This window comes from Cyrtonyx montezumae, unplaced genomic scaffold (assembly GCF_038088225.1).
Source record: "Cyrtonyx montezumae isolate F1298 unplaced genomic scaffold, pur_monq_1.0 scaffold_3, whole genome shotgun sequence".
Classification (NCBI taxonomy): domain Eukaryota; kingdom Metazoa; phylum Chordata; class Aves; order Galliformes; family Odontophoridae; genus Cyrtonyx; species Cyrtonyx montezumae.
The window spans coordinates 100,967,242-102,120,674 of NW_027072034.1; the positions used below are offsets into that span (position 1 = coordinate 100,967,242).

Sequence of the window (1,153,433 nt, forward strand, 5' to 3'; positions counted from 1 at the left end):
ACTCGTGGGGGTATAAAAATAAACACTTCAGCCTGTTGGGCTGTCTTCCTTGTAAAAATAAATACGGCATGACTGCCAGCTCCAGGAGCTGGGGGCACACGCACTCCCTGGGGGCCTCTGCAGCAGTGTGTGTTTGGTTGGGAACACGGCTGGCTCCTCGCAGCCCCGTCATGAGGTGCCCATCCCTTGTGGCTGCACTGACCCCACGCCCCGTGCTGCGTCCTGGGGGCCTGGCAGCCCCAACCTCACCGCTCGAGTGGCATTTCCTGCTGATCCGCAGCAAGAAAAGAGCACGCAACCCAAACTGCAGGAGCGGGGACAGCAGCTCACCCCAAGAGGGTGAGAGAAAGCAGCTCTCAATTGCAGCCGAGCTCCACGGCTAGCTCCCATTCCCCCTTTTTGCCCCGGCGTGGAGCAGCGGGGACCCCTGGCGGCCTGCACCGGTGCTTGCGAGATCGTGCCCGGGGAGTAGAAGCTTTTACAGTAACGGTTCGGAGAAACTGGAAGGGGTTGCTCGGAGAGCTGGTGGGTGCTCCCCGTCCCTGGAGACACCCAGGGTCAGGCAGGACGGGGCTCTAAGCAACCTGATCGAGCTGTGGGAAGTTGGACTGCAGGGGAGTTGGACCGAACGGCCTTTAAGGGATCCCTTCCAACTCAGATTGTCCTGTGATTTTAAATTCTACAGTGAGAAATCAGAATGGCACTGGCAGGTTGTGGAAAGGATGGAAAAGAAGCAGCAGGCAATTCAGTTAAGGCAAAGGCACTTCAGGGAGGTGTAACCGTCCAGACAGACGCATAACCCCGTGCTGCCAAGCGCCTTAACAGCCCTGCAAAAAGGGCTCTGAGTGTGAATGCGAGTCAAAACGAATGCGCGCTGGCGTGCACGGCAACGGGAACAAACACAACCCCACTCTGTGTAACTGATGCTTAAAGTCATACGCGCTTTACCGGGAGATCACCACCCCGTCCAGAAAGCAAAACAGCACTGCTTCAGCCCCACGGCCACCGAGACAACCATCGTCTCCTCTCGGCTTTCAGCAGACCCCAGCCAGCGCCGGTCTCCGGCCCGCCCCGCAGCGCAGAGCGCACCGCTGTCCCTCGTCCCGCCCCGCCCGCCGTCCCCGCGCCCGCTGGGAGCTGTAGTCCGGGAACTCCTCGGCCCGGCGTGCCCCGCCGCGAGCGGAGCGGCTCGGCATGGCGCTGCGCGGCTGCGTGCGAGCCGGGCGCGGGGCTCTGCGCAGCGCGGGGCCGCCCGCCCCCCGGGGCTGCGCCGTGGGCCGGGTGAGCTGCGGGGGCCCGGTCCGGCGGCTCGTCCCGGGAAGGGCTCCGGGGGCCGCGGTGCGGGGTGGGTTACGGGGCGAGCAAATGGCGGCGCGGCGGTGACCGTGCCCCTCCGCTCGCCTTGCAGCCGCCGGCCTTCGGCTTCCTCTTCGACATCGACGGAGTGCTGGTGCGGGGCAGCCAGGTGGTGCCCGCGGCCCGAGAGGCCTTCCGGAGGCTGTCGGACGCGAGTGGACGGCCGCGGGTGCCCGTCGTCTTCCTGACCAACGCCGGCAACTGCCTGCGGGAGGCCAAGGCCCGAGAGCTATCCCAGGCGCTGGGGCTGCAGGTGAGCGGCGTGCTCGGGTGCCTGGGGCCTCCGGCTTGGGGCAGTCCCTATGGGGAGACCAAGTCCCGGCGGAGCGTGGAGAGCGGGAGATAATCGTGCTGCCTCCGCTCTGCCCGCAGGTGTATCCCGAGCAGGTGATCCTGTCCCACAGCCCGCTGCGGCTCTTCAGCCAGTTCCACCTGAAGAGCATGCTGGTGGCCGGGCAGGGGCCCGTGGAGGAGAACGCCCGCAAGTATCCTTTGCTGTGCTCAACTAATGGCACTCTGCTCATCCTTGTTAAATGCACGGTCAGCTGGTAAGAGGTGCAAGGGAACAACAGCCACTGCTGTCGTCCTATGGGGAAGCTCACACGTAGGTGCTTGCTGTTGACCTCAGTCACCTCCCAGCCTTACCTAGGTCAGTGTTTTGTTTCTAGTGCCGATTCCCTCTCTGAGCTGCGTTGCTCCTCCTGCTGGCAGCACAGCCCTGAATCTTTGGGCCTTTTTCACTTCTGAGACAAAATTCTGCTTTTTTGCAGTGTGTTCACAGCAAAATGTGTCACCCAGACACTCCCACTGGTAAGGTTTTCTCCAGCTATCTCAGAGCACTTGAAGCAGCTGAAATATTAGAACAAGATCATCACAGTACAGAGACAATCCCAAGTGCTCATTGACCTGCTGCAGGCATGGCAGGCCTGACACCGCCCTTATCTGCGAGGAGGTTAAGATCCACCTGCAGCATCTACTCACCATTTCAGCCCATCAGCTTCATCACTAAGCACCGCAGGCACCGTTTGCATTACCTCATTCCCTGTGCGTTTGAAGCTATGTCACCTCCAATGGTGGGAAGAAGAACCTTGTCCAAACTTGCTGCTGCTCACTTAGCTTCTCTGAAGGGGTGGATTTGGGTCACAGTTCTTTCTGTGAAGCCTTGAACAGCTTCTTGGAGTTAGCTTAATAGGTCCAATGGAGAACAAAGCAGGAAAAGGGAACAGTCAGAACAGCAGTCTCTGCCCTTCTGCATGTGTGTGTGCACATGGTCACACCTTGCGCTTAACCTTTGGCTGCACTTGGTATGAAACATCTGCCTGCGCATTTCCTCAAGGCAAACAGGATGAGCTAATGGCAAGGCATTTTGCAGGTGAATGTAACTCAGCATTCCCTTACGTGTTTTAACAGCATGCACCATTTACTTTTCACCAGCTACACTGACCAGAGCTTCCCTGGTTCTGCTCGTAGCCAAGAAGCCTGACCCAGACTGCCCCAGTAGTAGCACCCAGGCCTTAAAGGGCTCCTGAAGCACATCCATTCTGTCCTGGAACCACCTCTGCTCTTTGCCTGCTTCTAAAGGTTCATGATCACAAAGGAAATCAACTTGGCCTGCTTTTTTTGTTTGTTTTGTTTGCTTGTTCGTTTCCTTTTTGGTAAATTTCAGAGCCACCTTCAGGTTGAAGCATGATATACAGTTTGACTGAAAGCCAAAATGTGATGCGTTGCCAAGTTAATGTAACTGCTCTGCTACTAGGACCTATATTTCCTAATCCTTTAGATGCCTTTGCTAGTGACTTCAGAAAACAAAACCAAACGAGAAAGAGTCTTTGTGTCTTTCCTTGATGAGTTGAAATAGCCTGGGGTTTAAGCATGTGGTCACCATAGAGGCGCTGCGGAAGGCGTTTCCCCTGTTAGACATGGTGGATCAGAGCCGGAGGCCGAAGGAGTTGGTAATTTCCTGACACATGGGTAGAATGGACGGCCTGGTGTTGCCTACAGCATACAGCATGGGGGCAGAGGCTGGCTGCTAGTGGCCCTCTTTAGTGTGAGCCCAGGGTTGGCACTGAGCAGCCAGCATGTCTCTGTTCTTCCAGTGTTGGCTCCTTCTGGAAGGACAGCAGCTTTTCTCCCTGCTTTTCCATGTTGATGTTTCACTGCTTGACCTTGCAGTAACTGGTTGGCATCTCTGGACCCAAGAGCTGGAAACGCAAGATCTGTAAAATCCAAGCTGGGATGAGGAAGTGGGGGGAAATCTTTCTTGGGATTCAAGGTGGCCTTGTCCCAGCTCTTTATGGGATCGCGCTTCTAGTTTTGTTTTGGAGATGACATTAGATTCTGCATTGCTAACCTAGCTTTTTTTTTCTGGCAGCCTCCTCCAAGCACTGGCTTCCCCACTATAGAAGGTAAGCAACGGCCTTTGTTTATGTAAGAACAGCAAGCAGAAATAGCAGTAAGGCAAGCCAGCTGGGATGGGAGCTAATGACGTGCTGTCAACTCATCGGTATCCCCAGGCAGCTTATGCAGGAGGTACAGCCAGGAGGCAGCATAACATGAAGCACAAGCTGGTAAAAGCAAAATCAGCTTTTCTGTGCATGGTGCTCCAGCATCTGAAAGCAGTGGTGAATTTGGTACAGCATTACTCAGGCTGGAGCTATGCTACCAGCTGTATTCTGTAGGTAGCTGTAGTATTAGCCAGGGCATTCTAATCTGGAATAGGGTGTGCTTTTGGTCATGGGTGGCTTTTGGCATTGTGTCCTATACATGGATACCATAAGTTTCCAAGCATTTCTTGAAATCTTCCAGGGGTGGTTTTGTTTGGTGAGCCAGTGAGGTGGGAGACAAGCCTGCAACTTATTATTGACGTGCTCTTGAGCAATGGGAACCCGGGGGCAGAGCCAGAAGGTATACCATACCCCCATCTGCCTGTCCTTGCCTGCAACATGGATCTCCTATGGATGGCTGAAGCCAAGATGCCGAGGTAAAAAGCACTTGTATTAATTTTAGTATAATTCACACAGCACTCCTGCAGATGATTCTTTCTGACACAGTACATTTTTTAGTGTTAGACTCTTGACTGTGATATAATTAGCAGTAGAAGCATGAAAACTGCATGAGAAACTGAGATTATATCTTAAGAAGCCAAAGCCAGATCATGGCTTGTGTAGGAATATGTGGGTAAATACACAGTGTCCAAACCAGGCAGTACCAGGAACCCCTCATTGAGGAGTGTTTGTTGCACAAGTAGTGAGGCTGGGGATACTGATGGCCTCCTTTCTGGAGCAGGTTTGGCCACGGCACTTTCCTTCTCTGCTTGGAGAACATCTACAAGAAGGTGACAGGCCGGGAACTGAAGTATGAGGCCTTGATTGGCAAACCCAGCACGGTGACCTACCGCTATGCTGCGTACCTGATAAAAGAACAGGCTGAGAAACACGGCTGGAAGGCACCCATCCGACGCCTGTATGCAATTGGGTATGAGAATATCTGTATGGGTTTCTTTTTTGCTTTCTTAGAAATTTGCATAATGCTTTAAGTGTGGTTACTTTGTTCTTACTGGAGATTTCTAAACTGAAAACTGACATCCCCATGGCATCCATGCAGCCTCACATCGTACAGCAGAGGATGTTAGCTTTTTGCACCCTACATTTACAGTAATTTAAGGGCTGCTGACAGACTAGCAAAGCTGTTACAGTAGGATGTAGAGTTCACGTAGCGTGAGTGGCTTAAAGAAAGATAAAATACCCAGATGTAGTACCATTAGCCCAGTTGAGCCAAACACTTCAGGGTTGTAGGGAATACACGTCCATAATGGCTGAAACTGCTGTGGGTGCTTTGGACATCCCAGTTTCCTTTTCAAAAAAGGATACATGTGAAGCACGTGGCTATCACCACATGCTGGATACACCAGTAAATGGGGTAACTGGCCTAATCCAGAGGGATTTCCTTGATGATAGCAGACATCTTTGACCCGTTCCTCCCTTGGTGCTCCCCAAATCCCAGTCTACCAGAACTGGAAATTGATGTTTGGGTTGTTTTTTCATTTCTGTTTCATACTGTGACCTTATCCAGGGACAATCCTATGTCTGATGTCTATGGGGCAAACCTCTACAACAACTACCTCAAGTCAGCTCAACAGAACCAGGTCCAGGCCGGGGTGAAGAGGATCCCACAGGCAGCCAATCCCCAAACTGAGGACCACGTTGCAGTGGAGAGCTGTGAGTCAATTCTGGTCTGCACTGGGGTCTACCGCCACAATGCAGATGTTTCCAGGAAGCCAGAAGAATGCAACACAGAGACTGTGTTCCACGGCCACCGAGACTTCTGCTTTGACCCCAGCCTCGTGGAGGCATCTTACATAGTGCAGGATGTGAATGAAGCTGTACAACTTGCTTTTGAGAAGGAGAATTGGAGTTAGGGTTGCCTAAAGAACTGCTGTCACAGCAGAGGGGAAGAATGGGGAGAGACCTGGGTTGATATAATCTAGTCAGCACTAAGGAGATCTCTCCATTTCAGCACTAAAAGCCCCTTTTACTAATAATCTTCCACAATCCTGCCAGCAGGCTTTTAATTGTGAACTTTTTTTTTTTGTGAATTTCTGTGATCACAATTTGAACCATAGTAGAAACGGGACATAAGGGAAAGGCTTGTCCCAGTAATCTCAGTTTTCTTCAGCCACCAGAGCCCTTTCTTGTGCATGAGGATCAGGCAAGCAATCTTTGAGGATGAAGCTCTTCCCTGTGCAAGGAGCCACCATTGACCAGTGTACCATTCATACACTGTACTGTTTGTCCAGTATGCAACAAGAGCACACCAGAAACTGTGCTACAGTGGCCCTCTGCCAAGGGAAGGCTTTAAGTCTTAGCATTCTCCTTATAAAGTGCCTATGGACTTTAACAAATTCTGCTCACTTGGGAATTTGTCACTGCATTGCTGTCAGCCTGAAACAAAGTCCCCTCTTTGCAGCTCTCCAGCAGAGATGGAGGGCCAGGGCCCCTCAAAGGATGCAGCAGTAGCCAGAACAACTTGCTGCAGGGCCTCATGGGAAGTGATTATTCCCTCCCCCCTCTTTAGCATTCTGTGAACGCGTCTGCCTTTTAGCATCCTTCCTAGGGAGCCATCAGCCTGTTCTCAATAGCAGGAGAAACCACTGCAGAGTCTGCATTTCCAGAGGTGTCTTTGACCAGAGCTCAGTGTCACAGCAGGAAGGTGTGGTGCTCACTGTGACCCCAGCTGATGCAAGGGATATCACCCTGCTCCTGCTGACACAGCTTCCAAAGAAGGGGCACTGAGGGCAAAAGCCAGCCAACAGAAGTCACAGCCCTGCCTTTTTCTTACTTTGCATGCAGTGACTGACAGATGAGATTGTCAAGCCTGCATATATGTCCCTCAGTTTCTTTTATTCACTTTCCACATTTGGTTTGCAACTCAGGAATACCCCATATGGTCTGATCCCTGTTCCCTGCTCTTCCTGTAGCATACAAAGAGTCTCCTTAACATGAATTAGCATGTGAGACTTCCCTGTCCAGGAACATTTCCATATCCCTAATGACACGCACCTTCTGCCTATGTTTTCCTAGCTTGGGCTACCTGGAGCAAATCGTCTATCTCCTTAGACAACCCAAAGAAGTTAAGCAAGCACTGTTTGGGGAACTCCACGTGAATGATTGAATTAGCAAGCAGTGTTGTAATTCCAGAGGAGCACTGTGATTTTAGAAGTATAGGTTAGTTTGCATTTGCAATGGAAAGCATTTGGAACCAGCACAGCAGAGTTGGTGCTCCTAGTCATGCCCAGCCTGCACCACACAGAGATCAGAAATAGGTCTGCTCTGTCCCCACTTCAATCCTTCCTGCTTTGCCAGGCAGCTTCATACACATGGTACGAGCAAGATGTTCACTGTTGTCTTAATTAAAATCTCAGCATCCGTGTGCCCTGACAGTCTGTTTCAGCACCTTTGCATCCTCTTGATACTGATGTACCTTCCTAGGAAGGTCACACTGCAGAGCAGCTTCTCTTCTTCTTTTGTTGAGCTCTGTGTCTCAGTGGGTCTGGGTATGCAGTCAAAGACCAAGCAAAGAGGTCCTCCTTTGCTTTTTTTCTCCAGGCTTTGTTTTCTGAAAAGGAGCAAGAAAAATACTCCTCTGGGTGAATTTACCCTGTTGTGAAGTTAGTAACAGTAAGGAATCTCTTCCTCTTAGTAGAAGGTGGGATTCTTTTTCTTATCAGGACAAGAATCATTTGGTTGCTTCTGAGAGCAGCTGTAATGTGTGGAACACTCTTTGATTTGAATCCTTTGTCTTTCACTGGAAGGATAAAAACAAAAAGCAAAAGACCATTTCATCTACTTGCACAAAACAAGGACTCATCTGCAGTTCCCAGAAGGACAAATAGAGGGAAGGACTTTGCATCTAACATAAGTTTTCCAAGCTTTCAGAGCATCTCCAGAGTTACAAGCACACTATGGATTCAGGGTGCAAGGCCTGATACTAGAGGCCCAACTCCCATTCATTAACTAACTCCAGCATCCCTCAGCTGGAATTTCCACAGGTGACAGTGAGTGCAGGAAGAAGAATGCTCCCTTCCCTGGCAATCTTTGCACAAACCTTAAGAGAGCTGGTTGCTGGTAGTAACTCCTGGCCATATCCTCTAGTTGGTAGATAGATACTTATCCACAGAAATACTTGTGTCTGTCCATTTGCTATGGCCTGTGGTAGAGCTCTTTCTTATTTGTTAAGGCCAGTGCTGCTGAACTGGCATCCCCTGAGGAATGTAGCATTACTGAAACAGGTGTCCCAGGTGGAATCTGGTACAGTGGCTGTGCTTCTGATGCCAGCTGTGGAAGGAAAATCCACAGGAATTCTGAGAAATGACAGGCAGTTTTTAATTTCTTATCAGCACACATGGCACATCTCAGCCAGAAGCAAAGCAGGCATCAAGAGGAAGGAAATGAGGCCCTGTCCAGCAAAGGAACAGGTTTGCACTTGCACAGAGCGAGCAGGCATCTCCATCTTTAGAATAGCAGCAATGGAGAAGTGACTGATGGGAATCAGCTTTGGATTCCAAATTAGCTTTTAGCTCCAGATTTTTTTTGAACCATGTTAGTGTTAAAACAGTGCTCTGGGAGTCTTTAAAGAGCGTAGGAGGAACTTCAGCAATAAGGAATTCAAGAAATGCATCACTTGAGAGTTGAAATTGAACAGAGGGGAGAAGTCTAGAAAAATCTCATAGCAGGCTCCTCGCTTATCAGCATCTCCTCCATGGACATCTGTTATTGCTAGAATTCAGTGAAATCCTTTCTCCTTGGAATTGCAGTTCCCTGGAACGAGCTTTAGGCATGGCTGAAACATATCCTTTCCTGTATCTCATGTATTACATTTCAGGTGCCACATTTCTCTGGTTTGGAGTAAGCATACTTCTGCACAAATGACTGGACCAAGCAAGGACAGAGGAATTCACTTGTTCTTCTGATCTCTTAATAGTTATATGGTGCACTACCTTCTGCAACAGACATGATGAAGACCTGATCCTAACAGCTCCATCTGCCACACACACAAAGGTTTTAGGCAAAATCTAGAGGAAGTACACTGTGAATTTAGGCAACTGAGAATAGCAAGGGGGAACTGAAGGAGCGACTAACCTAGTTTTGGATCTGAAGCAGAGAACTTTTATGTCATGCAGTAACATGGTGGTCAGAGAGGACAATTCTTTTATTCCACAGTACAAATACAACCACTAGCCTGGCATTCAGGGAATCATATTACACTACTGTACCCTTTCTTCCTGTCATAATCCTGCTGTGTCTTTCTACCCTTCTGTCTCCCACACCATAAATGGGTAATGTTTTGAATTATGTCATGTACACTGTATTGGGGTGATTATGCATGGTACAGAGAAATCACAAGATGTGTTAGTTTTAGCATTCAAATCAAGTTTAACCCAGATTCAGAGCTGCTCCTTTGGACTAGCACATTTAAAAATAATAAAAGAGGTTTTCTTCAAAATGTGTTTTAGCATGCTGTATGTACATTTTGTAAGTGTTGTCCTGCCCTCTTTCATACCTTCACCCTAGAAGATTATCAGGACCAAATTCTGTCTTCTGTTCCGCTCATCAAATCAATCTCAGATTTTCTTGAGGGAGCTACCCTGCAAGATAACTCTCTGGCAATTATTTTAATTGGACCAAACTGTAATTCCCTGTAAGCTCTAAGTTCAGCACAGTCAGATGGGACTATGAATGGTAACTTTGACTATTCCCACTCTGTAAAGTGGGAGAGGGAGGAGAGGGGAAATCACTAAATGATGTCCTGACTGCCACTTTGCAGTCAATTTTGGGATGCCACATGTATAAAGGTGCTTTCAGAGCTGGCAATTAGTTGCGTCCTGACCTAACCAACCATTTGTAATTATTATTTCTACTGAGTGTGGAAACAACAAATTAGATATCACCTACTCAGTCTGCAATTGTGGATGAAGAAGCCTAAGGTTGTGTGAAAGCCATCTTGACCGTTAGAAGCTTTCTTGGCACTATGTTAAACCCTTTGCAATCATCTAAGAAACTCATCCTGTTTGGCGAGGACAGCGTAGCAGTCATGCTCTTTCACCTTCTGAAGACAGCAAGTGTGTGGTGATAGAATGAGGGGAAATGGCCACAAACTGAAGTATAGGAAGTTCTGCAAAAATGTGCGTGGGAACTTCTTCCCAGTGCAGTGACAGAGCAGTGGCACAGCTGCACAGAGAGGTGGTGGAGTCTCCTTCTGTTCAAGACCCGCCTGGACGCCTACCTGTGCAACCTGGGCTAGGGAGCTGCTTTGGCAGGGGGTTGGACTCAGTGATCTCTAGAGGTCCCTTCCAACCCTTACAGTTCTGTGATTCTGTGTTAGCTTTCCATCAGTATCAGTCTCTAAGTCTGCTGACTGCAGCACATGGAAAATGAAAGATCCTACTAGGTGAAAACTACCTGCTTTAATGGTTTAGAAACTGCCATCATGCAATAATAGTTCACTCGTATTGTTCTGATAAAATATTTCACCAAAAATTCTTTACAAGTTCACAGGAAGCACGTTAAATCACAAGATGCACAGTCCAAACAACTTCTTGACATTAAAAGGAACTAATAGTCCCTTTAGAAAAAACAGATTTGGATGGACAGAAGGATTCCTGTTCTCAGGAAAAAAAAGGAATTGAGCTGTGTCCCACACAGTAGAGAAATGACCTGTAAGACTTCAAATAAATAAAAATAATAGAAAGCATGGACCAACCCCCTTAGTTTATCCAGTACTGTGGTAATCAGAGCACTCACTAAAGGTAGGGCAGATCAAGGTTTAATTAGACAGAGACCTGAACCCAAATAACCTAAATGAATGCTCATCATCACTGTACTATTATTAAAACAAAGGGGCTGCCCAGAGCAAAGGCATCCTTGAAGGAGGCAGTTTGAGCTGGAAGCCCTTAACCAACATAAGGGAGCAAGGTTAGACATTGGCATCACAAAACACTGAAGGAACAACTTAATCAGGAGGAGCTGATGGCCCTAAGATCTCTCACTCGTTCCTCAAGGTCAGTTCCAACACACATTGTGTACTAAGAAAGATGAATTAAGCACAAAATACTAAGAGTATTTATCTCAAACTCTCTTCACTCCCCAAGCCAATAACTATAATAATGCTAAAAAAAAAAGCCTTCACATTTTCTACTGGTATCAAAAGCTTTTTGAACTGAAATGCAATTAAAAGTAATAAATGGCTACACCTTTATACCTTTTTGAAGAGTATCTGTATTCCCCACATCATAATACTGGATCAGCACTTCAGTTACAAAGACTCAGCAGCTGGGGCTGAAGAGTCCTTTGAATATTGGTGCTGGCCAGGTGAACTCGCTCTGCGCTTACCTCTAACTCCAATCCCAAACGTCTGAATGGATTAAATAAATGCAGTACAAAGCCTGTGCTAGAGAATCCCAGAACCTTCCTTTCCCACACAAAAGGCATTTTAAGCACAGTTACAGCAGATTATGCTCAAACTCACTGAAATCAGCTTTGCCTCTTTCCCTCCCACTGCTGCCAGTTTCTGACAGCTTACTGCAGGGCATGATTAGGGTTTTAGCTTCTGGTCTTCCTTGCAAGCATGTATTTGTCCCTGTCCCCCTCAACCTTTCTCCTCCTAAGCAATTGAGTCATTATTTTGTTTATTCTTGTGTTCTGCTCTCAAGAAATTCTCATCTTTCCCCCACCAGGGTTATTTCTGAGGGCACACTACTTCCATCAGCTAGAAACAGGAGCATTTTTCATATTCACAACTATTTCACAGAACTGTGTTGTCTGCTGCTTGCCTTTCAATGTGTATACACACATACACCTGTGTATTTACATAAACTTATAAAGAAACCATAAAGATAGCTTTGGAGCTGCTGCAAAGAAGAAGCTATTTATAGTTTGGGTTTTTAATGTTTTAACAGTAATAGTTAGGCATGCAAGGGTTGAACAATTATGTTAAAGAACTAGATCACACGGGAAGCATCAGCTTGTCATTTCTCATCCCAGAGCATGCTACAAAAAGCTCTTCAGTGCTTTCTCAAGTAGAAGACATTTTCCCCTTCGCTCCCATTTTAAGATACAGGCACCATTTCTTCTTCCTTCCACACAAGGAAAGCTATTTCCTTATCCTCACCCATTTGTTTGGGTTTCACTTGCCCTACTGAAACCCACATGCCCAGCACCACCTGCCACCCACCCTTCCTTGCTGCAGGAATCCCTTGCCACCTGCCTACCTTGAATGCAAGAGCCTCCTCAGTCCAACAGGGATCCCTTGGTCTCAGGAGGAGCACAAAGATCCCCTGTCCCTGCTCACACAGCTCCAAGCCTAACAGACCCACATTCCCTAAGAGGCTGAGGCAAAGCCCCTTTACTGATGCTAACCCAGGTGGGTCCACTTAGCACCCAGCTGCCTCCCATCCTGCTGCCCTGGGCCGAGCTCACCCATCAACCCTGTGCTGATAACATAAGGCAGCCCATTTCCCCACATGGGTAGCCTAGCTGTGTGGGCCTCCAAGGAGACCACTCATCTCTCCCAAAGCCCTCAGCAGACACCATTCTGTCAAGAAACACTGCCTGTCAGCCATGGTCTCAGGACACAAGGCTTTCATCTGCAGACAAATCTGCATACCTTGAAGGGCTGAGAGCAGAACCACGGGAGCGTATCTGGCACAGGAAGGAGAGGCAGGTCTGCTCTCTGCTGTCTTCTTGCATCTCAAAAGACTGCTCAGCTGTGAGTGGTGCCGTGCTGTTCTGTCACTCAGTAGCAAGCAGGTTTCCTATGCCACCTGTGGTGGGCCTGCTCCCAGCACTGCAGATGGAAGAGTGTGTCCTGTGTCACTACAGAGGTGGCAGTGCCACTAAGGCCCTGAATTGTGACAAGGATGGCCCATGGGGAAGGGCAGAACCAGAGCTAGAAGTGTGATACCCAGCCAAGAGCTATGGCCTGGCCTACATACAGCACAGGTGTTATGTCCATGCTGCACTGGGACGATTCTTCTTGTCCTCCAACACTTTGAACATTTGCATTTCATATGATCTGCAGTCACTGACCTTCTAAAAAGGGAGGGGTTTTATCTTTCAGTAGAAATGTGGAATCAGAGAGAAAGGCACTTAAACAGCATGTCAGTGCACACGTGCGTGTTCTCATCTCACCCTATGCACCATCACAAGGTGAGTTAGAGGAATGCAATACACACAAGTAGTGTGGATGCAAGGAAAGATCTTGGCAAGGGCATACAAGCATGGGAAACAGAGAGAGCAGCAGGAAACATGGGTCCTCATCCCATCGGCAGGACAGAAAACAGTTTGGGAGACCATGGGAAGGGCTGTGGGCCGTACCACCTCCACACTCTTCTCCCCAAGCCATTAGACTGAAGCCTGCAGAGCTTCCAGTTATCTTAGGGCCTGAAGTTCTGCCCCTTCTGTCGTTCCCCAGTACTGAGTCCCATGTACCGAGGAGCATACACTCACAGGAGTCAAACAATTTGGGATCATTCTCAGAAGGTGCCCTGGGGAGCAAGGGGCTGGAGACACAGAACACTTGGCTATTTGGGGACAAGGTGTGCCATGTGTGGTGGTGCTGAGGCAGCTCCAGCCAGCCATGCTAATTCTGAGTGCTTTCAGTTGGAACTTGAGGGCTATTCACATCCATTTGAATAGAATCACAGAATCATTAAGGTTGGAAAAGACCTCTAAGGTCATCTGGTCCAACTGCCAGCCCATCCCCACTGTGCCCACTGACCCTCTGGGCCACATCTGCACAGTGCAGACTTCAGTTCCTCCAGTGACAGTGACTCCATCACCTCTGCTGACAGCCTGTTCCAATGCAGAATAACTCTTTCCGAGAAGAAATTTTTCCTTATATCCAACCTGAAGCAACTGTCCCAGCAAGGCAGGCTGGGCAGAGCCCTTGCAACTCAGCATAGCTGAGATCAGGAATTCTGCCTGGTATAAGATGAGCCACAAGTCAGCGCTCGGCTTCAGGCTATGCCCGGGTTGCAGCCCTTCCCTCGGTCAGCCCGGGGGGGCCGGGGGAAACCAGCGCCACCGAAGCCCCACCGCTTCTGTGCGCCCGGTGCTGGGGCTGCGCCATAAGGGTGGGCGGGCGACGACCCCCCCGAGGCTCCGTTCCCGAGCTAGACCGCTGGGGGGTCCCTTCCCCCCGTCCCCTCCTGCCGCCCCCGCGCACAGCCGCTCTCGGCTCGCCCACCCCCAGCCCACCCACCGCCGCTGCGCTGCAGCTCGGCGCCGCCCCCGGGCCCCTCGCCGCGCCCCGCCGCCTCTCGGGCTCTTTCTCGGCGCCGCTGTCGGTGTCGGTGCGGCGGCACGGGGGGCGGGGGCGGGCCGGGGGCGGGTCGGGGGCCGCGGCGAGGCCGTCGGGCCCGGCGCGCCGGCTCGGAGGCCGGGGAGGACCATGCACCGCGCTGCCTCCAACCAGCGCTCGGTCTCCTCCTCCTCGGGTTCCTTCCAGCCGCCGCCGCCGCCGCCGCCGCCACCGCCGCACGCCGCCGACCGGCAGCCGCTCTTCCCGGGGAGCTCCAGCAGCGGCGGCAGCCGGCGGGGCTCGGGATCGAGCTCGGGCTCGGCGCGGGCCCGCCGCCCCCGCAGCCCCCGCAGTAGCCCCGAGGAGGAGGAGGAAGAGGAGGAGGAAGAGGAGGAGGAGGAAGAGGACAGCATCAGCATCAGCAAGCCGCTGGTGCCGCCGCCCGCCGCCCCGCCGCCCGCCGCCGCCTCGCCGCTCCCGAGCAGCAGCAGCAGCAGCAGCGGGTGCGGCGGCGGCGGGGGGCTGAGCCCGAGCCGCGGGATGACGGCGGCGGAGCTGTACGGGGCGGCGGCGGCGGGCGGCGGAGCGGCGGGCGGCGGGGCGGCGGCTGGGGCGCTGCTGCTGGGGCCCGGCGGGGCGGCGGGCGGCCGGCGCTGGGGCTTCCAGGCGCTGTCCCTGGTGCTGCTGCTGGGGCAGGGCGCGCTGCTGGACCTCTACCTGATCGCCGTCACCGACCTGTACTGGTGCAGCTGGATCGCCACCGACCTGGTGCTGGCGGCCGGCTGGGGCATCTTCTTCTGCCGCAACAGCCGGGCGCGCCGCCGCGAGCGGCCCCCGCCGCCCCCCGGGCCGCCGCCGCCGCACCCGCTGCTGCTGCACGGCCCCCCCGGCGGGCGCGGGGCCGGAGGACGCGGGGCTGGCGGCCCACCCCGCGGCGGCGACTTCGCCTACGCGCACCTGGCCTGGCTCATCTATTCCATCGCCTTCACGCCCAAAGCGGCGCTCATCCTGGGCACCTCCATCCTGGAGCTGATCGAGCTGCGCCTGCCGCTGGGCACCACCGGCTTCCGCATCACCCTGGCGCTCTCCGCCCCGCTGCTCTACTGCCTGCTGCGGGCCATCGGCGCCGAGGGCTCCGGGCAACTGCTCCTGCCCCCGCAGCCTCCGCCGCAGCACCGAGCCGCCGCCGCCTTCCTCGCCACCTGCCTCGACCTCCTCGACAGCTTCTCCCTGCTGGAGCTGGTGCTGCAGCCCAGCCGTCCCGCACCGCTGCCCGCCCCACTGCGCTACCTCCTCATCGCCGTCTACTTCCTTTGCTTGGCCTCGCCAGTGCTGTGGCTCTACGAGCTCAGCGCTGCCCGCCCGCCCGGAGCTGCCCGCCTTGCCCTCCACCTGCTGCTGCCCGCCGGGCTGCTGGACGCACCGCTGCTGGCGCTCCGCTGCCTCCTGCTCCTGCGCTACCAGCAGCCGCTCTCCCTCTTCATGCTGAAGAACCTCTTCTTCCTGGCTTGCCGTGGCCTTGAGGCCCTGGAGACCTGCTGCGTCCTGCACCCCACTGCCACCCTGCCGCCCTCCAAGTACGGCTCTGCTGCCGGGCCCCCTGCCACCGCCCCGCTGGGCCACGGGCTGTCCGACGTCGACGTGGGCCCCCATGGTTACGTCAATGCGCTGGCCGTCACCGCTCAGGGCTGAGCCCGCCGAGCCCCACCAGTCTTCTCTGCTCAGGTTCCCTCTGCCGTGGCCAAGCGTGGGAAGGGATGTGGCCGCCCTGCCAGACTCCTGCTGCCCTCCCTGTCCTATAGACAATCCTGTCAGCAGAAGCTTGACACAAACCCCACTACCTGCAGGAGCCCATGGCAGATATTTCACCCCTGGACAAACACACCTACTCCTCACCACGGGTCCTCTTCCACACTGCCTGGAAGTGTGGTCCTCTTCCACTCTTTCCCCTCCACTCCTCACTGAGACTCTGTGTTGCTTTGTGACCATCAAGATTTGGTTTTCTTTTCTTCCCCTGACCAACAGGGACCAGATACTCCCCACTCCTTCAGGAACTCCTGTTGACCAGCGATGAGATGAGAGAGGGGCCTGAGCAGCAGAGATGTGCCTTCCAGGTGCGTGCAGGGCAGGAACAAGCACGCTTGGGTTCCACCGGTCCCATAACGTCAACCCCGCGTCCCAGCAGCGCTGGGGAGGTTGGGGAGCAGCAGCTGGGGAGCGCCTGGAAGCATGCCAGCCATCTGCTCATTTCAAGCCTTGAAGCCCACTTTCTCCGAGCTGTAAATGTCTACCTCTGTGCTTCAACCTTTGGCATCTTAACGTTAACTTCGCATGCTAAAGAAACAAGTGAATCCAAAACGGACATGGTCCGGGGGTTTGCTCCCACCGAGACACTGACTTCTGGTGAGAACAGGGTTTAGGCAGCCTCCTGCTGGCTTCAGGCAGCAGCGCCCGCTTGATGGGGCGCTCATTTCTCTGTGAATATGCATGTTTGTGGGATCAGTGTTGGTTTACCTTTATGCAGCGTAGGGACTCCCTTCGTGTGGGGTGGGAGGGCTGGAATGGTTCTCCCACCCCGAACCTCTTTTCCCACATCCGTTCGAGAAAGCGGCAGGGCAGCTCCCACATGGCAGCAGGGGACCGGGTGCTGCCTGGGGCCTGTGCTGGCTCAGCACAGAGCAAGGTGCTCCAGCACCCTGCCCTCCAGCTGTGTGTGGCTAAGGGTGGTGGGGGAAGCGGTTAGCTGTACTTATCGTCTCATAGAGACACAATTATCCTTTGGTTTTAAGCTCCATGCATGTGTGGGGTGGGTTGAGGATTGCTCTTCAGCCTGGCTCCAGCCGCTCTCAAAACCGGCTGCGCCGAAGCGGGAACACAGAGGCCGTGCTTGGAAGAAGACCTCTGCCTCTCACAGGCATCAGTTTTGCTCCCTGGCCAAGGCTGCTGTCACTGGCTTCCTGTCCAGAGCCTTTTTTCCAGCTGTCCTGAAAGGAAGGGGCACAGGAGCCCACCACCTCCTCCGCAGAGCCAGCAGCAGGACGCAGGCACGGCCCAGTCCTTCATGCACCCACTTCCTCCAGGGCTGCGGCCTCCAGCCCTTCACACAGCAGGGCCCGCTCCAGCAGACGTGTTTACAGCAGTGCCAACTTCCAGCTGCCCCCCCCCACAGAAGTGCGTGCCCTCGGCACACGAACAACGGGACAAGTGCTGCCCTGCTCTGAGCTGGGAGGGGAGACCCGCTGCTCTCCCCCTGCCAAACACAGCCAGCACAGACTCGGCTTAACTTTTCCCACCAGTGCTTTATTTTTTAACCTGAGATCTCAGGTGGGCACTTGTGTGAATTTTGGCCAGTGGCCTTCTCTTCAGTTAATTCCTTTATGTCTGGACAATCTTGGTGCTGTGAGTGACCGTGATTGTAAAACTAAGTACTGTGAACTTTTCCTATGTGATGTGAGCTGTGTCTAGGGGATGCTAATGTCCTTGCCAAAGGGGTGCAGGCACAGGTCTGTTGGGGTTGTGCAGATTCTGGTTTCCTTGCACCTGCTTTCCCAGATAGTTAAAGCTCAAAGAATTGTGGTACTGTTTAGCGAGAAGGAAAAGATACTTGCACCTAGGAGTATGCTATGCTTCATCCAATTGTGAATAATATGTGCCAAAAATACAGTGAAGGAAGAAAAAGCTATTCGTCCCCAGCTCTGTTTTGCTGCTCCTCTGGTGTTGTTCACAACAGCAACAAAGCGAGTAGAACATCCCTAATACACCAGAAGAATCACAGCAGTATTACTACTACTGAGTCTCACTTATTCAGTACCCCCTCACAGCTGATCTTTCAATAGTGAGTGCCTTTTTCCATCTAAGACATTAGTGAGAAAATGGCATATCGGAAACATAAGCAGCCATGGCATATCCAAACCTTTGACTACATTGAAATTATAATTCAGATGTGTCCCCTTATGCAATAATTGCCTGAGACAGATAACACTACAAAATGATGATACCGTTGCATCACATTCCTCTGCAGACAAAGTGATTCTTCGTAGCCCTGTTATTTATGGGGTATTAGAAAACATGCTGTTCAGGATGTATAAAGCTTTTGTAGCAGCTGACTGTACAGAAGCCCCCATGCAACTAACAGGGCAGTGCTACCCTGCAATTACTACAGAGAAACAATTAAAGCTCTGCAGTGTCTCATTCATAAGCCTGCCTCACCTTTTAAACTCCCTTCACTTTGTTAATTGAGCTCTCATGTCCATTTAGACCCCTTCTGCTGCACAACAGATTCATCTGCAGAAGAAAGGGACAGTGGTGCTGTCCGAGAATAAACAATACCTCACCCAACACACCTTGCACACCTACTGCTATCGTGTGCCCAACATTAATCACTGGTCCAGGTCGGTAACGCTCTGCTATATCAAGTTGTGCCATATGAAAACATAAATCCCTTGGGGTCCTGTTACAGGGCTTGCAGCAAAGCTCAGCTATTTAGCATTTTGTTGCTCTTTCAGAATGGGAAAATGAAGTGAGATGTGAGGCCTGTGGCCAGTGGACACTTGGCATCCCCTTGGCATTAATCAGAAGCTGTATTTTTTAAAAAGCAAGATTGTTAAAATAAAATTAGAAACTTGTGACTGATTTTGTTCTCCTTTGAGTCTTGCTGAGCTCTTCAGTTTTGTGTTCAGGGACCAACAGATGCATTAGTGTTACTTGCTCTCCTCATGTTGAGTTGCTAAAATAGTGTCTGGATTTTTCCCCTCAAACAAACTTCTTGTAAGTGGAAGCGAATTCTAAAAGCTGCAACACCAAGGGGACTACTTGAGAAGGGAATAATGAAGACATAAAAAATCCAGATGACACTTCTGAGCTTCCTACTTAAATGATTCACAGAAGTGCATCTTGAAAAGAGCTCATGGGAAAAAAAAAAAACATCCCATATCATTTAAATGCTAATTACTGTAAGATAAAAGAAGTTTTAAGAACTGGGATCAGCAAGACGGCAATTATTCATGTAATCTGAGAAATGAGTTCTCATTGGAGAAACTCTGAGCTCACAGCTACCACTTGCTTAGCTCCCAATGGATTAGGTCCTGTGCAGACAGGACATGAAGGTAGCACCAACTTTCATAGAATAAGAAAGGTTGGAAGAGACCTCTAGGATCACCTGGTCCAACCATCAGCCCATCACCACCATGTCCACTACACCACGTCCCTCAGTGCCACACCCACGTGGTTCTTGACCACTTCCTGGGCTGCCTGTTTCAATGCCTCACCGCTTCCTCTGAGAAGAAATGTTTCCTGATATCCAACCTGAACCTCCCTTGATGCAACTTGAGGCCCTTACCTCTCACCCTATCACTGTTACCGGGGAGAAGTGGCTGACCACCTTGCCACAACCTCCTTTCAGGGAGCTGTAGAGTGATAATGTCTGAAGTTTGGTTGTGTGCAGCACTCGGGTGTTCCTGAGCATTTTGCTGCAGGGACAGCCAGCTTTCTTGATGGCTCTCTTCACTGTCCAGGCCCCACACAAAAATGACAAGCATTCAACTTGTGTAACACCCATTTGGAAGGTATGTGCTCTTCCCACACATGTGAAGGCCCCCACCTGTATCCATCAGTGCCCTGTGGGCATGTTTTGGTGCTTGCCAGCTGGTCCAGTCTCAATTTTGCCAGAAGAAATCCTTATCTACCTTATCCTAGGCAGAATTGAGGACACACGAGTATTTAAGTAAATATATCCAAAAGCATTCTTGTTTTTAATTTAAAGAACAAGTCATAAACAAAAGTATAAAATATACATAATAAAACATGAGCTGCAACTCAAAAAAGCAGATTATCTTCTGAGATATCAGACATTTAAAAAGCCTTAATAAAATGATCTCAACATTTCTTGACACGTTAGCTTAAAAGGAAAAGAATTTGACAAGTGTATCTGAACACAAAGCAGAAAGGCTTGGAGGTGCTTGTATCTCATGAACTGCAACCAGCTGGCTGGACTGCAGAAACTGTGACAATACCTACAGCAAATGCCAGCTCCAACTAGTCCGCTACCCAGTCAATGCTACATGGGCCAACAGAGGATCACTTGCATGAATAAGGCTTCCTAGTGTATCCAGCTCAGTCTTGGAACTTCATCTTACGATGAATGGCTGAGAGTTAAGACTGTTCGGCCTAGAGAAGGCTTGGGGCCACCTTATCTAGGTAGAACGACAGAATCATTAAGGTTGGAAAAGACCTCTAAGATCATCTATAGTCCAACTGTCCACTTACCACCAGTGCTCACTAAATCATGCTCCTTAGAACCACATCTCCTTGTTTCTTGAATGCTTCCAGGGACAGTGAACCCACCACCTCCCTGGGCAGCCTGTTCCAATCCCTTACCACACTTTCTGAAAATAAATTTTCCCTAATATCCAATCTGAACCTCCCCTGACACAACTTGAGACCATTCCCTCTCATCCTATCCTAGGTATTATGTTCATAAATAAAGGGAGAGTATGAAGGAGGACAGAGTCAGGCATTGGTGCTCAGTGACAGGTCATGAGGCAAAAGGCACAAATAGAAACAGGAGTTTCCTTCTGATCACCAGGAAGCACTTTTTTACAGCACAGCTGATAATGTACAGGGTTGCCCAGAGAGGTTGTGGAGTCTCCCTGCTTGGAGATAGTCAAAAGCAACCAGAGCATGGGCCTGGACAATCTGCTGTAGGTTGCCTTACTTGAGCAGAGCTGTCAGACCTCTGCAGGTTATCTGGTCCAGCCTAAACCATTATGTGATCACATAAAGACAGCCCTAACCTAGCTGAAGTTTGAGGCACACATCTTTAACACATTATTAAAAAATAAAAAACCCCCTCAAACTGGCAATGCAAAGTTTACCACATTATCTAATTCTATAACCTGTTTCTTGGCCTTGTTTTCTGTCCAGTGCAATAAAACCATTACAGTTGGAGGGAGTTTTGAAGGCACTAGTGGATGAACCACAGTAATTTTTCTGCAGTGAGGGCTCGACATACTACATGTCCCCCAGGAGCAGTACTACTGCCTGTTCTGTCACAGTGATGGCTAGTATTTGCTGCTTCTCTCCATACAGAGATTAGAAGCAGAGATAATACCCAACTGCTGGGCAACCCTGCCTCCTTGCAGCAGACAGGAAGATCCCACCAAAAAGTCACAAGTAATACAAGGAGGATGGCATTGGAAATGCAGTTTCAGTGCTGGATGTGGTACCACCTTCCATCTGCATATTTCAGATGGAGCAGGTCCCAGATAGAGCTTAAGATTCCTCTGGAGATGGGCTCACATTCATCAGCTCCGCTGGATACCCCGACTCAGAGCTCCGTTGAATGTCCTGGAAAAAGAGCTGTTGCTGGAGGCTCTTTAGACTGTTCAAGACCTCTGGAGAGAGTTCCTGACAAACCACTTGGTTTTCTTGATCCTCTTCCTCCTCTTCCACAGGGTCATCGGGAGGTAAAGGAGAACATCTAGAGATGTAGCCCTGGTCTGACTGCACTGACTGTCTTTGGTCCTTGCACTGATCTTCAAAGATCAACTGGTGCTGCTTGTCAGCCTCCTCCTGACAGAAACATGGATCCGAAGGAATGACACTCTGCTGATAAAGAGAGTACATAAGTCCATTCAGATGGTGCCTCAGTTCACCTGAGAGATTTGCAGGACTCTGGTCATCTACTGCTGAAACGTCACAGTCGTCATGGAGTATGACGTTATTCCTCATTGGAAAACTCGTCTCCAGAAGAGGAACTCCTTCCATGAAGTCCTCATTACTCAGCACATGATGGCCAAGTATATTTCGGTCTTCTGTGGAAGAGACTGGCTCTACTACCTGAACTGAAGCAGCCTCATCCTTAGGAACAATCAGAGTCTGAGAAGCTGGATCTCCACAGAGATTAAGCTGAGGCTGTAGTTTACACCCTCTGCTCTCACCTTCACGAACGTGGAGATTGACGACATAACAGCAGTTAGGGTCAGGTTCTCGCAGGTGGAGCTGGTGTTTCACAATTCCACCTGGTTCACTTAGCAAGGAATCCACCTGGCTCTCTCTGTTTAGGGACTGCAACTCTTCATCACTATCCAGGCTGATGCTTTCAGCCTCAAACCAGTTTGGGTGCTCTGTCTGCCAGTTCTTGAACTTCTGAACTGCCTCTTTCAACTTCCTCCCACTAGGGGTATCAGTGTAGTTTTCAGCTGTGATTTCCTGGATTCGATGGATGCGGCCAGGTTCAAACTTCTCCAAGTCCTGAATCCGAAAATAAATATCCTCAAACTTGTCCATCAGTTGGTACCTGGATGTGACGTTGAACAGATCAGGAATATCTTTCTCACTACTTATCCCTTCAAAATAGCAGACTATATACATTCCAAAACAGGCTGGCTTCTTGAAATCTGGCAGGATCAAATTCAAGGCTGGGGTGAACAGGTCTCCTGTTGGCTTCTGCTGATCTTGCTTGAGACAAACAGGTGTGCTCCCAAGCATGGCCTGCCATTTGGCCTGGGTGCCTCGTGAGCATAAGATTATGATCTTTGAAGATAGCTCTTCCATTTCCTTTTTCTGTCGAGTAAGCCAGGGTAATGGCCCAAACTCTGAGATCTGATGATCTTCTAGCAGATCTAAGGCTACAGCAGTGCCACAGACAGTCATCAGAAACTCAGCAAACTTCAACACCACATCCACGTAGAGCAGGTGATCGGCAGAGTACACAATCCAAACCTTCCGAGGCTTTAGGGGTGGTAGAGGAAGGTCGGTAGATGGCACTGCTGAAAGACAGAAATATTAATCCCAACCACGTTCCAGTAGCAATCAACACAGGATAACATTAACAAAATGTTATACTGAGTACCAGTTCTGGAGCTATTTTGGCAACATGCAGGGACAACACACTGTTGTAAAAATGTTATACTAAAGTCCTGACAGTGTAGCTGTGATTTATGTTGATCCTTGGGTAGTTCATGGAATGTCGCCACACTGAAGTAAAACACATAGGCTTCAAGAGACTTGCAAACGTAGCTATACTTTCCACTGGAGAGCTCAGTGCACCTGAGAACAATCTCCTGTTGCTTCTGTTCAGATGATCAAAGATGTTTTTGCCAGTGCAGCCTCAGCTAGGTCACTCACTTTACAAAACAAATATCTCCCATCTACCAAAAACAGTGTTCCAACTTGCATATTCTCTGTCTGATGCTACTGGTAATTACGAAGTGTCTTTTGACTAAACTGGAAAATCTCACTGCCATGTTTTGGTTTTGAGAAACACCTACAGAGGAGCGGAGTGCAGGACAGTCCCTGTCTGAACAGTTACTAACAGAATACATTACATGTACCTGGCAGCACAACTTACCAGTTTGCAAATCATAGTGGCTGCACTTCCCTTGTTGGTGTCCTGGAAGAGAGAGAAAGTCACTGTCAGTCCTGAAAGTAAGAAATAAAGTTAACCCCTTAAAATGGCAACCCCTTTCAATGGCCACATTCAAAAATCTTTAACTGCATGGGGTTGAAGACAACACTAAGATAAAGATGGGCATGAAAAAGTCTAATAAGGAATATACTAAATGAATAAAGACTTGTATCACCCCATTTTGCTATGTACTTAACTACATTTCTCCTCGGAGAGGAGAAAAGATGCATACAAAACCAATTTTCTCCATCTTCCTCTGATCTAAGAAGTACAGAACCCCAAACATGATCCTACTTCTCTTTAATGCTGGAGAGACAGCATTTTCTTAAGAGGCTTCTCTAAACAGGGAGCTAAAATGTCTCTATCCACATGTTACAGATCAATTTATATTAAGAAAATTTCCAAAATATTTCCCATCATTCCTTCTCCTGTGATAATCAGCCCACAGTTATAGCAGTAGTAGACTTGGAATTCGTTCTTAATCACTCAGTTCTCCAGTCTGTACAACGTAAGTCTTTGCATCATGTTTTTCAGTGAATGTGGAAGAAGATTACTTAAGCTCAAAAAAGCATGAAAATGAATTTTGCAGAGACTCTGGGGGAATCAGGAGAAAGACTATGGTCTGGACAAATTAGAAGTTTCTGTCCTGTAAAGCTCTTGCATAATGTAGGAGAAGAAAAAAAAATAAATGGAGAGGATATCTGCAGCAATCTGCAGGAATCAAAGGGCTGAACTATGAAGTTTCTTTTTCCCCTCGCGAGCTCTGAAGATCCTGAAGATCTACATGAAAATAGAGTATCAGACAGCATAATCCATCAAAGACTTTATTTGAGAGGGTGGATCCTACAAATCCCACAGTGTAGATCAGAAGAAAGTATTTACATAGACATTATTTTAGTGGCACTACATCAGAATGGGAAGAAACAAAGCAGTAAGAGGAATAATTACAGAAACAGGAAAAGTAGTTTGAGCACCGAGTCTTTTGTTTCTACTTGGTATGAGTCTTACCTGCTCGTTTTTTGGTCATACAAATGACACCTGCTATGACTGATCCCACCAGTAACACACAGATCCCAGTGATACACCAGTAAACCCATATCATCATATCATCTGTGGTACAAAAAGAGCACACAGACATTGTTTACACAAACACAGAGTTTCACTTGGGAACAGAGGTTTGTTAAGTAGCAGGGGCCAAGAGCTACAGGTAATCCAGTACTTCCCTGCTACAGCATACCACACCACAGTCACTCCTCACAACAACATCCTGCATTCATCATGCTGTCTTGCACCACAGATATGTTCCACAAATAACTGTATGCGCAACACATTGAAAACAAGGATCAATAATCTTTCTGTCTACACAGAAATGTTTATCAAGCTTTGACAGGTATGCAGCCCAGGTCCTGCCTGTTTCACATAACACATCTTCAAAAAAATCTCTTTTTTATTTTTCCCATTATGGGCAAGGCATTATTTTCCAAACTACAGGTGCTTTTTTCTTAAATCAGGTGTCACTGCAGCCAAAAAAGGATGTCAAATCATTATGCACATGATTTATCTTGACATTTGTAGAAATGAATAGAGCAAGCTGTTCTCTCTAAAAGCTTCTTAATATTATGCAATTACAAAAAAAAACAACCACTAAGCAAAGTGACAGAAAGTATTTTATATTAAGGCTCTTCTTGTCAAAACCGTTTCTCAAGGAATTTTATGCAAGTATCTCAAAAAAGTGCTCTCTAAGGTTTATGCTGCATACAAATACTTGCTTTCTTAAAGTCATTTAGTAACTGTAATATAATTCATTCTGAACTCAGTGGTACAATGAGACATTTCCCAGCCATTGGGTCAGGAAGGATCATTTGTTATTTGATATGACAGTAAAAAGAGAAGTAAGAGATGATTCAGGGCACTAGGAGACCTTACCTGATGGGCCGACACCTGCAAAAGACAAGAGTTACATTAGAAATTCAGCTCTCATCCATAACAAAAATTGAGAAGCTAATTTAGAGAAATGGAATTCTCACTTGGAACTGGTGAACATGGGATGAAAGTAGAGTGCCTCAGACAGTCTGTACCACAGACAGCAAAGAATGGTTGAATCTGCAGACAAAATAAATGCAGAAAACAAAAACTACTCTTAAAAGCAATTCTGTTCCAGCTTGGCTTTCCTCTCTGCCCTTATACTCCCTCTACATTTGCACAGGGACATAAAATTCCCACTTCCCTTCTGAAAAGAAGATGAACCAAGAATTCTTGCACTGTTCACTATAAATAAACAAGGCAGGGAGCTTCTGTGACTGTGCACCTGCCAGTCCCACTTCACACTTGGCAACTCTAAACTAAGGAGAAGCCACTGTCTATAAAGAAGACCTTATAAAGAAATTCTTTCTGCCATAATTATCATTTCCCTGATGCAGGTAAAGAACAAAACACTGTGTGAGAAATACAGAATTCTTAAACCGCACATTGCCTTGTTGAGGAAGAAATAACAGAGATAACACTGAGATCACACCTGTACTTTGTAGTTGCAGCAAGCTCTCACGTTCTTCTCCATTTTGACTGTGACATTTGCTTGTGGTTGCAGTTCACCCTGCAGAAGTCATTTGTGAGTTAATGGATGGAAGAAGAAAATGGAATGAAAGCAAGAAAAAATACAAGAAGCTGAGGTGAAAATACAGAGCATTATGAAGACACAGATATTTCTAATTATTGTTAAAAAGGTCTGGCCACCATCACGTGTGATTGACATAGTTAACACTAACACAGCACACTAAGGTTGCTCAAATAACAGGAAACAAATTTGTACACTGCGTAACTTCAAATATGTTAAGAAACTGTAAGCTTAAGCTAACGATGTTAATATCTTGAGTTATTTAATGTGTAAATGTTTAATTAACAAGGTTCCTCATGTGTTTAATTAAAAAAAAACTGTCAACACTGCTGCCTCTGGCATAAGAGCTGACAAGTTTGTCCTTTGTTACCTGCAGAATTCATCAATTTAATAATAATGTAAATATGTTCTTTACAATGCTCAGCAAAGATATACTCCAAAGTGAGTTTTATTAATCTCTGTTAGGAAATGTGCACACAGCTGTACTTGCTGTAATAACATGACATGCATCAGTATGTGGAATATAAGAACTTAAAGTATGGAAGAAACTGAACAACTAAGCAAGCTGAATGCCAGTTTACCTGCCCTCCCCCAGGGAAGGGTGGGGACTGGTAACAAATATTCAGTATCCCTCTTCCCTCAGATGCCTGAAAGGGGAGGGTTTTTTTTGTCAAAAGGCATTCTGCATCTGCTTTGTGCTCTTCAAGCACACAGGTTGCAAGACCTGCAGGAACTGACTGATGGTTTAATTGAAGCACCTGTTACAAACAAGTGCCTCGTTCTTAAAAAAACAAAACAAAACAAAGCAAAAACCACACAAAAAAACCTCACCGAAACAATAAACAACCAATCAAACCACCAACTCTCCCCATACCATCACTTTGAACAAACTACTTCAATGATTTATCAAAATGTTATACCCTAATTTTGGTTAATTTATTTAGTCCTATCTCCCAGGTACTAGCTTGACAAAGTTAACAAGGGCCAAAGAGTCATAAGTCAAAATTCCATTTCCATTGCAGGTGCTTATGCTCCACCTCATGCATTAAAAAAAAACAACAAACATACACCTCTTTTAGTCTTCTATCCACCAAATTCCTGACAGAAATTTCTCTTTTTTAAAGGCAAGATAACAATCTGAAAATAACTTTCAAATTGCTGTGCAACTGCATTTGTTAGATCTCCCACATTCTGGCTCCAACTCCTTTAACAACTGTTAAAAGAAATGTTTGTCTAAATTACCACAGAAGATATAATTGATATCATTTGGGAAGGTAATTACCTCTGTGACATCACGTGTGATCATTTTACACTTCCTCTCATTCAGGAAGCTGGTCACATGAATTTGATATCGGGTTGGTTCCATCCATGGGTTAAAGCTCACAAGCAGAGTTGTATCATCTAAACTTTTAGCTTGGATCTTGGGCTCCCACAGGCTGCCTGGAAGTAGTGCAGATATTCCCAAGTTTCTCAAATATCAAAAGCATCTCAACAGAACATCCATGACTCAGACGAATTCCTACCTGTCTTTATGCACGGGGTGGTTCTTTTCATCAGAGGGTCCTTGCAATCTGCAAGACAGACCATCAGTGACCAGTCAGAAACACTGTACTGCTGTTTAGGAGAAATAACCAATCTGTTAGCAGAAGCCAGAGACATAACATGATGAGCAGACCTTTGCTCCAAAGCAGGAGTGTATTTCTACAGCAGAGACATCAGTTTGCAATGTATAAACTAGTCCTTCTGCTGATGCTACGTTTTTTTCATTAGAGAGATACTATCAAGAAAAGACTAAAAACACATCGTATTTTATTCACAATTACAACTGCTTGTTTAAAAAGTTGAAAAAAATTATAGATCTTACTTTTCCAACTTTCAAGTTTAGGCCCCTGTCATTCGCAGGTAAGCTCTAATCAGCAAAGCTCCCTGCAGCTGCTGACCTGGATGCAACGCATTAGGTTTCTGAGGAACTGAGGAAGTTAAAAGCAGAAGGGCTCAGTGTGACCATGTACAATAAAGGATGGCTGAAGACTGAGTGCACCCTCACCTTTTTGATCTGTACTTCCAATTTCCAGAGTGGTAATTCTGAAAGACTTAAATAAAGGAAGTAGAGACAATCTGTGAAAAGCATGAGAGGCCAGTTGACAGCACTGCTCATGTAGATGAAATATCTTTGTATCTGCTCCAGTTCTGAACATTTCATTATCAAAATTCAGGAAATGCAGCTCACCTTCAAACAGCCCCTCACAGTGGCACCCATAGTCCATTTCAGATTTAGGTACAAATTACTGTTTAGTCACCACAATCCAATGCCTCAAAAGTCAGAGACCTGAGTCCAATGCTTTGTTCAGCCTTCTGGAGCATATAATATTCTAGAGAGCATAACATAGCATCTGGAGAGTTGGAATAGATGGCCTTCAGAGGTCCCTTCCAATTCTAAAGATTATATGATAAACTTTCAATGGCAACATTTCCTGTGCAGGAACTAAAGACAATCAGAATCAAAGTGTCTGGCCTTTAATGCTTTGTCCCTCCACCTGATTCCAAGAAGAGATTTCACAAACTGCTGGACATAGGATCCCAGAAACAAGGATGCTGACTTGTAGCACAGGTGAGAGGCTAGCATCACAGACTTTCAGCAGTTCCTTTCCAGTTCTGAACCACTATCCAAATCCACTTCTCTATTCTAAGAGCTTTGTAACTGTTTGTTACAGTGACAAGGGTCCAGTCTCCCTCATCCTGCATGTTTTTACCATGTGTGTCCACAGCGTTGGAAGCCTGCTTACATTTTTCCCCTTGCTGGGACTTCAGACAGTGCTGTTGGTCAGCCCATGTCACTGCATGATAGCATGTAACAACCTCTTTCTCTCCAGTTGCTGGATGCATATCAGCCTGGTGTTTTCTTCTCACAACATGGACACCTGGTCAATAAGTTCAACAATCTGGACAGGCTTGCAACCATGACACCCTTCTCTTTACTCAGGCCCTCCAGAGTCTGGAAGGCCCATGCAACTGAAGGTTTAAGCAGCTCTGTCTCTCCTCAGATGCTTCATCAGAATGCATGTGTCAGCCCAGTAAGGTTGTGGCCCCTTTGTCTGGGTTTCTGCCTCAGCCTGACTGTTGTGGCAGGTGGTCACCACGTTTGTTTCAATAGAGTGCTGCACTGTCATGTTCCCACATGAGAAGGAAGTAGTCTGCCTCCTGCCTGCTAGAACTGCTGTGCCACACCCTCCCTGTCTGCCCATCCTAGTCAACACACTCCTGGTCACTCATGCTTCACCCTATGGGATATGAATTTGAATGTGTGTGAATGTGACACTGCTGCTCCAGGCTCTGCTCCCATCACATCACCAGCTCTCATGAAGACTAATGACTCTGGGCTGCAGTCTCCTCAGTCTGACTTCTTGTTTTTTTCAGGTAGCCTGTCTCACATGGTGATATCTCATTTATCCCTACAACACAGCTGCACCCGTGCTGAAAAATATTATTACTTTATTACCAAACTTGCTCACAGTTCATGGGCCTAGTTTGGAAAAAAAAAAAAAACAAACAACAAAACAACAACCTAATACAACAGGTCCAGCAGCTAGAAAACAAAGTCCTAAGCTCAAATCCTAAGGAAAATAGAGCATCTCTTACCAGGCATTGTGAGAGAGACAGACTTGCAATTGTAGTCTCCATTTACACTCAGTTTGGGTAGGTGGTAGACAGTCACTTGGTAAGTCTGGCCAGGTTCCACCTCAAAGCGGTTAAAAGTGAAATTCCACTGAAAACAAAACACACTCAAAATGAGACTGCTGTGCTATCAAGAAACTGAAATTAACAGGTCCTGTCCCATCCTGTTGTCTTATATGAACTTTTTTTTTCTTAAGCTTGACTGAACAGAACAACAAAACAAACAATATGCATTAAAGCATTAAATGTATCCGTTCTCTGGTCTATCTCAAATTCTTACATTTGGAATGAAGGGAAAAAAAAATATCTCCTGGTAATCTCTGAGCTGCTACTGCAGTCTCATAGTAAACAACTGTGTGGAATTCTGTACTTGGCCATTTTATATATACATTAAGTTTGTGCTGTTTTCCACATATCAGGAAAGCTGTTCAATTTCTGGAAGAGGCAATGGCTTCAGTTGGTAAACGAACTTTGGCCCAGTTCAGGGAGATAAGGAACAAACTCCAAAATCCTGTTCTGTAAGGAGGGCTGTGGGTGCTCAGCAGTTTACTGATGAGTTTCCTAAACCAAACACAAGCTGGAAGGATCAGGCTGGTGCTCTCCTCTTCATCAAGAAAGTACAAGAGAGAACTTGAAGTGAAAAGAAAGGCTGAGTTACAAAGGAAGCTGTGTCACAATAGCCAAACAGAACTCAAAAACTTCCACAACTGTTCGCTTTAAGCAACATCCAGAACAGTGACACGTGGTAGGTGCTGAAATCAACAGTACTTAGAGAACAGTAGAAGTAAAAGAGAAATCAAGTAGAGCAGCTTCTGGACGGCCACATGCAAGCGTAAAACAAAATGGGTAAGACACCAGGCCTCAGACCCAATATATTGATTGTTACATCAACTTTCTGACTAATGAGTCTGTACATAAAGAGAGGAAAAAAAAAAGGTAGCCTTGCTGTAAGATAGGAAAAACAGAACTAAACCCATAGTAGCTCAGGGCCCTTAGCACTTACCCGGCCTCCATCTGGACGGACCTGAAGAGGCAAATTGTTCTGAAATTCAAACTGGGCGCAGATCTGTTGATTGCTGCTCACTTGCATCACAGCCAGCTCTGCTCCTCGGAGATACCGGATGCTAGCTGCAGGCACACAGACAGAAATGTGTTTTCCCTTTCCTGTCAGCTGCATGAGTGCAGGCTGCAACCCCGCAGAGATCACCACTGTGCCTCAAGTTGTTGTCCTTTAAGGTGCTGGGGATCTCAGCACAGAGATAACTGGCTATTAAAAACCAAGCATACAAGGTTGACTAACACCATTGCTAGCTTACAGGTTGTCCTGCACAGCAAGAGCTCCATCTGTGCTGATGAAGGAGCAGAGCAGGAGGCAAATATAGGTACCCTGGCAATTCTTGGGTTGTTTGGTGTTGTGCTTAGCTCTGCCTTTCAATTCTGCTTTATGTGGTTTTGGCACCAAAGCAAACATTGTTTTACTTGATATAAGCAATCCCAATGAGCAAGTTCATAAAAATGGCTACACCAAACAATTGCATTACCTGAGCCACATCTGCTTTTCAGCTATACTGAGGTAACAGTTCTATACTGCCCTCAAATGTAGGTCCTGCAGAAGCAGAATTAAGCAGATTTGTTTCCTATCTCGAATAGGTGCAAAATCATGGATGAGAACACATAAGCAGAACACCATACACAAACAAAGAAAACCAACAGATATTTGGACAATAAGAAAACCTAACTAGTACTCATTAAGATTCTAATAACACAATTATTATTATTATTTTTACCAAGGCACATGTGCATATCCCTAAAGAGGGGGCATTTGCACTGGGTTAACAGTGCATGAACTACCATTTGCATGCTCTCATATTAACTCCTATCTGTCTAGCTTATAGATGCAATTCTCCTGCATGAGACTGGCAGACACTACTATTGCACTGAAAAGGCAAATCTTGTAGGACAAGTCTTCCGTTCCCGCCCTCCCCCTTCCTTGCTATTGTGGTAAATGTATATGCCACTCTTGCATTAGGTTTTATCTGTTTTTCCCATTTTAACTGCTATTATCCCTAAATTATGCTATTATGCTAATGGGAGAGTTTTTAAATTTTTGAATCTCCAGCATATTCCAAACTCCGATTCATTCCTCAAGAAAAAGCAAAAGTACCCCTTAATCAAAAGCAAAGCAAAGCAGCCAAAAGCCGAGATATCAAGCTGTCCTTCCACAGCTCAATCACTGAAAGTCTTCAGATCATTAATTCTCCTCCCTGTCCTTACTAGATCACACCTCATTCCTTTGTTCTGCTTACCATCAGTGGCCACCTTCCACTCTATCCGAAGCACCGGGAGCAGCTCTCCATCTGTCTGACGGAAAACATCAGAGAAGACATCAAGGCTACTGGGAGCAGAAGGTGTCCACGTCTGATTCTGCAGCCAGCTCCTCTCTATGCAGGTACCTGCCCAGCAAATAAAAGCTGTTATCCAGAGGAGGACAAAATAAGGTCTGCTTAACTGCTGTTACTGCCTGGGTAAAGGTTACTCAGAGGGCAAATCTAAGTGACAGGTTGCTTTGCTGTTCAAAAAGGCAGCTTTCACTGTGTCAATAATTCATAAATTGCCCATGATATTCTCAATTCAGGCATTCTGGTAACTTACACTTCACTTCCTCTTTTCCTTGAAATCCATTAGTAGATTATCAGATAACCTAGTCAGGTCAAGTAAGTTTACTCAGTATTTCCTGCAGCAAGTCCCCATCTTGCAGCTGAAACAGAACTGTGCTACACTAGCACTTACTTTAAACCTTCCAACCATAATGCTAGGTAGTAAGCAGTTTTTTAAACAATGTAATTAACTTTTGAAACAACTGCCTTATTTCTAATTTGAATACACATCTGAATTCAGCTTCCAGTGACTGCTTTTGTGCTGCTTCTCTTCAATGAATGAGCCTTCTGGACAGAAAAATAATTTATGTCAGTCAACAGAGCGTTAGGGAAAACAGGGTCTGTAATCCCATCAGAAAATCATACCAGGTGTGACAGACATGATAAGTGCAATGTCGGACAAAAGTCTAAGTAGATCATCAGGGCACATTAAAAATAGCTTTGCTGACTATGAGCGAAGCACCAACACAGGAAGAACAGGGCTGCCAAGTCAACAAGGAGCTGCGAGTGGGAAACTGTTAGTGCTTCAATATTCTAAATAGATCTGTGATGGTGGCCAGTGTAGGCCCAACCGTACGCATTTTTCTGAAATAAAAATGAAAAATCCAGAAGAAAATTTTAACTATCAAATGATAGAGCATCTATTAACTGTCAGACCTGAAGGTAGGGGAAAAAGAAGAACCGAACTGTCATACCCGTGATCATTGAGTGCATTAAAATAAATAAATAAATAAATAAATATATGTATAAGAGGTGGAATGATTATACAGCTGTTGCAGAGCCCAGTATGACATTCTGCAGCTATTTCCTGCATCCACACAAGAACTAAACCTGCTCATGACAGTCTGATTTTAAGCGAAGGAAATAGCTGGAAAATCCTCAGATGCTCATTTTACCACCAAAAAAAAAAAAAAATCTATAGAAAACCTAGCGAAATTGAAGTACCTTACAGAGAAGCGTGCCAAGCACTAACAAATCTTTCCCCCAGAACAGAAAAATGTACTTGGAACCAAGAGGCAGAATTTAAACCAAATATTCAATCAAGGCAGAACTGTAATGGTGGAGCTGCAGCTTGGCTTCGCTGTGCTCCCAGACTGTACTGAAATGCCTAGCTGCCAATGGGAAATATGATTCAATCCCATCCCACCCAGCCCTTCTCTCACTAAAAATGTTTAAAATCTGTGACCTACAATAGCTTCAGTTTCCTTCTCCAATTCATATCTGGTAATATACACTCAGCTGCAACTCTTTATGCTCCCTTAGATTTAAATATAAACTAAACCAGTTGGGTCATGTGCTTTTTCCCACACTCCAACTCTACCCTGGGAAAGAGACAGCTTCCCATTTTGTTTTTAGCTGAAACTGATCAAACTGAAGACTCACATCTCTCTTACTCCAGCAGGAAGGGCTTTCCGTATAAAGCCAGTTAAAAAAACAAAGGAGTGATCTGATCAGAACATGGCAATGAAGAAAAACATGACTTACTATTTCCTACGAGGCAGTTTAAATCCTGTTGGGGGAAGAAAAAGGAAAAAGAATATTACTTATCAAATAGAAACTGAACTGAAAATAGTTTGCTTCTCTTTGGTAGTGGGAGGAAAGCAATTTAGTGCTTAGCAAGGCACACAAGCTGGCAGAATCGGCCATCACACAAGTCTTCATCAAGTTATTCTGCAGAAAAGCAAAGCTCAGGTTTGGGTTTAGCCACTGCCCAATGACATGACATGGATGTTCAAGTGGAAATGATGGGGGCTCTGCCTGGTTTTCCCCACACATATTTTGTTCATGCTGGGAGACTCCACAATCAGTAAGAAAAAAACGTGAACTTGCTCAGTAATGTGATCCTAATGATAAGAGAAGTTTCTGCTAACTTTGCAGACCAAGATGAAGGCAAGGTTTCCTCCTTCTCTCTTCCTGTGCCTCAATACATAAAGAGGGATATGGTCATTGCCCTGTGGTCAGAACAGGAGATGAGGCAGTGGTGTCTCTGACCTCCCTGCAGCTTGATACAGCCAACACAAGGTGTGCTTGGGTCTTGGCTTGTGGACAGTCAGGCATCACACCAAGCACACTGACCAACTGGTTATTCCAAATGCAAAGACAGCTCTGCTGGCTACGGAAAAGCACACAAGCCATTAGTGGTCATATTTCAGCAGCACAATTGCACTCTCTCAAACCTTGAGCAAAAGCTGGCAGATTTGGCATTAATGCCCTTGTGCTCGTTTACAAAAAAAACAAAACAAAACAAAGCAAAAAAACAACAAGCAATAAAACCAAACATCTCTTCCAGGTTTTCACCTAAGTGAAAACAACACCAAGGCTTTCATCCACTGCAATAAATAGTGGCAGTATGAAAACACCTGCCTCAGGTGCTTTAGGACTATTTAGATACACTAATGCAGATATATTGAGAAAGATTCAGCACAATACTTATGTAGTACTGTCAAACGTATTATTTATTGTTATTGTTTAGAAAACAACATTTCATTTCAATCATTTGAAAGGAAGAAATCTGCCTAATTGGCTACCCTGCACATTTAAACATACACAAATCTATGCAGGCAGACCTCCTGCCTTCTCCTGCCCTGTTTCAGCTCTGGAATAGCATTTCAGAGCTCACTATGGGAATCCCAGCCCCAGGCAGTGCATTGCAGGATGGGGCCTTGGGACAAGTGGCATCAAGAGCCACACAGCAGTGTCCTGCCTTGGGCAACACATGTTGCTTAATGTCAACACATAAAATGTTGAGGAGGAACTTGACTATAAAGGTCAAAACAGCCACAGCTGGGGGAAGCACCCAGATAATCTTAGTATCAGATACAAACTTAATCTGAACCGTACTCCTACAATTACACCACACTTAACTATGGCAGATAAATCCTCCACTGTTTATATCCTTTCGTACTAAAAAAAATGTGTGTATATTTAATAGAAATGTTATCACAACTTTGTATCTCCCAGATCAGTTATAGTTTTTGGTTTCTTTTTTCCCACCACTGAAGACTCCCATGCAACATATGCAATGGAAACATTTGGCAATGGAAACAACCTTGAGTGCAAGCAAGCAAATGCCAGTGAACTGTGACAAAATTATCTATGCTTTCAGAGAAAGATGTATATTAGGTAAATTATCCAATGTGTCCCTTGCATAAACAGGTGCACTGCTTTTGGCTGGGATGAAATTAACCCTCCACAGAGTGTTTGGGGTTTATGATGGCAGTAGTGCCAATTTGACAGCCATGGCAGACCAGAGCTGGTGAAGCACTGAGGAACCTCCCTGCTCCTTCTCGTGCTGTTCCTTACAGCTGTCTGCCTGACACAGTGAGTCTCCTTTCTGTGACTCTCTGGCTCTCCCCTGCCTGCTGAGAGGAGCAAGTGAGCAGCGGGCTGGGCTGAGCAGAGCACAGAAATAATGGGCTACAAGCCATGGGTTTGGTTCATAACCTAATGTCTTTTGTCGAAATCTGTCAATGGCTATTCAGTCATTCTGTCCTTCTGTTGTTTCAGTTATCAGTAATTATTGTAAACTGCCCCATGATATAGTCGTTATATAAATTATAATGCATTATTTGCTTGAAGAGCAGCACCATCTGCTTTTATCCGCATGTTGGTGCTTCTGTTTATCAGCAGATAAGACAATTAACCAAGCAACAGTTACAATTTGTTTTGTTTCATTATCAGTGTGAACATTGAACTGGCACAACAGATCAGTGGACTCTCTCTTCCTCCAGTTGTACTGCCCTGGGTGAAATGTTTGCAGTGATGAGGCTCCTCCCTTTCTGGCATTCACTGAAAAAGAACAGCTGAACAGGGAACGCTCTATCAGTTAATGACGATTCAGAACTGAAATCTGGTAATTAAGGTGTCTTTAAAATTTCAACACCGAGTATCCATTGGGACAAACAACAACAACATGTCATCGTGCCACAGACCTACTCAAACATTTTCACATAATGATTTGAGTTGGAAGGGACCCTTAAAGTCCATCTGCTCTAACTCCCCAGCAATGAACACACACAAGGGACACCCACAGCTCCATTAGGTTGCTCAGATCCCCATCCAGCCTGACCTTGAGTGTCTCCAGGGATGGGGCATCCACCACCTCTCTGAGCAACCCGTTCCAGAGCCTCACTGCACTTAATATAAAAAAAAAAAAAAACCCAAAACTCTTCATATCCAGTTTAAATCTCCCCTCTTTTAGCTTGAAACCATTCTTCCTTGTCCTGTTCAAGAGGCTATCAAGAGTGTTTTCCCACCCCATACAGTTTACTGGCTGCACCAACCATGTTGGTTTACTGTACTGTTAGCAGCTGAGTATTTAACAAGGATGCCACCAGAAGGGAAGGACACTCTGTCCAGAGGGCAGCACTCTCTGTCCAGAGGGCAGCCTGCACTAGCCCAAATGCTGGCCCACTCCCTTCCCAGTCCCCAGGCAGAACAGGGATGACCCAATAGCACTGAATTCCCTGAAGAAGAATCAGTTCGGACAGCACATCCTTACTGTTGGCCACTGGAACGCAACTGAAGGAGATGAAACCACAATGCTGACACAACTTTACACCAAACATAACTCTGAAGAATGACAGCTAAAAACCAGGAAGCAACTAAAGACAGAAATGAGTCAGTTTTGCAGTAAAACAAGTCAGTCACCTCTAGAATTGCACGAGCTGCCTCCATAGCACTGGAGGGGAGTACTGCTGATTTTCAGCCTTATCTGATGCACTTGCTCATTCAGACTGCATTAGCAAAGCTGCAGTCAGCAGAAACAATTAACCTACTTTCCCTCCATGAGCAAACACAAGTTTAGATCATACAACAGAAATACAATTACAGTGATGGTTGCTTCTGCTCGCCCACAGAAAACTAGAAGTGTTGACAGAGCTGAGACATGTCAGGCAGCACAGGACAGATGAGCAAGCAAATGGGAGGAGAAGGTAGAACAAATGCAGAGCTCTGCACAAAAGCTGGAGATAAAGCCTGCAGCCAGGTAGGGTGCCGTGCGTGTTGGTACAGATGAAGCTTTGACCAAGATGTTCTCTTCTCCTATTGATACTCAAGATCAACAAGCCAAACTTATCCTTGTGCCCCAAGGGCACAGGGATACATGCTGCCTGGAACCTCCTGGCAGAGCACTGGTGCAGTCACCTCCTCCCGTTTACTTGTCATATTTCACAGAAAGCCAAATAACTGTTTCTTTTACTTTTTCAAGCCTTTTTCTTCCTTTCAACATCAGAGAAGAACAGACCATATGCCACAGAGAAACACATGAATATGAAACATATGAGAAACTGATTAACAGCAGCACATCATAACAATTCAATTGAAATAATTGGAGGCCAAGATTTCCCAGCAGGATGCTGCGGTAACTAGAAAGAAACTGAAGCAAGCTGGGCAGGCAGCCAATTTCGTCTTAAAGAGCAACTGCTGAGTGGGAAGGGCTCCAGCTCCTCAGATCTGCCTCTCACCTCCAGGCCTCGCTACCTCTCTCCTGATGCCTGTGTGATGTGAATACATCTGCAGTCCCACTGTCCTGATTTGTTCATTCAAAGAAGCAGAGATCTACAGGATGTGAATACGTAAAACCAATAATTACTAAAAACCAGTTAGTTTAAGTCGGGTGGAAAACTATTTTCTACAAAATGTGCATGTTTTAATTTAGATGCTGTAGAGAAAAACGTTCTCTTCTACAAATTCTAAGCCAAATATAATCCAAATTCAAAAGCTGAAGTTTCTTCATTAAAATTACTTTGAGGGTATTCTTTTATCATGTTCTGGTAGCTTTGATCACTAATCCTTTTTGGACCAAGAAATCCAGAACTATCTCAGCAGCTCAAAGTGTGAATGGGGTCAGTGGTTACATCCTACACAGCAAACCCTTGCAGAAAGCAATGGGAGAAGGTCAGTAGCAAAGTGAATATGCTTGTAAAAGAGGAGCAAGAAAAGGCTTCCTCACATGCATCACCATCACTCATCTTTGTGCAAGATGTTGCATCCACTTTTCTCTGGAGACTTAGTGAATGTCACTGAGCCAACAACAGTGACTCCCATGACCCAAATACGCACACCTGCCTGAGCTCTTAGGGTTGGCAGGGTTATCACAAACCACATGTCCCACTGACAGCAGACACGGTGCCTCAGGACGGGCACTACAAAGAAACACATCGGGGGGAACAGCCAGACAGGATCTTGTGCGTGACTGGGGAGGAAAGCCAGCCCCGCCTCCCTGGAGATGACACATTCCAGTAGCAGTTACTGGAAGCTGTTTGCAGCTGTATTGCTCAGCCTACAGTTTGGTGAATGGAGCAGTGGTGAATAAGGAACATTAAATGCATTTGTTGGCACTTTAATACACTGGGCTTCCACTAATGAACATTTATTTTACTTCTGTAAGAATTACAGGTGTCTGTGAATACTGATGTGACACTTTCACTCCTCTGCTCCAGAACAACCTCTTCCACATCGCAGCCTGGCTGGAAACCCGCTGCTGCTCACCCTGCCCTTCCCCAAAAGCCTGGCAGTGGCAGGTGAGCAGGAGGATGTGGTCAGAGCACCCAGCCCAGCTACAGCACCACAGGAGGGGCTCTCAGCTTCCCCAGAGCAGTGCAACCAACAGAAAAGGGAAATGGCTACCAACCGCTGCATCCTCACTCAGTTGCAGTTCTGCACGCATGTGCCAACAGCTGCACTGTTCCCTTCAGTGGGGCTGCTCACAGGTTTGGTTTAAACCAGCTCCTGTCTGAACGCTGTGCTGAGGTGCCCCTCACTCCGCTCAGTGGTCTGTCTTCCCTTTAGAAGAAAGAAAGGACAGCCAGGGAAATGGTCAGTCCAAGCACCAAGGACTGCAGGAACGCCACACCACGTTGCTTTCAACCTCTACGTGACTAATGGTGTTTGGGATGCCCATGCAGTTTTGTAATGTCCTCTTTCCCCTTTTCCAAGAGCTTTCACTTTGTAATTACACAACATCCAGCCAAAAGTAAAGCTGTGGAAATGAATGCTTTTGTGGGATTTCTTTTAAGATAGGAGTGTAAAGCAACAGAGGAGAGGTCAGGTAAAATGGGAATGAGTGCATGACTGAACTTAAGGAGCGTGAGTAGATAAAAGACAGAAAACACGTACAGGAAAAGGTTACAGAAGAAGAGTGCCATAGTTTGGGAGGGGTCTTGGCTTCCTGTGAGGACAGGAGGATGGCACCAGGAGCACAGGACGTGTCTGTCAGCCCAGCACTCAGCACAACATCTGTCCGACACTGGCAGGACAGGAGAATCACAGGACTGTAGGGGTTGAAAGGGATCTCTAAGGATCGAGTCCAAACCCCCTGCCAAAGCAGCTCCCTAGCCCAGGTTGCACAGGTAGGCATCCAGGCAGGTCTTGAATGTCTCCAGAGGAGGAGACTCCATCACCTCTCTGGGCAGTCTGTGCCAGTGCTCTGACTTCTGCACTACGTGATAGACGCTGTGCTAAAGGCTTCACCCAGCGACGGCACACACGAGGCTCAGAAACAGCAGATGTGTCACAGAGCAGACGGGATTCGTCTCTTAAACAGCTCATTCTCTCCGCATCGCTGACCACACGCACCCCGACGTCGCATGCGGAGGGAAGTTCCTTTCTCACGAGATCAGGGAGCACACCGCGCTTCCAGGGACCAGAAGAAGGACTGCATTACAAAAAGCGAACCGCGTACGGACTCATTCGCAGCCCCACCACCGCGAAGCAAAGGCGTACAGCCACATCCGAGCAGCCGCTTCCCCAGCGCAGCTTCCCCGTGGCTCCCCGCAGGCCGGGAGCGGGAGGCCGCAGCGCCCGGCACAGGAGAGGCCCGGCCCGGGGTTGGCGGCGGCGGCGGCACTCCGCCTCTCGGGGCGGGCCCCGGCAGCTTCGCACTGCCCGGGCCCGAGCCGCCCCGGAACGACCCCCGATCCCTCCCCGGCGCTTACCGGCTGGGAGCAGGTGAAGGGCGGCGCGGCGCCCAGCAGCAAGCGCAGCGCGGCGGTCGCGGGCGGCACAGGAAGGACGAGGAGCAGCAGCAGCAGCAGCAGCAGCGGAGGAGACAGCTTCGCGCGCCCCGCGCCCGCCATAGCCCCACCGCCGCCGCGGCCTCGGGGCTTCCGGACTGCGACCTGAGCGCGGGACGGGGCGGGGCCGGCCCGCACCTGAGGAGGGGCTGCGCGGCGGGGCGGTGCGCGGGGCGAGGCCGGGGCTCCGCGCTGCCCGCCGGGGGTGCGGCCGCGGGGAGGGCGGGGCGGAGTGCTGCTCGCCGCGCTGCGGCCTGCGGGACGGGGAGCGGGGCGGCGTCCTCCGGCGTCGGGACAACGTCGTGAGCGGAACGCGTGCCGATGAAGCGTTGTGGCTGCGGGCGGCATTCCGACACGCGGCTCCGTACAGGCGGTTCTGCGTGCGCGCGGCTCGCAGGGAGCTGTGCGGAGCTTGCTTGCTCCCGGCGGTCTCAACCCAGTTTCACACCTTTCTTTGCGCTGCGGTACGCCCGCAAGCGGCTTGCTTTCACCACCAAAACCTCCACGTGATTCTCGCACAAAGCCCGGGAGCCGCGAGCCGGCAGCAGAGCCGTGCTCCGCCAACAGCCGAGGGCATAGCATCATAGAATCAATAAGGTCGGGAAGGGCCACCGAGATCATCTAGTCCAACCGTCAACCCCAAGGGCACAGCGCGTCCTTGGGCCCCGTGGTGGCAAAAGTCTGCCCAAAGGCCTGAGCCCGGAGGTGCGGGAGCTCTGGTGCTTGTCCTGTCCTGTCCTCCAGCTCCTCACGCTGGTGGTGGCATCCACGACTTGAGATCATCACCTCCTGGCTCCAGCTGCTGTGTGACACCACTACCTAGCAACAAACTGCGAGGTTCCAACATTTGTGTGCAAGTTAGGGCATATAAATATACACGTAACAAAAATAAATTCATGCTTTTTCTTGTGCTTGATCTTACACCAGTGTTCTTGGGCTAAGCACTCTGTGGCACTCAATACAGCACTCAGCTGGCATACAGCGTAATTGCTTGATAACTGTGTTGTTAGAACAAATGTGTTTGATTGAAAAGTAAATGTGTGATACGTTACTTATTATCGTCCCATTAGCTTCATGGCTTATGTAGAGACTAATTACACGGTGTGTAGGCTGCAGGCATTCCTTTTTTGATGCATACACTTAGTAAAAGAGAATCCTGTGGAGAAAACGGTAACTATTTGGTTATGAATGAGTCATACCTTGGACATCATTACAAGGTAGCATATCTGTGTTGATAATAGTACACAAGCAACAGGGTTTTCTAAGTTAACATTTAACAGGACAGTCTGTTACTATCCCATGCTGTTCTGCAGCCCTTTGTGCACACGAGCGACTCCACAGTCTCAGAGAGGACTGCCAGTGGAAAACAAGGGGCTGCAGGATGTCCTCCTAGATTGCAGCCACCAAGCAAAGGGAGCGGTGTCAAAGCAGTTCTTGTGACATTTATGATATTAAACAAATCTGGACATTGTTTAGAAATTTATTAGCAATTTTAAAATAACATCATTCCTTAGATAAAAATGCAATCTTACAGGAATATACATTTGTCCCACACAGAGATGACCCTATAGCTCGCTTGTGGGCCATTCACTCTAACTTTTCTCTGTTGACTTTAAAACGTGCGAGAGGGCAAGACGGACTCTGGCACTGATGACAGGCTTACATGATGGTTACAAACTGTACAGCATTATTTACAAAAGCATTTCTGTGGCTTCATGAAAACTAGATATAAAATTGTGGAAGGAGGTAAAGACTTGAGAGAGGAAAGGACTTGGGCGGAGGTGAGAGGGAGGGCTGGGGTGGGCAGGGAGAACAGGGAAGAGTGGGAGAGGAGGTGACTGACTGGTTTATACTTGAGAGAGGTCATTTTTACAGCTCTGGGCAATCCAAATGAAGGCAAAACACTTATATTTATCAACAGTTATAGCTGATGATCTGAGCAGGAAATGATGCTCCAGGGCCTGAACTGAAGAGGTGTTGAGGAACCCCATCTTCCCTGAAGTCACTGGGAAACACAGGTATGCAGTACTGTGCCAGGCCAGACCACACCATACAGATACAGGCCAGGTACAGCAACCCCATGCCTTTAGCAGTTTTGATCCTGCATTGCTCAGTCATTGGTGTGGATATGAAGTCAGACTGAGTGAGAGATCAGCTCCTAAATTACATTTACACTTCCCAAACTGGACCAGATTCCAACCACTTCTTGCCAGAATTTACCCAAAGCAACTTATCCCTTGATCTGCCAAGTGGCAATTGTTTGGAGGGAGACTCCGTCATTCGGAATTGATTTTTAAGGCAGTTTTAAAAGTATCTCCCTGTTTTTGTGTGTGTGCAGCAATGTTGTCAAAGAGATATTTACAATCTGACTCCTCCTCCTCTGAAATCTTCCCACATTCAATTTGTCAAGACTGAATAATCCTGAACCAATCACTCCAATGAGCGATCATGGAGTTGATGATGTTTAGGTAGTATTGGTTACCAGTCTACCTGCTTAGGATGGGAGTGGACTGGCTTAGGATGCTTAAAAATTAGAAAAAAAATATATATATTAAAGGCATTACAGCCTGTTTGAGGAAGAGCTTGCATTTTGCCTGACTGGACAAAATGCAAAACAAAACAGAAAAACACAGGTATTTCATCCTCTGAATGATGAGGCTAATGAATGGTGTCTGAGCCTGTGGATCTGTCTTGAATAGGAAAATGCTTTGGAAAGGGGCTGTTTGAACACTGTCAGAAAAAAATGCGCTGTGGGGTGGAGGGACCATGCCTGCTCTTGCTACTGCTCCAAGGGCCTGGAGTGCAGGCACCTTGCCTGGGCTAAGTGAGGGCCAGGCAAGGTGCCAGGGCTCCAGGCCATAGGAGTGAGGGTTGCCTGCATGGTGTGGTGTGGGAGAACAGCATGGGAGCATGGAGAAGGGCTCCCAGTCATGCCTTGCTAAGCCCTTTGTAATGCTAAAGAAGATTCCCTCCTTACTTCAGCCGCCGTTGGTGCTGCTCGGCTTGGTTAGCCCTTTGGAAAGGGACTTGGTTAAGTTGCCTAACTGTCCCCTGCCGCCTGAGGCCCACACAGCACACTTGGGGCTGGCAGCCTTGGGGAAGAGTTGTGTCCTCCTGGAACTTCTGGAGCAGGATGTGCAGAATACTGTAGGGTATCTCAGATGGCAGGGGATGCACACATTTTGGCAGCTCAATCAAGGTCTTTGTCCCTAAAGGCCTGTTTTAAGATCAACAGTTAAATCCTGTTCCCTGCATAGGGTGGGGAAGAATGGAAGATTGAACTAGAACACTAAATTTTATTTCAGAAAAGGTCTTTTCCACTCCAGTGTGATGCTGCTTCTCTGATAGCAACTGTAGCTCGGTCTGTTTTTAGTACGGGCTTTCTCTATGCTGTGTTTCTGCTCTCAGCCATCCCTTCTCAGGCACTGGAGCAGCAAGGCCACAACAGTTTCAGCTGTCCAGAAACAAAGCAACAGAGAGCAAAACTCCACAGACTGAGATCCCATAGGAAGTCTTTTGGATCCCTGGGCATGCTAACCCAGAATGGGACTTTAATATCTTTGCAACATTCAAAAGATGAGAAAAGAAATCCCATGCAGCTATTGAAATTTGCATTTCTTAATCTTTGGAGAAAATAAATGTTGGAAAAATATTATTAAATTCTTTCTGGGCCCAGTTCTGTTTTTCACATTCTTTACATTAACAAAGCCTCCCTGGCCACTAGTGCACTCTATGTCTGTGTTAGCGAGATGGAAATGGGGGCTTCTGCTGGCCAAGAATATATATTGTTTCATACACGCTACAAATTTATTATTGGAACTGATAAAATCTCTGCCAGAAGCCTCTGAATGGATTCTATTTACTTTGTTTCCCACTTGCTGTTCCTCTCCCCACCCTATCCTGGGACAGTCCCAACTGGCCCATACCAAAGGATACTCAGTGGGGCTGACTCTGTGGGGCTGCCCCACTTCAACTTGCTGGGCCCGTGGGTCGGGGTTTCTCACCTAGACGTATGAAGCAAGGCTTCCAGCTTCACCTACAACACAAGTCCGCAACCCCACGGGCTCGTGGTGCTGTCACCTTGTGCGATTGTGTCTGTGTGCAAACGCGCATACATTTCATACAGCAATCTGAAACTATCAGGCAGAAAAGACACAGGAGCCTGGCTGAGACCCATACAACTGTTATATTGGCGTCAGTCTAAAGAAAGCAATGATACATTGCTTTGGAAATTATCAAGAAATGTAAAAAATGCATTTGCCCTTTTTTTGTTGTTGTTTTCATCATCGTTGTCATAGTCACTGGGGGCAGGGTTCTGAGTCAGAAAACAAAGCAGAAACAGATGAGGTTCTGTACATGGCACCTCTCTGGCTGTCCTTCCATGCTGGGTGAAGTGGGCAAGGTAACAAACCAGGATGGACCCTGCAGCAGCATCCACGCCATCATCATCCACGTATGTCCAGCTGAAGAGGCAGGTGATGCAAAAAAGGTCTGTGGATAATGAAACTCCAGCTCTGGACCACGAGTTCTGCTTGCTTCCCTGTCACATCAGCCACACAGAATAAGGAAGAAAAAAGAAATGCACCCGGTGTGGCTGGCCCAGTACTGCCTGAAGTAATGAGCAGGAGTGGTAAAGGGATGAGGTTTGTTGTTTTGTAAGAAACGTCTTTAGTCTGCAGTGTACTCCTGCAAGTCAGAGATGCTCAGTGGCAAACAGTAGATCGTTTTCCCCTTTTTCTCCTTCCTTCCATGCCACTCCTCGGCCTTTGGTTCCTCCGTGGCCTCCATCCACAGCACAGTGACTGTACCCACAATCTACTCCCATGCACCAGGAGAGGAAGGACCCCCAGGTACTATGCCTGCCCCGCTTTCATTGCCCCAGACTCCACCTCACCTGAAGGAGGCAGTAGCTCTTTGCTCAGACCTGTCACAATGTGCACGTTGCGTGTACCTCAAATGGAAACAAACGAACAAATAAAAAAGCCACCCTCCCCAGAAAGAGAAAATTGCACAGCTGGCACCAGCAATGGCTCTACTGAACACCTGCCCCTCAGACAGCAGAAGGCATCTGCATGCTCTGCAAGCCACACACTTCCTACTCTGCAGGACCTAAGCCATTTTCCGTCAGACAGCTGAGATTTCCCTAGCTACTGTCAACTTTGACCCATGAGGGATCCACCACTTTCACTAGCACTGTGCAGGGCACAGTACTTTCCATACTTTTTCTTCCCTTCAGGAAAAATCCTAAAAGATGACATGTCCTGGCAGACATCCAGAGTGCCCCTTGCCTCTGCTGCTCTAGGCCAGTACTTTGTTAATCAGGAGAAAGGAGTACCTCTGTCTCTTACTGGAAGAGCCATGGGAGACTTTACAGAGGAGGAAAATGAGATAGGGAGCCCCTTTGCTGCTTTCATTTTCAGAAACAGCCAGCACAGCATTATTTCCTTTCAAGCAGCTTTGGAGCACTGCAGCACTACCAACTGCAAACTCACAAAGGGAGAAGTGCTCACATGCCGATCCGTACAGACAAGAGGGATGGAAAAAAATGAGACTTCAAGTGATTACTTTCTCTAGGAACTTGGATTGGGACTCTGATCCCAGATGGTTGCCCATCACGTTTCCCCAGTTTAAGAGGATTTGTTGGCAAGGTATCTTGAGCTGCTACTGGCCAGTTCAAAATAACAAGGAAAAAGTGCACTTTCAAAAACACCTTCCACTAATTTCTGCTTAATGGCCCCAACAAAGTCAAGAAGTAAACCCAAGGACATTACAAAAATATGTAATAAACGATGTTCTCAAACATCAAGCTCAAGACTGGAATGAAAGTTTAGCTCTGAGTCAGATCACACCTCTGAGCACTCATCAACAAGCTTGTGAAACATCTTGAAAAGGGAGAAAACCAGCAGCAGTCTAGACAGAAATCTAATAATATCTCCCTGCTTTCTCAGCCTCTGTCATGGCTTAGGGCCATGTAGCATCGTGAGGTAAATCAGGAGAGGTCCACACTCAGCAGCAGGGAAATAGATCTGGGACATGCTGTGCCATCAGATGTTTTGTAACTTAGAGCCTGACCCGTATGCTAAGGTCTGGGAACATGCATGGGAATGCACAGAAGTCACCAAACACCTGTGTCATGACCAGACCACAGCAATTTTCCTAAGCAATGATCCAGAGCTCTGTCCCTCACTTACCCGATGTTTTCAGTCCAGAGTTAGGCAAATTTATTTGGCTAATGATTCTGCCATTTGCATTTGCTTATTCGAGGATCCTGTTAACAACCATCAGGGTGAGCTATTCTAACTTCAATCTGCAAGCAGGTGCTTTTCTCCTCCCTGAATTGCTGATGCCAGCTGAAGACATGGGATGGATCTTTCACATGGGCTTGGGGATCTCACCACCCTCTTGTGGGAAGAGACCTTTGGAGAGGCTGAGCAAAAGGAAAGAGAATGAAGCCTGAACAAAACGTCCCAGCCTCGGGAAGAAAGGTACTCTACCAACAACGTCATTGTGCATGTTTAAAGGGCTTAGGAGGAAGGGTAATGAACACAAGATATGCAAAATCATTAATGTTCGGCCTGTCAGTGGATTGCAAAATAGTTACTTACACCAGGTACACTTTGTTCATCGTACAAATTAAAAAAGGAAAAAAAAAAAGAAAAGTACCCCTGTCCCCAACCACACGTAGAAAAGCACTTAAAAGTTCAAAGGTAAAGCTTGGCACATTCCAAATACGAAATGATTCACTTGACATGCAGCAAAATATACAAGAAGTGACTCTTTTTTTTCTTTTTCTTTTTAAACAAACTTAATTCGATTTGTTATATTTGCTTGGCACAATTGCAATTCCTTTTAAAAAAATATTTGAAAAATACTGAAACTGACCTGAATTCAAGTATAACGGTTTCTTCAACAGAAACATCATCAATGCAATAAAACATCACACAGAATATATTGAAGCGTAACGCCTTCTGCTTGGTTGTCCCCCCACCCCGTAAATTTTTTTTTCTATACAATTTTAATGCCAACACGACTTACGATTGTATTTTAAAATTAATATTATTGCATTGTTTTTGCATATCTTGTGGAACAGAAGATGCAAAGAGTTACTGATTCCCCTCCCAACAGCGGGTGCTGCTTCGGTGCCGCATCCCAGTGGCCCCATTGGTGCTTGGGACTCATGGGGCTGTGCCAAGCACATGGCCGCTGCCATTATATGATAACACAACAACAAAAAAAGGAGGTTCTGCTCGCTAGCAAATCAAATGACAGAGTCTTGGTGTACATAGTGGTTGGTAAAACTCGCCTACAGCATTATGCTTCTACCAAATCCCAATGGAGAAAAGAACCTGGCTTAAATAATACAACATGGTCAAACCAACATAACGTCTGCAAAGGTGAAAATAAACCCAAACAAAAAAAGGTAGGTGGTTACAGAACCTTGTAAACACTCCCTTCTCCCTCTGGAAAATTATAATAAAAATAAAATAGTCAAAATAAAAACCGCAACATGCTCTCAAGGAAACACCGAACTGCGGGACAAGGAGAGACCCATGCCTGGCCCGCTTCCTGCTCTCCCATTGGCTGGCGCAGCTGGCTGTCTGAGCTCTGACTGGTCGGCAAGGTGACTTGCCCGCGCTCGGGTTGGCTGGCGAGCAACCCTCGAGCTCTGATTGGCCAACAGCAGGAGCTGCCGCAGTCCTCGCGCTCCCCTTTTGGCGGCGCTGCGTCCTCCGGGCCTGGGTGGCGGGGCCAGGGTGGCCAGGGGTGGTGAGGCTCGGATGGAACATGTGCAAAATGATTTTTACAAGCAAAGTCGAAGGATGCCCGCTGGAGGCCGGGCGCGTTTGGCTGGGGCGCCCTTGGGAGGCAGTCGTCGTGCCTTGTGCAGGGACTGGAAAGAGAGGGAGCTGGCTCTCCTCCTGGGCGCCGCGCTCTTTCCAGGCGGACACGTGCCGGGGTCCTATCCGCTCCTGACAAGCTCTCTGCCACCACCCAACATTGCGACTCGTCCCAACAGAAATGAATGAAGAACGCTGTTCCGGTTACTCCAGGTCACGAGAACAGTGAGGCACTTCTGAAACAAACCCATTAGGAACATTGAAACAAATAAAAAACCAGCATCGCTTCCAGCCCTGGCAACTACAGGCTGCTGATATAAATCCTGCTGTCCTTCAGCTCCTCCTGACTTTTTCTACAATCCGGGTTCTGCACCTCTTCCTCTTCCTCGCCTGCACTGTCCTGCCCTGCGTCCCTGCAGTTAACAAAAGGCAACAGGTTGCCATTGGGGCTCTGCTTGCTGTTACCATTGAGAATGTTGTCTGCTGCGTTTTCCATCTCTTCTATTGTCATGTCGCAGGCGTCAGCGAGTTCCTGGGTCGTGACCTCAATGAACTTTGGATCTTGAGCAAACTGCATCAGTCCTTCCGAAATCAACACCTTCAGAAGGATGCAGGGAACCAGAGACAAAGGCAGACGTTAGCACCTTGCATCACCAGCACTAATGCACCCTTACCACATCCCCCCGTAGGCCATGTTGGCCCTGGTGGCCTCTCTCCTCCCACTCACGCTGCTGACCCCTGCTCAGAGGTGGGGTTTGGCTTTGCATTGCATCCTGCCCTCCCAGGTTCCTACACTAACCTCCACATGGCCCATGTCCCCACACCACTGTGGCCTTACCGCTTCCACCAGGCTGCTGGCACTGCCGTGGAACTGCCTGCTGCTCCCTGCCGTCTGGCTGGGGACGGTGAGAGACACCGGCCTGGCTCTCCTTGGGCTTCCACAGTCAGAGCTGTCGGGGAACCGGGAGCTGCAGTGCACGGAGGGGAAGCTGCTGTTGAGCTTCTCGCTGGACTCAGCCCCCTCGAGGCGCAGAGTTGGGATGGGCTGCTGTGGCCAGCCTCGGCTGCAGGGTGTAGCGGGTGGTGTGGCACACAGCCGGGAGAATGTGGTGGGGGAATGGCTTCGCTGGAGGAGGGGGCTCAGGCCGGCCACCGCCAATGCCTGCAGAGAGAGGGGAACACATGGAGTGAGGGCTCGCTCAAACTGTAGGGCTGGGATGGCACAGCACTGGAGAAGCTACACACAAAAGGCTCAGAGGGTCTTGCACTAGATCATCTTAGTGGTCTTTTCCAACCTTAGTGACTCTTATGAGGCTTGTGAAATAGCTGCCAGCACCTGGAATGTTTCTCCAAACTTATTCTGCAGATTTTCCTTTAAGTGGTGTAGCTTCTGCCAGTGCCAAGCACCAGACCAAGAGCCCACCATGCTGACAGAAGGGATGAGCCCTGTGACCCACAGCCCTGCCAGAAACATCATTTCTTCTCCACTGGCTGTGACAGAGCTTCATTTTCCAATGCTGCCACCACCCATACTGCAAGCTTTTATTGCCAATTATGCTTTTTCTAAGCACCCATTGTAGAACCTGAACGGATACCAGATGTGAATTTTAGGTGTGTCAGCAGATGGCAATAATATAAAAACACCACTGGATTTTAAGGCATCTGCTGTGGGTGGGAGGATCAATATCTGATGATTGTACTTTGAGCCTTCCAGCCCTTCCCACAGTTACAGTCATGGTCCCTGAGTCATCCAGTCTTCTTTGATAACAAATTTCTCAAGAAGCCCCTTGCTGCACAGAGCTGATCTGATGCCTTATTCATGGTGGCTGCTGCTTGTTCCACAAGCAATGCCATCAGAATCAGCAGCTCATCTCACACAGCTCACTGCTAATATGAACAAAGGAATAAACACACAGAAAAAATAAAACGTGGCTGTGTTGTAGAGAACCCTCTTGATCAGGCTGGAGTTTGTCTCCAACCCGTTCAGCTGTCTCAAAGCAATGGGTTTAGCCTAAGCTAATCAGGCAGAGACACACCAGAAAGCTTCTGCCTCTTGAATGCCTGCTCGAAAATGTTCTCTGGAGGATGAGACTTAGACAAGGTGTATTACACTTGCCTTTTGGAGATGCTGTTTCCCACTGTTGACCACAGTGGGACTGAACTGACTGGTTTAAATGGAACAGCTAACTTTAGGATATCTCAAGTTAAGTCAAGCTCAATCCATGTGCCACTGAAATTCCAGTGAACTGCTATCAGCGTGCTGTGCTGCTGATTTCAGCTGCAGACAAACAAAAGAACTGATTACTGGTCACCTGCAAAGTTCACCATGATTTTCTCAAGAATTGTGTGTCAGATTCCTATCAAGTATTATCAAGGAAGAAAGCCCTTAAAAATTAATCATGTAAGTCACAGCCTGCAGGCTGCGATGGCATCAGCACGTCCCTTACAGTGTGGGGACTTTAAGAAGAGCCCTAGATTTGTCAGGCAGGACAAAAGAACCAGATTTTCAGCTTAGTAGAAACACATACAAGGTGTTTAACCAAAATGTAAGGTACAAAGGAGGTTGAAAAAAGCTCTTAGGGATTACTTTTTCAACTGTATATATATTTACATATCATTATGCATCAGTTTTTCTTGAGAATTCTCTTTCAAGCCTTCAGAAACAACTAAATCCACTGTGCTTAGCAGAGGCAACATTTCCACTTCATGTTCTCATTTTAAGCACTTCAGGAGGCAGATGACTTTGTATAGTACTAACACTGCTGTGTGTTGCCAGCTGGAGGCCAGATGCCATGATGATCCTGCAGTCTGGCTGGGGGATGGTGGGGTGCATAGAGCTTTGTCCCTCTAGATTTGGAGCTGCATGGTGGGATGAGGAAGGGTGAAGAAGCTCCATCCTCTTTGTACAGATTGGTAGGAGGTGACTCTACTGGTCAGGCGGGGTGAGAAGGTAGGAGGCATGTGTCCCTTCTGCCTGCAGGACTGACACTGCTACGGGGAAGGCAGAGAACTGTTCTCTGTACCCTGTCCCAACAGACATGCTGCCACAGCTGTAGATTTCTGCAGACCACTTCTTTCTGGAACTTGATCCTTACAGTATAACTGGCTGCTGCTGCCAGGAATGGAAGTGAGAAAACACAGAGCATCCCAGGTGCGCTCACCTCTCACTCCTCCAGCTGCTGCGACTTCTCACTCCTTCCTCTTCCTGACAGGTGGCATTTTTCTGCTCCTATGCCCCTGTTCTGCATTGCCCTGGGGGAGTACGTGGAGCAGGATGCCCCACGTTGCAGGACTAGTGCTGCCATTGGCACCTGTTTCTTTTATGGTGACAGGGATGCCATCAAAATAAGACACATCTACTCTGGACTATGACAGCTGACTGGCCATCTAGATACATGCCTAGGCATACACTCGTAAGCTGCTGAATGCAGTTACAAAGGTCTTAAGAGGCTGATTAATTACATGTAATCAGTTTATCTTTTAAATGATTAATAAACTCTACTGGCTAGCTTTCATTAATATCAAATAGACTCATATGCACGCTACTGTCAAAGCCAGTTCAACTGCACAGCAGAATGCAATCTGGGTAGTTATTTTTATCTGATAGCTAGGTTTCTATTTTGCTCTTTAATGGACATAATGATAACTCTGATGACTCTAAAGAATCTGTCCCTTTAAAATTCTGGGGATAAAAGAAATGCTGAAAGGAGTGTGATGACAACTACATTTTCTAAAAATTGGACCTATGAGAATGGTGATAAACTACCTCAAATGGTGTTTAAAAGTTGGCTGGGATGCAAATGAAGGCATTGCACATGGTAGTTTCTCAGTTGCATTGCTGGGCCCTTTGTGGTTATGAAAAGCTTACCTGATGATGTACCATTTGTAAAGGCAGAACTGTCTTCTGTGAGACATCTACGCCCTGGTTTTTCTGTCTTTTCAGACACTCTAAGTGAAAAGATGCTCGTCGACCTGAAACAACCATCAAAAATTTCCATGTCCATCACTTATATTACACTATGGATAACCTGAGTTCAATTTCATTTACTGCAGTCCCACTGGAGAGACAGGAAAGACACCCACAGTTAAGCTCCATCTGCTTTCCTTCCACACTGTACCCTTTCCTGGTTACTTGTATTTGTGTTGCTGATTTTAATTTTCGAGGAAAACACAGTTGAGTGACATGGGCCAACTGACAGTATCTTCCAAGCAGACTGCAATACAAAGTTCTGGATGATTCTGTGATTGTTCCAGGCAGTTAAAGTGTTCTCACATCTTTCTGGTTCAGGCAAAAAACTTGGCAGGGCTGAACAGGGTAACCAAGGTCCTGGCACTATGCCTGGCTGTGCCCAATGTTCAGGAGGAGACGTGTGGCTGCTCAGGTGACACTGGCCTCCCACTTGCATGTGACCTGTCTCCCTTAACAGCCAGACATACCACAGTTTATGAGGCTGTGTCTGTAGCAAGATCAAGTGGAAGTGAATTAATTCAGTGGTTGAATTCACTGGTGAATGAAGCATTGGGTATGTATAGATGTGGTGCTCTCAGTAAATTGAAAAGAAGGGAAGAGAAAAAGTATATAATTTTTAAAGAAAATAAAAGATGTTGAGAGGAACTATTAAAATATCTGCATTGTTTCCTTGATACAAAAGTAAGCTTTACTTCTGTAATTATGAGAAATGTGCTCCCTATGCAGGAATTTCAGAGTACTGCAAAGTGTGCAAGTGCACAGGCTTTACTTCTGAAGAATCACAGAATCACAGAACTGTAGGGGTTGGAAGGGACCTCTAGAGATCACTGAGTCCAACCCCCTGCCAAAGCAGCTCCCTAGCCCAGGTTGCACAGGTAGGCGTCCAGGTGGGTCTTGAACATCTCCAGAGAAGGAGACTCCACCACCTCTCTGTGCAGCTGTGCCACTGCTCCGTCACTGCACTGTGAAGGAGTTCCCGTGCACATCTGTGTGGAACTTCCTATGCTTCAATTTGTGGCAAATAAAACCATTATTTAAGATAGATAAAGTTGCATGACACACTAAAATATTTTGTATGTTTTTGTAATGTAGGAAAGAAAATTCAAAGTCTGAAAACAGTAAGAATCGATATTACTAACGTGTTGAGAACAGGATCTCTTGGGGAATGGAGGGAATATCTGTTGTAGCACAGAGAACTGAAGCCACCATGCAGATGTTTTCTCTTTCTTGACAACAACAACAAGGTAATAATGTGAGAATTACATTGCTATATATTCACTAGAATGTAATTAATTTGGTGTTGTACGAAGGACTGTCCACAAATTTGGCCTTCCAGATAGATAGATGAATTCTCACTGACAAATATTTTAAGATTTGAAGTAAAGTAAACGCTCCTAAAATTCTCAATTGTACAAGCATCTGTAAAGATTTAAGTGAACTCTTAGTAAAGGATTTAAGTAGAGGCAAATATCACTTTAAACAATACACTACATAGTCTGATTTTATATATTAGAAAAATCTTATATGCAGGATTCTTTTTATGTTCTCTCTCTCTCTCTCTCTTTTTTTTTTTTTCCCACACCAGTGCTCAGGAAAAAGGCTGAAAAATATTCTACATAAAATATCTCATTTTATTGTAGATTTTTTTTTGAGCATATGAATGTTACTTTATTTTCATAAAATCTTGTGATTCATGGATTTCTCCTGAGCATAGTCTGTAGACTCAGCACTTGAACATCTCCAGGTACAATTAGAGCACTAAACAAATTTGTATTGTATTAACTTAAACTGAAATTCACTGTTTTCCTTGTAGCAGACAAAAGAGACAACCCCTCCTTTCTCCCTGCTGAATACACACAGAACAGAACACCATATACACAAGGCCAGTCCATCTGGTGACTCCCTAGTGATTGTTTGGAGAGCCTACAGAGCTCTAATGAACTTCTCTAATTTATACAAAGGTTTAATCAAACAGATCACATGCACTATCCAAACAGCCACAGGTTTATCTACTGACTGAGCATAAAGTCAATAGAGTCACCTGCCTGATCAAGAACACATGCATGCCATGGGATTCTTGGTCTCTATAGCTAAATGTATCAAACATCAACACCTCTCCTTGCGCGTGCTGGGATTTCTCCAGCAAGATGTAAGACCTCAGCCAAGGCAGAGGAGAACACATCTGGCATGTTGAGAAGAGATGTTACCTAGTGCTGAAGAGCACAGAAACCCTTTCTTCGGAGAGTGCCGGGTGTCCTCTCCTTTGTTGTTTTCTGGTGGAGTAAGTTGTCTGTTTTCATCATCTTGGTATGAGAGCCTGGAAAGGAGAGCAAAGGTATTCTAGAAAAGCAGCTCATATTAGACAGAACAATCCCTCTTCCAGCAGGAAAGCCAGGAAAATCATGCTATCAAATGGATGTGAGCTAGCTAACAGGTCCAGGTGAAGCAACAGAGACTGTGAGGCAGAGAATGCTCTAAATATGAGATGTGGGAGCATTAGACACTACAGGTGAATAGTGGGGAGGCCCTGCACATCCAGATGTCTCGTGCAGAGGGGAAGGAAAATCTTAGGCAAAAGATCCAAAAGGTCTCCTTTTCAATGTTATTTTGTTATTTCTCAGGGCCGAACAGCTTTTTGATATTTGAAATGTGTGACTGAAGTTTTCTGTCCTTATCCCATAAATTGAAAATGTTGTGGAAAAATGTCACGTCTTCCCACCTCTCCCCCTTAATTCAAGAACCACCCATTCACTTTGACTAAAGCTGCAGAGCTCACATTTCAGTAGAGAGCAGACTTGGTTCACTACAGTACTCAATGTCTTCATTCAAATTTTCATCATAAGTCTCATCCTGAGACACTTCCTCTTGGCAAACAATTGCCAGCTGGCTGTCTCTGGAACTGGAGCTAATGAGCAAAAAAGACAAGTCAAGATACAGAGACGGTAAAGAAAACCTGCTATAGAGACAAGAATGACAGGCTCCATCTGTCTCAGTTTATTACAGCGTTGAAGAGTTATCACAGAAAAATCAGTCACTGAACACAACTGCAGAGTTCACAAATACAAAAGCAACAACCACTGCCTGTGCCCTCTTTCAGAGGAAGTTTCTTATGTCAATACTGAATGATACTGGAAACATTTTATTGTCATTTGTGACTACATGTATTCTATACACGTGCATATCACTCTGACAACTTTTCCAAGGCTGTGAACTTGAAGCAAAATCTGAGATGGGCTCTTGGAAATACAGCTTTTTATCTTGTTGCAAAAGGTTTGGTTATGAATTTCAAAAAGAAGCCTCCATGACAGAGAGTACCCTTCTCAGCTCTGTGGTGTATTGCATCTGTCACTCAAATCCTTTGTTCTACATCATCTCTCCCTTCTGCCTCTTCTTCAAGTCCTCATTTCTTCCAGTGTTTTCCACCTTTTCTCCCTTTCTTCTCATCACGCTTCTGCCTGAATTCAGAAACTCCTTGGCATGACAAACCTTAACTCCCTGCTTGGCTCCACCTTGCCCCTCTGATTCAAGTCTTGGCCCTCATATTTCACTTCATTTGAGTTTGTTTTCTGAGGAGTAGAGTAAAATCTGAGGGTAGCATGAATCTTTGAAATACTGACATGGAGGTATTAGAGTCAGTTTTGACTAGCATTCACAGAAGAAAGCAGTGTGGTAAAGGTTTTCTCATCTTTCAGGGACTGCACAGGAAACATTATTTTCTCATTTGGTTCAAGCAAAAAGCACTAGGAGCGAAGAGTATATGCATGGTACAGAACAGTCTGAAGGACAGTGCTGGAGGGATCTTCCTTCTGAGATGGGAAGAAAGAAAAACTTCTAAGGTACAAAGGGGAGAACATACTACATGGCAGCTTCCCCTATTCAGCAGTGTGTATTTAGTCAAAACCAAAAAATTTTTTTTTGTGTGAACATGGCTGGGTGTACTGCACTGTGCTGAGGCCAGTGCCTGCATGTGTGATCCCAGCTAGAAACTAAAAAAAACCCCAACAATTTAGAAACCAGCCAGAAAAAGTCTGTGCATCATGGTGGGCAGAAGAGCTCTAAATTGGCAGTATTTTCTGGAGCTGTCACGGCAAACACTAGAACTCTTTTTCAACCTACTGACTCAAAAAAGAGGAACTTATATTCAGCATTATTTCGGATTTGAACTTTCAATGGGACGAACAATGGGCTTTAGACCCAGAGAGTGTTAGAGTATGAGAAAGAACACATACCGTCCCAGTGTTTCGTAGTAGTGCGTCCTAATTCAAGGAAGGTGCACAAGGAAGCAAAGAGAGAAAAGAACACCATGTTAGTAGTGTCACATCAGTACAAGTCAGCAAGTGGGGGCAGCTGATAACACATGGTGTATAATTCCTGTGGCCTCCACAATGTAGGCAGGAGGTAGAAAAGCCATTAGATTCTTCACTTGAGTAATGCTGCACCCACAGAATTTCCTCCATCTTATATTCTGTCCTGATCTGGAGCAGCATTTATCCACCTTTTTGCATTGCCCTCTGCTGAAAAAAACAATTTTCAGCTCAATCCTGTTTTCACTGAATGATTAAAAACATAAAAAAAAACACTGATAAAAAGGGACATTTCTTTTGCATTCATCATCCATGTGTAGACAGCCTGAAGGATGCCCAAAAAAGGGGATTTTATTTGCCTTACTCAGTATTTCATTTCCAAAAACCTTGCTTCCCTCCTCCCAGAATATCTTTGGTGACTGCTTAATGGATATGATGCACTAAATAAAAAATACTGACTTCCACAGATCTCCCTCACTGGATCCTTAAGAGATGAGTTGCAGTTCCTTTTTCTTTCAGTTAGCAGCTGATAAAACACCTCCCTTTGGTGAAAAAGGGATAAATAAGGCTCCCTTCGTTCATGATAAAGCCTGAAGAAAGTTTGTTCATGATAAAGCCTGAAGAAATCAAGTGTGCTGATCAGTGGGGCTGCTGCTGTTTTGCAGTGGTCTGTGGATGCATATCTGCTGCACTGTGAGTTTCAGCACAAGTGGAGAACCAGAAGGCTCAATCCAGGCTGCAGGCAGAGCAATAGTGACTTTAGCTAGGCAGCAGTACTTTGGTGTTGGCATGCATGTTTCTCTCCCTGGTCCATTGGCCCACTCTGTGCTTTGATGCTTACCTTTTGGAAGGTAGTTTCCAAGGAGCTTCTTGGACACGTATGGTGGGTGACAATGGAGTCCCATGGCCTTCCACCGTGCTGACAGTGCTGGGGTAGCTGGGTGGGCTTGGGAAGCGACACAGGGCAGTGTTGTTGGCATTGTTGATGTTTGCATTGGAGCCTGAAGATGAATAGCTGCTGGGAGTGAAAGTGGAGTCCACCAACTTCTCATGAGATGGAGACTCGGTATCTCCCTGGTTGTTGCCAGATTTATTGATGTGCAAAGGTCGCTGGGTGGTGAACGTCTGAGGGAACGCACTCCTGCCATCACTTTGGTAATAGCTGACATGGTTTCCGAACAAGCCACCAGCTCTCTGTTAGAGAAACAAATAATATTTTCCCTTTGTCAGTAAGAAGATGTGCAAGGGCCCTGTTATTTCCTCTTGAGCCTGTTGCTGAGGGGAAGAAAATGTGAGGACCAGCTTGGGCACTATGGACACCACTCTGTGCCAGAAGATAGAGTGCATGGACTTCTCTGTCAGAGGGACCTGTACAGACAGGCCATGAAAGTGTCATCTCTTAATGATATTTCATAGGATTGGACTTAAAGAAATGTACAGATACACGGGTGGGACAAAAGTATCCATATAACTCCCACCAGCCCTGGGAGTGCGTGGCTGGTTAGGATGGCAAGAATGAGGTTACTGCTCTCTGGTCTTTACAGTACAGTTACAAAACAGTAACTAGACACAAGGGGAAATCTGAGAAGAGCACTAGTAGCTATTAATCACCTGAAGAAAGAAATGAAGAAAGATTTAATAAGCCAGTCATCTATTGTTTGGATGATGAATTATGAGAGGGACAGACAGCATCTTTCTGTAAATGATTTAAAGGGGAGACATGCCGAAGGAGAAGAAATATTACCAGAGGGTAAAATTAGATGGAATGAGAATGAAATAAGAAAGAGAAGATTTGGGTAATTGCTCATGTCCAGGACTGCAGGATTTCTGTTGGGCTCTGGGATACATTTTGAAAGGACAATATTTGTACTACTGAAAGGAAGAGTAAGCAAAAAGCTGAAGTACTATATGGGCAGGAAGATGGCTGAACTTAGTGTTTTTTCAGACATTTTGGCCACTGTCATTCTGATTTCATTTAGATTTAATACAGTGCAAACATCTAGTAAGAATAAAATGGCATAAAAACCATGAAAAATTTTTAGGATCTGGCTCCACCAGTCTTTCTTGTTTTCTAGGTCCTACTAGAAAACAAAGGCGTCAGCAGAAATACAGACTGCGTACAAAAACACCCAGAACCCTTTAAGCTGAGCTACTGGTCTAGCCTCAGCTTGTAAATTTGTTTAGCACTTACCCGGAAGATATCATCTTCAGAGGCAGCAGAAACAGCTTCTTTCATAGCCTTATCTAGCTCTTCTTCAGCTGTCAGGTCTCCAGAGATTGCTCGTCGGATCTCTGGACCGATGTCGTGAAGTGTGCGCAAACCAGCCTGCAAAACAGCAAACTGTAGAGCTTCATATCTCCGAGTGGTTATATGAGGTACAAAAGCAATGCTATTTCTTCTAAGCATGGTGATGCTTTTCTGCTTTACATATAATTGCCCAACTTCTAGAATAATACCAACAAATTCAGTTCTTTTATCTCCAGCTTAGAGAATGAGAAACTCTTATCAATCCAACTCAGAAATGTTCTTTGCTAGTCTCTCAGTTTCATCACAACAGGTCAAGCCACAGACGGATGGGCCTGAGCGAGTAAGTCTGCAAGCTTTCAACTTTGGCTTCTCAGATCCACTACCAGAAGCCCTAGAGCAGCCACAGTTCCAGCTGAACCATGTACTTAGCACCTCTGAACATTTCTTCTTTTTAATCAGCAGCTTAAATAAAGATTTCAAAGCCAAACTTCTGACATCTGAATCTGGACAGTGCTCAAATCCCTCACTGACTGGAGCCCACTCCAGGGAGGTGATGTTTTGTCCATTGGATGACCCTGGAACCCAGATATGCTTTTGCTTTTTAACTGATTTTGCCTCCTGGCAACATGCTATCCCTGACCCTGTTCCAGTGACTCTTTTTCCAGTGGGGATAGCCCACTGCAGCCCCCAGAATGGCTGAGAGGGAAGGGGGGTCAAATGCCTCAACCGTATCACCCCTGTCCATTCTGTGCCCGTTTGTCACCTGCAAGGAGAGTGCGTTGCGCTGGGAAGGCTTGCCCACCAGGCCCTGCTCTTTGCGTTTCTTGAACTTCCGGAAATACTCTTGAATCAGGAAAGTGGCATAGAACTTCCCAACAGTCACTTCATCATCTGGAAAGGGACATTTAAAAAAAAACAAAAACAAAAAACCAACAAAAAAACCCAACCAATTAAAAAAAGCATATCATTTTAAACTGTGTGTTTGCTAAGGGGAGACTTGCAATCCAAAGCAGAAACACTAGGCACCACAGTACTTCTCTGCTACTCATGACATTAGGGCTGAATGAAGGAAGGGACTGCTCCACAGCCAGAACTTTATGTAAGCAACCAGGAGGTGAGGTGAACACGGTATTTGGACAGATGGGCTCTGCTGGTGAAGAATGCCTATCACTATGCATCTCTGGATGTAGTTTGGTTATGGAGAAGTGCCTCTAAGCTTTGTAGTCTTTAATACTGATTTATTACATGTGATCTTGCTGTAGCAGTAACCTCCCAGTCTGGGTCAGCACATGCTGTTTTCTCTTCTGACAGCCTGGGGTAATGCATATTCCATGTCTGTTCTCACTAACAGCATGTGACTGACCATCCGTCCCAGATCTGATCTGGCCCTTCTCTACACTGAAATTCTGTCTTGTTGCATCTGGTATGAGTGTGAGAGAAACAAAATGATCACCCGCCCCAGAAATGCAGTCATTACTCAGTCCTTACTATATTCTTAATCAACATGAGTTGCTAATAAGCCATTTGTGCATCCAGCTTTTGTTCAGGTAACTCTCCTCCTTTCTTCAGACCCACCAGAAATTTTATAAGATACAGTCCACTGACTTCAGAAGAGGCTGAGCAAGCTTTCAAGATATGGTTGCAGCTGTTAACAAGCTGCCAAGTGGTATTTCACCTGACAGTCCCTGGAAAAACCTGGAAGGTCAGTGAAGGGATGTAGTGGATGCCCATGCATCTGGGCTTCTAAGAAGCCTAGCAAAGGAGGAGCCTGGAGGCCTGCTTAATTACAGCCCAGCAGGGACGCGCCATAGAAACCTACAGTAATTAGTTTCACTAGTTCAGACTGCTGAGGATTGTCCCCATGTCCATATATCTTATAGGTATCATAGTAGAAAGCAGTTATGTGAGTAAAGGAGGAATTATAAACCATAGGAAAGGTAGTTTTGCTAAATATGAAGAAATTACAAGAAGGGGCTGCATCCTCAACATGAATTTAAAACCATCTCTCTTATACTGTCACATGAAGTCCACGTTGTTCCTGGCGCTACTTAGCTCTGTTTGCTTCCTTTGTCCCTAAGTAATGCCCAAGGGAGCATATGCCTACAACTGGAGTGGGGTAAGATCTAAGAATGAAAATTTCTAAGTCATATTTAAATGTCCTTCTTCCTCCTCTGATTTTTCAGCATAGATACATGTACTGAATATATATGTTAGTACAGGCAAAACCAGATCTCAATCTGATGAAACATAAACCAGGTAAACAGGTAATAACGGCTTGTAGAAGAAATCCTGACCCCTGTACTCTATCTCATGATTAGGAGGTGTGGCAGGACACATCAGGCAGGGAAGAGAGAGACATTCACAGACTGGGACAGCATCCTGCACTCACCGCCTGCAGGAGGCACCACCTGGTCCAGCAGCTTCATACTGGTGCGCTTCCAGATTTTCTTAATTATTGCTCTAAGCTCTTCATTGGCTTGCTCCAAGTTACCTGCAGGGTGAAAATCATCAGAGACAGGAATTGAGCCAGAGCCCGCAGAGGAGCAATTTCACATGTCTAGCATGGCAATCTCAGGAGGAAAGCACCAGCGCTTTTAAAGTAGTGGAAAGTTTTGGGCAAAGAGGTTCTCAGGTGACTGTTAAAGACCCCTTACAAAGAAGGGTTGTCTTCCTAAATATACACAGTCATCTCATGGTGAAGGTGACTGTGTTACTATCTCTGTGAGCCAGAAACAAGGGAACCATAACACTACTTTGTTCTGAAAAGCAAATATCTCATCCAGTACTTCCAAATTCTGAGATTCAGTGCAGGTTAAATATAATGAGAATAGAGGTCAGATAATGGGAATCTGCTCCTTGAAGAACACAAATAATTGTTGGTAACGATTCAGCTAGAAGTCTGAAGATCTGGGGCTCCTTGCAGCCCTATCCTGAAATTACCTCAAGGAACTGTAGAATTGTAGAATACCCTGAGTTGGAGGGGATCCACAAGGGTCACTGATTCGAGTTTCACACAGCACCAGCCCAAATCCAAACCTTATGGCTGACAGCAGTGTCCAAACACTCCTCAAATTCCAGCAGCTTGTGGCCGTGCCCACTGCCCTGTGCATCCTGCTCCATGCCCGCTGCCCTGTGGAGCAGCCCCTGTCCCTAACCCCCAGCTGCCCCTCCCCTGACACAGCTCCATGCCGTTCCCTCGGGCCCTGTCACACAGAGCAGAGCTCAGTGCTGCCTTTGCGCTCCCTGTGACAACACTCCCTTCCCTTGCCCAATGGCAGTGCCAGGCCTGGTGTACACAGGGTACAGTTGGCCCTTCTGACTGCCAGAGCACACTGCTGAGTTGAATTCAACTTACCATCAGCCAGAATCCCCCGCTGAAAGCATAAACTACAAGGGACTAAACTACTATATTCTTTCTAAGGGTGCTGTTTCTCCAAGTTTTCTTATTGCTCACTGAAGAGGAGCCAGCAGCTCTCTTAATATGATGTAGTGAAGACATGAACATTAAATAACTTTGGTGAAGATGAAACAGCTGGAAAGCATCAAAGACAGAAATATGACTCAGGAGATTGAATTCCAAACTCCTGCCCTAGCCACTTACAGAATCCTGCAAAGCAAAGAGCAAGCAGTTAGCTGGTTTCCTGGGAGTTCACTGGTGATGACTCTGAGAGACTAAGGCTAAGACAAACAAGAAAATCATGCCTTTTTTTTGGGCCTTTGTTTCATAAGGTACAAGTTGTTGTAAAGGAGTTGCAATCGGCTTTTTCCTCAGGAGAACCTCTTTGTCTACAGCCAAGTTTTGCTTAGCACAAGATTCAAAGCCTTACTATTTTTTTTTTAATCCTACAATCTTTTTTTTTTTTTTTTGTGCTCTCCTGTGCCAGAAATGTAATGTAGCAGCTCCTGAGATGAGGATTAACTGTGAATCACACATTCATGTGCTCTTTTAGAATATCTAATTAATCTATCAAGCCAGGTTTTGACTCAGGACCAGTATCTTTTATTATAAAAGGTGATAAAAGTGTAACAGAGAGGACAAGCTAAGCCCAAATTTTGCCTGCTTGCCTCAACTGGTCCAAGAAAATATATTAACAGTTTGTTTCTCATCTGTCCATGGGCCTACAACAGCACTATCACTGCAATATCATGTGGACTTGTGCTAATGGAAGCACTAGCTTTCTAGATAATATTGAGAGAGAGACACTTTTTAGAAGGCATTATTCCTTCAAACGTCTTTACACTGATTTTTTCTACCTTATGCTGCATATTAATAACTGGGATCACTTTACACAAAATGTTGTTGAATTCCAGTTTAGCACACTTCAGTTTGAAGATCACTCAGCTACCCTTGCACTCAGCAAGCACGTTACCTTCTGTCTTGATTCTCAGTGCAGTTCTGACCAGCGCAAAGAGAGTGGCATTGAACATGACAGTTCCATCGCTGTTCAGTGGCATATTCATGGAGACAAGACGCTGTGGAATAAGGAGAAAGAGAGCAATCTTACTTTGTCATGGACTGAACTGTTCTTCCTTACATGCTTATGATGCCCTCCAGAGCTGCCACCGCTCTCAGCTGAGCATCTATAGCATGTGGGTTTGGTTACATGATCATAGGAGTACTCGTCATACGCAGCTTTTGTCCCAGCTGTGTTGAGAGTTTGCCCTGGGATCTCTCTCCCATTGCTGGACACTCTCTTTTCTTCAATGTGTCTATCACTTTCTACCCTTGTTTCCCCAGTGGCCAATAGGCATTTGAGCAAACTTTATTTTTCATACCTCATGAGGAGTTCAAGTACAAGTTCATCTGCACTAAATATGTGCCCAGTACAAATGCATGTAAACAGAATTAGAAGCCTTCGCTGAAACTGGTGACAGGCTGGAATTGATTAGGATTAACTGGACCTGAAAGATGGTCTGCTTTACTGAACCATTTTCCTTCTTTTTTAGAACAGGGCTGTGCCCACCTTGTGGTATTACTGAAAGCCATGTAGGACAGAGTGGATGCTGAGTACCATTGCAGCTGCAGGATGAACTTCATAGAGACCAAGGACATATATCCAAGGCAAGATGTAGCCTTTACCAGATCTTCCATCCTTACTTCAGCCTTAGGAGGTGAGGTACCAGGGACTCAGTTTGAGCTCTTAATGCTTTAAGGGTTTGATTTTGTTTGAGCTCTGTCTAACACCAATTTCACACGATGACATTTCTGTGTATATGCCTTGGCCTTTGTACTGTGATCTGAGATTAATAAAAACAACTACAAGAGCCACATACAAACTATGGGTCTTGTGAGTACCTTCAAGGGAAGGAAGCATAAAGGTTATAAACATGTCAATATTTACTAGAGAGAATCTTTTCCATAGCTGCAGTCTCACAACCAAGGAAATGAGCAAGACAGAAAATCTGTCCTTGATATGTGTGTTTGATACCACAACTTCACGTGACTCCCAGCTTTCTCCAAGCTGCTGTGTCTTACCTTGCAAGCCACCCGGTGAGGACAAAGCTTCCCAAAGCCCAGTGGAGGCTGAATCCGCCGGAGCAATGTAACCACATCCAAGTGCTTGATCCTTCCCCTAAAGAAGAAAGCATAGTGAGGATCACATCCTTACCACAGGCGATCCATGCAGATGCTGCTAGAAGTACCACTGAGATCTCTCCAGGCTCCTGGGCATAACTGAAGTTATTATTTCAGGTTCTTGTATTCAGTGCATTCCTCAGGATTTGCCCAGCACTCACAAAACTCCTACCAGTATGGAGTGCACAGATGTCAGTGATACACAAGTCAATACTTGCAAGAATTGACTTCAGTGTTTCGAAAGCTGCAGTTCCCTAGTGCAGACAGTTTGGAGTTCTCCCCACACCACTGACGTGCTCTAAATCTATGACTGCTTACTTGCCTCCTGGCTGTAGGGCTATAGCAGTTACAGAGGTGCAAAGGGTCTCTTTTTTTTCTTGATGCTTTCCCTCCCAGATCACGAGCCACTGTCTTTTGATACTTGTTTATGCCTTGGGCTGTCACTGGGGCCGGTGCAAAACAAAGTCCTTAAGTGCCTCAATTGAGACAGCAGCAGTTGGATGTAAATGGCTTTTCAAAGGAAGAATTCTCTCAGGGAGGGAGGAGTGGAGGTTCAACCATGGGACATCGAAGGGGAATAGTTAAAAAGAGCACACCTATAGACAGCGATGAACAGAATATTATCTCATGAGGTTATATTTCTGTTATATGGCTTCAGCTGCTGCAGTCTTGCCTTCAAACAAGGACAAATAGTAGCATCTGTTTTGTAAGCTTACAGCATATTTATTAGAATGCTCCACTTGCTCCCTGACAACATTGAAATTCTCTTTGGACAATCACCCTGGATGGGGAAGAGGTGTTTCAATTTAAGTATCACTCTGATAATGTGACTTGCCTCACATATTGCAGAGCCTGAGCCCAGATTAATCTTGACACTATGTCTCCACATCCAGAACTGGAGAGATCTGTTTTTCATTCACACTAAGATCTTTCCTTGGATTCTGCACTATGGAAGGGACTTTGCAATTACAGTTGTCAACTACATTGTTATGCAACAGGGATCTAAATGCACTTTAAGCCTAAGCATGTGTCAAGCAGAGCATGTAATACCAAATGTCAGTTAAGCTCTCGTGTGAGTTGTTCTTGTGTAACTTTAAATCCCTGAAAGTCTGCTAATACAACCCTGCAGATCATGTAATGCACTCATGTGAAGCTACTGGTTTTGATGGGCTTACATGACATATGACAAAATGGAGATTTGAGCACAGTAGCTCTTCTGTGGGTAGAAAGCAAAATAGAAGGGCCATAGCTTGGATTCAGTATCCCATACACATGCACCAGTAAAACAACCCTCAAACCCTCTCTTAAATTTTCTGGTATCCCCTCACTAAGTAGTCTGTATCTCCCCTTTGACTGAAAGCAAAACAGTGTCCTGCCAGGTAATGGTGCAGCCCAGGTGCTGAGATCTGTGTGCGTATCATTGCATTGCTGGCTTCTGGATTTACCAGCAGTACCTTATGGAAGGTACTTTTTTTTTTTTAAGATTCTTGCATAAAAAAAAAGGGTTCTTGCAGAAGGAATGTGGCACTTACTGCACTGGGTCTGGAGAACAGAAAACCATGGGCCTGTTCTCCTGAGGAGCTCTGCTATCCAGGAGGGGTTACTTACTTGGCTTCAGGGTCATACTCTGCCCAGATCCTTTTAAACTCATCTAGGTGGTGAGGTCCTAAAATGGACCAGTCCCGTGTCAGGTAATCAAAGTTATCCATTATAACAGCTACAAAAAGATTGATGATCTGCAAACAAAGACAAAGATGACTTGGTGTATGACATAGGTAACAGCAGACTTTACCAGAGTCTAGGTTTGGACTTGTAAATCTAGGAGGTCATTTGAGGGGGTGGTTTCTCTCTGATCCTGCATGTCAGCCCCACATTTTAAATGGGAAGATCCCAAGACAGGACATTCTCAGCTGATCAGCATTCAGCAACTGTATGGATGAGGATGAGGCCCAAGTGTGCTGTAGATGTGCAGTGAGGGCTTTTTTAAATCTGTCTCTTTGCCCACCAGAATAGGGTAGTGGTAGAGAACCTGGAATTTATCCTCTATGGGTTGTGAGGCTGAGATAAAATTTAATGTTGGCCTCAGACCAACATTTTAAAAATCTTGCTGCTGTTCACTGCGAGAGTTTTATGCACTGATGCGCACTGCAGAACATGTGCTGTCACTCTGAGCAATGCCATATTGTCAACACGGAGCAGATGCAAGTGGGGTATGTGTATTCTCACAGTCATTGCTGCTGGCAGGGGAGAAAAAACCTGCTCGGCAGCCAGAAGGAAGGTAGGAGGGAAGGTGGGAAGTGTGGCTGAGGCGTTGCTAGCCTCAGCACAGCCCACTACATGCTAATTTGGTTTTCTTGTACAGGGGTAGAGGGGAGGAGGCTTCTCTGCTGTGCACAAAGAACTGGGGTGGGAGTAGAGCACCCCCCACACTGCCGGGAGAGGTGGGACCTGCAGGGACCAAGGAGGAATGCTCATGGTAGGAATGCTACTAGGAAAGCGCCTGCAAGGAAATTTCACATCTTTGAAGCCATCATTCTGCTATGCAGCACTGAGGGGAGGCAGGGGTCAGGCTGATGGGGGCAAGTTTCAGGTGCTGTGGCCAACTCACCAGGAAGGCACAGAGCATGTAGAAACTGATGAAGTAGAAGACAGCGAAGCTGCTGCCACAGGAGTGGTCGGCCTCAGTAGAGTTGGCTGGCTCTGATTCTGGATCGCATTTCTTGTCTGGGAGACATGCCAGCATGATTTCCTGCCAGGCCTCGCCGGTGGCACACCTGGGCACAGAAAAGGGTAAGGGAAGACAGCAGTGACCCTTGATATGGGAGGAAGCTGCACATTAGCAACCTTCTCCTGCTCTCCTAAAGTCAACTACAAGCAGGTGAGGCCAGTGCCTGGGAATTCACATTCTGCTGAGATGTGCATGACATGGCTATGTATTACAGGAAAAATTGTCTCGAAGACAGAGTTACATTTACACCAACTCCCCATCCTTCTCTTCTCTCCCCACCTTCAGCATCCCTCCCTGGACCTAACACACCTGACCTCAGCTTGAGAAGGATGATGTGCAAACTGAGCTAGGCATGGCCATACCACAGCATGCCTGGGGCTTCATCCCCCTTTCCCCGCTAAAACAAGCTGGAATCATATTGGCTTGGTTTGAAAGAAGGAGGAGTTTGTGATGAGTGTCATGGTGTGACAGCAGCTGTCTGCCATTCTTTTGAGCAGGAGGAGCTGGTTCCCTCCCTGGGGCACTTAGTGCTGACCAGAGGCAGGTGGCAGGGCACGAGGCTTAGCAGAACGGTCATTTCATCTGGCACAGCTCCTAGGTTCTCCCGCCAAGGGACAACATGTTTCTACTCACCTTGTGAGCATGATGTGTAGGAAGGAGATAAACTGTGCCCAAGAGCAGAGAAATCACAGTCCCGGACTGACACAATCCAGAGCTGTCAGACACCCACCTGAAAAGCAGCAGCACTGCCTGGGGGAAGGTCTGGAAGTTGTTGTTGCGGTTGATTTCTGTGGTATCGTTCAGTGCGATTTTACCGAATACCTGGCAGGAAGCAGAGGTCCTTTCAGGTTAGCCTTGCAAAATCCCCAAACCTCCTGTTACCTGCAGCTCTTGGCCTCCCCCTGACTCTGGAGAACTGACATTTAACAGAATGTGTCCTTCTCTCAAACATTTCCACTGGGCTTTCATATTTGCTGTTGCTTCTCTTGCTTGTACTTTATTATCAGAATATCACTCACATTAAACAGGATATACTTCCTTATTTTATATACTGTGAATAAATGATATGGGGCTTTGTGTTAACAGGTGCTCATATGGGGAGTTCCTTGAAGTTCCGAGTCTGTAAAGTCTGCCCAGCCAACCATCGCTGTACCAGTTCATCCACCCCGTTGCAGCACAAAGCCTGCAATGCTTGGTGCACCTTTTAGGAGCCCACTGCCAGATACCAAGTGCAGGAGAGTTCTGGGCTTCTTTGAGAAAATCTGACATCACTTTTGTACCTGTGGGCACTGGGACCAAGAGTTCCAAATCCTGCCTGGCAGCAAGGTCTGCATAGCACCATTGGCCAGGACTATTTATTGCCCATTGATAGCAGCGTGGCAGAGGCCTCAAGAACTGAGAGCTGTAATCTCATAGCCAAGATGAGCAGCAGGAACAGAGCAGCTCTGAGAGAACACGGAGCTCCTTTTCAAGCAAATGTCACTGGTAATTAACACCCTGAGAAGTGCAGGGACAATGACAGAAGGGCCGTGCCAGAGGGGAGGAGGCCCTGCTCATGGCAGCCTTTCTGCAGGGGATCCTGGTGGATGCACACGCCTGGGGACAACCCCAGCTGTCCCCATGCTGTGGGTGGCAGTGACAGCCCCAGCTGTGCTGAGGAGGAGCAGGAGAACAGCTTAACAGAGGCAGCTTGAGCTGAGGCAGCCCATATTTTTCGTTTCAGGCAAGCGTAGGCAAGGGAACTTCCCATGCAGGAAGCCTAATTTTTTCCGCTCTTCCCTGCAGCTTCCCTCACACATCATGTACCAGCACCAGCTTCCATGGCAGCTTTGCACTGGTCAGCTGTGAAGAGGTGCAGAGAGAGGTTCCTCTCCCACAGCCTGTGCCTCCCACACCATTAAGGCAGTGGCTGCCTCCATCTGCATCAATTTGTGTTTTTCCATTTGTCCACATCAGATAGCAAGGCTTGAATGCTGTTATGCTCCTAGTCAGGTGAGTAGCTGAAATAACATTGTAGGTCTTGTTCATGCAGGAAATTCTTACATTTTCTTCAGATCTGGTGCCTGTAGGCTTTAAGGAAGCTGCTCAATGGAGCGGGGAAGGATTCTCCTTACTTTGGACCCCTGAGTGCGAGAGAACTCTACCTTTTAGAGGGTTCAAGAGAGCAGCACATGAAATGTCTGAAACACCGTTATGACAAAAATTGATGGTAGCAGGTCTGCAGGCAGAAAGCAAGGAAGGCAAATGAGAGGAGTTTGCTTTTCTACTGGAAGACAGGAGGGCAGAAAGCCATCCAGTAATCTAGATCAACATGAAAGGGAAATGTATGATCTTCAGGCTGCTGAAATGATTAAAACAGAGGCATGAATGTTTGCCAAGGATTAAACAACCAACTTAGAACTAGCTGACAGAAGAGGAAATACAATTACAGAATAATCTATCTAGCCCTGGCAGTGCCATGATCATCATAAGCCCCACCTGGGTGCAGGGAATCCATTTCTAATGCTTTATGTAGCTATATAACACAGTGTAATACTCTCAAGTGGTTTTCTGTATAGCACAAGTAATCCTGTAAAGATCTTGTCCATCTGAGCTAGTTAGGCATTAAAAGCAAAACTGGCATGTTTCAAGTATGAGCCCAGTATATTAAATGACAGCTGTAATTACTGGGGGGCAATTAAGATAACCTGTGATAATTCAAGATATGATTAGTTTTATTTTTTATACTGGGGGAAGGTGGATGGAGCCTGTGAAAAAAATGTGATTATAGTAACAGGAAACAAATTAAAATAAGGTCACAAAGGTTAGATGAATTTTGTTACAAATTCTGTCTGCATTGTGAAACCAAGAAGCCTGCCGTGGTTAAAGGCCTCTGGAAGTAATTATTCCTTGCCTTTCTATGCTATGGTCTCTGGTCCCAGATGGCCAACTTGTCTGAGATCTTTGATTAACACAGAAGTGGAAAGTGAAGCTTAGTTTGAAAAGGAGCACAGCAAATGAGGCTGGGACTGTCACAGACCGTGCCTCTATCACATGCTGTCTTCAGTGGTCTGTATGCAACATCAATTCCTTGCACAGATGAATGCTCAGGCTGATTCCAAGTTCATTTTGCAAGCTGAATAGGATATTGTATTGATGCAGCTTCCTGAAGAACTGGCACAAGCACAGAGTCAATACGTTGGTTCTGATCCCATATTTGCCTTCACTGGTGTAAATCAAAAGTGTCTCTTTATGAGCCAGTGGAGTTATGCCAGCATGAAAGCGATGGGAGAGAAAAATGGGGTTTGCTCAGTGCGGCATGGCCACGAATCCACTGAATAACTTTTTTGAGCCAATGAGCAAGGCAGTAATTCACCTTTGCCAGAGTTGCTGGGTATTCCTATGGGAGTGTGGAGGGCTGACACATTCCTTTTACTGTTTGTATATCCTGTTTTGCCATTAAATTGGGTCACTTTTTGGTTTTGCTGGAGTGGGTTATACTTACTCCCTTCGGAAGTGCAGAGGCAGACAATGCTTTCCAATTAAGGCGAGCTGCCTTCTTGCTTTTCTTGGGGAAAACATTCATGCAAGCCTCTACAACTACATGTTGAACTAGTGACCTTACAGGTCAGTCCTCAAACCTCTAAGAGGAGGAGAAAGATGCAGTTGAGTTCTTTAGCATGACTTACCTGCATCCCAATCACGGCGTAGATGAAGAACAGCATCACTATTAGAAGAGCCACATAGGGGAGAGCCTAGAAATGAGAAAAAAAAGTTAGGTGTCTCTCCACCTGGTACACATGAGGTTCGTTGCGCTCCCGGCTTGGGAAAACCGGGCAGAGGCTGTAACTCGCCAGGTGGCCACTAGATGCCGGCACAGGCCCACACTTGCCACCCTTGTTCCCTCCCAGCCCAGCCGTTCTGACTCTCTTCCCTCTCAGGGATGCTGCAGCTCTGCCCCTTTTGAGCCAGTCCTGTCCTCGGCTGAGTGAGGGAAGCTACGACACAAACAGCCTCCACAGCTGTCTACAGGCAGGAGAAAACTACCGTAACCGGTATTGTTCTGTCACAAATGACAATGCCCTTTGACTGTTATTATTTATTTATTCATTTATCTTCAGGATCCAAGTCTGGTTAAATAAAAAAAAAAATGCAACAGCTGCCTGGATCCAACTCTCCTACAATGGTTGATCCCATCCTAAGTACCTAAAACAGCAGGAGCCTTGTTCTCTGCTCAGCGTTAGGTATCTGTGATGGTGTCTGCCATGCCCTATGTGTCAGTGATCTGCTGCTGAAGAGGAAAGGCAGAGCCCTGGTGCACAGAGCTGCCTGGTAAGGAAGAGGTCTGTGCAATCAGTGAAGTGTTGAGTGCTCTCAGTTTCCTCCACCGCTAGCAGGAATCAAGAGGGCAGCTCAGGGCCTCACAGTCTTGGGTCTTCGAGAAGGCACTTTCTACCCTGTTGCTTTTGAAATATGTTGTGCTCAGGCCAGAGATTTCCAGACCTTACTTCAAAGACAACAAACTGACATATTTATCCTGAAAATGTCAGCACAGCCTCTGCTCAGGATTTTGAACACCTCATTTTATGGAGTATAAAAAGCCTACAACATTCTTATTATTTTTTAACATGAGATTATACGTTTATACATTTCAAGTTTATGCCTGAATTCAGAAAGGCTCAATCCTACAGGAAGAACTGAGGAATTTTCACTGACCACCATGGGGATTTGATGAAGACCTGCAGAAATAATCTCAAAGAGATCTGAATATTAAAATGGCTTTAAGTTAAACCTTTGAACAATGTCTGTAACCATCACCTTGACGTTCAGAGATAGATACCTCTGTGCTTGATGGTGTTGGTCAAATCTGTGGTGTTACCCCAGATGCCATCGGAAATACCCTGGCTCAGGATGGGGCTCCCTACATTTTCAGATCATTCAGTTGGGATTTGATTCAAATAAGACTTCAGAAGAACTACCAGGAGAGTGTCTGGATAGGACCACATGGGCATAACCTTACCAGTTCTGTCTCTCGCATGGGGCTTGGAAGAATGTCTTCCCACCTGGCTCTTAACCTTCTTCCAGGCTTTTCTGCTCAACAACTTGATGCACCTTCCCACTCATCTCTCCCATCACTCCCCATGGGAATTTCCCTTCTCCTGTATTCCCTCCTCCTGGCTCTGTCCTCCTCCAGCTCTGTCTTTCCCTGGGTTTACCACTTTGTCCTTTGCTTCCCACGGCCTCGCCTTGCCCTCAGCACCCCTCTCGCTTCCTACTCCTCCCACCCACCAGCTTGCTTTCTGCTGCTATCTCTGTCGGCGGAAACCCCGCCGAGCATTTTCCCACCAGGCACTCCTCTGACCAGTGCCCCGGGCTACATGTACAGCATCATACACACAGTGTGCACGGTGGTCACGATGGGATCTGAACTCCTGCATGAGTTTTGAGGCTGCCCCGTGTGAACAACACTTCCTGGAAGCATGTGGGGACACGAGGAAGAGCTTGTGCCAGACAAAATCTGCAGGGATCCCAGATTGCGGTGGGAGTGGCTGAGCTGCGAGCTCTGCGCATTGCCTATTCTTAGCTATAAAGTAGTTGCAAGAGGAGGAGCTCCAAGCAGAGAATACTATGTTATAAACAGCTAAGGGCTTTAAAGGAGAAAGAAACTTGCTGGGTGTTTTTTTTATTTTTTATTTTAATCCCTGCTGTGGAAGATACCTCCCCTGATACTTTCTCCCATCACCCTTCAACCCTGCCTAAAAGTGACTCCAGTCACAGAAGTCTGAAGGTCACTGAAGGACCAGGCACTCCCTTTCCCATCCACGCCATCCTCTCCAGCCAAGAGCCCTGGCATGTGAAGCTGAGAGTGCAGGCAAGCTACTGCAAAGGAGGCTGGCGGAGCATGGAGGCAAGGGGAGGGGGACCAGAAACTGCAAAAGTCTGACTATCCCGTCCACCAGGAACACTGAATGGTGCCAAGGGAACCTCATTCCTGTGCATGCAGACAAAATGGTTCCCACTGGAGCACTAGACCTGACACTTCCTTCAGCACTGCCTCAGCTATCAACCAGGTTGTGCTGGCCCACCACATCCACTTCAAACACTCACAAAGGGCAGGAACACACCACGTTTCATCTCTGACAAATGTTTTTCTATACTGGATTAGCAGCTGCGTTGGAAGCTGTTTTTTCTAGCAATAAGCTCACTCTTGGTGTTTGTTTCACCACTCTTTATCCTGTCTGGTCTCCTCTGCCTCCACTGTCATCTGGTACTTCACCAGAAATGCACCTGTCTGCAGGGTGAAAGCAGCAGCAATCCAATAACTTGTCACTGTTACCAAGGCCAAAGGTTTAGGGACAAAAATGTGAAATTCTTTCTGAATAAAATTATGGGGGCCACACCCCTAATATTCACTGAAAATCCTCAAAACAAGGCTCGAGGGAAATTTAATTAAGATCCTTGCCTTCCCCTGTGAGCTTCACTTAAAGCAACAGTTATAAAATACAGATAAAATTGGAAAAAAAAAAAAGATTGAACGGTTACCAACAGACAGTAATTGAGTTAAAGAGAACCATCAAGGTGGTTCAGAAAGGTCTCAAGCAATTAATCATGCTTTAAAGATGAAACTCATACACAGGCAGCCATCCACTGTGAGCCCTATTTGCCTGAGGCTCCTTTGTGCCGTGTGCTGCCCATGTGTGCTACTCTGATGAGCATTCTTTGGCTCAGGCAGTGGGGCTAAAACCCACCCCAGGGGGGCAGCCAAAGGGAAAAATCAAAAGGGTTATGTTCTATAGAAACAAGTGAAGGAATACCTGAAAGGACTTGATGAAGGTCCAAAGCAGTGTCCGGATGCCCTCCCCTCGGCTCAGGAGCTTCACGAGACGCATCACGCGGAAGAGTCGGAAGAAGGTGATTGAGATGCGAGAGTTTTCCTCTGCGTTCTGGAAGCCATTGTCACAGAGGCAGGAGTTACAACAGCACGAGAGAAACAAGGGCCCTGGGCCACAGAGCACACTACACTGAGAGCTCACTGCACTGTTCCTTATCCTAGGAATGTCCCCTGGGCTTGTACTGCCCCAGCACACCATGGATGGGTCTTCTCTCCCATGGTGGTGAGGCTATCTGTGTGGCTTCCTAAGCCATCAGCCTCTCCTTTCAGCTTGCCTGGACTTTAGGGATCAGGGATTGATGATGCTCCCCTCTGTACATTCCCTCTAACAGTGCAAAAATGCAATTCTCTTGTGATATTTTACTGGAAAAGCCAAAGACTTTCTCTATGAACCTGTCTCCAATGGTTGATCACAGAGAGCACCTCAGCCAGCAGCTCTACGGAGTGCTGTGGGCACCAGCCACGTGCCACTTGCTCTGCTGGGAAACAGCAGGTCCCAGTTCTGCTCCAGGGTCCAGAACTGGGTGCTGGCACTACGTGTATCAATGGTGACCACGCTGCGGCCATGCTGCTGGGGCTGAGCTGCACTTGCTGCTCTGCATTTGGGCCTTGTGCATTTCTCACGACCCTGTTGTACTTCCCACAGTCTGTGCACTGCCTTTTTTCTTTCCTTTCCTTTTTTTTTTTAATGTTTTATTTTGGCTTCTCTGCTACTGTTCAAGTGTGCAGTATTTTTAAATAGCTTTTTTTTTTCTGGCCCATTTTAATTTTTTTTTTTTTTTCTCACAGCATCTGCTTTGTCCCTAAGCATTTTCCCCTGGGCCCATAACTGGCTCTGACATTCTTAAGACTTCACACATGTGAAGGCAGTCTCCTTTTTACTGCCCAGATGGCAGCAGGCTCACCTGTGGAGGCCCTGCTGCCCAGCTCAAGGCATGGCAGTGCAATGTTTCCCAGCTCATTAAGCCCCTAAAACTGCATGCAGGCTGCGGAGCTGCTGGTTTCCACTAGGAGCACTGTGGGAATGTAACCTCCTGTCACATGGGGAAATAATACTGTCACCCTGCCACCTGGTATGCAATGAAGGGCTCAGAGACCTCTTTTCTGTCCACACCTAGCCTGCAAAATTGGAGACTAAACACCAAAAGAGCAACATTTTGGAAGAAGAAACAGTGCAGATCACCCTCACTGTTAACTACTCACCACTGTGTAAACCAAGAGAGAACAGACCCTTGGGATTTCCTGTCACAGGGCAGCAAAAGCTGCATCTGTCTGTATTTCTGATAAGACCTGAGGTGCAGAAACCACTCGGATACTCCAGATGTGTAGATGAAGATGCTATGAGCATCTTCTGTTTCCCACCTGGAACGTGCAGGTTTGTGTTCAGCTCCATCCACTCAGCTGCCTCTCAGCCCTGTCTGCTGCTGTGTGCCTGCAGTGCCTTAGGACTGCAGTACAGCTGCAGTCTGTCTGTCTATCCATGTGAATCACCAGTGGGTATTTTGGGCAGCCTCCTCCAGTCTGCAGCAAAGGCTGATGCTAGCTGCCCACGCAGTAATGGGGTGAAAAAGATGAGGGGGGAAAAGGCTGTGCCATGGAAATGGCTGAGTGCTCCCTAAATCTCACCATTCCTGTGTTCTGACTTGAGCAACAGCCTGATGGCTTCAGTGAATTGGAGGGAATGGCTCCAAGGTAAAGGAGGGAATATCGCTGCCAAGAAATGCAAAATACTGGCACTGAACGCCTTCAGAACTACAATCCCAGAGGGCTAGCTATAGGGTTGCGTACATCCCCCAGTCCTACAGAAGCCCTATGGCCTCCTTTTGACTTTCTGTAAGGAGGTAAATTCCAGTACTACCTAAAGAGAGTTGAGGTTTAAATTACAAAGTAGTGTGGACATCACTACTGCTGTGGTTGTGACAAAAAAGAAAGGTTTTTCTCATTCTATCTGCTGCTGCTGCTCTTTCTGGGCTTATCCCTTTGGATGGCAGCATGATGGGCCATGGGTCTAGACAGATGTTAACACTGTATTGCTTCTTCTTGTTGAGAGGAGGCAGGGGATCAAAGCAGAAAACTGTCCCTGCCCTGCTCAGGTACCAAGGTAGAGAAGGCCTAAAAAGTGGACAATGAGGCTGCCTACCTGTGCAACCTATTGTAGGGTACCTGCTTTAGCAAAGGTGTTGGACTTGATGATCTCTTGAGGTCCCTTCTGACTTCTATGATTCCGTGACTCTGTGAAATTAGTCTCTGACTTAGATCTCCGTAATTCAGTGGCACCAAAGCACTCAGCCAAAATAAATCAGTAATGCCTTGGGAGATTATGGTCATTTTGAAATAAGGTGGCAGCATGTTAGTGTGTAGTGCCTGAGTAGCCTTGCTTACTCCTTCCTAACAGCCATTCAGGCTTTTGAAGGCACATCTTTGTCAGAGGAGGAAAGTTCTCCAGAGTGGCAACCAGAGAATAGAGTCACTACAGCTCTGCTGGTGCAATGTAGGAACTTCCTTGTACACCAAAGCAGTATAATTTGTGCGTACTATTGCATGGCTTATTCTTATTTATACATGAACTCATATATTACAGCAACAACACCTCACTGAAGAAGAGCTTCAGAGTCTCACTCCTTTCTAATCTGTAAGCTTGTACATGAAATCTCATTGCAAACTCATCACATTGGTAGTGATGTAGTTTGCTGCTAACAAGAAATCTGAAAAGGTCATGTTCTCTCTTAGTGATTCATTAGAAGGCAGAACGACAGTTAACTTGACCAAAGGAAAGCTCAGAGGATGCACAAGAAATACACATGTGCAGCATATTCACAGCTCATGTGAACACCAGACTCACACCAATACACAACATGGCAGCTTCATGCACAAATAACTAGGCTGGGCTTGGAGAGAGAACTTGTGATCAGGGGAAAGAGAATAAAGGAGTGTGTTAGAAAGAGTGTCACAGAAGCTGGGAGGGTGGTCTGTATTTTCGGTCTTACCATAGAGGAAGAGCATTGGGTATTTTCAGCTGGCTTTAAAGAAAGGCAGACAGAAATAAGCTGTAATAAGTCTTCAATCAAGAGCCCTAGTAAACTAGGTTTTGGCTAACACAGGAGCAACAAAATGGCAGAAGAGGGCAAAAAGGAATATGAAAGTAATGCACAAGAGGCTGGGCTTGTTCCTTAGGATGCCCAGGATCAAAGCTGGCCATGGCAGAAGTAGGTACAGCTCCCACTGAGTTCAGCATTGTGAGCTGTATCCACTAATACCACAAGTGAATTTGACCCAGTGTTTTCTGAGTGCTAGACATCCTGGAATCCAGGTGGGGGAGGTACTGATACTGTTAAAACGTTTCTTGCATCACCACAGCCAAGCTGGGGGCAGGGCTCCATTTAGTTCCTCAGCTCAGATCCAGCAATGCCTGCACAGGGAGCAGCCAGCTTCTCGTGCATCAGTCTAACTGTAAATCCACTCTACCCCACTGCTAAAGCAAAGTTCTCTATATATCCCCATTCCCCTACACACAGTTCTGGAGATTACACTGTTCTCACTAAGAAAATGGGCCGGGACAGTGCAATTGGCTCTTGGCAACCCTAAATGCCCACCACCAGTTGGGGGAAGTGGGTTGGTAAGCCTGGTTAGCTTGCTCTACCTTCACCCACCTCACAGCAAAGTTCCAGGACCCACTGGATATGTCTTTCAAGGCCAAGCTCAGCTGAGCTGAGCCCCATTCCTCCCTGGAAGAGTGTAGCTACTGCAAACACTCTTCCTGACACTCCTTGATTAACTCTTGGGGAGACTTCCACTACTGAAAGCAATTCTAAAAAACACTCAAGGCATCAAATACCCTTATGTGTAAGAAGCAGAATTAAAAACCAAATAAAGGCAATGTTATCAGGAGTTCTTTGGTGCAAGGGCAGTATAAATAACCCTTCAGACTAAAATCTCTGCCATATGCCCCATATGCAAAACCTGTCTGACATCGATTCCTTTAACTACACTACCAAACCTGAGACTGACTGACTTTCTCTGCCAATGGCAAAATTCACCTCTACTGCCAAGCAGCGTGCTCCTGCTCTCCAAGGACACTGTACTAACAAAACTGTCTCTGTATCACATAAATAAATGCTGTATTTTGGATGCTCAGACTGTTTGGTGATGTAGGCAAATGAGATGAATTAAAAAGCCAAGCTATACCTCATCATGCAATATTCTTTTGGGTTAAGTCACTGGTTTGGTAGGGACAGCTTTCATAGTTTTTCTCCTCCTCTTTCACGTTTGCTTATGTTTTCAGATCACATGCAGGCAAAAGTTGGCTTGAATGCCAAATAAGGGAGCAGTGCCCATGGGGATGTTTCTTACAGCCCAGGCAGAGATTCTGATTTTGTGTTGCTGGGCAAAACTTTTCTTTCCAGCAGTGCTCTGTTTCTCTGTACCATCCCCTTTCCTCCTTCTATTAGTTTTGCAAATCATCTTTTCTAACAACATGAGGAGCCTTATTTGTCTGGTTACTGCTTTCCTGGTAGAAGGTACAAAGCTCCTCCAAACTGGCTGAAGGAAGTCAAAAAGTTTTCAGCACCTTTCAGGATCTTCCATCCTTCCTGGCTGACAGTGGAGGTGTATCTCTCAGTGTCTGCCTGAAGAAGCCCGGAAAGTTACCGTGGAATAACGCACCTTAATTGTGAGTTTGGTATTCTTAGTAGTTCATCAGAAGGCAAGGAATGTTATGCAACAGTGAAAAGTCTGTATAGAAGGATATGAGTGCAACAAGCTAAGATGGCACTGTTGATATGGGATGCTCAACTTAGAGGAAGCTGGAAACATGTTGGAGAACTAGGAACCAGAGGCTGTGAGTATCTATGTCACTGGGACAGTGAAGCAGAGTTTGAGTTGCTTCTCTCTTATTCCTTTAAGTAACTGGCCTATGTTTTAAGATGGAGTCAAATACAAAGCATATTGCATTGCTACCTAAAATAAAGGCTTAAAAGCAGCACAGGAAAGTTTCCATTGATGCTGGCAGGTGATATCTGTACAAACTATAGCAAAGTGGGGTGAGGCTCTTGATATGCTTGTGCTCTACAGTGTTTCATGCTTAGGTATATAGGGGCGGAACCAATCCTCGAGAGGGGAAACAAATACTACTACTTTCCATGGATGCCAAAGAGTCACCATATGGACCTGAGAACCTGTTACAGTTAACTGTTTAAGTGTGGCCATTCCTAGTGATAATACACAAAGCTATCACTAGATTGCCTGAGAATCTGTAACCTTGCAAATTTAGAGGGCATGCCAATTTAAGGACAAAGACAAGCACCTGGCACCTGAGAATAAAGGATAGAGAAATGATCACAGGTACTTGGAATTAAAGTCAATGTTCGGCTGTCCACTTGAAGTGGAGAAGATTTCATTTCTAGATATCTCAGAACAATGTATAACAGCAAATCAGTTTTATTTAGCTGTTTATTATCTCAGCTGTTTATTATCTTTGAAGGAAGTTTGGGAGAAGCAAAACAGAAGGCAGCCTTGGCTGTACTCTCTTGCAGCCATCTCTTCCTCTGTTTAAGGTCTAACCTGCTCTATTCTACTCTGCTCTTGTCGTCTGGTGAACAAGCACGATGCACATAACTGAATCAGAAAGGGAATCAACAATAACAGTGAGAACAGCCATGAGATGATGTCCTGAGCAACTTCCATCACACAGAAAAGGGACCTCAAGTATAAGTCATAAGCAAGTCCAGGGACACAGTAGGAGTGATATAAAAGGGAGTCTGCAGGTTAAGAGGGACAAGAGATACATCTGAGGCAGGATGCTCCCATGTAAAGACACTCAACAGGGATGAATGCACTGAACTGACTGGGCAGTTCCTTTTTTTTTTTTCTTTTTTCTTTTTTTTTAATTTATTCTTGATGTTAACATATTTAAGAAGGTAGAAGATGTCAAGGAGCAGAAAAAGTCAAGAAACAGACAAGCAGGTATTAGAAGTCAAAATAAAGATTCAATAGGATAAAGACTGAGAGATCCATGAAACATGTCTAGGAAATTCCTCAGATTTTTGCTGCCTGTAAGTATCTTGTTTTACTATGTTTAGTGTGTGTCAGAGCACACATGGAAACACTGCTTGAGCTGCTGCTCACCTGTATACATCCTTTTGTGCCCTATGGGCACAAAACCAAAAGGCACAGCTTGTACCCATTGTGATTCAAGATTGCAAGTAAGTAGGTTCCCAGGAAGGAAGGCATGAGCATTCAACAGAGATACTTAAAATCTCAGAGAACTCAGGTCAGAATAAGGTAACTGTTCTGTCTTCCTGCCAGTCCTGCTCTCTGTTTAACCAATATTGCTCCACCTGGGAGTGGGCCACAGTCTCCTGAACATACATGCTGACTCATGTTTGAGTCATATTTGATCATGCCACCTAGTTAAGGAAATACTGCTTGTAAGAGAAATGTTATGTTTAGGGGCTTTCCAGATGCTGAATCCAACATGCTTTATAAACCAGGAGATGATAAAATTTGCATTCTGGGAGAACCAATTTTAGTGTTTAAGGGCAATATATAACAGTCAATACTGTACGACAGTATGCTGCCCATCTTGTAATTCTGGAAGTTTTTGATAGGCTTAGAATATTTTCTGACAGATAGAGACTTAGAAGAAAATAATAAGATGAGCTAATACATTCAAATGAAAGTTTCAGTAGAAAAATCCCAAGAAGAGGCATCAATCCCTCCCTGTCACTGAGGAATGCTAGAGGACCACTCTCAGAGGTTTGAGCTACCTGGTTATTTTGGGCTGTTCTGACAACTACAAGGGTTACTCAGAGAAATTAGCATCTAGAAACAGGGGAACTCCATTAGGTTCATGCATCATACAGTGAATTAGTAAATCCAAGGAGGCTCCATAACTGCTGGGTAGGTGAGTTTCAATACTTTTAGAAGACTGATTATCGCTGGGATGACAGTATGGGCAGGTGGCGTTTGCATTACTGGTATGGCTGATGGTAGTCATTTTTAGGATACAACGAAGCTCCAATTGGTGCTGGGAAGTCGATGCTGAGTTCTCCCCTGCCTTTGAGAAGTGAAACTTGTTACTTTCTAGCAAGCTGTGTTCTGCTCATAGAGAGGAAGGTAGTTTTGTAGTCCCCTGCAAGGCAGAATCCAGCTTTCGACCTGGCTTGATAGAAAGTCCAGTAAGCAGCTTAATGCACATAGTTGTTTTGATAGGTAGAGTTATGTCAGTTAACACAATGCTGTACTGGCCACCTTCTAACTTTTCCTGATAGCCTCAGGTTTGAAGAGATGAGAAGAAATGTAAGACTTTAGCACTGTGACTTGATTGGATCTTGATACTTCTCATGAGAACAAATTGCTCAGATACTTATATTGCCTTTTGTGACTAACCATCACTAATGGGATTTCTCCACAGAGGATAACATAGCTTGTGGATGAAACTCTTAAGAGACCACTCGCTGTAGTTGGCTGCTGGTGATGAACATCTGCTGGTTCCTTGACTGCTGTTGATCATCAGAGAATGAAGTTACCCACGAAGATGCCATGTCTGTTGGAAACTTGTCCGCTGGTTCTCCCATGATAAAGGGAGATAAATCACCACTTGCTTATTATTACAACAGTAAGGATGCCTCTGAGGATCTGCCCTGCAGAATTTACCTGAGTTGGCAGCAGTGCTGTGTAATTCACTTGCTGTTTTAGGATACTGGTCTTCTTGAGCTCAAGGCCTGTTTTGAAGTCCTCCAAGACTGTGGTCTACCTTAGCCATACTGCATCTGTAACATTCTTAGACACAAAATGAAGGTGGAAAGAGGCATTCTGGGAAAATTACCTCACCATGCACATATAATTAAGATTCAGAAGGGAATTAAATTAAAAGTAGTTTCATTAGGGAATCCAGGTGCGCAACAGTGCTTTGATTTTGTTCCTACAAAGGATGAGAAAGAACTCAAGGATTATTTCAGCATGTTGGCCACTTTTATCTTGACTGGCTGTAGAGGGCACAAGTAGGGAAGCTGCAAGCCAATAGTACTACTGCTCTGGGGATTTTTACTTCACTTGTGGGTCATGCACAAGCTGAGACATGGTCTACAATGACACGAGCTTCATGAAGACCAAGAATTTACTAGGCTACAGGAAAAGGAGAGATTTAGAATTTACCAGTGCCATGGAGATGTAATTAGAGACATGCCACTGGAGTTTCTCCTGTGTTTTTAGTGTCAAAAAGCTGCAAGAGCTGAGGAGGCTAAATAACATGTATCTTTGTGCAGAGAGAGGAAAAGTCAGGCTTCCAAATCAACCTGGCTGCTGGCAGGTGATAGCTTGCCATTACACTGGGGAGTTACCACAGCCACCTCCAGAGTCATCTGTCTGCCACTGCCGCACGTGGTTTTAATCACAAATACTCCAGAGATAATCCACCTGCCACCAAAGTCTGTGAAGTTATGATAAGACCAGGCAGAAACTTATATGCTACTTCTCTGACAGAGAACGCTACTGAATTGCAGATGGAATAACTCTTAAGTCCTACAACCTTACAGTGAAATCAAATCATTAGCAGGAAAAGATTTTTCAAAAAGCCAGGCAAGCTGTTCAGATGCTGTGCATTCTTTCATTAAGTGCACATTTCTTCGAGAATTAAACTAGCTAGTTATTTTCTTTGCAACAGAAGTATTTTCTGTTAGAAGAATGCTGATACTGAAAGTGAAACATTCTGCAGAAACTTGGCAACTTTAAAAAAAAAATTCAAGAAATGTTAGTGAGATTGAAATTTGATATTTTATCCTTGCACATTTTGATATGAGTTTTTGTTTCAGTTATTGTTTCAATTAGAGATGTTACATAAATATGAAAAAGACAGTCCTGGATGGAACTGTTTTTAGTTACAGAAGTGAACGTTCTTGTTTTCCCCAACTATTTCTGTTGGAATGTTCTTTTACTGAAAATGTTGTAATTTTTTAATTAAAAAAAAGAAAAAATCCCCCATTAGAATTACAAGGAGCTTCTGTGAATAAAAAGAATCAAACATCTACAGGGCTGTAATGTGGGTGAAGAAACAGAGATTTTTTTTTTATCATTTCCATACATTGAGGTGTGGTTTTAGCATCTGTTAGAAAAGAGCACCATCCTACAGGAAAACAGGGAATCAATGTATATGATGCTGCTTTTACTGGGGGAAATGGTGAACACTTTGCTGATTTCTTTGGGAAGAGTGACCTAACAGGCTAATCCTCCAGCAGCCCTGCAGAATATCTCTTGCCCTAGGGAGCTACATTTTAATTTGGTGCAATACGAGGGATCAAGAAAAAGGTTGCCATTACACTTCTGCCAGCACTAACTCACGTGGGTCAATTTACATTCAGAGCTAGCACATAAAAAAGCAAGATATATATATTTTTATATCACGTAGATTCCAAACAATCTCAGATCCCAGGGTAAATATTAGCATCCCTTTGTGAACAAAAGCCTATTCTGAAACCAGTTAATAGTGTCAAGGAAACTTCTACAGCAAATGCGTCTTCCAGCTATATTTTCCCCTTTATTTTCCATGTATTCTAAGATTTTGAAATTCTAGAACTTGCTTTACTAATTAGCTACAAATATGCAAATCATACCAATTTGAATAGGTTATTAATTAATTTCATATATATATATCCATGAAATTGTGAGACAGTTATCTTATGGTTTCAAGCACATAAGGTAAATATAAGGGAAGTCAATTGCTCTAATTTGGTTATGCAAATTACCTTAGATTGACAATTACTGGACAGTTAATGAAAGAATCCATTTCTATACAGCTGAAAGCTCTATTTTTTTATGACTTTCACAGGAAAAGCAGAACAATTGGTAAAGTATGTATATGCAAATTATGAGTAATTTTCAGGATGTTTTAATAATCCTCCTCATTAGCTCTGGGTAAATGATGAGTTTGAGTCTTATGGTAATCAGACTTTGGGTGTTCCTACGAAACAAGAAGATATTAAACACTCAGAGATGCAGCTCTCATCTTCAGGTACAAGCACTGGTCTGACTTGAAGAAGCAGGTGCAGGTGGCCTATGTTTTATTATTTGTATTTTGTGGTACAAGTAGACAAACAAAGCCCTAGAACAACCAGATAGGAAGGCTCTGAATATAAACTGAGAATGAAAATGAAAATGAAATTCATGAAAATAAATGTTGAAAGGCCCATTGTGTGCAGAAACTTATAGTTTTAAAGGTGGAGTAATTTAAGAGATTTTCTAGTCTGAATATCAGTTGAAGTTTTGATTGTTTTGAACACCTCTGCTGGATTCCATGTTTGAAAGAGTGGGCTTTTTCCATTCAAGTTCCCCTCTCACTTGCCCCATTCTTGGTTCATAGGACAAGAATTCCAACAGGAGGTAATGAAGCTATTCCAGCTCAGAGCAGACTAACGACCCAGGGAGCAGACCTGACCATTGAGCAAGACAGATAAAAAGTGAGAACACAGGGTTCCCAGTTCTCCAGCTTTCCTCTGCTCCATTACCAACCATGCCAATGATTTCCTCATTGCTGTTTCTAAATAGTCCAGCAGGTCTCACAGTCTTTCCTATGTCAAAATTTAACATGGCTTTTAAACACCAAATTCAGCAGTGTATTTAGCACTCTGATAGAAAGGGCAGGCTTATTGTCCTCCATCTCTTTAGGAAGATTTACATTCTCTCTTACATTGGTCATTCTTCTTTCTCTTTTTTTCCTCTTTTTTCTTCTAGCGTCTGAGAGGGAGAAAGGGAAATCTGTGAGGTGAGACTAGTATTCCAAAAAATGAAGCACAGCCTGGTTCTGCTTTTGACTAATTGCTATAGACTGTTCTTTTCATCTCCAGGTTCTCCCATTCCAAACACATAAATAGATTTATCATCTTGACTTCTTATGTGCAGTAGTATTTTGAAAACACAGCTGCTTTAGAGGGCTGCAAATAGAGAGTAAGCCTCTGACATGACTTGTTTGCTAAGATTCTTGTTTACTAAGACCATACCACTGATGGAAAAAAAGAGGATATTTTTAAAATAAAAGAGGGGAGATTTAGGTTAGCTGTTAGGAAGAAGTTCTTTACTCAGAGGGCACTGAGGCTCTGGCACAGCTGCCCAGAGAAGCTGTGGGTGCCCCATCCCTGGAGTGCTCAGGGCCAGGTTGGATGTGGCCCTGGGCAGCCTGAGCCCTGCCCATGGCAGGGTGTTGGGGCTGGATAAGCTTTGAAGTCCCTTCCAACCTAAGTCATTCTGTAATTCTGTAATTTTGATTTTGAAATGAAAAAGAAAGAGGCTGATCAAAACATTCATCTCAGTCTTGGTTACTTTAAAGTGATGCTGTTGCTCGCTGTACAAGGTGCAGGCTTTTTCATTCTCATGCCATCCTGCAGCCCCTCTTGGAAAGGGTAATAGCAGCAGAGCTCCTCTCTGTGGTGAGTTTCCTGAGGAGCTTTCCTTGTTTCCTATTTCTTGTAATACTCCATTGCACTGAGAGGCTGAATATCATCCCCTGGCTTTGTATTACCTGGAGGCTGCTGATGCGAAGAACTAAGCAAATTCCTAGAACTGAGTCCATCTTCTGTCATAGCTACTCTTGTCTTCAATGCACTCAGCATTTGAGCCAACTCCTCTACAGCTACTTGTTAATTATTTATTAATTATTTGATAGGATTACATGGTGCAGGAAGAGATAAGGAAGAAGAGATAATGAAGAACGGACTGAAACTTAGTGCTCTCTGCATGTTGGTGCCGCTGGGGTTCCTCTGGGAAGCCTCACCTGCATATGACAGAAAGGAGGAGACTTCTGGACTTCACCGGGCTCCGTCTGTGCAGAGGTTTGCTGAGTGTTCAACGTGAAGGGTTTACTGAGATGCAGTGAATCCAGTAAGTCAAATCTTTACAACTCTTGTGCAACTAACAGAGAATTACATCAGTGGTGTTAAGGTCACAAGCAGACCTTTGGTTTGTAGTAAAATCCACAGTCTTCAGTCTGGCAACTCTTCCAGGAACTAATGGAGCCAAAGGGAGACAAGATCGTGTTTTTCCAAGGAGGAAGGCAGGCAGCCTACCTGTTCAAAGACTCTGCATTGTTGCCAGGATCCTTCCTTTGGCAAGACCAAAAGCTTTTGGGCAGAGTGAAAGTGAATTAACTGAGTTACGTGTTGATGAAGGTGAAAGATAGTGCACAACTCATGACAGGAGAAAACTCAACCTGCTTTTGTTCAAATGTAACAGGACTTTGCACTGCATGTGACAGTGGGTACACATGGAAGAGCAGACCCTGTTACTTTTGAGTAATATATCTTTGCACAAGGGAGGCTCAGCAGCCCAAAAGAGAGAGTCTGCAATGGACCATTTTCATTTGAGATTTGTAGTAGTTAGGATTTCATTCAAAGGCCATGAATTCATTGCTTTTTCAATTAGAAAGTTATTTAATGTCGATGTAGAACATGAAGTTTCCTAGAAAAGAAGTGCTTTCTGACGCACACTTGATCTCTGTCTGTTAATATGGGAATCACTCTGGGATTGGAAATGCCAGTCAGCAGCATTATCAAAGCATGTTAGAGGTGGTCATATGGAGACTGAGGCTAGCTGATACAAAACTAATGAGCAGTATTTTTTTGTTCTGCACCTCTTTCCAAGAATAGATGATTTGATGCATTTGTATGTAAAAAAGAATAGTAGGGGTAGTTTGGATGAATAATTCTCACTGTGTGCTATTTATTGTGTTCGAGACTGGGCAAACAGATGAGACAAAATCCCTAGCTCCAAATATCAATTTGTTTTTGTGTCTTTCTATTAACAAGTGTTTCTTTACTGCTGAGGCATCTTTTCCTTCCTGTCTGTTCAGCTTAGGAAAATAAGTAACTTGATGTAGCTTTGGGCAAAGCTGATTTTCTCCTAGTCTGTGCTGCAGCCAGGCGTCTCCCATTTTAAAAGTGGATTTTGAGATAGAAGACCAGGATGGGACCAGCTGGGATGCCCCATTGTTCTGCAACATGGTCAACTGTACTAGCAATTAGAACCAGACTCACAGTCCTGGCTATCAATCAGCTGACCATAAGAAGCAATGTATTGCCTACAGTTAGATCATCTGGATGCAGCTGGGAACAGGTCCATTGAGCAGATGTCTTGGAAGATACATCAAACAAAAGTCATTTTCTTGGCATGTTGTGCCAGACAGTCCCCATGAAGAAGAGATCAGTGAGGGAAGGGAAGGTAACTGCCATTTTTAAAACAGTTGTCTAATGAGAAATTAAAAATAAGCAAAACATCCTTCTGTTTGCCTGGTTGGTACTTATGAAGGTGGAGAAAGTGGTGTGGGATCTGCATAGACACTATTTTGTCTACATTAGAAAGAAAGAGTAAAATCAGTTGTGTTTGCCTTTGATTATAAATCAGTCTGGAAGGTCACATTCTCTCACCTAGTAGCAAAAAACACATTGAGGGCTTTATATAATGGGATCCTCAAATATTGCTGTTGATCTGTACATTTGGGTGTGCAGAACGGTACATTTGACCATGCTGAACTGCTGCTGAGTGCCTGGCACTAAAACCCCATAAAGAGTCCAGCCCTTCCCCCGGGCTGATGGAATCTTGGCTGAAAAAAGACAGGAAAAATCACTGACAGAATAGGTAGAGGTTGCTGCCCTGCTGAAAATGAATCCCAGTGCTCCTGGCAATGGAAAGCATGATCTTTGCTACCCAAGATTTTAGCAAAATTTGAGGGAAGCAGCTAGGGGTAAGAAGATTAGGAGGAAGAGAAAGTTAAAGAGGAAAACATGTAAAACACTTGTGTTTTAACTTTTTTCCCTTCTCCAATCACCTTTCATTGCAACTGGCAGTGCAATCTGCAACCAGTTAGCAGATTTCTAACTATGCATAATGGTGAGAGATGGTGCATACAACGAGGTCCTGCAGAACTGATTTTAAAAGCTCTGGTAATTTGGAAGAACACCAGAAGCTTTTACAACATGCCCGTTTGAGTGAAATACAGGGAACTGTGCACCCTTTATTACTTAAATCTGCATATTCAGAATAGCGGGGCTGGAAAATTCCTTGGGCATTCTGGGCAAAATAGATCTTATAAAAAGGAGAATTAAATGCCAGAAAACATCTTTTCTGGCTTCAAGGAATTGCGTTAGATGACAGAGCTAGATGGATCTGAACTCAGCTGAGCACTTTTTTGAAAATCTTGGTTTTGGTGTTTGGGGAGCCATCACTAGGTAATGTTAATTTGCTAAGAGATGATTTAAGGAGTCAGGGCTTTTCTATGGATTCACAGAAAGATACTCCATTGGAGTTCAGGGAAGGTTACAATAAACTTTTTCTAGCCAATAGAAATGATTTATCTTGGCTGGAAAACCAATGGAAAATGTAACTAGCTTAGAGTAGTTCTAATGCTATTTACCATGCTTTCTCTTGAACATTTTAACTACCTTTGAAGAAAAACATATTGGCATTAAAAAGAAAATCTAAGTGTATTTATACTGCAACTGCTGATACAAGAATATAGTAGCATTTTTTCTTTAAAGTGATATACAGAAAAAGGAGAAGAAAAGTTTAATATTGGTCAGAAAATCTGGATGTGGCTTTTTAAAGAAACCTTTGTACTTAAACACATGTCCCACACACTTACGTTACCACTGAACCAGCTCAGGACAAGGTCTGTAGTATTCTGTGTTCTCACTATTAGCTGTTGTAACAATAATTTGTAGTCAAATATGAAATCATGTCTCCTTCCCTAAAAGACTTAAAATGCACAAAGGTGTTGGGTAGGTGAAAGCCTGCAGGAATTAAAAGCAAGACCCACTTCCTAGTGCAGTCCCTGAGACACAGTGCCCTATTGTTTTGAAGTAAGCTCTGAACATTTTCACCCAGGCAGGACTGTATGTTAGGCCTTACAGCTATAGGGCTATCTAACTTCCTTTTTACTGCTTTTATATTTAAGTTACAGGGATTTGTTTTCCTTGGTTCTTTATCTTCTGTTTCTCATATTTTAATTAACCAGCATGTGTGGTCACATCTACACAGTAAGACAAACTTGTTTTTATACTGCTCTTAAATCTCCCCTCCATTAAAATACAATTGGATAATTCCATGCACCTGCAATAACGTTTAAACCAAGTATAACCAGAAAGTGTTGTGGAAACTACAATACTGAGGTATTTCCTCAAATCTGGGAAGTATGGAGAGTCTGCATGAGAAAATGCAGTCTGACAATGGGAAAACAACATACTTAGTTCCCACACTGCATTGCTAAGATTGCTAATAGTAAATGAGGAAGGAATCACTGGCATTCACTACTCCCTCTTCTGCAAAAACACACATTTTTTCTATTTGCCCATACATGTATATCTATATATATTTACAGAAAATCTGTCCTGTTACCAAAAGCACTCCTTCGAATGGGCAAATCTTATTATTGACTCTGGAAATGCCCTTAGAATACCAACATTTTTTAAGCCAAAAGAGAAAAAAATAAAGAAGAGGCCCCATCTTCACGACAAAGAAATACACAAACAAAAACAAAACACCCCTGTTCAAACATGGTTGTGCTCAGATAGTCTTACCGTAGTTCCTTCTCACCAACATGTGCAAGAATTGCTGGTTAAACGTGGAAGGTGGTCAAATTTGAATTGATCTGAGCCTAATTTGTGGAAGAGATGAGGGCAGCTTTGCTGAAGATCACCAAAGGCAAAATAAAGCACCGTACACCACCCCTACAGCTCACAACCATGCTTCAACATGACTTCTTGCATAGAGAAGCTGGGGATGCAGTGGTGTGTTACCTGAATTATTCTAGCAATAATAACACTACCAGACATTAAAAAAGGCAAACTCGATACCCCCCACCCCCCCTACAATTTTATCAGTAGTTTTTCCAAAAAGAAACCAAGTCACATATATATACATAAACACGCACACAGGGATAACTCAGGACTACATACAACTTCTAGGATGGCAGCAGTAGGGGTATGACAACACGGATGTCAAAAGAAGCCGCTGTGCTTCTCCAGCCCTTTGCTACATCATTTGGAGGCCTCTGCTACCCAGATGGCATTTGAGAGAGGGAAGGAGAGGGGGAAAGGAGGTCTTTTCTGCCTTTTCCTGAAGGTTTGGGCAGATGAACTTGCAAGTTCGAGGAACTGCAAAGGTTTGTGTCTGGTGGCAGCTGACGGCCAAAATCTGAGCAGCAAAGGGCGTGGAAGCAAAGAGAACCAGACAGGCAGAGACAGAGAGACACACAGACAGACACAGCGACAGAAATGAGTGCCAGTCCCAACTGAGGTGCAGGCTAGATGTATGTCGTCCTTCCACCGATCCTTGCTCCCATTGTGGGGTGTGTGTGTGTACAGGGTTGTGCCAGCGGGGCCACCTGCTCCAGCCCTTGCAAAGACGGAATGCCCCCAGGCAGTTCTGCCTGGGTAAGGGCTGCAGGATTAGAGCCACTGGTTCTCTGCCTTCAGACACATTGATTGAGGGTGAAAATGAACTTGTGAGGTTTACTGTGGCTGGAGACAAGGGAGAGGAAAGTGAGGGAGAAAAGGAAGAAAGGAAGGGGCGGGTTAAAAGGGAAGAGTGGAGGAGGAAGTGAGAGGGAGACTTGAGTATAGGCTGTCAGATATTCCAAAGAATGGGAGCGGGAGCCCATGACAAATCAAATGAAGCCTCTTGACACCGAAAGCAGGATGACTGTAAGGAAAGGCTCCATGCGTCTGGTTTAAGCCTGAGCTGCTTTATTCCGAAATAAAAGAGACTAAAGGGGAAATCGATGCACAGATCTCCAAGTTCCCTTGGGATCTGAATACCTTGGTATCTCCCTTACTGCACCTGTCCTCAGAACTCAACGCTGCTGCAACCTTCAGATGACTTCCTATTAGTATGTGGAAACCTCTTCAGAAATGCCTCACGTAAAGCACTCAGCTCTCCTGAACCTTGTAGGTAAATAGCTAACTATACTCAGCAGTTATGGGTACAGCAGACCTATCCAGCATTTTCCAGGGGAAGGAATGCAGCAAGATAGGTTTGGGGTTTCTCTAACCTTCTTCATAGGGTGGCCATTTCCTGAAACCCCTAGGTACAGCACTAGGGCTGGTACTGGATGATCTTTAAGGTCCCTTCCAACCCAAGGCATTCTGTAATTCTACAATTCTATGTCTCCCAGATGCCACCATGGATAAGGTCACATGCAACACTGTACCTTCCTGTTTTCACCTCCTGTCACCTCTCCCATTTAAAAAAAACAACAACAAACCAAGCCAAAACCAAAAACATTTCCATCAATTTACAGACCTCAATGCTCCTTCTTATGAAATCTTTACTGCATCCATTATGTCGCACAAGCTACAAGTCAACAGTTGCCTATCCCTGGCAGTTCCCATCTTGTATCTGTGCACACCCCCTGACTCATCACATCTATTGGATCACACTGTGTATACCTCCCACACGTACCACAGGCACACTCAGAGACACAGATATTTTCACGGTCACTGAGCGCAAAGGTGGGATGTGTACAGTCCAGATACTTTGACTCAGTCATCCTCATGCACCCCCAGACATGGCTGACACACACAGAGGTACTTGCACGTGCAGACACATCAGAAGCACTGCAGAACCCATTGGAGACAGGCACACAGATAGGTGCAGTCCTTCCCTCCCCAGCATCCTTTCAAGACAGACACAAACTCACACAACATCCCCATGCCCACTGATAGCTACACTTGTGCTCCAGAGACACACATGCTCTCTCACCTGACTATGCCTCTGCTGCTGTGAGCACCTGCTGCAGCTGGATGGACCAGCCTGCCACAGGAGCCTGCTCAGCTCAGCCATCAGCATCACTTAGGTGGCAAGCATTCTGCCACAGCTAGGCTTTGGTCTGAGACTGGCAGGGGAAAGGATGAAGGAAAAAGGGCCCTACGGATCAGAAAGATGTTGTCTTCTCTCTCCAGCTGAGAGGAAGGACATTGCATTAGTAGCTTTTTCAGGGCCTGGCTGTTTTTCTCCCATCGCTTAAGGCAGTCCAGCACAGAGCACAAATCAAACTTGATTTCCCCCTCTGATATGGCACAACAAATTGTAATAAGAAACCTTCTGTGCCTGGAGGAGGTGACAGCAGGCTGTCAGTCCGCTGCACAGCACTGAACTCTGCGCTGTGTTTGCTGATGTGGAAAGGAAGGAAATACAAACCTCTGCCTGGAGCTACTTCTGGGATGATACATTCCAAATTTGTTAGCTTTTATTCAACTCCTGTAACATTTTCATTCCTTTTGTTGTTACAATAGATAGTAATCGTTTTTTATCACCATAATGTTTTCATCCAAAGTGTTTTGTAAACACTAGTGATAATGCCCTCTTAACTTAGGGGGTAATTACAATTTCAAATTTGCCGATATAGAGGCTGAGATAGAAGGACCTAGCCAGGGCTCACGGGTTATGGCTTGCAGGCCCTGCCTCCCAGGTACTACTGCCCCATATACTAAATTGACTTTCATTTTATTCCCCAAACATCATATTCTTAGAGTTGAAACATGGCAAATGTGCCATGGTTGGACTGCATGATCTTAATGGTCTTTCCAACCTTAATGATGTTGTGCTTCTATGAAAATCCTTTTTCTTTTTAATAGCAGATTTGAACCTCACCCTAAAATATTTTAGTTACTTAAGGAGTTGTTTAAGAGTTTTGATATCCACCAGATATGCTTTGAACATTATCAGTGGTGTGAGCTGCATCTCTGTATGTGTGTAGGATTGGCTGGGGGGGTTTCGGAGGTGTTCCCAAGTTGCAGTAAGCGAGGGGCCTAAGTGTGATGCAATTGGACTTACCACTTGACATATTTCAATATGATTGAGACATTTTAAGTGTGGGCATCCCAAAGGACTTAGGAATGCTGAAGTCAACCTGAGGGCCTGCCTGATGATAACATGCCTTCTCACTGTGTGTGAATACACAGCCATGCCAGCAAACATATGCTGAGTTTGACATGCAAGTCTACACTCACCCACAGGCATGCAGATGAACATGCCTGCATAAAGCTACAGCCTTTCAGCCAGAAACACGCACCCATGAGCAAACCAAACTTGCACATTAGGGCAGCCACAGTGGCTCAGAAAACAAATTCATGTACTCAGTTATATATAAACAACTCACATCTCTCCATCAACAATCACTCACAGCACAAATACACAAATACATATTACTTGCATACGCACTCTTTCCCACACACACGGATTCATGTCTGTGCACTCTCCTATGGATTTGTAACCCAAATACAGGTAACCAAACACATTCAGGAATGTATACTACAACCAGTGGAGTACAGACACAAAGACCCACACATGCACACTCACATATATCTTTACGAAGGTTTTGGTCTGGGGACTTCCTTTTCAAGAAACAAAAATAATTGTCAAAAGGAAGAAACAGAGCAAGGAGAACTGCACAACCTATGCAAGCGCATACCCATGCACACGTGACAGGGATCTCACCATATCGACAGCTATCGCAGCTCAGACCCTGCTGGGCATTCTGGAGAACCTCATAGGGATTGAGGCTCACACGCCTATGGGCTCATGTCAGACCAACCTGTGCCAGGTCTCTGCCTTCCCTGACTGACTGCAGTGAAAGCTGTCCCTCAGCTCCAAGAGCAGCAATTCCAAATACTCTACTATAACCGTCCATCAGCTTCTAACACCTTGGGCAAAACATCTTACCTGCACCTGACCAGTCTAATATCTCCAGTTAGTGGAGTTCGTTGTTATTGTTTTTCAGACTCTAGGTCTGGCTGGAACAAGACAAGACAGGGTACAGAAACACAAGGCAGGGTTTGCTCAAACCCACAAACAGCAAGAAAGCAACAAGCTCCTGAGGAGAAGGGGAGAAGTATATCTGATAAACTGCCTCACTCTGCTTGAGAAGATGACAACTGTCCATCCAAGATGGGCTATTTCCAAAGCCCATCTGCCATAGATGTAACATATCAAGTACTGCTAGCAGGAAGGGAATCTGACAGGACAAACCAACATACAATACATTCTCTTATTCAATAAGGGTTATAAGTGCAAAGGGATTTCAAAACATTTCAGAACAAACTCCATCCATAGCTGCTGCTCATTTATCAGTGCATCAAAAGATTGTGCAAGTTTTTAGTGACAAACGTCAGAAACTAGTAGCAAAGGATTTGCCTAGATAAAAAGAGAAGATTTAAACATGCCAGGTAACAAAAAGACGTGTGCAGAAATCTGTAAAAACTGTATAGAAGGAAAGGATTCTTTAGAGGAAACACAGGGACCATCATGAAATGCTGTTTGTAATCCCTATTAAAAGTGTCAGGGCCCCACCTGCTGCCTTCTCAACTAAGACAGGAGACGAGTGTTTGAACAAAGGCATATTCTCCTTCCTCATCGACTTCTGTAGCCAGCAACCAGGCATGAACTTGAATTTAGACAAGGAATAGAAGAGAGGGGAAGCCCTGTCTGTGGTTATTAAACACACCAGTATGAATAGCCGTGGAGACTGAAGATCTGGATGTAGCCCAATTAGCAGCAGTGTGACCTTCTTGACAACATGCCAAGCATGAATGCTATTTATCCTGCTTACATTCGGCATCTGAGATCTGGCTGTCTAGACAAACCTGACAAACCTAGACACTCTCCAGCTACTGGGTGGGCACCTCCACACAAACATTCATTCCCCCTGTCAGAAATACTTAGGGGAGGAACAGTTGGCCTGGGGAGAGGTGTCCTGACCAGTAATTGTAGGAGGAAGTCTGGGTGACTATGTCTTCCTCTCAGATCACTGAAATCTAATGGGATGTCTATTAAAGCATCCTACACCATGATGTAAAAAGTTTCTTCATTTGTAGGAAATAACTGAATTTTCTTAAAAGGATACATTAGAATTTCCTGCCATTACAGGGCTTCTGACCAGGATAGACCCCCCCCCATTTATTTGGCAAAACAAATTTCCTTTCTGCTTGGAAGGCTTTTCTAGAGACTCAAATATATCAGTCAGGAAAAATCTTGCTGATATTTAGCAGAATTAATCTCTTATTAATCTCTAAGACTGTTTCCTCACTTACTACTCACAGTTCTGCCTCTGTGGATGAGAACTGAGTATTTTCACAGTCTGAAGTATACTATTATGTTCCCTGTTTGGTTTTCTTGTGACTATATGATGCAAAAAAAACCTTCTATGTTATTCTTTAAAATTATCATCTTCAACCTACCAATCATCTTAATTTCCCTCTATAAATTTAGACCAGTCCTAATCTCTCTCTAGAAAAAGGGTAATCAAAATTGTTTCCAGAATTTGGGTGAAATTAGAATAGAAAGAGGGACATATAAAAGATACAACAACCAACTTCTCAAGGAAAATTGATCCATGTCAAATAAAATATTTCATCCACCCACTCTAAATCAAAACATCAGACTTTGGATAAATTTCTTTGTTTCGGAATTAAAAAAAAAAGTTAAGCAGAAATTAAAGTAAAATCGAAATATGACAACAGTTTTTTTTGAAAATTCAAAGTATTGTGATTATTTTTTTTTTCAAATTTCTGTTTACAGTTTCTCCTAAAGACAGCACTGAGTGAACACTGACGTCACTTCTCTACTTGCAATGGATTGCCTACATGGTATTTAGCAATTCCAACCTGAATATTTATTCAACAACCACATCACTCTGCAAATTCATGATGGGTTTACTCTTCATTAATAGCCTTACAACCATTTCCTTTTGTTCTTGCTACATTCCTGGCTTCGCTAAGCTGGATTTTGTCATAAAATTTTAGTCCGTGGTCAATGGTTCCTTTGTAGTCTTTATTTCAGGAATCTGCCTGTCCTTTGTTCATTTACACAGTAATTCTATAACCATCCACCTCCAAAGAAAGCTTGCCTGATGTGATTTATTCCCTTGAACACCAGCTGTTCATTTCAGTCTCCATGGCTTTCTCAATCCTTCACCTGTCTGCTGAGAAGGGCACGGTGGGGCCAATCAGTGTCAATTGTTCTGGTGGAGTTTGGGAGTGAGATGGAGCAAACCGAACTGGGCTGAAACGTGGTGCACTGTATTTCTTAGGGCTTTGTGTTCTGTTTTAATTTATCTACCTTTTCTTTATTAAGTTCTCCTTTCAAATTACAACCTAAGTATTAGGTGCCCGTTCCTCTAAACAGAGATAGTTTGGTCTTTATTTCCTTTGGAGGAAGCCTGGGTGAGGAGGCACCAAGAAGATTTGTGGCTTGGTTCCTGTAGTTCCACCTCGAAAGAACTGACCTTTAGATCTCTGTGGGGTGGAGGGTATTAAGCCACCATGGGAAGGAAAGCATAACACCGGGTAGGCCAAAGTGCTGGCCTGGGACTTTTCTAGCAGCTTCCCATGGCACTAATAGCTTTTTCACTTACACTCCACATTTCCCATCACTTTTCCTGCTATACAGTTTAATTCATGCCAGGCGGATTATGAAGGGAAGAAAATGATGCAACAGTCCTTTAAGTCGTTCCAGAAAATAAAAGAGAATAAAACAAAAACCAAACCAAACGAAAAAGAGAGCTTAAAAATAATCAACGTCAAAAAAAAAAAAACAAAAAAAAAAACCTCTGAAAACAAACTCAAAAGGAAGAGGGAGGGGGAGGAAAAATAAAAAACCCGGGAAAGACAAATGAATGTTAGAGCAGGCACGATCATGGACAGACGCCAGCTACTTACGTTCACCTCGGTGATTGCTATATCAACAATGCTACCCACAACAATCAAGGCGTCAAATGTATTCCATGCATCACAGAAATAGTGCTGCATGTGGCAGAGAAGCCAAGGAAAGAGAAAGAAAGAGAAAGGAGGAAAGAGTGAGAGAAAGAGAGAGAAAAAGAGAGAGAGAAGAGAGAGGGAGAAAGACAAAGGGAGAGGGAGAAAAGAGGGAAAAAAAGGAAAAGGTAAAACAAAACAAAACAAAACAAAACAAAACAAAACAAAGCATGAAAGAGGGAGAGAAGAGGAAAAAAATAAGAAAAGAAAGAGGTTACGTGGGCATATTAAATAGTCTCTTACCACTCTACAGTATCGATTGCTCAAACCTCTGTAACGTTTCACATGATGTAGGGTATCAACAAAAGCCTGGTTAGTCAGAAACTTACACTCAAGCATGTCTACCTTTTGGAGTGAAAAAAAAAGCACACACACCCCAAACTCTGTGCGCTTTCACCAGTCACAGCCTTGGGGCAAGCTATGACAAGTGAAAAAGAAGGAGGTGTTTCCCCCCTCCTTTTTTTTTCCCTGGGAGAAGGAGAAGGACGACGGCAAGTTCAATAAAAGCATGACTAGAGGGAAAAAAAAATCAGAAAAAAAAAAGAGAAAGAGAGAAAGAGAGGAGGAACAGCAGAGGAGGAGGAGGTGGTGGTATCCTGGGGAGGGTAGAGTAATACTCACATTAGTTTCACTGAGAATGACGTCTATAATGCTGCCAATTACGATGAGGAAGTCAAAAACATTCCAAGGATCACTAAAGTAACCCTACATAAGGAAGGGGCAGGCAGGATGGGGATTAAAAAGGAATGTTAGACAGACAAAAACAGTTCAAAATTACCATTAGAATTACTGCCCTGATACCTCAAGGGGTTTTCCTCTAAAATCTACTTGCTGCTTCTCAGGCCATAGCCCAGTGCTGCCATCCCTAATCTGTGTGAGCAGTCCTCCAGCCAACACGATGCCAGGCCAACTACCCCTCATCTCCAACTGGGACGGGGGTGAAGAGGAAGCCACACAGATCATGTGGAGCATGGCTGCTCTTGGGAGCAAGGGTCGAACACCAGGTCCTCCAGACATCTCTGTTTCCTAGCCATATAACTCCCTTCCCCATCCGGTTTAGATTTGATTGGGGAAGAAGACAGGAATGTTGTCATGTTCTCTCAAAAAAGGCTCCCTTTCTGCCAGGGTGAATGTAGATTCACCTGTCCCTATGGCTCTGTACTGGCATGGAAGGCAGCGATGTGCTGTGGCGTGGCAGGGCAGAGGGCACAGTCGAGCTGGAGATGTGCTATTTAAACAGGTCCTTATCTTTATCTTTACACAGCCACAATAAGTATTATGACAGCCATTAGCCTAACAGTTGCTGTTATTACCACTTTAGCTCCTGTCTTAAAACTATAGAGCAGGACTGCTAAATATTTATGTTACCTTGAAAGCACATCTGCACTACAAAATGAAAGTGTGAGTGCAGCCCCTGCATGCTGCTAGGAAGGGGTGAGGATGAAAGCAAAGTCAGTACTAGCATGTGCTCAGAGTCAGACCTCTTACTCACTCGTGCTGAAGACACAGCATCACTGTAACACTGACTGTATCGGATGAGCTGTGGCAGACTGGCTACCAAGTGCTAAGCTCGTGCCTTTGGTTTGCAGTGTAGGATTACTTTGAGAGCTACTTCAGACATCTCATTTTCTTAAGCAGGGCTCAGGAGATGCTAATCAGCACTGCTTGCCTTCCCCACCCTGCATGATTTTTGGTGGCCTGGGTCATAGGGATACAGGACCCTTTGAGAAAAATCCTGTTCAGCCCAGCAGATGAGCTTTCATACGTCAACTTCCTGCCCAGTTCAATGTCCTGAGCAAAAAACTCATATCTTGGTCCACTGAACACCTGAACACTCTTGTTCTTCAATCCTAAAAGGAGGTAAGCCTCCCAAATCCTCTGTGCTTCCTTTATGTGTTTGGTTTTGTGAGCGTGGGCTGTCTGACCTCCCTGTTTCCCAGCTGCAGCATGTCTCCAGCGAGACTGAACCCAAGTTGCACTGCCACCGCTATTCTTAGCCAGAGAGTCAGGTCATGGGTAGAGTGTCAGGCTGTGTTCCCAGGCGGCGTTGTAGTGAGCAAAAAGGAGAATAGAAAAAAAAAATAAAAATCCCAGTGTTCTCACTGCATAAGCCAGGCTTATGAGCCTTAAATTACTGTGGATCCAACTATCCCATGGAGCAGTCATTGGCAAAAAGCGTCTTTCTAAAGTCTGAAATGCTGCCTATCAGGATGCTTTGAGACTCACGGTTATAACCTGTGTTTTGTGTGAGGCGGGAGTAATGGGAACAACAAAAAAATAACAGTGGAGAAGCCACTCTCAACTGGTTCACACCAGAGAAGGAAGCTGATAAGAGAAGACTACGAAATCTTCTCAAAACCAGAAAAAAACACCTTTTTTTATTTCCTGCAATCTGAAACAGGCAACTCTCAGCAGATCTACACTGGGAGGAGTAATTGCACCATGGCTGCTCATGGCTACACAATAAGCTACAACAGGGAAGAAGGAAACAGGAGCAAAAGCAAATTCAGAGAATATTATTATTCAGCTTCCAGCCTAGAAAATACACAACAAATATTAGAATGAATTCAGCAGTGATGTCCAGCATCGTTAGCAACCAGATGGACCTGGAATAAAACTGTAATTAGACTTCACCAAGAGAAAGGGGAGGGAGAGAACAGCAGATTAAAATGTAGAGGCAAATGCATTTTGAATAAATAAGGGACAGACACAGATCATTCAGAGTTGCAGGAAGTGCCTTTGCAGCCTGATGCAACCTTGGCAGAGAAGACATTTGGAAGATCAAAGAGAGTGGAGGAGAAAACAGACCCAATCCTCCTGCCCCATTCGTGTGCACATTCCTGATGATGGCAATGGCACTGCTTACATCCAAATCAGTACATTGAAAGGTCTGGCCATCCTTCCATTTCCTTCACAAATTGAATAGATTGGGAACTGTTATGGATTTTAGCAAAAAACCAAGCAACTCCAAAAAACAGTTTGTTTTTTGGGAAGCTGCAAGGGTGTATATCCAAAATGCATTGTCCATGCTTTGCCCATGAAAATGATGTCCCTCAATTTTGAATTCATTGTGATTATTTTTACTATTTTTACCATAACTGGCATTACACTGTAAAGAGTATTTGGGGATAACCAAATTCATAATTTCCTTTTACTGAGCAACTCTGGACACAAAACCCAACAGATGCAGCTGCTGTTGGAACAGCATTTGCTGGTGGTACAAAACCCAGGAGATAAACAGCAGGGAATCCTGTCCTCAGATGACCACTGAAGCCAGTGAATTTAGCATCACTCCCAGTTGCAGGAATGCAAATTCACTGGAAGTAATGACATTGCATTGACACTGTTGGAACATCTCAGGAGAGATTCAGGCCTGGAAAGAAAAGGTTCCTTATTCATTGCTATCACAAGTAGCTGCTTTGGATATTTGTGATACTACAGCATATCTGAGTCACTCAGTTCATTCTTTGGAGTTGCTCGAGATTCACACCAGGAGCAATTCCTCTAGGATGCTTTGCTGAGTACCACCAGACAGCTCCTTGCCTGAAAGCCATGGGCTGATGTGCTCTGGGGTCACAGAACCAGTGCCACGACACATCACTGTGGAGCTGTGAGATGGACTCAGAGAGCTCTTCTCTTCTTCCTGGACCTCTTAATCTATGACAAAGAGGAACTATGGGTAGGAATGTGGTTTTACTCAACCCCACATCCAATATTCCAGAGTTAAATCAAAGAAACACGTGAATTTTAAAACCTTCCTTTCCTCCTCACCTGCTCCCTCTGTTTAAAACAGAAAGGTGAAAAACAGAAAAATATTATTCACAGTAAGAGAGCTCAAAGAAAACAGAGAACATAGGTGCTTAATTTCTGTGCAGGGTAATAGGATCCTTCCTCAGAAAGCCTTGTCTCCTTAGAGACATTCACCTACAAATGGCCATGTGGTTGCTCAGCCCTATGTCAGACCTCCTAATCTTGTCAGAATGCACTCTGAGAGTGAATTACTTTATCTCCAGTGACTGGCCTCTTGTGACCTCAGGGGACCTCTTGTAGACACAGTCCTCGCTGGAGTGTACCAGGGTGGCTAACAAAGGACAAGTTGAATGGACAACTTTCACTGTAGTAAAAAGACTGTATTTCCAAGCTGTTTTTCCCACCAGAAAGTTCTGTATGCTTTTCCCAAGGGGGTGGAGGTCTGACTGGAAACGAATTGATGGTATTGTTTGTTTTTGCTGGACAGGAATTTAGAGTGTAATACCACTTTTTACCCTTAAAGGGAGATGTTACACCCTGATTTAGCTGTATATACATGTTGTGTTATGGCAGCCAGAGGGGCATGCAGGGGAAGGGTAGTCACCCTCTCGTGGGAGTTCTCTGAAGATCTGTGAAGCTTTTGGGGAGAAAGGAGGACAGAAAGAGACAGGAGGATTGGATTGAATATTCAGGAAGCGTGAAATAAGCCCACCATTAGAGCACATTTTTTTCCCCATTTTTTCTTTCCCCCAAAGTAGCAAAGAATAGTGAATCATCACATGATCATTATGTTAACGAAAGGCTGAGCATAAATATGCAGTAGCTGGCTGGAATGGAATCTCATTTGTGTGAGGGAAGCAGACATCATATCATTTCAGAATGAATATGCCAATTGTTTTTAGGTTTCCTAGTCACCAAGATTAGCTATCAATGAAGCTGGAGTTTGTTTTGGTACTAATGGAGCCACTGAAATCTCTGGAGACCATTTCTTTGATTTTTTGTGAGTATAAGATCCTAAATGCAGTATTTAAGAAGCCTTGCTAACAGCAGGGAAAATTGCCCACTGGAATCTTTTCTGAAAATCTGAGCTCAGAGTAACCCAGGGCCCCAGATAAGAACATGAGGTGGCTGGGGAGCTATACATGCTGAAGCACAGAAATCCTCAGTGGAAGGGCACCGCTTGAGTTGTAGTACCAGCTGGGCTACAAGCATCCAGCTCTGTGACAGCTGCAGGGACACTTCTGTATTTATAGACATGCAGTTATTTATCTTCTTAGTCCCAGGTTTTCATTCCCATCTCTTATGAGGTGGTTGGAAAAAATAAAAGTAATAATAATAAAAAACAACAACAACAACAAATAACCTCTAAGGATGAAGGGCCAAAGGAAGGGCCCAAGGTATTCTCTGGGTGGGAGCTAAACATATGCCAAGTGCTCTCCAGCAGAAGCAGCTCCTACGGTGTCATAGGAGAACAAGGAAAGATGTGTGTGTATGCATGTATGAATCAATAGAGAGAAAATGCATAACTACAGGGCCTTTTGGGAAGGACTTTTAGGAAAGAAAACTTAGAACCTTGACACTGTTCATTTGAAATGAACCAACATACTTAAATGACAAAAAGAAACATTCATTTTAATCAATCTGAAAGATTATGTGTGAAGGTGAGAAAAGGGATTATTTCCTGATAATCTGTAATTTCTTATCAGAAATATTCTGCTGTCTGTGAAGAGCACCAAAGGAGACTTTGCTGGTAACTTTCAAAGTGAAATGAACACACAGAATTTGGCTGATGCTTAGTATGTAAATTCTTTCTAAAATTGCAGAAGGCTGTTTGGAGTTGTGAGAGTTATCAAACTCCATTAAAAGAGGATTTCCTGATCAGAATTTTTGCAAGAGACGGTTTCTTTGGAAAACAGAATAAAATCAAATGACATTTACACAGAACTGTGACTCTTGGCATACCTTCTCACAGCACACTGGGGAGGTTCACATGTATCCTGGGAAATTTTACAAAGCTACAGTAGTTGATGGCACCAAACGGGGATAATGAAGATTCTGTTATGCTGAGATACCATTTAGCCATAACAGCAGTCAGAGAATTTAGGAGATCCTAACAGAAAAGGAATAAAGCAGATGATGCAGTTGCTTGAAGCTCCTGACAGGCTGTGGGAAAACATTGCATACTATCTATCAGCTCTCATCCATTGATGGATTAATTCTGAGACACAGGCTCTCTGCAGTTTACCTACCAGTCACCGTAATGAGTCACTGCTGCAGGGAATTGCACAAGTCCCTTCTGTACTCCACCAAATCTTCCTGCAGGCAAAGAGCAAGGGGAGGAGCTTTTCAGCTCAGTCGGTTCCAAAGGCATGCTCTGATCTGAAGGGGCCTTCTACCCCTTTCTGCTCATTCCATAAGAAAACAAGTCCAACTTGTAAAAGAAGATGGATGCTGAATAACATTGATATTTTCTGCTACCCTCTCTCACTGTTTCATGGTTTCTCTCAAAATTCCTGCATGAAGATGTCAGTGGAAGCAGACAGGTGTCACTTGGGGTCTGAGGGTCCTAAAGACCTTCTTCGTGCACTGCACACCTGCAGTTAATCAACAGTATCGTGCAGAAAGGCTTAGACCAGTCTTTGCCATATCTGTTCTGTGAACAGGGAATTCCCATTTCTAAATACTGCAGCCCAGATGATTCCACCAGAATTACATTTTCAAGATGGTCCCATTTGCCTCTCCATATGCACCAGTATGGTGGCACAGTTATCTCACACCTCTGTGTGTTTCCTTTCCTCTAAAAAGGGCACTGAACCACATGGGAGGTTTGAAGTGCAGTGTTCTGGCCACAAGCCCTCCAAAGGCTGGGATAGAAACATCAGAAAGGCAATATAGAAGCATTTACAAGGGAAGCATCTCTTATTGTTGGAAAAGACTGTATTTCAAGATAACGGGCTGGGAAAGTCTAAGGAAATGCTAACAACAAAACTTGCTGAAACTGGATGATACCTGACCTTGATGTCATTCTTGGCCTGGACTGCTCTTAGTTGCCTTGGAAAGGAGGGTGAGAAATGAATCAGAACAATAATGCCAAAAACCTCCCTGGTATAAGTGCATGAAAATGGAGGCAGATAATGCTCTCTTATCAATGCTGCTGGTTGCAAAAGCAAACAAACAAACACCCAAATCCAATGAAACTACTTCCTACAGATATGTTGTGACACAGTGGTACCCTCTGAGGAGTTGGGTCCTTTCTTTTAGGAGCAATCATTTTTTTTTCACTCTAATCATTCAGTAATCATTGTCCTGAAGTCAGAAATCGGACTTGTTCACAGCAAAGAGAAATAAACTCAACACTAGTCTTACTGGAAAGACTGAAAAGTGGATGCGATGGCTAGCTATATCTGAACAGGTCATTTATCACAAAACAGATTTTGTGAGAATTTTGCTGTCAAATCCTGTTAGGAGAAAGCTGTAAATACTCAGACTTTGCAAGGTCTGGAAAAAGTAGTCTTACTGAGAATGAACAAATATCTTGTGAAGGCCATAATCCAAATCATCAGCATGAAACAGTGTTAAGAAAAGAACAAAAGGATTGGCTTTGCTATCTAAGACAGTCTTCTAAAGTACGACCGACATCCCAGCTTTGGGGAGAACGATTCAAAAGAACATAACTGACATCTTTCAGAGTGAAGAAAAACTTTCTGTGTGAGAAGATGGGGCAGTGGCAGGTAATGAGGGAATTCTGAATACAGAATTTGGAAGTTTCTCTTGCCTCTGTGTGCACTATGGGAAAAGGCTCTGACATAGTTGCTGCATGGATGTTGGATACTCACTGGAAGAAAGATGCAGTCTTCCAGTAAGAGGCTGGTAGGTTTTTCAATAGTTTCATTCTCTTTTTTAACTTGCCTCTGTTTCTGGAAGAGGTTTGATTTTATATGGATTAGAGCATTTAGTTAAACAGTGCTTGCTTTCAAAAGAGTATGCCTACTCTAATTTACTCTTAGGGAAGAAGGAGTATAGAAAACTAAATTCTCTAAATACTACAAAAGTCAGGTGGACAGAGGAGAGAAATCAACTCTTAGACTTCATTGCAGTGACCATCTGGCAGTGGAGGTGTCATTTCCTAACACAACGAACTGCTCTTACCAGGGGCTGTATCACAGTCTGTTAGCTGGTATCATTCTTACACAAAAAGAAGATTCACATCTGTGAGAACTTTTGACCCTTTAAAATATCTTCACATAAAATGATAGGGGGTTCAGACTTTTCTTGTGAGAGTGAGAGCAAGTCACTTTTCCCTTGAGCTGTTCCCATCACATGCTGCTGCTGATACTGTCTCTGCTGTTGTGAATGAGACCCCAAGTGCACCATCCCACTGGGCTTTTAACACCGTGTGAATAATTTTCTGTATTAAATAATTAAGCATAATAGCTAATACAGTACTTCCCACACTGTTGCTCTGTGCAGTCATATCATTATTTTTGATCATTTATAATGACATTAAAACCCTCAAGTGCCAGACTGAAAATAAATCTGTCACAGTGTTGCGGTAATACGAAAATTCTCTGGGTAGGTTTGCTGTGAAGGAAACAGTCCTCTCCCATTGAACATCTCATGAAGTTTCTTACAGTTTTTTTTTCTGAATTCTCCATTGATTATTCAGAAAGCTGCAGGATCCACGTTGCTTTGGCTGATCTGTGTTAGAAATTTCCCACATTCTATGCAGTAATATTTAGAGGAACTATTTCTCTACATGGAACTGGTGGCTTCTTCCTCCAAGAACATCCTGCAGTTAAACAATGAATGAAATGTAGGATGCACAAATCAATAGCATTTTTGTCCCTCACTGATTACTTCTACCATGACGTAAAAGGGCCATAAAGAAGGAAGTTTGTTCTGTCTGCATATTCCATCCTTGGTCTCTTCTTTAGGGACAGCAACAAAGAAACCAGCTGGGATTGACACTGCCAGTGCCCTCCTGCCACAGATTTTTCATGAGGAAACTGGAAAAAGACTAGTATGCTTCATGGAGGATGCCAACCAGTATTCGGAAAGAAGACACACTTTCTGACTCAGAGGTATGAAGATCTCAACAAGAGGTATCAGCTAGGTTTTATTGCAACCTTCCACTTCTCACCATCAATGTGGTTTCTTCTGTCACCTATACCATACGTTTCCACATTGTATGACTTATTCAGGTGGAGTCATGTGTATGTCATCTCAGAATATAAGCATATTCACAATGGGAAAACCTTATTCTGACACTACTTTCCTTTCTTTTGAAGTGCTGGGAATGGACAGACTTCCTCTGTCACACTTACTCAGCAACTGAGTGAAATCTAGAAGTATCAAAGAGGATTTGATGTACTTTCACATGAAGGAGAAGATAGTTTTTTTTTCTTGCTGATTCTTCACTTGTGGAAACTGTTATTAAAATGACCTAAACCCCAAGTGTTCTCCTACAGTGTTTTTTTTTTTTTTTTTAATCTTTCTGTACTTAACTGGAGGATTTGCTTTTTAAGGCTCTACAGCTACATCAGGTATACTGTTCAGCCCACTAGGTCAGCACAGTAAAACACCAGGATGCAGTTCCACTTTATTTGAATGCCACTTCTATGTCATACATCTGCAGCAGACTCCTGAATATCTTCACTTTTGGCCCTGGAATAGTGGGATGCCCTTCCAAATTCTGCAACTACATCTGAAAGGCAACCTTATGTGAGCGCAGTGGCACAGACTGCTGCAAAAGACTTGGTTACTTTCATAGCCTCTCTCTTCCCTTATTTCTCTTGAACTAATGAACAGATTGAAATTCTCTCAATTCAAGCAAGAGGAATCGAGAAGCAGGTCTACCTGATGACCCTCTGTTCTAGCTCACCATATGAATATAGAGTAGAGATGACCTTATCTTTTCGGCCCACAGTAATCATAGAATCATAAAATCATAGAATGGTTTGGGTTGGAAGGGACCTTTAAGATCACCTAGATACAATCCCCCTCTAGACCACTTCACTCAAAGCCCCATCAAGCCTGGCCTTGAAGGGAGGGGGCATCCACAACCTCACTGAACAACTCACTCCAGTGTCTTAACACCTTCATAGTAAAGAATTTCTTCCTAATAGCTAGTCTAAAATTACTATATTATATTACATTATATTATATTAATTATATCATTATATTATATTACATTTTATTATCATCTATTATTGTATTATACTTTATTATACTTTATATTTTATTTTACATTATGTTTTAAAATTATTATTGCAAATATTCATTGACTTCACATCAAAGTCACCTAAACATTTCCACCCTCAGCAAGTTAGCTGATGATATGAGGTTGGGAGGATTGGCTGACACGCCTGAAGGCTGTGCTGCCATTCAGCAAGACCTGGACAGGCTGGAGAGCTGGGCAGTCAGAAAGCAGATGAAATTTAACAAAAGCAAGTGTAGAGTCTTGCACCTAGGGAGGAATTATTGCATGCACCAGTACAGGCTGGGGGATGAGCTGCTGGAGAGGAGCTCTGTAGAGAAGGACCTGGGTGTCCTGGTGGATGACAGGTTGACCATGAGCCAGCAGTGTGCTCTCGTGGCCAAGAGGGCCAATGGCATTCTGGGATGCATTAAAAAGAGCGTGGCCAGCAGGTCAAGGGAAGTGATCCTCCCCCTCTACTCTGCCCTGGTGAGGCCTCATCTGGAGTACTGTGTCCAGTTCTGGGCTCCCCAGTATAAAAAAGACAGGGATCTCTTGGAAAGAGTCCAGCGCAGGGCCACAAAGATGGTGAAGGGCCTGGAGGATCTCCCCTATGAAGAAAGGCTAAGTGAACTGGGTCTGTTCAGCCTTGAGAAAAGAAGACTGAGAGGGGACCTGATCCAGGTTTATAAATATCTGAGGTGTGGGGGACAAAGTGGCGAGGCCAGACTCTTTTCAGCAGTGTGTGGAGACAGGACAAGGGGGAACGGACAGAAACTGCAGCACAGGAGGTTCTGCACAAATGTGCACAAGAACTTCTTTACGGTGAGGGTGACGGAGCAGTGGCACAGCTGCACAGGGGGGTTGTGGAGTCTCCTTCTCTGGAGATATTCAGGACCCGCCTGGACGCCTACCTGTGCGACCTGGTGTAGGGAACCTGCTTTGTCAGGGGGGTTGGACTCGATGATCTCTTGAGGTCCGTTCCAACCCCTATGATTCTGTGATTTTATGATTCTATGATTCTATGAAACATGCTGCTTTAAAACAGTAGTTTTAGTATTTGCTTTTGCATAAAGGACTTAGAAAAGATTCTCTTCCTCCCAGACATGCAGACATGAAAGGCTTCACATGACATATGTGCTATGCAAAATGCATGAAAATCCTAGCAGACAAGTAATCACAGTGAAGAGAAAGCAGAAGAGTAACAAGGGATTGAAAATTTCCCTTTTTCTAGTGCATTTCCAAAACCCTTGTGCCTGTATCAGCAATTTTATGAGAACCTCAGTCTGAAAGCATACACTCAGTTCAGTGTCAGGCCATGCACTTCAGAAATGTGAGGGTTTTCTAGTCATGTGCCTGCAGGGCTTGTTGAAACAGCTGACAGCAATTTCAGATGGGCTACCCGCGATACAAAAGATGCAGTAGAATATTCAGTATCTTCAGACTTCACCCAGATAGAAGATGGGGTGAAAAAGGAAAGCATTTCTGGGGAAACGTGCTGATGTTAGCTTTTTGCAACAGGGCTGAGATTATTCCAGAGAAGTGGGGGAATACATTGCACCCAATTTTTTACTGCAAGCTATTTTGATAAAACAGTGCACAGGAAGGCTCTTGTGGCCGAGATACTGATGTGTTTGAACATGGAGACCTGGGATGTCTGCCAGGGAACTTCAATAAAATGTTGAAGCACTAAAAGATATTCATTAGCTTAAAAGCCATGCATTTTAATTCCCTGCTTCATTTTTTAGAAACCTCTTCCTATGTCCACTTTTTCTTTCAGCCCTGTTTCTGTTCTTTTCCTTGCATCCATTTTGTCCAATCATTTCTCTCTCCCCTTTTTAATACTTTCCTCTCTCTGGATCTTGGGTTTGTGTTTCTCTTTCCTCCTTAAGAAATATTGGCTTTTCCCACTCTCCAAAATCTCTGTACCGCTTTTCCTTCCATCAAGGTTTGGTTTCCCTCTTGTTTTCCTCCTAGACGTGATTCTTTCTATTTATATTGTGCTCTCACATCCTTCAATTCACATACTCTTATCTGACTACTCCTAGTTCTCTCCACTCTACTTCTTACCCAGCACAATCGCCAAAGAGAGATCACTCTTTTTGTTGAACCAAATGTATATATTTTTTCCCAGCCACAGATCCTGAAACATATTCACTTTCTCTTCCCTTCTTTTGCCTTATAATACACTTGTTCCCACCAAATGCAGAGTGGTGGTTGGAGACTGCCCTTCCTATTGCACCTGGTAAATGCATCTGTTAGCAAATGCTCCATGTCTAGATGCTGCCTCCACCCACAGTAGAAAGGATAGCACTGCAGCTGAGGAGATGAAACTATTAGAAACCAATTATTTAGGTTAAGAAGCTGCCAAAGGCAGCAGAGAAAATCTATACAGAGCCTTATGTTTGTGTAGCCCAGGTTCTTGAGAAGGAGGCATCAACCTGCACCATGGGCTCTGCAGTGCACTAGCTCTGAGGCTGTGGACAGACAGAACCTGACAGAAATCGGGGTTTATTTATTCTACCTGCACATTTACAGAACCCACACTACAGATTTACACCACTATACTTCAGCCTAGACCATGGGATTTTTAACCAGATATGATTCCTCTGCCTGTTGTATGGACCTGCAGTGCTTTCAGCTGTAGGCAAAAGACCACTCTTGTAATCAGGTTGCCTGACTTTTTTGCATTGATGCAGAACATCTTTGTCTTCTCCATATAAACTGGAGAAATAAAATACTGTGATGAATGATGGCAGGGTAGCATTCTAAGCTATGGAAGTATTTCTGAAGGTACTAGAATGAAGAACTACAAAAAGCACTGGATTTCCAAAATTAACTGATCTTGTCTCAGTGGTGCAGGCGACAGATTGGATATAAATTTCAGTTGTTTGTGAAAATGCTGAAGCCTCTTTCCTGACCAAGAAACGACTGATTATTATCATGGCGAGAAAGAAGTAGTGTGAAGCAGTCTGTGTGACTTCAGGAGAGATTGCCCAGAGATCTGTTTATAGGCATAAATGTACCAGAAATGGAGTAGCAAAAAGGGACCAAAACCAGATGAGTCATTTTGCAGGTTTGAGAAGAGATATCACTGCATCAAAAGCAGGATAAATGCTGAGTGATAGTGCTTAATGAGGAAAAAGGACGGTAAATACATGGGGGAGAAAGAAACACTAAGGACGGGTAGGTCCATCAGTAAATACAGCCTAAGAAATAACTATGGATGATCCTGGGGACATCCACTACCCAGAGGGTCATAGCCTTTCTTGGGATCACATGGGATTATGTGCCTGGTACTGTGAAACTTGCTTGAAACAGTGCACAGAAGCCTGAACTCTGCTAAATGAAAATGACATTAAAGAATGGCAAGAATTCAGAGCAAAGTAGCAGTGATAAATGAAGGAGTGAACCAACTCTGAGGCAAGACAGACGACGTTGTGACATGCTGCTCTACAAGTAACATCCATAAACACCCAGGGGAGAAAGGTGCTGACAGTTTCTGGCAACCAGCTTGTGATCTGTAGTCCCTCTGATAGTCATAATCCCTCAGAGGAAACGTTCCCTTACCACACACAGACCTGGATTTGACAAAATATATGACCACGTGCTTTATGTTATGCATGGGAGTGGTTCCCCTGACGTATCTGCCATACTTCGAGATGACAGAGACAGTGGTAGAAAATTCTCTCTGATTGCAAGTTCTGATCTAGCTAATAAGAGGACACACAGAATTTTTCCTGAAATAAATACTAGATGTTGTTCATCAGGAAAAGAACTCATTCCAGGGGGTTGGAAAGATCTGAAATTCCTGGAGGAGAATCCATCCCCACATTAGCACTTACACTGGCAGATGGTGCAGCTTGATATGATTATGAATTTTAAGTCAACTTCTGTCCATTTGAATTATTAACTCTAGGCAGGTTTTGCAGAGCAGTGGGTCTTCATGGATTGCTCCTTGTGGGCACTTCGCTAAGAAGTGAGGACAGTGGTGACTGTGAGCATGTGAGAGAGCCTGGCTCCTCTCATGCCCTTCAATAGCTTTCTCTGGAAAATGCATGAAGTAGCAGCAGCTTTCTCTGTGCAGGAACTGGAAAACAACTCAACAGATGGTCTGGAGAATTTATAAAATTAGAAAAACAAAGCAGCAAAAGGCCTTGGCTCAACAGCATTACTTCTTGACTGTCTATCTCTTTGAAGCAGCTAGTCTTGAAGCAGTTTATGAGCCTCAGCCAAGACAAACACTCAGGTCCATTTGGGAATTTTGCTTTAGAGCAGCACATTAATGCTCTGTAAAGAGATGCAGGGCATGTAGTGGATGTTTTCATTATCAGCAGCACTAATCATCCCAAACCTTTCTTGCTCACTGTTAGCATACCCTCCTGCCAAGACTGCATCAAGCTCAGATGAGCTGTCTTATACAGTGCTTATATTTATCCTGCAGGAAAAAAACAAACAAAAAAACAATAAAAACCCCTGAGAGAATGGATTCTCTCCTCCAGACAGTGCGCCACTCAGAAACACATGGGCTCTCAGAGAGAGCCTGTCCCTTTCCTGTTCCTGACCAGGAGGCACTACCTGTACCCACAGAGAGCTTCTACAGCTAACAAAGTCCTCTTCTCTACAGCTTCCCTGGAGACCATGGCCAAAGCACTGTCCCTTGAGATGGCCAACAAAAAGGACAGGCATACCAGGGAGCTAGCTGACCAGAGCAACCAATCTCAAAAGTAACAGTATGTTTAGTTAAGGCAAATCTCTGCTCTAACACAAGGACTAGTTGCAGGGCTGTATTATCCCCATCAATTCTTTGCAGTCAGGCAGATCTGTGCTCCTACTTAGTGACTGTGCAACTGACTGTGTATTTGCATTTTTTCACTTTTACTACCAAAAGTGAAAATACAGTATAAGAAGTGAAGAATTAAAAACTGGATATGGTAAAAAAAAATCTGTCCAGAGACTGACAACTCTTCCATTATTACACAGGTAATACATGGGTAGCATTAGTGGGGCAAAAATCTTTACTTCAAATAATACTGTGCCACATCACTCTCTGCAGCAGTAATTCTGCATTGTAGGTAGCTGAAGGTGTGTCCTCACCTTAGAGGCAATCCCCTCCAAAACTGCTCTGCATGGCCTTATCTCCATAGTGACTACTGTAAGGAGCTGAGTAGTAGCAGCTCTGAGCATCCTAGAGACCTCTCCCAGTCCACTAGCAATTCTCTCCAGAGAAGCTGCAAATAAATAGCAGCGTGTTCTAGTTTACACAGATGGAGAAAGCTGTGATGCTGTTTTGCTGCCACAGACCATTCATTCCAAGGTGAGAGCTCTGTGGTAGATGCTTCAAAGTCACAAATCACCTATTGCACTGCTTGCTGTAGTTGAAGGTTAGCTGTAGCATCCACTTTTGCATTAAGCACTGCAAAATTGGAGAAACTAGAATGAAATAGTGAGTTTCACCACCTTCAGTTGTGAGTTCAGTTCCATTCTGCCACTTTCTCCTGGGGTTTGCCACTAAGGCGAGGACACAACACCTTCAGCTATCTAAGTTTCTTGCTTTCTTGCTGTCAATCTTACTGATGACAAGCTTACAGCTCTTCTATTTTAGGGTACGCTTCAGATAGAAAAGAATCATGTTGGAGAACAAAATCAAAATGAGACAAAGCATCTTAAACAAAGGTTGTTTTTTGTTTAGTTGCTCTGAAAATGGCATCCAACTCTGCATTTTTGCATTCTGAAATGTTGTTTCCTATATTGGAAACACTAATATCACTTTGGATCTCACTTCTTCGTCTGGAAAACTGTTGGCAGTGAGTAAGAGATGGTGGCTGTGCTGTTCATCCAGGTGACACAGTGAAATTCTTTTGGACATTTTCAGCTGCTGTTCCTGGGATTAACCTCCACCTGCAAATGTAGGTTGGTTGCTTTTATATCTTTCATTAAAGGAGAATACAAGATTGGGCCAAGCAGAGATTGGAGCTAACAGTTTTCTCCATGGTGAAGACTCCCACATTAGAACATATTCTTGGCAAGTTCAAATTCAATTCCAAATGTGCAGCCTAAAGATGAACAGACGCCCAGTGTTGGTCCACATCAGTCCAAATTACCTTCTAGGAGAGGTGATTTCCTTCTTTGAGGTGCAGGTTCAGTCAACAATGAGCAGAGAATGAAGGCTGCAGGCCAAATCTTTGTACTGGACTGACATTGACAAGTTACACAGAGCATTTTGATATTTCCAAATTTCAGACACTGAACTCAACATAATCCGGCGAGAGTACAATGCTAGAGGCAAGTCATTTTGCTGTACTAGTTGTTTTTATGAGTTGATTCCTGTTTTTATTCCCTATAAGTTCTGTGGTTCCATTTTTTTAAAATAGTGTTTATTCTCCTGAAAGTGTTTAATTAAACTATCAGCTTAAGACAGTTTGATTAGATTTGAACTACTTTTGGCATACAGTCTGAACTGGGATTTTAAACAGATTTATTACTTTCTATGGCAATTCTTTTAGGATGGGCAGGGCCTAGTCTGAGCTTGGTGCCTGATGCTTGCTCATGAAAACTTCATTAATATGCTACTATTTTGGTCACAAGGAAGCCTTTTTTTATATTCTCACTTTTACAATACTGTAGTAGCTGGGAATTTGGATTGGAAATTACAAAATCATGGAAAACTGGTCTGAGAGAAACCTTGTAAAACTAGTCCATCCTATTGTCCCATGGTAGATTGTACATTCCTAAACTGCTTCTAAGAAAAGGTTCTTTTAACTTAATCTTAAAACCTCAAGTGACGGAGATTCCACAGTCTCTTTGGGAAATCTTTTTCAGTGTTTTTGTATCTGGAGGACAGGTTTGCCCTCAGCTGACTTTGCTTTATTCTTTGTTGTGCAGCAAAACTTGAAAAGGAGATCCAACACAGGGAAGTAAGACACAGAAGTAGAAGGGACTTCCAACACCACCAAATCAGATCCTTACTCTTAGGAGCAACCATGTCAGATAAAACCTTTCCTCCATGCATACAGAGCTCAGTAGTTGAACTGGTTTAACTTCCCTAAATGCTCAAAACAAATTCTGCCAGAAAACCTCAGCTTTCTCAAAGTTAAGGACCCCCTGTAAAGAAGAACCGTGAAATCAAAGAGCATTACAAAGCCTGTGAGATACACTTCTGTGTTTATAATGTGCAGATAAGAATTTTACAAAGTGACAAAAAAATTGCTGACAAAATCTCAAAAGTGAAAGGTAGATCCCTCCTGAGAACTGAAATCCCTTCTGATTCAGATGATGATACTTCTAAATTTCCCAACATAGTGTTTGAGATCTCATGAAATATCAGTCCTTCACCAGGACAACATGAGATGATCCTAACCTTCAAGAGAAGTACATCTAAGAAAGAAGAATAATACTGAGTTCAGAAAAAAAAACAACCCAAAACATTGTGACTCTTCTAAAAAAATTCCTAGAAGAAGGATTCCTGGAAGAACGAGAAAGAAAAGGTGGAATTAATGCCAACACAGAAATAACAAGAGAAAGATGGACTGAATTCAGTAGAATGGGAGAGCAGTGTTTCTGAGCTGAGGATGAAAAAGATGTTAAGTTAGACCTAGCAGAAGAGTGCAACTTCAGTGAATCCCTACGTGGTTAACTTGAAGGACATCTTAGTTATAACTGATGCTTCAGACAGCATTTGCCAACCCCAGTGTGGAAAGCTAATGGTGGTGACTGTTGAAAAATAGAGTTTTGTAGCTGAGAATTTTCTCTTTCAAGTAGCATTACCATGCTCCTTGTATCGTTGCAGTTTCCATGAAAACAAAGAGGAGGCATTACTTTCAGAGCTATCTACATAAGTGATGTCAGAAACTTCATCCTTGTCCCACAGCAGCTGTGCCAACTTAGTTGGAAGAGTTTGTATCTTACTCCATGACAGAGCTAAGCTAGCCGAATGTCATGGCCCAATGGCTAGGACAACACCTCCAGACAGCACCTGCTGGGATGCTGAATACTGTCAGTGAAGTCTTAAATTCCCAACTAAATTAAGCCAAACTAGCACTGAACCACAGCCTTCCCAGAAGAAACATTTTTTTCCAAGGTTCATAACTCAAAATGAGTCATACTTGATTAACTTTACTTGGGCCAGGAGACTAATCATGGGATGCTATTTCTACTTCATTTTAGCAAAGTCACAGTAAGCATCAGAATGACGTTCAGCATGGAATACATTATAGCCTTAACATAGTATCACCACTATTCCATAATGAAATCAGAACTAGGAACTTTCTCTATTAGCAGATGTTGTTTTTTCCCTGTTTTATTATTATTTTTTTTATATTTGGCATGTCTACTCTCCAGTGAAAAAGTTATTAAATACATATGAGACTCCAATCCAGAGAGCAACTGTCCAGCTCAGTTCTTGGTGGGGTAATAGATCAGAGAGTTTCACCTCCTCCTTCTCCTCACAGCTGCCCCGCACACAGGCACACACACACAGAGGCCAAGAAACTCTACACCTAAAGCACCTACCTTGGGTTTGAAGGCAATTAACTTCAGGACCATCTCGACAGTGAAGAGGCCAGTGAAGAGCATGTTGAGGATGTTCATGGCTTCCTTGAACATGCAGCTCTGACCATAGTGCTGAAAAACATAATCCCAGCAGCAGTGAGGAATGAACATACCAGCTCATCACGTACATACACAGCTACTGCTAATTTCCCTCCACATCAAGGTTCTCTAACAGAAACCCCAGTATGCTCCTTTAAAAAAAATAATTATAATTTCCACCTCCCTTCAAACATTAGCACGTCCATACCTCTAGCCATATTTGCCATCTGACTCTCTTTCTCACCTCTTATTAAAAAAATCACATTTATCATTCCAATGGAGGGCTCATTATAAATCTGCATAACGGTAACAGGCACGTTGCAGTTGTGTTTATCTCACCTTTCTCTAAGACTTGGATCACTTTTTTTGTTTGATGGCTGTTGTGTTGTGAATAGGAGTTTGACTGTGCTGTTCATAATTATACCAAGCCATTCCACAAGTAATTGCACCTAACTCAGGACTCTACAGAGTATATGAGCAACTGAAATCATATCTTTCCAATATGCATTATCTTGCATTTGTCAATTTTGAACTGAATTTGTAATCATTGTGTTCCTTCACATAATGTTATTAAGATCGTATGAAGTTACTCTCTGTCATCTATTGATGAACTTCTATACTGTCTTCTGCAGATTTTGCCACCTCACTTTTCATATCCCTATTTCCCAATCTTTACACTTGGGACTGGTTGCCTTGCTCAAAGTTTGTCTTTCAGTGCATGTTATAATGTTGTTGCTTAATTTTGATAATTTTAACTACCTGGGCTGAATTTTCATATTCTGCATTAGCTCAGGGTGACTTTTTTGAAAGGATCTTCAGTTAAAACAATTCAGCTGCTGATGAAGGACAGGCCAAGGAACAAGTACATTGTTAAGGCATTTTCAAAATGTATTCTGACATTTCCTTTGTGAGAGTCTAGTATCTTCAGGACTTAAAAACCTGGAATTTTACTGGAATGTGGCTTTTGTGTCAGTTGTTCCTTATAAAGTTCGACCAAATTTGGCCGTAAGCTTTTGAAAAACTATGCTTTCCTCAGGATGGGTATAGGCTTCTTAGAAACTCCAGATATGCTGTCCTGTGTGTGGGCTCACAAACATTTCACAGCTTCTAGTTCTATCTGCCCTTTGTGTGCAATGACAGAGCAGCTGAGTATGCTCCAGAACTTGAGAATGAACATAACTCTTCTGTTGCTTCATGACATAGCAAGGCAGTAGATCCTACAGACGAAAGCAGAGTGGGACTGACTCAAAATGAAAAGGGAGGCAAGTGAGATCTTAAGCAAAGAGTTGAAGGAATGAGCCAGAAAAGGACAGACTTCAGGAAGTGTACAGAACAGACTGTGTCTATTAAGGCTCATTCCCTGACTGAAATGAACATGGAATTTTTTTTGTAAACTGACCACTCAGTAAAAGTTATGTCTTCTTCCTCCTCCTTGCTCTTACACCTACTCATATAAACTATAATTGCTAGTCTTGGAGATCTAGCTTTGGATGTTTCTTTGGAGAATTTCAGTGTAGAGGCTAGTAAGGCAATCAGCAGCACCACTAGTGAAGTGAATAAGCAATCATCTATCAAGAAATCCTTTATGTGAAATTGATCCTGATTTGCGGGGTTGTGATGGAGAAGAAAATACAGCCACTTCAGGTTCTTTCTAGATAATTTTCTATGATTCTTAACACAGAACGAAGGAGATAACAGGGATCTTCTATGCTATATTCCCACTTCCATAGAATCATAGAACCATTAAGGTTGGAAAAGACCAATAAGATCAGCTATTGCAACCATCAACCCATCCTTACTATGCCCAGTAACCATCTCTCAGAGCTACATTCACATAGTTCTTGAACACCTCCAGGGATGGTGACTCCATCGTCTCCCTTGCCAGCCTGTTTCAATGCTTCACCACTCTTTCTGAGAAGAAATGTAGGTAGACTAGATTCACAGCCTTTCCCTCATCCACTATGCAGGTCATCTGGTCATAGAAGGAGATCAGGCTGTTCCAGCAGGACCTGCCTGTTGTGAACCCATGCTGGCTGGGCCTGATCCCCAAGTTGTTCCACACATGCTGTGTGATTTCTGCTCTATAACCTTCCTTGATGAGGTCACGTTGACAGGTCTGTAGTTCCTAGACTGTTTTCTCTCTGCTGTATTATATTTCCGCCAAATATCTGATAAGTTGAAGTCCCCCATGAGAATAAGGGCTACTGTTTTCATTACTTTTGTCAGCTGCTTGTAGAATGCTTTATCCTGGTTGGGTGGTCTATAATAGACTCCGCTAGGATATCAGCCTTGTTGGTCTTTCCCCAGTCCTTACACATCTCAACCTTATAATTAGCAGCACTGAGCTCTACAACATCAAAACAGTCCCTGACATAGAGCCTTGATTGTTTTGTTTACCAATCTATTTGCTCCCTACTTTTAAATATAGAGAAGGCCAAAACTGAAAATTCAGATCTCAGATGAGTGACAGTTCAAGGTTTATTCTTGCACTTCATAGAATACAAGTCAGAATTGAGAAGTCACTTATATTGTACAGTTCCTTTTATCATGTTCCTCTCCCTCACTCCCTCAACTCAAGATGTGAAAGCAAAAGTAGGTCTCACCCTCTGTCATTTCTAAATTTTCCCCAACAAAGTCTAACAATTCATCACCTGTGAGGTTTTCTACTTGCTTACTTACTTGCATGGCCAGACAGATGGTGTTCAGCAGGATCAAAACGAACATCAGGTATTCAAAATAGGTGGAGTTGACCACATACCAAACTTTGTACTGGTACTGGTTTTTAGGGATGTATCTCCGCAGGGGCCGGGCCTTCAGGGCATACTCTACGCACTGGCGCTGTGAAAAAGGTATGGTATTTTTAAAAATCAAAAGCAAAATACAAGGTTGATTAGCTACTTCCAGATATAATAAAGCACAACGTTTCAATTTGTTTTCTTAAATGACTACTCAGAAGAAGAATTTCTTTTAGGTCATTAAGTAAATGTGTATGTTCTACCCATTCTAGAGCTCCATATGGATTTACTTTGGCCAGAGAATGCTCATCTAATGTCACTGAACCAAATGGTATAGCACACATTTTAAAGTAAATAATGTCACTTGTACAAATCTTACAGAAAGATTTTTTTTACCTGATTCCTGAAAGATGGCAGTGAAGCCAACTTAGTGTTTCATCTTGTTGGCAGTTTCTCATGTTACTCTCTGTATATATTTCTCTCTTAAATTCTTATTGCCAATGCATTTCTATCTTTAGAGGCAGTTAATTTGTCATGAATTACCTGGTTCTTGTCCAGCTCACAGTTCTTGTATTCTTGTTCTCCTTGTTCCTGAAATGTGACGATGACGAAACCAACGAAGATGTTCATCATGAAGAAAGCAATGATGATGATGTAGATAATAAAGAAGATGGAGATCTCAACCCTGTGATTATAGATGGGGCCCACATCCTCCATGTGGGAATCAATGGACCTATACAGCAACCTGGAAGCAAACAGGAGCCCAATGCAGAGAAAATCTGCAGCTGTCATGAGGCCTTATAGGTGATGTTATAAAACTCAGCTTTGTGCTTTTCTTCTACTTGTATCAAAATTACTTCACTCATAGATGCACTGACTTGCACTGATTTGAGCATAAACTCTTGGAAAAGAGAGGACAGCTTTTATTAACACATTTTAAACTATTCACGGTGGATTGTAACTGAGGTTGAACAATAAAAACTTAAAAAACAAAAAGAAGCATGCCCTTCAGTTAGCAGAAGAGTCTGTGTTGTTGGAACTGAGTTTTGTGAGAAAAGGGGGTCTCAACACATTAATATTTGTTAATGCTGCTGTTGGCATCAGCTGGTGACAGTTCAGAGACAAACCCAGGATATCCTAGCACACCTATGTCAGTCTGACTGATTGAAGACAAGAGAGTCCTTGGCCCCTGTGACATAGACAAAACAGCCTGGTGAGTTACCTTGTGTCTACCTGTACTGCACATTTATCACTGGTGGATTTCATAGTGGCCCACTGGCTCCATAGGAAACTTTTAACACTTAGCAATATTGATAAGTGCCTGATAAGCATTTTATATCCCTTTATATACATAATATTTGTAACAATTATTGCTACTATTGCTGCAATTGGCAATAATTCAAGTGCTAGAGACAGTGCTATAAGCCATTTAAAAGCACAAGAACTGTGGTTCATACAGGTCCTGAGGAATTTACAAAGCACATAATACTAAATGATTGCTCCTACTATTGCTACATTTAATGCTTAAAAAGTTCTAAATTCTTAGCTTGGGAAAGACAGTTCTCTACATTGGAATTTCCTTTTCTGAAATGAATGAAGACATTAGTAGTGCAGCACTGGCCCAAGAAGCACTCACTCTGGCCAGCCCTCGAAGGTTGAGACAGTGAAGAGGGCCATCATGGCAGTCAAGACATTGTCAAAGTCAAACTTGCTGTTCTCCCAGCTCCGGGGTTGGATCATTGGCTGATTGACCTCACCATCCTTGTATGTGATGTAGTACCCTCTGTGGATGGAAAGGACAGAGAGAACATGGCAGAACTGCACTTTTGGTACCAGGCCCTGAGAGCAGGTGGCCAGTGAAAGGGGCTAAGTGGGAAAAGTCAGACTCACCTGCATTCTGCTTCAGTCTGCTTGGAACTATCAGTGCAGCTGTAGAGTTTGCCCTTGAAGAAGAAGAAAGAATGAAGCTTCCTTTTCAGGTAATGGAAGGGTTAGGGATGATCATGTACCAGGTAGGCTTCATTTAGTACTTGCTTAACTGCTATGGGTATGTTTACATGCTTTTTTGCAGGCAGATGTGAATGAACTGGACCAAAACTTGTCTGTGTCTGGGTACTTCAGAGCACAGGCTTTCATTTGCTTGCACAGTGCTCTTCTGTGTGTATTCTAAGGTACATGAGCACTGAGTGCTGCTAAACACTGGTTGTCAGAAAAGTGGTAAAGGGTGAAGAAATAAAAGTAGACCTAAAGAACAAATGAATAATCTCCAGTGGTTACCTGGCATGCCCCCTCTTCTGCAAAACGTAAGGTAGACAGCTTGCAATTACCAATCCTTTAGAAAACTCCCTTCACCTCTCTGTCACTAAGTCATGCCACAAGCAATTTGGAGAATAGGGTTACTGATGATTTCTTACAATAACAGATGAGTTGCAACAGTTCTGAATATGAACAACCCAGTTTTGATAACTCCTGGTAGTAAGAGAGCAGGTAATACTGACAGTGCCACACATTCTATCTTTCACATGGGAAGATTCCATCTCCCCTTCCTCAGAGTTTTTCATGATATTTTTCTTCCCACCCCAGAAAACAGCTCAGTGTAATGGATGAACAAATGGGTCCAATGGTTTTACCTTAAACAACTGAACTCCAATGCAGGCAAACATGAACTGCAGCAAAGTGGTGACAATCACAATGTTTCCAATGGTTCGGATGGCAACAAAGACACATTGGACCACATGCTGCAAACGGAAGATAGGAACAAAAGTAACTTGCAGAATTGTTCTAAGCTGCTATGGTTAGAAGTGAAGCCCAAGACTACAACAACAAATATAAAAATTTCATTTAGCTATTACCCACTAAGTAATGTGTTAGAAAATGAGATAGAAAATCACTGTGTAACCTTTTTCACTGTATTCTTAGAAGCAGGGAGAAAGAGATAGTAAAACACCAGAGTTCAGCTCTCTTGAAATGTCCAGTAGCACAGCCTTACACAGTTGGGCACTCACCAGACCACAGGAAGAAATTTAACTAATAGAGCAAAGCTTGTGAGCACATTTGCAACCCTATAAAAAACTACATAATTTAACATTAGTGGTCATGCTTAAACACCATTTGAAATGTCACAAAAAGTCCTTGTAGTGTGAAATAACTTGAACTGATACTTTGCAGGATGCATTGGGATTCTACTAACCTTTAGCCCTTTGGCTCTGTTGATGGCCCTCAGTGGTCTAAGCACTCGCAGAACACGCAAGATCTTCACCACATTGATGGCACTGGATCTGGAAGAAAGTATTGGGAAGTTTGAGAGAGACGAAAATATAGCGAGTGTGCTGCAAGGACAGATAGATCTCACCTACTCTTTTTTGTCTGAAATCCTACATGGCCTTAGACAGGTTAGGACAGCTAGAATCAATTATCTGCTACTTGCTGTGGCACCTCAGGGGTAAGAAAATCATTCTTGTGTCACCTTCATAGGTCTTGCTTCCTGGTCTGGGCAGCCTCAGTATACATTCTCCTGGCTTTCACCAACTATGCTGTACTAATGAAAGGAATGGAATATGGACAGGGATTTTTTTTATAAGTGGAGCAAATTGTGAAATATTCTGTGGCTATCTAATGGAAACTGTGCCAAGATGTAGGCACCACAAGACATTTTCAGGTAAGGCTTAAAGAAGCATTCTGTTGAAATATTCATAGAATAATTGACAGTCCAGATGACTCAGCCATTAAAGTACACTGCCCAGGTAAGGTATGATCCTGCAGCATGTTTGGCCTCTGATTCTGCAAAGCAAATTAAATATGTATATAACTTTAAGGACGTGGAAACTGTCACTGAACAGGATGACCTATATGCTTAATTTTAAGTACTGAATGCAACTAGCAACTACAAGTGCAGAGCTCTTTATCTTCCCGGAATAAAACCCTGACTGAAAATCTTCTCCATGATGGAAGATGTCAGGCCCTTCTACTGATTTTGAGAACAGGTTTTTTTGCAAACACATGAATACTCTAGTTAAAGCTGCAAGAACAAAATAGAATGTCAGAATGTCCTCCGAGCTATTATTAAGACTTCTACTGAAAGCCCAATGAACCTGAACAATCTTTCTGCTTGACTTAGTGAGCTCTTAAACGTGTAATACATGAGCTGCTAACCTGTGATGAGAACAACAAGGACTTGACTTTTTATCAAGTATGCTATTACTTAGGAAACTTCCAATCCAATGCAAACAGTTTGACATACTCAAGTGAATCTGTTAATCATTAAGTAAATCAGCAGATCACAATAAAAAGTGTATTGGCAGAAGTGGACTCAGCTGATGCTGCCACCAGTACTCCACACATGCTTGCACAGCTCTTCAAGCACTTGATGATCTTCCATTGACCAAGACTCACAGCAATCTAGGAAGTACCAAAACACTATCATCCTATTCTACAAAGAAATAATGAGAGCTTTGGGTTGGGAAGGTAAGTCACTTAAATGTCCTAATCTGACAAAGTAACTCATATATCTTGGAACCAAGCTGAGTGTTATAACTCCCAACAGACCAAATTTCTTGTTCTCATTTGATCTTTCAGGAAGATCCGCTATCCAGATCACCGGTATAGCATTTCCCAGCTATTAGATCCCCTTCTGAAAATGAATTTTAATGCTTTTTGAATCATCTGAGAAAAGTATCCTGAGGCTCACGAGAACAATCTTAACCAGATTAAGCAATGAGATTGAGATAGTATCTCCCAACTCCACCCCACAGTCCCCAGAGAAACAAACAGTTGAAAATAGCTCACTCACTGGATTCCAAAAGAGATGAGAGAAACGCTGACCACCAGCAGGTCTAAGATGTTGAAATAGTTTCTGCAGAAGGAGCCCTTATGGAGGAAAGCCCCGTACGCGGTCATCTGCAGGAAGGTACACGAAGACACAAACACACTTTGCCATTAGCATCTGTTCAGAAACCAAACTCATCTGGTTGAGCTCAGAGTATATATTTGGTTAGGAGCGGTATTTCTAACAGAGCAGACTATCTACCCACAGGCCCCAAAGGAGAATTTGAGTCCCCCATGGAAAGAAGAGAGAGTGAAGATGACAGTAAGATAACTATGAAAGACTTCACTATGGGAAGCCAATACTAGGTTTAGTGAGGAAAATATGCACTTTGAGAGCATAGAGAACATAAAATTTAGAATCAGTAAAGCAGTAAAATGACTGCAAAAGCTACTCCTTGCAATTATGAGTTTCTCTTTCTCTTTTTCTTGGCAGAAGACACTTTTGAGTATTAAGCTAAGTATTATCTAAAGGCATTTTTAGCTGAACTGAATAAAAAACATGAAATAGAAAGGGCTCTTTTGTGATGCTTTTTAATGCACAGCTGCAGTGGGCAGGTAAGCTCTCTTCCTTCTGTAAAAAAAATAAATAATAGAATTCCTAAGGGATTTAATGCTTTAGAGGAGAAGCAAAGCATTAGGCAGAATTTCTGTTCTCTTCAGTTTACACCTGGTCAGTTCAATACCACATCCTCTTTCCTACCACTACCTTGTTTCTTTCATTTTTCATTTTACAAGAAGTTGCATTTTTTCCTTGGTTTTCTGAACAAAAAATTGGTTTCTCTCCTTTAGATAGAGAGGTCTATTTGTGGAGATAGTCATTACAAACATCACTCAGTTGAGGAAGGGAAAGATTTTAGTTATTTTACCTGGGCTCTTCTGGGTACAAAGGGGTATTGAATACCTGCTGGTGCCAAGAAGGATGTCTCAGCTCCAGAACTGGATTAAGTGACAGTATAAACAGCAATGGGTCTCAGTTACAGAGTCAGGTCTAAACACTTATGAGCTCAGGAAAGTAAAGGCTCTGACTTTAAATTTTAGAATGAGCTTAGTTTTAGAATGTGACTAGATGAGTCTTACATGGTGAAAGAGGGTGAGGTTTATTTTACCACCTGGTTTAGCTTTAGTGAGTGATGTGAAATAATTGCTTTGAAGAAATCCCATTCCCACAACTGCCAATCTCGTTACCTGGGTTAGGAACATGGGCTTCTAAATTTAGTCTTCTGATTCTCTTCTAAGTTAGATTTCTATAGTAACCTGAAACAGACACCATGAGACTGTTTCCCCAAGATTGGACTCTTCCAACTGAGAAGTATGAACTAGAAATTAAACCTGGGTTTTTCTGGCTCCTGTTGATAGCTCAGGATGGCACAGCCATTATTGGTTTCCAGACATGCCTACCTGTGACAACTACAGTCAGAGGAGAGTGGAAGTATATTAGATCATTTTTTTCACCGAACATCCACGACATCAGGGAACCAACTATCAATCAATCAGACAGAACTGAGAGGGGAGGAAGTATAAACTCTTGTCTTGGCTTAGAATTTATACTTATAGACATATTTGATTGGGGAACAGGTGGGGGGGTTCTTGCCATAACAAAGGTGGTAAAGGTGCCCTTTACTGGTTAGATTTTGTATGGCAATCTTGAAAGAAAGGAGACACCATTGAAATCAGGAGGGGGGGCTCTGCTGTGTTTATGCTGTATACAAACTGTGGTTCTCTCAAACCTGTTAAGAGATTTTTTTTATACTGAAGAGACACTCGAAGAGTGTGTGAACTATGTCTGCCTCCCACCTGGGGCACTGAACAAAGCTCATGATGCCATGTAAAGCCAAACAATAACTAACTTCAGAACACTGAAAAGTTGTTCACCTTGCTAATGTTCATCAGACTCCACCATGGCAGTGTGGGTCTTGCAGGTATTGTCATCAGCATGAGGGCAGATAAAGCTTGTTTCTTCACAGCCTTGATAATCATATGGACATTTACTCTTTTGCTTCTTACCATTTATTCCTAATTTTCTTTTGTGCAAAACATTTTGCTTAATACAAAGCAGCAGAGAAAAAGGCTCTGAGAAACCAAGGAAATTGTGCGGCAGAAACTACATGATAAGAACAGAAGAATTTCTTAAATGTTGGTAGTACTTGCTCCTCTCTCCCTCTTAGACCTGGAGAAAATCCAAAGTGTTGAGCTAAATCTTCTGAAGTTAATGGGAGGACATGGAGGAGGCTCAGAAGTCGGCACTATGCAGTACACTTCCCTAACGAAAACAGAGCAATATGCCAATGGATTAAGGTATGTTATGCTTTCCCTGAAGTCATTAGGAGTGTTACCATTTGCTTCAGTGGTTGCAGAATTGCCACTGTAATTTCAAACAGGTGGGAAAGTGCACTGATATAAAAAGCCATGCATTGAGCTATAATTTTTGATTTAACTGTTGTTGTTGAGATGTTCTCCATCACAGACAAGCTTATTTGATAGGCCTTTTGATGTGTGCATGCTCAGATTTATTGTGCAAACACAGATGCACATGCCACAACAGCATCATATGCATACCTCTGTGGAGAATATTATGGCTTTGGTGATTTAAAGTTGTATCAAAAGCATGTCTCTCTACAAAAATATGTATGGGCCACCCTACTTGCCAGCCTTCAGTATAGATACTGTTATTAGGGTCTTAAGCTGCAAGGTCTGAGCAACTCAAGGGTACTGCCTGCCAGCACTTAGCACCAGCCTGCTGAGGAAAAAAACAAGCTGCCAAGTGAACCTAGCATTTAAAAGCCAGAACTTTGCTCAATTACTGTTATTTGAATTATTAGCCTACAAATTTGGAACAATTAGTGTTAAGAACAAGGCAGCCTATTTTTATTTTCTTCTGAGCTAAAACATTCTGCCACACATTTCCTTCGGTAGAGAGCACGTTTCCTGGGAAATATGAAGTCAGTTTTAAGAGGCACTGTGTCAGTTTTCATTTGCAGCCACAGTCCTCTGTGTTTCAGTGATTTGTACTCTTGGTTACCTCTCCGCACCTGAAAAAATAAGCTTATGCACTGTGCTCACTGGTAGAATCACTACCTGGCTCCTATATATGCACCCTGTAACTTTACACAAGTCATTGGCTGCTCTCTGGCCCAACCTCATGAATTGTGCAGAAGTGAGACTTTCTCTTTGAGTTGTAGGATGAATAAGAGGAGTATGAGCTCAGGGTTCTTTATACAGCAGATAAATTCTGTTTTGGAAAAACTGGCCAGGGCAGTGAGAGCAATTTCTGGGGTGATGGCCTTTTTCTTGGTCCTCTCCTAGTTGTCATCCTGTCATTGCATTGCCCCTATAAAGCATTGTGTTGATATAGGCCTTATTTTACAAGTTCACATAAGATTTTTAAGCAACTAGCAAAAGCATAAAACCAAAGATAAGCAATCTTTTGTGCAGATAGTTAAAGAAGTTACAGAACAAAAAAACAACAAGAGCAACAGAGAGCAAGAGAAGGCAAAAAAGAAAGAAAGAAAAAAGTCAAGAAAGAAAAAAAATCAAGAAAGAAAGGAAGGAAGCGAGAGAAAGAGGAAGAAGCAGAAAACGAATTTATTGCTCAGATTGGTTACCTTAAGAATAATTTCTAATGTAAAGATACTAGTGAAGACATAGTCTGCATTGCCTAGGATCTGAAAAATAAGCACAATTGGGTTAGTTGTACTGAGCGTGACCCAGGAACAAACAGGCGTGTGTGTTAGCAACAGATAGTGGCAGAAAACTAGTAAGCTTGTGAACAGGTAATGGTAGAAGATGGGCACTTTACCTTCAGAGCAATTTCAATGGTGAAAATGACAGTAAAAACTATATCAAAATAAAAGAGAACCTGAAAAAACAAAGGGAATAGGAGTGGGGAGGGTAGATCAGTGACTGGCCACTGGAATGGGAAATCACAGTTCAAAAGCAAATACACAAGTCTCTTAACAAGGGAGAAAGGAGGACTGTAAGGGAAATGGTTTTGTAACGACGTCCTGTAGAATGCAGTGAAGGTCCTGACACATAGGACAAGCAGCATGTTACATGAAATATTTTCTAAGTTACAATCCCATGAGGGCTCTGGAGGGAAAACAAGCTTTTGGTATTGTCGTAGGATTTTCTTTCCTTATTGGTTATTTAATAATTTATTTATTGAATGTGATAAAGAACAGACAATGTAAGGGTTTTTGTTACATAGGTTTCCAAACTGAGAATATGAGGATTTCTGGCCTCTCGGTATAAAACCTGAGATTCATTCTTACAAACTGCCATTCAGGTTTGTTTTGTGTCTCTCAAAAAGGTGAAAAAACCCAACCCAGACTGCAAATTGATGCACAAGCTCTCTTTTTTCTCTACCCTAACTTGACCTGGATTAGGGTGAATAAGAAATGCTTTGCCAATTGAACAGAATCGCTGTGACCATAATTTAGCCATGCAACAAATGTGCCAAACTTGTATCTTCCATCTCCCCATTGATGTTCTATAAAACAGAATAGCTAAAACAGCCATCATTCCCATCAATTTAGGTCCAGTGGTGGGCATAGCAGTGGCATCTGTAGCAAACCAGAAGGGTCCCTCAAGTGTCACAGAAAGCAGCAGCAAGTCTGGAAGGGTTAGATGATTTGCAAAGTTAACAGCATCAAGGATGGAAATGTCTTTCACTGCCCATCGATTTACATCTCACAATGGTAAATGGGAACGTGTTTACTGACTAGGGAGACCAGAACTGAACTCTCTTCGCTTCCAATGAATCCCAATATCCCAAACCATTTTGATGTTATATATGCCGGAAAAGGTAGAAATTACAAGTTTTATGCCCCTGGATAACTGCTGTTTTAACTTAATCAAGTTCTAAACCTGAAGGCCACTATATGGAAGCAGTAGAAACCTGATAATTTTTCAAACTTAAGCCCCTACTGCTAAAACACTATTGCACATAGAGTAGTAAACTCTCCCCTTCCTTCCCACAGGTCTTAAATGTATCTAGGTGATCTTGCTCTAACCCAGGTAGATAAATTCTTACAGCTTGGTACGACCTGGGCAATGAAGCAGCTGCTGCAAACTAGAGGGTTATTTTAGATCATACTGTTAAAGCATGATCCTAATCCAGACTAATTTGCAGACTATGAAGGTCAAAAGGGAGCATGTATCACCTACTGTTGCTATCTAACCTAAAACCTCTCAGGTCACTGCAGGGTTTTTGACCCCAAGACTAATGCAGAAGTTGTTCAGACCTCTTCAGTTCTGGCTTAGGCTCCATAATTTTTTGCAATTCAGTGAATTAAAAAAGGGCCACTTCAAGGATGGATGGACATCAGTTGCATTCTATATTAATTTCCATACATTATAGCTGGAAATGTCCCCTTGTGTTGCTGCCTTACTGGTCCTCCCATTTGGTTATTATATCAATGTGATAATTTTATAATCAATGTGTCAGATTCATGGGAGCTCTAAGGCTAGTTTGCATGACTCCACGGACATAAAGTGGCCATAAACTTGATTAAAGTGGATGATTACACTGAGCCTGCAGCTGCTTTACATCACCAGAACACTGCAAAGCAGCTAGGGCATGATGGTGAACCTGGACCCAGAGCTGCAGCTAGTGATGATATTCCAAACAGATGAAAAAAATCTCACCTGTGCAATTAGTACTATTTACCAGCAGACACATCTGTTACCTAAATATATATTTAATCCAGAATATATTAAATAATAATAATAATAATAAAAACAAAAACAAAAAACAAAACAAAAACACACAAAAAACAGAGAGACTATTGTAAACTAATGTTTTAGGTCTTGCTTGGGATTTGAAGGATGTTTGACTAGGCTGGAGAGGCACTTGCACAGACTTGCTGCCTGAGCCCTGTGTGACCCAGGAGAGATGCAGCTACTAGCCCACCCCAGGAGAGATGCAGTAGCCAGGCCTCTTTGCTAGCCCTTGCTGGCGGAGGTTATCTGCATTCCTTTCTTTCAACAAGAACACTGGTCTGCAAGAGTCCTGGTGCACAGTGAATGTCTGCTTATGTGGTCCCAAAGAGAGAGCAGGGGCAGGTTGTTTGTTTTCAGCTTGCTTTCTTTCCCTCGCAGGCACAGAGCAGACACAGTCTTACTGTTCTACTGCCAAACTGTAAAGGCAGCCCACTTTTGCAACACAAACATCTTGTCTGTGTCCCCTGGCATGATACATTTTAAACACCCATACCTGCAAAAATTAAACACAGATTTTCATGCAACATCAGTGGGTTCAAATACACAAAACAACACTTTGCACTGAAACTTCAGCTCTTTTATTCACTACTCTTTTCTTACTTAAATCTCTGAAATAGATTCTGTAGCTGCTTCTGCCAGAATCCTATATATGCTAGCTGACATCATTCTGCAGGGCTGATATGTACTGATGTATGTTTAGAGCTACACGACGGTCATAGTCAGCCACATACAAGCGGATTGTTATTGTCACATGTTGGACTGTTATTTAGCACCCTCCTTCAGGAGGAAATGCAAAGCAACCCTGAGATAATTTCAGAAATAAACTCCCTTTAAAACCTTCTCTGCATGCACATATGCACTTAAATGTGCACTCAGGCCAGGACAGTTCTGGGAAGTAGAACACTGAGCATTAAATTAAGGTCTTATTATTAAAAAAAAAGAAAAAAATTGTTTATGTCTAGCAAGCTCTCCCAGCATAAAGGCACCAAAAATGCCACTGCAGACAGCAGAGATCAGAAGTCTCACATATGGCTGCTGACACTTCTCATTTCTGCAACGATCCCAGATTAATGGAAACTACCACTGGCAAAGCTAAGCACTGGGCATTTCAAAAGGCTAATAAGAATGGCCAGGAAGGAAGGAAAGTGAGAAATGTAACTCTGTGCTGAACGCCTTCCCCTTCTTCCCCTAGCTTGGCAAGGAGAGGCATATTTTCTGAGGATTATCTCAAATTTAGTGATGGCTTTGCAGCTTGCACTGAAACAGCCTGATTCGAACCTGAATTACACCAGTATCCCCCAGAGTGAGCATCAAACTCAAAAATTTACTTCTGATTTACACCAGTGTGAACAAAAACAATCAGGCCTTTAGATTTTTGGTAAAAAAAAAAAAGTGTTGGGAGAACAAATATTTCAAAGGGAACTTGGAAATGTCCCAAACCAGAATTCTCTGAACCTCTATTTAATTCAAGCCATTTTTAAAGTCTTTATTTCCAGGGAGCAATAATATTGCTTTAGCCACCTATCATTCCATTTTCTACAGACAATTTCAAAATTAATCTGAGGCCAAATTCTGCGCTGACTCATGTTCCCTGTATGTACACACACAGTGTACAAAAGGCACAAACCAGGGCAGAGAGCCACTCCTGAAGCCTCTGATACAGTCTTTTCTGTGTTTCTTGACTTCAGCTCATGATCTGCTTGTACTACACTTTTAATGCACAGCGAGGGAAGGAGTGTGATAAGCATACTTGATTCCTAAAGGAGAGGTGTCGGACGGGGTCCTCAGCTGCCAAGGAGATGCTGCTGAGCAAGATGAAAAATAGGATCAGGTTGGTGAAAATGTTATCGTTAACGATTCGATGGCAGTGGACACGAAACCTGAAAGAGAGAGGAGAGGCACAACTTTATCTCTCAGAGAACAGCAAGATCTGGGTAACATTCCCCTCTCCTCTTTAGCTTGCAAGACTGGCCCTGGGGGATTGCTCTGCAGAGCAGCTTCACTTTGCCCTGGCAGAGAACAGCATCCCAAGCAGTTTTACTTTGCCCTGCTGGGTGCTGAGCAGTCTCAGCTCCCCATGTCATGTAGTGATGCACACGGGGGTGACAGGCTGCCTGCAGGACTAAGGCTTGGTGCTCCATTTAAATATGGCCTACAGCCTGCCAACAAAAAATTAGATCCCTTTCATTCATAGAAATGTTCCCCGTTTATATAGCGGGAAAGCAGGAGAAATGGGTTTGGAGATGAACAGTATCCTTCTGAGATGGAGCTAGGGAAGGAGGCAAGAGGGATCTACCTGTTAACATGGCACAAACCTGACAAAATGACTATAGCCCAGGCTGCCATTTGCAAAAGGCTTCTGGGAGGTTACCATGCCACACAGGGCATCTATTATAACTCAGCCTAATAGGAAGTGCTAGTGAGAAAATGGCCTGTAAACAGTAGCAGACTCCCTTCAAAGAGCAGAAGGCTTACTTGACACTATTAGAGCATCTTCCACACAATGATATCAGAATACAAGGAGTTAAACCTCCTAACAGTCCTATGCATAATTCTAGAGGCACTTCATTAATCTATTTAGCTCTACTTTTGGCTGTTGAGTTGCCAAACCCCTATTATAGCAATTTTACAGATGATTGCAGAGGTTAATTTACTTTTTCAACAAGCAACAGTGGGTGAGTGGCAAAGCTGACATTAGAGTCCATGAGTCCCAATCATCATCAGTCCCTCTGTTGCACATACCAAGGAGAAGTGGCACAAGCCCTGCTGTGGAAAGACGAGCTCTGAATTCTTTTGAGCCTATACAGTCCTGCCTTACTCTGAGGCTGTGTTCAGTGGCAATGTCTCCAAGGGAGATGTTGGGATACATGGCATGGCACAGACCACTTGATCAGTGAGCTCTTTCCTGCAATCTTAGATATATTCTCATGACATAGTTCAGCCCTCCACTCATGGTAGTGGTCTCACACATTGGTACTGGTAAGAGAGTAATGTGAAGCCAGACTGTCTGGAGGAGCCTGAGGGAAAATGGTGAAGAATAATTCTCCTCGGGCTCTCCTCAGATCTATAGATTCTCGTCCTCCTTGTTTATTTTCTTGCATGCTCATTCTTAGTGAGTGGGAATATGCAGAAATGCAGGAGCTCCCTGGGGAGTAGATTTTGAGAAGCTATTAGGACGAGAAGCTCCTACCTCATGCTTGACTGATTGCAAGATGACTTGCTTACAATCTGGACCTGAATTTTTTTAGGGAGTTCCAATTACTGGCTTCCCTCTGAATCCCTTATTTCCAGAGTTTTCATCCTTTGTGCCTTCAATTAGACTTCCAGGTGCCCTGTACTCCAACTGAATATCATCAGAAGGCTTTCTATATTTGTGCTTACATGGAGATTTCATCCCAGAAATCCCTTCTTCTCCTTGTTACAGCTGAGCAGCATCTTAAATACCTGTTGTTAGGACTGAAGATGAAAAAAGCACTGGCATCAGGCATGGGCACAGCCTTTTCCTTGAGGTGCAGCTCAGACATTGGGCGAGGCCGAGGGCCGACAGGCATCTCAGGTTCTTCCTCATCTTCCTCTGCTGCAATAAATATTTTTATTATTTCACGCAGAATGTTTTATTTTGTGCAAAATACAACCGCTCATGGAGTGCTGGAACAGTTTTTTTTTTCTCTTGAAAAAAGAGTTACTAACTTAGAACCATAAAAATAGGATGATCAAAGCCTGAGGTTCATTGTCCATTTTCCTCCTCTGAGGTACCAAACACTGCCCTGGATCCATTCTGGCAGATATTGATCAAGACTGTAAAACTATCAATGCTGGTAAGTCCACAATATTCTCTCTTCAGATGCTTCGCTTTCCTTTCTGAAAAATAGCTTCCCTGATGACTAACTTTAGGCTTCCTTGCTGTAATCTAAGTACGCTATATATTTTCTTATTGTCCATGGGTACAGAAGAGTGAGAATTCCCTTTCTCTTGCAGAAGGCTTTTACATACTTGTTTCTGCTAGGCTTTCTTGTTCTTAGAGAAAAACAACAGCCTTTCCTGAGATGCTGTGTTCTCTAGATCTCCGATCATTCTAACTACTTTCCTATGGATTGTTGGCAGAATTAACTTCAGTTGAGGTCCTACTAGTGCAAAGGAGAGTTAGTTAACTCTTATATCTTATAATGCTGTTTTGCTGTTTAAATGTTTTTCATAGGCACTTACTTTCATCAAAGTCTTGTGTTAATTTTCCACCAGTTCTTGGTTTTCATGAACCATAGACTCTTTACAGTAGAATGGTTGCTCAGCCTGTCACTCCCCTTTGCATTTGTGCTGTTAATGATTCCCAAGCGTGCCACTTTGACCTCATTCTTATTGAACTGCACCTTATTGCCTTCAGACTATTCCTCCACTTTATAAAAAATAATAATAATAATAATTTAATCCTCTTTGCAAGCTCTCCATGGAGCCATTGTGGTACCCAGGCTTGTGTTTCGATGATGCATGTATGCCATAAAGCATACATGGAGCACAGGTACTTTAACATACACCTATCAGAAATCCTTAAAACTACCTTCTTTCTATGTTCAGTGGGGAGAAAAATAAAAGGACAGGTGAGGAATCTGAGCCTCTTGAACCTGATGCCTATGGAGCAGAACTCCAGGCCATGTACAGATCAGTGAGAACACACAAGAAAGAAATTGCAGAGATGGGAACTAAGTGGTATGTGAAAGAGAGCCTTCCACCTTTGTGGATTTCTTCTACCTGCTGAAGTCAGAAGCTATTTTGTAAATGACACAATGGGATTTTGCTATTTAAAGTTTACAATCCTCTCACCTGATTAGCAATACAGGAAGAAATATTTCAAGAAGGGAGCGTGACAACTGATTCATCTTCCAGTCAGTGCAAAGGAGGAAACTATAGTTAAAGGGTTTACCCTAACTCGATAAAGTGAGATAAAGTCTAGGAAGAGCCTCTTCCTCCAGGGCCAGGGATGACACTTTGTATGGTAATGGACACATCAAGAAGAAGAGATGAATCAGTTCAGATCCTAACCTAGATGTCAGAGATGGGAGAAAAGTGGCCTTTTCAATGCATGCCTTTATTGCATTAAAATAGGATTCTTTCTTTACACTTCTAGTAGCAAGAGTTTGGCTCAAATTTGCTTGACAGATTTTTGGATATGTTTGATCTGGTACGCAGTCTGCACTTTTTAAGCTGGTCTATTTTTTAACAGCTCAATTTTATGTTGTAACACACTTAATAATACCCATTCTACAGGTTTTATTCTTTCTGAAGTACTTTCGTGAATAGTACTTGAAAAAATTGTGCTAATATTCATATTATATAATATTACAATACTTTACACTTGCACCTTTTATCTACAGATGTCAAAGTGGATTGACAAGGAGTGGGGTAAGCAAATTCTTTCTTCTTTAATAGTCTGGAATACCAATGCCCATAATCATGTAGGATGTTTGAGAGCTCTCACTTAAGAGTATTATTCTGAGTCCCAGTTCTGTGCCATCACTATTTGATCATTTTTTTTCTTAAAGCAAGCTTTAGTCAAAGTGTTTAAAAAAATTATTTTCAAATGGGTATAGGAGAATGTCTGTGGCAAATGGACTCTTAGCAGAAGGATCAGCCCCATGAAGACTATAAGGAAGACTATTTATCTCCTTTTTCTCATGTCTGCCGTAAAGCAAGAAATATATTAATGACTTTGGCAACCACATAGCTTCAGACTGGAAAACGCATTGAGTTCCTCAGTTACAGAGAAAGAATAATGTTCTAAATATTTTGCATTTAAAATAGGGTCTAGGGCACATAAGAAAGGAAAAACTGGGCGTCAAGATACACAAAGGATAACATTATTACAGCCTCAGCTCAGGTCACCGTGTAAGCAACCTACCAGTAAAAAGAAACAGTATATTGCACAGTGTCAGAATTCATATAAGCAAAGGTCAACACAGTGTTCACAAGCTGGTTGCGAAGCATGTCAGCTGCAATCCTACACTTGTTCTTCAACTATTTTCTACACCTAAGGTATATCACTGTTTAAAAAGTGACTTTTCCATTCAAGCCTGCCATTAAATCATGAATAAACAAGACTCAGAGTTGCCAAGTTGAGATCTAGTCTGGAACTCTCCTGAAACTCAAGAAAACTCAAAACTGAGACTGCCATCTCGAGTTATGCTTCATTAGAACATCCTTTGGTTGTGAAGGACACACATAGGCTATAGTGCAGCATCACTGATATATTCAAAGGAGAGGATTATTTTTTTAATCTATACAAAGACCAGAGCTGTCATGTAAGGACACTGCTTTGCTTCAAGCTTCCATAAATCATCTCAAGCCTTCATCTGACCCTCATCTGAGGTTCTGAATTCTTTGTCTGTTTCTTTACCAGAACACAGGACTTGCTCCCTGTCTTCCTGTAATAAACATGTCATCATAATAATCCTTCTAGTGTACACAAATCTCTGGAAGGAATAATCTCTTCCTCCAACTGAGTGGCTAGGTGAACTGATGAGCTGCAAGTACACAGTGTATTCTGGGGATTAAGAGCAACGGTGTGCAGCAAAAAGATTCAGAAGAGTTTATTGAGAAAACTCTAGTTGAGGCAACAGAATCTAATAGGAAATTGAGTGGGGTAGATTTAAAGAATAAAGGGAAAACAAATGAAGTGACCATTTCAGTTGTTTCTGAACACCAAGTTAGTGTGAAGGACATTTTCCCAGGAGGGCTGCATTTAGCTGCACAACACCTTCTGTAGCACAGCAATCACCAGAAGGATTTTGGGCTGATCTGATGGTCAGAAGGGAACTGATGAAAGGACAGTGGTACTTGTGGGGATTGGGAAATTCTTGCTTGCTAACGCCAGTGAATTCCTTGGAGTTTTGTTTCCCAGACCTGCCTACATGAGACAGGTGTGGTATACCACATCTGCTCCAAGAGTGGTCAGGTTAACTGCGTGAGCTGTCAAAGATCATTTTCAGCAAAAATTCTATGATGTTCAGGGTGTTGAAAAAGACAGAAAAAAATACCAAACTGTTCATAATGAGTAGAAAAAGAATTCTGAGAACATGCATGAAGACCTGTTTAGAAATGACATGATACAGTGGCAAATAACCAACACACTGCCCCTTTACATTGATAACACTTGAGGAGACAGAAGACAAGTTAGCATGCATCTGCATGTAAGGTTTTGTGAGAAGTACACCAGTCCCAGCGTTGGCATCCCAAGGCAGGAGTTTAAAAGTGTTTTTACTTAACTTCCCGCCCTCTAATCCTACATATGTCTACAGATAGAAAATCCACGACACAAATTGTAGATTTGTTTTTTGTGAAATGTTATGCTAGCTTATTTCTAAACTTTCTACGGGAAGTAACTGAAATGTAATTATATTATCAGTGGGCTTAAATTTGCTATACAGATATGCGCATCTTTACTTTAAAAAGCACTCTTCTCAGAAGTGTGTGGTGATAGGATGAAGGGAAATGGCCACAAACTGAGGCATGGGAAGTTCTGCACAAATGTGAGTGGGAACTTCTTCCCAGTGCAGTGACGGAGCAGTGGCACAGCTGCACAGAGAGGTGGTGGAGTCTCCTTCTCTGGAGATGTTCAAGACCCACCTGGATGCCTACCTGTGCAACCTGGGCTAGGGAGCTGCTTTGGCTGGGGGATTGGACTTGATGATCTCAAGAGGTCCTTACCAAGCCCTACAATTCTGTGGTTTTGTGAAAAAATATAATGGCCTACAATTCAGGCCAGTTGAGAAACAGAAACGGAACTGTTTCAGGCTGTTTTAATTTGTACTTATGACTGAAGATTCCCTAAAATACATCAGTAACTGGGGATGGGTGTGCAACGAATGCCCTGTGAGTACAGAGGTGCTTGGAAGGTTAAATCCAAAGTGATCTGCCTTTAAAAATATAAAAAATGAACTGTATTTTATAGTGTTGGAACCACAGTCTACTCCTCATTAACAGGCTATGAATATGGATGAATATGAGTACAGCAAATTCACAGATTTTTTTGTTCTGAAAATCAAATGCAATGAACAGTTTTCCTTTCTGCCTGTCTGAAACTCTCATTCATCTATTTAAAGTGAACTATTGTGTCTTTTTTCACCCTATCACATTGACCTATTATCAGACATTTTTTAGGAATCACAGAATAGAAAAGAATGTGATTTATTACCTATGACAGCTTGTTGCATAATCATAGAAATGAAGAAGGGCAGAGCAAGAAAAGATCACACATGGCCAAATATCTGCCAAGCTAGGATCAACTAACTACTATATCTAAGTCTTTTCTGGTGGATATTGCTCTGACCTGTTCTTAGCCACATTCAGTGATGCTAGGTTCCTACAGCCTTCAATCTTATAGAACCTCACTACTAGAAAATTTTTCCCTCATGTGAACCTGTTACTTCCCGTACTCATAACAGAGATAATTTCCTTCCTACCTGTAACAACCTTTTATGCATTTGAAACCATTTCTCTCGTCTTCCCTAGCGCAAACAGCCACACTTCTTTCAATCTTAGTTCAATTTCTCCTTGCATTCCTTTTACTCTGCCCTTCTAGATTCTTTCCAGTTCAGCTCCACTTCTCTTAAGTAATTCATCCAAAATGAAGTAGTATCTCAACGGAGACCTTCTCAATTGCTAAGAGACTGAAACAGTTGTTTTGCTCTGGTTAGCTTTCACTGGCCTGTTAGAATAAATCTGTAAATGGATTAAAGGGTCATGTTTTCACTGTTTATAACTACTTGTTTGCCTTTTGACAGGTAGCAAAATGTTATTGGCTTCTGTTGAACTTGTGATTACAAGATTCAGATTCTTTTCTCAAGGAGTGTTACCTAACTACTGTCACTTAAGATCCTTTATTTGTGAGTTGTTTATTCCTGCCTACATAGAGCCTGGCCTTTTCAATTTTATTTAGACCATTTATCCAGTTTCTCAAGAGCTCTTTGAATTCTAATGCTGCCCTTCAGTATGCTTTCTGTCCCTCCTAACTTCATGTCATGTGCAAATGTAATAAGCATATTTCCTTTTCCATCACTCAGGTCATTAACATTGAACTGAACTGAACTCAGGACAGGCCCTTGGGTTGTAGAACCTCATTTGGGTTCTCTGGCTACTCTCCATGTACAGGGTCTGACCAATTTATCTCCCAGTCATCTTGACTCTTTTTTTTTTTCCTAGCTGGCTTATGAGAATGTTTTGAGACATTCAGAACCTTAGCAAAGTCAAAGCATGTATCTACTTCTTCTCTCCTGTCTTGTCAGGCCCTTTTAGAAGAAAATGAAACTGCCTTAATCTGATTTGTTCTTAGCAAATCCACGTTCCTGCCAGTTTTCTCCTTATCTTGCAATGTTGTATTTGTTTAGTCATTTGTTTAACACTTTTCCAAGATTGGAAGTTTAACTGACTAGTTTATTCCTCTGCTTCACCCATGCCCATCATTTTAAAGACCTAGCCTACAGGAATTCTCAAAGAAAAACTGCCCTGTGTTCTGAGATTGCTTCACCCTATTTATTTAAAGTATTTGATGATGAAGTTCATTAGGTCCAAATGATCAATTCTAGGATGAATTTACACCTTTAGAATCATATTAATAAAGTTGCACTGACTTCTTTTGATTTAAAAAAGTGCTAAAAGGCATTGAGCACTTTTACCTTCATGAGAATGTGTTGCAGATCTTCCCTGACATAGAGTACTGAAAAAAATGGACTGAAAATGTATATATAATCATGTAATGTGTGCTTTACAGAGAATCATATCAAGTACTATTAATTGCTACAGGAACTGCAAAGGAAACATGGACAAGTAAAATGTCACCAGCAAGGATTCCCTCTCTTTTGCTCTTGTGAGGCCACATCTGGAATACTGAATCCAAGCCTGGTGCCCCCAGAACAAGAAAGACTTAGAGGTGTTGATGCAGATACAGAGGAAGCCAAGAGGATGCTCAGAGGACTAGAGCACTTCTTTTATGAAGAAAGGTTGAGGGAGTTGGGCTTGTTCAGCCTGGATAAGAGAAGGTTCTGGGGAGACATTGTATAAGCTTTCCACTTTCTAAAAGGGGCCTAAAAGTAAAATGGGGAGGGAGAGGGGAAAGACAAGAGGCAATATATATATATTTTTTAACTAAAAGGGAGTAGGTTTAGATTAGATTTAACAAATAAATTCTTCACTCTGGAGATAGTGAGGAACTGGGACAGGTTGTCCAGAGAAGTTGCGGATGTCCCATCTCTGGAAGTCTTCAAGGCCAGGTTGGATTTGGCTTTGGGAAACATGATCTAGTGGAATGTGTCCTGCTCCATGGCAGGGGGTTTAGAACTGGATGGTCTTTATCAACCCAAACCATTCCATGATTCTATTAATCTACTTGCCCATCATGAAGACATTAAAAGATCAGCTTGCCTGCTATTGTAATTTGGTTCTATGTGCACTAGCAACAGGAATGAATAAGAGAAAACAGAGATACCTGGTGCTTCCGCTGTGGGGTATGGGCTCTTTTCTTCATTTTCATTTGGCTGATAATCATCCATATTGATCTACCAGAAAAAAAAAGAAAAAAAGATACAAACAAAGCAGAAGGTTTTCATTCCCCTAGAAACTCAAGCTGTCCACATCGTCTCTGCATAGACTATGGTGCTGGCAACAGACCTTTGTAGCAGGTGGGGATTCTCCATCAGCAGTGATTGATTTCAGCTCAATTTTCTCCTCCTTTGTCTCCTCCTCCACAGCTGTTTTCTCTATCTCCTGTTTCTTTTCAGGACTAGCAGTCCTAACAATTTGACAAGATAAAAAGAAAACAGTTACAAAGGTGAAAAGCTGTTTCATGTAGTACAGCACACGCCAAGAGAATGATTAGCTGACTGGCACCTCCATTCTAAGTCCAGCATATATTTCAGTGGCTTCACCTCATCCTCTTCTGCCCTAATTCCATATAGTATCCTTTTACTTCATAGCTTTCTCAATGGCATGTGTTTATATATGTATATGAGAGCATACATGAAGAATTAGTTGATTGTATGTTTGTGTGCACACATATTCTAGATATGTGACCAGAAATCTCTTTGTTCACTCAATAAAAATGCCATGAAATGTTTTCAAACCCTGTCTTGTGGACTTCTACTAGATTGCCTACAAAGTGTTGCCACTCACTGAACTTCCAGAGCCAAGGAGACTCTCCTGACTGCTGTGTGGAACACAGCAGAAAGATATGCACAAAGGATCCTCTCCAAGTAGCCTGGAAGAGAGTGAATTGAAGTAACTAGTAAGGAAAGACTTCCCTGTGGCTGGCAACAGGGAACGACAGAGAAGCTTCATGTCCCACGAGAGTCTGCAGACATACTGAAAGAAGTAGCCAGAATTCTTTGCCAGTGTGTGAAATAAAAAGAGGAGGAAGTCTATGAATCTTGTGTCATGGGAATCTGAACATTTTTTTTGCTTGGTAGTCCAGAGCAATCAGGAGGTAATAGGGATATTCAAACAGGACTGTTACACCAATATTATTTCATACTCATTAACTACTGATGGCCTGAAATCTCATTAGACACTCAGCCTTTCTTTCTTCTGCTCACACCATTGCAATTGTGAGATTTACAACTCCCAACATCTTCTTGTCCTTTAGTTTGAATTATTTTACTTAAAAAAAAATATATATACACACATAATTACATATACAATTTCATTAATCATATTTACGTAATCTATATACCCACAGAATATTTAAACATATTTATTAATTAACAAATTAAATTATATATGTGCACACATGAACACATATATAAGCACAATGTGTTAGTGTCTATATATGGATACATATACAAATGCATGCATACGAGGTGGATGCATATGGATTTACCTAGCTAGTTTTTTCCTTTCTTTTTCCTCTTCCTCCTCTTTCTGTGCAGATGTTAAACTCTCCGCATCAGCAAGGTTGTCCACAGCAATGGCCAAAAATACATTCAGCAGGATGTCTGTGTGCTACTTAAAGAAAATGGGTTCTGAAAACTGCAGAACAACATTATATCCAAGGTGTCTTAATTGAAATTTTTTAGCAACCTGTCATCAGATCTCTTGGATTTTCCAAACTTCCAATTCACACAAATGTTCAGGGTGCACATATTGAGCACGACAAACCTACACCTTCCAACTAAATGTCTAACACATTGCGCCGGATTTCCAAAATTTCACAACAGAATGACTGATAGAAAAGATCCAAGTCCAGACTCAAACAGTTAGATTTCAGTTTTTGGTTTCCATAGAGAGTACGGCTTTATGCAGCGAATTCACTGAAGGATAAGGAGAGCCCTGGATGCCTTGCATCTTTGAAGGTGCAGGTCATTTTTCTTGAAGAACTCTCATAGTCAAGATCCTTATACCATTATGCACCTGGGCTTTTCAATGTTGGCCTACACACTTGAGTTGGACAACCTTATTATAGCCTTCCCACAGACATATATAGGTTTTAAGGAAGTAAGGATAGCACTATCATTAGCATTTCTGAGGGAAACAAAAGAAATTCATTTAGTCTCAGTATTAAAGGATTGGGCTAGCAACTCTGCCATCTCCTAGCAGAGAGCCCACGCATGGAAGTTGCAATATAAACTAGTTGTGCATGTGTTGCTGAAGGGTAAAGAATGACAACTGCTTTCTTGTCTTGCCAGTCAGTGTTAAGATCCTGTGTTATAATTTTGAACACCAGATTCTTACAGTAATTTCTTTAGAGTAAATATTATTATGACACTGGTTCTCAGCAAACTCCAGTTCAAGGCTCATTTTGGAAATAGAGCCACCCCTCTCCTGAGGCTCCAAGGTCTAATATCTACAAAGTCAGCCAGCGTGTGGAGTTGGCTCACATTTTCCTCTGCAGTTCACAAGGAGATCCAAATTGTAGCTTTTTAAAGCTGTCAGGCAGACAGCCTCCCTTGACCTTCAGATAAGTGGAATTGCACCATCTCACTTTGAAGAGAGGGCATGCAGGTCAACCGGAATGTCACATAACAGGGCTTGAGAGACCTGAATTATGATGAAAGGTCAGAAGAGCTGGGCTGAAACTACAAGGTAGCTCTATAGAAGAATCAGTATAGAAAGAAATGTCACCTTTGATACATGAGGGCTATTTATTAGGGAAACAGAAACTAAACATGAACAAATTTGAAGCCAACTGAGATATGGTACAGAACCATGGCTCTGTGTTTGATGCAAATTCCTATGAAAGGACACTCACAGCCTGATCATGCAGTGTGCATTGTGCCTCTGGGTTATCTATCGTGCCTTCACTTCACCTTGAACCCAGAAAAAAACTCAATACCATCTCAGAATAGTAGATAACAGACTGCATGATTTTATGTTTGAAGATCAAAAACACTGCAGTAAGTGAAATGGAATAGGGTTTCTGTTCATTTATATGCGAGTTAATATACGATCTCACATAAATCAATTGTGTCAAACATATGTTTCTCCTATTACAGAGTTTGCATCTAGCATATTGTAGATTACATATATTTTTATTCCACATAAGGTTTGGATGAAAGCAAATGGAACATGTTACTGAAATGGCAGTTAAAGCAAAAATACACAATAAGTACAACAGGTAGACAGAGAGATTCACATATAAGGAAGGCATGAAAGAAAGAAAGATGTGAGAATTAGGGGAAATAAAAATGATAAAATCATAGAATCACAGAACAGCCTGGGTTGAAAAGGACCTCAAAGATCATCTAGTTTCAACTCCCCTGCCTTGGGCAGGGTTGTCAACCACTACAGCAGGCTGCCCAGAGCCACATCCAGCCTTGCCTTGAAGGCCTCCAGGGATGGGGCATACACAACCTCTCTGGGCAACATGTTCCAGTGCATTAGCACCCTTTAAACAAAAATCTTCCTCCTAAAAAAAAAATAAAAACTCGAAACATGTAAAGGTACTAAATGAAAGCTGGTATGCAGAACTGGCATGTAGCTGTCTCTTACTAATATATGCTTGAATGCTTAGCACTAGCTAAGATTAAATAAACTTGTTGAACTTTTGGTAGTGGAAAACCAAAATCTTGAGCTAGGGAAAAGGTAAAGATGTAAGGTACAAAATTAATTACATTCTGACACAACAAAGTGGTAAAGGGTGAGTTTAAATTCAGCCCCATTTGGAGAAAAGAGAAGCATCAAAGGATACAGTTTCCACAGATGAAGAGGATGATGAAGTAAATACAGACCAACATTCCTGGAAAAGAGGGGCCGCCATAAGCCATGATCCCATCATACATCACCGAATTCCAGTCCTCCCCAGTCAGGATCTAAATGACACATTCCCACCAATAAGGGATACAGTGTTAGACCACACAGAGAATTTGAAAACCCCATTAACAGAAAGTTATCGACTATCCTAGAGATCACTCCCCTCCCCCAGGATGGCTGGAAACTGTGTCCATTTAGCAAATTAAAAACAAAATGAGAGAACGTAAAAAAGGCACTAAAAGTGTTAAAAAAATTGAGACGTCCCCTTGAAAACAGACTGCTGAAGCCAAGTGGCTCCCCAAGACATTTTTGTTTAAGTCTCTCCACCTCACCTTGGCGCTTCCCTCCCACGTGTCTGTTGCTTCAGACAGGCTGCAGAACTAAAGCACTGAGGACAGTACTCAGAACAGCCCTCCCAGACACTTCCCTTCACCTTGCGTGTGAAATCACAATCCTGATGCTCTTGGCTGATCACTCTCAAAACTGCAGTCAGCTTGAAAGCTATTTAATTTCTTCACTGGTGCAGTGAGTACGTATTTGTTCCCTCATACTGTGGTAGGGGAGAGGACAGCTGCAGGGATGGGCTCTGGCTTGCAGGCAAGTTCATGGGATGTGGCAGTGGCCATTCTCATGTACTACCCTGATAAGCCCTGGTGCTTTAGGATATTTCCCCCACTTTGGAAAGGAACATTTGTGTGCTGGCAGCATGGTGCCTTGCTCCTGGAGCTATTAGAATGGTTCACAGCCTCAGAGACTGTCAGGCTGTAGAAGAAGGGTGCAGGACCTAGTCTCCCTCTCTCCCCATTTAAAGCACAATATTTCAGTTCCATCTGGACTTGCTCATGCTCTTACCTGAAACACAGTGAGAAGGGACTGGGGGAAGTTGTCAAACGTACTCCTCCTGGTCTGCATTTCATCAAAGTTAAACTTGCCCCCAAAGAGCTGCATCCCCAGCAGTGAGAAGATGATGATGAAGAGGAAGAGGAGCAGCAGGAGGGAGGCAATGGAGCGGACTGAATTCAGGAGCGAAGCCACTAGGTTACTCAGGGAGTTCCAATATCTGTGAGAGAAAACAGAAGCAGTTAAAATGTCTTCACACCAAGACAGGTGCTCATGGCCTGCACAGGATATTGGTTCTGACTGCCCCCTGTGTATAAGCAGGCATTTCCAAACACCCTGTTAGGCAGTGAATCATTGATGTACTTCCCTAAGATAATGAGACCTACTGCAGCTAATGAGTAATTTTACTACCACACGTGTACGTTCCCTCCACCTCCACTTGATGCGCACACCCAGAAGATTATTGCAGCACTCTCCATCTAAGTCTCTGAAAATCTTCTATCAATATACAGTGATTAGTTCTTGCCGCTTCAGTGAGTTACATTCTAACCAACCTCATTACAACACTCACAGATGTCGTGGCATGCCAGAATACCTCACTCCAGAGAATGGCCTGCAATAAGTAGCAGGAGCAGATGGGGAAACAGTTTGGATACAAATACAAACTTGTCCAAAAGACGGTGTGATTGTGCACTTGGGCTCGCTCACAGACAGAGGTTGCTAAGTCTTCTGGAACTGAGAAACAGGAAGATATTCAAGGTCCTCCACATACTGCAGCACTTGTTTTATATGGACCCTAAAAGGGAGACTCCAGATCTATACCCCTAACGGCCTCATTTTTCTTTGCTCACTATCACTGTTTTTCTTCTTTCTTTTTTTTTTTTTTTGGGGGGGGGTACTTAGCCCTTTATATTTGCACAGGTAGGCTGCAGAACATGCTGGAAGAGCTCAGAGCTGGGTACAAATACAGCTGGCCAAGACATTTCCAGGATCTCTAGAACAACAAAGTGCCAGCTGATCACAATGATCAAAATCAACAGCTTTTTCTTTTGCTGAGACTGACAGAAATTGATTGGATATGATTGTGGTGAAGTCTACTGAGATAAACTACTGAGAAAAGGACAAACAACTTATGACCAGGCAATTGCGACTCCTGCTTTTTGAGCAGCTACCATTAGATATAGAGGATGGCTAAGATTTGCCCTCAGTGTATTCCAGGCCAGATCTGCCTGATGTATGATGCAGAGATAGGATCTCCTTGCCCCTTTGGTCCCATTTAAGGATTCAATGTGATGCCAGTAGCATGCTCTACTCTAACACATCAATTTGCTTGCTTACCCAACCAGCAGGGTAGCCATGTGTTGGAAAAATGCTGCCTTTTTCTGAAGAATTGACCATACTGGCAATGAAGCAACTTCCACCTCACTCTAGTATCTGCTCAAACTCTTCTATCCTACTGCTTACTGTGTCATGAACACTTTTATTGTATGCACTTTTGAGTTTGACAGAGATTTCAGACTAGGTTTAATATTAGCTGAGATCTTCCAATCACCTCAATTTGAGTACAACCTTGGGTGGCTTGCACAGGTCAGCAAGCCAATAATGTTAGTGATCTCCAAGTCCTCCTTCTAGCACCATCTCTTGTGGCCTCCCACCATGATCTGAGATCACATCCTCCACTCCCTTCTCCCAAAGCTCTTAACAGTGAACCTTTCTCTCCTTAGAAAACTCTGAACTTCTAGATGTACTTTCCTTAGAGAAAGAAGCTCCACTTGAGAATGTGTCAGGCATGTCTAGTATTCTCACTTCTTGGAGGTCGTCTGGTAATTAAACATACAAACCTGTCTTCTCTGAGGGCAATGTGGTCATTAGAGAGAAGGGTTCTTAAAATCCTTCTTAAATGAATATTTTCAAATGCCAGTGTAAAGGCTTTTGTTGTTCCATGGCAGACAAATATTCAAGTGACCCAATTACTTTGCAAAGGTTAGCAATCTGACCTGCAGAGGGACTGCTATGTCCTCTGAAGTTCAGCAACTAGTTCATCTCCAAGTGCTGAGCTTCAAAGAGAACTGTGATGTTTTCCCTCCAGCCCAGCTTCAGCACTTCAGAGAAAACCAGAGTGCTTTAAAGTTTAACTGCAATTAAAGAGACAAGCAATATAAAACTACAGAGCAGAGGTAAGGGCATAGAAGTTGTGGGCTTGGTGCTACCAAATGTCTAGGTTGAATGTGCAATGTAACAGCTCACTGTGTTTGTGTTTATGCTTACAGTTCACAACATTCACACAGTGGGAGGAAGAGAGAGTGACACAGGAAAAAAGAAAAATAATTCCTGATGAGACTGGACTGAATTTAGCGTGCTCAAAACAAAAAGTGGTGGGGTCTAGAATATCACCAAGCCTTCCAATGTCAGTCAGGACACAGATGCCCTTAAGAAACATACAGGAAAGCTGTTACACTTCTGAACAGTCTCAATGACTTGCTTTAAGCTTAAGTGTCTTGCTATCTTTGAGCACAGCTGCACAGACTTTTATCAGCTCTGAAATTCTTACAAATGGCTCCATATCTGAGATTCAGTTTCCTATGTAACTAATCATCTTTAGAGCAATTAATAGAGATGACCTGGTGATAAGATTAGTACTGGTTTTTTTCTGTGCTTTGAGTGCTAGCTAGAAATACAGCACCATTAGAAAAGTAAACAAACCAGTAAGGAAGTGGGGGGAAAAGAGAAAAAGGAAAGGATAAGGAATGACTGACTCGACTTAGGATATGAAAGTAACAATGGGTCTTATCTCAGATTCCTGGAAGTCTGAACTGAGTTTACCACCTGCCACATTAGGCAACTGTAGAGCTAACTCAAAACACTGTCAAAACCTCTTGAGTTACTCACTAAAACAAAGGGCCTTATGTTGGGAACAGAAGAAGCCCAAAGACTCTGAGCACTCTGTCCTCTTTGATTAATATGTTACAAAGGAAAAAACACATCAGTTACAACAAATGTCATGGCACTGCTGGAAGAAATTAGAGTTTGGGCCAGGCAGCATATAATGGCAGGTAAAAAAGGAAGCACTGCTGCTTCCTCTGACCAATATGGAAATGAATGTTCTTCCTCCTATCTCCCAAAACACCAGTGAAAGAGGTTCTGCAAAATGCCAGTGAGAGGGACACGATTATGACCCTTGTTTCAAAAAAGAGAAATAAGATGCAGAGATTAATTAAACGGTTTGTTCAACACCTCACATAGAAATGAAATGCAGAACTGGATTAGAGCTTAATATTTTCTTTAATTCTCTTCTCTCTCCTCTTCATTGCTTTCCACTATGGCTTTATGATACCTGCAATCACAAATGCAGAGCTTAAAACAGTAGTGACAGCTGGAAGCCTCTTTGTGGGAAAGCTTCTCACACTGTTCATCCAATATAAATCCACTTTGAAAGCAGGTACAAAAAAAAGATGCCTTGCCTCTCCTCCCTACAGCTTACAGTGTGGCTGGATTTAGGTTTGAAATATCAAATTTCAGTAAAATGTTGCAAGCAAATTGATTTACCTTCAAAACATATAGGAATAAATATAAGGATTTATAAAGCAGTAAAGTAATATGTCTTAAAAGACAATCATTTGTGTTCTCTCAGTAAAGAAAAATTTTCTATACAGTGTTGTAAAAATTAGGGAGAATAAAACAGATCATACTGGCTGCCTGTCTATTCATAGAATAGATTCACAGAATGGCTTGGGTTGGAATAGACCTTAAAGATAGTCCAGTTCCAACCCCAGTGCAGCCACTGCTGCCACCCAATTCAAGCTGCCCAGAACCCCATCCAACCTGGCTTTGAATGCCTCCAGGGATGGAGCACCAACAGTTTTTCTGGGCAGCTGTGCCAGGATCTCACCACCCTCTGAGTAAAATATCTTCTCCTTTTTATCTAATCAAAAACTTCCCCCTTTTCATTTGAAACCCATTCCCCCTTGTCCTATCGCTATCAGACCACAGAAAATGTCAGTCTCCCTTGTGTTTATAACCTCCTCTCAAGTACTGGAAGGCCACAATGAGGTCTCCCTGGAACCTTCTCTTCTGTGAGCTAAACAAGCACAACTCCCTCAGCCTTTTTTCATAGAAGTGATGCTCTGGCTCTCTGATCATCTCTGTGGTCCTTCCCTGGCCTGGAAACCACACTCTAGATGGGGCCTTGCAAGGGGGCAATCACCTCCCTGCTGGCCACCCTTCTGATGCAGCCCAGAATACAGTTGGAATTCCAGGCTGCAAGTGCACACTGCTGGCTCACATCCAGGTTTTTGTCCATCCCCCAAGATCTTCTCTGCAGTGCCGATCTCAATGAGTTCTTCTCCCAGTTCATACACATATCTGGGATTGTCTTGACCCAAGTGGAAAAAACTTGCAATTGGCCTTTTTGAATCTCATCATGTTCTTGTGGTACCATTTTTCAAGCCTGTCCTGGTCCCATCGGATGGTGGCCCTTCCTTTTGTAGTGTCAACTGCACCACTCATCTTGGTGTCATCCTCAAACTTGCTGATGGTGCACGATTGCATTGTCTAGGTCACTGATGAAGATGTTGAAGAGTACCGGTCTCAAGGCTGACCTCTGGGGGACAACATTCCTGACCAGCATCCACTTGGACATAGAGCTGTTGACCACAACTTTCTGGCTCTGACCACGCAATTAATTCTTTATTGAGCTATTGGCTGCATTACCTCCTTAATTCTTCTGCAACAAATCTGAGGTTTTCTCCTGCTGCTTCCTGAAGTGACAGTATTTCCTGGCTCTTCTCTGTCACTCAGAGTACATCTTCCTTCATCAAATCTAGTTAAAGCCCTGGTGATCACCAAAGCCAGCTTGCTGCCCAGCATGTTCTTGCCCCTTGTGGTCAGTTGCATCCCATCTGATGTCAACATGCCTGGTCCCTCAAAAGTGTATCCAAGATCATAGTACTTGAAACTCATAGTGTGACACCATCCATGCAAGCATTCATTCAACTAGCCTGTTCTCTTCCTTCTGCCCTGTTCCCAAACTGCAGCCAGGACTGAGAAGAACAGTACCCATGCTCCTGATCTCTTCAACATCTTCCCAAGGGGTACAAAGTCATTTTTAATATTTTGTAATTTCCTAGTTGCAGCCTCCTGTGACCCAGCTTTAAAGAGCAGGAGTGAATAGTAGTCCTCCAGCTTATCACACCTGGTAGCCTCTTCCTTATATCCTGAATGCAGGCCCCCAGTGGGCAGCAAACCTCTAGATCGATTATCTGGGCAGCAAAGGGGTGCCTCAGTGCCCCTGAGCATGGAGTCCTAAATTACTAAGAGTAATGTACAAGACAAAATGGTTCTGAAGAGTATTTAGAATCTTGGAGGAAATGCTTGCTCTTGAAATTCTAAATGTGATTTCTAGAATGATGTGTTTTTCATCTGACAGTGTCTTTATTTATTTTTTTCTTTTATACTGGGGAGCTGAATTTGTGATTTTCCTAGAAGTGTATTATCTTAAAGCACACAGAATTTATCTGTGTTTGGTGTTTATCACAGAAAATCCATGCAAATATATAACAATTAGGCTAACTACTGATGTACCCTCTCCAGAGAGTTTTCCCTGCTTTGTGCCTTTTTACTGCTTCTGATTATCACTATTTCCATCTCCACTGTAAGACCACATCACTGCTCATGAAAACATGTGACATAAAACATTACATTATCATCATTACTATTCTTCCTATCTGTCCAAGATTGTATCTTTCTATATTATTATTCCACGCTGATGGTGTTTTCCAGTGTTATCATCCAGTATTGATAATATAAATATCACTAAATATCACTGTGTTTAGACTGGAGTGAATAATGGAAAAGACTGTATTTTACTGGAGAACATATGACGTAAAAGTTTTGCTTTAATGCCAGAATATTCTTTCCTCCAGTCTGACATGAGTGGGCCTGAAGTGCAGTTTTGGAGGCTTATGGTAAGGCCTTCCACATGAGGGTGAGCTTCATCCACAGTGGGGAAAAACAATAGAGAAAATTATAAATAACTAAAAAAGTACAAATCTAAAATTACTGCAATCTACTTGCCAATATTTTAGAAAAAGGAAAGAAGGGAAAACCTGATTAGTATATTATTCATTGTAAGTTACTCCTCAGCTCTGACTGGGCTTCACCCATAGACACCTGTATAAACCACAAGATGTATTCCAGGTAATATTTTTTTCTATGCAAAACTGGATTTCAGATATACTGCAGAAGGGAGGTAAGTATAACCAGACCTGTTGCTGGCTTGTTCCTACTTTACATCTCTGCTAGAATCTTTAGGAATATCTGAATGTTTCAATTGATGAAGCCTCCTAAAATATTAATGATATTCTCTCAACATTTTCCTTTCTACTATAGAATTCTGCTAGCTAGATATATTTTGTGTAGGAGTGGAGAAATGCCTAGAAAAAACAATGACCTATCCAGCATGCTATGTAGAAGCTTATGCTTTTATAGCTGTTGGTATGTTGCCCTGGGTATATCTGATTACCCAATGCCTGAAACAGCTACTGGTTTCCTCAGAAACCAGGACTGGGACTCAGTGATGATAGCTTTCAGACCCAAAGTTCCAGCAAAAACAGTCTCTGGACCAGAGATCTCCACTACTTCTGAAAGGGCAAAGACACCTCTCTTGCTGGAAATTCTTGCTAATTAGAACATTTTCTCACTCCTGTGATCATGTCTAAATAAAAATATCTTTTTTATTTTATTTTATTTTATTTTATTTTATTTTATTTTATTTTATTTTATTTTATTTTATTTTATTTTATTTTATTTTATTTTATTTTATTTTATTTTATTTTATTTTATTTTATTTTATTTTATTTTATTTTATTTTATTTTATTTTATTTTATTTTATTTCTGTTTTAGTAGTTGCAAGCTTGATTTGGCCACTCTCTCCAAGATTGTAAACTGACTCTGCCATTTGACTCTGAGAACAATCAACACTGCCAGAGACTTGAGGCTCAGAAGCTTTAAGGGTAAATTTTGTACAATATGGGAGTCCAAGTCTGTTGTTTTTTCTGCCTTACAGCTCTGCCATCTTGACTGTCTTCCAGTTCTGGTCGTGTTTTTCTCATGCTCTGTGTTTTTTATCTCAAATTTGTCAGAAATTTCCTTCAGAGGAATTTACAGCAATTCTAGGGACATTTTTATAGCTGAGCCTGCATAAAATTTACTCTTTCATCACCTCAGTCAAGCTTAATATGCTGATGCTGAACAATGCTCACATGGGAAAAGGCAGGCCCTGAGTGGTCACCCATTTTGAGTGACCACATAAGCAGATTTGTTCCAAGAGCTCCAGTCTGGGTAAGACAGGAGATGATGTCTCCTAAATCCTCCCTCAAGCTGAAGAACTCCTTCCAAACCAAGCTGATGTTTGGGAAGTGCACAACTACAAGGAGGAGTAACTGTTTAATAGGCACCACTATGGAGAGAAAAAAGAAAGAAAAGCAAAAATAGGAGAGACTAGAGTCTGGAAAAGTCTGGCTTCTTTGTAGAGCTGCTGCTTCATTGTAGACTTCTATGAAGGAAAAAGGCTGGCAGCACCTTTTGCTGTAGCTGCTTGTGTTGACACTTAGGCCACAGTTGAATCTCCTGGAGCTTGCATGGACTCCTCACTCAAATGTTTTGGCTCACCATAGACTTTCAAGTTCTGTCACTCACAAAGCTCCAGAAAACATCAGAAGGCTACCTGCTCTTTTGTTTTCACTTTGTCTTCTGCATGAAAATTCATATTATCCTCTCAGATTTTGGTTAATCATCATGGTATCAAGTGTCTTCAGTCCCCTATAACCAATTTCTCACCAATCCAACTTAAACCACCCAATCTGTTCAGCCCTCCCCATCCTGCCTTGGTCTTCAGAAGATGAGGACCATTTGCCTAGCACTCTCACTACCCAATTAATGGTAGAGAAAGTGAAAAAAGCAAAACATGAGTGACTTGAAATTACACGTTGTGCAGCCTTCATACATTCAGAAAGAAGTGCAAAAGTACCTTGTGATTTTAAATATTCTTAATAGCCGAACGCATCTCAACACAGAAATGCCCAGTGGTGACATGATCTTCGTCTCAACCAGAATTGTTTCCAGGATTCCTCCACACACAATGAAACAGTCAAAGCGGTTGAAGAGGGAAACAAAATAGGCCTGGAGGCCAAGGCTGTACATCTTCAACAGCATCTCTGCCGTGAAAAGAGCTAGCAGCACCTTATTGGCAGTGTCTCATGAAAAACAAACAGAAACAGATTAAGAAAACTTAATCAAAAGATCATCACAGAGTAACTAGTGACCCTTGCCTGCAAGAACTCCCTTCTGGGATCAGTCTGAAAGAGCAACCTTATCCAAGCTTGGGTCAAAGAACAGACTTAAGAGGTGTGGGCATTTCATCCACAGAAATGTTTTACAGGGAAGCTTACAGCAGTTTTTATGTATTGCAGATACAGCTGTGACGTATTACACAACCGCACAACCTTCACGGCAGGGGTATGCCTGCCTGTGCTCAATCTCCCATCATACTTGTCATCTGCAGATGGGAGTGGGAATAAAAGGGCTGCTGTGCTACCTGCTGTTGCTTAATTAAGCCTTTCAGCTGCTCTCACCTCCAGTGAGGATTCAACTGTTCTGCAGAATGGAGGACTTCAAAAATCACTCTTCATTACTTTCCTGGTAGTTAAAATTTATCATAAATGCAGTTTCAGGGAAGACCCTGGAAAACTTGTAGATTTCTGAAGCCATTCATAAATAAGAAATCCAATGGCTGCAGATGCATTGAATGTTTGAGATTCATTGGCATTCAGCTTCAGCTCCTGATTTCACTGTGGCTAAAAATGAGGGATTTATGTCATGCCTGAAACTTCTCTAATGCGGGTTGGTGTTTTGTTGCACTGTTTAAGATATTCCACAGAAAGAGCAAAATTTGCAGCTATGCATGCTTCTTTTACACTTTATAGCCTAACACACCAGCTCCTCCCTCAGCCCCCTTTCTTAACACTGACCCATAATGAACAGAACCACCACACTCTCCTCACCTTGAACCTCAGTGAGCCAGTCTGGCTGGTTGTAGTGTTCAGAGGCAATGGTAAGTGTGTTGAGAAATACAAGGAAGATCACCAACCAGTAGAAAACGTTGGACTTGACAGCAGCACGGCACTTTCGTCTGCAGAATCGATTCCATCGGCGCCAATAGCGACTTGAAAAATTAGAAAAGGAAAAGTGCTTTTCAGATAGAGATCCTTAGGCTACTGCAAATCTCTGTGAAGAGACAATCTAGTCTTGATTCATTGTTTGAAAATGGTAGGGAATAACTCTAAAGTTCAACATGAGAAACATACTCTTATTCTCATCGGAATCGACAGTTGTGATCATCCTTTCTTTAGCTCTAGGAATAAAGTTAGTCCTAAACAAATTTGCAACATTTAAAGGTGAATAAACCTCTTCAAGCAATATCTTAATCTGATTAAGACATCTATCACAGCTACCCTGAGACGTCTTTCAATTCAGTTCCTACAAAAATCATTCTTCTATTTAATGCTTGTGGCCTGAAATGCAACCCGGACCAGCCTTGAGATAGTCAGTAAAAAGATTCCTGTTGTGCACAGTAGCCCCTTGGGGAGGTGTGATATATAAAATACCTGTGGAAGGTATCCAGCATTCGGCAATGATCAGAATCTAGCATAACCCCAGAGCTAACTCTGAACATAAGGATTTAGAGGACATCAGTATCTCACCTTCATGCCTGGAACTAAGGATACCATTTGTTAATCAACAGATCTTTTAAAGTTTGCCTTCCAAGAAGACATTCTCTTGTGTCACTGATTTCTGAGGGTAATTACTAACCACAGAAGATATTTAAAGCTAATTACACACCTCCTACTCGTCAGAATTTAACTTGCATAGCAACCAGTTTCCAGGCAACACTTGCCACTGTATAATAAAGCTAATAGTTTTATATAGATATCATATACGTTATATACATAGGTGTGCATGTGTGCTCTACAGAAATGCACACAAACATTACAGGACAGAGGAGGAGAGAACGTCTCTTGGTTAGGCTTTCCTTATGTATTATTTCCAGTGATAAACTGTGGCCATACCTGAGGTCAGGGCTCAGCATCTAGATAAAAGAAAGCCAGGCAATGTGCACATAGCACACCGGCTGAGAATTTTGCAACAGCATTTTAACAGGCAATCAAATCCAGGCTGTTTTAGCTTTGCAATTAGTTTTGCATCTAGCCTAGAGATAGCTGAAGCATTTAATCAGGATCATGCATTTTGCAGTGGACTAAGGACAGGAAATGATCTTCCAGTTCTCACAGTGGTCACAATACCTAGATGTTTTACACTGTCCTTAAGCCATCAGCCATCTCACACACTTTTGCATGTGTTTTGCACTAATGGAGAAGGAATATCACCATGTGGTGATACAAGTGTTTTCTTGTGCTTATACCTGGCATAATTAAATCCACAGACTGTACAAATGTTATCACGTATGCAACACTCTTCAGAGAGATGCATACTGGCAATATGTACATACACAGATTCCTAAATTTACATTACTGTTCTTTATTTAAGCAATCTGAAAGAGTTACTCTCTTGTCTCAGTTACTGTGAAAGCTAATTTTCTTTTTTATTAAATTGACTTTTTTATTCAGAGTTAAGGAGGCTGCTGGACTCCCACAGAAGAGGCAGAAATGGACTGGGATGTCAACAATCAAGTTACACAGATTTGGTCAGCTGGAAAAGTACAAACCAACAGATGACCACCTGCAGATTGATGCAGATTGTTAATAGCTTTAAGCCAATGGAGAAGGAAGTATCACCAGAAAAGCTTCACGTCTTGTGGTAAAAGGGAACACTTCACAAATAACCTGAAGATTTAAACTTCATCAGTTGAAAGATTTACAGTCAAGAAGAGCAGAGTAATGAAACAAAGTGTAGCAAACAGAACCTTGAGCTGACAGGGTTGATGTTGATGGGCGTAATGTAATTATGTGGTAGAACTTATTTTCCTTCTGCTTTTATTTTTTATGGTTCAAGATGAAGAGGTAGCAATCAGATATGTACTTTTGAGTGAAATATTCTCAGTAGTCCCTGTGCCTTATTTCTGTATGAAATTTAGTAAAAGTATATTGATATTTGGTAGAGGACTGACTAAAATCAACCAGATGTGGCAGCGTGCCCTAGACTCAAGACTGTACCCATAGATGCAGGAATAAACCATTTCACAAGGAATAAAATCAGTGCAAGGGAAGAAAAGTCAGTTTTACTTACCTAAATTTAGATTTGGAGATCCGATGCCTGAAAGATAAGAATTGCCATTAAAGTCTCTGAAGCTTTTCCATACCCCTTAGGCTTTTATGAGAACAGCAACAGGAGGAAACAAACTTAAGCTCAATTAATTTTTTGCATGTATACTCTTTTCCTTTGGAATTCCCTGTAAGGCAGTGTAGGCCCTGGATGGGACCAGGATTCTCTGATATGATGGGAGTCATGAAGCAGAAGTCATGCTGTGGTGGAAGTCTACCACCTTCGAAAATCAGCAAATAGCCTTTCTCTTGGGTGAAAGCATGGCCTAATGCTAGGGTTTCTATACATCTGCTACTAAATTTATTTTTTGAGTTTGACTTTTTTTCTTTTAGTCGCTAGTTGTTTATATATATATACATATAAATATATATGACTTATACACACAGACATGTTGCTTTCACACATCACCTGGCACTTCAGGATATATAAGCACATTATGAAACCACGGGGAAAATAATGTTTTCTTTTTTCTTTTTCCCATCAATTGAGGGAAGAACAGTACATGGTGAATGTTTTCATACTTAGTAACACTCATATTTATTTTTCTTTGTTACCCGTGTAGAGCAATCTGAATTTAAATAGGCTGAACAATCCGAAATTTTGTCACTGTCATTGAAATTCTGGTTATTAAGCACTCCTGAAAGTTGAGCCATGCCCCCACTATATACTTGTTTAAATATCTAATTCCATGCACTCAGGATTGTTCTCTTCAATAATCTCATTAGCTTTATACAAGAAGTCACAGGCAAAGCCAGAGACAAACCCTTGTTCTTTAGCCACTAATCTTGCCCTGCTTGACACTTGTGCTGTAAGTCCCCTTGGCTGTCTTGAGGTATGTACACACTGGTACAGGCAGAGACAGAACAAAGATATGTGGATGCAATGACATTTGCGAGAGGTGATTTAGGAAGCTTCAAAATCCACTACCAGTAACAAAAGAAATGAAGATCTGGAGAGTGACTATGAATAAGACATTCCTGCTGAATGGAAGCATTTCTTAAGTTTCCCTCTATGATAGGAAAGTGATTCATTGTTGACAACAGTCAGCAAAGGCCTCCCTGTACTGGCTTAAAAATGCAGTTGTTGTTAGCAGACATAGGGGAAATCAATTCTTAAAGCACCCAATGCTACCTTCTGTAGTGGTTTTAAAACTCTTTGAGGACACTGGTCACTGACAAAGAATGATGGGTCAGTTTCCTTATGTGGAAGACATTTTAGTGATTTCACCAGCAGATGGTCCAAGCCAAAGTAAATCAAAATAAAAGCTTTTGCACTGAATGCATCTTTCTTGCTGTGTCACAGGCAGCTTGTCTAGGCCACATACTAGGCAGCAGTGTGGTTACAGACATACACAAGAATTCTTTTGATGAAGAAGAAATAATGCACTGGCTGAACAGAATGCTAAATTATGCTGAGGAGACAATGGAACTGTAATAAGGATGGCTAGTGAACCACCTACAGTGCATATCCTTAATGTTAATGCTATCTCAACATCTTACTGAGAATTCTGCTTAAAATGGCCTGCCTACTGTAATAGATCAGATTTACAGGCAACAGGAGTGAAGGAAAAAGAATATAAATAGTGCAATGAGAGACAAGGCTCAGCATGAAAAAGTAGAGAAGATGACTTTTATAGGAGAAAGCTTCAGGAGGGGTGGAAAGAGAGCAAGAAAGATATAATGGGATACTTGCCCAATGGAAAGAGAAGGACAGGGAGCATGAAGTCCTCTGATGACCTCTCTGATGATGGCTCCCCAGTAAGGCAGCAGTTCTGCATTTAAGGAATCTTTTATTTATTTAAGCAAAAGAGGAGATGTGGCAGGTGTAGTACTCATCACGCATGTGATAATTACATCTTTGGAGCATTATGAGCAACAGCCAAGTGCATTCAGTGCTCCGACAGGTTAGTTGTTCTCCCCGCCCCACTGTCTTACTGTTATGGCAGAAGGCTTTATCACAAGTGGGTGAGATATATATATAGAACAGGACAAGGGAGGAGGAAGAGATTTATATTTAGAGGCAGAATCCAAGAGTGAAATTGAGTTTTGGAAACACAAATTGTGCAATAACTGTTTTTGAAAAAAAATTATGCCCTAATCTGAAACATATTTTTTAAAGTGACACCTGTGATCAAGAAGCTTTTGCCTTTCAGAATGAGGGCTAGCTACACCAAACACAAAAATGTCAAAACATGCCAAACATGGCATTTTTGAAAAATGGCCTCTTTGTGACATTCCAAACTGGCACTTGCCAGGGGTTCAGCATGAACCAGATTCTCTGCTACAGGTTTAAACACAGACCTCTTGTACTCCTCATGTTATGGATGTTTTATGTCTTTGAAAGAAAGAGATCTTCCCCAGGCAGGTGCAACTCTGTTATGCCTTGAGAAATGTTTTTTTTTTTTTTTTTCTTTTTTTTTCTTTCAAATTATGATATTAGAGCCTATATGACTATTATTTCAGATCACTACTGTGTTTTTGTCCTAGGATCCTTGTAACTCAGATTACATCTTAGAAAGGCAAGCTGAGACATCAGATCTTTATCATTTGAGTACCTATGTCTAGTTTTCTAAAACTCTTCAAAACCTTACCTGGTTAAGTTAAAGTTACTGCATGAAGATAAAACAGTAAAACGTAAACATTTTATTAGCATAAGCTCAGGACAATGAACATAATTCAGATGTAGTGAGATGCCCCATATTCTGAGAGATAAAGCAGCACAACAAAAACTGGGAAAGCATTTTTCCCTTTCTATCTTCCTGCTGATGGAAGAGCATTTCACTGTTGTAGTAGGGATGCTGGAATCCCTGAAGAGAAGATGCCCACCCCAGGGTCCTTCTTCCACACATTCCTAGGACAAGAGTATACAGTGACATAACATTTTCAGGAATGCATGCTGCATTCCTAATAATCTCTCAGTAAAATAAAGTCTTAGGGCAAAGTTCTACTCTCAGCTACATCTCTGTGATTCATCCTGAAGCAATGGACCTCCAGCCTGCCACATGCAATTACAATACAATGAACACTGCAGTATTATACAGTGATACACAATGATAATTTCTCATTTCTGACTGTTCATTAAAAGCTTCAAGCAAAACAGAATGGAAGACTGGCCCCAGAGAACTTGAACTCTGAAGTAGACTGAGATCAAGCACTGAAGAGCATGCTGACCCAATGGGAGAGATGCTGGTTTTAAGCGAGGTGGCTATTTGCTAGAAGCAACAAAAGTCTAAAGAATATCCTTAAGAAAACTGGATCTATCTATCTTAATACTGAACTGGTTTGCTACTTATTAGGCCTTCCTGAGCTGGGAAACAGACTGGGAAAACAGGCCAGCACTTAAAATTTGAGTGAATAACACTGCTCTCCCTTTGGCAAGTCACAGGTAAGGCCTGTCATGAAATCTCAAGCAGGAAGATAATGCCTCCTGCACAAGGGCACACTGCTGTCCTGAGACACATACCTAGAACTGACTGTGAATAACAAGAATGCCATGCTTATAAATAAATTGGGGAGCTGTAGTGAATGCTGATATGTAAGGGTTGTTGCCATGTTTTCCTCCTGAAGTCAGCAGAGGATTCAGAGCTTTTGGCAAACTTTTCTTTCCACTGCTCCTGATGTGACTGAGAATTTGGTCCTCAAAAAGAATCCATCTTCTCATTAGATTAAAACCAATGGTAACTGTAGGGAGCCTGAAAGCAAAATGACTCTTTTCCCTTTACCACTGGCTACTATGCTTATTATTGAAAGAGCTGCATAAGAAGCTATTGTACAGCCAGAAAATCACTGATGGTCTGGATGCTAAGGATAGATTCCATTGTCTTCAATATTTTAAGGCCATAACATTTTTTTTAAAGCCAGTGTAGCTTGTTGATTTTGTTCTATCCTCTTCAATTGTTTTAACCCTCCTTGGTGGAAAAGCAATTGAACTGTCCCCCAAATGTATGGAAATCCCAGCCAAGGTGAAAATGCCAAGAGGCTTATTATTTCAGGAAAAGCAGATCATTTTAAGCTCTCTTACCCTCTGAGCTCAAGTGCTTCAGTTTTCTACCATGGCTCCATGGAACATTAGTTTACACAAAGATCTCATTTTAGCTAAGACATATGTATAAAAGCAAGTTCTATTGTGGCAATCCATGTCTGCATGGTTGTATTAGAAAATTAGCATTCTGGTTGTATTGGAAGATTATATATGCTGCCATCCTGTGCAGAACAGATTACTGTTGATTATGAGCAACAGCCTGTCGGCAGGAATCTGAGGCCTGCTGAGCAGTAACCACAGAGGCTCAGTGAAATTACTCACTTTTGGATATAAGGCTGTACTGTAAACAGAAACCCACTGCTCCTAGTTCTGGGTTTATCTCACTGATACCTGTTGTAGAGAAAATATATTTCTTTGTACCTGGAGGCAACAAGTTATTAAAGCTGTGACATGCCAGAATTAAGATAAATTCCACTCCCAGACATTGACCTTGAGGATAAAAGCTGTTGTGTTTCTTCTACTACAGGGCAGATGTCAGTGCAGATGATATACTGTGGAATTTGTGGGATATTTTCCAGTGTCCTGTGGAACCCCACAAAACTTTTTAATTCAGACATGATAAAGGTAGCACCCATTTTAGGAAGGGAAATACTCCCTGCCACATCTCACCCGATGGCAGCAGAATTACTAAGGATGAATATGAATGCGCTTGCATGTTTGTTTTAGTTTTAAGATATTGGATTTACACAATAAACAAAGAGATTAGATATCAAATTCCTCCTGAAACTCCTGCTGGTTTGAAGGCTGCCACTGCTTCAGACAGCAAAGCTGATAGTATGGATACTATAGAAAGAAAAGCTCCTTTGAAACAATCAGTAGGAGATAGTGTGTGTTTGAGAGGTAGTCTCCTGATCTCACGTAGCATATGTCTCTGTGGAGCTGAGAAAGGCTGTCAGTGAAGATCTCCTTTTCCAAAAGGCATGTTTGAGCCTAGCTTCTCGAGCAGATATTTCTGTCATTCACAGATGATGCCTTTCAAAGCTCTACAGCTTTTTATAAGAACAAAAAGAACAGCCAGTAATTTAGAGTTATCTTTAATAAAAACACTTTTCCCCTCAGTCTCCTAGGTACATTTTCTTTTAATCACACGGGTATTCTGATGGCAAGGTCAGTCTGTAACCATGGTGGTGGCGTTGCTGAGGTGATTAAATGCCCTAACAGCTTGATGCCACTAAATAAATAAACATATTACCTCTGCTTTGAAATCTCCCTGATATTTCAGTCATGCCTAGCTGCAGCTTGCCCGGTGCAGTCTCTGACCCCTGGGAAAAAATGTGCTTATAGCAAGACAATGGGGACTTCTGGACACTGGGTGATTTTAGTAGTTGGTCAAAATGAAGAGTCATCTGAAACTCAATAAGTGAAACTCAACAACTGGGCAAAAAACTTCTCTAGCCACTTCAATTCTAAAAAACAAACTTCACAGGGCAGATGAGTGCTCAAGAATCCAGGCTTAGCCTTCAACTGCAGTAAATCAGGATGTTATGATCACAGTCAATTAACACTGAAAGCTCACTGATACTACATGAGGAATGTATCTGAAAAGCTCAGCTTCCCACAAGAACTACTTCTATCCTTGAAAAGCACTGAGTTAATTATTAGAAGCTCTGACCAAATGCTCTAAGTCAGGTTCCATCAAAGTTACTTACTATTCAAATCAGTTCTGAGATCCTTGCTTACATTGCTTACACTGATATTCCTACTGGAATCAGAGTTCAAGGCAAATAGGAATTTACCCATAGGAGAGGAATTTGCAGCTCCACAAGTTTACAAAACCAGGAAGAGTGGACAAAATTTGTATTTCACTCCAGACTTTCAAACACAATGATACAGTCATTCATTTTCCTGGTTGAAGGCTCCCATTCATCTCTTAGAGAGATGAAAAGTAATCTCAGTGAGACCCTGAGGATTTTGAATGTCCTTGGGTAGAGGGGTTAAAAAAAGCCCCTTCTCAATAACAGATTTCAATTTCCCTACTATATGCCACCTATCTTCAAACGAAGTGGAATCTGGCAAGGAAACTGTTTATCTCTCTCTGTCTTATACATACTGCTTTGATGACGCTTAAGCACTATTTTAAGATTTACAACACAGGAAGAAGAAACGAAGATACATTTTCCTGTCATCTTCCTTTGCTTTGTTAAAATGCATTGGACATAGCCATTCCCTCTCCTAGTGCTGTGGGCATCATGAGCACCTTGCCAGACCACATGACTGTCACTCTCCTGTGGATATATTGGATCATTTTCAGTAAACTCCATTCTAAGTCATGATTATGTTTAGAATTGGGTTAAACTTCAGCTCTCCTGGCCACGTTCCAGTTTACAGAATTATGTTCTCCTTGCCAAAATTCCCCATACTGTTTCAGCACAAAACAAGTTATCCCTCATACACCTCTTTATACACTTGTGTCCTTTCTTCTTATATTTTTAAACACCTGTCACATTTTACCCTGAAGGTAGCTAAATTCTAACACTGTGAAAACAATTATTGCACATGCAGTTCATGAAGTGTTTTAGGATCCTTTGGGATTAAGGACATTAAATGAATGCAAGCTGTAATATTAAAAATATATGCAACTTTATATTAACAGTTGCCATTGTTGTTGGCACTGCATAGCACCAGGGGACCCATTGTGTTAGGAACCATAACTGCAGAATAAAGATGGTTCTCCAAATTGGATCCAGCTGGAAGAAGTACTCTCATATCCAGCTGCTGCTTCCTATAATGTGACAAGAGCACAGGCAGCTCAGTGAGGTGCTTAAGGGAGAGCTACAACTGCTTTACTGCTGTGAATAGACCTCAACAGGTTCCTTCTGAAAAGAGTTCATAATCTAAACCAGACCCAGCAGGTTGACAACAGCAAGTAGGTGAAGGAAAGCTATCATAATTTCTTCTTGGGTTGTTTAAGGCACTGGCTGACACTTCCAGGAGAGCAGACTGAATTTATAACATATTCCTCATATCACATCTTGTAATGCAGATAAGATCACTTCTTCAGTTTGTAAGAGAAGAAGGTCGGGGTGTGGGGGGGGAAAGATACAATCAAGGTTTATGAAATCTTGAAAGTGATAGATTAGCAGAACACAGAACTGTTGATCACCAAATCTCACAGTATAACGAGGAAAGGGCATTGACTGAAAGTAGTAGTATATCAGCTTAAAACAGATACACTAAACTACTTGTCTACACAGCAGGAAGCGAGCAGATGAAACTTGCTGCCACAGGAGATTGTGAGGACAGGCAGCATTAGCAGTATCAGATAGATCCATGGCTAACAGGTCCATAAATGGCCACTAAAGGCAAAAAGGAAAAGCATCTCCTCTAAGATCTCTAATACAATAAACATAAATTCAGGAGCAGTAAAGTGGAATGAAAGGGGGGAGAAGACCAGACTTGTATGCTTTCCCTCCTATAACTGTCAGGGTCTGAATACTAGACCACAGGCCTGATGAAACAGAATTCTTTCAACGTTGATCAGCAGTTGATCAAACAGAAGGGCTCAAACTAAATCCAAGGACAGGACAGAGCCTCAAAATATTCCAGCATAGTGCTTACTCCAGTTTTCATGGAAATTAAAGGGGTTAATATATTTCGCAGCAGCATAAGGTCCATCCTTGTTTAACATATGCAAAAGGGAAGAAAGGACTCCTCGAGTCTATTCATGTTCACTGTGAGGTTAAAAAAAACATACCTTACAGTACAAATGTCTTCCATAAGTGCTATCTCATGTGTTGTTGAGTCTGTCTACTTACTATAATGGTGCGATTTTGAGGAGGCTCTACTCCCTCCCAACTGCCGCATTTATTTGTCACTATGATGTTGTGCTCAGCACTTTAAGGGTGTAATTCAGGCTGCAGAATGGGAGCTATCATGTGTATTTCTATTACAAGGCACTGTAAAGTGCAGAGGAAACATTAGAGAAATTAAAATATACCGGTCAATTCCACTTTGGTCTGCATATACCAAATTTCATTAACTACCACTAAAGACAAATTTTAAAATAAGAACACTTATCCAGCAGTTCTTTTAGCTACTAGGCAAACCCAAATCTGCTTATTGTGGGGATTCTGAGATTTATTTATAACTGTAATCCCAGAGGCTCTTCACTAAGGTCCAGAGTGAGTTTACATTGTCATTAAGATAAGAACTGGGATTAATAGATCTTCTCAACCCTCTTTTCACCCATAGTGTGGTTTCCTTCCCCTTAAAGAGTCTGACATTTGTCTGGGCTTTAAACCACCAAGATCAAGTCAGCACCTACACACATATAACTGTGTATATGTACTCACGCTAGCCTAGCACCGCAGTTTTCTCCTTCAATATCTGTTCCAGGGACGTTGTCTGTGTTCACGGACTCGGTCTCACTGGTGGGCATGCTCACTGTAAGAGTCAAAGGGAAGAAAAAAAGAGGGTTGGCCATTAGAACCTGACGCATCTATTAATGAATCACATCAGTCTTATTGAAAAGACCCTCAGCTGCAGCTCCCGAGGATTAAGCACTTAGCTGAGCAAGTCTGCACAGAGAAGGCTGGGCTGGTAGACTTTTGGAACGTACACTGGTTACTCAAATACTAAAGAAAGGGGAAGAGTCACCTGCTTACTTTCTTTTTGAGTCAGTTCCTTGGAACAATTATAAATGAGAATCACTGAAAAAAATTAGAGAACCTGGCAAAACCTAGAAAGAAGCATTTGCTTAATTCAATGAAAACATAAGAAGATGCCTCTTTACCTGCACCAGCCCAACCATTTTACTACCCTCCCCAGTCTCATCTGGAGTGGAGTGCAAATGACAAGTACCAGACTGATAGGTATTCAGAGAATAGGTTTCAGTTGGCCTGATAGCAAGTTCCACATAGATAACGTTGATTGCTCATCTGCTGTATACTACTGTTAACAAGTTTTAACCTTACACTTAGAGTCTGAACTTACAGGGATGAAGAGAGGAATTCAAACTCTCAGACACTTTCAAATATTACCAACAAAGAAACTAATGAACTATGGCAGAGATTTTATTTTGACACTCATCAAATAAGAACTGGACAGCATCTCCTACGCTTTTACAGAAATGTCATGGAATAACTATCAAATGAAAGCAATCTTAGGTGTGAACCTATCTCATTGGGATTCAAGAATGTGTCAGATCTTCCATCCGTTATGAAACCTTAATATTTCATTTGCTTTTGTAGATGAAAAAGATTCTCTGTTTTCATTCCATGAACTTGTCTCAGCTCCTATATGAGCTGTAACTCCTTCATCATACTAGCATTCAACTTAGGGTGGAAGAAAGGATAGCATTCAATCTGTCCTCTTCCTTTTCCACCTCTTTTTAAATATACAGAAAAAGATATTTCCAACTGGATAATGGAAGAGTTACGTCTCTCAGATGGAGTGTATATCATGTGAGTCTTGACAGTATTCACTGTTAGCTGCAGGAGAGGCTTCTATTAGCTCATCAAAATAGGTTACTCATTAATAAGAAAATACCTAACAGTGGGTCCTTGATAAAAAAATAGACAGAGTAAATATGCTATGTATTCCAGTTGTGCAGATCTTTAATGAGCTACAAGCACAGACATCCTTTCAGAAGTTAGAAAGATATTGGAAGGTTCTTCCAAAGAGGCCATGGGTTCTTGCTTCAAAAGCATTATGGTAGAAATGCCCCTCAAAATATTTCCTGAACTCCATCCCCATAATGCAAGTGTCTCTAAAATATGTCTTTGAAAATCTGTAAGTTCTTGTACTGTGTTACTGAGGAACACAGATCATATAAAATAATGGTCTATCTTGCACTCTTGTCATAACCATGAAATACCGTACTCCAAAGGTACCCGTTTCCTTACAAAGACTAGATGTTTTACTAATATTGTCTGGTCAGAAAGATGAATAAAGAAATCAACTGGATTCATATTTTGATGTACACAGAAGAGTCAAATAAACTGTAAGAAAAAGAGACATTCATAATTAAAATTTTCAGTCCAGACAAAGCCCTTCAGGAAAAAAAACCAAAAAACAAAACATTGATATTTGGCAAGTCATCTTTGAGGATGAGGTAAAGCACTTTCAAGACATATTTGAGCTTATTTGCAAATGGGAAACAATCTTGAGGACATTAGCAATAGATTGATTTGCAGAACAGCTTATTATCTTGAGTGCATGAAGAGGACACTGCACAAGCAATAGCAAAAGCAAGGCACGCACATGCAGGAATATACAAAGATACATTATGTGTCAGTCCTTATAGAGATATATAGACAAACACACATACAAATATACGTAGTGTGGACACAAAGTGCAGTGGAACATTACCATGGGTTTCTGTGGAGTGACTAAACCAAGAAAACTTTTCTTTCTTCTTATCAGGCAACCCAGCTGGAGTGCTTCCTTTCACAGACAAGATGGTCAAGTACCAGGAACAAGACATCAATAGAGAACATGCAGCCAGTGACAGGCAAAAGAAAAAAACAAGGAACTCAGCTTGCACATGACATCCACTTCTGTCAGAAAACTTCATCTTGTGAATTAAAAGTACAAAATGAAAAAATAAGGTATATAAAAGTAAAAAATATTACATCAGACCATCAGAGGATAACGCCTCCTTGCTTTGTGCTCTTTTTAAAATTTATTTTCTGAGTGGTTGAACTTAAGTTTATGGGTCAAACCTTTTTCCAGTGGTTTCAATGGCAAAACTCCTGTTTGAGAGTCTGACCTACTGAAAACAATGAGTGTAAGGCAATCACAACATGTCCCGAAGTTATCCTCTGATCCTTAGGGCCAGGACCTGGACCAGCCCATTTTTGAATGAGATTTCTTGTTCTTTCTTTTTTTCCTAAATTTTTTCCAACATCAAGAAACTTTCCAAAAGTGATGGAGTTGCTAAAAAAATTGTTGGGATAATCACATTTCTCTGTCTTTCCAGTGATTCAGGCTAGTTGCTGGCAATATCTCCCAGGCACTTACTACATTGCACTGATGGAACACGTTAAGGACAATAAAAAATATTACAAAGTTATCATGTCTAAGAAGAATGACCAAAAGTGAAAGGCCAGGACAGACGTCTCAAATGTGGTATGTTCTCAGTAGGACAACAGCTTAATTTTATGAGGCACCTCACTTCACCTTCAGTATCAGGGATAGTCATGTGCACAGCTGCTATGAGGTTCATTCAGACCAGTCAACAAATCCTGAAAAAACATAAGTTGCCGCAGAAGACTTATGTATAAACTGGGTCTGAATATGAGATGAAATAGACCAAATACTGCACACGCAGCTTCCTTATCTGATTCCGTTCTCAGAGATGTAGACCCTGTGCCCACACCCTGGCTCCAGACTAGAAACAAGGCAGGCATTTTTTGCAGCCAGGGTAATTAATTATTGTTACCATGTACCAAGAATGCTGGTGGTGAATCCACCACAGGAATATTTTAATCATGAAGAGATGTTTATCTAAATGGTGGGCTCTAGTCCAGACCAGAGCTATGTTCAGGATCATGCTGTATGGACTATGCTATCTCAGTGACCACTTCCTCCTTGTAATGTTGGAAGCTGAGACAAAAGTGTTATTTCCTCTTACCTGGACACAAAGTGATTTAGCTGTGGAAATTTTGGTGCCTCACCTCCTGCTCTATATGTGATCAGTGATTTTCACACTCTCACAGGAGTTGTTCTCCGTCAGCTTCAAAAGATCAACTCCTTGTACCCAGATCAGAGGTCCACACAGGGCTGCATTCTGCCAGATGTAATGTGCACCTCGACAAGTAGACCCATAGATCTTCCATTTACCACAGGATTTGACTTGCAAGGCACTTCAGTATTCAAACTACACCTCATACATACAATTCAATTGCCCACCTAATAACTTGGGGTATAAAATTATACCTTAAGGTATTAGTTCAGTGACTAAATACCTGTATTGTAGATAGGTGACTCCTTGGCACATGAGAGCAGGTTGTCAAAGGAATGAGAAGACATTTCCATCAGACAGTTTGCCTCTGCATGACTACACCAGTGGAGTAGCAGTGGAGCTAACAGTGAGATGAGCACACTGAGCCGGCAGTTTGCTTCAACCAAACCAAACCAAACCAAACCAAACCAAACCAAACCAAACCAAACCAAACCAAACCAAACCAAACCAAACCAAACCAAACCAAACCATACCAAACCAAACCAAACCAAACCAAACCAAACCAAAACACTGCAACAAACTACTAACAACCACAAATGGCTAGGATACCTCTGGGCAGCCTGGTCTGGTGGTTGGCAACCCTGCCTACAGCATGAGGGTTGAAACTAGATGACTTTTTAGGTCCTTTTCAACCCAGGCCATTCAATGATGACACCATAGAAGATATTATGACTTTGCTTACACAGCAATCTTTTTTCTTGAATGTATCTTCAGTCATCACATCCATAATTCACTTAGGATGATGAAATCTCCCATTAATTACACATTCTTGAGGCAGTATAGGAACTTCTTTTCAAAGGAAGTGAAACAACTTTTTGAAGGCATACAGGTATTTCATGATTTCAGTAGAATGCAAACCATGATGACCAGTATGTCTTATACTCTATAGTCACTTTGAAATATTTGCACTTCTTACGTCTCTCCACAGCGTGGCTCATCTCTTAATACAGAATTTTCCTCCTGGACTACCTAAACTCTGATTTCACATTACCTATATAGTTTCCTGCAGCAACTAAAGCAGCAAATGCTGTCTAGCTGCTTCCTTAAAAATAAACTTGGGATATGCTTCATGTTAATTCTAGCTCTGAAACACAGTAGACAGAAATAAGGACAAAGTCTGCAGTCTGTGAATAGCTGTAGACAGATGTGCAAGACCCTCTGAGAGCCTCTGTTCCATGTCACCGGCATCAAGCTTTGATTCCAGTTCTACACTTGCACTAACATATGCCCCTCCAACCAAATGCCCTGTGGACATGTTATAAATTACTAAATGGCCGGCTGCCAAGAGATAGCCAACCGTTCAAGTAAAAAAGATAGCACTTTCAAATGCCCTTCTTTGTAGCACTGAAATATTTTGTCCCTTTATACACTTAGAGAATAATATATACTCCCAGTTCAGAAATATCACTACCACTGTTGCATTTTGCATTTATGGAATTCTTGTCATCTTGGCAGTGGAAGCAATTCTAATATTCAGATTTATGTTCATGGATCATAACATTGCCACACTTGCTTGTTCCTGAATCTGACTTTAATGAATCTCACTGTGAGAATTTAAAACACAGAGAAGATGATCCCTAGGCAAAGGATATCAGATTCCACAAACACAGACAAAGCCCACACTTGTCACAGATGTTGATAGGATACACTATTAAATGACTATGCAGATCTTGACATGAGTTTTAAAACTGAGTATGTCAGAAGTTATTCACATTGCCTGACTTTACATCTCTGATTCAGCTATTTGAGTTAAGATCCAGAGACAGAGAGGTTCCTGTCACAGGTTTTCTGAGCCTCTGCCACATGGACAGGCTGGACATTTACCTTAGACACCTACACTGGGTACTGCACTTGGAGCAGTGTGATAACTCAACAGTGTGTTCACTCGTAATCAAAGAGACCTGCAGTGAGTTTTCAGATTAAGAAAAGGAAAAATACACCTGTCTATGTATTCTGACATGCTCATTAAAACTCCAATTCTTCCAGTACTCCAATTTCTGCTGGTATTGAATAACATTGAAAAATAAGGGCTAACTCACCCCTTTTGCCCATGCTGGTATTTGAGATCAGATTAACCTGATGTCACTCTGCCACTTTGTTGTGCAACCTTGGCCATATGACCGAGCCTCTCTACATATCTGTTTCATTTCTCTAAAATAGGGATTATAATTCTGCGCTCACCTTGCAAATCTCTTTCAGATCAGCAGATGAACCACATTACAATAAGCCCTAAGTACTATAGTTATTACTGATGCTAATACCTCCCAAGTGGGAGTCCGCAGAACTATAAAGCAAATCTAAACAGCAAAGAAGCCCTGTGAATTCTTCAGCTGAAATTTAAGATTTCTTTCTTCCATCAAACACAACAAGAATAAATTACAATATCCAGGCTGCTCCCTTTACCAGAATGTGTATCAAATGGATGACTTCATCTGCTCTAAGAACCCTGCTTCCTGAGGTACCTCTCCTGCCCATCATTCCATGAGTGAGTTTATGGACAGCTGTCAGAATCTCAACAGGTTTTTTTTTCTTTTATTTCTTTTTTTTTTTTTCAGTGGAGAGCTCTCATTTGAATTAATATGTGAATATTGCTTAGCTGTCCTCTTCTCATCGCCTGTTTGGAAATGCTGTACTCATTCATCTTATTCGCTAATGTAAATAAGATAGAGCTTTTATTCTGCTACATGAGTTCAGTGTCTTAAGAACAACCAGTGAGCGTGTTCTTATATGCAAGCAGCATGCATAGAGAAAGCCTAGGTGAGTGAGTAGTTTTCCCTAGATCTATTGCTGATTTTTTTAATTCCAGGAAAATATAATAGTTGTGGCTGGGGAGGGCTTTCATCGTTTCTGTTTGAAAAGGAGCTCAGCTCTGCAATAGGAAGGCTTCTACAGAGGAAGAGGAAAGGGAACTTGGAACTAGGCTCTTGGTGGTTACATACCTCTCAAAGACAGACACAATGCATCAGTTAGTCTAACACAAAAAGAAAAAAGACCAGAAAAACTGAAAATGCTTACCAGGGTCTCTGAGGCCAACACTGATAAAGATGACACTACACACACAACGTAACATTAAATACATGTAACACAAACACTCTGAATAACCTAATTTAATTAAGTTACATACAAACCACTGCAATTGGCAGGAGAGAGCGTGAGCTGCGGTTTCACTCAAGGTTAAATAGAGCAATAGAGAGCTGTGAAGTGGCTGTCAGTTACATCTGCTCCAGGCAAAAAAATGAAAGACTTTCAGTAAAAAGATCATGACACCAGCGTGTACCAGCAGCAAAGATGGAGCAGCTGGGATGCAGCATAGAGCTTGCTGTTGCAGTAGAATGGGGCTGAGAAGACTGATGCAGCACAGCCCAGGTCACCAACAGGACCAAGGGTAGGAATGCTGCCACTACTGAGATGGAGCACTCGAAGTCTGACATTTCACTTACATATAAATTACATATTTTACTATATAAATTGCAACATCGACTTCTCATGTAAGATTTGCTTTCATGTGTCCTTCTCCCCTCCCAGAGTGCCATCTTAGTCATACTTTCCATGACATTGAGGGGACACAGCCATGGGCTTAGCAAACTTATATGATCCACAGGGAGGAACAGGAGAGAGAGGGGAGATCTGTATCAGCTGTGCAGGCATGTGATTAAGAGATCTATCACTAACACACAGAGATTATTGTGCACCTATGAATGCATTGCCTTGATACTAGTTAATCTTCCTGGAACTCATTTTAGCAAACACCTTGGCTACCTTAAACAGCTGCCACTTTTCTACTTTTCTACAAATGTTTCTTCATTTTGACCAGTGAGGGGAATGCACACTTCTGAGAAGCACAGCCCTGGCCATGAGAAGAGATGGTTTTGCAAGCCTCTGACATGCTCTGATGTGTATTTTAAAGGAAGAACAGAAAACCCTCTTTGTGCATCCCTGCAAGGAGGGCAGAGGTATTTTTTGCATAACCTGTGGTACCTCACTCAGAAGCGCAGGGCCTTCCAGAAAGGAGTTTAACTCTGTTTAAAAAAGACAAAAAAAAAATGGTTTCTCTGGGTAACTGCTGGTTCTGCTGTGCTAACACCTGAGTATGCATTAGGAGCCCATTCACTGTTGTGCAGTTTCTGCCTTCAAGGGCTATAAGAGCAACCTGCTGTAACCCTTGCAGCTGAAAGACAGATGGGCTGGGTCACAGGGTGACAGAGCTGCTACCAGAAGAGATCTTGAAAGATGTCTCTCCCCTCAACCTGGATCCTCCTATGATATTCTAAAACTTGTTTTTTCATCTGATAGATCTTTTGTATTGTTTGCCTTGCTAGGAACAACAGCCAGTGCACCAAAGTGCAAGGCACTGACTTGCCAGGATGTGGTTTATAGCCTCATTTTCTGGTGTCAATGTAATACTTTTTAGCAATATCTTTAGTTCCCATGGAATTCTGGAGTAACAGAGCAATTCAATAAAATAAAATAAAAAGGAAAAGGGAAAAGAAGAAAGAAAAAAGGCAGTGGAACAACTGAGGATCTATGACTTTTTCAACAATAATTCCTGTTCGTGAAGAAATCAGAACTGCACCTTCCGAACGGGTCTGCAAGAGCATTCTCATCATAATCTCCCTCATTCTTTAAGATTTTTAACAAAAGAAGGTGAGCTAAGCAGCAGTGCCATCAAATGTGCTTGAATCTACCTGATAAACAATACATGTTCACAAGAAGGAGGAATACATCGCTTGAAAATCAAAAAGATCCTAATATTGCAGGCTGGCAGGCATTTAACAAATGAGCGAATGAGAAGTGCAAACATTGTAGATAATGTGTTGGGAAGGGATCCAAAGGTTGATGATACAAAATGAATAAAGTAATTAGCAACAAAGAAAGTGCCCTGAAAAGAGAATAATCAGCAACCAAAAGGAAAAAAATAACCCTCTGACTTTCATCACTTTTGTCCCTCTAATAATCACGAGGCTACTTACATTTTGCTCACTTGCATTGTTATTAGTGGAAATTATCAGCTCATAAGGTTCAAGCCCAAATGTGGTTAATGCAGGTCATATATTTCCTTAAATTCCTGTGCATGAGAGAACTTCTGCATCTGCCCATCCACAGAAATATACACCTGGGTGGTGAATCAGTAACTTTGATGAGGATCTCTACTTCAGCAAAAGCATCTTTGTTCTTTCAGTTCACAGCCCTATGAATCTGTCTTCCCTGCAGAGTCTGGGAGAAGCAAAAAAATTACAGAAGCCGGTTCTAACTTGATCTGCTTAGGTCATCAGAAACACTCCAGGGAGTGCTGCTCACCACCTAGATTGCCAAGCTTTAAAGTGACTGAGATGCAGCACTAGCTGTTTTAAGACATCCCTGTCTGTCACAAGCCATTTCAAGGTTGGTGACACCTGAAGACCTGGCAAGCAGTCTACGGTTTGTGAGCTTGAGCATGGAAGAGGATGTATCAGGACAGTGGGGACTGTGCTTGTGTTTGGATGCTTCAGTGATTTGGGAGCTCACAGCGCAAATCTTTCCCAAGGGGAGCTTGTACAGGGATTGCAAGGGATTGTGCCTGGGCTGAGAGAACGAGACCAGAGGTCTCTCTGAGGACTGTCTTGTACTGAAAGAGGAAATTATTCTCTTGGAGGCTGGCTCTGGTTGGCAGAATATCATGCAAATGAAAAGTGAATGTGGGGGACAAATTCTATTATTTCAAAGGACAGTCAGGGAACCTGGGCAAAGGCTGGGTCACAGGTGAAGAAGCTGTTGGAAAGAACAACAGCAGTGGCTAAATATTTAATCTGAAATACGCCTTCAAGCTGCAAGAGTGGATATGTATGTCCAATATCTAAAGGGAGCCCATAAGAAAGAAGGAGGCAGATTACCACAACAGAATTTAGCAGGATCTACTTTGATAGGATGAGGGGAAATGGTTTCAGACTATAGGAAGGGAGATTTAGATTGGATATGAGGAAAAAGATTTTTACAGTCAGGCTGCTGAAGCACTGGAAGAGGTTGCCCAGAAAGGTGGTGGATGCTCTGTCCTTGCAGACAACCAAGGTTGGGCTGGACCAAGCTCTGAGCACCCTGATCTCCCTGTTCACTGCAGGGGAGTTGAACTGGGTGACTTTTAAGGGTTCCTTCCAAATCAAACGATTCTGTGATTCTATGTTAACTGCATGCTGGAAGATGCAATTTAGGAGTGAGTGACTTACTTAAAATATTTGAGCTTCAATATCATCAGGAAAAGAGTGCAAGGAGGCCCTCCCTGCACAGTCCCAATGCACAGGAAGTACCTGAGAGAGATTAATTCTCATTAAGTGCAGATATCTTATAACATCAGTCTTTATTTGGGATGCATGAGAAAGATTGTGGGTAATGTCTTCCTGATGGCGAATAATCAAGCAGTTCTGTTCACTGATCGATAGGTAAGGTAAGCACATACATTAGGCATAGTTCACTCTCAAGCCAGGGCTGTGTGAAAGTGCTGGACCCTTGCTGTATTCATAGATCTCACTGACAGATTCTATTCAGTTTCATGATCTTAAATGGAAATCAGCTCTTCTATCATGAAATGCACATAAATTTCCATTTATGCCGTACTCTATTACATTTCTTCTGTGCCTAGTAAATAAAATGCTTGCAATTTTGTGTGCTGCTCCTGCCTGTAGTGTTCTTTCAGACACTTTTGCTAACATAATGACTAGTCTGATACTAGACACTATTATCACAATATCGTGAGTCAGAAGCATGAGACATGCTAGCTGGGCAGGCTGTGTTACTGTGCAGCCAGAAGAAAAGCAAAGAATTCAAATCAGAGTTTTGTCCTTAAAGTCAGCTCGTCAAACCAGTAATTAAAGCTTTTACATCTCTTGAGTAGGGCACTGAGAACAGGTCAATTACTCCAATCCAAAGGAACAGGCATTTTATATTAGCCTAGGAAGAATAGATTCTTAGTTTGCAAATACTAGGAGCACTCAGGAGAGTGAGGGACTGATAACAACAGCTTGAGCTGAGCTTAGTGTGGGCAGGTGTTATGCAAGCTTCCCTCACACAGCTGTGTTAAAGCAAGTAATTAGTGACCTGACATAGCCCTGTTATTCTGCTCGTGGTTCTTTAAACAGCTAGATAATACACTCACATTTTGATCTGCAAATCTGTGAGGATCTATGCAGCTCTGCCAATGGAGCCTTGCTCTGATATTTAGCCTTTCTGCTACTTCAGCCTCTGGGTTTTAATGCTATGGGTAACCTCCCCATCTTGATCTCCACTGATTCCCACTTGCACCTACTCATGGGTCCCCTGCAGACCTCTACAGTTTGCTCTTTGTAGAATCACAGAATCATCAAAGTCGGAAAAGAGCACTAAGATCATTTAGTCTGACTGCCAGTGCCTCACTACCATGCCCACTAACCATGTCCCTCTGTGCCACGCTTAGAGGGTCACATTTGACTGGAATTCTTCCTCAAGCAGGCAAGAAGTGCTCTGTGATCTGTGTACATGGAAATGAAGGTGTAAGCAGCAGTACAAACATCCATAGCTCCTTCAGCTGAATCTGAATGAGGGCCTCAAGATGTGAAAGGCCAGTTTTCTCATCTGTTGACTTACCTCTACAACCCTGCTCATTGAGAGCTGCTGCAGTCAGACAGCAGGCAGACTCAGTGCCACAGCTATTTTCAGTTCCCCAGCTGGAAATATTTCCCTTCCCCTGCCACCTCTCTGGGCTTGATGATGTTTATGTGATAACCAAGATGAGAGGCCTGGTTTTCTTCTCAGGAGCAAACCTGACCAGAGATTTTTATCCTATCAGTAGACTGGACTGGACTGGATAGGAAGTTTCTCACTCAATAAGTAAATGTGAGTTGTCACAGAGCAAGCATGTGACTACTCCTCCATCACACTCGTGTCTGTATCAGGATCCTGCCACAAGGTTTTCAGGCTTCCACCAAAGCACTGAGTGCTATTCACAGCTGTCAATCCTCATCTGCACCAGCATTGGCTATCAGATCACTCACACACACCCTGCTCAGCTGTGTAATATCACCCAGACAGCCTGTCACCATGCTGTGCTACAGGGAGATCACTGCCTCACTGAGCTCCCATCAGCTACAGCTCATCGCGCTGCTCCACTGTCTGCCATCACAACAGCAGGGCCAGCTTTCTAACCCTAAAAATGCTATTATTCTTGCCTCCTTGTGTGACTGCTTGTGAATCCATTTAAGAAAGCAACAGGCTGCTGCAGCTAAGATATCTAAGGGAAGGAGAGAATACGAAGTTTCCCCAGGGGAATTTTGCTAATGCACCTCCTGCCTCCCTCAGCCTACCCTGGCTTATTGCTGTTTTCCAGTTTGACCCCAGCTCTTGGTCTGAGCCAAGGAACACAGGGTCTGGACCTCAGCAGTTATCATGTAAATCTTCAAGTTATAATGCAAAGTACAAAAGGAAGGAAAAAGACAGGTGAATATGTCCCAATGAATACACAGTTAAACCTCACAGAATGCTCACAGAAAAAAGCTCACAGAAGAACAACTTCTGTTACTGTTAGCCATATCATGTTTTCTTTGTACCAAAACCACTATTCAGATACTGAGCTTACAAGAACCACATTGAAGGTTCTAGTAGTATCAAATATTTCCCAGGAGACGTTGCTCAAACCACATTCAGTTGGCTCTTATGAGGCACTGGATGGCATTTTGGATGTCCCACCTCAGCTGTGATCTCCCAGCTAGCGCAACACTGAAGTATATAACTCCAACTGCTATATTTTATCTGCCAGTCTATAATGAAAGTCTTGGGTACCATGAAGTGTATATATATATATATATATATATATATGTACACACACCATATAGTGGTATTCCCATCTATACTAGCTTTGTTTTCCCATTAAAAGAAAAAAAAAAGAATTATAAAATTATAATACCACCTTTTGCCTGTTCAAACTCTAAACTCTTGGAGCCCAAACTGCCTTTGATGTCATCTGGTACTAATGTAACATGACTGATTCTCATCCCCAGCAGTTGTCACTAACTCCAAGCACTCACTCCCTGTCCTTCAGCCATCATTACTGAACACCATAGCCTCTCTCCTGACAGTTCATTATACCAAATAAAAAAGTAATCAGGGTTTCATATGCTATCAGTCCTGCTCCACCAATGCCTTTCTCTCAATGGAGAGACACTTAAGGCTACATCTTGATAACTTGTTTTTCAAATGTACATCACTGATCAATCTTACTGACTTCAGCTTGAAATGCTAAACACTCCACAGTTTTGAAAACATTCTGAAAATGCCCTCTTAGAGATTTAAGAGTATATTTTAGGCCTCTACTTAAAAATAACTGCCCTTGCTGTACACATACATATATTCAGATTGATTTTATAGTATTTCTTGTTATTTGTTCATGGCACTGAATGCCTTCTGCACCCTCCTAACCATGGGAAATAAAGCACATACAATCTATCAGAAGGTACGGTGATGGCACTTTCCTCACAGACAGTTGCTTCTAATGTCCCTTCAGGAGAAGTGAAATCACAGTGTAAGCAGATAAATCTTGACAGCTTCCAGAAGTACTTCCTAACGGGGCAGATGGAGATTAATTTATTTGCACAGAGGTGTCTTCCCCAGCTATATAAACAATTGATTCTCTCTAAAGCCTTACCATTCAAGATATTTCTCTGTAACATATTAGTACTTAAGCGGATTCTTACATCAACATAAGTCTTTCTTCCAGCAGGCAAAACAGAGGTGTTATCTCACCAGACAGTCTTTACTAGGGAAATAGCTTTTATAGCAGATAAACTTAATGCCCTATCAACGTTAATGTCATCCTCTATGTGCTGTAGCTGGTCACACATCACTGCTCTAGCAGTACTCAGCATAGCCTTGTGCTCCAGGTTACAAGAATCAGGGAAGGGAGAAACTAGAAAAACTGAAGTTGAACAACACTATCCAGGTCTTCAGCTGCAAGACAGGTGAGTGCATGCTGATCACCAAAATTTTTTCAGTCACAGAGAATCTAAGAGGAAGAGCTTTTTTCCCCAGACATGAACTACAGCTTATTTAATTTATATGGCATTTGATGCTGTAAGGGAATAGAAAGAAAAAATAGAGCCTACAGGCAGAAATTAGCAGTTTTGGACTTTGTTCTCACACTGCCCTCTGTTTTGTGCAACAGTGGCAGCAGCAGCACAGAAAACTCAGGAAATGCTCATTGTATCAGCAGTTCCAGGGTTAGTTAATAATCTCAGATGTCCACTAAACACAAAAATCCACACATGGAACTGACTGATGGGGCCAGACATATGCCTAAATTTGTTTCAGTTCCCCAGAACTGAAGAGTTACTCCAATCCAAACAATAGCAGTTCTCCTGATGCTATGTTGGAATAAATCAGAATTATAGACTGCAGTGTTGGCTACAGCATTGTCCTGAGTTTTCCCGAGTACCAGCAACTCTTTCTTTTGCTCTCTATTCAAACAAAGGCAACCATGTGTCTTCTCCACATCATGCTTTGACATAAAATGCAGGCTTGAGCTACATTGCATTTGGGTTAGATTGGATTTAGCTAACTGCAGCAGTAACCATCAGCAAAGAATGAAAAAGAAGGATTTCAAAACAGTTTTTTTCTCTAAACTAGATAATAAAATCACAGAATGGCTTAGGTTGGAAATCTTGGAGCCTATCCAGTCTCAACTGGAGGCCAGGGCTCCCACCCAGCAGCTCAGGTTGCCCAGGGCCCCATCCCTGGAGGTGTTCAATGCCACATTGGCCCCCACAGCTTCTCTGGGCAGCCTGTGCCAAGACCCCACCACCATCTGAGTAAAACATTTTCTCCTAATATCTAATCAGAATCTTCTCTCTTTTCATTTGAAACCCATTCCCCCTTGTCCTATCGCTATTAGGCCACAGAAGATGTCAGTCTCCCTTGTATTATAACCTCCTCTCAAGTACTGGATGGCCACAATGAGGTCTCAATGGAGCTTTCTCTTCTGTGAGCTAAACAAGCATAACTCCCTCAAGTTATCTTCATAGGAGAGGTGCTTCAGCCATTTGGCCATCTTCATGGCCCTCCTCTGGACTTATTTCAACAGCTCCAACCCTTCCTGTACTGTAAAACTCAGGAGTGGATGCCAGACTACAGATAGGGCCTCACAATGGCAGAGCAGAAGGGGACAATCACCTCCCTCTCCCTGATATGTACCCCTCTTCTGATGGAGCCAACGATACAGCTGGCCTTCCAGGCTCTAAGGATACACTACTGATTCACATTCAGCTTCTCATCCACCAGGAATCTTAAACCCTTCTCTGCAGGGCTGTTCTTAATGAGTTCTTCTCTCAGCCTGTACTCATATCTGGGATTGCCTTGACCCAAGTGCAACACCTTGCAATTGGCCTTGTTGAACCTCATTAGATTCTTATGTGACCACTTTTAGAGCATGTCCAGTTCCCTTCTCTCTGCTGTGTCAACTGCACCACTCAGCTTGGTGTCATCAACAAACTTCCTGAGGGTACACTAATTCCCACTTTCAGTCATTGATGTTGAAGATCACTGGTCTCAGGACAGAATGCTGGGCACATCACCCATGACCAGCCTCTATCTGGACATAGAGTCATTAACCACAACCCTCTGGCTGTGACCATCCAACCAATTCTTTATCTATTGACTAGTCCAGTCTTCGAATGCATATCTCTCCAGTTCAGAGATAAGGAAGTAGTGTAGGATCATGTCAAAGGTCCTGCACAAGTCCAAGTAAAGGACATCAGTTGTCTTTCTTTTATCCACCAGTGTCATCATTCCATCATAGAAGGCCACTGGATTGGTCAGTAATGATCTGCTGTGCTGGCTGTCTCATATGAAACAGGACAGAACATTTTTTCCCTATCCAAATATTAACATATATATATTTTAAACAATCAGTCTAGTAGATGTTTAATTTCTCTTTGTTGAGAAAACTAATTTTGTTCATCTTTATAAGTGTCTTACCCTTTCTCCTCTTGGAAAGGGTGAGGTGAGGAAGACAAACAATCCATGGTAAAGGCTCTACAGTTTCCTTGTTTGTTAACTGGGATTACAAAACAGAAAGTAACATGTGATGACAGTCAGTAGGGAAATCTACTCCCAGATTTGTTTTCCAATGGGAGAAAGGTCAAATCGTTGACATCACAGTTTTAGTGACATTAATGGAACAGAGGGCAAAAGTGAAAGCAGTAACTCTAAAGGACCCACAGGAGGTTATACAACAAAAAATATACTTTTAAATGGCAACTTTACTTTTTGTCGCCACAGCTATCTTCTCATTCTTTTGTGATATCTGTCATTTTTCCATTTCTGGATACAAAAGTTTATGTGGGTACAATCCCATTTTTCCACATATACAGTTATAGAATCAAAATGCTAGTAATGATGGTGATTCAAATTCATGACACATACAGTGGTACTTTAACCTGTGGAGTTACGCACTGGGCAAACAGCAGTAGATGGATTGTGCAGTCTTGTTAGTGGTATCAGATCTGAAATATCTCATGCTCTCCCTTTGGTGGATGACAGAGTAGTAAAGCCATGGGTGAGCATAGCAAAGCCTCTAGTTCATCAAGACCCAACATCAGACAACATTCTCTGGTGCTGATGCTTGCCTATTTTGTTACTAAACTCAGATAAAACAAATAGAGGCTCAGGCAAAATCCTCAGCAACTTCAGTAGGAGTCTTGCCTGTGGATCACAGGAGTGATTCATCCCAATATAAGAACTAATGTCCCCAAAGCTTTTTCTAGCCAATATGCTAATTATGGACTCCAGTTTGACATTGGAAGCACAGAACCATTTTGCAACATGACCTTCTCTTTCCACACAACAAAAACAAAGCATTTACCAAAGTGTTGTAATAAGTGAACACAAATTGTAGTACTTGTATAAAGAACAGTTTTTGAGCTACTTTGAATACATCAAGGTACAAAAATGACACTGGGACTGCTTTCTACAATGCATGGACTGGACAAGGTACATGTCTGAAAACAGCCAACACTCTTATCCGAGCAAATCATGGTTTTGCATCTTTGCAGCTGAATGCATGGAGGATGTTTTTTCATCCTAGGAGAATCAAATAGGTGCATCATGAACCAGAAAACAGTTATTTTGTCTCTGTCTCCAGGTGAAAGAGAATAAATCTATCACAGCTGCTAAACCTTGTGAAACTCCTACAAAGTGCCCATGTGAAATACCATCTTTGTTGGTACTGCATCTAAGTTGGCACTGCATCTAATCTTTCCCTAGTTAGCAGATGATTATTTTCAACATCACTGGACAATGATAAAAGAAGATGATACTGTGCTTTCTTCTTCTTTAGATGAGGCTTTAACAGATAATAAATCACTTTACAACACTGGCTTTTATTTCATAGTATTTATGTATGGAAAGCAAAATGCAACCAGGTTGTATGACACACTCTCAAATCACCTAGTTTTAGAGGAAATAGGCTGATAAAGGTTTTGTCTTCCAGACTCTGAATCTTAGAGCTTTTGCTTAGATTATCTTAAATCCCACTTGAACACCATGTTTTATTATTAATTGCTACTTGACAATAGGCAAAAATCATCTAAAATGTATATTAAATATATATTAAATAAATATATAAAATATAATCAATAATATAACAGAAATCATAAAACCATGACAATCAGTCTGAACATTCTTGGCAAGGAGTGGTTGCTCAAGTCCTTTCATATGTATATGAAATACATAGGGACAAATTCTGAAAATGGAATTAGAATAAATTAGGGTGATTGGATTTACCATCAATAGATACCTTCAAGCGTTTCAAATGTGCTCTGGTTAAACAATACACAAACATTGCACAGGGCTGCACAGGATTTAGTGACAACTTTCACTATTATCAAAGGAACTTATTTGGTAGTCACTGAAATTAGTGGAGTCTCCTTGTGGTATAGAAGTTGACTTTGTTAAAGAAAGTCAACAGGAACTGAACAGATGAAACTTAAAAAGCCTGAACTTTTAGAGAAACGTGGTCATGCTTTTATTCCTGCTATGTAATAGCAAATTATGTATTATTGGAGCTCTTGGGAATAAAGCCCTGTTTCAGTTGAATTTACTGAAGCTACTGCTTCCAGAGTTCTCAAGTTCTTTTTTTTCGTGTGTGCGTGTGCGTGTTTGAACCATCAGCTCAGCTATCCTGTTCTCCTTATTTCTGGACCAGAATTCAGAAGCACAAAGCACAATAGACAAAGATTTTCCAAAGGTTCTAATGGTCCATAAGATCCCTATTTCTTCTAAAAGTTCTACTTTGTACCTGAGAACTTATTCCCTGTTTCAAAAACGTTTTCTCTTAGGGAAGGCACTCACAAGACTGAGATTAAATACTACCTAGCCAAGAAAACAGTGCTGTTCACAAGAACAGTGATTGTATAGGTAAGCCAAAATCTGCAGCCCACCTAAAAATAAGGCAGGAGATGCTAGTAAGTATTTCCAAAGGTCACCAAGATATTGGAATAACTGTTCTGAAAGTAAAAACTGAGATTATTTATTTTTTAACATCTTAGATTTTTCAGAATTTTAGTACTTGCCTGTATTTCTCAACTTTATCGTTTACCATTGTGCATTTTATATTCCTACTTGAGCTGAGGCATAAATTTGTATGTGCAGTCAAGCCTTTCTCCCCTGCAACTTTCATTATTTAATGTACACTCTGAAGTATTGCTATGTTTTGATAGGCAACACACTGACTTACAGTGTTTTTACTGCTGTGTTACATAAAAATCTGATCATTTACAGTAATCAGTCCCATTGCAATAGAGATCTGGAATATGATTAGACTTCACATTTTTGTAGGGCGAGCTACTTGCAAATCAGCCCTTGAATTTACAGTACTACCTTGGATATGACTTAACTAGAAGAATGAGTATTCCTGAATCAAAGAGTAGTGTTGTTACCTGACTCCAGGCTAAACAGTAAGCTCTGTTACGCTTACAGAACCACACTCCAAGCCAAACAGTAAGTTCTGTTACTCCTATAGATATTAATGTGGTTGTGCTCACATTACAGACAGCAGCACAAAACAGGACTGAAATACAGTGAAACAGAGGGAGGGCAAAATCTGAGTAGTTGGAAGCATTGAATTATTTCCCTTTGCCCATTCACAGCTTTTTACTGACCCCAGTGCAGTCAGTGTAAATTTTGCCAGTTAACTTCAATAGAAGGAGAATCTGGGCTGGACTGAGGTTTCCTGCTCCTGGCTGCAATGACAGACGGATGGCGGACCACTCTCAGGAAGAAAAAAAAAAGGGCAAATTCCCAGTTAGGAGGGATGATTCTCTTCATTATCATGTAATTTTGAAATTCAGTATGTGCTTTGTGCCATGACATATGTTTCTCTACTCTGTCAAATTAAGGTTGTTTTCTTTTTTCCCTTGCAAGAGGTCCATCAGGGAAAGAACATAGAAGAAAACCATCAACACAAATAGCCCTTAGAAGCCTTCCACATTTCCCACCTCATACCTTCCAAAAATGAAAAAAACATGTTTTCAAATGACAAGTAAAAAGAATGGCTTTAAACATACACTTCCCAAAACACAGAGGATGAATTCAGACTGCTTTGTGATTGCCTCCCAGTGAATGGGAGACGAGATGTATAGAACTGCCTCAGAAGAATGCTAAGACCTGTGCTATGGAGAACATCAACTCAAGGCTGCACAGATTGTCTAACTCTGGCTGCTTTTCTCACATTCTCTTCTACTGGGGCCCTTGCTGTAGTGCTTGAATTTGACCATTTCATTAAGGGCTGTATATGCCCAGTGAGACTTTGGACAAGGTTTGATATCTTTGGGAAAGCACCAGAATATACAAAATGTGACTTATGGTGCCCAAAAGACTGACAAGATCGGTCAAAACAAAGGGGATGCAAGTGAGTTTCTCTTCTCCTCTCTGTCTTATTGTCTGTTTTACACGAGGCAGTTCCCAGGCAGACAGCCTGGAAATTCTCTTTTCAGGGTAAGAAGACAGGAAAACTGGCCTCTGCAGCCAAGGACAGAGAAGAGATTGGAAACATATGTTCCCAGTGTTTGAGATGATTCAGTTTAGGTAGAGTACCTGGGCAAGAGCACAGATGGTGTAAACTGCTGAATATCAGAGTTGCAGATTTACATTAGCTGAGATTCTACTTTAATAAGTATATTTTTATTTAAAAACAACAACAACAACAAAAAAAACACACCCCAAACCTGGTTGTTTTCCAAGGCGAAATTGAGGAATTAAAAACTAGCATGACTTCTTTAAAATATTATGCGAGTCACTGTCCGGAACCTAAATCTCCTAAGATTCAGCGTAATATAATTTAAAGCAAAGACAACTAATATTATATAATTTAAAGCAAAGTGAAGGATTGTTCAGTCAGGAGAAGAGAAGGCTTTGGGGATAACTCATTGTGGCGTTCCAGTATTTAATGGAGGGTTATAAAAAATTACAGTCTGATGGTGGTAAGAGAAGGGGGAATGGGTTTTAAATTAAAAGAGAGGAGATTTAGGTAAGTTATTAGGTGGAAATTCTTTACTGAGAGAGCACTGGGGCCCTGGCACAGGCTGCCCAGAGAAGCCGTGGATGTCCAATTCCTGGAGGCGTTCAAAGCCAGGTTGGATGGGGCCCTGGGCAGCCTGAGCTGCTGGGTGGCAGCTGTGCTCACAGCAGAAGGTTGGAGCTTCGTGGTTGGAGCCTCATTACAGTCCCTTCCAATCCAAGCCATTTGATGATTCTAGTTGAAAGAAAAGTATATTCAAAGAAAACATCATTTTTAGGAGTTCTGAACTGCTTTGTGCACTTCACTGAAACGTTATTTAAAAGGTTCAGGGCTGATACCTCCTTAAAAGTCAACATTGTTAACTAACACTCCAGTGAAGCTACATGTGAGGCATGTGAGCTCTTTCAGCAAGAACTAAACACAAGAAGACAAGGAAGACACTAGAGCCTCAGCACTGCAAAATGAAGTTCAGCACATTTAGTTAGCTGGGTTTCAAATGTGCCAAGGGAAATAAACCAAAGGGATTCCCAAGGGTATTTATAACCGTGTCTGAACTGCTGTGTCATTTGTCCCTTATAGTTCAAGCTTGTTCTGTAGGTCTTGTTTGGAAGAGAATTAATACCATGCACTAGTCTAACCGTACTGGTGACTGACTGCTGGCATGAAAGCCAAAACAATCAGCACAGTAGAAAACACATGCACACAGACACCAGCAACCAACACCCCATCACTTACTCACAATGCTTTTTCTATGGCAATATCTTGATCTGAAGCCATTACGGAAAGGGTCTCTATTTGCCTGTTTGATTTGTTGCACAGTTGTTCCTTCAAACTCTTTTCAAGCTCCATGGGCAGTACAGCTGGAATGTGACTCAGCATAAGGAGAAAAGACGGGCCTTTTCACAGCTGCCCTCTACCACCATGTTCCAGGTAGATACTGGTTTCCAGCACTCAGATGGATTGAGATGATTCTGCATAAGGTATGTTTGTATGCAATAGGGTATGTAAGATGTAGAACCACATAGGTAGGTACAGTAAGTATACCAGGAGTTTCTTCCTTCTGTGGGGTGGATGGCGCATGACAGTCAAGCATGTCAACAAATGAAGTGAATATGACCTTAGGAGAGGATGTCTATTTGGCTTTGAGAATGGAGTAGTGTTTGTCATGTGAATAAAGATTGAAATTCAGAAATATCAGGAAATACAATAGAGCTTAAACAATATGGTACCTGTAATTGTACAAAAATATATACAAAAAACCTACAAGAAGAGAAAAATGAAGGTGATTTATGAAATACAAATGATTGAAATACAAACTCCTCAACTCTGATGGTGGGGAGAAGCAACCAGGTATTCCTATTGGCTTGAGGACCGGGGCTGGAAATTGAAAAGCTGGTGTTGCTCCATATTCAGTGGTGATTGGCTTCTACATCAGAGGAAGGCATCACAAAGACCTATAACTTCCACAGTTGAAAAAGCCTGTCGGGAAGGAGGCCAAGGTTCAGCACTGAACAGTACAGAATAGTATAGACTGAGTCCAACTGCCTGTATTAGAAATAGTGTAGCCAGCAGGAGCAGGGAGGTGATCATCCCCCTGTACTCAGTTCTGGTGTGGCTGCACCTCAAGTACTGTGTTCAGTTTTGGGCCCCTCACTACAAGAAGGACATTGAGGCCCTGGAGCGTGTTCAGAGAAGGGCAACAAAACTGGTGAGGGGTCTGGAGCACAAGTCTTATGAGGAGCGGCTGAGGGAGCTGGGATTGTTTAGTCTGGAGAAGAGGAGGCTCAGAGGAGACCTTATTGCACTCTACCACTTCCTGAAGGGAGGTTGTGGTGAGGAGGGGGTGGGCCTCTTCTCCCTGATAAATAATGACAGGACGAGAGGGAATGGCTACAAGTTGCGCCCGGGAAGATTTAGATTAGACCTGAGGAAACATTTTTTCTCTGAAAGAGTGGCCAGGCACTGGAATGGCCTGCCTAGGGAGGTGGTTGAGGCACCATCGCTAGCGCTGTTCAAGATGCGTTTAGATGAGGTGCTAAGGGATTTGATTTAGTAGTTCAGTGGGTAGGGATGGTGATAGGAGGATGGTTGGACTAGATGATCTTGTAGGTCCTTTCCAACCTAATGAACCTATGAACCTATGAACCTATGAACCTATAAGGCTTGTTACCGAGGGCACTGTACAAATGCTCTTGAACGTGGCAGACGCAAGGCATCTATCACCTTTCAAGGAAGCCTGTTCCAGAATCTTACTACTCTCATAGTAAACCAATGTTTCTTAATGATCAGTCTGAGAATTAGAATAGCCTCTGCTATTCTCTTGTTCAGAGACTTTTCTTAGTATTACTTGTACCTCATATATGGCCAACATCAGTTCACAGCTTTTCTTCGCATTCTGAGCATTTCCTATCAACAAAGGTGCAAGTCTACCATATACCACTAGGCACTGCAGACACCTGTTCCCAACCTGGTCTGTCATGCAGTAAAAACTGAATAAGTCAAAGAGAAAGATATGCCATGTAGTAGGGACTGGTTAACACTGCTGTACGGAGATACAGTTAGAGAGCAGGACTGGAAGTACTGCTCAGCTTGTAATAACTGACATAGATTTATTATCCATTGTAGGCCACAGGCCTTGGCAACAGAAAGCAGGATCCTGAAGAAAGAATAAGAGAGTGTTTGGCATAATGTATACTGTATGTACCTTGTTTTTCTGGAACGAGACATTAATCAAACAATGTTACTTAGTTACAAATTAAACAGTATAGCCTAATTACATGAATACTATTGTGTAGCTATAGCTGAAAAAGGTATATAAGCTTAGCCGTGCGTACTGTTAAAAATAATTGTGATTATAATTGTTAGAGGATAAAAATAGATCATAAGAGAATGTATTGGATTGTAATAGACTGCAATAGTTTGTAACAGATTAAAGAATAAAAGAGCTTCATGCTTGCATCAAACTGGAGACCCCATCTCTTTTTATTACCACCACTGTCACTGCTGTCCTTACACTTGACACTTAGAGCTAATGGCATTGAAAATACTGCATAAAGTTTGGACAAGAAACGGGTAACAAGTCAGTTTGTTAATAGTGCATAATTCTATCATTAGCAGTCAACTGTGAGAAGCTCTTGAGAACTTGTCAGATGTAATATGACTGATTTTGTAAGCCCTTTTTTTACAAAACTCAGTTTATTAATTTGAAAAAGAACTGAAAGCAAGCTGGAGATACATAATCTTCCAGTTCTTAACATCACTACCCAGAAAAGGAGTTTGTTAGCTCAAATTTGGACTGACCTCACCACGTTGCAATGAATGCAATTAATCTACATCTATCCTATCCCAAAACACTTTAACCAAAGCAGAATTATTTTTATATTCATTAAAAAGGAAAAAGTTCAAACTAGAAAGTAGCCCTGGCAGTTTCTCATTACAGTACCTAGCACTGTGGCTACAATTTTCTTTGTCATGGCATGCCTACAGGAGGAACTTCCCATTGAAGTAATGGGAAAGCCTCCTGGTGACTTCAGTGACCCAGCATTGTGACAACTGGCTTCCCTACTCCAATGCAATGTAAATATATCAAGCAAAATATCCATTACAGTGGTGTTTTTTCCTTAATATTGAACTGTCTAGAAAGAAATTAAATGGGACATGATCTTCCATATGCTGTATTCCACAGAAGAACAAATTTTGGCCATGATTAATGAATTAATTACTGAGTGATTACTGAGGCTAAATGATGAAAGTAAGCTGTAACCCCTATTAAGGCACCAACATAAAAGTAACCTGACCTGTTGAAGCCTGAGCAAGTTTCCCTGAAGAATCCCTCAAATCCAGACACTTAGCTATCATGGGTATGACTTGATATATGGTTTTGATCAGATCACCCCATGAATTCTGGCAGTAAGAGATCTATAGGGAAGTGCTTCATGTCTTCTCTTCCAAAATCAAACTGGGATGATGCAGACTTAAGTAAGGAAAGCTTAGTGCCCATCTCCATTAGGTGCATAACTGTCTACAAGTTCAAACTCTGTAATCTCCCAAGTATGTGACCTATGAAGATAACTGCTAGATGTTCCTGAAGAGATTCAGATACTAGTAAAAGATAAGGTGGAGTAAGAAGACAGAGTGAAGGTAGTTAAATGTAAGGAATCTTTGCTTTCCTCAAAACCATCATTCTTCAGGATTTCCAATAAGAAGAGATAATTGGTGAATTCTCACTTAGTACGAACATATTCTCAGCTCCAAAACAGAAGAAAAAGAGGTAATTCCCTTGCAAGAAATGTCAGAAAGCTTAATTCCAGCCTGGCAGAAGCAAATGCAATTCCACTGATTTCAACGGAGCCACAGATGGCCCACTTAGTGTACAACAGGGTTGATTTGGCCCTTCTCCCATACTGTAGCATTGCTTTGCCTAAAAACCCTTGCTTTCAAAGTAATTAACCATGTGTCAACAGCTTGCAACACTGAACTGCAATTAAATAAATGAACAGGAGACAGATGTATATTTTAAAACTTATCCCAGTAGCAAACTCCTAACAGCAAGTATTTAACTTTTTCTGTTTAATATTAGGTTCTAATGTCAGTACTATAGATAAGAAACCAGGGATCTGCACAATATCAGTTATTATACACATATTCTCCCTCCCACATATTCCAACAGGTATTTCACTTGGATCACATGTAATCATGGTGAGAGCCTCAGGAAGAACTTGTTCTGCCCTATAGGCAATCTCAGCACTGGAGCAGGTGGGCACAGGCTCTCTTGTTATAAGCAGAGAAAGACAGACAGAAGAAAATTGCTTACTGTTTCGAGGCTTCTCCTCATCCATGCCTTCATCTTCATTTTCTGGGTCAATATCTTCTGCTTGAGTTATCCAGTCTAAATATCCCTTCAAATCCTCCTCTAGCTGTTGCTTTTCCCGTAATTTCTGGAAATCTCCTCGAGCCTTAGCCTTCTCTCTTTCCTTGGAAAATTCCCTAGCAAGAGGGAGGAACAGGATGTGGGTGAAGGGAGAGGAAGAGATTGAAAAACAAGGAGTTAGACTGATTGCCATTAGAAAGTATCCACACCCTATGCATTACACCCAGCCTTCTCTATTCTTTCATGACAGACGTGAAAGGAGTATCTTTGCTACATACATTTGTAAAACAATTGGATCGAGTGCATTTTTACCAGTGCATAGGAGAACATAGTTACCTTTTTTAATCCTTACATTCTCAACATTTGATAATTCAAATAAAACTCACATGTAATGTTTATGTACAGTATCTTATACCTTCTAACATTCTTTACCACTTGATATTCTCCAACACTTATCACATGAACACCTATGTGAATAGTCAGCTCAATACAATGATGAACTGTTTGACAATAATCTGACATCTGGAGAGTGAAACAGTGGCTCTAATTTTCAGCCAGATCTCAATCTGTCCATAAGATTACAGGTACAATCACAAACAAATGGCACTAGTTGTAAGTGTAAGTAATGATACTCACAGTTCTGTACACAGTTAATTATGAGGAATTTCACCCACAGTAGTGGACAACGTATTTGAAAATTTACATTTCAATGTTTTATTGCAGGCATTTGATATTCAGGCCTATTCTCTGAAATGAAACTTATTTCTAAAATCTCAAGTTGGGTAGACAAACATAAGCAGTATTAGACTCTGCTAGAAAGCAAAACAGTAGGCATCTGATTGCTTGATTGAAGACTACTATTGGGAGTAAGGGCTTAAAAGGGAGAGCAGAGGAACAAGAATTTAATGTTGCTCTTGCTTAGCTGTGATCCAGGATGTTTGCTTTGCCTTCTTTTTGTCTGTGGTGCCATTTATTTCTTCTTGTCTGTCAGAGACATCTATACTGTCCTATTCTTTTTTCTAAAAGTGCAATCTACCTCCAATGAAAGCCTCTCCTGTGGTTTTAAGCCAGGTTTTAATGCCTGTATTTTAAACAGTAAGCTTAATGATTGTAAAAAGCGCTGGACCAAGAGTACTTGAACAGTAAGCATTATATCTGCTGAAGCATATGACTATATAAGGCATATACAGCCCACTGTGTCTGGAAATGAGAGGAAAAGACATTAATTCAAATGGATTCTCCATTAGCCTTGCTGTTGATTGCCAGCAATAAGCAGAATTAAAAAAAAAAAAAAAGCCTAATGCCTGTCTTTAGGCTCATTCCCCCAAAACAAATAGGAAACTTACCACCAACTTAAGTGAAGTAATATTAGGATTGTGAAAATCCTACCCCAAAATTAATGAGTGCCCCATGGAGTGTCCTTAGTTTCCAGTAGTGCCAGTATAGTACTTCCCTCCTGTCTGGTTAAAACTCACTGAAAGATTTCTATTCATTTCACAGGCTTTGGATCGTGGTTTTTATGTTATGAGCTGCGCAGGACACCAGCACTGCATCAGAATGAGAGTAAGACATCTTCATTTAAAGCCAAAGAATGTGACAAAAGAAGCTGGTGTTATCCTCACTCCTGTCACATTTCTTGCCTCATGTCTCTTGGGTCATTGACAAAGACGGTGGAAACGAGGAAGAAAATCAGTGGCTTCTTAGGCCCGATGGTAGATTGCAGCCAACCCCAGGACCAGACAGCTTTGAGGCAGAAAAATCTACCTCAAATATAGCAAGAATGACTCCAACAACAATAATATAAAATGTAGAAAATATTTTTTTAAAAATCAAATAAATACAATTATATTTTGCTGCTTCAATAATACATTTCTTCTGAGTCTCGCATTGTACCTTATCCAAATTAATGAATTAACTCTTCCAAAAAATCACTGAATGAAGCTATGTTTAAGCCCATTTGAAAAATCATATTCCAGTATTCCAATAGTTGGGTCATAAACTGGTATTCTAGAATCTTTAACAAATAGATGCAGTTTTAAAAGGGAATGTGCTCTGAACTCCAACTGAGATCTATTTATGTTAAAATATATACAACTTGCAAGAGGCAGTTTTAGAAACCAAAGTGTGGAAAATATAATGAAATGACCCAGCTTGCAGTAAATGATTCTTCTGTGCACTGAATTAGGTCACTTATACTAGATAGATCTCAGCTGCATGCCTGCTTGGGTCTTGCCAGCCCCATGAACTGTCTGTCTCAAGTGGGACTTGGGCTCGGAGAAGAGATACCGAAGTGAGATTTTAGCAGCATGTTAGTATGCTGACTGTCTGCACAGAAGTTGATTTGTTACTAGCTTTTTAATGGCACAACTGAAAATATTGTGATCCCTCAGTCTGAAAGATTTACCTGTCTCATTCCTTTCTACAAGGTATGGTATTCCAATTCTCATATGATTCTCCAAAGAAGACGACTTATTTAAATTATCTCTATTTCTACACTCTGTTAGCATTATACTACTGAGAACAGGTGGCTTAGGAAATTGCTGAAGTAATTCCAACCACTTCCCGTGTGGAATGCCAGCCTGTACTTGGGCAAATGTAGTTCACAATCAAGAATTACTACCCTTTGGTCATACACTATTCTGAGTAAAATGAATTGGTGACCTCAGTCCAGCTCTTATTGCAGGCAGATGCGCATAGTACCTCTGCCACCATCGCAGTTGGCAATAGATGTTCATTGTTTGCAGTTTCAGAAGGGAAGCCAAGCTTCCAAAAAGCCATTAAGCTTTCTGATAGAGGTGCCACCTTGAGCCTGGAGGCGGCCTTCTCAATAAATAAATAAATAAACAAACAAACAAACAAATAAATAAATAAATTACAGTATCATGTCAGGATAAGGTCAGCAGAGGCTAGCAGAACTACCAAGTAATCTGTCTTTTTTCAGTGAATTGAGACAACTTCTGTCCAGGAGTTGGTGAATACTGGTGTTATGAGAATTTGGTTTGCTTCACTTTCTTTCACTTCTCTCAGAAAACTCTAAGACAGGTCGGTCAAAGGAAATACCAAAAAGCAGAGCATTCTGGAGAGATCTTCAGTCTGACGTTAGAGTGGGTCATGGTCATAAATATAAACATCGAACTCTGTAGACTGTATAGGTGCAGGAGAAATTTTTTTTTTGTCTATCCTGTTGATGAAATATGGATAATTTATATCTATATCTGATCTCAACATGAATTCTCACATTTAGAGGTGCTGTGGAAGAGCTGAATTCTAGCAGTTCAAACATCTTGCTTAGTGCAGAATAAGGCTTCAGACATGGTTTGAGCTGATGGCCTGCAGGGGGGTTGGACTCAATGATCTCTGGAGGTCCCTTACAACCCCTACAATTCTGTTATTCTGTGACAGGTATGATAAGAATTGGAAAAGGCTGGAAGAGAGGTCAGAAGACTAGGAAGAGTCCTGAAAGGTCAGGAATTACTCTTCCTGCTGCTCCTGGGAGGAGCTACAACCATAGACAGCCTCCTATCCACTCTGTTCTCTTCTTTAGAGGGAAGAGAATCAGAAAAAGTCAACTGGGCTTCCAAGATTCTCTCAGAGCAGAAGAAATGGCTATTCTATGGCCCTGTGTTTGCTTTATGAAGCTTCTTGTTTGGACTATGTCCTGGTATTTGGATTACTGATAAGCAAACTATAAAATGTGAATCTATATGCTTCTACGCGAAGGTCTGAAAGTGGAGCCCACACTGTCATTTTTTCCCATTGCTAATCAACTGAAACAAGTGACACAGAAATGAACGTCTCTGCTCCGAGAAGACTTCTAGCAGTAGTTTCACTACTCTCAGCAGTGACGTGGACCTCTTTTGTATGGGCTTGAAGAGGTCAACTGGGTGATCTGCTGACTGGATATTTCTTTTGTAATACAAGAGTTTTAATGTATGCTCAGTCAAGACAGGAAAAGGATGATAGTTCTGCACACAAATAATCTATCATACTATGTAACTTAACATGTGATAAGTAAATTCACCAGAAGAATTGTGAATGGATGAAACACTGAGAAAAAATAAATAACAGATGAGATCTGCACGCAGAACAGAACTCAGCATTTGATTTTGCAGGTGCAATCAAAGTGTCTTTGTGAGTACAATTAATTACACTTACATATTCAGAAGTGATTAAAAAAACTGAGCCGATCTGTCACTGATTAAGTCTACCTACACAACAATCTTGTTGACATTCCTGATATACATAAATGGGAATAAATCAGAGATGCTCAGAATGGATCTATAAAGATGCTCAGGAATATTTCTTTGTATCTACACAGAACAGATAGGTGGATCATCTACACAGAACAGACGAATAACAAGTTTATTAAAAAAAAAGCTGATCCTGCAAAGTGAAGACACTTTGCGACTCAGCAAAATTTAGAATTGCTTTAGAAAGTTAATTGTTTAAGAACTGCTTATTTAGCCCAAAGAAAATTTAGAACATTTCTGCCATCATTTCTTTCTTTCTTTTTTTTTTTCCTCCATGGATGCAAATACTTAAGTTTTTTTTTACTTTTCTCCAGTTGGGAAAAAAGAAGAAAATTGCAGAAACAGTGCAGCTGTCATAATACTGTGAACACAGCCATGAAGAGTGACTCACAGCATAAGCAAGGTGAACTTCATCTTTAATTTCAGTTCTCCCTGCAGACTGTTTTCATCTCTCACCACTAGCTGTGGTGGTCTAGCTGCATTATCTCAGGAGATGGAGTATCCAGGTCCCAAAACACTTTCTTAGGTTGAAAAATGAAAGAGAGAGGAAATGTAATTTTCCACTATTATGAACACAAATCCAAGTGTTGGTAAATTGAATCGGCACTGCTTCAACAATACGCAGTCCTCAGGCTGGGCTCACAGGCACTGTTTATCCAACCAGATAGTTTATAGTATTTAACCACCATCTTATGTGGTCCTTGAGTGCATCTCTGATACTATGGACTGCTTACCCACAGTTAGATGGTCATCCTCCTTTACTACTGATGCTTACCTGCTGATCAGAATATCCGTGTGGAGAAACCAGGAGCTTATGTTTTACAACTGTACCCAGAATATCACTCTCCAGAAATCCAAATGCAGACTATTGCCTGACACTTCATTACTGGGGATTTTCTCCCTCTCCATTCATGACTTGGAAACTCTCCGATTTGTAGCAGCTGTCTTAGCTGCACATAACCTTCAATGGAGTAATGAAGACAATAATAATCCCTCCAGTAGATTTGCTATTACCTGTCTCTTCCCAAGATGATCGAAGGAGAATCTTCTCTAGTCCTACTACTACCCTTCCTTTGCTACTGTCATAAACACTGAGAACGTAACTTGTATGAAGCATCGAGTCTTCCCTTCTGCTCAGAGAAGATTTTGGCCCTCTTATGATCAGAAGACAGGAGACTTAAGGGCTGCCTGCTCAGACAAGTACTGACTCTGACCAAATTCGTTTAGAGCTCATTGAAGGAGGCACAATGCTAGAAACAGTGAAGAAGAGGATGCATATAAGTCCTCATATCATTTTTTTCCCTTTGCATGGGATGGCTGCAGGCAACCAGTCATTCCCAAATATGGAATTCGAAGCCTAAATCTGGGAGATCCTAAAAAGAAAAAAATCTAGAGAGGAATGTTTGCTGGCTTCATTCCTCTAATTAACTACCTCCCCAGGAGCAATAACATTTTTAACTACTGGGGACAATATCAAATGGTTTTAATCAAATCTATCAAAATGATGCTTTGCAGTGAGAACTATAATGCAGAACTGAAATACAGCTAGATGTCTTAGGGACATTTAAATGCTAGAAGAAAGTCTCCTGCTTCTCTGTTTCTCCTTAGAAAAGGTCAGAGGGAAATGATCTTTTCTCCCTGAATAATGCTGGGCTTGTAAGCCACACAATGGAGAAGATGTGCTTATTAAAGAAGAAATGTATGCAAGGCACGCTCCAGGGAAAAGTCTCCCATTAGACTGTGCTTTAGAGATATTAAGCAATGTGAAAATTTCTCATGTGAGAAGACATAATTTGGCAGGAATCTCATCCCGCAAGTGTGAAGGGATTTGTCTCATGCTCTCATTCCTCCTTCAGTCCCAATGACTCTTCCAGAGGTTTTACTATAATCCCCTTACTCTGTGGTGAATGGCATGTTACACCCACAGGCAGTTTAACAGGGGAACATAGTGTCGTCCTCCTCCCAGAGAGTACAGGGAGAGGTTTCAGGTAGAGGAATATGTTACGGGCGGAGTTGCCTTGTATTGCTTTTTAGTTTATTTAAAAAGACTCTTTCCATGCCATTAGGAAGGCCATGTTTTGCCATTTGCACAGCAAAGAGCCCAGGTCTTCCAATAAGTTTCCAGAGATCAACCCAGCACTGCCCGTTGTTTTATTAACAACAGAGTAGGAATAAAAATACAAATTTAAAAAAATAAACAGTAATAAAACATTTTCCTGGTACTGCTTACCCGCTAAGTACACCGAGAACCAAGTTAAGTACAAAAAATGACCCTATGATGATTAGTGTAACAAAATAGATCCAGGGCCAGTCCCTTCCTATGGCATCATTGACCTGGAAGAGTGGAATGATAATTAGTGAGACAAGCTCAGTTTCTGAGCACTGCAAGGCTCCAGCCAAAGAGATCCCAAGTCACCAGCAGTAAGAGTTTCAATAATTAATTTTCTGGAAATTAATGGAAGGGCTTTAGTAGTGATTTTGGATGCCCTGACATTAAATTTCAGTCAAAGAAACACATCTCTTCTGTTACCTGTATTGTTATTTGCAAAATTTAAATATTTGGCCAATATTTTTGAAGGCTGATGTGAAAGTTTGCTTGGATTCAGATTTTTAATCCCTCTGAAAGAATCCTGGTGACAGGGAAGAACCCTTATTATGGAGTCTTGCCCTGTAGCATTGGAAAAAGGACACCAAAACTGTCAGCTTACCCGCTCAACACACCAAGTACCAGATTTAGAACGAAAAAGGATCCAAAGATGACCAGACTGACAAAATACACCCATGGTAACTCATAGCCCATAGCGTCCTGCATCTGGAAAGATGAAGGAAAGTTAGAAGACAGAGAGGGAAAGCAGAAATGAATAAGCAAAGGAGCAGATGGAAAGGTTTGTAAACAGAGCCTGTGGTTGATTTACACACAGTCATAGCAAGTGTTTCTGTATGCTCTTTCTTGTGTAACCTTTTCTTCAATTACTGTTTGTTTCTTCTAGTTGTTTCCTTACAGGCAATGATTAACGCAGGCTGATAGCTAGTATGACTGAATTTGTGGACTATCACTTTCTGGAATTTACCCAGAACACCACCACATGGGTCCATCTGATGACTTCTAAACTTCTGTTCTAACCTCTGTGCATATGTTTCCTGCCCATGACAATATTGCTAGTTTTTGCTAAGCATTGCCTCACTGTGTTGTCAGAACAGTTTTTTCCCATCTGTAGTACAGGTACGGATGCTCTGGAGAGAAGAATGTGGTAACTGTGGGCAAATACTTTCCCTGGCAATGATCTAGTAATCTTTATAGTTCAAGACAATAAGAGTAGTAGCTGTATGCTTTTGAGTAAAGTCCTTCCAATGCCCAATGTGTTCTAATGTGCTGAAATGTTTTCTAAAGCTTTCTCACTAACTTTCTTTCCTTGATTCTTGAATACCTCTTTTAAAATGTGACTACTACACAACTGAATACTCAAATAATTTGAGACTGTAAATTAAAGGGCGGTTGTGGTGAGGAGGGGGTAGGCTTCTTCTCCCTGATAAATAATGACAGGACGAGAGGGAATGGCCACAAGTTGCACCGGGGAAGATTTAGATTAGACCTGAGGAAACATTTTTTCTCTGAAAGAGTGGTCAGGCACTGGAATGGCCTGCCTAGGGAGGTGGTTGAGGCACCATCCCTAGCGCTGTTCAAGAAGCATTTAGATGAGGTGCTAAGGGATTTGATTTAGTAGTTGGGTAGGGATAGTGATAGGAGGATGGTTGGACTAGATGATCTTGTAGGTCCTTTCCAACCTAATGTATCTATGAATCTATGAATCTATGAAATGGTGTGAACATTGATCTAGTTTTAACACTACTACAAACATCTGCAAATGAAGCAGGAAGACTGTTATTTTAGTACCTGGGCATGTACTGTGAGAAGAGCAACTCCAGCAAATAAGATATTTATTCTAAAAGCATGTAGTGTATAAGCATTATTTTATCTTGAAGTCTCTTCTGTAGTTCAAAATTTTGGAAAGTTGCTGGATACCTTAATAATACCTCATTTTCATGATGGTATCGAAATACCAGAGCCCCTTCCTCTTTACTTTTCATAAACACATATCTCCTGAGTCAGACATAGCATCATTAAAGAAACAGATGGTGCTTAACATATTTAGGAGCTCTAAAATGATTTCTGAGCTTAAATTGCAGATTTTAAAGTTCCTAAGTGGCTTAAAGGAACGTAGGTTCCTCTGTTCTCCATGTGTTTGAGAGTTTTATTATGTATTTTCTCTCTTTCTAGGAAAATGCTCTTCTTTGCAACCTAAGCATTTGTTGTGATCACATAAGAAATATTCTTCCATAAATGGGCACTGAGACACACATTAGGAGAGGCAATCTGACTCAAGATTCATAACAATTCAATTCTAGCTGAAGCTGAATTCCTTCCTAGGAAAAGGATTTCTGACCTTCAGTAAGACAAGGCAGGAGAGTAACACTAATATAATCAGTTCTTTGTGGATGGAAGTTAATCATCTATTTTCCTTTTAAAGTACAGTCACTAAAGTCCTTGCCTGGCAACAGTCCACAGTCAATGGGCCGATCCAGAACTCCATCTCAGGGATCCTTCAGCTGCAGCTTAACTGAAGGAAACTCATTAAAACACAACCTCAAAATCTATCTCTATGAAAAAAGTTCATCATCTCCTTCTTCAGGGAAATAATTGATTTGTGGTCAGAATACCTCTCTGCAGAAGTCTAGGAGTCTTTCTAACACTGAGCATATTACCAATTTACCTTTGAATACTTTTGTACAATTGCTCAGTTAGTTTGGATATATCACTAACTATTCCTTATGCTTGCAAGCCACTTTTCATCCCATATGACCAAAAAGTAGAAACCTCTGCTGTGAAACACAGTAATATCTTAAAGAGACCAAATACCACAGTGCAACTTAGAAACAAATATTCACCCCAAATTGAAGCAATGCAATGCCTTATATGTTCAGAACACCATGGTACAAAATAAGAGCAAATATTCACCCAAAATCACAGCAGAGAAATCATGCAGGCAAAATTTAAGTACCTAATCTGGAGTTAGATCAAGAAATGAGACTTAACATCCTCTCCCTTCTACCAAGAATTCCACTATCTATATAGAACAATCCACACAAACAACAGTTATGAATGACTTTGAGAAACTGCCATAAGAATTTACACAGGCACAATGATGACTTGACTTCTCTTTAATTATGATGGATGGTGATAAAAAAGCCTCAGCTATGTGGTACTTATCTCTTGTCTGTATATTTCTTCAGCTGGAAAAGTCAGACGGAAAAATATAACTTCTCAGAGCTGTGGTTTGAGTGAATCCTAAATAACAGTTAGCAGAATTTCTGGTGGAGAACTGAGGGGCTTGTCCCTTTGTACTACTCCAGCATGAAGAAATTTCCGGATGGCAAGAAGCCTCCTTTGCAACCTGGTAAGGTATGTAGCTAAAGTGCAGCACACTCTGTCTATTCCCACTGCCTGCAGGATTGCATAATGTTTGTATCAGCTAGCACTGGTACAAGATAGTCTTGAAAAGCAAATCTGTGTCCTGGTATAGTAGAGCATTTTGGACTTCTCAGACTGAACATTTAAGAAGTCTGTTTTTCACCTCCTTTTTACTGACCAGCCATAATGGACAAGCTAAGAGGCAGAGACAGTGGTATCTTCTCAAGAGTAGAGAAACCACCAGTATTTGGCAGACAGCTGAGTATTTACTGTCTCTCTCCTGCTGGACCCCATATGTTGGATGCTCTCACATCTGATTTTTTTTATAGCAGGAGATGAGATTTCATAGAACATGAGACTGAGACACCGGTGGTAAGAATTGCTATTCTGATATGTTATTAGGTATTTGGTAAACTGTGTAAAGCAAAATAAATAGTGTCTGATATTGTATTGTTGTGACAATACATAATAATTTTACTATTTCCTCTAGAAAAACTTCTCCAAAATAAACGAAGAGATGTAAGCTGCTGAAATACACTTACTGAAAAATATTAATGTATCAACATTTAAGAAACATTAAATTCTTAGCTAAGATTGTATCATTCCAGATATCTGGAAATGCTTCCTCTGAAGTGGAACAATCCTAGATATCCATGATAGACATCCCCCAACTGAATAATGCTTCCATTCAGTTACCATTGAGAACCTCACATCTGTGTTTCATTGAAAATGCTTTCTGGAGATGTCATAATTCTGCAAATACATAGCTATTAATTGCATGTATATGCATACATTTCTCCCGTTGGCTGCAGCTGGAGGCTTTTACTGCAAACATAGCCTAGGTGGTACAGTTGATTTTTCCTAATTATGCTGCTGAAATGGAGAAGCTACACAGAGTCAGGATGAAATCAGCATGAGATATGCCATATACACACTACTGAGTACAGAAAATCAGGTTTGCAGAATATTTTTTTGGTAGTGTTCCTGTCTTCAGTGAAGAGAAAAGGGATTTCTTATAAGCTATCTATAGGACAGACAGTACAACCACTGATACACAGCTTAGCTCCCTGGTCACTTAGCGTGCCCTTTTTCTCTGCTTATTTCTCACTGGAGTGTTTATCATTAGCTAGATGAATAACAACAGAAAAAGTGGAACATCCACATTTACAGGTCTGAACAAAGACTACCAGCTAGTATGGGTCTGAATGCCAATATTCCAGCTACAGCAGTCAAGGTAATTGCAATCTGGTGTGAACTTCAGTATGTGTGGGACAATTTCTAAGTTAGCTAGAAGCACTGTATTGCTGTGGATCTACAGATGTTCATTTATAGAAATAAGTTTGCTAAGTTAAACTGCCTGACCTTTTACAGCTCACTTCTCCATCTTTATATCTCACTTCTGTTAACAGTGAGAAAGTTGGTAAAATTCTGAATGCTGATATGTCTTCCCTTAGAGACACCTCAGAGGTTAGGGTCTCAGATTCCTTCTCCTGATTTTCTACATGCCCTCTCTAGCATCATGGGGACATCATTCTGGCTCACTATGTTTCAGACTTCTGCTCTACAAAGCGTGATCCTGCCTTACCTTTCTGGGTAGCGTACAACAAAATGTCATCATCTCAGCATTCAGATGCAGAAGTTGACTGGCCTTGGCATTACAGAAGCTGAATTAAACTGAAACTCTGTCCCCTCTAGGAAGAAATTTGCACAAGAGACTCCTTATTTACCAAATGTCCCCTGGAGAACTCAGCTTAGTCCCTCAGGCAGGAATTATTTATCTTCGCTCTGATCTGGAACTGATTGGGATGAGAACCAGATTGCCGTAGTATACCTGCTAGCTGGGAGTGAAAGCAACAGGAGGTGGTTTTTCTCTAAGCGGCAGCTATGACTTCCCTCTAACACCAACATTGTTTTGGCTAGTTTTTCTGTTTTGTGGTGACAGTAAGGTCCATTATGGTCAATAATGACAGGTGCCAGATCTCAGCATAAATAAATGGAGCTACTGTCTGGTTATCCTCGACACCTGTAATAAGAGGACAGAAATTTACAATTCCTGGATATAAGGCTTTGTCCTATTTTCTAAACAAGAACTCGAAGTAGGGAGATCTTATCTGCCATATGTCTTGATCTCTGTTTTGGTGCTTTAGGCTAAAATATCTTTCTGGGCAATCATGGAATCATAGAATGGCTTGGATTGGAAGATGCCTTTAAGATCATCCAAGTTCCACCCCCCTGCTGTGGGCAGGGTTGCAACCAGATCAGGCTGCCCAGGGCCTCATGCAACCTGGCCTTGAATGCCTGCAGGGATGAGGTATCCACAAATTCTCAGGGCAGCTTTGCCACTGCCTCATCACCCACTGAGTGAAAAATTTCCACCTAACATCTAAACTATATCTCCCCTCTTTTAGTTTAAAACTTATTCCCCCTTCTCCTACCACTATCAGACCTTGTAAAAAGTCAGCCTCCCTTCTATTTATAAGCTCCTTTTCAGTACTGGAAGGCCACAATGAGGTTTCCTTGGAGCCTTCTCATCTCCAGGCTAAACAAACTCAACACTCTCAACCTGTCTTCTTAGGAGAGGTGCTCCAAACCTCTGGTAATCTTTGTGGCCCTCCTCTGGACCCACTCCAACAGCTCCATGTCTTTCATGTGCTGAGAGCCCCAGACCTGGATACAGAATTACAGATGGGGCCTTAGAAGGGCAGAGCAAGGGGGAACAATTACCTCCTTTCTCTTGCTGGTCACTCCTCTTTTGAAACACACCAGAATACTGTTGGCCTTTCATATGCTGGCTCGCATCAAGCTTCTCAACCACCAGAACTCCCAAGTCCTTCTCTGCAGGTCTGCTCTCAGTCAGCACTCCTGGTCTGTACACATATCTGAGACTGCTGTGACCCAAGTGCAACATTTTGCACTTGGTCTTTTTGAATCTCATTAGGTTCTTCCACTTTTCAAGTTTGTCCAGGTCTCTCTGGATAGCATCTCTCCTTCCGATTGCATCAGCTGCACCACTTAGCTTGGTGTCACCAGGAAACTTGCTGAGGGTACGCTCAATCCCTATCTAAATCATTGATAAGGATATTGAAGAGCACTGGCCCCAGGGCTGACTCTTGGGGGACATCACTTGTCACCAGCCTCCCCCTGGAGATAGAACCATTCACTACAGCCCTCAGGCTGTAACCATCTAGTGAATTCCTTATCCACTGAATAGTCTACCCTTCAAAACTTTCCAATTTAGTGATGAAAACATGATGTGGGACTATATCAAAGGTCTTGCGTATGTTCAGATAGATGACTTTAATCCCTCTTCCTTTGTCTACTGAAAATATCACTCCCTTATAGAAGGCCACCAGATTTGTCAGGCCTTTGGTGAAGCTCTGCTGGCTTTCTCAGATCACCTCCATGTCTTGCATGTACCTTAACACGGCTTCGAGAATTTGATCCATGATCTTCTAGGCACAAATTTGAGGTCCACTTCATCAGTGTGTAGTTTCCCGAGTCCTCCTTTCTTTCTTAAAAATGAGAGTGATGTTTCTCTTTTTCCAGTCACCAGGGACTTCACCCAACATCCATGACCTTTCAAATATGATGGAGAGTGGCTTGGTAATTACATCAGCCAGTTCTTTCAGAACCTGAATGCACGTCATTGGGCCCCATAGTCTTGTACACATTCAGTCTCATCAAGCAGTCTTGAACTTGGTCTTTGCATATATCACAAGGGATTTTGCTCCCCTGACCCCTCCAAAGAGGTTTAGGAATGCAAGAGACATGGGAAACCTGACTGCCAGAGAAGACTGTGGCAAAGACCTTATTGAGTACCTCAGCCTTCTCTGTGTCTGTTGAAATCAATTCTCTCTTTTCATTTATCAGTGGGGTACAGTCTCCTTGTCCTGTCTCTTCTGACAGATGTACCTGTAGAACCCCTTTTAACCCCTTGTTATTTTTCTCACTCCTTACCAAGTTCACTTCTGTCTATGCCTTTGCATTCCTGATCCCATCTCCACATGCCCAGTCAGCATCCCTGTTTCTTCCCAGGCCACACATCCCTACTTCCACTGTCTGTACATTTCCTTCTTATCTCCTCATTTTAATCAGCATATCCTTTCTCAGGGACGTCAGTTTCCTGCTGTCTCTGCTTGATTTCTTCTGCTGGGGATTGGATAGCTCTTGTGCTCTCAGAAAGGAGTCCATAAATAGCTGCTAGCTCTGTTCAGTTCCTATGTTCCTAAGGACAGTTCCCCAGGGAATCCCATTCAAAAATTCCTTATACAGAGGGAAGTTTGTACCCTGAAGTTCAGGGTCCTGGCTCTGCTCTTTGCAAGGCCTGTATTCCTCCAGATCAGAAACTCAACCACAGTGTAGTTGCTACAGCCCAGACCACTCCTATCTTAACCTCTTTAATCATTTCCTCTGCATTACTGAGCAGGTCCAATAATGCTCCACCTCTGGTTGGTTTTTCTAATACCTGGATGAGGAAGTTATCCTCAGGACTCCAGGAGTCTCCTGGACTGCTGCAGCCTGCCATGTTGCCTTCCCAAGTAGATATCTCAGTGACTGAAATCCTCCAGTGCATTAATTGCAACACATATCTTCTTTCCAGAGGTACTCGTAGTCAGTTCTTTCTCTCTGGACAAGGCAAATAATTTCACTATGAACAATTTAACTACACACAGATCAAGGGAATCAGATTCTGCTACTTTTCTCTGAAAAAGTTTTCCTCAAGTCAAAGCTGCTCAGCGTCAGGATGAAAAGAGGCTATTTCAACACATTTGAGAAGGTGTGGTGGACATTGTTTACTGTGAAAGTGCTCTTCCTTTCCAAGCATCCTTAATTACTAAGACCTTAGAGCTGCAACCTTCAGTTGAAGGATAGATAAACTAATAACACCAGGATTTTTCTGTAGTTTCCTAATCAGAATTACAACCAACAGTTGTGGTAGAGGCCAAGGAATTGGAAGTCTATTTATAAATACACTTTAATGCCTATGTCAGAACTAGGTGAAGACATATTATTGGAGCCGCAGGTGACATGAGTATTCTGGTTGTTTAGAGATTTTTTCTTTTTTTTTTTTTTTTAGAGAAAATAGTCTGGCACGTTTTGCAAGTATCTTATTCATTACAACAGCATCAGAGTTCAAAGATAATGTTAGCGGTATATTATCTATTAACATAATAGTTCAGCATCACCAGGCACATACTGGACATCTTTCATCCAGTTAATGGGAGGGGAAGACACAATCCATTAAATTCTGCTGACTTTGCAGTTCACACACCCACACCCTTACACTTTGTGCCAGGTGCCTTTGAAAAACAACTGACAAACTCAAGCTACAGGAAATGTTTAATCCATCACAGAAGGACAGCTGTCACTGGAAAGCAGCAAGCCGCTCATGGTAAATGGACAAGTGAAGAAAAATCTGGTCTGTCTTCTTCAGTGCACAACACCAGACAGCAGAAACTTAACTGAAAGGAAGTTAGCTAGGATACCAGGGCTAGCTTTCTATTTCTTGAATAAATTGCCAATTGATTTATAATCACTATAGAATTTTAGGATTGCCTTTTACAAATACAAATAATTCAAGTATTCTATAATGAAGTGTATAACCTTTTACAGAGTGACATTGATCAAGAAGATCAAATAACTCGATCAAATTAAAGCACAGCAATTTTGGAATTTGGGGGTAATTTTTTTTTTTTTTTCCTTTTTCACCTTTGCAGTCTACACTGAATTTGTGCAATTATCTGCCAAACGTAATGGTTATGGCAAGATCTCTAGCTGAAACCAAATCTTGCTTGTAACCATATAGGAAAAAAAATTGGGGAATATGTGGAGAAAGAGATAGCATAAATAAGAAGTGGCACAGGCAACAGTTAGTTGTCTGTGAAAGTAACTTCCTGCTTGAAACCTTCATTTTAAAGATTCAGATTATGAGTCTGCTGATGTGTTTCGAGTCTGAATGTTGTAAAGCTGCTGCATAGCTTGTAAATAAAAATGTGAATAAAGCACATTTTTGCTTGTGAATCCCTGCTTGGTCTCTACATACACCTCAAGTGATTCTATTCTTAGAACACATCCATCAGACTTTACCATTCACAGAAGGAACAAAAGGATCATATTTAACCATCATATGTTTTTAAAGATGGATCTAGATTCATGGCATTATTATCCTAAGGATGAAGTTTCCACCTTGCAGATCCTTCAGTATTTGTAATCTGATTAGCTGTCTATGCTTGGTTGTTTTTTTATCTAGTACTCATGTATGTGCATATTTTAAAGCATATGAGTAATTCCATTACAGCCAATAGTCAATATTATTGTTACCAGTAGAAATAAACTGAAATGCACAGGTGCTCTGCTTGAATGGGATAGGGCACAGGACTGGGAGAAATATATGATTTTCTGAAATCTCTTAGAAAAAAAGCTTTATAAAATTAGAAGTTTTGCATGCATAGTGACTAAGACATGACAAAATCATTGGCCAAAACAAAAAGATTAAAGTATTTCAGTCTAGACAATCTAGTGCATCATGAGAAGTGCCATCATTTATCTTAACAACCTGAAATACTTTCAGCCTTCCCTGGGTACTGAAGGTCCCAGAGCTGACACAAGGCAAAAGGAACTAGAAGGGGGGGGGGTGAAAAAATACTAAAACCCCAATCCTCAAATAAGCAAAAACACATTACAAATAGGAATAAAAAAAGAAACAAGATTTACTTCTATGGACTTGGGAAAAATAAAATAAAATTCATTTTAAAGGATATAAAATATAAGCAAAGAACTCCAGATGCTTTTGCTTTTATTCTGGATAGAAATTTTTTTTTAACAAATGACATCCTAGTAGCCTTAAAGGGAATCTAACCCACTGTTGTTCTTTAAAACTGTTCTGAAATATTCTATATTTTGTGGCTGGCACTGTCACATTAGATGCAGAGGAGCGACTGGCATGTTTGCTCGAGCCTCTGTCTGATGACACTCAAAGGAAGGAGAAGCACTTGATCATTTGCTCCCATTAATTTTTTTTGTTTGTTTGTTTTGACAATTACATTTGTTTTAAGTACTTATGGGAAAAGCAAATTTTAAGGTCAGTACCTCAATCACAGAATTTTGGAAATTTTATATGTGCATATAGTCATCTAGAACCTTTTATCACAGTATCCTCAAGACAAGGGCAAGACAGAGCTGGGGGAAAGCAATTGCACTGGGATAAACAAAACAGTGGAAAGAATGTTTTATCCAGGTTACTCTGATATAAGGTCACTGTAGGATAGGATGAAAGCAAAATAACGTAGGAAAGAGCCACCAAACCTGAACAGTGGCAAGAATTATATATAGTCCAAGATTCCCGTGTGCACCTTGGTACCTCAGTTGTTCTGTATGTTGTGTACCGATGGAATGAGAAAATTGAAATTTCACCCTGAACTAGAAATATTAGATATTTGTTCAGAACTCACTGCTGGAGCTGAATGGAGCCATTTACTGAGAAAGGACTGCCTTGATGAAGACATCAGAAACTTCAAGGGGAAGAGACTGATTTGCAATTGAGAACTCCTGAGAAAGAACCAAAGAAACTGAAGCAATGGAAGAAAAGTCTAGAAGAGAGGAGAGGGAAGCAGACAGAGTCTGCAGAGGTTGCTTCTTCAACCCTGTTAACAAAGACTATGCTCAGTCTGGTCTAGATATCCTCGCCCCAGGATGCAGTAATGCAGGGGATCTGATCCATAGTCTGCTCTGATCCATGAGAACTGTAATTCCTTGTTTATTTTAGAAAAAAATTGGATATCATTATTATTTTCACTGCTATGCTGCCTAATTTCCCTGATAAGTAATGGAAGTAACAGCTCTATGAAGAAGTGAAAGCAGTGCCAGTCTCAATCTCAGAGTCACAAAAGCACACAGTCCTGTAAAAAATATGACCTGGTTGGCTTGAAATTCATAGTGAGACTGTGTAACAGAATTTGTCAAACTTATTTCTTTATAAAATTAGTCATATACTCATTACTTACTAAATATTGGGCCCACCTTTGGATAGATACATTCCCTTTTGTAGCTAAAAAGTCTGTATAAAGTCTGAGACATATATGTATAAAACAATTTTTAATTATCTAGCCCCACATTAACAGTATAGTATGCTCACACTGAGTCCTTGCACCATGTGTTTTAGCCTCCAGTGTATAGCTACTGGACTCTATAGTATTATTTCATTCTTTGGAAAGTTTCTGTCTTCATATTTCTTTTGTTTATGATCTGAGTGTACATTGCTGTTTATTTATTTATTTATTTATTTATTTTTGCAGTTGGCTGTTGTTTAACAGACTGAGCTATTACAGGAAATATGAGGTCCCTGACTGAGCCTAGGAAGAGAATTAAAATTTGCATTCAAATACCAGCAGGTCAAAATGTCTGTGGTACACAATGATTGAGATGAACTTCTTCCATTGCAACCTATTTCTTCTGAAAATGCTCTCTGATCCCATAGTTATATGGCACATTACTTTGTGCTTGCAGAATAGGTATGGGAAATACTGGCTTCAGTGTGTTTACTCCTGTCTTAAATCTGTAATTTTAAATATCCTCCACAGAAGTTCACAGTCCAACTTCAACTGATGCTGAAGGTTGTTGGCATTTAACTTCACATTTTTCATTTCCAAACAGATAAATGAAGATAGGCTCCCCCTTGATTTGAAGTAAACAACACTGTTCCTTAGTTTTGTTTTCACAGATTTCAAGATTTAGTAGCACCAGTAATATTCCATATGGATGCGGATTACCATTTCAAATCATCTATTTGTGAGGCGGGTTTTGCTGATATAACACCAGTACAGGAAGTGTTGTTAAGGCAAGTACCATTGGGAAATTTCTGTAGGCAAATATAATAAAGGAGGGAAAACAGAAACGTTCAGGAAGCTACCATTTATATCTTGTCCTATCCCACCCTAGCTTTTATTTTATTTGTTGTTGTTGTTTTCTTTTGTGGAACTTCTGTTTTTTTCTGCACAAACCCGATAACATTATGCATCTCTGAAGAGTATCTGTCAATACAGGGATACCACACTCCTACTGAAAACCTTAGTTACACTGATGAAATTCCTTACATTGAAGGCAATTAAGTTCTGAGCTCCAACAAGTTTCCTGCTCTGCCACCTCACTCTCTTTTCTCCAGGTTTAATATGTAAGAGAGAAGAAAACAAAACATCAAAAAAAGAAACAAAACACAAACAAGTGAACAGAACAACAACAAAACCAAACAAAAATTAGAAAACCATGGAAACAAACAAACTAGTTAGGCTGCCAACATTTGTGGCCTGGCCAGTTAATCTCAGTTTTCCCATTTCAACTACATAAAACATTTCCCATAAAAACTAGAGCACAGCATAGAAAATATAGGCAGATTCAGGACATTCCTAGGCAACCTGGTCTAGTACCAGAACTGGAGGTTGGTGGCCTTACCTGTGACAGGGACGTTGGAACCTGATGTTCCTTAGGGTCACTTCCAGCACAAACTATTCTATGAGTCTATTTAGGAGATGACTAATAACTGTCATTGAAGTCCTGGCTTTCTGTACTTGTGTGTGTCATGGTTCTATGATTATCGTTATCAGCATTCCACATCATAACATCATGTAAGGCACTGGGAGTTAAAAAAATTAATGCTTCAGTTCCATTTCTGGGTACCTGGTTTCAGAAGAGAAGAACTACATACCCTAGAGGACTTTGAGTTCCTGTTTTCCACTCAGAAGGAAAGATAAAACTGGATGCAAGTCCCAAACCTCCCCCCTTTTTTGCTGCTCATCTTCAGTGTGAACTCCTTAGCCATCTTGCCTTCAACTTTAGAGTAAGGTCTTCGATTTTGCACTCTCTCTCTCATTTTATTTGCTTTATTAACCTCAATTCCAATTATATTGTATTATACGGTGTTATTTTGTATTCTGATATCTTAAATAGTAAATAAGTTTTCCTCCTCAGATTGTTGCTGCTGTTATGCTGGTTCCCCCACCCCATTAGTCATGGAACTGGACTGAACCGGTCCATAAACTGTTGATAGTCAGCAATTCAGATTCCTTTCTGCCAAAGTTTCTCCCAGCTGGAGCAGGGAGGTGATCATCCCCCTGTACTCAGCTCTGGTACAGCCGCACCTCGAGTATTGTGTTCAGTTTTGGGCCTCTCACTACAAGAAGGACATTGAGGCCCTGGAGCGTGTTCAGAGAAGGGCAACAAAACTGGTGAGGGGTCTGGAGCACAAGTCTTATGAGGAGCGGCTGAGGGAGCTGGGATTGTTTAGTCTGGAGAAGAGGAGGCTCAGAGGAGACCTTATTGCACTCTACCACTTCCTGAAGGGGGGTTGTGGTGAGGAGGGGGTGGGCCTCTTCTCCCTGATAAATAACGACAGGATGAGAGGGAATGGCCGGCCAGAAGTTGCGCCGGGGAAGATTTAGATTAGACCTGAGGAAACATTTTTTCTCTGGAAGAGTGGTCAGGCACTGGAATGGCCTGCCTAGGGAGGTGGTTGAGGCACCATCCCTAGCGCTGTTCAAGAAGTGTTTAGATGAGGTGCTAAGGGATTTGATTTAGTAGTTGGGTAGGGATGGTGATAGGAGGATGGTTGGACTAGATGATCTTGTAGGTCCTTTCCAACCTTATGAACCTATGAACCTATAAGTACTAGTTTTAGACAGACTTCATTGAAGGCTGATAACTGAACCTATGTTAGTAGAAGATCAAAACTCCTTCAGTGAACAGAGCTCATCTTTGAGGGCAACAATGGACAAAGATGGATGAAACACATTTAAAATATGTCCACCTATAGGCTGTTTCAAGTGTTTCTGGAACAAAATAGGAGACTGAACAAACTGACTCGTAGATTACTCCTCTTCTTCATTACTGTTCTAGCAGTGACAGCCTAAAAATAACACTTTAGAACCCAACTTCCAAAAACCTCTATACCGACTTCCAAAACCAGAACAAATTAAACACTAATGACAAATCAAAATCTCTCTATATAGGAATGTCTCAGCTTATATTTGCAAACATGCATTTTTTTTTTATTTTCCTTTGGCATGTTTTGACACAGAAGCAAAATATTGCTATGACTATTGTTAAGGGATTGTTAAGTTATGAAATTATTGTTATATGATAAAGCAACTCATATTCTAGACTGTATTGTATCTGTTGCTCTCCAAGGTGAATAATGCCCTCTAAATTATTCCCTCAGAAGTATGGTGGTGGTTTGTTTTTAAAGGGTGGCTCAGTTCACCCTTATTCTTTGTCTGCACTGAGACTGCCTGGGCCATCCAGTCCAGCAAGGAAAGAACAGATCATGCATTGATTCAAGCAGAACTCATTAAAGCTGCAAGGCCCAGACTGAGCAGGTCTCCAAGGCTTACCACAGATAGACTCTAGTACTCCATGTGTCTGTTCTTGACACATTTTGCTTGTTGGCATAGGGGGCTGTCAGGCCATTTTCCCTGTCTCGTCCCTATGTAACAACTAACATTAATATTACCATTGTCTTTGCTTTCTTATCACACCACTCTTTTGGGCTCCTGAGCGGTAGACCTACTTTGAGAAGACTTATGCCATTGAACTATCTGTAGCACCCTGCTGAAGTCAGATCTCTAATAACACACCATCACCCATTAAAGCTTCCCCTTCTCTTATGAGGCCAACTACACAAGTAAGTTTGCTTGTTGGGCGAGTTTGCGACTGGCAGAAATGGCATGTAGTGACCTCCAAAAATTATACTGAGTTGTGTGACTTAATTAGGATTTGAATTTAGGCCTTCAGAGGCAAAAGCACAGAGCTTTGTGTATGTTGTGTACAAGTGTTTTTTTTTTTTTTTTTTTTTTGTTCATTTGTTTTTTTCCTCTGAAAAATAAAGGCTGATCTTTGAAAAAGTCATCCAAAAGCCCAAAGGCTATTTAGCCACTGGGCTCATAGCTCTTTCATTAAAGCTACTGCAGTAGTTGCATCTCTTACTGCTGCTTAGTAATTTAAAAACCTTTTCATCTTTTAAAGGCTTTGGAAATTCACTCCAGAAGAATAAAATGCTGATTTCAGGGTTGGAAATATCCCCCAGGATGGTGGGTTTCCAAATCTAAAGATTTCATTTCACCCAGGAATTCTGGGCTTTCCCATCCTGTCCCTGTTTATTTTGTATTTACATTTGCATGGTTGATTATCCAGAAAGGATTTTCTGCCTTTTTTTATTGTATTGCAATTTTATAGCTGCTTCTATTAATTTCAGTGCAGACTGACAGCAAATTCTACAAGTATATTAGAAGAGTGCTGACTGCTGGATGCACAAGAGTACACAAGCACATACTGTTCATTGATTTACAAAGTCAATAAAGTCCTTAACAGTAAAGATAATGAAAAATGGTACTGTGAGCTGTACATAATCACAACCTTCTTTACTAACAGGAGGTGGGACTGTTGACTGTGTTTTTTTCTTTTTTTTTTTTCTCACACTTTATCTGAATATCCTGCTTCATTTTGTAGCCAGGATTCCAAACTGTGATATTCCTAGAAATTCATCTGTATTTGAGGTGATGAATCCAGCTTTTGGTTGTGAAATCACACCCAAATGTCTCAAACAAAATGCTTCGTATCTGGATCTCACAGTATCTGATAGGCATGCTACCCATTCACTAGAGGTTCACTAAAGAAACTAGTATATGGAAATCTGAATGACATGAAGCTGTGTATGAACAGACAAGGACAGCCCTTCTCTTTTTCTTGAGAGTCTTAGCAGAAATACTGTGTGAATAAGATGAGTACAATGTCCAGGTCTGACTCCTTCTAGATATGGCTTAAAAAGTGGGGATGTTCTGCAGTAGCGAGCTCTCTGATTGAGCCTCCGAATTTTCATTTTATAGTTCTTATCACTTTCTATCTTTAGGGAGATGTCCTAAACATTTTTAGGACTCCAATTTGAGTGTAGTTCATATGTTAGAAGACAATAGTTATAGAGGAAGCCATAAGAGCAGCTAAACCAGATATAACAGCACATAAGAAGGTCTGCAAGTTCTGAGCAGGCATAAATCACACATTTATCAATGAAGAAAGTCAGTATTAGTGGACAAATTCTCTGCATAAGCAGGAAAGATCTTATTTGCAGTAAGACTGGGGAAGGACTACTTTGTCTTAAGTCTTAAAGACAAGACACTGAAACGAAACCAAACCGAAATGCAATGATTACAAATTCTTAAGTAACCACTTATGTTCTGACCTTGGCCGTATCCCCCAGTCCTTTTCTCTCCTGGGGACCAAATAATGAATGAATCTATTATTTGTGAATCTGCCTGGTGGATCTAGGTTCAAACTTAACACCTCTGAAGACAATTTTTTTCATAAGACGCTGATCACAAGTTCTTGAAAAACTGGTAGTAAGGCCCAAGTAGTGCACCCACAAACAGAGGCACTGAAAATCCTAGGTCACTTAGAAGTGTCCAGTAGCTTAGTCCTTAATTTTATAGCTCTGGGATAAAAGATTAACAACAAGGAAGGTCTCTGTGGTCATAAGACATCAGCAATTAGGAAAGAGTCTAAGGCAGAACAAAAGACAAAAGAACAGAGAAAGGGCAACAGAATGACAGGGCTATTAAAGAGGTCCTTCCTATGCAGGAGCACTGGGCAGAGGGACTCAACTAACACCGCCCATAACCATCCCGTGAAGAAATTTATTTTTAATAGAGAGCTTGTCTTCATATGGAGGAATAGGACTGAGAAGCCCAAAGTTGAGGCTTGAAGGGCTCATGAAATCTTCACATAAGAAGTATGCCTTTGCAGAAAGCAAATGTTCAGCAGTAGGTTTCTGGGGCAAGTGGCAAACAGCAAGTCACTGCTGTTACGCTCAAGGCAGCAGTACAGGCAACCATGACAGTTGCATATGCAATTGCTCATGAAGAAAAGGACAACAGATTCAAGTCAGCCAATTCAAGTCAGATTCAATTCTTGCCAATTGACTGCGGACAGTACTTTCCCAGGGCATTAATTCTGTGGCCCTTCAGTGCTCTGAACTGTGGGCCCTCTCCCCTTACCAACCACTGCTACAGCAGATGGAGAAGAAAAAAAAGAACTGCAATCCCAGGGATGGGCTGCTCATACTTGCGTGCTTATTCTTTGTTAATTTTTCACATCCATGCCAAACCCTGCCAAAAAGATTATTAAAAATCCTCAACCCCACAACAATAAAAGCTCAGCACTTTCTTGGAGGGATGGGGGTAGATGGGGAACAAACACCACAGAAACATGTAGACACATATATTCTTAGAATCAGATCATTGTCTTGTGTGGAAAGCCTTACTAAATCAAGTCTGAGTGCTGGAAGAATAAAAGATTATAACCCAGCTGGCGAAAACTGGGGGCTGCAACTCTGCATTTAACGTCTTCCACTTTGTGTCAATATCACTGTATTCCTCACATCTTCCTCATTGGATGCAACAGGCTGTGGAAGGATGAGAAAAGCTCTCAAGATATTTCAATACTGTCAGCAAAGTAAATTATACGTGTTCTATTTGTTCCCTGTTATAATTCCATGACAGGGATTCTAAGGCTGACAATGAGCTCCAGTTTCAAGCTCCATTTAGTGACTCTTGGAAGCATTATCTCACAGATTTAGAGATGGAAGGCTCTTCCAGAACAGTCTGTCTAACCCACTGCATATCATGTCCATACTGTTCTTGGGGATATGATGCTTCTAAACGTTTTGACTGGTTCAGTCTTACTACCCTGTGGTGACTCTACTGTTCTGTCTTTGATTACTGAAGTGTTTTCTTGCCCATGGGCTGGGGAAGTCTACCAAGGATTGTTCAGCTAAATTTAAGGAGTCAGTCTACTATGTGCCAGCTCAGGCATTTCTTCCAGAGACAAGTTAGTGCCCTGGATCTGATCCAGAGCTGGCCTTAGGCCATTTATAATAATACAGTCTTTAGTTTACAGTCAGAGTCTTCAGGTAAACTGTCCCTGGAGGCACTGCATGCTATTTTCTGAGATTCAACAAAGCATTCTAATGCACTGTCCAAATGACATGGGGCAAAGCCAATATTCTAGAAACGATGGCAGGCTCAAGGTTGCTTGTTATTAATAATCAAGTAGAGAAAGCAGAATTACTCCATCCTAGAAATCAAGCTGCAATGGCCAAGCTGTGTGCAGAACAATGCAGGGCTAGGTTCTCCATTACCCAGTAGTATAAACAGTTCAATGCAATGATATGCCTTTGTGTTTTGCAGTTGATCTGTACTCTGTTTCATTTACATATACAATCATGAAATTGTAAGGGAGTGGAGAGACCAGGCACTCAGGACTGAGGTGGCAGAGGACAGTTTTGCATGCAGAAAGCAGATTTCACATGAAGAGGAAAGCCTTTCTCAAGACATGGCATAGTCCAAGCTGTATTTAACTCAGAAGTGAAACTTCTGAAGGACAGCAACAAACTGATCAAAAATAATTAAAAGGAAGTCCCATTAGTGGAGGCTGAAGGAACTTAATCTGCTCAGACTAAAAAAAGATTAAGGGGACCCAATGCCTACAAATACTTAAATAGATTGTTATAAACTGCACAGGAATTAATTTTTCTTCTTAGTTAATGAGACAATAAGGAATAAGGGACTGCAGCAGAGGCTGATTATATATAAATACCAATTATATATAAATACCAAATAACTCTGTGTGTAACATTTGGATTTGCATCTGCTGCCAAAAGTTCCCAAAACTGAGTGGTCTTCAAAAACGTATGCTGGTGTCTTCACAAGGAGCATGCTGCCAAAGATAGCTGATCACACATTAAGAAGGGTCTTGAGAGTAATTTCCTTTCCACAATGCATGGGAAAAATTAAGTGTACAAATGCCTGCAAGCTCAAATACTTCTAAGATCTGACATGGGACAAAACCTGCTGGCAGTTACAGTGGGACAAAGAAAACCTTGGAAGGTTGAGGCAGCGTATGAGATAAAATCCTATAAGCACTTAGCACTCCCTTCAACAAAGATCATTCTTTGAGTATAAAGTAAACAAGTTCGCTTTGTGAAGATTTTCATCCTATCCAACATACCCATTTTACATCAAAAAAACGTCTCCATGTAAGTAATTATCTACCTGACACTACAGCAGAGTCAAACTGTTTTTCACTAACATTTTTCTTTCACATTTCAAAAGAAGTCAATCTATTCACACTTCTTATCTAGTGAATGAGAGAGGAGATTGGAAAGCGTATTGATCTCATTGATGTCAAGTTCTTCTAGGGAATACAGGTTTATTGCTTTCCTGTCTCTGATTATCTCTTTGTGAGTATGTGGATCAGATTGGGAAATAGTACTCCATGAAAGAGGAGACAGGCTTCACCACAAATGTGAAAAGTTGAAGGAGACATAAGAGGAAGTATGAACAAGGAAGCAAGTAACTGAAGGTAAAAATTGGAAAGCTACTTCAGTGGAGTAAAAGTCCAGGGCTTGTGGAAAGTCATACAGCATTCTAGTTTTTAAACATGCAGGTTTAACCTTGAAAAGTGCAGTATAAGACAATCCCGAGTTTCATGACATTAACAGTTTTATTTTCCAGGGCAACATGCTGAAACATGCTAAGCTACCATCATTCAAAACAATGAAGTTGTTCCATTGACTAAACATTTCCAGCCAAGTAATTCAGCCCAAAGCCTTATCTGTTCTGCTGAGTTTTGGGTCATGACATTATTTTCAGATTTGAGGAGAGAGCAAAGAAAACACTTTACATCAACATGTATGTCCTTGGAAGACCAGAACAACAGACATGAAAGCCTTGAACAGACATCCATATGTAAGTCTTTGTGTACATGTAACTGCATGTGGAACATCTAGACAGTATAATAAGATTTAACAAAGTAGAAGAGAGAACCTAATCTTTTGAAAGTAATTGGAAATTTTGTCATTGAACTCAGGAGGATCAGACCCAAAACTTGGTATCTCCACTGAATTTCAGGGGAGCTAAAAAACTAGTTTGAGTCAGCTCAAACTTTGAATGCTTAGCACTATTAAAAATAATCCATTAGCTTACATCATTAAGTTTAAGACTTCTGAAGAGCATCACCTATTATATTCAGCCACAACACTGTCTGAATTGCAGACGATCCTTTCTTATATCAAATCCTCAGGATGCAGTTAGACAGTGGAGATGTTTAAGTCTAGATTTCTTATTTTAATTAACTGTGCAGAAATATCTCCCTATAAAGCAAGTTTAATTTCTATGACCTCACTGTAAATGCAAGAGATCTCTCAAAATGGTATCAACTTGAGAACAGCCTATCTTTGCTCTTTTCAGATGCAGCCTCCAGTGGGTTGTTAACCCCAAGTCCACTCAGCAGAAAAATGCAAAGGCCAGGAAGTAGAGTTATATATGACTCAGGCTTTACTAAGGAAATTATGGTTTGCACGAAGTTTAAGAATGTATATTTAAATCCTGTACTACAAGCTACATTTTTTCTTTTACTCTCAAATTGAAATGTTGCATCTTTTCTATTCTTTACTACTCAGAAGTATTATTTTTGTTGACCTGGCTAGCTTATGCTGGAATGCTCTTTGCATGGACTGTAAAACTTACTGTATAAAACATATCAGAAATAGTTTGAAACATCCACACATGAAATTGCAGTGTGAATATATAGATATGGTTTCTACACATGAATATTAAACCCACAGTGCTTCTCATAGGTGTGCCTTGTAGTAACTTCCCAGTTAATATTTGCCCCTATTTCTTCTTTGCTGAAAGAAATATTCATCACATCTCAGATAAATAGTCCATTGTACAGCAAACACTGGTCAGTGATGACTTCTATGTACTTTATCATTAAAAAACAGAGGCAAAAACTGACAGGGCACAACAATGCTCTTAGGATTGGTTAATCAGCTGAAGTGAGTGTGTCTATCATTTCAGGTGCTCAGATGTTTACTCAAACTTGCTGTTTCACAGCCTTTAAGCATAGATGATATGGTGTTTTTGTTCGTTTGTTTTATTATTATTTTTTAACAGATTTAATTCTTCTCAGTTACCAAAATTATGACTGAAGCACTAATTCTGTTTTTTAGTGTTGTCTAAGAATAACTATGAACTGAAGACAGTAAGTATTATTTTTGTTTCTAAAGCAAGAATTCTGTCAAAGTCATAGCCTAAAATCCTAACTATGCCAATGTCCCTAAAAATAATGACCATCAGTCTGTATTAATTTCAATTCTCACTTTGCCATACTGACTCTTAAGGAAAAAGAACTCAGGAATCTGGTGAAAAAGCCAGCTGAATGTCAAACAAAAGCTGACAGGTTGTTGCTGGGAAGCCAGAAAAAATTCAGTCCATCTGCAGCAGTCAGGATGGAAATCATTTATTAGTGAGTATATGCTATTGGCTTATGATATTAGATAACTGATAACTGAGTTCTGAATGATTCACACTCAGTCATGCAAATGACAAATAGACTCAAAACTGTGGGGATTGGTAGGGTCTTTTGTAAAACGTGCCTTCAAAGAAAATTAGGATAGCTTTCTTGTGGATAGCTTTCACAGTACTAAATGGTACACACTGCCAAAACTATTTTTGCGTTTATTTCTGATATCTTTTACTTTCTATTTCCCCCCAAACTTCCCAGAAATCCTTTCAATTACACAAAGACAGATGGTGCTAGGAGATTGGTGGAATGTGAGGTAAATGTACAAAAAAGATAGGCATATTATATATAAACATAGCTGAGCAGTAGAATAGTTTTGCCCAGTTCCTTCTGTTCTTCTCTATTATTGTATTAATTTATACCCTCTCTTCAAGAAAAGCCAATTTCTGTGTTCTGAGATTTAGACTCTCCTTGTGGTTTGATCTCTGCCCTTTATCTCAGGCATTAGAGGGAAGCTAGAGTCACAGTTCTAATCTAAATTTAAGAGGATAAAAGGACAACTGTTAGCTATTCCACATAAAGAATACCTACTGCAGATAAGCTAAATCTTCAAAGGAAAATCTTGTAAACCTTAACCCACTGGTGGGTAGAATACAGCTTTAGGCTCTTGTTTAAGAGAGAAGCTAATGTTGATTAACAGTGCAAGCCTGCTTCAGTCCAGATTACCCTTTTGCACATTTTGGGTTTTCTCAGGTTAAATTCCATCGTGCAGTGGAATTCCTACCATCTTGGAGAACCAAGTGCCATAACATTCCAGCTGTCAAAAAATAGCCTAGGTCAACCTTGTGCAGTCAGGACTAAACTGTGTGTAAATTATATGCCTGGGCCAGACTGTATTTGTGCAAAAGTTGATGGCAAGAGCTGAATCTAGGCTTGTTTATATCTGGTTTAGAAGTGCAGGCCAAATCTGATTTCAACTGCTATAGCCTAATTGTGTTTCCACTGAATCCTCCAATTACAATGTAGAAACTAAAGGCATTGAAAGTTTCAGAGTTAAGGTAAAAGACAAGATGAGTTTCATTTAAAATTCTGCATTTAGATTAAAGATTATGATTTTTTTTTTTGTTAAGCATGTAACCAAGATTTATACAAGTATCAAAGTTAGGAGAGAATGAAGAATTAGTATCAGGATAAAAGTTATAATCAGGAGTCGTGCTGACATGAAGAGGGGTATGTGAGATCTATAAGCTGATCAGCATAGTGCCTTTGTTGCATTAATGCCATGGATAAAACATATAGTTGTATGTTACAAATTTGAAGATGCATGGGATAGTTACCCCAGTAGAGAGGGTCTTTATATGACATTCTGGTCAACAAAGGTACATTGCAAATCTTCAAAGCATTAAGCCACATGCCAGCTAGTAAGCCTTGTGCCATCTTTCAACACTGTAATATCAGTTTAAAATCAATATTTACATTTGATTTAACTGCATCATCTAAACCCTCCCACTTCACCCACTAATATTCTGAGTTAATTAAAGCTCCATACTAGCAATCAAGCCTTAACTATTAAGAACAATCATAAAAAAAACAAAGCTCAAGCTTAATGCCCCAAGTTTCAAAACTGATGGAGAACATGAGCACGCCTCTCAGTTATCATTTTCGGATACGTACCCAGTAGAGTACATCTGTCCACCCCTCCATCGTGATGCACTGAAACACTGTCAGCATGGCAAAAGCAAAATTGTCAAAGTTCGTAATGCCGTGCTTGGGTCCCTCCCAGCCTGCCTTGCACTCGGTTCCGTTCTGGCATTGCCGCCCATGTGCTGACTGGGGGGCACAGGGAGATGGGTCATCTTCTGCAGGTGTATCTTAAGGACAGGAGGGAGAAAAGAGAGATGAAGAGAATGAATTGCTGTCTGACACAGTGACAAGCAAGTAAGCAAGTGAAGGATATCCGACTTTAAAAAGTATGTTTCACAACGAATTTGACAGATTTCTCTTAAAATACATGAGAAACTATTAATTTTAATCAAAGGGCTGTTTTGTTGTGCTTCTCTTTTCTGTAAAAAAAAAAATTAGAAAAAATGCTTAAGCTGTCAAATTTTACAGTCAAAACTAAAATGTACTTAAAAAAAAACTGTTGTTGTTATTATCATTATTATTATTAAACACTTATCCTCCTAGAAGGAAGAAATAATATCTTTCAATATGAGAGGAAATAATAGTTAAAGTCTATTACATATCTTTAGGCTGCAAGTTACCACCAGTGCTTTCATAAGGCAATCGCCTGGCATTGGGGTTAACCTTGGAAGGCATCTGCACCACTTACTAGCACCTTCTTCAAGGAGGTTGAACCCCTGTAGCAGACAGGCTTTAGTGCTCTGGACACAGGTTGGTATGGGCCTGGGCAGTACTAAATTACAGCAGCAAATCTCTGGAGCTCTACTCTTTCATAGTTTAGAAGCTATGTGGCATTTCATCAATAGCTCAGTGGCACTCATAAGCTCTTTATTCTGTATGGGTGTTTCCAAAGGTCTGAGAACCCTTACAACAGATTTGCCTAAATGCTTTGCTTTATGAAAAAATATTACAGAAAAAAAAAAAAAGAGATTCTTACAGGTACAAAAACTCATGCAACAGATTAATATACAGATTTCAGCCTCTTGTGTTACATCTGTAACAGATGCAGGTATCAGTGTGCAGGGGAGCGAGCAATTATGTTTCTTTCTTATTTTGTGCGGCCACATGAAAGTGTCCACTACTGCATTCAGCAGCAATTGACAGTTTTTCTTGTACTTCAGTAGACCAGCCAAAAACAGAACATTCATGATGAGCAAGTTAAATTCTCACCATTGGAGACAGTCTCTCTGCATCAAAGGTGATTGACATCCAAGGAACAGAGCAGAGCAACAACCACTGTGAAACCCAAAACAGGAGCACAACACAATGCTGTTCCCTCTCATCTCCTGTCCTAGCACAAATACACCACTGTGTATGGAGTCTTCCTCAGAAAATCTTTGTTACCATCATTCCTTGCCACCTCTACATCTAATCAAAGCAGATCTATGATCTTGCTGTTCTGTAACTTTTAAAAATCCTGTTCTCAAAGGGGCTTTCACTTGTCTTTGCTTCTGAGTACAGTACCTCCAGTTTCTGCAATTGCTACTTCAGCATCACTCTCCACACACTGGAATGACTAAATGACAGTGATGTCCCCAGAAAACAGCATCTGCATAATGCATCGCTGTCTTGGCTCATGTCTATAGTCTAGATAGCTGTTCAAATGGCCTCAGCCCAGTGATCCAGCCTGTGCAGATCCCTCTCTAGGGCCTTCCAACCCTCAGGCAGATCAACATTTTCTCTCAACTTGGTGTAATCTGCAAACTTACTGGATGTGCATTCAATCCTCTCATCCAAATCATCAATAAAGATTAATATTAAATTAAATTAAGGGCAGTTAATGTAGTATTCAACCAACAAAGGAGCCACTCTCGTGAAAAAGGATGCTTCTATTCATTCTGGAGATTTCATTTTACTGCAATAGGTAGATCAGCTGTACCAAAGCACTCTTTCTCCCACTCCCTGCACTTTAGAATCCTAATAACTAGCTGCTCAGTTCTTGGCTGTTATTGGGACTAGTGCACATGGACTGTTGTAAGGATGCATAAAACCTCCCTCCTGTCAGAATGTGAACACACTAGTAGAATTCTTTACATAAGAGACAAAAAACAATGGAACAGGGAGGACTCCATGCCACAGAGCTTTCTCCTTACCTATCAACCCCCCTTGCACATGGTAGCAGGTCTTATGCATCTTTCCCATGAATAACTCCAGCCCGATGATGGCATAGATAATGATGACAAACAGCACCAGCAGGGCAATATGCAACAAAGGGACCATGGCCTTGATAATTGAATTTAAAACCACCTGGAGACCTGCAGAGAGAGCAGAAGGAAGCACTTATCAGTGAGAGAACAAAATTTATAGAAAGCACCTATAAGAGACTATAAATTGAACAATAATGTCATTTTTAATTCATACCCTTTCACCTCAACTAATTACCTCGATGATATAAGCATCCACCCTCCAGAAGATTCCCAACATCTCACCAGCTTACCACTGCAGTATGAATTGCAGGCTAAAGTAAAACAGGTATTGCCTGTCACTGAAACGCCATCGCCCTAGAGATGAATAAATGAAGTGTTTTGGCTGTCCTTGAAAATCAGACCTAGGGTGTTCCCAATATGGCATTTAGGAGTTAAAACACAGGAAAATAAAAGAACAATCAGAAATGAAGCAGGACAAGCACAGTGAAATGTACAAGAGGATGAATGGTGGGGTACTACTGAGCCACACCACAGAGCATGGGGAGAGACAGCAAACAGAATTTGTGTCCCTGCTGCAGGTCTTTCAGAGATGAGCCTGACACAAGCTGCCCACTCGTGTTCCTATCTCCTTGTTCATACAGCCAGGGTAACAAAGTCAGCCTCAGAAGAGTTTAGTAAAGGTTCACAATTACAAGGTCCTAAAGTTACCATCACTGGTGGCAGTGTTAGCAACCACTGTCAGTGAGAAGCTATGAGTCTCAGAAATATCAAGATCTCCATAGTCTTCAATTAGACAAATCAGAACAATTACAAACTCATGATTTTGTAGTGACTGAGGGCCAGAAGCTAATAGTGTCTCCTGCAAATGCTGTCATCTCCTCAGAGAAGTTGATATTTGCTGTGATTTTTGAAAAATGTGATTCATGAGCTGGAAATGTCTGTGATACATCTGCCAAGAGAGTATGTGATAACAATAATTTGGAAAATTTATCACCTAAGAACATGGATTCTCATTTTTATTACATTATTATTATTTATTATTATTATTATTACTGCCAATTTTAGTACTTTCACTCACAGGCAATCCACTTGTTAATTCACAGCTAAGGCTAAGACCTTGTGTCCGCTCCTCAGCTATGAGATGGAACGTAATAGATGCAACCAAGGGTGGCATCAGTTGCCAGGCTAGTAAGATCATTCACTGCCCGCTCACAATCCAAAGTTGGCTACTTCCAGTCAGAACAGTCCTTCAGGTGTTTGTAGTCTTACCTGTCAATGGTTCATGCTAGCATCCAAAGGAGGCAATATTCTACATTAAATATGCTGGATTTCTTAAGGAGATTCTTACATGATAGACAATACTGTCAGGTTCAAAAATAATCCTGGACAAAAATGGGATGCTCTGGTTGCTCAGTTACCTTGAAGTACTTATTTGGATAGGCAATCTCAGCAGGAAAATAGCACTGTGATTACATGAAGCAATCAACCTGTTCTCCTAACTGCTTGCCTCATTCAGCCTATTAATACTAAGTATATACAGAAAATAAATTGCAGTCCACGTCAATGTCCCTCCTGTACTTTACAGCAGTAGAGAATCTGATGTTCACTAGAAAATTAAAACAGTGTCCTACTTTCCTCCAGACAATGGAAATCAATACAAAGTGAAAGACTATGTATGGTTATGAACCTAAAAAAAAAAAAATACAACGCCAAAAAACAAATTAAATATTTGTAGATTCAAATAAATGCACATAAAAACACAGAAAGGCCCTAATTATTTTTGTTATTAACATTCAATTATTTTTATTAATTGACTTAATATTTATCATTGTATATAATCAGTGCTCTTGAGAGGGTAGTGAAGAAAAACATCAAGATCAACAAAAGCTCTCTTCTTTTAAATATAGCTTCATTATCACTCATGCCATGAATGTGTTTCAGTGTACTACAGACGTCCAGAAAAAATAACATCTGCACAATCCAGTGCTCTTTCTGTTAACAAAGCGGGGCTTGTGAAATCAGAAGCTTGCAACTAAACATGAGGTTGCAAGGAGTTTAGACAGCCGGGGAAACATGTGCAACATGTAGAAGATTAAAAAGATTTAATAGATTTAAAACTTGAACATAGTTCCATACAAACATGTGGAATAACTTCTTTACAGTAAGGAGCACCAGAAGAGGTTGCCCAGGGAGGTTGTAGAATCTCCTATGGAGATATTCAAGACATGTCTGGATAGCTACCTGTGAGAACTACTGTTGGGAACCTGCTTTGGCAGGGGGCTTGGACTTGATGGTCACATGAGATCCCTTCCAACCCCTGCAATTCTGTGTTTCTCTGATTTACGGGTGCTTCAGGTAGATTAGAGAGAAGCTTCTGAGGATAATAAACCAACTCTTGAGAAGAGATGAGGTGTTGAATACTGCCAGTATGGATTGAGGTGTTCGCTGTGCAGTACTTTGTTCAGGTAGTATGTTTTCAAATCCAGGTAATTCCAGTAATTAGTACAGTTACATATATTACCACAGAAGTAGTCACTTTCTTAAGTTTAAAACCACTAGATCTATAGCAGCTTTAAAAATCATAGAACGCGTTCTCAGATGTATCAAATGCTACCTGTAAAAGGATAAGTGATATATGACAATGCTCACCACACTTATCAAGCCTATGTCTGCAATGTAGTAGCTATCATTAAGTTACAGAACAATTCCCAGCCACTTGCAACATGAAGAACTGTTGTGGAAATGGCATGAGAAATGGGGCCTGGACAGCCAGAGGGGAGAACTGGGAGAAGAGATGAAGGAATAAGAAAGCACCAGGGGAAGAGCTTTAGACAGGAAGAACAGAGACAATTTTTATAAAAAACAGATGCTTCAAAACTCATCAAAACTGTGTTCTGAAATCCAAGAGGCAGAGATCAGTGTCTGTACTGAACCACAGATCTGTGGTGGATCAGATGCATTTCTGATCAGGGTAGATCAAAAGGAATCATCTTACATGCAGTCAAAAAACCTTTTCCAAACAATGATGCAAACTACCGCAGTTTTATATGCTCTTTCCCTGTACAGAGGAAGAAATCACAGTTGAACTTGAAATGAGTTCTCTGTCCCAGCTTATGCATGCTCCTTGCACATGAGGACACAGATAGCATCCAACATGAGTGCTCATGGCAACCCAATCCCCATTCTCTGACACTCTCTGTAGTACATCATAAAACACCTTTTGCACTTTCTCCCTTGTGTCCCTGTGGATCTAAAGCTGGCATTCCTAGCAATGAGCCATGCAGCTTATAATTAAATCTGAATGCCTGGTGAACTGTTCAGACTCAAAATCTGGCCTTCAGGTTCCACGAAGGTAATGTGAACAACCACTTTTCGGGTGGAGAGCTGCGTTTTCACACTGCCTTACAAAGGCTGGCGGTGCTATTGCTGGCCAACCATAAACACAGTGTTCCGAATTTATGTCCTGGCAAGTAAATATAGAAAGAAATGGTTTTCAAATATCTGACATTCTACATTTACTTATTCATTTGTGGAAGCTCTCCACATGTGCTAGACGCTTTCCAGACCTTGGAGAAGGCACATCATCTGCCCTGGGGATCTTGCTCTGGGCTGGACAAAGAGATAACTGAGCAAAGGTTAGGAAAAGTACCACAAAAGGGATTGTTTGCCATTTTTTCAGCCCACCCACCTCCCCCCCTTTCTTATATTAATAATTGAAGATCTTAAACAGCTCTCAGTATTTATTTTAAAAGCATTACAGTTTACCTTTAAAAAAACCACTTGGCTGTATTCTGTTGGCTGACATTGACTCTATAAATGTTTTAGCAAGCCAAACATGTTAATTCCATTCCCTGGGCTCACAGAATTTAGCATTTATTTACCCTGATAAAACATTTTAAATATTTACTACATAGGAACAACATTGTTTTTTAATTCTGGGTCAAGACTTTTCAGGCCCTCGAGGACTGTGTCAACCCAAAAGTTTAGGGCACAGCTGGGGAGTGGGGAGGATGGGGAAGAGAGAAGGCAGAGAGCTTGTACCAACATAGACCGTTCTCAAAGCTATGAGAAATACACTGTTAGGGATGCTGTAGGTGTTGCAAGTTATTGTATGGTGCTGTATTTTTCTCAAAGGAAGACATTCATGGGAGCGGCTGATTGCTGTCTTGTCAATTCAGGCAATTACTGAAGTACATGCTTATCTGTAAGCATGAAATATCTGCACCTAAAGCAATGGGATTACCTACACATCCCATTGTGCACTTATAAGCTTCTTTGGATTTCAACCAATGCTCAGCAAGATGGCACAAAAAAAGTGCACTGTACCCAGCTACTGAAAGGTACTTAGCACTGTTACTCGGTGGAACACATCCAGGGAAACTAATGGTAGGCTGGTCTCAGAAACATCTGGGCCTTTCCAAGCACAGCTACATCTCCAGTTTCATGTGCCTTTAATTTTGGATCAAACTAAATTTTGGAGAGAGTGGTTTCTTGTTCTAGTCATATTAGCTGTCCAGATCTTTAGGGAAAGCATATTGTGAGTCTGTTCCTTCTTTGGTTTTGTGGGGTTATATTTTGTCAACACCCTAATATTGCATGAATAAGGAAACAAGCAGCCACAGTCTCATTGAAATGACCTTCTGAAATGAGCAGGAACAAAAGAGAGAGGAGGGCTTTCAACTTAATCCATACTTTCCCCTCCTGATACACAGATTTTTGTATTTAAGCCAGCGCCTAGGGCGTGGGAGGTAACTATGTTTCTGCTAATTCAGTTCAGAAGAAAACCACTACTTTCTGCAAGTAAGGAGGAAGCAAGGAAGGATTTGTGACTCAGCAGAGTGCCTGAGTCAGATCACTTCTGGGAACCACTCTCGGTGGTATAATGGCTGCACTGTCCCCAGCCATGAGCTCAGTTTACACAAGTGCTGGGCAGTATGCTGAGAGACAGCCACCATAGTTATCTCAATTTCCACAGCATGAGCTGTGTAACCAGAAATATTCCCCAAAGTGGATGATTATCATGTAATAAACATGGGCATTGGCTAGGAAAATTGAAAAGCATGAAATATTCATCAACACTTAAGGTTTTATAGCAATTTTGAAGGAAGTCTGAAAAATAACAGACATTTTAGCACAAAACAGTACACAGACATGGCAAAATATCCAAGGTAATTACATCTGAAATCATTTATGAGAGAAAATGTTAAGATGTTCTTTACCAGTGTTGCAAAGGGAACTCAGATGACATGGTTCAGTTAAGGACAGATGTACAGTAACAGTTCAAGGAGATATCCTCTCCTGTTTTGCTGAAGTCTCAAAATATTATTGGCAGATTGCTGGATAAGGCAAGTTCTGTGGGCATAGTGTAGCGTTCTTGGGGCTGCAGATATTGTTTCTGTTTCAAGAATAATACAGAAAGGCTTGGAATATCAGGGAAAGTCATGACACAAGACAGGAAACCAGATGAAGTATTGGTAGCAAAGAAAAGCTAAGAAAGAGCGACTGTTTTGGAGTAGGTAATGCTATTTAAGTGTATATGAATATGCAATAAAAAATCAAGTCCTAGAATGAATAGAAAAATAAACTTTTGGCATCTGCTCCTAGTGTTCTCGTTCCTCTGTTTTCAAACTGTTTTCATTGACTTTCAAGCTGAAATCCACACACACAAAAGAGGATTCATACAAACGAGCATGTGTGCATACACAACTGTTTCATATTTGTGAAGTCTTGCAATACTACCCCTGCCATGTCCTTTGGGGCGAGAACAAAAATGAAACCACAACAAAACCCATCTCTTCCTTCTGGATCATTTTGTCATGGGAAGTAACTCATCTTCAGAGTTGCCTGATCGTCAAAATGACCTAACTTAGCCAAGCAACACAGCATGCCCTCAGCATTGTGGCCCATAGAGCCCCAGCTTTTGGCTGTCTAAAGAAGATGGTGGGATAAATGCACGCTCTGCCTCGGGCTTTTTGCCTCTCTGCCAAAGAAACCTCTGCTTCCACTCATAGAAGCATCCCTCTTTCCTTCTGGAGGGTATGGGGCATAGCTCTAACATTTTAATAGCTTTTTGTTCAAAGCACATCAGTAGTCATACTGTTATAAAACTGCTTACTGACCAAAAGATCTCTCTCATTTTTCCAGTCTCAACAGCATCTCCTACAGGTTCTATTTTATTATCTAGATAATTGATCCTAGATCCTGGCAAGATCTGCAGATCTATAAAGTACCAAAAAAAAAAAAAAGTAAAAAAAAAGATGTAGTGTTGCTTCTATGCAGTTGCTTATGTATACAGCAGAAGGAGCACAAGGAGAAAACTAACTGCTTAGTGAAAAGTACACATCAAAAAAGAAAGATCACATTGGTTAAAACCAAAAGTAAAGTGATGTTAGTTAATTCTGAAACTACCTTAAACAAGAGTCACACTGAACTGTAAAGTAGTCTCATGGCAACAGAAGAAAGGATGAGGTCAGATATTCACTGCCATGAGGAGATTCCCAAAGACAGCCTGAAATAAGGCAGGTAAGGAATCACAGAATGGCCTGGGTTGGAATAGACCTCAAAGATCAACCACTTCCAATCCCCTTGCTGTGAGCAGGGTTGTCAGGCTAGGCACTAGATCAGGCTGCCCCAGTGCCTCATCCAACCTGGCCTTGAACACTTCCAGGACACTTCCCAGGCCAGCAAAGATCAGCTATAACCCTTTATTAGGAATTATCATTGATATTCTGAAGACTGGATGATCACAGACTCTCTGAGAACAATGCTCCTTTGCTCATTTTAAAGTTTTTGTTTTTACTTATTCCTGGGGAGAAATAAATAAGGATATATTGTATTCACCCCTCTCTCTGCACAGCCATGAAAAATCAAAGACAGTCTAGAGAGAAGACTGCACTAGTCCTGAGTGAAATGATCCATTGTATCTCCATTTCATAAATTCTTTTTCCCCCAACAACGGCTATGATGAAGAGTAACCTTTCAAACTCCAGTAGAAGAGTAAATTCTGGTCCCATTCTGTGCCAATGGAGTCAGTAGGAAAACTTGTCAGAATGTATTGAAGAGCTGTACAAGTCTTGTAATAGCAAAGAATAGCTAAGAAACTTCTGATGTGAAATAATGCTGGAAAATTATCTTTGCTTCACAGTGTCAAATGCTGCTTGTATTCAGCTCTGGACAAAAACATTACTGACATTACGCACATTACTGTGTTCTAAGGATGTAATTTTTTTGGAAACAAGGAACTACAGACACCTGTAATTGTTAAAGCATTGGTAACAGAAATAGACTCAGAGCATTTGGGTCTGAAATGCAACATTCAAATAGAGAACTAATGATTCCAAGTGGCAAACACCTTTCCAAAGTTGCCAAAATCTCATGGTCTTGAACAATGTTGCTTTTACCTGCCTGTTCAACCAGGTTCCTTATGTAAGTTGACTTTTCACTTGTGATCCAGCTTATAAAATGTAAAAACCAGCAAGGCATCAAAAAAAAAGCTAACAGCAATCCTGCAAATGAATAAGTGTATCCAGAGCTGGTACTAATAAAGACTTTTCTTGGAAAAAAATATTTATATATTGATGACAAAAATAGACCTTCCTGGGGTGCTATGAGAGCTAAGAGCTCCAAGCCTATCAAGCTGGAATACCATGAGCTTCTCACAAAAGAAAGAGAGCAACAAGATATTGGGTAAATCCTTAAATTTTCTCTTTAGTTGGCTGTCTAGATAGAAGCACAGCATCATCTATTACACAAACAGGATATATAACCCAGGAGAAGAAAACTCACTCCACATTTAACTTTGGATAGTGGTTAATAAGCATTATTGTGACTGAGTTCTTGGTAGATAAAGCAAAACATTTTTGTAAAAAATTACAACACTGTAATACAGGGTGCTTGGGAGTATTTAGAGAGCATATAAAATAGAATGTTGATTGATCAGGTAATGAAAAAGCTATGCAAACCACATGAAGTGTGATTACTGCACTTTTACTGTCTTCATGCACACATAGCACTTATTTTCACTTTATTTTTTTAACTACTTAAAATGCTGTCAATGAAAACGTACTATGCAATGCCAAATTCTTGGAAATATATGGCCAGACAAATCTAAACAGATTTGCCTCTTAATTTTAAGGAGAGAGTTTGGATTCAGAGACTTATTCATCCAGTGGTTAATTAGCCTCATCGCAGTCTACCTAAAAATCTAGTTTTTTCCCTTTTCCACCCTAGTAAGATTGTTGCTTTTGATTTACATAATGTGATTAGACTTAAAATTCTGCTTGCAGACATCAGATAATAAAAACTCCCTTAGGGGAAAAAATGCCTTCTGATAGAATAAGCAAAACCTCCTTTTGCTCTCTAGGTAGCTCTAGTATATTTTGACAGAAAAATTAATGGCTGCAGTTTTTGCAAAGACATATTTGTCAGAAGGAATAATGCTTCTTTATTGATATTTACTTCCTCTGTAACTTTCTTTATGACTTGCACAATTCAAAATTTTTTGTGCCAGCTTTGGATGTATTGTTGGAATGCACTGGTACTAAACCTTTATTTATTTTGAATTTCGTTTTACATTTAGTAAGCTGTCAAGAGGGAATCATAAGGTTTTCCTGCTGTGAGAGTAGTAAACTAAAAAAGCAAAATTAAATTCTTTATAGACACAGACATCTACAAATATAAATCTGAGTGGCACTTGGATGCTTTTTAGAACAAATTAAATTAATAAAATATTTTTAAAATAAAGATTTTAAGCGCAATTAAGATCTCAACACTGGAATGTTAAAGCAAAAGGTGGGCTAAATTTATTTTGAATTTATTTTCACCTATATTTGAGGATAACAGTGAGACTCAACCCTAAATTAGTTCTCTGGGCACTGTTTATACTAAGCTGCTAAACTGCTATATACAAAACAGGCCATTGTAAATCTCTTTTGTATGGATACATGAACATATAGATTTGATTTCCAAACGAGATATCAAATTTAATTAAAATGAACTTTACCTTATGGTAACTTCCAATCTTACTATCTTAAAGACCAACATACAGTAACAACCTATGAGAAAACACTGATGGCAACAAGGAACAGCATTTACCACAGAAAAAACATTAAACCCAGCAGCCAACAAGACAAATGTCAACCACACTGCTAGCGGAATGTGTTAACAGTAATAAAAAAGAAAACATAACAGATGATCATTTTACAATACAACTCGCTATGACCTAGTCCTAACACCAGATATGTACTGCTGCCTTCAAAAAGGGGAACCCTATGCAAGTATCTGATTGAAAGATAAGCTAAACTAAAAAATTCACGGAGGTTTTGTAAGCTTAAATTGAATTGCTTTAGGTTGTTCCATTCCTGAGGCTTACAAAATTCTGTTTTCTTGATGAAAATGTGACAAAAATAGAATTCTGATGATTTCTTCCTCCTCCTCCTCTTCTTCTTCTTCTTTTTTTTTTCTATTCCTTGAGCTAATATCTGTCAAAAATGCTTCTGATGGAAAAATGTTTAACAGCTTTAGCGTTACTGAAGTTGAAAAAAAGAGATTCTTCACAGAGGGCTAGCAGATGTTTTCTGAATTGTGATTGATGTGGCAGGACAAACCAGTAGAACATGATCTAAAACTGAAAAAATAAGAGGCACAGCTACTCAGACAACTCAGAAAAATAATTGCAACAAAGGATAAAACACATATGGGATAAGTTATTGTCACATGTGTTAAACAGCAATTGGATTTGCTTCTGGGAAAAAGGGAGATTAAGTCAGTCATCTGATCTGCTTTTCTTCTCCTTGGTATAAAGAAAACTTTGATAAAATGTTAACAGACTAGGCAGGCTAGGGCTGTGTTTGCCTTTAGTCAATACCTCACCAAGATCAGAATAGCAAATTACTGGTTCCTTCAATGAATGTCTTAAGCACAGAAAGTTAACTAGTTATTCACCCCAGACAATATTTCTGTGTACTCAACAAGCACTGTAATATCAAGCAGATGTCACTCAGAAAGCAGCAGCCAGTTTTGGAGCAGAGGGAAGATCTCCAGTAGCCATACAAATCCTTAAATGAATTTCCTCGTGTTTGCCTCCTCTCAGTTCTCTGTATTTTGTCCTTTTTCCTCCACCAGAACTTATATGAGAAGTAACATAGATACAAATCCAGATCATCCAGATCTGAAAAAATAACCTATGTGAAACCTAAACAGAGACATAAAATACATTCACTAGTTGAGAGGCTTATTTGACTGGTCTGTTTCTCTGTGCTCTGCTGATATTTTGATAATGCTTTGTAAAAACCACATAAACAACAACAGGCATCTAACAGTGCTAGGAAAAACAAGATTAATTCAAATGATGCTGGAGTCACTAGAACATCCACGAGCCTCCCTGTGTTCTGCACATTCAACCCTTTTACAAACTCTTATATCCCACTTCCAAGACAAATGCTACTTGTGTGTTAGTCACTTCTTCCAGAGATTATGAGAAAGCTGTGGGAATGTTAAAATTCCTACAAGTTCAGTTAAAAGTTAATAGACGTACATTCACTTCAGAGAAAATGACACTTTAGGACAAGCATCTTGGTGGCATGGACTCTCTCGTATGGCAATGCGCTATGCCCATTATTCTGAATGAGACTCCTGGGGACAACTTGAAGAATGAAAAGAAAGGTGCTAGAGTCTAATCCATCCAGAGCAGTTATGAAAAACATCCTACTTAGCCAAGCTAGGACTCTTTGTCTATCTTCATGTCCTTGGTATCAGTGTGGGGTTTATTCTCCTCAGTTGGAAGGGTCTGCCTAAACCCTGATGTGGTCCTATGGTTTTGTTTTGTAGATATGCTGAATAATCATGCCAGCATAAGGCTGACACAGTTACTGATTACATTTGTAGTTCGTGCTATTTTTAAAATAGCTGCATAGTAGAGATCAAATAATAAATATTTCTCTGTTTTCACTGCCATTCCTTAAATATGAGATAAATCTGTATTACAATAAGTCTGTACCTCAGTGAGTAATCTTTGCAAAGACAAGACCACTTTTTTTTTCCACACTGAGTTAATCTTTTCTGCCAAAAACTATGAAATTCCACCATTCTGCAGGTTGTAGGTTGTTCAAAGAAACATGCTTTAGGTCCATGCTGTGCAAATCCTGCTCACAGGAATGATCTTTACCTAAGGGAGATGCAGTGCTGGAATAAAATTACTCCCTTGAGTAATGGTGACCTAAGTAAATAAAAGACTTGCAAGTCTGCCTAGAATTTAAGTAAAATGTGAAGAAATAAGCTTAATGAGAATGTTTGGTCCAGTCTGTTCTATCCTTTTTTCTTCACTCCCTTCTCATTTGCAATGAAAGCACAACAAATTGGCCACTTGAAATAAAAAACAGCCAGGGACTAACTTGGGGAATGTGGTGCAACTTGTCCTCACACAGTGCTGTATGTGCTGAAGAGATGGTACAGATGGTTGAGAAGTCTTGTTCAAGAGTGACGGAGCGAGTAAGAAGTCAATGCAAGAACATAATTTTTTAAAGTTTTCAGAGCCCAAGAGGAATGAAAGGAACCAGACTTGGCAATCTCTGATGTGATTACATGCAAAAACAGCAATGTTTAAGGCAGAATTAAGATTTGGAAACCAAATTTTGCCTGAATGTACTTGCAGCAGTTCTCTCTGTTGTCAAAGACTTTTGTCACGTTGGTTTGGTGGCAGTAAATAGCCAAGGTTATGGTGGTTATGGTCTCCTCCAGCTTACTCTGTTCTTTAGTATCCATGAACAAGCCTTTCACATGCTGGAAACTTTGATCAAGCTCCTTCTCATATGTTGTATCCCATCCATATAAGATAACACAGAATTCTCCGTTCACATGGTATTTATGTTATAAACACATATGCATCAGGAGGATGAACTTAAAACCCTAGCTCCACACCAGTGACACTGTATAAATGCAAAACAGATGACTGTCAACTTCACTTTGCCAGAAGCATACATTTTTGAAAAAAAATGTCTTCCTGACTGCCAGCAAGTATTTGTCTGAAGACTTTGCATATACAATTCAATTAATAGAAATAGGCAGTGGTTCACATTTCTTTGCCATATTAGAAATAAATAAATAAATAAATGCCTGGTACTTGAAAGAGATGTCATTTTGGATTTCTTGAATTCTGTATTTATTACCTCAATTACATTATTTCCCCAGCTATACAGGGTGCTGTTGACTTTCTAGTGCTTTCTGGAAAACAGCAAGTAGAGTTGAAAATTTTGATACTGCATTCAACTAAACTCCCAAAAAACTCAATGCAAGCCAAATGACCACACTGGGTATGTTTCTTTCAAAGACTGTAAAATAGCCTCTGCAATAGATTCAGTTGTGCTGTCTCAGCGGCTGGGTTGGAAATTGAGGCTTTGAGCAGAAGAGCAATCACAGGCAAGACAGGTGCAGGGCATGGAATAACATAAATGTCACAAGTTACACACTGAGATACAGAAAGAGCTATGAACACGCAGAGTTGCTGTATGCCCCATTCTCATCTGCCAGTAAAGTGGGTTGGCATATCCAAGTTGACACAATGCTACAAATGCGAAGAATGAATATCCCTGGAAAAGGGGGAATTCGAAGGTTTTTAAAAATCACCATTTCATTCACCTCATTTTGTACATGATAGACAGAACATAGAGGTTCAGGAGCAGCGTGGGCCTGCAGCACGAACCATGCATTCTGAATGATACTCAATCCTTATTTACTGGTATTGCCTTCCCCACTCTTTGCCTAGCATGGCTTTGAGGCTGCTTCAATTAAACTTGAGTTCAATTCGTTCTGTAAACAGATTCATCTTGACAAGGACTGTACCCGAGAGAAATCATTATGTCTGTTCTCCCACTAGTTGGGTACACTGCCATTAAATCAAGTGTAGCTGAAGACTTATGCCTTCAGCATTAAGAGGTCTTCAGATATACAAGCAACAAAACTCATTTTTAAAATAAATTTCAAGAGCAAATTCAGCTTCCTGGTTGAAAATCAAACATGAGATAGAGGATTTGCTAAGTCTTACATTAGGAGAACTGCCATGGTGAGTTTGACCTGACCTTACTGTCTTAAATCCTGTAGTAACTCTACACTTTACTACAAGTCCCTTCATATTTTTCTACTGTTGTGGTGCTTTGGGAATTATGAGACCATACAGACAGAATCCACCTATGATTTGAAATTATTAGAGTCAATCATACTCCTTAAAAAAGAAAAGAAGTACTGCCAATTTCAGAGTTCAAAACAATACTCACTGGAAGACGTGGACTATGGCCTAAACAATTTTTAGCAATTGTAAGCCTTTTTCCTTTTCTCCCCAAACTGACTGTAATTTAGTATGCACAATGTACCTAGTGCAGTGTCCCATACAGACAGAATTGTTACTCCTAGGGTCTCCTTTCTTTACCTACCTACAATATGACAAATAACAAATGAAGCCAGATATACAGCATCTCTCAATTGGCCAAAACTTCCTCATACATTATTGTTTTCATAGAATGCTCAGAAGTTCTCTTCTTCTTTCTTCTTTCTTCTTTCTTTCTTTCTTTCTTTCTTTCTTCTTTCTTCTTTCTTTTCAATCTCTATTTTTTGTTGCTCCTGTATTTGGTGACGTGTACTGGAATGACTCAACTATCAGAACATTACAAACAAAGACAGGATACTTTGCTACATATCAGGATGTTCAAAGAAATAGTCTGAATAATGTCAGGGAGTTTGGAGTGGGGATGGGAGAAGACTGGTAACTTCAATGAATATGGGGCAGAGAACATTGCTGGGACTGAGAAAGCAATGTGAATTTAATAGAGAAGAACATTTCACAACAAATGAAGAGTAATAATAAAGGTCAAATATAAAAATGTTTAAGTTTTCCACTCACTTTGTCTGAAGATGCCTACTTTTCACAGGAACTCAAATTGATCATAGGCTTTTACAACAGTCATTCTCAAAAATCAGTAGTTCTAGTTAGTTATTTAAATACATATAAATAGTAGTCATGTCTAAGCACTCATGAATAAAAGGTGACACCTTCTTCTAGTGAAACAGACAAGATTCCTCTCTAGCTTTGGTAATGATATCGTGTTCTTCTGCCAATGTAAGTCTGCAGTCAGCAGAGGATCTTGTTGAAAATGCAGCTACAGAACGCAGCACACACTGATCAAATAATTTGGCTTTCAAGTCATGTAGAAGAGCTTACAGATTAAGCTTGGCAAATATCAGGTAGGCAATAACTAGTGGCAACAATGTAGCTACATGGAGACGAAGTAGAGATAGAGGGGATGAACAGAGTGTATGAGGTGACATAATTGAGCAGCATGAATAAAGGGGGTAGAAATGGAATTTAATAAGTTACATGGGCATGAGTTAGCATGTGTAGGAGTAACTGATTGCCCTTTCCAATAGTCAGGAGTGATTTTCTTTTTTAATTGGATCATGCTTTTTCACTGCCAAATTGGATGCCACTTTTTTGCCCTCCTCTAGAACAAAATGTTTAAAATAAGTTTTGAAATATTTAATAATGCAAAATGGAGATACAAGACCAAGCTCCTGCCACAGAGGGACTGACATGACTGTCCCTAGAAAGCCCCGTAATACTTTACCCCTGCCAAAGGAGAAACAGAGAAACAGTTTCCAAGATACAAAAGCAACTAAGGTTTGGTATACATGCTGATTTTGCACTTGTCTACTTATGTCCAACATGGGAATTGCTTTCCTTCTCTCTCCTTTGTCAAACCAGTATACTGATCTTAATGCCATGTTAAGATGGATGCTCTGTTGCACATGTGAGGGTTTTTATTTATTTACTTTAATTTATTTATTTTTTAACAAGAAGGCTTCTTTGGTACAACAGGAAGTATGCTGCAATAAAGTACATATTGTAAAAATTATGTTAATTTGACCGTAACAGAACAGTTGAACAGTGCAGTCTGGCCTGCTTATCAAAGATCTGAAGTGCTTATGTCTTATTCTTGAGCTTGACTTAACACTTTGGAACTTAAAATCATTAATGTGCTTTTGAAAATATTCACCATTAATTTAGCTGTTAATTCCAGGCTTAACAGGTTGGGGTGGATTATGTTTTAAGAAGCTTGATGATTTTGAAAACAGTTAATGATAATAATAACAATAATAATGAAGGTGGTTGCTCAATTATCACTTTTGACTTTATTTTGTTCACTGTCTGCTAGCTCTGGGATGAGACCTGTGGGAAGCATCTAACCTACTGCTCTGCAATACACCTCACACACAATAAAAACCATACTTCTCACCCTAAATAATATTTTCAGGAAAGGAACCAAAAATCCTAATTAAAAAACACAACAACAAAACCAATCAGTCCCTTCAGCACTGCTTAGAAATTTGTAGATACTTAGTGGAAACAGGAACCCAAAGACATTGCATTCAGTACTTCTGATGAAAGCTTCTCCCATGATGCTACAAATGCTTTTCTGACCTGGGTACAAAATGTCTATCTATTTTAAATAAACATTCCATTGCCTTCCTTGTGACAAGTGGTCTTGCAAATGTTCATATAGCCACAAGGAATAAAAATGTAATCTGTTCTCTTGAAGACTACGGAGTATTTATACCCCTGCAACAGTAATCTTGACGTAGTCTTCAGGCATTGTTGAATTCATGACCTCAAATTCATCTGATTTTTGGAGGCACTAAATTAATTTGGCAACTGGGACAGCTTGATCTCAACAAAAACTGCCAATGGTACCTGTCTGCATGTGGGTGAACTAACTTTTCTACTTGCAAATGAACCAATTTTCTGAGAAGGTTTTTTTTTTTTTTACTGGTAGTCAGTATGAGGCACCAAGAATTAGAAGCCACTTCTGAAAGTGTTAAACCTTGAACTTTTGCTTCAGTTTCTCCATCTGCAAAATGCAGACATTAGTAATTTACTCTAGAGGCCAATTCACATGTTGATTCTCCCATTTCTGACAACACTTATGTGGAAACTCTCAATATTCTGGAACAGGTTATTCATGCTTGAACCTGAATACAAAAGATGTTCCACTTAAATTGGATTATTTTTTATGAATTGAGCCAGAAATACAAAATTCACACGAACTCTTCTTGACTCAGAAAAAAGTGATTCCATCCTCTCTGCTCCCACACCACATGCTCTCCACAAAACTCTCCACCTCAAACCCATTTCCCAACCCCAATCCAGATGAGTTTAAGACTAGCATGCAAAAATTCACCATGTGCTTCATCTTTTTTATATTTTTTTCCTTCAAAAATAGTGGTAATTAGATCTGGATCCCAATCCAAACAGCAGATGTTCAGCTTTCCATGCAGAAGGAGGCTGCCAATGACCCAGAGGATCCTCTTTCAGTAATCATAGTCTTGCCACACATGTACAGAATCCATTAAGAAGGAACTGAAGTGCGTGCAACACTCCTGTAATCTCAGAACAAGTTTGTGCAGGTAGTCTTCTCATAGTGAAAAAATCTCCCATATGTTGGAAGGCAAAGAAAAGGGAATTTTTTATGGAGAGAAAGACACAGCAAGTGCAAAGCTTATAATTCAGTGATGTTGATAATGTCTCAGGTACACTACTTGGGTGGTACCTAGAGATTTGGCCACCTAAACCTCTGCACTAACTTGATACTTAACAGAGTAACCCTGCACTGTACTATCTATGGTTGGCTCAGACAGCCTTATCTAAAGGCCTCCTGAGAGAAGTTGTGCTCTAATTCACATGGATTTAATAATATCTACCTAGGCTAATCAACAGGCATTTTTACAATTCAAAGCTGCACAGTGAAGACTGAGGTTGTGTTAGGTACAGACATTAGCAGACTTTCTAAAAGCCACACCAATCCCAAAGAAGAGCCTGGACTATAAACGTGACCCTGGTCTGAACCACAGAGACTAATAGGGGATGTCTGTCGGGAACTGTTGATGGTTTCCCTATTTCACACTGGACTGGTATCTCATTGTCTAGACTAGATATTTGCTAGCGTGCACCAGGCTCCTTCCCTCTGTTCTGCTGCAAGTTAAATACTTAATGAGAAAATCCACAAATGGACCATTAGATAGGTTATGCTGGGACTGAGATCATAGAAACAATGTGGATAAGAATTATGGGAGATGTAGCTCTCTCTGCTTCCTCTAGTCCTCTAAAAGTATCCAGCCAAGATTACTGCCCTTGCAGATGATAAACATCAGAGGGATAAATTTCAAGCAGGACCTAGAGTGAAGGGCTAGTTTTCTTCTGCTGGGTATTCTTGCTTACAAGCACAAGGGACATAACTTGTTACTACTCTTGAAGTCTTGGGACACTTTTGAGTAGGCAAACCCCTTTGTTTTGAAGAAGATAGGATGTTCTCAGAAAAAACAAAAAGTATAAGGGTAGTAAAGCTCAGCTCACGCCAGAACTACTCTCAGTGCACATCCCACAGTCAGCAGCATCTCACTAAGAGTGCCCCAGTTCACAGATGTTTAAATCTGAGCATCTTTCCTTTACCACTGAGTGGACACACAATTAGTTAAGTGCCAAAAAACTTAGAGAATGGGTTGGAAAGAACAACAAAACCCTCAATTACAGTCAGGAATTAAGTGGCTGCTGGTGCAGACTAAACTTTATGAGACAAATCCTGCCAAAAAGGATTATGCATTCTGCACTAAATGAAGGTATTGCAGTGTACACAATTGTATGAAAAAAACTGACTACAGTAATACTAAATAATAGTGCCATTAATTTATTTTATTAATGATTCAGCTCCTCCCACAGAGATTTTCACCTTCCATTTAAACATTTTCTACCCTATATGGTTCCAGAGAAAAGCCTGAAGACATGGCTGTGAGATGATCTATGGGATCAGAAGACAAGTCAAAGAACCTCACACTTCTTTTAAATCAAATAAATCATTTTTTAAGCTAACATCACAGCATTTATGGTAACCTGACTCAAGGTTTTTGAATGACTGATGTTTGAAGTATTTTAAGATCTCAAACTAGAACGCTCCCCAAATAAAAATAAACAAAGCACTCTCCATAGCTCTTCTGGAGATTAATTCCTTTCCTCTTTCTACACTGCTCACTGCTATGAACATGGAAAGCAAAGACAGCTTTCAACTAATCATCTCTCCAAAAGACCTATACATTCCATCTAAAATAAACTCTCAAGATAAACAATATAATCTTCCCATGCTGTAATGTACATATTCCACTTCCACAATAGAATTACCATATTTATAGTTACTCATAACTTTATTGTAAATAAAAAAACAAATATTAAAATACTAGAAGTGCTTGAGAATTTCCTTAGATGCATTACAAATAATTTAAGCAAATAAGACACAGAATGTGACTATACCATCCCTGTGTCCTGTTGATTCAAAACTGTTCCTAGCTCTCTACCTCACTTGAAAAGAAGATGCAGTTTTAATGAAGTAGCTTCTCTCCCCAGAACCAACACAAATGATCATACAGCATTTCCACCAAGGTGAGGAATACATAATGCCAACAGTGCACCATGACTTCATAATTGCTTAAAGGAACTTTTGCTCAAAATCTTGAAACTCTTGGATCTCCCACTTCCATTATTTATGAAGGTTGCACAATCACATCTGAAATGCCATGAAACTTCCATTGCCCTTGCTGTGATCATCCTTTGATTAATACCATCTTTACCACAAAGCTACGTTCATTTGAAAAAAGGTTTTCCCACCACACCAAAAACAATCTGCATCACATGCCATCTTCAACACTGCTTTACAAATTACTCCATCCTCATTCCACAGACATACATATAACAAAAACAATGATGTTACTCACTAGGAACTCCAGACACCAGTCGTAAGGGACGTAATACTCGGAAAGCCCGCAGTGCTTTAACATCGAACCCGGCACCTTTTCCTCCTATTGAATTCCCCCCATCTGCTTTGGTTGCTTGTTCTAAAATTGCACTAAAAAGCCTGTAAAAAGAAAAGAAACAAGCTGTAGGCAGACAGCAAGGCTTGGGCGAAACAGGAACAGAGATCATCATCATATCACATGAGCTATCTCACAAACCTGTGAAGAGTGCCACAGATCTCACTCAACATTCGCATATGGTAGAGACAGACTCTTCCCATATGCAAAAGCCTAATGGTGATGCCTATACCATTTGCAAAACACTGATTTCTGGAACAGATATAAACACGATGTGTTCCTCCTTCAGCCCAATGGTTCCTTTCAGCCAGCTGGACCTGCCTGCCAGTTGGCATACAAAGGTGTGTTCCCCACCCTGAATGCTTTGAAGTGACCATCTTGGCAATATCTCATGATGAATGTGCATGTGGTCAGGTTTTGAAGGCAGCCTTCAGTCAGGACATACTCATGGGAAATGGAGTGGAAACACCTACTACAACAGGCAAGAAACCACAAATCGTCAGTGTTACACCTTCTGCTGCTAATATTTTGCTATCTTTATTAACTACCCATTCACCCGGGGGAAAGAATCAGCATTTATCATTAACTCAATAATTAATTATCTGTCACTTATTTTACAAGGAATTAAGATTCACCAAGGTCACTGCAGGTAGAACTGGGTTTAAAAATTAGGGCTTCTTCAAGGTGCACATTTTTAGATAAGAGAGTATGCTTAGATTATGTGTTTGTGTACCCATTTGTAAATCCCTTGACACAGAGGCAATGGAAAGTGCAAAACTGTAGGAGTTTTATTATTAGAATATTTTATGATACCAGTCCAAGTACTTTATCTTGGCTAGTAGGAGTAGCTGTTTTAAGATGTCTCTATCAGAACACATTTGAAAAGGCAGAGCAAGGCAGGAAAGAATTTTTTTTCTGTGAAAAGACTGAAGGCTCACCCTATGTGTTAATAAGAGTTTGATTTAATAAATTAGCTGTCAGGAAGCAGTTTCCATGCTTCCGGTAAAACACTGGAACCTTTGGGGGAGTAGGGATTCCTCATGGCTTTACTAATGACATTGCTTTCAGCCTCAAAGTCATCAGCTTGAACCCAGACAAATTCAGTCAAGGTTAAAAGCTGTTCCAGTCTAAATGGATGTTTGGTGCTCTGAAGAAATCCTTGCCTGCAAGTGGCAGAGATGCCATGGCCCACAGCATGCCATGGAAGCACCAGAGGTAACTTTAACAAGCTGCCTAGGATGCAGGCAGCAGCCTGGTTGGAGTGCCCTGGATTGAGCTCTGGCTGATTTGTCTCCCAGACACTGCAGTCTGCAGTGTTTCTGTCAGGATCTCATTATCTACATTCTTAACTGGCAGACTCCACAGAGAGCCCCCAAACTGCATGTAAAGCAGAGGCTGAGCTGCCTGATTGCTTTACAGGGAGCTCTGATCCCTGCAGTCTGCTTACAGCCTGCTGATAGGGCTGCAAATATAGGAAGCTTGCCCTGAATAGAATAAGGATTCATTTACTGAAGCATCTAAGCCAACACATTTCCCCAGCACTAAAACCACAGAAAGAGATGGATTAGTGAGGTGCAAATGTGAAATTAGCTTCTTAAGCAGTTTGGTTTTCTTTATTATTATTTTAAATTTCATATATAGAGCCTTATAAAACTTGTCACCTGTGACTGAGGAACTCCTAACTGGATCTATTCAAAGCCTCAACTTCAGGCGGCACTGAAGAGAGATTTAACAGCTAGGTAACAAGTGTGGGAAAAACTGTGTGGGGGGGAGGTTGGATGCTGAGGCTGTAGGTGTTGCAGTCTGTGAAGCAGGATGCAGAGAAGACAAAAACAGAGCCTACAGAAATACTGAGTTGACTACAGATATCACAGAGAGCGATAAACAAGGGCTGATGTAAGGAACATGAATTATTGGAACATATATACTCCTTGAGCTATGTATACAGATTTTGCAGAGTCACAGTTTTCTGCTGGTCTTCATAATAGAAACACTGTAGGTCAAATTTGGCTTAATATGTTTCCAAAAAGCTAGTGATTAAGCTCTAGAAATGTGCTCAACTTCTTATTTAAACATTTTCATCTTCCTAGTCAACACAATTCCCATACTAGATGATGACTGACATTCCCATACAACAGTCCCAGTCTCCTGGGATCCTCTGGAGGAAAAAGAATTCACTGTAAAAGGTTTCTTATGCTGTTTTTTAGCTCTCTTGCAAGGTTGAGGAAAATAAATCACGTAACTCTGGGTCAGCAATTACGCACGACTGAAGGTCCAGTTTCTTATTCCCCAGTATCACTGGACTTATGTTCTACCAAACAGCAGCTCCTGGCAGCTGGCATCAAGGGCATTTTTCCTGCCACTCATGAGATGAGTAAACCATGAGCTGCTCTAGAATTATGAATCCTAAGAAAAGCTACATATGTTCTAAGTTAATACAAGAGACACAGAAATAATGCAAAGCACCTAATTCCTCTGGAACTAGAACCTGCTTTCCCAGACCAGTGCAGCTCTGCTGCAGACCAGGTAACTTTGTCCTCCAGTACTAAATGCTAAACATGCTGTCTTGATGTATCTATGTGGAATTGCCTACTCCATCAGGAATAGCTTGTAGCTATTCCTGTCCTGCTCCTTTTCTTTTAAAAGCCCACATTTAAACTCAAATTGCATTACTCCTGCTAATCTCACTTTAATACATTTACCCCATGCTTAATATCTCCCTGTGCACTAATTTTGCTTTATACCAACGCAATACAACCTTTTATTTATTTTACTCTTCTCTCTTTATACTAGGATCTATGCTGCATCCGATCTGGCCTACTGACTCTCAGTTCCACTGTCCAAATTTAGACGACACCCTGCTCCACTGTCCTTCCTTACTCCTATTGCCTCCTGAGTTAGGGCAGGGGCAGATCTGTGGCTCACAAGTTACATGCACAACATGCTTTTCAGGGTGTAACTTTGTTATAGCCCAGAGGAAAAGATAAATGGCAGAAATGAGGAGGCACAAAAGAAAGGTAAGGCTTCTGAGTGCCTCTTCCACCATCCACTTTTAGGAGGAAAACCCACAACCCCTATACAATTTGTGGTTTCCACAATCTCTATGAAGTCTTCCTAGTTTGTCAGCTAATTGCTTTCTAGTCCTAAAGAGTGAAAGATCGATACTCAGCTACTGGTATGAACTATAAGGCCAGAGTCCTTCTACTTTGTATTTATAATGGGGGAAAGTCTGCTCTTTGATGAAAATCTGCAGGAAAAGGTATGGTGGAGCAACCCTGTTGTTTCTGCCTGAGAGTTCACACAGAAATCCAAGTCTGGACAATACAAAAATGCAAGTGAGCTGATCTCTTGTGGACACTGAAAATCTTTTTCCCTCCCCTCCCCTCCCCTCCCCTCCTTTCCTCTTCCTTTCTCTTCCCTTCTCTTCCCTTCTCTTCTTTGAATGAATTCAGAAATTGGCCTTATTTCCTTCCAGCTACCTTCCTTCTGTCATCCTAAATTCATTCATTTTCATTAGGATATTGTACTTTCCACTTCAGAAGTGTAACTAACAACATCTTGATTTCTGAATTTCATCTGTAACATGACTACACCTGAACTAAATTCATTTGATAGGCATGAACTATAAAGCAGAAAACACATTTCTGTCACATGCAACGCGTGTATGGGCACAGTCCACTTCTGTTTGTTTGTTTCAGACTTATGACACATGAACCTGGCGTCACTGTTTCCACTTTCTCATATTTTCCTGCCTCCTTTCTGACATCTGAAACATCTAACATTTCTCTTTGCTAGATGACTCCAACAGCAGCATGACAGGGCTGCAACCCACTCTACAGTTCTTCATTTCCTCTGTGAGGAAGGCATGTTGATTTTTAAAGCCTAAAAGAGAACTTGTCAAGGGCCTCCAGAATATAAAAATGAAACAGAGCTGAAAGAATCCTCATAGGTATAAATAAAGAGTAAGGAACAGTGATTTTTATTTTCACCACGCTTTGCAATTCACCTGTGATTTGTGAGTGTGGAAGTGTTTGGGCCCACCCTTTAGAAACTCCCCAGGGGCCTTCAGAAAGACATAGTGTGATCACATTTTCCAATCTGTTCTGAATTTTAGATCCTTTCAAATACCTTTACTGATTACCTTCCAAGTAAGCCTGCCTTTCAAATTATGACACCTTTTTACTGGCAGAAGGTACAGGCCCTTGGAGAACGATGACACTTGGCAGACAAATCACAGCACTGCCAGGAAAGACAAATAGTCTTCTAGAACAATGTTGTCAAGTTAGTCTTTTCTCAAGAGAAATTTCCTCCAATAGCCTAATGGTAAAGGACATCACTGATTTATCTGAAAGTTTTATGTTTTCCAAATGAAGAACAGTAAAATTACAGGAAGCAGGAAATAATTTGACTAATTGTCAGTCCTTGTGGGTTGTGCCTCATTAGGCAGCTTATGGGTATGATCTCTACTCTTAACTAATAATGCTCTTATCCACATAGACTCTTATTGATACCCGCAAACAGACATTTTTCTGCAAAGCAGTATTTAATGGTACTGCTATAGCACGGTCATAGGCTACTTAAAGACAAGCTAGAAACAAGCTTTTAAAGATTTAACTGATGAATAAGCAGATCTCCTGTACTGAAAGAATGATAAGCTGTTATAAGCCTGCAGGTCTAAAGTACATCCTTTCTCCTGAAAACATAGCAGCTGTCTTCACTTCCCCCTAGAATTTATACTTGGTCCTACACATGACCACATTTCTCTTATTCTATTGACTTGTATGTTTTAATGTAAAGGAAGGCAGTTAAGCTGCTTTATCTTCTCAAGATATATAAAATTATGATTAAATTGATCTAACCATAGAATCATTTAGGTTGGGAAAGACCCATAAGAACATCAAGTACAATCACCACTTATCACTACCAAGACTAAACCATGTCCCTGAGAACCTCATCCATGCTGCACAAATTCCTCAAGGGATGGGGACTCCATTACTTCCCTGGGCAGCCTATTCCAAGGCTTGAGCACCCTCTCCATGAAGAAATTCTTCCAGATATGCAACTTAAACCTCCCCTGGCACAACTTGAAGCTGTTTCCTCATATCCTATTGCTTGTCACCTGAAAAAAGAGACTGATATCTTCCCGCTGTAGCTTTAAGGTAGCTGTAGAGGGCAATCCTTCAGCCTCCTCTTCTCCACACTAAACAAGCCCAACTCCCATAGCTGCTTCTCATGACTCTTGTTTTCTGATCTCTTCACAAGAATTCCATATTCTTCTTGCAGCAAGGGGCCCAAAAATGAACAGAGGACTGTTGAGACTGCACCTTAGTCTCACCAGCACCCCACAGATAGGGACAATCATATGTAGTAAGCAGTGTATACTGAGTGGATTGAAAGATAAACAAGTATCTAAAACCTGTCTTTTCTTTTGTTCCCTTAGCCTCCAACAATACAGGAAATACTTCCCAAATAGCCTTTCTTAAAACAACCATCACTGAAAATGAAAATGAGACCTGAGGCAGAACAAACATGAACAGAAGTTATCACAGACATTTTTTGACGTTTCCACTATTATTGCCATGCTCTTCCTCACCTCCCAGGCCAGGTAATTGCCCAGTGCTACAATGGTGTCCAAATCAGTCAGCTTTTTTTCCAGTAGCTTCATCAATGGTCAGAAAAAGGTGCCACAAAGAAATGTTGCTACAAGCCTTTATTTCTTCACTTTTCTTCCACCTCATTTTCTCTCCCCCCCCCCCCCAGCCATGGGGCTTCTGTTCTAACAAACTATTGAAATACTCTGAAATTTAAACATGATATCACTGAGATGCTTCAGACAGCCCCTAGGAGAAGAAGACAGGGCAGAATAGGAACAGATGGCATTGCCACATAGATTTTGCAGAGGGCTTGTGGAGAGAAAAACCAGCACACCAGGTTAGCCTGTGGCAGTGCAGGAGAGAATTCAAACAGATAAACATCAAAGGAACCCATCTGGCCTTGAAGTGGAATCTGTCACTTGAGATTGTTACTATTTAACAGAGATGGTAGGGTCTTGGCCATCTTTATTATGCTTGTGTAATCCCTCCCCAGTTACATTTTTTGTTCCCATCTAGAGACTGAGATCTGCTGGAGGCAAGCAGGGGTAGAAGAGCTGACAAATGTAACTTCTGTGATTGTTGGCAGGGAATTATTTTCAGTCTGTATATTGTCTTGCTGATTAACTACCTTGGTAGGAAAATTGAAAAGGACTGTACTTAAACTAGATATAATGCCACCCTGTGATTTCTGGAGTCTTGCTCTCTACCGTACCAATGGAAGAAGAAGAGGTAACACATGACCTCTCTTTAAAAAGTCTTTCTCATAAAAATGAAAAGGAAGTGATTATATTCATGGAGTTCTCTTCTCCAATCCTTCTTTGCCTTTCTTCACTGAGCAGGAAACCCAAGGCATGTGAGATGTCTAAGGACATTCAAAGGCAGGACCAGACACAGAACTGAACCACAATGACAGAGGAGGGGTTTGGGATCCGCCATTTTCCAATCACTAATTTACTATGGAATCTTCTGGCTGCAGAAAGGGCGAAGGAAACTAGGCACCGCTGCAAACAGAGAAGCTATGCTCAATTTGAGTGGGTGCTGTCATGGGATTAATGGTTGGTGCTGACTTGTTCTCTATCCCCTCAATGGAAACACTTTCCACCCAGTTTTCATAGAATCATAGAACCATGCATAGAACTGGAAGCAGTAGGGAACAGGTAGCAGAGAGCAGTTTTGGGACCACCCCAAAAATGGTCAAGTTGGACTGTGGTTAGGAGCAGAATTTATAAGAAACAGAGCACTGGTGACTCAAGAGTTCCTTTTTTAATGCTTTGCCTAGGAGTTGTACTTAAAGGGAACTTATTAACAGAAGAGAGAACAACTTTTTACACAAGTAGATAGTGATAAGAGAAGGGGGAGTGGTTTTAAACTAAAAGAGGAGAGATTTAAGTTAGCTGACAGAAGGAAATTTTTCACTCAGAGAGCAGTGAGGCCCTGGCACAGCTGCCCAGAGAAGCCCATCCCTGGAGGCACTCAAGGCCAGGCTGGATGGGACCCTGGGAAGCCTGAGCTGCTGGGAGGCAGCCCTGCCCATGGCAGGGGAATTGGAACTTGGATGGCCCCTTCCAACCTAAATTACTCTATGATTCTATGATTCTGATGCTGAGTTTCCTTGGGAAACAGGTGGAAAAACTGAAAGTTTTTGTGGGCGATGACATTCTGTAATAATGGAGCTGTGGGAGGGTGGGATCAATTACTCAGGAGAAAAAATTCTTTCTCTCTTTGTCTTTAGGATAGTTTATTCTTCATTCTTTCCATTCAGCAACCACAAATCAAAAACTGTTTATCTCTTTCACTCAGCAAGAAAAAGTGGAAGGTTCTATATTTTGTTTTTATTCAAATAAATTAAATACCAAGCTTGAAAATCACAGAGAAGAGACTGCAGTTTGAAGTGGAAATGTGGTCCATAGCAGTAAAACTAGTCTTTAGTGAAAACATTAAAAGTGTCCAAATCTTGAGATCACCATCAGAACAGTGTGATTAAACTAGAGAACCGATTTTTGTTTCTGAAAATGAAGACCTGAGATTTAATTTTTTCATTCTTCTTTGCAAATGGGTAGAAGTTCACAAGATCACAGAACTTATTTCTTATTAAAACCCAATCTTAACTTACAAATTCTACCTAAATATTTTTTTTAAATATTCACACAGACTTGTAAATAAAGGGATTTTCTTCTATCATAAATATGTTAAATATTACACTGCTTTCTACTTTTATCTATTACAAAAGAGCAGTTTAATTTCCATGTCTTGCAAACCGTTAAAAGCTTTGGGAAAGGCTAAGTAGCAAGGGACACCAGAGAGAAAATGTACATCAACTGAATGTCAATCCTTATTTATTTAACTTACAGTAAGTCATTGCTACACACTGAAATCAGCATGAATCAAGTTACACCTATAGATGACCAGCTGGAATTAACAGTAATACTTGGTAGAACATGCTGTAGGGAGAAAAAGTGGTGATCATGATGGATAGCAACCCCTCACATCACCTGCAGGGGATGTTCCAACCCTCATACACCCTCTTGCTCCCAAAGGTTCCCAGCGTCCCAAGATGTGCAATATATTCAAAGACACGATGCTGATACTCACCCTACTACCACAATTATAAAATCTAGTAAATTCCAGCCATTGCGGAGGTAAGCGTTGGGGTGAAAGAGAAGTCCATATGCTATTACTTTTAAAAATGCTTCCACTGTAAAAATTATGAGAAAGAGATATTCCACTCGTTCCTGGAGAGAAAAGAAAACAAGAAAGACAATGGTTAGCATGAGTGAAAACATAAGACAAGGAGAGTTTCTACTGTCGCATTCTGCTCAAACAGTCTCCAGATCACTATCTCATCACTTGGGTACATCTAACTTCCATGACTTGTAAGAGGACTTCCCACCTGAGATTTGCATATTCTGCACCCTGACAGGATGATGGCAGCAAATTTTGGTTAGGTATTTGCTGCCTTTGCCTTGTCAGGAACTGACCACTGCAAAAATGTGAGCACAGGAGGAGGGCAGAGGGTCTGCAGGCATGTGCAGTACCAGCACTCTGCAAGAAACATAGCTAAGTGCTCTCACCCCTCTGAATGAAACATATCCAAGTCCTTTTTTACCTCTGGAAGGAAATTGTTGCTGAATGCAATGCTGTAGAGAAGGACAGGGAGAAATTCACTGATATGTGCTCATAACATGCCTTTTTTGGGATTCTCTTCTTCTTTTGCTGGGAATAGGTAGGCTATTGGTTTCTCAACAGTTTCTGATTTTTGGTTCAGGCTGACTAACACAAGAGGTATTTAGACATTCCATCAGAAATGCACAAGTCTCCATGAAATGAGGGCAGAAATTTAAGCACATCCAAACAAAGTCACTTCTGGTGACAGTACAGTCCTATTCGGGACAAGCAAGCAGCCTTCTGGAGACAGCACACAGGCTCTCCATCTCTCAACTCTGGGTTTTTAGCCCCAGAGTGAAATAAGAATAGTAGCACTGCAGAAGTGGTATGGACCTCCAACTAAGTATGAGGGAAACAGCAGCATTAGTTAATCACTACAGAATTGCTGTGTGGCAAGATAGGTGGGAAATAAGTACGCGAAAACAAGATGACAGCAAAAGGAGACTAGGTCACTTTGAGTTAAAGCTACAAAGACAGTTATAAAGAGTATTTATCATTCAAGAAATAAGAATCTGAAATAGAAATTAAAACAGCCTAGGTAGTCTTGGTCATCTTGTAGGATATGCAGCAAGACAATTAGGCAGGCAGCTCATCACTTTGTCTTTGCAGTTCCAAATTGCAGTTGCCCTACCCCTGTCTAGTGGTGCTGACAAATGCATGTGTGACACTTTCATAGGACACAGAAACATAAAATGTGTGAGTTTACATAAAATCGCTTCATCATTTGACTCAGTTGCCCATTTGAACTTCCTCCATTCAGCTCCAGGTAATTAAGCAACTCATTAATAAAAAAATGTGATACTCATTCATTCCCATGTTTATATTAGCATGTTATTTCACATGTCTGAGAAATTCCATCTGATGGTAGCAGGTACACACTTATACTTAAAAATATTCATCTCCCTTCTGTAATGTGACCATAATGTCTGCAGTAATCCCCAGTGTTTACTTCAAGGAGCACACAAAAACGAAAAAGAGTTCTGTAGCTATCTGGTCCAGTTGCAAAGCTTTTGAATATACCCACGATACAGAATTCACCCATCATTATCTCAGACAGAGATAGATCAGGACACCAAGAATTTTTCTCCCATTGAAATCAGAGAAGAATACAACAGCATTCAACATGAGCAACTACTGCATTAACGAGTCTCACTCCCTGTCCCAGCCAAAGAAATTCCTACAGCTGTGGGTTTTTCTTTCCCTCAGAAAGGGCCACCGGTAGACACAAGCCCACTCTCATCCAGACTGCCCTTGAGGATGTTGTTTGCACTCAATTTGTTCTCTGTAAGTAGAGAAATCGACTCATGCAGAAATATGGGTTCCCCAAACAGCCTCCCCCTACAACTTCTCTTAGCAATCAAAGGGATTTTCAGAAGCCCACTGTCTTGTTTACCAGCTCCAGGTCCAACTTGAACCTGACTGGCTAAACAGCTGAAGGAGAAGGCCTGAAGCTGACCTCGTGCCCAGTGACTTATCTATAAACATTGCCCTTGACCTCAAGAAGCCCTGGGACAAATGCCGCTGCTGTGCCTGGCTCTGTGCTCTCTGAGGCGGAAGTGCTCTGCTGTACTGCTCTGCCCAGCCAGAAGAACCTTTCCACTCCATGAATTTCATTGAAATACCTACATTATACAGTCAAAAGAACAAGAAATAAAATACTTGGAAAAAATCTGGAAAAAAACTTTGTCGTTATTTAACACTGCACACAGTAGCCAGTACTTCAGCACCTAACAGGCTCCACTGAATTGAGGAGCCTCATACCACGCTGTCTCTGAAGATGTCTGTTGAGATGATTGACTCCTGCTTTGTTGAACCATGTCATTGAGGTAATAATATGCCAAAATACTACATTCACATGTGTATACACATATACATATAAACATATATGCACACATACATATACAAGCTGCTTAAATAAACTCTTTACAATGCTCTGTTAAGATGGAAAGCTCCACAAAAAAGTGAAATCATATAAAAGTCTCTGAAACAAACATAAGATACAGAATGCTGAGCAGAAGAGAGAGATTTTACGATCCTCTGCACTTCAATTAATGACTTCAGGACTGAAGAAAAAATACTGCCCAACTTACACAGTGCAGCTACTCCAAGGCCATTTCAGGGAGCTGCTCCTGCTCAGAACCGAGAAGAATTTGAAGAGCTTACTAATTAATTTGTGTTCCCTTTCTTCCGCACACCATAAAACTGAAGAGCTGTTATGAGCACAGCACAGCCCAGCTCCAAGGAGACAGAAGCGGGCTCCCAGGGGTGCAGCCCCACTCAGTGCCTCCTACCTGAGGAGCTGAGACATGACTCAGCCACACACTGCCTTGGCTGGACTTGAGTGGAGCACTCGGCACACTTGGCAGCCCCAGGACCATTAACCTGTCTCTGGTAAATGGGTAGCCACACTAGTGGTTGCTCACTCCAAGCTTTGCTCCCATGGATTTAGCAGACTGGGCTCCATTATTTTAGGCTCCTGAGGGACATAACACCATAAAACCCTGCTTCTCTGAGAAGGCAGTTTAGTGCCATGTCAAAAGAATCACAGAATCCCAGAATCAATTGATCTGAAAGGGACCTTTAAAAGCCACCTGGTCTAATCTCCTTGCAATGGACAGGGCAACTACAGCTAGACCAGGTTGCTCAGAGCCCCATCCAGCCTGACCCTGAGCATCTCCAGGGACTGTTGGGCTGCCTGTAACCTTCTGGGAGGGAAGGGAGATACCAGTAGTGTTGTCCCTTAAAAGCACTCAAACCACAGTATCAAAAGACAGCAAACACTTTGGAGCCGTAAGAAAGAGGGCACAGTATTTTTTCAGATCTGTCTTAGGAACACAAACCATGCTGATGAGGCTCAGACTGAAGAAGAACATTGCAGGTTGCAGAATCACAAAGCAGGAGCTTCCCGCTTGAACAATATCGATAAAAATGTTTCAAAAGAAGTAGAAAAAAAAACAAACTTGAACCAACTAGTAAACAGAAAAGCAAACTGAGTGGAAGAAGAGGAGTGACAAAAGTTTTCTGAAGCCAGTCAGTGCTTGAAGCACACGCATGTTCCAGGAATGGCTCTACCACTGTTCTTTTTTTGTTTTGTTTTATTACAGATGCAGGACCTGAGCATTAGCTACCAGGGCTGATAGACCAGCCAGCACCAGCATTGCCAAGAAATAAACTGTACATCATCTCATTCTTAAAGAAACAAACAGTAACTTGCGTTGAGCCTCTAAGATGCATTTCCAAAAGAGGATTACTATATAAAGTACAAAGCCCCTCTAATCCCATGTGCTTTCTGAAGACGTCATAGGTTTGTTTTTGTTTTTAATTTTTAAACAGAACCTAGTGGCATCCTGGATTCACAGGAGGAGTCTGAAAACAGGAAATCCCAGCACAGCACTGTAGGATGCCTTGAGGTTTTTTCTCGTGCAGACCAGCACTGCTCCTAAGGACCCAGTCATCAGAATGACTCTATCTCAAACCTTAGCTTTTCAAACCCCATCCACCCAGCAGCACTGCTGGGTTGCAACATTCTCACTGCAAGAGTTACCCAAGGCTCAATTACAATTGGAGCCTCACATTTCATACTTCCCAGTCTAGAAAGTTTTCAATCTGAAATTTACTCAGTCCAGGTTCTCTCAAACATCGCTCTCTGTCTCTGCTAAAACTCTGCTCACCCTGTAATAAGCTATTTCAAAATACAGATTTTATGTATTTGAAGAAAAGTGTAGCAAGCTCTTCACAGATAGGATCCATCTAAAGCTGCCTGTATGATCTTAGACCAAGTTATGTCAGTGTCTGCACTATTATTCCCCAGTGCTTCCCTAACATAAGGGAATACAGATCTTCAGTAATGCAAATGTTCAGTTATCCAAGGAAAACAACAATATTTTAAGGGCCTCTGTCATATAGGATGTTTTCTCATTAATTGTACAAATAGGCTCTGAGAGATGTAAGTCAGAGTGGGAACACTCAGATTTTTTCCTAGTAGGGAAAACAAAGTTTTGCCAATGGGAAGTAAGGAGACTGACTTACAGAGCTGGGAAAACATCCACAAGACTTTGTGCAAGAAATTCTTTATTTTTGGATTACAAGTTACCATCACATCTGAGATACAGATATCCTTGCTGTGTGAATACACTGACCTGAATGCTACTGTTTGCTTAATAACTTCAATCTTCGCTGTGAAAGAGCCATATATGTGTGCTTATAGGATCAAGTCAATAAAGCAGATGCTGAGACAGGTTTCTTAACACTGAGTTACTTCTGAGAGTATTCAGTTACTCAGGAGACATTTTCAGCTAAGTATGCATGAAAATAGTACATAAATGCATGAAAATGACTGTTATTGCAGAAAATACTGTCCATTTCCAGTTTTTTTTTGTTTTGTTTTTGATAAAAATAAAGGAATGATTAGATAGTATATGGCTGAACATAACCTAGTTTGGTGTTAATACTTGACCTAAAACACTGTGTCCTTTCTTGCAGTTCCTCCAAAAATATATTCCTCCTCAATTCAAGAAAAGACCATTTACCTGACAATAATAAAATAAGACCACAGCAGTAAGTGAATGGCTGGTATTTAGCTAAACATTACCCCTTGTGCTGCTAAACAGAAGTCAGAACAGTTTCTGAAAGCTTAGATTTCCAAATGTGATCAGCATTGACTCCACTCTGCTCCAACTAAATGCTATGTCTTTATCTCAAGCTTTTTTTGTGAGCAAAGTTAAACACACATGGAATACTACAGAAATACCACCTCCAACTAATACTTGTGAATGGGGAATACTGTCATGCACTGCAACTTTAAAGATGCACAGCATTAGAAGAATAAATCAGACAAATATAGAATTCTCACTAATCTGAAATGAGCAACCATAAAACAGGAACGTAGCACAAGCCAGGCTTTGGTGCTTGATAATTCACAACATGCCTACAATGCACTTAAAAGAACTTCCATGGAAGTAAATGGAAGAGAGGACATTAATAGCTCTGAACAATCACAGACCTGATACATATGCATGGTATCCAAGTGTTCCTTGGCAAATTAACAAATACTTCATGCCTAGTTCTCTTGCAGGATCTAGTCTAAGCTCCTTATTTATTTATTTTGCAGTACTTTGTCTAGGACGAAATTGAAGTTATATATAGTTTCAGCAGTTACATTCTGTGTGAGAGTCCAATTACAATAGAAAACCAATTCCCTCTGCTAGGCATTTTAACAAATGAATAAACTATATTATTCTATAAAGAAAAATGTAATTATTGGAAAGCTTACTTTCTTGCGTTTTAAAAGAGGTTAACATACGTCAATGTTATTTGGCCCATAATATGAGGAGAGAGCTTCTGAAACCTTCACACTGAAGAAGATTCTGAGCAACTTAACTAATTGCTAAAACAGTCCTGCTTCAAGCAGGCATTTGGTCAAGACAACCCACCAAAGTTCTTTTCAACCTATACTTTTCTAAGAATCTGTTTGCATATTTCATAATTCTAAATGGATCTATAGTCCTCAGAATAACCTAATAAACCAGCTATTTCCTTTCCAATCACACATCAGTACTTCCCAGTTGGACGCCTCATTCCCTATCACAGAGATGATCAAGCCCTTGCTTTCCATGTAAAGGATTATGCATCCAACTGAACTTCAAATTTGGCCTCTGGTGCTACCATCTAACCAATATAAGATTTTTCTTCATGGTCTTTGGCTAGCAGTATTAGAAACCTCTTGGGTGTTCTTGTTCAAGATGTCTTCTTTTTTAGACTGAAAAAGAATAATAGCATTCTGCCTATATATGAATGGAAGTCAGAGAAATATCCCCCTTATAGGCTTGGTTTTCCTTTGGTGGGGCAAAGAACTGAAGCCGTCCAATGTATGAACACTCAAGCTTGAATGGCTGTGATGAAGCAAAGAAATTCATGTCCTAGTTCTTTTTGTTTTGGTTCACTACTCTGATTAAATTGAAATAAACAGTCACTTTATATTCTGATCAGACCAATAGGAGATTACCCATCCAGAAGGAAGCAACATTATGGAAGGCAGCATAAGGTTTATGACTCACTTAGGATCTCTGGATAGGAATTAAAAGCTGGCTAGGTGTTGTGCTGTTACCATGCCTAGGAACAAAATTCACTCCTAGAAAACTTTTTACTAGTTTCCCTTCTGCAGTTTCAGAGGTAGTCTGGTACCTTTTCCAAGGTTAAAAAAGCCATTTGAAACACCACAGTCAATTGTCCGTCTACCAGCTACTGATTAAGGACAGAGTATCAGGGGCATCCATTTAAATCAGAGAAGCTTCAGCATGACAGTTACATCTAATAGATCATCACAAGGCATATAATGTCTCATTCAGCTCCCGGAATGGCTCAGATAAGCTAGACGTTGGCTATTCACTGTGCTTATGTGTTTGGATTTGCCCATCTGTGCAATGAGATATATAAGTCTACCAACCATAATACATCTCAGTGTTCATTTTAAAATAAAAATTATATCTATGTATATTAAAAAAAATACCAGAAATCAACAACAGTCCCTTCAAGTCTAAGCTTTCTATGCTCAAAATCATGTTGGAGTTAAATATTGAATCTCATACTTTGTTGGCAAGCAGAACAGTGTATAGCCAGTTTTGAGAGAATTCTATAAAAAAATCAATGTAAAAAATATTGACTCATTAGGACAGTTTCTAAAAGGCCTTTATTGCACAGGATACAAAATCATACTTGCTTTTTGATACAGAATCTCAGCTACAGGTGTTCTAATGATTTTATTGCTTTGTGCCATATACAGAATAGTTCCTAAAGGGACAGGTCTGGGGTTCTCAACATATATAATAATCTGATCATGAATGTGTGAAGAGTGATTTCAGCATGCTATTTTTCAGTGAGTTTCTAAACTTCATAGTGGTAGTAAAAATGCTTAACAAAGGTGAATTCCTGTCCTCAAGAGCTGTATTAACATTAACCACATGATTTCAAGGAGGCTGATTATTTTTTAAAAATGCCTAGAATCAACATTATCAAAACTATCGTTTGTCTACCTTGTAAGTTTAAGCTGTTGTCACATTCAATGTTATACTGAGGAACCTTCATCTTTCACTTAATCATTGAGGCTGGAAATGACCTTCAGGATCACCAAGTCCAACCATCCAATCCCATCATCAAGCCATGTGCTTTAGTGGCACTTAGAAAAGATGAATGATGGTGGCACTGAGCTCACAAAAAATTCTGTCCCAAAATTAAATACTGAATTTCTAATAGGACTCAACATGCGGACAGCGAGTTCCTTTGGAAACGTACCCATACTGAGAATTTCTTTGTGCCAAGGGTATTTTGTAATCCCCTCATGGACAAGGGGTGTGGAAGAACTGATTTCCATAACATAAATTTGACAAAGCATCTTTTCACTCAGAATTTTTTTTTTAATTTCATCTCATTCCACACAGTTATTCTGGTGGAGTAATTCTGGTATATGTCAGGTAGAATAAAATACAGACTAAATCAGGGAGAATTTTACTACTAATTTTAACACGGAAAATATTGTTCTCTTACTAGGTAAGTTAGTAGATGCTTTTAGGCCAACTTCCCCATTTCTCTTCATCCCCTTTATAACTTCTCAGGAAATCTTCCCTAAATTGCCTTTCACGGGGAGCCCCAAGAGGAAAGACCAACCTGTAGTGTCCCTCATGCACACCCTTGCCCTGTGGCATGCTTCCAGGACAGGACAGGGCTAGCTGGGGGTGGATGAGCACAACCACAGAAAGAAGCAGCTAGCATAATATAAGAAGTCAGCAAAAATGAAATGATAGCCACATTCAGCAGAATTTAGATTGACTCTGACTCAACTACTGTAAGGCCAAGACTAAGAATCAGAGAGACACAAGGGACCCCCAGCAGAAATCCTCCCCCCAGTCTTAGACTGCACCACCAAGCAGAGACTATTTTCTGACTGACCACCATTAAGAGTTCCTCAAATCCCACTTTTTAAATATTTCTGCCAAATGTACTTTAATCCAATCACTCTGGTGCATTTTATGATTCTCTAATCTATGTTTTTAATCTACTACAATTCTTCCATAATTGTTTATGCACTGCAGTGACGCCTGACGGAGAATGCTTTATAAATAAATCGAATTTATGACTATTATAATCTTTCACTGTTGGAATTTCTAAGCAAATAAATGGGTCCCACGGTTCAGTTTTTCATGTTTTAGGGCTGAGGTCTCTCTATGCTCATTCATACAAACACAATAGACATACAAAAAAGAAAGAGAAAGAGAGAGATGTTGAACGTGTATGTGTGTGACCTTTTCTTTCCATGAGTAACTTAAAGGCATATTTAACATTCTGTTCACACTGCTCATGGCAGACAGGAAAAACACAGCTGAAGGGAATGAAAAATGAAAAGTCCTTGCAGCTTCTCCATCTCAGCCTCTGCCTCCATCCTGTGGGGCGAAGGATTCAAGGTTTTGTTTACTACCCCTGAGTAAGTTTCTGTTCATTTGCTTGCTGCTTGAATGGACAGGGCACGTGAAATGAGGCAGTTATATGGACCTTTGACAACTAGCACATAAAACTCATTTTATTTCCTTAATGGAAGTCTGATTGGTAATTAAAAACATGACTGTGACCTGTGCAGTACTCAGAGAATAAAAATGAACTTCATTTTAAAACAAACTCAAAGGGCTGCAGCTCCGTATAGTAGCAAGATTTCTTCTGGGCAAGGAGAATGGAAATAAATGCTTCAGTTTTAACAGTTTTTGCTAAGTTAGGTTTACCAAAATACCCAAGCAACTGATATTCATTACCAGGTTTTCTATTCCTTGGTTCAGCTGCCACCAACCACCTTGCCTACCCTCAATGAAGCGACTGCATGTGCTGAGACCCAGTGACTGGAAGCCAGAATTCAGACTCCCCTTATCAGACGGGCTATTTTCATTTATTCTAAGACAAGCATTTATTTAATCCACATCTGTGCACATACTGCAGGGGTAAAGGGGAACACTAATACCTTGCCAAGCAATAGTATCCTTCATCCATTAGGCTGGGACTGAGTGTCGGGTTGGTGGAGCCTCAGCCTACTGAGGAGGAAAGACACTTGATCACTCTCGCAGAGCCTGCAACAGCTCGGGTGGGTGCACATTAATGCAAGGTCATGTCATAACAAAATATTTGGATTTTTTTCAAGAAACCCAAACACAGGGATCTGGAAATGCTAAATCATTTTTGTCCAATAAAAGTGTTTAAGCATAATGCTCTGTTATTTCAGCGCTAAAACTCTCTGAGAACTTTCCCTTAGGGAAGGAAGGGGAATATCATCTGCAGAATATTTCAACTTTTCAATCTCATATTCACCAAAACCAAATTTTGAAATATTGGAATCTCCCAGAGCCTGGCTGGAAAACCAGCAGGAGGGGAAACAGAAAGAAAAGAAACATATTTGAAATGGGTTAATTCATGCTGATATGTTTAGTATATTAAAAGCATGGGAAAATATTTCTTAGTGAAAATATTTTTTAGTTCAGGCATTAATTAGAAATGAACTGATACCCTTTAGTGAGTGAAAAGTCTGAAAAGAACTATAGTGAATTGCTAATTTTCATGCTGGAGGGGAGGAGAGGCAAGCAACACACCTGTGTTTTATCTCACTGTGATAAACTCTTATAACAATATTTACCCTCACGTAGATAAACTTGAAATAAAAATTAAGAAAAATATTACACTCTGGATGGGGAAAGGTCACAAACGTTATTAATACCCTATAATGCTCTTTAATTAAACACAGCTTGATTAGCTTCTGGCTAGTTTATAGTCACACTCTTTCTCCATTCCCTGGCTTCAGGGGAGGCTTTATTCTCTTGCAAGCAACACAGACTACACAATGACTGTCTAAAGGGAAAAGTCAGCTGAAAAACCCCAAATCCTACCCTAACCAAAATTCTCCTTCTTCTGCTACAGGCCACTTATTATGCCACTCCTGTTGAAGCAATTCAAAGAACTCAGCCAGATTTCCCCTACATCAGACAGACTACCACGCTGGGCTGGCAAGCATTTTACCAAACAGACTTGGATTTCAAAGATTTTGCGTTCACTTGATGAAAATGTTACACACTTCATGTTTTCACTTGCTCTGTTCCCAAGGCTCTCTCTCTCTCCCCAGTCACTCTCAGGTTGTAAGCAAACAGGATTCATATTGATCTGCCTGAAAATTATTTTCAATGCTACTAATGTTTGGCTGCTCCTCCTGGATGCCTCCCAAATTTTTCATCCTTACTAGTTGTTCTGACTGATCTGTAATAAACTAAAACCATCACTTTTGCCTTGCTGCTGTCCAAGTCCTAACTCACCCTACGGAAATAAAAGACAGTCGATGCCTGCACTTGAACTCATTTTGGTGGTGTACAAGTGTCTTCGTGTGCTCGGTACATACTCCTCATAGCCTTGCAGACTCTGCACAATCTCATCCCATGACATTTTTTGGCATTTTTACCCGTTCATTCTCCCACTCTGCTTTTTGTACATTTTAGGTTATGCGTATTAAAATTGGGCTCATTGCCCACCGTGCAAAAACAGCAGAAGCTGGATGAACTCCTGGATGTTGTTTTGAGACAATTATGCTCTCATCATGTTGTTCTCACCCAGTCATACACACAGCGATTATGGTTTTTAACCAACAGCTACTGCTTTAAATTCAGAAACATCCAATCAACCCACACATCTAATACTGGAAAAAGTAACACTGAAAAATTTTCTAATACTGAAAAAAGTAGCGATATGATAGGGCAAGCAAAGCTTGTAAGGAACACTGCATAGCAAACAACTTCAGATTTCAAAAACAAGTTGGGGCAAAAATACAGATTTTGCAAACACTTAAGAAACCTGTTGCAGGACAATTTTTAAACAAATTCCTTATTTGGATAAAATTCTCACCAACTTTTAGAAGGTCTGCATGAGTAGAAGCTGAATAAAAACTGAGTAAATACAGTAGATTTTGGTTCAGTAATGCCAGAAATGTTCTTCTTTAGGGACATTAAATAGAACTGCATAGACTTGAAGGATTTAAATGTTTTCTTTCAATTGTCTACAAAATGTACTACTGTTTGGGAACCCTATGGTGGAACTGATTAAAAACTGAAACTAAATGGAATAAAATTACCTACAGAACAGCAAAAAGTTTGAAAAAGAACAAAAGGTGAAAAAAAATTAGATATAACACTTTCATTCTGTTAACTAGACCTTTGTGATACCAGCAGTAACATATCAACAGGAGGAAGATTGAACTCTGCAGGTAGCAAGCACCGCCCAGTCCAAAGTTCCTTGTGATATCCTTAAAGGCTGTGGGAACAAACTCAAGCACCTTTTCTTTTTTTTTTTTCCTTTCTTTTTTTTTTTCCATTGGATATTTTACTAATGGAAATGATCTTATGATTAAATTTTATGAATAGCTTTATAGTCTGAAAAATCTTGCCATTTTTGTCAGGCAGCCTAATTTGAAATCTTCCAAATCAATTCTTTCCCCTTTCATAATCATTCCATCCTTATAGGACCATCATGTTTCACAAAGATGAGGAAAAATATTAGTAAGATATCATGCCCCAAGGACTTGCCCCAGTTGCCTGAGGCTGACTCCAAAAGCTCAATTAAACAACTCATCTTCCAGGCACATCACTTGCATATATTCTGTTACACTTTCCTGTGCTGTCATGCTTTGTATCCTTTCAAACTCCATTCATAAAGTAACAATATAGGCAAGTAGGACTACGAATCCAATGGACTTTGGCAAAGGGGTCATAAAACAAAATAATTAGAAAGAATTTAAGAATTTTAATTAGCTCTCTTTCTGCAATCATCCCTTTTGTGAAAGGTTCAATTACCAAGAACTAATGCCGTTAGATTCACTGTGCTATACTGCACTGGGCTGTTAACACAGAAAGAGGAAATGACACTGAAATCTCTTGTATAACTTGACAGATGTGAAACCAGTAGAGCTAAATTGTTCCACAAGTCTTCCAGAACGGATCAAAAGGATGAGATCACCAGGAATAAGTTTGTCTCGTCACCTTAATGCTTTAGACCTTCAGAAAAGACTCCAGAGTCTATGACTGACTATGACTCAAAGTCACGGTATTGCAACACACACACACACACACACACACACAAAAGCAAATATCATGCTGAGATGTGTAAACAAATGCAAACTGCAAGATGCAAGAAAAAATCCTTCCATTATACTCAGCAGGAGTGTAAATTCTGCTGTAAGTCTGTGAATGAAGAAATATGGGGATGGACTAGAGAAGGTCCAGGGGAGAGCAATGAAGACCTTCAGAAGCACAGAAAAGTGACCTGAGAGGAAAGATTGTTGTGACGCTGTTCACTACATACAAGGAAAGACAAGACAAAGCCATAGATTGCTGCAGAGAAGCAGTGAATCACCTGTTACCCTTCATTCACTTTGAATGCAGCAGGAAGTAATGTTTACACTGGAATGAGGAAAATTCAGGATGAGGAGGTTCTAGGGATGCCAGAATTAGTGACCGGGTTGCTCCAGAGTACAATAGCCTAGGAATTCATAGAGTTTAAATTACTGGAGGTTAAAACCTCCTTTAGCACAGAAGATGGACTAAATGACCTCAAAGTATCTTCTAGATCTAAATGTTGTAATCCTGAGGCTCTAACAGACCAAACACTCAGCCAGATTCCTCTCATCAGAGAGGCAGCTGTCTATTGGTTTTGGACAGAAAGACACCAGGGGACAGTCCTTCTGTATTCATGAGTGAATAGCCTTTCAAAATATCTTTGACACTTTTGCAGCTAAGCAGATTTATTCAAGAAATCTGCTACTCATTTGGGATTTCAAGGAATAACTCTGCGTGCCATCATTTGAAAAAGAAGCTCAATAGCTCTCTTGGGGGAAACAGAATTCAGGCTTCTCCCCAGGACTGATCAGTTTAGAAAAGCTATTGCCATCACTCTGGAACAGAGTATGTTTTTCTGTACTTCTAACGTAATTTCAAAGTTTTCAAAGATTATATTGTAGAGGCCAATTTAACCAGAGGGATTTTCCCTACTCAAGAAGACACTCTGAAATAGTTGTTCTGACAGATTTTCATCTGGCCTGCTCAGTTTCTCTTCCTCAGTCAATCTGACTCTGAAGGGCTTTCGGGAACGTGACCTTGTGAATGTTTAGTTTTCTTTTCATTTCTTTTGGTCTGGGTCCACAGAGCTCCTGTAACAGAAATATACAAGCTTTGCTACACATACTTATAATTAATCTTGGACTCGCAGAATTTGGAGATCAGCGGGTTACTGAACTTAGGTCTCTGGAGCAATGTTGGAGTTTCCTTGTTACAAACAGCAGAGAAAGAGTCAACATTTGTTGAGAATTTGGCTTGGGCCACTCAGTCTACCAATTTCCGCTGTAGATCAGAGAAGCCTTCAAAGCAGCAATGCTGCTAGCTTGAGTAAATAGAATTTCCTTTATCCAAGAGTTGTGCTGAACTTCACAGGCAGTAATGAACAAATTAAAATATAAATCATACCACATGGACTGAAGAGAAACTGCCTCCAGTTCACAACTGGAAAAACTGAGAAATGCATATGATAAATGTATTTGAAGATTTGAGGTCTTCTGGCTTTTAAGTGCTCATTTTGGGACAATGATAGACTGATATTTATATATTTTTATTTATTTATTTTAGAGACACCAATTGTTTTGTTGACTAATTGGAGAAAAGATGCCTCAAGGGATAGGAGCTTGGCACACTGGCTTGTCTGACTTAACCATCTAATGAGCTAATAACAGTCTAGAGAAGATGAACTTCTGACAAGCATAAAAGGACTTTGTCTAAATGTTTATAAATCTTTGATTAATTCATCATGGATGAAAAATGGGATGCTGCCGTCTTTTACCCTTTTTGTCCCCCTTGGTTGCTGCCACCCCACATTTTACCTCCTGTTTCTACTATTTGTCTATATTCTGTTATATTTTTGTTTGTGTTCCACATTTCTACTCCTTGTATATAAATACTTTCAGAGGTTCAGCTGAAACTGCAGCCACAATCTGTGCAAAACTGAAGGATGAATCTAGAAACTGGGCCTACTTGATTACCACCTTTTGACAAAATCAGGAGCAGGGTAGTGGGATCCTGTGGCAACAGTCTGCTGCTCTACACAGTAGATAAGGTGTACATACCAGACAATGTTTGTGAGATGCCAAATAAACTTCATTATCTGAGAAGGCTATTTTTTGGGTCACTTGGGTCACATTTAAACTATTCTGATATATACTGCTAATAGCAATGAACATTTTTAGTGACATTTGCATTGTAACAAAGGATACCAAGACATTGCAAATGCAACTACAGTTTCAATGCAGATGAGAAGCATCATCACAGTCTCTCAACTATCAGTTCATATATGACCAAGGATCGTCAAAAAGTCTATCAGCTTTATGCTCCCTAACTTTAACGTGTGTGGCAACAAGTGATATATGACATATGCAGAAAGGAAATCAACTTTTCATACTGATAGATAGCGATAGGAGAAAGAGAAGTAGTACTTAACTAAAGGAAGGAAGATTTATGTTAGATTTCAGGGGGAACTTTTTCACTGAGAGGGTGGTGGGACACTGGTAGAGGCTGCTCAGAGAAGCTATGGGTGCCTCATTCCTGCAGACATACAAGGCCAGGTTGGATGGGGCTCTGGACAGCCTGACGTGAAAGTCAGCAGCTCTGCCCATGGCAGGTGGTTGGATGATCTCTGAGGTCCCTTCCAACCCAAGCCATTCTGTGATTCTATGCTACATGACTACTGTGATTCCTTTGTACTACAGTATGTAAGTTGTTTCATTTACTAAAAGCTTACTGCTCTTTATCTCAAAATCGAATGCTGGATGGGGTGCAGGTGGAGAAACCTCCCATCTACCCTGACCAGAGAGGGAGCTGTAGCACTTCTCTGCACAGCAGAGCACTGTTGCTCCATCGACAAACGTTGCCTGGGGTCAACTGCAAGGTTCCCAGGGCAGCTCCGAGCTAGATAATGTGCCCTTCCTCCTTCCAGTTGCTACATGGAATTTGTTCTGAGAGACATTAATCTCCCTTGCAAAATTGTGATTTAGTTTGACTATAACTAGGAATGCCTCAAAGGGATGTGGTAGACCTCTGTTCTTCAAAAGGCTGAACAAAAAAAATAAAATAAAAAGAAGACTTACACCTTTAGGTCTCTACAGAGAAACAGGGACAGCTCACTGTGCTAACCCCATGGCACTTCTTTTTTTAAAGTAATCAGAAGAATTTACGCTATGGGTGGATGAGTGAGAATGGGGACCTGTGATCAAAGTGCGAGCAGGTCACAAATGGAAGGGGTTACTACCGACTTTCTGCTGGCAGTGAGCTTTCTTCTCTAGCACAATCTTACCAGAATGCTTGGAGATACGTCCCAGCAAGCCTCTGGTAGGGCTGGTGCTGGGTCTGCACCATGCGAACAAGGCCAGCCTGCACCAGGAGTGCTTGGGTGGCTGGCGGTGGTCCCAAACCTCTCCCTGCTGCTGCCTTGCGCTTGTCCCAGGGAGCCTCATAGCTTCCAAAAATAATCTTTATGGGGCTGTGCTTTACAAGGCAGTCATTTCTGTGAGGAATGCTGCAGCTTTAGCAGTTATTCTTAACTATTTAAGAATATGCTGGTGTTCAGGAAAATGAGCCTATGAATAAGAGGTACTATCAATTTCTGACTTTCACTGTCTTTGAAACTCAGCTGAGCTAGAAAGGAGAAAAAAAAATTGCGCTGTCATGCATACAAACCCGTGCACATCAATACACTTTAATAGGTACTTTTTTCCCCTCTTACAGGTTTTCACCTCAGAGCAAGACCTGAGAACATACAACAGTCTCAGCACTGTTCTGTGAGCTGAAGCCCCAAGCTTCCCTTGGAAACTTTCTCTTCAGAACAGTTGAATAAGACCTGATATGAATATCTCATGGCTTTTTAATCAGTTATAAGTGTCACATGCTCTGTTTTGACTAATTCCTTCAAGATAAGCATAGCCTGTTGCTATCAGAAAAAATGACCAGGTCTTGCATGTTTTGACTGGAGAGGTTTTCTTCCTTTTTTTATCCCAAGTAATTCAGGGTCTTTGCTGCCTTTAAAAGCTGCATCTGCCTGCCCAGCATGCTTGTGTGTCAGAAGAGAGTTGCTTAATCCCTTTGTATATTCCCCATTGAACTGTCAGGAAGGCAGAGCATTCCCAGACCTTTATACGGAGGTGATACAAAAATCTACTAGTCCCCTCCTTCTAGTATTATCCTTTTTCCTGCTTTCCTCAATTATGGCTGATTGGTAATTAACTGCCATGACATATGAGTCATGCAGGATCTAGGACACAGGAAGCGTTCAGTGTTGCTTAATTGTGTTCTCATATTAAATGTGTACACTTGTTTATTAGGTAATAGAGCTGTGCATATTTACATTGTGCTATATTAACTGGAGATGTTAATGCTAGAAAGGGACAGAGAATGACAAACAAAAAGGATATAGATAAATGAGGAGGGAGAAGGGAAAGCGAAAACAAAGCACAATGAGAAACAGACTCCCAGGACACTGTAAGGAAGACTTTATATTAAGTTATCTGTTGTGGAACTTCTAAGTCTCATCTCTGTTATACCACTTTAAGTTCAACTTATATCTCATGGTGCACTTCTGGTTTTACCACAGAGAAGCCAGCATTTCTACACCTCAAATTTTACTCAAAAATATGTAGCTTCTGAATGCCTCCATGACTACTTCAGTACACAAGGACAACTGTCAGTGCACCAAATCATAACTTTTGCTGCCTGTTGCGAGTACTGCTGGCATCTGCCTCTAATTGCATGAGGAAAGGGACATCCTATAGAAAAAAAATGTGTTTTTTTTTTCTCTATTCTGTCTCTTATTCCAGCATATAGCTCTCAGTCAGCACAGCAGACACCATTTTCATGAGCATAAACAGAAGAAAGCCAAGATATCTCAAGGTGAAGCAGATGATTCCATTGTATTCAGTGCTGGTGCATGAATGCAGATGAAAACATAGTTTAGCCTGAGGGTTCAACTCTAAAGAATGTCTAGTTTTTTCATGAGGAAAAAAAATCTAAATAAGAATGCCTGGCTGTGAAACTTATCCAGGAGTGACAAAATTATGTAGGGAAGATAAAAGGAGAGAAAAAAAACAGCATGTGCTTAGTATGTGCGAGGGTATTTGAACTCAGGATACTTAAGTAAAGTAAGGAATACATGAAAGCAAAAAAATGCTATTTGGTTAACTAGTCCAGGAAGCACCTGACAGCTGAATATGGCTTCAAAAGACCTCTAGGCAGTTAACTATGGGGACTAATTCAAGGCTGCTGTGTGTCAGAGAGGACAATGATATTCTGCAACAGGCAGAGGGTTGATGCCTATTTTACAGAGATTGTTTGCTGTCTTTACAGATGCTTGATACAGAAACAAGACAACATGGAGGACTGCAACAAGAGAATTCCTATAAGCAAAGCTTAATTTGAGTACTATTTTCCAAAAGAATTATGTTATTTCAACTCTTTGTTTTTCTTCCTTGTGCTTGATGGTTTTTACTTCCTGCCCTCCTTCCTATGACTTCTCCCATTTCACTTCACTTCAACACCCCCAACTTAAGTGCCATTGTTCTGGCTTCTGTCATGCTTTCAGTATTCACACACCACTGATAAAACATTACAAGCACCTATGACAATGCTATTTGTAAGCCCTGGACTAGTTTTGTGTAATGGAAGCCTACAAGAAAAATACATTCCTTGGGAGTCAACACAAGCTGACAAAGTTTAAAAGTCCAAACAAAGAGGCAGAGGAAGCCCAAACAAGATAGCACCAGGAACGCAGACTCAGACTGGCTAAAAACAAGAAGTCTGACAACCAGTGGTGCCTTGGCTGTTTAACAGCATGCATGGACCCATAGCTCATTTATAGCATTTGTCCTCCGAGCTGCAGAGAAATGTTGTGATGAAACCATTTCATTTTTAATAGCTGAGTTTGTGGAACACATCTTTATTCTCTAAAGTCTCCCCTCAAACACAATTTTTATCATCAGCCTCATATTGGTTCACTCAGTCTTCAACCAAATTCACATGGCTGCACAAGGGGAGCTGCTTGCTGGGTGCTCTGGGAAAGGCTGATCAGTTTGGCAGACAGAATTGTTTGCTTCCCAGCTGTAGCCTTCATTTCCATTTTTATTTTTATTTTAGAAATTACTATTAAGTTGTTGTTTTTTTTTTAACCTTAGCCACTAAGCAGTTTTCTCATTAAGCAGTCTCAAAACAAAATGCATTTCACTTTCCTATATTACAAACATCTCAGTGACATGGCAGAAAAGCTAAAACACAGCGATTAAGATATCACTTCAATTTATTTTCTGATTCAAGCTATCAAGGCCCACACACCCCAGGCAGTTCTCTCATAAAACAGATGCTGAAGGGCACAAAACTCGTATCTCATCTCTGCAACACTTGTCCGGAGATGTTACCACTTTAGTGCATCAGAAGTGATTGCAAAAACAGCAGCCATCTCCATTATCAAAATACAGAAAAGCCTTATAAAAATTAATTAGATTTAAGGGAGGAAAGACAACAGATATCTGTGTCCTGTGCCAAACTGTTGGACAAAAAAGAGTAAAGCAGACCAGTTTACAACATTGGAAAAGAATTAATCTGACTCATACAATTACTGAGGGACATTTGTCTCCATAACCCAGTAGGCATCTGCATTTTTCATCCTGTTGAGTAGTATTTCCAACTTCTGATTTCTTAGCTTTGTTAGCATCTAACTCTTTTCGTCCTATTGGTTTTTAATAGTTATTCAACTCAAAGTGAAACACGAAATATCCAGAACACCTAAAGAGGGTATGTGCCACATAAAGTAGACGACAGAGGAAAAATACTGAAATCCCCTCAGGCTGGTTCCTGTGGGGAAGACACAGAAATTAAGGAATGTCACTCCTAATAGTTATGCCTATGGAAACAGAAATTAAGTCAATATAACAAGCTAGTGGAGCTCCTTACAACAGAATACTTGTCCCTTAGGTAAGCCAAGAATTTACAAATTTGTCTCTACAAAATTACATACCAGCAGAAGTTTGCTGCTTTTCCTGGGCTTTAGGAGAGGTTATTAAAATCTCAGCATTGACACACAGCCACCAGGGAAAGATGACCATTTTTTGAACTAGCTTTTACCATGTTTTTGCAGAAGACACACCAAATTGTAGTTCCACTCTAACGGCCACGTTAATCAAAACGTTAAGATCTTTGATAACCTCCAGGATTTCTCAAGTTATAATAAAAAAGATCCAGAGAGAGGAGTGCTAGGGAGGCTGGGGATTTCTACTGTCCTAGGTTACAGATGAGCAGAGAGGCTCATCAAGCACAGCGATGTTTAAATGGGCCACTCAGCACACAGCAGCACCGAATTAGGGCAGCTACTCTGTCTACTGCAGAAAATAGCTCTGCTAAGCTGATTTTGCGAGTGGCTCTTCCACAGTTCTTCATGCCCACTCAAAAGCTGCACACAAATGTGGAATGTATTGCTTAAAAACATACATTCAACTGCAAAAACTCTGGCCTATGTGATTTACCCAAAGAGCACATAATGAATGAAAGCTGTTGGAGGGCGCAATACAAAAGTCCCCTGCCAGTCCCTCTTCTGTCAGCACCATTTGCAACATGCACTGCAGAAGGGTGACGTAGACATCTTCTCACGTGGCCTTCTATCAGCAAAACAAACGTACTGACTGGCTTTAAACTGGGGATATTGTCAAGTTAACTATTACTGTCAAGTTAATTATTGCTGCTGTTATTATTTTCCACCCATCACCTCTCCTGTAACAATTCACTCGCTTTTCTGGAGAACAAAGTGTGTCTGCGGGTAATGATTTCATTGCTTTTTCTCCTCTGCCTGCCTCTCGGTCGCTCTTTTACATTGAACAATCATTCTTATGGTAGTTTAATTAGCTAATTATGAAAGTGTTTGGGTATTTTAAGGAGGAAGAATCATTGTTTACTTGCAAGTAATTAAGTGGGTTGCATTTGATTTCAGCATTGGGAAATCTGTGAGTATTATATTTTTCTGGGTGGCAGTACTAAAATATTAAAAACATAATTATTTGCTTATATCATGGCACCCTGAAGGGTGAAGTAAATTTCCATGATTGTAGTCTTCAGAATTCTAGCCGATTATCACCAGTAAAACTAATCTGGATATACTTATTAGGGTGTAGAAAGTGCAGCCGAGAAAGGGACGCTAGTTACATACAGAAAGCCTCACTGCATTTTGAAGGCTTTGCAGAATACTCAAATTCACTTGTCTGCTGTCAACACCCACGCAAACAGATCCTGCTCCTTTCTCTCCTTCAAGGGTAAAGGCAGAAGCAAGCATCCAGTCGGGTCTTCTATAGTCCCTGTGATCTGTATGCAGTAGCTGTACTGGGAAGTCAACATTTACTTGTGAGCCCAGGAGAAGCTCTGTGTACAGGAAGGCTCTGCTTGCTTCTTTTGACGCTAACAAACAAGACACGTTGCCACAAAACAGCAGCAGGCCTGAGTGGAAGGAATGGGTGAGAGCAGTGGAGAGTGAGACGTGGCTGCTCAGCCTTTTTGCCCCTCTCAAGAGAAGCAGGGGCAACCACACAACTGCTGCAGCTGGGCTTTGCCCTGAAAGGCAAGCCAACAATTTTTTGCAATCTCAGAAGTCCAGCTCTTTATGCACAGACTATGAAGCACAACAAAACCAACAACAGAATCTCCCAAAAATACAACACATGAAGTTGCTGATAACGTACCTCTGATCCTGATGTTTCCAGGATCAGGTTCTGCATGTGGCACTCATCCCTCGTTTCCAATAGGGGACAGCATAGAATGAGACAAGTGACTTAAACAATACAGTATGAAGGCTCTAGCATTGTTCACCTCTCCATTTGAGAAACTTACATTACTCAGTAAGTCTTACTTAATTAAACACAAGTATTAAGACCTCTACTACCAGAAGGTACAAGAGAGCAAAGCTTCCACCTCAGATGAAACCTTTCCACTATCTGTAGCCCACAGCTCACAGCATGAAAGCACATGAAAAAAGCACTGTGCTTAAGCATTAATTCTGATAATACAAAACAAGAAACAAAACATTCAGTGCATTGATTTGGGGCAGAAGAAAAAACACATGCTCCTGTCAGGATGCTATATAAGAGAGTAAAAAAAGGAGATGCCTGTAGGCTATCCACAGTTCAGTTCCCTCCTGAAGGCCAACTTCTCTTCCCAATGGGAAGAAAACCAGCAGTGCTCCTATAGTTTCCAGCAGCATTGCTTCCGGATTCATTGATGGATAAGAAGAGGGGTCATTTCTTTAAAAACAAAGAATACTCCACCTGCAGCATATGCACACTAACACAATCTGTCCTGTAGCTTGTTCCTTTTCAAGGGAATTTTACTGGAGTTATGTCAGCTTTACCACATTCCATTTTGCATTTCTGGGCTGCTTGTGGCTCTTTATGGATTTATTTTTCTAAAAGCTCTGTATTTCAAACTAGTACAAACTATAACAACAAAAAATGTACAAATCCTGAATTTGCCGTAAAAGGTTTTTGTAGGAACAATAGTAATCAGGTTTCAGTTTTTCCTCTTTGATTCATAGTTTCTTGAAGTTTGGTGCACAATTTTAACTTCTCTACATAAATAAGCTAAAATTTCTCCATGTTTCACACTATGGCAAAGGACAACTCAACTTCTGAAGATACAGCTATCATAACATAACCAGCTACAGGGAAACCTGAGGTAAAATTGGATTTGACTGGATATGCAAATTAGAATAAGCATGCAAGCAATGTCCAACCTCACCCAGCAGAATTTATCCATATTCAAACCCCTAAATGTCCCCCGAGTTGAATCTATCTCGCAATGTGAACTGAAGGTCATTAGAGATGGGCCCAGCTGCACCAGTAAGGGAGGGGAGTGATTCCAGGAGTCAAGGACCCAAGCTAAATATAACCAGCCATCAGCTTCATACTGCCTGAACCTTGAGGCTACTATCAAAGCATTCCAAAGAATTACAAGTGCTTTGGTATCAAGCAAAAAGAAAGTTGCTCTCAGGTATTCATACCACCGCAAATCACAGCTTCACAGTTTATTAATGACATATGTGCTGTGAACTTAGATGTAGGAGCCTCGGGTCTGTGTCCTTACACCACTTTCTCACAAGTACAATTTCTGTTAGCATTCAGTGGAGTAACAAATTGAGAGCAGTCTGTTTCAGCATCTCATGGTTAATTAACATCTTGGCCATACACACAACCTTTTACAGCTTAAGCACTTTTAAAATCTAGTTTATGTGCATTTTCATAACCTAATTATCAGTTACTGGTATTCCCACAGTCATATGAACATCTGAATTGACTAATGAACATTAAAGGTTAATACTTGATCTAACATCTTGAGGCAATATATTATCAAGATCTATAGCGGTGACAGCTGCTAAAGCATGTGAACTACCTAAGTGTGAATCCAATGACTTGGAGTATGTTCACTGAGGAAATGGCCAGAACTGCAGAGCAGCAACTCACCTGCAAGCTTGCAGCTGGAGTTACATGAAAAGTTGTGGCAAAACTCTCCAAAATCTATAATTACTTGGAATCAAATACCAACACAGCCTGCCTTGTGCAGAACCCCCCACTTCTGTAGGCTCCCTCCATTCCACACAACTAACACCGATCATACATTTGAAAAAATCTTAATGGAATTGTTCTTTCTGCTCCAAAGCTTCTCTCTCAACAGCACATATATGTGAACAAGAGTCAGGAAGAGATAAAATTGATGATAAAAACTTGTTAAAGATTCACCTTCATTATGAATGTATCTCATTCTGCCTAATCAGTATAGCCACAGTGTCCCTCATGTTTTTCTCTGGGCATTACAGACATCACAACTCAAGATCTCTAGATTTCTCTCAAGTCTGATCTCTTATAGACACTAACACTGGCAGACAAGGACAGAGAAATAGAAATTTCTACAGTGCCCCATTAACCATTGTTATCCAGCCTCAAAACCACAAGAGAATGTGCTGCTGAATGCAGAGGCTCCACAAATGCTAAATATAAATCTTCAATTTCTGTTCCTATTGTTGACGAAGAGTAAGGGAGAACAAGAGAATGAGAGATAAACATACAAAAGAGGGTTTCCCATTTTTTCATCTTTTGCCCCAGAGAAACCCCATTTTTCTCTTTTGATGGAGAACATAGACACTTCTCATCTCGGCAGAAGTCAAGCTACTAATAGCATGGAAAGGAAAGGCAGAAAAAAAAAAAAAAGATGCAGATGCAGAAAGAGGACATAGCTGCAAAGCATATTCCCCCCTGCAATGTCCAATCAACTTCTATTATGTTTACATTATACAGATGGAGCTTTACTATTTCTCTTCCAAAACTCTTCTACAATCCAGACAGCCTCACATTTGGTACGTTTCCTTGCACCCGAGTTATCACTTTAATTGTCAAATACTGCTAGTTTTCACTCAGTTTCCTTCCTCCAAAGGTTTCCAAACCCTAGTTGTAGTCTTTTCAGTCTTTTGTGAAAAAAAGGACTAACCAAATACTTCAGAAGTATACCATTCCTTCTTCACTAAGCAATCACTCCTTTTTTTTTTTTCTTTTAATTCAATGACTAGTAGCAAAAAAGAAGTCTACCAAAATAGAATCAGAGATTTTTTTAAACCAGGGCGGGAAAGGGAGGACAAAAGCATCCTCAGAGAATGCAGAATATAAATGAGGTTGAAAAGTGAATTAGGCTTCAGTAAAGTCACCTTCATTCTTCTTGACTTCTTCATTTTGAGAGTGACAGAGCACTGGAACAGGCTGCCTACAGGGTTATGGAATCTCCTTCTCTGGAGATATTTAAGACCCACCTGGATACTTTCTTGTATAACCTACTGGAGGGAACGTGCTTTAGTAGGGAGTTGGACTCAATGATCTCCAGAAGTCTCTTCCAACCCCTAAATATCTGTTCTTCTGAGACACAACCAAATACTGAGGTAATGTTAGAAATAGGGGCCATGTGCAAACCAGAAGTTATCTTCCCCTTATGAGCACAACAAATTTGCTTGCAAAATATATCATTAACCAGCAATGGATATCCTATCGGGAGTACTAACATCCCCAGACTAGTGTCCATACATGCAGGCTACAACCCACAGAGCATTAGAAGATAGTTCAGCCAGCCCAGCTGGTAGCTCACAGCAAACTGCAGGTGAGTTCAGACTGCTCAGAGAGGCAGTGAGGAGAAGGAATTTCAAGTCAAGGGAAGGGCTGTCCCAGAATTGGACTATAGGATTGCTTCTTGGCTAAGTTTCATCAGCAGTTGTAAGATGACAGGATAAACAAATCCCAAACACAAAAGGTTTTGCTGCTGCTGCTAGAGGAAGCTGAGCACCCTCCAACCACATTGCTGCAAAAAAGTCAAAAGGGACCCAACACAGGCAGTCTGATCAGCGCTGAGCTATAACTGATGTCTCATTCTCTTGTTATCTGCACCAGAGCATGCCAAAATATCCCTCTCAGTCCCTGAGCCTGGATTTCCTTCTCAGGGAAGGACCGTGTGCCTCCAGGCACAGGGTTTGGAAGCAGCCAAGGAATACATTTAGACCTAAGCAGTGCAAAGTACTCTTGGATCTCACTGTTTGTTTACAGCTGGAGTGAACACAAGGACGGATGTGCATTGAGCAATGCCCCAAGGTCTGGGATTCAGCCCCATGCACTTCCCTTTTCCCTCCTATACCCAAAAGAACTAGAGTACTTTGAATCAAGGCTTGTAGTGCCTGGATTTATGGTTATACTCTATAGTATTTCTCTGTACCTTTACATGCTAACTATCTGCTATTTTAAGTTATTCCTAAGTGGAAAATAGATGAAGCTGCACGTGAAGCCTGCTATGAACTGTGTGCAAGTATTTTAATGTAGAGATGAAAACAGTAGTTTACAGGTAAATGCATCAACCTTTTCTTTCTGAAGTTAATCTCTACCACTTCAAAACCAGCAGGAGCCTGGGCCTAAAGGAGAAAAATACTGGTCTCTGAGGTGGGAAATAAAAGCTTTGCAACATTTCAGTCAGCCTCAAGTACTCAAGCTTCACAGGACAAAAAATACTCAACCCATAAAAGAACCCTTTTCCTTGCAGTTTCCTGTCATGAATTTAACTTAAATCCATTTCATTTAGGACCTGAAGATCCTGTCACTGGAGAAGGTCACAGAACTAATAGTGGTATTTTGGGGACTGCTTCTTTGCAGTCCTTCAGTCACTGTGAAGTTTACCACAAAGTAATGCCATACTGTATGCACCAACGTATGTCCCTGCACAGGGAAACTAGGCAGCTTTTAGATATTTACTTACTAACCTTGTCTGGATGGGAAGCAGCAACCTCAGTTCCTTACTTCATTATTGGTCCCATGAACCAGCTAGTTCTGCATCCTTCTTTCAGACTGATTTATTTGTCATGTTTAAGTCTCACACATACTGCAGTTGTAAAATCCAAACCAATTGTGACCTTACTACTGGACTGGAAGGAACCTTAAAAGAGGCAGAGCTCAGTTTCTTAATCTGTCTTCAGCTTCTCCAAAAAAGAATGTTCTGGATACTCAATCATCAAACGAAGCAAGAAGTTGACAAAGTTGCAATGGCTTCCAGAGAGGCACACAAATGAACCAGACAAGATTACCGTGCATCACACACACCCTATGGAAGAAAGGATACTTGCAGTGATGTTAACTTTACTGACTTTGTAAAAGGGGTGCAGTGTCACATGACAAGCTGAGGCATCACACAAGCCTGAAAATGAGTTTTGCCTTGGGGTTAAATTTTACTTTGTTTTCAGTTGAAACACTGCTTGTGGTTTTTCAAGGTTAAAGGAAGACACTCTGTGGAGCTCCCACATGTGAGGTCTCACTTAAACCAAGGACTGCCAGAGAGGCTGAAGCCTCCTGCTCTGCCGTCACATTTTCAGCAGCGTCTTCTGTGCCTGCAGGCATCCACACGAGCTGGCACAGTAGGTGGTTAGCAGCACTCGTTGGCAAAAGCTGCTTGTCAGGGATCTGGAGCTGCTGGGCTGACTCTCTGGGGCTGTCAAACCTGATGAGCTCACTTCCCAAAGCAGCCTGGCCACGAATACATGTCTGTTCTCTCTACACTTACACACATGCACGCTCACACCAACGTCTTCTTAATAGACAGCTGACAGGCAAGCAGATTATTCCTAATAACTTGGCTTATCACCACAGCTCCCAGTGACACAAAACAGCCTGGGTGTAGGGTAGCATGTTGATCCACGACCTTTACCTACGTCAGCATGAAGAAGGACAAAACAAACAAGTGGCAAGGACAGGAAAATGTAATATGCAGTGTCTCTAACTTTAGATCCAAATTGCAGATGGGAGGCAGGGAGCTGAGGTGATCTAACCAAAACATCAGAAAGCAGACAACCTGGACTTCCCTTTGGCTCACTGCTCACGCAGCAAGTGCCAGCAATTTAATCCTGGGAGCGCTCCAGGCCAGGCCTCACAACAAGAGATACCAGTGCAAGCAGCTGCCCTCGCAGAACATGCTGGCATGCTGCTCTCCTTTTGCTGTCTCAAGGTGGCTGGGTGAACACAGTCTTGTAACTGAGAGAATTTTCTCAGGACAATTCAAACACATTGAGGACATTCTACAAGCCAAGCCGCTTAACTCCTGCTTGCCCAATCCAAGGCCAGCATGCGACTTCTCCTTCAGAGCTAATCCAAGACAAGTCAGCCACATCAGATGTTGGGAGGATTCAGATCAGCCTTTAGACAGTAGAGACCAAGTTTGACCAGAGTTATGCGTACTTTGGAGAGTATGACTTCTCCACCCTTCCCCAAACAGTGATGGGAAAACAGCTGGGGCAGGCATGCAAGCATCTTAGCATCTTAGGCACATAAGCAAAATCAAGACCTTTTTTAACCTGCAGCCTTGAGATCATCTTACTTATCTGCTCCTTTTTGCTCTATCTAATCTTGGAAAGGCTCACTTTCTATCCTTCCCATAGTATCACCCCTGTCATTTCAACGTCCTTCTTCACAGCTTTAGACAGCTGGAAGAGTTACCCACTATCTCTCTGCTTTACTGATTCCTTGAAAGTTATAGTTTAGAGAAATATATGCATGAAACACCCAAAACTGGGGAAAGTGGGAGAATGGTATATAAACAGATAACCAGGGAAACTGACTTGCTAGTACAGAAACAGCAGACAAGGACACTTTCTTCCTATCGTGGAGGTTAAGCAAATGGGGCAGCTGCTGGCTGAGTACAACCCAATGGGAAGATGGCTCTTTCCATCAATGGGAACTCAGTGAGAGTTAAAAGTTTAAGAGGAAAGGATGCCAACATGCACTAGATAAATCTCTTAGGACTGCAGTAATGGGAGCAATAATATAAAATTAGAGATATCAGCAAGTGACAAATTTACTCAGAAAAACACAGACTGGCAAAAAACATGACCAAGACACGCTGGTTCCCAGCAGAGGACAGCTAACTGGGTCAGAACCATATAAAGATATTCTTTATGTGACTATCTTATTTGCCTTCACTTATGAAACAATCTGTGCATTACTGGTATTAATGGATGACAAATATACACTAACAAATAGTTTTCTCCACATCCCCAATTTATTACTGTGGCATAAGACTTTTTTTGTTTATCTAATTTATTTTTACAACAGTATTCCTAGGTCAATAGTTCACTAATATTTGTCCTTAAAGCAGCTTTAGAGAACTGAAGTTAGCAATACGTTTCACCGACAATTTTTGGAGGACATTTAATGAAGAAAGCGAGAGATTACAAAGCAAGACAAATCTTATGTTACTTATATCCAGGAGACAGATCTTGCAAAAATACCCTCCCTCACTTGTGTGAAATGGAATAAAACCTATACTGTAAGCATGAACATTCTGGGGAGGGGTGAGAATGCAGAAATAGGTATATTTATGTTCTGCAATGTGAATTTTTAAAGAGCAATTTTTATGTGAGAACATCAAATAAGAGATGAAGGGGAAAGCAGAGGAAGATGTGACAAGGCCAGTAAGTATTAAAAAAGATGAAAAGTCCCTCTCTGTGCTGAAGGATGGAGAGTATAAATAGGGAAGCAAAAAGGCTGTGGGCCCTTGCACCAAAGGAAGGAGCTCCTGCAGCCCCAGATGCAGAGAGATCAAAGAACAGCCTTGCCTGAGGGAGATCAAGGTTGAAAGCTACAGAGATAGGAAGAGAGGGTCCAGAACGATGCACGGAGCCTGCAGCAAAAGGGAACAAAGCTACAGTGTTGAGGAGAGAGGGGCAAACAGATTGCTTGACAGGGCAGAAAAACAGAAGGATTTGAGAAACCTTCTAAAAGCTCACTGAACTTCCACAGCAGTAAAACAGAAGCTGTGCTGCTTCACTACCATCATAGAATCAATCAATGTTGGAAAACACCTCCAAGATAAACTAGTCTGCCTACTAACCGTTCACCTGCCACCAAATGTTGCACACTAAACCATGTCCCTTAGTACTACATCTACATGTTTCTTGAACACACCCCCAGGGATTGTGACTCTGTCTTGTTCCGTATGGAAACAAATCAAGCAGACAAAAGACAGAAAGCATAAACATAAGTAAATAAACTAACAGATAAGTAAATGTAGAAAGCAACAAACCAAAAGACAGGGATGGTATCTCACCCAGGAACAGCAGGCAGCAAGAACTCAAGGAGAGAGGTATCAGTGGACCAGCTAGCAGGAGGCCACCACATGCCTTTGTTACAGGCCCTCCACGCATAAGAAGAGTGGAACTACAGTGACTCTCAGCAAAAGCAGTGGATATAAAGCGTGGAAAATTCCTTGGTAACTCCTCATGTATATAATTTCAAATATTGAAGTGACGCTCAGTTTTCTTATCAGAGTGTATATTCCATTCTGCAGGGTGGCCAACAGCTCAATGCAAACTAAATACAACACAACACCCTTTCCTCTTGATATTATACAGATTATTTACTCTTTTACTGGTGATCACAGGCCTGTAGCAAATACAACAGCTTACATACATGAGTAATAGTAAGAGTGTTTATTGTACTCTAATTCTCTGCAACAAAGATTTGCGTCTAGGGGAAGAGACTTTCTAACCAGACAATTCTTTGCCCTCCACATGAAATACAAAACTAGGGATCATAGTCAGCTCCAACGTACAGAATAATTGAACTACTTTTTAAACTGCACTGGTTTTTAATGGATAAAGAATGCCAGGAAAAAATAAAACAAAACAAAACCCGAGCATCTTTTACGGAACTATGAAGTTAGTGGTTGTAGGGAATATAGTATGCATGATGCATCTCAATTACAAGCATTTGACAAAGCATCTCAGGAAATATTACTCACAGACTTAATTCACTTCAGTCTTGATAGGAACAAAATCATCCAGAGCAAAACTAGACTGAATGGCAGTAAACAAAATCCAGTTATTGGCATTATATCATTTGCACACTAAGCTTACTAGGATATTACAGAGAAATATGTTAGTGCAGTCTTCATCTAAAATGCTCATCACTGTTCCTGAAAAAAAGTCTATTAATAAAGAATGATATGGTTATACACTAACATAAAATTAAAAAGTAAATTGTTGGAAACTAGTCAGGTCAAAAGGCAGAAAAAGAGAAGAAAGGCTGAAGAAATGAGCTCTATGCAGAGGCAGTACCCACTGTCACAGAATAGCTGCGAGGACCATATCTGGTGCCGTGAATTGCAAGAGTGCGGGATATCACTGCCAGGCTCATTTCTGCCTACTGTGCATGGATGTCACTGTCCCTCAGTAACCTTAAAAAACAGCTTCAAGGTTCAAGATGTGCAAAGTAACCCCAACATAGCTGAAGTGTTGCGTATGGCTGTCTGAAGGGTTTTGTGGACCATAACACGACTGTGATTGAACACCTCCACAACTCCAGACGGACACATGCAGAGAGAAAAGATGACAGTGTTCATGTGATACAGAGCTCAGATGAGTCTGCACAGTAACTAGAACACACCAGATCTGCTCTGCATGCACAATTACAGGTACATCAGCAGCCTTTGTAAGATGCAACTGGTGGCTTCCCTGGAAAGAGAGGAAAAATTACACTGACTCTCTTTACACGTCAGATTTTATACATACGGGCAATCCTGTAATAGGATACATGGGAAATCCTACATTGGTTTCAGGGGTTTTGTGACCTTCTCTCAAAACTACATATTAAGATGATGGTCTTGGGACCAGCACACCAGAGAACAGGGAGGCCTAGTCTCCATTTCCAGAATGTTCAAGATCATTTTGTTCACTTTGAGACATCTCATTAACTAAAACAAAAATCCAGCTAACATAGACCAGAGGAGAAACAAGAACAATCAGGGACTGTCTTAAAAGGAGACACAAAGAAAATAAAACACAGATTTTGGCTCAGAGACAATAAAGAAGGAGAATGGAACAAGAAAAGACAAATACTTGAAGGCTATAAACACCAAGAAAGGAGAGGAATTTCGGTTTGTGCAAGAAGTAGTAAACCTAGGAGTAATGACATTAAATTAAGGAAAGATAAACTTTCATTGAAACATCAATTTATCTTTACAAGTAGTTCTAGTATGCTATCAAGCATTCCTCTAAAGAAAGTTCAGAAGATCCATTGCTTTGGGTACTTAAGAGGATTTTGGACAAATAATTGAAAGTGCTCTGTAGGGAAAATACTCCGTACTGAGAGCCAGAAATGCCATATGATTTAGTAAGTTTTTGTCTTACTGTGACTTTTCTGAATCTCTATTTTGAAACAAAATATTCGAATGAGATTTTCTAGCACAGGAAGACGGTGAAAGATAATTTGTCTTGTTTTGCTGAAGAGATCCTGCAAATTATAAAAGTTTTATACACTGCTTATTGGATACTGTTGACATGATTGTACCTAATCTCAAAGTAACTCTTAAAGGAAAGAGCAAGTAAGAACTAAATACTCAGATCTTGGCAGATGAGTCAGTGACAGAGCAAAACTCAGCAGATGACAAATACCTGAAGGATATAAAACACAAGGAACCAAAGTAAAGACAAGCAAAAGAACTCAGGCAACGTCAGATTACACGATTTCCTCTGAATGCAGAGCTAGACAACAGCGAAGCCAAGAATCATGCTCAAGAGTCTCTCAAGAAGTTGGGCACTCTAGATTCCTTTCTTATATCTGCTCATATCATGACTAAATCTATTTAAGCTATAGGAGGCAATGAGAAGTATGCTAGAAATCCCAAAAAGTGAAAGATACATTCAGCTCTCAATCAATCACTTGGTAGAAAGGACATATTCAGCTGTATTAATGTAGTAACAGAATCATAAATGTTGGAAAAGACTAAGATTACCTAGTCCGACCATCAACTCATTACTACCATACCCACTTAACAGAATCTTTCAAATGAATGGGATCTTTACAGTCTGAAGTATGAAAATAAAATAATTGTACCTGTTACACATGACCATGATTGCATATACAAAGCCCTTTGCTGTCCAGATATTAACATATGTGGGCAATTGTTATACCTGCTGGAGATTGGAACAGATATTTCTGACCTTAGATGAGGTCACCGATGCTTTCCAGTAGCAAAAACAAACTCAGTGTGGCTAAAGAGCACTTCTCAAATCTGTCTTATAAAGACAGAATGCTTGTATGTGCAACTGAATGTCAGCTATGTCCCTTTCTGCTAAGTGTCATCACTGGCTTCAGATAATCCAGGCAGATAGATTTGGAAATCTTCTTTAAAAGCCTAATGATTAATCAGGTCTGATTTTGCAGTATTAGTACTGACAGAGGTCGCAGACAAGCTGATGAGAAGAGCCCAAACCCTCAGAAATTAATTCAAGTCCTGCAAAAGGGATGAAGGAATTGCATCACCAGTGGATCAGAAAACACCACTTCGAAGTCAGCACTCAGTGTCTGAAAAGGAGTGCAGTAGTTGGATCCCACTGGATCATTTTTCTAGTGCCTACCATTCTGACAGCGTTTAAACCTCTGGAGTGATGCTGCACAAGTACCTCTGCTGGACACTGCTGAAACTATGACAGTGAAAATTAATGTGGGATTATAAGGAATGAGGGATGCAAAGATACAGAGACTACATCTGCAAAGACGGAGTGGTGCTGTGCTTGTACTGCTGGTGGATACCTGGCACTGCAACCATGGAGCTACTGGCTCACTTTGGTGTATGCATTTCAAGTTGTGGCTTTCTGGGATGGTTTCGCCAGTCAAAATCCAGTACGGGCAGTGCCTCCTTTTCTCTCCTTAGAGGGAAATGCACTGCCATTGCACAGGCACAACTTCTGACTTTTCATCCCAGCACCAGAATGAGAACACAGCAGGGGAAATGAGTGTCAAACTGGCTGCTGGATGAACTGCACTGTGGTTTCCCAGAGTACCTCCGTACTGCACACCCTGCTTTGAGGAGCTCAGTCTCCCAGAGAAAGAATTTCTGGCATTATAAGCTTCCTCTCATCTGTAAAACGTGATTTTTCCTTTAATTTAGTACTTTTTACAGGGAAATTGAAAGGACGAGGAGTGAAGGCAAGGCGTTACTTACATCTATTGCATAAAACAAATAAAAAAGGAAGCATTTGAGTTGTTGGAGTCACGAACATACAAGAAGCCAGGAATGGTGACAGGGTGCTGCGCTGCACGTTTCCCTCTTACCCCGTGCTCATTGTCAGTATCACCCCCACATCACCTGTGCTCATCAGTCCTTTACAATGCCATGTGGACAGGCAGAGGCCATGCTGAGCCTGCAGCAGCCCTGGACTGCTTCTCTTTGTAAAACTGTAGAACAGCTCAGATTAGAAAGGACCTTAAAGATACCTACTTCCAGCCCCTGCTGTGGGCAGGGTTGCCACTTACTGAAACAGGCTGCCCAGGAGATTCACCAGCCAGCACATACCCCTGATCGCTGCTCCTGTTCACACCCCACCAGTGCCACACACTCCTCGCATGGGCCAGGGCAGGCAGCAGAGGAGCAAGGGAAACAGCCACTTGTAACAGCTAAATGCAGCAGTCTTTTTAATGAAAAAGCTGAAAAAGACTTAAGGACAAGTGTTGGCCAAAATATGAATCACCACCGAACTACATTTGCAAAGATCCCCATATAAGGAGATTTCAATAATCCTCCCAAGCCCCCTGCACGCTCAGATACCCCTGAACTCATGCTGGCCAGCTCTGTACCGAGTGCATGTGTGGCTATGTGTATGCAAACACACGTCCTGCCTGGGAAAATAATAAAAAGATCAGAGAACATCTTAAGAGTAGTTTGGGGCAGTAGCGTGAGAACAGTGAGTCTATATTACCGTTATAATGAAAAGGGAAATTCAAGTACTGGTCTTGGAAAAAATCTGCAGAATTGAAGCGAGTCCCCACTGGGTCTCTCTGTCAACGTGCTTTCCTACTAAGAGCAACAGGGACGAGCTGCTTTGATGTGAGCTCCCCCTCTGCACACACAGACACGCAGGAGGAGCAGCTCTGTGCACGCGGGGAGACGAGCACAGGCACTGCTCAGCTCCTGACCACTTTCTTCTGAAAAGAAGATCCCCTTATAAGGCGATGCAAAGCTCTCTCTTTGGGGCTCAGCAGTAGGTGGCTGTGGAGGGATTACACACACAGACGCACTCTCAGCTCAACACTTTAACTCCTTCCTTGGTGATGAGGGTTTGAAGGCGCTGTGCTCTCCTGCTTCCCAGCTGAAGGAGGGCCAGGCTAGAAGCGAGCAAGGCAGGGACAGCTGCAGGGGATGCTCATGGGAAGCTGCCACAGGGCCAGGCTGCCACCACCCAACTTGCAGCAGGGCTGAGCAGAGGGCATGTTTGTCACAGTAGCCTCATGTGCCCTCCACCACCCAACAGGTGGTGCACTCGGATAAGTGCTCCGAAGAGCCCCAGCAATACAGCGTTTGAGTTATTCCCTAAACCAAAGGCAGGCAGAGGGAAGAGGTACAGAGATGCACTTGATTCAATATAAGTTCATAAGTTCATAAGTTCATAAGGTTGGAAAGGACCTATAAGATCATCTAGTCCAACCATCCTCCTATCACTATCTCTACCCAACTACTAAATTAAGTCCTTTAGCACCTCATCTAAACGCTTCTTGAACAGCGCTAGGGATGGTGCCTCAACCACCTCCCTAGGCAGGCCATTCCAGTGCCTGACCACTCTTTCAGAAAAGAAATGCTTCATATATACAGTTATTACTGGAAAATGATTTCACCAACGAATGACACGAACTGCAGCTTAGCCAGGAGGCATGAGAAAAGGCCAGATTAAGTAGTTTAAGTCAAAACTTCATTGTGCCACTTTGCTACTAAGGAGCTCCCCATCTTGCCACAGAAGTTCACAAAGCTCAGTAAGCATTTTGCCTGCTAATTTCCGCATCATGAAGGAGTCCCCCATGTTTCAAATGCCCTCCTGATGGAGGGTTGACAACTTGCATCGAAAAGGAAGGGCAGCTGCATTACTGACACTAGGGAAGAGTTTGAAGGGAAGGTAAATAAGGAGCAGAGACTGAGCAACAGGAATTGAAAAGAAGAGAAATTCAGGAAAAAAAAGGAGAATGAAGGAGAAAGTAGTAAGGGAAGGCAAAAATAAATAAATAAATATATAGTAAAAGAGGCGTGTAGAATAAAAGGACAGAAAAAGTCATTAAGAAGGAAGAAAACAGAATTTGAAACATACAGGCCACGTAGGCCTACTGAAAACTACTGAAGAAAAACAAATGTGTTTTAAGATTCTGTTGTCTGAATGGGAACATTTTGAAAAAAATAATTTCAGGGCCCCTATGCTGGGCTGGACGATAGAACACAGAACATAATCAAGAGCCATGCTCCCAGAGTCAAGGAGGGACTCTCTGGATGTATGAAGGGGCACAGCATGCCCAAGCCTAGGTAGATGAACCGTGGTCCAAATGTCAAAGGCCAAAATGTAGAGCCAGATACACAGTGAGAAAAGGAGAGAGCCAGGACTGTGGGGAGCAGAGAGACAAATTCATCATTCACCAACGATCTTGTGAGAAGAAAAAAGAGAAAAGCCTAAGCACCTTGGAAGTCACTATCCACTACTGCATGAAGCTGGGCAACCCACCGAAGTGTGGTCCAGAAAGATCAGAGTGGCTGAAAACAAGAGAAAGGAAATACTTGGATCAATTAGCTGCCAGATGAGTCTGGGCGTGTTATGAAAATGTCAGCTTGAATCAGAAGCAGCCATTGCATTTTAAAAACAGGTTCATGCTGCTGCACAAATACAGCAGCACACTAGCTTGCAGTGCAGTGAAAGGTCTTTCTAGCTCTCATGGGCCCAGCTAAGGACACGAATGAAGGCAAGCCTCCATAGACACCTCCCAGAGCACATCTTGTAGCACACAGCCTTAGTTGGGGACTCTGAACCACGAGTAGTGGTTTTTGCATCTGATAGCCTTTAGTATCTTTTCATTCTGTGAATAAGCCAGATCTCTTCTTGAACCTCTGAAAACTCTCAGTATCTTCCACATCCTGCATGAAGGAGCTCCACAGGTAAATCTCAAGGCATGTTAAGAAACAAATCTTTTTGACAACTTTGAATTTGCTTGCTTCACACAATCCTTCTTCTCTCATGATTCCTGCACAGTATTTAGTGAACAGTAATTTCTTACATTCCTTTTTGGTATCAGTTCTGATTTTAATGACCACACACAATGACTACATGGAGAAACCCCAATGTTTATCACACTCATTCTTCCCCAAATGAGAAAACCAGTTTATCTTTTCTTTTGTACAGCTGTTATTTTACATCATCAACAAGTCAAGATAGAGGACAGTCAAAAACCCATGCTTAATGAAGCAAATTGGAGGAAGGCAATCTAAATATATTCCCTTACACCTTTCCCCTCTTTAGTGGGCCAATCCTTTCTGTTGAGTGCACGCTTCATTGAGCAGCTTCACACTGATTTTAATGTCCACTGTTAACATGACCCAATTCAAAATGGCTTTTTCGGACTTAGTTTCTAGGGAGAAGAGTATACCTCTACTGTTGTTTGTCATTATACTATCTGGAACAGATAGTAAGGATAGATCCACTGTTGGCATGGCCAGGCAATGAAGATTCTCCTTAGCTCTAGTATCATCATCTGCGTTGTTCCTGCTGTGGGAGAAAAGTTATTTCCTATATCTTCCTATATCTCCTATATAGGAAATATCCTATATTTCCTATATCTTCCCATCCATCTTGGATGGGAAGGGAAAAGTATGACTTATCATTAATTGGGGCTGCTCACTGCACTGATTCACTTGCTGTCTGGATATTCCTGGAGGAAATACAAAGGGCCACCTTCATTCTTGTCACTACCATCAACACAGATGTGCTCCCAGCTCTGCACAGTAGCACCGCACCTTGAATTGGAATGGATTTTGCTTTGGGGTGAACCATAGCGTGCTTATGTTTCTTCCACACGTTCCCAGGAGCAAGAATACAGTATTCCCCATAGAAAGAGCACAGTAGAGGCTAAGATGGGATACACAGACCTTCCCAGCAGGGAAGGACTGGTAAGCTAAGGGAAAGGAGGAAAAAGAAGGTAAGTGGAAGGAGATGAGAAAAAGCATGAAGAGGATGGGCAGGACAGCTGCTCATATGACGCAGCATGGCTAGCATTTGGAATTGGGTCAGCTGGTTGAGGAGGCAAATGACAGTTTGTTTTTACTGTGTATTTTTGAACTTGCGTAACCTTAGCACGCTTCCTTATTACAGTGCATTTTATTGCTAATCATTTCCATCTGCAAAACAACCTCTTACTGAGACAAACTACGCAGCACGCTGGAGCTGAAGTTGCAGCCACTGGTCTGGTAAATGAGTCTGGTTTTTTGGTTGGGATTAGATTATTTTTTCAATGTTAAGAAGGAAAATTCCTGATTTTTTAAATCACTTCAAAAATAGATCCATCAAAATACTGTTCAATACCTGTATTCAAAGACTTCAGAATTACAGCATTTAATAATTTTAATGCAATAGACTAGACCAAAAAAGGATGTGATCATATAGCAATGTAAATAGCCTAGAAATTATAAAATAAGACAATGGTATTTTGCTTTGTATGCAGAAATATGTATATGCAAAAGGACAAACTTCCCCAGAAGATACTGGTATATCTTTAGTCAGCTACCAATGGTAATATAAACAACAAGCATAAAAACATTGAACACATTGTAGGAGACCTTTTGAAATCATTATATATGCATTCAACAGCTTAAAAACCCACGTGGGCATGAAGTTTAGGTTCTGACTGCACAGAAGTTGAGAAATGTGGCTGTGGGAAGATCTGGCTTACTCGTTTTCTGTAAAGCTGCTGACCTTGTAAATACCATTATGAAATACCCAACATCTCTGTTAAAGATGTGAGTGAAACTGCTTGCCACCAAAATCCTTAACCTACAACTACTTCCACTTGAACCTGTTTTGTTCAGTTTCTTGGGGTTAAAATAGCTCAATCTATTCCATAGATATTACTATCATAGAGCTGCACATCTTATCTGCACTTACTTTTATTTGCTCAAAAGATTTCTGATTTGAAACTGCTGGAAAAAAAAGGAGGGAAATAATGAACCTACAACACAGAACACATGACTATAGGTTGGTGTAAATACAAAAGGAGTCTCCTCATTCTAAGGCAGGCTTCCTGCACAGCTCTCTTGGGCAGCACTTATTCCTGTAAATGGCACCAGCTCATCTTACAGCAGCATCAACTATTATTTTGATAGTAAACCATATCAAATCCCTCCCTGGATGCTTGTGTCAACGTAAGCAGCACCTCTTCATTTCCTGATGAGAATAAACTGCTATGTGGTGTGTTTAAGTGGGACAGAGCACAGAGCCAAACTCACCTGGATGGATTAAAAAAAAAAAAGTGGAGAAGGGAAGAAAAAAACCCAAACCCACTTTATTTTCCACTCAGTTGAGTGCAGAATCTATGATATCTCAGAGCATTTTAAACAGCAAAACCCTCTGAAACGCAGTTCAGTTGTGGCTGAGTGCTGCTGGCTACCCAAATGACTGATCATCTCCTTGAGCTCCAACACGAAAAGCCAGATAATGGCTATAGGCATAAGCAGGCTCAACAACAAGGAAAAACATCTTCTCTTGTGGGAACATGTTGCTGCTTACGTAGAAACTGAGGCTCCAATCTGCAGCTATGTCCTAATATTGAACAGCAGGTCCTGTGGCTTTGGTGGTTAGACCACTTCTACTCACAGCAGGAAATTTTGCCTAATTAAGGAGCACAACAGAGAGAGCTTGTTCAAGTGTACCTACAGGCTCAGGTAGAAAATAGAAATATCCTGATCTGATTACAAAGTCCCTAAGCACTTTCAAATCTCATTTGACATAAAGAAAGCTGTAAGCGATCAAGTCTTCAGTAGCAGCAGATGTTTGTAGTGAGACCCATTTCATACCTTGACTAGTTGGACCAGCAAAGTACTTTGAAAAACAGATGCCTAAAAGTGAAAAGCAGTCAGAAATGAGCATGTGCATTACATATACTAGAGAGAGAAAGGCTTCGAATGAAGGAGTCTGAAGTAAGTATTTCTGTTAAAATACAACTCAGAAGGACATTCATTTGCATCCTGAGAAGAAACTGCATTCCTTTGTAGCTTGAGCACTAGAAATAAAACGGTTAATCAAGGTCTAATTGTGTCTCAGAACAATACATTCTGCTTGAACCAAAAAGAGCCCAGCTTGACTTTCAGATCACATTTTCAGAACTTACTGTTATGTCATAAAAAAGCTAAGAAACATGTTTTTCCAGACATAAATCAAAAGATCTGATCCTGAGCAGGGACACTGTAGATCCTGCATAATACAACTTTTGATCCTTTTCATTCAGTATGCAAATATGACACAATGCTGATCCTCTTTAACATAGTACAAGGCATCAGCAGAGCAGGGACTGACTATTAGCAGCTGGGAACCAATAATTAGTTCCTAACGACTTTGGGGAAATTGCTACTGCTGTGAATGGGGCCCAAGTCGGTTCTCAAATCGAAGAAGCATGATGTATACAAAAACTGTGCCAGAAGAAGGCAGCAATGTTAAACTCAGAGTTTAACTCTATAGTGTCCAGTTTCCTCTTCAGGACGTCAATGGCTACCTGCCCTAGGAAGTCTTCAGAGGAACTGCAAATGAAAAGAAGTTTCTTAAGAACACAGGATCTTTTCTTAAACAGTGGTATCCTTTTACATCTAGTTAACAGTAGGGAAAATGAGATGCATATAATTATTTATTTGTAGTGGAAGAGCTGAAACCAAGAGCAAGAACTGATTTCTTGCTCTCGGATCTGCCCTCTCACTGAGCAGCCAAGGGGAATTTTGTCCCTGCCCTTTTCAAGGAAACTTAGCATGGAAGACAACAGAAGAGAAATTTTCAGTACAACACCTTAAATAGAAGAAAATAAATACAGAAGTTTAGAGTCAGTCAGTTCTTACTGACCTTTTGTTAACAGATGTAAGATCAATTTACACGTTATGTAGTCTTAACTAGGTATCTCAGATCATATTTCCTAATACCCTCAGAAAAAAACAACACAACAAAAAAACCACCTCACATTTCCCAATAAAACGCTCTCAGCTCATGTGTGAAGAAACTGTCCCTCATTTACACCTACCTACTATCTCAAGAGACAGTTATAGCCTCCTCATGTGCAAACATGCACTTAAGTGCATTTAGGCATTGCTCTGCCAGCATATCCATCCAGTGACATTCTGCATAGCTTTGGCAACTGCATGCACATTTGACTTCAAAAAATTCAGTTCCAAAAGTAAAATCTTGGAATGAAAGGTCCACATTTACATGTATCCTTACTACTGTCTAAATTTGGGGGATGGTTATATATTAAAAGATAAAGAACTAATGGCTAAGAATGTATCCAAAATTCCACAGGAACACAGATAAAAGAAATCACAAATTTGATTGCAATTTAAGTATTCTATAAATGTACTGTTTATGATTGTAATTTCTTTCTTCATAAAAGAAAAGGGAATATAGGAACAACAACCAAAAAAAAAAAAAGCAAAAGAATTTACAAAGAAATCCTTATGCCCTTCTGGAATGAACACCCATTTCGACTCATTTTCTCTCATGTGGCAATTTTAATTCCAGCCTCTTGGGCTTTAGTGTGTGTAGTACCTCCTGGTACTTGTATCAATACACCCACACTCTCCTCTGGAGCACAGATTTCCCAGTGTCTGAGTGCCTCTAACCAACACACACCGTAACAGCAGCAGTACAGAAGCACAAACCTAAAGACATGTACACAGAATCCAAAACCAAAATGCACCCTGCAACTCACAGCTGCACAAGAATTTAAAAGAATGCATGCTTAACATAGAGGGGTCAACTTTTCCAAGGAGAAGGGCTTGGCCAGCTCTGAGAAAGAACTGCAATGTACAAGGATGAAGGGGAGGGCTAACTTGGCTTCTGGCAGTTATAGCCAGAGGGTCAGAGAGAGCATAGATGTTCCCTGTGAGTCACCAAGTCTGGCAGGAAGTTTGATGCAGGAAGCTGTGTTTTATGATTAAATAACTGCAGCAGAAAAACCAAGTCAGAAGGAAGGGAGAGGTTTCAACACCATTCCTTGAATTTAGACTCCAGGAAAGCCAGTCACTCACATGATTAGTATTTTATCTTTAATTGCCTTATTGACTCCTGACATCTGTGGTTTGGGTTATTTATGTATCAATCCTACCTCTTTTCTAATAAGTGCTCTTAAACTCAACAAAATTCCTTCTCTCCCTTCAGATTCAGTGAATTTCAGAGTTAAATTCCATGATGAGCTATAGTCTTATACTCCATGTCTTCCCACCCAGTGCTTAGAAAATGCCATTTCTCAAACCATTAAAATTGTATGCATCCAGTTAAGTAATTCTTGCACCATGCATTTTCCTGTAACGAGAAGATCGATTCTGCTGCCCAGCAATGTGACTATGAATTAGGAGCAGATTACTTAACAAGGTGGAATAGAGGTCTAAAGATATTCTGAAGAAGGTCTAAAATAACACATTACTCGGTCTAAGAGATAGTCCTGCATCAGCTGAACTATCTAGGAGGAAAAAATGCTTTAAAAAATCTATAATTATCAGGGATCTGAAGGAATTTTACAAAGTAATTCAGAGAATTTCTGATTCAGTATAACTACATTGGAATAGCAGAACCCTGTATACATGTAGGCAGCCTGAATGATCTTTGAATATATGTAATGCTATAGAAAATGTAGCAAGGATAGCAGGATAGCAAAATCCTAAGCTGCAGCAAGTGAAGATATGCTCAAATGCAATAGCCAAGAACATAGAAACAAAGGAAAGAATCTGCTTACTCTTAACAGACCTTGGGTAAGTAAGGGTCTCCAAAGAGATACCCTCATGTCCACTGCCAACCCTTAAATGGGGTCTGAGAAGGGGTGGATCTACCTGTAACCAGAGGTGTCCCCCAGGGGTCCGTGCTGGGTCCAGTCTTGTTCAACATCTTCATCAATGACCTTGATGAGGGGATAGTGGCCACCCTCAGCAAGTCTGCTGGTGATATGAAGTTGGGAGGATTGGCTGACACGCCTGGAGGCTGTGCTGCCATTCAGCAAGACCTGGACAGGCTGGAGAGCTGGGCAGTCAGAAAGCAGATGAAATTTAACAAAAGCAAGTGTAGAGTCTTGCACCTAGGGAGGAATAATTGCATGCACCAGTTTCAAAATGAAAGTAGTTATTATGGCTTTTGTAAAACAGAAGCGAGAACAGAAATGAAACCCCTTCAGCACTGTCTCATGAAGCACAAGAAGACCCCATCTTTGTTCTGATAACTGACTGCTCTATGAGAATCCCATCCTGCTCTGGCATTCAGCTTGGAAAAGCAAGGAAATCACACATTGGAGGGGACTGCTTCAGTAAGGACGGGGAAGGGATGCAGTCAGAATATTACCAGAGAAAGTAATAAGCTGTGTACACATGTTTCAGTTTCAGTCCTGAGAACTTTGAGAGTTTCTAAATCCTTAATGCTTGTCCTGGGCTGGAAATCTTAGAGCTGGAGCAGCAGCATCTTTACCAGCACTGAGGAACCCCAAAACTCTTGAAAATATCCACACAAGAAGAACAGGGTTTTTTGATAGCAAGTAAAACCATTCATTCGAATTTTGGCTTTTTAATTGTTGAAAAAGAAATCAACTTTTCAAAATGAAAAAAGTCATAATATTCTGTTCCGAAATTCTTTTCAATAGAATATTAGCATATTCTGCCTCTTTTCTGTCTATTATTTTGTCTAATGTAATAGACATTTTTGCAGCTTTTAAAGTTTGCTGGGATCACCTTTTCAGTAGAGAAATGCTTCCAGATAATATCCAACCAATTCTAGCAGCTGTGCCAATCACCAGTACTTGTCTGTCTCTGCACAGCTGGGTAAAGATCCCAGGGAGAGGCTGTAAGCTGAGAGCTTCAGACAGCTGCATTGGTTGCTGAAGATTAACTGCTGTTGATTAACTAGAGCACATTTAATTATTACTGACTTGGTGCAAGATGGAAACACCAAAAGAGCTTTTTGAACTCTAATTGCTCCTTCTTTCTATCTAGTAAGCTCAGATTTTGCAGAAATGTAGAACAAAGTTCACAGTGATATTAAATACCTTGTCTTTTGTGTTCATTTTTGCACCATACCAGTCATCCTTGAAAGGTACATTGAATATGAGATTGCTCAGCAAACAAATAAAATACATTCCTGAATGTGAAAACAGCATGAACATCGAATCTGGGGGGAGGAGCTGTTTAAATTTCAAAATACACCACTCTCATTTTTTATTTACTGTGCTTGTTCCTAATCATATAACGCCAATGCATCTATAAATTAACTTGTCAAAGAGTGACTGCTCAAAGTGATAAAAGCTGTCACCTAACTCAAAAGCCTAAATTAATCTAAGAGAAAGGAAAGGAAAGCAGACCCAGCACTGCCATTAATGCTATTTCCTGCTCCACCAGGGATGGCAGACATGATTGAGGGAGCTGCACACCTATGGATGACGACAAAAGGAAGGGGAGAACAAACAGGCTTGAACACAGAAGCAGGTACACCTGTGCCAGCATCCTCCCCAAAACACCTCTGTCTGCCCTGCTGTTTCCAGCGAATTTGATCTTAGCCTCTTGTTCTCATGGTGGTAACAAAACGCTGAGCTACAAAACAGCTGCGTCTTGCCCCAGAGACAGGCCTTCATTTCAGGAGCCGACAAATAACCCCCATATCTGGTTCGAATGTCACTTTGCAAACTGCTCCAGGCTTCTGTGAGATGAGCAGCACCACAGAAGCAATGATATTTCTTCAAAAATAATTCCATCCCAGAAGCTGCCGAAAGGCCCTGAGCCTGGGCTGGCACAGGAGGGTGACTCATCCCTTCTGATTAGGGGAATAGAATAAACACTGCTTTTTATCAACACTGAAAGTTTTGTCCCTTAAGTCCATAGTTCCAAATTACAGGGTGACATTATTGTCTCTTGTAAAGAAATGCATTTCCACTGATGCCAGGACGACTTCAGTACATAATCTCTCTACCTGAGTCTGGCCAGTAACAATACTGGGCTGTACTCCCATGCACAAGTCACTGTCAATTCTGGGGAAGGAGGAGACCTTATTTAAGCAAAAGGTTCAAGCAACAGCACACACAAGCATCTCAAACTGGTGCTGAAAAAAAATTACTAGCCAAAAATGAAGTGAGGTGAAAGGACAGCCTGTCAAGTAAGTGTTGTCAAGTAAAAACTATTCAATGTGGAGACAGATCAATTTATAAAGGGATCACTATAGGGCAGGAGCAGACTTAGATTCAGTGCTCAGGAAGGGCTCTGACATTCCCCAGTTTTGCTTTCAATCTTCTTTTCCTTTCCAACAACTAAACCTATAGAGTCAAACTCTCCAAACCTAAGCTCAGCTTCTCTGTAAGCAAATGCAATGAAAGATAGCGTAATTTCTGTAAAAGCAGAATGCTGGTAGACGTAAGCCAGCTCTGTGTAACATTTACCTGCACAAGACAGTGTTGGTTACATGATTCATCCAACACTTCATTTGATTTTTTTGAAAAATGATGCATCTTAACCTCTCTCCAAAATTAGCAGGAAAATCACTAATGAAGCTTAGAATTTGCTGTACAGATAACTAAGGATGCCCCAACCTCCCTGTTTCCCCTGCACATCTTCAAGTCCAGAACTCTGTCACCTCTGACTTCTCATGTTCTCTGCCTCCTTCTAGAGGTTTAAGCCAGGAGCCCCTTTTCCTGCAGCTGCCTGCCAGTTACTTGACTATCTCCTTCATGTTCCCACCCAGGCTCATGTGCTCTCCCCCCCACTTCTACCTGCCCCATCCTTGGCAGCATTTCTCAATGAGGTAGCTGTGACAGCACGTAAAGAACGCTCCTTTTTCCTTACATATGTGCCAAATACACACTTTGCTATCACAAACCTTTCAAGAGGCTGATTTGGAATCCCACAAGAACAGAAAAAATCTGTTAGCTATTCTCTGCTTTCCAAAGGTGTCACCAATAACAAACAACATGGCATCTGCTGTGTGTTTTGTTGCTAACAAAGCCGATGGGCTATCAGAACTCAGCAATTTCTCCATGTAGATTTCCACATTAGCAGCATCCTTATGTTTCTAATAATAAGTGATAGACAATCTAATTATTTAGTTTATTTTCTTTTGGAAGCGTCCCACCAAGTGATTCAGTGTTGATTACTATGACCACTCCACGGCTACAGGCTCTTGGTTCACATTAAAAAAAAGAGCTAAAAAGAAATTATCTGCATGTGAAAGCTGTTGCAATTTTCAAACTTCAACCACAGCAGTACTCTGCTGTGTCTGTTAAGAAATTTCTTCATATGCTAGAAGAGAAAAGGGCATTCTCATTCCCTTCTCATTCCCAGACCATGTGCTTTAAAGGCTATTTGACAGATCATTTACCCTGGATCAAGATTCTGAAGCTCTGTTGTATTTTATCTCAAAGACTCTCATAAAGAGCCCTTACAGCTCCTACCACAGCTCCACTTTGCACTGTATACTACCAATAACCTACAAAGTTAAAGGGATTTTAATTCACTCGGATCTTTTCTGAGAATACACCTTTTTACCCACAAACTTTCTATATTGAGAGAATGTTGCTTTCTGATTGCAATAAGCCACCCATATCAGGCAACAAGTATTCAAATGTTGAGCATTTTTGCTCACCAAGCAGCTGAGAGATGGGGGAAGGAGGATGTAAGAGGAGATTATATAAATTAAATACAGTTTTCACAGTCAAGGCCAGACTGAGGAATTTCTTGGTACAGCGTGTAAAGAAGCAGCTCTGGAGCAGTGTGGAAGAGTAAGAAGATCAAGGCCCAGAGCATAGGGATGCTTCTCCAGCAGCAGGTGTCCACCTGCAATTTGAATTTTTACCAGCTGAAACGTCAGTGAGTAGCTTTATTTTTACTTTTGCCATTTGAATTCAAAGTAAAGAGCACATGAGCATATAGCTCAAATCAAAACAAATCAATTATCAGATCAGACTGCTGTGTCTCTTCCAGACAGACACAAACACATAACAGCTCTCTTCTCTCTTAATGCTACCTGGGACGCTGATATGACACTGATTACAGAACAGTTGTAACTCCATGGTTCTGAACAAGAAAGCCATTTCCTCACTGAGCAACCAGGCAGTACAGAGAACTTTTTCTTTTTGCAGATATCACGAAGTCAAATACACCTAACAGGGAAAATATGCCCTGAAGCAGTCATATTTGGAAACAGAAATGAAAATTATTTTTCAGTCAAAGAGTAAATATTTTTGACAGAAATCAGAGTCTCTGCCAAAATATTTACACTCAATTTAATTACAACAATGATCAGAGAGCATTGTCAAATTTATTGTGTTTACTCAGTTCTGGCATCAGCATCAACACAAATATGAAAAACACTCTCTCTCCAGATTTGTTACATATACTTAGCGCTCTTTAACTTATGTATTTATTTGTGGGTCTACTTACATATATATATTGATATCAAACTCAGTACAGCCTTTTCATTTAGCAAAGACAGACTCATTCCTGATATTTCTGACTTGAAGTAGCAAGCTCCTGAAGTAAGTTAGCAGTTCTGCCCCTTCAATCACATCCATGTACAGTCCACAGTTTGGCTTTGAGAAACATTGCAACTATGCAGGAATTTTAACTTCCTCAGTATTACTACATAGATCTATTTGAGTGACTACACTGTGCAGAATAACAGAGACTGTAATAAAATAGTCACTCACTACCAACATTACTGGTTGACAGCAGCCTCCCTCTGAACAGGGCCTACCATAGACCAGAACCAGCTTTGTGAAGAAACTTACAACTCAAGAATTGAGGCTAGCTTTACTGCCTTGCACTGAATCTCTCTGTAAATAACCCAAATGCCAGAAATAGCTTTTGACTGGGAGCAGCCCAGCTGCTGACTTTGAGGCTGGTGGCAGGGTTTCCCAACTGCTCAGAAGACTGAGGAAGGACTCTGCCATGCTGCTGCCCACGCTGCCCTCTGAGCTAGCTCTTCCCATGCACCTGGTGAAACGGAGTGCAGCACTTCATCCATATCAGAAATATCCCCTAGTTTACAGTGATCTAGCTCACTGCAGAAAAATGTTGTCAGCTGGTACACCCAATGAGCTGATGTGTACTTTGGATGTAGGAGGAGGAAGGGTTGGCGAGAGGGAGGATTAAATGAACTGTCAGAAAAGAGAAACTCTGGTAGTGGAGGGGCTTTTCTTAGGAGCTCTCGCAGCAGCCACAAAGCACTGCTGCAGAAACATTCCAAGGGACTGTGGGTTTTTCCTTCATTATCGTTAAATAGCGGCTGCCAAGACATCTACCTGGCTCCAAATAATTTGGTCATTAAAAGAGGTCCTGGCAGTCCTCCACTGCCACAGCAGAGTAATCTTTTAAAGAGGATTTCTCACCTCAGGGTGCATTTTCTGCTCTGTTTACAGTAACAGCCTGTTGTGAGATCCTTCGCTTAGGGCCTTCATTTCTCATTAGGATTCTCAGCTTCATGGAAAAGGTTTGAGCAGAAAATGCTTCAGGCTTCGTGCCTGTCACAATGGTTTCATGGCACGTTAAATCCAAATGCAGCCATAAACTGAGACTTCTCATAGAGCCACTGGAGTTTCTATTAACTGCAGCAATTACCAGAAAGCGTCTGTAAACGTTTCAGTGTCTGGCTAGGTTCTTTTTTCTGGCTGGAAGGTATAGTATAGGGTGGCAGACTAGAACATCACTCAGCTTCAGGAGCTTGCAGCAGAAGTTGTTGGGGGCTTTTTTGTCTTTCTTTTTAATTACAAAAAGAATACAGAAATAAGGAGGGTATGTATGTAAAGAAACAATAGCAGCACTTCACTGTGCCTCATATCTGCATAGTTCAGAACGTATTTGAAACACTAATTAAACATTTCAGGAGCATAGAAGATAAGTAAGAATTACTCTCACTTACGCATGGTTAAACGCAGGCTCTGGAAAGTTAGATGCCTTATCCTTGTAGACAAGACCAACTAACTGCAAATATGGGCCTTGCTTTTTGCAGTGTTACATTCTTGCCACCAAATTAACCAAGGTACTGTAACAAAATCGTGTTTTGATGTGCTAATTTGGGTGATGCTCTCAGCAGGACCAGGATCTATAGCAGGTATCACTGCCGACAGACATGCTATTGTGAAAAGCAGCAGCAAATCCTCCTCTACCTGCTCTCCTAAGTCATCCGCCACATGGCTTCAGAATGAGCATCTTCCTCAGTGAGATAAAAGTTACTTCTACTGGATTCTTCCATGTTTCTGCTTTAAATATATTCCCCTTTGGGCTTCCTAATACTGTGTCTTCATCTCTTCAGCCCCTCAACCACCACAGTCATTTCCTTCATGAATGCTTAAACTTTTATCTGCTGCCAGCCTTGCCCCTATCACAAAGATTTAAAACATGCAGAGAATCTCAGGGAAAATGAATGATCTCAGGGAAAATGAATGGAGAATTAAATAAAACAACTGGCATAGATTTGTCAGGAAAAATATATTGTACATTACTTCAGTTTCCTTACTTGAAAGGCACAGGTTATCACTGAAGGCACTACACTGTGGAAATTAAGAATAGCTGGTGGGACAGTATGAATTTCAATAAGGTAGCACATGCGAAAGATTGCAGTACAGAAAACATTACCTTAGGAACATAGCAAGTCCCACTGTTTCTTGTCACTGATGCTGCAATTTTGTCTTAATTATACATAATCGGTGCAAATATACAGAAGGAGACAAGAAAATGCAGACTAAATGCCAAAAATCAAATTTGTTTGGAAGGGATGAGGGAGCAAGAAGCTAGAATCTATAGCCACATTTTCCATCTATGCTGCTGAAAGTGAGTTTCATAACAGTCCTGAACTTCCCCCCCACCCCTCCCTCCCACCCCCTCCAGTTCTGACCTTTATTTTCACTCCTCAACTTTCCCTCCATCCTAAATCCCAGGACCCTGGTGATGACTTTTGAACACAGACTTTGACCTTTACATAATTTGTACCTTTGTCTCCTTCAGACTTAAGATTTGGTGGACATTTGGAAATTGAAGGATTCTATACGTGTACAGCTAAGTAATTCTGTAGCTTGTGACCCATAGAAGGCTTAGACATACCAAGAGTCAGCTAACTACTGTGAACCTTCCAGTCAAGGAAAATGGGCACTCATTAAACCTCAGTGCTTCTCCTTGTGAGATGGCTGAAGGGAGCCTCTTCCAAATTTCACAAATACTGGAACTGATAAGAATGTCTGCACAAGGAGTCAAAGAATCTAGGAATTCTACCTTTATCTTAAAAGTCCAGGAGCCTGATACATATGTATGAAAACATAGGAAGATACACAAAGACTCAGTGATCCAGAGCAAGAAGAAAACATACAGGGACCTGACTTCATAGCCCAGAGAAAACCACTGAGAAAGGAGGAGACTAAATAGCTAGGAGAAAGACTTAAATTATATGATGAAGAATCCAGATGCATTATGAGCTTCTGTACACTCAAAAAGCACCTTATGAACTTAGCAGTGTAAAAAATGTAGATACGCAGAAGAGGGGATATATTTAAGCATGGCATGCAAGGGCTGCTCTGAAAGTAATGCCTCCTACTTTATTACATTGGCCCATAACATCAGAGGCAGATGGTAGTATAGCAGGAGAGGCTGAACCTTCCCAGTAATATTCTGTTACATTTTGTTGCCATAGAGATGGCAGCAGAGGGGCAGTCTGACAAAATGGCATCTCATATGGAAATGCGTATGAAGCAAATAGGTGTCACTGAACCCCTTCACACAGGAAAAATTGCACCCGTTGATAGTCATTAATGATTTCTGAATGCTTATGTAGACTAAACGTCAGATGTCAGCACAGTGAGGGAGTGGATGATGCATTTCAGCAGTGGTGACACTGATGTGAAAGGACAAGTCACGTTCTGAATGGCCACTCACAGGTCTCCCACCACAAAATGAGGAGTGTCTCGATCAGCTCATTTGCATAAATCAGTGGATTACAACCTAGGAATTGTGTACAGAGCTGAATATCATCATGAGTTGGAAACAAGGGTGACTATGTTGGAATATTGCAGAGTTTGCACCCAATTGGTCCCATAAATACTCATAGAGGAACAGGAAAAACTCCATACGCAAGTTTGTCATGACTTATTGAATTATGACATTGAAGGTGACAATTTCCTGAGCAGCATCATTACCAGAGAGAAAATGTGTAATCGCTACAAGCTGGAGCCAGAACAGCCGTCCCTGGAATGGCAACATGTGAATTTCCCCCCAAAAGAAAAAAGTTCAAGGCGCAGCTCTCAGTGGGTAAAGTGACATGAACAATCTTTTGGCATAGGGAAGAATTTCCTGAAACTCAAACAACCCATCAACCCCTCCCACTACCCACGATGCTGACTAAGCTGAAGGCTTGAACTTCAAGATTCAGGCTAGAAAAGGTGACAACATAATAGTGCCAGGGCCAATATCAGTTTGAAGACACATTGCCAGTCTTGGCTGGACTGCCTTACCACACCCACTGTATAGTGCAGATTTGGCATCTTCTCACTTCCAGCTGCTCAGGCTGATGAAAGAGGGACTGTGTGCATGACATTTTCCTAGCAAAGATGCCACCATAGCCTGTGAAACACTTGGACACTTCCACTGGTGGAGATTTTATGAGCACAGCACGTGTGCTCTTGTTCATTGCTGATGAAATTGCACAGGTAATGGTGGTGACTACCCTGAAAAATAGCCTTTTATAGCTGAGATTTTGCTCTGTCAAGTAGTGTTATTGTGCTCCTTGTGTCTGTTGCAGTTTCTGTGGAAATAAACAGGAGGTATTACTTTCCGAGTATAATACATGTAACACTCCTGGACTGAAGGCAAGGGTTAAGTGGGCAGAGCTGACCCTGAAGGGATAAAGCAATTGAGTCAGACATTACAAGGAGGAGTATTAGACAGTGGACTTCTACTCCGTAAATAGGGCAGAGCTCACACATTGTCAACATCTCTTAGGGAAAGTAAGAGCACGTGAGCAATGAAGCTTCAGGAGTTTTAGAATCACAATGCAGCAGCCTGGTGACCATTCAGATGAGGAAGCTGTACCAGGACTATCTGAGGCTTTAAACAAAATTTGGGTTTCACACACTGGTTAAAAAAAATAAATAAATACAGCACTAAATAAACATGGTTTGATGTTCTGAAGAAGTTTTACGTCTTCTAGACGTAGTGCTTTGCAGAACTCATCAGTTTTCATTCTGGCAGATGTTACTTGATAACTACACAAGTCTGGAGAGCGTAAAGATATCTGTGTGTTTGTTGTAAGACAACTGAGTTCATCTAGAAAAGCTTTCTGCAATAAACATTTGCATGTTTTTCTGCTACTTATTATACTGTAGACTGTGGGTTCTTTTGCTGGATCTCCCACAGAAATTTTTCCAAACATTAATAGAGTATTGCGGCACCTCAGCCTACAGCCTGATAAGCTCTCTCAGAACACATGAAATCTCATGAGAAGGTGGGAGAGAGGAGGAAAAAGGTTCTTGGGCTGCAGTTAAGGCAAGTGTAATTTCTGACTTAAAGTAGGGAATTCCTCTGAGGTTGCTAGCTGTTGTGCAATTAGCTGTCCTTTTTTTTTTTTAAAACCCCTCTAGATTACATAACTAAGTAGAAAAAGAATACAGGCTTCTATCTATGAAAACTCCCATCAAAATGTATGTCATTCTTCAGCACAAGCTTCTAGCTTCCATGCTGGTCAGAAACAGGCAGTATCTGTGGCTGGACAGAAATGCAATTTTCCATCACAGGAGAACAGAGGGGATTTTACAAATCAGTTTAAGTTACTTAAAAGATTAAATTCTGAAGTTTTTAGCTTCAAAAATTTTTAATGATAATTAGCTTAACTTTCCAAAGGAAAGGTCATTTTGAAATGAAAAAGCACTACTTTTGAAATTTTAAAAAAAAAGGTCATAACAGAGGCATATGAAATTTTGAAGCTTTCCTCTCTCCAGAATGATTTGCCTTGAAAAATTAATAAAAAAATAAATTGTATCTATGAACGTTTAGTTCAGATTAATCCACTTGAAGTGAAAAATATCAGTTTAATTTAGATATTAATTCTAGCTTCAAGGTTTTGTAGTAGCATAGGACATAAAACCTAGAATCCTTGGAGTTTGAAGGGACCTTTAAAGGCCATCTGGTCCAACTCCTCTGCAGTGAACAGGGACACCCACAGCTCCATCAGGTTGCTCAGAGCCCCGTCCAGCCTGACCTTGGGTGTCTCCAGGGATGAGGCATCCACCACCTCTCTGGGAAACCTGCTCCAGTGCCTCACCACGCTTACTGTAAAAGACTTTTTTTTTTTAATATCCAACCTAAATCTCTCCTTTTTTAGTTTGAAACCATTTCCCTTTGTCCTATCACCAGAGACTCTGCTCTCAGAACAGGGTCCTTATGTGCTATAAGGTATCACTGAGCTGGAGCCAAGAGTCTTGGTAGGCCATGCTTGGTTGACTTAAGGGAAAGAAAAAGATCAAGATACTGGGAAATCAGAAAGTTTTTTCTAATTTGGCTTTTACTGACAATCAGAAAGGCTATTTTCACTGAAATCATTTAAGAAATAATTTGGAACTGCCAGGTAAGTGAGAGGCTTGATTGCTTCTGGATTAAAGTACTTTCAAAATGGACCTAGAAACACAGTCATTAAGTTGTAGTAGCGTGACCAAGCAAATCCCTAAAGCAATAAAAGGGAATCCTGAAGCCCAAACATTTCTACCATTAAATAATAACAAGAAAACAAAATATGATTACTGAAAAACAGAAACAAAAGATCAATAAGGAAGCCTTAAAATTTGAAATGAGAGATGGATGACACAGCTGAGCTTCAGATCATAGTGATGAAGGAGAGGCACTCTACAAATACTCTGGAGTGGATAACCTGCCTCTCTCTTCCTTTAATTTTTGCCATAGGAGGGGCAGAATTTCCTGATCCATCAGTAATGCCTCCACCATAAGGAAACAGATCTGGTCCCTCAGGGACGAACGACTGCCCACAAACCCTTTGGGTGTGAATAAACCAAATCTAAGTTTTAATAATGCAGGCTTAAAACTGAAGAGCGGAGTTAATTCTTTTCAACATTTTTTTTCCCCCCTGCAAGTTAGTGGTGCTGGCCCTGAAACCCTGCCAGGCAGTTTTTAATTGGAAAGCAGCTTTTCAGCTGGTACAGTGAGGAAATGGCAGTGGGAGGTGGCATCAGGCTGCAGGGTCCATGCTGGGCTGCGGCTCTGGGTGGCATTCTGAGGGCAAGGAGCAGGGGAGGTTATCAGGTACATGGCACAAATACACAGTGGGAAATCACATGCCACTGCTGAAAGGCTGAAGGAACTCAAGTGCAAAGCCAGACTTGCTGGTGGCACAAAGGTCTCAGGTAAATGAGAGGAAAGGCAGCCTTCCTTTCCTAAGCATTTTGTGACATTCAATTAGCTGTAGTCTCTTGTGATGCACAAAGACAATCTGCTGCTGCAAACAGCGGAGATCATTTTTATTTTGCTTAGATTGCCTCTTAACATGATCACAGTGAAAAACTCAAGGCTAAAAGCTTGCTCCATTTATGATAAAATGTGAATAAAAACTGACGAAAAGATAAGTTTTTTTATTATTTTTATTTATATATATATTTTTAAGACTTCCATAAAAGGCTGAGGAATCCAAACAAAAGGGTCTTGATTATTAGCTCGGGACAGCCTATCATCACTGCTCTGGGGACAAATTGCACCACATGCCAGAGCACACAGAAGACACAATAATTTATCAGTCAGAATGCAGAAAATTGTAGAGTGCATAGTCACTTTCCAGATCCCATTTCTTCCCTGCAAGTCCTCAATTTCTGCCTTAAAGAGACAGTGTCACACACCTCAAGGCTAAAACGCGCTCAGAGAGAAAGCAAAGAAAGTCATCACACAGAAAAGCAATTAACTTTGAGGACCAAACATGGGAGCCTAAATTCAAGGTTCGCCTCTAGATTTTTCCCACCCTTAACAATTTTGGATGGAAAGGCAGGAATAAGAGGAAAGTATAAGGAGAAGATCTCAAGGAATTGGACCTCAGTAATCCCAAAGGATTCTCAGGAAAAGCCTCCAGAGGGTGGCATAGGGAAAAAGGCACTAAGGAGAGGTGTGTGCTCCTTAGTGAAATAATTCCGTTGGCCCTAAGTGCCGTTTGCTTCACTGTGGAAGAAAGGCAAATCACACAGTAACCGTGACTAGTCTGTGAGGTCTTCACTGAGCTAAAACAAGAAAATGAGGCAAGCCGGTAGTGAAAACCAAGTCAGGCTCCCAAGCCCAACAAGATTACATTATATTCTCTAACAGCATTCAGGGTACAAAGTTGGATGTTACCAGCAAGATGCACCAAGAAGTCATTCAATAATGACACAGGCAATAAAGATAGGCCCATGAAGCTGAGAGTGAAAGTTATTGATGGGTGATGTCAAAAAGGTCGAGTAATTTAATTTTTTTTTTTGCATTGATCATCACAAAAGTTGAGCTTTCATGAAATGGTTATCACCTTTAATTCCAGTGACAAGAGAGCAAGATCTAAGCCTCTGAATAGAGAAAGCAAAAAACAAAATTTCAAAATAAAATAGATTAACAAGTTTTAGTTAAACTAGATTTTGTTCAAATTGCTCAGACCTAATGAGCTTCATCCCAGTCTAACCTAAAGGTTTGGCTGATGAAATCCAGAGTGTTTAGGTGTTGTGTGGAGAACTTATTGAGAATGGTAAGGCATTAGACATTGCATTTACCATCCTCTAATCTTTTTTTTTTTTCCAAAATACATGAAAGGGGAAGCAAGGGAATTAGAAACAATCAGTTTAACTTCAATTCCTGGAACAAATTACATAGACATTTGTAACTATATGGGAGGTAATTACGAACAAACAGGGATTGGTTATGGGGAAAAAAAAAAAGACAACAAAAGAAATCAAACATGTCACACCAACCTAATTTCTTTTTAGGATGTGGTAACAGGCCTTCTGGAGGGAAAGACATTAGATGTTGAACATCTTGACTTGTGTAATGCAAGGAATATGCTTTTATGGGTTGTAAATGTAGAAAACTAGGAAGGCGAGACTTCAATAAAATAGGTATAAAACTGGTCAAAATACAATTTTAGAGATTATTTATCCACATGTCATAGTCTGTGAAAAGTTACTGTTTGTATATTGAGATGTATGAAATAACATGCAAAGTCACCCTTCCATTCTATTGAAGTCCTTTGACAGACAATTCTTGGGTGCCACATGGGGACATGAGAGCCCAGAGAGAGCAATGAAAATATAAAACTGATAAACATTATCTATAGAGACCTATGAAGGCACACACACTGATAGGAGATTCTAAGCATCTTCTGGGTAGGAAGTCTTTAAATAGTAACAAATTCAACCTAACAATAAACTAAAACCAGAAAAGCAACAATTGTCTCCATTTATTTTGCATGTCAAGGTTAATTCCTGTGTATTTACGGTGAAAAATTAATTTTTGTGTTATATGCACTTCAGTCAGTGAGTCCAAAATGATTAGACACTGTCTTGGCAGGGTACAATTTTATACTGTGCATTTATACATGCACTTAAATATACATGTATAATCCTTGTGTTTGTATTTCTTAGAACTACCCTTATTTATGTTGAGCTATTGAGGGTCAGCCTAAAATAACTGAATGAGAGAAAATAACAGCCACACAGGCTGCACATTAGTATGAAGGGTAGCACTTCCCAACAATAGTAACATCTCAAATCTCTAGAAACACAGCTTCTGCTTCATTCCCTGAGCCCCATGCTAAAATCCACTCCTTATTCCTAAGCACCACTGCATTAGAAGACAACACTGCCTGTGAATGCAGAGCTACTGGAAACCTCCATATCCTAGAATTGCTGCTCTTTATCCTGCTCCATCATCCTGGTCTCTGCACCCCTCCCCCACTGCAATTCAGTGTATCCAGTAGCAGTCATCTTCTTAAATTCACCATTAGCAGTTATTCTTTATTATAGTTAATAGCAGTAAAACTCTCAGATCCTTATAACAATCTATGCTACTATTTCTGGACTTATAACGATGCTCCTTCTTTTCCCCAGTAAAACATCCCGAGTTCCAGACAAAATAAAAATAAAAATAAAAAAAACAACTTGCACATCCTCAGGTCCTCCCAGAGCTCCCAGCACTGCCTGTCAGCCCAAATGTCAGCCCAGCTCATTTCCCAGCCCTTCTGTCCCCATGGCACGGCAACAGGCTGTGCCACCCTGCATTATCCCAGCAGCACTGAGCCGGAGGCACCGCTGTCACGGAGGATGGCAGCAGAGTGCAGAGCATGACAACAGTAGCAGCAGGTGGGCAGAGCAGAGAAGGCCAGATTACTGTCTATGTGATTACTGTCATTGATCTCAAGTCAGGCAGAAAGCAGAGCATGCTCTGCTTTTGCTTGTTCCTTCTCTCTGTTGCAGAGCGATTCCTGAAAACACGGTGCCGAGCTGTTGTGCACTTGTTAAGCATTGTTTTAAGCACTGAAAACCACCTCAGTCAGAGTGAGTAATTGGCCCTTACAGCAGACACATGTTTCCCTCAAACACAAGTACCACAGAGAAACAGACAAGGAAGCCTTCAGCGTTAGGGCCAACATGAAAAGCTATCGGATTTTTACACGTGTGTAGATTTCTGTCTAGCCATACATTGGACAGAACAATGCTTGAAATGGAAAAAGAACTTCATCCTTGTAGCTCTCCCTTCCCCAGGCAGCAGGGCTGCAGTGCTCCTGGGGCAGGCAAGGGCCAGTGCAGGGGCAAGAGGCAGCACTCCCCTCTGACACTGAGAGCAGTCATAAACATGCTCTTGCATCTGGTTCCCATCTCTGCTAATTCTCTCTTTTCTCTCTGATATTTAACAGGGTAATATTCTGCCACAGCTAAGTGTTTTCAATTCTGGCTGTCAAATTGCTAAATGAAATCCATGTATTTAAAAAGCATACAGATTTATGTATCAATGCTTTATACAAGAATGTCATATCCGAATCTTAAAACAGACTTTTTAAATTTAGTCAGAAAACTTAACACAATTGAAAACACAACCTTCATCACAACACATACCTTCCCCTTCCAAAACTGGATCCAAACTTTGCTACTTGGCCTCCTCATCACGTTAAGAGCAGATGATAAAATAAGACTCAGCTAAAGTCTGTGTCCATGTGAAATATAAATCTATTTTGAAGCCTGAAAAAATTCTGTATGCCCTCATTTTCATCCCACTGGTCTTGAACTAGACAAAATTGCAGAAAATATTTGATTTGGGGGGGAAGCGACATTCAGGGACCAGAAAACTCCATAGCCCAAATGAGGTTTAACAAAAGCCTACTTTAAATAAATTTATGGACCTCCTGAGACTTTCTTCCTCATCCACTCAGAGAAAGGGGAAGAATAAATGCATGAATCCAGGTAAACAGGTATGAAAAATGGAGGTGTATTGTAATGCTCATTCATCTATCAGCTACCTAAGTTCTTTTTTCAGAGCCAGCAGTTTCATATGAAGATGCATGGAAACTACTTACCATCAAAAGCAAAACTTCTTTGCTTCTACAGTTTATAGCGCATCCATTTAAAAAAAAAAGCTGTAGGAAAGCTCCTTGTTAGGCAAGGAAGAAGGAAGTTCCTGGTACATAGACCATTTAGAAATGGCTATTAACGTGGGTAAAGCATTGACTGTTTCAGTCAACGCTGTAAGTAGAGTGGCTTCGCCTTATACCACATACAACCACTATTAAACAACCGTCTTGTAGTTGCCTGTGCCATTCTGCCCTGAGAGCAGCATGATCAACATGAAGAGTTTATGACCTGTTCTGGAGCTGGAAAATATTTCCACAATTCATTGGCTCCACTGCCAACCTTGCTCACCAGCCTGCTCTCACAATTGGTACAACTTTAAGGTGAACAGGCAGTGAAGGCACAGGCACTCACCTGCAGAAGCCCTGAATACAGGACTGCCAGAGCAGTGCTTCATTTTTTGCAGCCCCACTAAACTTCCCATGCTTTCCATGAATAGAACCTGGATACCACCAACAGCGTAGGGCTTCCTGCCTCACCCTGCCCTCTGCAGTAACTGTCCCTTAGTGTGGCACTCTCCCACAGAGATATCTGCATGCTCTCAGTCACAGTTTGATTTTGGGTGGTCCAATTCTCAGACTCAATGAGTCCCTTCCAACTCAGGGTGTTCTGTGATTCCAGGGATGACAGACTTGAGCAGATGGCACTTTCCTGTGCTCAGGGTAGCCAGGCAGTCCTTGGGCCACAAGAGCAAGGAAGTTATTTCTCATTCCAGCCCCACATCCAACAGCTACAGCCAGCCAGCTGTAACTGCAACAACTGTGCCTGAAGGTAGCTGGCACTTGTATGATGAGCAATTTAAGATAGCAGAGCAGTGGGAGATCAACCCCTGCTCCTGCAGGCCTCACTGCCAGCTCCAGCCACTAGCCTGGTTAGCAGCAATTAAAAGCCCAACCAAGCTGGAAGCAGGAAAAAACCCCAAGCACCCAGCACCCATCCAGTAGTGTACCTTCCTGCCTCTCAACATATTAACTCCAGATAGTGCAAGCTACTGCTTTCGGCCTGCACAAGATAAAAGGTGCGACAAGCCAACCTGTGGTTGCCATGGAGACCAAAATCTTTACCAGCACCATGGTAACGGACTACAGGATGTGCTATGAAAAGCTTGCTGCACACCCGAGTTGAGCTTTTTCATATTTTTAAACCAATTAACTGAGAGTTCAGTTAAATTAGTTTCTGTTTAAAGAAAGACACTGTCAAAATGGAAGAGACATTTGTTGATGTCTTTTACTTTGCAAAACAGAAGGAAGCAAAACCTTAGGGGTATTACTAGGGTTCATCTGACTGTTTCTGAAAATCAAAATTTTCTCTTTTCTAGTAAGAAAATCAGTTTTCATATATTTATGCTGAATTATAGGAAGCAAAGTGTTGAGAAGCCCTAAAACAGCTTTCCCTGCGGACACAATACTATGCCCCCTGCATTTCCAAGGTGTTGACATCACAGGAAGTTTTGAATGGACAATAAATAATCTTCATAAAGAGGAAAAGAAGGTTACAGTGAAACGCTTAAAATAAACATCAAATCTGTGACAGAAGCTGGACGTAATACAGCACAAATCAGCCGCATGCCCTTTGAACTTCCCTGTACCTCAGTTTCCCCAGCTTTTGTAGGCAGTGCTTCTCCTCTCTGTATGGGACACTGCAATATCAAAGGTCTGAAAACTCTCAGATATCATCAGGAGACATTTCAATTTTCTTCTTTTTGAGCACATGCCTCAAAAGCATGCTCCTCAATGAGGAGTTTGATATCCAGAGCTCATGTGCACATTTTGTTGCCCTTCTCTGGACACGCTCCACGGCCTCAATGTCCTTCTTGTAGTGAGGGGCCCAAAACTGAACACAGTACTCGAGGTGCAGCCGTACCAGAGCTGAGTACAGGGGGATGATCACCTCCCTGCTCCTGCTGGCTACACTATTTCTAATACAGGCCAGGATGCTGTTGGCCTTCTTGGCCGCCTGGGCATTGAGCAATGTCTGGGGAACACCCGCCATGGCCACAAGCAGCATTTGCAATGCTATCTCAAAAACTCAAGGTGCAGAGAGCTTATGTTACCAGCCACTATCCCATGAAGTGGCAGAGAGCTACCCAGAAATGTCTGCTAGCACAGAAATTTGGTTTTAATCCAACTCGTGTATTTTGGGGGTCAGAAATCTGGACCTCAGAAGTGAGAAGAGTTGTGAAGGAATAAAGAACATGTTCATTTTAGGGATGTAGGTGGCAGAGCTCTCCTACTGAAATCATGTAAAAGACTGTCCTCGTTTGACCCAGTTGTAAATGGATATCTGGTCATTTGTGTTGTGCACTGAAACCTGGGCAGGCGCAGCCACAGTCACACAGCTCTCCAGGTAATAAGTGAGCCCAATCTGGACACACTTTGAGGTTTGCTTTTTAGTAGCTTGTCTGTGCTTGAAGCTCATTTTTACCATAGTGAAAGCTTCAGCAAAAAACATCTTTGGAACACAGCATTCACTACTGCACAGGAACTCCAGCCACCCAGCAAGTGGCACAAGAAAGGCCAGGCAGAAGGATACTGATTCTGTAAGTTTTCATAATAAACAGCCTGTAAAAGCTAAGAATATCTTCTCAGAATGTAAAGAGAGCAAAGTCAGGTTTCTATATAAGGCAGCTACCGCTGCCTTAAGAATATGTACTCGGTAGGTCTAAAAAAAATAAAAAAATACTCAAGTCTGTCTTTGTTCAGAAGACAATTTGCTCTCACTTTTAGTTATCGTGCAATGTGATATATATATATCCCGTTGAATTAAATACACAGAAAGGTTATTTTGTCAAAATTAATTTAAGGCACACTCCTGAGGCATCACAAGAAGCAAAAAGAGAAAAGGATATCTCACACAAGACAAATACAAGACAGATACTACAGTAAACATGTTGCAATCACCATGGAAACACACCTCTAAAGTTTTTGACAGGTATTTAAACAGCAAGAGTCTAGGGGAAAGGCATCCAAGAGAACAAGCTAGAACTTATAGGTTTCTTTCCCCTAAAATAGAGTGAAGGCTCGGTACGAGATAAACACTATGGACATCAAGCAGGAAAAATAGGTGGGTAAAGACTGCCAAGGGAACAGATAGAAGATATTTTGATGGCAACTACTGGCAAACACAGCACTGGCTGATCAGCAGCAGGAATCCATTTCAGAGTTTTTCAAGAGATGCTAAAAATACTCGTGAGTATAAGATGCCAAACCAGCTAGCTAGTCAAGGAGAAGCAAGAACAAAAGATGAAAAATCCCAACATGTTACAGAGGCATGTTATGAAGGAGAAACTCGGAGAAGAAAACAAAGTATTGAATGCACTTCTGTCTCCAGCTCATGCAGTGCCTTGCATTATATTAACAGCACAATTTATTAAGTGAAAGGTTGTTTGGTTATTCATTTTTTTATTTTATTTTACACTCAACTCTGAAAGCAAAACTGTGAAATAGGCATTTGGTGATAGATCAAATTCTGTAAAGAGGTTCCACAGGACAAAGGCAAGCAGTCTAAAACTGAGATTTAACCACAAGGCCTAAACTGCTAAATGGCTAAAGTCTGATCTCACCAACCTGTACACTGTTACTTCAGGGACAAATTTCAGTGATGCAGAGCTACACCCTTATTTCTATGAAAAGAGTGAATTCTCATTCTGGGTGGCTTTCTTTTTATCTGTCTGGCATGCTACTGAAGTTTGTCTTTAATCAAATTGCAAACCCAAATGATTAAAAAGATATTTAAGCACATGTCAAGCTGGAAAACAGACTGAAATATTGGCTGGTGGGACGGAGCTGTGCTTTACTAATGAACCTACAGAAATCAAGTCTTATTTGATACCACAGATAATATTTCTTGAGATTCAGAATTAAATAACAGACAGAGATAGATGAAATATGCCTGTCCCTGAAAATAGCTACCCATTCTTCTTTATCATATTATAAAGTCAAACATATTCTTCTGAAAATATCCTGCGTCCTGAATTGCTGTAGCTATGTGGGGAATTGCCTGTAAGTTCTTTGTGTACTACGAATGTTCTCGAAGTGGAAACTTTCCAGATGTAAGACAAACGACTAAAACGATATAAATACCAACGCAAAAATTCACATCTCCAGTTCATCCTCTCCTGGCTAAGTACAATGCAAATTGCTGATCAAGAGCAGCTGAATGAAAATATTACCCATTTGAAGACAAATTTCATTTTAGAGGGCTGCTGATTTTGGCACTGGCCAACGTTGTCATTACCAGAAGAAATTACCTGCACCTTAGCTCTAGTCTAAAACTAGTTAACACAACCTGAAAGTTTCTCTGCTTCCTTATTTTTTCTCAAAATACTTTTCTGTTCCTCAAACATACTACTGTGAAAACATTCTAGACTCCTTAAAAGGAGATGATTCCCCAAGTTATTACAGGGAAGTATGTAGTACTTGAGATTACAACCTTATGAAAATCAGGGTCAGGAGCAAGCAGCTTCAGTCCCTTCTGAGAGGACCCTGTTACTGTTTGTCAACTGTTGGTGTTTGTTTCAGCAAAATACCTCCAGGCACATTCTGCCTCCATTTACACTGACACCCATGTGCTCCATCAGGCATGGCTAAGTGTTGAATTTCTCTTGTAGTTTTGCCATCAAAAATAATACAGACTTTCCTGCTCTTTCCTTCTCAGTTACCCTGATGTTTTATGTGCTTACATTAAATGCATGTTTAGAGTTGTATTAACAGCAAATGGGCTGCTGGCAGACCCTTGTATCGCACATTGTCAATCTCCACTATCACTTCAAGCAATCAAAGAAAAGAAACTACAGGCTTTCTATCATACATAACAGAAGAAAACAAAAAAAATGCATTGCAAACTGACATCCCAGAAAGCACAAGAAAGCTTTCTTGCAGATCTGTTTTGTGAAGGAAAAAAATACAGGTACATTACTATGGAAAAATTGTCATCCTGAGCAGTTCCCTTTAGAGCCCACCAAAAATTAGCCATGGACAAGCCACAAATACCTTGAAGGTTCAGACAGGCATTCACAATGTCAGATACTTATAATAATCTCTTAAGTCAGTAGAATGGTCTTTATTGTGGTTTCTCGATGCTTCTGCACAGAGCACTAAGGTATGAAAAATATGAAGCATTAAGGCAAAAAAGTGGTTGAATGTTTCAAAATGACAAAAGGAGCTCTGAGTTTTGTGGGAGGACTGCTGCTAGCTCTCATTTTATCTAAACTGACTTATATATCCCAAAGCACTTACGTGGCAGGGCAGTTAGGAGCACTTAAAAGCCTTTAAGCAACATACTCTACCCTAATTAGATTCTAATTGAATCTCTCAGAACACTAAAATACTATTTTTTAACACAGAAAAGCACAGCAAACAAACAAAAAAAACATATCTGTGTCTGCAATGGCAGAGAGATTTCACTGATCTCAGAAAGAGGTGGGAAAATGTTCACAAACAATTGCTAGGTTTTTTTCTTCTTAACTTGGGAATAGAAATACAGTGAAATAACAAGTCTTACAGCAGTGAATCAAGAGGAAAGATCACTGCTCTGTGCAGCACAATGTAACATCTGATAATATGAAATAGTCAAAGAATTCTGGAGCCTACAACTCAGGCAGGGACACAAGAGCAAATATAATAGTAACCATTCTTATTATACCATCCACATATGAAATTTAGCCCACCAGACTATATTCAAAACATTACTTGGGCAAAAGAAGTCTCATGCCCATGTTGTATGTTTCTATATTTTTTTCCCCATGGCTTATTGAAACTAGAAGCACTTGGGGATTTGAAGAGTGAACAGAAACATTAAGCAAAATGAGGTGAAAACTGGAAGTCCAGAGAAATGCTTAAGGGATGGAAACAAGTCTCTAGCCTTAATACACCAATATCCTAGACAGAGATATTGATGTATATGTTCATAGGAGAAATCTGTTTTATGAAGAGAAATTTCAAATCAGAGAAGGTGCAAACATGTATATTAAGTCAGGAATAAAAGGAATAAGGCAATTAAGGAAAAAGAGCTCACATAGCAGACCAATCTTCTAAGAAAGTTTCTCATACAGAAGCTATTATTGTTCTGCAGATTGGAAGGAAAACAAACTACTCTGCTGAAAATGAGGAATGATTGCATTAATGAGTTTCTAAAGATCTTCCCTCTAAGAATTCACAGAGGGAGAGGAACTAGCAGTATTTGGAAAAAAAAAAAAACCACAGTATTTACCTCCTCATACCAAACTAGGTGAGCAAATATATTTAGTATCTCTCTGTGTGTTCCATGTACTTCTTGTGCAAGATTTCTTCTATTTATGACAGGGTTGCTTCATTCAAAACAATTTTTTTCCTGAATCATGTGATATATACTATAGCCTCATATAAAATCAGAAAGAGAAAAAGCAGGCTACAGTACTGCTGAGTTGTTTAAAATATAAGGATGCCATTTTTCTCATAGTGATTTAAGATGAGAAGTTCAAGTGAAATTATTCTAAAATGGACAACACAGCTAGCTCTTTTGGGCTAACAAAATGGAAATAAGCATCTTGCTACTTACTATATGCCTTTCCTGAGAAAAGAATGACCACCCTTTGCTTGCAAGCACCAGAAGTTTATGAAAAACAGCAGGAAAAAAAAAAAAAAACAACAAAAAACGGAGTCCATGACAGCAAGCCAGCAAGAGTTTGTGCGTAACAAAAGTTTAAGAGCTTTTAGCTCCTTGAGCAGTTAATGTTCTCATATCCCAACTTTGTGGGTGTTTTTCCATGTTACTAAAGCAACTTGAGTTTATTGAAAAGTTCAAAAATTCAAGTTCCAGAAGAGAGCTGAAAAACATGCAAATAAATATTTTGACACCACATCTATGACAAACTGCAGAGACAGAGCTTGCTAGCAAAACAGACTGAGAGAAAGCTTAAGTACTAAGTATTAAGCTCAGGTTATTTTGACCAGATCATAACTGAGACTAGGAGATGCAACCACACCACAAGGACAAGTCATAACTATTTGGTCTCTTCTTGAGCTTAAGTTCTGCAAGTGTCAATGAGATTATCTAACAACAACTAGAGGCAAAGTTTGGTTTGTGAAGTTTCTACTCTAGCTGTCCATACCCAAAAGGCATATTCAAATTCACATCCATCTCTACTTTTGGTGTACAGAAAGTCCTAAAATAAAAAATAAAAAAAAATAAAGAAAGAAATAAAAAAAGACACCTTTATTTTATTTGAAGTATGCAAAAACAGACACTGCAGATAGCTGAGAAATGGCAAACTGCTGTATTGCTCAGGAAGGTTTAATTATGAACAACCCAAAGATCCATTTAAGCCACATGTTTTAATTTAAAATCTAGGGGTAAAAGATATACTCTTGTTACTTTCTTGCTTCAGGCCACTGTATCTGGGGTAATATGATTAGCATCTCAGGACTAGGATTGATCAGAAGTTTTATAATTATATTCAGCCCTTGCAAATCAAGTGCCTTTTTCTGGGTTTGGTGTTTGCTTTCAGATTTGAATTTTATAGAGTTACTGCCATGATATTCTCCACACACACTCCAATCCCCGACTCTGATTTTAAAATAATTGCTATTAAGTAATTTATTTCTGTAATCCTCGTTACTGTAAATCCAACCAGCCAGAAAATCCTACATGAAGCAGGGAGACTATGTACAGCCAGGTTTGGAATACTTTCTCTCCTTTCTCTGTCTTTGATCAGTTATGTTTCACTGAAAAAGCATACACTCAGCATTAGAGAAGAATAGAACAATGAAATAGTGAGAGGATTTAGAAGGCTTGTCTTATCATTTATGCAATTAGGGTATTGGGTTGACCCACAAACTCATGGGATGGCCAAAACATTATTTTATCTGTGTGTTTTCATTCATACTTATTTAGTCACTAGCATTTGTGGTTTTTATTGTTAGTGATTAAGCTCTCATGTTATCCAAACAATCTTCTATTTTTTTATTTTTTTATTTCTTATTTTAATAAAAAGGGTAATCCTCAGCGCTCCTGGGTCAGGAGCATGCATTACCTTGACTTACTAATGTATAGAATGAAGAAAATAATCCGATGCCCTCCTTCAGTTACAAGGAGAGAACGACAAGTTAAAGAACGGAAGAAATAGCTGGATCTGTGATTTATATGTTTAGAAAATATCCTCATTTATACCAGATACTAAAAGTCAGAACTGGAGAAGCCAAATGGAAACATATGATTGCCTTTGACTGCTCCTTGGATTGATTACAAGCCAAAGCAAGAACAGTTTGGAGCGGTTCAAGTTTTAGGCTCCCTGTGAATTGCTGAGGCACACATCAAGTAAAAGCAAGTGTATAAACATATCACGCTTGCTAATTCAGTTTTCCAGAACCAACAGCATATCCTATTTTCTTATGCCTGCAAATTGGTTCATATGAGAGAATGCATACCTCACAAAATGGTTTACCACATTGAGCAGATACTATAAAAACACAAAAGAGGGAATTCTTGACTATTGTAATGGCTTGCAGTGGAAAACATGCCTATAAACCAACAGATAGCTAAATCTGCCTGTTAGAAATCACTGGAACTTCCCCAGCACCCAGGGTGTGCAGGGCGTGCCAGGTTTCTAGAACAGAGAAAACAGATTTTCAGCTCTCTGAGCCAAATTTTCAAAGCTATTGAGGAGACTCAAAGGGCTAATAGTGGCAAGTGAGATTTTCAGACACAGCTAACCAAGAAAAGGCATACATCACCTCCAAGGCCCTAAGCTGCTTAAGCACTTAAGGAAATGTCATTAGGTGTATATCTGAATCTTCAGTTATCTATGCATTTTGGAAGTTTGGCCTCTGTTCTCTGACAATTCAACCATTTTATCTACTTGTTGCCTACTCATGTTTACACTTAGTCCTTCACAACAAATGCAGTAGACCACTGATCTTGGAAAAAGGGACCCTGGAAAGCTATTTTTCAGCACTTTTTAAAGGAGAGACTAAGCACAGAATACCACCTCCAGAAAGAATAGATTGAACAGCATACATATATATATATTCTGTTTAACCAGCACAGCCATAGATTATAGAGAGTTTGGTTTCATTATGTAACAACCCATCATTGTTCCCTAATACATTATCTCATCAGGAGGCCCCATTTCAGAGAGGTTACAAAGGCACACATTTCTTAATAGCAGTGCTAAGTGGCAGCATGATCTAGTGGATTAATTATGTAACTGGCAGCTAGGCTTTCCTCATTTTAGCACAGTTTTAAATCTACAACTATGAACCGGATTTTTGGACAGCTAAAAAGTGCTTAACGTTAAGAGGTCTGTATCTTGCTCCTTTGCTGAAGGAAAGAATTGTTTTCCTCTTTAGGAGCTCCCATTCTTATGTTTACACTCACTATAGTCAGCAATATTGGGTACTTCACAGTTGCTTGAAAACCATACAACTACCTCACAATTTTCATATGTACAAGCATGAGCAAAAAATGTACAAAGTAAAATTATGCATTTGTAAGAATCATTTTTATTGGCAAGAAAAAGAAGGAAAACAAAATCCCAAAGAATTTTTAACTATTTTTTTTGCCTTCAACGGTAGTTTTTCTGTAAATATCCAAAGGAAAAAGGAGAATTTTATCAAAGACACATTCAAGTGCCAGAGGGAGCAAAAACAGCAACATTCTATGAGACTTTCAGATTATACTTTTCCTTCTCTACCTGAAAAAGCTTTAAAGTTTTCCTTCAGAAATGCTGTATGAAATTACGCATTTAGCACAGCCTTTTAAATCTTCTCCATATGATACCAATCATTCTACAAATACAGACCATGTAGCTATCAGGATTTATGAATATATGCAAGCTGTCAGACCACTCAAGTGGATTCTGAAATAGGGCATTGTAGATAAGTAGATCCCATATGCATTCTTTCCTTTTTTTTTTTTTTAAGATTTGTATTCAAGCACTGCTAAGAATCAATGCAGAGCGGTCTTTCACACTTCTGGAGACAGAGCATGCTATCAATTTATCCAAAATGGTTTTGCTATAAAATTATTTTAATGCTCAAAAACAAGGTTTAATGCTGGTATTTATGAAGGCTTACAAGAAATATTTACTTTAAAATCAATGCTATGGCTTAACTTTGCATTTTAGGAATAGAAGAAAATAGAGTGAGTCATATTCATTTTTACAACATCAGTTGTAAAATCAAGTGTAGTAACAAGAATCAATCCGATTTGAGAGCTGAAAGCTTTCAACCTGCTCTTTTTCTCAGATATACATCTTACATATTTGTTGATTCAGTTCATTATCACTCTGTAGAATGATTTATGTACTTCTTTCACATCTCTCCTTATTGCCTGTATTTCCATTTTGTTCTCTCCAGGTTAGCAACTAAATAACAGTAATTTCATTCATTGATATATATTATCCTTTGCAACAAGTTGACTCCTTTAGAGAAATTTTTAAAACGAAATCAAATCAACAGCTCTCATGATCAAGGTAGCTGCTGCCAAGCAGTACACAACAATCCACGCCCTCTGCTTTCCCTACCTCACCACCAACGGCTGCATATTCATGAGAAAGATCCTCTTGGCTCCTATCCCAGGCATAAATTAAGCCTAAAATAGATCTTGGATCTGACAGGAAAGGATCGTTTTTATTCCACCTTCTTCTAATCTCATTTGTATTAACTTTCCACTAGCGTTAATTCTTCTAGTTATACTAGAGGTGTTTTTAATCGTTATTACAAATAAAAATCAGGACCTTATATTTCAGATCTGAAGCTGTTCTTCCATCTTAAAACATTTGCAATTCACACTAGTTCTATGTTACTGAAAATTTGGAGCAACTCCAGCTGGAGACCATGACTGCTTGGCAAACACTGAAGGAAATTCAGCAACCATTTCTTTTACTCGTGTGACGGACTGTAGCTCCAATAAAATAAAATATTATTAATGAACACAAATGTAAATTGTAGTATCTTTCATCTCTTTTAGAATGGAAAATAAGTTACACTGCATTATGAAACTGTGGAGGTAGATGTTTTTGTAATTAAAAGACTAAACTGACATCAACCAAGTGATAACGAAATTTCCTGAAGATGTTTTTTCTAGATGTTGTACAATGCAGAGAAAAAAACAGTTGGCTTAAATGGAAAGCCAACCCTCCCACAGAATCATATTAGATAGTTAAGATTACACATAGTATGAGTTACAGGGTTAGTAATGTAATTTGAATAAAACTTAACAATTATCTCTGAGCTACAGATTGTCACAAAGTAATGCTTGATGGACAGAAGAGAACAGACATAAGTGATAATATTTAATAGCACGGAATCCTCTACTTCTCTAATATTTGAAAATAACCTATTAGGTCATCTTTCCTTAAGTAGAGATGTCATTTCATATTATTACTACTCAAATCTCTCCATTTTGGCTGGAGAACAGTTTTTTCAAAGAACCTGTGTGTGCTGGAATGGACCGAGGCTGGTTGCTGCAGAAGGAGCAGACAGTGCTCATGTAATAGACCAGGAAGACCAAAAGGACCAAGTGACAAGGTCCTCACAAAGGAAGAGGAGGAGAAAGTAAGCCCTAGCCCAGGGTTCTACCCCTACTTCTGAAGTTGCAGTCCATGCTTTTATTTTACTTTATTTTTCCAGACTTGCTCTTATCATGTTCTCTCTCTTTTTCACATCTCCTGTACTTAATTTCTCATGTTTTATTTTCAAGGATATAAATAAATATGTAAATTAAAAGATTTATGTTACTGCCTTAATCTGAGTATGGTATAATCTGGTAATGGTTCATTTCCATAAGCTCTTCTCTCCAAACAATTTATTCACTACATGCAGTATCTTCTGGTCTCCTGAGTGGTGTTCCTCTACATTTTTTTTTCATGCTATCATGACCAAAATTAAATTTTGTTCAGGTATATAAGCAAGCATCTTTGCATCTCCAATTTTGTGTTTTTATATGGTTCTTCCAAACTACAACAGTCTAAAGCTCGCTATTTCTACTTCCCTAACCTTTGTTCAGTACCACTCTGCTAACAGAAGTAGACAACTGTTTTGAAGAAGTAGTGAGCCTGGAATCACTCATTTATTGAAAAACAACGATGCTATTCTGACTATTTCTGCAAACCTACACCAGTGCACAGGATTGTTACGGCCAATTCATTCAACAAACTGGGTAGTTCTTATCACCACACAGATGATAACATCCACACTTTCCTCAAATGTTCAGTATATTTCAAACCATGGATTGCTGGCTAAATATTTTTGCTGATCGACACAATAATTCAATACAAAATTACCCAGACATCCAATACCAACCACCTTGTTTTGCTTTTATTTCCAGATTCCCTGGAATGTTAATTCTACAGCTATTTACCTAATAATAAATAAATCTATTATTTCTATCTAATAATAGATAAATCTATTATTTCCACTTCCATCTGAAATTAGCATACCTGAAATTAATTTTAGCTCTGAATCCAAAATTTGGTTGCTCCTTCCCCTCACCCATGCCAAATATCTCCATGGATAAGATTTCACTATTAAAAGAGTTACTAGCTTTTTTAATGCATTTTTGAAGGTGTACAGATAAGGAACAAGTAAGATCTAATCAAAGTGAAGTACTGATCCTGCAAATATTCTTTGCAAGTTAATTTATTTCAGTTTTCCCAGATTTAATGATTGTTTTTGCTTAAGCCTGCCTTTGAGATGATCACTGTTACAATTTAAGTAGATTGAATTTAAGACTGACTGAGAAATTACCAAAGAACGTCAACAGAAAGAAACACAAAGATAATAATTTTAAAGTTGTCCAGATGTATGAATGTCAAACAAAACAAAGAGGTGACTGATCTCAATGTAAAAAAACCACACATAATTTAATATTCTTTTTACAACATTTTAATATTCTTTTTATCAGTTTCATCTTGTTGGAATATGAAGTCAGATGGAACACTGGTGGTGGGATCGTAGACTAACTACTCATTTAAGAAATGACAATGAAATTATCACAGAACAGAATGGTTTGGGTTGGAAGGGACTTTTAAGACATCTAGCTCCAGCCTCCTACTATAGGCAGGAACATTTCCCACTAGACCAGGTTGCTCAAAGTCCCATCCAGCCTGACCTTGAATACCTCCAGGGTGGGAGTAACCTCACTGGGCAACCTGTCCCAGTTTTTCACCACCCTTAGAATAAAGAATGTATTCCTAGTATCTAGACTAAATCTACCCTTTTCAAGGGTAACATAATTTCTCCTTGTCCTGTCATCACATGCCCTCATATAAAGTCCCTCCCCAGCATTCCAGTAGGCTCCCCTCAGGTACTGGAAAGATGCAAGAAGATCATCCTGGAGCCCTTCCTCCTCCTGGCTGAAAAGCCCCAGCTGTCTTTGCCTGTCCTCATAGGGGAGGTGCTCTCTTACAATCTTCGTGGCCCTCCTCTGGATACACTCCAACAACTCCAAGCCCTTCTTGCATTGGGAACTCCAGAACTGGACACAGTATTCCAGATGTGGTCTCATGTGAGCAGAGTGGAGGGGCAGAATCACCTCCCTCAACCTGCTGGTCACATTTCTCTTAATGCAACCCAGGATACAATTGGCCAGGATACATTGGCTACCCTCAAGATATTCTCTGTCCAACCTGTGCTTGGAAAAGCTCATTTATTATACAAAGCTCATTTCCTTTTATGAACCTCTGCATACTATATCTTGATAAGTCATCGGAGACTGGCATCCCTTGGCTCAAAAATGAAAATACTGCCACCTTTAAAAACATTTTTCATGAGATATCTGTGCTATACCACAGCATATACATGCCAAAATGTGTCAGTATTACAAAGCACAAAAGTTCCATTTATGGGAACAATACAGACATGCATCAGTGACTGTTGTACAGACTGCTGTTGGACTTAGCAGACTCAGCAAGATCTTTGTCAAAGTGCTGGCTCTGATTAGTCTTATTTGCGAAGACAATGATTTCTAGAACTTTTGTTGAGGGAGAAAAACAATTGAAATTTAGCTGAACACTACCCAGAAAAGTCCGGATGTGTGTTCCCTATTGTTGTATGTATGTATGCTGGAAAATACTAAACTTGGACAAATCCTGTCATAAATCCTGATGCCTCCAACAGTAAAAAACTTGGATGTGCTGATCGCTCTTAACACCACCTTTTTTATTTTGCCAGCCTTTCCATTTGGACATTCCTGCATTGTCAATCACTGAGCTAATGATGGCATTAGAAATAACACTCAGGCGACCATGGGGCAGAAGAAGAATTGGCTCCTGAAGAACACAATAAGAAAAGATGACTCCAAGAATATAGGTAGTTAGAACAAGTCTTCTTGCTAGTAATCTCCTGAAAATAAACCAGAGCTCACAACCTTTCTGAGTGCTTAACAGATAATATGGGTAGTACAGACATTAAACTGCAAGCCAAAGGGTAAATTAAAGACCAATTGCTTGTCTTTTCTGAAAGCAATTGGAACTACTTTACCCCAACTAATTCAGTTCTGCTTCATTTACTTGCCACTATTTCTCTAAATAGTAAAAATTAATAGCTGGTGAGTTAGCTATACAGATCACTTTATGAGCCTTGTCTTGGAAGCAAATCCAAAGGAGACTGAGCATACTGAACTTAGTTCAGCTTAGAAGCAAGTGGAGATATTTGAATTTTCCCTCTAAATACACAGGAGTTAGAAAACACATTTTTCTTGCATCACTTAGTAATGTATTCTGAAAAAAACTACTTCTAAAATCTTAGAGACTTCATTTTTCCTTTACCCAAAGAGCAGATTGCTTACATTTATCCTATGGCCTTCTGCTGAAATTGACCACAAGGCAGCCTAATGCTAATGCTGTTTGTGTTCTTAGGTGGTCTGATGAGACCTAAAATCAGAAATGCCTCTTCTCTGAGCAGACATAATACATCTATGCACTTTAGACTCATGTGAGGTAAGTGACTTTAGACCAATGACCTTAGTTGGTATAGTGTGATACTTGTCTCATTTCTGAACCATTGTGCCGCCACAGGGTTGTTAAGTCATCACCAAGCATTCTGGTGTGGACTTTTACCTTGAATTTACTTATTAAACTTGAATCTCAGCTCAAAATTCACCAAATTTCATAGCTGATTGAATATTTATACTCTCATCAGGTAAACTCTCAAGAGGCTGTGGATGATCTGAAATGCATTGCAAGAGGACCACACACATCACCTTGTCTTTGCTGTTTTAATGGAATTTGCCCTTCCTAAAACAGTCCAGTTCCGAAGATAAATTTAAATGATTATGAAATCCTTCTCCCTGACCCATACCCCTTCTCTAGGTTTCTTACATATTCCATCTTTTACTGTGGGAATAGTTATGTCACAGAAAGAAAATTATTTGTCCTAGAAATACATTAACTAACCAACAGACAGGGACTATGAAAAGATTAAAAACAGTGACAAGTTAGCCCCTCTCATATACAAATAGATAGTGTAGTAAGTAACAATTTTGAGACAAGAGTTTCCTGGGAAAAGAATCCAATGTGAAGGGTAAAAGGATTTCTATTTATACATTATGTTTCCATTTGTATTGTTCACTAAGTATGAAACCTCCTTTTTAAATCTGTGTCTCCGGGTGTCTTGAAGAAGAACAGACTATTCCTGCCTGTCTGACTCATGTATCTCTGGGCACTCAGACCTTCTGACTCACTGGATAGTCAAAAATCTCAGATTAACAATAGTACGTGGCTGCTAAAAATAGGTACTGTAGACCCTGGATTGAATGCAGACAGAAATAAACACATTTCTTCTTAATACGTGCTATCAGTGAAACATGAGTGAAAGTGTTTGCTTCACGATTCTTATTTCACTAATTTTGTTTAAGAAAAAGATACAACAAAACGAGTAGATCTTAAACTATCCCTTCAATTGTTTTAAAGCGTTATTAGAAGAGACATCTTAAGAAGCAGTGACTAAGTATATTCATGACCTGTATACCTGGAAGCAACTTGATTACGCTTAAGAAAGAGTGCCTGGACTAATAATGGAGTGATACCCTTATCCTGTCACCGAGTCCTCAGTGCCTTTCAGAATAAACGTTCCAATGCTCAAATAATATATTAAGTATCCTTGCTTAAATCTTCAGAAGGCACATTGAAGATCTGTCTATACAGATTGCATACCCTTATAAGGTTGTCAGAAAGGTGTGAAGTGATATATCACTAATATTAGATATAAAAGCAAATTATCATAGCCTAGAAAAATGATCCTGAATTATTTCCAGGAAAGCTCCTCCTGAAACGCAGAAGAATTATTCAGACTGTTTTTAACCTGAAACTGACCCCGATGCCAAGACCGATAGTTTAACTAATGCTTCCTCCTGCACAATATAATTTGTGTTAAAGTATTTTAAGTACTCACATTTTAATCAACAAAATAGCGATCTTGAATGACAGAACTTTACAGAATTGAAACCGCAATCACCTTCTGAAGTGATATCACAACAGAATTCTGCTCAAATGCAGAATTTGGGTGTGATTAGCAGGATGGCCTAAAGCTTTAATTTGCCATGTTCTCCTGCAACAATTTGTTGTTGCAGTATCCTTTACAAGATAAGGAGTGATGTCAAATGCCCCACATGACTTATTTAGAAATTACTACTGCCAATGCCAAACAGTATCTGAGCAATTGAAGAGTTGGAGAACAACTTCAAATCAAGAAAGATCCATTATGCATAAGAATTTAAGTCATTTCCAAGAAGTCATATCAGACCACAAATTCTAGGATCCAAGATTTTAGGCTTTAAAAGAGATTTCAAAAGCTGTCAGAATTCAACAAGCAGCACTGTTTTAAACGTGTTATGTTTAAAGCTGTAGTCTTACAAAACAACAATGAACAAACCCTGTTGAGAAGAAAATAATTCTTAAATATTTTAACCTTTCTTTTTTTAAATCTAACTGCTTGTGCTTTTACTCATGACTGCCTTCTTCAGTTAAGCCTCCTTTATAATATATATAACATGTATATACGTATGTATATATTTACATCCAGATTGCTTTAAAGTAATGAGAGATAATGCTCTACCTGGCAACCTATTTTTGCTGGTCCCTGGAGCAGTGCTTTAAAGGAGGCTAGGCTACAGAGTAAGAGAAAGAATGTGATCATGCATGGCCAGCAAGCTGGAAAATAGATATTAACGAAAAGATTGAAAAAAATCCATAGAATTCTGAAAAATGAAGTAAGATTGGCAGGGATTAAGGTGATTCAATGCCAGAAAAGAGTCCTGCAACCCAAACAGTCCAATCTTTGACTGCTTTCTCAACTCCTCAAGCCTAAGCAACAATGCTTTGTAAAAGAGTGCCAAAAACTGCCAAAAATTATCAGAGATAGACTAACAGGTTGAAATTACTTTTATTCAGTGCACCACTGAACTGGCTCTTGAGAGATATAAGTAGACAGCTATTTGGACATGGAACCCGTGGCAACAGCAGCAGTTATTGTATTTATGTCACAAGCTACAAAAAAAAAAAAAAAAAAATTAAAAAAAAGAGGTGCTCCTTCTTGGAGTGCTGATCTACCGTAGATGAGAATTTTACCTTTGTAAAGAGTGCTCATAGTTGACTGAAACATCAGTTTTCCATCATCTTTAGAAGGAATTTAGGTTGAAACTGTGATCCTTCTAAACTAACAATTTCATCAGAGACTCCAGAAGTTAAAATCCAAGAAAAAACACCTTCCTCATTCTGGCATAAGCCCTCGTTAACAATTGAGCATGTGCTCTCATGTTGAAACTTTCAGGGTTCTCTGCATCAAGATGACCTTGAAATAGCTCCTCCTGACACACCTCCAATTTTTCCTGCTTTTTCAACAATAGGTGATGTGTTAACATATGTAAGGCTATCTGTAATTCTTTTTAATGACTGCCATAATGATCAACAACAATTCTTTTGTGTGGAAAGAAGCCATAAACTTAGAGGAAAAAAAAATTTAAAGAGATTAAAGAAGCATGAGGCAACAGGAAAAATATGATTTTAAATCTCATTTGAGAAGTCAGGCAGTAGAATTAGGGATGAATGGCCTGGGAAGAATACAGAGACACTGTCCAGATGTTACAAAGAAGGGATCAGGAAAGCAAAGATGCAGAAGATGCAGATGGAAGTAAATATGTCTAGGAAAGTGAAAAATAACAAGAAGAGATTCTATAGGTATATTAGTCAGATAAGACAGGCAGAAGAGAGTGAATCCCCTTCTGATAAATACAAGTGGTAGCCTTCTATGATTGAATGACTGCTTCAGAAAACGAAGAGCATTAGCTGTCATCTACCTGGACTTCTTCAAGGCCTTCTTTGATACGGTCCAACTTCACACTCATCTCTGAATCAAAAAGATGAATTTGAAGGGTAGAATATTCAGTAGATAAGGAATTAGACAGAGGGTCACAAACAGAAAGTTATGGTCAATGGCTTTATAACCAGAGGGAAACTGGTCATGAATGCTATATCCCAGGGGCTATCTAGGGTCTGGTACCCTTCAACTTCTTTATCAACAACTTAGGCAGTGAGATCAAATGTATTTTTAACTCAGATAGTGCTGAGGCACTAGAAAAGGTTACTCAAAGATGTTCATGTCCCATTCATAGAGTTATTCAAGGTCAGGTTGGATGGGACCTTAGGCAGCCAAATCCAGCTGCTGACTACCCTGCCTATGGCAGGGGAGTTGGAAATGGATGGTGTTTAAGATCCCTTCCACCCTAAGCTATTATGTGGTTCTATGAACATAATATACAGGCATGAATAAACGTGGTTGATCCAAACATCTCAAGTGCTGCAGAAGTTCCATCTAATCTTTGTGGTTAGGTCTATCCAGACTTTCTAGGTCTTTGTAGACAGCCAGAGGACACCTGCCAGACATCCTTTAAAACTGCAAAACTAACTACCCCAGAAGTTACAGTCCTGTACCTTATGTAAAACATCAGCTGTACATTGTTAAGAATGAGAACAGAATGTAGCAGATTCTGAACATCACTTTTATTTGTTTGTTTTTTCTTTGGTGAGGTGATTGCTCATTGCTGTCTAGTGTCAAAAAACATCCAGATCTTGACAAGGAGCTCTTACCACTGCTAACTCACCTTGAAAATCTTAAAATCAGAAGCTTTCTGCTACTCATCACCTGATCATGCAACCAAGCACGACAGGTGATTAACTAGCCATTACAAATCACCACACTAATGCAAAAGTGATCTAGGTATCTTCTGGTGGAATAATGCAGAAAATTAGGAGGAAAGCAGTCATTTCTCCCTTTGTAGTGCTTGTGAGGCTACATTTGGAATACAGTGCCCAGCTTCAGGCTCCCTTCACCCCCAACAAAAAAACAACCAACCAAGCCATGCCAGCAAGTTGTTACCATGATGACTATGGGGCTGAAACAGATAATGTAAGAAGGTAGACTGCCTATGGAAAGCTAAAGGTGGAGAGGTACCAAGAGGTCTAAAGGAGAAACTAGAGGGTAGAGAGACAGCAGATCTAACCTCCACTTGCAGCAACCTAACAGATTTGAGAAAACAGACAAGATACAGCAGGAAAAATTGTGACTGATTTTTCTCCCTTTAGGTTACCGTGAGGGTAAACACTTGACTGGGTACACAGACAGGCTGTGGTATCTCCATTTTGGACAGAATCAGAACTGAGATTACAGCAGCCTCTGAGTAAGCAATCTAAATACATGTTCTTCTCCTCAAGTATGGGCAGTGGTGAGCAGATGTCAAGTTCTCACTCTGGCATAGTGTAAGTGAACTAAACCAACTAATTTTGGTTCACTCTACAGATGTTTTCGATTGTGTCAAAATTTGAGAAGTTAGCCAGCTTTAATTATATCCTCTAAGGAGAAAGACTGTCCTATCCGGTTAACTCCACCGCTTACTGAGATGAAAAGGAGATCTGATTGTGGTGCATTTTCTAAGCTTCCCATATTTATCCATACTCTTGTCTTACACAAATGCCTTTTGAAAGGATTCTCCATAAGATAGAACATTTAATTATTGTAATTTATCTATAGGTGCAAATTAATGTTTCTAGACATTTTATATATTTTTCTTCCCACATAATTATATTCTGTACATATTTATGGAAGAACATTAGACTAGCAATAAAGAAGTGACTTCAACTTTAAACACCAGTGGCCATGAGTTTGGAAGCAAAGACCATTATGTATTCTTATAAATAAAAAAAGATTGCTAGAGATTAACATACATTGAAATCTGAATTTCATCTCTGATCTTGTCCACCTTGTATTGCCCTAATGGTCATTTTGTGAGGATCACATATTCAGAAAGCTAAGGAAAACCTTCAAAAGCCACTCATTATAACAATCTTCATCTGAAAGAGTACAACTCCCTTTCTGGTTACATATCTTGTCAGTTATGTGTTTGGGGGGGGGTATGCTAAAATTTCAAGGTCAAATACTATTAGATGTAGACACTTCTTTCAATCTCCTTTTAATTCAGGTGTAGTAGCACAACCCAAAGTTTGAAAAGTCACTGGTTTATTTCATCCTTTTAAGTATAATTTACTCCTTCCCCTGTGTTCCAAGAAAGAACTGAATATACTTATATCATTCCTAACAGATGTTTGCTTAGTCTCTTTTGGAAAGCTTCCAATGAAAGAGCCTCCACAGCCTTCTTTGGCAATGTATTTCAGAGCTTCACCATCCTTATTGTTAGAATTTCTTTCCTAATATCTAGTCTTCTCTTCCTATATATAGACTAAACATACCTAAGCTGCAGGTTATGCTTTCATTGTTCTTCTGCACCCTCTGCAGCTGGATTGCACCTTTCTTAACACATACCATCTAGCACTAGCCTACGAGTTTTATCTGAAGTCTTCCCAATGCTTGATAATATTGAAGGTTTCCCTCATTTCTTTAGGTTGTTCTCCTGCTTTTGCATCCCAGGATGGCATCTACTCTCTTTACAACAGCATGAGGTGTACATAGCTCTGTGCTGGTCTTCTCCTATCAGCTTCCTTGCTTTTCCTGGCAAAGATGTACCTTGCCTTTGCTTCAAAAGTTTCTGGATGCCATAATGTCCATTCAGGTCCCCAGCTATCAGGGATATAGTTTATTCCATGTTGCGAGCTTCTACACTGGGAGTAGTTCCCAGCTTACACCATAATTGAAGGACTGTGAGTTTTGGATGAGCACAGTGCTGAACCTAATCCTGGGTGGGTAGCCAGAATCAACAGCAAAAAGAATGAGTGTGTTCCTAGGTACATTATTCCCTAGCTGCAAGGAAAGGAATATTTCTATATCTACACATGCACATAGGCTTCAGAGTTGCCAAATAATGACTGAGTAACACCCTCATACTAACCTTGTGGGACTTTTAAAACTGTTCACCACTCTGAATTCTCTCAAATATGCTTTTGGAAAATTTAGTACAGAAATCTAGGGGATTATAATCTTATTTTTATGTATTAAACATTCATTTGCTAGAAAATATAAACATTAACTGCATTAAGGCAATTTGACTTTGTACTGCATACCTTGTTTTGGATGACTGGTAACAAAGTGAAAGATGTAAGATACTGTGTAGTTAGTGCTGTGCAAGGAAATTTTTGTTATAATGGAAAACTTCTACATTTCTTCAGCTACTGTACTCAATTATGGAATCTTAACATGAGTTTTGGCAAGAGACATCTTTTCCCTTCCTTGCTCTCCACTGTCCTTTCACTTCAGTTCTTTCCTTTTATTTGTTCCACCTGATGGAAATAAATAAGTCTTTTCTGTCTTGTTCTGAACAATATAGCCACTTGCTTAGCTAAGGCAAGCATCCCTCTCTTGACTTCTATGGAAAGCAGCTGATGCTTTACTTATCACACCTTTAATTTAGAGTAATGAAGCACTGTACATATGTGATTACAGGCTATAAAATCAGACCTTATAACGCTCCAGATACCTGCTGGAGCCTTTTTATATTCTTAATGCCTCTTATCACATTAAGAGGTTTAGCTGCAGTTCCTATCAGAAATGGAAACATTTCAATAGCCTTGAGCAAGCCTTTGGGATGACTGCTATCAGACCCTAGAATAATTTTCATACAGCATACATTTAGTGAAGTGACCACATCATTTTTCTTTTTTTTTTAGTTTCTGAAAGGAAATATGGAGCTGCATGGTAAGTAAAGGAGTAATCATTCCCACAGGAGGTTACTGTCTAGTGCACAAGAATCAAGAGCATCTGTATGCTGCAGGTAATGATGGGAATCTTAACTGTTTTCATAAGCAAACATGAGAATTATTCTGCAATTCCTTTACGAGTAGTCCTGTTCTTGTCAGTGAATTTCATAGACATTAGGAGCAGATGCATGAAAAATGCACATTATGAGCTAGTTTGGAAGTTGTTACAGAGATAATAACAACTCCAAGATATCCAATGGATATGGCAATAAGAGCATAAGAAGAAACACCTTTCTATAATGTGCATGTAATCCAGAGTAAATCTCTGTCAATTACACACTTTCATGCTGCCTGCAAGAAGTAATGATCTGTAATTCCCTATGATATCTTTTTATTCCTAAAAAAAAAAAAAAAAGAAAAGAAAAAAAAGAAAAGAAAAAAGCTTTCTCCTGGATAATCAAATGGGCTGTTTCTTTTTTACTGATAGATTTCAACATGCAGAGACATATTGGCATTGATTTCCTCAGCTGACTTTGGGGCAAACAATTACTTTCTACCAAAAGCTTTGAGACCTGTATGAATAACAAGCACTATACAGAGGACCCCAAATCAAAGTAAGTAGTACTGTAGATGAAGGTGTTTCCTTCATCTGAAGGCTTCCCTCTATTGCATTCAGCACTGGGGAGCCTGATGGGTTTAATTCTTCCAGACTTCATTAAAGAAGATGAAGCACTGCATCTCATGCTTACTCCACAGCCTTTGCCAGAAAGAACTAGCAGCAGACAATAGCAATATTGGTTTGCTTCACTTGAAGAAAGGTTCTCACTTGAGAAGAGGTCTGGGAAATTGCTCTTTAACCTCTGGAGTCTGCATTGGAGGGCACCTCAAGATTCAAATATCTCCTCCACTTTACACACTATCTGTACAGAGCTGTTGAGAGAGCTGGTAAGATCACAAACACTGTCGTGCTGGCAGTCTGTTTGAGCCAACCCACAGCTCTAAATCTCCTTTTTATCACACATAAACAGCACCATCCCTCAGCTTTCTCAGTGCCTCTATGAAAACAGCATGTGGAGGCATGGTAGCTACCTACAGCTGAACAACCTACACATGACTGAGTAACGTTGGTAAGAAGCAGCTTTTTGCTCTCCTCTCAAAGAGATTTGTCCTTAGCTTTAAAAACCAGGGTTTAGTCTCATCTGGACTCCACAAGCAAACACCTAAACAAGCATTGTAGCAAAAAAAGCAACTTCTGTGCATGTACGGAATAAAAATAAGCCTTTCAGCTTATCAGAGGAAATATCTGTAGCTACTATCATGCTTTTCTTGGAGCCTTTTGCTGTCAGCAACACAAATCAGTTCCCTGCAATACTCTGTTTCCTATCCTGATATCCTGCTGTACACAGAGGCAAAGGTTCCTGTTCAGAAAGACAAATACTGTAGTGGTTATTAGTGGCACCTTAGGAGTACCCCTCTCACAACATTCAAGCCTTCCTACAACACTAGCTTTCCGCTAACTTAGTTAATCAGCAAAAAAAATGGCATATCTTTCAGAGCAGCTGTTTTGTAAGATTACACTCAAGACAGAAAACTGACCAAAAAAATCTCGTTAGTTGCAGAACCTATCTCCCCCAACTCACCCCATAGTGAAAGGTGTGCTTTCTTCCTTGAGGAATTCCTACACTATCACCATCAAATGAGCAAATAACTAAACCTATGACTGAAGCCAGCGGTTTTTCCCCTCCTAACTTCAAAGAAACTGCAAAGGAGTTGGTAGATACTATTAATTTAAAGTTGTTTTCTAGTTATTAAGATGCCACACTCATATAGGCTTGACAGACACTCAGGTGGATGGCCTCTGAACTACAGTGCAATAGATGAGAGTACAAAGCCCATGAAGTAATCTGTGCAAGTCCCACAGGAAAGACTGGCCCTTTCATCCCAGAGAAATCAGTTTACAGTAACTGGGTCAGATTAGCGGCTAGGAAGGGATTACTTTCAGAAACCTTAGAAAAAAACAAAATTGTCAGCAGAGCCAGTGGTTGAGATTTACACATCCCTCGTGGCAGGGATAAGCAAAGCCTCCATAGTGCCCTTCATAGGAGAGTCAGCAGGCTAGGAAGAGTGGACCTGAGAAGATTTGCCATTATTGTAATGTTTAGGGAGTATGCAATTCCTCAGGATCAAACTGCAGTCATTTTCAGACTCAACCACACTGCAGATGAACCACCAGCTACTGAGTCTTCCAAATGATTCAACTCATTAAAAGAAGCTCAGTCACTGTCAAAACCTCTGAGTAAGAGCTCAAACAGCTGAAGATATCCCTCTCTTCCTTGTGGTTTTCCAAATACTTGAAGCTGGCTCATGGCAAACGATGGGCTGCTTGTTTCTTCTTGTTTTCAGTTAACACTGCTTAGACCAAGAGGTAGAGAAGACAATATAGGAAGAAATCAGCATGCACAGTTTGGACTTTTTCTGATGAGAAAAAAGATCTGGTTCAGGGACAACTCTGTGGGAAAGTGTTTTATTTATGACTGATTCATGGTTATTATATAAAGCCTTCTGCTTTTCCAAATGGTCTTGTGAGAGGATTTTAATAATACATAGTGACCCTAACAGGGATAGGATACAGTGCTATTAATACATCAGAACATGAACATCTTTCATGTAGCAATGGAGATTTTGGACTTCAGTCTGTAAAGTGTCACCTACGTAACAACTTGAAGAAACTGAAAAAGAAACACACCACTGTTTTGTAACACAAACTTCTGGAACCCCCCCCACCTAATTTCTCAGTTGTTTTCATCTTTTAAAGATAAAACTATTTACAGATTAAAGTAATTTTACATAAATATTTGATGCTAGACTTCATTATGAATCTGGGTTTAGTAACAGAGACTAAGACAGAACATTTCACAGACAGCATTTTCCAATACAAAATCATTTAAGCATTTGTCAGCTGCAAGAATAAATGTCTCTACCAGCTTGTCAGAGCCTGTCAGGCCTACAATTACGTTCTACAGCATTAAAGAAACTACTTTTGATTGTGTGGGTACGAGCTACAAAAACAACAGTGCCAAATCATGAAGGCTGCAAGCAGAACAAACTCAGATGGATTGTGTATGTTGTTTGCTGGCCAAGGGCTCTTTATCTCTTGCCCTTCTCTGATGGGTGCATGGGCCCTGGCAACTGTTACCTCTCCTAGGTTCTCCTGCAGCAAAGGATTTTTAATTGCAGAAATGATTTACATCTCCTCTGTTACAGGGACTCCAGTATCTCAGCATACCACTGACAGTCCACAGACAACCCACCTGACACCACTGTATCATGAGGTCCCACGAGCTGAAGGAAGGCATATTAGGTCAGCTGCTTAATGGAATTTCTCCAAAGAACATTTAGCACCAGTGATTGAGGAGATGACACCGTTTTCCATATATGGCAGCATGGTCTCTGATCCCACTCCGTTGATTAGAGGGTGCCTTTTGCAATCCTCACTGCAGTTTCAAGACTGAATTCCATTTACACTTACCTCTTATCCCAAACTCTTTGGTAACACATCACATTTTGTTGCTGTGTAGCTTTCATACTAGTCTCTCTTTTCACCCATCAGGTGGCTACATTTAAATAGCAGACAAGCTATTTAACAAGCAGATTCCTTGTATCCTACTACTACCAGAAGGGCTGTGAGTCTCAGTGAACACTGTCTTTAAAGAACAGTAGCAATTATACCTTCTAAAAATGTTAATTTTTAACAATTAGTTTCTAACATGCCACTCCAAAATGATTTTTTTATTACAAAACTTTGGCTATACCCATGCATATCTGCATTTCTCCCACTTGTAGAGACAAAGCGATGGTAGTGAAAGAATTAGTGATTTCACTGCTTGTAATTAGCATGGAATTGACAGTACAGACAAATGACACATTACACACTATTTATATAGACAACATAAGGTACACATACACTAAGCACTAATTCAACTTTAAATACTTTAGGCTAACAATATGAGGGGGGAGAAGACATCCATCTATACACTAAAATATTGGATTTTTTTAACCTAATTTGCAGAAATACCCATACTTTTAGTCAGAAAAGCAACTTTTACAACTATCCTCTGAGATATTCTATTATTCATTTATTATTTAACTCTGACAATATATTGCTCTGATGAACTTAAAAAAAAAAAAACAACAAAAACAAAAAACTATAACTATGTTAGGCAGCAGACAGCTTAGTTTTGCCAAAACCACTGCAACATTGTAGGATGAGCAAAGAAGAAACCTTAGGAAGCTATACCAAAGAACCTTAGGAGAGCCTGACTCCTCTTGAACAGAAAACAGCAGAAAGAACAGCTGACTTCAGTCAGAAGCAGAACTAGGCTACTAACATCCAAGACCCAGAGTAGCCATTGTCTTTCAAGAGAGAATTAACATTCAAAATTGGGTCCATCTGGCCTTGACTTGTTAGGATTTTGCATCTAGTTAAGGAAGTTCCATTATAAATTAGAGTTCTTATAAAGAGATAACATTTAAGTTAAACTATAATCTCCACCCTGAAACAAGGGATAAATCTATACATGTAGCTGCACAAAAATATGTAGTATAAGGAAAAAGGTTTTCTTGAGAGTTCTTCATTCTTTGTTGCGCTGGTTGTTCTCAGTCTTGGCATACAGTAGAAACACTGTTTGTTTCTATGCTCTTTTGATTTCCTTTTTGTAATTTCTTCACCTGTATGACTTTATATACTCCTAAGATTGAACAATGTTCTTTAATTATTTCTTGAAAACCCTCAGTACTGAAGAAGGATCAATATGTTATTAGAAACAACAGTACAAACTACTAAACAAGTCTGAACTCCATGACCAACTTAAGGAAAAAAATTCTTAAATGGGGATGGAAGCTCTTCTTCATCCCTTTTAACAGCAGCTAAAGAGTAGCATTCCTTCAAGTGACCTGATTGCTGCAGCAATCTTTAATTCTGCAAACTGAGTCACTAGCCAAAGATCATTTGGACTGGAAGCCATCCTGTTCTGTTAAGCATGAGCATGCAAGCAGCACAGGAACAGGCAGAAGCAATTTGTAGGAAGTCGCCAGCATCTTATGTATTTCACTTGATTGAGAAAAGCTCATACTTGGACTACTTGTAACCATCCAGCCACCTCTTCTCTCACAAGTGCTGTCTCTTTTATGGGGAAAAGATGGCCCCACAATGATCAGACATGATTATCAAAACTAGAGTCTTGACAGTGTCCAGCAGAGTCCTCTAACCACACAAGTATAGATTTGTGTACCCTTCTTCCAGCCATACTTTATCCCATGGCATCTTATCCATCTTTCCCAACCCTACCCCCATCTGTGTCAAGTACTATCAGCTGCCAAACATATTCCCTCCCACAGTGACGCAAAGCTTTGCCATTTCTGAGGACACAGGAAATGCAGGGAATGCTTGCTAATGCTCTAAGTGCCATTTCCCTTAGTAGCATCTGCCTTTTTTTTTTTTTAGTTTCTCTGAACTGCAGCAGAAATGACAACAGCACTAGCAGAAGGCACACTCAGGCAGGCATTGAAGTGCTCAGATACCACAATCTGCTCCAACTGCCACACCCCATCTCCACCTATGAAAATGTATTAATCTGAATGCAAGTGTCTTTAAGTAGTGATCACACATACCAGTAGGACTGATTGCAACTATTTTTTTTCCAGGAAAAGGTATTCTTCCACTTTCTTGTAAGAGATTACAGGAAATGCATCCAGATTCCCAGCTTTTAAGGAGAAAAGGAATAGGGTTCATCTTCATTACGCATCAGCAATTGAAACAGTCAAGCAGATTTTTAAGTAAGAGGCACTTCTATGCTGTGATTCACCCAGACACTTGGGACATCCACTTCAAAAGAAGATTACTTCATTTTAGGCATAGTCAGCTGAATCTTGGCCTACAGGAGTTAACCTCTTGAAGTCCAGATGGGTGCATTGGGTTAAGAGGCACCACACCCAGCTCTGCTGCTTGTTGAGACAAGGTAGGCAAGAGACTGGGATTTCAGTTATTGAGAACAAAAACCTCTAGGTGAACAAATGGAACAGCTGAGTATGCGTTAGATTATTACACAATAGGTTCTATATACAGCTAATCTTCCATAAAACCAGGAATAAACCCCTTTAAAAACATGATAGTTTTTTTGTTCAAAAATATCTCAAATTTTCAGATAGGTCTATCATATTGAGTACTAGCATCAAAAGACAGTTGAGATTTTTGAAGAAATAGTTATATTTTCATTAAATCTCTAAATAGATATATTACGCTATACAATTAGAAGAACATTACACACAGTATGACCTTAGGACTATAGGAATTGATCTCAGTTCTACAGGAGCACAGCAGTCATATAAAAAGATACAATATAAACTAAGAACACAACATACGTATCTCACACTTTACTGTAGCTGCACTTTGTTGGTAATTTGCATGGGACCTAGAAGCTGAATGTCATTTTGCTACTGAAAGCCTAAATAGGAATGTAGAAAATGTACTGGTCACAGAAAACAGCATCATCTGAACACAACTGCTATTTCTGGAAAAGAGAGGTTGCAATTAAAGCAAGGATTAGTGACCCTGGCTGAAATATTTGACAACATGTGAATAGGAAAATGTACAACTCCAGTATGGAAAGCTTGTCCAGGAGCCTTGGTGCACTAATACACATCCAGGGAAAGGAATAGAGTTTAAAACGTGATACAATTTCTACCAAAGAAAGATAGCTAAAAATAAAGCAGCAGCAGTTCAGTTTAAGAGATGGAAGAAACATGGAAAGAGCTATTTGAACACATATATCTAATAAATGTTTTCTGATTAACATGACCATATTTGATTTAAGTCAGGGGTACGCTACTGATGCAACATTGCACTGAGGATGCTGCCATGAAATTAGTATCAGCACTTGTTAACTACTACTACTTATTTCTTGGGCTATATATGTTTCCTTTTGTTGTGGTAGAACTGGTAGGAGTATATGTAATTATTATTGCACGTTCTGTAGTCTTGGAGTTGATTAAGAAAGTCTGTTCTTCAGTATTACAGAAAGCCATATGAGTACACTAAGGCTAGAATAGCGTAAACAAAGGCTAGATCTGTGCAGGGATGGGAAGTTCAGTACTATCATTTGATATTTCAGCATTGCTTTTCATTTAAGATTCCTGCCAGAACTCAGTCACAAAGCTAAAACATCATGCATATTTTGTAGAACATGAAGTTCTTGAAAATTTTTACTGGAAATGCCAGTATTTTTCATTTAGATATTAATATCAAATTGAATCTTAAAGCCATACTTTGGAAAAAAAATGTTTTAAAATGGTATGTGACTCGTAATACACTGCAATAGTAAAATAAAGAGGTACCACAAACACTAAGGAAATGCCCAACCCAGGAAGGAAAGAGGAACTCAGGTCACCTGGATTGAAACACTCAAAGAATGACAAAAGTGCAGGTGAACCGATGCCAAAATCAAAATAACATCAGACCTGTTGGTTCAGCAGCTCTCTATAAATTGAAACGTTGTTTAGTATTCAAGAAGGAGATTAAGAAACATTGGTATAGGGTGAATACCCCAAAAGAATAGCACTGACACAAAATAATGAAGGTGGACAGTGTATTTTCGTATTGCTTATCCAGCTGGTATAAAGACAACCAGTAAATTAGGAAGGGCTTATCTATCACTGACAGTCAAGGCTCACCTAAAACTCCACACAGGAGGGATCTCCAACAAGAGATCCTTCCCCAGTGGTGGTCAGCACTTCAATGGGGTCTGGGAAAAGTGGAGTCAGACTCCACCCCTTCTGGTCACACAGGTGAACTTCCTTCACCTGTGCTCCTGCAGCTGAAGGTGATCAATCAGTGGTGCAGGCCATGATTCAATAGTTCCCATATAATTGGTAAAGCTGTAGTTTGGACCCTATGAGAAAGCATTAAAAAATCGCTAATGCCTCAAGAAATGCATATATACATATTTATATATGTAATATGCATTTTTATTTATATATACATCTACAATGCTTTTTTTTGTTTGTTTGCTTTTTTGTTTTTGTTTTGCTTGAAAGAGAAGTCTTTCTCTAATCCATCATCTTTCCCAAAAATTTACAGAGCTAAATTGCTCCCTGATTGCAGTAGGAGCAGGCACAGATGCTGCCAGTTCCAGGCTCAGCCTCCTCACAAGAAGTGCCTACAGACACAGTTGTGTGGTGCACCCCAGACAATTCTGGGGTGCTTCCGTTATGGACGGTGTGACTACAGCAGCAGCAGCTAAAAATTGCCCTCTTTGAAATGGTTTATCTCCAGGCACCAGCAAAACAGGTTGGAATTTGCTTCATCTGATGCATACTGTGAGTCATATAGCAGCTTATGCTTCCTCATGTAGACTTTCAGAAACAGGCTGATGTTTACTAATTAGTACTAAGCCCTGTGTTTGTTTTGCTGTTGTTTTTTGTTAGCACTTTCTTCCCATTGTTTTTACTGGATGTTATTTGATTGTGTCTTAGTATTTTAACTATTTTTCCCCCTGAAAATGTTGTATTTTGCTTCCTCTGTGCAACACATTGCTCATTGGGATTGCACGGGCCTCTGATTAGGTTATTTCATCTCAGAGATACATACAGGAGGCTCTGAGCTTTCCACTTCTGATGGTAAAGTAGAAGCAACTTGAGCAGATTTTGCCCAGCTGTGACCCTCTTAGGCATCAGATCTCATTAGGGCGCAGCCTGAACACCTCTCAGTTCCAGAACAGAAAACGCTTTGGATTTCCACACTCAGCACTATCTCCAGCACAGAACAGTGAAAACTACTGTGGTAACAATGAAAGAATAGGATGCTTTTGTTAACATCCATCATCAGTGACCTAATTTCCCCCTTGCAAGTAGAGGAACTAAGCCACTCCACTGTGATTACTCTTATAACAGTGGATTTACATTGCTTGGTATTAATCTAAACAGTTTCAGGCTTACAGACCTGGTGGTGGTGCCACTAAATCCTGTAACGATCACACTGCACCTCGCCCTCAAGTCAGGCACTTGCAGCTGCAAGCACAGTTATGGCATAGGAATGTTTAGGAACATTAAAGTCCCACAGACCACCACTGGCATCATCTGGGAGACATTATGAACCTGGTCAAGGATGTTTACTGTTAGGTAAAGCAACTTCCTTTAGGAAAGAGGCATTTGTTTTTTGTTTCTTCCATGCCCTGCAGTTCCTTGCAGGATCAAGTTAGGAATTTGTTGGTATCTGCATGAGTTGCAACCACTTGTAGACTGGGAAACCAAGGGGAGCAGAAGTAATCCCACCTCCCTGCCTCCCCTCCCCCTCCCAAAGGTAAAGGGAAATAGGAACATGGATTAATATTCATGAGGCACGTGCTCATTTGCAATGCCAGGGTTTTCTTGTTTTTGTTTTTAACTGTTTCTCAAAAGGAAAACTATGTAAAATTACTTAGCTTGGCAAGGCTATAAAGGCTTGCTTTGTTTTAAATCTCTCCATCACTTCCTCTTTGCTATTATTTATTCCACAAATGCTTGGAAACACTTATGTGAGACTAGATTTTAATACTGCCTAGAGGAAGCTGCTCACAAGGCAAGTAGTACAGGACCAGAGACCTCTTCTTTTTCCTTTCTGGACACAGTGGACACTTTATGAAGGATCGTGTTTAGCAAAAGACATTTCTTTGAACTAAGCAAACTAGGCTAATCTCATTTTCAGCATACTATTTCAGACACGGCACCATTAAAGAATGAAATCCACCGCCCCTACATCATATCTTCTCAGATCAACTGCCCTACTCATTTTGGGTCTTGGTCTTCAACAGCATAATCATACTACAGTTATACCTAAAATTAGTAGAACTGGAGAAGTAGCAAACTGAATAAAACTTAATGTACTTTCTTAAGTGTTCAGTTGTTCTCAGTGGTCATGGGAAAAAAAAAAAGGCTTTTTTTAGGAACTGTTATTTTGCCCACACAAGGAGACTAAGCTGCACTTGTGCAAAGTGAAGTACCATTACTACATCTGCAATGTCTCACAGCAATAGCAAGCTAACACAGTTGTACTCGATTCCCAGAAGACTCAACCTTCCTCTCAAGTCCACAGGCCCTCAGTGTTTAATCAAACTGTTTTTCTCTCCACAGGCACAGAAACTCAGGAACATAAGGTCAGGTTCACATGTGACCTCTGTCTCCCTGGGCAAGGGAATGGCAATGAGTTTGGCTCTGTGCACCTGAACATGAACTCCAGCACAGCTACCAACAGCAACATCTGTGGGTAAGCATGCCATAGGTAACACTGGCGATCATGTAGCTGTAGTGTAGCAGAGAAGACAGAGTGCAATATACTCATTTAATCAAGAACCAGAAGTTGCTTAAATACCCATATCAAATGGCATACATCTCTCTTCTTCTAAGTCTTGATTTCCCTGCAAGGTTATTAATACATGACGTATACTTGTGAATCAGTGCTAGAACTTCATGTAACTATTACAGAAATATCTGAAATGCTCCCATCCCCTGGCCTATTTTAGAATGTGAAAGACAAACAAAATGGATGAAAATATGACTCTCACATTTGGGAATATTTACTGAATAGCTTATATATTCTGAATGAATCTTATGTAAGAGTCAACATGTTCAAACAACTAAAAATAGGCCTAAAATTTTTTGGTGATCAAATTCACAATATTCCTTTGGTGCTTTAATCATTCTTTAACTCATTAAAGACATATTGCTTGCCTACTTCCTACAGTTATTTGCCGCCTTTAACAGCCTAGAAACATTTATCATTATAGAAAACGTTTGTAAAGATTAAAGCAGAACATTCGTTAGAGATCTGTATCTCAGTGTCTAGTTTCCCACCCTGAAAACAACAGGGTTTTAATTTTTTTTTTTTTTTACATAAGTGGAAATAAGTTCCCTAAAGAGGCATTTTGAACTTTGGGAAGGAAAAGGCATACAAAATGTTCTACTTAGTGTCTCATTAATGTATTGTTTGAGGAAATTGATGGGTCATACAGATGCAAAAGCTAAACTGAAAGGAAGCCATTGGACATGTTTCTTAAGGAAACAGGTGTCACCATATCAACAGTCAAAAAAAGCAACAAGAACACAAGTGCAGTTTAGAGCTATGGTTTCTAGTTGCCTTACTATCAGTTAGAGAGAGGAATTATATTACAAGTACTTTTCAGGCATGAATACATGTCATCTAGATGAAAAACAGAACAGTAAACAGAACCTGAAAGCAATGAAATTTTTACCAATGTGAAATAGAGGATTTAACCAATGCCCTGTATGCCCTTTCCAGTGTTTTCTCAAATTAAATAAACATGGAGCAGCTTCAGCTGTCATAGCAAAAACCTCTACAGTTGTACACACAGGACCAGGGTCATGGCTAGATGGCTAGCAGGATGAACTCCAGGTGATAAAGTATGGACTGATTTGAGACAGCTAGGAAAGAGCACGTTAAAAAGCCAGAATGTGTTTTTACTGCTACAAGCTTAATGTTAATTAGACCATTATCAGAGTAGCACATTCAGTCATAATACCTGCACTTTGAAGAGGACACAAATACACAGGAACCCCTCCACCCTGAAAGAAGAAGCTCCACAGATGCTGAAAGCTTGCCTTTTATAGGAAATTGGAAAGTATGAAAAGAACAGAAGGAAAGGAGTACTTCTGATAGATTCTTCCATCTACCACTTGAAGACCAGAAATATATGAAAGAGATTCTGACTATAGTAAGCTTTAAATAATTGCTTAAGAGAAAAAAGTAAAGTACTTAAGCAAACTACTGATAGAACACCATCTATGTCCCTTGATGTTGTCCATGATTAATGTATGACTTTTCTAGAAGGTATGTTTTAGTTTAAGCTTGACTTGATAGAAGAAATCATTCATGAAATGCTGCAGACCACATAATTCAGGAGGTCAAAGTAAGTGTTCCCAAAGGATCTGTGCTTCAGTGAATACAACCACAGTGGACTAATGTCCTTTCATGCTGTTCCCAGAGTTCTGATCAGCAGCAGTAGACCTGTATGCATCCCTGCTAGCAAAAACTTATGGAGAGATAATGTTTCTTAGAGAGCAAACCTGAAATAGAAAGAGCTTCAATAATAATAGTCACCACTACTCTCTAGAAACTAAAACGAGCATTCTGATTGAGAAGGACAGAGCTCATGAATTCATTTAAATAAATGAATCTTTCCTGCCTGACAAATCACTGCAATCCTGAGTTTTACGAAGATCTCACCTAAACAAAGTAGTTAACAAAGGTATTGGTTGACCACAATGTCAGTCAGCTTTGTTTCTAATTCCAGACCCATTAGCAACACTGGGAAGAGGAGGATTTATATTCTCAGATCTTGTATAGTTTCAGTTAAGTATAATTCATACAGAATTGATTTACAGCATAGCTGTAAGTGAAAAAACTTTGCAAGGAACTTGCATTCCACAGGAAAATAGAGATTGCATTTTCTGATACCTCACATGAGGTAGTAACACTTCTTGTACAATAAGCAGCTAATTTTACTAACATTTTGGATTCCAAAACACATTTCCAGAAGTCATTGCCTTCTTGAAATACATACATCCCATGGGTGCAAGGATACTGAGAGGAAGAGTGTAACCATACATAAACAAAAAGTTTGTTGAAGAGTATAATGCAATGGAAAGCACAGCAGTAATACCAGAACAGTAAAGTCCCAGCTCACAGCAAATGAGGATACACTCAAATGCAACAACCACGGATGCAGAAACAAAGGAAAGTATCCTCTTACCCTTGGAAGACCTCAAGTACACAGGAATCTCTAGCAAAATACCCTTGCCTCCACTACCAATCCTTCAGTGAGCTCTGGGGAGGGGTAGATCCTGGCTCTACCGCTTCCAGTCACTCAGGTACATTGCATGCACCTGAGCTCCTCTGGGTTGGCACTGCCTTCCCCACCAGGTGCTCAATCACTCCTTCAAGTCCTAGCTTAGCATTTCCATTACAAAGAAACTGAGCTGTGCAGAGGTAGGATGGAGGTCAACAATATCATTAACATCTCCAGAAATACTGGAGATACTGCAACAGCTGGGCTGATTGGTTTAACCCTATACTGAGCTAACCAAGATAATGCTCTGCTACTGAAAGGCAGAGAAATAGGCACACACTGGGGTATGCATGTGCACACACCCCCCACTCCCATCCCTGTGAGCAGTTCTGAGGTATCCCTAATTGCCAGACACTCATCTCTATGTCTATCAGCTCTCCAGCAAGGTGGAATGTCCAATAGGACCACAGGTAAGTATTGATTTAAAAGCTAACAAAAAAGCTGTCACAACACAGACACAGCTGTAGCTAGTGAATTAAGATTTGAATGGTGTAGTGTTTCATTTTGTTGGTCATGACTAAAGAAAAAAAAAAAAAAGGAAATTATGTTCTTAAAGTTCTTATTTTATTTCTTATTCTACTTCTTGCCTGCATTCCCTAGGCCAACATCTCTATGCTGTGCCTACCTTCCTGAGGTCCCTTAAGAATTCATAACTTTCAAACTGTTGTTTGTCTGATACATCCTGATGTTAATCTTAAGACAATTTGTAAGGCAAAGGGCATTCTCTGCTTATATTATACTAGTATTTCCTTTACATATTTTATTGAAATAACTTTGGATTTCACCTATTTTTCCTCTAATTGGTCTTGTAAGCAGCTTCTTCTGAGGCCATTATTGTTGCCTTTTAAGTATTTCTTGCACACCATCAGTGCAGTTTCTACAAGGAACGTGTTTACACAAACATATTCACAGGACTCTGGAGAAAACCAGTAACTTACTGCATGGATCGTAAATCCATGGTCCAGAAGCACTACCTTCAAAGGAGTTTCTGTAACTGGAAGGCTGTAAGAAGTTCTGTCCTTGTTGTCAGAGCTGCAGATTGTCTGACCCAATTTCTCTATTGCCATTAGTGGCCTTTTAATGCTCCCCAAACACATGGATGAACCTTTTCACTTGCCACTCATGCAAACTATAATCTTACAGTATCCCTATAAGCTCATCCTCTCAGGCTTCTTGGGAAATCTTTTTCACTCATCCAAATACCTCCAGAGTAGTATTATAAATGTATGCAAGATTTATGAAAAACATGCATGGATAACACAGGCATGCATGTGTAGCTTGCCCAGTTTAGATGTTTTTGTAGGGTACATCCTTCAGGTAAAGATTTAATGCTCTTTGCCTGAGACACAATACTCAAGACTACAGAAAATTCATACTGAATTCTGGAAGTACTACAATAGGTCAAGATTATGATCTCAGTTATACCTGTCAGCTCAGGTGGAATGGTTGTGCTGAGGTCTGAAATTAAGCCCAGCATGAAACAACATCTGGTGAGACTTTTAAAAGTCTCACAGCCCAGTACTCTGTAAGTATCTTCTGTGCATACAGTCAGAAAGCTAGACACTGAACTTCCCTTACAGCTAATTATAAACAACAGGATTTTATCTTGGACCAAAAGAGTTCCCTGAACTTTGAGGGTAATTCATTCAGAGACCAAGTACAACAGTGACCATGATAAGGGTTCCTAGTAACACATGGTATCTGACTTCTTCCAAACTCAGGAGGTGTACTGAAAGAGCACATTACAACAGTACTCCTTCTTAACCAAACCCTGGTGACTCTGAACACCTCTTTCCTGCCCTGGCAAGGATAAAGCCTGTAATCTAAACCTGCAGTCTGGGCAGTCTTTGTTCTCTTGAAATAGGTGACGCTGTAGTAAGAAAATCCTGCTATGAATGTGTAACCTAATAACAGTGTCTGTTTCTGTCAAAGGATCTGTATTTGTCAGTTTTAGCTTGTGTGAAAGATTACTGTATCTTTTTTTATAACACAGCCAATGTGGCTGATAAAGCAAACAACCTCTAAATACATCTGGTAAATGCTCCTTGTCAATAGCACAGCAAGTTGTGCTGACAGCTCAGGTAATTTCCCCTTCTTGCCTTCCTCATCATGGGTAATTGACATTAAGAATTTAGACATGTCAACTGAGAGAAATAAGCGAGTTTAGAAAATTTGCGAATACAATCAAAATTCAGCTTGCTTACATTACATTATCAATGTTCATTCTCCCAGCAACTACCACGTCTCTTTGCATTTTCATTCCTTTATTAGCTGGGAGATCACCATGCTCTTCACTAGTCGTTTCCAAGAAATATTGGCATGGTTTTGGAGAGCTCTACTCGAAACATTAACAATTGAGGCTCTTACCTCTTTGTTTAAAGAGACTAAGAGGTATAATCCTGGTTTATGCATCTGAAAAGTCTTACTAAGAAGAAAAGAATCCTACATTCCTTTTCCCAGCTCTGCTGAAACAAAAACAATAGCTTCCCAGCTAGTTAGGACGAGAGATACATTGGTTGCTAGCTTAAAGGCCTTTCTTCAGATGTGTTTATTCATTGTTCTCCCACACAGCTTAGAGAATGGTTTAAATATCTGGAACCCACTTCTCTTAGTCAGTCCTTCATTCCCCACATATGTAGACCACCACACTGGTCACCAAAGGGTAAGGATAATTTGTTATTATACTTGTACTCTGAAGTATCCACATTTTGGGCAAATGTTCTACTAATTTAAAACAAACCATTGTTTCAGTAGAGAAATAAGGATCTCTTAGTGAAAAAGGTCCACAGGGTTCAGTGTACAAATTACTGGAATAAAGGATCTTAATCACCACCTGGCATAGAGAACATTTTCAATGACAAAGCAAACAAATGCACTCAGAGGTAAAGTTTCTACAAATTGATAGCTTATGCAATGCCTTTACACCTATATGGATGAGAACCTACCCTCTCAGGCACCCAACACCAACAGCACTTCTCCCAGCCTTTCAACAATGGAGATGGATTAGTTTCTTCACCTATTTGCCAAGAAGTTATTGTTCTCTCTTGGATCCTTGACACATAGGCAAGTGCCAGTTTCATCACCAATGAATAAATCACATGATATAAATGAAGTAGCTCAACAAAATCTAATATTCCTGACAAGAGAAAAAAGAGAGCTTTCCTATTTATTTGTATTTAGGATGCCATAGACAGCTGTCAGCAGCATACATTTCTGTATACACGCATGCACAGCCACACATACAGTCTCTGGGAAGAGGCAGTTAAGCTGCTTTTAGCACCTGAGACATACAAGTCCTATTAGAGGGTTATTCGCTCAGAGCTTTCTTTCCCCTAACACAGCCAATACTTAGCTATCTCACTAGGATTATCTCCACATTAAATAATGGCAGTTGTCCTCTGTGATGTCTCCAGCTACTCGCATATTTTGCATTTCAGAATCTGTACTAGCTGGAGATTCACTTCAAAAATGTTAATAATAATGTATTTTATTGCCATTATTATCTCCATTTTTTGTACTACACAAAGAGATAACACTGCTATGAAGGACCTGTAATTTTGTGACTTCATTCACACCAGATTGCAGTTATCTGGAACTGCTGTTTCTGAGAACTCAAGGCTGCATGACTGGACAAGGTACACTGAGAGCAGGTGTCAGCCACAGAAGGCAGAAATAAAATACCTCCACTTCTGATTAAGTTCATTACTGCAAAAGGAAGGGAGCCACCAAGATATTTAACAGAGCTAACTAAGCAGATCTTTAGCTGTAGCCAATGTAGTGTTTTTCATTACTAGAAAATTCTTAATCAGTGAAGCCAAAAGTTTTCATAGAAGAGGACTGGTTCCAAATGCATATTTTCTGAGGGCCTGGATGAAATTTCTATGTCCTTGTGTTTATTTGGGGAGCTATTCAGAAGCTTGTGAATAGATGAAAGATCTCCAGGGTGCCAGTCAGCATGATTATGGTAAGGAAATTGCAGGGGTTTCCTTTGGTCCTGAAACAAGGAAGTTCAAGTAGTTGGTATCAAAGCTCATATAGAAATTTGGAGCTTAATATTCTTTTCTTAATATTCTCATCTCAAATAGCCTAATAGTTCTACCAGCTGTGAGGACAACTATACAGAATCTACATACACGGATGTCTGCTATATTGCCTTTCCCCCCAAAGAGCTACCTGTGTCTGATCAGCCCCTTGAAAAAGAGAAAACGTTCTCAGCCATATTTATTGTTAAAAGTGGTAGTACCATGGGGCTCAGGTGGATTCCAATTACACATTTTCAAATAATAAAGCTGAGTTAGTACGCTGTTTCATGAGAGCACCGCAGAGAAGAAAAATGGAACATGACAAAAAGGACCATGTGCGTGAATAAGCTTACATTCAGATAGGGTATTGTTTTATAAGCTGAAGAGATGCTAAAAAGGTGTACCTGAACACTTTTACTTGCTAAAAAGGATTGGCAGATAAAGATGTTTGGAGAAATTCTGACTCAATTAAGTTCAGTGTCATTCATTTCAGAGGCAGGAGTAGTGTTATAGTTGAGATCAATAACGACAAAGAAACACTCAGAAGAGAGAAGGCAGGGTGAGGAACAGGAAGGAACCAAAAATATATTTTGAAGAGTTTAGGGTGGGACATCACAGACAAAACTGAATTACATTTAAGCAGCAAGACACTAAACCAACTGCAGTAACTGGCATATCAGACAATTCACGAGATATGTTACCAAGGAGATAATGTTAATAGGGAAGAAGCAAGAGAGTAAGAGTGGAAATAAATAACTATTCTTTATGCCTTTTGTGTCAATTGTGTTCATGCATATGGAAGGATAAATAACCTATTTTAAAAAAAAAAAGAACATCATAGCTGTATTCTAAACATAGTTGCTGAAGTGCTAGAGCTCAGTGTAAGGCTTTTTTCAAAGACATCAGCTCAGGCAGGCTTTTTTATTTTTTCCCTACATCTTAACTGTCTTTTATTTGGGGGATGAACACAGTTTAGAAACAAGCAAGTTTGGGTAAAAATAAGGGTTGCATTACACTCCAAGTATCACCTCGTGTCCCCCACAGTGTGATAGCTATAGTACTAGTGTGTACAGCTTGAGGATTTTCTAACTGATCAACTGATCAATTAGATGTATTACTAACATAAGCAAGCCCTCGTGGTGCAGGAACGAAGCCCCCATATTTCTCAGTTCTGGTACCTAATGATACTGCATTTAGTGAAAGACAGATGGAATGCTGCCTATTTTGAGGCATTTCAGCTTCAAGCAAAAGCACTCTTTTTGTACAAAACTTAATAGAAAGCATATAGATTTAAGAATGATCTCTCATCCAATAGACGGTTCTAGCATTTTCTCCACTTCTCTACATATCTGACACAACTAGTTCTAAATCCAAAGAAAGTCCTATTAAGCAGAATAAAAATCTAATGCTCCGACAAAAACATTTCTGAACTACACTTACATTTGATATCATAGAATTATTGCTTTCATTTAAAATGATTGAGTTTATTTAAAACGTTTTCCCAATATTTCCATCAGAAATAAGTTCAATAATATTAGCCTGCGTGTGGATGTGCATGCATATTTCAGTGAAGTGTTATTCCACTTCCAGATGTCTGCTGCTGTTTCACGTGTCCATCAAACTCCTGTTCACTTTAAGGAATGATATAACTACAAAATCTGATTTCCAGCTTGCTAAAACATTATATGGTCTTTCCAGACATCAGATTTTTTCCAGTCTTTCAACTGTAGCATTCTTGAAGCAAGAACTGCCTTCTTGACTAATGTGTCAATAGGGAGAAAACTAGTGTGCAACTGACTGATTTTCTTATGTCATCATCTTGTTCATTTTCCCTCTGTGAAACCGAGGACACATTTGGAATCATTTATTTAGGTACAAGGCCAAGACTATAAGATTCTTCTCCTAAGCCGTGTGCTAGAAGTTTTGTTGCAGAGGTGAAAACACTGATTCTGGTTTGCATGAAAACAGAAAGAGGTTAAAAACAATCAAAGAGAATACAAAAGTAAGGCACAGAACCAGTTCTATGGCAAAAATACTTAATAAATAATTAGATTAAGGAACAGAAATGTAACATACCCAAGTAAAGCCACAACTAAAGCCACAACTTGGTAGTTGAAAGAAGAAAATGTCAAAATACTATGTTCAATATAGAGAATTTCACCTTCTCATTTTCTTCAGGGAAAAAAATACTAAAATACGTATAACTCAATATTTTAGAATAAGAGAAAGGTTACATTATTGGAGAAAGTCCAAAAAAACCTTCTCTGTTTTATCTAATTACTAACCATACACAAAACTCAATTCATCGTGGAGATCAGAGGACTTACCTGACTGTGTGGCCAAACTGCAGCCTTCAGTCTTTTAAGTTTCCTACAGTAAACTTATTTTACAAACCTTTCATTGCGAAACAAATGGAAGATTCCTTAATTTTCTTAGGAACTAAGCAAATGAACAACACTAACACAAACACAAGCACAATGTGTCACACAATGCACTTTGTTCATTAGTTTTTACAAGTGTTATTTATAGCATTAGTTATTTATGATAACATTTCTTTATGCAACAGTAATAAGTGTCCTTTGGCTTATTTCTAAAAGCAGTAAAGTCTTTGGTAATGAAAAAACAGAAAGCCACCACAATCTCACTGCAGCATTCTGCTGTTACATCTTTGGTAGAAGTGGAAGGGAAATGGGCATTTCTCTGTGTGCAAATCACCAAAAGATCTATCAGTGATGTTTCTTGCAACATTTAAGAGCATCCTGACTGACTACACTGCTCTAGTTTCACTGGTTTCCAAGCATCTTTGAATTATCAGCATCACAACGCTCCTGAGACACAGAGGAATGAGGTACAAAATATATATATATATATCATCATTTCACTCATTACTGGAGCACTTGCCATCTGAATTCAGAGGGAAGACTATTTGCAGCCACACTGGAAGACGAGATGTAAAGCTTATTGTATCCAAACAGAAGAGCGATTTAGAGAAGAGGAACACACATACTAAAGTTAAAGTGGTTAGCATTCCAAACCCTGCAGAGAAGCACATTTCATGCCCATAAACAGGCTGCACGCTGCAGCTTTCAAGCTTTTGTTTGTGAAGCTTATTGCCAATACATAAGAGCAGGCTGATATCCAAAAGGGGCAGTCCTACCCCATTAGCTCCTGATCCTCAGCCACACATCCGCAGACCCTTCCCATTCACCTGAGCAGAGATCTGCTCTGCCAAGACCCAGTCACAGCCCTCCTGCGAGTGTAGCTTTCACCCTGCCTGAGTCATCACAGAGCTGCGAAAGCAGTGAGTGTTGGCACAGAGATAGGGCAGAAAGATGGAGGTGAGAAACGAGCCTGCCACCTTTTTGGTGAGGACCACAAATTATCATGGAACCAAAATTTCTTTCTTTTCCCCCCCCCAACCCCCGCCTTTTTATAATAATAATTAAAAAAATAAAACAATAAACAAACAACTTCCTCCAACTTTCAAGCCTTGCCATGCCCCCTCCATATTCTAAATATTTTTATTTCTGCTACTTTGTTCAGCCTTTCTTCAACATCCTGTGACATCCCGTGACCTTCATAACACTTTATCTGAGGAGCAAGTGACTTGATCTTTGTTTCATACGTCCCAGCTGTTGTGCACATACATGTTCACTTTGAGCCCCCCCAGTAAATGGTAGAAATCCTCCAATAACACAGCAAGCAGAAGAATCACCTGAATGAATGAATTGTCATGAACTCATAAGAGCAGCCAGCTTTGCCTGTAGATGCAGGGGAATAAAACCTTACAATATTATGTGATGAAGTGACGAGAGAAGTGCAAATATAGATATTCCTAATAAGGTTTACTAACGAGGCTGTTAATTTATTTTGTGATGGGAAAGATACTTGCAGCAAGTTCTTCCAAAAAAAAGAAAAGAAAAGAAAATGCAAAATCCACCCCTATTTAACACAGGTAGGAGGGCAACAGATCCAAGAGAAATGGAACACATCCTACTCCTGGTTTGTTGCATGCTTTACAGCTGGAAGCTGTAATGGCTCTAGCAAGAATGTGCAGAGAAATCTGAAGAGGTCAGCCATCTCTGATAGCTGGAAACAGCCCCGGGACCATTTTCAGACCAAAGCCCTAAAAAAGCATTGGTGTTTGCACTGCTGGAGAAGAGTCCAGTAGGAAAAGCACTGGCCAGGAACCAAACACCCTCACTGTCTGACCAGAGCCATTCAGTTCTGTTTCCCTGCTGCCTGTGAAATGGGCAGTAGGAACATGCAAACCAAGAGCTTCCTTCCCTTGAAGAACCCACAGCAAAGTGTGTTACTACAGAAAAGTGTTCCGCTCTTTCACGATCTTCTAAGTTATTATTAACACAGCAGTTATCTAGAGCCCCTTCCCTTTAGGATTATCAGAATACATGGTATTACTCTTCATCAGAGTATCAAAAAAGCACATTGAAAATTATCACAATGCTGAATTCCACTATTACTATCAGACCTGTGAATAACACTGGGTTTCAAAGGTAAGACTGAACAAAGGGTGTGCAATAGTGACTTTGCATACCCAGCCCACTTCTACACATGTCTCCCCACAAGCCCTTCACCCCCAGGCACTCCCAATGCACAGCCTGTACTTGTCCCACACTGTTTTTATTACTCAGGAAGCTTCAGCCTGCCAGGCACAACTCTATCCATTGTGGTGTTTCTTCACAAGCAGACACCTGATTATTGAAAGGTGCTGAATTTCAATAAGACATTTTTCAGATAGGTCCACTTTGCTAGATGGAAACCCTTTTAGTTCGACTGGCAAGTTGACAATTTGGCATCCCCTTGTTTTAATGAGCTACATAACTTCTGAACAGAGTTTAATTAAAATTGTCTATACTACATACACTGCCCTGTAGCTTATAATGTAATTTTCAGGTCAGATGTACCTATTAGAACTACCTTTTGACAGACACAGTTCTTTCAACCAAGTACACTGAATATTACTCAACAAATACTGTGAGAGCCACTAGATAGCAGCAAATCAAGCAATGCGTTCATTAGTATGTACGACACATTCTCCCCTACCCATTGCATACTCAAGTGTCCAGGCTGTTAACATTCACAGTGTAAAGGAATATGCATAGATGAAACATAACACACAAAGCATACAGGCTTTTCATAAACTAAATCTGCACCAGAAATACATATAACAGATAACAAGTAAAGCTCATCAACCTCAATGGGAAGTGCATGAGCTACAGAAAATGCCTAGCTCAGAGATCACAAACCAGAAACTATACTTGCATAGATTCTCATATACATCAGGCAGAGAGCACTGGGAATACACAGCAACCAGCTTCTTAGGAGACACCCCCACACAGACAAAAAACAACAACCCAAAACATGAACAAAACAAAACAAAAACCCCACCACACACACACACACAACAAGCCACTTCTACATAATAAACAAAAGGTATCATCTGTGCAGACCTATGGTCCTCAGCATTGATCCCAATTGCCTCTGATCCAGCAGGAATCCACTCCACAGTGTGGATTTGCCCTGATCAGAAAAACCTGTGTTGGACAACTCACTGTTTACTCCTGTGCTTATTTCAACATAGAAATGAGTCAGGTTTTGCAGGGAATGTGGTCCTCTGAAGGTCATCCTACTGACCTCCTGTGATTTTTAGAACCAGAAATAGGAAGAGGAAAGATTCTTCACTCTAACTATCCAGTCCTTTCGCAACAATGACACTGTACCATAGAGGGCAGCAAGTGGTTTTACACTTTCTTTTTTACTGGACATCAAAGCCAGTGATGTGCTTGCAACATCTGTGTGAAATGAAAACAACAGACTGTGATTTGGCTTGTTTAGCTCACATGAAAACAAGAAGAAGTATACTTAGGAAGGTTCCGACTTTGGTACTGAAGTAAGAACAAGAGGAAATTCATTGACTTTCCATAACGTGTTATGAAAAGACTAGATCAAGTAACTATATCCTATCTGGTGATGTCTGGGACAGCTGGGTCGGGCCTGTCTGCAGCCACTGGCTCAGCACTCCTCTCTCTGACAACCACTTAGGGGACATGAAACACTCAGACTTTAACTCCCCTGCATAGGGAGGCATCATAAAACTTCAGGAGTGTCAATGCTGGTTTTGAAAGAGTCAGCTGTATGGCAGGCAAATCTAAAGGTGCACTTTGCTCCACTGTAGAGCGGAAGCAAGCTGCCAGAAAAGATCAATGAGGAATGAATTGTTTCCTGTTACATATGTTTACAGCATCAAACATTTAAGACACTGACCATAATAGAGGTAACTTAAATTGAGGCTGACATATGCTTTGGAAAGTAGCAATTCCCAGATGAGAGCTTCACCTGAGCCTCTGCAACAAAGACCACATTAGCTGCAGTTTCAGATCAAATACTCAGTTTTTTCAACTTCAAGGCATTCAGAACTGGACTTTCATTTTTAGCAACTCAGGATACATCTTTGAAGAAGCTTGTGTGCCATTGTACAGAATGAGAAGACATTCCGGCAGTATCATATTTCACTAAATGAAGTGTGTGTGCTCACACTGGTGCGTTTGCTGTATGCAGGAGAGGGTAAAAATGCATGGGTGACTCTGGACATAGGAAAATAGAAGAGGTAAGAAAAGGCTGTTTTGATTAGAGAAAACAATTTACAGATGTTTGTCAATAACACAGTGCATTATTAAAGAACTTGGCATAAACCTACAAAAGAAGAGATGGCAACTTTGTGAAAAGTGCTAGACTTGAAGAAATACTGAGAACAGTTAAACAAGAGCAGCGACTGATCTCTCCTCCATATCCTGTCACTAATGCACATTCATTTGCCTCCTCAATAAATAATCTAGTCAATGAAAAGCTTCATTCTCAATGCAGGGCCCACAGACCCAGTACACACAACTGCTGAATTTCATGTTACCTACCAACAGTAACCACGCCCAAACCTGCAAATGCTTACTACTGTAACCATTCCTTGGAAGGAGTAACCAGTAGAGTTGCAGTATATTGTATTCACATCTTCACGAAATCTATCCTCGGTCTTTGTGCGACTGAAGCAAGATGTCAGGTGAAAATAATCAGTAAGTTGAGGATACAGCTACATCCCTTTCTGAACTCAAATCCCAAACTCAAAATGTCTGATCTTGGAGAGAGATACACGCACCGGGTAAGGCTTTTTTGATGTTCTGACAGCAAAAGTCCATCTGAGTCAGTCAACTAAAAATATAGCTTATAAAATGGAAGAGGTGTGACTTACTGACAAGTCTTCTCACCCACTCTTTTATAGACTTAGAACATGATAGATAGAAAATGGAAGAACATTTTGGTAAATTGTAATTAGGGCTCTGCACACAAATTAGTAATAGAACAGGGAGGGAGCTCATGTAATGCAACAGCTCAGGTCCCAGCTAGGAGACAAGTTGGGGTGAGAGGATGAACCAAAAAGGGCTCTTGTGAGGAGGGGGGAACAAGAGATTTTCCTTATTCTGCTTTATCTCCAAAGCCAACTTGTCTGGATATAGCATTGATCTAAACGAAGGAATGATCTCTTGAGGGAGGAAGGAACATAAAGACGAAGCCTGAAGGACTAGGTTTCTCACACAGTAACTTTTCCTCTGCTTTTTTTTTTTTTTTTTTTAAGTATTTATTTTTCTTCTTTTGGAAAGCTTTTAACAAAGGGCTTTCAAAGCCAACTGTTCTGGGACTCCAAATCCCTTTGACAACTTGAAAATCTCCACCTTGCTATCTCCTTTGTTTACTTTAGCAGCCATTTCATTTGTCTCTTTCGTAAAGAGGGCTAATAACTCGGCTTCTTTCGCCTAGTTAAAGCAACTGGAAAGCTGGGGTCTGCTCCCAGGTGTTTCTGCTCAACCAGAACACTTGGAGAGCTGCAATATCAAAGAGGACATTGTTTCTAAACTATACTGAAGGAGAACATTCTCATTCCAAACATCTGAATTACATCTGATCTTTACATAACATATAAAGCACCAAACAGATTTCTTGTCAGTGGATGAGGAGTTTTTCAGTTGGATCTTTTTTTCTTAACTCTTCAGGGAGGCATGAAAAGTTCTTGTTTTCCAAGTAACCTATTTGGAAAGGAATACAGTCCCCAAATTCTGCTGCTGTAAACAAGTCTGGTTTACTAAGCATAGAATCAGGTCACTCTGATGGTGAAAACTGTTCAATAACAAATCATGCAAGAGAAGTGGAAAATTAAAATTAAATGCACAGAATCACTTTCCACACTGTACTAAAAGAGAAAGAAATCAAATGCACAGAATGTGCTTTTTGCTACAAGGAATCAAGACAGGTAACTCAGAGCAGATTTTCAAACAGTGGTGAAAACTATAGAAAACTGAAGGAAGATGATAAAACTTTAACAAATATATAACTAGCACAGGAATACTGCAATAAGAAAAGCCATTTAAGCTGGCTCATATGCTTTAGAAAAGGAACCACCCTAATGTCATCCATTGGTGTTTTAAAGTGAAGGCTGTGCATGTCTGCACCGGAGCTGGCTGGTCTCAGGATCAGCTGGAAGCTGTCAAGTATTCTCCTTAAATCTGTCTCCCTGGGTCTAAAGAAGTTTACCTACTAATCCCATCTGTCCTTGCAGCAGGTGAGTTTGGCCTTTTTACAGAGGACCACAGGACATCTCTGATGACTAACATCAGTGGTGCTATGGCATGACAATGACAGATGGATAACACGGAATCACCTGGGTCACGATTGCTCAGCTAGTTGTTAATGCATACAACAGCCAAATGCATGGCAAGCCATGCTCAGTGTTTTTCCTGGCCATCAACTGCTTTAACCTAAACACTTTAATGTCTTCTGGTCTTTAGTCAGCTGTTTTAACTTTAGGCCAGAGCCCACAGCAGTTCTTATAATGCAAAGCATTTGTATTCTCAGGGAGTCAGCAGCTTCATTCATCTAGCTTTTGGGTCCCTACTTGAAAAGCCAGATCTGTTCCAGCAAATCACTGAAGAGTAGAATTAATGGAAGAACTTGATAAATGCACAACAAAAATAATGTTGGCAAATATCTGTGAAAAGAGAAAAGTCCCAAGAGCTAGTTATTGAACTAACCACAAAAATCAATACTCTAACAGCAGTTGTGGACTTCAGAAATTGCAGCCTATCTGCCAAGGCAGGGAGGACAGAGGAATTTGAATTATATTTATTGTCTTCTAATAGGTGTTCTAATCTGCGCTGCAATATTTAATATCAACAAATGTGGTTCCTCTTGCATTTATTTTTTAATACTTGCCTGCTCTGAATGACAACCAAAAAACACCTCTCGAGAAATCAAGTATAATAACGCATGGTAAAGCATTAGGCTTTAAAACTTAAATTTCCAGCGATTGTTTCAAACAGCTTGGAAGATCTCAAAAAAGTAAAAATAAATAAATAAATAAACAATATTTGAAACTATTGAACTATTTCTGTTTGACTATTTTCACCGAGACAAAAATTCTTCAAGTTTCACTTACTGTGAACCCCCACAACTCACCACGTGCTTCTTAGTTGTGTTTCTGGGATCTCATGTCAGTCACACATGATGGGCCATGCTCTAGAGATTACCTCTCCCATGATGGATGATCAGTGTACAAGCAGAGAACAGGCTGGGTGTGTGTTGTAGACCAAGACTGGTCCCTATAGGCACAGGAAGGCAGGAGATGCTTCGGTGCCTCAAACAACTCTCTTGTGTGGCATTAAACCAGCTCGGGAAACTTACCAGCAAATAGGCTTAAGGAAAATCTGCCTATACAGTTCAACGCAATAAAGTATTTTGTTTCAGATTAACCGTTCTCAAAATTAAATATTTTCTTAGTGTTTCTTCCAAGAAAAAGAAAACACCGTTAAAAAAATTCTCAAGGAAAACACAATGTTTAAAAAAAAATAAAAAGTTTCTTGTTAAAATGATATTTGCAGAAAATATTGTAATAAATAGTAATACAAACAAAAGAAATCCTCTTTCATTTGCAAACTGCTTGCAAGACCTAATCCGCTCAAGAGATATCCTGTTCCTAAACTACAAAAACAAATCACTTGTGTCATTTTCAAAGTATTTTAGCTTCTAAGTTCAAAACAGAATAACAAAGATTGTTTCAGAATTGGAAGCTGTAAGGGCAGCATAGTAAAAAATTTTGTTAAACAGTATCTCAATTTTTGCCCTTTTCTAAGCCATCTTAAACTTGTTTTATAGGTTGTCAGAAAATTTCAGATAGATATCTTATCACATAATATCCCACATAATATCTTTACTATGTGTTCTCGACTCACACTTTTTAACAGCAGCTCCAAATTTAAAATAAAGATGCTCACTGCTGTATTAATAGGTGAATATCAAAACAAATGTCCATGATGAAACACTGTTGCTGAAACAAAACACAAAGTTGTCATGTATAGAAACAGAACTTAGCAACAAAAACTAAGTGGAAAAATAGTCAAGAGATTTTGTAGAGGGCATGTTACCAAAATCCTTTTAAACCGCTGTGGTAATAGTTGTAATAAATAGCAAAGCTTTCCTTAAAGCCACAGAAGGACAGACAAACTAGGAGCCTTTTCATTTGCTATTCCTTATGTATCCCATTGTGAAAACTTGTAAAAAAAAACCACGTAATCTTCGACTTAATGCCTCCCACCCAAAACTAATAAATAAGCAAAATGTATCTTCCTGTGTATTTCCATATTACATCTGCCTCTTATTAATGCACCCCCAGTTTTCAGAGGCACAGGCAAAATGCCTGCTATTCCTTCAAAAATAAATTCCACGGAAAGATGGTCCTCAGAGCTATGAGAATATTTAGGGGTGATTAAATTATGCTTAGAGAATTGTTTTTCTTGGTTTATCTTCAACTTGGATTTCAGCTCTGTTCCCGTTCTGAAGGAAGGATGTTACAGACCAACTGCTTGAACAGAAGAACGACCCAAATAAAGCTTGTCAAGAGGAGCCGCCTCTTTAGTTCAGACATTTTGACTTCAGTGGACTCACAAAAACAATTTGTGCCAGACACTCTGGGTATAAACATTTCAAAATCAATCAACGCATAGTTTATGATAGGAGTTATAATAATATTTAGGTAACAGCATTATGGCCAGATTAAAGGTTGCCTGTGCGTCTAATTTTATATTTAGATGGTCCCTTAGCTATTTTCACTTTTAGTGCTAAGGTAATAGGATCTTTTTGCTAATTAAACGTTAATATGCAACAGAGGAGAGGTACTGGAAAACAAATCCATTTTGGGGCTTCACATAAACAGCTCTCTGAATACAATTAAAGTGTGAGAATTCTGAAGACTGTCTTAATGCACTAACAAGAGAGGTGATAAAGCCACAGAGTAAACTCCAGATGTTCTGCAACCTAAATGCTGTGTGGGCAAACCTAATTAGCTTAATAACCAGATGCAGACCATCAGGCCAGTAGACTATTATTTTCTAAAGTGAGTGCTTTCCACATAAAAGGAAAATTCTGGTGATATAACTCCTGCTGCAGCCTGGCTAGGGGAATGAGCATGGATCTGGAAGCAGGAACACAATTTGAGAGTCCATCTCTATCACGATGTCCATCACCAACCTTATCTGTTTATTTCTCTGACTTAGTTTCCCTATTTATGATATAGAACTAAAAATATTTTCATGGAATCATAGAAAATCCTGAGTTGGAAGCGACCCACAAGGACCACTGAGCCTAATCCTTGGCTCCACACAGCACCACCCAATATCCAAACCCTGTGTCTGAGAGCAGTGTCCCAGTGCACTTTGAACTCTGGCACGTGGGGCTGTCCCCACTGCCCTGGGCATCCTGTTCCATGCCCCCTGCCCTGTGGAGCAGACCCCCATCTGCCCCTCCCCTGACACACCTCCATGCAGTTCCCATGGGCCCTGACACTGTCACAGAGAGCAGAGTGAAGTTTCTTAATAAAAAATTACAATTCACAAATATATGAAATCAAGCAGATATAGAAAGAAAGGGGAAGATATGATAATAGTGATATGATAATAAATGAAGACTCATTGTGGTTCTTAGGGGATTTTAACATTACACTGACTTAAGGACATACAAAAGAAACAGAGACATATTTCAATAATAAAATATGTATTAAGAATAATAATTCACATCTACAAAGTAGAAACTGTTCAAATATTTAAAGATGTTGGATTGAGCCATCACACCCTCAAGACAAAAAGGAATCATGACTGTTTTTATAGGAGTTAATGTATAAATGCGATTAAATAACGACAATAGGTTCAGTTGAAGAAGCCATGGCTGTGTTGAACTCAGTAGCAATTCTGCCACCGATTTCAATCAATGCTAGGGTTTTACTCACTACTGTAAGGCTAGAAGGGTCTTTTTGCAACAAGCGCACACTTTTCCCAAAGATAGAATAATGATGTGCAAATTGGCATGACTTTGGGATAATCATTTTACTGAATACAACAAACAGAAATTTGTTTAGTTTCTGTGCTGGAGGCATTTCACTGCTCTCAGCTTTCTGACACCTGGGTTTTGATTCTCTTCTCTCTGCAGGAAGGGAGTACCTCTCTCACTGGAGTTTGGCTCCTGCTTGAGGGGCTTCCACCTACATCAAATCTGGCCCTCAGCTTCCTCTGTGTACTTGCCAGTACTCAAGTGACAGAAGTGGAGGGATATTCCTAATCTGACTATTGCTGGGTTTTATCATGGAATATTTCAGATAGTCATCTTTCTAATAATCTTGTGCAGCCACAGACTGTACTAGTCATTCTGATACAGTAAACAGATCTAAGGTGTAATTCCAGGTTTGTGTATATATTTATGCACATAACAGATTGAATGGTACATTAGAATGATATAATTTGATTGTGGTAAAAAAAACTCAAAATGCTGGAATCCTTTTGATGCTGTATCAAAACCAAAATTCACCCAGTAAATTATAGTTGACAAGATGTCCTTTTAGAAAAATCAATGAAAAAAAATCACCAGAGAAATCAAGAAAGAAATGCTGCTACTGACCTCCCCCATCTGAGAGTATATGAAATGGGGCAAATGTGGCAAGACATAGTGATATGAAGATTCCTTTGGTGGAGCTTTTTTGAAAGCTCAAGCCCATTCATACTGACAGTGTTCAATGAAATACCACCTTAGAACTTCTGAGATAACCTTAAAAATGCATGCAGTGAAACATTTAATCATTTTGCTCTTTTTAGTTTGTTTAAAATATTTAGGATTGTACTTGGAGATTAGCTGTTTTCCCAGGACTGGGTTAGCTTTCAACAACTTTTTCCATGTGAACACATATTGCTAGCAATGTAAACATGCTAAGCTTCTTTAGCTCCAAGTTACACATTTCTTTTTTATGCTAGTGATGAATACTCATCTGTAAAATAATAAAATAAAAAATAAGTAGTTCACACCAACTGCAATATCCGTTATGGTATTTCAGAAAAGGTATTACATTTCAGAAATAAATCAAAACAGGGGGTTGAATGTGTTCTTATTCATAACTTGCCTCCTGAAGAAAATATTAAAGGCTCACACAGCTACCAAGATTTACCCTCTATGAGCTGTAAAAGCTCCATTGCTTTCTTGAAAACAGATAAAAGATTAGTCATTTAAAAATTTCTCCCTATCCATACTACTGAGACCTTTTTCTTGTTTTTACCTTATTAAATACAGGATAATTTACATGTTAAAATTTGATATTATTTGCAAATAATCCCCTTTATTTTAATAACTACCCTGATTTATTGACCTTTTTATTTTCATTACAGTTTTCAGTCATCTATGGGTTCATAAATCTACTCCTGTATTACAAAAGAAAAGTCATAACCTGTGTAGTAAGTAAGCATTATACTCATCACACAGGAAACTAGTAAAGCCATACAGCATACTCTCAAATTTTTAAAACATGGTTTAGGATAAAAAGGAATTATCATTTGTTCTTTTTCTTAAGCATCAAAAGACAAGAAGCGTTATTTTCCCTTCAGAGACTTGGTATGTATCTCAGAGGGAGAGAGTGGGATGGTATCATCTTAATCTCCATTTATTAATTTTACAGATTCAGCGTTTTAGAGATGTCCTCAAATCTAGAATCATGACATGAATTGCTCTGCTCGGAACGTGTGGCTTAGGCTGAATGCTTTATGACTGCGGGCTGTTATCAGTTTTGGCAGGACTCGACGCATGTGACAACATCTGCTCAAGAAAGGCCTGAGACTCAAATAGCAAAGCTATTACACAGGTCAGAAGTGAAATACATTAGGGACACTTTGAGAGAAACAGTAAAAGGAACAGAAAAGGTTTTTGCACATTACTTATGGTAGAGGTAGTGCATGTATATGGAGCAGCAGCAATGAGGAAGGTTGAAATCAGAACGTGAGAGATGGTCACAGAGCTGTTGAACGTCACAGGCCTGCAGCAATGAGATGTCCCAAGCTGTGGATAAGGTGCTTGGGCTGCTTTAGCTGACAGCAGCTTTGACTACTTAAAAAACAAGCCATTGCAAAAACATATTTACCCTAAAAATGTCAAAGAGGAAAAACTGAAAATGTTGTTAAGTCTCATCGTCAAATGATGACTGTTGAAGAGTGACACAAATTCTACTTATAGAACATATGGCAATAACTAATTCATGGGCAGATCAAAATAAATCAAAACAAAAGATATATTCAAAACAAAGCTAGCAGCAGCTAGCAGCAAATAAAAAATAAAGCTATATCATATTCTCTCTCATTTCTCTTCCATGAGTTTCTCTTTTCCTCCTAGCCAGTCACTGATAAACACACACTGTACAGTGAGGCAACTGCATACAGCAGTCAGAAACTTCAGGTGACTTTAGAATACTCAGTCATCCCAGTACAAAAATGTCCAGAGCAATACTAGATCATATCTCCCCACTCAGCCACCCACTGGCAATAATAAGACATCCCAGGTCCCAAACAACACATCTAATATTTTTCTGTATCCTAAATTACCGGATTACATTACCTAACAAAGTTTAAACAACATGAGAGTAAAAAAGCATGAGCACGCAAGAAAAAAAGTTCCAACCGGCATCTAAGAAGAAACTCAGAGTTCAAAGGGTATGTAATGAGTTTTCAAGGAAAGGGCTTTAAAATCTCTGTGATAAGATTATGTTTCCTGAGGATAAAAAAAAAAAAAGAAAAAATCCTTTAGTTATGCCCTGAAGATGAAAGTTGAGAAGTTCTGCTCTAAGTATTGATAATATTTTAATAATACTTTGCAATAAAAGCTGAGGCATTCAAAGTACTTTACAAATGAATTGTCCCCCTTTTATGGAAGAAACTGATATAAAAGATTGGCAGGATAGAAAAAACGAAAATCTGCAAGTCATCATTGCAAAAGTGAGTCACAGATTATCCTTCTCTCTCCTGACTCTTCTCCATAAAATGTGGCAGAAGAAACATTGCAAAGCAGAATAACAGAGGGCTGAGTACAGAGCATGTCAGACAGCAGAAATTAAATGAGGGGTCAGCAATATTTCAAGACTGTGTTGCAAAGTATAATTTCCTTTTCCAAACTGGAGGTTAAGTAGGCCCATAGGAACTCAACAGTAACTGGAAGATTTAAAGGAGGGGATGGAAAGGCAAATAGAGGAAAACTTATTTACATATGCATGTAACATCCAAGCAAAAGAGTTCAGGGCAGCAAAGAAGACAGGCAGTTTGTCTGCAAATAAACTTTCCTAGCCTATATTGAGAGCACTCATTACAGAACAGAGAAGAAAAAAAAAGATGGACTGAACTGTTTACAAGCTATCAGAGACAGGCATCTGGGACAGAAGCAGGAAGTTTTCAGATGAAGCAAAAATGGGTACCAAGTTGAAATAGGAAGGAGAAATGAAGCCACAGAGAAGTTGATTAACTTGAGATGAAAAATAATCCAACTATACTTAAGGGAGAAAACGTTGGATAAGTTAACAATAATGAGAACAGTTAAGTCTTCTTTTCTGAATTGAGACTGTATATCCTATAAAAAAAAAGCGAAAGGTTTGGTCTAGTTTTTTTTCAAGGCACATTATAAATCAAGCCTTAATTTCTATTACTATCTCTCTGAATCAGCATTCCCTCTGGGCGTCTATATTTCTTCTGCATATTAAAGTCATTTTGCTCATTGCTTGCTCTTCAAGTTACTGGCTGGAGTGTTTTGTATCTGTTGGGATTTTGACAATGCATGAGCATTTAATTATAAGAAATTCCTACCCTAGAGAGTAAACTTCTCACCAGTCTGTAACATATTGGCCAAGGACTCACCAGAACAGCAAGACAGAATGTGTACATGAACTCTCACATATGCATGACAGTGTCTTTGCTATTTTAGTAGATTACAAGTCTCTATTAAAGCCATAATAATGAGAATTCATCTATTTACTTAAATTTGAAAGCCTATTTTAACTAGCAAACTGGACAAGCATGGCATTGCCAGCTGGTCAAGGGAAATCACTGTCCCGCCCTACACTACATTGGCGTGGCCACACCTGGAGAACTGAGTACAGGTTTGGGCATCACAGTACAAAAAAGATATAAAACTATTAGAGTGTCCGAAGAGAGGATACAAAGATAACGAGTCTGAAGGGGAAGGCATATGAGAACCTGCTGAGGTCCCTTGGTTTGTTTGGCCCAAAGCAGAGGAGGCTGAGGGGAGACTGACTTCATGGTGGTCTACAGCTCCTCACAAGGGAACAGAGAGGCAGCACTGATCTCCTGTTTCTGGTGGCCCATGATAGAACCTGGGGAAATGGCATGAAGCTGCAGCTGGAAAGGTTTGGTTTGGATACCTGGAAGAGATTTTTCTCCAGAAGGTGGTCAGGCATGGAATAGGATTCCCAGGGCAGTAGTCATGGCACCGAGGTTGGCAGAGTTCAAGAAGCATTTGGATAAAGCTCTCACACATATGGTCTGATTTTTGAGTGGTGCTGTGTGGAGCCAGGAATTGGGCTTGATGATCCTTATGGGTTCCTTCCAGCTTGGGATATTGCATGATTCTTAAAGATCAATAATTTTGGAGAATGACGTGGGGAAAAAAAAATTAAACAAATCACTTGTGTAGCATTCAATTGATTTCTCCTGCAATTCACAGGAGCTGCATCTAGGGATCACTTATGAAATCTCTTCCTCCCCTTCGGAGGCTGCCAACAAGAATACCTTTTTGTGCCAATAATGATGGTGATTTATTGTAAAATGGATAGTGGACAGAAACCACCAACTACATCACACAAACTGCCTGGCAGACTTGTCTCATAACATCCAATTTCAGTTCCTTGACATGAGTCTGGAAATGTGCTAACAATAGTTGTTTGCTGCCACTATTAATCTATGCTTCAAAAGTGCAACAAAAAGTAACCCATGACAAAACACAAAAGTATTTTGCATTAATAAATTATAAATTGCACTCTTTAAAATACACTTACTAAATTCTAAAGAGGTTAATAAAAATACTAAAACCTTTCAGAGTGGCCTTTGAAGAGAAAATATCCCAGTATTCACAGAGAAGTTATTTTTGTTTGTGCTTTCATCCTGGTTGGCATTTCAGGATGGATACTTTTCGTATGGATCTCCTCAAGGATCCAGTATAACTCTAAAGGAAAAATGAGGCCCTTCCTCATTTCTCACAACATAACTGAAAATTAAATTCTCTAAAGCATAAGTGATTTTTCATTATTATTTCTGTACCAGGTGAACAAAGTTCTTTAAACTGACTCAGGATTCAACATAAAACTGACTCAGGATTCAACAGAAAATGAAAAAAAAAAAAAAGACAGATCACTTTGCAAAAAACATTCTACTCTGTGCAAACAGAAACAGCATAAAGGCTAAGAGTATGGACAAGACTCAAAGAAGTAAATATCAAACCAAGACCTAAAAAAAGCCACTGACTCTCACATTTTACATGGACTCCATTTCAGAACAACTCAAATGCTATTTTTTAAAACAATATCAAATTCCCAGTACACTTAACATGATATTATTCTGAAGTCCTTCTGCAAAATTAATGGTAACAAACTAATGAAAGCTTTTCTTCCTCCAGATTTGTAAGTTATGGATGCCTGACCTACCTTAAATAAGCATCATTTCTGAAATCCTCACTTGAAAGTTTGGAACTGTGACTCTGAGAACAAACCCACTAAATGTATGGAAGAAAAACTATGCACATGCTTATGGGTGCCAGGGAATTAGTTTTACCATGGTAGTTTATCCTGGTGAGTGGCTTTAACCAAGACAGTAAACTATCTTTCTTCCTCATTTTCTCCATCTGTAAAGCATATACAAAGACATTTCCTTACCCATCTCATGTTGTTTTTGTTTGTGCATTTTCCAAAACCACAAAAGATTAGCTTAATTTGCATAAATGGCATTATGATTTTGAAGTATTAAGGTAATACCATGAACATCTCAGTCTGTGATCCCTACTTTTGAAATGGTATGCTAATTATTTGTTTCAGATTTTTCTAGCTCTTTAGCTAGGATTTCAGAACTACTCAGATGCTAATCCCTGGCTAATCTGCTCAAATGCACATCAGGTTGTGTTTCCATGTTACCAGACATCAGAGTATAAAAATGCACTGTATGAAATTCCTCTCCTAGATATAACAAATTCATGCAGTAAAATGCATCCATATTGCCCGCTGAAGGAGATGGCCACTTTCTTTGATATCAGTAGAACCAGGGCACCTGCTATATACTGGATTTTGTAAAACAGAATGCATCAGCCACATGATACAGAAGCCCTGCTTCCCAGCATCTCAGCCCCAAGGTTAATGGAACTGTAATCTATCTTGAACAAAAATCAGGTCACAGAGGTCCAGGTAGAAAAAATTTACCAGTTCATTTTATTACATGGACACAGTCTGGAAGGGCCACTTCTGCTTTTTCAGGGTATTGCCACCCATGCAGAAGCAAAACTGTACCTTCCATTAGAATTTTGTGTGGAGTCTCACTGAAGAGAAATTGTCACTGACTTTATCAATAATAAAGGGAAAAGAAGAAAGTTTGTGTGTCTCTTAATTAAATCTATGTTTATATTCCTGGTGAAAGAAAGGAAGACAGGAAAGGTATTTTCAGAATCTTGGGAGGAGAAGAAAACTGCAGCTGGCTCCCAAAGATTGAGACCTCCAGAATCCAAGTATGGGTTTTAGCAGAAAGAATATACCTTGGCTTTGAAACAAAAACAGCAAAGGATTTATAAGTGGATTCCAGTAGAGCAGAACTAGGCAGGCAGAAACTGAAATCACATACCTGAATCCTAGCAAGAGGAAGCTGATGTTGCAGATCCAAAAAGTGCTTTTTAGCAACGGTATTTACAGGTTGGTTGTGCACATCGCTCCTTTCATATGTAGTAAATCACCATTCATTTTGGACAAATAGGTGTGCCTCCATCCTCTACCTGAAAGGAGCCCTATTAATTTTATGTCACAGAACTGGATTAGAAGTGTTTCCTAAATGTTTTAGGAAGTTGGTATTTCCGGACATCTCTCTTACATAGGAAGCTTAATGATGCATTCTTATATTAGGATTTTCAAACTTCTGATTCAGAAGGCCTCTACAAGCAGACAACAGCATAAAAATACTTCTTTTTTTTTTTCCTGGAACAAGGAAATAATCTTTACTAGTATGAGTTCTCAATTACTGAAGTTGTCAGCCAGAAAATGTTCCATCTGTGTGCATGCCTTTGACCTTTCTTCATTTCTGTCCTTCAGTTAGCCAAGCTTCAATATTTTAATTACCTTATTTTAGGCACTTTTGCTTGAAAATTCTGGAAAGTATGATTTACTTGATCTCATGGAGCAAATTACTTAGAATACTGATTCTGTTTCTCATTCTTCTCACACAGGAATACATCCCTCCCAGAATATATTTTCCCATCTATTTAATTCTCACATGGAAGACACACACACTACTGATAAATGGTGTATCAAAACTGCCACAGGAAAAAAAAAATCTGCCACTTGTTTTGTAGTCTCAAATCAATGCAACAGTTTAAGCCACTTATCCTTTAATCTTCTTTTCATGGTAGCAGAACACTCAGAAACATATTATCCTGAACTTCCTTTAGTAGGTGTTCAGAAGCAGCAGGCTCCCATTAAACCAGACTGCCTTTTCTTCATGTTGCAACTGTACTCACACCAAGGACAAGATGGGAGCATCTGTGTTTTATCCTGAATGACCTTCCAGAGCAGAAGTAGTAATTACTTGTTACCACTAGGATCACTCCCACTAGGAAGACAGGTTAGCATTTTAGATGTCATTTCATTTCAGTGCCTAGTGGCAGCTGATATTTCTTCTTAGTCAGCAGATGGAAGTGTGGAAGACTACTGTCACGTTAATATATTTATTATTTTCAACTTCTACAGCATATTTTATTCTCAGCTATCTAGTTCAGCTCTAGATTACAGTGCAGTATTCTACCAGATTGGGGTAGAAAGAAGAACTAGGGAGAAAATGGTTCTACAACAAAACTGAAAAACCACAGTTCCAAAACAAAATGCTTACTTTGACAGTGCTGAGGTAAAAAAAGCTTTCTAATGCAACAGGATAAGATCAGCAGGGCACAGCAGTTGGTACCGAGGATCCTGTATCTCCAGTGTATGTATGTCATGGTTTTATGATTTTTGTTGTAGACGTAGATCAAATGTTACTTCAGATTAAATTTACCTGTTTCACCTGCATCAAAAAAACATCCTTCCTGTGTATGTGGCATGAAGTTCCCTAGCAGACCGAGCCTTAACTCAGATCTCTTGGTACTTAACATGGATTGGAGCTTTTGGTTGTGTTTCTTCTGAGAATAATCTGTTTGGCATGAACCAAAACTACACAAATGTTCCAAGAGCTACAAACTACACCCCTTTGTTTGAATAAAAAAAAAAAATTACTTTGGAGCAACTTTTGTTTTGCTTGTGATGGAAGAATAAAGGGTAAACATGAAAAGTCATGTCTGCAAAATGGGAATAAGGCTGCACTGTTTATGGTGCATAGTTAGGCACAAACCTATGGAAATAGGGACTTACACCTGAACACTGAAATAACTACATAGGCTTATTCGTATCACATAGGCAACTTGGGGCCCACTTCTTAATTAAAAAGTACAGTTCATTCATTGTGTTTCTCACAAAGTAGACACTGAACACAGATTCTTTTTGGCCCCATTTCTGAAAAAAGTACTATCTGAGGAGAGGCATACAAAATTTCACAAATCCTGATGAGCTAAGATATATTTTATGACCTGAAAGTCTACTTAACTGTTGTAGTCCCATGAATATGCTAATGGGAGTATTATTTTCCCAACCAGGCATACAGCAGTTTTCAATCCTTCTGGTTTTCCAACTTGTTCATTTTCAATCTGAAACAGCCATAATATTTGCTAAGGGCATTCAACCCTGATAGGCTAAGACACTGTGGTATGTAAGTGCTAAATTATTTGGCTGAGTTTTTGAAGTGATTTGTGTCCCTGGGAATTACAAACTGCCAAAATACTTTAAAAGAGATGTCTTTGCAAAAATAAATAAGTAAATAAATAAATAATTTCTATAAAGATGTATCAATATTTGGGGAATAAAGTCTTTTTACCATTAGAGACATTAAGTTATTTTTCTTCATCAACAAAGAGAACATGGAAATATATATACATATTTTTAACCTAAGGTCAGTATGTTAGTCAAGAGAACTGTTATCAGATTTTATGAACAGACAAAAGCATATGTAAATCACATTCTTATACTCTCAAAAGATTGGTAGTGGTTCTGTGGGATGTGGAAATCCTAATTTGGATGACACAGTGCTTAACACATCCTTACAAAGACACAAGCACTTGAATAGAAAATTAGAGTTTTAAAATCTTTTAAAATCAGTTCATATGCAGTAGTGTCCTTAAAGAGGCTACCACAAATGCTAATACAAGATTTCTTTTGAGTGGGATAATGAGATAAATTCCCTGTCTGGAAGCCCAGCATAAAGACTGAGTCCTAGGACTTCAGCTCTCATAAACTGTGTAAGATTGGTAGATGTGATGTGCAGGCCCTATCCTGGCTCTGAGCACTGGCTGAGAAGATTCTCTAAGTCAGATAATTTCTGTTTAGGTCATTTAAAAACCTGAAAGATGTCTGAAAAAAATATAAGAAAGAACTGAGATTCTTCTCAGCAAGACAGTTTTGCCATAATCAAGTCTGTACTCAGTAAAACACATTTGAGTCATTCTCAGTGTATAGGACACAATAAAACCACAATACAATGGCCAAGATGAAAAGCATAATTGATTGAAAACCATTATGATGAAACACTAAAATGAAGTTTGCACTTAACACTAGGATGTGACCTTTCATGAAGGAGGAAAAAGAGGTGAAGTGACAGAGAACTGAAAACGGCTATGCTATACATTGGTTTCAGATGAGGTTTTATTATTCTAAGTTGTTTGATCTACTCTAAATGCTATTAGAAATATGATGGACACTCTGAGGAAAATGCCTTCGACTGGAGGAACCATCAACTAGATTCAGGCTGGCAAATCCTACCATACAATCCTGTCTATTCCAGAAATAGCTTCCAGTTCTTACAAGGAAACTTATAATATAAAGGAGATATAAGATCCAGATCCCCAAAATTCAAAGCAATGTGACCAGCACCCAACACATTCCAGAGGTGGGGAACAAACATGCACTGTAGCCAGGATCCCATAAAACTCAAAGATAATTTGTGGTGATGGGAGTTACATATTTGGGTATGTTTTTGTATTCTGGTCCTTGCCTGGGATGTTTAACTGAGAGAGCACCAGGTGCATTCTAGCCATGGGTAACATATTTCCAAACTATTACGTCAAAGCAGCAGCTTGTTACAGCTTTCATTACATTGCTTTTATTGTTATTTGCAGTGAAAGAAGAAAAGTCAGTGAAACTGCACGAGCCATTGCTAGAAGGCTTCTTTATACCTGAAGTCCTACAAGGGTCAGGAGAACCTACTAAAGAAGGACAAAGGCTGTTCAAGAGTAGCTGGGATCACACATGCCCACTGAGATTCCAATTTCCAACAGTGTTAACAGACAAACCCCATTTTTCAGATCAAAGCTTAAGCTGACAGATCAAACAGGTGCCAAAGAAGAAGTACAGCCAAAAAATATAATCTTGCCACAAAAATATCCTCATTTGCTAACTTTCCCAAAGGAGTGTTTGTTAGTGTGTGCGCACATGCATTCTGAGAGCAAAGTGAACAGAAATGTTTAATTTTGGATTCTCAAAAGGGTTGCTATTCCGTATCCATCCCTATTTTTCTGCCTCACAGTAAACATTTTTTTTCCCCTAAGAGAAACACTGGAACTTCCTCATTAAACTTCAATTGCATTTGAAATTTCTTAGAAGCTTCCATGTTTCAGAGCAATAAAACTAGAAAGAATGCATGTTTATACGAGGTATTTTTCATGCTTTTTCCAGATCATTTCTATGTCATGTTAAATATAACTAAGATCTTTCTAATGTCACAGTACATTCTCATCTATCTTCTAACCAAAAGAGCTGGAAAGTATAAATTGTATTTCATGGAAATTTCTAGTATCTCTTCTCTTTTTGAGTGTGTGTGTGTATGTGTGTCCCAGATCAGAATCAGAACAAAACACAGCCCTTTCCTGCAGTAGTTATTGCCATGATAGCAGTCACATACAAGGGAGACACCAGATTTGAGTACAGTGGTTTTATCTGAGAGAGATGGAACCTGAATTTCTAGTTTCTTCTTCAGCCTGGAAACTCCATCCAGGACCTTGGAAGCCTTCCCCAATAAAAATAGAGATCAAGATGGACAAATTTTGAATGAAATCATGCTGAAGGAACATATGACATCTACATTTCCCACCTCAACTTTCATTTTTACATCTAAACCAACAGGTAGAACTTGAGTTTCTGACCAGTTTGCTATATAAATGCATGACCAGGCACAAAGCTCTGCTCCATCACTTCAGTGTGCACTGATTCTGGGAAATGATTCAGCAAGCTCAGTGTAATAGATCATGATTTAACATTATTTTTACATGTGGAAAATGAATCCCTCACAGCTGGGATAACACACAGATTACCTCTCAGCAACCCCAGGCCCCCACCTTATCACTTGCTGAGAGAGCATGTTATTGGTTCTGAAACAGTGCATGTATGCAGAGCTCGAAATATCACAGCAGAGATGCCAGCCAGGCACTGGCACTTGACACATAAGATAAAATGGACTAAATTTCACAGCATTTGGCAGTGGAATAATCAGTTTTTCAACACAACAGAAGAGGATAAGACACAGTTACAGAGCAATGTTAGATGTCCAACAAGGTTACTTATAATGACATTGCCATTAATTGGCTCTTAATGTGTATAATACATAATTGCTTCCTGCTGAATGGAAGCTGGAGTTCTTATGTGTGTGCAATTGCCATTTCACTTCCAACCATAAGTGACAAAGTCTCATTTAACACACATGATTTGTGCTGTTGGAACTGCAAGATCATCTTGGCTAGTGCCATGAAGTTCTGAGTGGACACAACAGGCAAGAAAATTAAGATGATGAGTATGTTTGTTTTAATGCCTTCAGGTCCTTCACCTGTTGGTTATAAGTGTAACTACATAGAGTCAGACAGGGAAATAAACATGAATGTGCAAATAGTCAGAGAAGATATCTAAAGACATTGAAATTACCCCATGTCTTTTATCCTAATACAGGTATTCACTAATACAAATGAATCTGACTTCTGATTAAAGCTAAAAACAATATTTGCACTTCTTTGGCTTAAACATTTTTTTTTCAAGTTGAAGAGAAACCACTTTTTTTTTCCCCAGCAAAATTTACAGCTGAAAATTTATTTCATGTTAGTTGAAAAGTTTCCCATCATTTTATATACCAGAATACATCTTGTAAATACAACTTGTTTTCAAAATATTAGCAAATATTTTATTTTTTTACTTCTTAAAATTGAAATAATGTGCATTTTATTCAATGTGATTGTTCTGAAAAGACAATTTTCTTTCTGATTATATTTTTCAGGTCTGCAAAGATTGCGGAATTGAAGTGCCTTTAACTGTTGGGAGATCACTTGTGTATCAATTAACTTCCCTATAAGCAAAATAAAGTTTTATGTAAGAAAAAAAATAAGGAAGGAATAAATTCTTAAATATATTTCAAGCTTTCATCGTCAGAAAAATGCAAATCTACCCTTATATTTTCTCAATTGTGAAAGTAGGGGGAGTTTCCCATCCTTGCCCACAAACTGCTAACCTTCATTTTCTACTTCCTTTCAATTTCTCTGTTTCTCAGACAAAAGGAGTCAGCAGTAAACTATGAGGAAACAGTAGCTACCGTGATACACAAAAACCCCAAAATACTCCTGTCCTTTATACTTGTAAACACAATCAGAATTTCAATTTAAAACAAAAGAGTAAAATGCTTTTGTTTGAAAATCTTCCAAATAAAATAAACAGTATGTTAAGGAAAATAAATAAATAAAAAACACATCCTTTGAATATTCTAAAGCCAGAGACTTCAAAAAAATGGCAAGCATACCTTCTTGTTTGAAGCATTGCACAGAAAGCATGGCTCAGCAGCTTTGTCCAGTCACCAGAATCATTCTATTAATTGCTCTTTAAACAGTAGTAATAATATTAGCTCACCTATCAAGAGTTTGATGTATGAAAATCAGTGATGTAGTTGAGGAAGTCTGTTTTGAGAGCTGCAAAGTAGTACTATCTTTATTAAAATGGGGAGCAAGACAAATGTTTGTATCACTGTGCTATGCATTTTAATAACCAGGTTTCTTAAAAAAAGCTTTAAAATCATATTTAAATATTCAGAAGAGAGCTTTGTTTTTGAGAGCACTGATCTCAGTAGCACCCTGTCCTGGATACTGAAAGATGTAGAAGCTTAATTTTTGATACATGTTTGCATTGAACTCAAACATTTGAGTTTCCCATCACTTGAGCATCTGAAGTATCTCAGTAAGCACAGAAGTACACCTGGACATTCACAATGCCATTAGCCTTGTTACGTTCAGACCCGCTGCAGTGGATGAAACATGGCACCTCCACTACTATTTGCCCCACACTCCCCTTTTATGAATGTCCAGAGATCAGGCCACAGCCTGAGCACTTCTGCTAGCTCCCATCAGACAGACTAAACCCTGCAAATGGATACCAGAATGTGTGGCATAGGAAAACTCATCCCACTCATCAGGCAGTGCCACTACCATTCCACAATGATCTATTTGCTACACAGGATACCACCCGGTAACATACATCACCTGTCAGTTTCTATGGTACCAAGGAGTCAAATCTGCTTACAGCTAGAAGCTAAATATATTGAGGAGCATGAGTGGAGGAAGGGCTTCAGCTTTGATGCAAAGGCAAGGAAAGTTTTCTTGCTTCTCAGCCATGCCATGGGGAAATGTTCCTTGGAAAGAGATCAGAGGGATTCCAGGCATTCCAGAATCAGCAGGCTGTATCTGCTCACCCTTGCACATGCATTGGACTAAAGATGGGAGCAGAGAAGAGAACACCTCGAGTCTGATTTATTATTTCTTACAAAGAAGATGGCTCTGCAGCAAGTGTGATGAAGAGTATGCTCAGCATAAACAATCTGAGGAGGAATGCAAAATGCATGGATGATTATCCCAAAATGGAGACTCTGCCTGAGCCATTTTAGGCACTTTCAGATTTCAAAATAGCTCAGGAGTGCTGAAGCCTAAACCTGAAGCTTTCCTGAGACAGGACTGTAGGAGATAAGCCTCTGCAAGTAAGGGATGCCCTGGCAAAAACAGAGCAGGGGAAAACTCAGGCCCTCATCCAGAGCTGAATTTTAAAGGTTTCTCTATTTTTCTCTTCCTCAGTTTTGCACTGAATTTCAATAGCAGTTACCTTTCTGAAAAATCAGAGGAAGAGGAGCACAGATGGATCTGAAATAAACATAGAGCTCTTACTTGTTTGTGAGAAGTACACAGATAGCTGAAGGAAGAATCTGTTCCTAAATTATTGAAATCTGTAAGTTTTAATTAATTTTGTCATAGGATCCATTTTCAAGTGAAGCAAAAACTACTGAAGCATTTGAGGCTTGTGACCAATATCTAACTAAGCACATCTCAGTCCTCTTATTCACTTATTTCCTTTTTCATGTACAAATTGTTTAAGAGCTGTGCTATTCAAACATGGGACATTGCATGAAGAAAAACAAAACAAAACAAAACAAACAACTTTTAAAATCGATTGTGAAATACTTTTATTTAAGCAAGAGAAATTATCAGTCTTTATAGCCAGGAAAGTCATTAGTTCTGCTCATAACAGGAACCTGGGATTTGTGATCTGTTACAATCATCCATGATGAGAAAAAGAAATAATGTTGATTTCTGCACTGTTATCTGTAGAGTTTGGTTATGATATTCTTAGACTCTTCAGTATTCATGAGCGAGACCTTCTAGCCAATTTATCATTTGACTCACTTACAGTATTTCTTAGTATACTCACTTTTATCTTAAAAGAAAAAAATTTCTCTCTAAGGATCAAATCCTGAACCTATGAATTGTGCATAATAAAACTCAATAACGTCAGTAGGGTTAGCCAAAAACCCAGTGAAACAAGCTTTCAAGGTCTAAAGAAATTGTTAACAGGTCTTTACTGGAAAGCAAAACAAAAATGCCAAGAGAGATGAGCTAATAAATCACTGTTAAATGTCCCAAATGGCTGTGAATCTTTCAATTTGGTCATATTGTTTTCAGTGTATTCACTGAATGAAGAGGGAATAGGTCACCAGAGAATGGAGACTAGCCAAAAACAAAAACAAAACAAAACAAAACAAAACAAAACAAATGTGCCACAAGAATTGTTCCTTATTTAGTACTGAAACTTAGCGACAATTAAATAATTTTTTGAGACAGGTAGAGACCACTTCAGCAGCAGAAGAATTCGTATCAGATCTCTGTCTGTCGAGTCCCATGTGTGCATTCAGTAGCATGAACTAGCTGGCCAGTTAAATTTCAGCTAAGGGAATTAGTTCTGAGCCACCTAAAATAGCCAGAAATGCCTCTCCTAAAATTATTCAACAGCTGTAGGTATTTTAAAACAATTTCACTATAGAGTGAAATATATATATATATATGAATATGTGTGTTTGATAAAGAAACCCAATTTTTCTTAACAGTAATTAAGCTAAGAACTTTGTTAGGTGAGATGTGAATGGATGCTCACCACCCTGCATTGCCTTGGATTATGCCAGCTGTGGCATAGTACAGAGGATGGATGACAGATCCTTGAGTATCTTCAGGCTGGAGTGAAAATGATCTCATGATATTTTGCTGTCTACTCATTCCATCTTGCTCCATATTACAGCAGCCTGGAATTATGAGCATCTGCTTTTCTGTGACTATGGAACTTGATGTCCACTCACTTCAAACACTGTTTAGTAGCAGAAATGTGGAAAAAGTGGGAAAATTTCAAATGCACTTTATAAATTTGTCAGCTGATATATGGGACTGGCAGGCAAACTGCCTGGAAGTGTCATGACAGAGCCATCACAATGAATATTAAAAAAAAAACGTTTCTTTTTTGTGTGTTGTGTTATTTTGTTTTGTTTTTAAAGAAAAAGAAAAGAAAATGAGAAAAGCTGTGTTGTTCTGTTAAGTTATATTAACATTGATAGAAAAGGTACGCTTGAAGCCCTTCCTGGCACCAAGCTCTATTATTCATTAATCTCTTTAATGTAGTCAATGAATTTCAGAATTAAAGAGCGTACAGAGGATTCTCTCAGTCGTTGACTTCTTTCAGCTTCACACAGCTCTTTATCTGGTCATTAGACATACATACATACATATGTACTTACATTTCTTCAAACCTTTGATAAGTAAAGAAGAGGTCGATTTGCAGAAGAAATGATCTCATACACTAAAATAATTCTCCTAATCCAGAAGAATGAGAAAGTAAGAGGTCTTTGGCACATAAGGTGCAGGTTTAACTGCTGGGGCAAGATAGGAAAGGATATGCTCCGTATATCAACATCTTGCCATGGCAAGCACATATGTTAAGCTCAAGCACTTTTTCATGGGAAAAAAAGATAAAATAGGAAGATCAAAGCAAATGCACAACCTCAAACCTACTCTAACCTACATATTCATACTCTTTCTCACATAGATGCTCTTGTTTTCATCTTCCCATGTTCTATTCTATTATTCTATTCTATGATTCTACCCCAGCAAGCCTCCATCCACCCACCTAAAATACTACCCTCAGCACCACAACTTCTAGCACATATGCACCAACACATACACTCACTTTCTCTCTCTCACCCACATACACATGTGTAATCCATGGGCTGTCAGTCTAACTGTCACTATGCCTTAGCTGTGACACAACAATATTACGACTGCTAGAAGACAGAAACATTTGCTGAATCTCACAGCAAAAGAGCTAAGACTACAAAGTGACTGTGGTTATTAATGTGTCTCAGAGGAGAGGCAGCAATCAGAGTATACAGCTCCATTCTTATTCATCCTATGGGACCACAGCCTGATCAATTCAAGGATACTGGTAACATCCTCCTCCTTAATCTCCTGAATTAAGAGCAAATTTTTTGGTCATGAAGAGTGAACCAGGGCAAAAGTCATTGAGAGCAGGCCCAAAGAACTGAGTACCCTTAATGTCAGTCTTACACAGACTGTTAAAAGTTCCCAAAATCAGCCTTGCTTTAACTGTAGTAAGGGCATCGGTGACAAGGCTCTTTGAAATTGAGAAAACGGTTAAAGCAAAAAATGCCCCCAGCTCTGCACTTCATTGCAGACACCAGGAGACTGGCTGAAGAAAGCCTGACCACTGAACCTCAGAAAGAATGTGCATGGCATTAATCTAAACTCAGCTTAGGTTTTTAAAATTCACTAGTAGGAGATTTACAGCTGAAATGACACTGATAGAGAAAAATTCTGCATTGAGAAAACATGATGCTTAGGAGTAGAACAATCAAGCATTACAATTGTTGGTATTATGTCTTCTTTGTAGACTATAGATCAAGCAGAGCAAAGAGTTATCATCCTGAGCTATTTGTGTTTCATGTAATAATGCCTTAATGATTCAATTAGCATTGATTCTTCAGCTGCAACAATATTTTCTGACTGATCTAGTAATTTAGCTCTCACTGTTGATTGATACTATTCCTATGAGTAATAACGCAGTTTGAAAGAAATTTATTTAATAATTCACAAATCTCTTTAAAGAAGATTTTTATTGCCTTTGCCACTAGTAATCCCTAAGATTTCAGAAAGCAGAATATTCCCTTTAACAGTTCAGCATTTGTAACAGTGACCCTTTCTTTTAAGAAGCCTTTTTCCCCACCTGACATGGCTGTGATCACAACCTTTCAGAATCCTTACTAGCCTTTGGGTGGAACAGAATAAGACAAGGATGGGTAGTCTGAAGATGAATGTGCAGTGCATATAATAGGCACATAGAAACAATATGGTCAAGATGTATAAAGCCAATACATAAAATCTCTTCTTGCTTCTCAGCCAGATGTCTCATTAGCTATAAGAAAATACCTTAATATTAAGTGTAATCAGGTATTAGAGCAGATCCCCAAAGAGAAAGTTAAAATTAGCACTGAAGGTTGTCAGAGAGACATTCAAACTGTATAGTGTGGGGAAATTTCTTCCATTATAGAAATGGTAGCATATGAATGAATTATAACATCCACCTAAGTGTTTTGGGGAACAATGACTACTTTGCAACTTCTGTGACACACACTTAACCAGTGACAGCTTCACAGTCAAATGGGCTTCATGATGCAGTAGCAAAAATAAATAACATGAAAACTTTATCAGCCTTTCAAAATATCATCCTCCCCATGATTTGTGTTTATCTACACCCTGCGGAGCCTCATAAATTTTCTCACTGATAGGTAGATCCTGTCCAAATGAAATTCTCTTCATGAGTTTGTATGTAATTCTTTGTGCATGTATTTGTACAAATGACTTATTTCATGATGGCTCCCAAGGCAAAATCCCTCGTCCTGTCCTATTAATTGGCTGGAATTTCCTGGGGAAAGCAGACAGTTGTGAAACATGCAGATTTTTCTCTAAGTCATATTGTTTGACATTTATTTTTAACTCAGCAGGGAACAATCCAACTAAAAAGACAATGTAAGAAAAAAAAACATTTAGCAAATATGGAAAACAAATCAGAGAAACCTACATGAAGTTCTGAGTAGGATTAATCCTCAGTGGGATGTACCAGCTTGCCTGTTAATTTCAGTCTTTCAAGGAAGATAATAGCTCTATGTTTAAAATACAGTGCAGGGAGACTTAAGACATCAGTTCTCTTTCTATCTCTGATTAAACTCACCATGTGATCTTGAAGGAAACAGGCTTTAATCTGAAACCACTCAAGTTACCTGCACATACATGTACCAGTCTTTTGCAAATATGCATGTTCAGAAGTTGAATGCTTCACTATGAGACATTGCTGCCACAATCTGGGGGTGAAACCCAGAGCCCTATGCTTTAATGCCCTATTTTGCCCCCGCATAGCACAGAGATAGTGACTTACCAGGTTGTACTTCACAGGCGTGTTGTGAGGCTCCATTCATTCATACAATATTCATCAAGCTTTCTGAGATCCCTAATAAAAGATTCTACGAAGCTGCAGATTATTATTTAATGATGGAAAATTGAAATATGGCATGTGGAATGCAAATTAGACTGAGATATGGTGGTTTTGCTCTGACAGACTGAGGTTGTCTCTTCAGCTGAACGCTGACCAGCATTCAAACATGAACACAACAAAGATCTGATGAAGCACTGTGTTACAGAAAGCCTGTTGTCACCAGGCTCTCAAGAACAGCAGAAATTTCTTCAAACAATAATGTGCACTTGGCAACTTGCTATCAAAAAGGAAAACAAAACTGAGTATCCTTTGTAGGTTTGTTTGTCCCGCTCTACCAGAAGCTAAAGAATTCATATGTGCAGTTACATTCCCTCTCCTTTAATTGAATTGATATTATTAATATATCTAGGTCATTTAATAAAAACATTTCTAGGGCAGGCCATTAAGCTGTGAATAGGAGGTGACATAAAGCACTGTCGGTTACACAGTTCTTTTCACACATTTTTAAAATTCACGTAAAGTACAGAACACAAAAACTGTAATTTTTTTTCTGCTCTTCCCTCAGCCTGCTCCTGTTCCTGTTGCAGAAATCACTATCTGACAAACAGCAGCCTTCTATTCTGTCCTGCTGTGTTCAGTACAGTGCCCTGCAAACTCAGGATGTCCCCAGGTTCCTGCACTTGCTTAACTCCAACTACCAACACTCTCCCACCCCAAACACTTTTCCTTCTCCTACTTAATGTTTCACCACGGCAGAACTGCTCCTCCTCTCCAAGTCCTTACTTATACTTGGCAGTTGTTCACTGCTGCTGAGTAGTGAGGCATCTTCAGGCCCTTCTCCTTCTCTTTATGTGGAACAGGGAAAGAACTGAAGGCACTGGAGTTTGTGCTCTAAGGTTTACTGAAACTTGCTGCAGAGTGTGAAACTGCCCACCATATAATCTTTCCATCCATGCTTGCTAAGTCAGAAATCCCCATACAACCTCACAGAAATCCATTATCACTGCAGTGGTAACATGTACTTCTCTGCACCACTTGCATCATGCAGGCATGACATTGGTGAGACAGATCTAGCCTGACTACTGAAAGGTTCCAAGTGAAAACAGAAGAGCTGTGATCTTAAACAGACATCAGCTTCAAACTCTACCTTAGACTGCATGTTTATAGAACCAAAGCCTTTCCAACACAAAAACAAATGTTCCTTCCACGCTGGAACAGAGGCACGGGATTCTTGCTTCATGAGAAGTGAGAAAAGCTTAATAGTCACTGCTTTTCACTTAGGATCAGCAGCTCGTGTCTCTACGCTCAACATAGTTTAAAAGAAGGAAAAACTCATCAATATCATTACTCATGTAAAGTAAGGAATGCTGTAAAGAAAAATTGAAGTAAGAAATTGTAGAAGAGTGTTAGGTTTCCACAAGTCTCCTTCTAGTAGATTGTCTACTAGCAGAACTGTAATACTGAACATTTCCAGTGCTCTATTTCTTCAGAAATAAGCTCAGTGGCATTCTACATCTTTTTATTTTTTCATCTTGGTTTAAAATCAGGATATCACACCCCTGATAAAAACCAGTTTGTCTTTTTTTGTTGATAAGTATCAGAATTTTAAGCAGGTTTCCCACCACGAAATCTAGTCTTATATTTAAGAAAAAATGGAACCCACAGTACACATTTTTCCTATATAGGATTTAGAGATATTGAACATTACATATGAAAAGAATACATTTTCCTACTGAACACTGTGACCATGAATCTCAAAACATACAATAACACAAAAAGGTAACTCCTTTGGATTTGCTATGAAGTTCTCAAATATATGATCTATAGTTTAGTTTCAAGAATTCATCTGACTATGAGGCCAAGCCATGCATTTTCAGAAAGGCGGTGCTATTCTGGTTTATACTGAAATAACGAGGACACCTTATAATCTTTTTATGACTCTTTTAGATTTCACCTCTGATCTGTGATGTAATAACAAGGCCTGCAGCAGTGTCCCAGAGTGAGTTGTCAGCATGGAGGCTGGAAGGAGGGAGGGAAGGATGGGAAGGAGGCACTGACAAGGGTAACAAGAAGGTAACAAGAAGGTAACAAGACCCAGTAAGAAGGAAACCCCCAAGTTAAAACCATTTTATTAAGCTGAGGAAAACATACTGGAGATAAATATTTTGTGTCTAAACTTCTGCTATAAAGAATTCTGCTTGTACTTAGCAGTGTTGTGAACTTAGTTTGGTCAAACTCATTGGACCGACATCGTTTTAGCCTCCCATGCTGCATATTCATTAGTAGCAGAGTAACTCTCTGGATGATGACTGATTTCTCCTGAATATTAAGGACATGTTGCATGCTTATGACTTATAAATAATACACAACCATAAGTGAGAAGTGAAGGCCTTGTCACACGTATGGTAGCTGCAAAATATCTGGACCTTCTCCAGGACAAAAAACATCAACAAATATAAATTATTTTAATATGCCATTTATAAGGTACTTTTCTGTAGATTTACACTAAGTTTTTATACTTGATCTACAACTTCAATGTCAAGAACCATTAATTATTTTTCAACATGTTATATGAAAGCAAGCACAATTTTCTTAAGATTTGTTTGAGTTTAAAGAGATAAATTACCACAACTCTATCATTTTAAAAACGTATTTACTTGAACACACTTTTTCCTGAGGTGGCAGCTCCACCACTCTCACAGTGTCTACCTGCAAATTAAAAATGATCTTTGGATAGCGCTGATTGTTTTGAACAGCACAGTATTGGTGACTCAACTGTGACACTGATGGGAGGTGCAGAAAACAAGATCGATATCTAACTGATCCCTCTGATTGTTTCCATATAAACATTCCACCCTTCCACACTTCCAGTGGATTTTTAAATACAGAAAACTGTATCTGTGTGCTGTTCCCCTCTCTGCCACTACTTGCTGAGTGATTTACTAAACCCGAGCAGGCTAGTGCCTTCAAGGTGCAAAAGGATAAATTACCACTGTCTCTGCACTCACTAGGTGCAAGTCAGCAGAGAGTTCTATGCCCTACAAGACAAGCAAGGGCAGAGGGCTGAACTCCAAAGTCCAGTGTTTGAATGAAAAAAAACCAAAACAGTGTAAAACTTCAGCTGATAAATAGGACCAAATCCCACTGTATTTACATTAAGAGTAAACATGTTTAAAGTGAAATAAGGCTCACAGTAAGGTATATTAGAGAAGCTGGCAGACCTTTTTAGAAAGACTCGTTATTGCATCCTTTCTGTCTCCTTGAGCACAATGTCAAATTGTTCCCTATTGCACATTTATTAACATTTTGTCCAGTCTATATTTAAATGTGTCAACAATAGGGCTCCCACTATTTCTCTGTTCCACAACCTATTCCCCTCAGGTCTAAAATTACTCTGCTATAATTTCCTGTCATTATCTCTATTTAACCCACTAGATTCACCCTAAAAATATTCTCTCTGGTATTATATTTTTATCTTTATACTGTGTTCTACCATAGGACAAACAAGTTATCAAAGGTGGCAATACTCTTTGGCAACATCTATTTTAAGGCTGCTAAATGCCTCATCATAAAAGATACTTTTTTCTAGTGCTTATTATTGAAATTTAACTGTCTTGCTAGAAAATTTTCATCCTGCCTTGAGCTGAGTTTGTGAGATTTTTTTTATTATTATTATTTTAATTGAATTAACTGTACTGTTGGGCGATGGGAAAATATTCCTTTCCCTGTATAAAACTGTAGTAACTTTTCCTGTGAGCAGCCCTACCATGGATATCTGAGGACACTTCACATTTAATAATCTCTCCTGTTGTTTAATTGTGTTTAGTTTTTTTACTTTTATTTTTAAATACGCCTACTCAAATCAAGTGAAACTTTTCTCAGTCTTTCAAGACGAATTGAATACAAAAGCCTACATCACACAGGAAGACACTTATTGCTTCATTGACCCAGTGGTTTCCCACCTCTTCACTCAGAGCCTGTCCTGTGGGTGCCAATCACCCACAGCCTCTGTGGAAATCCTAGTGCAGGAGGCCTCAGTTATTGACAGCAGTGCTCATAGGTTAGCAACACACTGAAGACATTGCAGGAGCAGCCACCTGCAAATATTAAAACCTCTAGTTTTGAAAAAGGAGGTCTTATTACTGATGCAAGCAGGGCCTGCTGCATTTAAAGCATGTTACTAAGGGAAGTGAGATATGGTCAGGCTGTTAGGGCAGCAATGAGCTTAGGGGAAAAAGTGTAAGAGAGGCAATGTGATATATAGCAAGTGTTTTGCATGTTGCACCAGCCCATCTACTGCAGGTTGCAAACTCTGCCCTATTAATGCCCAAATAATTGATTTGCACATCAGCTGCTCTGCACAGAGGGAAAGGAAGCTCCACAAAGAGAAGTACACTTACTTTAGCACACTGTGTGAAGCAATGGCAACAATATGAAGTACCAACACATCTACGGTCCATCAAGGCTAATTCAAAGTTTATCTTAATTAATTCATTCCTTTTACAGCTGAGTATTTCCTCCAGACCAAGGTGGCATCATGTGGCTGTCTAAATGTTATCCCATTTAATTAAGTAACTTTCCTACAGTCCTAGATCTAATCTAGTGGGTGGCAACCCTGCCCAAAGCAGAGCGTTAGTACTGAATGGTCTTTAAGGTCCCTTCCAACCTAAGCCATTCCATGATTGTATGATTCTATGATCTATTCACTGGAAGTGACAGGATGGGCTGACAAACTGCTAGTCCCCTAGTCCCTCAAAAGGTTCAGACATGAGTGAGTGTTAGTATGGGACTTCTATTCAAGTAGTTTATCTCCTGTTCGGACTGCATGAGAATGTTCTATTCAGATGTTGCTTTAAGAGTACTTGCAAGGATGGACATGACATGTTTCCCACCAGTTATGTAACAGCTTTCATAAAATGAAGGGATAGAAATAAGAGCGACTGCCATTCCAAATGAAATGCTCAAGGCAAACCACCATGAAATTCAAATGTTGCGTGCAATCCAAGAGGCTGAAAAGTATGAAATCTGCATTTCAATAAAAAATACCTTGGGATAGTTCTGTTTTTAACTGGTTTTGATCTGGGTGGTAAAAAAAAAGTTCCTTGACTTGGAGAACAGCTCAGGTAAGTGAGCTTTTGGCAAAGTATATCAGTGCAGTATTGATAAGGAGGATTGGGGTGAAAGTCAAAAAGACAAAAACTGGACAGTGATATTTCCAGATGCTACAAAACATGGATTGTAAAAATTATGATTCACCCTTTGGAGTGTTCTGGTGGCTACGGACTCACTGAAAACTGTGGGGACCACATAATTTGCAGGTGTGAGAATTCACTACATTTTACTTTTTAAGGAAGGATGCAGAGCTGCTCAAAAAGTAGGGATAAAGTCAAATTCAATGCAAAAGGAGAAACAGGAAGCTGCTGCAACAACCTAACTCCTAGGTTAGGTACACTTAATAACAACAAAATAATGAAATCAACTCCATAATCTCATTGTTTACATTCTCAATACTTAATTGTAAAAGACAATTAAGAATCCTCAAAAGACATAAAACAGAAAATTGGCCACTGGTTTTATAAGTGAGAGACGCTCTTTAATGCCTTTCCATTTTGCAGATATAATAAAAGTCAATTAGAAGTAAAAGCTGTAGAATTAATGGATGGTCTGGATTCACACCATCTATGAGCAATAAGTGTTCTCCATTACTAAGTACTGTCTACACAATGCTAGGAACTTCACTGACACATTTGTTTGGAAGAACTTCTGAGTTTTCTCTACAGGAGAGCTCCCAGTAATGGCAAAATATTACAACCTTTCATTCAGAACAGGAGAAATGAACAATATAAACTGTTCTGCTTTTTGCAGCAGAGAGTGAATGCATACATAGAGATGCCTCTCCTAAATGGTGCTATATTTATGAACTGCATTTTCAGAATTAGATCCTCACAGTAGTTTCCATCTACGCAGATACAGACACAGACACACACAGAGTTATGCCTGAATGTAGGTTACAGACACTGCGATACCAGGACAGCCATGGAAGCCCAGAACATAGAACAAGCTGCAGGGATTTTCTTGGAAGCTCAGAAAATGCTTGGGCAGTTAGCTTGAACTCTGTGCTGCTGTGGTTAAATGGTGCTGCTAGCCAAGCCATTCAGTTTGAAAGCTGGATTCAATGCAACCTGGTCTAGGGAGCCTGCTTTGGCAGGGAGCTTGGACTAGATGTTCTCTAGAGGTCCCTTCCAACTGCTCTGTGATTCATTGCAATTACACAATAAGCTGTTATATACATTGTTGTACAATGGTCTGTCAGTTATTTAGAACAAATAGGCAGCTTTCTGAGTCTTATAACTCCCAAGAGTCTTATAGTCCTAAGCATGTGTAGAAGCAGGTATTCTGTCCATAAAGCTGCTGGTGGTTTGAACATTCCAGGCCAACACTCCAGACCAGAACTTGACCATTTAGTGAGCTTTACCACTTCCCTGCCTGACTGCCTCTTTCGTGCTCCTCCACCATCGCACAGAAACTGGAAGCGAGCGAGTCTAACCGTAACATCAGTTCTGACCCTCTCTGGAAAGAGATGTGAACACACGATTGGAAATGTTTATTCTGTTGCGTAGTTTGCCTTTGTCGTGACCTTACTTATCCCATGCAAACCTCACATCAGCAACACGTGCCTCGGTCACCACGTGGCTGGAAGTGCTGTAATTCTGCCTTTGCAAAGCAGCTCGGAAGCTTGCAGCTTGTCCGTGCTGGATTAATCCATCTGCTCTTCTGTTGATCAAAAGCTGTCATATTTACTCCATCCTGAGTGCTTTCCACAGGCTGCCCAGAGTGGTAGTTTGGCTTGAAGGAGATCTCGCTATGCTCTGTGTAACAGAGGAGCCTTTGAACAGTCCTGACACCATCCTCATGCCAGAGCCCTGCTGCTGGCTGTGTTACTGGTGCTCTCTGCATGTTATCACGGGTGATTTTTTGACACTGGAATTCACTACTTCACAGTATCTGTTTCATCCTATATTCCTATCCATTTTTTTATTAAACAAAAGCCTCTAGCATTTTTGAAATATTAAGAGGATTTATTTAATGATATTTATTTAATGATCGCTGCTGGCCTTATGTTTATTAATGCTATTTCTTTCCCAGCCTTCCTCCTGAGCCTGTGCATGTGTAGGAGAGAGAAGATATCAGGATGTTGCCTTTGTTTTTAATCTGTTTGCATTTTAATACTACGTTGTTTATTTAGTGTTACCAAATTTTTGTGTTTAAGAGAACAATTCCTTGTTTAAACAAACAGAATAAAACAAGAAAAGGAGAGCACTTGGCAAATAAGAGCATGATTCCAATTCTGCAGGCATCACAAAGATAGCCAAGGCAGGACAAGGCTGCTGTCCTTAAGCATTACCACATGTAAAAAACCAAAGCTAATGCTGGTAGTGGCCTTGAGACTCAGGAAAGTGAAGTTCTTTTTGCCATCAAGAGCTAAATAATACCTACACAGAGTGGCTCCTTTTAGAGCTACACGGTGATCCTGAAAAAGAAATGCAGCTACTCACAAAACCCAGGGACTCTAAGAGCAGTTCTCTTAAAGGTGTTGAATCAAAAAAAGAGGAACCAAATCCCATGGGAAGCCCAAGGGAAAACAGGCAGGTAAATTTAAAATAAGTCAGAGGTTTCAGGGGAAGGCACAGAAAAGAAACGCATTTGAGAAAAGACTGGTGTCGCCAGGGTTAAGTGAGCAGGCGAGCACAGCCAGAAGTGAGGAAGCAGCCTTCATCTTCTGTACAAGCTCGAGTTCAATGCTCAGTACCCAGGATGCACAGGTTCCATGTGGGGGCTGACTCTGCAGGGTCCTGGACTTAAACTGCTAGTGTGTTCCTGGGTTCAGATATCTTGCGTGGCAACCGTTTTGTGAGAAGGATCCTTCATCTTCTATTACACAGAAGGCAGGAGCTATGAACATAGAGTATTTTTGACTGAGGCCCTCTCGTTGTCTCATGATTACATTTTCACTGGGAGAAAATTTACAACACATTGGTACGTTATTCACAAATATCCTTAAGCCTGAAAGTCCTTCAGATTTTCACTGCAAACCAAAAGGGAATGCAGGTGAATTATTGTCCATGATAGATCATTGGCAATGGCTTATTGCATTTGATTTAGTTACAGCTAAACATGTACTGTCTCACCCACTAGGTGTTACTGCAGCACACACATATACCATATCTGTGCCTGAATCCACATACATAATCACAAACATTTTGTTGCACACTAAAACGCACATAGGAAAAAGGGAGTAGGAGGGTGGACAGACCTCGAAGATAGCAGTAAATCCCACTGAACCCACTTTACCACAGCAGCACTGAAAAAATAATTGCAGTGCTGCGCCCACCTCTCTGGAGAGTTTTGCACAGCGTGGGGGTGCACTGAGCAGATAAGACAGATGTGTGCAGGCACAGACAGACAGCACCCCGAACTCAAGCTGCGTGCAGCACATGCTGTCCCGAAGGAGTTAAGCCCAGCATTGATTTAAAGGGACGCCACACACATCTGTTTAGCACACGCTGACTAATTGCAGTGTTGGCAGAGCCTGGCTGGGCGCCAGCCCCTGCGCTCATGCGCAGTTCACTGGTTCACGCATTGATCTGCTTGTCTTGTGTGGGCTTTAAATATCCAGATAAGCCTGCAAAGCTGCAAGAAGATCACATCGATGTATTTACCCCCACAGGCTTCCCTTTTCCTTCCCATTGTTCTGTTATGTGTCTACCAAAGGTCTGTTGTGAAACAGTCACCCAAGCCCTGTTGCGTTGTAGCTTTTCCCAATGCTAACCGAATTTTCCTTGGTAACAGAACCACAGCATCTCAGCAGTATTCCCACTCTCTTCTCTCAATAGCTTATCATTTGACAGTGGAGCTATTCAAAATGGCATCTAGTGTTTTCTTCGTATGGCTTCAGTGCTGAATTATTGATGAATTACAGAGTAATTTTAAAGGAGCTGCAATTTAGCAAAACAGCTGGGTAAAGTGATAAATAGAGGGTTGGTACATTCGCTCTGTGATAAGTTTTGCCTGTAGCTCAACTACATCCAATTTCAAGGTCAGGCCTCTCATTCTCAGACAGCATTTTGCTTTAGAAAAGATGCCTAGCGAGTCATGAACAAAAACTCATCCACCCTCACAACTTCTCTGTGAGGCAGGCAGGTGTTGAGATCTCCACTAAAAGGGGAAAATGGAATTCAATCACAGAGACCCATCCAAAGTCTGACTCCAGTTGTCAGAGAGAAGCCATTTCAACAACACTATCTTTTAAAGATAGCGAAAGATTTGTCAAAAGAAGGATTTGTTGGGTGGTTTTCTTTGTGCTTTTGTTTTTGTTGCTGGTGGTTTTTTGTTGTTGTTGTTGTTGTTGTTTTTAAATTTCAGAAAGACATTGATAAATCGAAGACAAGACTTCAAACAAACATCTATGTCTGCTTCAACAGAGATGAGTTCTCTGACCCAGAAAAAGAGAATGGCTCAACCAAGCTCACTTTGGCAGAAACATAAATCTAGGTGACTAGAAATTAACTCACTTATTTCTACAAGCAGATGGAAGAGGAAGATTTAAACATTTGCCCCCAGCAAACACAGACCTCTGTCTGGAAAGTCAGCATGTTGTCTGCTGCTCTAGCAGGAACATCTCTTTCACTTTGGAAGACTTGTCCAACTACAGAATGAGTCATGTCTGAAATGCTTCAGCATCTCACAGGACACGAGACAGTTCTTGCTACCCAGTTCTACTAATTGCTTCTGAAGTCCAGATCAAATAGTATCCATAAAGATACATCTTTGCTGCACAAAGATGTGTAATGCCAGCATAAATATATAAAAATCATCATATGATTTATATACATAATATCCAGAAAGATAAATGAAGCTGTCGTGACTGGGGACCAGTTGTCTTGATACAAAACTTAAGAGATATATATTTTAAAAAAAGAAAAGCAAAATAAAATTGGCTGATTTCCTCCAGCAAATGTTCTGGCACCAGATCAGAATTAGAGCAAATTCTATCTCACTGTGAAGTGGGGTAGGATTTGTACAACAGTGAGGCAAGCATTATGAAATGGGGATTATTTCTGACTAAGAAAATCTAGTGATAGAGAATACAGACAAAATAGAGGCAGGAAAAGGGCTGACTTAATTTCATGCTAATGTGAGCATAGAGTACTCAAAATTGAGGGTTTAAATTTATCAGCATCTATTTCTAAATTATCAAGTAATAAAACATTGTTAAGATTATTCCTCTTGATCAGTTCTCTTCTAAAATATAATTGTTTAGGTTAAGTCATTTAGTACAATTTTGAACATTTTAACTACTGTTTTATTTATCTCTCATTTTTATTAACTTCTAGGGGGTTGTCATATTTTTTTTATGGTTTTAATTGTAGTTGAATTAGGTTGACGTAAAGAGTCAGAACTTCTTCTATCTCCTATATTAAATTATTTTTTTATTGGAATTGAAAATATTTTCCAAAGGAATCCCTGCACTATGCTTATTTGTTTTCCTAGGAAAGAGAACCAAATGGGAGATGCTGATACAGCTGCTTTTAAGCATCCTGTGTTAATAAACATCAGACCCAATCAGTCCTGTAAGCTCTTCCATTTGGCCTATTTGTCATACAGTCCCTACTCAAATCCTCGTGATCTGTAAATACTATCTTTTGTGCTGTTCTTTCTCCGTAGACCTTTGAAAGTACCCTGCTTGGATTATTTTTCAGTAACATCACAACAGCACACCACTGGAGACATGTAGTGAGTATTTCTGGCCCTCAGCTTCCTCATCCAGCACTAACTTAGCAAGTCATCCCTAAGCCTTGTTATTCATACTTGAAACATACCATTTCAGTTTATTTGTACTTATTTGTTAACATAATTGCGGAATATGACTTTGGTAAAAGTATGGACAGAACAGCAGTGGTAAAAGGAAATATGCATTTCTGCTGGCTTTAGTTCCTCAGCTACCACAGCAGCGAATTCAACACACTACCTGTAGACTGGAGAGCAACCAATAAACAGAAGCTGAGAGATATTATGTCAAAACCTAAAGATCTGTTCAGTAGATTTTCTATTTGTACCCATAAAAACAAGCAGATCTGTATGTCGTTTCAATTCCTGGCACCCCTAGCATGACAGAATTCTGCAGGTCTCACTGGACCTCATTTCCTGGTGCAGACTTCTGCAGGCATCCTTTGTGAATTAATTTCTGGTGGGTTTATGTAATAATACAGCTCCACAGAAGTCATCATCTCTGATGATGAAAGAGTGTTTCTTTTCACTTTTCCTCAAATGAAAAAGAATGTCTAATCCCAGATGCTATCAGCTCACTAAGAATAACCCAATCTTACATGAGATCAGGTTGTTCTCTAAGTTGAATGCACACTGCTAATGCTTATCTAATGACAAAGTGATTTGTGTTTACGAGTCTGGGAGGATATCTCATACATATTTCATATTTTGCATTCAGACATACACAGAATGAAAATCTATACGATAAACTGTATATCCAGATGATATTCAGATGCTTCACTGATCTTCTCATATTGACCTATTTTGCTTTAACACTTAGAAGTCCCAGGACCTCCATCATGGGGCACAACTCAGCTGAACAGTGAAGCAGCTAACATGTTACAATCGTATCACCGCAAATTTTGCCACACAACAGTCCAGCTAGCCTGGATTAGATTGAAGCCACTCAAGTTGTTGGATTCTATAGCTTGCTCATAGTCAGTAAAATAACTCATTTTTTAAAAATTTATAGCAGTAACAGGCTAAAAGCAAAGGTGATAAAAAAAAGCCAATATGGATGCGTAGGTCAAACACGGATCGGTTTGGCTTCAGAACAACGACCTTGCCCAGCTTCAGAAATGTCCACAGAGCTGTGAACTGACTCTTGCTCAGAGTTTGTTGCTTTTATGAAGCCATTTCCTCACTGTTACTTTGCTGAGTACATGAGAACAATACGGGGCATAAATAGGCCTTCTCAAAGATCAGTAAAGGTAATACTTAAACTGCATGGCTGAGCTTCTTCTCTGCTACTAATGTGCACAGCGACCATCTCTCTATGCAAAATGGAAATTGGGAAAGATTACCCCGTTCAGTTCTACAGGAATGGTAATAAGATTTGGTCTCAGTAGGCCTCTCTTGATGTTTGTCAATTATGCCACTTTACCTGCCCTTTTGGCTTTTATTTCTCCAGTGACTTCTCTATGCAATTTGCCAAATAACAAAGGATAATGGTAATGAAGACTTCCATTTTAACGCAGGTTTTCATTTGAAAAACAATCACACAACAACAACATAAAATTCAGACTGGATACAGAAGAGTCCTTAAGAATATGATTAACTTCAGACATGTGCAGCAGTCCTACAAAGAGACAGAAGCAAATACTTAAGCCCTTTCTTGAGCAGGTTTTGCAGAGGTTTTAGTCTCCATAAATATGTTTTCCACATCATCTAAGACACAGGAATTATTTTTGCTGAAGTTTTATCTTTTTAATGCTGAGAGTGCCTATGGAAGTTCAATTTCCATCTTCCAGAGATCTTATTTCTGCATCAGATAAGACAATCCCTGACTCAAAGATATTATGTTAAATGGACAAGAAAGGCATATGCAAAAAAATCTGAAGGCAATAAAACAATAAGTAGCCACCAAAAGAAAGAGACTTGTGAGAGTTTAAACTCAAGAACAGACATACAGTGTTTTCAGTTGATAGAAGAGAACTGATCTGGAAGATGCTAATGGTAGGAAGTCTAATCTGCATTCATGAATTCCCATACAAACAAAAAGTAAAGTGGGAAGTTTACACTTAAATTTTTGACTTCTAACTTCAGCTGGCTCACAGAATTAGATCTCTTATCTTCAATACTGAACAGTGAACTTGAATCTGAAATCCTTGGTTAAAATGCAGTGCTGTGCAGTTGGTTAGAATTAGAGCAGCAGTATGCAGCAAACATTTCACTTTTCTTGATGGATTCAGCCTCAGCCACTCCTGGGTAGATTTATGCTTTTTTTTTTTTTCTTATGTGGAAATTAGTGACAAATAGTTCATTAAATTTAAGAGTATGTAAAGATAATACACTCATAAATGATGCACTAAAAACTCCTTAGTAAACCGGGACATAAAGGAGAAAAGAAGAAGGAAAAAAAAGCTGACATATAGAGGTCAAACAATCACCAAAGTGCGAAACTGTTCAGTCATCCAAAAGCACCGATGTCCGCCCAATGACAATTTGAAAAGATGTAACTGCCAACTAGTCCTAAATCTCAGTTTGTGCAATGATTGCAGATTTGCATAATTAAGAACAGCCACCACAAAACCCAAACGTTTTTCAGTGCAGAAAAATCTCACTGCAATCTGCTAAAGTTTGTGCGCTAAAAGGAAGTGTCATAAGGATTGGCAAGATGCTCTTGTGGTTTTAACTGAGAAAAGAAAGTACCTTTGTGAACTTGGATATGCCTGCTTCGTTTGAGACCTTGGACCTGCTCTTCAGATATTATTTAATTAAATCACCTATCTGCAAAGTGTGGAAAGTAGTATGCAGTCTTTTTCATAAAGCACTTCATGATTCTTGACTGGACCTAGAGAAGTGTAAAGTATTTATTCTTACACAAACTATTACTACAGAGAATGACTCTGTGACAGCTAACTGCACTTCTTCATCACACTTCTGATGGAATCCTCTCTTAATTCTAAAACACTTCCATGCTATGAAATTATCATGATGAAGTCTCAAGAGGCGAGTCCCCACATTTTCACTCATTTCTTTTTCAATCAAAGTGAAGGTAGCCAGGCGACTTTAAATAATGACCAAGTCAAAGCTGCTTAAGGACACCAGGACTGAGCCAGAAGGATTTTCCTGTGCATCTGGAGGGGGAAGGGGGTAGGACAGACTTTCTTCAGGAATTATCTTCGTTATTGCCCAATAAAATGGATTTGGTAATTTTGATTATTCTTAATTAAGAAATATTCTATGCAGCATATAGTATGCACTCCAGTTGTCATTCAACATGCCAAATGTATTCAAATAGATATCTTCTAAGCTAAAACGATCAAGTCAGAAGTCAGAATTGATCAAAGAAATAATACACATGTTCTTATTCCTAATATCTTCAGGGGCATCTCTGCACAGTTTGATTTGAAAAAATAAAAACAGGATTAAAATATTCCTGAGCTCAACAGACATCAGGAAAAAGCACAGCCATTATGTTTCTATTTTGTTCCCTTCCTAGGCGCTCCTACCTGAAAACCAAGCATGTTAACCATGGCCTCTACAGCTGATGAATGTCTCTATTTTGAATAAACTTTATTTGATAGCCAGTCCCCAATGCCCTTCAAATTTTACTGAAATTCAGAATTTTATTTGAACTATATAGCCATTCCTGCATTACCCATCTCTCATTTCAACAGAGCTGCTGCTAAGCAGATGACAAGCACTAACAACTCCCTCATACACAGAATCCTACCAAGTGATAACCCACCCTCCTTCTTGTCCAAGTTCAAGTACTCTAGTAGTCACAATGTAACGCCTTCAACTCAATCTTTGATCTTCATGCGTTTGGAGAACAAAAAAGCAAACTACAGATCACTAAGAAGCCTCTCCCAAGACATTCAACTCTGCAGTTATCAGACAGGAAGAAATTGCAGGTCTTCTCTCTGCAGATTTTTTTTCTAAGAAAAGAGTTTCTTTCTGATCCTGAATAATAGGTAAAAATCCAAACTTTCTTGCAAAATATTCTCTGCCCTTTTGCTCCACATGCAATTGTGGCAAGTTCATTTTAGTTTTAAAACTCTCAGAAGGCTCAACTGGGTATCTCCAACCAAATACTGCATCTCTATCTCCAGAAACACAAGGAAAAGTCATGTTACAAGTGGTCTGAAAGAAAATGTACATTTCCCCCAAACCAGTGCTCTCTGAAATATGCACAATTCAATTAGCTGAGTAGTCAGCTACTAGAAAATTCTCCCACTTTGTTTCATTTGCTTCTTTCCATAGACTCTCGATGCTCCCTGCTCCCTCAAGCCACTTTACTTTAATGCTGACCGTTGCCTGCTTGCTCACTTCTCCCACCCTGTCTAAGCCTGTCCCAGCACTTCTGTCAGTGTGGGAATCAAAACACTTTCAGAGGAGGTGAGCAGTGAATGGGGTCCTTTAGTAGCCTTGGACTAGGCACCAAGATATAGATTCACTTTCTTGGACTGAGACAGCAACAAGAATCAAATTTTCAGTGATACAGTTGGTCAGGACTTGACTTGCTTCTGATTAGCAGATTATAAGGTGTTTTTTTTTTCCTACTGTGCCCTCCCCATTGCTTGTGGTTTTCTCCCAGACTTTGCCTTTCATCGTTCCATCTTCAGACCTGGGATAGCTCTAAATTTGTCAGACATCTTTCTGTTGATGACCTTCAACTCAATTCTCATTCTGGGACACCAGTTCCAAATCTTACAGTACCCTAGATAGCTTCTCTTTGATGTTTTATTAGATAGACATTAAAATGTGTGTAATAAGCACATTTCAAAGTACTTAACTTCCGTGAAAACATTTTCTTCTAATCTCCCTGAGATTGCCATCAACTCTTAGTGTGTAACATTTCACTGTAGTCTTAATACCTCAGTGTCAGGATCTGTTGTTTTATTTGCCTGCAGAGTGTTAAAAACATCTGGCTTTGAATAAAAACTAAAAATTAACAGACAATACACTATTTCTTTTCTTAACAGCTTCTTATCCCTCTCCCACCTGTTAATGCATCAGAGTCAACATGAAAGTTTATCACAAGCTGCCCGATCTCTGCTGTAAGTTTTGTCTTAAAATATGTATGGAGTGCTGTACTACAAGCCAAAAGCATTGCCCTGTCTTCTGCTGGTTTGCTGCATGGAGATGGCTTAGATGTCTCACTCTGCTATTTCAAGTGGTTAAATGCATTATCTAAAGCAAACAATGATTGTCAGAGCTTGAGACCATACTCTTCCCTATTTTACCTGAAGGTAATGCAATTTCAGTTAATTGATTACTTCATCTGATGAGAAAAAAAGAACAACAGTGCTGTGCCTAATGCACTGAAAGGATCTAAGCACTAATGTCTTAATACACTGTAATTAACACTAAGAAAATATCTTTTCATCTTGTGAAAGGGAAAAAATTCTGATTGCAAAAATGCATCTGCAATAGCAACAGTATCGCGCTGCATTTTCAGTCCAGCTTGATGATGCTTACAGAGCACGCAGCAAAGCAGTTTTTTTTTCTGTTTCAATATGCTTTTGTCACTGGATTTTAAGAAAGATGTTCAAAGAAAGCATGAGGGCAATATTTTGAAGTTACATAACATACTGTCAACCCTTCACAGTTAAAAATAAAAGCATTCAGGCTCTCCTCCATAACTATAATTTACAATGAAAAGTTGTAGAGATATTTTTCTAAAGAATTTCAGCATTTATTCCTCTTTCTAGTAGAGTGAATCAAAGGTCCTCCGTCTCTCTCTTTAGGCAAGTTATACACTGATTTTAATAGATTAGGAATTTAAAAAATCAGTACAAATGTACCATTGTTTTCTGCTTGTGTTGATCCTGTATGCAAATGAGAAGAAATTAAGATGACTGGAGGTACACCCCTCAAAGTTACTGTTGGAATGCATTTCTGCTTGTGATTCTTACTCAAAATTTCATTTATCCCTCTCCTTGCCAATACCTCACAGTGATGTGCTCTTGTAAGCTGTATTTATATTCCAGCTATGCTCACAGGTTTCAGGATGCAAGAGGCAGGGCTGGCCCAAGTGGAATTCAGAAAGTACTGGTAGGAAGGTGCACGTAGCTGGCAGTTGAAACTCCTAGCAGAAAGGTATTGTCAGGCATGTAGAAGTGAGGAGCAGTATTTCCTATTTTTCAGGCATCTAGTTTCAGGAACTGGGATGCCAAGAGAAAATCCATTGGGACTCCTTCACGCTTACAATTCTGAATACATTTCTCGAAGAGTACCTGGACAACTGTCCTTGCTCTCAGCAATGAAGTCCTATATATCAGAGCTGTATTAAATCATTTTTTCTATAGTATTTTTTAAGACTTTTATTCCCAAAGGATGAACTACAAGGAGCCACCGGCAACAATACTGTAATTGTAACAAGCTGTAGCTTGGATGTATTCTGAAGCATCTTCCTTTCTGCCAACAGCTTGTTGGACAGATTACGTTATTGAGAGAATAAAGTGTTTACTATGTCACCAGGGTAATTTTATCCAGAAAAAAAAAGCATATGAGCAGTCATAAAATCTCTCCCTCAAACTGAGTTATGCGTAAAAAACTAAAGAACAACGGCTGTATGAATAATCTCAACTTTGAAAGAAATTTCTCTTCCAAGCTCACAACAATCTATCTTTTCCTCCCTGTCTTCTGAAGGAGTCCATCATAATCTATCTTAACACTATGAACATAACGCAGCCCAGTGCAGCCAACTTATGCTGGCAGAATATTTCAATGACCAGAGATTTTTCTTTTCTATCTGTTTTGTTTATGTTTTATTTCCAATAGCTCCCTTCCTCTTTATATTCAAAGGTGTGGTTTTTTACACCACAGAGTTTATCTAAGGTTTCTAGTGGCAGCTTCCATAGACAACAAAAAGACTACTAAAGTTCTCAAACTTCGTGTTAACATGGGCTGCAGCTGACTTCTGGAGCTTCGAAACCAAAGCAGTGGCAACAAAAAACATAACCCTAGCCTCTACGTGTTAAAATGGAAAGAATTCTAGTAGTATCAAATGAACAAAATGTGTCTTTAACATAAGATAACCTACAACATTTCCAGTGAACTGAATAGGATTGAGAAACTGTAAAATTATTACTGAGGTCTGCAAGGACTACCCAGTAGCTTCAAGTTCTAATGCAATTTTTGGATCAAAGAGGAATGGCATCTCTTCATAAATATTTTATTCAGCCTTTTTAATTCTATTCTACTAATTAAATTATTTTAAACTACCTGAGAAGATTGCTGATAAAATCTGGATTTAACGATAAATTTCTGATGGAATGAGTGTAATAATTGTTATATGGCACAGCTAAGGAATTTTCACAACTCCATGCCTTCACAGCTTTTGTTTCAAATTTACTTTGCACAAATAGGTCCCTATTTTGACTGAGGCAATACATTAAATTCACAGGGTTCAACAATATAGAGCAACAATTTTGTTTTACTCCCCTTCATGCTAAACTTGATACTCTCAATCACTGAATATCAATTTTGTCTGTAGCTTCATATCGATCACCTTTTTTCCTTGCCCAGTCCAAACTACAAAGTGCAGCTACTAAGATTTGTATAATCGTGAACATATTTCATATATAACATAAATAACATTTCACATATTAATTATGAGTGATGAAGAAGAAAATCAAATGGCACAATATTAAATCTCCACTTCGCTAATACATACATATGCACATTCAATTTCTTCTTTAAGATACCTTAGTGAGATATCCCCAAAATTATCTAACTAAGGATATGTATCCTACCAATGTGTTACTTCCTAGTGCCAATCCAGGAATTTCAGCCAAGTTCAGGTACTGAGTTGAGCATTAGGTTTTTTACTAACGCTAGCAGAGACACTGTGAGACGGCAGTTACATATCTGCACATATTTGGTTATAGTTTGGTAAAAATGAAGAACTCTTCACTTTTACATGATGAAAATCCCCAAAGTTGTATTATTAAATAGTAACAGATAGTAACATGGAGGAAATCTAAAACATGAAAATGCAAAGAACCTACCAACCTATACTCAAGACAAGACATTTCAAGGCAAATAGCATTTATTTCCCAGATAAGATGCTGGATATACTGATGAAAACTCAGCAGGACTGGAGAAACACTGCTATCACTCACTTACTGAGTACAAGGCAAATTTTCTCTCTGAGTCCTGAAAGCAGGACCAGGAGGCATTTGCCCTCACAAATGTTCCTGGAGGATGCCTCATGTCCTTGATCCGCCTTTGTGCTGGCTACACTCCATGCCACTTTGTACCTGCTGAGTTTGACCATTCGCACACCTGCCATAAGTTGGTCCTTTGGCTCTAAGGACACTTACTTCATAGCTCGCTTACACACCCAAAAAAGGTGGTGAAATCATCACTGAAGAATTTCGTGATACATTGTTTATTGCTGGATTTGGTTACGCTGGCATCAGCCCAAAAGGAATGGCAAACCAGCATGTATTGTATTTAAATGAGGACTGTTTAGAGTAGTGATTTGGTCCCCATGGAAACTTCTCTCAGGAAAATTAAATTTTGCAACCAGTAAGCTTGCCAGGAAAGAAAAAAAAATGTTCTGCTTTTCTGTAGGCAACGTTGATTCAGTTTGGATATACAGTACTTCAATTCAGCTTTTCGGAACCCCTCCCCTCAAAAAAATCAGTTCCTCATCAGTTTGTGGGCATTCTTTACTTTTTCTCTATTTTCACACTACAGAAAAGCACTGCACGTTTCAGTCCTCAGGAACCTCCTCTGACTGCCATTACCTTTCAAAGATAATTGAGAATGCAGTTACAGTGACAGCGTCAGCTCCCTCAGTTCTCATGAGCGTGCCCAACCAGGCCCCATAGACTTCTGTCATTTTTGTTTAAAAGCCCCCTAAACTGATCAATCTTCATCACTCCAGACTTTCTCACCAGCCTCTCTCATCAGCCTCATGAGCTTGACAGTCTTAAAGATGGGCTTACAATTAAAGACTAAGGCAAAAAGGGAATCAAGTACCTCTGCCTTTCTCTGTCCCTTGTAACCAGGTCACCCACAATATTCAGCAGCAGGCTACAGTGCAGTCATCTTCCTTTTGCAGTTGATTTACCTGTAGAAGCACTTTTTGTTGCCTTTCACATATCCGTCCAAATTCAACTCCACACAGACTTTGGTTTTCCTAACCCTATCACTTCATGCTTGGACAGTGTTTCTACAGTCCTATTGGGTTTACCATACCCTACTTCCACTTCTAATATGCTCTCTTTTTAAAATGCAAGTTTTGTCAGGAGCTCCTCATTCATCTACATAGTCCTCCTGCCATATTCCATTTCCTGTAAGTTGTAATAAACTGTTCTCAGGATAAAAGGATCCTTGCAAAAAAAAAAAAAAAAAAAAAAAAAACAGCAAAAAAAAAACCCCAGCTCTCCTGAATCCCATGATCCTCAGAACTGTCTCCTGTGGGATTCTTCCAAGCAGATCCCTGACAAGGTCAGGTCAAATTCTGCTTTCTCCTGAAGCCAAAGGTTTTGATCCTGCTGTGTGCCTTGTTCTCTTGTTTCATGACCCTGAACTACACCACTTCTTTGTCATCAAAGCCCAGGTATTCCCCAGCTTTAACCACTCTGACCAATTCTTCTTGTTCTGCAAGCATGAGATACAGAGAGCCATGCCACTGTTGTCTCTCCATTCACCTCTGGCAGTAACTTATCACCAGTGTATTCCAGAAGTATCCTAGGTTGCTTGCATTCTCCTACTTTGTCCTTGCCAAATCTCTCTTTTGCCAGCAGATGAGCAACCAGACGTTCACCTGCAGGATCCACTCCCTCCTCCACAAACCACATTGAGGAGAATTTCAATAAAAAACACATTTTCTAATTCAAAGATGCCAATCATTTCTAATCTGCATAAGCCTTGGAAAGAAGAGCAATCAGGCCTGAGTCATATCCCACTGAGTTAAAACCAAGATCTGGAAGCTGCAGCAATCCAGAGCTTGTAGTAAAGTTAGCAATATGTTCCAATACTGCTAACGGCAATACGTCCCAACTATTGCTCTCAGCCCAGAAAGCCATGCAACCATATTCTGGGCTGCATCAAAAGAAGTATGGTCAGTAGGTCAGGGATGTCATCCTGCCCCTCTGCTCTGTGTTGGGTAGACCTCATCTGAAGTATCGCATCCAAATGTTGAGATCCCAACATAGGAGAGATGTGGGCCTGATGGAGCGCATCTAGAGAAGGACCACAGAAATGATCCTGGTGTGTAACAACTCTCCTAAGAGGATGGGCTGAGAGAGAAGAGCTTGGAGAACAGAAGGCTCCAAAGTGATCTGAAAGCAGCCTTTCAATATTTAACGGGGGGCTGTAAGAAGGGACAGACTCTTCAGCAGGGTCTGCTGTGACAGGACAAGGGGAAGTGGTATCAAATAAAAGGAGGGGAGACTCATATTGAACATAAGGAAGTTTTTTACAATAAGGGCAGTGAAGCACCGGAGGAGGTTGCCCAGAGAGGTGGTGGATGCCTCGTCCCTGCAGACACCCAAGGTCAGGCTGGATGGGGCACTGAGCACCCTGATCTGGCTGCGGTGTCCTTGTTCACTGCAGGGGGGTTGGACCTGATGGCATTTAAGTGCCCCTTCCAACTCAAGCAGCTCTGTTTCTTTGCATACCCAGGGGTGTGAACAGGCATTCTCTAACAACTATCAGGCCAAACCCTCAGAAACTAAATAAAAAAATAAATAAAAATTTAGAGGGCTCCGTGGGATAAACGCTGACATTAAGAAATCAACCTCTGAACTAACATTAAGTACTGCATTAATAATGAAAGGTCGAACAGCAAAGAAAATAACCACACTTGAACGTCCGGACAGCGGCTCGAAACAGGAGCCGAACCGGATAGGAACAGCTCTCTGTATCTCAGCACGGGATCACGGAACCACAGAATTGCCGGGAACGCGAACCCCAGGCTGCGCGTTCCTCCCCTCCCCCGCTCCCCAGCGCCGCCCCAGCGCAGCAGGGCCGGGTACGCCGCCCGGGGGCCGCGCTGCAGCGCCGCCGCCAGCAGCAGCCGCAGGGCCCGGCTCCGCCCGCTGGCGTTGCCATGGCGATCGGCTGTTGCCAGGTAGCCAGCAGCCGAGAGGAGGAGGCCGGGAACCAGCAAGGCCTAAAAATAAAAGATGTCGGGGCTTCTAGGTGTAGCGGGCAAAATAGAGTAAGGCTCCCTTAAGATCGCTGCGATTACGGGGTGTTTATGTGACACGGGCTTTGATCACCTTTTAAAATTAGCACTATTTTTTTTTTTTCTTAGCAACAGAAACAACCCAAACAAGACGGTAGGGAGATTTTCTAAATCAGTGCAAGCATGAGACAAAAACGCAGGAGAGGAGATAAGCTGTCATGAATATGTGAAGAAACTGACAGATGAGAGATTAAAAGCCTCCTGAACCTCTGCATCCGCAGTTGGAAAACACAGCAGCTCTGCTGGTTTACATTGCTGGGACAGAACTGTCCTGAGGAGAGGGGACAAGGAGAGCTGGGCTTCACATCCGCCCCTAGGCAATCTCTGTGTGTGTGGACCCCACAAAACAAGGGAAAATGCAACTCAGAATGCAGTGCAATGAACATATCAGGGGCACTGGGAATTATGGTGTTGTGGAGTAGGACACCTTTAACCAGAGCAGTTTAAGAAAGCAAGTGTTACAAAGGCTTATCAGTGAGGAAGAAAAGGTGGAAGAGAAAATTTCTTCAATAGAAGTCAACAAAAGCGCTGAGTACGAAAGGAAAAGGTGGCCCTCACTGCTCCTCCCTGGTCACATAGCAGAAGTATGACAGCTACAAAAACCACACTACTGCAGCCTGTCCCAGCATAACACAGAAAGACAAATCTGCAGCACCTTTCATCCAAGGAGCAAGCACTTTAAGGGAGAGAAATTGTATATGTCCCTGAAGTCTAAAATATCAGAATCGAAGCCATCCTAACCAGTAGCACTTCACAGTTATTGGTTCCAAGATCCATGTGGTTTCGTGCTACTGGATTGTTAGGAACGGCTCCTCTTCCAAGGGATCAGCCAGTGGCAGGAATACAGTGGGACTGGGCCAAGACGTGTGTCCAGCTGCCTCCCTTCACAGGAAAAGCTCAGCAGAAGGAAATATCGAGTCTGACACCTTTTCACCATGCAAATCTTTTGGGTCAACTGGAAAAGGATTCCCATACATCCCTAATCTTTAAGCAACGAAAATCTGAAGAAACATTAATTCTTCCTACTATAAAAGATTTCTTTTTCTTTTTCAACTGAAAAGAAAAATGTTATGCATAAAACTAAAAGTAATTGCAAAATAGGAAATAATTTCCAATTAAAATACGTAAGCTTTTAATGCTTAAGATGTTAAAATGAAACATTTGTTTTTGTTTTTGTTTTGTTTTTTATTTGGTTTTTTTTAACATTGCTGCTTCTTTGCAAATAAGAATATTCTTTGCAAATAACTTGGCAACATAAAATAAATTTCTAAAGCATCTTGATGTTGCAAGATCTGTATGATTCAGCAGTAGCAAAACCTCTGATTAAAATATGCTGTCCTCTTCTGCTCTAAGCACCCAATGCAGATAATATTTTCCCCTTTAATTCTGTCCTGAACATGACCCAGTGATCAGGACAGAGCACATAGCACATCCATTGCTATCGGTTGTAATATGATGAAAATAGTTCTCTTGTTTCCACTCACTTTTTTTCTCCCCCCCATATTTCCATAAAGGACATAGCCACTTTAGAGAATATTAGGCAGCAGTAGCAAATAGAAAATGTCACAATTAAGTACTTACTGGTGGCATGGTGGATTTTAGAAACTGAAATAACATCCTTGTGCACAAGGACCTTTCAACGGTGACATAAAAAAGCAGTGGATTTACTGAGAATATTCTAAAAATATATTTTTAGGCACCCTGAAAAGTCTCTAAATAAAAATAGGCCAAATTTGAGTGGAAAATTAATTAAAAAAAAAAAAGAAGAATAAAACAATAGAGAGAAAGCTGAAATAATGAGAGAGAGAGATTTCTTTTTTTGTGGCTGTTTGTTTTCAGAAAGGACATAAAAATAAAACATCTCAGCTAGTTAGAAAAATTGTTCTTATTCTTTTCCTTTTGTTCTGGCATCCATCACTGCATTTCATGTATTTTGACTTCCTGAGTATCAGATAAGATTAATTTGTACAAACATAACCAGACACAGAATACTTAAAATAACTGTATCTTAATTCTGATGATTTTAACCCAGAACTTGATTTTCTTGTCTGGACGGGTTTCAGTTCCATAGAGGGGAAAAAAAATAACAAAAACAGAAAACATTAAGCAAATGCCAACATGATGATAACCCCTTAGAAAGTCACAAATTCACACACCAAAAAAAAAATCTGGCTTGTTTCTTCACTCTTGTTATATCCCCTTGGCAAATGCAAGTATCAATCCAGGCGTGGCTTCCAGAGATTCAATGTTTTGAAGTTCAAGAGAGTTATTTTGAACTCTGTGTTACTTAGTTTTGTTTCTGAAAGATAATCAAGGATTCTTTGGACAAGTTCTTGCATACACAGAGGTGCCAGTTAGAAGCTCCACAAAGAGTATAACTCCTTTATGAAGGCATTTTGTTCTCTGTGCCATGCACAGGATCCCATTTGTCTCCATAACTAGTTGGAAATGCTTCCCTCAGCAAGTTCCACATGGAGATCCTGAATTCTGCCCTTGGTGCAGAGAGCAGAGCCAGCAGGCAATGCTAGCTGTGTTGGGACACAGTCCCTTCTGTTGGTGTTACAGAGGAAGCAGGGTGGATTGTGGGTGGCAGGCAGCTATCACCTCTAGCATCTACAATGCTAAAGGCAAATCAGGGAGCAGGACAGAGACACCCGTGAGTCTCACTCACTGTGCTTTCCTTACTTTAATTCTTCTGAATTTCTGTAACCCATACTAAGTGAGTGTTTCTTTCAGTATGCTTTAAAGCTAAAAAAAAAAAAATAGGCAAAAAAGTTCTCCTTTCCACTTCATCAAAATGGAAACGTTTTGCAGACATGTTGTTGATATCAACTGAAGTTTTTGACATAAAATTGTCAAAACTTTCAATTCCAGGTGTAGAACATAGCAATTAACCTATTCCTGCTCATATTAAACCATTAATTGTAATTGTATATTTGAAATCAGTGTGCATTATACCTAGTGACAAAATGCAATACAAGGGTGGAAATGAAATTAATCTAGATATTTTGACACAAATAATTGCTACATTTTGATTCATTCAAAAATAGTGGATGAATATTCTGACTTCAGATTGTTTTCTACTCAAATTTTGGAGTTTCCAATGGGAGACAAAACTTGGTGCTTCAGTTGCAAGCAAGTATTACACTTTAGTTTGAAGTTTACTGGGAATACCAGGCTGCAACCCAGGAATGATTATTAGTTTATTTCTAAAATACAGGCACTAAAAGCATCTAAATTCAAGGAGTTTTGTACATATCCTTTTACATACCCTCTTGCTTCATTTCGTTTCAAACATTTTTTCCTCTTACTGTCTTTAATCTACTTTATATTTTAAGGCTGAAGCTAAAGCTAGCCCAGGAAATATATGAAAAAGAGCTGCCATAACATCACTATTACCTATTCTATTATTACAAGAGAGAAATGGAAGCTTCGTTTTCAGCTAACAAATGGGGTGAGCTGTGATGAGGCATCTAGATGTAGCTGAACACAAGCAAGCAGGCATAACACAACAAACATTTCCCTACTATTCCAAAATGAGGAGGTTGTGCACTGGAGGAAAAACTGCTGATCAGATCTGCAGACAAAAGAAAAGACGCATCACATTCTTTTGCAGCTCAAGAAGGAAAATGCTCTGATTTCATCTCTCAGATTGTACCTGAGCTCCCTTATCTTGACAAAACTTCACCTTAAATGCACAGTGAAAATATTATGCCATTTCAGGATGCACTTTTGTTCTAATTGTGCTGGAATTGCCTTCTGTATCACTTTCTCTGTTTTGAAAAATTAAATAATGTGACCATCTCCTTCACCCCTAGGAAAAAGGAGCACCTCATCACTAGAAGGTCACATCTCTTTGAAATGTCACTGTTTGTCTATGTACAGGAATTAAATGGCAAAATGTCAATTTAAAATAAAATAGGTAATTTGGAACAGCTTCCCATGAGAACACGTTTTCCATTTTTGTTCACTTGACTTGTCTGTATTTTTGCTCAGTTGTAACTAATTCAGCAAGCTACAAGATAATCTCGTCCCTTGACTGGATAAGAATACCAGACTTTCCGACCAAAAAGTACATATCTAAATTGTTTATTCTACAAACCTATGTACATATAGCTGTGAGCGTATTTCATGCCAGTTAAACTCTAAACCTAGAACTTCAAATAAGATCATCCCCAGAACCACTGAATTGCAGCTAATTTTCACTGAGTACTTGTAATTGATTCAAATATACTCAAAAGATTCACAAACCTCTTTATGGTTTCTTCTCTACAAAGCAACCCATAAAAATAATTCCATCAACAGGAACACTATCTATGTAACCCCATTATTACTAATTGATTAGATGTTGCTTTAAATTTCTTTTCTTCATCCTATCAATGAGGAAGAAATATGTCTATCAATGTCAGACAGGTTCTATTTTGGCTTGTATATCAATTTAGAAGTTTCAATTGAAGTGCCAGATTTGGCAGTTTCTGGCACCTGTAAAACTACAGTGAAACAATGGGCTTGTATAAGTTTCATTGAGAGTCAAATCTGTACTGTAGAATATTACTGGTGATGATGTGCAAGTAAGAAAGAATCAGGCTTGTCTTTCTTCACTTAGTCTGCAAAGCTGACAGCAAAAATATCTGTAATCTAAATATATTTTATCTGAAGCTATATAGAGAGAAACATGACAACCTATCACATCTTTTTTCTTTTTAAACAAAGTCATATTTCTGGGGAGAACTGCAGTTTAAGGAGTCTTTCAAGTTTTGAGGTCTAAGCCAGTTACAAAAGCAGAAAGCAGGCATAATGAACATGCAAGGCTGCAGTAGGGATATTTAATTTGTGTTAAATAAACTTTTAAATATTTAAAATAATTATATATTTATATTATGTGTTAATATGTTATGAATATATAAGATACATTATTATATGTAATCTACATTATAATATATAATATAACATAGTGTTATGATGTATTAATATAATTAATACAGTATGTATATATTATATATTATATATTTATGATGTAATTAAAGTTTTTAAAATAAATATATTTTATATACAAATAAAGAATTAGCATGTCCCTCAAAAGGATGGCTTTCCCTCAGAAATGTACGAGAAAACTCATCATAACTTCTCAAGAGGGTTCACAACATCCTGTCTTCTGGAAAGCTTCATAAGATGGGCTGGAAATCAACCCGTTCATTAGTTGTAATACTGCATAATTTTCCTTCCAAGAGATGCTTCAAGAAAGAGGTCCAGAGACTCACCAGGCTCCAGCTAGCCTCTCTCCCATCTGTCTGCCCTATGGCTTCAATCCCATTTCTTCCCAAGATCCAGAGTTCCTCTGATTCTTTTTTCTCAAAAGAACCCAATGTGCTACACTAACATTGACAAGAACACACTTTGAAATCCAGGTACGTCATTTTAAAAGATTAACATCTCATTAATATCAGCTATATATTTTCTACAGCTTCTTTTATATTTTTAGTTATTCTAAACTATCTCATCACCTTCCAACAAGAAACTGCATTGCATGTATGTATGGAATATAGGTAAGACTGGCTGGAAAACAGCGCATTTACATATTGAGAATGTTTCAAGTTTTGACTTCTTCTGCTTTTTTTGATCTGCATAAGTAGGACTTGATCACAAACCTCCCATGCCTTGTGTATGTACTAATTTACACTAATCTGTACCTGCACTGCTGAAATTCTATCAAAGATGTGATGTAATCAGCATCAAAACTCCAAGGTCTTTTTCAGGGAGAATGGCAAAGATTTAATCAGTTTTAGTTATGACTAAGTAAGGAACAAACTGACATGAAATAAATTTAACATGGACCTCCAAGTATGGCGTCAAAGATTAAGAAAAAGAGAGGAAAATGAGAGTAGCGCGATGCATCTTTCTACTTCAGTTAACAAGAGGCACGAAGATGCTGATCAGCATCTAGAGGACACGAGAGAGGTTCTTGTATATGGATATTTCCAATTCTTTTCAAAGGTCTTTAACAGTGAAAATCTTTAATTTATGATCTAAGAAAACGTGAGTATCAGAAGTGTAACAGTCAAATTGAACTGAGAAACTTTCATGTCAATAGCACAGCCTACAAATATGCACACCATTTAAAACAAAATTGGTACAATTCAAATCTGTCTTTAGGATGAACATCCTTATGCAGAGATCCAAGTGCTGAATATCAACATTCCATACCATATTAAATTCTATCTAAAAGGTTGGACAGTGCTCAAACCCCTCCCCCAAACAAAAGGGAAGAAAGGGTTTCTGAGGCAGGAGAACTAACGGAATCTGACTTTCAATGGATTTATACTTCGTGTCTTCTTTCTCCTCCACTTCAGTGACAAGAAGCTCAAGTCAATTCATCTTCCCATTAGATCTTCTCCATTTCACCAGCAACCTGAAAAATACCTTTCGTTCCTCTCTATATTTTCATTGATTCACTATGCTGTTCTCTTTGTTCCTCTACCTCACCTTCCTCTAGCATTCCTCGTTTGCTCCAAACCTCAATGACCTTTCTTGGTTTGGGAAGGGCATAGCAAGATTTTGCCTGAAGCCAAACATACCTTTGCAGGGGTACTGCACATGCACTTGTATACTTTTCTTACTGCCCCATTGGCTGTTGCCAAACTCAAAGGGTAATAGCTGAGTTTTCTCTGAAATTATCTCACTGGAGCTATTCACAGGGTTTCTCTCCCTTAATGAGACACTCTTTTCAGAGTGAAGAACTTAACATCTTTCAGATCTCTGTCTCTATGTTACTTTTGATTAACACTGGCCAATGAATTCAAAACTTATTAACAGAAGACTGACATAGTGTTATCACTTATGCTTTTTTCTTGAAGAACCCATGCAAAAAAAAAAAAAAAAACAAAAACCCACAGTTCAAGGAGCTGTCACTCACAGAGTTATTCTTTCTTCTGCCACAAAGTTCTCAGATTCAGTATAGCCCTTCTTGCTATACTAACACTTCTTCTTGACCAAATCATCTAGACCTTCATGCAGACTTAAAAGAAATTGAAAGGTGTTTTGTGCTAGGTCATACAATATGTCACTGACACAAGTGTGATTATAGTTCTATACTAAGGATCTTAACTTGCATTTGCAATGGTAAAAACAAGGTGCAGCCCTGCATTGGTCCTTCTAAGAGGACATGAGTTTCACCTTTATAGAACAAAGGTAAGAATGTATCAGAAAGATCGGGATAAATGAGCTTTATTTTGGTTATTAGTGCAAACTGTAAGGGTAAGGAAAATTTTTAGAACAACTGAAATGCTGCTTCAGAGTCTTTGATAGAGTTTTCTATCCTAAATAAGCTTGGGTATTTTGTTTCTATTAATTGCTACTTTTAAACACTTCAGTAGTTCAATATAAATTTGTCAAACAACAATGTTGGTCATTTTCACTCAAAAACTTCCTTCAGTGCTTATATGTAGTATTCATTCTTTTTTGTAAGTGGGACTGATTTCTGTTTCATCAGATTGAACGTACAATGTCGACTATACTGCACCTCCCAGTTCTGAATGGAGTCCCACAGGAAGGTCCCAGCTATAGCACGAGTAAGTATACAGTGATCAGTACTAAAAACAGTGAGTTGCACACTATAGTTGGCAGGAACTATTAGTGGCCTCTGGGATATCTGCAGGAGCAGCTTCAGACTCAAGCCAGGTATTCTTTCTTCAAGAAGCAACACTTCATCAACTGCAGAAATATTAAGAGATGCCTTAACTGCCACACATTATTTTCTAACAGAAGTACTTAAAATATACAAAATATACAAAACACATCAGATTATTTGATTTTGAAAGAACTGGAGGGCTATAGTGTAAGCTCTGCCTGTGTACTGGGCAGAGAATTGGAGAACTGGAAGCTCTACCTGCAATCAGAACAATAAAGATGGTAATCCTCAATAGTCCAAACTTGGCTGAAGACTTACCCATGGCTGCTCCTTTCTATTGCCTCCTGTTGTAATAGTCCTATTCTGTATGAATAAACAATAACAAGGACAGAAAGATAATGATCTCAGCATCCTCAGGGATGAGGATGATTAAGCTTCACCTAAGCATTGCATCAAGCAGAGCTGAGCTTTTCTAGTTAGCTGGACTGTTCCAGCAGAATGCCATTCCCACATTCCTTGTGGGAAACAGCAGAGCACTTGAACCTGTGTTTGCTGTGTCCCTGATGGGTGCTTCATCCACAAGACTCCGCCTGTGATAAAAATGCTTTCAGCAAGGAATTCCAACCAAGATTTTATAGAACTCCTCTTTCTGGCTTAAGAGTCATAAGAAATGCTAGATTCCCACAAAAACTTTCTGTTTTAATGAACGTGTATTTTCAGATGGAATTTTTAGGCAAAAAAAAATAAAAAATAAAAAATAAATATCCTGATCAGCCCTACTCAGAGTAGCTGCAGAATCCTGTCAAAGGGATTTGCAGACCCTTATGAGGAGCCAGAATCTAAAGAGTGAACATTTCTCAAACTGCGCTAAGTTTAGATTTCCTTTGATGCTCCTGTAACCCTGGCCACATTTGTTCTCAAAATGAGAACACCAGGAAAGCCTAGTAGAACTTCAAAGTAACCTCAACATATTAACAACTCAGAGGTGCTATCATTGCCAGCAAGGAAGAGGATAACTGGAGAATATATTTGAATTTTTCTGGTTTTGTGGAATCCTATAGACCTGCAGCATCTATCAAATGAACTCACCACAGCTGTGACCAAAGTGCATTGGCACATCTTGGTTAAGCTAGGTCATACAACGGAGTACTGCAGATAAACCAAGGTCAAAGGAAGGAGTGGTGCAAAAGATACCTCTATGGGAAAGAGAGCTTTTTTGGTTAGAAGAATCTTACTGGCAAAACAAAAATACAGAAGCTATATATATATATATATTCACTCCTCAGAAAGTGGCAAACACCATGAAGCATTGTTATTAGCCAGTCAGAGTAACAAGTAAATGATTTTTCTACAATTTCTTACCAAATGTGATTGCAACTGAAAGAGACACATTCTTCTAACTAAAAGTTTTGTTGCAAAAACCATTAAATAGGAGTAATCTAAAATAAAGCTTGAAAATTAATTTTCCAGCCCTTTACTGCCTACACTGTGGGAATTAAACATACAGGTATTTCATTCTTGGTACATTGGAAAGGTATTTAGAAGATGGTTTTCTCTCTCTGCAGACTTTGCTGCTTCAGAAAACTGTAACTTTCACTGAAGAGTTCAGACACCTCATTTGCTTTCTGTTTTACAATTTTCCATGTAAAAAGTATTTAGAATGTATTTTCTATACTTCTCTAATCCAGTGTGCCAGAAAAATTGGAATGGGATGACAAGAAATTAGTACTAAAGTATTTTGTACTATTAGAATTACAATTAGCATCACTAATACAGTGATTGTTCTTCGAGTTCTGCCCACTGTTCTTTGCAAAATCTGCTTTCATAACACACCTTACGTTGCATGACCATCTCCACAGCAAGTCATCATTCAGGCTTCCACATATTACACACTCCTTTCTCTTTTCCTAAGAGTCCATCAACTCACATCCCTTCGAATCCTGAAGCTGGAGGAACCCTGATGGAATTTTGCCTGGAGAAGGAACTTCTGGGCTTCTGTACTAAAAAAGGCCCTACTTAACACTAACTGCTGAACTAATGCCAAAGTCCATTTTTATTTGTTCAGTTTGGCATTTCCAAACTTCAAAAATTTGCACTTCACCTGCTCTCCCTCCCAGTTCCCAGGCATTCAGCCAATTGCACCTGCAGCAGAACTGGGAGCAGAACAGATGTCTCTGTGCTGTGGTCCAAATGATGACACACAGGTGTGGAAGTCAGAAAATTCTGAGTTTGAAACTAGCCAGTGTGCACTTCACCTCCACTTCTGCACGCCTCCTAGACTTCATTCATCAATACCTGTTACAGGAGACTCCCAGGGTTTTATCTTAAAGTCAGATTACAGGCCACAGCATTGTAGTATCCAGTGTGTGTATTATCTGGTAGACGTGACCAGTAGTGGTGAGTAAGAAAACAGCCACCCAAAATACAGCCTTTAAGTATTCGCTATGGAGTAGGTGCCCTTGGGCCTTTCTTTTTATTCTGCATGCTCTGATTTTCACTTGACTGCCCCAATTAGACTAAATATGTCCATACAGTAAATGCTGAAATAATCTAATCAAAATACCACGCACAGTGTCAAGCTTGTCACACCACTCTGAGCTTTAACTCACTAATCATCTTGAACAGCATATGGAAATAAGGTAGCGTGAGGCCACACAAAGTACTATGACTTTATCCACCTCCTTTCTAGTGCCTTAGTCTTTAGATATCTCCTCCAATGACTTCCATCTTTTAATCTGCCATAAACAAAAAGATTCTATGAATGCAACCATCGCAGATTTTGCTACTACTGTTTCCTGGGTGCAGCCTATGAATCAGTGATGCTTCTTCATTACTGTTTCATGAGAACCAAACATTTCAAGAGTCAGTAATATGTTTCCATGTGCAACTTCCCCCTTACAAAGATATCGTGGTGCTTAACACAACACAGAGACTTTCTGATGCAGATACATGTGCATGTGCACACACACATGAGAAAAATAAAAAGGAAAAAAACAGACTGCCCTTTCCTTGGCACTGTGGAAGTGTCATCTCTGGCTTCATTTTATTATCACTATGGAATGTGCTTCTCTTTGACTTCATCTGACCTTTAAGAGAATTGTCTGCTAGTGCTAAAGTGTACTACTGCGCCTGAAGCACACTGAAAAATGAGACTGACTTCTGGATACGCACAGTGCACAGAAGCAAAGAAAGCCTTTTTAATGCTGAACAGTGACCGTCAAACCACTGGAGGTTTGTTAAGCACACCAAACAGATGATTACCCAAACCTTTAACCAAACCTCTTTGGCCTTTTAACACATAAGGAAGTCTTTCAAGGGCAGGTGTGGGAATTCATGCTTCTTGTTTTGTTGGACTTGTTTGGTTTTATTTTATTTTTTTCCTGTAGAGAAGTTTTAGTTCTCTCTGGAACAGCTACCTCCCCATGATGTAGGTTTTGCAAAAACGGTCATCACTAGAACAAGTGCAGAGTATACAAAAATGAACAAAAGAGAACGAACTTGTAGAGCTTCACAAAACTGAAAGATCAGAGCCTAGAATGAGAGATTCCAATTAAAATCTGAAAGACATGACAGATACTTCAAAAGTAGTCTGATCTACGTTTAGAACTGACTCTGTTCTTTACCGAGTCCTTGAACTAGTTTTATCTGGACTGATTCACCTATTTGTAATAGGCTGTCCTGAGTGCTGTGTTAACACAGTCCTGGGGATCTTACACCCACACTGATACACAGACTTCAAATTTTAAGGCTCTGAATACTTGGAGTTATTGTGTTATTTTTCCCTCTGGAAAACTGTCAGTATGACCAAATATCTCTTACCAGCTCCCATTAAAGGGAACATATCGTAGTGATTCCATAAGGCAAGTAACAGGACAGCAGGAAAGACAGTACATATTATAAGGAAAATGTGAAATAGCAGCCAAAGAGTACACGCAATTCTTACTGTATTGTATTAAACATAAGGAAAATGCCAGCAAACATTACATTACAATGAAATACATGGAATTACCACTGATACCACTGATAAGGCAGCAAGTAAAAGAATGACTGAAATAACTGGGATTAGAACAAGAGAAAGTCAAGACTATTTACTCCAGTGCCTTTCTTTACATTCCTCCTCACAGAATCACAGAATGGCAGGGGTTTGAAGGGACCTCAAAGAGATCACCAAACCCAACCCCTTGCCAAAGCAGGTACCCTACAACAGGTTGCACAGGTAGATGTCCAGATGGGTCTTGAATATCTCCATAGAAGGAGTATCCACTGCCTCTCTGGACAACTTGTTCCTGCGCTCCATCACCTTTGCCACAAAGAAGTTCTCCCACATGTTCGTATGATTAGGCCATTACTCTTTGTCCTATTGCTATGCACCACTGAGAGGAGCCTGGTCTCATCCTTTTGCCTCCCACCTCCCTTTAGATATTTATAAACATTAATCAGATCTCCCCTCAGTCTTCTTTCCCCCAGGCTGAACAGACTCATGTTACTCAGTCTTTCCTCATAACATTCATTATATTGAATTTTAGTTTGGATAAAAATCAAAACTTTCATAGAATTAGAAATCAAGATTTTACCCAAAGAACATGTGCAGCAATACTTACCCTCAAAACACTTTGCCAAAGCTTTTCAGCATTAGCAAAATAATAATAATAATATATATATATATAAATATATATTTCAAAAAGCAACCAAAATCCCTTTCAAGGCATTGAGGACAATCCTGCATGAACATGTTCACTCAGCCAATTATGGTCAAATATTAGCAGTGACTTTTCTGATGTGGGCACTACTGATGATTTATAGAGAGACTATTACTGTAGCAGTGAAACATTTACTAGAAACTGGACAGGGGCCACCAATTCATTTCACACATGCTATTGAAGCAGCAAAACGTTCTCTTGTTTCATTACTAATTTGAGCCAAAGTTATTCAGTTTCTTTAAATCAATGTTTCTCATTAGTCTGCTTTAGGTTCAAAAAGCCTGCTTACAATCTTTATGACTATTTATATGGCTTTTAAGCACTTAGTTTAGTGTAGTTCATTAAATGAGGGTTAAAATAATTGAAACATCCTTGTGAAACATGCGTAGGCCTTTTTCTAAATTTTTTCCTGTTGCTATACATTTGAATCATTTTGAAACAATGAAGGCAGTTTAATAATGCAAATGGTATTGCTGTTTTTACTGGTTTTCATCAATCTTTCTGATTACTCATGTGGGGAACTGCAAAGTAAAGCCAGCTACAAGTAGGCTGGGACATGGATGCACATGTTTTGTCAGTCATAATGAAACAGCAACAGAGGAACATAAGTATAAAATTGAGCAGTCACCTATCATCTTTAACACCAAGACATCATGTAATGCACTATCTAGACTCAATTCTAGAATGCCTTAGCTACCAGATTATAGAACTATCTGCTCCCAAGCTTTCCCACTGGAGATGCCTCGTTATGTACAAATGCATACATGGGCTCCTTCAAGTCCTGGTTTGAAACTTTCTCACTTGTCTGTGGCGGATGTCCTAACTGTGGACACGGATTTAGTCCTCCTCTCTTTTTGCTGCTGTGATTATGTTCAAGAAGAATAGTTGTGTTAGGTAAAAAGCCAAGAATTATTCTGTGATTCAGTATTTGTGGCACTCGTTGGGTAGAGGAGCCACTACTTAAGTTGCTGATCTGCTTAAGATTTGAATGTGGATTACCCACATCTCCAGTGAGTGCCTTGGACACTGAGCTCTCAGTGGCTGCTACAGCTTATGTTTATGAGACTGTATGGGTGTGCAAGATGTTTTCTCATAAAAAAGCCATAAATTTCACTCTGAATCTGAAAAGCTCTTCAGGAAGAGCCCATTGTGACACCTATACTAATTGGAAAATTCCAGCCTGACACCCACACAGCCTGTATTTCTCCAGACCAGATTTGAGTTAGACAACACTACTGCTGATGGCTTTCTCTTTAAAATGAGGATTTCAGCGCAGAATTCTCAGTTCCTTCCCTGTTTCCTTCATCTCTGTATAAATGAGACATAGGAAACTAGGTGTCCCAGGTAAATGGCATGCAAATATGGTGATGCAATGTCTGGTGAATACCCCAAACTTTCTCTGATTTTAACAAACACACTCAGGTGACCATGTTCCTGATCTCCTTGTTCCTCATACAGAGATGAACACCAAGTATGGGATTGCAAAGATGGATTATCTCCTTTCTACTGTTTGTTCTCCCTTACAACGCAAACCAGGACAATATGAACACCCAAAATCTAAGTCTGCAAATATATCAAAGACAGACTTGGAAATATATGTATTTCTCATGAAATAACACCATAAAACTTTAATCCACACCATTGGATTTTACAGATGCAAGTATTAAACTTGCTTAAAAAATACCACACCTCAGTTTTGATTATAATGTCTCGGAAAAAAAGAAATAATCAGATAAACAACAAATCTCCAGTACTAAGTTTAGTCTCTGAAAGAATATTTACACATATCACTCAAACAGCATGCTTCATATGGCTCAGGTAATAAACCCTAAGTTTATGTTTGTGATGTATCAGCCAACCTCTGAGGAAAGTCTCTTGAAATGTATTATAACTGCACAAATAGATTTTGTTACTTGCTGTGACTGTTAAAGAGAAAAGATGACTATGTAGGTGGGGAGACTGCAGAAAAGAAGTAAAATAAGGCAAGACTCAGGGAAGAAGAGCTTGTGAAAAAGATGCTCCCCACCCTCACAACATTACTTTTTTTTTTTAACACAACAGCCATGCTTTCAGATGGTTATAACCTAATCTCATCAAAACCTATGGCATTAGACCAGCTTGCACAGGACAAGACCAGTACTTTTTTTTTTTTTTTTTAATTGCAAACCATTTCATCTTCACAAATAGCTCATCACCATAAGAGTCTCATATGGGCAGAAAGGTTCTCATCTCACGAGCTTCCCATGAACTCTAATTAAATAACTTGTAGCAAGAGTCCAGAGGCACCAGCCTGATTTTAATTGTGTTTTTATTAAAGCAAGCACTGCTATCGTCCAAACAAACTGTGAGTTCTCCAGTGTGGCCTGAACTGCCTCTACAAAACCCATGTGAACTGTAAGTGCCAGCATACACCATTTGGAATACAGTACTATAAAGAAATTAAATGCTATGGTTAGCAATATGGATGGTCAAATTTTAAAGCTACTTGATTAAAAGTAAAACAAACTGTTGTTCTTTCTTTCTCTTACTTTATTGCCAAGAGAAATAATAATGCTAAGCTACTACTGAAGAAAGCACCCTTACACAACAGACAAATGGCACTTGCAGATACGTACACAAGTCTCTCAATGCCGATCAAGTAATGCAGACACAGTACCTTCCTAATAGGGGGAAAAAAAGGACGATACTTAGTGTATCTTCCAAGTGAAACCTGGCGAAGAAAGATAGTAGTTTGCACACAAGGTTTAACCTATGCGGTTTTGGTATAACATCTGCTTCAAGAGTAGCTTTTCTCACAAAGCCCCTACAGTTATTAATATTGAGAAAATAGGATTATTGTCTGAACAGCATGGAGATGAAAAACTGTATCTGCAAGCTGTCTGCTTATTTAGAATACTTTTTCTCCTGATAACACACTAGAAGAACGACTTTGGGAAAATAAACCTTTCAGACTATTTTTCACTTTCTCTCCTCCCTGCAGGTGACCTGTGATTTTTTTCTAAGTGACATGGATTGCACAAATTCTTGTATCTTCCTACCACATGCTTGGGAAGGGTTTTTGAGGTATTAAATTCAAGGATTCCAAATCATAATATTAGAATAATAAAGAATGGTTTGGAGGGCTTCCTACCACAGCAAGCTCGTCCTGAAGTACTTAAAATCAGCCATCACTATTACATAAAGAGATAAGTAAGTGTCTCTCAGGTTTTATTTCAGACCCTAGATAGAAAACTGGAAAACACTTCAGAGAAAGAGTGGATGAAAATACTGGCCCTGCTGGTGGTTGCTAGGCACCAAGCAATGCACTGAGGCCTATAACAAGGCAAGTTTCAAGCAGATTTAGATATTGTCCTCATGAACATAAAGTGTCATTAAAAACCCTGGGATGTGTTAAGCAATTTGGCCCAAACTCTTCAAAAAAAAAGACTGATTTAGTCTTACCTTATTCTTTAAAAAACAGATACAAAACTCAAGTGGGTGTACACACTAACAGTTGCAAACATACATTTGATCATACTCAAATCCCAAATTAAGGAAAATCAAATAGCGTTCAAGGCTCCTGCTGAGCACAGCCTCAGTGATTCACTTACAGAGTGTCTGTCACAGGATAGGAATGTGAATCTTACCCAAACCCTACGCTTCATTCCTGAAAGTGTTTATATCTTCACAGCTTTGGCTGTACATCGTTACCCAGGATGGTTATCTTGGGCCCACAGCACCTTGTCCTGCCTTGCAGTGGGTTCAGACCTGCTTTGGACAAACCTCTACCTAGTGGCAGAACACATGGGAAGTTGTACCTTCTGAAAGGGCACTTCCAGTGGCAGTGTCCTCCCTGTGAGTTCATCCGGCAGGAGTCCAGAGCACAGTGCACTCCTGTGCCTATGGTAAAGCAAACTAGTGGGCATCAAAGAATCTTGAAGTGACTCTGATCGAGTCTCCCACTCAAAGAAAGGCCGTGATGTCCAAGCAGACTATCCGTAAATAGACTCCATTTCAGAGTTTGAACAGTTTGGAGGAATTTTAATTATTTATTTGTTTTTGCAAGCTCAAGTCTTTGGTCACAGTTGCTTTTGTGGAGGCACGACACTTCCTCACCCATGTCTGCCATTCCTTTTCATGGTTCAGATCTAGCAACTGACTGGAAATAACATCTGAAATCAGCTCAGATTTTGGAATATAAATACAATCTTCTCAGCTGTCCATCTGTTTAAAGTGCTTGTGCGAACATAATTTGTTCCTAGCACTTTCTTCCCCCAGTTCCCCCCTAACTATTACTATTGGTACTTAATTAAATGAGAATTTAAAAATAAGAAAACCATAATCACCCTCAAACCAAAAAACTCCAAACAATCCTGAATCAGTTGGGGAGCTGATGAAAAAGCAGATACAAAGACCAGACAAGAGCTACTTTCCAGAACTTCTGTGCTCTGTTGAGGACATGCTAAGTTTCTATATTTAAAACAATGAAGCTTTTAGGTTCCTCCATATTTTTGCAATGAAGAGAATTCTGCAGGCCACCTGCTCCTAGGACAGAATCCTTTCCTTATATATTCAGTTACCTTCCATTACATCTTCAGAGCATTTATAGTCTGCATTTACCTTCTTATCATGTAATGAATTTTATTTTCAGGTTGTATAAAAACTTGTGCTCCCCTCTTCTAAGTACATTTGGATAAAATTTCCATTATTTGAAAGTGATTTTTTGGGCACTAAGAAATTTATTCTTTTTCATGATTTTACCATGTGAAACTTACCACCTCTATTTCTCTTATTCAATTTACTTTTGGAGCAAAATCATAGAATCATAGAATCACAGAATGGCTTGGGAAATGTATTTAAATAGCTACACCCAGGATGACTTTATGTCTTAATTTTTTTTTTTTTTTTTTTTGCTTTTCCATCTAACTTTTGACATCATTTTAACAATTTTCCTTCAAATCTCACAATAATGAATAGGTAAATTTCTATACTAGCAATTCTGTTAATAAATGAAATTTCCATCACTTAGAAGTTGAACTACTCTTAGACCTTTATAAAGGGGCCAAGTATGAATTTCTGGCATTATGAACTAGCAAAAATTACCATTTTAGAAAATGCTTATCTTACTGTCTCCAGCATTTCGACTGTTTCAATTAGGTTGTGATCCACATAGCAGCATTATTAGCACAGGGAAAAGAAACAGGTAATGGGGAAGTTTAGAGCAGTAGCTGAGGGGAGGGATCCCTTGAGACCTACATGGTTGGAGGACAAATGAATCCTGCTCGCTGCTGCCCAAAGCGGAGAGGAATAGAGTTTGACTTCATATGCAAACCCAGTGACAGCTAAATATAGCAAAAACCTGCATTCACCTAGCTCTGGCTGCAGCAAGCTGTCTGCTCCACCATTTTGTATGACTGCAGACAGCTGTCCCCAGGGCTCAGGCAGTAGCACGCAGAGCATCTGCCAGTGATTCAGCAGCCACATGTCACTGTGCAGTTCACTAGCACAATTCCCAGGGCAGGTGAGTTTGCCTTCATGACAACTGAAATGGGGTGGCCGAGGGAATGGCAGAGTTTGCTATCATTTGGTATGTTCTGTGATGCCTTCTTTCCTTCCACCAGTTCCAGCAAAGGTTCTGAGTCCTCCGCCTTTCTTTATGTGCTCCAATAAGCCAAGTATTTACTACGTTGTTATTCATTCATACAAAGAACTGTTTCCTTAAAATATATCCCCATGTGTCATTCAGTGATTTAATATGGAGTTAATCATAGTATTCCCTTGATGCTTTCATAGTAGGTTTTAATGTATTATCATGCAGGTCTTTTCATTATTTAGATTCTGGCACAATGTGCTACAATTCTGCTATTACCTGTATTCACTGATATTTGTAACCAAAGCCAAGAATTTGAAAGGCAACTGCTAGGAGTTAGTATTTTATGTCTATATTTAGGCATCTAAAGCAGCGATTTGATTTTCAGAAGCGCTGAGTGTACAACTGCTGCTTTAACTTTCAGGATAACAAATAAGGGCCACTGAAATTTAGATATATATTTTTCTTGCAAAAAGAAAGTGTGCTTTTCAAACTTTATTCCCTTTTATTTTCATGATGCAGCTAGAAAATTTGACAGGTAAAGCAGTCTGGCTGAATAAATAAAAGCTTTTATAGCAATACTGGAATTCATTGCTACAAGAAATGAGGGAGTTCAGAACTTCAGTGAGTTTTAAAAGGAATGTACATAAATAAAATGTATTGCAGAGTCTCAGCCAAACAGTATGAATATTTTCCTTCTCAAATGGAATTACGCATTATAATGGATTTTCCTCTTCCACTGTTCTGTTCAGATACCACTACAGTTCTCCACCAAAGAAAGGACAGTGAACTTGAAAGCCAGTATGAATTTATTGTTATTGCAGTTATGGGAATTGTAACACTGTCGTGAAGCACCCTAAAGCACTACTCTGCCCATTTTTAAAATCCCACGTTTCCATTCTTAAGTTCACAAATCTCTCTTAAATTGCATCATATATAGACATAAACAAAAGCAGCTGTATTCTTCTTTTCTGGACTTAATAGCAATGTATATCCAGGAGTTTACCAAGAATACAGATTTTGACATTCCAGACCAAAGACAACAATATTCAGACTACTGAATTTCAATCACAACCACAGTATGAAAGCTCCACCATGCCAATGTGAAGCTGGAGAAAAAATCAAAGTGATAATAAATTCCCATTCGATATACTAACAGTAGAAATCTGTAAACATGGGAAGAGAAAGGGAAGTTCACTGATTCCCACAAGCAACCCTCTTATGTCAAAGTATGTGGCATAATTACTCTGTGATAGTCATTATTTTATTGCACTGAAGCCCAGCTACCACATTGTTTTATCGGTAAATCCTACAACTTAACTAACATCTTCATAAGGATTTCACAAATTTTTCCAAGCTGCTTTATGCAAAGAAAACAAAAATACTTGTGTTGTTGGCAAACATATTTTCTCTCCTTACAGTGGTGCAATATGAAGCCTATGGAAAATAAGACAAACGTAAACAATGTGTAAGGAAGAACAAGGTAAGGAAGAACAAGGTGTTCTTCCTTATCCTGACACAAACTAGAAGTTGCCCCTGGTCAATCAACTAATTTAATTAACATAGCTGGAATAGTGTCAAGCCTGTCAAGGAGTCAGACACACTCACACATGTTCTCTGCCAGCTGTGTAGCTCTTCCAAATGACTTGCCATGCATGAAGAAAAGATGGACGAGCCTTTCTGCCTTAATCCACTACCATGTGGGAACAGTTTTCAGGACAGTGACTTACTACAATGACTGAAGTTGAATTACTATATATTTTTTATTTGATTTGAATAACTGCATCTAGCAGAAACCTCTCCTTCTGTCCTGATCCTACATCAACATTTTATACCATGTAAGTTTGTAACAACAAATCTCACTATATCTAAGACTTCTAGGATTTTTCTTTCAGGAACTGGATGCAGAATTTATAATGTTCATATTCCATTAGCTTAAGAGATAATGAGAGAAGGCAGAACTGTGAGGGCCGCACAACAGGTATGCAGCTCGCCTCAATGTCTTTATTCAAATTTGCCAGTTGGAAAGTATTTTTTCTTAATATCAGGCTTGTTCACTAGTTTTGAACAAAGTTATCATAACCTGTAGCTCACAAGGAACCATGCTTCTTCCAATCTGAAATTACTCTGTATCTATAAAATATCTGATGGTAACCAGAAACTACTGTCTTCTTGCCTGTTGCTTCTTATCTCCATACAGACCACTTTTCTTACTCATTTATTTTAATTCTAGCATGAAAAAATTTTTAACTCTTAACAAATAAAAAAACCCAAAAAGATAATAAATGCATAACTCTTTGTTCACAGTCTGAAAACAGTCCCTCACAAATTAATCCCCAAATACCATAGTTATATTCACAATTCTTGGAGCTTAAATCAGTTCAAGTTATGACTCTCTTCTCCTCCTTTTTTGATAATTTTCCACAGCTAAAGAAGGTGAAAATGCTATATAAAGTCACATTCTTAAATACGGAAATTTGGTATGATAAATACCATTTGCTTTGAGTCAGCTCTTGTTACGTGTATGAACTCACTCAGATCTCAGATTGCGATGATATAAACAAGGTCTGTTCACGTTCAGGACAAGGAACAGAGCATCTGGAGGAAACCATTTGAGCTAGACAGGCTCGCTTCTTCCAAGCAAGGAACAGGAATCAACTTTTATTCTTAGTAGTGTCCAGCACAACAGGGTCTGGTCTACCTCTAAGGCTCCCAGCAGCTTGAATTCATTAAATAATGGTACTGCAAGACAATGACGCAGATGGGACAGATCAATCTGACAGCTACACTGTGCTGCTAATACAAAGACCGACTGCCACTCAATTGTCATTGCATTATGTGGCTGTGTTGCTCGAGATAGCAAAACTAAAAAGACAGCTTCACCCAGGCCTCTACTGAAGGCATTTTCATAAAGATGCACAGAATGCTTCTAGAGTCAGTCCCAGCCTACTGAAATTCAGCCTACTCCTCCAGATCTGAAACCCATAGCAGAAGTGGGTAGCTACTCTTCTGCTTCCTCCTAGACAACAATGACCACAAACTTGATTGTTCTCAGCTTTCACAAAGGCACATGCAGACATGAAACAGCAAGCATGATCAGAACAGGTATCCTGGCAGCTGAACCAAAAACCTAGGTATCAGTAATGGAAAGGATATAGCATTTCAGAGAGCATCAATATCACTTAAAAACAAGGGACTTGTTCACATTTAGAGGTAACAATTCAAAAAGCAGTATTTATGCACCTTGCCTTATTTGATACAGTTCTATGTTGTTTAAAAAATAGTTCAGATGAATACTGTCAAATGCTGCTTCCTTAATGTTTCCAGTAAGATACTTTCAGAAAAACAAAAACACAGAATTTACTTTGCTAGTGATTATCTCTCTAAAGGTACAATTTAGAGAGAAAAAAGAAAAATATTTCCTATTGCAGTTTTAAATTTGTTTTTTAAAAAACAGTTAGCAGTGCTTATACTCAGAGCCTTCTCACATAAGTACTATTCACTTAATTTAGGTAATGTGTTGTTTCGGGATTTATTTGTGCTGGTTGAATTAGGAATATCAGTTTGAATCATTTAGTAGAAAGTTATTCTCAAGTATTGACAATGGCTGGAAGTGTCAATCTGCCTGGGGGTAGCAAGGCCCTAAAGAGGGATCTGGACAGGCTGGATAGCTGGGCTGAAGCCAATGGGATGAGGTTCAACAAGTCCAAGAGCTGGGTCCTGCATTTTGTCCACAACAAACCCAGGCAATGCTACAGGCTTAGGGCAAAGTGGCTGGAAGGTTCTGTGGAGGAAATGGACCTGGGGGTATTGGTTGATGCTCAGCTGAACGTGAGCCAGCAGTGTGCCTAGGTGGCCAAAAGACAATGGCATCTTGGCTTATATCAGAAATAGTGTTGCTACGTTGTTGTAGGCGTAGGGAAGAAATTGCCCCCTCTACTCAGCGCTGGTGAGGCCACACCTCAAGTACTGTGTTCAGTTTTGGGCCCCTCACTGCAAAGCAAGACATTGAGGCCCTGGAGTGTGTCCAGAGACGGGCAACAAAGATGGTGAAGGTTCTGGAGCACAAGTTTTATGAGGAAAAGCTGAGGAGGCTGGGATTGTTCAGTCTGGAGAAGAGGAGGCTCAGGGGAGACGTTATTACTCTCTATAACTACCTGAAGGGAGGCTGTAGTGAGCTGGGAGTTGGCCTCTTCTCTTGTGTAACTATAGGACGAAAGGGAATGGCTTCAAGTTCCGGGGGAAATTCAGACTGGATGTTAGGAAGTACTTCTCCAAAAGAGTGCTCAGGCATTGGAATGGGCTGCTAAGGGAGGTGGTGGTGTCACTGATCCTGGAAGTATTCAAGGATTGTTTAGACATTGTGTTGAGGAACACAGTTTAGTGAAAACAACTGGTGATAGGTGACCAGTTGGACTGATGATTTTTGTCAGTGCTTTCCAACCTTGGTGATTCTATGATTTTTATAACTATTTTATAACTCCTCTGTTCTATGCACTACTGACGTCTTCTAAAAAATATATAATTAGTGTTCCTATTAGGACTGAAATATCACCATATTAAATATTAAAATGACAAAGGCACTGTCACGATACATACGCTTACAATCTACAAGTGCAGAATACTATAATACTTCACAGATGATACTTCTCTGGGCTCTGTGATACTCTCTTGATGTCATTAAAATTGTTTTCAGGCAGAAATAATGGTTGAACAAGTGTTGACGTGTGCCTTAAACCAAGGTATCCAACCCAAATGCTTGAAGTGGAAGCATGCATGGTAAAACAATTATCATATCACTTATTTTCTTACACTGAATGACTTTTTTTTCACCTCTTTAAGTGCCAGTTTTATACTTAGGAAAGCTATAAAAATGGGAGTGAAATAACAAAAAAGGTTCTGGTTATCTTCTTAGGTCATTAAAAAAAATTAGCTTCATCCACACCTTCATATAGGAACTGCACCTACAGTAGAGTCCAGGAAGGGGATCTGGCAAAACCATTGTAGGATCACCTTGGTCCTAAATTCCTACCTGTGTTTATGTCCTTTCTGGAATCTGAACCTGACACACAAGTTCACAGAATTTCAGATCCAGAAAGAGATTCATACTACTCACCCTATACAACTGCTGATCTATAGAAAACAGTGAAAAATTGTGTATCAAGAAGATCCAACTACAGATTATGTTAAAAACAGCAATTTTGCTTCACCTATCTGGAAATTCAAAACTGCAACTCTAAGTCTTGCTAAATTGCTTTAACACCTTTAGTAGCAACCAGTAGTGGTCTACAAAAGAAACCTTACCAACAAAAGATAAATTTAACAGCAGATGTCAATAAAACTCTGAAAACAAAACGGAAGGATGTGTATAAAGTGAAGGGTCTCAATTTGAAATGCATTGCATGAAATCTAATGGCATCTGGGTGATATATTAGTGTGCTTGAAAAACAAAGCAGAACAAACCAAAAAACTTTTAGCTTCTTTTTATTGGCTTTCAGAGTAATTTTGCTGAACTGTCTTCCTAGAGAACATGAGAAATGACAAAAACAATGCAAAACACAGTGGTATATTTCCCAGCATGAAGAGTCAGCATTCAGACCTTCAATTCAGACAACAGCAGGGACTGACCTACATGTCACAGAGCCCATCCTAGGCTAGTAGTTGAGCCCGAATAAATTCACTTTCATTATTAATATGCAGTGAATGCAGATACCTCAAAATTTACAGACTGGTTATTACATACCCTGATTTGAATGGGATACAGCATATCCTCTGTACAATTGGTTAACCAGTTCTTGCACCCATGCTGCCTAACTTACTTGCAGGTACCACTAATAGAATTCTATTTAAATAAACAGAAAAGATTAAGAAAAAAAGAAAGAAAAAAAACCCAACAATTTTTACTATCCATTTGAAATTTAACACCATTCCGAAACTTTAAGGCACTGAAGCATCAGCAGTTGAACAGCACAGTCTTATATTCCTAGGCCACCTTGGAAAATGTCAGACTGGTGCTGTGCTTCTTTTTTGTAGAGAGGCTAAAAGGGAGCAGATACCTTGCCAAAATGCATAGAAAACCCCTATGCAATTACAGCTGGCATTTGTTGATGTGTCCAAATAATAAGCTTAGCTTGTTCCTGTAAGCTGTCTTCTAAGAAAGTTTCCCAGTTAAGAACTTTATTGGAAAGACTGAGGATTCTTTTCAGGTGAGGTATCTGAGGCCTTTCAGAGATCCATTTTTCTGATATCTGGGACATTTATATCTGGACTCAAATTTGCTAGGGAATTGATGAAAATAGGGTTGATATCTAGACCATGCTGTTAGGTTTATTTTCCTTGGAGAGAGGCTGAAATGTCTTGGGCCCTGCCATCTCCTTTATAGTCCTTGTGTGTGACTCTCCACTGAAAACTCCTTGAAATAAAGCTACTGAAGGACATTGTGAATAGGAAAAAGTGTCACAAGTCTGTTGTCAAGTCATCAGCTTCTTTGTGACACTACTGTGCCAAGATTCTAGTGCAGGATTCATGGTGTCGTTTCAGATTTCCAAGTTCTCTTGCTTAAACTCAGTGTAAAAACAAAACTAGATTTCAAAAGACGTCCTGAATAGAGGGCTGTATCGCCAGCAAACCAATGTCATAATATCATTTACCTCTTCCTCCCTCAGATTCTATCTGAGATTACCTTTTCAGCTTAGTATCACTCTTCTAACTCTCTGAATCACTCTGAGATGAGAGAAATTTTGCTGAATACTTCCACAGCGACTGTAGCGTCAGCAATGAAGACTTTATGACAGGAAGACTTTTGGAGGGCACTTCCAGCTCCAAAGCTTTGGACAATCCGGCTTCTTGAAAGATTCAGGAAAAGCATGTGATTTAATTTTGCCAATCGCAAGGCCACCTTAAATATATATGTACAGCTTTACTTCACAGCAGGAATCGCTGGTGCTTTGGGCTTACAAGCCACAGCTGTAACGACAAGTGTAAATAACACACCTATAAGAGGGGACTGAAGTGATGGTCTTGGAAAGAGTTCTCACATGAGAAAGAAGAAAGTTCTCTATGAATAGTTTTCCCAGCCACATTCAGCTTTGATTTCCCAAATTTGTACAGGTCCAAGTACAATCTATGTGAAGCCAAAGCCTGTCACCAAAAAATGACCCGACCCATCTGACACAGAAATGCATTTTCAAATGTCTACCTGCGTTTGACTTCTCTTATGTTAACATCTCAAGGTAAAACGACAGTCTTGAATCTTTCTCCTTTCATAGATTCAATTACAACAACAAGTCATAAATCTATAGCTTCACTTATAGTTGCTTTTTTTAAAACAAAGTTCACTAAAAGGCAAAGACAACTGACCTTAAAGAACAGTTTCAGCATTACAAGACCAGGGTATTCATAATAATTAATTGACCACTTTTCTTTCCTTCCTCTCCAAACCAGCAGATGTTTGAACATGAAAACATAAACCAGCAAGAAAATATCTTCGCTTTTTCTGGATTTTGAATTCCAAAGTTCTGACTTTCAGGCTTTTTCTTTCCCTGAACTTTTCCCTGAACAAGGCTTCATCTAACCCACTATGATGCCTCCAAGAGTGACCATAATCAAATGCCAAAGGAAGATTGGTTACAGGAGAGGCATGTACTTCTGTCATGCACTCTCCCAGTCTTTAATTATTTTCAGCTTAGGGAATTTCCTGAGTCTGAAGCAGTTTATCAACTTATTAACCCCCAATGGAACTATCTTCAAAGTTTTTGTTCCCCTCTCCCCTGAGTTCATTTAAACTTTCCGTATTTTTATACGAGTCATACTTCATACTAAACCTCTTGATTGTTCATGAAGTAAATGTCAGAGGGGAATGGTACGAAGAATGAATCATTTCTTACTCCTGACTCAACTTTTGAATGAGAATGCTATTTTTCTGTGAGGTTATTGGGAATAGGAGGTAACTGCTTCCCCTTGCACAAGTCAGGCAGTTCCCAAGTGCAAAGAATAATTATAATAAGCCAGCAAAACAAAAAGCTTTCTTGTAAGTCATAGAAGTGTGCTGGTCATTTGCCATCTTTAAAGTGTATAGACTTATATATGATTCACTGAAAAAAGTAGCATGAGAAATGAACTTTTGTTCACTGAAAAAAAACCAAAACAAACAAAAAAACCCCACTGAGGAGCAATAAAAATTCTACCAAGAACTCAAGTCAACTTTTCAGTATCACAGCCTAAGCTTATTTGACGTATTTTCTGTTTTCACAGGATCAGACCATGAAAAAAAATAATGTTATCAGAACTGTCTTATCTGTTTTATCTGTATAGCACGGTCTATACAAGTACAGATGAAGTTGGAGCCAAAGTTTTTCAAGAAAACAGTGAGACAATGAAAAGATTTTAACTTTTAAGCAAATAAAATCCCTGTAAGGATACAGCGCTTTTGCTTTCCTCCTTCCTCCCTCTCCCTGTTCTAGCACTCCATGATGGAAGCAAAGACAAGTATTAATCACTATATGACATCAATGCAAAATTGTCCCTGAGAGTCTGGCATCATGCCCAGGTTTTTACTCACTCCACGACAAGTGGTGTTCTCTTCAGCTAGAATTTATCCAGCCTCATCAATAAATACCTCGAGCATGGTCATTTGATGGACATAATGAGACTAGATTCCAAAACATTCAAGACTGAGTACAGTATTTCACTATTATAAAAAATGTGGCAAATATCCCTAAGCAGGAGCAAATCCTTCTTCTGACATTAAATGCCCGAACAAGTTCTTGTACTACCCTTGTTGGCCAGACATAACAAGAAGGCTTTCTAAAATGTGTTGCTTTGTTTTATTTTTCCCCTGTACATAACTCTGTTAGCCATTTTCCCCTTGGTGGTTTGTTTTACAGTCACCACTTTTCTCACTCGTGCATGATGAGGGAGAATATATTCTCATCTGCCTGTTAGGAAACCAGATCTGGATTTGTTTACATGCATTATTTCTTGCTTTTCTGATCCAGACCAGATTATCTAAAATTACAGTTTTTAAATATGGCAAGAGAGTACCACACACTCAATGCCACAATCAGTCTCTCTTGCTCTCTAGTCCAATTAAAATGCATTTACTGATAACAGAACAGAATAGCTACAGAATTATTTCTGTATAATGTGGTGCTCCAGCAGGTGAGACAGAAGATGCAGATACATGCCAGGCACATCCAAACACTGAAAGAAACATGTTTGCAAGCTGTTTAAATGAGACTAGCTTAGCAAGTGAGATCAGTTTGAATGAGAGAAGTGGAAAGTATTGAACAGTGTGTTTCAGCGTGGTCAAAAACAAAGGCACATGTCTGGGATCAGAGAAAGTAGGCCCAACTCATCAAACTGTCATTGCATATTGCATAGCAACAGTTGGTCAGGGTGGCTTCCAGGTCACAAACAAGGTCAGCTGATCACAAGCATTTAGGCAAAGGGTTTGGGCAAGATGGCTTATAAGATTCTAGGATGTCCAAGAAGAAACGGTGAACCAGAAAAGAATTATCTGCTTTCTATGCCATGCTAGAGAGAGCATTAGTGAGAACGTGATCTAATGTCCCTCCTTCACAAACAGAATACACATCAGGAGATTCAGATGAGTATCTTCATAAGGGTTAAAAAAAAAAAAGCAAAAACAACAAAACACCACACAAGAATCACCAGCAGAAAATATTGAAAATATAGAAAAGATTTTAGTCCTTATCATAAAGATAATTAAGATATGTTTCAAGCATAATCTGTCAGAACAGTCATGGAGTTCAGAAAGATGCTTTCATTCTTGGTGCAAATCTGTAGTAGTAGTAGGACAACGTATGGAGGGATTCAAAAACTAACTCTCACTTTACATTGTTATTCCTAAGCAGTTTTAAACTAGAACTGAGGTTGTCTTTATAAGTATCTTTTCATTAAAGATGAATTACTGAAGATAATGCATGAAATTACACTATCAGTAGAAAGCAAGACTAAAGCTGATCACCATTTCCCACTTATAATCCATTCTGTGGAGTTTGGCTCCGAATTTGAGTTTCTGCTCACCTCTGAATCCTGCAGTGGTTTAGTTCATTTGGTCTCTCCCAGTTCCCACAGGGTCAGACATACTTTCAAGAGGTCACAGGCCACCTTATTTTAGGCAGTTCAATGAAAGATGAATCATTTTCAGTTCCCTATAGATTTTCGTGCTTTCAAAAGGCCAAAGGCTCTGCTGAGCCCAGTTTCCCTTCTGAGCTGGAATGGTAAAGGCACATCAGTTTCTGTAGCCAGAGGCAGACAGAGCACAATGTGGTTATCACTGGAATTAGCTGCGTCCAGCCCTCCGTTCCTCTGACTAAATGCACATATGTAGATGCATCGATTAGCAGCAATTTTCAACACATTCCTAATCAAAGCTTAAAACAGTCACCGCCAAGAGCCAGCAGTCAAAGGCCTTACCTGCTCTATCACTGTGTCTAAAGCTGAACAGCCTCCTCTCCTACCAGGCTGTCAGGCAGACCTGCCACCCATCCAGGCAGACAGAAGGGAAGGTGCAAGGAAGAGGAAGAGGCAGAGGCACCCCTCCTACACACACAGCTGCTGCTGTGTCTGCACGCAGAGACAAGGAGAAGCCTCCAGACTAGTGCCTGCTACCCGGAGTGTCTGTGTCAGTGTGAGCACGTACTTTTGTTAGAGATGGGGAATGACAGCGACAAGGTATACCCTTACAACTGCTCAGGTTCTTAGTGCTATGAACTCAGAAGCTCAGGCCCAAAGGCAGATCTCAGAAGTGGGATGGAGCAGTCCCAACACAGGCAGAACCATGCTCTTCTAACTTCAACATAGTAGCTCAACGGAGGCTTTTTACAAGGCATGCCGATGAGCTAGCGATTCAAAAATCCATCTTTGTAAATTAGTATATTTTGAAGAAAAGAAAGAAATATTTAAGTTGTTATAGTTCATCACCTGATGAAACTTTTATTTGTATTCTATTCAAAGAATTATAGAACGGCTTGGGTTGGAAGGGACCTTGAAGATCATCAAGATCCAACCCTCCTGCCACAGGCAGCATTGCCAGCTGCTAGTTCAGGTACTAGATCAGATTGCCCAGGGCCCCATCCAACCTGGCCTTGAACATCTCCAGGGATGGAGCACCCACAACCTCTCTGGGCAGCCTCTTCCAGATCTCACCAATGTCTCAGTAAAGAACTTGCCCCTAACATCTAATCTAAATCTTCTTTCACTTAGTTTAAAACCATTCCCCCTTGTCCTATCACTATCTACCTGTGTAAAAAGTTGATTTCCCTCCTGTTTATAAACTCCCATTAAATTCTGGAAGGTCACAATGAGCTCTCCTTGTCACTTTTTCTTTTCCAGGCTGAACAAGCCCAGTTCCTTCAGCCTATCTTCACAGGAGAGGTGCTCCAGCCCTTGGATCATCCTCACAGCCTTCCTCTGGACTGTTTCCAAAAGCTCCACATTCTTCACGTTTTGGGGATCCCAGACTTGGACACAGTACTCCAGCTGGGGCCTCGCAAGGGCAGAATAGAGGGGGATGACAACCTCCTTTGCCCTTATAGCCACCCCTTTTGATGCTGCCCAGGATACTGCTGGCCTTCCACGTTGCAAGTACAATTGAACAACATCAGCAGGCACATGGGCTGGAAGACATGTCAGTTCAGGATTGAATGGTGGAGGGGTAGAATGAACAATAAAAGACACCAAGTCTTTTAAACACACACTTTTCAGTTAGTGCCAGAGCCCAGCAACATCACTTGCCTGCTATGGAAAATGTCTTACGTAAATGAGATGAACAGAGTAGGGAAGCACACAGTAGCAGCTTGAATACAAACTGAACTCTCTTCCTTTGAAAGAAGGATCAATATCTTTGTGGTAATCTTTTACATTACTTTAATATGAAACTAAAAGCAAACATTTCCAAAAGGAGCTGTCAGCCACACCTGAATTTATTTCTAGAGATATTTATCAGAACTCTTTCCATAGTTGCATCAATGCTTACTTCTCTCAAATACTGCATTACATTTTCCTTAGATGAGCTCCTGCTCTTAAAACCTTTAAATTGCTTGTCCCTCGCACAAGGCCACACCCCTGCTATCAGCATGCTCAGAACGTTGCAGAACTAAACCTTCTGGGAGTTACAAATACTTTTCAGCAGCATTCCCCCCTCTTCTTCATTCACTCCATAATACTTCAGTATGGAAAGATCATCTGAATGATTCAAACACATTCTCATATTTCACTGCCTCTGAAAGGCTAAAATATTCAACTTGGCTTCATCTGGTTCTTCCTTTTTCCCTATGGGCTGTCAAATACATACAGCAGTCTGATACTTCAAACTGAAAACAAAACAGAAGCAGTGCTGGTTTTATCATAGGAATAATAAAACATGGAGACAAAATATATCTGATGCTAATATTCATACCTTAGGTTTTTTCTTCCTTTTTTAAAAAAAAGGAATGTGTTAGATGTTTGAGTTGAGTAAACAAAAGGTAATGCTGAAGCTCAGACTTCTATAAACAACAATATATTTATTCCAGGATGAAATTATCACACTCCTGAGACTGATGAAAGTTGTTTTACTGTCAAATCAGAAGTAACATTAAATAAGAGCTATAAAAATGTCAGTGACTTGATTCACAGCTAAGAAAATTGATTTCAGGTTGGATAAAGGAAGAATAAATCATACTTAATTGTTTACAAAACTTACAAGTTAGTTGTCTTAAAGGAGATGTATCAGTTTCTTGCTGATATAATCATAGAATCACCAAGGTTGGAAAATACCTCCAAGATCACCCACAACTAATATTATCCTATTACCTGAGTAGCACATCTAAATGTTTTTTTACCTCCTCCAGGGACAGTGACCTTCCTGGGCAGACTGCGCCAACACCTCACCACACTTTTGGGGAATAGATTTTACTCAATATCTGTACAGCAGCTGCACATCCAGCCCAGGATATCTACATCCACATGCCAACTGTTATCAGCTGTTCTCCCTACTTTGACATCAAGTGCTGGGCTTGACAGAAAACATCAAGTGATAGAGTACTGCCCAGTTTCTGCAGTTGCAAACGATTACTCAGTATTTGCATAAGCTGATGCTTAGTTAGCTGCTAGGGCTCAGGAGGCATCTGAGGCATTTGATAGAAGTCAAGAACCTGTTTTCTTTCATTTTGTTGCAAGGTCACTACTGACTTTGAAGAGCACAGGCAGCTGAATTCCTTATTGTACAGAAAAGTTATCCTTAATAGATTAATGCCTCAATATATCTGTCAATTCAGTGCTAAAAATTGTATGTATTTGAGATCTTAGTTTGTCATTGTTATGATTCAATGTTAACAGCTAAAAGAGGTGAATAGGTGCTGCTCATTCTCTATTCTTTCTGTTTTATCTTGCAGTCTTTCATCTCACCCAGCTACTCCTGAAGGGCATTAGTGTGTCTTTTATTCAGATACAGACATTATCTTGATGACTATAATGAGGTGAACCTTTCTGTTTGTTTGTTTAAATACAAGTTCAGATTGTGAAACAATTATTCAAATAGATCTTAATACTTTTGTGCTTTGTAATCTCATTTAAACCGGGGTTTTTGTTTTAAATTTACTGTAACAAACAAGGCCACACAAGGATATCACTACCACAAGTGGTTGTCAATGAATAAAAATCACAATAAAATAATTCATAAGTTCCAATTTTGTGGAAGATAATATCATAGAAATAATACATTTATAAATGTCCATATGTATGGGAATTGTTGAATCACAGCCTGAACCACTGACTGATCAGCTGAGGTGAGCACTGAGTCAGCTGCAGGAGCACAGGTGAAGGCAATGCACTGTGTGACTGGGAGGGGTGGAGTCTGGCTCCAGTTCTCCCAGACCCCATTAAGGGCTGACCACCACTGGTCACTTACAAGGAGTAATAGTAATAAATTTGCCTAATCTGTTACTAACTAGAAAAAACATTTCAACATAGAAGATGAGGATAATCATATGCAAAAAATGATTGTGTCAGTTTTTAATTATTAATTTTACAAGCGGTGCACAATACCAAGTCTGCATAAAAGGAAGAATTCCAAGACCTCAGACTTTCCATCAGTGTAAGCTTATCAGGATGGCCTAAAAAACAGTTGCCAATATAGCTAGCTGGGGAACCATGTACATGCCTCTTTTAGAAAGCTTATATTATGGGAGTCAGAATCTACTTCTGCTATTGTCAAATTTAGTACATGTACCTAAAGGTGTTGACACCCCTGTTGCAGAGGTTGAAAAACAATGGTTAGAAGTGCTATCAGCAACCATAGGAGGGTAAAAGTTTTCAAGGAGCAGGTTTGCTCCTTCTGTCAGAGGGTTCTGCATGAGAGCCCAAGATTTGCACATGTAAGATCAGTATGAGCAGCAAGACAACAATTGCTGTCATTCATGCTTAAGAGTTTACAGGTATAAATTAAGTAGTTCAGCCAAGTAAATTGATGGCCCAGCTCCATTAGCCTGTGTTTTGGTGCCACACAACTCACTAAGGATATCTTATGGAGAATCTGCTGTGTCAGCTTCCCAGCATCTGCCAGAAATGCAACATACTGAAGAGATGTTAATGAACATTTTCCTGCCACTTACTGGAAGTCTTCCCCTAACTGGTGAATGTTCAGCATTAAATTAGTAACAGAAAAAACAGCATTAATAAGTACAGGCTCCTCACAATTAGAATAATGAGCAGAAAATAATCTGTTTCATTAGTTGTAAACAAACTCATTTCTAAAATCATCCAGCAATTCTCAATCATGAAATTCAAGGATAGTCTTAGCTTGCTTTGAACTACCAGCTGTCTATCATTCAGCCAAAGGAACTGAAGAGCTGCTGTGACACTTGAATCCTCTGGTTTTAGGATTTAGAAGACAGAGGTAAGAATAGGAATTCTTCCTAAGAGGAAGAGTCAGTCAAAACTTCAACAGACATGCAAAACAATTTCTTCCCTTCTGGCAGTTCTGCCCCTTGGCAAGCAGTACATCCATTCTTTTATTTCTAAGGCAGTTATAAAAAGTTCTTGGGCTTTTTTCTAGTTTACACAAATCCAGGGAGTATTGTCTTTAAAGTCAACGATTTTGTAGATGTCAGCTAAGTCTGAGGTTCCAACAGTTGTTTGTTAATAGAAAACAATAAATTAGTGGATGGATTTAAGTATGCAGACTCCAGTGAGGTCAATGGGATGTTTGCTTCAATAAGAAAAAACTGTGGTATATTACAAATGACACATGAAGGAATCTAAATATCCTATATAAAACTACTGAATTTCTAGGTAGAGGTGCTTGTTCCCAATATAATTCATAGGATACTGACAAACTCATAAAAAGCAGTCTAACCACCCATGGACTCACAGTGGGACAATGATACTTTCACCAAAAAGACAACACAAGTAGTACCTGCCACTTTGGAAATGACCACTGTTTTTAGAAGACTGTTACTTTTGCAAAGACAGAAATTAAACCAGGGTGAAAACAGCACTTAAAATCTCTTATTTGGCCTACTTCCACATTTTTCCTATCATTCTTCAACAGCACAACAAAAAGAGCATCCCACAGTGAACATGAGGTTTATAAACAGAAATAATCACCACCTGAAAAAAAAAATTGAACATATACTCAGTAAGTCAGAGATTTAGAAAGCTTTCACAAAGAAATCATAGAAATAAATGAAAAATAGTAACCAGGACTGTCTAAAGAAATGGCATAAATCACTGTTTGGACTAAACCAATAAACTTGTCATCAATGAGAACCAAAGTATACCGTAACAACTTTGAAATACCTTACATCAGTACACACAATCTTTTTCAAGCAAGTATTTTGATGGGTTTGGACCAGTTTGCAAAACAGAACACTTCCTCCACAACTACTCTTTCAGATTCCTACTGTAAGTGAATAGGAGTATCTATTTCTAACAATCTTGTCACTGTCTGTACAAAGGTCCTTCCTCTGCAGCATCTCTAAACTAGGACAGCCCTCCCTGAATAGTCAGATTTTGCCTCAAAGGCATGTATTTCTCTTTCAAATACTATCCGGAACCTAGTTTTTGCCTTGGTATGTATTTCTCAATCCTTCTCTCCTTACTACCTCATGTGCTGCATAACTTGAATTGATTTTATAACATTACAGTATTATATATATATTATTATTTAATCCTGAAAGCCTATTATGCCCCTTTTCAATATCTCACTGATTCAGTGAGCCACTTTTACATCTTAATATGAAAGATAATAATGGAGCTGATCTCCAGCACTACTTCTGTAAAGACTACCCAACACCTTAAATTATTAAGGTACAGTTTTCAGCTGTTTTTAATTGTGTTAGACTCAACAGTTAATACAACCATTTTCCAGTCTGATTTCTGCCTCTGGCTGAATATTTGTGCAATATTTCAGCCAAAACAGTTGAACAATATCCATTGTTTTAATCCAGCCAAAAAACCCTCAACACCTATTTTCTTTAGTGACAGTATACTTTGCAATAACGTCATACGGACTGGCAAATTAGCAGCCTTTGTGTCAAGGCTGCATCTTTTGTGTTGTCTACCCACTAAGGTTTAGCCAGATGGGCTCTTAAAAGCTCCAGCTGCACAGGCTTTGCAGAGACTTCCTAAAACTTAACACCCAAATTGTCAGTACAAACATAAATCTGGCATCTTAAGGCTTCTGCAGACCAGAATGCATGTGTCATTTCTACGGAGCTGAGCAAGGGCTACAAAGGCTTACAAGGACTCATCTAATAAAAGTTCTTAACCAGTTGGAATCAAGGTGGAATAAAGCCAGTGCACTTCGAGCTGGGCTTGTTCACTCAGTATTTCTGCTGCTGGCACCCAGACAGCATTGGAAAGGACATGACTGACTTCAAAAGCAGGAGGACAAAGTCCGAATCGGGGATGGAGTTAGAGAACAATGCACTGGGAATGGAATAGGAGAAGGAGGAAAGAGATGGAAAGAGCATTGGGATTGCTTAGATACTTGGCTTATGAATTGAAAGGCATATAAGACTACTGTTAACAACAGAAACAGTCAGGAATCCAAAGCTGAGGATAGAACTGAGACCTATGAGTAATGGATGAATCTTCCATGGAGGGGAGATCAGAGCTGGAAGCACATAGGAAAAGAAAGGAGCAAAAAGGGACAGGTCTGATGGAAGATTGACCAGGATGAGGAAAATCACTTGGCAAAGCAAACATAAGGAATTTTAAAAAGGAACATTAAAGAAAAAGGGACACCAATACGAGTGACAGAACAGATCAAGAGGTGGTAAGCACTAACAAACACAAGCTGGGTAAGGATTGCTGGTATAAAGAGAAGCAGGAAACTGGGAACGACAGCTTCAGCAGCAAGAGTGCTGGGCAGAACACTGGCTGGCTAATGTGAATAGCAGAAAGGTAAGAAATCTGAAGTATGGGTGGTAATAATTCAATGCACACAATCAAGTTATGATGCAGTCCTGTACACTTCTCCACAGAAATTAAGATCTGCCTTGCACAGTGTAAAAGGAAGAAGCTGTGTCCTACCTCTTATCTATCCTCTCCAGTAAGTGGTCATGGGCTCAAAAGTGACTGTTTTTGTCTTGAAAGCCTTTTTTTAAAGCATTCCTTGTAACACTCTGTGTGATGTAAGGCACTGACTAATTACCATCACTGTGGAAGCTCTAACTCACTCACTTTACAGATGGGAAAACTGAGACCACAGATTACCCAGAGACCTAGAGTACCAGAATCAGCAGATGGGCTTGAACATCTTTCTCTCACACTCAGTGCTGATTCTTCCAACCCTGCTCTTCAGTGCTGATAGAGATGCTGAGTAATAACCTCCCCTGACAGAGATGGGAATTCTGAGGACTCTTGGAAATGTTGCACCTAAATTCCATCATATTCAGCTTCTTTAGCATCATACACATCAGCAATTCTCAGTTTTTCTTGAGTCTTCACTGATTTATTTGGAACAGACTCTTTCCTTCTCTTCATTGCAGCTCATTTCCATCCTCAGCCCCTCTCTTGTTGCTTACTCATCACTTTAGAAATCAAATAATCTCTCCCAGCTGTAGAAGCACTGGTATGAGGCCCAAGCTAGTAAACCTTTAACAGCTTATTAGCTTGTTATCCAGCCTACCCCACCCTCATCTCACCTCTTAATGTTAGTATATCTCATTTCCTCGCTGCCTGGGAGCTGTCACACAGGAGTATGATAGCAATGACAGAAGAGAACCAAAAGCTTTTGTGTAGTATTCTTTCTTATCCAGAAAAAAAAATAAACATGCTGTCTTTTCTTGACCCCTCACCCTCCTTTTCCTTTCTAACATTTTCTGACTTTACTCCAGAGAAATGGTGACAAGTGCAACTGTTCGATATGCTGGCTTCAGAATTCTCATATAGAAAAGGATAAAGTTTGCTATGCCAGTGTCCAGAAATATAATAGGTATCTAATCACATGTACATCTACTGTGTCAGTCTACTGCAAATACAAAAAGATTTAAAAAAAATTCTTTTTTTTTTTTTGGTACAGAAATCACCATCTGAACTGGATGCTACCACAGTCACCAGCTTATAAAGCAGCCATGTCTCTCTGAAAGGAAAGCCCTCTTGCATGGACTGGCACTCACACCAGCTGGCACATGCAGTGACAAACAAGCACGGATCCCATCTTCCCTTTCACAGGATCCTATTTCAGGTTTAATGAATTAGTCTCTGAAGGTGACATCCAATTAGAAGCTGACATATAAATGCAAGAGATCTCTTATCAAAATTTAACTATTGTATGACGGGATATCCTTCCTGTAATAAGGATTAGAGCTAGCCAAACAACATAAGAATTTTCTCCTGTTATTTATCCAAGGCACAAGCAACCAGCTGAGTTGCCTTCCACAGAATGTGCTGTAAACCTTGGTCTTAACCTCATTATGTTATCGCCATGCTGTGACATTGACCAGGCTTGTGCCATTTGCAATTGCCAGTAAAGTGACAGAAGCATTTTCCTCTCAGCTTCCTATCGCAGACAGTCTATAGTTTTATTCCTAAATGTACATTATCTCTGTTCTAATGCATAATTGCAGGGATAACAAGCAGAAAGCCTCCGTATCAGTTACAGCCTCTCATGCAGGCTAACTTTAATTTCCCTCCAACTAGCTCCAATTTTCCTGACTGCATCAAGAGAATACATAACTGTTCTTTGCACAGGGTCATGCATGAGCTTTCTTTACTTGTAAATTTAAGCAAAGCCTCAGCAGAGTTGATTAATACCAAAGTGATGTTGCAGCTAATACAACTCCCCTCCATTTGTACAAGTTTAATAGTTTTCCAGTCGACACATTGTAGAAGCAAAAATGTACAAACTGCTGAAGCCAATTTCAAGCTTTCGTTATTACTATATGATATTATTCTTGAAGTCAATAGCAAAAATAACTCCAGTAAGCATAAAAATGCAAGATCTGGATTTTATTATACATAAGTACATTGTGAAAATGAAAGTGCTGCCCAGTTCAACCCTAGATTTGACAGAAGTGGTTTCATAATTTATAGGAATTATTATAGAAAGTCAGACTGCAAGAAACTAGTCAGTTCATGTGTGATTTTTGTCCTAAATCAATACATAACAGTTAATCACAATTCCTCGCTAAAAGAATTATTTTTACTTTGTAGAAACTTCTGTATTTAATTTTAATGCTAATTGCTATGGCATAGCATTGAAAAAGGCTTGCACCTAAAGACAAGACTTATGAAAATGGAGACATGACCACATATATTACTGGTTTCTGTACTTACTAATGGGGCATGTAATTTTTCTGAAGTTCTGTGGAAGATACAGAATGATAAGTATGCCTTACTGTATCAGTAGCTGTTCACATCTGTGAAGTTCACAGACATCATAATTATTTATCAAAATACTATTTCATCATTGTATTTTTTTTTCACAAAGGCAAGAAATCATTCAGTTCAGAATTTCTGTCTTCTCTCACTGCCCTCTACTCAGTTCGCTTATTAAAAATGACTGTTTGAATCTTCATCTCAGACCTAAACCAAAATATTCACTGAAAAGTTGTGATGAAATCTTAGAAGAGAAATACTTGGACCCAAAGGGAAAAGCAGCAGTTTATTAAGAAAATGTTTTTCTGTCACTTTCAGACTGCATGAAAGTTACTATCCATCATATGTTTCCTGTAGATGGTTCCTTTCTGTCTCAGCAAGTTATGGATGGCTCAGGAAACCAGGGAAGTGGAAATATCTGTGGTAGGTTTATCACTACAGAACCGAATTGCAAAATGGAAATGAAATTTCTCCTGGACAGCTAGGAACATTCTGTATATGTTTGCTCAGCTTCACACTTCTGCACAGAACACACATCTGTGTGCACTATTAACTCACATGCAAGCATAGCAGACAGACTCCATTCCTGTTTCAGATTATGGAGCTCTAGACTTAATGGCTACAGAATAAATGTGATTGCAAAATGCATGTTCACAGGTCAAAAGAAAATAATGTCAAGCAGGTATACCAAATTTACAAGAAGACATTACCAACTCCAACTTCTTTCTACTCTGTTCCTTATATAGTTCGGCTATTTGAGAGTAAGGTCTCAGACTTATGAAGTTAATTCTGTCTGGAACAGCTTTCCTTTAAATCTGAGTTTCACCTCCTTCCAAAACACTGCTGGCATTTTTTTACTCTCATTTCACCCACGTGCCTCCACTTTCCCTCCCTATTGCTGATACAATCCTGTGAAGAGTTTGAGAATGTCATGAACAATAAATACAAAAATTCTGGTTCTGAGCAGAAGGAATTATCTGCAAAATACAACAATCTGAGGGGAAAAAAAAATACAAATGAAACAAAAACTAAACAGCAACAGCAACAAAAAAAAGATTGTCAGGAGAAAGTGTTGAACTGACTCCAGAAAAACCTGAAGCATAACTCAATGACTTGGATCACCCATGTTACAACCTGTCATCTACACCTTTTTCAAACCACGGGACCAAAGTTTACTGGGCAGTCAGAGCTCTGGAGTTTGATCTATAACATAGAACAGTCTTGATTCCACCAATGCAAGATCCTCCTAGGCCAGTGGATATTAAGTACTCCATTTTCCATTTTTCATCACTTTTTTCATTGAGACCCAAAGAATAAAATGTTGTTGAACCCATTTCTCAGTTTACTTCATCTCTTTAGTTCTTTGAAACAGCTAGTTAGAGAAATTAACCATGCCTCTTCATCCTCAAGGCAGTAACACTTCTAAAATCTCCTAAGCCTATAATCATGTGGTTGCTTTTTTTTTTGGTTTTGGTTTTGGTTTTAAATCCTACTCACAGCTGACATGGGTGTTTTGATGGATTGAACAAATGAGGTAAAAAAATGCCTCAGAAAACAAATTCAGAAAGCAACACAGCTCACAAACTGCATACATTTTCTAAGAACAGAACGGTTTCAGTATACCTCATTCAATTATGAAGTTGTTTGAACCTGGTGTTAGCCAGCTATCTTATCACTTAAATAAGGAAATACCCACACCCAATTAAGCTCAAGACAAATTAGACATTGTCTGACCTTTAACTCTGCTTCATTTTTCTCTTGAAACCTTGCAAGTCAGAATGTGCAATACGCAACGTACTGTCTTTTACAGCCAGAGGAATAATTAAATCTGTGATTTTATTAAAATATACCAATTTCTGAAAGGTGCCACACTGTGATGTTCTAAGTATACACACTATGGTTCATCATCATTCAACACTGTGTCAGGCTTAGCACAGAGATGGAAGCAAATGAGAAACATCAAACCACAAATTTCACCAAGCCAGTCTGTGCTTGAAATTAACTGTAATAGAATAGATAGAAAGAGAATAGATAGAAAGTTAACAATCACTTATCTCCTCCTGCTTCTGTTTTTAAACTTCTCTACAGAGTTACTATGGAAAAGCACTACACAAAGACTCCTTAAAAAAAAAAATTGTTCCAGAAAAGTCCTGAAGTTTGCAATTTGTTTTACACAACTTCAGGAGATATTTAATCAAATGACTTATTTCCAGAGAACAGCATGGATCATTTTAATTACGGTATCTGTCAGCCACCTTTAACTATCCCTACTTTGGAAGAGTGGCTCTTATTTCCCTCTTCTGCTTCTCTAAAAATTCTTACATCTCGGTAAATTTTAGCAGCAAATAGCATCCCAGCTCTTAAACTTTGGGAGTAAGTTTTCATTCTGATCCAGTCACACAAGGAGGAGATTTGTTCACATACTTGGAAGGAAAAAAATGCTTTCTGCTACTTCAGTGAATTGCGTTCCAGAACTGTTTTGCATTGTGCCCTTACTGAACAGAATTCTTCACTATGACTTCATGCTAAGCCAAAAGTAAACACTCTCCTTGCTCTATGTACAACTCCATTCTAAATTACCAGCATTATCATCAGCAGGAACACAGGAACAGCTGTATTCCCCCCACAAGAAGGAAAAGAAAAAAACATATTGTTCAACAAAACACGTATCTCAGTGTGAAATGCAAGCATTAATGCAATTCCCAGAAATTAGTCATCTAGCTGTGCTCCCAGGCATCACCTGGCAGCAGGACTGCCTCAACTTCACAACAGCACTTTGAAAGGCAAAAAGACCATGTAATCCTCAGTTAAAGGATTTTGTCCGCAAACACCTGCAGTTTAAACTTACCAAGCACTTTTGCAGCATGCAGAAATTTGCTAGCCAAAATATCACATCGAGCACCCGCACAGTTTTCAGAGCAATCCTTGCTAAAGCCAGCTCAATTGAAACAGGTGTTCACATGAATAGAAGAGACTGAGCACTCAAAACCAATGTTTGCCTTATTATGTTTTCATCTCTGGTGGATATATCTATGTTCTCTAACTTCAACAGTCTTACTGGAGACTTCTAAAAAGGACTTTCAAAGGAATAAGATCAGATACCATCAAGGACTTACCAGATTGGAATTGGTGGCATTGGAATCATCTTCTGGAAAGGGGATATAGATAGCTAAGGCCACACAATTGGCAAAAATAGTCAGTAAAATAATTATTTCAAATGGTCTGAGGAATGGAGTTAAGGAAATTGTTCTGAAATGTGCACACACAAATGAAAAAAAAAGTAAGATTCATAAGAATTCTGTTTAAAAAAGACATTCCAAGCTCCTTATATTCTGAAAAGAAACATATGCCTTTTTAAGTGCTTTTAGTTGCTCCCGGCCAAAAATCTTCCTAATATGTCAAAAGCAGTGTAAGCCAGTCGCGTGCCAGAGTAAACACAGATTTCTTAAAAGTTTTTCTTCTTTTATTTATTTAGATAGCATTTTCCCTATTTTCCTTTAAGTGTGGCTGTACTGCTTTTAATAACAAAAGCCTGTTCTGAAAGGATTGTCATTTTTCCTCCCACAATTCATTTCTGTTTCTTAGTCTTTTCCGTCCACATTTATATATTTTTTTTCAATCTCTCTCATATCTCAGAGTTAAATGCAAGGGCCCAATACATGTGTACATTCAGCTAGAAAACATTTAAATGATAAAATTTGTGGAAGAAGAAAAAAGCTTTATGCAAACTGTACTTAACTTTGTTGTTAACTATATTACTATTCTTTTATTTAAAATTCTTTGAGATGGTATTTCTTTTTCTTGTATTAATATTTCAGCTGGCTTCACAGGTAAAAGGAATGTGTGTATGCGGAATGGTAGGGACACCAGAAAACTAAAAGTCCCTATTGACAGAAACTACCACCAATTCGAGGGCAATACAGCCTGTCATCAATGTCCTCAAAACAAAAACAAACAGAAAAAAATCTAAGGGCATTTTTCTACTGACTTCAATTTGCTGGCACTGTATTTCGCTTATTTTTTATAGATTTCTTAACCTTAGTAGCTGGGAAGTGTCTCCCGTTAGACCAGAGACCAGATTTACAGTCTGTCTATATTTACTTGCCTGCAAGATCACCCTGGAGGCTAGCTCTGGGATAACTCACCAGTGCTCTGGAGGGGAATGAAAAGCAGGAAAGGACACAGAGAATGCAAGGTATAATCTGTGCCACAGAGTACATTTGAGTGTGAGTTTATCTACCATGGGATTGGCTTTGCAGAGTTGCCAGATGTCAACACGGCATGTATGCTTTTGGTCAGCAAACTACCATTCTCAGCAGGTTTTAGCAAAAATAAACCAGAGATCAGGATATCCAACCACCTGAACTGCAAGAAATAGACAACCTCCAGGCAGCTGACCTCTGCATATTCTCAGATACGTCCTATATTTCACTTATGGACGAGTCAAAGGCTTCCAGACCCACCAGTCTATCTTCTTAAGCCTATCAGTGCTAAGAGGTACATGATAACACAGAGGAAGAAGACATAAAAGTGCAAGGATAATATGACTAGTAAGCTGACAGAGTTAGTGACTTCAGGGCAAACTTCAGAGCTTTGCAGATCAGAGTAGATACGTTACTGGTGAAAGCACTGGATTTTTCAGATACCTCAAGTCACACAGATAGTGTTTATTGCATAATGACCTACATATCCATAGGCTTTCTTTTTCTTAATTACCTTTTGCCTAGATTTTTTTTCCCTTAGAGGAATATTATCCATAAGCTTATTGTTATTTATGTATTTTATTTATTTTTACTTCTAGACTCTTTAAGCACTGCAAAAGTAAAATGGTTTAAAATCTGAAAATACACTGCAAATCTAGTAGAGCAGTAAACAGGTAAATCTTTGTGAAATAAGATAATTAATTAATTTCACTTTTTCTTCTAAACTGCTGCATTTAATACTATAATGTTTGAGAATTAAATATCATAGAAGTGCCATCTAATATTTAATATCTACTGCATTTAGATTTTAGTGGTTCAAAAAATTAAGCTAAGATCTTCTCAGCAATTTTCAGCAATTAGGAAAAGTCAGTGCACAGTAAAAAAAAAATCTTATCACAGCCCTTTGATATTGTTATTTGTCCTTGAAGTGTTTCATCTTTATAAGGACTATATATCCAATGAGAGGCTCTGAGGAAAAAGATATTTCCACCAGCTCACCTAAAACCAAACAAATACCAAAAAAAAGCAAGTGTCAGCAACTTCGGATTGCTTTAATCACATTGTTTGGCACTCCTCTTGATCTCAGCAGTGCTGTATCCTGTTTTACAACACATCATACCCATCATTCATTGCTGATCTTATTCATTTATCAAATGTCACTCTGTGCTCCTTCTCTATAGACATGCTTACTGGGGTGCTGGCATGTAAACCAATATTCAGCTTCATCCTGTTAGTCATCATCCGTCATCTTATGCTCAAAGCATCAGAGCTATGCCAGAAGGGATAAATAGCAGCAAACCTTAATCAAAGGGATTAAAAATTAGCATCTAAAGAAAGGAATAGGCAGACAGAAACTTTAAGGATATCTAACAATTGACAAGAATGCTTTTAGCCAGTTGCTCTTCTGGAAATAATATGCTCATATTCTGTTTTTATCTTTCCAGCGTCCCACCAGACCCTCAAAGGGACAATATTATCTCATTGTCTTAAATGGCATCTTTTTTTTTTAATCATATTAACTACTGCTGAGTTCAGTACTGCCTTCCCCTGATGTGCTTATTTACCCCTAACGTACTTTTGCTTTCACATTTACTGAAGAATCCCATTAGCTTGTGATTTACTGACTATTACTGTTCAGTCAGTCTTGGTTTCTCTTCAGGGAAACAGGGGAGTTATATTTTTACTTCTGTTTCTATTTCACACCAAATTCACAAGTTCCAGCTTTCAGATTCAACTGACTAAAGTAGACTTTGCTCCTTCCACATGAAGGAGCCAACAGCCAAACTCGTTGCCTTTCCAGAAAAGCAGCGCTGACCCTTGCCTTCTGCAGCTATATGTCAGTGGTTCCCATCTATCATGTGTAATAGTCTGTCTCTTGTTCAGCCTACTAGCTCTGGCCCCGTACATGTGGCAGGATCACGTTAACTATGTGTCTTTTTCCCTACTTCAGGATAATCAGTTTATCTTTCCATATATTAAGAAGACTTATTAGTTTCTATGGAATCCCAATATAATTAACAGAGCTTAGCCTTGTTTCAGGGCTTTATCACATCTGGGTTTTTTCATTAGTTCTCCTTCCAGTCCCATTTTGCCCCTTTCCTTTCCCATACAGTAGAAATGGTGATGCTTTGTATTTGACAAAAAAAGCATATGATTCCAAGTTCCAGAGCTGTTTGTCTGGTGGAACCTCTAATGCTCTGCAAAAAGAAAGGCAGTAACTGCCATCAGCCCCATGGAGTGGTTCAATTCTGGCTTCAGATACCTTTCATATCTCCTGTATCTCCTATCAATATCAGCTTCAGACACATTTTTAAAAGAATTCAACCCCTATCCTTTATCATTTAAGCTTCTGGCAGTTTCTTACACAAGGGTACAGTTAAGGCTTCAGTCCTAAACGTTTATTTTCCCAGCATAAATGATCTCAGTTAAGATAGCAAATACTGCTTGTGTACTTTATGTTCCCAATGGCGCCTTTCAACTTAATGTATTGATTTCTTCACACTTACGAATAGTGCCTGATGCACACTAACAATTTGCTGTTTTCCAAATGAGAACATCAAAAAGGATATTTCCATTCGACGATGCTGATGCATGCCCTCCGGATGGGATTTTTCAGTGTTAAACACAGCAGTGCCCGGGGAGGACGCGTAGCTGTCGTGGTACCCTGTTTTTTCTGCTTCCCATACTGCTGTCGTTTTCTCTGCGTGGAGCTAGCTGTGGATATTGTTGCATTGCCAGCACTACCCATCAATTTGGCTTGCCTGGCAGCATCAATTGCAGCTTGCCAGGACAGAGCTGCCCCTGGAGTAGGGATATGCTCTGGGGCAAGCCCTGCAGCTGCATTGGCATTCATGTTGGCATGAGCTGGACGGGGACTCCCATAGTTGGAACCTGTGAAAGAAGAGGGAAAAAAAATTGTGAAGGTATTTCTTTAACGGTACAAAAGATAAAGCTTTTTTTCTTAAATCACATGTATCAGTAAAATCAAAATCTGAGGTTAAGGATAAGTGTAGGGTATCCACTTACTGGGAGTTTGTTCTGGCAATTTAAGCCCTCATTTCAAAATAATACTACTGTGCAATCATTCATCTTGCAAGTCTCCTAAGAAGCCCAAAGGACACAGCTGTTAGAAGTGTCTCCAGTCAATTCAATCTCCAGAAATTCCATAGAAAAGAATGTGCCCTTCGTTTCATTTTCACCCACATATTTTGCAAGTCAGATTGTCTGAAAGCTCAAAAGGTGAGGGTAGCTCTCTGTTATCACACAGGCATGCAGCACTATGCTATTTGAAACCAAACAATAGTCTCAAGTTTATAGTAAAAATCCTTCTGTTTTCAAGATTACTTCAAGGTAAAGTGAAATTCCAACAATAAGTTGTATTCTCTCTGCAAACATTGCCCACATATAAGCCTGAATAGAAGGGACCCTGAAGCAGTAACTGCAGCATAAGGGCAGAGTTCACCACTTCTATGCCCTAAATGATGTGTATATAGTTAACTTTAGACCAATCACCATACAGTTTGAAACTGAAACTGATTCATTTTCCTGAAAAACTGACTTTAAGAAAGCTCAATAATTGAAAACCAATGGAGTAACAGACACTAAAAAGCCAGTATAGGCAGGAATGCTAAGATCAGGCAGCTCCATGTTTTGCACATCTTTTAGCTGATACTGAAGGAGCATATGCTTTCTCAATCATAATAACAGAATAAATATGTCAAGCAATGTGTCTGATATTTGGAAGGTCTTAACAGTACAAGAATTTAAGGTCATCTTTTCAAGCCAGCCCAACTGTTCAATCATTTCGAAGCCACCTGTGCCTCTCCAATGAGGACGTTTCCCTTGGGGAATTATGTTTTCCTTGCTTTTGAACTGAAGGGACTATGCTTCAGAAAAGTGTGTATGGAAAAGCTGGATAGTAGAAAGCAAATCATGGAGTTACATCACCTTTTATTTTTTTATTTCAAGGCAAGCACGAGGTCTACCTACTGTGTTTCACTTCTTTAGATTAATGTGGAAGTACGTTGTTATTAAACAGATCAGATGTGCTCCTATAGTCCTCAGGACAAAACAAACAGGAGACCACATGACGAAAGACGAGCAAAATTAGAACAAGCAAACTGCTTCAAGGCTTTGAAATAAAATAATTATCCAAGATGCATATTCAATAGCCGTATGTGCAATGCCAAGAAATCACAGCCATTACAGCATGACATGAATTGGATCATGTAGAATAAATACAATTACAATGGCACCTAGATTGCTGCAGGATATGCTCCTACCCAGAAAGCATGAAAAATATTAAAGTTCATCACACTGAATTGTAAGGAAGGACATGATAGACTCAGATGTTATTTTATGTATTCATGTATTGCCATGAGATTTCCAGGCTGTCATTGTTTCACCACATAGCCAGAAAATGTAGAGCTTGTCTTCATCACTGGAAAACCTCCTAGTTGCAAACCAGCCAAAGTGAGCTGTTGAGTAATGTAACACTGATAAGTGAAAGGGAAAGCTGAAAGAAGCAAGAAATGAGAAATAGTTAACTTACATCCCTAAGATTTCGAAACTGAAGAAAAACTGCTTTCAGAATCAAACAGACTAAGCAGATTTCCTAGATGAAGCAGGCAATCAACTGCAGGCAAACTTAGTTAGTTCTCTAAGACTAAGCAAATTGTACGCAGCACTACTCATGGGATACGTATTTATTTTCAGACTAGTTCCAGATGCACATTTTCTCCCTAGCATCCAATTGACCTCCCTAGCCTGAGGCAGGCTGGGGAGAAAAAAATAAATGGAAAATTACTCTAATTATTCTCCCAACTCCAGCTCTTCTTTAATATCGACCCATTAGAGTGGGTAAGAAAATGTGTGCATCTTCCAGTAAAAGCAAACTTGCTGATCCATCGCCATTGTGTTCCTATCCTGCTGACTAGACCATGTGGTCCAGAAAATAAACAGCTGCTCTATCTTAATGAAGACTTTTTTGCAATTTTGGAATGTCTTAAGTTTCTCCATTATTATTGCTTATTAGTTAGGTTTCACATGAGGATTCAGGTTTATGCACTTTGATGTGCCAGCAAAGTTAAGGACATTGCTTGTGCTGGTTTTATTATTTTTGCTTCTACCCATAAGAAAGTGCTTTATCTCAAATTAACCTCAAAAGATGATCCAGTGATGACAGATTTATGTTAATAAATACTGCAAATACTGACTACTGATAAAGATCTGTCTGCATTATGAAGCTCAGTGGCTACATACTGTCTTTACTAAATAACTAATGGCAGGGACAAATGCCTTGATCTACAGGTAGTTTAGAATTTTAGAGAAATGGCTTAAATTTAAGAGAGTGGTGCTCACATAACTCAATGGAAAGTACATTGAAGACCCGTGCAAAATATTTTTAAGGACAACATAGCCAAACTTGCAGGGAGAAAACACTGCAAAACATTTCTGTAACCTGAGAGCTGCAGTTACTGGAATTGCTATTTTCATTTTGAAACATTTCAGTTAAAATACTTCATACTATTTTTCCACTACAAATACAGTTTCACTATATCTGAACCACCTGAACCATATTTATTTATACAATTATAAAGCTGGAAGTTGACGAGAAATGGGAAATTCCATCCAAATGGAATAACTCATTAAACACTGCAGCATGACGACCCTGCTAATGCCTACCACCCCTCAGCGAGATGTGCTCTTGGCTACATCCCGCTGGTGCACAGAACTCTTTTCTCTCAAGCATTTTTCATACAGATCATGAGTTTCACTATTTGCGTAGTAAGTGAACAGGAAAGTCCGTATATAAATATAAATGAATCGATTTGATTCCAAGATCTTAGGGTTCAACTATAGTATCTGCAAAGATGTAAAGTTGTAGAACCACTTCAAATCTTGCAGTAACAGGAGTGGGGCTTTCAAAATCAGAACTAAGTCAGAAAAGCAACAGATAAGGTTGTTATACCAAAGGAAATTTACCATGTTGTATAAAATACCTGACAATGTAAACTTACAGCTAAATCATCAAAACACTATAAAGGCTTTAATGGTCATGAGTATATATGGGCTATTTGCATCCTAATAATGCACATCTGTCAAGCATCCTATTAATTTACAGCTTCATGTAAAAAAAAAAAAAACAAAAAAAACAACTAAGCAGCAATCATTCTGTATGAGAAATGACCGAGATAATGACATGATGAAATTGCAAGTTTTAAATGTCCTGCATTTATCTATTTAGCCTCACATTTATTTTAGAGGAATTTGTGCGTGGATTAATTATTTAAAAGAAAATGGAGCGATGCCAATGTAGGTCTTCACTGTTCTTTTTTTTTTTTCCCTAATCACTAGAAACATCAGAATCCTAAGAATGAAAACCTCAGAACAATGGTGTTGCACAACTGTATTTTTCCCCAAAGAAGATGAGAACAGAAAAAGATAAAATTGCTTCAATCAGCATCTTAGCTGAACGCTGACAGCTAAGTACATAGAAAGTAGGAAACTGGTTATCAGTACTAAAATTGAATGTAGACCAATTCAAGCACACAGAGAAAAAGTTATAAGATACTGAGGTGAGGAGGTACCTAACAGGAAACCTTGTTAAGTATGTCATCATCTGTTAACAAAACAAAGAAAGTGGAAAGCATTGATCTATTAGCCAATGGAGATAGAGCAGACATAAGATGAAGCCAATAGGGCTTAAGTGTTACCTTCACTAAAAAATGGAAGAAAAAAAAAAAAAAAGAAAGATCAGGACTATCAAAATGAATCCACAAAACAAACCAAACAAACAAACAAAAAAAAGCATTCCACCCATGAAGGGGGAGAATAAATATCGAGAGTACTTAGATAAGTAGGATGCTAGCTGAAAGTACATACAGTAGGTACTCCACTCTAAAATATTTAGGAAAGTCTCTGAAGTAATCCCAAAGCTGTTAGCTGCTGTTTTGAACTCAAAGGACGGGAGAAATGTGAGAACTGGGAAAGGACAAATGTCAACTTCATTTATAAAAAAGTGAGAAGGGGGGAATTTAAATTCAGTTGAGCTTCAGTTTCCATAAGTAAATGAACAGTAATAATACAGGATAAGTAAAACAAAGAAGTATCAAGTAGTGTTTGGAGGAGAAAAGGAGAAAAATAGCAGCAGGTTTGCATCTGTCATGAACACAATTAATTCCTTCCACAGCAGTGCAACAGAATATATAGGCATGACAGAAGCAATAGCTGTCATGTCTCCTGACCTTACTAATACTTTCATTGGGTCTCGTACAACAACTCCACAAGGATGCTAGGGATGTAGGAGCAAGAAAATAAATGCTGCAATGGAAGCACAAAGCCCATACAGTAGATGGCTAAGAGCAGTTATAATTGATACACAGTCTAATCAGAGGTGTGTCACATAGAGGTACCCAAAAGCCTGCACTGGATCCAATCCTGTTCAACATCTTCATTAATGATCTGTATGATGAAATGGTGAATAGCATTATAAAATGTATATGTAACTATGAAGCAGAAAGGTACAGCAAATGTACTGGAGGACAGGATTTGAATTCAAAATGAGCTTCACAAATTGGGAGAGTCTTAAAAATAACATGAAGTTCAGCAGGGAGAAAATGTAATGCATTTAAGCAAAATGAATCATCTGCCCAAATTATTTTCAGAAAAGCCTTGGGGGTTATATTGGATGCCCAGCAGAACAGGAACTAACACTGTCATACTGCTTCTATCCTCAAAATGCCATCATCTCAGTGTAGTATATTAACAGGTACAGAATCTATGCAGAACAGGTTCTCTTCCTTGGGCTTCAGCTGAAATACAGTGGGCATCTTCAGGTTCCATGCTTCAGGAAAGCTCACGTGGCTCAGATCAGGCTGAAGAAGAGATCAACAGTGAGATCCCAAAAGGCCTAGAATGCATAAGGACTCAGGTAAGGTGATGGGAAATGGGAATGCCAGGACTCGGACTGCTGCTCCTGAGGATGTGACAGAGAAGGGGACGTGATAACAGCCTGTGTTAGATGTTATATGCAATACATGTATATAAATTAAAAAAGCATATGTATGTTATTTGAAAGAACAGAAAGAAAACAATCTTACATTATACTCACAGTGAATAAGCAACAATCAGTGACTTTTGCAAAAAGAAAAAACAAGGGTATACATTAGGAAACACTTTCTAACAACAATAGCAATCACATATACATACTGATCTCCTGGATTGGTGGTAATATCTCTCACACCCTAGGTCTTTTAAACCAAGCTATATTTAGGGCTATATCTAGGGCTATATTTACACTCATTTCTTCAGTCAGACAGAAAAAGGGCCTTTGCATAGAAAAATTCTATATTTTTTCCATGGTTTATCTATCAAGAAAAGATACTTCCTCAGAATAAACCATCCTTGATTCTATCCTTTCAATCATCACAGCTCTATCAGCACACTGTAAGATTTATATGTGTGCTCTTCCCTCCTAGGGACAGCCCTCAGTCCAATTGCCCTGGAACTTCATTTCTTTGGTTTTAGAATCTGACTTTTACTCCATATAAACATTTTTCTAACTTTCTTTCAGTATCTTAGGACACTAGCAACTTGCCACACATAAAGTTTAAAGTTGTGAAGTGAAATAACCCAACTGATTTTTATGAAAAAACAGTCTTTTCCAGAAATCATCATTACACCTTCATAGAATCATAGAATTTTTGGAGTTGGAAGGGACCTTTAAAGGTCATTAGCCCAACTCCTCTTCAATGAACAGGGACCTGCATAGCTAAATCAGGTTGCCCAGAGCTTGATCCAGCCTCACTTAGCTGACTTTTCTTAAAATTCACTATTCTGAGTGCAAGACCATAGACACACATACTTCAACATTTTTAATAGGGTATTTTGAAATTTGTCTTTTTTTTTTTTTTTTGCCTTTTAGCCCTGACAGTTAATTGTGAAATGACTCTAGTTCTTCCCCAAAAACAGACTTTTTTTCTTTACCTGGAACTAATTTGTAAGTAGAAAGAGGGATAAAGTGAAAGCTGGATTACAACCTAAGCTATGGCTTTTGCTATAACAGAGTTTATAATATACACATATGCTTCTAAACGTCTTAGACTAAAATTCAGTGTGCAGTTGTTAGCCCAGATAAGGGAATCAAAGAATTTTTTTGTGTGTGAATTGTTTTGGAGTTTCAAAACACACACAATGGATTCATGATTTAAAGCAGTCCATTTGCCATATTTGAGAATAAACATTTTAAAATCTAAACAAGAAATCTTCTTCAAGAACCATGCTTCATTTGCAACTAGATCTTTGTTTCCTTTATCTCCCCTCTCCAAAGAGAGCTTTCTTTTTTCTGCACAACATAAATATAAAAAAGATGCAGTGAGCTACCAGCAACATGAAAATACAAGTCTGTTTCAACAAAGAGAGATCAAGTGCACATGCTCCTCACATGTCAAGTAATGCTTTTAGGTTAAATATTTTCACTTAAAAATTAACTTGGGATGCCGAATGGTAAATCTTCATAGCTTTTCCAATGATATTTATATCATGATTTTTCTAAGTAGGGAAAATACATTTGTTCTACACTGGTAGAATGTTTGGTGCAATGGATTCCCAGCTTGGGCATAAAGCACAAATACACAAGCAAGAGTAATTCCCCATGAACACCGGGCAGGACAACACTTCCCTTTAAGTTTACCACAAACACATTCTTTCCACACAAAAATATTATGTTTCACTAGAGTACACAGGAAAGGCACTGTCCTATTGATAAGATCTCTCCTCCATATGCTCATTATATACTCTCTTAGGCATGCAAAAGATCTGGGCTCTGAGATACTGATTTCTGTCACTTCCCCTTCAAGTCCTGTGAGCTCTGAGATCACTCTCATGCACACACGTGAGCACAGACAAAAATCCGATTGTTCCTTTTGATATATACAACTTGTTTCACTGGGAAATGATTTACTCAGGTGAGGCACAGGGTGGATCACAATGCACTATTCCTTGATATCACTGCAATCAGCAGGCCTTTATGCAGTTAGTTATGCTACCCGGAAGACACCCACCACTCTGAAAGAAACTGGACAAACCTGAACAAAATTCAACAGATTTGAAGTATTTCGAGAGCTAAGCTTGGCCTCACATGTCAAGAATATATATAAATACATGCCTACTAAAACCTCAGATCAGGCACTGAAAAGGCTCTACCAGTGTCATTTGCCCATATGGCACAGTTTGCTATCTTCTGATAAGAGAAGGATGGACAAAAATACAGAAAGGAATAGTATTAATTAAAGGATATGATCTTTTATACTAACACAACTATAATTACCTGTGCTTTTTTACCAATACCTTTGTTTGCATTTAATCATTCTACATTGATCTCCTCTTTCAATCAATGAACAAGCATGAAGTTCACTGCATTATTGCTATCAAATCTATAATTTATTCAGTAGAAAAATGGCCTGAAATATTTTTTGTCCTTCTGTCAGTCAGAATGCTTCATCTGAAAAGTCATTCTTTATCATTCACATGCGGAAAACCCCACAGTAGAAAGGTAGAACCATTGTCAGAGTCTTCCATTACGTATTTCACATAAATCAGAAACAAAGAATCACCAAGGCTGGACAACACCTTCAAGATCAAGTCCAACCATTAACCTGACCCATCATGACCTCCATAATCCCAGTTTGGTCAGTCACTCCTCATAACTCTTTTCCAGTCCTTCAGCAACATCGTTGCTCTTCTCTGAAAATGCTCAAGCAATTCCGCAAGCCTCCTGAAGCAAGAGGCTCAAAACTGACCACTGTACTCGAGCTGCAGTCTCCCCAGTACTGAAAACAGAAGAACAACCACTGCTCTTTTCCTGTTATTCACACTATTTCTGGTGCAAGCCAGGCTGCTATTTGCCTTCTTGGCCACCTGGCCATGTGGCCAGTTCATGTTCAGCTATCAACCAACACCCTCATGTCTTTCTCTGGGAGATAGTTTGTCAGTCATTCTTTCCAAGGCCTATATCACTGCATGAGTTTATGACTCAAGCACAGAACCTACCACTTATCTTCATTCAGTGTCATGTGCTTGTATGTGGCCTGTCAATCCATCCATCTGCAAAGCCTTCAACCCTCAAGCACATCAACAGTCCAGCCTAACTTGTTACCATTTGCAAAGTTACTGAGAGCTTACTCAATCCCCTCACCCAGATGACTGATGGAAGTATTACACAAAACTGACCTCAAGACTGAGTTCTGGGGAATACCGCTGGTGACCAGATGCCAGCTGGATTTCATTCCACTCACTGTGGCTTAAGCTTGACCATCCAGCCAGTTCTCCACCCAGAAAACTGCACACCTGTCCAAGAAATCAGTAGCTAACTTCTCCAGGGGAATATTGTGGAAAACACTGTCAAATACTAATAAAATCCACGTAAACCTACTCATCTACTAAGCAGGTCACCTTGTCTTAGAAGGAGATCAGGTCAGGTAGCACCTGCCATTCATAAACCCATGCTTGCTGCTTCTGATCACTCAATTGTACCATATGCACCATGTGATGACAGAAGCCACTAAAGACTACTTTGCTTTCCCAAAATGCTATGTTTTTCAATTACCACAATTCAGGTTATTTTTTTACTTGCTTTTGTGTGTGCATTTTGTTTTTTTCAAAATGAAATACAATCTTGTAGCAAACTGTATTTTTTTGACTGACAAATGTTTTTATTTTGTTTTAGTTTTATTTCTTCAGAGTGTGGTCTACTATAAAACAAATAAGAATAGAAAAGGTTTCAGGAGAAAGGAAGTCAAGACAGGTCTTCTTTTCTCAGGAGAAGGGAGAGGAAAAAAGCAAGGAGCCTATTAAATGTAAAGCTTCTTTCTTCTACCCCAAGGCAAGTATCTCAAAAAGGGAAAAAAATAAAAGTCTGGTAATTGATAAAGAGAGACACAGAAGTCTATCTTATAATTCAATTGGGCTAAAAATTCTGCTAGGAGATTATTTTACTTGGAGGCTGTTGGATGATCAATTTGCTTTGAAGGACTTCCATTTTCTCATAGCCTTTAAGCTACAAGATATAAAATACAAAGAAATCCACAAATAATCCTCTTCGGTTTCTTGAGGTACATTTCTGGTGGCACCTAGATTAAGCTCACAGAAATCAAGCCAGGGAACACTTTTCTTTCCATCAACCATAGCTCACTTATAAAACTCAAAAATAGCAATGGAAGAGTGGTGACGTAAAGATCCTTTTTACTAATAACAGCATTTGTATTAATCTCAGGTAAGCCCAAGAGAACTCAATTAGCTGTGTATTTGAAGGAATGGCTAACAAGAACTTTTACAGAAAACTGGAGTTCTGCTGTGATAATGTAATCTCCCACAGAATGCAAAGCTCAAAAGGCATTTCTAACACTGAACAGAATATAAATTAAAAGCTTGTGTTCTTCACTTGTTACAGTTTAGTGTACTTATCAGTACAAAACCTTTGTTGTAACATGCGTACATGTCATGACACATTTCCTGGAAGAACAACATACCAGTCGGACAAATTCTAGGCACAGATCCTCAAACAGAAGTGTCAGGAGTGATTTATTATTCTTAAATGCATCTTTTTGCAACAGTCATCTACCACCGTGAGAGATATTGAGATCAAATACATCTTTGGTAAAATTTCCTTGACATCAGTAAAAGTTCTCTAGAGATTAACTGTAACTCAGTAGATTGGATTCTTCTGACAAACTTGTCAACTTAACTACTTGTCATTTTCTTATTGGTGAATAATGATTACTCCTCACTTAGACAATAATCTAAATATAACTATCTTGGAAAGAAACAAGGCTCTTACAGGTTTAAAATAGCTTTTACTTTACTAGATGGTATCCAGATTCTCTGTCTGAGAACACAGAGTGGGACAGAAATCAATAAGAAAACTATAAATGTGATTTTTCTTACTCTACCCAAATCATTAGAAGAAAAAGAGATCTTGTCTAAGCTCCCTCTACAGTAAGTGCAGAGGACCATTCCTTCCAGTCTTTAGTGACAGATGGAAGTGTGAATCTCTAATCATACTGTATGCAACTGATAGAAAATATTATTTTAATTATACATAAAATTTATTTGGATAAAATGAGATTAAATTACTTGCATGTGTGGGGTGTACATGCATGCACATATGATTGTGCATAAGGTACAGAGAAACTCTTGAAGCTGCTTTTCTGCAAGAATTATGACGGATGTTTCTATTACAGTCCCAGACAGAGTCTGAAAAATACATACAGATGTGTGATATCTAAATAATTTGAAACCCACAGAGCAGTCTCTTCCCAGTTATATCAGGTAGTTGACTGCTAAAAATGATAATCACAAAATATGGACCTATATAGAGATATAGAGGTCTCTCTCTGAGCTATAGATGGTCTGATTTTCAATGAAGATAGATCTAAACAAAACAAAATAGAAAAAGAATATAAATCAAAAATACTTTAGCATCTAAACTAAATGGAAATTAGCCCTGAAATCATGCACAGGGCATTTTTTTTTTTTTTTTTTTTTTTTTGTCTTTTCAGGCTGAGATTTTTTCCTTCCTCCTGTTGTTTATGAGGTCAGTGTTCAGATGTGCAAAACCAGACAGCAGACAGAATTTGCTGGAAAGGACTTAGAAGATTTTAAAAGAACATACATCTAACCTTTTATATGCCATAAGTACACCACGCCAGCCCTCTCTCCCAGCAAGGATACCTGCATTAGGAAGTCATTAATCTATATTAACATACAATAACTTTGGCTAAAGGGACCTCTGAAGGCCATCTGGCCCCCAGCCTGACTCTTTTTTTTTTTTGCCCTCTCATTAGAAACGGGCAGATTCCATTAACTCTTTTGGCTACCCATCACCATACTTAGTACTACTACTGTGAGCATGTCTGTGGAAAGGATCACAAGGACAGAGATTACAGTGAGCACCCAAATCAAAGGTACATGAATGAGCAAGTATTTATGCATTAAGGTCATATCAAACCATTTCTCTCCCTAAAACCTCTGGAATCATCACTTGCTCTTGTATTCTTGTTCTATTCAATCATCCAGACTTCGAGTTAATTTCTCTTCAGTGACATGTGTGTCATTCTGTCATAAAATATGGACAGCTTCTCATTCTACCTACATTTCCCACGAATATATGCACAGTTCTAATGTCCCCTATCAACTGGTAGACAATGAATCTGATTGCTTTCTCCATGACGCTAATGACATTCACTTCTAAAACAGGGCTCCTAAGCACCATCATATTTTGAAAGCTGATTCTGTCTAAGATACTTTCCTCTGCTGTAGAGGAAGCTTGGTCTAAGTTTTGGGTAGTGGCTGCTGATGTTAGAAGTCCTAGGTACTGGGCATAACACTTAAAAGAATAGTATGCATCTAATTTTCAGAGGTAGCTAATAAACTATACTTTGTGAAAAACAGACATCCGTAAATTATGTCATTAGCACCCACACAGTCAGCTAAAAGCTATTTATTGCTTTCCAGAAAACAAAAATTTGGAATCTATTTTAAGCTGTATTTACCCAATTTTAGATTAAATATGCAATATCCTCACAAATTAGAGATGCACTCCCTCCTTGAAATGCAGTCATTTACAAAGGAAAGTGTGTTAAAAGACACTCCAGGTGTCAAAACTGACTTTGATTTCATCTATTAATCCTGGTGTTCTAACAACCACACTTTTCCCCTTTTATGAGGTGCTTCTCCATGCTGCTTGCAGTAAGACCAACCAAACACCAGAAAAAGGAGCTACAGAGGAAAGTTTAGGAAGCAACTGCACCAAAAGTACTACCAAATCCATAAGCAAATGAAAATAGGTATCTTTTTTCTTTTTCATTTCAGTTACCTAACTGATGTAAACTTCTATTCTATAAAATTATTTAAAAATAAGAGCATTTTTACAGAATACCTCTTTTTGTCTAAGGTGCTAGAAAGAATCAGTGCAAAATTAAAAAAAAAAAGGAAAAAAAATGCTGCCTCTGCGTTGTGATTCTATTTCTTTTTTTCCTGCAGAATCAAGAGAATGCTTCATATGCAACAGGTTCTACAATGCAAGGAAAAATGTTTTTGCTTGGAAACCTTCATTACAATAAATCCACAGAAAATTACTAACTGCACAATTATAAACTATAATATTCAACAAAGGAAAACAATGTTTTGTTTCAATTTCAGGGTGACAGAGAAAGGCAATTTGAAAAAACATACTTTTATTCAAAGTAGGCCTTTGTGATCCAGAGGCACTGCAGTATTAACAGATTTACAGTCACATTTTTATAGACTCTTAGATAATAATTTTATTGAATCGTTTGGGTATCTAAAGTAGTACATTCTATTTCTAACATACAGACATTCCTTACCATCCTACTTTATTTACTGGTATCCTCTCAGAGAATGTTCCAAGTCTGAATACTAAGCATGTCTTATATCCAGATGCAAAAACAAGCACTCTCGACTTGCTCTGCTAGTCAAGAGCATTCCCAAGCTAAATAAGGCACTAAATCAGAAGGTTGCAACTGCAGCCAAGGGGAAAAAAAAAAAAAAAAGGAAGAAAAAGATGATAAAAGGTGAGGAAAATTAGCAAGGCACAGTCTTTGTACAAACCTTCATGAGGAAAAAAGACAGCATCTTACATTGAATGTTGTTGTGCAACACTGGAACAGGGAGGAGTTCCTTTGTCACCCGCTGTCTATACAAACATTGTTAATCAGCTTCTTTCACCTTTTCTTCAGTAGATGCAGACAAATGTTTGAGACTCTTGGCATAGATTTCTTCTAAAAATGAAAAGTTTTGTTTATGTAAATGCAGATCATTACTGAACTTACGTATACCAGAGCAAAGGTGGCAAGAGCAGATGCATGCCAGCTTTGTGGCATCTTTGCTTACAGCAAGCAATATTTCTGCACTGACAGAGGAGAGCCCCAGCCACTGCTCTAGCTCCGGCTTTCTAACAGTTCTCAGACCTCTTCATGATCTGGTTATGAAATCGTACAGTTCTTCAGCTCATTAGGAAGAAGACGTTCAGCTTATTTACCAAGAAATGGGCACCTCTCATAATGTCTGGAATTTGGCATCAGAACTGTTCTTTCCATGTCTGGCAGCAGTCCTTGTGTGCAAGTTAACTTCTCTTTGATGACTGCTTTCTCCTGACAGCTGGTTTGCTAGTTCTAAGGAATGATCAGAGTGAGATAATATGCAGACAGCATGGACCCTGATGAGTTTCAACCTACACACGAGCCTAAAAGTCCAGGTAATGTGCCTGTACAGACTGCCACAGTGTGACTGTGGAGTACTACAGTTCACTCTCCAGTTCTGTCAAAAAGAATAATTAATTAATTTGAAGATTTCAGAAAAAGACATAAAAGAATGTTTAGACTGGGACAAGATCTTATGGTGAGAGACTGAAGAAGTGAGTCAGACTGGGACAATGTCTTACAATGAGAGACTAAAGGCATCTGACTCATTTAGTCTTACATAAGAGATTGTTAAAAAAATTGATCATAATTTCCCAGCATGAGCACATGAAAGAATTTTGACACCAGATGACCCTTGCACCTAACTAGAAAAACCCTCATGAGATTAATTACTTAGTAGCTGTAACCAAGTAAAGTCATACGTCTAATAAGGTACACATTGCTATGAGTGAGGAAACCAACTATTGGAAAACTCAAGTGGGTGATATCAGGGATCATGTACTCTTTGTCTCCCACATCAGACCTGCTTTTTTATTTTTTTCTCTTCAGTTCACATTGATTCCCAAATAGGAAGATTCAGACACTTCTAAGTGAGATTCTTTAGTTTGACACATATTCCTTCTGCCCATTGTCTATAGACAGACCAAGGATGGTAGGAAACATAAGGCTAATATGATGATATTTAAAATACACCACTTTGAAATTTCTCAGTAAAATCATGTCTTTTGCAACACATCGAGGCCTGTAATGGGATAAATCCAACATTTTCACACATACACTGGAAATCCCCTCTGCTGTCCTGATTTCAAGTTATTTGCAGCACAATGGCTTAATCAGAAAACTAGTGTTACAAAAACAGTTACTGTTATTTTAAGCAAATCTCTCCCACTTAAATCTATGCATTTCCTGAGACATTCTCTTGTCTCAAGTTTTGAGTCATTGTATCATTACAAAGCATTGGCAGTAAAAGAGCATTCAAAAGCAAATGGTGAAATGATGATAGAAAACATCACAGACAATCCTGTACAAAACTACAGAAGCTTCCCATAGAGGCGCAGCATATGGTTTTGATTTCTATAGAAAGTTCAAACTGGAAGCCACGATGCTATGTTTTTTATTATTATTATTTGTGGAGAAGTACCCTTCCTTCTCATCTTCAAAGTTTTCAGATTTGAACTAAAAAAGAAAACAAAACAAAGAAGTGATGATTTTATGAGCACCTCACAAGGCAGAGCGTATCTCAAAAAAGGCAAGCATCACTTTAGATTGGTCTGCTTCTCTTTGGATGACGAATACTGCGAGCAGAATTTCCTGCTGATGCTCTTCAGGAAGTTTTATTGGTTCCTTCACATACTGCAACTGCTGCAGCACAGCCCTGCTCCCAGGGCAAGGCAGGTGAATTCCAAAAGGTTACATATGCTTTTTATTACATAAAATATTACAAAGATGTGGGGGGAAAAAAAAAAGTGCACCACCTTTATTCAGGGGAAAACAAATAAAAAGCTTGCACAGTCAAGACAGGTCAACATATCCTGACATCCACAGAATGACATATTTTTCCATTCCTCTTTTGGATGTTTCCTGGATGGAAGGGCTTCCCTCTGGTTCAAGTCACAGACCCAGCACACTTTGCAGAGTACTCCGGGCTGTGGCAGGTAGAAGGGTGTTTGCCAGCACTAAATCAATAAGCCCAAATGAATTCTGTACCTTAATTTATCTTCCCTTTGTGATCCTGTTATTGTAGAAGTTTACAAAAGTTCAAAAATGGCACTTTGAGAGCCAGGCATGCTGTATTCATTCCCCACCCCCCCCCCCCCCCCCAAAAAAAAAAAAAAAACAAAGCCTACAAACTAAAGAGTTAAACTCTCTACATTGCTATTACCTAACTGTTAATCTTTCCTTGTAAATTTTGTACATTCCAGTCAGCCCAGCTAACCACACTCACTAGCTAGGAGAAGCAGACTGAACTGATTATGGCACCATTCCTCTGATGTCGTGTCTTCTGGCATGCCGTCATCCCTCACTGCCTGGAAAGTCCCATCTCGTTCCCAAGGCTACTGACTGTGCGCTCACAGTATTCTCCACTCCTTATCACAGCCTTGGGAAAAATGAATCTTCTTCACCTCAGATGGGGACTGTGATATTCCTCAAGAATATCTCTGAAACAGAAGATTCCTCAAGAAACAGCTTCCCTGGATTCCCAAGAGGGATCTTCCCTGAGCTACTCTTTTTCTAGTCAAACTCCACTTTAACCACCTCTTTCATTTTGTGGCATGCATTCAGGCAGAAAATATACATTTTAACATAGTTGCATTCAGGCAGGTCAACTGAAAGACAGGTGATATCAAAACATACTGTAAGCACTTAACTCCGTTCTCCAACTATGCTTTTGCTGTTGACAACCAACATTAGAAGTTGACACACAACCTGAAGGTGGAATTCATTTCATTGGTTCTAGCAGTCTAAAGCCTGACACTCATTCTAACAACCTTAATAGCTCTCTATATAGAAAAGAAAGTATAGAAGTATATTTCTATATAGAAAAGTTAAGTAGCTCCAAGAAGGCACTCCCCCCAACACAACCAATCTCAAATGTATGCAAAGTTCTGTGGCCATGGCTGCCTTCCACTCCACTGCCTATGCTTGGATTCTAAATGATTAATTAGATGAACACTTACACTGAGGTTAGGTGAACAGAGAGGTAGTGGAGTCTCCTTCTCTGAAGATGTTCAAGACCCGCCTGGACCCGCCTGGACCTGCATACCTGTGCAACCTGGGCTAGGGAGCTGCTTTGGCAGGGGGTTGGACTCGATGATCTCTAGCGGTCCCTTCCAACACCTACAATTCTGTGATACTGTGACTCTGTGATTATTCTGGCCCACTAAATGATTTAACTTCTGCTTATACATACACACATATATGCAAACAGTGCACCAGCAGATATGTCTGAGGGATGTTCTAGTGGTTTCAGAGCATAGAGATGTTCTTCCCACAGTTTGAAAACAAAAAACACAAATGCCTTATGACACACACTATAAAAATGGCAGATAAAACCAGAACTGCTTGTATTGTTGGATTACTATCCAAGCCCCACTGGTGCCTTCTGATGAATACACTGCTGTGAGGGAAAGAGAAGCATAATTCAGTGACAGGATGAGAGGGAATGGCCTCAGGTTGTGCCAGGAGAGGTTCAGGTAAGATATTAGAAAAAACTTCTCCAGAAGAGCAGTCAGGTGCCGAAATGGGCTGCTCAGGGAGCTGGTGGAGTCACCATCCTGGGAGGCGATCAAGAAATGTCTAGATGTGGTACTAAGGGACATGTTTTAGTGGGCAATGTTGATGGTAGGTGGTCTTTTCCAACCTTAATGATTCCACGATTCTAAGATATTGCATTTTATCCATTAGAATCTAATCTTCTGTATGCCCACCACCTTCAGTCTCTGGAGAGAGACCAGAGAGCAGTCCCCTTTTCTATCAGATTTGCATGTGTTCATGATGATATCTATATTCCACAGAAACACACCTGATTTATGCAACTTGCATCCATCAGTGAAACAACACTTGTGCTGATAAAGTTCAAAATTCATACCAAGATCTCTGCACTGACTTTTCATAAACCTGAGGTTCTCTGACCATGTATTCCAAATCTGCAGTTTTTGTTTCTATTTACCCAAGATACGGGTCTCCTTCTATGACCATTACATTTCCATACTATGAAGCTTTTGATCAGCACAAAAGAAAAAGATTGTAAGTATACAGAAGAGAATTCTCTTCTTATCCTAATAAGCAAGACTCACTTGCCAAAGTGTATGCTTGCCCAAAATATTTGGTATTTAGCTCCAGACAGATGAGCATGCTGTGATCTAGGTCCTGGCCCCGCACACAGCTGGGGCAGTAAACCAGCAGTACTGCCTTTCTGGCAACACCAAAAGGATCACACCTGCTTGTGTGTAGGGACTGCCCTCCCTGGCTTGCATCCCAGTGGATGGATCAAGCTCTCCACAACTGCCACGCTGGCGCCTGTTCCACGCTTGATGACAGCAGTTAAGATGCACCGCTTCATAACATTCATTTCATTAAAATTAAAAGCCATATTAATCTCTTCACCAGCACCTCCTAAAGTAATATCTCCACATAAGAACACACTCGCAACAGAGTTTATAAAGAAAATAAATTTTTCAAGCTCGTTGGTCTGGCAAGTTAGAAAGTGAAATAGAATATTTAACATACAGGAGATGTTCATACTACAGGGACCATGACCACGTAAATATGTAAAGACAGACAGATAACTTCAAAGGAAAAAAATTCTCTGTCAGCTTTCCAAAAGAAAAGAAGTACAGCCTTTCTGGAAGTCTACATCTGAACATAAAAATAAATTAAAATACAACCTGATCCCCTAAATGTCCATACTCTAGACTTTGGTTAATCTCCCAAATGGCACCTGACAATCTGTCAGATCCCTCTGTTTGGTGTTTTGTAGCCCAAGTACCAGGTTTAGATACTCTTTATCACTGTTATTCAAGCAACTAGCCACATAAACTAGAGGTTTAAGTCCCAAGATGACAAGTGGGGCTTTTCATCCCCTGCAGTAATTCTATCCTTTAACCATTTTAAAATTGTATTTCAAAATCGTATTGCAGTGCTGACATAGGGAGATGATTAACTCCTGCCCTCTGGTACTTGTAGAATGGGCTTCATGTAGAATTTCCCCATCCATATTTCTCCTAAACTATGCATCCATATGCAATTGTGCCAAAATGCTTAGCAATTTTCAGTCACATTCAACTTTGTATTCTATGACATTCTCCATGATAAACCTACTTCAAAGACAACAGACGAAACCTCAAAAGTGCATATCCCAAAATAAAAATAAAGGTGTTCTCAAGAAGTATGAGCAAAATCAAAGCAAACCAAAGATAACTGAAGTTCTCAACAAGAACACTAAACACTAAAAAAAATTGATAGAAAACTGTGGACTCAAATGTATCACCAAATTCAAATGAAAACTGTGCTTATTTCAATACAAGCTTGGCATTAAGTTAGCAGGATATACATACTGTTCAAGTATTTATTGACAGAAATATTGTAAGGTGAGTAACTCACACAGCAAAGTAGGCACCCTTAAGGAAACGTCTAAGCAGAATCTTTCATAACAAATGGTGGAAACAGCATTACAACCATTGAGAAGGTTTTCAAACGTTGGATTTCTCCTATTTTAAAATCTGATCCTTCTTAAAGTGATTCAAGTCTGATCATGTGCTTAGACACTTTCCTGCAGATGCTGGCAAGCACCTGTAAAGCTCCACACCCAGCTCTTCTGAAGCTTGATATCTTAACTTTTTGGGGTTTGTTTTAAACCACTCAAATAGTTGCCTTTAGGAGCTGCCAGTAGCAAGTACCTCTAATTATTTTCTGACTGACTTCCTGGCATACATAGCAGCTTTTATCACTGCATATGAATTAGGACACAAGTTTTCACCTCTTATGTTCTTTCTTGACACTCTTTGCCTTAAAGCAAGCAAAAGCCTTCAAACCATATTCAGCTCACTCTTTCACTCTCATTTCTGACTTTTGCTGTAATGGCCAAATCAACTATCTGTATTCCTGTCACAACTATGCCATTGCATTTGCTCACAAAAGCTAAATAAAAATTGATATAGCTCTCATGTCACAAGGCATATCCAAACACCAAATGAATAATTAAGCTTCAAAATAGACTATCCTGAACTTCATACAAATGTGGGATTCTCCCACACCTGATTTAATCAATAAGCTCTACTATATTTAACAGATAATCAATTCTCTTCAAAGAAAACCACGGAGAAACATGCATGAGAACTCAGCACTGTACTACTTAGTGCAAGACCAGCATATCCCAAGCAGCTGTTACCAGTAACAAACATTTTGCATGTACAGGTTTTGTGCAACTGAGCCAAAGCCAGTGAGATCGATCTGGCAGGCAAAAGACATTAAAGTGATACCACTCAAGCAGTTCACCAATCCAGGAATTCAGTTTCAACACTGTCTGCACCAAATCTGTTTATCTACAAATCTCTGGTTTCTCACTTGAATTTTTAATTGAGGTGAAAGTGATGTAAAATGTCATATAATCCACTTTTAGCTGTTGCTCCTGTACTGTCACACAATAGTCCCTTTGAAATCACAATTAAATCAACTAGTTCCAATTTTCATAAATGCATTCTCGTTCTCTGGAAGACACCAGATCAAATCTAAATTATGCCTGAAAACGCTGTGTGCACAAGCATGATTCACAGGTCAGCAATAATAGGTGATTTAAGTACCATATGAGAACTGCAGCACACAGGCTGCTTGTTTCTTTTCCCTATGCACAAATCTGCTTGTTCACCAATCAGGAAAGCACTGAATCCTATGAATTTCCTCTGTTTTCTTAGTAGCTCTTCAGCTTACTTGACTTAATTAGCTAACTTTACTGTCAGTATGTTGAATTCTTCCCAAAGAAATCAGATCACTCAACCTCAACTAAATCTACATTTCCAACACTTATGTGCAGGTTCTGCGAGGAAGCTGTGGTCTTTTGTGAGCTCTGTGAAAGCTAAACATTGAAATCACAGAAACGTTTCAGACATCACATCAGTCTCAACTTCTGCCTTCCTGACATTTGTCAATCTGTGTCATATTTAAAGTTCAATATATTATGCATTTTATTTATGCACAACATTTTTTTTCCCCAGTATATTCAACAAACATCAGTCTTCCTTGTTGAATCCACTTGGCTTCTGTTGCCTCTCACACAGCCCATTGTATCTAAAATTCATGAAATCTACTGCTAACAGCTATATTATTTAAGACGAGTTTCAATTTCAGAATTATTATTCTTGTCAATAATGCATGAAGCAGAATATAGCTGGTACCTAACAGAGCTGGACTGACTTGCAAGAGAGACACAAGTAGTCTCTTGGTACATTCAGCATCTTATTTCATCTGACTAAAAGTGTTTGAGAAACATCTAATGCACCAAAAATGCATGTTAATTTTTTTAATGGATGAATCTTAAGTGTTACATCCAACCAGAAATACTGAAGAACTGCAGCCTTTTTTCCTCCTTCGGAATAAAGGATCTGAAATGTGATCACTAACATGAATTCGTTCCTACAATGCCTGTAGGAAGAAATGTTGAGTTAATTACTCAATTAGAGCATATTTACTTTGTAATTATAATGTCATGTTCAGTCATATTTAATTGTTTTTTCCAAAATACCCAAAGGCAACCATCCACAACATGGGCTGAAGACCTGAGAATTTTAAGACAAAAAAGCAAAGCCATTAGAGAAGCATACTTTTAACATACGATAAAGCATCCATTAAGGTTGCATGGATCTCAGATAATAATCTCCTTAAAACAATTAATTATAAGATTTATGTATAAGATGCAAATGGAATTCCCACAGGATTAGCCAGATTTTTATTCTCATTTCTGGGCCTAGTTTGAAAGTCATTAAGTCTCTAGTCACCCTTAAGAATGACTTTAATTTAATTTTCTGTCTTCTACCATCAGAGCAGATTTTTATCTGCGCTAAATGTGTTGGTGACCAGTTGAGCAGACAAGGAATCCTGTGGATTTCCATCCCCTCCTTAAAGGTACCAGGATGAATAACCCTTTTATCCCCTCCCATTCATACAAGGTATAACTAGTATTCTGTAACTCCCACAACTGTTGAAGGAAACCCAACTTCCTGGTCACTTTTCATGGATTCTGAATGTTTTAGCTGTTCAGGCAGCCCTTGAGACTTAGAATGTAATACTGAGACTAAACACACATAACATGGAAAATTGCAGAAGTGACCTACCAAGATTCAGCAAATATATAGTCTTTGAATTCCTGTAAAAACTTCTAACATACCATAGAACATCCATTAACATTTATCTCAATTTCCTTTAGTCAGCAGGGGAAAAGGAGCCTAAATAGGAGTTAGGACCCTAATCCTTTTTTACAGTCATCACTTCCATAGTGATTTTATGTGTTGGTATATATATCCACAGAACAAGTTGTTAGGTTCAGCAGAATGTTTGCAAATTACAGCAGAATTCAACTATTGACCTGATGCATTAACAAGCATTGGAACATTAAAGTGAACTATTTATAGATTTCTACTGCCTCATCAGTGTATGTGCTGGTCACTGTCTCTATCCAGCTCTGCATGAAAGCTATTCTAGAATAGCACAGGAAAACAACCCTTTATAAACTCAGTGATTGAAACTCCTGGCTTGTCTCATCTCGCCTGTAAACTCTGATTGTACATGATTTCTGGCCCCAAAAAACATAAAAGCAAAAAACCAGCCTACAAACTCTGAAACCAGTGTAAGGCACTGAGGCAAGAGTCCCTCATGTCCTCCATCTAAGCTTCAACAAGTGCTCACACAGTCTGATTAAACACAGAAACATGGTCACAGTTTAACTGCTGGCTGGTGTATGTAACTCAGTTTCCAATCTTAAAATATACAAATTTAAATACCGATTTAAATACACAGACTCAACACTTCAAAAAATCTTTTAGCATTAGTGCAGCTTAATACTGGAGTTGGCTGCCTAAAGAGTTTGTGAAGGCTCTATCCTCTCCAGGACTTGACTGTATGTAGCCCTGAGCAACCTCATCAAATTATACCTGTTCTGAGCAGTGTTGATCCACCTGGCCTTGGAAGTTCCTTTCATCTTACATAATGATTTTATTTAACACCCTACTCTTTAGAAATGCAATTCTTTGCAGTGAGATGTGAACCAGTGAGAACAGTGTCTCAAAACAAGCTTTTCTGGGAAAGATGACGGAGATCAGATCAGTTTCAAAGCCATTCCTAGCAGCTTCTCCTCAATTTAAGACTCTCTTGGGGACAAATGAACCTAATAATTCACCTTCCTACCAGGAAAACTGATGATGTGATAAAATAAACTCAAAATCTCTTTCTACAAAGTCTTCTGTTACCATTTACCCTACATAAACTATATTTTCTCAATTATTTTTTTCTTTTCCCCACTGTCAATGGACCATCAAATCCAGCAATCCAAACTGTACAATCTATAAACTTTGTACTTAGGTTTCTGGCAGAAACTCAGCTAGGCCTTCTGTTCTAGAAATCTCTACACATTGTATAGAGACAGCTGCACGTTTCCAGCTGGAAGAGGCCTACCCTGATCATTATCAGGCTCTTAACAAGGTTTACATTAATATCATTGGCTTTTGTCAGCTTCCATGAATGGGGCATAGCACTTCAAGGACTCTATTGGACAAAAATTTATGTATTTGATACATAAATATATGTATATTATATATATATATAATATGTATTGACTACACCATCATTTATTCCATTAAAGCTTTACAAGATAGGTCACAGTAGGTACTCATATAACCAGAAGACATCATCATTGTATTTCAGAGCTCCCAGGAAGACCACTTTACTGCCTAAAACTGATGTTGACAGCTGCAACATGCCTGCTCTCTCACACAAGCATAGTACATCCATCACTTATGCCCTCTTCCATATATATATATATATTTATATTTAAAAAACCCAGACATGCACAAAAGGAAGGGAGAAAATATCCTCAAGTAGCATAAGCATGTAGTGTTCCATTTATTCCAGTAAAGTCAAAATATTCTAAAAGTGGTTCAATTTTTCTGACTTTGTTAAAGTGACAAGAAAAAGTAATTTTATGTTAGGTAATAGATGAACTATATCAAAAGGAAAACAATTCAGGAGTAATCAATAAGTCTGAATGCTTAATATTGTCTTCTTGTCTTACAATTAATGACGCTGAAACAACAATAAGCATTTTAATTAATAAACTCTCTCAAATCCATCTTATTTCTACTATCTAAATAAAAAATACAGTGTTTCAGATAAATTAAATTATATTGGGTTGGACTACAGTCTTCAGAAAAGAAAGACAACCAAGCCTTTTAACTACATTATGTTTTATAAAGCATATATCTGCCATTGGTAAAAGCTTTTCTCAGTGTTGATCTGATTTGTTGTTTTCAATAATTTAAAAGAGACTTTTACTGCGCACAGTCACATCTGTTAGTGTTGGTTGATAGCCAATAAATTTAGAGGAGCCGCTTGCACAGTGATCTTGTTTTTGCTATTCCTGAACTTCAAGGGAGTGTGTTCCTTGAATTAATCCCCAGAAAGGGTTAAGTGAGACAGTTCCTAACAAATCAGACTGCAAATTGACGTTCTCAGCCGGCCTGTAGAAGTGACAAGTAGCACACATGCACACCCACAAAAAGTAAAGGCAGAAGCAATTGCCATTCAGATAGATGCTGTTTTAAATATGTATGTAGACTCATTTCCACCAAAACTGAAAGAAAATGAGGAAACCTAAACATAGATGGTAATATTGAAGTTATACTGCATGTTGCTCAACTTAGATGTTTTGAGAAAACAAACACAAACAAAAAAAAAAACCCAATCAGATGAGGACAAATAATTCAAAGTAAATATCTTGGTAGAGTGAATTCATTCCACACAACGAGGGTGTGTCAGGTCTGCTGCACAGAATGACAAAGATGTAACCCCAAAGGCAGACCACAGAGCAAATAAGCAACCAAAGAGGGGTTCACAATGGTGACCAGGTTGCAGAGAGCTCCAGTGAGGCCTTTACAAGCAGGTGGTTGAGATGGGAGGAACTCTCAACCTTCAGGAGAACCTCTCACAAGCAACACTTGCATCACGACCCAGCCCAACTCAGCCTCTGGGATTAGCAATCATTTCAAAGAAAATCTTTAAAAGGTACAGATTTAAAAAGCCAGGTTTTTAGCAGATACTTGAATACTCCTTTAAGAGATAGGTAATGGTTGAAAGCACTTAAATACTTTTCTGGAGGCTCTACTGTAATTTTCTCAGTGCAGTGGACTTTATTATGCAGAATACTTAAGTATTGCTCTTAATCATTATATTAAATCTTTTTATATGTACTGCCATTTCATATCATGCTGAACCAAACACCGAGCGCACGGAATGTTCAGAGTACTTAGAGGTAGAAGATCATGCTTTATAAATATCAGCAATTACCGTTAAGTCAGTGGGGTTGGAATTTTAGTGCGTCATTTTCAAACAGTGATTCACATTTTTTCCCCAAAACCCAAAGATAAGCTGTCTCAAACCATTTGCCAGTATGCTTTATGCCCCATGTCCATGGCCCGCTGTGACAAATCCTCACAGTAAAACGAGAGGACAACAGGAGCCTTCTCCGAACTGAAGATTCCATTTGCTCCTCCGATCCCTTTGCTGCCATGGGAAGAGCACTATCTCTACATGTCAAAGCACTGCCCCACAAACATGAAGGGGACAAAACTGGCATTCTGAAAGCAGAGTGGATCATCACGGCAAACATCCAATAAATTCTAGTCCCTATCTACGAGTGTTTTGTCTTGTGGCACGGCAGGAGTCAGATTTCAGCCCTTAAACTGAAATCAGCAGTGAAGTGCCCACGGTCATTGGTGTATTTATACTTGGGAAGTTAAGGGGAATATCCGTGGATTTGACTCTCAGCTCAGGTCGGAAGATGCATCAGAAATGCATTAGGGAATACACGTGTGACTCGACCCTCACCCCATCAACAGGCTCCTGACAAATAAAGGCAATGCTAATTAGCTCCTAATTGAACCAATACGAAAGATACAAGGACTATGAGAAGATTGCCTTACAGAGAATGATTTCAAGAACAAAACGTGTGCAGGTTAGGAAAGGAGGTTGCCAGAAGACCTAATTACGGCCGACAGATACCTGAGGGGGTTCTTTCTACCATCAGCAGGTAGAAATCTGTCCGAAATACGCAATAAGGACAAAGCCCAAAGGCATTAGCTGACACGGGAAGGAAGGGCAGCTCGGAGGCGCTGCCACAAACCGCTCTACCAGTCGGAAGACGGTGGCTATATGGAGCACGAGACCTAGCCGGGCTCCTTCACTCCCACCGAGCGCTTGCTCGCTCGGAGAACTCCGTGCCGCCGTCCTCGGGCGCAGCTCGGGTGCCGCAGCCCCGCGGTGCCCCGCACCCGGCTCGGCGGCCCTGCACCGCCACCTCCTGGGGGCAACGGGAGCGGCCCCTCCCGGCCCCGCGGCTCCCACCGCAGCTCCGCGGGAGCGGGAGCGGGCCCGGCGGGCTGCAGCGGGATGCTCCCATCGGGCTCGGGCTGCGGCGCCGAGGGCAAGGTTGACTCATCGCGTTGCCCTCCCCTGGGAGGGCTTGGAAACACGATGTTGCAAAGCCGTTTTCCGTTTCACGTTACGAGGGCAGATTCTCGAAGCGCCCGTTAAAGACGCCCATCTAGGGTTACAGCCAGTCCCACATGTGCATTAGACGGGATGGAGTCCGTTTTGAAAGCTTTTTCTGGGTGGTTTTTAGGATTTAGGGCTTGTTTTTCACATTTTCCAGATAAACACATATTCTGTGGTCATAATGAATAATTGATTGTTATCATAATATAGTCCATTGTGCCGCAAAAATAAACATTGAGAAGCATCTCAGCACCGCTAGATAACACTGCCACGCTCCCTCCTCTTTGTGTAATGTGACGCTGCACTGAGAGCACAGCGCACTCAGATGTGCGTGTCCAAAAAAAAAAGAGAGAAAATTCTTACTTTGGGATGAACGATTTCCAGGGTACTGAGCGGCACTCAAAAGTGCAAAACAAATATATTACAGATCCACCCCAATTAGTAGACTGGCAGTCAACAACAGCCTTTCAGACACAGTTCCTGCTCCCCACAGCCCTCACCTCCTAAGGGCCTCCAGCACACCCCATGGATTTGCCCTCAGTAAGGCACTGTTGTCTTGTCTCCCGCACCACACAGGCACTGAGCACACGCTGTTCCAGAAGCCTGATGAGCAGACATGTGCAGAAAGCAGCAGCCAGCTGAGGCCTAGCCATGCCACTCACCGCTCCGAGCAGACATAACAGCGTGGCTCATGTTGGCAGTACCTGGCGCATCTACCTTGCTGCCAGGAGGGATGCACGAGCATCTCAGCTCAATCCCCCCTCATCTCCAAGCATCACCCCCATGTCACAGCCCCAGGCTCGCCTTCCGCTCCCATATTTAATCTCCACCTTGCAAATGAGAAGCTGTGGTTGCTTTAATTACTCACTGCACACCCCGATTTGCTTGCTCTGATCTCCTCGCCACCAGCTTCTCCTGACTACCTACACTGCTTGCACAAAACAAAAATAGACTGGAAATAAATGGCAGCCCAAACACTCTGGGGAGGCAGAACTTTCTTCCACCTGGCCGGTTCTGTTTGCTTTGGAAGTTGCTCTTTCACCTGGCAGTAATGGCAATCCGCATCGAGAGACAGATGCAAAAGTGTTCCTCCAATTATATAATCACTGCAGCTGATAAGGAGGGAGCAGGATTTAGGTTGCCATAGCGTTGGCATATTGCTATGGAGGCTGAGCTCTCTGGCCACGTTATCAGCTCCGGCCCAGGAAGAGCAGCCCTATTATGCCCACTGGATGAGTGTGCTTGGCAGGAGCACTCAGGATCAGGGGCTGCTTCTTCCCCTCCCACTTCATTGCCGTAGAGCAGCTGGGGGGAAGTGCTAGGCCTTGGGGTTTTTCACTTTAACCTCTATTTCTTTGTCAGGAGGGGGAAATACTCCCAATGAAACCCACTGCCATCCCACGATCAAAGGCTGCCCCAGCCCTAACATACATACCCTGGCCCTGCGATGGGTGGGGGGTCCTGCTGGGGTGGGGTGCAGGGTGAGGTGTGTGGGGGAGTCCTGCTTGGCTTGGGGCCCTGCTAGGAGGGAGACGTGCCGGCACCTCGCTCCGCCTGGCCAAGAGGAGGCAAATGGCTCTGCTGCTCCGCAATAGCGACGTGCGTGTGCGGGAGGGGAGGGGTGGCCGCATGCAGGTAGCGGAGAGCAGGAACTTCGGGGAGAGAAGAGCCAGGTGGAGCGGGGGAGGATCACGGAGTTGGGACAAACAAAGTTGTGCCCTGGGGATGACCGGCCGGCACCGCCGGGCAGCGCGGCGCGGCTCGGTGCCCACGGTGCGGGCGATGCTCAGAGGAGGCGGGTGGGAAATGCCGCCCGAAGTAAAGCTCAACTTTAATTGCAATGCGGGCGCTCCCCGCCGTCTCCATTCTCCCGGGACGTGCGCGTGTAAATAGATAATTCCCCTTCCCCTCCCCTTGCGCACGGGAGACGAGAAACAGCGTGGAGAAGGGAAGGGCTCCTCTCACGGTGCCCGAGGGAGCGGTGCCCAGCCGGAGCTCGGAGGGCCGGGGCGGCATGAAGCGGCACAGCCGCCCGCCTCCCAGCGCGCTGATGTCCCCGTGCCACGGGGCAGCTCCGCGCCTCCGCTTCGCCTCCGCGCGGCCCCTGCCCCTCCGAGTCCCTCTCGTTCGGAAGAAGACGACGGCGACTCGAGGCAACTTTTCCTCGCCCGCGGCCTCGCGACACACCCAGCCCCGGGGGTGCGGGGGGCTCCCGCAACGCCCCCGCCCGGGGTGTCCGTGTGCCCCGCGGGGACGCGCTGCCGGGGCTGTCCCCTCCGGCCCCCGCGGAGCCGAGCGCGGACAAAGGCTGCGGGAGAGAATGGTGGCCAGCTCCTCCGGGGCGAAGCTCGGGCTTACCTTGATGGTTTTCCTCGGGAATGTACATCCTCTTGTTTTCATTGACCATTTAAAACGAGTCCAGATTAATCCCTCCGCAAATCGGCTCGGTAAAATTCGAGGAAGAGTGGAGCTGCAGAATTTCCCCTTTGATTATTACCTGATTCCCATTATTGCATCAAACACCAAAAACTGATCCTTTCCACTACTGCCTCCTTTAGTGAAATTGCAATGCATCCTCAGTACATCCGGGCCCCTTCCAAGAATTTAGCACAGCACCTCTGGCTGTTAAACCATAAAAAAGAACGAGAAGGGGGGAAACGCGAGAGAGAGGGCGAAAAAAAAAAAAAAAGAAAAAGAAAAAGAACGGCAAAAAGCAAAAGCATCCAGGGCAAACCACGGAGGGTTAAACGGCTCTTTAAAATCCACCAACTACAAGAGGAAGAAAAGGAGGAGGAAAAAAAAAAAAAAAAGAGATGTTCAAACGCTGCTGCTCCTCCTCTTCAAAGCCATTCGGAGCGCGTTGTGCTGGCAGGGAGCTGTTTCTGCAGAGGAAGAGAGCCCAGTCCCAGCCCCTCACTCCCTCCCCTCCCTCAGCGCTCGCTCCCCGCTGCCGCCTCTCTCCGCCGCCACGGCCGCACTGAACGCTTCCAGATGTTCCAGCTGCGGCGGCAGCGCGCAGCCCCCCGCGCACAGCTCTGCCAGCCGCCGGGCTGGCCGCTCGCTCGCTCGCAAAGTTTAACGCGCTCCGTGCCGTCACCGCGCCCGCCGGAGCCTCGCCACAGACATGACGTCAAGGAGAGGCGAGCCGGAGCCGGCCGCCTCGACGAGCGGGGGACAGCGGGGGGACAGAGGGGCCGGGGGCGGCGCGGCGATGCGCGGCTACACGGCGCCGCCGCGCTCCGGCCCCGCTCCGACCCGCGGGCTCGGCCCTGCGGATCCGCACGGAGCGCGGCCGTGAGCGGAATGGAGAGCAGCGGGGCGGGCGGCGGGGGCTGCGGTGGCCCCGAACCGTGGCGGGGGAGGAGGAGGGAGCCGGGCTCGGTTGCGCGGCCGGGAGGATGCACAGATGTTTAAACAGATTAATCAAGCTCGGATTTGCCAAATCCTCGGTGGAAACGCCAAAGTGCTCCGCCGGTATCCCACCGCTCGCCTTAATTATCCCTGTCGTTTGGCCCGCTCTAATTGAAGCCTCCGCAGAGAGCAAAAATGACTTCTTTCGAACGAAATGCGAACCGAATGCGGTCCGTGTTCCGCGGAGCCGGGCTCCCCGAGCTGCCATGTTCAACAGAGTTCAACAATAGAAACTGCCACAGCCTGGGAAGCCGACCCAACCCGGCCAAGAGCCCAGAGCATCCATCGGACATCCCATCCCATACGCTCAACTTCAGCAGCGGTCCTCCCCCTTCTTGCCCAGTGGTTTTCCATTCAAACTAGGAGAAGAGCGTTTCTAATCAAATATTTTAAAGTTGCCAGCCTCTCTACAAATGAATTAGCTTTGAAGGAACTCAGTGCCTTCCCTGCGTGTGGATTCCAATGGGATTTATCAGCTACCTGTCTCTTCTTGAAGCCTCTTCCCCGCCACTTTCAGGTAGCTGTCTCTTGAATGAAACTCCAAATGCAATAGAAAACGGCAACACCTAGCAACTTTAGATGAAGCATCAACAGAACACATTCTCTTGGAACTACAAAAGAAACTGGAATAGATGCAAAGCGCTTACCAAAGACTGGACAGAGCCGAAGCACTTGTTCTAAAAGAAAGGTCACTGAGGTTTCTAATAACTACCGGTCATCCCCACTGCTGCCTTAGATGTTATCCAAAGGGTAATTTGTCAAAACCATATTGCCATCGACGGCATGTAGAGGTGCAGCTCTTTTTCTGAGTAAGGAGGAAGAGTCCCCCTGAGCAATTAAAATATCCTGCCCTCTGTTGCCTAGTTTTTCTCTAATAACATCACGCACGCTTATTCCATTTAACTTACGAGATCAAGATCACATCTAGAGGTGGAATGGTAATATATTAGCTTTCATCTTCAATTCTTTCTCTCATTATAAAAGGAAAGGTCTCCTTTCACCATTATAAAAGGACAGCAAATCCTTCCTTACCTAAATCGACTGTGTAAACATACATTTAATTTTTTCTCCTTGTGAACAGAAATTCTTGCCATTTTGGATGGCTCTAATTCCATTTTCTGAAGCCGTGAGTCAACCAAGAGTTGAATGATTCACTCTGGCATGGACATAATCTCTGGGGAAGTAATTAAGTGCACGCTGATCACTCTTGCACATAAATCCAACACTGGTGGGGCAGCTGCTAATATATATGTATATTTGCCCTTCTTGGGTCACACTCACAGCGAGCTAAGGGTTTATGTACATCTTTAGTTAAAAGCCAACATCCACATAGCCATGCTTTATGCCAGCTCACATCCGTACACAGCCACATACACAAGCTGTCCCTGCCACCTACAAATCTTTTTCTCCAGTCTTTCTCCCTCTCTCTCTCTGCCAAGCTCCCCCAGTGGAACACAAGTCAGGCCAATTACTAAAAATCAAATGCAGAAAAAAATAGATCAAGAAACAAGAATATTAGCTGGCATTAATTTCTTCAGCATAAATAAAATTGTACTATAGCTCGTGGTTTATTTATTCAGCATTTTTGATGCAAATAATATTCTATATGAAGAAGAGGAAAGGAACTGATGGAAAGATAAAGCTGGAAAGACCTTGCTAATGAAAGACGATCAGGTGACATGACAGTGACCATTGTACTTCCCCCTAAAGCACTGCTATGTCAGAGTACACTAAAAAGAAGTCGTTTGCAGAAATAGGTTTGGTAGAAGTGGCATTTGAAGTAAAGGTGCTTCTATGATTTTTCCTCATGTGAGTTCTGAAATTCACATTTAACAACAATTCTCACAGGAGAGAACTCAAAGTGTTACTCTCTATAGAAAATAGTCAAGGGTTCACATTAGTTTCTTCCAATACTTTTCACCTTCATTCCATTTTTCCTAGAAGCAGTGCAGAAGGAATTTTATTAGACTCCAGAGCAGCAGCTCAGAGATTTGAGAGAGGACAACAGGCCTTCCCTGCATGGCCTCTGATCATGTACATTCTGGGCCAGGACTCCCAAGGTGAGGTGTACAGCCTAAGCAAGTGAGAAGGCTTTCTGCTACTTCTGAAGGACCGATGCTCTAAAAAGCCTTAAGGCCATCTGATGAGGAAGCACAGTTAGCCTTCTCCAGAGTCAGATCCCCACCCGCGCAGCCCAAAGATGAGTGTACAAGTGAAATCTTAAAAAAAAAAAAAAAAAGTAATAGTTCATTCAGTAGAAAAAGAACTGGAATGACCTTAGTGCTTGCCTGATCTGGTAGCCAGCAGATTGAAAGTAAGATGGAGTATGCAATGATCAGACATGAGGGTTATCTCACACCGGGCTCAATTTGTGCTCAGATTCCCTCCAAGCAGACTATGTTGGACAAATTATCCCATGTTCAGCCTTAGGCCAGCTGTAAAGAGGAGATACTAGTTTTCTAATCCACAGGAATGCTAGGGAGAGAAAAATTGCTCTGCAGTCACTCTGAGAACAATAGTAGAAAGCACCAGAACAGAGATTTCTGAGAAACAGCTATTTAAAGTTACCAAGTGTCAAAGATGATTAGTAGAGTGCAAAATACTAACATGCAATAGTCCATCCCACACCTAAGGAATTTTTAGTTGTTCTGCGTACAGTGCAGTACTCCCTCCCTCCTACCTGGCCATATATAGAGTGGAATGGGCACAACAGAGTCTTCAACATTCAGTATCAGAACCCATGTCCATCTTCAGAACAGAAATCGCCCAAATAGGTTGTGGAAAGTTTCCTTGATTCAAGAAGGAAGACTTCCTGTCTTGCTGATATGTAGAGATGGGGCAAGAAATTAATAGGATGAAAACAGGAACATAGAACAGCTCTGCAGTGGATTATTTCTATAACATACAAAATTATTTGAAAGGCTCTGAAGCAGTCTCAGTACTTCTTAAACAATCTAGGGTTCTCTTCGGGCCTACTGCGTAAGTTGCTTAGCTATGCCATTGCAGTAGATTACGCTCATGGTATTTTGGTAGCTGTGCTTTGTGCTTTAAAATATGATAAATTATTCATAAGTGGAAATGTATTTATCCTCAGAAATAGTATTAATGTAAAATACAGTACAAATGTAAAATCTTTCCAGGGCCAGAGTAGAGTAATATTGCCAGAGATCTTCATTACCTTGCTGCAAGTGATTTTTATCCCACAGATTTAAGGTTTCACACCTCCACCAGCTAATAGAGAAGGCTTCCCATGAGAATCGGCACTGTCTTGCACCAAAAACTATGGGACATTTTTGTCACTGATTTAAATAGATGGGATCTAAACGTGGTGCAACCTTTGCATGAAGACTTTGACCCTCCTTTTTTCAAAGGTTAACATGTTAGTAATTCTGTTTTTTATCCAACATCTCTTTCCTTCGGAGTATTCAAACCCAAAATGGTTAGTCCTTGAATGGCTTCAAGTTATGCCAGGGGAAATTCAGACTGGATGCTAGGAAATACTTCTTCTCTGAAAGAGTGGTCAGGGGCTGGAATGGGCTGCCCAGGGAGGTGGTCACCAACCCTGGAGGTATTTAAAGAATGTTTAGACATTGTGTTAAGGAACATGGTTTAGAGAGAAACTGGTGATAGGTGGAAGGTTGGACTGGATGATCTTTGCAGGTCTTTTCCAACCTTGGTGATTCTATGATTCCATGATTTTTCATATTGAGATTTCAGTCATTTGCTTTTGTATGCATGTTAAAATATCAACAAGCAACTAGAAAAAGTTAGAATGAAAATGATGAGATTTATCAGGCTAATTGTAGAGTCTACTGAGACCTAGTATTGGTAAAGAACAGAAAATACTAGATCTGAGGGGGAAAAAGGAAAGAATGGGAACTGACAATAGGAAAGTCGGTATTAATTAGGATAAACTGTCTTTAGACTTAGAAGAGGGGTAAGTAGATGAAATTGAGAACCTTTAAGTAGGTTTTGATTTTCCAGACTGCAGAATTTTCTAGAAAGTAAATAGGATATCTGTAGGTATGTTTTTATTCAAATCATGCAAGCTAGTTAATATTTCAGCTGTAACCCATACAGATGATTTCAGTGGGTGGTGGCAGCAGTGATTTTTCAATTCCAATTGCAGAAATGAAAGAACTTGCCACTTACCATTTTAAACAGGTAATTAGTCTTGAATGACTACTGGGTAGCATTGAATGAATTCATGGACAAATCTGAAGTGTAGCAGCAAACAAATGCTTAAACACAATGAAATAACAAGAGACATTTATCTCAAGTAAAATGTAAATGTAATTATGCTTCTCAGACTTGAGGAGAACTTGTGACAGTTTTCATGACCTTGTAGGTAAGATTCATTAGGCTGTGGTCATCACAGACATCTGGCCATAGCACTAATTAGAGCACTAAGTAGTAGGGTCTAACAACTTTTCAGAATTTCAAGAGGCAGAAGTAGTCTCTATTCATCCAAAATGGAAAAGGTCAGTTAGTAATGGTGCCACAAAAGCGTAAGGGAAAGGCTTGAACTTGACGAGAACTACCGCATTGTTTCTACTTTGAAAAATAAATCACTGTGTCTTCTCTAGATTGGGAAATGTACAGCTAAAAAGAGACTTGTTATCAGCAATTCAATATAACTACTACAAGTAATATATATATTTAAATGCCGCCCTAAAATCATCAGTTAAACAAAATAAATGACCTAATAATGCCTGCAAGAGTATCCATAATGAAAAAAAATAATCTTTAATCCAACCACTTCACACTTTCACAAAAAAAAAATCATTCAGACTGTTGAGGGTATCTTCAATAATCACCATTGCTTACACAACAAAAACAAAAAAGATATTACCATTTGAATCTTCAAACATTATTCTACAAAATACCCAGGAATATGTGGACTCATAGAATCATGGACTATTCCATGTTGGAAGGGACCCATAATGACCATCGAGTCCAACTCTTGGCTGCACACAGCACCACCAAAAAGCAGCTGTAACTAAGTACCACGCATAAACTGAGATCTACGGCAAGTATGAAGAAGGAGTTTTACGAAGCACTGGATTCTTCAGAGATCAAATTTATGCAAGCTGTTGGGGAATACTTTACAGTGACTGGAAAGATTACAGGATGCTAGTATTTCATCATAATCACTAAATGACGAAAACTACACAAAATCAAAATAAGAAGACAATGCAGAAGTTACAGTTAGGCAGTAAAAACAATTCCAAGCATTAAAATTATGAACTGAGTATGTAGAGAATCATAGAATCACAGAATCATGCGAGTTGGAAAATACCAGAAATCATTTAGTCCAACCCACCACCACACCTGCTAAAATTTGTCCCTAAGTTCCACATCTACACGTTTATTTAACACCTCCAGGAATGATGACTCCCCCATTTCTCTGGGCAGCCTGTGCCAATGCTTCACCACATTTTCTGAGAAAAATTTTTCTTCTCCAACCTGAACCTCCCTGAAAGAAGGACATAAGTGCAGGCTATAAAACCAAAGTCCTTGTTTTTGGCATAGGAAGATGATTTTTGGAACTTCTGAATCTGCTTTATTGAACATAGAAAATTACTAACAAACTCACAGAAGACAAGACCTTGGAATTCTGACAGATTTAAGAGGATGCATAATAATAAAACAAAATGGTCTGAAAAATCATGGTCATATGAATCAAGCTACAAGGAAAAAAATAGATTAATTCATTGGTATAGGTAACTATGGTGATACTAGCCATACATACACTGTCAAACATTTTGTACAGTGTGTCTTTCTAGACCAAAGGTCTACATTTGTTTAGTAAGTGTATCTGTTTATAATGCAATCTTTGTGGTGTTCTGGCTTTTTTTTCAAGATTTTTCCTTTCCAACATAGATAAAAACACCCAGCAGTCAGCATCTGTTGCAACTTCAGCACCTTTAATTCATGTAATCTTAAATCTGCTCTAAATCCATTCTCCCACTGCATCCTATTAGAATGGCTGGTAATTGATCTTAGTTTAATCATGACTCTGTGGTCAATTCAAATGTGCCTTCCCACTTTCTGTTCCTCCTCTTTCTGCAGTTTTCTCTAATCAGAATAAATAGTAGTTCCATTTTATAATTCAGACTTAAATCCCAACTCAGATTTTTGAGCATTAAACGAATAAACTGGTAAACTGTAGTATGCTTACCAAAGAAAGTTAAAGGTATCTTCCAATACACAACAATGCTAAGTTTCTGTCTATTTCCAGAATTGTAATGGTTACAGACTATGCTCAGTCCAGGGTTATCTCAGTACTGCATAAGCCTTACAATGAAGCTAAAGCCTTTAATTGCAAACTGCTCTTGAAAACAAAACTAATTCCAATAGATTGCTCAGAATATCTCTATTTCCACAAGATCATCGATGAAACACCACAAGCAAATGCTACACAGACCCCAAATGAACTGGTTAAATCATCTATTTTATAACTGTACATTTTACTCTGGTTCCATCTTAACTCATTGCTCTCTCAGGACATCCAGAAATTCATTAGTGGGACTTTATTAAAATGTTACAGAAGGTTTGGAAGTGTAAAACAAAGTGTTTCAAAGTGCACTTTGTCGGAAAGATAAGAAAAGCATTCTGGAAAAATTCCTAAATACTGTATAAATTAAATCCTCCCCAGCTCCATTGATTTGGGCTTGCACAGAAACGTTGTTCAAACAGATTTAAATTGGATATCACTGTTTGTAAACTTCATGAGTGCTGCAGAATATTCCAGATATTTGTATTAATGTATAATGTGTAGTTTTCTGAATGGATGTCCTTCAAAGCCTCCTTAGCTCCAATGGAAGTCCAATGGAACAGAAGCAGAAAAAAGAGGTGGAGTGCCAAGCAGCAAATTTCAAAGCGTTATTTGATTTGGGAGAAAACACTACTAGGCAGGCTTTTAATCAACACAGTGCAAGAGAAGTTTGTTAGAGTTTCTCCAGAAAAAAAAAAACAAACAGTGATTTTGGAATCTGAGAAAATGTTCTATTGTTATTTAAACTATCCAGTGCGCAATCAGAAGAGTTTATTTATGTCTCCCCTTTCATTTCCTCCCATCTTTGCTAAAACATGTAGATGAGCAAAGTGAAACAAACAACTCTTCTCTAAAGTCTTTACTTGCTCTCTAATTCCACATGTTCTGAAGGAAATATTTATATTTCCTCAGTATAAATAGTTAAGAGTTCTGTTGTGTTATAATGCCATCAGATGTCCACTCTAGTTTACGAGTTGCTTCTCAAGAACTGCATGAGACCAACAACAACCAAGTTAAGTTCCTAACACAAAACCAAAACCAAACAAAAAACCTTGGAAAAATTGTATTTTTTTTTTAAGAAAAAATAGAAATCAAAATATAATGGAAAGTTCACGCCAGTCATAAACATAGCAAGCATATGTCATTGTATCATGTTCTTACTCCTTCTTCCCACTCTATGCTCCTCCTCTAATCAGAATAAATAGTAGTTGCATCTTATAATTCAGACCTCAATCCCAACTCAGATTTTTGAGCATTAAACCAATAATCTGATAAACTACAGTATGCTTACCACGATAATCTTACTAACTAGGAGGAGGGGAGGGGAGATGAGAAGGGAGAGAAGGGAAGAGAATAAATGTCTGGCTTGATGCTGCACAAGGAATAAGTTGTGAAGAGAACAGAAATTGCTTTTTCTGCTTTGTTCTCCTGTTGCTTCCTTTTCAGATGTCCTTTATATCTCACACACTTGTGTTTTCATAAGACAGTTTTAGAATCTTGACTTTAGAAGGACATTAACCAAGAGAAAGCAAGATGAGTATTTCAGGCCTACCTCCTGAATGATGAAATCCCTGGACAAGTCTCTCTCCAGATCCTCAGTTTCATTTTATGGACTTCAAGAGTGAAGCAGAGCTGGGATCGTTGACTAATACACATCATGATCCAACTTGGCATTAAGAAATTTTTTTTACCCTTAGGACTGTTGGGTACTAAACCAGGTTTCTTAAAGGGCCATGGCATCTACGTGGTTGAACTAGAGGAAACCCTAAGCTGGTGCCTGATTTGAAGGGGAGTTTTGAGTAGATGACTTCCTGAGCGCCCTTCCAACATGAACTGTTTCTGGGAGTGGGTATGGAAAAACTGTCATAATTTTTAGGAGGCACTGCTGGTGTTTATCATAATCAGTCTAAAATGTCCATTGATATAATATGATTCTGAAACAAGAACAAATGAAAGAAGTTCAATTCACTTTCAAGTATACTATCTTCCTTGAGTCTGGAGGGTACTTCTCTTGCATCGAAGAAACAAAAGGCTCAAAATCTTAGTTCCATCTGTGTGATAATGCAACCAGCTTGATTGTTCTGCTATTTAACTGAGTAACTGTTAGACAGAAGTAGGGTTGTTTTTTTTTCCTTTTCAATCTCCTAGGAGAATCTCTGACTTCTACAGTTACTGTATCATCTGCTGCCATCTGCAGAAACACAGCTTGAACTTTAGAGGACGACAGGAAGGTAGAGTTATCAGCAGTCTGAACCACCACTCGTCAATCCATCCAGAAGGAAAAGTATGGCTTGCAAGATACAGATTGATTTCATCTAACGAGGCAGAAAATAAATATTTAAATGATAAGGGACTACTATGTCCCTCTGATTCCATGTCTCTCCCACCCAAGTGTGTAGTGCTTATGGGAACAGCCACTGTGCACAACAGGGACTGCTGGTTCTCACTGCAGCATGAGAAAGGAGTCCTTATCAGCACAAGCACAACAGCAAAGCTTGCACAGTCTATAACACAGCAAATCCACAGTACATGGGATGCACAAAGAGTACCTGATTTAATATGACACGTGACCATTGTTCTAACATGAAAAGGCGTAGACTTGTACCCAAGGGATGGACTGACAGATTTCGTATTTTGAGCCGTATTTAGCTGTACCTTACTGCACTGCTGCTTTGAAGCCTGAATGATGTCTAGAAGTAGAATACATCAATTAGTTGAAGAAAGAAGCTAGAAGGGAAATTCTGCTCTCAAAATGAGTGCGTAGAAAAAGAATACTTAAGAAAAAACTGCATGGCCTAGTGACCCAAAGACATGCCAGTAAGATCTGACCACAGTCAAATGGCTGTTCCTATACTTACATCAGTCTTCCTTTTTATGCTATTCTAGTGTATCAGATATCTTCAGCTTACCAGAAATAGATCTACAGAAATAGATCTATAACCATATATAAACAATTTCTCTTCTCTGCTCCTCCAGTTTTAAAAAATCACTTTAACATCATGCAGCTATTTTTAATCTCGATTTTTTGCAGTTTAACTGGCCTAACAAAACAATGTAGTCATCAAGATAGTTACAAAGACAGACGATCAACTCCACTATGGCAGATGGCATGGTTGTCAAACTGGAAGCAGGCTGGTGGTCAAGTCTGATCATTCACTGAAAGCTACTCCATGAGCAAACTTTCACACATGGCTTAAACCAGAATCAGAATGCACATTTGTTTCTCTGTCCATGGGGAATCCATGTACTTTTCAAGAGAACTAAATATATATGCTTGCTCAGACCAACCCCATTTCCAGTGAAGCTGCTGAGCCTGACAAGATCTCACACAAAATTATCCGTATGTACACCAGTTTTACCAAGTTACTACCAACTTACATTATTATAAATGAGATCAAGATCATATTTAGTCTTCAATGGAAGTTAAATCAAACCCATAAAGATATATCTGCACTTCAGCATTAAGCAAAATGGAAGTGATGAATCACACTCTTGCCCTAAGAGTGACACAAGGGAGTAATCAACTTGAGCTGATGTTCTGGCATAAGTAAGAATATATTCATGCCTCCCCTTGTTCTTAGTTTCTCAGTCTTTGAGATGAAGCTCCCATCGTCTGCAGTAGCATCAAATCCACTCATTAATAATATTCACAATGTCTTGTATCCAAAAAAAAATCAGAGATACAAAAAATCATTTAAAATCATTTTACCAGTCACAAAGATAGAACTGGCATTTGAGTTAAAGCTTCCTTTTGAATTAACATCACAGAGTACTATGAAACATGAAGTGAAAAATACCGTGGGAAGTTATTCAGTTATTATAAAAATTGGATCTGAATGTAATTATGAGAACAGGAAATTAGCTTGGTCCTCTAAACTTTACTATAATGTTCATTGAGATCTATAATACCATAAGTTAAGCTACCAGATGTATGTTAAGGTTGAAAGTTAGCATATTAGGCAGCACAGTGAAATCCAGAGCGTATGGATTTGTTAGCTCAGTACTTATACCAGGAGAAGAATGCAATCCTACTCACTAGCTTTACTATACCTGATAGCACCCTAAATCCTACTTCAGATCACATTTGATGAATAACTATAACCAATTCTACTTAGTTTGCAACAGTAAAATTCCAGTTAATACGGCAAGTAGAGTAAGGAAAAGCTGGAGGACACTAAAGCGGAGAACCAAATTACAGTGCCTATATAGCAGCTTAATTCTTTAAAGGTATTGCAAAGCATGGGCTAATTAATCTTCAGAGCATCTATGAACACAGTGAATAGAACTTGTTCCTTATGTTCAGATTCAACGAGACTAAATTGCAGGGATCTTGGAAACTTTGCCTGTAACAAAACCGTACTTAAAAAAGTAAAATCAGATCAAATGCATTTTCAAATAAGCCCAGTGTATCAGTTCAATTAAGTGTTAAAAAACAAAAAGATGAGTAGGTGATGGCCAGTATCATTCCTACATGCAATCATTCCTCTCTGTGTCTATAAATTACCCCTGGGAATAAAGATTTTAAAGAAGAGCATTTCTTCAGTTCTGCAGTTAGGAAAGAAAAAAACTTTGTGTGTTTTTTTAAACAAAATCTCAAGTTCTACACTATCTTCTGCCTCATATTTGTTTCTCTTTATACACTCAGTGCTACAGCATATAGCAAATAATGTCACCTTCCTTAACAGATCAATCAATGCAGTTAGAAGCAGTAAGTCTTTCAAAGGCAAAATGAAAGGCAGACCATGGGGATTCAGGAGTAAGGGGTAAAAGGTAAATCATAATTGTACTTCCAATTAATTTTCTGTTTCCTGTCAGTGAACAATAGAGGCCATCATTTCCAAGCTGGTGGAGCCAGATGGTATGAAGTGATACAGCTGATATTAACGGTTGCATGCTGCCTTCTCTTGACTAACCAAGAGTTCTGCTTCACCTTGTTTTTTGAGGAGAGGGCTTCAAAACCAAGGAGATCTGTAATTTTAAGGAGGCATGAAACAAAAATTTCTCAGTATTCAGATAAGCTGTGGTGCCCATAGTTGACAGATAATGTTTTGGCAGACTTTTTTCTTTGGAATTTTTCTAAGAGAGTTATCATAATACTGGGAATATTTTCTAGTGTTGAAGAAAGTGGAGCAAAAATCCTCTTCAAAACACATTCTAAATAGTATTCATTGTTTGTTTGTTTTTTTTATTTGGGGCTGAGGATATTTGTTCCTCATGCCAAGGGTATGTTCCCTCCATCTCTCTAAGTTAGTATGTGAAAATCCAAAGGAGTAACTTTCTGCAGACATCTCCTTTACTCCCTATCATGGCTTAGCACTTCACAAAAGATGAAGATTTTCTTTCATTGAGCTGAAAAGCACCACGGTATATTATGATCTTAGTCTGAGCATTAAAACAGAAATATAGGACACTTTTAAACCCTTTCAATCTTATCAGTACTAACTTCTTGAAGCAGGAAACATGTTTAATATTAAAACTTGGCAGTACCTTATTGAGCCTTAACACATCTGGATTGAAAAGTAAGGCTGGGTGGGACTTTGGGTAACCTGATCTAGAGGGAGGTATCCCAGCCTATGGCAGGAGGTTGGAACTAGATGATCTTTATGGTCTCTTCCAACACAAATCATTCTGTGATTTGATACTAATAATGGATAATTGTGGGAAAAAAAAAATAAAAATAAATAAAAAAAACAAAACATGGATTTTTAGAGTGTAACTTTTGCTCAGTGGATCTGCTATTTGTGGAGAAAAGATTTAGGGTCAGATCTTTGCTCCTGTTGCCTTCTACTCAGTACCAGTTCTTACCCAAATTTGGTACCCTTTTGGAACTAGATGGTTGGTAGTACCTTAAAATGAATTGGGCCATACTCTGCAGTGCTTTATATCACTCAAGTAAAGTGCTAAACAACTTAAATAGTGACTTCAAATCAATGATGACTTTAGAATTTCATGTCTTACTTTCCATATTTGATAACAAGGAGGGATTCTGAAAGTCTACATAAGCACCTCATATAGGCAATCAATAAAAATTTTGATCCAAAATAATGCAGGTTTAAATTTTGATCTTTTTCCAGGACACACTTCCCCCTTCATTTATAATGCTTCATTAGTGGTGGTTTGCAATCCCATCTTCCCATTGTAAGATAAATTATTTTTCTAACATCATTTGCCTATATTTTAATTGGAAAAGATCTAATTTCTATGATTTATGTTCTGATACACTGTATATTTTTTTCTATTATAAACACTAATGCAACAATTTGTAATGTAGAACTATTAAACACAAAATCAAAAGTTCAAGTGATTTTTAAATAAATTCTTTCTAACACTGACAAACATGAAAACATTCCAAGGCCTAGACTGGAAGAAAATATTTTCAACTAAATTACATTATTGAGTTTCATGCAATTTCTATTAATAATATCAAGTAAAATCTGGTTTTGTTTTTCATACTGAAGTGGTACATCTGATCTTCTCAGGCACAAATGCTATTTTAAAATAAAAACTGCTTCTATAAATATTTCAGCTTGAAACACCCATAATTCAGTTTCTCCCTCTTTTTTTTTTTTTTTTTTTTTTTTTAGGAAAAAACATCTCAAACTGCAGCAGGGCCTTGGAGAGGTTAAACAACTACCAAAACACGAACATCCACATTATGACTGCTAGTAGCAGTTCCCCATCTTCAAAGCAGACAGTCTATAATTCAGAGGACAAGACAAGGTCACCAATAAACATCAGTCAACTCTGCCTGCTTTTGCAAGTTTCACATAAAAATAGTGCATCCCTAAGAACACAAAGCAGACATAATAGATTAGTTTAATTCACATCACAGCACATACAAACACAAGAAACGAATCATCTTTTGATTGCAACAGGCTCTGACTCAATTATTTTGCAACACTAGCAGCCCTGTCCTTTGTATAGGTTTAAAAGAAAGGAAAAAAAGTTGTTTGTAATTTAAAACAATTAGAACCACTGCCAAAGCCAAATTCATCTCCTTTTAGACAAAAATAAAAGACTCCATTTGGCCTGTCACAGTCTGCACATCTGGCAAAACTGGACATGAGAAACTATAAAGCACATCACCAATGTGCCACATATTGAATTATTAGCTCCCACCATAAATCACACATGCAGCAGTGTGGAAATGAAGATATATTTTATCACTTTATTTCTTCTGAATGTAGAAAGTTAATCCAGAAGAGACCGAGGGACCCTTACTGCACAGATGTGCAAAAAATGCACTCTGTGTTCACCTCTCTAAGTAAGTTACCTTCAGGTCTGAGAAAAAGAAAAAAAAGAAAAACAGAAAAAGCAAACCAAAATTAACGAACAAATAAAACCAAACCATCACTGAATGATCTGGACCATGAGTGAAAAGTTGAAATACCAGGGGAAATACTGGATAGTCATTGTACTCACTAAGTAAAATCTTGGCCTATGAAGGGCTAACAAGTTACTACAAATAGTACATGCAGAAAGTGCTCCAGAACCATTTACTCTCATGATGACAAATCAACCAGGGAGTGTGGTTATCTTTAAAACCCAAGTGACAATGACTGTTAAGTAATCAAAGATCTATGACTGTATTATTGAACACCTTTCACCTTTCTTAATACAGACTCTCCCTAAAGATCCTTTATATTTCAGGGGGAAAGAAAGTGCTACCAGGGGGCAGCTACAAGAATGAAATCTCAACACAGCATGCTTGTGGCTTTCTATGGCTTAGGTTTCTAAGTTTCACGAGAGGCTATGCAGTCCTCTCAGTAACCTCATTTGGAAAAGATCTGGTTTGCAGTAAAAGTTTTAAAGAACTCTGGATGAAATTGAAGGTTTGAAGAACTCATGAAAAGGAGCACTTTTAATCTTCAGGCAGATTTCCTCATGACAGGGTGCAAAAGCATGGCAGTCTCTTTGTACTGCTTTTCTCATCCATCACATCCACTCATTTTCAGAGACCGAATTTTGACTGTTCAGTATCTTTTTGCTAATATCACCCAAGTATTTGGATATGCAATATGAAGGGGAAAGCTACACACAAGTAGGCATCCCTTCCTCAGATGAGAAAAATAATGTTCAGAAAATAGATTTTCAGCAAAGTTACATACACTGTAAAATCCCTGAAGACATCTAAGGATGATTTGGAAAAAATAGTTGTCCCCACATGTTGTGGTTCAACTGGGCAGATGGCTGAGCACTGCACAGTTGCCCCCAGCTATCCAGAATTATTTCTAAGTTAGTCTATATGTTGATCAAAGTGCTTTTCTAAACAAGATGTCACAAGTGTTTATGAGTTTCCATTAACCAGCCAAAATTACCGAAGTAAATATCCTAAAATTCACTGATGATGAACATGGCAGGCCATACAGAGCACAACCTGCAAAGGAACATGAAGGAAGGAAAACATATGCTTGTCACTAAGCAAGAAACTGAAACTCTAAGTAACAAGAAGAGACCTAATTCAAAACTTTCTGAAGTCAGAGTCACATTTACTTCAGTATATAAAGCAGCAGTGCTAAACAAAGATGGAACTATCAAATTTTTCCTAGAGATCAGTTCAGAAGGAAGATCTGCATCTTCAAAGGTTAACAGGGAGGATTGGATAAATTGCATCTCTAACCTCAAAGGTAACCTGCCTATTCGTTCACACTGACCAACTCTGGCTTTTTTATCCCTTTTTTTTAATTATTATTATTAAAAATAAATATAATATTTCTGCATCTCAGAGAGTAATAATTGTGAAGTTATTTGAAAACTTATAAGAGAACTGAAATTTCATACTAGTACTTTATAAACTCACCATCTAAGCTATTACCAAACTGTTCCCATTAATTGGACTTTCATTCAAAATTTGCCTATTCTTCATGAGGTAAGTACCATGCAACACTACCATAAGACATTCTTTTTTGTTTTTGACAGCAAAGTTCTAAATGCCCAGATTTAAAACTCTCAGGTTGAAATTTGAATTCATTCTGCGAGTTTTAAAGAGGAGAAAAAGGAAGAGACAACAGTGGATTCTATCAAAAGGTTAAGAAAGGGCATTTTCCTGCAATGTCAAAAAAAATCATATACTGGAAGTTCCCAAGAAGACAAGCAGAATTGCTCAGATTTCTAGGCCTTCTGTCATAATTTTGTCAAATTAAAATTCCAAATAAGAATTGTGACTTTTATATGCTCAGCATGGAAGAAAAGCAGGCTTAAGGACAGGAAACATCCCAAATCACAAGAGTCACTGACCTCAGAAACTAGACTAGAACAACACTCAGGATCTCATAAGCTTCTCTGCACAGAAAGCATAGCTTTAAAACACTGGACAGGTGTAATCCCTGTTTTCCTTTCAGGACTGACATAACAGAATGATCACCTACACTTGTCAGCAGTTATTCCTGTTTTCCAAATGGCAAAATAAGTGCTGTGAATAGAAATGTTTTAGCTGTTCTAATAAACTACGTAGTAATAGCATTCCATGTATTTGAATTTTGGGGTGGGTGAAAGAAAGTGTGAGTGTTTCAGGAGATGTATACAAAATTACATGCAAAATATTCTGTGAAGGAAACAAGAATCAAGCCTGGCTCAGTAACCTTGTAATTCTGTTTCCATGGAGTTATGTCTTATAACATTTAAATTACGTTCAAGTTCTCACAAGACCCGAGGAATCCCTTCTGTGATATTGATTTATCTTCTCTACCTTTGGAACCAAGGGACTGAAGAAGAAGGTCATATTTACAGCAAAATTTCTGCCCCTAGGGAAAAGATGCATCTCTATACTGAATCAAACTAGTTACTGTAGCTCCAGGCAGGCATCACAGTCTTTGTTGATGGATGACTGGGCAAGAGCAGTCTGAATGCAAGTTATTTTTAACTATGTCATGGTCATTTGGAGATTGTCATCCTATCATCTGGTACTTCAAAACAAAATGTAATCTCTCTTCATAAGCAAGATCTAGCTGATCCTCTAACGAAACTGAGTAATGAAAGTGAATTATCCATCAGTTTTAGCACGACAAAGATTGTCCTTGCCTTGGATGAACTATAGCACAAGTTTCTCACTTTGGAATTGCATCTCAACAGAAAAATTCATTAAACACTGACAAAATTAGGAATGTGGGACATAGGAGAAAGAACCTAACATTTACAGCCACACTGAAAATGTGAATCTTCAGTTGCAGATTATCAGCTGTTCTTCTGTTACAATAAATTTCTCTATGAGTCTGAGACTTCTAATTATTCTTATTTTTCAGCCAACTGCTGCTTTTCTTGTCCTTTTGTAGGATAAGAAAGAGTCCTGCTTGTCAACAGTGCCCTCATGAATGCCCTACCTTCAAAAATGGAAAAGAAATACTCCAATAATGAAAATGTGGATGTAGATGATATACAGTAGAAATAGAATGAACATTATTCCCCCTTTTTAATTTGTATCAATTCCATGTTTTTAACAAGAGTATGTATTTCAGTTAAGAGGTTGAATATCTTGAGATTTAATGTGCAGTGCAAAAAATGTCATCTTAAGTTTGGTGTGGCTGTGTAAAGCCTAAGTGTCAAACTAAGAAGCTTTGTTTCTGAAGCTTAATATCTTTAAACATGCAACAGCCTGCTCCATATCATATCCTAATTTTATCTGTAAGTATATAACATATGAGACACGAAAAATTGACATTTTTTTTCCACAAAACAACTTTCTAGAGTTCTGGATAGACATAAGCTTCATTTTCCAACTTAAAACCATCTTCCCTCCCCTTTACTTAATTTAGAATGAACAAGCAAAGCAAACTAATTATTTTTGTAGGCACTCCTTTTTCCTCAGACAACACAGTATCTTTAAAAAACACAAACATTTGCATAAGATCTTGACCTTTTTAACCTAGCTGAAAGAAGGTTACAAAGTGCATAGTATATACTACATGTGTACTATACTACTACATGTGTATAACAGGATATTCAAATAACTGTACAACATTTAATAGAATACTACGGTGGAAAGAATACTCTTAGCATTTAACTCCTTGGACTTCTCTTCACTAATGCCTGCATCCTAACAGTATGTTCTGCCTGTATTCCAAAAAGTTGCCTTGATGACTCCTTGTAGTCTACCTGTCTGGAATGACATGTCCTCTAATACACGCCATCAGAAGGATGTGCTAATTCACCTAATGCTCCTTTGTTGGATAACTCCACTGTTGACAATGTATAGTGAAGTCAGTTCACTTCCTCAGAACAAACAGTGATACCTGATCTTATTAGCCTTTTTACTCTCCCGAGAATCTTTATGTAATGCCGCATTAGTAGCCTTTACTAAATTAGAAAACCAAAAGGGAAGATAAATCAATATGAATGTACGTTTGCTGATATCGATTTTTCCCTTCATAGTCAGCATGGGAATATTGTGGCTCCTATTAATAAAAAGAGTGGGAGAACTTTAAACAGTTCAGTCTGGATAATTACCCAGTCATTTCAGAGACTTACTCAAACTTCTTTAATCTGTAATTTTGAACTACACGTATCACGAAATGAAATCCTTCTCATGAATAATCACATGAAGATGCTGATGACAATTTCTTGATGCAGACTATCAATGAGATGACTAGGACAGGGATTCAATCTGTTATTCATGAAAAAGTATGACTAGCTGGGCAACACAAAGGTCGAGGACAGCCAAGGCTGCAGCAATCATGATATTCTGCACTTCAAAATCCTGGAAGAAAAGCACAAGCAAGGGACATATTGAAATCACAGCTCTGGATTTCAGGAGGGAATTCAGCCTGCTTATGAATCTGCTGAGTAGTATCCCACAGGAGACTGTCCTGCAAGGCAAAAAGGCTCAGAACCAGTGGTTGGTCCCCATGGGCAACCTTGCCAGTGCAAAAGAGCAGGCCATTCTGACAGGCAGAAGCTGAGCAAGTGAGGCAGAAATCTCACACGAAGGAGCTCTTGATGGAGCTCAAATGAAAAAAAGGAAAGTATGCAGAAGATGGAAGCAGGAACAGGGTACCCAGCAGGAATATACAGACATCACCTGAAAATGCAGGGATGGAGACAAGAAAGTCAAAGTTACAGGCAAGTAGAAAGACTGAGAGACATGAAGGGCAAGATGAACTTCTCTCAGTGCATTGGAGACAGAAGGAATGCTAAGAAGAATGTGGACCATAACAGCAACCACAACCATTTGGTCAGATCATAAGCAGTGATTCGAGTGATGTAAAAACTGGCCATGGCAAAAGGGCAGCTTCCACTGATGACAGCACACTGTTTACTCACCTTTGTGCTCAGTATTTCATTCCCTCTAAAAGCCCAAACACACCCTTTCCTCTATTTCCCATTACAAATTCTACTCAAATCTTTCTCTCCAAGACCTTCACTGACACTGTCCTTATTATTTCATTTTGTTTCTAGCAGCTCCCTCTTCCTTGCCACAAGCATCCTTCAGTTTCACTCCCAAGTTAGTCCTGCCTTCTCTTCCACCATGAAAAGCCTCACTCCTCCTCAGCTTTGGCTGTTCTGTCCCTCACTTCATCAGCTGTGACCCCACAAGCATTCTGCTTCTCCAGCCTATAAGCTTAGGTATTACATCACCAATAACTCAGTACTGTAAGTAATTCTTTTCCAATCCTGATCTCTCTCCTTTATAATCCTGTCTACTAATTTATCTCATGCATTTTCCCTCTCAAACTTTTTTTTTCTCCTTTCTTATGGACTCAAAGCCTCAGACTCAAAAACAAGCACAACCGCTTTTCTGTTCAAAGAGGAAGAGAAATCCTACTGGTCAGCATTAGGACAAAGCATGTTTTCTAAGGGTTTAGCAGCAGTTTAACATCTTTATTAATGACCTGGTTAATGGGGCAAAACGTACCCTTAGCAATTTAACAGATGACACAAAACTGGGAGGAGTGGCTGATACACCTGAAGGCCTTGCTGCCAGCCAGAGGGATCTCAACAGGCTGGAAAAGCAAGCTGACAGGAACCTCATCGAGTTCAACAGGAAGCACAAAGCTTGGTACGTGGGGAAGAACAGCCCCAGCCACCAGGACATGCCGGGTGGTCTTTGCAGAAAAGGAACTGGGGTCCTGGTGGACACCGAGCTGAACATGAGCCAGCAATGTGGCCTTGCTGCAAAGAAGGCTAAAGGTATCCTGGGCTGCCTTAGGCAAAGCATTGCCAGCAGGTCAAGGGAGGTGATCTCTTAATATTATAAGCTACACTTATATAGTATTAATTTAGGATGTTAATAAAATTAACATATTTGGGCAAATAAGCAGGAAAAACAACAGAAGAAAAAAAAACCTTGTCCTATTGCTGGTTAAGGAAGTTTTTCTTTGAGAAATCTCTTGTAGCTCATGTTTCTGCCAAGCAAGGTAATATGCCTGTAAATTCAGCCTGACAGAAGACATAGCACAGCATCGCCTGAAAATGACAAAATCAGATTGTAGGAGAGGGACTGCCAAACACTTTCACCGCTCTCAGAATACACCCAGGGAAACAAATTGACACAAGTGTAATAAAACCAGACTCTGATACCCACTGGAGTTTTGTGGTGCTAATGTCTGTAGTTTCTACTTCTAAAATCTCATTCAAAGTGCTTAAATCTACTATTGGATGCCTGCTGGAAGTTGCCTTTGCCCAAATCTATCCCTCCTGAAAAACAGGGATAGATTGTGTTCATTGTTTATGCAACATTTCAAATATTTCAAAGTTTCAACTTCTGGTACAGTTACACAAATACAGCCTTTCTTTCCATATCCACAAAACCTAGAGCAATATATGTAGCAATCAAAATGAAGAAATAAAATCATTCTTAATTATTCTTTAAGTGAGAGGCAAGACATTACATTTAAAGCATGGAGGTACTGTGGATCTTCAATAACAAAAGATAAAAGCCAATTTTTAGTTTGAAAGGAAGTCTCCTTTAAAGCATAGGCCAGCTAAATAATCTTAGTAACAAGTAAACATGGTCAACCAAACTGTGAGGCAGAAATATCACCTTGCTTATTCAGTTACTTTAAGAAATCTTGCACATACCATCATTTTATCTGTTGTAGGCCTCAGTATTCAGTACTGTTGCAACACTCTCATTGTCTTAATTTACTCATACTTCATCTAAAGATGTAAATTCTTTTACCAGAGTCTAGCAAGTTCAAATATTCTTTGTTAGTGAAAATATATCTACTAAAATACATGTATGTAAGAAATATTTTTGTCAGTCAGCAATACAGTAAAATGGATTTCCCTCATAAAGTAATACTGCAACAGATACACGGATAGTAGAAATTCAGAGCTTCTCCTTTTTCAACAATAAATTCAAAAAAGCTAATTTGAATGCAAAAAACACATTTCCCAAAAATGTGTCTGCAGTGGCACCAGGAGCCCGTTCCCCTTCTCCAGAACTCCCCCCACATCCCATCACCCTGACCAAACCCAATCCAGGCACTCTTCATGCTTGCTACCAGCATCCTAGCAGCAGCAACAGGAACACATCTTTGTGATGATTGCATTTCATTAACAAGGCAAGAGCTCCCATGCTATGTGAGGTGTAAAAATGAGGTCTTGACTATGTAATTATCCAAGGGGAATTTTCATTTTAGGATTTAATTAAATGAGGTCCTCTTCTCTGTAACTAGTTGGAAAATAGCTCTTACAGAACTACAGGTGTTCGATTCTGCCAAATTAAATGGTGATTACCAGAAATATGTGGTTGGATAGGTATTATCTTAGGTGAGATATAATTACTGGTATATCTTATTAACCTATGGGAGATAGCAGGCAGGCTCTGTCTTCACTGATATTTTGGAGGTTTGCCTTGTCAATTTACAGAACAAACAATAAACTTGATGGATCAAATCAGCTCATGGCAACTTATAAGAACTGCATTAACGTAACAGCTCACAATGATATTTTAGTGATTATACACAGTTGTGGTAGCAAAAGTGCTTAATAACTCAAACACTAGCCCCCAAATAGAGACCTCATGAAAAAATAAAAAAATAAAGAAAGATAGACAGATAGATGATAGATACTAAAAATAATTCAAAATTCAGTGTCATTTTTAGGCTGTAATTAATTTAGTGTGGGGGTGAAAGCAAAACAACTTGTAAAGCTAAACTTTGAGAAGGATGCTTCTGAAAGAAGCCAATGATTTCTGATATGCTAAATAAATAAAGGTAAAAGAAGCCAAGGATGTTTCAAAGAGTTTTGTTCCTTGCAGCAGGAAAATCTTCAATGTATGCATAGAACTTATCAGCATTTGGGAGAGACTGAAAGACGTAATCAAAAATTTTATTAAGAGATCTGATAGAATCATGCTCACAATTGCATAGCTAAGTAGAAGGCAGGCAAAGTTTATGGGTAAAGATAACACATTTTATTGAGTCAACTAGTATAACTAGAAAAAAAAAGTTTCAGGCACAAAAATCTTTTTCAGGTTTATCATTTTCTCATTTCTGCTCTGAAATCACATTTCCAGTCAGTGAAAATCTAACAATGACATTGGACTTTTTACTGATTAAATGTACACAATTTTTTTTTCCTAACACTATAATTCAATGCAATTATATTGATAAACATCATCCTTACTCATCCTGAAATGGTCTTTTCCTGGTACTAATTTTTTTCATCTCAATTTATATCCCCTGAGAAGTTATTCAAACTAAATTAAAAAGAGTTTTCTAGAAGAGGAGTATTTACAGGCCACTGGTGGAAGCCAGGCCTATTAAAAAGGTGAAGTTCAGTATCTCTCAAATAAATATGCACCAAAAAACAAAGCATAGAGTTGATAATAGAATCATTTAACAAAAAGTAAGTCAAAGAAAGAAACAATCTTTTGGTAAACAAATATATAAATAGAAATTCTACTGAAAATCACCCCTCCTTGTTTGGACAAACCTCACCACGAGCAATGTTACAAACACTCAAATGTATGCTAATAAAATGCTGTGATTTATTTGGTGGTAGAGGGAGAGTTGTTTTGACAATGAAAATAACCAGATTCAATTTTAATCTAGAGATTTTTTAATAACTGCCCCAGTTGAAATTTTGTAGTCAGACCTACACATGTTATGGAACTTTTAGCAAGTAATAAATTGCCAACAAAAAGACTAACATTGCTTTAACCATATAGAATTAGAGTTAAAAAGTGGTCCAACAATGCAACCAACAATTTCAACTGTTGAGCATGAGTAAAGCAGTCTAAAGCTAGCTCTGGAGAGTCTGTAATAAATGTGGGCTAATAAGACCGCACATTTCATCCGTATCTGAGAAGGAATGCATTAAGCATCCAGCACTAGCTCCCACGTGGTGAGAGGTACTGTGCTGCAGAGCTGTGAGCACATCTGCAGCAGTATTCAGAGACCTTGCCTCCACAAGAACCACCTACTGTTCCCCGGGAACACTTTACTCTTCCCCAGGAAGCCAGAATGCTGGACAGCATCAGGCAGATATGGAACTGGCTCTGGATGCAGGAAGAGAAACCTATTAATGCTGCCACAGCACCCTTGCCACCAGTCAGTTAGAAACAATTTATATAATCACAGAATTGCAGGATCGTTTGAGTTGGAAGTGACTCTTAGAAGCCATCTAGTCCAACTCCCCTGCAAAGAACAGAGACACCCACAGCTAGATGAGGTTACTTAGAGCCCCGTCCAGCCTGACCTTGAGTGTCTCTAGAGATGGGACATCCACCACCTCTCTGGGCAACCTGCTCCAGTGCTTCACCACCCTCACTATAAAATACTTTTTCCTTGTATCCAATCTAAATTTCCCCTCCTTTAGTTTGAAACTATTTCCCCTTGTCCTATCATAACAGCCATACTATGATGCAATGAAACAGACCCTGCTAAAGAGACTGTCCCCTTCTTTCTTATAGCCCCCCTTCAGGAACGGAGAGGCTGCTACTAAATGGCAGCCTTGGGGAACGAATAAAAAGAAAAGACAACTACTGTGCTTTAACAACTTGAAAGGGGATAAGTATGAAGAAGTGGCATAAATGAGCTGCTCAGCACTACATTTCTCAACTGAGTCCTGCTGCTTCTTAAAAAAAAAAAAACAAAACAAAACTGCTGCTCAAAGTAAGGCCTGTATGTGCACAGGTAGAAAAGCAGTCTGTTGAGGCTGTGATCCCAGCAGCAGTGTGATCACTTGTTTTCATATCAGTTCGCTTTCCCTGACTGACTGGTTCACGCTGTGGCCACATGCACATTTGGGCCAGGAGAGCACAGAGGTGCCAAAATGGCATGGATGAGTGGCTGCGACCTGGAATGGTGGCTGTGCAAGCCCAGCAGTGCCACCAGACAGATTCAAATGAAGTCATATCCTCAGTGCTGATAATTTCCTGCAGGTAGCAAGACTCTGTTTTTACAAGTACAATAAATAATTGAATGTGAAGCAAAGACTTAATATCTGTTTGAACAATCCTGCAAAAAGGTTTAGTCTAAACATGTTAACCTTTATAATTAGTGGAAACCTTAGACCAGCATGCTGTATGGATTTTTCCTTAAATTGCTGTTGATATTACTTAGATAAAATCTCTGTCATACTGCGTCAAAATCAAAGATTTCTGCTTACTTTTTTGATTTTTTTTAACAGAATAGTATCCTAGTGGGCAGAAAACAAAACTGTGACATTCTAATTATATTCTTTGTGAAATTATGACATCTTCAAAGCTAGTAAATGAATCTGTTTCATAAACAAATTACAGCAAAATCATTCTAACATGATTTGACAGTTATCATGGACTATGGTTAACTGACCACTAATAATCACAGCCTAAAGATACAACTTTTTCAACCTGTGACTTTTTTGCTAAAAGTCCTTACCTTTAGATGCATTGAGAATTCAGTCTTTCTCTGCTTAACAAGATTTTGTTTCACGGGAACACATTAAGTCTACTATCAAGTGGTACCATAGTGTGGGGCAGAATGAACACAGTTTTATTAATTACCTTTACTTCAAGCTAAATGAAAGGAGCAATTTTCCCCACTTATACAGCAAAGCAGTTGGAACCAAAAAAAGCCACCACGCGGTGCCACAGCAAATATGCAAGCACATGATCAGAAGCTTGACAGGTTCACTGACTCAGAACAGAGGGCTCTAGAACTGTCTGTCCAGCTATGGGAAAAAGGGTTGCAGTAATACAGGAGGAAGGCACTGGTAAAGAAGCCAAGGCGTTGTAAAGAGGAAACATTTTTGACAGGCTTACTTCAAGACATTAAACCTCACAGTTGGGTTTTCTCCCACAAGTTCACAGAAACAGGACACTCTTTATAATCTTTGTATGTCAAGAGAAAAACACAGGAGACATACTTGACTCAGTCTACCTCCCTAAGGTAACAAATGTGCAAAGCCTCATTTACTGTTAAGTATTTGGTTCTAAAATCACCAAAAAATTTCTAAACTCCCAATCCATGTCTCATTAGAGTCCCAACTGAAACAAGGTGCCTATAGAAAAGACAAAGTGAGACAGATTACAATACAAGTGTATGTAAAGAAGTTTACTCTCCCACTCTATACTTACAGAGCAAACAGGAGGTTCATATTTGAAGGAAAACCATTTCCAGCAGCCTTCTGGGCTATAAAAAAAACAACTAAGCTTTCTCTCCTGAGTCCTAAAGAACAGCCTCTTTTACTGTCCATTTGGAGAGCATATCCATTCCTAACTCTACTTGAGACTTGCTGACCCTACTTTAAATACTTTAACATCAAGCTTGCCATCTCTATTCTCTTCTATCACCACTTTCACACTGTGGAAGCTTTACATCTGGGCTGGCCCAGCTGCCCTTGGATCAGATGCCACTGCCTCAATGCGGCCTAGTGTGAAAAGGCAGGAGGAAACAAAATGGCAGTCTTCCTGCCCTGTGTCCAGCTACTGCTCGTTTAACACATAGCTTCAGGAACACTGAAAACAAGTTAGCACTCATTACCTTTACCTGTAGTTCTTCTGAGGTATTCCATTCTCTGGAAGGAGTACACAGCCTTGACGCTTCTGTCTAAATGTGCAGGGAAGGACTTGGGTGTTCTGGTGGATGGAAAGCTGGACATGAGGCAGCAGTGTGCACGCACAGTCTGGAAAGCCCACGGCATCCTGGGCTGCGCCAGCAGAGAGATGGCCAGCAGGGACAGGGAGGGGATTGTTCCCCTCTTCTCTGCCATGTGAGGCCCAACCTGCAGTACTGCATCCACAGCACAAAAAAGATGTGGAGCTGTTGGAGCAGGTCCAGAGGAGGACACAAAAGTGATCAGAGGGCAGAAGCACCTCTAATGAAGAAAGGCTGAGGAAGTTGGGCATGTTCAGCTTGGAGAAGTCTCCAGGGAGACCTCATTGTGGCCTTCCAGTAGTTGAAGGGAAGTTATAAGCAGGAGGGGGACTGAATCTTACATAGTCTAATAGTGACAGGACAAGGGGGAACAGCTTTACATAAAAGAGTGGAGATTTAGATTAGTTATTAGGAAAAAAACTTTTTATCAGAGGGTAGTGAGGCCCTGGCACTGCTGCCCAGAGAAGCTGTGGGTGCTTCATCCTTGGAGGCACTCAGGGCCAGGTTGGATGGGGCCCTGGGCAGACTGAGCTGCTGGGTGGCAGCCCTGCCCATGGCAGGGGGTTGGGGCTGCACGGGCTGTCAGGTCCCTTCCAACCCAAGTCATTCTATGATTATGTGATTCTGCGTTGGCAATTCCTTCCAAACTGACACACAGGTCTGATATGATGAAGTCAAATCCAATTTGCTACTGCACGGGGTTCAAACTGGACTGTTCAGCAAGGCTTAAAACGTGTCTCTATATACCGAGTGTATGTGCATGCCACATAAGGCTGAAATATTCACTGTGAACTGCAGCTATCAATAGACTAATAATAAATATATTCGACAGGAAAATATGGTAACTAAGTTCCCTGTCTCGCCCATCTGTTCCTCTGCCGTTTGTGCATCACCCTATCATTATATGCTTGCTTATGTTTCAGCCGCCTATGTCACACGGATGTGACATGTATATGGATATGTACACACATACACGCACGCAGCAGCCGTGCGCTCGGCGTTCGATTGCGGTGGCTGGGTCCCCTCCTTCCTCTCGGCGCTCGATTAGTCGCGCCTACTAGGAACCGTGTGTTGTTGTCGGAGGCAAAATGGCGGCGGCGGTGGCCGGGGCCGCCCTGCTGGGCAAGGGGTTGGACATCAGCCTGGCGGCGCTGCAGCAACAAGACCCCTACATCAGCAGCATCGTGGACGTGGCCAGCCAGGTGGCGCTCTACACCTTCGGGCACCGCGCCAACGAGTGGGTACGTCGGGTCGTCCCTCCTCCCTGCAACCCCCTCCCTGCCGGGAGGGACGAGGGCTGACGGCAGGCTCCGCCCCTCTGTGGGTGGGGCGAAGGCGATGCCCCGCCCCGTAGCTGTGTGGAAGTGAGGGTGTGCGGCCATAGGGAGGTGTGAAGGTTGGGCGGTGGTGTGTGTGCCTCCTGGGCTGGTAACTAGGGCTGTTGCCCAGAGACGTGGTGCAGTCTCCTTCTCTGGATACATTCAAGGCCCACCTGGACACCTACGTGTGCAACCTGGTCCAGGGAGCTGCGTTGGCAGGGGGTTGGACTCGATGATCTCTAGAGGTCTCTTCCAACCCCAACAACTCTGTGATTCTTTAAAAGTAGTGTTTGGCAGCCTGGAGAGTTGAGAGTTGGGGTGTCGGGCTGTAGAAGTTGGCTGTTGTTCGAAAATCTGTTGTGTGTGTACACATGTGTTGCATTTACCAACAGAAAAAAGCATATTCAAGATGAGCTTAACCTCATGGAGTCATTCTGGTAGCTTGAGGGGCATGTCTCACCCTTAACCTCACACACCCTGTGCCAGCTGTGCTTCCTCACCACCATCCTATTGAAGTTATTCTATTTAATGGCTTACAGGAGAGAGGTGAAATGCTGGTGGTATTGGTTAATCAGCGATAAAGGGGTCGGCTTGGGTCTGGCAAACCATAGCCCTAATTTAAACTTTTTTAATGTTCTCATTCAGGAGAAGACAGATGTGGAAGGAACACTGTTTGTTTACACAAGGTGAGAGAGTTACATGTTAACATCTGAAGGTGCAGCCTGTGGGTGTGGGAAAGCTGGGATGAAGCTTGTCTGAAAGACAGAAAATGCTCCCAACTGTGTCATGCTCAGAGATGGAAGGAGACTTAAACCGGTGAAGACAAATGCAGGAGAGGAAACACAGAAAAGGAGAGTTCTCTACTTATGTGAATAAGACTTCAAAATGCTATTTAAATCCCATATCCATACCCATATTTAAATCCCAGAGTGAAGTTTGCAATACTGCCCTAAATAGAACTCAGCATTGTCAAGTTAAAGGTGTCTGAACAAAAACAAACAGGGAAATAAATAATGATATATCTTAAAGAAAATGAATGGTAGAACATATAGAGCTCTGTATTTATTTTCTAAACTTCTTCAAGGTAAACAGGGAGGAATAAAAAGGCAGGATAAGATGCTGTTATCTTTTCACTGCAGTAAGAGGAAAGAACTGGCCCTTGATTTTGCTAGCAGTAGGTAGGGGTAGCTGGATGCATGCTGCAAAACGGAGGTATTTGGTATGTTGGATTTAAAGCTCCAGGACTGACAACATGTAACCTGACACTTGTAGTATCTGTGATCTTTCATCATGCTGTTTTGTTGGCTGAGGAAGTTTCCATTTACAGCAGAGATTGCTATCCTTCCTGCCATGTAGGCAACTATATGGAACAGGCTGTGAGCAATATTATACAGGGCCCTCCACACCAGTATTAACTTTATTTCTTGTGGCTTTGAGCAAAGTTTTAAAGTCATGTAAAATAAACTTTACCAAGAGACTGCAGGTTGGGGCCTACTGGTATTGCTTTGTTGCTTTTTGTTACTGTTATGAGAACATAGCGTGGCCTTTTTGCTGGAGCTGATTTTATCACAAGCTGAAGCTTTGCAAATTCTGGGGAAGGGTCAAAAATTAGCCTTTCCACTGAGTTAACAGCAATGGAAGTTGACTCATTTAACTTCAGTACTGATTGTTACTAAGATTCTTGGTAAGGGTTCCTCCTGTGTTCCACTTCCTGTTGCTTCCTACTCTCGATTGCAGGTCCCCATGCTCTAGATTTCTTATATGTCCACCAACAGCCAATCAACATGGCAACAGTGATGGCAATTTTACCAAATGTATAAGCATCATAATTTGCTTTATTGTCAACCATCATTTAAAAGTAATGTGTAAGGATGGTGATAGGGCTAATGACTTGTGTTAATAAAAGCTGTCTTACTGACTTGAAATATTACCCTCGTGAGTGAGCATCATGATTTTTTTTAATTTACATTTTAGATAGGCTTTTCAGTGTCATCTGCAATTGCTACCTGAATGTTAGTGATGATAATTGTAATAATAAAATATGCAGTGTTTCTTGGTCATGGCTGAATCTAATCATCACTTTCTACAAGAGTCTATGGTTGGAAAACGTGATGCTAGTGATCTGGAACTAAGCGACATTCAGTAACACCTTGCCTGTTCTGAAGTCGTAGGCTTTAACCTTGAACACACATATATGATTAAAGCTGTGACTAATTGGATCTCAGATGGTGGTATTGCAGGTCCTGCATGCTCTCTGTAGCTATTGTGAGACCAGTGATGCTTCCATAATAATTTAAAGGATTCCATGAAAAACTACAAGACTCAGTTATAATTTCCTTGACAACAAAATCAGAATTTTGTGTGGAGAAGAACTGTATGACAACAAAAAATAATAATTTCATTTTTTCCTTGATGTGATTTCTACTCAACAATTTTCAGATCAGCTTCTCCAAGGCATGGCTTCACAATTATGAACAGGCTGAGCATGGAAAATCGAACAGAACCAATTACTAAAGACCTTGATTTCCAGCTGCAGGACCCTTTTCTACTTTACAGAAATGCCAGGTGTAAGTATGTGATGCCTTGGGTTAAATGATGAAGAGGTGAGCTCTTCTTCAACATGTATTCTTAGTTAAGGTTATTAGATTAGAGTTTACCTTTCAAGGGCTGGAACTGTCTGGTTAACATTTAAAATTGCAGGAATATATTTTGCTCATTGATGTGCAGGGAGAGTTGTTAAGTGCTAGCTGAAATGCCACTGTTGAAAAGAAAATTGCTTCAAACTGGCATATAGCAGACTTTTGTGGCCCTGTATACGTGATGGGTGTAGGGACTCATAGACATGTGTTGTATGTTCTGAATATACCCTGGCCAGTGCTGGGATATCTTGTCATAATACAAACACACTGAAGATTGGAATAATCCCTGTGAGTTGCATAAGGGTAAACAAATGCAGCTAAATCAGACCCCTGTGTTCCAGCTCTGATACACTGTCCTTAGGACAACTTGGAAGGTGGTTTTCTTCCCAGCTATTATAGGAAATCCTCACACTGTAGAGCTGAGCCTAGTTTAAACACCACTGAAAATGAAGTTATTACTGTGAGGTCTGTGTTTGTCTTGCATAACTGACAAGCTTCTATACAAGCACGCATCAGGCAAACTCAGAAATGAGTGGAAGACATGAAAAAGCAGTGCCTTTCCATGCAAATATACGCATGGACCATGATAATGTACAATTATATAAGAACAAACAGTTATAAATACGTGAGTTTATATCTGTACTTGGAAATAAAGCTATAGTATGATCTATATTTTGTTCTTGATGCATAAAAGTACTTTGCAAAAAATCTCTATGTAAAATGTGTTGCAGAAGTGTTCCCTCTGGATGAAGTAAAAGCAGAGGAAATTGATGGCATACAAAGCAGCACAGTTTGATAATCTGCTAGACCTTTTTATTTCATAAGCTTAATTTGAAGTTGGCATATATATCAAGAGGGAATTCTGTTGTTTCTACCACATAGTGTGTGTGAGCAATAGAGATAACATTTTAAATAATCTAAATGAAACTTCTATTTTTGAGAGCATTTAGTGGGCTGAAAAACTGTTTAAATTCCCTATCTGAAATTCCCAAAGAAGCTGAAAAGAAATACAGACATCTTCAGGCTAACTTAGGCTAGACCAGGCTTCAGGATTTTAAATACCATGAGGCTTTTCTCCCATGTGATTATGAAAACTTTCCTATGTATATGTAATCTATTTTTGTCTTGTTTTGAAATTCCACTAGGAATTTATATATGTATATACTAATATCTTCATTTTGAAGCCTAATCTATTAATTCTTCCCTTTTGTTGAGACAATTAGTACGAAAAGTAATTAGAAGTTGTCATAACTATGCTGACGTGAAGAAAGACAGTCTTCAGACCAAATACTACATATAAACTGATTTATTCAGGAGAGAAATCTGGGGGCTTTGGAGAGAAGTGTAAGCTATTTGTTCATTAAGAGATGTAATAATTATAGATTTGCAGTGTCTCAAATACAGGTACTGACATGCTTCTGAGCAGTGAGCTTGTGTTCAAGTAACATGTCTGGGGGTTTTTGGCTAATTGTGCAACAGCAAAATGCAGAAGGCTTCTTTTCTGGGCTCTGCATAGGCAATGATTCTTTTAGACTAGGATTTGAAAATGTGTTGCCTGACAGCCTTCACAAAGCTCAGTGTGCTTTGCTGGTGTCTCTATGCACTTCTGTGCAATCTTATTAAATCCTCCTATGTTCATAAACATACTAAAGGATTTCCCTTCACCTAGGAAGGTAATGCTCCCTTCTGCTAGGAGATGTTGTAAATGTCTACTACAGATTCTGTATGTTTCTTCATGCTGTGGTATAAAGAATTTTGAGTGTACATTAAAGAACAAACCCCACAGTCTTTTTAGATAAACTAAGGAGGATTGGAGCCACAAAGGTGAAAAGAACGTCTTTAGAGACAAACTACTCTGTGGGTTTTGGCTGGAAGAGAGTTAATTTTCCTCACAGTAGCTTGCATAGTGCTGTATTTTGGATTTGTGACCCCAGCAGTGTGTGCTGTTCACATACTGATGCTCTTGCCATTGTAAGCATCTGGTGTAATTGCTTTCTCACATAAGAGGACTTATATTTTCACTCCTGCTCAGTGTTTTGCAAGTTCTAATAATCTGATCTTGTTATTTTGAATCTATCATATTAGTAAAACTGCTTTGCATCTAATGTATTACAACAGAAAAAAAGCTTTCCAAAATCATAGACAAGTAAATATTATTAACAGTTAAGAAACTTTTGATCTTTTGCATTATTGTGCTTCATATTTTTCCGTTGTTCTCAGTAATTAAGAAATGACATACTATCTATAAACCCTTTTAGACACCTTTAGTCTATTCACAGGTATTTGAGGGTTGGTGTTGGGTTCTATGCCAGTAAATGTGTGCACTCATCCACTATTTCATAGAGAAGTTTAGTTTGGAAAATCTAGTCAGGCAAGCATAAGAGTTATTTGTTTCAAAGCCAGGACTATTAGACACAGATTGCAGCGTATTTAACGCTAGAAGAAACCCTTGTCTAATTACAACAAGAAACAAAAGGCTTATCAAATAAGTATCACTGGAAGGCCACCACATTGTGGCCTTCCAGTATGTGAAGGGATCATACAAACGGGAAAGGGAACAACTGTTTATATGGGTTGATAGTGATAGGACAAGAGGGAATGGTTTTAAACTAAGACGGGAGATTTAGGTTAGCTGTTAGGAGGAAGTTTTTCACTCAGAGTGGTGACGCACTGGAACAGGTTGACCAGAGAGGTTGTGGGTGCCCCATCCCTGGAGGCATTCAAGGCAAGGCTGGATGTGGCTCTGGGCAGCCTGGTCTAATGTTTGGTGACCCTACCCATGGCAGGGGGTTTGAAATTAGGTGATCTTTGAGGTCCTTTTCAAGCCAGGCCATTCTGTGACTTATTTTCTATGTTATCTGTAAACGTTGGTAATTAAGTGTAGTTTCAGATACTTTCTGTGAGCAAATAAGACAGTACTGCTTTTTTAACATTTAATGATTTCAAAAATTTAAAATATTTCCTGGGTTATATATTTGAGTAATCTTATCTGTGTAATTAATACTTTTTCCTTAACCTTTGGTGGTGTTTATTGCGAAAAAAGAACATTTGGAACCTGAAGCTTGATGCCAGTTAATATGAAATAGTCCAGAAAAATGCATGACTGTAAATAGTTGGGTAAAATAACTTCAGTTTCTCCTTTTAGTAATGGTCAACTATTTACTTGCAACTATTCTTAATGGTGTATTTTGTACCAGGTGTATATAACTATGCCGTGCCAGTAAATTATTTCATAGGTTGATATACCATTTCATCATTAAATACTGTTTTTCGTGTTTATAGGACATGGAGTACTTGAGGGAGGTTGTGTATCTTAGAGCTCAGTACACCTTGTGTATTTCAGCTGCCAGAAGAGATACCAGATCCAGCTTATAAGGAGCTTGTGTGCTGATTTATCACTGCTGATTACTGTTCTACAGGAAGTGAAGAAAGAAACTGTTGGAAAGCTCTACAAATAGTCTGACCAGATTCTGTACCTGTTTGTGCATTCTGCATCACATTAGTAGCAAGGCCTTTGGTCTAGTAAAATGGAAAGGGAATGAAGCTTTCTAGCTAGATGTGGCATATTCTACCGAATATTAGATTTTGCAGAAGACCAGGAAGGAAGTGCTACGCAGGCAGACCAGGTGTGCTTCCTTTTGGTAAAGCTGCCTCATAATAATTTCAGTTTTCCAGCTTTACCTTGTATTTCTCAGAACCCTAAACAACTAACCCCATTTTTCTAGATTTCTATGCTGCAAAGTAGATGGATTAGAGGGAAAGTTTGCCCACTGTCCAAAGAAGTAGCTTAAACTTTGTCATGGGTGGGTTGTTTTTTTTTTTTTTTTTTTTTTTTTGCTGCTGTTGCTTTTTCTCTCTCCTGTGTCATAACTATTTATGATTGATTTTATTTTTTTCCAAATACATGTTTATGTGTTTGAAGGCAAACGATTGTAAAATGTTAGGAAAAGGTGATGGTACATATTTTCTTAAACTTTTAATTCCTTGATTCTGTGTTGTAGCATACTAGAGCACTCACAAACAGAAGAATTCATCTTCTTAGGCACCTAATTCACGTCCCTTTCGTTTACTCTTCTAATACTTACGTATTGTAATTATGAGAAGTTTACTTCCCAAGAAAGAGGAGGGGATCACAGTAATAGAATTTGACTGATATGTAAAACTGAATATGGCATGAAAAATTGTCTGCTTTACCCTGAAATTCATTCTTGTTATACATTATATATTCTATAATTCAGAATTATGTCTCTTCTTGCTAACTGAATTTTTTCTAAAAGCGTGCCTGGATCATCCACTGACATTTGCTCAGAATACAAATGTGTGTTTTACGTGAGGTACTGTCCTTGGGAGACATTTTTATCTTGGAAAAAGAAACAAGTAGCTCCTCCTTCTTTCACTTTCACAACCTGTCCTTTGATCAATCTGATAAAAATTCACCCTGCCTCCAGCTGGGCAGGAACAGCAGCTGAGGTCAGGATTGTCCTCCCGAGATATTATTCACCTCTGATTGAAACCTCAGTTTTGCTCAGAACATTGGAATCCTAATGTTATATATTAAAAACATGTCCTAACAGATGTTATTTTTCCTTTTTAAAAGGAAAATGTACATAGCAAAAGTACATTAATATTGCATTGTTTCTAAAATCAGAAAATCAGGTTGACTGACAGGATTAACTGACGCATTGCATGCATGCTTTTAAAATCTGTTTTAGTGTCTGTATGGATAAGTATCTTATAGTTTGTTGTATGCAAATTTTCTCAAAGCAGATTTATCCCTCCTCTGTTTATTTACTTGCCTGTTCCATAGTGACTATAAATTTTTTATTTTTTTTCTGTGTGAGGTTCTGTCCTTGCACCTGTTTGCAGAAATTATCTTACTGGTCTATAAAAGTGTATGTGAAAGCATTATTACTTCACTATATTTCCCATTTAGTGCTTTCCTTTGTGTTCTGTGGTATGTTACTGTGCTTAAAAGTAAAATAAAATAAAAATATCAAGAAGAATAATCTACCTCTTTAGAAATGACATAGGTTTTGCTTTACATTTTTATGCTTAAAGCCATAAAATAGATATGTTGACCTTTCCGTTTCACATTCCAATTTTCAAGGGTACCCAAAGAACTTAATGTTTACCTTTAGAGATATGAAAACAATATGATAACTATATTATACAGTTAAACCATATTTTGCAGATGAACATAGATAGGTGTGCAGCAGTGCTGGTTCAAGGCAGGAAGCTTTTAAGGCCAGGGTTCCTGATCTTTTCTCTAGCAATTAGCTAGCACACATGTTTTAGAGTACACAACCAGATGCATCTGATCTTGAAATCTATAGCTTAACTCTGCTTGATGCTATGTAAATTGGATTTGATTTTTAGGTAGTGTGATATCTGAAGGGGGACAGGATTATTTGATGGATTATTTATTAAGAAAATATGTGTGTATATATATATATACGTACAAATGTCTGCAAAAATAATTATTGGGTATTGGTTGATCCTGTTTTCTGATACACAGGATTTTTTGTGCTTATTGTGAAAAGTAAGTGCAGTTCAATAATTGTAAATTTAGGTTTTTAGAGTTTGGATAAGGGAACGAATTGTGTCGAATGTGAGGACAAATTCCCTTTTATTGTTTTTTGTTGCTTTTTTTTCAAGCAAAACTGTACTTGTATGTATTTCTGAAGTGCTTTTTCTTTGTTCTTTTTTTCTTATTCAACATGCTTTCCTAGAGATACATGTTTTTTCAGTGGAAACTGAAGACTTTAGCCTTAAGACATCCATTCTGATGGGTAAAACCGTGTTCCTTTTCACCCTGCCCATTTCAGCACGGTTATACTTGGTTTCATTTCAGACTTAAAGGACATTTTCATGGTTTCCTCCTCGTGCTTCCTATTCTGAGGATTTGGTTGCAGTTGTTGAAGCCGTTGGCTGTGAAGAGCAAACAATTTAGGACACTGTGTTTGTGAAGTTTGTTTCTCAGGCTAGCAGGTCTTGCAGCTATGATGGCTGTAGCCATCTTTTTGCTCTAACAGTTTCAGATGGTAGTAAAAGGTACAAGGAAAGAAGTACAGTATTGCTTGCTAACGTAACTACGTAGAATGACGGATTCTGATTTGAATATGTATTATGAGAAAAAAACCAGACTAACGAGCTAAGGTAACAAAGCTTTTTTGTAGTTTTTTGGTGGCTGGTAATTATTCTGAATATGGTGGAATTGTTGCTGTCTGGGCAAGCAGATTGGTAGAAAAAATGTTTGGAACAGATTTAAAGGCATCTATGAAACATCCTGTAATTGTGGATGGTACTCTGAATAGAGAGGAAGGAGTCTCACACTGGATATATCTACTAAGCACAGTCTTTGCTTCCCATTTATGGATATTGTCACATAAGTAACATATTAGCTTGTCTGGACGTTTACTGCTGAGAGTGTACTGCCAGCAGTGGGAATTCTGGACATCCCTTCAAGATAAGATAGGCATATGATGAAGTAAAACTCAAGAGTTAAAGTTGGAACAGATTTTTTTTTACATTTAGAGGTTATCTTCATGTGACTACCTGTACACCCTCTCTTTCATACCCACCACCGTGTATAGCATAAAATACTAGATGTTTACAGACCAGTGTAAATGCATGCTGCAATTGAAAATATTGTAAAACTAGCTGGTTTTTAGAGTTTGCTCCCATAGATCACTTTATACAATATGCATCTACTTAATGTTTTGAGATTTTGTGTGTTAGCCTCTTAGCCTCTTTTCTTTCTTGTTCCCTATTCCTGCGTGCCTTTCCTATGCCTTTAGTTTTTGCTTCAGTGCGAAAGTGGAAGTGAAAAAGCAACTTTCAAGAGATGCTCCAAAGACAGTATGTTAACAAGAGAAGAGGCTGCCTGTCTGCTCAACCGTACAGATGTGAAAATTACCAAAGTTGCCTAAATCTTGTCGCACATACAGAAATTCGCATTACCTTATCCCCAACTATTTATTGACATTACAAATGTTATTTCATACATCATTCAGCCTGTTCTATTTATGTAGAAAGGAGATACTGATCCAGATAGATACCAGTACGGTTTGCATGCATGTGAATGTATAGTGCTCCCTTACCTCCAGGTTTGATGTAGAAGCAGTTGAGCTGAGTTTCATGCACCAGCTTCCCCTTGTACTTCGTTTCAGATTCCCCTTGCTGGTGGCTGGATAGCGGTTGATATGCTTGCCGAACAAAGGCTTGAAACATGTTTTAAAATTCCAAGGAGCGTTGAAACCACTGAGCTTGAATATATTTTCTCAAAGGTAAATTCCTTTTAGACAGTTGTTTCCTAATTCAGAGTTATTTTATGGTAATACCCTTGCGCAGAAGTTAAAAATCAAAAACCAGAACTATTGACAGCTTGGTCCTTTCATCTAGAAACTACTTCCAGCTCTCTGAAGCCTCCACAATATCTAACGTGCTCTCCTTCCTTTCCTTGCTCCTCACTCCTAATCTTTTTCTTGTCCTGTGTGCCTTATGTCCGTTGGAGCCTTCTCCTCCCCTTGTGTTTTTTCAGGAAAACTTTTTCAGGACTGAGAAGTGGAGATAATGGGCGCCATCCACCCGTCAGCTCGTCACCTCACCGAGCCATGACAATCTCTGGTTTCTGTATATCGGCACAGACTTCTCTGATAATATCCTCTTGTGTTTGAAAAAAAAAAATAGGTTTGTCTAGCAAGGGGTGGACTTCAGTCCTGACATAGGCAGAAAACTTCTCTTGGAATGTGAGCTTGCTCGCTCTCGCTCTTTTATGTGTGTGTGTATATATATAAAAATATTTGTAACCTTCTCTCAAAACATGAAAGATAAATATAGGAACAAGTGTATCCCACAGTGCATATACAAGCTGCCCACTTCTGTCTATTACTGATTTAATACAAGCTCTTGAGTGCCTCATCAGCTCTGTCTTCGTCAAAACAAGCCTTAAATCAGGAATAAGCAATATTCTTCAGTTGTGGGAGGAAAAAAAAATCCTTCTCAAGTATAAGATAGCATACCCTTTAAAGGACAAGGAATGTGTTACATACAGAAAGCCGGTGTTACTGTTCCAGTGGAATTCCACTAAGGCTGCAAATGCAGTGCTGCTTTTTTGTCTGAAGTGACATAGAAACTACTGAGAGTGTTGGGCTTAAAATTTGGTATCTGCTCTGCTTTAATTGTTGTGGTTGCAGCTCCTTTGTTGATACTGCAGTGCAGAGCTTTGCTATGGTAACATTTAATAGAATATAAAATCCCAGTGTAATAAAATATTTTTTTTTAAATCACTCTTCACCAAAAATGTGGCTTGTACCTGCTAGCTTCATTATTTCGATTGTATGTACTCCTAAGCCTATTAGAGCCTCTTGCAGTAATCCTTTTGCACAGCAGAGAGATTATTTATATGAATAAAAGCAGCCTGAGATCCTGTAGCCAGGAAGAAAAAAAAGTGATATAAGACACATGCTTTGGGTCAGAAGTCAACAGCAGAGGGACTATGAAGGTTCTTCCTGTGAATCATCTGGTGCTGCTCATTGTCTTAGACAGGATATAGATTTTAAGTTTGACGAACTCCTCCAATTCTTTGTCTCTCTGCTAAACAAACTGCCTTTCTGTGAAGTTTCAGGTTTACTTGCTTTATAGCATACAGTACTAAATCCTCTATGCAGGAATGTGTAGCATCTCTCAGTACAGAGATTTGTAATTAGAAAAGAAGTAACAATGTATTTTTATGTAAAGTAGGGTGTACCTGCTTGCAGTGCTTTGCTTCTTTTTTAATTGACATCTCCTTTTGTGTTTTGTTTGTGTTTTTCCTGGCTTCTCTCCCATTAACATTTTGTATGTCTTTATTGTACAGAAAGCAAAGTTAAGGTTTAGATTCACACTGAGAGTTAAATGCAGGAGGAGGGGACAGAATGGGGAAGCAAGACATGATTATTAATGTTGTATTCCTAAAGGGTCATGCACGTGGTATAATGCTTCTGAAGCAAAATGAAATGATGCACTTTCACTTTTTGTGTGAAAGTAATGCAGTTGCTGTAATGAAAATTATCCAGTGCACAATTACAGGGTTGTTTTTTTTTTATCTGTATTGAAACGTACTTCTATATTCCATGTTCAGCAACTCATAAATTGTAGGGTATGCCCCAGTGCTGTTTCAGTATTTTGAAATCTCTAGCTCTAATATAAAATTAATTTGATAATTTCTGATGCTTTCATCTTTTGGATTAGAAGCTTTAAGCAAGGATGTTTCAACAGTTTGTTTTTGTCACAACAAATAAATCTCAGAATTTTGCTCTGTTTCTCCCACTGTAGAAGAACCCATACTTGTGGTGGAAGAAAGTAGAGAAGTCAGTAAATTGCTATGGTAATCTGAACAATTAACTTCAGTAGTTAAAATTGTTTTTAAAAGATGTACATGTATATGGTGAAAGAAGGAACCAGTAAAGCAGTTCAGAAAGGTGATATTTGTGTCTTTATGAAAGAAACTATGAAGTTGCGACTTTCACAAGAAAAAACTATAACATATGCTTTAAGTATTTTTTATTAAACAAAGCATAAGATGTCATGAGTCTGTTTTCAATGAGTGAAAATACAGTGGTCATATGTGATAGATGGTACAAGGTGCAGATGTCTATTGAAGCTTAACTTGAAAGTACAACCTACCCACAGGTGTGAACCTACCACAAGTAGAATATGCTTAAAACTGTTTGAGATGTTGTGAGAGTAGTAAATGTCTTTGCAGCATCAGTGGAATGGTGTTGTATTCCTAAAAATTAGAGGCATTTAAGAATTTCCAACAGCAACTCAACAGAAGAGAAGGTGTTATTTAAGTCAGTGTCACTGCTGACTATAGCAGAAAGAATTGCTACAGAGAAATAGAGAATTTTGTTAATGTATTGAATATAATATGTTAACAGGCTGTGAAAAATCAAAAAAAGCATATTTGTAAGAGATGCTGTAAATACGAACATTTGAAATGTCAAAAAGAGTAGTTCTCTTCACAGTTACTTATTTCTAAATGGGTTTTATATTTTAGAAATAAAGAGGTGGTGTAGGAAAAATGAGGAAGCTGCCTGCCTCTAAAATGATGGCATGTACAAAATGTACAAATGAAAAGGTAAAGTTTAAAAAAAAAAACAGCTTGGTTGTATTATGGTATTTTTAGCTGTCATTTGTTACAAGAACAAATGTATATATTTATTCAAACAGTTTAGATTTTTGTTGTTGCGGATTAGCATCTTATTTCAGACTTGCAAATGTATTTCCAGTCCATTTCAGGTTATCAGTCTGATTATAGTGTGCATTCGGGCTTCAGGGAAAAGAAATAAATAATATGCTACTGAATGCCTTTTTAAAGTTAAAATATTCTTCATTCTTTTTTGTTGAGTAAAAAAGTGTAAATGATGTCAGAATAGTTTGGAAAACCACTTGTCCTTGAACTTGATCGTAGCTCTGGAATTAAAGATTTACTTTGATCCATGGCAGGTGCATCAGAGATGCACATTGGAAACATATTCTTATGGCTGACTAAATCATAAATGAATACTCAAATCCCCCTGTGTCCTCTTCCACCTAGTTGTGCATGTTATTTACAATGGAGAAAAGCTTCATTGCCATAGGACTGAGTCCCTGGATACTCAACAGGAGTTGTTACTTTCCTTAATCTAGCAGAAAGCAGGATGGAAATATAAAGACAAGACATTTAAAAGGCAAAGGCAGAACTCCTTTGAAATTCTTTCAGATATAAACAAGTTTTCTTCTGGATGGAAAAGCGATGTCATAACCTTCTCCTGTATTGAAGAATGTTCTCATTGCTTTTAGTTACTATTGAGTATGAATCTGTACACAGAATCAAGAAGAGAGCTTGTTTTCCAGTTTCCTCTCTTGTGGTGATGTTATGTTAGTGTAAGATTTTCTGCTTGTAGAAGTTATGGATATATGTTTAGCACAGATTTGCATAACAGCATTTTTTGTGGTGGGTTCTGAACATTTGTGTAGATGAGGGCCTGACTTCATTTCAGTGTGCACTGAAGACATTTTTAATGATTTGTAGTGGGAAGTTAGCTTAGGTGATAGAGCACTGCTCAGCTAGTAGAAATCATGGTTTCACATGTGGAGTAGTTAAACTTCTACTGAGCTATCCTCTGGTAGAATCTTTTATCACAGGAGGGATGCTTTTATTGACTTAGAATTTTGGGTCAGATGTTTTAGCTTTGCTGAAGACCGCTTAATTTTTCAAAATCAGACACTATCAGAAATAGAATGATGCTTTTGCCCACCATTTGTTTATCTTAATTCTTACTCTATTCTTATTTAGCTTACTCCAAGAGTGAGACTGTGTAATCATTTCCTCTACAAAAGTCAGAGGGGCTCCAGTCCCTTTGATGTTTCAGAGGTCTATTGTGAAAAAGAAGTGAGAACCACTTGTTGCTTGAAGAGCAACTTATATGAACCATAAAGCATTTATTAAGAACAACTTGTTATTTAAGAAATTGATAGCCTGGCCCCTACAGACAGACTTCCTGCCTTTATTTCAGTATCATGCATCATCATGATTTAAAAATTACTTGGAAATGATGTTGCAGTGACGGAGGATGCAACTGGAAAAAAGTGAAAAAGTGCTCTGGGCCAGATGGATCATAACATAGATTCTATTCCTGTGTCATGACTAAAATAACTTTTTGTTGCATCATGAGAATGCAATTTTAAGGTAAATGTTGCAAATTGAATTTGCCTTTGGCATCTTTTTCAAACAGTAAAGAAACTGGTAGTGGACTCTTGCATCTGCTGAGCATTATGGAAATAAATGGACCAATGGGATTTAAAGTTTCCAACATAGGTAACATAATTTAAGCTTTGAAGCTATTTAAGGGACTTCGTAGTCAAGTCTTTTTTGTGTTTGCTACAGAGTCGATAGGAGTTCTTAGTTGTTTCTTTGTATTGTTTTGGGATTGTTTTAGTTTCCTGTACATTTGATTAAAAATCTGCCTGAAGTCAGGCTGTCTCAGTAGGATTGCGGCAGATGTGATTTTATAACCGATCCACTATCTCTGAGTGGTCTCTTTTTTGCCTCAAAAAATGAAAAATATTTGTGGCACTGAATCTGGACATCTGTGAATTGGACAGCCAAATTGCATGATTGGTAGAATGTTGTAGGGATATTTCAAGGTCCAGTTATTAAAAAAAAAAAAAGTGTTTAAAGCATAAACAGATAATGAGCAGGAACTTGTTCTTGACTTCTGCTGTTAACAGTTACTCTCCATTCTCTAACCATCTGCTTTTAGGAGAAAGATTTTGAAGGGTTTTTGCAATGTGTGTGGGTTTTTTTGTTTGTTTGTTTGAGAAAGTTACTTGAACAGTCCACGCTTACTTGAATTTATCTGGCTGCTGTAGTTTAACCTGGCAGGCAGCTCAGTGCCACCCAGCCATTTGCTCAGGAGAGAGAACTGGGGAGGCAAATGTAGAACTTTTAAGTTGAGATAAAAACCATATTTATTAAGACAGAAAAGGAAGAGAGAAATAACAGTAATTATGATAATAAATATGTATTAGAAAAAGTAAACTTAATATAAATAAATGTACATTAACGGAGCAAGTGATGCACAGCATAATTGCTCACCACCAGCTCCAGTGCCCAGCTGGTCCCTAAGCAGTGTTGGATCCCCTCACCAACTCCCCACAGTTTTACAGTTTTTGCACGACTCCACGAGGTATGGGATATTGCTTTTGCCAGTTTAGGTCAACTGCCCTGGTTCTGTCCCTCCCAGCTCTTTGTGCTCCCCAGCCCCCTTGCTAGCAGGGCTGTCTTATCAACAGTTATAAATATCTAATGGGCAGGAGTCAAGTGGATGAGGCCAGGCTCTTTTCAGTGATGCCCGGTGATGGAGCAGGGGGCAATGGGCACAAAGTGGAACACTGGAAGTTACACCTGAACGTAAGGAAATATTGTGAGGGTGGCAGAGCATTGGAACAGGGTGCACAGAGAGGTTGTGGGGTCTCCTCTGGAGATATTCAAAACCCACCTGGATTTCCTGTGGAACCTATTGTGGGAAATGTGTATTAGCAGGGACTTGGACTGGGTTATCTTCAGAGGTCCCTTCCAACCCGTTATTCTGTGAAACATCCTTGGCTTTGTACAGCAAACCATTCTTGTCTATAAAGTTACCAAGATAATGGAATCAGGGTCTTTATCAGCCTTTAAATGAAAGAGCAAGTGTTCAATACTTAGACAAGTACATTTCTTCCACCAGATTTTAGGAACTGAAGTTATGCTCATATCAACACACAGGTTTATGTTGATTGAAAATTCTTAGATTCGGTTTCTTGGCATTTTTGTGCCTGGAATGCCTTAAGAATATTTCTGAGAATTTCCAGAAACAACATTACATATCTAATCTGTATTTCCAGTGTTTAGAAATAAATGTGTTTGTTTTATATTTATTTTGTACTGTACTGCTTTCTGCAGTGTAAAGAAATGAGACCTGAGGGGTGCAGTCCTGTTTATGTGCCACATTGTCAGTATGGTATTATGTGATGGTTTATTTATCCCTAGTATTTTCTTCTAGCTAAGCAAAATGTTGCATTTCAAAGGCTGCAAAACCAAGCACTCCTTAACTAACAGATACTGAAGTAAAGATTGTTTGTGCAGTCTCCTTTTTTTGCTCATGGAATTTTGAATTCTATGGTCATGATATTTTGCCATAAAGACTTGTTTCAGCCATCAGATAGTCTGAATGACATTCATATGGAGTGGCTTCTCAGTGTTTTGTTTTCAATTTGCTGCTTGCATGTGGGCTTCTTGCTTTGTCTGTTGTTTGGTGTGGAAGTTCTACAGTAGGAATGGAACTACTGGTTGTTTTTCTGTTGCTGTTGTCTGTGAAACTCATCAGTATAACAGCTGATAACTTGTTGCATCTTGCTTAGATTAGAAGTAGTATTTTTTTCCATTTTACAGATTGGGATCACGGGGCATAGTGGTTAAAATCACAGATCCATTAAATGCAGTGCATAACTTTAAATTATTCTGGTGTAAATTTTCAATATATTTATCATTCATATGTTCGAAACCACTTCCTACAGACTTCAGCTGTGACTATAAGTAGCTGGTGTTTTTGCAGGTCGTGCCCTCAGATCTTACACCCAGGCCTAGGATCTTACATCAAGAACTGAATGTGAAGCATACGCCCTCAGTGACAGCCACTTACGATGACATTTCACAACTTGCGTACCATTGCATAATATCTGAGGGATGGTGTCAGAGATGGTATTCAGCTTGCAAAGATAGCGTGCAGCTGACTTCACTGTAGATATTTTAAATCCTGTTTCCTCTGTTGCAATCTTGTTTTGCTTTATCCTGTAGAGCAGGATGTTGAACTTGAATGGGCAGATTCTCTTCTACTTCAGCCCGAGCAATGCTCAGTGAATGTCATATGGCTCTATTGTAATCATATAAATAAATACTGTATCGTGGATAAAGAGATCCCATTTGCATTAGAGTGAAATGATAAACAGTTAACGTGGCATGCCTTAAGTCATGTTTTAAGTTAACAACTCATCGTTTGTATAACCTACAGTTGTGTCTCTTTTTCATAGGTCTGGCAAAGTGGATGCTGCAATATTTAAATACGTACTGGAAAAAGAAATTTATTGTTTTAAAATTCAGAAAATTTTAAGATTGAAACTCTTCAAGTGCTTTTAATTGGATAATTTAACTAACTTACTTATTCTAGTTGAATATTAACTGTATTTTGTTGAATTGATAGCGGTATTATATCTTTCTAGTACTGCTTAATCTTCTTAGTGATGTTAGAACTTTGGTGCCTTTCTCCCCTTTATGTAACCAATTCATTATTAAATCTCATTTCTTGTCGAATGTGGTTGAATAACTGTATGCCATCTTGTCAGTATAAAAGTCTCTCATTATTGGTCTTTTGTTAGCTACTTTTCATGTGGCTGGCCTGCTTTGGGAACAAAAGGTACTTGATTTTGATTTGTCCTTTCTTTATCTGTTTTTTTTACAGTATTCTCTTCCTGGATAACTTGATAGCTGAAGCTGGGCCTAAAAGTGACATAATATTTCTTCTTTTACACTGCAGTGGATGAATTTGCTTTGTACCTCTGCCATTTAGTGATTCACTTTTAAGACATGGTGAACAGTTTAGCAAAATTACCATTACTTCTCTACAGATTATATTTACGTCTGGATTTCTGTATTGTCAAACAGTCTAACAAGATGGAGGGTGGATAAAAAAATAATCTCTTTAGTTTTAATCCCAATAAAATGCAGAGTGTTTTCATGCTGGTAGAAAACCTGCAGTGAAATTTACATTGTATGTCTATTTTTCATTGGTGGAGAGCATTCCAGGTTCCTAGCTTGACAGGTGCAGTTTGTAATCATCTCAGGTTCTTTCGCTAGTCATGGATTTTTATGTGTTGTCATAGAAAAAAGAAATCTTGCCATTTTTGTGTTCATCATTAGTGAAGAACGTGACCATCAATAGAGGTTTTTACTGCTTTTATTTCCGTTTTTGTTTCCGTAAGTATAGCAGAATATTTTGTATGACTTTGCACTGTGGTTAGCTGAGGTGATGAGCTGGAGCAAGAGTGGAAGGGAGAAGACTCCTCACTTCAGAAAGATTTTGCTGCTGAATGGGGTAGCTGTATGCTCAGCAGTAAGTTTTCTGTCTCAGGTTTCTTCCAGCTGAGCTTTCTTGTCTGGGTTGCAAGTACCTTTTGATTGAGGTGAGAAAGTGTTTGTGCCTTTGTGTGTATACCCGTACAGTGGGGATGGAATTCTGATTCGGTGCTGAAGGTGGGTGTGTGGATTTGCCATATCTTGGCTTAAATTTTTGCTTATAATGTGATTTGTTGTTGCGCTGGTGGCTTGCTTTGGTGGGCCAGGTTAATGATAATTAGTGTCCTGGTGCTGTGATCTGAAATGGTCACTCATTTGTATGACTTGCATTTTGAACTATTAGCTGTCCTCTGTAAAACATGAAGTGGCGTTCCTTACGGGTATCAGACAGTTCACTTGTGTTGGTCTCCAAATCGAGTGAGGCAAACTAGCGTGTGTCTGCTGTTGATTCAGGTCTTTAAACTTCTAATGGCCAGAAGCACTGCAGTTTTTTTCCACAGGACTGACAGGCTTCAATTTTATCGAATATTCATAAATAGCTTGTGACACGTTTGGTCAGCTGCCCAAAAAGTGAAGCTGTTCAACCTATCTTGCACATTCAGGGAAGTTTTATCAGTGCTGCTCTACGGTGGAGATTCTTTTATATATCACAGAAGAATCTTGATTCCTCAAAACAAGTTTGACTTGTCAAAATACTACACTGTTGCCCTGAAAATGTGGCTGTGTTGTGAACAACACTAAAAGAGCCATAAAACATTGAAGTATGTTGAGTTAGAAGGGTGTGTAGTTTTGCACTGACTGACAGAATGTTGGAACCTTGCTAATTATTCGCATGCTTTTCTATGGGTTTGTGGTTTATTATTGTTGGTATATGTTAAAATAATGATGTATATTTTAAATGCATATTTTGATGTTAAGGCCCATGTTACAAAAAGGAAATGATCTAGGCACTTCAGCTCATATGTTGAACATTTGTAAGTGGATTTTAGAACCATGATTTTTATGGTGAATAACAGAAATCACGATCAAACTTTGGAAACTTAACCCTTGTAAAGGACTATATATTTTATAAGGGGTATTTATTGTCTGTCTACAGGATAGCTTTTTAAATGCTTTTCACCACTTTTTTTTCTGCATTAAATAGTTGAGCCATTTTTAGCTGTATAAAAGACAACACGTGGCTGAAAATTAGAGGGGAAATGGTGATAAGTATTACACTTCTGTCTTGCAAACAGCTGCACATTCTGTTTCTTTTCAAATGTTAACAAAGTAACTTGTACTTTATATGTCATGGGCTTGTCCTTTGGAACTGAAGGAGGGATGGCTTTTGTATTCTTCTGGTACAAGGAAATATTACATGATCAGTGTTGGTGCTGTATTTCTTCTTGAGTACTCAGTCCACTTCCCCCCCCCCCTTGCAAGAAGAATCTAGTCCCTTCTTTGTCAGAAGGCATGATAGGAATTCCCTTATCTTAGATTAAGGGAAATTTTAGCTACAATATAGTAGGAGCAGAAGAAGCAGGGAAACAGGGTGGCTAAATGTTTGCTACCGTATCATATAAAGAGAATGTATGTGTTTTGCAAGGTTGCAGAGGGATTGCAAGGTACAGAGGAGGGAGGTCCCTGTTTACCCTGTAAGTGCTTCTTCCCTTCCCTTCCCTTCTCACAGCGGATTTGTGCCTGAGGTTAAAACTGAAAAATACGGATGGATCATTTGTGAGAATATGACCAGACAATGTTACATGTTAATTCCCAGGCTAACAGGAACTTGTATAATAACGTTATGTGTGGAAAAAGCTCCTTGTTTGATGACTGTGAAAACTGCACTAGCTACAGCTCCATTATGGCTATTACCACGTTGGTGGTTTCGTTAAGTAGTGTGTACATGGGAGGATTTTGAACTATTACTACACGTGAATCTGTTGTTGCTGGGCAAAGCTTCAGGCACTAACTTTTGTGGCAGCCAGAATCAGAAGTCTGAATTTGGATACAGATTTTCCAGTCCTGATGTTGGATACAGATAATAGCTTCTTTGGGGGTTAAACTAGTTGATAAAATTACAGGAAATCCATAAGGAAGTAGAGATGTGTTCATACTACCGTAACAACTTTGTTGCTATATGAGATAGGTCTCATGGTTGTTGAAAACTAAACATGTCTTGCATATATTTGTGTGAGACCCTGCCTGCAGTACACTAGCCCCTGGGATAATCATTATGATATGACAACTAGAAAATATGCAGAGGGAAAGATTTAAGGGGAAAAAAATGCAAAATGACAAGCCTCTGTTTCAGTGTTTTGAAAAGAAGGATCAGAGGTACCTTTGCCTGTAGCCAAGGTTCAAGAGGTTGTAATCTACATTCTTAGGTATACCTTTGGATCTTGGAGAATTTGAGGTGTCATATTTATAGAAGGGGAAATAAAGAAATAAAAACTGTAACTTACAGGTCACTTTTAGGTATCTTCCAGACAGAATTGCTATCAGGTGGAATTGCTGTTTGAGAAGATGCTCATAGTTTGTGTTTGATGTGCATTTACAGTGTCCATATATGGGATTTGGTTTTATGATAAGGAAGAATGCCAAAGAATTGCAGAGCTCATGAAAAAGTAAGTGATGAGTAAACAAGACTTTTTGTGCTTTTTTTAATGTATGTATTTCTGTACATACATGCACATTATGTTACGAGGATTATTGTACCTTTCTACTTTAAACCTGTTTACATAGAATTTGTTGCTATTATGATTGTCTCATGTCTGCTTTTTATCAGTTCAGAAATAAGGATTGCAGTACTTTTTTCATAATTAGTTGCACAGGTTTCCAGCTGCATCAGAGTGTAACACTTCATCTGATCTGTTTCTTGATGATTGAGAGATCTGTTTTATACAGGTGTATTTTTTGGGAGGGATTAATGTATTTCTCAGTTTGGGGAGATTTTCTTCTTTTAACAATGTAAGTATGGACTGTCATGAAGGAATACTGCTATAATACAGTTTGTGGTTTTTATCCTTTTTCTATATCATGGTTTAATTCCTGTTTCCTCCTTTCTTACCAGTATGTAAAGAATCCACTTCAGTTTAGGAATATAAAGGAAGGTTTAAATCAGCTGTGAATTCGTTAACTTATATGAACATATTAAAAATATGTTATACAACCTTAATTCTGCAATGAAATAGGAGATCAAAATTTCATACAAAACTGTATTAATCTTACAGTCTGATGGATGATGGATGACTTTTTAACTAACAATGTGATGGATATATATATATATATATTTTTTTTTTTTTACTGTCACTGCTTTTTCCATTTGTCCAGGATTGGCGGGTCTCATCCTTCTATTTTTCCCTCTGCTTGATCTATTGACTGCCTTGTTTGCAATTATTTCTTCCTTAAGACTATATTCTACAGGTTTTCGTGTTTGCTTGGAAGAGAAAAGAGATGAAATGTTACAGATCTATAACCATTTACAATCTGCATCATTTTTTCGGAGGTATAATGTGAAGTATATGTAGGAAAGGACATTATAGGAATGAGCACTTTAGATGTTGTAGTTGTCAGCAGTATAGAAGGTTGGACTTAACCATTGTGTCACAGTTCTTGGAGGAGACAGGAATATTGTAAAGCTTCGTCCTTGTCATCCCATGAAAAGCCATGGGAGACTGATTCAGTCAAGTTAACATCATTAGGTACTAACAGAGCACAATGTAAAAGCACAGATAGAGATGTCAGCCTCTCCTTTTCATGTCATCTGTACCATAGCAAACATGTTTCTGTAGCCAGAAGCACACTGAGGAAGCGACATCAATTCTGACTTGCAAAGTACCAAGTGCCCATTTATGTGTCCTGTAGTACGAGTCCAAACAAGGCTCATCCTTGCACATCTAGATCCATAGCAAGGTGCTTTGACTCTTCTGCCTCTGTGTTCCAGATTGGAATTGTTATAAAATACTGGATGGGAAGTTAGTCGTGTTTCCTCTACATCTCTTTCTAAAGAATTGCCTGCTGCTTTTTTATTTTGCAGTGACAAAACATTGCTGAATACTGACTGTAACAGTGGTGGGGTTTTGTTTGTTGCTTTTGCACTATGTTCCACAGCTCTAAACTGGCTCGGTTATGACCTAAGGAATAATTGATAGGGATGAATTCACAGAAATAAGCAATGAACCCTAGGAAACCCATTTTTTTGACAGCTAATTTTAGTTAACTAGCTCAAGTTTCAGTTGGTGGTGATTAGGTACTCTCAAACTGGTAATTTACCACAATAAAAACTGGTTTGCAGAGGATTCATACGATTGTAAACCATGTGTAGTGGTTTATAATAGCAGTGTTGCGCATAGATTAAAAAAATATATACCCTGTCATTCAGCCAGTTGGCTGTGTGTTTTAATTCTCAGCATTCTACAATAATAATAAAACAGCTGGGGCAGGAAATTGGTCATTTGCTGGTAGTTAATGACTGATTTGTGTGTGTTTGCCATCTTCTAACACCAGCAGAACTGAATAACATTATATGTTCCCTTCTCCTTCTGGGTATGGAAATTGTGACTGAGTTACAGAAATTTTAGGGTATGACCTAGTCTATTCAAGATGGGAGAAAATGTTTCTCACATTTCTGGTCAAATTATGCTCTATTATGAGTATTTAAATAGAGATTTTAATTGTATTGTAGTGTAGGTTTAGGGTGAGGGGGAGATAATTAGAATCTTTTTTTTTTTTTAATTCTTGTAAAGTAGTTGTAGTAAAACTTCTTATATTTTACCTGTTTTTGTCTTGTGTATTCTCCTCTCACCTCCTACTTTCAGTCTAACTCAGCAAGAGCAATTCAAAGCACAGCAGGGCACAGGAACAGGAGTGTCCCCAATGATCATGAATTCTACTAATAACAAAGAAGTAGATATCTTACGGATGCTTACCAAGGCCAAAGATGAGTACACTAAGGTAAGATTTGCTATCTCAAAGTTCTGAGCATTTATTTTTTATGATACTGTGTTGCTAATCTGGTCAAATTTTACATTTTTAAATTCCATTATTTTTTTTGTAAAGTAATTTTACTTGAAGCTAAACTGATCTTTGAACAGAATGCTCTGTCATTTTTGAAAGTATGTATGCTTTGTCAGAATTTTCTAAAGATTGGAAAGAATTGGATTCTGTCAATAACTCCTGACAGGAGAATGTGAATGAGATTGATCATTTGTTGAATGCTAGGGTGTAAGGGTAAGTTTAAATTTGTTTTTGTTTTGACCTTTAGAGTACCCGTGCTTTAATACGTGAAATTTGTGCCCCCTTTTAGGGTGAAGTATTCAAAACTGCTAGTAGTTTCTGTGGTTTGTACAAATAATTTACCCTAGGGAAAACCTTTCACATTGAACTTAGTACCTTTAGTTGTAGTTGTTGTCTTTTTTAGACACTACTGGAAGTAAATGAAAAGGTTGAAATCTAGTATGAGCCAGTATGCTGCATTGGTCTTCTGAGGCTTCTGAACAGCAAAGTAACTAATGGACTAATAATGTTCTCTATTATTGGATAATCAAAAATGTTTTACTTTGGGGAATAAAAATCTAATAATTTAAACTATTCATATATATGCTGCAAATTGTTTCAGAGCCTGCGGGTTCCTACTGCTGTTTCCTGTATTTCATGTGTGTTGCCATGCAGTAATAAAGGTCGTTACGTAAGTGCTTTGAGTCTAGAAAGATGTATGTTTTAAACAGAAGCGTAGCAAAAAAAGGAGATAGAAAGTTATTTTTCTAAAGTGCAGCTTATTGTCTTCAAATAATAACCATTTGAGTTATGGTAATATGTATGCCTTCTTTATGTTGGTATAGTTTATTTTAAAGCTAGGACTTCCTTTTGTCTGTAATAAGGATTTAATGTATTAATAGTCGACAAATGCTTCCAGCTACTGGTATCTATTATTTTATCACTTTTAAACTCAATTATTATCTAGTCTTGGAGTAAAAGTGCTTTGATTGCTTAAATGTTTCATAATATAATTTCATTAAATGCCTTAAAAATGGAAAACTGGAAAAATACTAAGCTGTCTTCGGATACTATGAGAAGGATGTAGTACATGTTTTAAAAGTTACCTTCCACTTCGACATGATCACACTGCAAATCGCGATCAAGGAAAGGAAATTCTAGAAGACCTGTGTTTTATAGTTTCTTGATTTTTTTTAATCTTTCTTTTTTTTTCTGCAGCTGAGATCTTTACCAAATTTGCATCTTACCTCATCTTTAATCTTTCTGCTTGTAACGAAATAACATGAAAACTTTTCTGTCCAGAACATGAGTATTATTATCTGACTCCTTGTGAAATGTATTTGTGCTTTTTCTTGCTTAATTGGTAACACAAATTTAGGAGGGGCATGAAAAAGAAAGGTAGTGACAGCCAATGTAGTGTCTTATGTCAGTATGTTTCGTTGCAGTTGTGCTTTTTGACTCTTAATGACATTTACTTCCTTGTTGATTTCTCTTAAAGTTTACAGTGCTAACATGCCAAAATCAGTTATGAATTATGTTGTTCTTCTTTCTGAATTCTGTCGTTGTAGAAAATAAGTACTTCAAATTGTTGTTAGACTTAAGAATATCATTTTTCCAAGCATCTTAAGGGATTTTACTTAATTTTTAAATCCTAGGATATTTAAAAAATCTGAGAAGTGTTTTTAGGAGGCCTCATTGTGAGCTAGGAAATGGTTGAAGAGCTGCTAGGGTACGGAAAAAGTACACCAAAATGTGTTGCTCCTTAACACTGTGCCTTGCCTTGTACTGCAAAATAGAGTGATTTTATCTCTGTGTTATACAGTTCCTCTGTAGCATTCACCTGTTCAATTCACTGTCCTTTGATCCGTTAGAGGTCAGATTAGGTGCACAAGCTTTGTCACGATGTGACCAGAGTAACTGATACTTCCCTCTTCATTACTGGAGACACACAAACATCTTGTCTTGATAAGAACATCTTGTCTGGTAGTGAGCAGAGGCCTTTTGGCTTTTATTTCTGTTGACTGCTTCTTAATGTCTTTAAGCAAAATACTCCAGTGGTACTGCCCTGCTTGAACAGAAATATAGTTTCTAAGTTTTCAGTTGTCTTGATAGCTTTTGATTTGTCAGCAGTGTGAAAGACTTGATAGGAGTTCATCACCTCCCCAGAATGCCTGTCTTTCCTAAGGATGCTGTGCTGGATGATCCTTAATGGTCTGAGTTGGGTGTGAATGTGGGTGTGAATGTCTTGCTTAAGCAGGGCTCTGTCTGAAAATCCTTGCTGCTACTGCTCTCTTTGAGATGGTTCTTGTACTCCAGCTTTTCTCTTCTGCAGAGCACCTTGCACATTTTCACCTATCTTTCACCTACGGGAACGTATCCTTGTGGTTGCTTTACATCAGCTCGATTGAAATCTCACACTTCCAGGGATTCTTAGCTCTGCTTTGAAGTTCATGCAGCTTCAAAGTTCTCTGTGTTTCTTTCAACACAGCCACCCATCTACAAAACTACTAAATCCCATCAAGTCTTGACTGACAGTCTTCCAGATACCAGACCTTCTCAAATCTTATTTTTGTACTTGAGAGGTCTTTGCAGCTTGTTTCTCAGACAAGTTTCAGGTATAGACAGTGAGATGAGGACGTGACATGGCATTTGCTTTAGGACAGCTGTGCTACTTACTAATGGTACTGTGCTTGACCATTGTCTGATTCCTTTTGGCAGTGTCCTGTTCAACTTGAGCTTCATATTGCACAGGTAGATTATGAAATCTTCCAGAAGAGAGCAGTTGTCTAGTGTAGTCAGAGACATTTAAGGCAAACTTGTCTAAGACATCCTCAATTACATTCTTCTTTTTGATCAATGTTTGCCTTCTGTTGTTCTGTTTTTTTGATGTTGCTTGGTCTTCAGCTTGATCTTAGAACTTTTTAATTTCATACACATCTCATGTAGGAGCATAGCTTTGAACATGACGCATGACTGAAGCACTGACCTCTGAAGCAAGATGATGTAATCATGAAGTATTGTAGCACATCAGTACTCTGCTGGTTCTAACACTAAAGAGCATGTTGACATTTCTACGAAAGCTGCTGTTTGATGATGATGGGAGATTGTAGTCTTTTTTTTTACCTGTCCACCCAACAGTGGTTTAAATGTCAGGCTGGTGTTCCTTGTTTACTCATCAACTTGGCCATGCTGCCAGTGTGCCAAAGTGACCTTATATTCTGAGCTTCAGTAGTAGAAATCAGCGCAAGGCTTTTCTTCTTCAGTATATATTTCTGTATTGGATACCAACCTGCTAGCCATGTTATCAAATCATGAAAATAATACCAAATGAAAGTAAAACTCATCCACAGTAGCCCTTTGTGTATACTGCTATGGTTTGCATTTTCATTTTGCTGATGAATTGCATCTACAAAAATGCACACACTGGTAACTTTTAAACTCTCCTACTTCTCGTTTATATGCGCTCAGTTTTGGCACCACGTAGGCTATGGCAGTGGTATCTAAGGTACTCATGATTTCTGAAGAATTCAACCTATTAGCATACCCTGGAGAAATAACGGTCTAATCCATTTATTGAAAGTCTGTGGAACTCATTATGAAATATACAAGAGTATGTCATACATCATGTCGAAGAAGTTTATATAGATGCTTAATGTTTTTCCCCAAAAAGCCATACTGAAAAATAGCAGTAAGGAGGCATACTGAAGAAAAGGCAGCATCCTGTAGAAGGAGAACAATCTGGGAGAGAAGACATATTTAATCTTACTGAAGTGTGTGTTTGTTCTGTATAACATCATAATGGGATAGGAGATGTCCAAACAAAACAAAAAAAAAAAAGAGAGAATGATATCCACCTGTTTTAGTGTAGGTCAAATAGTGGCTACAGGAAGCAGTTATTTGAACTATCAAAATGCTTTAATCTGATAATTAACAAGTAGGATATTTAATTGCCATTAAGTAAATAAGAGACAACAAAAATCACTGCTCAGAAATTGGCTGAGAAAGTGAAGTAACAAAGTGATTTAAGCATAATTCAGTCATTTATCTTAGTGTGTTTAAAAAAAAAAGATTTCTCAAATTCAAGGATAACAACGTGTCAGCTGAAAAGAATCTAAGAAAATAATTTCTTTGAGCAGTGCAGACTGATCTCCCTAGGAGTTCCTGTGCTTATTGCTTATTGAGTAGTACATGAAAGTTCTGTCCAACCTTGTTTGCTTCAAGCAGGTTGCCTAGAGGCATCTTAATTCAGGTTTTGAATATCTCCACGCACTTCGGGCAATCTGTTCAGTATTTGAGCAGCCTTAAAGTTTTTGTTTTTCTTAAGTTTCAACAGAATTATGTGTATTTCGTATTTTGCCTACTGACTTTTACCTTTGCTGTCTTGACTTGGCTTTCTTTATTCCCTCCCATCCAGTATTTGTACCCTGAGCCTTCTATCCTGAAGACTAAGCAATCTGTGCTCTCTCAGCCTCTCTTTGCAACCATCTTCATAACCTCTCAGTGGAGTCCTGCTGGTCTATCTGTGTCTTCCTTGCTCAGGAAAGCCCAGATCTGGACACAGCACTGCAGTGCTTAGTAGACATAGCACACACCAGCGCTGAGTAGAGCTGAATGATCACCTCCCTTAACCAGCTAGCAGTACTCTTCCTAATTCATTCCAGGATGTTGTTTGTCTTCTTGTGTCAGCTCATGTTCGGCTTCAGCTGTTGGTGTCCCCCAGGGGTCTGTCTTGGGTCTGGTACTCTTTAGCATCTTTGTCAGTGACATGGATTATGGGATTTAGTTTATCCTCAGCAAGTTTGCTGATGACACCAATCTGAGCGGTGCAGTTGATATGGCAGAAGGTAGGGACACCATCCAAGTGGACCTTGATAAACTCTAAAGGTGGTCTTCTGTGAACCTAATGAGGTTCAACAGAGTAAAATGCAAGGTTTCTCATTTAGGTCAAGGTGATCCCCTGCTGAGAAGGACTTATGAATTCTGGTTGATGAAAAATTTAACATGAGCCAGCAGATCAGAAGAGCCCCAACTGGAGTACTGCATTCAAGCCTGGGCCCTGCAGCACAGGAAAGATGTGGATCTTTTGGAGACGTTCCAGAGGAGGACCACAGAGATGATGCAAAGGCTGGAGCACCTCTCCTTTGAGGACAGCTGAAGAAACTGGGCTTATTCCACCTGGAAAGGAGAATGCTGCAGGGAGGCTTCATTGTAGCCTTCCAATATTTAAAGGGAGTTTATAAGTAGGAGGGAAATGAAAATTTTATGCAGGTAGATAGTGATAGGACAAGGGGGAATGGTTTTAAATGAAAGGAGGGGAGATTTAGATTAGATGTCAGAGAGTGTCAGATATTTTTACTGAGAGAGTAGTGAGGTGCTGGAACAGGCTTCCCAGAGAGGCTGTGGATGCCCCATCCCTGGCAGTGTTTAAGGCCAGACCCTGGGCAATCTGATCTAGTACTTGATCTAGGAGTTGGCAACCTTGCCTGTGGCAAGGGGTTTGGAACTTGGTAATCCTTGGGATCTCTTTCAACCCAAGACATCCCACGATTCTCATCTACCAAGAGCCTTGGGTCAATTTATGCAAAGCTACTTTCTGGTCATTTGGTCCCAGCTTCTACTGATGCATACGGTTATTCGTCTTTGGTTTCCTTTTGTTAAACTTCATGATGTTCCTCTGAATGGCACCACAACCATCTGGTCTACTGACTACACGTCCTTATTTTGTATCGTGTGCATGCCTGCTCTGTCTCATCAGTTAGGTCATTATTGATGTTAAACAGTGCTGACCTAGATATCAGACCTTGAGGTATACTTACTAATAAGTAAGTGGTCCCCAGTGTCACTTCATGCCAACAATATTTTGAGTCCAGCAGACCAGGCAGTTTTCACTCCTAACTGTCTGCTTACCTAACCTGCATTTTTATCTTTGGTTTGCATCATTTTTGCATCAGTTTGTCTTTGAGGATGTTATGTGTCAAAGGCTTTGCCAAAGTCAAGCTAAACAATATTCACTGCTCTGCCATTATCCACCAAGTCACTCATCTCCCTGTAGAAGGTTATTGGTTGATCAAGTGTAATCTTTCCTTTGTAAATCCATTCTGGCTACTCCCACTCACTTTATTTTCCTTAGCATGTTTAGAAGTGACTTCCAGGAAGATTTCTTCTATCCCCTTCCCAGAGATTGAAGTAAACTGGCATGAAGTTCCACAAAAACTTCCTGCCCTTCCTTGAAGATGGGAGTAATACTTGTGAAACTTGTTTTTTTTCTAGTCCTAAGTTGTAGGTATCTCTTAAAAAACAAAAGTCTTCTCAGTTCCTTGGTTTCAGTCATAGCTAAAGACAGTGACTTCTGAAGTAGTATTTCATATTATACTGCAGTAGTATTCCTTGTATACCCATTACTTTTTAATTTTGTTGACTAGATTCTTATTTTTGGTACAGTGTAAATAGAACTATCTTATTCACTTTTTCCTATTCCATTTTTTTCTTTCTCTTTCCTGTGGTGTTTTCTGCACATTTTTTCTGAGTTAAATGATGGCCTCTCTCCATGTCTCTGAATGTTTCTAGTCATCTGTCTCTGCCTGCTCATTTATAAATACAGTTATTAATCCTGACATATTTAATAAGGAAACATATTCATTCTGCAAGTTGATTAAATCTTAAATTATTTTTTCTGTGTGAATGTACAAGTTCCCACATTTTGGAATGTTTATTTAAGAGAATCTGAGTTAAAATTTCAGTTTTTAGCAAAAAGCATTTTAAATACTCTTTGTATGCACATAAATCCATGTATCTAAGCTACTTGAGGCTGTTAAAGGACTAGCTGACACTTGATATGGGAAAAACGTGTCAGATTGATTTTGTGTTAAGGCCAGGACAAGCAAAAGATGAGAACTGAGTTTCAAACTAAAGGGAAGCCTTGTGCTCAGAAACCTTGAAACCAAGTGTTTATTTTTACACCTTATTCTTTTAGAAAATAAAATTGTAGTTACAGTTCTTTCAACAGTATAACACCTCATAATCAGCACTATGGCTGCTGTTTTTGGTAATTGAGTACCTAGCTGTATCTGGATTGTACTACAGGAGGGAACTAAGGAAAGAGGTACGGTCATGCTTATTAAAACACACTCTTCTTCTGTTTCAGTGTAAGACCTGTTCTGAGCCAAAACAAATAAGTAGTTCCTCTGCAATCTGTAACAACCCCAACCTAATCAAACCAATTCCAGTGAAGCCTAGTGAAAATCAACATCAACGAATATCTCAGCAAAGCAAGGTAAAGTGTTCTGTCCATGTTCTAACTAGCATTGTTGTAATCAAGTAGCTAACTGGGAGTACTTATTTAGACCAGAAGGTCAGTGCAAGAATTTGAGGTAAAACCACAGTAAGGATTTTTTTTGTAATGCAAAACTAATCTGTTTATATATTTAAAAAAAAAGTCTGCTTACATCCACACACACCATGTGATGTGGAAGTACTTAAGTTATAGATGTACCATCCTGATGAAGCAGTAACAAAAACAAAAAGACAAGACAAAACACTTGTTTTTCAATGCTGAGAAGCTGCTTTCATCCCAAGTTGATGTAGTCAATGGCTGAACCACATTTTTTGTGTTCTCTGTCTCCAAGAGAATTTAGGTAATCTAAATAAGAAAAGTCTTTCGATACATCTTCATTCTATGCCATATTGCAAAAGCTGAGTTCAGTCAACTGTGACAAGGAGATGCACAAGAAGTGCTTTGCACAAGGGGAGGTTTTTGTCTTTCATTAATGTTGTACAGATAGCTGGAAGGGTAGATGCTCTTTTGTGACATTTAAAGTGAAACCACGGCTATCTTTCAGATTCACTGGTTTTGTCCCACATTAACAGCTTGACAGTCGTTTTCTTGCCCTATTGATATGGTGGAACTACTAGAAGTTGTCTTGGGAGAAAATAACACAGCAGTTTTCATGGCTTTTTCTTGAAAACTGATGGCTAAATATTGTCACCACTTAATGTGATTTACCATGCATGAGATAACTACACTTAATGTGTTTTTTTTGTCCCTTCACAGAATGCAGATGCTGAACCACAACACTTGTCTTTGACAGCCCTGTTTGGAAAACAAGAGAAAACAGATGTCACAGAACCACTTAATAAACAGCATCAAGAGAACCTTCCTGTTAGGCAGGGGGTGGTACGTTCTCTCTCCTATGAAGAACCTAGCAGGCATTCTCCCTGTGCAGAGAAGCAGCTTTGCCCTGCTATTCAGAAGCTTATGGTGCGTGGGACAGACCTTCAACCGCTTGCTGAGTTTCCTGAGAACCGACTCTGTGAAAATGGCAGTATCCACCCTGTGGGTGAGACTTTCACAGGGCTCTTCCAACCTGTGACTTCTCGTGGCATTGCAACATCTCACGTGGTTCAGGATGCTGCTGGTACTCAGAATTTGTTACAGAAATTACAAAGTCAGTCAGGGTCAATGGCTAAAATGGATCCCAGTGCAACAGGGTCTGTGAACTCAACGGCTTCTGTATTCAGCAGGACTCCTGCTGCAGTTGGAGCACCAGCAGCACAGATAAGTAATATGACCCAGCCACCTTTGGTATATTTCAATGGTTCCCTGCCAGGTCAGACTTTAGAGTCTCAGTCGCTTGGTAAAGAGCAGTCCAAACTTCCTAGACAGCCAGTTTCTCTCTCTGGTGGTCAGACGGCCAATTCTGGGGTGATATCACCTCAAGAGTTATTGAAGAAGCTCCAGATAGTGCAACAAGAGCAGTTGCATGTATCCAGCAGACCAACGTTGGCAGCTAAGTTTCCTGTTGTTACTCAGAACCCCAACACCTTGAAGCCGCTGGATTCCTGGATAGAAAAGACACCGGGTACAGAAAAGCAGAGCTCTCTCTTTCAGGTAAGTAGACAACTTCAGAATCCCTTTTTTTAAACAAACAAAAAAAACAACAGTTTTCTAAGTTTTTAAGGACCATTCTCTCTGTTTCTTTTTGGCCAGTATATTCTTCTTTCTGCCTTACTATGTGTTGTTGTCTGGCACACGTGATTCATTTTGCAGGTGATAAATTTATCAGTAGTGTAAGTAAGTTATAATTTACCAAGCAGTGATATTCTAAATTCCAAGAGGGATGTCTCTTCTACATCAGTAATGAAGAAAAATACTGCAGTTATGTAGTTTTTCTTTATTTTTTTCAGATGCATTTAGAAAAGTCATGTGGGTGTCTGTGGCCATGCTTTGTAGTGTTTTAGGTGTAATAGTATTTTTTCCTCACAAAATTAATCACTACTTTTTCTGTGCAGGTTAAGTGCTCCTTTTTGTGACAGTTGCTAGAAGTGCTAAAGATGCTGAAAGGACACTTTTTTCTAACAGCAGGTTTAAAAAGTATTTTTATATTGCTGAATGAATTGTCTTGGGCCTTAGCCGCTTCTCCAAGCTGTTTGATAGTTTTGCTTTTTATTTGAAAAGTATTATTTTGAAAAGTTGCCTTGTGCCTGAAAGTCTTCCAGCGGGGGAAGAAAAATGCCAAACAAAACCAAATCTCCAAAACACTGAATTCTTTTGACTGTGATTCTAATCTCGTGGTCATAGAAAATTCAGGAGATGTCAAGAGATTGTGTCTCTACTGAGTACATTTTTCTGTCCTTCAGGAGAGCCTCAGATGGGATTATTAAGTGTCCCATCCTAGACAACAGCTCTCTTTGTTAACATCATTCTTTGTAGGAACTTCCACTCTTGAACATCTTTGTGCTCTGCTTGAGGATGAGCATTTAAGCCCCTTTTTACTTCCTTTATAGGAGATACAGAATCCACAAGCCATATACTGTGCTGGAGTCTACAAGTTACTTACCCAAATTATAAACTATTCATTTTTTCCAACACAGAGTTCAAGAACTGCTTTTCTTAAAAAGATGAATGAAAGACTACTGCTCCAAATACACTCCTTATTTCCAGAAAGTTATTTTTCACCTGAGGAGACTAAAACAACCATTTAACAATTAAGGGCCACGTGGGCCACATTTATCATGCACTGACAGATTATTACTTCTAATTTCATGAGAGAGGTCAGAGGAAGATGAATTTGATAGAGCAAATAGCCATCATTATTTTAATTCTTTCAATTAAACCAGCATGATTTTGAATCTGTGTGAAAGGAGCGTTTGGCGGATTAGTCACTGAAATTTTTCAGGATCAGTTGCTTACAGATGGCAATCTGACTCTCCAGTGAAGTGCTAATGAATAGAAATAGGATCTAGAGTCACAGTAATTTGCTGATTTCACTGGAAATGGAACTTGCTTGCTGTAAATGAAAGAAATTGAATGGGAAATGCACGTAGAGCATGGAGACTTAGGACATTCTTATTTGGAAGGTAAAACTGAAATGAGGCAAGTGCCAGGCCATGCATGACAAGCCAGGATGCACAGTAAAAAGTGGGAAAGAAAATCTTGATGTATTTTCAAATGAAAAATTGATGCTGATGAGTGTGTATATTTGAGAAAGAAACTTACGTCACTTTTAGTTTCGACATGAAAAGGGAATTAGAAGTCTCACTAATAATGCAGTTCTGATAATTTTACTGCTTTAGTATAAACAGAACAGCTTCAGAGAAGGGAACAGTTTTCACTGGAAGTGACATGCACTGTGATTATTGCAGAAAGTTTGCTTTAACATGTAGGAGCAAGTACAAACAGAAATACATACACACACGCATACAAAACACCTAAAGAGACACTCAGTCCCACCTTGCATGGCTGTGAGCAGTTCAAAAAGATTGAAGTTGCCTAGAGTGGCTATGATGACACAGCTGCAGCTGCTATCAAAACAGCATTAGACCCAATTTTTCTGTTGCAAAAACGTAAAATAAGTAACAGACATAATAAAAACTTAATAAATAGACTAAAAGTGATGAAAGTATTACTAATTACTGTTTAGGACACTTAAGACTCTGCAGTGTGGAAGGAATGGCCTCTTTCACATGCAGCAGGTTATCTGTTTCCCCCCTTTCCCTCCCCCCCAAAAAAAAAAACAAAAAAAAAAAAGAAATAAGTGATAGAAATTAAGGAATAAGTCTTTATTCCTGTGGTTTGCCACGAATTTGCCATATGAAAACCTTCTAAAAGATAACAATTCAAAACAACTTTTAAAACCAGCATTAATCTTTATATAATCACATCCTTACCATAGACCAAAAGCTTTAAGCACTGCCACGCCTGCAGACAGACATCTGAGTGAAATTGAGTTGGCACCAATGTATCTGCACATGCTCATGCAAAATTGATCAAAGCAGATTCTGATGGCAAATACGGCAAAAGGTTTGTTCTCTGTAATTACTTATCTTTTGGTATTGCATCTTCTACTGTAATTCAGCATACAGAAAAAACAAATGCTAAAAAGCCTGACAGGAATAGAAGTGTATCTGGACAGCATCTTTGTTGTTTGGAAAAATCACATTACAGGAACATCCCAGATCTTTCAGCAGTGCTGAGAAAATTAAAGCAATAGTGTTTTTCACAATTGACACATTACGAGTCCAATTTTAAATTGGCTTCTGCATCTCCATATGGTGTAAGAACTGTGATCTCCCACATGGAAAGGAAAAGACCAGTTACAAAAAGAATAAAAAATAAAACTAAACATGAAAAGCTAAGGGAATAATGCTCGGAAGCATTTGTCTGATGCTAGCTCTATTCTGAGAAGTAGTCCTTATGCAGACAGTGAGTAACACGTGCTTCAGATGCAATAAAAACTCATTAATCTGCAATGGGCTTTTAAACATGTGCTTAGTATTGGGCATGAGTTATGCCAATTATAGATTCATGCATGCTGAAGGGTTTATGTTAATCAGAATTGTGATTTTAAAATTGCTTACAATAACCTTGACACAAGTTTATCATTTCTTCTGAAGCCCACTTATATCGTATACCATTCACTTGATGTCTTGGAGTGTTTTCCATCAAAAATGTGTTATCTACCTAGGGTGTCACATCTTCTCAATGTGTATCTAGTACATCATAGCTTGTGCTATGATGCTGGCATCAAAGATACCTGTTATCGTAACTGCTGTTTCAGCATGAGATTGTAAGCATTCCCAGGAGGAATGCGATAGGTATGTTAAACTTGTCATGAAATGTAATTTCAGATTCTACAGTTATGCATCAGTTAAAATTTTCTGGGTTATACCCGGGAGACAAAACAATGTTAAGGTTAGCATTAGCATTATAGCTGGCTGTATTTTAACAGCATCTGTTTTTAAAATTCCAGGGCCATTTCTAGACCAAGTGTTCTCAGCTCTAAATAACGCCCTTACCAGCAGCCCATGGCATGCCCTGGGTGCTGATGTTCCAGAGGAGCACTTGATGCAAGCACAATTCTGCACGTGCAGAAAGAAGAAGCAGGGTTGGGTTCCAGTCTCCATTACAGGAGAGCCATGTGTTTCTTAGTACGTGGTTTGATGTGAGTTTGCCAGCTGTAATGTCATCTAGCTGCTAGCAGCCATGCAGAATATCAAACATATCTTAGTGAGCATTTGTGCTTGAGAGGAGGAATAGGACGTGCTTGCAAGTTTCTTGCACATTTTTCATTGTTCTTTATTGCTGCACAACTGACAGTAGACGCCCACTCTGTTATTAGTGACTCAGAGATGTAAGAGTTGACCTGAAAAAGCTGGATCTAATTCAGGGAAGGCTGGATGCACGAGCAGCTCGTGCTAGATTCCATGAGAAAAAAGGGGATCAAAAATGTTTTGGAAAGGCTGTTATACCTTGTACAAAATTACTCAAGGCTGTAAGACTGGTTTGAAGGCTGTATGTCCCTACAGAGCATTTTCAGTGCTCTCAGCAAAAGCTTCACGCTGCAGGCATCACGCTACTGACGCCAATCCTGTGCCCTACGTTTGCTGATGGGCATCAGTTGTCAGCTGGCTGGAGATGATCTGAATGGAATCTAAACTGAAAATTTGCCTTTGTGTTTTAAAAGGCCTCTGTCCAGTTTATGTATAAGTTTGTTAAATGGCAAAGGAAAATACTCTTTGCACACAAAAGGAGTTAGTATGGGCTGAAAATTCAAGATGTGTATTTTCTGTTAGGAGACAAGCGCTTGGAATACCACAGTCACCTGTAGATATTAGCTGTGTCACCAGTAGATGGCAGTATTGCTTATTCCATATACCATGCATCTGATTGGCAAATTCTACCAAAAAGCTGTTTCTACCCAGAAAAAAAAAAATAGTTTTTGACATGTCTGTTAAAACAAAACACATGTATGTTTGACAATAGTAACCATTGTTACAAAGAACATAATTTCTGTCAGGTTTTGTGTCAGACTCTGTAGAGTAGTGTCTTTTGATTTCAAAGGTCTTTTCATTTAGATCTTCGACCACATCAGTCTTAGGTTTCCCTGTCTTAGTGAGACAGTTTACTCCCTCCAGCTGCTCACCACCATTCCTTTCCTGGAGGCTCCTACCCTGCAGAGCAGTTTGTGTATGCATTCTTTAAATCACATTGGGAAAAATCATATGGTTTAAGGTAACCTGACAGTTTTACTTGAGATAAACTAAAAAGGAGTTATTCAAGCTGCATGGATGAGTAGTCAGAAGCACTGTGGTGAGTGTCTGGGGACAGCCAATCTTCCACGGGCCTATCTACAGAAGAATGTGTGTGTGCAGGCTGAAGGTCTCCCTCTACAGCAGGACGTCCCTATGGACTTCTGATGGTTCTCCTCTAAAATGAGCATTGGTTTTCCAGCATAGGAGCGCAAACATCTGTGCCACCTTGCTCTTTGAAGCAAACGTGCAGCATGCTAGAAATACCATTAATTCATTCAGGAGCTTATAAGACAGACTTGATTATTTCCTTTGTCATGTCACGGGGAGAAAAAAGGTTGTAGGCAGAGTTGAAGGTAATATTCTGTATTTGAAAAACCAGACAAACAACATTTACCTGAAAAGTGTTCTGGGAGATTTTTGAGTAAGCTACATATTGCATACTTTCTAAAGTGTTTGGGGGCCGGGAAAGACCCATTCTTTTTGCTTCCTTCAATTTAGCATAAATGAGCATGAGATCTCAGTCCTCATTGTTCTCCTTCTCTTTGTATTGTAGCCTAATTAATATTATTCAGAAACATCTTGTGTAGAGCAATTGTAGCTAGGGCTAAGAGAACCAATGAAAAAAATAATGCTTTTTAATATTAGTCTGCATTGTCTTGCACACATAGGAGATCAACTTCAGATCTGTTTTCTTAGTTTTAATTTTTCTTCAAAATTGAAATGTAACCCAGGACACAGAGTGGAGCGGTGCTGTAACTTTTCACTTTTATGGAGTGGCAGTAAATCATGCTGCAGTTCCAAGCATGGCAGGCTCATACTAATTCTTTTGTGTGTTCTGTTCTTTGAAAAGAAGAACAGCTGCCTGAACACTGAGGAGACAGCTGATCAGGGTTTATTACTAGAATTACCTGCAGCAAGTTTCAATATCTAGAAACTGAGTGAATAAACTTTGTTATGCCATATATTATATTTGCTAGTATTGACTACCCCTGCAAGATGTATCACAAAATTTTAATGTAAAAATCTTTTAACACTCATATCCATCCCAACATGCAAATATGATAGAGAGGGAACTTGTAAAACTTCAGTGTCTAAATTTTCCTTCTGTAAAGTAAATAACTCCCAATGATGGTACTCCACAAGGAGATAGTATAGAGGATAGTATATTTTAAGTAGTTCTATATAAACAGTATACAGATAATACAAAAGAGAAGATGGCTCACCTTCATAATGACAAGGCTCGCAGGGGACTCCATGTGGGAGGGATCTCCAAAAAGAGATTCTTCCCTGGTGGTGGTCAGCCCTTAAATGGGGTTTGAGAGAGGTGGAACCAGGCTCCACCCCTTCCACTCACACAGGTATATCACCTTCACCTGTGCCCCCATGGCTGACTCAGTACTCACCTCAGGTGGCCAATCAGTGGTTCAGGCCGTGATTCAGCAGTTCCCATACACCTCTTTGAGGGCCATTTTGATTTGATGAGCTGGTACTGGTTAGGAGTCAGTTCTGTTTCTGATGGTGTCATCAGGTCTTTAAATAAACAAAACAGAGATTAAATGGTTTCACTTCTCCATACATAAAAAGAGAATATATATGTGTATGTATGTACATGTGTATATGTATGTACATGTAAACAATAATTCAAAAGTCATAATTGGCAAATATTTTCTAGTATTACACACAAAGACTGATCTTTACTATTGGTATTTGCAAGTAAGAAAGAATATTATGAAGTTTCAGGGCTTACTGACCCTATGGAAAACTACAGCTGCATTCTCTAAAAGTACTCGTTATTCAATAATAGTCTGATTTCTGTGATAAAATGCTTTTGTACTCAGATCATTTACCTGTCAGGTAGACTGTATCATATTTGAAACCATGACTGCATTCTCAATTTGGATGGAGGACTTTTAATCTGGAATTGAATCATAGAATCACAGAATCATAGAACAGCCTGGGTTGAAAAGGACCTCAAAGATCATCTAGTTTCAACCCCTCTGCCATGGGCAGGGTTGCCAACCGCTAGAGCAGGCTGCCCAGAGCCACATCCAGCCTTGCCTTGAATGTCTCCGGGGATGGGGCATCCACAGTCTCTCTGGTCAACCTGTTCCAGCACGTCACCACTCTGAGTGAAAAACTTCTTCCTAACATCTAACCTAAATCTCCTATCTTAGTTTAACACCATTTCATTTTGTCCTATCACTATCAACCCATGTAAACAGAAGCGTATCGGAGTTCCGAACTGGAGGTTCAAATAGCTGGACCAGTCTCCAGCATTTTCTGTACCTGCTGCAAATCAGTCTGCAGCTTTAATCATCTTAATTCCTATGGAACTAATTAAATAGGTTGTTTAATTGATTAGTTTATTTTTATATGGACAGGTAATCTCACCTCAGCGCATTCCTGCCACTGTGACTCCTACTTTGTTGATGTCCCCAATGGTGTTCACTCAGTCCACACCTGCTGCATCAAAAGCCAATGAAAGCGGGCGGTTAGCAGCATCAAACCAAGAGCCTGCTGCTAGCTCAGCTAACCTTCTCCTACCACTGCAAACCCCAGAGCCACCTGTAATCAGCAGCAGCTCAGTGACAAAGATGCAGCTGCAGGAAACACTTCTACACTTGATCCAGGTAAAGTGCCAAGAGTTCTTTAAACCTTCAGTCCATTTTTGATGTAAGCACCTGGTCACCTATGCACGTGGGCATCTAATGAGTGCTATCCATCTGTCTAGAAGCTAAATGGATAATTAAGTATGTGCTGGAAGTTGTGCTTTTTATGGCTGTGTTAATGGAGCACTATACCATAGACCAGGGAGATAACAGCCTCTCCTTGCACACTGCTGGCTTAACTGCACTGTGATTAATCATTGTAGTTTGAGGTTAAGGAAAGATGATGGAATTGAAGGAGAAGAGTAAAGATGACTGAAAGCTTCAAAGGGTTGGCCTGAGAGCTGGAGAGATACCTGCTGTATTTTTAGCAAAGTAGGGGGTGTTTATCTTAGCAGACAAATACTTTGAAGAGGCACGCTAGCATCAAGAACTCAGATGGGAAGTGCAAGCGACTTTAAAATACGGGTTAGATAACCTATGAAAATGTTCAGTCTATTGTATATAAATCACTACTTGAAATGCTAAAATTCCTCTTGCTAGAATTATTTAAGTTTAATCTGCCAAAGCATTAACAGCATGTAGGAGACGATTGTTTACTGCTCTGGGATTATATGAATGATTATGATTTTTTTCTGCAACTTGCTCTGGAATTAATACCTGAAGAGGGGAGTTTGAGTAGAGACTGTAGAATTAAAGAACTGGCTACAGTGTGTAATGAATGGAGACATGGGTTTAAATGTCCAGTTCATAGGCCAAAACTGTGCCTGGATGGCTTGGCAATAAAATGTGTCTTTATGGGAATGCTAGTGACTCACCTAAAATGAAATTTAAATTATAGACCTAGAAATAAAGTAGTGTCTTTAGGACGTTAGATGTTCTTCTCATTTTCCTCTTTATTTTTATTTTGGGAATGAAAAAGCAAAATACCGCAATATTCTGTCTTACGTACTTGGAATATCTGGATAGTAGGAAAACTGTGTATGAAATTGAAAAGGAGAGTACTTGTCAAGGAAAACTAGATTCTGTGCCCTGCAATTCTGTTTGTAAAATGTGTGTTCAATCCTGCTGTTCTTGATGACAGCTAGGATTAGCTGTTACCTGGAAATTATTTACTGTTTAATAACATGATGCTGATTGCTAGTTTCTTAGCTGTCATTTTCTGTTATATGAAACTACAATCTCAGATGCTCCTGGTTTTCCTCAAGGACTATCCTGATTTTAATTATCTTCATATGTTTATGTAAGCTACTTAGGACATTCTTTTTTAATGGGAGCTTGCCAGTTCTTCCAAAAAATAGGTCTTCTGAAGAGAAAAGTTAAACGTGCATCAGTGCAAAAAGAGCAGTGTGTGGTAGGAGTATTAAGTCTAAAATAATTAAACAGTCTAATAGTGATAGGACAAAGGATAATGGTTTTAAACTAAGAGAGGGGAAATTCATGTGAAATGTTAGGAAGAAATTTGTTATTCAGAGGGCAGTGAGGCCCTGGCACAGCTGCCCAGAGAAACTGTGGGTGCCCCATCCCTGAAGGTGTTCAAGGCCAGGTTGGATGGGGCCCTGGGCAGCCTGAGCTGCTGGGGGGCAGCCCTGCCCATGGCAGGGGGTTGGAACTAGATGAACTTTAAGGTTCCTTAAAACTCAAGCCATTCTGTGATAAACAAGATGGAAGTATTTGTGCAGGTAGGATTTAGTGCAGGATCAAAACACAAGGTGTTTCTTCAGCGACGCTTATAGTAATTTAATTATCAATTAACTAATGGAAGAATCTACTTAAGGAAACTGTTAGGTAACTGAGGACAAAGAGAAGAAATTACAGGATTATGTCATAGAATCATAGAATCCTCAAAGCTGGAACGGGCCCTTAAAGGTCATGTAGTCCAACTCCCCAGCAATGAACAGGAGCATCAGATCAGGTTGAGTCTGTATTCTCTACAGTATCATGTGAAAATAGCATACTCAAGATAAACCCAGTGTGAGTTTGGGAAGTTTACTTTCTGTGTATTCATTACTGCTTACAGCGTTGTGCTTCCCATCCAGTTATATATTCTATAGCTTGGACGTAATCTATGTAAAGGAAATTGTCCTGTTATTGTGTGCTACTTAAGATAGAGCCAGGTTCAGAAGTATTTTGTCCATGAAAGGGAAGAAAAGCCTTATCTGTTTACTCAAGAACATCTACTTTGTAGTAACAATTGTTTTGTTTTTCAGAATGATGACAACTTCTTAAACATCATTTATGAAGCGTATCTCTTCAGTGTGAGAAAGGCAGCAATGAAGAAATCCATGTGAAAGATGTTTGTTTTTGTTTTTTTTTTAATTTCTATATTACTTCCTGAGCCCTAGGAAGAAAAAGTTTCCAAATTTTCAAGTAATGTTACATTTAAAGAAATGAATGGTCTTGGGCACTTTGCATACACACAGATTTTGCTCATTACGTACACGTTGTACTTAGAAAGAAATGGGCGGAAACAGATTGTGCCTTCCGGGAGGGACAGTGCTGAAGACTGAATGACAAAATATTTTTCGTAGACTGGCCCATACTTAGAATTGGTTTTCCTGCATAAAGCCACTGTTGTCAGAATTCAGTTGCATTTTTTACTTACAGCATGGTTATTCCTTGACTGGGTGCTTGATGCGCGTTTCCTCGGTACCACATGCAACTCCACGATGAACGATGCCTGTTTCTGACCGCATGGTGGCAACGTTGGACTATTTTTAGTGAAATTTTGGAACTGAAAGTCTTAGGTAAACCCTTATGTCATTTTACTTAGTTGTCTGCAAAGCGATTTAGAAGGAATGTCGTGACTATCCCCCAAAATTTTGTAGAGAAATCTTTTTCTATTTTAACAAGAATATTTTTAGCTAGCTGTAGAAGTGGAACTCTGCAGGTGTTTTGGTGAATTAGGGGGGAGGGTTTTGTTTGTGAATGTACTTGCTATCAGCATAGCTTTGGGGTGGCACTGGATTCTTGTTTCTATTACTCCAGATCCGATCTGCATTACTGTAAGTGATGTGCAGCTTTGTTAAGGGGGAGGCTACCTGGTGTAAAAGTCCTATTAAGTTCTTTTTTAAGTGTTTTTTGTTTGTTTGTTTGTTTGTTTGTTTCTGGAGCACAGTGATTTCATTGATCCATTTCTAAAGAAAATAAAATGGATAGTCCCTACTTTGTGGTGATTTCATTTTATTGTGGAATGGACTATGTATTTAGAATTGTTGGGATCAGTTGTACTTCTGTGACTGAAGGGAGACCTTATTGCACTCTTCAAACACCTGGAAGGTGATTGCAGTGAGGGCGGGGTTGGTCTCTTCTCACTGATAACAGGAGACAGGACCAAAGGGAAATGGACTCAAGTTGTGCCAGAGGAGGGTTGGCTTGGCTATAAGGAAAAACTTCTTTACAGAAAGGGTTGTTAAGCACTGGAATAGGCTCCCCAGGGAGGTGGTTGACTTGCCATCTCCGAATGTCCTTAAAATCTGTTTGGATGTAGCGCTCAGGGACATGATTTAGCAGTGGGTTGTTAGAGTCGGGGTATTGCGGTTTGGTTGTGGTTGGACTTGATGATCTTAAAGGTCTTTCCCAGCCTGAGCAATTCTCTGATTCTATGAAAATGTTTTTATGCTTGGCAGAAGAGGCATTAATGACATTTTAAATCAGAGTAAGTGGCTGAAAGAAATTTTCTCTATTTTCATTAGCATTTCCTGCTAGTTTGCAAGTTTGCTACAGTTTAGGAACCGCAACGTGTTGCAGAGGAGATATTTCCTTTATGGGTGCAGTGAGCCTGACCTGTAATGCACAAATGAGTATGCGTTCATCTGGGCTATAGATAAGGATGTAGGCACAGCTCACCTGCCGCATCCGTGAGGGAGAGGTTCTCTTCAGTGCAAATTGGGACAATCATTCCAGTACCATGGAAAAGCTGGACAATCCTCGTGCAGTGATGGAAATTCTCCCTAATAGCCTCTTACCAGCTGGGACTGTCTCTTGAGGCAGCCAGCTCTGTGCATGATACCAGATGTCAGGTTTTATAGATCCTCACATCAAAACTGGAGTGGTTCTGAACACTCAGGTTCCCGAGTTTGTTTTGTCTGTAAGAAACTACTAGAGCTAGGGAGACTAGGGAGCCTCCAGGGCTAGCGAGGCCTTTGGAGAGGAATGGACTACTGCCCTTAGGGCTGCCTCTCCTGGAATGCTTTTTATTTATTTTTTTATTAAATCTGTAAAAGGATTAAAATTTGGAAGTAGAAAATCAGAAAAACGGTGAGGACCACATTAATTTTGAGGCATTTCCACAGTACCTACATGTATTTTTTTTTAGTTTGATGTGTATTGATACTAGATCTCAGAGTATTTCCACTTCAGTGCTGCTTGCTTCCTTACAAAATTCCATACCTGTTGAACCAGAGAGATAAGATGAGAAAGTCAATCAAATACTGAAACATAATATCTAATTCTGTCAGTGTTTATCATGGAAATCCATAATATTCAGTGAAGTCATCCCAACCTTTCCTTGGGCCCTTCTGACAGGAAATTCAAATCCTTAATTTGATGTTTATTCATTAGCCCTCTATTGCTCCTCTTTCTTCGCTTCCTTGTTGTTGCTGCAAAGGGGATAATTAGAACTGTACAGCAAAATAAAGATCTTCCAGGAGCTGAATAGGCGAGATGCTTCGTCTCCTCTGACAGCCTGTTTACAATGTGTTGAGCTTTGAATTTCAGTTATAAGCGCAGTAAGAATTCTAGATAACTCGGTCCCTTTAGGATATTAAAACCATAGTTAATATTTTAGCAAACTTGGAGATCTTTGCTGGGGAAAAGATGAGATTAAAAGACATTTTTCATCAAGCGTTTGAGGCTTTAATGTTGAAAATGTTATGAGAAGGCAGCAGTTCTCCCCAGAGGGATTCCTGAAACCTAGAGAAAAGATAAAATTCCAGTCATGAAAGTGAATAATGTGCTAAAAAATTAATCCTCAGTCAACATACAATAAACCTTCCTGCTCATCCTGACTAAGGATTTCTCAGAGCCTCATATGACTCCTGGCCTTTTCCGAACTGCTATGGCTATCCATAACAAGCTTGTTCTGACCTTTGGGCATGAATCTGCACTGAGCAGACCTGGGAATAAAGGAGTGAGCTCGGCACATATAAACAGGAGGAAAATGTGGTTCTGCAGGAAATAGATGAAGAAACAATGATTGCAGATTTATGAACACTTCAAGCTGGCTGTACTGCTGTAGAGGCAGACTGGCCCACCACCCACTCTGAGCTGCTCACTCCCACACCAGTCTTTCCTTTCTTTTTCTAATATATTTCTCCTTTTCGTTCGGATTAAGGCAGGTACTTAGTAAAATGTGTTGCAGAAGAATTGGTCCAGGTTAAGGGTCTATCCACACCGAGGCTGCTTTAAATCTAGATCAGTTTGGTGAGCAGCAGCACAGGCACCTGCACTGGTAAGGCATGGGGGTAAATTGTAGAATCATAGAAGCATTTGAATTGGAAGGGACCCTTGAAGGCCATCTTGTCAAACTCTCCTGCAGTGAACAGTGATACTCACAGCTCGATCAGTTGCTCAGAGCCCTGTCCAGCCTAACCCTGGGTGTCTCCAGGGATGGGGCACCCACCAGCTCTCTGGGCAACCCATCAGAGGACATACTGAGTCACACTTCAGGGTGTGATGAGCACTGACAGCTCTCCTACTTGCTGCCCAGCTGCTGATGGTGCCACTGTGAGAAGAAGAGCAAACCCAGATATAAATCCTGGGTGGGATCTAAGGGAATCCCAAAGAAGAAAGTGAAGAAAGGATGACTAAGCTATCAGTTGCTTTAAAATGACTTCAGCTTTGTGAAACTGAGCTAAAGGCCTTTTTCCTCTTCAAGCTCAGAAGATACCACAGAGATCAAAATGTGACTTCACTGTCGTGCCCTGCCTTGGTTGTATGTGGAAGTCCATGCAGTTGTTTGCAATAGCTCTGTCAAGAATAAGTGTTGTTCAGGAGGTTAATCTCTGTGTAGAGGCAGTGGAAGGACAGGATTCTATTGATGGCAAGCACGAGCACAGGCCTATTTTGGCCTGGGAGATTAGACTGACTGGTCTAAAGTTAGCTTGTGCAAGCACCCTCCCCACAACCACCACCATCTTGTGTTGAAATGGTGCTGGCCACAATGGCAGCCTGTACTTTTCCTCACAGAACAGCAGGTGCTTGGGTGAATGAATTCATCTGGTGAAGATGCTGTATGTGATGGGAATACGCAATGGGAAGACGCTGTATGTGTTTTAAAACAAGCAACCTCAGTCAGACAGGAAATAAAAAAACATTTTTGAAACTATTTGAGACACATAAAAATCCTTTTTATTGGACAAAAGCAAGCTCTGAGTTCAGGACAGTGTGCACGCTAACAAGGTTAGTAGGTAGAAAAAAGAAAACCCTCATGTCACATGGACAAAAGTCAAGAAATAGGAAGGATCACAACTCATTTTACAACTAGCTATTACTATCTTTAGCAGCTCACTTTCAAATGATGAAGGAACCAAGGTCCTACAGGTGCTACCCTGTACGCAGAGGGATGCTAAATGTTGGCTGGATCCTGCACATCGTTAACTCTTCTTTCTCCCAGGTATTACCAGCCTGCATCATAGGCCCATCAGCTGAGCACAGAGCTCCTGTGCTTTGGCTTGAGCTCCACTGGTGTTTCTCTCTGTTACAGCAAAGAGCTTTGGGTACAGCTATCAGTACTGCATTTCTTCACCTGATACCTGAAATCTACTTATGAGACCTATGGAATAATGATAGATATTATGTTTCTTCAAAAAGATACAACTTTGTGCTTTTCTCCAGCACTTGGCTGTAAATACTACAGTTAGGAGAGCAGGAAGGAACATGCAGACTCTTGGCAGCACTCCCAGAGCAGGGCTACTTGGGCTGGGGACAAAAGCTCTGTTTTCCTTCATTTTTACTGCTGCTTAGCAGCCTGGGTCACTAACAGCATCCTTCTTCATTTAGAGCAGTAGCCCCAGACCTACCGCTTCGTAGAAGTGCCTACATTTCTCATTCCTTTAAGAAAGTGGTATTTTGTTTTGTTTGGATATATCGTATGCCTTGGGTTTTTACTGGGCCAGTCCTGCATTTGCTATCCTCTCCCATGGATGCAGTGAGCTGTGGCCAAGTGCTGGAATTAGGGGATCAGTCAGGTTGTAGAATCACAGCCTGATTCTGGGATCCTGTGCTTAATGCTTAGTGTTTGGCAATAGAGGTATCAATGCACAATCCACTGTTTTTCCCTGCTGTCTCACCCTCTTGTGATCTGCTTTCTCCCTGTTTCTATACCTAAAGGCCCAAACCCAGTTCTCTTTCCTACCCCAGCCACAGTTGCTGTGATCTCCACCTCCATTTCCTCCAAAGCAGCTCATCACAGGGAGATGTTTGCCCACATCTTCCATGTGAGCAGTCACAAGTGCTCACTCTGTGCTACTTTCAGATGGATCACATCCCACTAAAAATGTGTCCTGCATCTTACGAATGTCTCAGCAGTATTGGTAGCACTGATCAGAGGAAGACTAGTGATTCTTGTAACAAATGAAAGCTTTGTTATCTTTGAGAAAACTCCCTGCAGGAATCATAAAGGAGTCTTGTCAAGGGAAGGTTAGAAGGAATGAGGAGAAACGCAAGATCAAAGTTCTCCAGTTAACTCCCTTGACTGAAGGTTATGTATGCTGGCAATATGCTCAAGAAAAAGCAGTAAACTCTTTGAAATGACAGTGAATTATAAACAGAAGGGTAAGCTGGGAATTTTCAGCTCACCTGTGGGACAGAAGTGGGTGTGAAAATTGGAAGAGGATGAAAGGAGATGGAAAAGCGCAGATGAAACTGAATTTCATCCAGGAAACTTTCACTCCATTGTATTAAAGCAGAAATTTGGAGGCCATTACAGTTCAGAAGAAACACTAAGCTAATCCCTGACTGCAGGAAGCTGTTACATCCAGCAGTTGAATGTTCTTCAGTGCAAATTGCCCTGAAACAGCCAGGTGACCAACGGTGAAGACAGTAAACGCTTATCTCTGAGCCATCAGCAGGCAGCTAAGGCAGAGTAGGCATTGCAAAGCAGAGCACTTCACAGGTGCTTCTGTGGATACCTTGAAGGAATCAGCTACCAAAATGAGGAGATGGAGGAAAGTTGCAATTTCTTGTCACATCATAATAACATGCTGAATTACACTGGTGCTGAGGAAGCAGGTCTGAATATGGAGGCGGTGGGATGGGGAGGTTGAGAACAGAACAAGGGCACACAAAAAATCAGGTCAATATTTTACCCACCATGATTTACTCTTTTTTTTTTTTTTTTTTTTTTTTTCCAGAAGGTCAACAACAGTGGTGATTTCATAATCCACTTAAACATCTTCGGGTGAGAGCTCTTGTGTGATTGTAAAGGATGTTTCTTGTGTACATTCTGTATGTCTCCAGCATCACTGTTAAGAGTGCTCTTCTGAAAAGAGCTAGATAGATACGAAGTGTTTTCATAAAAATTACCCTTGCAAAGAAGAGAGAAGGAAATACTACCATCTCTGTCTAAAATTGTGTTGACAAGTGGTTACACAGTGGGTTTATGGCAGTTACAGAAGAAGTCAAGAGGCACGGGCAGAGACTCAGGCACACACCACTGGAGTCTTGGTCCTTTCTGCATCTCACTGTTTTTGTTTAAGGCAATAAGAAATCACTCAGTCTGGCCCAAACATCCCCCTTCTCCAGCAGCAACACTTCAGAAGGAATCAGCAGGTTGTGTGGGCAGGGAAAACAAGAAACGTAGAACAAAGAGAGGCAGCAGCCCCGTTCCCTTCCTCTGCAGCATCCCATGGGATGGACAGCTGAGGTAGCCTGCTGCAGGACAGAAGAGCCAACGCAGCCTGCTGGAGTGAACCAAAAAGTGACAGTATTTTCACGTCTTGACTGTATCGATCAAAAAAAGTCACCATGCTCTTAGATTTGCAATCCCAGCCGTGCAGCAGGGCTGTACCAGGGGCTGTTCCCCTTGCCTTTCCCAGCCCAATGGCAGCTGCTCCTTGCTCAGCTTTTCTCAGAGCTACTGCTGGGATTTGTGAGGTGTTGCTGACAGAGCTACTTTCTGCCCATAAATGTTTTTGTCCTACCAAACAGCTGCAGCACCTAAAAGGTGTCCTAAGGGCTTTCTAATGATCTGCTCAGAGGTGAGCAATTGCTGCTTCAGAAAAAGTGAGGGAAAGGAAAAACACCCCATGTGCTACTGTATCCCTACAGAAGCTGCTTTGCCAGAACAGGTGGGACTTTTCAAATCATTCAATCATTGAGGTTGGAAAAGATCTCCAAGATCACACAGTCCAACCCCAAGACAGCACCACTATGGCCACTAACCATGTCCCTCACTGCCACATCCACACAGTTCTTCAACACCTCCATGGACAGTGACTCCACCATCTGCTCCACTGGATGACCACTCCTTCTGAGAAGAAATGTTTGCTAATATCCAACCTGAATCCCCACTGGTGCAATTTGAGGCCATTATCACCTGGGGCCAACCCAAGCCTCACCACAGCCTCCTTACAGGCAGTTGTAGAGAGCAATGAGGTCTCTCCTGAGCCTCTTCTTCTCCAGACTGAACAACCTCAGCCGCACCCCATAAGACCTGTGCTCCAGACCCCCTTACAGCTCCCTTGCCCTTCTCTGGACACACTTTAGGGCCTCAACATCCTTCTTGTAGTGAGGGGCCCAAAACTAAACACAGCACTTGGGGCGCAGCCCCATCAGTGCTGAGAACAGTGGGATGATAACCTCCCTGCTCCTGCTGGCTGCGCCGTTTCTGACATAAATAAACAGAAAACTGATAGAGATTCGTGACCACCTCCTCCTATCGTGCATGACCTGTAGCTACCCCTCTCCTTGGCCACCACAGCCTTTAGAGAGACCCCGCAGCCCTGCACAGCACTGCTTGGCAGTGCTGGCCCCTCCATGACAAAATGGCTGCTGGCTCCTGAGGGCCAGGCTGTGTGCTCCTCAGCACCTGTGTTTTTCTCTACAGCTTATTGGCCCTGGGCAGCCACCTGCACTGACAGCAATTTTCTAGTGCTTATAACATCTTTCAACTTGGCTACTGTGTGCAACACCGTGCTAAATCCAGCTGATTGGTGTCATCCTTGCCAAAAAGCAGGAAAAAGACTGTGCAGCTGTTCCCCCTAGTCAGCTTTTCTCACCATCCTACACAATTAATTGTAAGGAATTTTTACTTGCACGAAGCTAAAATCCTTCCTCTACTTCCATCTTATTCCATACAAGATGTATGAGATTACAGCAATTTAAAGACAAAGCTGACCTGAAGTGGAGGATTTGCAGGTAGCACAGGTTGGAGATGCTCCAGCAGAGGATACGCTGAGTCCTGGGCCCTGTTTCCACCTCAAACTGTGATGAGGGCTGCCAGCTCTCCTGCTTTGCTCCCTGCCCTGCTGCTGATGGAGCCACCAGGAGCAGAGCAGACCTAGGTATACATTACAGCTAGAAAGAGAATCACTCCAGACTGGGGAATGCCTGTTAACTCCAGCATCACTCGCACATATAAAGCTGAGGTGTGAGCTGCAACAATGCCACATGTGTAGCCTGAATGCCAGGAGGAAGCAGAATAAGCAAGGCTGGTAGGGACTGATTGTTTCAAACATAGATTTTGCACACTACTACACGTTCCGGCAGAAGAGAGATATGATTTGTTCCCATTACATAGTTGCATAGATGTTCTGGTGAGCTGCCATGCCCTCTCAACCTGATGCCCTCCTGCCTGCCCAGCACCCCATGGGGGGATGATGTCAGCTGGTCTAAGAGGCTGGCAAGATGTGCATTGAGTTTCTTCCTCAGCTAATTTGTGCTCCTTGAAGGAAATCAAAGGAGCTGGCAGGTGAGCCAACTAATTGCGGGCTCAGAGGCAATTTAGGGCTGATGAGAAGTGACTCAAGTCACCTGGGGCTTAAAGAAGCCCCACTCCCCATAGCTATGGGGAAACAATTTCCTCTCACTGCAGGAGGAACCATAGAGCAAAATGCAAGCTGCTTGGAAACTGTGGATCTGGTGTGGAAACCTTCTCACTGTGTTCCTCAAGACTGTCATGATATTTTTAATAACAATTGATGGCTGCCTAAACTCACAAACATGTTTTCATTAATATTCATGAAAAATGGACTGTTTTTATCTACATCTACATCAGTGTGTGGTAAAATGTAACCCAAGCCTAGCTTTTATCTTTAATCACATTGGAACTTGATCACCTCTGATTTTATGGGGAAAAAATAGTCCCTTTTTAAAGGATGAAAGCATGAAATTTTATAATTTGTGACACAGAATTTTGAAAGAGCTGCTCTGTTCTGCTATATCAAAATGGAGGGAGAAAAGAACCCAAATGTTTAGGATTTTTAATTGAGCTCTGAAAATTGCAGCCATGCTGATACGCATTTCCACAGTAGCTCCTACCCAGATGCTCAGTGTAAGCACCCTGCAGCCCATATCCAATAAATCCTCATCAGGATTTCTGCACATACCTGAGTCAGTATTGTCAGATCATAAAAGCAAATAACTTGTCTCTGCCCCACATCTGTCAGGGGGAAGTTTTGCACTGAGAGGGCAGTGAGGCCCTGGCACAGCTGCCCAGAGAAGATGTGGGTGCCCCATTCTAGAGGCATTCAAGGCAAGCTTGGAAGGGGCCCTGGGCAGCTTGAGCTGCTGGGTGGCAGCCCTGCCCATGGCAGGCAGTTGGAACTGGGTGATCTTTAAGGCCACTGGGTGGGACACAGGACAGGTGGGACTCTGCTTTCTTCCGGCCCAGACAGACGTTCTAATTTGACCCAAATACCTCCATTCTGATAACCTTGTTAACCTCTGGATCCTTATTAACACACTGAGCAGGGAGAAGGAGGTATTTGTAGCACATTCTCTGAGCAGGGTCATTGCATCACACGTTTAATGCAAAGGATTTAGCAACACAAAGGATGCCGCGAGTCAAGTGTTTTTGTGGCTGTAGAGATTAGCAGATTAAGTGGCATCATTTCATTAGTCACTTGGTGCATTGCAGTTCCTGGGGCTCCCCAGAAAACGAAGCCTCCTCCCTCAAAAAAGCTGTTCTAGTGCAGCTACTTTACTGGGAACGCTTTAATCCCTTTCAAAATGAGGTTTCCCTTCCTCCTAATCAAGTTCTTTTGAGTCATGTGAACTTGAAATTGAAAAGATTAACTTTAACCCTTTGGTAGTAGAGAGAGAGAGCTTAAGTTGACTTTCATTCTGGCTTCTCCAGTGTCAGGACCCAGGAAAGCAGCTGTCTGCTCACAGTTCTCTCCAAACTGAACATCTCTGTTCACATTGCTTCTTTTTCTTTTTTTTTTTCCCTTTTCTTTTGTTCTTGTTTCATCATGGAGTACTTAAACAAGTCTATATTTAGAGTAGAGCTGTAAAAAGGAAAAAAGACAATGTAACCAGCCAAGGGCATTAATTAATATGACACCTACATGTCTGCTTCTATAAACAACAGGTAGAGCATGCAGCTGAGATGAGCGATCTGCAGGCAGATATTTGCAGAGCTACTGGGTGGAAAGAGGGTCTGAAAGGCCACATTGGGCCAGAGTCCTGCTGATATATGGGGAAGCTCTATAGACCAAACATCCATCCATTATACACCGCTCTTGAGGCAACTTGAAATGGAGAAATTTGGGGGTATAGCACCTGCCTGTACCCCCAGAGCTACACTAACAGTGAATCTCTACTCTGCAGAGATCTCAGTGAAGCACTGTGTACCTGCTGTGTGTATTCATACCAGGGTCTCCCTGTGACCAGTCACTCAAGAGCACTGCCCCAGTGAGCTGCAGCAGCTGGGGCTCAGCGGGATAGTGCTAGATCTGACACAGTCAAACCAGAGGGCGGGCAGCACACACAGGGAACAGAGATGGAGGTAGAGGCTGGGCTGGGGATAAAGACACTTCCCAGCCCCCAGCCTTGGGGCCTGCCTGCAGCATCAGCACTACTGTAGCAGCAAGTCCTTTTCACCCACTAAATCCACTCTTCTGTGAAGTTGGCTTGCAGTTCTAACCCTCCTCTGAAACCTGATCAGAGATTTGCGTAGCCAGCCAGTAAGACCACAAATAAAAGTGCTTTTCCATCACTGCCTCTGGCAATGGTCCCCTCTTCCTGGCAGCTGCTGGACAGGCAGATCAGATTCCCTGCCGCTGGCGAAACACCTCATGGCTGCCTTCCAAACCACGCCAGGGAACAGTTAAATATCCTCAGACAGGCCAGAGACATCATCCTCATATCTCACAAACAGGATACAGGCTCTAGCACTGTTGAGAAAGAAGCTTTTCAAGCACAGTGTTTGGGCAGGGTAGAAAGGAACTTCTATACCATGAGATAGAGTCAGAAGATTATGAGCTCAGATAGATAAATGTATCTGCTGTTAATAAGATCAAGTATTTTGTACAGCAAAGATTTGCTTGGAGGTGCTGGGAGACACACAGCAAGATCCCAGTGCCTCCAAAATGAAAACCAAGGGACTACCCATCTCCTACACCCTCTTCCCAGTCCTGATATCAATAATGCAAAAAGGACACTCATGCTCACTCCACGTAGCCCCTTGAGATTGTCTGGAAGGACATGGGGCTCATCTTTGCCCTGCTGCATGGGCTACCTGGGAGACGCATACCATGGTGCCATGGGGAGGAAGTGACAAGCTTTAGGCAGATAAGTGTGGCATCAGGAGGAGCTTCATGCCCAAGGGGCCTGAGACACTGCTTCACCTACTCTTCACTGCCAGGAAACTGCACGCTTTGTTCAGGGCTGCTGCCCTGTCCCCCATTCCAGCTGGTTTTCTGACAAAGAGTTTCTTGCTTGCTACTAATTGTGCCCTGGCAACCTGTGCTGCACGGAGAGAGGCTGCCTCAAGAGGCTGTCCCATGCACAGCACAGCTTTATGATCAGCTTTTTATGATGCTCAGTGTAAAGATTCTCTTTCCTTGTTTTATGCCTTATAATTTATCTTGCTATAAGACTGCACTTCAGTCTGCCCAGCTATTCCCAGGTTAGGGTCATCATGTGAATGCATAAAACAAATGAAGATTTCTGGTGTCTTTAACAAACTTGCCTACAACACTGCTTACGCAAGTGTTTTGACTATATTTGTTCTTCAGCAGTTCTTGACACTTGCCAGCACCTTCTCTTAACAAGATAATCCAAACTGACCTCAGGTTCTAGTCGAAACAGAAACGAACAGAGCTGGTAAATCTTCCCTACATCTATGAACAGAGCACAGAATCACACTGGCACTTTTTATTGTCTCATAGTTTTGAAAATTTCTCTCTAATTTGCTCCACTCTCTGCCCCAATGTCTCTTGCAGCCTTCCTCAGATTCTCACACTTCATTAAGGATTTGCTCTCATTCTTTCTCATAGGACTCATTTTCTTCCTGAATGAGGCCCTGCCATCACTCATCTACCCCCCGTGCCCTATCTGTGCTCGTACATCACACTGCTGACCACTGCGGAAGCACCTCCACACATGACAATCCCACTAAGGGCTCTCTGGGCACCTGGTGTTTTCCAGTTTTCTTTGTTGTTTTCATTTCATCTTCAAATTCCCTTTCCTTGCAACTTCAGGTCATTAAGGGGTTAAGTGAGGTATATCTGTTAGGTGATATCCATTAAATGAGATCAGTCCAAATAAAGGGATTTTGGCCTCCTAGTTCAGCATGTTGCTGCATCTCATTGCCTTTTCTATGAGTGTTTCAGGATTTTTAAACACACACAGAGCAGGATGCTGTCCAAACCCATCTGGATTAAACTGGGTCCCCACTGCAAATAGCACACAATGATTGGAAAGGCTAGCAAAAAGACACTGCAAAATTGCTCACAATAACTCCACTTACGGCTCCTTGCAAAGTGGAGAGAAAATGCTGTCTGAGATACTGATTCTCTGGACGTGTGCTGACCCCTAGTCAGGGTGAGAGCCCCCATGGCACATTTTGGCCATTTGAGAAAGGTATTGGTACGATCCAGACCTGTCCATCTGCTACCTTCAACTGCTAATAATGCCATTTGCTGTACAGCCGTGTGGTACCCAAAGGCACTGTCTCTAGAGTGTGAGTTTATATGTTCAGAAATTGATTTATTTTTCTTTTAGATTTTAAAGTCTAAAAGAGTCATTTCAACCTTCCTGTGTAACCCTCTGCACAGCACTGATTTAAGAATGTCATCTGGAAATTTCAGCCCTATCAGGCCCACCATCTGCTTGAACAAGATCATAACTTAAAAGACATGTGGTTTGGAGTAAAAGATTGCAGTAAATGCAGAAGCTGGCCTATCCTGAGGTGAGTCAGCTCTGTAATGACTGAATTGCTCACCCTGGGCTTCCAGCCTCTGCTTCACACAATTTAACCTCTGTTCCACATATCACCCTTTAATTCCCTTCTCTGTATTTTCTCTGCCACATCTATTGTCCCATTTAATGTGTGGTACCAACACTGCATTCAGCAGCACATTTATAATATGTGCCTTGTTTTACCTCAATTGTTTGACAGTCAGTTTCCTCTTTCATATTCTCACAAAAAAACCTAATGATCTACTGTGGCTTTGCATTTTATAGAAAATAAACCATTTTTAAAGGTGCAAAAGATGATCGGAAGGCATTCTAAGAAGTGGGTTAGCCTGTAGCAATAGAGCCAGGCTATTCAACAGGTCACTCTGCTCATTTATATCTTTCCACTGTATATCTACAGTTATTTATAATTCATACTCCTCACAGTGATAATGAGCTTACAAAGCACGCCCCTCATCTTTGCTGCTTGCTGCTGCTCATCACATTCAGCCATTGGCTTCCTTTGATTCATTGGTCTCCAGATACTCATTAGTGGATGGCAATCTCAACTGAATGTTGCCCAAATGGAGAGGTTCATCTATTAACATAGCATTGCTCACATGAGGAGATCAGGTAATGGGCTGCTCATCCCTCTTCTCTCCTACATGAGGCGACTGGACATCCTGACCCCACACAGTGCCTGTACCCCAAGACGATGGTGCCTGAGTGGGCACCCAGCATCCCACACTGTGTGTGGGTGAGATCAAAGGTCGGGGGGGGGGGTTGGACCTGCTGTTGTGAGCCCTTTAAAGCAGGCCGGTCTGACCTCCAGCTGGAGAAGCTGAGACCCGTCTTCAGGAATCAGAGTAATCCCGGGTGATTTTATCCCACTCCACTTCCCTAAATCTGTGGCTGCTGCTGCTTGGCCAGGGGATTAAGGGGCTGCTGAGGGATTACGTAGCCGCTGCAGCTCGGGGCACAGAGCTGCCTCCTGGCGCAGCCATTGCTCAAGGCACGGGGCCAGCAGCATGGCGGGGGCTGTACGGGGACCCCCACAGGGCAGCAGGAATGGCATGGATCCCACACATCCCGCCGGCTGGGCCCCCCGCTGATGACTGGCACATGGAGGATGGACCGTGGGGCCATCCCGCTGCTGCTGCTCAGCTTCCTCTGCCTCCTGCCTGCTGTTCAGCTCCAGATCAAGATACCGCTGGAGACGTGAGTGCTTCCTTTTCATTTTAGGGTGGGGTGGGGTGGGGTGGGGATGGCATTCCCTCCAGACGTTGCAAAGATTAGTGGTGATGGCTACTGGCAAGGACACGGGACAGGAGCCACAACTTCAGCTCCCAGCTCTAGCACTGGTGCTGAAGCCTCATTTTTCCTACTCACCATGCAGGGCAGTGACACGCCTCTGCTCTAGTTAAGCACTTGGACAACTACTAATGCTCCAGGATGTGGAAGGCAAAACCAGCTCACCGACACTAGTGTGGGTGCAACTTGTGATTTGGCCATGGAGCCAAACAGAAGCAGCCCACAGCCCAAGCTCAGAGTTGCTTTCACAGGTGCAGCCTACAGGGACAGCTGTGGCCAGAACCAGCCTCAGGAGGCTCAGGAGACAGGTGGTTGCGTGAGGGCCCATCTCTCAGCATAAAAGTCAGACTGCTGCTACTTTTACCTTATATATCAGCAGCACTGATCTAAATGCTAGCCAGGTACACTGGAAGCTGATAATAGCACAGATCTGCTTATGCACACTTGTTTTTATTCTATGTGGATGTCAGCAGCAGAAGGCAAGTGTAGGACAGGGCCCACGGCCCCTTGTTCTGCCTGCTCTGCTCTGCCTTGGTGTCCATCAGGAGGCTCAGGAGTGCCCGGCAGGCCGAGCTTGTGAAAGCCTCACCTTGTTAAGCTGATTTAGGCAAGTTAAATCCTGTCAGGATTAAAAATATCTGTAGGGGAGTTAATGGGGCAGTGGTGCTGGGGTTAGGATGGGATGGTCAGTGCAGGGCTGTAGTTGGTGTGTGGAAGGGACAATGCTGCTGTTGAGTTTGTCTGCTAGACCAGCCAAAGTTATCTTGTGCCTTCTGCTGAGAATGAGAAAGTGTTTTGCATTCAAAAAGTGCCATCAGGTCCCTTGCAGATGTGCTCACTAACATGGCCCACCTGATTGCTGGAACTGGATGACCTGTAAGGTACCTCCCAACCTAAGCAATGCTATGATTCTGTGATTACCAAGCGTGGCACTGACTTCATGCAGGGAGCTCCAGGACACTTTGCCACCAGCTCCACTCAGGGCTGCACATATCAAACTCTGCCCCAGCAAAGTGCTTCTGGTGTGGTGCCAGAAAAAAAGACACAAAGGCTGCGGAGAACAATGCCGGCCCACTCTGAACCTCTGAACAGCCCATTTGTCTCCATGGGTGACTTTGCACCCTGTGAGCTGGAACAGTGTCTCCATGATCTTTAATAGTAATGGGGATGGGTAGATTTAGGTTAGACATAAAAAAAAAATCCCTTCTAGTGAGGGTGGCAAGGCACTGGAATAGGTTGCTTAGTGATGTGATGCCCTATCCCTGGACAATTTCAAGGCATGGCTGGATCAGGACCTGGGCAACCTGATCTAGCTATGGTGTCCCTGTTCTTTGCAGGGGAGTTGGACTAGATGGCCTTCAGAGGTCCTTCTACAATTTTACAATTCTATGGGACTTCAAAAATCCAGCTGAAAGGAACTTCCCAGCAAAAGAGGCAATTTCTCCCTAAAATTGTTTCCCTCTTTTCCTTTCTTAGCTCCATCAAATATATTTAAACCTCTACTGTAAAATAAAATCAGAGTTCAACCTCAAAAATAGAATTAAACCTCAACTGTAGAATAAAATTCAACCCCTAACAGCTTCAGGCTATGCAAAATAAAATTGACTCTCCGTGCCCAGAGTGAATGCAACATGGAGATACCTTTTGGCCTTGAAATCTGTGGCATTAAGAAGACAGCCTGTCCTTTCTGCTGTTTTCACCACTGAATACAAGTGCAGGGATTACGGGGAGGCAATCTCTGGCCAAATGCTTTTCTGATGTGTGTGGTTATAATGTGATAGCCCTTTACTTCTGAGAAAATGGTTGTGTCACTTTGCACAATTTGGAACTTGTTCATGTACAAGAATAAAGAATAAACAATAGAAAAAGAGCTTTTCTCCTCTAGTGCCAAAACCAGACCAACAGCTGAATTAATCCCTTGTGTTTCAAATCCACTCATGAATTTGACTGCAACACAAAAGTTGCCCTTTTCAAATAACATTTCAGGAGAGGAAAACGTTGGCCAGGGGAGAACAGAAAGTAAATCAGTAGAAAATGGAGCTGCTCCACAGATCGCATGAGGACATTCTGGGGACACAAAACCAAAATGTTTTAAGCAGCAGCTGGTTTTGATCACTGTGAAGTGACACAAAACTAAGTTAGCCTCTTCTGTCTCCAGAGTTATGTCTGCCTTTGCAGCACTGCACTCTGTTCACCACTAACTTACATCTTTGCAAAGATTGATTGGCTTTAACTCCAGCAATGCAAAAATCTGCTCAGTCCATTGCTAGCTTCTGGGATACAGATCCAGCACAGAAACCACCTACTCTTTTCTCCTGGCCTCCATTTGATTTATAAACTGGCCATGGCATAGGATTTCTTGAGCTGCAAGGGCACTGAGGGTTTGGGCTGGCTGCTCAGCCTCTCTTTGCTAGGGTGCCAGAAATGTCAGGAACTTCTGGTGAGAGAGGTGAACATCAACCTGGAACAGGGTCCTGCTCTAACCACCCCTATGCATTTTCTCCAACCTTCATGAAACAACACCATGTTTTTTAATTCCCCACTCATCAGCCCTGTCATGTAGAACCTCTTGTACCTCTGTTTTCCCTGGGTTTCCCACCACTGCTTCCACATTTCAGGTGCTGGCCCTCCCCACCTTGCTTATCCTTCTCCCTTTGCTCCTCCTCCTGCTGTTGCCTGTCCTTCACAGTGTGGGTTTTGCCACATGGATCAGCAAAGCAGCAGCCCCCAACGGGCAAAGCAGATCAGATGTGGCTGTAAGGTACAGTCTGAGGCTACCACTAAAAACCTCTGGGGTAGGCTTAGGAACTGTGAAAATACATAAATCCCAATATATTCTTTCCCCCGAGTTATGCTGTTACTGGATGTTTCAACATTCACATGTTTAGGCTTCTTTTTCTGTGGCCTCAAAGGCTAAAAAATGAACTTCCTTTTTCCTGTTTCTAAGAAAGCTGAGAATCCCACGTAATCGCGTGGCTTCAGGGTTTTACAACCCAGCAGTTCCCTGAGCACTGTGGCTGGGTTCTCCATGAAGCCTTGTGGTTGGCTTCTCTACCGACCAGTAATTGCTGAGCTCATATTGCAGACCCTTCGTCTCAACAACAGCATTGTTCAGCTGAAGCTTTCCAACTACACCCACTGGTCTGAACTTAATATCTCCGACTCTTGTATCCCACAGAGTAGAAAAATTACAAGAAGGGGTAAGAAGAAAGTCACATGCATGGACAAAGACACAACACAAAACAGAAGGTGTAGGATGACATGCCTCTAATTTATTTTATTTTGGAAAAAGGAGTAAAAATATCTATCTCTGCCAAAATCACTATCCCAAAATTCATGCTTAAGCTCTTTCTTTCTTCAGTAGAAGGTGAGATCTGGAGAGTATTAGTTAATATCAGCACAGAACATCTCACACCATAAAAGCTGTAAAACTAGCTGCTGCTAGGGTGTCAAGTTAAATACAGGTTCATAGCTCTTCAGGCAGTAAGCTAATCACTACAACAGTTAGGAAAGCTATCTAGGAGGGTCTCTCTTTGTGTTTTCTTCTCCTTTCCCTAGGCTTGCTAAAATAACTGAAATGCAGCAATAAATCCTGGCCTCCTACCAAGCACCTGTAGTCTTTTTGATCTAAGTATGAAATGAAGAGATAAAATCTGCCTGTCAAAGTAAGACTCAGGCCACAGTGCCCAAACAATGCAGCTGTACTCAATGATTTCAGCTGGTGCTGCCTCACAGCAGATGGAAATGAGTGCCTTGCTCCCAATTGAGGAGTGGTCACAAAGGGCACCTACTCGCATTGTGCCTCCTTCATAGGGATTGGAGTTCTGTTCAAGGCAGAAGTTTTACAGTGGCTTCAAATCATCCCTCACATCTGCCTGCATTTGCAATAGGAGAGCCTAATAGACACATTTTGTAAGCTAAAGCTAGCTGTTGTGGGTTTTTCACCATTGCTGCACTGCCTTTGCTCCTGAGTTCATCTTTTTGTCAGTGTACTACTCTACCCTAACAGCAGTGTGATGTGCTGAGCAATCAGGCCTTGGGGTTAAAGCCTACTGAGGGCTGGGAGGCACCTACTGAGAGCCCCAGGTAAGACTGCAGCCCATAAATAAGTAGTGGATGCTGGTAAGTGGAGAAGGCCATTTATTCCATTAAATAAATCTCTCCTAAGAGAATCCTTGCTGAAAGAACTGCATGTAGGTGGAACTGCCTAATGTGAATCATGTAACAGATTTCTGCTGAAGTGCTCTGTCAATTATGAGAACCATCTATTTTCATTTGGATGGCTCAGTGTTCAGCCTGCTCTTCAACATCCTTATGTTCTCTATGTGGAATTGCTATCATCAGTTATTTACAGGATGGCACAAATGTGAGTAGTGTTTTACAAGGAGGAGGTGCATAATCTCTGGCATTATGAAGCTGGAGTACCTCCTCTAAGAGCAGTAAATTCATCTGGCTCATTAGTCTTTACCCCACGCAGCTCTGGGAACTGAATCCAGTGGTGAGTCCTCACAACTTCTTCCAGCTCTGATACTTATTTCTGCTCAGCAGTCTTGATGTTAGGTGTCTATCCCTTCACTTTAGGCTCTGTCTGTAATCAGTGAAGACAAGTGTCTCCAGAGAAACCTTTATTTTGCTTTACTAACAGTAAACTAGATGATGTCTATGAATACACAAACAACTTTCACACCTCTAAAGGAAGATGAGACAAATTCCACTTGTAGTCAACAGGCAGTGACCAAGGCCAGCAGCGTTCACTGATACTCTTTGCTGACATGTCCTAGCTGACCAGCATTCCCCTCCTTCCTTACTGCTTGTCTCACTCACTGTCTGGGAAGAAGGCATTATCATTGCCACTCTACAAGTTTGAGAAATATGAGGAGCTTTGTACTTTAGAAAATTGAAGTTTTCATTGTCAAAAGAAGTAAGCAGTTCTACTACCTTGGAATTATTAATACCGATTTTCCCTTTTTTTTCTTTTTTAGGGTTAAGTCTTGGGCAGATGCCTTTGGTGGGGAACTGTACTCCATTGTGACCAAGTATTCAGGCTCTCTCCTATTGCAGAAGGTAGGTGAAAGCTGTGAGGATCCCCCTGGCCTTGCATCTCTCCCTGCATAGCCTTCCAACCTTCCCCGTCCACAGAAAATCTGGAGTGGAAGAAAGCAAGCACACAGGTCTCCACCCAACTTTCAAAATCACGCGGGCTCATGTCTCATTGTGATGCCAAACTGCAGGGGGTGATCCATGTCTTCCCAACTTTCATTAGCTATGGCCAAATGTTCTTTTTTTTTTTTTTAAATGCTGTTAACAGTACTCCTCAAGTTTGCCCTCTGATAACTTTGCTCTCTCCTATACCATCCCTTCAGTCCTCTTTAACTGCACATCAGTCCCTGCCTTGTCTGCTCATAGCTCATCTGTTTATCATCACCCCACAGTGCCCTCCCATAGCTCTCCAGCTGGTCCTTTTGTTTATTACTGCTGCCTCATTTGTATTCCTCCAGTAACTCCTCGAGGCACTTTCCTTGCATTTGAATTGTCTTTAAAACCATCCTCTGGACAGGGTCTCTGAAGCAGGTGTCCTGGAAGCTATGATCTTCCCCAAGAACAAGGGCCAATCCACTAAACTCTCTGCCAACATTAAAGGATTCAGCTCTAGGGACTTGAAATAAATTTTCCCATTTACACTCATATAGAATTTGCCCTGTAATGTTTGATTCCTAAAGTCACAGGTGAATGGCTGCTCCTGTTCTGATCTTTGATCTCTGCACACTGCTGAAGCAGGGCTGTACTAATCATCCCCTCCTAATTGCTACTCAAGGGGCCCAATGGTTCCTGAGCACATCTGAGGGGATATGTTCCCTGCTCCACCTCATGTGGCCATCTGGTTTCTTTTCATTTCTTTCTCTGGTTCTTCTCTTCAATACAAGCCATGCATTGCCTATTAGCCCTTTGGGTATTTGTCCTCTAGTAACACCCACATCCCAGTGCAAAAACATAAAATAAAATCTGGATGCTAATGAGCCCTATCTCTGGAGGAATGGAGAGCTTTTGCTAGGCTTTCCTGAGAAAGGCCTTCAGCATTTGTCAAAAGTGCATGCTGATTCTCAGTCCTTCTTAAAAGGAATGTATCACAGATTCACAGAATCACTCAGGTTGGAAATGACCTCAAAGATCATCGAGTCCAACCACCACCTAACCATACTACCCAAACTCTTAACAACCCTCCACTAAATCATGTCCCTGAGCACCACGTCCAAACAATTTTTAAACACATCCAGGGATGGTGACTCAACCACTTCCCCGGGAAGCCTATTCCAGTGCTTAATGACCCTTTCTCTAAATAAGTGTTTCCTGATATCTAACCTCAACCTACCCCAGTGCAACTTAAGGCTATTTCCCTTCCTCCTGTCACCAGTGAGAAGAGGCCAACCCTGCTCCTGCTGTAAGCACCTTTCAGATATTGGAAGAGATCAGTAAGGTCTCCCCTTAGCCTCTTTTTCCCCAGACTAAACAGCCCCAGTTCCTTCAGGTACTTCATAAGCCTCGTTGCCCTTCTTTGGACCTGCTCCAACACCTCAGTGTCCTTTCTGTACTGAGGTGCCCAAAACTGAACACAGTACTTGAAATGAGGCCTCACCAATGCTGAGTACAGGGGCAGGATGTCTTCCCTAGTCCTGCTCAACACACCACTCCCAGTGTGAGCCAGGATGCCATTGGCCTTCTTGACCACCTGTGCACACAGGTGGCTCATATTCAGCTGACTGTCCATCAGCACACCAAGGTCTCTCTCCATCAGGCAGCTTTCCAGCCACTCCTTCCCAAGCCTGTAGGGTTGCCTGGGGTTGTTGTGACCAAAATGCAGGACCTAACACTTGGCCCTACTGAAACTCGTTCAGTCAACCTTGCAAACCTCATGCAATCATTAATTTTCAGCAGACATAGGTACCTCAAGCCTTATCATAAGACAGCTCTAGTGTGATACTGGTGTAGGCAAAAGTTTGCACTTTAGCAGTTTTGAGAAGGAAATTACATTGGCTGTTCCCTCATGAGGTTCTCAAGCAGTAGTGCTAGAGTAAAAGTGATATGCTACAGCATCTCAGGTGAACACCCAGTCTCCAATGGGCACTGCACACCCACACTATGTCTATCAGATAGTCAGATATCTTTGCCTAGTGCTGTATAGGTATTTGATGTCCAATAAGAAGTCTGCAGATTCCAGATATTTCTATTTAACTGTGCTAAGCGTGCTACTTTATAGTGTCAAAAACTACTGCTGTCACTGTCTTCTCCTTGCTACTTCAACATAGTCAACCGGTGCCAGCCCTGAGAGTGCAGTTACTAACAGATTAGGGGGTTTACACTCCTTAAGGTTCAAAAGTTAGTGGGACTTCAGAGAACAGGGCATAGCTTGAAAATGCCAATGTCATTACAAATTAATGGTGGGGTCCAAGGATAGCAGCCATGGTGCTGAGGTGGGTTCCAAAATATCTGTGCTTTATTAATTCCATGAACGTGTTGCAGTGGGTCATTTCACTTCCCTCCGTTCACACTGTATGCGTTCTCTCTTGGGATCTTGATCTTTTTGGTGTAGGGTTTAAACTAAGGTCTGAAGTACGAGACCTGCAAATAATAGTACACTAGGAGTCACAGCAATCATCTTGAACAAAAATGCACAGCTCTGTCAGCTTTTAGTGCAATTCACTGTGAAAGTAAAGAACAGATTGAAGAAGAAGCCCAAAGGTAGCTAAATCTAGCCTAGCATTCATGTTGAGGGAAGTCCTTCAGTCCTTCTATCAACCTCAGCTAGCATGGAGTTGCACACCTGATCACACTTCCCAAAGCAGGGACTGTTCTGCAGGGCTTCCCTCAGCCCCTAATGCAGTGCTGCAGACTAACTTCTTGCTAACAGGCAACATTTTCATGCCTCACACATTTGTACCTAGTCAGACCCCAAGTAGCTTCATGGAGGTGGCTGCCCCAGTGCACGCACTGCAGGCAAGACTGGCCAGAGGAGCCAAACATGCCCTAGAAATAAAAATGTATGTGCTCCCCAGGTGCCTTTCTCATTTGGGACCACTGCCTCTTGTTCATGTGAAATATTTCTCTTTTTGCAAGAGTTTCTCTAGTACAAGGGTGGGAAGTGCAATGCAGAGTGCCAACAATTCTGTCTGCAGAGCTTATTTAAGTCAGTTTTCTCTTTGAGAAAATACAGAGATAACAGCACCTTCCAAATTTGATTTCATGTTTCCCATGTGACTAATAGGTATGAAACAGGTAGTATATCGTTCTGAGGGACATAATTCCTTGGTTATCTGAATGTTTTGCGTGTAAACCTTCTTCTTATTAAGCATAAATTTTCTTCTGGGGCTTAGTTTGCTTGGATTTCTTTAGAGTTTTTCTGTTTGTTTCCTTCCAGAAGAAACTAAATGTTATACTGCAAACCCAATGCTCTATTTCCCACCAGGCTTTATTGCTCCTGAAAAACTGGTGAGGCAGAAGATGTCCCTTGAATTCAGAAGGGTGGGCTCTCATCCTCGACCACAAGCTTTGAGAAAGCCCCAAGGTGGCTCTTAGTCTCAAGCAGCCAGGATTCTATCAAATTTAACCTCAGAGGAACAAAAGCTTAAGTGTTGTTTTGATTTGATGTCTGAGCATTCATATGCACTTGGACATTATGCAACAGAGGTCAAGAGAAGCTCATGTACCTGTCTGGTACCTCAGCCTGGCTTACTGATGAGTCTGTACCAAAACACTAGCCAGAGTCTTGGACATGTGATGTCAACATAGCTGGAGCCAAGCAGTGATGTGGGAGGCTGTGTAGGAGGACTGTAGCATCTCCTACGGCTTTAACCTTTGGCTTGTTATGTCTGCTAGCTAGCAATGGCCATGCTGCAGCTGTTGTCTGGGGCCTGAGCCACCAACTGCAGCCATGCTGGCAGGTCCCTGTGAGGCTTCTCCCCAGAGCTCAGCTTGCCTCTGAGTGAGACAAACACTATTCAGTCTCAGCAGATCTGAGCTTATTTTTCCCTCTGCTATGTTAGCAATGTATTATAAATGTTTCTGGGAATTTCTCTTGCTTCCTTCTGAAGCCGAGGTGACTGTTGCCTTCCCTGGTGGATAGGACTGAGAAAGGACAGCAGGGCTTTGCTCCAGATGTGTGATTACTGTAAAGCAATGCAGGTAACCACAAAGCAAAGAACAGAAAAATAAGTACAGTCAAGTCGTATTTCTGGGTGAAGATGAAAGCAATGTGTTTCACACCCTTAATATAGTTTCACTAGCAGTGAGTAATGCAACACTACATACTTCAATGGGCTTAATTTTGTGAAGGTGGGAACAGGAAAATATATTTGGTTACATATCTCTGTTCACAGTTAAAACTTTAGATACCAAATTCTAGATCTTTTAAGTTGCTTCCCCCACAGGAGGAGAATCTTAATGAATTGTCCCTGTTATTTAAAGAAGTGAAGCACTAATGGAATGTGAAAGGATATGTCATTTCAGTTACCTGTTTGGACCCTTCTCAACATCAGCTGACTGCAGCCCATTCTCCTAAACCTGTAGCTGATTCCCATGTTGTAAAATATAATGATCCGATAAACTGAACTTGTGCTGCAGTAGTTAATCTTGGTTGGCAACAAGTACCAGCGCTGGCACTTACCATGTTCTTTGTGCCATGGACTCTGGTAACAGTACTGAGATAAAAGGTACAACCCCGTTGCCTACCTCTGGGAAGTCTTGCAGTGAATATTCTCTAATAGCTGGAGCCTTTAGTGACAGGAATACAGATACAAAATGGCTTTATGGATTGTTTGTAGGAAAAAAGCTCAAGGGATCTGAGCTCAAACCTGACTTATTCCTCAGAATACCCAATTGAAAATTTGCAAATATTTTGCCACATCTTCCCAGCACCGTCTAGTTCCCAGTGCTGAGATGCATATAATATTAGCAGGCTGCTTGAGCTTCTTGTGATTATTTTTCCTTGCTAACCTCCAATTTTCAATGTGTTAAAAGCACATTAAAAATAACTGAGAGGTAACGAACCCTGCTTTTCTTAATCTAAGGAGTGGCACAAGGTAGCTGCTGGCAGGTCACTTTGTGAAGTGCAGGACGGCTGTGCTAGGGCAGTCTCCCCCCATCACCACTCTCCCAGGAGAGATTAGTCTCCTCCCCCCGAGGAGGACCTGATTAAAGAGTAGCAGAGATCACCTCCCTCCTGCTGAAACCGTGACATGGAGCTAAATGGGGCAGGCACCAGCTGGGTGCCTGCTGCAGGCTGGTCATCAGCCAGAGCCCGCCCTCGGGGGCCGCTGAACATCCCTCTTTCAGCAGTGTGGCTATGCCAACCTCTGTGCTCAACCTACCTCATCCACTGCCGTCCCAGCTATCAGCTGCAGCAGAGGCAATTCGAGGCCTGGCATATTTAATCCAGTAAAACCCTTGCTGTTAATCACGGCAGACAGAGCTAGCAGCCTCCCCGCCATGCCTGCTGCAGACTGGTTGCTGCTGCTATTTCTGTCTGACCTCCTCAGCCTTCCCCATCTTCAGGACATTTCATACTCTGCCTGTGCTTGGTTGCCTTCCCCATTGGTCAGTGAGCTGCTTGAACAAAAGGAGATCTGCTCACTCACCCTTTAAAACATGCCAAGTTCTACCCCCACCACTTGCTTCTAGTTCAAAAGTGCCACTAAAACTTCTGCTATCTTCTAATTCTTTTCAGTTCCTCATATTGTACTTGCTAGTGAAACTGCTGCTGTGGTGCCAACACAACATGAATCTTGAATGAGCTTTAACAAGACCAAGTGCTGAGTCCTGCACTTGGGTCACAGCAAACACATGCCGTGCTACAGGTCTGGGGCAGTGTCTGGTAATCTGTAAGAGGAGGAAAAGGATCTGGGGATGTTAGTTGACCTCTGGCTGAACATGAGCCAGCAGCATGCCCAGGTAGCCAGTGGCTACCAGGCATCCTGGCTTGTATCAGAAATAGTGCAGCCAGTGGGAGGCCCCTCTCTACAAGAAGTACAGTGAGGCTCTGGAGCATGTCCAGAGAAGGACAACAAGGCTATGAAAGTTCTGAAGCACAGGTCTTACGGGGGCAGCTGAGGGAACTGGGATTGTTCAATCTGGAGAAGAGGAGCTCAAGTTGATCTCATCATTCTCTACAACTGCCTGAAAGAAGGTTGTGTTGAGGTGGAGTTCGTCCTCTTCTCCCAGGTAACAGCAATGAGATGAGAGGAGATGGTCTTAAGCTGCACCAGAGGAAGTTCAGGTTGGATATTAGGAAACGTTTCTTCTCAGAAAGTGGTTCTGCATTGGAACAGGCTGCCCAGGGAGGTGGTGGAGTCACTGACCCGGGTGGTGTTCAAGAACCATGCAGACGTGGCACTGAGGGATGTGGTCAGTGGGCATGGTGTGAGCAGGTCAACAGTTAGACTAGATAGTCTTAATGGTATTTTCCAACCTTAATGACTGTATGAAGACGGAGGGAACGTGTATGTGCAACAGAGAGATGTGGTGATGGGGGAAACTCAGTTGTTTGCACTTCCATCCAAGAGTTGATATTAATCAAATTGTGCTGGTTGCCAGTTTTCCCCTTTTCTTCCTGCTTATCTGTTAGCTTTGGGACTTATTTGAAAAGAATAAATAAAGATTGTACAGTTACCCTGTTTAGGAGTATTCCCAGGATTTTAATGCCTGTGTTAGACGGAGCTATACTCATAATTCCTAGGTATATTGCCTTTTAAAGCAGCCAGAAGATCATAATTGGATTGTTTTCTTTTATTTGGAGCTTTGTGTTCTGGTCAGGGATCTGCATGTGCATGAATTATCAAGTAAAAAGGGAGGAAATGCAAAAATGGAAGAAGGCAAATTGTGTTGGTTCTTTCAACACATCTTTCATTCCCAAAGACAATGCCCATCTAGCAGAAATAGTGTCACCCCTCATTAAGGGCCTTCCACTCAGCAGGGTTTTCTGCTTTCCCTTGGGCAGAAATACAAAGATGTGGAGCCGACCCTGAAGATCAAAGAGGTGGATGGCCTGGAGCTGGTGAAGAAGTTCTCAGAGCAGATGGAAAGCATGCTCCGCAGGAAGGTGGAAGCTGTTGAGGTATGACCACAGGAGCAGTGGGAAGGAAGTCCCCTCCCAGTGGCTCCAGAGCAGCTGGTGCTGGACTCCCTCTGCCTGCATCAGGGGTGCGTGGGCACAGGGGTTGTGTGAGGACTTCCTTGCCTAGCCGAGCAGCTGGCTTTAAGTAGACACTGGTGAGTCTTTAAGTAGACACTGGTGGGAGGATGTGGGCGTTCAGACAGGGGAATGCTGGCTGCTCTGTCAGCCCTGAGTAAGAAATAAGACAAAAACAGTGTCTAGGAATAAATATGAGGGAATTAACACTTTTCTGCTTAAAGGTGTTTAGCAATTCTATAGCTGTTAAGAGAAGGAAAAATGCTTCTGTTAAGTGAAAATAAAGTTCATCCTTGCATGATGCCCTCTGGCCACTGAAGACTATAGCAGCTTGTTTCAGCTTTCTATAGGTCAGGGGAAACTCCTGCAGTCCCTGAGTAAGAGCTTCAAGGAAAATACTTGGATTTCCAGTGTACACAGAGAAATGCAGAGTAGGTGGCAAATGGGCTTCAGATGTTGCTGTGTTTTTAGATGAGGAGTCCAGGTAATCATTATGGTCCCTCTCACATCTAAGGATCTATCATATTCCTTTATATTTACCCACTATGCAAAGCATATTTTTCTAGTCACAGAACCTTGACTGTTTAAGACATCTAATATGGAAAAGTCATCCAGAAACACATCATTTGAATCTTGAAGTGAAATGTGGGCATGCTTAGATCCAGGGCTTTGGCCCGTAATGTTAAATTCACAGCCAGACCTTTCCGAAGTTTGAACTGCCTTATCCTTTGTGAAGGAGCACAAAGTATCTTTGCTGAAACTATCACTAATTGTGCAACTCTGAAAACATGCACATTCTTGTCTGGATTCCTTCCCAGTCTGCATGTGAAGTGAGAATCAGTGCCCTGAGGCATCATATTGGAGAATACTAGTGATTATATTGGCACCATAAATGGTCAGAGCTTATAAACAGCCATAGAATCACTGAGTCCTTTATGAAACCAAGTTATGGTCTTTTTTCTCAGCAACAATAGCAGACTAAGACTCCTTTTCTTTTGACAAGTTATTGACATCAGGCTGGATCCAAAATGCCTTTCCCATGGCTTTTTTGGACAGGTTCATGGAAAATGAAATATATCTATTTTTGTCTAAATGGATGTGTTTCTATTTGTGTGTATATGTCCTGTGATGACTGTGACTGCTTGAGGGGCTTTTAGGGACTCCAGAGTAAGCAGGTGCAAATGCACTAAGCAATAAAAGCTGTGACTATACCTTCCAAGTCATGAAGCTAAAGCATGGGATGAAGGGGAGAGGACAGACTGTAGACCTGTGACTGTGTTGTAGCAAAGGAGGCAGTCACATGTCTTCTTGTTATATGAGTGCCTGTTGGTGGTGGAAAAGCTTCTGGGGACTTCCCAGACATCACTCGTCTTTATCTGTTTGCATTAGAGGTTGGTAGAAGCAGCAGAGGATGCAGATCTGAACCATGAGTACAACTCCTCACTGGAGGTAAGTTGGTCCCTGTCAACGACAAGATATGGTGCATACCTTCATAAGGACCAGGCAACAGTCTGACCTAACAGCACCCTCCCACCTCTAGCACCTGGTGCAGCACAACTGACCTCTATCTAGGAGCCAGGTTAGCAGTATCCTTGTCTCTAAAACACTCAGCTTGTCTAGAAACCATCATGACTCCTTGGGCAGATCCCAAGCCTAAGTAACATTTAGGGGATTAGTCCCTTTGACACAGGGATGGGAAGGATTTGGGAAGATGCTGTTTTGCATGATGTTACAACAGAGTATTATTATTTTTATTTTTTTATTATTATTATTTATTGCACATAGGCATTGTCATTATGTGACACACTAGTGAAAATTAGTTGGTGCTTCCTGGGTTACTTGCCTGGGAAATTAACTAAAAATTGGTGTGTGAGCAACAAGAAAGGTCCTGTTGCAAAGATCGTAATGTTACTAATACCCATAGCAAACTGTTAATCCCAATGAGCAGTTTCTCACCAGCTGCCATCATCTTGTCTTTAGCTTGCAGTCACGCACTTGCCAAGACTTCCTGTTAGATGAAATTTTGGTGCTGTCCATGCAATTTGGATAATTGGCTTTCCCTTAATAACTGTTTGTAACTAAGCTATGGGGTTATTGCTGGTGAAGGGAATTGGAGTGCAAACTGTTTGATGAAGTCCATTATCCACACTGTAAGCACTGAGTGTAGCAGAATTGCAGGCTACTCCTGCAAGTAAAACTGTTGATCCTGGGAAAGTTAGGGAATGAAAGCACTTCACGAAACCAAGCCAGCTATCAATTTTGCCTCTTTTACCCATTTCTTTAAGAATCACATTACAGTCATACATCTTGCATCAGCTGCATTCACAGTAAGGGTTTGGGGTGAGTCAAGGCACATGGCCCTGTATTCACACACGCAGTTCACACCTCTGAGTACTGTTAGTATTCAAACATAAGCCTTCAAAGGGCCTCTTCCCTCAGATAAAGTGAACAAAACAAGCTAAAAACAGCTGTTATCCAACAGGGAAGACTATCCTGGAGATACTAACTTGTCTGTAGCTGCTGAATCCTCAAAGGACCTTAAAAGGGGAGATTTGTGTTGTCTTTGAGAACATTCTGCTCTGTCTTTAGCTCTTGATGAGCTCCTGCTGCCTGGAGTGACAATGAGAGAAAAATCCCACCTGGATGTACATCAGGAGTTAACTCCAGTATATGACAGTGGTAAAGACAAGGCAACTAAGGTCAGCATAGGCATGCTCTAGCAAACCTGTGAGCCAGACCCAGTGAGACACTCCGCCTTTCCAGACAGCAACTTAAATGTTGATGAGTGACTACAGGAATCTGTCACTGCATCCCTTTGCTCTTAGGTGGCTCTTTGGCAGTTGACTGTACTTGCAACCTGATAATAAGAAATTGGACTGAAACTATCATTTGGGCAGCTTGTCACTTTTCATTGGTAATTGCTCTCATTTGGCACTCATCTTGATGTTAGTTGAAGCCCAAATTCTTCAGATTTCCCTTTTTTTTTTAGGTGAAAGGGCATTCTTTATTTTCAGGCAGTATTGATCATTGTACTCTCGTTGCCTTTCTCTTTTTCATTGTCTTCATCAACAGTTCGATTACTACAACTCTCTCCTGATTAATGAGAAAGATGAAAATGACAATTACGTGGAGCTTGGAGATGAATTCATTCTGGAGCCAAATGAGCATTTCAATAACCTGCTGGTAAACACAACATACAGTGATATCCAGCTCCCTACCAATGTATACAACAAAGGTAATGGATAACTGGCCTTTACTTTCTCATTCCTAGTAGGGTGGTGTGGAAACTAAAAGGGAGGGAGCAACAGTGCCAAAAGAAAGAATGAGGAAAGGAAAAGGCAATTGGGAGGGGAAAAAAAAAAAAAGAAAGAAAAGAAAGGAAAAAACATATAGGTCTGGAAAGGTATTTTCTCAAGACACAATTATGCCTGAGTTGCAGTCTATCACTTTGACAATGCTCCGGTGTAATCTGTTCTTGGAAGACCTCTATTTCAGGCAGGTAGTGGAGTCTGTTATATTCATCTCTATGACCAAAGAAGCTATGAAATGAAAAGTTATGTGGATTTATTGGCAAGTGCTATTCTGTACAAAGGGTCAGATCTGTCAAGATATTTAGGTGTCAAGGATCTCATTGATTTCAGTGGAGAAAATAGATCCCGACTATCTTTGTGTTAGGAGACCCTGACGCTTCATGGAGACACTCTTAATTCCTAGTAGGCACACATGCACAAGGGAATGGTGACAATTCTGGCAACAGTTTACAGGCAGGTTCAGCTCGGTTCCATGACAATTGGTGCAGGGGACCCACGGACCCACACCCCAGGAGAGGGGAAGGGGGAAAGGGAAAAGGAAAAAGGGAGATGGGCCTAGAAACAAAACAGCAGGAATGATCTGAGAAGAGGAAAGCTAATTTACTAAATAACATATTGGAAAGCAAAATAACACAATATAAGACAATGTAATTGGAATTGAAGCTAATAAATTAAATAAAATGAGCAAGAGAGAGTGTCTGATAAACCGAAGGCCTTACGCTGAAGGCGGACGGCAGCGAGCACCCACTGCTGAGTCCATCCCAAAGGAAAGAGAGTGTCCTGTGACCGCAGACAGTTTTTATCTTTCCCTCTGAGTGTAAACACGTAAAAATGTAAAGCATCACAAAGTCCTCTGGGGAATGTAGTTCTTCTTCTCTTCTGAGACAGGTACACCTGGAACTATCGATGATCCACGGAGCTGGAACATTAACTCTTTGACTCTAAATGCACTGCATGATGTTATGATGTGGAATACCAGTACCAAAAATCTTAAAACCATGACATTCCACCCCTTATTCTACATCACTACATCATGCTTGATATATATATATATGGACAATGATAAACACGCATTAAATACACACACACACCATATATATATGTATATACGTGGAATTACTGACTGCACTCCCCCAACATCAAATTCCCTTGTGGTACACATTGAACATTCCCATTCTTCTGCATCACCCACCAAGTGGACCCAGGTCCTTGAGCAAAGACAGCTTCTACTGGGGCATGACTGTTCTGGTCTATTTTACTTTCTCAATAAGACTTTGAGCTGCAGGAGCCCAGGAAGACCCTGAGGCTCATACAGCCTTATTTGAGCTCAGTCTGTCCTCTCCTGCTTGCACACTTATGCCATTCCACCTATGTAGCAGGAAATGGTCCATCTTCAAGCCAATGCACACACTGCAGAAGCTGCTGGCTGATACCCAGTTGTGACTGACCTAAGTTTACTGCTGATTTTGGTCAACACGCAAAGATGCCTTGAACTGGCTCCTTGCCTGCCTCCCGGGTGGTTCTTCCTGTTGAATCCATTTGGGAAACAAACAAAAAATCCATTATTTCTTTCATAGATGGAGCTCATTTACAAGCCTCAGGACCAGATGGGGCTGGCACTGTTGACTGAGCTCACAACTGGTACATTATTGAGAGGGACAATAGAGGGAGTTTCATTTCTCGCCAGATTTTAAATTAATTTCATCTGGTCTGAGACCCCTAGACACAAAAACTTGCACACAATAGAGCCACCAGCAGGGCTGGCTGTGGCTGAGCACAAGGTAGGCAGCTGGCTGCAGTGGCACACGAAAAAGCTGTTGAATGGCTGCTGTCAGAGACAGCAGAGATGCTGTGCCCAGCTATCTGATTTCTTATCTGTATGGCTGGACACAAACCACCCAGCTGCTCTTGCTGCAGCTGGAGAACAAGCAGGAGATGGAGGAGGAGGTGGTGGAGGCCGTTTCTGTGCCTGGGGATCCTTTCAGAAGCAGGCCTGGCAGCACTTGCTCCCTCTCCATGCATGGCAGTGGGCTCAGCAAGCTTTTGCTCTCCACAGCTCTTCTGGCTCCTTCCCTGCATGAGCTACTTTGATCCCATCGCTGGGGGGCCACTGTTAAATTTTGCCCCTACTTTGATCAAAATTGAATTGACTAAACAGGAAGCTGTGGGTCAAATTCCCGTCCTGTTTGACATTAATACTGTTAATCCTGCGGTGACCACTTTCCTACAGTTCCCTTCCTCTATTGCTGCTGCTCTGTTTGATCCCCTGAGGCAATGACTCAACACAGACACTGCATGTACACTGCTTCCTACGACTTCACACAAATCTGCAACTTTATATTGGTTTTGATGAGATCGAGGGCAAGGGAGGACAGCTCAAGCTTTCTGAAGGAGAGGGAAAGTGAGGAAATAAAATGTGAGGAAAAAGTGGAGAGACAGAAACAGCATGTAAAACCTAGGGCTCCTCTGTCTTGGGTAATTGCATCATGGGGACAAGCATAAATTTAAACACTGCAGAAAGGCTGTGCCATTTATTGGTGTATCCAACAATTGCTCAAACCACTCAGACCTGTCTGTGCTCACTTGCTGATCATCCTGAATCTCTCAAAGCCTTATCCCAGCTGGGTGTAAGAGAAATGGGGATAATGGCATATGGTCCAGCTGGGACCACCTCCAGCCACCAGAGGTGACCTGCCCTCCATAGTTGGCTTAAACCATGCATTCTGCTCCCTCCACTGCTTCTGTTGGAGAGCTGCTGGTGAGGGGACAGGTGTCACTGTGAGGCACTGTGATAAATTGACATGATTTTGGACAGATCAGGAGGAAACATCTTTGGAGAAGGCTGTACTCCTCCAGGGTCATCTTCTTTCCCATCCCATCCTGTATCCTGAAAGAGGGTGAGGCTGGAGAATCTCCCTTTCTATACTCTCTTTTTTGCTCATTTTCTCTTCTTTTTCCCTGAAGATCCTGACATCCTGAATGGTGTTTACATGTCAGAAGCCTTGAACCCTGTCTTTGTGGATAACTTTGAAAGGGATCCTACGCTGACCTGGCAGTACTTTGGCAGCTCCACAGGGTTCTTCAGGCTCTACCCAGGTAAGAGAGCAGCCATCAGCCTAAGTTCTTCAGCACAGAGCAGGATGGAGTGGAGCTGTGTAAATCCCCAGTGTGGGGACAGCATGCTCCCATGAAGGACAAAGTGTGGTGAACCAAAAGGCTTACTGTTACCTTAGGCTGAAGGAATAGCATCCATAGCAGGCATAAGCCCTTATTTCTTTCCTGGACTGGCCCCCAGGTATGCTGCACTTGAAGCCCAAGAGAAGTCTGCTTGTAGGACTGTGCCTCGGGCAGGCTGCCCTCCAAGAAGCTCACCAGCCTGCTCACCAGCCTGGGTGTAATGTTCTCACTTCCCTGCTGCTTTTAGTTGCAATCGCAGTGTCACAGCCCCTGTTCGTCCCCAAGGCCACGCATGCCTGAAACAGTTGCTCAGCCCGACTTACCTGCTCACCAGTTATAAGCACTATATAACGTCACAGTGCTAGGGGGATGAGGCCCATGAATGCTTGGAGGAGGCTGGGAGATCCTCCACAGCTGAAACATGTCCTGATGGCCTCTCTGTCAGATGGCTTTTTGCCCTTGCTCCACGACCTGTCTGCCAAGTGCTATGGAAGGGAACAGAGGGATGGCTGAGCAGAGCCTCCAGCAGGGAACCTGGGACACATCACTCTCTCTGCAGCTGCTGCCTTATACTCTTGAGGAGAAAAAAGATGTAGAGAACTATGTCAGAATGTTTAGAGTAAATGCACCTGCTACTCAAATTTTACCAGACTATATAGAGACACCTGACAATATTCATTAATAAAATTTCAGTGGTTTTCTGGGAACTGCTGAAGATCACACAGCTCTCCTTGTGCTTTGGATATGTTGGCAGGGAGTCCATGCCTATTTGTGCACGTGCTGATTGTTCCATTTGCTGTTTCCCCCAGGAATAAAGTGGCTACCGGATGAGAATGGGGTCATCTCCTTTGACTGCAGGAATCGTGGCTGGTAAGCACTGTGGAGCATGTTGGTTCTCCCCTCTCCCTCTTTTTCAAGGTGACACCTGGGGAGCTGCTGACCAGGATTCACTGTGCCATGCTGTTCATGCAAGAGAAGGGTACATAAATAAAGGCCTGACAGTGCCAGCTTTCCATAGGGGATCTGACATATGCCACATGAAAAGCACCACATGTGCATCCTTCCTCTGTCCCAACCTTCTTAATCCTGCAGCTAGAGAAATGGGGCTGCTTAAACAGAAAGGCAGGTATTAGTTCAGTTTGTCCAGCACAGCTAAATGATGTAGTAGCAGTTGTCACTCTTGGCTAAACCTGGATATATGTCAGCAGCTGTACCAACTCTTGGCACATCACACAGATGCATATGCCCAGAAATTCTCCACTCCATGCGCTTACCATGCATCTTGTATTCCTCTTTTTATCAAGGTACATCCAAGCAGCCACCTCTCCCAAGGACATCGTCATCATTGTGGATGTCAGTGGAAGCATGAAAGGCCTGAGGATGACCATTGCCAAACACACCATTGTCACCATTCTAGATACTCTTGGGGAAAATGACTTTGTCAATATCATTGCAGTAAGTATGTTTTTGGTCAGGATGCATGGGTGCTACTCTCTTCCTTTTGGAGACCCTGGCCAGGATGAGGATGGTCTGCTTACTTAGAGAGAACCAGCACCAATAAACACAAAATGAAAATTTTTCCATGATTCATAGCAAGATTGGGGAATTCTGACTCAGGTTAAAGGCAAATGGCCACTCACCTCCTAATTCTCAAAGCTATTTCAAGCACAACCTCTTTCACCAGGCTTTCCATGTAAGTTTTGCTAATACACAATCACCAAGATATAAAATCTACTTTTTCATGTCAGCTTTTCCATTGTGTAATATGGTTAGAAACTCCAGAGGTGGCAGCTCTGTCTTTATATAGATGGGTGGATGGAGGGATGAATGATGCTGGCAGATAAAATGAAGGAAACAGTTAAGAAGATGTAAATGTGGTCTTACAAAAAAATCACAGAAAAGTCAGGTGACATTATTATACCTACACCAGGAGTGTTCTGGCTCAGATACATTACAGCCTGACCTAAGCTCCTATTGATAAGCTGAGCATCAGTAACCATCAATAAGTACTGTCTCAGCCTATGACAAAATATGCTCATCTGAACCTTAGAGGAAAAGGTCTCTTTCCTCACATACATATCAGGCTAGAAGCAGACACAGTAGTAGTAACTGTAATTCAGTGGATGTGGGGTAACTTGATATGTTATTATTTAGCAGTGTACCAGAGACATTGACTGCTGGGCTACAGAACCATTTACAAGGTTCATCTGATGACTGGGGCTCGAAGTCTGCAGAAGTCAAAAAATGCGTGCAAACATTATAATAAGAAATAGTAAGCAGGGGCACAAGCCTGTAGAGCATGGAGATCTCCAGAGTGTGCGGATATACCCAAATATAACTCAACAAACCCTATGACTAACAAACTATTTAAACATACATGTGCTTTATCCAAATTATACTTTGCCTTAGTTGCTACAAACAAATTCTACAAATTCTAAAGGGAAACGTATAAAATATGTTAATAATTAATGATGTTTTTCAGCCTTCACCTAAGACATAACAACTTTCTTCTCATTTTGTCTTTGCAGTACAATGACTATGTTCATTTTATTGAACCCTGTTTTAAGGGTATCCTGGTCCAAGCAGACAGAGACAACAGAGAGGTGAGTTCCAGGCTTCCACTAATGCTATACAAGCTACTCCCTTAAAGGGATAAGTACATGGGGTTAAGATGCTGTGACACAAACCTCTAGGAATGAGAAACAGTTATCTCCTAGAAGCATATGGGTCTGCATTTCAGAAACAAGCACCAGCTCAGTGGTGTGTGCTGGCTCTGGTTCATCTTTTCACAAAGGCACCATGACATTGAGTTACCTTGTTGCTAAATGGCAGCAACCAGGTAGAGCATCCCTCCACTTCTTCATCAATTTTCTCTCCAAATTTCTTTCCCAGTCTAGCTCTGGGTTGCAGAGTATGCCTCTAAAGGGTGATCTCTCCTGCAACGTTTCACAGAAGATCCTCATGCCTTTTGGACCTTGTCCATTTTGTGGCGAGCACTCTCAGGGTTTTGTTGCAACCAGATCAAAGCCAGTTATAATTTGAGTGCTCATATCTCATCTTCTTCCCTTGTTCTGTTGCTCTCTCATGCACAGGAATGGTTGTTGTTGTGTTGTTTTTTCTTTTTTCTTTTCTTTTCTTCTTTTTTTCTTTTCTTTTCTTTTCTTTTCTTTTCTTTTCTTTTCTTTTCTTTTCTTTTCTTTTCTTTTCTTTTCTTTCCTTTCCTTTCCTTTCCTTTCCTTTCCTTTCCTTTCCTTTCCTTTCCTTTCCTTTCCTTTCCTTTCCTTTCCTTTCCTTTCCTTTCCTTTCCTTTCCTTTCCTTTCCTTTCCTTTCCTTTCCTTTCCTTTCCTTTCCTTTCCTTTCCTTTCCTTTCCTTTCCTTTCCTTTCCTTTCCTTTCCTTTCCTTTCCTTTCCTTTCCTTTCCTTTCCTTTCCTTTCCTTTCCTTTCCTTTCCTTTCCTTTCCTTTCCTTTCCTTTCCTTTCCTTTCCTTTCCTTTCCTTTCCTTTCCTTTCCTTTCCTTTCCTTTCCTTTCCTTTCCTTTCCTTTCCTTTCCTTTCCTTTCCTTTCCTTTCCTTTCCTTTCCTTTCCTTTCCTTTCCTTTCCTTTCCTTTCCTTTCCTTTCCTTTCCTTTCCTTTCCTTTCCTTTCCTTTCCTTTCTTTTCTTTTCTTTTCTTTTCTTTTCTTTTCTTTTCTTTTCTTTTCTTTTTTCTTTTTCTCCTGGAGAAGTGGATAGAGGAAAGTCTAATTTCTAATTGTTTTTGTTTCCCTTGTGTGATGTTTCAATGTACACTGGGAATTCACAGTTCAGGGGCTGTGCTCTACAATGCAATGGCACTGCTAACAGTACAGCCACTTCTCCACACCCATCCATAGCAGTGTGACACTACCCTGCTAGGTCTCCCTTTCTTCTCTCCTCCAAGGACAGGCCTGCCTGCAGCTCACCACTGCTTTTCTGTCTTCTTGACAGCATTTCAAGCAGCTGGTGGATGAATTGCAGGCAAAAGGAGTGGGAACGGTGAACAAGGCCTTGACAGAGTCCTTTAAAATCCTGCGGGAGGTAAGAGACTCTTTGCTGATGCTCACACAGGGCATGTGTATCCCTGCTCTCCCCTTTGTATCTGAGTTAGTGCAGCCATTGTGATGCTGTGGGGGGGAGTTGATATGGGTGGTGCAAACTGTTCTCACAGGTCTCAGATTTGTGACAAGAGCAACCAGGTGTAGGTTTGTGTGTGATGTTGCTGAACCTGCCCAAGTTGGCAGTTGAGTGCCCAAGGTATGGGAACCCCATGGACTGGGGGACTTCTTCTCATTTGGCCCCACTGAATCAGCCTCTCTTCCTCCTCATTGCTGTATTGCACTGGCTCTATCACAGGCCAGGAGGATTTTGACTGTGATAAAATTCATAAATTATTCATTGCCTTATGTGAACATTTGAGATTTCTACTTGGAGGTAAATATGTGACTGAATTCTGTTCCTTAAGAAATATTAACAAAAAAATAAGGCCCAGGAGCTGCTGCATACCCCCGCCTCCTCACTGCTCTGTCTGTAGTAGGTTAGGTGAAAAGATGTTCATGTCTTTGGCACTGGCAAAATATATATAGAGGTACAATGCCAGTGGCCCAAATAAGGGTGCTGATGTTAAAGGTTGTAAGAGAGTTCTTGGCATCCTGGAAAAGATTCTCCCCTTACTCATTTTGCAGACTGTAATTTTAAGCTCTTTGGCTATATAGTGACAGTGTTCCTAATTTATGCAAGTGCAAGTATGATCAGAATAGATCCCAGCAATGGTGGTGGCTGAACTGACTTGGCAGTGGTAACTAAAGCGTGATGAACTTAATGGCAACCTGAGAAGAGTAGTTGAGCATCACCACTGACTTAGCTTGACATCCTTTTGGGAAGATAATTTCTTAGATGACCATGGAAGCAGTGATGATACAAACCTAGAACAATTACATGTACTAGATTTATCTAATGTGTCTCGCATTTTATGGCAAAAAAGATTTTATCATCACAACAAAAGATCCGGAACATATGTAGGCTTGAGCAGTATAAATAAGAATACTTAAACCATTGTTCCACCAGAATAAAACTGGTTTCTTAAAGTCTAACATGTCACTGGTTATGTACAGTGACAACAGATTAAAGAAGCTTAATGCAGTTCAGCTGCAGGCTCTCTCAGCCTGCACAGCTTTGCGGGGTTCAGAATAGAAGAATGGAGCACAGCCCCAAAGACAGCCCCCTTGTCCCAGCCGACAAAGGAGGCAGCTCTGCCAGGCACAAGCACCAAAACCAGTCTGCTCCCATGAGAGAGGAGGCTGCACACCTCCTCCCTGACTGGCATGGCCACTCGTTGGACTTGGCAATCCCAAAGCCTTCAGAAGGATGTCCCCAGCAAGCATACATGTGCTTTAAGGACTTGGAAATCTCTTAAAGCTTTACTAGAGCCCAGTCAGTCATAAGGAAGGAAAAGGGTCAGCATCAACCCGTGGTGCTGCTGCTGTAGTCATGCAGAGATAAGGCATGCAACACTGGGGCTGGAATGCAGCCTGGGTGGAAGCAGCCACCCCCCTCTGCCAGACAGAATTCACATTCTCGGCCTGTAATCATAACTGTTCCTCGCAGATTGTCTGTCCTGTTATTGTTCACAGGAGCATACGCAAGAGAATGAAAGATGCTACATCATGCTGATGAAACAGGCTTTGCTGATTACAACAGACAGCCAGTAATATTATCTGTAATGAAAGTGACTGCAAAATTTCCCTGGTAATTTTCCTCAGTCCAATTGCTCTTAGAATTAATAGCCCAGCAGAGACATACTCAGTGAGCTACGAGTGGCAGAGGGGGATGAAGGAGAGCACTATCTCTCACTGTCTTTGTTTCCTTGTTTTCTTCCTGGAGGAGACAGGGCGAATTTTAATCTCAAACACAATCTGCACAGCAGCTCCAGGAGCTCAGTTAGCCAGAGCTTCCCCTGCCTCTGCCATGCTCCATAAGCCACTTACACTCTCTGTTTCAATTTAGCCACACACCGTGTAGTTCCACTGAAACATGTCGCAGGGGAACGATGGTGCTAAGCACGCATTCATAAAGCACTTTGAAATTCTCTAGTGTCAAGCACAGACTTCTGAGTTCCTTTCTGGCTTATCAAGTTCGGGTCTATCTCACTGCTGCCTTCCCCTTTCTTCCCACACGCTGGGCACATCTCTTTTTCTCTCTCTTTTCCATCGGATGTGTACGTCTTAGTTTGGCTGCTCCGCCTTCCCTTGAGCAGAGTGCTCCCAGCAGTACCGAGTGCCGCAGCCGAGAGCTATCAAGCGCTAAGCCGAGCAGAATAATTACTTTCCTTGTCTTACACTCCACAGCCCTCTTAACACAACGAAAGACAACAGTTACCTTTCTTCAGATGCTGTCACATTGTTAATTCATAGGCAGCTGATGTGCCTCTGCAGTATTCCTCTCCAGCCAATGCTCAGACTCCTCTTCTGCACTGTAGCCTCCAATTATTCTTCCCAGTGTAAATAAATTGTAAATATATTTTTATATTTGTATAGTCATTACAGATATTTATGTACATACATACCTATGCAAATACACTCCCCCAAATCCTAGGGGCATCATACATATATTCATATATTCATTATAGGTGAACCTCTTAGGATAAAGCAGTGCAAAACCTGGGGCCCCTTTGGGTCCTCCTTTCTCAGGACCCTCTAAGTAAGCAGGCATTTTGAAAGCTGATCCCATGGAGGAATAGAAACCCTGGATTCTGCTCTCTGAGGCCACCACAGAACAATCTCTGCTGCTAGCACCAAGCAGTCTTAATGGCACCCTGACTCACTGCTGCACTTAGAAGTGACAGAAATTGTGAGATTAATTATGGCTAGCTCACTCCCAAATGGCATATAAATAAATAAATAAATGAAATGATGAAACTGGTAACAAATTGGCTTTTGGTGAAATATAAATATCTGAGAACTAATGTCATGGAAAGAGTAAACCTGTCTGATGTAAGAAACTAAAAGAGCTTGTGGCCTTATACATCCCACCTATGTGGGACTTTACCTCTGCATACTCATGGTAGGACTGTCTATTTTTTCTAGCTGTAGATGTTTAAGAACAACTTACCCATCTAGATTTACCCTGCCTGTGAAACGTGCTTTCTGTCAGTTCTCTGTTGCACTTTGGAATCTCAGCAAGGTCCCAGTCTGGTCTCAGCCCACAGGACAAGCAGTCTAGTAGTGCCTTCTGCAATTCTTAACCTTCCTGCTCAGCACAGATCATTTGAATGCTTTCAATTTGCCTTTTCTTTATCCCAACCACTTTGTGACCCTTCCTGTAAACTTTCCTTTTCTTTCTTACAATTTCAGAGTGTACCCAGCCACTGTAATGCTGTTCTTTTGATGATAAAACATGGAGGCTATAAAGCATCTCTCTGATTATTTCTCTGCTGTTTTGTTTTGTTTTTACCAATGCAATCTTTGTATTCCTTTTCTTCTCACCAGAAAGTTTACAAATTCCACTCATAACTTTCTGGACTCAGGTTCTGCAGTATATTTTCCAGGGTACGCAAAGCTCAGAATTTCCTTTTTGCCAGCCAATGTCATTCTGCTTAAAGCCATCTCTTGTTTCTCCTTCAATGACTTTCTGTTTCCTTCCCTAGCACTAACTTTCTGCCTAGGGGGGACTTGTCACTAAGTTTGAATGCCTCATAATTCTGGAGACAGGTCTGTGTGAATGGGGCAGACAGAAGTGGAGGGGGACCACTCATCCATCTGGCCAGATGGGTGTATCATTATTCTGGGGATGCGTATGCCACTAAGCTACACTGATGTTCCTATTGCTTCACCATTGTTTTGACCAGGCTAAAACAAGTAAAAGTAAGTAGCAATGAACAAATAAGTGAGCATAAGACACTGTGACCCTGAATGAATTGGATCATACTTGTTACTCCTGACAACACGGCCAAACATACAGGAGAATACATGACTCCAAGCCTCATTCACCAACTGCATCTCTGCCCCACACCTCTTCAGACATCTGGTCTCTGGGCATCCTGCTCCACATCTCACCTTTTTTCATGCTTCTTAGTCTTCAGTCAGAATAGGGAATTAAGCTCAGAACTTCCTGTGAGTGTTTCCAGATCATTTGCTACAGCTGCAGCCAGCCACAAAAGGATCCAAACATCAGGGATTACCTCTTGTTCATTTGTTTTCTAAATCTGTCTTTTTAATCTCTATTTCTTTGACAATGATGATCTCATTTGCCCTGCTGAAAATATCATCTACTTCAGTAATTAGGAGATTGCTGGTTCTGATACGGCATCTAATATCTTGGTATCTCAGTATTATGAAGTCTAAAGTAAGCTATAGAGGAGATGTCTGAAGCAGTTTGTTGAAATGGTGGGCAACCTTAATAAAGCATTAATTTCATAACTGCCCAAACAAAACACTTTGCAGATTGCAACAGTCTGAATAATCTGCTTTTGTAATTACAAGGCTCATGTATCTGTGGTTTGAACCTATTCTTACATCTCCTGCACCACCACTACCCTGCACCTCTGTGATGGAAATTCATATTTACCATTCTCTCTGGAAACAGTTGATATCTGTCCTAGGAATAGTTCACCTGAGATTCCATCTCATCTTCTTCATCTGGTGGTTTACAGCACAATCCCATGTGGCTATCAGCTGCTTTTCCACTTTTCCCCTTCATACCTAAGAGTATCCTATGCTTGTTGCTGCTCAGTACTCCCAGGCTCTGCCTTGGGTCTCCTTGCCAAGCAGGAGACACTTACACTGTGACACTTCTGGGGACTCCAGCTATCCTGTAGCTGGTACTCACAGCTTTTCCATGGTACAAAGTATAGAACTTTCTGGACCACTGGAAAAATCAGCTCTTGGGGACTCCATAGAAAAAGATATGCAAATGGCCATGTTACCTCACTCTTCAGAATGAGAGGGAATGGCCTCAAGTTGCACCGGGGGAGATTCAGATCGGGTATTAGGAAACATTTATTCTCTGAGAAAGTGAGGAGGCATTGGAACAGGCTGCCCAGAAAGGTGGTGGAGTCACCAACCCTGGAGGTGTTCAGTAACAGTGCAGATGTAGCGCTGAGGGACATGATCAGTGGGCATGATGGGGATGGGCTGATGGCTGGACTGGATGATCTTGGTTTTTTCCAACCTTAATAATACTGTGATTCTCGCTCATGATCATCTGCCCAGATTCTGGTCAGTGTTACAATGTAATTATTAAGAAAAAGAGAGGGATGGGATCATACATGTGTCTCCAACAGTGATCACTCAGAAGCTATTGAATCCATGGTCATTGGAGTAGAGTAACAATTATTTCAGTGATACTAAGAGTGGTGTTGAAGAAGACAGGACTGCTAACATAAATGGCAGTGGAAGGAGACATTATGGTGATATTAACACTGACTTTGGTATTTTATATAGATGAATCATCATAGAAGTAATGGTAGGGGTGGTGAAATGACTGGGGAAATCTGGACTTCAACTAGGCTTCTGGGTATCAATGGTCATGATGCCAATCTGCAGTGGTAGCACAGTGCCATCCATATTGCTAAAGATGCTTGCCTTCTTCCCTAACAGCCTTGCCAAGCTAGAGGAGACTTGTCAGTTGAAACCTGAAACACCTCACAAGTCTCAGTTCACATTCTGCACTCTGTTCTGACCAGTGTTTGCTTTTATTTTATGCAATTAGTCTTTCCACTTCAAGCCTTTATTCCTAATGTATAATATACGTCCATCCTCTCCAGCATAAAATTGCTGCTGTTTGATATAACCTCAGCCACCCTTCAATTAGCCTCCCATACTCCCTCCATCTCATGCCATTGCCTCATTAATTTCCTGTGCAGAGCTGTCATATCTTCCTCTTTCCATACTTTTCACCAGTTTCTGCAGCTTTCTATGCTGATTAGACCTTCTCTTGGTCAGAGCGCAGAAACAGAGCATCGACATTTGTACCAGAGTCCTAGCTACCTCTACTTTTCTTAAATATCACTTAAGCACAGATACTGGTCCTCTCTCGTTACAGCACATGGTCTTGCTAGCCAATGCATTTGTGCCCTATTTCAGTGCTGATGGCAAGTAAACTTGTTTGTTCACGTGTTCCTGTTTTTCTTTTCTGTTTTTGGTAGATTGATGGATTTACCCTGAAATAATGAGTCTGATTTCCCACTCCTCTCACATTTTCTGCCATAAAAAATGATGGTTATTGCTGTCAAATCAGAATGGCAGTGTTTATGGTCAGTCTATAGCCATTTAGCGTAAATGAATGTGACCGCACCAGCTGTAAAACTGCAGTGAATTACACCCTTCCTTGACAGTGCTTTTCTTCTTATTTTACTTCTGTAAAGCCTCCAGGAACCATATTAGCTAGTAAGTGCTGTTTAAATTAATGTACATATACCTATGCAGCAGCAAAACAATGTCCTTTTGCAAGGAGAACTTTCTGAGCACAGGGTGAGATATCAAGAGGAAGACAGGTTCTGGCCCTTCATGAATAGAGATGCTACAGCAACACAGAAAAGACCAGTGCTGTAATAACTAATGCTCTTCACTCTGCTTGCAGTTCAGAGATGCTGGCCAAGGAGGCTTGTGTAACCAAGCAATCATGCTGATCACAGATGGAGCGGTGGAGGATTACGAAGCTGTGTTTGAAAAGTACAACTGGCCAGATCGAAAGGTTTGTCTGGGAAGCGACAGATAGTGCAAAGAAAGGTGCTATCAAGTCATAGTGGGTAGAAAGTGATCCAGGGTGCTGGGCAGAGCTGAGCATCCAAACACCTGCATGCATCAGGCTGCAAACATCAAGCAGCAAGGTTTATAATGTTTATAGTTGTTTATAATTGGCCCTGTCTGGGAAAGGTTTTTCTGTTACTTGTCCATATGGTGGGCGGTGGAATGGCCCAGACTCATCACCTCCCAGCCCTGCTCTCTTTGAGGTCTGTGAAAGTGAAATAGACCAAGCTCTTCCTAAACCCTCCAGATTTATTTGTTTACCTCATCTGAGCTAACAGCAACGCACAAAGGGAGAGAAGCATTCTTCCAGAGCACAGAGTTGTTAAAGCTGTTTATTTCAGGATTTACTCCTTAGTTGTTAGTCAAACACGAGAAATGGTGAAGTTTTCTTTAAATGGCTCACATGACCAGCTGTTCTCCTGGGTAAAGGATTCCTGTGAGCTATAAACCTCTCTGCATGTGGTTGCTGAGTGCCTAGGAAAGCTGCTATCTTGAAATCAAACAGAATTTGCAGTTCTGCCTTGTTATACACACGATTCTCGGTGATACTTGGCTCTTCAAGCTTATTGTATTTGGAAATATCCAAATAATCCAGCCCAGAAAATGTGAAACAAATGGAGCAAGAGGCTTCTGTCTCTGCATGGAGGCAGAGCTCTAGCCCTGCAATGCAAGCACTCACTGAAACATTTCAGGGTGTCAAACCTTTGGTGGCATGTGACAGCTTTGTTTAGGCTACCTTTGCTTTCTTGTTCCCAGGTCCGGGTTTTCACTTACCTCATTGGACGAGAGGTCACTTTTGCCCCCAACGTGAAATGGATTGCCTGCAACAACAAAGGTGCTGTATGGTAATGGCTACCCAACTTCAACCGCTCACCTCACATGTGTACCATGACTGCAGATCCCTGGACACACCCACTAGTTCCCCACAACAGCTGGGGCCCAGTAACCATTGGGTGGAAGATGAGCTAAGGAAGGAGCAGGCCCTGCTAGTCTGAATGGAGTGTGCCCATATCCAGCTAATGCAAGCCCTTGGTGCTGAGCCACCATGTTTTCCTGTCTTGGTGCCAAGGGACACTGACTGAGATTCATTTTGGTTGTAGTCCACCTAAGTCCCTGTGCTTATTGTGTTCCAGCCGCTGACTTTTGACAAGCTGTCTAAACTTCTGCCGGTAAACCTGACATATTTTGACTTAGATGCAAAGCAAACATATTTTTTAAGGATCTTACAGCATTTTTTGCAGTGCCTGCAGGTTAACCCCTATATGCAAGCCAAATTCTTTGTGTGCCAGTGATTTCACTGAGGTACCAGGGCAGCTTGCTAATTCTGCCCCAAAACTAATGTTCTCTGTAGCCAGCATGAAATGGCATGAATGGGAAAGTTCATTCAGAGTAGATGAGTCATCCCTATCCATTTGAGGCCAGTTTAAAAGACCAGTTAGACCAATCAGACATGGTAAAAGAAAGGGAAAAAAAAGTTTGTCTGGTTGGGCTTGACTTGGCCCTAGTACATCTGGCGATGGTCAGCAACCTGCAGTGCTTGCTATGTCTACACACTTTTTCAACAGAGAAGGGAAAAAGAGACTGAGGTTGGGGCCTGATCACTTGGGGTTATTGGATCTCCTTCTGTCTGAGCAGTGTCTTCAAAATACTCTGTGAAAGACACGGGTATGTTTGCTATTGAAAATAATTGACGGACAAGAGTTGCTGATCTGTAGAGTGTATACAAGCTGAGGATGCCCAAGGTTCAAATGTTTACCTGTTAGCACTATGAAACACGTGTAACATTTTTACTTGTTATTAGATGAAACAAAAAAAAAAAAGAAAAAAAAGATTTCAGATCACATATTCAAGATTAGTGACAAGAAATTCATAGTGCTGTTGGTTCACTATAAAATGTGAGAATGGATTCTCCTAGAGAACAAAAATATACTCTTCACACTTGAATTCTTACCAGGCAAACTCAATCTCCGAGGAAGGCTCACTGATCTTAGCTCTTCTGTTTCAACACTTTATATAGCTCTTTAATCCTCATTTTCAAGTGCAAGAGTGTTTCCACATCACAAAGCTTATCAACTTATTTCACATGGCATTGATTTTCTAGTGATAACAATTTTCCATATACATGACATACTCTGTGCTACACCGAGTGTAATAAATGAGATCCATGTTTAGCATTTCTAACCAGTTAAGCAGCTAGCATTTGACAATCTTCTGATAACTGGAAGACATTCTTTCCTTGTACTCTTTGTTGTATATTAGACTGCTATAGGTCCATCTGTGGAGAGAAAGTTCTGGAAATAGGTAACTTACACTTTTAGGTTGTCTTCAATGGCTGTGTAGACATAGTCCGCATCCTTGGGTGCAAAGCTAGGCAGAGCAAAGAGAAGAGCACTAGAGAAAATGTGGAAGAGAAGCTGAGAGTTTGGGCTTTATGTAAAACAGGACAGGGGAAAAGTAGCTTGGAGGTGGAATGCCTTCTTTGTGTCTGGCATTCAGCACCACAGGCAGCCTGATTCGTGATTTTTTTGGCCTAAGACTGAAAACAGCCTTTTACATCTGCTTGATGTAACTGTGGTTGTATCACAACTCTGGCCTTGAGTACTAGTCCAGTGCTTTGGGAAGAACAGAGACAGTGCTTGGAAACTCTAGATATCTGTGGAAACTTGTATACATAGAAAAGCATGGCTTCAAGGCATGTCAAGGCGCTTTCTGTGAAGAGTGAATAAAACTGTCTGAGTAGATGCAGTTTTTGACATACCATTTTCTAACTTCACATGAACACGTATTTGTAAAAATGATGGATGTGACAGAAGAGTGACTCATGCCTCTGTTTCTCCATGAAGGCTACTACACTCAGATCTCCACGCTGGCAGATGTTCAGGAGAATGTGATGGAGTACCTGCATGTTCTCAGTCGTCCTATGGTCATCAACCATGATCATGATATTATATGGACTGAAGCCTACATGGACAGTGCGGTAAGGAATGACACCTCAAGTTCTTTAGTCAGCAAACAGTAGGGCCTATGAGCCAATCTGGCAAAGGTGTTAAACCCTCAGCTAGCATGCTAAGCATGTAGCTTTTCCCAGTTCTCATCTAAATATCTTTAGTGTATCAGAGCCTAAATGAAGTCCTGAAATTTATGTAAATCCAGGAGCTGGTTGACAAATAGAAGTTACAGGTCTCTGGCTATGCTGAGACAGGCAATGTTTCTTTTCCGCTTGCTCCTGGAGCTGAGATGTGTATATAAACTCAGGTCTGGATCTGAAGTGACCCAGGAGCCCAGGACTAATCGCACAGACACAGCATGACTTAAGAAGTGCTCCTGTGAAAGAAGGCTACCTTCTAAAGGATTATTCACAGGAAAGACTATTTACAGCTCAAGATATGGGTCACAGAGATTTACTTCCTCTAGCCCAGTAACTAAGCACATACTGTTAGTCACACAAAGATACAGATCTCAATTTGGGAGGCAAGCTCACTCTCTCATTCTTCAGGTTAGTAAGATGTAAGGTCACACACTGTACTGGCCCTGTGCTCAGCCTTTGGGTAACGGGCACTTCTCACTTCCTGGGAGGGAAACAAAGGAGCAGGAAGTTTGGGACTTCCAACACCCCTTCCTTACCCCAGAGGAAGACTCTAGAAACTGGGACTGCAAGCAGGTGCCATCATGATGTTATATTGCTCATGCACCTTTGAAATTCAAAGGAGAGAAGGGAAAAACAAAGTTGATCATCACTGAAGGTATTTTCCCCTGCACTACCTCAAATAGAAAATGTTTCCCAGTCTTCATCTCCACTTCTGTCTGCATTGCAGAAAGGGAAAGTTACACTTCTTTTTGTGCTTTCTATGCTTCTAGAGAGATAAATGTGTCTTTTTTTTCATACACTGGCATCTTAACCACAGAGATATTTCTGCATAACTGGGACAACTACAGCTGACCAGAGGAAAAAATCTCTAGAAACAGTGGGAATATTCCCATACACTATTCCCTGGACTGAATTCCACTGTGGAACTGCACTTACTAACCCAAGTGTGATCAGCAGCATCTTTAGAATGTCTGCCACAGCCCTGAAAGAAACTGGGAGAACCCACAGTTTCTGGGATATGTTTGTTGCACTTTTGTTTCTACATCTCTTTCTGTGCATCTTGCCTTGGCTTGTAGTTATTTTCCTCTGTTCCAAACTCTCTCATCTTTGATTCATTCCACCATTTATGTATTCATTCACCTGTTCATCCATGTCTCTCACTAGCTGCCACAGTCTGAGGAGGTAACTGTGTTTTGTGAGCGTGCCGTGCCGTTCCCCTGTGTTGATTGGTGTATCAGTGTGAGCGCTCACAGCCACAGCTGGCCTCTACATCTGGGGGTGGGGGTCTGAAGCTCTGAGGAGCCCTCTGGGGGAGGGAGGGGAGGCAATGCTAGATGTACTGGAGAGCTGTGCTGTGGGTCCAGAGTAGATAGGGGTGTCTGTGTGGTAGCTTAGTTCACTGGATCTCTTCCATGTGTTCAATAAGTGCTGGGCACAGTTGTTTGCTATGCATCAGCACAAGTGTTGCTGTGGATGGGAATTCTCTACAAAGAAGCATCCAGTTCAGTAACTCAAGACACTAGGCTCAAATCTCCATCAAGCAACTGCATAGATTATTAGCTAGCTGCTGTATGGCTCCTAGCATGCACACTAATGGTCACAGGAGGTTAGTTCTTGTCTTGCTACTAACTTGACCAAAGCAGAATTGGAAGGGAGATGCTACTGGTATCAAGAGAATAGGTCCTTTTCACTACTTAGGCATGCCTGGGAGACTCTTGTGCATGTGTCTTACCTGTTTTACCTCCTTTCTTGTGTGTTTTTAGAGCATCTGTCTTCTGCAGTAATGGGACCTTCTGCTTCCCCATTATGTGTACACATCAACTGTACAGACAGCTCACTGTGTTGTCCTCTGTCTTTCCTATGCTTAGATGCCTGAGTGACGAGCAAGCTGTGTGTGTATTTGTGCCTTTTAAACATTTGCCTCTGCTGTTTCTCATTCATACTATTCATGTGTTTGCAGTATAGATGTTTGTGTTTTGCTCATATTTGTTGTTTTTCTACATTCTGTGCTCCATATGTTGTCAGTTTTTACACTTGTTGCATAAGCACCTATGTCTATATACCCATTATGTGTGGTATTTTTTAGTCGTGTCACCATTTCTACAGGTTTCTTCATTCTCCTGCTTCAACACTGGCTTTCAGCCCATTCTCATCACCCCACATGAGCAAGCATCCATCCTACGATCCTCTTGGATACAAAGCATTGAAAAATGCTGCCATCTGTTTTCAGAGGGGTGTGGGAGGCAAGGAGGTGTCTGACTGTACCCAACATCTGGGCTCCTTGAGATTTCCAATGCCTTTTGCTTGGGTTAACTGCAGTACTGTGTCTGCTAACACATGGCATGTTGTTCTCTGGCAGCTCTTTGCATCTCAGGCTCAAAGTCTGTTGCTCATGACAACAGTGGCTATGCCAGTCTTCAGCAAGAAGAACGAGACGGTGAGTGCAACATAGACTTCGCCCTCCTTTCCACCAGCAGACGTGTAAGACTGCAGCAGACCTTCATGGCATTTTAGAGCCAGCACTTCTCTGAGAGACTTCCTGGTCATTATGGAACTGCAGTAGACTTCAGGCAGGATGTGCACATGATAATTTTTCTGTCAAAATGATAGCCCATCATTTCCTCTGAACTCTATTTATTCCAAATACCTCTTAAACATGACATTTCTCCTCATTTTATCCTTACATTTTCAAAGCCAGCCTAATTCACAGCTCCATAAGATTTGAGACTGGAAGTAATCATTACTTTGTCTCAACTGTTCATTTTATTGCAGACCTCTACATTTCACATAGACAGTCCTTCATGAGTCCAGTAACCCGTGTTTGTCAAAGTGACCTTGAAGAAAGTCATCCAGTCTTGACCTCTCCATTGTGGTTTCTTACTCTGTTAAAAACTGGTGTCTAAATTCCACTTCGAGCCTGTCTGGCTCCACTCGCCCATTATAATGGCTTTCTCTGCTGAATTAAAAAGCACGTAGCCCTTGGCATTTTCTCCTGGGAAGTATCTTCTACACTGCAGTAAAGTCAAACCTATCTTTATTTTGATAAGGTAAAAAGATTGGACAACTTAGGTGTCTTTGATGAGGGCATTTCCTCTGGATTTTGAAATTTAGACACTTCTCTGTACCATTTCTAGCTTCTCTGCCTCATCTCAGCATCTGGTTCCTCACTGTTGTTGTACTAGGCATAAACTAGGTCCTGTGAACAACTGTCTGTCTTCTCTGCCCAAGGCCAGCCTTAGCCTCTATTAGCACAGCACCGTAGTGGGAGGTTCAGAGCCATTTTTTTCTCAGACACTTATAAATAAACAATTCCCCATTTTGTGGGGATTTCATGCATTCATTTGTCCTAGATTGATAATTTTGTATTTGGCATTCGGTTCACTTAGCCCAGTGACAAACGAATATGAATTGCTTCGCATGGTTGCCTTGTCCTTATTGTTATTCACTCATACCGAATGAATACTTTTGCCCTCAGATCTTGTGTTCAGTCATTTTATATTACTTCTGAATCATAGACAAAAATGTGGACTACTGTTGGGTAGAAATGCTCCTATCCATAAAGACTGGAGCAACCCTTGAGATTTTCTGACGTATGCTAGCTGGTTTTAAATGAACATACATACACAAATTTGGAGAGAACGCGTGAGAGGTCAGTAGGAAGGCAGCAATGTGTATTCAGGCAGAAAACTACCAAAATTTTACTTCTGAAAATGAATTCTTGTTTTCAAGCGATCTCACGGCATTCTCCTGGGTGTGGTTGGCTCTGATGTGCCACTGAGGGAGTTGTTAAAACTTGCTCCACGTTACAAGGTAAGATTGAGATAAAACTTGCTATTTTATACAGCAAAGTCATTAGTCATTCTTCCATGGGCACGTCCCTGAAAAGTCATTCTTCTGCCTGTAGGAAGACGAATGAGCATAAAGCAAGAGCAGTTGGTTGTGGTGATAGATGACAGGAACGCAGGAAATCATTCACCCTTTAGGGTGCCTTGGAAACGCAAGGACTGGATGATCCAGTGGATTCACAATTGACCACAGAGCCTTTGTGCCTTGATGGTCAGCAGCTCAGGTCCCTTGAAGATGATACGAACCGGATAGTCTGTCTCAGAAAAATTAATGTTTTACATCCAGTTCCCAGTGGATAAGTTGCCATATCAGTTGACAAAAAGTAAACTAGTTTCTCTGTCAATATATTTTTGGCAGAAAATCTAATAACTGAGTGGACTTTGGAAATCAAATGGTTTTGTTATGCATAGTGATCTTTTTTTTGCAACTCAGCATGAAGACTTCTTGGCAGAGCAGTGAACAGGAAGTCGGCTCTGACTCACTGATGCTATACCTAGACAGAGTATTTGCTCTTCAGAATTAGTCCAAGAATTTCCACTAGTTCTGTGCTCAAAATATCTTCAAAACGAAAAAAGCATTCCCCAATAGGCAAACACTCTAGAGATGTGCTGTTATTTTGGTTTCTGCTCTAAGTTCTGTGCAGTGACATTTTGTTCAGTCGGTCTGCATACCAGGAGATGGTAAACTCATTCTAGAATCACCACAGAAATCAGGCAGTTTGAGCCATCATTTCCAATTTCCAGTTTCTCCTAAAAAACAACTAGACAACAACTACCACTTAGGCAGCTGTCCAAAATCTGATTGCTAGAGACTCACAGGAGTGGAAGTGCTGTCAGAAGCAATGCATCTGTGTGACACTTCAGACCTAGATGTAAGATTTGCAGACCATTTGTTCATAGCTACAGCAAACTGCCCTCCAGGCAGCCCAGGAACTGAGAGTATTGGGGTGCGTGTGCTCAACAGACCAAAGCCAGCTGATCTGACCCTGCAAAAGCCTTGTCCAGGAGCTTCAATTTTAATACACATTCATTTTCTGTAGAGTACCTAAACCTTTTCATTTTCCTTCCTCCGTGTCACTCAAAAGCCACTTGTCAAAACAATCTTTCTTCAAGACCTAGAAGGAAAGCAGTACTTTATTTACTCCAAGCAATGCCATGGAAGGAAGGAAATTTACATCAGGACATGACTTCCCAGAAACTATTTCCACTTCAGACCAGTTTGGAAACCTCGTTTCTTCACCTTGACTCCTCTGGCACACTGGCTACAAAGGACCAGTTCCAGAGCTACCTGAGCTCACTTGAGTCCACGCTTTTCATCTTTAATAGGCCAGCAAGGAAATCTGATGTAGTGCTGATCCAGTTCCTTGGAATTATCTGCCATGCTGAGCTCTATGCAATTTGAAAAAAAAATATTTTACATAGAGTCCAAGTTTTGATCTGGGATGCGTGCAATATATAATCCATTCCCTTCAAAAAAATTACATTGAATTACTTACCTCTTGTTTTCCTATTGTTAGCCCTCCAGGACTGTCTCTATAGGAACGTAAAGTTGCTACACTTTTTTTGAAGATAGAAACCTTAGCCTCTCTTGTTTTCCTCCAGACACCTCTTGTTCTGGCAAGTGCAGGCTATCCATGGGTTTTCAGCAACTCAGAGTTAAGCTGGAATTCGTATTATGTATGGGCTTGATCTGAGTAATTGCCCTCTCAGAAATCTCTTGCAGATCGGGTCAAACAGTGATTGCTCTGTCTTGATTATGCTATTCCTTAAAAAGCATTTTAAAACAGGAGGCCTATGCAACTTGCTGAGGCTCCGTATGGTCTTGCCAGCACCAAAACATAACACAGAGCTCCTCTGCAGACTGACCTGGCTTCCAAGGGAAGAATCTGGGACTCCCCACTCCAGCATGGTTGGTCCTCTCAGAGTAGCCAAAGAGGCAGAGATAAATGCTTTAGGATGAAGCCTGTTTTCTGACAGTGAATACCTTTAAAAATAAACATTTCCAAATATTCTGAGTTGGCCAGGGTATTAGTGGCACTCCTTATGCAGCAGTTTTTCTAGCTAAAGCAGAGCTAATTATTCTCATGCCTCTTCCTCCAGCTGGGTGTCCATGGATATGCCTTTCTGAACACCAACAATGGCTACATCCTCTCACACCCAGATCTCCGTCCTCTGGTATGTATAACTGGGAATTTAAGAACCTCTGATAGATTGGAAGCACCGGCTTTTGAGGATGCGTCTGACTTTTCATATTTTATTGATATACCAGCCTCAGGAACATGAGGACAGATAAATCAATGCCACACCCATAGATGCATCCTGAGGTGCATTAAAAAGAGCATGGCCAGCAGGTCAAGGGAGTTGATCCTTCCCCTCTACTTTGCCCTGGTGAGGCCTCACCTGGAGTACTGTGTCCAGTTCTGGGCTCCCCGCTACAAAAAAGACAGGGATCTTCTTGAAAGAGTCCAGTGAAGGGCTACAAAGATGATAAAAGGCATGGAACACCTCCATTATGAGGAAAGGCTGAGAAACTTGGGTCTGTTCAGCCTTGAAAAAAGAAAAATCAGAGGGGATCTGATCCATGTCTATAAATATCTAAGGAGCAGGAGGCAAAGGTACAAGACCAGACTCCTATCAGCAGTGTGTGGTGATAGGATGAGGGGAAATGGCCACAAACTGAAGCATAGGAAGTTCCACACAAATGTGCATGGGAACTTCTTCCCAGTGCAGTGACGGAGCACTGGCACAGCTGCACAGAGAGGTGGTGGAGTGTCCTTCCATGGAAACATTCAAGACCTGCCTGGACGCCTACCTGTGCAACATGAGCTAGGGAGCTGCTTTGGCAGGAGGGTTGGACTCCATGATCTCTAGAGGTCCCTTCCAACCCCTGCAATTCTGAGATTCTGTGATTCCATGATGCGTACATATGAAGTGGGATGTACCCTGCCTTTCCTCTCAGTAGGAATGCATATGAGTGACCTATTTGTGCACTGCTGTGTTGTGGGCACACATATATTTGCACACATGCAAAATTTCACTGCTGGGCTGAAGGACCAGTTCCCTTCACCCAAGCACACATCCTTCAGGAACATTCAGCACCCCAGTAAAAGCTGGCCCATAGCTATAGCACTGGACATGTGGGGAACCTGAGGCTAGCAGGGTCCAGCACCACAAATCCTAGTCACACGTAGGTCAGAGACAATTTAAGGACCAGTAGACCAGCTGGGACTTGAGGATCAAGGTGGACATAAGGATGTTTCTTACTTGTGCCATGTGGAATTCCAGACCACACATCCCTGCAAACACACAGCCGGTTTCATTACTCAGGCATGCTATGCATTGGATATTTCACACATGTTCCTGTCAGCACAACTCTCCATATGCACAGCAGTAGCTGTTAGTACAGCTACTGGTGAGAGGAAGCCTAACCACAGGGCTTCCCAGTAGCCATCTTCATAAAGGCAGACCACAGATGTGGGGATTTACTTCATTAAATCAGGAGAAGGAGCACATCATGTTTTCAGAGGGGTAAGACAAAGCCAGGCAAGGTCACTGCCTTATCCTCCACCTGAAACTGATCTCTCATAGTCTACTTTGTGCCTTTTTCTTCACCAGGAAGATTACAAGGAAATAGCTGTCTTGCATCAGTTAACCCTGAGGTGAAAAGCCTACTTTTTTTCTCAGTGAAGCCAAAGCTTAATACCGATCAGAAAAGATCTCCTGCTGGTATAACAGTGTTAATGAGATTACTCTCTTAGCTGCGGGGAAAAAAAAAAAGAAAAAAAAAAGGTTTCCTGGAGGTTAGAGTATTGAAGTGTATAGTACTGAGCTATTTGGCTGAACAGTCTCACAAACCAGGCTATATCCTTTATCTGCAAGTTCACCTATGTTCCTGCTTGTCCCTATCTCTTGAAACAGCCTTTCCCACTTGAAATATCCCAACACTGCCTACATAAAGAAATACGTGGCATGGGACTGAGTAGGCACCTGCACCCAAATGCTGCCTTCCTAGTCAGAGAATGAGACAGTATTATTCTTCAAATGTGATTTAATTCATCACAAGTTAGTTTAGAAAGGGTTTGTTTATCTAGACACTTACTTGAGTGTTTTTATTCTTTTTTTTTTAATTCTTTAATTCTTTTTATTCTTTTTTTTTTTAACCAGTATAAAGAAGGAAAGAAACTGAAGCCTAAGCCAAACTACAACAGTGTGGATCTCTCAGAAGTGGAATGGGAAGACCGGGATGAAATAGTGAGTATCAGAAAATGAATTCAAGCTTTCTGTAGCTCCTTCTTACTATTACTTAGCGTACCTGTGCAGAATGAGGAGGAGGGAAGAGGCACTCCTTTTTTTACTGTGTGTAACTGGCCCTATGAGAGGCTGGTGAGAAGAGAACAAGGTCAGTGTACCCTATAAAGTGTTTGCCTTCCTTCTTTGTATGAGCTTTTGTCACCATGGAACAGGGAGGGAAAGTGCTTGCAGGAGGAAGGAAGCAGTTGGAGGATGCTTCAGGGATTCAGTCTGTGTGTACATGGACCATGTGCTGGTGGTAACTGCTGCACCTCTGGATTCAGCTTAATATAAAGCCAGAAAAGCTTAGGATTATGAAGATGTCTCATGATGTTACTCATATGTGTGGTGTGTAAGATACAGCAAAGACCACTCAACTAATGAGATTCAAAGCTTGCAGCCACTTCTAATGATAGGCAAAGAGCATAAGGGAAATAGACACTTAAGAAAACAGTTTTCTAGTAAACACCTTATTGCATGTGTGGAACCACTGAAAACAACAGCTGACCAGAAGGAAATTACTTGAAAATGCCTTTTCTACTCTCTTTCAAGCAACGCTATTACAAAGTGATAAACAAGAAACAGCATACATCTCAACAGCTGCAAGTTGCAGTGTATCTGAATTTGGAATCCAGATACAACAGGAATGTAGAAAGATTCCTCCATAGCTGGTTTTCTTTTACTCAAAGGGATTAAGAGAGAATAGCTTCTTAAGTTGATAAAATAAGAACTGAATTGGGAGTAAGATAGAATTAGCTGTAGGACACATGCTTCTGGATTACAGAGGAGACTGCTGAGATAAGCAGATCTGGTGCTATAGATATGCACCTAGACAGGTGGGACAAAACACCCAGCAAGGGGATCACAGCAGCTATTGCGGCTAGGGCAGGGCAAGCACTCAGGTGAACATGGAAAGTGGAAGACTGTGTCAGGCTGAGAAAGGAAACGAGACTGAAACATAATCAAAATCATAGAATCATCAAGGTTGGAAAAGACCTCTAAGATACCTTGTTGAACCATCCACCACCAATATTGCCCACTAAACCATATCCCTAAGTACACATAAAGAATAAGATAAAAATAAGTGGTTTTATATGCAGAGGACTTGACAAGAAACAGGTTATCTATGGCTTTGTGTGGGTTTGCTGATGTCTTCTAGCAGTTCTGCTCCCATGGTAGTTTTCTCTCTTGCTGAAGCTTCTATGGAAACTACTTCTCTCTACCCGATATTCTCTTTCACAAATTCATACCCATTTACATGTAAATATATGTGTGTGTATATATATATATACACACACTTATTTCCAGGAAATTAAAACTTTTCTGACATATTTATTTGGCTACCAGGGTACTGTCTGACCAAATAACGTTGATATCTGAATGCTAATTGATGCACAGTATAAGGTTTCAGTCTTTATGCAATCATAATAAAATGTCCAAAGCGGCACGTAAAAGAAAGCCATTTTGTGTTCCTCTCCTACATCTTCCAGGAGAAAAAAACGTTGCAGCTGCTGAGTGTACAGAGACATTCAGTGACGTGAGCAATATCTGCAGTGTGACTTCAGCAAGTCAAGAGTCTCTCAAGATACACCCACTGCAGCAGAAAGCTGCCAACGTTTCAACACTCAGATTCACAGCTATGGTATTAGATCAATGACAGACTCAACATCAGTTGCAGTGTGATCTCAGCAACACTGATAAGCAGCAAAATCAGACTGGAAAAATATGCCCAAGTGCTAATGATGTGTAATACAGCCAGCTGCTAAAGAGAAAAAGAGACTGAACGTGGCTCTGGCTGGAAAATACGAATTGATGTGGAATGGTGTGACTTGAAGCTGGGAGCTAGGAAGTTTGGGCTTGCTTGCTAAGAAATGCTGGGCTATTCTCAGTGTGAGGGAAATGAGGAAGGGTCAAGCATCAGGAACTGACACCCAGAGTTTCCTCAGTCTTGACAGAACTTTTGAAGAAGAAATTAGCATGCAAGGATATTGTGACTGAGTGGCAGAACATCTAGATGTTATGAGAACCCTCAGGAAAATTGTATGTCTATCAGTTAGAAGCTACTTGAGTGGACAGGGAAAAGGAACCAGCAGCATTCATTGCCTGTGACGGTGACAGCACAGATCCATTGCTCCAGAGATCTCCAGATCCAGGACTGTGGCTGCTTTTGAATATTCAGAGCAGGAAAAGCTAACAGGGAAGAAGCAGCAAGGTTGGGTTGTGGCACCAATCTACAGCCACTGCCACCCCAGGTGGGGCACAACAGGCAGCCTACCTGTGAACTGGCTGGGGCTGAGGAGATCAGAGATCTCATACCCACTGATTAACTTCTCCACTGCCCCATGGTGCAGTGAGGGATGGCTGAATTTCAAGAAGATATGGATGAAACAACAACAACAACAGAACTAAACCCAGGACCCAGAGAAATTGCTTCAGGCTGTCAGACCAGAACAGAGTATGCTGTGGCTCTGGCAGGAGGTCAAGCTCTTTTAGCTAGCAAGGAGTTACAGTACCACTCAGTGTTTGGATTTCCAAGACATGGACTTTGGAAAACACTAGCTTTATATTCTAAGCCTGTAAATAACCCACATCAAACGGCCATAATAAATAGAGCTGTAGTCTTGTAAAGCAAATGCAGTTGAGTCTGGCCAGCACCTGAATGGAAGCCTGTCTCTGAAAGTACGGAAGCAATTTGTGTGAATGAATAAGCTACTTCCCACCTTTTTTTCTATCCAGCAATAGGCTGATATGCTCTGGCAGGCTGAACCTAATGTCAAGCCCTCTGCACTTATGGAAATATTTCCTGGCTCTTTCTTGCATGAGGCTGGGAGTCACTGTGAAAATTATGTTTTGTCTTTGGAGCCTGGATTGAATGAAGTGGGCTACACATGCTTCCCCAGTTATCACACAGCCTTGCTTTGCTGTGTTAAACAGCTGCTTTGTTGCACTTAGAAGTGGTTCTCTATAGTCTATAATTTATAAATCAGTTTAAAGAAATGCCAAAGAGCTTTGTAGTCAGCCCGAGGGATGTGTTGGGATTCTCAGGTGTCTCCTCTTTCAGGCCCTCAGAGCATTGCGCTAATGTCATTATGGCTGCCAAATGATGAAGTCTGAAGTGTGGACTGACTGTTTCATAGCTTCCAGAGCTTTTTCTTTAGCTCAAAAGATGTACCAACAGTCTTTCAGCATAAGCCATTTTTATTCTATGTCACTGATTGAACAAGGATCCTGACCACAAAAAACAGGTTTTGAGTTTAAAAGGAGTAAAAAAAAAAAGCTGTGGGGAGAAAAAAATGATACCCACTCTTTCCTCTCAGGCTCTCTATGTTAACAATGAGCAGCCCTATTAATTCCTGTCCTACTCTACCCAGAGATGCTAATGCTGATCTTGTTCACCTCTGCAGCTGAGAACTGCCATGATCAATGGGGAAACGGGCTACCTCTCAATGGATGTGAAGGTCCCTGTGGACAAAGGGGTAAGAATGATCCTGCTCAGGTCACATGGAGGGAGGGGAAATGGATGCTGAAAAACCATGAAGGATGTGGTTTTAACGCTCAGCATTTCTGAGTGTGAGGATTTTATTGTTTCACCTCATATATTACACGTGCTAAAGGCATAAAATAGAACATCGTTAGAAGTGTTCTTTATACCTATCAGCATTCTGCGTGGGCAAAGGCACTGGAAATGGCTCACAGCCCCCTCCTTTGTCCAGCAAAGCCAAAGAGCATGTTGTTCATTATTTATAGGGCTGGGAAATGAATCAGAGATCTTCAAGAGTTTAGAGATGGGTAAGACTTGTTGAGCTGACAGGAGGAGGTTTGGAGGCTTTTTTCAACTCTCTTTCCTTACCCAAAAACACTCAAGAAAACTATCCCTCACTTTGTCAGAATGTGTTTTCCTTTATCTGAGTTCAGGATTAAATTTCTATGCAAATATTTACAAGCATTTTATGAAAACTTCTAGTGAAATGGAGACTTTTGAATGCTCCCCACGAGGTCCAACGTAGGGCTGTACATCTTTCCCTGGAATCAGTGCAAAATTGTCTTGTATATTTAGGTTCACTGGTACTTTTTCATTTGGGTTTATTTAACTTTCCCAAAGAGTTTGGCTTCCATCATTTCCTCTTAGGAAGTATTCCAGAGGCCTGCAAGTTTAACTGCTCAGAAGTCTTCCAAATCTCAAGGAAAGTTTCCACTTTTTTTATAGACAGTCTTTTTTTTTCAGTCATCAAGCTGGCTGGTCTGCTCCTGTGCTAAGCCAGCCAGCACCAGTTCCAACAAACCAACTACTCACAGCCATAGGCTGAAATTCTGCCATTTCTCAGTGAAGATACCCCTCCATTTCCTCTGATTGGTTGCACTGCTAGATACTGTAACTAAACTACCCGTCTCTATTTTTGGTGTTTACAACTATCAGGTACTGTCAGTGGCCTTGCCCTTCTCCATCATCTACATTCGAAATACACAATTTTCAGTCCAGCAATTGAGCAGTTATTTTTGTTGCCTTTGTTTCTTTTATCATTACTGGTATCTACGTACCAGAACTTCACTAAATTATTTGAGCACTATTTCCCTGTTTCTCTGCTGAGAGCATCTATTCTGTGCAATAGGATATTTCTGAACAGGAAGCACCAGTCCTCCTTTCTGCTGTCCCTTCATTTTTTCTCCATCCCACAATTGTCCCAGAACTGCTGCCTACATTTCCATGTTTCTCAGCTATTTTTTCCAGTTGTCATTTTTTTTTTTTAACCTGAATTTCACTCATCTTTTTGTATTTATAATTTTTAGGGCTGCTGACACAGTATGCAGAGAAATGTTGATTTCCTTTATCTTACAGATCACTGTACGTAATGGCTCCTAAGACAGCCTCTCTCTCTCTCAGTAGGTCTTTTTCTCCTGATGCACTGTTGTGTACTGCTTCTTTCTGTTCAGAGTACTGCAGTTGCTTCTCAGTCCAGATCCCATTTCAGCTCACGTTCATGAAAAGTTGTTTTGAGTGCTTTATATAAACCCAGATACAGTGCGTGTCCTTTATTCTCTTCATTCGTTATCTTTGTTATTCTGTTGGAAAAGAACTTGGAAAAGGGTATCCAAAAAGATCTATCCTTTGTCAGACTAGGTTGCTTATTTCTTTAATTTAACCTCTCTTTTCACCCTGTCTCTGAGCACCCTCAATAATGTGTCTTCTGAGTCATCCAAAGAGAGCATTTTAGTTCAGTATTATAGGGGCATCCTTCTGCTTTCTTATTGAAGGGGAAAAAAAAAAGTGATCTTGGTAAGAGATATTACGTGTTTCATTCTGCAGTGTTGTGAGCCTTATGAAGTACAATAGGAGACTGAAACTCAGCAAGATACGATTTTACTATTATCTGAATACACACAGAGTGGGGGCCGGAAGTGAAAATACATTTCCCACTATTGCTGTGCTAGCTGATGAAGGAGAGCAGCAGATGAAACAAAGAAAGTGCTGACAGAGCCTGGAACCACAGAGAATGAGGCAGTCAGCAGAGGGAAAGGCTGAGTGAAGGGGATAGAAATTATTCTGTCAGCCACATAATAGCAATTCCCCCGCCTGATCTTGGGAAGGTATCAACGGCAGAGTGAGACAGAGAAAGAAAAATAAGGACCAAAGATGAAGTGCACCTGTAAGAGAGACCTGGTGGCATTTGTTTTCAGCTTGGGGAGGCCTGTGGCAAACATTGAAGGCATTAGTCAGGAATGACAGCCTAGAACAGTCACAATACCAAAACTTGAAATGCATGTGTTCCCAGACAGTACTGGAGTTCAAGGGGCACTGGAACACCACTCTCAGAAATAGGGTCTGATTTTTGGGTGGTACTGTGTGGAGTCATGGGTTGGACTCAGTGATCTTTGTGGATCCCTTCCAATTCAGGATATTCTGTGATTCTATGTGCAGAAGAAGGACAGCAGGTAGGAAGTAAAGGATGAGCAGAGCAAACTCTGCTGACAGATCTCAGAGTAATGGTACCCCTGGACTGTCTTCTGCTGCATCATTGCCCCCAGGTGTCCTTTTTCGCCCTGCTTCCTCCCCATCAGATCAGACTATAAATAGGGAAATGGAGTCTCAGTCTCTCTTGTACATTCCCCATAGCCACCAAAACACCACTGTGCCATGTTGTCTGGGTCATCACAGCCCTTCTGGAACATCTCAGCTCAGCAAAAGACTCCAAGCTGTGTTGTAGTACCCAATTACCATGCATGGAGAGAGAGAGAGAAGAGAAGGGGCTGAGCTCTCTGCCATCTCCTCACCATAACAGAACCCCCAGCCTTTCTCCATCTCTCACCTGCCAAGTGCTGGCTTGTCCACTGTGCACTGTACCTCTTCTATGGCATGAGCAGGTTAGAGCAGGCATGACTTTCCCTGGGGAACAGTGAGTTTTCTGTATTCACTTGCTGTCTCCCACACACATCCTCTCACCTCATTTTCAGACTGGGACTGGGATTTTAAACATGTTAGGGTTCCTATACTGCCATAAGGGTGGGATAAAAATTTTCCAAAAACTTCTCTCCTTTGGAAAAGAGTTCTACTTTCCGATAGGAAAAGGCCAGTCTGGCAAACAGCTGAAATTCTGAAGAGGCTTTCTTGAGTTGAAATGTCAGTCTGAAACAAATATTTTCATACGAATCAAAATGGCTTGGATTTGTATCAGCACTTTTGCTTAATTTGAAAATGTAAATCGTTTCTTTTACTGGTGTTTTTTAACAAAATTGGAATATGTTAATGTTATGTCCCAGTTTGGCATGAAAGCAAATGTCAGGAATCTCATCATTTTCCACAGGACTGGGGAGAGCTGGCCCCAGCTGCCAACCCAAGCAGTGGGCAGGGTTGCCATCCTGCCTCTCTTCCTACCCCGCCCCTTCTTCTTACCTGCCCCACAGAGTCCCAGCTCCTGTAGGGCACCATGATGATGTGCAAAGCCATCAGGGTCACTCTGTGCCATAAAAGAACAGCAGGTTTCCAATGTGTTAGCTCGGAGGATGTGAAAGGGAGGGCAGCTTTCCCCCACCCCATCCAGGAGCCTTATAGCAAAGGAGGGTTTCACTGAAGGCTTAGATGGAAAGACAGGCTGCCTGGATCTTGAAAGTCACAAGCTGCTAAATATACTGAGTACTGCACATTCATCCCTGCCTCTGGCCAGTCCTAGAGATCTGTGAAGTTGGGGACGTTCAACTGCTTTTGCATAACCACAAAGATGTTAAATCTCAGGTCTCTGTTTCCACTGTGACCTTGGCCTGACCCATGGTCTTTCACTTTCTTATTCATTCTCATTCCAGAAACGAGTCCTCTTCCTCACAAATGACTATTTCTTCACGGACATCAGTGGCACACCCTTCAGGTGAGCATGGGCACACACATCAGCAATGCAATACATCAAGAGTCTGCCATAAGGGATGGCAAACTGGTCATAAAACAGGCTGTGACTCAAGAGTAGAGCAGCATGAAAAATTGACTTATTTGTTCCTATCACCATCAAAAAGTTATTTATCTGAAGTTCAGAGCCCAAAAGCTCCACTTTAAGTGAAGCACATTGTTTCATTTCAGAGAAGTGGAACATACTCAACTTTCAGTTTCACTGGAATTTTTTTGTGTGCCAGTATCAATTGTAAAGGAAAATATTATTGTAATCTCAAAATGATAAAACTTCACATGAGAAAATCAAGCTAAACATTTTCATGTTTTTTCTTTTCCATGACTGAAATGGCTTAAAATTGGCACAGATTTTATACATGTTTTTGTTGATTTAGACCTACAACTTCAACTGTCCCCATAAGTGTCTCACAGCCCTACAAGCAAGTCCTTTAGCTGCAATCAGATCTCACTTGATCCTCTTTTGATGATGTTCTTTTCTTTAATTGCTGTGAAGGGAGTTAATGTCTTTAAGGGCTGTAACTGCAGGGAATGCAGTGTCATGTTTCGGGATTACCCCTCTCCTTGCTAACAAGCCTTCTGTTCTCCCTGCAGCCTGGGGGTTGTGCTGTCCAGGGGACATGGGGAGTACATTCTGCTGGGAAACACTTCAGTGGAAGAAGGTAGGTTAATCTGGAACCACTGTCCTAGCAGAAAACGTAGCTATTCTCTGAAATGTACTACTTTGCTTCTCCTTCACAGCCTCTGTCTATCTGTCTGCCACCTAATTGAATTTTGAGTGTATTATTTGGTTTCAGGTTTGCACGACCTGCTCCAGCCAGATCTATCTCTAGCAAATGAATGGTAAGTGGAGGAAATCCTGTCAAAGACAGAGAACTCTGTCATGAGATTTTGACAAAGTTCCCAACAGTTTTGCTTGAGTTCACCACCTTCAGTGGCCTAGAAAAAAAGCAGTATTGTTTAGGGACAACAGCTCTGGAAAGAGCTAGTGGTCTAAGGACAATGTAGTGGTACCTCCAGACCTCAATTTCATCTCTTCCGTTGGGGGATCCCACTGAGGCCTTCTACAACCCCCAGGAACTACCTCCTATGATTTTTTTCTTGGTATTTTGTACTCCAACTCATTTTGTTCCTCTTTCTGATGTTCAAAATTGTGCTGCAAAACTCACAGTATGTCAGACCTGTCAGTGAATTTTGTAACAAATTTAGAGAGAAACCGAAACGTGTTTTAAAATCTTTGCTTATTTTTGGTTGGCATTCCTCTGAACTAAGTCTAGACCTAATTCCTAGAGAACACGAAGGTGATTTATGACTGCTGTTTCCATAGCATGCATAATTTATAGTTTTGCTTGGTTTGGATACATGACAGGGTAAAGCATGGCACTTTCCATTTATTACTGTGAGCTTTGGGATTTTCGTGAACCCAACATTCAGTTATACTCAGGCACGTGAACCCCGCCTGTATCAAAGCCAAAATAACTATATTCAAGAAGCCCCACAGTCCTTCACACCTCTCATTATACTGTCAAGTTTCATAGCCAGAGCACTTGAGATGCATGCAATGACTTCTACTCTTAACTTGGGGTGTCATCTTACCACACTTTACATATTCATTTCTCTTGGACTTTGCTCATAAATCATTCCTTTCAGGCCCCTAATGAGATGCAATTCTCTCATATAACCTCTTCCTTTCCCCTGTCCTTAAGCAGTCAAAGTTGGAAGCAGGTTTAGAAGGCTGGTGTCTTTTATTATACAGACACCCACACTTGAAAAACATTCTCTCATTTCTCCTTAAAATGTGTCCCACAGCAGTGTCCCATTGGAAAGTTTCACTGACACTGCATCATACTGCAAGCTCAATCCTCATTTCACAGCTGCATCTTTCTTACTGTTTTCTGTTCCTATTCCAATGTTGCTCATATTGTATGTGGCCCCCTGCTTCTCAAGTCTTTCCATCACATTATTTTAGTGTATAAATACACAGCTGCATATATTATGCAGTGTACAATATTGATAAATCTGCTGTATTTGGGACTGATAATATATTTCACTATACTCATAGTGTGAATAAGCACAGCCATCAAATTAATACATTCTTGGCTTTATTGGTAGGGCTTCACTTCGAGCCACATTGTTGGCGTTTGGAGTGGCCATGGTGTACAACAGCAAAATCTTTGCACCTCTAGTTTTCTCACTGAATTATTGTTTGCAGTTATCATTCTCAAGAATCATTTGATTGATGGTGATTTCTTTTTGCCTTTTCTTTCGGCTTCTCTTCCCCTGCCCACCAGGATTTACTGCATCACAGACATCGATCCGGACCACCGGAAGCTCAGCCAGCTGGAGGCCGTGATCCGTTTCCTTACAGGAGAGGAACCTGACCTGGAATGTAAGTCTCACCATTCCAAAGGCCCTGCTGGGTTCTCCCATACCTGTCACAGAGGAGTGAGAGCTGTGAAGCAGACTGGTGTCAGACTGAGCTCCTGGGGCACCTGTTCATGCAGGCAGGGCTAAACTTAAGCCCAGCTTAATCTACAAGTGGAACTGAGCTGAGGATCCACTTCCTTGTCTCCAGCAGAGGATTGTTTTGGGTTTTATTTTCATTTCAAAGCTGTCACATAACTTGACTTTACTGCGATCTTTACATAGGTAACAGTGAAAGACTAAATAGGCTTGAATAGGATGTGGTGGGGGCTGTACACTTTGTTTCAGACAGACCAGCCAGCAGGGCTAGAAGGGCAATGACAGGAGGAGACAGAAAGCTGCTGTGGCTATTCTGCTCCCCAGAGCTCCACCTAGCATCCTCTGAGGGCTGCACTGCACCATGGAGACAGATAATCTCTTTCAGAAAAATGTTATTAGTTTTGTTATCCAAACACAATTTGTAAGTGATTTGAGGTGTGGGGGGGAAGCTACAGAATGATTACCTTTCTTTCTGCTCATCCCTCACAGGAGGTTCAGTTCTCCATGTGAAGTGCAGCCACATAAGCACCACTACAGAGTGGGAACTGTGTTGGCAGGCAGAAGTGGGCAACTCTGCATGGGAACTCCCTATAGCACTTTAGCCTTACGATGTCCTTCAGTCCACCCTCCTCTCCATGGCCTCAGCCTTCTTAATTATGCAAAGTGTTGAATCAGTATTTTGTATGTAATGGTCAGAAACCTCTGATACAGGATTTCACAGATTTGAATCTCTTACAACTAAATCTAAATGTAATCTGATAATTGCTCCTTTCTCACATTGTGTGAACAGACCCCTTCTGGATGTGTTTGAAGAAGGCTGAAAAGAAAATGTGGCAGCTGAAGAGGCCAGGAAGGAGGAGGAAAGTTTTGGGAGAGCTGACTGGGAGAAGCATGCAGATTGGAAGTGCTGTGAGAGAAATAGAAATAGGATTAGGACACAGACTAGGCATGTGGGACCTGAGGGAGGAAGGATAAGCTAGCAACCTCTGATTTTGAGTTCCAAATAACAGGAAGATGGAGAAATGTATCCTGCCAGCTGTGATAAAGAAAGGAAGTTGAGAGAACTAGGAAGAAAAAGATTAGGGGACACCTGGAGGCTCAAGCCAGAATGTGAAGCCAGAAACACTGAAACAGAGGGGATGGCTCTGCCTAGAACAGCACTGGAAGTTGCAGTATGATAGTCATGACATCCTCATGGCATGAGACACTTGGAAACAGGGCAGCATAGAAATGAAGTAGGTAAAATAAACGGGATTTTAGACTATACCTTTAGCACAGAATAGTATCTCAAACTTTTCTAAACATCTCTCAGATCAAATCCAGACTGTACTGGACTGGTAATCTAGACTGGCCAGGTATCTGTGGGGAAACCAGGACAGGAGAGCAATTTGTGAAACTCACAGGACAGGTGGTTAACTAAAGGCCACCAAGAAGTCACTAGGGGCTCTGAAGAAATCTTCTTGGATGAAATGGGGTAGATGTGCACCCAGAAGAAAGATCAAGGTTGGGACTGGAGGCAAAATCTGATGACTAACTTCATTTAAAAGCCTCTCATTTGCTTACACTTTCAAACCCAAATCCTTCCACTGAGCTTGCAGGGGAACCAGTGTTATGATCTATGCCGTAACACCTCTTCCTGTGCTCTCCTTCATCTAGGATTGTAGGTCATGTTTTCAGTCCTACAAAGGAAGGCCTAATTTGTGCCTGTTGCTCTGCTTCCCTGGGCCTCGCAGATGTTCCACAACAAGGGATTCTCTGAGGCATCAACAGGGACACATACCTTTCTCTTCTGACTCTTGTTTTCCTTCCTCCCTAGGTGATGAGGAGTTGGTCCAGGAAGTGCTGTTTGATGCAGTGGTCACTGCACCCATGGAAGCCTACTGGACAACATTAGCCCTCAATATGTCCACGTAAGTGATTGAGAAATAAATAATAAACAGTGTAACACACTGTTGAAGCTGTGTTTCCAGATGGTGTGGAAAACAGTCACAGATCCCTGCAAAGCATATAAGAAATTTAGAAATAGCTCAAAAAGATGTTAGAAGAAGCTCGATAGATTTAGAACTAGCTCAAAGATGTCTCTCAAGAGTAAACTCCAGCTGGTTGGGCCCTCTAAATGAAGCCTTTATTTTGGTGAGGGCTTGTAACAGAATATTAATGCCACCAATGTTTGAATATCACTAGAAGACAGCAGTGATCCAGATGTGTCACTGCAGGAGGTGTTCAGCATCAGTTCTTCACCGTGTTTAACTCAGATGCACAGCATATATCTCTGTAGTTGACAGACTGGGATCTTGGGGCACTTGAGCCTACTTCAATTTAAAATTAGTACTTATTTCTCTATGCACCAGTTATCCCTTTGAATGGCAGCAACATGGTTTGGCTTGACTTCCATGTAACTGTAGCAAAAGCTCTATCCTAGCTGGCAAGGAATTTGTTCCCCTTCCAGCAGTGGAGAAGAGAGTTTGATCTTGTCTCTGCTGTTGATGCTTGATGAGGATTGAGACTCAGGAAGGAAGAAGACAGGCTAGCTTCAGCAAACAACATTCTTTATTATTCCCAATGAGGCACCTGATCCTTGTAGTATCTAGTATTGTGTCACACAGATCTACATTCAGCAGACATCCTATGCATGTCTGAGATGATAGCCATTTTCTCCCTGAATGCCTACATGCAGGGAGCCTGGGGAGAGCCTTCTTTCCTGTTTACAAAGTTTCAAATGAGCAAGCTTCCAATATGTCAATCTAGGCACAAGTGTAAGTCTGACAATTGTTAGCTAGTAACAGCTTGCTGCCATTAATGTGTTTTTATTCCACAGGGAGTCTGAGGCAGGGATTGAGATGGCATTTCTGGGCACCCGGGCTGGACTCATGAGGAGTGCCCTGTACGTGGGCTCTGAGAAACTTTCCAACAGGTAAGTCCCTAAGCTGCACTAAGGGATTTCTCTGTATCTCTGAAGGTGTCTCTGAAAACATCACCAGACTTAGAAATGTATTTGAGGATATAGGAAGGAAAGGAGCAAGACCTTGGTGGCATGGAAGCTGATTTATGGAATCAGGGTACAGGTCCTTTATGTTGCTCTGGCCCTTTTGAATTTTTTCCTCAAGTGCTGTCCCAAAGTGTGTTAATGTCATTGTAAAATAAGAAACTTCTATTATTCCCTGACTTCAGTCAAAACAGAGAAAACATCCGTCAGTATTATATATCCCCAGGACCATTCTGCAATGTAAAGGCTCTGCACTCCTGTGCCCTATGACATCCCAGCTTGGCTAGGTTTGATCTTTCTGTCTCAGTTCCTCTCACAGTTTTATTCTGTTCTGGCTCTCACATGCCCCACATCACATTACTATTGCAGTGTCTTCCAGTGATGCATTAAGTGATGTGACTGACATCTGTCATATATGATTCATTCTCTTGTCCTCTCCCTTAAGGCAGAAGTGCATGTTCAGTGGAGGCTTCTGACATGGAAAGGGCGTAGATTTTTCTTGTTGCTGAGTTTCAAACATGCAGACTGATACACAGTGCCCTTTGGAAGGACAGGTCACAGAGGCAGACGGATCAACAGCATGGTGGTGGTGGTCCTTAGCTTCTTGGCAGTTGTTTCACTGTCTCCCAGTTCTTCAGATATGAGTCGCATGTTCAGGGCAGAGAGCTGCACTGAGCCTGAAGTGCACACCCTGACAGCCACTCTCACCACGTTTCTGAGACAGCCTTGGATAACTCAGAGTACGGAGGCTTTGGTGTCAAGGAAGAAAATGCTACAGGAAGCAGTGGGAATGACTACCTGCCTCATGCTGCTCATCAGAAGCTTTGCTTGCTGCTTTAGAACAGCTGTAGTCACTACATTTCAATGAGAGATCCCTGCATGTCACAGGAGAAGCACTTTTGAGATCTCTTGAAAGGAAGGAACTGTATAAATGAGTAACTATTGTTATGACAAAACATTCAGCAAAAGGAGAGCCTGAAAACAAAGGAGATTTGTCAGCCAAGGAGGAGGGCTCTCCAGGGAAGGCAATGACCTGATTTTTACCAGGGCTCTCCTGAGCATCAGCTGCCTGGCAGGCCATGCCCTCAGTACCCATCCTCTGGTCTTCAGAAGCACCCATTTCAAGTTCATCAGCCTCACACATCTCTAGGAGTTCAATATTCAGCATCTCGCTTTTCCCCCCTGGCCCTGCCCGGCGCCTTCGCACCGCGCGACCCGCGCTGCATCCCAGGGGAGAGGAGGCGGAGGGGAATGCGGAGGGGAACATATTCCCAGCGCTCAGGGCGGGCCGTCGCCAAGCCCAGAAGCCAAAGCGGTCCCCTCGCTGTCCAGCAGCAGGGCCGCGACCTCCCCTCGCCCGTCCTCGGGGCTGGATGGGGGCGGTGGCGGCGCCGCGGGCCTCGGCCTGGGCAACAGCGGCACCTGGCGGGCGGTGGCGGCGGCGCGGCGGGGAGCGGGGCGGGGGCTCGCAGAAGGGGGCTCCCCGTGCAAAGCCGCCCGGGGCAAAAGGCGACTCTCCGTTTTCTTTCGCCAGGAAATTCCTCACTCGGAAGGACAAGGAGAGTATTTTCACCATGGACCACTTCCCTCTTTGGTACCGTCGGGCAGCCGAGCATCCCCCCGGGAGCTTCATCTACAGTATCGTTTCAGAAGATGATTCAGGTAACCACGGCCTGAGTGCAAGGAGAGAGAAGAGAAAGCTTTGCACACGTGGCCATGCCCGTCTCCTTCCGATCCCTTTACTGCCTCTCACACAGTAAAAGTTGCTGATGCCAGGCCTCGTGGTGTTTTGCACACCCTGAGTTCAGGCAGAGGGACAGAAACATCAGAGCAATAGCCAGGACTGATAAGGAATCAGCAAACATTCAAGAAGTGACTTCAGAGGGTGTCATTCTTTTTCCATCACTGCTCTCCATGGCAAGAAGGGATGGGTTTGTTGGAGAAGAAGGTGCAAGAAAAGGGAGGAGTGCTTTTCCGTAGTTTCCTCTTCAGTGAGGGTGTGCCATCCATGCCCGGTGTCCCTTCCATCACATTACTCGAATGTATCACCTCTTAGTCAGCAAAGAAGTGCAAACACCAGAGAAAAGCGAGGAGTGGCTTTTTGATGTCTCTTGCTTTGAGTTTTCAGAGTCAGCCAGGACTTCCTCAAAGGCTGGAAGAGAGCAGAACAGCCTGGAAATTAAAAATCAAAACAAAACCCTCGTATGAGACTCCTACACAGAGGGTGGAAATCCCCTCTGCTCCCTGGCCCCTGGCACTCGGTCTCTGTCACAGAGCTCAGCGCTTTAGCTGTCAAAGCTTTTTGTGGCACAGCGGTGGGAGGCTGGTGGGTGGAAAAGCTAGAAGCAGAGAGGAGAAAACAACACAGGGAGGCAAGAGATGAACCAGCATGTAAAGAGAGAGAGGTGGAAGGTGGAAATACTTGAAAACTTCCATCAAAGCCTCTTTCTCTGCATAGCACCTTTACATCTCACTTAAGAAGCAAGTGAAGAGAAAGGGGGAAACATGTTAGGAGAAACCTTGCACATAGCAGCATTTTCTCTTTGAAATAGGCATTAGGCTAGAAAAACAGGCAGGAACACCCTATGGGGCTCTCTGGAATAGCCACAACCCACACCCCTGTAGTCAGTATTGACTAAACATTAGGGACTGTGGCTTGATGTGGCTTTCTGTTCAGTAGGAGGTGGTTTCGCATGGATTAAAGCAGAATAAAAGCAGCTGACCCTGTTTTTGCTTTTTGTATGACATTGCTATTTTCAGAAACTTCAATCAAATCCAGGATCCCACTCTTCTGGAAGACGTACAGGCACATTATAAGAAGTAATGCCTGCCCCTGAATACTTTATGCTCAAAACTTTAGAGGTGATTGTTAGTCTCTTTAGAGGTGAACGGTTCAGCCTAGTGAAACTGTAATCTATGGGATCATTCAAGAAGAGTGTGAAAAGCCAAGAATATAATACTCAGTTCTCCTGTGACACTGTGCTTCATTGATAGAACAGACTCTGAGCTCTTCAACTTGACATCCTTTGAAGCAAAAGTGCCCCACCTTTTGGCCACCCAATTTCTTATGAAGTTCTCAGTGGTTAGATTCTTAAATACTCCTTCCATGCTTTCCACAGTTTAGTATATGCCCACTGTGTGAAAAGGAATTTTCATGGTAGATGCTCTTATGATCACGTAAGAGGCAAGAGCCTGACAACTGTGTTAGGGAGGAGTCCCGTGGGGAGTGGCTGCAAGTTATCAGAATAATTTATCCAGGGTACCTCCTTCCAGTCTCCAGAAGTCCCAGAGAGGAGAGAGCAGGGAAGACTCTGCAGGCCACGTAGGACTGTTCTTGCAGCCCAGATCTCTGATGTGTTGGGTTTTTTTCTGCTTACTGTTGTGTTTTGCAAATTCATCCCATTCCAGGGGTGAGCTGGAAATGTGAGAATTCAACACAAAGGCGTGATCAGGTGCAAGGCATGTCAGCATAAGTTGGTTAGGTCTTTGTTTGTCAGAGGCTTTACCAGTTCTGATATCTTTGAGATATCTTTGAACAAGTTAATCTGACTTCAGTAAAAAAAAAAAAAAAACTAAAGAGTGAAAGACTCCAGGCTAAACTGCAGTAGCCACTGAATTGTGCTCAGGGTATGCTGGGTACCAACAAGAATGATGACAACAGAAATGAAAAATGGTAACAAATGCTTGAGCTCTTGGGAAGGAAAGGATCCCTGACCCATCCATCTGAAATGGAGTTTTCCATCTTGCAAGCAAGAAAGGAGTCAGTTGCGAATTAAATCGATCATGCTGACCTTCAAACTGTCCCCTGGCAGTTTCAAAATAGGTGCCTCAGCTGAAGCTAACCTAATCACTTAAAAACACAAAATTGAATCTGTCACATGGGCAATTGCGGGCTGAAACAACTGCACTAACAAAGAGAGAGGACGTGGGGCTCAGTTGCTTAATTCTATCCAGCCGTGCTATTTTAATTGCCCTCTGGGATACAAGAGATCTTCATGGGGCTGGCACATGGGACGCGGGACCTGCAGGGACAAAGAACAACTAAAATATAAACAGGACACCCTTGGGCATAACAAAGTTTAGACAGCCGAATAGATCCCACAAGACTTTGTTTCTAAAATGAATTGCACTCTGGAAGTATGTTGAGTACTGTGTCTGTCTCTCCAGTTTGTAACGCTCATCTATCTTGGGTGGCAGAGCTAGACATAAGCCTGGCCTTTGCTGGGTAGGGCCAATGTCAAAATTCCCAGTCCTGCTTCTTATCTGCCTGCAAAGCTTAGCTCGTACATGAAGCAAAGCAGCCTTCTGGCCTAAGATCTCTGTTTAGTTGAACTGGAAGAGGCCAGTCTTTTACATTTTACGCTGAAGATACCACTTCTATCATGAGACAAACAACTCTCCTTGTTTATTAGCCCTTCAAGTCACTTAACATGGTTTAGAAGATGCATTCCTCCAAATTTTTGGATCCTTCAGTGCTGAGGCATCTGTATGTACTGACCTGGATGTGTGAATCCTGCTGCATTTTCCTAATCTCTGACAGTGAGCTTCACCAAGCCTGTTGTTTTTGTGTCTTGACAGAGGGCGGCGGCCTACCGAAAGTGGTGACAGTTAGCACGGCAGTGGCTGTATCTGTCGATGGGAAGATGGGTATTGCTGCAGGTAGGAAATTTCTGGTTTTCTGATCTTGAATGAAATGGTAGCATCTTGTATTGAGAGTGGGAGTTGAGAGCTGTTTGCTTGTCATTCAAGGGAAGTGATGGGAGCCGCAATAGATTGTCATGTTAAAAACCAGGCTAAACAAAGAACATTGGAAAAGGTACGAATGGTTGACACATCTTTGGAAGGGATGGCTGGCTGAATGGAAACTTCCTATCTTCAGTGCCAGTGACTTTGTGGACTGAGACTGGGTATTTCCCTGGAGCATGAGCAGTCTGTGCAGGTTTTGAACTGTTTTGAAAGAACAGCACTTTCCTGTGTCTCTGTTGTTATCTCTGCTGAAAAATAACTTTTGTTTTTGTTGGTGGAATGGGTTTGCTGCTGGATTTCCAACTCACATATATTGATTTCCAAACTTCTCTTTTAATTTGAGCTTTGATCCCCATTTGACAGACCTTCAACAGACTCTGCATCTACTTTTGGAATACTTGTAGAGCACAGTGTTTCCCACAGAATCCAAAAGCTTTTGCAACTTTACCATTTTCTGTAGTAGTTGCTTCAGAGAGAAGGCTGTATTGTAGATACCTTCTAATCACAGTCAGCCATTACTTTTACCTGGACTGAGTAGTATGCAGTGGATGATCTTCTTCAGTAAGTTAAATTATGGCAATTTAACTTCATCTGATGAACTTCTCCTTAATTTCCAGGATCTCAGTAAGTTCCAGGTGAGACTAGTACTCTCTGAGTATCACATGGGGTTTGAGAGAGTACTTATAATCTAAGGGAGTGATAATATAAAATAGTGCTTTTCAGTTCTGTTCCACCGCTTCAAATCCAAGCAAAGAAATTTATTAGGAAGTGAAGCTTGGCCAGACACTCTCGTGAACTAGAGGTGTTTTCAGTACAGTCCATTTTAATTAAGTGTTCAACTCATAGAAAACACTCCCCAAACTGATACTAGCTGGCAGTCTATGAGTACGCCGGCAGAAAATGAAATAGCATTCAGATTGTGCTAAGTGAGCAGCACTGGGGCATTTTTCTGGTCATGAATTGGAGAGGAGAAAGAACACTTTATGAAAAAAGATTATTCTTCATGATTCTTTTTGTTTCTTTTCCTGACTTGTGAGTTAGAACAGAGATGCACAGGCAGCTGATTTGGCACTCAACATGAATACAAGGAAGGAAACTTCTGGGTAGGAGAGCTAAAGCAAGGGCAAGTGGCTGAAGGAGCTGCCCCTGACAGAGCCAATTCTATTCTGCCAGCAGCACTTTTCACTACCCCTGTGGAGATTTCCACCCCCTCAATTATCCTGGATGCTGAATCGACTGTCTCTGTGGACATGCTGTGAAGGGGCAGAATCCTCTGCTGTGGGGAAATGAGGGTGGAGAAAGCAGCAGAGGGCAGGGGAAAAAATCCTGTCAAAATGATAGTTGTAAGGTAAAATTTCTGTCATTTGTGGAAATGATGAAGAACAAACCACTTTCCTGATTCGTAATCAGGGAAGCACAGAAGTGAATTCTCAATTAGTTTTGTACCTTAGAGTTGCCACAGGTCCTTGTCACAAGTAGGCATATTAGATGACCTGCCCGCAATCATCTGCTTACTTCCATATGTGGTATATTCAGCAGCATTGAAGGAAACGTTTTCTCCCAAAGGATCTGAAATCCTTTGGGATCCAGCTGTAGCCCCTATTGACTTCAGTGGGAATGCAAGACTTTCCTGAGATACATCCCAATTGCTATACTGGGAATAGGTTTATAACTTGTTATGGGGTGTCAGGGAGCAAAGTGGCACTATATATTACCATTTGTTTTGTTTCCAGTGGTGAATAGGTTGGTCATCTGAATCTTTCATAACACCAGTAGTCATTAAAAAAAAGAGAGAATTGTGGTCACGCTACCCATTACAATACTATTTGATCTTGCTTTGATCTTGAGGATAGCAGGTATGAGAATAAGTGTATAGGTCTCTCATTGTTCCCCACACACAAATGCTGAGTGACTGGTGAGACCTGATTCTGGGGAACTTCACCCTTCAGAGGAGGCTGCAGCAAAGATAATGCTGCAATACCATCCTGCCCCCACACTGGGTACAGGAGGGAGGTGAGGGAAGGAGAGTGAGCAGAGGCACAACAAGAGGCAATCAGAGCAGAATAGGATGTAGATTGTTATTATTATAGTTATTCGGATGGCATCAGCCCTCAGTGAACATGGTAATTGTGTTCATGTAGAGTCAGGAAACTACCAGAAATCAGTCTGATACCTAGCACTTGTTCTCAGAGAGCCAAATATCTGCATAGGCTTGTACTTTCTGGATAAATGCTGTCACAGTTCTGTAAAGGGGGGAGAAAAGAAGGCTATTTAAGTGCCCCTATAAAAGTGCAATTTGTATGAACTGGCCTGTCATTCTGCCACTGATTGTTACTGTCATTTGCTTGACTTGATGGTGCTTGGGGGGGATTTGTAAGCACTCTGAAATGTTCACTATGTGTGCAGTGAAAAATAAAGCTCTAGGATTTACAGCTGTGCCTTTGGGGAGGGGGGCACCCCCTGTGCCCCCGCCAGGAGGACGCCGGTGACAGGGCCCCTTTTGTTCTGGCAGCTGAATGGCAGTCCCCAGCCAAGGCAGAGAAAGGCAATCTCCTAAAATCAGATGTCCAGGAAGATGACATCGGCCTGGGATCTGTCAGAGAGCGAGGGAGCTGTCAGCTAGGATTAGGGAGCAGCTGGGCTGGAGGGCTGAGGATAGCAATGGAGAGGGAGCATGGGGCCTCCATCCTCCTGGTTCTGTGTGGCTTGGTTTAGCCAAGCCCCTGAACCTGGGGCATGTGGGACATCATGCAGACATTTTGAGGGCTGGAGGTACCCGTAGGTCTTTCAGATAACACAGTGGAGCCTCTTATGTGCATTGATTGGGGTGATCACGGAGTCAGTGGGAAGCCACACAGGCAAATATACCACTATACCTGATCCTTTGAGTTAATATCATCTACCTGCTATATTGCACTTTGGCAGCTCAAAGCACTATGCAAACATTAACTAATGCCTGGATTATTAATTATAATTAATTAGCAGGCAGCTATTCTCCTGGGATGTCAGTCCAGTACCTTTCACAAGCTCTAACTTTGTTGGAAATGAAAAATAAGGAATCGTGATGGCACTCTCCTCAAGCCAAGTCCTGCCCCAGATAGAACTGTCATCTGCTCCCTTCACTGAGTCAGTAGCCTGGGGCTTTATGGTCCTCCGGGGGGGCGGGGAGGGGTGTGCTGCAGAAATCACATGTAGTTGCTGACAGCAGCTCTTAGTGATTTAAAGCCCCAGTGAAAATGCTGGAATCTGCGCAGGAGTTTAGCTGTCACTTTGTTCTGGGTATGATGTCTCTTTTATTGCCTGACCTTTTCTCTGTTTGAGTTATGTGGTGGCCAGCTCTCTGCCAGTTTCAATCTCTACCAGGGAGAGGTAAAGCCTTCCTTTCTGGTGGATTGGTTCCATGCCTTTGCTGTAATGTCTCAGGGATGGGAGATGGCTGATACTGGCAATCCATTGGGTGTGCACAAACTCCATTGTCCCCAGTAAAACAAATAGGGTATCCAGACAAGCATTTTGAACATCCACATTTGTTGTATACAATATCTCTTGCCTCTGTTTATATTCAAAGGTAATGTTCCCTCTTATTTACAATGACCGTGGCACTCTGAAATTGTTATCCAGTGATGACGACAGTATGTACAGATGTGTTTGGAAAGAGTCCTAAGCAAGCCCAAAGAAGGCTGAAAGAAGAGAAGTATTATTCCTATTGTACAGAGGGATTTTGGGGACACCGAGTTATTAAGGCCAATATTTTCAGAAGAGCTCTGGACTCACAGCAGGAACAGATTTTCAAAAAAGCTTAGATTTTTTTCAGAAGTATTTGAAATCAGTCAGTCTGAAAAATGGATAATGGAAAGTAATTTTGCCATTATACCACTGGTTAAAATCCAGCCTCTATCCGTATGATGGAAGCTCTTCATTTGAAAAGCATTTACTGGCCAGCTTGACATCTCTCCATCCTCCTCCTTGGTCCTCAATTTTGGCCACCTGCTGGCTGTTACCACCAAGCAGGAGGGAAGAGATGCAGGTGCCTTTTTCGGCAGTTCTGTTGCTGTGGCATCTTTTCAAGCTAATCTACATGCAATTCTGTATTCCTACAATTTTGCTGTTTGGGTGGATAAAACCTCTTCTCTGTTCCTCTCCAGAAAGTGACAGTTGCACCTGCAGAAGCAGCTAAAATGCGTGGAAATAAGCTACGGTGGCACGAGCACCTTTTGCACTGAGCTTCATCCAAGCAGGAGGATTAAAGTGATTTTACTAAATTGACGTGGAAACCAGCATAATATTACCAATACAAAGTCTGAGAGCAGCTGATCTCCTGAATGTGTGCTGCCATATTCCGAAGGAATACTGTCCCTCTATTAATGCTGCATATTGAGCCAACATTGTTCCAGTGGAGGAATGTCAGGGAGCTTCTGAGGCACTGCATGTTCTTATGGAAAGGCATGATCTCCTTTGCATCCAGCGATAGCATGGGCAGAAAGAAGGGACACCCGACTCATTTTCACCCCACTACCTGCTACTGCTATTTTCTGTCTAATTCCATTTCCTCCTGGCACACCCTGAAGCTCAAGCAGTTTCTCAGGCAGCCCTTTGATCTGACAAATAAGAGACATCTGAAGGGGCCGTGCTTGAAGCTCAGTCATAGGAAGCATCGGGGCAGTCAGTAAGGCAGAAACACTCATGGTTTTAGTACTACCAGCAGCCATGCCTTTCCCACTTCTCAGGACATCCATCTGGAGGCTCTTATCAGTAAGTGCTCATTTAATGGCCTAAGGGTTGAGCCAGTCTTCTGCAGGCCAGGTTATTGGCATCGCACAGTGCCACTTGTATGCCAAGAGTAGTATCTCTCCATTCTCCATTATTTATAGATGTCTCCACACAAAGACAGTAGCTACTGACAATGGGGTCAAATGCATTTATTTTATCCTCGTGAGAATGCAAAAGATAAGAGTGAGACATCTCCCCTAGCATTCCACCCGCTCTGGCTGGACATCAGCAATTTCTTTTTAATCCGTGGTGTATATGCTGTCTGCATTAACGGTGAGATCTGCAGTGCAGGTTCTGTGCCTCCCTGCACGTGGGACATTGCCTGTTGCATAGGGAATGAACCCCCTGGCCCTACAGCTGTCTGACCCCAGTCTTGGAGCCTGTTCCAGGCTGCAGCTCCAGCCCAGGAGCCCGCTCTCGCCTGCACATGGCAGAAATCTTCTCGCCTGAGGTTATCCACCGCTCTTGCCTCTGTAGCTCCTCTGATTGCTATGGCTGTCACACTTGAAGGGAAGAGAGCCCTTGACACCGACTCAGGAGAGGCTTGCTTATAGCTGGATTTTTTAGATTGACACCCGGCGCCTTTGCTGTGTTCCCTTTGCTTGCAAATTATTTGATATCGTTTTAATTCCGAGCCGAATTAGAGCAGTGCAAGGGTTGCCATAGCAACCATTTCCTTGTGCCTTTTGGTCTGACTCATTGCAGACAATTACTCTCGCGCTCCAGGATTCACAGATGTGATAGGAGAAGAATCATGTGCTGGGCTTTCAACTTTTTTTTTTTTTTGCCTTTAATTTCTTTCCCATCCCCTTTTGCATTAACTCCTACCCAGCCACAATCATCAGGATCCTGTGTCTCCCTGGAGCCACGTGAGCCTGTGGGAGCATTTTGCATGTAGAATATGTAGATGCCCAATGTGTGAGGGTATTTATGCACGTGCACGTGGTTTTGCATGCACAGAGAGTTCCTCTGCAGTGTGTTGTGTGGTTCTGATACCTCTCTGCACACATAGCACCAAAGCATATATTCATGCACATATTTGCACTATTCCTACCTGTGGTGTGGCTGTACACTTGTGTTTTCTGTGTACATACAGGTACATGCATGAGTAATCTGCGTGGATGCAGTGTGGAGTGGGTATGGGTGTGCAGAGATGAACGGCTGTGGCCTGTTGATATGCACTGAGTTTTCAGCAGGACAGAAAGTCTGTGAGGGTCACAGACAAGCCAGGATCCCTTTCACAGAAGCATGAGTATCCTCAGCCTGTCAAGCAAGGAGCATTAATGTTTCTCACCAAGCTGAGTGCAAATTGAAATGTCTCCAAGTGCAAGGCCAGCACATTGCCTTGCTTATACTTATTCCCCCACAACAACTCAAATCTGTGCATTTGAGTATGTGGAGTAAAGTGGTTCTGTCCATGCAAGGACTGTGGCTTTGCCACAGCTACAAATGATGTCATGAGCTGTATTAGAGCCTGTAGTTCAGCAGAGGAGCGAAGTCAACTGAGAAGATCCTAAAAGGGTCACAGAAGCAGTCTGTGAATGTGGGGATGAGGGTGGTAAATATACAGCAGGTTGTAGGAAGTATTTTATGAGACGATTTGGCCTAAATTCAGCCAAGGTATAAGCAGACCAGTTTTACAGTTTGAGAAACATGGAAGCTTAGCAGGTTTGAGGCAGTTCCAGTCTATTCGTAAGATGTATGACTTTTAACACCAAAGTCCTTCCTCTTCTGTTGTGCTGTTCCCCTAAGACACAAATCTCCCCATTGCAAAGCTATGTAATGAGGCACCTGCTGCCAGCTCTTTCCACTCACAAGACCTTATTCTTCTCCTTCTTTCCCTCACTGGGATACAAAAGTCTCATTCATAGGATCATAGGATACTGACCTCAGGAGGTCCCGTGTCAACCTCCCGCTCAAAGCAGGGTTAGCAATGAGGTCAGACCAGTAATATTCCTGATGATATTATCAGAAATATTCCTTGTTCCTCCCAAATGCAGTTACACTGTAGTCTCATTCTGTATAGAGGCTTTACTGATAACAGTTCTCTTTGCCTCTTCCTGTCCTTGCTCTTCTTCAGGGCTACCAGCAAACCCTCATGGCTCCCCAGAGCGAAAAGGTTGCCCACACCTTGCTCAGAGCATGAGGAGGGTAGTCTGCTTCTGGCTTTCAGCACTGCTTTCACAGAGAGCACTCGGCTGATAGAGTTTTGAGGGGGGAACTGGGGGCTGGTCTGCTTTATGGGGGTGCTGTGGTCCACAGTGCAATTCTTCTACTCTGCATCTGTCTGCTGCCACAGGCAACTGCCTAGGCTATTTAAGCTGGTTCTGAAGAGGCTACATGGAATGGAAAAGAGGCAGCAAAGGAAGCTGTGTCTTAGAGGTCAGGAAGTGTAGGGATAAAGTGAGGATTGCTTACAAATCAAGCTGAGTTAGACCCAGCAATGGAGATTTAAAGTAACAGCAAAAGATTCTGCCGCTATTCAGTGAAAAAGAGAGTAAGAAGTGGGGCCACTTCTGGGTAGTGAGAGCTCTCAAGATCAAGGAAACTAATAGTCTGAGCCAAAACCAAAGAGGACGATGCACCCAAGTTATTAATAAGGACAGCTGTATTGTCCTTGGGGAAGGAACAAGCTCACTACTGGAATAAGCAGCTCAGGCAGCTTAGCGCACTCAGTGCAAGGGCCTGGGTGCACTCCATCCCTGGCAGAGCTGCTATATGGAAACACAGCAAGGGTTTTTTGCAGCTCTGCCTCGAGTTGTGACTCCATGCTGGCTGAAAAAATGAAAATTCAGCAGTCAGGATTAAGGAAGGGAGAAAATTGCCAGTCTCAGACCTGTGTGACCTCTGTAATGCTTGTAGTCCTTTAGAGGAGATCTTGAAGGAAAGTGCAGTTATTATCTTTAGGGGAAAGAAGATTTGGGCAACCTGAGTTTAGCAATGTTAGATTGTGCTGGACTAACCCACTATCTTTTTTTCGAATGACTTTTTTCCTGGAAGGCATAAGAAATTTCAAAGATCTCTATTTGTGTCTCACTGACCTGTAAGAAACAATTAGATGAGGAAAGACAGAGGAGCTGTAAGGGGCAGAGAGGTAAAATTGAGTCCAGGTTGATGGCAACAGCAACATCACCTGTCCGTCTAATAAAAGATTGCTCATAGCACTCCCCAGTGTTCAGCTACATTCAGTCTTTGCTAGCATTAGTCTGAGACCCTGCCACAGACAGGAGTAGGTACTGGGGAAATGTCCTGATGACTCAACACTAGAAGGCATTGCTAGTACAGGGAAGGACCAGGATATCATAGAGAAAGCTTTATGTGACCTTGGCAGGAGTACCAAAAACAGAATGAATTTCAGTAGTATGAAAGACAAGGTCATATGCTTGAGAACTAATATTAGAAATCCGTGAGCAGGGAACTCTGTAAAATCTGGCAGAGAGCACAGCAAGCAGAACTAGGGTCAGCCCTTGTCTTCTGGGAGCTGCTGGGTCTGTTTTGGCACATCTCAGTAAGGATCCTCAGTGTAGGCTGTGTTGCCCTCTGTTACCACATAAAATTCAGGGAACCTATGCCTAGAGAGTCCAATCCTGAGATCCTTGCTGAAAGGCAACAGGGTATACTCAGTGGTACCCAACAGCTCTGGTCATGCCTTAGCCACATCCTCCTCTGCTCCACCCCATTCTTCATTAACCTCCAGCTCTCAGAAGTTCTTAGGATTTTGTTTCAAAATTAAAGATATTTCTTTAAAAAAACCTCTTCCTTTCAGTATCTAAAGGGATCTTAAAGAAAGAAAGGAACAGACTCTTTAGGAGGGTCTGTTGTGATAGGACAAGGGGAAATGGTTTCAAACTAAAAGGGGGGAGATTTTGACTTGGTATAAGGGCATCGTTTGAAACAGTAAGGGTGGTGAGGCACTGAGACAGGCTGTCCAGAGAGGTGGTGGATGCCCTGTCCCTGGAGACACTCAAGGTCAGGCTGGACAGGGCTTTGGGCAACCTGACTGAGCTGTGGGTGTTCCTGTTCATTGCAGGGGAATTGGACCTTTAAGTGTTTCTTCCAACTCAAATGATTCTGTGATTCGATGATTAGGAAAGAGTTGATAAACATATTCAGAGAGAATTGTAGGGACTATGACTTCAGGAGATAGGATTGCATCCTGAGGGAAACAAAGGACATTGCTAGTATGAAAACTACATAGTATAGCGAGGCCAGGAAGATACTTAGGGTGGAAAACTAGAGGAGATTTTCTAGCCATTGGGCTAATGCAGTGTTAGAACAGCTTTCGTGCCATATTGTGAGGTAAAAAGCCTCAAGGTTTTAAGCTGAAGCTTGAAAAGCCTGCCAGGAGATGGTGGTGAACCTAGAAGGCTGCAGGCTGGACAAGGTCAGCCTAAAGCCTTCCCTCAGCCTTTGGCAGCTTGATAGTTTCTCTGGATTGATTTGGGTATTTGTGGAGTAAAGAGAAGTGAGCAGAGAAGCCCCTGCTTATGATAATGAGCCTTTAAAAAGCAGATGGGGATGTGGGGGTTGGCGTGTGTGTGGCAATTCAGAAGTGACAGTTGAGGAGATCGGAGAAGGGAGGATCTGAAAAGCAGCTGGTCAGAGGCAGTCGGTGAAGGAGGGTGATCAGTCAGAAGAGAGTGAATATCAGGGAGAGAGGGGGAGTGACAGGAATCAAAGGCATTTATGTCCTGGAAACAGAAAGATACCCTATGAGATCAGGAGTGAATTAGAAAGTGGCAACTGCTGGAGGGGCACAATCAGGTTTAAGTAAAGGTCTTTCTCTTACCTGGAACCGCTTCAGTGTGGAGAATCTTGTCTGAAATCCAGAGAAGTAGTGCTACAGTAAAGGTGGTTGTGAAGGGGATCAGAACCAGTTTCCTGTTAGCCAGCTCTCTCAAAATGATGTATAGGGTGTTGCAGTGTCTTTCCCATCTGCCTGCATCTCTAAGAATACTGCTCTCATAGCCTAGCAGGAGTACTGTGAGACATGGCTGGTGGATAGGTGAAGGGAAAGGTGATATTTATTATTGTGTGGCAATAGCTAGGCATTGCCAACAATGCAGGTTGCAGATTTTGATGGGTGAGGAGTGTACTTCTATAAGGAGGAAAAATGGAAAAGAATGCAGCACAGGTCTATGGTATTGTTCCAGATCAGAGAAAATGCTTCATAGCAAAAACAAACTTAATGAAAATCAGCTTATCTAACAACGACAACAAAAAAAGATTGAGTGATGTTTTGATTAGTGTATAAAGTACCTTCAAAGGGAGAGATGCTGGTTCCAGAATGTTTGGGTTTTAATCTACCAGGGAGAAGCATAACAAAAACCCATGATAGAAAACTGAATTCAAGCAGATTCAAATGAGATTCAAATATTAAGTATGAATGCTAACAGTGGGCACTGTAGTTAGTTACTGTAGTAAGATACCGAGGGAAGCAAGGAGATTTTGTCATCTCTTGAATATTTTCAAATCAAAGGTTTGCCTTTCTGGAAAATTCACCGTAGCTGCATGTAAGCACACCATTGGACTTTCTGCAGGATGACTTCTCTATTTTCTGTTCTGTAAGCTAAAAAGATTGAGCTCTTTAAGCCTTTCACAGCAAAGTGTTTTCTACTACCCTCAAATAACATTTGTGGTTCTTTCCTGCACACTTTCCCATAGCGTGCAATACGCAGAAGGTCAGACTGGATGATCTAAAGTCCCTTCTGGCCTTTATACTCTCTGAATCTCTGCCTCTGTGAATTCATTAATGCTTGCAAGCTCCCAGAGAGCTGCCAAAGGCAAGCACTATAGAAATGCAAAGCATTGTTGTTACTCTGGATATTTCCCTTGAGCCTTACACAGAGCTTGGTGAATATCTCAGTCCATGCGTTTTTTCTCGAATGAAATACCTGCATTTGCCACTCTTTCCGTTCCCTTTACGTGTTCACTTTCTGCAGATGTTCTTAACAAGCAAGTCTATTCCCAAGTTAGAACACAGAAATAAACAAACGTGAAGGGACAGATCTTGACCTAACGCCCTGAGCAAAGAGCAGCACATCGTTGGCCTGGCTCAGAAGCTCCACACAAGGCAGGTTGTTATTCTTAGCATCACGCTTTGCTTTCTCCTTTGCTCCAGGTGCCCTACACATGGCCTCTGCCTGGCTGCAGCACAGTGCCACTGTGGGAAGGAGAGGTCTAGCCCCTTGGTTGCTTTCCTCCCACCCTCTAAAAGGAACAAAGCTGTGAGGATGCTGCCTTCTTCCTGCCTTTCTAGGGCTCCTGCTGTTGTCAGAAGCTCCCCAGAATGACACAGGAAGTCTTTATTCACTTTCACTCTGTTCTGTAACTGTACTCTTCAGGAAATGCTTATTTTTTGTCTGTATTGCAGTGTATTCTCAGGGGAGGGCTTTTTGGTCCTCAAAAATCCCATGCTAGGACTTGCACCTATCTAATAAGTACATGAAAAGTGATACTCTGACCTGTGCTCCTTATCAGTACCAGCAGGTACTCTGCAAGGCTGCAGAGCAAGCTGACCATGAACAAGAGACAGAGGAGGCATTGAATTTTATATATTTTATGTGTATTTTATATAGGCATATGCATAATTACATGTTTATATATATGGAATTATATGTGTGTGTGAATAGGTATGTATAGGTAGCAAATGCATTTGCCAAATGAAAGTTAACCAAATTGCAGAAAATCATAGGCTGCTCCCGGGTGATCTGTGAACCAAAAGAGCCGAGAGTTATCAGATGAGTGTGTTGGCTTTGCTTTATTTTCAGTTCTACATTTCTGATTAATATATGAACTGCTTAGTAGTACCTCTGTGTGCTCCTGTACCTACGTGGTAAAATTAGATTAGACTATGCGTCATGGACACCACAGTGTTGAACAACAGTGGTGATTCTCTCACAGCATGTACCTTTTCAGCAGAAGAGATGCCTCAGCTGTTATCAGATTAGCAGTATCTGGATTCTGCTTCCAGTTTCCCTTTGAAGGTCAGGCTGAGCCTAACTGTGATTGAGTATAACAGTGCAAGTATGGTGGCACAAGGGTTTGTTTGTGATGGGGTTTAACACTTTTTGTGATTCCACGTGCCACACGATTAGCTTTTTCTCACTGGGAGAGTATGTGATGAACCATGTATATGTAGTACTGGGAGTGGAGAAGTAGGGAATGTAAACTTCTTAGCTGCGTGTGATAAACCTCGGCAGTGAACAGCTGGTGGAGAGACTCATCTAGCTCCAGGGGTGACAGCTTGTGTACTTGGGGGTGCGATAGGATTAGATAGAGATTTCCATTCGTTTTAAAATAACCTTACTCAGGAGAGGCAGAAATCTGGAGATGCAGAAATCCATAGCTCACTATTTGTTACAGTAAGTTTCATTGAATGTTATGCTCTAATTTAAAAAAAAAAAAAAAAAAAAAAGCTTTTGGAATCAAATTTGACCTGAATATAACTCCATTGGCTTCTGCATTCTTACACTAGGGATTAATTTGGCCCTTTCTACTTTTATGTAATGAGCTGATTGCCACAGTATCTTATCCTTGTTACACAATCGCCCTTGCCTGGCTGTGTCCCTGGAGCTGCCTCTGTTTGTTTTCAGATCCGGGGTCTCACCTTGACTGCCTCTGTGTTCAGACCTCCAGCCTCACCCTCACCACAGACAGATGCTTGCCAAGGGTTCCTGGTCATAGCATTTGCATGTGTGTGTGTATGTGCACATTCACTCCAGAATCAAATAGTATGTATAGAAAAGCATATGTATATAGGGAAATTCAGAGCCTTTTTTGTTTTGCTGGTTGTATCCCTGTGGCGTTTGCTTGTGAATAGAGGAGGGGAAAAGTTACCATCAGAGGTCTCATTTAAACAAGAAGGAGCATAGGAAAATACATTCTTTATTATTCTTCTGTAACAACAAGCCAGAAATATAATATACCTTTAAAAATTTTCTGTCTCATGCCAAAGAAACCTCCATTCAGTCATTTTAGAAAATCTTGTTGCTCTCCCTCAAACAGTAACAAAAAGAAAAAGAAATTACGAGTGCCATCTGTTCCCTGCAAGAAATGTGCCCGCCTGTACCACAGGTGGGTGTGTGAGGCCAGGGGGTGGAGGGGAGCAGAAGGGGATGTTTTTGGTGGGTCTGCGAGCCCCTAAGGAAAGCACAGCCCCGGCCTGTTGGTTGGACCTGCTGGCCCCAGGAGATCATTCCCTGAAGGCAGGTGCTTGCTCTTGCCATTGATATACCTGCCTGCAGCAAAGGTTGCACTTACTGGTGGGTTCCCCCATTCCTGCAGGGGACACCGGGAGCCCCTGCCCCACACACCAGAGGAACCCATTGCCTGGGCATACAGGGAACACTAGCACTCATTCTATGCCTGGCATCCTGCAGGAGAGTATAATTTCTGACCCTGATGGACATGGCATTCTCTAGGGGTGCTTGCTGACAGGTATGTTTGGAAAGAGTAAGAGCCTGTTTGCCTGTGGTACAAGAAGGTAATTTCCCAGTAAACCCCATTACTCTGCTCTGCATGAAAGAGGACAGGTCCTTGTCCTTCCAAGTACAGTATTTGCTTTCCAGTGGGACTCCCCATAGCATCCAGCCTTCGTGTTTCTCTTCAACATTCCTTTCTACCCTTTCCTGTCTTTCTCCTTTCCTCGGTGGATTACTAAACACAGCAGTCCCTTGTCTAGGGTTGAGATGAATCCAGAGTTTCTGCCTTATAACTGAAAACAAAGAGGAAAGGATGGGCAAGGTCATCGTCAGCCCCACAAGACGAAATATAGAAAATGTTATTAGCAACAAATTAAAATTTGTCAGGACAGGAGGAGGTCACAGGGAAGGTGCAGAGAAAGGAGGATTTCCCCCTTCCCCAGACCCTGCCTCCCTCCTACTCATTTTGCCTCTAGTCTACCCCCCTAAAAACCATTTCATTCACTCTCTTGCTCACTCACGCACACATACATACAAATGTATATAGATCCCATTGGTTTTGTGCAATGTTTCACCATTATTTGATGCAAGTAAAATATAGATCTATAAATATACCACTCTGACTCAAGTCCCATTTCAAGTATGATTGCGGAGTCCAGTATGGTAAAGGGAGAAGTTCCCCTGAGAGGGAGGTTGGAGGGGATTTGGATCCAGCAGGCTGAGTCTAGTCCCGGCTTGCTGGGAATGTGGAGCAGCAGTAACACACATAAGGAGTCTGCAGTGCACCAGTTCTGCCCTTCAGAGAGGGCTACGTTTGCAGCAGGTGGGATGGTTTGTGTGGCTGTACAGTGCATGGGGGAAGAGTCCTCCCTCCTCACATTTTGCCAGCCCTGCTCCTCCTCCTCCTCTTCCTCACAAGCAGTGTGCTGAGAGTGGGAGTGCGATGTGTGCCCACGCTGGTGGGTGGACAGTTTTCTCCCAGTCCTTCTTCCAAGATAGCCTGGTCTTCTGCTTCCTGGAGAACATCCTTGTCTGTTCCGTGCAGCCCTGTGTTCTGCTAAAACAGTCCGGGGGACGTTGTCTCTTTGTCCTGGTGGCCCTAGGTAGACCAGGAGGGATCTTTCAACTCCAGGCCTTGATTGAAGACTTGTCATTGCGTGCCCATGGGTCAGTGCAACAACCTGTCTGAGACCAGGAGGGTGTGAAGAGCTGGTGTGCATCACTCCAGCAGCAGTGAGCAGGAGGGCTGTAAGATGTCTGAAGGCTTCGGGATCCATCTGGAGCAGGAGGGAGAGGTGAGGTGCCCTGGCAGTGCCACCTGCAGTGCCTGATGGCCTCTGAACACGGGTGAGCAAAACACCCTGCCAAACTGGGCTCACTGCCAGCTTGTTTCCTGATGGCAAGAATCACACCATCCACAGGCATTGTGGATGCGCGACCTCCGGTGTCATCTTCCTAGCCCAGGAATACCCACTGTGATGGGTTAGTGCAGGTTACCATGGCAATGTGCAATCTCCCCTGGAGACAGCATTTTATCCACTTCCAGCAATACAAAATGAGTCCTTATGTTGGGTTTCCTTCATTTTTACCTCTCTCACTTTTTTTTTTTCCCTGTCAGGTTGATGAGACTAATAAGAGGCACTGCAGTCTGAGGGCTTTAAAATCTGGTTGGGGGAAGACACCCTGCACGAGAGCAACAGTGTGCGCAGTTGTGTATGGGCATGCTCATGCTGGCAGTGAGCACAGTGATGATGGTGAGCTGAGCGTATGTGGGCCGTGCTGTACACCATGCCAAATCCTTCTTGGGCTCTCCCACCTGTGCCACACTGTGGTCCAGATTTCAGCCTTTACCTTAAGACCCCCCAGAATTGTGCCCCTCTCCTGTTGCCCAGCCACGTTGCCCTAATTTCCATACTGTGCTTGCCCCTCTGTCAGCAATGTCAGCTCTCAGGTTGTTTCTTTTTCTCCTGCCACTTCCCCTTCAGCCCACACTACCACATAGCAGCATTCACGCTTGTTGGACTGGTAAGTGTCTTCCTGATAGCCCACATCTGCTCTGCCTACCAGACATTTCCGAATGGAGGCTTCACATCTTTGCTTTCTCCGTCTATCAGAGAATACATAAAATGAAAAGCAGAACCTTCTTATTTTTTGTGCTCCTCACTTGTTTCCACTGACTCATGCTGTAACCTTAATAACTCTGCCTCTCCCTGTCCTCTCCTTCCCATTTCCACCAGCTCCCTGCTATGGCTGAAAAGGTTTTGTTAGCCTCTCAGTGGCAGAGTTTATGTATTTTGTCCAAAACAGAAGGTACTACACACTGTTACAATAAGAGCAAGCTCCAACGGTTAGATGGGTTCATGGCTGCATGCACAGGGTAGATCAGTGTGCGCAAATGTGGCTCTGCATGTGCAGAAGGAGTATCTGCTTGTATGGAGCTGAACAGGCTATGTGTGTGCGTTCAGATCAGAGTGAGTCGGGAAGCGTGTACAGGGGGATGGCACTCTATCTGTGCACCTATAGTGGATAGTGAGGCAACTGGAAGATGTGGTACTGGCTGGGAGCAAGAAGAGGGGCTTTGTGCTCTCTGGCAGCATGTTAAGAGTGATGTAGGTATCTTTCCACCTTTAAAACTGAAAAGAGAAACCTCCCTCTGACTGTTGTCACCCCCAAGGGACTCTCCATCTCTTCTGTTGTGCTATTGGGCACACTGTGGGTAGCAAGTTACAGTCACACAGCAGCAGTGACCACTCCAGTGAGACTTGGACACCTCTGGTCCTGCTCCTCCCACAGACTTTCATAGAATTGCTCTCTCTGTTTCCAGGCAGCTCTTGGGTTATAAAACAACTCAGGACTGAGGCTGAGAGGATGAGACAGGTTCCCAGAAGGTGCCAGCTGCCTCCACAGCAGGCATGTGAGGGAAGCTCTGTGCATGGGCATGAGGCACAGCAATCACTCGAGGTCTGACTCTACTTTATTTGTCTGGGCCCAAGGGTGAAAGGGCACAAATGGGCCTGGGGCAGAGGAACAGAAATTAGAGTCAGATGCCCTGACTCCCCAGAAGCATGTTGCACTGCTTGGGTGAGTGGAGCAATAGCACAGTCTGTCTTTCTGTCTGGGAAGATGTATTCTGGGAGGACCCCATGCTTGCTTGACTGCTTGACTCTCAGGTACCTTTGTTCATTGCTGTCCCTTCCTTCCTAGAAGAGTCTCATGCCACAGAAGAGATTTGTTTTTGCTCTTCATGCTCACCCTCTGTGTCACCCATGAGTGGTTGCCTCTTCTTCAGCTCCCGGTGATACTTGGCCATGAGGGAAGCATAGATGCAGCCATAAGCGGCTGCCACCACCATCATGATGCAGACAATGCCGCAAACCACCCCTGCGATGATCACAGTGCCAATAGCCCGGCGCACGCTCACAGGCCGGTATCGCTGTTTCTGAGGGCATCCCACGCTGGGCTCCACTTCTGGTTCTGGGCCCAGTTTAGTTTTGGAGGGAGTCAGGCTTCCTTTTGTGCAGGGTGGGCCAGTATTGTCCAGCACAGTGGAGCTGTTCTCATCATCCAGCTGTGAGCAGTAGTTAAACATCTCCATGGGCACCATTCGCATGTCCTTCCCTTTCAGCTCCTTGGGCAGGGTGCATGCAAGCTGGTCGATTTTCCCACCTGTCCCAACAGAGATAATAGGAGTGAACCACATCTTAATCCTGATGCAGAGCATAGTGTTTAAGGGCAATTAAGCTAGATGAGATAAAGTTCCTATGATTCAATTCACACCTGACAAGAATTTATCCCGCAGAAGTCAAGTGCAGCAGCATGATGGTTTTCTAGTGGAGGACTGCTTCATTATAGCTCTGAAGCCATATAGTATCACAGAATCATTAAGGTTGGAAGAGACCTCTAAGGTCATCCAGTCCAACCATCAGCCCATCCCTACCATGCCCACTGACCACATCCCTCTGTCCCACATCCACGTGGTTCTTGAATACCTCCAGGGGCAGTGACGCCACCACCTCCCTGGGCAGCCATTCTCTCTCCACTCTCATTGAGAAGAAATTTTTTCCTAATATCCAACCTGAACCTTGATTGGCCCAACTTAAGGCAGTATTTCTCGTCTTAAATATAATCCAGTCCTTCCTGTGTGAATGCATTACTGAGTGAACAGAATATTCAGAGATCTTCTCCCTACCCCAAAACACAGCCAGTCTTGCAGAGTGTGTATGTAGAGTTCAGGGACAAGCCTGAAGTCAGGATGTGCTGCAGGCCTCCAGATGCTACCAGATCCATAGCCCTTCAGCCCTTCTGAAGGGTGGAGAGCAGGAAGAATGGCTGCACCTCCACGCACCAGGCAGGTGTGCACATGATAGCCTTTAAAATGATTGTTATGCTTGATTTTGAGATGTCTTGCATGCCTTAGGCCTCCATCAAGGGAATGGCTTGAACCATGGCAGCTGGCTAGGATGCTTCGACCTAGATGGGACAGTAAAGCTCATGATGCTTGATTATCTGTGTAGACATCTTTAAGACCAAGATGTGAGAGCCCTCTGAAACCATCTATTAAGTCAGTCTCAGGCTTTTAACTGAGTTATGTAAGTGTCAGCAGAATCATTTTAGAAAGGGGGAAATTAAAGAAAAAGGCAGGGCCAGGCTCTGTCTTCTCAAAATAACAAGATACACGGTACCATCTTCTAACAACAAATCTGTCCCCCCCCATATGGAAATAGTGACAGATGTTGAAACAAATGCTTGAGTGAGTTTGGGAAATTTCTTTTGGGGGAAAATAAAACAGAAATAACAAACAAACCAACAAACAACCTCTGTGTGCTTATTATGGACTATGTAATATGAGAGTCAAACAAGAAAAAAAAGAGGGAAAAGTGGCACTCATGTGCTTGTTTGATTCTGCTCACACAAATGCATATTTCAGACTGCAGTCTAGCCATAGGCATAGATAATCTCTTTGCAGCATGGCTATGATCAGCAGGGATGTGACAGCTGACTGCTGCTATACACATGATTTGAGACCCTTTCCTGCTCATTGGCTGCAGTGACAGAAGGCCTTCAATCATCATTCCTGTACGACGTGCCATTTTTCTGTGAGTTGCAGGTCCTGAAATCACGTCAGAATTCCTGCAACCTTCTACAGCCCCTTGTAGCCTTCAAGGATAAGCTGTAAATACAATCTTGTCAAAAAATACTAATTTTGAAATAATGATTTTAGAACCAGTCTGACTTAGGGACTGACTTGCTAATTTGAGTTTCAGATTTGCCAGTATTAGTTGTAGCATTTTCCAAAGCACTGCTGTTCCTGTGGTTCTTTTGCTGAAAGCAAACCCAATGTTTCGCAGCCAAATCCAGCTTACAGTTCTCCCAGCCTAAGGAGAAGACCTGGACAGTTGTTTGCAGGCTTGAAAAGCATTTCTTCTCTTTAGGCAGAGAGGATTAGGGGAACTTGAAATCCTAAAGTTTTGAAGTTATTTGAGGAAAGTGATTTCCCCTCAAATAGAAAAAAAAAAAAGAGGCATCTTTGATCTTTGCAATGAAAAACAAAATGAGCCTGATGCTGCAGGGGATTCTCAAGCCCGGCAGCATTACTTTAGGAAAGTGCAGCGGTGTTACACTGTCAGTTTTATAGCACTGTCCTCTGGCTCCTTGGCTAAGATCCAGAATTTAGGTCGTTCTGATCTGCCAGGTATGTCTGCTTGCATTTCCTCCCTTCACTTGGCAAACTAACACCCTGCCTGCTCCTCTCCCGCTGTGCAACCACCTACCTCGGTAGGAGAACCACTCCATCCAGTGCTTGAAATCTCGCAGGTTGCAGTCACATTCCCAGGGGTTGTCCCCAACCTGGAGCTGCTGCAGGTTAGTTAGCGGCTCAAAGGTCACCCTGTCCAGGCTCTGCAGGCGGTTCGACCTGAGCGAGAGGGAGCGAAGAGCAGGCAGGTCATCAAAGATGCCCGAGGGTATGTGGGCCAGGCCGTTGATGGAGAGATCCAGCTGGCGCAGCAGGGCCGTGTGCTGGAGCAGGTCCTTGTCCAAGGCCCGGATGCTGTTGTTCCTCAGCTGGAGCTCTGTGAGGTTCCCCAGGTCGCTGAAGATGTTCTGCGGGAGCTGGTCCAAGAAGTTGTTGGATAGATCCAGCCTCTGCAGGGCAGAGAGATTGGAAAACACTGGTCCCGGCAGGATGCTGAGTTTGTTGTTGAGAAAGAGGAAGGTCCTGGTGTTTGTGGGGATGTCTGAGGGGATGGAAGAGAGGCCCAAGCCACTACAATCCACTTCCAGGATACCACTGTTACACTTGCAGGAGGAAGGGCAGGCAAAGAAGGACTCTGCAGCACACAGTGACAGCCAGCAGCCGAGCACTGGCAGGCGGAGAGCAGGGGAGAGGGAAGAGAAAATACATGTGTTAGAGCAGTGCTATCCCATCCTCAGCCTGCACCACTCTGCACACAGCTACAGCCACAGTATGGCCCTCGGTGGGGTACTCCTCACCACAATGCCCCAAGCTAAAAGAGCTTCCTCACAGACAGATCCTCCTACTGCTGGCCTGCACCCTGCTAGTATGAGTTTCTTGTGAGCCTATTTTTAATGAGCAAGCAAATAAATACCCTTCCAGTTTCATAGGACAGTGTGTCACAGAACTGTAGGGTTGGAAGGGAGCTCTGGAAATCATTGAGTCCAATCCCCAGTGATCCCAGATGACTTTGCTGTCAGAAAAGTCAGAAGAGAGCGGAGCAGAGAGCTGTAGGAGAGGTTACCTCCAATGAAGGACAGCTATTTCAAAATGTCAGAGTTGAGAGAGAGGAGTCAGCGGTATATATTTAAGCAGCTCTATTTTTTAAAGAAGCTAGCATGTTAAGGAAAGGCTTGTAAGAAAAATCAAAACAAAACAACCTACATCTCACTTTTACTCCTGCAGTTTGGGTCACAATCTTTGTGACATCAGACTCAAGTCCAAGTTAGCCTCTGAATCAGGTTATCATTTTCTCTCGATATCTACAGCATGTTGTGTGCACCTTGTGGAAAAAGACTTATTTATGAATTAGATTAACTTAGAAGGGGACAACCAAGAAAGCTGTTAACAAGTAACAGTGACACACTAAGCCAATGGGCACTTTGTATTTGCCAGTGCTCTCAAAATATTTTCTGAGTCCCACAGCTAACGTGTATTTTCTCTAACCAAAACTACCCAAAACTATCCAGATGAGGAACAAATTCCAGTCTTGTAAGTGAAAAAAAGGTTATAGAAAAAAGGGTTAGCACACACTCTTTCTTCTCAAAGGTGAGGTTGGACATGCCATAAGACTGCAGTTTTTAGAGCTGTTCTGGATCACTGTTCCAGTAATGGATTCAGATCCTGTGATAAGTATCAGGGTTGTAGTTGTCACCCCTCCCTGGGAGCCAGTGGCTTTTAAACATCTCATTTCTGTGACAAGGAAGCATCAGCAACAGGAAAGCAAGCTATCGTTAGAGTGGGAGTTATGTTTAAGCAGACTGTGTAAAACATTTGCATCCTTCATCCCAATTCCTTTTGTGGAGTTGAGATTAATTGCTTCTGTGTGGGAAGCAAATTCAGCTCCCTCGCTTTTTTAAGGTGATGAGTTTGAGCATTTAACTAAAACTGAAGTAAGTTTGTCTCTGCATCACGCCCTATCACTTTGCTTCAGAGAATTCACTTAGGCCCGGTAGTCTTTAGCAATGAATGGTAGGAAAAATAGATGCGTTTGCTGTCTTGTTATTCTTCCCTGGCCTGGAAACTATGCTCTGCTTCCATTCCTTCTTTTTTGTCCGACAGCCAGCAAGCAGGTATTTTCTTTTTTGACTCAAGGAGAATTCTGAAAAGATTGTCACAGGACAGGTAGCTGGTGGACACTCAGTTCTGAAGAGGAGCTCTGACTGGGACAAGTCTGGGGACAGGTGTGCTTTTCCTCTCCTCCCTCATGCCACTGTTTCTGGAGTTTAGTCTGCCCCATTGCCCATTTTTTACATCAACTTGGCTTCTATCAGTGATGCTGCTTTCATACTTGAGTCCTGTAATTTTATGTCATTTTGTTGTTGTTGTTGTTGTTGTTGTTGTTTTGGTTGTTGTTTGTGTGTGCGTGTGTTCCTGGTGATCCTTGCAAGAATTAGCGTATTTTTGTAAGAAGAAATGCAGTTTGGATGCTAAGCTATATAACTTTATTAAGGACCAAGGGATAAGTGCTCAGGGAATCTCTGCTTTTTTATTATTTTTTATTTATTTTTTTTTCATCCATCTTTTCACAATTCCTTCAAGAATTTTTCTTTTTGCTCTACAATTGAGTAAAACTCAGGTGTACATCAGCCCGAGCCATGCCAGTCTGTTCTTTAAAGATAATTATAGAACATTACAGTGAGATATAGGCGAGACCTTTACCCTGAGCACCTCTATGCTTTCTTATCATGCAGAGGTTGGGGTCAACAGCAGATATTGACATGAAAGCAGATCATAGCCTGTGAACTGGCACAGTGCAGGTACTGCCTGGCTGGGTGATATTTAATTCCATTCAGAATGCATTGCTCTCTTGTTGTAGGAAGAGAATTAAAAGAATGAGAACTAGAGTGAGGAAGGGAGAGAGCCATGAGTCACTCGAGTGACCCTGTCTTTTCCTGGGTGCTTAACAAAAGTACACTATTAATAATAAATTGACAGCTGTGATGATAACACTTAGCTTCTTTGTATACTGAGAAAGGCAAGAGCAGACTGTGTAATGCTATACAGGTGGCATTCTGTTTGGGGCTTATCTCTCCAAACACCTACCCACCGCTGGCCCCCAACCACTTGCCTGTGGGGTGCTGCCAGCGGTGGCTAGGAACACAGTCTCAGACAGCTGGCTGTGGTTGTTCAGAAGATGCATTTATGCCAAGTTTCTGCAGCCATATAGGATGTGCCAGAAATGTTGTTATTATCCATATTCTGCTTTGCGCTGTTATTATCATAGAATCGTGGAATGGCTTGGGTTGGAAGGGACCTGACAGCCCATCCAGCCCCAACCCCCTGCCACCCAGCAGCTCAGGCTGCCCAGGACCACATCCAACCTGGCCCTGAGTGCATCCAGAGATGGGGCATCCACAGCTTCTCTGGGCAGCCTGTGCCAGGGCTTCACCACCCTCTGAGTAAAGAATTTCCTCCTAATATCTCATCCAAATTTTCCATATTTTAGTTTTAAACCCTTCCTGCTTGTCCTATCACTATCAGACGGTGCAAAAAGTTGCTTTCCTGCCCTTCAAGTATTGAAAGGCTGCATTAAGGTCAACCTGGAACCTTCTGTCCTTCAAGCTGCTAAAAAAACCCAACTCCCTCAACTTTTCTTCATAAGAGAGGTGTTCCAACCCTCTGATCATCTTCATGGCCCTCCTCTGGACCCATCAGTTCCATGTCTTTTTTGTACCAGAGGCTGTAGACCTGGACATGATGGGGCCTCACGAGGGCAGAGCAGAGGGGAACAGTCCCTTCCCTGTCCCTGCTGGTCACCCCTCTGTTGATGCAGCTCAGGATACTGCTGGCCTTCCAGGCTGTGTGCACACTGCTGCCTCATGTCCAGCTTTTCATCCACCCAAACCCTCAGGTAGCCTCACTTTCAAGCTTGTCCATGTCCCTTTGGATGGCACCCCTTCCTTCTTTTGTATCAATTATACCACTCAGCGTGGTGTCATCATTTCCTTGGAAACACTGTACTAAAATCATAGAGAGGAGAAAGTCTGATTTTGTTTTCAGTCCTTGCAAGAGATGTATCCACTAGGATGTGAGCAAAGACCAATAAATTCGTCTCACTGGCTACAGTGCAGCTGTACAGGGAGGAGAGGGAAGCAATAAGCAGAACCTGAAACTCTCTTCCAGTCCTGCAGTAGCATGAGCAGCATGTGTTTTTGTGTTAGGTGAAGATGAAGTTACTTTGTGAGGTGTTTGGTGACTTGTGTAGGTGGCAGAAAGCTGATCCACAAATATCAGATTAAGTCAAGATTCAGTAGTATTCACTGTAAATAATTCATAGGGCATTCTAGTCTGTGAGGATGGATTACAAAAATGCCTGTTTTTTGGAGAATAATTCCCCTAGGTTCTTAAAGTGGCTGCCTCAAATTCAATCAGGAGGGCAGGCAGGAGGGAAACCACACGCCTGGGCGGGCAGCAGTGATAGGCACTCCCTAATGTCCCCAGGAGCTTCTCTGGAACACAGGAGCACCCCCTGAAGCCCCACATCACTCTGACAGTTCTGCTCTGCACTCAGGAATGCTGCAGCAGATGCCTCTGTCCACTAGGAAGATGCAGATGCTGAACTTTTACAATTCAATTTGAAAGATATTTTCTTTATTTATTATTTGATTTCCACTGCATGTGGCAGTGCCCAGTAGGAGAATTCTGCATTTGCATCCCATATTCCCTTCTAAATTCTGTCATGACTTCTGCCACGGGGAGCTGGGATCTGTGCTCAACAGCCTGCATACAAAGCCCTGCCACGGCAAGGAGGCTGCAGCTTACAGGTTGCAGATCTGGGGAGTGTTCCTATGGATCTGTGTGCAGTGCTATCTGTCTCACTGTTTCTTCCCTGTCAGGCCCACTGGAATTCAGAAGCAATCATCACACACTGTCCCACTTTAAGCCCATCTTCAGCTTTAGAGTCTCACTCTCCCTCCCAGCTAGCCTGGCCTCTAAAGGAATCAGGAATTAGTTCAAACATCTCCATTCTTAGCTGTCCCTCTCCCCTATTCTTAACCCTGCTTTGACCTATTTTCTTCCCACTCTCTTGACAAAGAGTATCATCATACTGAGTACCTGAGTAGGCATTACTTACGGCAAGCCTCCTGCCACCTCATGAGGGACCTGCTCCTCCACCGGTGGCTGGTGCTCATAGGCAGCATCTTTGTCCTCTCCAACGTCCCTTCACATCCACTGGCCAGCCTGGCGCTCGGCCCCGGGATGCAGAGTGACCTCCACGCCTGCCCACCCGCTCCTGGAGTGGAGAGCAGAGCAGAGTGGGTGGGATTCAGTTCCTGGCCTCGGGACATAGGGCTGGACTCACTGCTCTCCTTTCCCCTCCCCAGCTAGGGTTTTGCCTTTCAGGCACCAGCCCCATTTCAGAGGAGAGATGTAGGATGTTACAGGAGGCGCAGCGTGATGAGGGTGTGACCAGAATTCACCTTTACCTTCGCAATAAAGAAATAAGGCCTGATTCTCATAGGTGACGAAGAGACAAGCCTGTGCTCAAGCAGCCTGCTGCGGCAGCTCTGTGAGCCTGACATTCAAGGTCAGCCTGATGCATGGCTGAGCTGAGTCTGCCAGGACATCTCCCCACCACTCACCACCACGCTGACTGCAGCCACCTGTGCATCCCCAGCACACACTCGGGCTCATGGAGCCACTGAGCAGCAACCAGGCAGCTTTCTTCCCTCCCCCCCCCCGTCCCCCCTTCTTCCCCACCAGCGCGTCCTTTCTGTTTCAAGGTAAAATGGATGTGGTGCCTAGAGCAGGGCTGGGCAGCGTGGGGATCTCACTGCAGCGACTGCAGGAGCTGAGGAGCCTCTGAGGGGTAGGGAGGGCCTGGGGCGGGGGAGACTGAGTGGGAGTGTTGAAAAGAGAGGAATTATGGCTTAATTAGAAGAAGGAAAAATGCTCAGTCTAATTAGAAACCAAAAGACCATAAACTCTCCCCTGACAATAAGTGACTGACAACAGGTCCCCCCTTCCCTCCTGCTTCCCTCTTGGATAGTGATGGGCAGGAACAAGGGCAACACTGCCGACTCCCCCCACCCCTTGGTGCTCTCTGGCATGCCCCCTGTAGTCACAACAGCACTCAAATGGGTGCATTTCTACCAAGGCACAGAGCAAACCACCCCCTGTGCCCCTGAGAAGCTCTGACAGCCTCCATAGCCGTATTTCATCTGGGTGCTGTGCTCCCTCCAGGACGCTCTCCCCATGCACGTGCCCTCCCTCAGGCTCCTGTGACAGATTTATTCTGGACAGGAGTGTAAACCACTGAGAAACATTTAAATCAGCATCTCGGTGAGAAAGACAAGCAGGCTCAGTGCCTGGACTCGTGCACGTTGCAATGCTGTTACGCTCATTTATTGAATGCACCAGCTAGATGCAGACCTCTCACAGCACCAAAACCAACCCACTCCAGCCCACCTCAGCCCCCCCCAACACCCCATGGAGCCAGGGTTGCCTTCCTGCAATCCCTAAGAGAGGAGAAGCCTCAATAAGGAGACTTCCAGCCTCCCCCACACCGATGGCTGTGTCCTGAATGCCACCCCAAAGCCTCCCGTCTCCGGGAGCAGTGAGGAGGATGAAAAGCCGCCAGCACTTACCTGGAGGGGCTCTGCCCACAGCCACTTCCACCTGGCTCCCTGGGCACCGCACGGATGCTGCCGCTTCCTTCCCTCTCCCTCTGTGACTTTCACTCCCGACAGCAGGCTTTCCGTGTGCTCTATTTAACTCCCTACAGCACAGGAATAAACGGCAGAGTTAAGCTGACAGCCACAGAGCCTTATCTGGCTGCCGGATAGTGGGAGCCGCTCACTTCCAAATCCTGTTGCCGACTGATCGCGTCCTTGCTTTCAGCATCGTTCAGGGGCTGCCTGCCACGCTCTGTCTTTCCCTCTTCTCCACCTTCACTCCATCTAACTTTGTCTGGGTTATAGATAGCTCTGTTCCTTGCGTTCTTGCCTTTTGGCTCTGTTTTGTAACACCCCATCTGTATCAGCTGGCTTAGCTCCAAGCAGGGGGCTAAGCTTTAGAAAAAAAAAACCAACAAAACCAGCTTGCTTGGGTGCTTCATGACACCGCGATCCCCCTCAGCCCAGGCCCCCTCTCCATCCCATGGCTGGGGTTTCCCCCTGCCTGCTGCTCCATTCCACCACGCCGACCCCAGGCAATGCCGAGGGATGATAGCAGCACTGCATACCCGAGATTGCCGACAGAGTCGGGGTTTGTACCCCTGATCCCTTCTGCTCTGGATGGCAGTGTCCAGCTCCCACACCCATCCCTGGTACCTTCACGGGCGCCTCTTTCTATGAGACAGTGCCAGAGCTTGAGCACCGAGTGCAGGGTGGGAGGAGCAGCAGTGTATAAATAAGCCCTTTCCCTATGTTTAGAATTTATTGCAGTGCATAGCGATTAACACCTGTTCAGGCTTTAATGCTGTCTCCTGTGCTGCAGCATGCACAAAGATGGAGGTACCTCGATAAACCCGTGATTATTTTCAAAGCATGTCACATAAATACAGTACTCCCTGCGCTACGGATAACATCCGTGCCTTTGTGCATTCACACACGTTTCTAAGACTTAAAAGCAAATACCATCATATGCATATGCATATGTAGCTGTTAGTCTAGCTTACATTTACAAATATGTTCACAGAGCTGGGCTTGCGCATGTACTTGGGACTCTTTTGTGACCCATATTCATGTCATGTGTGCCTTGCACGAAACTGCCTACTTCTCCCAGCATAGCATCTGCTCAGGGGGCAGAGCATGAGATTTGGAATAGGTAGGGGTTCCTGCATGCTGAACGGAGAGGGCCACTGAGCTTCTGCATTTCTCCTTTGAAGTTACATGTGTGGTAAATGCAGCACTGGGAACTTCATGGTCCTGGAACAGTCTAGGACCTGTCCACACCTCAGGACTCCCCGGGGCATCACCAAAGCTGTCTGGTTGCTCTCAGCCTTACAACCAGGGTCTTACCTGGCAGAGGGAACTTTGCTAGACCCAAGAGTGCCCCAGCCTGCAAGAAGAGGCAGTGTCACCTATTCTGGACTGACACAGGACTGACTGTTTGGGAGCTTAGTGATGGTCTACACTGCTGCAGCTCTGAAGATACTCAAAGGCTCTATAAACCCAACGTTAATCTTTCTCCTAGGATTACTGGATGAATCCTTCACCCTGGAACAAACTGCCAGTCAGTTCCCCTCTGCTCCATGGGACACAGTGTCCAGAGCTTCCTTGCACATGCTTGGAGCTGAATGTCTTCTCCAGATTCTGGAGGAATGAACAGCAGAGCCTGCAGGGCTGATGACCTTTGCTTCTTGCCATTTGGTATAGGAGAGTAAAGCGCAACTTTTTTTAGTTTCGGCTCAAAGCAGCAGAATGAAATCATCCATTTCTTGCCGTGGGCTCCAGAGACCAAAAATACACTGAGCTGAAGCGCCACTTGGACATTTGGCCTGCTGTCAGACTTCCCAGAGGACTCTAATGAGGATTCCCCTAATTAGCTTAACCAGGGAACTTTACTGCTTGGGGGATGCTGGGGACATTTATAATGACTCTCCAGTGCTTGCCAGGGCATAAAAGGTACAGCAGGAACTGTCACTGTCTGGTGCTTCTTTCTCCTTCTCTGTTGGTGCCCCAACACCAGTCACGTTTGCAGTATCACTCCAAAGCCTTGGCTTTGCTAAGCAGCATCCTAAGGAGCATGCTGTGATGGTGGTTTACTGCTTTGGTAACACTTCCCAGTTAGGTTTCATGAATGACTTTTAGCAAGATAGTAGGTATTGTTGCTGTTATTTTGTACTTAATGAACCCCAGAAACAAAGCTGTGGTCAGAGCCAGTAGGTAGGTGGACAGAATTATCCCATTTTCCTACAGGCACATGGAGGCTATAGAGACAGGTGGCTGTCCCAGCGTGTCACTGGGATGAGCTATGGTCACAAGCAAGGCCCACAGCCTCTGTCTCTGATTCTCCCTCCCCATCCTTTGTACTAACCCTTGGACCGTGGTTTGGGGATCAGACCTCTCTAGCAGACTGGCTTACTTGCACTGGCAGGGCATGTGGGTGACCTATATTATAAACGGGTAGGTAACAGAGGCTACAACAGATGCCAGTGATAAATTACCAGAGAGTGCAAGCAGACGTTCATCCCTCCCCCACGCTCTCCCTGATGAATGATGGCGAAGTCCCTTCGCAGTGCTGAATTGCTTTAGCCTTTATCAGAAAAGTAGCAGGGCAAGGGAGGGCATGGGAGTCACTTAAAGAAGATTATCTCCCCCCCTCCCCTTTTCCTGTAGCTTTTTCATGTTTTATTACCGTTTCCCATAATGAAGGGGAACAGTGGGATCCTAAAGCCCAATGATTAAAGCATGTCATCCTTTGTCTCTTCCTCCACCAATACTTGGAGGATGAGAAGGAAGGGAGACACTTCAGCCATGTCATCTGATTGCAGCAACTGGAAGTTCGTTGAGCAACCTGGCTGATGAGTTCTAGTGAGGAGCTGTACTCTTCTGCTGTACCTCAAGTGAGTTTAGGATGCACTGTATATGATGCCCATTCTTGGTCCCTCAACAGACCTGGGTCATTTCAACAGTGAAGCCCAATGTCTCAGCAGCAGCTCGTTTGTTGTTAATTTCAATTGCAAAAGCACCCAGACTTGGCAGCCAAGCTCAGCAACACTATAGAAACATAGAATGTGTCACTGCCCCAGTGTGCCTATAAGCTAAATAGCTGGGGGCTTCATTTCCAACACTTGCTGATTTATTAACACAAGTGTTCAGGATTCATTAGTGTTGTGCTGTCACAATCGATGGAAAGCACATTTGAAATTCACACTAGAAACCCAGCTGCACAAGAAACGGTGCCATCTGACTTGCAGCAATCGATCACAGCAAAGCAAAACACCTCATACAGAAAGCTGTAAAGTAAGTAGAAAGCATGCAAAACGCACTGTGTTGTAAGGGAATCTGCCACATTCCTGACTTAGCGTGAATAAACCTCACCCTATTCACTGGGATGTGATGAGGTCAGAGATCTTCTGATCTTTCAGATGACAATGTGTAGGGACTTCTGAAATGCAAATGCAATTGCTGTTGAACAAACATTTCCTCCCCAAAGGCTGCCAAGGAAGGTCAGCTTTATTCCCATTTTACAGAGGGGTTAGCCATCTTAGAGGTTACAATGGCTGCTGAGTTTGTCCGTTGGAGTTTCAGCTGCCCTGCACTTGGTACTTTGTCATAGGCCCTCATCAGTTCCCAGCTCAGGATTCTCAGCAGCCAAGTGATTGCACAGAATTGAATGGGCTTGTGAATGCTCTTCTGCACAGTACGAACGTGTGGGGCTTAATGAAGTTACACAGAATAAAGGAGATCTGATGGGGGCTTTCCCAAAGTTGTCTGACAGGGCTGTGCTAGAATCAGGAGAGGAGCCAGGTGTCTTGATACCTCATCTCGTACCCTAACCAGGAGACATTATTTGCATTCAAAACCTTCCTCATCAATGTGCAACAGGGAGACTGGGAAGGGTCGGAGGGGCTGGACCCAGGGCACCAAGCCTCATTAAACCCTCTGAGAAAGCACAGAGCACCCTGAGGGGAGCCAGGGGTAGCACCAGTGGGGAAGACCCAGATTGCGGGTGAAGAAGTGGAATTCCTCGGGAGGCTGTGGAAACAGGTGGGGAGACCGGGCTATCCAACACGAGAGTGACAGGAAAGTCCCAGCACAACGAGAGTGTGGCATATGGAGGAGGCCCGGAGCAGCAGCAGGAGGAGAGCTGAGGGGGCAGCTGGCAGGAAGAAATCCAGCCATGTGTGTGCCAGCGTCTTCTCTGAACGCGACAGACCACGTGCATGCTTCCTTCAGCAGAGCGCGGGCGATGAGCAGGGGAAGCGGGTGAGGAGTGGGAGAGGGGCTCAGCAGGGAGACATGTGAGCTGGCTACCCAGTTTCCTCCTCTTTTTTTGTTTTGTTTTGTTTTGTTGGTTGGTTTTTGTTTTTTGGTTGTTTTTTTTTTTCTTCTTTTTTTTGCTTTAAAGTGATGGTTTTTGTTCTTCTCACACTGTTGGCAAAAATTGATAACCAAGTGAGATGTGGAGGGGGGGGTTCTGCCTGAAGACTGAGATAACATTTTCTGATCCAGCTGGGAACAGTTGGCTGTGGGTGGTGGCTTGTCACCAGCTCTGCCAGTTCTAATCCAGATCCCAGTTTTTCTCTCAGCTGTGAAGAGCGTTCTCTACAACTTTAATTTCCTGCAGGGGTTAATCCCGTGGTCAGTAGTAGCTCAGACCCTTAATCCTCCCACTCAGCCCTTGGCAGAAGGACTGCGGCCTCTCCCAGCTCCGCAGATCGGAGGGAGGCCCAGTTTGGCTCAAGGTTCCATTTCTGTACCTTGCAGGTATCCTTCAGCTTGCTGGCATTTAGAGCACTGCTCTCCCTTGCTGCCAGGCCTGAGGATGGGTGGTGGGTGGGTGGCTTACCCCACGGAGATGCTCCAGGAGAGAAGGCAGCTCGGTGGGAGAATCCCACTGCTGTGCTGCTCATCTCCCTCCCCACCCCACCAACAGATACTTTCCACGTTTCTCACTTGGATGGTACTCTGAAATTAAAATTAGTCCTTTCTTGGTTTTATTTGGTTTGAGTTCAAGAAAAAGAGTATGGGCCCACATTTGAGAAGGATTCCCAGGGGGCTCAGAAGTCTCAGTATGACCCAGTCCTTTCCTTAGGTCTCTCATTAGGGGCAGAAGATGCAATGAGTTCGTACCAGGGAAGATGCCAGCCTGCCTGAGATGAAAGATGTATTTACATTCTCAGGGTAGGAAATGGAGGTGCATCAACTTAGCAGCCAGATAGGAAAATGCAAGTTTCATTATCAACCATTCACAGTTCTGTCTCTGGGCCGATGGACATCTGTCAAACAGTACAGCCAGACAGCCAAGTCAGAGGACCTCCAGATCGGTTCCAAGAAACCTGTTACATCTTATCTGGACCAAGGTACTTCAGTCGTAAGCGCTTCTCCCTGTGCTTCCTAGTTTGTACAGTCAGATGAGGTTCTGCAAGCCTGGATGATGCCATACATACAAAGCATTCCACACCTTATCTGCAGCCACTCTTATCTGCAGCAACCCAGGAGCTGCTTTTGCCTTTTTTCTTAGCCTGCATTTTGAAATTGGTCAGGCCCCCGAGCTCACTAGCCTTCCTAGTGCTTGGCTCTCTACTTTGGCTTCTGGGAGTTGAGATACCACATGGTGAAGAAGCCAGAGAGATGGAGGATTGCTGCCACCCAAGCTGCTGAGTGTCGCTCCCACTTTTCCTCCCATTGCACCCTGTCTGCATGTCCCTGGCTGTGGTCCCTCTGAGTCAGTCCATCAGCTGCAAGGACAGTAGCTTCCTGCTCAGCATTTGGTGCAGAAGGAGGGAGAGAGGGCAGCAAACACAGTGGGGCTAGGGAAGGAGTTTGCTACTGTCTCACTTCACAAGCCTGTGCCCCTGTCATATTCCTAGGGGCAGGGATCATCCAGGCATGATGATCAGTGGTGGGGCAGAGCATGAGATGCCAGCAGTAAAAATCCTCTCTGCTCTTACCGTAAGGGGATCAGTGACCCAGCACACACAGCTCCTGGCAAACCTCCCAAGGAACGACTGGCTCTCATTGTTCACACATGATGCGTTTATACTGAACTCTGAAGGAGGCCTTTTGCTTATTTCTTTTTCTGCCTTACTGAGTTGCATGGATCTGTTTCACTTGGTTGCCACTGTGGCCCCAGTGCTATGGTGTTGCCTGCTAGAGTGGCTTGGAACTCTTCTTCCCCATCATCTCCCTTCACCCTCCCAAAGCATCCAGGAAGGATATCCCTGCAAAGTCATCACAAACCACACATAGTCTGAGGATGCTTGAGGATCACTGGGACATGCTTACACTCTTTACAAGGTGGGAACATTGCCCACAGCTCAAGAAGAGGTGGTGACAGCTGTCACAACCCAGAGCTCCACCTCCTCGTATGCATGTGGGCCTGCACACACAGCACAGCCACGTGCTGCAGGGCTTGCTGGGGCTGAGTGTCTCAGATCTGAGGTGACTTTAGTTTTCTGGAGGATCTGCAGCTACAGAACAGATATGGCCATGGCAACACTCACATCCCATCCAAATCATTGGGCCCACCTCTGACCCTCTGTCTTCACATGGGCACCTCACAGCAAAACCTCAGTTTTGCAGTGTGGCCAAGGGAAGCTTCCCAACCTCCTGACAGCAAGGAGGGTCATGGCAAGGGGTCCCAACCTCAGGTTGCAGCTTTTGCCTGGAGTTCAGGCTTGGATGACCCCCCATGTGAATTAAATCTCAGGCTGTCCTGTGATACCTGTGAGGCATTGCTCTATACAACTTCCTTAAAGAAAGTTGTGACAAGGTGGGTGGGGGTCAGCCTCTTCTACCAGGTAATGGTGATAGGATGAGAGGAAATGGCCTGAAGTTATTCCAGGGGAAATTCAGGTTGAATATTAGAAGAAGTTTCTTCTCTGAAAGAGTGATAATGCACTGGCACAGGCTGCCCAGGGAAACGGTGGAGTCGCTATCCCTGGAGGTGTTAAAGAGCCGTGTGGATATGGCACTGAGGGACGACAGGGATGGGCTGATGGTTGGACTACATGAGATTAGAGGTCTTTTATAACCTGAATGATTCCATGTTTCTATGATTCAGTGTATAAATAATGGAAAGTGTCTCATTTTCCTATTCATAAAAAGGTCAAGAAACTTGTTTTCTTTCTTTTTTTTAAAGGCTGTATGAAAGAATATGCCACATGCTTTGCAAAGCTAGTACCTTAATATGAGTTAATTACCTGCACAGCCTTAATTCAGCCACTCATATATATACATCACAATATAGCCAATGCCCACCTCAGCAGGCCTTCCTTTTTTTCACAGGGCCCCGTGCCAAACTCAATGCAAACAACACATGATACTCAGCCTAACAATGAAGATGTTGTAGTAAATAAGGCTATTTTTATATGGACAACTTAAGATGTTAAACTGCAGTTCTGGCAACTGGCCACAGTCCGTACATTCCTAATTTTGTGGGTAACCCGCACGCGACCCCAGGAGCCATTTTGCAGAACTGCTGAGTGCTCACAGTTGTTTTCCAAAATGCTGGCAGCGTAGCCAGCAAACTGGTACAGTCTGAAGGAATTGGTGGCACTGGGAGCCAAGAGGCCCTGAGCTCTGGTCCTGCACCTGCTGCTCCTTCCCTGCCTAGCTAAGGGGAAATGTCCCTCTCCCTTTTGACAGCAAGCAAATAACCACTCTCTCATGCATCATCAACAGCTTAAATTCTCTATCATCAGTGAGGCAGCTACAGCAGAGGAAGTCTTCAGAACACCACATGACAGTGCGTGATGATGTATTGCCTGAAGGGCTGGGATGATGGGCAGTAAACAAACAAAAGAGGCACATGCTTAGCAGTACCAAAAAAATAACAGCCCTCTGCTTCCCTCTTTGAGCACCTTGGGTCCAGCTTTTGAGAGAGGCATCCTGGTGAGCATGCAGGGAGGTGGTACCAGGGGCTGCAGCCCAGCATAGACAATGTGCTGCTCTGAATCCTGACATCTCCTAGCTTTTCAAATGCTTGTTTTAGCAATGTGAATAAAACTGTATTTTGTGTAAACCCACAGCTCATAGGTGTCTCCCTTTGGTCTATCTGGCATGCATTTGAACTGGTGCATAGAAATACGTCTTGGTTTTAGCATCCCCTAAGACACACCGAGCATTCTTGCTAGCCAGCACTTCAGTACAGCCACGGCAGGAATCAGGTGTGTGCTGGGAGGTGTTTCTTGCAGCAAGGACAGGAGCAGCCCAGGACACTAACCCCAGTTCCTCCCCACTGACAGCCGCAGCACGTGTCGTGGTGTGGCACTTTGGAGCATTACCCAGATGCCAGGAGCATCCCAGTATGGTCATCTGAATTACTGCTTGAACCACCCAGGGCTGGGACAGATGTCAAGCACTGTGAGCAGCTGCTTGTAACCAAACATGGCAAGTGAGGGAAACTCAATCAGCAACAGGCGGGTGCAGATCAGTCACTGCAGACCTACCCAGAAGTACCCTGCCATGGCCTAGGGCCCTTCCCTGTGCTGCCCCACTCTCAGCTTCAGGTCCTCTTCTGGCCTTCTGCTGCTTCTGCCCTCCCTGCTGCACTGGAATCACACTTCTGCCTTCTGGACAGCTTGACAAATCCTTCTAGCTGGAAGAGCTAGAAGAGGGGCAGGGGGCTGGAGATACCGAGGTTGAATGCACCTTGCTAACATGTGGCATTCACTTTGCTAGAGGCAAGGGTAAATGCATAATCCAGTACAAAAATTACATAAGAGGACTTCCCCGCTTCTCCTTGCAAACTGCCCCTCTGCTGAGGATTTACCATAATTCCTCTGAGTGGACAAGATATGCCAACAGAGCCTGCGCTGATGTCTGATGGGGAGACAACTCCCTCAAGCCTTTTGCTCATGTGGAATAATTCCCTCGCAAATGTTGTTTGCCCACAGCGGTTAGAGAGAGATCCTCCCCCTGAAATGGGCCCAAGTGACAAAGCTCAGTAGGAAAATGGCCTGTGATCCCAGAACAGCACCCCGCCTCCTCCCTGCCAGCACATCCCCTGCTCCATGACAGGTCCCTCTGAGCCTCCTGGGGCTGTCTTCTAGGGTTCCCTTCCTTGTGTGGGGCCCCACTCCTGCCACAACAGCTCTTCCTTCCTCCTGCCATCCTCTGACAGATCTATACCTCGAATCCTACTTGCCTGCACCTGGGATGTGCTAGGGTTGGCACATTTGGTGTCGTCCCCCCCCCCCCCCCGATGATGCACACTGTGGTCCTGAGGCATAGCTCCTTGGCCACGGACTCGGCCCAGCATAGCAGAGGCTTGAGCTCACACGTCTCTCTTGCTTAGGGTGAGAGGTGGTGGCAGCAATGTGCTGGGCAGACAGTGGGAGGAGGGGGCAGGATGCCCTGTGCAGTGTGTGTGTGCACGTGTCGGTTCACACATCCGTCTGCACACATACGTGCACGCTACCACTCACACATATTCTCCCCACCACAAGCAAAATCTACTGGAGGCTTTAGCTCAACTGGGACCCAGTTCTCCCCACTTTTCTCCCAAGCAGAGCTGCCCTCCGAGACAACACCGGGAAAGGCTGTGAAGTTTCCCCATGCTGTATTATGCCTTTTTCTCCTAGAAGTTCAGAATCACAGCCTGATGCATACAGCTTAGCACTCATGTCAGCAGGCATGTTCCTGAGCTCTGCGTGTGGAGTTGTACATGCACACACACACACACACGTGCCCAGACATATGCATCTTTAAGCATGTTTGCTGAGTGCTGCACCTGTCACCTCCCCAGTGCTGGTCTGGGAGAAGGTGCATGCAACTGCCCACACTGAACTGGGCTGGAACCAGCACTGCTGCCCTTCAGCCTCATGCTAAGGACTCTTTGGCCCTCCTCGGGGAGGTCGGCTCCAAGGGGCAGCCCCCACTGATCTCACATCAGCTGTGGAGGAAGCGCGGCAGGGAGACGGCTCTACTTACAGGGATGGACGCTCCTCTGAGACACGGGGCTTTTCCAGCGCACCCTGGGCAATCCCAATGCAAATCCAGCAGAAAGTGCCTCGTCGCCCAGCAGTCGCTCAGAGGGCTCTAGTTGGCACGGGCTCGGTGGCCAGCAGGCTGGCTGGCCGCACCACACATGGGGCTGAGGAGCCGTGCGCTCAGCGGGCAGCGTGAGGAAGGAGCCGTAATCCCCTGCGAGCAATAAATAGGGGGAGAGAGAGCGAGCGGGAGGCGAGAGCGGCTGAGCGCAGAGCTGGGGGTACATCGGCAGCGGCAGCGTGGGGACGCGCACCCGTGGTGCCGAGGCATCACCCAGCTGGTGGGCAGGATCCGAGCAGGATCAGCTGGAGGAAGGGACACGGGGGCTTCCCATCTCTCTCAGCCCATTGTGGGGGGAAGAGCGGTCGCTTGCCTTCAGCCTCACCGTCTTCCTCCTGCCCCCTCGCTCCTTTCCCAGTACAAGGGAACGAGGGGGGCGAGGAGATGCTGAGTTGGGGGTGAGGCAGATTGATGCGAATCGAGAGGCTGCAAGAGGAGCTCTGAGCCGGGCAGCCTCCTCCCCGCCTCCTCTCGATGTGATGGCTGATCACAATGAGCAGGGGAGAAACGCAGCCGGAGGGACACCCGCTGTGTTGGCTGCATGTCCTATGGGGATGAGACACCCAGTGGGGGAGGACACCAAGGGGCTTGGAGCGAGACCCCCTTCCATCAGTGTGCCAGAAGGCAGAGTATGTGGCACAGGGACTTTACCAGGCACGGCTGGGTGCATCCCAGCCACCGTCACCCCTCCGCGCTGGGATGGAGCATGTCCCGGCCTCTCCTTCCTTGGGGGGGTTAGGGAAAGCTTGACAGGGGGATAGAAAATGGTTGTAGTGAGGGGAATGGTGAGAGAGGGGAGCACGAACACCCACAGTGTGCTACTCTGGGTTGGAGGAGTGGTGGGGAGTGCAGGTCAGACAGGATGGCACTTTGTTTCTAGTGGGTGGCAGATCTGCCCATGGCAGCAGGCTGGCTCTCGGTGGGTTCAAGGTCCCTTCCAACCCAGGCGGTTCTGTGGCTCAGTCTATGATTGTAAACTGTGCTTTCCCCTGACCACCATGTCACAGCCTGATGGTGAAGGGGCATGGGAGGAACCCAAACCCAAGACCCTGCCTGTCCTGGGCATCCCACCGTGCTCCCGCACCCGTCCTGCCAGAGCCTACCCCTTGCTTGCTGGGTACCCCAACAGCTAACTTTTGCCAGGCTTTGCTGATCCAATTCTGTGTGATTTGGGCTTTTTGATATTTTCAATGTGTCTCCAACTTATTTTTTTAATAACATTTTTAGCAGATTTTCTCAGACCTAATGGGGCAGCTCCACTGCTGGCTTGGGGGTGGAGAGTGGGAATATTTCAGAGATAGGGAGCGGAGAATACAGTGGGAAATAAAGGCTGCTCAGGCACATTATTTCATTGGAAGCACAGTTTTTATTTCAGCATCAGAGCGGCCACCATGAAAACAGATTCTGAATTGCAAGGTACATCTTGATAAGCAGTCCCCGGGATGTAATCTCACAACTCTTTGTGGCTCCTCTTTGTGATGCGGCAGGCCAGAGAATTAAACCTTGAGAAAAGCTCCTTATGAGAACAGCATATGGATAATCAAAGAGACAGGCTGGAGAAGGCAGACAGAACGAGAGATGGCAGAGGATGAGCTAATGAGGCAGACATGCTCAGTGGAGGAAGGAGCAGGTGGAGGGGAGGCTCTTCTCACTGTGCTGAACCAAGAAGCTGGTAGCAGCGGGTGCCAGCCAGGCCCACAGGTGGGAAGCTGCCTGCTGCCAGGTAGCTCCTCAGCGTGACATAGCAGCAGCTCGATATGCAAGCATGCAGCATGGCTTGTCCTTGTGTTTTGTTTCATTGCTGGGAAACTGGAGGCACCCAGGTTATTTGCACACTGGTTGGAATAAAACGATTTGCCATGGTGCCTCCAAGGACTTTGCGGCTGTTGCTGTGCAGCACACAGGGCCATTTGCAATTTCATGGCCTTGGATCTTCTACTCCTGCAGCACACTCCCTGAAACCAGAGCAAAAAGGGCCATTAGCAATGAGTTACACTTCAGTGTGAGAAGAGGGTCTTGTTCCAGTTCTCTCCCTCTCATCTGAGCTATCCATTCATACAGGGGTGATGAGGAGTGGTGGTGCCAGGCAGGAGCATGGGAAGGTCCTTCTGCCGTGGCTTCCTTGATGGGTGCTATGCAGACAGGTAAACCTGGCTGCAAGTCTAGAAGGGGACAGACTCTGCAGCTCTGCCCAGGCTCAGGAAGTGCTGCTCCTGCCTGCTGGGCAGAGGCAGGGATGACAACCAGGAGCTGAGGTCCCTCAGAAGAACAGTCTGTAGATAGATGTTCCCACCGGCAAAAACATAAGCCGCTCAGTGTGTCTGTGCCACGCAAGGTTAGCTGTGTTGGTGTCAACTCCTCTTTCAGTCTCATAAAAACTATAAGGCCTGGATAACGCTCGGTGGCACTGATGTGATCTGCTGTGATAAGGGGAATAGCTGTTTCCTGAGATGCTTTAAAAGATAACGAGGAATCTCAAGTGAGCACTGTGTCTTGTCTAGTTTGTGCTGTGCAGGACTTAGGACTTAGGGCAGCTGTACGAAATGATTCCTTTCCCCCAGTCACAGGCAGTCAGAGCCGCTCTGCAGCAGGCTGGGCTGAGTAAGGGGCATGTCCACAAATGGGATTTCATAAGCTGTGTGAGCAGTGGGACTGTGACAGGAAGGGCTCTGATGCTGGTACAGAAGGCAGAGCTGCTGTGACATAGCTGTGACCCAACTTGGTGCCGGGCTTTGTGTGTGCTGCATGGAAATCACCACTGCAATACTTGGGTTTCATTCACACCCATCCGAATGAGAGAATCAGATCTCAGCATCAGTGTTGTTCTGTCAGGGAGAGCCTGCCCAGCTTCTTCCAGTGTGGAGCTGTGCCTTGCTTTAGGAACATGGTGCTGGGAATAGAAGAGCAGTTAAGCTGAGAAATTAGGGCGCGCTTCATTAAGAAACACACACACTTGGAGTGTGCACTGAGCTGGGTTGGGGTAGCAATGCAGTACTACCCCACATGCTCTCATCAAGGGGCATTAGTGGTTTTGTGCTTCTGAGGTGGCTTAAAAGCCATTTCAATCATTGTTGTTTCCCCTTGGGAAGGGGGAGGTTCGCATCCCTTCCTGACACTGCCCTACTTTTGACTGATTGATTGATACTGGGTTGTGAGGAGATGAGACTGGGAGGATCAGAGCAGTCCATTCCGGCTGGACAAACCCTCAAAGGGCAGAGATGAAAGCATGCAGGCTCTCTCTGTTGTTGTTGTTGCTTTTTGTGAGGGGGGATGTTGTTTTAGTGGTGGAGGTCTCAGTTTGTAGGTTGGCAGTGTTCAGTGGGAGGGAGGTGTCAGTGCCCCAGTGCAGCAGCCAGCGTCCCCCTCAGCCCTGCCTTGTTAAAGCCTTGACTCTCAACTGCAGTCTATTAACCTCTCCTCTCCTAACTTGGTCTTTCTCTCACGTGTTCCTCTCTTCACCCTCCTCTGTTCCCGTAGCGGTGGGCGTGCAAATCAAGCTGGAGTTACTCCAACGCAAGTTCTGGATGTCCATGCAGCAGGTAGGAGCACCACCGAGCGTGCGGACAACACAGTGCTCTTGGTCAGCTGGGTCAGGGCTGCAGTGCATCATGCACGGTGGTGGCATTTTCGTAAGGGCTGCAGTGAAATTCATATGAAAAGATTTTGGAAGTAGATTAGTTGGAAGTCACACGTTTCCCTAATCCTCTGACGGCACTAATGCCGCCTGTGCCCCGGTTTTGCTCCACAAACACCACAGTGACAGTGTCAGCATCCCAGCCCAGCATTAGCTCCACTGCATGTGACATTTAATTGTGGAAATATGTCTCTGCTCATCCTGCCTTTCAGAAACCTCATGGAAATCTGAAATTCCGGGAACACAGGGGACAAAAATTATCTACTGCTCTCTTTTATCATCTTGATGATGGTAACAAAATGCTACGAGCTTGCCAAAATACAAATGATTTGCTGCAGGGATAAACTTTCAGTGCTGTGCTAATTCTGAACCCGTGCTGTGCCACGAGGAATTACTGAAGCTCTCCTCCTCTGAGGGGCAGGAGAGGGGAAACACCATCCTACTTGCACCAGGGGCTTTCCTTGTGGGTTTTGCCTTTGGGTGCGGGGACAGACCTGGGGCTGGAGCAGCATGCAGTGGACATGGATCTTGCAGGGAAGAGTCATAAGGTGGGGGCTGTGGAGGCAAGGGGATGGGATGGTGCTCATGGGGCCAGGCAGCAAGAGGCAGAGGCACTGCATCTCCTGCAGGCCATACCCAGGTGGCTTACTTGCAAACACGGGCACAAGCCCATTTCAGGTGTTAATTGAAACTAAGGGCGCTTATCACAGAAAGTGAAAGGAGGCTTGTGTGCCGAGCACCTGTACACCACAGTTGTAGGAAAAACACTGCCTGGCTTCCTGTGGCCACAGCCTGGCAGGGGCAGCACTAACAGCTCTGTTTCCTCTCTCTTGCTGCCCTGGATGCGCTGCTCTGGCTGCTCCCAGCCCAACGACAGCGATGTAAGTAGGCACTGCTGGCACTGCTGAGTGTGCTGGGTGCCAGTGCATGGAGGTCATGGTCTGCAGGGGGTCTGAGGGTCATGACTTTCTGGGGCCTGCAGTCACAGGAGGCAGGCCCAACCTGTGTGCTCCAAATGTGTGACCCCCGAGTTGGTCGTGCTGTCTCCTTATGGCCATATTTCCCTGCTGTGCTGTGTAGAGGCAGTGGTAAAGCTATGCCTGCATCTGTAGTTGAAGCCATCTTCCCCACAGACTCAGTGAGCAACTTGGAGCTCTACTGCCAACAATGTGACCATCACCAACCCTCCCTTGAAACTGAGCAGAGGGATGGAAACTTAAAAATACTGAGTTTGTTCTGCTAAACTCAGGATGAGAAACAAATCCTACCTCAGTGTAACGGCTTTGTTGTGTTTCAAAGTGGCAAATTCACTTCTTGGTATTGACAATCATCCAGAAAGAGGCTGGGGCTTCTGCATAAGAGCTTTGCAGAGAGAAAGGGCAGTGAGGGGGGAAAAGGCAGGCTGCAACATGTCAGCATCCTCTCCTGGCCCTGGAAAACCTCTGGCAGGATGGGGACCCCATGTACAGAAATGGCAATGCTGTGTCAGCTTCCCTTTCTCATCTGCTAGTGCGAATGGAGCTGAAAAATAACACAAAGAGACAGACACAGGCAGCCACCACCAACTCTGAACAATTACAGAATCAATGAGCACCTGAAGGGCTTTGTTACTCACCACTTAACCCCTCATGTCCCCACCCGGTTCAGTGTTGTGAAACACATGTCAAATCCGGTACACAGAAATCCTAAATGAAACAAACGGATGGTGCCCGGGGCTACACAACCACCATTCACATCCTATTTTATCATTAGCCATCCTGAGAATAAAGAAACCAACAGCAGCAACAACAAAAAATCCCCGCCTGAGAATAATCCTGATCTAAAATACCATGCCGTGCATTTCCCAGCAGATGCTGAAATGCATGCTGTTTCCTTGCCAGTGCACAGCAACCTCTGCTAGCACAGCAGAGCTGGCTGCTGCCCCTTCCCTTACCAGTCCTGGCTCTGCTCTGGGTGCAGGGTTCCACTGGGACCATGACAGGGGCAGCAAAGGGGACATTGCCCAGTGGGGAGAAGCACGGCACGGGGACTGCACACAGTTATGGACTGACCGGCCTGGGGGTGCTTCTTGTCCTGTTCCAAATGCCATCTGACCTGCAGAGTTTCATGGGATGCTGGTGTGGAGAGCTTGTGCCTGACAGTCCCAAGGAGGAGATGAGATCATGCCATGATGTAATTCCTGCTTTTCTTTTCCAGTGCAGTGCCTTCGATGGTGCCTGTCCACTCAGCTGTCAGGACGATGTAAGTTGCCCAGATTTGCTCTCTTTATTTGTAATGGGAATTACTGATGACCGTGGAGATCTCTGTCTCTCCAGACATCAGATGCTACTCACAATCTCACAAGAGGTTGCACAGCTAGGGTAGAAAAGCCTAGCTTAGATATCCCCCTAGAAGTGACATCAACTGTGAGATGTCAGCCCTACCCACAGCAAGGGGTTGAAACTAGATGATATTTAAGGCCTGTTCCAAGCTAAGTCATGCTATGTAATTCTATGTCAGCTGAGCCCATCAGGGACATGTGGTCTCCAGCCAGTCCATCTTTTCTAAGGCAGTCCCACCAGTGTCACCAGCCTGCCAGAGAGAATGGCTAGCAGCATGACACGTGCTGGACAGTCCTCTGTGCATTTATGCCACTGCTCTGCATGTCTCAGGCATATTGAGGACAAGATTCTGTGCCCTGGAGAGTGGAATCACCACTGTTATCCTCCTGTGCTCATCTAGGACCATGATTTTTTTCCATGAGACCTGCAGATTTTCATCTGAGCTCTGTGCCTCCGTTTCCTGCTCTGCAAAATAAAAAATGATAAAAGCAGTACAGATACTCAGTGGTGATGTATGGGGACTGCTGAGCCACGGCCTGAAGCACTGACTGAGCACCTGAAGGAAAGACACAGTCAGCCCTGGGAGCACAGGTGAAATCAATTCACCTGTGTGACCAGAAAGGGTGGAGCCAGGCTCAGCCCCTCTTAGACCTCATTAAGGGGTTGACTGCCACTGAGGAAGGATTTCTTGTTGGTCATCCTTCCTTTGGAGTTCTTTCCTTGTGAGCCTAGATCTTTGGAGATGGGTGAGCATTCATTTTTCCTTCCTTTTGTAATATCTCCTTGTTTGTGCTGGTCCCTTTGCCTTTACAGGTGAGGAGAGGGTTATTTCATGAGTGATTATAAAAATCTGAATTCTGGAGATGGAAAATAATGGAGGAGGGATGCCCTCCAAATATCTTGTCAATGTCTGCAGGATGTATCATCTCTTTAAAGGTGGTTCAAACTGTGCTAGCCCTGCATAGCTAGAGACCACCTCTTGTTAACACAAGTTAAATACCTCAAAGAAGAAGAGCAGAGGGAAGTTAGTACTCTGAAGCCTGTGTTAGCTATGTGGTGGAGCAAGACAGGGCAGCATTGGGGCTGAGCCTGCACGCTTTACTCTGCAGAAGCCAGCACAGTGTTGTCTCTGATATCACTTGTCTCTGATATCACCTTTCTTTCACCTCCACAGGTTCTGAATTGCTTCCTCATTGATAATAATGGCTTTATCCTTGTTTCCAAAAGACCTGCAGAGGTAAGAGTACATAAGAGAAGGAGGGGAGGGTGCTTGGTGTATTCACTCAACACAAATGAAGCCCAACCATGTTAAAAGGGTGGCTAGGTTGTGGTGCCACTCAGCTGTGTGGTGAGGGGACAAAACATCCTAGGTTAGGCAGGAATTTGTGATAGGAGGAGAAGGAAGGAACTGGTCATATCATCCTTTCCTCAGAAGTCAGGAAATCAGAATCCCTACTGCAGATGATCTGAGGCAGTCTGGAAAGGGGCAGAGGGTAGAACAGCACTTCTGAGCCCTGGAAAAAGACTCCAAATACTAATAAGTACATGAGCAACAGAAAATGTTTCTTTTTTTCCTGTGAATGTGGCTGGGACAAGCAGCACATCTGTAATAGAGGAAAATCTGTCTTAGCAGCTATAGTTATTTGAAAGTGTTGGCAAAACAGTAGATAGAGGAGAATGAATGGCAGGCTCTATTTCAGTTTTTCGAAAAGCCTGTAGCAGAGTCTCTCAATAAGAGGCTGTTCAAGAAGCTGTAGCTCAAAAGTGGAGCACGAGGTAGTGCCAATCATCTCATAGCAGCTGGGACAGAAAAAAAAAAAGGAATAAAACAGGATTTTTCTAATGAAAATTTGTGTGCCCCATAGTTTTCCATCTGGACTCATCTTGGTTACCATGCTCATAATAGGCTGGTGAAAAAAGTGGGATTGTGTATTGTCCATTGGATTTACCATTTGGAAGAGGCCAGAATGAGTACTGCTGGGACTTACAGAGCAAAAAGTGAATCTGCACTGTGGTAGCACCAGGGGGTGATATAGACGGATATGAAGATATAAAAAGGGCATGTTGCAAAGGAAAACCAACCTCTTTTCTGTTAGGAGGGTGACCTATCTGGCAGAGTGAATATTTCAGTAAAGGTCCCTGTTCAACAACTTGTTTAGCCAAAAATAAAACAAAAAACTTGAAAAATAAAGGAGGGAAATGCTGTGAAGATATATTGGCTCACTATTCTGGGAAGCCAGGTTCTGCTGTATGTTCACTATGTGTAGTCGCTGTTTTGTCCACTGACTTCCGTGATCTTTTCAAACATGCTTTACTGAGACCTATCTTATCTATAGATAAACATTTACATCTAAGGTAATGCATTACTTCTCATCTTCAGCATCACCCACCTGATTTCTGGTTGTTTTTTTTTTTCCTGCATCTTAAGAAAAATGTTTTTTTTCAAAAAGCTTGTCTCCAGAAGATCTGACTAGCTGAAACATGGCAGTACAATGAGTGTGGGTAAATGATAAACATCATCTGCATGCCTCTGAGAGGCATCTGGGCAAGCACCAGAAGTGTCATCTTCTCCTCTGACCTTGAGAGTTCACTGCAACTTTTCCTCCAATATGACTTTTTTTTATCTTATTTCAGTTACTGCATTTGTTTACCAGCAGCACCACAAGTGTCCACACTCTTAAACCCTGTAGAGAATTCAAGATAGGCTACTGATTTAATGCTACCACTGTGTTTCATAGCCTCACTAGCTGAGTGATGGCTCACTTGGCCCTCTGCAGCCCTCCCTACCCCCATCCCACACCCTGCCCTGTGGAGACCCTCTGAGCTCCTGTAATTTCTGCCTGAGGTTTATCAACAGACCATAGGAGAAAGGTATCAGAGGTAACATTTTGTGCTGTGAACCTCCGAAATTGACAGGCCTTGGGGAAACCTGCCCAGAGCTGGGAATAAGGACAGACATGGCAGAGGGAACCCTTGGGAGATCCCCATCTGTGGTCCTGTAGTGGCCCTCTGCCCTTGTCACAGCAAGGAGTGAGAAATTTATTTCATGCTCTGACACCTTCAGCTACATCTGGGATGATGAAAATCTGAGTGCTCAAAGAGGAGTTGATGTTACATACCCATTTGTACAGTGAAACATCTTTTAAAGCTTGTTGGGAAGATATTCATAACCATGTAGATGATTGCTATTTGATCTTAGGCATAGGTTCATAAGGTTGGAAAGGACCTATAAGATCATCTAGTCCAACCATCCTCCTATCACTATCCCTACCCAACTACTAAATCAAATCCCTTAGCACCTCATCTGAACGCTTCTTGAACAGCACTAGGGATGGTGCCTCAACCACCTCCCTAGGCAGGCCATTCCAGTGCCTGACCACTCTTTCAGAGAAAAAATGTTTCCTCAGGTCTAATCTAAATCTTCCCCGGCACAACTTGTGGCCATTCCCTCTCGTCCTGTCATTATTTATCAGGGAGAAGAGGCCCACCCCCTCCCCACCACAACCCCCCTTCAGGAAGTGGTAGAGTGCAATAAGGTCTCCTCTGAGCCTCCTCTTCTCCAGACTAAACAATCCCAGCTCCCTCAGCCGCTCCTCATAAGACTTGTGCTCCAGACCCCTCACCAGTTTTGTTGCCCTTCTCTGAACACGCTCCAGGGCCTCAATGTCCTTCTTGTAGCGAGGGGCCCCATATTTATTATGTCTAATAAAGGTTTGTTTGTTTTTGGGAATGCCCTGCTCAAAGAAATAAAAAGTGACCTGTCATCTACTAATGCGTTCTAAATAAGTAGAGACCTATGAAAGTAAAATGTCCCCCCATACTGTGTGGATGGAGCCATCACATATGGGAGCTACTTGTTGTGTCAAGCCCCATGAGCTAGGAAGAGACAGAAGACAGCTCATTTTTTCATTATTATATTTTATTTGCTTGCTTGCAAACAAAGTGGTAGACTTGGCAGATTCTGAGCATCTTTGGAATTGATTTGTCGTTATTTAGTAAACAGGAAAGCCAAGAGCTGTTGCTTGTTTGAAGTCTTTAGAGCAGCAGTTCTCAGGTCTGGAGTTGGGATATTTTAAGATCATTGACACCAAAACATATATGGGACCAGACCACAAGGATCATATTTAATCCAGGCATGCCAGTGGGATCTGGGGAACATTGGGCTGGTGGTAAGGGAAGTCCTAACCAGCTGAAGGGCAAATCTAAGTGCTGCCTCCTTACAGAGCGTGTGTGGTATGTAGTGGGCCTCAAGACACAGTCTAGGTTGGCTGGAACAGGAGAGAAAGCTTACTCTAGAAGTGAAAATTTTACTCTTGATAGTTTATGCCAGTTTTTGTCCCCTTCTTGTACTTGCAGATTGGAAAATTTCTTGGTGCAGTGGATGGTTCAGTAATGACCCAGCTACTGAACATGGGCATGTTCAGGAGGTAAGCTGGGATCCCTGTTCCATGTTTATCCTTGCTCAGCTGGTGTGTGGGGCAGAGCACGTCAGGCTCTGCAAGCAGCCTCGTGAGCAGTGCAGGATCTCTGAATGGACATCTGTGGCTGTTGCTTTACTACCAGAGCAACTTTAGCTGCCCGCATCCTCCCCTGGCAGGCTTAGCCGTTGTCACCCCACAGCCTGTTTCTCCTTTTCTCCGCTCCTCCAACGGCTTGATGCACTGAGATGCACAACATCTTAGTGTTGCCAGAGAACAGCTGCTCCTCTACCTTTTTCAGGGCACAGTACTATGGGAAATGCTTCCTAGCATTTGGGTGAAAGCACTTCATTTCCTCCTGCCAATTGGAAGGCCTTTCTATGAGAGGTTGCCTTTAGTGGTCCCAGAGGTGGCATTGCATTTGGCTGACTACATTCCTTCTCTTGTAAAATCTCATAAAATCTCTCTGGTCACCTCTCTCCATTCTTCCAGCACATTTCACATATTCAGTGACATGAAAGCCGGAACTAGGGAATATGCAATTATAACTCTCCAGCTTCAGAATCTGCTTTACTCATCACCTCTAATTAGGGATACATTGCCTCCCATACTGACCCAGTTGCATTAATCCAAGGCCTGTATTTCTCCCTTTTCAAAGTCCAGCACTGACCTAACAGCAAAGACATATTTACGCAGGCCACTGCTTCAATTCTTCCACACAGAAGCTTTTTTGTAGAATGGAGCCTATGTAGGACAAAGTAGTCTGGCCTGAGTGGCCCATAGTCGGTTGCACTGTTTGTTTTTGACTGTCTGCTTGTTTTGTTTTAATTGCAGGGTGACAATGTATGACTACCAAGCAATGTGCAAGGTGCCCTACCACCACCACAGTGGTGCCCGGCCGCTGCTCAGTGTACGTATCCCACTGCACATGGAGACTGTCAGCGGGGGCTTTCCCCTAGGGCATCTCCAGCGAAGTTCTGTAGTGCATATAGTGTAGCACATTCCCCAAAAGAGCTTAAGGACCAACTGCTTCCAAGTGTTGGGAATGTCCAGACTCATCAGAGACAGGTTTCTGAGGCAGTAATGGCCATTGTCTGTGGTTTCTAATTTGACTCTTTATTGGCACATATGATCCTACTGACAACTGGAAGAAGCAGGGAGGAGGTAGGAACCAGGCTACACCAGGCTTCTTCTGTAATCTGTGTCACCAGCTTGCAGCTGAAATGAACAGAAATGCTTTCACAGGACGTGTTTTCACTCAGCCGTCCCAAAGGGAGAGTTGCACTGACAGTGTTCAGAGCATCAGAGAAGAAGTTGTCAGCCTTTCAGGGAAGCATGAGTGGGCTGGGAGTAACAGAAAGAAGGGTCACAGCTGCTGAGAAGAGCTGATAGCCCAGAGAATAAACTATCAGAGGTTGCATTTGGGTGCTTTAGTCTGATAAACAGATAATGTAATTCCTCTCTACTTTTCTAGCAGCCTTGACCAGGCAGAACTAAGTAATTAATCAATACTCAGTCCAATTCAAACTTGTTAAAGCAACCCTAAACAGAGATTTATTTATTACTGTTATGATCATTTGAGTCTTGGAAGTGTGGTGTGCTGGAAGTACATCTAATGGCATGGCACCATCATTTTATTTTTTTCTAGTAAAATAGTTTTCAACAAAATATTCCTTTTTTTATGGCTATACTGAAGCTGGACAGATAAATTATTGTGGCTGTAGTGAAAATATTTGCTTGATCGAGAATTGAAAATAATGTCAAAAGATACCAGCTGCTAAAAAACTGAGAAGAGAATAAGAGGGTGAACCTCCAAATTTTCTCTCTCTTTGTCCCCTTAGCAAAATCTTCAGAAATGAAGAACAAAAATTCCATTTATACATTTATACATTATACCTTTGAACATACACTGTTCAAAGGAAAAATCAGTCAAATCTCCAATCATTTTACTACTTGATGACTTACTTTACTTGAAGATGAGCCAATTAGCAGTAATTAAACATTCTCTTGTGTCCTATGACTGCTGCATGTTTTGGGTTCCAGGACATGCGTGTGAGTTGGAGAGGGAGAAATGAAACTTAAACATGGTTACTTACCCTGAAGTGAAGAACCAGCAAGATCCTCTGCAGAGTAATTGGCCCTGGGATGATGCTGGATTTCCAATTTGTAGCAGAACAGATGGAAGATGATAGAAGTCATGCCATCTTGAGGAAAGGCTGCACAAAATCACAGTTAAACTTAATCAATCAATAGCAGATAACACCAACTCCTGGACAATGCTGTAGCTTGTCCCAGAAACATCACTTGCAATTGGAATATAAAAGCCTCCTAGACTGGTGGTGCCCCATTTAGCTGTATTTCTCTCCTGCTCTGAGCTTTCAAGGTCATCCATACTGGAGAAATCATCGAGCAATTACATCTTCAAAGTCCTTCACACATTTGTGATAAACTCCCTGACCCTGACTGGGAGGGGTGAGAAGATATTATTAGCAGCAAGGCAGTTGCTGCTTCTGATGTATTTTGAGTGTTTTCCGGTGATGCCCAGACCTTGAATTTTCAGCCTTCAGGAGCTCTGAGCAGTGGAGGGAATTGGTCTGAAACATGGGGTCCTGCATAACAACTGTACACTCTCTGACCAGGTCCTTATGGCATGTCTCATTTCTTCTTTTGTTCTCCAGCCAATTTATGCCTTTCTGGCTGCACTGAAATGGCTGATAAGTGATTTCCTCATGTGAGTACAAAAAGATGTGGGTATTTGGGAGGCTCAGTCTAGCCGGGGTAAGAGCTGAGAAGACTGCGAGCAGAGGCTCCGCAGAGGACGTTGCTGTCAGCCTTTTTGTGACATTCAGCCTGGTGCATTGCTCCCAGGAGGCAGAAAGCTATTACTATTCCCATTTCACAAAGGCAGAGGCAGAGGCCCTGAGCAGGTCTGGGATTTACCTGAAGTCACTCAGTACAAAGCGGCAGAAATAGGACTCGGGTCTCTGGAGGACCTGCAGGTCCTTGATGTTAAGTCCTCCTCCCATTCTTATTCTCCTATGATAAGTAAGTGATTCCCCTGCAGGGTGAGGGAGGCCAGGAGGAAGGCAGGAAGCTCCAATCTGAGCTGGGGGAGGAGAGAGAGGTCTTGTGTCAGGCTCTGGATCAGGTTTACTTCACACTAAGGAAGGAATAAAAATTAAAGCTCAAATCAGGATCAAGCTCAGATGAGGAACAAAGCTGCTCCAGCTTTCTGAGCCCAGGCTGAAACAATTACTGTGAACATCCCAACCTGAGGGGCAGAAAAGATCCAGGTGTGGGGCCTTGAGCTTGTTGGCACAACACAATTCAGTTTGGCTTTTGACCAAAATCTGTCACCACAGTGTTGGCTCCTCATGAGCCACCTGTGCCTCTCTGGGGCTGCCACCTCCAGGCCTTCACCAGAGAAGTCCCTGAACAGTATGTCCTTCCGGGAAAGCCCATTCAATTATTCCACAGTACAGATCCTGTGATGTGGGTTAATACACTGAAAATAAATAAATAAATAAATAATTCAGACTTCCACTGCCAGGAAACCTGCAGGAAACTTGTTAGAGCTGATATTCACTGGGCCCCACAGGGCCATCTCACTGACGCTTGCATCCTTCCAGGCTGCTGAAAAAGCATCCCCTGTTCTTGCTCTTTCGACAGCTTCCTGTTGGAGTTTAACATGAGTAGCTTCTGGCACTCCGACAACGTGGCAGACGGTGAGTACGTGGCAGTCCAGCCACCCCATAGCTAGTGAGTGTCACTACTGCTGGTGGCAACAGGAGCTGCATGGCGAATCCAAGCCTCGTGGAAGAAGCCACATCCCATCACATCTCCCTCTGCAGACACTGGAAGCCAGCTTCTAGGTCCCAGCACCACCTTGTTTCCATTTCATGCCCATCTCAGCCTGCCCAAGCTCCAGAGCTCCTGAGAAGTCTGTGCAGCTCACTGCTTGCTTTCCTCAGTGTTCTTGCTAGGGGGCTCTTTGCTTTCCCACTGTTTTTAGAAGGTGGTGGCACATGGCACCACACAGCAGCCAAGTGCAGCAGAGGAAGCAGAGCAGTGTGGGTTAGAGGTCTGGGCTGAAATCTTGCCCTGTATCTACTTCGCTGCCTGCTCAAACTGTCCTGGAAGCCTCTGTGGTCCCATCCCTGCAGATAGGGCATGTCAGTGGCCCTGAGGCAGTCCTAAGGGACAGGCAAGATGTGCTCTACAGGGCGGTGTAGAAGTTGTTAACTGCTTCCTTACAAACCATCAGCACTAGTGGTGCTTTGGGCGATGACAAAGGAACTTTCCCTGCTAACCGGGGATTTCCTGGTCTTATCAAGGAAACAATTGTTTTCAGAGAGCAGTGTCCTAGTCAGAGAACCAGCCCAGCATCTGGGTGCTGTCAGTCCCACTTACCTCCTCCAAGGGGGATCTCCAGACACAGCAGTAGAAGTTACAGATTTCCCCTATGTGGCACTGATGCATTCTGTTTAACTTGCACAGAGTGTCCCCCTGCAGAAATCAGTGAGAAAGAGTCAGATGAGCAAGATTTCTGATAGCAACATTATGTAAATATATAGTAAATGGCTGCAATTTTATTTAACTTTTGTTTGAGGATGTGTGAGGGGGAAGGGAGAGGGTTCTTGCTGCTGTGCTACTCATCACCATTTCTTTTTGTGCTTTCTTCAACTCTCCTGTATCACCTGTGTGCAAATTCATCTCTCCGCTGTGCTGCCATCATATGAACCTGTCTCATGTCTCCATCTTCATTGTTTGTGTGCATGCCACTCTTCCAGCCAAGGCTGTCTTCCATCACTGTAAGTAGAGCCAGTGAGTAGCAAAAAAAAAAAAAAAAGAGGAGGATCTAGCTAGAAATCCTAGGCTAGGAATGACAATTATTTTTTTTTTCATTTCTGGGAAAACAGGGAATTTGCAGAATGATGTCATGGTGGCATTGCAGTTCCTGGCTGTTTCCCTGCACTGCTGGTTTAGCTGGCTGAGCTGGGAAGGGACATGCCAGCCTCCTCAGTGACTGCAGGCACAAATGAAACTATCACTCATGACTGTAGAACAGATGGGCCCTTAGCTGCTGTGATGTGGTTTGTCCTTCACCCTGGTCCCATAGTCTTCAGATATTAAGAGTCCATTTAAGTCTCCTTTTCCACACCCCATGGTTTGGCTCCTTCTGACGAATACCAGCCCAGCCCCAGGGTAATGCAGAATTACTCTCAAGCAGTTTAACTGATATGTATATGCTCTAGCTCATAAATCCACTCCTGCAGGCAAGCTAGAAATCCCTCCAGACAGAGTCCAGACTGTGGCTGTGTTTGTATCTCACTGCTTCCATACCTAGCTCATGTTTGCCGGTTTGCGCTCTGCCCAGCACGACGTATGTGTGAGACAGAGATAGAGAAATAGAGACGAGACAGTTGGAATGTGCCTCGTGTGTGAAGAAGAGGAAGAGGAGGAGAAAGTGGCTGATGAAAAACTGAGGGTCCGTGCACGGGGGAGGGAGTGGCAGGGGGAAAGGAAACCACTGGAGCTGGAAGGAATGGGTTGCACATGTTGTTAGGAATGGGCTGAAGGTTTTTGCCAGGGATGTTAACATTTTCTTGACTGCCTGCCAAAGCTGGTGAATGCAAAGCGTATGGGGAGGAGGAGACATTTTGCGGGAAAGAAACCGAGCACACGTGAATTCGGGGATATGCACTGAGGAATTAATGCTAGGGGAGCTAATGCTCACCCCTGCTTGATGTGCTCTGATCCTATTTCTGCTTCCCAAATTCCTGTGCTTTCTGGGAAGGCGAGGCTTGACGTTAGAGTATGGGCACGATTGATTCAGACTGCACTCCTAGTGCAAATCTGCTTCCCAGAGATGATGAGAAGACATGTTTGCTTCCACAGATTTCTCACTGCTCTCAGCATCTCCCTCCCCTCTGTGTCTGTAAGGGCTTCTGCTTTTATGGACATCACCGCAGACTTGAAGGCCTTTAAATAAGCCAGAGATACTCCCAGCCAAGGCATGCAGCCTAAGAAAGAATATTTCTAGAATTCTGGAGCTCAAAAAAGTTCCTTTCTGACTGCAAGATAATGTACTCAGAGGATATTTTACAAGCTCATCAATTAAATTCTGTTTTGTATTTGTCTCTAAGCAGCAGATTTTGTCTCCTTTATACCAGAGTAAATCCACTGACATGGGTGCAGCTATTCGTGACGTATGCTGGTGGCAAAGGGCTCGCAATGCGGGCTGTGCAAATCTCAGCAAGGAGCAGGGCTGCCTTTGCTATTCAGAAGGATTGGTTGCCAACTGTCTGACAAAGTCTTTCTGGAAGTGCAGATGGCAGCAATGACAGCCGGGAATTAACTCACGCTTTGCTATAAAGAAGTTTGCAATTTGTTATCAGCTCCTCCAACTGTTTACTAAGCCCTGACCACCAGACTCTCAGAGCTGCTGATAACGTTTTGATGTTCAGTGTGTGCATGCAGAGGCTCAGACCCAGCATGCTGCTGACGGTGCTCACGCTGCTGGGCCCTCTGAGATTCAGGATACTGCTGCAGCTGCGTTGCTTCCAGGCAAATTAAGTGGCAGTAGGCTTAAGTATAATCTGTGTCTCAGGTCTTGTCTTGGTTCAGAAGTCAGAGATTGTGAAGTGGCTTGTTTTCATTTTGCCTGTGCCAAGAGGCTGATTTAAGATGGTCTGTGCAGGAGCTGTGTGCCTATTTAACACAGCTTAAAAGTACATCTTAGTGCGTGCAGTGACGTTAAACCAAAGCAAGGCAACTGTAAACGCCTGTGAAAGGTCGTGGGCAGAAATGTTAGCAACCAGCCCATGCTGCTGGGGCTGAATTGCTCTTGCAGGGGCCAGTCCTGCAGCGCTCTCCATCACTTACCTCTGGTTTGGTGTGGGAGCTGCAGTAGAGTTAGGGAAGACATGTACAGGTCGAGCCTGTGAGCAGAGCTGGGCTGGCTGAGGCCCCAGGTGTGTTCTGAGTGTGGTCTGGACATCTTCATCTGCCTTTCCCAGTAAGACCCTGTGCTCCAAACCCACCAAGTCCAGCACAACAACCTTGATTACTCGTTACTACTTCCATCACGAATTTTGCAATACAGGGTCTGATTTACCCCCTACCTCTGCTCCATCCTTCACACCACTGTTTTTGTGTTGCTTTAATGACACTGTAGCAACAAGATGAAGCTACTGGAGGACGAAGCACTTCACTGGGGATATGGAAAAAATGAGGACCTGGATTAAATCTATGTTTTGTCAGGACCATGACGTGAGCAGCATGATGAATTCTTGCAGACAGTTGTACAAAATCTGTGGGGCTGAGGGGTCAGATCAGTTCTCTTTAATGTTTCCAGAAATGATGTGGATACAGGACTTGAAGGTATACTCAGTAAGTTTGCAGACAACTCTAACTAGGGAGGAGCTGTTGACTCCCTTGAGTGCAGAGAGGACTCGCAGAGAGATCCTGACAAATTAAAGGGCTGAGAAGTTTAATGAGATCAAGGGCTGGATGCAGACCCTTGATGTATGTCCAGAGTAGGGGACAAGAGGCAGGAGAGCAGCCCTGACAAAGAGATCTGGGGTTTCTGATTGATGACAAGTTGAACACGAGTCAGCAGTGTGCCCCAGCAGCCTAAAGGGCCAACCACGTCCTTTTCAAGCCATCAGTATGGCAAATGAAGTCTGAAGGAAAGGGTTCCTGCTCCGTTCTCCACTCTCCCTTGGTCGGTCACGGATTTCACTGGCTAGTTTATGGTTGCCTGCTCTATAGCTGCTTGGAGCTGGAAAGTCCTAGGTAGCTTTTGTCGTCGAAACATGAATGGAGATATTATCAGGAGTGCTAAACACTGATGCAGAATTCATGTCCTTCCCCAGAGCTGGTGCGGAAACCATCTCCCATGCTCGTCGGCTGAGCCGCAGCCGCTCCTCCTCTGCACCAAAGCATCACGCTTTCATCAGAGACATTGCCCTGTGTGCCACAGAGGCAGGAGCAGTGAGCAGCAGCGCTGCACAGGGTGGTTTTCCCGCACCACCTAGTGGGAGCCGGGATGGCTGCAGTGCTCAGCCGCTGCTCCCCGGATCTCGATTCGGGCAGGCTGCGTCCGGAGCGGGACAGGCCCTGCTCCAGCCCTTAATCATAGAATCATTTGGGTTGGAAAAGACCACTAAGATTGTCTAGTCCAACCCCAGCCCACCCCCACCGTGCCCACTGACCACGTCCCTCTGTGCCACATCCACATGGTTCTTGTCCCCTCCAGGGACAGTGCCCCCCCCACTTCCCTGGGCAGCCCGTGCCACTGCAGCACCACTCTTTCTAAGAGGAAATGTTTCCTAATATCCAGCCTGAACCTCTCCTGGCTCCTTTCAGGCAGTTGTAGAGAGTGATGAAGTCCCCCTGAGCTCCTTTTCCCCAGGCTGAACAATCCCAGTTCCCTCAGCCGCTCCCTGTAAGACCTGTGCTCCAGACCCTTCTCTGCTCTGTTGCCCCTCTCTGGTCACACTGAGGGCCCTCAGTGTCTCTTCTACAGTGAGGGGCCCCACTCGAACTTGAGATGCAGCCTGCATACCTCAGTGCAAACCTCTCCTTTGTGGTCCTCTGCTGATGTCTGTTCTCCTTTCCCTCCTCCCCACGCAGCCCACAAGCACAAGAAGCACGACACGCTGCAGCCTTGCGACACGGAGTACCCCGTCTTCGTGTACGAGCCGGCCATTAAGGAGACCAACGGGCTCATCGAGTGTGGGGACTGCCAAAAGTAAGACCTACAGCTGCCCTTCTCTTGGCAGGAATCACAGCACCCCTGCCCAAGCAGTGGCAGTGCCTGGTGGCAGTGGGAATGGTGACAACCTGAGGAGAGCTGCTTGCCACTGTGCCCAGCACACACCCCACGCTGTGTCTGCAGCGAGTACATCCCCAGAACCAGGCAGCACAGAGGGGAATGGCTGCAACTTCTTGATAAAGAGAGAAATCAGAGCCATCTGTTAATAAGCAGAGGTGGCAGGAGGAGGAGGGAGGGAGTGTTTTAAAAAAGATAGTCTCTTTCCATTCGGCAAATTTCAGAAAGGAGCCCTTTCTGTTTTTTCACGTTTCTGGCAAATGATTTCTCCTTAAAATTTTCCTTTTTGCAATGCTTTCAGCTTTCCTTTCTCCTTTTTATTTTCACTCTTTTCTGTTTCCCTACCAAAGAAAGAAAAAAAGAAAGAAAGAAAGAAAAAATAAAGGAGGGATTAAGGGAAAAAAAAAGAAGTGTTAAACCAAAAGAAAGCAAAACACAGGTACACGTTTTACTTTCTGTTTTCATTTTGAGAGAATGAGCAGTCAAAAATAACAGAAAGGCATCGTGAGAAGAGCCATTTTCAGCAGTCCCATGGCACCCTCAGCACTCACGTGTGGAAAGGTGAAGGGAGGATGAATTTCCACTGGCCTGGCTTTTCCTAATGTGCTGCTACAGAGGCCAAAGAGATCTGACTGGAATCCCTCATAAAGCAAAGCAAAGCCCTACCTGGTCTGACTTAAGTCTTGGACTGGCTGCAGGAAAGAATTAAAGGTCAGGAAAACTGCCTGTGCTAGTCAGCACGACTTGATGAAGAACAGGCTGTGCCACGCATTGCCTGAGCTCAGAGCATGGATTTGCTGACAAAGGCAGTAAGGGGAGTTCTGCAGGGCACAGAGCAACACCTTGCCCCATGGGGATGCAGCATGCCTTGCCTGGTGCCCACCACTGCAGCAGCAGCAAGCCAGGGTTTGCTCTGCTCCTGTGTAGTTAGAGGTGTGGGGTGGGGTCACAGCTGTGGAGCTGGGTGTGTCTCTTGCACCTTTCATGCAGATGTTCAAGAGGGATGAGAGCCCCAGCATGGGCTCTGCGGAGCCTTAGCTGATGACCTGCTCAGACACACAGGCTTTCCCAGTGCCTTTTAGAAACCCCAGATTGTTCCCAGTGCAGGGAGAAGCTGGGCACTAGCTTTGTCCTGGGCACCTCCATTGTGATGATGGGGGTAAAATCTGCCTGTCCAACTTCCCGGAGCACTGATCACTCAGGAAGGAATGAAACAGTGTCAGTGGGTGGCAGCATGTGACTTTCAGCACCTCTAGAAGCAAATATGAAGATGCCTGGAGGCAAGAAGCAGATGCCCAGCAGTGAGCTGTTGGAGAAACTGGTTCTCCAGAGAAGCTGGGTCAATCTGGGTGTCCTCACAAACCTGTATGGCCACAGCCTGACCCAGAAGTCCTCTGCCTCATCTGAGAGCAGGAACAGGAGAGGCACAGACAAGGCATGGGATGGGAGGTGATGCAAGCTGGTGATGTGCCACCATGCAGTCACAGGGCATTCGTGGCCTCCTGCGAGCCATGCCTGATCTTCCCAGGCACACGCACGTGTGTGCACACTCATGCACAGTCACACACACATGTGTGCCCTGCCCACATCAGCCCTCCTGCTCCCACACAGCCTACACTGCCTCATGCAGGTCCTCACGTGGGTGTCCTCAGGTAAAGGCTTGCATCCTCACCTGCATGTGCCCATGCTCACGGCTGGACCTTTTCTGCTGGACAGACAGACTCAAAGCTGCACCCATGTTGTTCCTGGGATCCTTCAGTCTCATTCAAGTAATGCAAAGGTCAGCAAAACTCTGCCCTTTGAGGATCGTAGGGCACACAGTCCCTCATGTTGTTTGGGCACAAATGCATATTGGCTGAGTGCTGGCACACTTCCTCGTGGAGCTGAGCATCTCTGTGCCACGCTGCCCAGTTCTGTGCTGCCTGCGTGTTCCTGAGGAGTGGCTCTGCTCGGGGTTGGTTTTTGGTCAGTTGGGTTTTGCTCCTGATTTTGGCTTTTGTGCCATGCAGAGCTGTGCTTCTGAGCCAGCTGGGCACTTCTCCACAGCCAGGTGTACTCCCTGCTCCTCCCCTGCTTTCTGCTGTGACTCCTTCCAGAGCTGCTCGCTTTCCTTTGGGTTTCTTTGCTCCAGGCAGTGCCGCGCAGAGCCTGGCTGCCATTTCTCCATCTCTCTCTTTTCGTTGCAGGATGTTTGTGGCCCAGCAGATTGCCAGCAGCAACCTGCTGCTTCTCGTCACAGATGCCACCTGCGACTGCAGCGTCTTCCCACCTGTCCTGCTGGATGCAAAAGAAGTCAAATATATCCTTCTAGTGCGTGCTTTCGGGCTCGGGGCTGGTGAGGGTGAAAAACCTGTTCTGCTGGCAGTTTCCACAGGGAAAAATGGAGAGGGCATGTCCTGCCTGTGGGATAATATAGGAGGCAGGGAAACAGGGTAGTGTGGTGGAGAGGAGGTAACAGTGCTGCTGCTGGGCCCCCTGCACGCATTTCTGCCATTCCCAGCCTTCTTCTAGCTCCTGGAGCCCTCCCAGCCCATGCTCCTGCAACATGCAGCTGGCAGGCTGCTGCCCTTCCTGCTCTGCTCTGACCCGAGGCCGTGCAGAAGCACCTGTAGGTTTGCATCCCGTTGCTGTGCGCTGCAGCTGTGCCTCGTCTCCCTGCCTGTGTCCTTAACAGCCCCGCACACAACGCGTCAGTGAAGTGTGACCGCATGCGCTCCCAGAAGCTGAGGCGGCGACCAGACACGTGCCACGCGTTTCACCCCGAGGTATGGCTGATCATCCAGTCCAACCACCAGCCCACCCCCACCGCGTCCCTCTGTGCCACATCCACGTGGTTCTTGAATGCCTCCAGGGACGGCGACTCCGCCACCTCCCTGGGCAGCCCGTGCCAGTGCAGCACCACTCTTTCTGAGAAGAGTTTCTTCCTATTATCCAATATGAACGTCTCCTCACAGCTCCGTTGCCCTTCTCTTGTGCGTCGTGCTGGGGATGGGCTCCCCATCCTCCCCCAGTGCCAACAGGGCCCACTGATGCCTTCTCTTCATCCTCCAGGAGAACGCCCAGGACTGCGGCGGTGCTGCTGAGCTCTCCATCTCCCCCGTGCTGCTCCTCCTGCCCCCAGCGCTGCTCCTACGGTGACACTGCCCGCAGTGGGGACACGGCGAGGGACAGACTGCCGGCCCTGAGGGGACATCCTGGTGACAGCAGGGATGGCAGTGTGCCCTGGGAGGCACAGGGCTCTGCCAGGCAGATCTTGCCTTAGGAGAGCGGGCAGGTGGGAGACCCTGGCTTTTAAGAGAGGCTGAGGTTTTGAGCAAGTACAGGGCCTTTGGGGTCCTCGGTAGTAAAGCAACCTCTCCTGGTCTTGGGATGGTGATCAGCCAGGATGGTCGGCTCTGGCCCTGGATAGCACTGACTGCCTGCAGGCAGACCACAGTAGGCAGCACGGCTTTGCCAGGCAGCTGCACCTGGCTGAGGACCATGCTCCAGGCACTTGCAGCACAGTGCTCAGATGCCTCTGCAGGTGTGGGTGTGGCAAGGGGTTGCATGCTGCCCACCAAGGACAGGCTCCTTCCCTTGGGGCAGCGCTGCTCCAGGGCTGCCTGTGGCTGTCTGGGGCCCTGAGCCTGAGCCTGGCCAGTGGGCACAGGCTGCTTCTCACAGAGCTTTATGAACACGGGGTGGGGAGCATCCATCTTTCCTCTCTTTTTGTATGAACTGCTCCATACCATCTCATTAAAAAGAATATATATGGCATATTTTAAATAGATATTTAAGCTTTATCGTGTCATGCTTGGTGCTCATCGTAGCCCTACAGCCCTCTCTCTCTGCTGAACCCATGGGGACTGGCACAGGTGGAGGCCATGGGAAGGGAGCTGTGTGCCCAGGGGTTTGCAGATGTGCTCCAGGGTGTTCTGGGGTCAGGGAGTGCTTGCTACCTCTCGTAACACTGGCTCCCTTTGCAGACACGGTGGCCAGGTTTGCTTCACTGAAGGTAGTAACCTAAGAGAGGATCACTCACTGGCAGTGAATCAGCCTCTGGAGTTGAATATGTTTTCCTTTCTGCACATCCAGTGACCTTATCAGAGTCAGGCACAGCCAAGGAAGGTGAGTGCAGAGGGAAAAGGGGCACTGTCGGGATGTAGAGCTCAGGCAGTGCTATGAGCTGCTGCCCCCAGGCACGGCCGCCCCGGCTGTCAGAAGGGATTAAGAACAGCCCCAGCACCGTTCCACTTGGAGAAGACATGTCCGCATGCACTGCCTACCATGGCTGATTTCCAGGGCATTAATCCACAACAAACACGCTCTCATGAAGAGACCTGTACTGGAGGAGTAATTATGTCCAGCTCCTCCTTCAGCCACCAGCTGGGCAGAAGCAAGGGTTGCTGAGGACAGAGGCTTCCCAGCAGCCGAGCAGCACCACGCTGACCTGGCACAACTCACAGCTGTAGATCCCCAAGGTCCCGTCCACCCCTGTAAGCAAACTGCAGCACTGGGCTTTTTTAAATTAAGATGTTAAGTGAGACAAGTCCCACCGAGTGTCCCTGCCACTTCTAGATGCCCAGCTGAGTCACACTGCTGTGGGCCATCAGGTATGGCCAGGCAGGGCTGAGTTCATGCACAGAGAAACAGGAAAATCAGCCCAGCAGCACATCAGCTGCTCACAGTCGGGAGAGAGCTCGCCCAGAGACCCAGCTGTCCCACAGGGGCTCACCTCACAGGGACTATGGGCTTGATCCCAGCCCCAGGCAGCCACGAGGCCAACCTCCAGCACTGTGTGCAGGTTCAGTGCAGCTGCAGACAAACACGGAAGGTATCTCCCGGGTCTGGTTTGGGTGTAATTTGCCTGTGTTAGGGAAACACATCAGTGCTCTGGGAACCCAGCCAGGCATATGATTTTCTCATCTCATTTGCAACTGGAGCAGCTCAGCTTTTATGCCAGCTGCTAAGAGCCTCCGTGCCCAGTTGTTCCGTGCCAGAGCTGAAGCTGCTAAAAAAAATGAGATCAACTTGAAACGTTGCTGCAAACATCTGAGCTTAGAGGCAGCAGCATTACATGGAACAGCAAAGTGAAGCTCTCCGAGGTGGCTCTGGAGCCTCAGAACTGAGCTGGGCACATGCAGGACTGCTCGTCACAGACCCTAGGCCTCCTTCCTGGGGGAGAACAAGGTCCCAGGTGGTGCTGGGATGCTCGTGTGCTCTTTCTGTGCTGCTGTAGTGCCCAGGGATGACCACAGTGACACACTCGATGTTGCCACGAGGCTGCCGTGCCTCCTCAATCTGTAGCAAGGAAAAGAAAGAGATGGAACTTGGCTTCACTAATAGCTTCAACCAAAATGAACTCATCTCCTTCATATTAATTGTACGTCATGTTCATTTCTGGCTTCCTTCTGAATGTTCGGCAATGGCTCCAGAGGCTCACCTTGATTGCAGCACTTCAGTCCGTACCCAGGACCTCAGCAGCCTTGGCAAAAACAAAGCACTTTCAGAGGGAGGATCAAGCACAGCCCCAGCCACACACAGAGGCAGCAGGGCACACAGCTTCTAAGCATCACTGCACTTCCTGCAAGCACCATCAGCCCAATCCATATTCCCACGTGGTAGCTCTCTTTCACGTAACTCTTGTAATCTAATGCTGAAGTTCTCCGTGCTCCTTGAATTTGCTTTGCATTTGGGGAAACAAACAAACATCTCCATCCTGAGGCATCCAGCTGATGCAGGTTATTTACTGGCTCTCTTGCAAAGCGTGTATCTGTGGTATGGGAACCACAGCACAGCTCTAGTTGCCCAGACTGAGTCTGAACCAACACAGAAGGAGGAGGTGCATCCCTTGGGAGCAGCTCACAGATGTTTGCTGACAGCAGCGGGGTGGAGATGAAGGAGCTGCAGGCTCTGTTCCAGGCACGGGGCTGCTCTGGTTGCTCTGCTCGGCAGCAGCCCAGCTCCCCAGGAGGAGAGCCCAGCCCAGCAGGAGACACCCATCCCCTGTATGGGTAAGAGCTGGCTTGTATTTCCTCCACACCACGAATTCCAGTCCAGATTTCCGAGACAGCTCTTCCAAGTTGAAAAGCCCACACCAGCCAAGGGCTCCAGCACCCATCTTCCTCCTGCCCAGCTCCCCTTCTTCTGGCTCCCAGTCCCTCCCACAAGCTCTCTCCACCAGCAGGAGCCCATCTTTGACCTCCAGATGTTGCCCCCAAGTTGCCAACCCTGCTCCCTCCACCCAGTTTGGTTCTTGGCCAGTTGGTTCCAGTCCCCCATTTGCCAGGTAAAGGGGCAGGCAGTGATGCAGGGGGGTGGGAAGAAAGCCACCACAACTCCCAAGCGTCACACCCATCCCAGAAAGACCCCATCCAGACAGACAACGTTCCATTTGGTTCTTTTATTAGCAGAAGTTAAGAATACAGCAAGTAGTAAGATCCCATCTGACATGGAACCGTCACCAGAGTCCCCAACCATCAAAACCCTAGAATGTGCTTCATTGCTTTCAACAGTAAGCAATTTTTAAAAAGAAATATACTGAACAAGGCCACTATTTAATGGGGAAGGAAAGAAGCTGTAGGTCCTAACTATTCTATGGCAATAACCTGCACACAGAGCAAGCAAGCCTCTGACTGCTGAGAGTAAGGCATTCAGGTGCCAACCTGGGAAGAGTTCTCAGCAAGAGCTACAGAAAAGTGCACAGCTAGGTTGCTTTTATTGGAACACACAAACTTCTTGAAGGGAGAGACTGACCAGGTGAGAATAGCAGGTGGGTACTGTGTTTCTGTAGTAGTTCTGTGCTGTGTAGGACCAGGTTACAATCACCCTTCAAGGAGTGAACGTGGGATGATGCAGGATGGAGACCACCACTCCTGCTGGTACCGGCACAGAGGCATCCCAAAGCACCCTTCACATGAGTGATGCTGATATGTTCTACTTTCCTCAGCCACCTTCCTGCTGGGCTCTTCTCTGTTGGGGTGCCAGTGCTGTGAGCCTTTACACCCACTTAATACTGCTTTGTTTCATTTCAGTACCTCACAGCCCTGTGCTAAGCTTCCTCTGGCATCCAGTGTGGCAATCTCACTGAGAACACACCCTCCTACACTCACAGAGGGCTGCAGCACCTCTTCCTGCAGCCCACCCTGCTCTGGGGGGCCTTACAAAGACTCCAGCCCAGGGGAGAAGCCTCACTGCCCCGGCAACTCAGGAAGGCACTCTGCCTCCATCTGACTCCAGCAGACAAAGCAACTTCCCAGAACAGAACACACTTGGTGACACTCAGCACACTTCGAGATCCTTGAAATCCACTTTTTTTTTTTCTTTCCCCATGAAGGATGAAAGTTAAAACTTGCAGGAGCCAAAAAGACAGAACAAAACAAGAAAACCCGCAAAACCAACCTTTTACCTTCCTCCTTTGTGAACTGCAGCATTTTATGAGCTGCTGAACTCATCTGTTGGAGGTAATTGCTCTGAAATTCCAACTAAACACTCCAAGCAATGCTTGTGCCATAACAAACAAAGCCTTCAGGTTTCATCTTACAACTCCAAAGATTCTCCTCCAGTCTGGCTTCTGACTGAGCTCCAGAGATCAAGCTACATCCATTAAGCAAGAGAAGGGTATACACCTCCCTTTCTATAGGAGCTATGTCTGCTCCACAGCAATTCAGCTGAACTCTTAGTTCCAGGTTTAAGAAACACCAGCAGTCCCATCGCTAAAGCACAGATGGGAAGCAGACCTAAGGAAAAAGAAGAAAAAAAAATAATAGTAATAAATGGAACTGCATTGGGCCGAGTGGATTTTTTTCCCTCCCAAAGAGAAAAACCTGCAAACCCCCTTGGCATTTGGAGCCTGACACACAAGAAGGTAACGTGCTGGAGGTCTGCAGTAACTGTTAACTCCAAGCCTTGGAGCACACAACTTCATCTTTCCAGTCTACCTTAACCCCATCTCTGTTTCCCCTCACATGCTCAACTACCTTTTGACAAGTGCATTACCACCGCTTGCTCAGACACAACAGCACAGGCCTTCCACTGGCAAAACTCAACGGGGGCCCCAGGTATAGGCAGGCACTGATGGGGTCAGACCATTTTCCACTTCATGTGCAGTAATCCCACCCATTCTGATCCAGACCATGAGAACCCAAACAGCTCACTGTAAGGATCCAAAGCCTCGCAGGCCATGCAAGCTTGGAAGGCAGCTGTTCCACACACCTGGGGACAGCCTAAACTTTGCTGTTGAACTACACTGTTACCTGGACAACAGCTGAATGACTGCAGCCTCCCCAACCCCTTGTGTACACGTACTGAGCCCACCCCAAGTGCTGGCCAGGACCCATTGCTGCCCAGGGCACGCTGGCCACCAGGAAAACCTGCATGGCCAACAGGATTCACTCCTGGGAGTTTCACCTGGTCCTTCTGCAATCATTTATTTTGTGCAAAATTGAAACAGTGTGTGGTACTTGCATGTTGCATTCTTTACAAAACCCTTCCCCCCCCCCAGCCCCCCCCCCACCTGTTGTTTAAAACATTTATATAAATTTTATTTAAACAGAAAGTTAGAAATCTTATTTACAATTTGTTTTTCTCCCAAAAGAGCATCTAAAATCAACTCCCAAACCCTCCAAGAGGATATAAACTTAACCTCGATTTTTTTTTAAATTTTTTTTTTTTTAAAAAGGAAACTGCTAAGCTAGCCCTCCCCACTTCTACAAATAAATATGGCGTTGAACAGAAGCCGATGTGGAAAGGGTCCTCTGTAGCTCAATCTGTAGATCCCAAGAATAAATTAGGGTTTCAGAATTTCCTGGTATTCTAATTGATTTATTCCGTTGCTTGAGGTATAGAATTTATGTTGGTTAGTCAGAATCCCCATGAAGCTCCACGCTCCATCAGCTGAAACTCGGATTCTTCTTAGGTATTCACTTCACTAGCCCATAGGCTTCAGCCATGCCCGTGACACTGTTTTGGACACGACCTCAGACTGAAGCTTGGTCTTACTGCATCCCCTCTTCTGTGCAGCCTCCTCCTACTGTGAAGCGGAACTCCTGGAGGTTGGAAACGCCATGGAAATGCACAAAAGCACCAGCCACTACAAAGACGTGGAACAGCTGGTGGGAGTGGAACTGTGAAGACAAAACACTCGCGTTCAGCTATGGGACTCTGGGTTCTGGGGCCACCCCTCCTCCACAAAAAGCCATACATTCAGCTGAAGTACACAGTAACACGGAACGGTGCCTCAAAAACCACAAGCTGCAAAGTGAAGTCGTGTATTAAGCCCATCCCTCCACCACCATTAGCAAACAGCAGATTCTCCACACGCACAGCCTCACACCCTGTCCTCCGCAGTCACCTCAAGCCACCGATCCATGTACATACACACAACGTAAATGCTATGAGTGTGTATCTGTTAAGGGGATCATTTCAAAGTTCAGGGCAAACTGCTTTAAAAAAAAAAGCATACTTAAAATTAGGTCCTCAGCCACACACGCTGGTTGTTTATGACAAAAAAAGGACTCTCTCATGCAGCCAGCAGCTGCAAATCTCTGCCCCGGTTACAGGTATAAGCTGTCCTGAGTAGATTTTCAGAACATAGCTATTTTATTTCTCTGTCACAGAGAACCAGAGCAGAAAAAATAGTATGCTAAAGTGCTGAAATAAACAGATGTTCTCCAAGAACACTCAGGATGCTATTGATTGCAGTACAGCAGAACAAAAGCCAGAAGGGGATACATGACAAAGCATGGCCTTGTTTTGGGAAACCATACCAATACAAGTGATGCTCATGAAAAAGTCTTTAAGTATGTATTTGCAGGCTCCTCGGGAAGGAGCTGATGGTCCATTAATGCTTCTGGAGCCTCTCTGATTATTACAACTTTAGCTTGGCCACTTAACCAATACAACATCTCTGATGTTTACACCTAGCAAGCTGGTGCCATGCAAAAGCCACTCAAACAACCGGGGCCTGACCTTCACTTCTAATCCTCTTTGGGGGCATTAAACTATTCTAATGGAAGTACAGCAGCCTTGCATCTCTCCCCAGAGGTCTATGCCTTGCTAATCTCTACTCTAGTAACAGGCTTTTCCTCTGCATCTTCACCGCAGATCTCCACTTCAGTCTTCATGATCTTCACCCCAAGTTTATCCCCCTACCCACTTGCCCACACCACCTTCCCCTCTTCTGGGCCAGGGATCCCTCCAAGGTCTATCAATTCTTCCCAGTGTTTCCACTGGCCTCACAAGATAAGAAGCCAGACACAGAAGACAGGGAAGAAAGAGAAGGGTTGCAAAGTTTCTTACCCACCTATTAAAGATACCCAGTTCACATGCTGGAGTGAAGTAGTTATGGCAGACCAGCTAACCTGTGATAACTCAGCAAGAAAGGCACAAGGCAAGTTGGGCTCAGAGGGCCCACAGCTGTTTGACCCCTTAGGAGGTACGGGCCTGATGCAGAGGCTTAGTACTCGCAATAAAAACCACTGACACAACATCCTCCAGCCTCAAGGGAAACCAGCTTTCACGCTGGTCTCTCTATCCAGTCATTCTGTAGACTCACCCAGATGTCACACTTTCCAGGGAAGAATCTCTCCGGGATGCGGGCAGCATATAGTGCAGCACCAGTGATGTACAGGCATGCCATGAGTGCCAGCCAGCCTATCTGCCCCATTGTGGCTGCTTTCAGGAGCCCCTCAGAGATGACAAAGTGCAGGGTGGGAATAACCCCACTAAGACCGAGACCTAGAAATACTCCTGGGAGGTAAAGAAAACGTGGGAGAGTCAGGTTTGAACACACTGGCAGAAAAGGGAGACAACAAAAAAAAATACAAAAACAATGGAAGGCAAATTCAGCATTCGCCAAAGCAGCAGAAAGGTAACAACTCCAACTCCTGAAGCTGGAGGTCCCCAAGGTAGGGGAAGCTGAATAAGGCACAGGTATCCCTCATAATTAAACAGCATCTGCTACGTATGTTCCAGGAGATGGTGACATTTTTCATTGAGCAATCCTGCCTGCCTGCCTGAGCATACATTACACCAGTTACACGTCTGGGACTGTAGAGGGCGCTGAGACTACGTGGATTGTATCACGCTGTACCACAGACTCTCAAGAGCTGGGCAACAAGGAGAATCAGACATTTACCACATTCAGTGCAAACGATCCTAGGAAACAAATGTAACATCTGAGGCTCATCCACCACGCGTAGGAATGCGGTGGCTTACTCGGATTTCAGAAATACTGAAATCTTGGAGGGGAAAAAAAAGTGTGGGGGAGATAGAGCGGAATAATCACATCCTATCCATAGATTTTAACATTAGAAGGCTGAACTCTCTGAAGGTACATAGATAGCTCATCCAGGAAATCTGGATTTACTGTAGACACCACACTCAGGTGAAGCAACAAGTACTACCATTTACCCCAGCTATGTTCATACTCCATAGCTGCCCACACTACAGGTCTCTTCCTGCCTCAGAACGCAAAGCTAAACTTGTTTTCAGTTCTTCAACTGTGTAAAAAGAACAACTAGGTTCTTTGTCTTAAAGAAGTACTCTACCTCAGCAAATCATTCAGATGAATTCAATCATTCAATGATTTGCTAGCCTGGTGTTACACTACAAGCAGAAGGAAAATACACATACACACACCAAGCAGCCAGCCATTGTGAGCAAAGTTGCTAGGCACAGCCAGAGATACTTTTTACTGCCATTCTTACTGCATGTGTCACTGTCCATTTCAGGAATGCACATTCAGGACTTGAACAAGCCCTCTCCCGTGCATCCAGCTGGCTGTAAGCAACGCTGAAAGAAAACCCATCAAGTCTGCAGTCCAAGACTGTTAGGTTTCTCTACAATTGAGCTCTAAGTGTCCTGAAGACCGCTCCTTCAAGAGACAGGAAGGAAGGAAGGCAGACAAGAAGGAAAATAATGGATTTCAGGTCTTACCTGCCCTTACTCCCCGGTATTGAGGGGTTGCAAACATGTCCCACTGTGAGACAATTATGGCTGCGATGCCCAGAACACAAATCACAATCAAGTAGATGAAGCAAGGCTGAGGGTTGCAGTAGAAAGAGTAGTACAGCCATGGTACAAAGCTGCCCATTATGAGAAGTGCAATGCCAGAATAATCCAGCCTGGAAGGAAACAAAAATCAGTTTGATGGGAAATGCAAACCTTCAGGAGTTTTCACATTAATGCTCTTATCAGGCAGACCAACGAGTCTACTTCTTACTGAAGAAGTTTTTCCTCTCTACTGAGAGTTACTTTCTGACCACAGTTCCTCCACCAGCGCATTCCTGCAGTAATGTATTATCTTGATAGCACACAAGGCCAGCTCTGGGCAGTCATCAGCAACATACTGAGCAGCCTTTAGATCAAGGTCTTTTGAAGGAAACTCAGATTTAAGCTTTGGATGAGGAAAAAAGCAGCGCAAAGTGCTAGGAACACAAAGAAGGGCACACAGCATGTTGGCAGAGCACAGCCAACACAAACTCTCCTGAATCTGACAAGTATGAGTTAGGCATCAGCTAAGTGATCACTGGGGAATAGCGTGGTAATTTTTCAGCCAAGCTGCTTTTCTAGACACTGATGAAAAAAGGAATTCCCACAGCCACTGCTTTTTACCACACCCTGACAAAACACCCCCACCAGAGAAGATGGAGTTAATTCTTTGGTAGGGGGCTTTAATTGCTGAGCTACTCTGAACATGGTTTTGCAGAACACATAATCCCAGGCTGAGTAATCTTAAGAAATATGAGATGCTTAGTAGCTAGCCAAAAGAATGCATAGCAAAACCAAACTTGATACACAGAGCTGTCTTACATAAGAGTTAAGATTCAGTAACCCAGACTAATGAAATGACAAATAGTAACAGTGGCACGTAAAAATAAGTTCTACAACTAAGCTGTAGACATATTACTTGCAGTAGCACAATGCATGCACACACCTGCTGAACAACACAAGGAAGCAGCTAGGACAAAAACAATGCAGAAGCCCATGCTGAAACAAACAACGGTTAGAAGAAGCTGCAGTGAATCCAACTCTGCTCAGTTCTGTTCCAAAATACACACAGCGCTCATGCAGTGAACCACTCCTACACTGGGGCGCCAGGCATGAATTCCAGCCCTGTTTTCCCAACTGTTTCCCATTTGCCTTACCCTGCCCTCTAGGCACTTACTTGGAGAAGAGCCGGGAAACACCTTCCGAGTGGCAATAAACTGTGTGGAAGAGCCATGAGAAGGAGAGGCAGAGTACAGCTCCCAAGAAGAACAATCCAACAACCACTTTCTCCTGCACGGGTGCTACAAAGGACATGTTTGGCCGGAACATGTAGAAGATTCCCAGACACAGGAAGAACACACATCCTGACAAACCATAAGGCAGAAAGGCATCAATTCTGTGCAAATTGAAAGTTTTTCTCTCAAAAAGCACAGCCTTAACGCACAGGTGTACTGAGCAGAGGAATTGCATGGTAAATAGTAGCACACATGCAGAACAAAATTCCTCCATGTTTCAGTTACGTGTTTCAACCAGGTTTTTGTTTCAGACTGGAGCAATTCAGACTTGCATAGGCTATTTTTATTCGTTTTGCAAGAATCCTAGCGACAACTAGTTGCACATCCTCAACAATAAAAAGTGTGCACAGAATATAAAACGAAGAGAGTGTAGTTCAAAGAGCCTGCAAGCTGAAAACTACTCATACAATCTGCAACTTAATGTTCCCAAGGCAAAAAAAAGAAAAAATTATTAATATTTACACGCTTGGGAATGATGAATATTTACCAGTAATTTACTAAGGATCAGGAAATTGTTAATTCATGCAGTTGAGTTGAGTGCCATAATTAAGGAAACCCCAATCCAACCTCAATGGGAGAAAATAAATGAGCTTGGTGTCCCTTCTCCTCATCAGGTCACTATTGGAATGATAATGCTGACCGCTCCAAGCCAGCTTCTACCTGGATCTCAGGTAAAGAAAGCAAGAAAACCAACCAGCATTACAGCAAACTGAACATACCTAGAAGATGTGTCCAGATGTTACCAGTCTCTGTGTGTATTCTGAAGATACTCTTGAAACAAGCCCGGAAGGAAGGCATGGGTGGTCTGTGTCCGTGCAACAGGTAGTCATTGTCCTTTAGCCAGTCAGGTAGAACGTCATGGGGAATGACTCTCCAACGGCCTTCCCATACCTAGAGGTTAGAAGGTTTTGATTAAGTACAGGAAACTTAGCTCCAGTAAGGTAAGGCAAAAGTTAGAAAACCCTTATTAGTGAAAGCGTTAAGAGTGTGTTCGAGTAGAATAAACAGAAAAAAGTTTGATGGGATGCCTCTGGGGAAAAGACACATACTCGTGAAATATAATGCTTAAGTCCCTGTTCAAAACATCATCGTTCTGAAGGTTAGCTGCCTTACAAGAGAAACGAATACTACAATATTTCGTTACACAAGAAAGATACTGGACATTTGGTTTGTTTTACTGCTAATGAAGGGAGAGCGTTCAATTTATTTCCATATTTGGCTATGGGGCAGATTTCCATGGATCGTCTTCCCCATTTAACTAAAGGCAACTTGTTCTCTCCAACAAATAAACAAATAAAAACCCTTTCTGCCAACCACAGGACAACCTGCCTATAACATCTGCTAGCATTTGGGGGCAGTCTAGTAAAAAAGGCTGCTCATCAGCACTACAATACACAAGAAAACATGAAGTGGCAACAGTCCAGTAAGAAGCGTTCAACCCCCTGTCCAGACTGGAAAATGATCTCCCACACTCCCAGAATAGTGACAGGTTTGTCAGGCCAACAGATCTGTGACCTTGTCAATTCCATCAGATTTCTTCTCCAAAGAAGCTACCCTTGTAGCAGGTTCCCAAAGGAAAAGAAAAATACATATAGCTGTTCTTAGCACTGCTTCAGTGTGGTAAGGTACAGGTTGTCTTCAGTTTAGCTTCAGAAGCAGCACTGCCAAGCAGAGGGGTATCAAGGAAGCGCTTTATGTACCGGGGTTGTTTCTGCAATGTTGGTTGGATTTGATGTCTGCTTAGTAATACGGGAGCGAAACTGGAGAATCCTGCAACACTAAGTTTAAAAAGCTACATTCTTATTTCAGTTTCAACATGGAGAGTTTTTAAAATTCATTTTCCTTGCTCCTCCATAAAAGGAGAAACAAATGAATCAGAAAAACACAATCCCAGTTAAATATATTTAAGTATCTGGTCTTTAACAGGACAAATGAACTGCTTTTGTTAATGAAATAAAGATTTCAGTCAAGGTAGGAACAAAACTTCACAGAAGTCACCTTACAAAGCATCTAAGAAATGATGCTGATACTGCCCACACCCTGTGGCTTTAAAAAGAACAAAAATCGAGCCAAGGTCAGCAATTACAAAATCTACAATGGATTTAGTTAAATCAAGTTTTAATACATCCCTGTTTTCTATTTGAGTCAGGGACAAAGCTTGTTCTACAACAGATGCAAAGGGTGTCAGGAAAGGAAATGAATTCCAGCCCTGTTTTCCCAACTGTTTTCCCAACCAAATTTCTGTGAATCTGAAAAAGCCTGGAAAAATAAAAACAACCTTGTAAATAAAAGTGCCTTAAAAGGAGAAACACTGGAAGCAAAAGGCTTTTATTCTGCTTTGTACACACAGGTGTTTCTCAAGAAAGCCTTCTCAAGTTGCCTGATCAGCTTTTGAGGTTTTTATAATCCCTACTGCCACATGCAATTATTACTTTTTAATTTATGACAGGCTGAGATCCCAAGAAGCTGTAAGGTTAGCAGTTATAACAAGAGATGCCCATTCAGGAATGGTATGCACCTACTCTTCTTCTTCCTACAGGTACAGTCTGCTGTCCAATGGAACTTCCTGAAGAAGGAAATTACTTTGGCAGTTTCCACGTGCTCTTACCTTACACACAAATACTTCCATTCTCTCCATGGCATGATGGGCTTGTAGAAGAGGTGACATACCCATAAACCTTTCGTCTTCTTGAGGTGACTCATCATTGTGGTTATTATCTTCTGAACTCTGGGTTGGAGAAAGAAAAAAAAATTTAGTAAGAAGATGAACAGAGAAAGGAGTTGTTGTTTTCCACACAAAACTCCAATTATTTGAGGTGTTGGCAAATAACCAGTCTTCCATCCTCGTACTGTACTGAGGAAAGAAATCAAAACAACCAGCCAAAAAATTACTACATTCTCAGATATTCGAGAACGACTCACATGCTTGATTCATTTTGCACATGCTTTCACCAGGTTTGGAAGAAAGCAGTGCTCCTCTTTAAGTTATGCTTCATTAAAGTCCAGATACAGAGCCTCAGGCTTGCTGCCTACTCTCCTCTAGGGAAGAATTACTACCTGTTTTATGATTCAATGCCACCATGTATGCCTTAACGCCACTATAACATATCTAGCACTTCAATATAATAAAAGCAATACAAGGAAAGAAATCCATTTACCTTGTTACAAATGTCAACTTTTAAACAGAACAGATTTTCAGATTCAAACTAAAGGACCAATGTTCAAGGTATTCCAGAAATTACTATGCAACAAATTTTAGTTGGACAAAACCATATTATCAAATAAAAGCAGTAAATGCCATCGAAGTTTCAAGCAAAATTAAAAAGAGAAATATTCAACATCCACATTTCCAACATTAGACAAAACATCTGTGAAAACAAACCAAACCTGAACCTGGGTGTTGCGTTGATACTTGACACTAATATCTACATGGGAAGAAACAACTAGGTTTGGTAGTTTTCTACCCTATGCTGACTTGTCATATCATCTGTGTCACAGTGCACTATAGTTTCCATTTTGAGAGGGGAAAAAAAAGGGGGGGGCAGAGGGAGAGATGGAAAGAGCTCTACATGTTTGTTTACTCACTACAAAGCTCACAGTCCATAAGAGCCCCCATTCAATATTCCAGATTCTAAGATAAACAAGTTTGTCAAAGCTAAAGAGGAGAGAACGAGCCTTTTGTACCCTTCAAGCTCTATGTAGGAAGCTGCCACATCTCATGACCAGGTCAAGAAAAGCCCAAGAAAGCCGGGATGATGACTGGCTTCCTCAAGATCACAAGCTGCAACACAGTCTCCTTCCTATTCCCACGTCAACGTTTTTAGTCATCACTAATGCTGGGAATCTAGCACATAGCTTTCTGTAACTTATTCATGAATTAGTACCAGCAATACTCAATTCAGCAGCCTAAGTGAAGAGGGAAGATTTTGCTGTGCAGGTCACACATCACAACTCTGGTCTGAGTGAGACTTTCTTAATTATTTCCATCGACAAGTAAACTGAACAAGCCGCTTAAACATTTCATTTTTTAGTAAATGGAAGCAACTTTCTTCAAACCTACAAAAACACACCCAGATTCTCCAATCGTATTTCCTCCTGCCTCCAAGGGAGGAACAACACTAGTGCTTGCTCACTCACCCAAAGCATGCAGTTGCCACTGGAAGTTGTCTCTCTTCAGAGGTCCCCCTACCATATCATTCTTGACCCAATTTCATTCATCCATAGTACAGTTCCTTGCTATCCAATACACACTATACATACTTTGTACATTATGTACGACCTCACATTTATCCACACAAGAACAATTCAACTGACTAAAATGTTCTTCTCGCATATTCCACATCACTTGTACTGTCTATTCACCTTCATTTATCATTCCACTCAATAGCACCCCTGAACAAACCTGGACAGCAACTGCTTATTTTACACTGAATGTTTTATATAAATACTGATTGCCTATAGACAAATCTCAGAGCAGTATTAGATATACTCTCACAGCCTAGAATAGCCCATTAATTCCAATGAGAAAGGCTTCAGGCAATGCAAGTGTAAATAGGTTTAAAATTATTCTAAAATAGGTATGAGTCCTGTTGGTCTAGGAAGTGCAGTAATAAAATATTTGTTTCATTCTGACTCAACAAAATTCACAGACGTACTTCCCACATTGTCAGTTTACTGACCTTCTCCACTAATGGCTCTCTCCTGTTAGGCTTCTCAGTTTTCAATATTATAATTCCCTCAAGGTCTAGAAGAGATGCTCATTATGAACCCCTGCACAATCTTAGAAAACTTAGGTTTCTTCAGACTAGAGAAGGGAAGGCCCCAAGAAGTCCTTATAGCGGCCTTCCAGTACCTGAAGGGAGGCTGCAGAAAAGCTGGGGAGGGACTTTTTACAAGGGCAGGTAGCGACAGGACAAGGGAAATGACTTTAAACTGGAAGAGTATAGATTAAGACTAGATACTAGGAAGAAATTCTTTACTGTGAGGGTGGTGAGACACTGGAACAGCTTGCCCAGCGAGGTTGTGGATGCTCCCTCCCTGGAAGCATCCAAGGCCATGCTGGATGAGGCTTTGAGCAACCTGGTCTAGAGGCAGGTATCCCTGCTTACAGCAGCAGGGCTGGAACTAGGAGATCTTAAACGGTCCCTTCCATCCCAAACCATTCTATGATTCTATGAAACCAAAGAAATCCTCGTGTTCCAGGAATGTGCCTTACAGAAAAGCAAGGCCAGTACGTAAGAAGTACTGCTACACCTTTAACCTACCCTACAATTCTCTCCCCTAGCAGTACATAAGGACCAGCTGGAATGGGGTGATCAAGTTAGTAATCATAGGTTTACAAAACCGGGTGGACTGAAGGAAAAAGATCCCTTCTCTTAGTGAATCAAAGCCTGTATTCATTGCAGTCTGTCCAGTGACTCAAAGCCAAAAAACATTCATTTCCCCCTCTCCACATACTCCCATTTCTAGAATGATGGGAAGGCTTAATTTGAACAGACTGTAAAGCTTGAGGAGCACAGTTATTTATGAACCAGTTCAAAATCTTCACATTTTGGCAATGTGCCTACAAACAAATCATTAGTGAGCATTTTAGTGATAAAAAGGAATTCATATCATATATATATATATATATACACACATACACACACAGTCCAGATTACTGCCAGAAAATTGAATTGATTTTACTATCTCCTTCCTGCCATTAAGCTGCAAAATTAGCATTCAAGGAAAAATACTAAAGCTCAGCTTCTTAGTCCCTTTTTCTGTAAGGAGGAAAAACAAGGTCTGTTCTGGAACATCTGTCCTCTCTCAACTCCTTCCCCCCCATGTCCTATTAGAAAGAACAGTAAACTGTGCTTTTTGGAAGCTAGTAATATGTATATCTGGAGTACAACACCAATGCCAATTTTCATTTGGAAATCTGTAGGAGACTAGTGACCTTCAGTTCTTCAGATAATGACTGAACAAAAAACACCACCTTTCTGTTCAGAAGGAACATCGTAAAACATCCAATTTGACAAGTTCCTGTGTGTCTTAGGATTCCAAGATTCTCTCTTCTTTGGCTGACCAAATCAAAAATACTTCAACATAAGCAAGCATATGCTTTAGGACCTATTTTCAACTATTTCCAAACTCTGCTACAGAATCACATTTTAAAACTGGAGAAAGCAATGGGCAAACAATCCCACTTGCTCACCACCACCTTGCAAAAAACAAGAGCCCTGAATGAAACTGTTTTTAATGCAATATGGTATCTCCTGAACCAAGTACTCCCAGGACCATTTTTGCCTTTGTTCCTTCCAAATTAGTGGCCAAGATGATTTCTATTTGGCTAATATTTCAGATGCTTTTATTTATTTTGCATTGCCTAACTTACTCAACTTCTTTCTTGTAAGAGCATTCCCAAATTTTGAACACACAACTCCATGAAGTCTTTAAAGCATTTGGAAATACATGAGTTTGAAAATAAAAACCCTCCTCAAACAGCTGTAACATTCAAGCCGGTTGCACTCACCAGCTGTCATTCTTCTGCTGTACTTAGGCAGCAATACCTAAAATCAATCTTCCATGCAAACCAGAAATCGTGACTTCTGAATACTTACACTCCACACTATACATAAGGGTCTGGATGCTTATGTCTATGGAAACACCCTACAACCTTTCCAATTTTAAAACACATCACCTTTGTAAAACCATGAAGGGTACAGGCAAACACAGCAACCAGCGTTACATCAATTATGTAACAGAAGTGTAAATGCATCCCGAGTTGATTAAATCGTACCAGAGAATAAACTAAACCTGAAGGGACAAGTGACAACGGTTGGAAGAAAAAGGTTTCACTGGTTTAACCAACCGCACTTTATTTTGGGAAGTCTTCCAGATTCTTCTGTGATTGCAGTGACAGACAAGATGGTAAAACAAAGAGGTGAAAATCAGATTTGTTTTATATCACTCTGTCCAGAACTCCAAGCAACACGCATGCAGAGACAGATCATCTTCTAAACAAGAGTTCCAGAGTCCGTTTTGGTAAGGATGGAAAAAGCTTAATGCCAAAGCAAAGACTCAGAACACAAGCAAATAAGAGCAAGAAACCTCTCAGAGCCCAACTGCCCTCATGAAGTAAGCTTAATCTTAACGTTAAATCTTACCATCCTACAGCAAAGGCAAATAACTTATAAAAAAAAAGCTAACATGAACAAGAATCTGTTGTCTGAACACCATTAAAAAAAATACATATATCAGATCACATAGCCAAATACCTTGCTACAGTCAGAAACATAGCTAAACCTGCCCTGGCAAAATCAGTACGCTTCTTGCCTACTACAGCTCAACCTCCACAAAGAGGGAGGTAACACTTTTTATACTGTCCCCTTTGTATCTGTCAACAGATGCAAGTAGTAAAAGTACAGGTTATTGAGGTCTGTAGTTTCTTAACATCAGTTTAAAGGCTTACTGAAAGCCTGACAGTATATGCAACTACAACCTTGCATAAGTGACAAACAAGGATTTTTCCCGCTTCTAAAGGTTTTTGTTGTTTGTTTGGTTTTTTTTTTGCAGTCTACCTGCTCCTCAGAATGTGCAAACTGAAGCAAGTTAGACTTAACCTAAAAAGCTTATTTTATCAGAAGTGATCCTCTTCTCCTCCCCTCAGTTTTTCAGTGAAGTGCTTCTGGCATTTCTCTGACCCTTGGATTGATTAGCTGACCTAATGGTAACCTGGCAAAGTTACTCACAGTTTTGTTAGGCAAACTTTGTTAGAAATTTGAGTTGCTTCATATAACCAAGAGATTTAAGGAGCTCAAATTAGAACAACAACAGCTTGGGAGCACCAGCTCCCATTTTTACCAAGGACCACTACAGAATAATAGAATACTTTCTGTAGATTACACTCATGAGCAAATTTCAATTCAATACATATCAGTAGGACATCAGATTATTTCCAGTCCCTCCTTCTGCACTGTTCTCCATCTGGAAAGGAACACAAGGAGTTGGTTTAGTTTTCAGTAATCCACATGTAATTAACACTCACTTCCTCAGGCTGCTGTATTCTCCACACTTCTAGCTGTTCTTAAGACTGCACACTCAGTCAGAAGTGCAGTACTTTTCACTGGTTGCATCCACAGAATTTGATGTAGTTGTACACAGAAATGCACCTCTTAACCAGCACCACTAATAATTGCAATATGTCACCTAGACCCTTAAAGGGGCACAACTTTTTTGTGATGGGGTTTATTTTTAGACACTTAGTGCTCAGTTACTTGAGGGCCACACTAATGAAAAATAAGGCTCAGTTTCTGATGTCACTTCATTGTAGGGAAGTCACTGGTGCCTTAAAACTATTATCACAGGAATCTTCTAAATACAGTTGTCTGAATGTGTTTTACAGTTTTGTTGCTTCCTTCAGCTGACAGCAGGTGTTCCCCTGTTCCCTTCTTGACCCACAACCAGATAGACCTCTGCCTCTGTATGAATGTCACATTGTACCATGGGCAAAGTAATTCAGAAAAAGCAGATGTTTTGATTAATGTTAAGTCACAGGACACTATACAACTCAATACTTGCATACAGTTCTCTTCCTAAAATCAAGTTAGAAGATGCACATTGCCTGGTTCACAATACCACCGTTATCCACTATATTAAACTGAAGTCACAAAGTCTAGACACAAACTTGGAGCTCTTTTGCCCTTGTTTATCTTGATCTCATCAGATGAATGATTAATAGTGTTTAACATGACATTCAAGCAATTTAATGTTTCTTGGGGCAACGTGCCAGATTCAGTAACTTGAGAGTATAATGGCCAAGATATGCTGAAGGATGTAATATAAAAATGCTATTTTTTCCTGACTGCAGTCCTCTAACATTCTTTTCAGTTAGCCAGATCCCTTTCTTCAGCAATTCCTGTGGACCCATTCTGTCAACTGACCTTCTACCAGTGTGCATTTAGCAAGGCGAAAGCAGTGATAGGTGGTACTGCACGCTTTCTCCCAGAAGCACGTTGCACATTTTTCAGGATTTCACCAGCTTATGTCCTTTAGATTATATGTCATTCACTGGAAAGGCAGAGCACTTCTCCTGGCTTCTGTTCATATCAGGTTATTTTAAAGCAATTTTGTCATTTAGAGTTTACATTCTCTTAATCTAGCAGGGTTGTAAACATGCACACACTGGAGCTTCCAAAAAGCTAACTAACCCTCTACACAGGGTGCACAGAGCTGTTTTTGCTGACATGGATCCAAAAACATCTTTCATTAGCTCTGTGCCAAAGACCCTTGCAGCCCATTGGTCAAAATGTTAAGTACTTCAGGGTTCCCGCAGCTTAGTATTTTTCCTTTGCAGGTCACCTTCCTATAAAAGCTACACTCCATTTAATATAGCACTTGGAAACAGTTTTACACAGCTCGTCATGGGTGACTGCTTGCTGGTGCTCATTAAAAACAAGCGCTAACATTTAACACTTGTTTAGCAAACAGTTGTAGGACAAAGTCACATTGGCTTCAGCAAGTACACTCTTATTAGAACAAGCTCCCTCATTAAATGTCGTCAGATGAATAGGGCTCATTAAACCTAGGCGTACTAGCAACTACTGATTTTCTGTCAGTGCTCAGTACAGTGGACCAAAAGCACAGTGCCCACACATCCCTATCAGTACACTTCCCAGAAAAGCTAGCAAAAATAACCCATCTGCTGCAGAGGGTTCTCGTGTGCCATTTTCTGCTCCCTTACCACTATCAATCCTGACAGCAGGAAAGAAAAAAAAAATCACAGTGGGTTTATGGAAAAGAGCGCTCAGGAAAAGAAATCTACTGGAAGCACATTGCTGAACTTCACAGAAGAGCGAAGTCAAGCAATTTAAAGCAGTTAGCAGAGGATGCAGGCTAACTCATCAGAACAACACTATTTTCCTCCATATTGCTCTGAAGGGCTGCTGCATCCCTCACAACTGCCCAAGTCAGCTAGATCTCCATGAGAGCTAAAGCAAAAGCTGTGGAGTCCAACCTTTGTCCAGGAAAACAGATGTACCAGCAAGCTACAAACAAAACCATTCCCTCTGTCACCTCATTTTGAGGCCCAACACAGCAAGCAGCAGCCATAAACCCAGATAACAGGCAGCACACCCAGCAAAGCACCAGTGCTTCCTTCCCACGAAGTGCTAAGGCTCTCCTTTCAGTCAGCTGAACCCAGCCATAATCTAGCACAACTTTCTCAATAATTCATATGGAAGCTTTCTGAGAGAAGGGGCAGATGCACAGGCATGGCAGTTTCCCATGTTACCAGCCTTCTAGGCAGAAGACTGTCTACTCATGGTTGACTAGGTCAACAATACTTTTTTCCCCTGCAGACATTCAAGTCCTACAAGTCTGTTAACATCCAGGCACACTAGTAACTGTCAGAGAAGGATGCATCAGCATCTGACCTATTCCAAACAGCAGAGCCTAGAAACCACCTCGAGATGGATCACATGTCTTCGGATTGCTTAAACTGCAACACCTGCAGATACTCCGCTCTGTACGTTCAGGAGTGCTCTGCTGCATAAAAGAACACATTTCGTTGGGACAGATAGTAGATTCTAGTACTTGCTTCAGTGACTGGCAGTCTGAGTAATATATGCATCACTTCCAGTGCTTAGATCAGCAACCGAAGGAGAAAATCAGATGCTAAGAACTTTGACCCAAAGTGAAACACCAATTGGTTTGCTTTCAAAGAAGTAACATTCTTTCCCAAGGGCCGTGAAAAATGGGAGGATGCAAGAAGTCAAAGAAAAGTACAGAATGACAGATTTTGAACATAATGTGCCATAGAATCACAACCATGTTTTGGTGGGATCTTGGATTCTTTTAAGCCTAGCCTCTCCTTTACGCTCAGATGATGATCTCTAACAACAAAACTGGTAACAGTGCAGAAAGCAAGAAAACGCAGAAGTAGCTGCCAAGTTTTCAGTAATGACTCCAAATACCAATAGGAGAATGCTAGATGGAAACTAAAGCTAAGTGGAATCAAACAGATCATGAAACTTGCAAAGAAAAAAGTTCAGGCAGACAAAACTTATCACTTCTAGAAAGACTACTCCAAAGCGTACGGTTGGCCTGCAAGACTTCCTGGGACTTCTCCACTCGAACAGTACCCATCATAAAGACAAATTAATAATTCCATGCTTTTATGCTCATACTGTTGTAAAATCTATTTTTGTGGTCTACTTTTGTAGATAATACATGGCCACTTCTTGAACTGCAAAGGCTCTGAGTAAGTTCTAGAGCTCAAGTTAAAAGCCTCAAGTTATTTCTTCATGTTCCAATTACTCTACTTTTTCTTTTATACCTGGAAATTGCATTACGCCCTTCTGTCTCCCTCCTTCACATCACCATGGTAATTTTACCTCGGGAGGTCTCCTGTAGCTACAGGCAGGTACCATGATATTTGTCAGAGGTGTGTGAGCTCCATGAAGGAAGCTTATTTCCACGTAAAGTCAAAACACATGCTCCCTGAGAGGCAACCAAGGAGAAGGCTTCTTCTGTTACAGAAATCACTCTCATCTGACTGCATGACCTCAAAGCAACAGTAAGAGAGATTTCTTCAGGAGTGATCACTGCTGGAATCATGCAGGCAGCTGAGACACATCAATGCATATGCACTCCAGGAAATAACAGAATTATGGGACAGAAGACAGTTCAGGTGTAATGGATACTAGTTCTGTGTGATCCATACCTTGTTATAAGTAGCACTGGCACATGACAGCACTGGTAAAGGCACACAGCTGTTCTACTATTACTTCAGGTAAGCATGCTGAAGTATTCCAAATAACACCCAGTGCACATCCGACCTCATTTCTACAGCAACATAACTAAAATAATGATTAAGGCAACTAGTACCTCTGGTAAGCTCAGCCTCCTCCTATGCAGGAAGCAAATATGCAAGTAGGCAGAGGAAAGGGATTCTTGTAGAGGAGAGCTTGAGGCAGATTCATTATAAATAACAAAGCTCCAGTGAGATAACTAGGCTAATAGGATCAACAATTAGCATGCAGGCAAAAGAAAAACAATGCAGTTTCATAAAAGGACAAAAAAGTTAGTGGTAAACCTAGTTTGCATCCAAACAACAGTGGTACTGAGGCTTACACATGACAGAGGAAGACGTATAGGTCTTTTCCAGATTACTTAGAACACTGCAGTACATCACATAACAAAGACCATTCAGCAAGCTAACACTGCTATGTTTCACAGTACTGATGCTCCATCTGAAACATAAAGCATTTAATCTATTAAGAGGAAAAACCTTTAGATTTCTTGTTTTTAAAACTTTGATATCACGGAATAGAAACAAAACTTTGGGCTGAAGAAAAAAAGGGAAGGGGTAAATCAGAGTACTTTAAAGTTATTAAGATTCAAAAGAAAAATGGTTGAATACTTACTCATCAAAACACTCTAACACAAGCTTTCTATTTAGCTAAGCGAATGTACAGAATGAATTACAAACCATAATCAGTTCTGGGCTTTTACTCGTGTCTATTCCATCCTCAAGTAACTCACATCATTCAACCAGAAAGTCAGAGACGAGAATGAGAACAGCCTTAGAGAAACTGACACCAAACACAGTCAGTTAAATAATACCTGTTCCAAATATCTGTTAGTACAATTCAACTTATTTTCTTCCTACCCTAAGCAAATTTAGCTATTGGCTAACACAGGTATAAAACTTTATGACTTTCTACACAATACAAAGAAGATGACTGCATTTATTTGCTTTTATCGTGATTCTGAGAACAGCTTGTAGAAGTTATTGTACCATATAATCACTGTCTTGGCTTTTCAGTCAGTGTTTGTTCTGACTTTCATTACAAGGACATTTTAAGTTAAATTCATTAAGTGCACACACTAATAAAATTAAGACAGCCTAACACAAGCTATCACGTCATCCGAGCCACGACTGTGGTGCACGCACACAACCAAAATATGTGGCAAATGCAATTACAGCAATAGCTCATCCCTTCTGCATTAAAGGCTATATGTTATGTAGCATCAGCATGTCTTTGCTGCTGTCTGAAAAAAAAAAAATGCACAGCTATCGCAACTAAACCAATATGGTACACCCAAAAACATTATAAATTTAATAGTGAGCTTAAGATGAATGCTTCTTCCACTTAAATGTCTTGATATTCAGCTGTATGTACCCTGAGAGAAGCACTAATCACAGATCTGACACGCTCTGACCAGAAGGTACCCTTGCCCAGTGCTTGGACATTACCTTTGTACAACACCTAATTAAACTGTGGAATGCCTTTCTACCGGACGTTGCTGCTGAAATCTACAAAGGCTCAAGCACCAAAAACCATTGCCACTATCTCAGGAGATCTGCAAAGCACCAATTGCTAGAAGCTCGTAGAGTAATGCAGTTCCCCCATCCTTGTACTCTTCCTTACAAGTCTACTACCAGCTACTACTGGAGACAGGATATTGAGCACTGAAGAGTTCTGGTCAAAACCAGATGGCCGTTCTTCCAGCAAGAATGCTTGCAAGCATTTTTCTGTCCTAATATTTAAGAGGATAGCAATTAGCCAAGGTTCAGATTATACAGAGCTAGAGTAAACGTATCTTCTCCATTCATTTGTAACTGCCAGTTCACTGAAGCTCAAAAAGCACCTGAACAAAGCTCTCAACCACATGGTCTGATTTTTGGATGGTCACGTGTGGAGACAGGAGTTGGACTCAGTGATCCTTATGGGTCCCTTCCACGTTGGAATATTCTGTGATTCTTTGAAGCTGTCACAAATTCAGCTGAGTATTTCTGGTATCCTCCTGGTTTCATTAGTTATTTAATAGACATAATGTATGATGTAGAATCTCAGTTCACAGTTCTGGAACTTATTTCAAGCAGTGAATGAAGCACTCGCATAAAAACTCATTTATCCCAGCCACCCTAAAAGAGAATCATAAAACTTACATTTTCCTGATTAGAACACAGAGGTGGCTCCCCTAGAAGAAGCCTCTGCTCGGAGCTGTCCTCTTCAAAGGCTGGCTGTGTTGATGCAGAGTCAGACATGTGTCCTTTTCTGAGCCGTAGACCTGGCTCTGGAGAACCAGCATTATTGAGTTCCGTTAGTTCATTCATGAGATGCTGGGAGCCTTCTCAAATAGTCTGCTTCCTCTTGATGTGGTTTGGCTGATTATGCCTTGGCTCTGAAAGACAGAATTTGTATAACTAAACTAAGTTAAAATGAATAGTGTAAGAATTGGCTGGAAGAAGAACATGCCTAAAAGCTGCTAGGCAGTTATGATGATTGCCTTTACACGCGCCCAAATTTCCACATCATCATCTGTACAGAATTTAACACTGCTGGACAGTGAATTTTTATCTTGCGACCAGTAACACTTGTATTCTAGCACCAAGTTAAGCATGTCTTTGAGAGATGACAGAAAACGCATTCCAGAAACATTTGCAGAAGCACAACTGTGCTCTTTTTTTTATTTTTACAAAGTTAGAAACATTGGGCTGCTGACACAAGTCATAATTAAAGTACCTGTCACAGGCATTCTAAGGCTATGAGAGTTTTGTGGCTATGAGACATTTCAAATTGCCTGGGATCCACTGACACTAGAACATTAAGCACTGATACAGCTGCACAGATAGCAGCCAGCACATGGAGCAGCAGCAGCAGCAGCAAGCTCTAGGCACAGTGAAAGCGGGGTAATAGTACATACAGCAGTCATGTTGTTTCCACTGCTTACTGCTAGCATTAATGCTACCTTAACTTACAAAACAAGTTAGACTCAACAGCTTTAGATGCCATTCATTCCATCCCAACAACTGAAAAATCAGTAATTCCCACAGAAAACTACAAGCCTACACAGAAAAGTACTGTATTCAACTCTAACAATGATGCAAAGAAAATTTGGGGCAAATTTAACTCAAGATGCCAAAGATTAATTAAATTTCCAAATACTACCTAATGATACCTTGTTAACAAGCTTTTTACCCAGGAGCACTATTGGTTACCTATTGATCTTGTACACCAGTACCTGGTAGTCACTGTTACAGTAAGCTGAGAGATACCCATCTGGCACTACTTGTCTTGGGAAGCACAAGACCACAGCATTTTGAGTTGCAGCATTTAAGTACTTAGATGTGACTAACATGCAACACTAAGATAACACATCTAACAAGACTTAACTTGCCAACGTGCATTATTACACTGGAATTTTAGAACCTAATAAGAGACAAACTTTGTCATAATGTAAGAGGGCAAATTAAAAATATAAGAGGAGGGGTTGATATTGGCAATAGCACAATAAAACAGCACCTCCAAAAAGCCAATAAAGTACCCCCTTCCTCTAAGGAAGGAATCTCATTTACATATGATCACTGCAAGATAATTCCCAGCTCTGTCAAATGTGCTATAGTTAATTTTGCTGTAGTGGTTTGTAATGTTACCTCCCCTCAGCTGCCCAGTAGTCTCCAGGGAAGAGAGCTGCTAATGAGCAGGTAGCAGACTGCAGAGCCTATGCACACCTCGGCTGCGTGAGCTCAGCATGGAACGCTGCCTTCATCACCAGGAAGGCACAGTGACATCACAATAGCAGAGCAGATGGCAGCCCACCTTTCTGACAGCGTGCCACCACAGGATCACTAACCTCCATCAGAAAGGTAACACTTCAAATGGCTACATCTGTTTACTTGGTAAACAGCAAGTTGTACGAGTTCTTCCTTCCCCCAGCTTTAAGCAATAGCACTGCTACCGTGTGGCGCACTGCCTGCTATGTTGCCTAAGAGCATGTCCTTACATCACCCTGCATCTCTACAACATTGTGGGAGCAGCTCAAAGACAGAGATGCAGTACCGACACAACAGGCTTAGCCACATTTGGCCAATGCATTTGCGAAAGGTTCTGCTAATACAAGAAGATGCAAGAATGCCAAGAGACCTCTAAAATCATGCCTTGAAGATTTACTTAGCTAGCACTCTCTGCCAAGCAATCATTGGGGTTAAAAATAAAAGATGCATTTTACCTCCTGCCAGTGAGATTTGCATTCAGCAGCAGAGGTGAACTTTGGAGTGTCATAAAAATAGAAACCATTGTTTCTTGAAATTACACCAGAATTGCTCAGTAGACTAAAATGTTTCCATGCTGTCCTTCATGCAGTACCATTTCAGGGCTGAACATGCCCACTTTTATGGGGTATACAGGGCAGAGTCCAAGCGTGGCCAGCAGCATCCAGCCAAAAGACGGCAGCTGAAACACTCAGCAAAGAGGCTCGTCATTCCATTCTGCCCCTAAGAGTAGGGGGTTCATGAAAACAAAACCTAGAAAGCTATAGGACACTTAGGGTGTTGGAAGAGGTCGTTTTGCATTTGAAACTACAAATCTCTAATTTAATACCTTAGTTTTCCTTGCAGCATGCAACAACCTGGAGCACTCATTAGTTTCTATTTAAGAAGGAAGTACAACTAGAACTACTTAATGACTGTACATATAACAAGCATAATATCTGCATCTAGATCAATTAGTTCCTGCTGTGTTTAAGATCAGCTGAGAAAAGAATCTACAGAGTTTGGGGTATTTAAAAGTTTCTTACATTAAGATAAAGGCTATGTCAGCTTTTAGAAAGGATGTAACACTTTCATGTTATTGTACGTCCTAGAAGCAAAGCCCAGCACTCAGTCAATCTGTTGACTCAGTATGCAGCTGCCACCACAAGCTGCAATAGCCAAGGCACTCATCTCTCCCAACTGCTCACTTTACCCCAGTTCAGAAGAGGTCAACCTTACTGAGAGGGCCCCCAGCACTTTATGGCTGGAAACAAACTTACCTTTCTGAGAACAACTTTCTCAGGCAGAACTACTGCAGCAGTTCACGAAATCGGCAACGGCAGAGTAGTGAACATCCAGTTACTAAGCATATGTAGGACACCACAAATCCCCCAGGTGTCATCCTCTAGATGACAAGGAAAGAGTAGTTACACAAGCCTAAGCACCACAGGATGACGATGCTGTTCTTTGTAAGACCTTCCTGGGTAGTCTCAAGAGAAAAGACTGCAAGATCTTAGTAACCTTCTCAGTAAGTCATACAGCCCTTCTAAGCTTCCAGAACTTGCCTGGCATGAGGACTGGCTTTCTACTCTGAGTTAACAATGTATCCTGGCAACAAAGCAAACAAAGCACTCTAAGGGCAATGCTTGCAGACAAATCTGAGAAGTCCTTTAACTTCTTTTGTGATAGAACAGTCCCCCACGTGGTCACATTACTTCCCACCAAGTGGGCAAAGCAATCCCTCCAGAACTCAGCCCTTTCCTCCTGTAAGCAGCACAACAATCCCTTAAGAACTATTTCATTCTGCCCACAGTTTGAAATTAGAAGAATGAAAATGCCACCTCTCCACTCCTCTCATTAATCAACAGCCTGATGGAAAGTTTCCAGGTGTCCTGCCAGAGGACGGGCTCAGCACAAAGGTCACAGGCACCAAGTTAAAAAAGCGGGCTTCTCTTTACTTCAGCTTGAAGCAAGGAGATAATAAGTGAAGTGCTACAGCAAGAATAATAAGGAAGGCAGCAATGTACCTAACTGTCACTATACGAGGATAGCAACAGTGATTAAGAAAGATACAGCAACAATTGTCCTAACACTTGACCATCATCCAGATCAGCAGTCTCTGAGGGAGCCCAGGTTGCAGTGAGGGTTTGGTGAGCCTTTCCCAGCAATAGGGGGAGGCCTTACACAGTGCACCCATTTGTAGTGGAGTTGGAGACCTCACCTACAAGAAGGTCCAGTTTTTACATCGTCAAATAAACAAGTCTATGTGACAATCCAGCAGCAACTTCTAGTTTCTTTCTCCTTTTGGATTCCTCCTCAAGCTGGGCCAAGGCTCAAGGAGGATCCAAGGAAGTATGTGTCCTAGTAGGTCTTGACATTATGCTTCTAAACAAGGAAAGGTTAATACATTCCCGCAACGCTTTATCTAAGCTATATCTCTTGCTAATGAGATGCTTTGTCCAAGATACATATTTTGTTAATGATCATACATATTTCACTAATGGTTGGATACCAGTGATAGATAATGCTGGGTTGTGAGATTCATCTAGACAACAACTTCGCTTCGATGCCTACAGTTCAGGCCTTAGTACTTCACCTGTCCAGTGACATCCACTACGCTTTTTCCTTGCTCATCCTCCTCAAACTATCCCTCAAACTAGCATGAGCAATATTTAACAAGCAATACAGGTCTAATCTTCATATTATTAGTTCATTATCCCCAATGGAGCTGTTATCAAAAGAACGAAAGGTCATGAAAATTTCAGGCTACCTCATTTCTCACAACATTCATTTATGTATAAAGAAGGGCTTAAGTGCATTGAAAATCTTCTGTAGAGATAAATTTCAGCCTAGAAATTTCTGCTAGGGAGGTCCTGCATAAGCAGTCCCTCTCCAGCGACAGAGGCACTATTCAGTAATATCACATAATTTTATCCAGTGATGCAGCATCATCCTTCTGCCCAAATGATACACTGCATTCCCTCGTTCTCTACAGCCAGTAGTGAGTTACCAACTGGGAGACATTGGCAGGTAGTTTTGGGTTGGGTTTTCCTGGTTGATGCTTGCTTTTGGCATTCTTTTTGTGGTGGTGGGATGTGAATGTTCAGCTTTCTGCCTGTGCAGCACCCTGGGTCATCTACTGGGGAAATGAGACCAGCACAAGTGCCCATGCAGACAGGAAGTGGGACATACGCTCCAGCTAAGGGAGAGAAGAAGAGGAAGTCATGTGAAGCACTGCATCACATGAGTTAGACTGTTGTTGAGCTTCATCTGTAGACATGGCCCTGCTAATCCATGCTAGGTGACTTACTAACTAGACTGGGTATCCACTGATGGGCTGCTTTCTTTGTTGCACATAGTGCAATCTGGAAGAGGTAGGGTGTCCATACATTTTAAACCCCACCCCTCCAGAGCTGAAAGATCTCAGCTGGAAAGTTAGCTGAGCAATAATATCAAAAGATCTAAAAGCATAGCCTGAAATAAGGGATTCTTATTCCCCCCTTCAAAAAAAGTTAATTAGCCTCTTGGTGACAGCCATTTCTTTTTCCATTAAGGAAGTTAAAGACCTGCAGCCTACCAAGTATTCTCCTGAACTACACACTCTAAAATAACACAAATAAGGGTGCCTACGAATGGGAGGAGGAAGAGGAACATGGAAAACCTTGTTTTCTTAATGTACACTGAAGGAAATTTATGAACTGAGCTATAAAAATTCTTCGAGGGGTCATCTTTAAGAAAAAGAAGGAACAATGAGGAAGCAATGCAGCACCTCTCAGATGCAATTTCCCTAGACAAAGAGGCATGCACAACACAAAGATTAGGCTCCCGCCGAGGGTCAGTGGCCAAAAAGCCGTCTTTGTAACTTGTAAACTGTCACTGGACACTTCAGCCTAAACTATTTCACAGCAGGCTGCAGAGGCAAACAATCAGGCACATTCTGATGCGTTTGGGTCCACAGAAAGGGAAGGAGCCAAGAGCCTGCCTACATTAACTGAAAGCATCCATTTCAGAGGATCCCATTACATTGTTACAACATTTGTCCAATTTGTACTGCAAATTGGACCCTGGTTTTGTAGCTGAGTGAAGGCGTGGTGTCAGAGGTTGGCCCACCCCCAACACCTCATGTCCAGCTGTTACAGACCGGACGGCAGCTGTAAATTAGTTTTACTCTTCAATAAACTGAAGCCAAGAGAACTGTCACCGAAGCCGTATAAAATGAGGAACAGAAGTTCAAGTTCTTTTCACACAGCATTCCACAAAAAGCCACAGCCCAGGCCTGGAAAGGTTTGGTTCATTTCTCATTGAACGGCTTGGTTTCTCCAAGCAAAAAACACCCTGTCTCTGTGCCTGTCTATGATTTTATTTCTAACAGCATCTTACTGCCTCGCACCAACTTACTTCACAGATGCCCACAAAATAAAATAAAAAAAAAGATGCAGTTGGTTTTCGTTAGTAACACTTCAGATTGCAGATTGTCTGAAGGTGAGAGACGGAAAATCAGACATAACTTGTCATCTTAACCAAGATATTTAGAACACAGCCTTTTAACTCCTGCCTCTAAGATACCCAATTCACAGAAAAGATGTCGGATGACTATGAAAAACAAAGTCTTTGGAGCAGGCACCCAAATCCACTGCTACATTAGTAAGCTGAATTTGGTCTACATCCATTTCTTCCCTCCACAGAGGATCTTTGCATGAGAACATAAATGGCACCACATCAACAACAGCTTCAATACAGAGAGCAAGCATTCTTTTGTGCTGGCAGGTACAAGCAACTCTCCTTCCAGCAAGGGTGGGATTCAATCTCTCTGGAAACTGAAGTGAGATCCTTTACATTGCAGGCAAACACGCTAACGCCTGGAGCAACTGCACAAAACCAACTACTTGTGCCTTCTTTATAAAAACAAACACACATGGTGACTTTCCAGGCAAGATCGGGTAGTTACTTTTATGATATGCACCTTAATAGCCTTAAAGCAAACAACAGACAATGCAGCCTGTTTTCTGAAAAGATTATCACAGCTGAGAGTTAAGAATAAGCCTAAGCAAACCTTCTGTACCTGCTGTCACCTAGCACCACTCAGATAAACAGCATGATCTGAAAAGAAACATAGGACACCTCCAATTTTGAAACAAGACCAAGGACACTGATATATCCCAATCCACTGCCCTATCGTGAAGGAGAGCGAGTAAAAATACCCCAGACTACTTATGGTACTCAGAGTACTCCTGGAACACTAAGAACCAAAATTGATAACTGTATGCATGCAAGACTTGAGATGTAGCCCAAACTCAAAACACACTCACAGCCTCTAGCTAGACCAAGGCACTCTCACAAGAAGTCATGTTGCTGCAGTTCATCTTGGCATAAAATTTTTTGCTGGCATAACTGCATTCTCTGCAGAGTTTTTTTTTTTTTGCTAGTATAGCTGTGGGCTGCAGTCTTATCAGTGCAGCTACGCTGGTATAAACATTAAGTTTGAAACAAACATGCTCCAAGATAGTTTTCAGGTAACCAGGAAGCATTTGGGGAGCAAATATGTTAGACGTGTTGGAGAGCAACAGCATTTACATCAACAAGGGGACGAGCAGCTGCACAGCCATATAACATAGCATGGTCACTACTTGTACTGGCCCTAAGGGACTGAGGCTGCTCAGGCTTGCTCTGCAAACTCTTCCAGACCTGTCCCAGAGCTCCGTTTTACTCGGGAGCACATCTTGTCTAATGGACTATGGCTAATTTATTTTACTTTTCTTCATCTTGTGTGACAAAACCACTTTTTTTAAACATATAGCAGTAGCTCTTCCCTGTAGAAATTTATTTACAAGGATGCAGAGAAACACAGGACTGGTATATGAAAACAGTGGCCTTGAGGACAGACAGGACACAGCACAGAGGAGTACAGGCACAGGACAGAGACAGGGCACTCAGGCCTCCAGAGACCCCGTGGCTATAAACAGCTCACTAAGGGTCTGGTGAGGAAAAAAGACAGACCAGGAGTCAGACAAGAGTGACTTTAGGAGCAACAAAGAAATGGGAACTGACATATAGAAATGGTACCATATATAGTACATCTAGATGCAACTCAGAGCTGTAGACCACAGAAGAAAGAAAAAATTGCAAAAGCACACTAATAGACATTCTAAAAACTTATTCCTAAATGGATCTCAGAGGCAGGAAGCAGAAACAGGCAACGTTGCTATCATACTCCTCCCAACAGAGGACTCCAGAAGGTAACATCTCAGTGGCACCCTCACCAGCAGCACAAAGCTGCTGATGTAGAGACTCAAAGCAGCGGTGGAAGGGTGAGTGCCACTGAAAGAAGAGCCAGAAATCACAGAGTGCCAGAGCATTTGAGTCGTGTTTCACAGGGTTGTTTTCCTGTAGGTAAGTATTCCAACTGCATTTTAAAAAGCTCCTTCATTCTCTTTAAGACCTAAATCTAGACTAATGAATCTTGAGCTTGACAGCTAAGATTTTTATTAAACTAACAATAAATCATTGGCTTCACTTACACATTATTTCCACACACAAACACAGTACTTCCTCTTCACCCATAAACAAGTATGCACCAGCGTGGGAGGAGGCCTCATTTTCTTCCCTCATTTTGCAATTCTGAAAAACATTATTAGTCTTTAGAGCACTACAAGAAAACTACAATAGAATAACAAAGTCTGAAACAGCCCCAGCTAGAGCAACCAAGTAGGCCATCTGAATGCATAATACTCTTCCCTGAGGGGGAAATCCTTGTTGCAGGGTGACCCAGTCAGTATTGTTTTGCACCAGAGTGAATTCCATGTATTTATATACATTCCTACGATGGCATCTAAATACAAAGAAAAAAAAAACAGCTAAGCAGTCACTGCCTATTTTCTATTTTCAGAAAGAAATTCAGGCATCACAGAAGGCATCTGATTTCTTTAAGAAACCCTATGAAAAGGAAGGAAGCGTGGCCAAGTCGATAAGCATCCCCACTCTTAGGAGTAGGAAGGGTAGGAATTTGGGTTGATTTCCTGGACATGGGCCCAGACAAGAGGAACACGAGCAGAGAGCAAGAACTGGGTCAAACTACTGAATAGTTATTTGTCCTAGTTTTCAAATACTCACTGAAGATACTCTTATCCAAGCCCAACTGCATCTGCGAGGGACATTAATACATGCAGAACTATTCAGATAAACTGTTCTGGAAAGAGGAAAAAACACCTTATACTGGCATAGCACCTTAAAAAAAAAAAAGAGAGATTGCATTCCAGAACAAGCTTGTTATCTTTCCTTAACAGAAATAAGTCATTCAGTATCATTTTGATGCAGAGACTAACTACTGCATTCGCAGCTGTGTCTGAGAGCCAAAGCAGCTCTTCAGACTCATCTGCCATGTACGGTCAGCCAGCCACCATAAGTACTGAGAGAATGCAGGCAAAGCTTCTCAGCAGAGATTCAGTGCTGTATAGAGAAGGCAAAGAAAGGCTCATCTGTATGCCAGGGATGTGTGTGGAAATCCAGCCAAGAACTCCATACAGGGGGTTAGGTATAAAGAGAACATAAATACTGCCAGATACACTACTGTGAAAGGAATGAAACGTTCTTAACAGTATTGACAGCATTGATAGTAATGGCACGGATGCTTTCAGGGAACGGAATAGACAGTGACAGAGGTGTAAATCCTAACAAAATAGGTGATAAACCATCTGTGAATTTATTAACATTAAAAGTGAAGTAAAAATCTTGGGTGACAACTGACCTGCCCAGAGAACAGTCCTGCTCTGACCTACAAAGAGAAGCAAGCAGCTGTAGCTAGGGAGACAACACTATGAAGTAATACAATCCTTGCACATACGAAATACAAAATCTGAAGTCTGCAATCAACAGTAGTTCAAACCTTTAACATCACATTTTGTACGTTTAGTACACGATCTGCTCATAATTCCGAATTTAGTATAGGATTTGCTTTACAGTAGAGAAGTTCCATTTAAAACAAGTTTTGACCACTCAAAATCCCAGCAAGATTTCAACATAGCACAAGGTTTCTCAATCTTCATATCTACAACAACAGAACACCACCCAAAACAACAACAGAGAAAACCAAAGACACACAGCATTTTCTGTTAGCCAAGCAAAGGTCACAGTTAGCAGATAGCAACCTTAAACACAGAAGGAAGCTGTACACGATGGAGCAAATAGCAAACCTTACAAATCCTTGCTCCAGAATGAGGATTCATAGGGAACAAGGGATAAATCCATGAAGGGATGTTAGGCATCAGAAGTCACTGCTAGCTCTACAAGTCCCTAAATAGCACTGCCCTCCAAAGACACCCAAGGAGCCAGTAGGCACTACCCTGATGACAAGTTGGAATGACTCACCTCCTTCCAGAGACTCCAACCAAAACACTCAATTTGCCTCAGTCTTGATTCTTAAGTGCAGATTAGGCAGTCGGTTAACCAATTAGGATTTTCAGCTTCTTCAGTGAATAGCATGCAGACTGTCATGCAGCACTTCGATGCCAGATCTCTACTGCCTCTAAAAGCGAGCGGGGGCTTAAGACAGAAGAAAAATAAGAAATAAAACACCTAAACACCCCAACAAATATCTGGCATGCTGTTGTAATTTTCCTTCTGAAGTAGAGAAGAGTGAGTATGGTTCAAGTCACACTGGAAACAAGTCTAACACCCAGTATTCCCAACCTCTGATTAGTTCGTATTGTCTGACAAACAGCTGTTACCTATGAGGAAGCACTGATCAATCTCTCACCTCACATTTGTCACTGGTTCTTGGGCTTTGCATTCAAATTTAGGAAGGTTACTGTCCAACGTTCCTATAAGGATGATGTGAAAGCAACATGCTTTTTAATCCATGCTCACTTAAAACCAGATAATAAGCTTACACAGAAAGGGCAAAATGCTTCACTTGTGTTATCGAGCACCTATCAAACACCTACAGTTGTTAACAAAATGCAAACGTCCCATTTAACTTAGAACCCCTTGATTCCTCCAAGACAATGACTCTGACTTAAAGGAAATTTTCTAAGTACATCTGAATAAGTATAAAGGTTTATCAGCACAAGACCAGGAGAAGTTAGAATTTTTTTCACCATCTCAGCTTGAGCACTCCCTGTAAGATGCTCAGCATAACTCTAGATATCACATATCTCAGCTAAACAAGTACTCATTAAAACTGATTTATTACTGTCAAATCCATTGACCCACATGTTAATCTGCCTCAAGTCACAGGGATGGTCAGAAAGGAGTTTCATCAAACCACATACAGCGCTGCTTTTGGTTTACTCAGGAGTTTGAAACTGGAGTTTAAGAGTGATCATCCACAACTAATATTGCAGCATGAAAAACAGCAAGAAATGCTTAAGACTTTTCCTGTAATTCATTGCCATTTTCTCTGCTTTGTTTGATGCCATGTTCTTAGACTCTGAAAACCACTAACAAAGTCTGAGTTTATCTTAGGATAAGATACTGGAATTGTAAAACACAGAGCACTCAAAAGCCAGCTTCAAGCTGACAGTCACTGCACCCCAGTGGCAGGGAGAACGTTTATGACTTCATACAGCCCACTTCACCCATACTTCACATAGTACACAAAGCAGAGAAGCAAGCTCATATGTTACACTTACTGCAGTACATCCAGTTAAGTGTTTTGTATATTCCTATACAAAGCTGAATACCCAACAGTTGTTTAAAGCCTTCTCAAAGAGCAGGACTGGTTCTCACTGCAGACCACTTGCTTCCTACTACAATCAACTCACCAGACCACTTACCAGGCAACCTAAGACTGTCAGCACAGCCCAACCAGAAATGTAAAGGCAAACAGAGGCTGAGGGCAAGCATGTCTCAGCACACAAGGTGCATGTCAGTGGCCGGACGGCCCAACAACACACCCACACAACTCTATCATTACCTGTCACATCCCCTGAAGTCGCAGTCCCAAATGCAAGCAGCAGTAATGCATATCTCCTGCACCTTTCCTTTTTATGTCTGCCTAGTAATTAACTTTAAGTGCCAGTAATTCCCAATTACTCCATCATTAGCATGACTAAATGCCATCCTATGATAGGAATTATGCAGCTACACTCTGGTCAACCCCAAACACCACCGTCACCTATGACTTTGAGTGTTGCAACAAATAATGCGCTTATAAACTGTTCATTTACAACAAAGGCATAACTTAAATTACCATCTCATTCTGGAGTCCCTTTGGTTTTAAATGAGAAAGTGTCCAAAATATCCTGTTACCTCAGAGCAGCGTGTTCAAGGAGGGAATACTGAGTTTTAAAGGAGTTTCAACCCCTACATAAGACAAAGCACTTCAGTCCCACCTGAATCTTACTGCTGTACATGCCCCACGTACTGCTAAAGGTACAGGAATGTGGAACTGTACGTCTTCAAGGATGACCACAGCCTGCACAAAACGCTCATGTGAGTCCTGCAGGCACATAAGCCCTCTGGCACTCACATAATAATGAACTAATGAAACGGAGCCAAGACATTAGTTTCCAGAGGAAAACAGTCATGGGTTCTGTGATCACGCTTTGTTTCTCACAATGACTTTACTGTGATGTGTAACAAGGGGCTGCTTTGAACTGCTTAACTCATACAGAAAAAGTCAGCTGGAGAGAGCTTGCCTTGAAGAACGAAAAACTAGTGTCCTCCTGCAAGCATCTTGCGCCACTTGTCCTATAGCATTTCAATACTCTGCCCCTCAAAATCAAAAGCAGAGGTTGCTTATCATCATGCAGAGCTGTACAGTTACATCAGCCCTGACCTTATCTGAGTTTTTTTGTTGTTTTTTCCTTAAGATTTGTTTCTTAGTATCACCCCAGACAGTCTTATGTATCATCTCCTTTTCCCTACCCTGACCGCACACTGGAGTCCTTCCAAATCAGTTGACATAACTGGCATTTTCAACAGCATCATGCGCTAGCTAGATACGTTGGTCAGAAACATTTTGCAACTGCTGTGAAACTTGGTCAGCCTCGCTCTCTGTCAAGGATGGGTTTAACCTGAAATGCCTTAATGATGGGAAACAAGAAATATCCTACCTGTACACTTCACACTGAAGAGGCAAGTCCAAATTTGAGGAGTTTTTACAGCTACAGTAGCTAAAACCAACAGACAATTCCATTTTGGCAAGATGGCCCCACTTGCTCAATCAATCATTAACTTCCGGGTTCCGGAAGTTATCAATTGTTCAACTATTTTCAATATGTTTGAACTATCAAATGTTTAACTATTGACCTTTCTTGTTTACGGTCCTGGCTGATGCAAGAACACAAAGGAAGCCATGAAAAATTACACTCTTTCTGGAGGACGATCTGCAACAAGAATCAAGCAAACAAACAAACTACCCACCTCTTTCTGCCTTGCTCAGGAGTTAAATGAGTAATTCATAATCCTCAACTAGTCAGAGAAACTTAGTACTCCTAATGAAAAATATGTTTGGAAATTGCCCTTTAATTACCTTACAAATCAAATCTAAGCTACCCAGCAACTTCCTCTGCTGCATTAGCAAAGCCCAGAAAAAAGAAAGGATTATTAGAACACATTCTTTATTAAACTATTTTAATAATGCTGCAGAATGAATAAGGATGCCTATTATTAAAAAGGTCACAGCAGGAAGTCAAAGAGTATTTGCACTTAAGCACAGACATTAAGGTTATCAGGACACAAGCGTTTTACAGCATCCTCCTCTTAGCTCGGACTATACAGGTCACAAAGCTGCCAAGTAAAGCTTTGGGTGACTTTGTTCTGCTTTTCTCAACTCACAGCACATCCACCTCAAAAAATAATCCTTTTTGTTCCCCACTGAAAGTACAGCAGGAAGAAAGCCAACGGTTGGCACTCTGTCACATAGCTACTTTAACAGTAGCTATTAATAGTCTCTATATTTCTACAGTCACATTCCCTTAAAAAATATGCCTATGGGATTAATACTAAGAACAGCAGAATATTGCTGTTATCAACCTCGCAATGCTACAATGCTGTTCTAGGAAACACATAAGGAGACACAAACCATCACTTAGACCAGAACAAATAAAGCCATCACCTGCAAAGCACGTGGTTTGTTGAGTGCAAAGGAGCTCTATCATGAGCCATAACATCAGGAAGCAGCAGGTTCTACCACCACCAACCTCCCCTCACAGCACTAGAACCTGACTATGCAATGCATGCCCACAAATTCCACCAGTCAAGACAGCAAGGCTTAAAGAACCGTCCAGTTTACCCTGGGCAAAAGCAACCCTAAAACTCACAAAGCAGTCCACCAGAAAACGCAGCAGGGGTAAAATCCTCATTGCAAAAGCATGCCAGAACTGTCAGCTGAGAGAAGCTGAAGTGCATATTCAGCAGTGCTTCAGGTCAGGTCCTACAAGCTATCTGCTTCCCTGTTCCAAAGGCTAAAATAACTTTCCCTGAAGGTAAAAGCTTGCCAATACTCTCAAGACTGATAACTGGTCTTGGCTATACTTTGCACTGCATGGGTCTTTAAAACAGCTCCAACTGCATCCTGGGAGACAGATCTTCTAGTGCAGGCAGGAATTTTATCCTTCAGTTTAAATCTTCTTGAAGCCAAAGGTGTCATTTGCTCTCAGAAGACAACTTCTACTGCCTGTGTTCGGTTACTCCATTTTCACCACAAGTTCTCCATTTCACAAAAGCTCAGGAGCCACGCACAGACACATTGGCTTGGTGCCTCCTATTACAGCAACAGGCCCCAGGACACATCGCGCACCAAGCAGTTTGTATGAGAAATCAGAGAGCAGAACTGCATGAAGGAAAAGTTTCATACATCAGAAAGGTCTGAGGCATGCTCCCTCTTAGGAACAGCCTGTTTACTCAAATATCCATAAACACCCCATTTACTAAATCACATGGCAACATTTTGAGGAGATTAGACTAGTCAAGCAACAAGCACGTGCACAAGTAAGGAGCTCAACAGCAGCCTCACCAGAATGGCATCATTAAAACAGAGAGAAGCCCACGAAGGACTCTCATCAGCAAAACCACACAGGAGAACTGCTTAGCATACCCAGCGATCGCCCCCAAGCAAATCTACAGCATATAAGCTGCCATCCTCTAAATCTTAAACAAGGAAGCACAATTGTCATCAGCTTTAAACAAGGAATTGCAGTCTCCGCAATCCTCTGATTGAGTGGGACCAAACAGGTTGAGGAAAACAACGTTTACTTTGGTTGAGACAGAGGGAAATGGGGTGAAAAACTGTGAAAAATAGCTTTCATGTACCTGTAAATCAACCTGAGCATGCCTTTAAATATATGCAGACAACCAGAACTGGTTTTTAAGAAATAACAGTTCACATTCAGAGTGGTGAGGTGCTGGCACAGGCTGCCCAGAGAGGTTGTGGATACTCTGTCCACACAGGTGCTCAAGACCAGGTTGGAACATGGTCTAGTACCAGATCTGGAGGGTGATGACCCTGCCTGTGGCAGGGGAGTTTGAACTTGATCCTTGCTGTCCCCATCAACCCAAGCCATTCTATGACTATGAATTCACCTCATATTGTCCATGTGCTACGTTGTAGTAGCTACAGATGTCCTGGTGCTATAAGCTGAGTTTTCAAGTATGATGAAAAGTAACCATTTTGAAATAAAACACTGCCAGAAAGAAGGCAAGGCAGAGCAAAAAAGGGAGCGTCCTTCCGCACAGGAGATCCTCACAGAAGTTTGTAATACAGCGTTCTGATGGCAACACTCATTTTAAGCATTCAGAACGGACTTCCAGTCCACCCCACAAGTTAATTGCCTGCTCTAGTCTACTGTTATTCAAGGTATCTCAGAGCCAGTGGTTACAGCACTGCCTATTCCAACACTGCCTTCCTGTAAATAGCGCTATTTTCTGTTCTCATAAGAGCATAATTAGCCCTGCTCAGAACAACAGCAGCTGGCACACCCCAGCAGACTCCACTGCACTTTCACAGCTGCTGAAAACTAGCTGAACCACACTGTAAGTTTTGCCACAACTCAACTGCAACGGCAGCAGTAAAAGCTGTGGCACATCCTTCCCAGAGAGGCCAGCTGCTTATTGCCACCCCAACTGCCACGCTGCGATGTGGTAACTGCTGCGTGCAGAATGACTGACACTGTGCCCTGAAAGTAAACCTTGATGTTTGTCTTCAAACTGGACTAAGACAAATATTTTATTTTTGCATCACACCATTGAGAAGAACTTTCCAGAAAACATATGTACTTACTGAGCAGCTCAGGTTTACAGTTACCTAATAATAAAAAAGCCTGAGTCTCACTGAGCTGTGGCCAGATGGAAGGCAAGAGGTCGTTCTTTCCAAAGCTCTGCAACAGTAACTATGTGGAAATAACTTCTGCTTCTGACTAATTTACATCCTGACCCACAGCATTCTACTTCAAAAATAAAGCATTCTGGTGGCTGGACCGTATTCACATAAACAAGCTGAAGTTAAACATGTTTTCAGAAACCTTTTCTCCAAAGAAGCAAAACAAGTGCCAAGTTTGTCACCACATTCTTATTTCTTAAGAAACAATTTCTTGGTTGAACTCGCCTTGATGAACCTATTACTTTAAAAAGCAAAGACGGAGGGTCACTGTGCCAGGTACAACCAGCTGAAATAGCACGTCCTGTAGGAAGAACTTTGAGCTTTATCAGAGGATGACAACACAGAGCAGCAGCCCTCTCCTTAAACACTGTCCCAAGTACGTTTTTGCCATCACTACCAAGATCTTGTGCAAGAACATCTTTTCAAATCTACCCACACTGTCTGCCAGAAAATTCACTGAATGACTCAGACAGGCTTTCAGATCATAAATACTCGGATTTACTATTTCCATTTCAGAACTGCTTCTATTTAAACATTTGAATCACTGATGGCATAACAGCAAAAACAACCGCCTGAAGTTTCTTTATCAAGATTTTCCTCATGCGCAGACAGCAACTTCACTGATAAAAGAAATCTTTGTTCCCCTGCACAGCATCCTGGACAATATACTTACACAACCAGAAACCTGAAAAAAAAATCACACTTTAAGAGCCTAATATTGAGAATTTTTGTGCAGGAAAGCTTGACGGCTCCTTGGATATTCAACAGAAAGCAAAAGGTACCAACAGAGATCCAAGCATTACGATCACTGGCATTACATGCCCTGCCAATTCCCATTCGTTTTCCTTCATAACAAATCAACAAAATCTCTTGCCTCAAGCAAGTGCAGACTTTCCGAAGCCTGGCTTTTTCACCCGGTATCCAGGAGCTGGGCTCAGGACTGAGTCTCACCCACAACTGTCCCAAACTCCACTCCCTGCCCACTTGGGCAAACTCACCAACAGCACCAATGCTCCTCAGCAACTTGTCACAGATTGGAGCGATGAAGCAGAGTCCTGCTCTCACTCAGCTGAAGGCCTGATGCAGTGTAAGCTCCTACACCCATCCCATTTTACGGCATGATTTTGACACACTGGACAAAGCTGGGTTGCAGCTTTTAGCTCCGCCACTGCCCATTCTGATTCAGTTTCTGCACTAGCAACTGCTCCCCAGGGTTTTCACAATGAAGCTGCCAACAGCCTTACCCACAGGTTTATTTAAAAATATTTAGCTCTCAGCTCAGAGCAAGGAGTCATTGCTGTTTTAAGCAACTAACTGTATATGTTCAACACAACAGTGAGCTTTCTACAAACTGCCCACTAAGGCATACAGCGTTCACACAGGATCAAGTGTCACAGGACAGCTGAAAACGACACATTACATGCCCTCTCTGTGAGGTAAGAGCAACAGCATAAAATGGTTGTAACTGGAACTGGCTGGTACCCCTACAGGAAAGGAAAAAACCTAAAACACAGTCACTTCCCCTTCTAGATAGGCAAAAACTAAAGATAAAAAAGAGAACAGGCAGTGTTTTATGACTGGCTGCACCCATAGCTCCATGACACGCAGCTCTGTCAGTCATTTCTGAAATTGCCTCACTAAGGAGTTCCAAAAGGACTGTGCAGAGGGCTCTGCAGCGATCTTGGGAGAGACTCACGAAGAGTGCAGCCAAAGCACAACCTGGAATTCAGCACTCCTGGACACTGCAGCCAGGCAGCAAACACAGAGCTTAAGTTACACTCTGGGACCTCGCCAGCTCATGTCCAGTACAGTGTGCCCAGAGGACACACAGCTGACGTTAAGGCCCATGTTAAGGAATAACAGTTTGAAACAGGACAGCTCAAGCACCTCAAGAATTCGGCACAGGACTAAGACGCTGAAGTGTCTTTAAATAAGGAATAACATCTATGTTTTTTCTGCTATGTGACAGGTGCATGTTTACATACACAGAGTGACAAAGTCCCTACTCCAAAGAAGTTACAGTTTCACTTGAAAGGTTTTCCTCACACAAGTGCTAACCCACTAAAGCCACTGAACCAACTGACTTAGGAGGTTAAAGCAGATCAAGGAAAAAAAGCCCCACAGGCTGCTCGAGGAGCTCCCTAGGAGCGGCAGCAGCTGTCACTGGGCTTTGGCCTCCAGCTGATTACCATCTCTCTTCTCATCCCCGACGCACAGGAGACGAGTGCCTGATTAAACCTCAGAGGAAAACAACTTGTGAAGAAGTTAATGAAATAAACTCCCACTTGGGAATATGCGGATCGCGGCCGCGCTGCCGCCCGATTCCAGCGTTCCCTACGGCTCAGAGCCGATACACACACACCGGGCATGCAGGGCAGGGCCCCCACGGACCGCGCTACGCTTTTCCCCCCTCCGCCCGAGGACCCCGCAGCCAGCTCTCCGCTCCGACCAGCAACAAGTGCCCTGAAGCCGAGCGCAGGACGCGCTCCCCCACTCCCGACCCACCGGCGGCCGCGGGCCTACTCCCTCAGCCCCCTCTGAACGCCGCCCCTCAGCGCCACGAGCGCCGACCTGGCGGCTCCGAGCGCAGGCCCGCTCCCCGCACCCACCTCGCGCCCTCCCGGCCCCACGGCTCACCTGGCAACGGCCGGCGCCCGCCCTGGCGCCCGCGAGGTGCCGCCGCCGCCCCGCGCCGCCCCCCCTCTCCTGCTGCTATCGCTACCGCCTCCCGGTCCTAGCGCGTCATAATCGCACGAGGCCGCCGCCGCCAATCAGCGCCGCCCCTCCGCGCATGCGCGCCGCGCGCCGGAAGGAAGGGCGGCCAGCGCGCCTCGACGCGTCTTGGGGGTGCAGGCGGCCGTTGTCCGGGAAGGGAGGGGTGAGGGCGCCCCCCGGCCGCCGGGAGCCGGCTCTGATTGGCGGTGGCGTTTCGGCGGGCTTTTGTTCTGTGCCGGCGCCGTTAGCGTGGCGCGGGCGGTTGCGGCCGGTGGCATCCTCAGACAGCTGCCTGCAAACGTTGATGCAAGCAAAATCACGCCTGTAAATCCGTGTTTGAAACGCTGGCCCCCGGATACCTCCCAGCTTACGACAAGCATTCCTTAAAACCTCGCGTGCAAAAAAAGCCATCTTGCCTCCTTCAAAACAGTTCCCGTCTGACGCAGTCATTAATATCTTCAGGGTGTTGAAGGGAGCGACGTTGCTGCCACCCACCAAATCGGGCCCTCCTGCCTGTATTTACAGCTTCATCAGCCTGAACGCATTCTGACAGCGCAACAGAGAGGAGCAGCTGCAGTGTCTGCTCCCGGCTCCACCCTGCCATGAACTATTTCCTGCCCCGTGTTTCAGTATTTCGTCTGTAAAATGGCACTAATGAATTTGGGTTATTACTGAGCTCCGCTGGCAAAAAATAAATGCACGGTAAAACTACATGTCATTTTCATCTGTCACTTCCTGTCACTGTAACTTAATGCGTACTCAGCCAATGGAGAGGGAAATTGAGACAGGAGCACTGTTCCATTAAATATTAAATAAACGGAATTAAAGTGGTTTATTCTGGTTCAAAAGCCTGTAAAACAAAAATAACCAAATAAATAAATAACAATCAAAAAGCAAAGCTGTGCTCTGCCATACAGAGTAAACCACTCATTTGGAAAGACGAATTTCAAAAAACTGAGTTACGTACTTCTTGGGCGTTTTTAGGTAATTCCTAGAGTTCAGAGCATTAATATGCCATATTCGATGCCTTCATTCCTTCTCTGAATGTTTTTTGTTCTAAACACAGTCCTGCACTTTGTGAAAGTAGGAAGCTCATTAGTTAACTCTGTTATTGTTCCTGAGCGAGAGGGAGCAAATTTGCCTGTGGTAAATGAAAATCAGAATGACGACAGTGAATTGCAAAGTGGCTGCCACTGTAAAGCCCTCAGCTGATGTTTTCTCAGCCAAAGAAAGGGACTGGCTGAACATTGGTGCTGGCCGTGAACAAAGCTGGGCTACAGTCAGCTCTGGCACGTCTGTGACATTCAATGTGACACTAGCTCTATTCCACATCTGTTTGGTTTTGTTTTGTTGTTGTTGTTTTCCCTGAAAGGCATCACTGTAATGTGTCCTTGCGTGGTAATGCTTCATTCTGTTCATACTGTACTGATCACAATGCTCTGGCGATCACGCAGAAGTCTGACACAACTATATGGCACTCTAGGAACAGCCAAAAGACAAATCATGATTCAGAATAAAGCTACCCTAGAGTAAGGAAGAGCTGTACATTTTTCTTACAGGATATGCCTTATTTCAGCAAGCCTTTAAACTGCTTCATCTCCACTGGCAAAACATCTGCTGTCTCCTGTGCTCCCCAGGATGGCTGCAACCCTGTGACACCAGCACTGGGCAGCGCTAATGAGGACAGGGCCTGGGGGCAGGGGGCAGGCATTACTGTTTTTCCTGCCCCCTAGTGAACCTTTGCCTGCTCATTCTGTTTGCATTTCCTTACAACAGTCTTCCCTATCTCATGCTCATCGCGTGCTCTGGCAGCGTGCCGAGGGGTGGTGCTCACTGCAGCAGCCAGCATGATGGCTGATGGCAATGCCATGGGGCCATCAAACCCAGCTCCCTCTGGAGACATAGTGTGGGAGGTAATGTGGCATTCAGGTGGCCAACCTGATTGTCATGTTTCTCCCTTGTGGGCAGTGTGTCCCCTGAGTCACCACCAGGCCATTTCAGTGGAAGCCTGCTCTCTGAACATAACCCAGGTCCAGCCCGCCAGTCCCAACTCCTCGAGAAGAATAAATGAAATGCAAAGAAGAGAGAGGCAGAAATTAATGAGCTCTGGCTTGAATTGTAAGCTCCCTCAGTGAGGAAGACAAGAGTGATGAAGCTGTGAGGATAAAAATAAGGTGGCAGCAGTGATATCTTACCATAAAGACAGAACAACCACAACTATTAATGGGATTCCACAAAGAAAAGGAAAACTGTATGATGTCTTGGAGGCTTCCCAGTCCCTTCCTGGACACTGCTGAGAGCAGGAAAAATCGAAGCAAGGCTCCCTCTTAAGTAAAAAGAACAAATCACTTTAAAAGGTAAGCCTTGCTTTGTTGTTCTTCCAAAATGACATTACAAAATAATGGAAGTAAGGAAGATAACAATTTGGTAACTTCTCTTTCTCTATGTGCTATGCAGATGCATTGCCATGGGTGTGCCAGCGGGCAGCCCTGTTCTCTGCCAGTGTGCAACAGAACTGGCACCACTACACCTGAAGGACTTTTGTGTAAACCTTCATGCCTATGGTGCCCAGCAGATGCACAGCCCTGCCTCACTGGCCGTTAAGGCCCTGGTCTGAGTGACTCTGGCATTGCCAGCTGAAACCGTGCGTGTGAGGAGCTGGCCTCCCATCACATCCTATCACATCAAAGGAGGGCTGCAGGCATTCTCTCACCACGCTCTCAGAGCTGAGGCAACACTCAGATCAGTGCTTAAGCAGGGAGTATTTCTTCTAGGGGTGGTTGTGTTGGACAGGCACGGCTGTAATGCTACATCTTTTCGTGTGGAAAGGGAAAGAATGCTTTGGCTTTCCCTCTTACAAGGAAATGGACAGGTGGCAAAGTTCAAATTAACAAATAGACAATGTATTGTGGTGGCAAACAAATGAAATAAAACCAAATAACTTTCTTGGCACACGTCCCCTGTACGCTCCAGCTGCTTTTCCAGGCTTTTACACAATATCTAGTGGTTAAATACTATAGTTTTCTCTGGAAAAGGCAGAAGTTCTTTTTTATCACAAGGCAAGAAACCCACAAGCCCTTTCTCCGTGTGCCTCACTGCGAAGGCATGCAAATTCTGGCTACTATCAGGTAAATTTTCCAGATTCCACTCACTCAAGTGAAGACTGAGCCCTAGTTCTGCTAGCTTTAATAAACCCCTGCCTTGCTTTCCATTGTATGGCTGCTCACCTGTGCGGTGAAGAAATAAAAGAAAATGCTTCTCCCAGTTCACAGAAGCAGGAGAACTCCTGACCCTACTGTTTGTTCCCCTGTTCTTTCTTTGAGGAAATGCTACGAGTAGGCCATGCCCTTTTGTATCCTAATGCAAAAAATAGATTTCAACTGTCATTTAAACAAAGCTAAGAAAGAAGAGAGAACAATAACAGCTTCAGGCCCTGCAGGAGAGTTCTGACAATGGGTAATTCGACAGGAAGGCACGAGCACGCTGTGATCATTGTATTATACGGTGGGTTTTTATTACTGTTATTCTGGGATTTACAACGGCTTATCATGATTCTTTTTGTCCCTTCTGGTATGTGTCCTGTTGGCCACAGAAATCTATTTTGCTTATCTTTGAGGCTGGTTATATTTAGACTTCAGAGCTGGCATGCTCATGACATGGCCCAGTCCCAAAGCCACCAGCTCTCTGCACTTGGAACTGGAGCTGGGATGCTTGATGGTCTGCATGCTTGCTTGATGGTCTGTGCATCCGTCAGTCCTTTTGCATGGGGTATAGGTGCCCACACCACCTTGGCAAAGAGTCAGAGCATGACCAGGATTTGTGGACCACAGTTCATGTACCTCTGGGACCCATGGTTTAGATGTAGCCAAAGTCTAACTTTGAGAAGGGTTCCCTTTGATGAGAACAATATTAGAGCAATATCTACCAATTGTCTGCTGCACAAGAAGTCTTTCAGGGCCTGCCATCCAGTGGACTTTATTTCATAGCGTATTTTCTACAAACTACTTCATCTGACTGTAGTTAATGTCATTAAATAAAAGCTAAATGAAAATGAATGCCCATGTAAGCAGCTGGTTACGGACAACCTTGGGACAGATACTTGAGAAATGCCCTTTAGTCACTGGAAGGTATTTCTCCTTGAGGAGTTCTGCGTATGTGTCAGCTGATGAAAATCCTGCCTGTATTTCTGTAGCCACAGGTGATTAGGAATTGCTCCCATGGCGTAATTCAAACCTACCAGGCTTCTCCCAGGACAGTTCAAGTGAGCAGAGAGAGACCTTTACACATTTGATTGTATATGACTGAACAAGATCTGCTTCATTTGTGCTTTATCAGGGCTATGAAACTTGGGTGTGTGTAGACAGCACGAGGTAAACTTAAACTCCAAGTCAGGTTCAGCGTTGCTGTTTCCCGAATTGCAAAAGGCAGCAGTCTGTCGGTTACACTGAGCTCTGGGTAGGCACAGACTTTTTGGAGAGAAAAAATAGGAACCTCCAAACAATGCAAGTGGCTGAGACTCCAGTGGTGTTAAAAGGTTTGTTAACATTCTCTCCCATCCCTGCCATTACCTTTTTTATTATAATTACTAGTAAATTAAAGTTTCAGTTTGTTCTGTGGTCAGCTGTTGCTTAGCTTACTTTGCAGCAGACTGTACTAAGGCCTCATTCATTCACCTTATAACTTACATATTACCAACCAGTTGGAAAATGATGACAGATTAGCATCCTGTTCTGCTCCGTTTAGGAGCTGATGTTCAGTGACTCGCAATAACTGCATATTTGCATAGTGCCTTTAATTCCAAAATATTTTAGTTTTACATGACTTACGGGTGGTCATTTCTATCAGCCTTGAAGTGCAGCGACTTCATGGCTGGAATGTGGCAGTCAGTTACCGGCACACACTATAAAATAGCACATTGTATGAATATCTTATCCATATGAAACTGTAAAGAGAATTTAAGCAGGCAGGTATTTGATTCACAAACCAGGCTACTATCCCTAAGCCTTACTCTTACTACAAGATATTCAAAGGCCACAAAAACAAGTTATGTGCTTCACCTCTGTTTTGTAGAACAGCCTTTCCTTTCTGAGGCTCCTGTGTGCCCCCAAGCCACCACTATGCATCAGAAAAAGGAGGTATTCTGTTCCTTGTTTTATATAGGAGACTGGAGAGTACAATGCAAAGGAATGAAGCTATTTGAAGACTACAAAGTAGGTCACTGGCAGAGCTCAGAACGAAGCTTAGCTCCTCATCCCCACATCCCTCTACAACTCTGCATACCTAACAAGACACAGCTTCAAACCCATCATCTTTGAACTTCCACGGTAAAGAAGCAGTTCTGCTAGTTTACTGTCTGACTTTCTTTGGCTTTACATCAAACTGAACATGCGTGTTCTTACTTTATACTTACTGCCACCCTGAGGGGATTGGTTCTGTGATGGGTTGAGACTATAGAAATTAAGTTTTAAGTTAGCGCATAGTGGAATCACATTTTTGGATACAAAACTCCCAGAAAGAAGACTGAAACTTAGGTCTTGTAAAACAAAAACAACAACAACAACAACAACAAAAAAGGGGGGCGGTGGGTGCAAGGGAGAAGGTGGGAAAGAATGGTCACTTCTATCTCTATATATGGTCCCAGTCCAGTAGGAACTACTGGCTCGGAGCAGGCTGCCCGAGGTCCAGAGTTCTGGGACAAATAGCCAAAATCATCGTTTTTCCATCCGGAAACAATTTAGGGTGGAAAAAGAAGGACATACTCAGGGACATCCAGATGAATAGCAGTCCCTAACAATGCCAACTTTTCCGCTCTCGAAGTTGTTTACACCCACAAAATTAATTGTGGTGCCAAACGGCAAAGAGAGTTGGGACTCCCTTAAATGTGTGGTCTTCATTGGGAAGGCCAAGTGAAATCATTTGGAGTTATTAGACACATTAACAATGCCTGAGGGTGCCGTATACAAATAGCTGACACCTTCAAGGACTGATGCAATGAGGATGGACAAGAACATGAAGTGAGGATGGTGGGAGGAGAGGTCTTTTTAGATGCATCCAAGGTAGAGCAAGTTTTATTGCTGGGCTAGAAACATATAGTATCCCAGGAGTGAATAGCTCACACATTTGATCTGATCTTGGGCTCGGTCCAGCTCCCACTGAAGTTTAATGGGAGTTGGATCAGGCCATTGCACTCACATTTTTTCCATGCATGGAAAACTATTTCCGTTACTTTGAATTACAATACCACTGGCTTTGGATTTTATATAATAAAATAAATCTAGGCCAGTGTTTATATTCCAAGAAACTGCATTCTGGGATGCCAGCAAATATATTGCCTGTTGGATTAAAAAAAATAAAATAAAAATGGGACGCATTGGTTTAAAAAAACAGCGGCTCCTAATTATTAAACATAATTTTTCTTCCTTCTGCTTTTCTGGACTCCTCAAATATTTGAAGTATGAAAGGTACATATAAATTCTTCTCTGGTGGTTGAAATGGTGGAATCTGTAAAACTGCAATACTTTATAAGAAACAGAGGTTTAATAAAAAAAATAATAATAATCTTCACGACTGCCCCTTTGCTTATTGGCATATTTTGTGCATTTTAAAATTTATAGTTAGAAACCCCCTTGGAATGCCAGTAAGAAAGAGGATGTATATTAGCAAAGCCTTGCATTTTTGGGACCGTCCTCTCCTGATTGTTCTCTGACTGCAAATGAACTCGGCAGATGCCATGAGGCTAGTAGTCTCATGCTAGAAACAGCATTTGTTCTCTGCTTCATGAATTGGACTCCAAAGCAGTAAGACTGGGTAGCAGGTATCGGTGATGACTTCTGCTCTGGGACAGTTTTCTTACACTCTTATATACCAACAAAAAGCGTGCAAAAGGCTTCGAGTGGTGAACGTAATCCCGGGGTCAAACTTACCTGCAGTTAGTTTATGCTGGGGGAGAGCAAGGCCCCTGGACTCTGAAATACAAAGCAGCAAAATAAAGAGCCCCCAAAAAGAATAAAACAAAACCACACGTATACACAAGCAACAGAGAGAAAGAGGGTTCGTTGAGGGGTGTTTAATGTTAAAGAGAAACTATACATCTGGGATGGTGGTGAGGAGGATTCTACAGAGCCAAACAAGGTGACCACCTGCACCCACCCCAAAGAGGACAGATGGCAGCGGCATGAGGAGTGCTTATGCAGTCGTGTGCGCAAAACTTCTGGCAGAATATGAAGTATATCTCCTTTGCAAACGTCCCTGGGCATCGCCCACTTCTCCTCTACAATGACAAGTTTCAGCATGGCTTTAAAAGGAGAAGTTCTCCCTCTTGTATACTGCCATGTAGACTGAGCTGGACAGCCTTCCCCTGTGTCCAGGCAGCATGGAGGAGCTGGGTGCTGGCTTCACTTGGGACTCCCAGCCACAGGTCTCACTTTCCCTCCTCAGAGCAGCAGTCAGACCTTCTGCTACCATGCCATGGGCTTTGCAGCATCCAGGAATACATTATGTGGGAATTTAAGCTATGTTCTTGTGCATGAGCTTTGGCTAACTTTCCCTTTCACGTGACGAAACCATTTAGAGGGATCAAGAATTGGTTCCAAAATCCCCACTGGGGTTTAGTGGGGCGGCAGGGCTTGACACTCAGACAGCCAGGACTCTGCCACGCCTGGCCGTAATTTCAGATGTCCAGGAACAGTGCAAAAGGCTGAGATGCAACGCTGAGATAGCAGGGAGCACCCACCCTTCTCCTTGCTGCCGACTTGGTTTCTGTCCTGAAATGGTTGTGTGCGTGCGTGCAGGGGGGTTCGCTCTGTCAGCACCTCTGTGGCCTCTTCGCCCTGCCCGGAGCCTCCAAGGGGAGATGCACACACACACACTCCCCGGCAAAAGGGGAGGGATGGCAAAGCAGCCGTCTTGACGGGGGAAATCTCAAAACCAAAATGTCTCTTAAATAAGCTTCTTTAATTATTATCATCATCTGTTTATTTATACAAATATAAAATATATTTATATAGATTTATATAATATAGATTTGTTGCTTTGGTGGCTCTTTTCATTTACAGACGTACTGGTCAACGATCTCTGTGCACTTTTTACACTTGACGTAACAGCACCAATGGAACTTGCAGTGGCAACGCTCCACCTGGACGCTCTTGAACTGGTCGTAGCCCCGTCCGCAGCACATCAGCTCGCACCCATCCATGCCCTCTGAGGTCTTGTTGCACAGGCGGCCCTGCGTGCCCAGCGAGCCGGTGGTCTCATTGCGCAGGCAATAGTCCGGGCTGGGGTCGACGTAGACCAGGTCCTCCTGCGTGGGCATGTTGAAGCGGTTGTTCACAAGCTCCAGCTTGCCCTTGCGACTGATCCGCATGGCGGCCGCGCTGTCGTACTTCTCCTTCAGTAGGTCGCCCACCTTGCGGAAGTCTGCCAGCTGCAGCCAGCACGTCTTGAGGCTGCAGGAGCCCGACACACCGTGGCACTTGCAGGCCACGTCCGCCAGCTTGTACACGGCCTGTAGGAAAAGGAGTATGGTCAGCGACAGCGTTCTCGCTAAGCCAGCACCTGGCTTTCAGTACAATGAATCCACAGTCACATTTTTGTAACAGCTTTGATTAGCCCCCAACCCCAATTCTGCTGTTCCATCCTTCAGAACAGATAAAAATCTCCTCTTCCTCTGGCTACAATCCAGTCCCCTAAATATTTCTGGTCACATCGCTGCTAACCGTGACTTCCCTCACCCCACCTTCTTTTCCTCTGACAGATTGCTGACTTGATGGTCAGAAACAGGAAAAACCATAGGGAAGAGCCCTATCCATGTGCTTACGGAAATTCCCCACGCCCCATGGACCACCCTACTGCATATTTTTCCCTTCACAGTTGATACAAGGGAACACCTGGAAACCTGTTCATTTCCTGCCAACTAAAACAGGAACTGATGCTCTAGGAATAGATCTGCATCCTTTTGGAACAAATCTATGAACCTGTGCCTTTTCCTTCTCTCTCTGCCAAGGATCTCATTCCCTGTGGTTTCCAGAGTAGTCCTGTTTTTCAGAGAACAAGGAGCAGTGATGGTAGTCGTTCTGTGGAAGGTGAGCACCTTCACACTGACAGAGCCATCCACATCTCTTCGATGCGTTACCGGAACAGCAGATATGTGAGCCCTAGCTGCAAATTTGCGCCATCTCGTGTCCATATACTCCACTGCACTAAAATCACTGGTGAAAAGCAGAAGGGCATATGCTTCAAAAAGCAAACACGCTTTTTGCTACTGTCTTCTCTGAAATACTCCGAAAAAAAAGTTCAGTTTTCAGAAGTCTAAGAGAGGTATCTAAGAGAGAAGTCTAAGAGATGCATCTCACCCCTGAAAACGCAGCACCTTGTACTGCAAGGAAGGACACCAAAATTAAGAAATGCTCTTGAGAATTTATGAGTGTAAAACCCTCAGGAGAGCAAGTATGTGATGTAAAGGAGAACAGTCCTCACTCTCCTTCTCCCTGCACTAGCTGGGAGGAGAGAGAGAAATTTAAAAACATTTTAGAATAACACAGCTCAAAACCTATGAAAAAAAAACAAGACCCTCATGCGCAGGTCAGGCTTGTTCTTTCCATTAATTTCAGATGCGGTACCGAACTGCTGGCTATGTGAGACCCTGTCAGCACTAACAGGAACTCAGAGTTTACAAAGTGAAGAGCTGGCATCCGCATTCAGTCAGAGCTACCAAGTGTTACAGCATTTGACTTCCAGAGCTCTTTACGCTTTACATATGAGGCTGACATCTGCTCTCCCATGGCCATCTTGCCTCTTGCACGTTCGCAGGGCACGGCCTCTGCCAAATCCCACATGCCAAACACAGCTATTTGGCATCGGCTGCAGAATTACCACCAGCTGCAACTGGGGTGGGGAGATCAAGGAACGTGAGAAAAAATAGGATGTTTTGAAGAAGTCAGCAATACGTCTTCTAGCCAGGCTTTCTGCTGAAGAAAGCAGCCCAAGTCTGAGGTTCCTTTCCTGCCTCACTCATTGACAAAGAAGGTTTCTCAGCTCTCCACATTCACTTGCCAAGAAACAAGCGATTAAGGCGATCCTGCAAACAGAGCCTTCTGCGTATGACTACACTGCGGACTAGCAAGGAGAGGTCAGAGTTCTCCTAAAGCAACTGCCGACTCCTGCTCTAATGAACACCTAGTGTTTTTCACAGCTAGCGAAGATTCAATTGGGCTTAATGGCTAAATCACACGGAGGCCAACCCAGCTCCCAAGGAAGTCAATGGGCTGAGTCCTGAAAACAGAGGAGCTTTAGTTCTGCTCCTTGGAGCTCAATTTGTGGAGGCAGTCGCTCGCAGTGCAGTGTACCAGGAACAGGCTGGGAGTTAAGTGGTCGTCTTGGATTGAATGGTAAAGTGTGGAGGACCAACCACACTGCTACTTAAGGACTCCTGCTAGCACTACAACCAGACAGAGTTACAGCTGAATTTCCCGAGCCTCAGACACTTACTATATCCTCGCTGCATTGCCAGTCTGCTCGTTATGAGCTTTAGTTAGCACTTTTTGGTTATGGTTCCGTCAAATCCCAGGCCACTCATGCCTCCCTTGCCCTTGCATATGTTTTTATAAAGTATTATGATTCTTCCTAATCCCAGGCTTTGTTCCTTTAGAAAAACACTGCAACCCGATCTCTCTCAGCTAATGTCATGGGGCTGAGTTCACTCCGACTTGGCTTTAAGCAACTGATGCTCAAAACATCTGGGCCGTGTGGGTGATGGCCGTGCGGGGGAACACGAGCGCTACCAGTTACCACAGGTAAACATGGCGCCGCTCAGCTCCCCATCATCGGCATCCCGCTGAGGTAACCCCAGCTTCAGCCTCTAAATGGCTTTCCCCTCTCCTCTTGGCTGCCCAGACGGCGAGAACACAGAGGAAATAGGGGGGCTTCTTTCTGACTGGGCGAGGGTCAAGGTAAAGAATAACAGACCCCACGTGTACTTCTGAAGGCAGGGTCTGATTGATGGCCGTGCCACTTAAGCAGGTTGAAAATGCCTCTAATGGAAAGGCTTAAAGGCCCTTCCCATAAGCCCAAGTTCTCTTCCAATTCTTTTCTTGCAAGTATGGGAAGAGGAAGAGAATTAATGGGGAATTCTTATGTGGTCAATTAGCCAGACCCTCTTCCAGGCTCTCCTGGCACTGGCTTGAGTGACTGATGACTGAGGACTGCCATATGCTCACTGGGTAAATAGAGCAGAAGGACTGACCACAACAGCCCGCCTGACAAGGGCGACAGATAAGGAATGAGAAAAAGAAGAGAGGGTAATGGAGACCAACTGGAAAAAAAAGAGACAGATGGGAGGAAAGAGCATATTGAGATAACAGCCAAAGACAAACAAACAAGGGCAATAAAGCCAGGAGCACTACCACACGGACTGTGACGTGGAGTGAAGGGGTGATGGGGTCAGGAGTGCCTGAAAGATAAAAGGACTCAGCTTCCTTCCTGGCCCTCTCAGGTCCTCATGAGAAGTGCTGAGAGTAGGGACGATCCTCTCTCCTGCCCTCAGAGCTCCACAGGGTTCAAGAGAACTGTCTCACCTAGAGGAAACTGAGTGGGAACACCTGCCAAAAACCTGCCCAGAAATCAGAAACATCATCCACACAAACTCGGGCTGGGAAGCGGGAGTGAGGCTGCACAAGGGATGGCCACTGGTGGTCACTTAGCAGTGCTCACTGCTGCATCCCCTTCCAGCACTCCTTTCCTGCAGCACCAATTTCAGGAGTACGGAGTTGCATAGGCACCTTCTTACTTGCAAAACCAAAATCTCAGAAGCGAAAACATTCAGGAATTTAGGACTAGCTGGGACCTCCTTGCTTATTAAGTACAATCTCTTGCTATTGTAGGCACTACTTCAAGTAATGCTTTTCATAAATGTATTGAGTGCCCTTTTTAAAGCAATTAGGTTTTCAGGCACCATTATTCTGATCACTATTCCAATGATAAAGTATCTTTTTCTAATTTCCAGCCTAAACGTTTTCACTTTATGCCCATTTGCTCTTGTGCCAAATTGGCCTTTTGCTTAAAAAGTACTTTTCCTTCGCTATTATTTCTCACACTAACACAGACATCAGTCATATCCTCTCTCAGCTCTCACTCCTCTAGGCTAAACATGGCAAGCTGTTCTAGCTTGCTTTCTTAAGAAAAGATTCCTATCCCTTGGGTCAAGCACAACAACCCTTCTCTAGTCTGGGGTCATTTTACTTGGGAATATGAGAGCATACAATATTTTGGGGCCTTACAAGAGCTTAATACAATGGCATTACTATTCCCCAGTGTTTTACAAGAAGACTTTCCTTCTTATGTTGCAGGGCATTTGCCACCTTAGGAGACACTGCATCTGCTGTCACCTACAGCTGACTGCTGCATACAACCCCTTTCTAGTTTCCTAATGAGTAACAGTGTTCTTCGTACAGGACCCTGAAAGGACTGCTTTAATATAGTTTTGCTTGATGTGAAATTAGTTTCTCCTCTGTATCATAATATCTGCCACCTCTGCATAATCAGCAAGTTTCATCATCCCACTCCTAACTCTTGTGCCAAAGCTGAGAAGCAAAAATATGAAGTGTTGATCTTGAGGCGAGTCCTTGAAGAACTCTGCTAATTAAGCTTTGTCAAGATCAATATGCATCTTTTCACACAACTTGCTGACATCTTGCCTCAAACCAGTTTCTTATCCATCCCACAGTCACTGTATGCCTCATCTTTTCCAAGTGTTTCCAGGTGGGAAATATATGAATTATCTCACAGAAGTTTAGCTAAATCATTTAGCTGTCACTTACCTACTGAATCTATTTTAGAACGTCAGTGATGTTCTGAAAGACTGTCTGATCAATCTTTGAGAAATTCAAGAATTTCTGTTCCTGTGAACAGTACCAAGGTCACTCTGCCCATGCTACCAGGTGCCAGCTCTTTCGGAGTGCCAGGGCACTAAAAGGGCTATTCCTGTGTCTTGAGGGCTTTAAGCTTCCCAGTTTTTGCTTCCACTTTGGTGGTCATCATTTCCAGTTCCCTTTGCTGCCCCGTCAACATGTCAACATTTCCAAGAGCCGAGAGGAGAGGCAGCTTTGTACTGGCCAGACAACCCCAGAATTCGCAGCAAAGTCACTTCAGATTTGTCTTAGGCTATATCAATTCATATTCATCTCCTTTCCTGATCCCAGCATCTCCATTCCTCGCTACCCCCAAACCTTCGTCTATTCAACCCACCCCAACACCCCTGTCCCATTTACCCTGCATTCTCCCAGCCCTTTGCTGCCACTGCTTGACTTCCATCTGGATCACAGATTCATAGGGGTTGAAAGGGACCTCCAGAGATCGTCCAGTTCATTCAACCCAATCCCAAACGTCTTTCTGTCCGCAGCCCCCCTGCACAATCCCACCTATTGCAGGTCTGCTGGCCCCGAACATCAGTACGTGCTGTTCATCTCCTCTTCCCCTATTTGTCTACCTCCTTTCCTCACTTTCACAGGGTGCCCTCAGCATCACCACTGCCTGTCCCTGGGGCACTGTCCCTTGCTCTCCCCAGAAAGCACAGTCTCAGGAGGATTGACACTGCAAGCATCGACTCCTCTAGGTAGAAGTGCTGAGGACAGAAAAGGACCTCTCTGTTGAGCAGCAGACAAATGGTAGCCCTCCCTGTGAGCAGTGTCTCATTCTGACTTGAAGCCCCAGGTGAAGCACTCACTTAGTTTGGGGAACAAAACTACTCTGCCTTTACTCAGCCCCATCCTCAGTGAACAGCAGCTCCTTTCTCCCAGCCTCTTTCAACTTACTAAGTTTAAAAAAAAGCACAAAACTTTTGCTGTTTCTATTACTACCCTTTGCAAGGTCTGACTCAGCTTGATTTTTCACTGTTCTCACTTCATATTTACACTTCTTGACCTCTAAGACAGAGTTTTTGTTATTTATTTGCTATCGGTTCTTTTTTTCCATTCTTCATAGGCTCTTGGTCTATTCCTAACAGCTTCTTTGTGGTAGTTATTCATTCAGTGAGGTCTGGATATTCTTCCTACAAGCTTTTTCCTCTTGCTTGGCATGCAGGATTGTAATGGCTTTAGCATCTTGGACTTGAAAAAGTTCCAGACCTCCTCCACATCGAGTTCCTCGGCTGAGTTTACTAACTGGCTCCCTTACTTTATCAGAGTTTGTTCTTTGAAATCCACAAGCTTAATTACACACCGGTTTATACTTCCACTCAATTTAATCTAAACGTCTCGCGTTCACCTAATCTAAGGTTATTTTCTGTGGCCATCTGTTCTACAGAGTCTACCAGAAACAACCTTGGAATAACATTGTCTTTTGCTGGGCTCTCAGGAAAGCTTCAGCCCAGGTCCTGAGCTAACTGGAGACAAAGAAATTGCCTCGAGGGTCTTGTCTGCAGAGGCACAAGCGCTGCATCACTCCAAGCACAGTTCAGACAACTTACTGCACTTGTAGTAAAGACAGCACAGAACTGCTTTTAGCTGTATCCTTAAAGAAGACACAACTTTCCCCCCCAAAACCATGCCTTCATTTGAAGTCACAACTCGGTTTCTACCACATACAACAGCAATAGTAAGTCGTGGTGATGTTTTAGCCACGCTGCAAAGCAAGCATCTTCTAACTTGATCTTCTCAGTCAGATGTTACTGACGTTCAGCCACCCCTTCAAACCACTGACTATTTTCTATCCCTGGTTCTCACAAGGCAACAGCACCAGCTGTTAAAAAGGCTGGTAACATTCACTCCCTGTTATACAAAGGACATTTATTTGAAGCAATCCAAATTCGTGACTCCAGGCATACAAGATGTTCTAAGTATGTAATGCAGTGAAGACATCGCTTTTAGATTACTGCTCCATGAGGGATGATTGCCCTTTCTAAGTAAATGCAGATTCTCCACCTTCCCAAGCAAAAGAAATGAAGAAGCAATTTAAAACAAAACAACTCAAACAAAAACCCAGTGAGTTTCAGAGCTCTCAAGTCTGCCCTTTTCTGCCTCCTGCAAATTTACTTCTATTTCATTTTGCAAAAGAAGTAGAGTATTTACAGTGCTTCTAGCTGACACATCAATTTCACAACCAAAAAACAGAGCAAATATCTTTGGTGGCAAAATGAAGCTAAAATTATATGCAGAAAAGCAACACACGCGTGGGAAAGGGAAAGGTAAATCAGTAATAACTAGCAGTTAATGGCATAAAACTGATAAGGAAACAGGATATTAGTTAAGAATGTGTAAAAGAGCAAGGCTGAGTACATGTAATGGTATTTTTAATGTGTGTTAGATATAAAATTAACTTCAGAGAAGCTTACTACTGAAGAGGAACGGTAACATTCTTAAACACTCTTTGGGGATGGCAAAAATATTCATCTAAGTATTCCTGTCCTATATTTGGAAGGAAGAGGAATTACGGAGTTGTATTACACATCAACAATGGTACACCTTCCAGGCTGTTAATCACAGTCACAGGAATTGTGTAAAAAGCAAACACACATATACTGGATGCATTAAAAGGTGGTAACTTCACCTGTATTTATGGCATGGGTCAGACCAACGCCAAAACTCAGCACATATTTTGGTGTATGAGTTTTAAAGGATACAGGACAACTGGAAAGGGTACTAACGTGATGTGGAAGCAATCTGACAACTGATGAAAACATCTGCAAGTGAGACAGACTGAAATTCTCAACCACGGTTTTCAGAAAAAAAGAAAAGAGAGTAGTGAATAAACCACAGCAGATAAATAAGGCTATGGAGAGGAAGTTCTGATTGGTAAAGAGTCTTTCAATCTAGCTGTGAAAGTCAGAGGAAGAACTGACTGGAAGCTCACACCAGATAAATTCAAATGATAATGAGGTGCAGTGTCGAAAGAGTGAGGGTGATTAATGACAGTAGCATACTCTGAAGGAGGTGATGGATTCTCCATCTCTAGTGGTCTGCAGAGCAAACCCATCCATCTTCTCAGAAAATGCCTTTTGCCTTGGTGCGAGTTATTTATTTTGCCCAACTTGCAACTGAGCAAGGTGTAAGTTTCAGAGGCAGCCAGGCAGCCTGACTCTACGTTTGCTTCTGGCCTTACATTCCCAAAAATCTGGCAGAAGATTTCTCCACACATCAGCAAGCCGTTCTCTTCCCCGTCACCCTGTCCCTTTGGCAGCTCAGGGAAGCACATTTCTGAGACACGGACCTGGACAGCGGGCCATGAGAGCACCTAGTTTGTTTGTCAAGGGCTTACACGCCTGCACATAGGTGCCATCCAGCTTCTCAGCAGGCCCCAGAACTCACAGGCTTTAGTGATAGTAGAAGTCAGCCACTAAAACTGCAATGCCACATTGTCAACAGACAAAAACATGCAGAGAATGGGACCGCACCACTTTAATAGGAGTTATTGGGGCACCGCTGGACTATCCCTCACCAACCTCCAACAACGCGGTATCCCGCTGCCTCACGACCTCTGAATCTCACCAACTGGGAAGGGTCAGTGCTCGTCTTACCCTGCGACCAGCCTCGTTGTTCTGCAGGTTCATCAGCATGCGAGCCTGCTCCTCGGAGCCTCTCACGTAGTTCTTCTCCCTCTCCTTGGCATCCACAAACTCCTTGGCGAAGCGGTACCCATACTCCACGTTATCCCCGCAGCCGCCCCACAGCCAGTCCCGGGGCAAGTCCTTGGGCCGGGCCGTGCGGCTGCAGCCACAGCTGGACAGCTCTCCTTCGCGGCACGCACGGCTGATGGCGTTCACCACGCCAGCGGCGCTGACGGCGTAGGTGAAAGCGGTCTCTCGGCTACCTGCAAGAGAACGGGAGAAACAAATTAATGACGGAAAAGCTCTGGCTACAGAATTAAATGTTTGGCCAAGTGTAAAAGGACCAGCCTTTCTTTGGTGGAGGGAGAACTGCCCTAACACGGGCTGGCATCCGCTGTGCGTTTTCCCTCCGCAATAACAGCCCCAGGCAGTTGCCTGCCCAGTGCTGGCAGTTTCTCCGTGATCAGGAGCCAAACCTGACTCTGACATGCACCACGAATGGGGCTGAGATTCCCGATACGGCCCGGAGGATATTCTGGAGAAGAATGTGTTTGTCATGAGTTTGTACTGCTGTTCCACAGGGACTATTATTTTTATTATTTTTCTGTTTGCCCAGTTAAGAGCTCTGGAAATGCTAAGCCTTGCCCAAAAGAAACAGCAGCTCCAAAGGAAGGGACTGCTCAGCCTTCCTTCCCTCTGTGCTTCAGGACAGCCCTTAGTATCATAGAATCATTCTGAGTTGGAAGGAACCCTTAAAGGCCATCTAGTCCAGCCTCTCTGCAGTGAATAGGGACACCCACAGTTAGATCAGGATCTCCAGAGCCCCGTCCAGCCTGACCCTGAGTGTCTCTAGGGACGGGGCATCCACCACCTCTTTGAGCATCCTGAGCCAGAGCCTCACCACCCTAATTGTATAATACTTCTTCCACATATCCAATCAAAATCTCCCCTCTAGTTCTACTTTGAAACAATTTCCTCTTGTCCTATCAAAACAGACCCTGCTAAAGACTCCATCCCCTTCCTTCTTACAGAGACTCTTTAGGCACTGAAAGGCCGCTCTCAGGTCTCTGCAGGGCCTTCTGTTCTCCAGGCTGAACAGCCCAGCTCTCAGCCTGTAGGGGAGCTGTTCCATCCCTGGGATCATTTTTGTGGCCCTCCTCTGGATGTTCTGATTTTAACATTGAGGAACCAAGTTATTTATTTGCTGAAAGTACAGACGCTGCCAAAAGCCATTGAGAACAACCAGTAGGGTTGGGGCTGTGCAAGGGGAGCATTTCATACAGCCAGACACCAATCTAGGACTGCTTCACTTCCACTGGGACAAGCGTATTTAAGGGGCACATCCAGTTTCATTTTGGTTAAATACAGTCAGCAAAGACTTGATTCAAGATAAACTGCAGGAAACCATTTTTCCACTCAAAGGCACAAGCTCTCCCAACACCTACAGAACCACAATGCTGGACCAAGTCAGACTTTCCCATGCAGACAACAATAAATGAAAAGCCTTCAGTGAAGCCCAGAGGTGGTGGGTGCCCCAAATCTGGAGATGTTTAAGGTGAGGCTGAACAGGGTGCTGAGCAACCTGATCTAGCTGTAGATGTCCCTGTTCATTGCAGGGGAGTTGGAACAGAGAGCTGTTAAAGGTCCCTTCCAATGCAAACGATTCTATGATTCTGTGACTTTCTCCTTTCACCTGCACGAGACAGCCCTGCTCAGGATGCATCTGAGCAGCTGCAGCAGATCTACTCTCTCTGCTCCTGGCACAGGTTCACTGCAGCCAAAGTTGGGCACCAGTGCAGCCAGAACATTGCAGCCTGAGCCAAATGCTGTGAATTGTCATGGCTCTGCAAGGGGGGGGGGGGGGGGGGAATCCACACCTCCGTATCACCATACACTGTGATAAATACCTAAACCAACGCCTCCAGAGTTACTATATGCATCACCATGCTCCCAGGTGATAAACTGCCAAAGCTTCATGGAATAAGCAATGTGATGCTGGTGGGCTGCGAACAGCAAACCCCATCAAGAGTTGACCCTCAGATGCTCTCCAATAAACTAGGATGCTCCCACGGGGCAGGTGCCCCAGGAGCAGTTTGTCACCACTGCTCAGTGCCAGCTCCCTCAGCAGGACCCAGGTGATGCTTTTGGTATGCTCTTGTTCGAATTTGCATGTGCCAACACTCTGCAATTAATAGCGGCTTATCACCAGCTTAGTGGTAATGACCTAAGACAAAGGCGAGGCTGTGAATGGCATCCACCTTGCACCACAGCTCGGCATTCTTTTTCTTTTTCCCCTAAATGAGGGCTGTACACTAAGGGCTTCTGCCACGTGCACAAGGAGTGATAAAATGCTGCACAAAACAGCATGCAAGGGAGAGTCATAAGGGAGAGGACTGTGCCCCAAGAACCTTCCTGGACCAAGAGGCAAAGAGGAGCTACTCCCAGTCAAGACAATTCAGCTGACACCAGCCCACCAGGCAACTGTGGTCCTTTTGCAGTAACCAGTCCAGCTGTTTGCATGGCATGGGTAGGCAACGGCCCACTGTGCAGCTTTACCACTGTGCCCATGCGGTGGGAGCCCTGCAGGCAGAGCAGCCTTCCTGTTCAGTGCCCTGCAGGAGCCTCACTCCTCGTACCTGGAGAGATGGAAACACACACAGGGACAGGACTTCCTGGGGCTGCAGCTTGCTCAGCAGAGGCTGCATGACTGCAGGTGCTTAGGATCCCTGACGCTGTGGCGGAGGCTGGCTTTGTACTTTCACTGTCCCTGTTTAACTACCCACGTTTCAGATGGAGCGGCACACAACTCACGTGCAGTCCCTACATCTGCATAAGGATCTCGAGATGGTGCAGTCTCTGGATCTGCACGAGAAGTTTGGGATGGTGGCAGATGAGTCTGCAGCAAGCAGCAGTAGTTTTAATTCCTGGCTGCACGTGAAGCAGAACAAACTGTGGTGCTCAGCTGACACACTTTTGGTTTGGGAGGCAGAATCAGATGTGAGCACGAAACCCTGCGCTAACAAAAAACAAATCTGTGGGCTTACAGATCCTTTGGCTGGTCTCCTCACTGTGTTATTTCTGCTCTTGTAACATGCTTCCAGCCTTGAAAAAGCCTGAGGATGTCACCCCATCTTCTCAGAACCCACCTTAGTCGTCCACACTACTACACCATCATCCCAGTGCCTAAACCTGTGTCCTGTGGGTGGGTGCCTGTCACTCTGCTGCTGACAGTCCAGGGCTGTGTGGGGCTGTGCCGCCCCGCTCTGCCTGCCGGGCATCAGGCCTCCTGAAGCTGAAAGAGGGAAACAAAGGAACCCACCGCAGCCAGAACGAAGCAAAAGAGAAGGAAGCGTGTTGCTCTAGCTTTTTCTAATGGAAAAGTTGTAGCTTCAAAAGACTAAAGGGGAAAAAAAAGCATTTCCCTGAAGTTTTCCTGTCTCCGGGAAAAGTATTTCTCTTTGTTCTTGTCTTTTTATGGCTCTTTTTCTCCGTTTTGCATTTGAAAAGGCAGAAGAGATAAGATCTTTGGCTCCAAAGAGGACTGACTGACCTGGAAGTCCCCCTCACTCATTTAGGATTGCTCCGCGGGAGATTACAGGCTGTGTATTCCCTTCTCCCCCAGGGACATGCCGACATGAACTTCTTGGGTGCTCTGCCCTCTTCTACATAAACGCAGCAATAAGGAATGTGTATGTATATAATGTATGAATACACACATATGCCATCTAAAATCTGCCTTGACAGGACAAGAAGCATCTTCAGAAGGATGAAATCTTGTACAGTAGCAGATAGTGCTGTCAAATAAGCCAGGAATTACATTCTAAAGCTAAGGGTGACTCTCACAGTAACACAAACACCGGGAAAAATCAACACTAAAAAGCTGCTACTGGCAAATCCCTGTCTTGCTGGGCTGCACTGCCTTGCTAGCACACACCAAATGAACGCACAGTAACTGAACACAGATCAAGTGTCTCTCCCATCCCTGCGCTGAGCCAAGCACTGTGAGGTGGGAAGCAAACCAACCTTCCAGGTTTCTGAGTGAACACCCTCCTGAATTTCTCCCAGGCTTCAGACTTGGCCAGGGTAGGTTCTCCTCCCCTCAATAATCTAAGGCAGCTCGGGAAGTCACGTAGCATATGCCATGCCTGCAGCGGTGGGTGGGCAGCCTCGGGTTGTTGGCACACCGCACACCTTCTGGGCCCTCCTTATCTCCTTCCCCCTCTCCACATCTCCCTGGAACGCCTCTGCAGATATTCCAGTCTCCAGGCCCTTCTCATTCCATTGGCACCACGTGCAGGGATAGGGCTGTGGTCCAGCACTGGGTTTAGGGGCTGAGAACAGGAGACAGGCACACAGCATGAACCCGGGGGAAGAATGGCTTTATAGCTGACATGACCTGTGAGATTAAGGGGTTTGTTTTCTTGTCTTAGCATCTCACTATAAAGTCAGCAAAAGTAAAATCAGAAGGCAGAGCCAAGAGGGAGGAGGAGAGGCAGCATCCCCCTCCACAGCAACTTATTGCAGACACTGTCTGAACATACTCCCCCAAAGCAGGGATCTAAAGGATCTAGGAGCTCTCTGCTGGGACAGGCTCTTACACAGGGGGCGCACACAGGCCACTGCCTCACAGACACCAGCAGGTCCCTCCCAGAGATTCCCCAGCACAAACTAAACAGCAGCAAGATCACTGCACACAACCACCACATACCCACACCACCTCTGTCCATGTCAAACCCCAAAACTACTCTCAAACTAACCTAAAAGCAACAAACTCGTTTTAAAAAGGAGGTCATAGAATCACAGAGTCATTAAGGTCACCTCTACATGATCTCAAACACCTGCAGGAGCTGTGAGTGCACCAGCTCCCTGGGCAGCCTATTCCTGTGCCTCACCACTCTTTCTGAAAAGTTTTTCTTAATATCCAGCCTGAACCTCCCCTGGTGCAACTTGAGGTCATTGCCTCTCATCCTATTGCTGCTACCTGGGAAAAGAAACTGACCCCCACCATCACTACAGCCTTTCAGAGGAATCACTCATCTCCCAACACCCATCTCTTCCCCTCCTCCCATTCGCCTGCTGATCTTTCCCGACTGCTTGCTATCCTTCACCTCCCATCTGTATTTCCCCTTCAGATCACGCTACATTTTTTTTCAGGTTTGGATCAGCCTGGGGCTGCAGGAAGGTGCCGGCGAAGAGCGCTCTTTTCCATACATTCTTGTGAGGTCACTAGGATCTCTCTGGCAATCTGTACGTTTCTTCATTCTTTAGGATGTTAAGTTACACAGGAGGCAGGGATGCCAGAAGGGTATTTGCTGTCCGCTCCCTCTGGCTGAGTTGCAGTTTTCATACCCCGAAGCACAAGCTCTACTGACAACCTGGGACTACGCACTGCCTCATCTGGTCACCACCCTTGCTATCAAACAGCGAGAGATCAAGGATGCACAGATGCCTTGGATGTGTGTCAGCAGCTGAAAGTATGTGTCAGGAAAATGTGCTTCCCAAGGGCGCATCCCGGGGAAGAGGGGGTTTGTTGGGGTGTGAGCTGGACAGATGAGCAGAAAGGCTGGGCTGGGAACGGCTCTGATGGGCTGGGTTAGGGACTGACATGCAGGAAAATCCCTTAAATCCTCCAGAGAGACATGTAAGAATTTCAGTACTGAATGGAAGCGATCGCCCCAGCGCCCTATTGCCTCGACGTTAAAGTTCTGAAGCTTTCTGAGCGAGCCTGAAAGGCATTCAGAGAAGCTGGGAGCAGCCGAGGCTGCAGGAAACAGTTCTCCATCCCTCATTAAGTGATCCCCCTGACCCTACAGCTGAGAAGTAGTGCTGGCCCTGGATTCTTCAGCGTCAGCTGAGTGGGTGCGACACAAGAACCCCTTCTCGCAGGGGCTGGGGTATGTGCATGTGAGTGCGTGTGAGAGAGTGGCTGCTTTAACACCTTTTCTTTATTGTCCCGGCTGTCGGACACATCAAACCCAGCCCGGATTTCTCAGTTTCTTGCCATCAGATGATTGCATTTCAAAAGGAGCCGGGACAATGCAGCCAGGTCACACCTCAATTCAAGTGCAGCGATGGCCTGCCAACGCGCCCCACACAGCCAGCAGGGCAGGAATTATAAAAATCTCTTCGGTTTACACAGAAAACAGCACAGAAGGGAGGAGGGGGCCGATCCCAAGGGGGGAGCCAGTATTTCCCACATCTCAGGGCCACGCTCCCTGTCCAAGGGCAGTCCAGATGCAGGGCACGATAATTAAGTCCGTTGTTCCCAGCTCAGCTTCTCTCCCTTCGTCCAACCCAGCACTCAAACAAACGCAAGCCATGTCCCACCTCCCCGGCTCCAGCCGCGTCTCAGCGTGGGCAGTACCTGCGCAGCAGGGAACGGACAAGCTAGGGGCAGCGTTAGGAGCGGTGCTAACGGGACACGTCGCTTCCACGCGCGTGTAAGAAGGGAGAACGCCGCTCCTACCTATTTTCATGACCCGGCCGAAGACGGACGTGTTGTCCACCGTGCTGCAGTTCCACCTGCGCTGCCGGAACTGGTACTGGCACTCCTTGATGGCACTGCGGGCCCCCTCGCCGATGAACACCATGTGTTCCTGGTAGAGCTGGCACAGCTTGCGCTGCCCCGGGGACAGCCCCGGCAGCTGACTGCACACGGGCTGCGCGCCGATGATGTACATCTCCGGCCTCTGGATGGGGTTCATGGCCAGCGACCTGCACGGAGAAACGTCGCGCGGAGGTTGTGGTCCCACAAGCGCTGCCGGTCCCAAGGGCTGGATGAGCTCCTTGCCTCGCCCTCCCCGCGCAGCCAGATGCGAGCCTTTCCCAGGGCTCGAGCGGGAGGAACCCGGCATGGATAGGGGGCACAGAGCTCTGCGGGAGCGGAGCGGGACCCGCTTCGCACGGAGCGCCGGCAGCGGTGCCCTCGGGGCAGATGCTCCGGGGAAGGGGCTCCTGTGGCAGCGGACGGGAGACCTCTCCCCCCATCGCTCCCTCACGCACAGCCCGACCCGGGACGCTGGCATCCCACCTCCCCAAAACCGGGGAGCTTTTGGGGCAGGCGACGACAGCACCCCGCGATACGGCACTCGGCCGCCGCACTCCTCCCGCCCCGGGTCGCCTCCGGCCCCGGACAAAGGCTCCGCTCGCAGCCCCGCGCCCCGCTCTCACTCCCTCCCTCCCTCACTCACCACCAGGAGTTGGCGTCGGCCACCGGCGAGGTGCAGCTGCAGAGGAGCGCGGCAGCGAGCGCCAGCCTCGGCCCCGTCATGGTGGGCTGCGGGCGGCGGCGGCGCTGGGGCAGCCCCCGCGGAGGCGGCCGCCGGCACGGGGCGCCCTGCGGAGGAGGAGGAGGAGGAGGAGGAGGAGAAGGAGAAGAAGAAGCGCTGAGCCCTACGGCGGGGTCTGCGTGAGACGGGGCGCGGCCCCCGGCCCCCGCCCACCCCACGGACCCTCCCCCGGCCGCGCCCCCCCCCGCCCCCGACGGCAGCGGGGAGCCCCCTCCCCCCCCCCCACCCCGGCGGCCCCGTCCTCCCTCCCGTCTTCTCCCCGCAGCTTCACAGCGGACTTTGAAGTTCCTCCCTCCCTCCCTCCCTCCCCTCAGCACCGGTGGTCCGCCCGTGTCCCCCGGACGGGCCGGCGCCCGCAGCCCCGCGGCGGCAGGTGTGCGGGAGCCGTCGGGGCTCTTCAAATCTCCATGCTCGCAGTCCTGCCACGACCCCACGCCACGCACCGCAGACGGACGTCCCCACGGCCACCTCCGGGCCTGGGTATCCCAGGCCAGAGCCGTGCCACGAGCACCCGGCCTTTTGTTCTGCCTGCAAGCACGGCCCAAGCCACAAAATGACCAGAGCCAGCGGCTCGGGCCCCGCCGAAGTATATTTTTTATCGAATTCCTCACGGTGCAATTGCTGTGTTTGTTTGCAGCACGCTCCGCTTCCTGCCCCGTCCAGATGTGCTCTACCTGCAGCTGGTGGCCCGCCTCACCTGGCAGGCAGATGTGCGGCTGCCAGCGCCGGAATGGGCCCTGGGACAGAACAGCCTTGTGCGACCCGCAGCCCGTGTGGGATGGGAGCTCTGCGGCCAGCACAGCGGGACCCACAGCGTGCCTGCATTCACACCGTTATACCCTGCTTCTCCCTGCTCCCACGGCCCCGAGCGCAACGGAGGGACGGTGAGGACTGTGTGCACACAGCCACGGCTGGGGGCTGCTTCTATGGGGAATAGACAGAACGGAAAGTTTATCTCTGGGAGTCTGGGGAGGAAGGAAGTCGTGTATGGATGAATGGCTTTTCCATGACAAAGAATGAGGCTGCACAGACACGGTGTGATGTCACCCCAAGAATTTCCAAGCCGGCTTCAGATATACAAAATCCTTTCGCTGATGGAGGGGAGCATGTGTCACCTTTTCATTTCTACACAGCCAGTGGGAAGAACTATGGCAAAACAAAATAAAATCAACAAGAAGATAAAAAAGGCCCGGCTGTTTCACACACATACACGCAAATAAATGACACGGAGAGGTGCATCTCCACCCTTCGCCCTCATCACGTCTCCTCATGGGTGCTGAGGAAGGAGATGCTTTGGTGGAAAACATCTGCAACTCTGAACTCCAGCTCAAGACTTCTGCTGGCACAAGTGGCTGTGGATGATGGAGGTGCTGGTGACTCCCAAATCAAAAGCTGCAAGTGTTTGGCACGTGGTGTGAAGAATACCACCGAGGCCCCTTTCCTTGCTGCTATCTGTTGCTACTTGCCCTACGGGTCTTTAAAAGGAGCTTTCAGTTCAGTAAACAAAACGCTTGGGTTCATGCACTCAAGCCTCTGCTGCCCTAGGCAACTGCCTACCGTGCTGCCTAAAATTAGTACCTCTGTTTGCCTTTGTTCAGTTTTCAGAGGTGACAACTGCACCCGAAGCATGAGTTTGCACACACGAGTGTTGGAAGTCACGCTGGAGAGCTCTTTCCCCATGCACCGCAGCGAAGACACGAGGCTCCAAGAAAGAAAAGGGAGGTCGTGTCCATGAGATCATTCCCAAAGATTTGGCAGGCGGTGTAAAAGTTGAGCTCTGGCTGGAGGACAGCCCTGATAAACTGGAAAAGGAGAGCTACTCAAGCAAACTCCTTGTCCTATACTGACTGCTTTCCAAAAATGTGGGATGTCCCCAAGTGTGACACGCATCTTTACTGAGTGCTATAAGCAGAGCTGAAAGAAAAGTGTCTCCTTCCGCATAACTTAAATCACCATTCCTGCATCTTGTCCAGCTTCTCCCAGACTGGGGAGAACTGGACGTGCATTCCTCCTGTTGTGATCACGAGCCTCTTTCAAGTTCCTGTTTATTTCTGCGACTCGACTGTGGGTCAGTGCCTGTTTCTCATGCCTCGCAATGTGCAGCGTATCCAGAAACATTCATCGCTCTCTCCCTCCGGACTGACATGACACACTTAACTTGAGATGGGAAAAATGTTCACTTAAGTAGAGTCTCCTCTATTCAAGGAGCCAGCAGAGATACACAGGGCTACGCTCTCTGGAAGGAGGGTTTATGTGTGTAAATCTGTGCTGTGGGCAGCACCAAGAGACGTACCGTACTATACCACATTACTATACCTCCGTTTCCAGCAGCCAGGCTTGGTTTTCACCACAGCTCTTACCAAGGCTTCGGGAATCTCATCAAAGTTGCACCTCTGCCCATTCTGCTCAATCAGTTGTACAGGGAATATAGACCTGTCCCTTGCAGCCTTCACCCAGAAACCACATCATCTGTTATCCTCACAACCCATTTGGGATTCTGCTGCTCCTTGCTGACAACCAGCCCCACCCTCAGCACTGTGTCACTGTGGTGTCACACTGGTGCCCACATTTCATGACCTAGACATGCTATTTGATACGTATTATGATTACTACTTCACCTGCAGCAGTCACTCCACAGGTCCAGCTTACAGAAGGCGTGACAAAGCCTCCTCCAAGCACCCCAATGCCCATCTCTCTCCCCTTGCCTTTGCCCTGTCATCTATCACTGCTGGAAGGGCAGATTATTCCCGTTTACATTCTGCTCCTTTCTGGTACTTGTGTGCTCAGTTTGATCTCCTGATATGCTCGTGCACTACTTTTTTCTGCATCTCATCACCTGCCACCCCACTGACAGATCCAGATTTCCTTTCACCGCTACCTTGCTCCTTCATTTTTCCATGCCTGCCCTGGCCAAGGGCACTTGGTCTCACTGTCACCAGGCTGTGCTGTGCACAAATGCCAAGTCACAGCTGCCAGCCTCAGCAGCACGGTGACAGCTGTCCCTGGAGTGCCTAACCATGGAGAACAAGAATGGAAGAAGACAGCGAGGAAAGGAGAAGTACTGAAAACAACAGAAGAGGCCAGACACTAAAATTGATCTCAAGACATGTTTCTCCCTAAATTCATGGCTAAGCACCCTGATGCTTAATAGAAGGCGGCAGCAAAAAGCCATCCCTGCAGGTACACACCTGCCTGGAAATCATCTGTGTTTATGATGGGCAGCCCACCTCAGCTCCCTGGTGGGAGTGACTATGAGGAGGTATCCGAGCAGGGATCTCAGGCCCGGCAGGACAGCATGGCAAAGTCACTGGTGGCACCAGTGGGTGGCACAGATGGCAGGCCAGTTTGAGGGAGTGTTTGAGGGAACAATTTGAGCCACAGCAGCCCAGGGGAAGGCAGCAGCTGGTTTAAGTATTTCTCTCCTAACTCTCACCTTGCAAAGCACAGGACATCCTTAGAATCATAGAATCATGAAGATTGGAAATGACCACTAACATCACCCAGTTCAACCACACACTCACCCCTACTGTGCCCACTGACCACATCCCTCAGTGCCACATCCACATTTCTTGAGCACCCAGAGATGTTGACTCCTCCACCTCCCTGGGCTGCCTGTGCCAGTGCAGCACCACTCCTTCTGAGAAGAAATGTTTCCTAATATCCACCTTGATTTAATTTCTCTCTTCTTCCAATTCATCTTCAGAGACGTTCTCACACAGCCCAGCCTAGTGAAAATAATACTAACCATTAGCTAGCATGGCAAACACTTCACCTTACAGAAAGGGCAAGAGAGGTGCAGGAAGGGCTGGGTAAGAAGGTCAAAACTGAATTTGTGGCGCAGACCCATCTCCCTTCAGCAAAGCTTTAATCCAGGTGCTCAGAAGTGAGCACACAGCCAGCCCCCCTGCTGAATCAGGGAAGCCTTACAGTTTGCCTTCTTTCTCCATTCTTCAGAGCACTGGCTATTTCTGCCCTCAGTTACATGTTGCTCCTGCTCACATGCAGTGCATTCAAAAGGACAAGTAAGAAACAAAACATGTGGGGGATAATGTCCCAGTGAACTGAATCATCGACATAGCTAACACTGTTACCAAAGCAAAGAAAAAAAAACATTTTCCAAGCATGCTTCCGTAGTTTTAGTATTAAAACAACAACAACAAAGCACAGAAAAAGCTGAAGCTATATATAAAGTTCTGTCAACACCAGAAGTTTACAGTGATTTAAACAACTTCGGAACTTATCTATCCTCTGTACCCCCACATGTCTGTTCAGTGCAGGACTGTCCTATTAATGCTGCATGCAACAGATTTAAGGTAAACCTGTTCAAACTGTTCTGGAAATAAACTGCATATACATTTGTACCAAAAAGAAGATCTCTCCTCTATTTCAGTGTTGTGCAGGTTAGTCACCCTCCAAACCAATAGCAAAGCCTTCAAAATTAAGATGCGCACCGATTTAATAGAACTGTGCAGCTCAATCATTCATTTTATTTTTTCCTTTTTAATTAGATGTTCGGAAGAAGGGGCCGCGTGACATTTCAGGGACGAACCACACCATCTTGTGAATACATTTGCCAAGCATCCTGAAAGCTGTTTGCTTTCTTTGGGTCCCTACACTGTCTGCAGTTTCACCAGGCGAAAAGCTTGACTCTTTCTCTAATTTCCAGTCTAAATGATTTCGTGGTCAGCTCACACCCATTTGTTTGTGTTGCCAGCTCATCCCTTAAAGCTCTGCACGCCAAGACCGAGGCTGCAGCCAACAACAGGGTCTGGGGCCACGCATACCTCTACCTCCTACCCCTGGGAGCTCATAGCAGCCCTGTGCTGCAAGACATTGCCCTTCCAAGGTGATGATGTAAGCAGAAGCCCCTTGCACATCCCACATTGCACTGGGGAAAGCTCTATCCTGCCAGGAGCTCAGCTTCAAAACGAGGAGTCTGATTTCAGAAGCACCCTGCAAAGCCAAGCTACCCCTTTCCTGTTTTTGACACACAAAAAAAAAAGTCGTAACCACCAGTATCAAAACTCCAAGGGTTTAATCATCTGGAAAATGTAGGTGCTTATCTGACACCTCATCTGCTCAGAAAGTGCTGCTCGAGCCCGATGCAGGCAGCGTACACTGGGGAATCTGGCCTTCAGACAGAGATGAAGGAGGGCAGGTCCACTTCTTTCGACACAATGTGGGCTTATGTCACCTATGAACGATGACAGGACCCGATGTTGTGTTACTGTTACCACCTCTCCAGATCCTACTGGTAGAAGGAAACAAACAGCTACAAACAATTTCTCATTCCTGGTCAAAATCCACCTGTGCATATGATTATGCACCAATCTATTAGGGGACAGAGGGCTTGCCTTAATATGTGTCTTCAGATGCAGTCGTGGCTGGGAAGAAAGCTCGAGTCCTCTCCCATGGCCAAACTTTACCCTGGGCATGTGTCACCCGTCCCCGCTCACACCACGCTGCACCACATCTTTATGCTGGCTGCGTTTCCAGCACTTAATGTGCACCACAGCAGCACTTCCAGCAGGGAGCACATACAGAGCCTGGACACACACAGCCATCGGTGTCTCCTCACCGGACCTCATGTCTGGTGACTACAGCAAGTGTCAGGTCAGGACCCTGTCTGCCTGGCACTGCTGCTGATTTGCTCTGCCATCTCGTTTGGGTTCTATTTGGGTGACTGGAATTCAGTCTCCTTATTTATCCAAGGGAGGTAGATTAATTTTAGGACCAGTATCATGACATTGCCTGTGGATGCCATGATAGTGCCTCTGCTGGCTCTGATGCCTTTAAAGGTTCTTCAGTGACACCATGTAAATACAGTTATTAACTCCAAATTCACAGTGAAACCTCAGGCAGAACTTCCCAACACAAGAGAACAGTCTATAGGTGACAGTTCCAAAGAAAGAAATGTGCATGCTCTTCCCTTGAAGCTAATGGGAAAACATGCACCCAATTAAGCAGGGTTTGGTCTTCCAATTGCCACTTAAATTGAGAAAATTAAAATTACCTATTTTATGCTGACACAGAAAAGGACATTTACAGTACTGGAAACTTTTATTCCGTGTTACCTTGAACACATTTATCCTCTCAGGACACAATGCCACTGAATATGCTGACTAGAAAAGTCCACGGAACTTCTGTAGGCAGAACTCATCTGGAGTTAAATCCAGCTGGCAGCAAGTCACTACTGGTGTTCCCAAGGGTCAGTGTTGTGGTCAGCCCTGTTTAATATCATTATTGATGATCTGGACAAGGGGATTGAGTGCACCCTCACAAACTCTGCAGATGACACCAACCTGGAAGGAAGCATCGATTTACTTTCAGGGTAGATCTCCAAGGTAACTAGTGGCAGTGGCCTCAAATTGCACCAGGGAAGGTTCACATTGGATATTAGGAAACATTTCTTCTCAAGAAAGAGTGGTATGGCATTGGAACAGGCTGCCCATGGAGGTGGTGAAGTCACCATCCCTGGAGGCGCTGAAGAACCGTATGGATGTGGCATGGTTAGGGACATGGTTAGTGGGATGGTGGTGTTGGGTTGAGGTTAAACTAGATGATCTTAGAGATCTTTTCCAACCTTAGTAACTACAGTTGATGATTCTATGATCTTGGCTTTGATAGATAAATACAACATTCATGCAGTGAAGCATGCCCAAGAAAAAAATAGCACATTTGTAGAGAAGGTGAGGATTGCTTGCCTTGCAGGTGAGGAAAGCATGCCATGTTGCGTAGTAGGGTGATATGAGTGCTTCCTTGTATGTTTGTTTCTGTACAGCACGGAAACAGTGAATGAGGATATATGCACTGTAGGTTGAATTACCCAAAAGAATAGCATCCGCAAGAAATAATGGAGTGGATGGTATATTTTGCTTGGCTTATCTGGGTGGTAAACAGACAACCAGTAAATAAAAAAAGGCTCACCTCTTGCAGATGATTGAGGACCACTCAAAACTCCACAGGGGAGGGATCTCCAACAAGAGACCCTTGCCCAATGGTGGGCAGCCCTTAAATGGGATCTGGGAGAGGTGGAGCCAGACTGCACCCCTCCCAGTCACACAGTGCATTGCCTTCACCTGTGCTCCTGCAGCTGACTCAGTGCTCACCTCAGCTGATCAATCAGTGGTTCAGGCTGTGATTCAACAGTTCCCATACATGCACCCACCCCTGGGGTGGGCACTGTGTAGAGGAAAGAAGGAATTGTCAAAGTCTCTATTCTGCAGGGAAAGCAAGAGATCCTAGTAAAGATTTATGCTGTTGCAGCAAAATAACTTCCTCACTTGGAGCAGAAACGAGCTCTCTGATTGTCTTTCCTTTACTAGTGCTGACAGAGTGTGCACAGTTCTTTGGTCAGGCGCGATGCCACGCTATACCAGGAGACTCCTCACCAGCAGACCATCATCAGCATTCCCAGCTCCTCATCCACCAGCTCTGATTTTCCCAGTACTCACTGCCTCTGATAATGCATTTTGAAAGGTTTGCATGAGTGGCCCTCACGCCGCTAAACACAGAGCAAAAACATTGTTATTTATGACATGAATGTGTCTGAAAATACAGTGGTGTTCACATTCACGAATACGTCCTAGAGAAGGCATGCATATGAGACATCTGAAAAGAAATCTGTGCGTGGTGCATAACAATTATAATATGTTTTCATTTACTCAGCGTCTCCTCCACACACAAGGGAGTGTAACAAAATGTAACTAAACTCGCATATCCTTGCAAATGCGAGCATTTCATACAAAGGTTAAACAAAAAAATCTGTTTAATGTCACTTTGGGGATTAGAGGAAACAGAGTAAAACAAACACGCAGAACAAACTTTGAGGGGTTGCTTCAGGAAAAGCACGTGTGTGAGTGTGTGCCATCACATCTGCATATTCAATACGTCTTGCTGGGACAGCTAGGGGAAAATAGGAAGCTGGAAATTTTCAGTGTGGGAATTAGATGGAAGAATGTGAACCATGTGAAACAAAACACGGCGGGGCTGCCAGCTGACTTGCTAAAATGCCAGTGCTCTCTAGGATCCGCCAAAACACAGCAAGGCAGTGTCCCCAGCAGGCCTGGGCCCGAGGCCTGGGCCCACTGGGAAGCACTGGGGCCTGGATTTCCAACATGTGCATTGTGCCTGGACTGCTGGGTACCACACGTCGGGCAGCGGGAGCCCAAGCACCTACTGAGGCAGGTGCACACCTCCCACCCAGACCCTTGGGTCTGGCTTTCGCCACTGATGCAGTGGGGCCTAAAACTCCCTCAGAGCAACCAGAACCGCTGCAGAGCTCACGGTACAATCGCTCACATAGAGCTCTGACCCTGCCAAATGACACGCACCACAGAGATGCAGAGGAGTATTATTAGGTTACCTGCCGCTTCCCACGTCCTGGCAGCTGTTGCCATTCTATAAATATTTTCAGAGGTTTCTATATATCTAAAGGTTTCTTGTTTACGTTTCCCGCTTTAGGGCATTAAGAATAATCTTGAGACGAAAGGATTCGCTGTTCCAAGAGGAACATAAAGAATACAGCCTGCATTTGCTGGCAAAAAGCATGGAACAACAACACCAACAAGACTGGGAAAATAGTAGATCTCAGGGGTGAAATAGTGGAAAGAAAGCTGCTTTTCCATGCAATTTAGTCAGCTAGTATGCTGGAAAAAAAAAAAAAAAAGGACTAAAAGCAGTATTTTGATCTCACATTCTCCTATGCATATACATATAAATAAAAAAAACTTGGGAACCATCTTGATTAAAGTGTTCTCATTATGCATGACAGGGTCTGGCTACATGACTACACGGAAGACTAATAAATGCACATCAGGCCAAGGGTTCCTTTTTCCAAAACAAGTTGAAAGAACCAGCATAAAACACTGACTTTGTTTTACCCACTGAACTTCCACCCCCAACACTACGATCTCCATACTTTCCCCTACTCTTCTTCTATCTGCTCTTCATTTTACTCCCCCTGTTTTCAGAGACTTTCAAGATTTTTTGTCATGTCCTGACAGATACTGAATTTAGGCCAATGTAGCAGTTTGAATGAGGTTTTAGAGTGTCTGCACAGTGTCCCAAAGTGGAAACTAGAATTGTCACCACTTCTCTATGTATCTATTGGATTTGCAGAACGAATGAACGAATAAATAAATAAATAAATAAAATTTTGGGGAAATCAAGCAAATCTAGCAACAACACTTTCTGAACTACTACTTTTAGGAACACAGAATCACAGAATAATTTGAGTTGGAAGGGACCCTGAAAGGCCACCTAATCCAATCCTCCTGCAGTGAGCAGGAACACCCACAGCTCGATCAGATTGCTCAGAGCCCCATCCAGCCTGACCTTGGGTGTCTCAGGGATGGGGCACCCACCACCTCTCTGGGCAACCTGTGCCAGCACCTCATCACCATGACTGTAAAAACTTATTCCTTCCATCCCATCTAAGTCTCCCCTCTGATGCTGAAGTGACTTTCCTTTGGCTAGAACTCATACAAATCTCCCATTCTATAAAATGTAAGTCTGCATTTTTATCCCGCATTCCATATGAAATGACATTCTGTAATTCTGCAGTTTCTTCTCCTTCACACTGGGCTGAAACTGTGGCAATGATTTTTGCAGTGTTTTTCCAAAACAGTAAAACCTTATTTTTCAGTTTTCCTCTAAAATCTTAATTGGAGCCAATGCTCATAGGGCAGGTGACATAACTCCGTCCAATTCTAGTGAGCTGCCAACTTTAGAAGGCTATTTACTACCTGAAAATGTGCCGGTGGCTGGGGTCCAGGGAGGGAGGAGTTAACGGTTAAAATCAACACTGCAGTAATCCTTGGGCACAGAAATACTGTGTTTTAAGAACCGTACGGCTACATCCGCACCTTGGGCTGAGCTTACCTTCTTGTGAGGTTACCTCTGACTCTACTGAAGAGCTTATGAGTAAGCCTCCCATGGATGTTGCTGCCAAGTGCCCCCAGAGCAGGATCTGCGCAGGTGTGGATGCCTCTCTGTCCTTGGAGCTATTGATAGAAGGGTCGGTGGCAAGCGTCCCTCATGTCCAAATAACCCTTGCTCATAAGCTGTCCAGCACCGCCCCATCTACCCTTCTGGCTCCCGCTTTTCTCCCATTTCAGCCAAAGGCCAGAATGTACCCTCTTGTTCCAGCTGAATGTAACACAGTGTTTGCCCTTCCCTGCTGGGCTTTGGCCCATGCAGCTGCTGGAGGCAGCCCTCTCAGCGTGCTGCTGTGACAGTACCGCACTGCACCGCACCAGAGCCGCGGGGCTGCCCGCTTCAGCTCCGCTCGTAGAGGTCTCAGAGTTCAATCCCCAGGAATGGCTTAGGAAAGCAAGCACTACCTGAAAGGCCTCTTTGTTTTTCTGCCACTGTTTTTAATAATAACGATTACATCAGATACTTCCCACCATCTTGGTCGTCTTTGGTACTGCTAATCGAGGACAGACAAAGCCCAGCATTTAAAATAGCACCCGGTGCAGTGAACTGCAAGCGCTGAGGTTTGAGATTTTACACCCTGCTCTCCCAGAACACTTTCTCTTCGATGATTTTAGCCAGCAGGTACTGAGGTGCATACAAGCTACAATGGGTGTGACATGCACGGCGAAGCTGTGGCCAGGGCCCCAGCCACTTATCCCAGCCCAGTCAGCTCTGTCACACAGGAGCAGATGATAGGTGATAGGTATACGAGATCCAAGCACAACTGCAAGGACCATAATCATTTTGGTTCTCCCAGTAATCCTTTCATTTGGACTTGCTTCAATCTGCTACGGCAGTGACAGTCAGTAGCCACTTTAATGGCAAAATGGGGGATATAATCCACAAATCCCATGCTTTATATCCTCTGACCATTCTTCCTCATATAAGCAGTTATATTCTTGGCAGCTATTGACTGAGAAGTAAAATCAAAACCTGGATAAAAACCTCTAATCCCATAGGCTCCAATTCAGAGTTGGTGTTTGCGCTGAGACATCAGCTCTGAATTTCACCACAGTACACACTGTATTTTGGATAAGCCATCCCCAGCACCAGAAAATACACGTCAGAGCAGAATTACTTTGTGCAGGAGGAACTGCATAATCCTAAAACACAGACTCACACAGCACCTCACCTTTGGAGACACAATATCTGCCATTTACAAAGCACTGCTTCTTAAACTCTTTCTAAGCACACTGTGACCTAAGCTTCCCGGCAAAGCTCTGCAACGCTGAAGGATCCCAGTGTTACAATTTCTAAATAACCCAGTAACTAATTACACTCCCTTGATGATGTCTTGTCAAAAAATGATCACGACCGATATGAATTCCAAAAGGAATCCATTCACTTAGCAGCTCCATCTTGATTTACAGAGGTGCGTATGAGTGCCATAATACAAGTATATACACTTACTTACGCCTCTAAAATATGCACATGACACATATTCTTCCTGCACTTAAATGCACTTGTCTTAATAGAGATCTTTGTCAGTAATTACTGGTTACATTCACAGAAGAGTGGTAGGGGATCATTTCTTCTTTGCATTCAAGCAAAGAAAGCACCATCTGAACCACGTCATCGCTGCTCTCTGACACCCTGCTAAGCACTGCAAAGCCCGGCAGCAGCACCCCGCCTCACGGGTAACGCTGACGCCGCGTATTCTCTCCACAACAAGCCCGCACCCTCACTCATTGTGCTGAGCCACACTACTGCGATTCGGGGATCAGCACTGCCAAGGGACCGCTTTGCTCTCCTCCATACAACAAAGCCATTTCCCAAACAAACTCTCAAGAAGTTCCTTCCATGAAGCCAACTGGAACCAGTTTAAGACAACGGGCTGTCACAGTCTGAGCTGAGTGTCGTGGGCACGCTGCAGATGTGATGGAGAAGGTCTGGAGACCAACGTGTGAAGGACAACTGCAGCCACCTGGAGCGAGGCGGACCCTAGAACCCAAATTCCAAAGCAGCGTTAGCAGAACTCCTCCTTAAGCCAGACAAATTTTTTTTAGGAAGGAGCAATTTCCCCATTGCAGCCTGGGCTGTGGAGAAACGCTTTAAACTGAGAAGCGATGCAGTGGTGGGCTGGACAAAAGGACTGAAAAACGCAGCACCAGCCAGCCACAGGAAATTAGCTAACGGGATTTATCAGGCTACACCCAAACAGCACGGGCCTGCAACCTCTGCACCAAACGCCAGCGGCCTGCATCCATGCCTTGATTTTTTCCAAGGGTGGGAAGGGAAGCACCAACGCTTTAAATATCAGCCTGGATCTCCAGAGCCATCTGCATTAAAAGATGACGAAGGGTTGGGCTGCAGTGTTGAAGCAGTTTTGTGCCACTTCTCTCCTGAGGTCCCAGGGGCCACCACCTATCGGTAAGAAAAAGCCAGAAGCCAGGAAGATTCCTGTGGGTAAACTCATGAGTTTTCCATTCCAGGAAGCAGTAAAAACACAGAAAGCACGTGGAACAGAGTGCTGGAAGAAAAGAGAGGGAATGAATCTGCATCTGTTATCTCTTCAATGATCGACTGGAGCTAGGCATGGAACAGAACAAAACGCTATCCCGTGGGCTGAGAAGCAAACGAAACAAGCAGGGAGAGGCTGGAATGGAAACTGCAGAAAGACCTGGCGGATGCTACGCCCAACCACGCAGTGAGAGATGCACAATAGAAGGACTGCTCCCAGTTACTGAAGCCTCGAGTGAGTTATGCAGATCCTCCTGAACCGCCGCCAAGCTAAGCTGTCCGGCCTCTGCCGAACACTGGTATAACCAGGGGAAAAAAAGAACGAAACATTTATCTGGCAAGTGCTTTCAAAAAGAGAAAGCGGCTGTTGGGAGCTGCTCAAGGGGCTGGAATGTCAGACACGGCTCCAGCGGGACAGATCAGCTGTCAGTGCGCGCAGAGGCAGGCAGAGATTTTTATTAAAACTCAGTTTATCACATGGTGATTACCACCTCTTGTTTGTACCATGAGATCATGACAAACGTATTTTCTTTACTCCTGGAAACATGAAGTCAGCCGCACAGCCACGTGATAAATCTGCCCTTTTCATGTACTTTTACTTTTCTTTCTAAACCTCTGTTTCCAAACATCTGTCACTTTGATAGAGCAGACAATAAAAACCTACCAGGGATATACTTCATATCTTTCCTCCAAAGAAGAGTCCAAGCTCCGGGGCTGTTCCGTGTAGCACCTAAATCTTAACTGTTTGCAAGGAGGCACAGGCAGCTGAAGCATAATGTGTGAGAAAGGGAACTTGGGGGTCTCCAAAATGTGCCTTTAAAGCGTGACTTTCCCCGCTTCCCCCAAGTGTGGTTTCAAAGGAAAGGCTGAGGGATGGGAAGTGCAGCATTACTTCCATGGTAAGATTCTGCAACCAAATTTGGGATAACATGGTAGCAGCTTTCATTAGCGCACTCTCAGAATGACTTGTGTAACTCGCTCGTGCTTTGCCAGCTATGAGTAATGCAGCAATCACCAGGAGATCCCAACACCACCACCTCTGTGCCACTTCACTTCCACGTGCTGCCAGATCCCTGCGGGACCCAACCCACTTCTGAGCGGTCCTTCTTCAGCCGAACCACGTCTCTTCTCCGGGCTGAGCAAACCTCAGCCACAAAAGCATCCAAATAGTCCCGCAAAGTTCAGACCTCACCAGGTGACACCTGGCGTGGGGTCCACGGCCATTAAAAGCAGCCGTGCCCTGCGCTGGATCGCCCAGGAGTGAGGATTTGATCGGGATCAGGCCAAGGCATACACCTCACTCCTGCTCAACGAGCCAGAGCACACGGTGCAGAGCCGGAGCCAACGCTGGCTTTGGGCCAGCTGCAGGGGCGCAGACGATACCCGATCCAGCTGAGGCCGTGCTCAGTGATACCTGAGCCGGCACAAAGTCTGCTCATAAAAATTTAACCTGTCAGGAGCGTCGTGAGCTGACTGGAGCAGGCAGAGTGAATGAGCAGCAGGTCGGCGCATCCCATCGTGTGGCCGCACAGTTGTAGTGCTGGGCTCCGTGTGCCGCCAAACCACAGCCTCGTGGTGGTGGCGGTGCCTGTGCTTGCCGGGACCTCGCAGCAGCATCGGGGCCTGTCAGTCCGTCAGCTCCCACTGCCTCCAAGGAAAGGCAGAAGGAGCGTTTTAACCTCTGATTAGTCAACTGATGCATGTGAGGACAGAGCCACGGGTGTTTCTGCAGCAAAGTCAGGAAATCCAAGTTGAAACCATTCCTCCGGGCTGGTGAAAGTATCACTGACACGAACGTGACAGAACCAGGCTAATTTCTGTATCACTTCGGCAATGCAAACGGTATAAAATGCACTCCACCGTGTTGAACGAACAGAAGCTTTATTTTTTTCTTTACAGCACTTTGGCACAGAAGACCAGCGCTTCAGAGGCACTCCGAGAAGCCTTACCTGCTCCGCAACGGAGGCTACACACGGGAAACGCGGATTTCCAGCCCTCGTTCCCGACACGGCTGGAAATCGCTCAGCTTTCGAGCACGCTCACACAGTTCCCGAGCCGAAAAGTTTTTCCACGGCCCGGCGGCCCTACAAACGGCGGCCCACGCAGCGTCCCCACCGCCGGGCACTCAGAGCCCCGTGCAGCAGCCTGGCAGTGGGACTCCGCGCCCGTACCCCCATGCCGCCCAGCCCCTCGAGCTCCGCAGCCGGGAATCCCCGCCGTCCCCGCGGGGAGGTGCGGTCGCAGCAATGGCGGTGCGCAGCGAACGGGCCGCGCTGTTGCCGGGCGACGGCTCGGAGTGTTCCGGATCGTACCATTGCGCAAGGGCAAGGGGAGCGCCAGCGCCGCCGCCAGCCCGGCCCAGCCCAGCCCGGCTCAGCGCAGCCTCCTCCTCCTCCTCCTCCTCCTCCTCCCTCGCTCCCTCCCCGCCCGCTCGCCTCGCCGCGCCTCCTCCCCCTCCTCCCGCCCGGCCGGAGCGCGGCGCCGGGGCCCAGCAGCGAGCGGCGCGCGGCGGAGCGGAGCAGGCGGCCGGCGGCGGCCGGGCCCGGAGCGGCGGAGTCGGTACCGGCGGCGGGGCGGGCCGGGCCGGGCCGGGCCGTGCCGGCGCGACCCCCCCCTGCCTCGCACGCTGCCCTTCTCGCCGCCGCCGCGGGATGCGGGCGGCCCGGGGCCGCGGGCTGTGAGCGGCGGCGGCGGCGGCGGCGCGGAGACAAAGGGAGGCGGCGGGGCCCGGCGGCGGGCGCCAGGGTCGGAGCGCGGGGGGCCGCCGCCGCCGCCGGAGCGCAGCCGCCCGCCGGGAGGCGGCACGATGCGGCGCGGCGCGGCTCGGCGGCAGCAGCGCGGCGGCGGCAGCAGCGGCGCGGCCCGCCCGGAGCGGCGGTAGAGGCGGCGGCGGCCGCGGGGTCGGGCCGGGCCGCTCGCGCGGCAGCAGCGTCTCCCGCGGGCCGGGCCGCGCCGCCCGGGCCGGCGATGTGAGGGCGGCGGGAGGCGGGCGGGAGGAGCGCGGCGCGGCGCGGCGCGGCGCGGCGCGGAGCGGAGCGGAAGGCGGGCGGGCCCCGAGCGGAAGCGGGCCGGGCCCGGCGGCGGAGCGCGGCGCCGGCGGGGGCGGCCGGGCGCGGGCGGGCGATGGAAACGCACATCTCGTGCCTGTTCCCGGAGCTGCTGGCCATGATCTTCGGGTACCTGGAGGTGCGCGACAAGGGCCGCGCGGCGCAGGTGTGCACGGCCTGGCGGGACGCCGCCTACCACCGCTCCGTGTGGCGGGGCGTGGAGGCGAAGCTGCACCTGCGCCGCGCCAACCCCTCGCTCTTCCCCAGCCTGGCGGCGCGGGGCATCCGGCGGGTGCAGATCCTGTCGCTGCGGCGCAGCCTGAGCTACGTGATCCAGGGCATGGCGGACATCGAGAGCCTGAACCTCAGCGGCTGCTACAACCTCACCGACAACGGGCTGGGCCACGCCTTCGTGGCGGAGATCAGCTCCCTGCGCTCGCTCAACCTCAGCCTCTGCAAGCAGATCACGGACAGCAGCCTGGGCCGCATCGCCCAGTACCTGAAGGGGCTGGAGGTGCTGGAGCTGGGGGGCTGCAGCAACATCACCAACACCGGGCTGCTGCTCATCGCCTGGGGCCTGCAGCGCCTCAAGAGCCTCAACCTGCGCTCCTGCCGGCACCTCTCCGACGTGGGCATCGGGCACCTGGCGGGCATGACGCGCAGCGCGGCCGAGGGCTGCCTGGGTCTGGAGCAGCTCACGCTGCAGGACTGCCAGAAGCTCAGCGACCTCTCGCTCAAGCACCTGGCCCGCGGGCTGGGCCGCCTCCGCCAGCTCAACCTCAGCTTCTGCGGGGGCATCTCGGACGCGGGGCTGCTGCACCTGTCGCACATGAGCAGCCTGCGCAGCCTCAACCTGCGCTCCTGTGACAACATCAGCGACACGGGCATCATGCACCTGGCCATGGGCAGCCTGCGGCTCTCCGGCCTCGACGTCTCCTTCTGCGACAAAGTGGGGGACCAGAGCCTGGCCTACATCGCGCAGGGACTGGACGGGCTGCGCTCCCTCTCCCTCTGCTCCTGCCACATCAGCGACGAGGGCATCAACCGCATGGTGCGGCAGATGCATGGGCTGCGCACCCTCAACATCGGCCAGTGCGTCCGCATCACCGACAAGGGCCTGGAGCTCATCGCTGAACACCTCAGCCAGCTGACGGGCATCGACCTCTACGGCTGCACCCGCATCACCAAGCGGGGCCTGGAGCGCATCACCCAGCTGCCCTGCCTCAAGGTGCTCAACCTGGGACTATGGGAAATGACTGAGAGCGAGAAGGTCAGGTGAGATGAGGGGGTGCCCCGAGACCTCCATCTCCTCCGGAGGAACTCACGGACTGACTGACTGCTACAATGGAGGAGAGGAGAGAGGGGCACGCACACAGTCACGCTACCCACGCACCCTGGCAGTGGAGGGAAGAACGGAGCGAGCGAGTATCCTTGACCCTTGCGTGCTGCCTACCTGCCCTCGCTCTGGAGGAGAAGGAGGAAAAGGGGTGGGATGGGGGGGAAGGGGGGGGCGCAGGAGGAAAGAGAGAAAGCACCCACCCTTTTTCCAGGTTGTGCCTCCAGCTCCACACTGGGGAAAAAGAGCTCTTTGCATCCCTACCCTAGCATCCTCCCCCCTACAGAAGAGGTAGAAGCCCACACTTATGCACTGGGGCTAGAGACACCCCTCTTTATCCCTACTCCCCGATTCCATCCCCTCCTGCACTAAGGATGGATAAAGATCGAGACCCTTGCTCTGCCATGTATTGAGAATAGATTATTTTTGAAGGAGAGTGGGAATGGAAATGGGAACAAACAATTAGAACAGCAGGAATGGCTTCCTAGCTACATTTATGTACCTGGCCACCCAGTCATCCTGCACTGGGCACAGACACAGCTTTTGGTTTAAAAAAAAAAAAAGCCTAAAAAACAAACCCTAACCATTCCACCTCTGTGCCTGCCCCTCCCCTGTCAGCTGGGAATTGTGACAGAAATACTGCTCCCTAGGTACATTGTTTTTTTCTTTTTTTTTTTTTTAAAGTCTGTTTTCAGTCTCCAGTTCTATGTTGCTCTCTGCTGTGGGTAGATACATTCTCCCACTACTCCAGTTCTCCACTGCACTGAGAATAGGGACAGCTACAACCTCTCCTTTTGTCAGCATGCTTCCACATCATCCTGCACTGTAGCTAAAGGAAAAGCCCAGGCACTCCGTTTTTTCTCCCCATCCCTGTGTTGGAGATGAAGATACCATTTCCTCCTACCGTGTTTCTGTAGAGCCTGGACTCAGACCCTGGTCTCTCAGACCTTCCTGTCCACTGGCAGCCACAGAATTACTGAGAGACTCCCCTTCACCATTCTCTTTCTCCCCTCCCTCTTGGCAACAGGGATAGACATATCCAGCTACATATCTATTCCTCTTGGATGGGGGTTGAGCGGGTAGAAGGGGTGGCCAGCTCCCCTCGGCCTGAGGGACTTAAGGAAGAATCTCCAGCTTCATTTCTGCTTCACTTGAGATACTGTGACCTGTTTTTATTTCGAAACGCATACAAAAAAAAAATACTGCTACAAAAACAGCCTCTCACTCTCCCATCTATCCCTTGCTTACGTCCTGTAACTGGTCCCAGTTTTCCTCATTCATTCTCCTCTTTACAGTATTCATTTTCTTACACGGTTTTATTTTTAAAGACATTTGAAGTCGCTGTTCTTGTGGATTTTTAAGTACATTTTTTTCTGCTGAATATATTCTATATATATAAATATATATATATGATGTCTGGCTACCTCGTTTTAATTTGTTACTATTTTTTTTTCTTTTTCTTTTTTTTTTTTTTTCCTCAAAAGCCCTGGAATTCTTACAGGAAAGAGATTTTGAGACTGAAACATTTTTGTGCCTAGACTGGAATAATGCCCCTTCCTTGGGTTTGTTCTTCATTTTCTTCCCCCTTTCCCACCCCCAACCCTTTCATTTTTTTTTTCTTTTTCTTTTAAACTTTGTTTGCTTTTGAGCTTACCCCGCCGTGTCCCACCTTCACATTCTGGTTGTGCCTCTCCCACCCTCTTCGCTGGGGATCGGGGACCCAAACTGTGCTTCTGCATTTTGCCTCCTCTAGCACAGACACGTAACGTGAGAACCCGTGCCGAGGATTGGGCTACTGCTACGACAGAAATGTGTAAAATGCAAGTTTGTTTTGTTAAAAATTATATAGAGATATATGCAAATCCTTTCCCCTCCCCTCCCGAATCACCTACAAAAGGTCACTGTGCGAGGCTTCCTGTTTGTGGGCGAGGAGCGAGCAGCCTGCAGGCCCCGAGGCTGCAGCGCGAGGGGAGGAGACTGAAGTTCATCTGTCTTATCTCTGTTCTGTCAATAAAATGGAGCTGGTTCTTTAGATTTTTTTTTTTTTACTATTATTTTAAAGTGGAAGAGTAAGGTTTTTTTTTTTCTAACAGAAAACTATCTTGGCTTTTTTTTTTTCCCCGTTTTTTTTTCTTTTTTTTTTTTTCTCTCTCACGTGTTCAAAATCTCAGACCCTCCACAGTAACAGGCCAGACCACGGAGTTAACGCAAACCCAGAGACCCCTATGGATTAATTGTACTGTTTGTGAATTTGTATAAAAATAACAAAGATCCTCTTAAAACATTTTATATTCTTACAGTAAAAGGTTAAACTGATATTTATATAATAAAAGAGGAAATATGAAGTATGTTTTTGAAAAAAAAAAAACAACAAAAACAAAGCCGTATCTGTGTTGTCTGTGCTTCTTGATGAGAGGTGCCTGCCTGTCCCAGGGTGTGCTCGTGGTGCTCAGGGGTTGGGGCTGCTCTCTACAGTGGCTGAGGGAAAGGAGATGGGTCTGGTCCCTCAGCACAGGCTGCTGGGTGACATCAGCATTAGAATGTCCTAGGGAAGGGTTGGTGGGAGCAGCACTGGCTGTGGGAACTCGGCATCAATGGCACTAATTTGGTATTTTGTGGCAGGGGTAACCTTGATGTTACGAAGGGAGAGCAGAAGGTCCGATTTGTTCCTTTTTCATTGTCCCATGTCGATGGCAGAGGTTGTGCCCAACTCGAGGCCCACCCTCACCGTTCTCTGTGTTTGACCCATCAGATCAAAACGTTTCCCCAGCAAAGGCAGTCACCTAAAGCCGTGCAAGCGCACGAGAACCTGGGACATCTGACATGGCTCCGCTGGTTTCCATTGCCCAAGCGAAGATGAAAGGAAAGAGGAAGTAAAGTGGGAATGTAAAAAAAAAAAAAAGTTTGAATAATCGAAGGTATCCTTTGTACTACACCGTAATCTTTCTCTTTAATGCATGACTTTTAACCTGACAGGGTCCCTTTTAGACTTGCACGATGTGGGTTTTTTATTGTTGTTTGAGATGGAGCTTAAGCGGTGTTTATAGGGCATGAAACAAAGCTTTTCTCCCTCTAAGTCCTGCAGCAGGGCTTTCTCTCCCCCGCTGCCCCCTTCCTTTCTTAACGGAGGGGTTGGGGTAGAGAGAATGCGAAATGGTGGAAGAAGCCAGAGCCATTGTTCAGGAAAGTTAAAAGAGGAGCTGTCCTTGCTTGCTTGTTCAGTCATGCATACTGAATCTCGCCGTGTGAGGGTCCCTATGGAAAGGAGGAGGGTGATTCTTCCCCTCTTTTTAACATTCCTCTCCAGGCCTGGCTGTATTTAAGCTGCTTTCCTCTATGCCGAGGACGGAGGGGGATGGTCTGAAGTTCCTGTACATTTGCATTTTAAGCACTTCCAGCACTGAGCAGGCCACTTTGTTCCCTGTGTGCTATCCCACTCGGGCACCCTGCTCACCAGGTGCTGCCCCGGCTGCTTGGCCGCCCAACCAAGGGAGTGTGGGGCCTGGCCCCGTGCTCACCTCTGTCTCTGCGGATGCTTTTGGCTGAGGATAGATGACACACGACTTTTCATTCCCAGCCCTAACCACATCTCCCCTTTTATCTCTGTCTCGCATTTCAAAGGGGAAAATCACATTTCAAGATGGCCTCAGCTGTGCACCACCTCATCCCCACCCCAAGGAGAAGGGCTGGCACCTCGAGATTGGGACGTGGGGGTCTGCGTTGTCTTCTTTCCCTCCCTAAGACTTCCACGCTTTCTGCTGGGAGTTCATCACAAAAGCTGCATTGTTCGCACTGGGGAAAGCCACCACAATTGGATCTAATTGAGCCTGACACTATATCCATCTTCCTTTACTCGGAGGGAGGTGTGGGGTCTTTCTTTCCTGCATGAAGAAAAAAGTCTACAGTAACTTCCTGACTGAAAAAGACAACGTATGAACGCTATAAGAGACAGGAATTCCAGATCAGGTTCCTGCTACCTCTGAAATGTAAGCATTCCCAGGGTAGCAAGCAGTTCTAGCAAGGGATGGACAACGATAGATCTCACATGACAGACCCCCCCCAGAAAGGGTTGTTTCTGCTGGATTTGACTAAAAATGGTGTCTCCTTATTAAGGACCATGTTTGAATGGATAACAGTTGGATATCTTTGCCTAAGTGATTATAACGCGTGCGCTCTTGAGTTGTTTTTTCTTTTTCCTAAACAAATAAAAAATCCTAAAACACAAAACCAAAACAACCAAACACAAGAAAAAAACCCACCAAACTTCCTTACTTCCTTTGTCTACTAGAGGAAAAAGCAAACAGAAATAAAGCCAAAACCATTGCCCCATGACCCAGTGCGCTGTTTAAATGGAAGCCAAGCCTAAGGATGCTGCTGAAACCAAAGCTCCCTGAGACATCAGGGGCTGTTCCCGCTGCAGAAGCAAGTGCTCCTCACCGACTGCTGTGCTCTCATGCCTGGGAACGACAGCTCCTTGGGCACAGCCTTGCTGTACTGCGAAGCCAGAGGGGGAAGAATGCATGTTTTCACTAGTAAAGAGAAGGGTTTCTTCAAATAAATAATCCATTGCCAACAACCATAGCCCAATTACCATATGGCTCCTCAGGGTAACAAGGAAACTTAATTTTTACTCTTCAGCCGCTCTTGAATTTTTCAACATGACTCAGTTGGCAACCGAGGTAGAAAACCATAAAAGCACCATTTGGAAGTGGGCTGGAAATCTCCTGTCTGTGTCTCCACACTCCTCAGAGCCCCACCAAAGCAGCGAGGGCTCTGCACTGCCTGTCCCAGCCCTTGGGTCTCAGCCCAGCAAAAGCACCACCAGCCTTGCTGGCTGAGGCAGTCCTTGCCCAGAAGAGTGGAGTAGAGCAGGTGTGGCATGAAACGGGGATAAACGGATGGGCAGCCCAAGATAGCAGCTCACAAACTGCAGCAAAGCACCCAACTGTGTGGGTCCCTGGCTGCTGCAGCAGCTGCATTCCTGGCCAGAGCCAGTGGTGGGCTCCTCTCCCAACCATCCTCCAAGAGCACATGTGGGGAGGGGGAGACAGGAGAAAAGGGAGGTTCCACCTAGGTCCTACTGCCCTTGGACCAGCATATGGGATGCTGGTGCATGGGGATTTATACATTTCATATATTCTCACCTTGTGCTGCAGTTTTGGCTGAATCCATTTGTCACAGAGATTTTGGGGTTGTTGGTTTCCCTATTAATAAATCACAAGGTTCTGGGGACAGGTGTAATGCAAACTGCCTGGGTCTGTGCCAGGATGAGAGGTTGTCTCCATGAAAATAAAGCTACGCCCTCTGATGAGAGGGAAGAGCCAAAATGAGAGCATGGTGGCCAAGACACCCAGAGTTCTCAGAACCGAAGCTAGAAGTCAGCATAGGCTGTCTTTAACAGCTTAAAGGTAGGTAGGTACTCCTTCGCTACATGCAGTCACGGGCTGCTTCTAGCAAAGTGAACTCTTTGTCTTCTCTTTCTTGATCCTCTACCTAAAACCCGACTACTTCAGCCAGCAGCAATTTAATAGTACCTTCTGTGCCTTCTGTGGAGGACAGATAATCGATAAAGCCAACAGGGTGACTCTGGCCCATCTGAGGACCCCTAAGGACAGCAGCGAGGTCCCGTGCCAGAGCTGCTGGCCGTGTTGCATAACACTCTGCCCGTCTGGCCAGAGGCCGTCCTGCTGGATTCTCCAGTCCAGAGCTGGAGAGGGTTCGTGGGAAGACTCTACCAGATTCCAGCCACGTTTGGCAGTGACACTGAGCACTTCTCCCCCGTCTTTAATTAAACCTACCAAATGCATTAGCTAAACGCCAGCCCAACCTGATACGGTGCTGTCAAGGTTTCAAAAGATCCAAACCCGATCTGCCCTTGCAACAGAATGATGAACAGAAAAATGAGATTTTCCTAAAAGGCTTCCTAAGAACCGGGGCGTGCTTTGGAAAGGGTGACAACAGTTTCGCACCGGGAACACCTGCCCCAAGCAAGCATTTTCCACAGGAGGTTACTGAGACGTAAGCCAGGCTGCTTCCCCGCTGCAGAAACGGAGGTGCGCACGCAGACACCTCCTCGTCGTTCTCCTCCCCTCGAGTCTAACATCCAGCCCCCCCGAGGGAAGGGAGGGACACGGGGACACCGCGCTGCCCTCCGCGGGCGGCCCCCGCCGCAGCCCCGCGCCGTGCCGCCAGGCGGCAGCATTGCCCGCCGAGTGCCGCCGCCCGCCCCGGGGAGCCGCCGCAGCGGGCTCGGCCCCGACTGCCCTCAGCCCCGGGGGCCGCGCACAGCCGCTACGGGGAGGAGGACGGGGTCCCCGGCTCCCCGCGCTTAGCTGCCTAATTAATTAATTAGCACGCGCCGGGGAGCGCGCTCCGCAGCGCAAGTGGAGTGCCGAGCGCAGGCAACGCTGCATGTGCGCACAGCAGGGCGAGGTCGGCGGGGATGCTTTGGTAACTCGGGGTCACCTGCGGTCCTGGCAAGAAAATAGGCAGAAAGACTGCAAGGACCACAGGGCGTAGAATCAGAGAAAACGGCACTAAGATCATCTAGTCCAGTTGTGGACGAGTATGCTCACTGAGACGGACACCATTGGAAGTTGGTCTGGCGCGAAACAAGCAAAAGTAGAGCTTGTCATCATCAACACTTCGTTTCCCATGGTTAATTCCAGCTCCTCAAACCAACCAGGCTGCTGTGGACCTGTTTGCTTTGCACCTGAAAGCAAACAATGTGGAGACAGCTGCCTGGTCACCGCGGGCACACCTGGTTCCTGTGCGGGTCCCGCGTGTCTGGGACTGAGCTGGCTGCTGCTGGAAAACACCCATTCCAACAGCAAGACGTTTTACGCATTGATAGTGATAGGACAAGGGGGAAATGGATTTAAAGTAAGAGGGGAAATTTAGCTTAAGTATTTGGATGAAATTTGTTATTCAGAAGGCAGTGAGGCCCTGGCACTGCTGTCCAGAGAAGCTGTGGGTGCCCCATCCCTGGAGACTCTCAGGGCCAGGTTGGATGGGGCCCTGCCCATGGCAAGAGGTTGGTCCCTTCCAACCTAAGCCATTCTACGAGTTCGTGATCCTTCGATAAGCTCTCCCCCTGGTTTAGAACAAGCACCATTCCACCCCTGCCACAGGAAAACCAGCAGTGAGTCCCCCCACTGGCTCCAGGCTTACTGCTGCTGTCCAGAGCAACACCCAGGGCAGTTCGCATCTTGACCTTTGCAGCTTCACTCTAAGAAGATCATGATTTTAAAAGTGCGCAAGTATAAGAATACGAAGAGAGTAGAATAAAACAAATCAATGCCTGGATTATTTTAGCTCTGTTCTGTTGTGCAGGGCTTGGTTACATTGCTGGCAGCTGCTCAGTGGGATACCTCCATGGTGATTAAAGTACCAAAGAGCCGTATGCACATGTCCTTTTTAGCACCTAAACCTGAATATGTTTTTCCTCTCTCTGACTTCTAACACTGCTGCTACAAACACGGTTATAGTGTCTTTTTCAGAAACAGCTGTACCCAATAATTTACTAGAATTTGTAATTAGCTTCTGCATGGCTCATTACATGCACAGGCATCAGAAAGGGAAGTATGATCACTGATGGGGAAAGAAGTGGAAGCAATTCAGATTACGTCCACCTCTCCTGCTTCCAGTTCTGCTGGCACCTGAAGCAGCAAAGCCTAAATGAGCTTCCCAGCCTCACGCTGCCTTGAAAGAGAGAATCAGGGCAGAGAACACCAAGTGTGGGGCCATCTTCCTATTATCCTCACAGCAGGGTCTGCCATCCAGAACCCCCAGAAGTGCTGATGTATGAGCACAGGTTGTAGGAAAGCTCCAAGCAACAGTAGCTACTCCAGCAAAACATCCCCCTCTCTCCAGATAGTTCAGCTATTGCAGCTTTTGTTTCAGGAAGGGCAAGCCTCAAAAACAAAGGCAGAGCTGACACATAGCGGTGCCTCGACAGTCCAGGAGGCAGACGTCTAGTCACAACAGGTAGGGCTCAGATTGCACCAGCTGCTCTATCTACATCTTCACCAGGACCCTCTCTGCAGCGACTCGGAGAGACCACCCGTGTGGATCAAAGGCACGGACAGGACACGGTCCTTAAGGCCGCAAATGGCATTGCCCATCACGATTTTCCATCCCTAGGGGCACCTGTACTCACAGCTCACACCAAAGACCAATGGGATGGCAGCGGCTTTCGGTTTAGAGATCCAGAGCACGCTGCGTTCGGGTTGCCGGCTTCTTCCTCGTATCTCAGCCTGCTTTGGACACGGCGTGCTGGGATGACACCTCCCTGCACACCTGCCAGGAGCACGGGCAGACAGGGGAGGCTGCATGTAAGAGGCTGGGTGTAACTTCCACCCTGTCCCTGGTGCCAAAAACAAGCATGTTAGAGCTAATCTACCCCTGTCTCAGCTCAACTGCTTTTCTGTGACTAAGCCCCTTATAATGGTTTTACTAAAATCCCCTTTTGATGGAAAAAATCCCAGCTGGAAGTTTCAGGCAGCAGCACAATGTGCAAGTCTGCGTGTCCCTTTCCCCAGCTTCACAAAAGCCTCTAATCGAGTGGAAAATTTGCTGGAGGCCAGAGGTTTAGGCCTGCAATTATTTTTTAAGGGATTATCAGGAGAGAATGGGGGTACTTACGACCCTCCCTCTCTTTGTGTTTTGGTTTGTGCCGCTTTCAGACAGGCTCAGCCAGAAACCTAAACCACTGCAGCTGGATCCAGAGAAACCACCAGCACGCATCTCAGCAGCGAGCCTCCTTCCTCCCAGCCCTACAGCCAGACCCCGGGCTTTGAGCCCTACTGCTGCACTGCACCTCACAGGAACAACACCGCATTCTCAAAGTTTTTCTTAATAATCACTCAAGAAAAAGCAGCCGATTCCAGTCCTGTAAGCCTTCATGAGCTGGAAAATAAATAAGAAAATAAGTAAGAGCAGGCAGGGCTGTGGTCCTCTGGACAGGCCACGAGGCTGGGCTTTGGCTCTGCAGAGCCATTATGCAGGAGGTCTTGCTCAAGTCACTTACAGCTAAGTTCCAAAAAGCCTTGGCAGTGAAGCTGTGCGCACAGCAACACCCAGCTTTCCAGAGCCTGGCTCCAAGGGTGGGACCCAGGTTAGAGTCCTTGGGGATTTAGCAGCCGGCACACAAGAGTGAGACGCTTCAGAGGCTCCAGAACAACTTCTTGCCGGGGAGGGAGCCACACACTGTCAGCGCTGCTGGCTCTCCTGCCTGAGGAGCAGCATACCTTGATCAGAGCTACTGGGAAGTGCCCGCGCTCACATGCCATCCAAACCTGTGCCATTAGCTGCTGCTCCACCGCTGTCAAATTGCTGTGCCCACACCTGTGTACAAACAAGCCATACAGAATACCTGGAGGAAGCAGCGGTGTGCTTTGCTTCTAAACAGCAGCCAAAGGAAGACATGCTTAATTCCTTCCTCCCCTTGAGGCACCCCAAACCTATGCCTCCCAAAGAAGTCACTAACCATCAGCCCTCAGGTGAGGGCCTGGAGAAAGGGCCACTCTTCCCTTTCAACCACACTGATCATTTGAGTTTCGTGGCAAGAAGAGCACACAAGGAAAAGAATGACTGCAGACCACGGGCATTCACTCTCAGGGCCTGTCTTTACGTCTGGAAAGCTTTCTGCACGTTCCATACAGCAGCTGTTGAGTAAAGCACAGGAACAGGCTCTGACCCCTTAGCCTTCCAAACATATGGTTGGTACAGAACATGTTTCAAAAGAAAGCGGTGGCTGCTGCTGCCTTTTGGATCTTATCGCATCCACGTGAGCTAGGTGTGCTCTGAAAACACCTGGGGAGGCTGAGGGGCCAGGGTGTTCTCCTTCTGGATCACGATCAGACTCGAGCAATCTGGGGCAGGCACGCAAGTACAGCACTCAGCACCCGAGGGGTGTTAAAATAAAAAACAGACAAACAAACACGGAGGAAAAGGTAAATGAGGCATTTGTGGAATTCAGATGCCCCCAGGAGCTAGGTGGTGCCTAAGCTGGGGATTTTGATTTTGCAATTTCAAATGCTGTCTAAATGTCATTTGTTTTCCTTTATTGTTGTTCTCATTTTTGGATCAGGTCTATTACCTCTCTGCCTCACTCTCTCTATCCACACACGCAGTGTTTTCGCAGAGGTTTAAGATGGTAAGATACAAAGGCTCAGCATTTTCAAAACTGCTCATTAAGGCTGATGCGTGCTTTAAGATACGCTGTGTCTACCATTTAGAAGATGGATGGCTCTGCTCTCCAAGATTGGAGAGCTTCAGCATCTGAAGATAAGGGACTCAGAATTGCCAGTAGCTGGTAGCATTGTATGTGACCTGTATGATTCATTAGTGTTGCTACAAATGTAACGTCAAGGAAGAGTCAGCTCTGCTTCCACTTAGTCACTCCAAACAACTGAATGCGAAGCATAAACGCTAAGGAGAGCTATTCTGCCTAAAAAGTGGATCTTCCACCCCGCCAGCTATCCCCAGGCACTGCAGGCAAGCCTCCCACCTGGAGTTCCCAGTCTATTTATATGTAGCTTGCCATCCATGGGTAAATTTCAAGAGCCCTCCTTACAGTATCACTGAAAAACAGTGCACCTCCACAGAACCCAGTCCAACATCCCGCACGGAGGCAGGACCAAGTATACTTGGATAAACCTCACAAGGTTTATCTCATCCATTCCAAAACAATTCTGTCGAGGGCATAGCTTGCACTCCACCTTAACTTGTAGTTTGCTTCTAATAATTTTTCTCTATACCCATTTAAATCTTCAATTTTTTTTCCTACAGATTAAGCTTTTATTTCCCTCGCCCCCGAGAACTTTCCATAACTGACAACAGAAAAGACTTCTTCACTCTTCTGTTTAGGGCAGCTTTTCAAGGCCTAGGATTCAACACCTTCCCCTTCAGACCTCTCACTCAACTCTGCTGATACACCTCAAGTGCAACACGCTTCATCTCTGTGCTGGATTTGCCTTGTGAAGAGACCAGTTATAATGCTATACCATACAGGTGGATTTTTAGATGTATGATAAACATGCCAGTGAACCGTTACAATCCTTCCAAATGTTCGCAGACTGGAAGTCTCGAATCCAGAACCTCAACAATGGAAAGCAAATTCTTCACAGGGATGTTACAAGATTTCGTGTAGTACAATATATACTATATATTGTTTTATATGTATATATATATATACACACTATATATATATACTATAAAGATGTTACAAAGACAACTTGGCACGGTACTGAGCTACCATACAGCACACAGAGGATGTTGCTCTCACAGGAACTTATAACTCCATGTCTTACAAATCTCATTGCCCTCATGGGCATCAGCAGCAGTGGAATGAGGTAAGTGAAGGGGCCTATGGCCTCTATGACTGCCCAGGGAAGCGGTGAGGTCACTGTCCCTCTGTACCTCTGAGGAAAATAAGAGAGTAGATTCTGCTCCAAGCTCACTGGATGACAACATTGAATCATTACAGCTGGAAAAGACCACTAAGGTCATCCAGTCCAACCATCAGCCCAGCAGACAAGTCCTGCCACTCAGCTGCACCATTCGTAGATCGAGAGCAGTATCACCTATCTATAAGAATGTAAAGCTACTTTATGGAAGTTAAAAAAAAAATACTTTGCAAGGCAGTAATCAGAGACACCTCAAAGATAATCCCCAATATCCCTGTGTGCAAGGCAGAGCATCATGAAGTTGTCAGAGCCTCCCAGCAACCCTGGAAGAGGCCCTAGAGTGTGTTCCTTTCTGCTTGCTTTCATACTGTTTCCCTGAAGAACAGTCCTTCCAGAAATAAGTAAAAGCATTTCAGAACACAGCTTGAGTCCGTAACTGCAGACAAATTGTGTCAGGCAGGGTTTCTGTGTTGAAAGAACTGTCTATATATTCAGCTGCATATTGCTGCAAACATTTAAAGAAGCTGCTTTATCCAAAAAGGAAGGACAAGTTCTTACTATTGTGAAAGCTGGGGGGTTTCCAGGGTTGCTGGTGTGCCAGCAAATGATCCAGAGCCAGAAGAGATAACCATGGTAGAAACGATAGGAAAATCAACAAGCATCTGAGGGCCACCTACGCAACATCTGCACATGTCTCATAAACCAGGTGTTACTCCCTGGAGCACATAATTTGGGCATGCATTCAGCATGCCACTCCTAACACCTCCTGCCTCAGATGGGACGTCACTCCCACCAGAACAATGTTGCACGCTGCCTACAGCTACGTGTAACCCCAGCTCCGCTAACCCCAGTTCAGAGAAATCTGTCATTTACACAAGAATATGTTGTGTCAGTATAAAAGTAGCCCACAGCTGGGAATCAGCAGGAACATATTTGAGGTATAGCACTCAGAGGATGAACAGAAAGCTGCTTTGCCCACAAGTGCCCAAAAGCAATCGTGGCAGTTTTAAGTCAAACACTTGAAGGGAGGCACATGGAGAAGCAAAGGGTGAGGCTCCAAAAGAGACACAGAAAACAGGCTGCAAAGTACCAACTCCATACATCCAGCAGCCAGCACAGCCCACTTGCTCAGCATGTGGATGAGTTCAAGACAGGAGAATTTCTCCTCCATGCACCAGATGTTCTCAGGAGTCAAGGCTGAAATCCAGGCAATAGCTCCTCACTCTTTTTGAAAACTCAACAAGAAAAAACAACTCAAAGAGAAAACAAAACAAAAAAAAAGCAATCCCTAGTTAGGAGCCTGCTCCACCGCAGAATGAAAGAAGTGCTTACTTTTCTTCAGGAAGAGATTACATTTCTTGTACCAGGCTGGAGGTGGTCATGAAACAGGGTCCAGCGCATGGATGTAGTTCTGGAGGATTCTTGTTCGAATAAATAAGCATAACTCTGGGGGAAACCTCTGTCAATACAAATCCTATGGAAAATATTGCTCCTGTAGACAGAAGAGACCAGTTCTGTTTGTGTATTCAGGCACTGCATACATGAAGATATTTTAGAGGCCTCTATACTTAGCCATTGTGGTTTCAATCTTTCCCAGGCCAGAGGTAGCTGTGTAAGCATATAGTCAGCATGGGCTAAACAAGTACGTTTAAAACCATACTATTATTACCAAGATAGTTAAAGAAGGCTTTCTTATTGTTTTTTGTTAAGTTCTGTAATTCAAGATGAAATCATTGAAGAAAAAAACAACACTCTTCTAGCCCTTACAATGAGCTGTTTTTCTTTTCAGTTTTTCCTTACACTTAACTTCAGCCAGACCACCTCAGGTCACGAGCTCATCTGATCTCACCCTGATGGCAGGGCTGGGTCCTGCCGATACCCCCAGGAAAACCCAGGGTCCCACAGGAAGCAATGCGGTGACTCAAGTCAGTGTCACTCTTTCCTCTGAGTCAACACCGACCCAGTGTTTCACTGCAGTGCTGGAAGGTGCTGACCCGCACGGCGGGTTGTCTTTCAGAGGAAATAAATGGGTGCCTGACCACACTTGTGGTTATTAAAGACAACATGATGCTTTGCACAAACATTGGCATTTGGCTACGTGACCGCTCCTATGCGCGTAATTACACTTCTGCCTCCCTCCGCTTTATTCCCTGAATTGTGTCAATAGCTGCTGTGTTTCACTCAGACCTAAAGGCACTTCAGAGGTTGGAGAAGCAACTCCAGCAGAGCGCAAAACTAAGAGCCTCAAATTTTATTGCGGCCCCCACCTCTGGTTGGCCACATAACCTTGAACGCGTCCCTTCTACCTTCTTCCTTCTTCCTCTACCTTGGTTTTCCCTCAGCGATTGTGAGAAGAATCACTTCTGTAAAGCATTTTGAGCTACTGATGGAAAACTCCTCGTAATAGACCACCGTAAGGATGAGTTACACAAGACTGTACTGTTAATTTGGTACATTTATTAAACAGTCTGGGATTTTTTTTCCCAGTAGAAAAGGTGTTAGCAAAACGTAAGAGAGATTTCTAAAGTCAGCAGTGAAGTTTTCTGCAGCATTTGATATAATTGTGACCTATGATCTTTGTATAATGCAAGATGCACTGAATTACAGACCAGACAGGTATTACACCTTTTGATGTACAGAGATGCCTACACTATGAGGCAGGTAAGTACTCTAAAGGTGCTGAGCATTAGCAGGATTCTTGTCCATAGGCAACTCAGCTGCCTATAATTATCTGAAGAAAAATTCTTCCTCTTCTTCCCTAATCCCAGTACCCTGATGACATGCTGCGTTTGCTCTGTGGACTAAACTTCAGAACCACGTAACATTTACAACACACAGTCCTAAAAACACATGAAAAATACACCTGGTTCTGGGATTTGGCACAAATTCAGCCCAGGTTCACTGAAAGGTTTGTGACCCTTCTGAGCACAGCTGGGACCAAGTTACAGTTTTGCACCATACTTAGTGGCTCAAACAAAGAGATCTGATCGTACTCCAAAGCCTTGACCAAGATGCACTTGGAGAGTTACGAGTTCATACTCTCAGTCATAAACTTGGTTTCCAACTCAGGGACTGTGATATGCCTTGAACGAGAGCAGATGGAGCATCTGCAAACAGCAGGATTTCATAAAAGATCGACCTGATTCAGGTGGCAGGGATCTGACAGCCAACCTGACCACTACCAACAGCGAGACAGCCAGAAGCATGCCAGAAGTGAAGTTCAAACGAGGACTCAATTCTGAATTAAATCTCCCATTATTCCCACTGTCTGTGTGCTGGTCTGCAACTCGGAGCAGCCTTTGACCTGGCACAGCGGATTCCCTCTGGCTCAAACTGAATAGGCCAACATGCCTGAGGAGGACACCTCATATTCCTCCATGTCATAGGACCTAATCAGAGCCAGCCCTAGACAGGAGCCCTCGCCTCACTACGCTGCTGTGTGGATGTCTTCAGCACCCACCACTTCACCCTCCAGCCCCACTTTATCTGTCAGCATGGGCACAGCCCCCTGAAACTGGGGCTTGGCTGCTCAGGAGCCAGAGTGCAGGATAACAGCAGTACACAATTCCTCAGGCTCTCTGTTTATGAGCACCCTCTGCTGGATATCACCAAGCCTTCTTCCCTCCAGGTCAGCTTTGCTAGCATGCTACCTTGGCCAAATAAGCAAGAAACTGGGGTTTGGAGGCAGAGGCCTGTCCTGAGCATCCCCAGGAAGCCCCCTACATCACTCCCCATGAGGAGGGGAATCGTACAGGCTGCCAAGTTTCCTGCCGGGCCTCATGAGGGCCTGCAGAGTCCACTTACTCGCTGCAGTGCACATAGCGCATGATCATCTCAGATCTATGGTCAGAAGGGATGGTGGCCATGCTTGCCACACATCAACCCTCAAGTGATTAGAAGCTCCTGGTCACCTCTGACTCCAGCTGTGTTTACAGAGACCTCTTGATACAGAGGTGCTTGGGAACGTGAAGCTCTAACCCAGCATCTGTCCCCAGGTGTTCCAAAGGAAGGCACTACTCATCCAGCTTGACCAGCTGCAGCTGGAAGGTTGTCCAGGAGTAGGAGGCCCAATACCTCCTGAAACAGCTAGAATAAAATCCATAAAGAGTTTTATCCATATAAATATCGAATCCTTTCTGAATTCTACTGAATTCTTGGTCTCAATTATTTATGTGCTGCAAGAAAAAGTAAGTTCCACCTTTGTCAGATGTTTTGTTTCAGTTGGAAACCTTGCGCTACGTAAAAATACACACAGGAATGCCTGGTTTACTTCTCTGTGCTTCTACGTTTATATACTTCTGTCACGTTCCTTTTTATTATTCTTCACTCTAACTACAGACGCATAATCTTTTCAGTCTCTCCGTAGCGCTAAGCATTTTCATCACCTTTTTCTACTAAATATTTTGTAGCACGGTGACCGGAAACGAACACATATGATATTTTATTTTTAAGGGCTGAGGCCAGCCCAGCAGAGAATCGCACATCTTCCAGCCATAGGGAGCCAGCGGGTCCCCGTGTGCAGGAGCCTCCTATAGTCACCTCGAGCGGCGGAGGAAGCGACACCGCAAAATTCACAACTGCTGGAGCGGTTGTGCACTCCAGCACCATGCCAGCCAACGTCAGCTGTGGTAACGCAGATGAAAAGGCATGAAACCCCGTTCCCTGCTGGAGAACAAAGTCTCCCACTCATTCCTTCAGAAAGTTAAAGGTACTCATTTCTGAGGGACTTGTGGGGTGGGCAGATACGTTCACGGCAGTTCTCCAAAGATAGCTCAGAAATAACCTGGGAGGATCCCAGATGAAGGCTGGGTGTCTTCTTACATCTGTCTGGTCGGGGAGATGGAGTGTAAACAGTGGCACATTAGCCTAGATTAATTACAGACTGCCGGTATTTTGCTTTCATGTAGCGAACTCTGGGAACATAACACCGCTGATAATTAAATAGCGCCTTCCATCAAAAGGCTCCGAACCACCCAGCAAACCAGCCAAGCTGTTAAGGTAGGGCTGCCGGAGAGGGACACAGCAGAGGCTCAGAAGGACACGGGAACACAGACCACCAGTTCAGGAAACAAAACATTTCTCCCAAAATTTCAGAAAGGAACTATTGTGCCTTTTACATCACGTGCTCCACAGCAAGACCTGGGAGGATTAGCAAGAGTGCCAGGAGACCTCCGCCGGTCACACAGTTTTATATCCCCCCCAGTAAGATTGTCTCTCCTGTGACACAACACCCAATTTTATTTTTTTACTCCTGCAGCGCTGGTACAGCACTTATAAGGGGAAATATAAATCTCCTACTCAGCCTTCTGCAGCCATGGGATTTCTTTGTAGCTTTCCTACACAGAGCATGAACAAAGCCCTGGTTTTATTTAGGAGGTGACAGCCTTCATCTGAGCATGGATGAGAAAATACAGAATAAGAGATAGGTGCAAATAGAGATGAGCTCACAGCAGCAAGATTAATCTTCTGCCTCATCCCATTGTCTCCTTTCCCATACACATGCTGCTCCTCAGTCCTTTGGGACTTCGTGCTGGGGTCACCATCACAGCCCACCAGTGCAGCGTAGACACTGGGAGATGGATGAACAGACTCGCACCCTTCCCATGAGCTACATACCATCAGTGTTACCACCTCCCCTCTCCCAGCTCTTTTCCTCCTCTGTCCCTGCTCTTCCCAGACCCCAGGGCAGCTTTCCCCTTCTTCATCCCCTCACACTCAGTATCTGCAAACTGAAGGGAAGCACACAGCCACTCCTGCTGGCACAGCTGAATGAATTGCCAGTAACCCCAACTTGTCAGCTGCTCTCTCAAAGGCACCAAAACAGGAGAGCCACGTAGAAGGCAAAGAGCTGCCAGGACCTACCCGCTGCTCTATGTGCACATTCACAATGGGCAGCAGGCCTGATGAGGAGCAGCAGGCCTAAGTTTCTCCTCCCCACTGAGTCCTCTGGAAGACCAGGACTCTGCGGTTAGAGAACACAAAATCTCAAGATTTGCTGTTCTTTTCAGGATGTTTCTTACCCTGGAGTCTCAGGCCATAGGGCATGGGGAAGCACCAACACACCTGTCAGGGGGTATCCTGAGTCATAGCAGGAGAAAGGAGGGGTTTGAGGAGGAAAGAAGGAAGAGAACAAGTTACATCCAAGAGCAGTGCTTACTTTTGAAGGGTTAATTGCATATTATCATGGCTTACTTAATGACCTGAGATGGACAGGCAACATCCACCTGGCACCTTCTCACCAAATAAAGGTACCTTCATAGCATTTAGCACATGCAGGATTGCTTTCTGTGCTACTGCTAAACAAAACCCATAAGTATCCAACCCTGCAGTGCAGCAGGAGGAGCACATGGCTGTGCCTTCTGCCCATCCTGGCTGGGAAATCCTCTGCCCCCTGCCCTACCATCCCTGGTACAGCAAGGCAACCCAGCCTCAGCAGCACCCACTTGAAGAAAGGGCAGGAAAAAAACAGAGATGTAAAGCTGTCAAATGCCTACAATAATATCTGCTAGGAACGTTTCATTTACCTACCGTCTTCCAAGGGATCACTGGGCAGGCAAAAGAGCAGGACAGACACAGAACCCACAACAACAGCTGAAGTATTTCTGTTTTCCTAATACTTTGCTGTTACAGAGACAACAGACTTCAGCCGGCAGGCTCAGGTAATGGCAATCCTCTGCCCTCCCAGCTGCTCGCACCCTTAGTGCCAGGTGAAACCCATGAAGAGAAAGTGGTGCTCCACCTTGCCAAAAGTCACAAAGCCACAGATCTCAGATCTCATTCTCACAACCGAATCTTCCCAGAGACACGTGGAGTTACTTCATCGTTGTTGGTATGAAATGCACATCAGGTGGTTCAGGGACTATGGGTCAGGCAGGACTAGAAGCTGCAGATCTAAACCTTTCTAGGCACTAAGTTGTGTCTGCTCATCATGCATTTCTTGGAGGCATATGCCTCTGTCCCAGCATATCCAAAAGCCCAAGGATTGCAGTTGTCAGTGCGCTGCCAGAGCTGGAGTTCCCCCTGATATATTTAGAGCACTCAGTATCACACCAACTCCTCTACTCAGTAAGCCATGATACTTGAGCATGATATATTTTTTATTTATTTTTAAGGTGTCCTATCTAAAGAAGCTCTTGGATCTTAAATCTGGTTGCTGAACACGAAAAAGATAGTTGTTCCAGCATTATTTTGTTGCTGCAGTTAGCTTGTTTTTTATTTAGAGAGAAGGTTTTACATCTCAATTTTCAAGGACAAACTCCTGATCGAGACTAAAATTCTGGGTGAGACAACTGCACAAATGCATCTGACCCTAGGCCGAAAATAAAAGCTGGCTTCCCACTGTAGTTTCCAAGTAAACTCCACCAAATGACGCAGTGCCCCGTACTGCATTTCACAGACACTGCAGATATATTTAGTGTAGGATGCCCCTCCCAAAGCGCAGCTTAGGGCACAACTGACCAAGCAGAACCCAGACAGAAACAAGGGAAAATGAACCCAGCAAACCATTCTCAGCTCTGGTAGCGTGGCTTTTGTTTCCTTGCTTTACTGAGACAAAACCAAACCAAACCACCACCAACAAAAACAAAACGAACTTCACAAGTGGAGTTTTATTTTCAGGTCACGCAGCAAACCCAAGAACCGTAATTAGGTTCTGGAAATTAGAGGTTTAATTTATTGGTGTTGTCTAATGTTCTTTGTGTTTCCCTCCAAGCCCAAGAAGGGAACGTAGGGGACACATGCTTCTCAGGCATATTGCAAGAGGAAAGGGAGGCGGTGCTACACAAGCATCGCAGAAGAATGAACACACTGGGACTCCCCTTTAAGAGGTGTAAAACCAAGAGGCCGCTGGCAATGCTTGCAATATTTAGGTGTGTGAAGACGCACAGTGGCTGCTTTGGCAACATATAAAAGCGCCTGAGGAAGATGGAATAATACATTATCACAGATTGGAAATTAAACAAGAAATGAAGCCAAAACCCAACCACAAGGTTGCACAAACAGGAGAATCCAGACAATACCCTTATCCCACAGCTTTCCCTAACAAAGGTGATTCTTCTGTAAGCCTTTGGGAACCTTTGTGTTGAAAGATGAACTTTCCGTTCAGAGCTAGGCTAAGCAGAGTGAGATTCATTAGGCAGACCTCGGTGCAAAGCACAAAGCAATTTCCCTTATTGTTTTCCTCAACCCCAGATGGGAGGAGGTTGGATGGGGCCAGGGAAGGTTCATGGCTGTGAAAAGACTTAAATGTCTGAATGGTACCACAAGCACAAAGACAAAAAGATTTCTCAGGGCTGCACTGCTTCATTCTCCTGCGGCAATTTCAAGAGGTTGAGCAGAGTAGCTGTCTCCCAGATTTCCCAATCTTTCTTCCTTTTCCCCTGAACCAGTGCTCTCACTCTCAGCTTCTTTTCCATGGCCTTCCTTCAGTCTAGAAATGCCCTAATACAGCTCCCAGAACATTATTTGTGCCCCAGGCCAGCCGACAAAGAAGGAAGTCTATTATTTAAAGAGATGCAGAGAGGAACTAGGGTGTGATCTTAATCACTGACCCTAGGGTATCCTAGAGCCCAGGATCACAATGTGCTGAGGCATGAATAACTGCTCCTGTGGGGAAAGTTGGGCACTTTGGCCATACCTGACAATGATCCAAGAGTTAACCTGGTTTAGAAGTCTTTTTGCACATAGGTGTCCCGTTTCATGGTCACACGACCACAAAGAAGAATAATAGCTTGCAGCATACAACTTGATGAAACCTCTTATTCTTCTCAGATTTTTGAAAAGCAGTGAGATCTTTCTCTGATTTGAGATAAACAATTGTTCACAAGAACTCCTGCAAATATTTCCTGTCCCACAGACTGTATACACACTGCTGAAAATGCCTGATACCTGAACACACCAGTGTAACAGATGTGGCTTCTTATGCCTGAATAGATGAGAACAACTCCTAGAAATGAATCGAGGACGAGAATATTCCAAGTGAAGATGGCAAAACGTAGGTCCCTTCAATAGCGTTTGCTAATGGTAGTTATGAGCATTTCTGTTATTAAAATCCTGTTAGAATATTCACAAAGAGCACGGAAGAGTCTCCAATCACAGTAAAACGCCACTCTAAATACTGGCCAAAATTAGAAGAAAAGTTAAAACATTCACCTGGCTCATCACCCTTCCCGTGATGTAATGTTTGTAGCAGGCCCGCCAAGGCAATCCACAGGGGAAGCTGCCGTGAGAACCGCTCTCTTCCCCTTCAAGAACATGTCTCCCGCTCGTTTAGACTAATTGATTTCACACACAGTTGTTTATGTGTGTGGCCTCCCTTGATTTTCTCAGCTCTCTTGGCTCCAAACAAAACAGCTTAGGGACATGGATGGAGCCAGTTGCGTTTTGGAGATAACGCCTCAAAGCCAAACAGAAAAAGACATTTCTTGGTTCAGAAACTTTCTCTGGATTACACTTTGAGGCAACTTTACAAAAGCACGCTTCTGGGGAACACCATAAAACTGCTTCAGAAACAGCGTGCAGAGCCCAGAAAACATTCCCCTATGATGGAAAGGGGAAAAAGTAATTTCTGAGCAGGAAGATGTATGGCAGCTTGCTGGATATCAAACAACAGACAATCAAGTAGCTCTCATGTTTTCAAACATCCTGATGTCACATGAGAGCGTGTAGCTGTGCCGAAAGAGCATCAGAGTTCTGCTTTGTGCATGGATTCTGTATCAGGAAGCAGTGCAGTGAACTACCAAACACTGGTTAGAAAGGAGAATTTATCTTGGGCAAGAAATCTGGATATTAATTTGAAAGCACAACACAGAGTAAGGAAGATTAACTGCCCTCAGCCTCTCCAGACCAGCCATGTGGACGCGCCGCAGATTCAATCTGCAGTGAATTACAAGTCATCACACACAAAGTATTGAAGTAGCCAGCCAGCAAAACCAGTGGAAATATACTTTTGTGGATCTGGTCAGAGAATGGAATCTCTGTTCCCCAGGAAGGTCTGGGATTTCAGCATTTGCCTTCATCCCAAGGAAGGATGAAAGGTCAAAATATTATACTACTTTGTGCCATGAACAATTCCAAACGCTTTTGATTTGAAAATGCAGGGGAAAAAAGCATTGCTGATAGAAACAAAACATTGAACACAGAACAGTTGTAAAACAAGAGATTTCAGTATGTTGATCTGAAATTGAAACTCCTGTTTCAGGTTTCAACTTCAAATGACACTAAGTCTGAGCGGCAATTGGAAACAGAAATCATTAGGTTTTGAAACATCACTATGAAAAAAACGTTTTCCTTCTGAAAATTTCACTGTACACTAAAGCATGTCTTCTAGTGAAACCTATTCATTTTACCAGCTCCATGTTTGTTCCTGTTGCCTGCTTGAGGAGTGGGCATGTGCTCCAAGGATATGGATGTCCCCAGTGTCAGTATGCCCACTGGGATACACAAGGAACCAGTTGTGGTTGTCCTCTGTGAGGAACTAGTACGCCATCACCTACACATTAGACTCAGTCATTTCCTACTCTGATACATTACAAAGAATTACAGATTTTAACTTCAAGGAAAGACTGCAGTGTTGGGTGAGCACTGGACAAACAGAACCCCACTTTTACACACAGGTGATGGGGAGGATTTGTGGACAGCCCTAGAAGCCCCACAGAGCAACACATCTTATTTAGCATGCTCGATTACAGAACACTGTCCCATAATCTGCTTTGCAAAATCTTGGAGAGGAAAAGGCAAATGGTAGTTTGGAAACATAATATTACCTCTTAACACTTGCTGCTTATTTAATATTGATTCTTTGCAGAAAGAAAAAAAAAAAACAAAAAAAAAACAACAACACACACACACAACACAACAAAACAAAACAAAACAAAACAAAAAACAAAAAACCACCCAAAACAGAACAAGATCTGAACTGAAACTCCAAGAATCCTCAACATTTCTGAAGATGTCTTTAAGCAAACATAAAACCAACAGCAGTATCTGCCCTGTGCAGAAATAACCATTTTTTTCTGAAGAAGTGGGACAAGGAGAGAAAGCAGTACAGCACAAACACAGGGTTGTGAAGTTCAACCAAAAAGGCACCCGCACCACTAATGTCTGGTTTTCCTAACAAATGGGATGAGGAGCATGAGCCTGCAAGTCTGCACTGCATTAACACCACACAGTGAGTCGATCTATGGCAACTACAGGCACGGGACATCAAGTTACAAGTCAGCAAGTTAGTCTGGACGAACACTAGTACGTGCTGAGGTATACTGAGAGAAAGCACTACCAAGGAAAAGAGTGATCAAGTGATAAATTTAACACTCTTGGCACCAAAAGTCAGAGGCTCCTGCCCACTCGGGCAGAGGAGATGAAGGGATAAGCAAAGCTCAGTGAGAAAGCGATTTCAATGACAACAGCACTCAGCAGGGCAGCAACATCTGCCTCAGATCCAAATGGGGATTGGATTTTGTGAAAGCAACTCCATGGCTTTCAACACCAGATCAGACCTGCTCTGCTGACAGACCTTCTGGGTCACAGTCCATGACTTGGGAATGGGTATCGCTTGAGGGCTCTTTTAGTCACACAGGGGATCCTCCTCCTGGGCCTCCCTCATCCCTGCACACGTCCTCTTCCTCACAGGTTTGATGGATAATCCAAAGAGGGGTTGGGGCTCAGTGAAATGGACACTTCTTTTACCAGGAGGAAGAATGGGCTGTGCAGGAGCCTGCAGAGGTGGGAGGCAAAGCGCTTCATTCCTCCATGCTGCGATGGTGAGTGGTACTCAGCCACCTTCCATCTGCTCAACTTGGGGGTGACTGCATGAAGAGTGAGGTTCATCAACCCAGATCTCACACAAGTTCACAGAAAGTGGCAAGGAACTGAAAGAGCCTTATCTCTAATGTATTTAAAATACATTTCCTAGTTTGGCTTTGACCATAAGCCAAAGTCAGACTTAATTAAAACAAACTAACTTTGTCTAAATGTAACTACTTTTCCTATTGCTCACAGCTTGGTTTTAGGCTTGACTTCAAGCATCGTCTTGCACCTAACTAAGGCCTGGTCTAGACTACTATCAAGATACCCCACAAACTTTATTAGTTTGTAGAGTTAAAAAAAAAAGAAAACAACAAACAACCTATGCCTCCCAACACCCCAGATAACACCGCCGTTCTGCCATGGACCCCAGCAGGCACTGTTACTGCTCCCATTTGTGTTCCTGGAAGGTGTCACAGACAGGCAGACAGTGCCAGTGCTGCTCGGCCACGGATGAGAGCTAACAAGAGCGGTCAAGTGCAGACAGAGGCTCATGGGAGTCAACTGTTCCCTGTAGGTGAGTCTGACCTTAAATGGCACCATTTTATTTGAAAATACAGAAGTTCTACAAGCTTAGTGAACAAAAATATGTGGTTGTTAAGTGCAGTAGGTTCCTATGCTTTTGGGGTGCCACTTGCAGTTACACAGACTCATAGATCATCTCTGTGAGCTGTGCAGAAAACAACTGGCTCAGAAACCTTTCAGGATTGCACAGGCCCCTTGGAAAGCAGCAGAGATGCTGAAAGAGCCTGAGCAGCTACAATAAAAACTGCACATAAACAGCGCTGCTCTCACCAAGCTCACCCAGCTGAAAACTTTCTTGCCATTAATAAAAAAAAAAAATTATTAGAAGTTCATTCTGTCCTTTGGCAAAACTCCCAAACAGCTTGTTAAGAATAGGTGGAAACGGGGAATAGTTATAAAAACAGAGGAGAAATTGTGACAGGGATTTGGTTGCAATTCACACGAGCACTAACTCAGCTCTACCTGCGTGGTGGGCCGTGAAGCTCTGCAGGTGGAACAACAGCTGCAGTCACACACAGGGCAGCAGATGTCAGTGGGAAATCTGGTTTGCGCACACTTTACGCTGGAGCAAGAAGTGATATCCTGATTCAAAACCAGAGGTCTCCCCTACAGCATTCATGGTAATGGGGTTACCTCATGAATACGTGCATCACCTCAATCCAGGACCATAAAATTCCAGTTTGTTTGTTAGTTACACATAGCTGGGTAGAACCAATGGTGATGACAGCCTCCAGGTATCCAAACCTTCCCAGCTCTGACACAGAAATGATAACAGCAATGTATTTACTAAACAAAACCCTAGCATTCTGCTGCATCCAATCTTTATGGTAACTATAGCAAGTCTGTACCACTGAACATAATCGGGAAAACTCTAAACTGCTCTACCTGTAAAAAGAGAAGGAGAAAAGGGACTTCATTTTCTTTTGCACAGTATCAGTTTTTTATGACTGCAGCCAACTCTGGAGTACTTAGGAATGCCCCAGAGACTAATGAACCTGACAGCCACAAAATGATATCTTCTGAAAAATGTTCTATTAATGGCGTACTTGGGCTCACACGTTTTTCCCGTCGTCCTTTGATGTGTAACAAAGCTCAGAGAGGTTTTAACAGCTAAGTGAGGATACGCTCGGTTTATTTGCTTTAGAACCAACTTGTGCATAACAGAGGTGCTACAGTGTTCCAGGACTCTGTGGAACAATGATACTGAGACAGCCAAGAAACAGCCAAGAGAACAACTGGAAGATGAATTTAGGAAGAACACTGGAGCATCAGTATTGGTGTGACTGCTATTAACCCTTTGCCTTTAGGAACATTTAAAACAATAGCCTAAACACGTGCTCTACCCAACAACTTCAGTCTCCTTCATCTCTAAAGCTTAGAAAAAGTATACTCTCTTCTCCCCAAATCCTTCAAAATAAACTACAACTTAAGCTTTATATATTAAAAAAACCAAACTTTTATGTATAAACTTCATATGTAAATATATAAACGCTGTTCTCCTTCTCCTAAGAGAAAAACTGTCAAACTCTTCAAGCTTTTTTATGACCCAGTGAAAACCAAAAGTTGCGCGCAAACCCTTTTTTGAAGTCCCTGCATGCAACAGTGCCACAAGCTCTCCAGCCACAGCTGATGCCCATCAAGCAAGATTCACCCTATTGGAGCATCCCTGCTAGAGACCTACAGAATGCATTATTTTATCCGGTTTTGTTTTTCCTAATGCCATTCCAGCTCCTGAGACAAAGGCTTTCAAAACTGTCTCGTCACTTTGAGTAATCAATTCCAGACTGCTTAAGCCTGCCCAAGTGTCAGAGTGAGCTGAACCCTGGAAAAAAAAAATCAAGACCTTTGACAGCATTTCAAGTTGGATGCCCCAAATCACTAGTCACTGCTGAGAACCTTGGCCTTCGATACCCTTCCTCTGAATACAAGGGTATTAAACAGAAGGCCACCGGCTTAGCTCAAAGAGTGACAGAGGAGGCCAGGATTCAAACCATCCCTCTCATGTGGTAGACCACAGCATTAACTGCACGACAACCAGGCATGCCCGGAAAAGCAGAGATCAATTAGGGGTCTCTTGCAGGGATATGCAGGACACTACTGGTCTGATCCTGCCGTTTTTATTTAGACAAATAAGGCTGCCAGGTTGGGCCATATTTACTGTACCAGATTCTGAAACTCTACAGAAAGTTAATTCTGCCCAGCCCAACAGAAATAGGAATGCTTCCTATCCTCAGCTTTGCCCTCTCGCCAGCTCTTTTGAAGCCAAGGTGCACATCGGAAGGCTCCCAAACAAACTGGGACCAGCGCCAGCCCAGGGAAGCCCATTTCTATACAAAGCAGAGTAAGGGAGACACATCCAGCAGGAAGGACCTACAGACTAATGCCGGGTCCAGCAGCACTGCGAGAGGCACAGTCCCTTTAGAGACAGCCATGGAGCTCTTCATCGTGTTGGGAATCCCTCTGGAATTGATCACAGCCAGGGTGAAAATGGCTGTAGGCTGTAACGAGACAAGGGGAGATGGCCCAAAGCCCACTGCAGCGTAAATAGGGCAGGAAAGAACATCTGGAGATGACAGAGCCAGAGACCCTCCAGCCCTGAGGGCTCTGAGGTCCCTTTTTTGCACAGCCAGTTTTAAAAATAAAGTCAGAATCAGGGAGGACAAGCTGCCCAGGACCTAGAAAGAACCAGAGCCTGCCGGAGAGAAGTACTGAGCAGCAAACCACGGGCCCAAGGCAGCCAGGAAACACTGCAGCATGAGCCAGACCCGCAGCTCAGCCACAAGAGAGCAGGTTGGCTTTGGAAGGATGAAGCCAGCCAGGGAGTTAAATTTAGACAGGTAAACAGAGCAAGGGGAAGAGACAGGGTTCACACAGCTCCTGCCGACTGCCTGTGCCCAGGCCTGGGGAGGGCACCCCAATAAATGTGCAGGGTGCAACCACAGGCAGGAGTGCCGCCACGTGGGCGTCCCGCAGGGACGTGTGTGTGGGCTGCAGTCCCATGAGCTGGGCCCAGACACATGTGAGGTAGTGCACAGACAGAAGGTACCAGAGAGAAAGCAAGGAGAAGGCCACAGTGATGGTGTGGTGCCAGAGCCCTGCTGAGCAACCATGCTGAGGGAGAAGGGCGTGAAGGAAGAGGCTTGGTGATTGCTTGTGACACTTAATGAAAGAAGGAGTTAAAGTCTTGCAAACTCAGCCAAATTTTAACTTGAGTCTTCCCGGCCCAGAGGACTCAAGGGGATATTCAGCACTGCCTTCCTCCAGCTGTCTGCAGCCTCACTGCAAGTCATCAAACTCCACGGCGTGTTTTACAGCGTCCAAGGACAAGTGAAGGATCCCCACAGACGGGCAGGCTGCAGCGTACAGCGGTCTCGGCTTGCAAAGCACTTCTGTGAAGAAAGGCTGCATAATTACAAGGGACGTGAGAGCATCCCTACTTTCCGAGACAGCTGCACTGAGAAGCAGCAATCTGCTTTCAGTGACCCTGCTGCTCTGCCTCCCTCGCAGTGGAGGAAGATTTGCGTAAGCTTTGTCAATCCGCACACCAAACCTCCAAGGGGCACGGATCGCGTGGCCCAGTCCTGCCACGATTCTGTATGCACACTTCTATCCAGCTATCTCTGCAGCCAGCCCCATCACTCATGCCTGAAATAAAGTGTGTTGTCCAAAAAGATAGCGAGTCTTTATTTGAGGATTTTAAGAGCTAACATTTCCTTTGGCAGTTTCTTCCAATGGCTAATCACCCTGCTGTTAAACACGCTGCCTAGTGCTAACATGAATGCACGTAGCCAAAACATCCATCCACGCGCTGCTGTGCACTGCTCTCTCCCTGAATCAAAAAGCTCTCCTACTACCAGCCCATTCCTACCAATGAATGCACTTGGGTATTGCATCAGTCCACCTCCCAGTTCTCCCTCTGAAATGCTACTTAGGTCCACATTCCTTAAATCTCCCATTAGAAAGGATTGTTTCCAGTCCAGAAACAACTCCCGTGACTCCCCTTTGCACCACCTTCAACATTAATGAAGCTGTATCCCTTATACAGCAAGCTAACATCCCTTCCTCTGTAAAAAATGGAAGCCCATCACAGACTGGGCAGTCATACGTGACAACATGCCTTGGCTATCCACGTCCTGATTTAGAAAGTACTGCGCTTGAAAGTCTTTCTGAAACACTTCTTATGTGCGTATCCAATTAATTTTGAAATGATGAAATGGTTTTCACTAGAACTTCAATCAGCCATTAGGAAAAACTTCTGAACAGAAACAATTTATATTCATTTAAATGAGCGATCGTGCAGTTTTCAGAAAAGCCTGGCTCCCTGCACGCCTCGAAACCCAAGCCCGACATCTTCGAGACAAAAGACTCAAGATCTAAAGCAGACCAGGAACACGGAAACCTACTGAGCTAGGAAAAAAGAACGCTGAAGGTGATCCCACTGACTTCTTTGGGTTTTAAACTTCACAGCATTTGATAGCCTGCTAAGTGCCCGAGCTTCTGGAAACTTCAGTACACGAGTGGGAATTTTTTCTTTAAGAAGCTGTTCCTGGTCTTCGAAGAAAAAGTCTTGAAAAGACTTTTCAATGACTTAACACCTAAAAAAAAAAAAAAGTAAGAAAAAAACAACCTTCTAGACTTGGCACTTCCAAGACTTCAATTTTTTCAAATGATCTCGTGAATTTTTGCAGGTTGGAAGGGAAGGGGCTGAGAGAGAAGACTGTCAGTGGTGGGAGCCAGCAGCAACAATTTCAGCTTCAACGTGCCCCAAAAAGAGGCTGGTAACACACACAAGATCGTTTTAGCTTTGCATACAATAGAGACTGGGAAAAGGACACAGGGACTGCTTACAGCTGCCAGGAAGAGATGCAAACCAATCCCCAAGTCACCAAATGAGCTGGGGGTAGCCATTCAATTCCTAAAGGAAGGAATCTCTTCATGACACTCCTGGGCACAGAGCGTGAGTGAGAGATGGAGCCCGGGAGCTCAGGAAATCCACAGCTGGGCCACAGCCAGCTTGCCTGTCCAACTCTACCTCCTACCCTCAGCTGGCAGGCAAACCTCTTGCTTTTCCCCTCATATTCTTGGCTGATTTCTTGAAAGAAGGAGGAAAAAAAAAAAAAGGAGTGATCAGGCTAGTCTTGCTGCCACACATGGTGGCTTATTCCACACTTCGGATGCTTGGAGCAAAAAAACTCCACCTGAACTCCTTCAGCGCTCAACCTTCACTTTGTACAAATCCATGTGTCCATGGATGGGACACAGGCATAAGAGGAATTTGGCCCTCCACTGAACTTCAAGAAAGTCCTCAGCAAGAAAAAGCACTCTATGTGTAGCATAGCCAGGAGAAGAGGTACAAGGGCAAAAGGCAGCCCCAGAAATGTGGTTGAGCACACTGTCAGAAACGCGCACTTGAGGAATGTGATGGACGTGCACCAGTTTCTGTCTACCAAGAAAAATGAAACAGTAACATAAATACTGGTCCATGTGTGAGTGACAGCAGCGCTCTGACACAAACAGGTGAGTACGTGGGTGCAGACAACAGAGCAAGCGTGACAGTGAACACTTGCTGGAGTGCATTAGGAGGCAGGAAAAAGTTGCACAGGGAGCATGACAAGGATGCTCAACTGGTGGCAAAAGAAAAACGCAAAGAACACGGGGCAACAAAGTGTCACAGCACACCAGAACATGTTTGGGGAAGTTCTTCTGCCTATACCACTACAAACGAAGTACTGCACCACGATTCCCAGATCAAATTTTGTACAACAGCGTGCTTGTCATAAGCTCAGCTGCAAAGCTGGCCGTGACACCAGATGCCCCACTGCTCCTTGTGCACGTCTCCAGGGCACGATCACCATCTCCCGCGCTGCTGCCCAAGTCGAGGCCCACGGGCCAGAGCGGCAGCGTGGGCACGGGACCTCATCCCAGAGGAACACCCCTTCTCCTCTGGGACTACCGCCCACCTTACCGGGGTACACCTGCTTTGCCAGTCCCGCCCGTCGCATCACCGAGGAGCGTCCCTCACTGGAGACAGAAGCAGCGGCCCCGCGCCCGGCCCGCCTCTCTCCCACCGCCGCGGTGCCCGGCCCTTTTCCCCGACCCTCCGTGCCGGGTCGAGGGGCGCCGGAGATCCCCGGCCGTCCGCAGCCCGCGCCCCGCTCGGCGCCCCTCGACGGCCCCTTCCCCGCTGCCGGAGCAGCGCGGCGCTGCGTCCGTCCGAGGGGCGGGGTGGGGGGAAGGATCGCGGGGCTGCCGAGGGCGGGCGGCGAAAGGCGCTGCCGCGCTCGGGGCTGCCGGAGCGTGGCGACCCCCGGCGCCGCCTCCCTCCGTGGACGGGACGGGAGCGGCCCGCGGAGCCGCGCAGCCCGGCAGCGGGATGCCTCCCTCCCCGCCCTCCTCCTCCTCCTTCTCCCTGCCCCGCCGCCGGCCGGGGCCGCCTCCTACCTGCATCTCTCCGGCGCCGTGTCCCCGGGCGGCGGCGGCAGGTGAGAGGGTGCCCGCGGCGGGCGCGGGGCCCCGCATCCCCCGCGGCGGCGGTCGGAGACCGCTTGGGGACGCACCTGCCCCGGGGGCCGCGGCCCCCGCGCCGCGCTGAGCCCCCGCCGGCGACGAGAGGGGAGCGGGGGGCGGCTCCCGGCGCTGCCCTCTCCGGTGGCGCGGAGTTGCGGGATCGGCGGCTCCGAAGGCGACTCCCGGCCGAAGTTGGCGGCGGCGAGTGCGGGGCCCGGGAGGTGCCGGCGGATCCCGGGGGCTCCGGCCGCCTCCGCCCCGCCTCCCCCCGCCCCGCTCCCGCCCCCTGCGCCCGCCCCGCCGCGGGCACCGCCGCCGTCGGCGGGAAGGGGACGGGCGGCGGGGTGGGGGCCGGCCCCGGGGCGCCACCGGTGGGGAGCTCCGCGCCGACGGCCCGGAGTGATGGAATAGGACGGGGGGGACCCCCCCGGGGCATGAGGCCGCCCGCGGGTCGCTGCCGCCGTAGCTTTTGCCTGGGTACGCGGACAGCCGCCCATGGGGTACCCGCCGCGAGCTGTCGGCGGGGCTGGCACCCGGTGTGCAAAGCCACCCCGTGCCCGCATCGCTGGAATCACGTCGACGGACTCTCCTCCTCCTCTGCACCCGTTAATCTCTGCAAATTCACGGCCAGATTCTGGTTTGCCCTGATGGGAGCAAGGGGTGGCCAAGGGGGGTGTGCAGGATCACCACATCCTGACACGGGGATCGCCGAGCACAGTGCCCAGCTCTTGGTGTGGCTGGGATGTGAGCGCACACACTGCGAGTTATTTGCTTGGCCCCTGAGCTGGGTGGCAGCCCAACGGCTGTGCAGAAGCAGGACTTACACTTGTTGCATTGGGATCCCTATCTCAGGGCCCCATGATGTCTGCAATCCAAAGCCTCTGTGCAGCGGGAGCTGCAGAGCCTGGCACGAAGCACAAGGAGCAGCCAAGCCAGGCCTGTGCCTCTCACAGCCACGTGCAGGTGGGCGTCACGATGGAGTCGTCTGGCCCACGCTTGGATTGTGCTGCTCCAGCCACGTACCCGTGCACGAGCATCTGTTTGCAGACAGCCCAAGGTTCTGTGTGTGTTCACAGTGGGAACGTTCACGTGAGCATTTGGAGAAGAGCAGGTGAGGGCTGGGGCGCAGGATGAACGGTGCTGCTAATTGCAGGCTCACCGTGTCTTAATTTACAAGCAGCCATTCCCATCACAGCAGTCATTAGAGATACTTTCTTTTAAAGTGAGCAGGAGAGTAGAGGAGGTGCAGCTGGAGGTAAACAGTAACCTGGTGCTTGTGGCAGGAAATAAGGACCCATTGTCCCCGGCACTACGTAACCAGGAAGATAATAGCTGGGATAGCAAATACCAACTAATTAGGGGGGAAACGCAGCCCTGAAATTGCAGCTGGCTGCAGGAAATGTTGGGTGCCAGCTTTTATCCCTCCAAAGGTGAAACTGTTTTATGGTGCTCTTCTTTCAGCTTTGCATGTTCGGGCTTCAGAGAGCAGATGTGGCCAGGTGCTGCCTGGGGAACCACTGAACTGTGGGGTCCTGCTTGGGGCTGGGGTGACTATAGGTGTGAGGAGGAGCATCCCAACCTGAGGCACGGTGACAGGTGGCTTGCTCTGTTGAATGAGCCTTTGGTATGATGCCACTGAAGTGGCACTGCTCCATGTCCTGTGGTACCTCAGGGCTAGAGGTGACAGGAGGAAACGGCAGAGGACTGCATAACCAGCAGTAGGGACAGAGAAGCAGGACTGGGTACACAAGCTCCTTAAAACCTTACTCAGAAAGATCTCGGCTTATTGAATGCCCAAGGAAGATTGGACTTCCATGGATGAGTTGGTCACAAGTCCTTGTGGGGATGGGCAAGGAGAGGAGACCACCCAGGGCTTTACATTGTCTTCTCAGCTGAAGTATCTGTAATAATTTTCTTTCGAGTAGAGTGGTTGGCTGCCTTCTTTTCATCTAGTTTCCCCCTAAAATGTGCTTTATCCAGAACTCCAACCCACCACAGGGAAGATAGAAGAGACATGTGGACGTGGTCAGGGCTGCTCCTCACTGGGCACAGCGAGGGGCAACAGCTGCCAGCAGGAGGGGATCCTGTGCAGCCCCAGTTGTCGTCCAGATGTTCTTTGCAAGATGTCGTGATGTGATTAAGCCTCATTGATTTAATGGTGAGTTGTGTCCACAACTGGAACTGGTTGTGGTTTGAACTTTACAGTCAGAGTCTCAGATGTGACTAATGGTGGGAGACAGTGTCACGGCACACCAGGGAAGATGCTACATCTGATCCATTGCAAAAAAATGGCTCTTCAGAAGCAGGAGACCTTATCATCAGAAAGTAACGTGGCTCCAACTTTTCATAATGTAGATGTCATCCCAGTCTAGCATTTGTCATCCTCGTAAGCCCTCATTTCTTTTTGTGTTTCTTCTGGCTTTAAGTTGTACCAGGGAAGGTTTGGGTTGGATGTTAGGAAAAGCTTGTCCAGGAGAGTGGTGATGCATTGGCATGGGCTGCCCAGGGAGGTGGTGGAGTCACCATTCCTGGAGGTGTTCAAAAGCCATGTGGATGTGGCACTGAAGGACATGGTTAGTGGGAGTAGTGGGGATGGGCTGATAGTTGCTCCAGATGAGATTAGAGGTAATTTCCAGCCTTAATGATTCTGTCCCTGTTGCCTCTGCGCAATAAACTTCCACATAGTCATCTCTGCATGCAGTGGAGTCCAACCACATGCCCATTCCATGTCACCTTTCAAGGGGTTTCTGCTGCTACTTCTTCCATCAGGATGGACACTTTTTGTCCTTTTATGAGCCTCACGCTCCTGTGGTGGTTTTAGTGGCAGTGGTAGGAGCAAGCCGAAGTGGGTGAATTTGTTTGGAGGAGCTGAACAAATTTCCAGCAGTGAGACTTTTATGAATCCAGGTGGAATTCACAGAATACACATCTGGAAATGAAAAAAAAAACATATCTCCAGCTTCTGCCAAAGGAGGGCTTGTTCCAGGCGGGTTACCTGATCTGACCTGCCTCACAGGTGTGAAAACCTTCATTGACCCACCCCATGTTCTCTGCCTGCCCCTGCAAACCCCAAAGGAAACCACCACCTTATTCCCAGCCACTGCCCTTGTGGGAAGCAGCCAGTTTCCTCGAGGCATAAAGCTCATGACCTGAGAATTTGTGGCACTCCACAAAAGGAAATATAGACTAAACTTCTGAAACGTTTTCTCATGTTGATGTCTTTCAAGCTGTGGAATCGTCTCCCCCAGGGACACATGGATGCTCCAGTCCTTGAGTCAGTGAGACAGGACAGGACAGAGCACGGGGGTATGCATGGTTGGGAACCGTTCTGCCCCGTCCCTGGGAGACACAATGCGGGGGGTGAGAGGAAATAAATTAGATGACTTGAATCATTTCCAGCTCTAATTGCTATGATTGTGCAGTAGTTTTCCCAGCCCCAAGTATAACATTAACTATCGAAGTACGATTTCACCCATGGTCAATTAAACCATCACCAAGTCAAATCCATCCAGGATTCAGGGACACCCTGCACTGACCAGAGGTGGGAGCCAAGCAGGGTGTCCATGGTGTGGACAGAAGCTGCTGCCATCAGAGACGGGTGCCCCATACACACTCTTCCCCTGCACTGGCCCGGAGGGTAATGCAGCAACCACACAATGCGTGTTTGCCTTCCCTTACCTTGGTGATGCACTCAGAGTATCCCGGGAAGTAATTCCCACATCTGGTGGTGCTGCTGGTGGCTGGACTTCTCTGAGGACAGACAGAGACAGCCAGCAATGCAATCCACAGGGATTTGAAGGACAATCATACCCAGGTGGACCTGGTGGCTACAGAGTGTGAAGCCCTGACTCGCTGCCACCATGTAACCCAGCAGCCAGGCTGGGAGAGCACACAGGGTTCATGCTGCCTCGCTCAGTGCTTTAATCATTACTCCGGCGCTCCCAGCAGTGGGTTCCAGGGACTCAGCAAGTTAAAGTGTAACTGCCCTCCTCGGTGGCCCCCAGCCAGTAGCTCCTGCCAGCAGGACTGGCCTTCCACACAAGTCCTATCAGCTCCCAGCTCTGGTAGGCAGAGATGCAGGGCAGGCCCAGCCCTGTGGCATCAGGGTAAGGTCCTTGTGGTACCTTGAGGGCTGACCAGGACCATGTCAGGTTTTACCCCATCCCTCCCTCCTTTTGGCCAGGTGAATGCTGTTCCCATGGCAGGAAGATGGGAGATGCCCCTTGCAGGCCTGGGAGCCACAGGGATGTGAAGGAGTCGTACCTATGTGGACCTGGTGGCTGCAGTGTGTGAAGCCCTGACTCGCTGCCTCATGATTAGTGGGGGCTCAGGCCCCCAGCCATAGCCAGACAGTGAGGTAATCTGCCCCGGCCCACTCCTCTCACACCAAGGCTCTCAGTCGCTTCTGCTTGGCTTAGACCCCGAGGCGAAGAGTTGTACATCCTCTCCAAAATTTTTATCGGCATGAGTTATGACATCTCTGGATATTCTTGTTGTCTGTTGAAATGGCTGATCCCTTCCTCAAGCCTTACTTAATTCTTGGCCTCAGCTGCTTCCTGTGGTAATGAGCTCTGCAGCATAATTAAACATGGTCTGTGATAGCAACTGCACCACTGGCTTCAGCAGGGGCAGCAGTGCTCGCCTCCCTGCGAGGTCCTACATCAAGATCAGTGGTGTGATGCTGAAGTCCTGCAACTCCAGTGAGACATCCTGTGAGGCTTTGCTACAGACAAAGGGACCCTGCAGCCCCTGTCAATTGTCATGCATCCTTCTGCAGTTCGCCACTTGCTAGTGGCACAGCAGGAGCTCCCTCCCTTCACAATTTCTTTGTCCCCTCATATTCTCACCAGGATAAATGCTGCTGAATAACCACAGATTGAGGAGGAAGCATACTGCCTGTACATTTTGTCCATTTTCCTATGTACCACACAGAGCAAGTGGGCTCACACCAATAGGGAGAGGCCAAGGTTGGGGCTAATGGAGGCAACCCCTCTCCCTGCCTGGCCCTAGGACCCATCTCAGCCCCTGGTGGCTGTTTTCAGTCCAAATCCCTGGGTTCCCCACTCTGACGCTGCAGGGACATTTCCTTTCCACAGGGATCTCCCACGTATGTACTGGAAATGACTGGAAGATCAGCTGGCACCCTTGTCCTCCCCAGCTGCTCCCTTGCCTCTCCACATTGCCACAGGCACTTGGTGATGCAAGCTGGCTTCTGGGGCGGGTGACATACTGCTGGTGGGGCAGGTGACAGGGAATGTGCTGACAACACCAAGCTGGGAGGGTGCGACCAGTGCCACTGAGGTGCTTGGGAAGCGGGCAGAGCCAGGACAGGGAGAGTGGCACAGCACAGAGAGATGCACTGCGTGCCTGCTGGATGTGTGACTGCCATGGACAGAGCTCACACAGGCCCGGGATGAGCACTGTATAAAGGCAGAGAAACCACAGTGTGTTTCCTGCTTCAGGGAAGTGGTGGAGTCACTGTCCCTGGAGGTGGTTGAGAAAAGGATAGATATGACAGTGAGGGACATGGGTTAGTGGGCATGGTGGCAATGGGTTAGTAGTTGGACTGGATGGTCTTAGAGGTCTTTTCCAGCCTTTATGATTATATGATTCTATTCTGTGATTTAAATCTAGGTCCCACAAAGCCCAGAGATGAACTACCGAGTTTAAGCCAGGCTTGGGATGGCCTCTATAGGTGCTGGCTTTGCGGCTCGCAAACCAAATGACAATAAAGCCTTTGTGTGAAAGCCATCATGTTTTGTTGGCTGCAAAGCATCCTTTGATGACAAATCTCTTTGGTTAGTAGTCTCACCTTCAGAGTGTAAGCCCAAAGGGAATATAAATACAATTCTTAGACACGTGGCTTTTAAACAAATATATTTAGCATGTATATTATATGGGCTTACACAAATACCAGCATTAAAGCACACAAAATAGGCAGAGAAAGAAACTATAATAACTGAAGCACCAGCACAGCCACAAGATATGAAAGGGGAAGAAAACACATGGCAGAGGATGGTTCTTTTCATAGGAACTCAGATATTGTGTTGAATGTGTTCCAAGAGCTGAGGCACCAGACGAAGGGCTGCGCACTGGAACTGGTGTTCCTTTGGCACATTTCAAGGGATCAGCCAGGAAGAGGTATCTGTACATGTATTTATGCACATAAGGAACTTAAGGCACATAAGCCAATAAGTTTTAGATCATATTGCAGTCATATTTGCTTGTAAAGGTAAAATCAAGGACAGGGTTGCCCTGTTTGGTTTAACTTATATTGTTTTTGTGCTCCGCATTTGCTGTGGTCAACTTCCTTAGGAAATCATGACTGAATTTGCTGCTGGAGGTACAGATCCACCAAGATGCACAAAAAACCCACTGCCTGACACCGGTCATGACATCTGAAAGTTAAGCCAAAACTCACTAAATGTTTCAATAGATTCTGGAGCTGTAATCACACACACCTGCAAAGAAAAAATCCCTAAACCCCACTATTCAATGTCCCCAAACATGATATTTGCTCACGTGCACAAGGCCTTGTTTTCACTCCGGAGGCTTTTGTCTTTTTGTTTCTGAGGTTTTCCAGTTCACTGAACCTTCATTTTTCTTTACTTCTCTCCAGCAGTGAGAGCAGGCATTCTGTTTTTGTACATACATGGGGACCTTCGTTCCATTGGAGGGCTTCAGGAGCTGTGATTTGAAGAACCAAACATCATGAAAGATTGTAATGTCATGTTTAACAACTTCAAGATGTGATTGGTCTACAATCCATTTTGTAGAGGTGTGAATAACCTGTGCACAGACATCTGCAGAGAGTGAGCGAGCTGCTGGGTGCAGAGGGCCCAGACTTGTCTCTGCTGGTTCTTAAGGAATACATACTGTTGTGCATTAGGGGCGACCACATCATTCACTGTCAGTGAGCTACGGGAACCTTCCCAAGCACACAGCAACTAAACCTGTAGGCCTCTCTTGCCTTTTCTGTTGGACTGAGCTGCCAAACTGAGCTGCAGGTGGTGTGTGTGGACAGAGACCCACTGAGGGCAAGGGAGGAGATGAGCTTTTCTCCTTTTGTCAGTTTTCCCTTTACCTTTTTTTGAAGTTCCTTGGCTCTTCTCTGTTGGCAGTTGACTGTGTCAGCACTTCAGTGAGAACCTTCGGGTCTGTCTCTCAGCTGGGCAAGAAGCCATTGCTGCCGCCCTGACTCCTCGCATGGCCACGGGGTTCCCAAATGATCCCAAGCAGTGCCAGGCTGCAACACACCCCACAGCCACGTGGCTCAGAGGTCTCCATCATGTCTGAACTTGCTGAGATAGCATCTGAAGGCTGCACACGTAATGATGAGCACAAGCGATACTGTTGTGCTGAACAAGGTTTCCTACCAGAAAAACAAAAACAGGGAAAGTTGGCGTCATCCTCCCTAACCCCTGTAGCTGCTCAGCTGTAAGCAAATGCAAAGAAAAGCTCTGGGTCAGCGTTAGCTGGGATGACTTTGCTGTGTGGGCCTAAGACTGGTTTCCCAATGAAGTCATGCTCCAGTCTGTCACCTCACACAAAGGGAGCCTCTGGGTCATCCGCGGTGATGTTGTCTGCAGCCCTATAGATAGCTTTGATCTACTCCTCTGACAACTGAACATAAATAATTGTGCTGCCGCTGTTTTTTTCAGGAGTCATCCCTTCACTCACAGTGGGATCAAATAAAAGCCTCCAGCCGTAAGGGCACGGAGTGGCCCTTCCACTGACACCTTGAAGTTGCTGTGCCCAGCTTGGCTTCATATCGTTGCAAAAAAAACCAGTGACCTCACAGCATTGTATGTCAGGAAGCAATCCCATAGCGTGCAGAAGCCAGAGTGGGCTGAGCAGTTTGGTTCCCATCTTGAGGACCAGAAGCACCCGTTGCTCTGGGCTGAATCTCTTCCATTTGCCACGTCCATCTGATGATAACTTTGTGGGCCAACAAAAATAGTCAGCAAAACCACCTTATTGAAATCCAGAGAAAGGTAAAAAAAATAGGCACTGTTTTTTGAGATGCACCGAAAGCAGACAGTACTAAAAAACTGCGAGTTAGCTTCCAAGCAGGAAGACCTTGCCATGGCTGCATATCATTCTCAGTCAATATTCCCATTTGTCCGTACAATTCTCTGTCATAAGGCCTACTCCAATGCAGAGAATCAAGATAGCAGCATGACTCCTCACTTGTTCTGGTCCATTTTACACCTCTCAGAGCCCAGAGATTGCAAAAACACGGGTATTCACTGTGGACAAAAAGGACATCTTGGGAACAGGGCCAAGCTCCACTCAGGCCCATCCACTCAGCTGCAGGCTGCTAGAAGGCATTAAACAAAAAAGCAACATCAACAACAAAGAAGAAAGGTAAAGGAGGGTCAAGGAATTTCACTGCCACCTTCAGTGGGAGATTCCCATCTTCTGCTAGACACCAACCTCTAAGGAAGGCCGTCTGCCCCAGTTGTGCGCTGCCCAGGACAGGCAGAGCCAGTCGCAAGCAGCAAACTTTGCATTCATCCCCACTCACAATACCCCAACACAATGCTATTTCCTAAGAACAGAGCGGGATCTGCTGCTGGAAGTGACTTTGGGAAGGTTTTGTATTTAATGTCAAGTGGCTGCTGGAAATGCCCAGGCTGCAGGCTGCCCAGCCCAGGTGGAATGACAGTGTTCTTGAGCTTGTGTGTTCTATCTGTTCCACAGTAAGTGAAGCACAAAATGCCCTCCTGCAAATGGGACACTGGCTCAGGTAGGTGTTGCCGTGGCCTGGCTGCACTTCACATGGCTGCAGCTTGGACAGCAAACATCCCTGAAGCCATACTGTGCTCCTTGGCTGCAGGGAGTGGTGTCAGTGTGTACCCTGAGTTCAGTGGCAGTAATTCAGAATACCTTTGATAGTCACACCTTTGCTCAAACTTAAAAATCACCACCAGAGATGGGAAGAACATCACTACTGCTCCAGATCGACATCAAACTAGATTTCTCACCTGCCCTGCTAAGTCTTTAGCTCCCCTGCAGCCCCAGATGAGTTACCTTCTAGAGGAGAGTTCAGGTGATGGTTCATCAGCCGTAGGTGGAGGCAGTTCGGGTTCAAAGACCCATGGAGAGAGTGCCCACCTGCCAGCTGCCCACAGCCCAGGTGTGAGGTAGGATCGGCGGTGCTCACATTGTGAGCTGCTGAGTCATGGGGGCATTGTGGCACTGCATAGCCCTGGCACCTTTTTGCTGGAGGAGGGTCAGACAGCTCTGCCAAAAGCAGGAGAAAGGGCCAACACACGCTGGAGGCTTAGGTGTACAGGTGTGTGCCTAAAGGGAATTAGATCACATTTTTACACTTACAAAACTAAGCTGTGCCAAGCACCCAAGTAAGTGCTTGATACATGTGGCCCTAGAATGGTCAGATTCTTCTCACTGCCCTAAACAACAACAACAAAACAAAAACAGAGAGAAGAGATGATCCCCATTTTAGCTCTGGATCTGGATGATATATTTATGTATGTTCTGCCACACTAAATCCCTGCTCTAGGCACTTGTGAGCTGTGGAATTTGAAGTCTGGATCTTCCCAGATGTCAGGATCTGATTCATTTTAGACTCAAGACAAAGCAGATTTGAGTTCACATCTCCAGAAAAATATGGCAATTCTTTCTCTGAGGCAATTATTTCTTTATAGGGGCTGCCCCTTGGTATTGTATGTGACTGATGTGAGGGACAGTTTACAGAATCAAAGTAACAAGAGGCTTGCAATGTAGAACTGGTGGCCTTGGGAAGAGCACAGATGACCTTAATGCTGGGGCTTATGTAATTGCTGGTTTGAAGAAAACAGTTCATCCTGCACATATAATGAAGGAAAGGTCCAGAATGAACAAACAAACAAACAAACAAATAAATAAATAAATGAAAGGATGCCTGCCTCATCCCTGGAGACACTCAAAGTCAGGCTGGATGGAGCTCTGAGCAACCTGATCTAGCTGTGGGTGTTCCTGTTTACTGCAGGAGGGTTGGACCAGATGGCCTTTAAGGGTTCCTTCCAACTCAAACGATTCTGATTCCATAATTCTTTGAAATTTGCTTGTGTAAATACATCACCAAAAATTGCATTATAGACCCACCAGGCATGAGTCATGTAGACTTTCCAGTTTCCAGACCTTTGGCATTGCAAGCTTAGTATCCTTTAAACGTGGTTTCCAGTGAGCAGCTGTATGTATATACATCTATATTCTACTGCACAGATGTACGCAGATGCACAGAGATACATGCATGTGTGTGCTTCAGTGTGTTGGGCTACAGATGATGCACTGTCTGAAGCTAAACACGGTTTCCATGTGTTATATGACAGAATTTAAGAGCATTCGTATACATTCCAAAGCTTGTGGTTCTCCAAACGGTGCACTATTACAGAAAATGAAGGGTTTACTCCAGCTGAATAAAAATCTTTTCAGGAGGGGCTCCAAGCTGGGGCAGCAACCCTTTTTCCCAGCACAGAAGGAAACCAAGTGGCGTAACTTGCTGTGTATCCGCAGACATTTCGGGAGCTGAGTTCCCACGAATGGACTGACACGCAAAAGGACTGCAGATCCTGGGCCTAATATTTAACTTCTTGGTGACTCATCCAGAACAGTCCTAGTATTTGCAACTGTAACCCTTTGGCAAATGTGACTGATCACACACTTAGAAGCGCTCAGATTTTAAGCCCACACCCACAGAACCACTGGCTTTAGCACTGCCTTGCAGGGCCCAGCTGGCCCACTGACCAGACAGATCGTCAGTGTATTCAGAAGATGTTTGGCTCTGTTTGCTTGACAAGGAAACTTTTTTTAACAATTGTTTTCACTATGTGCAGCTACAATGCATTTGCTTTCTTGAGACGTGTTTGCTGTCTTTAGTTTTAGGGCCTTTTGAAACAGCGAAAGGTGGATTTTGGCCATTGGCCCACGATTTCTAAACATCCTGAAACCCAGTGAGAAGAGTGTCTACTCGATACCTCAAAGCCCCAGTCTAAAGGTCACTAGCCATATGCAGATCACCTCATTAGCTCAGGCAGTCAGTTTGCAATGTCTGTTTTGGGTAATCCTGCGCACGCGCAGTGCAGCTGATACGTCCCTATAGCATCCATCTGGATAAGCAAAAGGCATCTGAGCAGGACAAACGCAGTCGGAAACAGGAACTTCAAAATACATCGTTCTTCCCAGTGGCTCATCGAGGTGGTTTCAGCAATTTCCCTGACTGGTTTAATTTAGAGATGAGACAAGGGCAAGTGTCACACTCGTCAGGAAGATGCATGGGGATGTGAGGCTGCTCTGTGAGGCCCCTTGCACTCTAGCCCACCTTTGAAAAACACACCAAGCGAGAGAGGAAAGCGCAGTAAAACATTGTGTGTGTGTGTTTGATCACAGGGCTGATCATTTTCCATCTCCGCTGTGGCCTCGCCTGTTTTTTGTCTCACTAACAGCAGTCAACACGGACAATTTTATTTAGACGCCTTGTTGCGTTTTACTGTACAACCCATGAAATGCAACCTGAAGCACAAATGCACAAAAGGGATTTGGCATCTTTGGTCTGTGGCACAAACAATGTTATTGTTAGGGGCCATCCCAAACAGGAACCTGCCTGCAGGGACATGGCGAGCAGCTCAACCGAGCGGCTGGGCCCAGCCGGGCCCTGCAGGCCCACAGCCTTGCTGCCGGCACCTCCTTGCCCCATGCTTGTCCTGGATGGGACGTTGAGACCACTCGCCAGACCTTCATTGTGCAGCAATCAGTTAAATTTATGCAGCATGTGGTTTCATTCAGCTCATCTGGGCTCCCCTGTAAGCCAGGCACACCCTGGCCTGATTGGAATCATGAAGGCCGTTCCCGGCCAGACGCTTGCCCAAACACAAAGCAGACTAGGCACCGAAAGGCCAATGGGTTCTTCCTCTCAAAGCTCATGAGACCCTTAATCCCCGTGTATCCTTTTTCCACATGCAGTTTTATGCATTTGATTGAAGACCGAGTGATAGCGATACAATTAGCAGAGGGAAGGGACTCTGGGGCCAGGGGGCTTTTTGCTGTAGTGTGTGAGGTCATCCCCACGGAAACAGTGACTTGGGGTCTGAAGAGCCCCTCAAATTGATAAATCTGCAGCAAGCAGGAGGGATGTGGCCAACAGAACGTCCCAGAGAAAAATCTGCTGTGTGGACAGACAAAAGAACGAAGAAATGGAGAGGCTTTACGAGTGAAATTCATTAGAAATTGTCCTGGGGAAGAAATTGACATGGGGAAGTCATCTCCCAGGGCTTTGGGATAGCTGCAGAGAATCTGGTGGAGTGTGTTTAAAATGGACATTGTTCTACCACTGGGACCTGGTTTTGCAACGCTATTCTCTTTTAGAGCAGTTAAGAAATGCAAGAAAAATGAGATTTTATAGTGACATTACTCAGGCAATCTCCTGCGTCCTCAAAATGCAGCTGGAAGCAGAACACCGGGTTGAACCCGTTTCCTCCAGCACTGCAGGGGGCACAGGCCACCCCTGGTGACAAAGCTGCAGCTCTGCAGTGGCGGCTGGTGCTGTGGGGACAGGACTTGTGCACACATCTTGTGCAGAGCACACCGTGTATGGCAGCCTTGCTGGTCTTTGCACCACATGCCCTTCCATGTCCATATGTAGTGATCCTGAAATTGGCTCAACATGGAATGTGCATCCGGGATTCAGTCACTCGTTAGCAACCTTGGAGCTGCCTTTATTTGGAAAACAACCTTGGAAAACAGCTGAGAGAGAAACAAAGGGAACAGCGCATTGTAAACACAGTTGTTTCATCTCCACTTACCTGGCTGGTGAGTGCATGGGGGACACCCCTACAACGGTGCTTGCTCATATTCATCTTGCAGCAACCTGACCTGTGCCCACCCACCCTGTCAGGATGCCTGCATGGGGCAGCCCCAAAAGGAACAGTGGATCTGACCCTGAGCCTGGTCTCAAGGAATGACCACACAGATGCCCAGTCCTCTGACTTGATCATGTGCACTGAGGGCACGGGAGAGACACACCGGGATTCGCTGAAAATGAAGACAACAGCACAGAATTTTTAAATAATTTTATAATTTCCTGATGAACTTAGTCTGTGAATAAAAAAAGAAGAAAAAAAATGAACAAAGTGTTTATATTATCAAGGCAAAGTTGAATATAACACATTTTCTTTGCAATTTCATTATCCCGTCAGTAACATAACTCCAGCAATAAAACACATACAAGTTGAAGGCAGCGTGCTCACTTGCATCACAGACATCAATGTCTCCCGCTGCTGTTATTTCCAAAAGGAATCCAAGTACACCAGATCCCATACCCAAAGCCTGTCTCCCCCTCCACTAAAGTGCAACACATCTCTTCCAAAGCAAATGAGGGACCCATGTCTGCGAAGATGATGGAGCATCCCATCCCACAGCAGCTTTTTTTAACCCACAGGGCAATCCTCTGGATCACCCCCAAACACTTGGTGAGCCAGAACCCGTAGTGGGTCCCTCATTATGTAATGACTTGGAGGGAAACAGCAGTGTGCTACTCTAGCGAGCTCGGAGCAGCACGTTAGACTAGCACAGAAGATATTTCCCCCATTCATGGTCCCATTTTTCATCCTCCTTCAGAATCTGAACAGATAAAGGCATTTGCCACCAGAACTTTCCCAGATTTACTATAAGCAGCGTTCTAGGACGGCCCAGTGCAGGCGCCCTGAGCCAGGCTGCTGCCATGTACTGCTGACTGAGGGCAGCCTGTGCCTCACGGGAACTGAGGCCTGGCCATGCCCATGGAGATTGAAGGAAGGATACCTACTTGTACAATTTAGCTTCAGATTTAGGTTTTAGTTGATGACAATGTTTTAAAATAAATGAGATTACACGCAACTGATGAAGAGATACATCTTTTTTTGTCAGCTCAAATTGAAAAAATAACGTTTTGAGGAACAAACACACCAAAGCACCTAGAAACCAAGCTGGATGTGTATCTTTAAAAGCAAAATTGATTTCATTTGTTTTCAAGACCCAAACAGGAAGTGCAAAATGAGGATAAAGAGCACACGCTAATTAACTTTGAAAGAAAAAATACATTCATTTAATGATGCTCTTTACCTAGTATCACAGGTAAAGCAAAATGTGTGAGGTTTTTATGTTATATGCCAGTTTATCCCCACATTCATCAGAGGATAAGCAGCTCAGAAAATGGATCCACATGCCTTCAGCCACTTGCACATGGCCTCGCGTGTTGGCCAAACCATCTGGTCCATTTATATAAATGGTTCCTATCATAGGGGATACCCGAAGATACCAAAAAAAGACCGATCTCCAATATCCCCTTTCTTTCTGCCCATTTCTGTATTACATGAGGCATGTATAGTATAAAACTGGGAAAACAGGAATTTACAACACAGAGTTCATAACATTTCCGAAGAGGCCAAGCCTCCCGGCCCTCAAAAAGCCTGTGAGGGGCAACTGGTTATAATTATAACCCCACAAATCCTTTTCTGTACAGTCCTGAGAGGAGGAGTCTCGGCTTTGTTGTTTTGTTACTTGAATTCCTTTTGATGAAATTTATTTTCTATATATTTTTAAAACACATCTTTTTCAGTTCTACTACTATCTTTATTTTTAATCCGACAACAGACACACATTGTTGGTAACTGCCCCAGCCTTAGGACCACACAGACAATATCAACAAGCAGAAAACAAAACAGGAAAAAACGCCCCTGAAAAAGTCAGGAGAGATACTGATGACAGGGTTACAGCACTCACCACACACACTGGAAAAAGTCAGGATTTCTGTGTTTATGCTTTTGACACTAAAAAGTTTTGAAACAGTTTTTTCTTTTTAAAAAAGTCAGCGGACACAGCCATTTTGTTCAGAAGGATTTGCCGTTGGATAAGGTTCCTCCCATTTATGCGGAAGAAACGATTAAAAACATAATTTTGCTTAAAAATCCCCCCCGACACTCACCCTCGCGAGACTGATTGGCAGGGTGCTCTCGCTAGCAGTGCTGGAAACCCTCTGCCTGACCCTCCCACCCCACCAGCTTCACTGGGGCAGTGTTAGTAATCCTTTGCCTTCTGCTTCCTCCCCGCTTCCCCCGTTCCAGTGCAGACGTTGAGCTGAGTAGAGCTTTTATCATCAGATGCCTTGATTGTACTATTTCCCTTTTTTATATTATCAGTGTCATTGAGAGATGCGTGTGTGACGTATGTAGTGAAACATTTGTTTTGTGACCACATCAGTGCTCGGCCCTCTACATCCTTTGTAAAGAGCCCTTCAGTGGCAATGATTGGCAATTAGTACAGGAGTGGGGACTCAACCCTGTTAACCTGTTATCAGTTGTAGAAGTTTCCCAACAAATCGAAGCATTAGCAGCAGAATGGGTGGGAATTAGAGGACAAACAAAAACAGGAGCCCCTTTGGTTCAGAAAACAGGGTTCTATGTATAATTATGACATCAATGCTCCCTTGTGTATAATACTGAGACCCACAAAATATCAGAAAATCTGATAGAGAAGGTATGTTCCAGCAGCATGACCTTTGCCTTCCATCCACTGGACTTGGCAAAAATTGTATGCTCCAGAAAGAACTTGGCATTTTCTAGAGGGAAAGCTGGTTAAAGGCAGTCAAAAGTGAGAGATAATAGCAGAAGCTTAGAGTTTTGTTTGGGAGCACTCCAGCCAAATCTTCCAATCACAAATAGTGCTAATGTTCTCACACTGCAACTCTAGTGTTGTAATGTTCTTTTAGTGTTTTAAACGAGGCTTGATTCAGAAGAGAATATGTCCTTGGACTCATGGATGTCATCAGCAAGCATGGTTGGGATGTCAGCTTTTACACTACACATGGGCTACAGGCTTAAGCTATTTTTCAGCTGAAATCCAGCTAAAATTATCTATTTAATTTTCTACTGGCAGATCCTCAGGTCCTTACATCTACCAGTTTATCTACAAATGTCAGATTGGAAGAAAAAAAAACCAACAACCAAACAATCAAGACTTTCACAGCTCCTGCAGCAAAATGGAACTTCGTGAAAGAGAACAACAACGATGTTTCCCCAGGCTCACTGGGAACTGGACAGGCGGCCAGGAGGGGCCCCTGAATTTCTCAGAAGTGCTGCACTGTGGGACTGTTGTGCTAGGAAGCTGCATCTTCCTGGCTGCTGACACCTAGATGTAAGATTTCAGAGGAGCTGGAGGGGGTTAGGCAACTGGATGAGCATCATGGCATGTGCACGTGTATGGATTTCCTGCCATATGCCTGATAGGAGGTTTCTCGATGGATCACCAAATCCATTGATTACCCCAAGGCCAGTGTAGTGGCACTCCATACAAGCAAGAAGGAAAGCTTTCACTGGTCGCACTCAGCATTTAATCATGGCCAGCATTATCACCCAAATCACATAGTTCCTCAAACTAGTCTCCGTGACAAGATCTATTTCCACACAGGATCAGAGAGATTATCTGAAATAGTTCAATGGAGATCAAATTGGATGAAGTCTGTTCCCAACTGAGATCTGCTCTCTCCCTCGAAGTACTTTACTGAGGCCTAAGACCAGTGTTTAAGTTGCAAGTGTAGAAGCTGAAGAAGATAAAAGTAGTTAAGAACACTTGCAAAGGCCCAATAATCCAGCTGGGAAGAACAGCAAGTGTGTGACTTGCAGATAAAAGACCAAATGGCCAGTGTAAAAACTGGCCAGGCTTAATTAATTAAATCAAGGAAGACACCAGGAGATGCATAAACAGTGAGATTCACCTGGTTTCAGACGCATGGGTCCTGCAGATAGCAACTTTGCTGAAGCACTTTCCAACTAAGAAACACAGCCTCAGGCTGGCAGCTGAGTTAAAGATACGAAAGAACCCATGCTCCCCAACTCGGAGCTTTCCTGTGATGTATGGGCAACACAGCACACAAACGGAATTGAAATAACAGCCAGAAATGACCACCCCTTGCTCCCATCCCTCCCCCTTCCCCTGCAGCACGAACGCTATCAAGGGACATCTCAGTAAGAGGTTTACAAGCAGGAGTCATTTGAACCATCGATAAGGGAAATTCCACAGCTTCTCACAGAAGAGGGATTGTTTTACAGCAGGGAACCAGGGCAGCTGGAGATTTGACCATATAAGTTAATGAGATAGTCAGGAGTGGTGGTGGCAGTGTGATGATGTTAGGCTGATGGCCCTGATGGTTTTACAGGCAGCATTAAATTCCTTGAGTGAGTAATTAGGGGTGATGAAGAAAAAGCAAGAGGAAAGATTTCAAAACAACAGCTCCTATCAAAACGTGCTGACTCAAATAATGGGACCAAAGGGGTGGTTCTGGTATGAGGCATGGCTCAGTGGTATGTACAGTCACTGTCTATACGCCTTCCGGTATTTCCCCCTTGCAAACATTCAGGTTCCCATTACTTTCCTGTTACATGAGAAAAAAAAAAAAAAACACAACAAAAGTCTTTGGACACAGGCTAATGCTACACTGAGAACTAAGGTTACATTTCCTGATTTGTAAAGCACTGTCAGTTCAAAAGATGGAGAAGGTGCAAGCCATCGCTTCTTTGGAAACCTAGGTATTTTTCCCCAGCAGACAACATAGCTATGGATACAGCTGCTTCTTCTGAATCATTACAGTAGAATGAATGAGGGTGTGATTCATTTCAAATTAGTTAGTTTCCAATATTGTCTACAGATGTGTAAGTTTTCAGCTTTGCCCTGTTTTCAGTGGTTGAAAAGAAGACAATACATCTTACCTCACGCAAACTTTTGCTGACTTCCTTTCTATTAGAAGCAATCGGTCATTTCAAAGCGTAAAAATAAGGTTTGGAAGATCTACAGGGGAGTTATGCTATGAATTTGAAAGGTGTGGGAAATTTAATTATTTGGAAAGGGTTTGAAACATTTTATTTAGCATAACAGTTCAGTGATTAAGCTCAAAATTTAAGTCACATGGAATTAAACTCTGAATGGGAGGCTCTGAATGGGAAATTTAGTGAGAGACAGACAATGGATGGACGCTGTGATCAGCTGATGTTCCTAGAACTTGTAAAATCAGAGTTACAGCAATGGCTGCAGGAGTCAGAGGGTTCATAATTAGCTGGTGACTAGAAAACCAAGATTTCATCGCCTGCTGTGTTGCTATTTGGTCTCCTTTTCCCTTCCCCCTGTTTTCTTTAGTAATATGAGAAAGCTAAAGGGGAAAAACTCCTTTAAGGAGTACATGGGGACGCGTTAAATGGTTCTGTCCTGCAGATGCCCCCAGATGCATATAACTGTTGGTAGCCAGGAAAAAATATGCATCCTCGTTAATGCAGAGCCCAAGAACGAACACCCAAGTCTTACTCATAAAACAGGATTCTGAATTGCTACCACGACCAACCGACCTGCTATTTCAGGTCATATTACCTATCAGCAGGGGCTTTAATGAGCAATGAAGATGGATGGGAGCAAGATGAAGGCCTCTCATATACATATAAGAATTGCACTGGTTTAGCAAAAGCTGTGATTTTATACCTATCTACTCTGCTGGGTGCCAACTCCAGCAGAGACGCTCCTCCTTAGAAGAACAGATTCTTGGTCTGAACTCAAACTAATTCCTTGTCAACCTAAACTAAGCCAAAATAAATTAATTCATAATTATAGTAAGAACTGTGTTACTAATTTACCTAAATTAGTTTTAAAATTATATCTTTGAGCTAAATGATGCAATTTGCTCATGTACAAAATGCCTAAGACTATTCTGATGGCAGTTGGTGTTTACAAGCCTACAGCCTGAAAGATTAGTGATGGGCAAACTATACAAGTTAAACCTGGGGGCTGAGTTGTTGAGCACACCTGCTTGAAGTGGGAGACCACTCTATAAAAGAAGAACTGGGAGGATACAGACCTATGAAGAACAACCTCAGCTAGAAAAATGAGAAGCCAACAGACAAGAAAAGTTATCTGAATATATGCCACACTTAGCACTTCAGAGTCAAATCAGTGAACAATAAAAATTAATGTTAAGTAAACAGAAAGTACCAGTATGCCTACCTTGTTTCCCAGCTGCTAGATTAAGTGACTAACAGAACATAATAGGGAAACCTTCTTTTCCTCTCTATGTTATGTAAGAACATAAGAAACATTGAGACAGGCAGCGAGACCCAAGCTAGCTAGCTGATGCTGGCCATTTGTGAGCCATAATCAGAGCATACTCAGGTTTAGTTTTTAGCACTATGAAATAGAGGCTTTCAGCTTTTATGAGAAAAAAAACCCCACAAAACAATAAATGAACAAAAGGCAAGTGCTACCCATCTGCAACTTCATGAAGAACTGGAACTTCTTGTATTCAGCAGATCCCCTCTTTGCTCTGGAGACTCAGAAGAGCTCTGCTTAGCTGTATCCAAAAGTCCAATACCATCAATAAGTCAGTGGGGAACTGGATGCTAAAGTAGAAAGGCAGTGAGAAGATGAACATAAGCACGACTGATTAATCACAGACTGGAAGAACCTAGAGAGCGTGTAGTTTTTAGAGGTGTTTTTTTGTTGTTGTTTTTGTTTTCCTTGCAAAAAGTGCACCAGAAGTTTCTATTCAATTTTCTGTCTTTCACATTCCTCTCCACTCTCATGGCTCCTTGGACTGACTGGGCTCGGCCACTGGTGTGCTGCTCCAGCAGAGCAAGTGGCCGTGGTCATGACGACTCCTCGAGTGCATTGACGACTTGCTCCAGGATGTCAGGGCAGTGATCCGCTATCTGCTGCAAAATGGCGTTGGCAAACTCTTGCAGCTCTGCGCTTTCCTTCTCGCCCTTTTCCAACTCATCACGAAGCTGCAAGAAACACACACGAGTACAGTCATTCTTTGCTATTATGCATGTTCACAACACAGTGAGTCCTGCCTAGCAGGCTCAGCTCTTAGCTAAAACATCAGCTTTAGGAAGGCAGCTAGCAGAATGCACCACACAGTGTGCATTCCCAGTTACAGCCATGTCAGCACGCGAAAACTAAGTGCCTTAACTCCTCCTCAGTACATTGTTTTATGATTAATATCTGCAAAGCATCCTCTGTAGAATGTTACTCTGAAAGCAACTGCACTCCAGAAAAAATTACATTATTTTGCTAGTATATCTATTAACTTGACTTTTATTAATGGATAATAGGACATATTAACGTCAGAATTGCTTCCTACATGAAATCAATAGAAATATTATGAACCCTTACCTAATACACTCAATGTCAACTAGTATTCTGATTTGTCTGTGGAAAAAATAACTTTCAGATACTGTGCTTCTTAACTCAGTCATAAGATCGCCATACAGAATTGCGGTGGAGCATACATTCTTTTTGTTTACTAAGAAAACTACACATTTTCTATTGGATTACATGTTCAGAGTAATTGGCTCAGAATGAGACACGAAACTTGAAAACATTACCTTATTCATTCTTTGTATTGTCCACAAACTGTTTGTCCAACAGACAGCGTTACAAACCACAGTACACAACATGATGGAGTTTATGTGAACGTGGCTTTTAGCTCTGAATCTAATGGCACTGCCATAACTAGGGGCCCAATGTCTTAGTGAACAGCAGGAAACATCTGCCTTCAGTAACCTGTTTATGCAACACGGAATTGATAAAGCCCATGCTAGCCTGTGAACTGCACAGGAGAATCCCAAGTAAGGTTGTAATTTGTGGAAGCATTAAGGGATTACTGTAGTCACAACAATCTGAGGATCTAACAACAAGGAGAATCAACATCTCTTACCAGACCTGAAGACATAGTTAAATAGACTGGATAAGCTTTCAAGCATATCGATAAGATTTCAAGCATACCTATATAGGAAAAGCCTGCTCTGTTTTATCAGTGATAATGTTTCTCCTAATTCATTCCTTCTGAATGTAAGATGAGCGTATTTGTAGCAGGTACATACACTTCTTAAAAGGGTCTGAAGTTCACTGCAAACTTTTGCATTTAAAGTTTTGTTATTTTGAGCTGCTGTAGCAACTAGCTTATCTATTTTTGAACCTTCTTTTAAGTTTGATTTGTTGAATTTCTAATATTACCTGGAAGTCTTGCAACAGAGCTTATTCTTGAGTTATTAATATTTTTACTGGAACTCTATTGCGTTCATGTGTGACATGGAAAGAATGTCACACTGGGATTTTTCATCTGTGAAGGGATACCTGGTTACCTGCCTACATTGATCTATATTTTGTACTTTTGTAATGCTGCTTGTTTTAAGTGTTACAAAGAGACAGCTGTCAGGCAGCAGGACAAAAGAGATCAGTTTACCTCAGTAAGAGCACAAGCAGAGGGAAAAGTTACATTCCTACAATTAAATTTCTAATCAGATAGGATGTCTGTGCTCAGTGATGGCGTCAAGCAAAGCATGGGAGATTGCTGCAGTGTCACTGCAAGAAATACTGCATGAAAACAAACAGTCTGAGAGTCACTACAGAATAAACACAAATGGTTTTCAAGAACTTATGGTATAGGCTTTTGTAGACAAAAGTGAGAGAAAGGAAATTAAAAGGGTAAGCAAGCTTCACTGCTCCCTTTACTAGGCAGGGTAGCATATACTAAATTATTTGGGCTTTGCGTGCTGAATGTTAGTTTAATGTGCTCTTATGTGCTTTGTTCCTACTGGCTGGTGCACTCACAGCTCAGCTATATGAATCTGAGAGGGGCTGATGCCAAGAATCACAATGCAAAAGCAACCTGATCCTGCTCTGCAGAACGACATGAGCTGGGGAAGGGGAAAATGAGCGGGAGGGGAGTACTTGGGGCTGTGAGAGGTCTCAAGGGAGCAGGGAGGGAATTCAGCAGTAACCCATCATGGCTCAGGAAGGGCACGCTGCAGGTCTGCGATTAGCTTGATTCCAGCAGCCTGGCAGAGCTGTTAGTTGGAAATTTGCCTAGGAGAGGTCCAGTTAGCAAGCAGGAATGAAAGGCACAGCCAGCCAGGAGCAGTGCCACAGATGAAAAACCAGGAGATGCGGTCTAAGGAGCTATGTCCTAAGTCTCTGGTTGCTCAGTCTAGTGAAACTCCAGCAATTCACATAGCCCAAGCCACTTACTGCTGGGAAACTCATGGGGCTGGATTTAATGCAGAACTCTGAGGCACGGGCATTCTTGGCTTCTGGGGCCAGAGCAACGATTTGATGGTGCCATTCAGCAGTAGGGTTGTGGAGGCTAGTTAAGACTTGGAGCAACAGGAGAACAGCAATTGATGCTATTCTCCTTTTCTTCATCAGTCTGCATGCAGGAGTCCGTTCCAGGCTCCCGAGCCACCAGAAGAGGACCAGGAGAGGGCACTGTTAGCAGGGAAACAGGGTCTGGCTGACGTGGGCCTGGTCCTCCAGCCTTGCTCCACCACCCTGAGCAGGGCTGTCCTCCAGGTAGCCCAGCTAAGTCTCACAGGTGAAGCTCCAGAAAAGGACAAAGTGATTTGAAAAAGCAGCAGAATACCAAAGCACCTCAAGGAGATTAACCTTCAGAGGTGAAGGGAGGTTGGTGGGCAAGGGGGAATCCTGCAGGCTGTTGTCTTCAGCCAAGCAGCGCTGCAAAGCCAGTGACTCAGTTCCTTGCTGTGCCGTTAATTTATGTGAAAGTATGTGTATTACGAAGACTCCTTATAAAATCAAGAGAAGATCAACAACATAAGCCCACACCAAAGCTGAAATAAATCAAATGCAATCGAACAAAAGTAACAAACTTAACCAGATGGAGAAATTACTTCCAAAAAATAAGTTTTGGGCCATCAAGAGGAGACTGCTCTGTATGCTGAAGGCAAGCAATAATACTTTGTAAATTAGCACAGACAGAAAGTCTATGCAGCTGTCTGGCAGATGTCTGTGATGAAACATTTGAAAAAAGCAGCAGTGATAGCCTTGCATGGAGTTAGCTAGTTTCAGAACATCTAAGTTTAATAATGGTACTTCTACTTAAACAAAGCCATCTTAATTGACTGTGTGGCTGGTTACAGCATTTCTGCATCATCTGTGTCATCTCTGTTTACATCACTCCTCTCAGGAACAGCTGTGAGAAGCATACGTCACTCCTCAACCAGACAAGCTTCTTAATGGTGTACATCCAGTTCTCTGTGGTATAAATGGATCCACCTAGATGTCTGTCAGTCCAAAAATTAGGGAATTTATTTAAAATTATCACTATCAGTTCTGCTCCTTGTTTCCCAGAATGTGTTGAGTGCAAACGGAAACAGTACTATCTTCCCCATGGCATTTTTCCTGTGAAAATAAAGGAGTGCTAGCCGTGTTTTCAGATGGCATTTTGTCATCCGCTTGCCTCATAAAAATGTCAGAAAAAAAAAAAGGAGACAAGGCCAGATACGTTGATATGCCTACTTGATGACAAGTAAAAGTAAGCAACTCGGAAAGAAAGGGACAGAAAAGTCTCTAGAAGTGTCTCATGGTATTTATACTTTATCTAGGGATAGAAGAACAGAAAGGACCTTTGGTGTCTCAGGGGAATGCACACTTGCAGATAACCTGCAATAGATTCAGACACCATTCACCACGGTTGCTTTCCTGGGTTTAGAGCAAGTCATGATAGGAATACTTTGCCACTCATAGTTTAACTCCATTAGCGAATAATAATAATTAAAGGTGAATTTATCTTGCATTTGTACTTCTCCGATCCATGATATTCCTGAAGTTATTTAAAGATTAATTGACATTTGGAGGGAAATTAACTTATAAATAAGAAATACAATGCTGTGATTTTACCAGGTGAACCACAGCATTGCTCTGCAGAATCCCAATGGCCTTTTCTTATCCCATAATGTATACAGGGCAACATTAAGCTAAGAATCTTCTAAATTTATAGATATGGAAGAAGTTCTCTACGCAAAGCAATAATTCTGCTGATGAAAAAAAATGGCAAATCAAAATAAAGCTGTATCTCATTCATACAGATGAGTTCTGGCTATAGACAATAAAACTGGATGTAGGTTATGAAGTGCTAGCAGAGCCACACAAAAGGCAAGTTGACTGCCAGACTTGTATAAGGCTACAGTGCCAGGATCTGTAATTATGCTTCCCTGAAAATTCAGGTGCTCCTGGATCAGACTGTGGCTAGTCTGAAAAACACATTTAGAGCTTAAAATAACAGAAATAAGCAAGAAAAAGAAATTCAACTGATTTAATCTTAGCCTCTGCTTTGTCTGAAAATAAGTTAAACTATGGTGTATCTCAGGCAAATGGTTAGCAGCTTTTGCATCTTTCCAGACGTACCAGTCTAAATATGTACATTTGAAGTATTGAGAGCCAATTACGCACAATCCTTTATTTCTCAACTCTATTAGACTTGTAAAAGGGACAAAAGAAAGGACTAGGAATGTGGAAATCTGTCTGCCAATCCTTTCTTTTGTTTTTAAGTACATTTATATATATATATATATAAATTAGACTGTTTTTTGCTCTTTCTATAACTTGTTTTTTTTCCTTTTATCAAATATTAAAAATATATATTCACTTAAGGTTTCAAACAAAGCATTCTGACTTGCCTTTTTAAAGTAATGTAAGCATGAAAAATACGTTTTAAATATATCTAAATGCACTCAGATTTCACAACCAATTTTGAGAAAAACACCCTTACAGATTGGTTGAGGGCTACTGCAGTATGCATTTGAAAAATGTTGTACGTGTGATTTATCCTTCATCCCTGAGCATCTCTAAGCTTTGCTAAGAGCAGAAATGATATTACCTCATTGGTTGTATATGAGTTTTAAAAGGATATAAATGGGAGGAAGGCATTAAATAATTATCTGTAAGTTATACATTGATTTGGATGGAGAAGTTTGCCTGCAAATTGTGCACTTGCAGAGAACATCCTTTATCAACAGTGGTCATTTTACCGCTGGAGGAGAATGTTCTATTAAGGTAAAATAAGTAATAATAAATAAAATAATAAATTCTACTGCAAATGATATGAAAATGAATGCTCTTACTCTGTGGCTAAGCGGAACAGAGTAATGTTAGCCCATATCATAGAGCTACCTGCAGACTGCACATACCTGAGATAGGCAGACCCCACAGCCCTCACAGCCTGAACAGCTTACTGTTGGGCATCTTACAGGGACTGAAAAGGAGTTACGCAGCTATATCCTGTGGTTCAGTTGTTAAACATTACCCTATAAGTCAGCTTACTCTTGGAAAGCAAGATGCCAAGGCACTGCAATTACTTCATTCTGCAACTCTACCTCATCCCTTCGCTCCTCTGTCGGTGAATGAGGCTTCAGTGCTCCATAGGAACTCTGCACTATTATTCAAGGCAGCGACTGATAACTGTCTCATGATGTTAAAAAAACTCTCCTGTATGTCATATCTTAAAAGTTTTGAAAAGGAATCTTGTTAAGTGTTCCCTTTACGCATGAAGGACTTCCCCAGAGGCCTCCCCAGCATCCCTCTGCACAACCAGCCACTATCCATAGCCATGTTCCATGACATGAAATGCTGCAGAAAACCTCCACAAGGAGTGTAGTATCCAAGCAAGGCACAGAATAACAGAACTTGTAAATAATAAGTATGGAGAGGTGAGCTCCCTTGAAAAAATCAGGTAACGGCTCAGGCTGGTACATCATCTGCTTGTAGAGACTGTTGAAATGACGCTACAGGAAATGTTAGGCACTCCCCCACAAAACACCTGGCCTCATCCTGAAAGCAATGTTTTTCCCTTTGTATTTCTTTCCAAGGTAGGAATAATTGACGTTATTGATTGAAAGTACACATTTTCATTGAAATTAACAGTAGTACTTCAATGCACATATACAAACGGATGCTGTTACAGCAGAATCTGCAAACGGATAGTGTTTGTGATTTCAGTTAGTACTTAAGAATCATGACATCGATCCCTAGTTCTCACCCTCACCCAAAACATTAATTTAATACGAAGGCTTAAAATGCTCTGCAATGTAATAATTTTAGGGAGTTCCTGTATCCATTATTTACCCAGCTAAAGTCAGCAAATAAGTTGTTATATATATAAAGAAGTATAAATTGTTGCAATTATTACTTCTAATTTCTAACAGAGACCAGAAGTGGGCTGTTTAATTTTAAAATACATTATGCATTCCCATAAGACTACAAATTAAAAATAAATGACATAAATCAGGTGGGGAAGATAACAAGCTAATGGAAGAGCAGTCTGAGAAGGAAGACAGGGTAAACTCTGAAGTAATGCAGTAATTTAGAATTGCTAAATGCCAAACCACAAAGTAATTTCCTTACAGAAACTAAATAAGTTGAGTAATCTCTCACAGATGATACAGATGTAGGGACACAAAAGGACTGTAAACAAAGAAGCATACAGGAAGTAGATCAAATAGCGATTTGTAATTTAGAGTTAAGTTTACCCCGCTTAGAATAGTTTGTATGATAAAATGTGTTTGATATTTTTAAAATTCACCAGGCATATATTCAATTTTAAAACTGAATTTTAAAGCTACCTACATGCAGTCTGGTATCCTGTATGAAAAACTGAACACTAACTTGGCTGAGAGTGAAATGTGAATTATGTATGGTGTCATGACTGGTGTGCTGATGCAGCAGGTTGTGGCTGATACAGGGAAGCTACATCATCACCTTTCTCCTTCCTCTGCTTTGAGTGGCTGAGCACAACAGAAACTCCTGACTTCTGAGTGGGTTAGTAAGTAGGAACCCAAGATGGTGTGTGCTTTGGCTGAAGCCAGTAGACAGGGAGAAGGGAAAATCTTGCTTCACTACAGTGGCTCTTCCTCTCAACTCATGGCGGTCATAGGTACAACACAGTGTCAGTAGTGCTGTGGGACAGCCTTCCATCACAAGTGTCTACTGAGAGAGTATCTCATGGAAATGAACCTTCCCAGCTCCTATAGGCTGCTGTTGGTCCCCAGGTCACAGTGCAAATGGTGCTGGAAACACCTCTGGGAAGAGGTCAATCATGCAAAAAGAAAGGTGCCTGGGGGCTGACAGAAACAGCCAGGATAAAGCTTGGACATGTCAAAGGTGGCTGTGTCCTCCTGCTCCCAGGATTAAGGAAATTATTTTTTACCAGATAGGTCCTTTTCTGCAAAAGCAAGTATTCTTTTAGAATGTCCTTCACTGTAGGACCTGTTGAAAATAAAAACATCTCTCCAAAATAGTGAGAGCTGTTTTTGAAGTTATGAGAAACATTTATAACACTGGTTAAGCTAGTAATGGAATAAGCACTGTTGCCTGTTACTAATATCTGGTTGCTCTATTTGGTTGTCTTTTTACTTTCTTACATAGCTGCTTTCCAGCCACAGTGCAGCACACCACCACCAAAACATAAATGATGGTTTTCATCAAGTCCCTGCTTCTTCTCCACTCTTTCCTTTTGTGAAGATAAGAAAAAACAAAACAAAACAAAACAAAAACTGAACTGTAAATAAAAATGTGGAACATGTCATTATGTTCTTAATGTTATTTCCTTTCATACAGGAACAAAATCCCTCACTTCAGGGCAACCATCTGAAATGTGAAACGTAGCAGAAGTTCTACAGAGCCCAAGAATATTAACATAATGATATGCCTAGGACAAAGTGCAAGAAAATATTGTATTTAATAGAAATTGCTAGGGTAATGCAACTATTTACAATAAATGAATGGAATTTTTATTTCTCAGGGTCAAGTTTTGGAACGTTCATCCTTCCTTCTGGTAACTCCAATTTTATAAGTAAAGTTGAAGAGGACACGAACCGGTTGAAGGAGGACAGTTCCAGAAACAGCATTGGTTGAAATGTTTGGGAATACTGGGTCAGAACTGACTCAAAGGAATATTTTTCACCAAAATAATAACTTAATGACATGGTTCCAAGCACTGTAGGTTCCCCACTTGTCCACAACTTAGTATACCCTGTTTACATTAGTTTTTGAGATATCGTACATTCATAAAGTTTTGCCTTTGGGCCTTCAGTAAAGACAGAACAAAATTTCACTACCGTAACTCAACTTTACAAAACGCCTTTGAAAAAATGCCAACAACAAATAATTATATAGCATTCTGGCCACATATTCTGATTAAAATCAATTGAAGCCACTAAGAAATACAGCTGAACTCAAGGGCAGCATGAAGAAACTGTTATACATGAGAGGGACCAATTATCGATAACATTTTTGGAGACTATGAAGTTATTAATCCAGCAACATATTCCCTTGAGAACCATGGCAGATGCTTTTCCAACAATGACTTGTACATGAGTTTCTGTGGGTCACTGTGGATGTGCCAGAAGAATAAAAATCTACCTTGTACACTAGCTTTACCTATGAAAAGAAGTCACAGAAAACTATTTCTGTTTGTATCTGGGCCTGTCCAGCAGGTACAAAAGACCTGCAAAATACTGAAACACAACACAGCACTTCCCCAGTAATAGTTGGTGGAGCGGGAAATCACAGCTCCAAAACCAACAGTATAAAAATCATTTCTCCACTACTTATTTATTTATTTTTAAAGCACTGAAAACAAACCAGCCTAACAAAAACACACAAAAAAAAACCACCCCAAATCATCTCATTGGTGAGAAGTGGATATATTGGCATCATTCTTAAACATCATTGGTCTTTAGTTAAATGTATCCTCCCTAGCAATGTTAACACTTCTTAACATTCAAGAGGATTAATTTTTTCCCACTGAGGCTTGTGAAGCATTATCTACAAAAGATCATATTAGAAGGGACAGGAGTGAATTTAATGCACTGGATTTGAAGTAATTTACAAAAGTCATTAAAATTCCAAAGATGCAAAATGGGCATTCTGTCACAGGCTTCTGCAAATCTGGAGAACTGATTTCTCCCCCCATGGGAATCCTTTAAACACAAAGGAAATTCTGCAGTCAGAAGCAGAAATGCTCTGCAGACATAAGTGAAAAATGTGCTTTGTAAATTGAAATATATCATTAGTTTGTATTTTTCAACTGAAGTTTGTTAAATACAATCTAAGTGAGCATGGGAAAGCAGAAGGGTCTGCTACATTTTATTTTAGCAAATATTAATTGTGCGTGGGAATCACAAATGGAGTAACTACTTTTAACAAATGAGGGGATAGTAATGCAGAATTAAGATAATAATGAGAGGGGATAGAAAATGTATTTTTTATCTTCTATAAGACAACTTAGATAAATAATTTTCTCACTATTTACACTTGAACACTTCAGTGTGTAACACATAAATGTTGCTAGTGGGCTGGCAAAGGTTTATGAGAACAGTACAAAGAACTAGAAAGAACAGATGATGTTTCCACAGACCATCTATTCTGGAGGTCTTGCGAAAGAAAGCCTTTCCTATTTTCTCTACCTATGTCTCTAGAACATATAATCATAGAATATCTCAAGTTGGAAGGGACCCACAAGGTTCATTGACCCAAATCCTAGAAGATTATAGAATCATAGAATTGCAAAGGTTAGAAAAGAGCTTTAAGATCGTATAGGCCAACCATCCACCTACCACCAATACTGCCCATTAAACCATGTTCCCTAGTACAGCATATGTACTGTTCTGAAACACCTGGCTGTACTATTTCTGATACAAGCCAGGTTGCCGTTGGCCTTCTTAGCCACCTGGGCACACTGCTGGCTCATGTTCAGCCAACCACTGACAAACAGCCCCAGGTCCTTTACCTCTGCAGTCTTCTAACCAAAATGCATGAAGACTGTAACATTGCATGGGGTTGTTGTGACTAAAGTTCATGACCCAGCACTTGGTCATGTTGAACTTCATCCCACAGGTATCAGCCCAGCCTTCCAGCCTGTCCTGTAGGACCTTCCTACTTGGGCCCATAGATTCTGATTATATTCAGAGATCACAATGGCTATATCAGACTAGTACATTTATTTCAGGGATCCAAACTTGGCTCACATGCAGCCTTTATTTGTTGGTTTTTTTTTTTTTTTTTTTCAGAGATGGCCCCCCATACGTGCTGCAGGATTTGCCAACCAATGCTTCATCCCACCCTAAAACACAATACCGTTCAAAATGATGGCATGTGTTATACTGAAAAACTTTTAATCCTGGATCAGTGAGTACAGAATTCCAGAGACAAAAAAATGCTGACTTAGTGCGTAGGGGATAGCAGGCTCTGCAGGAAAAAAGAATGTGCCAAGCCTATAGAGACAAATGTAGATATCAAGTGAGGAAAACAGCACATGCTGAATCAAGAAAATGTATGAAGATAGGTAGAAAGACAGAGACTAACTGTCTTGTACCATCTAAATCCTGTTACAGACATATTTATCATTAGAGGTCTGGTCTTCTTTCTAAATTGCTAGATACACTTCTGTTGGCTTCCTGTAATTTAGTTTCTGAGCTGCTGTCTCAAACTTTTGAATTAAAAATGAGCCTTGAGTTGAAGGATGCGAGCTTAAGCATCATAAAAGAAGAATACCAGAACTGAAGCATTCAGGTAAGATGCAATATAGTGTTCACTGACCTGCAAAACCCCTTTTAATTACACAGGCCTTACACTAGTTTCTGTACATACTAGGTAGAGTTTGCTGTACACATACGGTAGTGAATAATTTAGTAGAATTGGCATTGTAATCCAAAAATTCGAAAGAACAAAAGTAGTCACATACCACTTATATGAGTTTACCTAATGTATTTGTAATACAGGAGTAAAAATTAAAGGGTTGAAATATGAAGGAACGAGAAAAAAAGATTGTGGGGAGTGATCAATTACAGTATGAAACAAGAGATAAAAACTGTCAGGAAGGGATTAAGGAAAGAAAGACATCACTAGAGTTGGGAGAATGGAAGATTATTTCTGTAGTTGAATTATAGCTAGATTGGCAGTCTCTGTAATGACTTCATCAGAGAGGCCATTATTAAGCTCTTTCAGTTCTGTATTCTACAACTCTCAGAAACACACAGTTGGACTTCTGAAGACACTCTGTGTGTATGAGTGCGTGTGTGTGCACGTGTGCATGTGTGCATGCAGGCATGTATATGTTACTGTACTTTGTACCCGGGGTCAAATCTGAAGTGAGTTAACAGGTTGCCCAGAGAGGTGGTGGAGTCTCCTCTAGAGACATTCAAGACCCGCCTGGATGCCTACTTGTGCAACCTGGTCTGGGGAACTGCCTTGGCAGGGAGGTTGGACTTGATGATCTGTAGAGGTCCCTTCCAACCCCTACAAATTTGTGATTCTGTGATTATCTGGGCAAGGGGGTAATAGAAAAAAGCAGAAGAAAGTACTGGCAGAATATACTGTTGCAGATGATAAAGACATTGCATACATTTACATAAAGAGGGTGATTCATAAAAATATGCCAATTAAAATAGAAATGATTTGTGTCATTAGGAAAAGATTTAAGATCCCTATGTCTATGTTAAATTATAAAGAACAGCTAAAATCTGTTAGTAGTCAAAAACTGGCAAAAGTGGTATCCTGCAGTTATAATTTCCATGACTGCCTAAGTTTAAGTTCTCAAATACAGATACAAGAGCAAATAAAATTCCACAATAAATATCAAATGCCAAGGATTTCAAGAAGTATTCACTTTTTCCATCGGTTGAACAGTGGATCTTTGCTGGCTGTTGTCACCACTCATGGCATGATTTCACAATGTTTTGGTGCGGCATATGTTTACATGTGACCTATGTGAACATTTCAGGCCTTTGTTCAGAGCTTCAGACCACAGACTCACCTGCTCCTGGGTCATCTTCTGCAGCTCTTTCTCCCAAGCTGCCCGGTCATCATCCAAGTGGTAGGAAGCTGGTGGGGTGAGTCCACGCAGAATCAAGGGGTCACGGTCATGGCAGAGGGCTGTCAGATGTCCAATGTACAACTTCAACTTGCTGCGATTCTGATCAAGTTCTAAGAGGGGTTGAATTATCTGAAATAAGAGAACGGAAGTAGTGAGGAATGGTCCAAGATGTCTGAGACACAAGCAGTGGTGAAAGCAAAGATCAGTGATTAGCTTACAGTCTTATTCAGCTTCCTACTGAAAAGGACACAAACACTGCCTCTCTGCAGTATTCCTATCCTGTGTGCCTGCAGCCATACAGAACAGAGACAGATAGAAATGATATACATCAGGTAAAGGGGATGTGGTGATGACAACCATCTTACTGATACCTGAAAATAACGATACAGGGGGAAAAATGATGTGGTATTAATTAAATGGATTAAGTCTATTGATTATCCAGGAGGACTTCATTCATCTATCTCAAATCCCTTCTTTAAAGAAAATTTATTCTTCTGATAAAAGGTGCCCGTCAACAACAAAGGCAATAGAGATACAGATTCTACTTCATTTTACAAACGTTTCATTGTTACGTATGTACACATTAAACACATTTCAAAGAAAGAAATTTCTAATGATGTAAAGTTGCTTGTTTCTAAGATGAACACCGCTCTGCTGGAGAAACCACAGAAAGTGGTATCCTAACCGCAAAGTCTTCTACAGTTTTGAAGAGGTGATGATCTTATGCAAGACAGATTCTATACAACATGCTAAAAAATAAAATCAAAGAACTCTAATTAAGTACTGTTTTATTTCATTTTACATTACCTAATCTGAATTTCTGTATCTAATCTTTTTTTCCTCATTGCAACCCCTGCAATCATCCAGTTCCCACTAAATCTCTCAGAAGAGCCGTTTTTCATTTGTTTTACCAAAAAAATGTGCTCACCAAAATAGATATATATTCCAAAGTGCAGAATACAAAACTTTGTCTCTAAGGTTTGCAGCAGATCAAAGAACCAGGCTTCAGGCTTCTGCTCCATCAAACGGTGCTGAAGCTACGCACAGTGATGCCCCAGCTCTGAGAGCTAGGGAGCCTGGTCACAGTGCTGGCAGCCTGGCTTTGTGCTCCCAGGCAGGGGCTGCACCTGCTCTCTGTTAGCAGCCGGGGATATCTTTTCAATAGGACACCTCTGACCCCGCTAATGAATAAGGAGTGAGATAATCTCTGAGTCAACAGAAACAGGGTGCTGGCACCACTTTCAACAAAGCCTCTGGCTTCGAGCCCTTTTAATAAGGCTGTCAGGGCTAACTTATTTTGTTTCTAACGCTGTTCTACATGGATTAATTTCTGTAGAGCGAGAGGATCTGAGAGCAGTGGCTAAGCAGCTAACTAATGTCAAACTGCTTGTCCCACTGAGAGCCAGCTGTGCTTGGCAGCCCACGCCAGAGACACCGCTGAGACGGCGCTGGGGCAGAGGGGATGGACAAGAGACCTGCAGAGAGAGTAAGCTCACTCACTTATTATAAACCCTACTGCTATGTGTGGCCTCAGGGCAAGCTCTGTTTGCTGTTGTGTGCATGTGTTTAAATACAATTTGATGCAGCAAGCCTTCAAATTGCAGTAGGGCGGAATGCTGCTCTCTTGTACAGGGCAACGAGAAGGGATATTTCAGCAGCATCAGCACAGTCATGCTTCAATTCCATCACTAGTACACCTGTCTTTAACCAACTACACCTGTCAACTTTGGTTCTTCGGTGAATGTGCACTACCTGTCCCGATTTCTTATAATTAAGATCACTGAGATTACAATCTGAAACTGCACAGACTTTACATGTTTAAAAATACGTGATGTTTCTCATTTAACTGGTGTCTTTCCTATCCTACTAATTGGTTTGCCCACAGAGGGGAGAATGATGGAATACCCTGAGAAATGTCTGCTTTTATTAAAATGTGAAAATGAGGTAGTCAATGTCTGATAACTAGCTGTCCAAAAAACACAGCAGCTGCCTTGTATTCTCTTTCAGGTACCACAGTCTATTCAACATCCGTCAGACATGCAGATCCTTCAGATCTGCAAAGAGCAAGACTTGCCAACATTCCTGGCTGTGACAAAGAGAAAGCACAGCTCTCTAGCTAGTAGTGATGGAAGACTTTAATGCAAGAGCTGAATCTGATTGCTCAGGGATGTTCTCTCTGCCCCCTTACCTTGAGTGGCACGTTCCTCCCTCTCTGGAAGTAGGCCAAATGAGGCGTGTGAAAGTTCTTAAGTAGCAGCGCTCCCAAAGCTGTTCTCAGAGCAATCATTTCTCTCACTTGGGATCCATTAAAGCCTGCCAGTCAAGTAGGAAATGCCCTTCTATCTGCGTTCCTGCCATATCTAATTTGAACGATACAATTTGCAAAAGGCACTGTGCTTCCCACACAGCTGAGCTGCCACTGCCTTATCTCAAGAGGGTGTAAGAGCATTTGCTAAGTGGGAAGGCAGGGCAGCACTGGATGCATAAGCCACAGCGTGTTCCCATGATCAGCTCAGTGCTGTAGAGCTTTCTAGGAAAACAGTGGATAAATGGACCAAACCTGGGAATATCTTCTAAAGCAGCCAGTCTTTATTAAGCATGCTGATGTGTTTGGGCCATCCTCATCAAGGCATGGAATGAAGTCTGCTTAATGCACCCTCTAGTTCAGAATATTGCTAATGGCCAGCTACATTTGAAGAAAAAGAAAAAAAAATGTGATCACTACATTGCTGAAGTTGAGACACAAAATATCTGACAAGTCTCTGATACAAAACCAAAGTATCTCAACCCACCGATGAAGACACTTGGCAAGGTATTTCAAAACAAATTCAACTTGGAAACAATGGGCTCAGTTTTTCTGAGGAAAAAAAAAAAGGTTAACTTCAAGCATGACAAATGTGAATCTAATTGTAGGTTTGCAAACCATCGGGACTAAGATATGCTTCAGAAGGAAATTAATCCTGCTTCTTTAACTGCAGTCTTGCTGGTGCTGTACAATGGTCAGCATACATATGAGTAACTGTATTTGAAAGTTATTTATGACAAAAATCTGCATTTAAATGCGCTGCATAGATAAGGTATTTGTAACTGGATCTGGCTGGATAGAACTATCTAAATGTTTGCTCTCTTTCACTGTGAAAGATGAATACACTTCAGATACAGAGCCTACGGTGCCTAAAAGTTTGTCTGTACAGTGTGTAATGTAAATATGCAGAAACAACCAACCAGGTGGCTATATGGAGAAGAAAGCCAGTGAATGGGTGGTATAAGTGCAGCAATATCGAACTGAGACAAACACAACACTGACTATCCATAAAGGTCTGCAGAGTAAAGTATGGTTTTAATCAACGTGTAATAGAACTCAGTTACCACAACCACTAGCTTTAAATTATTAGTTCTCCAGGCAAAAGGACTAATGACCCAGGCACCTTTCTCCCTCCTAACATTCCCTTCTTCTCCAAAGGAAGCAACCACTTTTCCAGAATTAAGTAATTAACTTCATTTAATTAATTTCAGAGAACATGTTCTACATTTCTACACACTGTTAAATCCGCAGCTCCCAATTTGGGGCCAAAGAAAGTTTTATGGGCACTCATAAGAGCTTTTCTGTTTTTCCATTTACATCAATTGATCTAGAAAAAGTTACCTGCTTCCAAAACTTCCTTACTCAGAATCATGCATGTGGATAACCAACAGTCATCTTTTTCTTACAGCAATGTATATATTAATTCTCTGGGCAAATAAAAAGGAGAAAATAACTTCATCTTGACACTGCAGCACCAATACACTTGGCACTGGCATGACTGCTGTCATTAGCGTGCACATGTGTTACGTGTATTTTATTCTCTACAGAACACAGCAAGGCAGAGTAATGCAGATAAGTGGTCTTCACTTTGCAATCGAGTAATTCAGCAAACATTTTTGCCACTTACTCATAAATCATAGAGGCCTTTTCCAACCTTAATTATTCTATGATTGTAAGAAAATAAAATGGAACTGATAGGTTATCTCAGGGTCAAAGTAATTGAAGTAAGGTCAAAATATAATTGGGTTTGGAAAAAGTGTACAGAGAAGGAATCAGAAAGCTTTCAAGGAATTCACTAGTTTGAGAAACACTCCAGTTTGCTAGCCTAGTCTGTGGACCTCGACTGTTCTTTGTGGAAGCTGCAAAGGCACAAAACCAACAGCAGTAAAGACACCTTCAAAACCTCAGACTGGATGTGGCAAATAGGCTTTGGAAACAATCAAGTTAAATCAGATAACACTTTATCTCCCACCAAGCACATGTTTCATGAAAACATGGTGAATTATTTTCAGCTCCAGTTTTCAAACTCTGTCACCTCCAGATGCCACCCAACAAAACTTACTTCCCAAACTACAGTTACACAGCAGAAGATGGGCCTGATGTCTGGGTAGTTGGAGGCATTTGTTAAAAATAAATTATTCCAGGAAGAACCTGAAAAAGCGAATAAAAGATAGAACGGATCGCAGTGGGTCCTCAGATGCCAAAAGGAAAACAACTCTTCTGTATCTGGGTTTTGTTACGGATATAATCAGAAAATAAAATTTTGCCTGCTTAGCAAAATTTCTTGTATTGTGAGATACGGAAATAAAGTAAGAAACAGAATGATACAGTCTGGAAATATTTGCATGGTAAATTGAATTACGCCTTTTCCCTGCTCAAACCATTTGTTTGTTTGGCAACAAATGTAAGGGTTCAACTACGATCATCGTGCAACCATAGAATGCAGTGGAGTTTTATGAGGCATGACTTTGGCTCAGAAAGTGCAAAGCTTTCCCAAATTCAGAACAATTTATCACTGATGTCTTCCCTTCATTATTTTAAATGGAAACAGAAGAAAGTTCTCAAAAAGACGCTGCCTGACCCCAGTTCAGTTCAGCTCAGTTCACTGCTGCACAGATACTTGGTTTCTTCAGGAGACCACAATACAAAAGCCCAAGGACAAACTCAGTTTTCTTCAGATTTGTTTTAAAGACAAAAATGGATTTAAATCTAACCTTCATCATTTTCTCCTCATAAAACAAAACAAAACAACATGCGTGAGGACTTGAAAGAGATTCTGGCTATTTTGACAGAGCTGTCTTACTCAGTTCATTTCTGACAGAATCAATTAGGAAATCATTTTTATAAAGCAAATTATTTTTGAAATTTTTATACACCATGAACAAATCCCATGGATTAATGATTTCCAGAGTTCACTCCCTTCATCTTGGGAAAAGTTCAGACCAGAAGAATAGAAGAAGTACAAAAAGGGGAGAGTTGTTTTTCTGTAAGTTCCTTCATTGAAGTAAAATCTTTACCCCATAATGTTGATGAATCAAATAATTGCAGTGGGTTAGTAGGATTCCTAAAGCGCCTAAAATGAGAGAATAGTTCAAAAATATTTTTCCACATAAATCCAGAAGTGCTTTTTCATGACACTGACAACTTTTGCTTACATGGGCTGTGGAGAAAAATTTTGTGGGGAACCATGTGTGGAATAGCAGGGAGTACTGCAGATCAGAACCGAAACACATTGGCAGGACTGTGTGAAGCTTATAATTGGCACACTGGGGAATAATACTAAAGTCCAGCAGTAAGGTACTTGGGGAGAGCTGAAGGGGTTCTCTACATACAGCAAACCCAGCTTGAATTTTACATGTTTCATCCATCTTCTGCTTTCGAAAGCAATAGCGTTTGCCCAAATCCTCACCTCCTAAATATAACTAATTGCACAGTGCATATATTGCATCTCATTCTTCTGCAACAGTCCATATGGCTCTTTTCTAGCTGAGGCAAAGGAATGAGATTTGTGACTTAAGATGAGATTAGAAAATGCCAATTCAAATGTTGTTATATTTGTCTAAATTCTCTTTTGTTTTCAAAAATCCCTTGGGAATCTAGAAACCCAGCAACTTAGCTCTCCAAAAAGCAAGTGGGGTAAAGTAAAGCAAGGTTTGCAAAGGATCTAACACCTTCCACTGCTTTTTAATATATTAACATCCTCTTCATTTGAGAATCTTTCCAATAAGTTGTGTCAGTTACTAGATTCAGTAATAAATTCAATTACAGAAAGCTGTGAAACTGGGTAGTCAGACTCGTGATACTGAAAATTACAATATCATCAAGAAGAAAAAAGGTATTCCCGGAGCAAATGAAAAAAGTTCAGTGAGTAAAGTGCAAAGTGCTGGCAGCTGGTACAATGACACTGAAGATTTACATATCACCCACCTGATCAAGCTTTTGTAGATCTAATTAAGCCAGTGAAAGTTTTGATTTTACATAATCCATTTTGTGCTGATTCCTTTTTTACAATACTATAGCTGCTTAAGAATAAGAAACAATAATTCGCTTCTATTTTTAAAAGCTTCTATTAAAAGCTTTCTAGTGCTCATTCTCTAAATAGAAGTGAACAAGAAAGCACAAATACTCCTTGCTATACTGTAGATTGTCTATCGCTTCTTCCTATTACAATGGATAAAAGAAAACTGCAGCTAATACACTTCTGTATGAAACCAGAAAATTGTATCACATATAATAGGAGAATCTGTCCATGTGAATGCTGATGTACCAAGGACTGCATTCTTTTGTCTCCCTACTGTCTGATACATTGCTAATGGAAAACAGAAGGTATTCCTTAAGTAGTCTACCAGAGAACACAATCAGCGCTCTTCCTGTTCAGATGAACTATAACCTCCCTGTCCACGATATGAAGCTTTGTCTTGTCCCTCTCTAACACTGAGCCTTCCTTCCGTTGTTCTTGCTCCCTGCCTACTACAAGACACTTTCAAAGCAAAGCCACATGGAGCCACAGTGTGTCTGGTTTACTGGTTTATCTGTTGCCAGGAATTCTTTTGTCAGTTCTTCGCTCTACATTCAAATGCAAAATTCCATTAACAAATACATTTATTTACATACACACACATATATAATTCTTATCTATAAGCTGCATTAAACAAACAGATGTAGTTGGATTGCCTGCGGTGAGAATACTATGAGTTGGAACCTGGCATCTCTGTCAGTAATTATGAACTTCATCAGCCAGGAAAATATAGCGTCTAGATTGGCTATATGCCCTCATCAGGTTTTATTTCAGTCATATTTGTTTCAAGCTTGTTTTCATAGTTAATATATTGGAAAGCAGGTTTGGGCTTGATTCTTTTTCTTCTCTAGCATCATTCATCCTTCCCAATTTCTTCTCCCCTAACTTACAAATAAAAGGCACTGGCAATGACAGCCCCAGCATGGCTGCAGCTACCCCACTCCTGTCCCTGTACTATCTGAGTGCCAGAGCTCAACTTCACTCTCCCTTATGCTACCAATGGTGTATTCAAAGTGTGTAGAAGCTTCTGTGGTTGCATCCTGGCATGTGGATGAGGACAATAAGAGACCTAAATGACTGAGAAATTGGGAGATAGTACAGAATATTGCACAGTCTCTAAGTGACAACTTACAAAAAAAAAAAGAAATTTAAAAAAGTGCAGAATTCTTACTACAAAGAACTAGCTAAGAGAAGAAGAACATATTGAGCTGTAAATCATCAAAGAAAATAAGATACAGACCTGGAATAATCTCACTTGGTAGAAATGAATGATAGCCTCTTTGCAATTGTTTTGCTGAAAAGCTCAAATCTCTACAAAAAGAAATCAGCCATCTGTTTTGAATGTTTTAGAATATAAGTATCTATTTGTGTTCTTCTTTGATCTCTAAGAATAATAGGAAGACAGTGATACAATCCAGTTACACCTCTGTTGTGAGTGCTTAATTCATCCCAGAACTGCAGATTACAAAATTCCATCTGGAAATCTTAGTCTTATCTTTCTGGGATCAGAAAGAAGACTAACAGTGTATCAAGATCAGTCCTTTTGTGCTGGTAGATAAAACATTCTTGGACAGAGAGTATACTCTTCCAACGTAAAATAGTTATTAAGATAGCAAAGCACTATAGTTAAAGAAACAAGCTGGCAAAAGAACTGTTCCCAGAAACAAGGAAAGGACAGAAGTTAATGTCATTTTAAGGATAGCATTCTTCTCCAAACTGGTCCATTCTAGTTTAACAATACTCTTTACTTACTAGCTAAAAGATTACAGCAAGGAACAGAATAAGAGTGGAAGGGAGTGGTTTTCAAACTGAATGACAGAACATTAATCATTAAACAAAGTATTAAGCTTGAGATCGGTATCACTTAAGTTGGTCACTCCACTGTAATGAGACTGCGGTTTAGACTAAAATAAGAAAGCCACTACAAAAGGTTTTCCATTATTCAGAGTTATTACAGTCAAAGGAGAAAAGGTTATTTTCTGAAGAAAGGAAATGCTTGGAAAGGCTTGAAAATAATGGATACTTGTTTGGTAGGTAAGTCAGGATTTTGAACTGTGCTTCCTGGCCACAGGAGCTGTCAGTCCAACACTCTTCTTGTGCCTTCTTTCCTGAGCTCAAGTCTTCTGAGCACAGGAGTTTTCAGGTTCATCATTAACTATGTCACCCACACACGCAGGACTCCGGAAAAGCAGGGATGGAAGGCAGAGCCTGTGATTAACCAGGACAATGCTATTCAAAGTAACAATTAATTAGTTACATTAACTTATCTGAGTGCATCCCACCTGGGCTCTTACAGTAGTAAGTGGTACTGTAAGGTTTTCCCATCTGGAAAGGGGGAGTGAGGAATCCTGACTGTCACAGTATGACAAAAGAAATCTGGCAGCTTATCTCTGTCAGGCCAAGTGATAATGTTTATGTAAAGTTAGATGATTTCATGTAGTTGCCTTCACATTTTGTACTGGATATATCTTTAAGGCGAGGGTAAGGCACACACCTTCACAGTGATTTCACATGTATGAAAGACAAACTGTAACAAACACACAATTCATTTGCAGATTTTATAGAAGAAGGAACAACCCTTCGGAAGACAACAGAGACAGTGAAGAAGAAAAGAGCAGCCTAAGAGCTTTGTTCAGTATGCTACGATGGCAGCTCCTTGAAATACTTCTTTTCTGTTTTTGGGGAAGGAATAAGATCTTGGAAAGAAAAATAAGAAATATTAATAAATCAAGCTGAACACAAATCCAACACAATTTTGGGAACAAATTCAAAATGAGGTATTAGAATCACCATTATATCACTGTAACAACACGGTTTTAGGATATTGTGTAATAATATTACCTAGCACTTATATAGTGCTTTTCCCAAGCAGAACTTACACTTCACAAAAACTTCATCTCATTTTACGATTAGAGAATTTGAGACAGAGAGAAAGAGAACAAGCAAGTGGTGGGAGACAATGCCAGGAAAGAATTTATCTTCTGAATCGTGGTCTAGTACTGCATCCAGTAAAGTATACTGTAATATGAGTCAGACATGAAAGCTTGAATTTTTTGACCATTTTGCATGATCTAGCAATTAAAAAGACCATACTGAAAACTAATTTGAAAAGCATCCACAGAGAAGCTTGTCAGGTCACAGTGTAAAAAGTGACAAGACAGAGAAGCTAAAGGAAGTGGGACAGGAAGACAAGCAGCTCTCTACGTGCTGCAAGCATAAAATGTGCCTCGTGTTGAGAAAAAGATCACATTTATGCACTAAACGAATGCCTGTGTAATCATTTGAAAATTGATTTCAGAATGAATAAGATATCTACTTTGCTGAAGAAAATCAGTATACTTATATAAGCACTGAACAGCATTTAAAAAAAGAATGTTCTTTTCAAACTTTCCAAAGCACAGACACTTTTATTTCTGTAGTGGGGATTGGCAGCTGTGGCAAAGGTTGCATTACATCCTGAGATGTCTTCGATCAATGTCACCACTTCTACCCCTCTTACTCTACCACGTCAGTAGCCACAGTTCTTCAGACTGTATCATCTCTCACCTACTTCTGCCACTCCTCTCTTTGAATAACTAGGTATGCTGACTGACAAGGTATCCACTTGAAGGGCATTTCTTTTCAGCTGTAGAATGGAAATAAATAAATACCTCCTCAAAAATGTTTGTTTTTGAAAGAAAAATTGTCAGTGTTCCTCCTCAGCATTCCTAGGGGTGAAACAAAATTGCTCTGTGAACTCCAGAAACACATGGCTTACAAACTGACCATTCAGTTGCTTTTTGCAGGTGTTTGGTAGTATCAACTTCTCAGCGGGCTTAACTATTTCTTTTCTTACCTCAATCCTTTTTTACAACTTTGTCCTAATTGAAGAAATATAGAAATGTCATTCAAACTACATTGCTCCTGAATAATATAGGTGCAATCTGATGATGCTGAAATTATAATTTGCACTTTTCGAGAAGTCTATGAAATTTACTTGAGTTGACTGTCAGATAATGAAAATGATTCAAATATTTTCCTGTTATGACCCGAGTCCTCTTTCCATCACAAACATCACCTCTGGAATATTAAGAGATGTGTTAAATTATGCTAATTATGCTTCAGCAACCAACACGCGGAACTTACAGTTCATACTTGAATTTGACAGATTTTAATGAAAAATGTCATAGAAAGAGACATTTGGAGACATTTGTCTTGCAAAGTTTTTACATAAAATAGGAATGTACCGATATTCTCTTCATCTGTAACTTATTTTTTATTTTTTAAATGTGCTCCAGTTCAGTGCTAGCTCTTAGGCCATTCCACTGCTACTCTAATAAGCATAGAATTCATTTTAAGATTTTCTTTCTGGAATTCAAACACAGCAAAGCCAAATGCCTTGCTCCTAAGCAGGCATATCCGTGACTTCAGACTTTTCTGGCAATCATGAATAGAAAATAATTCCATAGAGTGAGTTCAAAAATCAAATGGTGATGGCATCTCCTAGGTTCCAACTCCTACTTTAAGCCAGAGCAATGGAATGTGGGAAGAGGAATGCTATACAACAGCATGCATGCTTAAAAACACACTCAGAGTATGTATAAATTATATACTGAGAAAAAAGCCTCAATTCTCAGAGTTTCAGTTTGCTCTATCTTCTGTTTTTGCCTTTCACACTTTCACTTCACTGTTGCTTTTCCATATGTTCTTCAATTTGATTATTGCCTTTCACTCTTCTGACAGGTTTTTTATTTTTATTTTTATTTTTTGTGATCCTATGCTCACTACCTCCATTCAACAAAATTAGTTCTCATATTTGATTGGTAGAGGTAACACAAGCAGATTTCAGAACCACGCTCACACTTTCTCACATAGTAGATAGTATTGCTGTACTTAAAAAGAAATCTACAAGAATTGAGCAACCTGAGAATTTCAAGCGTGGCAGCTTTCTTCTCTTCCACATATAACATACAGCGTACATTTCCAAGAATATACACAAGTATTTACAAGTAACGTAATACATATTAGGTATCATGAAGTGTAAGTTCCTATTATCTTTGTATAAAAAATGAATAACTAAGTCATTGGCCAGACCATATTAGTATTTGAGAAAGACAAAAGGGCATTCTCATTGGAAAGGATATTAGAATATGCTCAGATATTGAGAAGATGGAGCTCCATCTGGGAAATAATAAGAGTCATGAGAAATTCAGACAGTAAGAAATCAAGAGATTCTTTACTAGAGAAAAGGTTGGTATTTAGATGGAACGGCAAATTACCATTCTCATGAAACTATAGGAAGGGTGCATGCTCCATTTCAGGGGAATTATACCTGACAGTGCTCTCATGTACAGAATTGACATAATATTAACATTTTCAGTGAATTTCACAATTCTGCAGGGGAAACGTAAAATAGTGTAGTTTGTTATTGCATGCATTTTGATGGTCTCCATTGTATCTTTAGTATTGACCAGAAAATCACATCTTCAAGGACCTAAAGGAGCCTTGAAAAATTATCTTCAAGTCCTATACTACTGGGTACTTTCTAAAAAATATTTTAATACATACACTTAATTTAACACACGCAGGTTAAATACTCAGTAGTTTTGAAATCTTTTCTTTCACAAAAGGATCAAGAACAGGTTTTTTTTTTGAATGTTCGTGGAATGCCATGGTAAAAATGGACTTTGTTAGGAATAAATGGCTCAGGAAGCATCAATCATCTCTGTGTTTTCCCTTGCTGATGTATGCAGGACAGACTTGAGACTGACATGTTTCTCAGATGGGTTGCCTGTTAGGTGAGGATGCCTCATTATTTTGACTACGATATTCTGCAACATGCTTTCCTTGTTCTGCTGCCATAGTGTAGAAGCAGAGGAAAATGCCTCAAGTACCAAGTATAGGCATATGCTATATTTAATTGGTATGTGGAGTACCTATCAATTCAGTAAAATAATAAAACATACTCTCAGCACAGTAGCATTCATAGACGGATCAGCAGATTGGAGAAGAAAAGAGATTATTCTATCAATGTTCACTAAACAACCTTCATTTTTGTTCTGCAATGAAAATCAGAACTATTCCTACCTTTATAGTGAGTGTTGTCTTCCTTTTCATCATTTACTTACCTGATGGTTCCTGTTTAATTACCATGCTTCCATCAGACTTAAAAAGCATTCTCTCTAAAACCTTTAACATCACACACTAACATAACAGCCATTACAACAGTGATTCGAGAAGAACATGAGATCAGCAATGAGTGCAAATTAATGAAGCACTTTATCAGCTTTCCTACTAAAGAGATTTTCCCAGTTCAAACTCCAAGGCATGAAATTCAAGTTTGACATTGCCACAGTTGGATTAAATTTTTTAGATGGTTGTCTTAAAAGAGGGATCTAATCAGTAGTCAGTCAGAAAAGTAACCCTGCAGTTAATTGAGCAAGGGTGAAGAGATGAGAGTAACTTGTTCTATTTTACAAATGAAGCAATAATATTCGGAAATGTGAAATTCCAAGATTTCCACAGAGTTTTTCAGAAGAGCTCTCTTTCAAATCATTGATATGGAAAAAATCAAGTTCTGAGAAAATCTGGAAAGAAATGCATTTTTAATAAAGGGTATGTGAAAAAGTTTCACATACATTTTTAAACTATTATAATCACAGCTCAATCCTTTGAAATATTTTTGTGTTTAAATACATTTATTCTACTTTAAGAAATTATTTTATGCACTGTAGCCTTCTAATCCATATTTGATCTTTGTGGATCCATAACAAGGATCCTTGTCAGTAAAGAACAATTTTTCTCTGCTAGAGAATAGCTCTGTCCTGTGCACTGCCTTCTGTTGTGGAAATGGGAGCTGTTGCAGAGTAAGATAGCAGAAAAAATAAAACCATGGGGGCAGATATACAGAAACAACATGTTGCTTAAATGACAAGAAACTACACATTTCTCCTTCTTTTTTTTTTTTTTTTTTTTTTTGAGAGAGAGAGAGAGAGAATGAGGGAAGGGAGAGGGTAAGCTTAAGGGGATTTTATTCTTTGCCTTGAAATTTACAGAAAATTTATATTTTGAATCAGGATCAAGAATCATCTGCCCTGAGCTGATAAATATTTGTGAGCACTCAGGTCAGCCTGCACCGCAGCAATCTCACAGATCTCAACATGCTTGAAACCTTAAGCAGAAACATTATCTTCAGGAGGAATATTATCTCTGAGCAAGTTTTTTACTAACCAGAATCGAAAAAACATACATAGATTTGGCTACAGTGCAAACTACTTGGAAAAAGAATCTTAGTGAAAACATTTCCTTCATGAAGTTAATGATAAATTGTGAAAGACATTTCCTGTTCTCTTATATGCACTAAGAGTTTGCTTTGCATATAAACTCAATTACATGCCCTGGAAAGTTCTCCCCACAACATCATGAAACAATGACACGATTATTATTAGAAGAAAATCACAGACGACAAATAGGCACATGAGAAACACCCACATGCAGAAGACTATGCAAGCAAAGGAGAAGGGGTGTGCTCCCGATTCACAATGCACGCAGCAGCGAGAGGGGAGAGTGACTGTCAGAAACTTTTCTAATGGCAAGGGAAGATGATTCTCACCGTTCTGAACAAAATGGCTGAGCTAAGAGCATCTGACTGGTTATGCCCAAATACCCTCCTCCTCATCCTAGCGGTGCACAGGTGGCAATGGGAGAAAAGCCCCAGAGCAGCATGGGAATGAAATAAAGAGTTGGTTAGTATTTAAAGCACATACGTAGGTACAAATAGCAGCAACAAGTGTGGTTTTAACTCCTCATGGAATACTCAGGGCTACCTTGATGTATAGTTTCCTTTGCTCTCTTGTAGGCTTTGCTAGTTGATAAAATGCCCCTCCACAAAGGGAAAGTGCAGTTGGATTCTTCTCCTGCCTTCTCCCTGCCACCCTCCCCTTGAGATCTTTGCAAGAAAATCCTTAAACATTTAAATTTTATCTTTTCACTTCATCTGTGAATACTACCGTACATTCAGTCACAAACATGTACTACAATTACACTGTAGAAATGGCTTCATTTCACTACATACTTGCAATGCAGGAATGACAGATATTCTAACATTTCCTCCAAAATAAATTTAGAAAAGCAATTTAATATGCAGCCTTAACAATCACACTCTCCTGAAGAAGCTAAAACCAACATTTTCCAAAAGCATTCCAGGAAATTGAAGACATTCGATTTACAGTTCTCTCCTTACTATCTGGAGAGTGGTATTAAAACAAGATGAAGAAGGAAGTTGCTTTGAAAGTGAGAATTTTTCTGATCATTCCTTTGCTTATATCCCTTGTTATTTTCTCATACAGGCAAAGAAAAAAATAATAATTTATTTTTGCAAGGTGAATACTGTTTGCTTTCCCATTTCCTCTTGTACCTTACTCGGTTCCTGTATTTCATGAGGTTGGTGCTTAAAGGTCTAGAGTGAGATGCCTTCCCTCAGATCTCAGTAATTTCTAGATCAGCCAGAGGGCGAAGAGGAGTGCCAGACATTCTTTCCTTTTGCCAAGGCAATGATTAATGATCACTAATATTTTAATTAAATCGGAATGGATGAGATTACAACAGGGGATATGCAATTACGTTGGCATTTTCTGTGTTACCCAAGGGACAGGTAATCTTTCTGATAGTTATCAAACACACAGCTGTGCTTTGTAAGTGACACAAGAGGCTCCTCACTGCCTTGGAGATAGTAAATTGATTTTCCTCTAGTTCATGGCCCATTGAGTTTGTGAGGGAGCAGTCTGTGCTCATTTGGCACACAGGCCAGGATTTCCTCATGTGAAGTGAAGGGAACGTTGCTCATATGCAATGCATAGATCAGAAAGCTGATCCTGGAGCATAATTTCCTGCTACTGAAGGCAAGAAACAGTTTTGGGCACTCCACACATTCAAGCAGCAAACCACAGGTTACTGAAATGTGAATACACTATACAACTCTAGTCTTGCATTTTAGGACAGTAACATATCTTGCTGCCCCTTCTTATCCACCTATTTAATAACAGCTTGGTACCAGGAACTGTTTGTTCATATTTTGGGAGTATTCAAGGAAAGTGACACAATAGCAACATCAATTTCTGTTTTATAACTGCATTGTGGAATGCTATTCTTGTTCCAAGGTACTGCAAGCATGTCAGGGAAAATAACAAACAACTCAGAATAATCATTGTCAAATTACTCCACAAGAAAAAAAGAGAGAGACTTTACCTGGTCTGGGGAGGGTTTGTGGTTGGTTTGGTTGGAATGGGATGAGGATTTGAGGTGATCATCCTCATAGTTGTCAGCCATCAGCTTCATACGATTCTGTGTCTATTCAAGAAAAGAAGAATTTCAGAATAACTCATAGAGTGGTCATAGGGACTAAAGAGGATAGTGTATTTATGCTACTCAGTATATCCAAAATCCATACTTGGAAAAAAAATAAGATATGCACATAAAACATATGTAGGTATTACTACAGAGAAATGGAGACATATTAAAATCACCACACCGTGAAGCTAGGTTAATTTTTCAGTTAACTGATTCACCTTGGTGCTGTATACATGTGTATGAAGAAACTAATTTCTTGTTGAGGAACCTTGAGGTTAAGATTAGAATACCAATTTGGAGAACAGTTCAGGGAAAACATCAGTTAGATGAGCTTAAGTAATTTTAAAGAAAGAACTCTGTTTTTAAAAGAAGAATAAATGGTAATAGTAGGAATTCTGAATATTGATTATTAAAACAACAACAACAAAAAAACAAAAACCACATTCTGTCTAAATATGCAAATCAGCTCTCCATTGATATACCAGAGAGCCTGAGTACAGAAATCCTCAGGATGGTCAGAAAAATCTGAATAACAGAAAAGCTTTCCTGTGAAGAAATTAGAAAGCTAATAAATTTGTCTTTGGGAAGAAGAGGTGACATAGTAGAGATGTATAAAATTACAAACTCCACATAGTCAAGCAAAGAAATAACAAAATATGAAACAAGTTTCTTTGCGCCTCTTAGATTTTCTTGAACTTCTTACAAAACGTCAAGATTCAAAAGTACAAGCAGAAAACAAAATATATATGTGGATTTGTAGACTACCAGATACATTGAAGGTCATTTTTAGCTAAGTTTAAACACAAATGAAAATCCAAGGGCCACTGTGAGCTTGTAAAAGGACAACTAACTCAGCACAATGTTTTCTTGTTCTCCTTACTTCCAGGCATGAAGTTGTTTAAAAAGACAGATAAAAATAAATTGAATACTGCCTTAACACTACCATTGTAGGTAAGCAATTGCAAGGAACTTTTAAAATACACTACATGGTTGTGTCTGCAAAGGCAAATGTTAGTGACACGAAGCCCTGTTAACAAACAGCTGTCCTGAAAGGAGGTTCCTAAGTGCCTACAAACACACACACAGAGGAAATAATCCATACAAGCAAAAAGTCTAACGTTCCCAGTAGAGCAACAAAGACCATTCAGATGGCAGTGACACTCGGTATGTATCACAGAGGGGACTACACAAGAGAGCTGGATCTTGGATCTTGAAACGTGAGCTGCTGTTGCTGTGTCAGCTGCTTCAGCAAAAGGCATCTGGGTGCCACTGTCACTAGGCATGTATTTTGGGAGCAGAACCAAAATGGAAAGATAGCATTTTCAGGCTTATAAGGTAGAATAAGCCTCATTTTGAGCTTTATGACATTCTTCTTCTTCTTCTACTACTATTACTACTATTACTACTACTACGAAAAGGATAGCCAGATCTATATTAGATGTGATACACCGTAGATTATGTAACAGACATATTAAAATCATCAAAGATTTACTAAAATTAAATGCCTTCAAGGAAAACTCAAAGCTCACTGTAAAAATGCCAGTTGTTGATTCAACCCCTTCATAACAGAATGACTTCTCACTGCAAACTATGATTTTAATGAGAGTCTCTATGCTAGAGAATGTAGATTCAAACTGCCTGTATTCAGATCATTATAGAGATGGTCCAGGCATTGAATCTGGATTTGATTTTAGTTTGGGTTAATTTAACAAAAACTAATTCCAAATTGAGTTTAAGCAATAAGCAATTTAATCTTCATATTGTTCTGTTTTGTCAAAAAAGTTTTGAGTTCCAAGTCTGACTCATCATTCATAAATCACTATTTGAAATGTGCTACATAAATACTTAAAAAAACAGTTCATTGTAAAGATGCTTTCTCCATATTTATTATTTTACTGAATGTCAGACTGGATCTTCAATCATTTCTTCTTTGCAATAAGACCTACCGATTTATCTGAAAATGTTTGGCTTTTATAATAACATTTCACATGAATTTCAATTTGTATGTGAATGGATTTGTAAAAAAATAAAAAAAACTCTAGCAGAATATTAGTACAAAACATGACTTTCTGAGAAAACAAAGTAGCTATTCTGCATGCTTTATGCATATAAAAAAACCCTCTGTATTAGTTCCAATACAGGAACAGAATGACACACGGATCTAATTATTTGAAGTACAGCATCTCTTGCAGGAAATTCTGAAGTGGAATGGAAGAGGTTGCATACATCTGTCCCTTGACTTCAAGTAGCATATCCTACTATTAGTAGCTAGCAGGAGGCATGGGAAGAGGCTAAGAGAATGGGATGGTTTAGCCTGAAAAAGAGGGAGCTTCAATTATTTTGATAGGAGGCAATAGAGAAGATGAAGCAAGTCTTCTTGGACTAAACTGAACAAGAGGCAGCAGATAAAAACTGGAAAACAGAAAATTATTGTCAGAAATGAGGAAAAACCTTTTCATAACCAGGATTATCAAACACCAGAACAGGCTGCCAAGAGGTTGTTGCCACCTATACCTCTGGAGATACTCAAAACTTGACTGGACAAAGCCTTGAGCAGTCTGCTTTAAATAGACAATGCCTCGAGTGGGTGCTTGGACAAGATAGTACGTAAAGGACCACTCCATGCTAAATTATGCTGCAATTCTTAGAATTGCGCTTTTCATTTTCAGATAATTTTATAGTTATCAAAGCTGGAGTTTTCAAAAGAGGAAGAAGATGAGCTCCAAAACTCCCCCCTGTTGCAGAAATCTGATTTAGCTGCTTAGCTCCATTACAGCCCTTTGGATCTTAACCCCAGAACAATGTCTCCAGCATCCCAGTGATGACACACATACCAAATCCGTTCACCAAGATGATGTTTCCTGTATTGTCCTTTTAATCCAACCTGACTTTCCACTGGTTTTGCTGTTATTCTAAGAGTGCATGTTTCTGATATACAAGTCTTGACAAGAAAACACCAAATTCAGTACTGACACACTTATCCTTGGAATGAGGCAAAAATTAAGAGATGGAAGAAAAGAAGTTTATTTCCTGGTGTATACCACTAATATATTTGTCAATGTTAATGTTCCAAGCAGTGTTGTAGACATATTTCTATCATAATAGACAAATGTCTTGTAATCTTTTAATTCTCCATGTCAAGTATGGAAATATAATGATTCTGCTTTGCTAAATGAAGAAATTCTAATTGGGAATTTTCAAAACAACTGGAATACATAAAGAGAGTTTTTTACTTACTGATCCTCTCCAGAAAAAAAAAATCATTCAGAAGGATGGAAACTTCTAGAGTATTGGTATATGGCTGTTGGAATGATTTAAAAACAAACCATTTACTTTACTGTGGGGAATCACTTCAATGTCCTGCAGTCCTAAAGCATGCTGTCATTGTGTTCTTATACAGTACCCTCCCACCTTATGAGGTTATGGCTCAGATCCTAAGGCAAACATTTCTACAACACTGAAAAAAATATGAACAACAAAGTGGTTTAACCACAGTGTCCTGTGAGAAAATAAAGGAGCAATGCAGACAAATCAGTTGTGTCAGGAGTGCCTTTGTCTAAAACTGACAGAGCTTGTAATCAGAACTAGTGATGATATGAACTGAATATCAGATCCAAATTTTTCTTAAAAAGTACAATTTGACATTACAGGTATTTTCTCCACCCGCATGCAGATAAATCGCTAAACTGAAAAAAAAGATCCCATAACTCAATAGGTTTCTTCCATTTATCAAGATTTCTTTCCTTCTTTTTTATTTTCAATTGTCTTCCAGTTAAAAAAAAAAAAGAAACCCCAAACACCAACGAACAAAACAAAGCACCAAAAAGCAAACAACAACAAATGCACACAGTATACATCCACCTCGCCAAGCGTGGAGCATCACCCCTTCAGTCTACCAGTAAACACTGCACAAAAGAACAGTCCTAGAAGCCTTTAGACTAGTGTCAATCCTCAAAATTACTGGAGAACAAACTCATACTTTCAGACTTCTAACAGAAAGCCAGAGCTTGCCATCAGAGGTCTGCAGATCAGAGTCTTTGAAACATAGGGCATAATATTTGAAAAAAAGCTTTCTTCAAATATATGTGACTATGCTCAAGTAGAATCAGATTCTGTATGCCACTATTCTTTTTCTTTTTTTTTTTGTCAGAATTTCTGCAATCATTTTTTTTTGCCTCTCTGATACATCTGATACATCACTCATTACTTAACCTTGGCCCTTGTCCTATTCATTGCTATAAGAAGTAGTTATATTAAAAGTACCATGAGAAAATAGGACATAAAATTATTTTTAATCATAAATGTGAATGCTAAGCATCAGTATTGCTTTTAAATGTGTTCTTTTCTTCTGCTGTTTTGTGATTTCACATGCACCATGTATCCCTCATACTGTTTTTCTGGTTATCTTATTGTTTACTTCTACCTGTGTTTTATATTAAAAAAATGTTTGGGTCAGCAAGGAAATTACCATGGAGTAGACAGGTTCTAATACAGCCAACACTTGAAAACTTTTGTCCCAAATAGCACTTGTGTAATATTTTAGCTGCCAAAACTGTAGCCATGGTGAATGTTATTTAAATCTCACTATGCTCCTACCTCATGAATGAACAGCTTCAAGGCAAACTCGCCTGGAGGGACCTAAGGGTAAGTTCACTGCGGGCTACACTGCTACGTTGTACACCTACATCCTAAAGACCAAATGAATAGATTTTATCACAGCTAAATCATTACAAGTGAAAAAAAAAAAAAAGGACAAGAAACTGATCCACAAAGTGTAGGGGAAGATTAGAGACAGATCCTGCTGGTAAAACCTAGAGGAATCCAATATCTCTTTTTAGTGGAATTCCACATATAAATTTGAAAACCACAGATCTAACAAAAGAACGACAGACATCATTTATATTTTACAGAATATTTTTACTTGAAAGCTTTCATTATCTTATATGTTATAATGAGAATACATAGCTTTCTTAATCATTTCAGCAGGATAGCTAGTGTTCTGGTCACCATTAAACTGGTGAGTTTTCGATACCAAATTTTATTTGTATGAATAACACACCTGTATCTGTAGACATGACTTCTAATAAACAGCAGATAGTAGCTCATAAGCTATGCATCCACTCTATTAATCTCAGCAGCTTCATATAGTGCATTAACTTACTCAAAGAATTCTCTTTCTCCACTGTAGAACACAGTGGAAACCATGACATCAGAGACTACTTTCCCTCTTTTTTTTTTTTGTAAAAGACTTGAGTAGAGTAATTTCTGGCTTTGCTAACCAGCCTAAACAAGATTTATTATTCCTTTAATGTAAAGTTTTATTTAAAAAGCACAACACATTAAGTAAACGCTAATGTAATGACTATACTTGTGACAAATGGATATGTGGTGGAGACTGCGTGTGAATGAGTTAAAGGAATCATCCCATTGCTCTCAGACTTGAATGTTTCACTGAGGGCACACACATACAGATGAAACATTCTAGAAACCTTTTGTCCATTATTAATGAAGAAATTCTTTTCTGGATGTCATTAGCTAAATCCAGAATATCTGAAAAATTATATTCTTATGTTCAAATAGTTCTTTTCTACTTTGAGAGCATGTGGTGAGCCATATCCTTTGTAAATACCTAGCCATCTTCCTTCTGGAACTTGGCTGCCAGAAATGAGAGAATAAACCCTCCCCACTTGTCATTAGAATGTGCTGCCCTGTGTAACTTCAGCATATACTCATCTTGAGTATGGGGTCTTTGAGAGTCTGCATCAAGTATTTAAAAGTACTTGCCCATCACATTTAAAATATTAAATGACCCAGGAGGCATTTTTTTAATTTTAAAGATATGGTACATGTTCACTTGTCATTTTTAGTTGTGGGGTTTAAAAGAAACATCATTAGTGCGTTTGGCTTTCCTTTTGGCTATGTTTAGTGTTAGCAACTGAGATCCCACTGTTAGCAGCAAACAAACACAATGCACAGCTGAATACAAATGAAAAACCTTCTTGTTATACAGTTCTGTATATCCCGGAGCACTGTGTTTTTGTGACACCGACAAAGAGCATATACTGCATGCAGCTGCTGTGGTTTTTCAAAGCCTGCAGGATTTAACGCAGATCCTACCTGAGAAAAGGCTTCTCCATCAAGAACTGGCAATGTTACAACAATGTTAGATTATAAAGCAAAAGACTTTATCAGCCTAGTTCATTTCTTCATTTAATTATTTCATTTTTCTGTTCATCTCCCCACACATGGTAATTACAGAGAAACTTCATTCTGCAGAATGCATATTCAAAAACCTTTGAACTAAACTAAAGGAGATCATTTAGATATGAATTTCTCTCTGAGGTTTGACATGTAGATTAGATATATGTGGATGGATTTAAAAACTAAACTTTGAACTGAAATCTTCTTTGCACAGGAATGTGTTTCTTTATTAGTTCCTTAGGAGATGAACAAATAAATAACTTCAGGTTCGCCTGCTAACAGAGATTACTGAAGTCTATTGCTCTGGACCCCATATACAGAAAAATAGCAGTACAACTGACATCCCAAGTAAGACTTTGTGCTTAGGATTCCTTGTTGTGTTACACCCATATGAATGCTACTTTATACTTTACTTTAGCTATCTTGTACACTCTTTAAGAGATACCTAAAGCTGTGCTTAGGTCTGATTGAACAGTGATAATAGAACTTCTCTTTTGTTTTTTTTGCAAGAGCTGGAACCTGCCCAGACCCATATTCAAAAGGTAAAAAAAAAAAATCAAAGAAAAAATTTAAAATAAATCCCTCTTTCTCTTGTGGATAACTAATATCAAATGAAATAATTCAGTTCTTTGGCATTTTCCCACTGCACATAAGGATCTTAGGCAGAGAGATCAGTAAGGTGCATTCCCTCTATCTCAAAAATGTCTCAACAAAGGCTGAAGTCTAAGAATGTTTGCCACCATATTGTAAACTCAATTTATACTGACTGGGTGGCCTATGCATCAAAACCAGGACCTAAAGGACAAATGGTATTCCGTGACAACATCCTCAAAGAATCCTGGATCTACACTATCTGTACTACATAATCACTCCAGAATTATTCACTGAAAAAGACTTGTAGACAGCAACAGCAAGCAAAATGAACAGTCATTTTATTTCTTTGCACAAAATCAGAGAAATGGTTCTATTTACCTTCCAGCAGTGAGTATTCACAACCTCTACAATCTATGCTTAAAGGAAGTGAGTATTTTTTACGAGCCTGCCCTATGGTACAGTTTATTTGGGCAAATCTGATCTCAGCTCCACACAGCAGCAGAACAGAAGGGCTTTACTGGACATCTCCTGCTAGGAAAGGTAGAGCAGTAGCCTTTGTTGCTACATGCCCTGAAAGCAAAAAAGACTCATTTATATAAATTAGTTTAACTGCAACTTGTTGCTAAATTGCACTGCTACATCATTCTCCATTGTACAGTCTTCATTACTTCTTTCATCAGTTAAGAACTGATTTCTTTTGCAGACAGCATAGCTACATTCGAAGAGCATAGGAGTCTACTTTATTATCCATTTTATGCTGGCTAATGAAATCTGAGTGTTTTGGATTTGCATCCTACATCTTGCAAGCATGGCCTTCAACCCTATAATAATCTCTTTCTCCAGTCCTCCTCCCCCACAGTGTCTCCAGGCAAGAGTCAGCTGGGACTAGACTGAAAGTATGTTATGTTCTGAATGCCCAGCCATATACATATGCTATAGCCAAACAAAATACATCATGGTTCAATTCTTCTTGCCTTTCCCTTTGTGGGAGCACTACTCTGGGCTTTATTCTCCTCTACCCAGCTGTGGATGTTAATTAAGTCGCTGTACATTTCATGATCTTTGAGAATTCCTTCCCTCCATCAGACGCTACTTGGTGGGGAATACTACTCAGATAAACAGATGGACAGTGCTGTCATTTAAACTCTGCTTTGGAGTGTTTGGAGTGCTGGTCCAAACTAGTATGCTTTGTCCAAGCTGTAAAAGTTCAGATGTGTTCTCTAAAGATGTTCTGCAGTTTTCTAATACTACACTCCAAGCCTTTCTTCAAGACTCTGGGAGGACAAGCTTCTACACATTCTCAGCTGAACAGCAGTGAACTCCTTATGTTTAGTTCATGCATCTGCCGTATGTTTAAATTATACAGTTTATTCAGTCTCTCTAGCTCACTTTGATGCACACCACTAAAGACATCTGACTTGAACAAAAAAGTGAAACGCTTCTTCAGTAATAACGTGAAAGGAAATACTAGTCTCTGTCATGGTCCTCATTCAAACTGTTGAAAACTCCTGACTGTACTTTTTCCTCTGCTCATTTCTCCCCTCTCACAGTGTGTTTGTGGGCCCAACCTAAAAATTACATTTTATATTTCATCATTTGAGAGAAAATCAAAGACAAAATAGCATTGAGAACACTACGATGAAACAATTTGGAGCTTAAACACTCCTAAGAACTATTGGTAATACATGTATTTTACAAAGTAAAATGTAAAATATATTAATTAGTAAGTCTCTGTTTATGTTAAGGTTGGAAATACTTTGTAGCTTTACAAAAATTGTGATTACTTTAAAATCGGGTAATTTAAGCACAGAAGTTAAACACCAGATAAGTTGGCCTTACAAAATCTACAAATATCTGAAGGTAAAACCTTTAAACTATCTACACAGTGTCCCACAGAACAGAAAAATATTTCTATTAAAAACAGAAAAAGCTTTGTTTGACACAGTTGATGGGACTTTCTGTTTCCTTATGACTTGAAATTTCTCCTTTTCACTTGAGCTTCACTCCACACCCCACTCATCTTACTCTCTTTTACCTTACTTTGTTCCTCTTCCCTTCATTATTTTTCCTCTTTGGCTCTCCTTTCCAAAGTAAACCCATGTGCATACGCTCAGCTTAACAAAGCTGTCTGTATAACCTCAAATATCTTGCTCAGTCTGCTTCTGTCATAGCCCTTCTTCTAGGCTGTATTCAGAAAACTTCTCAGTCCAGCAACACTATGAAAACTGACTGACAAAATTTGACCTAGGAATTTGTATGAAAGATGCATCTTAACTATAAAATTTTGAAACCTTGTAATGATTCCTGCTTTGATAAAATCATTTGTGGGACATCTGCTCATGTATATATACATATATCTTTCCTACATTGCATCATTTGGAAGTTTTCAAATCTTTGTCAACCCTGTCTTTATAGTAAGTATAGTAAAATAATTCCCTTTTCCAGATATATCTTTATTTTTGTATTATTTAGCAGTGTTTAACAACAGCTGTTTTAGCCTAACATATTTTCATTATTATGTGACTCATCACTTCAACTGCATTTGCCTGTAGCTTCAAAGAGTTGTTAATAGCAACCCCCCTCCTTTCTGCATGCTTTTCTTGGCAAAAAAGTAGTTATGTACAGATACAAATTCCTAGATTCTAAAGTGATGTGAGCTGCTCAGTATCACCTCAACACAGACTGTCTGTAACTGCCCAGAACCTAGCCCTGGGTATATACATGAATGTGTCTGTGTCTGCATGATATAAACAGAGCTGATAGAAACATTTATGAAAAAAGAAAAAAAGTAAATCTTAGAAAAAAAATAGAAATGAATTTAAAAAGCTGTTGTGTATAAAAGATAGAAGAAAAAAAAGAACTGTTTTTTTTGCTTCGCTTTCATCTTTCAGTCTAGGCAAAATTCCCCATATCACACAGGGAAGAGTTGAAAGGGCATTTCCTTTGATAGCCAACAGGGCTTTGCTACCTTGAACTAAATTAATGCTAAGAATTTTCTTTGTATGGCAAATTATTAGGGCTGACATCCACATAGAACAGCCTTGCCTAGTAAGATTCATACAAACACACAGACATTACATTCCTGTCTGTCCACACCATCTGTGCGTGTGGTCTGCAGACACAGAATTCCTGTCCATCTACACTGTCCCTGTGTTTGGTCCACAGAGGCAAGATTCCTGCCCAAGCACATAGCTGCACATGAGCAATAAAGGCCTGCACAGATGATTCCCCTCCATCTGCTTTGCTGTTGCATGCAGTATACAAGCAAGGGAATCGCAGTGAGCCAACACTTTTTCTTTTCCCCTGGAAAGGTTGCTTGTTGCTCTTTAAAGTCTGCATCGGTGCTTAGATAATATTAGTTGGAAAGATTGAAGAAGCATTCAGATTTTCTACTGCATTTGTGCCAAAAATATCAAACAAAAGTTTGCTTTTTTTCCATGAAATTCATGACACACAATATCTAGAGAACGCCGGTTTTTTCAGATGAGTTTCTCTAAGCTGTTTGCATTTCATGCAGTATTCTTGTCATTGCCTTCTCTATTTCTAATCTGTTGCCTTTCTGTGATATACATTACACTACTCCATTATAAATCAATAGAGACTCATCCACTGAGCAGCACAAAGCACACTGTAAAGCTTGGAAAAAGATTAGAAAATTCTGTCTCTGCTACAGAACTACCAAAAGGAAAAGGTCTGTGGAAGAAGATGAAGAGTTAAACCAATCATGCCTGTGGTGTTCTTGTCTTAACGATCATTTTGATGCCAGTCATTAAACTCAGAAAAGTGATGCCATGTGCGAAAGAGACCTGACAAAGCAGAGGAAGAAGCAGAAATGAACAGAAGGACAGGGGCAAACTGAAATGACTTATTTGCAACTAGAAGACTTAGAATAAGAAAAGGAGGTCTTCATACTGCTTAAGTCATATTTGTATCATAAGAAGATTGCTGATGAACAATCGAGAAAGACTATCTTACTCCACAAATTTGGAAATGGGATAAGAGAGGATAAAGAGATATCAAGAAATCTTTTCACCATCTGACAGCAATGAAAAAGATAGAGATGGACAATGAAGATCTAGAATTAGCTTGTGCTTAAACACATCCCTCAAACTGTGGATCCTTCTTTCTCCATTCTGGGAGCACACATTGTTAGCTTGCCTGTCTCTTTGTGAGGTATTTTGTTTTTGTCACTTTTCAAGAGACTTGAAAAGTGTACAAAATGAAGATTTATCTGTATGAATAAATTTATGTTCCCTCAGAAAGAAGAAAGAAATCCTAGAATGAGAAGGTACAGTACTTATTACTTCCACAGAACAAATAAACTCATACAGTCTTTCAAGTTTTAAACAACTTATGTACTAGTGTTTTCTCAAGGATCACTACATTGCTTTTAGCATTTTTTTTCCAACATTTATGTCAGCAGTTGGCAGCAGTTTGGGTTCTTAGCTGAAATAAAGGAGGCAAAGCCAAGGTTTATCTATTAGTGTTTTGAAGATGGAGGGCACACTGGCATGGTGTCAGAAACTACAGTTAAGTTTCAGCTTAATGTGAAAAAAGCAGAAAGATTCATTTCTTAAGCTATTAAAAGGATTAAGTATAGTACAACAGTGAAACTGAGTGTTTAAAAAATTAAAGTTCCCTCCTAAATAAAAATACCACTGTAAAAACAAGAGGTTGTTCAATTCCAATGAAAAACTTGGCCAGAATTAGCTGTAAGCTCCATTTATTTTTTGTTTACTCACCTACAGGAAACATTTGTATTCATGCCAGGAAAGACAGAAATTGGTGGTAAACAGAAAGAAAGGGAACAAAAGACTCAGTTCTCTGACTGTAAAGTTGAAATAAAACGAAGAGAACAATACCCCTAATAAAATGGCTATCGCTTAACCAGGGTTGTATTCAGGATGAAAGATCATTACTTCCCCTAGGCACCAGTACAATGATCAGACCTAATACATATTTGGAGACTAAGGCACTACAGAAGTTGAGAAACTGATAACCTAAATTTGTGAGATGTCATTGTAAAGGTAAATTTACTCATACTTGAAACTGAGGGTGCTTGAGTGCCTCACTGATCTTATATTCAAATGATAAATGTGATTATGCCATGTAAATTCAGACTGCAATGAGATCACTGAGTTTGAGACTTATTTTGCCTTCATGCACAGCTCCTAAAAGCATTTCTTGGTATTGCAAAGACTCAAAACTTTGGTATCACATTTAAAGCAAAGAAGGGCAGGATAGAGACCATTCCTTTATTTATTTATTTTTCTCAATAAAGGTTCACTTAGATACAGTAGAACACAACTGCTCTAAAGACAGTCTGTCAAAATCTCTACCTTGTGTTTGACAGCACCATCTGCAGACCCCTATTTGCGGGAGGGACTGGAAGCAGGATCTCCATCAGTATCAACTTTCTCATCCTTATCTTACTGAGTTGGCTGCTGCTAACAGAATTCTTAGAGCTTCCCAGGTCAGAAAGGAAAAAAAAAATCTCCATCCTCTTTTTATACACATTCATAAATGTCACGTGCCAAAAACATTACCTCTAGGGAAAAAATACACACCTTTTCCTTGGTCATGAGTACTTTTTCATCTCAGAGAAAAGAGTGTAGAGATGCACTTATTAGGGAATGCAAAATAAATGGCTTTATTTGGCACCAAAATTGGAGTGACTCTTTTTCTTTTTTTCATTTTTCTTTCTTCCTTTCCTTATTATTTTTTTCCAAGACTTGGATTCTTTAGAACATAATACCATGAATTTAATAGAACTGAAGGGAGTCTGCAGCCATCAGCACCAGTCCATTTGCAGATGCTATCGTAAGAAACTGATACCTAATTTCATAAATCTATGACTGCTTTTGATAAACTTGATATGCAATCCTAGCAATTTCCACAATTTAGTATGCAAATCAGCACAGGATTAGAATCAAGAAACTCAGGCCTAATTGCAAGCATGTATCTCAGTTTTCCAGCTGCAATATGAACCTTCTATTTTTCTCTGCATTATCTACTCAGTAGCCTGAGATATGGCACACTGGACTATGCTCAATCAGATTGATTCAAAAAAAGGAATTATTTTCAGGATTTGATGGAGAAGTGCAGCATGAAAAACCTGCAGACAAAAATATTCCAGGGTATAAGCTGAAAAATATCTGAGACTGCTGTTCATCAACAGCTCACTATTTACTGAAACTGAAGTGCATTCTGTAGAGTTAAGACTTAATTTTTCATTATCTGTTTTTGAGATGGTAGAAATTATAATTGGCTATTGGTGGTTCATATTTTTCCTTTTGCAACCAAATAGTGTTGATTTATTGTGTTATTCCCCAGGTAAAACCCTAAATATGTGATATAGCCTGTCTTCTAGAACACTAATTTTCAGGCACACAATTCTTTCCAGCCTTCCTCCTTCAAGTAAAAAGCACATTACTAGTATAATAAGTTGCACAACTGTAAACCTGAAATCTACTTGAAATCTTCTACTAATCACCATGTATCTCTGACTTTCCTCTTACATATTTTTTGAATACTTGTTGCATTTATCACCTTACCTGTTACAGATCTCATACAAATTAAAACCAGTACTAAAGCTGGTGAAATGATTTTGAATTTCCATCCCTATCTTCTACCAACTATTAATATGTGAATTGGATATCAGCTGTTCAGTGTCATCTTTCATAGCAAACAGATTGAAAACTCCTTAAGGAATTTCCTCAGGAAAGTCAATATAAGGCTGAATTGCCATTTATATAAGAGAGCACTGAAACCACACTTTTGCTAGGCTTTTCATCCAAAGAGAAGTAACCACAAAATCTTGCTTTACAACTTGACCATGAAACTGCTCTGTGTATTGTGTCTTCCCTGTGGAATAGTACCAATAAAGATAGGAAAAAATAATCTTAATGTACCAGGTTGGCACATCTTGACTGCAGATGAGGTTAATAGGATATAAGTGTCTTCTAGACAACTGCCAATGCCAGGAATAATACTTTAAACTGATGAAATTTGTTATTATAGAAAAAGGTGCATCAATGAAATATTGGAAGGATGACCATGCACTCATCTCAGAAAATCACCGTACTTTTACTGTGCTACAAGAAGTCATTCCAAAACTTCCTGCATGCGAAGTGATATTTCAGTGTCAAATCCCTTTTCCTTCACACACAATATATTCCTGGGATTACTTCATCAAGATGAGATCTGATCTCATCCTCTCTGTCACCAAAACTTCAGAGTTCAGTAAACAATTTGTCTAAATGACAAGATTTAAATGTAATCATAAACTCTCTGTTTTTCCGGTCAGCATTCAAACATCGTCAATCCAAATACCAAAACAGTGATGCCAAACCAGCCTGGCCACAAGAACCAGTTGTTGGAAAGTCTCAAATATTTTATCCCTGAGGCACATCCTGCCACTGGACAGCAAACAGGAAGTCGCTGTGCATGGATCCTTCCCAATCACCACACAAGCTGTAACTTTTAAGCAAAAGAAGATGCACCCATAATTTTATTCCTTGAGTTAATGACTATTGGCAGTCTTGAGCTCTTCTAAACTGCTGGTTCTGAATCTCACAAATTCATCAGATAACAGAAAGACTGTCAGAAACTGACAGGTTACTGTTCACAACATAAAATTCAGAGCACAGAAGTCTCATGAACATTAATCAAACATATCAAATTTATCACCTGCTTCAACATTTTCTCTTTATCTATCAGAAAAATAATGCCTATCAGATCAGTGGTTTCTGCCACAACCACTATGGAGAATCACCACATGATGTAAAATGACAATGACTTTATTTACACTGTTCCACCAAGCTCATGCAGTGTTCTTAACTCCTTAGTAAAACACAAGTTCCTCCCAGTGCAGGTTTAACAATGATGGAATCAGATAATGGTTTGGGTTGGGAGGGGCCTTTAAGATCACCTAGTTCCAACCCCACTGCTTTAGACAGGGACACCTCCCTCTACACCAGGTTGCTCAATGCACCATCCAGCTTGGTCTTGAATGCTTCCAAGGGAGGGGGCATTCTCAATCTCACTGGGCAACCTGTTCCCCTATCTTGCCACCCTCACGTAAATTTTTTTTCCTGGTATCTAGTATAAATCTGCCCTTTTCCAGTTTAAAGCCATTTCCACTCACCCTGTTACTACCTGCCCTTATAAGAAGTCCCTCCCCATCTTTCCTGTAGGCCCCCTTCAGGTACTCCAGTGCCAGGTGGCTATAAGGTCCTTCTCTTCTCCAGGCTGAAAAGCCCCAGCACTCTCAGTCTGTCGTCCTAGGGAAGGCATTCCAGATGATGTTAAGTATCAGTGGACTGGTTGTCATTAAATAGAAAAGGGACACAAATGGGATGCAGGGTGTCTCTACCACTAACGTAGATACATTATAGAATCCTGATTTTCAAACAAGGAATAATTTTGCTTTAATAATCTAGGACAGAACCTTGTCATCCTTGAATGAGAGAGATCGTAAATGCGACAGTGGACACTGTGAACAATTATCCTATTGATTTACATTTATTTATGCGAAGTTTATGTGAATTAAAAAGCTGTATAATATGATGATCTTAATAATACAATCAATAAAATGGGGGAATATTTCTAATAGACTGACAGATTTTGAAAACTGAGATCGAAACAGGGAAGTGTCAGTCCATAGATTATTTTTATCTTACAAATATCTGTAAAGAAAGGGTAGCAAGTACTGCTTTGTAATTTTTCTCCTAAAGTAATTTTATAAGTCTCTATCTCTCAGTGAAAGCAAACCTTCCTCTCCAAGCAAGCCTACAGAGCCATCATTGAAAAGCCCTAAAATCTACCTACTGGAGCCTTAAGTCAAGATGCAAGCAGAAAACAGATATGGTTGTTTACAGTAGGGCCAGCAGACAGTTCATTTCGCTGGCATCATGAGGCCAGCTATGGCACTTGTTTGAATGCATGTCATTATTTAATAATACAAGAGGCAGAGGTAAAACTAAAAGGAGGAAGGAGAAGGGAAGGACATTATATGTAATATCACAGAAAGATGAAGTGCTGTCACAGAAGACTGCTGTCACTGCACTGAATACTGTTACTGTGGTAACTGATGATTAAAATGATGGGGAAAATGTCTGGAATACATGGCAGGGAGAAGGTACTTTCTTTATTTTGCACTTCAAGATTTTGTTCGAGGGCATGATGGAGCCTCCCTTTCTGTGCCTGCTCGGTGGCTGTCAGGTTATTTGGACCTGCTCCTGGCAGACCTCTCCATCTGACAGAAATAATTACAGAGGAACAACAACTGGAAAAGTGAGTGGCACTGTGACTGATAATCTGGGCGGATTACAGGCCTTCGACAAAAGCTACAGTGTTTGACTTTGACAGCTGGCAATGCTCGATGGAAGCCAATTAGTGGATATGTGTTCACTTCAGCCAGAAGTCTCTTCCATTTCTAGTCAAATAGCTTACTGACTAGGATGTGTACAAGTGCTTTCCCTCAATTCTATCTGCTCACCTACATGCCAGCTACATTGTCAGAACAGCTAAAACCAGACAATAAGAACAACATATTTCAATATCTTTATATATTAAAGACAGTAGATTCAAATTTTGTAAAGCAGTATTTGAACCTCCCAACAGTGGTGGTACAAGAGCCTTAGAAAGGATCGCTTTACTATGACTCTACATGAACCTGGATTGGGTAAATGAGGCTGAGACTGTACTTTTAAGGTAACAAATCCACCATATCTGGCAGTATTTCTCAAGAAGCATCACCATTTCTTTAAAATTTCCTGGAAAAGCGGGTTAATCTGTCCATTGCTGTTTCAAATTGGTAAACCCACAACTTAGAGAATACCAGCATTCAGAGAAAAATTCAGAGAAAAATCTCTTTGGCCCAGTGCATGCATGAACCTCTGACATGCAAGTCCCTTCAAACTCTTCTGTCTGTTCTCAGCTTTCTTATCACACAGGCTTTCTTTCCCCACTTTTTCATCTATTTCCACTCTTTCTAGTACTAACATACAGGTAATGTAGCGAAAGAATCAGTAAAAGAAGATGGATCCAAATTCCCTGAATGACACCACTTATTTCACACTTTTATCTTGCTTTCTCTGTTATGAAGAAACCACCATCACCATACTCAGACAACTTAAATGCATCTTCCTAGACTTTCTAAGTCTCCTTCTGATAGTGACATGATTTGAGAGGTGCTTATACTCATTAAATTCAGTGGGCACCATTGCACCACTAGGAACTTTCTTCAGATGATTTTGGACAACGTCCTCCAAAATGTTCTCTGTCATAAACAGCTATGTTTAGCAATTATCTGTAGGGATTACACACATACCACCTGAATATGAAGTTATTTTGCTGCTTGCATAATCATACTCATCAGACATGGCTTCAAATCAGTGTAGCTAATGCAAAGCAAAAACCAACTGCACTATTTACCGAATCTGCAGTGTTTCATCAGGCAGGGTGGTAATAAAAGCCTGCTAGAAGTGGGGTAATTCTGATACAACTCCACAGCAGAGAGATGAAAAAGCTTGCCTGTCACTCTCCTCTGACCATTTTGCATTCTCCTGTTACAAAGAGAAATCACTCCAACCAGAAGAACTGCACTTTGGAAAAGTTCACAGCAAATGAGTGTCAAGTGTCAGTGTGCTGGGTTTCCAAGGAAACAAGTAACAGTGGAAAGTCAGTATTTTCAGGGGGAGAGGCTATTCTGGAATCTAAAATTCTTTCCTTTTCCTCATGATCCCATGAACCGCATTTACTTGGGAAACTAATCTTTACAGTAATTTGGATTCATAAGGAATATCAGCAAAAATCTGCAGGGAAGAAGCACAGAGAAGACAGTTTGGGACCTGCAATGCTAGATGAAGTATGTATTAAATACTGCACAAATACTAAATATTGATTGTACTAGTCATCGTCAAATAATTTTGCTCAATTGATGGGAATGGTAAATGACAGCCCCTCAATTCATGTTGGCCTACTGAGGAAGGAATGACAGTGATGAGGAGACAGTGGCAGAAGGGAACTTATTAAAGATTCCTCTTAATGGCAAGTAGATTAACTACATAACTCATATTCTCAGTAGCATGAGGTTGATTCTCTCCCTTCACTAAGACAGAAGCTCTTTTTCGAATAGTTTTATTAACTGAACAGTAAGTGTATACTGGACAGGTACAAAAGTCAAAGTATCAGATGAAATGGAAAATACTAAGGGAGAAGTAGACACTGCAGATGGGCGTTAGAATGAAGAAGCCACAGACAATTCTTGACAGCCTACTCTGTTCAAAATGAAAGTTATCAAAAAATAAAACCAAGAAGATCAAACCGCTAATTTCTTTTGTGTGTCATTCACCAATAAGACAGGTGAGTAAAAGAATTAATTTCAGCACCCAGAAAATATCATTTTAGGTCAGAAAAAAAATAATAAGATGGTTCTCAGAAAAATCTCAGGTCCTCAAATTTACAGACTCTGACAAACTCATAGTATAATAAACTATTGTGGAAGTTATTAATGGTTATTTTTGGGAACCTGTGAGGATTGATGAAGTTTCGGAAGATTCCATTAAGGTTTCTGACACTGTCTCACGTGACACATTCACAAACAAGTACAGCTAAGTAAACGTCTAATGGTGAGTGTTGTCCAGTTCTGTCCACCACACTTGAGAAAGGAATAGACAAAGCAGATTAAAATCTGAAAAAGAACAAGACTGATCAGATATATATAGAAAACAAGACATTTGAAAACTGAAAGAGCTGAACTGTCCAATTCAGAGAAAAACACAGAGGAGACACCATTGTAAACCAAAACAGCTGCTAAAATTATCTAAGAAAATTCCTTTTTTCTATGCCCATAACAAATAGGAAAACTAGCAATGAGCTTAAATTGCAGGAAGGGAAATTATGTATGAAAAACAGCATTATAATGATAAAGACAGATGAGCCATAGAAAAGACTTCTCAAGATTGAGGGTCTCCACTAAGATTTTATAGGAATAGAATAGAGGTATAACTGGTTCTGCCAGTTATGTGGACATAAAACTGCTTGCAAAATTATATTCCACAGTAATTAACAACTGTTCACTAGCAGAAAAGATGAATAAATCAGGTGTGTTTCCTGAGCCCAGAACTATTCAGTATTTTTTTCATTAACAACCTACATGATAGTATAAACTTTAAGTTTATGAAATGTGAAGGAGGAAGCTTAGCTAAAGTACAGGACCAAAACTCTCAATGTTTTAAAATGAGTATTCAACTGGTTCCATAATTATGAAACATTTATGTAATAGAAGGCAGCAAAATACAAACGTACTCAGCAACCCAGTATGCAGTGCAACATGGCATCACAACCTCTAAAATGAAAATTTTGAGAACTTGTCTGTAGTAGCACTGAATCAAGCTAGTTTCCAGTAACTTCTGAAACAGTACATTTAAGTAATCATTAAGAATGATTGTGAAACATTTATTTAATAATTCAAGTGTGTATGCTGAATCATGTAATAACACGAGTAGGGTGATTTACAAACAATTCAACTGAATAACACTCCAAGCTCAGAAGACAGACAGATACAAGTTCAGAGCCTCTTAACAATTTCTTTACTTGACACTTATGGCACAGCAATGCCTAGAGATGTTGGTCAAGTTAGGCCCCCACTGTGCTAGACATTGTATAAACACAAGAAAATGACAATCTTTGCTCCAAATAGCTCCTAGTAGAAAACCCCAAACATTTGAGACTCAAAGCCCACAGACAGGAAAACCTCAGCCCATTCATGTATGCCTTCCATTTACAACTCAAAACTACAACAGATATATCCCGTTTTTTTAAACTCCATTTGACGAGGAAATGCATAAATGGTAAACAGGCTTATTTCTAACAGGAGAGTTGTGGCCACACTGCCACAAAGTTCCTCAGGTCTCTTTCAATTCCAGCATGACACACATTGCAGGGACTTCCATAAGGCATATAATCTGAACACAGTGGCTGGCGCTCGCCACACTACATCTGGACTGTGTTAGGCAACCATCAGCTCTGTATTCTTGCATCAGCCCTGGCCCCCTCATGTGAAGCAGCCTCCCAACCACTCTTTCACCATGAACCAGTCAAGGAGACAAAGTACTTTGGGAGGAAGTAAATTGGGACCACATTAGCTGGTGACCCTCACCCTGCAATTGGCCTCCCTTTCCAATGATAGAGGAAATCCCTCATGCAAACTGACAACCAATATGAAACAGGCAGCTCCATTTACTGGAAAGCCTGGTCAATGCTGAGTGCCTCATTAGGAAATGGTCTCTATATTGAGGCACATTCCTGCAATTCAGAGCCTAGAAATTCTAAATTAAAACAACATTCATGCCATATCCTCTTTCCGAAATGCCTCTCTTCATCCAAAGTTTAATTTCTTTAAGTATGTATATTAAAGAACCAAAATGTCTTGGCAGTACTCCTTCCTTCTCCTTCATAGTAATACCCTTCCCAGGCAAGCAGCTTGGAACATGACACAATGTCAGGAAGAGACAGAACAAAGAATAATCACAGAATCTCCAAGTATCATATGACCTTCCATTGACAAATCTCCACCTTCACAAATAGTTTTAAGTAAGTAAAGCTCATTTGAAATTGTGAGGCAGAAGAACATGGAAATTATTTTTTAAGATGTATACTGAGACTTAATGATAGACTTCTCATGTTTTAGGAAAGAGTTGCATCTTTATATACTGTAAGAAAAGTCAGCTAACAGTGAGTCAGTCTGCTAACAGCAGTAGTTATTGTAGCCACTCAATGATAACAAGAACAAGCCACGAAAAGGCATAATCTGAACCCAAACATAGACAACTAGATCCATTCACATTCACTCTTGCAGTGTGGTCTGAAAACTGCTTTTCTAAAGTGTTATCTCTGTCAGAGGTTCTTTCTAGCTTGCTGTCAGACTCAGAAATCAGGCCTATGGTGTGTACCACAGTATGCGTAACTCTGCACACAAACCACCTCCTTCCGATATTGCTCAGCACTTCTGTTTGCATCCTACGTACATGGAAACTGGAACTTCTTAGTCAACTGTGCTGACTAGCCAACTGAAAGAAGTGCTTTCCCACAACAAACTGTAAGTGTTTCCTAGAAATGGGATGGACTGAAATGCAACACACTTACCAGGGATCTCAACAGTCCTAAAATAGTATTAAAGACACAAGGAACAAATTATTGAGGTCAGGATTCCAACTCTGAATCTGAAGGGATGAGTTAACTTTTTAAGATCCAGAATTGCTTTTCAGAGTTTTCCAGAAGATCCTGATTAATTAGCATTGCTAGTTTTTCTTGAAAAAATGTATAATACAAGTTTGAATGATTTTTTTACTCATGATTTCTACTGGAATTTTAGGAACTTCAGCTAAACTTCTAAGATATTCCTGAAATGTGATATAGTGCCTTGGAGCGGCTAACAGAGGTGGGCCTTTGTTTGAGTTGTAGAGTAGGATATACGTTAAAAAGTTTAAAATGATGAAGAGGCATTGTGACTTCTCTTGACAACACGAGACTGTTGCCCTGGTTGGCTTGTAATAACCAAAGAGGACCACAAGGGGCAAATAAACAGATTATTTGCAAAGCACATGGAAAAAATGAAATTCCTTTTGACTATATTCATAGTGAGAATCGTGGAAAATATCCTAGTCTTTTCATAGCCCTTTCTTCTGCCCATCTCCAGTGTCTCAAGCTGCTGTATTTGATGATTTGAGTTGGTGACCTCAAAGCAGAAAAAGTACATACTAAAACTACTCATATTGAAGAAATCAATGTGATGTCAGGTCCCCTATAGCTTATAAAGTTGGTGAATTGTATGTTGTTAGAATTACTGTCTATAATAAGTAACTCTGAAGAGCTTTTCTTTCAATAGTATCGGAGGTGGCACACAAAAAAGGACAAAAGATGATATACTCTTACAACGTAGGTCAGATTATGTCAAATCTCTGTTACATCAAATAAGCATATGTCACATATAGCTTTAATAGAGTTTAAATTGTTTATATATAAACATACATTCTCCCTTAGAGATCAGAGATGCACTGGACAGTACCTTGCAGTCCTGTTGTTTATGACTTTGTATTTGAACTTCTACTGCTTGCATACTATTTATATATAATGCTCATAGCAGAGATGTTTTTAGGAGACTATGATTTACTGTTTGCTTCCTTCAAGGTTCTTTTAAGAGGAACAACTATGAGTTTTTATAGATAAGGGCAATTTTCGAATCAGAAACTTCAAAGACATTTGGATATTCCAATGATTTTTTTTTAAGAGGGCTACTGTTCCAAGAAGCAGATGACATGTAAGTCCAGAAATGGCCCCATGTTATACATGTCATAGCAAGAAAAACTTCAAGTTAATCTATTGTGATTTATTTTGAAAATTAAGTATGCTGTACACATGCATAAAAGCTCTTTGAATTGGCATCCTTCAGAGAAATGCCTTTGAAGGAACAATACATGATATTATGTGACTTATCAGCACTGAAAACTAGCGATACAAACTATAACATACTAAACATCATCTAAGTGAAACAATAGAAAAGCACAGTGTTAATATACAAACTGCATATATACACGTATTCAGTAGGAAAAAAAAGCACTAAAACCAACCCTAAGGATCATTCTGTCCACCAACCAAAGATAATCAGAAGGAAACTAGGAAGGACAATGTGCATGAAGGAGCTATAATTTAAACTCAGGACAGGAACTGATAATAAAAAAAAATAATAAAAAAAGCCAATTTCTCTTAAACTGAGTGGTAACATACACTAAGGCTGTTACACCTACAGACAACTACAGTAAGAAAATAAGTACAGTTGCTGTCAACATTTCTGAATCTGGTCTTAGTAGGATGGCATCTGGATGATGAGTGAGAGTAATTACAACTGTTGCTCAAAAGTAAATGAGTAAATGGCATTTTCTACTTGTTATAAAGCAACTGTACAACTTCTAGATAACCGCTATATTAAAAACACATGACCAGTAACCTACTTGTTTTTCCTAAGAAAGAAGCAGAGAAATCCCTTATTAAGGACCAAACCTGCTTTTGTCTTAGACTTTGACAGCAAGAAAAATAAAATGTTCGACAAATGAAATACATATAAAACTTGATGAAGATGGAATCAGTGACTTTGAAGAAGTTGATACTAGATTGACAGCGGTATCATATGCTCTTTCAGGGAATGTGGCCTGGGAGGAACACAGCAGGACATACTAGAAGTGTTAAAGTGAAAAATCTAAACACACTCTGGATCTCTTATTGACAGAGTTGCTTTATGCTTCATTCTTTCATTGGCAATGTATTTTTGTTTGCATTTAATATCAAAACATAACTTTAAAAGCTTGAATAGAAATCTATTTTTTCTGATCATTTTGCTAAAAGAACTTAGGAAAGGAACAGAAATAGAAAGGGACCAATCTCTCCACTATCGTGAGACCTCCCAGATTCTACTCAAGTAGCTGCTATTCCGTTACAGTGCTTCTGTCATACATTAGGAACCACAGCAGAGGCTGTGTAGTATAATGGATGCATTTGACCTTTACAGCAAAGAGAATTTTCTTCAGTCTATGCTTCCTCCCTGACAAGAAAAATACAGCAAAAGTAGTATCTCTGCGCTTCTCCGAGCCTCTGGAAGTTAGAGAGGTCTATAGTTAGATTAGTCTTTTAAAATCAGTTTCCTATATATTGTACCATACATTTACTAATGCGAGAGGGACACAAAGAAACTTCCCTTATTACTGAAACTGTTTCATTCCCACCATGTTTTACAGAGTTCACAATCAGTAGCTAGTTTGAAGTTGGTTTTTATGTACTTTTTGTCCTACCACATGAAGAGATTATGTATTATTAGTTCCAAAAAATCAAGATAATAATTGCACATGAAATTAATAACTTGTTCCTTCCTCTACTCACCTGCTGCTTGAGCTGTTGCACAAGGCGGTCTTTCTCTCGTTTGAGAGCAGCCACTTCATCTTGAGTCTTCTTCTTAGAGGATGAAAGTTCTAGCAGAGCAATATTGGCATCTTTTTCACTAATGGCAGCAAGAAGGGCTTCCTGTCTGAAAAACACACATAGGTACATGATTATGTGGTGAAATTGAGAGACTTAAACATACTATAAACATTGTGGCAGCATGCAAACTCCAGTGAGCAGAAATAAATATGGTCATTGTGGTTATATGTCCATTGATGGAGCAGGAAGTTGAGACCCACCTGCCTCCCTAAGATGGCAGTGCTGATGCCAAAGTATTGCTTATAGGATAAGAAAAACATATCATTATATGTTATTATTCTACTCTAAACTGCTCCATTTTTAATAACTACCATTTATTGCTTCTTCCGCTGAAGATTTTCGTTCCTTATACTGGTTTACATTTCCAGAATAGATTTTGAGAGGGCACACAAAAGTACTTGACTAATCATAAGACTTCTGTGTTAAATTACATTAGGTTACATTGCCTATTCAAGCAGCTATTTTAGAAGGGAGGTGGTAGGTGACAAGTTTATTGAAATCGCTTGAACAATACAGAGTATACCCAGAAGAATATGATGACACGGACACTTTTGTGCTACAAGACAGATGTTGAAATAGATGCCCTCAAGCATACTTGAGCTATTATTTGACTTTTGTTTGCAAGTAGCCAATATAATAATGGGCTCTTTGGTGTATGTCTTGAGTAATTAAAAGAAAAGTCACAAACCTTTTGCAGCTTTGAAGAAATATTTTAAGCAAGAACATTCCATAGCAGTGTAATAATCAGATATAGAAACACCACCTTATCATACTCCTCCTCAATAGCAAAAAACTCTCACAAATATCCCAGTGTTTCTGAAATATTTTGCAGGTACTGGAAAGAGGGGAGATAAAGACAATAAATCCTGCCAATGAAACAGCAGTTCTTGAACTCAAAAGGCTGCTATACATGATTGGAAACAACTGTTTCTGTCCATAATTTTCACTTCTAGTAGCTATGGTCAAGTCAGGATGTACAAGAGAACATCACTGTCCAGTAGGGATGGCTAGTCCCTGACCTGATAACAAAGAGCCATGCTGTTCCATCCACTGTGTGCAGGAGCACAACAGAGGTCCTTCCTAATCATTGTGTGAAAGATATTATCATGCAGGAGATATGAAGAAAAGGGACTTGAAACAGTACATACTTTCTACCTTTAATCTAAAAATTTAGTTGTAAATGGAGTCAAAATAGTAAAGATTCCAAATTCCCAAATAATCCAAATTTTGACCTCATTCTCAAGGTCATAGTAATGTTGATAATTTCAGAGAAATAATTTTGAAGAATAATCAGAGGTGCTAAAATTATTCTGCTAATCATGTTAATAGCAATTATTATACTAACGACTTTGCCATAACAGCTGTTTATTAAAAATACAAGAAATGTTGAAGAAGCTTAGTGTAAACAATTAAGATCGATGTTAGTTATATAAATGCATCCATTTATTGTCAAGATATTTTACAATCAAGACCCATTCATAACCTGTTGACTTAGGATCACAATAACAGACAGCTAAGCATAGTAATGACATTCTTTTCCTAATTTATCTATCACTACTAAGACTAAATCATCTTTCTCATTTTCCTTCTGTATCTTCCTTTTAAACAACTGTATCTTAGTTTGAATTTGTAATTGTGGATAAAACAAAAATACTTGCTGCAAAAAGTACTCATTGACCTCCATGTGAAAGACATGACTGAGAAAATTTAGAAAAAAAAAAAAGAGAAATTGAACTACTATCATTTAATATTGATGCTTTAAACATATGTATCCAACACAATGTACTTCTAAGCCTGCGCCTTGGAAAGGGAAACTATTGGTACTACTAGAATACGGCAATTTTAATGTAAGATGCTGAAAACTTCACAGCTTTATCAATGTTCCAGAGCATGGAAGGACGCATCTATTACTGCAGTGTTTCTGAGAACAGAGCGTGAAATAATTCCATCAGGGACTTCAGGGCTTAAATCAAGAGTGTAGGGAGATGCATTCCTAAATATGTAGGAAGTAGTCGTATAGTTTGCATTGGCTGCAGCTGAGCTTGATGAAGAATTTATTGTCCTGGATACATACTAATCCCTCCTCCAAACTAATAACAACAGCATATATATTCGCTTCTTGACCTTGCTCTTCCAAGAAGTTTGAACAATAGTTTTCCCTCTTAAAATATCCTATATACATCATTTTAATAGAATGGGACCAGGAACTGACTACATGTGCAGTTACGCTGACACATCTGAGAAGACAGTAGCTTCTGAGAAGCTCGGGACTGTAACCCTTTAACCCAGCACAGCAGTAGCCAGCACTGTGCTTCAGACCACAGATTAAGAAAAGTTTTGTGAAATGTACATGAACTCCTCAGCACCAGAGTAAAGCCACTAGTTTCTTATGCAATTTCTCTTTGGGAGTTGTATGGATGAGATATCACATTTAAAAAAACTCTTGTTATTTTTAAAGATGAAAAAAAAAAGAATCCATTACTGTTTTCATCTGTGAAAGCTGAGAATGGAAAAACAACTTTTTTCTTATGGATTACAGACCCAGGTATCACAGAATCACAGAATTATAGGGGTTGGAAGGGACCTGTAGAAATCATCGAATGCAACCCCCCTGAAGAGGATGATGAAGTATGACTTGCCTTCCTTCTGATCCCAGATTGTGAGCATGCTCTTAAGAAATATTTATGCCAATTTAAGCTGAAGATCTCTATAACTGCACAGGCAGAACAAATATGAACATAAAACCTGCTAGGACATAATCTTCGTTTGTCCCCTCTGTTGCTCCATTGATTACTGCCCATATACAGATGTTTGTTATAAGAATTTAAACTGAAGCCAAACATCCAGTATATATATATTTTTTAAAAAGGTAAAATAAAATTTTAAAAACAATAAAATAACTGTATTTCAAGAAAAACACAACATGTTTCAACAGATCCATATTTTTTCACCATTTGACAGCAGAATAGACTTACACAATGGACTTTCTGTGGATGGAATTTCTCTCTGGATTTATGTGTTTCTTCTGCATGAAAACAGAGTAAGCTTGCAGACTAACAACACATCAAAAATGACAGACCTGGTGCCTAGATCATGCCTGTATTATATACCACATAGACTACAGAAAAATTGGCACCTTAATTTATTCCTTGTACCACACCTTGACGTGATACCACAAAGTCGGGCATTTTTAGATGCTTTAAAATGATGGAAAGATACTCTAAATAAATTTATGTAGAAATATATGTTACATACATGAAGAAAGGAAAAGGTTATTTCAGATTCCCAGTTTCAGAGTCAACACTGTAGGTGTGGGAAAAACTGATAATGGCTACATTACTACTGCAACTTTGTTTTTGTTGCTTTTCCTTCATGGAAAAGTATCCAACTTTGGATGTCTGCCTGAAACATGAAAAATATCAATAGAATGAAGTGACAAAATATGATACACGACCTCTGCTTTTTCTAGCTATCGGTATCCTGGGAAAGACAGACTGGTTTGGAGTTCTGGTAATTTTCACTTTCTTTAGAGTAATCTGTTTTGATTCTAAAGAAACACTTATTCTTTTAATAGTAAATCCACAATCCTCACTGATGATTCAGGACTGGAGCCAAGAATATCTCTGTAATAGTATCTACATAGCCTTTACTCTGGTATGGAAATTAGAGGTGCCTCGAAGAGCATGTAAGGCTTACCTTCTGCAATCCAATGTTTTGTTGCTCATCTCTACTGCTTAAATGAAAATTCCAGGACAGTGAGATAATGGATAGCGATCTGTCACATATTTATCACTGTGTAAACTTCACTACAACAGCTTAGAAAAAAAATTCTACTGTTCAAAATTCCAGTGCTGTATTATCTGTGATATGTGGCTGCTGGTCAAGAAATGGGGGGCAAGGAGTTGTGTCTTTCTGAATGTTTTCTGGAACTGAAGCAAGATGAAGATAGTTCTTGCCACAAAACCCAAGATGTTGATTTTTTAAAATGCTGTGTAACATCAGAGTCACTACAGTTCATATGAACACAATACATATATTTTTTGTCGGGTACTCCTGTGCCAGCTATAACTCAGCAAGGAGAGCATCATCCATAGAATGCAAGGAAATGGCTTCCAATTGCACCAGAAGAGGCTGAAGTTAGATGTCAGGAAGACTTTCTTAATGAAAAGGGTACACAGGCATTGGAGCAGTCCCAGAGAAGTTTGAAGTCCCCATCCTTGAAGGTATTTAAAAGACGTGGATGTTGCACTTAGGGACACAGACTAGTTGTGGTGCACTTGGTGGTGAAAGGTGGATGATTAGGCTTGATGATCTCTTGGGTCTTTTTCAACCTAAATTATTCTATAATTCTATTTATCTCTCAATTTCAGCAGACTCTGTAGCCTGTACTGAGATGTACACAGCTAACAAGATGTAAGAAGGCATTAAGGTTGCTTCAGTATTAACAGAAAAAGAAAATTTAGTGAAAAGAGAATTAGGATTAACTCTGAATTGGACAAAAAGAAGCCCACTATAGAGAAGTGGGATTTTTTTTTTCCTCCACTTATGCTGAAGCCTTTCACGGAAAGATAATCACGATCATCACAGACTTGGAGTGGCACCAAGACCACTAAGTTCAATTCTTAAGAGATGGTGTTGGATGTATTCTGAAGATAAATACAGCAATACAGCTGTCCTTTGGGGCACTTTTGATTCACCCCTGGTCTCCATTTTCTCAGCAGGTCAGCTGGGTCTGAGACTACTTATCAAAGACAAAATGATAACGAATGATTCCAGCCCTCAAGATATGGAAGGATTCAGCAGATTAAAATACCATGTGGAAGGCAGTGATGATTGCAGAGCAGAGAAGTCACTGAAAATTGCCATGACTGAATTCTTCCAGTGACAAATATTGTAAGCCTATGTAGCACTCCTGAGGAAGTTGTCCAGTAGCATCTTCTGCTTATTCTACTACTTTTGCCATGACAACAACAAATAATATGCAAAGACACAACTCTTTCAGACCTTGAATGTAAATGTCTAACTGTAGGAAGATAACAGGACAAGATGGCAAAAGTTTAAATTTCAGCTAGGTTTTCACTACTGCCCTTGAATCAAGTCAAAGCTTTCAGCATGTCCCTTAATCAAATAAAGACTGTTGTGTCTATTTTTTTTTTTTTAATGAAAGCTTAATAATTAGAACAACGTACTTTTTTAGAATTACGTATTCCTAGCACTGCAAACTGTAGAAATAAAAGGTATTCAGCAAAGCAGTATTTTCTAAATGTCTCTATAGCACAGAAGACAGGGCTTCAAGTTGTACAACATTTAACTTCAGATGCTGAACAACATTATTCTTAGAGAATAGTTCAGCTGCACACACTTCAATACAAATGGCAGCTGCTAGTAACTCATATACATGTTTACAGAGGCCCCAGAAAAAGACCAGTTCAGGACATACAAGATTTTCATGGTCCTGGATGAGGATAAATAAGTGATCTACAGCTTGAGTGACCAAGTGCTTGAATGAGGCTGGAAAATGAGAAACTGCAGTTCATATAGATTCAGTTACCAAGTATCATTACCACCAAAACAACCCAGTGTGCAGCGTAGTCATATCTCCTTACACATCAGCTTGGAGTACAGGAGACACTAGTCTTGTTTAGTTCTTCTTTTTCCTCTTCAGTGAGCCTCAACCATATTTTTGAAAACAGGGCCATGAGACTTTCTAACTATTCAGAAACCCTCAGCACTGCAGGGCCAGTGTGCTATATTGTTAGATAATTAGCTGTAGCAGGATAAGTCCAATAAAAAGTAATAAAAAAATGTTAATCTATAACATTTTAACTGTTTTAACTACCAGAGTAGCCAAGCTTGTCCTCTAGCATAGAAATAATAAAATCAAGATGTATAAGCAGTGCCTTTATAGCACTTGGTTTCAGAAGACCATGTAAGACCTTCACAGTTCTTTCCTAGTAAAGTACAGGAATTATTTTGGTAAAAACTATTGTAAAGTGAATTTAAAAAGCAAGTTTTAGGCTACACAGCATAGTTAAGAGGATTTTAATACACAAATATTTATCAGCTGTATCACTTGGAGGAGTAACAGGCTGCAATGTGCACTGAAATAATGATGCTTCAAACTGTAACTATTTTATATCTGAAATATGTAAACATAATATTTCAATGAATAACACAAATTCCAATTTAAAAGGTTAAAAACACACTGTTTTTTATCATTAAAAATTATGAGACTTTTTTCTGTGTGGGGTATTTCTCAAGTGTAAATGAGATCATATAAAAGCAATGTTGAGAGCAGCAGCAGCATTGATCTTAATGTCGCTGAGGAACTGGGCTAACTCGATCAGGTCTGGTTTCATTATGGGGATCAAATCTGCAAGTAGGCACAAGCTCAAAGCAGTCCAGTCAGCTCCCTCAGTAGATGCTACTGCTCTTCTGTGAGAAATGACTGACCTCCCAGAGTTCTCAACTTGGTATATTAAAATAAACTATAATTATGCCTGGCATGCCTTTAATGTACAAGGCTTAGAAGAGGAAAGGTTCTGCTATTTCATAAACTGTTTAGTCTCCAGCTGCACAGGCATCAGCTACCACAGAAGGAAAGAGTTGTTAGGTGGACAGTACTTGCATCACTTGTCTGTTTTTAGTCCACTGCAATCACTATTAACTTAAAGTCTACAGAAAATACCCATCAAGCTTCTAATTCTCTTCTATTACGGACATTTGTAAGACTTAAACTGGCAAATCAACATTAAAATAAGAACTGTATTGTTTTCATATGATTTAAACGAAAACAAAACACCTCCCATCAAGTGATGACAACATAAAAAACAATCCAGGCAAATTATGATGTTTACACAGACATTTAGGTGACAGCTTAGAAAATAAAAGTGGTAGGACACTGTATTTAGTGACTTCACGAGTTTGGTAGAATAACACTGGTTAGTTGGGTCACACTTGATAAACTATTAAGAAGTAATTAGTAAAATAGCATACCAAACTGCTTACAGTATGCTGACCACACATATACAGTGGTTGTTCTAAACTTGATGGTTTTTTTCTCTTTTTTCTTTCTTTCTTTTTTTTTTTTTTTTTTTTTGCCAGCTAGAGAGTATCCTCAGAAAATTAAGAAACTGACTGCTTTGAACCACATGGACAGTAAATTTCAGATTTCAACACTGAGATCATGGTAACTGAAAGCCATCATCCTGCAACTCTGATTCCTGCTACTGCAGCAACCTCTCGAGGAAGGAGGCAGTTCACTCAAGGTTGTAGATACTAAAATTATTTTCTTATATAATTTGGAAAAGATACAGGCAAGCAGACTAGAGAACACCATTTTAACATGCTAATAGACCAGCACCTTATTTGAAGCAAGCTGCCAAATGCTGCACCATCTACAATTTCTGCAGTATTTAAGATGCGGCCATATGAAAAGCACAAAGTATAATCCCATAGCAAGTAATCATTTGTCCAAGAGCAACAGTAGCAACATCTTTCTGCAAAGAGGTGGGAAAAAATCTGACTTGGCAATATGTACTGCCAGCTCTTTTAATTACAGCTGGCAGCAATCAAACCTCAGACTGCAAATTAATTTCCCAAACACAGACTTACACTCTCTCACTTGAGAGGGATACTACTACTCCTTCCACTCCTGTACTTGCTTTCAGATTCAAGAAATTACCTTTGTCTTGTCTGAACAACATTTCAGCAGTTTCTCAGCTCTGTAATTTAAACCCTCACAGCTGCCATATTTACTCAAAGCCAATGGAAAATGCTGATCAAGCTTTTACTGATGATAAAATGGCAAATCATCATTACAATAAGAACCATACTGTGTAAGAAAGAATTGCATATTCAGACAAACTGAGAAGAAAACAAGAAATTGTCTGTCAACTTGAAACATCTTGAATTTATACCTTTTCACTGCTCTTTTCAGCGTCACCACCTACAAGTAAACACAACTGGAAAACGAGAGAGGAATACATAAATTATTTGCAAATAGAGCTGTGTGGTCACGAGAGATGCTCCTTTAATTTCCTTTGCATGAATGGTGTGAATAATGAATATTGTCTTTAGACACAGGAAGCACTATTATTTGTGCTGTCTTTGTAACTAAATAAATAAATACAATACTCATAACTTACTTGAACTTTCCTGTACAATTTGTCCCTAACATCCTAAATGCCTACAATCATCAAAGCATCACTCCTAGAACTGGCAAACAACACTTTTCAAAGTCCTGTTCCTTAACATGTCAAACACAGCCATAATTTACCTTGTAAGTCTTTTGTACCACCCTTTCTGACAATGATTTAACCCTTCTTTTACTTAGAGCTTTTCAGCTTTATTTTACCATTTTGGCAGCTGAAGATTTGTGTTTCTTAATTGTTCATGTTTAAGCACTCAGAATTTCAGTACAGTTCTAGACGGTATCTATCAAAGATTCAAACAGAAAATCTACAGATTTCACAGAGGGACTTTCTAATCAGCTCCTCATTTTGGAAGCTTTTTATTGGTTAATTCTTCCAGTGAGAAAAAGGCTATTGAATATCGCAGCTGCTAAACTGACAGAACATGAGCCGTACCTATTTGCCTCTGGAAGGTGGCAGCTTCTGAGAATGGCACAGTTTAGAAAGAATTTTCAATGCTGGCACCTGATGTTATAGGTGATTTGTACCTATACAGAGTAGAATTTTGTTAAGAGAATTATCCTTCCATGACCAGCCTCTGTTGTAAATACTAGAGGAGTGTCAGGAGCACTTACAGGTTTTCCAAGTTCCACAGAGCTGGCTTTTCTGAGGAGGAATTCCTGAAACTTGCACTGACTTTCTTCTTCCTTATCTTAACAGTGGCACAAATGGAGCATGAATTAAGGTACAATTTTCACTTAGGCAATACAGGCTACCAGAATACATCCACCAGATTTTGTAAAATGACCTTATAAGAACGTCAGCTCTTGTTTCTTTTCCTGTGACATGGTCAAGTACAGGTTGAGCTTTGGCTTAGCATGTGGTTTCACAATCAGCTTAAGATGATATAAGACAGGGCTCTTGCTGGAAGAAATTGCTCTGACCATGCATTTCTAGGCTCCTGCCCCCTCCCTAGTGTCAGCAATAAGGATTGTGTATCATGAAGCCTGCAGATCCAGTTAAAATCTCACTCTGACTAAACAGGGGAAACCCAAATCTGACCACAGGTCCCTCATCCCTAGAGGAATCGTAGATCTTCAAGACATTGCTACAGTGTCAAAACCCTCAGTTACCAAAGCCAATGCTGCCAAAACTTCAGAATGAAAAGTGAATCATGGCATTCACGTTGCTTATAACCCATCAAACAACCACAATTACCAGAGTGAAAACAACTGTTCTTAAATGATGTCTGTGTGAATTAAACTCCAGGTGAAAGCTTGTAGAAGGAAATTTCAGGTCCGTCAGTCAGATAACGACTACAATACTGCAGTCTTAGTGTGGTTTCTGATCAAGTGAAAAGGCCAAGCCATGACTTACAACATAGTTGTTTTGAGAGAACTATCCAACCTACAGACTTGAATCAAAGCTTTTTACTAGTAAAGAGAATTTATGTCCTTCCCAAATGACTATAATCGATGCCATCTCTACTAAGTGTAATCATCACTTCTTTTTGTGCCTGCTTTGTTTCCATAATTAATACACTCACTATGATAAGTACCTTTCATTCTTTGTATTTTACTGGGTTGCTCACTGGAAACTAAGGCAATGGTATTCTCTTAATTCTGGGACATTGTACATACTATTGCTAATCCAAGCCCTGTCCTAAGTGCATTGTGGTTCCACTTCTTTTCCTGATTTTTTATTTCTGTGGATATAGAATACTTAAGTATTGGTTTTAATTTCCTTTGGAAGATTTAATACAGCATGAGTTTTGTCAGTTCTCACTGTATTCTTGTAATATCTGTCTCCAAAATACAACTCTCTTTCTCAACTATTAAGATGATGTACAGACTGTTGCATACTCCTAATTTCCTTCTGGATGCAAACAGACAGACAGCTAGATTTGTATCCCTTCCTTAAATTCTTTTCCCTTCACTTGGGGTGAAAGGACCTCACAGATTTGTTTGTATTTTTCTGTTGGGTAAGTTACCTGTTTCCTCTACAATCCTCAAATTCTTCTATTTTTAAATTTACCTGTTAACTAATACACATAATTTTTCAGCTCACTGCTTTGAAATTAAAATCCTTACTAATTTTCCTTTTTAACTGATTTTGTGTAGCTTTTAAAATTTTATATAAAAGTACAATAGGCTCATGGTTACTCCAGATGAAGCTGGTTTTGGTGATTATTTTTTCCCTAGCATCAACCACCCTTACTACGATCAGCTTTAAAACAACATTAATTCTTAGAGATCTAATAACTACTTTATCAAGAAGTACAGCAATTCCTCTAATTTGTATTTAATGAATAGCAGCCTCTCAGAAAAAAATAACAAAAAAACACATTTTTCCATTGTTATTTACCTCTGTGTCTGAAGTCTGGCAGGCTACTCTCCACCCTATTTGTATAACTTTATTTATGTTTCTTAGGTTGTTTTGGCTCAGAATAATGCTATTTCATTCATCCTGTCACTTTCTTTACTCAGAATCTCCTGTATCATTAATGTACTTCAATTTCTAGCTTTCCTAAACAACTTATACTCAGATTCTACATGTGCGTATTAATATGCATTAATTGCCATTTACCCTGGTGATACCTAGTTTCACCTTACATACCAGATACGTACAGCAACTTCACTTCGCTGCTTTTTTACAAACAACTCAATTTTCCTCTGTCTTTCGACAAATTTTCTGGCTAGAAAGAAAGCAGTTACAGTCTACTTTCATTACCTACTATTTATTTGATGACCAGCCTGGTTGCATCTTTCCTAATTCCTTCTCCTCCCTCTCTGAGGGTTCACTGCATGCTTGTGTAAGCCTTTCTTCCAGAACTGCTTTCTTTCACCTCTGAAATACATATTTCCTTGAAGGTCAGCCACTAAGTGGGACTGTTTACCTTAACAAAAGGTGTCTTAGCGTTTGGTGATAGTAACTATTGCAGGACTAACTAAATGCTAACATCTTTCCATCCTTCTTACCTGTGCTTCAGTTTCATAGAATCACAGAATGTTTTGGGTTTGAAGGGACCTTTTAGATCATCTAGTGCCAACCCCCCTGCTATTTCCTGATTCCTGATGCTGCTGCCCAGGGAACAGACTGAAAAGAGAGCAAAAGGACTGCCAAGTGTAGAGATAAGGCTAGGGATAGCTGCAACAGATGGAAAAGATTATTGAAGCAGTACTATTCAGCACTGAAACATAATTTTGGTTCCTGCTCCTGGCAGATTCAACAACTGCCATGTAAGTACTGGTAAAAAGGTGTCCCTAAAGTTGTTGAAAGACGAGGACTGGAATAGAGCAGGTGTCAGTGGCTATAGACAAAATTTGGGTGTGCATATGTATACCCATAACTGCAACAAAAAAGGCTCAGAAGGTTCATTTCCTTTCTATTTTTTAGACTCAGGTAGGCATAACTACCTGCAGACTCCTGGTGCAGAAGATTTGTTTGAATTGGTGCTATAGCATATTCTGATGAGCTCTGAAGATAAACAACTTACCAGATTTCCAAAGTTGTCTAGTCTAAAACAACTGGCATTTAACAGTAAGTAGGAACCAACCTACTTTCTCTTCTTCCCTGTTTTTACCTCCATCCATTCCTTGTTCGCAGTGGGAAGAATAAGATAATACAACTAGATGCTGTAAAAACAGTTTAGGAGATCCAGTATACATACTCAGTTCCAGACCAAGCACAGCTAATCCTGACCTAAAATGTGAAAATAGACTCTTGAAAACCCTTTATTATCAGGTTCCTGCAAATCACAATGATATATGATGTTGTACAAAGCTTTTTTTTTTCTTTTCTTTTCTTTTTTCATGTATAGAGTTAAGATTAATAAAAAACAAAGATCAACAATCTCAAAGTCATCTGTCATTGTCCGTGTTTTATAATGGGACACAAGTACATGAAACTTAAGCAACATGTTGAAAATGAGAAAGAAAGTCATTCATGCACTGAAATATTTTTTTTCAAATTCCCTCACACATGGTCCAGCTTCTAACACCTCTTCTACTGAACAAATTTGAAGTTGTGTTTACCCTGTATTTTAAAATTACATGGAAACTCCCATGAAAATCGACACATTGAGGGAACTTTATCGCATGTAAATTTGCAGTTGGGATTCTAGAATCTTAGAAAAGATAAAAACTCAAATTTCAAGCATAGGAAATAGAAAGGAATATTATTACCTTGAAATAAACCAGCTTGATAACGTGCAGAGACTGGCTGTCATGAAATTTTGTCTGCACTATGGATACGAGAAAGTATGGAAGCTTCTATTGCCAAGTTCCTACCTGTTTTGATATAGTTTCATATAAAACCTTTCAATTGGTTGTACCATTGCTAAGAAGTATAATTTGGCATATATGTAGGTCACTCTGAAAGTAATGCTTCCTATTTATTTCCACAGAAACTACAACAAAGAGCACAATAACACTGTTTGATAGAGAAAATCCTCAGCTACAAAACACTGTTTTTCAACAATAGTCACCACCATTAGCTCTGCATTTTTACCAGCAATGAGCAAGAGCCTACATGCTGCATTCATAAAGATCTTCATGGTTTGCCTAGAACGTGGCTTGTCTTTTACATCATTGTTGCTACTGCTGAAATATACCACCCACTGCCTCATTGTGCTCACATCCACTGTTTGTTCTCCATAAACACTTAGCAAGCATTGATGTACGTCAATGGGTGATTTTTTCCACATGAAGGAATTCAGTGACACACCTTTGCCTCATATTCATTTCTATGTCAGATGCCATTTGTCAGACTGTCCTTCTGCTGTTAGCTCTTGCACAGTAATGGGATATTGATGGGAAGGTTCAGTCTCTACTGTCATACCACCAACATCTGCCTCTGATGTCACAGTCCAACAGAATAAAATAGGAGGTATTACTTTTGGAGCAAGCCTTGTACTTAGGTGCTGAGACTCGTGGCTAGGTTAATTTCTCGCAATAAAATGAACTGCTAAATTTCAAGATATTTAAACTCTATCTACTTTACGGAAAAAATGAGCATATTTTCCAAGGCTGATTTCAGGATGAGAAGGTTAAGGAAGAAATTTGAGAAAAGTGAAAAGCAGGGACAACAAGAGTGAATTGGATTACTTTTAGTCATGAGACTTTCCTAAAATACTGGGTATTTTGCACAAATTTCTGAGCATTTTCAGAGTTGTACTGACCAATGAATGTACAAGAAAGCATGTAGTTGCTTTATGCAGAATAAATCTTTTAAAAACTAATATGGAAAGACCACCAACATAGAAAGGTGCAAGATTTTCAAAACGAGCTACTGTTAACTGCAGAACATGTAAACAAAGAGTGAGTCGAAGTAGAAATATGGCTTAGTATTTAAAACAGCATTGGAGCTGTTCTTCATGTCCATCACTGGTGATCTGACAAAGAGCACATCATCCAATTGCCTCTCTGAATACATATACAGTGATGTTCTGAGCTGAAAATTATCAGTGTTTACTTCTAGCATAAAGGAAAAAAGGATTTCCAGAATCATGCATATGTAAAGCTGCCTTGGTTTTGTTGAGTGTACCGTAACTGCACCCAGACCTTCACTTTTTCACACAAGAAGCTGAAGAAGCCACACACCCTGAAGCACTGAAGTTACTCCTGGGGAGGATTCCCTACTGCCAGCCCCAGGCAGACACAGCACAGAGCTCCTGGGCAAGACAAGTGAACTGCCCGCTCCCAGCAAGCCTGCTTTATGGATTTATGGCAGCCTCTAGTTAAAGACCCATCTGGGTTGGAGGGGGAGCCAGGACAACCATGTGCTGGTTACATTTTTGCCATTCCTGCTGCGGTATGGCATGAATAAATCACAGGGCTGAGGTCAGAACAGCCAGCCCATAAAGTGATTCATGGACCCAGCAGCACATTCCCCGAGGACTATGTACTTTATTACAGTAAACCTCAGAACAAGATACAATTTCCTGTCTCAAGGAGCAGCCTTTAAATCAGGACACCTGGACAGCCCTGTAACCACTTAAAGAAACAATAGGCCTTGGCCCCACCACCGCGGCCTGCACCCACCACGGGCCTGGAGCGCTCAGCACTAACTGCTGCCTCGGGCATCGCCTCCTGCTGCAACAGATCACTGCAGGATGAGGCTGCGGAGCAAAAACCCACTGATATCACCCTGTTCTGCAGCTACAGCCCTCGGACAAGAAATAAATACTCTCCCTCTGTTGGCTTTCCTTCCACGTGAGCTTTTACTCATCTTCTGCACTGTCAGAATTTGACCTAAAATGCTATGGCAACAAAGGAACTGAAACGTAACTTGCTGGTTTCTCTATTAGCGAGCAGGTCCTTCAGCTAGAGCATTTTTCTTTTTCTTTTTCTAAGCTGAAGAATCTGCTGTGCAATTTCAGTTGTAATATCAATGCTCTCACTGCAATCAAGGGCACTGATCTGACTTTTGGTTTTGGCACCTGGAAACCAGTAGTGACAGAGATTATGGTATTGTTAGGCTCCTGAAAATCCTCAGTTTCAGCTAAGAGTAATGTAGCTCTTATGGCACAGGAGAAAGAATAACACAGAACTCATTTTAAGCCAAGAAATAAAGCACTGGGTATGTTCAGGTCTAAATATTCTAAACTTTCTATAGACACTGAAACTGCATAGACTTGACAGGCTGTAGAGGAGCAGACTGCCACTGACCTGCTTTGTATTCTCATCGTCCCTTGGATAAAGGTTAGGCATGTGCCTGTTGTATTTTGCTGTTTCCCTTTGGAAACAACAGGCATTTGTGGATGGAGGTTTCCCATGTTCACACAAACTGTGACGACTAAACCTGCATTGATGATAAACTTGATTTGCTTCCTTCAAATTCATAATAGATCATACGAACAAAAGTTTCACTTGAGGCTATTTGTTCAGTGTGTCACTCAATGAGGAACATGAATAAGAAAAGGGAAGAGAGCTTCCCTTCAGTGTTTCAAGGCAAAACGTATGACTTCATTCTCTACAGCCACTCTGCAAATAGTGGAATAGACCTTAGAATTATCTCCACACTTCAAAGCTCTTTCAAATCTTAAAATTACAGAGATAACAAGGTAGCACTTCCTGAGAAGCTGCCTCTTGTAAAAAAAGCCAGGAATAAGAAGCTTACACATTCTGAGACACACCTGAAAGATCTGAAGATTTGCAGAGAATGAAAACAAGACAGAAAGTGGTACAGAAGAGAGAGTTTTAGGGAAATTTAGGAGAGAATTCAAACACAGAGGGTTATGAATGTTATTGAACTGGTCAAAATTAAAAAAAAATCTAAATAAGGAAAAAAAAGGATTGATAAAGCAGATGTAAGTAATATTAAACCCATCAAATTTGTCCAAGACTGAAACCTCCTCTAGCTATTTGTTTCATGATTACTTTTCCTATGAGTGAAAACAGTTAAGGCAAACAACTATTTCTACCACCTGCTTACTTTATTTTACTTAAATGGTGTCCTCTGCTGTTGTAGACTGTTTCAGAACATAAAACAGGCAGAATCAAGGCTTATTCATAGATTTTATCCCATCTGATTTCCTGTACAGAACAAATACTTATATTGTATACAATTACTCTCATTGAATCTGGTTACTTGCTCTGCAGGATAAGAAAATTTCAGGAAGACATCCACGTGTGATTAAAAGCCATGAAGAATTAACTGTTATCCCTGTGAGTTTGTTTCAGTGGTTAGTCACTGCCATTGTCTAAAAGTCAGGTCTCTTTCTAATCCTATTTTTCAGGCCTCATTTGCTAGACAATATCCTTGTTTTTACCATCTGGAATAAACAGTGTTTTAATATCACTACTCCTTTTTAGACATTACAGCTATATAGAATATTGTGATTAATTGCAACTTACCATAAAATTGAAGTAAAATTCTCATTCTATTACTAGTCATTAATCCTACTTTTATGTAGCCAAGTTATTTTTGCTGCCAATATCACACTACATTTTTCCATAACGTCCCTACATCTTTTCCAAGTCATTCCTTTTAAAACAGTGTATAATAGTCTCCACGTTGTTGTAATTTGTATTTGTAGTGTTCAGATGCATCTTGTGTAAATACATTCACATTAAGAAGCAATTTAAATTGCTGTACATGACTGTTCCCACATCAGGTAGTGCTACAATGTTTTCTTTATCATCTGGAGGTTCTACTGAGTCATTTGATACTTATTTCCAGGTCACTGATAAAATGATTATTAGCATCAAGCATAGTACCAAAACTGATGAAGCTCAAACATAAGTAACTCCGCTCGATTTTAATTGTAAGTGGTAAATGCTGATAAAGCTCACTTTAAGCATGTTGTCTAACCAGAGTTAATAGCATGATGTTGGGAATCAGCCATTTAGAGAAGCCTAATTAAATTTAAGGCCAAAAGTTATTTCTATGAAACAAGTGTTTTTTGGAGAAAAGAAAGGAACATTACATGTTTTTGACATGACATATTTTAAACAAATCAAGCTGACTGGTATTAAATGTCTAATTGTTTCTTTACAGCATCAGAACTCTTTATCAGCTTATTCATTATTTTTCTCACAAATTGTAATAATTAATCAGCTCATAGCTAGTTAGTCATCCTGCCTGCTATTCTGCAACACTTCCACAACGTTAGTATTTCCTTAACTTCTAGAATTTCACCAGAATTCCAGTATTTATTAAACTTGCAAGAAGCCAAAATTCCCTTCAGCCAATTCTGTTTAGGGTTCTTAGATACCAAAAATCTTGGCCTGCCATCCCTAACACATGCATAATATCTTCAGCAGTTTCTTATATTGTATATAAAGAGATATGAAATGCCACAGTGCTTTTCTAAGAAGAAAGGCAAAACCATTTCTGTCTAATTCATTTGTGATCCATACAAATAATAAATGATGTTATAATGTCAAATGATAATACAGGCATTTTGCAAATGCCTCAAAGAACTTAGTGAATAGAAGAAAAAACAGAACTGAGCATCTGCCTTGACTTTGTTTTCCAACAATATTAATCAAGCTGGCTGTTTTACTACCAACCAAGCCCAGTAAAGCTTTATAATTATGCAGGTTTTTAATGATTTGAATGCTGGCATCAAAAAATGGTTGGTCATTTCTTCACTGCTGCAAATACGAATGGTTTTCTCGCTGAAACCAAAAACACTATTCTCATTGCCTTCATTTACAAAGAGCTGTATTAAGGGGAAGGATTCTCTTTGCCTTCTCAATGGCTCTAAATATTCACTAAATATTAATGAAGAACTTTCATCACATTTATCTAATTAAAAGCCCATATCATACTTAAAAAACAAACAAACATGCATTCTAAGGTTGCAAAGTGAAATGTGCAGTGGTTGGGGAATGTAATCATAATCATAATGCTATCTACTTGTAGGAATGTTTTATCTGTTTTTTTTGTTTTGTTTGTTTTTTGTTTTGTCATTTATTAAATGAACACATATAGGTTTGCCAAAGAATCTGTACATCATTTTATATTGACAAGCTAAGTTATCAGAAGAGTAATTTAATCAGTGACTGTGGCAAGAGAGCACCTTAAGATGCTTAACAAAATCATCTTCAGATGAAACTGAAATTAGAGCTGGCAGATCCCTACAGATTTTCTATCTAATCATTCGCAGCAAAGTTTTAGTTGTGACATACAGAATGGCTTCTAGGGTGGAGTGAAAAAGCAAGTTTTTATTTTCATTTTTTTTTTCTAAAAAGGTATAATCCTCAATTCTATTTTTGAAAGCTCTGACAGGTAACATTCTACCATCAACACGATTTCAATGAATAACAAAATCAAGAAGCAAAAGGAAATATAATCTATATGTATTTTTTCTCATATGCATTGCTTTTCTACTTCATGTTTGAAGGACAGAAGATAACTAAGATAAAAATTAGAAATGAGAAGTTCCTCCTCTATCTTTTCTGTTTTATGGCAGTATTGTATATAGTGTTCTATTCAAACGTAAAATGTTATATCTATTTCAAACAAGATATTTGTTTATGCTGCCTATACCTGAGAGTTCAGTTGTGCAGCAGCAGCAGCATGCATGTCAGAGATGCTGTTAAATGCTATGATCACACCAAATTCACTAGGTTTTTTCTGGTAGCGTGTTTTAGGTTATAGAAAATACTAAGTGGACTTTTTTTTTTTTTTCTCTAGATGAGCGTGTCCTATGAAAGCTCTGCCCACGGTGTGGTAACTAAAGTTTACCACAAGCCATAGCAAGGGGATTAACACAGACAGCTTTCATGTGGTTCCAGAGCTGTTCCTGAGCTCCTCAGACAGCTCAGCGCCTTTTCGTCTCACTGCAAAGGGAACTGTGTGCTCCGGGGCGTATGAAAGCTCCTCTTCCCCATCAAGATGCTGACAGAGGCCAGTGCATGTTCACTGCAAGAGGTCACACTGAGGGGAGGAAAGCAAAAACAACCGGGATGGAACAGACACCCTCTTCACAGAAAAGTCAGTCATTCATGCTTTCAGTCTCGTATACCTCACTGCAAAAGATTTTGAAGTAATTTGTTTAAAAATAGTGCATGGAGCCTGCTCTTGAAGCAGAAATAAAATACATGCACTAAATATAACCTATGCCAGCCTGCTAGAAAATACTGCTTTGTGGCCCAAGGCCCAAAAGACTCTCTAGGAAAAAGTATGTTTTAGAACAAGAAGGCTATCATACTTCAGCTGTTTTACAACATTGAGTTAATGGTAGCTTTTCATTAATATTGTTAGTCAATATTATTTTGTTTAAATTAGCATTTTACAATCTTTTGGTGTCTTGAGTTAGCTACCTAATTGTAGGCCTTTTTATTTCTTTCCCTCTAGCAAAGACTAAAAGCAGCAAGAGTGCTACTACAGGATAATTCATAGTTCTTGTTAAACCCTCCACAGTGAGGAGCACTGGAACCATAAGGCAAAGCAGTGGAGGATGAAAACAGGAATTGAGAAGAGGTCCCATGTTCTCCAAGGGCAGTGGGAATGGGTGGCTGAGGACTGCGTGACCTCAGACAGTGCATTTCTTCTTCTCTCTCTCTCTCTCTCTCTCACATAAAGCTATTTACGAGCAATGAGCAATTCAACCATGAGAAACAAGATCAGACAATTTGCCTCCCCAAAGGACTCAGTCAAAAGCAGTGTTTATATTAATTGACATCCTCTCTTTAATTTTCCATGCAGTTGAATGACTAAAGGCTCTCATAGTTTCTGTGGTGCTAGCAGAATAATGAGAAAACTAATAAAATCCAACAGTGTAAAATGAGTGGATCCAATACCCTCAGAGTATGTAACACCCACACACAAATATATGGGACTTCAAATAAGCACATCTCAGTAACTCTTCATAATTCTAAAGAGCATTTTCTTATAAATTCTGAGAACTTTTCCAGAATCAGAAAAGGCAAAAGAGGAATGTCCAGGCTACTCAGCAATTTCAGGAGGAGAGGGTGTGGGTAGAGAAGAAGGGGGATTTTTCAGTGCAATTTGGTACAAAGCTTGTTTGCACAGGGCTGTGCTGGCCTCATGGTGACTATTCATAAGAGATCCCCAGAAGAGCTATAAAGTCTGCCTATAGCCCAGGTGCTATAATTGCTGTCTGTCAAAACAGAGCTGTTTTCTCAGCAAACATTTCAGAATGCCCAATGCTAAGTTGATTAGTTTGGGGTTTTCTGGGGAGGAGTATATGGAAGATAACTGTGGAGACAAAACTTTGATTTCATTAAAACACTCCAGAGAACATTTAATTACTCAGTTAAAGGAGAATTCCTGCCCTTTGAAGGGAAGGGAAAAAGGCTGTAGAAAGGAATTATTGCCAATAACATCCAATGTAAGAAACATGAATGAATTCAGAAACCAAACAGATTGAGGTGCTATCCATAATGAAAACAGCTCTGCTGTCTCTCGAGCATAGTGTTCACACAGTGAAACAAGACTGCTGAGACAACTCCCTTTCAGTATGTAGCATTCAGCATAAATAAAACTCCTTCTTGGGGAATTTCAGAGACCTACACACAACAGCTTTGAGAACCTCCGTCTTCACACTAAACCTATTTTGAATCCAGCTTGTTATGTGTTTCTAATGGGGAGAGACAGATCTGGCTCCCTCAGGTGCTGGCAGCAATGCTGACCACACAGAGCCTATTCAAACCACATAATGAGATCATCTACAGGATTTTTAAACAGGCTGAGCCTGTGCAGGTTCCAGACACCTGAGTATGTGAACTCTATAAAAAACACTTCTTGCACGAAGCCTCACGCAGAAATGTTCGGGCTGGGAGAGGGGGATAGTGGGCGGAGTTGGCACTAGGGAAAAAGGAAGGAAATTAGGAGTACATAACAGAGTGAGACTTCAGGCATCTTTTGCAATTAAAGAAACTCTTTACAGGCCCTTAAAGTGGCAGAAGGCATTACTTGTGCATTTCAGCTGTAACTTACAACTTCCTATCAGTATAGCATGGCTAAGAAAGGCAACACAGATGTAAGTCATATAAAGCCATAGTAGCCTCTTTAGGAAGGGCTTGGTGAAGCCAGTTCATAATGGCTCTTCCTGTACATTATCTGCAGTTCTGTATTTTCCATCAGAAATCATTGCTCCTGACCATCCACAGTATTAAAGCAACTTCATTTGTACTGCTCAGGTTACATCAATGTCAACACTTAGTTGAAGTCCCATGGTTTTAGGGGTTTGGAATTTTGCCATAAAAATTCACTCTAGTCTGAAATGTGGCAAATTAGGGCTCAGCCCCTCCTCATTTCCCAAGCAGTTTAATACTAGATATTTTATTTTGTTTAAGAAAAAAGCTTCTGCAAACATTTAAGATTTGTTTTTCTCTCAAAGAAATGCCTTCAATTGTTACTATATTTGACAAAGGTTAATTGTGAAGTCTCAAAATGCAATAAAATTTTTTTAATTAAAAACAAACATCTTGTTAAATCCAGTGTAGCATATGTTCTTTCCAGTGTGTGCCTCCTTATTTTAGCAATATTTGGTATGTTGAATGACTACGGAGGATTTTACAATGGGTAATTACAATGGCAGCCCTAATAGCATAGAGAATAATAACATTTTATCCGTAAAAGGGGGATCCATAAGTGCACCTGAGGGTACAGATCTGAGACACTCATTTGTGCACAACCAAGTGGATCAACGTCTTTTACAGCATACATGTGAGAACAGAATGATGGCAGGGGAATGACATGGCAGGGGCCACCCTACCTACAGCTATCCATCTTTGTAACACTGCTCCGGCACTGTGAAATCATGTTAGTCTCTCCTCAGTCTCAGAAAGTCTAAACCCACACAAGAGAATAGCTGCTGGAGTAACCAGGCTATCTGGTATGTGACCATTTTATGCAGAAGAAAACACAAAACCGGCAGCCTTTGCTGGCAATACTCAACAAAATTCCTCAATTCACATTAAACTATCAAAAATGGTATTTCAGGTTTTTATTGCTTTGTTTGTGCATTTATGATTTATATGCTCTTAAACAAACTTGTACCAGGTAAGCAGAATGCTATCTTAAAAGGTATAGAAGACAGAACATTTGGCGTTCTGTAGGAATTCTACAAAACCTCCATTGTACATCCAGCCATAGGTGAAAGTTAGTCATCTGCACTCTGAAAACAAATGCATCATAAATAAGGAAACCAAGAAAAGCTGGAGCCAGAGCCAGTAAGAAGATGGAAGTTCTCAAGGGTAGTCAAGTTTTGAGCTAATGCAGTGGATGTCATAACTGACAAAGAGCATTTTTGTAACAGGACAGAAAACTCTGTACAGCAAATGCAACTATAAAAGTTTGAATTTGTAAGTTAATAGAAAAAATGGATCTAGGTATAAATACAAAATTGTATTAGTCAGATTCTAGCAGGTTTTAAGAGTAGTAGTCCAATACGTCGATTTCCATTCTAGAATTTATTTTCCTCTCAAATAACTTGCACAGAAATACTTCTCCTTTTAAACCAAGGGATGACTACATCTATGAAAATGCAACCCCTCTGGCTCCTTTTATACAAAGTTCCAAAATCAACCAAATAAACCTGGGTCGCATCACTGTCCCACCATGAAATTCATTTGTACAATGCAGACTAAATGCTTGTTATATCAAGACATTATGTTACATCTAAGAATAGTCTTGATTTCTGTGTCTCTCCAAAAAGTAATAATAATGGACACTTCATGTGGCTTTCTACTGACATCTTTTCTCTAAATCACAGGTTAGAGCATAAAAAGGAGGACCATGTGAATGATGAAATTGCCGTCTTATCATTTAAGGGGCTGTCATTCACTTTGATTTTTCTGCCTATTTCTGTTTTAGTAAGTCACCAAGTTCAATCCCTTATCATTACAGACAACCATACTATATAATCACTTCAAAATGCAGTTATATTTCCTCCTTAACCCACTATCAGAAGACTTCCAGAAATGTCATCAGTCTGCTCTTTAAGAGAACAGAATTCTAACTAGAACTAGACTGAGATCCACAGCTTTCACATGAGAATATTTTCCAAGGCTTGATGTACGAAATGGAGAGGCTTACAATTCAAGATTCTCTTCAATTTATGATTAAAGAGAATGCTTCTATCGAAGTCACATTACACTACAAGTTGTGGTAGAGTCATATATAAAAAGATGAACAGTAGGTAGGAGATTTGTATGCCAGCAGAGAGGTAAGTACTTCCAGATCTCTCAACTGGCATTTATATGGCAAGTCCTCCATACGCTCGACAAGTTACAATGAAAATTACACAGCTTGAAATATTGTATGCAACAATCTGAAATACTACCTGCAGCACTGCTTATTTTAAGCATTAAATTGAATAGATCTAGGGTTGGGATACAGTCAATTCTGTAGCCCTTCTAGGATGATGGATGTAAATTCTCCTGTTCTTACATTTCAACACATGAAAAGCCCTCTGCGATAACCGTTTCCACTCTAAAGAGAATTTTTTAAAATACAACTCATGTCACTTTTTGCACATAAATAAACAGTAGCAAGCGGGATACAGTGGGGAAAGTTCACTCTGCAAAAACTGAGATGTCTCACTGCTGCAGCCACAAGACAATAAAAGAGATTGGTTGAGATTTTTACAAGTTTTGACGGCCAATTTCACTACTGCTGGCTGGCTCATAGGATTTAAATATCTGCATCTCATGTTTTATAACTTGCCTCCCTAAGGAATTACTAAGCTTTTTTCCAGAGTCTGTTTAGAAGGAAAACCATTCAGTTTGGAAAAGACAGAGCTAATGTGCTTACTCTGGGGGTTCTGGTTTTGGCTTAGCCCCCTCTATTCCCTGTCAGACACAACAAGAGTGTGCTTAATTGCTGGGAGTCAACAATTTTAATCCATAAAGTTCAAACATCAGGATGCCAAGGACCAGACTTCACTCATGAGCATTACAATGTCAGGCTCTTATTTCCTGAAATTAATGGAAAAATCTGAGGTAAAGGAAGATAAAGTTACAATAAGGAGGAATGCAATCAGTGATTGCAGTTGTAGCAAAAGGGAATCAGATATTTCCACTGCAAGGAAACCTAAAGCAAACACAAATTTTAGGTCGTAGAGAAACAATGTGTGATCAAACTCCTTAAAAACTACTCATAGGCACTTCTGAAGAAGCTCCAAGTCTGCTTCCTCTAATCAATTCTTGCTTTTTGTTTTTTATTTAATTGTTATTATTAATATTGAAGGCCGGGGTAATTGAAGCAATCTCACAACCAGCTAAAACTTAGATCTGATCCCCTTTGACACTTGATAACACACAGAAGCACTGCAGAAAGGAGTATTTTTATGAGAAACAGGATTAAAACCATGTGATAAAAAGATCTGCAGATTTTTAATGCTATCCCATACCTACTTTACAGAAGAAAGACTTCTGTTGCACTGCAAAAAAAAAAAAAAGTCTTCAGCATCATCCTTGAATTATGCCACTGATTCAAAATGCACTTGACTCTAAGCTGTCACCATTGTTTCAACACTTCCATGGATCTACTTCAGTTTTCTCATGAATTTGATGTAATTCTATTTCTCTATTTCACATTATCAAGCATGAACTTTTCTTTCACAGTCCAATATTATTACTCTATTATTCATTTCCTGCTCCTCAAATGAACTAATATTCCTTTGTTGCCTGTATCTTAGTTTCTCTTTCCAGTTGTTATATTCATTTTTGGCTTTCTTTATACTAGCATTAGCTAATCTGGGCACAATGTTTTACCATGATTTTTTTTATACAATTCTTTCAGCTACCTTAGTGTTCTCCATAATGTTTTTATAATGTCCACCTTTCAGATTACGGAGCCAATCACTGGTGTGCTTTCTTCTTGTTTGCTTTTTTTGTTATTATTTTCAATTCTAAAGTAGTCTTTAATGTAGCATAACATGTATACATTTATTTGCTTGTTTTACTTTGGACCAAAGCTTTAATCTCATCTTTCATTTTCAATAGGACAATAACAGCCATTTGCTGTTACTACTGCTATTACCATTAGTTAAGAGATCTAATGTTGAAGTTCTGCCATTTGAATTAAGATTTTATTCCTAATACATTCAGTGATGTAAGTCCGGATTCTATTGTTACATGTTAATAAAATATTACTGCTTGTGAGAACATAACGAACATGAGAATTGCCATAATAAAGCAGATGAATCATCCATCTAGAGTAATACTTTGCCTCTGAAAGCATCAGCTCAGCTGCTGTTAAGGGAGCACACTAATTATTTTCTGTTGTCTGCCCACCTTATAGTCTGTCAATATTGAGGATTATAGTATTAAGGATATTAGAAGGGCACATCCCTGTCTAATCTCATACTAGTATCCACTTACAGATCTGCTGACCATGAATCTGTCTAAACTGTGTTTGAGCCTGACAACATCATCCTTACAGCATTCTGTGGCCACAAAACCTCACTACTTGCTGCACAGAGAAGAAGTGCTTTTACTTGTTTTCAACCAAACTTTATTTTCACTGAGTAAAGTCCCATTCTGTTGCGAAACTTGCTTTTAACAGTCTTTCATGGAGCTAATCTACAGACTCCATAAGCTTGTAAACCATGATCTTACTGTCCTCTATCCAAGTGTTTTGATTCAGGACTAGAAAATCACAGTCTTTGTAGTCTCTCCTCATAAAGCAACTTCACCTCTGTCCTCTCTACACCTTCTCTGATACTGTGCATCCTCACCTACGGGAGGAGATCAAGCACATCACAATACTGAAGTCATCCAAAAGTTTTATGTAGCAGCAAAATAATACCACTACCTTGTTCTTGATAATCTAACCTTTCAGTATGGAAACATTAGTCTGGCTTTCAGAGCAGATTCGCTATACACGTGACACACAATGATGAAGTCACTGAAATTCACCTTGTTTATCCTTGATTTGCCCATAACCAATATAGGGATAATATATACCTTCTTAACCTCAGTAACTGGAAAATAATTTGGAAAATGATTTAGTAATTTTGATTGCTTTACAAAAGACAGTAATTCCATATCTCATTTCTCACTAAGAAAACAGATTTCTGTAGCTTCTGCAAAGAGAAACAGCTGAGAAAAGAAAAAACTACACTTCTTATTGTTTATGTCCTGATGGAAATAACATCATTTACTCCGTAATACCACTGTGAAATCAATGCAAACATGGCTGTTTATATATGCAAAATATACCTGCTGGTTAAATACAACACAACAAGCAATACAGGCATCACTCATTCATAAACATAAAGGATAAATAAGATAATAGCAAAACCTGAAAGAATTGTAAGTATTAGAATTAAAATCAATCTCAAATTATCATATCAAATGTATAGCATAGAAATGACTGAAAACCTTGAAAAGAGACACAGACCTTTCCTATAATTTAACAAGCTCTTCTTTTATTCATAGAACTCCAATTTTAAAAATTGACTTGGACAGCTGTATGCCTGACCAAACAAAAAATCAGCTGTAGAACTGGCATTTAGAGCATTAGAGGAAAATCTGGAGACAAATTAGCTAGTGTTACTATCAACATTCTAATAAACTGTTCATGTGTAGCCCAAATATGATCTTTTTTTTTGCCATGTCATGCTACTGAATGGTGAGAAACACAGCATAAAATGCAGGGTCAGCCTATGGGAAGGGTCATCTGAACTGAAATCAGAAAATGCCCATCTTTACCTCAGTCCTTCACCTAACAGACAAACACAGCCTCCCTGCAGTAACTTTGTCCTCCTGTACAATCTTGTCAACAACTGTGCAAAAATCAAGGTCTAAAGTGATAAATGAATTCCCTCTTCACATGCAGGAGAAAGAAATCAGTCTTTTTAAAAATAGGTTCACTGGAGTCATAAATATCACAGAACACGAAGAAACATAAGAATGGCCACCATGCACACTGCCACAAACAAGTGCACTGAATCAAGCTAGAAGTAGGTGAACCAGGAGGAAAGAACAGGGGCAGCTGCTCTCCAAAATGGAACTCCTAAGAGGCAATGAACCACAGGAGGGAAGTGCACTCATTATGTATTCACCAAGGAGATGATATCTTTTAAATGCTGCCTTACTCAGCACCTCTGCATGAAATATACTAAAAATTAAAGTGTAAAAAAACAAAAAAGGCATTTCTAATATGATACAGAAGGTCCAACAATCAGCTTTCCAGTTTTTGCCAAAAACCATTTTTCCATGCAGCCAAAAGCAACAGTGATTTTGGCTCTATGCCATTAATATAATCAGTGATACCAAGAAACTGGATCACAATGGCAGCAGTGTCAATTGAGTCCTGGAAGAAGCTGAAGTTTCTGTTCAAAAGGAAATATTCCCTACACTAAATTGCTTCTCTTTAGCTGTACGCAGTTTGACAGAATACCACTTTGGACCATACGCATACGTTTTGTGGATAAGTATCTGCCTTGCTTTCTGAGGACAATCTTCCAGAAGAAAAGAAACAGTCCCCAAACAATAGTAGGAAGCTACGACAGACTAGCATGGCTACTGGGCAGGATCAGCAACTCTGATACACTCTTGCTCCTGAGTACAGTTAGCAAAAAAGTGAGGACTGGGAAAAAAAAACAAAAAAATCAACCAATAAAAAGTAGTGAGAGCAAAGTTATTTCTGGGCAGATAATTACTTAGTATTTTCTAACCCATAATTAAGTTTAAAAACAGTATGTTCTGGTTTCCTTGACAGAAAAAAGATAGGAAACTGAATATGAATGGAGTATGGAAGTTTGGAGATATTCATCAATATAAGAACCTTCCTTCCCTGAGCACTAAGAATACTTTTAATCAAGGTATATATGTTTTTCTACTTTTTTTTTTCTTATTTAGATCTCCTAATTCTCCCAAGAGTTAGAAAATGTTATCTGTAGTCCATAAATCCACAAAATACAGAAAAGTGGAAGTCAAATTAGACAGCTCATTGCCTTTATGTCAGAGTCCTGCACAAATGAAAAGAAGCTTGAAGCTGAATTTTGACTGCTCATGCAGTGCCTCCAGTGTCCAGTGTTTCCGGGGAGGGGAAGAAGAAGTTAAGACTCATGAGGATAAACCAACAGGGTATCACTGTCATTCTGAAGTTTGTACAGTTATTATTCTACAGCAAGCATTTCTGTTGTGTTCACCATATTAGAATGGCTTATATTTTAAATGTGAACAATAGGCATATTATTTCAGGAATCAATATGCACAGGAACGAATGGGTCATGACTGCTAAGTTTTTTGGTGTGCTTTATTGTTATTATTATTGTTGCTGTTTATGTCTTTACTATGTAATACTGAAGAAAACAATTACTAATGGGAAAATTTTAATTCTGCTCAGATAAGAACATTTTAATGCCCTGCTTAAAATTATTTTGTGACAAATTCTGATAATACTGATCTGATCAAAATAAAAAAAACCAACAACCCTTTTCTGTGACAGATTCAAGAATGCTATTTGAAAGCCTTTCAATCCTTCTTTTAGGAAAAAAAAAAAAAGATATTCAAGCAAATAGTGCAGCCAAAGATTATTAACACTGCTATCCAATGCCACTGCTGCCTTTATCTGAAGGAGGCTCTCAAGATAAAATTGCAAGTGGGCAGACTTCTTCTAGGGATTCACTAGTGTGTTAATGGAGTAGTTTCTGAATAAAGAAACTCCCTCAAATCAAGAGAATGAGAAAACAAATATACTTACTGTTATCTAAATTTGAAAACTTTGAGCAACCATTACGCATGCAAAAAAGATGAGCTTTTTTCATTTATTTTAAATGAGTCTCTAATGCTACCCCTGCTACCTATTCTCAATCACAACATTTATGTTACAAAGGAGGTTCATGAAAAAGGGCATTCCTTCAGTAGTGATGAAAGCTGTCAAGAATGTTGACTGTATACTATATGAGATGTACTGCTACAAGTAACAAAGCAGAATAGCTCACCATTTAAGAAAGGACAGTGATCTGAAAGTGATTGCTTGTTTTAATGGCATAAGCAAGACTATTTGCATCCTTGTTTTTGATAAAGTTGGTAAATATCTATGTGAACAAGACTGATACTGTAAAAATGTCTGGAATTCTTGAATTTCTTCCTGTGGAGGGGTATATATAGAAATAAAATAAAGTGTCTGAAAATAGGTTTCATCCTAACTCCTAAAAATAAAGCAAGAAAATGAAGTATTCGTAAGATCTTAACATATTTTTGTCACTCCCAGAACCCCCTCACACTCCAGTGCTATCCACGAAAATTCTCTTTTTTCAAGATTTAAGGTTTAGTACCTACAAAACTTACCAGTGAAATTGGTTTGCGATTCAATAAGTGTAGAGATTATTACAGTTATGTAAAGATACAGTTTGGGTCTATGGACTTTCTGAGTGGCTACCTCTATTTTAGTCATATTTATAATAACAAAATTTAATTCAGTCCAAGGATTGTACTAATTATTGTGTTGAATTAGCCTGTTCTGTTAAGGCCAGGAGGGAGGCAAGGAAAAAAAAAACTTTAAATAGTTAAAATGCTATAAAAAATGTCTGCGTATGCAGCCCAAGTCTTATAAGGAAACGTCCTTTAACATTTATTTCTTGAAACACAAGGTTTCAATCAACAGCCACTGGAGACTCTGAGGTCATGATCTTCCCTGTATGTAAGCCCTTCAGTGTTCTGCATAAAGGTCACAGAGGTTTACCCTCTAAGCATGAATTTGCCTTACAATCACTTTCACTATGGAATAAACAGTTTCTAATCCAGACTGCAAAACCCTTAGCATTGTTTTATTAGAAGAACACAAAGCTAGATTACAAGATTTCATCTTCATACACTCTGTGAACTCTCCACACACTAAAGGTCTGTAAAATCTTGAAATTTTATTATGTCTGTCAGTAGCAAGTGTGTTGAGAAGAACACCTTATGTTAATTTAAGAAATCCACTGAATGCATACACTGCTATCTGACCGAGTTTAAGTTCTTACATCTGGATACACTAGTATATCCATACTTGTTATAGTAATATAATATATAGTGAATGCTCATAGTTGTCATCAGCTGGTCTTGTATCAAAAGTGAAATACTGTGAGGATATGGGTAAACTGGAGTATGGTCTGATGGAAGATAAAAGAATAAGTAAAAAAAACCCCAAACATTTCTATCACATTAAAACAATGACTGAAAACACAAAACAATGTGTTATGGATGTATGTGCAAATGCCGATTTTAATACATGAAAGAGAAAAAGTTAGGGTCAAAAAATGCTAATAAAGACTCACCAAAAGTCCAAACTAAAATGGAACAGCTATTTCCTGAGGAACTTCAGAAATTATTTTAAAAGAAGCTAGGTTTTACATGGATCACTCTGAAAGCAATACCTCCTATTTATTTCCATGAAAACTACAACAGATACAGAGAGCACAACAACATGATTTGATAGAGAAAATTCTCAGCTACAAAACACTCTTTCTTAGTATAGTCATCACCACTAACTATGCACTTTTGCCAGCAGTGAACAAGCATGTTGTGCTTGTAAAAATCTACACCAGTGGAGACTGACCCATTTTTTCACAGCTGCTATGACAGCGTTATTGCTAGGAAAACATTGCCCACACAGTCCACTTTTCACTGTGCCGACATCCACTGTTTGATCTCAATAAATGTTCAGTATATGTCAATGAATGACAATGAATACTATTTTTTTAACAAGGAAGAATTCAGTGGCACCCTTTTGCTTCATACACACTTCAATGTCAGACATCATTCTGTCAGACTGCCTCTCTGCTGCCATCTATCGCTCGGCAACAAAATGCAATGGAACTGTGGTGGGAAGGTCCAGCTTCTACTGCCATTCTACCAACATTTGCCTTTGATACTGTGGGCCAACATGATAAAATAAGACATTACTTTTGGAGCAACCCTCATGTTTTGAATTTGATAAACATTCCAGACATTTTCAGAATCACTCTCATTTGATGGGTCTGTCTAGAGCCTGAACCTTACTGAACTGCCATGCTGCAAGTAACACAATATATATTTCTTTAGTATCCGCTGGTGATAAGTTACATAACTGAAATTCATCCAGGAAAGTATACCTGTTAATTTTGCTTTAGATGGATTCTATTAAAATGTGAAAATCTTGGCAAGAGCTGGGGTGACACTTGCCCACTGTCTGGGTCCCTTTCCCACCCAGTCAACAGGGCAGACTTTTTAGTTCATTATCACCTCATCAGTGCTCCTGTCAGCTGCCAACAGTGAGAAAAGACTAAGCCACTCACTAATTCCTGGCTTTCCTGCCTCCACTGAAGCACTGGTAAATCCAGAACAGATGGATGCTCTTTAACCCTCTCAATACAGACACCTACTTTAATCATTCTAATCAATCCACCGAACTCAGAACAAGGAATGACTGGCAGATGTTGAATGATGAATGGATTGACCTGTTGCAGCTCAGTTCCAGCACAGAAAGCTATGCTCCATCTCCAAAGCACCACTGGTAAGGGAGGCAGCTGGCCAAAGGCAGCAGGCCTACTGAGTCAAGAGTCAGACAGATCTATTAGTGAACAGGGGAAAAGAGTAGGGTGAGAGATTATAAAGAATGAGAAGATTATTGAACATTAAGATCTCATCACAAGAAATCATGAAAGAAGACCAGGTGGCATTTGCTCCATCCAAGTCCAGTTCTTCTGCAACTGAAGTGGCACTTCAAGCAGCTCAGCAGCTTGCTGTCCAGTCTTCTTTCCCCAGGACTCAAGATTTAAGTTACCAATCAGTCCTCGTGTCATGTCATACTTATCTGATCATGAATTACTGTTGCAGCAGAAATCCACATTCATAAAAAGGGTAACTTTTTTTGTTATGTTAGTCAGCTAAATAAGTCAATAGTTTTGTGTCTTTCAGGTACTACCACCATTTCTAGAAATATTCTTAATTAAAGAGTACAAAGACCATACTGCCCTGCAACTTTGAAAACAAAACTGTGTCCCTTCTATTAGAATTTAGAATTATAAGGCATGCTCTCATGAATTCCAGGCTATGCTAACATAAGTTTTTAAATTCACTTGTATAATCAAAACATCAAAAATCATTAAATGAGAAATATAAATCACAGCAGTCCATTTATTCACTAACACAATGAGCTTAGATGACCTTAGTGCACAACTTCACTCCAAAACTGGCTTTTCATGGACGATTTGATAAAATTCATAATTTTGATCCTTAGTTGTGAAAGCCTTTGTCATGGTTTTATGATTTTTGGTGCTGGTATTCCACATCATAACATCATGTAGTGCATTTAGAGTTAAAGAGTTAATGTTCCAGCTCCGTGGACCATCGATAGTTCCAGGTATGCCTGTCTCAGAAGAGAAGAAGAACTACATTCCCCAGAGGACTTTGCGATGCTTTGCGTTCTTACATGTTTATGCTCAGAGGGAAAGATAAAAACTGTCTGCAGTCACGGGACTCTCTCTTCCCTTCGGGACCGAGCTCGGCAGTGGGTGTTTGTTGCAGCCGTCCGCCTTCAGCATTAGCGTAAGGCCTTCGGTTTATTGGACACTCTCTCTCTCTTGCTCATTTTATTTGATTCATTTGCCTCAATTCCAATTATATTATATTATATTGTGTTATTTTCCTTTCTGATATCTTATTTAGTAAATTAGCTTTCCTCCTCAGATCGTTGCCGCTGTTTTGTTCCTGGGCCCATCTCCCTTCTCCTTTTTCCCTTTCCCCCTTCCCCTTCCCCGGGGTGTGGGCCCGTGGGTCCCCTGCCTCAATTGTCACGGTACCGGGTCAAACTGTCCCGCAAACCGCTGACAGCCTTCCACAGTGCTCACTATGATTAGAAGTGTTTTCTGGAATAATAGAACAGATAGTCTTTATGAGCAGGAGAGCAAGAGAAAGACTGCTTCAGCAAAAGGCTGAATTAAACCAGAACTTTTTCCTTGACTATCTTTAAACAAAAGCTTAGGAGCTTCAGGAAAACTCCTTCAAAGCTACATTTTTCTTAATTACGATTACAGTAACAGTCAAAAAAAGATGGAACATTGATGTGTTTATTGCACCTGAGAAATAGAATGGGAAAATATTTATGCACGTGCATTTTATGACTTTTCACTGATAAGAAGATAACCAAGCACTGCAAAGTTATCTATTATACATAAAAATTTTAGAATGATATTAGGAATCCACTACTCTTTGTTAAAAACTAATGTATATAAATGGGACCAAACCAGAATTTATATATTTAAAAAATAAATATAATTCATTCATGGAAAGAGCTATCAAACATATTGTTGAATCATTCTCAATGTGGAAAATGAAAGATAAGACTGAGCTACTAGCAGGGTTTTAGAAGAAATTTCTTCTTTCATAATATGAAACAACTCAATTGAAAAACACTTTCAGATGCAGTGATTATGATTCACCTATGGTGTGAAAGTGGCTTGACTAAGTATTTTGCAACTAATAATTCCAAAGTTTTTAGGAAAGTATGAGGTATGAAATGTCATGAGAACAATGACTCCTACTCCTCATGAGACAAGGATTAGAACATTCCTGAATAAGAAGTGAGGGACTTTCACTGAGAACGTGATTTCTTAGAGTGATGATGAAAGTTCAACATAACTTGGTCTTGCAGCACAGAACATACTTACAATAATATTATTATGTTTGAGGGTATTAATACATTTGCTATCACTTCAAGATAAGCTCTGTTATTTCTGGGAAGCTGTCCAACCAGACTGTAATCTTGTCTCTCTAACTGATATTGATAAAAATTAAGATGATTCAGTCATTCCTGGTACCAGTTTTGGGATCCAGTTACCTAAATAATGTTATTTAATGTTATCAAATATATTAGCTGTCCTAGGACATGTGAGACATTAAAAAGAGGCCAGTAAAGTGACATACAAGATCTGGAGGATCCATATGTTTCTGAAGCGGCACTTGGAGGATCAGTGATATATTCTGGAGTGCTAGAAATGGCAATAGATTCTTAGGTTCAGACAATTGATTTGTCCTCTTTAGAACCAATAATTAAGTTATCAACAGAAATGAGCTCCTTTCTTATTAAATTTATGTCTTATGAGTAGAGTGGTGGAAGTTTTGAAACATGTTTCTTGGAAAGTAGTCACACTGATGATCACCAGTAGGCAAAGAGGCAATGTTCTGAATGACAACTAACCAAAGAAGAGGAAGTGGAGACTTGAGGAAAAAGAAGACAGGAATCAACACAGGTGTGTATCTCTTGGTCTTAGTCCTATTAAAAAAAATAAATTATAATGAATTATACCCTTTAAACAATATTTCAATAACTTTCCTTTATTAACTTGCATTAGGATACAAACCATATTTATGGTAAAATAAAATTTAACTTCCTAGCAAATGAACATTTAAATTGCAGTGCAAATGGCCTTTTAGCATACAGTTAAAAGGTCTTCATTGCAGGCAAAAGGTCAGTTTACAAAAACCAGCCTAAATGATTTTTTATGCCATTTTTTCTGATTTTTTTTCTGAATTTTCCTTATCCATAAATGAGATAAACCATAGTGATATTTTTCAGTGGAGTATTTGGAGAACTAATACAATGCTTCTAACTCCTTTAAGATTTTTGGATGGAAAGCACTATATAATGTAAAGTATCATAAGCAAAACTGAATGCCTTAACATGTTAGAAAATTATACATGACTGCATAATTGATAATTCTATTCCTAGAGGTATTTCATGATCACAAGGAGGGAAGTTATACTACTCTATTTTGGTCTGCCAACTCCTCTTCATTAAAAGTTTAGGTGTATATTTCCAAGTCCTAGGAGATGGGCACCAAGTTCAGCTAGAAGAGCTGAGAATTTAGGTAAGGAAATACTTTCACTAGACTATCCATCTCATATCTTAAAGCCAAATGTACAGTTAAGACATAAACTAGAGAAATGAACAAATGTAGTGCATGAGCTGAAAAGAGGAATGTCATTTTCTTTGTTGTTGTTGCTTCTTCAGTTAATATTTCTAAAGGAATATTTTCTAAGACAAGATTTCCTTGGGAATAGAACAATGACATGGATTTTATCCTTTACAAAACATGTTCGAGACCAGCAATATCAGTATATATATAATAGGGATTAGAGTTTAACTGAAAATCTGTAAGTGGTCACAAGGAGTCAAGTTCTCCATCTTTTCCAAGCAGGCCTCACTTCACAACTTACAGGACAAAAGTTCTTCTGATTAAGGTACAATGCTTCAAAAATATGAATGACTTGGTAGTAGGAAAAGAGTGTAAAGCAACTCTGAAAGAACAGCTGAAGGTTTTAATCTATGCCTCATTCTATAATCTAACAGTTATTAAGCAAGAATTCCAACACTGAAAACACATTAAATAATCATTAAATTACTCATCTGCTAGCAAAATTATCAGAATCTTAGCAAATTAACTGTTTTCATTTCTAAAACAAAAATGACTCTAGACTCAAAAGACAAGTGATGAACATGCATCACTTACAGTTGAGTTTCTGTATCAGGATAAAGTAGAACAGCAACTGGACTAAGCTAAGCATACACTAAGAGAAACACAATTCATTATTAGGACTCATTGGTGTGCATGAAGTATGTCTTGTTCTACTTTCTACATATTAATTTCTTATTGCCATTATTTTATTAGAAAGTGAAACAAAAAGGGAGGGAAGGGAGGGAGGGGGGAGGAGAGAGGAGGGAAAATAGAAACCACAATGGAGATATATTAAAAGATAATGCATCTCACATATATAGGAACTAAAATTTTTGTTATTTGTATCACTGAGGCAAGAACCAGATTATTGAGTAAGTTTTGTTTTATTAAAAATCTACAAGTTCTATTTCAGAAATAGTTAACAAAAAATAATTTCTAATCCTTTGTTGCACTTAAGTTGCATTGAGAGAATATTTGTCCATAAAATAGAACAAGTAATACAGCAATTGTATAAATAATCACCTTTGTGTAATGGAGCTACATCTATTCAAATCACAAAGCCACCTGGAGCACTCTTTCCCTCAAATCTGGGCACAAAGACTATGAGGAAGTAAGCCATCAGGTAGGGTTTCTCTAGGTATCTTCTGTACTTACAACTTTACATACAGAGGAAGTGTTGCTCCCATGCTCCACACTGTAAACTCCTTTACAACAAAACTCTAGCAGTTGAAACCACTGGAGTGAAGACTTGGTATGAGATCGCTTGAAGTGGTTGTACATGATGACATAGCTGTTTGACTAACACTGACTCTTTCTGTTTGGGCCAAATGCAATTCTGACACACTCTGCAAGTCAGCACCAAACACCCTTTCCATTCTCCAACAGTTTACTTGCATTTCTGCATAAGCGCTGATTTCTTTTGGCTCCAAAGACAGCTTCACCTGCAGGGTTTCATTTTTCTGTTTGACACCTTGCTGTTGATTTTCCCTTGCTGCACAAAAGAACTTGCTCCAGTGCCTCTTTCACAAATGCTTCTTTGTAGTAAATGAAAGCCTTAATGATTGTATTTTGATTGTGGACTTGATTAATTTTGACTTTGTTTAATTTGCAACCTTTGCTGAGATCTTTAGGGCTGGGAATTAGAGAGCACACTGTAGCACTGTACTTTGGACATTACAGGTTTGCCAATTTGTTTCATGCCTCATTTGTCACAAAATCTATGAAATTGTAGCCCAAAACCAGCCTCATATTTTTCAAGGCAAGGCAAAAATGTATTTGTTTTTGTTTTAAATTAACAACTCCTTGCTAAATTAATACAGTTTTCTCAACTCCAGACCAAAGCTCTTACTAACAATGAGAATATAGCAAGCAAGATCAATCTGAAGATCAGCTTAGCAAAAGACAACAGATCACTCCTCTCCAATTACATCACTAAAGTGCTAACAGAATAATCCTCAATTTTAGGTACAGACATAGAACTAAAAAAAAAAAAAAAAGAGGATGTAGGAAGTCAGTGTATGAGAGTGTGCTAGAAGTAAGAAATAAATGAAGAAGCAAATATCTTACTTGCACATTTTCTACTATTTTGTCTCTTAAGATATTTTAAAACATATGAACTCAATATCTGAAGTTTAATTCCTGACATCACTGAAATTCTGCGGCCATGAGTGAAAGAGTAACTTAATTTTTCTGGTTTCAGTTTACTCTTTTGAGGAACAAAACCAAAATTTCTCTTGAAGAACATGAGAAGCTTCAGTGAAAACAACTAGACTGTGAAGTACTGTTGTTACGAGTTGCATTATTAATATTTTTGGAAGACAATGTGACTAGCCAAGCTCATAAGGACTTTATGCAGACAGCAGAAGACAGCCTTGGCATTCTTTATAACCAGGCTTAATTATGATGCAAAGTTAGGAGGTTTTGCTATCATTCAACAAGACCTAGACAGACTGGAGAGTTGGGTAGGGAGGAATCTTATGTGGTTTAACAAGAGCAAATGTAAAGTCTTGCACTTGCAGAGGAATGACTGCATGCACCAGTACAAGTCAGGGGCTGAGCTGCTAGAGAGGAGTTATGTGAAGAAGGACCTGGGGGACCTGGTGGACAACAAGTTGGTAATGAACTGGTAGTGTGCCCTTGCTCCCAAGAAGGCCATTGGCATACTGAGGTGCACCAGAAAGAGCACGGTGAACAGGTCAAGGGAGGTGATTCTCCCATCCACTTTGCCCTGGTGAAGCCACACTTAAGACTACTGTGTCTAGTTCTGGGCTCCCCAGTTCAAAAAAGACAGGGATCTCCTAGAAGGTATCTAGTGCAGGGCCACAAAGATGACAAAGGGCCTGGAGTATCTCCTGTATGAGGAAAGGCTGAGTAACCTGGGTCTGTTCACCCTTGAAAAAAGAAGCCTGAGGGGGATCTGATAAATATTTATAAACATCTAAAGAGAGGCAAGAGGCAAATAGATGAGGCCAGGCTCTTCTGAGTGGTACGTAGCAACAGGACTAGGAGTAAGGGCCTAAAACACTAACATAGAAAGTTCTGTACTAAAGTGTGGAAGAACGTTATGGTAGGAGTGACAGAGCACTGGAACGGTCTGCCCAGAGAGGTTGTGGAGTCTCCTTCTATGGAGATATTCAAGACCTGTCTGGATGCCTACCTGTGTGACCTATTCTAGAGTACCTGCTTCAGCAGGGGATTGGACTCAATGATCTCTTGAGGTCTCTTCCAACTCCTATGATTCTGTGATTAATCTTTTCTCATTTCCTGCGTACTGAGGTCTTGAAAGGAAAAAGAAATTTTTTAGCTATCTTTAACCAACAACCTGGATGATCTAAAATGTGGTTCTCCTCGCATGAAAAATATTCAAAATGGATTACACAGAAGAGCAAAATTTCTCTTTAGAAATCAAATCTGCAAACCAAAGACAGTATTAATAGAGAGAACTGAGGCCACAGCATGATATGTAAAACATGGTCATCTATATATCATATTTTTACAAGTGGTTATGGACAATAACTCAGGGAAGTAATTATCTCGGGTAAAGAATCACAAGAACTGTAAGAAAATATTCTCTATATCCTCAATTTTGTATAGTCTACTTCCAAATCATGTTCAGTCATATCTACTCTATTTGTGAGTATTTAGTGAATACCAGTTTTAACACTTAGTTTAAAATCACATATAAAGCTTGATACGTAAATTACATAGTGGTGTCTTAGTTTCAGCTGGGATGGAATCTTTTTCTTCAGAGCATCTGGTATTAAAATATGTTTTGTTTCTAGGAGAAAAACAATGTTGATAGCATACCAGTGTTTATAGTTATTGCTAAGCAGTGTTGTACAGTCCAAGGCTGTTCCAGTTTCTCAGCTCATACTAACAAAGGGCTGGGAGGGGACGGAATCAGGACAGCTGACTTAAGCTGGCCAAATAGATATTCTATACAATATGACATCATGCAGAAGGAGAGTTTTGAAAGGGGTGGGAGTTCATCTCTCTCTCTTACACTGGTTGTGGGGATATCTGGGCATTGGTCATGGGGTGGTGAGCAACTGCTTGTGTATCACTTGGTATATACATTTATACAAATATACTGTCTATCCCAACCCACAAGTTCAACTCTGTGGTCTTTTTCGATTCTCTCCCCCGTCCCACTGGGAAGGGAGGGTAGTGAGCAAAAAGCTGTGTGGTGCTCAGCCACCTGCAGGGTTAAACCACAACAAATGGAAATAAACTAGTATGACTTTAGTTTTCAGTGCTTTCAGTTTTAAATAGACTAACAAAAGCTGTTAATTGCCAGCAGACTGAAAAAGAAATGCTGGTTTATGGAAGGATATAGTATTATCTTCTTTTTGTTTGAGGAAGGGCTATAAAAAAGGATTCAGGGAACACCAACTACAACATTATGTTGAATGGTTCAATCTTCCCTATAATTCTGTACGTTCTACTTCCTAGTACCAGGAAAGAGAGCTCTCTCTGTCCTGTAATCTCCATGAACTATAACACTATATACTGAACTGGTGATAAGTGCCTCTAAAGCAATAGCAACATTATACCTTAAGGAAAGACACTTCCAGAATGCCTAGGGTATTCTCTGAAGATTTTTAAAAATAGTTCTGGCAAATCTTCAAATTTTTAACACTTCTTATAATAGTCATTTGTGCTGCACATAAGATGCTATCAGACAGCAAGTTCCCAAACCCTTTCCATATGGAATTATCTCAGAAATCCCACAGACTTGTGGACAGTTTTTTATTTTGACCAAAAAAAAAAATCAAATATTTGGAAGGAAAGCAAAAAATTGTACTAACTATTCACATAGAGAATAATTTCAAATATTGTAGGAACTGCCAATAATTTGACTCATTTTCTGATGTTTCTTATATGACTCCCTGTTGTCAGACTGTCTTTCAGGAATGTAGGGAAACATTTGCTTCAGACATTATTTCTATAATAAAAGCAAATTGACCTGAGTTTTCTTGAAAAAGAAATTTCTGGTCAACTACAGAAAATAACATCAAATTAGGCTTTGTCTTAGCTATGTATCGCAGAGCTACAATCCTATTTTAAAAACAATGAAAAAGGGACTTACACAGGCAGAGTAGCCTTATGAGAACATCAAACCTTTGAGATTTCCCTCCTTGTATTTTTGAACTATGTTGACGATGTCCGGATGGGATTTACAATGGCTCAAAGCTACTATTGTTCACACTACATTAAATCTACAATATATACAATGAGATACCATAATATTTTTGGAACTTCTATTAGCCCACAACTTAGCTGTATTTAATGAAATATGTCGTGCTCACAGAGTTGATTTATATGCATCACTATTTACAGTGCACGTTTATAAGAGAGGAAAAAACACCCTAAGGAACTCAAGATTGTTTGGACTTCAACAGAAAGTAAATAGTGCCTGATTTGGTTTAGCTCAGTAACACCCCTGGAAGCCTCAAAATCTTGTAGTTGGATTAGGAATGGCAACAGGAATCAATGGTGTATCTGAAACAGCTACTACAGGAAATGTATTATTGCTACCAAACCTGCATCAGAACTCTTTTGCATATTTCAATTTCAAGACAAAGATCATAATCATATTTATGTTTGTTGTGCATAGAAGTATACAGAAACAATAAAAAGGCATGCCAAAAACAAGGAAGTCAATTTCTGCAGTGTTATTCTATTCATACATCCAAGGGAACATTACACAGATTCTCTTGTACAGATAAAACTGTAGTTCTAAGAGAACTTCTGATTGCATTTAATTGCTGAAACTGTGTGCTGCAGAATATAGAACAACTAACAATGTTCTGTACTGGAAAAGGGATGCAGAATTATCTAGCAGAAGAGAAGGTACTATATTGGTGCCCTCACAAATGTCTTACAAACAGTCTGTTTTATACATTAGTCAAAACAAAACAGTCACACACTCCATTCCTCTACCAGTTTAACACTGGGTAAGCTGAGTGAATACATCTAGAAAAAAAAGCATTGCTCTTTTTATTATTTTAGATAAGGTGATTTATACAATATTCAGGGAATGCATTCCTTTTACCAAAGTAACGCCAGTTGGGCACTTAATACTTTTAAAGACATTGCCTTGGGCTGCACATGCTCTTGGTTTGTTTGCAATAATGAATTAGCTGAGAATATACAGGAAAGGTGTTTGTTCATTCTCTCATGCTGGGACTGTGCTAGCCTAAAACTGCAGATTTTAGTAGTCTGCATCTATTCGAAGGACCTCTAGTGATGAGATTTCTCACAGTAATTTCTATAACAATACTACAAATGCTACAAAAGGAAAAAAATTAATAAAACCTGTGCATTCTTAATACTGAAGCAATATGCAATGCTTTTTGCATTGTTTTTTGAAAACAAGTGTGATTTCATCGCACTATCTAGAAGTTACATTCCAAGAACTACTAAAGTGATCACTCACACTAAACGGTCTCCCAAAAACATCCAGAAAAAAAATACTTCCAGTGGAAAGGCAGGGAAACAAAAGCATAGTGTAACTACATTCTCAGGAGTTTAACGACTGGACCTCCTCTTTCAAACTCTTCCATATAACAGTAATAGTCGCAGCAATTACTGAGTGGAACAACCCCTTTAACACCACCTGGTGTACTTTTCAGCAGTTGGTCCTGCTCCCAGGCCTGTCATGCCTCATTAAGATAGTACAGTACTTTTTCTCTGCAAGACTATTCCGGGGGACCACAGAGTCCAACATAAAATGAGATATGGAGGTTTTATCATAAGACGGTAAGGACTAAGACAAGCAGTGCCAAGATTTTAGTATCTGAGAAAACCACAGAAGAAAAAGTTTTTCAAGCAAGGTGAAGAGTGAAAACAAACCAGCTATAAAAAAACAGATATAACTTTCTCATGGCTAAAGAAACAGAAGAAACCACAACAATCTAATTCTGCCTATGCTCATAATGTGCACCTTGTTTACATAGGCTTTGCTTGAGGTCCTACTTCTTTCTGCTTTGCTAAACTTTAAGATTAAAATTTAATAGTTCTCCCACCAATGTGAATTGTTTGACCAGAGCTATGTACTACTGCTGCTAACAAATGGGTTAAGCTTCTCTGCTGCTTTCCAGGCTTCAGAGCATTCTGTTATCAGTTTCACTGAAAACATGCCCCCAATGTTGCCACTGAGTATCTGAGGGAGCTTGAAGGCTTATTTACTATATAGCAGGACACAGGACAGCAGCCTCCAAATACTTATTTGCCAAAAGAGGAAAAGCACGTAAGAGATTATGTTTTCTACCAAGCAACCAAATGAATGAAATAATTACAGCAGAACCCATCAAATTTCAAGGTAACCAAGATCTACACTCACATTTATGAAAAGCTTAGTGGTTCATTATAGTAAGGAGAACAGTGAAGGTGAAAAAAAAAAAAAAAAAAAGGAAAATACATTTTCTGTCCCTTCAATAACCTTAACTTTAGAAGATATATTTCAACTTCCCTATTGGCTTCAGTGAGATTCACTTCAAGATTAACAGCAGTTCCAGTATCAGTTTATTTGCAACCATTCAGTCTTAATATCTCTATACTTCAGTTATTAGAAATTGGTATTTTTTTCACTGAAACTGAACTTTCTACAGCTTAAATGTCAAAATCTTATTCAGTGAGTATATCTAATTAAAATAAACATGCATATTTTATGCTGAAAAATAAAAAAGGACAAAATGATGGAATAGGATATATTTTAATGTTCATTTTCCATTTCTGTTCTCTTCTAAAAAAAGACATTTTAATGAAAAATAAAAGAAAAATCTAGGCTTATGAGGGAAAAAAGGGTCTGCTGGAATGTATTTGTTCAGTTTTGCTCCAAACAGTAAATACTACAGAAATTGAGTGTCCTCTGTGGGACTGGAGCTTATTTAAGGCCACAAAAGTAATTACAGGAAGAACATCAGCAATATTGCTGCAATTGCCTGATGGCCTGATACACCACGTGGCCCACAGACCTCAGAGTCCAGCTAAAAATGCTAAGAAGTTTTCAACCGGATCTAGAAAGCCAGGTGCAAGGTTAAGGTACTACTAATTTGTAGCACAGATGACAAATATGAACTTGTTTCAAACTAGAGAGAATCATTTCTATATGTACACTTCCTTTGAAATTACAAATCACTTATCTGGAGAACTGTCATTAGACCACCGGCATAACATAAGATTTCTATAATGACTCAAAAAAATATTCTTTTAATTTTCAAGAACACACTTTGTGATGAGTTGAATGGATACCGAGGACACTGATACTGTTCATTTTTGGATTTTTTTGCTGTTTCTGCTCATCATGAGTACACATAACATGAAATAAATTTTGTTTGCTGAAACTGCAGTGTTTGAATGACTTTACACATCATTTTGGACCAAAAAATAAACTCTATGCCAATTAATCAGTTTCTTCTGGATCACTTTCAATTTCAACCTCCTACTCATACCTCCAGACAATACTGCCTTACTGCTGGGAGGATGAACTTTTTAGAAGATAAACAACATTGGCTTTCACTGACTTCATTTTAACTTGAGAATGTTTGTGTATGTCTATTTTTCTTACCTGAGAGGCAGAAAATGAACACGAGGACTTATCAACCATCTACCAACTACTTGAAGTGGCTTGCACATTGTGTAGGAAAACTGTAGCAGGGAAGGGTTATCATTGCATTGCCTAGGTCGGCATCTTATTTTTAATAGTAGCCCTCACATAGCTCTCCAGCTCATAAATGAAACAAAAAAGGAATGTGGTAAACAGTTTAATGAGGCTGCACAGCCTGGTTCATCTCTGATCACCACCTATGCTCTCTATCAAATTAAACATTACCTATTGGAAAAATGGGACGTATACATTGAATTAACTATTACCGTTGTAAATATTCAAAAGACCACTCAAATAAAGTCATGTGAGTAATCAAGACTTTTTTAAGAGCTTAATTTTGAAATAAATTATACGTTCTATTGTAACAATCCCATTGTAATAGGCTCGATTATTTAAAATTAAAGATTATAGTGAACTATTCTTGGACAAGTGATAGTCTTTCAGTTGTGTGCCAGCAGGATTGTGTATTCAACTTCAAAGTGCCAGCTAGATTGTATAAGTCTGCATCACCTATAGAGTTAGCAGGAACTTCAATGAGAAAGAAAAGGCATAATTTAGGAAAGGTCTGTTGGACAAGTATTCACGTCTAAGGGAACAAGTTAAAAAATGCTACAACTGGGATTCATCAACCCTGAAGTAGATGACTTGAAGAATCTTCTAATCCTTTTGTCCATAACAAAAGGCCTGCCCAAGCAAAAAGAAACAAACAAACAACAACAAAAAAAAACACCCCACTTCTCTATAGGCAGACACAGTGACTGCTCCCCTTCCCTATGAGTGCAGTGTCTGCTGCTGCAGTTTGGGCAATTGCATGAACTCGGCCACAGATTAGAATGTTTGTACTTGGTTATTTTCACACACTGCCAAAATTTGCTGACAACACCAGGAGAAAAAAGGGAAAGGAAAACTGGTGATTTTCAACAGTTTATAACTCAGCTCAGCCTAAGCAGGTTTTTATGGGACAAAGAACAGAGATTTCTCTGTAGACAGCACTTTATTCCTGCCTAATTTGAAATATTTGCTGTGAATGATGGAAACATTAGAACTTCTTAAAGAAAACATAACATAACAAAAATTCTAGCAGTTTGCTATTATTTTTTTTTTACAGTAGATCACGTTGAAATAAATGGAGAGACTATTATCTACCTCTTCCATAATTATTTACAAGTAAGATATTTCTTAAAGAAAATGAAATTATTAGACTTAAAAGGCAAAGAGGTTCAAAATATGTAGTACTTTTTTAAGAACTGAAATTTCCTCCTTGGAATTCACATTTCTGCTGCTCTAGTGCCACAATATTCCCTAAAGAGTGTGAAACGATTTTCTTAGGGTTACAGAGTCAGTAGCAAACGCAAATTCTACTCTACGAAATGCAATTTTGCATACATATTATTGCTAACAAAATACCTAACAACTTCCTATAACAACTCTAAGGCAGCTTTCTGGAGTCCTCTTTCTGTTTTAACACCTTCTTTCAGTACATTCCTAGAAACTCCTAAAATAGCATTTCCTAAGCTCTTTTCTGTATATTCCCCTCATTTCTCCCTGTACTATTAGGTGCTCGTAGGGTCCAGGCTATTAAATGCAAACTCTTCCAAATAGCAAATTTAAACACTGCTGATTTCGAGCATCTGAAACCTTTCCCATAGAAGTGTGCCCAAAATTTGGGAAAACAACGTTAATTTACTGTGTCAATGAACTGTGTCTCTACAGCTATTGTTTTTTGTTAAAATATCAAATGTAAAAAAATTACTAAACATTTAGTTAGTGTTATTTTTGGATTGAAAAAGTAGAAAACATTTTAAAAGCACTAGAAAATTCTGCAAAACTAGAAAACGTGAGAAGAGTGCTTTTCAAAAAAAGGCATAGGCTGGGAGAGTGTGCTACAAAGAATATACCGGAGTTTTTGAAAATAAGATATTTAATTGACTGGGAGTCCTCAGTAGAGACATGTTTGCAGCAGAGACCCATGGTGAGGGTGAGTTTTTGATGTTTGGATGCATTTGGCAGCTTTATAGAACTTTCAGACAGCCCAACTACATCTAAAACACGTTCAGCTAGTTAACTATACAAATGTAATGTTTTTTCCATCTTTCTGTGCATGTGCTGACAGCATTACCATTCTCTCCAGTGTTCTTCTTCCTTCTTTGGCACAATGGATCTACCAGCCAATGCAGTTCCTGATACTTAATTTCAGTACAATGGCTTTCCAACAATAACTTACTTAGCTAAGAGAGGTCATCATTTAAAAGAAGTGAGTAGTTATACTGGAAGAGCCAAAGCTATACAATTCAAAATACATTTCAGGATATATTGTACAATACGTGTATATTTTAATGAGAAAGTTTGGCAGAGTAGTTTGGCAGAAGAAAGTACTGCCAAGTGATTGGATACGGGATATATCTTCAGTTGGTTTGGATTCCCATATCACCTTAAGAGCTATTGTTCCCATCCCCCAATACACCAGCACTCAAGCCAGTCAAATTTATAGCTCAATAAATTTTTTTTATTAAAAAGTATGGCTTTTAAGTACCGAAGTCTTCCAACGTCCCTATGCCAGGTCTAGATCAGAGTGTAGTAGCTTAATATAAAGCTGGAGAAGCTTGGCCCATGTTGCAGAGCCCTCCTAATTTAAGAGTTTCAAGACCAAAGCCACATCTCTTATTGTTTTGTAACAGCTGTTTTTCTATCCTTTCACTGGAAAAAAAAAAAAAAAAGAAAGAAGAAAAGGAAAGAAGATAGCGCGGAAAAGTTAAATAAATAAATAATGGCTCACAAACCACAGTGGAGGAATCACTGCTGGTCCTGCCAATAAAAATGTTCCTTCTCTTCAGGGCTGGCTAAACAACTGAAAGTGTTTCTAATGAACTGCTGGCAGCACTATCCATCACTGCACTAAATGGATTCCCGTCTCCCCAAACTAAGGCTAACTATTCATTTATAACACGCAGTCAGAAATTAGGAAGTATTTAAGCCTTAGAAGTCTATTTCCTCACTTTTCCCCACCTCAAAGCTTGGTTTTATTCAGATCCCCTTACAAAAAGATGACAAGAGAAGTCTGATAGAGAAATTAAATCTCAGTTCCAGTGCTAATGAATCATCCACACGAGTCTGAAAAATACTTCACCAGACCAGACATCTGCAGTCTCATTTCAGCATTATAACTATTTGGTATTATGTTTGCCTCATCCCTCTCTCCTTTTTAACATTTATTACACTGACCGGTGTCTTGCCTTAAAGTGGATAATAAGCAATTCAAGGTAAGATGGCAGATTCATAAGACACAAAATAACCAGGTCCCATTAATTGTTTAGGAAGTCTGAAGATGCAATTGTGCAAATAATGAATGACCAGGAAGAAGAAATGTTTTTCAACCCTAAAATAAGTATGAAATCAACATAGATAAACCCTAATCAGAAGTCACTTCTGAAGATTCAACTGATTACATAAATATGTATCCACAGAGGCATATTAATAGAATAGTTGTCTTTATATCATCAGAGATCAGAGAAGAATTCATAAATATCAATAAATCATGGTTACAAACAATGGAAAAAAAACCACTTACTTCATCTCCAGGACTTCCTCCAAATGTTTTCTTCTTTCTGCTCGTAGGTTGGTTAAATGGGATTCCTTCTCAGCCAAAGACTGCTGTGTAGAGGACAGTTTTGCTTTCATTGACTCCAGCTCCTGCTTAACTTTCTCCATAGCCATCATCAGCTCTTCCACCTGAAGCATTATTGAGGAAGGCAGAAGGAGAGAAAAATAGTACAATTTGACTGACTGTAACTTAACAAAGGTTCCAAGAGAATTAAGAGTCCTAAGGTAATCAGTGCATTTATACAGCATAATACTGAAGACCAGAATAAGCATCATCTAGTGCTGTGTAATGTACATCCACACACTGTGGAAGCAGCATTATAGACTGCAAATTAATATGGTCTGATCACTGGAATATCACTGTAGAAATACCAAACTATAAATCTTCAACTCTTCATTATTTCTATTTTAGAGAATGCAACACATGGAAAATGAGATGATCAATGTGCATTAAATTAGCTTAGAAAAATGCTAGGTATTAAATAGAGCACATTGATAATTTAATGTAAGCATAAAAACTTCTCTAAAGAGAAGCTACATACTTATGTTAAGAATATTTCTGAAACAAGTAGACTGGATTTCCATGAAAATGTAAGTAAGGCTACTTCCCCCAAAATATCTGTTGAACAATTCTTATAGCCAAATTTTATGATTCAGCAACAAAAACACCTTCAAAGAGTTTTTTATGGCAGACAGTTATAGAAGGGCAATACTTATATCTCTAGGCTACTACAAAATGGGAAAGGTTCAGAATTAACATGACAATAAATTCTAGAATATATAACACAAATGAATCTACTCATGTTTTGTTCTGTTCTAGGAGTGAGTTTTGTCTGATAGAATTCACCACCTTAACTTGCAAAACCACCATAAGAATAGCTATGTGTATGGTGTATCACTTACTGTCAGGAAAAACATGGATAAGAAGATAGTTTTTCATCCTCAGTCAAAGATAGAGCAAGAAATGTTGCACTTCAGAAACATGAATCTATAAATTCTACCGTAGTCACTGTGCAGTGCTTACTGCAAAATACCTGTTTCCACTCAAGTGCACCTGACAGTGCAAATGCTTCATGTACCCAGCAAATGTAAAACAATTTAAGATATGTGATTATCAAAAACTATTCAAAACATACAATCAACAACTCATCCAACAATCAACAGACAGGAGCAGAATTTCAGTGACACACAGTCCAAACTGGCTAGCATGTATAAAATAACCAAGTTCTTCCTGTCATATTAGTGTGTAAAATAAGACCAGAACCTCCGTCAATTTTTAAAATAAACAAAGAAAAAGCTCCATAGAAGAAAACAGAGAAGTCAGAAAAGAATGTAAGGAAAAACTGAGGAAATAATGAACAGTAAAAATACTTCTAGGAAGAAAACTGATATCTAGAAAGAAAGAAATAGCAATATGTTGGGCAAATGAATGTGTACCAGTATATCAGCTTCTACTTCCTTTGGCTGGATTATACGTAAACATTTTTCAAGGAGGAAAGAGGCATGCCAACTGCAAAATCCTCTGCTTCTAACACAAAAACAACCTCAAACAAACAAGTTCCAAGCCAACTGCAACAATCCAAAAACCTTGTGTCAATCTGTCAGTTGCCAAGATAAAACAGTCTTTGAAGCAACTTTTCCATAATGAAGTCTGAAAGATTTCTGCTGTCCATCATTCCATTCCCAGCCATCAAAATTTGTGATACTAATAGTGAAGGATTGATTTGCTTGATGCAGATCTGTAGTGTAACAGCTCTGTGCCATTATGACAGAAAGAGGCTGGGGGTAGGTAGCTAGGGCAAGGCTGTCAGTGCTGGGTGGCAAGATTAAACTCTGCAGCAAAGTATTATATTCATTGGAGTACTGACTACTGCACATATTCTTCTTTTTCTAATCATTCCATTTGGTAATTTCTTTCATTCTAAGGCTTTACTCTATGTTTTAAAAGGTTAACAGAAGATTGATCTAAACAGATATTGGGCATGGATAGAATGTAAATGGCTTTTACGTGATACAAACAACTCACTGAACTGTGATTGCTTTCCATTTTGTCTAGAAGACACCATGAATCAAACACAAAATTCATGGAAGTAGTGTTGCTCATACTTGTATTAAAGACTTCATTGCTTAGATTCATCAAGCTATAGAGATTCCTTAAAAGTATTTCCAGTAACCTTGTACAAAACAAAACATTTTACATGTCAAGCTATGAATCTTTGTACAGACCTGTCTATACATCCCTGCAAGCAGTCCTAGAAGAAATAATTTACTGGAAGCACATCCCTTGCAATGGATATCTGATTTAGCCTATACAAGAAACATCAAATCTGCCTTTGATTTTTTGCCCTGAGTGTAGCTAACTATGTAACAAAAAGTATTTGCCAAGAACCAGAATTTTCTGGGACAGGCTGGGGCTACAAAGATGGAGAAGGTTCTAGAGGACAAAGATGTGTTCAAGGGATGTTGGGACACCACTCTCAGAAATAGGGTCTGATTTTTGAGTGGTGCTTCTGTGGAGCCAGCAGTTGGATTCCATGATCCTTATAGGTCCCTTCCATCTCAGAATATTCTATGATTCTATGATTTTTAGTTTAACTCAAGGTAAGCTTGTGCCCTATGACTATAAAGATTTCAGTTCAGAATGCACAGAATGCACTTTCATTCCTCATTTCTCTCTCCTTAAATGACAGTATAAAGGTAGAATCAGCAATATGGCAAACAAAAAGCAAAATGCTACGCACTGGAAAAACATTTGCAGTATCAGAGGATTTCTCTCTGGATAGTAAGAAAGAAGAACTGAACTGAGACCCACACACTCAACTTTCATGTACCATGTGTATACGAATAAAGAGGATAAAGCTGAAGAACCTCCTCCTAGAAACTGCAAAGGAAAATTTTCCAGTCTCAAATGACAGGACACAAATGTATATATAGTTCAAATGTATATGGAGTTTCAATCATGCAGATGGTCCAAGCTATCTGTTAGTCTTGTTATTCCTCTTTCTTTGTCTTTTTTTTTTCTTATTATTATTTTTATCAATTATTTGAATACTCTTGTGACCAAGTGAAATAGACTGCACATCAGTCTGTAATTAAAGGTTGCAAATGGCATGGCAGAAAGATTTAATATTACATGAAGAACCATGCATAATTCTAAATGGAGATACAGAATTCTTAGTTACAGTGAAACAAGGGATACTTATGGTTTAATTTTAAAATTATTAAAATAGACACATTTTTATATCCCTAATTTAAAGAAAGAAAATTATATTTCTTTCAGTATACATACAGGCACTGTGGGTTATGGGATAGCCATTTGTATTCATGGCTGTATCTTAAATGTTCCAGGCAGAATACAAAAAGATGGGATTCTAGAGAAAAAAAAAGATGCAAATACCTGCATGAACAATTTATTTCCAATGAGCATTGTATAAATCAATCATTAGAGATCTTATCTTCAAAACCACCTCAGCAAGCTAACTTCTATTTAAAATTATTGGCTTGCTGAACATAGACCTTTCTTGTACAAACAACAGATCAGTTTTACAAGATAAAATGTACTAGAAATCTGATCTTCTGTCCAAAATGAATTAAACCAAAACTAAAGGTCTTGAAATCACAAATTAATATTGAGAATACTATAACTGAAAAAAAATTGATGTTTCTCATCAAGTGCTACTCAGTCCCTCAGAGGACTCTCTCCTACCTTTTTTCAGATCCTGAGTTTTTAAAACTATTTTTCATTTCACTGTGTAGATTAGAGAAACAATAAAAGGGTGCAAATTTCTGCATTTTTTTTTTACTGAATTCAACTGATTAAAATGTGGGGCAGAGGGAAGGGAAAGAAACAGACCCCCCCCCCAAAAAAAAAGACGAGTTCTGGCTCCATGTAAACTTATTTGGATCCCAGAAATTTTTCCCAGAACAGATGTTAAGACATGGAAAAAGCACAGGCCAGACTTGGGACTTAAGTATGTAATTTAACTGCCTCAAGTAACATATTACAGGGAGAAAGCATTGAGTCTGACATAACCTGGATTGCCAGCAGGACCAGATGGTTTGCTTAAATCACAAGCTAATAAACCTTTACACAAAATAAGAAGGAAATGAATTATGGTTTCATCACAGCCCCATTTTTGCTAAAGCAGTAGGGTGGCTTTAGGTACTCCTGAAGACTATATCCAGATACTTCTTGGATATTCTTAACTAGGGGAACAATTTTCAAATTCTTAGGGATATTGGGAAAGCTTATGGGTGTAGCTTTTTGAGAGCTAAAAATATCAGAGAAGAATGAGAGAAATAAGCATGCAGTAGCAGGAAATATCTTACTTTTCAATAAGAGTAGAACATAATTTCTGGTTTGCAAGGTAAGGATAGCCCTCAGTTGAAAGACATGTTGAAAGCTCTGCCATGCTGCCAGTAGTAGCTCTGCCCCTACCACATGTGCAGCAGCTTTGGCTCTGTGTCAGGCTCCTCTTATTCACTCCCAGCGCACAAGCAGGTATATGCTGGAAGGTGTACAGAGGAAGGGCTACTGGCTTCTCTTTTATGATGATGTTGTCACACAGTCACTAATCCTTTTGCTGTACATACACAAAAGGTTAAGATGCTTTACCTTAGCTTTTATTCTGTAAGCACTACAAGGTATCATAAGGTGAACAGATGTTCATCACCTGAAGAGAGCGTTCTTCCCTGCACTGCACATACCTCCCCTATACAGCTGCTCCACTTGTTCTATAAGGTCACTGTTAACGAATTTTGCTATGAGACTCTACACAGATGAGAAAATGTTTGTTGAACACCAGAATTCCTCAGCTGAAATCCTGCCTAAAGAAACTTGGAAATAAACACAGCAGGATGTTGTGCAACATTTATGGTGTTTCTACACACCATATTTACGTCTGTTCCACAGAGGATGTCAGATTTGCAGCACCTCTTCTGCCAAGGCCAACTATGTACAGCGTTAGAGGGCTGCAGCAGACTTCATACATGAAAGACAGGAGTTTTTCTTTGTTCATAATAAAGAAGACAGCATCAAAACTGAGACAATGGCTAGTGGGTAATCAGTTTTCTAGGGACAAGGCAGGATCTTCTGATTATCTGTAACATGCGGCAAAAAAATTAGGAATAAACTATACATAAAGAATTTTAGGGATGAATTGTGTATTTATTTACATTAGTATTCTTAAAACTATTAGCATTCTTAAAGATTTAAGTCACTGGTGACTCTAGGCAAAGAACACCAGTAATTAGATTGACCAGAAGATATCTGACATTACAAAGTTACTCGTGCAAACCCACAGAAGCAGAAACATGGGAGTCTTTGTAAAGGAATACACTCCTAGAGTATCATCAGGAAATGAATTCTGCTCATATTCTGAGAGCACTATGCTCCTGGTATGAAGGAGAAGGAATCAAAACTCACAGATGTTTGGAAAAGAGAAAAGATTTTCTCCCATGAGCTGCGAGATCTCGGGCCTGAAGAAGTCACAGCTGTGTCCTGTTAGGATGTTTGGAGGTATCTGTGACAGTTCTACCTCCTAAATGAAGGTCATAAGCCATATAAATAAGCAATGGCCTGCTGCTGGGACAAGAGCCCTTAAGAAGAAGCAATAATCATTTCTGCTTTACACAAATTGAATCAGACCAGGGGAAAAAAAATAAATGAAAGACTGAAGTCTGATTTCTACTAAGGACAGAAACTTGTTGCAGTCTTTGGTACCTGAAGGCTATAGCAAGTCAAACTTTTACTTCTTTATTTTCCTCAGCTGGAACCTTTATCCTCTGAAGAATTCTCATGCATTTTGACCCTTGCAACCAAATCAAAGGATCCATGAGGTCTGCTCCAAAAGTAATACCTCCTATTTTATTAGTCCATGACATCAGGGGTGGATGTTGGTGGTATTGCAGAAGAGGTTGAACCTTCCCACCAGTATTCTGTTACAATTTGTTGTTGAGTGACAGACAGCAGCAGAAGAGCAGTCTGCAAAGGTCTGTCACTGAATGTCACTGAATTTGTTTCAGAAGAGAAGGCTCCAGGGAGACCTCCTTGCAGCCTTCTATTACTTGAAGGAGGCTTATAAACAGGAAGGGGATTGACTTTTTACATGATCTGTTAGTGATACAAGAAGGGGGGATGGCTTTAATCTAAAACAGGGTAGGTTATGGTTAGATGTTAGGCAGATATTATTTATTAAGGGGGTGGTGAGGCCCTGGCACAGCAGTCCAGAGAAGCTCTGGGTGCTCCATCCCCGGAGGCATTCAAGACCATGCTGGATGGAGCCCTGGGCAGCCTGAGCTGCTGGGTGGCAACTGATTGGAACTGGATGGGCTTTAAGGTCCATTCCATCCTAAGCTGTTCTATAATGCTGAGATCCAAACAATCTATTTAGAAAAGTGGCTAATTCACGATACTGCACTCATAGCTATAAGCAAGGACCTCTTCAAAATAATTTGACCTTTCTTTGGTTACATCTAATCTGTCAACTGCTGCTAAGGTAGCAGCAGTAACAAAGCCAAAAGAAGCCTTTAAATTAAGACAAATTACCCAAAGATGTAAGCAGTTTTTCACAGGGATTCTGCAAACCACACTGGTTTTAATTTTGCTGCATTTTAGACAGTTTCGTATTATCTAGGATGTTACCACGGCAAACTGAAGTTCAGACATAGCCTAATATTATTCAAAAGTTAATATTTAATGCTGTTGTATATATCATAGATTGTCAATTTAGATAGTTACAGATTGATTCTCCAAAGAGAAAAATTCCGCGATGACATATTAACTTCCTACAACTAGTGAAACAACAGGACACTAATTCCACATCAGCTTTAACATTCTTCTCAAAATATATTAAGGATCATAAACAGTTATTTATGTGAAAGCCCATCTATGTACATGAAGGTTGCACATGTGGCTAAAGTATAACTGAAGAAGTGCAGTCTTGTTGGCAAGCTCAGGAAAGTTTCCACCTATTCTAACTTGCGGAAGCTGATCTTTAGCATTGTAGTTAATAGACAGCAACAAGCAGAATCTAGCCACAACTGCAAAGTAATTCCACTGTTCTGAGCCAACTGCACTAAGGCTGAAATTCAGCAAAGGCTCTGAAGGAATCTGATGATAAACAGCAGTACAGCGATGTCTAGAAGCTTTTGCGTCAATAGGAAATGTTTCACAAAGAATCTTCAATTGAATTAATCTGAACTCTGTCACTATTTTGTACTTTGTTGAGAAGGAGAACAGTCAAGAAAGAAATACTCTCTTTTCTTGCACTTCATGTATTTTGCTGAAGAATCAATTGTCAGGAAAAAAAATATATATTTTTCTAATTTTTGCATTTCATCTACAAGTCTAATGAGCTTCTCTAAAGCTTTAATCTGCATACTCTTGTAGTGCACTTGCACCTAAGGTCACAATCTAGGATCATGACTGGAACATGGAAAAGAAGTTCCAAATGCATAAAGTACAAGTTTAGTTTTAAGTAATGATTAAAGAATTTGCTTTGGTCCTCATAAGCAAGAATTAATGTAAAATCTGCATGATTTCTGCTCTCAATCCAGATTTGAAGGCAACTTGAGACTTAGATTTTTATATGAGCCAAAAACGATAAAATACAACCTAGAAGGAGGCAATTCAAAAAATAATATATCAGATAAAGAGGTGCCAAGATGGAGTTTTCTCTAGAATAAAAGAGATAATTTGAAATCAGTATTTATTTATTCAAAATAAAAAATGAAAAAAATTAATTCAAAACCCTTGTAAGATCAGCATTTGCACCAAATTTCCATGTAACACTTTCCCCCAATATTTCTCATTTCATTAAAATGAAAAGATGACCTATATTGAGAAATCCTCACTGTAGACCTTGAACAGAATTATCTCTTTAGAGTCCCCAGTTCTCCTAAAAGTTATCAAATTTTGCCTACTTTCTTGCTTTGTAAAATAATATAAACAAAATCTAAGGATTCTGAGTTCCTTAGAATTATTTTCACTTGTAATGTTAGAAAATGATCTCTGTCATCCTAAAGTCATCTTTTGTTACAATTTTCTATTCAATGCTATTTTCATTCTTCTCCACTGGAGAAGAAAATCCCCCAAGCCTGGCACATAGGTAGAGCTGAACACAACTAAGACCAGAACAAAAATTTTATAGTTTCACTTCTTAGAAAGTGTATTACTGAATACAGAAGGAATTCCATGTTATCCCTGACATACTGAATCAACATTTCCATGTAAAGGGTGCGACTTGACATAGAAGTGGATATTTTTAAAGGAAGAGGCTACACAATCCATCAAAATACTCTGGGGAGAAGTAAGTTTAAGGAGAGACAGCACTTCTGAAGTGACTGCCAACAACTTTGTTACCATGGATACAGTGCATGGTCACCTTACCTAGCCAAAACCAAAATACACAAAAGGAAGAAAGAATTCCAGATTTTGAAAAACGGCAAGAGTATATGGCAGGCTGAGCACTGAGATAAAAAGCTCTTAAAACGATGTGTATCAGTAGAAGAAATTCATATCTAAGTTTATAGCACAGATTTCTGTTACTTAATATGACTTCTATACATGTATGACTTATATGTATATACATATACTAAAAAAACAGATTGAGTTTCACAGAAAATATTCAAGAGAATTTCAGCCAAAGAGGATGTAGACTGCCTAGAGAAATCTATGTCAGCAGCTTCAACCCCAAAACACAGCTTGGAGAACTGCCTTGATTTCCAATCACTTTGTATTATGAAACTTCTCAGTGAGAAATACAGAAGGACACACAAAAACATGAGTTTAAAGCAAACTGTACAGCATGTGTTACAGAAGAGTCAGAATTTTGACAGCAGTGCTCAAAAAAACATGTTGCTCAGAAAGTTCTTAGTAGGTGGTTCATGAGAAATCCCACTTCATATTGCCCGCTTACAAGGATCTATAGAAAGTAACTAATGTGTGAGACTGTGATTTGTGAAATAACTCTAAGTGTTGTAGAAAATATTTCAGATCTATTCCAGTAACGGAATAGCACAGCAAAAGAGAGATTTAAATTTATTTTAATAAATTATTATTTATTAAATATTTAAATTATTATATCATGTATTTGAATTGAGCATTTTTAGAAAATACTTGATTATAAACAGTGCTGAATGTTAGGGTCCAATATAAAATAGTTATGTTGTAAATGCATTTTCTATTTTTACAAGAAAAGACAGTAAAAGTAATATATTTTAGGAAGTGAAAAGAGCCAGAATGGCAATTTTTATGGCAAACACAAATGGAAAGGATCATCCAAAATTCGCCTTGAATTTCTGCATAGCAACTTACAGATACGACAGAAAAGGCTCCTGGAGGCTGTAATCAATATTCAAATCTCTGCAGCCCCTGCACTTACAATAGTGAAATCCCAATGAACAGGAGATGGGGAAAAAGAAAGAGAACTGGTACAAAGGTTCCAGCTATTAATGAATTTCCTGTTTTTCCTTAGCAAACAGATATATTTAAATTGGGAATACATGGTGGAAAATTTCAGGAGTCTTGTTGCAAATATATTTTACATGCAATATGTGCATGAAAAAAGATTAAATCCTTATGAAATAGTTCATAAAGATATGGGGAAGAACAAAGCAGTGTACGACAACATATTTAAACAATGTGTTACAGTATTCAGAATTTCATTTCTTCTCAAAAAGCTAGGCAGACACATCTGCCATGTAGAATAAAAAACTGTATGAGCATAGACACAGTCCTGATTATGATTAAATGGATATGTAAGTCAAACTCCTGTCTTCTACTACCTTTTGAAGAGTACTTCTTAAAAAAATTATAGAGGTCTCCATATACTTTCAGATGTACAATCTAATGGATTCTGCCACAGTCCAGAGCTGTAATTTACAGTAACATTTACATACAGGATTCAACATGTGGAACAAGCTGAATATGTTAGAAATAGAGAACTTGTTGAAGAACATTCAAGTCTTTATGAAGATTTATCAGCTGAAGAAATCTTGCAATATATAAACTCTGTGTTAATGCTCTTAATGCACTGCCAAAGTTAACATACATTGCCAGGACATTATCAAACACTGGATTAAATAGTGCAAAGTTTTAGCCTGAAATGGGTACCTGAGAACTGTGAAATCCTAAGTACCTTCATGGACAGTGTAATTCAAAATGAAGCCTGTTATAAATAGCAGCAAACTACACATCGTGAGATGATGGAGGGTAGGATTACACAACACAGGGCTACAAAAACAATACATAGTGGGGCAGAGGTACACACAGATGAGATGTCCTCGTACCTTGAACCACTTAAAGCCAACATGGTTGACCTCATGCACTGATTCATAAAACAGCTTCAGACAGGCAGTGAAGTGGCAGAATAGTAGAGAACAAGATAAACAGAAGAGAGGAAACAAAAAGCATGCAATTAAAAGAAAATTACAATCATTTTGGACAATGTTAAAATTTCAAACTCACACATGTAATTTGTATTTGGTCTAAGAATGATATTATCACTTGTAAAGTTCAGAAGATTAATATCCTACACAAAAACAAAGCCGCGCATTTGTAAAACTGAAAAACTACCTAAGCTTTCTTAACTCTACAGAATATAAAAAACAGTGGACATTCTCTTAAGTAATTGAAGAAATTAAAAATTTTTGAAGGAACTTTTCCCCCTCACATCTGAGGTGAAGAACAGCTACTCGCCATCAATCTATGACTTGACAATATTTAATAAAGAACAAAACAAAATCCTATTGGGCAAAATGGGGCAAAACAGCTATCTTGAAGCTGGTACAAGACACTCCAGTTGCTTTTCTTTGTGCTGTTCTGTTGGCCATCACTCTGTATAATGTGCCACAGAGGGCAGTTCAGTTATTCTGTTGGAGTAAGACACAGCTGTCATAATCAGTGATGCTGCAAACTAGAGGTCTTCCTCTTCTGATGCCAGGGGTTTCAAATCTATCCTTCTTTCTCCTCACTTCCATACAAACCACTACATCCAAATTCATTTCCCTTTTAAGATGCTGTTACTCACCATATTCCACAAATCTTTTCTCACAACTCATACTTCTCTTGGCTCTCTTCTTCTCACAACTTCTCTCAGTGATCCTTATGCCTTATTGACTCTCAGGCAGCACATTTCTGCCAACTTGTCTCATCATACAGATTATACAGCCATTCAATCTATTTACCAGTTATCTTCCCTTTTCATCAAGCTCTTACCACATGATCTCATTGTTTGCCTCACATAAGGCCTTGCCAGATAACTTTTTCATAAACCATAAGGGAAATCTGTGGATATTCCCTAAAGACTAATCTCTTTCCATATTTTAGTTTCAGGATGTCTCAGGTATAAATAAGATTCCACTTTTATTTTACTAACCCGGATTTCTCTCTTTTCCTCTCCATAATAATCTTGCTTAAATGCTTACAGTGGATAGACAACTACAAGGACCTCATGGTTATGCGCTAATAATGAGTCCTCCATTCCATCCTTCAGCTGAAAGTTTCCTCACTATTTCTCACTAGGACAGAACTTCTATATTTTTGTTAATATCAACAGTATCTTTGACTCAGATGTCCTTCTATTCCTTGTGCAAAGTTTTGTTGGGTTTTTTTTGAAACATTTGCAGAATTTCTTTTATGGAATATCTCTAATGTAAGACTTTTCTGATTGTGTCTCTGTGGCTAGAAGTTCTTTGGTTAGGTTTATTTTGTGTCTGAATCTGCAAAAAGCTTCCTTTTGCAGACTGTGACAATTTGTACAGGAAACTCCTCAGTAGCTTTGATCGTGTTAATATTATTAGCATGCTTCTTTGCTAGCCAATCAACTATTAGATACTAAGCATCTGCAAACTGTGCTCCACTCACCCTTCACCTTAAATACCAAGGTTAACTCTCGATCAAGCCTACCTCATACTTACATTCACTTTAAATACTTATTTCCCCAGCATCAGATATTCCTAATACTTAGAAAACTAACATGGCACACTCCTCAAACCTCTTCCTCAAAAATTCACTAAACCTTATGCATATTGTTCCATGTTTAGAGAACAGACACACAAAAGGTTGAATTCTACAGGCTTCTCTGCGCTCAAAGAACGCAACTGTCACAGTCCTCTAACAAAGAAATTATGACATCGTAGGTAACAAATGACATGTTATTTTATTTGCTTGTGCACCTCAGCACACAACTTACTCCTTTATGAGATACATAGATTTCTTAGGAGATCTATTCTTCTATGTGGTATTCAATACCAGAGTAACTTCTATAAGATACACTTATTTTAGCACTTATAAGAAGTTTGGAAAGAAGGCACTCTTGAAAGTAAATTCCATAAAGTTATTTAGTTATTTTTTGGGCACGAGAGGAACAGTCTAACTCGAAAAACACTGAAGAGGTTCACAAAAAGCAAAGTAAGACTGCCAGGCTCAGCTCCTCGGACTTCAAAAGCTTTATCAAAATCTAAAGGAATTTTATTCATTACATATGGTAGTTTTTCTTAGTGATTAATTATGGAAGTCATACGTGAGAATCTAATCAGTGACACAGAATAAATTCAGGCATAGAAGTTTCTACCCGTGGTTTTAACACAAGTGTGTAACTTCTGTGTGTAAGCTTGTCTTAAATTAAGGGTTTGTTTTTCTATCCAGTAGTTGAGGGACTGTAAATGAAGTGAAATTGTGGTCCATATACATGACGATGCTAATAAAAATCACCTACTTTAAATATACACAATGAACAACACAATGAGTGTAAGCATGCTCACATACAGAAAGATAGCTTTGATAGGTAAGATTAGTCAGAATTACTACATAAAATAGTACATCAAATCATAGGATATCTTGTATTTCTTTTTTTCCCCAAGAAAATATCACCTGTGAAAAACAAGTCTTAGCAGATTTTATGGGTTTTATTACTCAAACTTGAACAGAGATAGCTGATCACACAAAACCATCTATATTTCAAGGTAAAGTAGTGGAAACAGTACTTTACTGTTTCCTAAGATGACTACCAGTGACTTTATAAGATTGCAGACCTGTTTCTCAGCATTGATCCTGGCTGATTCCTCTTGTGCTAGCACCATTTCCCGCTCTGCAGTTATCTGAACACTTTCTCTGAGTGCCTCTTCCAATTCTTCAATCCGATCATCTTTTTTACGTAGATTGTCCTGGAAAACGACGGGAGACTAGGTGAAGATGACTTGTTTGGAACTATAGCCTTTTAATCAACCAAGCTTTATGCCAAGCAAAATGTGCTTCTCCCTGCCAAGGTGCAACTGCAGGCAAATTATCTTCACACAAGGGAAAGAAAGATGAAGCGATGCAAGAATAGGAAGAAGATCACAGTAAAGAGAAGGAAAAAGCTAGCGAAGTAGGACCTCAAAGCGAGAGGATTTGCCCTCTGCATCACAGAGGGCATATTAGAGTGTTGTCGTGTTGTCAGATTAAACAGCATAGCTAAGCAAGTTTTGCTTATGAATGAAGATTAGTATGCAGTTCCAAAGAAGGAGAATAGCCAGAATTGGTGAGAAAGCAGGCACGCAGAATTGTCCATTTGCTCTCACATTCACCAGCATGGTAAAACAGGAAATGAAGCACTGCAGTCTTGCAACTTGCTATTTCCAGGTTAAGCAGGAGAAAAGCAAACATCAACCAGAGTTTTCCACTGTTCAGATAAGACTTAAAAGAAGTTTTTTCAACAGCTATGTATGGAATTATGAAAGGTAGCATGAACATCAGTCATCTGAAAATACATTTTCCAGTTAAGAACATCTTCACTGTTGCAGGTTCAGAAGTCCCACCTATATTCAAAGACCACGGAGGAAAACTCTCCTATGAAAGTATACAGTTTGATTGGTTTACACCTATAATATAATTTTAAAAATTGTATACAAAATGAATGGCATTCTTATTTCAATAGAAGACTCTCACTTTCTTAATGTTGCTAGGAAAATAAATTTATCTTCTGCTGTAGTTCTGCTGGAGTGGCTTGGACATAAGATTGCACATCAGGCTGTACGCAGGATGTATGTGCATGTCTTGGAGCATGGCTGCTTAACAAATCCATCAGAAATGAGCAGACTGATGGAAGATTTCTGCATTTCTCATCTTGCAGATCGATTTAGATCATATGGTTCAGATCAGACATTAATGCATGTTTAAGTTACCACAAATGCTTTCTTATACATCTCAGCAGCAGTGGAAGAATCAAATATTTTTACCCTTTGGTTTTTGCATTTCCTTTTTTTATCAGGTTTGCTCCTTAGTCTTCTGTCGTGACTGATATTTTCCACTGTTTCTCTGTGCTTCACATCATATAAAGATTAAGGATAAAGACAACTTATTTGGAAAAAAATATATAAATGGCTTTGTAATGCTAAAATGAATCATTGGAGTTTTAAAGAATGAACCTTATTACTTAACTGCTGCTCCCCAGGACTTCGAGTACATCACCAAAGACAGTGCTATATGAACAGCAGTTCTGGCAGTCTCATCACTTTTGAAGAGAGCTTTCCAGCTGAGATGCACGGCTTTGCATGAGAACGGTACAAGACCCCTGGCACCACTGCTCTTACATAGAGAATGGCTAGTTCAATCACTAGCAAAGGCAGAGATATTTGCCAGGCTTTGTGGATGGACAAGCTTCCTGCTGTTGGCTACTTTCCAAAGCAGATTCGCAAAGCAAGTAATCACTGATTCCTACAGAAACAACTGGAGAGATCTTCATTTAAAAAAATAAATAAATCAGGATTGCAGAGTGTATTTTAATACTTCCTAAAACCTACTGAAACACTAATAAAGTCTTCCAAAACTGCTTCATGGTTATGATCAGTCTAACTGAAGATTCAAAAAAGTTTACAAGAAGCTCAGCACAGAATACTAACTGGGCCAGACTTGAAAACTATTTACTTGCCAATCTGCATTCCATGGGGAGCATCAACTGTACTTCTTGATATTATTCACAGATACCAAGGAAGTGTGGAAGTAAACCTCTCCATTTCAAACAACAGAATTGGAAACAGCTCATTTGAACAGCTGCATGTAAAACTGAAACTGCTTTAAAATAAGAGTGTAGAATGCAACACTATAACGTGTATGGTACGTGCACCCTTCATCATCATAGGCAAATATTTAAGAGGTTAATTCAACACAGCACAGTGCTCTATTCAGACAGGTGAATCCTTTAGAAACAGGGAAATGAGTAGTTCATGGCATGAAAACTGTGCAGTACTGCACCAAATCATGCAATATTGTACCACATCACTCGCACTTGAAAAGTCTGCAATTAAATACTATAACTTTTTCTAAAATAATATGTGAAGTTCTAGGGTTAGACTTAGACTAAGGAGTTGCAAGTTGAAAAAGAAGATAACAGTGCTAAACAGAAACAAAACAAAACAGGCTATGAATGATGATTTTAAACTATTGTCTAATGTAAATTACCCATCCCGCAAAGTTACCTTAGTTACAAACATCCACCTTGTAGTTCAAAGAGCTACAATAGTTTCTTGCTCTTAACAGTGTCACAGTGTGTCTACCCACTTCACAAAATAACATCTCTGCCTGGAAGAGCAGCAGATGGCCCCACAGTCAGACACCAGCAGCACTTCAAAGCGCAGAATAATTGTAGGAAATTTTTAAATAAATATTTTCTTTACATCCCTTCTTATTCCACCATTAAATGATCAGTTTTATTTATTTACTTATTTATTTTAAACACACGCTGCTGTTTCAAACACATCACTCCAATAGAGAAAACATAAATAAAGCCAAACTAGCATTCACCTTTTAACATACCAAGTTTTCCCAATTGTTTGGCTCAACAGTCTGAAACATGATAGGCTTATGTTGAACTTCAACCTATGCTGCTGCTGCGGCTTTCCTCTTTTTAATTACATGAAATACTTTATCATTATTGTGAGAAGCATTAAACTTCTAGAATGAAAGTACTGTGTAAATCATAACTACCATTACGTATTATGCCTGGGGTTTTCTACAGAAATAGAATATTTTGACTTTTAATTCTTCAAATTGTTCTGGAAAACTAAAACTAAACTAAAATTTACCAAATAGGAAGAAAATAAGAATTTTAGAAAGGAAATCAGAAACCATTCAACATTAACAGAATATAATTATGCCCTCTCCAGATGAAGAAGTTGTGGTAATACAGGTACTTTATTGCAGGAAAAATAAAACTGTTGTCTCCCAGTTTTTCATATACTGCTGAAGTAGGTAACCCCAATAGCAAAATGTATTTATCCTCTTAAGTAGGGGGCTAGAGCAAAACTTGTGTTACTTCCTACATATATTAGAATGTGACACAGGGTGCAAGCTTATCATCAGTTAGTCTGATCAAACTGCAGAGTGATTGACCATAGCAGTTTCCTTTCATGAATTTTATACACAACTGTACGGAAAGAAGAAAGAAGTGTTACTTACCTGCACAGTAACTGCATTCTTTGAGATGCATTACCTACCCAAACGTCCCTGTGACCCTCACTCAGCTCTGCTCCTGAGCCTCGTATGTGTGAGATTCAATGGCAGAGAGGGAATTAAACAAGGACAGGGAGATATCTCTGCCTTTATGCTCACTGGTGACACCACAGTGAAAATGAAAAACCCAGTCAACGCTGTGGGAGTGCCAGGAGTTCAGGCACAAAATATTTTTTTTCCACAAACACTATGATCCTGTAGCTGATTCGTATGCAAAACCCATTCCAATACATGTCTGCTGTTAAGACTGAAAGGAAAAGGAGGTGTGACTGACACACATTTCTGAGCTTTTTATTTCACTTCAGGAAGGAAGTGGTAGGATGTCCAAGTGATGCATGTTAAAAGGATGTATCAGTTTAATCTTTCCTGCATTCATGTAATATGTTATCTGCCATGAAGCTTTGTGAAAATGCATGAAATAGGATGCAAGTTTTCATCAAGGCATTTAAGATCAATTAAACCTGAGGTATCCTGGCAAACTTCTTTGAAACTGCATCTCTACAGCTTAATTTTACTGTTTGAATTGAAATTTAGATGGATTTCTCTGGTTAACTCTTGGGAAAGATTAGTTAATAGTTGAGAGGGCAATTAACTGCTTTTTTTGTCTGTTAAAATGATTCTTAGAACTAGGAACGCACACCTACGTAGGGAAAGATCATTTTCATATAACCCCGTAATTAATGTAATTTAGCATATTTTGCCCTTAGTACTTGCATAAATGAGAAAGGAAGAACACAGTACTGCAGTGTTGGTTGCACTAATGCACTGCTAAGCCCAGGAGGAAAGATGCTATGACAAAACCATAAATGTATGCTTGAGAAGAGAGCAACTGGTGGATATAAATCAAATAGTTAGTGATTATTATTATTTTTTTTTTTGCTGTTCTTTCCTCTGAAAAATACTTGTAAAAAACTGAAGGCCTTTTTAAGGAAGTCCTGAAGCTTTAAGTGAATATACAATAATGTGGTATCGAAAGGTGGAATTGATGTCTCATTTTATTTCAGAAGCAAAAAATCACAATTTTTTAAATCTCAAGTGAGCACCGTGAAACTCCTTCATTTTATTCCACATTTTGCTACTCACAGAAGTCTCTGAACAAGAAAATTACGGAAGATTGTCACTCATAAATGGAGAAATTTCTCTTTCACTGACGAGTCTATTTTGACTTATTGGGTTTTCAAAGAGAGATATATATTGGGTAAATGCTAAAGGACAGTAAACTATGATGCATAACTCAAAAGAGTACTTGGGGCCCTTGTGCAACTTCTTGTGCTGGAGATGCCCACAGTGAATTGTTTCTTTCTCTCTGTTCATTACTGTTTCTAGCAGCTGGCAACCCTGCCTGTGGCAGGGGGTTAGAACTTTATGATCCTTAAGGTCTGTTTTAACCCAAGCCATTCTATGATTCAATGTGATTCGCTGAAGAAGATGGCAGTAAAAGAGAAAAAAAACCCACAACAATAGCTGTCTTGGAGAGAGAAATAAAAAAAGACTGTAAATTCCTAAAGAGGGAAATACCTGTAGGGTAGTCTATAACTTGGTTCCAAAATGTACATGAAAGTAGATCCATAACTGATGATTCTGAAAACAAAGTAGCAGAGACAAACTCCTGTGTAATAGCTGATACTATATACATTGATGGGCATGAGCAAATAGTGGAGTTGACAGAAAGGTCACTACCAGTGTTAAAGTTACTATAATCAGTGCTGCATACAGCTACCTTGTTACTCTCAAATGGTGAAAGAACTGAAGTTCAGAGTTTGCTTGTGAGGGTGAAACATCTGTCTAGGCAAAAGTTGGCTAAGTTGAAATAATAAATTTATATGAAGTCTCTGTCACTCACAAAGTGAGACAAAAAAGGGCTTCTTCCTAAGTCCAGAAACAGCAAATGTAATTACCACAAGTTCCTGAATGAAAGGAACAGTCTGAGAGCTGAAAAGAATTGCCAAGTAGGACATCCTCAACTAATGTTTCCATATCTTTGGCAAGCTCAAAGACTGAGATACATGATGACAACTCATTAGGACAGCATATGTCAACATCTGGAAAACTGCGTCTGCCAAATAAGACACATGAATTGGAATTCTACCCTGACAAGTTGCATAAATGAAGAAAAATAACTTCAGGAGACAATAGGAGAAAAATTGCATTAGAAGAATTTCATTGCATTAGGGATTGAGAGGGAAGTGAGATGAAGCTAGACACAGCATTGCTTTGAAAATATGAGGGACTGCAGACGGGGTTAAACACATTTGCTAGAGAATGCCATAACAAAAAATGAGAAGATGCGTACATCCAGAATATATGTGCACTTGTGGATCATTAGTTGCAGAAAAAAGCAACAAAAATATTTCCAGTAGAAAGAGAACTGTTTAAAGAAATATTGTCAGTCGACACAAGATAAATGTAATTGAATTAGTATATTAAAATTAACACACACACATCAAAAAACAACAACAACAACAACAAAAAACCCAACACAGAAAAAAGAAAGCACAACAACGCCAACAGTTTATGAGAAATAACCAGTGAATTTCTGTTTTGAAGCAGAAAGATACTAGAAAAATGGAGTGGTGTTTGGAACAGCATAGTCCTGTACGTATAGGTGAGTTATAAATGATGCTGCTCACAAAAATATCTGCTCTTGTACATGAGATGATTGTACAATGTAAATGTTACATATGCAGTGACTTGAGAAAATCATAAAATATACTCAAGGAGAGAAGTTACTAATATGCACAGTAATGAAAATTAAAAGCCACATAGCTTTTCCACCCTGCACAAGTCCTCATGGCTTTCTACCTCATGGCTATTAAAGAAGCCTTCCTGGCTACTAAGGAGTAAAGAAAAAAAAAACAACATCCGGATAGTAAAATACATCTATAAGATATCATGACAACTTTATGATGAGAAATTAGTTGAGTGTCAAGATTACTTATACAGAAGCTGACTGAAGTGTTAAGCATCTGCAAAAAAAAAAAACATGTTCTTCTCTCCATGCAAAGAAAATAAATATGGTACTAATTAATCTGTCAGATGTTATGTGAACTCACCTCTGTTCTCAAACACGTAGGTCACAAAGAAGCAGTAAAGCAAACAGAGGTGACAGTGCTATACAACGGCAACAGAACTAGAAGGCAGATATAAGTGAAAGTAATAATTTAGAAGTATATAAAGATGTAAACAGTATTCTGCATGTCGTACGTGTATAACAGTAAGGGCAAAACATGCATACATTTTTCCCTAAAACACATTTACAAGGAAGAAAAAAAAATCATGAAAAGACACAAAATATATCAGCAGTTAAAGGCACAGCATAAGAGATATCACCTAGATGCATACACATTACTATTAATAGATCCACCTTAAGTGAAGGGGAAGTAAAAGATGAGAAAAAAAATCTTAGTGAAGAGAAACAATTTGATATTGTCTGTTTCTTGAACACAAAGAAGGCTCCCCACAAAACTCTTGTATACTACTATTATTGCTTGAAATACTGTCTAGGAATGTTTCTGAGCATTATACAATGTGTCTCCAAAATGTGTGAACAGTGCCAGCCATTCAGTTTTTTTTCTTCCAAGATTGTTTTATAAACTACCACTCATAGCTGTGTTTTTTTCAAAAAACATTTCCAAAACATACAGCATTAGCAGCAATCTGAAATACACAGAGCTTGCAGGTAACAGTAGGAAAGGATCCTAATCAATACCAATTGAATACAGCGTCCATCATAAAGCTCTGTATTTCCAATACAAAGTACAAACTGAAGTGGAATTGTACTGCAGTACAGATTACTTATACATTGCTTGAAGGAGGATGGAGAGGAAGGAGAACAGGACCAACATTTAAGGACAGTAGGACACAGAGAGACATTTTCCTAAGAGGAAATGGTAGAACAGAATAAATAGATGAGAAACTGCCACCTTCTCTTCCTGATAGCTACCATGATTTTTGATACTTCTTTCCTCTTATTCCAAGCTAGGCATGCCAAACGCAGCAATCAGATAGGTATGCTCATTTTGTATATGCACTTTCCATTAGTAACAACTGGGACAGACCTTGCCAACATTAATAAACAGGTTTACTGTTAAGCAGCTTGTGTAGCAAAGCAATAGATTTCTCGTTATATTTTAATTTTTCCTTGAGAGGTTAATCAGGGAAACACTACTGTAAAAAGATTTCTTCTTCATATGCAAATCAAGACTAAGACTCAAGACATGTAAATTCATATGGGATTACAACAAAAAACAGCGACAGTTTAAACTAACTGCACTGTTAATAAGCTTGAAACCATGAGTTACTCCCTTGATATAACTCTATTCCATTAAACACTCCTTTGCAACATTAGTGCTGCCAACATTATTGTACTAATACATCAGGGCAGCTGTAAGACCTACCTCTCTTTAGTTCGTGAATCAAAAAACCCCAACCCTCTCATATACCTTAACCTGATAATTGTTTATTACATAGCCAGTGTTTTGTGTAATTAGTAATTCAATAACCACGAAGAATACTGTCCAAAATGACTATGAGTATCCTCAATAAATTGACAACTCAGAAATGTTGCCTTATTTAAAGAAAATATTACATTTGCCATGTTTGACCAGGAGCATTGCCTCCATATAAAACAATACCTAGTAACACAGCACACAGATCTTAAGACACAGGCACTTACAGTGCAAAAACTGTTAACAGATTAAGAGTATCCAGCAATTCTTCAAAAGGAGGAAGGGAAAAGAACATGACTGGCATAGAAAGCTGTACATTAGAATTGCATGAATCTGTGTTGGTACACTGAATTCCAATAACTTGTATTCTCTCAAAATGTGTCTTTGGAAAATCATCTGACCTCAAAAGTAGCAAGACTTAGAATTCAGGCTTCAGCAACAAAAGATACAGATATGAATACATGACCTGTAACCAAAGCCTCAATGCAAGCTAATATTTACACATCACAGTAAGAGTAGTAGCACTGTTACATATGAATATGAAGAGTATGTAAACTTTAGCTGAGGAAAATTCAACAGAGAAAGTGCTAATTAAAGGCAGAATAGGCTTGTTTCTACAGGAAAAGAACAGCAGCTTAAGGATAATTTGGATACCTTGCTAAGCAAGATTAAGGAATAATACTGAATCAGAATGAAGTGAATTAGGTTGATTATTATATGAGATCAGTCACATGAAAATTTTTAAAGCAAATGTTGAAGCATTTGTTGCCACAAGTATATGCCATAAAGAAAAAAAATCTGCGTGTATTACTATTATTTCAAAATAAATCATGAACACTGTCTTCAGGTCTACAGCATCACCTCATCTTCTTTCTTATTTTGTTGGTCAAAACAAGAAAAAAGGCAGAATAGCAACTTTACTACACAATGAAACTATGAAATGAGCTGTGGTAACTGAACATTTTTATTCCTGGGGAGACATGAGTTAGAAACAATTTTCCTCACAGCAAGTAAAAACAAGAAAAGCTTAAGGGAGAAAGAAAAAAACAGAAGACAGAAAAATGCGAATTTATTGCCATTTCTCAGGCTCATGAAATAAAACACTAAAGTGAAAAGAGAGCTGTTTTTCCCCTTGAATGTATTCCTATTGTTTTGCTTAAATCTGGCCCTCAAATGTTTTCTGCTCTCAAGAGAGACCTCCTCATAGGAACCACACCATGCTGTCAACAGTTACATTAATCTCTCTGACAGTTTTTAGGAAAGGAGTCTGAACTCAGATACTAATCTCGGAAAAAAAAAAAAAAATCCTTGCAAAAAACATCAAGTGGTTAAGTTTGCTGGCACACACTCAGCAGCCCAGTCTTCACAGTCCTTAGCTTCTGGCATATCATAAGGGGTACCAACAATGCTCTTTGCCAGACAGGCAACAGAGTACAAAAAGCAGGTTTCTTCTTCCACTGACACCTAATGTTGCTGTAGTAACAACTGGGTGAAAGTGTGTCTGGAGAATAATACTCCCGATGGATCAAAGGGAAATTGAGAATGTAGGGAGTCTTCTTTCCTCTATGAAGAATTCTCAAGCTTTGTAATAGCTTTCTCTCACTACAAATCTCAATTCAGAAAAAAGGAAATATCAGGATAACTGGGAGGCTGCTTAATTCCAGTTGTATGCACTGACTTTCAGGAAATTTTTCCAGCTGGATGTTCAAAATTGCAGAGCATTTTTTACATTATATAACAAGACAGAGTAACATAGTTCATCTTTTTAAAAGAGGGGAAGGCAGTGTGTTAAGTCTAGCTTGAACCTAATACATGCATGGTAAACTACACAGTAAAGTGAAAACAAACAGAGCACATTGCTAAACGTCTGACCAGGGAGACAATGATCCATTCTAAATATTGAGTCTGTTCTCATGCTTAGTTTCTCTGAATGTTATGGTAACAAGCACTCTATAAGGATTGCTCTCATCTGGTCAAATACAGAAGGCAATTTCTTAACAATTCCTTGACGGTATAAACTTCTATTACATAGAAACTGCAGATTCAATCTCTAAAGAACTGCCAAATCAAATTAAAGAAGAGGACTGTATATTTATTCTGGTGCTCAAAATTGTCTATTAGACTTCAGTGGGAAGAAAAGCATACATCTCCCTCCTTTAACACACCCAAACAATTTGTACTGCAAGAAACATATTTCTGAGACAAATAATTTTCTGTTCAAAAGTGCATTATTTGTTGTTGCTTCAACATGCAATGCCGCACACAGAAGCAACAATGAAATTGCTTAGACCTTGTAAGTACATATCAGAAAAAACAACTTCACTAAAACTTGAGATAGGGCTGTCACCACAATGTATCTCCGCTCACAATGGAAGAAAATTAAACCATCAAAAACTCAGAAATCTCAGAAAATTGAGAAAATAAAAACTTTTTAATGGCCACCAGTGCTACTGTATTCTCTGCCTGTGTGCAGTTATTTGGAAAAATAGTTATCAGACTTGGGTATGGAAAATGCAGAAAATTGCTATTAGAAGCAGACCCAGGTAAATACTCCTAAGGCTTACTGAACATGACAGCTTGTTTTGATGAACCTCCTTTTAGTAAATGGAGAACCTGCTGTTTTGCAAAGTCCATTGGACCCATATGTGGAAGGATAAGAGATGACTAATATTCCTAACAACAAACTTCATACGGACAGATGCTGCAGGACTTGACTTCATTCCTTCTTGATTCTTAAGAAGTTTTTACTATCTTCACCTCTTTACCCTCCTACAATCTGTTAGCAAGCCTTCATGATCTTCCTTGAAATAAATTCCATTTCATTAATTCAGTAAAGAAAATGAAGGAACTTTCTCTTTCAGCTAGAAGGTCATTTCTGCATGCACTACTGTCTTGTTGAGATAGAAATTCAGGCATGCCTAATTATGAATTTTTAACACCTGAAAGTAGGCTAAAATTCAAAGTAATTCCCAAATAGAAACTTCAGCATAAGTCACAAAAACCTAGCTACAAGGTCGTCATTTTTGGAACTCCTCCCAGACATCCAGGAAAGTCAGGAAAAGCCCTCTTGACAGGGAGAGTTACGACATGATAAGAACAAGAACTAGTTTTTCTCCAGGCACCCGCCACAGTTAAATGTTTGCTGTATCTACAGTAACTGCACACACTGTGCTGAAAATTACAACCCTCCAAAAATGCATAGAATGTACTGTTTGTGGAACACTATTTTCTGTACTGAGGGCGGCTCCGAAAGTAATGCCTCCAATTTTATTATACTGGGTCACAAAATAAGAGGCAGATGTTGGTGGTATGGCAGTAGAGGTTGAACTTTCCCACCAATCCTCCATTACATTTTGTTGCCACACGACAGATGGCAGCAAAGGGGCAGTCTGGCAGAATGGTGTCTGACACGGAAATGCGTATGAAGAAAAAGTGTAACAGAAAAACTGGCACCCACTGATATTCACTGTTGCTTGCTGAACTTTTATGGAGACCAAACATTAGATCTGACCACAGTGAAAGTCGGACTGTGTGTGGGCAGCTGTACCAGCTGTGACATGATGGGTCACCTCTGCTGGTGCAGATGTTTATGAGCGCAGCATGCAAGCTCTTGTTCATCACTGGCAAAAATGCATAGTTAACACCGGTGACTGTGTTAAAAAATATTTTTTTGTAGCTGAGAATTTACGCAATCAGATTGTGATATTGTGCACTTTGTATCTTTCATAGTTACCTTGGAAATAAATAGGAGGCATTGCTTTCGGAGAGATTTACATATTGTAAAAGATGATGGAACTGAAAATCACTACTAGAATGTTACATCATTAACATTATCATGACATCATAAATCATGATGCAAATTGAAGTTACTACTGCATATGCACATTCTGCTTTCCAGTGCATAGCCAGCTGTCACAGAATGTCTCAGACAAAGGGAAGGGCTGGAGGGTCAGTAAATCCCATAACTAGTTTCTGGGTACTACTGCATAGTTTAAATCTAAAAGGAGGCATAATTTGCATACATTCATTCCATTAATCTTTTTACAAGGAATGACTTTCCTTTAAATCCAGTATTTGCACATAACCTCTGTGCTTTTATTAAGAAAAGTTCTGTGTAATACCGGAAGACAGACACAGAAAAACACGATTCACATGATGTGTGAATTAAAATTCTGTTTTTACTTAATTACTGAAATCTCATAACAGTGTTAAGTTTCTTCCCTTTTGGTAAACTGTGGAACAACCCAGTGATTCATAAGAAAAGTTATTCCCTCAAAAATACTAGTTAATTTCTCAAAAACTGAATTGCAAAGGGAATCCACATTCCATGCTTCCTGTCCTGGAGTTCTGTCTTAAAGGATAGAAATAAGAAAACCTAGAATGGAATATACCATTTAATAAAATCAGAGACACTTGAATTGGTGACAATGGCATCTAGTCAGATCCAGGAATGAAAAACACTTTCAAGGCTTGGTAGCACCAAGAATTATCCAGCAATAGGAAGGCTCTAATTCCTTCTTATTGTAGTATTTGAGAAGGGAGATGAAGGCAAAGAGAAAGAACAGTTTGATCTGAATACTTCTCAAATAGAGATCTGAACTCAGTGAGAAAATACATCTGATATGTTGTGTTTTTAGTAATAAAAGCTGCAGATGCAAGATGGCATAAAAAACGGATTCTTCCATGCTGAAATTCAATATCTGACAGCTTTGTGGGCGTTAATATGTTGAGCTGTGTTATCCAAGAGATAAAAAAAAGTACATTCCAGCAGCTGGCAGGGTAGGCTGGAATCTGATATGTCACTGGTCATTATAGAAGAGAAATTGCCCTGGAACTTAGCACTTGAAATTCATTTATCCCCCAAAAAACATGTAACACCATTTTACACAGCATAACTAATTTGCCTCAAAGCTGACAATGCCTAGTAAGTTAGGGAGGAAATCTTGACCCTCAAGTTTAGAGTTCTTTAAACCTGTTTCTTAAGGGGCTCTCTATATGCTGTACAAAACTAAGTACACAAATTAATTAGGGCAGTATGTTCTCTCTTTACTAACTGATGAAAGAAGGTAGCCTAACTTCCTCAACATAGCATGATATAACCATCAACAGATCAGACTAAAACACTTCAGCTACCTTACCCTCAAAATCTAATCACAGCAGGATGAAATTCTCTAGTAATTTAGGATGCAAATCGTTGAGCTTTACTTGTGTTTTCAGATCTTTGAATGTTGATACTGACTTTGTGTAGATACTATGGTGCTTCCTTGTAAACAGTTTTTGATACAGGAAGAATAGGTTCATAGGTTCATAAGGTTGGAAAGGACCTACAAGATCATCTAGTCCAACCATCCTCCTATCACTATCCCTACCCAACTACTAAATCAAATCCTTTAGCACCTCATCTAAACGCTTCTTGAACAGCGCTAGGGATGGTGCCTCAACCACCTCCCTAGGCAGGCCATTCCAGTGCCTGACCACTCTTTCAGAAAAAAAATGTTTCCTCAGGTCTAATCTAAATCTTCCCCGGCGCAACTTGTGGCCATTCCCTCTCGTCCTGTCATTATTTATCAGGGAGAAGAGGCCCACCCCCTCCTCACCACAACCCCCCTTCAGGAAGTGGTAGAGTGCAATAAGGTCTCCTCTGAGCCTCCTCTTCTCCAGACTAAACAATCCCAGCTCCCTCAGCCGCTCCTCATAAGACTTGTGCTCCAGACCCCTCACCAGTTTTGTTGCCCTTCTCTGAACACGCTCCAGGGCCTCAATGCCCTTCTTGTAGTGAGGGGCCCAAAACTGAACACAGTACTCGAGGTGTGGCCGCACCAGAGCTGAGTACAGGGGGATGATCACCTCCCTGCTCCTGCTGGCTACACTATTTCTAATACAGGCCAGGATGCTGTTGGCCTTCTTGGCCACTTGGGCACACTGCCGGCTCATGTTGAGCCGAGCATCAACCAACACCCCCAGGTCCTTTTCCTCTCTACATTCTTCAAGCCATTCTGCCCCAAGCCTATAGCATTGCATGGGGTTATTGTGGCCAAAGTGCAGGACCCGGCACTTGGTCTAATTGAACCTCATCCCATTGAGCTCAGCCCAGCTGTTCAGCCTATCCAAATCCCTCTGAAGGGCCTCCCTACCCTCAGGCAGTTTGACACATCCTCCCAACTTGGTGTCATCTGCAAACTTACTGAGGGTACACTCAATTCCCTCATCTAGGTCATCAATAAAGATATTAAATAAGATGGGCCCCAAAACTGACCCTTGGGGGACACCACTCGTAACAGGACGCCAGCTGGACTTAACTCCATTAACCACTACGCTCTGGGCACGGCCCTCCAGCCAGTTCTCCACCCAGAGAAGAGTGAACCTGTCCACACCACGGGCTGCCAGTTTCCTCAGGAGAATACTGTGGGAGACCGTGTCAAAGGCCTTGCTGAAGTCCAGGTAGACTACATCAACAGCCTTTCCCTCATCTACCTGAATTCAGAAGGTTTATTTGATAAGAAGGTATTTTGTTACTTATCCATTTCATCTAGCTTGAATTTGATCCCAGTAAAGTTATAATTGAACAAAATGGTTCCCTGCCCCCCATAACATACAAATTTGTTTAAATAGAAATTCAGTTCTTCCTACTATAAGGATATTGAATACTTACTAGATATGGGTGCTATATAATCACAAGGAAATAAACAACATATACTTGTCTGCTCACAATTAATGGATTAAAAATGATACTTGGATGTGAAAAAAATATATTAAATGTAACTTGTATTATAGATTCTTATTAAAGTATTCAAATACATTTTACACAACTTCTTTATGCACAGTTTTTCAGCAGCAATTTGCTGGACAGTTGCTACAATATAGGAATAGTATTAGACAACTCCGTGCCACAAAATATTCTGATAATTCAGCCTGAAAACTCTGGAAGAATCCGGAAGGAAAAGGCAAAAAATATATGTACTAACCCATTCACATTGCTTGAAATTTCAGTAAGCATTACCTTTCGAGGACAAGACAGCAAATCATTTCCTTTTCACAATAGCCAAGTTTTTTTTCTTTGAAGAAAAAAATTTCTACTGCAGTCCAAGAGCCTCTTTTTCATACTGTTTATAGACCAGACACTCGTTAACCTCTTGGATCTCTAGAGAGTTGAGATTTAAGGGAACTCAGGAGGAAAAGACAAATTTGGAAACCCATTTATCCAGCTCACTAGAATTGAGACATTATGGTTTTCATTCTTCCCCCACTCCCCAAAATACCAAATTTCCATCATCAGAGCTTTCTGAATAAACGAACATTTTGTTACTGGACTCAGGAAGAAAGAAACCACATGCCTGCTAGGGACAGAGAGAGGAGGAGTGGAATATGTGCTTGGGAGCGTGTTTATTTGACTGGATTGCAGACGGTCAACCAAAGAACATGCAGATCATATATTTTTAAGCATTTCATAATGTCATACTATTAATTCCAGCCAAAACCACCAAGACCAAAATTATCTGAAATTGGTGCTTCTGTGTCCTGACCCCAAAGCCAACAATAGTTGCATAAAAAAAAAAAATCTATGTTCCTCTCAAGTTTAATATTTTTTTAATTGATTAGAAGGCAGTGCCCTTTAGAGCCTTTACAGAAGACAGGTCGCCATAGCTAACAAACTAAAATGTGGTCCTGAGTAAATTTTACTTTCAGGAAACCAAATGTTGAAATCCTTGAGAGAGGGAGGCTATAAGCAGAGGGCTCTTCTAAGGGAAGGAGTTTTTATTGAACCTGTCACTTGTCATTAAACACTCCATATTTTACCATAACTTGATATTTTCATTAGAGCATACAGACCTTTTTCATCCGTGAATGAAAGCATTCCCTTCAGCCTTGTGTTGAATATGAGGAAAGACTCTTTAAAATTGAGCCCACCCAAATGGGACAGTTAAGATTCACAAAAGCAGAGAATAAACCAGGGAAAGTCAAGTAATATTAACACTGTGATAACTTACACATTTTATGTTAAGTATACTACTTTAGTCTTGAGTTCTTACATGCATCTGTTAGCATCTATATTTATCTCAGAAATACTTGCATATGATTATAGAGAAAGCAGCAGAACTACTGAACACATGACAAAATAACACTAGAGGAAATGAGAAAAACATCAAATAACTTGGCTTCCTCAAAAGAAACAATTGTAATTGCTTCTAGTTCCTAGATTTAAGCTTTTTATTGTGATGTTTAAATTAAAAAAGGAAATAATGTAAAATTATGCTAAGTATGCTATTCCTAGCTCTATATCTATGATATCTCTGTCACTAAAACACTTTATAAGTAAAGAATTCAATAGAACATTGTGAGGACAACTGTACATTCTTAAGCAAGTCTGATACAAACCAGCATCATTCTTTAACCTGCCAATTTCTGCGCAAAAGCTGTCACACCAAGCTATAAAATCTCTTTGGAATATCAGAAACTTATAGTAAAATTTAACTAATTTTAACAGGAATCACAGTTACCAATAACCAGATTATCAGCGTCCATGCATTGCTATGTGTAGCTGTACAAACACATTATATAACTTACTGTTTCTATAAAATAAAGGAGTAATTTTAGTATGCTAATAGGAGCTGAGGTGGAACAAATATCAGACTTTTTTCAGTGCATTCTATTTGTATAATGGAAAGAAAAACATAGTGAAAGAATAATGTCAAGGAAAAAAGCCAATAGGGTAAGCCATGCTTTAGAAGAAAAAAAACACAAACACGTGATAGTATCATTTGATAAGTACAACACGCAAATAGTTGAACAACAAATGTCAAGTACTACTTACCTTTCCAAACTTAAAATACAGATTTATACAAATTGCAGATTAAAAATCTAACCATATATTAGATTTTTTTAGGAATTTTAAAAGACAGTTCACTAATACAAGGAAGATTGTGTTATTTGAACTTAAGCTGCCACATAACAAGAGCCTTGTGCACTGCCATAGCATTACAGCCACAAAACCCATTAGCAGATGTAAAAAACCCACATTCTCATCTTTTATAAAAATCTGTAGTTATGAAATCATTTTCATACACTTGGAACTTAACTATTTCAATGCAGTGCACATGCAGGACTTGAACTGAGGGGAAAACCACAAAATGGTGCATCTGAGAGCATTCCACATGGACACATGTTTCTGCGGTTCCTTCAAAAGTTCTTAAAGAGTTGAAACCATCCCACTGGAATGCCACAGAACAGAGTCAAGAAGTATCTGTTTAAATTAAGAGGGGATTTGTCTTTGCTTGTGAGCTATTAGGATTTATTCTATGTCTTTATTGTAGTTTTAGGAGCAAACACAGCTGGTACCAAGAACCAGGATTTAACCAAGGATAACAAAGAAAGCACCTTTGAGAAAGCTTGTCCTAAAGATTTAAAAAAGAATTTTAAAAGGTCTCAAGGGTAGATTTTGATTCCTATGTTTATTTTCACCCACCAAAATGAAACTTGCTGTTGTAAATTTAAGAAATCATAGGGAAAATATTTATTATCTTCTCTCTTGGCATCATGCAGCCTTCATTCTATTTCATGGCAATGGTTTAAAATTTCTACAACAGCACTTGAAAACTGAACTGCCTGATAAACCATTTACAGCTCTTATCAACCCACAGCAGACTGAAAAGTATTTCAGTTGGTTTCATACCAGTGATTTCATATGCCTAGACAGATTTGAGATAACCAGAATTTGGTGTGGCAGCAGCATGTTATGATTTCCAAAATAAAGCAAACTTTCTAGTAAGCATACTGAGAGTTCATGAGGTAGAGTAGGTTACTGTCAAGTAAGGCAGAGTAAACACAGAAAACAAGACCCTTCAGTAGCCCCACAAAAATTTTGGCTTACTATAAAAATACTTACTTGTTTATCTTTCATTTGCTGAAGAAAAGGAACAATATAAGGTAAAAGCAGCTAGGAAAACACAAAACAGCTAAAGAAAAAGCTGTTAGAAGACAAGTGATGGAAGAAATGCCACATCACTCTGAATGTCGAAACGATCAAATTATTTCAATGATGTTCTTCATAACTGAACTGACAGTAAAAGCCCTTTTTTTCTGAAGCCCTGAAGAAAACAGAAAGTCTGCTTTCTTTGAAGAGCTCTAAGGCAGATGTCACCTTTTAAATAATCAGTAATACATTTTGCGTGTAATGGCTATGAAAACAGATCAGTAGGTACAGCAGAAGGTGATGTAGCTGGCTGGCTGATTGACCATATTGCCTTCATTCAAGTCTTACGTTACCTGAAGCTGTTGGGAGCTGTCATTAAGATTATCTTCTCGTCTCCTGGCCTCCTCCAGCATCTGTGCACTCTTCTTCTTCTCCACTTGCTCTTTGTGCTTCAGATTTGCTACTTTCTTATTTTGATCTTTGACTTGCCTGTAAGAGAGAAGAGCATTCAGAATGCAGTCCAGCTTCTGGTCAGGCCTAGTGCTTGTGAGCTGGACTAGTGAGAAGTGGTGCCCTCAAGTGCAGTCACTTTGCACATGGCAAAACTAATTTATTTTCAAGCATTATCACCAAATGTTATGTCAGTCTAATGAACACAATTTTACTCATTACTATTAGCTTAAATGTGGATATTTCTGAAACAAAAACCTTAACTATTTAGTATAAATTACTAATCAAGACAGGACACATTTGTCCTCATGACTGAAGTACGTAGTACAAAGAAACCTTTTCTCTGTTCATGCAGACATGTATATATAAGAAATGCACACACTAAAATAGTTCATTTTGCTTTGAGTACCATTACATCTAATATAAGGATAACAGAAGAATTGAAAAGAAAACTACTGCAGCATGACTTGAACATAGAAGAATAACTAATATCTAGGCAATCTGTTTCCAGAACTAAAACTATTTATTTTCAAACTCAAGTTCTACCTGTTTACTAGATATTTTAAGCAATTTCCTATCCTTTCTTTTCACAGAAAAAAAACAAGACAAAGCAAGCAAGAACAAACTATTTCAGAAAGCATGCATAATTTCCTTTTCACTTGCATCTATGAATTATTTTTGATGATCCTGGCAACTACCACTGCTTGCAGACAGGGTTTGGCCTTTTTGGGCATTAAGACACATGGAGTATTGAATCTAATTACAGACCCTTTAATCTCAGCCTCCTGACCACAGAGAACTTAGGTCTAAACTTTCAGTCCAATCAAAACAAAACAGGCTAGCTTTGCTTCCTCAGCCCTTTTCTCCATAATTATATCTGGAGTTTGGATTTTGGAATAAAAGATGAATTCTTTGGTTGCAAGATTTCCCCAAAACATCATGCAACTAGTAGAGACAGCTCTTTAATTTACTGTTTAGAAAGCAGAATGATATACTAGCTTCCTATCTGGTATGTTATCCACACAGAGAAGGAAGAATGTTTCTTCTGTATTTCAGAAATACTTTTAGAATAGATCACAAACAACTCTGCTTTAATATTTTTTTCAGAACTAGTAACAACAGTATCATCAAGAAAATACCTCTTTGCAATACATATGTTCAAATTATGTGGCATAGGCCTAGTCAGTGCTTTGAGCTCTTCCAAAAACGCTATATTTTTTGCAATGGAAGCCAACTGGATCTGGAAAAGTTGCAAAGATAGCAAATTTTCCTTGGTGCTAAACAAACTTCTATTAGTGAGAAAAAGTGCTGACATCCTCCAGAGACCAAGAATAAAAGGAAAAGTCCTTTTCTGATGATATTAAAAAGTTATTGGCATATTTAACTACCTTTTCCAAGTTACAGCTGATTTGAGTCAAAATGCTTTTTAAACACAACTAGTGTAATTGTTAAGTTGCTCTAGCCCAGTGCTGCTCATGGGTAATGGGCACACTGCCCGGCTCGAAAGCAGTCTTGCTCAGTGATTAAACAACATATTGGAAATATTATGTTGGCACCAACTCAGTTTGCACAATACATGGTTCTAGCTGTCCTATAAAATAAACAGAGAAAGTACAGCTAAGTTAACACATAAAATGAAAATATGCAAGTCTAACACATTCAGCTCCACATGAGGATTCTTGTTCAACTTCTAGATTAAAAGTCGGGGTATTAATTATTCTTTATAAACTGGCAAACTTAGATTCACCTGCTGGGAAAGTGGTATTTGTTACTGTTATCTGCTGTTTAGATAAGAGACAACAATATTAATAAAACCAAAACCCTGATCACAGTATGTATAGGGAATGTCAATTCTTGCATAGTCCAAAATATCTTTAAAAAAATATGTGCTCTTCAAATAAAGGAGTATTTATAAGGATCTGTGCTACGATGTACACTTTCTCATGTTTGGTGCAAAATTACTGCCTTCCAAACAATTAGGTAGATACCTTGAGACAAATTTGAGGTTTCCTAAAGCAGTTTCAAAGATGTAGTCTTAAAATTTCCTACATTACTCAGTCATGTTTGTAATTGTCGTAGTGTTTGGAAACTTGAACTCCTATGTAGGATAAAACTGCTACTCTGAACCTTTGTTAAAAAGCAACAAAAAGTTGGACAACAAACCTTTCAGATAACACAGGTTCCTACAGCATTACCTCACTGCTGGATAATTGTGGCATTGGTAGACCAAATCTTTGGATAATTACATTTCTGGAGGTATGGTTGCTAAAAATATTTAGCACTTAAAAGTAAAAAAATCATTTTCAATGCTTAAAATCTTTCTCCACTTTGCAATATGTCATGTCAAGTACATAAAGAATTGAATCTATCAAATAAAACAAGGTAGAATCAAAATCAATCTTCTAATTAAAAAAAAATGACAACAACAACAAAACAAAAGTCTTCCAACTACAGATGGGACAAGATTTTCAGATTCAATCATTTCATTCAATCACACCTTTCAATTCTAGGTACACAATTTAAGCCAAAGATTCTGCCCCCCCCCTCCCCCAAGCAAAATTTCTGAAACTGGACACTGAAGACAACCATTCAGTTCCATGACTTGAGCCTTTTCTTAGATGAAGGACAAGGCTGCATCATTTATACAAAAAAAAACCAAACAAAAATCCAATGCCTTTTCTCTAAAAAATTCTGGAATTTCTATCAATGAGGAATTGCTATTACCCTGAACTGAACACGATAAAGAGTGAATTAAAATAATCAAAATGAACAATAAAAACTTTAAAATGAGTAGATTTCAGATTTCCAAAGACTTTTCTCAGCAAGAAGAACAGAACAACAGAAAACGAACGTACCTTCAGGTATTCCTGAAAAGTGGTGAGAAGACTGATCTAATTCAGTTTGTTATCTACAAGTCCTTTGGAAGATTTTTCATTTCTAATAATTTAATTGTTTTATAGGCTCTGTTGCATATTAAGATTTAAATGAAATTAAAATTATTCCAAACTACCCTAAATAATTTTGCATTTTAATACTAATTGAATTATCTTGTACAGCTATGCACATCAGCATAAATATATCTTGTACAGCTATGCACATCAGCATAAATAGTTGTCAATTATTTCCTTATATAGACTTTTATGCTATGTGTTAACATATTGCCAGTTATTACCTTAACCCGATTACCTTTTCTGGGGTAATTTCAGATGCTCTTCTTGTAAACAAGTGAAAACATGTAGATGTTAATTTGAATTTTCTACTATTTTGTTAATGTTTTCTTTCAAATTTATGCACCTAAAACACAACAGAGTTTTCCTAATAATCCAAAGATAAGTGCACATTTACAGTGTATTCAGATCACTACAGAAGCTTATCTTCAAGAAAAAAAATGTATGCTGTAAGAAAAAATATGTTGTAGAAAAAAAAAAATGTATATAATGTATATATATTTCAAATGAGTATATATGCTAGGAAAAAAGACACTCATTTTGTGCACAGCTAAAGAAACTGCCTGTTCTATTTATCTGACTTAGGCTCTTGGAAAATATTCTTACATTAAAAGGTAGGCATAATGTCAGTCAGCCATGTCAGAAGGATTGTGTTTAGCAACAGCCTTCATTAACGTAGCATTACCACCACCCACAGGACAGTGCACTGTTGCTGCAGCTACTAATCCTGATGGACAGAGAAACTTCACTGGCTTTAAAGCACACTGCTTCTCAACATAACCAAACTGATGCAATACATATATGGTCAAATTTATTGCAAAAATGGCAAAAAAAAAAAAAAAGAAGTATGTAATGATGCAATATGTTATTAAGTTTAAAATAGCCAATGCATATAATATAAAATACTGGATTCTACAATGCATAACATCATTGAATAGGGCCTCAATACACTTTGAAGTCCTGAGCACAGTGAGTGGCACGTTTATTCACTTCTGGAATAAAAAGAAGCAGCCATGTAAAAGAATACATTGCTGACAGCAACTTAAGTCAAAAAACAAGAAGCGTTTAGATGAGGTGCTAAGGGATTTGATTTAGTAGTTGGGTAGGGATAGTGACAGGAGGATGGTTGGACTAGATGATCTTGTAGGTCCTTTCCAACCTAATGTACCTATGAACCTATAAACAAAATTCTACAACTGAAAAAAAATCCAGAAAGCAACCCTAGAAGGCAGAAAACAATAAATTACATTGTCTAGATCTCTATTAGAAGTTTTTTGGTTAATGACTAGATGGGTTAAAAAAAAACAACTTTTTTTACTGCAGAGACATCAACATCAACTCAAAGGTATGTTAACAATCTGAGCTGGATTGATTCAAAACTCAAAGGGAAGTGTCCGACTTGCTACACTGCCAGCACCACCTCCTTCATCACTTCTTTGTTTTAAAGGTCATATGGCCATGACCTTCACATTAATTTAAGAATCAAAAGATCATAAGCACAGAGAGTTTTGAGAGCTTTGGTGCACAAAGAAAAACATATATCTTTTGGAAGGTGTAATAGAAAGTCAGTGAGGAACTCTTCTCAAGAATCCTACTTCACACTGAAAATAAGAAAGAAGAAATCTTTTTACAAAGGTTCTGCTTTAGCTTTTAGTTGCTTAAAACTTACTTTACCTTACTAGCAGTAAGCCACAGAGAACAATGGAAGTATCTGGAAAGCCAAATTTGTTAACCTCAAGAAAAAAAAAGTGAATGTAAGTGAAACAATGATGTAGGAAATAGGACTGACCACATCGCATAGTCCCATCACCACAACTGTGTGTCTGATTGACAGTCAAAACAAAACTGCCAAGGACTGAAAAAAGCTCCCTATCTTCCTCACTGAAAAATTAGGATCAAGACAGTAACATACTGCTGAAGCTCACTACGCAAGTTAGTATGGTTAGATTACTTTTATAGAACATAAGCATTATCTGAGGTTGTCCCTTTGTTTTGATGGGCTCTACCAAGGAATTCCAGCTTTATTTTTTCCAATCTTTTGATTGAACAAAACTTCAATAAGGTTGGCTGTTCTCCAGTCAAGAGAACAGTAGTAGCCAATTACACACAAACAGTGCTGGAGTATTGTTTTAGTATTCTCAGAATAGCTGGAAGAACAAGGTCTTTAATAAACTGGCTACAGTTGAGGGATTAACAACAGAAATTAACAGGAGAGTCTTTATTTTAGTTCAAGAAGTCCATAGAAATTAAGCAAAGCAAAGGTTCACTTTCAGATAGGGCCGGACGCAGAATACAAAAAAAAAAAAAAAAAAAGAGCAAAGCAAGAAACCTTCAGTTACACACCTACAGCACCATGTTTTTGTTAATCTCTAATTCCATTTCTGTAGATATAATCCTCTACAGTTACTCACTCGACTGTTTTATTTAAAAAATGAAGTGCAGTTTCTCAACTATTTAAACTCCCAGTATCTACTTAGTAGTAAGTAGATGTGATAAAACTAATGAATACATTCCATAATTTCATAACTGATGTCAAATTTGAGATCAGGTTTGAGAGATTAAATATCAAATTAATTACACATCAAGACATATCGTTACATTAAAACTTGCAGCTTTTAATTTTTATTGAAGTTGAGAGCATTACAAATTCTAATTCAAGGTGAACCCTAAAATAATGCTGTACGATGATGATATGGGTGCTCCTTTGTTAGGAAAAATAATGCTGGGAGGACCTTGACAACAGTATTCAGTAGTTTAACAAATAAGTTTGTTTAGTTGTATTTTTTCTTCTGCTTTTGTTAATTGAGTAAACAGATGCAAAGCCAAAAATGACATTAGCAGTAAGGCTGAAGAGGCCTCAGTGTGGATTCCTTCTCCTTGATACATGCTGAGTTAGTTGAATTTGGCTCTAGCAGTGCGGGAAGAGCTCCCAGAGGGGCTGTTCTTTTTACCTTCAACTCCAACGCATGAGCCAACCACCCTATGAACAGATCACATATAGCCAGTGACTCTCTGCTCAAGAGACCTACATGATTTGGCTGAAGAAAGTATTTTCTAAACAGCAATAAAATCTTCCTTATGAATGGCATTTTACTGAGGTTTCAGAGGGTATTTTTGTGATCTCAGATCACATATGTCTCTTTTGACTGATGTCCCACCAGCCAGAAAAGAAAACAAATAAAAATGTAAAAGTTGTTTTTTTTCAAAGCAGTATGCAAATCTTTTCATTCCTTCTAGAATAATAATTGATACACACAATAATTAAAGAAATGAAATGCAAAATCAGCCATTGGAACAGAAACAAATACGAAAGTTAAATATGAAGCAGAGTAAATAAAAATTTAAAAGCAAATCGTTTAAAAACTATGCAAGAGTAGCTTATATTTACTTTACAGTAAATATTGCACCAATTATCAATAAAGAAATGTCCTCTTCTAAATTATTTTCCTGTTTGGGATAAGGGTTGTAAATTATCCCATTCTTGTGAAATAACACATGTTAAAGAATCAGTGTATTTCAAAGTGACATCTACTGAAAATTTTCAATGAAAGGTATTAAAATAGTTACTAAAGAACAAGTAGAAAGCACAATGAATGTATGTACGTTAATGCTTCCTATTTATTTCCATGGAAACGACAACAGATGCAAAGAACACAATACCGTTTGAAAGAGCAAATCCTCAGCTACAAAACACTACTTTTTCAACACAGTCAATATCATTAGCCAATAATTTGCACAAATGAACTAATTGTCTGAGAGACTCTTCATTTCATAGTGTGAAAGCCATCCATAATGTGGCTTGCCTTTCAAGGACTGCTGCCAATGTGGAAATGGACCACCCACTTTCTCACTGTGCTCACATCCACTGTTAGGTCTCCCAAAATGTTCAGCAAGTAACAATGAATGTAAATGGGTAATTATTTTTCTGCATGGAGGAAGTCAATGACACACCTTTGCTTCATACACACTTGCATATCAGACACCATTTTGTCAGACTGACTTCCTGCTGCCATCTGTCACACGTCAACAAAATGGCATCAGATGTTGGTGGGTAGGTTCAGCCTTTACTGCCATATCATCAACATCTGCTTCAGACTTCATGAGTTAATAAAGTAGGAGGCATTACTTTTGAAGCAGCTCTAACATCAACTCGGTGGAAGAGGGTTTCTTATATCCAAGGACGACACGCATGAGAACATTCATAATCTTGTCTCATTAGAAAAGAGAAAAAAGGTACAGTAGCTCCGAGGAAATCATGTGACAACATAGATGCTAGAAAGATCTTTCTGAAAAAGTATAAAACGGGCTGTTTCAGGACTAAAAGACTGATGATTTTTACATTGCTGGTATGCCCAAATAAAAATAATATATTATTTATTTTGTCTATTTAAAGACAAAATTGTTTTCAAGAAGAGTCTTCCAAGCAGATTCTCTGTATAGCTTTAAATGTATAGATGTTTATCCTAGTAGCTATAAAGAAGCAGTTCAAAATCTGAAACCTTCTGGCAAGATTAAACTCATCAATGCCCAGAGATAATATTGGGAAAAGTATGCAAAATGATGGGGTTGATTGAACAGCAATGATGTCCCAATAATCAAATTGTATTTTGATACTATATCTTCATTAACAGCAGAGCCTGAGATAAAGAATATACAGTTACATTTTGGTATTCACTTGAAGAGACCAGTTTCTATTACGGAATGCAGACAACAATGTCTCTCAGAACTGCATGCTTGGCGTACTTCTTTCTGGTGCTTAGCAAGGAGATTTATTAAGAGGTAATTCCTCTTACAAAATACATAAGTGCACTGGCTTTGACAGCTCACATCAGGTTAAGCTGTGGAGTGCCTACTGAGATCATTTGTTACAGACTTTTGACTGCCTGGAAAATGGGGAACAGCAGCATTATTTGTAGCAAATATACCACATACAGGGATGAATAGCAAACCAAAATAGTGTGCAGATGGTTTAGTTCTTGCATCTCTGATACAGCTGTAGCACTGTCTTCTCAGACTGTCAGCTGTGGGTCTATGGAGAGCAAATAGAACTTCACAAACCAAATGAATGGTATTGGGTTTGTGGAGAACTTTCTGAGTACAGAATCTATGTTGCAAGCAACATCTGAGAGCATCTCTTCACCAGAGATTCCTGTCTTGGTTTACAGTCTAAAGAAATGTGTATGGACATGGTTACTGGTTTATGCTTCTCAGGAGAGGCTTCCACCATTTCACATTAAGTGAATCTTCTGCTGAATAAGTGTTCTGTGAGTGTTCTGGATAAATATGTTCTTTTGGACATATTCTGCATGAGCACTGAAAAAAATCTGCTGAAGTGCATCCACAGGCACAAGGCACTCCATGCTCCAGACATCTGGAATACAATGTCAGTGACATCCCTAGTGATCATGAAGTTCATTAATTAAATTATCTCTAGATTGGAGTATCTACAGAGGAAGATAAATTCTTCATCTAAACAATTATACTTCTCCAGTGAACTAATTTTTATTTGTTTACCTTGAGACAAAATTAAGACTTGAGTTGACTGGATTTGATCACTTTACCGACACAAATGACTATTGCAGCCTATCACTGCAATACAAGTAGGTACAAATCTTTTGTGTCTCCTTCAGTGAATTAACCTTCTATGTAATTGGTGAACACTCAGAATCTTTAGGATAGATCAATAAACAGTTGCTTTTACTGTCAAGAAGAATGTTCCTAATACAAATCTCAGGCATTCTTCATAGATTAACTGTTTCTGTATACAAAGATGCACATTACAGGGTGAGAACTTTAACCAGTTATGAAAATCTCACGGAAAATTATAGAGGCTATAGTCAAAATAGGATACAGGAAGACAAGAAAAGAGTTCTACTTCCTTTCTCCATCAAAATAAAACCAAGAATTTCTCTATCTGTAATTCAAAAAGCATCCTCTATTATTCCAAGATGTAGAATAAAATTTATTCCTTTCTCTCTAGAATGCTTCAGAAATCAACTAAAAAAAAAGAAAAAAAAATGTATCTGGGGAAGATTATGTCTGTAACTAAAAAGTACTAGCAATTCATATGTTCTTCTGAAACTGTTTCACACCTCCCAAAGGAGATACAACAAATATGCTGATCTGCCAAGAACATACCCCTGAAATGCACTTCCACAGTAAAAATAATGGACATTCAAAATAAAATCACTTAAATCTTTTAATTTCTTCTTTCACAAGGAAGAAAATTAACTAACATAGAGAAACGTACTTGCAAAATATCCAACTTACCTGGGAATAAAGCAGTAAGCAGTAAAAAAACTGCACAAGATATGCCAAGTAAGACAGTAAGTTACATAAAACCCTGTAGTTTTATAGTTCATGTAGTGCTTATACCCTTGGCAGCTTCCCAAAACAAGGGCACAAGAATGTCAAGAAGCCTTCACTAGTGGTGTTATGCTTTAATGTCAGAGACACTGAGGATATATTTGGATCTGATCAGGGCACATGAAGAGACCGAGGGATAGCAGTAGCACGGTTTTGCCAGGATTTGAAGTGAAACTAATATTTAGTGAAGCCTATGCTTTCCTGGCACATATTTATTCTGAAGAAAGTAATGACAAAAAAGAAAAAAAGGATCTGTGCAAAGTTCAAGAGAACAGCCAGAAAGTGATGCTGAAGGAAAAATTACATTTTATTCTAACTAATAGAGTATTGATACTTTAAAACATTGTCATTGCAAATAATGAAGAAATGTTAACTTTAATATTTTTTTACAAATATATTGCTACATGGAGTTAGTACTAGAACTATTTCTTAGCTGATTACTCAGGTCTTTACATGTCCAGTAGTATCTATGTGAAGTTAAAGATTACACAACAAAAAGTGAAGTGAGCGAGTAAATCTAGAAGCTGATTACAAGAAGAAGCTATTAACAGCATTGCTGCTATCTATTTGGTATGACTAGCTGAGAAATTCAGGTGCATCTAGCATAACCAAGAATCCTACCAGCTAAAAATTCAAAGATTAAACCAATACACCTTTTCCTTTCTAAACAGTTCAGACAAAAGGAACTAAGAGAGCATACAATGCAGAACGTACCAGACAAAAGCAGGCTTGGACAAAGAATAAGACAAGACTGAACATGATATTGGTGAAGGAAAAAAGGTATGGCAGGAGATGACTGCAAAATAATGTTTTCTTGGAGACAACGTCCCCACTGAAGCTGGCTCGGTGGATGCATGATGAAGGATGTCTTGTCATATACTTGTAAGGGTAGGGTTGCACTACATTACCTCTCTTTCACTTCCCAGCTTGTGGAACTTCATCATACATAGTGTAACAACTCAAGACATTAAAAACATAACAGGACGCTTGCAGACGATCTGAATTTTGCTGGCACTCACAATAGAAACAATCTGGTCAGTGCTGTTAGTGCCAGTGGGACTGATAAAGACAAAGTTGGATCGATGCAGAAGCTAAGGAAGACAACATATGTTTTTTCAGAGCCACCATCTGGTGAGGTACAATACATTAATAGCTTTGGGAAGTCACAAGTTCACATGCCACACTAGGAGGGAGCTGGGCAACAAAGAAGTATAAGAACTACAAGGAACGTGGCCTCACATCAGTTTTATGTTGGATTGGAGCCTTCTGCTATCTTCTGTCAAGGCTGGCACCAAGCACACTGGCTTGGCAACTACCAATTGTTGGCCACTCTAATTTCTAGAACCAAATTAGGAACTTCTGATAGATCTATACAGATTGCTTTACACCTCAGATTTATAATGTTCTCTCACTCTTGGTTTTTAGAAAAGGAGATACGCTACTTCTGATGATCAACTTTGTTATGAAATGTTTGAAAGGATGACTAGAAATGAATCACTGAAAACCTATTGTCACCCCAAAACTGCCATCAAGCTCCATCCCAATTTTCACCAAAGCTATTCAGTACTGAAAAGGAATTGATACATAAGAACATTCCACATAAAAAGTCCTTTGCTTTGAACTGAGTGTGCTGAGATACCTAAGAGACAGGGGCATCGTACCCCTTAGAGCCACAAGTTAGTCATTCACGACTGAAAGCAAGCAGTGATAGAAAGAGATGTTCTTGGTCAAAAAGTAAAGCATTGAGGCGCATTTGAGACATAACAATTCCAATGTCTCTAATCTAAGGCAGGCAGGTCACCTTGTATGATGGTCCAAAATGGAACTTGATCTTCACAAGCAACACAGGATTAAGAGGCAACATTTCAAGCTAGTCACAAACTGAATGCATGCAGAATAATTAGATGCTTGGTCTGATATCTGATTACCATCACTTAATTTTTTTCCCCTTGTATCTGGTTGAAACTTAGATCAGAGTATTTTGCAACTTGTGTCTGTTGACTCTTGTCCTTTTACTGAACATCTTTGAGAAGAGTCTGTCTCTTTCTTCTCTATAACTTCCTATTAAATAGTCAAGAAACTACAGCATGATCTCCCATGAAGCTCCTTGGCAGTCTTGAACATAGCCAGTTCTTTCTGCTTCTTCTTGCATGCCACGTGTTCTAGCAAGCACCTCATCATCTTGCTGTCCTGCCTACTGGACTCACTCCACTATCACCATACCTTTCTCGTACTTGAAAGTTCCATCTAGACACAGTTCTCCTGATGCAGATTCGCAAGTGCCAGGTAGAGGGAAAAAATCACTTCTCTTGACCCTTTGGTTATGCTTGTGTTAATATATCCTGTGACACAGTTGATTTGTTCAACTTGTCCTCAACCACATTTCAGTCCTTCTCAACAAGTCAGCCTTCTTGTCAGCTGGTCCTCAGCACGTACACCAGCTGTAGAGCTTTGTATTTAGCTGTTCTGAATTTCATGAGGTTTCTGTCAGCTCTTTCCCACAGCTTGTCAAGGTCATCCTAAATAGTAGCCCTGCCCTCCAGCATATATTCTCCACAACCACATCCATGAAATTTTTGAGGGCTCATTTTAACTCATCATCTACATCATTAAAAAAATAAAAAAGAAAACCAACAACCATTAAACAGCAATGATTCCCCTCTGAGCCAGTAATTTCATCACTGAAGGCAATAAAGTTGGTTAGGCATGATTTACCTTTGTAAAACTATACTGGTTGTTCTCTATCAGCTTCTTGTCCTTTAGATGCACAAACATGACCTTCTGGAGGATATGCTCCAAACAATTCCTTGGACTCTCCTTCTCATCCTTCTTAAAAAATGGGCATGATGCTTGCCAGTCATCAGGAATATTCCCTGACAGCCATGAGTTTTTGAAGATGATAGGAATTGTCCTTACAATGATATCAGCTGGCTCCCTCAGGAACCTTGTATGTATCTGATCTGATTCCATCAACCTGCATATTTCTAATTTGCTTAAATACTCTACAACTTGCTCTTCCACTTCTGTGGGTAATGCTTCACTCCTGCAGACTTTGCCCCTAAGTTCAAGGATTTAGGAAATCTGAAAGCAGTCACTATCAGTAGAGTTACCAGTACAAGAAGTTACTGAGCTCCTCAACCTCTTCTGTGAAATTTAAGGTCTCCTGCCCAGCTGAATTCTCTGTAATCATTTTTCCCACTGAGTCCCAGTTCTGCTAAATGTTTCAGTAGACAGTTATGAAAGCATTTGTACCAAGACTAATTCAAACCACAAATTCATTATCTGTTCATATCCTACAGGACTTTTTTAGAGTTCTGACAGAAATAAAAGTCTAGTCATTTGAGGGGTACACTTTTACATAGAAGTTAGACATTAAAGCAAAAAAATAATGTTCAGCTTTTACTCCCTTGACTAAATGCGATAGGACACATGGGTTATTCAAAATGTTTAATGTTGCATGAAGTTTCAATGATAATTTCAGATAATATTCTGATGACATGATAGGTAATTCATTATCTTTGTAATTAACATGTTATAAAATGTATTCTATATAATGCTTTGATTTTTCAAATAGTATGCCAAGTAGCTTTGGTTTGAGTTTTATCCAGAAAAAGAAAACTGTGAGGGACTTCTCTGATCTTAGAGTATCTAACTCAGAACTCCTCAGGATTCACAGTGTACTGCCAACATACAAACCTCCCACGTGCCTTTGTATGTGCCTCTCCATTCTAATTCCCACAGGAAAAGTGTATGCTCTTTGAATATGTGTACTGAAAATAGAGCAATAACATAAACAGAAAAACAACTTATCAGTTAAGTCATTTTCAGCAAGTAGCAGGAAAGAAATCAGATCACACAAGACTGCAGAAAAGTGAGAATTCTGAGACGATGTACAGCTGTGAATAACTGTGTTTTGTTAAGATGCAGTGAAATGAGGCAAGAAAAAATGACCTCTGATAGAAAAGCTATAGATTCCACTTAAAATGGATAAAGAAATCTGTATTCCTAAAGCTAATCCTAAAGACTTTGCCAGTGACCTATTTTAACTACAAAAAAAACAGAGTTTGTATTCTACTTACTGCTATCTAGCCTTAACAACTAAAACGTCTGACTTCCATCTTTTGTTTCTCACTACCACCCTGTAGATGTTTTCCTTCTTTTCTTCATTCACAAGGAATGGATGTCCCTTACAAGAAAATAATGCTTTTTTATGTAAAGAATCCCATAAAACCATTTTTTATTTAAGTAAAATTAAAGGAAAAAGATATTAAGTAAAAAGCAATTATTAGAGGACATTACGCTCTAGAGTGAAAAACATTTAAATGGAAACTCCTTTGAAAACAACATATCTGGCTGCTGCCTAGAATTAACCAACACTGACTCACATATTTGACATTTTTATCACTTCCTGAGGTGGTAAATGATCAGCATGGTGGCAGAATGAAGACTAGAGTTAGTCCCCTGGAGGTATGAAATTGGAGAGCCAGCCACACCTGCACTGAAATTGGTCCAGACCGTCCAGGCATTTTCTCAGTACTCAGAAATGCAGCTTCTCAGAGGTACACTATATGGCACAGTATATCAAGGGTTATTTCCATAACAATGAAAAATACATAGTGCCATAGACAATCATTCTACTATATGCCTGTAACTTAATATACCGCATTTATTTATTTTTTTTATTTCAATTAATACAGAACTATAGAATGGTTGAGGTTAAAAGGGACCACTGGGACCACCCAGAGCAGGTTATTCAGCAGCTTTTGAACATCTCCAAGGAGGAGATGATCACGTTACTGGACAACCTGTGCTCATGCTCCATCACCAGCACAGTAAAAAAGATGTTTCCTGAGGTCCAAATTGAGTAGAAGCACAAGTTTATTACAGGAAAGATGGCTAACACTGCCCATGTCTGCTCCTGCACTTATCATCTACACAAGTATGCACTTAAATAGCAAATTAAAAAGAGGGGAACAAAGAACAGAAAGCCTTACGCTGACAACAGGTTCAGCTTCATGCCCTGATTTCTGTTTTCAGAATGGAACGACTATTGCTACTAAATAGTATTCAGAATGAAGTTGCTTAACTTTCTATGAAATATCAACTATCATTTTCTTACAGAAGGATGCCATGTTATATATATTTCCTTGGTCATTAGATGTGTAGATTAGTATTTTGTTTTTATTTTGGTTGTATAAAGCTGTTATATTCTCAAGTTGTTTTCTGGCATTGTATTTTACATGGATTTCTATCTGGATACATGCCACCAGTCTTTACTCAATGAACCACCAAGCCACTTTGCAGCATGGAAACAAGGTTTACAGTATTTTCTATTACTTTCCATTGCATCAAATTTTCTTTAGTATAACAAAGAATGCAGAAAACTTCTGGATATCTTTGATATCTCTTTCTATTTTATAGTAATAATATCTCAACTTTTATAACACGTATACATCAGGATTGTTTAAAAGAACTGTAGAATGTGACTTCATGCTATTTTCCTAATTCTTTCACTGCTGAAACTAATGACACTACAGCAGTGTTACTGGTTTTATTACTCTCTGGAACTCAGCACTAGATAGTTCTCTATTTAATTCTTTCATCAAAGAGATGGTTTAGAAAAAATCCTTACAGAAAAGTTATTTAATCCCACCATCCATGTCTATTTTATTTATTCTGAACCATAGCCACTCCAGGCTTTCAGAATTTTAAACAGTTAGTATGTGTCACAACAGCAATAACGATGCAGATCGCATTTTAATGTTCTGGTTCACTGAGTTTATCAACAGGAGAGAGATGATGAAAACCTATTAGTCAGATCAGAAAATTCAAAGGTTTTGCACCGATTACTGTAAGCATAGCTGTTGTTAATGAGAGCATATAACATTTAAAGCATTTTCCTGTTTCTACAAGACAGACATACCTAATGTGATTTTGCTTACGCTCAGTTCTTTTTCAGGACGACGTATTTGCTTTGATGTCTGAAAAAACCAGCTGCTGTTACACCATTAAGAGAAAAATAAAGTTGTAGCTTCCAAAGTAGAAGGTAACTTTATGGAATAGCTGTTTATTCATTTAAAGAAATCCCCCAAACAACACCCTAAAACCAGGCTCCCCTCTCATTCACTATAAGAATAGGTGCAGGTATTGATAAAAACCATATGAGTTGAAGCTGAAATATCTCTGACAGATGGATTTCATAACACTTAGGACTTCAACAGCCAAACTAAGCATATCAAACTCCATTCATGGTGGCAACCAGCAAATAGACTACCCAATGTAAATAGCGCTCAGGCAACAACAACAACTAAAAAAGACATTATAAGTATTTCAGATGAGAACGTTCACAGGGCAGAAAAGCTTCCTGGCAGTTCTGTTCCTGGGGAACTGCATAAAGACGGTCATTCAAGGACAGTCCTCCCTTCATCAGCATTTACAAGTACGCAAGAACAACACATTGAATACAGAAGGTATTGATGGACAGCATGATTAACTTCCAATCTTTTTCCAGTCTGTGGGAGGAAGGAAAACATGCAGCCAAGGCCACAGGCATAACGTCTGTGCCAAGCCAAGGTCAGAACACCAACACAATTTAAAGGCGTCAGCAGCATCACGCCATTGTGGGATTCCATTGACCACCACATTTTTCACAGTGTTAATCAGGAATAGAAAGCCGGATGTTGGTCAGTAACTCAGAACTTTGGTCATTAAAGCAGAAGCTTTCTGGGTAAAGGCTCTGCCTGAAACAATTACAATCATTCCCTAAAGAGTCACGGCTGCTTTCTACCAAACTGACTTTATCAGCAAAGACAAGAATTCAAAATGGTTTCTGAGTGTTTTTAGGCCACCAGATCATGCTCTTTGACTTATTAGATTACATAGGTCATAGAAGTATACTCCTAGCTATTTCTCTACGGAAATTCTGAACCTACCTTTAGCAACTTCTTTAAAAAGTCAAAGTAAAAAATCAAGCCAAGACTACAAGATTCCAAAACATGTTGTCTACTGTTAGCTTCTACAACATCTATACAAATTTTCAGACACTGATACAATGAAAAAAATCCTGCAAAGAAACTAGGGTGGCTAGTATTTTAAAGCAACTAGCTTTGCACTTCACAACATATACGAGAGAATATGGTGGAAGCTCAACTATTTTCCATCTTGACATGATAGACAAAGTCAAAGATATTTAAATTGTCTTGCTTTTTTCCCCTCATTCTTCACAGTGCACAACAACATTGATTTACAGTGGGTTTGATACAAATTCTTCCTGTAAGAACAGATTTCTTCTAAACACATTTCCTTCAAACCCATCCTATTTTCCTACACAGAATTGACCAAATCTGATCTTTTATTTTGTGGATCATGCAATCTGATACACAATCTTCTGTGATATCTCAATTTCAGCTTAAGAGACAGCACGATAACAACCACCCCTATTAAAATGAATACTGACCTTGATGTGAGACTGAAGGAAGCAGCAAATCCAGGAAGGAGATGCGAAAGAAAAAGAGTTAGAATTTGTGAAAACAGTGTCCAGAGATTAGGCAGTTCAAGAATACAAGACAAAACGAGCAGATCTAAATCAGGTAATGACAGACAGAACACACAATTCATCACAAACACAAAGAAGTGCATGTTTTAAAGACATCTAATAAATAAAGAGGAAAAAAAGACAAAAGGACACTTAGATTACACCATTTTACTTAGAGGCAACTTTCTGTAGAGAAAATAGTCTCTAGATGTAGTAGTTCTTGGAAAAGGAGAATAAACCAACTGTAGAAAACTCTGTTCATTCATCACATTGCTAGCATGTATTCTTCTTCCAGAACTCTAGGTCACTTTTCAAAAATGTGCAGGCTGACTATCTGACATGAGGACTACCATGTTCCCTAATGCCATCTTCTTAAAGGGGCCTATTTTCTCTCAATGAGCAAAACACATTCTTTCATTTTTATTGCTGATGACCTAAATGAGTCAAAAGGAATAGAAAGAAAAAAAAATGCAGTGAAGTCTTCAAGTGCTGAAGACTCGTCAATGCTAAAAATTCATCTTTCTTAATTTTGACATTTAAGTAGCCTTTCCAAAAGCAACAAACAAACAAATGTACAAACAAAAACAAACAAACAAAACAAACAAAAAAACCCAACAACCACCCACATCTGCCTCTTATTCCTACAGAGTTCAATTTAACTCTCCCACACATGGTGCAATCTAAAAACAATAATGACCAAACAGGCATATCTTTGACAGTTCTCTCCAACATTGTTCAACAGTACGGACCAAAGCAAAATGCTGGAGTTCCCTGTTTAGTATGAGGTCCCATAGGTTCATTATTGCTTCTTATCATATATTTTCAATATTATTTGATAGGCATCTGCTGTCAATTTCACTGATAACAGCGACGTAACTCAACAAAAAACCATACAGATCTTCCCCATCTGATGTAAAATTTTATTCTTTTTCAATCAGCGTAAGATAGGAAAAGCAAATGTCCTGTTCCCCAGAATTTCAATTTGGCTCCTACAACACGTGTTGTACTTCACCCATGGGAAGATTTCATCCTCTAAAGGCCTAGAAGTATGTTACTGTCTGGAGGAAATACTCCTATAGTATAGACTGTCATATACTTTATTACTCTTGTTATTAAGGAACCATGTAAATGAGATTTAAAGCCCTTAACACTGGCACAAATTTAACAAAGAGCAATTTAGTGTATTGAATTTGTACAAGAAGCAGTTTCAAAGTGAGGTAGATCTGAAAAGTGTATTGCTGGTCTATAACAGATAAGCTGGTGTAAAGTTACATTTCCTTTGCTTTTAAATTCGTATTCTCAAATCACATTCTCCCAGGGTCACTGTTTAAAAGGCCATGCTACTGGGAGACTTCAGGAAAGATGAGACTTGCAAAATGCCAAATGCCACATACTTGATGTTTGATCTTGAAGTAAGCCATAATGTTTCAAAAGCCTCAGTTAATTCATATAGAAAATAGCATAACTGTAACAATTCTGACTGAAATCCAAGATTATGCTCTCTAAACTGAACTGCAGAATTATGGCTGGTCAAGTAAATTTAACAAAAGGGAACAAAAGCATGAAAAAAATGGCTTGGCTACATGTGGGACTAAAGAGGGAAGGAAAAAAGGTTTCATTGTCTCTTTCTATAGCTGTTATTGAATCCAGATTATGAAAGTTTAAGAACTCTCATTTTGTGTTTCAGGGATCCTTTTTATACTGTGATGATATTATGATATTGTTTCTTCAAAATAACAGTGGGACAGAGGTACAGGATAAAATTCAGGATAGCTCTACAGAATTTGAATGAGCCATACTGTTCTGTTAACTAGCATTAAAAGGTAATTTCTTTTGTTGGCACAAGATGAAGGCAAAACAGCATGTGAAAAGCCATGCTGAGGGTATGTGCAACTTTCTCTATGGCAAAGATATATTATTTAGCCAGCTGCATGGGATTTGAATGGAAATCAATTATTGCTAAATCTTCAGTTTGCTATGGAGTAAATTTTCCCTAAGAAAAAAATGCAGTTTGTACAATCGCTGGTCCCTTTTTCAGGCTCTTTTATAAAAGCTAAAAACACGAAATTTGGGATTTTAAGATAATCGTAATATTTATCCAAACAGAAATGAGGAGTATGTCAGTTGCCTTTGAAAGCATATTACAATTAGAAAAAAATCTGGATGTGTGTCAGCACTCAAAATGAGGCAGACAGCTGCAGATGCCAGCAATCTACTGGAAAAGTGAAGGGCGATCTGCTGCAAATCAGATGCAGCAGCCCCCACACAGGTGCCGCATCAGTGAAATTGATCAGCATAGCAAGTGCCTGTGCCCCACAGAAGCAGCCCAAGCAAGCAGGACCCGAGGCAGAGTAGGCCACGTTCATGACACAGCAAAATAACACTTTCAGTTGCCACTATTTCTCTTTGAGCAGTAACACACACTCGCAGCATTCCTTACAAGATCCAGCAGCAGCTCTTCTGCCCAGCCCCACTAACTGTGTACTCTGATGCAACCACCACACAGGGAGACAACACAGCTGTAACATCTAATGGTAGTCACAGGGAAATCCATTTTCCTTTAAGATGCAACCTGATAAATTTTTAAGGGATAGCCAATTTAAATCTAATTTCTGAGTGCAGACCAATAGGCGGTGAGGTGTGAATACTTCAGTATTTTTATATATATATATATGAAAAACTGTTGATTATTCCAGCTATAACTTTTCCTCATGCTTGTATGTTACAGAGAACTGAATGAGCCTGCTACGTTTATTTCAAAAACCCTTAGGAAGAAATTTACGTAATGATTTCTAGTCAACCTTTGAATTCCACTTGCTTGGCAGTGAGTGATCACTATTTTGCATTTCCTTCAAAGTAGGCTGACAGCAAAGAATATACACCTGATGTTCCTTGTGTCAGACTGGAAATAGAAAAGCCATTTATGTTTCACTTCTGAAAGCTTTCCTTTGTAAAGAAGAATGATGGCTAGTCTTATCATTTCTTTTCAGCTGATATTTAGATGAGTGGGGACAAGACAGAGAGAAAAGGTTTTTGTGTGGGCCTGAGAGCACAAATGTGATTTTAACAGGACACTAACATTTTTTCACTGACATAGTGGTGATGTCCTTTTTGTTCTTACTGTACTCCAAGGCAATATGAGGATCTGTCACTTTTACTGCAACAGTTGCATGAAAAAGATTTTTTATTTTACTTTCTTGTTTTTCTATACTAGCATTGTGAGTATGGGTACCCACACATTCTTAAAGATATTGACTGAGACAATGCAAGACAGTTTTTAAAGAGGGAGAGCCAAGTCAGGTAACAATTAAACCATGATATGCAAACAAGGGTCATTATTTATATCCTCTGATGTTCTAATTATTTTACTTATATCACAATTCTTGCACTCCACTTATTTAGCAGTTGTGTCAGGAGATATTTGCTAAATAAAACCCATCGCTGGTCCAATGCAGGCAGAGTATAAATCATCAGATGACAACTCCTATATTCATTACAGCTTTGGGCAGGAGAGGGAATGCCTGATAACTACCTTGACATAATGACAAAAGCAAATAGAACTTCAGTGCTATAGGAGAGCTGTAAGAAAGAAGCCAGCTCAAAATGGGCACTTCTCACTACTCGTAAGTACTTATCTTCAGTCCAACTGTATGAGCTTTAACAAGAACAAGTTCTGCACTTTGGTCACAAAGACCTCATGCAATGTTACAGGTTTGGGGCAGAGTGGATGGAAAGCTGTATGAGGAGGAAAAGAATCTGGGCGTGTTAGCTGACAGCTGGCTGAACACAAGCCAGCAGTGTGCCCAGGAGGCCAAGAAGGCCAATGGCATCCTGGATTGTGTCAGAAATAGCACTGGGAGGCAATCATCCCTCTGTGCTCAGCACTGGTGGGGCTGCACCTTGAGTCCCGTGTTCAGACTTGGGCACCTCACTATAAAAAGGACACTGAGGCACTGGAATGTGTCCAGAGAAGGGCACTCAAGCTGTGAAGGGCCTAGAGCACAGGGGTCTTATGGGGACCAGCTGAAGGAACTGGGATTGTTCAGTCTGGAGAAGAGGAGGCTCAGGGGAGACCTCATCACTCTCTACAATGACCTGAAAGGAAGTTGTGGTGAGGTGAGGGTTCTTTTCCCATGTAACTAGCAGTAGGATGAGAAGGAATGGCCTCAAGTTGCACCAGGGAGGTTAAGGTTGGAGTTTAGAAAAAAAATTCTTCTTAGAAATAGTGGTGAGAGTTTGGAACAGGCTGCCCAGGGAGGTGGTTTAGTCACCATCCCCAGAGATGTTCAAGATGTCACACTGAGTAACGTGGACTAGAGCAGTCACAGGCATGGTTTGATGGTTAGACTAGATGATCTTACTGGTCTTTCCAACCTATGAGTTAGTGCAGTATTTTTGCTGAAGGATCCATGGTAAGATTCTCAGTCTTGGAAGTGCAGACAAACCAAAGCTTTCAGTCCACTGATTAATCAAACAGAGGATATGGACTGTAAGTAGTTCTGCAGAGACAACTCACTCTGCTGGAAAGAGTCACTCCTGCCTGCTTGACCCTGGCAATAACACTGGTACTTAGGAGGTTCAGTGTTGGGGTATTTCAGCATTCTCATTCAGCCACAGCCTGCACCAGCCCTGACTTCCTCAAATGCCAAAGGATAGACAATTTGGGGCTTTGATTGTGTTTTATAAACACAAGGTTTCAGTTTCTCCCCAAATGGAATGGGAAATAAAGGACCATTAAATAAAGAACAAAAGGACAGAATATCCGTTACATAAAAAAAATGTGAGGACAGATTGAGGAGTTCCCATAAAATCATTATGATGGTCTTTTTATCTGACCCTCTCTACAGATGGATTTGCAGTTACTGGCAGCAAGTCTCTTGTCTTTTCTTAGAAGTAGGTTTCAAAAGTGATTAGGGAGTTTCAGCATTGATTTTCAAGCACCTTAACAAAGGCTGACTTTCAGTAAGCAGACAATTGCCTTGTGAAAAACAGAATACTTTTAAAATGTCTGAAGTTAAATATCTATGAGTAAAAGTGCCTATCACTTATATTCTTATATATTTAGAGCATTAGGATGACATGAAAGGAATTATTTTTTTCCCCTAGTGAAACTCCACATGGGACTTCAGATCTAACGTTCATTTCATATGAAGACAAAACAAGACTAAAATGAAAGAAATGACTTCTTCATTTCCAAACATGGAAATGATATAAATCTTTTCATTCACTAGATTTGTGTTCTCTCTGATGGAGTCAGACTACTCATGGGCCTAACCACTTCTTTCCATTACAAGAACTTTTTCTTAGTTGCTTGCCAAATATTAACAGATACTGCTGAAATTTTCCATGACAGGTGTCAACCTCATCCTGTTTTTTGGAGGGACAATTTCAGCTATGTACTTCACACATGAAAACCATCATTCTTGTGGAAAAAATATGTTTATGTCATTAGAGACTGTATAATTTTACTATTATGCATAAGCACACTAAAGAGGTGAATAAACATTAAAAACAATCTTCAATTTGAAAAGTACTAGGTTTAAGTGACTAAACATGGAATCCTGATATCCAGTTAATCCAGTGTTTTGGGAGGAGAAACAGCTAAATCTCTTTGTACTTCGAAGGAAGTGGAGTAAAAGAGTGAAAAAAGTGAGGAAAAAAAATCAAGCTGCATATGCATGTGTCTAAAAATATAGTTATGAACAACAGCATATTCTGTCTTAAATTCATAGCATGCAATCACAATATAAAAATACTCAATTTGCTTTTACAATTTAGGGCAACAAAATGGATTAAAATATTTTAAAGTGATATTTAATTGTTTCAGTATTTCCTATGCCTAAATCAGAGTTCATGTTATTTCTGAAGGACTTGTTATGACTTTTCTCATATTATAATATAGAATTATAGTTACATCATCTCTCAAGGCTAATGTTAACTGTGATGATTATGACTTTCCAAACACCTTTTTGTTCTTTAATTTGACAACATCCCTTTCACTTTAAATTACTTACATGCCCTAATGTGATTCTTACTTATTAATTATTTTTTAAAATTCTTTGAAGTTGCAAAAAAATATCCAGCTTGAAAAGCAAGGAGAATTACTTAATTATGATCATTGGTTTGAAAATATGCATTTCAACTTCAAATTGCTGACTTGAGGTAAGCTTAGAGCACTATTTGCTAGTATAGTTTCCTTGATACCAAGTCCAGAAAACCTCAAAGTTGATGCAACATGCAGCTAATTTCTTCCCTCTCTAATTTCCACAGACTCCTTCACAAACACATTCCTGTCTTACAGATAGATACTTCCTTCTACATTTCACATTTTTCATATCTTCTAGATCACCTTACATTTTTAAAAGGTTTATTCTCTCTTGAGAAAAAATACACAAGATGAGAAGTATCTTTTGGCAGCTACACATCAAGTTTGAAGGTTTCTCCTTGAACAGGGCATTCTTTAATTATTTCTAGAAAAACTTAGCAAAATCTGCCTCTTAAAAATCATAATCTTCAGCTGTCATTAATGGGACTGATGGAATACCAGAGCTAGGCACTGTCCTGTTTTGGTTCACAGTCAAAAAGTTTCCTTCAGGAAAAAAATGGTGGAGCCCTATGTGCTTACACAAAGTACTTATCCAATATAGCAAGCATGCCAAATTAAAATCAAATTGAAGTCTGTAATTGAAATAAGGACTTTCATATATACTCACTCAATGCTTACTTCTGAAACAACACAAATTATGCGTTTACTGTTACTTCTCAAGTACATTCAACCACTTCTTAGTTGTAGAACTGTATATACACACAAATGCATGTGTATAAATTACGCATCTGAAGGCTGTGATGCTCAAATCCCAGATGATTAGAGCCATCTTTTTATTTCTTTTATTTTTTATTTTTTCTCTCTCTCTACAGGACAGTAATTACAACAAAACCCAAGAATGAGGCAATACTGACCTCTATCAATGACATGTTTTAGAGCACTTGAGTTTTAGTTGGTTTTGGCAGAACGAATGGCAGCGACTTGAACCAAAGATAAAACACAGCAGACTGAAAAGCAGCAGCTTCTGCAGAGTTTAAATCAGGGAGAAGAGCAGCAACCCTACTTTGGTCTGTGGTCATAACCACCACGGCAGGACTTGAACACAGAGACTGTTAGAGCTTGTACTGAACATAACTAGATCCTGTTTAATCTAAGAAAAAAAGCATAATTGCAGCAGCCCCAAACAGCAGCAGCAGCAACAGCAGCAGCCAGCAGTGACATTCCACCCTGTACAAACAGTAGCCTTACAGAGCACTCACTTTCCCAGGAAGTCCCACACAAACCCCCCTACGTGTTGCGGTGCGGGGACCGACACCTGGTAGGGAGGGTGCAATTTGCGGGAGGCGTGCTTTCTGAGAAAAGGCATAGTCAAAAAAAACCCCGCACGTACAAAACAAAACAACTCGTGGAACCACGACGTGACAGTATAAATGGAAAGAAAAAGTGAGGAAGGAAAAAAAGACACAAAATGAAAAGTTACAGAGGAACAGGCGACTTTGGAATGGCAGTAAAAAAGCAAACAGTTAGTTAGAAAGAAAGTGAATAACCAGACAGCTACAAAACCATTACACAACCACAGCTGGGACAAAACCAAAACTTTTAGGGCTGTTCACCCATATAAGAAATGGCAATTTATGGCCCACCTCCCCATAAAAAAAAGGCTAACTCCCGACCACAGAGACTATAAATGAATGAGCTTGTGCTCTACATCTGATGTTGACTCCAAAATATTTTTCAAACTTCTGCACAGCATGCACCACATTAAATACATTATTTTTGGAAATCTTTCCTCCCACTCACAGCTGAAATGCAATGTCTTCCACCCACTAAACAGCAAAAGAGCAAAGCATTTCACTTTTTTTGTTTTAATTATTTTTAAATCAAAACTGAAGGGAGATTGAAAAGGTTTATAACCCATTTTCTGCTTTCCTTCTCATCTTTCTCTTCTCCTAACTTTTCTTCTTTTGTTTCACTGTACATACCTCCTAATAGATGACACATTACTTCTCTTCTGTGGACAAAACCATGTTACTATTTCTCTTAACCTCCTAATCCAGCTGTCACATATAAATATAATGAAGAAAAACTCCAGAGAAATACTCTCATTTGAAAAATCCCATTTTCATTAGTACAGTTTTTTTCCAAATATGACTTATTTCTTCTCATTTTGCTTTACATGGTATAATAACAGTCCCTAGCAGACACAGCTACTTTAATTTTAGCTTCCTCACAAATGCTTCTGCAAGCATTTAGGTTTAGGTTCTTTACACATGTAAGAGTTTTAACAGCTGTAAAAGTATTAGAAGTCAAGATGATTTCTAGCTTAGTCTGCATAAACTACAGTTTAGGAAGAGTCCTTACAAGGCAATGTAATCTATTCTTTTCAAGAAACCAAGATTGTAGCTTTAAGAACAGGCCTGGATGGATCTGTTTGACATGAAAAAACACTTAATAAACAAGATAAATAAAGCAGGATCTATAGATTTAATAGGCATATTACAACCTCTGCTCTGTGTGAAAGCTGAGATGGAAGAAGCAAGCTTTCTGAGAATAGTGATGTGTGGGAGCAGCTAAAGAGAACTATGGCCAAGTAGAAAGTTCAGTAATTAATCAGAAAATGAGAAGTCATTACAAAGTATCTGAAATCTTGAATCATTTTTCCAGTATTAAGATCATACTGCAGTTTTGCCTGAAAAATAATATCAGGTATTGTTACTTTGCCACACTATGTACTTTAGGTCTCTAGATCTGAGGACATTTTCCATTCCCTCTTCTAGTGGTTAAAGAACATGGGTATTCTCATTTTTTTTATTTTTTATTAACTTGACTGCAATAGGTCACGCAATAACAAAAGTAGTCTCCTCTTTGACATAGCTGAAAGATCTATTTGAACTACTAGAAAAAAAAGAAATATTCTAAGTACTGGCAGAAAAGAAAATGAGCTCAAAAAGAGAAGAGAGACACTTTTTTTTTTTTTTTTAATAAGATCAAAGATCATCTGGTTAGAAGGAAAGGGCAGAACTGAAAAGTATTCCAACAAGTTGTTAGGGAATGATTTTATTTATGCTGTCACTGATAAATTTAAAGTTTGGTCTGTAACTGATAAACAGCAACAACCTACCACTCTAATATGGAAAACTTAATAACCGCTTTGCTGATCTCTAGAATTTCATGTTTTCAAATAAAAAAATCCTAACTCTTTGATGATTGAGAGCCAGTGATTTTTATCTGTAAATGAGAAGCTTCAGCTTCATTTTTCTTCTTTTTTTTATCATTTTGTAGACTATAAAAACCATTATCTCTTTTGATTATAGGCCCTTTATACGTGTTTACTCAGTGTTGGACACGGCAAGTCTCAATCTCAACTGAGATTTCTGAATGCTAATGTAATTATAAAAAATGACACACATTAAAAATATGAACAAGAAAATTCTCTTCCTGACATTTCACTGTCAGGTTGTAATGAATTATTAACATTTCCAACTTGCTTTTCCTAGACAGTAATCCTCTTCATAAGGCACTAACAACACTTTTTATTTGAAGTTTGCTGGTTTGACCTCTTAGTTGCTTTGTCCTAAAACGATGATATGGTGAACTCCACATCTGAGATGGGTACAAAATCCTGCAGAAAAACAGGACTTGGAGCTGGTTTCTTCAAGTCTCTACTGAATGCATCTTCTCTATCAAACTATCGCCCAAAAGATCTGATGAATACTTAAGTTATGATATCCAATGAAAGTTGTGTTGCTCAGAAAAAAGGCAAGATTGCTAGAGAGGCCATTGTGTTCACATTTTGTTGGCTTACATCACAGGCATAGAGAAGTTTGTTTAATCAAGATGGCAACTTAAAACTAAAGGGATGCTGGTTACAACCACAAAAAGAGAAGAAATCTAGTTGACGAGTTGTAACTGCTCTGTCACAAGAAAACAAGAATTCATTCTACCAAAAAATATAGATGAGTAAAGCCATTCAGTACAGTAGTTTCACCGTAACACAAGGTATTTCTATGAGGTTAGTCATCAAATGCAGAGTCTATTTTTCCAAAGTATTTATCATTGGGATTTTCTTGCACGTGATGCAGGAAGAAAAATGAAGAAGTGCAGCAGATGCCACAGAAAATAAAAAACTTATCTGGACCTCTCTTATAATTCTTTCTCCAAACACAGTGAAAACATAATCAAATCACTAAATGTGGACTTGCTTTAAACACAACTTCTTAGAAAATCTTTCAAATAATTCAGAGGAATTCATAATTCAATTATCATTAAGTCAATGAAAAATCACCACTGCCATAATGAAGAATCTAAAATATCCTCAACTCAGTTCCCCTCATTTATCTGACACTAAATGCAGAGTAGTTAAACAGCAATAGAATAAAAAAAGAAAAAGAAAAATGAGAAAGCCTACACTAGCACAAGGCAAATGGGAATAATTAAAATACTCTATTTTACTTTTTTAAATTTTATCACAAATGGTAAACAAACAGACAAAAAATAAATAAATCCAGGCAATTCTGCTTAGAAACTCCTTTCTGTGGCCACAGTGAAGTGGCAGATAGCAGGTCTTTCCCAAGATTGGCAATTTTGGATTGTGACACAAATGCTGTGGAATTGGCAGAGACTACCATTCTTGTTTGGGACACTGAAGTCTATAAAAATATCCAAACACCCTGGCTCCAACAGAAAGGCAGAAAATGTTGAATTTGGAGAAAAGCAAATCTATTCATTAAGATTTTAATTCGTCAAAGTTTACCTGTGTCTATACCACTGCAAAGAATTTCAGTGCTATTTATCAGAAGAACCTGAGAAACAAGTATCAAAAGTTCTTAGAAGTCATTTTTTGTGTTTGTTTTTTTGGGGGGATAACCATACCTGAGGTATTTACTAAACAAAAAGCACAAACTGTTGTCCAAACGCACTACAGTGTTGGTAATTTTTCCTACCACCTCCATTTCCTTACAGCTCAAACTGTCAAGTTCTGTGTGCATTGGCTCTGCTTTTCAACATGTAAAGAAAGCAGACAGTAAGGCTCATTCTTACTTGCATTCCACTAAAACTAAGTACTGAAGCAGAAAAGCACTACACAAACTGTCCCAAAACAGACATTCCAAGGTTTCTAAGATGAGAAAAATGGACTATGTTATCTCTAACTTCAGGAAGTGCTTTTGTAACTACAGTAACTTTATATAATCCTTACCTCTCCAGTTCTGCAATTTTCTTATCCTTATCATTCTTCTCATTTTCCATCTCTTTCAAGATTTCCAGAAGACGATCCACTTCAGCTTGAGCCTTACTTGATTCTTCCCGATACCTTGTTACCTCCCGTTCTAGCTGCTGCATGCGATCACTCAGCTCTGGGCTGGCCCTTGCCTCAAGTGTTGCCTCATGAGCCTGCAAAGAAAAGGGTCAGGAAAGACACTTCATTCACACACATATACTTTATAAAAACTACAATAATTAGATCAGTATATGAAGTGTCAAATGGATTTGAACAGACAGGATTTTTCACTGATGTCCTTGCTACTTATCTCAGGTATATATGAATGTGGCTACAGGACTAGCCACGTTCTTGTTTTCGACTATTTATTTAGGAAATATATTTTAAAATCAGGATACAGGGACAGGAAGGATCAGAAGACTGAGGATTAAATGACTCCAGCAAATAAGCTTCTATTTCATTTATTGGTTTTAAATGGCCTGGTTTGCTGTAAAATATTATCATTTATTAGTAAAATGAATTAAATGGCTCCCACATTAAAGGCAAACAAAAGGCAGTATTTATGCTCAAGTTTAAACCAGAAGAATGGGGACTATATTTTCAGGGTCCAAAGGGTTGTTGTCATCTTGCATCAGGAAAAACGGGTAAACCTTCCCTTCCTAAGACATCTTCCCCTTTTCCCTCTGCCCATAGAAGTCAAATTCCTATTTGCTATCAACTAATGCTATTTCAGAACCACATACATTTGGTATAGAATAGAAATAGAATAGAAACAGAATAGAAAGCGTGCTGGAGCTATTATGCTGATCAAGGTTCTGTCTGTGGACTCAAGGTATTTCTTTTGTCTGGAACAAGACTACAAGATAACTAACACTGTTTTCCTTCTTTCATCCTTTGTGCATCTGTGCAGTTTTCCACGCTGCCAACGTTCTGTTACCAAAGTGCAGTCCAATAATACAGAACTCTGTTACTTTTAAAGGCAATTGGACAGAACTGCAGTAGCATAAACCTCTGGGTTAGAAACTGGAGCTTCCAAAGAATCATACAAAGGCAAAGCTGCTTGGAGAAAATAATTTAGTTATTTGGAAAAATAAGACTGGAGGAAGATATCCCAAAGTTTTTACCTTGGAATCTCCTGTTATTTTTAATAACTCTGATAAAACCAAGGCCCTGATCTAGCTTCTACAGAATCACAGAGCAGTATGTTCTAGGACTTAAGGATGCCTAGATGCCTTTCTTTGCTGGGATTATGACAGTGATGTGGATCTGGATTGACCAAATACTGGAACACTTCATGTTCCAGAGCCTCAGCCCTGCAGCACCCTGTCTGAGGATCTATGCTACAAAGTTTTAGTATTGTATTGTTTGAAGCAGGATTTCCAAAGAGCTGGATAAACTGGACAGTAAGTTATCCTGGAACAAGATGCCTGACACCCTCCAGATCTCCTGGGCAGGCATCTATTCAGGAGTGCCCAATGACCACAGGTCCCAGAAGAGTAGAGCCCTTTCTGGAGGCTGTGTTTAAGCTCCCCACTTCTGAGACATCCAGGCCAAAACTCCCCGAAAAGCTCTGTTGCTGAGTTGTAAGTCTGAAAATCCTGCTTCTGAGCTGCTGACCCAGCTCCAAGTGCATCCCTGCTGAACTGGAGAACTGCAAGAAACCTTTTTACGTTTGGGCTGCCTATGGTTCCACATGCTAAATAAACACTTTGAAATACCCTATTCCAAGGGTTAAAAAGGAAAGTGGAAGCCTAAATAAAATGTTGCCAACAAAATGTATACGCTGGGATGCTTAAAGCAACGAGATGGACAAGCACATCAGTTCTACTTAGAAGAGACAGGCATCAGGGAACATATTTTGCTTTCAAAAGAGCATCATTGGGTGTTCCCAAAATACCTTAACAGAATTTCCAGCCTGTAGGAAATGTGAAATATTTGATTTTATTTCCTTTTCAACTAGCCAACCCTAATCTAAATTTCAAACAAAACCTCCACCCTTCCCTCCCACTTGCTGTTTTGCAGGAACTGGGAATACTGTTTTCCAGGGGCATCTATAAATCAATTGGAGGTATCTATTTTCTCCTAAGAGACACTATGTATAGAGTATGTTTTTTCACCAGAAACACAATCTGAATTCCTTTGTAGTAGGATTTGGGTATGTTTCCAACATCTGAAATTGTTTGTTCTAACAAGTACTCCTCCGGGCCCTTCAAAGTCATCCAAAATATATAATCAGATAGTCAAGAAACTTTTTCTGTAATAAAAAAGCAAAGCTAGGCTGTTAGCCTGGATTACTGAGTTCTCTAATTCCAAGTAAGTTACAAGACCTAATGTAATTCTACAGCCAGGACACTTCTGATTTATGTTACTCTGTACTAATAAAAGCATCTCCTCAACAACCCAAGAGACACTACTGAGAAGAAGAAATCAATTTTATTTTTTAAGAAAATTAGCCAACAACTCAGTGTGTCTGGTTCTTATAGAACGAAAGGGCTATTTACACAACATAAATTATCAGTTAAGACATGTAACACATGTTATTTGTATATAATGCACATAATTATGGATACTTTCACCTAACACAAAGAGAACGTTATGTGATATGGTGTAAACTAGAGACCACTTCCTGAGTTACTGACTGAGTGACTTTGGTCTATTTTGTGAGTTATGTACAAAATACGTGTTACATGATCATATGTAAAATCCTACTGGATTCATTTATTGTATGGGAGAGAAAACCAATGCATTTAGAGGTTTCCCACAAACTCACATCAAGATCTGGAACAGATGATATTGGCAACCTTCACAATGTAACATTATGCAGAATAATTCAGCAGTATATTAAAAATAAAATAAAATAATAAAATAAAATAAAAAAGTAAAATAAAATAAAATAAAATAAAATAGAAAGAAAGTGAAAAAAAGAAAAGATTGAACACAAATAAGAAATTCCTACATCCATAGTTAAAAAAAAAAAACAACAACCCACACTAAAAAAAAAAACCACAAAAAAAATCTTCTCACAAAACTTTTCCTACCCACCACAGGTACAAAAATTCCAAAAGAAGCTATTTTGAAATCAGAATGGACATATAAAATGACAAATGAACTCAGACATTCTGCTGCATTAAGAGACCATAGCAATTATATTTAAATTGGTTCTGCTTTCAGGTCTGACTAAGACTTACAAATCTGCAGCTCTTAATATAATTACAAGTAAGAATGAAAATGAACAAATGAATGATTAAATAAATAAATAAATTGGAAAAGGAACTTGCTTAGGGTAAAAGGAACATTGCATTTCCACCTCTGACAAGTGATGTATGTAGCAGAAGGTATGTGTCTATACAGGCCAGTGATCTTATCTGATTACAGGTAATTTTACATGCTCTGTTAAGCCCCTTAACTGTTACTAGTACTATGATCCTGTCATTAGCTCCTCACCTCTACAACAGTACAGAGTTAAACAGGGCAATTCACGCTACTTTCAAGAGTGTTTTAAACTTTCACGTTTCATTCTGCATTTATCTGCATGAGAAACCCACACTTGCACTTTGGCCAAAACGTAGCACCTTCTTAAACTATGTTTTGATTAACTCATCTGAGCAGTTTTCATCTCCTCCAACATAAATTCAGTTTCCTATTGAAAGTAACTCAGGACTGAGAATAGTTAAGTTTAACACTGGACTTCCTCTCAAAGTTCTTAAGAGTGACTATAAACTAAGAGTAGGATTAACAGCTTTCTGCTTTTCTGCTCCTGGCCATCATTTCCCATCTGGAATGTGGTAAGTGATGGGGTGAGCACTTCAGGTACCTACAGAATAAAAGAAAGAGCAATTGTTCCTCAAATAAATGTACTATGGCTTCTATTGCTTCCACAGAAAATCAGCTGACAAAGCCAACTTCTACTACTCTAGCAAAGATGAACAACATTGCACAGAAAAAAAATTACTATTTACAGACGGAGAGGTAGGCCAAACACATTGAAAAGAATTTTGTAAGCCAGTATTTCTCATGCCAAAAATCTCTTAACAAAGAGGCAAGGTGATCTTACACAGCTTAAAGTATGTCAGAGGCGAAGAAGAAAACAACAGCTCAGATCTAATTTAAAAGTCCTAAAATATAAATAAAAATTCCAAACATTATGACTAAGATTTTGAATCAATATTCCTAAAAGGTTAACTAAATCAAACAGCAAATAATTCACAGAAAGCACTTTCTACTTTTACCTATGAATAGAGACAGTAAGTTCAGTTTAACATTTCATATACAAATGTTGCCAAGAACTTCTGGTCACAAAGTAGAAGTTCCCAAGAATATGAGATTGCTTTTTAATCCACTCTCCTACCTCCAAGCATACCTCACATCTCCTAAAAACAGTAAATGTACACACAAATTCAAGAATATATCATTACAATTTATTGCAAAAGACAAACACATGTAACTACTTTATTTTTTCCTGCTGGGAAGGCAGCATTTCCAACAGTAAAACATTCACACTGCCTTCTATTATGCCTATATTTACTTCAGCAAGGTTATGTATTTTGAAAATAAGCAGACTTGCTTCTCCTTTAGCTCCAGTGCTCTAAACATCTCTATAAACCGTCACATATCATGATCATTTTTGAATAGAGTTGTGCTAGAAGTAAAAGGCTCAGTGAACTCTCTGATATACTTGGTACCAGAAAAACTTGAGTTTCTAACAAGGAGACGTTTGCTAAAATCCCTTCCAGGGAATATATGATCTTTGTTAATGTGACTGTAAATTTCTGACACTGAAAAAGCAAGTATTTGGTTGGAACGATTTAATAAAGAAAGCTGAAGGTCTAATTGAGAGGAAGATCTCAAAAGAGAACCAATTACTCAAAACAATTAATGACTACGTGAACTCCTATCTTTTGAAGAGATATTAATTGCTTTTCATCTCTCTGAAAAGACCAGAAAGACACAAGTTCCCATAATCGTTATTAAACATCAACAATTTGCTCTTAGGAAATTCCACCACCACAAAACGAAAAGACAGAAAGGAAATGCACAGATTATGGTTGTCTTTGCAAGGACACTTCAGCACCCTTACGCTTGCCTTGAATCAAGCTGAAACACAAGAAAATTCCAACTGGAACTTCAATCCTCCAACTTCCAATTACGTGAGATGATGTTAGCATTATGATGAACCACAAATAAGGCTTGAACTTTAAAGATCACCACACAGAATCCGCAAATTGTCTTAGGTAATGAAGCACGTGAACCTTAGCCTCTTTATAGACTATATCATACTGGGGAATTAAACACATACTTTGTTCCCACACTATATACTTTCTGACTTGAGAGTAATGGGAACACACAAAAATTCCATGTTTTATTAAAGATTTTATGGAGACTATTCTCTCTTGGGCACAAATTCTTCATATTTCCAACAAGTGCAATTCTTGGGTAGCCATAACTCCTTTCCCCAACATTTTATCAACATTTAGGCAGGATCAAATTCCACTCCTCTTACAGGCAGATTCCACCAATCATCCAGATGTCCTCATCCTCCTCTTCCCACATTTAATCCCTTGGGGACTTATTTATTTATTTGCACATTTTTTTATTTGTTTCAATGCATCAACACCAGTTACCCCATGTCTTAGAACCAATAAAGCATCTGGTGAAGAGTCTCCATAGGCTGCTGCCTATTCAAATGATCACACCTTGAAGGTACTGTGACAACAGAGGGAAAACAGTAGTAAATTCTCCCTCCCTCTCCAGACTGGGATATGATCAGTACATGGGGAATACTTAGGAAGATATATTGCTAAATTTGTATTGCTACTGAGCATGTGCAAGTAGGCAAGGAAATTAACTGATAGGGGGGGATCACAAATATCTGTACAAGGATCACATCTTCCCATTAAAAAATTAGAAGCCTAATTAAGAAAGATAAAAAAAATCAATATATTTACATATTTTGTTCTTGAAAACACTGAACTGTTATGGCTGAGAGCTTCTTTAAAAATATGAAAATGAACAAAATCTCAGTGAATTCAAACATCAGAAATTACAACTAAAAGATTTTACAAAACTAGAAAGTTTTATAAAACAGTAATAAAATTAATAAGAATAGAATCTATTGAAAATGATGCATTAAATGAATTGAGTAATAGATGGCACCAATCTATAGAAGAGGCTGGCAAATTACTTGAAAGAGGAGAAATGTATACATTGACAGAAAAGTTCTAACATCTGCTCTACATACCTGAACATACAATCCTTTGGGGAAAAAACATACTTTGATAAGATATTAAATAATGTAATCACTCAAATGCCCTATACACTAATCTTATATCTTAAAAAGAAATGTTTAAAAAAAAATAACTTAGTGCACCAAATACCTTAGAATGCATAGCTATGATTTTTATATGTAAAAAAAAACCCTTCAAAATACAGAATAGTAGTTTTTATGCCCTAATTGACTCTTTGTTATTATTTCTGAGAGGTAATAACAAAACACCCTGTTGCACACACAATGCTTTTTCTAAATCTAGTCAGATAAAGGCATTGTAGAAATCACTTTCAAAAAACAATTTTTAACAAAGAATGACACAAAAAATGAAAAATGAAAAGCATCAAGAATTTTCCAATGTTCAGACAATTATTGTCAGGACAGACAGCTACGATTACCCTGAACATTGTCAACAGTAACACAGATACCAACTTTCTGAAAGTTTTGTAACAACATTTTTTATGCATGCAGTCACAAAAGAAGGCTCTGATGAAAACCACATCGGATTACATACTTTACAGTGCCAAGATATTATACAAACACTCCTTGAAAGGAGTGCTCTTTGATGTCAAACAGCAGGTTGGTAAAATGATCCAAAATTAAACTGACATAGTACCTGTCAGCTAATTAATGGTTACACAAGTTTTTGAGCTATGTTCATTTGGTCTAACTTAATTACTATTTCTAATGTGCTGCTGTACATGGTGTTACAAATACTTTCACACAAAAAGCTTGATTTGCATGGAAATTCTACTACTTTCTTGATCTAAAAATGCACTGACAATGGAAATGAAAGAAAAGCTACAGGACATCTTAAGCAGCAAAGGAAAACAAAAACATTGGCACAATATTAAGCTGTCCAAACAAAAATGGAGTTACTAACACAGTCAAAAAGTAAAAGCATCCAAGAAGGCTTTTTTGAAGTAAGTAGAACTAGTCAAATGCATCACTGCACTTTGTATCCACATCCACTATACTAAAGACCATACTCTGTGTTAGCTCAAACATAAAGCACAGGTGAATACACATGCAATACACAAGAAAATTATATGGGGTTAGCAACAGCCTTTAATTTTGCCAGGGAACTTACTGGCTTGGATGGATGAGTCAATAAAACTTCAGGGTGCTAAAGGAGGAAAGAGGATGGGAAAAGATGGGGAGAATTGGGGATAGGAGACAGGAGTGTGAGAGAAAAAGGAAAAGATGCAACAAGAAAAGAATTTTAAACATAGCTACATCTTGTATTTAATAAGATGACCATCTCAATTTGTGAGTTAGTATGCATTACTAAGCAGCTTATCAAACGAGAAATATTGAAAGAAATCCTTGTACAAGTTCTAAACATGATCTTGATTTCTTATTGTAACAGTATTTCAAGTCCTCAAATACTTACTATAGTCCTGTGTCTGGGTTTAGATGACAAACAGTTCTACAGGTAACATGACTTTAATTTTTAGGGTTTCATTTCTATCAATCACAAGACCATTAAATAGTTTGGGAAAATATGACAATAACTGACACTATTTGAACACTGAAACTAGTTGCTGGGTTTTTAATTTTGTTTTTAATAGACAACCTGATTTCCCTGGTAGTCTTTTTCATCTTAGGTTGCTACACTGAAAACACATTTATCATCTTTTAAGAAAAATATAAAAATTCATAATCATCCGTGAGCATGTGAAATAGTTAACATTTCTAGCCCATCTACTAATTTATCAGTAATACTTGCAGTTGTAACAGGAAATTCTTATTCACAAAATTAAAAGAACATGACAGCCTATATAATACTAACCAAGCCAAATCTTTGGAAACATGCAAATTGGGTCAATGCTTCATTCAGACATTTTCTCCACGTTTTTTGAAAGACATTATCTTCCTTAATTTGAAAGTAGAAGACCACAGCAAATAAATAAATAAATAAATAAATAATTTTAAAAATCTAGGAAAACCAAACATGTAAGTGAGCCCATTGACTCTAGAAGTATTTTCCTGGCAAGAAATCACTATTAACAATTCTTTTATGTAAAGCCTCCAGAACTGCACCAAAGAGAAGTTGTTAAGCACAGGGTTTGGGATTCTCTCTTTTCTTTAACCTTGATCTCTTTCAAACAAGTAAAATATTTAGAGGGAGAAAAACTATTCATTAGAAATGAAAATGGACAAAGATCTGCTCATCTTTGATGGAACAGATTCTAATGTTAGTAGTCCTTTCTTGATTAGAAAAATAAAATGAAACAAAGCACATTGCCTGAGAAAGGTCAGACACAAAAGTCTAGGAAATAAATAAATAAATAAATTCTGGTTAAAATAACCAGAAGAAATCTTATGCACTTGAAAAATATTACCACCATGCTTCACATTAAAAAAATAAAAACAGAAATACTTGGAGAGAACACCTGTGTGTGATTTCCCTCTAACATCTCCATCTCAGCATAAAAGGAGACTATTCAAGGCGTGACACCAGACCATGTAAACTCAACAGTGAGTTATAGCTTCCTTTCAGCATTCAGTATCTCCTTGTCTCCTTGACAATTGTGCACAGAAGCAGCGACAGTAGAATAATTAGAACACTTAGCATACAGATTTCCATAAACATACTACGATTAAAAAACCAAACAGCAATTCCCCCATGCAACTCAGCAATGAAAAAAACCCACTAAACTTCTATTAGATCCAAAAAAGTCATTACGAAGAAAAAGAATAGTAACAATGAGAATTGGACAGACAGAATCAGAAAACAGAGACTGCTGACATGGAAAGAAAAACAACATGAGCAACTTTTCAGTTGCTACACTAAAATACCCCTACACACCACTTGGTTAATGATATTTCACTTTAGTGCAATGCTAAATGCCTTTCACAAAAGAAGCAGAAGCTTGCACTGTTCGTGATTTCAAGACTCACTCTTAAAAGATTAGCAAGAGATTCTTTTCCAAGGATCCTTATTATTTAATTATCTAATGGTTTAATAGGGCTCCAGAGCTGTATCTTCTGAACATCAAAGGCTAAGATTTAACTGAAAAATTGTCCAATAGAAATAAAAGGCAAAAGAAACGTGTGTTTTTAGGAATATTTCTACTCAAACTCAAAGGAAAGAACCTAGAAGGAAAAGCTTCCTGCTATTTGCTGTTAAGAGCTACAAAAGGGCATACTTCCTCCATGTGTCATGTACAAAAAAACCCCACTAAGATAATATAATTAAACTTAACATAATAAAATTCTTCAGGTAATTTTTAACTCATTTTTAAACCAAATGCTATTATGTAGCCAATAGTTTTAAGGGTAATTATGACAGTTATTTGCAATGGTTAACAATGCAATTGTGTAAAACTGGGTTTTTAAAAGCTTTAAATTGGAGCTGGATTATCCATTATATAATTGTTTCAAGGATGACAAGTAATTAATCCACCTTGAAAATACCAAACTGTCTGAACAGTTAGCTGCAATACATTTAAAGAGAAATCCTGTAAAAAAATTTTTTTCTACTCCTCTGCAATTGACAAAAAAAATTTGGCAAACTAAAAATAGATGGGAAATGGTCTTTAAAGAAATACCTAAGCTTACTCATATATATAAAATATATTCAAGTGGTTGATAACTATATTTTCTTCTGTAACAAACTGTGACTTGGTTCTAGAAAGCAGAGTGTGTCAGTGGTAGAAGTAAGATGTTTCATGCAACATGAGGAAAGCAAGTGATAGTTAATTAAATGAAAGCACACAAGGTTCTATAGCTGTAATTTCTTTCTAAAAAGCCAGTCTGGACTGATTTAACTATCACTAAAACATTTTTCATTTGAATTTGTATTTTCCTTTGAATGAGAAGGATGTAGCAGCCCAACATGACAGAATATTTTTCACGAGGGATGAAGTATTGATGGTTTTGTTTCTGCAGGACTTCAGAGAGTATTTTAGGCTCTCTGCATAGGAAATAATTGCCTGAATGTCCCAGTAAGCAACAATGCCTGAAGCAGAGATGTTCAGAATATTAATGGTAGAGGCTTTGGACTGAACATAGGTAATGGTAGGTTATGAATTTTCTTAGATTGTGGAACTGAAACTATTCTAATCTAACTAAACCTATCTGTGTTTACTGTGTTAGCGAATATATAATCGTTACTATACTCAGAACCAAATAAAGAATGCAATTGTTTGTACCATGGCTGCCCTGCCTAGTTAAGAGTGCTCTTTACATTTGAGTCATTTTCCTATTTTAAGCCTCTGGAAAAGGATCACAGAAGAGTACTTCATCCTTCTAATTATTTCCTGTAACAAAAGGAATAGATTATAAAATGGTATGTTTTCATGACCTGGCTCAATGTCCTTAAGTTCCTGGATACCAGCTATTAAACACAATCTCCTCTGAAATGAAGTGAGCAGAGGTAGACCTAAAGGAAATGTAACAAAGTGCTGTCGTTGCAGTGTAAATTAAGTGCATACTCATCTTCTACCTAACAGTGCTTCAACAGATTTTGCTCACACTCCACACTTGGTTTTGCTACTGAGATGCTTAGTGTATATAGAAAGAAAGCTGCTTCTAGGGAAGCAGTGAAAAGTGGTACATTCACAAATGCACAATATAAAAATCACATTCTCTAAGCAATTAAATTTCCACATATGCTTTTCCTTAAATTTGTTATGTACTCTCTCAGTTAGTACTACATATGAATTCTTCTAAGTAATTATAACTACATGTGTGTAACTACAAATTATGACTATTGTTGCTACAACAAACTCTGGTAAATCTTTGATACAATATATTACCCAACTCATTACTATTAAACTGACAAAGGGTGAAATGGCAATTCAAATGACAGAGTCCTTCAGGACTTATTACATACTAATCCATTCACATTGAAAACAACCTGAGAGATCAAACAAATGTGCACAACTATTCATTCTTTCTGTTTCACTTTACTGAACAACAGAACTGTTTAATTCGTGTAGCAGAATTAAAAAGGGAAACTGTAGATTTGGATATGCATATCTGTAGAATTCTCGAGTGCATTAAAATCTATTTGATAGAATTGCTAAGGAGCACTTAATTGTTGCCTCTAAATTTAAGCTCATATTCATCTGAGGAACAAGGACAGAGTTCCAGATCAGAGAGAGCACAGACACACCTCATTTTCCTGGCTAGACATAAAGAAACAGATATGACTTGGTAATCCAAGACTTAAATTTCTTTAAAATGCTGTACTTCATCTTATTCTTATTTCATAAATAAAAATATTATCAATATTTCAGTTAATGTGTTTTGTGCTCTCTCAACTTAAAACCAAATTAATATTCCTCTAAAGGTGCAACACATAGGCTATTCTGAAGTACAGAAAGCTTGCAAGATTATGTTCAAGTAAATTAGCTTGCCTGTAACACTGTACCTGTGTACTACCCTTCTAAACCACAAACTCCTACAAACTTACCTTCTGTGACTTGTAGTGAGATAAAAGAAAAGATCAGACACTTCACTTGTGACATACTCATTTCTTATTACACATTGCCACATGCCAGTCATCCACCTACATTTATCACATTAACACCTACACACATTGATAATTTAGGTGTAAAATGTTTGGCTGTTAAAATTCTAGTTGTTACACCAGTTTCACAGGACAATTACTAGTGGTGACTGTATTGAAGCAGACTAATTTTATAATTTCTTGCACCTGCTACAATATACATAGCCAACAGCACGGCATTGCATGTAAATGAAGTACAAATTTAACACCAGTGTCTAAAAGTTGCTTTCTGATAGGCTTGGCCTGTAATATCATTTGCATAGACACAACTTTGGAGTACTTAATGAAAATCAATCCACAAGCCTAAATTCTTCTGTGTAAATGTATCCAATTCATGTAACACTGGATATTTACCTTGCATATAGAAATACGAAGTAAGATTACCTTCTTCAATTGGGTTTCCATTTTCAAACATTCTTCCTTTTTCTGTTCCAATGCAATTTCCAGCGTCTTGAGCCTTGAATCTTTCTTCAGTCCCGATGAAGCTAAAGATGAAGCATGCTCCTTCAGATCCAGTAAGGATGACTAAAATGAAAGATGTAAAATAACTAACAAATAAATACTCCAAATGTGCAATAGCTAGTTTTTGATGATTTTTTTTTCTGTCATCATTTTCTTCTTATCCCTTCACATGATGCTGAGGACTTAAGGCAGCTAACTTAAGGCAGCTTGGTTTAATTCAGGTACTCAGGGTCAAAACAAAACCTTGTCTAGACCAATTTCAAAATTATTTTTAAAGACAGAACATTCTGCAAACTACATTAGGTCTTCAGTGATAGTCATGTTTAATAAAAAAATATATATATTTTAAATAAAACCATCTTTAAAAATCATATATGTTTAGCAGATTTAGTCACTGTATGTAGAACAGAGATTGATGAAAGTTTTTCTCCCCAGAGCTGTTAGGTTGTGAAACTGATTTGTGCAACTTACTTATCTCCAAAAGATGTCTCAACTTCTCATTTTCTGAACCATTTTTGCTGGCTTTTTTCCTCACAAATTTTTACTCTTATATGCATAAAAATATTAGCACTTCCTAGGTACCTTTTTTTATCCTCTTGATTTGATAGAGTTGTGAAAGAAGACTGAAGTAGACCTGAATGTTAGACTTCCAAGAGAGGAACAGATAAATTACATATTTCTCTGATATAACTAGGTTAACTTACCTAGACAGTTGGTTCTTTAAAAACAACCAACTTAATTACCAAATATGGACTCTTGACAGTAAAAAGAATAAGTTATATTGTTTATACAAATGCATGAACTTTCTATATGCATTCTTTGATCTATATACAGCTTTGATCTACCTCTGTTCTTCCCTTCCTATATTTAGACATAAACAAGCTTGTTCTCGCCTTCTGTTAAGCATTGCTCCAGTTAACTAATCATTGACCATTGTTATTCACTGGTAATATGGTTAATTGCTGCTAATAATGGGACTGTGCTATCCATTAAAAAACCAAAATATATTTCACAAAAAGACTGAAACATTTATGCTTTGAGAAATTCTCAAACAATGTATTTTACTAGATAAATCTGTTGAAGGACCATTAGAATCAAGGAAGAGTTTTCTTCACCTAAAATATAACATATACAACAACCAACTTTAATACAACAGATTTATTCTGCTGGTCAACCTCTTTCTCTGTGAGATCTCCTTGTAAAATGCCGACTTTCTCTTTCAGGTCCTTAATGTCTTTTTTGTAGGTGTCAATCTCCTCCTGTTTTTCTCGTTCATCTCTGTCCCGTTGCTCCTTTAGGCGCTCAATTGTCCTTTCCTAGCAAAAGAAAGTATTCTGTCAAGAAAATTCCTCATATTCTTTCAACTTCTATGGTAAATCAACACTTATTACACACTGATATTTGTTGGATATTGCCATTTTATTCTCTTTACTGTTATAAAAGAGATCCTCAAGAAGGAAAACACTTTACTTAAAAAATCTGTGCATTCATTGCTTAGAAATATCAGGCTTTCTGTATCATTGAAAGTTTACAGTACAATAAAATTTATCTGGTTCTGATAACCAGAGTTAACCTAGATAAGGATATGTTACATATTGCTTCCTTACTTACATAAACCTTCTGTTTTTGAAGTGCTAAGGCCCTTCAGAGAAGAACAGGGTAGTGCATATATGAGATCAGGATCAACATGTGGCAAGCAATAAAACAACTTCTTCGTATGCCAGATATCAATGGAGCCTTGCTTATTCAGAAAGTTGAAGGGCTGCAAGTGAACTCCCAAACCCTAGCAAAGCTTTACCATAGCTTTACACTGATAAGAATCAGACAGACTAATGGCACCATAACCTTGGTTCTTTGAGACTAACTAAAATAACATAAGAATGCTAAACAGTTGCCACACCAAAAGAAAATAGACAAGGTTGTTCCCTCAGTCAACTATCTCCTGAGAACTGGGCAAGCAGAAAACAAAATACAGCGAGAATGATGAAGGTGCAAATACAGTAAGACTGAAATGCAGCTGCATCAGGATAATTATTCGCTTTGATTCAACACTGAGAACTGATTTTATACAGTAAAACTTAAAATTTATTATTAAAATTTCTGTGTAAAGGACATGAAATGATATTAGATATTGTTCAAACTTGGGGGAAAAAAAATGAAAAATTATGGAAAAAAGCAGAAAAATCCACAGCTGGAATGTAGACATCCCACAAGAGTACCTAAGATGCACCATGCAAATAGTGAGCAGGTCCCATGCAGACTGAGATAAGACGAAGAACACAGCTTTGTTTCACACAAGATGATGATAAGTAGCTAATGGCTATGGAGAACCGGCTCGTTGCTCAGCTTTACCCTCCAGCCTTTCTGGAGCATTTGGCCTATGCTGTAGGATACCATACAGTACGGCAGCGCAGGCTGCGCTCAGAATATCCTACAGTGCCCTCTAGTGAGAGATGCTTCGCAGCCGTAGCATCACGCCGATGCTTCCCGCAGACAAAGGACTTTGTGATGCACTAAGGATTTCCTTCACGCAGAGTCCAATCAGCACATACAAAAGCCGACTGTAAAGAGGTGATGAGCAGAAGGACCTTCAGCCGCAGAGGCGGCGGCTTGCCATACTCACCTTTTCTGCAAGTGCTTCTTCCAGCGTGGTCAAGGCAGTGTCAGTATTGGTGGTGTCAGCCTGCAAGGATTTCACTCGATCCTTTAAACTGCTCATTTGCTTTTCCTTGTCTCTTAGCTGCTCCTGAAGATTTTCAATCTTAAAGTAGAAAAGAAAATTTCAAGAAAATAGTGATCAGATTCATCCAAACTCTTAGAAGTACATGAAAATATTTAAAATGTTTAACAAAATTTTCAGTAACAGGAAAAGAACTCAGAGTAAGAAAGTCTAAATATTCAGCAAGAAAATCAATCAATCAAACAAAGAGTATTCCTGATTTCTGAAGATGTTGAGCACTATGATCTAAGGAAATAATTACATTTGATATTTAGGAAAACATACTGATGTGATAACAAACAATATAAAAGGATAAAAGCTCAAAACAAACAAACCCCTTTAATGCAGAAATAAACCAAAAAGGGCTCTTAAGAAGTTGTGATGTAGTATTCTCCTAAATATTTCCCTTGCTACTAACACATTTTACACTGCTGTTTTTCATAGAATCGTAGACTCCTCAGAGCAGGAAGGTACCTTAAAGGCCATCTGGTCCTAACCCCCTGCGGTGAACAGGGATGCCCACAGCTCGATCTGGTTGCTCAGAGTCCCATCCAACCTGACCTTGGGTATCTCCACAAACTGTTCCAGTGCTTCACCACACTCCCTGCAAAAGACTTTTTCCTTGCATCCAAACTAAACCTATCCTTTCTTAGTTTGAAATTATTTCCCTTTGTCTCATCATCTCAAACCTTGCTAAAGAGTCTGCCTCCTTTCCTGTAGCTGCCCTTTAGATACTGAAAGGCAGCTATCAGGTCACCTCAGAGCCCTTCTCTTCTCATATTACAGTGTTTTGGTATATGGTGTCGTAACAAAATACGTCATTGTCAGGACAGAAAATACATAGAGCTTGTTTTCAGTAGTTGCATAACTCAGTCTATTTAAGAGTTTTGAATATATTTCTGACAGATGAAGACCAACTGCTAAAGTCATATTATGCACACACATACCTCACAAGGGACAGACACATTACTACATGATGATCTCTTGTAGAAAATAAATTTATCAGCACAAGATGAAACTGGGTACAGACTTTATTTCTGTTTTTGCTGCTGACAGATTCTTCTTGCATCAGCAAACATATATCGTATGCTGGAGAATGACATGTGGGATTGTAAGGTACCTATCTTCCAAACACTTGCAGCAGGATGTTCTTTCAAATCAATTTACACAACAAGACAATCCCAAGGGTTTAGTCCAGTACTTAGTAAATAGTCCAGTATTCAGGAAACCTTTTGAAAGCATTACCAGCATTCTTTCTCCACCTGTCTAACAGCAGTTAGAAGGTCATCAGATATTCCCAATTCTTACTCTTTGACCCTAGAAGGACCAAGCTGCTGTGACTACAGGGTAAACAGTTATTTAGAGCCATCAGCTACTCTTCTACTCCTTCCTACAATCACGTCTGAATCAGAGATTTACAAAACAGTCTAGATCAGTAATGATATATTTAAAATATTTTGCAAGAGGATGAACATCCAGTCACAAAAAATGGTAGATGTGTTATACATGGAAGCAAGGAGAAAGAACCACCCGCTAATTCAAGGAAACCCTTGCTAATGGTCCTCTGTAACCCAGAGCCACTGAAGGAGTCACCTAGTAGTAGACTCTCTATATCAGGTTGGTGTTTTTTATTTCCCTTATGCAAACACAAGTAAACTTCTGATTGAGCTTTGTACACAATCTACATATTATTGATAGCAGCAGAACTACATAAGTGTGTTTATTTATTTATTTATTTATTTCAATCTTTAAGGAATGGACTAAAACTGACTTTAGTTTATCTTCCTAATTATTTTATCATAGAGAATAAGAATTAGGCCTCCAAATTTTTCTCAAAATTTAAAACACAAAATTTAAAACAGAATAAAATACACCATAAAGCAAAGTTTGAAGAGCATGAAAAAACTAGACTCTGAAATAACTGTAATAACTGAAAATTCCTGCTTCTTTTTAAAGATGTGTATTATTTTACAGCCCATTAGCATATGCTTGGAGCACAGGGAGCTTCAGAGAGAAGTGGTTCAACAGTTCTGAATGAGAAGCTCTCCTGGCACCCACAGATGCAGGCACCAACAAGGTAACATCCCTGAGAGCAGCCTACGTGGCTGCATTTGACCATAGGAGCTTTCAGTGTCGTCAGCTGTCTAGACAACCTGGCTGTTTAGACAGCCAGCCATGAAAATATACTACAAAGAAGCGTGAGCTATTCTTAGACTTGTGTTTACTTCTGGAGGTGAAAAGCTCCAGCAAAGGCTCTAAGTGGCTGGACAGGATACTAAGTGACTTTCTGTTGAGACTAAACTGCACACAAGAGATGGCTAAATAATTCAGAGCCAGCACATGGAAGATACTTTCCAAGGCAGCACAAGCATTTGCACAATTACAGCAGGCATTTACATGTTCCAGTAACACTATTTAACATGATGAGAAAAAAATGACAGCTACGTATCAGTATTATAACTGAAGCATCTTCCAAAAGCATTCTCTGGTACACACACAAAAAAATGCTAAGTGTAAAAAGGGTGAATTTGTCTGTTTCTTCATGCTTTGCAAGTCCAGAGTAATGAATGTTTACTTTCTTTATGCACCAGGGAATAGAAGATACACCAGAAATCACACTAATACCCAAGAATTATTTTAAAAAAAGAAAAATTCAATATGCCAAACAAATGAAAAACAAAGCTACCTACAGCTACACTTTTTGCAGGACAGGATAACTGATGGTACCTAACAAAGATAAGCCCTTAAGCTACAGAAAATTAGCTCAAATGAAGGGCCCAAACTGAAGTGCTTGTATAACAACAGATGTGAAATTTCCTCTCTGAAATGACAGAAATAGCAATATAAATGTCTTTATCCTATTTCACTACTGCAACAAATAAAAGCTGAACTATAAATTCTCCAAAATGATATAACTTGAAGAAAAAAGCAAAGAATATTCTCCACATATTCCATTAGTTAATCAGTAGAAAGAATTTTACTATTACATCCTTGCAAGGACTCTTGAGTACCCTTGTCAAACAGAATACATAACATACCTCATATTTATTTTATGTTCTTCTACTCCTAAAAAACTGGGAAAAAATGAGTAATTCTGAACAAATTCTCAAAGAACTGATAGAAACAGATTAATAAAAAATAGGCCTTTTATTTTTTTTTCCTTCACAGTGAAAGATAAAATAAAATGTGTTGGAACCTCCAAACCCTCTGGAAAACAGAAAGGGACAAAGACTGAAAAGACAAAGACTTTAGTATTGAAGCAGTTGGAAGATGGCAAATTTCCCCTGTAATGCCCTAGAAACCTAAGAAGCTTACATACATGCAAACTTTATAATACAAAAAATAAAAAATAGAGTTTATTAATATTTTTTACTATTCACATACATAGTTACTTTGCTGGGTCAAGACAGGGATCTTCTTCTAGAAGCTTAGAAACACTAAGCTTACTGGTAAAGGTACATAATCACACATTGGAATTCTGCTCTGCATACCAGTTTCCTTTTCAGTAATGACTTACCAAAATCCTTTTTTTCCAACTTTACCAAGTACTATCTCATTTCAACCTATGTGATTTACTCCTAGTTGCACAGAACCAGTTATTTCTCTTTCCCTACAGAAGTAGAAGCAAGAGAAGTTGCCTCTGGCATGCTGTTCCAAAGGCGAGGATGCTTTTTACTTTTTGCAAATAGTAATTCTACTGAAAAGTCCATGGAAATGCAAAGAAAAAAAAACAACTCAGGGAATTAAATGAGGTGCATTGAATTTAATATCCAAAAAGACTATTAGATTATCAGATTCCTCTAGTTATAGGTCATTAGATCCTTCACACTATGCTTCTGTCAAAAACAAACAAACAAACAAAAAAAAAAAAAAAACCTTTTGCAGAACCTGCTTAAGTACTGTAATGTGTGTGAACAGAATATTTGAGAAGCTGATTTCTATTTTATCAGTGATTTCTATATCAGAATTAATACAATGGATTTGTAAATTGGTCATTCAGTTTCTTTTTTAGTTCTTTCCTGATACTGGAAAAGAACTCTTTGCTCCTATAAAATGTTTGTTTGTAATCAAAGATTAACAGATTACAACTTTTTTCATCGCCTTAAACCTAATTAACTGCATTTGTATTTCATTTCCAACTTTCAATTAGGGAATAATTAAAAAAAAAAGCAAAATTTTAAATTAAAAATCTTTTTCAGCTTGAGTAAGTTTGTATTTCCTGTACTGAATAACTAGCTGTAGTATTTTCAACAGTAACATGACTTCTTCACCTTAATACACACTGAACATCTGAAAGGTAACTACTGTAACACAGGATAGCATTCTGCGATTTCTATTAGAAGAGCAGAATATCTCAGGAGACTGCTATGCCTCCCACTTCTTCAATCCTAGATTTCATCCAGTGGGAGCACTACTGTAAAAAAGACCCAAATAATCAGATGGGTTGAGTGGTTTTCTAATCTGTTCCAATGGAATTCCTGTCCAGATAAATAAAAACTTTATATAAAGGTGTAAGTTTTCCAAACAGTTCTTCCCAAGTTTTGTAATAGCACTACTGGTCAGGTCAGCTTCAGGACCAGTGACTACAAGGTGAATCTCATGGATCGCTTAGAGCAGGAGAGAGCAGGCAAGTAAGCAGGCACATGATGATACAAGATCTACAGCTCCTAGTTGGTGAGACGCTGCCCCCTTCAGTGCAAGAATACTACAAAGTTAATAGCCTGCAGCACTATTTTGCAACAGTCTCACAATTTTTGAGAAGGGCAGAGTTACATTAGAAGGAGAATACAACAGTTACAAGGGAGAAGATTACATCATTTTATCTTACATAAGCAAAAATACTGTTCCTTCAGAAAAAGAGGTAAGGTATTTAAACTAGAAAATTGGGAGGGAACCAAATTCAAGAAATGTTGCTCTCAAATGCCTTGCTACCCTTATCTACTGTTTTTCAGTTTGAAATCACTTCCTCTTGGCCTATCACCATAGACCTTGATAAAGAGTCTGTCCCTCCTTTCTTATAGTCTCTCTTTTAGATACTGAAAGACCACTATCAGGTCTCCCCACAGCCTTCTCTTCTCCAGGCTGAACAGCTGCAGCTCTCAGCCTGTCCTCACAGGGGATATGTTCCATCCCTGGAGTAATTTATGTGGCCCTCCTCTGGGGTGCACTCCAACAGTCCACATCTCTCCTGTACAGAGGACTCCACATCTGGATGCAGTACTCCAGGGGATGTCTCACCAGCACAGAGCAGGGGGGTAAGATCACCTCCCTGACCTTCTGACCATGCTTCTTTTGATGCAGCCCAAGATATGGTTGGCATTCTGGACTGTAAGGACACACTGATGGCTCATGCCCAGCTTGCCAGTATCCCCAGGTCCACTTCATAAGGGCTGTGGATAGTGGGGATTACCACAAATCAGGTTCAAGACCTTGTACTTGGCTTTACTGAACCTCATGAGGGTCTACTGATCCCACTGCTACAGCCTGTCTGGGTCTCTCCGGATGGCATCCCATCCTTTGGTCACATCCCACTACACCACACAGCTTAGTGTCATTTGCAAATATGCTGAAGGTGCACTCAATCCAACTGCTGATTAAGCTGTTAGAAAGCATTGGTCCCAGTACTGATGCATTTCAGTTTTCTTAAATAACTTTAATTTCTTAAATAACTTTAATAATTAAATAATCCAAATTCTAGAGCCCCAGTTAATATTTCAATGTACAGATGGTGAACTGTTCAGTTAACTGATAGACCTGTTCTGTTAACGCTAACCTTGCTACTCCTTGATAACTTGTTAATTTTCCTCACATTCTTTTTCTTTTTACCTATATTCTACTTTAGTGCTTACCTGGAACATGTCTATCTTTCCAACATCACATCAGAATACCACTGCACTTTGGGAATGACCTGATGCTACAGAACCTAGTATACTGGGATTCTGTAATGTATGAGAACAGTGGGAGTCTGTTACACTTGGATTTGTACTGGCTTAAGAAAGAGAAACAGGCTAAAGGGAGTGGGGAGAGCATGGAGGAGGACATGACTGAAAGAGAATTTGTGATCAGGAAACTCCAGCGTAGTGGTACATCATACACAGTACGATCTTATTGACTGCTGCCCAAGTCCAGTTATAGTTCAGAGTAGCTTCCAAAGGAGAGAACAACAACAACAACAAAAAGCTTGCTCTTTAAGAAGATGAAAACTTTTTGCAACATTTACTCTCAAGATCTGATGAAAACCCTTTGAAATTAGCAAGTTCTTACATTGATTAGCTTTACAAATGAAATATTTTGTGGCTACATAGCTTAGAAAGCCTAAAGAACTTATTATGATGATTTCTATTTAAAAAAACAACGTCAAATAAATGCACGGACTACGAACAAGCATTCTGCTACAGGTTCAAAAGGAAGAAACAATTACAAAGTGAAACAAACAAACAAACAAACTTAATAACAATGGGAGAAGTGCAAGACATCTATCATAAACAGTGGGTTATTCTTGACCTAGGTTTTGTGCAGGAAGATTGACTTGACCCAAAACAAAGTCTGGAGAAATAAGTGCTGCTACAACAAAGCTTGACAGAATAATTTGTATAGATGGTTAATTACTTTGTACCTGTGGTGAAGAAGCTACAAAGTATAAACACTGACCCAACAAACTATTCTTTTTTCAGTGTTGTGGTGTTTTTTTTTTTTCCACAAAAAGGTACTTTGCAAGTAGATTTGATCAACAAGAAAACAGTCAGTTATGTTTACATAGAAATAATCTCTATGGACACTTCCATCCATTTATTTTCTGTTGTTCTCCTTTCCTTTGCATATTTAATCATTCTCTGGTAATGCCAGTTTGCTGATGAACTATAAAAGAGAACTGACAAGAATTGGTGCCATAAGCTGTATTACAATTACAGTACCTCCTGAATAGTATTTTTTTTCCTATACTGTTGCATTCCCGACATTAGACAGCATTTAAACCAGATGTTTCAAATTATATTCTCTGAAGATTGCTATCATGTTTGCAGTCTCTCTGTCTTGCTAGTAAGCAGCTTGAATTTCCTTCAAAACCTCTAAAGCAATCCTATTACTGACATTTTTTATTTATAAAAACTGATGCTGAAAGGCATTTTCCTTACAAGCTTCTAAGGAAAATCTTGCCTAGTTTGTAATTTCAAGAAAAAGAGAAAAAGAGGACCCTCAGACTGATTCCTGAATTGGTAAATTACCTCAAATTCACACTTTCAGGAAAGTTTCAAAGCATTTTTTTTTTCATCAGAAAAAAATTCACATTAGCAACAAGTCACAGCTTTAAAACGGTTAAATTTAGTTAAGTAATTACTTCATTCTGAGAAGGTTTAATAACCTCAGTAGCCCAACACAGTCAAAAGCAGAGTCTTTATATTGTAAAAATCATATTGTGGAAACTGGCCAATAGAAGAGAGGTTTTTGCAGTGCTGGGTACACGAGGAGGTGCTCTTTCTAATCTACAGATATTGGTTGTGTGGCAAAGCATATATGTTTTAATTTGAACCAACAGTATTTTATGTAAAATGCAAATAAAAATAATGAAAGTATAAAGGCTTGTTGTAAGGGATTTGTTTCAGAAATATCTGAGCCAACTGGTTAAGTACATGTGGTTAATTACATAATCCATAAAAGAATATCTCTATCTCTGGCTTATCTTTAAGTTTTTCTGCATGACCTTTTGTTTTTGCCAGTATTTATCAGCTAAGAGAATGTACCCATTATCTATCAACATCAAGATTTCCAACTGTGTTGTTTATAAAGACAATTTGTTGGTTCCAACTTCAGGGCAATACTTTCCTTCTCTCAAGTACATTAAAACAGAGCACTGGTATCATAAATAGTAAAAAGAAATTGATTTAGACTCTGCTTGTCTTCAGAGAAACACTAACTTTACATATTACTCATTTATTTCATATGCACTAAAATGTCACTTATACTGAAAACCTTAATCAAAATAATCTAACTTATTTCAAAATCAAATTATGCATAATATCCCTTTTATTGAAATCTTGTCCTAATTGTGCAAAATAGCATCATGCCAATTCTTCTTTCAGCTGTGTCCTGCCAAAATGAAGCAATCTCTGTGACTCTGCTTTCTGAAGTTTTCCTCCAAAGACCCATGAATATACTGTAAAGGACAACAACAACAAAAACAGTAAAAACAACCCACAACCAATTGTTTTGGAGGCATTTGCTCATTTCTGTACCAAGTTCTAGAAAGGGCTTTGCTGATACAGGTTTGATTTAGGAAAATTCATCACAGGAAACAAAAAAAACAAAAAAACACTATAATTAAGAGTACTTTTATCCTGACTGTACTCAAATGTTCAAAATAAGTAAAACCAAAATAAGTAAAAGCAAGGAAAACTTGGAACAAGTAAATGTTAGCTTAGATCTGCTGTTTTCAAGAAAGTAGAGTAAAACTAAGAAATTATAACATTCTTTTTGGAGCAGGTCAAGCTTGACGAGACTACATAATGTTTAAAACATGTCAAGCGAAGAGCTTACTAAATTATGAATTAAACTTCACTTGGCTAAACCCCAAATACAGTATTTCTTTGATTATTTACTGCCAAATACTCTTAATTCTATGGTAATTTAATGTCTCATACTCAGGAATGCTTAAGCTATTTTCCTGACTTGCTTCAGATTCTTATTTTTGTTCTACACAGAGTAAGGATACCATAACTAGTGACGTACTTCCACTTAGCAATACATCGCCATAACAGAAAAAAAAATAAAAAATAAAGGCTGATAAGAAAAGACACGAATAATGGAAATGCTTAACTTGCCCCAGCACTGAAATAGCAAAGAATGACAACTGGGGAGCAAAGAAGATCAAACATTGAGGCAGGCCAACAGTCAGGATGGGAATATTGGATTTAACACTATCTAAAAGAAAATCCTCACAGCGAACTAAATTTCATTTTCATTTGCATTATCCTTTAGGACCCCTCAAGACAGCTGTACAGCTTGAACAAAGATAGCAAATGAAATTTAGATTTAGATACTCAATTACATTGTCCAAAACAGTGATTTATTAAAATGATCAAAGAAATAATGTAAGGTAAATCAGAGGGGATTGCTTCAGAAAGGTTTTTTCAATCCCAGTGTAAAACATGTCCAAACAAGTGTTACTGTACTGTTACTGTTATTGATGTAACTGTTCTTGTTTCATTCTCCTGTCAAGGAGAATGAATGACAAATAGGAAGGGAGGAGTAAGGTATTAGTCTTGATGCTAAACACAATAGTGCAGATATATATTCTTGAGTATTTACCTATGATTTCTTTTACATAATTACTTCAGAACACATACAGTGGTAGCTGACAAAAATGTCAAACTCGATAATAAAATTCTTTTATGGTCTGTGCTCCAAAAGATGTATGAGCGTAAGAATCCAGTGTCTTAAATTAGTACCATCATTTGATCATATTCTTTCCCATTTTATACCACCAATCGTTTTAGGTAAACCATCACTTCAAGTTCTACAGCACATTAAGAATGGAAGAGTGGTCCTGTGTTTGAAACTATCCTTCACTCATCTTTGCTTTAAGGTATGCAAGCCCTTCATAATGCTAAGCAGCATTTTAATCATCGAACTTGTGCTGTTTCAGGACAAGGCAATCTTAGTTTCCCTTGATGACACTATTCCACACTGGCCATAAACTGGAATTAAGTTTCCTTGTCCTTTGCACAAGTGAAATCACAGGCTCGAATGCTATTCATATACTTCTGCCTTAGAACAGTCCTAAAGACTGCACAAATATTGAGCAGAACCCCATCTTAGAAGATTCCCTAGCCAAGTAGATTGAATACTCATTCTTGAAAACAGGAAAATATTGATTTATACTGAGAAATGATTAATTCCTTGTTCTAGTGAAGATCACTAAGCTCACTAGCTCTATCAGTGATGTCTGGTCCAGACACAGCTCAGACAATCCCCTGAGGAGCAGAAAAAACCTGGACAGCAATTTAGTGGCGACTAAAGCGTTGGAAACTGTGTAAGCCTTGCAACCTAGAGAGCAATGAAAAGCCATGTGAGGAAGACTGATGTAAGTAACCTCAAAAAAAGCATACACCCTTGCTTTTCCTGCCTCTTCAATCATAGGAAAGTTTGTATTTGTCTAGCATGACAGTGAACACACCAACAAAGCTTATTAGCTTTATCTTGCCAGAAAAACTACATGTTTAATTTATAACGAAAGCAAGAGGCCCCAAAGTTGGATCTTTTCCCAGATCCCTTCAAGAACCAGAAATCGCTGGTCCCACTACCTATGAGTAATGTTCTGCCTTGCCAATCAAGAGGTTATCTCAAGGCACAAGAAGGACATAACAAAAAAATGACTGTTCCTCTTTGAGGGATACTCAAAAAAAGATTCTTTGCATACATGACAGATTTGCTGAATTGTGGTTCAGAGTTTTTGTATTTTTGTTTTGGAACACTGGAGCATAGATAATACCAGAAACTCCATGGAGTTTTCTTGCAACTTTGCTGGTGCTATCCATCTTATGTAACACCATTACAGCAACACATATCAGTTGAATAACACTACATTAGCACTACATCAGCTAAACTGCAGAATTGAAATCAGTCCTGTTGCCTTTTTTTTTTTTTCAGTTTGAAATCACTTATCTATAATGAATAGATGTGAATATTCATTAAAAAAATAAATTAAAAATCAAGTTCTCAAATTACTAGAGGCAACAGGAAAGATTCTTTAATAGCATCAGTATGAGATAAGAGAATGTTCTGTACATTACTAGATGTCATGAAACTGGCTTGCCTTCTTTACTACACATCAGAACAATATTTGAATCTTGAATAGAATAATATTCTTCTGGGACTATAGGTACGTATGCTACATATGATCCAGATGTTCTTATTTTACAAAAGAAGATGCGTATGAAAAAGGAGGGGCTATATAAAACAAAACAACAACAACAAAAAAAACATCATATGCTCCAAATACAAATTCCCATTTATAATATACCCGGGCATAACAATTATTTTGAACCCAGCAGGTTCTCCTAACACACTTTCTGGGTTGGTAAACATACCTATACACTGTAGTAACATAAAATGGGCACTAAAATCAATCATTCAAATTTAACTTTTGTTTTCTCCACTAGGTCTCATGCTCCATATAATTTACTAACCAATCTCCAAAGTGCACATTAGACATATGCAAGTAAATTCACTTACAGATTTCAGTGCACTGAAGTTTAATAAAAGTGAGTTTTATGCATCCTTGAGATTTACATTTAAAACATACATTTTAAAATCACTTCTTTTAGGAGTTATTTTACAAATCCATGCAGTATGTATTCAGATTCTCCATGCATCTTAAATTTTAGGTGGTTAGTAATAAGAGCCATTTAAGCGACAGTGTTTTTCCAAATAATTGCACAATGCATCAGAAAAAGAATAGATAATGTAATGTAATCTAACTAAATGAAGAGAGAATCATTTTCATAATTTTACATAAATATGGACTGCCTTTTAATTTTTCAAAAAATTCCATTCAAATCTTATGTGTTCCTGAATAACTGTTTCATATTCAAATACGCTATTTCTGACACGTTGTAGAACTAGAGTATGTTTCATTATAATTGATGTGAAAAGAGGAAACAGAATGAAAAATAATTTAATATTACTAAATTTAAACACTATGAATGTATCCAGCCTAGAAAGTATACTCAAGAAAGATCCCTGTTGACGCTACAGAGGTCATATTCAAAAAGGAAACTGAAAAGGCTCCAACTTTCTCCCACTTTCCTGCATGATAAAACATGATCTGCACCCTGATAAAGCAAGGAACTAGATGTTAGTGACCCAAAGAGTGGATGCACATGTATCCCAAACACAAAATTTATCTCCCAAGTAGAAGGGAAAACCAGACACCTCAGGGATTCTAGGAAGAACAGATACGTTCTGCAGAGTACAGTCTGCTATCTCCAGGACATAGTGCAGAATGTCAGAGGCACAGCAGGAAGGATTCAACATATGTCTATGGAAACACTGAGATAGGAACTTAGCCAATATGCCCTGTGCCACGGTGTTGGTTAAAAAGACTTTTCTTACAAGAGAAGTGTGTTTCATTGATGAAGCTGCTAACACCCACACAATGTGATATAACATGGCAAGGTGCCAGAGTGTGCTACAGTTTTTGTACATCTGGAAAGAGGAAGTAACTAGATTTGATCACAATATACCAAGGCAATCCTTTTATTGCAATTAAAACACGAACAGATCATTAAAACTTTTCCTATTTAAAATTCACAACTTCTCTGGGCAGCCTGTTCCAGTGCTCTGTCAGTCTTGGCAGAGAAGTTCTTCTTTACATTATCATGGAACTTTCCAAGTTCCAGTTTATGTCCACTGATCTACAGTTGCTCACCACCAAAAAGAGTCCACCCCCACTGACTTGACTCCTACACTTTAGATGATAAACAGTGATGAGATCCCCTCTCAAGTCTTCTCCAGACTGAAGAATCCCAGGTCTCTCAGCCTTTACTCATAGGAGAAGTACTTTAGGCTCTTAATCATCTGTCATCTTCTGCTGGACTCTAAGACATCCCTGTCTTTTTATAACTGGAGAGTCCAGAACCGGAGACTGTATTCCAGATGCAGCCTCACCAGGGCAGAGTAGAAGGGAGGATCATTTCCCTCAACCTGCTGACCACATCATTTTAATGCACCCCAGGATAACATTGGCCTTCATGGCCAAAAGGGAATATTTCTAGTTCACGGCCAATGTGTTGGCCACCAGGACACCCAGATCATTCTCTGCAGAGCTCCTTTCCAGCAGCTCAGCTCCCAATTGTACTGATGCATATGGTTATTTCTCACCAGGTGCAATCCAGGTCTTGATGAATGGTAGCACAGTCTTCTGTTGTTCCAGCCACTCATCCAAGCTTTCTATTACCCAAAATGACTCCTATCTTAAAAACTTCTTGCTAGTTGTAAATTTAGAGAGGAAAAAATGAAAAAGGCATTATGTCATTTGAGTTGGACTGAATTGCTCTAAAAAGTCTGAATGAATTCTCAGATAAGTAGAACGTAAAAGCAGAAGAGTAAGGGATCATATTTTGAAACTGTTTGTGATTTGCTGTAAAATGAAAATAAATTGTGTGTTGAGTCCTCATTTCCCATGTGGTAATTAAACAATCCTGCCCTTAAATGGTGATAATGAAGAAAACCCACAGGATCACAATGATGAACTGGAACTCAAAAAATGAAGACTCTCCAGTTGTCTTAGGCATTTTTACCACTACTACTAGTAATTTACATAGTGATATTTTGATGGAGGTTAAGGACTAAAAGCTTGTTTAATTTTTCTTATTACTACCTTAATGGTAAAGCTCTTCTGACAAGATTCCAGGTTCCCTGGAGTTCATTAAAAAGTGTGCAGTCAGCAAGTCAAAGGAAGTTATCCTCCCTCCCTACTCTGTCCCAGTGAGGCCACATGTGGAGTATTGTGTCTACTTCTGGCCTCCTAAGTTCAAGAAAGGCAGGGGACTTCAAGAGAGAGCGCAGCACAGGGCTTCAAAGATGATTCAGGCCCTAGAGCATCTTTGTATGGAAAAGAGGGGGATCTTACAAATGCTTATACATATCTAATGGATGGGAATCAAGTGGATGGGGCCAGGCTTTTTTCATTGGTGCTCAGTGACAGGACAAGGGACAACAGGCAAAAACTGGTACACAGGAAGTTCCATCTGAATGTAAGAAAGAACTTTTTCACTTTCAGAATGACAGAACACTGGAACAAGCTGCCCAGAGAGGCTGCAGAGTCTTCTTCTCTGGAGATGCTCAGAATCTGCCTGTGTAACTCACGATAGGGGACATGAGTTAGCAGGTGGTTGGACTAGATGACTTCCAGAGCTCTCTTTCAACCTCTGCAGTTCTGAAAAGGGACTGTAGTGTCCTTGAGACGCAAGGTAGCAACTTGGACAAAATAGCTCCTGGAGATTTCTAAAAGACATATATTTCAACTTTGTTGACGTCATGCTCAGTGTTAACCAGCCAGCCTGTAAAAGAAAGGTTTGATTGAAGGAAAAGGTAGCAGCAGACATCTGATACCCCTTCAGGGACATGGAGGGTCAGGTTCTTCATGAACCGCCAGGACCCTCCAGGACATATCTTTGAAATCATGCTGTCAGTTCTAATAAAGAAGCTGGCACATGCCTGTGAGGACTTTACATCTGTTTTGTGGTACTTGAAATCTCTAAATTGGTTTTGGATCAAGTTCAGTGGCACACATTGAGAGTTGGTATAAAATGAGTTGAATTTTTTTTTTTCTAAAAGATATTTACAGAAATACTACTAATCCCTGCTTATTAAGACACACCTCCTGAAAAGAAAGCTATTTCATCAGTCCTATCCAAGCAGAGAACACATCAAGCATCTTTTTTCTGCCTCCCTGGGGTGATTAGCAGTCTATCATGATTGTGAAGCACCATAGAGTTCTCCTTCTTAAGTGTTCACAATTCAATCATGTAAAAAGTAGAGAATAAGCTTGTCCACAGGTGTATTACCAAGGTATAAAATTATCTGGACTTAATTGAGAGGGCATATGCTTATCCACTCTGTAAACAAACATCATTGGTAGACATTCATACTTTGTCCTTTTCTGTATAATTTGCACAATCTGAGACTCCGACATATGCTGCGGGTTTGAACAGGTCACCATGTCCAGCGTTAGGAATGCAGGATTTTTAAGCACTGTTATCTTAGAGAGTCTCAATGGGAAATCTAAAATTCCCACCTGCATTTTACTAAATCTAAGAAAACCATGTATTTATTGATCTGGTAGGCAAAGTGAAGGCTACATAAGGGACAATGAAACTGCTTTAAATTGAAAATGTAGTTCCATCATAGAATCATATAACAGCTACAGTTGGAAGGGACCTTAAAGATCATCCAGTTCCAATTCCCTGCCCAGCATGCTCCATATTTTACTTGCTAACATTCTCCCCTTATTCAGAGTTCTAACATTTTATGTTATTTTCAATTAATTAAAAAAAATCAAGTTTTTCCAAAAAATTTCCAGATATAAAGACAACTTCTTTATCCTCCATATTTCTAGTATTTGCTCTATATGTATTGTTTCAAGTGAGGTGCTACCAAGCAGCTTCACTTAGAACAGGAAAGATTCCAGAATTTTAAATGTGAAGCACGTGGTTTTTACAACGTGGAGTATGTATTTTAGTGTCTATTGGGTATCAGCAGTGATGTCAATTGTTATATTATTTTTTGAGATGTTTGTTGTTCATCATCATCATCACTTTTATTTGATCTTTAATCAGCCAGCAAACATTTCTTAATGTCTTCATCTGGATTTCAGAATAATCAAGAAGTATACTCTGTAGCTGACCACTTATCAATACAGCAATGACATAACAGTTCATAAAAGAAACTCCAATGGCCAGCACTATGGAATCCAGAGACCCAACAGTAAATGGTGCATCTAAAACAAATTTTGCTTAATGCAGAAATCCCAGGCATTTAGTATAATTTTAGCACCACGCCAAGCAATTTCTTGTTAATGTCAGAATTACGCATCTAAACCAGTCACAGAAAATATAAAAATCAAGAACTGAAGTCCAAATGCCAAGTATAGCCATATATCATTTGACTATCTGTACTGGAGATTATCTAAATCTTAACAGTAAACAAATTTACATAAATTGATGCTAAGCAAGTTAATGATTATTCAATATACATTCTTCTTCCTAACATATTAATGATATTATTTTATTTTATTACCTAGCATAAAAATATTCTAGTGTTCTAAATCCAGTTCATGAGAGTCCGCACTTCAAAAATATCTCAAATCTGAGCATACGTTGGGGGAAAAATACTTGGTAAATTGCAATTAAGTAGTATCTACTAATCAAGTACTTAATTCAGTTAAATTCCTGCACCCTATCAATACCTGTACATCCTCATAACTGCAAGGAGCACTTTTATGCCAATGATGACATTTCCAAATCCACAGAAAAACATTTCTTAATACTACATAAGATTTTTCTTTTTTTTTTTTTTGTACCACAGCTTTCACGGTTGTTCACTGTATTTAATTAAGATGCCTAAATAACATTTAAATCATGTCGGCAAACTTAAAATAAGCATTAATATTAAATAACTAAGACAGTAAGAAAATGTTGCTACCTATGATCTCTGAAAATATTTTTAACAGTAACAGATTCATCCAGATCTTCCATTAGAATACACACAATAAAATATAATCTGAACATGACAGCTTACAATCAGAGAGTTGAATAAAAAGGCTAAAATGCATGGAAGTGATACAAGGATTGTTGAATTAATTCTCCATAAAAATATTCAAGGTTTGCCAATTAGAGGAACTGACAACAATATCTCTGGTTTTAAAAACTTGCAATTCAATTGTTCAAGTTAAAGGAAACAGTTCCAATAAACTGTAGGCTAGAGTAAATTCCAGTGTGTGTGTGTGATCCTAGATAGCAGTAAGAAATATATTTTTCTACAGGCAGGCTGCAAGTTTATTTGTTTAAGAAGCTTATAGATGGTCTTTATAAAAGAACTCAAATTACTTTTTATTACAGCAATGTTGCCTTCTGTTCCCCTATGTATGAGAACAGGAGCTCAAAATCTTTACATCTAAGGGTCTGGGCCCTTACTTTATTATCCAGAGAGACCAGATAACTTGACTTGAAAGCAGTGGGAAACAAATCTCAAAAAATAGGCGAGCCACATGAAAAGATGAAACTTTCTTAATATGTATTAGAGTGGTTTCAGGAAGTAAAACAAGTACCAGAAAAGCCAGCAAAAACAGAACCTTCAGCACTACTAAATGAACCATTAAAACATCACTCTAAAGAGTTAATTAGAGCAAATAAGAAAGCAGGAAAAAAACCAACGTGTCGGTGGAATAAAACAACCTCACTGACATCTAACATTTACATAAAAATTAGATTCTCTATTTTTTGGTTAAATATTCAGCTAGGGTCTCAATAAATCTCTGGAGTTTGTATGAACAATTTTGCAAACAAAGCAAAAGCACGGTACAAAAATTATAAGTCTGTAAGTGCTACTAAAAAGATTAAAAAAAAGCGCCAAAATTTGACACAATTAAGTCAGAGAATAAGACTGATCTAGAATTATTAATGACTGGTTTATGGCTAAACTCCATGGCTGAACTTCCATTCCCGCATGAAGTTTGCTGTAATAGAACTGAACACGACCTAAGCCATCACGATTTATAGTTACATACTAAAAGAAAAGGCATTGGCCAGGCATGAAAAATTAACGAATATTCTGAACTATTAAAATGACAACAATTTCACAGAATTGCCAAATGGTAAATGGAAAAAGATATATAAAAGAGGAAAAAAAAACAACAAGACATTCACAGCCTAATACATAGAACACAGGACTCAGAAGCATTTTGTGTTAGAGCACATGCAATAAATATTTCATACATTTAAATAAAATAATAAAACATAGCAGTTGTTTGGGAAATACTATGTGCGACTTGGGGTTTAACATCTTTTGGAAAATCTCCCCAGCTTGTTACAGGGTCTACATTTTCTTACTCAGACCTCCCTTATTTCACTGGCAAGGTCTACATGTTCTTATCTGGAAAGACAGACAGGTTGGTCTGAAATCTGATTATCCTTTTCCAATAGTTCCTGAGAAAATTAAAGGTTGATAAAACAGCATTTCTAATGAAAGTTATACCTACTGAATTCTTAATTTTCCTCAGAAAGTTTCAGAGGAACAATTCTATTTGCTTCTATTGCTACAAATCCTCATTGAATTATTTACATACTGATGTCTTAATCACTCACTGCTCAATCCTCAAATCAGCGTGGCTTTAAGACGGTTAGTGTAAAAGAACCGATTTTCCCTAAGACGTACCCTTCTGCAATTACTTCAGTCATCACTATTAATAGCGAGGTGGAACCAAAAGAAGCATCTGGAACTCTGCGAGACAACAACATTTGCTTTGAACTTTTTCTATTTCTTAATTCAAAATTTTAAACAGATTTTCATCATTCACCATTTTCCCACGACATGAATAGACTGACTCTTGAACATACAAAATGTAAGTTCTTGACAGGCTTAGGAATCGGGATGTGTCAAAGATAAGGAACTGACTTAGAGCTCTACAATCTTACCTTCTTCTGAAGAACGTTAACTTTGCGTTCCTTCACCTCTAACATATCCTTGAGATCATGGATCTCTCCTGCTTGAGTGCCTTTCTCCTCTGCAATCTCCTGGATCTGCTTTGTTTTCTTATTCAGCATAGTCTCTTTCTCCTCCAGACGTAAGCGTAATGCATCCACCTAGATTCAGACATGCAGAAACAGGGTTTGTTTAGTACTGAAGGAGAGAACTTTTAAAAAGATAAACTGCATTCTCACAAGGAAACATGTACTGTCATATTACAAATAGATTCTGAAAACTAACATCAATTTGAAACTTCAGCATATATCAGTTTGCAATAAAACAGTAATTACATGCAGTAGGAGACCAGATGATGAAAATAATCGGGTTTTTTTTCCAAAATTATATCAAAAGCCATACTTCTGAGATAGTTCAGCCTTATACAATACAAATTTGGTATTTTTTCCTCCAGAGTAGAAGCCAGCACAAAGCCAGCAGTTGTTCTCTTATATGTAGGAAAATTGACTCTCTTATTTGAAACATTATTAATGTTAAGAGATTTAAATGTTGAATATTAGTACCAAATAGTCACTTTATATTCTAAATTTATTGAGATTCTTAGCTCAGCCTGGACACAGTGAAAACACAGGTCTATGTGGTCACTTCAGATCAAAATATAGAAAGCAAATTCCTTTAAAAGGGCTAAGGATATTTTCACTTAGATAACAACAAACTACTTTAATCTATTTTTCTGTATGCAGCTTTGTATTAAGGATAAGACAGAACAAATGACACACAACAGGATATTGTGGGTGCAATATCACGAAGAAACATGCTTGGAGCTCCTATAGTCTCATCAACCTTAGAAACATTGATAATTCCATGGTATCCTCAAACTTCCAAACTGCACATTGGGAAGCTTTTCCTTTTCCTTCTGCAATTCTCTTATTCAAATGAAACACAGAGCCCGCAACAAAAAAGCAATGAGAGATGGAATCAGAGCTATTTGAATATAAATTTGATGAGAAGAAAAAGGTCACCACAGAGCACAGACTAATCTCAGAGACCATTGTGGAACACGAAATCCAACACCAGCAACCTGCTCAAGAGACCAAAAGAAACCCACTGACCCCTATCCACTCGACATTCAAACACTCAAACCTGCCAGCTTGGCTGCTAATCTTATTTGACAGTACCAGATTTGGTTCCTGTTAGCGAAAGCCATTACAGGACATCAGTCACACAAAGTAAACAGGGTGGTCACTGAATTTCTTGGTCCTCCTACGTAGCAGAGACTTGAACTGAAAAGATGACATGGAACAACTCCAGCTAGAGAAAGAGTTTAGGTAGCCACTTTGCTTATGGTGTCTTGAGCAACATTTAGTTTTAATGTGGCATCCTAATTCCACTTTATTTCAATTTGCTAATGGAAAAGCTGCCTCTAAGGCTCCTCATTTACAGCATGTTATGCCCACAAAAGCCACTGTTGTTTTGACTGATTCTTTTTACACAGAGCAACAAGTTCTTGCTGCAGGGGGAAAGAACTGCCCTGTTCTCCCAAGTGGCACCGCAGTCCTGCTGCCACCTCAATACCTGGAGCTTACTCACTTACACATGCATTATTAAAAGCACATTTCTAACTTCTCACCTAGATAATAGTGTATAGAGTATGTTTTGCCTTGATATTAGAATAACAGGTACTACCCAAACATGATACATAGAATTGACAGTGTTTGTAACAAGTTTAGCAGGTAGACCTAGCTTTGTTGTTTGGTTTTTTTTTCAAGTAACATGGACTTAGAGACTGATGAGGTATGTCCTTCTCTGCATGTACCCAATATTAAAGCTAATAATTATTTTCATGCATACTTGAAAGGAATCTGAAAATCTCTCTCACAGGCAAATCCACACAGTCTCAACATACGTGTTACAAAATAAAGACAAATGCCTACAGTATTAAGAGAACACAGAACATCCACAAACAGAAGTCTTTCCACAAAAGCTTTCCATTTTCTGATTGATTATTCTCTTTGAACTCCATATTAGCTTACCATTTGGAACAAATTGCATTCCTGGTTTTATTTGTGTGAGGTCCCTGCCTAGGAAACCACAGAAAACACTTTCAGGAATATTTTCAAAGGCTGGCAGGATACACAGTCATTACCTTAACACTATTCCTGGCAGAACACTGCACTTGTTTATTCATGTCAACTCAGTTTATGTATGGCATCCTCCCACAGTGACAAGAATTGAGGACTGTTAGGAGTCAGGTGATGCCAATTTCAATAAAGTCAGCTGAAGATTTTCTCTGCACTTGGAAACAACTGGGCAAACAGCTACTGAGGTACTGACGCCCCTTCTCCTGATTTCTGTGTCCTGGATGATGTTGACTTAACCCTGTTGGGTTAACCCAACAGCTTTGACAGTAATAGTGTGGCATGTCTTCATACATGGCAACTAAATCTCACAGAACAGTTCAGGCAACTCCTTCACTGACCAACGTGCTTGCTATTTTCACCTGCACATACCACCCAATTTCCCATGAAGCTTTAGTAAAACAAGCACATCAGTTGCCACCTTCAACACGTCAGCCTTCCTAGATACAACTGGCAGCTCTTCTCATCCAGATGCCATACATAAGATTTTTCAATTTCTTCACTGGAACAAACATATATGAAAAACTGTTATGAATTGCTGATCTGACTTCACAGAATTTACCAGTAGCAGTAAATTATAACTGTTCCTAATCTAAACAGCCGTACACACAGCATAGGAAATTCTGAATTTCCAAGAAAAACAGAACGTCAGTAACTCCAATAGCTATCACATCATAAGAAATGATATTATATTTAAACTACATTTATTCTTAATACCTTTAAAAATAAAAAACATAGGACTCTGTAATTAGATTAAAATCTTAACTTCAAGAACATCACCAGTTTATAGCTTACGGACATCAATAAAATTTTCGAAAGGTCCGCAGTGAGTTTAAAAATTCACTGATGAGCTTGAGATAACAGGGCTTAGGTTCCACATGTTTGGTTTTTTTTTTCTTTTTAACCATCATCTCTAGTGTATTGTAACAATCAGGCAATTATCATGATGCCGATAACTTGCAGTAGGGTTTGTGAAATTGTCAGTAATGTCTAGAAAAAACAATACTTTATTCTATTCCCAAGATTGACTGACTCTTCTGTCTAATTTCTTGAGTCACCTGCTCGAACTATGGCATAACCATTTGTTTAGATCCATGAACACCACCATACTCCATTCAGTCAAATCAGAAGGCACAATCTTCACATACCTTTTATCCAGATCCTGTTCTCTCTAGTTGGCAAAACGCAAAACATTTATTCTTAGTTGCTATCACTATACTATTGCCAGCAAAAAGAACAGAGTACCAATTGTGAAACGTGTTAAGAGCTTGCTATGACTTCTAACTTTTAAGACAGACTTTGCAGTGAATGCAGAGCTAATTAAGAAATGCACAGGAGACAATGGAACATTGCGTACAGTGTGTGGGGTGAAATGTCACTTTTATGTTACTGTAGATATTGCTATGTGAAGTACCAAAAACCTGAAACTACATTTTAAAAAGAATCACTTTTGTGACAACCTACAACTATAACAAATTAGAAATACAAAATGAGTTAGTTGTTTCCCTGACAGCATAGTCAATAATTAAAAGCAATGTTTACTGACTGACATTGAATACAGTGGCAGTGCCCAAGACTTTGCTCTCTTATTTTTGACACTGATCTTTCTTATAAATTCTGTTAGAGTTGACTTTTTGCCTTACTATACAAATGGCCACAATATTCAGTCAGGCCTGTAGAAGAGCCGAGAGCAAATTCTTAATGAACATACAGCTCCTAGTTTTTTGGACAACTCTGATTACACAGGTACCTTGCAGAGCTGAGGCTTTGTGCAAAAGCTGTTTCTGCTCGCTTCTTGCTAGGCCTGTAAGCTCGAAGTAGGACAGATGCACTACCTTCAGGGCCTGCTCATGTAAGAAAATACCTCCTCTCGTCTTCCACAATCTCTAGCACATGGTACTAAAAACTTAAACACAACGAACTCAGCTTTGTGAACTGAGAATGTTTGCAGGTGTCAAAAGAGATCTTGTTAGGGACATCCAGTTCCCATTAATATGATCACCTTAAACGTGATACACTCTCTAACAGCCTCTGGTTTGGGAGAGTCTACTATGGTTGCTAAATGCCAATAAAAATCCCAGGAAATAAAGACTTATAGAGCATTCTATATTCCAATAAGACATTCAAAGTAAATAATATGGTTCCTAATGACTTCAGTGTATTTTTTTCCCTGAATATAGATCTGAATTTGCTATATGGAATAGATCAATTACAATATCACATTGAGCAGGACATAAAACAGAAAATTCTCACTGATTAATCTAACCTCTCATTGAAGTAATATACCAGAGAGCACTGAACTAAACTGAAAAGATCACTGAGGCATAATACAAACTTCATATGGAAAAATTCCAAAATAAATATTTTTGGTTTGTTTTATTTACAAGAGGATTGTACACATCTAGAGCTATTTTTAAAGTTTCCCTCACAAACTGAAAAGCTAACCACAATATCCTCTCCACCCAATAGCCCTCAGGATAAACATCCCACAAATAAGACACTGTTCTTTGTAGTTCTGGTAATGGCAGGTGTCAGATCCATTTTTGACACATTGCACCAACAAGGTAAGCATTTCCATTCCCACCTGCAGCTTTATTAAAGAAAAGACAAAAAGGCTCATGAAGGTCTGCATTTTTCTCTTAAAATGTTTATTTAAAAATATCTTCAAAATACTTCTCCCTGATGAAGATTTCTGCCAATATATGGCAGAAAATGCACCTCTTTTCTTTCTCATAACATTTTCCAGGTATCTAGAGAGAAGCTCTAGAGGTATTTTAACACCAGCCAGCATTGTCAAAAATACAGCGAGATCAGGCAAGATCTCATTCTCCTATCCTATTTCCAGAAAAAAAATAAAAAAAAATTATCTATAGAAAGATAAACTTTCCTTTTAGAAAGGGCTGTCTCACAGGATGCATCAAACAACTTAATGATGCAGTTTATGAGCATATTTCCAACTTATGCTTGAGAGGGACATTTGTGAAGACAGAAGAAAGAGAGGTAGGTATGTAAAATGATTTAATTGTTGAGTTTTCTGACAAGAATATCAGCAAATCTGAAAAAAAGATGTGATTATCTTTCAGAAAGTATAAATATCTTCTTGGAATTATATAAAAATTCTCAGAAACATAAAAACATAATTCTAAATATTCAACTTAACTCTGACACAGTGGAATACCCTGATGAATCAACAGCACTTTGTACACGTTTAATCCATATCAGATTGCTACATTTTTCTATAGAAAATGCACTAAACTGTATTTGAATTACTGCTCCAAAGAAAATACACCGTTCACAACTCTTAATTCATTTTAACCTGTCACAGAAGCACCATGCTGAAACAGTTTTGTTAGTTTTGACTCCATAGCAACTACTCACTGAAAGACAAAGGCAGGAAGACAGACAGAAAAATCATCTTTCCCTGTTAGTGTAGATATTGTGTTTCAGTTATAATATCTGGAAGGAAACAATGTGAATAACCTAACAGCAAAAAGTAGAAAACCTTGCTGTCTCTCCTTTCAGGCACATTTTATTATTAAGAGAGAAATGTTTCAGAAATAGAGAGAGATGATTTGTTTTTGCAATGACGATCTCATTTGGAAGAAACCAGCACATATTTTCAATGATTATTTACTTAGTATTACAAGACAGAGAAAAACATAATGATTTCTACATTAAGAAAAACAAAGCACCTACAGTGAGCCTCAGCTAAAGTAAAAATATCTTGAATAACTATCAAGACTAGCTCCCAAGGATATATAACGTCTTTTTGTTTTTAAATATTTTGTTTAAATTATGTAATGTGTTACTAGCTTTGTAAGTTTGCCACAATACTCAGTGATTTAATGTTTTTGTATTACTTTCAATCAAAATAATGGATGAAAATCTTCAATTTTTAATTACTTTTTTACCTAATATCTACTTCCACATTCAGTCATCCCAAACTATTTGCCCAACTCAAAGTGTCTGTTAAAATAACCAAGCTTAAACAGTTTTCATTTTTAACTTGTGCTTAAAATTTAATATTGCTGACTTTGCTTCTGATCTGGAGATGACACTGCAGGCCCTGTACACCTTTTTTCCCTATCTCAATTAAGTTTAATTGCTAAATTCATTCTCTCTCTCTCTCTGCAAGATTTGCTTAGCTCAGTCTTTCACTGTTATGTCTACACCCCTATTGCATTAAAGGAAATGGCATTTTACTCTCTACATAAATCTGAGAATATTCTGAAAAGCATTCTTAGATCAAAATGTAGTTTTTGTGTAATTTGATTTCTGCAGGTAGCTAAGGCCATGTACACCCTCAGAGTCACTGAACATGGTGGAAGGAAAGCTAAACAAAAGTAAAAGTTGCAAATAAATACTCTCACAGTCCTGTAACGTGGAATCTTTCTACCAGCATTAGCCACAAATTTTCTGTGTGCTTATGCTGTATCTTGGCTTTCTGTTATTTTAGCTGTTAACAATTCAGACATTTTCTGATGCATGACTGCCATCTTTTGGGCTTCTTCTTACACTACAGTTTTCCGCAGCACTAGAACAACACGCTAAACTTGTTCTTCAAGAATGTCCAGTAGCAGTACATATATATGCCATACTTACCATCCATTTGATATTCAAAAATATAGTTACGTCTTACATAATATGCAAATTTAATAACTATTTGTTATAATAGTTTTGAAAACACTTTTTTTTAACTGGTTTTTTTTTTTTTTTTTTTAACACAGGAAAACCCCCGTTTCAGGTCTATGTGCAGGCTTACATGAAAGAATAAGAATTCCTCTGCATGCTGACAGTAGTAGTAGTAGTAAAGCCACAGCAAGTTGCATTACTTTCCTTTTTTTTTTTTTAAAGCTTTTTTAGCTTTTTTCTAGCTACAAAGTCATTGACAATAAATTCCCCTAGTTCAGGCACTGCTTCTTCCAATTTAGATATGTCTAGGATGAATAATATTACTGGATTATCTTGCACAAATTGGTATTCATCCATGGGAACATGTGTGCACTTATACATTTCTTTACCCTCAAGCATATAAGCAAAGAAACAATGTGCTCAGAACATGCAGATCATTATGGGATTGTAAAACCTAAACAAGAAGAAATAATGTTTATCTCTTGCCCTATGAAAAGTCAGTAAGTGCACAACTGCACATTTCACCTCTGTCTGCAGAATGGCAGCTCTTTGCTCTTTAGCTGTGAGAGACTCTTTCAGAACTTCAATATGCTGCTTGCTGTCAGAGAACTGATTCGTGAGGGTCTCCAGCTTTGTCTGCAAGGCTAGCAACTCTGTGTCTTTGCGTGACAGCTCCTGTTTCACCTGACCAATCTGAAAAAGAAGGAAAAGATAGAGAAAGGAAAAAATAATCATAAATTCTTACCTTTGCTACAAAAGTATAGATAAATTCACATAAGTACCAATAAACAGTATGATACCCTCAACTTCTCTCAGAATTTCAAAGCCTTCAGTTATCTTGAATGGAAGGCCAGCAAAAATTTGTGTCATAAGCAGAAGGTACGAGGAAAAAAGGGGAAAGCGATAACATTAACAGTTAATAAACGTTCTTTTTAACAAATTCAATCTTTGTCATCTTTCAGAGTACTGACCCAAATCAGTTAGTTAGCAGGGAGAAGTTTTTAACTTCATGAAGCAAAACTAATCGGAATGTATTCCTACCCTGCAGTGCCAGAAATGAAGAGATATCTAGAGTTTTCTCTTGCATATTATGCAGTGAAGATGGACATCTCTCAAAAAACTAAAATTTTTCCATTTTTTAACTTGAACAACTTTGTGACACTAAAAAAACCCACACTACACTAATCCCAGAAGTGTTACTGTTCAACGCTTTAAATGTCACAAACTAAAAAAACTGTCCAAGTCACTTTCAGTATTTGGGAATGTGTCAAGAACAAAATTAAACAGACAAACTATAAATAAAATGTAATTTCATTCAGAATAATTAGAAGTGTTGGGTAAATGTGCTTTTATCTTGCCGATACTGCATTAGTAATGGGCTACATTCTTTATCAAGGAGTAATAAAATGGCATCAAAAGATTTAATCAAGAACTATAGTGTGTTCCACTGTGAAAAGGCATATGGAAGCAGGAAGGAGGTAGAAGAAATAAGGAGAATTAGTTTATAGAACGGTTAGGTAGCTTATCTTTCACTTAATTCAGACATAAATAGGACGTTTTTTTCATACTTTTTACTAGAAGCAAATATGACCACAGAATGATTTCACCATTCATTTCAACAAGATACAAAAGTACTGATGGTAGCAGGGCTTCTTCAGCCATTGGCTACTGACCAATACAACCAGTGGTGCCGTACTGCAAGGTACAGCAGAATAACTTGGAATGATGTAAACTGTTTACTGATAGTTACAGATTTTATTTTTTAATTTGATAAATCTCCTTAAAACTTTAGATGAGGTAGCATGAATTATATCTTTCTCAAGGCAGTTTGCTCCTTCTTTAAAATAACAGTTTCTCTGAGGGGTTGGCCATGTTAAAAGAGATGCTTATCTCTTCTATGCAACTTCTGTCTTCTTGTGAAAGAATATTAAGAAGGTTCAGCACATGATTTTGAGAAGTTATCAAGATTTTTTTTTTTTAATCCTTCTAAGGACTAAGTCTCTTTGAAAGTCTGGCACCACAATCGGTGCTGAATACCTCCTGAAGATTTTCTTCAAAGAGGAGAATATCTTACTGCTAAGAATGAATCATACCATTAAAAATAAAAACATGTGAGAATAGAAATATAAGTGGTCAATTGAACAGTAATGTTATGGACACCAGAACCATGTGAACCAGAGGCAGCTACAGGGCTGAGCAGGATGTTCGTTAGTTCTATGGTTATATAAAGTTGTAAAGAACGTAAGAGAAGAAAAGCTACCCCGAAAGCAAGAGAGCTAGAAAGCCCCAGCGCATGGCCACTGCACACAAAAGATAAATCTTACGGCAGAGACCTCGGCCTGGAGACCAGCCACTCTTTTTTTCAGGTCCTCCCCTTGAACCTCTTTGGCACTTAGCTCTTCCTTCAGTTGCTCTACCTGTCACGACATCGTTATGCTTTTAAATATTTATCATTTACTGTCTTCTGCTTAGCCTCTTTCAACCAAGTAACTCTAAGTGACTAAGAACTGAACAGAAGGATCGACATTAGTCACTCATTTTCTCTTCCATTCTTCATTAGATCTTCTTAAATGTTGTATGTCTCTGTGATTTCACATAGGCTGCCAGACAAACATTTGATTATGAAACAAAAATGAACAGTTATGGTTATATTAATATATATCAAATTTTGGGCACTTCACCCAACACTTTTCAATCTAGAATCCTTGATGAAACTAGGACAGGTAAAGGGAGATTTTGCGGTACTGGAGGATAAAAAAGTTAATTGTCAATATATACTCACAGTTGACCATACAATTGAATATTGGAAAGAATAAAAAAAAACACACTGATTTTGTATACTCACAAAACAGAGCAGGACAGCAAGATATATAGTATGGTTCAAGAGTGAATAGTTATCAAACAGGAAAAGATTTTCTATAAGAAAAGAAATGTTTGGGCATAGTAAACAGAATAGACCCAGAAATTATTTGAGTAGCTGATAGATATACAGCTGAGTAGATATACAGGAGCAGATGCAGAGGAGGAGAAATATGAGTTTACTAACAAGGGAAGAAGGATGGAAGGAAGGAAGGATGGACAGAAGGAAAAAGGGATAGAAAGAAGAAAATTGTCTCTCCATTTCTAATTTGGAACTAGCTATCCTTCAGTTCCTAGAGGCAACACAGTGGGATAAAAGAGCAAAGTATAAAAGAACAGATGTGGTTCATTTTAAAGAAACCAGTGAGCTAGAGTGAAGGAAGTGGAAGAAACACATACTTAGTATATGTTTCTACTTCAGGTCAAATCATACTTTTCCAATTAACTTCCTCCAGCATTCTTTTTTAAGACAAATAACTTCAAGCAGGACAAATGCAATAGGTTAGAATTGTTCATGACATAGAGAAATTTTCAACTTCTTGCTTCAGAGATTTGTGCACTGCTTTTAAGAAGTATGCACAAGGTAACTTAGAAAAGTAGTACTGACAACATACCTACATTTACTGTACAAGGTGGCCCATTGGAAAATGTTAGGCTTCACCAAGAAACACTTCTTTGAGACAAATGAAGAAACACTTGATGTCTGTCTATTTTACAGTTTCAGCTGTACACTGACAATACAGTAGTCTGTGTTCATTTTTATGCCTAAGGACCAACATATCCCACTGCTATATTTCTCCTAAGACACAAATAACCCCAAGAGTATAAATTAATGTTGGCATGACCACTGTTGTAGAACTCTGACTCCACTAGCAGAAGGGGACTGTAATGGAAAGCAATTTCACTGACAGGTGACATTTTTAGCCTTTGCATAATAAAGCATAATATACTCAAGGGGTGACAAAAAGAAGCATACCTTTTTTTCAATAGACTAAGTTTTAGCAGAAAAAACCTACAACTATAATGGATTATCAATGTTCAACAGATGAACACAGAATATTTCTGAAATAAAAGAAAATTACAAATATGGCAGTAAAAGTAGAATTTGGGCCACTGACTCTACTGAACTACTATATTCAAATTTGAATTTTAAATTCTCTTTAATATTTTAAAGTTGTTTTAGTGACTCCAGAGCAACATACAAATAAACTCTATTTGCCAGAGCTAGAATGGGAACCAAGATCCTAAGTACTTTATTTAACTGATTATGAAGATTTATCTAATTTTATCTTACTACTGTCACTGTTTTCTCAGTACCTTATTTTTCATGAATTTGGAATGACTACGATACACCTCCATTTGCTTCATTTCTTCTTCACGCTCCTCTGTGCTCAGAGCTCCATTTGACTTCAACATCTGAATCTCTTCTTCCAAATCCCGGAGGCCACGCTCCATGGAAGAAATTTTTGAATCCTGAAAAGGATTACAAGAGACAGGCAGTGATACACAGTTAGATGATTTGGTAGTATACCATAAGAGTAAAAAAATGAAATAATCCGTTGGACATGCATCTGCTCTTGACATTTTCTCAAATTCTTACACAAATCAGTCTATATCTCTTTGCACAGCATCTGGCTGGTTGCTCAAAGACTCATTTTTCAATTTTTTTTTTAATATCTTTCAAGGAAAGCAAGAGTTTAGTACTGGAAGGAAACAACTAAGGACAGGGACACAGTATACAAAGAATAAATAAATGAGTATGAAAAAAGGTTGCCTTGTAATGATAAGCCCAGCATAAAACAGAGAAAGTTAATTCTAACTGAATGAGCAGCAAAACATGACTGTAAGTACGGCAGGAAAAAAATAGTTCGTGCTACTAGTAATTTGAGTCAGGTCATAAATGGGGAACAAAGAACGCATCTTAAGCAAGGAAGAGATGTAACAATCTAATTTTGAGTGATAAAGTAGCAGAGATTCTTGAAGTGTTATGGATCATACACACAAAATATAAAACATTTCCACTGCTAAAATATATACATGTGGAACAGTGAGAACGCTTACCTATCTGATGGTCTTGAAGAATGAACAGAGATTTTCAGTCTACTTTCATTACACTATTTCCTTAGAAGTGTTATGCATTACAACTGCAGAAATAGATTAATTCAGCACACAGAGCTCCACGTGTGCTTTTTACATGCACGTGCATTTATGAAATGCCAACTTTGCCTTTTTTTCCCTCCTCTCTTATTTTTATTTTTATTTTATTTTTTACCCTATTTTTCCAAAATATTTTGTTTTTGTCCTCACACAAATAAAATTTGAAACAATCTTCCATTTTTTTTTCTTCTTCATCATGTTTTTTGGTCCGATAATCAAAAAACATGCAAACAAAAGCACGGAAGACCTTCATATATGGGTTTTTATCCATGAGATAAGATTGATCTAAAAGAGCATTAAAAAAAATGTAGTTTGATTTCTTTCTTATTTTTTGATGCTTAAGTTAAAATCGTTACAGCAGACTTTTGCAACAAAAAACTGCAGTAATGTAAAGAGCTATGTTGTAATTTACAACGGTATTCAATTTCAGCCCTCACATCATTTCCAAGAAATACCTGTGTTCCCTTTTAGATCATATGACGGATCATTGTTACCAGATGGTCAATTAGTTTTCATTGCTATGGACCATAAAAAAGAATAATAAAAGAAAGACAGTAGAAGAAATGCTCCAGAGTAAAAAGACAGGAAATGACTACAGAAAATACTGAAATTGAATGGAATGAGTTGGAAGGGAAAAAAGAATAGAAAACAAGAAAAAAGGATAGATAAAGAATGAAGGGGAAAACGAAGGCATGGTAATGGAAGTGAAGAATTTGCAAAGATAGTTTCCAATTTTTAACTGTATTTGCCCAGACCTTGCCTTTCTGATGTACTTTATGGACGATCCTATAAGAAGTACAATTTACACAGTCCACTTGTGGTTGAGCTCTTGGCGAACTGCAACAGCTCCATTAGATACCTGCGTTAAAGGCTGAAGAATTCAATCACCAATTCATCTAGAAAAGTTAGGTTGAAGACAGCATACAGGCACCTCTCCAGTTATACAAACCCATTCCTTAAGTGGATTTTGAGGTTGCAAATTGCTAACATAGTTGATAGACAAAAAGGAAAAAAATGGCATTTCAAAGGTTGATACTTTAAAAAGCAAGCAACCCACATCATCATAAATAGGTCTACCAATCCATCATCTCATTCTTGTAATACAGTGGACTCATGGCTAACTGAAAGGAATCTGTATATGCTGCCATAAGCAGACAACAAACAGGTTTTAGGTTTTCACTAATCTGTGTAAGATACACAATAATGACGATAAAATTATATATATATAATATATATATATAAAACAAATATGTATATAAAATACGTGTATGTGTGGGGTTTTGTTTTTTGTTTTTAATTAGAAGATTGACAGAAGCATATGGCATTTGAAGGAGTCTGTTTTCCTATGAAAACCCATTTTATGAAGAATATTCTCTCCTGCTGGCTACATGTAATTGTTTACCTTCATCTCGATAACAGTTTGCAGAGCCTTTGTCTTGGCTGAGTCAGGAGCATTTTCAAACCGTCGATGTATTTCCTATGTGAGAAGAAAACAAAGCAAAGTTAGCCTAAAGGCATTTTATCCCATTTATCATATACTAACAAAATTACTACAACCTTCTCTATCTAATATATGGCATAATTTATCTACTTTCTGATATCACCAGTTCATATATTTTGTTTTATGATTTCTTACATGAAAAAAAAGGATATACAAAAGCTCATTCAACAGAATCACCATCTCAGTGGAAAAGACACAAGAGAAACTGCTTATTTGACCATCTACTTCCTCAAAATAAACTGTTGAATAGGTAGCTGAATGTACTAAAAGAAATCTATCATTTGCTTGATAATCTAAACTGTTCCTATTATTTTAACTACTGTCAGATTAATCTAAACTGTTAGTATACTCACCTGGAAGGCATACGTGTCAATTATTTAACTAGATGCGTACTGAAAACAACAATGCTGTGGTTTCTGTTTCAAAAAGCTATAAAGTGCAGCTGTGTTGGTAACTTTTTAAAACTTCTTACCCCAGAGCAGTAACATTAATGACATATGATGAAAATCTTTCTCCACTGGAGCTAAAATGTAGCTTAAAGCACAAAATTGAATATCATGATATTCTAGAAGAACGGAGTGTGCAAACAGGAGGTTAGAAATGTCTATATGGTATTTCCATTTATGTAAATTCACTGAACTATCATGTTTCAAAGAGCTCTGAATAGAATAAAACAGAAAATGGCAGATAGCTAAAGCAGCTTGTTCTCCTATATAAAGTAGGTACATATTTCAAACCAACCAAGTACAAATACAGGAGAAACAACAAATACTACTTCATTATTTTTGTCAAAAATATTACCCTTAGAACAACACTAATATTAAATGTAGGCACATGAATACATTTAGAGTGTATTATATGACTCAAGAGTACTTTGGTGCCTATAGCATAACTGTGATATCAGATAATGTAACTATTTGTTTACATGCACATAGGTTAGCCACACACTCCCATAAAACCCCTGGAAGACAAATCCAAAAAGCCATTCACAAACTTGTGTTTTCAAGAGTGATAGTAAGGGAAGAGAGAGCATCGTTTATGGTAGTAAATTATTTGAATGAGAAAGGTAGAGTAGTATAGTGGTTTCAAAATACTGAAAAAGTACTTAATTACATTAAAGGGTAAACATTCTTACATAGCTACTGAAATGAGCCAGGTAGAAATGTGTAGCCATGTGACAAGAGCCACAGGAAGAATTTTCCACCAGACTGGCACAAGGAGACTTGCTGAAGTTTAAGCTTGTGAATGGTAATAACAACAAAATCCAGCAGCAAGTTTGTCTTTAAATGCTGTATTTATGGACTTAATGAGAAAATGTTTTTAGAAGTACGCTTGCAATTCAGAGTGATACTATCTGATAAAAGGATCTTGGACAAATAAACCAGAAACAAACAAATACATATATTTCTCCCATACTAAACAGATAACCAAGAGCCTGTGGTCAGGTATGACTGTCACCATACAAAGTGGAGCAATTATTAATCTTCTACTGATGTGTACCATGTTTCTAAAGGCATGCTGACACGAGTCTCCTTTTGACAATGCACAGTGTTTTCCCAAATAGAAAATTCTCCTTCTACGCCTTTTCTTTAGAAAAGCCTGCATCTCCACTGTCTGAAGCGATCCTTTGCACTTCAACAAAGGAAATGTCCTACTTCTATCATCTTTAATAACTCCACTGTGATTTGGGTAAATTATAACCTGCTGAAAAACAATACCGCCCACCTCTCAACTGCACAGTAAGGATGATTTTGGAAGCATGCCTATGATTCTGAAAGGTCTGAAAGGGCCACAGTCACACCAAACATAAATTTAAGCATGGCTGCTGGAGGTACTGCGTGCAGAAGTTTCTTGATCGTGAAATGTAGATTTTGTACTTAGCTCTGTGACAGAACACAGCGATATTAATATATCACTAGCATATTTAGGTTCTATTGTAGACACATACCATGTAAATAGTTGAAAATTAGTGCTTTACTCTTCATAACATGACTGCACAATAATTCAAGCACAGGGCAACATCTGGATATTGTAATCAGAAAAATACAATCCTTCCAACCAGTCCTTCACTTCTTGTGAGTTATCTGTTCTGATGAGTAATTAAACATTCTTTTTCTTCTGCTTACACACAGAAAGTACTTTCACATGTAACTAATGAAGCTTCATAGCAGATTGACAAGTTTCATCATTTTCCATACCTTCAAATCAAAGTTAAATTATAACAAAGGACTTTTTTTTTTTTAATTTTTGTATGTTTTTAATATTTTACATGTCCAAGGATTTATGAAAAAACAAACAACACAGAAAAAGAAAACAAAAAATAAGGTACTTGTTTCCATGCCACCTGCCATATGCATGCTTCCCACTGCTACTTATTGTTATGGTTAAAAACATATACCACATTTCTTTTTCAATTAGCTAGTGGGAACATCTAGCCACTATTTATGATGATTATGTTGCCAAAAAAAATTGAAGAATGTTATATTTTCAAATTTGTTCCAAGTTTTGTGTTTAATATCACATTATTACAAGATAATGGAGTAAATTATTTTATATAAATACGATAAGATTTATTTGGAGTGATACCTTACTACCCTTTTGGCACTAGTGCTACCTCTGCAGGTGTGTGTCAACTTTGCATGACTACAGCTTAAGGAGGATGTTGTTCTGATGAAGACAGTTCAAAGAGTGACTGCAGGAACATAATCTGTCTTTAGAAAAAAATAAAATCAAAACTAATTATGGTGCAACTTGATATCACAAACTTTAAAATACTTACACAGGCAACAAAAATTCAAAATAGATAATTCTGGCCAAAATACAAAATTTAATGACTAAAAATTGAAGGCTAGAATAGTCAGAGGACTGAGACAGTGTGGCTATCTTAACTAGACCTGAGTTTGGTACTTCACCATTATGATTCTTTAATGAAGAATAGTTATTTTCCTTTAAAAACAATCTACTTCAAACAAGATAGAAATTAATGGTTTGCACCTTTTTACCTTGCATTTGCCAAATAGGTCTGCAATGTAGCACACTATCTCTGTGAGAAACAATACCATAATTTTCTATCCAACATAATTACACACAAGTGCAGATCAAATGTACTAAGAACATTAAGTATATAAAGAATATCTGTGACAAAGTAATTTCAGTGCACCGTAAAAATATTTAAAAATGACAAATTATCTTTTGCTTTTTATTTTTTCCTAATCAAAAAGTGCCAAATTAATTGGAAATTAATGTTGTAGTTCAGAATTGAAGAAGTCCTCAATACTGAGTAGTATCAGCACCATGTCTAAAAACTATTAGTATATATATACATGTATGTATGTATATATGTACAATAAGGAAGTGAGGAGTTTAATCACAATCTTTTCTTCCTTAATTACCTGACTGTATTGTTCATAGCCATTCCCTCAGTTAGTTCAACCTCCAATTTTGCAAGGGATTTGGAAGAAACACAAAGGTGCATTTGAAGTGATTTTTAAGAGAGTAGGCTTTATCCTTAAAAAGGCATCTTTTTCAGTAGCACCACAAGATAACCACATTCCAAATGCAGAAGAGAACGTCTATTTCCTGCAGAAACTACTTAATCAGACAGCATGCATCATATGGAGAATGAAGCAGAAAAATTTTTGATGTAGACTTTCCTTCGTACATGAATTTCTTCTTAAAACAAAAGACAAACAATATGATTGCAGTTAAAATCTTAGCTGATAACTCAGGAAACAACTTCTCAATCTTAACTAGACTCTTCATAACTTTAATATGAATCTAATATGACTCTAATATTAATATATTATTCTTATTTAATCTAATATTATTTTCTCTGCATGATCTTTGCATTATTCAGCGGAAAAGATACTCATTTTTATCCTTCAACGTGTAGTCCAGGTTTAACTCTGAGAACATTATACCTTTTGTACTTAAAGCTTTGTTTCCAGACAGCTTCCCTCTCAACCTTTCATTTCTAAATCTTTGAAAGAATTTATTAACCTAGTTCCTATTAATTACAACTAAATGCAAATGTTATAAAACAAAGAAATTTTTCATGAACATAGTTCAGTATTAGCATTAAGAAGAATTGTTAAACTAAGAAGCTACTTAATGTTACAAATGGATCTATAATTCTGTAGAAAGGCAAATTGTACCTGACTAACTCGATTTTCCTCCAAAACAAGATGACTGGCTGTGGGGGCAAACAGTGAATGGTAGACGTTGTATATCTTGACTTTTAATGAAGTCTTCGACATAGACTCCAAACTTTTTTGTATCCAAATCAGTAACAAATTGGATATATGGTTTATAAGGTAGATGGAAAAACAGTTGGAGTGTCAGACTCAGAGTGTAGCAATCAGCAATATAAAGTCCAATAGTCCTTACTCCCAGTAACCCAGAGAGGCCAATACTGTGGCTGATATTGTTCATTGCCTCTATTAACAATCCAGGTTATGGGATAGATTGCTCTTTCAGAAGGTTCGTATGTGACATTTGGAGAAGATACGAATCAGTTGCCAACAGGATGTCCTTACTGACAGCAATTGCATTGGGCTGTATTAACAAGAATATACATACCAGGACAAGGGAAGGAGTTATTTCACTATCTGGCCTTGTGAGACCACTCTTGAGTACTGTATCCAATTTTGGTCTCCCCAGTGCAAGGAAGGCACTGAAAAGCTGAGAAGAGTCCAACAGACAGTCACCAAGATGGACAGTGTCTAGAACATACAACGTCAGAGGATAGGATGAGAGCACTGGGTTTGCTCAGATGCAAAGAAAAGGCTTGGGGGGAATTTTAGTGCTGTCTAAAGCTATCTAATCGGACACTGCAGAGAAGATGAAGACAAACACTTTACAGAAGTGTGCAGCAGAAACATGAGAGCCAATATGAGAGCAAGAGATGCAGCAGAATAAATTCTAATATGGAAAAAAATATATTAGAAGAGCAAACACACACTGGAAGAGAAGCCCAGAGAGGCTGTGAAATCCCTATCAGTAGAGAGGCCAAAATTGAGTAGGCGGCTGCATGAAGTGATCTCTCAAGAACTCTTTCAACCTGCTTGACTCTGTAATTCTGCAGAATATAAATATTTCTACTATTGGGACCAGACAGTAACTGGAAGTATCAAAATTGTTTACTTTCAGGATTTTGATGAGTACTTTTCAAAAACTCATAAAACCATTAACCTTTACCTCAGAAACACAGAAAATTGAACTGAAAAAAAAAAACAACCCAGAATGTGTAATAAGAATCAACTACAATACATCTGATTACTGTCTGAGATCTCTTACTAAAAAAAGCAGTTATAGAAATTTAGAACGAATAATCATGGTAGCTCCTTCATAAATTGCTTCTCCATTTTCTATTTGTCTCACTTCCTGTAATTCTGAATGTAATCAATGTAATTCCCTAAGAAATAAATTGATAATGAGAATAAATTCATAAGATGTGCTGGAAATTTCACACAAATGAATAACAGATGATGCCAGTTGCTTTGAAGTTCAGTTACTCCTAGCTATTCATCTCCATGTTTTGCAACTCCATGACAACTCAACCAGTGATTTCAAAATCCAACCAAGGACTCAAATACACACGATTTCTTTACAGAGGCATCACATGAACGGAAAACTAAACCACACAACCCAGTTCATCCTTATGATCAGATCAGCAGGAATTAAAAGCAAAATCCCATAAAACTCCAGCATTAGATTAAAAATGAGAGAGACCAATTCAAACTAACCTATTAGTTCTAAATAGTAAGTCATTGTGTTGAAATCTAACAAAAGCATGAATTCCAAAAAACTAAGGGACAGTCGATTAAACATTAAAATGCTATTCATTTAGAAATTTATTTACTTTAATGCTAAGAATTCTTAATTCCTCCTTTTTATTCCTTTTATTTAAGGAGCAACAAACATATTTTCTACTCGCTTCTTAAATTAACTTCCAAATTGTTAACGGCATTTTTAAATTTTACTTTTATACTTTCTGATGATAGAAAGTTTCAAGTTTTCAGAAACGAGGTTCCACAAATACCACCTATACTGAAGAAAGGTACAGGACAGCATTAACTCCTCCAGAGAAAGTGTACTTGAAGATGTAATTGGTAAATAAATTCATGTAAGACATATTGACTAGCAAAAACTTTTAATAGAACAGAACATCAAAAGACATTAAACCTTGATTATTTTAAACTTATTAATCTAGCCAGGCTTCCATCATTGTAATTGTTTTGGATTGTTTTAAAAATCTCCTTTTAAGGGAGAATTCCAAATTCCAAATGTCAAAGCTGGATTTTTCTGGATTATTTCACACTGATGAGATGGTAACTATTACATATAGAGAAAATCACTTTCATAGATGGCTGTAGTTCTACTTTTTTCTATTCATTTAAATCCTACCCATAATTAAATAATTAACTAAACTCCATAAAATTTGCTGTATGAAAATCAGAAGGCATTTATAATTTCTCTGTAGCCTGCAAAGACATAAAACAAATATGGAATTTTTCATCCCAAATTTTTTTTGCTGAAAATCAGTTTTGAGAAGAAATACCATGCAATCAACCTCTGCACTGAGGAAGGATGAAAATAACAACCTTAAACTTTTTAAACTGTCATTCTTTTATAAAGTTCACATAAGACTTTCCAAACAATAAGAGTATTAAAAAAAAAAAAAGGATAAATTTTCCTTTCTACATTTTGCTCTCAAGTTACAATAGCCCAAATTCTCCATTTTTGTTCTAAAAAAATCTAAGCATATTAGAAAGCTATTTCTAGAAAAATCAAGTTATTCTAATCAATCTAAACTATTCAAATTACTTTACTTTTAATTTTTAATTATTTCTCCCTGCTAACCTCTTCTAAAAGGCTAAAAGAATGATGCAGCAGCTGAACAAAGCAGAATTTTTACTTAACTCATTAGAAAGATGACCCTACAATGGTATGAGAGTTCCAGTTACTCAACCACACTATATACTACTGAAAAAAACACTCTAGAAAAGTGTGTCTTATTTATGTTGGAACAGGACAAAAGCGTTCTTTGAGATAACTCTAATTGCTCTAATTAAAATTTCTAAATCCTTCTCTGAGCCTGGAGCAGAAAAGGGTAAGAATTTTAACACATGCATGGAAAAAGAACTTCTGTGCAAAACTTGTCACAGTTAATTAAAATCTGCTCAGATAAGGCAAACAACCTTTCCTTTCATGGAGCGTTATAAAATGGCAACATCACTCCTCAGCAGCACTTCAATGGCATGTTTAGACAGCACTGCTTACCCTTCTTGCTAAGCTCCATGCTGCTCCCATTTTGCTGTCTCAGTATCAAATTAGATAATTTAAAGCTAAGTCAACTACATTTATACTATAGCCTTGTGCCTCTGCTTTCTGGAGGAGTGGAGATGCCAGAATGGGTTCTCATAGAAATTTCACGTTAGATCCTGTAATAAAGTAAGTACTGTTTGCTTCAAAATAGCCACAAATAAGGATCAGTCTTTGCAACAAAGCCATGCTAGATAACAGACATACACTTCACAAACAGGACTTTGTTTGCTTGCCATTGCAACACACAGTGTAGATGAAAACAAATAATAGCTTTTTCTGCCATAACCTCTTTCCTTAAGCTCATTTGAAATGAGTGCCCCTATGAACAATCCATTTCAGTGATTGCTTTACATACAAAATCACCCTTTATCTGCTAAGCACTATATTCCTAACTCCTTAATTCAGTTCTGCACTTGGTTGTATTAAAAGACCAGGCCTGGAATAGTGGTTCAAGTTTCTTTCCCACATTTTCTAATTTTTGTCTTTCAAGCTAAAAAGCTGTTTCCTTCTGTATGATGAAGTAAGTTGCCACTCTCATCCGTACACTGGCATCTCAGTGAACACCGCCCCACCTCACCTCCAACGTCTGCGTGGCCAAATTTGAGCCAATCACTCCCTTCCTGCAAGAGAATACCACATTTAACTTCAAGGGGCCTCTCGGAAAGTAAATCAATCTGACCATAGTCATCTGTAGGGCACGCCTCCTGCATCTTTTCAGGAAAAGCCAAAGGTCAGAGCAGTGTGTTATCAGCACTTTGAATGCATGTTATATAAATGCAGATTATATAGGATTAAAGGTTTCTAAGGAGTAACAGGTAGATACCGATAGATACCGGCCAATTAAAAGAGAATACATTTGGGAAATTCCCTTCATACATCCTCCTCAGTTCTCAGGAATGGAGACATCATCCAAAGATATCCCTACCTGGGCATAAGGAATACAGTGATGTGTCAGTATATACTGGAGATTACAGTTAGTATATGTCATCACAAAGATATGTTTGGCTTTTAGTGTATATACATGCCCAGTAACAATCCAGATACAAACAGTTATCAGATTAACCACTGCTGTAAGACCTGTGCTGATACCCCTAGTGCAGAAGTAAGAAAATGGGCCATCATTGCTGAAGTTTACTGTATCTGACAATAATATACACTGAGCAGCTTATTTTTGTTCCCCCTGGGTAGAACAAATACAGATGGTTCTGTTTTTATCCTTCCTTCTAGGCAGATGGGAAATTTGGCCTATTTTTTTTCCTCTCCAAAAACTCTCAAGAAGTTACCTCTCTATTGATTGTGACACTATTAGCGCGTAATCTTGGGTCCTTATTCAGATGTGTATATTCTTAAGATGGACATGAAGAATTCAAAAAAGAAAGACTTAATCAAGTTGGTGTCATAATGTTGGACTGTCCTTATGAAGTATCTTGACCACAGTACTCTATAACACCAGGTGTGGATACAATCACAGCTATGCTGACGTTTTGTGTATCTTGTGCATAGTGAAGAAAAATATATTTCCACCCAGTTCATCTAGCATTTTGGAAAGAGCGGGGAGGATGTCAAAAAGAGCACAGCAAGCCTTGTTATCTTTAGAGCTACGTGCTGTCACTGCCACCACTGATAATTCTGCAGCAGGTGAATTTGGAACAATGAAATGGCAGTTAATGTCACTCAGGAGTTATTCTGGAAGTTGTAAGTCTAGCTGCTGGATTTCATCAAGTATTTCTTGCTGGTATGATAATAATCTTGTTTCTGAAAGTTTGGTCTAGAATACCAACAGTAATATGAATAATTTTCAGTAAGACTTAAGAAGGGGTATTCAAAATAGCACGCTTCTTTTTATACACTATGAAGCTTAAGCTTGTTTTCTTCAGTGGAGGAATGTAGAATGTGAAGCAATCGCACTGTCATCTCAAAGTCACTGCATGCAGATCCACATCTGTGCCCAGATGTTCAATAAAACTTTTGATCTTTCATTTTTTTGTGTTCATGAGAGACTTTCCTCTGTATTGGTGCACTGACAAATACATCCCATGTTATGCTGGATACTGGATCTTTCCTATGAAGTAGTATGGAAAGATTATTTGAGTGGCCCATTTCAGGAAAACATCTGGGGAAAGTCCAACAGGGTCAAACTGATAGAGATACAGAAATCACACTACAGAAGAAAAATAAACTAAGACAAAGCTCTGGGATATTCTCAAAGATATGCAATATCTTCTATATGAGGCACATCTAAGCAAATAACTTCTCAGCCTGAAAAAGGAGAGAATGTGGAAAGGATATGACAGGAATCTAAAATCACACTTGGCACAGTAGTCTCAGTAGTGATACCTGTTCACTCTGTCTTCTGATGCAAGAATAAGAGGTCATCAAAGGAGATACTGGGAGACAGGTTCAAACCCAAAAGAAAAGGTTCTTCCTGTTGCAGACAGCAAGACTGCAGAACCACTAACAAAATGATGCCACAAGTGCAAAAGTTTACATGGGCAGGACAAGACACTAAGTACTTGCATGGCAAATCTAAAGAAATTACCAAATTGACAAATCACAAGAAGATCAGGAAATTCTTGAGTTGCAAATACTTTGGAACATAGGCCAGTATTACAGAGAAGTATCATGTTTGCCCTGCTCTTAACCTTTTCTGGGTGCCTGTGTTGAAACAGAACTGTGAAGGAAAGGGATCCCTAGTCAGCTTTTCTGTAGTTATAAACGTAGAGAGCTCAGATTTGTGGCTCTGTTAAGATTTATGATTACTTTTTAAGGTCAGACTGCTGGCCACTGCACTTGCACCATCTGAGACACCATCTGATGTCCTTCAGTCTCATCACTTTCTGCATTATAAGCTTCAAAGCTGAAAAATAAAAGAACATCTTTTCCTTCAGAATTTAGACTTCTATTATTATTCCTAGCAAATGTCTTTAACAAAAATGTAATACACTTAGAAATAGTAAGTGTGGATTCTGACATCTCAGGACACACTTTGGCTAATATGGTCAAAACTGCTACTGAAGTTTCAGCATTTCTGATGAGTTAGAATATGAAGTATCCTTACAGCTCATGCAAATCCCTTTGCAATATTACTGTTCCCTTTAATAGCATTAAAGAGGAGTTTAGGATGTCTCCAGATACTGGGTATACCAGCTACAGAACAACCAATTAAGTAGACAGTTTTCTTCAAGGCAGCTCAAAAAATTGTGTAGTATTTGGGGGAGCCACAGGCTACATCAAAAGCAAGCGTGGCCAGTGGGACAAGGGAGGTGATCCTGCCCCTCTACTCTGCACTGCTGAGGCCTCACCTGGAGTACTGCACCCAGATGTGGAGTCCTCAGTACAGGAAAGACATGGACCTGTTACAGCACGTTCAGGGATGGAACACCTTCCATTCCAAGGTTTGCAATGAAGGACAAAGGGAAATGGTTTCAAACAGAAAAAGCATAGACTCAGGTTGGATATAAGGAAGAAGTATTTTACAGGGAGGGTGGTAGGGCACTGGAACAGGTTGTCCAGAGATGTGGTAGAAGCTCTGTCCCTGAAGTCATCCAAGGCAAGGCTGGATCAGGGTCTGAGCAACCTGATGTGTTGGTTGCGGATGCCCCTGTTCATTGCAGGGGAGTTGGACCTTTGGGGATCACCTTTAAGGGTCCCTTCCAATTCTAAGGATTCTATTGATTATATGACAGCAACTCTGAACCAAATCCCGTACGGCAGAGCAACTTCGTGCCCAAGAGCTCTTTATGTTTGCTTGCCAGATTCTACTAGCCTGAGTAACCTTGGTTCAGCTGCAGTCAGCTACAGTTTTGCAATGTCCCCTAACTTTCTCCAGCCTTCTGGACCCCAGTGCATGAGATTCTTACTAACAAGCTTGAGTTTTCAGTCAATATGGTCAATTCCACGCAGGTAGTTTGGCATCTCTCACACAACACCATGTTTCCGAGACTACTGGTGTGCTCATCTTCAAAGATGAATTCTACACTGTATCAACAGCTTGTGCTACTATTTACAGCATACCCACATTATCCTTCTTGGTGCATTAGAAGGAGGTTGGCAGCAATTAGCAATTTGTTTTAAAATATGTTAGATAACCAGCATTTACACTTTCAAAATCAATAGTCATCTATACCTTCTTTGGGAAATCATTTAGTGTAAATGCTAAGATTTAAATGATCGATGATTTCCAGACATTTGAGAATGAAGCAAGAATTCTCCTCTCTCAACACCTACTCATCATTACACAGAAACAAAAGCAACTACATTCCTAAAAAATTACACAGTTCCTGCCAGCTTCTCATTTAAGTTGCTGGACTTAAAACAGAAACAAATGGAAGCCATTTGGGGCTCTTCCTGAAATAGATACAAGAATTGGAACAGAATTATCATTGGTCGCTAAATAAAGGAAAAATTGTAGTGTAGAAACTCTGGAATCATATTATGTTCACTTCAGACACTCAAGAGATTACTGCTCTAAAAAAAATAAATCTGGCCTAAATCTGGCTCAGAAACGCAGTGGGCTCTTGCTTTCTTATATAAATGCTTACAAGAGCACAAGTACAATGGATTGGGCAATGGAAAACATAAGTAAGAAGTTTGAGGAGGTATTTATTTGCTGTAAATGCTCCTTTCAAAAATATATTTGCAAGATTTTTCCTTTTTTTTTTTTTTTTTGAGCGGGCGTTTACTGTTTTAGTATATCCAGCTTCAAAAACACGTTGAATCACATGATAGACATACAATGCATAAAACAAACTGTAAGATCCACACAAACCACATACACATATAGTTATCAATTCATGCATTCAATCTGGAGATGGATATTAAATTACCTTTACAGAAAATCTTACTGTTAGTGAACACATACAGAACACATACTGAACTACTGCTTATTTAGAAGTTGATGTTGGAATACTTTAGAAGGCTGGTTGGCTAGAATTGGAAAATGCACTTAATGTCAAGGAATTTAATGACACTGGCTACAACACAACTCATTTATTTTCCTTTATTTTTCCAAGGTTCTCATATTATCTGTAGCCTAAAATTTGTTGTAATTAATTTTGGATAGTTGTGTAGAATGCCTGCCACCATACTGTTATGCTATGAAACAGATACAATGTCTTTTCTGTTTTCAGGGGGTGGGGAAAAGGTTTGAAATGTTTGTAGCAGTGTCCCTTTAAGTAATCTTTTTTTTGGCTGTGCATCCAGGGCAGCTAATAGTTTTATCAAATACCCTTCTCAGCAAGACGACTGTTTCCATGGAAACCGTAGAGCAATCATCCATTACTCCTGCAAAGATTTCTCTCAGCTCTCTCCTAAATACAGGTAGCTACTTTCTCCCAAGCCAGAACAGAATGGAGGAATACATCTTACAGATCACGTAACAATTCATCTCCAGGGAATAACACTGGGGTGATGGGAAAGTGGGACATAAGGTACAACACCCCAGAAACGACATGCAAGAAGGACAAATAAATTTTAAGGGAGAGACAAGTTCTGTTAAATCTGCAGTGTAAAATACAGCTTGTAGAAGGATGGAAAACTCTTTCCTTGAAAATATGAAATGGGGAGGAGATGGAGAGCTAGGCATTAAGATCAGAGTTGAACCCAAAGCTTGGTCACATACCTCTCTCAGCATGTTGTTTTCTTTTTCCTTCTGTTCGAGAAGGCTCTCCAAGTGGTGCACATGCATCTCTGCCTCAGCCAACCGTCTTGTTCGTTCGTGATCTTCCTCGGTGGCTTTTGCTGACAGACCTTTACTCTGCAGCATCTCCAGCAGCTTTTTGATGGATTCATCACGTGCATTTAAGGTCTGTTTCTGTGTCTCAATACGCAGTTCCATCTCTTCTAAGGTTTTACGTAGGAGGAAGAGTTCCTTGGCCTGGCGCTCGTGCTCTGTGTGAAGCCGCTGAAAGTTTTCCTCTGTCAGCTCTGCCACAAAAGGCTCACTGGTTCTAGAGCTGCTGTCCTGCTGGAACAGTTGGTTCAGGTCCCGTTGAATCCGAAGTTCATCTTGAAGAGCCTGGATAGTCATCTGCATATGCTGAAAGAATAAAGAAATAAAATCAGAGGATTCCCTCCACTGTAGAAATAAGGAGAACAATATAGGCCACTTCAGTCTTCCTCAACTACCAACAAAGAAGAAACTGCAACACTAGCAAATCAACTTTTCTTTTTCAAAGCAGAATTTTAAAGGTTTTCTATAGAAATTTCAAGTCCATTCTTTTACATACATTGTTTAACAATGGAAATCTCTTACTTAAGAGACTCTGTCCACTTCCACCAACTTGAGTAAGTCACCTTTTCAAATGGGAAAATATCATTAGGCAAAATTTGATAGGTTTTCCCTTTTTTTTTTCCCCCCCAAGTATTTGTCTATCCTACAGAAGAATTCTGCATAAGAAGATCTAGATGAGAATTACTGTCTTGGCAAAGTAAAGGAACACTTGACTATAAAAATATATGCGTCAGCTAATAAAATGTAATCAACAATAAAAGCTCCTTAGGTCTTCAGTACCAAAACAACACCCAGCACAGATCTCCCCAAGCTGACTTACAGATGAGATTTTATCATATCAAAAAGATGAGATTTTATCATGTCAACTACAGATAAATAGATATACACTGACTATGGTGCATACAATTGTATGCATGAGGATCCTTGTAAGGTAATAGTTTGTTCTCTACTAAGAGCAACGTGCAATCAATCAAATGATCAGTAGTCATTTGTGGTTGTACAAGACAGTAAATCCTACCTCAGTGGTTGTGCATACAGCAGTATAAGATACTGGGATAAAACAGGAGAAGCACAGCTTGCATGGGAAAAAATCCTCACTTTATATTTAGATAAACGTTTGTAATATTTTTGTCTTACAAAGAAGAATAATTCAGTAAGAGAGAAGTACTAAGACACCAAACAAAGATCTGATTACCACAGACGAGATACCCACTGAGTGATCTTTACACATTTCTTCTCATGTGGCAGACATGCTCACAATTTTGTTTGAACGTGAACAAGTCTGATGGACAGGGTCTACATTTACATTACAAAAATCCAACATCTGCAAGAGCTACTTCCAGTATTCACTAGGAGTTAAGTATTAGTATCATAAACTGTTATCAAACAATGCAGAAGACACACTGTGATGCTAAGAAGACACAACAGAAAATACCATCTGCAGTAAACATATCTAGCTTGAAACTGTTTTAGAAATACTTAGCATTTAACTTGCTTGTGTGAAAAGAATAAAGGCAGTCAAATCTCATTTTCTTTTCAAAAGATCAAGTTCTCCTTCTGGCTTAAGAAGAGTTTTCAAAACTAAAAAAGCTGCATCACAATCAACTCAGCTATGTCTACAGTGCTATTAAAAGGAACAGTCTGGCTCTCCTCTGGCACTAATTTAAGTGGCTGGCACTAGGAACTGGATCAAAACTTCACCTAGCTGAAAACTGGCCCCACCAAGACAAAGTCTCTTCATCCAGCTCTCTGATTCAGTTGATAGTGTGACTGCACCAATGATGATCCTGGCACAAAGTAGAGTTGGGAATATGTAGCCAAGGATCTGGCAGAGATAAAAGAGGAACCATTTTTTATGTTACCAACATAAAATAAAATCAGCTTAGAAGTGCAGTTTCACAAACTATTTCAAGTGCTACAATTATCTTTTCTTCAGTAGCACAATACTTGGCAGACAGTTACGCCATTATTAACTTAAAAGAATAGGTTATAGAATGTGTGATAACTAAGCACAGGTTTATTACGCTAGGAGATAACTGATTACTCTTCTTAAATATGCACTGAGCTTATATATTGGTGGGTGCAAAGATTTATTTACAAATTACCATTAGTAATACAGGAGAAGAAAAGAAACATCTCAAGGGAATCAATCTGGATTTGGAAAACCTTTTAATCTATTTTTCTGGGTTGTTTTTTAAATAAAGATTTCCAATTTTCATTCCTTGTCATTTCTCCAAAACACAGACTAAGAATGTCAGAAGCTTAAAAACTGAGGCACTGCTACAAACATGCCACCACACAGGTAGGCAATCAAACCTACTACAGTCTGTTCAATTAATGCATACTGACCAAACTGGGAGAAAACATACTGTTCTCACAAAAAAGTTTGCCTTATCTGTACCTATACAATACCAATAAAGTCAGTAGGTGTACAACATCAGTAGTGAGAAAACATCCTTAAATTTTCTTTAAAATAGATGACCTCACCAGATAGAACTTTACAGTTCCATACAAGTTAACTCCACTTGTAAATAGGGCTTTGATAAGCCCCGCTTACCCAGAGCCCAGCTGTGTGTTGTTCTCCAGCTAACCAACAAGTTCCTACATACTTCCACCTGCCTCTCCACATATTGCCCATTCAGCATTTCCTTTCTTACAAGCGGGAAAAGAGTTTCTGAGTAACCACATCATCTACTGAATGAAATGACTTCCTCTACTCAGTGCTGTCTCAGAATCAAACTTGGGTTATTTATAAACATCAGTGGGCTAAATCATCGCAACAAAATTCCTGCATTAGAATTTCAATCAGCTGATCTGCTGTGAAATCTCAGCTCAGATTACATAGGAAAACGCTATGTCTCATAGACCCACAAAATTATGTCTCCCAAAGCTGGGAAAGCCCCCATTATTACACCTGGGTAAAAAAAAAAAAAAAAAAAAAAACAAAAAAAACCACACCAAATCTACTGTATTATTCAGAAATGGAATGTGAAATAAAATCTAGTAACAATGACAAACAGCCCTTATGAGAATCCATCAGACTTAAGCAAAGAAAAGAGAGTTAAGGAACACCCAGCATAACTGGTAGGCAATGGCCTTGAATGCAGTTTTCAAGGAAAAATTAAAGAGGTATGGAGAGAGGAGGGATTAGCATTAGCATCACAAATTCCTATCACTGTTTCTCTGAGCTGCTCAGCTGAGAAAAAATTTCATTATGTGCAAGGTGGTGGGAAAATAAGGCACAGAAAATTATTCTACGCTTCTGACACCCACTCCTTCCCAACATGAAAGAGGTATGCAAAATGAGTTCTTTTCTCTGCTTTCCAACTTTTTTTTTTAATGTTTTTCAGAATAATGAAACAATGTTCTTTATTAGTTGACATCATAAATGAACTAGTTTTTCAGACGTTACGACTTTTTCTTCCACATCCTTTCAAAGAAAACATCCTTTTCCCTCTGAAGGAGCAGACAAGTCTTAGCCTCTCATGCATTTCTCAAGCTTCACTTTTAAATCACTGACTGTCCTAGAAAGGCAAAAATCTTTCCCAAGTCAACATGTCATTAGCCGCTTAATCCTATTCCTAAAACCTTACCAAAGACCTCTATCAACCTTGAAAAGTACTGTTGAAATGATCCCATCTAGAAATAGACAAGTAAAAATACCTTTACTACCATTAAGCTCAGTTACATCCTACTCTGCCAGATAAAGTACCAATCATAGTCTTAAACAGTTTAATAAAGATAATGTATTTTAAGTCAAAGCAATTATATTCAGCCTATAATTTGCTTGAAGCTTATTGCTGTTATTTCAGACCTTGAGGATTCACCGTTTTTTCCAGTAATGAAAGTTGGTCTTTAAGTCTCACTGCAAATTATAACAAGATCTGCAAATTACAAAGGTATTTTTCTAAGCATGTCTCGCTAGTAGGGCTATTTCTGGTTAGTGTACTTTCATCTTAGTACTGTGCACCTCTAGGACCACCTGAAATGTAAATCTTGAAACACCCAAGGTCCAAGCATAATTTCTTACAAGGTGTTACACTCCTTCTATTACTTCCATGGGGCAACTTAATGATTTTTAATTAGCACAGGGATAGGGGTTGCCTTTCACGCAGTAGCACAAAATTTACACCTGTAAGCAGAACACAATTCAGTCTTCTTTTCTGCCTTACAGGATTCAAATTCACATTTCCCACACCTTGGTGTATTGGTTAGGTGACTTTCCAACCTAAAGTATGAATACAACCAACAACACAGAAGTGCCTCCTATCTGGTTCACTAAAAATCCCACTGTTGCAGTCTCAGGGCAATGTAACACACCTCTTGTTATCCTGTAGAGTTCAGGAACCTTGCTACAGGCAGCTCTTTCATCTCTCCATGTTGAAACTTTTCCATTTTGCATGAAATATTTAAAGATTCAGTAGGCCTGACAGAAAATACTAGAGAGCACAATTTCATATTCTAATTGGTAGCACTCACAAGAGCAGAAAGACCTGAAGTGCAATTTTTCCAATTAATTTAAATGTTTATTTTCATCTTACCATTCCAAAGGAAGTGAGAGAGATGAATTTTAATACAATCAGACAGAAAAGAGAATTTAGTCAATACTTTATAGCCAGGACCTCCATTCTAACCCTGTATTTTAGATCAAAAGGAGGCAAGCATTGCTACTAGCATGATTTTGAACAAAATAATTAAATAGCGACATACTTTTAAAATAAAGGATTTTTGTATTCATCTTTGCAAGACAGAACTTAACCTCCCAAGCTAAGATATTACGGATTCCAATAAGAATTTGTCTGCTTGTTTTTAATTGCCTGTTTTAGGTTATTCACACTTCAGACACTGTCTTTGTAACTACCTTAACAAGATACGTAATTCATCTTATTCTTTATTCAAGAAGGCTGAGTGCTTAAGTTAGAAATGGGGGTTGTGCAGCAGAGGCAGGGCATCTAGGACCTGAACACTTCTGTATTTAAGTTTTCCTTAATCTCCTGGATTTAAATTCTAAGCAGGTTAATCAATGAAATTACTTGAATATTTAGGAATAAATAAATAAAAGTAGACCAGTTTGTTCAAGAGATGGCTGTCAACAATCAGCAAAAAGGAAGATAACCAAGTCATTCTCAACAACAAGGAAAATCATAGCACTCATGTAGGTATTCAACACTGTCACAAAAATGTGTCACGGTGTGGTGGGAAGCATTTTTACATTCCACAAATCTCTACAGAGACTTGAAATACATATTATATATGATGCATACATATTGGGTTCTTTTGTCCTCTTACACTGAGAGAATGCCGAGGTCTCTCATATTAATAAGCAAGAGAATATGGAGTGATAGAAAGGAAGGGGGAGGAAAGATACATCCCAAAAGCACGTGTGGTGCAGTGTTAGTTAGAACAGCTTCAGTCTGGGAGATAACATTTCAAGTTCTTACACGCCATCCTTGTGCATCCCAAACAAGGCTCCAGTCAGCAGAAAATAAACTAGTTGTGAGTGGATCTCTTAACAAGTCACACCTACAGAAGGCACTGAGGGAGATTCTGCTTTGCATAAATGTCTGACTAGTGACTGGCTTAGGTATTTGAACATATGTCTATCACATCCCAGTGCCTTAGAGAAGCTGAGTCTCAGCTCAAGGTCCTTGAATTAATCCAAATGTCCCTAAGGATCTCCCATACTCCAGTGTGCATCCCTGAACACGTCTATTTTCTGCTCAAGGGTTGATCTCAATCTCACTCTTCTCTAATTTTTAATCAGAAAATCCACTCCAGAGGGTAGAATTTTGTTTCTAACAAAAGTTTTGCTGAAATTAGCAGATTCAATAATTTTTCTAATTAAAAATATTATTGACAAACTTAGCTACTGAAAACTTCCTGACTACTTCAACTGTAAGTCAGGACATCCTGTACTGAATGACAGCTTTACGATGTGCACGCGTTTGGCAGTTTTCTGCAAATCTGCTCAGTGATCAAGCTGTTCTTCATTAGAAAACAGCAAGTGCTTAGAAAGACATAAGACAGGTTTGCATTTGTTATGTCACATATTTGAGTACAACCCAAGGAGGAAGAAAAAAAGAAAAACAAAGAGATAGATGTAATGTGTTAATTGAGCAAAAAAATGGGTTTTTGATGATGCCAATTTATAGGTAATCTCTTTCATTCAGCCAACTATGTTTACTGCTGGAAGAAAAAAAAAAAGACAAGCTTGCAGGCATAAACACCCTTCAAGGTTTGAAATAGACGTACTTGTAGCACCTACAAAACCTTTATAACTTTTATCTTTATATCATCCTGACTACATTGCTACTACTCTGAGAATGAAATAACAGCAATTACAATATCTTTTATGTCTGAAGGACAGTTCAGTAAGGTCTGCCCTCAAATGTGCAGTACCAGAAAATGGCAGAAACTAGAGGAGTCCACGACTGTGCTTTTCTTGCCAGCAAATCTGCAAGCACAATCTCAGACTTTTGCATTATGACCATTCCTTTACTGTTCTACACAAAGAAGGCATTTCAAACTTCTGTAAGAGGATGAACACTGCCTTAAGCTCAAAAGTGATCACACGCCAAATTCTAGAACAGCGTTTGGTCACTGTGGGAAATCATTCTTTCCCATTCTCAAAGAGTTAATGTTTTGGCAGCATTTCTGGGAAGTAGATTCTGCTGAATGCACAGTAGAAGCAAAGGCCTGGCTGTCTGAGGGAGTCCCTGCTGACATTCAGCTGTAGCCCACGCAAAGAAGCTGAAAAAAGGGCTAATGTCAGGTGTCCAGCGGGGTTGGCATGAAACAGAACTTGCAGATTCCAGAAACACTGCATATTCCCCATAAGGTGGATCAGGGGCATCAAAATCCTTATTTGAATGGAAATGAATGGGTGATTTTTTAAATGTTTAGCTTAGATAGAAAATACAGCTATGATTGTAATAGGATTTAATCTGTGAGAGTTAAAGAAGCAGACTTGTATTTTAAAGACAACCGTACACTGCATTACCTCTAAGACAGCAGAAGGGCAAGATAATAAAAAAGTGTCATAGATAAAGAGCTTAAGTTGTCAGTAATGCATTTTTCAGCTAAACTAAACTCACACAAAGTGACTCACTTGGTTTAAGGGGCAAGGGTACAGCAGCCTAATTCCTTCTCTGGTGTCTGTATGGAAAAACACAACACACACACACCAGCAGAAGCAAGTTTAAATTCCAAAAGCAAGCAGATCAGAAACAAGCCAGTAAATTTGTAGCCACAGACGAATCATAACTGCAATCCAGTAACTTCATATTAGGTGTACAGGTACAAGAATGAGAAAGGTGGCAAGGTAAAGCAATAGAGTATATCAGATATTCAGTGTCAAATGCCAACATGAAAAATGTTCTCCTTTGGTAAAGAAGCATATCTTAAGAAGAAAAAAGGTAAGTTATTTTTATTTTCAAGGAGTAAAGCACAAGCACAGGCTGTTTCAATAGAATACCTCACATTTGTAGACTGTTTTGAATAAATCTATGAGTTCACTCATGATGAGAATATAAATTCCTATTAGGCATAGAAAAGCCTAGTAAACTTTTGAAATATCAGTTTATCAGTGTTTGGACAATAAGTATAATTCCGACAGTTCTCTGGCTTCCAACACGATGAATCAATTTGATCTCAACAGCCCAGTCAAAAATAGAATTCAAAGGAAAAATATCTGAGGTCCTACCAGTTAGTCCCACCTACTACGTGTCTAAATTTAGAAAGGTATAACTACATTAGTAGTTTAGCATGCTTCAAAGAGCTCCTTCTTATGCAAATCTTCCTGGCATTTACATTTTACACGCTTTGAGTGTTAGCACACCGATTCTGTAGTGCAGAAATTGGATTAAGTTCCCCATATCCTTCTTGGGAGCAGGCATTTTGGTATTTGGACAATTCTTTTTAGAAGTTCTCAGGAGATTCTGTGTTTCCTTTCAATGAACAGGAGAAGTATACTGTAGAATATATTACAGTAAAAAAGATTGAGAGCTGTGGCTGGGAACAGATGAGAATTCATCCCTCATTTCTTCAGACAAATCTGTAGATTATATTTCCCAGAGGCTGATGTCTATATTGTTATAAACCTGCTGACAAATAACTAGACAAAAGGAAAAGGAAAAAGCTTACATCTTGACAATCTGCATGGGAAGCACTGCCCGCTTCTTCTCACTCTGAAGATAAAAGTGAACATTTCTTCTTTGGGTCAATCTTCATGAAGGCTGCATATGAACCACACTGTGGACAGCACAGAGGTAGGTAAAAACTCCCAGTGGCAAGCTATAATGAGAGCTCTTAACAATAAATTATTAAATGGAGAATAGCAAGCCTCAGGGTACCACTGAGAGTTCCTAGCCACAGACAGCAAGAAGTTAAGAAGCATCACTTAACTGTTTATGTTGGTTTGGATTTTTTTCTGCTTTCCATTGAGTACAGAGGGATGCTTACAGCATACACCTTCTGTAAGAATATCTCAGCCTTAACTTTAAATGCTCTAGGCAAACACATCTGAAGAAGAACCTGTAGGAGGATATGTGACCACTAACAGAAACAGATTTCCCTCAGTGTCATGAGTTTTCATGGAGTCATTGGAGAGGAAAGGAAATGTTCTAGCAAAAATGTGAAGAGACACTGATAATAAGAATAGAAAACTGTGCCTTGGAAACGAATGAACAGTTACAACTCATTGGGTAGATAAAAATTACTGTCCAGCTAGGAGTTGGAGGACATGCACATAAGGAAATGTTATTTTCTTAATATGCTTTAGGAAACTTGTTAGTCCATACTAAAGATGTCTGATCACTGTAGATTATGATTGCTCTGTAGGAACTAAATACATTGTAAAAGAATAATTAATAATAATTAAAAATAGCAATGATTTGTGATGGCAGAAACATGGATATACCTGGTTGAGATGAGAGATACGACCAAAATCCACCTTATTCAGCTTCAGAAAATGGCATTTCAGAACTATGACAGAACCATCAATAAAGATGCACGTCTCTCCAAAAGCATAAGAGTTCATTAACAACATGGTACGACTACTAGATGATGAAGACTCTGATGAGCCATTGTACAAGGCTCTTGATTTATTGCTAGTAATAAACCACAATGCAAATCTTATCACAAAATCTTATTTCATGAAGAATGAGTTAAAAGATCACTTAAATGCAAGGTACAGACATCAGCAGAATTCCCATTCAATTTTTTTTCTAGTTATGTCAATAAGTCGCATATAGCCACAGGTGTAAATCTTGTGACCATGACCAAGAGATATCTGCAGAGCAGATTTATGCTGCTGCAAAGATCATCCCAAGAAGGGTTATTTTTTTGACTACTGTTTATATCATACTAGCTAAAAATTTCTAGGTTCTGAAAATGCATTCAGTTCTTGACTGTATGGGACTAGAAGCCAAATATTTATTGAGAATTATAATCAAAGAGAAGAAAATATAATTCCAGCTATCAAGCCCTTGATTTACAAGACTGCCCAAGTTTAGCTTCAGAAGCCTACAATCTTAGGCATGAGAGAGGGGAAGTAGCTCGATAACTGTGTACTTTTAATATAGAAGATGACAACAGAAGCCAAGAATATACATTCATACAGGAGAACTAGGTCTTAAGTTCTGTCCCTATCCTTTTCTGCACATGCCTTACCAACACATGGCTAACAAAAAAACAAAAACAACCTACTGAAAACATAAACTATCACTCAATGTATTTTTCACATTTCACAAGAATGTTCTTAAAGACATTTTTATCTAGAAGGTCTTCAACAACAATTCTCCACATAATCACAAACTCAATTTCTTACCACGTAACACCAAGATAAATTAGATCCAAAGACCAGGGGAAAGTAACTGCATGGTTAATAAAACAGGTCTGAGAGATACAATTCTTAGATGAGTTGTCTCAAACATTTATTTCTGCCATCTGCTTATCACTGCCCAGAACCTCAGGAGATTGTGATGATAATATTCCTAATTCCTAGTCCCACAGAAAGAAAAGGGAGCTTATCCCATCCCAGCTTGTGATTTCCTTTATTCTTCTGTGTCAGAGAAGGGAAAAGGAGACAAAAAGAGTGAACAAACTGTGAACAACAGTACAAACACATGAAGAAGCTTAGCAGGTAAAGTACTTTGCCAAACATATGAGAGACACCTACAAAATGTCAGTTACTATTGAGAAAATCCCTGCCCAGGATACATTTACTTGGACTTGTCCTCATTGCTAGGATTATGGCGCCTAAAGCAAATAACTAACAAAGGTAAAGAGAGAACCATTAGCTATCCACTTTGGCTTTGTGAAGTTGTAGTTTTGCTATAAAAAAAGATCAACAGAAGGTAAGACAAACAAACCATCAAGAATGCTAAAATTAGCACATCAAGATTTATTACTGCCTTCTCTCACAGTCTGGGCCCAGGAAATGCTTTTTCAGGGCCAGAAATTCTCTTTCATGGACAAGAAAAATAACCTTTCATCATTCTGACTGATGTAAAACAAAAGGATGTAAACCCCATCAATTCCATCTTGTCCTGTATACTACCTCCAAAACCATTATAACAGAATACACCTAAGGAAAAATGTAAGAGGGTGAACATACTTCTTTTCCAGCATCTGCAGCTGAGGGACTTCTTAAATCTGAGACAATACTTTCGTGACAAAGCGGTAATAAAAAATAAATAAAACTAGTTCCACACCCCTGCAATGATTTTCACTGGGATAAAGACTGGGAAAAGAAATCTGTTCTACGAAGAAACTACCTTGATGGGATGCCAATGCTTGCACAGCATAAGGAAAAATCAATTTAGTCACGTTTAAAAATAAATGTGTTCAATTATTTAAACAAAAAGCCATTGTCTTATGAATTAACTGTCCTTATGGAAAACAAAAAACAAAAAAACAACCATGTTCTACAAATGAGCAACACTGATATTTTCTGTACTGATTTTAACCTCATTTAATTTCCTAAGAGACTATCCAAATTGGGTTAGTACTACACAATTTAAATATCATCTTTTATTTATATACAAATACGAGCTTTGATGATTTGATCCTCTGCTGATAAAGAAACAAAGCCCTTGTGTATCTGCAGTTTCATATGTTATGGAATCACGGGATGGTTGAGGTAGGCAGGGCCCTCTAGCTGCATCTGCTCCAACCCCTGCTCAAGCAGAGAGATCCTGAGCAAGGAGCCCAGGACCACATTATAGGTGTTTTTTTGAAGATATCTGAGAATACTCCACAACTTCAGCAGCCTGTGCCAGCACTCCATCATCCACCCAGCACAGAAGTGCTTCCTGATGGCCAGACAGAGCTTTCTATGTTCCAGTTAGTGCCCACTGCATCTTGTTTTGGCACTGAGCACCACTGAAAAGAGCCTGTCTCTCTCTTTACATCCTCCCTTCAGGTATTTAAAGACATTGATAAGATTCCCCAGGAGCCTTCTCACAGTAATAAGATAACTCACTGCAAGTTCTGTCTCCTGTATTTGGCAAGCACCAGCTTCCTTTGTCTCAAATGGATCATAATGTAAGAGGTGTCTGTATAAAAACAAAGGAAAATAAAAAGACCCACACATACAAACATCTGACTGATCCAGACTCAGGGCAGCGCATAGATTACTTCTAAACCTTGTATGTATGGAATAATTGGAATAGGTGCTTAAGTGCCTAACACGGATTTTGTGAATCTCTCACACCATGGAACAAGTTAGAAATAATTATAGTACTTGAGAAAATGAGACCATTAATATTTACATACATAAAACTGTCTAATATTTTCAAATCGATAGCTTCCATATGAAATATGACTCATTTTGTTAATAGACCAGGAGCTCTTCTGCAAAAAAACATATTCTTATTAGCCAACTCCATTAGGGAGGTCAGCAAATTTATCTTTCCATTAGCTGATGCAAGGAATCAATGCAAGATAAAAGGTGCTCTGCTACCTTTGATCTCATTGTAGTATTTTCCAAGATATGAGCACACATCAACACGGCCTTAAAAAGGAAAAATAGCTTATGATTGATAATGAAAGAAGAATATATGAAAAAATCAATGCACAGAAAAGCTGTTAGCTGCTTTATCCACATCACCTCCCAATTTTAAAACCTTTTATACTAAGTAATTTGGAGAGATTACAGTCTAAGTATCAATACAAGTGCACACGATTAACACAAATATAATACCAAAATATTTTGAATAACTTAATCTGTATGCATAAACCTTGTTACTTTCAAGCAATGGTATAAAATATGCAGTAGCCCTGATCTCAAAAACTTTCTGAATATTTCAACCTTGTGGCTCCTGAGACTGATGTAACAATCCCAGGGTAGGCTGTTAGACATAAATTGATAATATTTCAAAGAATTAGTTTTAATAACAATAAGCATTTCACCTTCTCCTTGCCCCCCCCCTCCCCAAGCAATACATTGTAAACAACTCACTGCAGGCCAATACAATAAATACTTAATTCTTCCTGTCAGTCTGGAACACAACACAGCAGTGTCCAGCAGCTGTAAGCAACACTAGAAGATCTCGTGAGCTATCTGATGCTCATGACTACAGATTAGTGACTACAGCAGTATTTTTTTCAGACTTAGAGTATTTCCTAAACCACCAGAAATGGCTACATCTAAATAACACAAAAAGGGTGTTTTGAAACTATGCTAGCTTAATAAAAACTACTGCTCTGCAGAAATTGAGCTATTGACATGAGATAACAAGAACCCACCACCCAGCTGCCCAATTGAAGAAAAGCAATATTTACCCCCCTCGCCAGAATGAATCATAAAACCTAGACAGAGGCTTACACCAGCACTCTGAATGCACTGAAACTGTGTTTTTTTTTAAAGAAGTTTCCTAGACCAAGAAAAGCAGCACATGACTAGATATGGTCAGAAATTTGAGAAGACCACACAAAGGACTGATCTTGTCAAATAACACAACATGCAACATCCAGGATCTCACAAACAGCACACAGCTGGTGCTGTGTTGAAAGGCACATGGAAAGCTCTTGCCAAGGAGACTTTGCCCAGTGTTCAAACAAGACAGCACAGAACCAATGGCACAGAAGAGCAGCTGGTCCACAGTTGCTCAGCCTCTGAAGAGGATAAAACTGAGTCAGCCTGGCCACATTCTGATATGTGGGCAGTTTGCATGCAACTGCATTCATTTTACGGCCAGGAGCTGAAATAGGGAGTAGGGAGGAGGAAAAACATTGGGGATGGACAACAGAAATCAGGACAACATTTGCTGCTTATATTTTTTCTTGTGTTTATTAGATAGTAGTGCTGCAAAGAAGTCAGCTGAGGGAGCTACACACAGAATGGTGACACCCTCTATGCCCAGTGCACCATCTCACTGCTTCAGAAGATCAGACCAATTTGGCTGTCATGACAATAACCCCATTTTTGCTTTATCTCCTCGCAGTCTCTCAAATATGCCTCTCTGACTGCTTCCCATCCTATATATAACTGTAAACATTGCATCTTCTCACATTTCCCGTCCTATCAATTCTTCAGGGAAAAGAAAACAAGTTCCCATGGAAGTAATTTGAGTGTGTATTACCTATTTTAACCCACAGTAGGAAATAATTACAGACTTCCACACTCCATTGGCCCAAATTTCCAATGGCCCAAAATGATACAAGAACACTGGCCAGGTACGTCATCTGCTAATGCAGAGGATTTCAATTTGCACACTGCTTAGAAAAAAAAAGAAAAAAAAAAAGCAAGAAAAACCTTAGTCACCCTCCCCTCTCAAAACAGGATGTGTATATGGTCTTTTTTTTTTTAGAGTTATCAGTGCAAAACAGTAAGCCACAACACTAGCAATCACTTTAAGTCTGTACTGAACGACTGGGGCTTGAAGTTGTCACAAAGTCTTCTTGCAAATTGGAGGTATCCATCCTTTCCATCTTCATAACTTTTCTTATTTTCTTCAAAATGCACGGAGGAAGAAAACAGAAACCCATTATTTGTAATAAAATTATAATAAACATAACAATCAGACTCAATTAAGCCTTTTCCAACCTGAGGCTTTTTGATAATACACACATTATCTTCTCAGCTCTCTGCCATGAAATATTTGCTACACACACAAAGGAAGACACTTGAAAATGTTTATTCTGGGCATATCAAGCCCCCGCTGACTGCAGTTTTGGGAAGACAGGCAGATCAAATGTGTTACTGGAATTTCAGGATAAATTTAGGATATGGATGTAGTAATCATTGTCCCTGTGAAAGAACATATAAAAAACCACTGATCTCAATGTTCTGGCACTTACCCTCCTGCTGAAATGACAGCAGCACCTTGGAGGGCAAAGCAGAACACAGTACATTGCAGCAAGTTCCAAAAGAGTTTTCTTTGACCTTTAAGCGGCGATTCAGCATCCCCTTGAATGAGTTCAAGCAATAACTGTCAGGAAAGCATGAAGAGGAGCCTGGATAGCTCCAGAAATGAGGAAATGTAGCCCAGCCTATCAGAAAGGAAGGCATTCAAATTCCTGCTAGTTGTACTCTGATAGTGGTAGGCTCATGCTGTTCTGGAAGCACAGTCAAGGATCTTCATCACAAAAATCTTTATTGGATGTTTGCATCTGTGATGAAAACACCCAGATAGGAAAGCTTTTCCATTCTGAAGAGTGATTCTTCCTTGTGGACATCGTTCTACTAGGTCTGAGAATTGTCAGTGCGAGAGGCAATTCCCTCTGGCAGCAGCCATCACCCAGCACTCAAGCTGTCATGTGCAGTAAGTTGGGTTCATCAGAAAGCATCAAAAATGCATCTGTTCAGAATGTGAATAAGAAACTAAACCTTCTGCATCAGGACTGACAGCTAGAATGACTTTTGTCAGTGAAATGTTTTAATACTGTCCTGTCTAACCCTACACACCACTCTAGGAATCCAGGGAATGAATAGAAGAACAAAACAGAGCTCACTGTCAGTAATACAAAACTATTTAACACTGATAAGTCCTGCATTTTCCATAGACAGAAACAATTGGTGTAGAATGTGTTGAAAATATCATTTAGGTTAACTCTTTCACCAAATAAATACTTTTTTGAAGAAATATGTACTCAATCATTTCTGAATGGCCATTCAAGCAGCATATGCCATTCTATTAGGCTTCACACAGAGAAATGACTGAACTCCCTTGCTTCCTTCTATACCAGATTCAGAATACATAATTATTCGAGATCTGCAAAAACAGAGATAAAATGAATAGAAATGCTGTACATAAATAGTCATCTGGGTCTGGTTGAAATGCACTTAGGCTAATCATCCTGTAACCAAGTGCTCTGCATTTAGAAATGATTCACAGAAGCATCTTAATCTATTGCCTCATCTCTATGAACAACCGTAAAGACAGACAGGAGAATGGAATTCCCTGCTGTGAGCTCGAGATGTTGATCCACCAACTCAAGAAAGACCTCAAGCAGGACACAAGCATCTGAACAAAGATACTGATCTTAGAGCTAGATGTTTTACAACAGTTGGTTAATTCAGAGCTATGAAGACTGGAAAGGGCTTGGAACACTGAGAATTTGGAAAACTCGTCTAGTGTTACGCATTTAACTTCATGGAGACATAGCAAGGCCTCACATTCTCATCTGTTGAATATATCCTGGGACCTAGGAAGAATTAAGGAATGCATTCCCCCTTTCCACTCCATCTCACTGCAAGATTGAAGGAACAGTAGTGATATTTATTTAAAGTTTAAGCCACACTTCAGAGTATCTCACTGACCTTTCCCTGAATAATAATCTCACATTCTCCCCTTTTCACTTTCTCTTGTTCTTTGCTGACTTAATTCCTTTTATTCTTTTACTCAGGCAAAATAGATGCTGAGATAAGTTTTGTGGACAGAAGACTCATAAATCTCAATCAACACAGAAACTCTGAACATATTTCTATGAAGCCACCCCACAAACCTGAATTTCATAAAGCTTGCACTCCTTTTAGATCCCAGATACTAGTAGCATGTTTTACTCAGCATTACAACACTCCTTCAGGTAACACTGCTTGGACACACCCTTGCATGGAGACTGTCGGAAGACAATCCACAAACTTAGGATGGAAATGAAGTATTCTGAATTCCTGACGAGTCATACACAGTTCTGCCTTCTAATCAGGTCCCCTACCACCTTAGAACAGTAGAATAAACCTCAGATTTCCATTAATGCAGCTGGAAATTATATGTCTGTGCTCCAACAGCTATTTCTAACTAATGAGCTCTACCAGGCAAGCACACCTAAGCTCTCACGGCCATTTGGATTCAGTGTCAGAGGAAAATTGACTTTTATATTATTTTTGTTTGCTCTTACAAACTTCTGTATACAAGCACACTGTAACTGGATAACAAGATAGCAAAAAACAGGCTTCTGTTTTCTTTATGCCCTTTGCTACTGAAAGTAGATAGCCATTTGCTATCTTGCTCTGCCACAGACTAATTGCTGTTTACATTTGCATTTCCAAGCAAAACATTTTAGAATATCTACATAAATTGATAACTTGTATACAGAAAAGGTAACATCTGAAATATTTTAGTGAAGCTAAAAGCTAACAAAGGCAGTTTTAGGATTCTTCTGATCACACCCAAGCTATTACATACAGGTAGGCCCTGTAAAGTAGGATGGAAACTCCTTGGCAAAGCACAATACTCACATCAGTTTCCACACCAGCAGGACACAACATTGTTTGAAAAGAGGTAGTGCTCAACAAACTCTAGGTCTGAGATTCCAGAAACTGTTTCTCAGAAATGGAGAAATCACACACTTCCAGTAAATGGAAAGCAGAAAATCATCATACCCCAACACCTCCATCTGCTTCTACCTATGCACATAACATTTCTATGGTTCTATTTTTCAAACATTTAATTTAGTTGATTTTCACAAAAGAATGCATTTTCTGCCTGTAATTTAAATTTCATTGCTTTCATGCAGCAGTCATATTCTTTGTAACTCACAAAAATAAAAGCTATTTTTAAAGTTCAGCATTACACTGCAAGTATGGTTTGGGTTTTTTGGTCACACTTAGTAATTTATTTATTTTTTACTCTAATTTTGTTTTCTGATAAAAACCTCATTAGAAAACCTGATACACAACATTCAATAAGTGCAAAAGAATACTTGGTAACATGATACACCACTCCAAAAATAAAAACTCATTATTTGTTCAGTTTTACAATTAAAGGACAGAACAGCTCCTCTTGACAAATCCACTGTGGTCATTAAAAAAAGAACAAACATCAATTTAACCTGAAGTCAGTGACTAATCTCAGTGATAGCAGTTGGGCAAAATAAAACAGTTACTAAGTGGCTTTAAATTGTATATTATGCAGAATAGGTGAAAAAAACATGTTATTTTTAAAAATCTGTACTTGAACAAGTGAAGAATGATTCATCACATCAAACCACTGCAACTGCCAGGAGAGGGGAATATATGAGAAGAATAAAACCATAGAAACGTAACCTTTCTTTAGTCAATACATCGAATAAATAAACAAATAAATAAATAAATGCTAAGCATCTCTGGAGAACAGCTATACAAATGATGCAATCATGTTTGTATTTGCCAGAAATCGTGGTCGTATCACTTCGCCACCATTGCTTTCCTAGAACCTAGATTAACAGTCCTTCAGGCACTGAGTGCCACTTTGATAGATGTGCTTGTATAACAATGAGAGCAATGCAACCTCAGCCATTTAATACAATCAAAATATAAACAGCAAATCGAAGTGTTAAAGTGAAAAAGGACAGGAGCAATAAATAATGAATGAAGAAAGGCTTTCACAAAAACATAACAGTCTTCATGAACTAGAGGTCTGATTATAAGATTTGTATATAGAGGTAATAACTCCGCCAGGTGATGAACCAAAACCAGCTTTTACCACATGGACTCTTATGGTTTTGATGCTTTGGTATTAGATCTCTGAAATTATTAAATTATGAGCAAATAGAAAATTTTGATTAGGTACTATAAAAAAAGTATCTAGACTATGATTTTTACAATTTACTAGTGTTTTACTGTACATTTCATTCTTTCCATGCCATGCTCACAGCTACCTCATCACTTTCCTTTCTCCCTTTTACTCACAGGAACTCATTTCTGTAATTAGGAGGGGATATGATGGAATTCATCTACAACCACCACCCAGAACTTTTTTTCCAATTGAAACTGAGAAACATTAGTCAGAGCAAAGTTTCTCAATTTGTTCTTAACATGAAAATTGCTGCTTCTGGCCCTTCTTCCCTTATAAAAGAGAAATTTTGAGTCCAAAACTTTGCTCCTCTCTCAGCCACTTTATTTAAAAGTTTTTTATTTCTCTACAAGAAGTGTTGGGGTAATCTCTTAGCCTTTCCAGGCACTACTTCACCCTGTCCCCAAATGTGAAGGGAAAGATTATCAGAGAGCACCTCATCATAGCCCTAAACAAATGAGAAAATTTTACTAAGATAACGTAGATATGAATGGCACAACCTAATAGCAATCTCTAGTATCTATTGTCAAGTAAATATGATAGCTCAAGCCTGTTATAGGACTCCAAAGTTCTCCCCTGAAAAGTAAAGAGCCTTCTTGGGAAACATTTTGTGAATTAACAGCATAGAAATTAAGGATCACTTGGGCATAATAACACCTAAATGCTAAACATACCTTCATTTGCCTTGCAGACTATCAGATAACCTTACAGGACATTTAATAGCTTATTCTGAGGAAGATTTTAACCCTTGAAATCTATTTGCATCATTTGCCTTGTAACAGAAGTGCCTGTGACTCACTGTTGACACCAGCCCATGGCACAACACAATAACCTTCCTGTGCTTCCCAGTGCTGTGACTGGTGATGACTCACTGGTCACTCGACTCAGGCCAAGATTTCCTGTTGCAGGCATCCTTCAGTAGTCTCGCTTATTCTCGGTTTAACACGTCCAACACCCACAGCCAGGTAACAAGATGATGTCACACATCTCGCCTCTATTATAGAAAAGCACCTGTATTTATTCAACTTAAACAGAAGCTTTATCTACATTCTAAAATTAAATGTGATTCAAATTTTTTTTAAAGATGAAGACCCTTAATGAATCCTTCTTCTTCCCCAAAGTCCATATTAAATTCAAAGTTCAAAAGATAACCATTTGTCTTGTTCAGCTGCATTTAAGGATTTAAATGACAAGCTTCAAGATTCAACTTTCTGTTGATCTATCTGTACTCAACGCATTTTCAGCAATAGGAAAACAAAATGAACAATAAAGCACTAAAAATAAACAACTACAGTGGAACAGCATCAAAAAAAGTACTCTCGATAGGTGATTATAGGATGAAAAGATGTAATTATCCAAAATTAATCTGACAGAAAAATTCTACTTATTTCATTGGAAAGAATAACACGAAAACCTTGGCTTCCAAAAGTTCCTTGCAACTAGCAGCTGGTTACTATGTATATTAATTTTACATTACGGAAAATTAATAGATAAATGATGAGTAATGAAACCAAAGCCGAAGCACTGATCCATTGAATCCATCTGCACACTTCACAACAGCGTTCAGAGGGCAATGCTAAAATTTATGAAGAAAGCTTTTCATTTCCCAAGAACATATAAACAATAAATGCATTTGAAATAAAGCTATTTTGTATAGTCTGCACCGGTAAAGAATGATTATGTAATTAAGAAACTAAAATTTTAAAAATTATAAAATTTCAAAGATGTGTTTGACAGACACGTAAGATTTCTGATGTAGTGTGTTAAAGAAGAAAAGGTCCTCCGATATCCTAATTTCCTGAACTACCCTAAGAAACAAAGTGCTTCACATATATGCTTCAGCATCATTATATTTTTTAGATGCATTTCTAATAAAAATTCATATGTTCGCGTACTCCTCGGTGGCAAGACAAGCTATAACTCAGAGAAACAAAAAAAGTACAGAAAAAGCCAAATGTTCAGAAGCTAGTATTCTTGATTTAAGTAACAAAACCAGCACTAGAAAGCAGAGATAAAACTCCTTAAGTAATGAGAGGATTTTCTTACAGGAAGTAAGGTAAGAAGCTTCTCTACTGTTCTAGAAAATATGTAAACTGCATTTCCAAGAAATTTCTCTATCTTGTCCAGGAGCTTGACTTTGCTGGAGGGAAAAATAAAAATAAAACAATGAAGCCCATTAGCATCCAACTAGATTTCCTCAGTACTGGTTGGTGAACAAGCTTCCCTAAAGAAATCCCCTCAGCCTTTGTTTAGACCCTGTCACTTTTGCACAGGAGATTTCAGTAACTCTGCTTGTAAGTACAGAGACTAGCAACTATCAGTCAGTGAGAACAGAGACAGACAGGTCATATGCTTCCAATCTATTTACAGAAGAATGATCAGAGAAAACTGCTGACAGACAGTTTCAGAAAAAAAAAATCATAATTCCGACGTAAACCTCCAGCTATGTGTCTGATAAGCAGAGAAACAATGAGTTAAAATTCCTCTACCCAATTCTGTTGTGGGTTTTTGTTTCTTTTTTTTTTTCAGGGAAGAAGTAAAAATAAATTCCCTGCTGCTTCTCACCAGAAAAACTGCATAAATACTGAATTTCTCTTGTTGAATAGTTATGCCTTTTACTAGTGAGAACTTAGCTTCTTGCTAACACAGCTCTGCATGTAAATTTTAAGAGATGACTAATCTCTATTAACAATCTTCTGTACTGAAGCACTGTCTAAAGCACTCAAAGCTGAGTCTGTTAGCCCTAACAGGACCTCAGAAGTACACGTCCAGTCCCTCCATTTCCAGCACACAATTTATAAAGGACCTCCTCACTTCTCCCTGCCACATGCTTCTCCTCAGCCATAGGGATACCCTGATTGTCCTGTAAGTCTCAGGAGACACTCAAGGTCAGGCTGGATAGGGCTTGGAGCACCCTGATGTAGCTGTGGGTATCCCTGTTCATTGCAGGAGGGTTGGATTGGGTGACCTTTAAAGTTCCCCTCCAGCTCAAACAATTCTATGATTCTATCAATCCTTCCTTTTTTGTAACCACAGATGATAAGGAAAAGGCTGAGGTTCTCAATGCCTTCTTCACATCTGTCTTTAATAGACAGAGCAGTTGCCCACAGGGTACTTGCCCTGACCTGGAAGTCCGGGGCGGGGCACATAATGCACCCCCTGTGATCCAAGCAGAGACGGTTAGAGACCTGCTCCTCCATCTGAACTGCCACAAGTCCATTGGACCAGATGGGATCCACCCAAGGGTGCTGAGGGAGCTGGCAGAGGTGATTGCCGAGCCACTTTCTGCCATCTATCAGCATTTCTGGTTATCTGGAGAGGTCCCACAAGATTGGAGGCTTGCCGATGTGACTCCCATCTACAAGAAAGGCCGTAAGGAAGACGCGGGGAACTACAGGCCTGTCAGCCTGACCTCAGTATCAAGGAAAGTTATGGAGCAGATGATCTTGAGGGAGATCACTCGACATGTGCATGGGGGATCAGACCCAGCCAGCACGGGTTCACAAAGGGCAGGTCGTGCTTGTCCAACCTCATCTCCTTCTATGACTGGGTGACCAGACAGGTAGATGAGGGAAAGGCTGTTGATGTAGTCTACCTGGACTTGAGCAAGGCCTTCGACACGGTCTCCCACAGTATTCTCCTGAGGAAACTGGCAGCCCGTGGTGTGGACAGGTTCACTCTTCTCTGGGTGGAGAACTGGCTGGAGGGCCGTGCCCAGAGGGTAGTGGTTAATGGAGTTAAGTCCAGCTGGCGTCCTGTTATGAGTGGTGTCCCCCCAAGGGTCAGTTTTGGGGCCCATCTTGTTTAATATCTTTATTGATGACCTAGACGAGGGAATTGAGTGTACCCTCAGTAAGTTTGCAGATGACACCAAGTTGGGAGGATGTGTCAAACTGCCTGAGGGTAGGGAGGCCCTTCAGAGGGATTTGGATAGGCTGAATAGCTGGGCTGAGCTCAATGGGATGGGGTTCAATAAGACCAAGTGCTGGGTCCTGCACTTTGGCCACAATAGCAACATGCAATGCTATAGGCTTGGGACAGAATGGCTTGAAGAATGTAGAGAGGAAAAGGACCTGGGGGTGTTGGTTGATGCTTGGCTTAACATGAGCCGGCAGTGTGCCCAAGTGGCCAAGAAGGCCAACGGCATCCTGGCCTGTATTAGAAATAGTGTAGCCAGCAGGAGCAGGGAGGTGATCATCCCCCTGTACTCAGCTCTGGTACGGCCGCACCTCAAGTACTGTGTTCAGTTTTGGGCCCCTCACTACAAGAAGGACATTGAGGCCCTGGAGCGTGTTCAGAGAAGGGCAACAAAACTGGTGAGGGGTCTGGAGCACAAGTCTTATGAGGAGCGGCTGAGGGAGCTGGGATTGTTTAGTCTGGAGAAGAGGAGGCTCAAAGGAGACCTTATTGCACTCTACCACTTCCTGAAGGGGGGTTGTGGTGAGGAGGGGGTGGGCCTCTTCTCCCTGATAAATAATGACAGGACAAGAGGGAATGGCCACAAGTTGCGCCGGGGAAGATTTAGAGATTTAAAGATTTAAAGATTTAACATTTTTTTTCTGAAAGAGTGGTCAGGCACTCGAATGGCCTGCCTAGGGAGGTGGGTGAGGCACCATCCCTAGCGCTGTTCAAGAAGTGTTTAGATGAGGTGCTAAGGGATTTGATTTAGTAGTTGGGTAGGGATAGTGATAGGAGGATGGTTGGACTAGATGATCTTGTAGGTCCTTTCCAACCTAATGAACCTATGAACCTTCTGTTTCAAAAAGAGATATCCTAAAAATAAGGGCTCCACAAAGGCAGGTAAGACATACAGGAGGTCAACATCAATACAGACATTCAAATAATCTGCATTTCTAATTTTTCTGCTCTTTAAATGATAGTCAATATGTCATCACGTTGCAGGAGACCGCATGCAGCACCTGCACACTGAAACAAATTATCAGAGGACTAAAGGACTGCAGCTAAAGCTTTATGGTTCTCTTGGTGACTCACTTAGCGTCATGCTTAACAGATGTATGACCAAAAGTAAAGTTGCAGCTCTGGGGGTCTCTCTAAGGATAATTTCTGGGAATTCTTGGTCACAGAAGGTTCTCAAACTATGAATTTTTACCTCTGTTGTTACAATACATTCTAAAGTAACAGCCCAGAAGAAGAGCCTCTGAGGAGAAATTGTCAAATCTGTATTCCTTCCACCTAGGAATCATCTAAGACATGTTTTCAAAAATGCCAATATCTATGTAAGTAAGATGCTGAAGCTCATTATTAGAAGGCAGCCTCTGCAATGCTGTCTCTGCTAAGGATGAATGGGCTAATTTGAAAACAGGCAAAAGAAATTCTGCCCAAAAATTGCAGTTCAAACCAAATGGGCTAAAGCCTTCATATGCATACAAAGCTCAGCTGTATATTGAAAGAACGAGGCAGCAGGAAGTAGGGAATCAGTTCTCAAATGCCTGAATTTCTGCACTGAAAGACTAGACTGAAAGACTAGACTGTCTCATAGACTGCTGAGACAACAACCATTAAGAAATCCACTCCCATGGCAAGATAAAGTGAGGAAGATCATAACCTCAAACGGTTAGCCTAAAGTTACTACCCGTTTTGTGTTCTGTTTTGGGTTTGCCTTACTGACTTTTGGTATCTACAAATGAATAGCACAAGAACACTTCCTTCAGAAGAAAAATATCTGAGGTTACTTACTCCAAGCCTATTGTTATTCCATAGCTGAATTCTGTCTGGATGGCAATCAAGAGTCAGTAATCAGCTACATTCATTTAGATGTTTCGACATTCAGATATTTCTATTGAATGTTCTCATTTATGAATAGATTGAATACAAAAATAAAGTTCTGGGCATGGAGGCATTTACCAGGTGCTAAATCTCCAAAATAAACGTAGGGAGGAGTGTATCTTTGTGAGTCAATCAGTTGATCAACCAATGCAGACATCTGGTCAAAAAAGCAACACTTGTATCCTCAGGGAAATGAATAGTGCTTATTTTAGTCAGAAGAGCAGAACTTCTCCAGAAGTTCTGAATAAATTTCTGCATAAAAGAACAAGCAAGGGGAAAATATCAATCCGTCTGGACGACACATAAAACTTCAAAAAAAAAAAAAAGTTAAAAAAAATGAATACTACACCAAGATGAGTTTATCTTGAGTGCTTTCAAATAGTGGCATCAGATATACAGAGAAAATACCCAACGAGGCTTGTCTCAGAAAGGGTTAGGTGTAGGTATTCAATGCATAAGGTGGATGCCTTTAGAAAGAGGTGTGGGGTAGAGGAACTTTGAGAATTAACTTTGGCAGAGATTACAAATGCTTCTCTTGCATTTCTGTGTTCTGCTCTATTGTAAGCCATTTGTAAGTTTTATCTGGTTTCATCTAGTTTTAATCAAGCATATTGGAAGGATATATTTAAGATAGCTTGTTACAGGTCATTCCTAATACCAAGACTGTAACAAAAGTTTGTAAAAAGGACACTGTACAGGAATTTAAGTAGATTTTAGCCCTTAGCATACTGCTCTGAAAAGAATGTGCACAGACTAGGTTGAGAGCCTAGAACATTTTCCAACCAGTGATAGCAGCAGGATCTCTCCAGTCTAGAACACAGCACAAGAAAATATAACTAAATAAGTACTGAAATTTCCCAAGAGCTGCTCAGGTAGTATGTGGAAAAAGTATCTTCACACAAGAATGAAAGAATAATGCACTTCTAAAGCTAACAGACTCGTGTTCTTGAGATCTATTTTAAAGTCATACAGAGAAGTACTTCCTGAATAACACACTTGCCAAGAAGTTCAAAGAAAACTTCACCATTTCACATTACCACTAATATACGTATGCTTTCCTGTCATTCATGGGGATTCCAACAGGGAGCATTGCTAGCATTCTGAGGCAATCCTACTATAATCTTGAGTAAATATACCATGAGATGCAGATATTCCACCTTTGGCCACATTTCCTGCACTGCAAATTTCTGAAAAAGAATGATACTCATAAAAGGATTAGCCAAGACATCTGCAAGAACAGATGAAAGCTCCAAATCCATAGATACCTCAGTCATACCAGTACAGCAGAAATCACACTGGACAACGTGTGTTACCTTCTGCCATGCCCTGGGGCTTGCAGAAGAGAGATACATTAGCTGGTCAGACCCAAAGAACAGAGATTAACTCAAAACAATCCTGGAAACAGAGTTGTTGGAAGTAGAAGAATCAGTGTTATCCTCCTAGATCTTAAGAAGACTGATCTCAAGTCTTAGTTACCAAATGGAAAAAAATATCACCCAATTAAAGGCATAGGTCATAATGTATCATTCACGATATCTCCTTGTATCACAGGGCGTTTCTACAAGAACACTGCCAACTTCTAGTTCCAATTTCAAATACATCAGAAACTAGTGAACCTCCAAAATCCAAAACTGTTGTTAAGAGAGGGAATTTGAACTTTTATAGCGTACTGAAAATGTTTTAGCCGATACCTGCAAATGATGCCTTATGACAGAGAGAAACTTCTGGCATGCTTCCCACATTCCCCAAGTCTTAAGAACATTTATGCAAGAGAAGCATTTTTAGTGCCATGTAATATGACTTGACCTAGTAGGAGGTCTAATTGCCTGTTTCTTTGACATCGGTTAAAAATAGCATCCTTCATACAGTGTGATTCAGACTGTATGTATAGAAAGGGTCCATTAAAAGGGAAGGTGAAAAAGCAGCAGGATGTTATACACATGACTCTCAGTATCCAGCAAACAGGAATCCAAGAAACAGGCTTTTCAGCCAGACACATGACTAACCAAAAATGACTACTAAAGAGGGACAGAGATTGAGGCAAAATGAGTCATATGCTGCTCAATGAACACTCAAAACATGCCAATGAGAGAACACAAACTGAGCTAGAACTGGGACTCTGTATATAAAAATCACCAAAAGATGGCGTTTAGACGCACTGCGATGCTTGCCCAACATTTAAGAGGAATAAGTGGGAGACAAAGTTGTCTTCTCTATGCAGTAGGCTGCACCGTGATATCTGCCCCATTTAGAACAAGCTTTCAGCACGGATCTACACTTGAGCTTTCCCACCAGGTGGATCATCCAGGAGTACTTTGAATCAATCCAATTGAAAGAGTATAAAAAGCCTGAACAGCTTCATGTCTTAGGATCCTACACAGGATCATTTCAGAAGAAGTTTCCCCCTCCACCCTTAGCATATTACCTCTCCTACAACGCATCCTGACAGGCTTGCAAACCTAGTGAACTCCCTCCAATTTCACCACTGCAACAAAAGGATTCAAGGACAGATATGAAAAAAGAAAATGTGCCTCAGAATCCACTGATCCACTCAAGACCATTTGGAGACAAAAATATCTCACAAGGAAAGTCAGTATCAGCATGGTCAGTTTGCCTGCTAAGACACAATTAGAAGAAGCGTGCAGAGTCTGTCAGAGGACAATGGAGAGGGAGAGGGCAGATTTCAGCACAGACTTTAAGGTCACTGGAGTGCATGGGAAAGCAAAGAGAAAAAACGACAAAATCAGCTAAAAGGTATAAAAGCACAGTCAATGGGATGCAAGCTGTTGGTCATCTCTGAATCTTGCAGCTGACATGGTCTCTTTAGCACTGTGCCGCTAAAGAGACCATGTCAGCTGCAAGATTCAGAGATGCACTGTTTCTTCTAAACCTCAGAGATGCATAAACTGGTCAGAACCTAATCCCACTTTCCACTTAGATCAAAGTTAGTAGCAACACTAGATTGGGTCAGCTCCTCTAAGGTGTTTGTCATTATTAATAACTTGTGCAATAAGCCACAAATCAGCAATCTCACATGCATCTCAAGCAATCACTAACACATGCCAATAGAATATTCCTTCTGGTTTGTTTAAATAGGAATTAATTTGTATGGCATTTGTGCAAAAGCAGACAAAAATCTAAGCCTTGCTCATATACACATAGTATTTCAAGATGGAATTCAAAATCCTCTGTATACTGCACAAGTAATAAATAATCGTCATGATGATTATTTGTGAACTATTCACAGTCACTGTAATAAATTAAAGCTTTATTCCACAATCTTGTGTTAAAAAAGCATACAGTATAACAGAGCTGCCTCCACTAAAAAACACAAAACAACAACAACAACAAAACCCTCTAGAATTCTCAGAGATCAAGAGTATGAAAGTAGCAAAACTTCAGAATACTGAGTATTCAAACTCAGAGACTCAGTTTATTCTCCTACCTTAGTATTCTTTCACAATTAATTTTGATGAAAATTAAACCAATATGAGAAAAAAAAACCAATGGAGACAATATAATGTTGCACTTTTCATCTAAGAACTTTTTTCAACAAAGAACTTCCAATGCATCATCTCCTGCTCTTCGTAAAGGCCTCTGCACTCCCTCAGGCAACCTCATTTCCTTTTTTAGTTATCTGTTTGGAACACTGACCAACTTCTATGCAATAGAAAACGGAAAACAGCTCAGCAATGACAGGTTTAACCAACCTAACAGGCAACAGCTGTAAGGAAAAGAAAAATCATTAGTTTAATGAAATAATGGTCAGCAAGGCTGGGATTTGTAGAAATCTATGGGCATGTAAATGAGACACCGTGAAAGAAAAGTTATACAAGCTTCAAATCAATCTAAAAGACCTCAGAAAGGATCTTTGCTTTCCTTCAACTAATGTTTAAGATTTCTTGTTACAGATTAATGCGATGTGTTAAAGACCTTGCTCCCTCTGCTCATTAATTGCTCTTCAAAAACTGTTCTCATATGGCAAGTAAACAGAGTTTGTATTGTGGTGCAGTGTGATGACTTATAGGAAATGTAGCAGGCCTAGCTATATATACTGCTATTTACAACAGCTATTTAGGAGATCTTTTCTCACATCATTAATATTTTTTGGAAATCTGGTAACTCAGACTGTATGCAAATATAATAAAAATGGTCTGAAACAGCTGCTTACCAATCAAGGGTCAATATTCTCTCTGCATAACTACCATCAGGAGCCCCTTAATTAATAAGCAAGAAGCAATTAGGAACGCATACAAAATATCATCCCATCCTGAAGTGCATCTAACTCCGCCGCCACTGTGACCCTGAAGACACTGCTTTTAAGTAGTTCAGAACATTTCTTCTGTGAGACACGTTGTACCCTTGGAATCTGACATATATCCAACTTCCTGCATGACTGCAAATTCATAGCAGTCAAGGCTATTAGTAATGTCACACAGACACAGCATTTGGTACCGCTTTCTTTTTCATGTCTGCTGCTTTTCCTATCTGCTCCTTCAGAAAGCTTTTACTCTTCCATGCATGTATACAAGAATAAACAAAATTCACATATATATGTGAAAAGAAATGCAGATAAAAGGTATTGTAAGAAGCTTTTATTTCTCAGAAAATGAAGCTCCACAGCACATTAAATTTCCAGCCCTTCTATTAGACAAGTTTACCTCAGGTATTTTTTGAGTCTAGACAGAGATTGAGCACCTTAGCTTCTCCCAACCTCTTGCATGAGGCATGAAACCTTCTCTCTCCTGCAGCTTATGCAAAAGAAGTAGCAGTTAAATAGATACTCTTTTTTTTATTTTCCACCAACAGAAATGACAAGTGGACTTTGTTGGGACTCATTTGTTGATAAGCACTAACTTGGTATTACTGCCTGTGGTATTTTTGAGTCAAGCTGATTCTATGAGATTAAGTACTTGGCTGACAGGATTTTTTATTTTAATAAACTCATATCTTAAATTCTAACCACAGCAAGCTAGCCTGAATTTCAGCAGCTGCATACTCTTACAAACACAAAAAAGAACATTACCAGTTTCCTTGCATATTGTTTGAAATGTACAGATACTGAGGCTGTCTGGCATTGCAGGTGTCAGCTGAAGAGCCTACCACTCAGACTACCACTTCAGTGGTAGAAAAGCAAAATGCCTATACATAAAAAAAAGCAGAACAAACATTAATTTGTTCATGAATTAAAAATGCCAGTCATAGAAATACCACACATTCGCTGGAGATCTCATGCCCTAAACATCTCATTCAAAAGCCACACGACCCAATACATATATCTATTTATTTTCTGTTGTCTAACTGGGTTACAGACACAAGTTGGGATAGGAAGGAAAGGAAAGGAAAGCTTTTGATCACATGCTCATCAGTAGCTAAACTTTGCAGTTAGGTCAGTTTATCTCTGACTTAGTAGGGAAAGGTAACAGCTAAAAAGTTGTATGTTCCGCTTAATGTTTATTTCTGAAATAGGAACTGAAGTGTATATACACATAGTTGCTTGAGATTGACTTCCTTTAAAGGCATTTGAAGGGTATTCCAAACATAATAGAGCGGATAAGGCCCTTGTAGCTACATTTTTAATCGGTAAGATGAATGCTTAAAAACATTTACTAAATCAGAAAATAATACTGGTATTCTTTTAAGCTCTTACATTTTCCTCAGGGAGATTGAACAAGGAATTTCTAGTTCTCTCCACATTTGAGATTCAAAATAATATCTAAAAAGGATTTGCTAAAAAAGTTTTTTTCTTGCAATAAGTTTTTAAAAACTCAAAGTAATATTGAGTAGCTTATTTTCAAAATAGTCAATTTCTACCCAGAAGTTTTTTTTTTGTTTTTTTTTTTAAATCTCAGAGGGCTCTCTAAATTCAAGCCAAAAAAGCTGCCAGCCTAGCTAAATATAGCATATAATGAGATCTTCTTTATACTGATAAACTATCAAAATGAAAGTAATAACAATAAAGTTACTGTTACTCTAGAATTAACCCTAGATCACAAGATAGTGCTCAGCAGTTTCTCAATGCATAAGTGCCAATTATTTCTCCCAGCTCTAAAAAAGGCTCCATTTTGCTCAGGTGCAAACTGGTCAATTAATAGTTAACAAAATAAGTGTTTTGCTTGAGGATCATATCGATTTACCAACCAGTTTATGCAAAAGCCTCTCAAATCTTTTACTGCCTCTACATGGGCCCAATAAAATTATAAATGGCCCACAGGATGTGAATAAATTAAAAAAAAACTATTAATTTGGTTTTGAAACATGAGAAACAATAAATGTCATATAAATTTATTAAGAAGCAGGTTAGAGAACAGAACAAATGAGCTGAAATAATAACTATGGTATACACTGTCACAAGATATAAGAAGTTTATATGAGTTCACTCATGACAACCAGCAATAGCAATACTTACCTAAGAACAAAATATATAAAGTGAAGATCAAACAGTACACTTTTAAAGCTACATATAAACATTTATTTCTATGGCTAAAAATGACTCTAAGCAACATAAGCAATAAGAGAACAATAATTTCTAGATAAAATTTTTTTAGTATAGAGATAGTATCTGCTAGCCTGACTACTGAACATGTGCATAAACACATATAAAATTCATAATGGATCACATAATGTTTATCAGCATATTAGAGGAAAAAGAATAGCAATAACAGTGGTTTAACATATCTCAGCTGTTGGAATATGACCAGTATAATACATTCAACTACTGAAGACGTGAATGCAAAAAGAATAATAATATCATTCGTTAAATCAGGAACCAACTATTTAATTCCTTATGAAAGCATCAAAAGATTCATTATGCACAAACATGAAAGGTACAAAGAAATCCAAATCAGGCTTAAATGACTCATATTTCCATCTTACTTTTTTTTTCTTAAAAAAAAAATAAATAAATAAAAATGTTCAATTAAATTTGTTGTTAAAGAATTCATTACCAGTTTGCTTTCCAGGTCAGAGAAGTACTAGGATGCTTAGAGAGAATAATTCATTATTGTTTATACAGTTCAAAATTCCACATTTGTTTGATCCTATCACCATATTCCATGATTTCACCACCATGACTGTTTGCAGGAAAACCACTCCTATGCAGCATTAGTCAGGCAGACAAAAAGCATTCTAAAAGTATTTTAGAAATAGAACCTCTTTTCAGCCACAAAAGAGTTCTTCAGAAACATATGATAGTGGATGCAAGCCAGACTTGCACAGAAGTGCAAGAAAATTAAGACAGCATTAAATCTAATAATAAACACTCATCATCAGTTATTTGTAATGCTTAGCCCAGCACTTTCTTACGCACATTTCCAGAATAACATTGATTAACCACCCATAGCTGCAGCACATGTAAGCATTCAGGTGTGGGCAAGGGTGGAAGCTGGAGCTGCCCTGTGCTGGACATCATTGGTTCTGGTGGCTCCACAGCAGGAGCCAACCAGACACACATGGGCACCTTGGTGAAAACACACGTAACATGGTGCAGAAACTATCACAGGGAGAGAAAAGATCAGGGAACAACAGAGGAGGGAGATGGTAGCCAGGGCAGAGCCTGTCAAGGACCCGCACTAGGACACAGGGAAATGGCAGGAAGGATGGAGTGGTAGAGAGAAACTGCTCTGTCCTGACTGCAACTCCTACACCACCCGCTGCCTCACTGAATGGACTGAATGTGGCCTGTGGTGCTGAATGGAAAGGAGAGGGGAGTGATGGTGATGGAATGAAATGGAGTCCAGAAAAGGGGGAGGAGAAGTGTCTGGAGGGAAGCAGAGCCTGGGAAAGGAAGACAGATGTCTTTCCTCAAGTACTTCTAAAATTTGCCTTTTTTTTCCTTCCCCAGTAATTAAATCTTTATGTTAATTTGCACTAAATTAAGTTAAATTTCCCATGTCTAGTTTATTTTAGCACTGACAGTAATTGGTAAGTGATTTTCCAGCCTTTATTTCTACCTGCATGTTTTCTCACTCCTCGTCTCCCGGTTTCCTCCCCATCCAACTCACACTACAATTCGATCATGGTACAATGCCACAGTAGCACTCTAACATTTCAGCCAAGCTGCACATGGGTGAAACTTACTATCCCTAAACCCCAGCTAATTTATTACCACAAATACTTCCACTAATTCATACACTGCAGTGGGGAAACTAGTACCACATAATAGGCAGACTTTGGCTCACCAACTGAGAAATCTTTAATTTCCCTGAGCCATGACTACAACAAGAGGCCTGAACATTTAAATTCTAATTTCTTCATAGTTAACATAGAGCATGGGCTGCAGAGAAAATATACATATACAGAAAATTGCCTATGACAAACATTCAAGACACCTACTAGCCACTGGAGAACAAATCTGCCTAAACTGACTAGATAGAGAAAATAATCAACAGCAACTAGGCGGCTTTCTATTTCCACCAGTTTGGCACAGGTATGAACCAGCAACAAAATCATACAAAACTATTTCTGAATTTTCTTTAATTGGCTTATGGCTTGTGAATAATAAGCCATAACTAAGAAGAGCAAAATTCCAGCACTGAAGTTTAGCCTGCTTAACAACTACAGGGAGCATTATGAACTTAAGTGTGAATTTAATTTTTACATAACCTGAAGTTTCTTTTCTAGACAAGTGGTCTTCATGTACAGTCCTGACACTGTGGGTATGCAAACAATGTTAAAATTGGAGGTTGTTTCATCAGATAGTGCTTCAAAAGCACACACAAATGTATGAATACAGATACGTAGAACCATGTAGTAACAGGGGCTGGAAGGCACATCTGGAATTTATCTAATCCAGTGACTTGCTAAAAGAAGGGCAATGAAATCCGTTTGCATAGGAGCTTGCACAATCATCTCTGACTGTCTCCAACATCAGAGGTGCTGGAGAGTCCCTTAGAATGTTTAACTATTCTATTGGTGAAAATGCTATTTCTCTTCTGCTACACATCTCTGATAATTCTGCCTCTATCTTCTTTACACCTTCCCATTAGGTAGCAGAAGAATACAATCAGATGCCTTGAGTTCTCCACACTGAACAAGACCAGTTCCTTCAGGCTCCTCTGATATGCTGCATGCTATAGTTCCCTAATTACCTTGACTGTCTACTTCACTCACTCTGCAATACCACCATCTTGTTCTGCAAAGCTGAAACCTGGATATGGTACTACAAATATGGTCTCAAGTGCTGAAAAGAAGTAATGATTGTTTCCTTGAATCAGTTATTATTCTCTTGCCAATATACAACAGTATACAGCTGGCCTTCTTCACAATAAGAGTACATTGTGATCTAAGTTCACTTTGATGTTCACTCAGACTCAGGTCCTCAGTAAAAAACTGCTTTGCTGCCTGTCAACTTCAGACTACCTGAATGTATGGAGTTCTCCTATTTTATATGGAGGATTTTGCACTAGCCTTAACCAAACTTTGTGAGGATTTTTCCCATTTTTTCCTGCCTTTTAAGGTCCCTCCACAGAGCAGTCCTACCCCTCGGCATATCAAGTGTTACCCGCAATGCAGCACACAAAAGTCTGTGGCATCCTATTAACCAGCTTGTTAATACACTGAACAGTACTGACCCAAGTATGGCTCACTGCTATTAAACAGATATGAGTTAGATTTTATGCTGCTGATGATGACCACCATTTAAGCCTGGCAGTTTGGCCATATAAGTGCACATATTTTCGCATACGTAGACAATTGGGCAATTGTGCTGGAAGACAGAATCGGAGGCCTTGCTTAAGTCCAGGTAAGCATCCACCACATTGCCTTCATCCACTGAGGCAGTCATCTCATAAGAGAAGATCATCAGGTTACTCAGGCATGATTTGCCTTTGGTAAAACTATGCAGAAAGCTCTCAGTCACCATCTTGTCTTTCACGTTTATATGTGGCTTCAGGAGGATCTGTAATGCAACTTTTTAAAACTTTCCTGTATCCTCTTTCTTTCTCATCTTGAGGATGGGCACAGTGTTTGCCTTTTTACAGTTCAGGGAGTGCTGGTTATCCCTCTTATTAATATTAAAAAGGAAAAAAAAAAAAAAAGATGATTGCAACATAGAATAAAGTTGGATATGATACAGGTATGCAAATAAGATACAGGTATTTCAGAAGTCCTGTATGGTAGGACAACACACACTCCTCAATTCCAAATCCCAGAATTTTAAGGATAACAAGCACTCAATGCAAACATACGCATGGTATCCACTTACAGATGAGGGAATCTCCATTCTGCATTCATTCACACTCATTAAACAAGTATTGATGTCAAAATATCGAGTATCTAAATATCCACTAAACTGTATAAGTCATGCAGCACTGGCCCACTCATGCAAAATGAAACAAATCAGATAAGGCACTCTTAGTAGGTAAAAAGCTGACAAATTTGACATTAGATGCACAACTTCTGATACTGAATATCTCCACATGGGAGAAAGAGATTCTAAATTTTATTTGTTGACATGAAACATAGTGGCAGTGGTGTCTACATCTAACATCAGTCCTGCTACAAGGATGTACGCATCTAGCTTTGCAGAAGACTACTGATACTATGGCACTAAGATTGCAAGGCCCTGGAGAACCAAAGGACAGCAAGGAAATATGAAGGGCAGAATACAATCACCTGTTTCCCTTTTTGTAAGTCATCCCACAAAGGGTATAATCCTCTTCGAAGACAGGTTGGTTATTAAAAAATCCCAGTAAAAATACTTGGTGCTACAGAGTGGCTGGAGGGAAACACTTGGAATTGATAAGTGGCAACCTTGAACAACTGTATTAGCATAACTTTAATTGTTGTGCAGTAATAAACATCCTGCAAGTTGAGAGAGAAGAATGAATGAGTAAATCAATCTTTCCACTGGAGGGACTTTAGCATCATTAGCAATATCATCACCATGTGCTTGAATTTCAAGTGAGAGATACTCAGACCTCTTAGAACAGGGACAGAAATCTATATTGTATCATCTTTCTGGTACTTGAAAACATCATTAATACTTCTTCTGGAACAGTTGTACAGCAAAAGGTTTTAATTTCTCGAGCAATAGCTGAGGGAAAACTTTCAAATCCCATCTCTTGAAAGAGGTCTTTGAGGGTGGATAACCGAAGGGTCTAAAACTACACAGTAACTTTAAATATTTATAAACATGCTCCCTCTATTGCTCACGTTCTTTACAACAGTAGTTTATTTTATTGAAATTGTCTGCTTCTTAAACAAGGATTATAAATGAATAATGATAATAATAATAAAAAGGAAAAAAAAAGCAGGGAAAGATATATGCATTTTGGATAAATCAAACTCTTAATTTAATATGGAAAGTTTAGAAGACTGAGCATTTCCACTGTTAGAATTTCTGGCATTAAAAATGATCTTCTCAGAAGAGGAAAAAAAAAAAGGTATAGATACCCTCAGTTTCAATAAGCGGAAGTGGTACGGCCACAGGAAAGGAACAAAGTAGGCTCTTTGCACAGATTCACTAAGCTGAGCTGCTGAGCAGATCTCTGAGACATATTTAAGCAGGTGCAGACAGGCAACATTGAGAATGGGGTGCGATTGCAACAGTGTATTTGTATTTGGGAATAAGAGGTACAACGCAACACTGAGCTTTGAACAAATTGAACAAATTAAAGCCTACAAATGCAAGAGGAATTCAGAAGCGCAAGAGAGAACAATAAAACTTGTACTAACAAGCTGAGTAAAGGAACTGAAACCGCCTACCTGCAAACTGATTTCACCAGAACACAGTGAAACCAAAAAGGGACAAATGCTAAAGGAACAAGACAGACAGAGTTGAAAAATATAGCTGATTTAACAAGGAGACAAGCTAAATAGATTTAGAAACATATAACAGATTAATAGATTTTATAAAATAGATTTTAATAGATTTTGAATATTTTAAATATTTTAAAATATTATATTGTTTTAAAACAAATGTGTGTTTGGGACACATATATATAATGTACATACATATAAACACACATATAAACATATTTAGTAGAAAATAAACAGGTCAAATTTTGAGTGCCAGACACAGAAAGGAAATTAAAAAGCAGAGAATGACTTTAAGTCCTAAAAATAAAAGAGAAGGGGAGAAAAAAAAGTAGTAAAAAAAATACCACCACAACAACATTATAAGGACAGCAACTCCCAATCAGCATCAAGGTTCCAAAATCAAACTGAAGGTAATATCTGGAAAGAAGCAGCATAAGGCAAAGCACTTCCAAGGTACATATGCAAACTACCATTTTTGTGAGACAGTCATCATTAGGAAACTGAATCAACGCACATTCAAAATTAGAAGTAAAAGATGCAAAAATCAGATTGGTTGTTGTATATCTACTTTATAAACTTGAGAGGTGTTTCTGTCAGCCTGAATACACTGTGCAGCAGCTATGAGAGACAGGAGTGAGAAAAATGTGAGAAAAACAGCCTTGCACTCACTGAGGTCAGTGCAGAAGAAGAGCGGGAGTTGCTCCAGGCATGGAGCAGAAGTTCCCTGAAGCCCTAAAGAGGCCAATGGCAGAGCAGGCTGTACCCCTGCAGCCTGTAGAGAGGACAAAGCCGGAGCAGGCATCCGCAATATAGCTTGTGGAGGATCCCACGCCACAGCAGGTGGATGCGCCCTGAATGAAGCTGCAGCCCACACAGGACCAGCTGTCTGGTGGGAACTGTGGCCTGTGGAGAGGAGTCCATGCTGGAATAGGTTTTCTGGTAGGAAATGCAGCCCACAGGGGTCCCAGGCTGGAACAATCTGTTCCTGAGGGACTGTACTCCACAGGAACAATTGATGCTGAAATTGTTCTTGAACTACAGAAGCCTGTGGGAAGGATCCAAGTCAGAGCAATTAACGTAGGACTGCATCCTGAGGAGGAAACCTCATGCTGGAGCAGGGAAAAAGTGTGAGGAGAATGAAGCAGCAAAGATGAAGCATTACGGAATGATTGCATCCTTCATTATCATTCTGCACCACTTGACAGGGGGAAGTATGAGAGTCAGGAAGGAAGGAATTCAAGCCTGGAAACAAGCTGGGGATAGACGGAAGGTCGTTTTTTGTTCCAAATGTTTCACACCATCCTACTCTATTTTTAATTGGCAACAAATCAAATTATTTTTCCCCAATCTGAGTCTGTTTTGCCCATGGTGAATGATCTCCCTATCCTCATCTAAACACAGGAGTTTTCATCTCAATTTCTCCCCTTCCTGGTGTGGAGGGGCAGATACAGTGTGGCTCAGTGAGCATCTGGTGGCCAACCAAGGTTAGCCCACTCCAAGAGGCCATGAACAAAAGAGTCTTTAGCTAGACTTGTTCTTAAAGCATCAGGACAAAATAAGAAAATTGGCTAGAATATAAAGGTAAACATAGTTTATCTCATTTGCAATAAATGAAACACAGTTTGTATCTTCTGTGCTGCTCACAGGCTAAGAATCATGAAGATGAACAAAACTTGGAATGGGAAGGTTGTGAAATTAGAAAGATGGGAACAAAGCCCACTGAAAATAAGTGAGCAGCTCAGATAATCTAGACAAAAGCAAATATAAAGGCTAACACTGATGTTGGACAAGGTATCATCTCAGACATATTGTGTACACTCAGGGGCACTGATAGAGACTTCTTTTCCAACATCTAGAAATTAAATGTAATGATAATTCTGATAAAACAGCTTACTACAAAAATCATCTGAGTTAAAATTAGATCTTTATTAAATATTAATTATCTTATTAAGCTTTAAAATGTTATATGCTTGACATTTGTTATAAAAAACTTTAAAAAATTGTGTTTTCAACATTTAAAATATGAACAGAGATATGTATTAGATAAATTGTCTAAACTGATTGCAAATTAAAAATTACAAAAGCTAGATCAAGATAAAATGGTTAACTGTACTCTGAAAACACAAAATGTAAGTCTGTCCTAGAGAAAACCCTTAGGAAACTTGGAAGGCAAGACTACTGTAAAAGCTAACATGAAGATGGTCTGACCTGAATTGAAACTGAATAGTAAGCCAGAGGCAGAGTAGTTACAGAACTGCCATGCAGACTGAACACTTTTCTCCAAGTGAAGAAAAAAAACAAAACAAAAAACAACCGTAACCAAAGATCAAGTAACATCGCAGGGCTCAATACACTCTCGTACAGATATATCTACATGTTGATTAATAATTTAAGTGTACTATCATCCTCCGTACCTTCAGAACAGCTTCCTCCTTCAGACACACATTTAAAAATAAATGAAAGTCACAAGCATTTGTTCAGTGCTTTGAAACATGAGTTTTTTCATGTAGGTGTTAACACTGAAATCATAAAGATTCTGAGAAAAAAATGCACCTAGTGAAGACATTACACTACATTTATAAAATAAATAAAAAGCTGGAAGACAAAACAAAATCAAAATGGTCTATGTCCTTAATGAAAGATTTGGAAAGGTATGAACTATATTCTTATAAATAACCATGAATTTGTGGGAATACTGTCAAATGTTAAGAAGTGAAATCAGTCTATATCTGAATTAAGACTCCTCCCAGAAAAGTCTGCACAATTGATGAAGAAAATAAACAGTCATAGCAACAGTACAAGAGCAATTGTCGTACCTCACATGCTTTCATTTTGCTTATAACAAATAAAATGTATGGGTGCCCTTAATTGTCAGACCAGAAGAGAACACTCTAGTTGCTGACGTGAGTCTGCAGCAAAGCCTGAGCAGCTGATATTTTCTTGGCACCAGCGTGTCCAGCAAGATCACATCAGCAATACTGGAAATGAAATCAGGAAGGTTCCAGTCTCACTGGTACCAATGTAGGAAATACAGTTTTGGGATGCAATACTTCTGTTGTCTGAAAGTCCACTTAGAACTACTCTATAATATGGAGTACTTTTCCAGCTAAACTGATATGAGAAGCTCAATTGCTAGAGAAGAAAAATATATCTAGTGTTACTCTACAGCCTTTGACAACTGGAACACTTAACTCATAATAGCAACAGCCTCATAGACTGAGAATAACATCTTCTTTCACCAAAGACTTTATAATCTTTTATTCTCTCTGACATCTGAAGAAGATGAACAAAAGATATGAAAGCAATGCTAGGTTGGAGCTGTACACTTCCCCTTCAATTCCAACCTAGGCTTATTTAAATACTAAAAGTAAATATGTCTTCCCAAAACAATCACAGTTTTTGTAACTAATAAGACTTGTAGAAAATACATTTAATGGATGTGTTCATCTTCTTGAAAGCCTCCAAGGTTTTCCATAGATTTGACCAGAACCTTTATTTCCACTGTTTCTTACTCTCCCACTATGCACCACTATGAAGAGCCTGGTTCCGTCATCTCAATAACCTCCTCAAGGCTGCTACTAGTTCATTGCAAAGCCTCCTCTTCTCCAGGGTAAGGAAGGCTCATTCACTCATGCTCTTTGCACACGACCTGTGCTCGAAACCACTCTCCAGCTCGGTACTCCTATAAGGAACTCACTCCAGTTTATGTCTTTTGCTACCAAGCAGCAAAAGCTAGATACAGTATTCTATATGTGGTTTAGCAAGTGCCAAGTTGAAGGAGATAATCACTTCACATAATCTATTCATCACAGCCTCCTCCACAGCAAGGGCACACTCTTGGCTCTCATTCAGATTGCTCAACATTAGGCTGTTGAATTTCTTTAGATTACTGCCTGTTCGTTCCTGCAGACTAGGACCCTCTGAATAGCAGAATAGCAGTTTTGTTCTAAACATACCAACTTGTCTCCCTAGTTTACCATCAACCACAATTTAATGAAAGCTGAATATGTCACTTCCATCAGAAAGCTGATATAGATGTTAAACAGGACTCAGCTTGTTACAATCAATGAAGTAGAGGTTAATTCATTAATCACTACCCCGAGTCTAGTCATGCAATGAGCTTTTTACTTACCAGGTTGTCCAACCTTTTGGTCTTACCAAAAGGTCATACCATTTGATAGTCCATTCTAACCAGAATTACAAGAATATTGTAGGAATCAGTGATGAAAGACTTCCTAAAGGCAGTCATGAGATGGTGGATTTCAAGATCTTGCGTGGAAGAAGCAAAGCAGTAAGTAAGACTGCTATCCTGGATTTCAGGAGTGACAACTTTGACCTCTTCAAAGACTTCTTGAAGGTATCTTATGGACTAGAGTGTCAGTAGGCAAAGGGGCCCATGAGAGCTGGCTGGTGCTTAAATACCACTTCTTGCAAGCTTAAGATTAATACATCCCTAAGAGAAGGAAATTGGGAAGAGGCAGCAAGAGGCCTCTGTGGTTGAGCAAGAAACCCTTGGATAAACAAAAATGAAAGAAGAAAGTGGAAAAAGAGCCTGTCCACCTGGGAAGAATACAGGAATGTTGCCAAGGCCTGGAGGGACGCAACAAGGGAAGCTAAGGCCCCCTTAGAATTAAACTCTGCAAAGGAGGTAAAGGATAACAAGAAAGGGTGTTTTAAGTATGTCAACAGTAAAAGAAAAACTAGGGAAAATGTGGGTCCCCTACTAAATGAGGTAGATACCTTGGTAATATCGGAAGTTGAGAAGGCAGAGATTCTGAAAGCCTTCTTTGCTTCAGCCTTTAATGCTAAGACAAGCCCTCAGGAATCCCAGGCCCTGGAAGTAAGAAAGAGTCTGAGTAGAGGAAGACTTTCTGTTGCATGCCTAGCCAAAATCAAAGCACGCAAATCCATGGACCCCAATGGGATGCACCAACGTGTGTTTAGAGAACTGGCAGACGTGACAGCTGAACTGCTCTCTATCATCTTTGAAAGGTCTTGGCAAATGGGAAAGATGCTTGAAGACTGGAGGATAGCCAACGTCACTCCAGTCTTCAAAAAGGATAAGCAAGATCTGGGAAACTACAGGCCAGTCAGTCTCATCTTTGTCCCTGGAAGGGTGATGAAACAGCTTGTTCTGAATATCTTCTCCAAGTGATTGGAAGAGAAGGTGGTTATCAAGAGTAGTCAATGTAGGTTCACCAAGGGGAAATCAAGCTTTACCAACCTTCTATGATGTCATCACTGTCTGGGTGGATGAGGGGAGGGCAGTGGATGTTGTGTACCTTGACTTCATCACGGCACTTGACACCACCTCCCACAGCATCCTTGTTATGAAACTTAGAAAGTATAGGATAGATGAGTGAATGGTGAGGTGGATTGACAACTTGCTGAGTGGCAGAACTCAGAGGATTGTCATCACTGGCAGAGAGTTTGGTTGGAGGCTTGTAGCTAGCAGTGCTCCCCAGGGATCAGTGCAGGATCCAGTCTTGTTTAAATCCCTTAATCAAATACCTTGATGAAAGGATAGAGCCCACCACCCTCAGCAAGTTTGCTGATGATACAAGGCTGGGAGAAGAGACTGATGTACCAAAAGGCTGAAAAGAGAGATTCTTCCTAATATCCAACCTGAATCTCCTCTTGCGCAATTTGAGGACATTCCTTCTTGTCCTTTCTCTAATTACCTTGGAGAAGAGGCCAACCTCCAACTAGCTACAATCTCTTTTCAGGTCACTGTAGAGAGCAATAAGGTCTCCCCTGAGCCTCCTCTTCTCCAGACTGAATAATCCCAGTTCCTTCAGCAACTCCTCATAAGACTCATGCTCTAGACCCTCCATTAACTTTGTTGGCCTTCTCTGGACAAACTCCAGGGCCTCAATATCTTTCTCGTAGTGAGGGCCTCAGAACAGAACAGAGTTCTCAAGGTGCAGCTTCATCAATACTGAGTACAGAGGAAAAATCACATCCCTGCTCCTGCTGGCTTCACTATTTCTGATACAACCTTCTTGGCCACCTGGGCACACTGGGCATTCTCCATGAAACCTGGATCTCATTACGAAGGACTGCTAGATCTTGAGTACCTTGGCAGACTGGCATAGCACAGAAGAATGCAACATTTTGTTCTGATGTACTATCTCTCTATTTGCATACTGTGGGGAATGTAGAGAGTCAAGTGGGAAGGCTGATAATTGAGTTACCTGTCTAGGGGATAAAAAATAGTCTACATTTCACATTATAAATTCCTGAATAAATAAATCTTGCAGTTCCACAAGAAGGATTTGAGAAAAGCCTTCTTTATTCCTTTCCTCAATGCTCACTCAAGTATGCAAATTTTAAGAAGCCAAAGCATATTTTCCAGTTTATAAAACTGAAAAGAAAATTCAATCGTGACCCCTTCTGTCCAGATTCTTTTCTGGAAATAAATATTTTAAGCATGAAATAAAAGATTTATTGTTAAAAGAAGCAAGATTTATTTTATTCTAGAGTACACTACAAAAACATCTTTATAGTTTAAAGGTTATGCCCCAATTTTATTTCACTCAGTCCTTTTGTTTAAGGAACACATGGAGATGAAAATTAATCTTTTTTGCTAAATCACTCCAACCAGAACAGTACTCTGATACTCACTTCATATGAAGCTGTATAAAAACAGTACCAGCAAGAGGGGACAGTGATGCCAAGTTATATGAGATTAATGACAGCAAAAATACAACACTTTTAAAAATCAAATTCCATCCAAGAAGTACATTTTAAAAGTGTGCTAAGTTCAGGACTTATAATTGAGCAGTTTCATACAAGACTGACTCTGCTTTATTCTGCATGTGTTGAAAATTTGCTTTCACTATTGCAATACCAACTGTTCTTCATTTGTTGCAGAGACTGAACAGTACTAATAAGGGGACTAAAATCATAGTAATAGTAACTACTGGTACTATCCATGGGATGTGGAATTAAAGATGCATCAAGAACAAGCAGAAAATGATGATTAGTGGGAATATTAAGACAACAGCTACATGTTTTTTTGTTGTTGGTTTTGTAGTTTTGGTGGGTTTCTTTTTCCCCAAAGAGTCAAAGTGGTGAAACATATCCCTACAATATATTATTGTGCTCTACCACTACAGACAGAATTGAGAGCCATTCTAAAAATGCATAAATCATTTGCAACTATAAAGTTAGCATAAACTGTGCCTTGAATACGAGGCATTGTAAAAATCTCTGTGAAAAATGGGGCTCTGGTTTCCATGTTGGTCATGTACATACATAGCTTGGATATATTTGTGTATGCACCTAAGGGCATAATCATTTTAAAAAATAAATAAATCTGAACTTGTGCAATTTAGATGGATCCAATATCAAAAGTGAGTTGCACAATTGTTCTTATGTCATCTCCCAACAGCTAGTTGACTGGACTGAAAGAAGAAACCATCCCAAAAGATCACATACCAAGATGTAAAGAACTTCAGGAACTAAAAAAAAAAAGGAAACAATTTTAGCTAACAAGTATTGTACATGAGGCTGTGGTCAAAAATTACCACTTCATATAACTGTATATCTCCTATGCTTTGTACTTAGCTTTTCCCATAGCTTTCTGATCTCTAGATTTAACGTTGCACTGTTTAATGTCATCTTTCAATGATGGAAACTGATGTGACAAGCAGAAGTTGTAAACTCAACCGATACATTAATTCAGAACATGTTAAAATTGGTTAGAAAGAAAGAAGCTTCCTCCTGGGAATTGAAATCAGCTTATAACAGTATTATCAGTTTTGTAACTTTAAGGAATACTAATACAGCACTGCTAATTACCAGTACTTCTAGTTAATAAGTTACTGTACATGGGATGCAAAGTATATATATATACCAGGCAGAACCTCACCCAGTTACCATGGGATTAATAAAAAACTTAAGCTACCCAAAACAAATAGAGGTATTCTACCTTTCTACTAATGAAATACCTCACAACCTTCCCTGATTTTCACTAATGTGAACATTGACAACATTTAGAAAATACAGTATACTCACTCTCAAAATAAAAAGGAAGAGGAAAATATAAAAATATTGTGTTAATATGATCCATTTTTGTGGACTAATTGCTACCTCAGCATTTTTGTAGACTACTACAAATGAAATATTCAGCATATGATCAGATGTGAAAACAAATAAAAAAGCAGTAAAATCTCATCTCATCCTTTCTATTACATATAAGTCTATACTTCATAGGAAGTCATTCTCTTATTGATAAGCTACTAAAAATACCTTCCCTTAGATTTGATTAACTGTTACTTTTGCTTGATCACTGAGAAATATACATTAACTATGCAGGACAGACAAAGCTCAACACATTCAAGAAAAGGTAGGAAAAATAAAAGATGTCTTGTTTCAAATCTAAGCTAAGAATACTACCAAACTCAGATAAATACAAGTCTGAGGAGCTCACAGCTCTTAATGTATCCAAGTACCTTATGAAGAAGGAGGTGATTTTTGCTTTCTAATGATTCACACAGAGAACAAAAATTCTCCCATATCTCAACTATAGCAACCACTAACAGCATGACTTGTAATAATCACATTATATCCAACCCAATTTAATGGTTTGGAAATATTTTATAATCTGCACTTATTGACAGAAATAACACACACCTTCCTAAGTGCTGAAATATTTAATTCATCAGCATTTAAGTTCCTTTAGAAGCTCAAGCATTAGAAATTATCCAAACATGATTATACCCAAAAGAGCCTTCTATTTTGCAGCAGAGGTGTTGTTTGAAAGATCCTCAGAAAGTCCCTACTTATCATGTGTTAGTTGATTTCACACAACAGTTTTGGTGCACATAAATTGAATATATATCAGAGGAAACTAAAAGAGCAGCTCTGCTTGAGATGCACAACAAATCCCTAACGACAAAATGAGCTATGTATCTTTCCTTTGGATAGCACAAAATCCAGGAGGAACATCTGGTTCAATTGAGATAGTCAGGAGTTTAAATAGCACATATAGGAAGGGGTCCCAGCACCAGCTACAGTCTCCATGATAATCACAGAATCACAGAATTGTAGGGGCTGGAAAGGACCTCTAGAGATCATTGAGTCCAACACCCCTGCCAAAGCAGCTCCCTAGACCAGATTGCACACGTCTGAATGCACCAAATAATCTGTTAACATTCAACCTGTGAAGTACAGGTCTGCTTTTTCCAGATCAGCCTTCAAAGACTGTCTAGCATGCAATACTTCACAAAGAAATATTAACATGTGTATTAGCTGTAAATGAAAGTGAATCTTTAAAATCTTTAATTTCTTCCACAAGTTCCCTGTCTTTCAGATTAAAGAAGTCTGACGTGGAACTCTACAAAGAGTTAATTAACAAAAAGTGGAGCTAAATAAGAATTTATGACAGTTCTCACGCAGAAAGGGAGACAGGCATCAGACCTAAACCATATACAGATTTGAATTTACTCAGCCAAATGCAAAGAAGTAGAGGAATCATTCTTGAATAAGCATACACTTAATTCATGCAGTTTTGAAAGGTTAGTCTTGAATGCTTCCCCAGCCTTAGCAAAAAGTAAAAGCTTTTGCTGGATAGAAATGCTAAATTGGAACCTTTCTTAAATAGCAAATGTTGGATTTTGAATCTTATTTAGAGGAGAATGGGGAGAGAGAACGTAATGAGAGCACAATTATCAATCCTGTTCAAGTATTATATGTTAAGCGCAAAGTTCAATTTTGAAGCTAAACTGTAAAGACTTCAGAGATTTAAACCAGACAGAACAAAAAATAAGTTGCATTTCATAGGGGTAACTAGAAGACATGCTATTTCCAACTAAAATGGCTCATAGCACTAATTGTGGAACAACCAGTAGGTTAATATGTTACATAACTGCAAAGAGCAGAGACCTCTGGTATCACATACAGGCCACAGACTGAGCACACAGCAGTACCGACACTCATTTCAACTCTTTAGTCAAGTACGTGCACAGAACACGAGTCATGGCCAAAGAATGCTTACTATAATTTTTCTTACTGTTTCTCAAAACCTAGCTCAAAAATTAATTCTCTATTACAAAATGTTTGAATCAATTCATCTTATTGCAAAGGCAGCTTTAAATTTATTTTCTTCCATAACACAGCACTGAGGATAATTCTGTTTTTTTGAATCCTTCCAAGCTATGAATGAACAGGCCCAAACGCTCTCAGAAAAGAGGACAACCAAATGGTTGAGTGTTTTGCGTTTCTTCTCTCATAAGAAATGGCACTGACTGCACGTAAATAACACACTATTTACTTTCTAATATTAAAGTATACCTACACTTCCTTAGAAAGATCCCTCATTTGAGTAACTAGGCTTACAGATCTATTAAAATGGTTACACATTAACAGGCTCACAATCAATTGCCAAACCTGACCCATCAGATGCCACCCAAAGGAGAAAGCCTTTAAAACTGCTCTCCAAATAAAAGCATACTGATAATTTCATTTTACTCAACTGACCAGCAGGCTAATAGAGACTGGGAAATACCCCATTCCGAAAAAAATCTTGTGTGCTCCTTTTTCATGAGGGCTGCTTTGAAAGTAATGCCATTGCATTAGAGGCAGATGTTGGTGATACTGAAGGAGAAGCTGAATTTTCCCCCCAGTATTCCATCATGTTGTTCCTGTGTGACAGAAGGCAGCAGAGGGGCAGCCTGACAAAATGGCAGCTGAGATGGGAGTGCGTATGAAGCAAAGGTGTGGAACTGAAGTCCTTCATGCAGGAAAAAAAACAACTGCACCCACTGACATTCATTGATCCTTGCTGAACATACATGGAGACCAAACAGTGGATGTGAGCACAGTGAGGTGGTGGGCAGTGCGTTTTCAGCACAGGTGACAGTGGGTCACCTCTGCTGGTACAGATTTTTTTCTATTTATTCAGGCTCTTGTTCTTTGCTGGTGAAAATGCACAGCTAATGGTGGTGACTGTGTCGAAAAACAGTGTTTTGTAGCAGAGAATTTGCTCTATCCGTTGTTGTTTCCACAGAAATAAATTGGAGGCATTACTCTCAGAGTGACCTATGTATGTACAATTACGCTGGATTAACTGTCAATTTCCAGAAGCAAATATATAAACTGATTTTAACACACAAATGAAAGATTTCAAAAATGCATAGATCTTCATTATACTAATGTAAAACACAAAGATTGACATATTTGATCGAAATCAAGAATTTTTGTGATTTTTACCAATGCTCTCTCCCAGAATTCTTCTCTCCTTACTCATCAGGGTAACTTAACAGTAGTATGAGAAGCACACCAAAAGCTTGACACTGTGCTCCAAATACCGTGCTGTAGTATGTACCTAGTAAACACAACCACATCATTAGTACTCAAACTAAACAGGGTTAAATAATAAATCTTTGAACAATCATATTATCCACATTTATTCATACAAAAGAAATATGACAGTTAATTCCTAAGACTCCAGCCCAGGGCATAATACTTCCTAATAATGACCTAATTAAAAGCTTCTACTATAAAAGGCTGTTTTTATTTGTACACACTTCCTTTTTCTAGGAGACTTCTGGGATTCATCATTTCATCTAAAAGCACTAATCCTCAGCTTAAAGCTTCTGCTATCCTCTACATGGATGCATTCCTCTCATTCAACAAACACTGAAGCTCTTCCCATACAAGCCAAAATTCACTTTTAGGAACTTCATATGCATATTTTCAGTTGATGCAAAATGCGGATCAGTAGTTAAGTCTCTATGTGAACTGAGGGATTTCTTGTGGATTAAATGAAAACCTGTGTCCCAGAGGACTTCCATAAAGCAAACTCTAACCTTAGAACAGATAGCAAATCTTCTATGTGCTCATTCACTCTTTTTCAGCCTATAACATATATTTTCCTTCTGCAGAAGGGAAAAAACTCCAGGTCCCTTTCCATTTGTGTACAGAAGATGCACCTTCTGGTTCTGAAAAGCAGAAAAATGTTGTAGCCATTGGCAAGATAGGGCTGAGCAGAGGCATGATATAGAATCATAAAAACTATCATAAAAACTATCATAAGCTCAGCGAAAGGTTCTAGCCCAGGATGCAGAAATATGACCACTCTTAAAGACTGCATATGTCATGAAGCTACTGCATCCTTAGATCTGATCTAAGCCATGTACTGACGACCAAAAACTGGCACCATCTACAATAAAGCTTTATTTTCCAGACAGGTTGGAATTCCTTTGTGCCGCTGCTTTTTGACATTTCTAACGCTGCTCGTAAAAGCTTAAGAGCTTTGGTACAATCCTCCAAATCCTTTAACAAATCAAATGTTTAGCATTACATGTTTCAGTTTCTCAAAAAAAGATGCAGCCACAAGAATAAACCTTGTAGAGGCTTACAGCTGTGGGACAGCATGCTGGAACAGGCTGTGGGGCTATCTTGTCTCACTAATGAGAAAAGCTCCCGTCCTGAGTTACTTATGATGATTCAAGCTTTGTTTCTGCTGATCTGAGAACTGGTGTTCAGTTATGCTGTGGAAAATTTAATGTAAATATTTGTAAAATATTTGTGCATCACGAATACATCACTATTTTGGCATAATCATATATATATATATATACTTTTTTTTCACAGTGAGAAGAACATACTTCTCAAGGTATGAGATGTTAGGTGCTTTTGTGAAACTACCATTTAGGACATAGGACCAGAAGGGACACGTGCAACCTGCTGTAAGGGGCCTGCTTTGGCAGGGGGGTTAGACTAGATGATCTCCAGTGGTCCCTTCCAACTCCTACAAATTCTGTGATTCTGATTCTGTGATTCTGTGTGCTTTTCATTACATTTTGCAGACAGAAATACATCTGCTCACAGATTCTTAAAATAAAACTGATTTTGAACACTTTTTGCCCTCATCAATACTTATCAAGCAAACAAAGAGTACAAGCATGCCTTTTCTTCAATACAGACAGCATACTTCACATACTAAAGCAGCCTCCAACAATGCTGAAGCAGGAGGAAAGCACGAGGCAGGATTGCAAGGAGCAGAGGCAGAATTGCAAGGAGCAGGAAAAGAAGGGAAGAAGGGTGAAAAGATCACCCTGTAGGAAAAAAAAAAAAAAGGGATAGCAACACACTACAGAACCTCAGAACAATGCAAATACACAGCAACAGGCATTAACAAACAAAGCATCTTTTAAGTAGAGTTTACTCAACTTCTTGCTACGTTTGCAAATGATTGACAAAGATCTTTCTATTGAATGGCTGACCTCCATTATTTTTCTTCCTTTCTACTTCACTCTCTAAAAGGTGCCTTCTGTGTATTATATACAAGATTTTAAAAGTTATCCTCCCCATGAACCACTCTTGCTTTGTGTACTTGCAATGAGCTGCCTGAGATTGCCGACAAACTTCATATTGCTCTTAAGTTGCTTTTGATGTTGTGGAATCAAGTTCTGGGAGAACCTAAATGCCTCTGAATAGTTGCTCACCCTTGTTCACTTCAAGTATTTATTTTCCATAACATCGACAACAATTATTGAATCTTAAAAGAAAACCACACAGGAGATACAGGCAGCATAGAACAAGGGCACATCACTTCCCTGTGTTTCAAAGGAATTCTTGGCCAGCAGTCCCTACTCAGAGAAGGGCCAAAGAAGCCCACTGCACACATATTTAAGCCATTTCAAAACAGTAAAATTAAAAATAGTAATAATAATAAAGTAGTAACACATAGTAATTCTTTTAAAAAGCTTGTATATAGATGAGTTTTTAACACAAGAAACTACTTCTAAAAAGCTTAGGCTTACCAGTGATAGTATACTGCTTCACATTCCAGTTTACAAATGAATTGCTAAAATCAAACTAAAGAAGAATAAAGAATACCATGTGCTATTTATTACCGTAGCTCTGATTTCTCCTGCAATGGTCACTGGAAGAATTTTCAGTAGGTGTTCTGTGCCAGTATTTCTGCATGTGATTGAGCTCATTTCAATGAGCATACATGCAATAAGAAGAGAATATTATGCTTTATTTTTTATTTATTATTAAATATATATTTTTATTATTATTAAATTAGAAGTCTCTTCATAGCCCGAATCCATAACATGACTTCCTTAATGGAGATGAACTGAAAAAAAAATCAAATCCTCATGAAAATTCTTCAAATATTGATCTAAACACTGATAACGAATCCTTCCAGGCATTTTTTATTTTCTGTATGATTTAAATGTAAACACCACACTGCAGTTGAAAACCAAAGAGGTATGCTCCAGTTTATCTCAATCAGGTCAAAAGGTTTTGGTGCTCAGTGTTCAAAGGTTATAAAAAGAAAATAATTCTATAATTCTCATAAATATTCTGATTTTCTTGTCTAAGTCTTTAAAAGCAGAAGCGATCATACAGAGCAATATAGCAAAAGCACGGCTGAGCTGTAAAGCATTTTGACAAAAATTGACTGAATCAAGTGGGTCTTCAGGTGGCTTAGCATGAATTCATTAAACTCTAATGTAGAATTTTTGTAAAACTGTACACTGCTACCTACCCCTCATGGCTGTTAATAACCTAGAATTTCTGCTCTTCGGTCTAAGGTACTATGCAATCATTAGGCAAATCATTTTGATATAAAAACTGATATCAACACAGGATGCAACTAACTGCACTTTTTCCTTGTATTTTATTCACTACAAAAGGTGACTATGGTCTTTCTGAGATGACTCAATACAAATCTGTAAATACTGTGTGAAAACATCATTATGTGGATCTTGCGAGTTATGAAAAGTTTTGCCAAAGAGTTTCTTTTCAAGGTATAATACTTATCTTCAGGGACAAAACAAACAAACAAAAAAAACATTAAACAAAATAATTGTTATACAGTTACAGCCCTCCACTTTTAGCAGAATTTTTCCCTTTCTTTATTGGATTATGACAAAAATGATACAGAACTGCAAAGCGCTATCCATGTAGGAAAAAAAAGTGTAATTCAGAACAGCTATGCATACCCGTTAACATGGCATCATAGTCTGATTTCTGTCAAGAAGCTCAAATCATCACTGGCCAGTAATACCCAGAACACTGAGTGCTCCTGCATTCACTAAACACAAGTATATACTAACACCCTGAACACTGAAGTTTCCCCTCTTTTACCCCTCCTGCCTGCTGAGGTTGAAGTGGCATTTCACAGCACATTTTTACAATTACTAATTCAGACAGCTAGCATTATTACCCTTGATAACTTACCCAATACAGTAATCACTTTCAGAGTACAGAAATGTCACTTCTAAACTCTTTTGCTCTCTAGCCTTTATCTCAGAATAGATACATATGAGAGATGTATTTATCCTAAATACAAAAAATCTTCCCTGTCTTAGCAATGTCTCAAGCACTGCACTGATTGTTAATGGGATCTTTAGACACCTACTTTGATAAGAAATAAAAAAGATCATTTTATCTAAGAGTTCAGTGATAGTGGATCACTCAGCATTCATCTTCAAGTCTGAAAGAGTTTCTAATGTCACCAAACTGAGGAAAAAAAAAGTTCAACTTTGATTTTTGACCTCGGAGACATATACAAAGACTAGCATCTGTATTCTTAGTAGCACTTAAACTCTTTTTCCATGGACTAGCAGTTCCATTAGAAGAGTTTCTCTCATTTCTACTTAATACCACATAGTAAAAGATAGATACACGAGAATGCTAGATTTAGTATTAGGAAGCTACAACAGCAGCAAAAGACCTCTACTAAAATGAAATATATTTAATGCAGCAAAAGCACAGAGCTATTCCTGTCAGCTCTCACTTTTCCATTGCTCTCTGAGTGACTGATACGAAGCTTGATCTGTTCTAAACCAGAGCCTTACACAGATTCAAATTACACAGCACATAATTTAGAAAGAAAGAGCACTTAAGGAAAAAATGAACAACTGAAATATCAGAATTAACATCATACCAAGAAAAGGCAATGGCTCCTAAAGAAATTCAGTAATTCAGATAAAACTTTTCAGAACCATACATAATGAATGGTGGTGGAATAACATGCTGGAAACCTAGTTGGGGAGCGATGTCTGAATTACAGAGCCTCATTACACAGCAGATAAAGAATTTCAAAGCAAAGAGCAGAAGAACAGTTTGATGTGTGGAACATAAAGAAATCTCTGTCCCAGCTCAGTAGCAAAAAGCACAGTCAAACTGCTTGGAAATTCACCATTACCAACGATGCAAACCATTTTAATAAAAGCTGCTTTTAAGTTGGTAGCGTTCCCCTTGTCTGTTTAATGGATCAAATAGGGACCAACTGTTCAGCTTTATGCTATAGTTTAAAACAACTCAAGAGTGATTCTACCTCAACAAGAAAAGGGAGAAAAGAAGCATTAGGGAGCTTTGATAAGCAGCAGAAGTCTTATTTTCTTTCCTTACAGAATGGCAAAGAGGCAGAACATAGAAGGTCCATCTCCTGGGAGACTGCATGTCAATTGCTGAAGTCACTACTCAGTGCTGCAGCTTGATAAATGCCTCAGATACTAAGCACTCCTCAGGAGATAGCTTTGAGTTACTTTAAAAAACGAAATAAGTTACGTCATGTTTCAACTAAAGAAAAACAGAGCGAACCTTAAAGCTGGCAGTGTTCTAGAGAACAACAGATCTGCCATAGAACAAAAAGTGTTGAAGTGTAACGTTGTAGGTTATAGATAATGAATTTAAGCAATGACTATGAAATTGCATATGATGCAAAGAAAGATCTGCAAAAGGAGAGGAAGTCTAGCTAATACCCAGCTCAAGAGTGGTACTACTATTAGAATGATAATTTTTAGGACAAACTAATTAAAAAAAAACATTAATATATAATTAAAGCAAAAAATAAAATCAGCTCTGCCAGTCTCACAGCAGCAGCACCCAACACATTTAAGAGGCTAACACACAAACAACTTCATTATAAAAAATGAAATGCTCATTCCATGTTATTGTGAAATGGAAACCACTTCTGACTGCAAGCATGTAATCACAGAAGTCTGGAGAAGTGCTCTGATGAACTGCTAGAGGACACCAGCCACACTCGTCCATCTCAATAAAGCAGAAGGTTCTTCGAGCACTTACCCCAAGTACGGTGAAATACTTTTCCAAAATATTTTCTTCGTTCAGCTCTCTCACTCAGACATTCAAAACCTCTAACCACAAAACGACCACAAAAATACATCAAAGTAGAAAGATGTTTTCAGCAGTACCGCGCTATTTCAGCCAAAACATAATTCAGATTTCAAACCTAGATCAGACAATGTGGTAAAATCTCAGTGCAGGGTGTTAGACATCCAATTTGCATTGCACTCATTATTATTAGGGACAATCACCTTGGCACATGCAAGTTTCAACTGGGAGGAGTTCCTTTTATCTCTCTAGTTCCGACAGTGCTCAGTTTATAACGAAATCGTCATCCAAAAGTACTCACCATCTTTCCTTCATTTTCTGGCTTCTAAAGAAGATATTTCTTCAGAACAGAAGATATTTTTTTCACTTCTGTTCCAGTCAGAGAAATGTACTTCTTACTAAAGCGTGCTAAGGAGAGCAACACTGCGCCAAAACAAGCTCCTGCTTATTGACTCCATCAGTTCCTCCTTGCAAGTATTTGTTAATCTTTGAGAAATCATCTACGCTCTGCTTCTAGCTCCTTGCTAAATGCAATTGGATAACTAATCCACCCCTCACTGCAAACTACTTATTTTTCCAGGACTCTATGTTAACTACAGGAATACTTTCCACTTTAAGTTCTGAGCTCTTCAAAATAAGATGACAAGAACATTCCCCATTTACCAAAAGAAAGGATTTTCTGGCACTTCAGCAACAAAGTATCAAAGAATGAAGATAAATTTCAGCCTAGGCTATGCTCCACAGCTGTTACTATTTGCTCAGAGTAGCTGGTGAATACAGCTGTACTGCTTCACAGCTGAAACCATCACCGCTGAGCAAAGCTAAGCCTTCTCAGCCCAAGTGAGAGCTATGTACTCCTAGATGATGTGGACTACATTTTTAATATTATATCCCAGGTACTCCTGCTGCCTATTTGCACCAAAATAAATAAACATGTGACTTCATCAGGACACATAGTGTACTCTGTAATCTTCCTTTTTTTTTATTTTTATTTTTTTGCAGGAAGAGTTCTCCTCTTTATTCGTCCCGGAAAATTTCTGGGAAATCAGTGAGCAATACTACAATAATCAACATTTATTTGCACATGTTCCCAAGAAATAGGAAAGAAGACTCAAGGACACCAACACGCTGCACAGGAGACTGAGGTAGCAATCAAACAGAGCTCGTGTCTTCAAGTATTTCTAACAAGAGAAAATTCAGTCAAAGCTGAGGTGACAAGAGTAGTAAAATTAATAAATAAATAAGTAAATCCAATCGGGGACAATCAAGCACGCAGGGAGGAATTAGGAGCCAAGATCACAGCAAAGAGATTGAGATGACTATCAGATAATGGCATGAGTCAGCCAGCACCTTGGCTCCATGAATCTAGTCGATTTTAAACAATGCACTTGGCCTTAACTAAACTTAATATACAGCACAAGTCCTGCCCATGCCAGAAGGCTTTTATTAAAGTGATGTGCTGAAATACTGGTAGCAAGATCTGAAATACCAGTTCCTGCAAGTACACTGACAGACAATATAGCAGGAATATATTAAGCTCGTTTTAGAAAAGGGCAGGGGGGAGGGTAATGAAGATATTTCAGCTCCACCAACAGATCTGAGAAGTCCCTTGTTCAGTGTCTAAACCGAAAAGTCTGTTTAATTACAGTAAATCCCATTAAACTGATCTTCATTATAAAGGCTGAAGTGACCAATTCCAACAGGCTATAGAAGACATAATGATTCAGAGTTTAATTAGGAAACACTGTTGGCTAACTATAATCTATTAATTAGCGTTCTTACTTTTTACAGCTCATTGCAATAACACCCTTTTACTTTTAAATTGTACCCTTCTTTTTTTTGGACCAAAGTTATACAATTCTACCACTGTGGTAGTAATTATAGTGATTGCCTAGAAAAGAGCAGCCTGGAAATATCTGTAAATGTTTAATTAGGGGATAAAGGAAAGACACACACACAAAAAAACTCTCAGATAGAGAAATCACTGTTCTCAAATCTATACATATTCAGTAACCACTTACTCCATTCTAAACCACACATTCATTGTATTTGTGCTTCCAGATTTCCACAGCATCCTCAGATGTCAAAATTCATAAAAATATCGTCACATTTTAAAACATTCTCCTTCCCTTCAGTATGAAAACAGAACTTAAAACCACAAGAAGAGAATTTGGGAATTTAAATACTTACCTTCTGCTGAAATATAAACAGTACCAAAAAGCTGAGTGAATGGTATTTTGTGCTTTCATTATTCTAGCACTGTACCAGTGTCTTGGTTTGGACTGAGATAAGAGTTAATTTTCCTCATAGTAGCTGCTCTGATGCTGTGTTTCGGATTTAGGATGAAAACGATGATGTTACACCCATGTTTTACTTGTTACTGAGCAGTGTTTACACTAAGTTAATGACTTATGAGCTCCTTGTTCTTCCTGACAGTGAGCAGACTGGGGATGCACAAAAAGCTGGGAGGTCATAAAATGAGGACAGCAGACCTAAACTGGTCAAAAGGATATCTCGTACCATGTGGTGTCATGCCGAACTGTAAAATGGGGAGGAGTTGGATGGAGGGGGCAGCTACTGCTGAGCCCGGGGCTGGGCTTCACTCAGCAAGTGGTGAGCAACTGTGTTGCACAGCTTTTGTTTTGTTGCTGTTTGTTCCTTTTCATCTTCATTTTCCTTTTCTTTGTTTCTTACTAAAAAGTACCTTTGTATCAACCCACACATTCTCACACTTCCACCTTTTTCAATTCTTCCCCATCCCACTGAGGGGAAAGTCAGCAAACAGCTGAATGGTATTTATCTGCTTGACAGATTAAACCACAACAACCAGCACGGCTAAAATTTTCACTGCATTACTCCTAAGGAGATACTACACTTATAATAAAATGATTTCACTTTAAGCTTTTTTCTTCTCACAAGACATGAAAAAGAATGTAAAATATCACATACTGTCAAATCCTACATTGCAATACTATAATTCAATAAGAATACAGCTATAAAACTGAAAAATTTCATTCAGTTATTTCATGCCAGCTCAAAAAAAGCAACTTCTTTCATTACTACTTTTTAAGAACCTACTTTAATAAGTTCTTAAAAGGGTGAAAAGAAATTCTCAAGACTGCTTCAGTGTAGCAGAGTCTCACTAACCAAAAGGAATCTACTACTTAAGTCACAGATCACCTGAAGAAAGCACATAATGTGTCAAGCACTAGTGGTACTATTTGTTTCCTCCAGCTTCCTTCATCTTCCGGAGGGAAGCCAAAAAAAGCCCTGCTTGAAATAATCAATATACCTAAGCAGTTTCAAAAACAAACAAACAAAAATGACCACACCACACTTGAATTATGGAAACCATTTCATTAAACTTTCTCAGACATTTTTAAAAACTGAACAAGGTAAGTAATTTTGCCATAGCTAGGACTGACTTATATTTCAAGGAAATTTCTGGAACTGAATACAGGACCTATTTTCCATTAGGGCGCTGAAATTTCTTACTGAAAAGTGCAGGGAGGTTCCTAACTCACATTTGGCCATGAACAACTAAACAGGGGCATACCAACTCAAGATGAGCAGTTACTTCAGGATTAAATTAGTGAGATTCAGATGGGAAAACTGAAAAAAAACCCACTACAAGTAGAGCTGACTACAAAGAGACCTCAATTTCAACCAGCCTCACAGGTTTGTTTTAATCTAGAGATAATTGTTAAGAAGGATAAGAAAAAAGTGACAGATGCCCAACATTCTCTGTTCTTCTGTCTATTCTCTAACTAACCAGACCACTACAAAAAGAGAAAAGATAAAAAATACAGAGCGCTTTATGATAGTCGTATAACAAGACAGGCACTGCTTATGATAAAAGATGAGTGGGTATTAGATAGAAGTACTTAAACGTAGCCAAGAACTCAGTTTACATGTTTGTGAAAGTTGTAGGTCTGGAAAATTTAACTAGAGCTCTAAACTAAGACCAGTGCCACGTGAACTTTGTTTCACTGTCGATCTATCAACATCCAGCAGCAGTTCAGATGTATTTGGGGTCAGCAGTTAGTACATTCTACGTCTCAAGAGAACACTTCTGGAAATAAGCACTTCACAAATAATGATCATGAGTGGCATAAAATAGTTGCAAATTGGAACCGAGTAGTGAACAACAGTCCCAGAAAATAAATAAGAAAAAAGAAGAATATAAAGTAAGGAAATCCTAAGGAGAAACAAGCACTGAAGAGGAGGCTTACAAGTCTTATCAGACTTTAAGAAGCTCTTGCAATATGAAAACTTCTTATTCATACCAATTACCTGGGAAAAGCGCTAAAATAATTTACCTAAGTGTGATATACAAGCTTATTAAACTCATTTAATCATGCTGCTGCACTAACACAACATTAACATTAGATAACAAACCTGGTTTTCCTCTTGCAAAACTCTATACTGTTCCTTCCAAATAGTGATTTTTGAAGCTTCATCTTTCCTCAGAGCTCTTTCCTTTTTTAGCTCAGGACTCCAGAAGGTCTTGATGCTGTTCATGGAAGAACTCAGCTTGCTCTCTTTCACCTCCACATCCTTGCGAAGCAGATCATTCTCCCTTAATACTTCTTTGAGTTGCGTCTGCAGATCCATGATCGTGTTATCCCTGGCCTGGCGAAGTGAGTGAGGCACAGTGGACGCCATACTCACTGGAGGAAGATGGTGCTCTCCGAACGCGATAGTATCACTGGCAACTCCACTACTGGCAATGTTAGGGCTGCTACCCATTGCAGTCATCCTAACACCATAAGGCAGCCGCCCCCCAGACCGGCCCAAAGTCATGGTGCTTTTTGGGGTGTCTGCACCGACGTTCTCATGGTCACTCAGATACATCGGGCCAGACGTAGCATAGGCAGCATTTAAGGACTGAATATTTTCCATAGAAAGGGTTTTCCCACTGCCACCCCCAGTACTACTGCCAGAACTGCCTCCAGTGCTGTTGGTTCGACGATGGCCCAAGCGTGGTGACCGTGGCAACCTTGGTGAACGCCCTGGACTCTGGTTGCTTGGCTCAGCCTTGCCAACTGACCGAGCGCTTCCATACATGATTAAGCTGGTGGTGTGAGGCAATTAGAGAGGCATAAATTAGGGATGAGAGAAATCCTGTGAAGCTCTTCAGTGTTTGTAAGTCAGCTTAAGGCCAATCAGAACTTGTGACAGATCCAGTTGTCCATCTTTGAAGTCACATGCTCACAATGTCCAGGACCACATCTGTGTCAAGAAAAATAACATATTAACAATCTATTCTTTTTTACAAAATATTTTGTCCCATATTAGAATAAAAGAATATTCTACTGCCACTATATTTTTCCAGCATCTTTCAATTCCCACTCACAAACAGCAATCTTACTTAAATTCTAATATTTGAACTCAAAAAAGAAAGTTCTACTTGCGTTGTTTTTTCTCCTATTACATTACCACGTAAAGAGAGTGAAAAAAATACTCATCAATTTTCAAGCCATAATGTTATGTCATGTTGAGTAACTTTTTTTCCTACTTTTGGCTCACCTTATCCTTGACCCATTGCTCTTCTGAGTAAAAGAGACGTAATCAAAATTTGAAGTCTATTTACTACATTCAGTAGTATATTTTTTAAGTACTACTAGCTTTTGTAGGACACAGTTTCCAAATCCTATATCTACACTGAAAACTAGTTCTAGTCTCTTACTTCTTCCCTAAACGTGATCTTTATTCAGGTTAAAAAGATTTTGGTCAAAATATGTTTCTCATTTATCAGCTCAGAGTAATTTCATTAAATACCATCATCCTAACAGCAGGGACTTCCCCAAAAACAGAACAGTAGGACAACATCATGTTGCAGTACCCCTCCCTTCTATTTTATATATGGATATGCAGTAAAATTCCTTCTTTTTGCACTGTTACATTTTGCTGTTCTGTAAGTGCAGTAGCAGGAACCTCTTCAGTACAGAAACACTGGGCTGAAAACACACACTGCTAGTGAGTAGCTATCAAAGGATAAAGAAACAAGGGCTCAATGTTCAAGTAAAGACTGATGATGAGCAGCATTCCTCAGGAATCACTGCTGGGACCGGTGTTACTTAACATCTTTGTAGGTGACATGGACAGTGCAATTGAGTGCACCCTCAGCAAGTTCACAGACAACACCAAGCTGAGCGGTGCAGCTGACATGGTAGAAGGAATGGACGCCATGGAGAGGGACAAGGACAGGCTTGGGAGGTGGGCCTATGCCAATCCCATGACAACAAAAAGTCTAAAATGTGAGGTCCTGCACCTGGGCCAGGGCAATCCCAAGCACAGATAGACTGGGCAGAGAACAGCTCGAGAGCAGCGATGAGGAGAAGAATTTGGAAGTGTTGACTGATGAAAGATTCAACATGAGCTGGTAGCGTTTGCAGAAGGCCAACCGTATCCTGGGTTGCATCAAGAGAAGTGCAACCAGCAAACCAAGGGAGGTGATTCTGCCCCTCTACTCTACAGTACTACATCCAGTTCTGGGGCCCCCAGCATAAGAAGGAGATGGAGTTGTTGGAGTGGGCCCAGAGGAAGACCATGAAGATTATCAGAGGGCTGGAGTAACTCCCCTGCAAGGACAGGCTGAGAGAGCTGGGGCTCTTCAGCCTGAAGAAAAGAAAGCCCTGAGGAGTCCTTATAGCAACCTTGCAGTACTACAGGGTGCCTACAGGAAAGATGTGGAGGGACTTTTTGTAGAGGGAGGTAGCAATGGGATAAGGGGAAATGGCTTTAAACTGGAAGAGGGTAAATTTAGACTAGATACTAGGAAGAAATTCTTTACTGTGAGGATGGTGAGACACTGGAACAGGTTGCCCATTGAGATTGAGAATGCCCCCTCCATGGAAGCACTCAAGACCAGCCTGGATGGGGCTTTGAGCAACCTGGTCTAGTGGAAAGTGTCCCTACAGCAGGGGGGCTGGAACTAGATGATCTTAAAGGTCCCTTCCAACTCAAACCATTCCATGATTAAATGAGTTTTAAATCACAAACAGAACGGAGCAGAAGTTTTTCATTTACACACTATGTCATAGAAGATACAACAGCATGAGTTATTTTATAAAGCTCATGCAACTGTGCTTGATGAGCAGTGCTCAAGAAGTTCAAGTGCTCACTCTCTTACACTCATTTCTTTTTTGAAATGACAACCATAGCTACTCTGCTCAGTCTAGTTGCTATGGAATATTTTAAACATGCGTAGAGGAAAAGAGAACAATGAAAAATAGCCAGTGCAGTCACTAATTGAAGTTAGCTCCCAAAACACTATCTACAGATTTGTTTTTCTTAATAGGAAGTTTCCTCTATTTCAACCACATATCCTTATGCAAAACAGCACAGAAGTGTAAACTACTCAACAAAGTCTGCAGTGTTTCAGTGGAGTAACTTCAATAACCAAGATACTGTGCTCCAGTCTGGAAGAAAAACACTTTTTCCAATGAAGAAAACTATTTCAGACCAATCTCAGTGTTTGAGACACCCAAATGCTAAAAATGCTGCTGTTGCACCCACTGAGAACTCAAAACAATTAGATATTTCTTCGACAGTACATAAATTATATTAATCTGAGAGCTTGCATTCACAAGGATTCTCACGAGAATTAATCCAAATCAAAACACTTAACTCATTTGCTAGAAACTCACCTCAATAAATCACTGCCAACACTCATTCGTTTCAACAGCTTTCAGTAAGTTTTAACTCAAAACAAAAGATTACACATTTTATTCCATTTACTTAAAGCACTTTGCCCTCCAAAAGCATTACGTTTAAATGCTGCTAGGAACACAGAACTGCTGCATGCAGAAGTATCACCTAGTAAGTGCTTAATGACATGCAAGAAGCACACAAAAGATTTTAGATCATTTCTAATGAGTTAATCACTCCTGAAAAGGGGAGCGTGGAGGGAAGTAAACTCATGAAATTGCTTTCTCTTTGCTTTAGGTAGCATTTTGCCAAACTACTGGTAGCTTCTGAGTGAATGAAAGCAACTAGTGTCCTCGATTGAAAAGGCAGCTTCCCACGCAGCTGAAAGCAGTGCCGTACCGCTGCGATGCTCCATACACAGGGCAGCCAGATTAATCCTATTCCACTGCAAGTGAAAACACCAGTTCTGTGTTAACTCATCTCTCACCTCTGTTTCACAGGTAGGTGCTGTCCCCTCAATTGCTCAGGAAAAAAAAGAATCAAGTAATCCAAGCCTACTGAGTTAGAACATCATTAGAGTTCCAGAAAGGACCGTCAAGAGCGGGCACGTGGCACCTGGGGAAAGACATCAATCCCATGCATCACATGGATCTCACTTTTCAAAATGGAAAAAATATATCTATATAGTACCTTAAAAAAAGATCTTTGGAAACAAGAAAACTCAACCTCATACTATTTCTCTCGAGCTGAGAACTTTAATCACAGGCCTGTAAATCATGAAAATTCCAATACTAACTAAATACTCCTTCCCAATCATGCAGCCAGTTTCACTATTTTCACTGACACAGATATCTGTCACAGTTCAAGAGAAAAAGTCACGTGGCAAGATAAATCATCTTAACTACTCCTTCAGGACTTTTTTCCAGCAGCATTTCATCACTGGACATTTCACTTTATTGCTGTTAGGAATCCAGCAGCAGAAGGAGACATTAAGAAAATTCACTTGAGGAAAAAACATCTTTCATCCTGGAAATAGCAAAGTGAAACAAGTGACAGCAATGCCTCTTCTCATTTTCAATCAGCAAGAAGAAAGTTCTAACTTCCTTCCAGTAATGCAAGCAGAATTACATGGAAGACTTCTTTCAGATAGCAGCATAACCAGAAAAGCTACAGTTTTTCAATATTCTGAGCCACGCTAGCATTTTACCAGGAGTCTCAGAAGTGTGACCTCTTATCTTCCCCAAGTCCAAAATATAGCACTATTTATTTTTTCCCTCCACTATGATTCTAAATTTACTCAGAGGTAAACAAACTCTTAACGTTATGGGACAGTTGAAACCACAGGGAACAGTGTCGAACTGTGACTTGAATGCACTGACCATTCTGGCTTTGCAAATTCCCCTATTTTAAAAACTTTTGGTCTTCTCTGTAAATGCAAGAAGCCTTACCTACAATTACTAAAAAAATTATAAACTGAAGGTGTTTAAAAAATTAATAATAAACCGCTGAGGTCAGTGCTAAGCAATTTTTCCTCAGCATATGATGCATACTTGCATATTTGTGAAACAAAACTCTTCCACTCACTAAGAGAACAAAAACTTCCAAAGAGCATCGTATCTGTAAGCCAAATAAAACTGATCCTAAAAAATCAGCAGGCAAGCTAAAAACCTCATACATGTATCTAGAGATTGGCACAGCTGCTTTTCCAAAAGAGATACACAGTCTTTAGGACTGCAGTATTATTGAAAATGCCATCTTGTGATAATGAAGGAGACAAATGCCAAGAGCTGTGGGAAAACATTTACAGTCTGACAGTAAAGATTTGAATGTAGTATGGTGAACGCAGCATTGCCCAGAGAGGCTGTGGGTACCCCATCCCTGGAGGTGTTCAAGACCAGGTTGGATGGGGTCCTGGGCAACCTGGTGTAGAACCAGATCTGGGGGTTGGTGGCCCTGCCTGTGGCAGGGGGGTTGGAACTCGATGATCCTCGGGGTCCCTTCCAACCCAAACCATTCCATGATTCTACAGTGCAACTGTTGTCAACTAAAATGAATCCATTTCATATAGCTTAGATAGTGGATCAAGTTTCTTTCAAAACAGCAAAGATGCTACTATGCTAAGAAGTATAGTGGAATCCAGAACAACACATCAAGGAAAAAATGTTTAACTAACTGCTGCATCAGATCTGTTGAAAGGTCTGACTGAATCTGCACAACTTCATGGAAATGTCTTTGTAAGGCAGCTGCAAAGCAAGGGACGGCATAAATACACTAGGTGTTGTCAAAAGATTCAGCGGTTTTCAGTGAGACATTTCAGAAAGGTAAGAAGAGCTGGACTGATCAGATGCATATCACCTTCAGAATAAAGAATAAAAATAAATAAATAAAAATAAAATGTTTCTACCACTGCTGCCACACTTAAGACACTATTTCTAGCATCCAGTGTGAACCAGTGGCTCATAAAGCAGAAATTCCAGGCTACACCTGTCAGAATTCTGAAGGATCTTTAAACAGGAAATTTCCTTAAACTCCAGAAGACCTTCTCTATGTTTATGAACACTTATGTAAAGCCTCTCGTACTCCCTCCTCTCCCTCTCCAAACTCCAGGAAAAACAGTCATACAACAATAATTATAGAAATACAGTAAAACATATTGCAGAAATACAGGGATATCCTTGCTTCTGTTTGCTAGAACAGAAAGAATCCAGGGATAACCTTTGCAGACTCCAGTATGTAACACTTGCTGTGGACTTGTTGGCTGCAGTTTCCATTTGGGACTGACACAAGCTAATGGACAAAAGCATTCACAGAGCTGGCTTCTTCAAGGGGATCACTGTCCCCATACTCAGGAAGTAAGCATGAAAAGAAAGATGGGCAAAGAAACCCATCTCACAGCACTGTGATGCCTCCCGTACCTCCCTTCAGTCATACACTTCAAGAGAAATAAGCTTCTCAGTAGCACTGATCCCTGTTTGCACAAGAAGAGCTCTGAACGTCAGCTCTACAACAGCAAGAAAATCAGCCTTCACAAGAGCAACCTTCACCTGATAACACAGCGTAGCAGACACACTGAACTTCATTTATAAAGGTATTCATTTTTCATAATTCATACTCTAACAGTTAATCAAGAATGACTCGAATATGCAGAGGGACATGGACTCTCTTGTACAAAAGCCAGGGTTGAATGCATGCCTTATAAAGAATGCAGAGTATCTGTCATCTTGTTTGACTTGCAGGCTTGGAAGGTATTAGCTTTATCTGTCTGTTAGATTTGACTTTTAGATCTGAGAGGTTAAAAAGCTCACCATTTTTCAGGGCAAATTAGTGACTACTATACAGAAAAAGGGCAGAAGAAAGTTTATCTTGGAAACTGTTTGCAAGCCAGCCTGTGCTGGATACACAGCACTGAACCTGTGGAATTCAGACTTGTTTACCCATACAAAATAATACAACGTAAAATAAAACCTCACGGCATTGACAGCAAGAATGGAAAAGCAATTCAAGAAACTAAGACAGAAAGAAGACCAAAAAAGTAAGTGTTCATGTTATGTTTGATTCTCATTCCTAGATAGTGGATGTCAAAGCAGCAACATCTGTTTATATCCATACATCTATTTATTTATTTATTTTTAAGTTTACCGACTTGAACGCCTGTCCTGTTGACCACAGGTAACAGTGCCCTTGTTCTGTCTCACTGGACATAAGAAAAGATAAATGGATGCTTCCCCACCCCCCCTTTTATGTAGACAGAGAAGTCTTTCTAAAACAAAAACAAAACCCCTCAGAAGTCACTGAGAATGTGGATTATACATTTTGAAAGCTGTGTCTTATGAAAGGCAGGCATCCCTCAACTCTCCTTGTCATTCTGAGGAAAATCTCAACAGCCATTTATTAAAGAAGGGTTTTATTTCTAAACAGAAATTGACATTCCTGTTCCACATGTTCCAAATTCAGAAAGTTAGCATAAGTGGCAAGCATGCTCTTCAAATCACCACATAACATGGAAGGAAGCATTCTGATTGTCTGTCCTGTTCTGTTTCCCATTCTTCTCCTGCATTCTTAGAAGATACTCCACACTAAACATAAACCAGAACTACCCACTCACATAAGTATCCTGGAATACTTATGCCTCTCTCAAGCATAAAATTCCTTTTGTGAGATCTACCTGCTCCTCAAGGAGGACAGGACTAGGATGACAAAAAGCTCTCTATAGCAACTTCTTTGGAAAAGCAGTTTCAACTGACGTCAGTTTTGTTTCTTAAAACTCCAATAATTATTGGAAATAATAAAGGTGTGAAGGGTATACTTTCACCACCACAGTTTTGTTCCTTTATATCTTTCTTTCTAAAAAACTGAGAGTGGAAAAAGAAAAAAACCTCACTATTTTTACAGAGGTGTGCTAAGTCTTGATTTACACCACTTATTTATAAGGGTGTTTTCCTAAAGCTAGGATATTTAGCCTCAGCTAGAAAGCAATGCAAACCTGCATTTTTAGAATTAGAACTGATATTTCTAAAGGCCATCTCATTTTTCAGACTACACCACGCTAAGAATTAACTGGTCAGTACATTTGGGTGCACGAGCAAGTTCACCCCCTTTGTCAGGTCACTGTGCACCACTAGAAATGTTTGGTTTCACAGGAGAGTGGGGCACATATTTCTTAAGCCTGTCTGGACACTGCACTTCATGGTTTCACAAGCACGGTCAAAGTGCTGGACCGTGCTGAAGCCCCTATTTTCTGGTAGAGCTCCAAGTCTTCCTCTAGCAGGTTTGACTTCGTTACAAGGTGGCAGTTACACGGATACACTGTGACTCTCCCTCAATCGCAGCTTCCAGCCTGGGTTTACCAGAGCTAAGTAGGGCCCAAGGGTCCCTTCTGGTCCACACATACATGGGTTTGGTGGGCACATCAGGATTTGTGTTGGGCAATGAAAGGGAGCTGACTGTAAGCCTCTAAATGAAAAGCAAACACGATGCAAAACCAACAGCATTTGGCATGAGGTGCATTTTTTCTTTTTCTTTTTTTAAACACAAAGAACAAGCAGAAGTCAGAACATGCACATAAACTTCCTAGTGACAAGTAGCTCCGATTAAAATAACTCATGGGTAATTTGAAGAGCACAAGGCTGAAGACCTGTAGACATGAATTTGCTGTCAAGGAATGGCTCAAGACTCTGTAGCCTGATTTTTAGAGCGCAGCCCATAAATGCTGAAACATGGCTGTTTCTCTCTTTCCCCCAGGTAGCATGTGACCGACAACCCACTTCCCAGCAGCACAACCAGTAAGATACACAACCCTAAGAGCAATAAAGGTGCTTCAGAAGCGCAGAAGTACATAGAAGCACTAATGAAGCTGCTCAGGCAGACAGCCTCAGCTCACCACAGGTAACATCACTGCACGATGCAAACTTCAACAGAAGTAAGAAACGTCCCTTTTCTGGAACCAATGCTCCTCACCTGGGTGCTCTTATTGTAGGGTAACTAGCAAGGGCCAAGAACAAATGATTGTTTCTTAATTCTAGCAACTGATTATTTCAACTGCTGCATTTATGCATCCATACAGCTCCAGGCATATCGTGCTCAGACAAAACAAGCCAGACCTTGTAGACCTATCAGCAGTTTTCAAAGGGCTTAGCCAAGGTAGCAAACAATGCAAGAGATGCATTTTGGAGAACAGATTCAAAATAGCTTGAGAATGGGGAAGGGTGAGGGGAGAAAAAGTAACACTGGGAGAGCCTTCAGCTACACAAAATGAGAAATAATAGCAAGGAGCTCTCCCACTTGTTACAATACCATGGTGAAATATTTCTATTCATACAGTAACACAGATAATTTCTACCAGGAAAGAAGAGAGAAAAAAAAAAAAGAGGTTTCTTTCACAGTCAAGATTTGCAATTCAATAAAAAGGTACAGGCTGTGTAAATATCGAACTTGCTTTTTTTTCCCCTCCAGTGAGGGTGTTAACTAAACGTTAAAGATGTGAAGTTATGCAAACAGAATTTCACAAAAGAACAGGATCAAAAACCTTAGGCTAATGAAAAATAGGACACTTTTCTATCACCCAGATAGCACAAACCTAAACAGAAGAAAAACCGCTAACAGCCTTAACTAAAGCTACACTGGTTAACCAGACAATGCAGAGAAAGATCAAATCATATCAAATATTATGGCAAACTGGTGTTTTAGCCAGCAGATCCCAAACTGTTCTGAGCTGCAGCCTCTTACAGCTTGATGGACTCAGACAATTCTAAACCTCTGGGTGATACAGTAAAGCCAGAAACCTGACTGTTCAGGGAGCTGTTATTCTGTGCTGAAGTACTGAAGTTCAGCTTCCAGAAGTGAAACACATTCAGGACATCTATCTCACTTATTTAATAATTAGTGGTTTAATCCCAAAACCTCATTATTGATAAAAATTGACTACTGCTTTACCAACTCTGTTCACAGCAGCACAGGCTAAGTGATGATTTTTCTCTTCTCATCTTGTCTGATACGGCTATAAGGGTGCTGACTCATACGTGACCCTGAATTGGAGCACACATCTCAGCTTTATCAGTCCTCAGCACAAAATATCACAGTCTTCACAGTGATTTGTCAGGCTGTGGGCTGCAGGAACTCAGGAAGAGATGTACATTCAGCCACCTCCTGCTGTACATGCAGTACCCTCTGAGAGAAAAGGAGGGCGGGCAGATGGTGGAGGTTACTGCTCAGACATCCTAGCTGGGTTGGCCATCTTTTTAGAATCAGAACCCTGCAGCCAAACTGGACAACTTTTTCCAGTTACAACCTGTTGGACTTGAGGCGACGTAATATTCAGCAACAACCACCCCACCTACCTTGATACACACCCTCCCTTCCCCAGAATGAGCTTCAATAAGATGTAAAACACACACTGTTCTCACCCATTCTATTTCTAGGAATGTGCTTTCATTCTCTCAGCTTCTACGCTTCTGCTTCTCCCTCAGCTCCACAGATGTTTCTTTCTGCATTCCTGTCTCCCAAACCTCCCTTTCTCCACCATGGTTTCACCTAGAACATTTCACACCCCACCAGCACAAGCCACAACACGGGCTTCCAACTCGCACGTAACGCTGCACGCAAAACGCATCGTGTGCCCTCACAGCTGAGGTTTGGGGCTCACGATAGGAACGAGACAGATGTGGAAAGACAGCAGATCCCGGCGCACGCTTCAGGATGGCTGCAGATGCAGAAACAAAGCATGATGTCAACTGACACTCGCGCTCGTAGTAGGCTCCGTGGGATGAACGCGGCATGCCCAGAGGTGGGGCGGAAATCACCGCTCGGCTCGCTCCGTGCAGAAAGGCGGCCCGGCACCATTACCTCGCCGGTGCCACCGAGACAATGAATGCGGACTGACCCAGCAGGGGCGGACGGACGCGATCGCAGGGGAGAGGAGCAGAGCCCCACCGCCTCCCCAGCACCAGCCCCTTCCCCAGCACCGCCGCCCTACGGCAGTAGGGCACTCCCCGCTCCTCTCCGCCCGGGCCGTGCAGCAGGACCAGCCGGGCCCGGGTGTGCCTCCGCCGCCCGGCACAGCCCAGCCCAGCCCAGTCCGGCGCAGCCCCGGGCGGTGACAGCGCGCTCGAGGCCCCGCACCCCGCAGCCGCCTCCCCCATCCCCCCGCCCGGCTCCGAGGCCCCGCAGCCCCCTCAGGGTGGAGGGGATCCAGACCCACCTGAGCGTCGCCCGCCGGCCACCAGGCCCCGCCGCAGCCCCTGCCCAGCCCGGCGGCCGCCCGCAGCTACCGGCTCCCGCAGGCCCCGCCCCGCTCCTGGCTCCCCCCAGCGGCCGCCGAGCGGCGCTGCCCCCGCCCCCCCCGGCGGCCCCCCAGCGCCCGGCGGGGCCCCTCACCTGCCCGTCAGCGCCAAGGCGAGCTCGACCGCCTCCGCCTCCGCCTCTCCCTCCCCCCGCCGTCCCCTCGGCGCCCCGCCTCCGCCAGCCGGCCTTCCCGGCCCTCCCCTCCGTCTCCGCCCGCGGGGAAGTTTGGCCCTTCTCTCTCGCCGTAGCCGCGCCCGCCCCACCGCCCTTCCTGTGTGCGCGGGAGCTGCGAACGGCGGCGGCGGGAAGCGCGCGGCCCGGCTCAGGTACGGTGTCCTCAGCCCCTTGCAGTGGGGCCGCCGCTGGCGGCAGCGGGGTCTGAGGAGCTTGAACTTTGAGCTTTTGAAGATAGTTTGAGAGTAAGGCACTTTTAGCACTAGTTTATGTATCAGGCAGTGTCTTGGCACTATCCTTTGGCTCTTCTCTAGCCAGTAGCTGATTATTATCTATCCCGGAGTTAATGTTTGATATGAATTAAAGCATACAGGGAGAGAGTGAGCGAGGAGCCTGCATTCTGCTGAGGAGTGGAAGCCTTGCCTTCCCAAGCTCCTGGTTTTGTGTCAAGGGAGATTTATAAATCCAGCTGGAGAATTAACTTTCTTTTCTCCGGGACTCCTGCTCTACTGATCTTGAAATTGAAGTTACGTCACCGTGAAATGCAATGAGAGTTGCCTGGGGACACAGGGCCTCGCTGTGCTGCATTTCAACGAAAAGAAGAAATCACATTGCTGTGCTCAAACGTTTGGTTTAAACAAGATCCGTGGCTGAAGCAAACTGCTGGCATAAGCAAAGCCTGAAACTAGCATCACCTGTCTCATTCACACAAGCTGTAGAGCAAATAGTAACTTAAATACAGGCTATGGACATGTGTTATCTGCTTCTTAGTATAATTTTCTAGTGGAGAGATTCTAGTGGGATCTCTCCATTAGATTAAAACTATTCGATGTGATGCTATTTTTAGCAGAATTCTGCTGTTTCTCATTCGGAATCAACACCCATACTTCAGTCAGAGTTTCATTAAAGGTGTTTGTCTTTACAGAATGTAGGCTGACAATGGTGCAAAACCTTAAAAGAGACTCAGTAGTGGTTTTGGTTAAAGCAGATTTCTTTCAGAACGCCGCCCACCTACTGCGTGTGTAGATTCTTGGCAAACTGCTAGCAGGACAAGTGCACACATTTCTTGTATCACCTCTTCTCTCCCAGAGCTTTATATTGATGAAGATCTGATTTAGGCCATGTAGAGTAAAAATATACATGTATAGTATTGCTCAAACTTTGATTCTCTCCACCACTCACCGGGATACTGTTCTTTTATTTCTAAGTGTTTCCCTCAGGATGCAAAGGACTCTTTGCTCAAAAAGGGCAATAACTTTCTCAAATCATGTGCGCATCTCCTCCTAATATTAACTTCTACATGTTCTCCTCCAAAGCCAAGTGTATTTACCATAAATGGCAGCTAACTTTTGATTGAAACACATTCAAACGTGCAAGATCTGTGCAATTATACAGCTTCTAGACAGAAGGTAAATAACGATTGACAACCAAAAAGAGAATTCTAGCTATACCTAACATAATTATCAGTGTCTGTACTTGCCAAGGTTACAGCTAGTATCCCTTTTCTGAGAAGTGTTTAACAGGTTCTTAGTAATACTTTGGCTTTCTTGTTTAGAGACTAGAAAAACAACTTCTTGCAAAAAATCTGGCCATGAATACAGTAGCAAAAACTAGTACTAGCCAGGCTCCTACTGGCTGTCACATATCACTGTCTGGAGGATGTTAAACCTTCTGCATCTTTTAATATCCCCAGCTGTCCCACTGACATACATTGCACATTGACTTGCCTTATATTTGTATTGTGTACAGAAGACTTTCAGGCTGATGGACTGAAACCAGTTGCACTCAGCATTTGTGCACATACAGTAAAAGATTGCTTCTGTAGGCTTCTGTAGAAGTATTGCTGCAGCTCCTTTGTGCTCCTGTTGTACAGGCTCTCCACAGGACAGCCACTTCTCCAGCAGCACAGTGGACTGGTAGTGTGGTTGCCATTGGGTACTGACTTGGAAAAGGGTGCCATCTACTGAATTACTGGCACAGCTTCTTCACATTGTTAGAGGTTCTGTATGTTTTCCAGCACTGTGTGGTTTGTGTGGTGCCACCGTAACCCAAGGCAGTCAGTGATTATAGTTGATAATGTAAAATGAAGATTGACAAGTCAGGTTATAGACAAGTACAGTTTTGGAATTTGCCTTCTACTTTTTATCAAAGTATTAATGGATATCGAAGGTGATGTAGGAAGACAGTGCTGGAGAATCTGAAAAAGTATGAAAACATGCATTCATGTTTATCTAGAAGGGATAAAAATATATCGTTGTTACCAGTTTAATATTTAGAAGAATGACTCACTATGTGTTTTTGTTGTTTTAGTCTCTGATCTTATACAAGAGCAGAACAGTGCCTTTGCCTCTGGGATGAAGCTAGTCATTTCTGTCTCTTTCTGTCTACTACACAGTGTAATGCTTTTAAGAAGAGTTTTAACTGCTATGAAACAGCATCAGAAAACAAATTTCCTATTGGTCCTGCAGCAGTTCCACAGAATGAGAAGTATGACTGATTGTTGTGATGTCCAATATATTGGAGTATATTGTTATGTTTAGCGTGCAGTGGACTTTTTTGATGTGTTTTGTTATGAACAGTTGACTCTTGTTTTCAGTGACTGTATTTTCTTTTGTCTTTAAGGATGCCTGCAAGTCAAGGGAAGGACAGTGAAAGCCACATCAGCAGCAACAGTACCAGCACCAGCAATTCAGTTGCTTGCTTCGGACAGGTCAGTTCCCTTTGCCTGAGAAACAGAAGTTCCATTCTTGCACTACTGGAAATCTGCTCTGCATATTTGCTCATTTTAAAGTTGGATACAGTTAGGTTAGAGTCATTTCCACTACGCTAACTATTCTGTACCTAAGTGCACATGACATTTTCCTTATGATAGCCATGGCATGTGCACTCCCCCTTTTTCCTTACATCTTTGGTTACAGGCTTGCATTGTACAGGCTTGCTTCTAGTACCAGAAAAAGAAAGTTATTCCTTTAAGCTTAAATAGATCCAAAGATAAATGTGAGAGGTTTGGCAGGCAGTAGAACATGATGATGCAGTTGTTGAAATCCTTATTCTGTCCACACACAACAGCATAGCAACAAAAGCTTTTTAGTGCTTGAATTCTTAAAATTCCTTAAACATGCAAATCCTTAAAAATGCTGTTAGGTGCCTCTAACCTTTGAAGATTGTAAATTGTGTTTCTACTAAGGATATTCAGCATGAGTTACAGTGATGGGCTTCCTAATGATATTAGTGATGCTAGAGTTAGGGACTTCCCTGCAGTAGGGGAATATGCTGGACACTCAGTAGTTTTCTAATTTGACTGATCACTCAAGTTTCTGTTCTGATGGAACACAGTGACAGAATAACATCGGTTTTAACTTTGGTTTTGTTTGAGTTTTTAGAGACTTTCCTTGTGAAATATTATATTTTAGTTTTTGAGAGAGAAGATATAAATGCGTATGTGTATTCCTGACAACCTTGACTAGGATTATGATTGCATTAAGATTTCAATAGGATACTAACAGACCTGCCCCATTTAAGTTCTTCTAATGTAAGTGATGGTTATGAGAAATGAAAACATTTGCTAGAGGTTAAGAACTAGTAGAATCACAGCAGTTGGAAAAGACCTCTAAGATCATCTAGTCCAACTGTCCACCCGTCACCAGTATCACCCACTAAACCATGTCCCTGAGTACTAACTACATCTACTCTTTCTTTTAACACCTCCAGGGATGGTTACTCTACCACCTCCGTTGGCAGCTAATGCCAGTGCATCACCACTCCTTCTGAGAAGAAATTCTTCCTGATACCCAATCTGAACCCCTCCTGGTGCCACCTGATGCCATTCCCTCTCATCATATTGCTACTTACTTGGGAGAAGAGGCTGACACTCACCTTGCCTCAACCTCCTTTCACATGGTTATAGAGAGCAATAAGGTCTCCCCTGAGCCTTCTCTTCTCCAGACTGAACAATCCCAGTTTCTTCAGCCTCTCCCAGTAAGGCCTGTGCTTCAGACCCTTCACCATCTATGCTGCCCTTCTCTGGGCACACTCCAGGGCCTCAGTGTCCTTGCAGAGAGGGGCCCAAAGCCTCACCAGTGCTGAGTACAGAGGGACAATCACTTACTTCCCTGCTCCTGCTGGCTGCGCTATTTCTGATCCAAGCCAGGATGCCATTGGGCTTCTTGGCCTCCTGGGCACACTGCTGGCTCACGTTCAGCTGAGTGTCAACAACATCTCCAGATCCTTTTCCTCTTTGCTGCTTTCCAGCCACTCTGCCCCAAGCCTGTAGGCATCGCATGGGATTGTTGTGACCAAAGTGCAGGCCTTGACATTTGGTCTTGCTGAACTTCATCCTGTTGGCCTCAGCCCACCGATCCAACCTGTCCAGATCCCTCTGTAGGGCTTTCCTAACATCAAGCAGATCAACACTTCTCCCTCACTTGGTGTCATCTGTGTATTTACTGAGGGTGCACCTAGTTCCCTCATGCAGATTGTCAGTAAAGATATTAAAAAGGATGAACCAATCACCAAGTGGATTTAACTCCATTCACCACCACTCTCTGGCCCCAACTGTTCAGTCAGTTCCTCAGGAGTACAGAAAAAGACAATATAATGCACAAATAGATATACACGCCCCAAGGTCTTTCTTTGTTAGTTACATCCTGATTCCAAAAATTAACCATATATATTCCTTGAAAGGACAGGGGAAATGGGATTAGGAGAAGAGGGGTAGCTAATATGGAGAGAGTGAGAAACTTTATCTAACTTTGTTTCCATCAAGTATCAATATACAGCGAATGAATATCAAGCCATCCAGCATGCTCTTCGTCAGAAACTGGGTCCAGAGTATATCAGCAGTCGACAAGCTGGAGGAGGACAAAAGGTATGAATAAACATGCACGGATGTTTCAACTTGCAATTTTTTCCAGGAGAATAATTATTAAAAATAATAAGAAGAAGAATCCTTACTTTTGAAATTTTTGAATATTTTGAAGTGTAGTCAGCAAATATGAAAGGAAAATTAGGCTAGCACATATTCTGGCTTTATCTTGGCCATGGAATCCTTACGTTCTCTAGGAAAAAGCACTTAATTTTCCAGGGCTCCATCCTGCTTGTGGAACACTGAGATATTTTCCTTTTTTTTCTAGAACTGGTTTACATGAATCATTATATGACACTAGCTGCAATTTTACCTCTTTAGTGCCTGCTAGCTCTGCTCCCCTAAATTCCAGCATATTTGTTCAGTTCTCCCCATCACAGTTGCCAGAAGAAGGTGAACCTAAATCTGCATTATCATTCACGTTATCTTGAATTTAGCCAAGTTTCCTCAGAGGAAGATGGAAGAAAAAATAAAGTGTGTATATGCACATACATATGCTTTTCTTTTCAGGTCTGTTACATTGAGGGTCACAAGGTAATCAGTCTGGCCAACGAGATGTTTGGCTTCAATGGTTGGGCTCATTCAGTCACTCAACAGAATGTTGGTAAGTATCTAATTGGCATAAAAAAAAGTCTCTCCACATTTTTCACTGTGAAGACTTGAAGGATCCTACGTTTTTCCCCTCAGACTTTGTTGATCTCAACAACGGCAGGTTCTACGTGGGGGTCTGTGCATTTGTAAAAGTCCAGCTTAAGGTAAGTGGATTTTTTGTTTGCTCTGTCTGTAGCTGAGCAATTGCTGAAAGCTGGGAATGAAAATTCCTAGGTCAGACTGTAGTTCACAAGAGTAATGCACTGCTCCAGAGAACATAGTGGAGTCCAAAACATTGACCTTGCTACAAAACATCCAGCCAAGAATGAGTAAGCAGGCTTAGGATAGCACGTCTAGCAAGGAGTGCTGTATGCACAGAATCTCCCTTATACTTCACGCTTCTAAAATCTTACTGCAGGATGGTGCATACCACGAAGATGTGGGCTATGGAGTCAGTGAAGGCTTGAAGTCCAAGGCCTTGTCCTTGGAAAAGGCCAGAAAGGAGGCAGTAACAGATGGACTGAAGAGGGCACTCAAGTAAGTGATGTCGGTGCTCGTACATTGTCAGAAGGGAAGTGGGAATTGTTTTCAGTCACAGTGAGCTGTCTTTGTTTCTCAGGTGCTTTGGGAACGCTCTTGGGAACTGCATCCTAGACAAAGACTACCTACAAGCAGTTAATAAGCTTCCACGTCAGGTACAGTACATGGTCTTCCAGAGCAGGGACTGCTAGATGTTGGTTGTTCCTGGTCCTTCATGTTAAAAGGAATGTAAATAATGATACAAATGCATCTTAGCCCTGAATATTTCCTGCTATCAGACCTGTAGCGTGTGCCTGCTGGTTTGATTGTGTGAGCTGTCCTTTGCTGAGTTCTTCCCCAGCACTTACCACTGACTATTCTGAATTCTTTACTCTTTGCTATGGTGAAACAGCTGAAGAAACAGTATGCTCCTCAAGATCCCATGTGGCATTCAGTGCCATGCTGTCTTTCTGTTCAGTGCCAGCAGTGTGTACAGTTACATCTGTGTTCATAATAGGTTAAATGCTACACAAGAAGATTAACTGTTTAAACTAAGTTTTTCTGGGTGCTCTTTTCTATACATTCTGAGAAATCAGGGCTATTTCATTTAGTCCTGAGCACTCTCAAGCTGGAAGCCAAGGCTGGGCATGCAGGGCAGCAGGAAGAAGGACTGTTCTCTAGATTTTAGGGAGCTCTGGCAGAAAACAAGGTGTTTTTCTGTGAGAAAGACTTCTTCCAATAAAGTTTAATGTGCATAACCCAGCATATCCTGGGAGCAGTACTAGGAGGATCGCATCTCAAAGCTGTCTGTCAAAGTTAGAACTTATACTTAAGAATAAGCAAAGTCCACACAGTAACAATATCAACGTGTGCACTGATGGTTGCTTTGTGCTTGTAATTACTAATCAGCATTTGAACTCTACAGAGCCCTAGAGGTCACCAGCTAAACTATGCTCAGCCTGGTCATTGTAGCAAGGGTTACCCCGTGCCTGTATTTCACCCCTCCAAGGTCTGTTCCTTGTTCTTTTTAGAATAGATACTGAGTAGTTATTTGGGTAACAACGTTTTTGTACTGAGGTCTAAAGAGAAGTTAAGTTTCAAACGGTGATATCAGCTTTCAATTAAGCTACTTGGATCCTTCCCAGAAGGACACTGCAGTATGCTCGATGCACCTATGTCACAAAGGAGGAATTTAAGCTTTTAGATTGAACCCCAAAAAGTTATGGCTTGTTGCCAGTCCCCCCCAGAGAAGCAAAAGAGGTAGCAGTATTTTGTTCCCTTTGCTACATTAGGAGTATCCAGGTGGGCCTGCAAACATCCTCTGCTCAGCTTCAAAACCTGTTGGTGCCCGAAATTTGCAACTGAATAATGAGAGCAGGATATGTTAGACTTGGCTGCTGGAGGGAATACACTCAGGAGAATCTACAATTCATTGGTTTGAAACACTTGATCCTCCATTACTCAGCAAATGGTGGCTCTTGAATATATGAAGAGTTAGTTTGTACAGCTGATGTGTACTTGCACACTTTTCCTGTCCTCACCACAGTTCTTGCCCTTACTGAACACTAATAAGCCACGTAACTCCTTGCCTTACTTCTCAGTCTCCTCACTTACCCTTACATTTCACTGTGCAAGGAGAGGTGCTGTTATTCTTCCCTCTGAAGCACTAGTTCCAAACAGTGAACCTCCAGAGGCAATGAGCACTGTGGAGAAATGTCTCATTCAGAGGTCTCTCCTCCAGAAAGAGACAGTAAATTGTGCTGCACGTTCCACTGGAAACAGCAGTAGTGCAAGGCCGTTCTTTCAGAGCTATCACAAAGTACTCTTTGACCTAACACAGCAGTCTTTGTAATATTAAAGGTGCCCGGCTGCTAGCATTGATCTTGTTAGCTCCTGATGAGTGCCAGCTGGGGGCAGTAGGCTGCTAGGCAGTAACCTACCTTGCACATTGAGGAAAAGAGCCTTTCACAACTGCTGATCCATGGAGTTCCACAGGAAGGTTGCCTTTGTCGTACCAGGAGTTACTCAACTCTGCTAGTCAGCTTGGAGCTCTAATATGACTCTAATATGGTTGGAGGAACTGATCCAAAGGGACTCCTCACCAAGTGAAGTTGACAGAGATCTCTGCTTTGCCAGGGTCATCCATTGGCAGCACTGCCACGGGTTTGTAAAATCACAGGGACAGACACGGGGTACCTTCCCTAAAGAACTCAACTACTGAGCTGGCACAGTGATATAAACTAAAATGCATTTCCGTTTCTAAACCTACTTCTCTACCTAGAGCAAACAAACTAGGTTTTCTAACAGCACCACATAGAAAAGAGCCGTGCATATTTCATGAAGCTGATGAAGGGGATTTCTGAACGTGTTTCCTTTTTTCCTTTACTAGATGCCCCCTGAGTTAGATTTGGTGAAAACTAAACGACAGGACTATGAACCTGAAATAGAGAAAGCGAGGTATGACGGCTGTTTGGAAAGGCAGAACCCAGGCTGGAGACCACACTGTGAAACAGCACCAAGCTGTAAGCCCAGTCACACAGAGGCTTCTGTAGTGATGGAAGGTCAGAAGCAGCCAAGCAGTTGCAGGTATGTTAGAAGTTACCGTCCCCTCTGAAACACGTGGACAGCCCAAATTGGAAGATGCTGTACCATATTAGAGGATTTTTCTTGTGGTTATTATATCGTAGTATGCATGTTTCTTCATAAAGTATAGTTGCTGAACTCCTGCTGTAACTATTTTGGCCTTATGTGGGGGGGCAGAAATACAGATTCCCCAGCTACCACGTGTGATGCCACGTACCAGCGGAAATTGCGACAAAAGCAGCTACAGCAACAGTTCTGGGACCAGATGGAGAAGAGACCTCAGGTTGCAGAAGTAACTCCCGGCAGCAAACAGGGTAAGATGGGGCATTAGAAGCTGGCAGCTGCTGGCAGAACAAGTGTTACTCTCAGTACAGGAGCCCGATCAGTTTCTTTTCTTTTATCCTGTGCTTTCACACTCCTTTGAGACCAAAGGATGATCCCTCATGCTTCTGTCCCCACGTTCTTAAAGTGGCAGGAATGTCAGCTCTAAAACCACATCATCAAAGCTGCAACTTTCCAACCATGCTAAAGCTTTGTGCAGCGCGGCCACCGACATCTGTCCCATGACAGTGCTGCATCAGAGCTGAGGCTGCAGTGCTTCACTGAGGTGGCTGCAGGCAAGTAGATGCTGCATTAGCTGCTGCTAGGTTGCTCTTCCCTCATGGGGAAGCGTGGACAGATGTGTGGTAAGCGGGAACTTGGGGGCGAGCTAGAAGAGTTTAAAGTATTGCAATTGCTCTCACTGTCATCAGCAGCATCTTACTATTCTATATACTGCTTCTAAGCAGCTGTGGGAAAAGAGGGTGCCTGGGAACAACTGGTGATGACCACTTCAGGCTCATGCTCTGCCTGCTAAGGAGGAACAGAAGAGTTCTTCTGTATTTCAGACTTTAATCTCTTCTTGTGTTATCTCTGTCCAGCAACAGCCAATCCACCTGTAAAACACAGCACTCCAGCAGCAGTACAACAGGAACTGGCAATAGAAGAAGAGTTCTTTGCAGGTCAGCCAAGAATAATGAACAGCAGCGTGTTAAATTCTTGGTATTCATATTAATTCTACAACATGGAACGGTAAAAGCCATGAAGAGGTTGGAGAAATAGTCTGACCTTAGCAGTACCAACCCTGCTTGAAAGGTTTCATTCAAGCAGTTCCAACCCTGCTCGAATGAAACCTTTGGTTTCATCCTCTTTTCATTCATCCTAGACGATCTTGAACTCTGGGACATATCCTTGGAGACCGCTGACCTTAACAAGCTGGTGTGTCAGAAGGCAGCAGGCCCAGCAGCTGGACAGCAGCGCCCCGAGACGCCGCACAGATGTCACCAGATGATAACTCGGAACAGGACACCTCAGAGAATGAATTACCACAGATCTCCCGCAAGGTTTGCACAGTTGCAGCCATCTGCAGCTCTCACGAGCAACAGCCACGGTGCCAACCAGCACACACCAGGTACGTGCCTGATAAATGACCGAGCTCTTTCTGTCTCAACAGCAGCACTTGGTTTTGAGAGCTTTGCTGTTAGATTACTAATCTGGGCTGGGAGAAACATCCCTCTGTTGCGTGAAGTGCTGTGATAGCGTGCTTGGACAGTTCTCTCTTTCTCCATCCAACTGCCTTTCTCAGGCTGAAGAATAAATCACTGAGTACTTTTAGAAGCAAAGAAAAGCTTTATGCAACTTCCCCTTCCCGCTGTCTATCTCCAGCAGAGTGCAGCCCTCACAGGAGAAGTCAAAGCTGGAAGAAACGGAGGCTAGAGCCCACATAGGGCACCTGGTGGCATCACTACCTGCACACTGCATTACATCTTAACACTGCAGTTGGATGCTCAAAGAAAGCCTCACCTATTAACAGATGGTCCTGAAGCAACACCGAACAGCCAGCAAGGCACAGCCAGCAAGAGCTTCGTGTGCTTTGGGGTTATTACACGTTCCAGATGGTTTTTTTTCTATAGACACATCGTCATTTGTGCTTCTGCACAACTCGTGGCTGTTACAAAGAATTCACCTGAAAATTGTAGCATAAGTAAACCTTAAAATGAGATGCCGTAGCTTTCCTGCTCAGGGTTGCATTTCAGCACTTGGGAAAGTTCTTTCCAATAAAACGAGGGCAGGGTGGGCTTCGGTCCCAGGGAGCACACCCTCTCCCATTCCCTCAGGCCTTTGCAGCCCTGGCAGCCTCTGCCTCTCACAGGCAGCCCAGCTGCCTGCCCTGGGGCTGCACAAGGTCTGAGCATCGTCCTGACACAGCTCTGCCTCAGCTCACCCCAGGAGCAGCAGCACTTGGGGACTGCTGCTGAGGAGTACACCCAGCATCTGAGTGCTTGTTTGGACAGGAGCTGCAATTTTATACTTTTAGTGTTTTAAATAGGCTTTTGCTCCTTTTTAACGTGAGAATAAACACTAGATTTGGACGGACAAACCACACTTGTTATCTGTGCCTTCTTATGGTTCCAGTTTTGAGCAATCCAACCCCGCAGCTGATGTCAGACTGGAAACAGGACCTTATTTCCATGCTTTGCCATTACTGCCCATCCAGAGTTTCATGAAGCAATCTGAGTGTTCCAAAGGAGGTACCGCTCTCCTCTCAGGCACGACAAACCAAGACCGACGTCAGTACCAAAGGATGGGACAAATGAAATTAACTGTTGTTGCACATTATAACTACAAATCAGTTTCAGATTTCAGCAATGCTGTTTTCTCTCAGCGCTGAGTGAGCTCAGAGCAGCACAGGAAAGAAATACATACCACACGTCTGAGTCATGGACCCAGTGTTGAAATAAGATACCTGTAAGGAAGGGAATGTGCAGACACACCATTGCTGTGCTCAGCAAAGCCTCTCCCATCTCTTACAACAGATAAGCCAGAAAGCTTCCAACAGTGTCATCAGCTTTCTGGACAGCACAACAGTGAAAGAAAGAGACGCCTCCTCCACGGGGGTCAGTGTACGTCTCCGATTGGTCCTTTTTTTTCCCCACAAAAAAGCAGTAACATTTTTTAAGTGGAGCTTCTCCTTTAAGGACTCGAGCAGCGTGACTCATCACAGAAGCTGTTCTTAAAATGGAAAGAAATGCAGCAGTAATTAGTGTTTAGAAATACCAACTAATTCCTGTGAGCCTACAGCTGCTTGAGAACAACTCTGTATAGTTCCCTCTTACAACGTTTTGGTAGAGGTGCAAATTTGGAGATGGAATTCAGACCGGATGTAGACTCAAGCCAGCGCCCAGCACCACAGGTCACCCCAACTCCTGTCTGACCCACAGAGAAGGAAGGACCCAGCTGCAGAGGGGGAGCAGCCCCGCTCCAGCCTTTCCACCACTAACTCTTAGCGATTGGGTAATGCTTACATCACTGCAGGAGCGGGTAGGAGAGGCTGGAACCTGCTGCCCAACCAGCAAACCCAGCACTCAGCGAAGCAGCTTTGGTTTCTTTCAGTGACTTCATTCTGCAGAGGTGACAAACTGCAGCACAAAGTGCAGCCATACAAGGAGCGCAGCGCCGGGGTTTGCTGCCAAATACACAACTAACTGCGGCCAAGGGAAGCCCAAAGTTTCAACGTTTTTATTTTTTTTATTATTTTTTCTTTTCTTTTTTTTTTTTTTTTTTTTTACAGTGTACATTGTTAAATAATGTAAAGAAAACGCTTGTAATTCAGAAACAGATTTTATGTGGAAAAAGATACTCAAAGTGTAATATTAAACAAAATAATTTAACAGTTCAGTAGCATTAGTTTATTCCTCTAGACTTCAGTTATTCATCCACAGGAAGGGGGAGGGGGGGGAAATCAATGGTAAATAAAACCAGTTCTTGCATAACATTAAGTGAAAACAACCTCAAACTTATTAGATCAAAATTAAATAACCACGTGCTGCGTTCAGCTCAATCAGTTCCCTGTCGTGAGCATTCCCCTCGTGTCATCACTGCCTCGGGCCGCCAACCGCTCCCTTTCCCGGGGCACTCCTCTCCCCTCCCCCCGGGCGGACACAGGGGAAACCTCTGCACCGTTCAGGGCAAAGAGCGGAGGTTTCCTGTCCAACTTCAGCAGCAGGGCCCCCACACACACTTCTGCCCCTCCCCACTGCACTCACGCCAAGAGCGTTTTCTCCCTCTCCCCTTCTGCAGCTCTGCTCTGCACTGAGATCACAAAGAACAAGCTCCCAAACCTAAGCAACTCGGAGCCCAGGCTCCAGCACCTCCCTCTCTCTCCATGCCCTCGCTGCCAAAACTGCTGTAAAAAAAAAAAAAAAAGAAGAAAAAAGGGATGGGAAAGGAATGGGTCTCACACATCTCTTTGCAAAAGAAAAAAAAAATGAAAATGAGAGCATCCACAGACGGAAAAAGCTCCCTGTTAAGGCTCCACAGGGGAACAGTGCTCTCAGGAAAAACAATTTGGGCAAGGAACAATCTCCTGGGGACACCGACTTCCAGACACCAGCGAGCTGCCCCAGCACTGGGAAGCAGCACGGATCCTTCACAGCCCTTTGCAGCACTCCGTAAACGCTGGCTGGTGTTGTCTTTGTTTCGTAGAGGAAACCAGGATTCTTAAATATGAAAAGGGAGAACGAACACAGCAAAGGTACAGTACAGTCAACTAAGAGGTGACGGCTACGGCCCTGGTACCAGCTGGAAATGTGTTAGAGTGAACTAAATCATAAATCCTCCAAACAAGACTGAGGAAATTTCTCGATGCCGGCTGTTTCAAGTGCATCCATCGCCGGCAACGGACATTGCGCCAGGACAGGACTATCCCTGGCTTCAATGGATAGAAAACAAAACAACGCAACAAAGTGAAAGAAAGAAAAGCGATCCCAGCAGACAAACCCACGCCAACGAGCAATGGCACCTCTCCCTCAACTCACATCCCGACCAAACATCTTCGCCACTTCGCAGGTGGAGTCACGCTGCACCTTAAGTTGGACCCTTCCCAAAGACACACCTTCTCCCCCGTCCTCTCCGTTCCTGATCCAGACCTCCTGCCTCCTCACAACGGCGCTTCGTCTCACTTTGGCATCGCGCACCACCCTCTGTCTCACCCCACCTGGCCCTCGTCACACCACCAACCTCGGCTCGCCCCCTCGGACAAGTTTCCCAACACACGGAGCTTCGTTCCAGCCCGCTGCACCCACACTAACGGTATCGGTGTCGCTACGGCGGCGGCAAGGCCCCGGCCCTCGCTACCAACACAACGCGGCCTCCTCTGACCTTGCCCTCTGTCCACCTGGGGTCCGCTGGGAAGACAACGCTAACTGCAGAAGCAATAGAAGTCCAAGGCACTAAAATATCCAGCAAGCATACTGGGAGAACAGACAAGTATTCAAGTACATTAATTTATACAATTTTACATTCACATTTATTTATCTAATACAATGAAAATACAAAGGAAAAAGTTAAAGTGTCTCCAATAAGTATAAGGATATAGCTAGCTTTTTTTCCCATTTTTTTTTTTACTTTTCAACTTTTTTTAACCCTCTATATTCCACTCATTTTTAAACTACTGTTGTCCAACAACATTTATATATCACAGTGTTTCCACATCAAAACTGATGGTAAGTACATGTCCGCAGGGAACTTTTAAAATTTTTAAACAATTTAAATTGCTCTAATGCTGCAGTCAAAGCTGTTAATATCTTACTTAAAGCAGTAATGACCTATCAAGCACGGGCTGCACTGCAAGTCCATTCAGGTGCCCCATCGCTCTGGAGCCAAATACGATCGAGTGGGGAGAGGGAGAGGAGGGGGATTTGGACAGCTGGTCTCGGATCTTCAGGGAGAGAAGTGTGCTAAAGCCTCATGCTAGGATTCAGCTCTCCCATCTCCACATACGCGGATTCAGCCTCAAACCAGAGAAATGTTACGGCAAGACTGCGGTAACCGCCCCCGTGACCAATCTTCACAGCTCTCGCTTCGCACAAGAGCAGGGCCCCTCGAGTCGGAAGAACTGTCCCATCGTAAGGAGGCCGACCATCCTCCTCCCCCTTTACAGAAAGTTAACAGCAATGGGTGGAAAAGAGAAATTCATTCCCAGTCTGGCAAGCCACCAGTTCATTTCATTGCAGCACTAGGAGTTGACAAAGGGCCCCATCTCCCTCCTCCCCACGTCCTGTCCCGAGGTCTAGCCAGCACGGTCTCCGCAGGGCTAAGTGGTCCGCAGGTTGGAGCCCGGAGGGTTGCTGATGGATTTCTGCAAACCGCCGATGTTGAAGCTTTGCAAAGACGCGGCACCTACGGGCTGGAACTGGGCAAGTGGCGGCTGTGCCGGACCACTCGTCCCACTCCACGGAGCGGCGAAAGATGCTGCTGGGTAACCGTACTGCTGCGGAGGGCACATGGCCTTCGTGAAGGGACCTAAAGAGGTAGCTGATGCTGCAGAGATGGGCGTCGCACCCAGGGAAGATGTCATAGAGATACAGAGCTGACCTGGTGCCGAGAATTTTCTTGCCATTCCAGGGCCCTGAAAGAAAATCCAACCTCCGAGTTATACAACCGTGCTTAAAAACCACTGGCTATCCCCTCAGGCCGTTCCAAATGGCTGTTTGCGAGAACACACCACCGCCTCACTCTTCACTCATCCCTCTTTCTCTTCCAAGGCACGCAATATAATCCTGCACGTACAAGGTTAATCCGACATTTTTGTAGCGCGGTTGCCCAGGCGACACGGTAACCGTACTCTTAACTGTTTGACACTCTGAGATAGCAATGACACCCGATAGTTTTTCCCCCTAAACATTCACGGGTTAAGTCTTACCTCATAGTTGCTATGCCCTTTGCCAACTTTCTTGCCGGACAGGTTCATGGCGTCTCGGGCCCAGTTATCTACCAGCTTGTGCAGGTCGTCCGTGAAAGTCCCTTTTCGGCTAGAGGCAATTGCAGTAGGCTGAGACTGGGGTGCCTGGCTGTTCACTGTAGCCCCGACTGCATTAGTGCTACTGGTCCCTAAAAATATAAGAAACAGGAGTCAAAATTTGGGTTCAAGATCAGCTTCCTCCAGTATATTTAATAATCGTGGCAATGGTACAACAAGAGAGCCAGTAGAAATGCCATGCAGATGAAGTCTAGGTTTCAATTCCAAGACAAGCTGAAGTAGGAACTACAAAGAATCCTACAGGCATTTTCTCTGGTTATTAATATTTCACAGGTGTGTCCTTCAAGAAGTCCTGCAAGTAGCCATCTTTACAAGGGAACAGTAGCAGCCTATAGGTCTTCATAGAAGAAAAAAGGAGATTAGATTTCAGCACCAAATGACAGTAGTCATGTCATTCTTTCATCCTATACCTTTTAATTAGCAGCAACCACTACCGGCACAAGTCAATTCCACCTCAGAGGACAAAGCTGGATGCTGAATGAGGAGTACTACGATCAGCACAGCCAGCTGCTCTGTAGAAAATTATCTCCACTTCATAAAACAAAGAAGAAAAATTCACTCAGATTACACAAAAAGCCACAGTGAGAAACAGCCACTGTTGTTTCCAATAGCTGCCACACTTGAGGATAACCAGACAGACTGTCTTCATCCACTAAAGAGTGAGGATCAGCAGGGAAAGTCTGCACTGTGTTAAATTTTGCTTTTTGCCTCTGAAAGCTTTATTTTTTATTTTTTTTTTGCCATTATGTTCAGATTTCCTAGTCAGAAGAATATGCATTTCAGATGCAAATGACTAATACAGCTTCAAGAAGGCAGAAATGGGACCAGCTCCTTAGATGTGCTTTGACACGTTTTTCTGTTGCACTGTGTCGATGACAAGAACAAAAAACCTTCACATGAATGCTGGCAATTTGGTCCTTCGAGAAAGTTTGCTGAATAGCAGCCTGCAGAAAACATCCACAAGTTTTGCGTTTAGCAGCCTCACTCAGCACCTCACACTTGTGAGCCAGCAACTTCACTCTAAATGAAGCTTTTCACAAGACAGCTAGCACAGCAGTAGCCAAGGTTGTTCATTATCGGGTAAACTCTAAGCTCCCAGCAGTATCTTCATTCCAGATGTGGGACCAGTAGGTCCATGGGGAAGGCAGGATGGATCTACACTTCTCAAATTCATTTAGTTCAAAACTAATTAAACACAATAAAAATAAGTTCCTCGTCAGTGCAGAGCTTGACCCTGCATTCACTGTGTCTTCATCCAGCTGGTTTTCAAATATCCTCACATATTCCTACTTGCTTGCTCTGTCAGCTGCAGTTGGGAAGCCCAGGAAAACGTGAGCATACAGCAAAATTTCTGGAGAAAACTGATTAAAAATGGAATATCTAAAGTCCTAGCAAATACAATCATCTACACTGCCAAGGCCAAATGACAAGAGTTGGTGTCTCCTGTCTGACAGCTAATTTCTAAGGAGTGGTGCTGCACTGGCACGGGCTGTCCAGGGAGGTGGGGGAGTCACTGCCCCTGGAGGTGTTGAAGAACCGCGTGGATGTGGCACAGAGGGACGTGGTCAGTGGGCACGGTGGGGATGGGCTGATGGTTGAACTGAATGACCTTAGTGGTCTTCTCCAACCTTAACATTCCTATGATCCTAATTCCTCTGCGCTACCCTCCCTGGCTAGCAGCCACACTCCTTGCAACCATGGCATCAAAGAACAAACTGGCTCCAAACCCCTGCAGGAATGCTTTATATTAAGGAGTGGATTAGGAAGGTGACATACTTACTACGCAGGACAAATAAGCAGTGTTACCGCCTCTGGTAGCGCGATGAGGGAACGACACACCTCCCTCCCCCCAGTTCCAGCTCAAGCATGGAGGTGGCTCCCAGTGAGAGTGCTCACGAGAGGGGCAGCAGCTGTTACAGGCAGGCAGAGGCATGCAACAGTGCACAGGGAAGGAGAGAATAGTGTTCCCTGACCAGGGAGCGCAGCTGCAGCTCAGATGAACGCTAACAGAAACACACCGTAAGGTGGCAAGGAAAAATCTACAATAAAATAATAAAAACTTGAAGCATGCACCACGTCTTACTTTAGTAAGAACAGTGACCAAAAAAAGAAGGTGCAATTAAAGACAGAACAGGCAAAAACAACAGAGGTACTCAAGATGAAGTGTCGAAATCAGTAACAACCACAGTCCACCATGAGGGTTCATGCAGGGCTTGACACACTCACTCTCATACTCTTCACGATGGCCAAGATCATCTCATCTCTCATATTTATTAATCAGTAAATGCACGGCTGACAACCTGGGATCGTGGCTCTATGCTGAAAACCTCTTCAGGCCATGCAAATGACAGAGTTAATCAAGAAATACTACAGTGTGTTCATCCAGAGATGTGAAAAATAATTTAGGAAAGCTCAAGTGTTCTTGAGGAGGACTGGCTCACAGTTTAGTTCAGGGTTTACGGTAGGTAGGAAAGGTGGGGGGCAAAGAGCTTTGTCTAAAAAGTGATTTTATTATGGAACTCCAATCTCGGTCACAGACAAGCTGTGGCAGACCAGCCTATGCTATTAGAGGTGAGCTATGAAACTACTGGAGTTCCCATAGTGTCAGTGTAAAAACTGACTTCTTAGGAACTTCACATTTTAGCCCTGATGTAGTTACCACCTACTGAAGCTGCCATCCAGAAGAGTCTGAGAAGAAAGTGTTTCAATTTGTGGCATTTAATGGAAACAAACCCCCGCATTCCTGCTTGGTCACAGCAGCCATCCCCATCCTGCTCTGATGTGAGTGACCTGAAGTGAAACAGGCTTCTCCTCCAGCCTGCTACCTACAGTGCCTTCATTTCATACCCTCCCCCCTCTTTTTTATTATTTATTTTATTTATTTTTTATTTTTTAAATCTCATCACAAGCCAACAGTCAAAAGGCACCTTTAAAAAGTGTTCAATGACATGACCCATACGCAGGCTTTTCTACACATCTCTTACTTTTGGACACGGATAGAAATTGGATGGCTTACTCTTGCAATGCTGAAGGACTCTGTGCCCTTAGAGCTGTCACTGAGGTGGCAAGAACCCATCAGATAGGTAAAGAAACCAGCTGCTCAAAGGTACAGCATTAGCACTTTGCAGCGAGCAGCTGTCCCCGATGCTCAATTCACTGTCATTAGCAGTGAGCAAGGAGTTGCACAGGGAAGGTGAGGCTCTGCCTCCACTTTTCTGCAAAGGTAAGAGCCATGCTACGTGGATACACTAACGGACTACACATTAGAGGGCATAACACAGACAGACAAACGCTGTGCTGGAGACAGAGTCAGGGAGGCAAGGCTTCGGTGACCAGAAGAAGCCAATGAATAGCTTTACAGTCAGGAGTTGGAGATAACAGAAATAAGATAATTACTACAGAGCTGGTTGCAAGGACAGACTTTTTTCACCATCTTCCCTGAAGCACAAAGAGAGAGTCATTTGTTAAAGATAAGAGAAACAGTGAGAAATGTTTAGTATCAGCAAACAGTACGAAAAGCTCGGTGAGAAACAGAGGGCATGGCACAGCAGGGCTCTCCGAGATTCTGGTATGTTCTAGGAAAAAGCCCAAGATTGCTCTGACAGTTTCAAGAGCTGTACTTTCAGAAAAAGAAATGGTTTGGCCTCCTGCATTTCTTTCTCAGAATTTCAGAATTCCCAAACTGCGGTGAAAAACGGCAGGGGACATCACGGTTTCAATTGGCTGTTTACTACAGAAGCAAAGTGAGTACATCTTAGGTTTTTGTCAGGGCTCAAGCTCTCAAGTCTGACTGTCACAAAATGAGCAGAATTTGACAAGCCAAACACTCTTGTGGTTTGTCACCTTGTCCTTTCAGGTCTTCCCAGATCTGTGGGACAAACCTTCCTTGCCAGGCTGTACCACTCTATTTCTCCCCCTGCACGGTCACAAGCATCAATTACTGCACTGTTTCCTCAATGCTGCTGATTCAAACCCAGCATCTTTTCCAGTTGTCACTCTCCACAACGGTGTGCAATAGCACTTGAAGGACAAGACTCCAGGAAGCAAGCAGCCTGCCATGAGCCAAGTGTCAAGCCAAGCTGTGCCATGCCTTTATGAGCATGACCTGCTTTTGCAGGACAGCTACAACACATGTTTCCAAAAGAATCCATTTCTCTTAGCACCAGCCCCACAGGCAGGGGACATACATGCCAATATACTCCTAGTGCCAGATGGTGTACAGTTTGCAGCAGGCCAGAGCCTTAGGAATATATGATACTCTCGTGCTCAGTTCATTAGTCAATTCCAGAAGTAAGTGGTTGTTCATTATACTCTCCACCCCAAAAAAGGATGGGACAATCAAGAGGATTTTAAAGTTAGCTTTGGTAAGCATATTAATTATATCCAAGAAAGGAGCTGTTAAGTCTTTGAACTGCAGACGTCTGCTACTGCACATCTGCACAGTAATATATCTAAAATCCAATGAGGTATAACTGCAAAATTCAGCAGCTCCAAATACGTCTCCCCTCTCTGACTGCTGCCTTGGAGGATCATGCAGGCTGCATTGTGGCTGTCTCTGCAGAAGGCCAGCTCTGATTCCTGCACACAATTCTCTGGCTGCCAACTGCAGTGAGACAGATGCTACAGATGCATGGTACGTTAGGCAGTGCAGCAACTCGTTTCAGAGATGGCCTCTTTTCAGCACTTGGAGCTCTCTTATCAAGTCATTCTGGAGTCTGGGAAACAAACGTCAGAGCATTCAAAGGGTTCAGCCTGCAGCAGCAGCATGGCAGATGTCGCAGCACTCCCCAAAAAAAAAGCATTGCAGCAGCAGCCTTAGCTCAAGCACATTGTTACTTCAGACAATCACATCAGAAGTTTGAGGCTCTCTTTTTAATCTGGCCTAATTTAAGCACCAGTGAAAGGATGTGGAGAAAGGCTGTGAGGTAACTTGCTAAGATTGACAGGATGTCTGAAGATGGCTGTCTCTCCCACCTGCACTGCTATCTGCATCACATTTAGCCTGTCTCCAATACACAGTAAGTGCTTCTAAATCCGTGGCCTATTTGAGTTGACCCAAAAATATTCTATAAATACTTTGAAGCTTCAATCTTTAACTCTTCATTTGCTAATGAACACAAGAAGTCAATGTTAACTGCCTATGGGTGGCATCAGTGCACCGTGATCAGCACTGGTGCTGACAGCATGCATAAAAATACCCAACGTGCTCAGTAAGCACACTGCTGGAAGGAAGCAACACATTCCCTCCGCCATCAGTGCCCAGCAAAGGAACAATTTGGGAAACAAATCTTCCTCACTGTTGCCCTAGGAAAGAATAGTTCCCCTCCAGGTCACATGGTAGCTAATATATATATAATGTATATATAATTACTAAGCAGGGCAAAAGAAAAGGCCCAGTGTGCCACATCTGGCAAGCCAACCTCCATTTCTGCCATTTCACTGACCCGCCCAGAAAAGTTTACACCAAAGGCTTAGAGAAATCAGTGTTTGTTAAAACAATTTTAAAAGAGAATACCTGACACGAGAACCCAAACTTCTAAAGGTATGCTAAGAGCAACTCAGCCTAGCCATGGAATGCAAGGGAATACAAGGCGGCAGATGAGGATGGGCTGCATGAGACAGATCCAAGCAGCAGAAGAAAACAAAAAGACAAAACAAAACAAAAAGACAAGGAAGGAGTAAAGGTGTTACACACAAAGAGCCAAGCAGGGCGTACTCAGAAATCGGGTCCTCCTGCCACCAGGCTTGAACGTCACTCTCTCAGATGCACAGTTAAACTTCGCACAGCCTGTGAGAAAACAAAAACGGGAAGAACAGAGAAAGGAGAGGAGAAGAGACACAACACCACTACAAGATGTTAGCAACTTGAGGTTGGAAGGGTGAAATGCATTAACATGGCACACAAGAGTAAGCTTCAAAGAGTGGACCAGGGAGTATGCAGACAACGTAAGGAGTGAAGAGACTCGCCTTCATACTGTGGACACGAGGCCAGGTTTGCTGTGTTAACCTCTGGTTTATAACCCAGCAATGGGCTTTCCATCGGTAGGAAAGCCAAATGCCAGCAGAAGCATCTAATCGTAAAAGATACTGTACAGCTCTAGATACAGGGAGGTGCAAGTAGCTCCAAAATACTTGAACAGTTCAATACAAAAATCTCTACAGAAAATCTTCCAAAAATCCCTTCAGAAAGTCCATTTCTGTTTTCCATTTGTACTTCTCCAAATTCAGCAAAAACATCTGTTTGACTTGATGCATTTAATCAGCCTATGGTAAAGCTTTTCAAAAAGATGGTAAAGCATAAAAAACTGAAGCAACTATGTTCATAGAAGCAAAAGAATCGAACCATCACCTCTAGCGACTGACAAGAAAAACAGTCCTCCCTCCAAAATGAGTCAGGGCTGATTGAGAAATGATTTGATACTACTTAAGCAATCCACAACCTGAGTAAAATGAACATTGTATTCCTACACCACTCCATCCTATGCTGATGCCCAGGATAACTCCTTAATGCATAAATTCTCTTTCCCTTTTGTTTTTTTTTCCCTTTTTGGTTTTTTTTTTTGACCAAAAAAATTGTTAACAGGAACAGTCACAGCAGTTTTGAATTCTAAAAGGAGCTAGTCTTCTGATTTTCCTACCATTTCAATTACCTAATTACCAACAAAGCTATTCTGCCCCTTCCTTAATCTCACATTTAAACCCACCTCTCTCCTTCATCTCCTCACCCTTTCAGCCAACACCTTTTCCCCCCAGGTCAGAAGAACATTGCTTGCTGCCACTGCACTGCTTTCTTTTGTGTTGTCCTCAGCGTTTTCATTATAGCAGACAGGGCCACATGCTATACATTAATTATCTTAACAATCTCAACACATTCTGTTTCTGTGAGAAGCTAGAAATGTAGTCTCAAAACATACATCCTTATCATTTTGCATGCATTGGGGTTGAATTCCCAGGCTACTTTATGATTTTTATTAAGCACCACGTGGCATCAAGTAGATCGTTATTTCACACTAAATCCGTTTCAAGTCTTACCTTGGCCTGGTGCAGAAAGGCTTGGTACTGAAAGGGCACCATCACTGGTAAAGGCAGAATAGAGGTTTTCGCTGGAAGGTGAAGGTTTGAGGGGCTGTAACAAATGGTTCTGTCCAGTCTCAGGCACGCTACCAGGAGGATGAAGAGTTTGCTGTGGGGGCAAGACTGATGGTGCACTCTGAGCTGACAAATTGCCTGGAAGAAGAATGAAGGCAAAACACATTGAACGTTACAGTTTCCCCATGTCATTTTCTAAGGTTTTTGTGGTGCAGCCAAGGGAGAGGATTGAAAACAGGAGAATGTACGAGTGAGTTATTATGGTAGTAATGGAGGAAAAACGCAGGGGTGGGGGAAGTATATTCATCCTCTGGACTTGACAATTCCAGGTGAGAGAGAGTCAGGGTAAGGACTATACCAGTTCGTTAGAGAATAGGAAACTTAGTGCTAGTTCACTGTCACCCATCCACACAGAGTTCCTCTATCATGCAATAAACCAGAAATGAGCACAGTGTGACTGAATACAGACCCTGCTGCTTGACACGTGACTGACAAAGTCAGCACATAGTAACAAATCTTTCTGCTCAGGCGCAGGATTTGAGTGACATGTACAGATACATAACAAGGATCTGACATCCACGTCATTCTGGCACAGAACTATTTTTCAATTTATTATAAAAAATTGTTTTAGTGAAAGAAATGAAGTCTTGATAACTGAGATCTTTTCAATTTGCTAAGTACAAAGAATTGCGACTCCATAAAAATTCAATACTTCAACATCCATCAACTGTGACTTTAACTTCTGGCAATGTCATGCTTAAGAAGTGCTATTAAGTAGGAAGAATCATTTTTGAAGATGAATGAAGATACCAGTCCCATTCTATAAAATCAGTTCCAGGAGAAAACAAGAACAGTTTATGCCCCATTCCTGAAGACTTTGTAGTCCAGGCAGCGGACATCAAGGTTGGAGTGGGCAGAGCAGCACATAGCAGAGGAACCGTGTCAATCTGAAAGTGATTGGTAGCACACTGTCAGTTCTATCTTATTAAAAGAAATAAATGAGAAAGCCTTACCTGACAGCTGTGGGCTCTTATTCCCCTGGGAGCTGCTGCGACTGGATTTGCTGCTCTTTCCTTTAGTGGGCCGTCTCCTCCTTCCTGAAAGGGGTGCAGCAGGAGGAATGATGACTGCAGGTGGGACCTTTCCTAATTTTGTGTATAGCGATTCAATCTCCTGTTTCTGGCGACTCTGCAGCTCCTGGATTTCTTTAAGGTGCCTAACAAGTTACAAGAGTATTACTTAAAAAACCGTATGCACATACCTGTATGAATACAATCCCTCCCCTCCAGTCAGGCTTGACCAGTTTGTTTGGTCAAACTCCCATAAACGTTTAAGAGCAGACGAAATAAATCCCTTCCACAAATAACCACGGAGTGCATACAGCAGAACACTTTTTCCATTTGGTCTAACGCTGACTAAGAATTCCAATACAAAGTTTCCGGTGTTGCAATCACTAAACCAGTAAAAACAGATATCCTAAAAAGAACATACAGCAAGCGCAGAAGATCAAATCATTCATCATAAATGCTACAGGAGTAGCTAGAACAGTCATCTTCTGAGATATACAACCTTGCAGGCTTCAACATTTGTAATGCAGCATCTTTTGCATAGTAGCTGCCACAGCTGATCTTTAGGACAGCTTTCAGTGTAAGTCACATTCTCTGACTTCTCAATTTTCTTCTAAACCAACAGGGATTCTCCAAGAAGTGGAGAATACCAGAAACACTCATTAGAAATGCAAAGTTGTTTGGTATTTTAAGAGAGACACCAATATTTCCACTATCTACTGAACTGCAGAGATATGCAGAAACTTCTGTATATCTGCACAGATTTATCCACGGTGTGGCAATCTGTATATGAACACGCACATTGAGATTACAAGTTAGAAACTCAACACCAAAAGTGAATACACTTGTTGTTTAGAATCATTATGTATTTCTTTCCCACTAAAAAATTTTACTTCCCATGTACACACCGACAGTAAGTCCTGCTACTTAGCAAAGGTTTAGTTTTCCTTAGGAACGTTAGCTTTTTTCCTTTGTGAAAAGTAAAGTCCAGAGGAAATGAAAATAAATTCATATTAAGCCTTTGCTACACATTTCACACACACACAAGGGAAGGAAAAAGCCTTACTTCTCCCGTAATCGACGGAGTTCCAATTTCAAGTCTTCATCTTCAATATCTGACTCGTTGTCGCTGCTCATGTAGGAAGAATTGAAGGAATTGCTGAGGCTCTGAACAGGGAGGCTGATTTTTGACGCTGTGGCCTGGAGGGAGTCTGGGCTCGCTGAGCCATCATCCAGATCCTTAGCCATTCCACTCAAGAAAGCAGCCTCTGGTTCAGAGGATGGACCGTTCATATGTGGGGACTGCCTCGACTCCAACTCTTTCCTAGGGGCTGCAGCTGAAGAAGCAACTTGATCCAAGTCCACTGAGAGAGGGAGAGTCATCGGCTCTCTCCCTGCACAGGTGACCTCATCCTGAGTCTTTGACACTGAAAAGCGCCCCACTTGATCCGTCGTCGTCGTTACCTGAAAGCGTCCAACCTTAGTAGGCTGGCCATCATCTACTGGCAACTGCAGCACAGGAACGGGCTGAGGAATGCCACCTGCCACAGCCTCTCTTTTCCTCCCGCCGGCCTGCTTTACCAGGGTACTCTCTGGACTGCTGCCAGAAAGAGGTGAGGAATCAGAGGAGGTGGTTTCAAATTGCACCGGCTTAGCCTCAGGTTTGTCACTCTCTTTCAGCACATCATCCACTGCCACAGACACCTGCAATAGAAGTGCAATCAGACCTTCTAAGTTTCTCCTTAACGTGATGCACTTATTTACATTACGTAGCAGAACCGTATGAAGGGGGGAAATAACTAGTTCCCATGGAATACCACAAGCTTCTCCCCTTCAAGTAACATTGCCACATAAGATAATAGTTCAAGATCAACTGCATAATTAACTCCAAATACTCAGCAGACTCAGACAGAACTTTCTGCAAGAACAGTACATAACAAGGTGAACATCCCAGCAAGGTTAGCCGAAGAGCAACTAACATTAAAAACCATGGTGAACAGTTGAACAGTTAAGGTCTGGCAAGATGGAATGCTACATTCATAAGCCAGACCTTGTATAATCTAGTGCAATCCCTGCCCTGAACTAGAGCAAATAAGAGCGTCTGCACAAAATCCTGCAGCCACAAGCTCAGTGTGGATCTTTTCTCTCATCAGGAACACCTTCCAAGACGCACAATGAGCTGGCACCAGGCAGTAACTGCTTAGTGAGGATTCTCTATTGACAATAAGGCAGTTTAACATAGAATCATGGAATGGTTCGGGTTGGAAGGGCTCTGAGATCATCTAGTTCCAGCTCCCCTGCTGGAACACGGGGAACATCTCCCTCTAGACCAGATTGCTCAAAGCCCCATCCAGCTTGGCCTTGAATGCTTCCAGAGAGTGGACAGCCACAACCTCACTGGGCAACCCGTTCCAGTGGCTCACCACCCTCACAGTAAAGGATTTCTTCCTGGTATTTAATCTAAATCTACACTCTTCCAGTTTACAACCATTTCCACTCGTCCTTATAAAAGGCCACTACTCAGCTCTCCTGTAGGCCCATTCAGGTACTGGAAGGTTGCTATAAGGGTCTACTGGAGCCTACCTGAAACCGTCCCATCTTAAGAACACCAGCTCCTGTTGTGGAAACTGTACCACTGCTTTCTCCACCACATGACGCTGAACCTAAAAAAGAGAAAAGAAAAATAAAGGAGAATGGGATTGAGAAGAAATAGCAGGCCTTTGAATTCATGGAACCTGATATCCTTTCTCAGCATTGCCATGTAGAATATCCAACTAAAATTTTAAAATTAAGTATTTTTCCGTAAAGTTCCGTTGTGCAGCACGCTTGCTAGAAGTGCACTTTTACACTGTGATAAAAAGTCCACTTTGATTTCAAGCAGGGATGTGAAGTAGTCAAAAAATAAAAAACAAATGAGATTTATCTAAGAAATAACATATTTAAATCCCATACCCACAGGGACTACATAAATTTCAAATGCTGGCTGCAATTTCTTAATAGAAAGTGGTACATTAAAGAAACAGTATAAGCATTTACTCAGAGCAGTGCAAGGCCTTCAGAGCTGGATCCTTAGATAACAGGTCATAGTCTTATTGTTGCACGTACTGGCAGTATATGGGTATAAAGCTGAGAAATAACATTCTATTTTTAAACTAATTCTATTGGCCATCTTGCTGGGTTTATTCAGTAAAAGTAAGCAAACTGGAAAGTTGCTATCTAAAGTTAACAGGCAAATTAACTCAATTTTTAGTAGGAAAATGAGCTCAACTGTATAGTTATCTATCAGCATACCACAAAGGGGCTATCTTAAGTTTAGTCCCCAATTTTTTTTTCCCTGTCTAAATAGAAATTAAATACTCCAATTAAGGGTAGATACCCTAAATACAGACTGCAGCATGACAACACAAAATGGAAAAGTTTTATGGTTGCTGACAAGAATATAACAATAGATAGGAAGCAGTTCCTTCAAAGTGTGAAGCTGTACTTTTAGGAGCATACTGAAGATTCTTTGCAAAGTTTAATTTATCATTTTAGTCAGCTTTAAAAACAGAGTTACTGTAATGTGCCTGTTTCGTTCCCCTCTCTTGGTTTACAGTGGAAAATGTCAGTTTAGTTGTTAAAAACAATTCTTAAGGAACTGTCACTGTATGACTATGTAAAAGAGGCTATACCTTTCCAAGTTTCTAGTCTGTTTCAATTTTGGATTAAATTTCTGTGCTAAGAGACCATCCAAAATAACTAAGGCTGTCTTACCTTCTTTAAGGGACTGTGCTGCTGTGGACACCAGACCAGTAACTGCTGTAGATGCTACTGAGGGGACAGACTAGAAGTTCAGGAGGGAAATAAAACAAAAATAATCAGAATCAGCAGTTTGATTCAACTCCAAGTAATCTACCATAGTGCACATTACAGAACGCTTTTAATTCCATCAGGTCTAAAGAATGACCCATCACAGGACTAACACAAGATCTTTTCATCTCCAAAACAAGCAACGTCAACAACAGACTTCGCATGCCTTGCAACTCAAGACTACCAGCAGAACCTCCTCCCTTTTACTCTGCAGAAGTAATGCACGAGTAGTCACTTGGGAGATCAATGTTTATCACTATCATCCTTTTATATCAAAATTTTAACAGTCTTAAGAATCAAAACTTACACTTTAAACACGTCTCCTAAATTACAACTGACTTCCCACATACTGCTAGTTTAGCACCCTCCTTCCCCTTGTTTCATAGCCACTTCCCATTTTAGTTCTGCGATATTAATGGCTTTGCCAAAAAAGATGGGGTAAGCACTAATCCCAGAACCAGTCTCAGGAAATACAGTTGCAATCTATTGCAACCTACATATTTTCTCCATTTCGCTTGGCTCAATCCTACAGACTGAAAGATGACTCTTGGTTTTCATTTTACAAGTCTATGGACTAGCGCAGTGATATTAAAGGCAGTGGCTTAAGTGCATGAATATGAGAAAACACTGAAGTTACACGAGACTACTGGATGTCTGTATAGCACACGTACACAGGCAGGAGCTGATGTCACAGGGACGGTCTCTGGGCTAAGGGTTCTCCTCAGCTTAGCATCCAGATCTTCCAGTGGCTGCTGGGACTGATGAGAGAGGAAACAGTAAAGAGCTGCCCCAGCTCAAGAAAACGCACATATTTCTGAAACTATGGTTGCATTTAATACTAAAACTTAGAGCAGTTAGCACAGTTTCCATATTTCTATCTTCCCCTCACTACGTGCTTACATTTAACACGTACAACACAATAAGACTGAAAACAATTTAAGCAACGCATTTGGAAAAGTAGAAGAGAAACATTAACTGAAACATCTGTTTTTCACAAAGCTAGCTGTTTGCACTCCTGCCCTTAAGAACTGTGTAAAGACGGTCTAAGTCCCGGTCCTACAGACTTGTCCATAGGGATTAGACAAACTCTTTAAGAAAATCACTAAGAAAACTCACAAAAAAAATGAAAAAGATGCCCATAATTTCAAAAACTGAGGGACAAATTGTCTAAACTGGTCTTGGGATGACATGCACTTGGACTGCAAATTATGAAACTGGTAGTAAGGAAAAAGCATTGTTTAATGAGCTACTGACAGAATCAGTAAGGAAGGCAAGCCTACCTATTCTAAGACAAGTCAATAATTTTCTAGTCAGTATTATGTGATAGCTGCAAATGCTCTTATCAGTTAACTAGATTTGATCAAATGAGCCTTCTCCAATTTTGTCTCACACTCCAAGGCAGGTTTTAGAGTTCAAATGAGAGCTGTAATTAGGTAAGCTGTTTGCAAGTGACAAACAAGAGAGCTGTATTTTTGCCTCTTACCACAAATCCTACTAGAAACATCTACTGTAAAAAGAGAAAAGCCTTTTGCAGTAGTACAGTGAGCTGGACCACACTAGTTGTTACAAATGCCTTGAGTTTGGGGGAAATGATAACTAAGATAACCAATTTCAAGCGATGACCCAAACTAGTAAAGATGTGACTTATTTCAATTGTTACCAGATCCATTTGCTACCACCGCTTGTGACATAGATGAATTATCACCAAATTGGCATTTCTCCCCTCTTGAACAAAAGCATATTTCCAAAGAACTGGCTGAACGGTATTAAAAGAAGCTTCTGGATCCAGCAGCTGGAGGAACCAAGATTCTGCTTGCTAACACTACTAGAAAGAAATGAGTAAACCAAGTAGAGTGGCACCCTCCTTTTCACGATAAATTTAATGAGCAATCCCTTCACTCTGTTTTCTTACTCGTAGAGCACAAATTTCTGCCTTTTCACACTGCATAATACTTCCTAGATGGTGGATGTGCTCTTATCACTTTCAAAGATTTAAACATACTTTTCAGAAAAAAGAAAACCAAGAAGCAGCTCTGGACACAAACACCATCTGCAAAGACTCATTGACTGAGGATGGATGTATTACTAACTCGCATTTGTTCTATCAGGAGGACTGAGAACGTTGTCGAACAGGTCAGGATGAGATGCCAACTTTCAGCATCTTGCAATTCTGGCTTATTAGACTATTTCCATTCTAACCTCTATTCTAGACCCTAAACTTGCCTGACAGATTCTCTTAAAAAAAAAAATCTATTGGGGTCAGCAGAGAAATTACTGAATAAAGACAGCTTCTGCTCAGACAGTGTTGAATGATAAAAAGCTGTAAAATGGAATGAGGGTCTATTAACGCCTTGCTGCTCAACTCTATTCATGCCTTTGGAACCAGGTATTACTACGCTCTTCATATTTAAGAGACAAAAGGAAATCCTTTCAAAAAGAATCTTTGAAGATTAGTATCCTAATACACATAATTCTGTTTGTACAGTTTTAGCTGTAGAATTAATGGAAGTCATGACAGCTCATTAAGCAAACTTGCCTTAGCACGGTTTAAATTATTTACAATTTTCTTCCACTATTCCTTTGTGTAACAGTCAATTTAAATCCTTTCAGACAGAAAAGTTCTCACAGGCTATTGTAAAGCCCAACAAAGGAATAGCTTGCGAAGAATAAAATGACCCTTACAGGTCATTTTAAATGCACTACCATTGGTAAAACTTGAATTCAGGAGCTCTGTTCCAAAAGATGAGAGGGAGATTGTTACCTATGTGTCAAGAAGCAGGACTTAATCAAGGTTAGCTCACAGTCCGTGGTAAAAGTCTCAGTGGTAAAAAAATCAAAAGAAATAAAGCCATGATGCTAGTAAGTATTGTACAAGTCTTCATACTGCAGCTATCATATTGGAAATGCTTTAAAATTATAGTTAAGTCTTAAATGAATAATTCCTTTCTATGAAAGGACAGGTTTCAGTAAAAATGTAGATTCTGGACATGTATTTCAAGTGTATTTTGTGCAGATCAAAGCCACAGATGGAAGAGGCGAATACCACAAGTACACATACATAGGTACTGTCAGTATTACAAGAAAATTACTCTAAGCCTCATGTAGGCACCACTAAATATCCATTTCAACCATAATGTCTATGCATGTTTGAATTAAAAAAAAAAACTGAGGTCAATTCTATCCCACATACACTTGAATATTGTTCTAAAGAGTTGTGTTCATTCAGTCTTCCTTCAGAAGCAGCACATTTCCATCTCAAAATGTCATGGGTTTTGTCTGCTTATTTTTTCATCTTTTCTTGGTATGTTGAACTGTATTGTTTCCATGTTACATCTCATTGCACAGCATTTAGAAGATCCATAAAACAATTTTGTCTCGATACATTTTTCATCTACGCTTTCTCTTATTTTTTAAAAGCTCAAAGCGAGGGCAGTTTAAACCTTTACGATCTCGAACCGTCCAATTCACACATAAAATATACAAGCTCACTGCTGCACACAACAGGTTAATCCACTGTTAAATTTCAACTCCTATTTAGGATTAGGAGTTTCTCAGACCTTTTACAGAACTGAAAATCTACTGGAATAAGAGCCTAGTAGTAACCGAAAGAAAAAAATTAACCAAGAACTCTGAAAGCCAACAATCCTGTGTAAACATTAACAATTAATCGCAGTACATACTGCTTCTCAAAGGAGTTATTTTGCTACTGTAACTTTTCACTGTATGAAGAAAACTCACCTGTGTTACGTTTTTATAAAAACCTCTAAGGTTCAGAGTAAAACGCTAAATAAGTTCAAGCCTGAATTACTGATACCGTACTTCAGACACTGGGTAGAGAAGACCAAGGACAAGCTAAATCTACCGTGTTGAAGCAACTCTGCCCGCTACTACATTTACACAAAAGGGGTTACTACGCCAAAAGACAAGAAAAACAGACATTAATAACATGCAATGGAGAGTTTAATCGAAACATGCCCTTTGAAAGAAAAAGAGGCAGATAAAATCTGCAGAGTCGTGTAGCACCTGAGTTAGTGAAGGTCCTGGAAAAGGTGGCAGCGGCTCACTGGACGGAGTGCCAGCTGGAAGTTCAGAACCTACTGGGAGCACCTACGGATAACCAAGAGGAAACGCGAGTCCATCAGACATGGAACAACCGAAAGATCAGATACCAAGTTACGGTCAGTCACGCCCTACAACAGAGGCCTCTACGTTTTTCTGTGGAGACTTCCTCCCTGGAAAGTTAGCATAGAATCTTTGGGGAGTTCAGCAACAATTAAAATAGGTGGCTGTTTTTCAGTTGTTTTGTTTTCATTCTGTGGAGGTTTTTTTCACTTGGTGGGTTTTGCTTTGCTTGTTTTGTTTTAGTTTTGTTCAGTTTTTTGCTTTCATTGCCCTAGTCCAGATTCTTTGAGTAGTCACAATTTCCATTTTAAGCAAGCTGTTCTATCTATGATTATAGCAACTGGGTTATTTTATTTTCAAGTTTGCAAGAAATGCTACAGCAATATTTCTTCTGCAAGAACGCTAAATTTCCAAGAGGTTTTATTTATAAAAGGCTGCAAGAATGCACTCAACCTCCTCGCAACAGATCTATTTTAATGGCTCGTTAACACCACCAGGCCACGTGCCTCTGGCAAACAGTTCCAAGCAATGACTTGAACAGAAAATGTCATGCCTGAGGATGTCTCCACTTGGTGAAAAGCATATATATCAACTTACACAAATTTTCAGATGTATTATTGTTTTTGTTTTTTTTTAACCTGAAAGGTGTTGCGCACCCACAGAAGATGACTAGGCCATGCAATCAGACAGGGGCAGGTCATCCAGGTTATACGTGGTAGGAGTTAGAGAAACTAGAAAGGTTAGAATGAGAGATCAAAGCCTCCCAGCAAGGTCAGACAGTACATTCCAGTTAGTTATTTCCACTGTTAGGGAAGTGAGAACTCCTAGGAATTAAGTGACCCATTACACAATTTGCAATTCTCATTCTCAGCTGTAAACTTGAGGCTTGACCACAACTTTGAAGTTTCAGAAACACAGGACAGTCCTTTGAGTTACAGTGTTGGTCAGCTGGCTTCCCTTTATGACAGTGAACACTGCTGGATGTGCGTCATTGGCTCAAAATCTACTGTGGTCTTCAACATGCAGAACCAGTTCTAGGCTGCTGTCATGTTACCACAGCTTAACTAACAGTTCAGATTGCAGTAACAACTGACCAGTTAAGATAATGGACACAATTATCTCTTCTCCCCCAAAATATTTCAGCAGAAATTAAGCCAAGTTGCACTACTGCAGCTTTTCTGCATGCTGAAATCACATACATGGACATTACTGTTTCTGACATACGGTGACTTGTTAAGCTGTGGTAAATTAATCCTTTAGTTCATAAATAACAGTCAAAATATACTTTAAATATGTTCGTAAGACAAGTCAAAAGTGTTCAGGTTAACAAGTTGATCGCAAACAAAGCATCTCCATCCCCTACAGTTTAGTAAACCTCAAAAAACTAAAACACAACTCCAAAAGCTCAAAAACACCATGAAATGAAAATGAAATTTGAATAAATACAAAGTAATTTGGAAATGAAAAGGTCAAAGAGGAGATATTTTTCCCCACAACAGACATCAAAAATCCCAAACATTTATTCAATTTAAATCCTAGTGTTTGTAATTATAGAAACTTGCTGAGAGGAAACCTATCTGCTTCAATTATTCCTAAATGACTGACTAGTTTTTAAAACTTTCCGATCTTTCTTTAATTCTCAGCTTTATTTCAGTATAAATGAATGGCCCTGTATCTAGGTTCCTCACCCAGATTCCTTGAAACACGTTCTTGCTGAAATGGCAGAAATTTTCTACTTTGCAACTGACTACAATTTGAAACGAAAAGATGCGCCCCACTGGGCTTAAAAAGTAACTGCTGTCCAAATTGGCAAATCACAATTCTAGTGCTGCATGCTATGTGAGAGGAAAGGATATCATTTATAACATCTGCTAGGGGTTAGAACAAAAAAAAAACAGGTAAGAATCTCCAGAATCTTCATTTGCATTCATTTTCTTTTACCTCCCCATCTTTTACTCCCTCGTTAACTTTACTTCAGTGTGGTCTTGTTAAAGGTGCATTTAGAGGTCAATACGTAACACGAGAGATAGACCTATACCCTCAGTAGCATCAGTATGTTTTACTTAACCTTCAGGGAAGAAAATCTGAAGTAGGGAAATAATATGAGCTGAGAATAGCATAGCTGGGAACAGAACAAATGGGAAGGAATTCCTAGAAAACTGTAAGAACAAGTGAAATAAGGAGAAATGTGCAGAGGGTGGGGAAATACTCAAAAGATACTGCCATAGCAGCTACAACATTCCCTCAGGCCTCAAACTTTGCAGTAATCTAATAACATGTTTTTCCAATTAGCATTAACCTCCTCACTGTAAGTCAAATTGATGAAATTATTCTACCAGCTCTCTTGTGGAGCTCATATCTGGACTGATTTAAGAAAAATATCTACACACAGGAACAGTGCCATAGCTATTCTCCATCTATCTCTTCGCTTTTGGGAAAAGAACTGGAAAAGTAACAACGTGAGTCTGGCTGGCAAGGGACATAGAGGAGTTCTGCCTCTTGGAATTTCTCCATTTATTCACCCTTGGACAAGGCAAGAAACTTTAATTATATTTTCCCCCCATTTGCCTTGCTTCCCTGAACAGAGGCACCATGTAATCAGAGGAATTTTAAAAACATTTGGTTTGGTTCATCCCTGCTGTCAAGGAATGGGCTAATGATAAAAAGCAAAACCATGCAATTATGGCTGGCCTAGTGCTTAGCGACCCTGCCCATGGCAGGGGGGTTGAAACTATATGACCTTTGAGGTCCTTTTCAACCCAGGCCATTCTATGATTCTACGATTCTATGATTCTCTGACTACTTTGTGAAACTTAAAATGATCCTGTCTCATTTTAACCATTATGGATAAAATAAAAAAGCAATTTCAGGCAAACCTCCTATACTTCAACTTCGGAAAGACCTGATGAAGAAAAACACAGTTGCTTCACTCTTTGTAGTTTAAGAGTATGAAAAAAGAAGAGTGACACTAGAGAATTCTCAAACACACAACACAGAATTGGATGTTTGTTTCAGTATGGACAGAAGAAAAACCCTCTTGAAATGAATAAAACACATTTTTCCTTCCAACATTATAACCAAAGACACCTTAGCCTGAATACTTCTGCTTTAAAAAAAAGATTCTGTTCAAGAAGTCTGTTCTCTCCAACACCTGAATATTCACATAAAGATTGCATTTCTTACCGGTACCCTGCTAAGAGGGGGCTTCGAAGGAGAGGTCCCTGGTTTCACTACCGCTGTTGCAACGCTGCTTGGTGCTGAAATATAGCTTACTGGGGTGATCACTTGCCCAGGCGTGGCGACTGGTGTCAGAACTGGCAAGCCAGCTGGTCCAAGAGGCAAACTGCTTGGAGGTATACAAGTGCTAACGGATGTCAGGGGTTTAGTTGGTGCAACAACAGTGGTTGGTATCCCAGGAGTAACAGTAGTTTCCATGATCAGCGACGTCTCCAGAGACACTGATGGATGCGCTGTTCCCACGTTACCATGTTCGCTGAAGAGAGACCGCAGCTTTTCTTCCAGGGTCTTTATATCATCAATACCAGGTGCTTTGGATTGAGCATCAGCATCAGCCTCCAGACAGTGAACATGAGGTTGATTGGGTAATGGAGCTGGTTGGGGCTGGCTGTGTATCAATGTTTGCTGTACTGCAGGCAAGTTAGTAACTGGCTGTGGTAAGACACCAGGTAGGGGAACCTGGGGCAACACAGGTGTTGCACCTGGAATCTGGGATAGGACAGGAGTTGATGTGATTGCTGATGGGATGAGTAAGGGATGTATCACTGGCTGAGTGACTGAACCACATAAGCTTGTTGCTACGGAGGACGATAAAGGTGCAGAGATTGGAAGCGATAAGCCAGCTGCATTGCAGGGCTGTGACTTATCTGAGGACTGCCCACTCTCAGGCAGTGACTGTGGAGCACTTACAATGGTTGTTTCTGCCAGATTGGAAACAGAGCCACTGCTGGTAAGCTGAGGAAGCTGCAAAGCTACATTCTGAGCCTGAGACAGGGCAACAGACGTCTGCGGTGCTGCCAAACTACTTACAATTTGAGCAGTAGATTGAGATGTCACAGCTGGTGCAACGACACCAAGACCAGTGACACCAGGAATCTGGGTAGCAGGCAGTGCCAAAGAAGCTGGTGTGCTGATGCTAGGGGCAATGTCTCCAGTTACTGACTGAGCAGGCTGGGATGTGATAGTTAAGGAGAAAGAAGCAGGGGCGCTCACACTAGAAGCCACACCACCAGACAGCTGCTGTCCAGACTGTGAGGCTGGAGGTGGAGAAACAGAGCTTGGCACACTTGCACTTGGTGCAACTCCGACAGCTGCATTTTCCGAAGGCAACGTAACAGAAGTTGGAAGAGAAACACCTGTGCTAGAAGGAACAGATATTGAAGGAGCAGCTACAGATGCAGGAGGTGCACCACTGCTTGCCATGGTCGAAAGCGCAGGTGGAAATGGTGGTATTGTTTGATTAAACACCGGAGGAGCTGTACTAGGTCCTTCTGCCATTTGACCATGCCCAATCTCAGAGAACGCTTGTTGCAAGCTCAGTGATGACGCAGAGTGGGACAGATTCATTCCAGGACCATGTAGTGGAGATGCAGCAACTGAAAGAACATAAAAATATCAGTCCACCTTGGAAAGTTCATTACAGTACTACCTCCCATTGACAGGCAGTTAACTTCCCAGCATAATCAAGAAATTACAAATCCAGGCATGCGTTGAAAATACGAAATACGAGTTTCAAGAGTCTTGCAGAAAGACCATCAACATTTTTTCCTGCAAGAATTCTACACGGTACCACTCAAGACTATCACTTCTTATCAACACAGTCATTTCCCTACTTCCAGGTACTTAAGGGATGCTTAAAAGCTTGTCAGTCTGGTACACTAACTTCAGTTTTGAAGAACGTGTCTTAGCCTTCAGAATTTGAGAGTGTAGTTAACTTACCCACATCTGATGTTTCTTTTCCTCCAGGAATAGGAGAGGTGAAAAAGCCCTGTTCTTTTAACCGACTTTCAGGGACAGGGCTGACAATAAACCGTCTTCCTGCAGAATGGACAACCTGGGTAAAGGAGCTAGGAGGAACCCCTAAACAGAAAGAAGTTGGATATTCAGTGATACATAGCTGCAACAACATACATAACCTGCAATATGGAATGTGAACTCCATCATATAAAATAAAAACCGGGCAGCACCCATCCGCTGAAATAGAGAAAGGTAACTGTTGGAAAAAAAAATCACAAAAGACTTACCTATTCTTTGTGGCATGGAAGATGTAGGATCTGGCTGTTTGAACTCTAATTTCTGTAAAGTAAGATAAAATTTAAAGTTCTATTCTGAAACAGAAACCCACATGATAGTTATTAAAACTCTAGCTCCCTGAAATGTGGGCATTTAAGTTAAGCAGTGCCATGGACTCAAGCACGGTTATCAGAGCAGTGCAATTCTGCCTAAGCAAATGTCAGCTATGGTGTTAGATTCTCAGTTTAGGGATCATCAGTGAAACAAACTTATCTACGCATCTTTTTCTAAACAGAAAGTCCAGCCCATTTTGTTAAATATCCCACAGATAAGTAAATGGATGACATGTTTTGGAGTAGTTTTTGGTAGAAATAAGGCAGAGATTTGGGAAATGTCACCCCTTACAATTCCTAGTAACCAGCTTGAAAACCTTTTCTAACTGACACAGCCAATCCTAGTGGCTCAGTGGGTAGAGGGCCTGGAGTTCAGTCTCTTGGGGTTTAGTGAACAACGAAGGATTACAGGTTTTAGCATCCTGCCTCACAACTTCAAACCCAAGAAGCCTCAGCATTTAAGACGGTCTGTTTAGCAGTCTATTAGGAGATTCAGCATCTTTAAAAGTATCAGAATGTGACAAAGAACAATGGCTTAAGTTATTTAGTTTTCTAAGTGAGTTTTTTTTTTACTTTCATCCTGATCTGATGCTCTGGCTGTTAATTTCGTTTTTAATATTTAATATTTTAATATTTCTTATGAAAGAAAGTTTGTTTCTTGCTAGCACTACACAAAACCATACCACCCAAAACTGAAAATACAATGAGCTAAGGCCACTTGTTTTCTACATACCTGTGACCCTGGAATGAAGCCATCATCTTTTGTCTGCATACTCTCCAAACCCTGATCACCTTCTGGCTCCACACTTACATCCTCACTCAGCATTTCATCTGCTTTCTCAATGATCTCTCGTACCTGCTCTACAAAGGAGTCTCTCTCAGTTGCTAAAATAAACTCATTCTGCACCTGTAAAGAGAACAAAGCAGCAGGATTTTTACTTGTTACGAAGTATTTCAAAATTACATACTGAACACTGAGTAACCATAACATAACTTCTGTTTGTCCTCTCTTCACTGTTATTATGCATAAAATGAAGTTCATAACATCCAGGAGAAAAATCATTTGTTTCTGAAATTATTTCCAGCGCTGAAATATTTGTCCTACTTTGCTTTTTGCAGTGGAACAACATTCATTATCACTTTCATCAGACTGATATTTCAGACTTTCCCACACAAACTGAAAATCTGCAACATCATTTTACTGCTGTATTTAAAGAAAGACATAAAAAAAACTGAAAATTCCATATGAATTCTGTGCTCTCTACTTCCACATTGTACTGAACTTCTACTCTATGGAGGCTGTAAATCATTGGCTTCTAAAAGTCTACCTGCTGTACATGAACACAAGCATTATGTTCCTCAACTGGTTAGAGATCCTGCTGTTCACGTTAGAATAAATAAGCTTAAACAAATACACTCAGCATTCATACAACAATTCTGAGCTTGTCGGCCTGACCCAGGAAAGAATTCTGCCTCCTGATGAGCATAAAGTTCTGAATTAAGTTGTCTAGGTTTGATTCTATACTTTCAATGACTTTTTGCACTATGAAAGCACAGATCACTTATTTTGCACTCATCAACTGTCTGTTCATTTCTCAAATATATTGTTTTATTCCTCCACAGTATCGATTTAGATACGAGGCAACGTAAGATGTGTATTGTCTATATATTCCTAGGCACTTCATTCACGCTGACAATACACATACACAACCAAGAACCAGATTCTTCCTCTTCTGCGGGAAAGCCCTCCTGTGCTACTAATTAGGTTATTTCTGAAAAAGTATCAATCCAGCACACACCACCTATTATTCTGCTGTCACTCCAAGCTAAATGATAAATACCACATAGGTGCCCAAGAAGTTGGGGGAAAGATACTGCTTTGTGTCATGATGCACTTTCAACCCACCCTCCACCCCACTTCAGTAACACTGAAAGTGATCTCATTTTCACTCAGATTGTACCAGCTCAGGAATATAATTTTAATTATTAAAAAAAAAGGGTGTGAGGTCTTATTCCACACTACATGGTACTTGCATTTAAACATATCTTTATATGATAAGTTCTCTTCTGTGTTTGACCATTATCTGTTGCTTTGTTTGTTCTTCTTTGAGAGATGCACTGGCCAGTTCAGTCAAAAGCAGCAGTCATTACTGACTTCCCCAAGTCTTAAAAGAGGCTCCCTAAAGGAGAAATCTTGCTGTTTCAGTTGAGAACAACAGCAAAAACTCAATGCTTAAGCAGAATTGCAAAGACTTAATGATGTTTTGGCCTTAAAAACACAAACAACTTAAGCTGGTGCATTCAGAAAGTTGTCTGCAGTTTTTCCAAGAAAAAAACAAAAGCAGATATACTTGATAAAGACTGAAATTTTAGGGTAAAAAATTGACTCAGGTGTTCTGTGTGAACTGAGCATGTAATACTAAGTGTCAGTGTTGTATAATACTCTGTGCAGACAGGCTCTAGCTGTGCTTACATACCAATTAAGTGAGTGCAGAAAAAGAGGAGGCAGGCCGTGCTACACAGAAGGAAGCAAGTAAGATAACAAGACTACTTTTATTACTACTGTGATTAAGATTTGATTCAATTTTCCATCTCTGAAATCTATCTTACCATAATAGAAGCTATTTCCTCAGGGTTGTCACCATCCAAATCAAATTTGAAAGTAACCATTTTCCGATTATGTGTCTCTAGTTGGCATTCCACTACACGGTCACCTTTATTTGAAACCTAAAGCAAAGAAAATAACAGTTCAAATTAAAAGCATGGGAACATAAGGTTTGTACTTTAAAGTCTGCAGAGAAAGACCAAAAGTACTGCTCTAAGACAAACACATTCTCTTCCTCTAAACTAACAAACAGTACAGCAACATTTTCTGAGGATTTGTCAATTGCTTATACAACCAAGCTTACCTCGCCCTCACTTTTCTCTAGACCTCCAGATGCTTCCTTGGTATTTTCTAGCTTGTATGTCACTAGCTTTGCTCTACTAATAAGATTAAAGAAAACATTCAGAAATAGTCTGTGGAATCTCTAGAGGCCAAACAAGCTAATTTTATTATCTGAAACATTCTGAATAGCTCTTAATTATGACTTTTGGAACGCTAACACTAGAAGCAGAAGAAATACAGCAGACTGCATGCTCAGAGTGGCAAGAGTACTAAACAGTCACCAAAATTAAAATGAAACAAAACCACTCACATTTAGAATTCTCAGTTTTGGCCTAGCAGTCTTCTCATGACGAGAGCGACTGCGGACAGATCTCCGCATGTGACGCTTGGTAGTCCTCCCTTCATGCCTCCCACTGGAAGCTGGAACATTCTCATTGCCATCACTCATTCCTGAAGCAACATCAGAATGTGCACTGAAATGAAAACAACTTTGTATTAGTACTCATGCATTCCGTATCTGCAACAATATCATCTACCCTACCGATAATATTCTCTTCAGGACAGCGGTGGATGCCTGTTAATCACAAAGCAGGGAGAAGAATTCTGTCAAATGATAATCATCGAATATTTTGAGTTGGAAAGGTCCCACCAGGATCACTGAGTACAAGTCCTGGCTCCACACAGCACCACCCAAAATCCAATCCCTCTGGGAGTGGTGTTCAAACACCCCTTGAACTCCAGCAGCTTGGGGCTGTGCTCACTGCCCTGGGCAGCCTGTTCCACGCTCACTGCCCTTAGGTAAAGCATCTTTTCCACACACCCAACATGACCCTCTCCTGACACAGCCATTCTCTCGGGTCCTACTACTGCCTTCAGAAAGCAGAGCTCAGGACTTCCCCTATGCTCCTCTGTGAGGAGCTGCAGGCTGCCATGAGACCTCCTCTTAGTCTATTCTTCTCTGGGCTGAACAAACCAAGGGACCTCAGCTGTTTCTCATACATCGTCCCCTCCAGATCTTTCTCCACCTTCATAGCCCTCCTTTGGACACTGATAGTTTTATGCCTATCGCATGAAATAAAAATTCAGATTGGTGAGAAGAAAGCCATGCTTACCTATCCATAGAGGAAGCCAAAGGGGTAGACTGAGCAGGCTGTGTTGACGGCAGAGACTCTGAAGGAGCAGTCTGTGAGGCTCCTTGAGTACCCTGCGGATAGAAACCTACATCAAGAACTCTAAAGAACCCCAGTCCTTTTGAAATCACTCACTAGCCTTAAATTGTTCCACCCAAATCAGTTACAAAGCTAAAAGCACTACTTTTTTAGAACTTTGAACAGCTAGCATCTAGAGAGCTTTAATTTACAAGACTCAAGAGCAAACTGCAGTGAAGCAAACCATCATCCTGAGAAGGGGTGGGGCAGAAAAATCAGCCATCCTTTCTACTGATGCATGTTGCTACAATTTGCCATGCAGCCACAGTCTTACTAACAGAATGTGCAAAAGGCAAGCCAATGCAGAACACAAAGACAATTCAAATTGGCCCTAGCAACATCAATGCTGCAGGGAATGGGAAAAATGAGAGAATCTCAAAGGCTACCAGTTGCAGTTGTTCACTGATATGGCAAAATATTCTATAGTATTAGCAAGAAGTGAAGTGTTAACAGGTTTTTTGCCTGTAAGAGGTACACTCACTTCCCAACAGAACAGCCAGTGGCAACAAGGTCCCCACATTGGCATGACATTCTGCTGTAAGAAAAAGGTTATTTGAAACATTAATTTCCATCTGAAGATAAGCATGGAAGGGATTAGTTCCCCACGCACATTCACTGTTGTGTAATTCAAATATTCTAAATGTATTGCTTTCAGCATAGTTACCTCCACAACTGCCTGCTGCGAGGAGGCTGATGAGGCCTGTTGTGCTAAACTCACTGCAGGCTGGGGCACTTGAACCTGTCCTCCTACGCTGCCCATAGGAACTAAAACGTTCTGTTCCACATACGGCTGCACAACAGGAGCAATATAGCCTGGCTGAGTCATTACATCTGTGGGTAATGGAGGAGACAGTATGGCAGAAGGAATGCTAACAGAAGCCACAGCAGTGGAAGGTGCAACACTTGAGTCCCCTGGGTACTGAGGTGGCAGCCGAGATGGGAAGCCCTGTAACAGAAATGAGGAAGTCAAGTTAGTGAATGCCAGAGCTGACTAGAAAACAAAACAAAATATATACATATATATCAGTTTCAGGGGCAACTACTAACTGCCTTCCTTTCCCATCTGTACTTAATTCAAGAGCTTCCCACAGAACAGTTGTTGATTGAAGAAGCCAAGGCTCAGCTTGCAAGTCACTAAGCTTCAACAAGCTAATTCCCACTCAAAATTTCAAGTCTTAGGCAAAACAATTTTCACCTCCCAGTTCTCTCCAGTTGCCTGTTGGACTTCATATTTTAAGACCCAAGACTTGAAATGAGTTTGAAGGACTTCTATGCTGAACTGCTCAAAACATATTACACATCTGTTGCTGATTCTCAAGACTAGTAAACACCTTGTGCTCTCTCTGTCCTCTCACGATGAACTGATCCAGGAACCAAGAAGCATGAACTCCTACACAGTTGCTATTCTGCAGCAGTCTGTATTATCCCAGTGTAGGTATTTCTACATGGACACAACTTCACTTTAAAAGAATAACTGTATGCCAAGTCACTATTTTTGTCACTACTCATATTGCCATTTTTACAATGACTTCACAAAGTAACCAAAGTAGTCCTTGCCAATCAGTCTAGCATTTCATAACTTCCATCAGATACTTACTTCATGTTCAAGATCCGTGTCCCCTGACTAGTTTCCAAAAAATCAAGAGTCCACACCTCCCCACTTCCCTTGCCCGACTTGGAACGAAATAGTGACGTTGCTGAATATGCCATCATAGATTATCTTTCCCAAACACAACTTGCACGTATTTTTAAATCACAATGTTTTGGGACTATTTTTTTTTATTCAAGTTGGCAGATCTCTTGGATATATAGCTATCCTCCTTTACATAGCAGTTGACCAAAGTCCTGCACTACATTTGTCATTTTAGACAAACTCCATTGCCAAACGTGAAAAAAAAATCAGGGTGATCGGAGGACACTTTTTTTCTCACTCCTTAAAAAGGACTTTTACAACAAAACAGAATTCATCTCCATGGTTTGGTGGCTCTCTTATGAGAAGTGAGTTGGCCCAGGCACACAGTTCTGAGCTGGTACCTTAGAAGAAGAGGTGAAAGTCGGAGGGGAGGAGCTCTGCTGGCTTGCAACAATACCTGGTAAAGAGCATCTCCAGCAGGAAGTGAAGCATCAGCAGCTTGTCCAATGCTGACTGGCAATCCCATGGACTGGACAGCCGGCTGCAGGAGCTGCGGGAGAACCTGGCCAGGCAACTGAGCCACAGGCTGCATCAGCGTGGGAAGCTGGCTAGGGCCAACAGTTGGTCCTACAGGGACAGCGGTTGCTGCAGCAGATGTTGCCAGCGTGAGCAATGGCTGATTCATGCCACCTGCCATTGAAATTGGCAGCGACTGGAAACCTGGCTGAGCCACTGACACATGAGGAGCTGCGACGGGCAACTGAGAGACTGAAAACTGGGGAACAATGGAAGTTGGCAATGGTTGTCCCACGGGCAGAAAGTGAGAACCAACAGGGACTGATGGGGCAACTGAAGGTTGAGGGAGAGAAGGTGCTGCAACAGGTAATTGAGGTTCGCCTTGGATGATCGACACTGGTTGGGAAACAGGAAGCTGGGGAGGTAAAGAAAATAGAGATAGATTTTTCGGTTTTTAAGCAGGGTTGCAGAAAGCAGAACTTTTATGCATTAGTCAAAGAAAGAATTATTCAAGTTATAGCACTCTGTTAAAGTGAGTGGGGAGCACAGTTGGCAGAGTGGCTGGGAAGTTGGCTGGAGCTCCAAAAGGTCCTCACTTCGCAACACTTCCCCTGAAGAACTTCACAAGCTCTTGAAATAGACCCCCACCACAGAGGGTGAAAGAGCAACGTCAGAATACCCTAAAGCACTGACTTGTACACAGACAGAATCCAATTCCCCTCAACTCTGTCCCCAGAGCCAAGCCTGCCTTCTTACAGGAAAGAAGTGCAAACGTTTCAACAAATCTTTCAGCTTTGGGTATGGGGACTAAGGAATGGAGAATGAAAAGCCACTGTGCCAGCATTCAGAGAATGGCAGGGGATATGTCAATTAAAGCCAGCAAATGATGCAACTGGAGAGACAGTTAAGATGAACAAGCAACAAAACATTTTTAAAAAACAAAAACAAGGCTCACATGTTCAAGATAGAGATATGAGCCAAAATGAAGTAATATTCAGTAATAGAAGCTTCTTGATCAAGCAGTAAAGGAGAAGAGCTGAGTAAGAGAGATGACAAGAGTGGAGAAGGCAGTCCTTATGGTTCACTACCTAAATATGTGAACATGTGTTACACACAATGGTGCAGAGGATGTACATTCTATGGGAAGCAGAGAAATGATAAGCTCCTGAAAATGCATTCACAGTAATCCATTCATCAGTATGTTTCATGACATTTTTGAATGTTTAGAAGACCTTAGAGCATGGAAGTGCTATCCTCTCCTAAAAAACTTCTCACGACTGCCATGCATGAAAGGAAGTGTTTTTAATACATACTTTCCAGCAAAATTGACAGTTATAGTATCCCAAGAATACTACTATCTGGATGAATGTTCTGGAACCATTAGAAAAGAGGACAAAAGTGAAAGTAGCAGCATATTAAACGTGTGAAGGATCTTGTAAGAAAAACATTGCTTACCTGTGTCGCTGCTGTTGCCTGAGGCATTGGCATAACCTGTGAAGTCTGAGTTTGAGAGACAGTTTGTGTGGGAGTGGCACCAGCAGACACTGATGGCTGCTGCAGCTGGTATTGTCCAGGTTGTTGAGAAGAGGCTGGCTGCTGGGCATTCTACAGGAGCAAAGAGAGGCAGAAGCTTTTTTTAACACCCCATAAAGGAAGTTTTAAAAGCTTATCTATTCCAACTTTTATTCCCTCCTAATTGGATCTTCTGGAACATACTGAGGCAATTAATCTTTAGTAATTACTTCTTAGTATTAACTAATACTATTCTGTCATCAGAACCAAGCACTGCAACAGGATTTTAGTTTCAGTAGTGAAAACAAGTATACAGGTTCCATATAGGGTGCTGCAGAAGATATTATTTCAAGCTAGAACTCATCAGAATGGGGTCTGCCTGCCTACACACTCTAACTCGCAAATCTTGACACATCTTTCCTTGAATGGCACCTCCAATGGAAACTTAGGCAGGAGCTAGGAAGGCAGACACATGAAAAGCAGCATTAACATAAATAAATTTCAAAAAGTAAAAATTCATCTCATAGCATGTTAGACTAGGTGAGAACCAGAAGATTACTCTTTTATTCTTCTTTTATCCAAAACTACGGATTGAAGAGTGGACAGGGAAAAGTAACTGCTTTTTAAGAAGCCATCAAATTCCTATGCTGAAAATATTTTACACCCAAGTTTAAAAAGTGATCATACCTGCTGAGTGTGTTGGGTAGGCTGAGACGGTACCGATGTACTACTTGAAGCTGACTGGCCTTGTACTTGTGTCTATAAGGAAAAAAAGACAAAGTGTCAGCTTTAAAAGAAAAACAAAAAACTACACAGCTTCTGTTGAAGGCAGTTGAAGAAATTTCTGCCTGGGATGATCTGCTTGTAATAGATTTCAAGCTGTTCTTTTTAGACTACCAGTTTGTTTGGCCAAATTCCCCTACAAAAATCAGAACAAAGTAGTGCAAGCTGGAAAAATACCAAATGCCATTTTGTTTTCCAAGAAAACAAAGTCTTTGCATCCCCAATGCCCTCAAAATTAGACAGATCAGCCTACCAGCTTCTTCCTCTACTGATGACGCATTAAGACCAGGATGCCTTGGTATGTGTGGTAACTGGAAATAGAGGCATTAAAATTTACAAGTGTTCTGAACACAGCTAAGCAAAGGGGATAAAAGAAGCTAGAAAAAAATAAAACTGATTATAAAGATCAAAAATACACATACCAATAACAAAACACTCAATACACATACATGTAATCTGTTTCATTAGAGCGGCTTAACAAAATCTAAATTAAACATCGTTGCCAGACCAGCTATTAGTCAATAATTAAATACGGAAAAATCCAGGGGCCAGGTTCTAGCTAAGACAAACATCTGAACAAATAAGCAACTAAAAAAATGGATGAATGGCATACAAATGAACATGAAAGATGCAGAGGAAAATGGAATGGATTTTCACCACTGTTTTTGTGACCAACATTCTTTGAACAGATCCTGGGGACAATTGGACAAAGATATCCACTAAGCTGCCTAAGCATGCACCACTGGTAAGCTAACTGCCTTTCTAAGAAACGTTTGGTGCATAGGCACTGTATGAGCAATATCTACTAAAATTTCTAAATGGTTTGAATATTCAGCTTGAAGAAGTTTATAAGGAAAAATTTTATTAAAAATGTATTCTTTTTATTACAAAAACTTCAAGAAAAAAATAAAAAACACCATCAATGAAAAAAATCCATTTTTTTTTCTTAGTTGTTTCAGAAGCTTTGAGGCTGTTATTGGCTAGAATATAAGTGTGTCCTACATCCCATTGGAATAATCTCTCTTCATATTGACTCAGCTTGTGCCTTTACGTTCTGATCTCCCAGTGAATTAGATAAGAGCTTTCGGAATTTACATTCCATAAAAATAATCTGAATCCCTCATTATGATTTCCAGATGTATTTTTCATCCATTACAAATCACATGAAGTTTAGCAAAAATTGTTTATGGAGAAATAAATCTCCAACTAACTAAACATCCTGCATAGCAGTTTCACTCCACGAGTTCTCCTAGACAATACAAATCACTATCTACTGCATTAGTGATTAAGCTGTTTCAGGTTAAAAAAAAAAAAACAACAACAAACCCCAAAAGCAACAACAACAAAAAGACAGCATCCCATACTGAAAGATTTAAGTACTTAATTTTTGATCTAACCATAATTAAAGGAAAAAAGACTCTTCTAGAGGAATTGCAGTGTTGCTTATAGAATACTTAATTTCAAAAACAGAAGGAGTAAGAGATATTTACTTAAAGCCTCTCTTGTCACCAATAAAAAGAAAACCATCTTTTGATGGGTTTCAGAATACAAGCACAGACACAACATACACGTACACCTCACATTCATGGTGTACAAATGCATTGCTGAAGAATATTATAATGACAACAATCAATAAAACATATCTCCAGCTAAACTTCAGGCCTCACATTTTGCTTTTTTAAAAAGACACCATATTCTAGGCTTATAAAGAAGCAAAGCCTATATTAAGAAGTCATTTGTGCCACTAGTTAACTACTCAGTTTGTATGGTTTCTTTGATGATCCTGCAAGGCTGCTTCTATACCGGTTTACATGTATGAATACTGCCCTTGATTGCTCTCATCCCACTTCCTTCCCCCAAGCCTAGAAAAAACTCTTTCAGCTTTCAACAGTCACCAAGTTAACCTGTTGTCCAATGAAACATTATTCATACAAATGTTCAGCTTCAAATAACTGTCATCAAACAGCTGAGGAGCAGGAATAGAAACACAAAGCAAGTTTTAGTATCACTACCAATATAAACTGCATGGAAGATGCATTTCATTAAACCCATTGCTGAAAAGCCAATTTGGTACATCAGCTACCTCTTTCCCAAACAGTATCTAATCCAAAAGAACACTGACCATTTGTTATTCTTAACACAGAAGCCATACCAACATATCATCCAAAGCTGAACATAGACTGAGGGGTTGCAGATGCCTCATCCTTTAATTGCAACCTGTCAAGTTAAACAGATCCTAGTAGACTACTGACTTAATGTAAAGACACCCCCATGAATGCCAAGATACTTGCTCGGTGTGGTTCTAAACAAGAGCAAGGCTCCTCTTTAAGTGCAAAGTACGATTTATAAAAAGCAGAGAAATTCTGGAAGGGTTTGCTCCTGTAACCTGAGGATAGTGTGCAGGTGGTCCTGATGAAAGCGAGGTGGACAAGGCCTGCTGAGTTGAGGCTCCCTGTGGGAAGCAGATGAAGAGCTGCGACTCTTGCAATACCTTCTGAGGCAGCTGAACAATGGGGAATGAGAAGTCTGAACCAAAAGCAGATGAACCCCCTGTAGGGGGAGGAGACTGGAAATCGCCAGTGTCAGAGGAAGTCAGCTGTGAGGAATCACTGGAGTATTCTGGGCTTCCTTCTGGCCAGCTCCGACTGGCAGAGCCCCCTCTGGGACCTGCTAAATCAGGACCAAGATAGTTATAATGTTCCTCTGTCACGGGCTGAAGCCGACCATGCAACCCTATGCCTTGGGTGGATTCCTCTTGACTGGTCTCCATTGAGCCCCGGCGACTTCTGTAGACCCGCTGGGGTAAAGCCGCCCCTTCTGCTGGAGCAGAACTCGGTGTGTGCACATGGAACTCAAAAACACAGCTTGTTCTGCCATCACCGCTGTGAGAGAGCACAGCTGGGGCAGAGTGAGGAACAAACACCTGATGGAACGTCATCTGAGCAGGATCTGCACTCAGAGGAGCTGAAACACTGGATAATGGAGAAAGGGGACTCAACCCAGCATCCAGCCTCAGGTTCTGAACATGTCTTGCCAGGAATGCTTGCCCAGATTGATAGTCAAACACAGAGCTTTGTGGAGGACCACCCTGCACATGCTTTGACTCAGAGACCTGGTTCAAATGTTGCTCAGTCACGTGTGAGTTATAAGCTACTTGATCATACTGCTCCGATACCTGTGACGGATAGTGCATGCCCACCAAATATACAGCTTCTGGATGCATTCTGTAGTGAGCATCCTCTGGAGGTGTTGGTCCAGATCTATAGTCACTGTGTACAGGAGCTGGCTCAAACACAGGGTTAACTTGCACATGCAGAGGCTCTCCAGCGACTCTATGAGAAGTTGTGCCCAGCATAACCAACGCCTCTGGCGTCCAATTGGTGGGACTACCACCAGGTGGAACTAAACTCTGGCCAGTCTTCAGCAATGGCTGGAAGTGGCAAGTTTGGGCTTCCAAAAATGAAGTGCTCTTGCGGCGCTGAGCAACTGCCACCTTCGGCGGGCAGACAGGTGGTGGTGAGAAAGACACTGGCCGTTCATGAACGGTTGGGAAAAATATCTGTGAATCTGGGAACGTTGGTGTTCCCCCACGCGGATGCTGAGGCTGTATTGACATGAATAAGACAAGTAATTCATACATTAAAAGTGAAAGCACATTAACATGCACAGTTCACTAGGCAGTTCTGTGAAGTAACTTTATAGAATGACTACTCAATTCATGGTCAAAAACATACAGTACTTAGGAAAATTAGATGAGTTGTAAATATCCATTAAATACATCCACGGCAGGCATGGCTACAAATGGAAACATTTGCTTGTGTTAAAGCTGCTTTTCCAGTCCAACTCCAATCACTCAGTAAATGTGAATATCAGTTTTGCTCCTGACAATGGAATGAAATTTATTGTCATGGGCTATTCATTGAGATCACTGCTTGAAATCCAATCTAACTGCAGACATTACTGCCATACGAGCATACAAAAATTCAGAACTTGATAGCAGTAACTTCTAGTTCACATCTGGAAGATTAAAATGATATGAAAACTTAATACTATCTAATGTAAAAAACACAGTGCTGGTGTCCTGTTGGGAGGCCACTCTGTACAATATCCAGACAGCTAAATATAAATGCTTTACAAGATGAGACTGAACCATACCAGCCTACACCTGAACAAATAATGAAAAGAAATCTGATAAAAATGCAGTGCCTTCAGATTCCATCACATTCAGTCATCCCTTTTGATCATTTTGATCCATCTGCATCATAACCTTTCACATAAGAAATTAGCAGTCAAAATCAATTTTTTTCCAGGACAACAAAACATTCAGAGGTTTGTCAACAAAGATCTCAAGCGATTCCACTCTTCATGATGTGTTACTACAGATTAGGCTTGTCTTAGTTAAGACTTCTAGGGAAAAAGTCACTGACAAAATTTCTACATAATACTAACAATTTAGCAATGCTGCACTCTTTTTCATCTCTGTCTACAGTACACCAAAATAAAGTATTGCTGACACTAAAAAAAAAAAATTATCAGAGTCAGCAGCAAATGTACTGTCTTGAAGGCAAGTGCTACTTTCAACTTTTCCAAATTGTCTTTTGCACACTGTTCCATTTCCTTCCCATCCCTTCTTCCGGAAAAGCAGCAGCAAATTTCCATATTGACCAATAGTAAGAAGAAGGTCCCACTCCAGTACTCCTGGAGAATTCCTCTTGCATTCTGAAAGTTCTATAGACTTCAATTACAAATAAAAGTTTTTCAAAACTTATTTTAAGTAAATTAAAGCTAAGAACTGTAAACAGGCTACCTCCTATCTTGCAAGCTGTTGTGCACCTGATCTTTTGAAACACGTGAAAATATGGTTTTTTCCCACCAAGCAGCAGCTAAAGTGGCAACCACAATTAAAATGTAAAACTCCTCAAAAGTATTCATACTCTGATTTTCTACTATCGTTACCATAGCAAGCCGAAGCTTCTGGAAAACCAGCCACAACAACTAAGCTTTAAAAGCTGGCTGTTTTGTGCAGGGCTTAACTAACATTCAATGCTTGGAAGTTGGAAAACGAAAAACAGTTTTCTGACTTCAGGGGATAAGAACTAGTCTTCCCTTTAACTTCTGTGGTATAGCTGAATAATTTTCATTTATACTTTCCTAAAATACAAAATAAATGGTCAAACACTGATAATTTTTTTTAAGTGTACTGCTTCTCAATAAACAATAACAAAAAAGAAAACAAGCTAGCAGCACAGAAATGACAAAGAATCATCATCTTCTTTTCTCAATTAATAAATGCCTGAAGCCCAGGATGTATTTAATGATAACTTATCTTACTGTGCCAGGAGGCAAATGGCAACACATACAGGACTGACAGAGAGGGAGGGCAGGCTGGAGCGTCGATGCTTGCGTGGAGAGGCAGAGTGCATGGGCAGGACACTTTCCAAGGCTTTAGAAAGCTTTTCTGCAAAGGTTTCTTCAGGGACAGTCCGAAGGTAGAAAGGAGAGAGAGGTGCAGACAGCGCTGGTGGTGGGGTGCAAGGAGCACTGAGAGGGATGCAGGACATAGAGGGAAGAGCAGGAAGGTGGGGAACACAAACTGACATGCTACGACCACGTTGAGGCTAAAGGAGGAAAACAAAAGTTAAAAATTGAACACTTCAAAAAAATTAAAAACAAAAACAGCAAAAATCGTAATGATAGAAAAGAAATGCAGACACACAATGATAGGCCCAATACTGACTACTATGTGTGCAAGAAGATATGAAAATGCTGAATGAATGCCGACATACACCAAGAACAGGATATGTACACCTCTGAGGATTTAAGTTTGATTTAGGTTACTGAACAGTAAGGGAAGTTTCCTACTTCCCTTATAAGAAGCATGTGGAAAGTAGAACAGACAGGAGAGAATATTTTCCCTAGGGCCACCAGTGTGGCCCATAGTATATGTACTCACAACATTTAATAATGTGACAAAAAACCTTAAGTTACTGATGATCTTTCATTCACTCTTTCTTTAGTGAGCGCATGTGAGCTTACACATACTGCCTCACCAGCCTCTCTGCTTTAGCAGCTCCCTGAATCAAATGGACCAGTTTCCAACTGGTTCTTTATTTACTAAGATGTTACCTAAAAAAATTTAGCATTACACATTCTGCAAGAGTTGTGGAAGAAGTCATTTGAATACACGGAAACTTTAGTTAGATTAGTCTTAAAAAAGCATTATCCAGACATTAGGCCAACAAAAGTATCAAGGATTTTGTAATCATGCCACAAGACAGAAGCCATAGGTCAAAATTCAACCCAAGTGACAGAATCAGAATTAGGTTTTTGTCTGGTTGTTGCTGTTTGTTTTTAAATGATCGGTAAGATTATGTTTTAGACAGGCAGCTTTTAACTGAAATATTTATTTTTCCGTCTTATGGATAAAATTTCTAAAGATAACTGAAGTCTTACGAGGAGCGGCTGAGGGAGCTGGGATTGTTTAGTCTGGAGAAGAGGAGGCTCAGAGGAGACCTTATTGCACTCTACCACTTCCTGAAAGGGGGTTGTGGTGAGGAGGGGGTAGGCCTCTTCTCCCTGATAAGTAATGACAGGACGAGAGGGAATGGCCACAAGTTGCGCCAGGGAAGATTTAGATTAGACCTCAGGAAGCATTTCTTTTCTGAAAGAGTGGTCAGGCACTGGAATGGCCTGCCTAGGGAGGTGGTTGAGGCACCATCCCTAGCGCTGTTCAAGAAGCGTTTAGATGAGGTGCTAAAGGACTTAATTTAGTAGTTGGGTAGAGATAGTGATAGGAGGATGGTTGGACTAGATGATCTTATAGGTCCTTTCCAACCTTATGAACTTATGAACTTATGAACTTATGAAACCAAATACATAACTGAGAAAAAAAAATAAAGTCAAGATATCTAGTAGAGATCTAATTTGAAGTATTTTTGACATAAGAATCCTTGCTAGACTGCTCAGTATTTTGGAGAGACATCAGGAACCTCAAAGGGTTAAACATTTTACCTTTATTCTTCACCTGGTCCGAGCCAGGACTGGATATACATGACATTCCTGACAAATTTATCTAGCTTGTTCAGAAACAGCTCCAGTGATGAAGCTTATTTTCTAAACAAGAACTCCTTGCCGCAATTTAAGCTTATTATTTTTGTTATATCTAACAACAAATGTTGTGATCTGATTAGCCTCCACACGTTTTATGGTAGCCTTTACAGCTTTCTCTTTCCTCAAGCTCATCTTCCACAGACTCAGCTCTTTCAGTCTTGCCACATAAACCATGTTTTCTGTATTCTTGGTGTTTTTTGTCACTCTCTTCTGAATTCTCTCCCCATTCACTCACAAATTCCTTCATCAGGGAGGGTGTCCAGAATAGACTTAGGAATGGACAAGAAGAGCAGAACTACTTCACGTAACATGATGTTTGTCTTTTTCACAACAGCATGATGTTTTTGACCATGTCCAGCCTGTGGTCCAATATAATCCCTGATTCTTTTAGTGGTGGAATTGCTGCCTAATCAGTTGCTGCTCATCCTGTACTTGTGTAGTTGACTTTCCCTACTTAGGCATTAAACTTGTTCTCTTCCTGATTGAACTGCATAATATTTCTTTTAACGGCCATTTCTCCAGTTGTCAATTTAATTTTGAATTGTCATCCTGTCTTCCCAACAAACTTTTAGTGGTTCTTGTAGCGTTCTACTTCATTCTGTCAACCTTCTGGTACCGCTGTTGCCATCAGAGCACGAGCACAGTTTAGGATTAAACTGAGCAGCTTGACTACAAATCTGTGCTTGATTTCTCAACCTTTCTCAAAATGTTATGCCCTTTCAACCTGGAAGCTAGCCATCCCAAAACAGTAAATGGCTTCTAGTCCAAGACATACTCACACATCAAAACATGGCTCAACCAGAGCAGGAACCTATTTTGAGGGCTTGAAAACTCATTTGCCCAAGGACTAGCAGTACCACACAACTTCAGGTTATGACTGAAACAAGCATGTTTTCCAAAAAATGCTAGGAATATCACTGATTTTTGTAATCAAGTCCACAAGCACAGGTAGGAAAAAAGTAAGGACTCTTAAGTCCTGGCTGTCACATCATCTTCCCGTATGGCGTTACCATGCTATAAGATATCTCTGCCTTATATTTTTGTTTAAAAAAACAGAAACAAACAAAAGAAAACCAACAAGGGAACCACTGAAGACAATATAAGAGTAGTAGAAGTTCTACTCCAGAGCTGGAATAGACTTCTGAATGTTCTTGTACTCTGATTTAAAACATACCAAGGGAAAACATACCAAAATAAAAGGGCGACACAAATGAACATAGTAGGAGAAGTATTTGTGCCCAGTGCAGACTTTTCAGGGACAAGGAATATGCATGGCAACTGATAAGCAAATCAACACAAGCTAGAAATAATACTGGGAACAAGGATGTGGGGTCCTTTCAGTCTGGAGTTCTCACATGCAGCATTCTATAACAGTTAAAAAGATCTTACCTGTAGAATCTGTAAATCAAAGCCTCACATAACATACATAGCAATTTTGTACTTAAAAACAGTTAACTTGAATTATTCTAATGCTATCTTCAAATCAAAGCAATAGCTAAATATATGGTAACTCCATATACAGAGAGAACACCTTCCCAAGTGAGATGAAATGCTCAATTTCATAAGATAGGCTTGTACTGAGGATGTTACTTACATCCATTACAAATTTCAACCCGTCACTCTGCTTAACTGCAATAAATAAAAACTTTAAAATAAAGAAAAATATTTCCTTGTATTTTACTCAACTAGATTCAGTCACCTTGCAAAAATAGGAATTTTAATGCTCCCAAGCAGAATTTGTATTGCATGCAAAGCATACATGAAAGATTGCCTAGTAGACTTTTTTCTGAGCTTCAAAAAAAGAAAATAAAACCAAAACAAACAGATAAAAAAAATCCAACCTCACAACCAAGTAATTCCATGCGTTTGCAATACCCTAAGTTCTGGCTTACCACTGCAGGTGGCTGATATCCTCCATGCTGTTGTGACTGCACTTGGCCAACTGAAGCTGCATATCCCTGGACTGCAGCTGTTGAGATTGGCTGGTCATGCTGGGAACCATACGACACAGTCTGTTGACTGCTCACACATGATTCAGTATAAACAGATGACCCTTGGCCACTGTCAACTGCTCCATCAGCTATGGAAAATAAAGATAAAAATTTGCATTTTAAGAACTGCAGACTGGATTCATAATTCAAGTATTGCTATCAAATATTAGATCGCATTCATGTCACATCACAATGACCTTATAAGCAGTTTACCTCTTCTATTTACGCTGGTACAAAAACCATGAGGTTTTTTTTTCCTCCAGTTAACTGTGTCTCACTGCCTCAAGCCTTCCCCAAGCTTCTGAAAACCAGTCATTTCAGCATTTCTTTGGAAATACACTTTCAAGTAAATTATGCTCCCTATTAAATGTTAAACTAGAAATAAAAACCTAAATATTACTTTGTCATGAATGATGGTTTTTTGAGTTTGCTTGTTGTCTTGTTTGTTTTTCACTTTTATTTTTCGTAAAAGTATAAAACAGGTCAACTGTACTAGCTGGCAGATGCAACTGAAATAAACATACAAGAGAACTTATAATCTCTACTATCTTAGAACAGATAGTAATTTGCCTGCTAACTTCACTGGTATGGAACTTTTCATTTAATATTGTTATTCTGATATTGATTCAAACATTGGGATGGCAGAAGAGCAAGGGTTAGGAGCGTTAACTTATCTGCTCCTGTTTAGTATGTAGAACTGGCAATTATTTTCTTTTTCAGAAACAGAACCATGACCTGAACTGTCTGCATCGTTTTTGCCTTAAAAATACTAACAAGGATTCAGATTCCAGACTTCCTAACAGCAGGCAAAATACTGTAGGTGCAAGAGTTCCTAAATAAATCAACTGACACACTTACAAAGAATAGATATACTGGGTTGCTGGAACTGCAGTTGTTGGTGTTGATCAGCTTCTGGTTCTTCAGGCTCCACTTGAGTAGAAACAGATGCTGAAGTAGTGGGGACAGGAGCAGTACCACTGACAGATACGGGATGCTTTGACCCTGCATGGGAAGCACTCGAGGGTTGCTGCTGCTCCAGCTGCTGCTTCTGACTACCTTCTTCCTGAAGCTTCTTCTCCTGTTCTTCTCGCACCAACTGACGCTGCTCTCGCTTTCGCTTAATCAAAGATACCCTGTCCTTGATAGCTTTTGCCATTGTCTTGTGATCCCCTTCACAGACATAGCCAGATTCCACCTGAAGGAGGATATATTCACAGAATTCAGACTGTCATAGACAGCCACTATCGTAGTGCTACAATATAAGCTATCAGTCTTGCAATAACTTCTCATTCACAGATTTCCGAAGCAGTTTTATTTCTAGATAGTAACAGTAAATGCAGAGGCTGATAGATGACATCTGACTGTCAAAGAATGCCATTACCTTCAATGTTTTGCAAGAGTGCCACCACTTACCATTTCCTGTGCTACATCCTCTGGGACATCTCTCTCCAAGTCGAAGGAAAATTCTATTGCCTCATTATCTTTATATTTGCCCTTAAGTTTTTTGATGTCTTCAATCCGCAGCCAGAGTTTAATGGCAATTTTTTCTCCATCATCTTCCTCTGCAAGTTCTACCCGTACTCCAGTCTCTTCTTGGAAGAAAGCATGATTCAAAAGGTCCTTAATAGCATATCTAGCAGATTGGGAAACAATGTGGAGAGCACATACACTATTAGGTTTTCATAAAATATTAAGGAATATCCTTGCCTGACAATCTCTCAAATTTATTGTCTACATTTCAGGCTTCCTCCCATTAACCACTTGACAACTCATCATGCAAATTTCTATCTAGAAGTATGATGAAGGAATAAAGTGCAACAGCTCTACAGATTTAGGGGGGGAAAAAAAAGTCACACATGGATCAGCAGAACTGCCCATTAACTAAAATTACGAGCCTTGAAGAAACAGTTTGGTTTTACTGAAGATTAAGATCCAACACACAACTCCTAGTCACCAGATCAGTTCAGCAGTCATTAAACATGTATTTCAGTCTATTTCAAGATACTGACAAGTCTCATCTAGCTAACGCAGCACAAGTTAAGCATCTTTCATATTCTGTACTATTTTCAACCATTTCAACTTATCCTTTTTTGTACTGCTACTTTTGTCCAGAAAGTAAAATAAACTTTAGTAACATTCTTATACGCACAGAGTAGCAGCAGTAGTCTGTAAGCTAACTAGTTAAGATAAAAGGCAAGGAAAAAGTGCCATGCATTCACAAAATTAGCTCAGAATTGGAAAAATACAGAACTGTTTCAAACATTTACAGCAACATCATTAGATGTAAAACTCCAAGAATTGACAGAAGGTGATGAATCAGCAACTCTACATCAAAAGGACAGGCTCTGAATAGAATAGTGAGGGGCCAAAAAATGACAAGATGATTGAAGAATTCTTAAACCCAGCAATCAGTAAGTAACTAAATAAAAACAGAAAGCCAAACAAAATCCACTAATAAACCATTAAAACAGCTACAAATTTTCTGCAAAGGTCTAAGTCAAATAAGTCAAATAACATTGCAGAAAATTTGAATGAAAACAAGCATCAGTAACTTATAAAATGAAGAGTCCTCAAAATAATCAGCTTTAAATGCCAACAGAATCAAAGGGTCAGAAAAGGTAAGACAAAAAACAAACAAACAAAAAAAAAAACAAACAAAAAAAACCAACAGGACTACAGAATGAGGAACCAACCATCCCATTAACTGGTAATTTGGAAACATCATCATACACAATTTTACTGATTAGATCAAAATTTTAGTAAGAACAGTACAATTTCTGGATAAACTTAAATGGACCGTTACCATAGCATTTGCACTTTTCCTTGCAGTAATGCTGTAAAACAAGTGTTAAATAAGAACCTATCAGAGAACAGGACCTGCAGAAATAATATTCACTTTCTAACTTGCATCAGATCTCAGTAATTAACTGTATCTGGTATTAACCAGTTAAGATTCAGACAGAAATAATATCTCTATAAGTACTGGAAAGAAAACTTACCTTTCGCCTTTGTTTTGCCGAATACATCCCTCAATAATCTCCTTCACTTCAGGGATCGCTACTTTATCAAAGCTGGCTGGCTTGACACCCTGGAACATACAAATTACAAGAAAAATCTGGAATGTCCACTTGACTTAAGTTTTGACTATGCAAAAATCCACTTACAAACCAGCTGTTTTTATATGACACATCACTGGGCAGAATTTCCCACCAGTGGAGACTGTAAAGGAAATCTGCCCCTAGTATTACTTATTGTCCATCTGTTTTCAAACACTGATTTTTTTCATCATTTCTTTATGAGACTTTCATGACAGAAAGTTTTATCAGTTAGGTGCCAGGTTATGATAAAAATAAGCTTACTATTTCATTTTTTTCTACAGAAGTTATGATGATTAGAGGAGAACATGTTTCCTATTTAACACTAACTCATGAACCCACATGACTGACTTAATGGTCTTCAAAGGATTCTGCTGCTTCCCAGAATGTTTCCAATGTGCCATTAGATGAAGTAATTTTGGAAGAATGATTTTATGGGAAAAACAATAGCCCAGAACAACCTGACCGGATCACTGTATAACATGAATAATATTTAAAAAAGAAGAATGGGAAAGGAAAAAAATTGTTTGTATCTTAGCTCTCAAACCACAAATCTTGAATGATTGCTGTTGTGAGTTCAGGAAAGAGAGCTTCACAATACACACCTTTCCAAAAGACCTACAACAATGAATGACGATTCTTTCTTCAATACATGTTAAAGCCATTGGGGACAGACAGAAACAAAATCTAAGTGCAAGCAACTACCCATTTCCGTCAAGTAAACAGGCCATGAGGTATGAGCAGTTGAGAATTCTGCAGAACACTGTAGACGCAAAGTCAAACTCCATCACTGAATCATGACGAAGAGCTCTTTTTCAGGGGGCAATTGTCCAAGCCAGCAAAACTTGGCACAGTTTTACTTGATTCAGCCTTTAGCTTCAAATTCTGTATTTTAAGATGAAAGAAAGGAAGGATGGAGCCACCTTGTTCAAATGCTGTTACGTGATGTGCCCAAACTTTTAAGTTAAACAATCCTGAAATTAGTATAACTTGATGCACAGTAACATACAGTACTAGTATAGCAATATATAGTACTAATTACCATATACACTGGACACATCTGACCCTGTATAACTCGTGAATCACAACTGAAAAAATGAAAAACACAGACTCAAGCACAGATATAAATGAAGAAATAATACAGGCGGCACGGCATGATTTGTGACTTAACAAGGAAGTATTTCTGTCACTGTACCATTAGATACCCCTTCTCACCAAACTGGAACATGAAAATATGACACTTCTTTTCTCTACTGTCAGTGCAGAGGAAGCCTTGAAATATAAAGGGTCAAGTTCACCAACCAGAGCCTTTGCAGCTGCAGACTTTCATTTAACTGAATACTGACTTAATACAATAGTAATTTGTATCTGCATTTAGATATTGTTTTTCTTGGCCAAACATGGCAGTATTATTGACTTCATGTGTTCACCACCTCAGGCATTCCTTACCACACTCATCCACGAGAGGGCACAGTGGACTTCAACAGATGCAAAAAGCATCCAGTCTTTCAGTGATCAACAGCACTATTTGTCATTGTGCAAAGGTGTTGTGATCACGTCCAAAATTTAAAAAGAAAGGACAACTGTAGAAAGACATAAATCTTCCCTTATTAAAAATCTCCTGTTACAACAGCATTATTGATTTTCTACTTCGAAGCCCTAAAATTTGCTTCTAAAACTTGCTCCTAGGACATTTTAGCAACTGAGAATGCAGAACTGAGGAGTGTACTGTGACAAGAATAAGCCCTGAAACACAGCCTGCCTGTGAATATTAATTTACCACTAAAAAGCTTCAGTGAAAGTAAGACTTCTGGAGATCAGCATCTCAGCTGATACGGCACCAGAGCAAGTTTGCCTAGTCTAACTGGGTCATACCTCACATGTCCCTCTTTCCAGAAGGATGTCACAAAGCAATACACCCGAATATTTTATAAAACTACTTTTAGCATTTACTACCTGCATAGAGTGACATGTATTTGTCTCTGCTCATACAGCAGATACACTTACCTTTTAATATGTGGGTGAGCATAAAATAGTCCCAGGAGTTCAGGCTTATATATATATATATATATATATATATACACAGACAGGTCTTACTATACAGAATATAATGTTCATCTACATATATATATATATATATACAGACAATCTGTGGAATGGTTATTTGTTTGCCTGTTGTACAAATTTGCATCTAAATTTGCCAGAGTTGTCTAAACTCTAACACATCTAATACTCCTAAATAGCCCAAGTTCCAGTCATAGCAGCTGCCCATGTGCATGTTCATTTATACTAAGGCAGCAGAAGTAAGGTGTCAGTACTGTGATAGGATCTCATTTTAGAAAACCTAAAAACTAAGATGAATATAAGACAAAAAAAAAATTATTAAGAGGGAAACCATAACATGAGCCTTCTTAGAGACCATCTGACTACAAGGTCTCTTTTGCACAAAGCCTGAAAAGGAATCACTAAGAAAACATTTTCAAATTAGTGGCTTAGTCTGCTACCCCATATATCTCTATCGTGAAAGATGTTAAATAGGTGTCCAACATTTTTGGGATCATTCATTAGGGTCGCCTTATAGTACTCCATTTTGTGAAGTAAATAAATAAATAAAGCAGTTAATAAAAAAGCTCTCCCCATCCAAGTTCTCCTCCACCATAGCTTCCATAATCATGAGGTTTCCCTCAGGAAACCTCAAAGACCCTCACAATTGGACCTAAAACCAATATAGGATTGGGTATTCAAGCAGCTACCTTTCTCAGCTTCTTCCATGGTCAATAAGAACTGCCTAACTGACCAAGCACCTCTCATACTATGCTCAGACTATGCTCAGCTTTAAAAATCATTTTTTCCTTTCTACTGCCAAAAGTGTCAGACTACTTCACACAACAAGAAAGAAGACAGTATTAACAATAATCAATAAGTCAGTGACCCCTTTCTACCCAGAAATGTCTTTCCATTGTAATCATGCCATCACAGAGAATCCAGAGTGGGACCCTGTAATTCAAATAACCTTGATGCGTCCTTAAAAGCTCACAAGCTGTGCAGCCAAGCATTTCATTAGATTCTGAACCCAAAGGCACTGTAGTCATCACGGTTTCCTGGTTTTAACACTGCACACTTACTGCAAGATGGTCTCATTCTCACATAACTCTCCCCATTTCCTCCCCAGACTGCTTAGAAATATCATAGGACAAGCCTTTTTTTTTTAATATATATTTTTTTATCTATTGGTCCCATTGTTCAATGGAAATTTAATCTGAATTAATTACCCAAATACTATTATAAATTATAACTTACAAATATGCTAAGGAAGTGAAGAGCACTTGCAGACTAAAAACTTGTAAATAGGTATAACAGGTACATTTTCTCAAGGTATTATCTACATCATCATAAACTGGCATAGCTGCTGAAAGCAGTAATCTCCTGTTCTCCATTTCCCATTCCCACATGCATTTCATTTCATCCCTTGGGCTGGCACAAGCATTATACAGCTGCATAATGAACCAGATCATGGTGTTTAGCAGTGGTTTCCAGTGAGACCAAGATCCCCAGCCTGGTTTACTGAATTGCTGTGCTGGCTCTCAGACTTGCACATGGAGCACTAGTACTGCAGCTAGCGTGGGCACAACTGTTTCTTTTGAAAACTGCACCAACGAAGTAAAACCCACCAAACACATTTTGAGAAAGCATCCAAAGCCTTAAAATGTAGGTATACACATGGGCAGCACAAGATGCAACTTATGCGAAGCTGAATACTCATTAATGCTTATCTTAGTCTTCATCTTAAGTGCAAGAGATTATTACACGTAAGACAAGTGAAATGTAAGAAGTTTGTGATTTTAACAGATTTATATCAGGTTTAAAACAAACAAAAAACAAATGAATTCTAAAATTGCAATGTCCACATTTGTGTGGTTATATGAGCCACTAAAAGAAAGTTCTGTGCTCTTAGAAAATTCTAAATTTTCAAGCTTTTGAAGGTGAGAATTCCTCTTCGTAATTTTCACCTAGAAATACAGAGTACCATTTTACATGAGTTAGCTCACCAAATAAATGGATAAGTAGTTTATCATCTCACTTTAATTCAAAATACATTGAAAATATTGCAAGAGAATGTACAATCAGTGCTTTTTTTTTAACCAAAAAATAGCAAAGACAGTCACATGCCCTGAGCACTTTTTATATATTTTTAAAATTGTTTGATGAAGAAGAACAACACAGACAGGCAATAGCAGGAACTAAGTGTTCAAGCTTCTCTGTTAAAGATTTTAATGTACATGAGGAAGTTGGAGGAAAAGTACAACCAAGTTGAAAAGCTAAGGACATTCTATGCAAATACAAAACAGCTCATATTTGTTAAGAAATCTGATTTGCTACCCCCAAATCTGTTACTGCTACTACACAATCATTCTAGAGATGACATTCTCACCTACCTCTTTAGTGCAATCCTTGTGAGTGCAGCAACAACAGTGGGAATTAACAATTACAAATACGGGACAGACCTCTCTTTTTGTAAAATCCATCAGGAAAAGAGAGACTTGCACACCACAGAGTTAGTCGGGTGCTAGTTTCCGATGGGTATCTGTCAAGCTGTGGACTTAACGCACAGCAGAAGGAAAGCAGACATCAAAGTTAGAAGGGAGCATTTTTTCTTTGATGCCTCCTGTACTTCTCCAAGTCCAGTACATGGGGCTGTAGAGATTCAAGCTTAATATCTGCTTTTGTCACTCAAATTCTGAATAGAAAGAATGACTATAAGCAGGAGGTGAGCTTGTCCTTTCCAGCCTGCCCAGCTGGTTGCAAGGAGAACGAAGAGAAGGCAGAGCAGGGAGCCTTTACTTCCTCCTTGTCTCCGCCTCCCTGTTGAGCTGCTCTGCCTATTCTCCACCTGTTTTCTGCCATAGTTTAAGGCTGCATGCAGGATATCACCCAGTTCCACCCCAGCTGTGGAATGGGTCTATCGGTAGGTTGCTCTCACACAGTGTTGCTTGCACTACTTTTGTACTGTGAAGACAGCTGCCATTTCTTCTCTTCTTTCCAAGGAGCTAAACAAGTATAATAACATCTGTTAACATTAATTTAATCCTAGAAAAGCACAAACCTGCACTAGGATAACACAGTATAGCCCATTTCCTCAATTGCATTCTGCTACCACTGTTAGAATTATCAACTCACTTATTAATGGGAATAGGTACTGAAGGTCACATTCAAACTGCTGGACAAAGTCAGAAAGCTGTATCACTGCCTATTTTACATCGCATGAATATAGTCTGCACTGGTATTTCTATCAATTCTTGCTTTACTGCAAAACTAACATGAAGTATTACTTTTTTCTCCAATATCTAGTATCAAGTAGCTATTGTGGAACTTGCTTTCTAATAAAATGAGTAGTTTACAGGTTTTTTGGAAGGACATATGGAGTAAAGGTGAGAAATATATATAGCCTTCAAATGCAAAGTGAACAAACAAATCTTAATCAACTGGTGAGGATAAAATTTGCATTTTATTAGAGTTCATCAAGAACACTTTTGAAAACAGCAGACTTAATTCTTCAAGTACACCAAAATTATACCAGTGTTGTTACACCATACAGCGCCAGCATTGTAAAGTAACACTTTCTGATCCTTCACTGGGCATTTCAGAAATCCCTTCCACTAGCTGTAGGGAAACCTAAGAGGTGTCAAGGGACAAGAGGTGGTTAGAGATAGTGGTATGTTGAGTGGCCTTCCAACTGCTTACCCAGAAATTTTATACTATATATAAAATAGGCTATACCCCCTGCAACCATTGATGATCACCTCAGTTTTAACTGCTTACTGGCGTTTTCCATAAAGCTTGTTGGCATTTCATTTGTCATGGCTTATAATTTCTTGTCACCATCAAAGCTCCACTCAAACTCAATAGACACTGTGCAACCAAGGCAAACATACTTCCAAGGAATTGCATCTAACACACCTAATTAAGGCTGTGCTGCTCTTTTCTGGGGTGCAATGCATAAAATATAGAGAATATTTGAAGTGTTTAGACTTTTTCTATGCACACAGCGTACATGTCTCAGGATAACCATGTTTGCTTGACTCTTTGCAATAGGTGCTTTAACTGCAGACCTTGGGAGGAATTCTACCGTAAATGATTAATCGTCTCAAATAAAATGTTCAAACTTTGCAGTCCAGAGGCTAATACAATCAGTAGCAAAGTCAAATCTCACAAAGTAATTATAGTCTCCACATTTTACTTGTGTTAAGTTGTTACTATGCTAGCTTGAGCCAGACCAAGCTGCCACAAACCATTAATTCTATGAAACTAGACGGAGCATATGATTCCAGTGGAAAACGATCCAGGAATCCTACCTCCTTCCATAGTCTCTGAGAAGCCTCCAGGCAATAGTTTATACAGCACTGAAACTGCTTTACCCTACGATATTCTAAAGGTCACCACTTGTTATTAGTTACTCACCCAGCCCTTAAAACCTACAAGTTTAACTATTTCACCTCCTTTTCCATGTCTTATCCCAATCCTGTTGTCTAGAAACTCTCTCTCAGATTTATTAGGAAAAGGAAGATCCTACTCTGCGTTTCCTCAGGTAAGAAGAGATATGGGTCACCTACAGAAGCTGTATTTTACTGTTCTTGTTAAACAAGAAGTCACAAAACTCGAGATAAAAGAAAAAAATTAAAATGATTCTATACAGTAAACTGAAGTGAAAATTGAGCTCCTGATTATGGTATTTCCATAGTAATTAATTCTGGACAATTGATAATTCTGTCACGAATGAAATTCATGAATCCAGCTGAATAAGCTCAGCACAAGATCAATATCCTAACAGAGTAAATAGCATTACTGCAATACAAGCAATTGGAGTAGACAATGGCTTTCAACGGGCTAGAGTTAGCTCACAAGGCACTATTTAGACCACTGTC

General features: G+C 41.1%; 13 protein-coding genes and 1 pseudogene across 24 annotated transcripts in view; 6 read left to right on the forward strand and 8 right to left on the reverse strand.

The window, feature by feature from the left end:
• Positions 1 to 1,194: 1,194 nt before the first annotated feature.
• On the forward strand, positions 1,195 to 7,292 carry HDHD5 (haloacid dehalogenase like hydrolase domain containing 5). The gene is made up of 8 exons (XM_065740883.1): positions 1,195 to 1,281; positions 1,409 to 1,609; positions 1,729 to 1,841; positions 3,215 to 3,308; positions 3,728 to 3,761; positions 4,162 to 4,336; positions 4,642 to 4,830; positions 5,428 to 7,292. The coding sequence occupies exons 1-8, from the start codon at positions 1,195 to 1,197 to the stop codon at positions 5,771 to 5,773; spliced, it is 1,239 nt and encodes a 412-aa protein (XP_065596955.1). The 3' UTR covers positions 5,774 to 7,292.
• Positions 7,293 to 13,842: 6,550 nt separating this feature from the next.
• TMEM121B (transmembrane protein 121B) lies at positions 13,843 to 15,843 on the forward strand. Its single transcript, XM_065740884.1, has one exon. It carries the CDS (start codon positions 13,843 to 13,845, stop codon positions 15,841 to 15,843), a length of 2,001 nt encoding a protein of 666 aa, XP_065596956.1.
• Positions 15,844 to 21,389: 5,546 nt separating this feature from the next.
• Positions 21,390 to 40,581, reverse strand: IL17RA (interleukin 17 receptor A). The gene is made up of 13 exons (XM_065742543.1): positions 40,441 to 40,581; positions 33,989 to 34,013; positions 32,153 to 32,299; positions 30,850 to 30,974; positions 29,811 to 29,937; positions 27,695 to 27,742; positions 27,454 to 27,611; positions 26,073 to 26,150; positions 25,585 to 25,660; positions 25,484 to 25,498; positions 24,566 to 24,667; positions 23,501 to 23,542; positions 21,390 to 22,919 (listed from the first exon to the last, which is right to left on the reverse strand). The coding sequence occupies exons 1-13, from the start codon at positions 40,579 to 40,581 to the stop codon at positions 21,421 to 21,423; spliced, it is 2,583 nt and encodes an 860-aa protein (XP_065598615.1). The 3' UTR covers positions 21,390 to 21,420.
• A 4,104-nt stretch (positions 40,582 to 44,685) lies between these two features.
• CACNA1C (calcium voltage-gated channel subunit alpha1 C) lies at positions 44,686 to 508,368 on the reverse strand. Its single transcript, XM_065742562.1, has 49 exons — positions 507,789 to 508,368; positions 442,114 to 442,437; positions 438,460 to 438,563; positions 247,148 to 247,287; positions 238,866 to 239,005; positions 220,008 to 220,169; positions 217,906 to 218,102; positions 194,647 to 194,750; positions 188,110 to 188,282; positions 163,395 to 163,485; positions 155,026 to 155,052; positions 152,784 to 152,944; positions 151,751 to 151,976; positions 143,736 to 143,943; positions 142,822 to 142,942; positions 140,515 to 140,629; positions 139,311 to 139,431; positions 139,129 to 139,198; positions 132,099 to 132,231; positions 130,405 to 130,534; positions 126,733 to 126,792; positions 122,902 to 123,008; positions 121,303 to 121,390; positions 120,743 to 120,850; positions 120,003 to 120,055; positions 119,749 to 119,895; positions 118,656 to 118,857; positions 118,057 to 118,215; positions 115,300 to 115,410; positions 97,464 to 97,547; positions 96,747 to 96,830; positions 77,040 to 77,072; positions 73,976 to 74,104; positions 70,850 to 70,915; positions 67,912 to 68,003; positions 67,062 to 67,227; positions 66,062 to 66,189; positions 64,355 to 64,451; positions 63,249 to 63,351; positions 61,268 to 61,369; positions 59,642 to 59,769; positions 58,822 to 58,956; positions 57,472 to 57,824; positions 56,556 to 56,582; positions 55,103 to 55,231; positions 54,534 to 54,643; positions 52,225 to 52,328; positions 49,195 to 49,518; positions 44,686 to 48,954 (listed from the first exon to the last, which is right to left on the reverse strand). The coding sequence occupies exons 1-49, from the start codon at positions 507,916 to 507,918 to the stop codon at positions 48,658 to 48,660; spliced, it is 6,603 nt and encodes a 2,200-aa protein (XP_065598634.1). The 5' UTR covers positions 507,919 to 508,368; the 3' UTR covers positions 44,686 to 48,657.
• DCP1B (decapping mRNA 1B) lies at positions 497,819 to 539,748 on the forward strand. 3 transcript variants are annotated; one of them, XM_065742587.1, is made up of 9 exons: positions 497,819 to 497,971; positions 498,695 to 498,735; positions 500,489 to 500,616; positions 518,865 to 518,931; positions 521,125 to 521,260; positions 528,447 to 528,575; positions 529,353 to 530,189; positions 537,214 to 537,462; positions 539,649 to 539,748. In XM_065742587.1, the coding sequence occupies exons 1-9, from the start codon at positions 497,819 to 497,821 to the stop codon at positions 539,727 to 539,729; spliced, it is 1,821 nt and encodes a 606-aa protein (XP_065598659.1). In that variant the 3' UTR covers positions 539,730 to 539,748. The 3 variants fall into 3 exon arrangements, with proteins under 3 accessions (XP_065598659.1, XP_065598660.1, XP_065598661.1); XM_065742588.1 differs by lacking the exon at positions 497,819 to 497,971 and having other exon boundaries at positions 498,665 to 498,735; positions 500,494 to 500,616; XM_065742589.1 differs by lacking the exons at positions 497,819 to 497,971; positions 498,695 to 498,735; positions 500,489 to 500,616; positions 518,865 to 518,931 and adding an exon at positions 519,132 to 519,274.
• Positions 539,749 to 553,891: 14,143 nt separating this feature from the next.
• On the forward strand, positions 553,892 to 667,054 carry CACNA2D4 (calcium voltage-gated channel auxiliary subunit alpha2delta 4). Its single transcript, XM_065742544.1, has 35 exons — positions 553,892 to 553,998; positions 559,074 to 559,155; positions 566,078 to 566,194; positions 567,659 to 567,718; positions 569,342 to 569,504; positions 572,545 to 572,676; positions 573,567 to 573,627; positions 574,062 to 574,212; positions 575,286 to 575,360; positions 576,724 to 576,813; positions 583,351 to 583,464; positions 584,277 to 584,355; positions 586,364 to 586,497; positions 588,968 to 589,045; positions 590,338 to 590,418; positions 592,554 to 592,628; positions 594,618 to 594,704; positions 598,148 to 598,219; positions 602,040 to 602,101; positions 602,728 to 602,795; positions 602,931 to 602,976; positions 604,425 to 604,522; positions 606,413 to 606,506; positions 607,415 to 607,510; positions 609,117 to 609,244; positions 612,161 to 612,241; positions 651,400 to 651,461; positions 652,423 to 652,437; positions 653,753 to 653,797; positions 655,052 to 655,114; positions 658,234 to 658,304; positions 659,130 to 659,205; positions 660,974 to 661,026; positions 661,965 to 662,020; positions 666,933 to 667,054. Exons 1-35 carry the CDS (start codon positions 553,892 to 553,894, stop codon positions 667,052 to 667,054), a joined length of 2,994 nt encoding a protein of 997 aa, XP_065598616.1.
• On the reverse strand, positions 628,542 to 647,871 carry LRTM2 (leucine rich repeats and transmembrane domains 2). Of its 2 annotated transcripts, none has more exons than XM_065742546.1 (5): positions 647,803 to 647,871; positions 637,846 to 637,976; positions 636,333 to 636,491; positions 631,293 to 631,883; positions 628,542 to 629,187 (listed from the first exon to the last, which is right to left on the reverse strand). In XM_065742546.1, the coding sequence occupies exons 3-5, from the start codon at positions 636,397 to 636,399 to the stop codon at positions 628,733 to 628,735; spliced, it is 1,113 nt and encodes a 370-aa protein (XP_065598618.1). In that variant the 5' UTR covers positions 636,400 to 636,491; positions 637,846 to 637,976; positions 647,803 to 647,871; the 3' UTR covers positions 628,542 to 628,732. The 2 variants fall into 2 exon arrangements, with proteins under 2 accessions (XP_065598618.1, XP_065598619.1); XM_065742547.1 differs by lacking the exon at positions 647,803 to 647,871 and adding an exon at positions 638,442 to 638,504.
• On the reverse strand, positions 663,418 to 665,430 carry LOC136052926 (uncharacterized; annotated as a pseudogene).
• Positions 667,055 to 674,433: 7,379 nt separating the features above from the next.
• Positions 674,434 to 712,955, reverse strand: ADIPOR2 (adiponectin receptor 2). Its single transcript, XM_065742593.1, has 8 exons — positions 712,871 to 712,955; positions 694,333 to 694,568; positions 683,005 to 683,124; positions 681,116 to 681,287; positions 680,279 to 680,465; positions 679,048 to 679,235; positions 677,666 to 677,859; positions 674,434 to 676,235 (listed from the first exon to the last, which is right to left on the reverse strand). Exons 2-8 carry the CDS (start codon positions 694,498 to 694,500, stop codon positions 676,107 to 676,109), a joined length of 1,158 nt encoding a protein of 385 aa, XP_065598665.1. The 5' UTR covers positions 694,501 to 694,568; positions 712,871 to 712,955; the 3' UTR covers positions 674,434 to 676,106.
• Positions 712,956 to 720,755: 7,800 nt separating this feature from the next.
• WNT5B (Wnt family member 5B) lies at positions 720,756 to 736,779 on the reverse strand. Its single transcript, XM_065741161.1, has 4 exons — positions 736,673 to 736,779; positions 735,949 to 736,196; positions 729,453 to 729,745; positions 720,756 to 721,451 (listed from the first exon to the last, which is right to left on the reverse strand). Exons 1-4 carry the CDS (start codon positions 736,750 to 736,752, stop codon positions 720,993 to 720,995), a joined length of 1,080 nt encoding a protein of 359 aa, XP_065597233.1. The 5' UTR covers positions 736,753 to 736,779; the 3' UTR covers positions 720,756 to 720,992.
• A 15,436-nt stretch (positions 736,780 to 752,215) lies between these two features.
• FBXL14 (F-box and leucine rich repeat protein 14) lies at positions 752,216 to 755,086 on the forward strand. The gene has a single exon (XM_065742548.1). The coding sequence runs from the start codon at positions 752,333 to 752,335 to the stop codon at positions 753,533 to 753,535; it is 1,203 nt and encodes a 400-aa protein (XP_065598620.1). The 5' UTR covers positions 752,216 to 752,332; the 3' UTR covers positions 753,536 to 755,086.
• Positions 755,087 to 800,180: 45,094 nt separating this feature from the next.
• On the reverse strand, positions 800,181 to 1,088,858 carry ERC1 (ELKS/RAB6-interacting/CAST family member 1). Of its 3 annotated transcripts, none has more exons than XM_065742565.1 (19): positions 1,088,789 to 1,088,858; positions 1,077,662 to 1,078,495; positions 1,020,507 to 1,020,923; positions 1,007,462 to 1,007,536; positions 1,005,220 to 1,005,375; positions 1,003,377 to 1,003,460; positions 1,001,569 to 1,001,736; positions 994,267 to 994,434; positions 975,980 to 976,117; positions 974,532 to 974,672; positions 973,279 to 973,419; positions 961,091 to 961,284; positions 932,903 to 933,038; positions 914,735 to 914,866; positions 901,668 to 901,828; positions 854,905 to 855,049; positions 831,070 to 831,171; positions 815,462 to 815,650; positions 800,181 to 803,633 (listed from the first exon to the last, which is right to left on the reverse strand). In XM_065742565.1, the coding sequence occupies exons 2-19, from the start codon at positions 1,078,328 to 1,078,330 to the stop codon at positions 803,496 to 803,498; spliced, it is 3,354 nt and encodes a 1,117-aa protein (XP_065598637.1). In that variant the 5' UTR covers positions 1,078,331 to 1,078,495; positions 1,088,789 to 1,088,858; the 3' UTR covers positions 800,181 to 803,495. The 3 variants fall into 3 exon arrangements, with proteins under 3 accessions (XP_065598637.1, XP_065598638.1, XP_065598639.1); XM_065742566.1 differs by lacking the exon at positions 1,088,789 to 1,088,858 and adding an exon at positions 1,088,613 to 1,088,682; XM_065742567.1 differs by lacking the exon at positions 800,181 to 803,633 and adding an exon at positions 829,436 to 829,502 and having other exon boundaries at positions 815,563 to 815,650.
• Positions 1,088,859 to 1,088,980: 122 nt separating this feature from the next.
• RAD52 (RAD52 homolog, DNA repair protein) lies at positions 1,088,981 to 1,102,018 on the forward strand. The gene is made up of 12 exons (XM_065743412.1): positions 1,088,981 to 1,089,021; positions 1,091,492 to 1,091,579; positions 1,093,635 to 1,093,736; positions 1,094,244 to 1,094,337; positions 1,094,421 to 1,094,488; positions 1,094,743 to 1,094,861; positions 1,094,944 to 1,095,019; positions 1,097,233 to 1,097,446; positions 1,097,612 to 1,097,740; positions 1,098,347 to 1,098,427; positions 1,098,631 to 1,098,876; positions 1,101,951 to 1,102,018. The coding sequence occupies exons 2-12, from the start codon at positions 1,091,493 to 1,091,495 to the stop codon at positions 1,102,016 to 1,102,018; spliced, it is 1,284 nt and encodes a 427-aa protein (XP_065599484.1). The 5' UTR covers positions 1,088,981 to 1,089,021; position 1,091,492.
• Positions 1,102,019 to 1,103,399: 1,381 nt separating this feature from the next.
• Positions 1,103,400 to 1,153,433, reverse strand: part of WNK1 (WNK lysine deficient protein kinase 1) — a 97,428-nt gene continuing 47,394 nt past the window's right edge. The window contains exons 5-32 of one of the 7 annotated variants that reach the window (XM_065742552.1): positions 1,146,415 to 1,146,503; positions 1,144,829 to 1,145,048; positions 1,144,274 to 1,144,610; positions 1,143,317 to 1,143,504; positions 1,139,675 to 1,139,932; positions 1,137,490 to 1,137,918; positions 1,134,219 to 1,134,290; positions 1,133,475 to 1,133,624; positions 1,131,961 to 1,132,434; positions 1,130,535 to 1,130,816; positions 1,129,775 to 1,129,866; positions 1,128,973 to 1,129,135; positions 1,128,386 to 1,128,502; positions 1,126,509 to 1,126,682; positions 1,125,674 to 1,125,725; positions 1,125,369 to 1,125,509; positions 1,123,596 to 1,125,025; positions 1,120,314 to 1,120,397; positions 1,116,962 to 1,117,048; positions 1,116,195 to 1,116,264; positions 1,115,025 to 1,115,104; positions 1,113,508 to 1,114,145; positions 1,112,388 to 1,112,590; positions 1,111,318 to 1,111,512; positions 1,109,981 to 1,110,073; positions 1,107,682 to 1,107,723; positions 1,104,169 to 1,104,356; positions 1,103,400 to 1,103,874 (exon numbers count right to left, since the gene is read on the reverse strand). In XM_065742552.1, the coding sequence (XP_065598624.1) occupies positions 1,103,560 to 1,103,874; positions 1,104,169 to 1,104,356; positions 1,107,682 to 1,107,723; positions 1,109,981 to 1,110,073; positions 1,111,318 to 1,111,512; positions 1,112,388 to 1,112,590; positions 1,113,508 to 1,114,145; positions 1,115,025 to 1,115,104; positions 1,116,195 to 1,116,264; positions 1,116,962 to 1,117,048; positions 1,120,314 to 1,120,397; positions 1,123,596 to 1,125,025; positions 1,125,369 to 1,125,509; positions 1,125,674 to 1,125,725; positions 1,126,509 to 1,126,682; positions 1,128,386 to 1,128,502; positions 1,128,973 to 1,129,135; positions 1,129,775 to 1,129,866; positions 1,130,535 to 1,130,816; positions 1,131,961 to 1,132,434; positions 1,133,475 to 1,133,624; positions 1,134,219 to 1,134,290; positions 1,137,490 to 1,137,918; positions 1,139,675 to 1,139,932; positions 1,143,317 to 1,143,504; positions 1,144,274 to 1,144,610; positions 1,144,829 to 1,145,048; positions 1,146,415 to 1,146,503 (6,663 nt within the window). In that variant the 3' untranslated portion in view covers positions 1,103,400 to 1,103,559. Of the gene's footprint in view, positions 1,103,875 to 1,104,168; positions 1,104,357 to 1,107,681; positions 1,107,724 to 1,109,980; positions 1,110,074 to 1,111,317; positions 1,111,513 to 1,112,387; positions 1,112,591 to 1,113,507; positions 1,114,146 to 1,115,024; positions 1,115,105 to 1,116,194; positions 1,116,265 to 1,116,961; positions 1,117,049 to 1,120,313; positions 1,120,398 to 1,123,595; positions 1,125,026 to 1,125,368; positions 1,125,510 to 1,125,673; positions 1,125,726 to 1,126,508; positions 1,126,683 to 1,128,385; positions 1,128,503 to 1,128,972; positions 1,129,136 to 1,129,774; positions 1,129,867 to 1,130,534; positions 1,130,817 to 1,131,960; positions 1,132,435 to 1,133,474; positions 1,133,625 to 1,134,218; positions 1,134,291 to 1,136,700; positions 1,137,919 to 1,139,674; positions 1,139,933 to 1,143,316; positions 1,143,505 to 1,144,273; positions 1,144,611 to 1,144,828; positions 1,145,049 to 1,146,414; positions 1,146,504 to 1,153,433 lie in introns of all 7 variants that reach the window. The other 6 variants (XM_065742551.1, XM_065742556.1, XM_065742554.1 and 3 more) reach the window with 6 other exon arrangements.

Coding starts and splice junctions, on each gene's coding strand:
- HDHD5 (XM_065740883.1), top strand. CDS start 1,195: ATGGCGCTGCGCGGCTGCGTGCGAGCCGGGCGCGGGGCTCTGCGCAGC. Junction 1,610..1,728: donor CCCAGGCGCTGGGGCTGCAG/GTGAGCGGCGTG, acceptor CTCTGCCCGCAG/GTGTATCCCGAGCAGGTGAT. Junction 1,842..3,214: donor GTGGAGGAGAACGCCCGCAA/GTATCCTTTGCT, acceptor GAGTTGAAATAG/CCTGGGGTTTAAGCATGTGG.
- TMEM121B (XM_065740884.1), top strand. CDS start 13,843: ATGAGCCACAAGTCAGCGCTCGGCTTCAGGCTATGCCCGGGTTGCAGC.
- IL17RA (XM_065742543.1), bottom strand. CDS start 40,581: ATGGCGGGCGCGGGGCGCGCGAAGCTGTCTCCTCCGCTGCTGCTGCTG. Junction 27,612..27,694: donor CACCCCGTGCATAAAGACAG/GTAGGAATTCGT, acceptor CACTACTTCCAG/GCAGCCTGTGGGAGCCCAAG. Junction 22,920..23,500: donor CCACTATGATTTGCAAACTG/GTAAGTTGTGCT, acceptor TCTGTCTTTCAG/CAGTGCCATCTACCGACCTT.
- DCP1B (XM_065742587.1), top strand. CDS start 497,819: ATGGCGGCGGCGGTGGCCGGGGCCGCCCTGCTGGGCAAGGGGTTGGAC. Junction 518,932..521,124: donor ATTGCAGAGCTCATGAAAAA/GTAAGTGATGAG, acceptor TCCTACTTTCAG/TCTAACTCAGCAAGAGCAAT. Junction 521,261..528,446: donor CCAAAGATGAGTACACTAAG/GTAAGATTTGCT, acceptor CTTCTGTTTCAG/TGTAAGACCTGTTCTGAGCC.
- CACNA1C (XM_065742562.1), bottom strand. CDS start 507,918: ATGTTTCAAGCCTTTGTTCGGCAAGCATATCAACCGCTATCCAGCCAC. Junction 247,288..438,459: donor ATGCCACCAATTCCAATCTG/GTAAGTCCTTGA, acceptor TTTTCTCTCCAG/GAACGAGTGGAATATCTCTT. Junction 118,858..119,748: donor ACCTTCGAGGGCTGGCCAGA/GTGAGTGCTTCT, acceptor GTTTGCTTCCAG/GTTGCTGTATAGGTCCATTG.
- CACNA2D4 (XM_065742544.1), top strand. CDS start 553,892: ATGACTGGCACATGGAGGATGGACCGTGGGGCCATCCCGCTGCTGCTG. Junction 575,361..576,723: donor CAGACAGAGACAACAGAGAG/GTGAGTTCCAGG, acceptor TCTTCTTGACAG/CATTTCAAGCAGCTGGTGGA. Junction 602,796..602,930: donor AAACACTTCAGTGGAAGAAG/GTAGGTTAATCT, acceptor ATTTGGTTTCAG/GTTTGCACGACCTGCTCCAG.
- LRTM2 (XM_065742546.1), bottom strand. CDS start 636,399: ATGCTGCCTATGAGCACCAGCCACCGGTGGAGGAGCAGGTCCCTCATG. Junction 631,884..636,332: donor GAGGTGGCAGGAGGCTTGCC/GTAAGTAATGCC, acceptor TCCGCCTGCCAG/TGCTCGGCTGCTGGCTGTCA. Junction 629,188..631,292: donor GGAGTGGTTCTCCTACCGAG/GTAGGTGGTTGC, acceptor CTGTTGGGACAG/GTGGGAAAATCGACCAGCTT.
- ADIPOR2 (XM_065742593.1), bottom strand. CDS start 694,500: ATGAATGAACTAACGGAACTCAATAATGCTGGTTCTCCAGAGCCAGGT. Junction 680,466..681,115: donor CATCTGGACACATCTTCTAG/GTATGTTCAGTT, acceptor ATGGTTTGTCAG/GATGTGTGTTCTTCCTGTGT. Junction 676,236..677,665: donor CTGGAAAGTGTGACATCTGG/GTGAGTCTACAG, acceptor TTGTCTTCACAG/TTCCACTCCCACCAGCTGTT.
- WNT5B (XM_065741161.1), bottom strand. CDS start 736,752: ATGACGGGGCCGAGGCTGGCGCTCGCTGCCGCGCTCCTCTGCAGCTGC. Junction 729,746..735,948: donor CGGCCGGGTCATGAAAATAG/GTAGGAGCGGCG, acceptor GTTCTCTTGCAG/GTAGCCGAGAGACCGCTTTC. Junction 721,452..729,452: donor ACAACGAGGCTGGTCGCAGG/GTAAGACGAGCA, acceptor CTTTTCCTACAG/GCCGTGTACAAGCTGGCGGA.
- FBXL14 (XM_065742548.1), top strand. CDS start 752,333: ATGGAAACGCACATCTCGTGCCTGTTCCCGGAGCTGCTGGCCATGATC.
- ERC1 (XM_065742565.1), bottom strand. CDS start 1,078,330: ATGTATGGAAGCGCTCGGTCAGTTGGCAAGGCTGAGCCAAGCAACCAG. Junction 1,003,461..1,005,219: donor CCAAATTCATGAAAAATAAG/GTACTGAGAAAA, acceptor ATGTCGTGACAG/GTAGAGCAACTGAAGGAAGA. Junction 831,172..854,904: donor TGCAACAGCTCAAGCAGCAG/GTGAGTAGAGGA, acceptor TTTCTTGAATAG/ACACAGAATCGTATGAAGCT.
- RAD52 (XM_065743412.1), top strand. CDS start 1,091,493: ATGCCTGCAAGTCAAGGGAAGGACAGTGAAAGCCACATCAGCAGCAAC. Junction 1,097,447..1,097,611: donor CAGGTATGTTAGAAGTTACC/GTCCCCTCTGAA, acceptor GCAGAAATACAG/ATTCCCCAGCTACCACGTGT. Junction 1,097,741..1,098,346: donor AACTCCCGGCAGCAAACAGG/GTAAGATGGGGC, acceptor ATCTCTGTCCAG/CAACAGCCAATCCACCTGTA.